Source organism: Vidua chalybeata, chromosome 18 (genome assembly GCF_026979565.1).
Source record: "Vidua chalybeata isolate OUT-0048 chromosome 18, bVidCha1 merged haplotype, whole genome shotgun sequence".
Lineage (NCBI taxonomy): Eukaryota > Metazoa > Chordata > Aves > Passeriformes > Viduidae > Vidua > Vidua chalybeata.
Genome location: NC_071547.1, coordinates 8,737,961 through 9,772,723, shown reverse-complemented (window position 1 = coordinate 9,772,723; position 1,034,763 = coordinate 8,737,961). Strand labels below are relative to the sequence as shown.

At 43.8% G+C, this 1,034,763-nt stretch overlaps 43 protein-coding genes, 10 long non-coding RNA genes and 1 pseudogene across 139 annotated transcripts; 31 read left to right on the top strand and 23 right to left on the bottom strand.

Annotated features, from left to right (window-relative positions):
- Nucleotides 1-31,840: 31,840 nt before the first annotated feature.
- LOC128797181 (uncharacterized) lies at nt 31,841-36,580 on the bottom strand. 2 transcript variants are annotated; one of them, XR_008434033.1, is made up of 4 exons: nt 36,236-36,580; nt 35,855-35,974; nt 35,348-35,473; nt 31,841-31,930 (listed from the first exon to the last, which is right to left on the bottom strand). It is a non-coding gene; the product is annotated as an uncharacterized LOC128797181 (long non-coding RNA). The 2 variants fall into 2 exon arrangements; XR_008434034.1 differs by having other exon boundaries at nt 36,494-36,580.
- Nucleotides 36,581-43,377: 6,797 nt separating this feature from the next.
- On the top strand, nt 43,378-44,975 carry LOC128797177 (cytochrome c oxidase subunit 6A1, mitochondrial). The gene is made up of 3 exons (XM_053959516.1): nt 43,378-43,483; nt 43,767-43,906; nt 44,715-44,975. The coding sequence occupies exons 1-3, from the start codon at nt 43,378-43,380 to the stop codon at nt 44,793-44,795; spliced, it is 327 nt and encodes a 108-aa protein (XP_053815491.1). The 3' UTR covers nt 44,796-44,975.
- A 595-nt stretch (nt 44,976-45,570) lies between these two features.
- Nucleotides 45,571-48,219, bottom strand: TRIAP1 (TP53 regulated inhibitor of apoptosis 1). The gene is made up of 2 exons (XM_053959517.1): nt 48,001-48,219; nt 45,571-47,293 (listed from the first exon to the last, which is right to left on the bottom strand). The coding sequence occupies exons 1-2, from the start codon at nt 48,205-48,207 to the stop codon at nt 47,210-47,212; spliced, it is 291 nt and encodes a 96-aa protein (XP_053815492.1). The 5' UTR covers nt 48,208-48,219; the 3' UTR covers nt 45,571-47,209.
- GATC (glutamyl-tRNA amidotransferase subunit C) lies at nt 48,217-50,120 on the top strand. Of its 2 annotated transcripts, none has more exons than XM_053959515.1 (4): nt 48,217-48,375; nt 48,640-48,803; nt 49,185-49,288; nt 49,664-50,120. In XM_053959515.1, exons 1-4 carry the CDS (start codon nt 48,232-48,234, stop codon nt 49,717-49,719), a joined length of 468 nt encoding a protein of 155 aa, XP_053815490.1. In that variant the 5' UTR covers nt 48,217-48,231; the 3' UTR covers nt 49,720-50,120. The 2 variants fall into 2 exon arrangements, with proteins under 2 accessions (XP_053815490.1, XP_053815488.1); XM_053959513.1 differs by having other exon boundaries at nt 48,637-48,803.
- Nucleotides 50,121-53,297: 3,177 nt separating this feature from the next.
- On the top strand, nt 53,298-55,532 carry LOC128797179 (dynein light chain 1, cytoplasmic-like; annotated as a pseudogene).
- Nucleotides 55,533-55,650: 118 nt separating this feature from the next.
- COQ5 (coenzyme Q5, methyltransferase) lies at nt 55,651-60,626 on the bottom strand. Its single transcript, XM_053959508.1, has 7 exons — nt 60,458-60,626; nt 59,933-60,082; nt 59,226-59,450; nt 58,395-58,501; nt 56,698-56,786; nt 56,374-56,485; nt 55,651-56,257 (listed from the first exon to the last, which is right to left on the bottom strand). Exons 1-7 carry the CDS (start codon nt 60,609-60,611, stop codon nt 56,156-56,158), a joined length of 939 nt encoding a protein of 312 aa, XP_053815483.1. The 5' UTR covers nt 60,612-60,626; the 3' UTR covers nt 55,651-56,155.
- A 269-nt stretch (nt 60,627-60,895) lies between these two features.
- Nucleotides 60,896-65,756, top strand: LOC128797174 (dynein light chain 1, cytoplasmic). Of its 4 annotated transcripts, none has more exons than XM_053959511.1 (3): nt 60,896-62,680; nt 63,214-63,354; nt 63,972-65,140. In XM_053959511.1, exons 1-3 carry the CDS (start codon nt 62,390-62,392, stop codon nt 64,011-64,013), a joined length of 474 nt encoding a protein of 157 aa, XP_053815486.1. In that variant the 5' UTR covers nt 60,896-62,389; the 3' UTR covers nt 64,014-65,140. The 4 variants fall into 4 exon arrangements, with proteins under 4 accessions (XP_053815486.1, XP_053815484.1, XP_053815485.1 ...); XM_053959509.1 differs by lacking the exon at nt 63,972-65,140 and adding an exon at nt 65,147-65,756 and having other exon boundaries at nt 61,083-62,680; XM_053959510.1 differs by lacking the exon at nt 63,972-65,140 and adding an exon at nt 65,147-65,756 and having other exon boundaries at nt 61,086-62,680; nt 63,217-63,354.
- On the bottom strand, nt 63,751-67,106 carry LOC128797182 (uncharacterized). Its single transcript, XR_008434035.1, has 3 exons — nt 66,971-67,106; nt 66,193-66,336; nt 63,751-63,833 (listed from the first exon to the last, which is right to left on the bottom strand). It is a non-coding gene; the product is annotated as an uncharacterized LOC128797182 (long non-coding RNA).
- Nucleotides 67,107-68,768: 1,662 nt separating this feature from the next.
- RNF10 (ring finger protein 10) lies at nt 68,769-89,925 on the top strand. The gene is made up of 17 exons (XM_053959480.1): nt 68,769-69,276; nt 75,010-75,212; nt 78,034-78,233; nt 79,236-79,326; nt 80,364-80,548; nt 80,626-80,762; nt 82,217-82,377; nt 82,706-82,834; nt 82,990-83,248; nt 83,462-83,595; nt 84,124-84,241; nt 84,532-84,633; nt 85,117-85,251; nt 86,085-86,182; nt 86,411-86,471; nt 86,623-86,781; nt 87,676-89,925. Exons 1-17 carry the CDS (start codon nt 69,117-69,119, stop codon nt 87,750-87,752), a joined length of 2,409 nt encoding a protein of 802 aa, XP_053815455.1. The 5' UTR covers nt 68,769-69,116; the 3' UTR covers nt 87,753-89,925.
- Nucleotides 89,926-90,235: 310 nt separating this feature from the next.
- POP5 (POP5 homolog, ribonuclease P/MRP subunit) lies at nt 90,236-91,804 on the bottom strand. Its single transcript, XM_053959488.1, has 5 exons — nt 91,735-91,804; nt 91,515-91,657; nt 91,290-91,439; nt 90,695-90,778; nt 90,236-90,516 (listed from the first exon to the last, which is right to left on the bottom strand). The coding sequence occupies exons 1-5, from the start codon at nt 91,752-91,754 to the stop codon at nt 90,413-90,415; spliced, it is 501 nt and encodes a 166-aa protein (XP_053815463.1). The 5' UTR covers nt 91,755-91,804; the 3' UTR covers nt 90,236-90,412.
- Nucleotides 91,805-120,483: 28,679 nt separating this feature from the next.
- CABP1 (calcium binding protein 1) lies at nt 120,484-147,491 on the top strand. 5 transcript variants are annotated; one of them, XM_053959482.1, is made up of 7 exons: nt 120,499-121,362; nt 138,717-138,893; nt 142,436-142,466; nt 143,139-143,282; nt 144,494-144,603; nt 145,017-145,164; nt 146,871-147,491. In XM_053959482.1, exons 1-7 carry the CDS (start codon nt 120,763-120,765, stop codon nt 146,894-146,896), a joined length of 1,236 nt encoding a protein of 411 aa, XP_053815457.1. In that variant the 5' UTR covers nt 120,499-120,762; the 3' UTR covers nt 146,897-147,491. The 5 variants fall into 5 exon arrangements, with proteins under 5 accessions (XP_053815458.1, XP_053815459.1, XP_053815456.1 ...); XM_053959485.1 differs by lacking the exon at nt 120,499-121,362 and adding an exon at nt 133,873-134,121; XM_053959484.1 differs by lacking the exon at nt 138,717-138,893 and having other exon boundaries at nt 120,487-121,362.
- A 4,791-nt stretch (nt 147,492-152,282) lies between these two features.
- Nucleotides 152,283-164,807, top strand: MLEC (malectin). 2 transcript variants are annotated; one of them, XM_053959486.1, is made up of 5 exons: nt 152,283-152,478; nt 155,799-155,977; nt 157,304-157,480; nt 157,640-157,697; nt 158,856-159,185. In XM_053959486.1, exons 1-5 carry the CDS (start codon nt 152,283-152,285, stop codon nt 159,083-159,085), a joined length of 840 nt encoding a protein of 279 aa, XP_053815461.1. In that variant the 3' UTR covers nt 159,086-159,185. The 2 variants fall into 2 exon arrangements, with proteins under 2 accessions (XP_053815461.1, XP_053815462.1); XM_053959487.1 differs by lacking the exons at nt 157,304-157,480; nt 157,640-157,697 and having other exon boundaries at nt 158,856-164,807.
- Nucleotides 164,808-165,392: 585 nt separating this feature from the next.
- On the bottom strand, nt 165,393-166,141 carry LOC128797163 (uncharacterized). Its single transcript, XR_008434030.1, has 2 exons — nt 165,856-166,141; nt 165,393-165,543 (listed from the first exon to the last, which is right to left on the bottom strand). It is a non-coding gene; the product is annotated as an uncharacterized LOC128797163 (long non-coding RNA).
- A 100-nt stretch (nt 166,142-166,241) lies between these two features.
- On the top strand, nt 166,242-173,008 carry UNC119B (unc-119 lipid binding chaperone B). The gene is made up of 5 exons (XM_053959922.1): nt 166,242-166,449; nt 166,928-167,041; nt 167,553-167,664; nt 167,869-168,041; nt 168,910-173,008. The coding sequence occupies exons 1-5, from the start codon at nt 166,242-166,244 to the stop codon at nt 169,020-169,022; spliced, it is 720 nt and encodes a 239-aa protein (XP_053815897.1). The 3' UTR covers nt 169,023-173,008.
- A 137-nt stretch (nt 173,009-173,145) lies between these two features.
- On the top strand, nt 173,146-180,638 carry ACADS (acyl-CoA dehydrogenase short chain). The gene is made up of 10 exons (XM_053959912.1): nt 173,146-173,218; nt 173,528-173,688; nt 175,168-175,317; nt 175,481-175,592; nt 175,977-176,128; nt 176,399-176,569; nt 177,763-177,900; nt 178,154-178,249; nt 178,585-178,641; nt 179,270-180,638. The coding sequence occupies exons 1-10, from the start codon at nt 173,158-173,160 to the stop codon at nt 179,420-179,422; spliced, it is 1,251 nt and encodes a 416-aa protein (XP_053815887.1). The 5' UTR covers nt 173,146-173,157; the 3' UTR covers nt 179,423-180,638.
- A 3,982-nt stretch (nt 180,639-184,620) lies between these two features.
- Nucleotides 184,621-240,730, bottom strand: SPPL3 (signal peptide peptidase like 3). Of its 8 annotated transcripts, none has more exons than XM_053959916.1 (11): nt 240,438-240,730; nt 207,829-207,906; nt 202,150-202,244; nt 199,229-199,348; nt 196,062-196,140; nt 195,229-195,341; nt 190,166-190,272; nt 189,043-189,206; nt 187,674-187,873; nt 186,555-186,664; nt 184,621-185,826 (listed from the first exon to the last, which is right to left on the bottom strand). In XM_053959916.1, the coding sequence occupies exons 1-11, from the start codon at nt 240,458-240,460 to the stop codon at nt 185,755-185,757; spliced, it is 1,161 nt and encodes a 386-aa protein (XP_053815891.1). In that variant the 5' UTR covers nt 240,461-240,730; the 3' UTR covers nt 184,621-185,754. The 8 variants fall into 8 exon arrangements, with proteins under 8 accessions (XP_053815891.1, XP_053815892.1, XP_053815890.1 ...); XM_053959917.1 differs by having other exon boundaries at nt 202,156-202,244; XM_053959919.1 differs by lacking the exons at nt 184,621-185,826; nt 240,438-240,730 and adding exons at nt 206,166-206,229; nt 211,523-211,569 and having other exon boundaries at nt 185,842-186,664.
- LOC128797415 (uncharacterized) lies at nt 186,484-189,077 on the top strand. The gene is made up of 4 exons (XR_008434120.1): nt 186,484-186,570; nt 186,700-186,765; nt 188,532-188,708; nt 188,977-189,077. It is a non-coding gene; the product is annotated as an uncharacterized LOC128797415 (long non-coding RNA).
- Nucleotides 240,731-245,409: 4,679 nt separating the features above from the next.
- LOC128797130 (uncharacterized) lies at nt 245,410-250,680 on the bottom strand. Its single transcript, XR_008434026.1, has 2 exons — nt 250,352-250,680; nt 245,410-247,178 (listed from the first exon to the last, which is right to left on the bottom strand). It is a non-coding gene; the product is annotated as an uncharacterized LOC128797130 (long non-coding RNA).
- HNF1A (HNF1 homeobox A) lies at nt 248,458-262,995 on the top strand. Its single transcript, XM_053959413.1, has 10 exons — nt 248,458-249,124; nt 255,777-255,976; nt 256,087-256,273; nt 256,573-256,811; nt 257,577-257,734; nt 259,110-259,311; nt 260,590-260,781; nt 261,047-261,168; nt 261,463-261,604; nt 262,180-262,995. The coding sequence occupies exons 1-10, from the start codon at nt 248,790-248,792 to the stop codon at nt 262,305-262,307; spliced, it is 1,905 nt and encodes a 634-aa protein (XP_053815388.1). The 5' UTR covers nt 248,458-248,789; the 3' UTR covers nt 262,308-262,995.
- Nucleotides 262,996-264,736: 1,741 nt separating this feature from the next.
- Nucleotides 264,737-268,793, bottom strand: C18H12orf43 (chromosome 18 C12orf43 homolog). Of its 3 annotated transcripts, none has more exons than XM_053959414.1 (6): nt 267,495-268,793; nt 267,183-267,230; nt 266,838-266,937; nt 266,149-266,222; nt 265,738-265,828; nt 264,737-265,359 (listed from the first exon to the last, which is right to left on the bottom strand). In XM_053959414.1, the coding sequence occupies exons 1-6, from the start codon at nt 267,889-267,891 to the stop codon at nt 265,011-265,013; spliced, it is 1,059 nt and encodes a 352-aa protein (XP_053815389.1). In that variant the 5' UTR covers nt 267,892-268,793; the 3' UTR covers nt 264,737-265,010. The 3 variants fall into 3 exon arrangements, with proteins under 3 accessions (XP_053815389.1, XP_053815392.1, XP_053815390.1); XM_053959417.1 differs by having other exon boundaries at nt 267,627-268,793; XM_053959415.1 differs by lacking the exon at nt 266,838-266,937 and having other exon boundaries at nt 267,182-267,230.
- Nucleotides 268,794-268,938: 145 nt separating this feature from the next.
- On the top strand, nt 268,939-283,225 carry RNF185 (ring finger protein 185). Of its 3 annotated transcripts, XM_053959422.1 has the most exons (8): nt 269,056-269,221; nt 273,253-273,372; nt 274,451-274,684; nt 276,227-276,245; nt 276,912-277,024; nt 277,541-277,595; nt 279,521-279,638; nt 280,762-283,225. In XM_053959422.1, exons 3-8 carry the CDS (start codon nt 274,503-274,505, stop codon nt 280,857-280,859), a joined length of 585 nt encoding a protein of 194 aa, XP_053815397.1. In that variant the 5' UTR covers nt 269,056-269,221; nt 273,253-273,372; nt 274,451-274,502; the 3' UTR covers nt 280,860-283,225. The 3 variants fall into 3 exon arrangements, with proteins under 3 accessions (XP_053815396.1, XP_053815397.1, XP_053815395.1); XM_053959421.1 differs by lacking the exons at nt 269,056-269,221; nt 273,253-273,372 and adding an exon at nt 268,939-269,030; XM_053959420.1 differs by lacking the exon at nt 273,253-273,372.
- Nucleotides 281,950-314,417, top strand: LIMK2 (LIM domain kinase 2). 3 transcript variants are annotated; one of them, XM_053959412.1, is made up of 17 exons: nt 281,950-282,018; nt 285,967-286,066; nt 293,487-293,775; nt 298,665-298,800; nt 300,038-300,147; nt 300,384-300,572; nt 300,976-301,081; nt 302,423-302,619; nt 303,334-303,520; nt 305,905-305,991; nt 306,717-306,848; nt 307,115-307,171; nt 307,341-307,406; nt 308,202-308,376; nt 309,790-309,845; nt 311,635-311,792; nt 312,364-314,417. In XM_053959412.1, the coding sequence occupies exons 3-17, from the start codon at nt 293,723-293,725 to the stop codon at nt 312,518-312,520; spliced, it is 1,866 nt and encodes a 621-aa protein (XP_053815387.1). In that variant the 5' UTR covers nt 281,950-282,018; nt 285,967-286,066; nt 293,487-293,722; the 3' UTR covers nt 312,521-314,417. The 3 variants fall into 3 exon arrangements, with proteins under 3 accessions (XP_053815387.1, XP_053815385.1, XP_053815386.1); XM_053959410.1 differs by lacking the exons at nt 281,950-282,018; nt 293,487-293,775 and adding an exon at nt 283,458-283,519; XM_053959411.1 differs by lacking the exons at nt 281,950-282,018; nt 285,967-286,066 and having other exon boundaries at nt 293,417-293,775.
- A 762-nt stretch (nt 314,418-315,179) lies between these two features.
- PIK3IP1 (phosphoinositide-3-kinase interacting protein 1) lies at nt 315,180-321,811 on the bottom strand. Of its 2 annotated transcripts, none has more exons than XM_053959418.1 (6): nt 321,651-321,811; nt 321,385-321,501; nt 321,179-321,298; nt 319,015-319,200; nt 318,801-318,879; nt 315,180-316,802 (listed from the first exon to the last, which is right to left on the bottom strand). In XM_053959418.1, the coding sequence occupies exons 1-6, from the start codon at nt 321,733-321,735 to the stop codon at nt 316,595-316,597; spliced, it is 795 nt and encodes a 264-aa protein (XP_053815393.1). In that variant the 5' UTR covers nt 321,736-321,811; the 3' UTR covers nt 315,180-316,594. The 2 variants fall into 2 exon arrangements, with proteins under 2 accessions (XP_053815393.1, XP_053815394.1); XM_053959419.1 differs by having other exon boundaries at nt 321,179-321,295.
- A 2,599-nt stretch (nt 321,812-324,410) lies between these two features.
- Nucleotides 324,411-352,338, bottom strand: PATZ1 (POZ/BTB and AT hook containing zinc finger 1). 12 transcript variants are annotated; one of them, XR_008434021.1, is made up of 10 exons: nt 351,040-352,338; nt 348,601-348,664; nt 345,401-345,472; nt 342,869-343,040; nt 337,002-337,139; nt 334,833-335,215; nt 334,017-334,096; nt 332,567-332,686; nt 326,502-326,584; nt 324,411-324,498 (listed from the first exon to the last, which is right to left on the bottom strand). XR_008434021.1 is itself a non-coding variant. In XM_053959408.1 (7 exons), exons 1-7 carry the CDS (start codon nt 352,323-352,325, stop codon nt 334,085-334,087), a joined length of 2,127 nt encoding a protein of 708 aa, XP_053815383.1. In that variant the 5' UTR covers nt 352,326-352,338; the 3' UTR covers nt 333,726-334,084. The 12 variants fall into 12 exon arrangements, 3 of the variants coding, with proteins under 3 accessions (XP_053815383.1, XP_053815382.1, XP_053815384.1); XR_008434022.1 differs by having other exon boundaries at nt 326,502-326,580; XR_008434017.1 differs by lacking the exon at nt 332,567-332,686 and having other exon boundaries at nt 334,017-335,215.
- Nucleotides 352,324-353,728, top strand: LOC128797274 (basic salivary proline-rich protein 2-like). Its single transcript, XM_053959661.1, has 2 exons — nt 352,324-353,007; nt 353,090-353,728. The coding sequence occupies exons 1-2, from the start codon at nt 352,324-352,326 to the stop codon at nt 353,726-353,728; spliced, it is 1,323 nt and encodes a 440-aa protein (XP_053815636.1).
- Nucleotides 353,729-362,548: 8,820 nt separating this feature from the next.
- Nucleotides 362,549-367,931, top strand: DRG1 (developmentally regulated GTP binding protein 1). The gene is made up of 9 exons (XM_053959243.1): nt 362,549-362,667; nt 362,873-362,996; nt 363,752-363,927; nt 364,326-364,395; nt 364,952-365,121; nt 365,851-365,981; nt 366,171-366,338; nt 367,225-367,347; nt 367,814-367,931. The coding sequence occupies exons 1-9, from the start codon at nt 362,626-362,628 to the stop codon at nt 367,911-367,913; spliced, it is 1,104 nt and encodes a 367-aa protein (XP_053815218.1). The 5' UTR covers nt 362,549-362,625; the 3' UTR covers nt 367,914-367,931.
- Nucleotides 365,969-389,434, bottom strand: EIF4ENIF1 (eukaryotic translation initiation factor 4E nuclear import factor 1). Of its 8 annotated transcripts, XR_008433992.1 has the most exons (20): nt 389,321-389,433; nt 388,741-388,864; nt 385,463-385,536; nt 384,556-384,683; nt 383,733-384,013; nt 382,909-383,110; nt 381,628-381,803; nt 379,968-380,103; nt 379,452-379,631; nt 377,359-377,588; nt 376,391-376,462; nt 375,839-376,022; nt 375,320-375,399; nt 374,811-374,950; nt 374,551-374,635; nt 373,362-373,494; nt 371,954-372,298; nt 371,581-371,745; nt 368,056-368,216; nt 365,969-366,002 (listed from the first exon to the last, which is right to left on the bottom strand). XR_008433992.1 is itself a non-coding variant. In XM_053959240.1 (19 exons), the coding sequence occupies exons 2-19, from the start codon at nt 388,834-388,836 to the stop codon at nt 368,200-368,202; spliced, it is 2,724 nt and encodes a 907-aa protein (XP_053815215.1). In that variant the 5' UTR covers nt 388,837-388,864; nt 389,321-389,433; the 3' UTR covers nt 368,009-368,199. The 8 variants fall into 8 exon arrangements, 7 of the variants coding, with proteins under 7 accessions (XP_053815215.1, XP_053815216.1, XP_053815211.1 ...); XM_053959240.1 differs by lacking the exon at nt 365,969-366,002 and having other exon boundaries at nt 368,009-368,216; XM_053959241.1 differs by lacking the exons at nt 365,969-366,002; nt 368,056-368,216 and adding an exon at nt 369,204-371,071 and having other exon boundaries at nt 371,954-372,016; nt 389,321-389,434.
- A 263-nt stretch (nt 389,435-389,697) lies between these two features.
- Nucleotides 389,698-419,914, top strand: SFI1 (SFI1 centrin binding protein). Of its 6 annotated transcripts, none has more exons than XM_053959021.1 (31): nt 389,698-389,754; nt 390,385-390,509; nt 394,153-394,374; nt 395,433-395,504; nt 397,172-397,279; nt 397,437-397,531; nt 399,069-399,186; nt 399,867-399,969; nt 400,857-401,013; nt 401,788-401,949; nt 402,376-402,446; nt 403,179-403,271; nt 403,632-403,729; nt 404,003-404,084; nt 405,003-405,181; nt 405,412-405,487; nt 406,254-406,349; nt 406,778-406,854; nt 407,504-407,606; nt 408,075-408,171; nt 408,803-408,963; nt 409,357-409,431; nt 409,717-409,791; nt 410,170-410,346; nt 411,156-411,289; nt 412,185-412,280; nt 412,461-412,713; nt 413,378-413,525; nt 414,300-414,420; nt 415,126-415,228; nt 415,763-416,117. In XM_053959021.1, exons 3-31 carry the CDS (start codon nt 394,208-394,210, stop codon nt 415,868-415,870), a joined length of 3,405 nt encoding a protein of 1,134 aa, XP_053814996.1. In that variant the 5' UTR covers nt 389,698-389,754; nt 390,385-390,509; nt 394,153-394,207; the 3' UTR covers nt 415,871-416,117. The 6 variants fall into 6 exon arrangements, 5 of the variants coding, with proteins under 5 accessions (XP_053814996.1, XP_053814997.1, XP_053814995.1 ...); XM_053959022.1 differs by having other exon boundaries at nt 389,734-389,759; XM_053959019.1 differs by lacking the exons at nt 389,698-389,754; nt 390,385-390,509 and adding exons at nt 392,063-392,278; nt 419,121-419,914 and having other exon boundaries at nt 394,195-394,374; nt 415,763-415,897.
- Nucleotides 416,106-441,112, bottom strand: PISD (phosphatidylserine decarboxylase). Of its 5 annotated transcripts, none has more exons than XM_053959025.1 (8): nt 441,033-441,112; nt 437,976-438,070; nt 433,563-433,738; nt 421,196-421,432; nt 420,945-421,083; nt 420,061-420,207; nt 419,186-419,346; nt 416,106-418,876 (listed from the first exon to the last, which is right to left on the bottom strand). In XM_053959025.1, exons 1-8 carry the CDS (start codon nt 441,056-441,058, stop codon nt 418,652-418,654), a joined length of 1,206 nt encoding a protein of 401 aa, XP_053815000.1. In that variant the 5' UTR covers nt 441,059-441,112; the 3' UTR covers nt 416,106-418,651. The 5 variants fall into 5 exon arrangements, with proteins under 5 accessions (XP_053815000.1, XP_053815002.1, XP_053815001.1 ...); XM_053959027.1 differs by lacking the exons at nt 437,976-438,070; nt 441,033-441,112 and adding exons at nt 423,392-423,557; nt 425,380-425,601 and having other exon boundaries at nt 433,563-433,636; XM_053959026.1 differs by lacking the exons at nt 433,563-433,738; nt 437,976-438,070; nt 441,033-441,112 and adding exons at nt 423,392-423,557; nt 425,380-425,601; nt 429,705-429,807.
- Nucleotides 441,113-441,430: 318 nt separating this feature from the next.
- Nucleotides 441,431-443,139, top strand: LOC128796947 (uncharacterized). 2 transcript variants are annotated; one of them, XR_008433949.1, is made up of 3 exons: nt 441,431-441,903; nt 442,038-442,095; nt 442,858-443,139. It is a non-coding gene; the product is annotated as an uncharacterized LOC128796947 (long non-coding RNA). The 2 variants fall into 2 exon arrangements; XR_008433948.1 differs by having other exon boundaries at nt 442,038-442,098.
- Nucleotides 443,140-444,295: 1,156 nt separating this feature from the next.
- On the top strand, nt 444,296-461,213 carry LOC128797077 (melanotransferrin-like). Of its 8 annotated transcripts, XR_008434005.1 has the most exons (19): nt 444,296-444,427; nt 445,903-446,066; nt 446,439-446,538; nt 446,937-447,113; nt 447,295-447,457; nt 447,564-447,628; nt 448,281-448,438; nt 448,925-449,111; nt 449,265-449,413; nt 449,622-449,712; nt 450,017-450,085; nt 450,305-450,487; nt 450,767-450,923; nt 451,577-451,659; nt 452,471-452,655; nt 452,989-453,175; nt 453,451-453,822; nt 459,284-459,367; nt 461,117-461,213. XR_008434005.1 is itself a non-coding variant. In XM_053959307.1 (17 exons), the coding sequence occupies exons 1-17, from the start codon at nt 444,373-444,375 to the stop codon at nt 453,498-453,500; spliced, it is 2,223 nt and encodes a 740-aa protein (XP_053815282.1). In that variant the 5' UTR covers nt 444,296-444,372; the 3' UTR covers nt 453,501-454,268. The 8 variants fall into 8 exon arrangements, 3 of the variants coding, with proteins under 3 accessions (XP_053815282.1, XP_053815283.1, XP_053815284.1); XR_008434003.1 differs by lacking the exon at nt 459,284-459,367; XR_008434004.1 differs by lacking the exons at nt 459,284-459,367; nt 461,117-461,213 and adding an exon at nt 454,396-454,618.
- PRR14L (proline rich 14 like) lies at nt 455,000-473,826 on the bottom strand. The gene is made up of 8 exons (XM_053959306.1): nt 473,274-473,826; nt 472,094-472,175; nt 464,590-470,920; nt 461,536-461,604; nt 460,588-460,753; nt 460,201-460,307; nt 459,213-459,284; nt 455,000-458,592 (listed from the first exon to the last, which is right to left on the bottom strand). The coding sequence occupies exons 1-8, from the start codon at nt 473,721-473,723 to the stop codon at nt 458,316-458,318; spliced, it is 7,554 nt and encodes a 2,517-aa protein (XP_053815281.1). The 5' UTR covers nt 473,724-473,826; the 3' UTR covers nt 455,000-458,315.
- A 1,539-nt stretch (nt 473,827-475,365) lies between these two features.
- DEPDC5 (DEP domain containing 5, GATOR1 subcomplex subunit) lies at nt 475,366-514,460 on the top strand. 6 transcript variants are annotated; one of them, XM_053959065.1, is made up of 43 exons: nt 475,380-475,558; nt 476,147-476,264; nt 476,974-477,061; nt 477,715-477,761; nt 478,096-478,181; nt 478,982-479,065; nt 479,728-479,777; nt 480,281-480,350; nt 480,700-480,778; nt 481,721-481,782; nt 482,207-482,276; nt 482,686-482,758; nt 482,897-483,000; nt 483,299-483,373; nt 483,560-483,694; nt 484,151-484,212; nt 484,307-484,380; nt 484,901-484,970; nt 485,471-485,507; nt 485,913-486,033; nt 487,080-487,300; nt 488,838-489,041; nt 489,542-489,677; nt 490,029-490,126; nt 492,021-492,086; nt 493,437-493,593; nt 494,673-494,833; nt 495,210-495,327; nt 495,487-495,654; nt 496,504-496,723; nt 497,614-497,747; nt 498,096-498,204; nt 500,942-501,004; nt 502,566-502,717; nt 503,479-503,556; nt 503,991-504,123; nt 504,953-505,061; nt 505,346-505,570; nt 509,397-509,566; nt 510,525-510,696; nt 511,716-511,776; nt 512,798-512,880; nt 513,667-514,460. In XM_053959065.1, exons 2-43 carry the CDS (start codon nt 476,207-476,209, stop codon nt 513,960-513,962), a joined length of 4,779 nt encoding a protein of 1,592 aa, XP_053815040.1. In that variant the 5' UTR covers nt 475,380-475,558; nt 476,147-476,206; the 3' UTR covers nt 513,963-514,460. The 6 variants fall into 6 exon arrangements, with proteins under 6 accessions (XP_053815045.1, XP_053815040.1, XP_053815041.1 ...); XM_053959066.1 differs by having other exon boundaries at nt 493,410-493,593; nt 505,346-505,510; XM_053959064.1 differs by having other exon boundaries at nt 493,410-493,593.
- A 1,439-nt stretch (nt 514,461-515,899) lies between these two features.
- On the top strand, nt 515,900-526,740 carry ANHX (anomalous homeobox). 3 transcript variants are annotated; one of them, XM_053959864.1, is made up of 9 exons: nt 515,900-516,304; nt 516,922-517,046; nt 517,263-517,386; nt 518,265-518,451; nt 518,934-519,066; nt 519,317-519,618; nt 520,321-520,465; nt 523,827-523,914; nt 525,765-526,740. In XM_053959864.1, the coding sequence occupies exons 1-9, from the start codon at nt 516,050-516,052 to the stop codon at nt 525,855-525,857; spliced, it is 1,452 nt and encodes a 483-aa protein (XP_053815839.1). In that variant the 5' UTR covers nt 515,900-516,049; the 3' UTR covers nt 525,858-526,740. The 3 variants fall into 3 exon arrangements, with proteins under 3 accessions (XP_053815839.1, XP_053815840.1, XP_053815838.1); XM_053959865.1 differs by lacking the exon at nt 520,321-520,465; XM_053959863.1 differs by lacking the exon at nt 525,765-526,740 and having other exon boundaries at nt 523,827-524,025.
- A 7,220-nt stretch (nt 526,741-533,960) lies between these two features.
- Nucleotides 533,961-541,206, top strand: YWHAH (tyrosine 3-monooxygenase/tryptophan 5-monooxygenase activation protein eta). Its single transcript, XM_053959758.1, has 2 exons — nt 533,961-534,326; nt 539,787-541,206. Exons 1-2 carry the CDS (start codon nt 534,240-534,242, stop codon nt 540,441-540,443), a joined length of 744 nt encoding a protein of 247 aa, XP_053815733.1. The 5' UTR covers nt 533,961-534,239; the 3' UTR covers nt 540,444-541,206.
- Nucleotides 541,207-545,167: 3,961 nt separating this feature from the next.
- LOC128797356 (uncharacterized) lies at nt 545,168-549,095 on the bottom strand. The gene is made up of 4 exons (XR_008434098.1): nt 549,052-549,095; nt 548,743-548,889; nt 548,511-548,600; nt 545,168-546,051 (listed from the first exon to the last, which is right to left on the bottom strand). It is a non-coding gene; the product is annotated as an uncharacterized LOC128797356 (long non-coding RNA).
- Nucleotides 549,096-550,708: 1,613 nt separating this feature from the next.
- SLC5A1 (solute carrier family 5 member 1) lies at nt 550,709-593,525 on the top strand. 3 transcript variants are annotated; one of them, XM_053959621.1, is made up of 17 exons: nt 550,709-550,785; nt 556,417-556,552; nt 565,531-565,619; nt 569,498-569,569; nt 576,865-576,969; nt 578,991-579,050; nt 579,400-579,504; nt 583,881-583,986; nt 584,201-584,281; nt 584,607-584,827; nt 585,781-585,916; nt 586,668-586,775; nt 587,686-587,836; nt 589,805-589,973; nt 591,042-591,257; nt 591,552-591,654; nt 592,439-593,525. In XM_053959621.1, exons 4-17 carry the CDS (start codon nt 569,501-569,503, stop codon nt 592,660-592,662), a joined length of 1,854 nt encoding a protein of 617 aa, XP_053815596.1. In that variant the 5' UTR covers nt 550,709-550,785; nt 556,417-556,552; nt 565,531-565,619; nt 569,498-569,500; the 3' UTR covers nt 592,663-593,525. The 3 variants fall into 3 exon arrangements, with proteins under 3 accessions (XP_053815596.1, XP_053815597.1, XP_053815595.1); XM_053959622.1 differs by lacking the exons at nt 550,709-550,785; nt 556,417-556,552 and adding an exon at nt 564,538-564,552 and having other exon boundaries at nt 565,487-565,619; XM_053959620.1 differs by lacking the exons at nt 550,709-550,785; nt 556,417-556,552; nt 565,531-565,619 and adding an exon at nt 566,894-567,198.
- On the bottom strand, nt 591,547-592,527 carry LOC128797243 (uncharacterized). Its single transcript, XR_008434065.1, has 3 exons — nt 592,409-592,527; nt 592,037-592,275; nt 591,547-591,630 (listed from the first exon to the last, which is right to left on the bottom strand). It is a non-coding gene; the product is annotated as an uncharacterized LOC128797243 (long non-coding RNA).
- Nucleotides 593,526-598,548: 5,023 nt separating the features above from the next.
- RSPH14 (radial spoke head 14 homolog) lies at nt 598,549-671,782 on the bottom strand. The gene is made up of 7 exons (XM_053959396.1): nt 671,702-671,782; nt 670,785-671,233; nt 669,443-669,545; nt 669,151-669,269; nt 602,074-602,299; nt 600,637-600,773; nt 598,549-599,652 (listed from the first exon to the last, which is right to left on the bottom strand). Exons 2-7 carry the CDS (start codon nt 670,981-670,983, stop codon nt 599,393-599,395), a joined length of 1,044 nt encoding a protein of 347 aa, XP_053815371.1. The 5' UTR covers nt 670,984-671,233; nt 671,702-671,782; the 3' UTR covers nt 598,549-599,392.
- On the top strand, nt 615,115-636,189 carry LOC128797121 (translation initiation factor IF-2-like). Of its 2 annotated transcripts, none has more exons than XM_053959398.1 (2): nt 615,115-615,872; nt 635,838-636,189. In XM_053959398.1, exons 1-2 carry the CDS (start codon nt 615,140-615,142, stop codon nt 635,876-635,878), a joined length of 774 nt encoding a protein of 257 aa, XP_053815373.1. In that variant the 5' UTR covers nt 615,115-615,139; the 3' UTR covers nt 635,879-636,189. The 2 variants fall into 2 exon arrangements, with proteins under 2 accessions (XP_053815373.1, XP_053815372.1); XM_053959397.1 differs by lacking the exon at nt 635,838-636,189 and adding an exon at nt 617,121-617,358.
- On the top strand, nt 636,307-665,636 carry GNAZ (G protein subunit alpha z). The gene is made up of 2 exons (XM_053959395.1): nt 636,307-637,114; nt 663,557-665,636. The coding sequence occupies exons 1-2, from the start codon at nt 636,392-636,394 to the stop codon at nt 663,899-663,901; spliced, it is 1,068 nt and encodes a 355-aa protein (XP_053815370.1). The 5' UTR covers nt 636,307-636,391; the 3' UTR covers nt 663,902-665,636.
- Nucleotides 671,783-671,917: 135 nt separating the features above from the next.
- RAB36 (RAB36, member RAS oncogene family) lies at nt 671,918-690,390 on the top strand. 7 transcript variants are annotated; one of them, XM_053959140.1, is made up of 13 exons: nt 671,918-672,135; nt 672,715-672,791; nt 672,915-673,118; nt 675,398-675,494; nt 676,972-677,060; nt 679,568-679,633; nt 680,289-680,390; nt 682,019-682,083; nt 682,668-682,719; nt 684,028-684,109; nt 685,105-685,195; nt 685,735-685,854; nt 686,062-687,756. In XM_053959140.1, exons 4-13 carry the CDS (start codon nt 675,426-675,428, stop codon nt 686,124-686,126), a joined length of 801 nt encoding a protein of 266 aa, XP_053815115.1. In that variant the 5' UTR covers nt 671,918-672,135; nt 672,715-672,791; nt 672,915-673,118; nt 675,398-675,425; the 3' UTR covers nt 686,127-687,756. The 7 variants fall into 7 exon arrangements, 6 of the variants coding, with proteins under 6 accessions (XP_053815115.1, XP_053815117.1, XP_053815114.1 ...); XM_053959142.1 differs by lacking the exon at nt 671,918-672,135 and adding an exon at nt 674,530-674,667 and having other exon boundaries at nt 672,645-672,791; XR_008433965.1 differs by lacking the exon at nt 671,918-672,135 and having other exon boundaries at nt 672,645-672,791; nt 685,109-685,195.
- Nucleotides 690,391-691,710: 1,320 nt separating this feature from the next.
- On the top strand, nt 691,711-791,645 carry BCR (BCR activator of RhoGEF and GTPase). The gene is made up of 23 exons (XM_053959136.1): nt 691,711-693,689; nt 739,427-739,611; nt 749,395-749,499; nt 749,995-750,180; nt 753,748-753,855; nt 755,259-755,319; nt 755,766-755,818; nt 756,169-756,309; nt 765,034-765,155; nt 766,365-766,533; nt 767,839-767,958; nt 768,828-768,903; nt 769,491-769,595; nt 770,173-770,247; nt 770,794-770,891; nt 771,567-771,698; nt 778,754-778,813; nt 778,963-779,072; nt 779,893-780,032; nt 781,454-781,588; nt 782,581-782,686; nt 783,492-783,654; nt 784,367-791,645. Exons 1-23 carry the CDS (start codon nt 692,180-692,182, stop codon nt 784,454-784,456), a joined length of 4,050 nt encoding a protein of 1,349 aa, XP_053815111.1. The 5' UTR covers nt 691,711-692,179; the 3' UTR covers nt 784,457-791,645.
- On the bottom strand, nt 773,738-795,042 carry LOC128796995 (uncharacterized). Of its 3 annotated transcripts, none has more exons than XM_053959137.1 (5): nt 794,560-795,042; nt 792,607-792,737; nt 786,401-786,475; nt 775,292-775,373; nt 773,738-773,801 (listed from the first exon to the last, which is right to left on the bottom strand). In XM_053959137.1, exons 1-5 carry the CDS (start codon nt 794,896-794,898, stop codon nt 773,757-773,759), a joined length of 672 nt encoding a protein of 223 aa, XP_053815112.1. In that variant the 5' UTR covers nt 794,899-795,042; the 3' UTR covers nt 773,738-773,756. The 3 variants fall into 3 exon arrangements, 2 of the variants coding, with proteins under 2 accessions (XP_053815112.1, XP_053815113.1); XM_053959138.1 differs by lacking the exon at nt 773,738-773,801 and adding an exon at nt 773,992-774,782; XR_008433964.1 differs by lacking the exons at nt 773,738-773,801; nt 786,401-786,475; nt 792,607-792,737; nt 794,560-795,042 and adding exons at nt 773,992-774,782; nt 782,458-782,558.
- Nucleotides 795,043-795,253: 211 nt separating this feature from the next.
- SPECC1L (sperm antigen with calponin homology and coiled-coil domains 1 like) lies at nt 795,254-880,428 on the top strand. 3 transcript variants are annotated; one of them, XM_053959036.1, is made up of 17 exons: nt 795,254-795,317; nt 809,138-809,327; nt 814,650-814,809; nt 815,524-817,157; nt 818,593-818,800; nt 824,432-824,505; nt 824,987-825,162; nt 826,391-826,557; nt 828,183-828,274; nt 832,908-832,998; nt 834,852-834,935; nt 836,068-836,224; nt 839,596-839,698; nt 848,506-848,622; nt 849,144-849,203; nt 861,225-861,310; nt 880,356-880,423. In XM_053959036.1, the coding sequence occupies exons 2-16, from the start codon at nt 809,175-809,177 to the stop codon at nt 861,306-861,308; spliced, it is 3,360 nt and encodes a 1,119-aa protein (XP_053815011.1). In that variant the 5' UTR covers nt 795,254-795,317; nt 809,138-809,174; the 3' UTR covers nt 861,309-861,310; nt 880,356-880,423. The 3 variants fall into 3 exon arrangements, with proteins under 3 accessions (XP_053815011.1, XP_053815012.1, XP_053815010.1); XM_053959037.1 differs by lacking the exon at nt 861,225-861,310 and having other exon boundaries at nt 880,356-880,428; XM_053959035.1 differs by lacking the exons at nt 861,225-861,310; nt 880,356-880,423 and adding an exon at nt 850,923-858,046.
- Nucleotides 880,429-880,863: 435 nt separating this feature from the next.
- Nucleotides 880,864-894,420, top strand: ADORA2A (adenosine A2a receptor). 4 transcript variants are annotated; one of them, XM_053959039.1, is made up of 4 exons: nt 880,864-881,231; nt 888,515-889,203; nt 894,094-894,177; nt 894,340-894,420. In XM_053959039.1, the coding sequence occupies exons 1-3, from the start codon at nt 880,882-880,884 to the stop codon at nt 894,156-894,158; spliced, it is 1,104 nt and encodes a 367-aa protein (XP_053815014.1). In that variant the 5' UTR covers nt 880,864-880,881; the 3' UTR covers nt 894,159-894,177; nt 894,340-894,420. The 4 variants fall into 4 exon arrangements, with proteins under 4 accessions (XP_053815014.1, XP_053815015.1, XP_053815016.1 ...); XM_053959040.1 differs by lacking the exon at nt 894,340-894,420 and adding an exon at nt 891,491-891,583 and having other exon boundaries at nt 894,094-894,172; XM_053959041.1 differs by lacking the exons at nt 894,094-894,177; nt 894,340-894,420 and having other exon boundaries at nt 888,515-888,836; nt 889,070-889,172.
- On the bottom strand, nt 887,146-888,384 carry LOC128796954 (uncharacterized). Its single transcript, XR_008433952.1, has 3 exons — nt 888,338-888,384; nt 887,781-888,235; nt 887,146-887,268 (listed from the first exon to the last, which is right to left on the bottom strand). It is a non-coding gene; the product is annotated as an uncharacterized LOC128796954 (long non-coding RNA).
- A 19,775-nt stretch (nt 894,421-914,195) lies between the features above and the next one.
- On the top strand, nt 914,196-927,368 carry UPB1 (beta-ureidopropionase 1). The gene is made up of 10 exons (XM_053959276.1): nt 914,196-914,347; nt 914,951-915,122; nt 916,558-916,645; nt 917,336-917,430; nt 917,679-917,840; nt 920,778-920,947; nt 921,618-921,699; nt 922,526-922,568; nt 923,301-923,455; nt 926,219-927,368. Exons 1-10 carry the CDS (start codon nt 914,247-914,249, stop codon nt 926,300-926,302), a joined length of 1,152 nt encoding a protein of 383 aa, XP_053815251.1. The 5' UTR covers nt 914,196-914,246; the 3' UTR covers nt 926,303-927,368.
- Nucleotides 927,369-927,377: 9 nt separating this feature from the next.
- GUCD1 (guanylyl cyclase domain containing 1) lies at nt 927,378-936,917 on the bottom strand. Of its 2 annotated transcripts, XM_053959277.1 has the most exons (7): nt 936,524-936,917; nt 934,830-934,914; nt 933,118-933,283; nt 932,766-932,852; nt 932,296-932,387; nt 930,475-930,716; nt 927,378-930,011 (listed from the first exon to the last, which is right to left on the bottom strand). In XM_053959277.1, exons 1-7 carry the CDS (start codon nt 936,897-936,899, stop codon nt 929,920-929,922), a joined length of 1,140 nt encoding a protein of 379 aa, XP_053815252.1. In that variant the 5' UTR covers nt 936,900-936,917; the 3' UTR covers nt 927,378-929,919. The 2 variants fall into 2 exon arrangements, with proteins under 2 accessions (XP_053815252.1, XP_053815253.1); XM_053959278.1 differs by lacking the exon at nt 932,766-932,852.
- SNRPD3 (small nuclear ribonucleoprotein D3 polypeptide) lies at nt 936,836-940,335 on the top strand. Of its 2 annotated transcripts, XM_053959279.1 has the most exons (4): nt 936,836-936,920; nt 937,415-937,564; nt 938,154-938,346; nt 939,183-940,335. In XM_053959279.1, the coding sequence occupies exons 2-4, from the start codon at nt 937,439-937,441 to the stop codon at nt 939,242-939,244; spliced, it is 381 nt and encodes a 126-aa protein (XP_053815254.1). In that variant the 5' UTR covers nt 936,836-936,920; nt 937,415-937,438; the 3' UTR covers nt 939,245-940,335. The 2 variants fall into 2 exon arrangements, with proteins under 2 accessions (XP_053815254.1, XP_053815255.1); XM_053959280.1 differs by lacking the exon at nt 936,836-936,920 and having other exon boundaries at nt 937,397-937,564.
- Nucleotides 940,336-948,975: 8,640 nt separating this feature from the next.
- LRRC75B (leucine rich repeat containing 75B) lies at nt 948,976-969,955 on the bottom strand. The gene is made up of 4 exons (XM_053959555.1): nt 969,565-969,955; nt 964,840-964,968; nt 961,588-961,700; nt 948,976-950,649 (listed from the first exon to the last, which is right to left on the bottom strand). Exons 1-4 carry the CDS (start codon nt 969,820-969,822, stop codon nt 950,127-950,129), a joined length of 1,023 nt encoding a protein of 340 aa, XP_053815530.1. The 5' UTR covers nt 969,823-969,955; the 3' UTR covers nt 948,976-950,126.
- An 8,283-nt stretch (nt 969,956-978,238) lies between these two features.
- LOC128797393 (glutathione hydrolase 1 proenzyme-like) lies at nt 978,239-1,008,867 on the top strand. Of its 3 annotated transcripts, none has more exons than XM_053959877.1 (13): nt 978,239-978,323; nt 998,101-998,262; nt 998,923-999,050; nt 999,280-999,369; nt 1,000,327-1,000,519; nt 1,001,658-1,001,815; nt 1,002,651-1,002,800; nt 1,003,290-1,003,426; nt 1,004,241-1,004,428; nt 1,005,228-1,005,355; nt 1,005,669-1,005,781; nt 1,006,805-1,006,918; nt 1,007,980-1,008,867. In XM_053959877.1, the coding sequence occupies exons 1-13, from the start codon at nt 978,307-978,309 to the stop codon at nt 1,008,121-1,008,123; spliced, it is 1,722 nt and encodes a 573-aa protein (XP_053815852.1). In that variant the 5' UTR covers nt 978,239-978,306; the 3' UTR covers nt 1,008,124-1,008,867. The 3 variants fall into 3 exon arrangements, with proteins under 3 accessions (XP_053815852.1, XP_053815854.1, XP_053815853.1); XM_053959879.1 differs by lacking the exon at nt 978,239-978,323 and adding an exon at nt 986,909-987,040; XM_053959878.1 differs by lacking the exon at nt 978,239-978,323 and adding an exon at nt 997,232-997,317.
- Nucleotides 982,575-984,418, bottom strand: LOC128797395 (uncharacterized). The gene is made up of 3 exons (XR_008434112.1): nt 984,289-984,418; nt 984,128-984,206; nt 982,575-982,945 (listed from the first exon to the last, which is right to left on the bottom strand). It is a non-coding gene; the product is annotated as an uncharacterized LOC128797395 (long non-coding RNA).
- Nucleotides 1,008,868-1,011,148: 2,281 nt separating the features above from the next.
- On the bottom strand, nt 1,011,149-1,027,904 carry GGT5 (gamma-glutamyltransferase 5). Its single transcript, XM_053959624.1, has 12 exons — nt 1,027,716-1,027,904; nt 1,021,369-1,021,499; nt 1,019,694-1,019,783; nt 1,018,459-1,018,648; nt 1,018,002-1,018,159; nt 1,017,424-1,017,573; nt 1,016,875-1,017,008; nt 1,016,283-1,016,485; nt 1,015,771-1,015,862; nt 1,014,859-1,014,968; nt 1,014,414-1,014,521; nt 1,011,149-1,014,211 (listed from the first exon to the last, which is right to left on the bottom strand). The coding sequence occupies exons 1-12, from the start codon at nt 1,027,874-1,027,876 to the stop codon at nt 1,014,065-1,014,067; spliced, it is 1,674 nt and encodes a 557-aa protein (XP_053815599.1). The 5' UTR covers nt 1,027,877-1,027,904; the 3' UTR covers nt 1,011,149-1,014,064.
- Nucleotides 1,027,905-1,034,763: the final 6,859 nt, after the last annotated feature.

Below are 1,034,763 nucleotides of genomic sequence, written 5' to 3'. Positions count from 1 at the left end.
CAGAGCAGTGCTCAAAACCTCTGGTGACAGTTCTGTGACCCCTTCTCTTGTCAAGAGGGTATCACTGGATTCCAGGCATAAGCTACTGTGATGCGAAATACTTCCCACAGGCATCCCTGGCTCTGCTCCTTCCAGCATGCCCCCCCCCATACCCCCTCACTGCCTAAAGCAAGGTATTGACAGCTCAGGTCAGTGCCATTCTCATTTGACCTGTCTTCCCCTTCTCTCATGACTATTTTTCCAAGTCCCAATACACATCCTCTCCTTCCTGGAGAGGAACCACTACACCTTTGTCATAACAATACTTTGCAACAGTATCTTTTGTTAGTTACATGGGCTGCAAGTCTGAGTTAAATTCATCCTCTGCCCATTAGCTCTGCCAAACCATCATTTACCCACCCCGTTTCCTGAGCTGGTTCAGGATCCTGTCCTGTGTCCTGGCCCTGTGCTCGGGCACAACAACACACTCAACACCAGAGACTTGGTAGCTGCCCCTGGGAACTGAGCTATGCAGCATCCCAGCTCCTGCTGCCACTGGTCCAGGCTGAGTTGCTTCTCCATAATAACCCACTCTTCATTCCACAGGGCTGAAGTCATCACTTTGGGTGGAGGTGCCCTGAGAGGCAGCAGGGCTGGTGCAGCAGGGAAATATAAATAATGACATGCAGAGGTGGTACTGTAGCTGGCAGTGACAGGCAGCAGTGCAGAGCCAGTGGAAACAGCGGTGCTGGGGCAGCACCCCAACCATCTCCCCTTGCATGTCCTGAGAAACCTGGACAAAGCTGGGCTAGCAGGGCCACCACAGCTGCCTGCCACACTGCCCAAACTCAGTGATGTTTTACTTCTTCCCAGCACCTGCTCTCTCCCATTTGGAGGGCAAATACTTTCTAGGAGGAACTAGCTAACAATTTCAAGTCACCTGGCACAGGGTTTATGTTCCATAATTGCCCAACGTAGGCACACTACTAATGCTAATTAAAAACAATAGGGAAAAAAAGGAAACAAGAGGTCAGTGTTGGACTCACTAAAGGATAACATCTCTTGGTTTGCTACCAGTGCATTACTATCATTTTAAATGTGTTATTTTTAAGACAGTACAAGTTGAGCACTCTCAGGAACACTATTAAAATGCTTCGTTGTCTTTTTTTAATGTTTATTATTTTACTTACTTTTTCTCCACCAAAGTAATATTGGAGAGGGGAGAACAGGATCAATGTGAGTTAACATCTGTGAAGATCAGAGGAAAAAAATGAGCTTCAGGAAGATTTGGATGGAGGATGTGGTTGGACTTGCATCACTGGCAATGACACAGTAACCTACTATGTAACTTATTCCAAGGTTGTTTCCAAAACATACACATGATATTTTGTATATCCACCTTAGGACCCCGAAGTGCTTTGTAAGTATCAATTCATTTATCTCTGTAATGCACAGGACAGTGGGTCTTGAAAAATCTGCTGATTAGTGACAGTAGGAAGCTTTCCTCACAGAGAAGTAAACATATAAAACATTCCAGACCTTATGATTGGAAAGATGATCTGCCGAATATAAAATAATGCAGCATTGTATTCCTGGGACTGCAGACAGACAGCTGTAGTGCCTCTGTGGCTGCTGCTGAGAGGTTGCCAAACACCAGCAAGATTAACAAAACTGCTCAGTTTTCTTGCTGCTATTCAGTGTCTCATGTGTGGTAGAGTGACACTATCAAAATCATGTCCACTTCCTGCTGAGGAGGATGATTGGCAAAGCTCTGCCCAGCACCAGTGGCAGACACTGGAGTTATTCATGGTGAGAGGGAGGTTCCAAAAGTGGAGGTTAGGGGAGGGTCAGGGAGAGCAGCCGCCTCTTTTCCTCCCTCATCATATAAAGCTTAAGGAGAGATTGTCTTGGAGACCTGTCTCTTGCTGGGAGGTTTTGGCTGTCAGGAACCATGAAAGTTTAACTTTTTATTTAGTTTGGACAGTTAATAAATAAATTTGAACTGAAATTGAAATATTTTTTGTAACACTTGCATTACAGTGCTGAAGATGCAAACCTGGAAGGTATTAGCTGTGGCTCCATAGGCAGCCTGGGGGCACTGCCTGGCTCTGGCAGTGGCTCCTGGTGGTTCTCACGCCTGCTTTAGGAAGGATGCTGACCCTCTGGAAAGGCTGCTGGCAAAACCCTGCTAGCCCATGCATGAGGCAGCCAGGGGTGTCTACCTTGAAGGGAACCCACTGCTCCAACAACCACCTGCCTGGCAGGAGCTGGCTTGGGGCAAGAGTCAGGCACACAGGCAGAGAGGAGCTATTTAGGGAAATTAAATAATTTAGATTCCACTCAGGTGGGGGGGGAGGGACAGAGTCAGCAATAGGAAGAGACGAATGACTGCAAATGCACCAAGGACTTCTTTAATTCATATAAGAAACCTTGGGGAGCAAGATTCATGGGGGTTTACATGGTGCAGAGCACTGAAGAACCAAATGGGTGGGAATACAGAAGAGGAACAGGGTGGCATGCAAGAGAAACATAGGTGTTAATAAAGAGCAAGAAAGGAAGAGTAAATAGAGACAACTGGGATAACTGGAAAAGGAGTGAGGAAGGAAGGAGGAGGAGACCACCCCAACTACCACAAAGCAGCAAGAGAGATTGAAGCCTCACAGGGAAAAAAAGGGAAAGAAATCTGCAGGGGATTAAAAATAAAGCATTAAGAGAACTTGCAGCATAGTAAATTCAGTGTAGGGATTCAGCATAAAACAGCCAAACCAGAGAGGTCTCTGAAGGACAGTAGGAGATTGCAAGCTTCCACCCGCTGTCCTGGAAATGATAGCTAAGGGAAAAATCAGAGAGCCCTGCCTGCTATTCTCCCTCTCTACAAACTCTAAAAACTACTACGTGGCGTCTAGTCTCCATGATCCTGTCTAAATCAGTCCAGCAAACGAGGGAGGAAGCCCTGGATGCTGAGCTCTAACACAGGAGCTGTTCCATGCATGGAGTGTGCCCAGCACCGCAGCAGCCCAGCCCAGGTGCCACTTCTCTGCAGTAGCCTGCAAAGGATCCCCCCTCCCCAAAGATGAAAAATTTTGAAGAATAAATTAAATGAATGTCAGTTTGGTGATTATATCCTGTTTTGTTCTTGCACATTAATTACATGCATAGATGGAGCCTAGAGAAGAGGAATAACAGAGAAATTTAAGGGCTTTGGTCCATGGGTTAATATCAGGGCAAGTAACAGTGCAGCATGAGGCTGGGCAAGACCAAATACCACCAGACTGAGAAGATGTTTGGGAAAGAGCTGGATGAAGAGGGGTAACAGAAAAGTTCTGAGTCAGGTTTGGGAGCTGCCAGACACCTTATACCGTATGAACATCTTAACAAAGTATTAAAGTTCTGAATTTAAAATAAAATCCTGTATCCCAGTGGAAGAGGGGCAGGGTGAGCCCCAAACACACCACCACAGCCAACACAGTGCTTCCAATGTCTCCTTGCAGAGACACCACTGGTGCCTGGCTGCCCAGTGTGCTGGGCCTCCAGCACCAGCTCCTCAGGCAGTGATGCTGCACTATCTGTGCACCTGCACATTCTCTGCAGGTCTGACGCATGTGTGAATTATTAATCTGGGGATGAAGTCAGCACCATGTCAAGGACCTCTAAAATCTGCCTTAAAGAAGGTAGAGTCCAAGAAAATAGAAGAACAAGGGGAGAACAGGACTGGATAGAAGAACAAGGGAAGGACTGGATTCCCTGCTGAGATGCTTGCAGGAGGCAGAAATCTGGGTCCTGGCACTGTCGCAGAGCAGCACCAGAAGGAAGCACTCAGAGGAGCAAACAGAGAACTTTTGGCTCAACACATGAACAGGAGCTGAGCAAGCAGAAGCTGTTTCTTCATCCCCTCTCTTTCAGGATATAATCGATTTCCTACTGTAGCACTCACACTGGCTTTTAACTCTCCCATTTCTTCAAGAGTTATTTTCTAATCTAAGATGATGGGACCTCTGCTCCACAAATCCCAATGGCACTCCTCAGAGGACGACATCATAGCATTCAGGTACTATGATGGTATAAAGTAACTGGGGCTAAGTAACTGTTAAACTTAACAGCACAACATTGAGAAGGTTTGCAGATTATTTGGAGGAAAGAACAGAAAAAAGTATCTTTAAAATCCAGGGTGCATGCTGGAGCTCCTGAGATGAGAAAGGTTCAGACCAAGGCAAATATACAAGACAGAAATACACACTGTAAATCTTCCTAAGCAGCTCAGCCTGTCCTGGTTCCTCAAGGTTTTGCCAAGGTATTTTGTTTGTACTTGTCACATGACTTACATCAGGCATCACATCCTAATCAAGACAGACACCAGTGTCTTCCCAGGCAAAGCTCCCATCCTCAGATTGCAGGAGAGGCTTAGCTGCTCTGTACACGTCATTGCTGCCTGAGCCTCCTCCCTGCTGAAGGGGAAAGGAGGCAAGAGGCTGCCAGGGTCCAGGTGCACTTGCAGTCAGTCATCCCTGGTCATTCTCCTTTTGCTGTAGAACAGGCTACTGCAAGGCACAAACTCATCCAGTGGGTGTTACACTCAGAACTGTTTTTCTACAGCAGTGCACCCACCACAGATGCTTTGGAGCAGGAGTGGTGTCCCCCAGAGAGGAAGGGCTTCCCTCACCACAGGGCACATCTTTACTCAGGCTTATAGGCTCCCAATCCTTCCAGGCCAGGGAATGTGAAATGAGATGGCTGTTACTAAATACTCTATTTTCTGCAACCTTCACCATCTTTTAAATGTGTTTGGAACTAGAAAAGGCTCAGAATCTGTTCTTTGGTCCCAAGACGCAGCGATTCCCCTGCCCACACACCCTGCAAGCTGACCTCTAACTGAAGAGAAGCTCTCATTCTGCACTGCTCAAAGTCTAGTGGGAAATACTTTGCTCATGCTGCTACTTGTCCATCCTTGCCCATCTTTTTCTCACTTTTCACAGCCTTAAAGCATTTATCTTTTCACGCCTTTGCCTGCTGTGGATTTCCCTCAAGGCTGATTTTGCTACCTTAGGGTCCTTATGCCATTTTCTTTTATTTGGGTTTTTTTTGTTTTGGTTTGGGGTTTTTTGTTGTGGTGGTGGTGTTTTTTTTTGGTTTTTTTTGGTTTTTTTTTGGTTTTTTTTTGTTTGGTTTGGGTTTTTTTTGTTTGGTTGTTTTTTGTTTTTTTTTTTTTAGTTTTTGCTTGTTTTGTTCTGGGGGATTTTGGTTTTTCTTTGTTTGTTTGTTTTTGTTTTGGTTTGGGTTTTTTGTGGGGGAGTGTTTTGTGGTTGGTTTTTTGGGCGGTGTTGGGTTTTTGGTTTGTTGGGGTTTTTTTGGTTCCAGGAAGAAATTTATCCACCTACCTCATGCCCATGCAGTTCCATGAGCTGAAGTAAACTGAGTCACTGACCCTTTTCCCACCAGGAGCAAGTAGTGATTCAAATGTATTCCTCAGAGCTCCCAGCTGGCTGGTGGCCAAGGCACTGCAACAGCTAAGGACCAGCCCCCTCCAAAGTAGCTGGCCAAGGCATTATTTAGCACAAGGCTAAGACAGACATGGAGATACTCCTTCAAAAGCAGGGACACACAGGAGCAGTAGGAAACCTCTGTCACAGTGGAGGTGTGAAATGTATACTGAAACCATCCCTTTAGTAAAAGTATGAATGAAACAGTAACCTCTACAATTCAAAGATTCTGTCAGATACATTAATCAAAATGGAGAATAGTAACATTAAACATTTAAGTAATATTAGCATAGTAACATTAAAAAATGCTTAAGGCTCAGACAAAAACATGTTTAAGATTTTAGTTCCATCTCCATGCCATATTCCCAATTATTCAATGAGCAATTCTGCACTCCTTTTTGCAGGAATGATCAGTGCCTTTTTAGAGACTTCAGAAGAAAGGACTCTCATGAGTTACACGTGAAATAGAGGGATCATACTCTGCTTTAAGACATCTTGACTCACTGGACTTGTAATCTGATTATACGGGTGTTTTTGGAATCCCTGTGCAGTATGTCCTGCCCTGCTCTAGCCTTTCCCTTCTGGAGGTAACCACGTGTACTGCTTCACAGACACCCTTGGGGTTTGGAACCTGCCCACTTGTCATGGATGGAAATAGTGAGGTGTCTTCCAAAACTTCCCACTGATTTTAAATGTTTGAAAGAAGCTGGAAAAGAGTAAACATTCCTCTTCCAAAGAAGGCCTGGGAAAGCTCTCAGCACACAGCATTTTCTGCAAAACAAGCTCATGATGTCTCATGGTGCACACACAAGGTCTGGGATTGTTAGTGGCACAGGTGACCAGGTCAAAAGCATAAGGCTCAGTAATTTATACCTTCTCTATGTTTTTAACTGCCATGCATCCTGGCCTCTGTTTACTGGCACTCTACTGGACACCCAGGACGCCAGTAGGAGTGTTTTGCTCTCTCAAATGCTACAATGTTCCTGTAACAGACAGTGTATTTAAATCACATTTTCAAGGGTGAATCTAAAAGGGCCTCTCTGGTGTTTGAAGAAACCTGGGAATAGAACAGACAGCTGCTAGTAGAGCAGCTCTGGAGTAAAACAAGTTTTTGAAGTAGGAAAGCTGCTCTTACACACTCCGGCTGTCAGGCAAAGCATGCTCAAATGTGTTGGTCACTCTGGAGCCTTGAAAGCAATGCAGTGTCTGGCAAGTTCACTCCCAGATGCTGGGAGAACAAGGGATTGTGGGAGACAGTGTAAGATGGGGAGGGATTTACAGAGAAAAAGTGTATCAGTGGAAGTTTGTTCAGCCTTACTTCCCTTTTGGTTTGTTTTTAGTGAGGCTGCAGTAGGAAAAAATTTAAGATTTTATGCCTGTGTTGCTTTAAGGACAGGAATGCTGGAAAGAGAGGTATTTGATACCTTTGCTGCTAATTACAGTGCAAGCTCCCAGTGTCCTGACAATGCCCTTGTCCCTGACCTGGAGGGGCCTCACTGTCTCAGGGTCAGCTGTAATTTAGTTTCAGGTCAGACCTGGGACTCTCCTGCCAAACCAACTGCACTTTGTTTTGAAGTAGAGACCATTTACTAGAAAGTCTGAGACCATCAAACTCATTTCACTAACAAGAAACAGGAACAAAGTGCAGAGCCCCTGAGACGAAGGTCAGTGTTCGACACAGGGAGAGTTCAGCTGCATCATGAAGGAAGGGGCTGTTCTGCCCACTGAGCCTCACAACCACAGGAGCTCAGATCTCCTGCTCTCTTCAATTAAGTGAGTTTATTGCAGACAGGCCTAGGGACCAACCAAGCTGTGCCAGGCCCTGAGCAGGCAACAGCACTGTCAGGCCCCACCTTAGAGTGCTGCTAAACCGTTGCTCCATTTCACAGGAGGCTGCAGAGGAGAGAGCTCTTCAGTGAAGTCATAAGTTGTTTGTGCTGCTCCTACCTCTTTCTCACAAATTGGCCAGGTGATTTGGGCCAAGAAAATTCTCTTTTACTACTTGAAAACCAATGGGTTTTCTCCCTTCCTCAAAAAAAAAAAAAATTTCAAGATCTTCAGAGAGAACATGCTGCAGAAAATAACTCAAAGCTGTAAAGGGAAATACTTTTTATCTTCCCCAAATAATCAGCCCTCTCTAACTCAAGGGAAAGTAGTATTTTTTCAGCAGAGAAACAGATTTTGGTTCTGATCTTCTTCCCCTTCACCACACTGATGGAGAGATTCTACTGTCATGATAACACATGGCATTATCTGAAATTAACTTGTCATTTAATGAACAGTTCTTTACAATTTATGTCTTAGTCTGAGCACCCCAAGCATTTTGCATATTGTCAGAGTCCCTGTTCTTTTGCTTTTATGTAGATATAGGACTGAGTTTGCTAAGGGATAATCCATCCACAACACGTTTTTTTTTACTTTTAACTCTGCACATCACTGCAACAAGAGGCCAACTTAAAGAAAAAAAAAAATCTGGATGAAAAATTGGTGCCAATTTACAAAATAGTAACAGGTTTTTGACATCCAAGGAAGGTTTCATGTCCAAATCTATAAACACATAAGTGAGACAGACAAGTATAGACCCAAACATTTTTTTTGGAAACAGTAAAATATATTCAGCTCTAGGTGATGGCCAGAGTTGGGGTTGTTGGTAGGATGTGAGAGACCACAGCTATAGCAAGGAACAGGACTTCAAAGGGATGTTCAAATCTTTCTTTCATAAAAGTTGAGTAGAAGACTGCAACACACCCTGAGGTGTGTTAACACTGGTTCCCTGCCATGCTGGACACCTGCAAAGCAGTGTGGCAGGAAGAATTACCAGCACCACAAACTACAGATGAGTTCAAAATGCAGTGTGGCAGGAAGAATTACCAGCACCACAAACTACAGATGAGTTCAAAATGCAGTGTGGCAGGAAGAATTACCAGCACCACAAACTACAGATGAGTTCAAAATGCAATAGTTCTGTTGTCAGACATCACAGTACAAACCTGTACAAACCATTGCTCTAAGCATTGGTGCCTCTAAAAATATAAAACCAGCTTCCAAGAGCTCATGTCAATTGCCAGAGCTCTTTGGGACAGGTCCCAGCTACCCAAAAGCTGGATATCTCCTTTCTGACTCCCTGAGAAAACCACGTGTTTCAGGAGCAATGGAATTGCCATACACCAGAACAAGGCTCTGGAACAGAGCAGATAGCTTCCTTGGCAGCTGGCCTGCAATGTAGGAGCTCACTCCCAGGAGAGATTAGAGGGAGTAAAAACCTCATTGCGATCACAGCAAAGCGCTCAACCTGCTTCTACCAGTGATTTCTCACAAGAGCAAAAAAAAAAAAAAAAAAAAAAAAATCCAAAAGTATCTGTACAAATAGGAGGCTGCAGGAACAGAGAAAAGATAACCCAGTTAATGTCATGCACACAGCTTTGCTACCAGCTCAGACAACACTGATCAGTAAAGGACAGGCAGAAGCTCTGACTACAGCCTGTTTTACACCTGGAAGATTACCTGGCTAACATCTGGACAGAGAATTGCCTCCCTACATAAAGTCACCTAAGCTCCAGACCTGCAGCTGCAAAGCTTCCAAGTGAGGTTTTTAAATATGGAAATTGAATAGCATGAAATGTATTCTATCCCCCAGATGACCTTATCCAAGCTCATTTTCAGGGCACAATAAAGGACAGAAGTTACCCTCAGGTTTCCAGGTAGTGCAATTTACACCCTGAGGAAGATGAAAGTACAAACCACTTGGACTCATATAGACTTTGTGTGCTTTTGGACTTCTCTGCTACTTCAGGTGTCACTACATTGGCATGACCCCCACAGTGACAGAAAAAAAGAGAGGGTTTTCACTCATTTCAAGGAAGGCTGAGCTCTGCCCATAGACAAGGTAATTTTCTGTCTACACACAGAGGACTCTGCACACAGGAGCTGTTTCCCAAGGGCACAGCAAGAGATCCTTTCCAGACAGCTCCCAGGGCTGGAGCTCCTGCAGGGCACCATGTGGGCTCATCCCCAGCCTAGGAGGCTCCTCGGAACAGGGACACAATGAGCAAGGACTGCCCAGTTAACCATATGGAGGTCATCTCCCATCCTCTGCTTCACTGCCACTGAAGTAGGACTCTGCAAGGTGAAGCATGAAGCTCTGGGCAGGGCTGTGCGGGTGGCAGCCCAGCCTGGGAATTCAGGAGCAGCAAGGAAGGAGAGGATGCTGGAGTGGAAGTGATTTGAATTAGAACAAACTGGCTGCTGAATAGAAGCTTTTATTCCAGCATGGAGAAGGCTTTGTTAGTCAAGCACATGTGATGCACAAAAGCCTCCACTTGAATTCATTGAGTTTTAATTGGTTCTCAGGTGGGGGAGGAGATGGGTGTTAGGAATTAGGGATTCCTTAAAGAGGCAATATCATTAAATCTTAACGCCTCTTCCCTCTCACCCCCAGCTTCGGCTTAGGAGTCTGGCCTCATTCAATTGTCTCATGTTAGAGAATCAGAAAAACTGAGGGAGAGAAAGGGTGGGAGGGAGAGTCACTAATAAAGCCTAAAGGGAGATCAATGAATGAGGAGGGTGAGGGGCAGGAGGAAGACTGAAAAAAGAAAGAGCCTGGTTGGAAGAGGAGGGAGGTCACACGCAGGCAGGGAAGACAGGAGAACCTCAAAGGGACGCGGGGAAAGAGAATGATGCCATTCGAGTCGGTGCTTTCTTTTCTCCCCACATTCCTTCTTTTATTGAACACTTAAAACTTTCCTTGGAGATCCTCTATCTTGGCTCTGTAAGCCTGTGCTCCAAAATAACAGAGTCAATCACCAGAAGGAAGCAAGCAAATCCTGGTATGGGTGTGGGGTGCATGGTGCATGTGCAAGGGGAATGACAGCAGTGAGAGAAACCTGCTTGGAAGGACCTCGCGAGAGCTGCTGCTTGTTTTGCCAGACATAGCACTTTTCAAACACAAGTTTTGTTACTAAGAGCCTGCCACAGACGTAGCTGACTCAAGGTCCTTGTGAGTGAAAAAAAAAAGAGAGTAATCAGGAGCTAAGGAGAGTGCATAGCCAACACTGCAGAAAGCTCAGCACGCTGCCTAGTGTACAGAAGGGACCCTGGGTACCTGCGAGCCAGACCCTGATGGACAGCTGCTATGCTGTGATGTGGAACACACATCTCCCAAATGTGTAATGATTTCCATCAGTCCAATACATCATAAGAGAATGAATTAACGTTGATTTAACTACTACACTTGGAATTTAGATAGGTAAGTGAATGACATACCAAATGCACTGCCAGCAAACACCAACTCAAATGCATTTTCTTTTAGAGTTCCTGACAGAAGAACACTGTTTCTATATTTAAGCCAGACAGTTTATTCTGTACAAAGCCACACGCAGGAGATATTTTTTGCAGGAAGCACTGCCTACTGTTTTATTATAATTCTTCATTACAAAATTAGACTGCACGATCTCTGCTTGTAGACAGCATGGCACTAAAACAGTGGCACTGCAACCAATTACTATAAAAACTCAAATAGGAGGTCTCTGACTTCTGTTCAAGGACAGTGTGGGATGCTGAAAACAGCATTCCCATGGTGGCTTCTCTCTGAGAGACTGTCTGATCCAAGTAACTCACTGTGTTGTGAAATCTGAAGGAAACACAAGATCCTCCACTGACATAGCTGTGGTACAGGGTAGCTCTCATACACTTTGGTTATTCATGTATTTCAGAGCACAGGAGAAAAAAGAGAGATTGGTGAATTACCCCATTGAAAGTGTCAAAGGATTCAATTTTCTAAACCTCCTACCTGAAAGAGGAGCCTAAGTATCATTTAGAAGTGACACAGAAAACAAAGTCTCATTTGGTCCTTAACTCCAACTACAAGCAGACGTGGTCTCCACCTGGCAAAGGCATTTGTGAGCAGTGGGCCGCGACAGTGCCTGGCACCAGCTACAGAGAAAGCATTTAACCACACATGGAGAAGAGCTAACACCACTTGCCTTGATTTTTAGTACTCCAAAGTCTACATGCAGACTCTGCCAAGCTGCCTACTGTCACCACTTGACCAGTGACAACCCATGAGAGCCCTGCCCTTCAGCAGCAGCAGGGCTTTCCTCCAACAAGGAAGTCTCCTTTAGACAGCTCACATAGGAAAGTACAAACAAAAAAATAATATTAGAGAGACATTATTTTTCTTTTTCAATAAATGTTTCCTGTGTGCTTCAGCTTGTCTCTTCTCAGAGTATACCTGCATTATGGGTAACAGATTTATTTCAGTTTTTATCTTAAGGGTTTTAAATACTTTATGTAATTCCAGACATAATTTCAAATTATATCTGACTCACTTGAAGCAACCAGCTGCTCTCCATCAACAACAGTAACGTGGGTGAGTCCATCTCATAGTGCATAGCTCTAAACACTATCCCTGCCCTGTTGGAAAGCCACATCACTCTACACAGGACTGAGCAATTGTACTGTTTTCCTACAACCCTGCATTCCACACTGGAGATAGAACAACACCTGTTACTATCTTCCCAGCAGCAAAATGTAGGAAAAGGCTGTTGTAGTAAGGATGGGCAAGGTCATGCCTCCAAGACTGTTCCCTATATTTATCCTAGACTTGTTGCCCTGGATGCATTTGCCCTCCCAGCAGTTTGCTAGTAACAGCTTTTCCTGTAATTTTCTTCTCTTTCAGATATGTTTAGTTTATACTTCAGTGCTGGAGTATTAGTTTTCATGATTTCACCTTGTTTCTCAAGAATCCCCTATTTTGTAGCTCTCAATAGAATCAGACCATTTGGAAAGAAAAATAACAGGGAAAAAAAAATCTCCCAGTACTCTCAAATATCTCATTGCTCTCCTGCGGCTTTCAGTAGATGCCTTTGGTAGTTGGGATCTTCTTGCAACATATTTCCTAGCAAGCACCATTTCCACAACCTCTTGGTATGCGACAGCAGGCACTTCTGAACTGCTTCGCTACACAAGCCACAGATTTGTCTGTCACAAACAGTGTCAGTTATCACAGCATCAAATTTGCTGTGTGCAGCAGGTCTCCAAGACTGCCATGAATTGAAAATTGTTTTGCTACCTCTTCTCAATGCATGATGGGACAGGTATCTCAGCAATCAGCAGTGGCTTTGGGGCAAAGTGTGACTGACACATCTGTATCAGCTATCCAGTTAATTTTATTCCTGGCCTGTTTCATTACATTAAGCCTCACGATGCTCACCATATTTCCTCCTTTCCAAGAGGAGAGATAGCAAAACCATCCTTTCAGCTCCAGAAGCAGTTTAGCTACGGCTGCTCCACCAATTAGACTGGCTTCACCTCACAGGTCCTCCTGCAACCAGGAGATTGCCTCTTTCTTTTTGCGTACTAAAACCACAAAATGAAGCCAATCCTAAGCAAAACTTAGCCTCAACAAGGTATCACTGACAATTTCAACAGGACCACAACAGAAATATCCTGTGCCAAGCTACTGGTCAGGCACAAACTTTTACTTTCCGTTATTCTCTGGGGAGGGGCCGATTTCTCTGCTGACAGTTTCAAGAATATGAAGGCCACAGCACAGTCTTTACAAAGCTGTTCAGAACGTTCAAACAAAAACAAGCCCTGCCATCCTCGGAAATCACTTGTTTCTGCTGCAATGGACAAGCCCTTGGAAGGACACTGGGAGCACCATCCTTTGCTCTGTCAAAGGCCACATCAGCATCCTGTGATGAGCCCAAGGGTGTCCTGCAGATTGCAGCTTCTCATGCTGCTTCATTTGAAGCTCCAGCTCCCAGGCAGGCTCCATACACAGGCTCCTGCTCCAGCCCATGCCAGGGCTGTAGTACTGCAGGACCAACCACCAGAGCACTCACAGCTTCTCTAGGCCCAATGGCCACATCCAAGTTTGTGCAGGAGGAAGCCAGAGCTGCACTGGAGCCAGGCGCTCTGTGTTACAGACAGAATGAGGCTAGGATGACTAATGAGAGAAGCCAGCACTGCAGAAGCTTTCCAGCCCAGTGCCCTCACAGGTTTCTGTGTGAGATGATAGCATTTGCACATTTATCAGTGTAATAGTGCACACTTTACTCTTCTTCAAATTTGAACAAACCTGCACCTCCATTGCTCTGCTGGTCAGTGGACCTTGCTTGGATAGAGCTTTACAAATGCACATCACTACTGGTAACAACAAAAAAGTTTCCACTGGGAACTTCAGGGAAGAGCTCTGCACTTCGGTACATTCACTCATTGTATCTAAACGTGTTATTTCTCTGAATGCTACCAGTGCTCTGTGTTTTGACAGGTAAGTAGATGAGGGGCACTGTGACTTTAAGAAGGTCATTTCCACTGTCCTGCCGCTGTAATTAGCCTGCTAAAGAAAGGGCAGAGGCTGGAAATTGGATTGAGCAAACCAGGCTTTAGCCGCAGGATGAAGGCAGAGCTCCGGGATTGTTATGTTAATCACCTGAGCTCAGCAGTCCCTGCCCTTCAAACAAGCGCAAACCCAGTGCAAACCCAGGACCTCTCTGCAAAGCAAACCCAGCCTGGCTCAGGCTTCAGCTGCCCCAGGACATCTCCCTCCAACTCCTGGGATGCAGGGGCCTCCCCTGTGGACAGGCCTGGTGGCACCTGGAGAGGATCCTCTGCCAGGCCACAGCCTCAGCCCGTGGTCAGACAGCTCCTCTGATCCAGAGCACCGGGACATAACTGCCAGCGGTGGGAACATTAAATGGGGGTCACAGGTGATGCTGTGAGCTGATGGGCCAGGGCTGTTTTACACCATCGGAGGCTCCAACCCCAGCCGTGCTGAGTCAAAAGCACGTCTGAAAGCACAGATTGCTTACTGCTACTTCACCGAAGAAAAATAGCATTAAGAACAATAGGCCAGATTCGTATTTGGCATAATAATGGCTGTAGGCAGCAGGACTGCAGGCGGGTGTCAGGCCCTCTGCAACAACAGCACAAGACCCCCACGTCCCTGAGCTGCTGGCTAGGTGCTCCAGTCCCGTATCTTCAGCACCAGAACTACCACAAGTTAATCCCTGGAGCAGGTCCTGAGGGTACAGCTCCCAGCCTGCCCCCAAACTCTCTCCAGGAATGCAGCCACACCGTGTGCCAGAGCTGTCACCTGCACCAGACAGTGGTGTCACCTCAACAAGAGGTGCCGCACAAGCCAGCAGCAGTGGCAACCTTGGCCCAAGGTGCCCTGTGTGCTGTAAAGACATGTTTGTGGCACGGCCAGTGAGAGTTGGCCATGAATTGCTCCCAGCCGGCTGCCTGCTGCCTCCTGTTTTGTCCTCTCCACCTCTCCCCTCCACGGGGAGGGTTTACCTCACTGCACTTTACTAGCTTGTATCCCTGGGAAACGTACCATTTTGTCTCCTCTCTGCTCAGAAACTTTGGGCTAACAGCCCTCACCACCACCACCCACCTTCTTTTTAAGGCAGTAACCCAGGCTGGCCATTGTCCCCTCCTTTTGCCCCTATTTTCTTAGGGCAAGCTTGTGCTTCTCCCCCGCATCGGGACAGCTGGGGCTCTGCGTTACCTCCCTTGTTCTTTGGCACATTTTCTCACTGCACCCCTGCGCTGCTGGGGAGGGGGGAGGGAGGGGAGGAGGATGGGAGGGCAGTGTCTGGCTCTGCATCCAGCGCGCCGGATGGCATGGTTTTGGAGAGGCCTGGCTTAGTGAAGTTATTCAAGCCAACGGCAGCCTGGCAACCAGGCGGCCACAATGGGAGTGCAGGAGGAGGAATGTTTCCACATGCCTGATCAATGGGAGCAAGGGAGACAGCAAAGCAAACAGAAGCTGGGAAAGAGACACAAAGAGAAAGCAGCCTTTTCTCTGCTCAGTTCCTTTCATTTGTCACAGCTCTTTGTGCAGCTGATGACAACGGAGGCCCTTTGGAGGCTAGTTTTAGGGAGTTTGGTTTTTCTAATTAAATAAAATGCCGTGTCCTTCTTATTCACTTGTCACCTTCCCGCTCGCCAAAAAACCCCCAAGAGCAGCCCCATCAGCACCTCAGCCTCCGGCTCCATGCACCTCCCAGGAGCCCCAAGCAGCACTTTCTGCCTGGGAAGGTAGAAAGGCACAACCACCCCCTCACCCACTCAAGAGCAGCTCTGTGCTGGATGCGCTGCCCTGCCCAAGCGCCACCAGGGCCCTGCTCAGGGGCTGCAGCACAGGCCACCCGTGGCCCCCTGCCTGCTCATTACGGGAATAAAGAGTCCAGCGAAGGACAACTTCTCTGGTGGTGCTCCTGCAGCAGCTGCTGACGAGACTAACGGGCAACTTTCTATGGGAATGAGGCAGTTCAGAACAGGGTGAGGGGACAGTTGCCTTGGAAACTGGGGCCATTTCTGCTGCAGAGCTACAATTTCCCTCAAAATGTCCCAGACAGGATTTACCTGGGAGCCGACTGTGGGACAGAAACTCCTGCGATCTGCAAAGCAGATGCTCAGAGAACAGATGGAGGCAAATGAGGGGTGTCAGAACAGAAGCACTAGCGTGCTGGTGCTAAGTTGTGTGGTGACAAACAATCCAGTCCTGTTGCATAACCAGTGGTGGGAGCCCAAAGTTGTTTCCTCTAATTACTATGCAAGAGTTCACAGCGACAGGCCTCCTCTTGTGCAGGAGTTTACAGGAAAGGTCCTCCCTGGCTCGAAGGCATCACCAAGGAAAGTAACAGGAGAGGGAGTTTGAGGGTAAGCTTTCCTCCATTGAGGCCAGAGGAGAGGTTATTAGGTCTCTTTTTTAAAAAGAAGTCTAGCTGAATGTATGTAGCCCTGAAGAACAGAGAAACCTCCTGGCTGCTGAGGAAGAGGAGGCAGGACATCTGCCTCCTCCATACCTCCACAGAAACACAAGCTTCCCCCTCCTGTAAACAACTCTATCCCCAAGCAGACAGGGCTGCAGCAGCTCAGCTTCAGCCCCCTGAGCATCATGAGTGCAGGAAAAGGACTAGTGATCCTGCATATGTCTTAGGAGGAGGGAAGTTCTTTAATAATCATGGCAACATTTGGGATCTCACCAGGCTTTTGTTCAGAGTTAGCGTCAAGCTGCAAGCAAACCATGAAAATGAGCTCCAGCACTGTAAGTCAGTGAATGGCAGCATGAGCTCAAGGAAATGGAATGAACCTTGGTCCTAAATCATGGATGTAGCCTTGGTTCAACAGCACAGGAAAATTCCTGCCCACTTTCAACATCCAAAGACACAAACAGCTAAATACAGGCTTCTCAGTCCTCATGGGCAGATGTTCCAGACTGTCCAGGAGGACAGCAAGTTGTTCTGCCAACACCTCTTTCTATTCCCAGGATTTACACTGAGCTCAGGACCTCTTGGGCCTTTAGTAGTCTTGTGTCTCAGTTAATCAGTGGGACCAATATTGGACCAGACATTTTGACTCCACCTGAATTGCACTTCACATCCTGCTTCTCTACTCAGACCTCTCCTTTGGGGGTTCAGGAACATCGGTGTAGGCAGGTTAAAGAGAATCCCACAAACCATTTTTCACAAAAGCTGAATTTCAGCAGTGCTGGGGTTTCTTCTGCCTCATTCTGGAGGTATCAAGGAGGTGTTATGCCTCAGTTTCACTATTTTCTCCAGCTTCCCACAGTATCACATGCTATGCTATGCTAGCTAATAATGTTCATGGGTTCATTTAACAATGTAATTGCCTCGAAATAATAATAATTACAATTACTTCAAAAGAGGGTTCTACCCTACCCCTTAACACCAAGTTGTTTGCTGCCATATAATCAGCAAACTTGCTTTTGGGAAGCATCTTAATTTCCATAGTGACTATATCATTGTTGTCCCAGTCCTGCCTGGCTCTTCCACTGCCCCCAGACGCGTGCTAAGTACCAATCTGCAGATGAATGAATGGGAGCCTCCCCTCCATAACTTCAGAGAGAAAACTAACTCCACAGACATTATCTACCTCTTCAAACTTATTCTGGTGTTCATTGAACATTTTTGTAAGGAAGGAGAAATCCACCTTCACTTCTGCTCAAAGGATTGCTTTCATTAAGGCCTCTGTAGATTTGCAATGGCAAGTATTTGACCTGCTTCAAAAATATTCATGAGACTTACATGCATTCAGTGAGGGCAGACAAGCAAAATCCTCAGCTCAAGTTCTCCTGTGGTCTCAGGGTGCTGATGGCAGTATACATCCTAATTACAATATATAACATATTGAGAATGAGACCTTGTCAGCTCTGGTGATGCTTTCTTTGAGTCAAAAGAATCTGGAAGTGATTGTGATTATTTCTTAGTAGATCAGAAAAAAGTCTAACCACGTGCAAATATTTTTATGTAATTGTCCTTTTCCCTGGCCTCAGTGAGAGGCTTTCAAGACAGGCCACAGGTAACATTTGAACTGTACAAGAAAACTTAGACAAGTCCATAACTGGGGTTGTGCAGAACAGCAAATTGGGCTGCTACTATGCAGGAAAAAAAAAAAATCCTCAGGTATGCAGACTGCCAAGACAGTCCATTATAGCATTCATTAAGCTCCAAAACAGAGATTGCTCTTCTTCACACACAGTGCATGGTGTAATGTGCATGCACAACACAGAATCCCAAGCAGTTACTGCAGACTTCCAGAAATATTGCAAAGCAGTGCAAAACACAGTGCAAGTGGTCTCTTGTGAGGCAGAAAAGCAAAGTGTACTCTCTCTTAACACAATCACTGCAAGGCAGAGCAGGTGCCGCAGAGCTGGTGCTGCTCTTTCACTCCTGCACCTGCTGTGAAGACACCATCCCAATAAGCAGTGGCACTCTACAGCTCCCTGCTCTGCCACTCTCAACAAGATCTTTCTGTGCTGCCTGTGGACTCATCTCAAGATAACATTCTTTGATAGAAGGACAACCTGCTGATGGACACATGCAATTAGTAGCCTGCTGACAGGAGCCCTTTCAGCCTGTCTGTGGCCCCTTTTACTCAGGTAAAGCTGGCACAGTGATCCAGCCACTCATCCTTTGTTACAGCTCTATAAAGCGGAGGAAATAATTCAAAAAGTCTTAAAGGGAACCTCAGGGTGGAAAGAGAAAACCTGACAGGTATTCCATAACTGAGGGACAGGCACCGTTTTATCACTGTTGACACAGCTCCCACTACTGAATCAATAAGTGCTTGAGCTTTTTATGATCCTCCTTAGCACAGGTAATACCACAACAAGGTAAAGATCTACCTCCTGCAACCACATAAACAAGTAAATCTCAGAGGGGAGAAGGAGTGGGATGGACAGAGAGCATTTCTCTCACAAAATACTGTGTTCATCCCAACTGAAAGGGGAATACTTCCTCTAATAGCCTTTCTTTCAGTTTGTGACAATGTGACCCTGATCCAGACAGTGCACAGGTGATGGAGAGAGCACACACAAGACACCTGGGATGGTGGTACTGTCCCACCAACCTGCTGGCCTCCTGCAACTTACAGAGTACACACCATACCCAAGGACCAGATCTCCCAACAGTCTAATTATACAACCTTGCCACAGGGGTCAACCCCCAGGAAAGGAAATTCCTTCGGGCATATCACATCAGATCTTCTTGAGATCCTTCCCACTTATTTAAGTCTCAGTCCCACTGGCACACATGTGCCACAGCCTTGCATAGTTGTTTTCTGAACAAAACTGGAAGTAAAATTATTCCAACTAATTTTGATATGGAGCAAGGAAAACAACTTCACGTGGCTACAGGACAGACTGCAAATGTTTACTATAACACCCTCTTCCACCCACAGCCCCACATCCTGCTGAAAATCAGAGAAGCCCATGTCTTGGGTACAGCCTGTTCTTGGCCACAGCACATGTGGGTGCCAGAGACAAAGCACAGGGTAGATCCAGCCCTGTTTACTTCACCACTTGAGACCCTGACCTTGATCATTCACTTGGCAGAGGATGTATGTGGTGTTCAGAGGTTGCTCTTTGCAGTGTTCAGGCTCTTCTCTTTGCTCACAAATATGTTACACAAAACACAGCCTAAAGTTACCACAGATTTTCATAGTTGTGAAAACCAAACATCCTCTCTATGAAAATCCACCGGTTTCCCTTTAGCCTACCACAGCCCGCTCAGACATTCCTAAAAACCCAAGGAAAGCGGCTTTTAACCTGTTCTCATTTGCAGACCCTTACAGGATTTTCACTAGAAATCTGGACCTATACACAGTGACTTCCAGCCTGCTGCAAATACACCACATTTGTGTTGTTAAACACGTAGCAAGAATCCTTGCAAGCTGGAGAAGCAGATATTAAGCTGGGTCAACCAGGACAACAAGAAAAAATTACAATTTATCGTCTTTACGTAGGGAAGGAATGGTGCTTACTTCCAGTAAAAAAAAAAAAAAATCTAAAGAGTTGCAGAGAGTTTAGGCACACTGACTTATGTAGCCCATCCTTCATTTTGCAGTGATCAGCCAGGCTGTGCAGTGCAAGGGAGAAATCTCTTCTGGCTTGCTCTCTGTCTTAGAACAGGGGACCAGACCAGCACCAGAACAGAGTGCCATCCATAAACTGCACTGAAATGAAAAAGCCATTCATACAAAGCCATCAGTACCCTCCTATACCCTGCCAAGGTCTATGACTACGCACAGAAGTACCTTCCTAATGGCTCTGCAAATTCCCTTTCAGAAAGGCTCTGACAGCTGATCTCTGTTACAGCACTTAGCACCTGATGAGCAGCAACCCGGAAGGGGATCCTTACAGGCGACCGCGATGTGTGATGTGCATCTCAATACTGGGGCCCTGCCAGAGGCAAAGTCCTGCACAGGTCCGGGGAGAAGTGGATTTCGGCACTCCAAAACGGTGTCAGTGCAGCAGGTCAGCCATCTTTCTGCATTGTCCCTCTGTCCAGCTGTTTACAGACTTGTTGGCTTGAACTCCAGGAGCAGCAAAAGCCGCTGTCTCATTTCCTCTGTCATCTGTATTGTCTTAGCTCTAAAAGCCATGTGAACCCGCAGAGACAAATCCACCCACCTCTGCAATTCCAGAAGTGTTTGCATCCTTCTATCATACTAAAACTGCCACACTAATGGTGCCTAGCAGCAATTCCCCATCCTGCCTCTTGGGCAATGTGAAAATAACTCTGTCATGCTAGAGGAGTTTGTCAGCTTGTCTCACACCCAGTCCTGGGGATACTGGTGTATGGAAAAGGCATCTCTCAACAGCCCATCATAAAAACAACCACAGGGCTGAGTACCGAAACTGGCCAAGGGATCTCTGACCACAGCTCCATGGAGCTAATTTGAACCAGGCCGAGCTGTATGGACTCAATAATTAAGAAAGAATGTACATGAAGTCAGTATATTAAGGGGTGAGAATGCATTTCAGGTCTAGAGAATTAAACCATTGTAATCAGAGAAGAAAAAAATATGAAGTAAAACCCTTGCATAGACCTTGACTATTCCCTCGGCAGGACAACCCTGATGACTAGTTGTTGTTTACAACGATAAGGTCAGAGGAAAGGCCATTTCCTCTCAACAATTGTCAGAAAGGATTAAAACCTGCATTCAGGCTCGCTTTGAACTAGCAGGTACTCCATTCCCCGATGGTATCAGGATCCATTCAGCGAGGTCTCCGGCAGCCTCCGGGGCATGTCTCCATAATGCCCCCATTGTGGAAGTATGCACAGCACCGCTTCCTGCAGTCACTCCATCTTTATGAAGCTTCACCCTTGTGGTCTGATACCCAGGGCAGGAAGCAATCCTGCAATCATTGTTTAATTAGTCATTTCCCAAGTCTGCCTCAGTTGAGAGTTGCTGCTGCTTGTCAGCTTCTGGAGAGGGAGGCGGGGAGACAGAAACATCACTACTAGATTGTGAAAGAAGAGTTGCTCGTAGCATTTGAGGCGCATTATACCGCAGCTCCACAGGCCACATTCTCCGTTTCCACTTTTTTTTTTTTTTTTTTCCAAGTAGAAGGATTTGAGCAGATGAAGGGGCCATTGCACCTTCTGCAAGTCAAGACAAAACTGATTTATAACAAAAGTGGCTTTACTTTTGTTGATTTGTTATTATGGGCTGAGCTTTGGTTGGCTTGGGTTCTGTTTTGGTTTGGTTTATTTTTTCCTTGAGAAATAGCATCTTTGATACAAAACACATACTTCAAGAGAGGCCTGCTCCAGGAATTCCAGTTGCATACTTTCCTTTGTGGAAGTCAGGACTGAGCCCGAGAGGTTGGATATGTGCAGCCTCGGCTTTTCCAAGTGAGATCACTGGAAGAGGTACTTCTTAACACACAGTCACCAATTTGAAAAGAATGAGAGTTACATAGTATTAAAATATTTGTCTAGATAATGAGTGTTTATGTGTGGATGAACGCTAAAGGAAAAAAATATGTTTGTTGAAGCCCAACTGTTTTGAAAAACTTTATGATTTCTCTGTTTAACAAAATTAATGTGGTATTTAAATAATGTCAAAAAGGCCTATTTTGGCTTTTTTGATGTACTGCACATAGCTGAGGAAAGCTTTCCAAAATAAAAAAATATATACAATTATATAAAAAGCTAGATTTTTTTTTCAGTTTAAAGACACTTAAATCAGAGAAGCTGCTCTGATCAAAAAAAGACAATGTTTCCAGAGTTTAATTTTGTAAGAAAGCTTGATCTAAAATGTGATAGACTCTGGAATGATTTTGAAATCTCAAAATTTCCCAGTAAAATGAGAACTTCTCTCTTTCTCTAGTTCCAGTTTCCTCTACTGCAATGAAATAAGTGGAAAAGTTGTGTATGCAAAAAATTTCCTTGTGCCAGTAGGACAACCCTGCTTTTGGTAAGTGTGTTGTGAAGCAGGAAAAAGAAAAGCAGCAGAAGAAAAACCCCAGATCAGTGATCCCACTGAGAAATGTACATAAATTTCAAGAAGCTGGAATTCTCAGAAGACACTGGAACATGACTCCAATGGGGAGTAGGACTGGTGAGGGAATTATGAATTTTTGTTGTTATCATATGAAAAGTTCCCACTCTCTCTGCAGATCTAGCATGTAACTTCTTTTAACCTTGTTCAAATCACATCCTGTAATATGCTGGATCAGCCTCTGTACAAGGCTAATGCACACAGCTTCCAGCAGCTCTGAGTGCAGGCAGAAAAAAACCCTATTTGCTACAAAAAATGGTGCAAGTATGTCCTCGGAAGGGTTTTTTCCCCTCTTCTTTTTCCCACTGAGGCTATACTAACCTTGGCAACAAAATTGAGAAGATATGGGCATAAGACAATTTCACATGAGCATGTCTCCTCAGCCACGCTAGTAGACAAGTAGCATCTTCTCTATGCTCCTTTCCTCTGATTCCACGACAGTTTCCCTTTCTGCAGTGATGTTTCTGGGACCACACTATGCTCCTCTGTAATGTGATCTCCCTCTTAAGCTGAGGTTTCTTGCAAAGTGCCAAAGCACAACAAGAAAAATTATCGTTAAGACTGACATGGATGAGAGAAGGGTGCACAAGAGAGCTGTGAGAGAGCCCAGGAACACCTGTGAGGTTATGGGCTCCATCCCCTCACCTGGGGGAACAAAGGCTCAGCATCCAGCATTGCCATAGCACCAGCAGCCATCAATAAATTGCTCTTCTAAGAAAAGAACAGATGTGACAAAGATTGTTCCAGGGTCTGTAGCAGACCACAGCCAAAGCAGAAGAGTCTAAATGTGCTGGGCTGGGATGGCAAGGGAAGTCACAACTGAGTTCAATCTAGGGGGAATTATTCTTACACTCAATTCATCAATTTATGGGCAAGCAATTCCACAGGCAACATTGACTTGATTAAACAGAGCCATAATGAGAGTGAGTGTAGGGAAGTATCCAGCCAAGTATGCAAACTAGCCTTCTCAGCCTAGAATAAAAGCTTTCCAACCAATAATTTCATGCTTTTATCTATACGATCATTAATACAGATACCAAACAATGCCAGCTCAACGTAGTGTCAAAGGCTCTGACAACCTCTAATTGATAATAAATAATTCAATTTCTGTCCCAGTCCAAAACTGCTGAATCTTGGGACATGTTCCAAATAAATGATTAAAAAGAACTTTGAATGTAATTATATCTAACACAATTGGGGATATTGCCCAGATGAAATTTACAGCAACTATTCAGAGCTACAAAATTTCAATGACACTGACAACTCCTCATGCCCACTAGAAAATGAAATGTTCTTTACCCAGGCAATGGCACAGAGTGCATTTTTTATCAACAGCTTTATGCCAGCAACTCACCCAGGCCAACAGTGCTTCCCACAGCAGTGCAGTCTTTCCCAAAAACACCAGAGAAAATTTGGGAACACGGTTTTGACACAGCCAAGTCTTCATTATTCTGTACAAGAAGAACTGGATCTTCTATCTGATACAGCTGAGTTTACCCCTCTCCCCAGACTGCTTACTTACAATTACAATTAGCAGAAGTTTCTTAAGAAATTAACACTCTTTGTTCATGGAAGGAAACTAGGGCGAGGTGTTTCAGCAAGGAAAGTGACTGTCAGCACACCTGAAGGGATGAATGCAGCATCTCAGAGGCACACCAGTTCTTCTCAGTAATTCCCAAACTCCAAAGCCAGAAGGATCTCTGAACACTTACTGAAACACAGGACACATACTTACAGAAACATGCTTATATAACATTTGACTCCTATTTTTCTCTCATATGTATAAGTCCTTGCTGAAATTTTACTTTCTGAATCTGTAAACAAGGGATGATAGTCACTTTGAATTATTCGGATGTAAATTTTTTTGAATGCCAATTTTTAATTTTCTTAGGAGAAAGGTATATGTAAGTTATATAAAGTAAATTATTTAAAAGTGCATATATATATATATACACACACATGTAAGATACAAAAAGGAGAGTGACTAACAGAATATTTAAATATCAGAAAAAACAAGGATACTTTCCTTATGCAATCTCAGTTGCACACACAAACTAGAAAAAGATCTCACATGTCTTCAGAGTCTTGGTCAGGTGGTTGTTATTTTCCAAGATAATGGACCAGTGGAAACCAAGAACAACGTACTGTAATGTCAGAAATCACTCTGGAAGTTGCTGAGAGAACTGGATTGAGTTCTGTGACCCTGTAACATTTTCACTGCCAGGTCACAGGTACGGAATGTTTGTTCACAAAGTAACTTTTAATACTTTGTGGTTAAGCCATATATCTATAGGAAAAATGTTCCTAGTACTTTGTTATGCAAAGTTCATTAAAAGGGAGTTTGCAGCAGTTCATTCAGAAATTCCACATGGTCAAGTCCTTTTTGAAAACCCAGAAACCAGTGGCAATAACAGAGGATTCAAATTAATATTCTGATTTCTCATTGCACACCTGCAGGTTGGAAAGGGCATGGGATAATAAACAGCTGTGTGCTTCCCCTCTAGAGAACCAGGCAACACATCCCTGCTGGCAGCTTTTTAGCAGAACAGAAGGGACAGCACAGGAAGACTCGATCTAACATCTCTAATGTTAACAGAATTTCTCTACTAAAAAGCCCAGAAAAACAAAACAAGAAGGAAAAGCATTTCAGAGCTCCAAGAGGGGCCAGAAATGGGATAAGAGAGAAGTAGAAATACAGATGATGTATTAAAAAGATGTCATCACCTCTTTAATATGTTTTGTCTTGTCAGCTGTTAACATCCTTAGCTGCTCCATTTGCAGAAGATGGGGAAAGGCTGAGCTTGGAGCAGCAGCTGTACTCTGAGGGCTGGGTAACTGGATCCAGCCTTCTCAAGAAGACACAGGGCGAGTGCTGCTGAGGTGAACTCAGTAATAGGTTGCTACTTACAGGCTTAGACTGATTTACAGGTGTTTGCCCTGAAATATGACCATCCATGTCACCACTGCTAATCTTCTTCCCTTCTGAAATACTCCCACTTCAACAGGTAGCTATTTTTGGGGAAGAAAACCCACATATATACCAAAAAGCAGCAGTGCTCTCTAAATCTCCTCCCAAAGGCAGGGCAGCCTGACTATCACACATGAGACAAGTTGTCTTTGGTGTACAGCACAACACCAAACCCTCGTTTGCCTCTGTCATGGCGGGTGTCAGCCACCTGCAAGTGACAGTAATAACAGGGATGTCACAGGGAGGGCACACACAGACTTCACATCCTCCTCCCTGGCAGCCTGGTAGAAAACCTCCTGCTGGCAATGCAAAGCCTGGGAAGCATAGCTGGCTGCTCCCACTGTGTCCAGGGGAACAGTGTTTTTTCATCTTTCTCTGCTGAACACTTCCCGTTTGCCTGCTCTCTCAGGCTTCTGACCTTCTTTTCCGCAACTGAGTTTCCATCCAGCCTGCAGGCAAGTTTTGGATCCTGACACACTGCTGGAGACATACTCTGAGAGATTCAATGGCCAGGGCACTGTGATGCTCTGGACCTGGTGCATCAGTTCCTGTTCCCTGCAAGCACTGCTCCAGCACTGTGGTAATGATTTGCAGACATACATGAGGACAGAGTTCACAGTCTAAGTATACCAAAGAAAAAATTATCTTGGGATTGAATGTAAGTTTACATAAGTAGATAATATTTTTTTTCCTTAAGTAATATATCATATAGGTACTGACTGTGTTGCATACATCTGTCTCTTAGCTAAGCTTAGAGACTGCTAGGTACAGTTTCTAGGAATCTACCGCTCACAGCAAAATGCAGCTTCTAGGAGTTCAAGGCCATGCCAAATCTCACATACTGAGCATAAGATCTGGTATCCTTGCTGCTGTTCTCAGCTCCATACCCACAGAACCTGCATTTTAGCTATTTCGAAGCATAGCAACACTCCCTCTCTGTCACTTTGGGATTTTTATGTGGCAGATATTTTGGTATTGCAGGGCATGCTATGGGAGAGGTGCCCTGCAGGCACCACAGGTGAACCACAACCAAAACTGCTGCCAGAAGGAAAAGCCTGGTGTTGGGGACCCCCTTGCCCATCATGTGGCCCAACACAGCTGCCAAGTGGGAGATACGCAAACCGATCTCAGAGCCCAAACAATGCTAATCAGGATCTCAGTGTATTCCACAGCTTAAAGAATCACATCCATAGGCACAGGAGCCCAACTTTTTGCCCTGAAAACATTGTCCAGAAAGCCACTACAAATTTTTTATGGACTTTCTAAGCAGAAACCAAGCAGGAAGCCAAAATATACAAGTTAGATACAGGGATAAAGCTGGATGAAAGTCCACAGTGAATGTGAGTTTCAAATCCAAACTAGCAGGGAAAATGGATCTCTGTGCTGCTGTAAAACAATCACACTGGAGCTCCCAGCACAGCAAAGAACAATTCTGTCTGGGATTCCTCACTTCTTTCCAGTACTACAGAACAAATACCTCCACCAAAAGCTGATGGTGATTATAAGTGGTGAGGGGGTAGGGATCCCATTCCCTGCAACAGGGACCCCTCACATGCTTCATCTCCATCTCTCCTATTTTTGGCCCTAAAAATACCATAATATTTTGAGGTATCTAAGTGTGTGCCAAGAGACTGACATTGCCCTTCAGGTTCTGTGGATGCCACTGCTCTCCAAAATTTTTCCTTGGTGTAAACAATGATAGATAGATATGTCCATATCTACCCTTTCCATTTTCCCAATGGCTTCCTCTTTCCATTCCAATACATCCTGCTTCTGTTGTTCCTCTGCTATGTAAGCAGTTCTCTGTCTATTCTTGCTTTTTTTTTTTTCCCTAGCTCTGCACAGCAGCTACTTGCTAGTTACTCAGAATCCAAATAATTTAGGTCAAAAAGCTCAGTGAATCTGATGTGGTTTGTTTCACATAAAAAGAGTGAAATTGAAAACCACCTTATTCTTCTCAACTGAAATGCTGCATCCCTATTAATTCAGGTGTATAAATAACACTCTCTAATGCTGCATCAAGGGCTCTGCTGTGTGATTAAACCTGCCTCCCTGACCTGTAATTAGAAACTTTGGTTTTGAAAGGCAGTTTGCAGAGAGAAAAGGAGAAAGAAAAAGAGAAAGGAACCAGCTCTCAGACCCAACAATTTTGTTCTTAATAAATTATTCAGAGTTTTTGAAAGTTGAGCTGGATTTCCATCTGCTAGCATTAAAGACCCAAAGGGAAGAAGAACTGAAGGATTCTCACAGTACAACACAACAGCACAGAGCATAAGGTTTGAAACCAAAACCCAGGGGAGAAGTTCACTGTGTCCTCTGCCTGTCCCTGCTGCCTGTGCACACCTGGACTTCCAGCAGGTCTCAGAGTAATGCAGAGTGACCCTCCACCAGAGTCCCACTGAGCTACATGTACACTTTGGGACATAAGATTAGAAGAAAACCCCCAAATTTCATGAATGTTTTACAAATGTCAGTGCAATCAGGCAACAAACATGCAAAATAGTGATGGTGATGAGTACAGAAACAACATAGACACCAGATTGCATGGTCGTACACCAGTAATATATAGCCTTTTCAAGACAAGTAATTTAAAGATGAATTATAAATGATTGAACTGATTTTTTGCTCCAGGGGCAGTCAGACAGTACAGACCATTATACTGTTAGAGATGCTAATCACTGTTAGTTGCAACCCCAAGCTACATCTGCTGTTACAAGGTGAACTTCTCACTTGGAAGTGGGGAGATAGTAATTCCCTTTTGCTCCTGGAGTCATAGTAAAAAAACTACTTTTCCTTCAGCCAAATGTTGACTCATTTTAACATTAAAAAAAAAACCCAAACCAACAAAATAAAAACAAAACCAAAAAAACCACCAAACATAACCCACAAATAAAACATTCCAATTTTTGCAAAGGATCTCAGTAAGCTTTCCTCTTTCCACAAACTGGGGATAGAACAAGCTTTTGAGCCCCGAATAACACAGGTGATGAACCGGCCCTGGGATGAGAGGTCTCTGGCCTTGGGTATTTGGCAGCTGTTTCCACAGCTCTGCTTGACTTCAGATCAGAGAGATTTTGTGATGAATTCCTCCTCTGGTTACACCTATAATCTTTGTGTTGAGGGTGTGACTGACATCAGTTTCAGTCTTTTATGTTTTCAGGCTCAAGTTTGCAAGGCCTCACACCAGGGGAATCAAGAGTCGGCTAATTTTCTGCATAACACTTTTTCTCTAGGAACTTTACCAGGTTGATCCAAAGTTTCAGGGCAGCCTTATGAATTGAGTCATCCAGTTTAAGGAGACTTAAGTGAGAGAGGGAAAACCTGAGTTTCACATCTCAAGGACCCTTTGGTCAAAATACCAGACCTCACTGAATTCTCCAATACTTTATATCTTCTACTGTGTTTTTTTTTACATGCACAACTTTAACAAAAAGAACAGGCTAAATCTACCAAAATAATAAATTGTCACTGGTGGAAATGTCTTCATTCCAGTTTGCCTAAGTTTGTAAATGTATAAGGTACAGAGCCACTGGAGAGCACAGGCTTGGTACGAGGGTGTGGATCCACGAAACAAAAGAGTCCTTCAAATTCAATAACAACAAGTTTAAGTAATCTTTTGTGTTTGCAGTGTGGTAGAGTCCAAGTTTATCACAGAGCTGCCAGAACATAAATCTGATACAAACTACTTTGGATTAGATAGCACAGCAGAAAGAGCTTTACTAGGGTACTGTGACAAGTTTTATAAACTTTTTAAAGAAACAGGACTTGGAAATACTCACTGTTGTTAAGTTATTGTCTTGAGGACTTGAATACTCAGCACTAAGAAGGGAAGAATGAAAAAAACTAAGAAATTCAGAAAAAAGAGTAGTACTTGAAACTCGTATTAAGACACATTTGTTTTTCAACTGGAATTTTATGTCAGTTATACTTTAAGCTGAGTCCTGTGAATCCAGCATGCCCTGCCTTCCTTGGATGCAACCATGGGGTCTCCTCCCTCCGTTTTTACAAATGCTCAGTGAGTACGGTGTCAATTCTCTACCCTTGCCTTTGAGGGTCTCTCTCATCTTTTAACATTGGTATGCAAATACATAAGCCAAAAGAGGTAAAGAATTAGGAATACATCACCTTCCAGGGACTGTCTCTGCATGGTACCTTCAGGCACAGGGAGTGCCCGGTAGCCGCTGAGATGCACCACCTCTGCACCAGCACAGAGGGGAGCAGTTTCAGCTCTCTGCAGGGACCACGTTCAGGGTGAGTGACTTGTGTAGCTCTCCTCGGAGCTCTGTCCAGCCCTGGGCTCCATGTTGGCCTGCTTGAGTTACTAACCAGTTTCTCTGGTTTCCAGCAAGTCATACATGGCCAGAACCAGCCCACGTGGCTTAAAACCTCTTTCCCATCCGCTGCCACGGTCCCCCTCACTCTCCACAGCCGTCAGCAGAGTTGCTCAGGGTGAGGTGGCTGCCTGCCCTCTATTTCTCATTTCTTGTGGGCAGTTTATGATCTACAGCCATTCCTTTGAAGATTTTGCTCTCCCATACAGGGATTTATTCCACAAGCCTCACACCCCCCTATACATATGCCTCATATGCCACCTTCTCAAGCTTCTCAGCTCCCCAGGCAATGTCTGGGGCACGTGCATGCCCTCAAGCAGATTGTGTATATGTTGCTGTGATAGCAGCGTTTTCCTCTTCAGGAATCTCTTATTCTCTCTTACAATAGCATTTTAATGCCCCATCTACCTCCACTCCCTGAGTAAATGGGTTCTCTAAATGTCACTGTCAGTGTTCCTGTGTATGCTTACATTGCTCCTCTAGCAGAGCACCCTTAACTCCCTCACAGCTGGCTTTCTTTTTCCTTCTAACTTTGGATCTCGATTCTTCAATTCTGCACAGGTTGCTGCACAAGCTGTGTATTTATCTGGTGACAGATTTTTCTGTGTGTTCACATAACATTTCTAGAACAATAGACAGAGATGAGATAAAGGTATTGGTATGCGAGAGCTATCACCCAGTTACTTCACACCTTCAAGTGCAGTGGTACCTAAATCACTGCTGCTTCACAATTCTCCATTTTTGATTCCCTAGTATTTCCACAAATTAGTGGTGTTCTCTCTCACAGTAATAATAGAAAGTCACTGAAGATTTTGTAGTCGATCAGATGAAGAATTTAGAAGTCATCCTATACCATGAAGTCAGAGAGAAACAATGACCAGATGAGCACACAGCCTTACAAGTTTAGCCTTAGTCATAGTCATAGTTTAGCCTTAGGCAAATCAAAGGGAAACTTTCATCATTCAAACACTGAGCTGAATCACAGTGGAATAATGTTCAGTTGGTCTTGGGAAAAAGAGGGTTTATGTGAGGTTTTCTTGGTGACATCCCAAGTGATTTCCTAATCTCAGAATAAAAGGAAAGATGGATCCAATGGTTATCCAATGGTTTGTATTATTCCCAACCTCCAGGCTGAAATATAGTACTACACTGAAAAATAACGCTAAAAAAAAAAAAAAAAAAAAAAAAAAAAAAAGGAATTGTTCAGCATCTATCCAGCGACTCTGAAGAACACCTTCACTGTAAATGTTTTTCTGGCTTTAAGAATGCAGAGAGGGTTCTAAAAATCAAGCTGGGTTTCTGAGTATCAACAGAGGTGCCATTTCTACACTGCAGCTTTGAAAATATGATTAAAGCCTGAAGCACAATGCTGTGCTCCATGGGACATATCTGACCCACACGCTGCCTTTTCAACTCTCTACGTTTTCTAAATCATGTACATTATGAGTGAATAGGAAGAAAATGTGTAAACAAGAACAGAAAAGGTCATTGCAAGTTCATTAATTCTGATCACTTAATAAGCTGTAAATTGAAGTGCATGAATTCCATTCTCTTGAACACCAGGATAAATTTGAAGAATCTCTATTGACTTAATTTACGCTGATATGCATTAGAATAGTTTCTGGCACATTCAAGATCAAAATAATTATTACAGCAACCTTCAGGACCAGAAGGCACCCAGCTCCCATTTAGTAACTAAATGAGGGACAGACTTACAAAAGCAAAGAATTCACCAATTAAAAGAAAAAAAAAATCTTAATGATTTTTAAAGGTGGTGCAGAAGCACAACCATGGAGGTTGTGAAATTTAGGGCTGCAGGACTGGCCCTAAGAAGCAGAGTGACACTTTGCACCTAAGTAATGAGAACACTGTGCTGTGCAAAAGAGCTACTACTGTCCTCTGTGCCCGCTTCTCACAGAAGACATAGGTGAACTGTATACAAGGAGGTAGAACTGTTTGAATAACTTTGTCAAGCCAATAATCAGAGTGGTACTGATAGATTTCAGAGCTTTTTGCTTGCAGGTCCTCTCAGAGGTCATGAGGACTCCAGGAGGATATCTTCCTCTGCTAAGACAAACATTGTTTTTGAATTCTTTACTCCGTGGTTAGAATGCTGTCCAAGAAATCTTACGCTAGCTTTCTTGGAAAATAAAACAGTTGGCCACTTCTAGGGACTAAAAGGCATCCTCAATATCTTCCTGAACACCCTTAAGTATCTAAAATAATGACAGATAAAAGCATCATGGTGGGAGAAACAAGCTGAGCAAAGTCTAAAAAAGTTTAATATAAATCACTGGGGCTGCTCGGTTGCAATACCACGAAGTTTCCTCTGTCTTCTGCTGTTGGTGGTTTGTCTGCAAGAAAGTCCCAAGAAGGCAGATCTAAAGTGATGCCCTTGAAACATGCGTCTGTGACTGCCTGGGAACGATCCAGCGACGTGTCCAGCGAGCTCCTCCTGCCGGCTGCTCTCCCGGCATCCGGGCTCGTGCAGATAGACCTGAATTTCGCCTTGGCTTTTCAGGTAGCTGTAGAGAGGCAAAGCTAATGCCACACCTTCCTTATTGTCATAGCAATAATGTCTCTCATGTCACTGCCCATCCCCTCCAGGAGTCTCAGACACACGGAGGTGCTGTGGTCCATGCCAGGAGCTGGGCAGAGCAGCAGCTGCAGAGGAGCTTGGGGAGCCTGAGAAGCAAAGGTGAGCAGGGCTGGCAGCAAGGACAGCAGGGGCCTTGGGTAAAGGGGCACACAGACACAGTGACCAAGCAAGAAGAGCACAGCAGGTCTTGTGACAGTGACCACATATAGCCAGGAGATCAGTGAGCCCACAGGGATGAAGCGCCAGGTCTGAAGTGAAGCCAGGAACTCAAGTCAGGATCAGCCACAGCCAGGTCCACAGTCAGGCACAAACTGCCTTACAGCCCACCCCAAATGAGGACTGAGGACAAGGGCAGCTCTGTGCCATGGCTCCCAGTGGAATTGGGGAGGCCCCAGCTGGCTTCTCCCAGCTCTTTGGCAGACAGCTCTTCTCACAGCACTCTAATCCCAGATTGCATTCCACTGTATCATGACAGACCTCAAACACAGGCAGCCAAACCTGTAGGACAGGGGTAGGAGGTTGCAGAATCAGCTGGTGCACTCAGGGCCCTGTCAGCACACTGCCCAGCACAGCCAGGAGAGAACATAAAAATTATTCCAGGTGTTGACAAAGGAACCTGGGTACAAATATGCCACAGAGATTAGCAGTGTGCAAGACAGACAATCTGTACTTCAGCTGTGTCAGGGTCTGGTAAGGAATTACCTTTGCAGGGCACTGCATGTGCTTGTGCTTTGCCAGTCTGCTGGGAAACCCTTCTTTCTAGGCCAAAATAAAACTGCCACTGAGTAATGACAAAGCCTTTTCAACTTTTAACTGAAACCAGAAAAAATGCAAATGTAAACTAATCCTGGTTTCCCATAAAAAAAGCCACCCACACCATATATTCCTCTGTGACATTTCAGTTGCTCAGCTCTGTGGTGATACTATGTCCCAGAAGAAGAACACAGACCAGACATACTGGTACCCCATTTCCTACCTCCCCACAGGTGACATCTACCATGACCCTGCACTGGCAGGTCTTGTAGGTATCTGCATCAGTCCAAACTCCCAACCCTGCCTGCATGGAGAGGTGAAACTTCCTGAGGCAACAAAATCCAAGTGGCAGATAACAACTGTCTTCAAAAAGGCAACTTCTTGAATCAATAAGGAAAGACTAACCCTTTAGAAAAGGGTGTCTGTGATTATCTTATTGAGTTACACCAGGAAAAATCAAAGACAGACAGAGAAGGGAAGGGGAAAAACATGAGGTGAGCATCCCAAAAGTGTTCCCAGCTGCACTGACACTGATAAACTGCCCAGATAAAGCCAGTCTGCCCTGCAAAGTTTACATGGATACAGTAGAGAGCAATGATGTACTGAAAAAAGAACTTATTTTATCAATATTGATTTAAAAACCTTCCAAATTATGTAAAATATTTTGGAAAAAAAGCCACATTGATGAAGAGAAACCCTTAATTTTGCTGAGGTGGCCAGGGATATATTGTGTCTCCTTCCATATAGAGCACTGAAAGTATACAGGACTGTTACTAAATGTGGCTTCTCTGCCAAGTAATTGTATTCTCATGCTTTGTATTTCCAGTGTGAAAACTCTAATGAAACATTTTAAACCAAAGCCGTTTCCTTGGAGCTGCCTTTGACCTTCTTTTCCTTCTCTCTCAGCCAAATCTCCCTGCCAGGATGAATTCAGACCTAATGTCTGCTCCTCCCACCAGGCTTTTGGATATGTGACAATATCCCAGTCACTGGGAGCTGTGCCTGCTGGTGTCCATTGTCTTGTGTCCAGTTTGGGAGAGGGCTTTTAAGGAAAAGCCCAGAATTAAATTTATGAAAAGTTCAATGATTTACAGGAATGACCAATCCTGTAGCTACTTTCTGCACACATCTACCAAAAACTTGTGAGTCCTTACTAACTTACAAGGCATCATCATAGAAATGGTTCAGGGTCCGAGAAAAACCTTTTGAAAGTTTAAAAAAACAAAACAAATAGACAAAAACAAATTTCAAATGAGGGTCCAATCGAAAAATACTACAATCCTGTGCATCAGCTAGAGGTGTGCTAGTGGGACTGCCTAAAAAGCTGCTGTGCAGAGCCTGTTACATTCCCGACAGGCACCAAAAAAGGGTTACACACAGCCCAGACAGAGCTGCTGGCTGTGCTCTGTGGAATGCATCTGTCCCAGCAGTTCAATGACAGGCACAGCACAGATATTCAGCCTGATGACAGCCACTGCTGAGTACAGCCAAGGCACTATATGATGACACTGAGGTCCCAGTGCAATGACAGGACATAATAAAGGGTCTGAGAAAGGTGCTGCTCAGAATGGGAATGCCAGGTGCATTGCCCAGGTAGAAGAGGAGTGGGTCTGTGGGACAGGGGACACAGACCAGCAGCCAGGTGTAGCAAAGTGCAGCTGATGCAAGGCCCTGGATAATTCACCAGTGCTGTTGATGGTACAGTCAGACACTACCCAAAGGAAACCACATTTTATGCCTTATTTACAATCAGTCCAAATCTGTGGAAATGTTATATGTATCATCTGTGTGTCACTTTGTGTGCTGTCATACTGCCTGCCCTATATAGTTTTGGTACATGAACAAATACATACCTTGGGAGAAAGTAAAACTGCTTTCTCTGTTAAATCTCTTGTAATCACACCAAAAACAAAACAAAACAAAAAAATCCTTTGCAGATATCTATCCAATTCCCACATTAAATCAGTATGTTACTTGACAAACGTTTTCATTTAAAGACCAAGTACCTGCTAGGAATTCACAACTAGGCTTGAGTCCTTTGTCTACAAACTCTTAACTTTTCTTCTTCAGCCCCCTGTTCCCCCTTGCATCTCTGTTCTGCAATTTGCCAGCCTCCTTTATGTCTCAGTTATGTCTGCACAATGTGAGGCAGGCAGACCCATGTGCCCACAAACAGAAAAGCTCCTCCAGCTCACAATAACTCAGCAGGCTTCTGCGATTTTCAGAGCCTGCACTACTGTGTGCCCATATCTGCTGTCAAATTACTGCCTGGACACAGGCTCCACAGCTAACCTCAGCCTTACCCCAAACATGAAATTGTCTCTGAGACCTCAGGAACATTCATCTTGTCCTGCAGCTCTTCCTACATAAAATGGTGTAAACCCAGCTGATGCTTCTAGGAAATAAAGAACAAGCTTACCCCTCCAAAGATGTGTTATGATTTTATGGCTCCTTCCTGCAACCCACTGAGAGTGGATGTGCTCCATATCATACATTTAAAACACATCAACACAGATTTGAAGGGTGTACAGTTCTTCTGAGGTTTCTAAAGGAAAATAGAGATGAAAGCCATAAAAAACAACCCTTCACACACAGCAGAGGTTGAGAAGTAAAATTTAAACATAAGTTCACGTTTCCCTTTAGTGTAAGTTCTGGCAGTCCCAAGACTGTTCTTACTTCTAGCTGCTTGTCATGGCTGTAACATTACAGCAGTGAGAGAAAACCCTGAGTACATTTGACTCCAACCTTAGCTGCCTTCCCTTAAAACACTCATCTTGCCCTACTCTACTTGAAGCTGTGAAAAGACAGTGATAATAATAGGAAGCTGCTCCTAGAGCTCCTGCAAAGGAGACAGTTATTTTCATGTCCTGCCTCACTGCAAATACCTGTACATAGGAGAGATGACATGCACAGATCACACACAAACCTGTAATAGAGGCAAGTCAGGATGTTATTGACTGTAATTGCTGTTGCCTGTCTCGACCTTCTCCTCGAGGTGTCTCCACCTTCCATTACAATGTCACAGCTAAAGGAGTTCCCCGGTGGTCTGCAAAGAAGCAAAACAGCAAATGGCAAGAGAGAACTGACATCATTTATATAACATTAAAATTAATTCTAAATCAACAATTCAGAGAAAGTAATGTTGCATAAAAGTAGACTAAAAGAGATTTCACTGACAGACAGTGCTAGCAGTGATATTTTGTATATACAAAGCATCCTGTACCCTAAATCCTCAAGATGTTACAAAAAAAAAAAAAAAAAAAAAAAAAAAAGGCAAAAGCCAAACAAAAAAAAACCCCCACACTACCTTTCTTCAGTGTTTTGCAGAAAGAGTGAGGCATAGGTATTCATAGGACTTTGCAGAGTAACTGAAAATTTACAACCACAATGAAGAACAGAATCCAGGCTTTTTGATCCATTAGTCAGTTATGTGCATTATTTTAAAGCAACCCTTGGATTTACGTATTTTAATGTAGGTTGGGTAAAAAGGAGCACTAAACCAGAAATACACATGTGTTCTACATCTTAAACCAAGACTTTCCTCCTGGAAAGGCAATAAGGATACCCTGCAGCCCAAGGTTTTCTATGCAGCCATAAAACCTTCATCCTCTTGAGTATGCTGGTAGCCAGGATAACCCCATTCCATGTTCTATACCCACTGCATGCTGCACTGGAAAGATAACAAAGGCTGTTTAATGGAGACAGAACTCCATCAGGGAAGTCCTTTTGGGCCCCATTTCCATTAGGTCATAAAAGGAACAGCCTGGACCCACATGCTGGGCTCTACTAAGGCTGCTCCAGGCTGCAGCTCTTCATTTGCAAAAGAAATGACCCATTCGTTTCCCTCTGACCTCTGCAGATACTTCAGACTGCTGACCTCATCTGCCGATGGCTCCCACCACTACGAGCCAGCATCTTCAAACAGGTGCTCCCAGACAAACCCCTCCACCTTCCCAGGTAAGCTGAACTAAGACAGCTGCAAAAATTATGAATCAAGGCTCCCAGGAGGCTATTTTTGCATGGGCTGGGAATGCTCAGCCCTCAATGCATTTATTTCCTGTTCCGAAAAGCAGAGGCCATATATGAAAAGGAGGTACAGATGAGAAGGTGTAAATTTTGTCAGGTGAAGTTAAAACATCTACGTGCACACTCACATGCTTGTATGAGTATGCACTTGACAGCACAGATTTCTTTCCTGCAGCTACTGATAGTTACACTTTCTATTAGTGTGTGGTGGTCCAAGCAGGTTCTGAAGTCCCTCTAGACAACTCAGTGACTTGTGACTGGGAGTTCTCACCTCTGCAGTAGATTTCCAGACTTGGTTTAATGACCAGAGATGAAAGGTGACAATTCTACTTCAGCAGAAGAATTCCCGTGCTTGTATTGCATCCCAGGAAAAAGACACATCTCTTTAGACACACCCATTTACCCTGGCATTCACAGCCTTATTACCAAGAGTATCACAATATATATTGACTTTTGTTCTTAACAGCCCTGTTCCAGAGAGATTGCTCCATTCCACAGCTAAGGATACAAAGGCATTTGGTGGCTGAACTGGGAATCCAGTGCTGGTTTCAAGTTCAAATTCAGAGTCCTGCTCACTGGACTAATCTCTGGACAGTATTTTTCTACTTGGCAGAGAAATTTGAGTTTTCAGGTCTGAAAGAATACTGAGGATGGAGTCACAGATACATGTATCACAGACTAATATCTTTGTCAATAAAAGTAGCATAAAAACCAAGCAAGCTAGGTCAGCTCTTCCGTTGGTCTCCAAAGAACACCCAATTATTAGAGTGAGCATAACCATTTTTAATAAGTAAGCTGTTTTGGAAGCTGAACTGTTTGTTCCGAGTGCCACATAGACAGCTCTTGCTACTGGCAGAAGAGGCCTGTGAATCAGAGCCCGAAATCTGATGCAAGAGAAATTTGGGCGTCTCAAGCTGATTTCCCCAGCAGAGAACAACCCTATTAGTTTGAGAAAGTCCCCTGCCTGCTTTCTCTCTGAGTAATTAAGAGTGAAATCCTCCTCTCAGTGACCCCAATGCTCTCAGCCTAGGCTGATTTACACATGAAAGGAACCCTCTGAGGGGCTTTCTCTCTTTCACATTCACAACCAGGCAGGACCTATAAATAAAACCTTTCTGAAAACAGGAGCTTTCAAAAAGGTCTGTGTATGTGCACAAACGTGTATGAGAGAAAGGGAATGGCTGTGTGCACTCGAGGATGTGTGTTTGCATGCGTATGTGAGGCGTGGGTGAGAAGAATGTGCATTCACACACCAGCCCTCATGCAAACAAGTGTACTCAGAAAAGCATCTGCACGGATGCGGGAGCGTGCACAGGTGCTGGGGCCACTTACAGGAGCCAGAGGGCATGTCCAGGCTGGTTTTCAGCCTGCACAATTCCTGGGGTTCACCCCAGTCAGCTGAGTCATGCTAGAGTTACACACAGAAAACGAGAGCAGATTCAGACCCAATTGTGCCTATGAGACCAAGCTTGTGAAGCACTTTCCCTCCACAAAGCAGTGAAGTAACTGTAGGACAAACACCACTGGTTTACACTGCTTTGGCTTTGACGTGGGAGGTAACACAGAATCAGGGCTCAGTTCCTACGGTTTTGACAGAAGATGAGATTTTTAAGTGGTCACATCTTTTCAGCTGGCCGGGAGAGAGTGAGTCGTGTTGCATTTTCCAGGGCTGTCATTGTTCAAAAGTAAAATTTAGTTTTCTGGAACATTAAACCCCTCAAAGTTTGAAAAATAAACGACTAGACAGATGACCTGAAAATGAAGGTCAGGAAACCAAAAGGACTATGACTACCTTTAGAGTAGTTATAAAAACAAAAATGCCTAGATATGCAACTGAGTTGTCCTTCCCCCACTGTCCCGTTGATCCATGTAGCTACGAAGTCAGGCCAGGATATTTCCCCTTCCATGAGGCCTACGGAGGACCCTACAAAACTTCCAGGAAACTTGGCAGTTAGTGTGACCCTGCCCTAATACAAAACAGGTGACACGGAGCTTGGAGCCAAGCCAGGACAGCCCACAGAGTTTCACGAAGCAGGTTCTGCTCTCTGGGTCTTTGTCCCTGTAAGAGGTGGCTTCTTAGGACCTGGCTACAACGCGGTAATTTCAGAACTGCAAATTATTCTACTCCAGTACTCCTGACCAGCTGAACCATTTGCTTTACTGAATCTGTGCCCGTGCCGTATGCTAATGCCAGTAATCGGGAGGTAGGTGTGTTAGAACCACTGCAGCTGCTCCACTGCTTCGGAGACTCCAGGGTGTGAGAGGGAGGCAGGAGAGGCGCTGCACCCTTCTGACTTCATCACTGCTAATCGCAGCTCTTGGATCTCTTCCCCTGCCCCCAATTCTTATGCAAACATTTAGAAGAAGTAGGCAGGAAAAAAGGCACAAAACAGGAGACATAAAGAGCGCAAAGCCTCACAGGAGCGCACAAAGCACAAAACGTCTCTTCTGCGTGTTCAAAAGACTCTTCCCAGCTCCTTGCGCTAGGCAGGAGTGTGTGAGCCGGGATTCAGAGCTCCCCTCCCACTGAGCTCGCAGCTAAAGCCCTCCCCCAGTTCCCAGGGTCTTCAAATGAAGATTTGCATAGTAGTTCCAGATCATTCCCGAGGGAAGGGACAATGGCTCACTCAAGGCCCTCTTCCCCCCAGCCCTCCCTCCCAAAGCTGATAAAGCCCTGGTGAAAAGGGGAACAAAGGATTTACAGATGTCAGAATATTGATTTCGGCCGTTCCAGGACTACAGGGAGAAGATGAAGAAAACTTTTGCCCCAGAAACTTTGTGGAGTTTGAGACACAGACGCTATCTCTGCAGCACGAACTCCGCGTTTGTTAAAACTCTATCTGATGGAGGCAATATTGCTATTCGAGAGGGATGAGCAGGGCCCTAAAAACGCGAAAATCCACGGGGATGAGATTACAGCCTGCAGTTCCCGAGAGCGCATTTGTTGTTCCCAGACCTGGTGAACGGAGGCACTTCACTGCACGGTGAAAGCAGTTTGCCACCAGGCGGGCCGGGCCGGCATTGCTGCGGGCGGCGGCGGTACCTCCCTCCCAGCGCACCGTGACTCTCGCTGGTGTCCTGCCCTCTCTCTGCCACCCACCGCTGCACCTGCGAAAAGTAACTGAAAGGAAGGTGAACGTCTTCGAGTCTGGCAAGTGGCCTTTGATTCGGAATCAGAGTGGAAAGGAGGATCTCAAAACTCACTAAATTTCGGGCCGTTCCCTGAAAGCCAAAGCTTTCTGCTCCCACAACGTCTCTGTCCATGTAAACCAGAGCTTGCTTTTGCACTACAAACATTCCTTTTCACTGTAGTGCATCAACTCTACTGAACTCCACCTCCACCAGCTCCCTGCAATCGTTCAAACTGTGCTAAACAGAACAGCAACACCATCCAAAGTGTCACTTGTCACTGCTGCACGCCGAGCAGGGCACTGGTACTGGGCAGCCAAGTGAGCTACCAGGAGTTCTGGCCTGACCTCCACCTGTCCCACCACTACTCTGAAACAGCTTTCTCTCAGTGACTGGCTACTACCACTTATACACATACATACATATATGTGTATATATATACTTAATATATATTTTCCCCATCCCTTTTCAGAACTAACTCTGTAGCATTTCTGCACTCAGAAAGTTCCTGGGATGCTGGATCTTTTGTAAAAATGTACCTGATGAAAATTCCTCAAAATGTTGGATTTGGGCCTGGATTTTTAAAGGTGATAAGATGTTTTCTAAATCAAGCTCTAGGCCCTCAGATAGGTCAGCTGGGGGAAAACCCCACCTGAAACCCTTTCTGCAAGGCACAGTAGTGAGTTCGAGAGGGGCTTCCCATGCCATGGGTCAATAATTCAGACAGAGCTCCAGAGCCAGAGCTGACTGTTCCCTCATTTCCCACACACCTTTGTAAAAACACGTGCTGTCGGGAGGACTGCAATCATCACAGTGATAATAACCATCACGTATTGTAGAGTTAAACACATTTCATACAACTACATCAAAACATTAATCACAATACTCTTAAAATATCTAGGTTTCTTTCAATACCTGCCTGTCTTCCCTCAGCTAAAAGAAATTATTCTTATGGAATCTTTTGTGTCTCCCAGCAGTCACTCCTAATTTACATTTAAAGATGTGAATCAGACCCACTAGACTCCTGATACACCTCATACAGAGATTAATCACAGCTGTTGGGATGATGAAGACTAAGACAGACCCATTTTACATCAGTGTTATTCAGACTGTAATGAACCTGCTACCACACTCAGGTTCAGGACAGACTTAAACCCCATTTTCAGTTGCTCTCCACGAGCCCCTTAGAACTACATGGGTGAGCTCCTGGGGCAGCTGTGCTAAGAGGTGCCACTACTGCCTTCTCCACAGGGCATTTTCCAGACTGTCAGAGGAGTAAAGGTGTCAGGGAGAACTTGGGAGAAGCAAACCTTGGCTGCTCTCACCTCCTGCTTAACACTTGCATGTTGTGTTTTGAGGGTGCTGCAGCAGCAGCAGAGCTCACAAACCTGTTTAATTTTAGAGAGAATTTTTCCTCATCCTAGACAGATGTTTACTTATTTTGCTGGTTCTTTGTTTTCTCTTGTTCCTAAACTTTACTGTCTGTTGCTTGCTTAAAGGTTTTTTTGCTACAAACAAGAGTAGTTTTGTTTATATAGCTCCTGCTGCAAATTTGCTTTAGGATACAGAACTTAGTTCCATCACTGAAATATTGTACCGAATAATTCTCAGATCTTCTGTTTTCCCCAAAAATCCACATGCAAATTCCTTTTAAATTAAAAGTCTGATATGTTAGACATCTCATAAGCCTGAATGCAAAGGATGAGGGTGTGGAAAGGCAAAATCTACCTCCAATGTGGATTTAGCAAAGCAGGTGTGTGTGCACGTGGCAAGCCCCAGTGGTTTGAGGGCTGCTTTGTACAAAATGCATCATGTCCATGATGACAGAACACTTGTGCAGGTACACACAGTACCTGGGAATAACTTCTTTCAGTATGGAAGCAAAGCTGTCCTTAAAACTATTTATTAAAATAATACAAAAGCAAAGTGCTGGATGAGGTAATTGTAATTAAAAAAAAAATAAGAGAAGAACAAAGAAACCAAAGCACCCAGATAAAGTAAATAACTGAGCGATATTTTTATGCCAAGGTGTGTTTCACAACAGCTTCCAAGGTTCTGGCCATCTTACTATTCCTTTATACTACACAGTAAATTGGACACAAGCCGTGCTCCAAGTGAAAATGGGTAAAGAAATCCTGTTTCCCAGCAGCAAACACATCTCCCCACCATCTTACAGCCATGCCACGCTGCATGCCTTGGTCTTGGCAGCAGAGAAGTGACCAATTCCAAGGGACCAAGGTGTGCACGACCGACCAACCTCCTCCTTCCAACAGCAACCTTGTTTGGAGTAAAACACAATTCCTTCATGTCATTCCTCTCAGACCTGCCCTTACCATTGTCCTTCCCAAAAGCTCGGTTTATTTGCTTTTTTATTGTTACAGTTTCTATATTCACCATGGGAATCTTCTCATTTTGCTCTGCAGTTTTAAGTGCTGAAAAATGTACTGTCCACCTACACAGCTTCTGCCAGAAGTCAAACAGCCAGGCCCCAATAAAGAACTAAAAGATAATCTAGATATTTGTAAATTATTTTTTCCCCCTAGAGATCTTGTGTTCATTCGAGTGATGTTATTATTTCAGTAGGATCATCCCAGGATTCCATGTAATTAAAAACACATTAGTGGTAACAGAATTGCACCATTTGAGGGCCCTTTGATCCCCTCATGCCTGGAACATCCCCAGCACTCTCCTTGACCCCACAGCCCGAGGACTTTTCACTCCTTGAACTACTTATCCCTCTCTACCTGACAGGAGGATGTGGGCAGGTGAGGATCGGCCTCTTCTCCCTGGCAATAGCAATAGGACAGGAGGAAATGGCCTCCAGCTGCACCAGGGGAGGTTAAGGTTGGACATCAAGAGTAACTTCTCCACAGAGAGTGTGATCAGACATTGGAATGGGCTGCTCAGGGAGGTGGTGGAATCACTGTCCCTGGAGGTGTTTAAGGAAAGACCGGACACGGCACTGAGTGCCATGGTCTGACTGACACGGTGATGTTCGGTCACAGGATGGAGACGATGCCGTGCGAGGTCCCCTCCAAGCTAAGCGGGTCGGTGTCTCTGTCACCGCCCGCAGGACGAGCTCCCTCAGCCGCGACCGGACTCGCCCCGCCCTCAGCACCAAGATGGCGCCGGCCCGCCCCTCAGGCCGCGCCGCGTGACGTCACTGCCCCGCCCCTCCCGCGCAGGGCGGCGCGTGCGCGCGGGCGGCCCCGCTCAAGGTCAGCGCGGGCGCTGCTGCCGTCGGTTCCGCCCGGCGCGGTTCCGGTTCCGGTCCCGGTGTGCGGACAGGAGGACATGGCGGCCCTCGGACGGGCGTCCCGCCTGCTGCTCGGCGCCGCCGCCCCGCGCTCCCTGCCGGCGCGCGGCGTGGCGGCGGCCGCGGCACACGAGGAGGGCGGAGGTAACGGGGCTCTGCGGGGCGAGGGCGGAGCCGGGGCCCGCGGCCGGCGCGGTGCTGCCCTTGACAGCCGGTGCCCTTCGCTGCGGGAGCGGGGTATGGCAGGCGCTCGGCGTGAGCCCGGATCCCTGTTACAGACGGGGAGGGGACCGGCGCTCGAGTGAGGGACACGGGGTTCATTAGTGCCTCGTTAATGCGCTGATCGCGTCTGGCGCGCCGTGAGGTCGGTAGCGCTAAGGAAAGCCGCGGTTGTTGCTCTAATCGCTGTCCCGCTGCCCCCGCCCAGCCCGCATGTGGAAGACGTTGACCTTCGTGGTGGCGCTGCCCGGCGTGGCCGTGTGCATGCTGAACTGCTACCTGAAGGCACAGCACGAGCACGAGCGGCCCGAGTTCGTGCCCTACCCCCACCTCCGCATCAGGACCAAGGTACTTCTGCCCGCGGCGTTTCACAGCCCTCTTTTCCTCCACGGCTGCAGAGCTCCCTCTAAGATTGCCGTTTTCCTTTCTCGACTGCTACATGAGGTGGCTGTGATATCAACTCGTGACCGTTGAGTTTGTCACAGCTCTGATGAAGTACCCGTGATGTTCACAGGCCTTCCCCCCCCAGAGTGATCCTCCTAATGTCTTGCTGAAAAATGTTTCAGTCCTAGAGCTGCTGTACTTAAAGTAATACAGATCTAAAAGGTAGCAGTGGAGATCCCAAATACTGAAAATTGGGGTCCTCATAATACAGCACAGTGGATGTTTAAGTAAGAGCAAAGATTGTGCTGTTCAGAGACTGTGGCTCCCAGCTAAGGGAGTTTTCCAACTCTAGCTTCCCACATCCTGGGAGCCAGCTTGCTTAATTCACCAGCCTGTCAAGCTGTGTGATCATAAAATCATTTAGGTTAGAAAAGTCTTCTGAGGTGGAGTCCAGCCTTTGACTCATCTCCACCCTGTCGACCAGGTGATGGCACTAAGTGCTGCATCCAGTCTATACCTAAACACCTCCAAGGGATGGTGACCCCAGCAGCCTGGGCAATTTGTCCCAATGTTTAGCAACCCTTTTTGTGAAGAAATTCCTCCTGATGTCCAGCCTGAACCTTCCGTGGCACAGCTTGAGGCTATTTCCTCGTGTCCTGTCACTAATTGCCTGGGAGAATTGATGTTTGAGTCCGTACTGTTCTTGGTTTCAGGTGCTTGGAGGGATTGTTCAGGAGCTGCCACTGGCTTATTTTCTTTCTTCTTTCAACAGCGTTTCCCCTGGGGTGATGGGAATAAAACTCTGTTTCACAACCCCCACGTTAACCCTCTCCCAACTGGTTATGAAGATTAAAACCAAGATCCTGACAACAGCCAGAACTTTGGCTCTTGAACCAGAATGTTGAGTGGGAACCATCATTTCTGGGGTCCTAGTTTCAGAAACTCTGTTTCTTCTGAGATGAAGCTGAGTGGTGTTGTGGCCCCCGCTTGTACTTGTGATGGGGCCCTTTAAATAAACAATTCTGAACGTGAATTTGGGATTTGACTTGTTTACCTGAATCCTTAGGAGTTTTCTAGTTCAGTGTTGGCATAAAGCATTAAGGTTTCCCACGGGACAGAGTGCAAAGGGGTTTGACTGCCTGGATGGTAACGCATGTTCTGGGTCTGTAACACAAACAACAGGAATGCATTTGGCATAGGACATGAATCAATTTCACATTCTTCATGTCTGGTTTAACTGATGACTCTAAACTCGCAGCCAGAACAACAGATACGTAGATTAAAATTCAATATATACTGAAGCACATTCTCCATTATCAGCTTTTGCAATATTTATTAACAGTCATGAAGGTGATTTTCTCTTGGTCCCTTCTGGCAGAGGGAGTGGCAGCAAAGATGATGAGCTAAGCTCTGCCTTCACACTGTTCACCTTCAGCTCTCAAATTTTCAAGTACATCAGCACATATCTTGCTCACCACTCTGCTTTTCATAAAGCTGCAGTCTGTACAAAGTCTCTCACGCAGGTTTTGTAGAAGAAAACACAATTTTGGTTCTACTGCTTATGTATGTGTACTGTGTCATGCAGAAGCTGCTTGAAGCAGAAGGAAATAGTGAGCCAACAGCATGAGCCTGTGCCAGTACAACTTTAATTTTCAAATTTTTGCTCACTACAAGTCAACCATTTTCAAGTTCTTACTGTAACTTCTGTATTTTTTGCACAATGTGAAACTGAGCTCTATCTCAGCTGTTATTAACGTGGTTCTTCCCAAAAGCTAGAACACAGCAGCTGCTTTGGCATCTTGCTGTTGAAAGGAGTGATGGATGGCAAGAGAGAATCTCAAAGTGGTACTGCAGGATGCCCTTCCCCATGTTTCCACGTGAGTTTTTTTTGTCTGCTTACCAGTAAAAGATGGTTGAGACAAAGTTTTCCTGTGTTGCAAGTACAAGGCACTGATGGGCACAGTTGTTTTAAAGCTGACAAAGTCACATTTAGCCCTACATGAAGATCAAAGAAAAGCAAACTGGGTTTGTGTGTTATTCCTTAAAAAAGAAAAGCTACAGAGTCAACCGTCTCCAAAATGCTCTTTATAGCTCCTTCCCTTAGACCTGCTGCACTTTGCCAAAAGCCTCTTTCTTCAGTGCTATATTTAAGCCCTGTGCTGGCACTGTAGGAGCTCTCTGCACCTGAGAACAGGAGGGTGGCTCACCTGGCACAGGAACAACAGCCTCAGGCTGCAGCACTTCTGATCCCTGCACAAGGCCCACAGGACTCAGTGTCTGGGGTCTACGAGGGGCTGTGGTGCAGCCAGGCCAGCTATAATGTTTGAGAACTGCACCTTTTTATTTTTTTTTTAAGTAAAACCTTTAAATAATTAGTAGTAATTAAAAGCAGAGAGCGAAGCTTTATTTTTTTCTCACTGTAATTCTAGAATTATGAAGTTATCTTTTGTCCCCAGACCATAATATCTTTTTTACCTGTGTTGGTGAAAGGAGGGGGGCAAGCTTTGCCTCATCCCTGTGTGAGGATCAAACCCCAGAAATGTGTAATGCTAAAGGAGAGAGAATTCAAGTTCATGGATGTGTTGGTCTCTCAGAAAAGGCTGAGGTAACCTCTGCGTCAGAAGGCTCCTCTTCAGCTGCTGAGGCCACTTCCATCCCTCCCAGGGGGCACAGTCAGACTCTACTGCACAGTTACCTACTTGAACAAAATATAACCTGGTTGTATTTATTTTAGCCAAGCTGTTGCAGGTCCACTAGTGCTCTTAAACCATCTCTGTAGCTGACACAAAACAGTGCTTAAGCCCTTCAGCATTCAGGATTACAAGAAACTAATTTCATCACCAAAATTCAGCAGCATAGAGACGATAGAAAGTGCATCAACCCCCTTCATATTCTTTTGAAACACTTTCAAGTGTTACATAAATAAGCAAGAGAAATCAGTCACAAAGAACCCATCTCAGCCCACTCCAAGCAGCATTCCCCCATTACAGAGTACATTCAGTAGGAAATTAGTTCACATGGAGTTTTCAGCCGTTAGATGCTGAACCACCACCAAGTTTCACTGGAAGGAGGCAGCAGTTACCACGTGGTCCAGTCTTTTTTTTTTTTTTTTTTTCCTTTCAGCTGTTTGTTTTCACAAGCAGAGAACATTTGTCACTTCCTAGAAAGCAGTTAACAAAGGTCTTCTCCAGGTGGCATGTGTGGTACACCTGGTGATGGTGCTTAGTCCAAAGGCTCCTATTAGTGACTCCACCCATACAGCCAACATCAAGAGGAGTTCTCAGTTTTTCCTTTACTTGGGCCCATGAACTCCAGGCCCTCAATGGGTATGTCCTTTTCCTTGATTGCTTTCTGAAAAGAAGAAAAAGAAAACCAAATAATTAAATTCAGCACTTCCTTATAGGGCTACATGATGTTATCTTTGGTACAAAACACAGAACCACAGAATCAGGCTGTAAAACACCTCGGAGATCATCAGGTCCAACCTGTGACCCGTGAGTAACAGCACCATGTCAACCAGACCTTGGCCATGCCCAGGCTCTCCTTAAACACTGACTACACCACCTCCCTGGGCAGCCCACTGCAACGGCTGATCGCCCTTTCTGTGAAAAAATTCCTCCTGATGTCCAACCTAAACCTCCCTGCTGCAGCTTAAATCTGTAACCGCTTGTCCTAACGCTTGTTGCCTGAATAGGAATCATGTAAAAACACAAGTGATCTAGAGAAAGTAATCTTAAAAGCTGGTTTGAATAAAGCTTCAGTGTTCGAGTTGCTGAAGGACGTACTGAGAACTGCCTGAACTACAGTCGGTTTAACAGAAACGTGCGGCAGCCTCTGCACACCAGCCTTAAGAAGTCAAGTACAATAAAAATAGGAGACGCCTGTAAAATATTCCACGTAATGACCGACAGACGCAGGGCGAGAGAAACCCAGAGCTGCGTGTGGGGTCACTGGTGAGGCCTGAGGCGGCCCTGGGGCAGCGGGCCGGCGGTAGGAAGGGCCAGCGCGGGGGAAGGACGCTCGGGGCACGGAGGGAAGGAGGCCCGGGCCGGACGCACCTGCACGCAGAGCTGGTAGCGCTTGAAGAGCTGCCCGCAGGGGTCGCCGGCGCTGTCGCCCTTGAGGAACTTCTCGGCGAACCAGCGGTTGAAGCACTGGTCGTACTCGCGCTTCAGCTCGGTGCACGCCTCACCCACGCTGTTCATCGCGGCGGCCGCGCCGGGACGGGCCGGGCCGGGCCGGGCGCGCCGCTCCGTGACGCACATCCGGCGCGCCGGCGGCGTCACGCGATGCGCGCGCTGCTCCTCGGGCGGTGGCTCCGCGCCGGGCCGGGCCCCCCGCGCCCGGAGAGCCGGAACGGCGGGAACGGCGGGCACCGCGGGAACGGCGGGCACCGCGGGAACGGCGGGAACGGCGGGCACGGACCGCTCCGGGTAACGCCGCACGCACCGCTCCGGGCAGCGCCAACAGCGCAAAACACCGGCTGAGTTCCCAGTAGAGGGACAGCAAGCAGCGGGTCCCTGCCGGTGGCCTGGATTTGATGACCTTAAAGGTCTTTTCCAGCCTTAACGATTTTAGGGCTCTTTGTAAACTCCGGTTTTGACGTGTAACAATTTTCTAATTAAAAGAAAGTAGCACTATTAAACTTGTCAGTTTTTGACTTTTTTTTTGTCCGTATTGATGCCTTTGTACAGCAGAAGGTGTCGGTGGAAGTGCTGGACCACTTGGAGCACCTGGCCCTGGTGGATTTCCGGGATTCGGAGGGCGTGGAGCGGCTGCACAAAGCGATCCAGTTTGCTGATCAGCTTCATGAAGTAAACACCGACGGCGTGGAACCGATGGATTCAGTGCTGGAGGACAGGTGGTGAACCGCAGCAGCCTCCTTTTATCTGCTAATGCATCAAACTGTTTGTTCTGGGACCTTTTTCCCTGGGAATCACCATGCGTGTGGCCCCTTTGCTCAAAACGTCTTCCCGTGGTTCTGTGTGGGAGAAGGGTGTCATTGGTATGTGTAATTTTTATGTGTGAGCAAAGCAAAGGTGAACTTCAGTTCTTTAATCTGTCTTAATTGTCACACTGCTCCCCAGATGCCTGCCAGTGCCATTCTTGGGTGCTTCAAAATGTTCCAGTACTTGTCTCAGTGCTTATTTAAGAGACCAAAACCAGATTTAGAAATAAGCCACCCTTCCTACCTCATATTCACAGAACAGCTTAAAGGCAACCAGTAATCTTTGTCTTTCAGGTGTCTGTATCTCAGAGAAGATGATGTGACAGAAGGCAACTGCACCAAAGAACTGCTGGAAAATGCCAGAGAGAAAGTGGAGGAGTATTTTGTAGCTCCACCAGGTATTGACTTGCTTACAAAAATCTCTTAATCTCACCTGAATTAACTTGAAGAAAATAACCTGCCACAGCTGCATTTACTTTCAGAAATACTAGTCAATAATAGGGAGCACTAAGAGAAATTACTGTAGCCATCTGTGTAAAACAATGTGCAGTTCATTAGTCCAGAAGCAGCACAGGGGCTGGCCTGACTCTGAACTTACTGCACATGTTGAGAAATTCCTTACAGGAATTCAGGCAGGACTTTCCTGACTTTCTCAGGCTATTTAGGCAGCCTGTACACGGAGTAAACTGGAGAAGCACTTCCATGCCAAGGTGTCCTGCCCACAAGGTAACTTACAGCTGGTCTCACACAACTTGTTTTATGTTTTCTCTCAGGTAACATCCCTTTACCAAAGCTGGAAGAACGAGAGACTTTTCTGCAGGGCTCTTAGTGACAGCCCAGAGCCTAAATGCCCTTTGAGTATTTTATTTGGAGAAAATGAAAGTTTTGTGCAGTCACAGCTGAAACACCCTGGCATGTATTTTGGTCAAAAGAAGAGCACTTGCAAGACAGAAGAAAGAAAGGGTAAAAGTTTAGTAGTGCTGCTGAAATATTCAATGTCTCTGAAGCTGGATGGCAGCATGGCAGATGATCTTGGTGCTTTTATTTGCAAAGTGAATTTGCTGTCTGGAGGTGAGAGCAAACCCTTGTCCCACTCTTCATTGTGCAATTACCTAATTATTTGTTTAAGCATCCATAATATACTCATAGAGATGCATAAAACATGTAATCACTATGATACTTGAATTCTTTCAAGGGTATTGAAATAAAGCCTGTATTTAACACCACTAATCCAATTCTCTGCAAAGCTGTAACACTGTATTATTGCTTTAGCCTCAGTCTTGTCAAGATTCAGACCCTGCAAATGTTTAAGTTTTACAAATACACAAGCTCAGCCTGTAAGTAATTTATGAGGTGTATAGCAATCATTAGAAGGAAAGACTTCAAATATCTATCAAACAATATGATTAATACCCCAATCATAATATCAGGTAATTCCCACTTTGAGAAGTCCCCCTTTGATCCATCCATTTTGGCCTCTTCCTTTGACCATCAGAGAGAATGGGGAAAAAGGAAGAGGAATTTGAGAGGGAACTGAATGGCTGCAGGAGCTTTTAACCCAAAATAGCATCAAGTAACTATTTAAAGGCAGCAGCTAAACCAGCAATTTGGACAAGATGATCCCACATTCCCAACACAGCACAGGCTAAACTTAAAACTGCCAGTTCAGTGCTGCTCCCACACACTCCAGTGAGAGAACAGACTGCCTGATGCTTGTTCCCTGCAGCCCAAGCTGCATTTAATGAAGGGGTTTGATGCAACTTCACCACAAATAAGGGAATTACAACCTTGACTCAGATACCTGTAAAAAGAAAAGCTCACAGAGGGCAGATGAGCTGCCCGTGGGGCAGGGCATGTCAGTGCCTCAGTGGGTCTAACACTGGTGGTGCTGAGCCCCACTGGGCCCTGGGTGCACTTTGAGAGAGGGAGAGAGACCCCTCATGTGCTGGCTCCCCTGCATTCACTGCAGCACTCAGTAAATGGATCCAGTTTCTCTGGAGACCATGGAGATAACCTCATTTAGAGCTGCCGACATTTTTCCACCACCACAAAACTGTAGATATAAAATTGCATTGGAAGCTCTTGCATATAAACCAGGTTTACAAAGAAAATTTCAATGTGGAGATTTCTGCACCTTTGTGGAAAGAAAAAGAAGATGGAAGTTCTTTTATTGCTAATAATGATTATTTCATGTTTTGATATTAACTAGGAGCCCCAGGAAAAAGCTCTGTTAGTACAGTGTTAGGTTGTGCAACACAGAGTAAAAAACCACCTCTGCAACTCAGAGTAAAAACCCACCTCATGAAAAGTGCTTACAGCCTAAACTGGGAGAGCAATCTCATGAGATACCTTATCCATTACCCAGTTTTCTTCAGCACCTCCTCTACCCCAGCTATCATCTCCTGTGTTTATTTGTTCTGCCTTTCCCTGCAGCTCTGTCCCGAGGGAAACTGCACTTTTATATTCTTGATTAACAAGTAGGACTCTAATGTATCCCAGGCTTTAATGTTTCTCATTAACAACGTGCATCTCACCCACCCTGACATTTCCTGCAGTCGTCATCACAATTGTTCCTTCAGCAAACCATTTCTTAATGCAGAGAAATTTGCCTGCAGCTACCAAACACAACCACCTCCTCAGAGATTTCATGGGTGTTTCTGAACTTCAGTGGAAGCACTTGGAGGATTGTTAAATGGTTCCATTCTGTCAGCACAAAACTGTCCAGTACTCAAAGAGCTACTGCAAGTGCTGCAGATACTGAACACAGTTCTGGAAATTAGTTACTTACTGTGGCCCCGAGACCACTCAAAACTTCTTAATGTTTTTAGCAAAAGAACACAAGCAAAGTTGTGAATTGTATCTCTAATCAGAATGCTAAAACCTGGGAGTCAGGAGTTATTCCTGAGGTATTCTAGAGTGACAAAAGTATTACATTATGCAGCTTCAATATTTCTGGGGGCAGTGTATTCTTCTGAGATTGCCTTAGAGTTTGCAAAAGCAAAGCATTGCTCTGAACGACACTGAGCAGGTAACTACACTGTATGAATATGCAAAATATTTACATTTCAAGTGAGGTGAATGACTGCTCTTGAGGTGGGCTTTTTTAAAATTTCTACAAGGAAATGGGAGTCCTACCAACCAGTATTTAAAAACCTCTTTTAAATCATCCTGTACTGTTTGCTGTAGACATGGTTCAGAGTCCTGTTATTAACAGATCACCAGCTGTGGAAGACTCAACAGCAATGTTCTATCTGCTGACAAGAGTGTAAGCAGAAAGTGCCCCAGGGAGAGTGAAACTAAGAAAACAGAGCACTGAGGTTCTACCAAAACATCTTGCTTCATTTAAACAAAAAAACCCAAAACAAAACCAACCCAGCCAACCAACCAAAATAACCCCCAAACCAAACACAAACAAAAAAAGGCAAGAGTTGCAGAAATAGGGAGGTCTGCAAAAGATGGTGTAAAAGTCTGATAGATTTGGTTCACTAAAGGAACAAAGTTTGCAGCTGACTTGATCATACTCAATAAACATGGGGCAGAGATTTCTATCAGAGGTCATTTAGTGTGACTTGAGAAGACACAAGTGAAACAGACAAGTGAACAGGACAGGTGACAAGTGCCATTCACAGGCCATGGAACTCCTTCACTCCCAGCAAAGGGTACATTACTGAAACAGCTGCCCCAGATGATATCCCAGTATTCTTTCAGTAATATCACATACTATTGAAAGGGCTATTCCCAACAAGAGCTTGTTCCAAAGAGAAACAAAGTCTCTTATTGGTTAAACTCATCATCTCTGTGATCCAGGCTGGGGCAAGTAATAAAATGGCTTTTGGGGCCCACATATCAGCTATGGAAAGGTGTTTTACAGAAGCTGGTGGACACAGCTGGTGGCATTGCATTGCCTTGGAGACTGAGCATACTTTAAGGAACAAGTTTTTTACCCAGGATCACCTGGTGATGATGCTACACAGAATCATAGATTAGAAAAGACTTCTGAGATTTTCAAGTCCAATCGGTGACCGAACACCACCATGTCAACCAGAGCACGGCACTCAGTGTCATGTCCAGTCTTTCTTTAAACTCCTCCAGGGACAGTGACACCACCCTTGGGCAGCCCCTTCCAATGTCTAATCGCCAGTTCTGTGAAGAAAGTCCTCCTGATGTCCAACCTAAACCTCCCCTGGCGCAGCAGACCGGTAGCACGGGAGTCAGGACTGGAAGCCTTCCATGCGGAGCCCATATGCACGAGGTCATCCCGGAACAGGCGCCCGTTCTCCCGTTACCTGCCCGCATTCCGCGGGTCGCCATGGGAACGGGCGCGGCGCGGGGCATCCCGGGCCGCAACAGAACGCTGCAGTAAAACCCGGCCGGGCGCCGCGCCGCAGCCAATGGGCGTTCAGGGAACGGCAGCACTGGCCAATGGGCGCCCGGGAGGCGGTGCCGGTGGCCAATGGGGGGCGGCCGGCGCGCAGGGGGCGGGGCAGAGGCGCTGCGAGGCGCGCAGGGAGCAGAGCGCAGCGCCGTCCGCTCTGCAGCGCCCGAACGGTGAGGGACGGGGCGCGGGCGGCTCCAGACCCAGCCATCCCGGTACCCGGGCACCTCGCGTGTCCCGCCGGCTCCCCCGTGCCTGGGCTCTTCCCGGCCGCCGCCTCCGGTTTTCCCGCATCCCCGGCAGCTGCCGGGGTGGCGGCGCGCTGTAGCCGCGCGTGCCGGGCTTTCTTCGCCTCCCTCGGGGGAGGAAGGGCCGTCGGGCCGGGCGGTGGAGCGGCCGCGCTCTCTCGCGGAGCTCCCGGGCTGGAGCGGGGCCGGGCCGGGCCGGAGGGCGGCGGTGCGTGTGGGGCTCCCGGCCGGGGAGCGGGTGCTGAACGTGAGGCGGCGTTTGAGCCGCCGCCGCTCGGGCTGTGCCCGTGCCCGTGCCCGGCACGCCCAGCCAGGGCGGGGGCACCGCGCGGCGATACCTGTGGGGCTGCTTGGCAGCAGGTGCTTCTGGCAGGCGCTCCTGCAACTTTGAATTTCCTTCTTTTTATTTCTCCAAGCAGGCAATCATGAGTGATCGAAAGGCAGTGATCAAAAATGCGGACATGTCAGAAGAGATGCAGCAAGACTCGGTGGAATGTGCAACTCAAGCCTTGGAGAAATACAACATTGAGAAGGACATCGCTGCTCACATAAAGAAGGTAGATGTTGGCTTGTAATGTGCTCATGAAAAATCAATCGGGGAGAATGCTGCTAGGCCAGTAGCTCTAGAGAAACGAGTTCTAGAGGCACCAGATAATCAAGTTAGACTTTGTCTCTTTCTGTTCCATTCCCCACCCTTTATGTGGACCTTTCTAGGTCCCTCTGCTTTTCTCTTGTAGTGCCTTACACCTTTTCTGCCACTGTCCCGTTGTCCAGCTGAGCAGAGAGTGGCAGCTAACTGTCCCTGTAACTGATGAGCTGGTACAAGACACGGGCTCTGTGCAGCCTATTTAAAGAGTGGTGGTTTGCCAGCCATGTAATAAGTGGGTTTGGTTTTCTGCCTTTCCCACCACATGTAAAACAAGCTGTTCATGCTAATGCCGAACAGATGGTTCATAGCTTACAGTTTGTCACATTTTCTCTCTTGACTCCTACTGGGAGCCTAACTGAGCTGCAGGGAGCTGAAGGGTTTGGTTGAGCAGAACAGAAACTTCCATGTCCTCAGAAAAATCTCTTCAGCTGACAGCTGTTAGGTACTGCAGTATAAATTCACTGACTGCATGGGTTTGCTCACTGTAGACCTGTACACAGGATTTTATTTGTAGCAGGCTCATGACAGCAGCATGTCACATCATCATCTCATGACCAGGTGTCAGGGATGTGGCAGAGAATTTTCCAGCACGTGTCCTTTCAGCATCCTTATTGCAAAAAACAGCTAATGAAGTAAAAATACCAGTTTCGTTGGCTATTCAGAACAAGCAAATTCTTAGTAGTTATGGTTTGAGATCGTGGCATGACTGCAGGGGAAAAGTTACCTCCCCAAACATATGTTTTAAGCTTATTCCTGCTCTGCTTGGAAGCACTTTTTTTTTTTTTTGTATGACTAAGCAGCAGATGAGTTATAAAGTGACAGATGATCCTTGTGCTTAAGAGCATATGCTGCTCCTTAATTGCCTTCTTCCAAAAGTGATACTTGTTATCAAGTGACAAATCATTGCCAAAAAAACCTCCCCAACTGTTAGACAATATTAGTATAATTACCATGAAAATGCTGACTTTCTAATTCTCTATTCTGTAGGAATTTGACAAGAAATACAATCCCACGTGGCACTGCATCGTGGGAAGGAATTTTGGCAGCTACGTGACTCATGAGACCAAGCACTTCATCTACTTCTACCTCGGCCAAGTCGCTATTCTTCTTTTCAAGTCTGGCTAGAGCCATGGACTGTTACTGAAACTTGCACTTGGGTACAGGACTGCACACTGATTCCCACCTTCAGCCTTCCTGGGGAAATACATCTTGATCTTCAGGTCTTTTGTTGTGTTGTTAATGGTCAGGGATTTTGCTGTAGCGGCTGGTATTTTCATTGTGGCTATATAGAGAAGCAAAAATGTCTTCCTTGTATTTATTTTCTTTCAAAAGATGGCTTCTTTGCTAATAAAACCGTTGGAACAAGTTTATCCCTTTGCCCTCTTGAATTACCCTCTTTTTTGCCATGTGAATGAAGGATGAACATCCCCACCTCTATTCCCACACCCCAAATCCATCCTTTCTTAGGAAACATTCTTACAAGACTGATTTAAGTAGAAAAATTTGATGCAGAGCCCTTTTATTTCATAAGCCTTCCATTTGCCTTTGAAAGAAGGAGTCATGGGAAAAAATCCTTAAACTCCACATGACAAAGATAATAACAGCTTCATAAAAGACCATAGTTACTTCATAAATCCAAGTTACTTCTCACAAGTATAATATCCTCCTTTAAAGCTTAGTAAAAAAAAAGGCATCTTATTTGGAGACTAATCAGTCTCTATCCACACCCACTGCCAACTTGCTTCGCTTGTCAGCATTGCTCAGTTTTGGCCACATCCTTTACATTGCACTTGAAGGGAAATGCAAGTGTAAGAAACACCACTGGAGTCACTCCACAGGTTTCTTGGTGGGGAGAGGTAACTTGTGTTCTTCTGAGTCCAGCTCCTGAGCAAGTATCTGCTGCACAACTTCTTAGAACTCCTTTTGATATCATTAAAATTCCACAGCTTTCATATCCCTCATGAAAATGTTTTGGTGTTTTGCTACCCAGACCTCACAGTTTGAAACCTGAGTGAATGGCAACAATGCCAAAGTTTAAATTCTCATAATCCACTTTGAAAAAGCCTGCATCTTCTATCATTGCCTTCAGCTCCTCCTGAAAAATAAGTGCCATAAGTATTAACAACCTGAAGGCCTGTAAGCCAGCTGGTCACAAGATTATGCTGGAATTGTGTTTTGTGTGTTAATGAATTTGGGGAAATCCTGCCTTACCTGAGGGGGGAACTGTCGGATGCTCTCCACAAGATACTGGTAAGACTTCCAGTCACCAGCAATAACCTCACCCAGAACAGGGATTACCTGGAAACTGTAGAGATCATAGAGCCTGCACACAGAGATGGCAAATACAGATTAATAGAAACAAATTTAAATCCCCTCCCAACAAGAGCTGGTCTCTGTGCCACGAGGCTATGCAGTCTGTAGCTGACTTTAAAAGTGGTGATCAAGATGTGGTCTCAAGTGTCTCCACCTTTTATTCTCTCTGAGTACAAACAAGAGAGCCTTGTGACCTGGCATGAAGCATCACCATGTTCCTACCTGGAAAGAAGAGGGTTGCTGACATGACTAAATTCAAGGCAGAGAAATCTTCCTCCTGGTTTCAGCACACGATAGGCCTCTTGAAGTGCCTGAGACAAAGCAGATGTGATAAGTTTGCTTCTGTAGAACAGCACCTGCCTGTTATCATGCCATGTGATATTATCATACAACTCTGATGAACTGAGGGAAATTAAAGAGTATCCTGACTGGCAATCTGCAATATTTACTGTAGAGAAGCATTCCAAGACAAGTAAAAAAAAAACCCAAATGTGCCACAAACCCAAAGCACAAATACTCTTGCTGTTACATAAATAGATTTTTACAAGGCTTTGTGTCAAAACTGTGATGTTGGGCTTGCAATTTTCTTTTCTTTCCCTACTCGCAGTTGATGAAAGTTTGTTGGCAGAGCTCTTATAATTACAGACCAAACACAAAAGGGAGAAGGTGACTCAGCTACAAGAAACTGAAATCAAAAACAGGCATGATCTTTTTTTTTCAATCAAAAGATTTTACTGTGAGGCACACCCAAAGGTTCAAAGAAGGAATGATACTGGGCTTCGGATGAGCAATGTGTAAGAACAGGAAGGAAAGAGAAAGAAGAAGAAAGTCTCTGGCTACTTTGAAAATTCCATCCTACATCAAAATAGAATACCTAACAAGAATCTAGACAAAATCCTGTTTAAAACTGTATGTTCTTTCATACAAGAGCAGAGTTGTATCCCAGAACCTCTGAAGGTTGTACATCTGCTTGACTTCAACTGTCCTGTTCCTATGGGATAAAATATCAACACTACACAGGAGCTCTGCAAAAGAGTTGGCAGCTTGGGTGTGTTTTGTATCAGGTCTCCAGGGAGCTCTGCTACCAGACTGCTGTATGCATGAAGGCAAAGAGCCTGTGCTTTGGAAGGGTGCAGACAAGGCACAAGGAAAAGCCACATGCACATTAAGTTCAAAGGCATATGGTTCAAGGTGGTTTGGATGCAAATGCTTCACCTTCCACAGGAGCTCTGCCAAGGTTGTAACATACTCCTCCAAAACAGACAACTAGTGCATCCAGACAGGTGTCACCCCCACAACAGCCAGTCCTTCTCAAAGGACAGAGATAGTTCAGAACAAAGAGTACTACTTATCCTAATTAAAATCGTACTTGTTCTTTATAGGGAGCTCTGCCACCAGCCAGTGTAAAGACACTCAGCAGAAGTGGGCTGAACAGGCTGGTTCAGCAGCAGTGGGGGCAGCAGCCTCCTTCCCACTCTGCTCTGGCAGTTCTGTTGGCTCAGGCAGGGAAACAGAAGGGGACAGGAAGCATTGGACCCACTGTTGGTGGGCTATAGATCAGGTGCTGCAGAAGATTTGAGACATGCAGACTGACTGCCCTGTGCACATGTAGATCCATCCATTCCATAGGTCAGGAGAAGGTGGGGAATGACTGTAGCATGCAGCCCTTTGCCTTAGGAAGACACTGTGTAGTTTGCCAAGCTGGAAGGATCGGGTGCAACTGGTATAAATCTATCTTTTTATGACAAAGGTGGGGCACTTAATTGCATTTTCTATTCACACAAGTTGCATACTACATGCCACTTATTTTTAATGTTTCAGGAGTAGACTAAGACCTTCCTTTATCCAAAGGAGTTCCTACTTTGCTTCCTTTAAAATATCATAAGGACCCCATGTCAGGATACACTATAGTAACTTACCAAATCAATACGAGTTACATTTCGGATTCCAAAGGCAATTGTGTAAACATCAAACTTATCATCATCAAAGGGTAACTCTTCAGCATTCCCAAGTACCCAGGACAAGCCTGTAGTGAAAGACAAGTCATAGAATGATCTCAGACTGCTCCAGAAAGGCTAGAACTTACCCATTCTAGAAGGAAATTATTATTTTTAAAGTCATATTGAAAACAAGTATTTCCATTTTGCAGTTTTGTTAGAGAAAAGACACCTTGGCCTCTACTTGTGAATCTTTCAAGACAGAGTAGTTCATTTTGCAGATCAGCCAAAACAATGTTCTGCACATACACACACTGTGTATATGCCACAAAGATTTTACCCAAAACTTGCGTCATAGTGGAAAGCACTGTTGGCTGCCATTTGTTTGTGGCAAAGTTCTAAAAAGAGAATCTCTGCTTAAAGTGTAGCTATAGACAATTACTAACATCTTGCCATGCAACAATGGCCAAAACACTTAACACATTTTGCTAGAAAGCTCCCACAGGTTGAGGAACATGAAAAGCCACACTCCCTCCATCAGGACTATCAGTATGTGATGCAGTTGCAGCTGTTTTGTTTCCTAGTCCCCAAAGGATCAAGACCATGTCTATCTGTGGAGCATGGATGTCCACGTTACTGGCAAACACACAAACTGCACAATCAGTGACTGTGCAACTTATGCTCCTTTTCCCCATGCACAGCTCCCACTCTTCCTCAATGTACATAGGGAAACAGCAAAAAAACCCCTGTCCCTTACAATTTCTTGTATTGCTATCAGGAATGTTACTGCCACAGTACAATGCATTTATTTACCTTCAGAGTAGCCAAGGTGCTGTGCTTTCTGCTTCCCAACTTTTAACATTTCTCTGTTGATGTCACAGACCACCACTTGGGAATCCCCTAGTGAGTTAAATTTGTCTTTCTGGTAACTCTCAAAAATTTCCTGCCATGACAAATTCTGATGGTGCTTGAGCTTCCTCTGGAGCTGGCGTTGTTGTACAGAGCGAACATAATTAATGAATCGAAAGGCAATGTCACCTGCAGTTGTTTCAAAGGAAAGATACACATTTCAGGAATGTTTTCTGACTCCAGGAAGTTGAAACATAAGGCTTTGAACATCCAACTGACTTACTATTTCTTTTTAGTCATATATATTTATAAAAACACTCCCTCAAACATACTGTAATAGACACAGAAAGAGTGCGTGTGTACATGTATATAGACAAAAAAGGAACTTATTAAGGTCAAAGAGTCCATGACATTCTACAAATTAACACAGTTCCCCATAACATCATGGCAGGACTATAACACTTTCAGACCCTTAAAGCAAGATCGTACAAAACACAAAGATATCAGTTCTCACCCCTTCTCTGGGAAAGTCAAGTAGATGCTTCACTAGTTTTAAAGACAGGGAGCTAAGGGCGAGGAAAAAACCTCAGCAGGAAATGTAATTCTGAGCAGACTCCAACAGCTGAAAAACAGTGTGGCATTGTCATGTGGAACTCACCAAAATTATTTACCTGTTCCCCCAGCAACATCAAGGAGCAGTGTTCCTGGGCAAGGGTTCATTTTATGCATGAGGATATCCTTCCATACCCGATGAATTCCTAGAGTCATTGAATCATTCATTACATCGTATTTCTTGGCCACATTTTCAAAGACCTGATAAACTGCAAAGAAAGGACAATGGGAATGAGATGCAATTTACTTAAAAATGCTTATGTCTAAGTAAAACGTGTCCTTCATTGCTCTGTGGAGGTCTGTCCACTATGTGGAGCTGAAAAATACCACAAGAAAACTCATTAAAAAAAAAAAAAAAATTGAATCTACTGAGCCTGTTGCCTGACGAAAGTATCTGGAGAAACACAGCCTTCCCGAGCTGAAGGAAGTAACAGTGATATTATTCACCGAGACTCCCGGTAACGCCTCAGTCAAGGGCCCAAACACGTCCCCGGCACTCTGGAGAACGATCACGGGCTGCCGGGATCCCAGCTCGGCTCCGGGCCCGGCCCGCCCTCTCCCGCCGCCGCCGCCGCCGCCCTCACTTTTCTCTCTCCTCTCCTCCTCCGTCACGGTCTGGAAGCCGAAGTGCATCTCCGGCCCCGCGGCCAGGCCGCGGCGCGCCCGCGGAGCGCCGGCGGGCCGGGACAGCAGCGCCCGGCAGCGGCACCGCCACAGCCACAGCCGCGCCGCCGCCATCTTCGGGCTCCGCCGGGCCGGGGGCACCGCCGGGCCGGGGGCACCGCCGGGCCGGGGGCGGCGCTCCGCCGAGTGCCCGCTCCTACCGGGACGGGCCCGGGAGCCGCTCGTTCTCCGCAGCCCAAGGCGCCGCCGCCGCTGCCGGACACGGTCACCGAACCCCCTGGCCCCCGGTGCCACCGCTGCTCCGCGGCGCGACGGAACCTGTGCTGCGAGGACAAACGTGACGGGGAAAAAAAACCCCCAAAAACCCAAACCCAACACAACCCTCACGGTGTACTTGAGTAATTTTGCAAATAGTTTTCTTCATCTTTATTTTATTTAGTTTTCTCTAGATTTCTAATTTTGCAGTTTTCTTCACTTAAGCCTTGTGGGGAACAGGAGGGAGGATTTGTGTGTTCTGATGAATTGCAAGAGGAGTGAAAGATGTCTTGATTCCAGTCAGGAGCATTAGGACACTTAGAAACTCTTCTTTTTTTTTTTTTTTTTTTTTTTTTTTTTTTTTTTTTTTCCTCACTGAAACCTGTCCTGCTTATCACATTATTTGAATCATCCAGGAGTTCTGCCAGCTTTGTAGATACAAAGAAGTTACTTAACCCATTCTCAGGAGAGATGACATCATACAATTAAAATCAGCCCAGGGACTGCATTCCCAGGGCATGAGCTGGGCTCCCTCACCCAGGACCTTCCTGCCATATTGGGACTTTTAGCACCATCATCAGACCACACCTCGATTTTCTCCTATTTTCCTCATATAATATTTTTTTACTCTATGTTCTTTGCAGTAGGATGCCCTCCAAAGCATCATATTTGGGTTTTGTTGGGTATTTTTCTCAGTCCCTCTCACGCTGTAGTCACGGACACTGCACGGACACCAGTGACCAGCTGCATTCAAAGAGTCACAGAACAGGTCAAGCTGGAAGGGACCACTGTGGGTCATATGGTCCAACCTTCCTGCTCCAGCAGGGTCATCCCACAGCACATGGCACAGGATTGTGTCCAAACGGTTCTGGAGTATCTTCACTGAGGGAGACTCCACAACCTCTCTGGGCAACCTGAGTCACCTGCACAGTGAAGAAATTCTTCTTCTTGCTCAGGTGGAACTTCCTGTGCATCAGTTTCTGCCTGTTGTCTGCCCCTTGTCCTATTTATCAGCACCACTGAGAAGACCCTGGTCCATCCTCAGACACCCACCCTTTAGACATTTATACACATTAATGAGGTCCCGTGTCAGCTGTCTTTTCTTGAGGCTGAACAGGCCCAGCTTCCTCAGCCTCCCCTCATAGGAGAGATGCTCTGGTCCCTTAATCATCCGTGCTGCCCTCCGCTGGACCTGCTCCAGGAGCTCCACGTCTCTCTTATCCTGAGGAGCACAGAACTGGGCAAAGCACTCCAGATGTGCCTCACAGGGCTGAGCAGAGGGGCAGGATCACCTCCCTGACCTGCTGGCAATGCTCTTCCTAATGCTCCCCAGGATTCCATTGCCCTTCTTGGCCCCCAAGGCACACTGCTGGCTCAGGGACAGTTTGCTGTCCACGAGGACCCCAAGCTCCATCTCCGCAGAGCCGCTTTCCAGCCGGTCAGACCCCAACCTGTGCCGGTGCTCGGGGTTATTCCTTCCCCGTCTTCCTTCCTGCGTTCAAGCAGCTCAGCCGTGAAGAAAAAAAACCAAAGCGACGGGGAAGGGCTGCGCACGGCCTGACAGCCACCAGCCCTGGCCTGGTCGGCGGGGCCCCGGGGCCGCCCCAAGGCCGCGCCGCGCATCACCGCCGGTCGCCATGGGAACGGCCGCAAGGCATGCCGGGCTGAAAGAAATTGCTGCGGCAAAACCCTGCAAGAGCGCCGGGCCGGGGCCAATAAGATCTCGGGGTGATGGTAGCGGTGACCAATGGCTGGCGGCCGGCGCTGAGGGGGCGGGGCTGGGGGCGCTCGGAGGCGCCGGCGGCGCGCGCGGGTCGGTTAAACAGCCGCGGCGGCGGAGCCGAGTGCGTGCCTCGCTCCGCGCCTCGCTCCGCGCCGCCGCCGGCTCTGCATCCGCACCGCGCCGATATCGCGGCGCCCGCTTGACGGTGAGGGCGAGGCGTTGCCGGCCTTGAGAATTGGGCAGGGGAAGCTGCCGAGAGGGACCGGGTCCGGCTCGGGAAGTCTGGGACTGGGCAGCCCCCATGCCTGGGCTCTTCCCCGGCCGCCGCCTCCGGTTTTCCCGCATCCCCGGCAGCTGCCGGGGTGGCGGCGCGCTGTAGCCGCGCGTGCCGGGCTTTCTTCGCCTCCCTCGGGGGAGGAAGGGCCGTCGGGCCGGGCGGTGGAGCGGCCGCGCTCTCTCGCGGAGCTCCCGGGCTGGAGCGGGGCCGGGCCGGGCCGGAGGGCGGCGGTGCGTGTGGGGCTCCCGGCCGGGGAGCGGGTGCTGAACGTGAGGCGGCGTTTGAGCCGCCGCCGCTCGGGCTGTGCCCGTGCCCGTGCCCGGCACGCCCAGCCAGGGCGGGGGCACCGCGCGGCGATACCTGTGGGGCTGCTTGGCAGCAGGTGCTTCTGGCAGGCGCTCCTGCAACTCTAAATTTCCTTGTTTTTTGTTTTTGTTTTTGTTTTTTTTTTTCCCTTCAAGCAGGCAATCATGAGTGATCGAAAGGCAGTGATCAAAAATGCGGACATGTCAGAAGAGATGCAGCAAGATGCTGTGGAATGTGCAACTCAAGCCTTGGAGAAATACAACATTGAGAAGGACATCGCTGCTCACATAAAGAAGGTAGATGTTGGTTTGTTATGTGCTCATGATATCTCTATGCACATGAAAAATCAATCGGGGAGAATGCTGCTAGGCCAGTAGTGCTAGAAAAGCAAGTTCTAGAGACGCTAGATAATCAAGTTGGACTTTCTCTTTAGGCTGATGTCCATGTGTTCCTTTACCCACCCTTTACGTGGCCCTTTCTAGGTGCTGCTTTTCTCTTGCAGTGCCTTCTGCTTATGGCCTTTTTTGCCACTGTCTGTTGTCCACGTGAGGCTAGAGTGGCACCTGACTGTCCTTGTGACTGATGAGCTGGAACAAAACACAGGGACTCTATTGAGCTCTCTTTTGGTTTTGCTCTGAGAACTAGTTTGTTATTCTTGGTTTCATTTGTATTTAACTTAATCTTGAGGATCTCTTTACAATTCTTGCCAGCTGGATCAAAAATAGCAGGGGAAAAGTAGTTTTCTGCAATTCTCTGTAATCACACCTCTCCGTACCTAGTGATACAAGCAAAAAAGAAAAAAAATCCTGGTGGCACTGGTTATCTGTTGTTTGCAATATCTGTGTCATCCTTTATGTAGAATTAACAATGCATGAGAAAGATCTAGTTCAGATTATATTTCCTGCTTCGTCAGCTCAGAAGAACGGAGAAATCAAAGTGCGTCAGTAGAAGTTAAAGTGATCTGAGTGGAAGAGCTGTTGAAATGTTAAGGCCGATTGAACTGAAACTGTCTGGAGTTAACTGCTTGGCATGAGGAGCTAAGTTTGATAAAGTTTTAGGCCACAAGCTGTGAATTTTCACATAGGTATGTTAACTTTTACCTAACACTGTGAAAAAGGGCCTCAAGAGCGGTTCAAGCTGGAAAATAAGGAAGTTATAACTGTCAGAAATCACAACATGAGAGAGAAAAAAGACTGTCCCGAGACAACGAAAGAAACCCAATAAAGAACAAGAAGTCCCCAGCCCCTGATGTTATTATTAGTCAGAACTGTGAAGGGTGGGGAACTGAGACTGGGAGGGTGTAATTGCCTGGCAGTTTCTTTGTTCGGGGTCCTTCTGAAGGCACCCAGCTGGAGCTGTTCTGCTGCTGTACCACTCAAAGCCTGGGGCTCTGCTCCAGGATACCTGGGGTGGAGGTAACTTTAAGATTTGGGATACTTGGGGTGGAGAAGCTTCTCTAACATGAGAAGTAATTCATCCATGCAGAACGATTGCTTCTGCTAAAGAAATACTTGTTTGCTATCACCAGAATATAGAAAGGCTTTTTTTTCTCCAGATGCAGAAAGTATCTATGAAAATTGAAAAGAGAGTTTAGTACTTTTCAGATATCCTTTGTTGCAACTGCTGGGAATTTATAGAGGATTTGTTTGAAAAATATGTAAAAATATGTAAAGCACAACTGCTTAGATTTATTTATTATACTGTTGTTATAGAGCATGTGGCAGAAAATTTTCTGTTTAGCAGCTGTGCTGCTGATAAACAGTGAAGTCTAAATTACGGCTTTATCTCTGTGAGTACAAAACTAATGGTAAATCTTCTGCTTGGAAATTGTAGATTCAATCATGTTATGAATTATGGGGGAAGAGAAGACTACTTTCCTTCAACAAAAGTAATGTTTTAAACTTACTACTGCTCAGTTAGGAAGCGCTGTAGTGTTTTTGTGTGTCTGACTAAGCAGCAGGTGAACAATAAGATGTAAATTAAATAATCCTCTAGTACTTAAGAGCATCTGTTCTTCCTCTGATTGCCTTGCTCAGAAGGTAAATACCTATTAGAAGAGTTCTTAATTTGTAGTGATCTGTTTTGCAGGAGTTTGACAAGAAATACAATCCCACTTGGCACTGCATCGTGGGAAGGAATTTTGGCAGCTATGTGACTCATGAGACCAAGCACTTCATCTACTTCTACCTCGGCCAAGTCGCTATTCTTCTTTTCAAGTCTGGCTAGAGCCATGGACTGTTACTGAAACTTGCATCCAGTTACAGGACTCTCTGACTAGTTACTGCAGCCTTCCTGAGGACACAGGCCTTGAATCTTCAAGGGCAATGGCAGGGATTATGTTGTTGTAACAGATGACATTACATCGTGGATATAAAAAGGAAAAGTACCAAAAAAGTCTTCCTTGTATTTATTTTTTTTTCCAAAAGGCTCCTCCTTTGCTACTAGAGCTGTTGGAGCAGTTTTGCTTTTGCAAGTTTTGTAGCCATTTCCCAATTTATTTCCCAATTACTGCTAGTGCTATGCAAGTACTGACAGTGTTTAGCTCTTTATGTTCCTAACTTCTTATTTTATAAAAGTAAAATCAAAAGAATAATTTTCCCCCTCTTGTTTGGATGTGCTGTCCCAAAACCTGAGCTGTTTCTTTTTTCTGCCATCTCTGAAGAAGTGTACTGGAGAATAAAAGCCAAGTTCTACCCCAGCCAGGTTGTTATTTCTGGCTGATTTGTAATGTTGTGATGGTGGATGGCTGGGTCTGGGCGAGCCACGGGGAGTGCTGCCTGAGGGGGTGTGCAGGGCTCTGTGTGGGGCCTGCAGCATTCCCATTGCAGCTGACAGCTACGAGTGTCATCGTGCCTGGGCTCCATCCGGAGCCGGCCCGGGCTGCGGGTGACTCACCAGTACCGGGCATGGAGTGCAGCCACCCCTGCGGGCCTGGCAACAAAGGACAACAGCTGAACTCGCCGGGAGTGGGAGCCCCAGGGCGGTGCTTGTGTCCTCCCCAGCCAGAGAGCGGGTGTTTAACGTGAGCCCGTGTTTGAGCTGCTGCTGCTCGACCCGTGCTCCTGCTGGGCACACCCGGCTGATGCTGCCCAGGGACAGTGGTGGCACCGTGGGCATGCTGGGGATGACAATACCTGTGTGCCTGGCAGGTGGTTGCTCCTGCAACTAGACCCTCTTCACTGCTTGATACAAACACCCATGTATGATCAGGCAGCTGTGGTAGAGGATACAGACGTGCCAAAGAAACGCAGCAGCCGCTTCTGCAGTGTCCATTTGGGCTGTGGAGAAATGGGAAGTTGAAAGAGAAATCACAGTCATAAAGAGGATAAATCTTTGATTGTAATAGCCTTTCTTTAAACACTATCCACACCAGATATCAAGGGGGAACATTTGGAAAAGTGAAATACTGTGATCATGTTATACTGTGGACTTTTCCTGGGGGGCCTGGTGTCAGCTCAAAGAAATCTCTTCCAAAATCCAGAATACCTGAATGCTGAGCTGGATACAAAAGTCACCAAGGAGTACTGTGGTTAGACAGGCCTGTGCTCTGTCAGGGACAAGTAGGAGCCTCAGTAGCCCTTGGCCTGGGTTGAAGGCCATCTGTCTGACCCATGTCCTACTCCTGGTGACGTGTTACAGGGAAGGAAAGTATGTGGAGCCTTGAAGATAAGCCCAGTGTCCTCTGTGATTTTCCAGTAACCCCAGACTCTGCTGATAGCAGTTATCGTACTGAGAAGAAACTCAGAAACTCTTCCCAGTGTGGGCTCAAAAGCTCCTTGACAAACTAGAGGTAGTGGCCAGCCAGGCCAAAAGAACGACCCACGCTCTTCTACAGGAAACCGTGCTTTCAGGAGCAGCGGGAGGCTTTTAATGGAATCCCCTCCCCGTTCATTACAGCGTCCACAGCATTACAATTGTTTTGGGCAGAGATAGGCCGCAGCCGCTCTCCCTGGTGATCCCGGTTACCGGGGCCGCAGCGGCCGCGGAACCGGCGGCGTTCCCGTCGCCATGGAAATGGGAGCGGGCGCGCGCCACGCCGGGCTAGGGAAAGCCCCGCCCATCATCGCGCGTCTGGCCAATGGGCTCCTGGGGCGCTCCTGCCGCTGACCAATGGCTGGCGGCCGGCGCGCCGGGGGCGTGGCCGGGGCGCTTCCGAGCAATGGCGGCGGGGGCGGGGCCGCCGGGCGGGGATGGCGGAGCGCGGCCGGGCCGTGAGGGGAGCCGCGGGTCCTGGCGCGGCCGGGCCGTGAGGGGAGCCGCGGGTCCTGGCGCGGCCGGGCCGTGAGGGGAGCCGCGGGTCCTGGCGCGGCCGGGCCGTGAGGGGAGCCGCGGGTCCTGGCGCGGCCGGGCCGTGAGGGGAGCCGCGGGCCCTGGCGCGGCCTCCCCTTCCCGTGCCCGGCACACCCGGCCAACGCTGCCCGGCCACGGCGGTGGCACCGAGCGGCGCCCGAGAGCGCGCTGGCAATGACAATACCTGTGGGGCTGCTTGGCGGGTGGTTCTGGCAGGGAGCTGCTCGTGGAACTTTGAATGCTTTTTTATTATAGGTGACCTATTTATTACGTGTGATCTGACGGTTGTGATAAAGGATATTGAACCTGTCTGAGGCGATGCTCTGCCGGGTGCCAGTCGGTCTCTGCAGTGTTGACTGTGGCACTACAGCTCATATAACGAGGGCAAGTGTTTGCTGCTAATACCTTCCTATCGAGCACTATTTGAACTATATGGTTGTTTTTATTTAAGGGAAGACTTCCTTGTATTTATTTTCTTTCTGCAGCAAGCTAATTTGCTAGTAAAAATAATTGTGTTTTGCTTTTAAAAGTTTTGTGTCTCTCTACTCTCTTTCTGGTACTGCTTGTGGTATTTCTTACTTCTTTTCAAATGTGGAGGAGCAGCTTCGTTAGAAAGTTGAGGGTTTTCCCTCCCCACAAATCCAGAAGATCTAAACTCTGTGGTAACTACACTCCCAGTTTGGTCAGTAATTCTATGAATAATAGATTTAAATAGGGAACAATCAGGTGTTAAAATAAGGCCTTTATGAGGCTTTTCTTAAAATAATATTTGTAGAGGATTTGTTTGAAACGTGTAAAACACAGATTCCTGGATTTGTTGATCATAGTGGTGTTACAGAGCATGTGGCCTGTGCACACTAAACTCGTAGTGAAGCTTTACTTGAGGGGCTGTACTTTGAGATCATGGTATGAGTTATGGGGTAAAGGTGCCCTTACATGCTCCACCTGTACTTTTTTAAAGAAGCTGAGAATGGCTCTCCTACAGAACTTGAAGTTCTCATCCCTAAAATAATGGAAAAGGCGTCAGGAGATGCATTCAAGAATGCATTTTAAAGGTTAAAAGAAATATCTTTAGGATCCGAACTGCCTTGTGGGTTTTTTTCCCCTTTGAGGGAAAAGTTAAAAAATATCACTTCAAGTAGGCCTGATGAGTTTTTTTTTTTTTTTTTTAACTTTTACGGTTATTTGCTACAATCCGATGGCAATGACTTTATACCAAATGATTTTCTACCCTGCTGAGGTGGGGGTGAGCCCCCGGTGCCGGTGGGGAGCGAGGGGCGGGCTCCGGGCTCGGCGCGGGGCCGGGCCGCGGCTCCCGGCACGCCCCGCGCGGCCCAGGACTACAAGTCCCGTCATGCCCGCGGGCCCGCCCGGACCGGCTGCATCCGGGTCCGGCCACTGCTGCGGGCGACTCGTCGCCATTACGGGGCAGCGGCGGCCGAGCCGGGGCCGGTGCGGCGCCGAGCAGCCGGTGGGTGCCGGGGTGGTGCCGACCCCTCGGGCGGCAGCAGCGCCGGGCCCCGCGGGGCTCCGTGAGCAGCTCTTCTCTCCCCCGCGCCCGGAGCCCCGCAGGCCCGGCCCGGCCTCCCGCGGCCTTCCCCGGTTCGAGCGGAGCAGCGAGAAGATGTCGCCATGAAGGAGGCCGAGTCCGCGCTGTGCCGCCCCCGCCGGTCGCCCCCGCGGGCCATGAGCCTGGGCCCCCGCCGGCTCCGCCAGCGCCCGTCGAGCCCCCCCGCCCAGGGCCGCCGCTCGCCCGGGGCGCCCGTTGATGCTGCAGAGCCCGCCCGGCGCGACCCCCGCAGCCCCCGCCATGGACAAGAGCAGCCCCTGCGGCTCCGGTGCGCCCGGATCCTCGGCCGGCAGCAAAGGGCAGCAGCCGCGGTCCGCCTCGGCCGGGCCCGCCGCGGGGGAGTCTAAGCCCAAAGGCGGTGAGAGCTGGGAGGGGGCTCCGCGGGAGGGGCGCTGAGCGTGGGGCTGCGGGGACGGACAGCCTTGTGCCGCCCTTGGGTTTGTGGTGACGCTGAACTTCGCCTTGTCGGGTTGTTTGTGTCTCAGCTGGGTTTAATAGGCGGCGTTTCAGGTCACTGCCTGTTTTTGGTTTCTTTTTCCTTCCTCTTCCGGCTCTGCTCGCTGTTTGGTGAGCTGGGATTCCTACTCTCCTCTTCCTTTAAGGATTAATGCTTTATGTTCATTAGTGTTGGAGTAAGCAGCTTGAGCGCTAAAGCCCTGGTGCTATAGTAAGAACATACATTCCCCAGTGCTTGTGAATAGAGCCCTTAACTTTATCTCGTACCTGTGTTGTTGCACCTCACCGAGGGGGTCTGGTATCTGTACACAGCATTCCCCTTGCCCCGTGTGTCAGTGACCTGCTTTGGGGGAGCTCAGGGTTACCCGGCTGTTGTTTGCTCATCTGGCATTCAACCCAAAGTGTCTCACCTGGAATTGCAAACAGCTGGTTCTGCTGACAGAGCAGTTTGTCAGAAGTCAGTGTGGTTCCTTGTCGTCATTTCAAGGTAAAACCTAAGCCCACATAGCTCTCTAAACTTGTTTAGGAAAAGAATGAATTCCTGGCAACCTTTGTTTTTTTTTCCTAAAACCTAGAAATGAGCCAGTAGGGATTAAAATTTGTGATTTTAGTCCTGGAAGTATATGAGGGAGTGTCAACAGGTTGCTACACAGCCATAGCTGTAGTAATTTCCTTCCTCCTCAGTGGTTAGTTTCAGCTGTATTACTTGAGGCCTCTGGGAAGGCAGCAGTGCACTCCAGAGGGTTAACAAAATAAGTATCTTGGAGGTGTTTGTTGACTCCCTTTTGCACCTTCTAAGCATGGTCATGTCCTGGGTAACCAAGTATTACCTGCTCTTCACCTGTATAAATTGGCCTTCCACAGGATTCACAGAAGAGGGACATGGGAGGTGACTCACCCACAGCTCCCCAGGTTGTGGTGTAACTGTGCAATTACAATGAAATTTTAACTTCAAATTCAAACACTTGGAAGTCTTTTTAAGAAGAGCTTTCTCTGTCCCTGAGAACCAAGGGACAAGAGACACCTCCTCACTCCAGCTTCTTTTGTAGTGTCGTGTGAGGCTCTGTGGAGGATTGTTCACAGAATACAAACATCCTTCAGGAAGGGGTTAAGATGATTTGTGCTGTGGCTGGTACCCCTTCATGTAGAAGACATAGTATCTGGACTGAGGAAGGAAGTAACAGGCCTGTTGTTCCAGCCCAGAATAAAAATGTTAAGTGATATTTGTGGAATGTCACCTTTCACAGGTTTGAAATAATGGCACTGGTAGCACAGGAGCAGTGGGGAGAGGAATCCTGATGACTCTTCTCTTCTACTCCAAAACTTTTAATTAAATAAGCCCCAAAACTTTTTAAGACTGCTTTTTTTTTTATTTAATAAAACAGAGGAAAATTTTGTCATGGCATAATTCCACTTCAGTGATACTTCTTTCTAAATTACAGCGGAGGGCAGAGGAATGAGTTTCTTCCCTTATAGGGCATCAAAGACAACTGGACAAATTAAGAGTCTCTTTTTCATAGAAGTAGATGTTTATTTAGGAATATCTTAACTGGAGGGTACTGAAAACTAAAACGAAAAGATTCCCTTGGTGAAATTAGGGCAAACAAACAGCTGGCCAAAACTGTGGCCATGTTTTCATAGCTGTTGGGTGTAGGACACTGGCAAGTCACCATATGGAATCCTTTTCTTGAGTTCCTTATCACTGTCCTTGTAGCTGATGTGATGCACCCCTTTAAGGATAGGTATAGGTATATATATATAGGATATCTATAATAGGAATATGTATTTTATATATATTATATATATATATATAGGAATATACAGGTATAGGATTTGCAGGTATTCTGGAAATCTTGCATCTGCTCTGAAATGAAAGGTGGTCTTATGGACCACAGACCTTCCTCAGATGGTCACTGGGTTAAATCCAGTCAAGCACTTGCCATTTGATGCTTTCCAAAGTTACCTGCTGTAACTGTCCAGCTGAGGAAATGAAGAAATGCATAATCCTGAACCTTATGGTAGCTTCTCTTTCTCTTGCAGTGCAGCTGGAAAGTGGCTAAATAGAGTACTGTATTCCCTTGTATTTGTGGAAGTTTGATTCCTCCTATCTTTCAAATTTGGCCTCAGAGACTAAATTAAACTGAAAGTTTCTAACAGAAAAGTTTCTTAATGTTGTATTAGTGTGCCAACAGGAATCACATCCATTTAGAGTGGAATAAAGTAGCTAAAGCAGAAAAGGCTTGTTGGGGTTCTCTGCAGTCCTCTGGAGCTGATGGACAGTGTTAGTTGTCACAAATGTTCCTGGGCCTTATCACCCAGCGTGAGCCTGCTTGGCTGGGCAGTGAGAGCTGGGTCACAGCCTGCTCACTGGGATGTTTGCCTTGGCAGCAGCAGTGGCCTCAGAGTGTTTTCATGAAACCACCCTGTGGCTTTAGTGTGATCCAGACCCCTTATGCAATGCTGCTGGCTTCAGCACAGCTCAACAGAAAAGAGGGGAAAAAAGGTGGAAGGAAACAGCAGTTCTCACCCCATCAGCAAGCCAGTATTGCAGCTCCAGTGCCCAAGTGGTCACCTACAGCTGCTTCTAATGCTGTGAGCTTCATCTCCCTCTCTGGATCTTTGGAGATACGGGTCCTCTAGCAGCAGGAGAAGCCACAAATGTCACTGCTTGCTCCAAAATGCCAGAATAATTTTATTGCTAGTGTTTTTAAATTATACAGCCAGTATTTTTTTATAAGTCTCTTGGAGTGTGAATGGATAGATAAATCCACCAAATCTATATATATACGTTAGATGCCATGAAAACAGCAAGAGGACTTAACTGAGGACCTGAGTGAAGAGTAAGTACCTCACCAGCACTCTGGCTGTTGCTAACTCCTCATTTGCCAAGAACATAAGTAAAAAAGAAACTACCAAATCCTACCTGCCTAAAACTGGGATTTCACAAGAGAGGATGGCAGTGAGAATCTTCCACTGTTCTCTGTGCCAGAGTGCAGCCTGCCCTGCCCTTTGTGGGGGGCTGGGATGGATGGTAGAAAGCAGAGAGCTCCTTGACATATGACATGCTGGAAAGGCTAGAAGGGATGGCATTGCTTAGATTCAGGGTAGGGAAAAGCTGTTCCAATTTACAAATGCATTCTCCAAGCTCCTGGTTGTCTGCTGACCAATTTCATTACTACTCTGATGGACCAGGCTTCTGATGAGGTCAGTTATTCTCGTGGTGGAGGGGTGAAACAGCCCATCTGTAAAATTAGGTTTGAAGCATTGTTAGACTATTGTAGGGTCCTTTTAAAAAAAGGCACAAGTGGAGAGTTCTTTCCTATAAAATGTGAGAGTCACTGAAGTGACTCCCAAAGGCTCAAGGAGGTGCCTTAAAAGGACCTGTAGTATGACAGGAATGTGTGTAAACCATCTGAGTGACAAAGTTGGTGGTGAGTAACTCTGTTAAAACTTTAAGTGGTAGGAGATTCTTCTGTCAGCTCCAGGGGTGAGCTGTTCCTTGTTTGGGGACTTGTAAGCACACACTTTAGACTGACTTTTTTTGAATTGTTTCTTTTCCCCATTTGAAGATGGCAGAGAAACTGCAAAGTGGTACAAGCACAGCAGGCATGTGCCCCTCCAGTGCATTTGCTGAAATTAGGGATATAAGAGGGTGGTTGAGCTCTAAGCTGACAAGTTCTGCTCCTGAGTAACTTAAGGAGTAGTCTAAACTGCTTCAAAACTACTTAAATTTTTACCAGAGACTCTGAGGTGTTGATTATTCCTTCCCTACAAGCATTCTCAAAAAAAGGTCTGTCTAATCATTCAGCCAGACCTGGTCACACCCTCAGTACTTGGCAACTTTTGGTGTGTTTTTTCCTGATAACACTCAAGCCATTTCTTTTTAGCCTGATGTGCATTAAAGCACTGCCAGCTATGCAGGCATGTGTTTGAGTTACACAGCTGTGGTTCTGACAGAGTTGGTTTAATTCTGAATTAAAGGATCAGCCTTTTGAATAGCAGAGTAAATTACCAATTCTGATGATGAAGTTTGTCTGCAATATGGGCCTGTCACATCGTGTGAAAGTAATGATAGTGTCCTGCTTTAGCTGTAATTGCAGCCAGAGAAGTCTGACAAGTGCAAGAAACAGCAGACCAGCACAGAACCTGGTCCAGCCGCTTTTATTGCTTAATTTATTCTTTAGAAGTTGGGTCCTCAATAATACACAGTAACACACAGATCATCCTGTTCTCAGCTCACCTTTTCTGGGAGATGCAGGTGGAAGAAAAATCTTAAAATAACAACAACAAAGGATACTTCATGTGGATGATGGCATTCCAGCTGTTTTAAATGCTTGGGTGGGTGGGAAGTGGTGCTGGGAAAGGGAAAAACTGGAAGCACTGGCAATGAAACTGCCCATATGAGAAACATGATCCTGAATCACAGTGATGTGTTTGCCTGCCAGGTAAAATTTATGTTAAGGGGTGGGGAGGAAGACTGCGAAGTGGGAAAAGGGAAACTAATAGGCTTTTACAGAGTGCAACTAGATATTGTGTGAGGTCTTGCTGTTTGTGTAATGTTTACTGAGTATCCAGAGTGACTTTGGGGCTGGCTGGTGTGTATAGATGTCTTGTGGGGCCTGAGGAGTTTTGTTTCTGAGCTTATCACCATACCTCTGCTACAAATAAAACTTGGGGCAGGTGGTGGAAGTGCTGGGTTAAGCATCCAGTCTGCAGCGTGTTGTGTCCTTGGGCAACTCTGATCTTGTGTTAAGACTACTAGAAATGCCTTCATAGTATTAACTTTGTTCTAGCAGTTTGATTTAGCAGCTGTTGAGGCACAGAATACCCCTCTCAAGAGCTGGATTGATTTTTCTGCTCTTTATTCCTGCAGTTTTTTGCTTTGTGCTTCCCCACTGTGTCCTGTGTTAGGGTCAGTGGTGTGCTAAGTACAGTTTTTGGCAGACAGTTCTTGTTGCAGAGGTTGTTGGTGGACTTAGTACTCAGGTCTTGAGTATGTTCCCTTCAAGGCCACAAACTGTTTGGTTTGTGCTTCAAGATCAATTAGCATTTTTTGGCCTGATGACATAAAAGTATTTTTAAAGTAGAATGAGATCGGCTGGAATCTTTTAAGTATAATGCAGAAGTGATTGAAAACAGGCAATGGAAGCCTTTAAGAAAAATGCAGGCAGGGGTGTATTTGTACATTGTGTTTTATGTGTGATAAATATGATAAATTGTGTGGTTTAGGCAAATTAAATGAAAAAAAAAACCCTAGTTGTTGTCAGTTCTTATAATGGGGTATGAAGATGTGGTATGTGATGTTAATAGTTATAACTTAATGTACCAGGTAACACAATAATATTTGGTGTTGGCAATTCCAAATCTGGAAAAAAGAAATCCAACTCTTTATATAAAAGGTAGAGTATGGCAAATATATTCTTTTAAACTCTTTGGCCAGCTCTTTGGACAGTGGTAGGAATGAAGTGGTTTGGGTTGCTGGGGGATTTAATGTCCTGATAAACACTACTCTTAAGATAGAAAGAAAGATAGAAAGCCACTTAAGATAGTGGCTGAGGTGGGCTCATATCTGAGGTGAGTACATGGGGCCAACTTTGAGGCTGCTGATCTAATTCTTCTTTTATTTTCCTTTCAGATGGAAAGAATGCGAGTGGATCCAAACAGCGTTATAATCGTAAAAGAGAAACTTCTTATTCAAAAAATGAGAACTTTTCCTGTCAGCCCCGTCGCTCCAATTCACAGAAAAGCAAAGCTTTTAACAAGATGCCCCCTCAAAGGGGAGGCAGCAGCGGAAGTGGCAAACCTTTTAGCTCTTCTAATGGTGGAAGACGAGATGAGGTGAGAAGTGTAATGCCATGACTCCAAGGCCTCCTTTCTTGGGATGAGAGGATCACCCTGACCTGCCTAGATAGATCTGCTGTCTTCAATTCCTGGGTTGGGAAGGGAGAGAGTAATAAGAGGGGCTAACATCATTGAGATGCCAGAGGGAGTGTGAGCAGAGCAACTTGGCAGCTACAGAAGAGGCGTGCTCTTTGTTCTGCTCTAAGAGAAAATGCCATCTGAGGAATGGGTGCCACGACAGGCCATGTATGCATGACATGGGTCATTTGTGAAAATATATAGTGACACAGTTTCACTGCTCTCTTCCTGCTGGCTGCACTATTTTTAGTACAGCCCAGCTGCCACTGGCTGCCTTGCCCACCTGGGCACACCTGGTTCATGTTAGGCTGCTGTTTACCCACAGCCCCAGGTCTTTTCCTGATGGGCAACTTTCCAGCTGCTCTTTCCCAGGCCAAGGGGCTGTTGTGACCTGAGTGCAGGGCCTTGGCACTTGGCGTTGTTGAACCTCGCACCACTGGCCTTGACCCATCAGTCCAGCCTGTCCAGATCCCTCTGCAGAGCCTTCCTGCCCTCCAGCAGATCTACATTCCCACCCAAGTTGGTGTCATCTGTGAACTTGCATAGGGTGCCCTCAATCCCCTTGTCTAGATCATTGATAGAGAGATGAAACAGGATCAAATACTGAGCTCTGGAGATCCCTACTAGTGGGGGCCCAGTTGGATGTTGCCCTGTGTCCCTCTGCTCCCTGGGCCCAGCCATCCAGACAAGTTTTTTACTCACAGTGGTATGATTATCCAAGGCATGGGCAGCCACTTTCTTCAGGAGAATGCTTTGAGAAACTGTGCCAAAGGCTTTTCTAAGGTCCAGGTAGACAACATCCACAGCTTTTTCCTCATGCACTGTGTCACCTTGTCATAGGAGGAGATCAGGTTAGTCAGGCAGAACCTGCCTTTCATAAACCCATGTTGGCTGGGCCTGATCCCCTGGTTGTCTTGTACGCTCTCTGTGATGGCTTGAAGGATAATCTCCATAACCTTGTCCATCATGGAGGTCAGATTGACAGGTCTGTAATTTCCCAGATCCTCCTTCCAGTCCTTCTTGTAGGTGTGTGTCACATTTGCTGATTTCCAGTCAGCTGGGACCTCCCAGTTTGCCAGGACTGCTGGTAAATGATGATCTCTGCTGCCAGCTCCCTCAGTCCCTGTGGGTGGATCCCATCCAGCCCATTGCACTTGGAGGTGTCTGAGTGGCACAGCAGGTCACTGACTGTTTCTCTGGAGTGTGGGGCTTCTTTCTGCTCCTTGTCCCAGTCTTCCAGCTCAGGGCGCTGGGTACCTTGAGGTCAACTGGCCTTACTATTAAAGGTTGAGCGAAAGAAGACATTAAGTAGCTCAGCCTTTTCCTTACCCTTTGCCACTGTGTTTCCTTCTGCATCCAATAAAGCATGGGCATTTTCTTTAGCTCGCTTTTTGTAGCTGATGTATTTATGGAAACATCTTTTTGTCTATTACAGCAGTGGCCAGATTAGGTTCTAGTCAGGCTGTGGCCCTTCACTTCTTTCCCTGCACAACCTCATGACATCCTTGTAGTCCTGTTGAGTTCCCATCCCTTCTTCCTCAGGTCATAAATTCCTTTTTTTCCTGAGTTCCATTTAAAATTCTCTGTTGAGCCAGGCTGGTCTTCCCTCATTTTTTGGCACAAAGGGACAGCATGTTCCTGTGCCTTTAAGATTTCTTGAAGTATGTCCAGTCTTTTGGACTCTTTTGCCCTTCAGCACTGCCTTCCAAGGGACTCTGCCAACCAATCTTCAAAACAGGCCAAAGTTTGCCCTCTGAAGACAGATTGTGTCCAACCACTCCAGGGGCACAAATTTACAGGTGATAGTGGTATTACAAAAGTAATTGTATTGGCCTTGCTGATATCAAGGTAAAACCAGTGTCGCTATTGGACACGAAATGAGTACACAGAAGCTTGGTAAGTTCAAAAGAGAAAAAGACCCAGTTTTATTCGAACATCTGGTATTTACAGAATTACAAAGGAGACTGTGGATTGGAGGATGGAATTACCACCTCTCCAACCACACTGGTCCAAAGACCAATCAATCATTTCTCTCTACCCACAGAGAAATATGTAAACTATTCTATTTATACATGAAATTGTGTGGGAACTCTGACTCTCAAATATGTAAACATTATCAGAAGGCTAAAGAAGTTTGATGAGAACTTTAAAACTTTCAAAAGAACTATAAAAGAAAACACTTTTAAAAATCAGGGCAACAAACCAGATTGAGGTTTTTATGCTAATGTGGATCTAAATACTGTAGAGTATTTGTGGGCTTTAGCTGATATTCTGATTTTTCAGTGCTGGTGGATGAGCAGCACTTCTCATCTAGATCACTGGCTGAAAATTCACCTGCTGCCTCTGTTGAATTCTGACTTGTTGCTTCATTACATGAAACTAACCAAAACAAATACAGCCTGTGCAAATGGTAATCAGGCTTGTATTACTGTCTGAAAGAGTACTGTCAGGATTTGAACAGCTTCTTGACTATGTTTTGCCAGCTTTTACTTGTTTTTGTGGTTGTTTTAACTCTCTCTTCCTTTTGCTCAGTGTGAGGTAAGAGCACTGAGTTCTGGCTTTCAGGTTCTCATGCATTTCTATCACTGCTCTACTTGATTTGCAGAACAGGGATGGGAGAAGGTGAGTGAGTGGATGCTGCATGTTCTGTGTGCTGTCACTGATGGGGCTGGATGTCCACCTGTACTGATGCCTTGGCTGTAAACTCCAGCAATTTCTAACAAATGCTGTTCTCTCTTAGGTAGCAGAGGCTCAACGGGCAGAGTTCAGCCCTGCCCAGTTCTCTGGTCCCAAGAAGATTAATCTGAACCACTTACTGAACTTCACCTTTGAACCCCGTGGCCAAGCAGGACATTTTGATGGGAATGGACATGGCAACTGGGGGAAAAGGAACAAGTGGGGACATAAACCATTCAACAAGGAGCTCTTCCTGCAGGCCAAGTGAGTGGGAGATCCACAGGGCTCTTAGACTTCTGCAGAGATGTGGAGCTGTAAGGGGTGACAAGCCAGGGAATTGTGTGTGGGCTTGACTAATTGTCTCGTCTTTTCCAGGATGAAATTAACTTTCTGTAGTGTTCTTAGTGGTAATGACTGTATTTAAAGGGATGTTGTCTTCACCTATTAGCAAGGTATCTGATGGAGCGAGTGCTTTAGATACAAACAAAAATCCTCTGCTCAAATTTTCAAGCGTGGCTTTGGGACATGACACTTCTATTTGGGAATACCTGTATAGTTCCTTATAGAACATGGTTGTTTTTCCAAAAGTTGCTTTGTTGAGATAGAAGGGATAGCAGTTGCTAGATGAAAGCTAATCTGAATTTTTAAGTCCCAAAGACAATTACTTATATGGGTTGTAGTTCTTAAAATGCTGATTATTTTGTGGGCCCCGAAGTATGTAGTATAATCCAAATGATGATCAATATAGTAATCTAGCAGCAGAATTCCTTTTTGACTGGGAATTTCCCCAGAATTTGAAGTGTGTTCAGGACAGCCTATCTCTGACAATGTTAAAGATAAAAAGTATTTTCAGCATTGATGCTTCTGATTGCTCCATAATGATTTGTGGCTTATTGTAGTGAAGTCTATTTGCAGGAACCCTAGTAGTTGTAGTTTTTGTGACAAGATTTTTCCCCTTGTGGATTCCCTGTTTTTTAATAGATCTCCACTGCAGCTGACTGTTTCCTACACGTTTCTGGAAAACCAGTCTGCCTGGCTCATTCTATACTTACTGTGTGATGTTGTGTCTAACTGAAATTAGACACACCTGTATCCTGAAAATCTGGTTGTGAACTGAACTCTTGATTTCTTGTTGATAGGAGTTACTGACTGCATCCAGCAGTTTTCTGCTGGACAAAGACGAAGCTGAGAGAATCCTATAGGATAGTTCTCAAAAAGTTTTTAGAAACAACTGAGTGGATCATCTGTCTCTTTGCCTTTCCCCAGCTGCCAGTTTGTTGTCTCTGAAGAACAGGACTACACAGTCCACTTTGCTGATCCAGATACCTTGGTCAACTGGGACTTTGTGGAGCAAGTGGTCAGTTGTGATGGGCTAGATTTTTTTTTTTTTTTTTCCTTCTTAAGAACCTCAACCTGTCTTTAACTACCTCTTTCCCTCTGTGATGTTATATAAAACTCATCTGTTTTTGAGTTGAGGCCTTTTCTGTCACTCCCACAATACTGGGAAAGATCTGTCATGGAATATATTATGAAATACTTTCATGACAGGAAAAGAGAAGTGCTAAAATCTATTAGGAAAATTAGCAGCTTCTTCTTGCTTTCGCAGATGGGAGCTCATCAAAAATAGTATCTGACATTCTGTAGACAGAGTCCTTGTGATCGAGATATTAACAGAAAACTTGGGCATGAGTCCACAGAAGAGGACTAGAGCGTAGAATTTTGAAGAATTATTCTGTGCATAGGTGGCCCATCTTGCCTAGCAACAAAATGGAAAATCTCTTGAGAATTGTGGTCAGAAGTTTTGGGTTGCCTCAAGCAGCAATTTATATCTGCCAAGACAGTCTGGTGCATGGTGTAGGTGGAGAGGAGGTAGGCTTACTGTTACCTGTCACTACAAGAGAGCTGAAAAATCAAGGTGCTTGCTTGGCAGTTATGTCTCTGCCACACAGAGATGCTACCAAAGTGTCTGATTAGACCTAGCATGTTCATGGAAGTGGGTAAGTTCAGTCTCACAGTTACACAGGGCTGCACAAGTCTGCTTGTGGGAGAGGCCGCAGAGCTCGCTTGCCTTCTCACTGTCTGAATTCACATGATGAGGATGCTGCTAACTCTTAGAGATGATGAATACGTGCGGGGAAACGTGAGAAGACTAATTTTTTAATGTCATTAGAATAGAAATAAGACATAAGAAATAAGATGGGTTGCTTAGAAGGTTATTCCATGTGCAGTCTGAAGGCGTTAGTTCACAGTACACTAATTTCTTGGTAAATAAACAGAGCCTAAGGAGCTGGAAGATAATATGTTAGAATAGATCTTACAGGTGGCTTATTCTGGATGCCTGGAACTGATTTCTGAGTCTAAAACTTGTACTGTTCTTCTCGTGTGCCATTTCAGCGAATCTGTAGCCATGAAGTGCCCTCTTGCCCCATATGTCTGTACCCACCAACTGCTGCCAAGATCACCCGCTGTGGGCACATCTTCTGCTGGGCATGTATCCTTCACTATCTCTCCTTGAGTGAGAAGACCTGGAGTAAGTGTCCTATTTGTTATGGCTCTGTTCATAAGAAGGACCTCAAGAGGTGAGACGATGTTAATTAAGTCATGCATCTTTTTGCAATGTTATTTTTACACTGCTAACCTCCTCCGTGCATTGCAGTGTTGTTGCTATGGAAACACGTCAGTATGCAATTGGTGATACCATTACAATGCAACTTATGAGAAGAGAGAAAGGTGTTCTGGTAGCACTGCCCAAGTCCCAGTGGATGAATGTGGTTCAGCCTGTTTACATCAGAGGTGAGCGTATGTCAAGCCTGGTGGTTGGAATCCTGTTCCTGACTGTGACCAGGATTTGTGTAGGGACAACTGACCCTGGCTGCAAAATATGGGGCTTAGCAGTGGAAAAGCTTGATGGCCACACATTAACAGTAAACTTTGTGCTCACACTGTTTTCCTGTAAAGGCTTTAACTTGTGTCCTTTGTCCCTTCAAGTGACTGAACTGCAGACTCCTGCCTTTACAGTCACTGCTTATATTTTGATGTGTCCTTTGTATCTTGCAGTCACTGGTGTGACTCTTACTGCTTTTATTGGCTCTTCAGTGTCCTTAACTTTTTTCCTCCTGACTCATTGTACAGCTTCACAAAAATAACTGTCTCTGTGTCTAAACTATTTCAAGGCTGTAATCTTCAACAAGGTTTTCATCATCTTCACTTATCAACTGAAGTCAGTGAATGCTGTGGGGAAATAATCAAAATTATTGCAAACCTTATTCCAAACATCTGTTGCCTGACATCTTCAGTTTTCTCCAGTCAAGAGTGTGACTAACTCATCATCATCTTATCTGTTAGTATCACAAAAATTTTGTGACTAAAGAAATAATTTTACTGAACATTGCTGCTTTGTGGGCTGTCTTGGCTCACTTAATTTTGCAGTCACATTTAGGAAAGGCTGCATGCATTTAAACTCTCTGGAAAAAGTCAAGTGTTCTAACGTGTGATGGATAGCCAGCATGCAGGCTGCATGTTTCTCAATAGTTGAAACTAGGGGACTTCAAGTCTTTTCATAAAACAAACAGAAGAACAAATTTAGGGTTTGAGAACACTCTAAAGCCAGGAAATTCACCATTAACTTCGTGTCTGTAGACAAGGTTGGACCCTTGGGGAGCAGTGAATACAAGGATTGTGTTAATATGGGATGCTGTGGTTGTTGTAAAGTAACAGCAATGGTCACCTTTTGCTAAACTGCAATTCTTTAGCTTACTATTTCTGCTGTGCTTCTTGTAAAAACCTCATCATAATGTTTTGTATGGATTTTTAATACATATGGGCTTATGAACTAGTTTGAGCCAAGTCAGGGTGGCTTTGCAGAAATTTCCAACAGCAGTATTTTTGAGAAAAGAGGAAGAAGCTGCAGACTGCATTGTTTCAGGAAGCTTTGACTCCCTCAAGGCTTCTCAAAGGTGATGCTCCTACAATGAAGAAGTTTAGGTTTCATTTTTACTGATGTGTAGCAACTCAGTGGTGAAGTGGCAGATGAACTGCTGTGTGGGGGAGATAAGTGTCAGAGCAGCTATGTGACACCAGCTTGTCAAAGGTAATTTGTGGAGTCTGTATCAAACTCTTGCTGAGTGTTGTCTGCCTTGAGGGACTAACTCACAAAAGTGAACAGTAACAAAACTTCAGAAGAAGCAGCAGTCCAAACTGGTGGATCTTCATGCAGATATTAATGATTTGGTGCTCCTTCTGTGCAGATGACCAACACAGTCAGTATTCAAAGCTGCTTCTGGCATCCAGGGAGCAGGTCTTGCAGCTGGTGATCCTGGAGGAGAAAGCGGCATTGCTGAAACAGTATGAGGAAGAAAAACACACCCCAGAAGCCTGTTTCATTGAGGCAGCTATCCAGGAGCTGAAGGTAACAACCTCTTGGGAGCCTTTTAGCAGCTTTATTTTTAAGAGTATGCTGAGTATCCTTGTTCTGCTGCATGGATGGTTGTGTGGGATTATTCTGGTCTCTAGCAAGTTGCTGGTGTTTGCTGCTGGAGTAGCATTCTGCACCTTGGAAGAGACTGTAGCCTTTGGGCCCCAGCTATCTGATGTGGTTTTCAGGATAACACAGCAGAATGGTTTTTATGGGTGGTATTCCAGTAAAGGAATGCCAGGGCAAGGCTAAAAATAACTGTGGGGGTGGTCTCCTGGCTTAAAGGGCAAATTGAAACTTGATCCCTTTGGATGATCTCCAGGAGCGAGAAACAGCACTATCTGCTGACCAGGATAAAAACAATGGCATTGCTGGAATCAGTGCAGCTGTGGAAGAATTGGTCCTAGAAAGCTCCAAAGCTGTGGAGTCTACTGTTTCCCAAGAGAAAAAGGTGGGTGACAAATCTGCTCTGGCAGATCCTGCTAACACTTAATTCTGCCACCTCACACTGCAGTGTGCGGTGAGCTCGTGCCAAAGATTTTTGCAGAGATGATAATCTTTGAAGTAGGTGGTGTGGTACTAACTCTGTACTCTCTGCTGTGGTAGTGTGATGTGGAATATCTCTCTGCATTTGATGAAGAGCTTGTGGATCCTTCCTCTGACCTGGCAAGTTCCTTTTCGCCTCCTGTGGAAGTAGAAGAGGCAGTGCTGGATGAGGAGGAAGTACCTGAGGTGGACACTGTAGGAGAACCTGTTATGAACCCCGTAGAGGAACCAAATCCAGCTGAAACAAGCTGCCAAGAATCTAAAGATACAGTTAGCAGTGGACATCTTGGCAACTCTCCTTTTTACTATTTCTATCAAGGTCAGTGCAATGAAATCCTGGAATTGTAGGGGCAGAGATGCCTCCTTTGAGACCCTCCTTGAGGAATGTATTTGTCAGTTCATTAGATGCAGCTAACCCCTACAGGAACTCAGAAAGGAGCTTTAATTTTATTAGTGGAGGATGTCCTGAGGTGGGGAGAAGGATACTGAAAATGAATAGGCAAGGAAGGAGTGATGATGTGTTGCCTTTCAGCGGAGGATGGGCAGTGCATGTACCTTCACCCTGTGAACGTTCGATGCCTTGTGCGTGAATATGGCAGCTTGGAGAAGAGTCCAGAGAAGATAACTGCAGCTGTAGTGGAGATAACTGGCTACTCCATGACAGAGGTAGTTATTGCATCTTCTTATTAATTAAGGGCCTTGTTTTAGGAGGTTGGTCATTGTAGAGGAGACTTGATTCACCTCAGTAGTAAGAAATAATAAGTATGGTAGGGATGCTAATCTATGAAGGGCATCTGTGGAAGGTGCTGGGCCTTATGTTGCTTTTCATATAAGTAAGCTGCAGTATAGATTTTTTTTTTCTTAGAATGTCCAGTACAAAAATAATTGTGTTGCAAGTTTGGTATTGCAGAATTTTATTCCAGTGATGTGAGTGAGAAGGGAGGAAGAACATGAAAATCAGTAAGCAAGTTGGAGTAGCTGCATCCAACTGATTATGATGTAGCTAGTGGAGATCTTGGAATATTTGATTCTGACTCAGGGCATCTGTCATGTGTTTGTAGTTTCTAAAGTAACTATTGTGTCACTGGTGCTATTTTTTTCCATTTGATTTGATGAGTATTGTGCATTCTCTTTCTGTTCATCACCATGGCTGCCTCTAGTCCTTGTGGTGATATATCACTCTCTCTTTATCAGGATATAAGACAACGTCATCGCTACCTCTGTCACTTGCCTCTCACCTGTGAGTTCAGCATTTGTGAACTGGCTCTGAAGCCACCTGTCATCTCTAAGGAGACTTTAGAGTTGTTCTCAGGTTTGTAGTTATTCTTATCCCTTTAATGGTAGAAAACAGAACATACATTAGGGCATTACTCCTCTTGCACCAACTGTCTGGTGACTGCTAGACAGAGCAGCCCCAACTCACTGTTTCATAGACAGCAGTTACAAAAAGAATAAAAAATCCCAACTGCTTGGAAGAGCATATGTTGTTTGTGAGCCTGTTTTGTTACTAATGTGTTATAAGGTTGTTCCCGGAGCTGGAGGAAACCTTTCCAGAGTATTGGTGTGGGGTTTTTGATATGCAGTATTGTGCATCGCTCCTAGATGACCTTGAAAAGAGGAAACGTCTGCGGCAGAAGAAAGCTCGCGATGAACGGCGGCGCGAACGCAGGATTGAGATAGAGGAAAACAAGAAGCAGGGCAAATGTAAGTTGTGATGGCACATAACTGGTGGATTTTCAGTCATATTTGGTTGCTGAGCTGATTTCTTGAGCTACAGGATGAACTCTGAGGCCTGTAGTTTGTAGTGTGTACTTAGAACAAGATTACAAAGTATTAGGAACAATGTCTGTGTAATGAAAAACATAAGCTGTTTTAGCCAGGATGTTAAGTGATGTTATGCAATTGCTGCATACTTGTGCATTTTGGGAGAGATGGAGGGCATTCAAGGGCACAGCTATCTCCATGGTGTACATAGCTCTCTGTTTTTATAGTAATCACGATGAAAAGTGAAGAAAGCAAAAAAAAAAAGGCCTAGAAACTGCTTCCATCCAGCAGCAGGGCTTGTACTGGTCTCCAAATAGAGGGTGGAAAGAAATGAATTGGCACCTCCTAGACTCCTGAAATGACTTGCATATTGACAGTCCTCCCCCACATTGTGTAGTGCTTTAATTTAAAATCTCTTTCTAGATCCAGAGGTCCATATTGCTCTAGAGAATCTGCAGCAGTTCCCTGCTTTTACCTCTTGCCCCGGAGAAACTACCAGCGTTGATCATCAGGGCATCTGTCAGCCTCCTCTTGGCAGAAGCCCTGTGTTTCAGACAGGTGAGCATGTGGAAAAACACATCACATCTAGCTCTTCATCATTCTTTTGGGATCTATTGCTCAGGTCAACAAGCTAAACTTTCTCAATATTGATCAAAGACAGCTTCTTTTCAGAGAAGCTCTGGCTGCTCCATCCCTGAAAGTGTTCAAGGCAAAGTTGGTTGGGGCTTGGAGCAACCCGGTGTCATGAAAAGTTTGCCTGCCCATGGCAGGGAGGTGGATTGAGATGGTCTTCCAGTCCTTTCCAACCCAAACCTTTCTGTGATTTTATGATTCTTTCCTAGGCTGCCTATGAGATAATACACAAAAGACAGACATGGTTAAGAAACATTCTGTTCCTTTGACTACTTTTTATTGCCTCTACCTTGACAATGTGAGATCTGCACTGTAGTTACCCCATCTTTTACATGAGGCAGAAGAAAGGATACAATTGCCCCAAAAAGGGAAGAAAATTGTGTTTGCCAGGAAAACACTATTGGCATTTTTTCTATCATCTCTGTCTTCTGCAACACATTATTCTAAAATAAACCCAACAAAAAGCTCTGCCCCCCCACCAGTTTTCCAAAATAAGTAAAGAAAACACCTCAAGCAAACAACAACAACAACAAAAAAAAAAAAAAAAGAAAGAAAACCACAAGCAAATAATCCTTAAATAAAAAGATTGAGGCAGTTTCAGAGATCCCACTGTATGACTGATGGAGAGAATCAATGAGATCAAAATGAGTAATTACATAGGATAATAAAGTTTTATTCCTGTTACATCCTGATAAGCAGCATAATGACTGCCTTGGCCAAGTGCAACTGGCTTTAATTTTCAGTTCCTTTCTCTATAGAGTCTGTTCCAACTCCACTGTCACCTGCTGCCAGCCAGGTCAGCCCGTTGCTCTGTGGAAGCTTGGAAGAAGAGTCTCCCTTCCCTTCCTTTGCCCAGGTAAACAATGCAGCAGAGTGAATCTTGTCAGAATTACTTGTGTCTTAGTTGGGGATTAGGCTGAGTTAACAGTTGCTTCCCCTACAAAAACAATGTGGGATAAATCTTAGGGAGACATCATAAGGTTTGAGTGCTTGAAGGGGTTTCTAGATTTTCTTGCTACTTAGGGGGTCTGCAGGATTCTTCAAGTATGTGGAATTTAATCATATCCTACAACTGTTTTGATAGATGTTGAGAGTTGGAAAGGCAAAACCAGAAACGTGGCCTAAACCTGCTCCAAAGACAAGAGGTAAGAACATTTGGTATTAGTACTTCACGTTCTTTACCATGCACCTAAATGTGAGAAATCTTGTAACTTCAAAAGAAGGATCTGGAGTGTGGAGGGGCATTTGTGTGGTTAAGGTTTTATACAATCTTCTGCACATCCTTCCTTCTTTCAGATGAGAACACTCTGGCACTCCCTGTGCCTGGAGACAGTGATGGAGAAAGTGACAGCTCTGACCGGATACCTGTGCCCAGCTTCCAGAATTCCTTCAGCCAAGCTATTGAGGCAGCTCTCCTGAAACTGGACAAACCGTCCACAGCTGATCATTTATCAGGTAAAAGGCAGGGGAAAGGGCAGGAAAACTTTCCGAAGTGAAAAAATTGAGTATTTCTCCTCCTTCCTCTGGGAGAAGTGAAAGCAGCAGTTTTGGGGACCAAAAATTGGCCAGAGAACAGTTCTGAAAATTGTCAGGTTGTGGTTTCTGAACAGCTTGACTAGGGCTTCTGTCAGCTTAAAGCAGCCTCTTAGTGGGAGCTGAGATCTCCAACTAGCAAAGAATCCTGTTAGGACAAAGATGGCTTTTGACAATCATGTTGGCCATGTCTCTACTGGAATCTAAATTAAGCTTTATTTTAAGGAAGTTCAGGTTATACATTTCTAAACTAAAAATACCTGAGCTGCAGAACTACCACTTCAGTTTGACCAAAATGTCAAGGTAACTGCTAGCTGAAATTTCAAATTAGGGAATGTGAAACAAATTGAGGTAAACTTAAACCTGGTGCTAGCTGGTGAAACTTACTTTTAATGCTCAGTTCTGATGTTTAGCTTAGGCTTCTGTTCGGAGACTGCACTGGATGATGGAGAGAGTTGGATGGGAGGGCTGGGAGTTTGAGTGGAGTGTCTAATCCAGTTGTGGTTTTTTTGGACACGTATCAAAGTGATACTTGTTGGAAAGGCAAACTGCTGGATGCTGCAGTCCTAGGATCTGCTGTTGCAACAGCAACTTTACAATCATTTAGGCATGTTTGTAATTGAATTTCAGGTGTGATGGAGTCTCCCTTAGTTCATCAGCAGTAATTTTTTTGTTAAACTACCTGGTGTTCAGTGAATTGATAGTAAGTGCTGTGGATCTGTAGAAGCCACTTAAGCCAGGGAAGACCATTTATCATTTCTGTGTGATGTTCCTCTTCCATGATAAGAATGACAGTATCATTTTAATTCTTCACAGAGGAAAAGGGAGGCAAGAAAAGAAAGAAACAGAAGCAGAAGCTATTGTTCAGCACCTCTGTTGTTCACACAAAGTGATTCTGCTATTCAAAAGAAGTTTCCTCTCCTGGTTTTCTTTTAATTTTGCTTTGTTTTGCTGCTATAGTTTAAGTATTTAAATTTGAACAGCCTAAGCTTGTTTTTCCAGGACTTCTAGGGGCTTCAGGAGGAAACCATGACAATATATGTTGAAGTAACATGTTTTGATTCCACCTGCTTAATGAATTCATACTGAAACAGAGTTTTGGAAGTAACAACCCAGATACAAATCTGCCAAGGCTTCTAATTGCTGAGTCAGTCCTTTGGGCCTGATAAGCAGTGTGAAAGTTCTTATAGCTGTGTGGCACTGCCAAAGTACTGCAGTATTATCCAAGAGAAAAGGTAGAGAGCCTTTATTTTCCCGTAATTATTCATGGGCAGAAGTCCAGCTGACTGACAGTAGTGCTGTTACAGTAAAGCTGTCAAACTGCTCTCGAGAAACTGGCTTTGGCTGCACTGGATACAGGCAAAACAGCTTATTGGCTTTAGAGTGTTAGCTGCTATACCTGTTCTTTTTCTAAAGAAAGAGCAAGGATTCCTCCTGTTCTCCTGGCTTGGAAAGATACAAAGCTGAGGTGAGTGTAAAGCAGAACTTGGCTACTTGGTTTTAAAGTGGCTTGATGATTTTTGTATTTCAAAATGGCACTAGTGGTAGAAGGAACCTCCTGACTTCTCTCAGTTGTTCAGGTCTGTTTTAATGTGGGTGAGTGAGGCTGCTACTTTTTGTTTGTTTTTTTTCCCAACCATGGGCTACTTATTCTTTTTAACCTGATCATCTAGAATAAACACTCCCCTCTAGGGCTCCTGGTAACCATCTGAATGATGGTTTGACACTGGCTACTCTTTGAGTTGGAAGAACAACTGATAGCTGAAGTCTGTAGATAACTTTTACACCCCAGCAAGAAACTGGGGTTCTCTTGTACTGGGATAAGGGCCTGTATGTGCTTGGTTCTGGGGTTTAAGTTGATCTGTGCTATGAACATGTCTCTTCTGGACCCCTCCCTGCTCTTTTTTTGGGTGGTCACATTCTGCACTGCTTGTGGTTTGATTTGAGCTACTGAGTCAAGTGGTGTGGATGTTGTTGAATAAAATGAATTTTAGGTGTAACGTACCAGTCAAGGCCAACAGTTGCAATAAATCATACGCACACACACTTACAGTGCTGCAGCTGAACTGTCATAGCAGCGTGGAGCCCTAGAACATTGCACAGATTCAAATTTTACATTCCTGCTGGCAGAATTAATTGCGGGGCACTGGTTAAAAGTACCACTGAATTTAGGGAGGGAGACTGACAGTGTGTTCTGTTGTCTTCAGCCCCAGTGGCACAGGCTTCAGTGTGCTCTGTCCCTCTGACACTGATCTGAACAAGGAAGTGTGTGTCTGAGGCACCTGGAGTCGGGTATTCCAACACCACTGGCACTCAGTGGTTGTGTCCCTGTTTAAAAAGCTGATGTCAGTACATGGGTGCTCGATTTCAGAGCAACAGGCTCCACATGTGTGCCTCATGGGAAGCTGGTACCAAAGACTTGATCACATGTGGCTGTAAACCAGAAAGAACAGGAGGAGGGGGAGGTAAAGAATACTTCCAACTGCTGCAGGAGGATAGAAGAAACACCTGCAAGACATTCTTTGAAAGCAGCTTGACTTCACGCTTGGTCACAACTAACCCCACTCAATGAAAGACAGTACAGCTTGTCAGGGGACTGCAAAGAAACTAAGACAAGATACCTGGCAGTGGTAACGCGTCTTGCTGTCAATACTTTAAATGCATATAGGAAAACAATTGGTGAGGGCAGAGAAAACAATTTAGAGAGATTCAAATATGCAGTGAACTATCTTTACAGCAAGTCATTTTAAGCTAAGGAACAGGAGTAACTACTTAAGTGTCTAATCAGTATCTGTTGTGTTCTGTTATCTCTGCACATTTATAGTCAACTTTTCTTTGCATTGGGAAGAGAGAATAGCTGGAGCTGGTGTAACTCACCTCCACATGTCACAGGCACTAGGATAAGGGAAGTGATATGGGCAAGGCAGGCTGTCCCTGCTGCAGGGGCAGTCCTCACAGGGACAGCATCTTCAACTGTATCTTGTTTTCCTATGGATTCGAGATAATACCAGCAATGCTACTTTCCTGTAACTGATTGGTGTAAACTTAATAAATATCTAAGCAGTACTTGTACCTATGAGTTTTATAATGGGGGGGATGGAGTTGAGCCCTGCAGCTCTGCCATACATTCCATATACTCACTGCTCCTATGTACACAACTGGTGCTTTTCTCACTCAAAACAGTGGATAGCCCTGTGGCTAACAGTGCACTTAAAGTAAAAAGCAGATGTTAATGCTTTTGTATGCTGAAGGAGAATAACTACATTCCTGCCTAAACCTCCCTTCTACCTCAGCATGGAGAACATGTTGAGCTGCTACATTCCTCAGGAGTGCAAAGTGGTTTTGACTCCTGGAGTGAAATAGGCAAGTAGCCTACTTGAGTGAAATAATGTTTTATTTTTTTAAAATTTGTTTAAAAACATTTGGAATGGGGAATGAATTCTGAATATGAACAAATGCTTTTCCAGTCCCCTGCACTACTTAACACTGAAGATAACCAGTCACATCCTGATTAAACAAGTACAGAATAGAGGTGAACAATAACAAGTGGCATTCAGTCTGTCTCTGTGCCATCATCCTCCTCCTCATCTCCACTTTGAGACTGCTCTTCTGTAAGGGAACAGCTCAGCAAGGACTTCTGTATACATTGTCTTTCCTCTGCAATAAAGAAAGCAACAGAGGGTTATTACTTGATCTCTTCACATACACTGGACTGTCCTCCACTTCTCAACACAGAAACATTTCTCAGGCCAAGAATTCAGAAGTAGCCCAGTGTATCCTACAGAAACCCCAGGAACTGAGGCTACATTTTAGGAAAGTGGCTGGAGAAACTCACCTTCATTTTTACAGTTTTGCAACAACCGCAGCAGCTGTGTTCTGTTATACTGAATCAGGAATTTCTGACATGTTCTTATGGTGCCTGTGGAAGTCACAAGAACAACCCGTAACAATCTACACAACCAAATGTTTCAGAGCTGTGTGTGTATTTCCCAAAGACCATTGTATCAAGCGACAAATACCCCAGGAAACAAGGTTGTTAATGCAAATGCTACAAAGGAGCTGTAGACTTCATTTTTGCACCGCTGAGGTTAAGTGGTGGAGTAATAATTTCTAACATGCAGTGCCTGTTAGTTTCCCTGGAGGTTAATTTTCACAATACAGAAGATACCATACTTTGAAAATATATTTTAAAATAATGTAACATTGTATTTGCTGCTCTGGTTTTGTGATAAATGTAATGAAGCTTCAAACAAAATTAACGAGGGTTTCAAAAAAGAACTGCTGGTGCCTGTTTCTTATTTAGATCTGCTGAAAGCAGTTGCTATTAGTAACACACGAGAAATGTCTGTCGGATCCAGAGCAACACCACGGCGGTCGTGGCAGGTCTGATTAAAGCTCTGTCCTCCCCCCAGGCCCGGGGGGCTCCTGACCTCCGACGTGCAGGGTGTTGAGGAAGCAGGGGTAGCGCTGGGCGCGGCTCTCCAGGTAGCGCACGAAGGGCAGCGCGGAGCACAGCAGCCGGTACGAGTCCTTGCGGCACCGCAGCAGCACCGTCCCGGTGTAGGCGTTCAGGTACTTCACTGCGGGACACACGCGCACGGGTGAGCGGACCCGGAGGGACCCCGCACCCCCGGGGCCGCCCGTCTCGCCCGCACCTGTGAAGGAGATGGAGCAGCACGCCAGGCCGTAGTCCCCGTGCACCCGCGCGATGGCGTCTCTGACGGCGAGGCCCAGCGCACGGTCCTCGATGCACTGCCGGCACCGCGGGTCCTCCGAGACCACCTCGCAGAGCACGTACCTGCGGGACAGCGCGGCGTGAGCGGCGCGGCGCGGGAGCGGCCCGGACACCGCAGCGGCGCCTCCCGCCCGCCTCACCTGTTCTTGAACCGCACCATGGCGGCGCCGGCGGCGCGCGCGGCGCGGACGGACGGCGCGCCCGGCCAATGGGGAGGCGCCTCCGCGCGCTGTAGCCAATGGGCGGCGCGCAGGGGCGGGGACATGGGGAGGGCGGTGCGGCCCCCGCCGCCGGGACGGCCCCGCCTCCCTCGATGGGCCGCGCGTGCGCGGTGCTGCCGCGAGCCGGCGGCGGGTGACGGAGTCGGGATCGCTTCGGTCGGAAAAGACCGGGGGTCATCGTGCCCGTGCTATGACCAGTCGCCACCACGTTAGCCAGACCACGTCCGGTCTATCCTTAAACACCTCCAGGGACGGTGACTCCATCAGTCTGGGTAGCCCATTCCAATGTCTGATCACCCTTTCTGTGAAGAAGTTCCTCCTCACGACCAACCTAAAATTCCCTTGGCGCAGCTTAACGCTGTGTCCTCCTGTCGCTTGTTGCCTGGGGGAAAAGCCCGATCTCTACCTGACTCCAGTTCCTTTTCAGGTACTTGTAGAGAGCGATAAGGCCCCTCCCGAGCCTCCGCCAGGCTAAACACCCCAAACTCCCTCAGCCGCTCTTCACAAGGACATACGCTCCAGACCCTTTCCCAGCTCCGCTGCCCTCCTCTGGACCCACTGCACTGTTAGTGGAAGAAGTCCTGGCACGTTCTGCCTGGAGTATATTAAACCTCAATATCCTTCCCGAACTGGGGGGCCCAGAAGTGGACAGAGCACTTGAGGCGCGGCCTCGGCAGTGCCGAGTCCCGGGGGCCGATGGCTCCCCGGTCCCGCTGCCCGCGCCATTCCCGGCACGCGCCGGGTCCCGCGCGCCGCCCCCGCCTGCTCCCGCCCTCCGCCAGGGGGCGCGCGCGGCGCGCGGGACGGCGTGAGGGGGCGGCTGAGGCGGCGGCGGCGGGGTCTGCCGGAGGTCAGATGCTTCGCCCTTAGTCCCTTTCGCTGCGTTGCACCCACCCGTCCTGGCCAAACCACCCCCTTGTCTTGTGCCTAAAAAGTCTCCGGGACGTCTCCGTGTGATGGGAGCCGCGGGAGGTCCGGAGGAGGCGGGCGAGTACCGGCCCCTCGAAGGCTTCAGCGGAGCGCCCAGAGCCTTCCCGGTGCTCCTGGAAGGGCTCTGTCTTTGCTACCTCAGCAAACTGCTCCAGTATTTGTAGCTCCTCAGGCTCCAGGTATTGGGGGTTTAGGGACATGTGCTAATTAATGACAACAGCTAAGGAAATTGTCGAACAGAGCTACTTCTTATAATTATTTATGTAGTGGCGTCCCAAACTGTGATGTGTGACACTGTCGATGAAGCAGGGAGGGCTCTTTGAAAAGATCTGGTAGGAGAATTAATTGAGGAGAAGGGAATGAGGGGAATAAGGGAAAAGATGTGAGGTAGATATCTGAATATGAGATGGGAGAAAGAGTTTAACCGAGGTTCTTGGAGCCAAGTCACATAGGAGTGCTGAGACAGTATAGATTAAGTGGGAACTCATTGCTAATTCAGAGTGGAAACATCTTTAATGACCTTCATTCTAGACACAGAAAACAATGATAAACCCAGTGGAAATCCTGTCCTGGGTGATAAACTTCTGCCCTCTGAAACAGATGCCTGTTCTGCTGCTCTCTCCCCTTGGCTGTTAACTCCTCTCCTTCACCTATGATCACATTTTCGAGTCGTGTTTTTTTTTTCTAAGAACTGCAAAATGTGAGATGCCTGGGGAGAAAAAAGCATGAAGCCCAGTATGGACTTGTAAGAGACCTTTTCTCTTGGGCCACGATCAAAGGGGCTGGGGGCAGTTTTGAAGCTAATGCAGATAGAAGCATTTTCTCGATGAGAGGACTGCATTGCATTGATCTTTGCCATATTGCTCTGTATTTTAGTATCCAAATGGGGATCTAACTGTAATCTGTTCCACTTGTCAATACAATGAGCTCCTAGGTGATAAGCTAGTCTCACATTTTTGAACAATATTAAAGTCCATGAAGATTCCCATTGATTTTCTTTGTGGAGTGAGAGTCCAGCTTAGGCTTACAGTCTGCCTGCCAGGTATGTTTCCCTGCTGCCCTGTGCTTGTGGTGGCATCCCCCATCCTGCCTTCCAACAGGGCTCGGGTTGCCCTGTGCTGCTCAGGTTGCTTTTATCCATCCCCTCCTTTATTTCCTTCTTGCAGAGGCACGCTGGGCTCTGACAAGCAGAGCATGTGAGTGCACTCTGCCCTGTAATCCAATAGGACATGTGCACTGTGCATGCTACAGGCTGGGCCCTGTGTGCAGCACAGGCCTCTGCTTTCAGTCCAGAAGGCTGATTAGGAGAGACATGGTGCAGAGAGCAGTGTTGTGAGATAGCCCCGTGCTGCCTCGTTTCACGTAGGGTATTGCCTTGGTTCCCTGTTGTTGGTTTGGAGGGTGCACAGAGCAGACCTGAGTCACCACAGCTCCCTGCACAGTCACTGTCTGTGTTAGTACAAGGTGTGCAAGTCCAGTCAGGCATCCTGGGGTGCTGAGCTGACAGCACAGGACTAAAAGGTTACAACATCTTCACGTTTGTTTTCCCATCTCCTCATTCTCATCCTCTGCCAGCTCTGCTGTATGGATTCCAGTGTCAGGGATTCAAGAAACTATTGCAAGTGATGAAGAGTTATACACTCAAGGTGGAAAATAACTGTCTCCTAAGAAAAGATCTGAGAGAGAAAAAAATAAGAAAATGCTGTTTAAATTGACGAATGGGTCAAGAGACCTGCCAAGAGATGGATGTATCTCCTGCAGACTGAGAGAGTCAATGTGGCCTTGGGATATCTTATCAAATAGAGGTTGTGGAGGACAGAGCATGCAAGGATAGGGGGAAATAACATGCACTGTGTATACACATTAGAGACAATTCATAAAGCAGTTTGAGAACCTTCGATAGAAGATTCTCCATCACTATAAATGTTCATCAGTGATTGTCCAATAAAGTGGTGGTGCTAGGGAGGTGCAGGAGGAATACTGAAGTCTCGTTTTCCCAGCTTCTGTTTGTTATTTGTGGTAGTGTGTCTGCAGAGGAGCTAGTACCAATCAGTCTGGGTTGGTTTTATTAGCATTTTAGTTCATTATTTGACATTTTACTACAGGCTTGAAGGTCTAGACCCTCACTTTGGATTTACATGCCATCTGTATCTCCAGGTTGCAGGTCAGAATACATTTGTATGGAATAGACTGCAATAGACTGTGATGAATGCATGTTATCTTGTGTGCAGCCAGCTCCTAGGGTTTGTAGGTATTTGCTGTAATTAAGATTACTAGTAAATGTATTCAATAACACACATGCACGCACACACACATACACACACATATTTTAGTGAACCTTTGCACTCTTTTTAGGTAGAATGCATCCATTTTATAGATGAGGAAGCTAAGGTACAGGGGGAGTAGGCAGGTTCTTCATGGTAAATAGCTGTCAGTCTGGAGATGGAGATCAAGGACATAAAGTGAGTGGAAAGAACTGGCATATCGGCACATACTGTGTTGGAGTATAGGTCTGGTATGTTGCTTGTGCATGAAGTAGACGAGTAATTACATTCTGGAGTAAAATTAGGATGCATTGTGATACTGTGTCCTTGTGATACCACAATTATAGCTTCCCTGTGTAGCCAAAATAATGATTTTTGCTTCTCCCTGGAAGCACAAGAACTGAATTTGCCATCAGGTGTGGTAGCAGAGTTGGGGGAGACAACTACATTTTGTTCCACTGTATGCACATTGCATCCCCAGATAACCTCAGTGCTGAAAATACAAAACAATCTGGCTAAAATTAAAACTGCTTCTTAAATCCTGTCTGATGTTGCCTGAAGCTTTTTGTTCAGTTTATCTTCACAAGGTCACTGAGACAGAAGAGTGCATTCTGTGAGCATGCTGGCCTGGAGCTTTTAATGCAGATGCTTTCATTTAACATTTGGGACATTCTCCTTCTCCCTTAGGCCTCTTTGTTTGTACTCTCCCTCATTTTCTATGTCTCTCTACTCCTCACTTTTGAGTTCAGGTTCCCTCAGATCAATACACATAAGACTAAAAGCTATCCCCTTTCATTATCACCCTAACCTGTAATCATTAATCATAACCTTTCTGTACACCCAAGCTGTCATGGGTCAGAGACTGCTGGTCTGTCAGAGCTGCCACATGAGCTGCCCTGTGTGCTGCCTGCAGCACTGCCCTTGTCTTTGCTGTCATCCTGCCATGTGGAGTAATTGTCTTGCAAAACCATGTGTTTGAAGCAAATTCTCTTGCAGTCTCTTTCCGTGCTGGCAGTGTGATCTTGGGCTACTTGCTTAAGTTCAAAATAGGAAATTCACATTTCTTTGATTTTTTAATAGTCAAGAACAAGATGTGCTCTGAGAGACATCCCATATGTTTATAAGGTGAGCTTCCATTAAGATATTGGAAATTGGAAGCCACATTGAATATTGAAGCCAAATATTAAGATCTGATAAAGGGCATTAAGTGTCTGTGAGTTTGGTATGTGCTGTCTAGCATGAACACAGAATCAGGAGCCTCCATGTGCAGCAAAAACCAGTGTGAGAGAAGAGCCATACAAAAAGGTGATGTGCCAAGTGAGAAGCTGGACCTAGAATTCTGAGTTTAATTTTCTCCAGCTCTGCGATGGGGATAATTGTAAATACCTTATTCATAGATATATGTCAAAAATTAGTAAACTGTCCACTTGAATGTTACTATTTATCAAATATGGTAAAACTGCTGCTCTATAGGAGAGATCGGTAGGCAGCACACTTCATTTGCAGCAAGCTGCTGCAAGAAGCTAACAGCTGCTTCCAAACTAGTTACTTAAATTAATCAAGAACTAGAATATTAGTTTAGATAGTTCAGGATTCTCTTCTGTTTCCTTTCCATATTAGGGAATACAGACTCAACTGTAAACCAGATAACTTACTATGTAATCTACTGTGTAAAACCCTCATATTTAATACCTCTTTAATGGGGATGTTAAGATGGATTAATTATTCTTTGTTCTGGTCTCTGAAGATAAAGGGTAATTACTATTAATTATATGTAATTGAAAAATTGCTCCTTCACAAAGACTCCAGTCGCATTAGCTAAAATCCATTAGGATTTTAACTTTTTCCTGCCTATAGGGAGTCTTACAACATTCCATAATGTTATGGCAAAGACTGCCAGAAATTAAGAATGGTCTTAGCAGGTCTTACTCACTTTCCAGCCCACACCTGAGACCAGGATTTTCAGACATAGCAGATCTCAGAGCAGCCTGGGAGACAGGACTCGTGGTTTGTTCTGTGCTGAATGCACTGAAACAGGAGGTGCAATTTGGAGAGATGGTTGTTATTGAGGATGCTGTAAGACTTTTCCTCTGTAAATTTCCAGAAATCTGTGGAATAACCACCAAAGGGAAAGTATTAGAAAACAACAAACAACCCCAACAAAGTGCGAGATTGCCTATCTGGGAAGGAAGCTTATGAAAAAAAGAAAAAACCACCCATGACTCTTTAGTAACCAGTACATCTTAGAGAGCAGAGGTGTTTGACAGAGTGGAGACTGTGTTGAGATATTTGAATTTAGCTGAAAAAGAAAAAAAAAATAGAATTTTTACAAGAGCAGAGCACTTTCAATTGTATAGGATTGCCTACAGCCTGAAATTCCTAACAGCCCCACTGATTTCTGTTGTCAAAATATGTAGGTATATAACTTCCTTTAATTACAGTATGAGCTGAGCACCTTCCTATGCATAAAAATCTGGCCTTTAAGCTCTCCAGGCCTGAGTTTCACATTGGGAAAATAAGGATAATGACATTTATCTACTTCAAGGAGTGCTACAAATAAATTATTGAGTTATTATGCGCTTAGGCAATATAATAAAAGAGATAACAGAAACTTGTATGGCATAAACATAGCCTACCCTGAGTAACCTTCTTCACATATGAGTTGGTGTAGGGGCTACTCTGAAACAAAAACAATGTGTCTGGTGCTGCTGTTATCTTGCAGATCTTTGCTCTCTGCTTTTCCTTTCCCCTGAATTCCCATGAGCAGATTAAGCCAAGGCCCTATTTTGCAGTAAGATGTATCTGCTTATGTTGCTGCATATTGAATAATCCTTTCTTTACGTGGCTTTATGTTTAACTCCAGCAGCCTAGGAGCAGTGTGGGATCAGAGTCTTCCACAGAGCACTGGTCTCCCTGGTGAGGGAGGCAATAAAAAACATTTTCCAGTGTATCCATCACCCAGTGCTGAGGCGACAGGACAGGCATCCCGGAGCAACCTTATATAATGCGTGCCTGCTGCCTGGCTCTGGCTGGGCAGCGCAGCGCGTGCAGGGGAGAAGGGGGGCTGTGCTGGAGCTGCTTGGTGGGGTACAGCCAGGGCACCCCTTGGCAGCTGCAGGGCCTCGGCTTGTGCTGGTGTCAGCTTGGTGCATGGAGTGTGTCAGTCACTGCCTAGCTGGGGCACGCGGGTCTCAACTCTCTGCCTGAACCACTCTGACAGAGACCTCCCCACCCGTCTGTTCTTGCCTAGATCCAATTTTAGCTGCAGAGTCCCACAGCCCAGCACAGCAAGTGAAAGCCCCTCAAAAGCAGAGTAGGGTATAGTGTGTGATGTGATTTGGGTGGGGAGAATCAAGAGCGACTTTTTTTCTTCTGTGCTGACTGGGGGTGCTCACAAAGACCAGTAAATGCAAACAGATTTCCAGAGGCAATGGCTGTTACGGATCAGAGAAGACAAAAAGCACTGGGAGCATCTGGCCTATTTTGGGAAGCTTGCTAGGGCTTTTTAAAATTATTTTTTTCTTTTTCTTTTTTCTAAAGATGTGCTTGCATGTGAGTCAGAGTGTCAATATTTGCCACTTTTTTAGCTATAGGCACCATGAAGACCGAAGCAAACAAAAAAAAATATCTTGCTGGATTTTCAAAGCTGTTGCCACCAGTTGCCTTGAGGGCACAGGAGTTTGAGCTACATTTGAGATGCCTTCTGCCTGTTGCTGGTTGGTTCCAAGCTAGAGCTCCTGGTGATGCACATAAGACCCTTTTTGCAGTGCTTGATAGCATCTGCCACAGTGAGATGACTGGGGGGAATTGACCCAGTGTACACCCCTCAGGCGTCCTCAGGAAAATTCCACAGTGTTCATGCTGGAACTCAAGGAGTTGTTTCTATGTGACCTTCTGTGTTCCTGTTTCATACCTGTGATGCATAAAAGATCATGTTTATCCCCCTGTAACATTAGTGACTTAATTAGAGCTGAATTTGGTCCTGCTGTCTCTGAACATGAGCAGCTTCCATCAAGTCATCTAAAGGATCATATCTGGTTTCTTCTCTCTCTCAGTATTGGTGGCATCTGGTTTCATTTTCCATCTTTCCTAAGGGAGCTCACTTTCCCCCACATTTCAGCATATGCTTGTTGTATGTCAGCACCCTGGGCTGCCCACGTGTCCGTGCCAAGCCAAGTACCACTCTTCCAGCCAGCAAGGCACAAGATGGTGTAGAGACAGAATGTGAGACACATCAGCAATTATTGTGGACTGTGTGTAGCTTAAAACCAGAACCTGCTTACAGGTCAAGAAACTAAGCTGGAACCAGTTAAGTGTGAGGTTTTTTCCTCTGTGTAGGATGTGTAGAAATAGCAAGACTTTTATCCTGTAGAAGCCAGTGGTTTTGCAGTGTGGCTTCTCTTTGCCAAGACCAAATCTGGCACTGTAGGGACAACATTTTCAGGGTAAGTGCCAGGGAGGGACTCTGCCTGATGTGATAGCACCACACTCGCAGCATTGCAATTTAATGTCCAGCACTGTCTGCAGGACATCCCCATTTATTTCTGAAGATGCTGGCATGGGAAATTTTTTAGATGTCACAGTTTGTTTCCAGAAGATGCATTGGTTCTTTTAACTTGTTCTATTTATTCTGCTTCCCTCTTCCCACCCCAACCACTTGGCCAAACCAAAAATTTTCTCAGTTTTGTTTGTGGCACACAGAGGGACAGCTATTCAATCAATAAATATTAAGTTCTTGTTTTGTAAGATGTAGGATTTTTTAAAAGCATAAAATGATGATTTTGAATATTTATTAGATTCCTCTAAAATACATGTTCAACTTCATCTCTCAACATTTTTATGTATATTGCTACATTGATAAATATTGCTATTACTTGAAAAAGAATATATACTCTCTGTTGTTTCTCTATTATTATAATGCTATCCAGAATTGTAAGATCAGCACCTGTGAGTCAGATCACAGACAGTAACAAAATCATTTTAGAATGATTTTATTTAATTAATTTACTTAAATTATACATACTAAGCTCTTTTATTTTTGGGACTTGCAGGGTGCAGGTCTTTCTCTGTAAGTGTGGGGGCAAGTAACTTCATTAGTCTTTTAATAGTCTCTTAGTATCAGAGACGGATGGTGTCATCTTATATTGAAGCTCATTTTAAAATAAAATTGCAGCAATTTATAACATGGATACAGAGCTCCTGCTCCTGTTAATGTTCCCTCCTACACCACCCCATATTCTCCAACAGAAAGCTACCACAGTGACAAAGACAGGAAATTGAAGGACAGGTACTAAATCTCAAGTTCAGTTCTGTGGTGCCTTTCACACATTATAGCTTTATAGAGGAGGTGATGTTTTGAGGACAGGGTATAAGTAACTTTAGATTAAGTAATGGACTTAAGAACTTCCTATGCAAGCAGACCGTCTTTGTGGCTGTCAGTGAGTAACCGTGCCACTGATGCAGTCTGCTGCTCTCTGTATCATTATTCATAAGCTCCCATGCCGAACAGCAATCAAACTCCTCAGGCTGTGCTGAGGGGATTATCACACTCACGGGGCGGTTAAAGTCACTTTGCCTCGAGTCTTCTGCCTTTGAAAAGTGCCCAAGGCTAATCACTGTGAAATGTGACGCCTGTCATGTCTTCTTGTTCAAGTATGTGGAGCAGGCCTGTCATTCACTGAAAGCCTTAACATCTGTTATTTCATGGTAATCCTCATGCATCAGGCTTCCAAATAAGAAACTGGTGGAGTCCAACAAGGTATGGCTGAGCCTTGGTTTGCATAATTCCCAGAATGCAAGGCAACTTGCTCTCCCTTCTGAAATCATTAATAAGCAATAAGAATATTATATAAGCTGGCATCTTTTTTTAAACCATGATAATTTCAAATGCTATTATAATTAGGATGAAGATGAGAGTTTGAGCTGGGGGAGGGAACAGAGAAAGGATTAAGCTGATCTCCACCATGACGTTAGAAGGTAGCTTTGTCTGCTATAGCCTAGTTTGGACAATAATGGATACGCTTTAGAAACATGAAGAGGCAAATAGACAATTTATTTAAAAGTATTAATCCTTTTCATCCTGAAATGTTATCTCTTACCATAAATAGGATCACAGTTCTCCAGTCCACTTACATTCTGACTAATTGACCCTGTAGAAAAGCCTGAAGAGTAATATGTTTGTGTTGTACCCTGGTGACATAGTGGGTCTCATAAAGTGTACAAAAATATTCTGTGGCCAAGAATATCTTTGCTTAAGCCAGAGTGATTATTTGGTGATTGAGACTGCAGTGCTATCACATCACAAGTCGTGGCATCTTGGGTGGCAGGTCCCAAACCTGACTGATCAGATGTGATACTTTAATAAAAAAAAGTTTAGTGTCTGAAATCGAGGAGGTGGGACTTGCTGGAGGAGGAAAACCAGGTGCAAATATGGTTCATAGATGTAACTAATAGGGCTGCTTCCTTTGGAATAAGGAAGATTTAAATAGGCACTTGTCAAAATCGTTTCTCTCTAATGCTGCAGCAGCCCTTGGATCTGAGCATGTTCCTGATGTTCCCCCTCACTCACATGCACGAACACGGGGAGGCAGGCGGGAGGAGGCAGCTGCACTGACACTCTATGGGGTTTGCAAGAACACGATGGCAATTTAGAAGAGCGATTAAAAGATTGCAAACATTTATTAATAGCTTTGCTGCTGCAGCAGCTCTGCCAGAGAAGCCTTGCTTCCTCTGGGATGCTCTTACCTCCTGCCTGTTCCCTTCCAGAGCTTTAAAAATTGAAAAGTCAGGTTTGGACTGGGTTTCAGTTTAAAGCCATCATATTGCAGACCAGATTAAGCCACTACCCAGGTGAGGGGACAAGGGGGACTCGAATGTGGGAAAAAAACAAGAGAAGGTACACAGAGCAAAAAGATTTTTTTTCCCCCAACTATTTCTTGGTCTTTCTTTTCTTCCCTGTGCTGCTTTCTCTTTCTCACGTTGTTCCTCTTTACCCATTCCTTCTCTTCTCTCTTGGGACAGAGTGATTTTTTGTTCAGTGCACTGGCAGTAGATTCAGATGGGGGCCTACAGTGCCCTTTTGATACTGTTTAACAAAATCAATGAAAGATGGGCATAAAAGCAGTACTGGAGAGCATCTGCTGAAAATTCTGCAGAGCGATCTAATTTCCTAACCCTAGCATAATCAGTTCCTTTGTGAATCCCATGACTCTGTTGATGTCTCTTCAGAGTTTTAACAGTGGGGATAGGGAGGAGGTGAACATTCAACTATATATATATATATATATATATATATATATATATATATATATATATAAAAAAAGGAAAGGAAAGGGCAATTGGCAAAAGAGCAAGAAATCACCTTAATCTTCATGCTGATCCTGCTGAACAGCAGTAGGCACTGTAAATTTGATGGGCAATTCTGATGTTCGAGTGCACAGTGTCTGAGGCATTTTTATCCCACAGAGCAGATGATGGTGACTGACTGATACAAGTTTGCAATAGGAGGATATTTATCCTACACATATAGTGACCTCCTCCATATTCCTACTTACAGTAGAATAATCAGTTCCTTCTGCTTTTTATTTTTCTTTTCTAAACTGCATCCTAAGAGAAACCAAAATGTCCAGACAGGCTAAAAGGAATATACTTTTCTGTTAAATAACAAAGACAGAAAATATAAATGCTGTGTCCTGGTCAATATTTGAAGTCCTGGCCAATATTTGAAGTCCCAGTCAGCTATAGCTGAGTTGGATGACAGTGCACTTCATCTGTGGCATTTCCTGTGCACTATGGTCAAGCAACTGGATGTACATTGAGCACCTTTCTACCTGTGCTTAACTTTTTAGTTCCATCTGGAGCAGTTTTCTTCGGTTCATACACTCATTTTAATCATTCCACCTTGCAATTTAAGAAAAATCTTGTTGCATAATTACTACATCTCTGCTCAATGCAGTAGAATAGGCAGAGGGGAAAGCAATGTGCATTCAGTGGATCGGAAAGGAGAAAAAATTATGATGGTGAAAAGTGCAGAATGAAATTAGAGTCGAATTATGGGTCCTGCATTACTATTACCTGAACCTGCTGTGGGCTGAGGTGGAATTTTTTAACTGCTTCCCCTGTTCCTTGAAGTTTTTAGTTTAAATATTTTCTTGGTCAGTTTTCAGGTGTAGTGTTTGGAACTTGATGGGTATGAATTTTTGTCTTTTGCAAGGGAGTGTTGCTTATGAAAAACTCCTGGTTATCTCTGTTCCTTGTACACCATGCTCTTTGTGGGAAACTGCACAAGCTGAGACAAAACAGAAAACATCGTCCCATGGGATGTTTAGGAAAATCTGTATAAATTTCTGGAGAGATTGGCAGAAGCCTCTAGGACTTAAAAAGCCTTGCTTTTCTAGGAAATCTGTGTAAAACTTTGAACAATCCCAGTCTAAAAGACAGAGAACCCACTGATATATTTGAGCTAATTGCTTGTTCACTTTTTGTCTTTAGGAGCTGGAATTCCCCTTGTTCAGAATAGCCAAAGAATGACATCAATGAGGAAGAAACAGACCTGGAGGTTAGAGAGGTACCTGGTCTCAGGTAAGAAAGAATATAGATAGGAATGTGCAAGCACCAGTTCAGCTGTTTCTTGTCTGATGGTTGCAAGTGGCAGCTCCTTGCAGGCAGTAGCAGCTATATAGCTCAGCTGCTCTATCAAAATTCTCATCCTTCTCTAGCAGTAGCTATTTCATTCCTGCTGGTTTCAGTACCCTTAGTTTGCTGTGTGTGACAAGAAGATGGCCTGCCTTACATGTCCTGTGGCAATTAGGACATGTGTTGGTGGAATTGTTTTGTTGGGATTTTTTTCATGTCTGACCGGGTATTTTGGGATGTATTGGCCTTTACAAATATTTAAAGCAAGAAACTGTATTTCATGAGCATTTCCCACTTCCATCAGGATCTTGGCCCTTACTAAGGCTCTTGCCTCCCATATTCCTAGTTTTCTTTTTATTAATTGTTTTCCTGCTCATTAATAAAACTATATATTGTGCTTCTTAAGTATCAGAATTACCATTCTCTTAGCCATAGAACTGTTACTCTAGCCTTTGCCATTGGTGTTCCCAGGTATTGTTAGGACAGATGCTCCCTCTGGGTACACTGGTCATACCTCTGGAAGTAATTGGAATTGTACGTTGCAGATGAGCAAAATATATTGAGATATGTCCTGAATCTTGTACTGGCTGCTATCTCTGCATTCAAGTGGCAAGTAACAGGACTACAGCTATGATTAAAATACCTTGCTCTGAGATTCAAATACAGCAAAGGACCAAAGTGTTAAGTTTCTGAAAAGTAGCAAAGTGAGGCTTTTGTGTTATTGCTCACTGATACAGGAACATTGCAAGAGAAAACAGGTATCATTCTCTGTAACCTTGTTAAGAGACAGGGAAAAGGTAATAATGAGGAAAGGGAAGACAGGTTAGAGGTAGTTGCAGAAAGGAGAATTGTCCTTTTATGAGAGCCAGGTACCAGTAAATAACTTTTAAGTGCTAAGAAGGTGGTAGAAGGCAGGACAGGAATCTTTTCAAGGTTTAGATTCTTCTATGGAGTAAATCACTTCTGTTTAGGAAAAAATAATGGAAGATAAAATATTCCCTGAATGAATACAAAAATTATGAAGCTGTACATGATGAACCTATAAAATTCCAGAGTAGGTCTGTTTTAAAACTCTATCAGAACAAAGTCATTACTTTTAACATAATGCATCTTGTTGCTTTGATGATGAATTATAAACTGGAGGGAAAATGAAGAGGCAGCTCATGTAAAGCTGCATCATCCTCTGCCTCTGTTCAGACAACACTGTATAACTCAGCTGTATAACTCAGCTAGTAGGAAAAGGTCTGCCAAGCTCTGTCATTGTTTGCATCACAGCATGACCTGAAAGCAGACTTACTTTCTGCCACCACACAGTGCAGTGCTGGGGACCACTGGCAGGGGCCACAGGGCTGGGGAATATTGCTCTTGACAGCACCACTGAATGCTGGCAAACGGAGAGAACTGAAATACATTGCTCTGTTTATTCTGTTTGTGTGGATTTTCATCACCCTTACTTATTTTCAGTTCAAATAACAGCTATTTGTGAATTTTATTTTTCAAGATTTTGCTTGCAAAGGTTTGACTTTAACTGAACTGTTCAATTATGTTGATTGTATGTGCTGTTGTCCAGAGCTTGCTTTCTCACACAATGCTTGAGTGAGCAACATGATACAGCCATTAAACTTAGTTTATGGAAAACATACAAGAATCATTTTGATCACATTGTCTTAAACTATCCACATGAAAGAAATGTAGCAGATTTTCTCATGTTCTGTCTCCAAATCTTGCTTTCTGGTGGTATTTTTTTTTTTTTTTGGTTTTTTTTTGTTTTTGTTTTTGTTTTTTTTTTTTTTTTCCTTTAGCATTGACTTTGTATTTTCCTCCCTTCCTGATATTCTTTTCCTTCCTTTAACCCAGTATTTACTTAAATTATTTCCCCCATGGTTAAGTATTCATGCCCAACCCCTTCAGTCCCTGATAAGCACAGTAAATTAGTGTGATTTTCTTGACTCGGACTTGTGCTTTACTGACTTACATAGGTGTTTATCCTAAAATTCATGAAACATCTATCTTTATTGTCTTAGGTTTGAAGTCCCTTACTTTTGAGTAAGGAAATGTTTCAGGAGAGCTCCATCTGTGTCTGAATAAAGTCAACATGAACAATCATTAGAATTTCTTTACTCTGGGCATCTGGTATCCTATGCAAGGTCAGGAAATCACACCAATCACACCCTGTGTTCCTACAAGAGAACTGAAAGAGATACAGCTGTCTATCAGCTGGGTTAATTTCTCTCACAATGGAATAAGCAAACCTGACTTTTCTTGTTAAAATTCTCATGTTATTTTATCATAGGGAATACTGACATGCGCCTAGTAGCACACCTCACCTAGAGGTGAGGCTTTGTCAGCTCCCTTGCTTGTTGCTGAGCCCAATTGCTGAACAATGTCACCAAATCTTGGTCAGAAAAAAGTTCTTTGTAATCAGAATGAGAAGTTCACTCTTAGAGATCTGTTCAATCATTTCCATAACAAACCAATTAATGGGTTAGAGGCTCCAGCTGGAAACCAGAATGGTGTGGATAATGATGTGGACAAAGGGGGTTGAAGTGCCAGTGTACGTTTCTAAGCCCTCTTGATGGATGTTACATTATTCACAAAGCAACCATGGCTTTTGGGTGCTTATGAGTAATGACTAGATCTGGATTGTTTAGTGTCCCTGTCCCCCAAGGCCACTGCCCTTTGAGAGAGAACAGCGTGTACCACTGTGTTTGGCAGCCACACTCCCAACCTGACGCAGTCATTTTGGGGGGGCCACGGAGCTGGCAGAGATGACTCATTCCGCCTCAGTGGCTCATTGAGGAGCTGCAGGGAGAAGCTATTTATAACCAGACCTTTCAGGTTCAGTGCAGCAGCATCTTCTGCAGGAAGGGGACAAGAATGGGAATGACACATAAGACTTTTCAGATACAGATCAACCCTCACCCCAATATTGTCCCTAGAGCCACACAGCCACTAGCTGACTTCAGCCAGCATCTTTCCCAAGTCTTTTGTTCAGCTGTCTGGGTGCCATGGTCCTGTTGCAAGATTCTGGTGAAAACTCAGCTTCTCAAAGAGCAGGGAGACAACTGTGAATATCATCAGTGTGAACAAAACACGAACTCTTTCTACTGTAGCTTCGAAGCTGACACTTGCTGATTCTTTCTGACTCATGGTCATAGCATTATCACCTCTATCTTCTCTTTGTCCATGTTTATCCCTGGCTCACCATTAAGATGAACTCTTGTCATGGGTGTTTTCAAACAGGCTTTATGCTGCCAGCAATTCCCACTTAAACCTCCTGAGGCTTTTCTTCTATACAAGCTAACACTATAAAACTGCAGTTAGTTTCCTGATCTTGCTGTGGACTCATTTCATCTTTAGGTGCTTCCATGACTCCACATGTGAAACAGAGATAATGATACCTCCTGGGTTAAGCACAGTGGGATCTATAGTGATGAAACACCACCTAAGTGGTTGTGTTATTATCAGAGTCACAGTACAATAGGAAAGCATTTTACACAGCAGCAGAGGACAGCATGTGTTAAAGAAAATATTTGCTACAGACACGTATGTCTTTGTATCTAGGTAACTCTGGACTTTATTGTGAAGCATATTATCACACATAAAAACTTTATGTCAAATTAAACTTCTTTGAGTTTCTGTTCTCTTAACTGGCTTTTGAATTCAAAGCCACAAAGCATGAGGGATCCTGTTGTATAAATGCCTACCTTGTTGTTTTTCTACCTCTGTCCAATCTTAAACCAATTTGCATGCGTGTCTGGAACTGGGCTGGGGTTAGATGGCTCCTTGTCTCCACTCTGTTGCTTCTTCCCATAGTTTAAATGCTGAATAACTGGCACTTCATCTTCTCTTTTTTTCTTCTTTACTTCTTTCTTCCTCTCTGTTCTTCATTCAGTAGACAGTTGGCTCAGCAGTGTGCAGCTGTTGCACAGTTTAATCAGTGTAAACACTTTGTGTTAAGGCCATTTGGTAGATCCATATGGTTTCCTTGGTGGTCTCTCTTTTGGCTGCCCTACATCCCTGTGCTGTGGACTCAATGCTATAGTAGCCTTTTTACAGTGGGTTGTGTTATCTCCATACAGAAGATAATAGTTCTTGCCTTCAGCTTTGGCAACGAGTGAAAGGGGAAGTCTACCTTGCATAAACCAAACAGTGCTACAATGATAATTGATATCTTGAAGTCCAGCTATAAGACTGCAGAGATATGTGAATGTGACATGCACCTCATGACCTGGACTGGAGGTTGCCTCTGCACCGTGGTGCAAACTCTTCCTAGCTGCCACATTATTTTCTGTAATGTCTGTTTCATTTTGGGAAAAGTAGACATTTGGCTTTTACGATTGCAAATAAACTTCCGAAACATCAATAAAATGTAACTGGTGCAGAGATATTTGTACCAGTCTTAAGAAAAAGAGACCATATTTCTGTGACATGAGGTGTACAGTGTTTTATGGGTTTTTTTTTTTTGAGGGGTAGACTAAGATGCTTATAACTCATAAGTGATTATAATTAGAATGTCAACTTTGCTCCTCGTCTTCAGCAAATTTTACACAGGAGATAAAATGGTTCTTAGAGACGTTGGGTTATCCTTTTAGCAGCCACCCTGCCTTCCCTTTGGCACTTTGGGTAGCCATGAGTACATGAGTATGGAAGTGCAGCTGGCTCCCCTGGGTGTCTTATCACTCCACTTGGCCTGAGGCTTGCAACATTCTTGAGCAGACCTCTGGAAGAGGATCCCAAGGATGGTAAGTTTGACCAGAGAGTGCACAAGGAGATGTGTCCAGGTTTGACTTCATGAACCCAGAACCAAGAGGGCCAGGAGGGGAAACCAAGAGTGTTCATACATGTCGGAGCCTGAAAGGATTTACTTCCCTGCATTTCCAATTGCTTGTTTTCTATCTGGGGAAAATCCCTTTTGACAGCCCAGGCGGTGAGCTTCTAATTCCTGTCTCCGGCTCATTTTTCACTTCAATCCCTCAGCGAACGGATTTTAATGCTTGATGGATTCAAACAAAATTATTTCCGTTCCTGTGGCTTTGCAAAAGCCTCTAGGGTGTGTGTATGTGCACACAGGGGAGGAGGGATGGGGCTTGTTTTCGTTACACTCCAGTAAGCCTCCTCTCCAAGGGAGACCTATTTCATTTCTTCATTAAGGGCTCTCTTGCTGACAATTCCTCCCATGCTGTCCTCCTGGCTCGTGGGTCACAGGAGGACCTGTAAAACATTTGCTGTTCCAAGGGGTACAGGATGCAATGTTCCAGATCAGTGTTTCTGCAGCAAGTAGGGATTCAGATAATATGACCATACTGTGCTTCCAGGAGTAGCACTGGACTGCGGGGAATAACTGTGGGAAAACTTTCATCCTCCCCAGCTGTCACTGGGAGTGAGACAACACCACGGGCTGAGGGAGGGCGTTAGTGACTGAAGCATTATCTGAGTAATCAGTAGTGTTTAGCACTGACATCTTGTTTGAACATGTGTACAATTCATCCTACTGCCATTGTAATGGAAAAGTGTTACTTTTTATTACTTTTTAAATTTTCTTCATTTTATTTAATTAATATTAATTTTATTTAATTTTATTAATTTTTAATTAATTTCCAGGCTCTCTTGCCAGCAGAAATCAGTGCAGGGAGCTGTGCAGGGGCTCTGCTTGTATAACATTCAGTAATCAGTCAGAATTTCAGCAGCTCAATGACCATGTGTTTCTGCTGGGTTTCTTCCACAGAGTTCCTGTGTCTGGGAGGCTAAACTATTTAAATGCTCAGTATCTCACCGTTCTATTCAAATCAGATCATTGTCATCAAAATTTACACAACAATCACTCTATGATACACAGCTCTAATCTAATCTAATCTAATCTAATCTAATCTAAATCTAATAAGGATTTATAACTAATAAAAGCTAAATATCCTCATTATTCTCTGAGGAATTTAGAGTGTGGCATAAAGTTGATGATGTCTGCCGATGTAAAAAACTACCGTTGTTAGGATGTGCTAAGCCCACTTGGTGATACCGTATCTAGATGAAGTTGTTTCAATTTATTATAACTGCTCCCAAGCTGTCACATTGTCAGTCAAGGCAAAAATCTTGTTCCTGGAGTTGGAAATGTATTCTGTGTTTCTCTACAGCATATGCTTATCTTCTAGGACATCCTCCTCTGTCCACAGTCTCCTGTGAGTGTTTGTTTAGAGTTACTGATCATCATAAGTGATGATCCGTATTGTGCCATGTTTGTAAAGCTGGTGGATCTGGGGACTACAAGGTGTAACTTGTGAGTTTGTACCTTTTTATATATCTCTTTATATTATTTCAAACCCCCAGTTCCTCTTCTAACTTTAGGGTTTTTCAGTATGTGTTCTCATTTTTTATTTTGTTAAATACATTGTCTACAGCTGAGAAGCCCTATTTTATTAGTGTATTTTTCTGAGATGTTGCATCAGAGACTTATTTTGCATTATAAATACTCAAAAATATACATGGAGTATGTGTTGAAGTTTTAGTTGTAAATACAGTAACAGCACTTCAAGAATTATTTATCTAGTTAATATAGTTTTGCTTGTAATTGTATTCTTATTTCAACTTTGTCAATAATCCTCAAGATTTCAAGCCAGGGATAATAAATTGAAGTGGTAATGAACTTTGGAACTTCATTAATAAAATGATGCAAAGTCTGTTAGGTGGAAGAGGACATTAATTTATGAACCAATAGATATTACTGGCCTGAAGGCTTCAGCTAATTCTTACAGCAAAGGTACAGGCAAGTCTCATTTTGCATATCTTTAGATTGCAAAAAAGTCAGTCTAATTGACAGTTTCCTAAGGATCAATTAGAATTTGAATTTATTGTGAGTAATTTGGATTTACTTGCCTCACATCAAATTATTTGATATTAAATATGTATTAGCATCTGACTGCAACAGTTTTATCAACAGGATTTGCCAATAAATGATAGCTTATTTTAATACTGATTTCCACCACGTCGTTGAAGTGAGGACAATGGAGACTGGAAGTTATCCACAGTGACAGAATATGGTGTCAGGACCACTGAGGAAGCAGCATGTTGGGCTTTCTCTGTCACTTGTCTTTTTTACTTAGTTACTGACTGAGACCAATAAACCTTTCCATCACTGGAAAGTCTGAGAGCTATGACTGGTGTCTTTCAACTGGAAAATCAATATCAAGCTTTTCTTTGCATTCCATGTTATTCCAGTTTTCCTACCTGTGCTCAAGTCTAGGGCTTGCTGTCCCTCTGGCACACTAAACAATACTCTTTCCACTACCCTCAAATGCTTTTCTGTCTCCTATTTACTCATGTATCTAGTCTCTATAACCCTTTAATAGTGACACACTTATCCGTGTCATCTCTGAATTTCGCCTGGATATTCCTTGCTGTATTTGTTGTTTTATTTTTTAATTGCATGTAAGACTGCATCTAGCATGGTACTCGTGTGCCATTGCCCAATGTAATAAATGTTTTATTTCCTTTAAAGCTGATAGCATATTCATTTCCCACTGCAACACTGAGCTTTCCCCTATGAACATTTCACTGGAGGTGGCACTGCAGAGGTCTTGTCCATGTTGTGCAAGCTCTGCTGCTGCTGGCAAAATGTGCAAAGCTGATCCATTACATTTCTGGCTTCTTCTTTTGCATGCCAAATATATTCTCAGTTCATCCCGGTTATCATAGACCATGTGTGGTTCTCCATGATTTGATCTTTGAGCTTACATCTCTCAGATCTCTTGTATGGCGTATTTTGTGTTTTCATGGAGTTTAGATCTGACTTGCACTTAATTCTGGACTGGATGACTGCCAGAGGCTGATTCTTTGACCTTCTATCAGTTTTGAAAATTTTGAGGGTGAATAAATTCCATTATTAAGAGGACAGACCTTAATTTGGATTTTCTGAAAGATTCTTGGGAGAGACACCCCTTAGTAATCTTTGATAAGGTAAGAATCAGCCAGGCACATGCATTTCTTCAGCTTCACTTTCTTTATTTTTTTATATTTGCCTAAAGAAAATAAATCTTAACATTTCATTTTTACCTGAAGTGCACTATCTCATCGTGTACATGGATTTCTAAAGAGTCACTGCCAGAATTGGCTGGAACCTCTTAAACATTTCAAATGCATCAAAATTGAGTGTTAAGAAAAATAAAGGTTCTGATTGTCTTCCTTTTTACTGGCATACATGGCTTTTAAATAAACATGGATTCATAGCACATACACATGCAATTTATGTTTTCCCAATTGCCTTCTGTATTTCCAGACTTTCAGCTCTTCTGAACATCTCAGTAGCTTCTTCTTTTCTGTTGAAGTTACACCGCTTGGCATCTTTTTATTCCTGATACCATATGGCATTCCTTAATCCCTCTGCACCCAAACTGCTTTCAAAGTTATTCCTTATTAGTGACGCATTTCCAGCTGTCTCTGCTTAACCCAATGAAGGCTTTTGCCTTGTCCCTGCTCCAGAGCCTGGGCAACTGAACCATTTACAGTTACAGTGGCCAAGGTTATGCCTTGGGAGGGAACATGCTACAGGCAGTCCCTGCAGTAGAAGTCATGGTGTGGGAATGACACACTGGCAGAGGGAGTCAGTCTCCAGGTTCTTCCAAGAGGAGGACACCTTTTCAGTAAGAAATATATTCAAAATGCAGTCAATAATATTTGCCTCATTAGAGTGTATTACAACCTGATATTTCAGTAGAACACAGTGAAATTATCAGAGCAATTGTTCCCATGAGATTCACAGAGAAATGGCCCAGGCTATCAAAATAAATACCCTTTAGAGCACTTCCTTGAGATATTGGTTTTGGAAAATATTATCAATCTCCAGAAAATAAATCTAATAAACCTCAGTTTGTTTATGTAGCATTGAGCTCTGTAAACATCCATGCTCATTTCTCTTGGCCGCTGCTCTGGTGTGAGGAGTTGACATCATCATTGAGTGACAAAAGTACCGAGTGGGAATTCTGTTCTCACATGCTCTTCCCAGGACAGCCAGTACAGCCACAGGGGTGTAAATGAGCAGATGCTTTTCTCTTCTTGTGCAGATACCTTCTGTCAGAGGGCACATTGCTGAGCAAGAGTCTGTAGGCTCCACTCCTAAGTTTTGTCTTTTTTCTTCTGCACAAGTAGCTGCTGCTGCTGTTATTATTGTTATTATTAATCATCAGTATTGTTATGTGATGCTGCAGCTCTATTCCCCTTCTTCTAAGACGTTGTTTCTGTCACAGCCTTTTCTGCCTTTGATCACAACCAAGAAAATGGCTTTGACATTGTATGTATTCCCCTAGCCCACTGCAAAGTCCTAATCCTTCTAATAGCTGGAGGTTTTCAGTTTAAGTCTTTTATTAATATTCAGTCTTAATTGTAAAGCACTTCAGTGATATCCAAAAGCTTATCTTACATAACAGTCTTATCCACATTTGAGTTCTTCAGAGCTGGAGTGTCAGGAAAAACCTCTGTTTGATCTGCCTCGCCTGTCATTAGTCCTCATGTCTTTAATGCACAAACCCATTAACAATACATTTCAACTGTCTAAGCTCAGATAATGTATATTTTTAAATATTTGATATTATTAGAAAGAGTATGACTTGCTGTCATGTATATATTTAAGTGGTGTCGTGAGCAGAGTTTTTATAAAGTCTTCTGGGAGCCTTGTTTGCAGCTCTGAATCATCTGGAAAGTGAAAGAAGCTATAGGAAATTGAGGTAATTAAGACATTTCATAAAGTGCCAGTTATGATAAGATCCTACTACTATGCCTTAGGTTTTCCTCAGCTGGGTAAACAGGCAAGAGCACTTGGAGACTGGGAAATACTTCCTTCCTGATAGTGGAAAGTCACTGAAAAGTAATAAAAGAGAGACCCTTTTGCTAATCAATAATACATTTTTTAATTACAGTTTTTAAGATTTTAATTAATTGTAAATGATCATTCACTTTCCTCTTACAGTGATTCACCTATTTTAGGAAATTGCCAGCTCTTCCCAATATTTATATATTTCAGTAAACACTAGGAGTGAGCCTTCACACTAAAACTGGCATATTTACAATATGAACCCTTCATGTTTACTTAAGGAGATGGTTTTCAGAGGATTGATTCAGCTCAGATGTATATTGTTCAGATTGAACAAAGCCCAAAATGCAAAGATAGCCTGAAGTGAGAGCCTTTCCAGTAAACTAATGCAGGAAACACAGTTCTAAAACAGTTTGATGTTATTAATAAGCAGATAAAAGAGAGATGTAAACTTGGGCTTCAGACAGTAAATATTAACATCTCCTTAAAACCCACCTAAAAAGACAAAGGACATAACAGCACATGTCCACAGTTTGCATTTAGAAGTCATACTCGGAGGCAGATTTCTGTTTCCTCCAGCTTCTGTACGTGCTGTGTTGAAAGATTTTTAGAAGCCTGCAACACTTTCTCCTTTGCATCTGAACAGAGAATCTTAAATCCAAAAGCCTGAGAACTCCTTTGGAAAGCAGATGTTTCTTCCTGTTCTTCACACGGAAAGGAACTAAGCCACAGTGCAGTAAAGCTGAAATCCCTGTAGGAACTCTTCGCTGGGGGGAAGTACCAGAATTTATCATTTCTGATTCAAGCAAAATTATGGGCAGTAAGGGTGGTCATGAACTCGTCTTTTGACAGCAGTTCCCTGCTTACTCACTGTGGTGTTGACTGCCTGAAAACTGCAAAGCTGATTTATGTCACTGCACAGCTAAAACTACTTATTCTGTATGAGTTAATTTGATCCTTTAATAATTATGAAATAGAAATGCTTCTCTAGATGTTGAAAGGGATTGTTGGAAATCACTAAAAACCGAAATTATTCAATATAACTTGATAATTGTACTAATGAGATTTTGTTAGATACAACATAGCACATAGAAACATAGCACCCCTCTGAAATGAGGAATACAAAGCATTTTGCAACAAACTTATTTGTACAGTTGACAAAATACTTTATCTGAAACTGAAAGGTAATTTAGGCAGAGTGATACTACTAAAGCTGTAATTTTGTTCAGGACATCAGGTCTTCTATTTAATTATTCAAAAAAAATTAGATCCTTAAAGATAAGGAATTCTCAGTGCCTTTGTCTAGTTTCCTGCGCCACTGACACTGGTAGCAGCATCTTGTCCCTCTCCCTCCATGAGCCTGCTGGCTCAGCAGGGAGGTGGGCATGTGTGCACAGGAGCTGTTTCAGCTGATGCTCAAACAAGGTGTCCTTCCTCACTGGCATCCTAGGGCTCGTTGTCATCTGAAAGGCACTACTGGCTGCTAACAAACCTGACCACATTTTGTAACTCAGCTTCCTTTGTAACAGCTTTTCTTTCTGCCTATAAACCAGACGTGCCAAACCCTGTCTCTCCCTGGAGCTATATTCTACTTATAACTGTGCTGGTTATGTACCAATATCAATGTTCATTAAATAAAAAAAAATCGAGAGAGAGCAGCTCTATGAAGAGAGAACAGCTACCCTGGAGATAATGAGTGATTCACTCCAGTTGATCCCAAATGAATTTCAACTCACTATAGTTATTTCATACTCTTGCCTGTTTGTTGTATAACTGAGTTTACATTGTATAATGGAGTTGTTCCATGACACATTTAGTTGTTCAGCTCATATTTTAGTTGCTGGTGTTGAAAGAGTCAAAGGATGAAAGCAGTGCCTACTTTTATTGTGATTTCCCAGGTGCATCAAAAGTGGCAGAATAAAATATGAGGACTGATGTATGATAATCTTGATGCACCTTAATACTTTTCCCACTGGAAAATGTCCCTCTCCCAAAATAAATACAAGAGGTCTTCTTTGCCAGGAGACAAAGAAGATCCTGAGATCTGGCTGCTAGACAATGAGCAAGCAATAGGTATTTATTCAGCTTTGTCCCTAAACTACTTCCAACCCAAATTGCAAGTATCTGGCCTTCAGTGCTGCTCTCTTTCCATTCCCTAAACTAATTCTTTAGGCAGTTGATAAATAACCTTTTTTCTTTTCTTTTTCTTTTTTTTTTTTTTAACTGGCAAAGATTAAACGTTCCTAGTTGAAAAAAAAAAAAAAAAAAAAAAAAGGCAGGCTTTTTACCTGACAATCAGGAATCCTTTTAAATGCAGCTGAAGAGTCCACCTGTCTCTCTGAAAAGCAGCCATAATCCTGAAGTCCAAATCACATTTCAGAAAGAAATAACTCCATCACATATGTAGTTTATTGTGCTTGTAAAACATCTGCATGAGCTTGTGAAAAGCTTTGGTCTTACCAAAGAGCTTTGCTCAGGTCTTCTGAAAAGTGAAAAATTATGAAGTGATTTAATTTTCTCTCTCCTAAGTTAAGTGTTGCTCTCAGTGTAAACCAAAGACAAGCTGACCAAATGAGCATCCCTTTATTATTTACTATTTGTCATATTATAGTTTTATGCCTCCATGTCAAATGGAGAGAGAGACCACTGCACTATTAAAACCACATCAGTTTTGCTTCAGTGATTTTCAGAGGTTTTTTTTCCTGGAACCTGTACTCAGACCTTTAACGTGCTTCCTGCCTGCCTTGTGGTTCATCTCCACTTGCACAGCAGTGCTTTCTACAGAGACGTGACTGTGAAGTTGACTGTAGTTTGGCAACAGAGATGTCTGATATGAAAGAGGTGACATTTGCCAGCCGTGGGCTCTACAACTGCAAAGCTGAGCCAGCTATATCAGCTTAATTAATTGCATTCCTAGCTGTATGAACTGAGACTGAGACTCAAAAAGGGTGTGTAGGAAGGAGGTAGGGTGAGGAGTAATTCCAGGAAAATTATTTACTTTTGTTACATTCCTGGAGTAGGGAAGGTTGAATCCTTTTTCTAGGAGTCTAGCTAGAGTTAGGCCACACGTGATAGCTCAGGGAGCTCAGTTGTATCTGTTCCATTGAAAAGCAGAATTTCTCTTACATCTTCTTTCATGCTATTTGTTTTTACAAGCTAAGAAAGGGTTGGGGCATTATCTCTATATGAAATGTGGTCTCCTTCTCTGATTGGCCTCTCATGTGCCAGAGGCTGTAAAGGCAAGCTCAGATCTGTGCCCTCACAGAGCATTACAGTGGAAAGGTTTGTTGCTTCTCTTTGGAAACAATTCCCCTCTTCCATACTCATGATTGCACTTACCTGTTTTTCCCACTGCAAGCTTTGTGGGCACAATCTGGCCCTCTTGCCAGTCCTGTATATTTACATTATAATGTATAGGGAGCTTCATCTTTGTCCCTACACACTTCTTCCGCCCCTATCTCTCTGTCATCTGGCTTTTCTACAATTATGTTTTTCCTGTCATTCATCCATTTCTCTTGTGGACTGTTATTTTTGTTCCATTGCCCTTCATCCTCCTTTCCCATTCCTGTAGGCTTATTACAGGATCACACTGCAGCCTTTCCACTTCAGTGCTATTTGACCATAGAAAACAGTGACATCCAATCTATCTGCCACTGTCCTGACAAATACAAAGGGAAGTTCTCTCTTTGCAATCAGGATGCAAGTAACCTGAAGGATGGATTTGAGCACAGGGATTACAGCTGGAACAATAATGCCTTTGTAATACTGTCAGGATTATTCCTCTCCTGTGGAGAAAAACTTGAAGAGCAAAACTGAGTCTTCAAGCAAACAGAATCTCCAGCTGTCAGTGCTTTTGCTTCCTCTGGAGAAGACACATGCCTGTCTAAATACAATATGCCTGAAGACCAACACTTGGCATCTATATGACTATTGAAACATCATGTGTTTCTAAAATCCTCTAAAAACAATGGATGGGAAAGGGAAAGGCCTTAAATGAGGGCTAGGCAGTTCATCTTCTGTTACAGGACAGATTCCCGATTAGTATCCTGATTCTCAGCCCAGGCCAGCTTAGACTTTAGTTTGCTTTAGCAAATTGTTTGTATGATAACATACTTACCCTAGATGATAATGTTCTTGAAAATGCAGGTGGGAGAAATAATAAACATGAAAAAACATCACAGACATTCTATGCCTTCCCATCAACAGCTTGCTGGAGACTTTTTTTTAATGGGCAGTGCTCACACATGTTACTCTTAAACTCCTTTTCTAGGCCTTTAACTGAAATGGAATTCAAGGCAGGCAGTGCAGCCCTTGTTTGTTTTAGCAATATTCCCATTTTTGTCAAAAATTTTCTCTATGCACAAGTGAAACCAAAAAGAATTGACCAAACCCTTCCCCCAAAAATGCTCATGCCTTTGCTCACAGGCTTGCTTTTTGATAAGCACTCTTACAGAAAGCCACGATTTTACACTTGCAGGCAGTGCTGTTTGTCACTGCATGCTGGAATTGGATCTACCTTCCCCCACCAGCCTCAGGCTACTTGCTTGCTCCAGAATCCCCCAGGTTCAGGAGGGAAGCACAGCTCCTCTCTGGCTTGGCCTTGGACTGAATCACACGGATAGTTTAACTCAGCTCTGTCTCGGGAAGCAGTGAGCGTGCATGTTACATAATATAATCTTCATGTCTTGAGGATTCAGGCCTGTCCTCTTTTGTGCTGCCAGATGGAAGAGGAGCCACGCTCTCTCTGGAGAGATGTCCCTACACATCTCGCTGCTCAGCTGTGCTGGAATTAATGTGCTTCTCTCTGCAGTGGGGCACTGTTGGTCCCTGGCATTTGGCTCCAGAATAACTAGCTCTTTAGTATGCAGTGGATGCTATACAGCCACTGGGATCCCAAGATTAATTTGTCTAGAAAAAGAGATACATGAAGAACCTCTGAAAGGAATTTATGGGAGGATGTACTCCAGATTCTCTCAACAGCTATGGTTTGTTCCCAGCTGAAACCCAGATACAGGTGTTGTGGACAGCCAGGTTTCTGCTTTGTGCTCTCTGTCCCATTACAGTTTTTTTAGCTGCTGCTGTTTTGTTACTCAGTTCTGTAACATGGCCCCTATCTGCATTGTTATTGCCTCTTTAGTTAAGCTGTTTCATGCCCTGATCCCTGACGTGCTCTCCAAAGTGATGAATCACACCTGCACTAGTGAGTCCCTTCTTGCTAATGAGACATACACTCCAAATTCTGCAGTGCTCAGTTGGTTGAGGCAAGGAGCTACAACCCACCTGTAGACAGAAATGGCACTATACTCCTCAGGAATAGCTCAAAAGACCCCAAGGAGGGTGAGGGCAGTGTTAGTCAAACTAGCAAGAAATTTTATCTGTGGGACTTCCTCACAATGATGCCTCATCAGCACCAGCTGTAACTCCAAAAACAGCAGCTTCTCTAGAAGCAATGTTACATCCTGATGGAATTAACTCCCCAAGACATGGAGCTATTGAGAAATATTCCTTTCAGCCTCCTGCTACCACTGAGATTCCTGGCAGAAGGACCCCTGTAGCAGCCATGGCTCCAGCAATGCAGATGCAGTAGGGAAAGCCAGGAGTCATGTTCATCTAGCCATGAGTAGTGATTCTGCACTGTGGACAAAAAACAGGAGCAGCCTGTTCTGAAATAAAAAACAGCCCACAACAAAACCCCAAAAGGTACCTTGGCTATAATTAGGAGCTGAAATGACGCTGCAGGTTTGAGTGGAAAGTTGGTGCTTGACAAACCTCCCTGCCACGGACCCCTTCGACAGCCCATTTAGTCACCACAACAGCTGCTGCCAAGCGTCCTAAGTGGGAAAGGGGCAGAGAGGCCAGCCTCTTCTGCTCTCTGCCATCCATAGGATGGATGGAGGGCACCTTGGGCAGGAATTGCACTTGGCTTTTGCACATCTGATTCTGATAGCACAGCTGACAAGATGAAGCAACACTGAGCCAGGGCTGCAGCATCTTCCTCTTTCCATGGCAGCTTTGCCCTGACCAGCACATGTACCTGTAGTGGTGGGGGCACAGCAGCACAGGCTGCAGTGGGACCCCAGGCTGCAGAGAAGTTGCATTTGTATCGTTGAAGAGAAGACTGTCATCACATAGTAACTGCTGTGCATGTGCCAGCAAGAGCAGAGTGAGCATGAGTAAGCTTATTATGCGATAATCACACCTTCATCTTTCTGGGTAGATAAACTGCTGAGGTATTCAAGTCTGGCAGTGAGGCACAATCACTGTCTGAGGATGAGCAAGAAGCAACTGGGACCTTTCCCTATTGGAAACATGTCTGATTTGATGCCATTATCTCTCTCTGTTTTTAAACAGAACATCGTTATTGAACCACCTGTTGCCACTTAATTACCTGTGTTTGATTACAAAGATGTTAAGTAATCGGCTTTTTAGGTACAAACTCCCTCATTTTTATATCCTTGCATGATGTCCCCTAGCAAAGCATTTATGTCCATTTCAAAAGCTGCATTAAAACTTCTCCTGTGAGCTATGTCGGGGACATAACAGCCCAGCCTCCTCTCCTGAACTTTGTGAAATCTGGATCAAGACTGAATCCTCTCTGTTATACTGATCAGACCTATAGGTGTCAACCTCTGGGGCAGCGTCCACCACGGCCCCGTGGTAGGCTGAGCACAGAGGTGGTGCACTCAGGTGGGCCGCGACCCCCAAACCGTGCTGAGTCCTGGTTGCGGTGCAAAGGAACTGTCCGAGGGGCAAACGTGTGGGCAGTTGGGTCACCCCGCGGGGCAGGGGTGCTCACCTATCCGGCTCTGCCCTTGGAGGCACTGAGCTCCTTCCCTGGGAGCCTCGGGGGCCAGGCCTCCCCCACCGTCGCCGCTGGGGGCGATGGTCCCGCGGCTCCCGCCCGCCGCCGCGCCGGGGGGGCTGCGGCCCGGCGGCCCCACCGCCGTGCCCGGGGCTGCCGGGCCCTGCACGCCCGCCGCGCTGCGGGAGCGCCGCCCGCCGCCGCCCGCACCCCTCGGCGGCGCCGCTTCTCCTGCGGCGCGCCCCGGCCCGAGCCGGCCCCCGGCGGGGGGGAGGCCCCGGCTCACCTGGAGAGGCGGCGGCGCGGAGGGTGGGGGGGGCAGAGCCCCGGAGGGGGAGACGGTGCCCGCCAGCCCCCGCCGGAGCGCCCCTGCCGCGGCCTTTGTCTGCGCTGTCACATGGGCCGCGGTGCGGGATTTAAGCGGGTCTCCGCAGGACATGCCGTGAGCGGCGCGCCGCAGCCCTGCCCGCAGCGGCAGCGCTCCGCCCGGCCGGGGATGCGGCTCTAGCGGCCCCGCGATGAGCGGCTCCTCCATGGCGAAGAGCGAGTCCCGCACTTCGCTGCTGAAGGCGGCGGGGAGCCGGCGGGCGGCGGGCGGCCAACCCCAGCCCCGCGGCAGCCTCGTCCGGGACGGCAAAGGACAAGGCGGGCAGATGGGGAGGGAGCTGAGCCAGGAGCATCTCCCCGGGGAGCCCAGTGCCCGCAGGCCGCTCTGCCACCCAGGCGCCCGGGAGGACGGAGCGAGGGGCGCGGGGAAGCTGTCACATGGACGGGGGGAGAGTCAGCCCGAGCCGGCGGAAGGAGGTGCAAGGAGAGGCAGCGGCAAGGAACCGGTGCGGACATCCAGGCAGCATCACCACCTCCCGCACGCCAGCCACGGTCACCCCCAGGACCAGCATCAGCTCTTAGACAGGGATGGGGAGGAGGCAGAGGAGGACTTTTTCTTCAGTCACAGGCAGAGGTCCAGCAGAGAGTCCCTGAAGCTCTCGGAAGGCGCTTCACCTCTGTCCAAATCCAGCAGCAAGTGCTCCACCAAGTCCAGCGGCAGCGATCGGTCAGTGGAAGCGGATCCCCTCATCCAGCAGCTGCACCCCATGCTCAGCTCGGTCTTTGGCCAGGTAAGGGGCAAAGCGCCCCTCGCCACCCACCCCTCCCTCTCTTCCCACCCGCTTTCCCTCCGCGCCCCCTCCTCCTGCGGCTCACGGACCTTCGGCTTCTCGCTCCGGAGCCCCCCGCTCCCCCGGGCAGAGCCCGCAGCTGTAAATGTACTGTTTCCTGGCCGCCCCTGCCGAACTTCTCCAGGCGCTGCGGCACGGCCGGGGGCGCTGCGGGGTCGGCCCGAGGAGGGCTCCGCGCCGGGGACGGGGCGCGGGTCAGAACCCCCGGCGCCCGCCCGCCCCGCCGGGCGCTGCGGAGGGCGCTCTCGGTGGTGCTGACGGGGGAAGTGCCGGTGCTTTCCCTGTCACCGGGGGAAGTTGTGGCTCTGCCTGCTGAGGGTGAGAGTCAGAGAAGCGGATTTTTAAAAGCTATTTACTTATTAGATTCCATCTCTCTGGCTCCCCGCCTTGCTTTTCTGTATTTGTTTACATCTCCTTATGGTACATTTCTGTACAATCAGCATATGAATCATTTCTGATGGCAGAAGCTGTCAGGAGAAGGTAGTGGGGAGGACGACAAAAAAAAAAAAAAAAAAAAAAAATTCTGACCCAATTCCGAAGCCTTCCCAGTCACTATGTTAGAATGGAACAGATGCTTTTGGTGTTTGCAAGCTCTTTTGGTACAAAGCTGTCGCTTTTAGCTGCTTTTGGTAGTGAAATTACCCAACACGGTTACCCTCTAAAAATGAAAAGGCAGAGGGAGACAAGCTTGAAATTTTCTTTTATAGACATCTAGGGATGTTACTGGAAAATGTAATCTCTGGGAAGATTAATGTAACTGCAATCTTCCAGAAGCACAATTATAGGTATAAGCCAGTAGCCTGAGTGGCTAGGTTCCATCCAGCCCTGGAAATGATCAATTAAACCAGAATTATGATTTTTGGAGTTTGTTATCATTGGGTCTTTTCTTTCTTTCTTGTCTTTATCTTCCCCCCCCCTCCCTTTTTTTAAATGCGTGTTTGGGAGGCTTTGCAGGGAGCCCATTCAGACTGAGATTATGGAGAGAATTAGAATTTTTTTTTGTAATTGGATGGAAGGAGGTGATACACCTGTATGTTTAAAATGGGAGTGTTGTCTATTTTTGTTCGTCTTGACTTCTCCAGATAAAAATCAAAGCACATCTGTTCTCTCCAAAGCACAGCGCTTTTCCATCCTCACTGACAGTCTGCTGTTTAGGAATTTTACAGTTGTGTTTAACTTAAAACAAGTATTATTACCCTCCCTGTGCCAGTGGTGCATCCAAAGTCTAAATTAAAATTTTGTTGTCACAATAAGGAAGAGCCTGGTCAGCAGATTGATGCTCAACCAGGTTACAAAAAGCCATATTCCAGCACCAGGCTTTGAAATGCATGGTCTTGGCTCTGACTTACGCTGTAGTTCTGAGCAAAGTGAAGATGTATCCAAGAAAAGATTTTAAGTCTATGGAGCTGTGTGTCCCCAAAGCATCAGAAATACAAACAAATTCATGCCACTTCCACTCATGGAAACACCTCTGGTTTTGAGCTCAGTACTTACCTGAACAGCATCTTTATTTTACCTGCTCTGCTGCTTGCATTCCAGTGTGAAAAGACATTTCTGAAAGCTGTACATGTAGCAAAATTTACCTGTGGTCTTCAACAGTGCCCTGTACTGAAATGGGAGAGATACAATCCTAATTTTCACTTTTTCACTGAGTACATGGCACCAGTGCTTACACGCACACACCAGCATCTTTCTTTTGGAGTGTAGTGTTATTTATTCCATTTTCTCTCTGTATTAATCTCTTACTTGCTTTCTTTGAAGTAACTGTGATAGATTGAAAATTTGGTGGAGATTTTAGATCTGACTTTTAGGGCTGTAATAGATCCCCCTGTACAGGGGCAAGATAGGGAGTTATAATTTTTTATAATTTAGGATACACAAAGAGCTGGTTACATGAGATACATGAAGTTGTTTTTTTGTGGGTTGTTTTTTTTTTGTTGTTGTCTTGTTTGGTTTTTTTTTGTGTTTGGTTTTTTGTTTTGTTTTGGTTTTTTGTTTGTTTTGTTTTGTTTGTTTTTTTGTGGGTTTTTTTGTGTTTTTTGTTTGTTTTTTTTTGTTTTTGGTTTTTTGTTTTTGGCTTTTGGTTTTTGTTTTTTTTTGTGATGTCAAAATCCTGAGATGAATAAAGGCCGAGGGGTAAGATGTATGGAAATTCTGTCATGGCACAGAATGATACAAATTTTGTTTCTGAGAATGAAGAAATAAATGCCCAGCATTGTGTGAAAATGTGTGTGAAGGTTTGAAACAGGCAAGGATTTACACCTGCAAGAGGCCAGGCTGCAGCCTGGGCTGTGGCAGGGTCATAGGTGCAAACATGTCCAGGGTTGCAGTCTGAGGCTGCAGGTGCTGTAACACCAGTCTGCTCCACATTGTGATTAGAAGACAGCAACAGCTCAGCAGATAATTCATTTAATATGAAAACTTCTTTCTAGCCCACACAACTCACTGTGAAACAGTTAAAACAGTAATTTTGCAGTACATAGGAGAGGAACACAGTGATGCATATCACAGCAGCAGAACACTGTGGTCCAGCAGCACCAAGTATATCTTGTTCCAGCTCTACAGATGTGGAATATCATCACTCTGTTCCATGGTGGTGCAGTGATGTGGTCGCAGATGCACACACTACAGTGGTACAATCAGATACACAGAAAAGATTGCAGGGATGACTCCATGGAGAATGTCATTATTGCAGTAACAGCAAAAAGGAGCAGTTCAGGACTAGAGGGTTGTGTCTGAGGGAGACAGATTTGTAGCTGTGCAGAAAAAAAGACAGAGTGAAGGAAGAAGTGCCGTGTTTATATAACCAGCACAGCAATATAGTGCACTGTGGGTGTGTACTCCAGGAGAATGCTAAGATACTGCCAGGATACAGGATGCAGTGATATTTTATTAATTAGGCTTATGCTATATTGGTGCAGTGATGTTCTAATACCATTAAGCAGTAATACTCTTTTAGGATATTTTACCATTTTGTAATTGAGTGGTACAGGAATTAACAAAAGTAGGGTAGTGTAATGATGCATTAAGTATAAGCCAGGATGTCATCTTAGCCTAATGACATGTTTGCACACTGGTTTGGTGCAGCAGCTGCAGAAGAGCACTCTGCTGTGGACTTTATGCTGGGTCGGGATGCAGCGCGTGCAGCTCCGAGTGTCCGGAGAACACGGCACTGACAATGCAGTGGTGTGGTAACGCAATCCTGGGGCACAGCAGAGATGTGATACTGGTGCCATGTGGTAGGAGTTTGGCAGTGCACGGGTGTGATAATTGTGGAGTGTTGTAGCCTGACAGAAGAGTTTAGCAGTCTACTGATGTAGTAATACAATATTCCAGACAAGAGCCATTCTGTACAGCAGTGATCACTTCTGGTGTGGTATTTGCAAAAGGCTGCGCTGATCTGACAGCACCATCCCGCTGTAGCAGAAGGCGGCAAATGAAGTATTACCACCATGCCACAGTTTTTGGAAGCACAGCTGAGTTAGCAAGAGGACAACACCACAGACTTACCTGGTGACAGTGCAGTGTGAGTATGGGCTGGTTTTATGCGGGACAGTGGGACAGCAGTGTTTTAAAGTGACCTTGCAGTGGCAGAAGCTCAGTGCAGTGTGAGAGCAGTGCTGTGACTCACGGGTGTAGCTGGCAAGGGATGTGTGTATGATAATGCAGCAAAGTGGGAAAGAAAAGGGAGCACGAGGAAGATGTTTCATGTGATTTTGGCCTGATAGGATAGTGTTGGACTGGCCAAGTGGCAAAAGTGTGTTCTGAAGCATAAGGGAGCATGCTTATTACCCCTGCAGAGCAGAAGAGCATGAGGGTCCTGTAAGTGTTTCTAGCGTGGCTGCAGATCACAGTTCAGCAACAGAAGAGAAGTGGTGACCCCTCAGCAGCTGGGATGGTGGTGAGGTGGCAGCCTGGCAGCAAGACACAGTTTGTTAGTGTGACAACAGTAGCAACAGCAGCACAGAGACCGGGACAGCAGTGCGGTGGCAGCAGGACCGCAGTGCAAGTTTTGTGGCATTCCTGGGGCAGCGGTGATGTGGCTGCAGTGCCCACGGTGCAGCAGCTGCTTGGCACCTGGCTCACCACGGCTCTGTACAGGGACTGCGGCACAGACAGCCACCGGTTCTCATCGCTTCATTCCTCCTGTGCCTCAGCGCTGGCCTAGCTGGCAACTTCAAGAAGAGCTTTTTCCGGGAATTTGCTATGCAATATTAATTTGTAAGTGATCCTGCCATGTGAGACCTGAACATTTTCAGAGCCGTTTAGCTTTCACACCCTACTTGACTGTTAAATTTTTCAGTGAAGTGATTCCCCAACAGTTTTCTGTCAATTGCCTCTGGTAGCATGGAGATCAAAGGGGTCAAACAATTGCCATAGAGAATCATGAAATATTTACAGGGTTCTGCTGTTAGCACTGTGGCCAAAGGAGCTTTTGTATTTTTATTTGTACAGGGAGTTTAAAGCCTCTCCTGCACCATCTCCCACTCCTGCTTTAATCTCAGTGTCCAAATTACCATTAAAATAGGGAAGGAATCTTTCTGGATTTCCTGTGAAATTTTCCTTTTATTTTCCTGCTCCAACTCCGTTTATTCTTGAGCTTTAAATCTTAACAGGTTTTAAAGGACCTTACAGCAAACTAGGATGACAGAAATGGCCCCATTTTGGGACAAGAGGTGACCCCAGGCTGCCTGTGTGGAAAGCATGTCAAGATCATTCTCCTCTGACCAGCCAAGAGCGTGTAGGGAAAAGGTGCCTTGTCCAGCCTCTCACCTTTCTCGTCTTCTCATCTGCCAGATAACTTTGTTCCCTCCAATGTCTTTGGCTTCAGCTGATTCTAACAGGCATTTTGCTCAAGAGCAGTCACTGCATCAGGACCATTATTGGAGATCCACCTGAGGAGATGTAGGAAGCTCTGGCCAGTCCTGCCACGTTTAGAGTGGCTCCTGGCTTAGAAATGGAAGTTTTCAGCTGGCCCTGTGTATTAGCAAGGGAGGCTGCGCCGTCTTGGGCTGCCCTGGAGCAGTGACACCAGCAATGGAAACTTTGAGGTGTCACACTGTGGGGTGGCGAGGTGAAGGTGAAAGGTCTGGGTTTCCAGGTGCTCACGTGCTGTGTTGTGCCTGTAAGGCAGGTGAAGCAGTGGCATGTCAGGGCTCGTGACAAACTGAGACAGTCTAACTAAACTGCTCATTAACACTGTTCAATCGGCACAGTAATTTGGGGTGAACAGACTTCTGGCTTAGCATGACTGACCGCCGAAGTGATGCTGGTGATCCCGTGGCACGGTCTTGGCTCGCGTGGAGTATGGAGCGTGGGTGCACAGATTAGGAGGCAGAAAAATCCCGGAGAAATGCCGTATCCTGCACCGACTATTCCTCCGTGTCTTATGGCACCTCTGAAGGCTTATACCGGCCCCAAAAGGGTCCTTGAGGGCGCAGGCGGAGAGGGAAGGGAGTCCCCATGGCCGCAGGGGACACTCCCGCAGACAGCAGTATTCCCTCTGCTGCTGCCCGTCTCGCCGGGGCTCCCGGGATCGGCGCTGCGGGCGGCTTGTCCCGCACGCTCTCCGCCCCGGGGCTCCGGGACAGCGGGGCTGCGGCGGCCCCGGCCCGGGCTCCGGCGGCCCCGGCGCGCCCCCGCGCGGCCCGGCCGCCTCTGCCCGGGGCTCTTCCCCGCCCGGCGGAGCCACCTTGACACGGACCCGCCGCCCTCTGGGCTCCCGGGGCATGCCCTGTCCCTGGGCCGCTCGGTGAGTGTGTAAGACCCGGGGAGAGCCCCGCTGTTGCCGTGAAGTAGGCGAGAGCCGCTCCCAGCTGCGTATTCACAGGGGTCCGGATACATGCGTGGGGCCCGTACAGCTTGCATGCTTCCATCCCTGCATGAGTTGCCACAACCCATGTCCATGCATGTAGATTGACATAAAAAGCCTTCATATACATGTCTTGTCTATGTACACACAGCCTGCTCGTGCAGCCTCTGCTAAATCTTCTGTGTGGCTACACAACCACCTCTGTACACGCTTATGCATTCCTGTGCTTAAAACATCGCTCGGCGTTTGTGTGCACACCTGCCTGCTGACACCTGCCACACCTTCCAAGGTACGTCTCATGTTTTTATATGTAATGAACTCAGACACAGAGAAACATTGTTCCACTTGAGCATATCCACTCAGTTCCCCCTTTGCTCAGCTTGGAGAAAAGTTCATCACATTTATTGCTTGTAAAGAGCTTGAGGGATGTGAGCCAGATGTACAGAATCACTAAGGGGCAATGGATAAGCCTCCTGCCTGCAGTCGGTCCGCCAGCAAACATTAATCTTTGTCAGTGATTTACGTTTTAAACGGCTATAGAAAGACATCAAAATAAAACCAAGCTAAAAGAGCATTCATTAAATATTCTGTTCATGAAATATACAGCAGTATGATCTAATGCACTGAAATACACAAACCTTCTGGTTAGATTCAGCTTATCTTTGGAGAGGAAAAAAAAGCTTTCAGTAATAAATTAATCATCATTTATATAAGTCCACTGTCCATTTTGTTAAGCTTTACCACCTTGATTTTTGTTTCATGCAATCCTCAGTTTCAACACAATGTCAGGGAAGTTTGGCTTTAGATGTAGTGGCTGGGCTGCAGGTTATCAGCAGAATTAGCTGTGATTCTTTGTAGCATTCCAGCTTCAGTAACTGTTTTTCCCTGATGCGTCCATGAGTGGTATTGATTTCCAATAACAAGCAGCTATATGGTGTGCATTCAGTAAAAGATGCCTAGCTAACTTTGGACTCCCATTTCAATAATCCTCTGACATTCCTGTGACCTTAGAGAGCAGCAGCAGTGTCCATGAACCTGAGTAATCCCTCAATCAAATACCCCACTTAAAGATAAAGCGAAAGAACTGTCCTAGCTATGGTCATATTTAGATTTTTAGTAGCTTTCTGCACCAGCATAAGACCATGAACTCAATGCTATCCATGAATGAAGACATTACAATATTCTAATATTTCTTCCACCCATTCCTCCCCTAGAGTACTTTGCATCTTGCAACCACCTTTGGAAGGAATACACAGCATTGTTTCATCCCACTCAGACAAAACACATTCTCTGCACTTGGAAGGAAGCAGGCAACCATGTAACATTGGGAACCATCATGTCACAACAGCTGAAGGCAGGAAGTAGAAAAACACCAGCAACCTCAATGTGTTCTGCTGAAATAATACAAAAAGGTTTTAGATACTTTGGGACCAGCTGTGTTGAGATATAGTCAGAGACCTGGGATATACAGTTTGGCCCTTTTAAAGGTGCTGTCAGATCCTTACGTAAATTAGAAGAGAGGCATATCTCTGTTTTAGGGTGGCAAATCTCATGTAATGCTGCAGGGGTGCTTTGGAGTATTTGTTGATATTGGTTTCCAGGCTTCTGCTCATCAGATAATCGGCCACATTTTCAGTAGCACCTCAGTGTGCCAGCTGAACAGTGACCCTCTGTCCCTCTTATTTCCAAAGAGGTGAGAGAGCCAGGCAGAATTAGCTGCTTTTGCAGTATCACAGTTGGACAAAGTGCAACAAAATTCCCATATTCTATAGCAAAGACAAGGAACCATGTAAGGTTTATTTTAAACAACCTCTGTGCTCCACATACATGACAAATCCTCACAGCAGCTTCTGAGCTGTCAAGTTTGTACTTGTCTTTTTGTAGCCCATTGATGATCTTTAGGATCATCATCAGCAAATATCCACAGTACATTGTGGTCTGGCCAATGCATCTCCTGCGTAGGAACTTGGAAGTTGGGCTAATGCAAAATACTTGGATCAGATCTGCAGGGAAGGTGTCAGGAGAAAGCACGTTCCCATCTATTTTCATCTAATGCAAAATGAAAGCCAGCTATTTACAGACAGAGCTGTTCTAAACAGAAGTTGACAGGCAGTCCAGGCTTTGTTACCTTGAGAGGGATAGAAAATATTCTTGGTCTTTTTAATAAACATTCTGTTGTTTGTGATTGATTATGATCCAATTGCTCTAATGGAGGAGAATATTATGCACAGCATGAGTCAGCAACACTTTCCTCCTGGAACAGCTGATAGCAGAGAAAGTTCCCAAACTCTCTGCAGAATTCCTTTCCCTAGATGAGAACCTGGCCTGCATCCACCAATACCTGCTTGTGCCTCCCCTTGAGATGGACCTGTACTTGTCTGACTGGCTTATGGAACCATCCAAAGTTCATTTGAGGTTAGAAGACACAACTCAATGTGCAGCAGAAGCACTTGGGAGCTGATGCAGAAGAGGAAACGGAAATGAGTCACAGAGGTTCAGAGTGGTGCCAGTGCATGTTCCAGTGGTTGGGAGCTTCAAAATGAGGTCCTTGACTGAACTGGCAACAGGAGGATGTTGCCTAATCCAAATGGCTCATCTGAGGTCATTCAGTAAACAAGACAGTTTCTGTAAAACTATATGTTTCCTGTAAAATATAGATCTGTAGCCACCAGATAAAGGGTTATTGGAAGCAGATTTGAAAGCTACTAATACATATGTGCACTCTTCACTCTGGGATAGTAAAAAGTACAACAAAAATTCCTGCCCTGTTAGGATAAATGAAGTAAGGGGATGTATTTTAATATACAAAATGTTTGAAGCAATTAATGGGCTCTTGGTAGAATTATGGTTACTCTACTTGGTAGAACTATGGCTACTAGAAGTAGGCTACAGAAGTAGGACTTCAGTGAAAAGATACTAGGAAAGAGTTTTCCTGCTTTACTAAACAATACCCATTACCTACTGACATTGCCCTGTAGCAGTATTTATGTTGTGTTGAGAACAATGATGTAATGTTCCAGCACATGAAGGACTGTGCACTGAAACAGGCCTAGCATCTGTCCCCATACAAATTCATACTTCCACTGAAATTTTTTGCCAAGCAAAGCTACAATTTGATAAGCAATCACATGTTTTGGATTGATTTTGTTCTTTCTGTTGTGTCTGTTGGATATTTACTGCCACTGGATAAAGCTTCTGGCACCTGCCAAGTGATTAGCTATGAGGAGTTCCAACATTTTCCTATGAAATGAGCATTTCTGCCAAAGGTGCCAGCCCAAAGCACAGCACTGCTGCTTTTTAAAGTATCCAGACATATTAAACCACCTAAATCATTCCTTGTTCAATGCCAAGTCAGCCAGCCTTCTCCCTTCCATGTGCTCAGGTCAGTCAGCGTGCCAAAAGCTTCTTTCCCATGAGCTGACACCTTGCTCTGTGCCAAGCTGCATCCCTTGAGGTCTCTGCTCTCCACCTTGGACCTCGGGAGAAAGGGGGGGATGCATGAACAGCAGCAAGACTTGCATTTCACAAAGTTCTTACAGATTTTTAGAAAGTTTACAACAGAGACACAGACCTTAAAAGAACAGTGTGATTGCCACAAAGAACAGTGTGGGAAAACCAGTATACATGCATGTGCAGCCCTCCCACATGCATACTGACTACCCCAGATATAGGCATACCCACAGATCAGCACCTACACAGAAATGTTTCTGACACACTTATTCTCAGCATCCTATTCTCTTACAGCAGCGTCAGTTGGAGGAAGGGAGAAAATATGTTCCTTCTAACCTAATCTTCTAATGACCTTTCTGCCAGCTCCACTTTCCTTGCCTATCTTTAAGCTACCTGTGGTGGTGATGGGAACAAGAGCCCACTGTAGAGAGATTTTCCTCCTCAGAGCTCAGCAGGGGCTGTCTGCTAGATTGTGGTGTCCTGTCCAGTTGCTCTTAAGAGAGTCAGGGTAAATAAGGAGATAAAAAAAATTGTTTATGATCACATCTCTCGGGCCTCTTGCAGCTCCACTAGAGTTCTTATGGAGTTAAAGGATTGTGACTCTGCTGCAAACCTGGTGCGCATGGGCTCCCATTCCCTCTTCCCTTCCTGGACTGCGAATTCCCTGCCAAGCCTTGCAGGAGGTCTCAGCCCTCTCACTCTGCCCTGCACGTTTCCTACAACTGCCTGTAACTGTAGGGAAGAAAAGCTGGAGAGTAGGCAAACACAGTAATGGCTGTGGCTGGCTCTGAATGCTCTGGTACAAACCAGTATTTAGAGGGTCACCATCTCACTGAGAGGCTTTTAGAGCTCAGTAAAACAACACTCCACAGCTGTATTCCAAAGCTGTCCTACAATAGTCTGGGAACTGTGATGGATTTTTCTGGCAGGAGATGTCTGACTCCCTTTCTTTCCATCCCTCTCTCTGGGACAATGTGGGAGATGGGCACTTCTCAGTTGCAAGGTATTCCTGGCCTCTGTGCTTCCTGTCAGGGAGAGAGATTCATTAGCAGCAGAAAGGCAATTCTCTCTCTTCTCTGCTCTGGAATTGAAGTCATTTGTCTCAGGAAGGAGCCCAGGCGCCTCACTTGCTGTGTGGCAGCTTCTGCTCAAGGGAGACAAGCACTTCGTCAATAAACAAGGAGCCTGGGGAATGGCTCCAGCTGACAGAGGACATTATTAATGACTGGCACTTTTTCAGAGGGTAGATCAGCCTCCCATTAGCTGCCTTAAGAGGGGAAAGAGAAATAGGGCTAAGCCTGGGCATAGTTGGGAGTTTCAGCATCCTCCTGCTAAGACCCCACTGCAAGGCCCAGAGCTGGCACAGCCCCCAGGGAGTGACTGTGTTTTTCCTCAGCATCTCCTGCAACAGCGGGAGACAGGCCCAGCTCTGGAAGAGTTTTGCTTTCCACCCTAGCATAGGTGGGCTCTGCTATGGAGGTCTTCCCCTCTGTCCCCCTCGCAGTCAGCCCTGGGTGCAAGGGCTGTCTTCCAGCATGTCCTGCTGCAGTTTCTTGTTTTGGAGAGCCTGTGGACCTTTATGCAGCTCCTACCAACATCATTTAATAAAGAAGGCATTGAGGGAATCTGAGAGGAGGCTGTCCCCCTGCCTTCACTCTTGGGAAGCTGTTAGTACATGGAAGAGCAATAAACACCATTCTCTATGGCCATGCACTTCTGTCTGTGACTAACTGGAGAAGCTGTGGACTTGTGTCAGACTCTTAGATTCATCTCCTTAGGTGGAAGAAGCCTCTAAGCTCTAAAGCAACTGTTGAGTCACCTTAGAATCATACTTAATTTGCCACAGCACCATCAGGGTGGAAGGAGAAATCCCTGTTTTGTTTTGACATTAGCAGTTCATTCTTCTCCATCCTACAGCCCTAGAGCTGCCAGGAGAGTGGCTCCTTCACAAAAAGCATGTGGTTCAAGTACTCAGCCTCCGTAGGACTCAGCAGGTCTTTGTAGAAGCTTTTGTTTCGAACCACACTTGCAAACAAAGATGTGAAATCTTTCAGCCCAACACCTGAGTGTCCAACCAGCCTGCTGCAAAACACTGTGTAAGATCAGTGTTATCCTGGTCTCCAAGGTGTTTGAAGGAAGTAGCTCTTCATACTTCTTATCACTGTGGAGCTGCAGCTGTGGTGCCTTCACAGTTACAGGTGCATTCTCTATCCTGCTCAGATACTATTGTCTGAGTGCAATTATGTGTTTTTTATGCAATTTAAATCTCTTTTCAGACTGAATGCTCTTATGCTCAGCCTGAGATCAGGAGAAAATATTCTGGGGACTCATCCGTTTTCTTTCAGAGATTATTCTACACTACAGGCATGAAGTCCAAAGTTTAGAGCCACCTCTAGGTTCAAGTGCCTCTGATTTATTCCAGGACTTGGGCTCTTGCAAATGAAATGGATGGATCTGACATCAAAATTCTTTGATTCACATTATCTAACCTGGGGCTGTTTCGATTTAAGATTCAGGAGTGAGCCTATCTTCGGCAGACTTGTGCGGGTTAAACTGCCAATTGATTTTTACTTGCAGAAAGCTGGAGAAACTTTACTGCAAGACTGGCTCAATGTCTCTCCCTTGTGGTTAAATATTACTGTCCTGGGGCTGAGAGTGTTGTAGGGTCCCAGGACTGCTGTCTCCAGGCTTGCTTCTACCATGACAGAAAAAAAATCAGACACTTCTAGGTCTGTTGGTATTTATAAGCTGAAACAGGTCCCTCCCAGATAAATTTCTGCTCCGAAACGAGCTGTGGTCTGCTCCAAGCCCCTAAGTGGATTGCCTTCTGGCCAGCCTAGCGCTGTGGTGATTGAAAAGCCAAGAGGAGTTAGAAGGGGGTGGGTAGGGATGCAGTGTTCAGAGGCTGTGTGGACCCAAACTAGCTAGATTCACGGAACTCATCACTGAAATCACTTCTTGCATTGCCTCTCTGTTTTAATTCTCCCTGGAACAGCCCTCTCCTATGAGTGAAACAATCTTGCCTGCAGATTGAGGGGGGTGGGAGGGATTTGAACATTAATCTGATGTAGATTATACATCCGCCTCCCTCTCTCCCCCCTTCTCACTCACTCTCTCTCTCCCTCTCTCTCCCTCTCTTTCTGTCTGTTTCTCTCCCCTCCCTCTCCTTCCTGCTTCATCTCTTCAAGAAAGTGAACATAAAGTAAAATACGGAGAGAGAGAGGCAGAGAGAGAAAAAGCTCCCTGAAGAGGGAAAGCCCCAGCAGCCAGTAGCTGTTTGGATTTGCCTGGTGCTGCCTTTCTTGCTTTGCTCCCAAGGAATACCTTTCATGGGATCAATTGCTTCAGTTCCTTTATAACCAAGTCCACCGGAAAGGCAGCCTCAACATATTATGGGCAACTGTGTGAAGTCTCCTCTGAGAAACCTCTCTAAAAAGGTATGTTCCCTGAATCAAAATGCACTGTGCATTTCCAGCCCTGCTTCTTGGGATGGGTGACATTGTGGGCAGATGAGAATGGGAGGTGGGAGAAACACAGAGATGAGTATGAAGGATTCAGTTTCTTCACCAGACTTTTTCTGTAAGAGCTGCTCATGCAAGTGCAGCCAGTAGAGCCCAGGATGCTGAGAGCCATAATATGTATAAATAAATGTGTATGTAGGCTTGTGTCCTGCTCACTGTGTGTGTACAGCTCTCCTCTGGGTATGTGCAAGCATATGCTTGTCGATGTGCACAGTGTGCTGGCACACTCCTGTCAGGGCATCTTGATGTGCGGGTGCATGTGTGAGCTTGTGTGTGTGCATGTGCTTCTGCTGAGAGTTACCTGCTTGAGTAACCACATGTGTCATGGGTGTAGGGACAAATATGCATGTATACATGAAGGGTCACGAGTCTGTACGAGTTGCCATTGCTGTGTAAGAGTATGCACACCTATGGGCCCATCTGAGGTACGTGTGTGTCCTTAGCTCTTTATGTCTCTGCACAGGCATCCCGAGTGCCTGAGCAGGTTTGCTCTGAGTGCAGAAGTGGGGCATTTCTGTGTATCACACAATGCCCTTGTTTGTATGGTGCTGTGTGTGCTCACCTGCTGGTGCATATCCTCACAGAAGTCTGTGTGTGGACATGCACATGTTTTTATGTCTATCCATCCTTGCATATGAAACAATTTGTTTTGTTGGTATGTGTTTGGGTAAGAAGCATGTTTTTCTCTCTGTTCTGCTTGTCCATGCATCTGTTTGTGAGTGGATACACTGGGCCCTGGCTGTGTGTTTGTACATCATGTTGCACATCAGTGTGGCCCATGTATCTACATGCTTGGGCCCAGCTGGACTTCATCTGTGAGCTGCCATGTGTATCTGTTAAGCTTCAGCCCACAGTCTACTCTGCTGAGGTTTTGCAGTGGTCCTGGGACAAACTAGATTCAGGAATAATTCTGCTGTTATGGACTGGGTTGAAATGGGAATGACATACCCCAGAAACATTTCTTGTTTGACTGAGGAAGATCTTACAGCACTGTGTACCTGTCAGCCACATGGTTCTCACTTGGCATTGCTGCAAATCTAACAGCTCAGCAAAAAATTATGCAGTTCATTCTCCATGATAAAGTTATGCTGATCATCCAAAGTATTGCAATGAGATGCTGCCTCTGTGGAGACCTTGACGATAGTGAAATGCCACTGCCATCAAGTTGCTTTATCCAGGAGATCTTACCACCTGGGAAAGCTTCTCTGCGAGGAAGCTGTCTGGGAGAGGACCTCCATCGTAGTAGAGTTTCTTATGGCTGCATTTTGGCCTCTTCTGTATAGAAACACAATTTACTTGTTATCTTGGCTGCTGTAAAGAAAGCCAGTAATGGCACAGTGCTGCTGTGGGGGAGCTGGGATACTTGATGAGGGAATTCATTACCAAACAGTTAGGCAGTGCTGAGACCAGTCCTAGGTCAGGGTGACCTGCAGGGAGATGTAGAAGTAGCTGAGCTTCACTGAAATGTTGCACATATGAAAAATCAACTTGGTTGCTTGTAGGTCGCCTTCAACTTGGAATGAAAGGAGTTGGCTGCAGCTGTACAAGGCGATTGCAATTAAAGTCTGACAGGTAGCCAGGCTGCTTGAATCGAAATAGATTCAAGAACCTGTAAATTGTGTTGTCAGTCTTTGAAGTAATTTATGTTTTTATTCCTAAAAACTGCTTCAAATAACTCACTTTGTGCCCACTTACAAGGCCTGGGATGTCAGGATTGAAGATAAAAAGTTATTGCAAAGCTGAATTAGAGAATTTCTCAGACATCACTCTAGTGAGCTATGAAATAAGGCACTCATCCTGACAGGTCCTGGTACTCGGCCATTCTTTTCATCGCCACACACATGATAATAGTGGAGACTTTGCAGATCAGTCTTAACATTGCCCATCTTCACTTGGCTGTTATATGATCCCAGTCGTTCTTCTCAGATTTTACTTTGAGCAAACTCATTTTGCTGAACTGTTAAAGAGGAGGGACTGCAGACAACATATGTGAAAGCTGCTCTTGGATGACAGTCTGAACTCTTGAATACGTGATTTCAACCCAAAATTTGGGATTCACTCCCAGGCACCAGCTGGCTTGGTCTAGGTATGGGTGACACCAGGGTACCTTGCTTGTTCAGGCTTGGACTCCCTGTCTTCTGTTGGAAGCTTCAGTTTCCTGTTGTCACGATGTCCCCCCAAGTGATTGTGGAAGCTATCCTGGCTGTTTTTCCCTCCAAGAGATACTGCAGTTGGGATCGAGGCCCCTCTTGGCTTGCTGTTCTGCAAAGTCCCTCTGACACTCAGGCCTGAAATGAAGTGAATCCTAGTGTGCTTCTGCTGTGCAGAAATTAAAAGCTTTGGCATCCAGGTCCCTCACTTTACCACACCTCTCCACCACTTTGGCCATCTCTAGATCAACCAGGTCTCTTCCCACTCCATAATCTGCTGGTCTGACACAGCGAAGGGCTGAACTTGTCCAGGAAGGTTAGTGGTCCTTCACTAAGAAGAGACTGGGAAAGCCTGATCTCCCCAGTCCTATTCTTGCATTGTTTTTGTCATGCACACTGCTGTTTCCCCTGTAATAGGTGGCTGATGTTTCTTTGCCCCATACCAATATCACAGCTCCCTTGCCCTCTCTTCTGCGATATAAAAGGAGCATGGTGAAGGGAACTTGAGTGGATATTTGCAGGAGAATCTGTGAGACTGCTGGCAGAGGGAACACTGAATGCCATAAATCCTGCCTGCAGTGACAGGGCAGGGCAGGGAGCCTTGCTGAGCTGTTCACCTTGGTATTCTGGCACTGCAGCAGTTTGTCTGGTCACAGTCCTCAGTGGCTCAACTGTTTTGTCAAACTGGCAACCTCTATTGAGACAGAAGAATAATGGGATGACAATTATGAGGTACTGCTGTATAGCTTGGTAATAAACTATTGACTGGAAGCAAACAAACATTTGGGGCTGTGGGGCTTTGCATTTTTGATGTGGCTTCACTGGAATTAAACACAGAACTGATATGGGGTATTTAAGTGATTCATCTTATTTGGTATATTAAACTGAAAAATGTGCCAGGAAATAAAGCTGATAATTTTGAAAAGGCATTGCACTGATGTCACAAAGCTGTGTAGCTCAACACAGATGTCTTGACATTTAGCTGAGCTAGTAATATGCCATTCGTGGATGGATGCTCATCTTTCAGTTTTTTAAGGACAAGTGTCCTAGGTGTCAGAATTAATCAGAGACCAATTCCTTTCTCAGCCACGACTGCAATGAAAACCATTTTCTGCTTCATCATTTTCTCTCTCCCTGGCTTGCTTTTTGAGTTATTTTTGTTTTGATGCTTGATATTCACATGACATTATACATGAGCAGATTGGTGTAAGACTGTGTACAAAAAGGCAAATTACAAACCATGCATGCAATGTAATAGCACATGGCAGACACAGCAAGTAGATACAATAGTCTCAGACAAGTGTGAATGGGGGGTGTTTGTGTCTGGTCTTTTAGCCTGAAAATTTACCTCAGGCTTTCAGGAAAGGGTTAATAGAGACACTGACAAGTGACAGAGCTTCTCTGATCACCCCTGGGAACGCTGGCTGTAAAAGTAGAATCATTCCTGAAGAGAAATCTAATGTATGATTAATGTTTATTCTGTAAAACCAAGGGTCCTGTGGGTTGTGTTGGCTTTTTATAGCTGCATGGGAATATCAGGATAAGAGGTTTTTTGCAGAGCCAGGGAAATGCATTTCTATAAAAGGAAAGCAGCGCCTCCTTATAAAATCCAGTGCTAGATTCTGTTCTGGAGCCTTAGCTTAGCAGGACGTGTGCACTTAGAAAATGTGCAAATGAAAACACTCAAAAATGTTGTGCCCGTGTCTGATCTCCACTTTGGGACTGTCAGTGATTAAAAGAGGCCAAGGCAATAAGTGCCTCAAACCCTGACGATGTAACTAATTAGTAGCTGCACAGGGCAGCGTGAGCCTGCAGTTGGCAGGGCCACCTGATGCTGTAAATGGTCTTCTGAAAACGTGATAAAGCGTGTGATGCTGTGTTGCTGAAAAGTAACGAGGAGCCTGTGCAGTGGCTTTGTGCAGGCTCTGCCTGGTCTCCTGGGGGTGCCCTGGCCAACGCCGGCAGGTTTGCCCGGGGCACGGGCTGGCACACGTACTGTTAAGTTGGGATGTGCTTGTCCTTTGCAGCTCATTCAAGGCAGTGTTAACTCTGGGGCTGAGTGTGGGAGTGTAGCACTTTGGGCTGTGTCTGGGTAGATGTGAGCAGTGCTGAGAGTTTGATGTAATTTCAAAGAGAAATTCTCGTGGTTGGTTGTTCTTTCAGCTTTTGAAAGTGAACTCCTGGACTTACTGCTTCTGTACAAATCCTAATAGGCCGGTGGGGGGGGACGCAGTGTGCACCAGATGAAAGAAATTTAGCAATTATGTCTCTGCGAGGCGGTTCAGTAAAACTTCAGAGGAACGAGATGGGGAGGTAACATCCTCTGTTGTGTTGTTTGCTTGCTGCTGGTTGGCTGGGAAGATCCGCCATGACGAGAAGACGAGCTATAAAGCTGTCCAGACGAGCGAAGAGGGGTCGTCGGCTGGCGAGTACCAGGGTCCGCTCATGGTGCTGGCCCAGAACTGCGCCGTCATGCACAACCTGCTGGGGCCAGCATGCATCTTCCTGAGGAAGGGCTTCGCAGAAAACAGGCAGCCTGTACGTAAGTTACACCCAGCGGGGCGAGACACGCACAAAGACACGCGGACGCGAGTCGGGGATGCGGAGCCGCCCCCGTGCTCCGTCTGCGTGGAGCTCTGTAACTCCCAGCCCTGGATCTCGAGCATCCCGGCTCCAGCTCCAAGTGCAAATACAGTCACAGGCAAATGTCTAACCTGAACGATGTGCAGATACCCTTGTGCCTAAACACCAAGAAAGGATGATTCTAAACTTGCAGCTATGGAAAATAGATCCAAGCCTACACTCGAGTAGCCATAATAATATGAATTCAGGAGGTTTTAGGACTTCAGAACTTGCATAATCATATGGACTCAGGAAGAGTCCAGTGCTTAAAGCTGTTATTCCAGCAAGACACCCATCTCTCATTCCCAGGCTCAGATTAGCATTTAAAGCCTAAATAGCCAGTTAAATGCAAATCAGGGCATCTGTATTGGGAACAAGCTGTCCATATTTGATACTGTTCCTATCAGTTCACAGTGAGCACGCTAGTACCAGCAGATATAAGCGGACAGCTGCCTCCTCACAGATACCCAGACACAATCTCTTGTGCACTGGCATACCCAGCCTGACACTGCAGCAATCCCAGCCAGTTAAACTGAGGAACATCAGGCTGTCCTTGTATTTGCAAATAGTGCCAGGCTACCAAATGTTATTACCCTCCCACACAGAGAGAGAAATAGCAAACCCACTTCTATTCATTCAGTCACACCTATTGTAACTAGGTGCTCATATGCATCCAATGTATGCATTTATATACAAATAAAAATATGTGCTTGTATGTATGCACCCTAATATTCTGTCTTTACAAGAGCTAAAACATATTTTTGCCCCCAAACATTCTACTTCTACAATAACATGAATTTAAAGACAAACAGAATTTAATATGATTAACAAACCTTTTGTGGATATGTATGAGTGAATATGTGCATTGTCAGATATTCACCCAGTGCCTTCCATGTTCTTGTGAAACAAAGCTTAACCCAATTGCCTTAGAACCAGAGGGTTTATTGCCTCTGTAAGAAACCTCTTTACTTGTGTGTTAATATGGTCATCTACAGCTGTAGGAGACATGCAGGTTTTTATTTCTGAAACCTCTGCTTCAACCAACAATTCAAAAAAGAGTAATTATGTGTCATTATTGATCAAAAGGCTTTTGTTCTTCCTAAGCTTCAGTCACTAACTGATCACACAGTCCCTGCCAGGTCACTGAAATATGAAACACACTGTCGCACAAGTACACTTGCTGACCTGCGCAGAACCACCTGTCACAGGAGATAGGTCCAGCTCCCTAGTGGACAGCTGGACAAGTGTCCATCCTGCTTAGGCCATGGAAGCTCACTGTACCCTGAGAGGTCTCCAAAATAGGATTAGTGATGTCTCTAAGTACCCTGATGTAGAGTAAGTGCATCTAATACACAGCTTTACTTTTACTGACTCTCTAGGCCTCTCACAGGATTTCTTGTACATAGAACAGAAATAAATGAGGGTAAGACCATTAAGTATAATGGACTCTCTGAGGGTCATCTCTGCTCATGTCTAGGATTTAAACTCTTGGGATAGTTTTATTTCTCTTCACATATGTTCTCCAAAAGCTTTAGAGAGATTCAGCCCATTTTATCCCAAGCAATTTTATTCCTTAATCATTTTAGGGGATCTTTCAAATTTAAAACAGAAAACCTCTTCCTGATATTAGTTATCACTTGAGTCAGATTTTTGGAGGGACATAAACCCTCCCCCTCCTTCGGCATTTGCAGTCTCTGGCAAATGCAAATTCTTTGGTGTGAAAAATTAGAGCCAGTGCTGAAGCCCCTACTTCTGACAAGTGTCACTGATGTCAGTTACAATGTGTTCTTCAGTGAGGGAGGAAGAGGAGGATGGTCTTGTGAGGACTGTGCTGGAGGAGGGAGCGGGTCCTACCCTGGCCACTCTCACAAGACAGCAGCTACCACGGGTGAGTCATGGCACCCTCTGCACCGCGGCGCTGGTGCTCACAGCCCTGCACCTGCTCTGCACCCAGCCACTATCTCCAGGGATCAGTGTTTGCAGTCTCTGGAATAAAGTGCACAAGGTGCTGGAACTGATCATGGGTGGTTTTTCTTCTGTTATTTTCTCTAAGGCAGGAGGGCAATTATGCCTCCTGCATCCAGTCTGAGGAGTTTGAATTATTTTATTACTTGGTATTGATGAAAGCAGAACAAATGGGATGACATGTTTGAAAATACCAGGTCTGTGAAGGATGAAACGGCAGAGCCAGCACGCTCCGACAGTTCCATCCAGCACAGAGATGCCTCTGGGAAGGTTACAAGTGGCAAGCTGGTCATTTCTCTGGCACAGCCCACTTCTGCACAGACGTAAACCAGTGTGCGTCCTAGTTTGCTATGCACTCTGAGCAGCTGCCATTAGAGTTTCCAGAGGAGCCTGTGGTTAAATAGCAAAGGATCATCGTTCTCAAACTGATCAAAGGCACCGTCTCTAGGCACATGTGGTGAGGCTGGAGGACACCTGGAAGGCAAGGAGAAACTCCTCACAGTTGAGGGGAAAAGCCGAGAGTGAGACGACAAAAGAGATCGCGTTTCCGTGTTTCCAAATTCTCAGATGTTTTGGATTTGCCTGGGAGCCATGAGATGAATTAGAAAGAGCATTTAAACCAGAAAGCAGTGCATTTCCATGCTCATCTCTTCTTCCTGGTGCAGTGTTGGAACTTTCCTATACTCTTATATCCTGCCCCTTCTTCCAAGAAATTCAAATTGGATGTTTGAAGTTGCAGTGTTTCCTGAACATGGTGAATCCTTGTCCTGTTTCATTTGTAGATGACCTTGATGATGGATATGTTGTGTGTCTGCCTTCATGACTGGTTTTTCAAAATGCTTGTATATGGAGTTGAGGCTGGAGGGAAGGGGGAAGTTACTACCTTTTTGTGGGGACAGATTGTAGGTGTCACTGAGACATTGACTGTGAGAAACCTCATGGCTGTTGTTGTCCTGCCAGAAGGACAGAGATCAAGCAGTGATCTGAGCAGATGATGGTCTAGACCTGCTGGTTACAAGGACTGCTTCCAGCTGCTTTGATCTGTGTGTGTCAGCGGGAGTGGCAGTAGAAATACAATCAGAGCTCCAGAGGAGATCATAACTGCTACAGGGACAGTCTCTGCTCCAGAACTTGGTGCTGGGGAATGATGAAGCAGCTTCATGAAGGTGCCAATAATACCATCAGTGGGGAGGCCACAAATCTTGCTGTGTTGGTCCAGGTCTATTCTGTTCAGGGACCACCTGTCATCCCTCTGTCCACCAGATGAGAGGGAGAGGGGCTTGCAGAGAAATGTGTGCAGATAAACACCCCTCTCCTTGGGAAGGAAAGCTGGGAAGCCTTCCTAGGTAGATGGTATTAAACATGTCATCACCTTCTTGTTTCTTCTCTCACTTTCTGGCTTGTTCCAGAATCCTTTGTACCAACAAGTGCTATTTTGAAACTATGTTTGTGGCCAACAAATGTGTTTAACATAGTATCTTCTCTTTTTGCAGGATAGAGAACTGCGTCCGGAAGAAATTGAAGGTAAAATTTGTTGCTCCTTTGTCCTCTTTCTCCCTGCCCAGTGAAAACCTATTGGCTGGCCCTTTCATGGTGGCCCCCATGGGTTAAAATGATTTGGGGCAAATCAAGGGAAATGATTACTAGAATAATTCCTGGAAACCCCAGCAAAAGAAATAATGTATAAAACTGAAAGAGTTCTGACTGTGAAGGAATTTGCATCCATTCCATATTCTTCAGGGTGAGAGGATAAATAAGTAATGGGATATTGGCTGTGAGGGAACTGCTGTCCCTCCAGCTCCCACAGAAAGTGTTGTGGAGCATGATACTATAATATGACTCCAAGGAAGCTGTCTTACCTGCTAATCCCTACAGTGAAAGATATATAATAGATGCAGAGGTAAATGTTGGAAAAATGTACTAGTTGCAGTTTCTTTTGGGAGCACAGTTTAGCAATGAGAAGCGTTTGTGACACTCATAGTCCGAGCAAGCTTTCCAGCCAGGAATGGGCCAGCAGCACTGCTGACAGAAGAGCTTAACTTTGCTCCAGTCATTGCCTCATGTAGGGAGATCTGGTGGGAAAATACTGAGTATCTTAGAGAGTCTGGCTTCATAAAGTGCTGTTTATTCTGGGGAGTTTTCTTGGAAAAGGTATTGCAAGCTGTCATTGACAATATTGTTCTTTGTTTCCTGCAGAATTAAGAGAAGCCTTTAAGGAGTTTGATAAAGACAAAGATGGGTTTATTAACTGCAGGGACCTGGGGAACTGCATGCGGACCATGGGCTACATGCCTACTGAGATGGAGCTAATAGAGCTATCCCAGCAGATCAACATGAACCGTGAGTAATACACACCCAGCTGTACCTGCCTGTTGCTGCTGCACCCTGCATCATTGCCTCAGGCTCTCTTGGTCTCTGGCTGCCTCATTTCCTTTGGATTTTCCCCCTCTCTTCTTTGGTTCTGATTTTCTCTTATCATCTCTCCCATTTGTTTGTGGACCCTAGAAGTCGATGCCTTTGTTTTTGCTTCTCAAAGGGACTGGGTGGATTGTACTGTATATGGGAACAGTGAGTGGAAGGATTGTCCTTCATGCTTATATTGTCAGGTATAAAACTGCCCTTAATGTATGCAGTCAGGCACTGGTGCACAGGTTCTGTGTGTTGTCACATTGCTGCTGTCAGATTGTGTCAGAACTGAAGAGCGAGCCTGGGAAGATGGGGATGCTTCATTTAGATGGGTGATGGATGGGCTGTTGGTCTGTGGTGGTTTTTTGTGTATCTGCTATGTGCCTGGGGATGGGCTGTGAGCGAGCTGTGCTGGCAGCGTCAGATGGGAGCATCTGCTGCAGTCATGGAAAGATGTGACAAATGCATCTGATTCACTGTAACTGTGTTTGTGACCCTTGTCTTTCACCATCATTTTTGTCAGCTCTCATCTGTGGCAGGGCAGGGTGTCACCCTCAGTCAGGTGGGGAGAAGCATATTTAGTGCATGTTATTTCTGACACAGGATTATGTTAAAAGGACAGATTACTTGGTCAAGGAAAGGAGAACAGCTGTGACATATACAACCAGTCACACACAAAAACAGCTGATAACCCTGGCACAGAAGTGCTTGGGAATTTGAGAGTGTTGCTGACAGCTCTCAGGTCACTAACAAGTAAAATAACTAATACAATGAATAAACAGTTGGAGCAGGACTGCACCAGCCCAGGCTTTGCAGGAACATCATGCTGTGCCCTTGCCGTGCCCTTTGGCACAGGCACAGCAGAGTGTTGCTATAAGCACTGGAACGATCAAGCCTCTGATATGTACTATGTGATGCAATAAGGATGTGACAGTCCATGGCAGCCTAGGATGGAATAGCTTGGGCTCATTCTGCCCAGCCCATAATCCAGAAAATGCCTCTCCTTTCCTTCCACTGTCCCACACCTTCTGTGCTTTGCTTCCTGGAGGGCCAAGCGCTCTCTGGGGCACACAGAAATGCAAAGTGAGTGCTGGTCTTGGCTAACTTATGGAGTTCTTACACACAATCTTTCATCTTGTCCCAAGTGGGTGGCCATGTGGATTTTGAAGATTTTGTTGAGCTTATGGGACCAAAACTTCTAGCAGAGACTGCAGACATGATTGGTGTAAAAGAACTCCGTGATGCCTTCAGAGAGGTGAGTGATCCCTTCCGCGTGGCCCCAGAGAGGTGAGCAACACAAGACAGGATAGAGAGAAGACCCACTAGAGAAGAGAAGAGGAGGAGGAGAGAGCAGCACAGTGGAAGATCTAGAAAGAGCCCAGTCAGGCATGGAATAAGGGAGGAGCAGAGAACATTGCTAAGATAAGGGAACTCCTGAGGCAAGGAAAAGAAAAGAAAAGCTGGTGCAGACACAGCATTTGCAAGGGTTTTCTGAGGAGAAAAGACAGACAGGATCCAAAAGACACTCAAAGAAGGAAAAGGAGGGACTTGGAAGGAATGGAGAAAATACAGGGCACTCAGGAGCAAGACAATACAAAAACCAATCCAGAGCAAGATCTGTTTCCATTAACTGTATTTCCCCTGCTGGTATTTTTCATGTACTTGCAGTTTGACACCAATGGAGATGGGGAGATCAGCACCACTGAGCTGCGAGAAGCCATGAAGAAACTTCTAGGGCAGCAGGTGGGTCACCGGGATATTGAAGAGATCATCCGGGACGTGGATCTGAATGGAGATGGGCGTGTTGATTTTGAAGGTGAGAAGGAATCAATGCTCGCTGTCCATCTCCCCTGGTGTGAGTCAGAGTTTCAGATCAGAAGCTGAAGTGGAAGACTTGCATGCTCAGGGCCCAGGGTTCTGAAGTATGGAGAAAAAATAACTTCATTTTTTCAGTCAGATGAATTGTTCATTTGTGTATCATCTCTTGCTGCATCTCAGTTTTGATTGGATCTCCATAATTCTAGCATGATAAAAGATAGAACCTGTCATACAGAAACAGATCCGGGTGCACACATGCTGTCCCTGCAATTGTTTTATGGGGCATTTTCCTTTAAATCTATTGCAAGAGCTGTGGAGTGGCTGAATTGCTTTGGAGAATGCATTGCACCTTCCATTTCCTCTGGCTCACCTTTGTTATATGGCTTTATAGAGAATTTGTTTCTGTGCCTTTATGTCAGAAGATGGTCACGTGCCAGCTGTCGTCACTAAGACTGCAGATATCTGATCCATAGGTGTCATGTTAAATCCTAGAGATAATTAATTTCTTCTCACACTTTTCACGCCAGAAGGACTTTGAAAAATAAGAGTGGTTAGGCTACTATCCTAGCCATTAGCTGTGGCGGGAGCAAAATTAATTGAGCCCAGGGTTTCTGGCAAGGAAGCAGTTGATATCAGACAGCTAAGAAGATATAAGAGCTGGAAAGTGTGAGAGTGTGGCAGGCTGCTTTTTTCCCCTAGTAAAGGGTGAAGTACAGGAACTATAAAATTAAAGTAAAATTGACATATTTTTTTTGGCTCAGCAGTGTTCCTGGGTCTCCTACATGACAAGGCATCTCAGTCCTCAGGATTACTGAAGCCTCTGAGGGCTTTGAAAATATTAGAATACCACCAGTATCTTCCTATAAAGTACCTGGTAGCTGTGGTTGTTCTAATGCACTGGCTGATTACATGACAGTAGCTCTCCTTGTTTCCCACAGCTAAATTATGTTAGACAGCTAAAATACATGAAATGCTATCCCAGTATCAATTTCTCTGAGTTACCACTTTAGTTGTCAAACTATCAATGGAAAAGGAGGAGTCAAGGGGGTAATTTCCACTGCCCTCCTCTTTACAGAGTCATCAGTTCCTCAGCAATTCAAGTGCAGAATGAAAACACATTTATGTTTGATGGCATTTACACTCAATTTGAACAATTGCAATTGTCTTCACAAACTGCAGGGTAGTCAAGAAATAGATCCAGGGTATCCCTACAGTTAACATGTATCTTTAAATACAAGAAGTCCCTTAAAGTAAACTTTTCTCTGCAAGAATGCCAGTATAGATACTGGCACAACTCTCATGCTTTCCCACACTGGTATCTCTGTGAAGTGGCAAGTTTGCTAAGAAATCATACCATGTTCCCAAAACTGTAAATCAAGGCTCCCTGAAGTTACAGTGAAGGGAGACAATACTTGCTATTTGTTGCACAAAGAGTTGCTTGTGCAAACAAGACCGTAGGTGGCTGGGAAGGACTCCAAGGCATTGAATTGAACTGCTGGAGGGATCTTATCACCATATCTAATGTAAGGACTAAAGCCCATGTTGTGTGAGCTCTCAGGGCCAGTCTCGGAGTGCACTGACTTTGCTGGCAGCCTGGGCACTCCCAGTCTCACCCTGGCTGCTTTCTGTCTCCAGTGACTGAGAGCTGGGTTGGGAACCATGGATGCCTTCTGGTTCAGGGCTGTCTTGTGTTGTTGGTTGCAGAGTTTGTTCGCATGATGTCCCGTTGAAGATTATTCTCAGCTAAAGAAGAATCAGCACCTTAGAGAGGGCAGAAGAGGACCTAAATGGAGCATCTAGCCCCGATGTTCCTACATGAAGGTTTATCAGCTGGCTGCAATTAGGACATTGCAAGATGACCTGCTGCTCCTCCCTCATGGTGGTCCCCATGCCCCTCCACCCTTTCACACTGTGAAAGACTTGCAACTTCCTACAACTGGAACCATTCCTTGAAGAAGATTGCAGGAAACTGCAGAGCCAGGACTTGCCATGATGCTTTCATGGAATATTTGCAACTTTAGACTCCTCCTCCCCAGCTTTATTCTCCCACCAGCTGCTGCAAAGCAAAAGCAGGAGAAATCCTCTTGGCTTGGTGGATGAGAGCAAAGCCATTGGGACTGGTGGCAGCCTCAGGGCGTGCTCTGCACTTCTTGGTTTCCCTTGGTGAACCGTGTCTGTGTTTGCTGTCTCAGTGTGTGTCTATCTGTGTGGAGTTATTTATGCTTCCCCAACACTTATTTGCATCTCCTGTGGTTATGTTTACCAAGAGTAAATTCAAATATATGTCTTGCGAGGGGAAAGTGATAAATATGCACGTTGAAATGATGTGGAGCCTGGATGTCCCTGTGAGAGGTGGTGACCGGGCTGGGGGAGAAGGGCTTGGGCAGATGCACACCCCAGTGTCTGCACCAGGATCCAGAGGCAAGTCCTTGCTGCAGAAAGGGGAGTCAGTGCTGGCCACTAAGTCTGTGTCAGGACTCTGCTCCCCCTCCTGCTGTCCCCATGGCCAAGGGGCCTGGAGGTACCTCACAGTGAGGGCAGTGCAAAAGGGGTCCCCATCTCTGCATCCCCTCCACTGGCACAGGCACAGGTGAGAGCCTCTGCAGTATTGTGGGAAGGAGCAATGAGAGAAAGGGCCCAGAGGGGATCTGGATGGGAAGGGGATAGGCAGCAGTAGCCCATCTCACCCTTTTCAGCTCATTCTAAATACAACTGTGAGCACATGTGTGGTGGGGCCATGCTGTGGGAGCTGAGCTGTAACTCCACTGGTGCTGGGGATTGGCTGAGAGCCTCTTTGTGTGGCAGTGCCTGGCTCTCCAACCTCTTCACACTCAGAAATGCTGCATGTGTCTGCAGCAGTGATGACAGTAGCCTCCAGGACTACCAGCTGCTTCCAGACACATCAGATCTTATCCTCCTTTCCCCAAGATGCTCCCAACCTACCTCTTCCTTCCCCTACTCTACCCCTTCCCCTCTCCCTTCCCCTACTCTACAGTTGTTTCTCTATGCAAAGGCTCAGTCACAAGTTGCCAGGATTAATTTCTGTTTGGCTTCAAAGGGCACCATCATCACTGTGTGTTTCTTGGTGTGACTGGGAGCTGTTTTCCTCTTGCTTGCCTCCTTACTGAAACTGGGAGGTCAAGGACCAATATCCTCCTGCTTCCTCCATCTCAAATCTTTCACTTCTGAGGTTCTCTATCGGATTCTTGGGGTCCACAAATCCATGTCCCAAATGAGGATTTTTCTCTTCTGCTTTCCTGTTGCTGTGCCAACCAGCATAGCTGTAGTGATGGCTGGTGCTCCAGTGACAGAAAAATGATGTTTCTCCTTGTATTTGTGTGTGTATGCATGTTTACTTCTGTTTGCACAGGTGTGTGCACTAGGAAGGGTTTGTGTGTGTGCACATAAAAGCAAGGAGTGCAGACAGGTACCTGGGAGTGAAGCAATTGAAGAGTTTGTATGCAGACGGGTGTATGCCCACTGTGTGTGTTTATCTATGGAGCTGGTCCCATCTTGGAAATGTGGGTGTGAGCCAAGAAATTGGAAAATGGATATTTACAGATCTCTACTGGCTCAGTAGCTGTATTGTTGAGGGTGATATTGGAGATGAGGGTGATAAACTGAACAGAGTCCAGAGTCCTGGTATGTTACAAATGTGTTTAGGGTGATACTGGGGAGGGGGAGCTGTGTGCAGGCTTGTGTCTGCCAAAGGGAGTGCTATTATACAACTGTGCTTCACTTAGTGGGGAGTCTGTTGAGGAAGAAGCTGCTTGTGCATGTGGAGCTGTGCTGCTGCCTGTGTGCTGCAGAGTGCTGTGCCTGCCTGTGGGCACTGGGGATGGCTCAGGGTGTATGTCTTGTGCCACAGCCAGCCTGCAGGAGCCCAGTGGATAGTCAGAGGCCACAAGTGTGGTGGCTGCTTCTGCCTGCTCCTTCCCAGACTCTGCCCTGAGCAGTCACATCTTTTGCTCACAGCATCAGATGGCAGGACAGGGTTTATTTAAAATGGTTACCGCATGTCTGGAGGCTGGACTGATCCACAGTGCAGCATCAGGGTGGCTGGGCGTCTTCCCTGCAAACTACGGCCACTTTCACTTAAGCAGGTCCCTGTGTTTGTGGTGTGGCAGAGCTGTGCCTGCCATCCCAAGAGTACTAGGCAAAGGCTGGCTGCAGAACACCTTTGTGTCATTGCAGAGGCAGTCCTGGAACCACAGCTACTTCTGAGGAAAGCTGAGTCTGCCAAATCATCTGTAGCTCTGTTCTGCCAGGTCTCACCATGATACAGTGAACAGGTCAGACAGGGCAGGTCTCAAAAGCCTTCATTTTTTTGTTCCAGCAGAAGCTCTTGAGCTCCTGCTGCTAGTCTAATTTTACTTTCACAACAAACCCCAAATAATCCTAAGGACTTTTACTATTTCCTTGTGTAGACAGGGACAGAGATTAAAGATCCAATCTAAATAATCTAATTCCAGAGATAATCCTTTTGCTCTTATCTCCAATTTCGTACCAGGGAGCTGCTTCCAAGGAGCTCTGCATGGCAGGGCACAGCTGGTCCCTTGTGGGCACCTGAGCCTTGTAGCCCTGTGCCAGCTGGGAGGGCTATGGGGCAGTGGGGCTGGCTCACACTGATTTCTTAGATACCTCATTGGCCTGCTTCTGACCCACATTTTTTTGCTGCTCTTTTCTGGACATCCCAAATCCTGATCCCATTTTCTAGCAGTAAATGGCTAATACCCTAAACATGTGCCAATCATTGCTCGTGAACAATCAGTGTGCCAGGTAGACCAGGCAGGACTGATTCAAGACAGTGATTTTGGCACAGCTGCCAGGGGACAGGGAGAGATCAAGGGATTGAGAAAATGACCCTGAGCCTTTCACTTGTAGGTTACTGGTGTAAATCCAGCCTGCATCAAGGGACTGACTGATGGCTCAGTGGATTAGTAACAGGATGGAGCCTTTGACATCTGGGGCACAAACTGGCATCAAGTTGCTGGTGTGACAGCAAGTATTCATTTGGGGCAGCAGTGTAGGACACCACAGACACAGGCCAAACAGCATCTGCCATCCTCTGCCAGGAGCTGTGACCTGCCTGTGAGCCAGGGCGAGGGGCTCCTCTTGCCCCACATGAGCACAGCCACTGTCCCTCCTCTCTGCTGCTCAGTTAATTCCTCATGCTTTGTGATGCACTACTGATTCTTGGGAAATGATCATCCAAGATAGTTTTTAGAAAATGCTCACCCTGGGAACACCTGGTAACACTTAAAGTGTTTATGTGGTTCAAAGTTGTGTTCTTGACTCACACATCACAGTTGAAAGTGTAGGATTAGGCAGGATCATTTGTAATCAGCACAAATGAGCTCTAATGAGGCCTCCCTCAGCCTCACCAACTGGACAGCATTGTCCTGGACATGGCTGCTTGCACTCCTTTGGTAACAGAACTTGGGGGAAACCCAACAGGTCACAAACACAGCAGGGATACAGCAGATTAGCCTGGATTTGATCAGATGCTGCCAGGGCTGGGGTCTGTAACGCTGAGATGATTTGCCAGGAATCAGCATGAGGTGGCTGAATCTGAAGAGGTGCTAAGTGTACACATTTCATGCTACTAATCTGGATGTGCTTTCCTAAGGCACCCTGTAGTTTTAGGAACCCCTTCCTTGCAGCAGTGCTGGTGTGGGAGTGCCATGTCTGTCCTGGCCCAGTTATATCATGAGCCCAAGAACTGATGTCACGGCAGCAGGAACATGTTTTGGGATCCACTCCAACCTGGGCAGAGCAGACTGGGGAGTAGGGGGGTGGGTGCTTACGCATTCTGCCAAACAGTTCACTTCTCCAAGACTGTGTCTGGTTAAGAGGCCCACAGGTGCATTACAAAAACAACAAATGCATTTAATTCTCAGTCTGCAGCACCAAGTCTTTATTTATAGAATGCTTTGCAAAAGACTTGAATTAATAAAATATCACTGGCACTTAGGATCAGCCACGGCTAATGCAGCCGGTGCCAGGAGCACAGCCCTGAGGCCTGGCCGGTATCTGATGCCTCAAGGAACACCATGGTCAGACAGAAGGGCAAACATTGAGTTATTTGTTCCCCCTTTGTGTAGGGAGTGAGTTTCATTCGACCTCCCCCTGGGATATCTCACTCCAGCCACCCAAGACCTTGCCAAGGTCCTTCAGAAAACAAAACCAGGATTTTACATTCGCCTATAAAGTCCAAGCCAGGGATCAGCCCGCTGGCAGTGTCACGGTCACCTCTCTGCCTTCCCCTTCACTGGCCGCTTTGCTTCGCAGGCAGACAGATTATTGTGGTGCAAGATGCTTGCACGCCACCGGCCGCATCGCTCCTTACTGGGCGGGCGGCAGCTACCTATTCCCTTACTCCACGGCAGGGGCGAACAGGAGAACCAGCGTGTTCTGCCAAGGCAGCGAGCCGGGCTTGGCAGCTGCTGTTCCGAGCACAGCGGGCACGGAGCTACCGGGACGCTGCAAGGAGCCGCCCCCGACGGCGGTGGAGCTCCCGCTGTCCCGGGTCCGCTTCCAGCCCCTTCCCCGAGCACACCGGGCCCGCTCCGGTCCGCGCTGCCGCAGCGCCGCCCGTTGCCGCGGCAACCCTCCGTCTGCGCTTCCCGCCGCCGCCCCACCGTGCTCCGCGTTCCGCCGCGCTGGAGCACCGCGATTGGCGGCGCGGAGGGGCGGGCTTTGCCCACCAGCCGCCGGCGCTCACGCCAGCTCGCCGGGCTGTCCCCGCTGCGGACACGGCGCTGGGGAGCCTCGTCCGTCCCCGCCGAGCCTTCCTAGGGGAGCCGGTTCCACACCCGCTCCGTGCGCGGGCGGTACCGGCCCGGGCACCCCGGCCCGCAGGAACCCGGCTCTCCGCGCCGCTCCCGCCGCTGTCCCCGCGCCGCTCAGCCCAACCCGCCCATCGCCGCCGCTCATTGGTCCGCCGCTTTACGAATATGCAAATACAGGCCCGCGGCCGTCTAATGGCAGGCGGGCAGGTAATTAATATTCTCACTTCGGCGCGCGGATTGGTCGGTGCTCGTCCCGCCCCGGCAGCGGGGTAAGCCGCCCCCTGTCGGCGGCAGGAAGGGGCGGGCGCGGCGCCGGGAGCGCGACATGGTGGGCGCTGGTACGCGCGGGGCGCCGCTGCTGCCGCCCGTGCTGCTGCTGCCGCTGCTGCTGCTGCTGCGGGGCGCGGCGGGCGGCATCGCCGACAGCGTCGTTTGGGCCGTCAACGCGGGCGGCGATGCCCATGTGGACGTGAACGGCATCCACTTCCGCAAGGACCCGCTCGAGGGCCGCGTGGGCCGAGGTGAGAGCGGGGGACACGCCGCGGCCGGGGGGTTTCGGCGGGACAGCCCGCGGGGTCCCGCTCGGCTCGGCTCCGCTAGGGCTGCGGGGTCCCGCTGTGCTGGCGGGGTCCGGGACCCGCGCGTCCCCGGCGCCGTCCCGCCCGCTGCAGCCCCGGCGGGTCTGTGGGGGTCCCTGCAGGACGGCGGGGGCTCCTCTCCCCCAGCCGCTCGGGGACGGTCGTGGCCCGAAGGCAGCGCCGGCACTTGTCACCAGCGGGACCACGGCCACCCTTGTTCTCCCGCCGGGCCCAGCTGGGGCCGCATCCCCCGTCCCCGTGGCGGTGCGGGCCCGGAGCCCCAGAGGCGGCGGGATGAGCCCTGCGGGATGGTGTTCCTGCCCTCGGCCTGCGGGATTGTGTAATGCCGGAGGAGAAGTGGCTCCGCGAGGGTTGGAGTGGGATTTCGGCTGGAAAGGCGGCGGGAGCGGACAAGCTGCCAGCCCTGCCGCGTGCGCTCGCTGGTCCCTTTTTCTCTCCCGTTTTCCACTGAAGAGCCCGTGTTCCACAGCAGGATCCGCCGGTTCACAGCCCAGTGCGCAGCGCGCTCGGTGCAGTGGGAACAAGCTTTTCCAGCCCTCTGCAGCCGGATCTGGGTCGCGCACGATGTGGGCTGATGCTTGCAGCATTCTGGACCCGACAGCGAAGAGCACAGGCTGCTCGCTGGAGCCCTAGTGCTGGGCCCGGCAGGGGGAAGGGACAGCCGGCTGGTCTGCTCCATGCCCCAGTCCGTGGCTGAGTGTTCAAGGGCAGGGACACGAGCAGAAGTAGAGGCAGATGGGAAATCATCGGCTGCTCTAACTACCAAGTCAGTAAAATCTTCAGCCTACTATTTATGACAGGATGGAGAACTAATTGCACTTGGATTACCTTTTCCTACTTCCCCCAAGACCACCACAGTTTGAATTGTGCACGTTTCTAATAACTGGTGAACATCGACTTAGTCGATGCACTAATATATTGAAAAGCTAGCTGTGCTGAGCTGCTCTGCTGTTAGTTTCAGGTGAGTGTTGGAATGTGGAGATGAGCTCTCTGTTGACTTTTGAGTCTAACTTTGCTGTTTCCATGTAGGATGGTGAGGATTTTCCTGTGCTGTACGGCTGGAACTGTTATTGCTTGTCCCGCATGAGTGCCATCCCAAATGGAGAGCCTTTTGGGCACACTGGATACAGTGGAGGTCACATTTAAATTCTAATAAGGTTTTTCACACCCATGGAAACTGCTGCTCCAGTTGCATAGGGTGACCTGATCACTGTAGGTCAGCTTCCCTTCATCGACTTCTCACATGTGTGACTTGAATGTCCTTGTGGACTTGAACTATTTATTTCTGAGTTGAAGAGAAAAGAGGGTCTTTTTCAAGCACACTGTGACATGCACTTCCTTTGTGGAAAGCCCGTGGTGTTTCCTCTGAGCAGCAGGCTGTTACAGTAATCCTGCATCAGCCAGTGGTGCCAGGCACAGTGGAGACTTTACCCCTTTGAGCTCTCAGCTGCCTTTCCCTCAATGGCTTTTTATTGCACCATTGTTAGTTTACTCTGGGCTCCTCTCTGTGTTGATAGACATGTAAGGGCTATAGCAGAAATGTATGGCTGACTGGGAGGAAATGACCTAGGGATAGTAATTCTCGGCTGTACTGCCTCTGAGCAATTTAAAACCTCCTTTTTTTTTTTTTTTTTTTTTTTTTCCCCCAAGCCTCAGTTCAGCTGCTGTGCCCTAAAGGACTGACTGTGCTGATGGCAATTACAGAATAGGCAGCTGCCAAACATAGTTGAGTTACAGCTTGGTGTGTACTGCTTGCTCCCAGTGAGCACCCAGTGTGCTGTAAAATCCATCTTGCTTCCACATCTCTGTCAACAGAGCTCTGACATGCAGAGCTGGTGACAGGTCTTCCTCTCCAGTTACCTTCTTGGCTATTAAAGGACTTTCTTCCTGTGGAGGCTTTCCTTTAATAGGAGCTGCTTTCTGTAGAGTCCTTGGTTTGCTGTTGCTGTAATCTGTAGCTGGCCAGAAATATCTGTGTGGGAGGACAGGTTAAACTTTTCACCCTCTGTATTTCTGGTGGTTAGAGTCCTCAGTCTTTATGCCCAAGTTCGAGTGGTAAAGAGAAGTGGAAGATTGCCTGAGCAGCTCTGTGTGAAACAGGAGACTAAGACCTGGCATTAATTTCCTCTCGTTTGCATTGGCTCTGTCTTTGGCAACGTGCACTGGGTTAGTAGTTCTTGCTTTGTCTTGGCCAGTGCAGTGTCTGTTCCCATGGAAATGGGGGTGGGAGAGGTAAGTGTCAGCAGAGAACTTCATCTGGATCAACTTCTGCCTGAAGTGCCGGTGGATGGATGGTGTCCACAGTCTTCTCTCCTGCCCTGCTTCGCTGGGGAATTGTTTGATGTGCAGCCCTGGAGGCATTGCATCAGTTTGCATTTATACAGGAACCCTGATACAGTAGCATGCCAATTGGGCTTAAAACTTTTGGGCGCTGCTGTAGAGGTGGTTAAACACTGAAAAGAGGCAAATTTTGTTATTTCTCTGATTTTGTCAGTTGTTGTCCTCTTTGGGCATGGTGTTTGGGCCCTTCTCAGGGGCTCTTTGCATGCCTGCAGACAGCTCCCATTTCAGCTGGGTGGCTCTGAGAACATCAGCTGATGGAGCTGCTGATGCTCTTGAGACACTTATGTATCTTTTTTGCTTCCTTCATCCCATCTTCATGCTGACAGACGTTGTGAGGCTGTGGTGAGAAGAAAGGGTTTTGTAAGATGCCTAATGCTTTTCACCCTTCTGCCATTCCCCAGGTTCTTTGCTGAGGGGGATGAGTCTCTAAAATCCAGTGCTATCAACTGCCAACTTCAAATCTGTTGTGTCAATGAGTCGAGGCAGTCCTATGCTAGCTGTTTTAGTTTTGTACTTGGAGTCTGAAATTTGAAAATATTGTAAAAATATTCTAGGTGTTTTCACTCCTTAAAGCAAGAGCCAACGGCCAAGTCCTTTGGCTTTGTGTAATGTTGTTGAAACAGGCTTTTCTTTCTGAAATGGTGAGAGTGAGCTTACTGTGTCTTAGACTGCAGCAGGTCTCCAGACCTGTTTTCCTACATTTCTTGGATTTTGGGGCTTTGGCTTCTTGTGCTTCTGCTCTGGTAGTGCTGCCACCTGGTCAGAGCAAGCAGGGGAGACGGGTCTGATGGGTTGTAAGTGCTAATGCCACTTATGGAGTTAGGCGCTTCAAGAATATATAAAGTGTTTCTTCCTCAGAATGTAACCCTTCCTCTCACTCTTTTGTGCTCAAAACCCAGCTTCTGACTATGGTATGAAACTGCCAATCCTGCGGTCCAACGTGGAAGATCAGATTCTGTACCAGACGGAGCGTTACAATGAGGAAACCTTTGGCTATGAAGTTCCCATCAAAGAGGAGGGCGATTATGTGCTGGTGTTGAAGTTTGCAGAGGTCTATTTTGCACAGTCTCAACAGAAGGTAAGCAATAGCTCCTTGTGTGTCTCTGATGAGAGTTCTGCTAAGACTGTGTGTGCTCAGGTTACCTCTGCTGCTTTGCATGCTGGAGGACGGAGTAAGTTAACTTAGGGCCCAACCTCTCCCAGGCTCTGAACCTTTGGAGCTCTCTTCCACATTCTAGCTATACAGTTGGACTGGAAAAGTTAATTTCAAAGCATTCAAACAAACACGTGCAACTAAACATAACTAGCAATAGAGTTTTACCACCTGTTTAGGCTGTGCTGGCTTTGAGAAGTTTTTTTCCTTTTTCTTGAACACTTGCTTCTGAGTGGACAGCATAGTTATGCTGGAGGAAGTATTGCATAGACTGAAGCAGGGAGGTGGTCTGGGTTAAATACCTTACTCAAAACAATTTTCACAAACGTAATAAGACTTGATACTGGTTCAGTCTGATCCTGAAAGCAGAGTTAAATTCATCTGCTTTTTGCTTTTTAGAGAAGAATAATCCTTGTCCACTTTTGAAATCCCTCATGTACAGAAGTGGAAACAGAAGCAAGCAGAACTCAAAGCCCTGTGATAAATTGGGGTAGGAGTGGTTTGTGTTTTAGTCTGGCTTTCTTCTGATTCTATCAGCTTCTTTAGGGCTGATCTCCTTAAGCACTGTGCTGCCTTCCTGCCAGAGAAGTATTTCAGGGAGCAGAACTGGTGGGGCTAGCTTACAGAACAGATGCAAAAAGCAGCCTCAGATTAAACTGAAGGGCTGAGGCATCTTTGGTTCCTCTTCCTTCACGTGGTTCTGCTGGGATTCCCCAGGTGCTGCCTGAAGTTTGAGTCATTACAGCCCTGAGGAGGACTTTCACTCTGAATTCACAGATGTGGTTAGCAGTTAAACATTTTATCTCCTTCAAACCCTGTGTTCTTCACCAGCTTGTTTCCTCTTCTCTGTTCTGCTGCAGGCTGTTAGTTAGAAATGGCTTCATTCCCTAGGGTGTGGTGTGTCACAGCCCCCCCAGGGTGGAAAGAGCAGATCAGACAGGAGTTGTGAAAGACATGCATGAATAAACCAGAATAAAACTGTGCTGTTCTCAGGTCTGAACAGCAGATTTAGGGGCTGTTATAAAAGGAGAAGGCAGATTTCAGGGTATTTGAAACATTATTAATGCTTTAGTGTCTTTACCTGGCTGCTTTTGGGCTTTGAATTCTTCCCAAAGGAGTGGGCCAAGACATGTTACAATGCTTTCTGGTCCTGAGTGCATAAAAAGCAGAGACCTTTCCTGTTCTGTTCCCATTTCAACTGTCACATGCCCGAATCTGCTCTGACTCTCTGTCATTTCTTCCACCCTGAAGGTATTTGATGTTCGCTTGAATGGCCACGTGGTGGTGAAAGACTTGGACATTTTTGACAGAGTTGGACACAGCACAGCTCACGATGAGATCATTCCCATGAGTATCAAAAAGGGAAAACTGAGTGTCCAGGGGGAGGTTTCAACATTCACAGGAAAGCTCCACATTGAGTTTGTAAAGGTAATAAGCTTTTGAGGGCAGAGCCTCGATCTTCCCTTTCCCGTTCTTATCCAGCCATGTGGTGCAGCTGTGTGCTGGAGGAGGAGAGGCATTGGTAGGTGGGGAGACCATGCCTTGTCTCAGAGCTGCAGCACTGACTGCTGCTTTTGCTTTTTCTAGGGCTACTATGACAATCCGAAAATCTGTGCCCTATACATCCTGCAAGGAACAGTGGAAGGTAAGCACAGTTTCTAAGCCAGAAGGCTCTTCCCCCTTGGAGAGCAGCCTGTTGCTTCTCAGACTATGAGATCATAGCTTTTGCTGACCCACATCTGCCAAAATTGTTTCTCTTTCACTGAGTTCCCACAGAGTACAGTTGCAGAGTGAAGTAGGTGTGTACTGTCCTCATTCTCCTCTGAGTCACAAAGCTTGTGTCATTTTGGAATGAGAAAAAACAATTTGTTTTGGAATTTCCTGTATATGTGGTAAAGGAGAAGGGATCATGTCTGGTCAGTCTCAGCTTATAGCTACAGATAAATACCCTCTGGCCTTGGATGTCAGCAGCAACCCTGCAGACAGAGTTTACAGTTATTTTAGCTAGTGCTTAAGTATTTCTCACCTGGAGCTTTGTTTTGCTTTTTCAGCTTTAGGACAAGGCAGTATTTTTTTCCCAGATACCAGTTCCTCTGGATAGCTCCGGGGAGTGCTGGAAAGGTCCTTGTTCTTTTATCATCCTCTTTATAAATGAGCTGGAATTGGAGCCCCTCTAGCTCCTGAACTAGGAAGATTTAGGATCCCTCTCTGACCAAAACATCAATTTGCTTTACTATGGGATAGTCAGGTGCTGCTGAAGATTTGGTAAGAACCTTGTGGCCAGGTGGCACCTGCAGCTCAGGCCCATGGCTCAGAAGGCTGGATATGAGTGGGGCTTGGCCATGCTGCTCTCACAGCTCTAGCTTTGAGGGGTGCAGTGATGTGGAGTAGGACTGTTTATGGAAAGGGTTGTTCCCGTTATTGTTTGCACCTGCATCTGCTGGTCCTGCAAGGCAGCAGGTGCTTGTTCTTGGCTAGATCTTACAGAGCAGCTGCAGTATCTGAACGTGTGCTTTTGTGCATTAACTTGTCCATGTGACACACTGATGGTGTGGAAGGATGAAGTTTTTCTGCAGGCTGGATCCTTAGATGCTCATATCTTGCAAAGAAAGGAAATAGTGGTGTGATCCTCTGTGGTAGAAGATATTCCTCTCTTCTGGGGTGTTCTGCTTGTGGTTTTAATGGGGTCTCAGGTGCCCTCTTGCCAATGTTCATGTTGGATTGGGGAGAGGGGAAGGAAGTGTCTCGAGTGAACTCCCAGTTTACATCCTGCCTGCTTGCAACCTTTTGTCTTGTTGAACAGATGTTCCAAAGCTGCAGCCACACCCAGGTCTGGAGAAAAAAGAGGAAGATGATGATGAAGATGACTATGATGATGGCTCCAGTGTCAAAAAACAGGCAAATAAGAACCGGGTTCAGTCAGGCCCACGCACACCAAACCCCTATGCCTCGGACAACAGCAGCCTCATGTTTCCTATATTGGTGGCCTTTGGTGTCTTCATTCCTACCCTCTTCTGCCTCTGCCGATTGTGAGAGCAAGCCCCACAGTGCATCAGCCCAGGGGCTGGGAGGGAAGGAGTTGGACCAAATATGGTTGCTTTCAATTTCTCCATATTGTTCATAATTTAAGGAAAAAAAAAAAAAGAGATGATTCATTTGGAATGAATAGCAATGAATAGCAGGTCCAGGTAAGAGGGAGCTTACCTTCCCCCTGCCAGCAAGCAGCAAGGCCCTCGCCTTCCCCTTCGCACCATGTGCAGCCTCTGATTCTCCCTGGGGCATCCAAGAGTGAACTGAGTCCTGGCTGGGTGTGTATTGGGCCATGAAAGCTGATGCTACCAGTCCTGGGCCATGTCCCACACTGAGAGAAAGCCGTGTGCTGTAGGATCTCTGCCTTTACTGGGTGGAATACAGTTCCTTAAGCAGGAAAGCAATTCTTAAAAGAAGGCTGGGGTACACATTTTGTCCAGGAGCGTGGAAGCGTTGTGGTGCTGTTGGGTGTCAAGTGACTGCAGAGGACGGAGCCTGGCTCAGCATCTCCCTGAACGTGTGCAACACGATGTGTGGTACTCGCCTGCGCAAAGATACCAAGGCTCCAGACCAGCCTCCGTAGTGACGGCCCCCTCCTAAGACTGCAAGCTGCGCCAGGAGCAGAGGGATTTATCTGGCCTGAATTGCTGCACCAGTTGGGAGAGACTTCCCTAGTCTGGCAATTGCAATGTTTGTTCCATCGCAGAGGGATTCTGCTGTAGCCTGCGAGAGGCTGACATTGTTAGCGTCTGATCAGATGCACTTGTTTTCTGTATTGATTATGGCTTTTGTTTCCTTTAATATCCTTTTATTTTCAGAGGTTTTGTTTTAAGCCCAGTTCCTTGTTTTGCCTTTCCTAGCAAGTGACCTCTTCTTTGGAAGAAGCTGAGAATCAGGTGAACTAGAGAGGAGGTTCAGGACTTGTTCCTTAACCTTCCTAATTGGTGAGCTCCCTTTTCTGTGACTCTAAACAACCTGTGCCGTAGGATAGAGCAGAACAACCTGGTGGATGCTCCCTGTGGTCTCTCATTCCCTCTGTAGAGACCAGCCCTGCCTGTGGCTAAGAAATGGAGCTGGTCAGTGTTTGCAGTGAGTGAGTTTGGCCTTTTGCATATCCAGGCCCTCTAGTGAAGGGGCAGATGTCCAGCTTTTCAGTCCTGCAGAGCAAGGTGGTTCATTGCCATCCAGAGATCTGGAAGTGAGCAATGCACTGGAGACAAGGTCACCTGCTTCCCCCAGGGATATATCTGCAAGAGGCTTCTGTTTCCACATGCAGAGCCTGTGCCTACCTGGCAGAGGCTGAACAGAGCGAAAGCCACTGCTGTGCCTTCTGGTCCAGAGCTAGAGGCCCTGAGGAACTGCCTTCCCAGAATCTTGGCCTCCAACATGTTGAGCATTTCTGGTTGACCAGGAAGGAGATGTTCTGTGCTGGAGCAGGATCTGTCCCAGGCAGGGTTGGGTTTTTGCGGATCAGCTTTGTTGCTGCTGAGCTCTGGGCTCACGGAGCGCTTTACCTCATGCTCTCTCTGTTCTCCTCAGAAGTGTTCTGTCTTTCCCTGGAGCAATGGCACTGAGCTGTGACCTCCATGCTGCTCTGCCTCTCTGGGCCTGCATTTTCCTAGCAGTTGTTCCTGGGTTTGATTCCCCTGCAGTGGCTCAGCCTTTCTTTGAGCTGAGCAGGGTCAGCAGAATTACCAAGTTTCTGGCAAGGGAGCTGGAGGAGCAGCCTGTTCTGTTCTGCTGGGCCCAGACAGCTGAAGCCTTCGCTTCCTCTTATCCCTCAGGCTGTGGTAGGAGCTGTCAGCTCAGGGTCTCCAGAGTGGAAGCTGGGGGAGGTGATAAAATGCTGCTCTCTGCAGCAGTGCCACTGAACCTCGCCTTTCTGATCACATTACTGTTACAGGCCTGAAAAACAAGCAGGATCTTAATTATCTTCTCTCCAACTGCACATGGGCTAGTTTGGGACAGAAGGAAGAGAGTCCTCACCCAATTTAAAGGAGAATACAGGCTTTAGAGAGAGCAGATCTTGAAGAACAAACCTTAGGATGAAAGGTGGTTGGCTTGAAGTTGTCTGCTTCATCTTCTAGCTACTGTTAAAATCCTAATACTTATACAACTATTTTAAAATATGAGATCTGATTTGTTCAGTGACAGTGCCTGCAGGGATTCTGGAACCTTTTTTTGGATTGCTCTAACTGGATTGAAGAGACATTTAGATCTTTATCAGTTTTGAGAACCATGAACTGTGCTGATTTGTTAAGCAAAGAATCTGGGGTTGAAAGCAGGCGTCTGTCTAAGGAGCTGCTCTCCTCCAGGCCTTTTAGGGTGCATTTTTTTTGAGCATCCTTGAAGCAAGGAATCACTCAGCTTCTTGTGGCTCACCCAGTAATCTCAGCACGTTGCCTACCACGGGAGAAAGGGCGTGTGTTTAGATGTGCAGAAACTGGAGACAAGTCTTTTAGGATAGTTTATCCTGGCCTCTCTTAGCAGCCAGGGCACCCATTTGGTGCCATCAGCTGCCCCAAGGCAGAGCTGTACAGGGTGTGATCTAGTTTGTTCTAGTTGCTCAGTTCAAATGAATTTGTCTTATTTGAATAAGAATAGGGAGGAGAAACAGTTCATCCTTCATGGCTTCAATTTAGTTGTTTTGACTCTGGTTTTGTGCATCTTTCTCACTACAAAGCTGGTTTCTGAGGGGTTCCTGACCCTGTTAAAGTCCTATGAGCAGTTTCCTTCCTGGTCCATCCCCTCCTGACAGGTTTGCTTTGGAAGGAGCCTTCAAAGAAAGCATATAGGAGCACCAAGGATGGTGGGGGCTGGCCAGTCAGCACCTTTCTGGGAATGGAGTACTCCCCTGGCCATCTCTGTCTAGTATCTGCAAGCCAGACTCAGGGATGTAATTAGGTACCTGGTCCTGACCAGGGAAAGAAAAAGTTTGGGCTGGCTGTAGCTTTCCAGAATGGGTGTTTGAGGGAATATCCAAGACATTGTTTAACTGAGACAAGTCAGAGACAAGCCTGTTTGTGCTGATTCCTCTGCCAGCAGCAGGCAGATGGAGTGCAGCAGTGTGGGGAGCTGGGTCAGAACAGACCCTGGCTTGATTCATGTTGTGTAGAGAGGGGCAGATACGGCAATTTTAGTAAAGCTTCCAACTTAATAAAGGGAAAATCACTGTCTATGATGTTTCAGGCCTGGATCCAGCCTCAGCATAGTGGTTTCAAAGCTTATTTTAATTGGCCCATCAGCCCCTCCTTTAAGCCAGGCTATTGAAGTCTTCTGTGTGACTAAACATCTCTGACCCTTTTGATTGTCCCAGGTGGCAGTGAACAGAAAGCCAAATGAATTCCCTTCTCTTTTTGGTGCCTTTGTCTCAGGCTTTGAATAAAAGTCTATTTGATGGAGCTTCTTTTTTTTTTTAAGGAGCTTCTGAGTTTTTCTTTTTCTTCAAGGGACAGACATTCCCTGCCCTTGAGATCAGATGGGGACTGTCTCCCTGTCCCCAGATGCCAGCTCTGGAGGTCACAGCTGAAGTAGAGAACTGTGAGCAAGTATCTTTATTTTCAGTCCTTAAAGTCAATGGAAGAAAAGTCTAGCAGGGGATAGAAGAACTGGAAGAGCTCCTTCAGGTCTGGTCTCCCCCACAAATCGCCTGAAGGCAGGATGGAGAACTTCCAGACAGTCTGGTGCCTGGGTGTCTGTGCAGTTCAGAGCTGAGTGAGTCACTCTGGGTCCTGGTAGCTGTTTGGCACTTACAGCTTCTGGGTGCAGAGTGGGGCTTGAGGGGTCCTGCACCCCTAATTTACTTGCTGAGGGCTTGCCCTGTGCTGCTTAGGTCTGAACAAAGCAGGGACCTGTGCCTTTTCCCTTGGCCTTTAAGTTGAAACGGGGTTGCAACCGCCAGGGAAGTGTCTTGCTGCAGGAACTCTGGGCTGAACAAGCCTGTTGCTGATAGAAAACAGCAGGAGGGAGAGAGCCATGAGAGCAGCTTCAGCCCTTGATGTGAGACAGATTCTGAGCAGCTGCGAAGTACCAAGTGTTACAGGCTCTGTTTGGGGCTCAAATGTGGGAGAGATCCATCTGCTTCTTGCACGTATGATGGGGAGGGAAATACCCTTGCTGAGAATCCAAGGGAAATGGGAACTGGGCCAGCACTGAGCTGATTTACCTACTGGCACTTCTGCATCTCCACAGCAAATGCCAAAGCCTAATACAATTCAAGGATGCTATTTTAATGTCGGCCTGGTTCCACCAGTCTGTCTCCACCGGCTGGTCCCAAACAGGCTCACATAAGTATTCTCAACGGCACAAACACACCAGGCTGGAGCTGTGCAGGCTCAGAAACGTGATCACACGGATGGGCCTCCTGTGCTGCACCCCTGCTTTGTGCTGCCCAGCAGGTCTGGGGCACGTTCATTCACCTTGGATCCAAATGGATTTGACCCAGGAGTATTGTAGCATTAAAAGGTGCTGGGATGGATGGGAGAGGTGAAAGCAGGTCCATGTCTTCCGGGACTCTGGCTTGCTCAGAGTTTATTGCTGTATATTAAATACTATTTTTGGAGATTGAGGGGAAGATGAGGGTGGGGAGGGATGTGATGATGCTGTCCCCAGTCTGATTGGTGGGATGCTACTGCAGGTTATTGATAGGTTTTGATTTTTTTTCTTCCCAAAAAGTGCTTTATGAAAAAAAAAAAAAAAGCCAACAGAACAAGTACTTTCCACCCTCCTAGAAACTGTGCTGGCTGATCAGAAAATGTGAATAATCTTTTGCAAACATCAAAGGTTTCTTCTAAAGAGTTTATGTGATGGAGATTTGAAAGCAAGGGGCAAAGTACAGCTTGAACCACTTTAGCTGGGAAAAGTGTGAATCCAGGAAATGCAGGATCTCTGCCCTGGAGTAGTCCCCTGTCACACTTAATGGGGATGTGCTCACCAGTGCTACCATGGCTGTTCTGTCACACTGTGGCAGTTCCTGAGCTGGTGTTCTGGAGCGAAGCAGTGGCTGGAAACTGGCTGGCAAGTGGGGGACTTGAATTTTTTGTGGTTTCCTTGGGGGCTTTGTGCATTCAGAGAAGCATTTGTGCATTCACTTGAGAAGCAGCTGGGTTGGTAAAGTAGCCCTGGAGCCTGTGAGAGCAGAGGCAGGATCTGTGCTCCATGCCAGGAGGCAGCAGCCAGGACTGTGAGAGGTGGTGGTGGTGTTTGCTTCCTGTTGGGGTAGCAGCAGTCAGCGTTGGCACATGGTCCCATCGCTCCATTGTGCCTGGCTGTGGACGTGTGGAAGTGACCTGTGCCACTGGCATTAAGGACTAATCACAAACTACTTAAAGCTGCAGGTCTGAGTTGTCTGTAAAGGCTGAAGCAGTGTGAGGAGAAATCTCCCATCTGTACGTGTCACCAGTACAAAGGGTTTTTGAGGAGGATTTTTTATTTTACTGCCCATTCTTTTGTGTTATAACAACTTGCAGTGACATTTTTTAGTTTGTTTTGCAGCAAGCTTGGGCCCTAGGTGAAAAGCACAGACCTATTTCTGATTGCATTGGCTTTGCAGGGACTAGTCTGGGGGAGATGGGCATGGGGGTGGGTTATTTTATTTTTGGTACACAGTAGCAGTTTTATTTTTTAATTTTCCCAGGATGTTTGGCTGAGGGAATGTTCTGAAATCTACTGTCTGGCAGTTTAACCAGCAGTGTGCTAAAGGAAAATAAACAAAATTATATTGTCACTTGGATGAGGTGGTCCCTCTTTTCTGGTGGTGGGGGCAGAGGAGCCCCCTCTGGTTTACGCCCAGAGCCTCAGGGAGGCTGAGCCTGGCTGACTGCTGGGTAACACCGTGCTGCTGCCTCCAGTACGCCCTGGTGATCTCTTGCCCATTGTTTTGAGCGATAAAGTGCAAATCGAATGGTACAACATCCTCTTAAAAGTGTTGATGTGGTTGTTGCTTCCTGCTCAGAGCCGGAGCACCAGAGAGATGTAATCTGCTTTCTGGGGCTTTGCAAGCTGCCCCCCTTTCAGCTTGAAACCGTGTCAGAGGCAGATGGAGCTGGAACAGAGAGAAAGCAGTAGCCTTGTGCTCTAGGTGCCTGCCCTTGGGGACAAGGGACCCTGGTCTCATGCAGAAAAGGTGCTTTTCCAGAAGGCCCGGGTCTGTCCTTCCTTAGGGCACAGGATGGAGGCACCAAGCCCATGCAGCGAGGAGGATTTAGGAGCACTGGTGCAGGCAGGTTTTTTTTGAAATAACATTTGGCTGGCAGTAGCAGGAGTGTGCTGCTCACAAGCCACAGCAAACATCACAAATCACTGCTCAAAATCTGCTTTTGGTCATCGTGAGCATGTTCGGTGTCAGCTGGAGGACTTCCAAAAAGAGGATGCAGACGTTTGTTCTTGCCCAGTTCCCCAGAGGGCCGGAGGTGACTCTTGGCAGCTCTCGTGTGCCTTCTGCGGGCCGGTGGGCTGCCCCTCTTTGGGAAGAAACACATTCTTTCCTCCTTCTGTTGATACTTTGAGTCCCTCCAAGTCCCTTCCCAGTCCCTCCCAGCAGGCTGGGGAGACTCGTCCGATGTCTGCCACTGCCACCTCCGGTGTGTGGTCACGAAACTGACTGACCCGGGGGCACGGGGTCCTGTCGCTGTCCCGCTCCCCAGGGACAGCAGCCGGGGTGTCCCCGGGCAGGGGCGTGCTGTGCCCTCCATGGCATCCTCTTGCTGACGCTGCCCCTTCCCGAAAAGTTCTTGCCACCGTCCCCTAAACAGAGCAGGGCTCTCGGGGAATACCTGCTCTCTGTGTCACCGGCTGCGCTGCGGGTTCAGGCCATGCCTTCAGAACCACAGGAGCCCAGGTGGGCAGCGACGGGTGACGACCGGGTGCAGCGGCGGGAGCGGGACGCGGGCTGGCAGCCGGCCGGGAGCGATTTTGTTAGTTCCTTGTGTTGTTTTCCCTCAGGCAACTCAGCTTTCCCAGCCGGCCTGTCCCGCTGTGTCCCGGGACGGAGCGGGTGCCGCGCCGACGGTGCCCGTGCGGGGCTCTCGGGTCACCCATCCGGGCGCGACCGCGGCGGGCCCTGCTGAGCTTCGGGCGCGGCGTTGCCTGGCAACGGCCCCCGCCCCGCCCCGCGCTCCCATAGCTACCGAGGCGGGCGGCGGCCATCTTGGCAGCGGCCATGAGCGGCTCCAGGGCGCGGGCGGCGGCGGCGGCGCCGGGGCCGGACAAGAAGCTGCCGCCGGGGGCCGCGGGGCCGCTCGGCCGCCTGCGGGGCCGACGCGGATCAGCCGATGCGCCGCCACGGCAGCCCTGGACCGAGTCCGAGTTACTGGCTCTAGAGACCGTCCGGCCCGAGCACGTCCTGGGGCTGTGCCGGGTGACGGAGAGTGAGTGCGGGCCGGTCCCCGGAGCGGCGGGGGGCTCTGCCGGCCGGGCCGCCGCGGCCGAGCCGGGCCTTCGGCGTGGGGAGCGGCGGGGCCCGGCCCGGCGCTGCCGGCGGGGGACGCGGCGGCTCGGGCGCGCTGGCCGCGGTGGCTCGGGGTGCGCCCGCCGGCAGCTCCCGCACAACTTCCAGAAAGTTTGGGGACTTTTGTGTTGGTTGTGGGTTTTGATTTGTTTGAGGTTTTTTGTTTTTCCTCTGGGCTGCTGATCTCTGCTTTTCTGTCCCGATCGCATCCCATTCTTGCTCTGCTACCTGGCACTTACCATGCCTTTGTTTCTCACATCCTTAATTTTGTCCTGCTTTCATGAAGATTCTGCAAAACAAGGAACAGTACATATCGGGCTAGGGCTAACAAAAAGGGAAATTCATCTGGTAAGTGGTCACAGGTGTTTTGAAATGTTACTATACTTTTTCTCTCCTAGATTATTTATGTAAGCCTGAGGACAACATTTACAACATTGACTTCACCAGGTTTAAGATCCGGGACCTTGAAACTGGAACAGTACTTTTTGAAATTGCCAAGCCATCTGCTTCAGGTAGAGCATGCAAACGTTGCTGGGAGGATAGAGAGACTCAGAGAGCTGAGAGGTTACAATGCACGACCCATGCAAACTGAGCAGAAGGGTCCTTTGGTATATGTCCTGATGACTAAATTCCTCTCCTTTAAGCATAGGACTGAGTTTATCTATGCTGAGAAACTTGTGATAAAGATGTGATTATTGTTGGATGGGAGAGAACTATCGACTGGCAATCTTCCTTTTTTCGGCTGGTTAAAATAGAAATTAGTTCATGTGCATTGGCAGTTGTGAGGGGGGATATCCTGTGAGATTGAGGGGAGCGGTCAACTGTCATGACAAGTATTTTTTCTTTCACTTCGTGCCAGTATAAGTCTCAGACCAGTTATTAAATGTGTTTACATTCAGTACCTAAGCAGTAGGCAGCTTGTCCTGATACACCCACTAGCCACTATCACCTCGGGTGTACACTATGAGCAGAGTAACTCCCGGCTGGTTTTCTAGGTGTGTTCACTCCAGGTGTGTTTTCTAGAGCACGCTGTGGAGGATGAAGATGACAGCAGTGAACTGGACGCAAGTGCAGGTCGCTTTGTTCGGTACCAGTTCACCCCAGCGTTTCTCCGTCTTCGGACTGTTGGTGCAACGTGAGTATGAGTTCACGAAAAGAAGGGAGAACTGGATGTTTACAAAGTGTTACGTGACAGTTTATAACAAAACTGGGTTGAAGACTCGAGAGAGCCTATCTTAGACTACAAATATCAAACTCTCTGTAGAGAAGTCTTGTGTAGCCTCATGGCCAAGGCTTTTTTCTTCCCAATAGCTGTTTTTTTCCTGATTCTTCCATGCAGAGTGGAATTCACAGTGGGAGAAAAGCCAGTGTCAAACTTCCGAATGATTGAGAGGCATTACTTCCGAGATCGCTTGCTGAAGAACTTTGATTTTGATTTTGGCTTCTGCATCCCCAGTAGCAGGAACACATGTGAACACATTTATGAATTCCCTCAGCTCTCAGAAGACCTTAGTAAGTACCTCCTTTGCCACACTGAGTGGTGTTTTGTTTGTGTGTGCATCTGCTCATTCTCTCCCTCTAATTGTGAAAGAAGTTGTGACTGGGATTGAGGGGAGAGGAACAGATACAGGTTCCCAGTTTAGCAATGTGTAATCTTCTCTGAATTAGGAATTTGTGCTGCAAAGTCTCCTCTTTTGAAAATGAAAACCTAAGACAACCTGTCCTAAGTCACAAGCTGCAAGAACTGATCAGAGTCACAGTGCTGACATACCTGATGCCTCGTAGTGTAGCCCAGAAGAAAACAGATCACTGAAGAAAGGGTTCTTTTTATAGCCACCCATCTGTTTTCTGCACTTGCTTGTTAGGGCTAGAGCCTCCTGCTTTGGAACAGAAGCGGTTCTTCCTTGAGGTCTGTTTTTAAGCCTGCTAAGATCTCTGCAAATACAGATTGTGCAGGGTACGTTTGACCTCAGGGGGTGGATAGAGCAGAGGCACAGGGGCCCTTCTGGGGCTGCCCGGCTGTGGGGAAGGTTTGGGGTTTTCATCCCACCTGTGTACATGTGGAGAGTGCCACAAACTGGCTCCTTCTGTTTACAGATGTGATTGTTGCTTGGCTTCATTCATGGCTCTGGCAGTTTCTAAGCTTATTTTGAGTGAGGTTACTTCATTCCCCCTCTGTTTGCTTTTGACAGCACTTGTCCCGTGAATGGGAAGAAGGGAAAGGACAGGCTGAGCCTTTGAAGTAAGCTCAGAAGAGCAGTTTGCTTCTGTTCCTTGGGTAGGGCAGAGCATCAGCCTAGTAAATCCAGTGGAGTAGCAGAGTCCTTTTTATCCTGACTGTGGCTGGCTGTTGAATGTAATGGAGCTTTCTCTTTCACAGTCCGTCTGATGGTTGAAAACCCGTACGAGACACGCTCGGACAGCTTTTACTTTGTGGACAACAAGTTGATTATGCACAACAAAGCCGACTATGCTTACAATGGAGGACAGTAATCATTCTGTCTGCTGGATGCTGTGATGCCCTTAACCATTCCAGATGTGCAGGAGTGGACTGGAGTTGCTGTCTCGTGCAACAAGGCTTCTTGTCAAACTTTTTCTCTGTGCATGAGGCTGAGAACACGAAGCAAAGATGACGGCTCCTGAAAGGAAATCTCCCTGCAACACCTCTCTCTCTGAGACTCAGCGTTTCCTGCCTCTCCTTCTCTGTTTCTGGCTATTTTCTGATAACCTTGGTTAGGTCAGTCATCAGAGGGACTCTTAGACAATTCTTGCTCTTAGTCTTTCTAGTTAGGTTGCACCTTTAGTGCTTCTGATGTTTCACCTCTTGGGTGAATATCCTTTTTCAACAGGTCAGATTGTTTGTGTTAAGCTATTTCTTAGCAGAAAATCTTAACCCCTTCAAGTAGCCAGGGATGCTTGAGGAGCAGATCTTTTGTTCAGTTGGATAGATCATCTCTTCAGTGGCAGTGGTTTTGTTTGTGGCATTGCTGACATTGTTTTTTAGGGTACATCGCAATATTCTCCAGTGGGAAAGAGACTAATTCAGCTTCTAAGCAGTGCAGGAATATTCCATCTGCCTCTGGGGGCCTGAGCTGCCCCTAAGAACATTTAAGCTCTGTTTTGCCAGAGATTTCACTAGAGATAGGAGATAGGGGAAAAAGGGGGCTGTTCCTCTGATAGCATTTGTGTTTGAGCTTTTGTGAGCAAACTGTTGAATTTTGGAGCTCAGGGGTCAACCTTAGAGCTGATGTTAATCTCACTGTATTTAACATTTCTCCTTCTTCCCTTTGTAGGATTTTTTGGCCCTTGCTACAGAATGTATTGCTTTTTAGGTAGACAGCACATTGTCAGCCTGGCTGGGGTGAAGGTGTCACTTCAGTGGGGCTTAGAGGAAAAAGGGAGAATGTGGAAAATCACTTGAAAAATGAGTAGGAAGCAGGCTTCAGTCTACAGTTGTAAACCTGACTGGTTTGTCAGAGTTTCTGTGAGCAGCACCAGCTCATTTTCTTTGTTGCAGTGGAGATATTAGTAGCGAAAAGCTTCCCAGGTCAGATCACTCAGTGTTACGGAGTGGGATCCTTGGAAAGTGAGAATGTACATGGTTCTCTTTTTCATTGTTCCCATCACTGCTCTGCCTGCTCAGCTGCTTATTTATGGTTTAGGAAGTCATGCTGCCGAGGTTGATACCACAGCTGTGTTTGGGGTCTGGCAATGGGAGATAGCATCATGCAGTGGGAAGAGGAGGACCTGTGTCTTGCCAGTAGCTGTGTTGGGGCAAGCTCCCAACTGTGCAAAATCTCAGCTATCAAAACCTTTTTTCCCAACTGTGCAAAATCTCAGCTATCAAAACCTTTTTTGCCAGTTTTGCTGGCTCTCAAGACTGGTACTTTTCCAGTCCCCATGCTGGGCTCCTCTTGTTAGAGGAGTTAGGTTGTGTCTAGACTGGAGACCTTTTTTAATACTAGTTCCATTTGTTCTTGAGACAGTTAAAACCTAACTCTTCAATGGTTACCTGTTATGCTAAGAGGGATTCAGCATCGTTTGTGTTTTAGCAGGATTGAGTGGGGAGGACATCAGAGCCTAAAGCCTGTTAATGCAGACAGCAATAGAAAACCACTTCCTTTACTTCCAGATTAGTGAAAGTAACTGGTGTGGAACATAAGCTGGCATCAGAGTAAGCAGTGAGAGTGTGTGGGGTAGCAGCCGTGAATGAATCTCCAGCTCTTAGGAAGATACTTAATTATGATTAACCGCAACAAATGACCTGTTCTGGGTGGAGCATTAATCATGAGCAACCACAACAAATGTCTTGGGAATGTGGAGGGGCAAGGTCTGCCTGATGGAAAGATGAAGAGCTATTCTGCCACCATCGATCCCCTCCAGCATCTCCACGGGCACTAATGCAATCTTGTTTAGGATCTTCAGGATTAGTTAAAGCTGCTGTTGAGGTGGACCTCGAGATGCCTCTTACAGTGAACACCTTCGACAGCCCTCATGCTGTGCCTCTGAGGTGGGAAGCATTTGCTTTGCTCTAAGTTACTCGCCACAAAGCAGAACTGCCTGGAAGTGTGCTTTTCACCCTGAAGTGTTCAGAAATAGTGTCTGAAGAGCCTACTTGTTATTCCCTGGCAAATTTTAGCATATTGAACTGAATTTTGTATGTAGTATAAATCCAGGTGCCTTTAAACGTTACTTTTATAACACTTTCTACATGAAGCAACCCCTCGCTTTTCTTACGAGTGTGACGGTTCCCATCTGTTTCTCTTGTCACTGTAAGGGTTCCTCAAAGGCGGATGGGCTCGTGACCGGGGCGGGGGCGCGCACGGGGAGATGGGGGCGCGCACGGCGCGCGCGCGCCATCTAGCGGCTGCTGGCGGCGGGAGCGCGCTGCCGGTGTTGGGTCCCGCTAGGAAAAGGGAATTCCTGTCCTTGGCTATCGGCGGAGCCCAGGAAACGGCACTGGAGCGGTTGCTCTCACACTGGTGAATGTGTTAGCTGTTCAGCAATAAAAGGGAGAACTGGAGGAATACCGGGAGACTCGCAGGCAGCAGTAGCACCCTGCGGTTTTTAGCTGAGTTTGTTTGCTTTGCCAAATCAGAAGGTCTTTGCCCTAAAAGCTTGCTGCAGGAAAAAGAAAGTCCCTCCAAGAGGGCAACCCAGCACTGAAAAAGTTGACTGTAGTCCAGAAAGTCAGGGATTTCCAAACTTCTGTCCCTACTTTAGTAGCTTACCTAGGATTCCTTTTCTCTTAGGTACTTTCTATAAAGCCTCTTTTCCTTGTGACAGGGATGATTTCTTTGGTAAACATGGTTTAGCAGACCAGTTTCCTTCTGGAGTGTGTGCTCTGGTGGGTCAAAGCTACTCATGCCAGTGAGCTTGGAAGAAATTCCACTGGGATGACATCCTTGGCAGGTGGATGGTCAGTTGTAACCTGGTGCTGCAGGCAAGGGAGATGCTTTCAGTGTCAGCTGGAGTTTGAGCAAGGAAGAAGGTATCAAAGACTGCTTCTCTCAGGTTTTGTGCTGAGTTGGAAAAAGAAAAAAGTTGCGACCATACTGAGTTCGGCTCAAAACTTCAAAAGAAAGGGACCAAACCCACAGACTCATAGTATGTTTTTTCCAGTATTTGTCCTCTTATTACCAGGACCTCTTTTTCCCATTTGTGAGGCAAGGGTTTTGGATCCATGCCAGCAAACTTCCTGGAGAGCTATTTTCATACCTTGAGTTTTGAATACATACTGCACCTTGTGAAGGAAGGTCATCTCTTGTATGGACTGGGTACTTCTGTCCTTGTCCTCTGTTTTTGGTAGGAAATGTCTTGTGTGTGTACTTGAGGATATTCAATGTCTCTTGTTGCAGAGGAGCAGCAGCCTCTTCTCTGGTGCTTGGGGATGCTTATTCCATTATCTGAGGGTTCAGGAAGAATAAAACAAGTGTTTAGTAGTCAGAAATGAAGGAGGAAGGTGGTAGTGGAGCTGTAAGGTCCAAATGTAGCAGCTCTACTTCTCAGCTCTGTGTTTCATCACATCGTCTTCAGCTGTTTCCCAGTCTTCTGCTCTGCTGTCCTGTGACATGGAGCTACTTTGTGCTACCCCAGAGCCTGGCTCGCTGTCAGGTGCGACCTCGGACCTAAACACTGCCGCCTCTTGTCCTTGCCGTGGACAAGGCTGAGTGATGGCAGCCTGGTGGAGTCAGCACCTCTTCCTCTTCAGCAGCAGGAAAATGAACACCAGCAAACGCGCCCTCCGCCCGCCTGGATCCCAGTGCTGTTACGGGACACTATTTATCTCTCTCACGGTGTGGCCTTGGGGCTGCTGCCGCCTGGACTCCTCTGTGCTGTCCCCTTCGGACCCTGCTCCCGTGGCCGTGGCAGCGCCGCGGGGCTGTCGCGGTGGGCGGGGTGTCCCCGCGGTGCCGCTGTATTTGTACACCCGTGGTTTTGTCACCAGCAGCAGGAATAAAGGACCTTCCTTTCCTTTCCTTTCCTTTCCTTTCCTTCCCTTCCCTTCCCTTCCCTTCGCTCTCCTCTCCTGGCCGCGCAGGCGGCCCTGCAGGGGCGGGCCGGGAGGGGCCGCGCCGCTAGGGGGCGGCGCGTGCGCGCCGCGGCCCCGCGCTCCCTCAGCGGCGCGATGGCGGCGGCGGCGATGGCGGCGGTCGCGTCCCGCTGCGGCCGCGGCGGAGCCTCCCGGGGTGAGGGCGGCGGGAGCGGCTTCCCTCTGCTGCGGCTGCCTGCGGGGGCTGCGGGGCACCCGGGAGGGGCGGGAAGGGGCCGCGGCCTGCGCGGGAGGTGGCGTCCCGGTGCCCTTCAGGGCCTGCCGGAGGCGAGTCCCCTCAGGCGCGGGAGTGGCGCCGCCCTTCAGCCGGGCCGCAGCTGAGGCCGCGGGGCCGCGGGAGAGTGTCCCGGGGTGGGGGGATCCTCAGAGCCCCTCGCGGGCCGGCGCCCGCCCCTGGCCCGGTGTGAAGGGCAGCGGCGGCGCTGAGTCCTCTCCCCGCTTCCAGCGCTGGCCCTGCGGTGCCGCCGGCTGCACACCGTGTACCAGAGCGCGGAGCTGCCCGAGACACACCAGATGCTGCGGCAGACGGTCCGGGACTTCGCAGAGAAGGAGCTGATGCCGCTTGCAGCGCAGCTGGACAAGGAGCACCGCTTCCCGGCCGAGCAGGTGGGTGCCAGGGTTGGGAAGGCACAGCTAGAGACCCCCTTCCTGGTGCCCTGGGGCAGGACCACTCGGGCTGAGGCAGAATGTATATTCAGCTCCGGTTTAGCAGAAAACTGAAGTTTAGACCAACTCGTTGCTCTGAATGTGGACGTTGTAATTCCCACAGGGCATTTTGAGCTCTTCACTTTTATTTGTGTTTCTCTGTATCTGACTTTAGTACCACTGAGATTTTAGTTCTCTTGCCAACTTATCTGTGGGTTGTAATAAAAATTCTAGAACTGATTTATAAAATTAATCAAATACTTTTGCAGACTGCACATAATGGTTTATGCTGAGGAATCATAGATGACGTGAATGCATTTCAGATGGTGGAAGAAAGCGATCAGGTGGTACATGCTGCTTATCCTCTGGGGCTGTGAATAAATCGAAATTCCAGCCAAACCAGTGAATTCTCGTGTGGAAAGACACACCAGTGTGCATGTTAAGCAATGAAATACAAAGCTTCAGCAAAACAGATCCTGTTACATTAGCCAAGAGACTCCAGGCAAACACTGTCAGAGGCATGAGAGTTTTGTCACATTCCCCTTTCTATTAAGGTATAAGGACGGTAGCCAGGAAAGTCACACTTACCCTAAGGAAGAAAATAACTTTACTCCTTACTGTTCTCAACTGAGAATTTTACATTTGATTCTGAGTCTTTTGAATTGAACGTGTAGGGGAAAATTCAAGATGCAAACAAGTGTTTAATAAGATGAAACAACATACATAGAATCAGTAGCTGTCTTGTTCATCTTCTGTATTTAATGTGGAAAATTGGTGTTTTGGGTGCCCACATAGGAGGGAAATTATGTATCTAAAAATTCTCCCTGGTTCCTCTAAAAGCAAGCAGAAGCTTATGGTTGCAAAGCAGGGGGTCTAGCTGGGGAACGTGGGGTGGATTGATTGCAATGTACCTAACAAATTCTCTGGGAAGCAAGATATGGCTTTATTGGGAATGAAAAAAATCACCTTGCCACCACTGTTTTCTGCAGTCATTCATTCTGTAAAATTCTTCCTTTGTGCAGTCCTAGGCTGAAGCTCAGCAGACTCAAAGGTAAAGTTCTAATGATTTTTATCAGCTAGATTTCCCATTTCTACTGACAGGAGACATGCAAGGGTAGAGCTTCGGTGGGAGGCTGAGGAAATGCTGGTGGAGTTCTGTCTCCGTATTTCACCTTCAGAAGGCTCCCCCCTTCCCAGTACTGAAGAAAGCTCTTTAAACAAGCAAGAGCCTAAACAACAGTGACTGCATACAGCGCCTGCTGAAGTCACTGGGATCTGGGGACACTTACCAGTTTGTTCAGATTCCCATTTCATCAGGAATTGTGTGCATCTTTTCCTCTGGGTGTAGCCCTCTCATGACATGTCTTGCTCTCCACTTGTCTGTATTTGCTGGCACACTGGTGCTGCAGAGGATGGGACCTGTCCATTCCCCTTGTGCAGGTGAAGAAGATGGGTGGCTTGGGGCTACTGGCTATGGACGTGCCAGAGAAGTACAAAGGAGCAGGCCTCGACTACCTGGCCTATTCCATCGCTGTGGAGGAGATCAGCAGGGGCTGCGCGTCCACGGGCGTCATCGTCAGTGTCAATAACGTGAGTGTCGGGCAGGCGTGAGGTGAGGTTGGCATGGCAGAGGGGTGTTTGGGAGAAGTGGATCTGTTCCTGTGGTGGGTTCTTGGGTGTGTTGGAGAGCACATTAGAGAGTACTCCATTGGTTGTATCTTCAAGAGGCACTAACAGCACTAAATTCTTAAAGTCCCTGTATTTAGGGCCAATACTCAAGTTTGGCTCTGAAGAGCAGAAGCACCAGTGGATTGCTCCCTTCACCAGTGGAGAGAAAATTGGATGTTTTGCCCTCAGTGAACCAGGTGATGTGACTGTTACCATCCCTGTTGCAAAGAATGTGGTGTAGCTTCTTTCCTTGGTCAGGTCTAGGATGAGCTTTAGGTGTTTGAAACTGGAACAGTTTGTAGAAGGGTGGTTTATAGCAGTTTTGTGTAAGTGGAGTCTCAGCACCCAAGATATGAACTGTCATCTTATGGTCCGTGCTGAGAATACTCATTCCATGTGAGCAGAGCTCTGGACAACATCTTGCACATATGGGCCTTTCCCTGTTGTGGGGGAGGGACAGTGGATGGTGACACTAGCACAGTTCAAGAGGTGCCTTGAGCTGGTGGCGTGCAGGTGGGGGGTGGGTTTGCCCCCGGTGTGTCACCAATCACCTGAGGCTTGTTTGCTGCTGCTTTGCTCAGGAAACGGCAGTGACGCAGGTGCAGCCTCCACTATGGCGCGCCTGGATGGGGACGAGTGGGTTCTGAACGGTACCAAGGCCTGGATCACCAACGCCTGGGACGCATCGGCCACAGTGGTGTTTGCTACTACGGATAAATCCCTGAAGCACAAGGTGTGATAGTTTGTATCAGTCAGGAAAAAGGGGTGGGAGTGAAGGAGTTTTGGAGAAGCACTTTGCCATGGCTGGGACTCTGTTTTTAGAGCCATGCAGGCATTGACCAGAGGAGGGGCTGATGTGCGCTGGTTTTGTTCTGTCTCAGCTCTCCCTCCTTCTCCTTACCTAGACGTGTGGCTTTTATGTAAAATGGAGGGAACCTGCTGACAGCCAAGGAAGTGGGAAGGTAAGAAGACACCTTTGCTAAGAATTTGGGTCTTGTTGCAGGGCATTAGTGCATTCCTGGTTCCCATGCCAACAGCTGGGCTGTCACTGGGGAAGAAAGAAGACAAACTGGGAATCCGAGCCTCTTCCACTGCGAACCTGATATTTGAGGACTGCCGGATACCCAAGGCAAACCTCCTTGGGCAGCCAGGAATGGGCTTCAAAATCGCCATGGTAAGAGAGGGATGGGGTGCAGCTGTGAGTGTGTACAGCTGTAACTCCCAAGCTTACCGTTTTGTAAACCATTTCCAGAGGCAGTCACTTCAGTGAGGACTGCTTTCATAAGCTGTTTTGTGTCGTGTTAAGCTGTTGGCTCTTCTTGCCAACATGGGAGGAATCATTCCCAGAGCTTGATGAATGTTTAATTTACACACATTTTTGACAGCACTTTTATTGTGGCAGTTCTCAGCTGGAGCAATGCTGATACCACTGAAGTGCTGTGTCAACAGGGGCAGTGTATTTTAATTTTTCTTCTTTCCCAATCCTCTGTTCCTCCAGTTGTACCCATAGATAAAGGGAAAACATGGCATTTCCCCATGTGAGTACTGTGGCAGAGGAAAGTTGTCCTGGAGGCCCACAACAACTTCTGCAGAGTGTCTCAAGGTGAATGACAGCTGAGTTATGGTATGCATGTGACTTCTGAGGAGGAGCAAGGCAGCTGGGAACAGCTTTTTTTCCTGCAGTGAAGCACTGTCCTTTTAGAGTGGTCATTGCTCTCTCTGGAGGGGCAAAACACCCTTTGTTAGCCTGACATTTTGGGTTGAGCTCCCTGGAGCAGAGCCCATTCCATTATGTCCAGAACTAAAAGTAGTTGGTGACTGACAGGTTCTTTTAAAGCCCTTCAGCCTAGGGTTGAGACGATAAAGCCTTTTCTCCCTGTGCTGCAATTTATTCTTGTGCACAGAGGGGCAGAGTAGGTGTTTGAGCTAAGTCAGGTAACTGACTGGGTTCACTAAAGAGTTTGAAAAATACTTTCACATGTGTGTCGAAACGATGAGGGTAAAAAAGGAAAACTGACCAGATTTCCAAAGTAAAATCAGCTGCAGAGTGCATTGGGTCTGCCTGAGTTCTTTCTAGCCCCTTCCAGAACAGATCCTTGTTGTGCTGCTTCCCTTATTTTGCTCCCTCTGCTTTTCTCCCAGCTAATAAGCAATCCCTCTCCTTTCTCCTTCTATTGCTGAACTCTTGCCTTCTCTCTGCAGTGGCAGTGCTTGTTACAGCTCTCTATTCCTGCATAACTGGGAACATTGTGAATCCAGGAGGTCTCTGACCAGAGAACTTTTAAGGCTACAGCAGCTTTCCAGCAACATCAGAAATGTGTGTGTACAAGTATGACTTGACTTAAATGTATTTTGTGTCTTTCTCAGCAAACTCTGGATGGAGGAAGGATTGGTATTGCCTCACAGGCACTTGGAATAGCACAGGCAGCTCTGGACTGTGCTGTGGATTATGCTGAGAAGAGAATGGCCTTTGGGTCGCCCATCACAAAGCTTCAGGCAGTGCAGGTATGAGCAGGGCAGACGGGGCAGTTCCACAGGGTGCTGGGGCTGGTGGAAAGTCCGTGTGGGTATGGTATCAGGCACACAGTGCACTTTGTACTGTCTGGGATAAACAGGGTGATAATTCTGTTTTCAAATGCTAAAACTAATTGTTGGGACAGAGGCTCCTTTTCCTTAGATGGCCCCAGGGGTGGAAGAATTCAGCTGTCCCCTTGTGCAGGCAGAGGCCCTGGACCAAAGGCAGTGCTTGTTGTTGCAGTTCAAGCTGGCAGACATGGCTGTGGCCTTGGAGGGTGCGCGCCTGCTGACCTGGAGAGCTGCTATGCTGAAGGACAATGGAAAGCCCTTCACTAAGGTATTTCCAGCCCTGCTTTTGTCCAGCAGCCACAGCACAGGACACAGGCTCAAAGCCATAGAGCATTGCTGTGCTCAGCGCCTGCCCAGCCAGCGCTGCTGGGGTGTAACCCCCAGCAGGTCCTGCGCCTGCTGCCCACTCTTGGGCAGCCCCCTGAGTTCAGCACTGGTTGTAGCCAAGGGGAGAGGGGTGGCTGCTCTCAGCTGGCACCATGATCAGACCTGTCTCTCTGCACAGCTGCTCTGTGAGCGTTCAAGCTCCTTGTGCAGGAACCCCTTGTGAGGGCTTCCTTTTTGTGACAGCTGCACTCTCAGTGATGTTTTCCTTCCCCAAAGGAAGCTGCAATGGCCAAACTGGCTGCATCAGAAGCTGCAACGTCCATTGCTCATCAGGTAACTGTCAATTGACAATTCTGACATATGTCATGTGGGAAGGGACTTTGGATGTCTCACAAGTGTTCTGGGAAGGTAGGATGGAATTTACTAATTTATATTTGAAACACACCAACCAAAGGAAGCAACCAACCCTATGGCTGAAGCCATTTAGTACAACCATCTTCACAGGATGTGGGGAAGTAGGAGGATGGCAGGAGTTTACACTGGCCTGTGGCAGCTGTATTATTAAAGTGGCCTGTGCGTGCTGCTGTCCAGGGCAGTGAAGCAGCGATGTGGGAGAGAGCATGGGGTCACTAGTCATCACCACTGCACCTGGATGAGATCCTCTGTTCCTTGGTTTAGTGTCCCCTGTCTTTCCTAAAGGCATCTTAGAATACGTATCACTAACAGATACCTCTGAAGCAATTAATTGCCCATCTGGAATATCCATATCGTTCTTACCCAGATCAATCCTGTGTTATTCCTATGATCACAAATGAGCTGCAGTCATCCCCATGTGTCCCACCCTCCCCATTATGCTTGCAGTGAGCTCAATTCCTCTTAAAATGGCTGTTTGTGCACACGTGCATTCTGTAGAAAACAGATTTATTGACTCCACTTTCTGCTGCTGCTACCTTTGTTTCAGGCTATCCAGATCCTGGGCGGGATGGGCTATGTGACAGAGATGCCAGCGGAACGCCACTACCGCGACGCTCGGATCACCGAGATCTACGAAGGGACCAGTGAGATCCAGAGACTGGTGATTGCAGGCCAGCTGCTGAAGGCCTACCGAGGCTGAGGAAGCTGCCTGGAGCAGCACGCTGCCCCTCGTGCATTGTAATGGTGCACAGTGATGGAGTTTGACCCTCTTGAATGAAGCTGTTGATGGAGGTTTTCCTCACCAATGGCTAACTGACCCTCTAGTTAAAATGTGCTGATTCTTCTTTGGACAAAGTGTGGTACACTCAGGCTGGACTGAGGTTTGTAAGTGATGGCTGTGTGTGCAGGAGGGAGGAGGCAACCTGTGCTCATAGGGCAGCCTGAGGCTTTTGCTAAATGGGACTGTTTGAATGGCTTGGTAGTGGCAAAATGACAGCACTTGCCAGCCACTGCCTGTTTTGCTAAATTTGTCACTACATGGCACTGGATAACCAGTGCCAGAGTTAGAGATGCTGAGAGCCCTGGCCCCTTTGCCCTGCTTCAGGCTGCTGGTCAAGTGCCTCTGCAGATCAGACTTCAGTGAAGTTCAGGTGTGGGATGCAGTGTCTGTGAGCTCCTAATGGGACAGCCCGGGCTGAGGTAATCCCTGCAGCAGGGCCCTTCTCACTTCCAGCAGGAGAGGAGCCAGACAGGAGGACATGCAGGGACAACCCACACACAGAAGAATCTGAACAGAGACTGTAGTTGCTGTCTGCATAGATTTGAAAACACAAAGAATTCCTCGATCTGAGCCAGCAAGGCCCAGCACCTGCTCACTCAGCTGCTCTGGGATGTAGGGATAGAAGCAAAAGACAGCAAAGATGCAGTGCCTACGACTACTTTGTAAAAAAAAAAAAAACAAAACCTAAACCAACAAAACAGAAAAAAAACCAAACAAAAAACCCCCTCTGCTCCCAAACCTGCTTCTGCAATATCATCAGGAAAGGAAGTGCCTGACAGGGCAGTAACAGCTTTTAATCTTGACATGTTTTGGGCAACGAGGAAATGAAGAGATGACACGCAAACCTCACCAGGAAGCTTTAGCAGTAACGCATCCTCCATCAGTGATCATTGGTAAGACATTAACTTTAGGGGCATCAACAGCTAAAGGAAAAGCTCTAAACTCAGGAGAAGAGAGAGAGGATTAAGACTAGAACCTGTATGGTCCAGTCTGCCTCCTTGTCCAAACAAGTACACTAGAGGGAAATGGTTATTTTCCTGTGGTGCCATTTATTTAGACTTGGGTGCAGAGAAGAAGAGCAGGATTCTGTTACACGAGAGAGCAGAGGAGACAAATAAAACCTGATTTTAAAGGACCACCACTCCCTCACCTTTTTTTTTAATGCAAATGTGAATTAATTTAGAGTCATTTCTTCCAGTCCCAAGATGCAGGAGCAGAAACCAGCAGGGCCTGCATGCACCAGTGAGACCAGTTCTCAGTGATGTCAGTCATCCCTGTGCAGGGCGCTGGAGGGCAACAGCATGTTGAGGCAAGGGCCTCAACTGCTGGGTTTCTCCTTGTTCTACTGTGGATAAGGATTGACAGAAGTCGCCAGGCAGTGGATTCAACAGGAGCATTACTACTGGAAAATCATTCCAATGATCATGACTGTGCTGTAAATTATGGAGGGCTTCTCTGGATGAAGCTTGATTTCAGCCTATATCACCTCTTTGATTGCTGCAATGATGGTACCTGAAGATGTGGAGATACTATTTTACACTAACTTCTGCAGCCACTCAGAACAGGACCTGCAGGGATGTGAGCACTTCAGCAATGCAGAGTTCCTGTTATGCTGTGCTCCAGCTGAATCCCCAGTGAGCCAGCACAGTCAGTCACACTTCTGCCAGCCCATTTCCCCTCTCATCCAGCTGCTTCTCTTAGATCTGCTGTGCTGTCAGTGCTTGCTGACTGCCCCTCTTCACCCTCAGCCTCCCTCATTACCAGCTCCAATTTGCTGCAGCTTCTCTCCAGAGCAGAATGAAACCATCCCTGTTACCCACCGTGCTGGCTGTGGCCACCTCAGCTGGCAGAGGAGAGAGAACCTACAACCTTGAGGTAGCAAAAAAAAAAAAAAAAAAAAAAAAGAAAAAGTGTGCAAAAGCTTTCAAACAAAAGCTTTTTGAAAGTTTTTCCCTGCTGCCACAAGGTTCAGCAAGAGCGCCCAGTGCCCTGTGACACTGTTTTGGGGTAAAACTGCACGGTTACACACACACAAGTCCCAGAGCTCCCAGAGCAAAACAATGGCTTTGCTCAGAGCAAGATACTTCAAGCTTACTCCTCGCTGCTGCCTGCTGAGAGAACTTTGTGTGATGAGTGTGTCTGCTCCTCAGGGCTGTTGCAGAGGAACTGCTGAAAGGGCAAAACACAAACGAGTTCTGCAGCATTAAATCAGCAGCTCTTAACCAAGCCACCCTCAGACAGCACAAACCCAGGTGTGGGCAGGGCCAGGCTCTCCTTGGAGAAAAGGGTCTGTTCACACGTCAAGCCCCAACTTTCTCTCAACTGACAAACTCAGCCAACATTGCAAAGCTGGGGCACAGAGATGGGAAAATCAGGTTATACATAAATTAGAAACAAGTAGGAAGGAGATAAATCACTTTTCAAGAACAAAAGCTACACTTCTCAAGGACTTTGTGGTTTTGCACCCACAATGCTCTAAGTACACAAAACTGGTTATGAGGCATGAAGCAGGTGGAGCCTGAACTAGAATCTTAGTTACAGTAACTAGGAGTTACTTCTGACCGCACCCTAGACCTGATAGCTTTTATATCCTGTAGCTCAGACTCTTCCGTGTGAGTTCCCTGCAGACTAAAGGGAGATGAGCTGTTCTGAAAAGGACAAATTTATTCTGATTTTAAATCAGATCTTTGTTTCACCTAAGTTGAGAACCCTGACTATCAACACAGACCTGGCAACAGCCACACATTCAGGTTATGTTGGAATTTGGAAAAAATATGGAAAATAGTGTATTTGAAAGACATCCTGAAGTAAAAAAGCAAATAATAGAATAATAGAATAAAGACATGGAATAGTGATAAGAAAATGTGACAGTGCTATAACTTGAATGAAAAAACTTATTTCAAATTCAAATTTTGCAACTCCTCATGTTCGTAAGGTGAAGTCTGACCTTAGGGAAATATCAGCATACAAACAGGACCATTTCTAAGCTGACTTCAAAGATGCAGCAGAGTACCAGACCTGTCAGCAGATTTGTACACTACAGTTCTGGTCCGTGTCCTGAGAACTGTGCTGTAAGCACGCCCTGGTCTATCACTTTTTTGCCAGCATTTTACCTCTTGCAAGAAGGTTTATATTAGTCAATTATTAAAATAGTTATTTTTGACAACTTTCCAGAAGAAAGGGCAGGCAGTTGGGCAGCCTCACTGCAGGACTTTGTGTCTAGTGCATTAAGGAGTTCAACAAAGAAGGCATCAGCAACTGTACCAGAGCCAACAGGGACATAAACCCAGGTCCTGCAGAGTCTCCCAAAATCCAGAGGACCCAAAGTACCCTGTACAGCTTGATCCTCAAGGAGAAGAGACACATCAGACTGGAAAGACACAGACCAAAGGTCCATCTGTACAGGGAGGGCCCACAGCTGAGCAGCCAGGTAGGATCCATTTCTAATCCCCCTGAATGGTTTGAGGAGGGAGAGCTGTGGAACAAAGCTTTGCAGCTTTAACTTAAAGCTCTGGGAAAGCACTTTTTCTTAGTACAGTTAAACCTCAGTGAACCTCTGCCAAGCACCAAAATCCCTTTCCTGCCAGCTGAAGGGGCAGCAAACCCCTTCCAGTGCAGTGGGTGCTTGCCTGGGCGGGGCCCCAGCACAAGGTGAGGGGCTGAGACAGAGGGCTCAGTAAGGGCTCACTCGGGTCTCCTGGTGCAAGAGAAGGGCACAGAGTGCAGGGAGGCAAGACAGCTTAACAAGGAAGACCAGGCTTTTTTGGGAAAGCTAAATTAATTCTCATTAAGTATTTATCAACTAGCACTTCTAGAACTTTCTCCAGAATGCTTCTCTAAGTGTAGAAATTGTTCATAAAGACACTTAGCAGGCATGGCCTAAAAATGCTGCTGCAAAACAGAGAAAGACCTTGTATTTTAATTCCAGAGGAATTCCAAAGAAATTATTCCAAAGGAAGGAACTGCTGTGAAGCTGATGGTGCCTGAGCTGTGCACAATTGTCAGGTAGGTGCAAAGGCTAGGCAGATAAAGCTGCAATGAAGTGGATATGAATTTGTTATTCCACTGCTTGGAACCTCACAGCAAAACAAAAGCCACCAAAAAAGCCTTTTTTATTTGAATATCTGCCTCAATATTTTATTCACTTCATGTTTGAGGTATAGCTCAAAACTGATGCCTTTCTACTGTCCCAAGCAATTCTGGGACTTAACACCTGGCATGAACAGAAAAAGAAGATTCTCAGTGCAGAACTATTAATTTCATTTAAAAAATGACAGTTACCTGAGGATGACCACCGCAGGCACATGGTAGAGGGAATGCTTTCAGCTAAGGGAAAGAAAAGAACTCGGGGGGAGAGTGTGTATGAGAGAGAGATGATGTCCCAATGTCCCCCCTGCCACACCCACCCACATTTGCTAAATCTCAGTGCCCCGACCCCCCAGCAAAGGCTGAGCTGTGTCTTACTGTTTATCCTGGGACATTCCAGCTGTCTTGGAGGTGCATCCCAGCCAGCTCAGAGGCATCAGGCCCCCTGCTACCTGTGCCAGACCTGCCTGAGAACAGAGGAAGGGGTTAATTAATGACATTAATGACACAGCACACGTGTGGCTGGACAAAATTTCCTGCCATGTCCAACATGCTCTTCGTGTACCACCCAACAGTGCTGAGAGCTTCAGGTGCTTGACCGACCCCTTCCTTACCTGGAACAACACTGGTCCCAAAGTCACCTCAGTGCTCAGGCAGAGTCAGGCTCCAGCATTCCTCCTTATCCCATGCCACTAACACTTCCCAGCATCTGTCAACTAACAAGAGCTGTGAGCTCTCAGGAGAGCTCCCCAAACCCCGCTTGGCACAGTATTTGAAAGGAAAAAAGTTTAGTTACCTCAGGGAAACGTTTCAGTCAATAAAATAACAACTGGAACTGCTGGTTTTAAAAAAAGAAAGAATAAAATCCACATTTTAACAGGCTACAGGTAGAAAGCAGTCAACACACAAATTCCAACCAGTCACAACAGTAAAGGACAGTTTTTCTTTTTTTTTTTTTTTTTTCTTTGAGGGGCAGGGGCATGGAAAAATACAGCACACTAATGAAACAAAATGCAAAAAATACAAAAAAATAGAAAATAGAAAAAATGTATTTACAAGTGATACATTACTATGATCAGAAAGCACAAAGACAATTGCTGCTATAATACATGCACTGGTCAAGAAAGAACTACTAAAAACCTGCAAGGGAGCTGTTTGTAAAAAAAAATTTAAAAAGAAAAAAAAAAAAAAAGAAAAAAGACACCCCCACCTCCTCCCCCCTCAGACACACAGGGTTGGGTTTGAACTTTTTTCTTCCCTAGTTTGCTACATTGATCAAATCAAATATCCCCTAAAGTCCATGGTACAACCAGTACAAATACTACACTTGTTTTTAAACTGCAGGTTCAGTTGTAGAAGGGGGGGGAAACAGCAGCTCATTGTAGGTCCATATACATAAAGCCAGAGTAACTGCGCTACATGCTAAAAATTACAGCAAGCCCCTGTCTGCTACACAGCATGATCTTAGCAGGTTTTCCTTTTTATTTATTCATATATATATCTATATGTGTGTATATATATATGTATAAAAATCGTGCCCTTTTTCACTGCAATATGACATCTGGGTGGAAATGTAACTTGTTACAACAAATTTTTATATGTATACTGCAAGAAGTCACTCAATGTCTGTGGATTTAATAAGTAACCTCACACCACAGGAAATATTTAATAAATCAAAAAAACCCAATATTGTGACAGAAGACCTTCTGTCTCAGTTCTTTTCAAAACCGAAGTCCCGCAGGAAACTGGTCCCAATGTCCACGAGGGGTTCTCTGAAGAAGCCTCGGTTTGCTTAACCGTTTTTGCGTTTAGTGTTCACAAGTTCTTGAACGACTTCAAGCCGTTTTTAGTTTCAAGTCTGTCTCTTCCTCTCTCACAAAGGTAATAGTCTGGTACTAATCCATCCGAGTGAGGAAAAGAGGAAAGTGGCTGCAGTTGCACAAAGGGTCCCCAATTCCACATCTGCAGGGAGATACGGAGTCACACGGAGCTCTGGGATTTTAGCTTTTGTTTCTTTCACTCCTTTAATACAAAGTCCTTTCATACATGTCCCATCGCTGGTACCTTACCAAGTACCAGCCAGTCCAGCTTTAGGAGACAACAAAGCCACAAGTTAAAGTGAAAAGGACCAAGGCAGAAGTTCAGGTCACTTCCTGTCCGTTCCATCATACTTCCAGGAAACGGGAGCTGCTGGACTTGGAGTGGAAAGGCTCAGACCACATGCGACGTAGATCGCCCTAGGCAGGGAAACAGCACAAGGACCGTGCCCTCTGAAACACTCAACTCTGCTTAGAATTCACATTTTAAAATGCACACAGAATTGCAAACACATCTTAGAACAAACCTATTCTTCACCTGTTTTGCAAATTACAGTAAAGACAGTAAAAATAAATTCTTCCCCCGTCAGGCCAGAATGTCTTACTTTTAGAGCAGATAAACCCAAAATATATTTCTGATGGGAAGGAAATAATTACTCAGGTTGAAAATCCTGCCCTTTCATATGTTCTGCTCTGCAGAGTGCTAGATGCATGCTTCAACAACAGCCCTTGAACAGGAAAATTAAGTTTTACAATTTCTGTTCAGAACAGGTGACTGGGAAAAGGCAAGCAAGGTTCTGCCTCTCCAATCACTGATCATACTTTGTGCATGTGGTATTTCATGACCAACAGGACAAGGACAAATTCACTTATTCAATTAAAAGAGAATCTAATATGTCAGAATTTATTTTGATTAGAATTACTGGTACTTTATCTGCATTAATGATCTTCTATTTCAGGAACTCATCTCTCACTTGCTCAGTCCTCTGAAATGAAGACTGACCCGACAGCAGTGGTTACTCTGTGCTGGGCCTGGACTGCCATGGACACACATCATCCCCCTGAGAGCTGCTGCCCAGTGCAAGGACACTGACCCTGCTGCCAGCTGGCCCAGAGCTCCCTGCTGCCCACGTGTCCTCCCCTCTTACCTTTAAATAGGCCATGGTGAGGAGTGGCAATAAAGTGAATGGTACCAAATAGAGCAGGGCAGGCTGGGCTGCCCGGTGAATACGAGAAGCTACTGTTGCAGTTAATAAACCTGTAAGAGAGAAAAGTCACTATAAATATCTTCAGGTTGCAGGTGGATGTTCTCAGCATTTCATCCACTGAGGCTTCCTTCACCCCCATTCTGAGAGACAGGTGAGGAAAAGTTACTTCTCTGTGCTTTGCTTTCCCTGCATGAAGTTAAAACAAAAATTATTCTATTTTAGTATTAGGCTGTGTTGAGCCACTTGATCCAGTTTTGAATCTCAGACTAAGCCAAGAATAATTCAGACAAAATACAACAAAAGGTGGACGGGGGAAGCTGATTGCATCGCACTGAAATGCTGCTCTTGAGACTGCTGGTCTGTGGCCCCTGGCCTGAGCAGTCGGGGCTCAGAGGAAGGGCTGTATACATCAGGAATGACTTTCCTGGACACTTGCCAGAAGGGAATGTTGGGGGGAAAATCGAGGTGTGGGGGAAGAAAGGCTATTGGTAGGAAATTATCTTTCCTTTTCAGCCTCAGAAGGGCTGTGGGAGGTCAGGATATGCACATGTATGCCCTGACTGGAGGGAAAAGCCTATTTTGTATTAGGAAGGAAAGGGCTGGCTACAGCAAATTATAAACAGCATTCCACTTGTAACTATTGATGATTTTCTGTATGTACTACTATGTCAAGATCAGAATACAAAAATGCAGGAATTGCCTAGGTGAATTGCTTAAATATTTCATCTGGAAACTTCCATATTTTTCCCATCACTCAGGTATGAGCTACAACACTTTTTATGGCAGTGAAGCAAAGTGCAAGTGCTAACAAAAGCACACTGATAGTCTCTTTCATCCTCTAAATAAAATACAATAACAAAAAAAAAAATCTTGAAGACTATAGAAGGGCTTTTCTCCCTAGACTATGCCAATAAACGCAAAGAGAGGAGGATTAAAAAGAACATAACCAAGCATCCTCTCAAAGCCTCTTTACACTTGCTTTCATCATCTTTTAAACCTACTACAATAATCCCACATCTGCTCACTTAGGCAGCTCTTAATATTGAACTAATTACTCACCTACAAAATAGCCAATAAGTGTGCAGTGAAAGTAGGAGACCTTCTGCATACGCCCAGAGATGTTCCCTGGTCCTGGGGCACCGCAGGAATCACTGTTGGCTTGTTTTTTGTAGTTATCATAACGCAGGACAAAGCAGAGCAGAAGCCCTGGCATCACAATGTCTCCAATCCCCAGCATGGAGAAGTGGCTGCCTGTGGAACTAAAGAGCAACTGGAATTGGGTTCATGGCCAAAATAAAAGATGACAAGCTCTAGACTCCTCCACTGTGGTTTTGAGCTTCATTTGGCATAGCCTCTTTTTCTACTGGCAATCTTGCACATGAACCCAATGCAGGCTAATGAGGTTTTCCTCAGTGATTTCTTCACCTCCTCAGCTTTACTCAAACCCATTTGGGCAGGGATGACTTTGCTCCAAACCAGTTTCCTTCTCTCAGTAGTGTTTCAGCTGCTTTTGCCCTTAAATCACTCAATGAAACAGATCCATTGACCCAGTATTTCAGTCCTTTCCCTCCTCAGCGCTGATGGGAGGGACCAGCTGGCCCTTTGACCTGACTGTTGATTACCACTGAAGTGCATCTTCATCCCCATGCATGCAGATCTAAAACAAGGCAGTACACCCATTTTGGACATTCAGACAAAACAGAAAACTTGTCTTGCCAGATTCCCAGAAAAGAGCCAATCGTGAAAAAGATTAAGAACGAAAATCATCCCTATCTTAAAACCAAGGTATTTTTCATGAAAAACTGTTCACTTTGTCAACTTTGTGATTTCATATCACAAAGTTGACAAAGTGAACAATTTTGGTTTTATCGCTGCAGACAATCAGCAATAATCTCTGATCTTCTAATCTCTGTTCAGCATCCCAACATCTAAATAAACAAGAACAGAATAACAAAACTTCCTGCCTGCCTGCTGCTGCACTGAGCTTACTGCCCCACCAGTCCCTGGGCGTGTCTGCTTACAGATGTGAGCCACCAGGGAACCCCTGGAGCAGGGACATGTGGAATAATCTCCCTTCAGCACTGTGCTTGCCTGGTAAGCCACCCTTGCTTAGATCAGTTTCCAACCACTTCCCCATCATCTGCGATTGCACAGTAATTCAGACTGTTCTGATGTTATAATAAACCTCATATCTTCTAAGTGTGAGGTCACACTAGCAATCAGGCTGCAGAACTCTCACAAATGTCGAGAAGTGCATCCTGCTCTGAACAGGGCACCTTTTACCCCAGTCAGGGTCTTTTCTCTATGAATAAGCAAAGTGTCCAGTCCTCACTGCTAATTATATTCCTTGATTTTCCAACAGAATTAGTACTACTAAGTATATGGAGGGAAAACATTTCTCATGTACTACAGTAAAAGAAGCTTTTACCTTGGGAATACAAGTTTGCCAGGCAGCGACAGACGAGGAACATCTCTGCCTACATTTGGTCCCAGGTGAAGTTTCCGGGATAACACATCCAGGGGGTTATCAGCTGGTTGTGTGGCCACTTTCACCATAACATTGCTGTTAAAGATGTAGGCAGAAAAAAAGACCTACAGAGCAAGGTAATCAGAAGTTACAAACTGCAATTACACAGCAACTCAAGCTGAAGGTATTTTTGCTTTGCTATTCAAGAAAATAAAGGCTATTTTCCTTATGATGATAAAAGGCAAAATGTGTATCAAAAATTCAGATAGAAATTTTTAATCCTCAAGAATAACTGGAATATACTTTCTGATATCAAGATATTGATACTGATTAGTTTCTTGAGACCCTTTGGCAAAGGACCTGTCTGGACAACAAGCAGAGAGTGTGGGATGACAAATGCAGATAAAAGCACCATGAAAATTGAAAGAATCTGCAGAACAGAGAAGAGGTAAGCACAGTGCTCACGCAAATGGAATGAGGCAGCTCTTGTCTCCAACAAGGTTTGATGCTACAGCCGATCCCACTGGAATCTCTGGCTGCCAAAGCAGTCAGTGGGTGCTGCCCTGGATCAGTGCTTGGTGTTATGCAAAGGTAAAACAAACCCCTCTTGCTATTACAGAATACATTCTGTCAGGTTTCTTGTAGAAGTGCACTAAGATTTTATGCCAACCTGTCTGGCTGTAAGTCCATTTGCATTCCTGTTCTGCAGATTTCACTGCTAATCAGAAGTCAGCACGTGTGCCCTGTGCCAGTGTGGACACAGCTCTGTGTGTGTGGGAAATGCTTGTTCTCATCTTCAGCCTGCTTTTAAAATCTGAGGTCCAAATTCCGTTCTTTTTAAATAATATGCAGAAGTCAAAATACTCTAATCTTACTTCTGCTTTATTTCAAGTAATTACCAAGGAAATAATTTTGTATCCTGTTCTAGAATTCAGCATTTCAGAATGGAGTGGTGGAGCCAATCTTCTGGCTTTGCCAGATTTCCTCAACTTCATACCAATAGAATTCATGTAAAACAGGCCCAAGGCCGATTACAAATCCAAAGCATAAAAACAGTTTTAGCAAAACCAAACCAAACACTTACCCAAAAGACATCATAAATTAGTAACCCAGAGAGCAGCAAGCAGGAAACCTTCAGGCTCGGCAGCCGGACAAAGGCTATCATTGCAACACACAGGCCCATAGCCAGAGCTACAAAATGCAAGACATCATTAGTTCATTAAAAATAGCAGAACAAACAGAAAAACACCAATCTCAAGAAAGTACCTCCCCTCCAGGACCCCAAAGAAGCCTGTCTGCACCTGTGCAGCTCTGCATGCACTAGATGACTGTCTACCATTTCCAGACAGTGACGTTCTTCTTACCAGGGTTAAGCAAAGTCAAAATACATTGAGGAGCCAACTGCAAACACATCCCCTTGGAAGCAGGGATCCCTCTGCAGGCACAACCGCCTGTTCCACTCAACTTCCACCACCCACCACAAAGAAATGTTTCCATGTCCTCTGTCCTAGAGACTCCATCTCCCCTGTACAACCCTGACTACCTACTTTAAAACAGAGGCAACAAAACAACTTTGAATTCTCTGTGCCCCAAACACAAACCTCTACTTTTCCTCTACTGGGTTTTCTAAGAAATGCATAAAATAAATAAGATCCTTGAGTCTTAATTCAGAAAGGGCATGGCTACATGACTTGTTAGAACTTGGTCTGGCAAAAACCCACTCAAACCAAACTTCTGCTTGGGCAAGACTGTGCAAGACTGCCTGAATACCATGAAACATCATCATTTAGATGATATCCAGGATTTCCCAATAACCAAAATGTGTGCGAAAGCTTAGGGGAAAAAATATGGATAAGTTTTTTCTTAATCCCTCCTAAGGGTGAGTTTTCAGCCAGCTCAATGAGCTGAACAACATGACACAGCTCAGATTTTCACTCTGTACCAAGGGGAATTTTGTAGGGTAGAAAGGTAAGATTTTAAACAAAAGCCAGTCTTCACATTTGTGTCATTGCCTGCTTCTTTGAGCCCAGCCTCATCTACCAAGGATACTCAGCTGACAACTGCATGTATTTCTACTGGTTCCAAGTAAATCCCTGAAGAAATACTTACAATAAAACAAATTCTAAAAAAACTTAAAAAGCAAATCAGCTTTCATCTATGATACCAGTCTATTTGCAAGGAATAATGGAGCCCTGCTGGGATCAGATTACAGTCAATCATGCAGACATTTGTCACAAAATGTCTTTGTCTAACATGACATGGAATTTTTAAGAAGTTACAATCCCATTTTTGCCAACTGGAACTGCAGGGAAGCCAATTCATTATGCACATGCCCACCACCAGTGTAACAGCTGGACTCAGCCAAAATGGACAAATTAACCTCTGGATTTTCAGGCTGTAATTATGGGGCTGTGAAGCCACCTACCACTTGTATTTCACCTGAAAGCTGGGAAGATCTTCCATCCACTCACTAGGGAAACACATCCATGCACATTCAAGGGATAAACATTGTCCTAGGTCTCCTGCCAGTGTGGCTGCCTGCAGTGCCCAGGGGCTGCATCCCAGCAATTCTGCCAAGCCCACCTTATCTCCTGAGAACTGGTAACCTGAGCACAACCCCAAGTGTCACAGCAGCGCAGTGGGGTCACTCTGCACAACTGTAACTAGCTACAAAATGTGAGCAAATTATTGAGGTTTAAAGAATTTGACCCAGCAAAGCAGCAGGAAAAAGAACTGCATTCATTAATTCAGTATAGCCCTGAGTTACAGACTTCCTCAGCAGAAGAGCAAATACAAGGAAACAGACTGTTTTAAATCAAAGAGGTTTCTCTAAAACCACTGTTAATAATAGCTCAAGCAAGCCTATATTTAGGAGAGGATTTCCAGGTTATAATTAATGAGAAATGGAAATACTGTAACCAGTATTTTATCTATTGTTCACACACTCCATTTCTCTCTCACTGAAATGAACACAGCCACATGCACCAAGGCATCAAACTAAGCAAATACTGGGTAGAAAAGATGGAAAAAATCCTTCAGCTGACAGTAAAATACACATGCTAATAATTACACAGTTTTGCAAATGCTTTAGGAAACACTGGTAAATTTAAAAAACAAGCAGGAATGCCCAAGAGCAAGTACAAGTAATATGGGCCAAAGTGCAATCAATGGACTTCTCTAAATGAAAGCCAGCTTCCCTACCCAAGCTCATGCAAAGTGTTGACAAACTATATAAGGCAGATCTGCACTGAAATATACTTCAAATCATTAAAAAAAAAAAGCCAAATATGAGAGAAAGACAAAAAGAGGTAGAGCAGCCACACAACCAGCAGCTCTGGTTTGGAAGTGCTGGGCAATGGGTTAACAAGGCTGAATGGAAGCACTGGAGGAGTTAACCATCAATTAACAGAGCAATTTAACTCCAGAGTCCCTGCAAACACACTCCTTATGGAACAGGGATATTCTGAGGATTAAGAATATTCTTGCATATGTGGTTAGACTCTGGCAGCTTTCCAGCTCTCCTGCATCCAGAGCAGGTGAAAGCTCCAAGATGCTGCTGGTGTGGAGTCTGGTTTACAAAGCACTGTGTAAGCTGGGGAGCTTCAACTTCACCAGGTGAAGCTCTGATCTGATGAAAGTGTATTTTAAAAGAAGGGAGTAAGAACACAGGCCCAATTGCTGCAGCAGTTCCCGGGGTATCCATGACCATGCCGTTCACTCTGTAACTAGAGATATCCCACACATCTACAGCATTCCTGTTGTACATCTCCAGCTCTGTCCACTATTTAGGAAAACTTTCATTTTAACCAGGCTTTACCAGGGAACAGTGACCATCCTTGATGATTCTGTCATCCAACCATCTGCTCTGAGAAATAAGCATTTCAATACCTATAAAGGTGCATCATCACATGCCAGAACAACACTCTGGAGCCAACACGGGCTCACTCTGCCCTGTAACACGTCCCTGCCTTTAGAACCACTTCAGCCAAGGGCTCTGCAGGCAGGGGCAGGGTAGGATTTGGGCACTGAAGGCTGTTCCAGCAAGAACTGCCACACCTCGATTTTGTAAGGCCTGGCAATTACCAAGAAGTATTTCCCGTGTTGTCCTCAGCTCTCGAGCTGCAAAGCTCTTTCACTGACAGAATCAACCGCACAGCCCCGACCAAACACCCAGGGCTCTCCACGTGCTGCTGCTCAGCAGGAACACCCACCCAGTTCCTCCAGCTCCTCCTCCGGCCCCGCCCGGGCGATGAGCAGCACGTTCGCAATATGTGGTTCATTTTCTGCCGACGGCCGAACAGGGGATCCTCCCGGGCCGGGCCGGGCCCAGCCAGCAGCTGCCAGCGCTGCCTTGAGGACAGGAGCGCCCTGCCTGGACGCACGAGTGAGCCGCGCTGCCGCCCGCGCTGCCCTCCGGACGGGAGTCCCCGGCGTCCCGAGGACTCCCCGGCGTCCCCAGGACTCAGTCGCAGGGAAGGCAGAGACCATGGGATCCCACGTGCAGCTGCACAGGATGAGGACTAAAGCTCCGCTCTGTTTCCCTGACAAAGGCCAATAAAAGCTACTCCCTGTTTAGTGTCACTGGCAAAGACTGATTTTATTAGATTTGAACAAATGACAGGAGGAACACCTATATAGTTCAAGTTCCCTTAATAAACTACATAAAATAATTCAAAGTGAGACAGCAGCAAAACAATTCAGTAAATCATAAAAAAATCTCCCAAGAGAAATAGAAGCCAGACACCACTCTGCACCAGCAGCTCAGAGCTCTGTAGATGAATTACTGCAAAGTCCACCATGTCAGACTGAAGCATTCACAAAAATAACTTCTTTTAACTAAATGCTTCTGCTGATACCTCAGTGTAGCCAACTCTTCAGATTCTGCCAAAATCCACACTTGACATTCCTTTTAGGTTTGCAGCTACTGCAGATCAAGTGTCACCCTCGATTTCATGGTGGGCTACTCTGCTTATCACAAAACAGACTTTGTCTGCATTTTTTTCATTTACCATCTGGTATTTTAAAAGGTATTTCCCTTTCATACAACAGGTGGGACTTTTAAAGCAGTTCAAACCATGAATGAAGCCTAGTGCCCACATACAAAAGAAAGAATGATGGTGCCATGAGAGGTTTCAGTGCTAAGGATGTGCTGCTGCTACCTCATTTAGAAGGAGCTGTAAGCTGATGGGATGAATGTTTTCTATCTTAACAAACAATTTCAAGGGCAGGTAATGTTGTTGCAGCATTTTTCCTCAAGCAGGCACAACCTCAGCATGCCATTACACCATGTCCTAAGCCAATTTAGCTGCCTGACACTGCTGAAAAGCAGAGGTCCTGCTCCTGGCTACTCCTTCATGCCTTTGCTATTATATCCACTCCATCCCCTCAGATTCCATCATGCTGCCACTTACCTTCTGCCAAATTTAGCACACACCTGACTACACAATAATCCAATTCATCTCACTGCAGCTGCAGAAAAATAGGCTGGCAAAACCCAAGTATGCTGCCATTCTAGTGAGCTGGATCAGTTTACCATGTGATTAACTGAGTGCCAGAGCTAGCACAAGAGATCTGGAAGGCAGGAGGGAAGGATGAAGGCTCCTTTTTGGAACAGTAAGCTGTGAATTCAGGTCAACCACCACGAAAAAAACCCCAATAAATCACACCCTCAAGCCAGCTGGCTGACTGCCAGTTTCGCCCATCTCACCACACAAGGCAAGCATCGCAGAGATCAAAGCCAACCAGCTACTGTGAGCTGCTCACAACAAATTATTTGAGCATCAGAACCAATAAACAACAAGATGCACACGAAAAATTAATCAAATTTTTAGAATCAAGCTATGAATCATAAACAACCACTGTCTCCACACATCCTTAACTCAATCTGACCATTTACCCTACACCACACAGGTGCAGAATATCTTTCATGAGTGTTCTGGCACTTCCCTGGAAGCTTTTACAAACCAGAAAAACAGGTGTTCCAAGCACTCCCCTGCCATGCTCCTGGCAGTGGCTCTTCAGGGAGTCTGCCACACAGCTCAGCAGCCAAGCCATTAATAATAGCAAATTTCACCCATCATCACCAGGCAAATGTTGTGTCAGAAGAGGCACAAACCAATAGTAAAACCCCTTAATTCACATACTCACCGTCCATTAGGAGCCAGTGGCCAGTTAGGACCCAGATAAGGACAAGCATCACAGACAGAGAAAACGAGAGCAACTCGGCAGCAGTGAAACGCCCACAGCAGCCAAAGGAAATCCTAGAACAACACACAAGCATCAGCTGGAAGACTTTATGTTTCCATTTAAAGAACAGAAAATGGACACTGTTGGAACATGGCTCAACTGCTGATGAAAGATGCCAAGAACAACTGAAGGGAAGTTCCTTTGCCACAAATAGGTACCAAAACAGCAACAAAATAAAAGCTTTCCTCACATTCAAATACTATGTGTGAAGCATGAACTGCAGAGATGGAAAATATCCTGTAAATCTTGGCACCTCTCTGCAAATTGCCAACATTCCTAGCACCACCTAAGATAGTGCTTTTAGCAACATGAACTCAAATCACAAGGTTAAAAAATAAAATTAGTTTCAAAACAAGACATTAACAACTGTAATTTCCACTGGTTTAAATACAGTCTTCAAAGGAGCCAGCATTAAAATCCAGAATCCAATGTTAACAAACATTAAAATCCAACGCCAATCCCAAACTCTAAAGTCTCAGCCAAAAGAAGCCAAACTTATTAAAAATCACTGTTGGAAAATTTAGACTCATGTAATGGTATTGCATTTCCCTGGCTGGCAAGTGTGAGTGACTTACAGAAATTGTGCTTCCTACTTTCAAAGTGGAAACATGATGTTGGCACAAAAAAATATGCACAAACATCAGTCCTGAGGTTAATGCTTATTAAAGAATTCTCATTAAAAGAAAGAAATACAACACACAAGAAGAGGAGCAAAGGATTGCTCAAGTCCTTACTTGTTTTGAGGTGAGCAAGGCCGTGTTAAGTACTGGCACATCGGGAGCAGAAGGAAAGCAAAAGCTATTGTTGCAAGGACTATGAAAAGAAGAAAAGGTAATATTAGGACATTCAGACCTAATTTCTACAGTACACAAACATGCTTCTCCAATTTGGAAAAGCTCTTGCAACAATGTCCTATTATCATATGCTCAGTATTATTCCAGCATGAGCAGCTCAAAGCTCTGAGGTTTTCTGCACAACAGTGAGCCTTCAGACTGAAATAAAACAAAAGCTCTTAAAGGAATGCAATACCCTGTCCCCAAACCCTAAAAAAAGTCTTACATTTATTCATGATCATGTCAGCAAGAAAAACAGTTTTCACATATTCTGAGAAAACAAAATCTACTACAAATTAGTTGTGAGATTTTCTTACAATTTTTCAACATATGACACGGACTAACTCAGCATAATAGAGGGTTTTTTTCCACTTTTTAACCTGGATGGTAATTTCTTCCCCCATCTCACTCAAAACTCTTTATTCATTACTAAACACAGTAAAACTTCAAATAACTTACAGCCAGTAGCTGGCAACCTCACTTTTTAAAATACAAAGCGCTTTAGGTTTTTGAAAACAGAATGATAAAAATACATAAATATCCAAACAGACTATTTCCATAAACATTTTCTTTTTCAAGCAGCATACTTATCCCACCCACACATTTGTAAAAACATTCAGTAACTGCTGGTATTTATAATCATTTTTCCTTCCAGTTTTTTTAAAGGACTGTTTAAAAGGATGGAGCACGAGGGCGTGGAAACAGAGACATGTAAGCAGCACACATCCAAAACTGTGCAGCAAGAACAGACTGCCATGAAAATCAAAGTTTTGGAACTTTGTGCATGCTGCAATTCAGTTCTTTGTGCTGTCTTCTACTTATTCCTTTAAAAAAATTTGTTGCTGGTTTTTAAAAGGGATTTTTCTTCTCTTCTCTTCTCAAATGAAGATGATGGGAAAGAATCAAACATTGTGTTACAGTTTAAGCCATTCTCTACACAGTTTAAGCCAACCAGAGAAAAATTCGTTTGGTCAAACCACATCTTTCCCTTCTGGTGGGAGGAAGATTTGAAACAAAACAAAACAAAAAAAGGAGAACTCGAACAATCTAAAAAGAGAATTTCAGAAGTGTCTGCATACAAACAGCACCATGAAAACTCTCAGTTCTATCAATATTTCAGAGGGGGGAAGAAAACCAGAAGCGGTAGGGAAAGAACAAACATTGTGGCACCTCTGCACAACTGAACTAAGAACCTCTTTGGAGGTGCCTGGCAAAGAACACTGCCCAGGAACCCCGTGCCCCTGCCACCCCGAGTCCTGCCTGCCCTCCCTGCTCCCTACCCTGCCTCCCCAGCACAGGCTCAACCCTCTTTGCCCTTGGAATCTCTCCTCTCCTCTCTTCTCCTCCCCTCCAGCTCTGGCCAGCAGGGAGCCCTGCACCTCCTGCCCCGGTGTCTCCATGCTGGGCTCGTTCAGAGTGGGAGTTAAACTGCAACAAGGAGCTGCTCCCAGCGTGGCTCCTGTCTGTTCAGGCTTCCAGCCCCAAGGCTCCTGTCCCCTCCAGCCTCAGTGATTCAGTCAGGAGTCCCTTGGCTTAACTCCTGTCTGCAGGCAATGCCAGCTCTGGGGCTCTGCCCTCCGCCGAGCACTGGGTCCTGGCCTTGGCTGCTTGCTGCACCTACGCTTGCTCCTGACTCTTCCCTGAAAGGCAAATCTCTGTGAGAGGAAGATTTGAGAGAGGTTTAAGAAACCAGACATCAGCTGTAATTTAGCAGTCCCCCACATCAGCCCCTACTAGCTACAGAGGATGTAAAACAGCATGACCTGAGCTTGGTCTGTCCCTCTCAAGGGACAGAGGGACCAAGTTCCACAGCCCCACGTTTGCAACTCCAGCAGGGTCCCTCTACTGATGCAAGCCCAAGGAAGAGCACAAACCTACCATAAAACCAGGTTCAAGAATAAAGATACCCAAAGTACTGACCCCCAGTCCCCTGAGACCTATAACAAGCCCCAAGGGACACAGGATCCCCTAGTTACACATGGAAGCGTTAAAATAAAGTTACAAAATCCAAGGTCATTTTAAAAATAAGTCAACCAATAACCCCAACAAATTCAAATTCCTCTTTTGTCATAAATATTTCCTTGTAATATCTTATATATTTGTTTGTATATATTTCCCTCATATCTAGCATACAGTAGAATCTATCTGAAGTATTTTTTAATAGGAAAGAACATACATGTCATAAGTCAAAGTTATAAAATCAGAATTCAAGAGGCCTCTACAGGAGGTAGAATTAGACAGGAGTCTCAAGGCTACAGATTTAAATTTCACCCATCAATATCAGCCCTGTTTAAGAGGTTGGCACAGCTCAGGAGTTAAGCCATAAGGGCAAAGCCTGCAGTGAAGTAGGAGAGGATGAGAGGTATTTAGGAGTTTAAAAGTCTTCACAGACTCAGTATGTGGACTGAGTACAATTTTTAGAAGCTGCTGTGTATCTGCAGCAGTAGGAAGAATCTTGCTACTCTCAACAGCAGCTGGTCTCTTGAAGAATTGCAAAAAGATAATAGGCCAAAATTTTCCAAAAAGCAATACCCTGGCATTTATTTAAAAGACAAAATGTAAATCATAAATAGGACTAGAGGATCTGCAACTTATTTGCAGGTAAATTTCAATTTTGTTCTAAATTCAAGCAGTGCAAAAGACTAATATTCAAATGTTAGTGAGACCAGAAACAGAAAAACTGCATTAAAGCAAAACCGAAATTAAAGTAGGAAAGAAGTGTCTGGACAGGATCCTCAAAGTTATTTCCCATGAAGTGCTTCATGTACAGTTCTGAGCACCGATTTATAAACAAGTGAGCTTCATGCAAAATAACACATCTGGGCATGTTTAGACCTCTGGCAATTTATAGTTCAGTAGGTTTAGCACATCTCTAAGTGGAAAATACTTCTCAAATAATACTTGTCTATTTATAGCTACACAGACATGAAAATACAACTGTGAAACCTGACGATTCTTTTTTTTTAATGTACTGTGAACGTGTATTATAATTCTTACCAACAATATTTAATTATATCAGTACTTTCTGTTTTATTCCAGGTCTTATAAAGAGAAGAAAACTTAGTCACCTGCTGTGCATATTGTAAAGACAACTTGAACTGAGTCGAAGAAGAAGAACATAACTAGGAGAGACACGGACGCTCCGATGGGCAGGAACAACGCCTGGGTGGAATCGATGGTTTGAATACCTGCAGGAGAGAGGGGGACACTGAGCTCGTGCTTGGTGCCACACAGGGACCCAGGCCCTGGCCAGCACAGGGCAGGGCTCTGACAGCATGCTCCCCCTCAGTGCTGGTGCAGCAGGCACTGACTTGGTGCTCTCTGAGCCCAGCACAGCTGCCTGTGCAGGAACGCTCCGGCTGAGCGTGCACTGCAACAGCCCCGCTCTGCAGAGCCCAGGAACTGAAAGTTCAGTCTGATCTCGTGCCATAGATAGAATGAATGACAAGCTGTGAAAATTAACATTATTTAGGGATTAGAATCACTTTACACCGAGACACATAAATGTGCTGAACAGAGCATATGTAAGGTTTACTTAATCTCTGGACACAAGGTGAAAAGCCTGACCAGTGTTAGGCTGACCCAGCTCATGCAAAGGGTGCCACAGCTTCAAATTCCACTTGGGTGAAGGCCACCAAGCTCTTAAATTTCATCACAGGCTGAAATCATGAGACAATATCAAGCCTAACAATAAAGGGCAGTTTTCAAAAAATACCCAAATAATTTACCTGTTTATGAAACCACCAGGTCAGTGAAGTGCACTGTAATTGCCTTTCTGCTAAAAACCAACACAAATTCAGGCTTGCATTTCATAACTGGTAGTAATTTTAAACAGGGCAGAGATACTGAATTATTTTATTCTTAGTATTTCCCTCACCTCACCCATTCAGTGTGACTGCCAGGGATATTGATCATGGGACAACTAAAACAACTTTTACTGCATTTCTGACTTTTCAGAATTACCAGCAAAATTGAGAAGTCCACCTAACCCCACAAATTCCAAGACTTAACCAGTCTGTAGCTATATTTACATTTGATTCCTGGGCAGGGGAAGAAGCCATAAGCAGCAACCCAATTAGAAATATAAGACACACTTCTACTACTTGCAGAGCACTGAAGTAACAATAGGGAACATCTGAAGTAGTCACTTGGTAAGTGACCAAGGGAAAAAAAAAACAGCTTGACATCAACTGTGTTATCCTAAAATAATTAAACACTGCTGTATGAAGGGGGTTTTAGCAATCCTAGGATTTGAAGAGTAAGCCTTTAGGGTCATGAGACATACACAGTCAAGTAGATATACACACAGATTGTGTGTCTGTGTTTCTGTGTGACAATGACAATGTGTCTTATTTTTTCCTGTGAAGAGTGGCAAGTCATATAAATAACAGGTTACCTGTACAACTCAGTTATCAATATATCTGATTACATTGAAAAACCTCAAACACACATGAAATACACTCACTACAACTTAGTATCTCTTATAAATATTCAACCATTTTCATAAAAGAAAAGCTGAACAAAAAGCATGGAAGTCATGACAGTTGCACATGATCATGTCATTTATTAGTTCATATCATGATCTATTACTCTCAAACATAAGTAGCACAATAAATTTTAAAGATAAAAAGCAGAAGAACTCAGTCATTTGGGATTTCTACATTGCTGAGGTCTGGTACATTAAAATAAAGTGCAATGTAGATAGCCCAGTGATGACAGTGTGAAGACACAAAAATTCTCATCTGTGACTTAGATCTGATTCCTCCTGCTCTGAGAAAGCACATTTATTCACATGTCCTTCAATTTCCCAAGGGAAAAACCAAACAAAACAAAAACCCAGAAATGACACACTGCACACCACCTTGGCATCTGGGAATTAGTGCCTGCAGCATTAAATGTCAGAGTTCTTAATTTAATTTCTGATCATTTTGACAGTTAATTTCCTTAATGTGCTTATTCCCTAGCCCCAGACTGTCTTCTCTTCCTTCCCAGATGCCAAAAGCCTCAAATGCTCGTTGCTGTATCACCAAGCACAGCAACCTCTTTGCTCTGTGCTGCCAACAGAGGCAATGCTGTGACAACTATTTAAATTCCAAGAGTCTACATTAGAAAAGACAAAACCAGCAAGAGACACATACAACATATGTTATTTCATTCATCATTTTAAAGTTATACTTCTTGCTTTAAACAAAACAAGCTTAGCATTCAGGGTTTCATGCACAGGGCTTCTCACTCCTGCCTTCTATACTCTGGGAAACTATTTCACTCTAGAGCCCTTTCTGAAAATATGGCAATATAAATTGCCTTCAGTTAAACTCAAGTATGAATTTACAACACACTGTGCACACTGTGTTCCACTCAACTGATTGGTTCCATATTTTTACCTGTAAAACTGTGCATGTCAGATGGCCAAGCTGCCTGCAATCTATTTATAGATCACAGAAGGGACAGTCACCACGCAGGAGCTGACATGTTAATCCCACTCTGAATAGACAGTGTGCAGACACATACTTTGTTGTCCATTATAAATGAGTTGCCCAGAGCCATGTGAACTCTCTACTTCAGTTTCTCTACGGATGAGGTGAATCCCCCTTAGGGATCTGTCAGTGCACCCTGCAATCACTCCCAGCTTACAGACTGGCCAACATGCCATAGCAATGAGCGCCAGCCAAAAAGGAATTACACTCCCTTCTCCTAACTGTGGGGTGGCTTTTTTCAAAGTAAAGCTGTTTCCATTTCCAGTCAAACCTGACAAATTGTGCCACATGCAATTTTTATGCATTATGGAAATATTATGTTGATGCTTTAAATTCAGCTTCCACGGGCGTGACCCAGCCGTGGACAGCAGTGTCAGAGCACAGCGAGGTGGGGCGTGCCCAGACACAGCCTGGGATCAGGTGAATCTGCAATGCAGCAGCTCAGGCACACACAGGTGAAGCAGGAGGGGCAGCACTGAGGGGAAGCAGAAAGGGTAAGGAGTAAAGCTGACCCTTACTGTTATTGGTGCTGTTGCCATTAAAAGACCCAGCAGCGCTGCTGTTGTCTTTCTCTTTGTCTTGATTCTCAAAGTCCATGTTCAGAGACCTGCAGGGAACAAGGCAAATGTGACAGATGAGTTCCAAACTCCTGTGTAGGCTCATCAGCTGCAGTCTCATTCCCACTGCCACAGCACCCTCCCCCTGGAAAAGCCCTGTAATGCTGGTTATTAGAAACAACACCAGGCACAGTGGGAAATTAAAATAACTGCAGTGCTTGGTTCCAAATGAGGCCTCACATCCCAGATTCTGACAGTGAGATCAGTCACCACAGTGTCTACACGGGGGAGTGTTGAATATCAGTGATGCTGCTGCTTGTTGTTACCTGATTTCTGGGAAGTGTAGAACATGATGGAAGCACAATAAACATTTCAATTCTCTTGTGAATTTGAACTCTTTCCAAGTTCTCATTCTTGTTCCTTTTCTTTCAAATTTGACTATCAAGTTTCATTTTTTAAGACAATAGTATTTCCTTCCTTGAAATGTTCTTATGAATGACCCAAAATAGCTTTTAAGTGTCTGCTTAATGTAAGGTCTTACTTCACTGAAAAAATTTCAGCAAAGCCTAGAAAATAACCAGATATATATTTTACATGCACACAGATGACCAGAGGAAGCTCTGAATAAATAACACAAATTAATACACTTTTATTAATCCATAGGAGCTGACAACACTTCCCTGAGTAGACAGCTCAGCTGTTATTGATTCATCTTTTCATGTTGATATAAACACTTTTTAAAAAGTTCCAATTTAGGACACTATTCTACCCCTTTTGCCACAGTCCTTCACTTTGATACAACTTCCAAATTATATTCTAACACATTTGGCTTAACTTTCTGAAAGGGGGGAATTTCAGTTAAGGTCTTTTTTGACCAGCAATAATTTCTATTGTTAAATTCGACGTGCTTTTTAACAAAAAAATACCAGCAATCAAGTTTACCACGACAGTTTCTCACTGATGCATGTATGGTATCCACAACTTAGCTGAATATTGATTTATTCAAACAAGCTACAGAGAACCACCAGAAGCACTGTGCATCTCCCACTGTACAGCTCCTGTCTTAAGCTTACAGCAGCATCCAAGTATGTCAATAAAACTTCCAGGTCAACAGGCATTAAACTTCTTTTCAAGTTTAGCTTAAGTGAGTTACACAAATTAAACAATTTCTAGTCACTTATCAGACCAGTAATAAACACACCATAGTCTTCTAAACTATTCTAGAGGTGTCACAGATATTTTATTGCCGTGCATTGATCATCTACTGCAATGCACAGGTGAGCAAGTCTGTGCTGCAGCCCCAGAATCTGGAATTAGGCACAATCAGGTCTATAGGATCAAGACACATGTGGTGTATTAAAGACAGAGGGGTTGAGCAGCTTCACTCCATAAAACAAAACCAAGAAAAAAGCTTTTCCAGCACAGAACTGGTTTGTTTCCTTTGCTTCTATTAAGCAAATGCCCCCCAACAGTGTTATTAGATTAAAGCAGCTTTTGGTCTCAGGCAAAACATGAGGAAGCTTTCACCTCAGAGCCATAGTGCTTCTACACAGATCATGGATCATCAGCTAAAGAGTTATGGAAAACACAAAAGAGGCAGTACAGAACACTGAAATTCTAACAAATTAATCTGTTGTTCTTAGCTTGTTCTTCTAAAGATCTCTTGGCTCTGCCCTTTGTTTGGAGTGCCTCCACCATTCATTCGCACTCCTTTTCCTCCATTATGCATTGTAGCTTTACAGTTTTCCTCTCAAGCTATAAAAATCTGGGAGGAGGCTGACAGCCCTCCAAGACTTGGTCCAAGATTCAGACAAACAAGATAATTCTTTTCTCAGTGCAGTGTTTTCTTCCCCTCTGAATTAGCACAGTTTAGCAAGAACCTCACACCATCATTCTCCCAGTGGCATCCACCAACTCATAACTTAAGGGATTTCTATCAGCAGAGAAAACTGGAAATAAAACCTATCAGATCTACTGCTCATAAACAACCTCAGCCCCTCTCTTTTCACTGCCATAGTGTCAGCAATTATTATTACCTATAAATATCCCTGCCTCCAAAATATGCATAAATTAGGAAATTACTTTCACTTAACACAGCTGCTTTTCCAAGCCAACCTCTGAATAACTTCCAACTGTTTTATGATTTGGCTCTTCCTCTGCTACAAATTATCACTAACATAATAAAAAAACCTGAGAAGCTATCACTAAAACACCTTCTAAGAAAGTTAAAAATCATACTATAAAACAAGATAAAACTACTGGGCTGTAGAGAAATGGCAAGCTGGGAAACATTCCCTGTTTTGTTCAAGTTTCTCCTGGGCTCCCAAAGGGAGTGTTGAGTCAGCATCTCCCCTGGGGCACTGAGCTGCTCCATTGTTTCTGCTGTGGGTCCTCAGAGCTCCAGCTGGTTGCATTTCCAGTGCAGGGTTTCAAAGCAAGCGAGTCACCCTCTCACAGGGAGCCCCTCGGGAGGGTTACGCCGAGGCCAAAGGAATGAGTAAGCTGCTGGCACGGCACTGCCTGCAAAGTTCAGATTCAACTATGGACCACTCCACTGCAGAAATGCCTCGGGGATGTTCTTATCAAGCAATGGAGAAAATAGGAACACGAGGATCTATCTATAGAGGCACCTGCAGATACAATTTATTGAGATGTTCCTTCTTGCTCTACCAGTGAGGACAGGCACACACATGAGAGCTCTGGGAGCACGGGAATACCACACTGGAAAGCCAAGAACCCACAGCACACCATGTTCACATGACGGTTCACCATGTGAGCTATTTTCTATTCACACCCACACTTAAGCCTAGAGAAAGAAGGCCCCAGGGTCATGCCACAGTTCTTGGTTTGGCTCAAAAGCAGGTATTTGAACAGGTAGATTCTGGGTTAAATCTGGCTTTACATAAGCTGAGAGCCCATGTCTGGGGATGTGATGGGATAGAAAAAGATTTAGCTGTTACCTGCAAAGTAACCCCAACATTAAAGTCACAGAGAAGCATTTTGACAAGAAGGTGGCTATCTTGCCCTCAGAGACAACCTGTTTCAAGCTGAGCTCACCTCTTTAAAAATGCACAACTAACACATCTACTTGCATGCTCCAGTTTACAGCTCGTAACGGTTTAAAGGATTAGACTTGCCCCTTTGGCAGGCAGTAATAAAAATATGTCAAGTTCAAGGACTGAGAGCAGTCAGACTGCACATGAGAGAGACGTTCAGAAGGGCTGGAAGCTAAAACTCCTGACCCGGCACAAACGTAGGCAGGAAATGCTCGTTCATGCACAGTCAGGGAAGGGGAACTCAACTCTGTCGCTGCACTTTGTTCTGGTTCTGGGCTTTACCCACAATTTATTACACATTATTCTGAGGATACTGGGGGTTTGGGATTTTTTCATTTGTTTTGGATAAATGCTACTTCTGTTAATAAGGACAGCAGACCAAGGCTTTCCTTTGTTCCCCTGACACTGCCTGCCTTAGATTAGATCCACCACACACGTGGATTTTATCCTAATGACTCACACACCTAATTCTTTCTGATCCTATTACTGCACTTCTGTTTCAGCCACTTGCCAGGAATACTACAACAACTCTACCTGCTTCTTTTCAGTTGAAAATCACAAAGCAAACCCACCTTCTGCAACACAAAGGTTAACTGAGGAATGCTATTTTCCTTTTGTCTTACAACAGCTCTGCAGGAGACAAGCACTCAAATCCAGATGAACACACCACTGCTGACAGATGAGAATGAGCACCCTAAGATGTAACTTTTATCTTTCCAGCACATCAGTTTTCTAAGAAAATTCATCCGCTTTGCCAAAAGTTTTCATTTTACTACTTTAAGAATTTCCAGATGAATATCATTTTGTAACTTACTACCACACTTCAATTTCTTAAATAACTTAATTGTATTTCAGACCCGTTCGTTAGCACTACTGCACAATTTTCTGTAAAAAACTATTTTTGACCTCACTCACTGATCAAAGAGAATCAGTTTGTCCAAGTCCCCAACGTAACTGTGGGTTTCAGCTCAGACACCTGCTAAAGAAACCACATATAGGAGATTAATTAGGAAAGTAATTTTAAAACTCTGGGACCCTATTTTGGTCCGTAACTCACATCATGGGGTCTTCAGGATATACACAAAGGCAAAAGACTAAAACAGGACATTTCCTCAATGGATTTGTATCCATCACCATCCCACTACTCCATCCAGTGAGTCAGATTGCTCTGGAGTTCGCAGTCCATGCCAGGTGAGTAGTTTTAAATGTGAGGTATAGGACAAAATGCTAAGAGCATGTGTAGGTACCAATAGGAAGAGGATGGCAAACAGCAGGGGAAAATTTTGAAGGGCAAGGAGCTCCAAAAAAGACAAGCAACTGAAGTTCACACACTCCTCCTGTTTTATATTGCACTATGTTTTCATAATTGAATTTTAATAAATGCTATTGCTTCTTGCAGCCAGATGCATAGCTCCTTTTTACACGACAGCATAAATTAAAATAGTTAAAAATTTAACTAGTCCCTCAACTATATGCTAATCTGACTCCAAACATGAAGAAAAAACTAAACAAATCCAACTTTTAATTAATTTTTTTATTCTGATCATCTCTAGATTTTGTTTTCCTAAAGCCTTCTGTTTTGATTTCACCAGCAGTGCTGTTACCTAACACTTGCTAACAACAACAGACAGCTCTTGCAAAAAAATTGTCTCTTTCATTAAATGACTTTATTAACTTACAGTAGTGAAATAAAACCTCCTATCCTAAAACAGCTGCAGCTTACATCATATGGATGAGCACAGCTATCATCTACTTCAGGAATACTCATAGCAGTTCAGAGACTCTCTAGTGAGTATAAGGCCTTTTATCACTGTGAGCTGTGAAATGAAGCAATGTTCTTCAAGAAGCAGAAAGAAAACCATGCTGTATTTAAGTTTAAAAAAAACCCACTTTCATATTGTGATTATTTTGTTTTAATATGCCAGTACAAGCCTCATTCCTTAGGTGCCACTACAGTAAAACCAACTGTATAATACAGCATGCAAGTCTAAAAGGGTAATTGTGTTTTCTCTAAATTATACTCAAGTCTTCTAAAATGAGGCAAATTTGATTTTTGAAGACTCAAACTCATGCTGCAGCAGTTCTCAGTTGCTTTGCTGGAATTCAACACTGACAGTGTTTCCCACTTCTCCATGAAGCTGTTACTGACACACGGCAGTGGGACCCGGGGGTCGCTGTTCTACAGGACAGGTTTGAAATCACAGGAGAGCATTTGCAATCTACCACCACTGGCTAATGTACAGAAAACTCTGCTATCGAGAACATTACCTTCTATCTGTCTCAACAATCCTTTTTTACTCTCTAAAATATGATTTCACAGAGCTGTCCTCAAGGACTGACTTAAGTTATCTTATATGTGCTTTTACCATGACAAATAATTACACCTTTCAGAAACCCCAGCTTGCTGTTATTTCTTCCTTTTCCATTTCCTTCTCAGAAGCAAATAATTTTTTTTTCGTTGGCTATGTACACTGACAAAGATACAATGAAACAAAAAGGCATAAACTGTAGTCAGTCACTTGGAATATTTTTACTGGAAAAATAAAAACTGTGCAGAACCTTAAAAAGAAAATCTTACCTGAAACTGCCGTAGACTATGAGGAGAATAGAAATCAGGAAGGTAGACACTTGACTGGAATCCACAAGGGAATATGCCCTGGAATTAGCAAAAAGAAGGCAGGTTTGTCATTGTGAGTGTCCATTTCTCCAGTGCCATTTACTAATTCTTTGTCTTATTTTAATACAAATACAGAACCGGATGACAAATCATGGCAGCTCCCTCTGAAGTTCTTGTCTCATCTAGAACACAAAACCTGTAGCTTGTGAATTAACTTATTATACTCAAGGCTGCAGCATGAAAAACCCGCACAGCCACCAAAGGACAACTCAAAAGCCTTGTGGTAATTTATTCTGAACTCATCAGATTCAAGGTTTTTTTCCTCAAACTCATTAAAATTACTTCAATTGCAGCTACTGCAAAACCTGCACGTCAATAACAGAAACCTGTTTTCCATAACACTTCTTACATCTTCAGAGTGGCAGTATGGCAGTTAAGGCGCACTTAGCTGGGGGGAAAAGCCCCAAACAAATAAAAGAAACCCCCCAAAAACCAAAGCCCAAACCTCAGAACAAGCAGCAACGTTCATTTATTAAACCACACACAATCACTTCCCTATTCCATCTTGCAGATCACTCCGTGCAGGATTACTGAGGGACATTTCAGCAGGAAGCTTAAACCCAGCTTTATCTGATTGACTTCCTAATGTAACACACTGTGTTTAAAGCATGGAAATATGAACATTAATGCAGCAGAGGCCACTGTGTGGCAGGGGCACAGCAGGCAAGGAGAGGCTCTGGGAGTCACTCTGCAACTCCCAATAGGATTTCCATAACTTGTGCTAAAGTAATGGGAAAGAGCAGGAATAACACACAATGTTAATTGCATTAGTCTTATCCTACAAAAGACATAACTGAATATTTCTGAAACCAACCAAAAAGCTTAATTTCAGCAAGGCTATGGAAACAGAACAAAGATAATTGATTTACATGATTGTTCCAAATTAAGTACCACTGAGCAAATAAAAACTGAAGATACGAGACAGTTAAAGAAACACTCATCCCATTCCCAATTCAAAAGCAATTTAGAGATAATTACCAAACCACTAGACACACAATTTAGAATATTTTCTTTTAATATATAAACACAAATGTGAATCTTCTACTACAGATACTCAATATTAAATATCACTGACAAAAAGACTGCCTCTTCTAGATGGAATTATATACTTGTGCAATAAGCTTTTAAGAAATTAGAAACTGCTTTGGTTAATTACCATGAATAACTTCCACATAGCTCCACATTAAAAGTGAAAAACAGGTATCTTATTTGCTCATAATGTTGGCCAACACATAAAGACAAGCTTTAAGTATTGTATTTTCTTTGTATGTATGACCTTCAGTTACCAGGCTGTGGAACAGAGGCCTAAAAAGCATCCATGAAGATCAATATAGTGAATTGCAAATACATGCAACATAATAACTCAGCACTTACAACCAGTGCACATATAAATGTTCAGGTTATACACAGTATAGCTCACAGCACATTATCTTCATGCCATGGTTACAGCTAAACTTGCACCAAAGGAAACAGCCTGAAGACAATCACACTGGGTTTATGTCCTGTTTCTAACTCTGATTTCAGAGGGAAGCATTCCCTCATCCAGCCTTGCACAAAGGGAAAAGAAAGCTTTGTATTGCTTGGATTTGAGACTAAATAGTGGAACTCATCTGTTAAAAGAATACTCAGAAACTCCACATGTATGAGAAAAATAAAATGAATGGAATTTCAGAATGGATTAAACATGACCAGGGTTATGCACTGAATTTTATTAACTTATGTTCATTAAATTTTATCTTCACAAATCAGCAAATACTTTTGAGATGAACAATGTTTTCTACATAATTCTTCATTCAGTGACAACACTGGAGGCTATAATTAAATAATTAAAAAGCCATTTTGTCATAATTTTAAACATTAGTCAAAACAACGCTGTAAATGTTAGAAAGATTCATAAAACAGATAAAATAGAGATGATACATGGACCATGGATCAGCCCTCTGCATAATCCATAGGTTTTGTATTAAAACTGAGAGCCTTCTGGTTTGATGAAAGAAACTGAAGAAATGCAAGCCCATGTTAAACAATGATCTAACACATCCCAGCCCTGCTGACAGGCTGCAGTGGTGCTCAGGACTGCAACCTGCTGATTCTGTGCAAGGCAGAAATGAGAATTAAAGTCCTTCCATCCTGCACAAGTGATGGGCTACAGAGTAATTAGAAATTCATCACAGACCAGAGATGTTTCCTGACCACCCCTCACAGAGATCTTGGAACAGGACAACCTAAAAGCTCTGAGCTGCTACCAGGATAATGGTCTGGGGAAATTCATATTCACTGATATTCCAAAAACAGGGCCAGGGAGATACAGTCACACTTTCCTTCTTCCTCAGGCAGCTGGAAAAAGAACAAGGCAAAACACACAGAGTGTGACAGGCTGAACCAAGAGAGCAGCTCAGGCATGTCCAGATTCCATGCAAAGTTTCCAGCACAAGCAACCCACAAGCAAACTTGAAGAATAATTTTACAATGCCAAAGTGAATCTCATTGTAATAAAACCTTGCATCTTTTAAACATTAAATCTCCCTACATCATTTAAGGTATTGCACAAGACCTGAAACCAGAACTGCTTCCTAAAATCCTAACCACTGACTGGATGGACAGTTCGTTAAGAGACTAAAAATCCTTGATCCCAAATAAACACTTCCTAACACATTAATCTAGGTTAGAGGTAATAAGCAAATGACTATCACATGAAAGAATCAAAAAGTAAGATTACTTCCAGTTTTTAATATTATTCAAAATGACAGTGTCTTGCAAACCAATTTGTAATTTTAACTGAAATTTAAATAACCTTCTACAAGCCAAACAGATTTCATATGCACATAATGGGATTCTCCTATGTGCATATTTCAAGTATGCAAGTTCATATGCTCTCACAGCCAAACAGCATCAGTGCCATGTTCTTCTCAATGGCATCAGCCAAAACCAGAACCCACACCAATGTCAGTTTTCAGAAGCTGCAGTCACATTTAAGCAGCCTTCCACTGCACACATAAAAAATGAAACCAGCTTCCTTCTAACAAGGTATTTCTGTCAAACTCTTCAATCTTGGAACAAGTAATGGAAACCCATGCGCAGAAAATGCCCGTAACAAGCTTGTGCACAGTTATCACTTGACTTGAGTACTGATTTTAGATGCAATTCTCAGTACTTACAACATGACAATCTACAAAGAAAATATTATTTTTCATCCTAAATCTGAAAATTAATACTGGATACGGCCATGCTAAAGGCTCTTTTGAAGACTGACTTCAGTGCAGTTCACCTGCGTGTCATGTTACAAGAACAACTCCCAACTTATTTCCAAACTCTAGCATATGTGCAGAACACTGCTCAAAACACAAAGACAACATGGGTTTTCCCAAGGAAGCACATTTTTCAAGATTCTTGCACTACCACACCTGAAATTCAACATCCATGTAAGGGAGCTGGTTTAAGAATTACTATTAATAAAGCTATCAGATTCTTACTTAAGTAACAAGTAACTAATTATTACACCCTAGTACTTAATAAAACCAAGCACTCTGGTGCCTTAAGACCGCTTTCTCAGCCAGCTACTGAGAGGTGACTTCCCAACTGCTTCCTCTATAACCTGAGATCTCACTCTGAACTTGCATCTTTACATGGCTGAGATCAATTTTCCTAAATTCTCTGCCATTAGGCATCTATTCCTGGCAGCTTCATGGGCAAGTGCTCACAACACAGAGCCTGCTAAGGCATGCCAAGCCAGAGACACAGCAAGCACTGTTCCATAACATATTCTGTGTGTCCGCCCTACAGCCTCACAGTGAGAGCATTGTCCAGACAACAATGCCAGCAGAGCTGTCCAGCCTGGCACAGACTGCTCCATAGACCTTTACCTACAGAACAATTCCAGGGATGCCCAGCCGCTGTGACACACCACCACTCCCAGCAGTAACCATGCAAAATACACCACAGCACTCAGAGCTGGCCTTCCAAGCAGCACTCTCCCCTCTTCTGGGAAAAAATGAATAACCTCTGTATTCCCAAGGGAACAGAGACCCACTTCATTCCCAGCTAGGGAAGATGGTAACCAGCTAATCAAAGTTGCCACAACAACAGTAATGGTGCCACAGTGAAGACACTTGGAAGCTCTTTGCTCTGAATCAGCAGCTGCAGGTCAAGCTCTTTGCACCTGTCCCTCCAGGTCCAAGCTCACCTGTCTCTGTGGACCCTACAAGGTCTCTGCTATCTGCCTGTTTTCCTATTATGTACTTTTTGGGGCTTTTTTTTCTTTTGCATTTCCACTCAAGAAAATCACCCAGCCAACATAAGCACTGTTTTTCATGTTTCAGCTCTTCCTTATCACCAAAAGACAAGCAGTTTCTGGATAACAGTCCTTCCAAACCTGCAGAAGGAAACCTCAGGCAAAGTCTGGTGATTCTTTTTGCCCTCAGTGTTGAGCAGTAAGAATCTGCAACTCACTTTGTTCGATGAAGACCCAAACTAGGAACCAAAGGTGTCTCCAGGTGACAGTGTAGAGCATTCCCCTCTACACAACCTACCTGTCATGGGCAATCTGAAATGATCACATGTGGCTTGTGGTCACAAAAGCAACTTCTCACCTTTTCCAATCACCTGTTCTTCTTCATCTCATCTCTGCATAACTATCTGCAAAATCACAACACAACCCCAGACTGAGGAACCTGCCTCCCTGAATAATAATGAAGAACAAATAGTAAAGTTTCTCAAGTGATTCAGACTCTTGATCTGGCCCATCTCTGGACATAAAATCAAAGAGAAGAGACTATTCAGTGTCAGCATTAGCTTAAGTACCCCAAAATTATTGCTCAAGATATCAGGGAAGTTTTATGTATTTGGAATTAAAACCCCTGTTTGCACAAGATGTCTACTAAATGTACGATCATAAAAATTCAGCCCATCGATGAGTAAATATCACTCCCGACTTCCAGGTACAAGAGAAATTATTGTGAAGAATTCTGCCAAGGAGGTAATGAGAGGCCTGTGCCCTGAAGTTTCCATAGCAATGCACACTAAAGGCCTTGGACATGAATCATTCTCATACAAAAGCTGCTGTAACAGCAGCAAGACAAACCTTCCCTGCATACTTACTGTACCTATACAAGAATGCAAACAATAGAGCAACAAATAAATCACAACGACTTGGAAAGTGCAGCAGGTGAACTAAGTTCACTACAGCTCACATGAAGAGAGATTGCATTTCATCACTTTTTTTAAATCAGTGATCAAAACATCCAAGAGTTCACAAGATTAAGGAAAACAAGACTATAAAAAGATGGTGAGCATACTAGATAGGCTCGAGTACAGATGGATTAAAATAGAAAAGCTTTTGCTGTGTTTAATGGGACCAAATCTTGCAGATATCACAGAATCACAAATTCACACTGGGAATGTAAGGAGATAATTTAATTCACTGATCTTACTCTGGGGAGAGACAGTCATGACAGGTGTTTACTTCATCTTTTGTTTAAAAAACTAACTGGTGAAATTAAGAGATTTACTTGGCACATAATGTAAGTCAGGAAGACTACAGTTTTAGTCCACAATTTTTCTCCTATACAAAAGTCCTTTTCAAAACCCATGGAGAGCTTTTCATACTGGCCACATCTGGGGTAAAGTGGATCCATACAAGAATGGATATTTCCACTCACATATTTCAGTTTCTGAAGAATGTGGCTGCTTGAGAAGTGACCACACAAAATTTCAAATATTCTTCAGCCCACATTAAATCCATGACTATTTACACCCAATCAGTATGGTACTCTTCACCTGCATTTCAAATACCACCCTTATAATCAAATGTCTACTGTCTTCTCACAAGGTAAGTGACAATAATCCATGCCCAACAAAACATGCATCCCAATCCTCTTGGGAAGAAAATTCCTCATAGGTAGTACCAGCATCAGAAGGGCACTTCCCTCTGCCTCTCCTTCCCTGCTCTGTATTCATCATTCATTCTCAGAACTTGCTGAGGGCACACATTCAGTGTGAGGGTCCCATCTCAGCTGATGGGCAACTCTTTCAAAGGGATATAGAACAATCCCCAAATAAAACATAACACCAAAAAAAAAAAAAAAAAAAAAAAAAAAAAAAAAACCAAACAAAAAAACACCAAATCAGAACAATCAACTTCTGCTGGAAATCTGGTGTTCAATGTCAAAATCAAGGATGGAGAAAGTTTCCACTTCCCTCCTTCCAAGGGTTTCATGTATTTCAAAGCATTTTTAGTGTGGTTATTCCATCGGTGATTGTCTTAGCAACAGAAAAACAGAAAGTCAAGAAACAGCAGTTCATAAACTTGAAGCAAGTTGAAGAGTATTTCTGCACTTCCTCTGCCCCACACCAGGTTTTTAGAGCTATTAACTCCACATAGAAAACAACATTCACCCTCACACAGCTGCACTGACCCAATGACTGTGGCTATTTTGGATCATGCAGGAATGTGCCACTCATGAGGAAAACATTTTCCTGAATCTACCGGCTTTGTAAGCTTTTAAAACATTCTACTATTTTATTCCTTAAAATGAGTGTGTGGTAACTCAGTGATTAGGGCAATTTCTTGCTAAGAGAAATTCATTTCTGATGCTCATGTACCTGGCATTTGTGAGCTGCCACTGTAGAATTATTTATTAAGAGCACAAATCAAACTCTAGGACTCCAGAGCACAGTCCTAGGGCACATGAAAGAAGAGCACTGCTATGGACATGAAGATCAATTACAGTTAATTGCACAAATACTCATTTTGGCTGGGGGTGGACTCACTCCACAGGTAAAACCAATACTACTTTTTTCCTTTACTGGATTCCAGGTCAAGGGTGTGACTAAAAAGCCTCTTTCAGCTGCCTTATGTGTGTAAGATATATACATATTTAAGAGCCTCCATTAGGCTTGCTGCCAAACCAAAGTTAAATCTGAGTGTAACAGTTAAAGGTATAATTTTAAGTGTGAAGTCATGGCACCCACAGCTGTAAACATCTCTCACCACTATTCTATTCTTTAGTGTGATTCATAGGAAAAGCAAGCAAATTGCTATAGCTTTGCCTCTGTTAAAGGAATAGCTTGTTTTCTAAAGTAAGTTTACAATTTCATCTCATTGTCACATGCAGATCTCACTGTCATGCTAAGTATGAGTAAATCGTGGAAACATGGGTTATGTCATAAAATAAAACAAGTCTAAAGTGAAACAAAACAAAACAAAGAGAAAAGAGTAATATAAAATGTCCCACTAAAACCAGACTTTCCTACAGAGACTCTGTTAGGGCTCAGGAAGGCATTTCAAACTGTAACCAGAGAATTCTGCTGTTTACCAGGCAGAGGTCCCAGAACAACATTTTCACCCTATTAACTACCATACATATATTTTTTTTCTACCCATACAATTTTAAATCCCAAGCACCTCTTCTATCCTTTCCAGAAAGCTGTTTTCCTAAATTATCTCTGCAAAACCAAATTCTAAGCTCCCAACTAAATTGCTAAAAGCAAACACTCCTCTGAGCTCACTCTGAGAGGAAATTGAAGTATCCAGTAAGGCATCGGGAGACACAGTCTTGGAAAAAAATATTTTCTGTTAAAAACATTCTCCCAGCTACTCCTTTGGTTCACCCAACTGTTTGCCAACAGAACAAAGAATAACGTGTTTCACAGTTTTTAGGAATTACAGCCACTGGAAGATTTCCAGATTTCACAAACAGCTTGGAGCACTTGTTTCCTTGCAGGAATGGGAGCACAACCTCCAGTCCCTGCATGGAAGCATAACAATACTTTAGTCATTAAAAAGAGCATTATACCAAATCAACACAGGATAGAGCTCACGTACCTCAAAAATATTTTCAGCTCCTGATGTCCCCAGAGCTCCAGTGGAAGCACAGTCAACAGGATATTTGGGAGCAAAATTTGCAATCAGCGGTTAATGGAGAAAAATTAACCAGTACAGCTTCAAGTAAGTTCTACTGGACACACATATCTGAGTGTGAAGTAGCCAGAACTAAAATAAATATCCAAAAATCATATGGATTGTCTTTGACATTGTTGTCACAGAAAACACTGCCTTCTTTATTCCACACTGGAATGGGAGCCTGGATACATAATTTTTATCTCTTACCTAAACACACACACAAAATACCTTTTTGACATTCCTTATGTTATTGAGGAGGGTTGGTTGGTTGATTTAGACTGGGTTGAGAGTTTTGCTCTAAACTTGACAAATGAAAAAAGATCTGGGAACCTTCCCTCCTTTCTTTCTCAAAGAAAGAAAAAACAAGCAGTCATGAAAAGCAGAGCATGCTTTTGCTGCCAAATATATGTGACCACCAGCCAAGGAATCCTCTCCAGGAGCAAGATTTTGAAATTGTATGATCAGGATTTTGAAAATGTGAAAAGTACATCTATACAATGATGTCTGCAATAGGGGACCTCCATTGAAGGAGTATAATTTCAACGAGTTAAACTCAACAAGAATATGTGGAAAACACATTTGAGATCAATACAGAGCTTGCTAGTAGCAAATGTTTTACTTGATTTTATATTTTAATTGTGTCATGTTTGTTTTAATTGAGCTGTAGCAGATCAGGCAACTTCTACAACACTGGCATCCTACTGCAGACCAGCCCCAGCAAACTGCTGAGCCAAGGCACAGCCCTGGTTCTATTTCCTAAAACTCTTGTTACTTTTATCCCTTCTTGACAATTAAATCTGAAGGACTCCAGTTTATGATAGAATTTGCCTATGTTGGTTTGAAAACAAAAGCTTGAGGCAAGGAAAGTCTAACAGGCTCCACTGCAAATTGTATCAACTTCAGTTTGCTCACCTCTGACTTCATTAAGAGTTTTGCAAACAAAACCTGCTTTTTCAAACACTTGCCACTACAATTAGCTTAGGTTTTGATACTAAAATTTATTCATGGACAGGAGAAGAAGAAAGAAGTAGAAGAAATCCTCACAGCCCCATTTTTGTGAAGCAAGTTTTCATTCAGGCCAGCAGCTGCACAATCAGCAGGTGTGACACAAAGAGAAAAGGAGTCAGGATGTGGCCATGAACAAGGTGGGACTAAAAACCTTTTGGGAACAACTTACAGTTAGACCTCACTAAGCACACTGTAATACACACACCTGTAATCCAAGCTTTGTTGGAACTAATGTAAATTAAACAAAACTAACCTTCCTATCTTCCTGTAACCAACCTTCCATGCAGAAGTAAGCAGTGCTTTAATTAAGTTAATTTTCAAAACAGACCATAAGTACTGTAGTTGCTGCAATATATTATTTTATAATACTGTGTGCTATTTCAGTCCTTTCAGATTTGGTTTTCACTAGTAAACTGTAGACAACCTTGCTCCAGCAGCACAGCTCCACCACAGTACAACACCTCGAGGCACTGGCCATTCACTAACAATAAACCCCAGCATCAGCAACAAATGGGGTATTCAGTGAGGTGCAAGAAGCAGCCATGCTGCATTTGCAAGGGCCAAACTATCAGTTTGTTTAAAAGATGTTTGAGTATGAGAAAAAAAGTATAAAACCCATTTGCTGAACTAATTAAAGAAGCTGTATTGTCTTTAACTGTCTTCATAGTCTATCACTTCAGTTTACTGCAGAGGGTAGATCCAAATTTTGCAGAAGTACCATAAAATTGCCAAAGAGAAGTATGACTACAGTGTTTTTGTGGAAGAATTAAAATCAGCAAATATCAGAACAAAATGTAAATATATAACTATGACAATGCACATAAAGATCTGTATGAGACATCTGGCAAAGCAAGAGAGTTGCAGCTTAGCTGCAAGAAAGAACTGACCACACAGGGAGACTTTCCTCATCGAGAAAACTGTTTCCACCTTCTACAAATAATCAAGAGGAGGACTGGAAGGAGGGAGAAGAGAGGAGGTCAAATCAAGATCTGTTATACGCAATCCTCTCCTGCCAGAGCCACAAGTATATTTCTTCATGTAAATTTTCAGATTCCAGCAGACCAGTGAACTCTGCAAAGGTCAGTCCAATACTTAGCCTACCCCAAAGAATTGCTGAAACAGCTCTTCTATCTAAATTACCACTTTCAACTGTATGAATTTTCAAAAAATAGCCTTTTTACATCAGGAAAAAAGGCAAATCAAGGGTGTGGTTACCGTAATTAAAGTCTACAAAGTACCACTGTGCAAGCTGCCTACAGTTTTATGTTAGACAGCTTCATCATGACCCAAATAACATCATGTTTCAGAAAGGGCCATTTGGAAATGTCAGTGGTTATCCTTGGCACGGGAAAAGTTTTCTGCAATTTTGATGGCTAAGAACTCTTTGGGATATAAAGGTATCAATTTATATCCCAGTCATATATGCAACCTGGAGTTTGCAATCACTTGGTGGTCCAGCTCTGCATTACACAGAAGGCTGCTCAGTGCTGGGTTTCATTTTATGGCACTTATTCTAATTACAAGAAAAAAATAAAAACTTCCCCAGAATCTTCACCCTAGGCTCCCATCTACGCTTTGATCTAAGTCTTTTTGGACTTAACAGAAAAGTTCATTAGAATGACTATAATCATATAAAACAGGGGGATGCTCCCTGCTTCCAGATTACAGTAGAACACATTTCCCTTGCAGAACGAGTCCCAGCCTCTCCCACACAAGAATCCCCCAGGCCCTGAAGCCCCATCCAAGTGACACAGGAGATGTTGGTGAGCCAGCAGCTGCTGCTGCCAGCCCCAGCTCGGGCACAGCTCTTCCACCCGGGCTCAGGGGGTGCTGCTCCCACAGAAGGCCTGCTGGCACCGCAGTGCCAATGCTGACAAGCAATTTCTCTCGTGACTCAACACTGTTAACACAGCTGCCACACCACAAGTTCTACATTCAGCCAACAGATCTCAGAGGGCCCTGTGCCCATAGCTGATAAAACGTGGGAGTTTCTGTAATTTGGAGTTAAATATTTGTCCCAGTCCTCACTGCTGCTCCATCTGGACCTGGAAGACAGTGGTGAGCAAATATCTCCTATCTGCCTCACAATTAAGAGATTGATATTTACTTTGCAAGTTATTGCCAATCAATTAATGTACCACCTCTGATAGTGTGCTCCGTAACACTGTCTACATGCACAAATTATGTTTTCACTTAAGGAAAATAAACAAACAGAACCAAATCCAACTTCTCTCAAATAGTCAGAGAGCATCAAACAAACTCATAAAATTGGACACAGCCTTACTTTTGAGTATTTTTAAACCATGACACCCGGATTTTAACTTTTTCTAAATTTAGAAAAGAGGGATAGGAAGACTTCAGCTCTACACTTGTTCATGTCAAGAACTCCAAGAAGCTACTTGGGCCTGTAATAGACCCAAAGCTCTCTAAGAGTGTCAGGTTACTTTGGCAGACACGGGCACAGAAGTCAAACTAAGTTGAACCGGTCTATTTTCCAAACATATAAACATGATTAAAAGGCACAAAAAGTAGAAAGCAGAAAGTAATATCATTATTCCTGATAATACAAGAAAAAAGTGCTGGTGGGGCAAAAATGAGCTTCAAGTGGGTGAAGGAACTAACAGCAATGAATCCAGAAGATGTAAGTTATGTTTCCTTTCTTCCTTGAAGCAGAAGCACTGACTGAAACATGCCTGCTACTCTGCTATGTAAGTGGAAAGCCAAGGAGTTAAAAAAAAGCCAACAAAACAACAACAAAAGCAAAAAACCAAACCTTCCATGGAGCTAGAACGAAAAGCTTGAAGTAAAATCTCACACTTGTAATACTGTAATGATAATATTTCATAGTTTCAGTATTTCATTTTTTAAGAATATTGCACTGCTAGTCACAAAACCATAAATATAATTCTAAAATTAAAAAGCAACATAATTTGCTTTTTGAATGCAAGGCAACTTCTTTACAAATACTAAACTCCTTTAAAGAGAAAATAAATTAGGACCTACACTACCAATATACCAAAGAGCAGCTTTTCACTGCTGAATGGATCCCACCCAGAGAGAATGCACAAAGGCGTATTTGAACACACCACAATTCCCATGCCTAGTTCAGTTACAACTGAGGTGGTACAAAGGGGAAATTAAGTTTAAAACTGGGAATTTCCTCCTGTTCTGATGCAACTCACACCTTCAAGCACAAGACACACTCCACAAAGTCTCTTAATCAATGGGAAGAAATCACTATTTTACTTACCATAGAAGGACAATCCAAACAAGCAAATGTGTGTTTATTCGAGGAAGAAAATTTCTGAGCAAAAAGCACCAAAATGAGATTACACACAAATACAGCAAACCAATGCAGGTATCTGTGCCAAAGGCTGGGTGACTCAGGGCATCATGAAGCAGGAAACAAAACTTCAGCTTCAATTGTTAGCATGGCACTAAACGCACATAAACAGACTCTAATGCAATTACCTTGTTAAAACTGCATATGATGTACTACAGAAGTCAATTAGGGTTTTATATAACGAGCATTATGATTTCTCCACACTAGTGAACCTACTAATGCCATTATTTTGAACAAACACTTTTTCTTCCCTGAGGTTTTCTCTCAATTTTCATTTTTTGAGTCCCGTGGTATAAAAGCACACAATCCAACCAGCACAGAAGGGAGAGAGGACTGCTGAGGGGGAAGGCAGGCTCGGATATGAATTTAGTTTCAGTGTGAGCAGACTTATTAGCCTGTCACTGGGATGAGTGCAGGATGAGTTCCTAAGATGACTAGGAGAGACAGGAACTGAGTTTATTTAGTCTAGAAAAATACACAGTAATGGGAGAAGCCGGCTCACAGGCAAAAGGAAACACAAAGTGGGAAGAACTCTGAGGTTAAAATGACCTAAAATTGTCTTACTCAAAACAGGGGAACTTACACTCTTTCCCAACACCAAACTGTAAACTGATCCAATTTCCCCCTCAAATCCAATTTCTTTTTCCAGTTAACATCTCCATAGTCACAGGAACACTACTGACAACACAAAAAGTAGCAGTTCTTCTTCAAAGTTTCACCCACTGTGCTTTTTTTCGGGGAGGGGACACCAAAATCCAAAGAACACAAAAACCAAGTGGACCAGTTCCAAATGTATTACCCAGTATGCTCTTTTCAGTCTTGAGAAACAAGAAAAAGAAGGAGAACATGTCCTACTGCTCTTTTGTACTCGCTTATTCTAAACAGTAGAGGTTTAATTAAATGATAATGTTCAGAGATTATTAGAGGCACCTCACACGCTGAGCTGGGCCTCCAAATGCTGAAATGCTTATTAACAGCAAATTTTCTTAACAGCAGCTGTCATGTCTTCAATATTGCACCACATAAACCTTTTGGACAAACTGAAGTACAGGAGACTTCATGTACAGGACCAAATGAAATCTCCGTTTGACCAGCATCAAATTACACCCACTTGAAAACTGAACTAGTTTTATCAGAGATATTGTCATTTCATTATATATCATTCTCCTCCTACAAACACAGAACTGAAATGTACACCCCAGATCCAGCATCAGGCAACACACAGGCTGAGTCTGTAATATTCTGCAAACCCAGGGACAGCCAGGCTTGTAAACTACTAGAAATCCCAAACAAAACCAAAATACTATTTTTACTGGACAAAATGTTTGCCTTTTAAAAAGCAAATTTCTAGATAAAGGCATTGAGATAACATTACACAGGAAAGGAAGTTCTCTCCTGTTTCAGGTCATCCACTAATTTGCACCAGTCATTCTAAGTACACATCTCATTTCATTAATTCAAGCTGTACTCCTTTAATGGGTGTTTTAGGCTCGAGAAACTGCAACATAACAACTGCAACAGAGCAGAGATCCACTTCTAAACAGATTTTTTTTCCTTCAATATTCATTAAATGTCACAGCAGAGTCAGATTACATCTTTACCAGCATAAACTGAATCCAGACAAAACATCAGTCCAGCCCTGACAGGAGCAGTCACATCAGATTTTTCAGTAGTTAGTAAAAATCATGACACTTCCAACCACATGGATAGAAAGGAAAACACATAAATGCAAGCCAGGTTAACTTCTATTCTTTCCTTCTTTAACAGGATTGCTTTGAGAAGAGTGAACAGACACTTTAGTATGAATTCTGAACCCACAGGAGCAATGATCTCCAATTTTGACATTAACTTAAAATAATTTCCCCAAGGATTAGGGAATTAACAGCTCAATTCTTTTAGGAAAAACACAGAACTGCTGGGCTCAATGGGAATGTCCATGCAGCAGCAGGCTCAGAACAACTTAATATATGCCTGGCATCCAGGAGCTACTATAAAACAAACACGATGTGGTTTTGAACACAGGCTGCTGATGCCATAGTAGAAGACTTAGCTTTCCAGGAAATTTTACATGCTGGAAGCCTAAATTCTGATCCCTCACCATCTGTTTCAATTCACATTTCCATGTAATGTATGTAGCAAGTAACAAAACACAAATCAAAGTGAGTGACCGGATTTAAATACTTCAAATAAACAAAACAGTCTTTTCAACTTGGCAACAGTCTCCCACTATCAACATTCAAACAAGTGAAATCTAACTGTACTTGTGGGGAGGAGCAATCTCTTATCACACCAGCAAATACACAGCTGAAGAGACAGAGACCTTTCAGCACGTACACACGAGTTTTGATATCCTTAAGGGGTACATAAAACACCTATGTATCAATTAGTTTTAAAAATTGCCTCCCACTAGAAGCAAATTTACCATTTTATCAACAATATTAGAAAACTAGAACAGTAACTAAAATTTACAAATCTGATGTTTTCCTGCTGAAGGAAAAAAAAAGAGTATGGAGCTAAGGACACTCACAATGTACTGAGAAAATAAAAAGTTCTCTAAGGAAAATAAAAGTTCTCTAAGGAGCACCCAGAAACTGCTACAGGAGAAAAAGAACCCTGAGCTGGAAATGTAATGTTTCAGCAATCAATATTTTCATAACACATTAGCATATTTTCATAAGACTTTTGATCTAGCCATTCAAGGTCCAAACTAGGCAGGCAGGATCCATTTTAAAAGCAGTTTTGTGCATAATCAAAGGTGTAAGACAGCTCATACAAAAGAGACGTCAGCCTCTTTTTGAAGTCATTTCAGTTTTAATTCATTTAAATTCAGTTTAATTCATTTAAACCTCGAGGGTTTTTTCCCCATACACATACAACATATATGAGAAAGACTTAAAACCACTACATACAACTTAAATTTTCTACTCCAAATCCTATATCGTACCTGCACCATTTTTTAAATTTCTGAATCCAGAAAACTGCTTAACACTGATAGAGAACAATTTTCTCCAATCAACTGATTTCAATCCACTTTTTTTTGCAGCTAGAATGCAAACACCTGGAGTCTTAGAAACATTTCAAATATAATCCTTATATCCCCCATAACCACTCCTAATTTGGCACCTCTGCTTGGTTTCATCCCTGCTCTGGATTCCGAAGCCTCAAAGCCACCTACAAAAATACTACAGAGCTAAGTCCTCCTGATATCCTCCAGTAATCCCAGTGGTACTTTAAGCAACAGACCAGTCTGAAAACACCCGAGTGCCCTGGGAGGGCAGAGATTACACTCTGTTGTGCTGCATCTATATTTCTGCTGATATTTCTTGCTCAGAAATAAAATACTTTCTTGTAAAATGTTCTGTAGTGAACATCCAGATGTTTAACCTTCCTAAAAATAAGCACGTTCACCCTTGGAACAGTCATAATTCCAGAGCACCCTTTAGGCAAAAGCACTCACATCAGAACTAGAACATATACTCACTCCAACCAAAGTTAAACTCAGGAAAATGTAGTAGCAAGATGACAAAGCTGATTTGAACATTAGAATTTTTAGTTGATTGTTGAAGACACCTACTAAATTTAGACACAATTCACAGTGAGTTTGCCACATGCATTGATTCCTGTACCTAAAAACAATATGCTATTTTGAAACCAAAATAATATTAAAATGATATTTCACTTTCATAACATCCTTCACATTTGACTGTACAGAGTGAACAAAGTAAAAATAAAAAATTAAAAATATCCATTAATCATCCTTTATGTTTTATTTGAAAACTACTTTTGCATAAGAAGTAAAGCACCATGAGGATGGAGCTAACACAAATTTTAAGCTCTTTTTAAAACACTATCTCATCACTGTTTGGCACTGGGGAGACTTTTTAAGTTAAGATTTTATGCATGAGCAACTGCAACTTATGTTGCACAGGATTAAGCACAACAAAAATCACAACAGCTCAAAGTTTCAGACATTTTCCCTACCTGTTTTGTTGTCTATATTTAAGACAGTTCTAAATAAAAGTATTTAAAATGCAAGGAAAGGCAAATAATAATGCAAAATGAATAAAGTTGGGCAACGTTTTAATAAGAGAAAGAAAGTAGAATGTGACAAAAAGGTGACAGATATGATATGTGGATGAAAAAATGAAGAGAACTTTACCTCAAAGTGAACTTTTTTTAATCAAGACTGAACACTGGTCTGTCCAGATATTTTTTTTCTAATATCCCCCAACATTTCTTTTAAATATAATAGTATAACCCTTGGAAAACACACTTTCAACCCCAAACCAATTCTAAAAATACCAAACACATACAGAACCATGCACCTCTTAAGGCAAGGGCTCTCCTTTCTTAGTAATGCTGCAGGACATGTTGAGGTTGCACTTCTGCAGGTCAGAGCCAAGTTCTCAGTCAGCAGTCAGGATTTGCTGGCACCTCAGCAGGTAGATGGGAACAGTTCCCTTTTGTTGGAACTGCCATGCTCCCTATAAATTTGTCATGTTCACTCAGATGGACACAGGTTATTCAAGTCCCTCTTCTGGGGGCACCTGGAGCCCTTCACTTCCCAGACCAGCTCCCCACGCAGTCAGTGGAGAAGGACAAGCTTCTGCCCAGGGCTGACAAGCGTCCTCTGCTCTCTCCATTCCCTTCAGGTATTTTTGCAGTCCAGGAGCTGAAGTTGAAAATTTAGTTGATGTGAATAATCACTCCATAATTTCTGATATGTTTCTGGTATATACCAGTAAGAATTCAATTAATCTACGTAGGTTTTGTATAATAAGTTGGTATTTTCTGTCTCTGATTAATAATTGCGAAGGAAAGAAGTATTGGATTAAAAGTAGTATGATTCTAAAGAACTACATGCAAAGCATGCATGCAACCCCCAAGAGTTTTTGCTCAATTCAGCTCATGATGAAGTCTTTTCTCTTTCAACAGCTCTCACTTATTATGTTCACCTAAGCAACCCCATGGGAAACCACAGACATTACTAAATATTAGAAACACTGTGGAAGGCAAATGCTGGATTTGACCAGGAATGTGATGACAAAGAGTTTGCTCTAGGCTTCTTTCATGTTTTAGAAAGCCAATTTGCTTTCAGTTCATTTTAGGGGGAGAATGACATAGATTCCAGAGATGTAGTCAGCTATATGAAATCTTGTTTCACAAAACAGTAAATATGAACCACAATGTCTGCTCTCCTGGGAACAGAGGATAAACATCTAATCACATAGGCCCTTACAAAGGAAAACATTATCTTTTATTAAGAAGAAAGACTAGAAAAACATTCTTTTTCAATATTAGGCATTTGATTTTGTGCAGTAAGTGTGCAATGGCAGTACAACTCAGTTCCAGATGAGGCACAGTATGAACTACCACAATGCCATTGGTAAAGCTGATGATTTTCACCTTTTTCTATCAAACAAGATTTAGTAATAACTGTTTTTGAAGAGAGAGAAAGTATACAAATTACCCACCTAATTTCAGACAACATGGAATTTAACTCATCTTACCTATAACAACAGGAAAAGAAAAAGAAAAGCAGAAATAATATCTGGCTTATGATACAGTTACAACATAGCACAGAATTATTAGAGTCTCCACTATTACATGTGGACAACAAAGACACTGCCATCAGCTTTCTTCAGTGTTGATACTTCCCTGGTGTTTAACACATGCCTTAATCAGCTCTCCTAATTTCTCTTTGAACTCCAACCAACACCAAAATAGTCTGTTGGATTTATTACTCATTTGCCAGATTGTGCAATGGCTTCCCATTCATTTCACAGTTACAAAAGAGTCTCCTTGGGGTTTGCAAGACCTGTGTAAGAAACTCTGCTCAGCATGAAACTGCCAGGCATCAGTTCTACAGGGAACCCATGGCCTTCCCAGTTTCAAGCCCTCAGTACTGAGCAGAAAGGTCTCTCTCAACGTGTTTCTCTCTTGTGGAACACAAATCTAGCAGGGGCACAGTGCTGCTCCTAACCCTGTGCATCCATACGCACCAGACAAAACACGTCTGGCTTTTCCCTCCTCCCTCCAGGAGACAGATATACCACAAATCAGAAGGTCGTATATCTTCACTGGTAAACCGTGAGCCACCTTGGCAGTAGCTGTCCTATAAATTTATAAGGCAGATAAATTGTGAGCATAAGTAAACTGTATTCCTTCCCTGCCCATCTTTCTGTGCAATTCTAGCAGTACCTTAATTAGCAGCATTAATTATTTGCCATGGTAATAGGGAGATATTCAAAGCACAGAATGATAATTTCCCTGAAAGTTCAAACAAGACACTGGCTGGAGATGCACCTCCTGAGACATTATTAGGAAAAGACAAATAAAAATATAACATCTCTACCACATCCAAGGCCAGATTATTGCACAAGTGAAAAATTTCTTTACAAAACACAATACAGGTACATGAATGCTTCTAATGGTGAGCTATGAGAAATGTAAGTAACTATGCCTGGAAAAGTCCAAGCACAACTGAGCTGGTTCAGACAATTGTCACAGGCAAATTGTGGCAAAACAGCAGTGTCTGTAGCAGTTGATTACAGGCTTCTGATATCAAAGCATAAGCCATTCAGCAGCAATTATTTTCTTTCAAGGGGTTAAACAGTTATCAATTGCTAAAAGAAAGAAGGAAACACAACAACAGCCCAAGCAAATGCCCTAAAGTATAAAAGCCATTCCCCCAAACAAACACACACCAGCTCCTCATTTCCATTCTGACTGTATGGAATGTGCCTTAGTGTGGAAATTACACCTGGTACAGAACCCAACACTTGTTAACAAGCAAAGCTGGCAACTGATTACCCTGTCACTAAACTCTGCTGATAGCATGGACCTCCAATTCTCTCTTAATGTCATGAACACAACACAGATCTTAAATCCAGCCAACACAGGGACAGAAAGGGTTTCTCAGCTGTTCTGTTCACATTTTCTCCTTCAGAGAGTTTTCCTACCTTTCCAGCAGGGAAAGCCTAGTTTGGCTGGCAGCAAGGAGAGTCTGTCACTGATCTCAACCAGAGCAACACTTCAAGAGGAACTCAGAACCACACCATTACCACACAGCAACTGAAACACTACCTTCCTTCAGCCTTACCCAGCACACCTTCACATTCATGGGATCTTTCCTCTTGGAAAGAATGGAACCCAATTCAGTTTGGTCAATTCTCTAATTGCAAAATCAAAAGCAACTTCTGATACATTTAAATCTTACAAAGCAACTTGAAAGAAAATTCCTTTTGTGAAGAAAATTGCAAGTGGCTTTAGAATTGTGCAGGATTTTATCACCATTTGGTCTTAGCCCACTTCCTTCTATCAGAAATAGGTGGGTGGCATATCCTTAAGTTTAGTAAGATTTTTTAAAAATAAAAAAAAGGCCTAGTTACAACATGCTAAAAATTCCCCATCATCAAGAAAACATCCACTCAGCACTGATTACTAAAAATATCTCAACATATATACCCAAGACACTTTTAGTTGCAAAACATCTACTACTCAAAGCAACTTTTGTTTCCAAAACAAGAGCACTATGAATTTCTATTAGTTGGGCATTTTGCAGAGTTACTGTCCTCAGGTGTCTACAACTACAAGAAAATCTAAATACTTGTTTCATGTTACAGTGCTCACACAGGAAAAATAAAGGACATCACTTCCCTGATAAGGTGTCACACTAGCTAAGATACATGAATTCACTTCATTCCTACAACTATTTTTAAATTATTTCCTTTGTTCCTCTCTCTGTACAGCAAGCTGACAGCAAAAGAATTAACAGCCACAGAAATTAAGAAGTTGGATCTATATGGATGATTTGGGGCATTGTTCACTGTCCAGAGGGGTCAGGAGATTCTGTGATCTCACTTCAACAAATTTGGAAAGACTATAGCACTGCAGCCTTTCCAAATTAGTCATATAGACACTATAAATAGATTGCCATGGAGTTCTAGAATCCTGCTCCTCCAAAGTTATCCATTTCCTATGCAGTACCAAGATACAGGACATTCAGCAGCCAGTTTCCTAACAGCTCTGAAAAATTCCATTACAAAAAACTTCCAATAGCTGAACTACAATCAGCAAAATAAGGGCTTCTATTAGCAACAAGGAATAACAAATTTTCACACTTTACCCAAATGAAAGGGAACTGTATTAGTGTCTTCCAGAACTGGAGCAGTAAGTTATTTGAACCAGGTTCCAGACAATTGAGTCTTTAACATAAGAAAACATAGCCTGTCTTCTGTTAATGCAATTCAGCCTCACCCCAGACACTGTCAGCCATCCAAGTCCAGAAGTGCCATTTTTCTGAATAAGGTTGTTCAACCTAAAAACTCTACACAACTAATTACCCAGCTCCACTCTTCTCTTGGTCCTCTAACAGCCACATTATCCAAGAGTCAGAATGTGCTGCAGATCCAGGGCCAAGTTCATCTAAAGTGCAGCTGAGGCAGGCACATCATCCCGGGCATATTTATTGACAATGTTCCATCATACACAGAATATTATGGTTGTCACGGTGCCAACAAGCAGTCAAAAAAGGACAAAAGAAAACAGATTATTATGTGGCAGAAAGGGAGGACTCTCAGGATATACAGGACAATTCTTGTTGGTCTGCACTGCTCTGCCAAGAGCCCCACAGCAATGCTGTCCTCAGCTTGTCCCTCAGCCCGGCCAGACCAGCACAGTCTGACACCTGCCAAGGTGTGAACTGAGCTCACTGCTCCACTGCTGCACCAAGAGCTGCCACTGCCCCCGCTGAACAGCACAATAACCCAGCACCACAGACAGGACAGGCTGCGTCACCTCTGAGGACCTCAAGAACGGCTTCACCTTGAAAATCTTTTTGTAATTCTCTGTAAGACAAATGTGCAATAGTTTTGGCAGCTTTGCTTGAACAGGGAACAACACACTGTGCAAAAGGACTTCTTCAATATTTATGACAACAAATCTTACTCAATCTGTAATCTGACTTCTTATGGGATGCAGAGATGCAGGTAAACTAAACCAAAAAAGTTCAGACCAAAGTATGCATCTCCATCTGAAGCAACACAGAAGAACACACACAAAAAGTACAGCAGGTTTCCTAACAAGCACAAAGAGGAATACCATACCTGATGCTGTAACTGATCGCTTGTGCTTATCCAGAAGCCAAAACCAGAAGATTAAGCTGATCCTCTCTGATGTGTACAGTTTCACTCAAGACACACAGATGATACTTGAGTGGCCTAACTTGCTCTCAAAGTATTACCTAAAGACAGCCTGTGCAAATTCCTGCTTAACTTCTTTACCTTTACCAGCTCCATCCTTTATCCCCAGGCTCTTACTCTAGCCCTGCTCTTCATCTTGCACAGGCATCCCAGGGTTCTAATCAAAGCTGCACTCCCGGAGCTCAACCTGTCCCAGAATACCACAAAGCCTGTGCCCGGTTCTGGGCTTGGTCACTCTCAACATACCAGCAGTAGAGAAATTCTTCCATCTAACTTTGTTCTAACTATCTGGAGTATAATAGTCACTGCAGTTAAGGACTAATAGAAGAAGGGTTTATTCACATTCATAACATTTCTTTTGTAAGTGATAGAGCTGGTCATGCAGAGCAGAACTCTGACAGCAGAATGTGCTGCAAATCCCATCTCCTTGCTAAGTCAATGCCTCCTCATAAAGCAAATGCAACAACTGAAGAAAAACAGTCGTTCAGAGCAAATAAAGAGCAGGAATACTTGTACTAGAACCATACAGCTGGTTTATCTCTGAGATACAGGTGGTTTTGGCAATGAATGTGACAAAAGGTTAACATATTAACATGCAGGCACTACTGGGTTAACACCTAGAACAGGTCCCAGGAAGACAACATAGCAAAACCTCCAGGGCCTCAATCTTTTCCCTAAACTAGGAATCATCACTTTGTAGATTACACAGGTTAAAAAATGCAGCTGGCCTAACTGATGAAAGAACATTCACCCAAGACTTAGTGCACAAAGACATTACAGAGTCCCCTCATGTATGGAGGATATTGATCTGAACACTACATTGCTTCCTAGACAAAACACATCCTTCCATCCCAATATATATAAAAAAGTCTTATTTGGAGGTTTCATTTCCACAGCAGTTTTTGTACTTAAGTTACAAATATGCAGAATACCATGATACTAATAATTTTTTTTAAGTTATCAAGATGTAGTGGGCTCTCTAGTATGAAAGAGGTTGGTTGTTTTTATCACAGAAATCAGAAAACAGGATGTTTTCTCACCTATATTGACTCTACTGTTGACTTAAAAAGCCAAACCAAAACCACACCTCATACCTCTGACACTAAGACTGGTATTTATTGATTACGTGCTTAGAAATCCAAACTCTTTTTAACAACGTATTCAGAAGTCAGATTAAAAAATAAAACTAACTAATAGTTTAACCAAAGCATTTAACAATCACGCCTTACAATCAACAAGCCAGAACTAAAGTCAAATTGACCAATATGACCTTGTCAGAAAGAGCAGCTCTGAATGGTACTGAGAGTTGCTTTACTCACACAGTACAGGACTACATACTTTATCACTGCCTGGGTAGAATGAAACATTATTTTATCAACATTTCATAAAAGAATGAGTTAACACCATCAGCACCCAACTATGACTCTTCAGTGACAGTGGTAAAAGTACACTCCTGTGTCAGTCAAAGCTATAGCGTAACCGGTCTGTCTAGCCAGATTTAAGCAGCTTTAATCATGCTGGCCCTGTATTAAGACAAATTCATGTTGTCAGATGATGGCTGGTGAGATTCTGAAATGAACGTGACTATTCACAACTGCACCAAGTCACGAGGGGATTCAGCAGGCATGAAAATGCAAAATACTGACCCATCAAAATGGGCACCCTGCTTTTGCCACCTCCAACTGAGAGGCAAACTCAAAAAAAAAAAAGGTCTTGAGTTGTCCTGAGCTTGACTGGCCAGGGCCTGATTGCTGCCTCACAAACTGTGTGCAGAAGCACAATACATTCACACACCCAAGTGCCAGGGCTATGGCAGCTGAGTCACTTCCAGGTGTGAAAAACAGGTAGCAGAACAGACAGAGACTGTTTTCAACAAACCCTTGCCCAAATAGCTAAGAAGCTTTTCTTGTGACAACAAAAAGTAGGAACATTCTTTAAAGAGAGTATTTTGGAAATCTTATAGAACTTTTTCCAGTAAAGCCCCCTGCAAAGAAATAGTTTTGGTTTATGCAGACTCTTTTCATTTTTTGATTCAGCTTTAGGGTAGCCCGCTTTTTTTATCTGCAAAAATATAAAAAATAAAGAGAAAGATAACTGGATGGAATACTAACACTGGGGTTCTTCTAAGGCACTTAAGTATGATAAAGAGTATCTTTCTGTTCTGTACCATCTGTAACTGCTTACAGCTGCATCTGCTTTAGAAGTAGTCAACTTAGCAGAAAATTAAAGAAAAAAAAGTTCGGCTCTTCACTATTTAGTTTTAGTTTCCTTTTTCTTGAGGGAAAAAAGCACTCTTTAAACTATTTTCAACATAAACCTTAATTAGATTCTATTCTTCATCTTCAAAACCCTGCAGAGATCATAATGTTCCCCGTGAGAGCTTTTAGCCCTTTGTGGTAACTTTTCCGAGCAGCCATTCAAGTGAAGGTACAGCATCAGCGCCTCAAGGAGAGTTCAGGGAGCGGATAATCTTTCCTCCAGCACACAGCCATCAATCTGAACTTCTAAAAAGGACCAGAATGACCTTGCAAACCTAGAAAGCAAGACAGACACATCTCACCTCGCCAGTCTGCAACACAGGCTACAGAAATCCATATAAGCCAGCTCTGTTTGCTCCTCTGCCTCCTGCTATTTCACTTACCTCACCTTTAGCTAACAGTGACCTAGAGAAGGGACTTCCCATTGACTAAATAAGTCTAAGTCACACTACACCTATTTTATCTTGCCAAATGGGTCTGACAGAGATGACGGTGAGATAAATCACAACTGTAACCCAAAAGTGGTACTAGTAAAATCACTTCTTTGATGATGAGTTTTGGTCTTATACATCCAATATGCATAACAACTCACAACTGAGCTTTGGTTTTATATATCCAATAGATCTGTACCAACAGCTGTCTGATAATAATTACAATAATGACTCAGAATTCACTGTTGAATTTCTACCCACTACTGAAGTTTCCAGATAAATTTAAATCACGTTTTAAGCCTGGGCTATCTATCTGACCAGAAGGGATGTCAGATAGCCAGGAGCCACAGACACCAGAACTGAGTGCAGCCATAATTCAGCTGCTGCGTTCACCTCTGTCCTGCTAATTGCGCTACTGCAGAGCTCAAGCATTTTGTAAAGCTGGTTCTTGTCCAAGCTGTGCTATCTCAACTGGAGCCAGCTGGGCTTATTATTCCAGTAATGACTGAAATTAAAATAAATCCTGAGGATACATACTTGCTACTAGCTTAACCCATGTAGAGAACCCCTCTGTAAAACTCTCTGTGCTGTAGAGAAACGTCATTGCTGTAGAGAAACGTGCACCAAATTTACATGCTGAGATCACTTGATTTTTTTACCACCTGAAACCACACTGCACCATGAATCCACATGTACAAGTTTTTGCTATTCTAACGTGAAGCTGCTATTTGCAGTACTACTGTCATGAGAAAATGGTGTAAGCAGAGCTCCCAGACTTCTGTGATTCAGTCAAACACTATCAATTCTTAACATTTCTGCTGATCTCTAAACTTCTGAAATAGTTTGAAATATACTTAAAATTATGGATCACTGCAAATTTATTAGAAATCACCTGCTGGCTAGTTATCAGAGGAACAAAAGGACTTCTTAAAGATACTTCTGTCCAAAAAACAGGACAGTACATAGGAATGAAGAAGGAAATTTGGACTTCCAAATTGAGCAAGCAGAGAAGCATTGATTGAAACAAAGAGGACTGCAGGATGCTTACCTTTAACAGTCAGCAGTTAACGCTGCACAGAACTATTTTTTCCTTTTAGATGAACTGAAGAATAATCTAGATTCAAGCCTATTTCTTGAATAAGTAAGGTAAGCTTGCCAACTCCTGGCTAAAGTTAAAGACTGTGTATGAACAGAGGGTGGAACCCCCTGGGTCTCCTCCTGCTTCCCCCACACGAGCTTCTCTGTGGAAGCGCCTGCAGGAACAAGGTTATGGCATAAAAATGGAAGAGAATCCTTTCCCAGTCTTTGGCTCCATACCCGCCTGCATGGGAAAATAACTTTTTGGGTCAAAAGTCTATGAACCAGCTACAGGAAGTTAAGGAAGAACATCCAAACCTGGAGTCACAGTAGGAAAAAAATGAGAGACAAACAGTGTAATTTTCCTTTCAGATTCCACCGGTCAGGGAAAATGCTACCATATACAAACTCTGAGATATGATTTTATCACTCCAACTTCTACATTGTCAACTTCAGTAATGGAATCTTTGTACAGTAGAGAATCATCTTAATGCATTCTCCCCTACTTTATGATACTGGTTGTGATAGTTTTAAAGAACCTCATTTCTGAGATCCTGAAAAAAGAAGTCACTTCAGCCTTATTTCATAAATTTATTATTTTGAATCCTTGTTGCTGCAGGATATTAACAATGTTTACTTGGTTAGTTATCAGTTACAAAGTATCCCTCCAAAGAGCCAGCAACAGTCCCACTTTCTGACAGCCCTGCCTATACCCTAGCACTTAATGTGACACACAGATGTGGAGGCTATCCAAGGGAATCTGAGACCTGAGGCATGGGTCTGGCCCTAAAAAGAAATACTCAACAGAATCTAATAATGAAGATGACAGCAACACAGCTACACAATTAATGAGCTCTGGGATAATGTCATCATGGTGGTTCTAGCAGACTGAGACACTTAATGTATGGTGAGAGCTGAGCTGCTCTCGGGAGACACATGAGGGGAGGGAGAACCCTGGTCTGGCAGATCAGAGTATTTCAGGCACAGACACCAAAAGATTTAGAAGAAGAGATCATCAACACAAGCACCCTTGGAAGAATTAAAGAGAAAGGAGATCAGCAAGTGTTGCAATGACACATATGCTCCATTAATCTTATTAAATCATCACCTTTCAGAGTCGGTCTGACGGCCTGGAACCTGTCCAGCCGTGCAGCAGCTTGTGCTTCACTCCACGCAACGCCCATCACTGCCTGACTCGCTGCAAATTTTAATCCTAATCACTGACACTAAAGCTATGTAGCAGCAGAAAGAAAATGTGCACAACTTGCTTCTACAAATTTCACCCTTGGTTCTTTGTGGAAATTTTCCTCATATGTCACTAGAATCAAATTAGACTGTTTTGACTGAACAATTTGTGCCAATTATTTGCTTTAGAATATATTACAATGCTTAGAGTCATCATAAAATGTCAAAGGACAATAAAAACAATGGTACCTATGCCACAGATGTTGACATATCACATTATCAAAATAATGATATAAAATAGTTGAGATATTGAAAAAAATCAGAGTCTGCTCTGCTCTTCTTTCAAATTCCAGGAAATAAAAATCACTGCATTTTAAAAAGCATGACACATTTTTCAAAGTACTTTTTGTAGGAAGTTTTCCTAAATACCCATTTTTTGGCATTGTGTTTCAGTGACAAATGACTGAGTTTTCAGCAACTGAATCTAGTATTAAAAATGGTGGTATTCACCAAAACACAACTTATCTCAACTCAATAGCCTCAATTAATTTGTCTGGTGGTCATCACAAAATTCCTCAAATTCCAACAGCATCAGGCTGCTTAACTCACACCAAAATGCCAAAGTGCACAAAATAAGCGATGTATTGGATCCTACGCTTCAGCAGAAGAAAGAGATTTCTCAGGTCCATCAAACCTCACACAAACCACAAGAACAAGTATTGATATTGGTGGATCTACACACCTAAGCACTCACTTACCTGTGACACAAGAAATCATATTCAGGTCATCTTCTGTTCATGGAAAGTCAACCTTTCATCCCCAGAAAAGCAGCCTGAACTACCCCCACAAACTACAGACCCTTCAGTCTTCCAAACCAGGTTTTTATCCAGGCAGGAAGGGGAATCCAGGTCTCTGCCAATCCAAGGCAGAAAGGCATGCCTGCCTCCTGGCCCAGCAAATATTTACAGTATTTTATATGAAGTGAAAGAGATTTAAAGTGGACACACAAAGCTCGACCTCTGAATAACACATAGTTTGGTGATAAGAATACTCCCTTAGAAGGTGAGAGATGCAAGGCCAGAAACCCTAGGGGATGGAACTCATCTGCTGCATCCTAGCCAAGATCTCCAGTCACTGGGTAAAACTAAAGGAACCATTAACTTCTACTACCACAGTACCCTGAAAAGGTTAAATGCAAAACTGACAGAAATCTTAATTAAAAGAGGTACTGCACACCAGCACCAAGAGAACACTGATTTCTGTTCTTCACTTTAAAGATTTTATTAAAGAATTATTAATATATTAGTAAATAAAGCCTTGCAATTAGCAAACACTGACAGGAGGATTTTTTTCCTTGTGCTAATCAGTCAATATACACATGTACATTCAAGTTACTGTAAACTTCTACTAATGCCATGCTCTTTGCTTTATTTGTCTTTCAGCCCAGTGCTGTAGACAGTGCCCTGTCTACATGATACACAGCTTGAGATAGCAAAAGCTCCAGGGAGGGTAACAAACAAGTGAAGTGAGACTAGTCCTGAAAGACAAACATATGAACTCTAAACTTGATATTCTCAAATTTACTGAGGTTTAAGTCACTTTTCTCATGCTAGATACTCACGCACATTCATACAATGACTTCCTTGTTCTCAGGAGGCTCCTAACAATCCCTAAAATGGAATGTGGCCGGTAATTTCAGTTCCTGAAAAATGCAAGATTAAGGGCCAAACACCACGTTTGCATGCCAGGATTTCATGACAGATTTTTGACAGCAGCACAACAGAATTTCATCTATGTGCTTTGCAGTCTGTTGCCTATCAAGTGCAGTATTTTAAAAATTCAGGTTAGTTATTTGTTTTCTGTTGTAAACTGCCTCCCATCCTCAGAACACCTTAATTAGTCAGTTAAGGTCTCCCAAACTAAACTGAGCAAACAAGTAAAAAATCTTGAATGCAAAAAATTATTTTACTAGTACTTGACAAGTTCTGTCAACAAGCTGTAGCTCCTCTTACTCCCTGCCCTCCCACATACACATCTAATTCAGCCAAGTAAGACTTGAAAGCACCACCTGAGTCTTCTGGAAGAAACTGCTTTTTAATTCATGGCAGCAGCATGTTAAATGCTTAATTGCAATCAAAGCAAATTCTCAGACCTCTGAATCCAGAAAGACTTCTAACACCAATTTGAATTCTCCCAGGAGCAAAGACAGCACTGTACATTTACACTTATTCCAAAACCCAGTAGTTTTATTGATTACTCTGACACATCATTAGATTTAATTTCCACACCCTTTGCATTATGAAGAGAAGCTTCTAAATATATCACCAGTTCACTCATGAAACATTTGATGGCTAATACAAGAATCATCCCACTGATTATAACATTTAAGAGGGAGTTCAGTTGTTCTTAAGATTAGTGACTCAATACAGTGCCTTCTTTTTTTTGTTCTTAGCTTGCCCTCCCAGTCTGTCTCCTAATCACCACCCTGAGAGGGCACACATGCATGGCAATCCACATTACTTTTATACAACACTCTCAGAAAGGAAATATTAAAAATACATTTGATTTTGGCATAGAAATCCCCTTCTTCGCTCTTCACCAATGAAGGGAGCTGTGAAAATCTTTTGTGCATTCAAAGGGCAAAAAAAGAACAAAGCAATCTCTATTGCCAGCCTAGGCAGCAGTAAAAAGGAAGGGGGTGTTACATCAGGCCTTGAAAAACACTAAACACCTACTAACTGAAGATAAACAAGATAGGAATGGTGCTGTGCCTTCTCAATAGGCTCCAGCACAACAAATTCACCACAAAATGCTAGAAATTAAGGACAGAGCAAGTATTTTGCAAAGTAATGATCTAGGTCTTGCTGCTTCCATACTCATCTGCTGTCATACTTCCAACAGCTTGGTGCCTGAAGATAAATTTATTGGTATTTACTAATCTCTTACACACACATATAATACTGATTTGTCCATGCTTATTCCCTCCTCTGCTGTAGCAGAAATTTTGTCACTACCCAGTTCCGTTTCCTTGCTGGAGCACAGACAGGAAGCAAGGGGAAAATGGGTATTCAACAACCTCTTTCCTCTCCCATTCTATTCCACTTGCAGAAAACTAATTTTAGTTCTTATTTAATCTACAAAATCATGAGCAACCTTGCCATGCAGCAGTATGATACACAGCTCTCCTCTCCTTTTATTTTTGCAGGAACTTGACAAAGAAGTTTCTCTACTCGCTACTGACAAGCATTTGATTCAAACACCCTTTCTTTTTAAAAAGTCCATATTCTTTGAAAGAGTATTTCCATCTGGGACTTATCCCACATTTCACATTAACATTAGTTTTTCCAGGATGACAGTACTCTTTTTCACCAGCAAAATTCTCAGCAGAGCCTCCTTTCAGGATAAGACACCTCTATCTGAAATACTGGCTCAGCAAGATGACTTAAGACACTTAAAAAGAGTTAAGTAAAAGTACATATGGTTATAGGTGTGGGCACTACTGAAGAAAAAAAGAAGTTGTCAGAAGAAATACCTTACAAGAACAGTGTCAAAAGATAGCTCATGTATTTAAAACCATGAAAGAGATGGGGGAAAAGCATTAGTCTCTCCTTCTTATAGTATCTTAATAAAAGAAAGTAATTGCATTCAGGTCACTTGGAATTTAAAATAAATATGTAAACCTACCTTAAAAATCTCAGATTCATATGTACAAACCAATAAATAAAGCTATATGAGAATTACTTCTCATCTCTTGAAAACAACATCATTAACAAGACTGTCAGTCACTGAAATAAGCCCAATTCTTCATGTTTGCAAATGCTCATGTCCACTAATCACAGCTGGCAAGTACCTTTTTTCAAAGTATTTTTAACACAACTGAGACTTTTTTCCCAAAAAATCAAACCCACAATAAGCTTTTTCATACCTTGTGAAGCTACAGCGGTTCAACAACACATGCAGACAGGTAGGGACAAAAAGATGGAACCAAGCCTTATGCACCTGGACAAAAGGGAAGTACTACTGCAGCTGGGAACCAATTTACATCCATGCAGAGACAGGGGCCTGAAAGGATTTTTCTTAATGCCAGATGATGCATTTTCAGATGTGAAATAAGGTCTGTGCACAGAAGCTGGACACTGCACCACAGAACACACCTGTTCTTGGAAAGCTGCCTTTGCAACACAGAGAAAGGACCAGGTCTGGCAACAGGACAGGATGGGATCGGCCAACTTCCAAACAGAGCTCCTGCAGCACCTCCTCAGGTGACAAAATGCACATTTTTCCTAAAAATGCTAAAGCACTGGCCAATTTTATGCTGAGCTGCATCACCACAACTGTAAATAAACTGAGGACCACAACTGTAAATAAACTGAGGCAAGATTGTTGTTAGAAGCGTAAGTAATGAAATACCCACAGAGAAGAGAGCATGACTGAAATTAGATTTTTGCTCTGTCCACTGCTCCCATAGCGCCCAGGCAAGGCCGAGTACAGGTAAAACTGCAAAGTGACAGAAACCTCAGGTCCATGAGGACACCATAGAGAATAAGACCTAAAATTATAGGGTTTTAAGACATAACCATCATGTCCTCATTCTGCTTCAACCTCAGTACTGTAAGAAAGAATCCCATTCTTCAGATCCACCTAGCACAGTGAACACCTTAAATCACAATTTCATTCCTTTAAAATGTGCAACCTACAGAAGAGCAAATCCTTCTCTCAGCCTGTCAAAAATCCTTCCTTTAGACTACTACTATGGCAAAAACACTCATTCAAAAAAACAAATGACTTAAGATCAAAATAATGTATAACTGACATTTTGTTTCATTTACTTCTTTCCAGAAAGCTGACAAATCCAAGAGTTTATGAATTTATAATTTCATTCTGCAATTAAAACACACTAAGACACATTTAACTGAACTACATTAAACTGCCTAAATCTGTACCAATATTCATCTACTGTGTCAATATGTAAAACGATCGTTTAAGTCAAAAGTGTTGTCCTTTCACTGCTATTTTAAAGCAGAACAGACCACTGCCTGAAAGCAGAAGACCAATACAAATGTTGGTTCTTGACAGGGAAGAGACAGAAGAGGGAAGAAGGGGCTGACAGAGTCTCAACATGTGGCAGAACAGAAATCCCCACAGGGTTCCAAGTTTTGAAAAGTAATGGGACCATTCAGAACCGTTGCATGTTCAAGCCCTTCTCCACATTCAGCACACACCAAGATCAAAAACTAAGACTTAACTCCTTTTTTAATAAAGGACTTATTTCAAAACAAGTAACTCTATTCAAAAAATCTAAGAAACAGCTCTAGATGACATCACTGGATTTAAAATGCAGTGAGAATATCACAATAAATTGGTGCAGTGGTCAGGTCAATAGAGATGATGCACAAGTAAATTATTTGAGGTATTTTGGCTGTGATCCACAACAGAACAAAACCCCCAGATTTATAGGAAGAAACTGCACCTCGTCTCTTTGATCCACTGCCAGCTAGGCCCGAGACAGTGTCAGGACACAGAAAAAAAATGCCCTCTCATTTGCTATACTTCATGTCTTTCCACAGGAACTGGTCTCTTCCTCGTCGTTCTATTTCCTGTACACAGACCAAGCCTATTGTCGCTAGGTGAAAACACACACACACATGCCACCGACTTACCAGCCTGGGCTGGCATAAATCTCCCTTTAGGCAGAGGTGACCCGCAGCCTCACAGCCGTGAACGAGCTCCTGTCCCTCTCCAGGCCCGGCGGATCGCAGCGCCGGCCGTGCAGAGATCAGCTCGCACGGAGCCCTCCGGAACAGGGGGTGACAACCACGCCAATGCTCCCGGCGATCCTCTCCTGCTGCCCGGCTGCCGGCGGGGGGGAGATCCGCACCGCCCGGCCGCCCCGTCCCTCCTCCTTTCTCCCTAATCCCTCCTCCTCAGCCGCGCTGAACCCTCAGCCCGCAGCCCCTCCACCAGCGTGCTCCTTCATGCCCCGGCCCCCGCCGCAGCCCCCCACCGCCGGTCCCCCCCCGGCCGGGACACCGTCCCCGCGTGGGGCCGCGCTCGGCCCGGCCCGGCCGGGTCGGACCCCCCCGCGGCCTCGGCCCCGCGGCTCACCAGGAGTAGGTCTGCTCCGCCATGGCTGCGGCTGGGCGGCCGGCGCTGGGCTCTGCGGGGCGGCCGGGACCGGGCTCCTCCTCCGCCTCCTCCTCGCAGGCTCCGGGGCTCAGTGGCGGCCCCGCTGCGGCTCCCGGCCCAACATGGCGGCGGCTGTGAGGAGGGAGGGGAGCCGAGGGGGGGGTCCCCGCGCGGGCGGGAAGGGCGATGGTGGCCGCGGGGCCGGCGGAGGCTCAGCAGCCGCGACGCAGGGCCGCGCTAAGGCGCCGGCGGGGCCTCATGGCCGGCGGGGCGGCGGCGGCGGCGACGGCGGCGCGGGGCGGGGCGGGGGCGGGAGGCGGCGGCACCGGGCGGCCGGGCCAGGCCGCGCCGCGTGCCCGCGCTCGCGCACGGCGGGGGCGGAGCCGCGCCGAGGGGCGGGGCCCGAGCGGCGCGCGGGGTCACGTGCCCACAACACCTTCACGTGCCGCCGCCGCCGGCCGCGCGCAGGCGCTGTGGGGCGCGGGGAGGCGGCGCGGGGCGCTGCTGGCGGGGCCCGGCCGCGTTCGCCGCGGTCACCCCCGCCACAGCCCCGCCACGGCCCCGCCACAGCCCCGCCACAGCCCAGCCGCAGCCCCGCCGCACCCCCGCCACAGCCCCGCCGCACCCCCGCCATAGCCCCGCCGCTCGGGGGTCGCGCCCGGCGGGGAGAGAGGAGGGTGCACGGAGCGTCCTCCGGCAGCAAAACAGCGCGGGCTGCGGGCGGGTTCCGGGGCCTTCCGGCGAGGAGCCGTGGCTCCCGAGGTGAATGCCGAGCCGGCGTTTCCTTTCCCGCAGCGGCCCCCGGCCCCGCCGGGAGCGGGGCAGCGCCCCCGGCTTGCGGGGTGCCGGGGGAGGGCGAGCGCGGCCGGCTCGGCGCTGCTGGCCGCAGAGTGACCGCGGTGCGCTCGGGGGGCCCTGGCACATCGCTGAATGCCCGCACCCCGCAGCAGTCCGTGCCTTCCCAGGAGTTCGCTGTGGCGCGGGGTTCCTCTGAACGCGGGGCGGGCGGTAAATGCACCGTTCACGTAAAATAATTCGTAACTGCGTTGTTAATTCATCAAATGCACAGGTGTTTCTACAGATTGCTGTATTTTTGAATTTGTGAACTTTGAAACCAAGTAAAATCTGTAGGATCAAATGCTCAAAATTGTTTGGGTTTTTTTTTTTGGTGTTTTTTTTTTTTTAGGTAAGGAAAATAACATTCCACATACTTCGACCAAATAAAAATCATGTGCTTCATTTTATCACCAGCCTGATATTAAACCAGTGTGAGTCTCAGGCAGAGAAACAGGTGTGTTGATATTGGTCTGAAGCCTCAGCCCTTCATTATGTTTCTGCCAAATGCAGAACTAGTGCTTTTTGCTCCGTTTGCTCACGTGAGTAATCCTTTCCTCCTGGGACTTCACTTGCAGCAATTTTGTGCAAGTGGGGCTTTGCAGAGCTTGGATCAATTGTTCCCGTCCAGCTGTGGGTTCCCGCTCATTGTCCCTTTCAGTGTGGGAGGGAGAACAGCCACTTTGCACATACAGTTAAAGGTGATGTAACTGCATCAAATATAAATAGAAAAACAAATGCCCGGGGCTGGTAAAAATAGGTATTTGTTTTAAAAACAAGTATGAAGAAATTCTATGACTCGATAGAATTTTGTTAAAATCTTCCAAAAAATAATGGGACATTGGACATTCTCATTGCATCTACAGGGATGCCAGATGCCTCTGAAATTTAGAGCCCACTTTAGTAGTAGATTGAATAAATTATTTTCATGCTGTCCATCTCATTTATTCTCTTAAATGGAAAAACCTTAGGCTGGTGTGTGGTCATGACAGAGGATTAAAAGTAAGGAATGTCTCTGTTCATCCTTGTTGTGTCACCAGTTGCTGTGTAATCAGAGGCAGATCACTTCATCTCTGCTAGCTCAGATCATCAGTCAGTACAGAGGAAACTGCAGAGTGTTGTAGCCACCTGGAGTTTTGGGGAGCTGCAGCAGGAACATGCTGCACATGCAACACAGGTTTACTTGGTCTTGGTGGAGGGAATGCCTGGGACTCCTGTGCTCCAGTTAAACATGGCTTTTATTAAGATGGTGCTGGACTCTGAGGGTTTTTCCCCTGTATCTTTATGTTTTCAGAACCAGTGATATGGGTTGTGTCACTTCAGCATCCAAATCCTCAGTGTTTTCCCCAGCCCTTTGGCCTTGTGGACAGGAATGACCTTAGAGCTCCCAACATAATCAGCACTTTACCCACTTACTAAATCTGTTTGAGAATGGGATTTATCAGCCATGAGGTGGAAGCGCTCCAAGTACCGTGCCTGACTGGGTCACGGGATCCCTGCTGGGGTCAGTCCTGGCAGCTGGGGGTGCTGAAAGGATGAGAGGGTGAGGAATGCTAAACTTTCCTCCCATCCAGTTCAGGCTGGACTAGCTGGAGAAGCTTCCTGCCCTGCTTGATCTCAGCCCGTGCACAGCCCCTGTGCCCATCTCAGTAGATCGGTGAGCTTTGGTGGACCATGCTCAGAGCTGGAACAGAGGGGTCCACAGCCCATTCTGTGACTTTGGGGGGAAACTCTGCTGTTCCCACATACACATATCCCCTGTCTAAAAAACAAAAATCTCAGGCTTTGGGTAGGATTTGCACAGTAGATACATTCCCTGCTTTTGTTCTCCTCAGCACAGCAGAAAGCCCTGCATAAATGCTTAGATAATAAATAAATAATTTGGAATCTTCACTCTACTGTGGTGCAAACCTGAATGCCTGTTGGTGCTACCCTTTTCATTGATTATAACAGAGTAAATGTAAGAAGAAAAAAGGACTTCTCAGTCCTTTTAAATCAATGCAGGGAAAGATAAATCAGTCTTCAGCCTTGTCTTGATACTAAAGAGCCTTTCCTAATTTTCTTTTTGCTGAGAAGGATGTAAAACTGATATTGGTATCTATGAAACAATATCCCTGCTTTGTGTTCACATTGAAATAGCTTCCAGTTTCTCCGTCTTGCAAAATTTCCAGCACATTAATTTGGCACAAATGATTTATAGCTGATGAGCAATTAAAGTATAATTTCTTTCCAGCATCTCAGGCTTTGTGACTAGACTATTAAATGATTTTGCAAGCTTGCTCTATCATTACAGGATAGCAGTGGGATGAATTCACAGGAGAAATTTATTCCTCCCTGCAGACCCAGCATCTACTCTCAACTGCAAACTGGAGCACTGCTTGCATTCCTCAGATGATTTTCTCAGTGTACCTTTTGTACAGTCTCTCTTTGGACCTACAAGAGAGCTTTAGTCTGAATTTCAGTGACAGTTTACTCTGACATTACAAAGTCCTCCCAAAATGCCTGTTCTGCCTGGAACCTTTGATGTAGACTGATGCTTTACTTAGACCTGTCAAGGTATTTCAGAACTAGCAGCAAACAAAACTATTTAAAAAATTATTTTTATATTTGGAAGGGCAGCTCCCAGAGGCAAGCATGATAGACAAAAATCAGATGAAAGTACTGGCTACAAAGAGTCCTCACCTCCAAGTTGTTTAAATGTCAGCAGATGACATTAGCTAACCATGTCTTGATTCTGCTGTAATGGAGGTGGAGAGAGCCAGAGGAGCTTCATGTAGACACTTCACCCTTCAGGAAAGGACATGACAGGTATAGTTGTCAACCCTGCTTTGTTTAGGAAGGAACAAATAGCATGGACAGGAGCAGAAAAGGAAGGAAAAAACCCAAAAATCAAGAGATCTACTTCTGACTGTACAGCTGGGAGCTACACTAGGCTACTTGCTTGTAAGATCCTTGTGGGATTCCCCTTTATCAACCTAATTACAACGTGCAGTGACCATGTGTGACACGATTCTCTTCACTACCACCTAGTGGGAAACTCCTTCATAACCCAGCTCCAGAGCTGCTCCTGATCTCCACCCTCACCCACAGCCTGATGGTAGAAACAGGGAATAAGTGGAGGGAGAAAATGACAGATGACTGGAAGGAGGACACAGGTAGAGGAATGTGTAGAGAAAGTTTGTCATTTAAAGCCATTTGTCCCATGGATTTACCACATCACAACTCCAAGCCCTGCATCCAGCTCACTGATGAAAAAACCCATCTTCCTTCTTGGTAAAATCACATTTTCCAATTATACTCACATATTTACACCAAAGACTACTACCTGAGAATCTAAATGGGTATGTACTGGAAACATTAAAACCATGTATTCAAGCAAGTCTTTCCCCACTGAGATACTCAGGGTTTGCACAATAGCTGAAATCCAACCCTGTGAAAACAATGTATAAATAACAATTATCTCAGATTTTTCACACTCCTGTGTGCCTTTTGGGACTAAGCTCCCAAATGCACAAATAATAATCAGTTTTGGGACTCATGTAGCTTTTTTCCCCCCAATAACAGAAATAAGGGTGAAAATTATCATAATAGCTCTCACATTTCAAGGAGGGGATTATGTTAATGTCATTCAGGCCAGTAAAGCATTTATCAGTCGCAGCAGGAAGAACAGTAAAATGGTAAAGAATTATTAAAAGAACCATTTCTCCATGTTTCATTTGCCAATGGCAATTTTACCACTCTATTCAGGGAATTATATGAGCTCCCTCTAGTAGCACTTTTATCATAAATATATTTAGGCTTTTTTTTTTTCCTTCTCTGTATGCTCCTTGAAGCCACATTACACTGGCTTTGTACCAGCAAATTACTGTGTTTTTCATCATGTACACTTCATAATAGATATAATTCAGTACCTTACAGCATCAGAGGTAAAAATGGTGTTGATACAGGACTGAGGGTTTGGGAGTCTATTCTGCCTTCCGTGAGGTTCACAGGACTCTGCTGTCCCTTACTGTGGGTTTGCCCTAGTGCAATAAGCAGAATACAGACCAGTACATGTAAAACAAGAATAATGTTCCTATTGTGTACCCATTCATACTTTCATACAGTGTTTTCAGTGTTAAGTAATTCACTCACTTTATTAGATACAGGGGAGAAGAGATTACTTCAGAACAGTTAATTCAAAAGCAAATACTGCAAACATGAGAAAAACAAGCAGGTATCTCTTGGTGTCTTCAAACTTTAAGTTTCCCCTGTTACAAGGACCTAGATCATATTAATTAGAGTGACCTGAGAATCAAGTCATGGCCTGGGAAATGGTTACAATTAAGGAAATCAACATAGAGTAAGCACTGGTAATAGATAAAAATGGGTACAGGAAACACAAGTCCCCTTATTTCAAATATTCATCCTCAAGGCATAATCCCTGTGTACAATTCAGCTACAGGAGAACATTGTCTGATTATGGCACTCTGGAACTGAGCTCTTCCTCTAATAGAACTATAATCTAGCTTCCACCCTTGACCTCTGCTATTCTCTCATCACCTCAAAACTGCATTTGTAATAATCTGAGAAATATGATATTGCAATCCTCAGTGCCACGCTATAAAATAGGGATGCTGGCTAATTCACAACAGGAACCCCTTTCAGTCTGACCCCTAGCTATTTCTAACATTTAAGAAACACTGAAAAGCTCACTGGTTTTCCTGCACTGAGAATCTGAAATACTTAGTGGGGCAGAGCCATTCACTGGCACAGCCTGGCAGGTTCCAATGAATGGAAAGATGAAAGTGGGTAAGTTTATTTGGTTTTTTGCTAGTTGTCCTACAGTTTAAAATGGACAATTCCAACAGACCAAGAGAAAAAGCCCTTCAGGATAAAGTGATACAGAATATTTACCTCCTCCTCAGTATTTGAAATGTTTCCTTGTTCAGCTAAGCGTTCTCCACATGGCATCCAGTTGTAACATTCAGGGAGGTCCTATCATACAAACAGATGTGCATTTCTGGTTTTATAGAATTCAAAGTTCACTGGTCTCAAAAAAAAAAGCTTCTACAGCTGAAGGTCCTCAAGGCAAGCAGAAGCAGCAGCATCAGGACTTCTGGGTGCATAAGGAATCCTTGAAACCACATAATATAGACCTAATTTGTTGCTATGCTTTCTTCTCTTTACAGCTTCCATTGACAAATACTGCTGTTCTTTGTTTAAACTTAATGATCTGTGTCCCCATCACCCCTCAAACATTCAATAGGTTTATATACCAACAGAATATGGACAATCTTTTGAAGAAGAACAGTGGTAATATTTTCCACCTTGGTTTATGTAAAAGAGATCACCATGCCAAAGAGAGGCAGAAGTAAGTAACACAATGACAGCATCTCTTCTGTCACATACTGCAAGAGCTCCACAATCTGCTGTGTCTGTTTGCAAAATCCTTGAATTATAAGGACATATCATGCAGAAACTGTATGTCATGGTTGGATAATTACAATTGGTAATTACAATTGAAAATCACTGTTATCAGCTGGTAATGTTGTCATGTCTACCTGAGGGGCGGGAATGAAGGAAAACTGTAATAACAAATAAAATACATGGAAATTGTATCAACACACTGACAGTACAATGCCAAAAATGCTCACCATTCTTTAAATACTCTTGTGATGGGTGCAAAACCAGCACAGCTCTTTATTAAGAGTATGACCCCAAAAAAGTCTTTAGAAGCTGAAGTTGTCTTTACATTAATGTTCACATGAACATTTCTTCAAATAAATGTTTTCACATGGACTCGGAATTCTCATTCGTTTTAGCCACACAAAGTCGTCAGTATCCATTAGAGCTTTGTTAACGCCCTGCAGGGAGGGGACGTGGTGCTCTGGGCACAGACCAGATCTGAAATAAAAGGCAAGAGTTAAGACAATCCCACCCGGTGCCGGGAGGGAGGAAGGTCCCTCTGCAGGAACTCTGTCCTGCAGCTGCTGACTCAGGAGCCTGGAGAGCTTGGCCAGTTGCGCCCACGGTGGAAAACAAGAGCCAAGGTCCTCTGCAGCATTGTCTTGGGACACTGCCCAGTCTGGGGACAGCCCTACCAGGCTCTGTTTAGCTCAGGCTTGATGGGAGTGTATAGACACAGGCAGTTGTCCCGGCAAGCTTCCATTGAGACCACAGCTTTACATCCTCCAAGGAATCACTCGCGTGAGACACTCGTGCATCGAGCCCACGTGTGCACATCAAGTTACTCCCTAATTTAGCTACTCAAAGTAGATAGATTCATCCATATTTTTTCAGACCAGAAAAGAGAATTTAGTCAAAAAGATTCCTGGAGAATTGTTTTAAGCAATTCCAGCCAAGCCAGGGATCATGTTTTAGGAAATCACCCAACAGGTGGGAGCAGAACCTCAGAGCAAGGCTGGTATCAAGAAGGGATGGAGGCAGATGATAAAGGGGAACCACAAGCTTGCCCAGAGCACTCATCAGATGCAGTAGGGCAGCTGATGACAGAGCAGGGATGTGAGTATGACCCAGCACCCAGGGATATCCTTTATCAAATACATGAATCACAAGCTCAGAGGAGCAAGCCCCTCAGTCCCCCAGATTACGTGGGAACACTGCTCATGCTCATAGTTGAACAATAAACATGGCAAGGTGTAGTTTCTGCACATCAAGATACCCAGCAGCCAAAGCCAGAAATTAAAAAGTCACTTAAGTCTTGATGGTCTGCCACAGAAATCAGCTGGAGCTTCAGAACACCATCTGAGGTTTGGGAATGTTCACATAAAGCCAGTGGTCACCTCCCCCTCTGCTGGGGTTGCACAAAGACCAGTGCAGCTGCCAGTGTGGCTTTCTCTCAGCCCAAAGCCTTTGGCAGGGCCTGACACTGGCTGTACTTCACCACTGCCAGAGCTCTGAGCAGGTTCTGTGATATTCCATCAGCAGCACCTTGGGTTCTGAACCATGGGCAGCCAAGCACAGCTCCTTCTTTTGGGTAGTCCACCTCCTTCCTTCTCCAAAACTAATGGGGCCAGAAGTAAGCCATGCTTCTCCATCCCCATCTTCCTAGTTTTCTTTCCATGCCCACTTTTCGATGTTGCAGATTTTTTTATCCCTTCATTTTCTTCTCCTTCTCTCTCCTGCTTCCCTCCCTTTCCCCCTCCCCCTGCTTTCTCTCCCTCTGCACTTTGTGAACTGCTGCGGCAGTGCTGAAGTCCAAAGTTCAGTAACTTGCTAAAGCACACAGATAAATATGAACCTTGGAGAATTTACATTTGCTCCAATGTAAACAGATAGCCAAGGGTCCCTTTATCAGCACTGGCTCAGGACAGTCGTGGGGGGTCTGAAGTGGCTCAATTTTGTATTTTGTTTTTTTTGGGGGGTGTAAAGGCGGGAGGCTGTGCTGTGCCCACTCTCCTGACAGTCGGGCGTGTTACCTCAGGAACATGGTGTAGGGAAGCTGGAAGCAGGATAACCCGAAATTCAAACCCAAGAGACACCAGGCTGAAGACCATGGTCTCGAAGCTGACTCATCTCCAAGTGGAGCTGCTGGAAGCGCTGCTGGAGTCGGGGCTGACCAAGGAGACCTTGATCAAGGCACTGAGCGAAGCGGAACCCTACGGGCTCCAGAGTGAAAGTCAGCGCGCTATCAATGCCCTCCAGGCTGAGAAAGGGGAGCCCTGTCCCGACATCCCCAACCTCCCCAACGGAATGGGGGAGTCCAGGGTATCAGAAGATGAAACCTCAGATGACGGAGAGGAATTTACCCCTCCAATAATGAAGGAGCTGGAAAACTTGAGCCCTGAAGAGGCTGCTCACCAGAAGGCTGTGGTGGAAAGACTATTACAGTAAGGACAGATTTACTGCTCCTCTTTGCTGCTTTCTTGCACTCTCCCTCTAAATCTCTTTTCCTTTCCCCTTCTCCTCAGTGTCCCTAGTAATCACAATTGATCTAGCTGCACAGAGACAATCTTCATCCAGACCAGGACTAGCAGCCCCCAAACACCCCCAAATGCTTTATAAATGCTCAGATTTTTCTTTTATCTCGCTTAAAATGCATTAAGGAAGCTATGGAGCCTGATTACATATTTGACATGCTTATAGCATCAGGCTTCAAAATAGTCCAAGGCCTGTATAGCTCTCATCTGTTTGACTGAATTTTAGGGTTTAGGATTTAAATTTTTAATACTATTCACAATTTCAGTCATCAGGAAGAAAAAAAAAAAACAACTGGTCACTCTGAGCTGGTGCTATATTTGCCTGAATGATACAGAGAAGTTGTAATGTTTCCCTGCTGTATTTAAGGAGAATTATATTGTTAATTTCACTGGGGTTTGCTATAGATTATTGGCTAAAGCCAAATCAAAAGACCTTGTCTTTGTTGTTCTTTTGAGTGTGAAGTCCCCTGACTTTGGTGGGGATTTTTCTTGTGAAAAGCACACACCAAATACATGCAGAGGTTAAAACCTGGACAGAACATTCTGCTTCTACCATCCACTGCCCATCACAGTTACAAAGTACATACGCAGCAACAGTTACAGAGTTTGCTGCCACATAAAATTTGCCTTTGCATAACAAGCATTTTTGAGATCAAAAGACAGGGAAAGCTCCCTGAACCAATAAGCCTCACAACAGACTCAGAGAAGCATTCACTCAGTTTCCCATTTGGGATTCTTACTGGGATACAATCCCCATGGGAGACCCAAGAGGTTTGTCCAAGAAAGGATCAGGCCCATCCTACCATCCATCACAACAGATTCCTGACTGCTTTAGGGCTATTTTGAAATGACAAGCTGATAGAACACAGAGGTGCAGCAACATCCTGCACCTAAAACCTTCACTAAAAATCCAGCTAGGGAATTTCTCAGGCTTTCTGATCACTCTCTTTCACTTACAAAGAAAATAACTGAAATGTAACAGCAGAAGCAAACATCAAATCCCACCACAAAAGGCCAGAGCTAAGAAAAGAGCATGACAAGACTTAGCATTCCCTGCAAATACTTAAAAGAAAGTTCTTTGGTGGATTGGGATTTGAGGATTCTGCAGAGAGGAAAATTCACTGGATCAGCTCTTACCTGGGTGGGAAAACATTCCCAGTAATTGTCTTCTTCCTGGCCCAGTATGTCTCTCATCTTCTGCACTTCCAGGTCTTCCACATCTTTAAGTTTTCTCTACTTCCTTTACATCTTTCAGATTCTTTTTACCTATTTCCCTTCTCTCCTCACTATTGTTTCTGCTGCTATTCCTCCCATTTTGTTGTGTCCTTGGCTGATTCTCTCTCTGCCTCCCACTCTTTTTCTTCCCTTCATCCTTGTCTCCTTCTCATCTTCCTGAGTCTGCGTACAGGTCTTGGGGCAGTTTGAGCCCAGTGGCACCGGGCGGGCCCTGGCTAGTTACTAATTATCCAGTGGCTTTATTATTTCTCTTTTGTCTTATAAATTTATAGATGAAAATACCCTGATAAACTTTTTGATCATTAACTTTTGATGGTTTATCAAGTATGTCTCCAGAAAGGAAGCCATGGAAGTTGAGGAAGACCCCCTGGCTTTGTCCCTTTTTCTCTAATGAGTGGGTGAAGCAGGACTGAAGTGACATCTGCTGTGATCTAAGAACAGACACACGGATGGAGGCAATTCCTTCCTGTCACCCTCACTTCAGCACCATTTCTGGCTTCTGATCCTCCCTGCCTTTCTAGGATCTTGCTGCTAGTTTTCCCTGTGCTTACCAGCCTCACCACAAGTCTTACCTCTCTTCCAAAGCTGTGGCATTAACACTTTCTGATGTACAGTCAGACAGTCTGCTGAGCAGCCTTTCCATTTCACAAATGGAAACTGAGGTACAGACAAATTCTAGGACCTACCTAAACCCCTGAGACAGCACAGAGGACACTGGGCAAGGACAGGGATCTCCTAAGCCTCACACTGGCTCTTAATTACAAAAGCTTTACTCTGAAACATCAGAGATCTCTGTCATCAGTCTCCACCACAATAGGATAGAGCAATTAGCTTCTGCTGTTGACAACAGGATGAAGACACCAGTAGCCTCAGTGTCAGAAAAAAATTACAAGTACACTTATGGAGGTCTATAATAGATTGAAATTAATCAAGTTAAAATGAAAAGAGTAGGAAGTCTACATTGACAAGTTTCACATTTCTCATCAAATCAACAGAGTGTCTAAAAATCTGTTCAAAGTATGTGAACCAGTATCAGGGGTTGATAATACCTAAGAAGTTCTTATCTACTAATAAACTTTTTTTGGTTTTAAGATCAAACCTTTCCATTAATAGATGTCTTAAAGTAATGTCCTTAAAATAGTACTATAAGTATTGTAAAGCAGGGCAGAATAGTCTATGGTAGAAATTACTTCAAGCAATAGACAAAAGAAAGGCAGGCAAGAATCTCCATGCCCAGGGATTCCTAGCAAAAGGTCAATGCTTGCAAAACTATTTCACCATCTACACAAGGGTTTCAAATGCAGAAACTAGATGGAGGCAATTCTCCCTTTAGACAGAAGCCTCTTTGGGCATTATTAACAATTTCTGGTCTGCAGACCAAATTTTAACAGACAGATTGACTTGTGGGCAGCTATTGCTGATACAGGAAAGTCTTTGTGGTAACTGCAACCATTGCTTATAAAGCCATTGCTTTATAAAGTAGAATCAGGAAAAGTGTCCATTATTAGACTTTCCAGGAGCTGGAAAGAGAAAAAATTGACAGCACCAAGAGACCAACTATGTCTTCACAGAACCACTGAAGCTGAAACTTTGAAAAACTCTGGTCAAAGCTGAGTAGAACAGACAAGATACACTCACAGGACTGGGTGCACCCATGGGTGTTGATTAGATTTTGTCCCTACAGAGAAAACATGCTAAAAGCAGTTCAGATAAAGGTTTCTCTAGTGGGGAACTAACATAATTTCATTTTGTCCTTTCATATGTCTCACTGATCTCCTGTAGATTTACAGTTTGAATAAAAACATTCTTTCCATATCAATCCACACACAAAACAAATTGCATCTATGATAAGAAATAAATGACTCAGTAGGGAGGTAGAGCAGTGAGGATAAACTCCCAGATATTCCCAGAATATAAAGCAAGAAGGGATCATACTACTGCAGGTAAAGCAAATGAAGAGAGGTATAGTGACAATCCACCTGTAGGGCAAGGGCTGAAATTCCATTAGGAAAGAGAGAAATTGAGATAAGCAACAGATTTCCCCTGGAGGCAGGGATAAAAGCATGTTTTCCAGAAGGAACAAAGAAAACAAAGACATATAATGACAAAGGTCCAGTCTTTCCCCCTGCTTAGAATGGCTCTAGTTGGGGAATCTGGAGATGAAGCTGCCACACCCCTTTCATTTCCACATATAAACCAAGATGAGGCAAACCAGGCCAAGTTCAACAGAAAGCAACACTGCCAGGATGGATGGTCTTACCTTCCCTCTGCCAGCCTGGCTCCAGGCTGTGCACTGAGTTGTGGAGCAGCTCCAGAGGAAAGGGCCCGGGGATGGTCCTGAGCACTTCACAGCTCTGAACCTCTGCTTGAGCAGGGTCTGGTCCAAAGCAGCAATTCAGAACCCACCTCAGGGAAATGAAGGCTTCTCCCACCTGAGAATCAGAACAGGAAAGAACGGGAGAGAGACAGAATGAGGAAGAGGAGAAGAAAGAAAAGATCAAAGGAAAAATAAAAAGTCAGGAAGAGTGAAGGAGGGAGAAGGTCCCCTGAATGTTACATCTCCAGCTCTCTGGAATGGGTTTTCTTTAATGCTAACAACTTGATATTTACTTTCCATTTAAATTTGAGATGTTGCTATAAATTATCAACCAGCCTCTTGTTCCCTTTGAGTTTATAACTAACTACCTGGGTTACTTATTGTTCAGGTAACAAAAGGGAGGTGAAAACGCCCTTAAAAAGTGACCTCAGAACTAAGAAAATGAGAAGCTGGCACGGAGAGAGGACCCCGGCCCCTGTGGTGGGGATGAGCCATGGAGAAGGGCTCTGCTCACATGGCAATAAGCAACTGAGAGCAGGAGAACAAGACTTCAGAAGACAGAAGTAAAAGCTACCTGTGTAAGACCAACTGGGGGACAGATTACACCCTGGAGAACAAGACCTTGGAGAGACAGTTTGCATCTGAGGAGAAAGGGAAACTAAAAGGCAGAAAATAGTACTGGAGATAGGGAAGGAGAGCTTGAGCAAAGCAGACCTATTTGTGCAGTTCTGACTCACTGAAACAATTGAGATTTGGCTGTAACAACAAGCAGGAGAACTCAGTTTAGAGTGAAATCCTCCCCTCTGACAGTCAATGGTATTTTTATAGCCAGTGAAAGAGAAAGAGGTTTCAACTTCTGATGTCTTAGCCTGTGATGGAGGCTCTGCAGGTGGAACTTTATATTTGAGCAAGGGTTCAGCTGGCCATACTCTCATTACTTGGACTGTGGTGTAGCCTTGGGCCTAAAGTACTTGCTGCATTGGTTTTGCAGACTGGCCTTCCACAATGTACAGAGTAGCCAGGATTTCATACAGCTGTCCTAGGAAAACACACTACTAAGATTCCCTGCACTATTTTGCATCACAAAGCTCCCTGCTGTGTCCAGAAAAAGACAAAACCCACAAGTCTTTAACCACTGTGAGAAGAGATTCACAGAACTTACTGGTTTATTCCTGCCACAAAATGAGGATCTCAACAGGGGAAACAAAACTGACTCGACCAGGGTGCAGAAAGGAACTAACACATAACAGAGGCTTCCATCAGTGGCAACACAGTCTTTCCTCTTCCTATCTGAGCCAGAACTCAAATCTAAGAGGCCAGCTTCCCAGTCAGAGGCTTTTCTCCTCTATACAGGGACTTGGACAACGAACACAGGGTGCAGGTGCTGGCCAGACTATCACAAGTACAAAGGCAGGAGACTGGTTTAGGCAGCAGGAGGGAAAAAATAAAGAATGAAAGAAAGAAAGAAACAAAAAGAACCACGAGGAAAGAAAAGCTTTCTTAAATTCAGCTCAATTTGAGGTTTTTGCAAGGCAAAGATAGTTAAAGGAAGATGCTAAAAATCAGAAGCCTCTATGGCAAGTGCTCCAATGTAGAAAAGCAAGAAATGTTCTATTTTAAGGTTTTCAAAAAGCTGCAACTGACACCATTTGTGTCACACTTTAACTGCTGTGGAGCTTGCTCCTTGGACTACACAGCCCCTGGGAGAGGGGCTGCAGGGGAACAGAGATAAGGGTGTTTGTACTGAGAGAACAGGTGTGGACTTTGTCCTCCTTATCACTGTGCAGCCTCCGGCAACCTCCTGAGTCAACAAAGCCATGAACAGCACAGTTGTTGCCTGTTGCTCAGACATGTGTGCTCTTGTGACAGTTTCTGCACTGTCCCAGGCACCTTTTTTTCTCCCCACTGCTCCTTTGATGCTGGTGTTGAATATGACACCAGTGTCTTCCTACAGCACTGCAAACCACTTCCTCCAGACATTTCACACAGAAGGCACAGAAGGATGCTCTTGTTCAAAGTGAGCCAGGAGCTATTCTGCAGAGGTGCTCTGGCACTGCTTGGATTTAGACTGATGGGTTTCACATCTTTATTTCTACTGTGACTTTCAGCTGGGATAAAATCAATACACATAAAGTCACAGTCATGTTTTCTCTATTTTCCTCAAGAACATTAATGGATATTCTAACTGGCTATCATAAAACCCAGAGGATCACATTAATTATAAAATCCCAAACTGTTCCTCAAATTTTGTGAACAGGTTTCAAATAGTTCTATTCCCTCAGCTGTTACACAAAGGAGGGCAACAGTAGGAGGAATTAGTGGTTTGCCTGTGGTTCTACATTGCATTTAGAAGCTCTGAGTAGATCTAGGTGTGAACCAATGTGTTTGAGTAACACGTAGCAGATGTGTAAGAACATAATTCTGGATGATTTGTCATATACATATGCATACAGAGCTGCCATGTCACAGCATAATGACAGCCTGTTTTCATTTGCTGAATCATTGCAAGCCAACCCAACCTGGACCAGAATCAAGGAATGAGTCAAGTTCAGTCTAGTATCATAATCAATCTGTCTTGAAAAATTCAGTACATCAGCCCCAGCTGCTTTAATGAGAGGGGGATAGAGAAGAAAAGTAATGTAGGGAAATGGAAAAGAGAGGTTGCCTCTGTGTATTGGGAAATTCCCCTGGTAAGCAAAGTCTCCTCCTAAGGGCAGACCTAAGTGTGTACAGACAGCAGTTCAAAGGAAGCCAGTGCTACATCTTTTGCACTTTATCTCCAATGTGATGCAGTTTTACCCTGCACGCAGAGCCAAAACTGAGCAAGGCAGCACACTGAGAAACAGCTTTCTTCCCTGCAGGCAATGAGCACTCTGGCCTCACCAAATGTGATGGTGATGACTGACAAGTGCCACTCAGGAGCTATTACTGCACTCCCTTGAAATCCAGGTCAGCTGAGAGCAGGTGATTGATCTCTCTCCCCTGAGAAAGGTTTTCTGTTCCTTCCAGAGAGGATCCCTGGCGAGTAGCAAAGATGGTGAAGTCTTACCTCCAGCAGCACAACATCCCTCAGCGTGAGGTGGTGGACACCACTGGTCTGAACCAATCCCACCTCTCACAACACCTCAACAAGGGCACTCCCATGAAGACCCAAAAACGGGCAGCCCTGTACACCTGGTATGTCCGGAAGCAGCGAGAGGTAGCCCAACGTAAGTATGGCAACAACTGCTCTCCTGTCTCAGTTTCATAAAGGATTCTGCTTGTCCTTACTCCTTATTGTTTTCAAGGAAAAAATTTCCTTGCCCCTTTGTGCTTGCAGAATTCACACATGCTGGCCAGGGTATCCTGACAGACGAGCCCATGGGAGATGACCTGCCCACCAAGAAGGGAAGAAGAAACCGCTTTAAGTGGGGTCCTGCCTCACAACAGATCCTGTTCCAAGCCTACGAGAGGCAGAAAAACCCCAGCAAAGAAGAGAGGGAGGCACTGGTGGAAGAGTGCAACAGGTAAGGGTGGGTGTGTGTCTTTGAGGAAGAGGGGCACAGCAGGGTCCCTCTGCATTCTTAGTGTTTGCTGGTGCCACTGGGAGGGAAGGCAAAGGTACAGCACTGAGTGGCACCACTGACACCAACCACACTTGAATTAAATGCCACAACTGATCAGTCTTTGTCCACAGAGCACAAGGAATGCCTCAGGACCCTTCCACACAGTGTGCCAGACCACAGCCACTTTGGGGCTGTGCATTTACTTTGTGTCTCTGAATAAGTCCAGCTCAGCAAGGCTCTTCTTGTGCTTTTCCCAACAGGGCAGAGTGTATTCAGAGAGGTGTTTCCCCATCTCAGGCCCAGGGACTGGGCTCAAACCTGGTGACAGAGGTCAGAGTGTACAACTGGTTTGCCAATCGCAGGAAGGAGGAGGCTTTCCGGCACAAGCTGGCCATGGACACCTTCAGCGGACCACAGCCCACCTCTGCCCCTCCTCTAACTCCCCACAGCTCCTCCTCCCTCCAGCCACCACCTGCTCTCTCACCCAGCAAAGTTCATGGTAAGAATCAACCAGAGGGAGATCTGAAAGAGAGCTGAACCTCCCCAAACTCAGTCACCCAAATGGTCTCAAAGTCCAGCCCTTTAGGAAGTGAATCTACAGAGAGAAAAAGCAGATTTGTACAAGGGAAGAGCAAAGGTGACAAAGAGACCACGTTTCTGGGTAAGGAGAGTGGCTAGAATATCAAGGGAGATAAAATTCAGTAACAAAACCCACGACCAAAGCTTCTCACTTACTGTGAGGCCTCCCAGCTAGCAGGCATCAGCCCCAAACCTTCTGTTCCAGGAGTCATCACTGCCTATCAGAAGTCAGTTCCGTGCCCTTTCAGTCATGTGTGCCCCTTACTCCTTTCAATGCCAACCCCATCAGACTGTGTGACAGAGATTTTAGGCATGAGGAAAAGTCATTCTCCATCCAAAAAGAGCACAGCTTCTTCAGCTTCACAGGCCAGAGCTGGGGGTTGCTCTCACTCTGGGAAGAGATGATCTCACTGAGATGCCTCTCTACAGCCACATCCAGAGGGGTGGTTTCCTGCTCCCTGCAGCACTCCCAGCCAGTCAGTGTTTGAGGAAGCAGTTACACCAAATTGCAGGGGAAAGTCAGGCCAGGGTGTGAGTGCCTGTTCTTCTGGTTCCCCTACTGACCATTAAGCACCTGCCCAAATATCTGGTGGCAAGTGCCTGCAAAGGAAACTGAATTTAGAGCCTGCCTAAGTTTCTCAGTTTCTCACTTGTGACAACCAGTTTCCCTCCTGTTGTGATGCAGGAGTGAGGTACAACCAGCAGCCAGCCAGTGAGGCAGAGTCCTCCAGCAGCAACCACCACGGGAACAGCTCCATGGTGACCACCCAAACCATCCTGCATCAGGTTTCTCCCCCTGGACTGGAGCCCAGCCAGAACCTGCTGAGCACAGACACTAAGCTGGTAAGTGATGGATACTCCTGTTCTGCTGACTGGGTGATGTCAAGCCATCTGCCTGTGGTCATAGTATGAACTAATCATGGGTAATTTTTTCTAGAATGTTTTTAAATCCACCTTCTTATGTTACATAGTCATATGTAAGATATTGTTACATAACCTGTTATGTAACAATATGTTATGTTAGAGTCACTCTGCACTGACATATAAGACCAATAGTCCTGGGATATATGTGCCCTCTAGACTGTGGTGAGGGCAGGTATTAGAGCATGAAGGCATTTCCTTATGAGCAATTAAGACAGTCTGCTCTGGAAACACAGCACTCAAGGTATGACAAGATTTATTTCTTCCCAGGAAACCCTATTCTCTCCTCCTTTCCACAGAGAGATTCTTACCTCTAACTCTTATTTGGACTCAACCCATCAAGAGTAGATCAGACCAGTGGGATTACCAAAACACAGACTCATACTTACATCTAGCTTATCTGTAAAAATTAAGCCAAACAGCCTGTACAGCAGACATGTACTAGATAACTAGATTGCCTCCTCAAAGCCAATTTCCTCCTGAGATCTGACCAGACCTTTTCCCACATCATTAACAAAGAAGCATCAGAACTATATGACTGATCATTTTCAGTCTGCACATGTTCCCTTGTTTTCAGAGAAACAGTCAGCAGAGGTTTGCATTAGCACAGGCTGGCTGGAAGCAAAGTTAAGGTTGCTAAAAATAAGTATGATTTAAACCTCATCAGTCACTCACTTTGCTGGCTTTCTGGTCTCTTGCTGAAGAAAATAAGTCTTTCACAAGGTCCTGAAAATCTTCTATGTCAGTATTTTAAAACTGATATCAAGGTGGTTTGTCCCACTGTTTAACCTCTTGGTGCTTACTCTTACTAAAGATTCCTTACAGCTTTTCATCTGACAGGAGAGAAAAGAAAGATAATATAAGGCATTTAACTTTCTCTATCAGCCAAATCACTAGAATGCTTTTTTGCTCTTCCACAATACTATAAGTCCCAAAAGGAAAGAGGAACTCCTGGATTCTGTGCTGAACTCTGCTACTAGAATTACCATGTGAAGTTACCTGAGCCTTCTGCCCTCAGCTATGAAACAGAAGATGATCTTTCCCTATAGAGAATGCAGTGGGCTTAATCTCATTCTTACAATTTCTTAAATGTGAAGGAACTAAACCAGCGGGGATTTACTCTTCGTATGTCAACAGCTGACCTGTGCTAGTTAATTGATGAGCACACAGAAACTGCAGACAAGGATATGTGAAGCCCTTCCAGTCAGCAAGGGGAAGAGCAGGAAGAAAGGTGTTTATCACAGCTTTGGGACCCGCCTGCTGCAGGTGGCACATTCAGGGCTCTCCTTTCCCACAGGTATCAGCTCCTGGAGGAACTCTCCCTCCTGTCAGCACCCTGACTGCCCTGCACAGCCTCGAGCAAAGCCCACACACGCTGAGCCAGCAGACCCAGAACCTGATCATGGCATCCCTGCCGGGGGTCATGGCGATCGGGGCGGGCGAGACCCCGTCCCTGGCACCCGCCTTCACCAACACGGGAGCCTCCACCCTGGTGATCGGTGAGTAGAGGCTGCAGGACTCTGCTCCTGCACCCACAGCAGCACCTGCCTCTCGTTGTTACAATTACCTGCCCCATCTTCAAAACCTTATCACTAAGTTGGCAGTGATACAAACCAGAGGAAATTGTCACCAAAGATCAGCAGCACTGCTGGCAAGTACCAGTGGGATTAAGGATAGATGTTCCTCATTCATGGTAGAATTAAGGGTTACACACAAACCCCACGTTTTAAGAGTAAGGGACTTTTACAATCTATTCCTATGCCAATGTTTTGGTTTGCTGGTCTTCATCTTTCTAAATACAAATATAATACTTCCTTAAAATGATGAAAATTAAAGCATGTTCATAGTGCTTGAAAGACAAAACATTGTGTTCTACTTCCTGTAAAGAGCAGCATATGCCTTTGGAATTCACAGCAGTAATTACTATTTTTTTATATTTTTCACTTTGACAGCTTTTCTGGACTTTAACGAGATTTCTTTTCATTCCAAGACTAGTCTACTGCCAAAGTGCATCTCATTAGAGGAAAGAAAAATAAAGTGTATACTCTTTTCTTACACTTTCTTCCCAGGAAGAAAGAGGCCTTGTTTTGTTCCATGGTGACAGCTGTGAACTAATTTGCATTTCTTCCCAAGATTATGATATGGATTTGAATTCTGTGGAAAAAAAAAAAAAAACCAAAACCAAACCAAACCAAACCAAAAAAAAAAAAAACAACCCTGGAGTGCTGGAGGGAGAGACCTGCTGATTTACAGGGTCTGGACAGTTGTGGGAAATGGGCAGTAATGTGTGAAACCTTCTACCTCTCTCACAGATTCAAATTCCTTAATTTGGCAGTTCTAGCAAAAAGAGTTGAAACTCCATTCCATGTGGCTGGACAGCTACAGCCTAGTTGTCTGTGTTGCCAACATTTTCATAAAATAAAAAGAGTAAATTAACTGGGCACTGAGGTGATGCTCTGAATTTATTTTTGAGCAAGACCTCCCTGGTGATCACTAAATTGGAAAAGAAACTATACTGGTACACAAGAATATAGACAGGAACAAACACTGGAAACCAGAGGTGGGTTTATGCAGTTTTTGAACATTTCCACTTCGCTCTCACAGGCATGAAATCTATTCTCAATCACAGACAACCAAGGGAACACCTGAAAAGCAGGATGTGAGATCAGCCTGCAGTGACAGGCTGCCTCAATGGCTGTTTCAGATGCTCCTATTGCAGAGCAGCCACTCTCCTCCCGCAGTGTGGGACACCACTGGCATCAGTCCTTGTTTTCCAGGCCTGGCCTCAACCCAGCCCCAGAGTGTTCCTGTAATAAACAGCATGGGGAGCAGCCTCACTACCCTGCAGCCCGTTCAGTTCTCCCAGCAACTGCACCCATCCTACCAGCAGCCCCTCATGCAGCAAGTCCAGAGCCACATCAACCAGAGCCCCTTCATGGCTACCATGGCTCAGATACAGAACCCTCACGGTAAGAATGTGAACTCATTTGCTTAAGTAAACAACAATAAAGACACTGTTCCTTGAGTGCATTTGCTGGGTCCTTGGGCTTACAGCACTCTGTTTTCCTCCTCTGTTATTGCTGCTCTAATTATGAAATTATTTTTCTCTTGTATTTATCTCCCTGTCCCTCCACTCCCAGCATTTTGGAGCCAGACAGCAGGTCCCATTGCATGAGGAGAACAACTCAGCCAAAGCTCCAGCATCCACATAATGTTGTTTTCTTTCATGTACAGCTCTTTATGGCCCCAAATCTGAAGTGACTCAATACACACATGCAGGCCTCTTACCACAAACCATGGTGATAACAGACACAGCCAATCTCAGCGCCCTGACCAACCTGACACCAACTAAACAGGTAACAGCCTTTCTTTAGCCTTTGTTCCCCCTCCTGAGAGCTGCACCAGTCTGCAGGCAGCTCCTTGCATGTCAAAGAGCTTTTGGGTGTGTCTATGCCATCCCAATAGAAGCATTTTTTCTCATCTCCTGGCCCTGCTGGTACCAGCTGCAGCACTGGAGGCACTAGTGCAAGTTCTTCACTGCATCATCCAGGAGTTCTTCACCTCCCCAGAAACTGCACCTGCTCAATGCTTCTCTCACAGCTGTTAGAAGGGATGAAGAGGCAAAGCACTATTAACTCTCTTTTCTCCAGGCATTCACACCTGACTCAGAGACTCACACCGAGTCTGGGATGCACACACCAGTGTCACAGGCACCAACAATCCATCTACAGAACCAAGACACAACAATCCAGCACCTTCAGCCAGGCCCACGCCTCACCTCGAGCCCTGCTGGTAAGAGCAGCAGCCACTCTTGTGGCTCTTAAGCCATGTATTGCCTAGTTTTTCTAGCCAACACTGTATAATCCAGTTAGAAAATGGTAACTGGGGCTCTCAATTCCCTAAATTGGCTCTGCCAGTGTCCTGTATTGAAAAGTCAATACAAGGAAAAGATTCAGAGCAGAGTGCATGTAAGGCCAGACTGTGGAAATTGGTCCTTTCAGAAAGGCAAATACCTTGAAAAATATTTAAAAAATCAATCTCAATGAGTACCAGTCCTGTGGGCAGTTTTCAGGGCTGAGAAGCTCAAGACTCCCTCATGAAGACTCCAATTGGGTCTTCCCAGTTCTAAGAGGAGAACTAGGACATCAGCTAGAGTTCTTAGAACTGAACTCTCTGGAGATTGCTGCCCTCAATGTTTTCAGGCTGGCCGTGGACCCAAGCCAGGTATTTAGCAGCACACAAAACACACAGACAAAAGCAGTTATGCCCCTAAGCCAGGAGAGCTCAGCCATGCTGGAAATGGGGGTGTACATGCAATAAGGGACTGATGAGAACTTGCAATTGACTTCTGCCTGTACCTTTGGCAGTGTCCTCCAGCAGCCTGGTGCTGTACCAAAGCTCTGACTCCACCAACAGCCACAGCCAGCTGCTGCCATCCACTCACAACGTCATTGAGACCTTCATCTCCACACAGATGGCATCTTCCACCCAGTAACCACCACAAGTAGCTCCTGAGTGACTGCCACAACCAACCTGCCAGGTGCAACTCCAGTCGTGTTTGCCATCACAGCCTCACACAAACCCCTACTCAGCTGCCTCCAGGAGAGAAAACACGAAAAGATGATGCTGGCACTGCTGAAATCCACTGCCACCCCCTCACCCCCAAAAAAAAAAAAAACCCAGCAAACCTAAACCCTAGCAGCCAGCTCAGAATGGCCAGACATCCTTTTGTGGCTGCCCAAGAAGGAATCCCAGCAGTGCCAGGACATGAATGGGACTTTCATCAAGCTGGGCCTGTACAAACCTGCCATCACCAGACTAACTCATGTGGGAAAGAGCAAGGCTGAGCTGCCAAAGAAGGAACACCACCTTTAAACACTCTCCTCCTTTGCTGCAAGGAAGCACCAACAGGAACTATAAGAAATAACAGCACCTTGGAAGTTCCTGACTTTGCAATGAGAATAACCAAGAAACAGATTTGGGAATGGCTTGGCACAAATCTGTCAGTATGGGATCACTGACAAGCTATAAATCCTTAATTAACTACCAAAATACCAAACATTCTCAGTTAAAAATGACCTGCTCTAAAATCATGCTATCCTAGTGGAAATGGCTTGGTTGTTTTTGATATAGCTCTGCTTTGTTTTAAATGCAGAAATTAAACTTTAACAGCTGCAAGGAGATTCCAGTTCTCTGCATTAACCCTGTGGATTCTCATCCCATCTGACTTGCAGAATGATTTGCAGGATGGCATTCCCCACTGGTCCCTGACTGCCCAGCACCTGGGAGGTTCCCATGCTCCACACAGAGTAGAGGTTCCTCCAGTTTTCTCTAGAAACACTCAGCCTGGATTCATTTTACAGAACATGGCTGATTCTCAGCTTCCATTTAGGCTTGATTTGTAGTTCTTGGTATGCAAATAACTACCCGGGCTCTAAGAGTCTTGCTTGCACTAAGTGAAGAGTTTTAGTCCCAAGGATCTACTTATGTAATTCCTCTTCTAATTATTCCTCTCTATTTACTCTCAACATTCACATCACTGATACATCATTAGCCAGACATGAAAACAGCCCCAACTAACAGGTTTTTGTCTGTGACTGAAACTGAGCTACTCTTTCAACTGTGAAATGGATGAAAAACCTTGAGACTGGAAGGGAGAATTGAAAAACCCAACAGTGAACTCTTCAGTTATGATATCTGGGAATATCAAAATTGCAGATATCCATGAAAAGTTTCACAAGAGTTTCCTCTAGATACCATCAACAATTTCAGTAACGAGATTCTCTGAGGAATTTTGTCCTAGAATTGTTTCCTAATTTCCAATGTACACCAGTTGCAAATATATCTAATTTCCAGTTAGCATAAAAATAAACCCAAAACAAAGCAAAAGAAAATGTTTAGGCCACCGTGCATTTGAAAGCCCAGGTTTAAAATTCAGTACACTGAAGTTTTAACTGCACATAAGACAAGTAACTTCTGCTGGCACATTCTGTTAGATTATAAGCCAAGTTTCTACTTAGCTTCTCTATTTTTGGATGCCAGCTGTGTTTTCTTGACTAAAAACCAGCAAGAATCCTACAACGATTTCCCATGCTCAAAGAGCTACACTTCACTCTTTCGGTTTCTCTAATCTGCTTTCTGAACTTCTGAATTGGGCCAATAAGTTGGATTTCCTGAAACCCAGGAATCTTAAAAACATAAGTATTTATCAATAACAGTTAATCTCCTGAAAGACTGGGAAGTGAAGAATAAACAGACAAAGATTGAAAACTACCAAACCTCACAGTATTTCAGGGAGACAAAAGTCATTAACCAGCCCAAACAAAGACTGAAAGGTGGTTTTTAAATTAAGTCCTTCCTGTAGCAATTTCATAGCATTGATCACCCAGCAACTAAAAAGCCATCCTGAGCCATCTCTATCTTTGCTGAGGACAGTCTGAATACAGCAATGAGGCCACTGTTGTACAAAGCCTTCCAAATTAAGTAGGTCCAAAAGTATAGTAAAATTTAATAATAACAGATGCCATAAAAAAACCCTATACGTGAAAAAAATTTTCAACAGAGACAACTGGGACAGTAGGATGCATTTACACCAACCCTGAAATCAGCTCACCACACACTGTTTATGTGCAGGGGCCCTGGAGAGGTGCAGATTGCAGAGGGATTAGTAACACAGCAGGTTTCAAAACCAGATTGTTGTGATGATTGCAGGGAAAAAATAAGGGGCCCTGATTTCTGACAGGATGCTTTTGATAAATGAGTCTCCCACGGGCTGGAGCTATTCTTAGTAGTCTACAAGGAGGCAAAAAGTAGTTGATCACCTGTTGCCATGTAAACCAAATTCAATTCATCATACACTTTCTCTAGAAGGGTTTCATGATGTGAAGGAACAGACCAGGAGGAATGCAGCTATGATCACATCCCTCTGCCATGCAAGTCTGGCACAGTATTTAATCCTTTTAGATTGGGCCTGCATAAGCAGCAGCACAGACAACTGCTGTGTGAGGAGAACAATGTTCCCTTCCTCGGGGACGCCAGTAGCACAGGAAGTCACTTAATTAGTCTCTCAGGCCACTGAGCTTTTAGAACAGATGCTTTGCCAATTAATTTCCCCTCATCTGCAGCAACTCTTGTTGTTAGGTTTTCTTTCAGTTTCCTTTACCCATCACAACCACCTGCTGTTTGCAGAGCAAAATCATCATTCTTTTTTCTTCTTCTTTTTCTTCTTCACAGCTCCTGGCAGCACAGAGTTCTCTCTGTGATTGCTGTTCTGTCTCTCCTGCTGGCCATTTGCAGACACCAACCGAGGCAAATCTTTGCAGATCTGGTCACACTCTGCTGGGTCTACTATTTTCTCTTGAATATTATTGTCTCTCCTCATTTTCTTCTTCTTCTTCTTCTTTTTCTGGTTGGGCTCTACATAACCCTGACTCTGATCCTGGCTGGAGCCCTGGGACAATGCAGGGAGAGCACTTTGCTTCAGGATATCCGCAGCTGACACGGCAGCCTCCCGGCACCTTTGCCACTCTTGGTCACTGTCTGTGTCACTGGAAAGGTAACAAGAGGGAAGGAAGTTGTGTTGCATTTTTGCCTTGAATTCACCCAAAACTTGGACAGCAGAGTAACTTGGGATGAGAACACACGATAAACACCCAGTGGCTCCCACACCTACAGTCTGCATTTAACCAGTCTGAAGGCCAATGTGTTCTTTACACACTCTAGGAGGGGAAAGAAAATCTCCCACAAACATTCCTCGTTCCTCGGCACTAAAAAAGAAACAAAATTCTGGTCTAGTCAAATACAGGAATCATAAACGCACACTTCTCAAGCTCTTCAGCTTCCTATTCCCTCGTGGGAGTCCCAGCTGCCTCTGAAATGTGGGATGCAACAGTACCTGAGGAGCAAAGCAGCTGCCAGCACCTCACCTGGAGCTAACTGGCCTCCTCCTCCTTGCTGCAGGGCAAGGCTCCGGCTTCCCACAGTCTCCAGGGACAGAGGAAGAGAAGAGGCGAAAACCTGAAGTATGGAAAGGGGGGTTTTAGGCAGAATATAAAACAGAGCTGGAAGCAATCAACAGCTGTTTCCCTGGAAGCCTCAGCGCTGTTTCTGTATTTCCACAGTGCTTGACAGCAATTATTTGGGACTGTGTGGGAGGACTTGGGGCACAGAGGTCAGAGCTGCAAAGTAACAGCCCCCACAGACACCACCAGAGGCTCTTTCAGAGCAGATGTTTATCAGTCACTTGGATGTCCTGTCCTGGTGATGGACAGGATCCATCCCACCTGTCAGCAGCTAAGAGTCTCAAAACAGCCACAATGGCTGAGACTGGAACTCACCATCATCTTCAGAGTCAGACTGTGCCAACGAAGTCTGCGATGGCCCCGATGAGTCCTTCAAGACAGTGATGAAACTAAACAGAAAACCCCAGTCAGATCTTAGACAGGTTTGTGCAAACTGAGCTACAGCTGGGTATTTCTGGGAAACAAGACTAGAGGGAGATGTTGCACAGATCCTTTTTGGTTAGTGAGGCTGCCTCAGCTCCCTGTTTCCAGAGCAGACCAGGCCTTCTCTCCTCAGAAATGCAAGCCACAAGAACAGTTGAAAACCAACATTTCTAAAGCCAGCTCTGAACAGCAGGAATTCCAGTTCTCCAGGGTCATGCTTGCACAACAGACAGAGTGGCAGCCCAGGACCAGGCATTCTGCCAGCACAGCCCTGATCCAGGCACTGGTGTAGGTTTTAGGAACAAATCAAAGATTCTCCTGCCAGCCTTTACAGGATGGAAGTCTCTTTTCTCCCCACAAGATGTTCACCACAGAGGCAAATGAAGACAACCAGTGCTGCACAGAGAGTGATTTTGACCAGATGGGCACAGCACATCAGCAAGGTTAGGTCACAGAATTGGAAGCTTGTACTTAATACAGGCATGAAGGAGACAAGATGTTGAATTTCCTGGGTTTAGCACACAAACACATCAGTGTAACTGACCCACAGAACACAGGCTTCAAGCCTTGCACACCAGTACCTGTCTAGCATGGTTCCCAGTTTCTTTGCAACGTGTGCTCTGAACTCTGGAGTCGTCTGGAGCTCATTGTCACCCTCCTTGCGGCCGATTGCCTCACGCCCGTTTGAAATAAGAACAAGGATTATCTCTTTCGAGGCCAATAACATCTGGCCCTCTCACCCAAAAACATATTCTCCTGTTCAGATTTAAGCATCATTTCAGATTATGGTTGGACTAATTCCCCAAACAGAAACTTCCCCTTTCAGTATGAAGTATCACAAGGAACAAAGTAGAAGCAGCATAAATATTACACATTATTTTTTTCTTCAGGGAAACATTAAGTCTGAAACCAGAAGCAAAAATACCTCAGGCTTGGCTGATCTTTAGGCTGCAAGCGATCCTTTCTAAAGCCCCCTGAAAGTAGCAAAGCACATTTAGAGACTTGCGGCCAGGACCTCCTTAACCCCCGTCAGGCACATGTTATATATTTATAAATTATTTATAAATTATAATGCCTGAAAAACAGCCCTGGCCCACTTTCGGGGGAGAACAGTTATGAGGGGAAAGGGGAACTCCTCTCAGGCCAGGACTGCCGGGAGGGGGCTCTGGGCCTGGCTGGAGGCCGGACATGGCCTCGGGAGGGTTGGGCAGAGCCTCCCCCACTTCTGACACCGGTACCGCGGCACAGAGGAATCCCCAGGGTCACGAGGAGCAGCGGAGGGGGCCGGACCGGAGCGGCGAGGCGGGGAAGAGAGGGGAGAGCACGCCGCAGCGGGGGGAGCAGAGCCCAGCCTGTGCACCGCCTCTCACCGCCGCACGGCTCCGCCCGTGCTGCCGCCAGCGCGGTGCAGTCCCAGGCAGCCTCCCGGAACCGCGCGGCCGCTTCACCGCTGCTGTCCGAGTCCGAGCCGGTGTCGCTGTCCGGGCCCGAGACGCCCCTGGGCGCCGCCATCTTGCAAGCGCGGGACACGCTGGGCGCTGTGGTACGGCCGCAGTGCATGCCGGGAGCTGTAGTCCGGCCGCATAGCATGCCGGGAGCTGTAGTCCAACACGGTCCCCCATACCCGAATTTCATAAACTCATCCTTGTTTTAATCAGCTTTTGGAGGATACGGTTCATGTCTTTGGGGCCCTGGTAAATTTCTAATCAGTTACTACACTGACATCAAAATTTTTGCTGGAACGTAGAAGTTGTGCCCAACCCTGCTGCTTTGCTGACTGGTTGAAAACGAGAGAGCTGCTTTGTTAAAGATTTTCACTGCTCTGCAGGTAGGACTGCTTTGTGTGCTCCTCATGCCATCAGCACTGTCACGTTAAGTGCTACATTTTCATCTCAACTTGAAATTTTCTGGTGTGATACAACGTGTTTGGTGGTTCCAGGTGGGCTTCTTGCTAACCATTTTGCTGTGGGTTTTGCCGAGCCTATGTGCAGGAAAGCAGCAGGAAGACTTCGTATAACTGTTTTTATCCTGCTGGACGCTTCCCGGCTTGCACGTTCCAACCTTCACACTAGAGCTGTGCAGTCTCAGGCTGCCTGGCAGCAGACAGGCTGCTGCCTATATCCTTGGGCTCTTTCTGATGAGCTCCCTTGGCACTAGCTTCCCTTAGTTTCTTCACTATTCCCTCATAAAATTCACCTACTGTAGTGGAAGACATTGGTTTAGGATTCGCCCATTCTCCACTGTGTAAAAGAACAAGCAATTTGGGGTTGTTTTGTACCTTGGAGTCCTCAGGACTGGTGGGGTGCCCTCAGAGCTGGGACAAACCCCCCAGAAGTGCCTTCTCGGGCAGGTCACCTCCTCTCCCCTGCTTTGGTCCCTCTGTTTCTTTGGTTTCTCTCAACCGCATAAATACCTTTATCAATATCTAAATGCCTTTATCAAGCTCTCTGTTTCCATCCTGGAGCTTCTCAGCTCAGATCCTTTCCATCCTGAATCTGTTCCTCAGCTCAGACGCTTAGCACTCTACTCTCGTAAGTCAACAATTTGTTTCCCCTCAAACTTCCTTCCTTCCCTTTCCGTCCTTCCTTCCTTTTCTTTCCTCCCTTCCTGCTTGGGCCGAGCATTCGCTACGAACTTCTTGCAGTCCCCGGAGGCCGCCGTTTGCCCGCCCCTCCCCGGGCAGCAGAGCCGCCCACGCCCGCAGAACCGGGGGTCGCGGCGGGGGCCGAGCGCGGGCGGAGCAGCCCGAGCCGTTCGCCCCGGAGGAGCCCGAGGTAACGAGCGCCCGCGGGGTCTGCGTGGGGCCCGGGCTGAGGAGGGGCCGCGGGCAGCGACGCTGGGTTCGCGGAGCCGCCGCGGTCGGTGGGGCGAGGGCCGAGCCCTTCCGCCGGCCGCGCTTCCGGGCGGTCAGGTGACGGCGGAGCGGCGGCTCGGCACGGGCGCTGCGGGGAGCCCGGACCCGCCGGTGAGCAGGGCCGGGCCGGGCCGGGCCGGGCCGGGCGGGGGGCGGTGTGGGGAGCCGGGGCCGGGCTGCGGCTCCGAGGCCGAGCCGGGCCGGGCCCGGGCGCTGGGAGGCCGGAGCCGCCTGCGCCCGCTCCAGACGAGCGGGGCGGAGAGGCCGCGGAAGCCCCGGCCTCGCCCGGTGCCTCTGGAACCGCGGCCGGCGGGCCCGGCGCGTGTCCCCCGAGCTGCCGGCCGGGCTTTGTCCCCGGAGGCGCCGCGCCAGGGCCCGCAGGTGTCCGGGGCTGCGCTGTGCGGGGCCGGACCCGCCGCCAGCAGCGATAGATGGCTCTGGCTATGTGGCGAGGCGTCAGCTGCTGGTGCACGACATTGGTTATATTTTGAGAATTGCTCGTATATTAAGACTCGCTTGTGACTTCGTAAATCACGTCTGTTGTATATAATAACTGTTGTATTTGATAGTTTTACGTTTTGCTGCTAACCTGGGTTAGCCAGGCACGTCTGTCTCACACGGTACTGCAAACCAGGAAAACGCTGGGGCAGCATTACCCAACTGGTTATATTCCCTTTTTTTTTTTTTTTTTTTTTTTTTTCCCCTTTGGACTTTGTGAGGTAAGAGGATAAAATCTTTGTTGAAAGATTTTTCTTGGAGTCTATATTAAACCTTTATGGAACAGATAAAAAAAGCAATTAATCACCAGAGGGTTTTTACTGTTTGCATTTACAAGGTACATGGACTCCTCAGTGTTCCCGAAGCAGCCCTTCAGCTGGCCCTTACCTGCCAGCACTGACTGTAACACAGATGTGCATTGCAGAATCCCACTTAATGAAACGAGGCCATCAAGGGCACGTGGGGCTGGAAGGCAAATGGCTGCTTTTGCAAGAGCAAGTGATCACATGAATTCATGTTTTGGGACCACTTTGTGGTGATATTAAAATGCAGGTGCCCAATATGGGTTACAGGAAGCGGAAAGATGAACTTGAGAAATGTTTCCAAGGAGTTAAAATGTAACATGTTTGGGGGACAGAAAAGAGTAAAATGGTAGTGAGAGATAAATATGTATTTAATGATTAACAAGAGGACATTTATGTGTTTGTTAAAAATATCTAAAATGACTGTCAAGAAGTCCATGCACTTTCTTCTAGGCATTGTCAGCAGTTTTCAGCTAAGGTTACCTGGTTGTACTTGAAGCCCAGGCAATTGTAATATGTTAAGTATCAGATTGTTGTTAAACTTAGGAGTGGGCATATTTATATAAACTCTCAGTAGTAGTTTTAGATTTAAATTGGTTTTCTAATGTGAATTTTTCTTTTGTAAAAAATTTTCAGTGTCAGAAAATGACACTATTACTTTAGGGATAAGAAAAATACACTGACAAATCTTCTTTTTGATTTAAACTGCAAAAGGTTCAGGAACTAAATCAGAACTTGTTTCATAAAGAAAGTAGATTTGGATTGTTTAAATTTCAGTAATCTAAATTCAGTAAGGTAAAATAAAATTTATTAGGAAAGAAATATGGAAAAGGGTCTTTCCTGTGGAATTGACATCCAACAGTGCTGCTTGTTTTATTTCATTGTTATGGCAAAGAGGAACAGACTTTGAGTTTTGTTAATAAACTAGCCAGACTTCTGTATCCTCACCAGAACCTTTTCTCATTGTTCATGAAAAAAATTAAATATTTGAGACATCCTCATGTCATGCTGTGAACACGAATTCCAGGACTGTTTTGTATAGGTGAAATTAGCGTCTAATTTATATTCCTTCTTTGCCTTTCCCAGGTTGAATTAATGTTGAATTAATGCTGTTTCCAGCAGATTTTTTTTGTGTACCTTAACTTATGGTGAAAACTCCTCTAGCCTGTCTTGAAGTGTTTTTCCTGTGTTTTGAGGGCTGGGCAGTGTACTTTGTGTACTTTGGCAAGTACAGTCATTTGCTGAGTTCAGAAGTGTGGTCTTTGACAGTAGCCACTCAGCTTGTGCTTTCCTGGTGTACAGTAGCTTTACAGATGAAGTTTTTAAAATATGAGGGGAAAATTTCTTTCTTACTGGCTCTCAGTGAGATCTATACCCAGCACATGGACATTCCCAGTCCCCTGCACTTACTCCTGTCGTGGACCTCCTGTGCTCTCAGCTGTCACCACACCTTCAGGTCCTTTTGGAGTTCCACCCTCTCATGTACCTCCACTTCCATGTCTTCACACTCCACCAGCTTTCTGTATTTATTTAGGAAGCCTACTTGCAAATGCGTTCCTTGTTTCTTAACTGTTCCTCTGCTGCCACTCTTGATTCTTGGCTGTAGTAAACATCAGTCATTTTTCAGAAAAACCTGTTGGGATATAACATAGGGATTGTGGTTTAAAGGAAATAACCAGCTAATCCAGATGGCTTTTAGGAAACAAAGATACTGTTTTCCTGTAAATATGTAGAGAGCAAAGAAGTAAGAAGGAGAAAAGGCAAGATCTCGGAATGCCTGCAGTTAAGTATTAGCTGATTTTTATATCCTTTCCCTTGTTTTGTTTGTTGCTTATCATGCCTCCAGGGTTGATTTGGAGACCTGATCTGAAAGACAAGTTTGTAGCAAACCTTGACTGGCATCCCTCAGTTGTGTTTTCTTAACCCCTGAAGTCATGTTCTGTCCCAGTGTACTCACAGTCTTCCTCCCAGACTCTAAAGCAAATTGAGAATGGGGTTGGTTTGGCCTGTTGTGTTAGTTGTTGATTTTTTTAGTTTGTGATTTGCGTATGGTTTGTTGGTTTTTTTTTCCCCCAGAGAGTTTTGTGTCAGAGTTTAAGAAGTTTGAGTGACTGTTCAATTTTGAGCTCATTCTGCATTCAGAACAAGTTCCATTTGCAGTTGAATCCCTACTTTAGGATTCAGAGTACACTCACAAGCTACACAATATATGATTATCAAATGTAAATTTAGCCACTGGAAGCTGTTTCACGTTTGCTTCTTTATATATGTGCAGATGTACAGAGCCCAGCAGCATTTGTTACAGACCAGTTATGTTAAACTGGGATATTCCAGGGACAAGAGCAAATGTTTGAGAAGGGTTTTATTTTTACTGTTGCATTTTGCTATGGTTTTGCTATTTTAAATTGGTTATGTCCTAACAGGTCACTGGGCCCCATCAGCCAATGAACAAATACTTAGGATCCCCAGCAGAGATTAAGGAATGACCCTGTTCTAGTAAAGGAGATTCAGTGCCTGTTGCATTATGTCATTTTAATCTTTCTTCTGTCTCAGCCATCTTTATTCCATATCATTACTGATATTTCTCTGGATTTCTTTGTCATCTTTCTTCATAACATTTTATTTATTTGTTGTAGTTACTAAAATGGAGGGTTTTTTTCAGTAAGTTTTTCTGGAGATACAGATGTTATCTTTTTGACAAGTCTTCAGATTCATTGTGTTAATATACGGAATTTAATTTGGAAAAAGGAATTTTTTTTCCACATTGGTATTAGGGACTCTGAATTTATTTGCCTCTTGTACACATCCTTTCCTTGTGTTATATGTCAAAATGTTTCTTGTGACCGTTCCATAAAGGCATGCAGTATTTTTTACAGTGTTTTGAACTCCTTAGTTTTAAGGAGGTTTTCTCAATTTTTATATTAATATATATAGGTCCAAGTTGATACATTTTTACTTGAACTGCTCTTGAGCAAGACAGGCTGAAGATTCTGGTTGTAAGGATGTGTGAAAAATCCAAGTGTCTTTGGCATACAGTTTGTGGGTTGGCAGCATTTCCATCTGCCTTGATCTAATGTGGATTTTAACTTTGTACAATGAACTGAGTGTAAATGGAGTCGTGGTGTGAAATGCTAAGAGTCAGCACTACTGAAAGCAGCGTATGTTGAAGTGCAGCATCTGTGAATACAAATCTCCCTTCTGGGACACCGTGCAAAATGATGTAACGGAGTGAAAAAGCTCTGCAGAAATAGATTTCACCTGCTGTAACTGAGTGTTTGCTGCAATTCTTCACAAGGCCCGGGTGTGATGCTTTCCTGACTGTGCAGTGGGATTGTATTGTAGGAAAAAAAGCTGTTGGCAATAACAGCTGGAGATCCTGAGGCTTTAGTTGGCTGCCCTGCACCTGAGCTGCAGCTCTGCTACAAAGAGGCAACACAAAAGAAAGCCTTTAGTGCTTGGGGGGTAAGTTGGAAAAGAAATTACCTTCTGAAAAATTCATATTGCCCTTTGAAAATGCTTCACTGTTTGTACACTTGCAAAAAATTCAGATAATCTGAATCACCTGTTTGTTTCTCACAGCTTTATCTAAGTATTCCTGCTCCTGCAGCATCAACACAATGTTAGAGTTTCATGAAAAGCATAGTGAAATATTTGAAACATTTTTGTTTTAGTGAATTAGTTTTCAGTAGCTACTGAAACTCTCTTAGTTCTTGGATTGCAAATCTTGTACTGGCAAAAGTGTTTCTAGGAATCTAAATGCCTTGTGCTCAGTCTCAAAGTTTTAGGTACTGTGGAATTTACATATGAAGGAATTGCACTGTAGAAGTTGTTGCTACTGAAATAAAAGGAATGCTCTTCTTTGGTAAATATGATTATGTTAATGAGAGGTGAAAGCATGGAAGTAAAATTCAAGCACATTAAGGTACAATTTTTAATATTTCTGCATTATTACCTTACTACTAGATTAGAAATGTTTAATATTTTGAAAGTACTAGGAATGTTTGATTATCAACATTGCTGTGATAGCAGCAATATACTGCTCAGGAGAGAATTCAAGTTCTAAGCCACCTTTGCTTGCCATTATTGTCATTAATATTCCAAACTGATGAACACTGAACTTAAAACTCTGCATTGTCAGTCTGTTCAAACTGTGAATTACTTCCTGATTGAATTCTGCTTCCGACTGCCCTCTCAGTTATAAGTTGTGTTGAATTTTGGAAGAGCATGTATGACTAGGTGAGCTCATTCTCCTTACAGCAAATGGCATTTATCAGAAAATACCGGGGGGTTGTTTTGGCTGTGGATGCTTATCAGTAACAGTAAAATACAGGTCACACATCAGCCAGGTCATCCTGTGGGACTGCAAAGTAGCTTAGTCTCTAAAAAAAGATCCCTCTTGGCTATGTTAAATTAAAACCATCAACAACAGGATTCAAGAGCTTCCTAGATAAATCACTACCAGTTTGGAATGGGGCCAGAATGCAATGTTCATAATGCCAATAATTATTTAGGTTTGTTTGGTTTTTTCCCTTTCTCACAGCTAGGATACCAAGAGGAAAATTTTCTTGACCTTGTTTGGGCAGTCCTTGAGTATGGCAAGCAAAGGACCCACGACTTCTGCATCAACAAAGAGCTCCAGTACTGGAGGGACCAGTGGCAGCAGTAGCAGTAATGGTTCTGGGGACAACACTAATCAGGACAACACTTTTGAATGCAACATCTGTTTAGACACTGCCAAGGATGCAGTTATCAGCTTGTGTGGGCACCTCTTTTGGTAAGTGCTGCAGCCCCACACATCAGCCAGAACACCATCTATCTGATCCCATAAAAACCTGTGATGTTTGTAACTCCAGAGGAGGGACTGTGGGTTTGGTTTAGGAGAAGCTTGGGTTTGCTCCTCAGCTGGTTTTCTTTGCTTGTGTTCCAGGGAGTGGGTTTCCTGTGTCTTAAACTCCTTGTACTGCTGGATTATTGTGTAAAAGCAGCTCCACACAGACAGTTCAGTGCTCATTGATATTGTTTGCTTATGTGTGTTATTTTATTTGTGCTGTCTGGCCTAGCACAGATGTGTTCTTTAGATCTAAATTCCTTTCTGACCTCAGCATACCTAAACCTGGATATTAATCTGGGTTCTGCAGGTCAAATTGTAGTTTCTCCTACAAGCTTGCTTTGTTTTTTTCCTTTGAAATCATAAAAAAAAAGAAAAAAAATAGGCAATAAGCTTTTACATATGGGCAATTTCTCTTTTCCCATGATATTGCGCTTGTGTTAGGAACTTTTTAGTTCTTTAATTTGACTTAGAAATAATGTACAGCACAGATATAATATATATGCAGAATTTCTGATGTGGGTAATTTGGTTTGAATATACCCTTTCTTGAATGTGAAGAATTAAAGGGTTGACATGGCCAAATGTGGGGGGGTTGGAGTTCATTTTACACAGTGGGCTAAATCTTTAATAAAAAAGAAGCCTGAAAGTGCTTTTCTCCTGTGCAAATATACATAACATCTGAAAATCCAGGATTTTATTTGGGGAGATGGAAAATCACTGACTTAGGGCGTGTTAAGATAAAATAACACTAAATTATTGCACAAAGGGATTTGGAATAATGGAATCTTAAAAGTACCAGGTGTCTTGTCTGAACGGTGTTATTGAGACCATTTTGAAAGCAGATGGCTGTTTAGTAGTTTTATCTTGTAGTTGCTTGTCTTTGACCTTTTTTTAATTTGTCATAGCAATTTAATCTGTATAATGGGAATTTCTGTGCCCTGAGCAATTGAGTCTGATCTCAATAGCTGACCCTGCTCTGAGCATCAGGTTGGACTAGAGGCTACCTGAGGTACCCTCCAGCCTTAGCTATTCCATTGATTCTGTGAATATGGCTGATGTTTCAGCTCAATTTCTAAGATCCTAAAGTCTCATTACTGACATCTTGCGCATTTGCATCTTGACTTTGGGATAGCTTTTCATGGTATCAGAAGAGAAAATTTGTACAATAAACTCTAAGATTAATGCAGCCTCTGTCTGGGCCTTTGGTATGGATGAGGACCCAGGTGTGGGAGATGCACAGAACCACATCAGGAATTTAGATTGCATAGCCTGAAAAAAAACCAGTGGAGATCAGTCTTGGGCTGTGTTTGCAAAAATTATTTTAATGGGAGGCTACAGAACTGGCCTAGCTGGATTCCAGGATTCTGTTGTCACCAAGCTGTGCTGTCCCTGTTCGCTGCACATTTGTCATGTAGAGTTCAGTAACTAATTCTATTTTCCTCTCTTTTTCTGCTCTGTGAACAAATTGTCCTGGGAATGCTCACAGTTGGCCTTGTTTACACCAGGTAAGACTGGTTTTCTTTTACTTTGTCTTTCATCAGCTCCAGTTGCTCAATAAAGCCCTTGGTTCTCTGGAGTATCCCCCGCTCTTTTCAAATGTGCTTTTCTCTCCAGGACAGTCACAACCTGCTCACGCAGCTTAATGTGCAACAGCTTGCAATCTGCTCTTCGAGCAACAAGACAACTTAGATTCTGTTCCACTTGCCTCCACTTTTGAGTTTCTTAAACCCTGCATAATTGCAGTTTTGGTACAATTACTGTTGGAGCTAGCAGGGTTTAGTTTGCAGGTTTAAGTGCTGAGTGTACTTCTCTTTGTGTACATAGTGTTTTACATTGTGGTACCATTATAGAGAAGGTGGATGACAGGAAGGCTATCTGCACTAGCCCTTGGCCTTTGCAGTCCATGCTTCAGTTTGCAGGACTGCTTGTACTCTTTATTTCTTATTTTACTCCAGCACAAATCTGAATATGTACACATCAGCAAGTTGTTCCCACCAGAACAACAGCCTAAGTGCTAACTCCACTTTGGGGAGTACTTGGGACTTATTAAATGTTTTGCTCCAGAACTTTGTGAGAAATTGCTAAAGTCTTTCTGCCTGGCTGCAAATGAGGTTTTGCACAGTTATTTTTGTGGTATTTTAGTGGTTTTCTTATAATTTCCTTTCTTTTAGTGGCTAGAGACCAGGCCAAACAGACAAGTGTGTCCTGTATGCAAAGCAGGAATCAGTCGAGATAAAGTTATTCCTCTGTATGGAAGAGGTAGCACTGGGCAACAGGACCCCAGGTAAGAAACCTAAATGCAACTATTTTCATTTGAAAATTAAAGATGAAACTTTAGGGTCTTAAGATTAAGCTGTTAAAGTGCTGAATTCAGAGTTTTAAATACTTTGTCAAAAGACATAGATCTGATATTTCTGCCAAATAATTCTGGCTTTTTCAGGGCCTGGGTTTACATACATTTCTTGTTCTACTGGCAATTCATTTTAATTTGAATCAAGTGTTAATTATCAGTTGCAAGTGGCAGGTTGCAGCAATTATTATCTGACCAGAGAAGCTTATATTAAATGTTCACGTCCTCAGTTTTTAGCCTTTGCAATGGGTGTTTGTTATTCAAAAGTGCAGCATTATGTGCTGCTGAAGGTCCAAAGCTGCGTGGTTGGCTCGCTCACACACTGCTCCAGCTCTGCTGGATGGCTCCAGGAGGCTGTCTTTTATGGTGATTCTGCATTATTAGCCAGGCTACTGCAGATACTGTTGCCACATGTCCTTGCACTCAAGCTAATTTCACAACTTCCTGCAGAGAGAAAACTCCACCACGACCCCAAGGACAGAGACCTGAACCAGAGAACAGAGGGGTAAGTGATCCAAGAAGCTTGAGTGGTTTAGTTGTTTTTATTGATAGTGGTATTTATTAATCTGGAGGACATAATGTGTGTGAGAGAACCTGCATGAGGATCCTGCAGCTTACACATCCTGCTCTTCTCCAGCTGGTTGTTCATGAATCATTGATAGCTGTGGTGTGGCAGAGAGCTCCATTCTTGTGGTACCCTTTAGCATCCCAAGAACAGCCCATCTTGGATCATGCTTCAGAACACAGCCCAGTGTGGTATCACTGGAAAAGCTTTTCATACTTGATTGTTCTCCACGTTTAAATACAAGAAACACTTTGCATTGAAAATTCTTTGTGCAAGTGTACTTCTGTCAAAACATACGTGTCATTAATTAATCCACTTATTAATTTAGATTTTTGACACTGACACCTGCTTCTCTCATTTCGACGGGATGTTACTGTACCATGGCATTACAAGCAAGAGGAAGTCAATATCTGTTGGATGCATGCTAATTTGAAGAGGGATCAGTGGTTTGGTTGAGGAGATTACATAGGGTGAATGTAAACAGTAGCTGGCACAGATGGAGCAGACGTGGGAGTAGGCGGTAGGACAGACCACAGTGTTCTTCAGCATGATGGCAGCAAGCATGACCTGATGAAACAATGGCACATTTCCATGTAACTCAGCCTGGAGTCCTTGGAGAGGATTGTCTCCCTCATGCTTCAAGCAAACAACTCTGCAGGGTGTGATTAAGGTGCATCTGTATTGAATGTATTGGGAGCTCAGCTGTTCTCTTTCACTAGAGCATTACTGCCTTACTAAATCAGCTCCTGTACCTTACTTGAACCTTTCAGCTGGTGCTGCTGTAAATCAGAGGGATGGGGTATGAAGGCAGGGCAGTAGTGGTGCTATTCTCTTCATATCCTGTACCTGCCACAGAGAGCTTTGCTGTCCCTCAGAGTTAGTGGCAAAAAATGCTTGAGAAGAGTATGGTCAAAAGACCAACTCCTCAAATCAAGGGTCAACCAAGAAACATTTGGCTTTTATTGCATAAGTAAAATCATCTTTGTCCTCCCATTGTTGGTGGTGATAAACCAGAGGGTCTTTCAGTACTGGTATCACTGTTTTAATCCTGAGGTGAGAGGACAGATTGCTGGATTACAGAACTGTGGGCTCTCCACAGTGTTTAGTCATGACACAAAGCCCCTAGATTCACACACAATTCTCAAACAGCACACTGCTTCTGCAGAGCAGGATTCATCTCAATTCAGAGCACTTATCTTTTGACTTGATGTGGTATTTTAGTCTGGATCCCTCGGGGTCAGTGTTATTGCATTGTAACTTCCTTTTTTCCTCCTTTTCTTATGTCTTGCATTCCTGCCCCAGGTGATTCTGCCACCTTGAGTTCCCATGGTAAATTTTTTTGTGGTTTTCCTTCAAATGCTCTATGCATCCCACTGGCAATTTATCATTTCACTGTTTAACTGATGCACATGTATCACAAATACCAATTTAGGTTATTTTCTTAAGCACCTTTCTTATATGGCTAACAGCTGTTAACACATGATACATTGTTAAGACATTGTAAATAGAATTCCTTCTTGTGATTTTGATACATTGGCAGATACCTACTACTTTAAGTTGAGAAAGGTTACAGTTGAGAAACACTGTCCTAATTTGTGGCCCTCAAGCAAAAACTGCAGTTGCTAGTTTTCATTTTCTCAAACCTTTGGGTTGCTTGGTGTATTTGTTGCTCTCTGAAACATTTTAAAGCCAGGAGAGCTAGGAGGATCTCTACAAAAGTGTGTCAGACTGAAAGCTGCCAGACAGCGTGGCCCTCCTTCAGCCATGGGAAAGCCAGTGAGAGGGAATGTCTGCACGTCCACAAAATACTCTGAAATAGGCTCTAAGTTATTACCTTTTTGTCTTCTGTTCTTTGTTCTCTGCAGGGATTCCAGGGCTTTGGGTTTGGTGATGGTGGCTTCCAGATGTCATTTGGAATTGGGGCGTTTCCCTTTGGTATATTTGCAACAGCCTTCAACATAAACGACGGGCGACCTCCTCCAGGTACCACGGATCCTTCTGTCCCATCACAGACAGACATTTTACAAACTCTTAAATAATCTGCTAAATGGCAAAATATTCTGAACAGTAACCAGTGCTGTCAATAGAACCACAAAACGAGGGCAAAAACACTCTGTAGACAACGTGGTCTGTGGCTGGTATGTTTTGTACACAGACTTAAAAAAGAAGCAAGTTTGTCACTTCCATATAATTTGCTGAAGGCCCTCCTGGAAGACCAGTGACTGCAGGGAAAAAGTGGCACTGGAGACTACTCTCCTCTAATTCAGGTGTCTCCTCTAGTACACCAGCAGACTTCTCCTGAAAAATGTGACAAATTGGACTAGACTTTCTAATAATAATAAAAAGGAGTCACTAGGGGTGTATCAAGGAGACCCAGATTTTAAAAACAGCAGGAAAGGACCATTTCCTAAAAGATGAGAAGGAAAAATTTAAACTGGTGCTCTGTACCACAAAATTATGAATGCAAAGATTGTTCATTTTCAGAAATTTATCTCTGAGACAGTCATCTGTATTCTGCAAGAAGTAACTTTCCAGTGAAATTACTTCATGTTTTTGATTAACCAAAACCAGTTGGGTTACTCCAAGGGGTGACCTTGCTCTCTAACAGTGAAGTAATCCCTAGAGAACCTCCTCCCCATCTTCACTGTAGACAAACTTAATCTGTTTTGAACAAGAACACCTACTGCCCAGGGTTTTCTGAACTTATTTTGTGAAAGGTTATACCTGGCAAATCTTCCACCATGTCATATGGCACAGGAATTATGAGGAACAAACTCATTCTTCACATCACACCAGCGTTGCCAAGTCCTGTGCTGTCCTTGGGTCAAATTATCTTCCCTATTAACTATAGTTCAGTTTCCCCTGATAATCTGGTGGGGTGGGACTGAACTAAGGAGTCCTGCTTCAAGATACTTGTCTTCCTTCTGATCTGCCCATGCAGCCAGCCAGACTGAGGGTAGGAAGTAGCAATTTTCTCACCAAGCAGATTCTTTGCATATTTTTCAATGTATATATATACTATATTCAGAATATAAACAATCTGAGAGAAAAGGAAGGAGCTGAACTGTTGTTTGTTTTTTTTTTTTTTTTACTTCCTGTTTTCCAGCTGTTCCAGGGACTCCTCAATATGTGGATGAGCAGTTCCTTTCCCGCCTCTTCCTGTTTGTGGCACTGGTGATAATGTTCTGGCTGTTGATTGCATAAGTCTTTTCCATTATTCTATATATTCATGACCAACAAGGCCACTGAAACAGTTACAAACTGCATCCCCATCCCATTTTAAACCTCATGGTGTCTGGTTCCATAGCTACCTATGGGCTTCAGGAATTGGTGGTACCACAGCACAATGAGGAATCTCACATTTTGCGCCAGAGTTGGTAATTAAAACATTGGTTTGAAAGTGTATTTCAGCTCAGATATCTTGTACAACAGGTTCCTGCCACAAACCATGGGCCTAGCATTGAGCTGCGCTCCGAAAGGGAGTGCTGCTTTGAAATCCTGTGCCAATCAGTGACACCAGGTCTGTGGGATACACAGTTATCCCAGCAGACTGGGCAGGTAAGGAAACTTCTCCAGTGTGACCAGTATCTCCTGCTTTGCAACCACGATGGATCTGCCAGAGCTGCAGATGTTATTTAATGTCTCCATCAACATCTGACCTTCTCCAGGAGATCATCTGCAGCACTGCTGAGACTCTCTGGGGCACAGCACGTGATGCAAACGGAACCAGGTCTGGAGACTGGTTTCTTTTCCGTCTATTATTTCCTGGCGTGATGGAAAACCCTTCCTGATGGTTCTGATGGCTGTTAGAAGAAGGGATACAAATTTATGCTGCAATTTTTTAAAGCCTGAGCATGCTGGAGCCAGACACTGGAAGATTCTCTGGCTGTGGAGCCAGGTGGGGCTGCTGGACCCAGCCCAGTTCCTCACTGACAAACAGTGTTGTCTTCCCCAGCTCTGTGCAGCACCTGTGGCTGCACTCATGGATAATCCCCTCACAACCTCGTCACTGTAGCGACATTTATCTTTCTCAAGGCTTTGAGACTTTCTACAGGAGGTCATGTACTCCAGATAAAATCCTATTACAGATCTGAGATCAGCCTGTTTGGGGAGAGGAACAAAAGGCATCTTTGCATGAGTTTTGAGGTAAAACTTGTCATACTGTAAAATTACATAGGAGGAGACACGAGATCCTGCCTTTGCCAGCACATGCTCAGTAGGGAATATTTGGAAGACCTTCTCCCGTGCCACAGCAGAACAACTACAGCGCAAGAGTCTCTGCAGCTAAAATCTACCAAAGATTTTAATTTGAAGTGCTGGAGGAGACCGCAACCATTAATGTGCTAAGGGGATATTTCAGAAGGTGAGCAATCTGCAGCTGCTTTGGAATCCTGTTGGGTATTCAGCTTTAAAGAGTACTCCTGATGTATTTGTGTAGTTTCCTTCAAAACAGGTATGAAAGATTCCCTAGCAGGATGAACAGTTCATATTTCTCTGACTAGGCAATTCCATTTTTTTTTCTCTTACTATTTATAGATTTTTTTGATTCCGGCCACTCGTAGTCATAATGATTTCCTGCAAGATGAATGTTGTGACTTCCCTGGCAGTAAACAGAAAAACTGAAAAGCAAATCAATTATTAGAAACTTTGTTTCAATAGCTTGGGATTTTTTTAGCATATGAAAGAGTTTCCTGGGCAGGATACCTTTAATTAATTGTTATAGAAGTTTATTTATGTAATTATAAACTGTTTCCTTTTAGTGTCAAGGAAGAGTATGACTGAAGTTTAACTTGCCTACCTCCAAAATTCCATCTGGCAAGTAGAATGTTGCAAAGCTTCTGCAGTGTTTTGTCACGTCAGATTTATACCTGATTCAATAATCTGACAGAATATATCGCTCAACTATTTATAGTTGAGGTGGTGCTTCAGCTTTTGTTGTGCAACACTTCTGAGTAGCTGAACTTCGGCATAGGGTTCTTCTCAAGTGTAACTTGGTATCTGGGGCCCTTCCCAGGAGGAAAGGCTGTTTTGTTTGGTTGTCCTACAATGTCGCAGCTTTGGGTTCCTCTCCTGCGCAGTCAGCACCACCTGCTGATGAGAAGGGAAGGTTCATGTGACAGTAAGGAACGGATTCCTTCTCTTTTTGTACGGAGAAACTCGATACTGAAAGGTTGTGCAGGGAGGAGAAGCCTTTATCCCGTAAAGAGGATAGAGAAGTGACTGCAATACATTCAAAAGGTACTGAAATATATTTAATTAACACATTTTAAAAAACAGAATTTTAATGGATTGGGGGTGGGGATTTCCACCTAGGAGTGAGAGAGATAATGGATTTAGAGAAAGCTGCAGAAGCATGACCGAGAGCTCTTATTTTCCGGCAATTCAAGGATGAAATAGTCTAAAAGTGTTAACGCTTGGTTCCCCCTTTCCCTGGTGTGTTTTTGTATGTACCCTTTCCCGTAACCCGACCGCACGCGGCCCGGACGGCTCGGTTAGTGCGTTACCGTTCCTCCTCACTAATTTTCACTGTTGTGAAAGTGATTTAGAATTAAAAAATGGTTTTACATTGAGCGGAGTGCGCCGCCGTTCCTTTGCGCTGCCTCGGGGGCGGGAGCGGGGCCCGCCCGGGGCCGCGGCACGTGCGGGGCGGGGCTGCGGGCGGGGGGCGCCGCCATTGGCCGCCGGCGCGGAAAGGGCGGGGCGGGCCGGCGGGGCGGCGCGGGGATTGGCCGGTGCGCGGAGAGGGCGACGCCGATTGGCCCGTGGCGGGGGGCGGGGCGCGGCGCTGCGGAGAGGCGGGCCCAGGTGCGGCGGCAGCCGCTGGCGTCGGGCGGGCGGCGGGCGCGGGATGGAGGCGCTGCCAGGTGAGCTCGGCCCGGGCCGGCCGCGCCTCCGCGGGAGGAGCCGGCTCTCGTCGGCCGCGGTGCTTTGTGCGGCCGCCGGTGCATCGGTGGTGTAGCGGGGCGGCCCCTGCGGGGCTCGACGGGGCCGCTGCGTGCTGAGCCGGCCGGACGTCAGCCCGCGGCTGGGGAGCATTCTGCGGCCGGCCCGCGGCTCCCTCCAGCGGGCGGCACCGCCGGTTCGCGGGCACACGCGCGGCCCGGGGGTCCCCGGCGGGTCTCCGCAGCCCCGGTGCAATGAGATCCGCGGGACAGCCCCGGGAGTTGCGGCCGGAGCCGGCACGGGGTCGTGCAGCGCAGGTGCCCGCGGGGCCTGCCGGTGCCGCTCACCCCGTCCCTGTCGTCCCGCTCGAGGTCCGGCGGTGCCCGCCGGGGCCACGGCGGCTGCTCCTCGCTGGCCGTCTCTGACACATTCCTCCCGTCCTGGGGAACTCGAGAGACCTGTTACATGGATTATGTCCGTTTGCGTTTCCTTCGCACTGTTTCCTGCTCTGTTTTCTTCATTTCCGTCGTTTCTCCTGCATACTGAAGCAATTTCTGTTGGATTGAGGACTGTTCGTTTCCGTTTGTGAGCTAATCAGCCTTCCTGGGTACACTTAAACAGATGTAGCACTGCAGCTGAGAGTAGGTGTAGTTTCTTCGTGGAGTTCCGAAGCTGATGGGTCAGATTCTGTAAGATGGTCGGGGAGTAATTTGTTGCTTTTAGTCAGCTGTGGTGTAGTAATTGATCTTTAAATGTCTTTAATAGCATCCACAGACAGTTTTGACACGTGTATGTTGTGCTGGTGACACTGAATGGGAGGGGATGGAGCTGCAGAATGTTTGGTTTGCAGGTAGTTTTGGCCTGCACCTATTTCAGAAGTTCAGCTGATTTCCAGGGCTTGCCCTGCTTGGAGAGGAGAGCATTGGCTGCCTGTGCATGGAGACACAGGGACATGGAGCTTTTGCCTTTTATTCCTAAGCCCGTTTGGTGTAGTGAAAAGCCATTTCCTTTATAGGACAAGATGGGTAGGGTCAGATTTTTCCAAGGTTCTCCCAGCCTTTACTCTGCTGTGCAAGTCTGAGCTCAGGTGGAGTTCTTGGTGTCCTGGATTAGCAGAAGGGCACAGGGGCAGGTGATCCAGGTGTGGAGCTGATGCACACTTAGGAACTGAAGTAGCAAGCTACAGCACTTCTCACATTTGAAGGAACCCTTTGAGCCTTACATCTTTAATGCACACCTCCCTGGGTACTGCTGGTGATAGTGGTGCTTGTAGCTGAGCAGCATGTTTTTTTCCCTGAAATAGGTGTTCATGTAAAAAGTGCAAGATCTTCACCCTGGTTAATCTTAAACATTGTCATTGACCTAGACGGTGGGGTAAAGGTGCATGGAAGGTTGATGGCTTCTGTGTTGTGTAGCTTCAGGGAACTTAACAGTGGTATGAACTTGCCTAAGCAACTAGCAAGTTGTACCGTTCTTTGGAAAAGGGAAGTCCGTGGTTTGTGGTTTTCCTTGTCTAAGTGCACCTTTTTCTTTAATGCAGCCTTGCTGCAAGGAAACTGTTGGTAGCAGGAAGAAACAGGTTTGGGATCTTCTCAGCTCTGTGACACATTTCTTGTGCGATCCTGTGCTGAACTAAGATTCTTGACTCTTTAATATGCCTGCACTGCACTTGGGATTTTGGATACCATTTATCTGTGTGCCAAATGTTCTTTGTGCACAAGCTTTCGTTCTGTTTTCCTAGCTTGCTTGCATCTAAGTAACCATCTTTCTCTGGGGCTTTCTGGCAGTTCTAGCAAAAACTATTATAGCTCTATTATAACTTTTATAAGTATTTTCTGAAAGGGCAATAGGCCAGTAGCATCACTCCCCCTTCCTAAGTCTCACGGTAGTCTGGTGTTGGCTGTACAGTCTCTATGGGATTATTCATTCAAGAGTGTAATTCCTTCCTGGTAGTCTACTTGTTCTCTGCTGAATGAAGTTTGCCTTTCCTTTCTTTCAGTTCTGGGAAATCCAGTTAATTATACAAATGAGAGCAAACGTTATGTGCTGAGTCAGTGGTGTGGGGGAAGCAGTAGTGTGGCTTCCTGGCCTAGCATGGTTCTCTGTTGGAATTGTTGTACTAGACCAGTGTTGCCTTCCTGAAATCTCTGCTCTGACAGAGCTGTAACTGAGCTGTTTTATGTGAAAAGTCATATTTTTCTCTTCTGCAGAATGTGAAGAAGCACATGTTACATCTGGAAAAAAAATATACAAGATATCAAAGTTTGATATGGGAGTTCCCACTCTGGGGTTATAGACTTCCTGCAGCTTTCCATGTGGGAAGGCTTTCCTGTCAGTTAGTTAAGATTGTTCTTTATGAAGGATGTACCAATCTTTGTTTTCTCTGGTGTAAATTGGTTGCTGTTTGTCCCCTTATTGCTGCCTGCAGGTGAAGAAGTCTGGAGATGTCTGGGATGTGGGGACAGCATTGCAGCTGGGCAGCGCCTCCACAAGACTGTCAACGAAGCTTGGCACATCTCCTGTTTCCGGTAGGTAAAGCTTCAGCCTTTAAACCCTCCTTGTCTTGTTCCACTGGTTGGGACCTGGTGGTGAAGTACCAGCACGAGCTGGGAATTCCTACAGTGATCTCTGTGCCTGACTTGTTCTGAGCTCGTTTGTGGCCGTACCTCAGGGACAGCATCCAGTCCTGAGAGCAGCTGACACTGCCTGGCAGCGTGGCTGCGCTGACGCAAACGGGATGCAGATAAAGTGCAAATAAAAGCTCTGATTTACTGCTGGTGGCAGAAGCCATGGGTTACATGTTTGTCTTCTGCAGCATTCCAAAGTAGTGCCCAGGCAATTTGCACAGCCTGTTGCTTTTTCCTTGTGTGGTAGGTGCAAGGGTGTTATCAGGGTGCTGATAGAGAGGAGGGAAGAGAGAGAGATCTTGCCTTTTGCTTTCTCTCCTTTTCAGACTATTAAGACAGACAAACTTATGAAATCTGTTAGATAATGTTGCTGTCAGCAAGGACAAAAAGGGATGTCTGCCATGCTTTTTCCTGGTGGTAGGAGTAATGCCTTTTTGGTGTTCCATGAATGCTCAGTCCAGTTTTCATGCTCCAGAATCACATTTCTGAAGGGGTCTGTATTTTTGAGAGGGGTTGAGTACCTCCAGCTTCTACTGGCTTCTCTGTTGGTTTGAATATGGGGAGGCTAATGTTTCGTTACTGTTAAAGAAAGTGGGGGGAAAAGGAAGCCAAAGTGTGGCTTTGGAGGAATGTTTTCTGTGCCAAAATAAGCATCTATTGTCCTCATTTAAAGAACAGAAAAAAAAAAAAAAAAAACAACAAAATACCCCAATTTTGTTGAAGGTTGATTGTGGTTATTGGTATATTAAAAAAAAATAAAGCATCTCATGCTGCCAAAGCAATGCAAGCTCAGTTGACTCTGAAAATGCTGTTTTAGTGACACATTAATAATCACTATTACATTCTTGATTTCATTACAAGTCCCGGTATTTTGGATTTCTGTTGGTTTTAGTGTTCATGTTTAGCCATAATGAAGCAGCTTTTCTTAATCCTGGTTTTCTCTTTTCCCTGAAGGATGAGTATCCTGCTGAGCTTCCCTAGATTCTGCCAGTAGCCAAACCCCAAGCTGTGTGTGCTGTGGAGTCTGTCCCTCTTGCTATTGAATGTATTTCTCTTGTCGGTCTTGATTTGCAAATGTCTTGGTACTTCTTGCTGTTGGAGCTGTTGAGGTAAGGAACAGCTGAGCTGGAGGCAAATCCTGCCTTTGGGACACTACACAGAGAATTTGTTTTCATAGGTTATATTGTATAATGGAGGTTTGGTTGTTGCTTCTGGGCTGGTTTGTTTTATACAAGTGATGACACCAACCTTTCTCAGAGCTGTGTAGTCACTTTTTGTATTTGCTGATGCACTCCTTTTGCTCTGTGCTTTTGGCAAGCTCGAGCACCCAGCGAGGCTGCTGTGCTCAGTGAACAGTTGGAACCTGCAGGAGAGGAAGCTGCCCTCCCCTTTTTCCTAGTTCCAGGGTAGGACTGTACATGAAAACAAGTTTCCAGTTTGCACAGTGTTCCTCCTTTTCTTCTGCTGTCCCTAAGCCATGCTGAGCAGCAGTCTTGTGCCTGATATCCCAAAGCCAAACTTTAAAAAGCCTCTAAGGGTAGGAGGCTTTGGCAGTTGGTAGCTGTGAGTTCCGGCAACTCTTGCGGAGTGTTTTTTACAGTCTTCCTGTGGATTAGCTGACTCCCTGGCCTGGCACATAATTTCTCTAATGCTGATTGGCACTGCTCCAGGCTCGTTAGCTCTGCTTATTCTTGGTCAGGCTTGGCGCTGGCAGTGCTGATGTACATGAGCGTCTCTGAGGATTTAAGTTTTTGTCACTTCCCTCCTTCCTCAAACTGCATGTACAGGAGCTTTTGTCTCTGAAACCTGCATTTTCTCTGCTGTGGCTTGAGGGAAGAGCAAATCCCTGTTTGTAGATCTTGGATATTTTAGACTGCTCTTTGGCCAGCTGGTTCCTTAGGCTTGAATCTGATGGGTTGGATCTGGCTGAGGAAGTTTCTTAGATGTTTGTGTCAGAGTGTCTGTTGTGAATTAACTCTGAATGTGCTTTTGTGCCTCTGAGTTCTGTTGAGACAGCACACGCTATCAAAGGTCACTGCTTTTCACAGTTTGACTGGATTTGGAAATTGGATTGCACAGAACTTCAAACTTTACACCAAGAAAGGGAAAGATAGAAGTGAAAAGGTGCTTTTTTCCTAGGTCTGGATCATTTTTACCTCAGGGGATTATTGGAAGAGCTTTTTTGACCAAGAGCTTGATGGTTTTATTGTTTTCAGTCCAACTCTTTTCCATATTGCAGAATAGAAGGTAATGCCTTGAATTATACTTTTGAATAAAGTATTATTACTAATGTTTATTTTTGGTGGTTTGTTTTGCTTTTCTGTAGTTAATGACAAATGAAATTAAAGACAATCCCCACTTTCTGTAGGCATACTGTGTGTTTGAACTGGAGTAGGATGGAATGAGAAGACCCAGACATAGCTGTATGCCTTTATCCTAAGGACATGGTATTTGTTAAAAATCCAGTTTTGATTATTTGAAAACCACAAATTCAGATCAAGCCTGTAGACTACATCCAGGTGGAAAATGGATGCATAGGAAGAAAATAATTGGAAATTCTGGCAGGAATTCCTACTGTAGCAGGGTGCTTAGAGCCCTTTTTAGGAAGGAAGGCAGCTGACGCTCAGTTCCTTCCTAACCATGAAATAACAGAGCATGTCAAGTACTGTGGTCTATAAAATAAACCTAATTTAAGTAGCCAAGCAACACTGGCTTGCTGCAGAAATCTCAGCTAAAAGCCAAAGCCAGAAAAAATGTTCACAGTATATCTTCAAAAGTAGCAGAAGGTGATGGATTACTGGTGATTTTACAGTCACAGATTTAAAATATACAGTTTCGTTTATACCCAAACCAGTTAAGTAAAAGCTGAAAAATCATCAGGAGTTTGAAGAGCAGTGGATTTGCTATCCATGGATCAAGGGGTGCCCTAATCTCCACCCTACTGAACAGAAACACTACTAATTTCCCAGCTCTACTGATCTCTACTGATTGTCTTTCAAAATGTGAATTTTCTATACTGAATGCCATATTTTGTGGGCTACAGAATTTTTTTTTTTTTTTTCTGAGCAAAACTTAGTAAATCACTTTGATTCTTTTTACATTTGGGGGCAGGGGAAAGCAAGCCAGACAAACTTGCATGAAGACTATGTACAATTAAACCTGGTCTGGGGGTGCAGGATAAACTAGATTATTTCTAAGGGTATTTTTATAAATCTGTTTTCTGATTTTTGTATATCTACTATCAAGCAAGTACCTTTGAAGCAAGTAATTTTTGTGGCTTAGGGATGATCGAGGAATTGGTCATCTAACAGTCTCCAGTGACTGTAGGATTTTGGTCTCCCAGACTGTCTACTAGCACTTCATTATCCTCAGGGTTAGAACCTTCTGTCTTCTATCTTCAGAAATCCTGTGTTGCAATTTAAATCCATTTCTTCTAGCCATGTTCATGAAAAACAAGCTTTTTCCCCTTCTTCTGTTACCCACATAGCCTTCCCCTGTCAGAAAGCAGATTGTGTCTCTCATCATCCCTCAAAAAAGGCAGAAGCCCTGGACTCAGCAGACTTAGCTTTTTCTCCAGGCTGTATTTTCTAGACTTTAGATCACTTCTGTCAGTTCAATCTCTTTGGCACAGGCCTTCATTTTCCAAAAGCAGCTCCCTCCCCAGAGGACAAATGGTTGAACAGGATTTGAAGCACAAATGTGGACAAATGAAGATGTAAGCAAGATGTGTATTAGGAGGAATTTAAATTGTGGAGTGTTTGGTGCTTTTAATTTTCCTTTAGCTTTTCACCTGTGAGGACAAGGCAGGTTTATACACACGGCAGCTGAATTTGAGAGCAGGGGAAACAGCAGCAGTGATAAAAGGCAGCTGAATTAAGGTAGGAGCAGGAAGATAAAAATCGCCTTTTCCCTCTCTTCTCCAGTTTCTGGCAGTTACAGAAACTTAATGATAGAGGCCTCAGAGGTGAGAACTCTTCACTAATCCTGCAGATTCCTGGGAATGTTCCTTTGGTGGTGTCTTCTTCAGCATTGAAATTCAGGAGCTCACTAACAGATTCAGGGAGGAATAGTTGCCTATTGGCACACAGATCACTATGACCGTTCAAGAGTTTACACATTCAAAGGAACAATGAAGCACTTCGCAGGTGGCCGAATTCCTCAGGGGAATCTATCAGATACAGAGCATCAATGACCAGCCTTTATATTTAAGGAGGAGTGGGGCATTCCAGTCCAAACTTTCTTTTGGTTGAATTGGCAGCTTGTCCTTTAGGGCACTATTATTGAGCATTATTATATCAAGGTAATTAGAATTACTCACACAGCACAGGAGTGAGGCAGGATCCTTCCCTGAGGAATTCCCGATCTTCACAGACCAAAGCAGCACGTTAAGGAGGAGTGAGGATGCAGTGGTGTGCCAGTCTTACTGCCTTATCTGCTGCTTTTACAGAGCAGAAGCCACTGCTTCCCAAACCCTATATAACCCTATGAAGTTTCAGTGGGTTGAACTTCCTTGGTTTGCTTCTCAGCCTGCACACATTCAGGAGGGCTGCAGCCATCAGGCAAGTGTGGTGGGGATAAAAACTCTCCTTCCTCATGTGCTTGGCGATGTGAGGTACTGAGAAGCATCACGGTGTTGTTCTGAAGTTGTGCTGCTGCTTAGAAGTGAGATGCAGCGATGGAGCTGAGCTTCACGTCACCGTTTGTTGTAGTTTACTCAAGATCCGCGTACAAGAGCTCCCGGAGGTACGTGCGGATCCAAACGGTGCTGCTTTCAGGGGCTGACTATTGCTTTCAGGAGCTGACTGTTGTCTTTCAACAGCAGCAAAGCACGTGTTACACTTTAAGTGCCTCGGAAATACAATGAGGTGTTGGGATTGCATGAAGTATTTGGAATGCCTCCAAGCTGCGCCCGTGCTATAGGAAAGACTTGCTGCAAACTCTTTAGGCATCAAGCAGATTTCTCTTCCCTCAGTCCCACACATATCGAAGTGTCTGTCTGTGCCAGGATAAGTTTGTGTATCTTAGGGCTGGCGGATGTGCTGAGCAATACATCTGTCTGCAGATATGCTCCCGAGCACGGGATGCGTGGCAAAGAGTGTCGAGAGGCTGCCCGGCCCCAGCTGGCTCAAGGTATTCATCACTGGAATATCACAACAGCTGTGTGATTCATTTCTGTGGAGATAAATCTATAATGGCTGAGACTCAGTGATAAATATCATGTAAGTCGTTGTCAAGGTTTTTCATGTGTTCCTTTTCATTTGTTAGTTATAGTCTTGGCAAAAGTTACTGCACAGTTCTGAACTATAATGAGGAAAAAAGCTTTCCCCCCCCCCCCCCCCCCGCCATGAAGACGACCTGTTTGGAGTGGAAATGCTATCAGCATTTGCAAGGGAGAAGTTGCTGATGCCTGACTTGAGAATTTACTCCCGTGCATTTTGGCCCCCAGAGATGGTATCGGGAAAATTACAGAAGGTCCCCTCCCCACACACACATGTTATCAGCATTTTTGAAGTACAGTCATTCTGGCAGGAATTCAGATCTAGAATGTATGAACACATTAACACCTTTTCCAGAGCCCTTTTATCAGAGACATTGTGTTCTCAAATAGGTCATAGAGACAACAGAAAAAGCAAGAAGTAACAAGACATTTCTGTGTAGCCAAATTTACTGGCTGCTGCTGCTGGGTCTTGCTGCAGAAGTAAAATAATTTTGATAAGAGGTTTCCTGTTTAAATAGACATTTGACTATGTGTCCTTTGGCTTTAAGGAAGTCTTAAAATCCTTTCCTAGTTGCTTAGCTGTCTGGGTGGTTTTTATTACTTTGAAGTTCGGCTTTATCTGCTGGCTTCATTCACAGACTAGCTGGCTGCTTATCACATCTGTGGATCAAATCTTCAAAGGTTTTGTCTGAAGAGTTGGGATTTATGAGGTCACGTGGAATGCCCCTCGGAGGGCGTTGAGCCCATGGCAGCAGAATTGTGGGGAAGGCTTTTGTGTGTAGGTGCTAGAGGCGGGAGGGGCTGGGGCTGCGCTGGAGGTGGGCAGGTGCTGATAGCCAGGGAAGCGCAGGATTGCGAGCGCTGGCCCCTTTTCAGCACGCAACATACAGAGAATGTGGGAGACCAGAGCGCATTCCTAGACACAGACTCACCGTGTTGCTGCTTCCAGTAGAGCTGTGTGAAATGTCAGAAGGAATTAGACCCGTGCTGGAACTGACAAGCACATCGGGCTCTGCAGCACTAGGTTTCATTGCACTTTTACAGCCAAGCTTACCAACTACACTGAATGAGGAAAGTGGAGATTTTTTTTTTCCCTTCAGAAAGGTGGCTGCTTATTAAAAGTTAAATTAAAAATGTTTAAGAAAGGAGAAAAAAGAACACCAAAAGCTGCCTAGGTTTCTGCATACTTAAACAGCGAGCAGCAGCTGTCAAATCTGCAGCCAAGACTGCCTTGTTCCAGCCCCAAGCATCCCTGGAACAGTTTGCCAGCTGAGGCGAGCATCTCCAGGAAAAGCACATTGGAGTGCTCTTGCCTCTGGAACAGAGCATGGTTTTCAGGCTGTGTTCAGGCATGCCAGGCTTTGCTGACTGTACAAAAATGGGCGGGCTTGGTGCAGCAGCATATGTTTGTTGCATTTTTGAGCGTCTTGTGAGCAGCTTTAGCTGATTAGGTCACTAGAGATCATGCTTGGCTTCAGACAAGCACAGTGATACAACTGCGTGTGCTGTGAGCTGGAGAGAGTACTCCGTGCTGATTTATACCTCTCAGCTTCCATTCAGGAGATGATTCTGTTGAAGGACTGTAATGATCTCTTAAAACAGTATTGGAAAGAAAGCAGTGTTTCCTCGGAGGAAGCACACTGTGAGTTATCTTCTGCAGCAAGATGAACGGATTGTAGGTGCTGTGAAGGCAGGATAACCCGACTCACTGTGAAGGGTTTAGGAACGTATGTAGTTAATTTGATATACTTGGAGATGTGGCTCGTTGCCGTCTTTGATTCCTCCATTAGAACGTGCGGCTGCTGCAAAGACAAGTTTCACGTGTGTGTGCTTGTATTCTTTGGCCGAAGCTGCTCTCTTTCAGCACTGCACTAAATACTCAGCCCCTCTTTGGGTCAGAGCTCCACCCCTGTGAAGGAGCAGGGCCTGTTGAGGCTCTGGAGCCGCCGCTGTCCGCCTGCCATGGCTCCTCCTTCCCTCCCACCCTTGGGTGGAACCAGAGAAGGGAAAACTTGCCAGTAGTTAGCAGGCAGCAGAGCTCGCAGAACCACTGCAGCAGCATGTCCCACTAGCCCAGTTAGCAGTGATTCTGTCCTTCCCGAGGTGCTGCTGCTGCTGAGCGCAGGAGAAGATGGTTATAGCAATGGGAGCCAGGAAAAATCTGAAAAGGAATGAGCAGCCGAGAGACCTGGCATTCCTTGGGCAGCTTCAAAGGGAGGTGAAGTATCTGAATCAGCGCAAGAGTAAATGAGCACTGGCTGCTGCCATGTTGGCAGAACAGAACTGTTCAGAGGCAGTTGGACAAGTTTGTGGCTGATCCGGTTTATCCAGTGTTGAAGATGGGAAGTTACTTGTCTGCTCCAGCTTACTTCGCTCCCAAGGATCCCTTTCGGTAAGTCTTGCACAGTGTTAGCAGTGGGACTCCAGAGTGTGGTTTCCCCCCTGTGATGCCTTCCCAGGCAGTCAGTGTGTGGCTGGAAGAATGAGGTCCCGTGCTCGTGGGCCGGAAACAGCCAGCCTCAAACTGGGATCCCATGTTGCTTTCAGGAGGTGACAGGGAAGATTCCTATTGCCAGTCCCTTCCCAGCTCCCTGGTTTAAGGGAGCAGCTCCAGTGTGTGCACAGCCAGGCAGGCTCCCTTCCAGAGAGCACTCGATGTGCCACTGTACCCTGTGCCCCTGTGCTTTGCTCACCAGCAGAGGAATGAGATTAATGTGGCTGCTGCTGCTTCTCTTCCAAAGCTCCTTGTGACTGGGTGAGGTGAGGTGCTGCTGTGGGAGTTCAGGAAGGTGATGTAATCTGCAGCGAGGCAGCACATAATCCTGTTTAAGAAGTCAGACACTTTGCAGGTAACTAGGAATGAGAAGGATTCTTCTGTGATATTTTGGTTAATTCAACTTTTATTCGGTTTTGGTCCAGTTGAACAAATGAGAATCGAGAAAGATGATAGTTCCAGAACAACACTTTGATTGCATTGCTTCTCACAGTGAGAAAAGTCAGTGAGGCTGAACACAGCCAGGCTGCTGATTGACACTGATGTGCTGATTAGGTGGATGAATGGGGAAAGACACAGCTTGCACTTTCATTGTCTCCCTCCTTTCCCCTCTGCTCGGATTTGCTTGTTATTGATCCTGTTCTGCAAACACTTTTGTACTGGTTTGGGAGTAAGGAGCCTATTGGTAAAACAGTCTAGGATAGGAGTAAATACTGCTGCACAGTTGCTGAGCTTCTTTAGGCAACTTTCTGAAACAGCAGCTGCTTTCAGAAGGAAAGTGAGCAGACACTCATTATTTGTAATAAGTGTAGGGTATTATGCTAAGCCATAGATACACCTTCTCCTGAGTGTGTGGAAATGGTTTTGCATAGTCAGAGCTTAAGCACTCTGTCTTTCTAGTAGTCTGTTTCCTAGCGTCTGTTCTTCCTTGTCTGGTGTCTCTTACGTAGCCAGTGCACACACACACTGCTGCTAAGCCCGGGTGAGTAAGCCTTTGGGTGAGCTACAGGCTGGGCTGATGCTTTATTCTGCAGCTCTCGTCTGCGTGACTGTCCTCCCCCTGCCGTGCCTGCAGAATTGGAACCACGGCTCTCCCGAGCCTGTCTAGCGTTAACTGATCTGGCCTGACAGAGTGTGTGAGGGGGGCATTTTGTTAATGAGCCCTTCTCGAAGGGATCTGTCTCTTCAGGGCCAGGGAAGTCTTTGCTTCCATGAAGGTATTGCCTTTCATTTAGCTGTAAAAGAGATGCCACCAGGCACCAGTGCTGCTTTTCAACAGAAACTAGGCTGGTTACCTGTTGTGACCTGATCCTCCTACCACCCCCCACAAAATCAGGAGTCCATGGAGCATTGATTTGTGAGTTCTTTCTGCACTTGCTGTGCTGCAGAGCATCAGGGCTGAACTCTGCACCCAGATGCTGCTTGTGGTTCTTGGAGGATGGCTGTGGGAGGTAAATTAATTTATTCTGTATAGCCAAATCTGGGAAGTGAAGAATTATAATGTCTGGTCTGTAAAATCAGAGCAGGGTTCTGCAGCTCTGAGAATGGTGGCTGGGCAGCAAGAGGAAGCACACATGCAGGTATGGCTGTTACCAGTCCTCCCTGAAACTTGATCACCATGGTTTGCTACTCTGTAATAAGAATAGCAAATAATCTAGGAGAAGATTAGGGGTTTCTAATCTATAAAAGATAGAGGAGCATGGCATACTCCTTTCTTTTGGTTGTGGTGACTGGCAAAGGTTAGCTTCCTTAATACTTGTAGCAGTAATTGCATTCCTGTCTCAGCTGCTGTGAACCTTGGTGCAAGGGCACAGCTCCAGTGAGGTGGGAGAGGAAGAAATGGCAACTCTTGTATCTTCTGGGATAAAATTCTGACATATCTCTTCAATGAGAGCCTTGTGGAACAATCATGTGCTGCTTTTATCATTTGGTGACTGATAAAAAGCATACATACCTGTGTGCTGTCAGCCAGTTTCCCACACCTGCCAAATCCAAGCCTTTTTGAGGTTACAGAATACAAGGTGCTGCTTGGCAGCACGGGCTGCAGCCGTGTCCTGTTCCTGGCAGGGATTAACCAAGCAGCCAGATAGACCCATTCCAGCATCCAGCCTCTCCAGGGCTGCTTGCTCTGTTCGTGTTGCCTCATTGCCCAGGGTGGGGCTCTAAGCCTTAAGCTGCAAACTTGTCCTGCCCAGATTTGTTTAATTGCATAGCAGAGAACTGACTGCTTGCTGGCTCCACCTCCTCACCTTCATTTTGCTATGGGTGTGTTCCAAATTAGATACCAGTGCTTATTTCCGGATGGAAGCAAATTTAACTAAGTGCTATACGGTTGAACCAAACCATTTAGTACTAGAGGAGGGGTAAAGGGAAGGCAAATGCACGTGATCCTGTGGAGCCCACATAAACAGAATTGCAGTTTGTATTGCTTTTGCAGAAATTTTACATTTACCTAGGGAGGAAAAGGAAGGGGTTGAAGGTGAATTTAAAGAGGGGTGAGGAAGGGAAGGTGATGTGCTTAAAAACAAATAAGTGACCCACCTGTGTGGAGAGAACATAGACTTTCAGAACAAGTCCTGAAATCCTGGTGAAGCAGTCTCCAGCACTGCTGTCTGCATCCCAAGTGCAGGTCTGGTCACAGCTCCCTGTTTGAAGATGTAATCACCCGTGGAGCACACACTGGTACAGGCATGCATGGAGGAGTTGGATAAGTCTGAGGGATCCGATTTGCCCATGCTGAGCCAGATGTTCCTGCCACAAAATGATAGAAATCTTTGCTGTTAGTCTCCACTTGCTCTTTTTTTCCCTCCCACTCACCTATTTGCTCATTCAGCACGGGGTATTTACTGCAAATGGAAGCCAAAGGCCAGTGGTTGAAGGCAGAATGCACTGGGATGCCTTCTGGGTCTCTTGCATACCAGGAGCAGGGTGTAACCATGACAGTGCCCCCAGGCTGGGGCTCTAGTGATGTATATACCATGTAAAGCAATCTTAAATTACTGTTCCCTCTGTTTCTCACAAAATTGGCAGGGCCTGTTGCATGTGCTGGAGTTCTTTCCCATCACTTGGAGGGGGGACAGGATTTGATGCTCCTCAGCTGGGAGAACAAACGCTGTAGAAGCCAAATACATCTTAAAGAGCAATCTTCCTGAGGGGAGGGTACAGCACTGAATACTCCATGAGGTGTGTTTTTCCCTAAAGCCAAAGGCTGCTTACAAGCAGCTTTACCTTGTCACTTTGCAGTCTCTAGAGATGGAGCAAATAACTCCGTGCTCTCTTGGAGCATGACCAGCCTCATATATCATCATGCTCATTACAAGCTGCTGGAGTTTACAAGGAATGTCTTTGGCACAAATAAGCTTTTAGGAAGCTTGTGAGAGGTGAAGTCAACTGTAGCTCTCATCTTAGCCCTGGGAGCATGTAAGAGGTGCTCCTCCAGTGCCACCAGCAGACTCCAGCACACTGGGTGCTGAGGGAGAGCAGCTGCCTGGAGGGACACCCACCCAAACCCCCCTCCCACTGCAGTGCTTCCCCCCCAGTGCAGTAACCGAGACAGGTGTTGGGGTAGGAGACAGAAGAAAGTCTTCTTCTCACATTTGGGAAAACATTGTGCCAATGACAGGATTGATCCTCAAAGTGTTTCTTTGAACCAGTTATTGGTGACTAACCTGGATTCTGCACTCAGAAATGGCCAGTGCCAGAATTATTTTCCTTTTAAAGGCTGAGAACATGCTGCCCAGGGCTAATGGAATAATCCTTACTGATGCAACTCCTGTCTGTGCCTTATCTCTTCAGTAAGTCACACCTCCATGCTGCTGAACTCCCTTGCCCAATGCATCTTGCTGAGGCAGGATTATTTTGTATTCAGCAAGCCTGGGTTCTGCTTGTGATTTGCTAAAAAGTTATCTGCAGGAGAATTGCTGCATTTTTTTTTCCTTGATTTTTTTTCGGGGGGGGGGGGAGAGTTTGTTTCTTGAAAGGATGTAGATAGATGATTAATAATGGTTTCTTGTTGAAATAGAGGCTGACAGATATGTGAAGGATTTGGGGATTCTCTTCATGAAATCAGAGAATTCGTTTTATTTAGTTTTTCTTTTTGGTGGGTTGCTTGTTTATTTTCTCATGCACTGTGATCAGCGTGGCTGGGAGAGGTGGACTTTAATCACAGTTAATTGGTGGATGCAGTAAGTATATAGAGCTCAGGGGATAAACTGCTTTGAAAACTCCCTCAAATGCAGAATGCTGCAGTTTACCTTTTGGGAGAGGCCTTCCTACAGAACAATAGAAAAACTTTCCAGAAAGGTGGTGCAAAACTGGCTTTGCATTTCAAAGGGAAGTGGATCCTGCTTCTCAGTCCTCCTTCCTGAACTGGCTGAGGAGGCTGGTGCCCTGTCACAAGGGTGATGCTATAGAAACACTAAGCAGAAACAGAGCAGAGCTCTTGCTGTGCTGGGCAGCTCTGCAGCTGGAATCTTGCATCCAGAAAGAGGGAGAAAGCAAAGGAGCAAAATTTATAAATGTGGGTTTCAATGTGTGGGGTTTGTTTTAAAATTTGGAAGCTTCTTTTTCTTTATACTGGGTGAATCCATCTCTCCTTAAAGACCTTGAGTTTGGTGCAAATTTTCAGTTCAAAGAGCACTGGGAAGTGGAAGGGTTTAGTACATCCATAACTGGCAGACCTACCTGGTGGTGAGCTGCTGTTGAATGTTTGTGTTCTCCATGCAGGAAAGGACTATTGATTTATGACTTGCTGCCAACTGGAACTTTGTTCATTTATTTCCTTCAAGGTGCTCTGAATGCCAGGATCCCCTCACTAACTGGTACTATGAGAAAGATGGGAAGCTGTACTGTCACAAAGACTACTGGGGGAAGTTTGGGGAATCTTGCCATGGCTGCTCTCTGCTGATGACTGGACCTGTGATGGTAAGGACTTTGAAGGACTCCTGCCTGGAGGCCTCAAATTTAGTTGGGAGTTATCTTAGGTATTCAGATAAGCAAATAAACTGAGGGTAATAATCTCCTTGTTTCTCTAATCAAAGATTAGAAATGAAGCTTGTGTGTGCATCTTCTAGATAAAAATTAATTTTCAATGGGGGTAGCTGTTAAAGGAGAGCGATGTGAGGATCTGAAGCATATGAACAGATCAAGTGCTGAAAAGTACGGACCCGAGAAGCAGAAAGGTGATTCAGGGGACATCTGTTCAGTTTCTGTAGCATGGTGCCTCAGTGTCTCCAGGGGTGATTTTCCACTGCACTGTGAAGTCCAAGCTCTCAGCTCAGGGTAGGCAGCAGGTTCTGGCTGTGGGAAGGTTGCCATCCAAGTCCCACCTGGGTTGTGACCAGAGTGCTTTTTCAGGCTGACGGTGTCTTGAAGCAGTGTTAGCCACAACTGCTTTGATGCATTGAACTCTTCCTGCACAATATGGGCTCACCTAAATGTTCCCCTCCTGCCACAACCTTGCAAATGTTTAAACTTTAAAACTGCCAAGAATGAAACAAAATCGTTATTTTTGTAGAGCCTAAATAAAAAGCAGGGTGGTACTCAGTAATATGATTGCTACCTCAAAAGGAAATACAGAGAAATGTGCAATTTCTCATTGCCTGCAAAAGTCTTTGCATAATAATGTCACTAAAGGAAGTTCTTGTAAGGAAAATAGAAAAATAGACCAGTTAATAAAAATATTCTTTAAAGGTATTTTTGTCTCAGCTTGTGCTTTTTTTTCTGTCAGCTGGCTGGTTAAATATCTGAATTTGTGCACTGCCTGTCTGCCAAAAAAAAAAAAAAGCCCTTTCAGCTTTATTAATTCAGGCGTAACATTAATTATCTTGCCAAGAGCAACTGAACAGGAAGGTTTAATACCTTGTTTACTAGTCTGCAGCAGACTATCAACTATTTTTGATAGTTGAGCAGCTGCCAAATACAGCAGAGGTTCCTGGGACACAAGCTTTGCTTAGAGTGTTGATGTGTTTGTTTTGGAGATCTGCAAACAAGGTGCCATGGATGGGGTTCAGGAAAGCAGAATGGACTAATATAACTCTTCAGGAAAAAACTGCCACTTGCCTTAGAGATGTGAGTGAACAGGTTAATTGGAGAGGAAAGCAGGAGCTGCATCTGCTGATGGATTTTGGCCCTCCTAAGCTACTCCCTTTTCTGTCTGTAGGTGGCTGGCGAATACAAGTATCACCCTGAGTGTTTTGCTTGTATGAGCTGCAAAGTGATCATCGAAGATGGGGACACTTATGCACTGGTGCAACATTCCACTCTCTACTGGTAAGAGGAGATGGACTTTGCCACAGAGCTGCTTCCTGCTGAGTGTAAGCTGTGTTCAGCTGGCTCAGATTGGTTCCGTCGAATGCTACTTTGAGGAATGCCAGAAGCTGCCTTTGAGGGAGGGAGGAGGGAGTGGTGTAAACACTAAAACTATGGCTTGTGGTCAGTGAGAGAACTCAGACGTGTGAGTTTGGCAGGGAGGGATGGGACATAATGACTTTCTTCACTTCTTCCAGTGGAAAATGCCATAACCAGATTGTGCTGACTCCGATGATAGAAAAACACTCCACTGAGTCTCTGCGTGAGCAGCTGCCTTATACACTGACCCTCATCTCCATGCCAGCAGCCACGGATGGCAAGAGGGGGTTCTCTGTGTCTGTTGAAGGTGGCTGCTCCAGCTATGCCACCGGTGTCCAGGTGAAAGAGTGAGTATGACCAGGTTTTGTGCAATGTACGTGTCCGTGCAGAGGAAGCTGGTAAAAATCCTGCAGCACTGTTGTCCTGAGGGAATCTTGGCATTACAGGGACGTAGGTTGGCTAGTAGTCATTTGTGTTTGGTCTTCATTTCAGTCTTGTGACAACTGATAATTGTATCTCTCAGTGCTGCCTCCTTCAGTGAATGCAAAATGTTTGGACTAAAATTTTACCACTAGTGATATGAAGAGCTCTTTCCAAACCAGCTCAGACCTAAGCACTTGATCTAATAGTAGCTCCCTGTGTTGGTAGATTAGCATTGGTTTATTTCAAAATACAAGTATAAAGGGGAGCATATTTTTGAAAATTTTGGCTAAACTGACTTCACACACAGACTGTAATTCCCATATTTAGAGTTAACAGGATGCACATCAGCCCAGATGTCCGAAATGCCATCCACCCTGCAGATCGGATCCTGGAGATCAATGGAGCTCCTATTCGTACGTTACAGGTGGAGGAGGTGGGTAGAGCTTATTCTGAAGCCTCCTTCTCCTCTGCCTTCCTACATCTTTTCTCTTTCCTGATACTGTTCTCCTACCCTACATACAGTGTGTGTACACCACTAGTACTTGTGCTGACAGGAGGAATAAACATGAAGGCAAGCTTTGCCTTCCAGCTGGAGAGGAAAATGTAACAGATGGAAGTGCAGTTAGGATTCAGTCCTGATTTTGTGGCATTCAAATGTGAAGGGAGGTAATAAGAAAAGTCTAGGGCTGTGACAGAGGACAGAGAGGCTTCACATCTCTAAGTGAAGACTTTCCCATGTCCTGCTGGTAAAGTGCACAGTTCTGATCCTTTTAGAGGCACTGCTAATAGACAAGGGCCCAGCTGATCCTAGGGACATTTTCCATTGCAAAAAAACCTATTTGCTATCTTTATTTACAAGTAGATGCTTTCTACAGATATCAGGTGATGCTGCAAGAGTTTAAGGGGGGCACCATTACCTTCACTTACCATGGGTTTTATTTACTGTTGGCACTAAAGAGAACATGAGGAGCACAAGGCATCTCTCAGATAAATCTCCATAAAGCTTTTGCAAAGCTGTTTTTTGCAGCACTGTTCAAGGTGGAAACTTGTGTCGTTTTTGAACACTTCTCAGAGAAAGAAAAGTATTTAATAATGTCATAAAATACCAGATTGGAAAGCACCTCAAGGATCATCTAGTGCAATCTTTCTTGACAAAAGCACTATCTAGAGCACTATGTCCAGCAAAAACATAAATGTGTCCAGTGTTGGGGAATCCACCACTTTGCTGGGGAGATTATTCCAAGGGCTGATTGTTTTTTGTAAAAAAATGTCTTTGTGTCTACCCAGAATCTCTCAGGATTATTTTGTACCCGGTACCCCTTGTATCTTCCATGTAACTCTTTGTGAAAAGGGAGTCTTCATCTTCTTCGTAGCCACTCTTTAAATACTGGAACATGGTGATAAGGTCTCCCCTAAACCTTCTCAAGGCTGAACACACCCAGTTCTCTCAGCCTTTCCTCACGTGGCAGCTTCACAGCACTTCAGTCATCTTTGTGGCCCCTCTCTGAACGCTCTCCAGCCTGTCCACATCTTTTTTATATGGGTTACTTGTAGCTGACCAGAAAGAAGTATTGGATAGCATAAGGAACTTCTGTGTTGCCAGCCTGGTTTGTCTGGTAGGCAGTTGTGGTGCACACAACTAAACCACAACTATGGAGTGATCTCACTGAACTCTCTCCTCTGATTCCTGAGGGGCATTCCCTGTGTCTCCTCTGTCTCCTGCAGTTTGCATTCCTCCTGCCTGCTGCTATCCTGCCCTTTGGTTTGATTTCAGGTGGAGGAATTGATTCGCAAGACAAGCCAGACCCTTCAGCTGCTGATAGAGCACGACCCTGTGTCGCAGCGCTTGGACAGGCTTCGCCTGGACTCCCGTCTTCCCACCCACATAAAGACACCCATCTCGCCACGCTCCCTCTCTCCACTGGACATCAAGGAGAACCTGGAAGGAACGCTGCGACGGCGCTCCCTCAGGTAAAGACTTGGAAGCACTGCCTCTGACCTGCCTTGCCTTTGCCCTGTGCTCCCTGGCTGGGCAGCTTAGGCCTTGTGATTGCAACGACTGTGAGGACAGGGCTTATCTCTGATGTGAGCCGTGGTATAAACCAGTGGAGAATCATGGAGAGCTTTGGATTCAGCTATTGATGTACACTCTCTCCATTCCCTTTCAGGATGACATATGTTCCTTAATAAAAATAAGGAACTCTACTGTTAACAGAGAAAAGCTACTAAGTTGCAGAGTCAGTAAATGTAAAGGTCAGGTTTTTATCAGCCCTAGATGACTGGGGAAGAATGTGGGGAATGGGAATCTGGCTCAGACCTGGGGCTTGGGAAAAAGTATTTCTAAGAGTGGAACACTCAGTTGCTCATTTAGTCTTTTACCAGTACTTTGTTTAGAGATAGTAAGTGATGTGTCTTCACAGCTTACTCCCCCTGTTCTCAGAACTCCACCTCAGACTGCCAGTGCAGGAGAGCTTCTTGTTGTTGTTGTTGTTAAGCAGCTCTGACTTGGAAGCTGCTCTGGATTCATAAGGAGCTTCCACAGTACTGAGAGAGCATCTGGTTTTGGAGATAGTAAAAGCATTGGAGCACATTAGAAACTGGTCCCTTAGCAGTGAATGATGGGATATGCTGGACCAAAGGTTACTCAGCAGCTTTCCTGATCTTCCTGTCATCCTTGTTTTCCAGGAGAAGTAACAGCATTTCTAAGTCTCCTGGCCCCAGTTCTCCAAAGGAACCGCTCCTTCTGAGCCGTGACATCAGTCGTTCTGAATCCCTGCGCTCCTCTTCCAGCTGCTCCCAGCAAATCTTCCGGCCCTGTGACCTGATTCATGGTGAAGTTCTAGGAAAAGGATTTTTTGGACAAGCAATCAAGGTGAGGGAGGTCCTCAAACATTCATCAATTACTTTGAGTACAGCAATGTCTGCCTCTCTTGGCATCCTTCACCACAGTCTCGGTGGTTTTGCTTTGCTCATAGTGATCAGTCTTGGATCTTCCCTGATTTGCTCTGAGATCCATTTCTGTTTCCTTCCCTGACCATGAGTGTGTCTGACTGCAGATGGCTTTGGCTTTGTCCCCTTTGAATGTCAACCTTGGCCATACACGTTCATCTCGTGAGTCAGATTTAGCACTCCAGAGTGCCTGTCACAGCAGGCTCCTGGGTGAGGTGGGGAGAACAGGGAACAGGCCACACTTCCTCTTACGAGCATCTTTCCTATGATGTGCATTCAGCTCCCCAGCATTTCTTACCCACCCTTAGTGTGGCATGTTCAGGGGTTTGCTAGGCTGATATAGTGACCATGTCTGAACCCCTGGCACAGCCTAAATGGCTTGTCAGCATGGGGGTAGAGGTCAGGTCTTGCATGACTCTCACAGTTCTAATCTCAATCAATGGCATTATCTTGCATTTAAGCTCTCTGATCTTGACTGAGGGTACTCCAGCAGTTCCTATCCCAACATTCCTGACAGCATCAGGGGCAACTTCCTCTGCCTTGTTAAGGTTCTGTGAGTTCCTCAGTACTCAGACTGCACTCACCATAGGATGGGACTTCTCCCCTTACACTGGTATAAATTTGAGGTGTCCAGCCACCATGTTCATCTCATGCTTCCATGGGAGGTGATGAGCCAGCTCTACAAACCCAATGCTTGAGCCATACTAATGAGCATATTTCTCTTCTTCTCTGCTCATAGAGAAATAACAGGTGCAGGTAAGTGAAACCTTTGCTCTGTTGCATGCTTTTGTCATCTGTGTCCCAGCAGTTACTGGCACAAAGGCAATTATTTTCTGCTCAAATTGCCCCATGGCTATCCTGTTCTGGTGCATGCTCTGGGAGTTAAATCTGCCCCCATGGAGTTTCATGTGACACTTGTTTTAGTTTTGCTGGTATGTCAGCTTAAGAATTCCACTTAGCCTTGCCTTTGTCTCTTCACTTCCCTTTATCATTGGATATTAGATGTCCCTGGCTTTCATATCCCTGGCTGAAACATGCAGTGTTCCCTGGCTCATTACTTGTGTATGGATGCTTGATTTCAGACGGGAGCAGAAGAATATTGTACTCTTGCTTCTGTTTTGTTATTCCATGCACTCACATTCCACCTGTGTCAGCTTTGTTATGTCCATGGCTCCAAACAGAACTGGTGTGTGACAGTGTTTGCAAGAACTCATAAGCTTCCGAAATACTATAACTGGGTCATGATGTGTTCTGGATTTTAATTCTAGAGGTTTTGTAAAGGCCTTTTTTGAATCCTACCTTTAAAACAAAAAAGTGACATTTTTCTTAGGCTTCAGAGTGACTGGGTGTGATGCAACAAGTACTGTATCTGGTCACATAATTCTCTTCTGATCAGAGAGGCAAGGTGGTTGTTTATTTGCTGCAGATTTTAGGGAGCCAGAGCTGTCCAAGTTAAGCACACGAAGACGAGAGGATTTCCAGGAAAATGTGCTCATAGGAATTTGGACCCTTTCTACTCACTCCTGCACCCCGTGCAAGCAAGCCTGAGCTAGTTACAAAAAACCTCCATAATACAGCCAAATGCCAGGAACTAGTTGGAGACAGGCAAACAGTTCTTGAGGAACTGGAAATGCTTTCCCTGTCAAGAGCCAGGAAATCTATTACCTTATTATTATTATGGATTTCTTTGTGTTTTCCACTGTTCTAGGACATTCCTTGCATGTTGAGGCACACTGCTCCAAAGGAGCAAGGTAAAATTAACTGCTTCCTGCCTTAACTGAAGAGCCTGTGTGTACTCCAGTTCCACTTGCATGTGGATGAGATTCAGATTCCCCATAAAGCCAAAGCATTTATAATGCAGTTTTGTGTTGTTTGGTTTGGTTTCTGATGCAAGAGAACATTGATTCTTTTGCTGATACAGAATGCAGTTAGTAAAGCCTGTGTACAAAATGTGAGCATCCTGCTGGACAAATGTGTTCCATAAGGGAACTTGGAGGCATGCACCAGTGTGGAGGCTTTGGCAGCCTGTGTGCACACTCAGCCCTGTGCTACCCAAACTGGAGCCTTCAGCTCTGGGTCTTGGCATGATCCTCTGTCAGCTTTAGGTAGTTTCTGTTTCACATAAGGCATCTTTGATGAATTCTGAAAGGAGAAGTTTCACATGATTTTTGGCAGCTCTCTGAATTTCCTCCCATCTCTCTTCTTTTCTGGATGGAGGGCAATGTTACACTTCTTCAGAAGTTGCAGGAGCATTGGAGCTGTGTATTCTTGAACCTTGCCTGTAGTTGTGGGTTTTGTTTCCACTAGGTGACTCACAAAGCAACAGGAAAGGTGATGGTGATGAAGGAGCTGATTCGCTGTGATGAGGAAACACAGAAGACTTTCTTGACAGAGGTAGGAGCAGGATTTCAAACAGCTTCTGAGCCAGTAGTGTGGTAGAACTCTCCCATCTTCTCCTGAAAGAGATCCTGCCAGCAACCTGGCGGGAATTAAGGTGATGAGGAGGGAGACATTGCATGGGGAAGAGCTGACATGAGCTGAATGATTGCTGCAGTGAAGTGTGACTCACACTGGGCAATAGAGATTGCTTCAGCTCCAGTTCATTAATTTTTCAGTGATAAGAGCAGCTTCAGTCAGAGGCAAATTGAGCTGTGCAGTACATAAAGGATTTATCCCTTGAGCCTTGTGCATAAGTACAAAGGATGAGGGCCAATATCTGTAAGATGTTTAAGACTCATGCTGTATTTAAGCAAAACTATTTTCTTGGTGGCTGCCTACCATGTTTTTCAAAGTCATGTTTAGCTTAAAGGCAGCTCCCTAAACATCTGACACTGCTGTTGTGGCCCTAACACACACAGACCCAATAGCTGCCCTGGAGAGTTATGCCCCCTGAAATGTTAGCCAAACTCAAGGGTGGTTCCCTTAAATACTAAAATCAGGTTAATTGCACAGCATAAAAATGAAGAGGCAACAGTTAACTGACTGCCTTAAGGTTGAGGTTTGAGTGTTCTCTGTGATCCCTGAACAGGACTTTGAGCACTGGAGTGCTTTTCACCACACAACAGATCTATCAGGACTTGTTCCATTCACTTTTTGGGGTGGGATGTCTCTGCTTGCAGGTGAAGGTGATGCGCAGCCTGGACCACCCCAATGTGCTCAAGTTCATTGGTGTGCTGTACAAGGACAAGAAGCTGAATCTCCTCACTGAGTACATTGAGGGGGGCACGCTGAAGGACTTCCTCCGCAATGCAGTGAGTATGGACACCTGGGAGATGTGTACTCAGTGAGCCTGGCTGTGCTGATGGCTGTACCAGTCTCATGTACTTGTTAATAGTCTTCTTTGGAGCTGTGTAGTAAAACTGCTTTGTAGCTGTGGGTGAGCTTGAGGCAGGAAGCCTCTTCTTTCTGGGGCTTTATCGTGTGTCTCTGATTGCTGTAAGAGTCCCTGTTGTGAAGGAACTGCTGTCACCAGCTGGCTGGTAAGATGGTCCCTGACCATTGAGGATTTGTCTTTCAGGACCCATTCCCCTGGCAGCAGAAGGTCAGCTTTGCCAAAGGGATTGCCTCTGGAATGGTGAGTTGGACTCTTCATAACAGAGCAGACTCTGGGGTCAGGGTTAGTGGCTTCAGGAGGGTGTTGTATGAGGGGCTGTGGATGCTGCCTGACTACTGGAATTGGGTTGTGGAGTCTGTAAATGCTCAGCTGGGAACCCCTAATGCCAGCTTTTCTCCTTCTGCTCCAGGCTTACTTGCACTCCATGTGCATCATTCACAGAGACCTGAATTCACACAATTGCCTGATCAAGCTGGTGAGTTACACCTCAGTTCCCACAGCATGCTGCTCCTCTCCTTGGCATTTTCCTCCCTTGGTTTTCTCCACATGATGTTCCCTCTTTTGTCAGGGTGGAACTGATTTCAGAGAAGCTTTGTGCCCTAAGCAAAGGAGCTTTATTCTCACACAGGACTTTCCAGACTGATCTAGCTTTCACTGTTTCTGTGTTCTGTTCTCTTACCACCCTTCCTCTGGTAGCAGCTCCTATAAGAGTCACCTTCTGAGAGTTAGTACAGCTCTGTTCTTTATCTCAACTATGAAATGTTCTCTGCAGCTGTTTTTGTTCTTTTAACCACTCAATGAGTTTTTATTGGCACTCAGGATTCAGACAAGTGTGTAGCTGTGTCCACATGTGTGTTCTCTCATTTTTTAAAAAGCTGGGTCACAAGATTTTTGTGTAGTTTCATTCCCTCAAGCTGGCCTTTTTTCACTTGGCTTCAGGTAACCCAGGATGAAAGTCCAAGTTAATTCCTGACAAGGTAAAAGAGGAAGATCTAAAAGGAAAGGTCCAGGTTTCCCCTGGCAAGTGTAGCCAAATTGATGGAATAAGTGCTAGTAACCACACAGGAAATAAGATCATGAAGGGAGCAAGTGATGGGTTGGGATCATGAATTGGGTATCTTACACTGGACATCTTGCTATGCTCACGTGGCTGCAGGAAACCCGGATAGTTGTCTTTAGACCATAGTTGGTAGTGAACAGGAATTGCAGCCTCTTTGCTCCTGAAAGGGGCTGAGAGTAATCAGTGGCTTGTACTAAATCCCCCGTGCAGGATAAGACAGTGGTGGTGGCTGACTTTGGTCTGTCCCGGCTGATTGTGGAGGAAAGGAAAAAGCCCACTTTGGAGAAGCCGTCTGCCAAGAAACGCACGCTGCGCAAGAGCGACAGGAAGAAGCGCTACACGGTGGTTGGGAACCCGTACTGGATGGCCCCAGAGATGCTGAATGGTAAGAGTCCAGCAGCAGGGAGCAGGCAAGGAGACAGCCTGTGACAAGGTACAGAGATGACACGATTACTGAAAGTTTCTGTGCCCCAGTAACAACTAAACCTTTTAGAGCCTGTGGTTTTAGACCTGCTAATGTGGAGGCTTTTGTATACACACAGAGGCCATAGCTGCAGTCCTGCAGTTCCTGCCCTGGTAAGCCTTTGTACCAGCCCAGGTAATGTTTCTGGCTTGACAACAGGATTCTTCAGGAGGGCAACAGAAGTAAACTTGCTACAATCCAAATAAAAGGAAAGACAAAAGAGGCCTGAGATAAAACTGAACCCAAGACCAATTTCTGTTACAGCCTCATGCTTTGGAACTGCCCGTTGAAACAGGGAATCATTACATTCTGGGATGAGATTTACGTGTGCTGTTGCATAGATCTAGGGAGAGCCATGTGCTGCCAGGTTTGCTGAAGCCTCAGGATTCAGGTGGGAGTTGTCCAAGTGCAGGGAAATCTGGGTTTTGACATGCAGCCCTCACTTCATTCATTAAGGTTGAGCTGTGACCCTCAGAGGAAAAGCTGCCCCTGCAGGAGTTGAGATACAGTGGATACTATAGAGATACAGAGTGAAATACAGTGGATACTATAATTGCCTTCTAACGAGCAGGTCTCTGTAACCAGGTTGGGCAGTTTGGCTGGCTGGGATATCAACACTGTCCAGCACAGTCTACTGGGGAAGGGAGGACTGGGCTCCTCTCCCCCAGCTCAGTTCTCTATGTTGCTTTCTTGTGTGCTGTTCTGTTTGCCTTTCCTCAAGGCCTCCAGCCATAAAGAAGTCTGAGGCTGCTTCTCAGAGTTTGTCTCAGTCCTGGTATTTGTCAAGAGAACAGCAAAAGCATAGTCTGACATGAGCTCTGAAAGCAAGGCTGCTTACCAGCTACTGGCTTGGGAGGGGTGTGTCTGTAAGCAGAGCCTGGCATGCTGGAGCCTGCCGGCTTTCCCAGGATCAAAGTGCTGCCGGTGTGTAATTTATTATCTCTGCAGTCACTGCAGCAGAGACTCGCTGGCTGCTGGGGAAGCTGAGCACTGGCTCCATGCTCTGCAGAGATGCGCAAGAGCAGCAATCAATGGAAATGGGCAGAAGCTTTCTATAGTTATCCTTAGCATTTGCTCAGATCTGATACAGTGTTGTCCTGTAATTCCCCAGTACAAGAGAGAGAAGCATGCTTAAAATCTGTAATGGCAGTGTAATGCAGTTGGTATATACAGATCTTGGGGTGACCGACCCTGCTCAGGTTTAAGCCTTGCTTTGTCTCCTGTTTTAGGGCTCTCCAGGGAATAGCCTTAGTTAAGCTTGGTATTGGCAGTTCCTGAAGTAGCTGGATGGGTAGCTCTCTCTTTACAGAGCTGAATGTCTCATGTTTCCTACAGGACAGAGCTACGATGAGATGGTGGACATTTTTTCATTTGGGATTGTTCTCTGTGAGGTAAGACAAGGACATTACATGTCATCTTTAATGTCCCCATCTCTGTGTACATATGGTATCACCCAGATCTCTGCATCTGAGTGTGCAGCCTGTGACCTAACAGCACATTATAAGTGAATTAGACTGGGAGCACAAGCTTACCCTGCCTCTGTTTCCTCAAGGAAGATAACTGTCTTGTAGTTTTCTGGTCCCAATTTCTTCCTGGACTGAGAGAAGCTGTAAAAAAGTCATCAAGTTCTGACTGAGCCTGCTATCTGTTTGAAAGTAGATGTATTCCCTGGAACTGTGATGCTTTTTTCTTTTTCTGCCTCATTAAAAGAACAATCAGCTGCATAATCTCAGCAAATTCAGGGCCTCCACTAGGGATGGCACTTCACTTCAAAGAAGTGGAAACAAAAACCTCTTTGCAGGTCGATTAATGAAGCTTGCACCCTGAAGTCTGTTGGCTTAGTTTATTTCTGAGCCAATGCAGAGTCTGACTGTTATATCAGGCTTTTCTATCTGCAGAACAAAAAGCAGCACTTGAAAGCTGCAAGGTATTTTCAGTTTAAAAGGTGTGTATGACAGTGGAAATCCAGATGAAAGGCAGGGTGTTACGTGTAACACAGCAGTTGCAGGAACACCAGGGGATGCCAGCACAGTTTCATTTTCAGTGTTTGGATGAAGGGGACAAAGAAAATGTCTGTGCATAAATCTTTGTGGCCTCATCTGGAGCTCTGTTTACACTGGGCCCTCCTCTCAGAGAATCTTGTGGCTGTGAGTGATAGAGTTAGGAACTTGAAAAATCTGTATGTGGGAATAAAACAATTGTTACATCTAGAAAAAAAAAGACAAATAAAAGGGTAGTAGCATATGAACAATCTCCTTGCCACCAAAATTATGATGCTAAAAAAACCCTAAAATTAAACACTCAAACAGATAAGGAAATAAACCTGCCAAAATACATAACAGGCATTTCTGTCTAGTTACAGGATGTAGCTGTCATGCTGAGTTACTGGCATAGAAAAGCCTGGGTGGTTATAAATAACACCCCTTCTATGATATCCAGTGAGGCTTTAAACCTAATACTCTGTCCATGTGAAAGTTTCTGTTGACCTTCTGAGTCCACATCACCCCACAGCTCTCTGCTGTGGGCTCCTTCCCTCCTACACTTGTGCTGGAGGTGGTGAGCACTGGGGCAATGCTGGGGCAGGGCTTCCCTGTCCACCCAGCTCTTTACTGGCTCTCCTTTACCTGCAGCCTCCTGGGTGCCAGTTATGGTTGTTTGTCCCAACCCTCTGGCCGTGGTGGGGGTTGAATCTGTCAGAACAATTCAAAATTAGAGGTGCTGTTGACTTCCCAGCATTGTTTAGGACAGACTCTGTTCTGAGGGGCTTTGCTTATGGTGTGGCAAGATGGTTAGAAAGGGGAGGGATGGGATGGTGATGCAGGTTGCCTTGATTACCTGCAATCAGGAGGGGCTGCATCATCCCCAGCTGCAAGACATCATGGAGCTCTTAGAGAGGGGCACATTATGTTGTGTCTTCTGGCAGAGAGGCCCTGGGCAGAAGGAGAAGGCATCTGGGACTTCCTCCACAGCCGTGGACACATCACCAGGTCTTGAAAAAGTTTCCAGTGAAGTTTGCTGTACATACTGCCATGAGCTAGTGGCTTCATTGGAAAGGAAGAACATTGTTTCTGTTGTTTCATTTCCACCATAATACTTTGAAGGAGCCCCCGCCTGATGCAGAGAGTTTGTTAACACTCTGGAACTGTTGCAGTATTTAAGTACTTCTCTCACTTTCCCTAGATCATAGGCCAGGTTTATGCTGACCCAGACTGTCTCCCACGCACACTGGATTTTGGCCTTAATGTCAAGCTGTTCTGGGAGAAGTTTGTTCCTGCTGATTGTCCTCCGGCCTTTTTCCCTCTGGCTGCTATTTGCTGCAGACTGGAACCAGAGAGCAGGTAGGTTTGGGGTCTGGAGGACTCCTCTTTGGAAGCCTGCAGGATGTGTTTGTATTCCCATAGTGGAAGGACTGCTCTGCACAGAGGGCAGCTCCAGCCATCTATGGGAATGCTCAAAGGCTTCCATGAGTGAGAAGCTTCAGACTCAACAGTCTGGGAGAGAGACTGCTGTATGGTGGAGATGTCTGAAACAATGCCAAGTCAGAGAGAGTAAAGAAGGAATGATTGTTCAAGATTTCTCAGGTACAAACAGTAGGGGCAGATTTTGACAGTAAGGTAAATACTTCATTTGATTTCAGTTATGAAACTTGTAGCTTCAGAGCAGTGTTGCTGCCAAGTAGGTTCCAAAGAGCCAGACCTCCCTGGTCACTCACTGGCTATAAAAGTGGGTAGCCCAGACAGATGAGTGCTTGAGTGCTTTGTGGTCTTGGAAGCTGAATGGGGAGGAAATCATGGCCCTGTTCACCATTCTGTACATGGTACAGGGACCTGGATGGACAACTAGTTCAGCTTTTCCAGATGCTGTTCTGCTTCCTCTTTCCTAATAATGTTTCCTCACTGCTGCTTCTAGGCCCCCTTTTTCCAAGCTGGAAGATTCCTTTGAAGCTCTCTCTCTGTACCTGGGAGAACTTGCCATCCCCCTTCCATCTGAGCTGGAGGAGCTGGACCACAATGTGAGTGTGCAGTATGGACTGAACCGTGACAAGCTACCTGAAAACACAACCTAGTCCGCTCGTCCTGCTGCCTGCGCCACTTCCATTGGAGCTGGGATGGGCGTCGGGGAGGGAGATGCACTTCAGCCACTTCCAGGGCATTAACGGGGCACCATGCTGTGCATCTGCTGCACTGCCTCTCTCTCCCCACCCAGCTTCCCTCCTCTTGGATATCCTGATTCACTGTGGATTCCTGGCATGTTTCAGAAGCAAAAAGGATCGTTTCCTGCCAGCTGCGCCTAGGAAAGCCGCTGAACACTATTTTTCTGGCTTGAGAAATATTTCTCTGGCCTTTTCAGGCTTCTTTACTGTGGTGCCTTATAACTTGGCTGCAACTGTGAAGCCACCCTGGCCTGTCTGCCAGGGAGGGAATTGCTATAGGAGACTCTCCTGGGTAAGGACCCAGTACTTCTGGAACAGCTTCTCCCACTGACTGCCCTGCCCAGAAAGCTGGGGAAATTGGACATCCAGCAACATGTCTCACCAGGACAGCACATGTATGTATTTGTATGTGTTTCCCAGAACAACCCACTGAGATTTTGGCCTCTGACATGCATCAGAGGAAGGAGTAAAAAGTCCCAGGAATTGGGCAGCTGTCCTGAAATACCGTGTCTCTGGGGAAGCACATATGAATTGTTGTTTTGGTTTTGCGGGCTTTTATTCCTTCTGTGTCTCTGAATACCTCCAAAAGCCTGCCCAGAAACACTAAGACTGAGCTCTGCTTGCCCCTCTTGATGGCAAATGAGGCAGGCAGCAAATGAGCCACTGGAGCATTTTCAAACCCTATGCCTGCAGTGAATTTGCCTGCCCAAAACCTTAACGTAAGTGAAAGTATTTGAACCTGAATGTGTAGCTCTGCACTAGGCACTGGGTGTGGACATTCCTGAGTGCTTGAGCTCTTGGCCTGCGGATGTGAGGTGACAGAAATGGCGGCAGAAGGTGCTTGTCAGAAAGCCAAATGTTTGAAGTGGCTCAGACCTTGGGCATGGACAATGGCAAAAGGGGACTTGCCCAAGGTTAATTAAAGGATGGATTTGTCATGAATAGAAAAGTGCTGGAGAATGTCCCATCCTCTCTGGAGTGGCAGCTGGAGAACTAATCATTCAGTTGCCACTACCTCATCCTTTCCTGCAGATTGTGCAAGTTGTTCCCTTTGAAGGTCCTTCTTGCAGCTGCTGCCGTGGCACCTGAGCTGATTCTCCAAACATAAATTTTCCTCAGGGTCATTCCCTGCTCTGGGGGGAGAAAAAAAAGGGCTTGGAGCCATTGGGAGGTGGGTAGGGCTGTATTTTCTTCCTGTACTTCTCTTCTTCCTCCATTGGTGGGAGAAGGAAGGAAGGAAGCTACTGCTGCAGTAGCTCACGTGGTAGGCAGAACTGAACAAAAAGCTGAATCAAGTTCTGCTCGAAGTCTCACAAACATCATGGTTTAACTGGATTTTTAGTATGCTCCTTTTTCCCTCCTCCTCCCTTCAGCATGGGGTGGGGAATGGGTGTTAGTCTTTGCTGTTACTTTGGTTTCCTCCCCTACCCATGAGTTTAAAGTATTATGTAAAATAACATGGGACCAGCCATCACCTGACATCAGGTATGCAAGGGGGGTGTTTTTAGTCTGTGTAGTGGTGTTTTAGAAACACTGGGGACTCCCTGTGCTGTAAGTCAGGCAGGAGCCTCTCTAAACTGGGTCCAGTAGATCCAGGATTGTTAATAGGATTTGCCCTTTCATTCCCCCTCCCAGGCTGGTTTGTGAGGGGATCCCTGAAGGGAAAGTCCTGGGTGATGTGTGGGTGGGGTTTATGAACTGTGATTTGCACAGCTCCACGTTCTAACTAAATTAAAAAGCAGTAACTGTATGCTATTGAGAACAAGGTTTTGTGGTCTCTGTGTTAAATAAAGCCAGAAGCTGTAACTTTCTCAGGTTTCTATTGTAGTCACAAAATGGCAACACCAAAACTGCCCAGAGGAGGTACCATCTAGAACACCCTTTTCTGAGTCAGTGAACTTTGCCACATTCAAAGAACTGCAGAATCACAGTGCAGTGCTCTGTAGGACTATTTACCTGGAGTGAGGGAAAGGGAACAAGTTAAGTTCTGTTCATTCGTTGGTTGGTTTTAAGGGTGGACAGGAGTCAGCAGATCATGGAGCCTCTCCATTTTCCTTTTCTCATCCAGGGATAAAAATACAACCTGTTCTTGGAAACATCTTATTCTGAAATATGTAGTTCAGGAGACTTTTGTTAAGACAACAATTGAACAAAAATGCTGGTTCTATTAGTACCTCCTTTAACCTGCTGTGCTCAGTCTCCATTGTACTTCTCAGGGGATGGAGCTGCTGTTTAGCAGCACCAAAGCAGAGCTGACCCAGATCAGTGTAGGAAGGGGCTGTAACCAAGAGTCTGTTCCCATGGGCCAGCCTGCTGAGTCACCCACAGCTCACACCCCAACAGCTGCTTTTCAGGAACAGTGTTCCAGTCCAAGAGCAGCTGCTGGCAGCAGGGAAACAAGCTCCATGCCCCTTGTCAGTGCTGGTGCATGCAGTCACTGCTTGTAGGGATTTTCTTTTGGGCCTGGCAAACTGAAGTGACATCTTCCCTTCTCCTCAATTCAAAGTCTGAAAGAAGGTAAAGGATGCTGCTCTGGCAGGAGGAATGCACAGATGAACCACAGTCCACATAGTTATACAGAGCATTCTTCTTTTAAGCTTTAATACAAGGTAGCACAGTCTGCACCTTCTCATAATGAGGTATTTAAAACATTTTACAAAGAAATGGTGTTCAAAGTTATTTAAAAATAAAGTATTTCCCTTTTCTGAACCAAACGTTAACACTAAAACCCCTGATGCCAAGTGCTGCTCCCTGTTAGGCCCACAGCTATAAAACAGATGGCTAGAAAACTTACTTGAATGGCTTGAATCCCCTGAAGCGGGGACAGATGTTTCCCTGAACTGGCCTTGCCTTGGTGCCATTAGGGAGACACTGCAGCAACCATCCCTTCCAAACCCCCAGAAATGCTAATAAAAGTTGTTACAAAACCTCTCTAATAGGACCAGGCTCTGTAAGTAAGTAGCCTTGCTGCATAAGCTGAGTGTGTGACAGAGGCTGGGCCAGGAGCCACACCAGAACTTCAGTATCTTACAAAACAGCTGCCCTGTTCTGCCCTTAGAGCCAGAAGTGCTGCACTGTGATCAGGGTGACCTCCACAGCTTGGCCGCTCTGTCCAGCACTGGCTCTGTAGGAAGCCTAGGGAGTTCAAAGGAGGATGTTATGTATCCTCCGTGTTTAAACTGCTGTAAGTAACTGAAGGGCACTTTGTTTTCTTCACTCCACAACTATCTACCACTCACCCTTGCTTTCCTGATCTGTGTAAGTGAGCAGGAGGCACAGATAGACCCCCCCCCCGGACACCTACAACTGTGGCTGTGCATGTAGCACCACAGGGGAATGGAGAAGTGGCCTCAGCCCCGGAAGACCTGGATTTGTCAAGAGCTTGAAGAGAGCACTGGGGCTAAACATTCTGCTTCTGGCCAAAGACATCCCTTAAATAAGCTCTTCCTTGGAAAAAAAAACCTGATCCAGTAGCAGGATTCTGGACAGTGATTCCAGCTCTCAGCCACTAAAGCAAAAAGCCAGGAACTATAATCAGAGTGTAATTATCTAGCTAAGTCTGACATGAAGCTCCCCTCAGTCCCTGCAGTACTGTTCTCTCCTGAGGTTCCAGGCTGAAACTTAAGTAACAGTGCACACCGTTAAATAGGAAAAGAACATAGAAAGAGGAAGCCACGACCACACTCCAGGCTACAGGATCTGTGGCCAGTTGTAAGCCTGGCCCATCATCCCCCCCAGCTCCTTGGCACACCATGGAGATAGGTGGGAGGAAGCAGCAGGGTCCACCACACCAGTCCCCAGCTGGTCATGCACTGAACAGTGCCCTTCAAACAGATGATGAATAGCCCATCGCTCTGTTCCTCTGCATCACCTTCATCCAGCGTTCATCAAAAAGAAAACAAAATAGAAATGAACACACACAACCCCTGCACTCACAGTGGGAAGCTGGAGGCTTTGCTCAGCCTGTAGCGCTCCTGCCTGAGCTGCTCAGGCACCAGGAGTCCCTGCCTGCCCCATGAGGGGGCCGCTGCCATCCTGCGTGTCCTCCACGGGCGTCTGGTTGGTGTGCACCACAATGGTGTTCTCGTCCACGAGCTCGCACGCGGGGTTGGTGAATGCTGACAGGGGCAGCGTGATGCGCTGCATTTCCCGCTCATAAACCTTCTGTTCGTGCTTCTCCTTCAGGTCTTTCCCCCTGCATTACAACAAAAATCAAAACATATACATGGGGTGAGTGCTGCTGCTTGGATGGAGAGTCTCAGTAAAGCTGCTGGAGTAGAGAAGAAGGGACTCTGCTCTTTAAGATAAATAGTGGTTTCAGCTGCATACAAAGGGCCAGAAATATTCCTTACTGTAAGCACAGGACCACAGCTGAGCATCTTTGAAAAACAAGCAGCCAAGTGAAGTCTGTCCCTCCCTCAAACTGGCTTATTCACTGACATTGCTGCTGATAAATGACTGTACAGCCAGGCCCCTCCTTCAAACCACAGAGCTGCCATGTGTTTCTTTATCCTTTACAGTCCCACAGCACAGCCTGGTGCAGGCCCAGGGGAGAAGTGAGACAGTGCAGAGACCACTGCTGTGGAAAAGAGCTGCTGTAACCTGCTTCATCAGAAACAAATACTGGAGGTGGTGACAGCTTCTGCCTTTTGTTGCAGCAAATTAAGTTGTCCAGAAAGTATTAAAGCTGACTTCAGAGCTGGCCCTGCCTTCTGCCACTGCAGCTGTAACAGCTTAATGCCACAACCAGCTCCTCAAACCTACCTCAGTCTCCAGCCTGTTGCTAAGTGAAGGAAGACCTCTGTAATTTGTGCTGCGAAAGAACTGCCTTGCTTTAAAAATGGATTTGGCATTAATAGCATGTTGTCTCCAGAAGAGCTATGTATACCAAAAACTACTAAACCCATTAAAGGTTTCTCACCACACCTACTACCCAAACCTGCCAGTTTGCACATGCAATTTTGAGATCAAGGCAAGGAAGGAGACAGTAAACCTGCAGTACATCCCTGCTGTGAGCTCTCTGCAACTGGAGAAGCAAAGCTGCCTTTGGACAAAGCCCAACACTGGTCTATTGCTTCCTCCCACCGAGGACAGGAGAGAGGTGGGACAGGCAGCACTCGCTCCTCCTAAGGCTCGTGATCTCAAGCAGGCAGAGCTGCTGGGGTTTCCTGTTAGCATTTTGGCTGCTTTTCAAAGCTGCCTACAAGCGTGCAGCAGTGGCTGCCGTTCCTGCCAGCACACAAGACAGCATTCTCTGAAGTGACACCTCAAATCAGATTCCTCGACAAGCAGCGCTCTGTGTTTTGCCCCTTATGTAACACTTCTCTCTCTGTTTTTCTTCTGTCAGCATTTATTATAAACACTTACATAAGGACATGTCCCAGCTTGGGAAAGGGCTCCTTCTGCTTGCTTGTGTCAGACTGTTGTCAAACAGCCAAAACATAGAACAAACCCTCCCAGAGGAGGGAGCCTGGGCCTTTGCTTGCTGCAGTGACAATCATTGCTATTTGTTAATCTTGCCCTCTCTCTTACAATTAAGCAGTTTGCTACTGCCACTATCCTCAAACACTGCTGAGCTACAGAAACATTTCTGTCCAACACAATAAAGTGGCTGAAAAAAGTAACTGAATTCGAAATCAAAACTGACCTTAAAGTATACAGGAGCTTTGCCAAAATGAACTTGGACCAAAAATAAAAGTGCTACCTGATAGTCAGCTTCATAGGATAAAACGCATGAGTAGCAAAAAAAAATTCCAATTGTTTTTCTTCTAAAGATAGACTAGAGAAATCAGGGGAACAGGTGGCCTGCTAGAAGAATTGTTCTTTTTCTGAATAAAAGAAACTTCCTGTGAGGGCACCTGGGATCTGCTCTTTCCAGTTCTGACAAAATCCTGCTCCCCTGGATAAATCTGAAAAAAACACCTCAAGGTGCACATGCACACACAAAACCCAAATATCAAAGAGGGCAATTTGAAACTTTAAGTGAGATAGAACATCACAATAATGGGGGAATGGAGAAAAACAGAGTTAACTTTTCAGTAGTTCTTTCCTCAGTGTGACAAACAAACTTGCTCAATGTGCCATAATCAAACATACGCTTCTGTCCTGTTCCTTGGGATCTGGTTGGGTTTGCAGGTGCTCAAACATTCCTGCTCTATATACACCAACTTTTGAACAAAGAACAGCCACTCACCTCTTATAGATGTATCCCAGGACAATGCCAGCCCCAATGGCAATGATTATCACCATCATGATCAGCCCCAGCACATAACCTGTGAAAAGAGAAAAAAAAGAGCCAAAATTAAGAGGCGGCAGATCCAGCTATAATGTTGCTTTCAGAGCCTCAAAACAGGTCTGTCCTGCCAGAATTACAGGACTGGATCTATCACGCCATCCTGGGTTTGTACCTAGTGTCCCTAAGTCCTTCTTTTCTCTGGAGTTCATCTGTACTCTCTGGCTGATCCCAATGACGGGCTGCACCGCGGCTGCCTCGCTCCGGGAGGGCAAGGTATCAGCTGGTTCAAACACCTGCTCATCCTCCTGGGAAGTACCAACTTCTGCTGTAGGGTCTGGGGCTGCGGTAGCTGTAGCATCTGTTGAGAGGGGAAAAAAATAATATATATATACAACATACTAAGTAGTTATGAGTACTTCAAAACAACATGTGTCTTGAGAGTGGGACGGCTCTAGACTGGTATCACTGAACTGCCTTCAAAGCACACTGAAAAACACTTGTTCCCCCTTTAGTTGTTGCCAGAAATCCTACCAAAGTAGACAAGAAATGTATTCCTCCCCCCACTTTCCTTTGACATGAACCTATTTAACTAAGAGTCCAAGGCACCACCACAGATGAAAGAAATCAGACAGCAGAATGAAACCCAGGTTCAGGGCATGAGTCCAGAGGATGCACAATGACTTCATTTAGTGTATAGATCAATATACAGGCTGCAGCTTCAATCATGCTGAACAACATTATGAGAATCTCCATCCCAAATCTCCCAGGAGCCTATTTATCTCTCTTCTGCCTCAATCTTCCTGACACAGGAAAGTTTGACAGGAGACTTCAGCTGGTATGAAAACAACCTGGGGATATTCTTCCCTGGTCCCTCTTTGCAGTGGGCACCAAACTGATAGTCTGGGACACCACTGGACAAGCTAAGTCAGAGCAGCTCTCAGGCAGCACAGCCACTGACTAAGGACAAGTTCCTTCCTCAGTCAAGGCCCAGAAATGGCACCCAAGGATACAGGTTCCTTCCCAGCCCTGTTTTTTATCAATGCTATTTTTCATCAACAGCATTGAAAGATTTTCAAGGTAGCTCCTTCTTTCAGGACATAGTTTAAATGGAAGCTGTAGCACTGTAAAAGCTGTGACAGTGTAAAGTAGGTATCTATTACCTTTTCTACACAAACCCCCCTCCTTTTTGGAAATGCTATTCACAGTATGCATCTATATCTGAAAAATCACTCCACCTGCATCTCCCCCCACAGCAGGCAATGACTTCATGTGGATTTTCTATCTGCAGCCATTTTGAGTCCTCAGTGGAATGTGAAATGGAAGTACAGAAGGGAGTCAGAGACAGGAAATCAGGGGTCCAGCAGAGTAACTTCACATAGGGTCAGCCAGGTCAACTGAACAAAAGTGAACTGTTGGACCATGAAAAGGTGCCCCCTCTGAGATACAAAAATATGAAAGCTATTAAACATGAAAATGGCTGAAAGGTCAGGTAACTCTTCTGATCCTAGAGCTGCAAGAGTGTTTTGAGGAAGGATCTTGGCAGCAGAACATTTTTTTGCTTCATCTTTAGGGAAAAGCAGGCAAAAAAAGAGCAAAGTGAAAAAAAGGGGAGGGTGTATGTGCGTGGGAAATGTATTTACATGCAAGGATAGCAGTCTCAAGGGACAGTGGTGCAAGTAAATCTTGCAGGGCTCAGAAAGTAGTAAACAGTTCAAAAAACCCCAAGTGGTTACTCTGATGTCAGTCAACACTGACACCTCCTCTCCCTGAGACAGGCTTCCGCTACAGTTCTTTTGGAAAACTGTTTCTCACTGTGACTATCCAGGAGGAATCCAGTGTTTCCATTTCTTACTATCCTCCCTTCTAGTTCTCATTTTTTCCACATTCTTCCCCTGCACCCCATACTCAAATTCCCACTAGCAATCCTTTAACAGCAGGAAGCTTCTTTAGTCAGCCATAACATGCCCCACAGCAACAGTCTACCCACACCTCAGCAGTTCCTAGATATCCAGACCTCAGCCTTTTGCAACACAGCTAGAGAGCACTATCGTGATAAGCGAATTATGGGCGACTGGGGGCTTTTCACAGGCCTTTTCTGGTACTAATGGAAAAGCTCTAGGGGCGGAGCACGGCATAGCTGGGAGGCAGATGTGCACGCACAGGCGGGGGCTGGAGGGGAGCCCTGGGTACGCGGTGTTTCCGAGGGAGGTGCTGGCGTAGCCCGGGGTTGTTTGTGCGCCGGGGGGACCCACCCTGGTGACGAACCCAGACCCCAGCCGTAGGGGCCAGGTCTGGGAGGGCAGGAAGAGAGGGGAGCCGGCGGCGGCCGCTCTTACCTGAGCACTGGGCGATGTCGCAGGATCGCCGCTCGGGGATCCCGGTAGCGCCTTGGATGTAGCACCAGGGCGCGGCGTCGCCGTCCGGGTTCCTGCAGCTGTTGTGGTCCTCATCGACTGCTAGGGAGCAGCGGGCCGTCAGCGCGGCCGCGGCACCCTCCGCTCCCCCGAGAGCCCCCCCTGTCTTCCCCCGGCCCCGGACCCACCTGCCGGGAGCGCGGCGCCGGGGCCGCTCCGCACCGTGAGCCAGTTGAGGCACGGGGCGCCGCCGGAGGCCACTTGCCGGCTGCCGCGGTAGGACGCGCCGTTGCCGCGGAGGCATTCTGCGGAGAGACGAGCCGAGCCTTGCGGGCGGCCCGGGCAGCCCCCGCCGCTCCGAGCAGCTCCCCAGCACGGCCCCCGCCTTCCCCACGGGGGTGTTCCCCCTCCCGAGACCGGCCTTTGTCCCCGACAAAGCCGGGCCGGCACTCACCCTCGGCGCCGCGGGCGGCCCCCAGCAGCAGCGAGCCCAGCAGCAGCACAGCGCGCAGCGCCCGCCGCGAGCCCCCGGGCAGCATCCTCGGCGCGGAGGGCGAGGAGCCGCCGCCAGCCCGGCCGCGCAGTTGGGCTGCGCTCGGCGAGACCTGCCCCGGCGCTCCCCTCCCCGGTAAACAACCGCCGGGCTGCGCTTCCCCCCCCCGCCCCGCAGCCGCCGCCGGGTCCTAACGCTGCCGCCGCCGCCGCCCGCCCCCAGGAGGGGAAGGGGCGGCTGCCGCGGGGCAGGGCTCGGGGCAGCCGGGAACCTGCTGCCGCAGAGAGTCCTTCGCCCCGGGACCGAGCACGGCGATGGGTGCTCGGTGCCGTGGGGCTGTTTGGCTCGAGAGGAACTCCATGTCCCCGGGCTTGTCTCCTACAGTCGCAGGGAAAGTCTTACACCAGAAGAGACTTTCCACACGGAACTACGCTTGAACAACTGCCTGTGGCAGGAAAAGTGTTTATCTACAGAGACCTAAAACTGTTCTCTGCCCTAGAGAATTATCATGAAGGACTAAATCCTGCCGCCCTTATTCTGCCTTTGGGTTCCCTTAACTCTTAAAGATGCGTTGTAGGGGTTACACACTGCCACGGAGGCTGTGCAACTCCACCCTAAAGGGGTTTACATTCTCGCCTCTGCTAATCCATTACTTTTCATTGACTCCATGGACTTACTCTAAGACCTGTGCCTGTTTATAGAGAAAAACACGATAAACAGCATGAAGATGGTTTAGAGTAGTTCTACTGCAGGCATCCAGCCACTGTGATAAAACCTCTCTGCAGACATTTCACACGGCTTTCACAATAGATACTTCTGTTTCTGAACATGCCAAGGGATTCAGACAGTGCAGTGCAAGTGCCTGTACACAGCATCTGGAGTCCTCAGCACTGTTTCTATTTTACACCAGTGAAAAACAAGTCACTGAATAGCTGGTCCTGTTCAACAATGAGCTTGCAAAGGCAGCCTGGGCCAACTGATGGGTTTGTAGCCAAGGCACAGGCCTGCAGCACAAGGTGCTATTTCTGGCTTTCCCACAGAGTTCTTCCTGACCTTGGCCAAGCTGCCTGCCTCACTTCTTTGCGCTTTCCCTTCCTTTCTGTTATGTGAGGTACAATCAAACCTTCCTTCTTAGAATAGCACAGGGAAGTTCCCTTCTTTTAAAGTTCTTTGAAATCACATGGAAACCATTGAACACATAAGAAGTATTTCTATGCCAGGAAGCTGCTCCAGTATTTGATGAATCACTTTTCAAGGCAGTGCTGGCTGGAGCAGTGGTCTTTCCCTTCTACTCCCAGATGTTTCCACATCCTGGCAGTGCTCTCTGTCAGGCTGCTACAGGTAATTGTGTAACAAACCTCCTCAAGGTTCTGATCCAACCCAACTTTTGCCCCTATTTCACCAGGTCATGAACGCTTTAAGCCCTTTAACAGCCAGGTCACCTGCTGCATCCAGTCCACAATGGAGCACAAAAACATAGATGTACCAGCATGATAGAGGGGTAATGAGGAAACAGGTCAATTAAGCAGCACTACTGCCATGTAGGAGACCACAGGTCTTAGCACACATCTGTGTGACTCACACTTTAACACGATTTACCACTACAGAAATTTTAGTTTAGTAATGTCAGATTTAAAAAAAATATGGTTGCAAAAAATCAAATCAGAAAATGAAACACCAACTGCATGTGCCAGTCCTGACTGACATCACCAGCTAAGATGCAGCCTTTGTGCAATTTTGGTCATTTTCTGCACAGACACCCTGCTACTGCATTCCTGATGTTTTCCAGTTACTCTCTGTAAAGGCAAGGCTAACTGGAGTCAGCAAGAATTTTTAATAAGGGCTATTCAATCAAGCTGCCTGTTTGTAATAGCTCTTCATCAGATTTTATGAGACAAATTCCATTCAGCAGAAACTGCAGGGCCACACGTGCATCCAGAGGCACTGCCTGTCCAAAACTTTGCAGATGGACTGCCAACCTGCACAATTAATGTCTTTTTGCTCATTTAATGAGACTAACTAATGCTTCCATACCACCTAGCACAGAAAGCACCTCCTTCTGTACATACTGATCCAAGAACTGCAGTAATCTCTGTGGAAACAAATCTCAGACCTTCCTAGCTCTCTCTCCTACTATGTAACAAGATAAATTTGCTCTTCTCATTACACCCAGCCAAGTTCCAGCAAACAATTTGAGTTTCTAGTCCACAGAAGGACAATGGGGAATCTGGAAGAAATGCAAAAACCTTCATATTAATGGTAAAGATCAAAGTCTTTTCCACAACTGACTTCTAAGCATATTTTTTTCTTTCATCTCTAGCTTTCTCCAGGATGAGGGAAGATTTATGCCTGGCAGTTTCACAGAGTTAAGTTTAATAGGATGCCAGGTGGCAGCTGTCAGAAGCAGACTCAATTGCTCTTTCCACTGCCTAGGAATGGGTTTGCTCTTCTTGCTACACTTTTAGAGATTAAACATGACATTATTTCCTAGGACTTGATTTTAAACTACCCAAACTATAAGTAAGTTAATAGCTTTGCAGCTACTTCCTCACATAGTTTACACTTAGATGTCTGTTGGTATATACACATACATGTATCACACCACATTCCCATATTTTACAGGAGAATATATACACTATTTTTAGGAATGAGGGACATTAAACATCTTCCCAAAAATCAAAAAGTGTCGACCAGTTTCAGCTGTGAGCTGGTACCTTTCTTTATACAAGTTCCAGAATGAACAATGTCTGCTTTCTCTCTCTCCTGTCTGTCAGCTGATAGCTCTTGTTTATTTGTTATACATTTTCACCTGTGGAAAAATTCAAAGTGTTTTGAGATTAAAAAAAAAAACAACTAAGCAAACAAAAAAAGAAATCTAACAGCACAACACTCTGTGCCAAGGGAGGCAGCCCCAGATCTATAGCTCTGGAATGACTCTGCAAGGAGCCATCAAACCCACCCTCCTTCTCTGGCCACAGCCAAGTGTGTTCAGATCTTGCCAGGCAGAAGTTCATCTAACCTCCTATGCAAGAGCTAACATGCTTTATTACTTAATCTTACTAAATAAGACACTGAGGGGAGTAAACAAAATGAGTTTTCTAATCTGAGTAATCTTTCCTAGCCAAATTAGCATGGATTGCTTAAAATGGAAAAAGTTGACCATTGCCCTCCTTGTAACAGGACATACATCATGTTCCCATAACCTCTTTTCTTCTTCCCAGGTAATCAAAATAATTGTTCCAGTTTTCCCCAAAACTCCTTTTTCTCAATTTTCTGCTTCTTTCATAAATGGCAATGTTTGAAAAGACTGATAGTACAATTCTGAGACCTCACCATGAACAGAATATTAGAGCAGTTTGTGCTTAAGCTTAAAAAGAGAACCCGATTTGTTCTTGTTAGAAAATACCTATCTAAAAATAATTGTTTCTTATTTGCACATGAGAAATATGAAAAGGCAGCATCAAAACATCTGGAGATTTCAGTCAAAAAAGCTGCAAGCATCGAATGTTACTAAACACTATAAAGTACTTGAGTACTTGCAACTCCAACAAAAGCAGGGGTTTTATTTCTTTGCTGCCTCTCTCTTGATCATGAAAACAACTCTGGGTCTCACCTGTAAAAAGCCTTCTGTAAGCAATGATGTAGGAATTGGAAACAAATATGTTTCATTTCTAACCTAGATATAATTTTAATGTAATAAAAGAATATCAGGGCTGCAACAAAAGCATCAGATATTGACTTTATGAAACTGAGCCGAGTATAACCAAAAACCGAGACAGAGGCAGTGACTACAAAGGAGTCGCTGTGGAGCGACAGGAGTATCTGCTGGCACTGTTGCATCGCGCTGCTGACATGCTCAAGGAGAGGCTTTCTCCTCCCCCTTCAGTCTGACAGCATGAGCTATTGCTAAGTAAATGCCAGCCACAGCCTCCAAGGACTAACAAGGAAGTCTGCAGAAGCAAAACAACCGTATGCGATATTTGAACTGGTTCAGACTGGTTCAGAGTTTGCTCCACTAACTCAGAGTGCTTTCTCAGATGAGTTTGCTGTGTGGGCTGTAATAAAAGGCCAGAGGCCTCGGGAGGGCAATCTGGGTCCTATTGTTTACTGGGGAGAAGCATTAAGAGATTAGCACTAAATACTCTCGGCAATCAGTGACTTGAGAAATTTCACACATTGAGTCCTCTTAACAGCATCATTTTTTGGTCCTTTTTTGACAAGAACTGCCCAGTGCCTTTCCAGTTTTCTCAGTTTTGAAGGGCCCAAATGCTGACAGACATCTGTGTTCAAACCAGCCCACTGTAGCAGTGGCAAAGGTCCCCATGGATCATCCCTCAGCTCTTTCCCTGGCTGCAGCATTCCAGTCTCGGTATCTGGATCACAGATTGCTTTACCTGCTATCCAGCGGGTGGGTGTGTATCATAGAAGGATACTATAAAACCATAGCAATATTGTTAGGAAGTGGGTACAGCTGTTTAAAGATGTTTCAGTCTCCAGTTGCACTGTTTTTTGTTGGGTTGTTTGTTTGGTTTTTTTTGCTACAGATGCAGGCTGCTATTTACAAAAGCCAGAGCACACATTTCTAAGGGTGGAGGAAGGGAAGCTATTTTGAAAGATACTGTGATCTACTCAGAGAACACAGAAGTCTGAGCCAAGAACAGAAGCTTTACTCTCAATTCTTTAACTGATCTTTGCCTGACCTTAGGCAAGCTTCTGCCTTGGTTTCCCATGTTAGTATTACTTATGCCACAGAGGCAGAAATGATTATATGTCTGCAAAGTGCTTTGGAAGCTTCAGACATCCAATACCTACCTTATGAAATGGTTCTGTAGGGAAAGGAATCCTGGAGACAGATATGCAGGACATGTTCTCAAGTTCTACCGGTGTAGTGCTGACTTAGATAAAAGTACAAATAAGCATTAATGCAGGAATTCATTAGAATAGGAGAATGTGTTGTTTGGTTGTTTTTTAAGGTATAAACGTAACTTTTGTAACTTTCTTGTTTCTCAAACCACAGTTGTGCCCAGCAGCACCTGGCAAGGCTAAGCAGTCTGATAATCCAATTTGTTCTTGTTAGAAAATGCCTATCTAAAAAAAAATAATTGTTTCTTATTTGCACATGAGAAATGTGAAAAGGCAACATCAAAACATCTGGAGATTTCAGTCAAACGGAATAAAGATTTCAATTCCGATATCTGTTCAAATTAACCTCCAGTGAATTGGATGGCATTATTAAATATCCTTCTACCAATCTTTCACTCACCATGGAAGCCAATTCCACAGTGAAAGCCCAAAATTCTGCTGTCTATACCTCAATAATAATGGAATATTATTATGGAATATTATATTGAGGTTAAAGTTGCACTTAAATATGCAAAACTCGTACTCTAAATAGCCACTACCACTCATGTGACCTCTATCCCAAGCCATCAGAAAGGCTGTAAGGTTATAAACTTGAACACATAAAAAAGCCAAACATGCATTTTCTTTTCTCTCTAGGGCTTTGGGACTAGGACTGGAGTCATCAGCATAAGAGCAGGAGCAGAGATTCATTTTGTAATGGGTGTGAGCAGAGAAGCAGAGACCAAGCCTTGCAGTGGAGCTTCTGCTGTTTCCTCATAAAGTGCAGGATTCAGGGACATTTACAATGCAGAGTTCACAACTCTGGATTTTCTTTCTTAGCTGACCTGAAAGTAGATAAAACCACTGGCACACAGGTACTGCGAAAGACTCCACAGGTGTTTATCTGAAGGCTGTGGGAGGAGCTGTTTATTTTGGGAAGTTGCCCTTTCTTTCCTGTTGAAGAAAGGCAAATCTGTGTTTTCTCTGGGTTGCACATATGCCATAAGCATGCAGAGATAGCCTTTGTCATGACTGACACAGGCACGTGGACTTTTTTACTATTTACAAAAGCAAAGACATTGTTCCTTTAAGTATGCTTACAGAACAGGGCAAACCTCTTGTTATTTTGGTCTTGAGCTTGCCATTCTTTTAGAACGTTAAGGCTCCAACTGGTAACACCATGAGGAGGTTAAAAAAAACAAGCGAGGAAGAAACAAAGGCTTAATAAAGTTCTACTTAATACCTGCACTTATTTCTTTGGTATATAAGGGTGTGGAGTTAAAACACTCTGCATTTGACCAACACTCCAGCACCTGAGGTAGACAGGCCAGAAGCAGAACTCTATATGTATGACCTCAGTTTTATTTCACTGCCATTCAGTGAGGACAATACCAAATTTCACAGATACTTGTTACTCCATCCACTTATGCTAAAACAAGAAATCTCACCACACAGTGCCAGAGAAAGGATTTCCTAGTCGAATAAGGCAATCCTGATACACAGTTTTGCAATCTGCCCACCACACTATGAATTCTCACACAGAGCTGTGGAAATGTGCAAAGGCAGAACTGTCTCTGAAAAGGGCAAGATTTCGAGATAATGAGAAATCCAGGCCATCTCTGTGCACTCATGGTCTCTACTCTCCATCTCCAGGAAATGAATGCATGCAGCCTGCAGAGTTTAATTCTCTTTTGGTTTATTACTATTTAAAAATCAGGTTTTGTATCCCCTTCTACAGAGGCTTCACCTTCCAACAGAACATACAAAAAATACACACAATAGAAAAAAAAAAGATAGGTAGGTCAGTTGCTTTATACAGACAGGTCCCTAAGAACCCAAAAAGGCTAAAACAGGCTCGGTTTCAATAGAAGCAGGCCCATAAATAGGCAAGAGACTTCATTCAAGTAGGGAAAGAGTCATCCATCCTCACCTAAGATCCTTTCTTGCTCCACTGAAGACAATGGGAGGATTCCCAGCAACTTCAGTAGAAGCAGGATTGGGATTCATCAGAGCCAATGGCAAACTTTTCTGCTCCTTCCCTTCCAAGGCACTGTCTCTTCCATATGGCGTGCAGCCAGGGAAAAATACCAGTTTTCCTGGCTCATCCCACACTCATATTTCAGTTGTTCACTCTACATGACATCTAAGAACAGCCTTTTATTTTCTCTCTTACTCTGGTATTTGCACTAATTGCAGCAAACTTTCAGATTACAACAGTACCGAAGAAAAATTCTGAGCCCAAGAGCAAGATTTAGTTGATTCCTTAAGAGCCAGCAGTCAGTCTGACAACTTTGCAGAGGGCATGTAAAATTTGCCTGGAGAAGGCACCAGTTTGTAGACACAGCAGCCAAAAAGGTATTAGCAAGCATGAGATTGATTTATTATAAAATCACTTAGCCAAGGTCACTATGTAACTGCAGGATGCTCAAGAGCATTTATGGCTGCCAGTGGCTGCATGAAGTGACTCTATGGTCCACATGGAACACAGGAGCTGGGAGGGAGTCACTGGAACATCAGTGAGACTCCAGTTACCTCCCTCCTTCAGCATATCTCGGCTCAGAGCACTTCCAGGTCTCCAAAATTGCAGTACAAGTATGGAGGCCACCCAGGAAAAGCTTCATTCACATAAACCCTGAGAGCAGATCAATAGTGCCAGGCAGTCTTTAAATAAATTTAAATATCACACCTTTCAGGAAAAATGTGGCCAAATGTTTGTTTAACTTAGCATTACATCTGAAGTTAGTGAGGCCAAACATTTGCGACAGAGTTCAGCAGCAAAATTTGGCACATCAATTAAATATTGGCACATTCTTACCCAAAGGTTATCATCATCTCATCTTACAGACAGGAACACAACACAGGAAGAGGCTGGAGATGACACAGGGTGTTAATTCTTGGCAAACAGGCCATCACTGCCTGCCACCACAGAGTGCACAGCTGTGGTTTTTCACTGACGTGCCATAACCATTCCAACCATCACCACAACTCCTCCTGCTCCTGGGCTGCATCACTCTGCAGTTATGTCATAGCACTCTTTTAAAGTGGTGCTTTCTCTTTTTTCTTCTTAGTCAAATAGCTCCTGCTTTGTTTTACAGCCAACAGCTATTTGCAGAGCTGCACACATCCGAGTAGGCACCACACTGCACAGGATGTGTGGAGGGTGAGGACCAAAGCAGCAGGCACACAACACTTTGCCAGTGCTGGTGCTGACTCTGTAGCAGTACCTGTGGCTGCAGCCCAGGAGCACTGCCTGCCCCCTCCCTCTGCATCCCAGGCTCAGTCCTCTGGAACATGCTGCCTTCTCTCAGGGACAGGGAGCTGCAGCAGATTGCGCTGGAAGCCAAATCTGTTCCCAAGGGTTCATTCACAACAGCTGAAGGATCTTGTTTTGAAAAGGATGTTCAGGATGAAAAAATGTGTCTCTTTCAAGAGACACTGGAGCCTTCCAGAACTTGTTTTCCTAGTGGGTTTATTTTTCCCCCCTCTTTACTCTTGTTCTTTGTTTTGTCTCTCAGGGTAGAACTGAGAGCCTAAGTTCAGAGATTCACTGTGAGCTTCTGCCCTGTTCAAATAAAACTCAGGTATTGTGCCCAAGAAAAAGGTGAGCAGTAATAAGCTGGCTTAATTTACATTTGGGTATTGACAATTCTGTTAAGGTATAATCATAATGCTGAAAAAGCCAGCACATTGTGTTTGGCACTTGCTCTCAGATTTTATGCCATGGTGACGATTGAAAATATTTCATTGTTTTTGTGGGTGGTAAAGAAAAACCTTTCCTGTTTCATTACTTAGAATTTTGGTGGCTATTTTTTACTTTGTCCATTTATCTCTCATGAAACCCAAGGAGAGCTCTTGCTCTCCATTCATTCTTCCAACACTGAAGTCTGGAGTTCCTTTGAAGTTTACTTTGGCATCTACTTCCTCAAGCAAGCACCTTAAAAAAATTAAAGCTGAAAGTGGTACCCCACTCCCGACTCAAGACGTAAGTTTAGATATTGAATTCTAGGAACAAAGATTTAGTGAAAAAACAAGACACTAAAGTTACAACAGAGCCTACAAAATCTAGGTTAGCTTTCATACTAGCAATTCAATTAGTTGAGTTATAGACATTCAGTTACACAGCTCTTCTATTCAAGTCATTCCTTACTGCTGACAGCAGTTGAGGGAGGAACAATAATTTCAGGGAATACATGGGAAATAACAAATATTCCCTAAGTCACTGGCACTCAAACAGGTCTCATATTGTGACTGGGCATTTACAATTATTCAAAAGATTGGTAGGAAGACCAACTCCACACCATCTTAATAGTTCTAGGCTTTAAAAAAACAAAAAAACACCCATCCCCCCAACATATAATACTTTGCCCTACTATAATTAAGGCACTGGATTGAGAGAAGGAAAAATCTGTGTTCAATTTCTGGTTCTGCTATTGATTTCCCATATCATCATGGGCAAATCACTTAGGATTGAGAGCTCACATGCACATTGCCACGTGTCAGGTGAGCCACACTGTTTGAACACATTTAAGACATGACAAATGAAAGGTCATGTCACCTAATTTAACTCAGTATGGAAAAAATCACATTTAATTGCTTTACCTTGCATTTGTTCTGGATTCACATTTATAAATTCAGGCAAGAAAAGAAGCCTGAGAAGTTTGTGCCCCCACATTTAAGATAACACTTAAGCATGCATGTAAGTGGTTTTTAGTCCTTTATCTTTCACTCATTCTCTTATAAGCATCTATTCCTTTCTAGTCTGTCTTTAAAATTTCAATTATGAATGACTAAAGATGTTTTCATCATACCTAATACACAAGGCTTGAGCCTCAGATGAGAGGTTATGAGACTGCTATAATACAAACAAGTACTACAAGTCTGATTATATAAATTTGCATGAACTGAAGTTTCCTTCTTGACATGTGCACCAACTCAAACATTTGCTTGCAGTCCCTCCAAAGGGGAAGGCAAGGAAGGGAGGGTGGCCCAAATCAGAACTATCATCTACACACCAATTAAAAATAAAATGTAATAGCAACAAGCTGCAGCTCAAGGCATGTTACATACTTCCCTTTGAACTGTGAACTTGTGAGGCTGAGTTTTCTGTTTGGACCTGTCTCATGTTCTATAAGAAACAGGCATTTCCCTAAGTACAGAATAGAAAGAATTTGCATGTAGATTAAATTATTGTCCAGATTAGAACAGTATGCCCCTAAAGAAGCAAAAAGCACTGAAAAAACACCACAGCTAAAGATCTGCCCGACTTCCTACTAGCACTAGCCTGCACCAGCCTCCTGTGTTGGTACAAATCTCTCCCATTTATATTAGGATGATCTAGAACTGTCATTTCAGGATTGTTAACCTCCTGCCTAATTGTTTCTCTGTCCACTAGACTGAGAAGTAAGTAGTTTTCATTCAATGTATTCATGACAACTTAGTAAGCATTTTCTTTGACAAGTAGAATACACAGTGTTTTCGAAGGCTTCGTTTTCAGATAAAGGCTTTTGTTTCACCAGGTCAAATTCTGTAGCATTCAAAATTAAATTCTGATCGATACAGCCAAAATTCTACCCACTTGTAACACTAAAATCAGGGGAGTTAAATGTAGGATGAAAGTATTCTATACTCTGGACTTAACTTTTGGAGTTGAATTTTATGATTAATGCACCTTCTTTGAGTGCATATAGGAACACTGGGGACAAAAACTTCAGTCTTTCAGCATACAGCCTCAGTTCAACAGAAATTTCCCTTGTGGATTAATTATAAGCTATTACTAAATCAGTGACTGCAGCTGCATTTGCTAATCCCAAAAATTGTTGTGCTGACTGAAGGCCTGCTCTCTCCTGATTTGCTTGGCAGCTTACAAGGTTGTCTCAGCACTAGATTAGTAAGGTATTTAAAATGTTTTTTCACTTTTCTAAGATGTTCTGGTTTTACCTGTCTACTAATCTTACCAGTACAAGAGCAATTCCATGAAGCTTTAGTGGTGGGGTTTGTTTGTTTCACTGGTTTTTCCTTTTAAATGAGGCTCATACCTATTCCAGGATTCTGGGAGGAGATGACTGGAGAAGAACATGTCCTTCAGTCTCCCAACACAGATTAATAGCAAAACATCAAGTCCACTGCAACATGTCTCAATTTAGAAAGTGCTGGTGCTATAAAGAGAAAGCCATTGATTATTCATCCTTGATTTATAATAGTCAAGAGCAAGTACAAAAAGTAGCTTCTTACAAGAGGGAATCTGGGTCTTCTAACTCTGTAGAATTTAGAATGTAATTCCAAAATCCATATACTTACAAAGGCCTCTCTAATTCTAACATAAAACCAAATTTGGAATATCAGTTAAGCATCAGCTGCAGGGTTTGGATTAGAAGCATCAGGGCAATGCAGGCTGTGGTACAACAACACTTTGTGTCTCTGTGCATTACACAGACAGATCTCCTGCAGCAAATGAGAACCTGGTCCAAGAGGGTCTGTCCTGCTCCTGCACTGTATTAATGATGGAGATAGATATTGTTTCATGGGATGCAAGTTTGGTGCAGGACATGGGCTCTTCAGAATGGCCTTTTTAGAAACATTCAATACACAATGCAGTTTACCAAATCACTACTTAAACCTTGGCTCGATAACTCTCCCAACAATTGTGATTTCATATCTTATTTTCACAGATATGAAAATAAGGAATAAATTCAGGAAACTGTTTTATGTGACTTTGAGCATCAACAGCAGAACCATAATTAAAACTCAGAGTATTCCTAACTCCTAACCCTGTGTTAAACAACATTTATACCTGGGTTTGGTACATAAAACCATGACTAGTTACATGGAAGGAAAAGGAGGGTCAAGAAAGGACATTATTTCTGCACAAGTGGTATTTTCAGATTAAATGGAATGTCCAACAGCCTGAAGTGCAGCTTCTTTGAATTTTGTAATCAATTCTTTTTCAAAGATATGCTGTTTGCAATTCCCACCTATTTGGAAAAGAAAGGAGTAACAGTGTCTTTTGTAAACCTGACTAGAGACAGATCAGGAGAGCATGACTGGCCAAAAAGCCCTGCTCACTGAGAATGCAGCACAGTGCAGTATGGGATTCACATATTATTTACTGGCTCTCATTTGCACACCTTTTGGACAGGTGGCTAAACTGCTCAAAAACCAGACAAAACGAGGGGATGCAAAGTAGCATACTAACTTCTTTAATAAAGTCCAATCCAATTAAACCAAAATCACTCTGTGAACCCCTGGGTTTATTCACACTAAACAAGTCAGTGGTACATAGTGTTAGCCCGATAGATGATTGTGTTCATCCCCTAGGTCCCCACATGAAAAATGAGCACCAGTCAACCAGACTGTAATGGTATTTTTCCTTCCTTTTTTTTTTTTTCTTTTTTTATTTTAATAAAAACTATTTCTTTCATAGACTTATAACGACCAACTAGCCAAGTTATTAATTATGGTACATCTAAAAAAAAATATCATACTAACCCTAATGTGACTGCTGCTTTAGGAGTGCTCTGTGTATCGCCTTAGACTGGCTTTTCAGTAGCAATTCACTACAACAGGTCCTAAAATAATAATAATAAAGAATTAAAAACCTGACAGCAAGTTTAATGGTCAAAAGTAATAAAAACTACCTGTTCTGAAAGGTGATTTTTCTCAGCAGTTCAGTCCTGCTGCAGCACTCACAGCCTCACAAAGGCAGAAGGGGATCAAATTCTCTCACCTTCTTTAAATGTTTCTGGTTTTAAAAGGACAACTGCATTGTAACCTGCTAGGAACCTTGGGGTGTTTTACTTAACGTTATATTCAATAATGGGTCTGTTTTTTAAACTTACTGTTTTTCTGGGGGAGTTTAGGGAGGAGAGGGGAGTAGAGAGAGAACAAAATCACAGCTCCCTGTAGCTGCAGCTCCCCAGGTGCCTCGGTCACTAGAACTGTCTCATTCTCAGACCAGCGCTGGTAACTTTTGATTAATCTCAAAGAACACAAAGAAAACACCACCAGCAGCCTCTAAAGCTCCATTTGTTTTGGGTCATGTCTCCTATTCAAGGCCACCATCTTCTGTAATTTATCAGCTAAAGAAGCATTTTCTCCCTCTCCCCAGTGAAGGTTTAAAGGTGGTGTAGGGCATGAGACAAAGAAGGAAGCTAAAATGAATAAAAAATTCTCAGCTATAGAACCAAATTTCATTATTTCCTCTTTCATTCACAGCATCTTATCATTATAGCCAGACTGCTGCTTTGCTTTGTTAAGATCCAACTGATCTTATTTCCCCTCTGGCCCCATTGGTTGCTGGTCGACCTCTGGATCCACTAGGGATGATGCAAATGCTGACTGGACGATCTGAAACCCAAACGACTCCAGAAGAGACATGTTCTGTTGGGGTGAGAAGGGGGATCCTAGAGCAGGACCCAGGTCCCCCAGTGGGCCACCAAGGGCCCTGACGTGCACTTTCTGTATGTGTTTGTTCAGATAAGACTTGGATCTGAAAAAGCTGCCACATTCAGGACACGGGTACTTCTTCTCTCCTTCCATCTCCGTTTTGTTTTTGCTGACTGCCAGGTCACACGAGAAGGACCCATTGGTGCTCTGTTTCTCAGGAGTCTTGAGGTCACTGGTGTCAGAGAGGTCTCCATATGAATCAGAACTCTCAATCGGGTCCGAATGTGAACATTTCTGGCCTTCTATGGGAAAAAGAAAAGAGAGAAGTTTTCAGAATCTTGGCTTCCAAAGGAAGATATTTTACATGCATTAAAATAAATTAGATTGGTTACCACCTGATCACATTAATGCCTGTCACAACAGAATGACACACACTTAACATCCAATCCCTCATATCCTAAAGCCCTTGAGCATAGGTCCCCTTTCCAAACCACCAGGCTGCTATCACAGCAACAGCTGGGGTTTCATTAGGGATTGGTCATGGTACTGAATGCAACCATAATGGGTCTCTGGTTCATATAACAATTCTTGAATTCCAAGGATGTCTCACAATATTTACATCTCAGACACTTCAAAAGGGTGGACCTAATGATGAGTTTTCAACTGTGCAATTCACTTGCACACTTCTGAAATGGTGTTGATACTTTGGGGGAGAGCCTAGAAATTTCATGAAGTACAACAGGCTGCAGCAAGATGTGAAGAAACCTGGAAACACTCAGCAAAACAGCGAGCTACTGCAATTTAAGAAGTGCAATTCCATTTAGTCTCAAGGAACTCTTTTTCACAAGTACAACACTGTTAGAAGTTAACTTCACAACCTAAAATTGTTCTATCTTTAAATACTGCAGTGTGAAACAGCAGAGGGGTTAGGGACGTTATTGAAGTTATTTGGATATATTTCCTGGCAAAGCCATTGGTATGTTTGGAGTCTTCCCCATTCTCCTCTGGCATTATGCCAAGGAAGTTTGTCCACACTTTTTTGCTCAGTGCATGTGAATGAGCGTGAGAAACCCAGACATGCTCACTAAAGGAGTCTCTGAATACAAACAGGCTGTACCTACTATGAACTCTAAGAGACCAAAGAACCACTTGGCACAACCCAAAAGACAGATTTGCTCTGGACTCAGCATTACAAACCTAACAGGATATGCATCAAATCAATACACCACTGAGCTGGAATAAATCTCTTGTTAAGTCAGCACACCACCCAAAACTAAAGGGCTTCTGTAGTAACTCTATCAAGACTTCAACAGAAAAAATTACACAACTCGAGCTTTCTGCTGGCACAGTGTTTGCTTAACCCAGCCCACTGTGTTCTCCTGGGCAAGAAAAAAACCAGAACAACCATGGCTTTGAAGAATTTTCTGATGCTTCACTTTCACCAGGAATACTGACAGCTCAAACCAAGAAGCAAAAAGCTATTCTACACAGGTAAACACACTGCTTTACTTATTCAGAAGTTAAATACTCCTCAGCCATGATTTTTCTCCCCCCCACCAAGTTAAATGAATGTCAAAACAAGAAAGCACCGGTACTATTATCACCCTTCACCTCTCCTCCCCAACAACTGCATTTAGAAGTGTAAGTTTAGCTACAGACAGCTGCCTGCATGTACAGTATGGTTCCTATCAAAACCAGAAATGTTTCTGAAATGGGGTTTGACTGATGCAAGATTCAAGTGGAGTGGGACTAATGAATTTGCCCTCAGGAAAAATTCAGATGCTGACTGCTCCAAGGAAGAGGGTCAAGATGACCTAACATGGCTTTTTCAATCTTCTGAATTGAAGAAGCTGCCAAAGCTTCACATACTCTTCTGTGCCCATTTCCTTCCCCTAGACTTGTTAAATCGGCCATCCAATGACAGGTATTGCATCCTACGTGATGCTATGGAATTTCTCTGCATCTCCCTAAGCTTCTCTCCAGCATTTTCCCTGTCCTTCCTCCCTCCCCTTTCTCGTGCCCAGCCCAACACCCCACAACACAAAGTTCTGCACAGAGCAGCAAGGTGCAGAGCAGCGAGTCTCTTGCCTTTGATGCCATAGGTCCTGACGCAGTGGAACGCTGCTCCCCCATTCGGGATGGACTCCTGGTGCCTGGAGACCTGGGGAAGGGGAACACCGTGGTGGGTTTTAACATGGACCTTTAAGTAGGAGGCAGAGGAGAAACCTAAACAAGATAAAAGGAGATGAGATCCTGCCACCAGCAAAGACACACATCTGCCTTCCCTGTTCCTTTAATCTTTCTCTTGCTCCTGCTCCCTATTTTAAAGCTGCTGTTCCACCAGTTCCCTCTGACATGCTCACGTAGGAGTCCTGTCATCCTCAGGCATAATGCAATGCACACTTTTCATCAGACTGAGTTTGCTTTTTGTTAGTCACAAAGAGAGAACAGCCTCCTTAAAAACAAATTCTGTGTAAGCAAACCTAGCAGGTGACATGAAACTTTCTGGAAAAAAAGGCAGAAGAGACATCATACAAAAAGGCACCCATGTCTCTTCACCCTTTCTCTGCTGCTTTATTTATTTTAATTAAAAATGCTTTTGTCATCTGAAAATACATTGGAAGATAGTTCCAATTAGTTGATTTTGTGCTGTTAAGATCTGAAGGAATGCTACGTAGTAACAACCCTTGTTGGTTTAGTGTGCTTTCCCCTTAGATTTCTATAGCACTTATAGTGACTTCTGGAAGGCAGAAAGCTGAAACTACTGACTTTTTAAGGTATACACTTTTGCTCAATAGTAATTTTTGAAAAAACGTTTCCTGCAGTCGGCTCACCCTGAGTTTTAAAAAATATACTAGAACTCATATTTTGTCTACAGTTAACAAAAAGTACTAAAAATAAATTCCAGCATTTTTATTAGCTCTGATCTGTAAGCGCCAAACACTGAAAATAAAAACATATATATCAAACAATTGATTTCTGAACAAACCAGTTTTTTACATTTGTGCATATGCTTTTTAAGAAGTTTTTTTTAAGTCTCACAAATATGTAGTTTTTCTTTAATGTGATGAATTATCTCACCTCAATTCAAGCTCAGTAAGATTTGCAGTTACTATTAGTACATTTGGACCATATATGAGGCACAAGGAGGACGAAGTTTTAAAGACTTCCTACAGAGGTAAAGCTGCCACCACCAACCAGCTTAATCTTCTGTTATACTTTGAACAGAGTATTATGGCCCTTTCAAGTTAGAAACATTTTCCACTAACAACTAAGAATACAACGCAAGGTTCACCATCACAGACCCAAGAGTTGCAAGTTCCCTTTCTGGAGAGAGAAAACCCAAGCCCTAAATTTTTTTAAACCAATATAGCATTTACAGCGCAAGTCCTTGCAAGACAACTTTCATAACAATAATTTCCTTAAAATATGAGCAGATATTCTACCATAAAGCCATTTTTATAGTGATATAACTGCATTTACATTTGATGATATATAATAATATATTAGGAACGCTGCAAACCAAATACCACACACCTCTCTGGGGTGGATTTTCTGACTGCAGCTGTTAGTTTCAGGTGCTGAATTTAATAATGAATGTGGCTTTACACTAGATTTCCCTGTGCCTAGCACACAGAATATCCCTCTACCTCGACTTTTATCCAGAGGTTATTAAGAATTATATATACAGGACCTGCAAAGCAAGAACTCCACAGCAAGCTGCTGAAGGGAAAAGGGGCAGGCTGCTGAGAATGAACAAGAGTTAGTTACTGTGGACCCCTGAGTTGAAGATAAAAGTACAGAAAAGTAGATAGATCACAACTGAAGAAACCAAGAACATACAACTCTCAAAATACAATGGAGCAGAATCACCAAGGCCAAGTCATCTGGGGAATTAATGTAAGGATATTATCCTCCGAAATAATGCAAGACCTACCCTCAGACACAAAATGCTGCATTGAAAATCTCACTGGGCAGCAAGAGAATATATTCTTACAAATGCCAAAAATTCACTGTAGACCTGAAAGAACCACTCTTTGACTGGTAGAGAAAAGGGCACAGTGTACAGATATAATGGTGACACTTCCACCTATGAGGTATTTTCCTTATTTCACACATGTGGCTAATAACCACATGCATGCTGAGATCAACGTCTTTGATGCAGCAATGCATTAAAATCTCACTGCCAGACATTAAAAAAGGACTACATGCACGTATTCAGTGTTCTTCTACACCACAACTGACACAGGAAAGTCTGAACTTGTAATCTCCTCACACAGTATTTTTTCTGAACTCTGCAGTTCTATTTGTAGAGTACATTGTTTTATATAATGAAAACTGCTGCAAAGTGTGTTGGGTCCCCTTTATGCACTTGGCAGATGAACATGTGAGTCATCAACTTCCATCAAAACCATAAGAATGCAAACTGCTTCATGGGAAACTGTTTAAAGGGAGACTTTTTTGGGATTGTTTTCATCCTAACTTTTTCCTGAAGCACTTAGCACTGGCCTTTTTATCTCCACCAGACTTTAATTATGAATGCTTGTCCTAGGAAGATGGGGGTTTATAGACCATAATCCTTCACTCTTAAAAGTCTCTTTCAGAGCAAAGTCAGACTAATCCAGAGGATAAAGTGGCAGTATTTTTCAGAGCAGGAATGTATTTATTGCTTTACTCATACACATCTTTCCACTTTGCAAGACAGATGATTTCTTCATACCAGAAGAACCAAAATTAAAAACATGTATAGAGAGGAAATGATCTCCTTTATATAAATGGGACCCAACCCTTGATGTCTTAGATAATATCTATAAGGAGAGAAACTATAGAAATAATTACAGGATGCTCCTTGTTCAAAAATTGTAATTTGGATTTAGCTGGAACATAAGGAGAATGTGTCTTTATTTACTGGACTCTGTCCCCTATGAAATGTATAAGAACTCAGCGTGAAAAATAAATTCTCATTTGTGACTGGAATATTTACCCTTTTCCTAACTAATTCGATTCTGTGAAACAAACAATGTGTATGTGTTTGAAACACAAACCCAAAGTTCTGAGTTGCAGGTGTTATTGCTAATTACCAGCTCTAGACCTGCCAAAGTCATTAATCTCTTGAATACTTTGGAAAAGCCCACACAAGCAAATAAAGTTCCTAAGGATGGTAATAGAAGATTGTGTAACGACGCAACAGGAGCATGTCTTCTTTATTTAAACCAATTAAAGAGAATTTGTCTAAAAATGTGAGGCTTGAGGATTTGTTTCTTAAGCACATTTTAGATACATTGTTTAAGAAAATAAAAACAACAACGACGATGAAATACCAAACCAAAAAAGAAAAACAAACCAAAACAAACCCCAAAATCCCAGAGGGAAAAAAAAAAAAAAACCACAACAACACCATAACCCCCCAGAATCACTTCACTGTTTCCCTGATTTAACAAGATTTAATTGCTTCCATGATTACTCTAAGCATAATGACCTCAAGTGAGAAAAGAACCTGGAAAAAACATCAAATCACAGCTGGTAATTTTTTAAAATTATACTGCCACATTGTAAAAGACATAAGCACGATAAACAAATGAACATATGACATGGCAAACAATTGACTACTGCTTTATGCCAGGTACTGAGTTGCACCTCCATCTCCTAAAGCCATTAAACCTTTAAAACAACATGAGACACTTCATTAAGTTCCACAGAAAAGCCTTCAGTCCAATGGGATAAACTGAGGGAGTCTAAGTCTGTCACTAACACTGGCAATGTCACCTTTTCATCCACTTTGTTTTTTTAAGTGGCCAACATCCAAAATTCTCTCCACAAGCAACTTGAGCTTGTCGAGCATTCTTGCTTGACAATTACTATATCCAGAGGCTGACAATTACTATATCCAGAACCAGCTAAGTTTCAATTAAAAAGTACATCAGCACATTAGCCAAGGGAAGAATAAACAAAATCTCTCTGCACAAGCACCTCAGCCATGGCACAGCTGTGATCAGGTTACTGTGTGTGGCTTCTGACTGTACCAATGCCTATCAAATAGGTACTTCTAGTCCAGAAATTTTCCATTAGACTTCATATTGCCAGGCTCTACAGTTTAAAAAATAACTATTTAAAACAATGAACATTATACTTTGATTCTAGAACACGTGGGATTAAAAATTCTGCTGTCATTGATCATAAAGCTATAATCAAAATTTACAGCATAAAACAACGAGTTTACAACACAATTGTTTGACAAATCCAGTCTGTAGCTTCCCCTTCTTATGAATTTTAACATTTCCTATGAAATTTAACATTATTCATTATTAAATTTTTTAAATCCTGATGTAAACTGAAATTCACAGCAGACAATTCGGACAACTTCCATGAAATACACAAACTGTAAGAAGAAAGTAGTTGCTTAAAGTTTGCTGCACAACCGATTCCTTATCCTTCTACAGAGAAGCATATATTTTATTTAGATTCTCACTGTACATTTAGACTTGTAAAATGTGAATAAACCACTTAGTCATTTTATTGTTTGAATGCCGGGTCTGTCTTTGCCACACTGGCTCCATTTCCGAAGAGCTGCAGTGACATCCAGTGGTAGTTAAGTTGAAATTCAAGCTTACAAATCTTGGAAACAAGACAATTCCTCCCAACCCATCTAGCTTCTGTTTGGCACCATGTTCAACGGAAGGAGAGCAGGATAGCACCTGGATCTCCAAAACCTTCCATGTTGTTGCCACAAAAGGAACTGGGATAAGCTTAAGCTGTTTTTCAGAAGCCAGGCCTTCAGCTGAAAAGGAGGGCAAGCTTCATTTCACACCATCTACCTGGAGCTTCAAAACGTGAAGATTTTCAACCCAGATGCCTTTTCCATTCACACTGATACCATCACTTTCAGGATTTATAGACTGTGCAACTAGGAAACACCTCCCTTGCAATTTAATGTCTCATTACTCATCAACTCCATAAGCTCCCTGAACAGTCTGCACATTAAACACAGAGGAGCTTTATTTTCTCAAAAGATTTCACCTCTCTTAAACTAGAAAAAAGAACACGTGTCAGAAAAAAAAACTCATCAGAAAAAACAAGATCCCAAAACACAGCAGCAATCTCTTCTAACACCTACTAGCTATGTATACCTGCGTGAGCCAAAAAGGCATTTTGAAGTTGTAAATTAATCCCTCAAAAAAAAAGACACCAATAAGTCAAAATAATTTTTCCAGCTTGCCTTACATCCCACAAAGCCTAAATTTCCAACTCTCTCCAACTGAAGAGTACCACAAACAGATGGAAAACCTTCACAAGTTTAGACATATGGTTTACTTTTACATAGTGCTGCATGGAGCAGGGAGCTGGACTTGGTGATCTTTATGAGTCCCTTCCAACTGTGAAAAGCTGTATGTGTACAAATAAAGGCAAACCACATTTCTAGTGCTCTTTACAAAGTATGTTTTATAAATGCACATTAGTATAAAGCAATGTCTTGTGTTAAGAGAGAGAAGCAGCTTGACTCTATTGCACCAGGAGGTTAAGTAATACTTAGCAATACAATGTAGATTTTTGTTCAGTGTATGATTCTCAACTTGATGTGTATTTCAAAGATACAAAAACATTCTTCTTCTAAACTGACTGCAAGGGCTCAAATCTAATCAGGTATAGGAAAAAAAAAATAAGATGTATGTTGAACAGCAGCAAGGCAATTCATCATGGTTATTGTATAGGGATCTGGCTATTTAGCACATAAAATTTGCTTCAGATTTAAACTGCATTTCTTTGGGAATTATCTGCCATGTGAAAAGGCCAGACCTATACTCCATCAGTTTCAGGGTTAAGTATTCAGTAGGAAAAGCAGAGTATGTACACAAATAGGGTACAACCTCCTCCTGTTGCAGGGAGTCATGCAGCCTTACAGCTCCCCTTGAGTGCTGTCCCATCCCAGTGGAATAAAAAAATAGTTTCTTCATTACCTCGGTTACAGATAGTGCAGAAATTGCTTGGTCCTTCACTATGCTTCTTCAAGTGATCTGCCATATATGCTGCTCTCAAGTACTTCCCACACACCTGGCATGGAACTTTGTCTTCATGACATGCCAGGTGTGAGCGCAGCCGGTCACGAGTGGCAAAGGAAGCATTACAAGTCTGCAGGTATAACGAGAACCATGTGACTCATCAGCTCTGCTAACAGCACTGATATTGTTGAATATATTCAGTATTCTTTAGAGTAAATACCTTAGATACTGTGCAAACACAAAAAAATGACATGATGCACAAGCCATTTTCCTCCAGATAAAAAATTTAGAACACCAACACCTTGCACAAGATGTAATGTAAACTCAAAAGAATTAAAACAGCAAGAAAACAGCTCTGACACACTACAGACAGTAAAACTTACACCAAGATAGACTTGTAAGGTTTCAGCTCCTTTCTGAGGATGAAGAAACTAAAATTTTAAGTAATATTTAACAGAAGAAATAGCAGAAACCACTTTGCTCTGTTTACAAGAAGTTCTGCCATTTCACTGAGCCATTACAATCACTTTAAACCGCTCAAATGCCCTCTCTGTCATTTTCTTAAATTCTACTCTTTGATGAGATAAATCTAACTTCAGTACACAGAATTCTTTTGAAGTGTGAAGACATACAAACAAAGGATCACAGAATTATCAGGGATGACAATATGATGAGAGACAGTAGAAGAGTCATCCTGGTATCCACAGCAGCAGTGCAGACAAATTGTAGAAGTGAAGCCTCGAAACTGAGCAGATATCAAAATAACTGCATGACATTGTAATCTGTTTTAACTTACCCCTGGTCAAGGTATCATATTCCACTTACTGCCACAAAACAAGCATGATTTGTCATAATATTGATTCTATTTGCCCACTTTCCAGCTGAAATACGTATAATAAGTGAAGGCTCCCTCCCATTTTTATTACCCCAGCAATGGGCAGGCAGGCAGGCTGTGCCCACAGCCTGTTCTAGTGGCCTGCCAGTTCTGAAAGGCTTGCTCTGTCTCTAATGTGTGAAGGGAAATAAATCACCAGCAATATGCTGCACAAGGGATTAGGGTTATAGTCTAAACCATTTCACAAGTGCAAGAGGAGAAACAAAAGCAAACACACATCAGAATGACCAGACTAAGCCAGAGCAGTGACACTGAAGAGTGTACAGTGTTTTGTTTTATATGAACTTCATATAAAATAACACAGTTTTAAGAGATATAACCAGAACCCCCAAAGAAATAACTTGAGGCTGTTCACTGTCTTGGGAACTGGATATAAGTTGTATTTTTAAATATCAGTGTGTAATTAAACCACTGTTTTAATAGAGATAAGACTTGTTAAAGTAACAATCTTAGTAAAATTCCAAAATTATAATTCAAGTAAGTGGAATTGATAATACAGAAGAGGGTAATGTAATTACATAAAATTCAGTTAATCAAGAGCTTAATCCAAAAACCATTGAAGGCAGCTGAAAAGCACCTATCAATTTCAACAGGCTTTACACTCCTGTGAGATGCTTAAGTGTGGAAAACTCCTATGGAGCTGAGGCTGCTCTACAGCAAGTACGAGACTTAACACCCCAGAGGATCAGGACTTAATGAAATTGAAAAGGCAACAGTAAAATTATCTGGATTTCTGCAACATACACAGTTTAACTAGGCTCACCAGACAAAGATTTATAAATTACAAGTATTGAGGTTTAAGAGGCAAATTCCTGAATATGAAAGATGTCTCTTTATTTATAATCTCAGTACACAGCACTGAGCAAAACAGGTGCAGCTTTCACTTACTAAAGCTTTCTTAGAGGTAAGCACTCTCTTAAGGCAGGATTGCAGCACTGATACTAATCAATCTGCTGGCTATCAACTAAAGATATATGACTAGACTATCAACAGTGACAGCCAAGAGATCCATCACCAATAACTCTAAAGCTATGGAGCCACGGGAAGGTCCATACCCGAGCATTGGGAGTGCTTTAGCCGATGAGAAGCAGACCAGAGACAAATCACATAAACACAGCGATGCCAGAAGTAAAACCAAATCTATCCCACAGTGAACATAGCAAGTTGAAAGCTTAGATAAAAGCAATATAATAATTCATGTGTTTGGTTTCTCACTGTTGCTTCTGAGTTGTGTAAAGCTCACCTTTTGATAAGCTATATAATAAATATATCTGCAACAAAGCTTAAAAACAATAATTAAGTCCAGTGGAGAAAGCAAGAACCAGTTTAGCTGAATCATAACAATGGGAGACAGGACTAGGGTTAAAGAAAATCCCAAAGTTAATATTCAAATAGTTAATATTTATAAAAGGTATAGAGAAAAAAAAAGTTTTATTTTATGAAAGATGTGAAGGGCTAAATGAGTGCTAAGTATTTGTCATTAATTGTTAATCATAGAAGAAAACTCTCCAGTGCTTTCCTATCAAACATTGCACATGTATATAAATAGATCAAAAAGAATATATAAAGTTTAAAAAACATTGTTTAAGAAATACCTCTTGAAGTTTCAACTTTTCTATGGATGTGGATGTCTCTGAGCTTATTCCATGGTGGCTGCCATTTTCCTGCTAATAGGCAGGAAGTAAGAGAAATTAGGACAGGAAGAAACTCATTCTGCATTGAAATCAATGGGATATGCACTGGACTTGGGATGCCAATTAAGTTGTGCTTTATTTTAACCAGCATTTTTATTTTTTATATAATTTGCCTGATGAACAACCTGTCTTGTCTCTGAGAGGAGCAAACTTCCGTTTTCTCCCCTTGTTCTTTCATGTCCACAGATTTTCAGATCACCGTTTGCTCCCAAACTGCAGCCTGACTTTCACAGATCACACGCCAAGGCTGACAGCTTCACCCCATCCTGTGGGGTCAGGAACTGAGTTGCCCCATTCTGGCCATAAAACTGACTCACTCCTTCTCCTGTAGCCAGAACTCAACTGTCAGACTCAGGAAAAAAAGTATAAATTTACCAGTGCAACAATCCAAGGGAAAAGATCCAGAGTGCCATTTGCCTGAACACCAAAGCAACTTCTTGGATCTTATTTCTCAGCTGCTTTGGCTCTGTGGAGATCTTCCCTAATCTGAGTCTATCTTAACAGTAATGAAAAAGCTGGAGTCAAGACTTTGGCATCAGGTGCTAGAGGGGCTGGAAGCTAGGATACTTATGAAAGATCTGTGAAACACAGCTATTATTTCAGGGGGGTGAGTGCAGGATTACAGACTGAACACTAAAAACTACTGCTGTTGCAGGGATGTTCAGCTTAAAATTGTCCTGTTCCTCATACTTTCATTTATTCTGAAGTTGGGTTGACACCTTCCCACTTTTGTTTTGGTACTCCAAAGTGTACTGTGATGCCACACCAACAAAACATTATGTATCACCAGTTTGCAAAGATACCTAAGAGCTCAGGTAAATGGCCAGTTTGTTTAAATCGTAACAGAGCACAAATTCCAAAAATGCCATTATAGTGGAGGATTCTGGAGTTCTCTGCTGTTTACTGACAGAGTAATTCTCTTTCCCAGTAAACATAAACAAAGCATGACAATAACAGGAATTTTCAACAGGAACTGAACAGATTCAAAGAGGATGCTCAGTGCTGTTCAGGCTGCTCTCAGGGGGAGCTAATTTGCCAAACAAAATCAATGGAAAAAGAGAATGGAAAATGGGCAAACAACATGCCAATATTAAGCTATTTTCCTTCTTGGTGGCCAGATCCTGTGTTAGATACATATAATGGAACAGACGTGTAACTGATTATGAGATAATCGCAGGGAGAACATCATCAATTTATTCATCAGTTTTCATGTTTGAAACATGTTTTCAGTGACTGCATCCCTTCTGTGGTTTCTACAACGTATAGCAGATCTGTGCATATTCAAGAAGACTTTCTAAATCTGATAGGATATTGCAAAGCATTTTCTGCAAAGACACAACAGGTCATTAACAAATTTTATGCGCTTTAAGATTCACGAAAAATTAACTTTGCAGGGCTAAGCAATCAAAAATCAAGAACAACCCAAGCCTGAAGGACAAATCTCAACTCAGTCCTGATGATTGTAACCTATAGCCTGTACCTTTTAACTGAAATGAACAGTGTATACAGTATTATGGCACTTTAGGTAACACACAGTAAGAAAGACTGTTCCTGGGAACTGCTATCACAAAATACATGTGTGCAAGGAAATGGAGTTGAGCTTGGCTGTGCCATCTTAGCTTCCATGTTTCTTTACTTCTGAGCTCTTAGTGTATCCTCTGATTCACACGGAGTTGGTATTTAATATTCTTAAATCAATGTTAAACTATAAAAGAATTATCAGTCATCAGCTGGCAAAGGACAATTCATAGCTGTCTGTGTTATTTCTAAGCAGTGTTCATCCAGTAATCTTGGTATCAACTAGCAAAAGACTGATGAGTGTCTGTTCATGTTGGGACGTAAACATTCGTCATCAGTTCATCCACAGACCTCTTGCTGTCCCCACACTGTGAATTCTTTTTATGAGTGGAATTTTCCTGTTTGTATAAATCTGCAACCCATAAATGATCTCAAGAAGCTTGAGCCAATCTAAAGCTTTATACAGGACAGGCAGTTAAATCAATGTGACAGCTCTATGGCCTGACTTTCAAATGTGCTGGGCTTTCACAGATCATATGGATGTCAACAGAAACCTTTAGATGGCTCCAGCTATCTGGAAAACTTCTTAGGATTCTTAAAATTTCAAAATGTTTCAAAACTCTCACAATTTGAAGGAAATACAGGTGTGTCAAAATGTGCAACTATGCAGATCAGGAGGCAGCAATCATGTAGGACTGTCTAGATTCATAAAATGTGGTTAAATATTTTAGAAGAAAAGAATCCTCTAACCTTCACTGTCCTCAAAAGAAAAAAAAAGAATAAAATCTTGCTTCAGCTTCTTCAAATAAATAGTAAATATTTCTTCAGAAGCCAAGCATGGAGATTGTTAGCCCAACAACTGTTTTAAAAGTTTGCCCAACATCTCTCTGATTGTAATGTGTGATGGTGGAAGCTGATTCTCAACTTTGTTTTAATTGATACTTCCAGGCACCTTTTAAATCTTTCTATAAATACATTACAAAGTATCTTCCTTCATTTGATCTTTCAAACCTTAACTGTAAAAAACTATATACAATATTATGACATTGTACAACAAAGGATATTGTGATGTCATTATTTCTATTCTCCCTGAGATAAAAATAGCTTCCAATTTTGCTCAGTGCAATGTTCTGAAGGCTATGCAATTTTAAAAAATAGTATCTCGACATGTTATGATAATTACAATTTACTAATTTTTTACTGAAGTTATAAAAAATGAAGTCAGCATTGGAGCCTCCTGATGGCAACAACTGCAATTAAAAAAAAAAAAGGAGGGAATCATCAGTGACATCGACTCCAAGCCCAGGTGGCTGAGTAAGAGATCCAGGGTGAGACTGGGACAGCACAGTAGGGAAGAACACGTGGGAGAAGGGGGAGAGGCAGGAGGACCAAAGCTGTAGATGAGGCGAGGGGGGACGGGAGGGATGTAAAGCAGATGTCACTGTGGAACACTGTTCTTTACAAACATTTACCCCAAATCACATATACATGCTATTTCTACTGGTACTTCAAAATTATCTGCACACATAAATGCAATGCCAAAGATTACCCACATCATCAGTCTAAACCCCTCTGGCTCCTACCTGACACTTGTGAGGTCTCTCTGAGGTATGCACCTGTTTGATGTGTCCATTCAAGTGGTCTGGCCTTAAAGGAAAATACACATAAGCACAAATAAAGCAAATACTAAAAATAAAGTTACAATTTTAACAGGGAAAAAAAAAGAGAAAAACTAAAGGGAAAAAAAAGATCCCAGTGCTTTATCTATGACAATTGTAATGATATTTAACTTTCCAAGAACCAGATTGCCAACAACTGGGACTCTACCTTGTTATGTACCCTCTGCAACTTGCTAAAAAGGCAGCATTTTATCAGGAAGAAATCATGACTGAATTATCAGAGGAAACAGGAAATACAAGTTATGATTTTCAAGCCTGCATGTCCCCATCCAAAATCCTATTTAGACCTTAACAATCAGGGCAATTTGATTTACAGTTGCTGAATATTTGAAAATCACACCCTTTTGGTTTAGGTCCTAAACACAGATGTAAAAAGCCAACTTTAAGCACCTCTTGCAAAAAGACTATCTGAACTCTGTTGCTGTGACACATTTTCCACCTGCAAGATGAAAAAATACTCCTAACTTAAAACTTGGTAGGGAGACTGCATTAATACAAATAAAGTGTTCTGAACGTTCCAACTAGAAGGTGCAATGGAAGAGCAAATTTTTACTATAGAAAGTTAGACCATTCTTCACAACCAGCAAAGCCTACTTGGAAGAAGAAAGGACTGAAGAGCTGCAGATTGTCCTGGTGGGAGTTTCTCCTAGTGGGAAGAAAGCTTTTCATTGTATGAGACCAAAACTGCTTGGAAACAAGTTCTCCACCCTCTCCTCCCCCAACGTCCCAGCTGCACCAATGAGAGGGCACGGGATGGAATTCACGCACTGCAGACAGAAAATAGGCTGGAGTTTGCAGGGAGGCTCTTAAACCCGATGCTCCAGCGCGGGGCTGGAGCGGTGTAACCGGACAGACTGGTTGAGGTCCTTCTGGGTACCTCAAGCCCAGCAACCTCATGTGCTGCGCTACTGAATACAGGAAAGGACATCACGCTTCAAACCTCCTCTGGCTGCTCCTAAGAGGGAATACTGAAACTTTAGAGTCTCTAGTTTTCATTCATACTTCGGTTTTACAGATACGCAAAGGGTTTTGTTGTTAACTTTTCTAACAGCATTCCCGCCTGTTCACATGGACTTACTGGGGAAAATGAGAACTACACGTGTATGTCTCACTTCCCCTTAATGACAAAAACCTTTCATACAGCAACAGCAGAAATCTTTAAGTGTCAGTAAAAACAATAAAACTTGGCACACGGTCCCGGGTAGCGCTATAGTAAGAAAAGTACTTTCACTTCTAGCCACAGATGAAATTTTCATTTTGTGACCTTTCATCACTCAATCTGCAGTCCTTATGAAGATGCATCCCTAATTACTGCCGATTTAAAAGGAAAAAAAAAAAAGGGGGGGGGCACTACATTTTCATAATTTATTTCAATAACAGAAAGTCCCTCTATCAAAAAGACAGCAGGGGCAAAATTCCACAATTTACACAGCCTGGTGGCCTTTTGATTTGTTTTCAGATCTCGAGTCCTTCCCTCACGTTAGAGCAAATCAACTGCTGTAGAAAAGCAACTGCTGGTACAGAAATAGCAGAGTACATCCCCCTCCCCCCCACTACTTCTACACTCAAAGCGAGCGGCAAACTTCCAAAAAAAGTTTCGAATTCATTAACTCAAGACTATAAGATACCACTAACACAACAACTACGTGTACCAAACTACTTATTAAATTAGCTCCCACAAACAGCGACAACAAAAAATCAGCAACATTAAATGCAGAGATCTTACGTATGTTGCAGGGCAGAAACAGGATCCCCTTCAGAAGGATGTAAACCCAAAGGACACAAAGATCATGTATTAAAAGATACTTGATGCTGCAGCCTTTGAAATCTCACCTCTTCCTTCACATTTGGGTGATAAAAAACATTACGAACTAAGAGAAATGAAGGGAAGTTAAGAAAAAGAAAATTTAAAATGGATACGAGAAAAATAATAACCTTGAGAATGTATTATTTTGCACTTCAACAGCACCTTCAAGCTACCTACACATTAGTGATCTCAAGACACTTCTGTGAGGCAGGTAATTATTTCAATACCCATTTCACAGAAGAGTCATTTGAGGGAGAGACTAACTGATTTGCCCAAGGACACGCATACACCAACTCTGGGACAAAGCTGGGAATATTAGCCAGAAGCCAGCTGACTTCCAGTTCAGTGTCTTAATTACTTCTAAACCCTTCCAAGAGACTGCAGAATAACATCTCAGAAGAAATGATGGAAGCCTCATTCCTTTAAACATTCTAATGTGGGACAGTCAAACTATCCTAAGTACGTTTCCAAGGGATAGGAAAGTCAACTTCCCAGATCTCTGTTTGTGTCCATGGTCCATACAAGCACTCTCTTACCTGGAAAAGCCTTTTCCACAGCTCTGGCAGATGTAGGGCTTTCCCACAGAGCCATCATGCGATCGAACATGATAGGACATCCTGTCTTTTCTCTTGAACCGCAAGCCACACACCGGACAAGAGTAAGGCTTTTCGCCAGAGTGTGACAGCTTGTGCCGATTCAGGTGGTACACGTCCCGAAAAATCTTGCCACAGATCTCACAGGCCACCTGTTTCCTCGTTCTGCTTCTTTTTCGAGGTGCGTCGGGGTCATCCTGACCAGGAACACCATTTTCACCCAGTCGTGGGGGTGGGATGTCTATGTAGCCCAGCTGTAAGCTTGTCACCCCATGTTGAGCCTCATGCTGCCGAAGACGATTAGCATCCGTGAATACTTTCCCACAGAGACCACAAGGCAGGATACCAGCCTCTCGCAGGCCCCCTGGGGTACCAAACATCATGGAGTCCAAGAGATTGGCTTTACGGGGACGCCCTCTGCCCCTCTTGGTGCTTAAAGTAGGGGCACTAGCAGCAACATTCTGGAAGGGTGAGGCCAGCAGTGGTGGGGACAGAGGTCCTGCCACCATGGGCAGGCGGTCCACACCCTGCAGGACAGGTAGGGAGGACTGCGCAGCAGTGAGCGCAGCCCGCGTGGCCTCGTCTTCAGGCATGCCAGCAATACCATTGCCATTGGGTGCCAAAGTGGCACCGTTGGTCATGTCAAGAGGGAAGCCGAGGTCGGCAGCACCCGGACGGAATAGCATAATGTCAGGGCGTGCGGGGGGCACGAGGAGCTGCACGTTGGACTGCTTGATGACCTCCTGGCAGATGTCGATCACAGAGCGCATCAGCAGGAACTTGGCGGCCGTCATGAGCTCCGGGAAGCTCTCCAGCCGCACCACGATGCGCGACGTGTAGGCGAAGTCCAGGATGTCTCCGAACACCTTGGAGCTGATGGTGTGCATCTCCAGCTCCCGCCCGCCCCCGGGGGCGCCGCCGGCCGCCGCCGCAGCCCCGCCGGCCGCCGCCTCCGCCGCGCTCCCCTCCGCTCCGCCGCCGCCGCCGCCTGCCCCGTCGCCGAGCTGCGCGCTGAACACCGACTCGAAGTACTCGCTGCAAGCGGCCAACACGGCGCGGTGCGCCGGGAAGCTCTCGTCGCCCACGCGTAGGAGCACGTCGCAGAAGCGGCCGCCGTTCTTGCGCTGCTGGTTGAGGCTGTGCAGCACGTCGGCGCTGTGCCGGCTCACCTGGTAGGTGTAGCAGCCCGACGAGGGGCCGCAGGCGGCGGCCTCGCTCACCCGCTCCATGGGGGCTGCGCCGCCCCGCCGGCGCCCGCAGGGGGCGCGCGCGCTCTCGGGCCGCCCGGCGGCGCGCGCCGCCTCCTCCTGCTCGTTCCCCGCCCCTGCCCGGGCCGGCGGCGCGCGCGCGGCGCTCCCTGCACAGCGCGAGGGGCTCGCGCGGCGCGGGGGGGGCGAGACAAAAGGCTCGGGCGGCCGAGGCGCGCGCGCGGCCGCGCGAGCCCCGCCCGGGCCCGGCCGCCACGAGGCGCTGCGGCCGCGGAGCCGCCGCGGGAAGGGGCGTGCGCGGCGCGGCGGCAGCAGCCGGGAGGGACGGGGGTCCGGCGGCGGCTCCGGGCTGCCGGCTCCGTCCGTCCCTGTGTGTTTGGAGCGGAGGAAAGATGGCAGCGGCTGCACTTCCTCTTGCACTTTCACCCCTGGGGGGAGGAGAAGGAGGGGGCGATACCACCCCCCCTACAAAAATCCAGCGGGGGCCCCCCGGCTGCTGCTCCCCGACCAAGCGCCGCCGCCGCCGGCCCCGGTCCGGGCCCCGCCCGCTTCGACGCACCCTCACCACCGGCGCCGCAAACTTTCCTCTCTTCTTTGGACGAGAAGACCCCCACCCTATTCACAGAGACCCCCCCCTCCAGCCACTCGGGCTCCCCCCCTGCCCCCCCGCTTCCTGCCCCCCTCCCTCCCCGCATCCGCCAATGCAAGAGCAGCCAGAGCCAGCAGGCCGGCCCCCACCCCGCCCGCCCGCGGGGGCTGGGGGCTGCAGTCTCCCCCTTCCCCAGCACCGATCCTCCAATGCCGAGCCGGCAGCGAGGCCCCCCCCCTCGCGGCTCGTGGGGGTGGTAGGGCTGCGCTCGCCCCCTCCCCCAAATATCCGGGCTGCAGCTCGCCCCCGAGACCCCCCTCCCGCTGGAGAGAGGAGGAGGGGCCGGCGGGGGGGCTGCAGGCAACCTTCCCCCCTCCCCAGGCGCGAATCGTCCAATGCAAACCCTCCCGGAGCTGCAGAGGCGCAGAGCGGCCCCCACCTCCTCGGCTCGCCTGAGGAGAGCCGATCCCAGAGGGGCCAGGGGCTGCAGCGCAGACCGGCCTCCCCCCCGTCTTTCATTGCATTTCTCACCCCCACCCCCCGTACGCGATCAACTCTCAGCCTCGCTAGAAGAGCGAAGCGCCGGCATTGTGGGGGAGGGAAGGGGTACAGCGGGAATTCTTCCAGTGCGAAAATGCCCTCCCCTTGGGAGCCGTTGGGAGGAACGGTACCCGCGGGCCGGGGGCTGCGGGAGGCACGGGCACCTCAGAGCCCCGAGTGCGTCCATGTTGGGGAAAGCGCTGCCCGCGGAGCCCCTCCCGCGCACCCGGGGTTCCCACGGCGCCCGGAGCGCCCCACGCCCCAGCGCGGCGAGGCTCCCGCTCCCTCAAGTTAGCCTTCCCCGGGCCCAGGTTAAACGCTCCAAAGGCACTGCCGAATTCACTGCGCAGGGTTGCCTGGACTGTCCTAGTGCTGAATCTTCCCTGTGTGCTCGAGGTCTCTTTATGAAGAGCTGCTATTTCAACATCATCGTTATTCATTTGCATCTGAAATCTGCTTTCTGTCTCAGAGAGGAATTTTTCGCTACTTTTGAAAAAACGTCTCCCCCCCCCACACACATCACACACACACATTCCCCAAACAGACTTCTTTGTTTTGTTAAAGACAACGCTTGGAAAAAAGTGTTCAAGGACACTTTTTTGCATTTGTAACATCAAGCCTAATTAAGAATGCTCTGACCACCTATTCACGATCTAATGTTGTCACTTAAACTATTCTGTGGAAAAAAGTGAATTTGGCGCATGTGAGGGCATCACAAACTCAGCCTTCCAAAAGCTCCAACCCAGCACTTGAATTAAATAGTGGTGGAACTGAAAAAGCATTCTGGGTACTGATGTGCAAATGAGTGCACCAAGCTTCCAACTTTCAAAATATTACGTTAACACTTAAGGCCACACAGTACCCTCAGCCTGTACACCAGATTTCTTCTGCTTTCCATAGGAACTGTTTGTCTCTACTGCAGTCAGAATATTACCAGTTACTTTTTATTACTGCACTATGTGTGCACACACCCTGATATGAACATATACTTTGAGAAATTCGACGTGGAGTGGTAGCATTGCTGACAAACCCAGCTTAAATACACTCTATTATATAGAAAACACAGTGCTTGTGTTCTCTTAAGTCTGTGTGTCACAGACACACAAGTTGTACTTGCTACAGTGAGGAATATTATTATGTTTAATTCACTAACCAGGCTGCAAGCACAGACAGACATGGAGCAGTTAAAGAATCTGGAATTTGCTTATCTTTCCTAGTGGCTTTAGACAGTTGTGTGCCTTTCCCCCAGTGGTTTATTAATTTGCTTTCTTTTAGCCCCCAGCCTCCTGACATGGTTCCTGCTTCCTATTTCAGTTCCCTCCTTGCCTGTTCTTTGTCTCTCCTCTAGGCAGGGGGAGGGGGGTCCTGCCTCTCTCACAGCACTTTGCTCAGAACTTTCTCCAGTTGCCACGGAATGTTCTGGTTTCAGCTTCCAGCCCTCCTGTTTAAAAGGCACCATCCCACACACCCTGCCTGCTTCTCTGGGTAAAAGCTAAAAAAACCCCAAAGCATGGCTGTTTCTTGGCAAGTGACCCACTCACACTTGCTATGAGGATGCCAGATCAGCACACTGGGAGCTCACACTCCGAGTAGTTGCTGGATGCTCGTTCAACATGACTGCCAGCACCTTGCAGTCCCAGGTAATCACAAGGACACTGACACAGCCCTTTGCCTTGGCTCCTCAGCTCTCTGCCATGGCAGTGGCTGCAGCTCTCCTCTTGGTACTTACAGTCTTTCTACACTGGCTTACCGCACCCTACAGCTCCACCAGCACACTTAAAGGACTGCTGCTTAGAATGTTTTCTGGTCCCAAACTTACCCTGTCTCAGAATACAAGACTATCGAAGTAGTCACTCAACTAGCATTTGTTAAAACATTGCCAAATTTCTTCTGAAAATGAACAGGTACTAAACACGCTGAGCAAAAATTTGGCTCATCACTATGAACGGACTTGTAAGGTGAAGTTCCCTAAATTTAATGTGATGACTAAATGGCATTTCTCCATACATAACTGCGTAAGCAGACGGGAATGATTACCTTTGAACTCAATTACCGTCACATCTAGCAAGTTACTTTTTAAACACAAAGTTCCAGATAATGTGAAAGAAAGTTTTAAATTTCAATTTTGAAATTTATGTTTTCTATATCCAATATTTTCTCTCCTTTTTAGATGATTCCTAATCTATTTTCTTTGACATCTTCTGCACTGGAATGCGCTGAACTTTTTTTGAATCCATCCCTCTTTTAAATAAAGGCATTTTCTTCAGCTACTTTATTCAGCTTCTCACTATTTCCTGTCTCACTTCTGCTCAAGGGAATTCCTGAGGTGTCCCTAAATGTTTTGCAGCTGCCTGGTGCCTGCTGAAGCACTTTGATTAGTATTTCAATAGTATTAGTAATCTCCTTTTCTCCAAACATGTGTGTACCATTTGGGACTCCACATTGTACCATTGCTCGCTTCACTGCAGATCAATTGCTACTGGCCTTACTCAGAAGTGCAGACCTTAAATTGGTGTGCAAATATAGGAGGTAACAAAAGACTGTTACAGTTGAATCTGTTCAAACATATTTGGGTATATGTTAATTAGAGTTGAGTCATACCTATTTGTTCAACACTTTCAACTTGTGAATCTGTGTAGGTCTTGAGGCTACTGAAATTTTTCAGAATAGTCCCATTATTATACTCTTTAAGAAGGTTAGTCACTATTTCACAGGGATTATAATATTAGCAGAGACATTTGTGCATAGCACTTGTGCCAGCTAATCAGTCATATGAACCATTTCCTTTCTATGCGTGTTCCACAGAAATACACAACACCGAACAGTTTGTGGCACGCTTGCAATTTCTGTGAGTAGCTGTCAGTTTTTCTGAGCTTTCACCTATATTTTAATTAACTGCTACTGATATAACAAGCAATTAATTCAGCAATCATTACTTATTAGGTTGATTATTACTTAAATTTAGTTTTTAAAGTTTGCTCAGTTTATTATTAGGAATCATCCCATGAGAATGCCTACCCTAGCAGCAAGGATTCTCAGACTTAGAGACAGCAGAGTTTCCTCTGTAACCCAGACGTGGGTTTAGTGATTTGTCAACTTTCTCCTCTAGAAGCAGATGAAAATTCTTTAAAAATACCCAGCACCCTCACAAAACTGACAGCAATAGGATGGTATATGACGCTCTGGAAAGTACACAGAAAGACTTACTTTAAAAAGAGAAAACAGCACTGTTTGGTTTTCCTCTTTTTGATCACTCTCCTCACTGCACTCATGTGCTGTGTACTCTGTGTGTTGCATGGCAGTCCACAACAAAGTGTGGGGAGCTGACATTAAACTATACAACTTTTAATTGTTATACTGATTTTACACAGTCTTGGAAGCCAACCTTTGATACTTAATCTCCCTTTTGTTCCCCTCATTTCTTCAGTCTGCTGAGTTTAACTTACTCTAGACTGCCTGGAACCAAAGCAACCTGCCTGGAACCAAAGCAACCTGACCCATTCAAAACAAGATTGCCACATTTAGGGATCTGTGCAACGTGGAAATACAACCTAGGATTCCATCTCGTTGACTCCCAGTGAATTAGGCATTCATGCCTACCTAAGCAAACCTGACAGACAACTTTTTCTCCTAAAGCATACATTACAATACAATCCTAAATATGCAATGCAAGCACAGAGGTTTGGTATTTATAGATTAACAGCTAAACTACTGTGCTTGTCCCCAGGAAAACTCCTACCTAGATAACAAGTAAACTGGCATTAAAAAAAAGTTAATCCTAGAAGACAACTAGGAACAGCTACATCTTTACATTTTACAACATTCAAAAGATACACAACTTTCTGTCTATTGGCCGAAGAGTTAATTAAGATGTGAATTGCATCAACTCGCAGTCACTTCACCTCAGGCAATCAGTATTATGCTTCCATTGAAGATTCAGCACTATGGATTTAAAAAATCTTACCTTTTGATAGAGCATTTTCAAAATATCTTTCCTCCAAACAGGCATGAAACTGGCCCTTAGTCAACTCATTATTGCTCATTATAGTTTTGTCTCCTCTTCAGCATGAGCAGTTCTTCTCTGAAATACAATTATAAGTTTAATTAGCAGCCAGTTCTCAAATCAAAGTACAATTCATAGGGTAAACTTGCAAAACTGTAAAAATTAAATAAAACCAAACACCAAAACTGAACAAAAACCCACAGAAAACCCACCTTAAAATGAACCAATTCTCTATATGCCTTAAGTTGCAGTTACCCTTTTTTCATGAGGAAACTCTGGCAGGTCAGTTACAGTCCCATACCTATAATTCTTAAAATCATTAGTACTCAGATCACCGTGACCATTTGATACTGATTATTTTTCACTGGGCAGGTGATCGTTTCTGAGAGGATATGAAATTTCAAGATCCTTGCTTCACCTGAAATCATTATTTCATTTCCTCCCTGTCACCTTCTCCCCACTTTCTGAAATCCTGCAGAAATCCCACCACTAATCTAGAAATGCAGTCTGCAGCAAGCCCACAAACACACAGCATCAGCTGATTGCCAGTATAGTCTGCAGCTTCTGGCATGAGGTGAATTACCAAAACCACAAGGGTTGTACTACCAGAGTAGCTCTTAAGCTAAAATGACCTTCTCAGTGCACTGTGAATAAACTTGATATCCACAAGTATTTGAGTTATTTATTAGAATATAAAAGAGGAGAAAAAAACCTCAAACCTGACTAGGTGGGCACGCACTGCTTATTTTTAACAAGGTACTTTATGTGATTTTAATGAAGCATACACGAGTTATCACAATTAATTTCATACTCATAGTATTTACCATGTATTGTACAATGATAAATTTTACATGGTTATCCAAAACACTTGCAATCCTCTTCTCAATATACTTGGTTTGCATCTCACTATCTCATATAAGTAAAACTCTTACTCAAGCTAAAATACTAGTTGTTTTAGAAAGAATTTCAGAATTTGACCCATAATGAAGTAGCTTATTTCAAATTGATAGTTTGACATAAAACCTGAATGCATTAGCTCCTAAGCTCTCCTACGGAAGTGAGCTACAGTTACCATACTTGTAGGGCAATGCTATGGAAACATGAAAGTTTCAATCATTCTGTGGCAACTGCACATTCCTCTTGTGCAAAGATAAAACTGAGGCACAAGTAAAGGAAAAGACTTGCTCAAGATCAGTGTCAGCAAGACTGAAGTGTGTAGGAGATGAATTTCTGAAACCCATTTTTCTACAGCCCTCCATCATTCAGATCTTGCTGATGAGGTATGTGCCATTTCACTCACATTCCTGTCATTGTCCCAGCTTGCTGAAACAAACACTCCTGGTTTTTCCCAATCATTGATTCCATACTGTGTCATGTGCCTTAAGTGTTTGATGAGACAGCCTTTATGTCAGATGCAGTGCTTGTCCACCTTTTAGTATATTGCTTTCCTTATCTTCTTAAGAACATTATAAGAGAACTGCTGAGGGGGTATGCTTCCAGTTTATCAGTTAGTCATTCATATGACTGCGTGATCATTTGTGCGTTTTATTCCAGATCTGAACCTTCATTCTGTGTCATCTGACATTACAGGCAATTGGTCCCAGGAGAGATTGACTGTTGTGCAAGTAACAGCCTTTAGAAGTATTCCCTCTGCTGCACTTCATCTAGATTTGCTAAATGGAATGATTGCAATTTAAAAAACACACATATACATTTTAATAAAAAAGATGGCAATTCACATACTCCATCTTCCATCAGTGCCCACTATAAAGCTCAATTAACCTTTTGAGCAGATCTCAGTCTCTTGCATCTCCTTTCATTTGCTCTCTGGTTCTACTGGGGGCTTTTATCTCTTCTGACATTATATCCAATTTTCTATTAATATTTTCCTTGATTTTTCCCGTTTCTGACTTTTTTTTTTTTTCTTTAATAAGGTTTTAGCATTTGCACTCTATTTTCTAGTTTTGACTGCAATCCTCAGGGGACATAATTTATTCATTCCCAGTCACCCACCCTTCAGTTATTTTTCCAGCTGTTGCATCTTATTTCCTATGGTCAGAACCACCCTGTTCTCTAAGCGCCATATCACATAAAACACCTTTATATTAAAAAATTCACAGCAGTACTCACAATAAATAAAAGCAATGTTACTCTGTTCACAACCTAGAAACAATCTCTGTTGAACAAGCCTTTCTGAAGCTAAAAAGATGGTGCTGTTATAAACTAATATAAACTACTTTAAATATCCTAACCAATTAGAAAGTGTTAATTTGGCTACCAAAAATCAGATTCATTATCTTTATTAATTAAATTCTTTTTCCCTTCAGGTAATTAAGGACAATACTCAACACTGAAGGAAGTTTTTAGGTGCCTAAATTCCTTATATCCTTTGCTTGAGTAACTTTCTGAGAAAAAAACAATTTAAGAGCTTACTGAGCAGCTGTATGTTAAGAACACTATGGAAACATAAACCAGGAACACAAAAACCAGACAGTAACTAAATTTTCACACCATGTACTTTAATGACATCTTTGTTCATTCAGCCCCCACTTTGAAAAATAATTTTAATTTAGACTCAATTTGTGAGATTTGGGGTGAGTTTATAAGAACAGCTAGCAGTAAGTTCTGAAGTTAACCATGACCTACTGCACAAAAGAGAGGAGGTCTTAAATCCTGATTGAGCATTCAGAATCTGTATTTTTCTCAGTGTTTTTCCTTTTACTAAAAAGAGTCACAAATGTGTGGTGATTGTATGGCTGAATTCAGTTGAGGCATAGACAAGTTCAACTCCATCTGAAGTAAATAGGAAAAAATTTATACCAGGGTCAAATCTTCGTGCCATGTTGGAAAAGGATTTTGTTCACAAGGAATAATTAGAAAACCATGAACAAATAGACAGAGGGTAGGTGCATTTATATTTATCCTAGCTTAGCTGAACGAGCATTACCAGGAATAGCAATTCCATTTTATTTGAGATTCTATTTTAGTAAGCTCTGTATAAACTTATATTAATGACAGTTCCTACTATAAAGATTTTATGACAATAAAGGCTGCTTTCTTGATTAAAATGAGACAAAAAGGAAATGCAGAGGCAGAGACCACAAATAGCAGTGTGGTTCCCATTGCACTAGCACTCTTTTTTCCCCTTTTCACTGTAAGTTAAAGAAAATTTAATGATTTATCACCAAAACTGTTCTAAGGTTAGTTCAATTTTGTCAGTTGTAACGTACTCAGAATTCTGTCTGAAGATGTGGCAAGTGTGTCTCTAAGTGCTCACACTATGGGCCCAGGAGAGTGTATTTTTGGCTTTTTTTTTTCCTAAAAAATATATATATAGGGTGTATCTAAATGTAATATTTTACATTTAGATACACCCTATAGAAACAGACATTGCAATAAGTTGAGATAGACGAGCCTTCCTGGAAAGGATACTGAACATGGACAAAAAGGTTTCTACGAATATTCGAATTTAGACAAAATATGACACAGAAACAAACTTGGAAACCAAAGTCCTGAACAATTATTAAATTGTATTTCCGTGTCATAAAAATACTTGTAATTTGAAATCAGATTATTTGGCTTCTTGTGAAACAGCCTAACGCTGGAAATACTTGGCATTTTAAAGTTTGAAGGGACCTTAAAAAAAAAATCCTTTCTCTATTTAATTAGCCTGCATTCAGTGCAGAGTTACAGATGTCCCTGGGGCAAAGTGGTACGGTCTGGGCTCAGCTGAAAGGAGCCGTGAGAAAGCTCCGGCATGAAGTCCCGGTGTGACAAAGCACGAGCTCGGGAAGGCTCCGCCGCGGGCAGTGCGGCAGCGCCCCCCGGTCCGGCAGCGCTGCGGAACGCGCAATGTCACCAATACACACCTGGCGAGGAGCAGAGCGGGCTGCGGGAAGGACCGCGGAGAGGCTGCTCCGGTTTAACCCCCGGGAAGGGCGCACGCCACCTCCCCTCGCGGGCAGCGACAGCTCCTCGCACACCTGCGGGGCCGCTGCCTCAGCGCACAGCTCCGCTCGCACCGTCCTCTCTCACAGCCCAGCACCCATCGCCTCGCGCAGGCTTCTCTCGGCACCGCAGCCCGGCTGTCCCTCACGGCCAAGCGCCTCAGCCTCGCCAGCACCGGCCCCGGGCCCCCGTCAGGGCTCTCGCACACCCGGCTCATGCCGGCTCCCACAGCCCCGCAGCCGCCTCAGCTGCGCTCTGCCTCGCACACATGACATGCACAAGGGGCAGAGACACACAGATCTCACACACACAGATCACATGTACACGGATATCACACATACACGGACCTCACACACAGACATGGATCTCACACACATATGGGACCTCACAGACACAAATCCCAGAGATACATGAATCTCACACACACGGGATCTCACAGGCACACGATCTCTCACACACGGATCCCTCACACTCATGGATGTCACAGGCACACGGATCTCTCACATACACACGGATCCCTCACACATACGAATCTCCCTCACACACACGAATCTCCCTCACACATACGAATCTCCCTCACACACACACGGATCCCTCACACACACGAATCTCCCTCACACATACGAATCTCCCTCACACACACACGGATGTCACAGGCACACGGATCTCTCACATACACACGGATCCCTCACACACACGAATCTCCCTCACACACACACGGATCCCTCACACACACACGGATGTCACAGGCACACGGATCCCCCACACACACGAATCTCCCTCACACACATGGATCCCTCACACACACACGGATGTCACTGGCACACGGATCTCTCACATACACACGGATCCCTCACACACACACGGATCCCTCACACACACACGGATCCCCCACACACAAATGGATCCCTCACACACACACGGATGTCACAGGCACACGGATCTCTCACATACACACGAATCCCTCACACACATGGATCTCACACTCAGGCATCTCTCCCTCACACTCGCCCCTCACAGCGTTGCCCGCTCTTTCTGAGGTGGCGCGCGCTCTGCACACGGCCCAGGGGGCGCTGCGCCGCCTCCCCTCAGGGCAGCGCGCGAAGCGGCGGCGCGCGCCGCGCGCCCTTTCTCGCCCGCCGTCTCTCGCGAGAGGTCGCCACGCGCGTGCGCGGCCCCGAGCGGTGCGCGAGGAGCGGCGGCGCTGAGGGGCGGCCGGGCGGGCCGGGCGCGACGCCACCATGAGCGGCACCCTGGCCAAGATCGCGGAGATTGAGGCGGAGGTACCGCACCGCCGCCCGCCGCCTCCCGCGGGACGGGCCGGGCACGGAGCGCCCAACGGGGCGGACGCGGGGCTCGGGCCAGGGAGGGAGACGGCCGCTGGGCAGTGCCGTGGAGGGGTGGCGGGGCCCGGTCCCCAGGCGTCGCGCAGGGGCCGAGGGCGGCAGAGCCCTCCCGGTGTGAGCCCTCGGTCCTGTGCCTTTGCAGATGGCCCGGACGCAGAAGAACAAGGCCACCGCCCACCACCTGGGGCTGCTGAAGGCCCGTCTGGCCAAGCTGCGCCGGGAGCTCATCACCCCCAAGGGCGGCGGAGGCGGCGGCCCCGGGGAAGGTGCGTTGTCTGTTCAGGAGCTGTCGAGGTGTGACGGAAGTCGATCTACCCACAAATCCTGTCAGATTATCTGCTAAACAGTCATAGAATCACAGAAGGGTTTGGGTTGGAAGGGACCTTAAAGAACATTTCGTACTACTCCCCGTCATGGCGGGGACACCTTCCACTAGATCAGGAGCCCTATTTAACCTGGCCTTGCACACTTGCAGGGATGGGGCAGCCACAGCTTCTCCGGACAACCTGCTCCGTCCTTGCTTTCTCTTGTCCTACCCGGTACGGGACTCTAACCATGATTTGTGGCCCTTCCTAGGGCTATGGACTGGAGCACTTCCTGAAGTGTATATGAAAGCGCTTTTGTATTTTGGCTCGTACAATCTTTGCAGAAATCTTAAGGGTTTTACATGAAGCAGCAGCCTTTTACCTTTGCAGCAGCCACCTGTTTTTATGTATAAAGGTGTGTATTTCCTAAGCTGCAGTGCTTGAAGGGAATGCTCCACTTACACTGAACTCAAAGACCACTGTGAAGTTTTGCAGCCAAGATTTTATTAGGCAGGTGTATGCCATGGACTGTTACAAAGTGGTGCAAGGCAATAGAGATTGTGAACAATGTGTTTCCCACCCTCATCCTTCTTTTAGGAAAGCTTGCTTGGCTTTTACTCAGGCAATATTAAAAATAATAGTGTGTCTGCTGTCCAGAACATTAGAAGATAGAAAATGTCAATCATTAGACAAATTTTTCTACTCCTTATTTGCAGGTTTTGATGTTGCAAAGACAGGTGATGCCCGCATTGGGTTTGTGGGTTTTCCATCAGTGGGGAAATCCACTCTTCTGAGTAATCTTGCTGGTGTGTACTCTGAAGTGGCAGCCTATGAATTCACTACACTGACTACTGTGCCTGGAGTCATTAGGTACAAAGGAGCAAAGATCCAGGTGAGATCTTGTCTGTGAGGGTAGGATGGGCTATACAGATGCTGTGCTGTTAGGGTTGAGTGGTCTGGCCTGACATGAGCAGGTTAGAAATGATGTGTAAAAGTGCTTGAGAATATCTTGGAAATGTTTCCATGAGGTATGGATTTTTCCCTGCTTTTTACTTTGCTCTGGGAAGAAGTTCCTGTGGTAGTTCTAACTTTTCCCTATGAGATAATCTGTTCCACTGGACCAGTAGGGCACATGGGGTAATACAAGATATAACAATTGGATGGGAAACAGTCTTGTCATACTCTGTTCAGATTTGCAGTAGAGTCAGCTGGTTTAGAAGGGTAAAAGTAGGATTGATTTAATGAAGAATACTTTTCTCATGTGATACTTTCCTTCCTGTGAACAAACAGCTGCTTGATCTGCCAGGAATTATTGAAGGGGCCAAAGATGGTAAAGGCAGAGGACGACAGGTCATTGCAGGTGAGTATGTTAGAGCTGGAGACAGCAGCCTATCACTGGTTCCTTTAACACAGTACAGGAGAATGAAGGGTTCACTCACTGTTCTGATGTCTTTAAAATGCTGGATTGTTTACTGGACTTGAGCTGTCTGCTGAGAAGCAGTAGCTGCTTTCATATTGTTGTTTTCAGTTCTGGCTTTGTGTACTTGCTGGTTTGTGCTCTGCATTGACACTTCAGTGAAAGCACATTGCCAGTTTTGCAGGCAGATGTGATCCCATCCTAAACAAGGCTGCTGGTTTTATTTCCTCACCCAGTTAATTGTCCTCAGTCTGGTGTCTGAGTGGAGACAGGAAGATTTTTTCCAGCCTCTGTCATTCTTACAGCATGTGAAGATCTATCACTGATGCTTGGTCAACACAATAAACTTCAGTCCTACACTGGTATTTAAAAATAACCAATATGCTGGCCTTCAGGGGTCTTGTAGTGTCATCAGTCCACCGAGCCACACTGTGGTTGTTTTGTCTCAGGTTGTGTGAGCACGCTTTTTGAGAGGTGACTTTCTTTTTCTGATTCTTAGTTGCTCGAACCTGTAATCTCATTCTGATTGTTCTGGACGTGCTGAAACCCCTTGGCCACAAGAAAATCATTGAGAATGAACTGGAGGGATTTGGAATTCGTCTGAATAGTAAGCCCCCCAATATTGGCTTTAAAAAAAAGGATAAAGGAGGCATTAACCTTACAGCCACAGTAAGTTGGAAGTTTTCTTTAACCAAAATTAAAAACCAAATTGCTTGAAGAAAAAGGCATTTGTAGTTGATGATATATATGGGACCATGCTGTGCTGACTTCTTTAGGAGCTGAACTCTGTACAGTGCTGCAGTCAGTTACTTTCCTTAGAGGCCATCCACACCTCTCCTGAAGCCTGACCACTTCCCTGCCTTCAAAACAGAACCTTGGTTGCTTTCCACACATTACAAGTTTGATATCCAAAGGAGAGTGTGCAAAAACTGCCTCTTATCTGGTGGTTACAATGTTCTTCCCGTGAGGATTGCTCAGTTTCAGGCCTTGCAACCCATCTACCTGAATCTTTAAAAGCATAGGAATAGCCAGAGATACAAAAGGCAGAACTCTGCACTCTAAGTACCTAAAGTGTAGTTGTGTGGGCTCTGAACTAGAAGATACTTGGGTTTGTGTTGCATCTGGTCCCAAACTGAAAGGAAGCACTGCTTCTGAAACGTTGGATTGCAGCTCTCAGTGGGGCATTAATATAAATGCAGCTGGTAGGATTTAGGTCTGTTTTTCCCTCTCCTCAGGCCAGCTATGGTGAAATCAGAGTCATGTCCAGTAACTCAAAATGCAGCTATTCTTTCTAGTAATGTATATGCAGTGGTTGCTAGGTGACAGCCCTGTTAATTGTAATACTTGATTTGGCTGTTAGCTCTGCCATTCCTTAACACTGTGTCTGTCTCTGTTCAGTGTCCTCAGAGTGAGCTGGATACTGAGACAGTGAAGAGCATCTTAGCAGAGTATAAAATCCACAATGCTGATGTCACTCTGCGCAGCGACGCCACTGCTGATGACCTGATTGACGTTGTGGAAGGAAACAGGTACTGTTGGCTCCCTGCAGTCTGTATTACAAAGAAAAGAATTCTCTTTTGGGTTTGCTTCCCATAGAAGCTGAGCCAGTAATGTGGCATCAACATAGAGATAAGCTTTTTAAAAATATTTTTTTTTTTGCAGTGAAGGTAGCAGCATGCTGCTGTCAGGTTGCTCTAGCAATTTCTTTCTCTTTGCAGGGTTTACATCCCATGCATTTATGTCCTAAATAAAATTGACCAAATTTCCATTGAAGAACTAGATATCATTTACAAAGTACCCCACTGTGTGCCGATATCTGCTCATCATCGCTGGAACTTTGATGATCTGCTGGAGAAAATCTGGGACTACTTGAAACTAGTCCGAATGTAAGTCAAAATTGCTGCTTTCTGTGGAGTTACGTGCATGGCTGAGACTGAAAAAGGTCTCAGGAATGGATGAGGAATATTTTACATTGCTTTTCTACCAACTGGTGTTTGCTTTGTAACCCAGAATTTGTGCTTGTCTTAGCTGTTTTGTGATAGCCACAAGTGCTGTTTTGAATTTGTAGAGGAATTAAAGGAGAACCTTGTGAAACCAAGACCAAAACATATCTTTAAAAAACTCCTGAAAACATGGAACTCTAGACAAACTTCGTGGTAACACTGTGATTCCAGATGTAATAATCTTTTCAGTTTGTCATGGATGCAGCTCTCTGGACAGAATTTAGTTCTTCATCTAGAATTTCAGATATTTTTAGTACAAGTTATTCCAGGTTTACCTCATAATTCTTAGGCATTTTTAGATTAACTTATGAATGAATTTACTAATACTCATAATACAGTAATTGTTGTCTTTTAAATTTATATCTATCATCTTGTAATAATATAGAATATATTGTGAAAAGGCATTTTACAATCCCTTGTCTCTGTGGTCTAGGTATCTATGCTATAGACTTCATCAGGTGCCTTTTCTAATATATGTTGAGGTTTTCAAAAAAAAAAAAGGCAAGTTGGAACCATAATATTAAAGATGTTCTTTTCCAACAACTCTTGCCATTTGGCTTTTTTTAAAGCACCTTCATAAAGCTCACAAGTGAGAAACCTTTGCAGTTACAAGGGAGAACCCACTGCAGCCACTGGCTGTGCAGATGCATTTTCAGCTTAGGTCCACCAAATGTTTTGCAGTGACAGTGCAAATCACTGATGAAACATCATGATGGGTTTTTGAAAAAGAAAGTTTTGGTATTGACTGATGGTTCCATCTGTGTTACAGCTACACAAAACCTAAAGGGCAGCTCCCAGACTACACCTCTCCTGTGGTACTACCTTACTGCAAGACCACAGTGGAGGATTTTTGCATGAAGATCCACAAAAATCTCATAAAAGACTTTAAATAGTAAGTATTATTGTAAAAGAATATATAGAATAGAAAATAACTTGCCTTTAGAGATTTCATCCTCTTCTAAACTAGAAGGGAATAGCAGGACTTTTTTTTAATGTTAAAATGAATAAATCTACCTATGATATTCAAACTTAATACTTCAGTTGCCGTATTTGATGTTCTCATGCTCTTTCCTACATAAATGTCCTCTGTGGAGACAAATTTATTTTGCTATTTAAAAATAGCACTAGACAGCATTGCAAGCCATTGTCCCATGCACTTGAGCACTCAGGACAACTTCAGGCTTTGTTTTGAGCTGCTTCTAACCCTGGTTAGAAGCAACCACTCAGCCAGGTACTTGTAGAGAATAAAAATAGCTCTGAAGCATTGCTTTCTGTATTAGCTGTGTGACAGAAATAGCTGCTATTCTGCTTGCATGTCATACTTCTAAGCCTTTTTAATTTGATTTTTCTTCTTTCAGTGCACTGGTCTGGGGTTCGTCGGTTAAACACAACCCTCAAAAAGTTGGTAAAGACCATACTCTTGAAGATGAGGACGTTATTCAGATTGTGAAGAAATAAAGTTATTCTTACATGGTTTGTTGCTGTGCCTGAAATTTTGTCATTAATTGTAATTAACACCCACCCCCAGTTTTGATTTAGAAATGGTCTTTTATTATAGTACCTTGCTGCATGGTAAAAGTGATGTTTCTGGCCAACTTACACTGCAGGGGCTTGCTCCAGCAGAACTTGCAGATGAAAAACTCTGGTTAAATGACTTTCACAAGGACAAAATCTTACAAGAAGCTTTGATTGCAGGGATAAGGTTCTGCTGCATGTCTTTCCAAATTAGAAGAAAGTTCACACATCAGGAATTACTTTGTTCTAAGAACAAAACATAAAAAGCAGAGGCTAGAGAATCATATCTTATGAAACAATGCTAGAGGACAGAGTTCCAGCTGCCTTTATCTCAAAGTGTTCTTGTTGGAATACATCAAGGCTATTAATAGTCCTGCAGTTGTGGAAAAGCTGGTCAGTTCTGCTCAGGAGCAGTTGCTTTTTCAGTTGTTTAGACTAGAAGAAGTGAGCTAGCTGCTTGTGTCTGTATCACTGAAAGCTTCTAGGTTTTCTTAAAAGAATTTCCTGCCTCGATAAAGAAGTAAGGTGCTCAAGAGAAGCACATTGCTCTTAGAGTGGTTCTCTTGCTTAGTAGAGATAAATAAAGAAGCTTTTAGCTCATATCAAGTGTGCTTATCAAATGCATCAGCCTCTAGCATTTGCTCTCCTACAAAAAGGAAGTAGGGGTGTTTATTTAGACGCATAAAAAACACTCCCCCTCATGTTATTATACATTCAAGAAGACAAAGTGATTAGAGACACCCACTCAAGCACTAAATCCTTGGACCACTGTTTGCTATTCAGCCTGGTAAAGAAACATCCAAGCCTTGGTTCTACTCCAAGCATTTCCGCCTGTACTTTTTCCTCAATCCCTGTGGAGTGAGGGGAACTGCTGCAGGGGTGTTTGGTTTATGTGCCTGAGTGCAAGGGGCAGAAGATGAGGCTCTTGCTCAGACTGAGTTTCACTGATGTTTCCTCACATTCACACTTGGTTTAGAGCTGGTAAATTTTCCAACTTCTAATACACTGAGCCTCATTCCTCACACTTAGCTGTGACATTTAAATGCAGCAATTCCATCCTGGGTCATCAGTGAGGCCAGTCACTCTTACCAAAGCAGACTGATCCTCCCCACCCCTGGACTAGTTGAAGTTTTCTGCATCTCAACTCAAACCCAGGTTCCATCTGACACACAAGAACAGTGCTAAGAATTAATATTATGACATAATTTAGTACAAGAGCAATTGATACAGAGAGCTGGTAGAATCAACTTTATTTACAGAATGTTACTGGGAAAGTGTCAAGTTAAAAAAGTATGAAAACAATCTTACAAGGACAAGCTGGTGATTGCATGTTTTACAGGGATTGTTTTGGGAACAACCACTAGAAGTATGGGTGACCTCCAACAGCTTCCACATTGGAGATTGCAGCTTGCTATTTCCATACAACACTGTCTCTGCTGGACTGAAACAAACCCACCACAGCACACTGGCAAGGGTTATAAAATACAGACAAGTGATTTTTTTTTTCCTGCTGCTGGTTTTGCTTTCAGTGAGACCCAAGAAAGAGCAAGTCTGTGGGAGTTCTGGTTTTACTTTCACCTCTTAAAAGAGCACAATGGCCTAAGCTAGGTAGGACATGACAGCAGTACTAGACTCAACACAAGTGAGGGAGTGAAGTGAGGAACCATGCACAACAATGGAAGAGAACATTTAACTGTTCAGGGAAGTGAAACAGGCTTAAAAGGAACATAGTATTTTAAAACCAAATATACACAGTAAGATCACAAAACTACCCCATCCTCCCCCTTTCAAGCCACAGAACAAGACTCCAAAGGCAAGTTTCACAGTAATGGCATCACCAGATGCAAACTAGATTGAGGACAGCTCTCGGGACTCCCTTCTATGAACAGCACTGAAGGCAGTACAGAATATCCACAGCTATGACTGAGGAGTTGAAGGGTGAGGATTCCAAGGCTCCATTTTGATGACCTTTAGTAACTGGCTTGAAAGATTAAAACAAGGAAAATACTGCAGCTAAATAAGGACCAGCAGCAGCCCTCTTGAAAGAGCAACAACCAGTAGGTACCTACAGACTGAAGATCTGGCTTTATCATGACTGCACCAGGTCCCATCCTCAAGGCTTTTGAAGACTAAACAATTCTCTCATTTGGTGGCAAGAGTCACAGGGAATCAGACCTTTGTTACATAGACAGCAAGATGTGGGCTTTTACTTTGACACTTTAGCTACACTGAGTGCACAGTACGTGACAGAAAAATGTGAGAGGGAGACCTAGAGGAGATGAGCAGCAAGAAAAGGCAAAGCAACTTCATCCTGTTCACTCACGCTTAGGATATGCAACTTTAATCTTAAAGAAAGTCCCACACGTACAATGGAGAAAGGTCCAAACCATAGGCACAACTAAAGCTCAACTGTTATCAGCTACTCTTATGTACAGCTGTATAGATTCAAAAAGGCTATTCTAGGTGTGTATGTACAAAAGATTGTTTATACAGAAGTCTGTACAGAAGGGTCTATACATGTAGTTTTCTGCAGAAGGAATCCATAGCTGCTACCTCTACACTAGAGAATATCAGCACTTCATTCACATATCTTACAAAAACAAACAAAAAAAATAGACACTTCCAGGATTAAACTGGCTTTGTCGTGCATCTAAATTTCTTCAGGCTTCACTATCCAAGCCATAATGGATTCTTTAGTCTTGATGCAGACATGAGACCAGGACAGGTGCCATGTGCTTTAGTCTCTCAAAAGGAAATTCTGCACAGGAGTGCTAAAAATAAAAGCCCCAAAAAACCAAACAGAGGTGAAGTCCTGACTATGGACATTCCCATCCAGTCTAAAGAATCGCAAGTGTTCCACCCAGTGGTCACTGTTCACTGCCGGAATTCCAGTTCATCTACACTGATGACTTTGGATGGCATGGATGGAAGAGGCTGCTGCAAGACATCTGAACCAAACCATTTTGCAAGGCCAATGGGAGAGCCACTTCTCTGGCTGGGGCGATGGTCAAGCTGTGTGTGCCCATGAGATAATCCAGTCCGAGGCAGCACATTTTGAGGGGTTGTTTGTGCACCAGCAGGTGATCCCTGTGCTCCAGAGCCTGTGAAATGTAAAGCTATTAGAGGTGGAGTAACACCCAGCACAGATTTGCCCTCGAGCTATCACCTGATAAGGCATGTGAGCCGAATGTGGCTTTTATTCATTCTATGAGCCCCAGAAGTCCAGGTACCACGTGCTTATTTTCATTAGTACTCCCATAAATGGCCTGACACTGCCAGTTCCGGACACGGACGGGTTTGAAGGGAAGACCAGGATCAAATAGCATTTCCCTGGAGAAGGTGGGTAGCCTGTGGCCCAAGAAGGCTGAAAGCCTGCACACATGCTGCAAGAGTCAGAACTGTCAGTAGCAACACATGTTCTGAAACCAAACATTTCACTTGGACTTTGTTCTGGCATAACAGCTTGCACTGGCCCAAACCACTTGAGACTCACACAAGGTTAGTGATCACGAATAACTAAATTTGAAGTAGCTTCCTGCTACTACAGTGCACTCAACACCCCAGAAAGCAGCCTTCTAGAAGTCACACTCCTGCTGTCTTTCTAGCCTACCTGATCGTTGTAGCTGCTGTTGCATCATGGCGAGCTGCAAAGGTGTCCCCGAGCGTGGATTTAAGATGTGATGGCTTGCTGTTGGTAATGGATAAAAAGGCTGGCCAAGGATGGGAGCAGATATTCCCTGCAAGTGAGACAGGTCCACTCCAGGAGGAAGCATACCTGTTGAACACGAGCAAGAAAACTTCTTACCTGATAAGCATAAGGAACTTAATGCAAAGCAAAACATACGTATTTAGAAGGGCTGGAATTTACTGTCTGATTTTAAAGCTAAGTTCTGATATAAGACTACCAGTAGTATCAGTTTGTGCTGCTCCTAACACAGTCTCAAAGAGAACATGGAAAAACAGGAAAAAAACATATGGATTACCTGCTTGCAGCAGAGGAAGATGTTGCGGATGGACCCCCTGTGCCATCATTCTCTGGACCAATCCTGGGTGCAGTTGATGAGCAGGTCGTACAAGTGGTACATGGGGAACAAGGGGTACTTGATGAACAGGACGAAGAAAAGGGCCTCCTGGTACTGGGGAGGCCATTGTAGGAGTCTTCCTACCAGCTGATTTGGGCCTGTAGTCTTGCTCTTTGGTGCAACGATTTGCTTGGGTAAGAGGTGTGGAACATGCAGAGCGCTGCAGTGCAGGTAGTTTGGTACCTAAGGTGGGCAAAGTTCCTTGATCTGCATTCTCCACAGAACTAGACAGTAGGTTATCTGTAGCTAGAATCGAATACAGCTATTACAGTCCACAGCTAGAGATTGCACCTAATGAAAATTAAAGCTTAATGATTGGATTTGATAGGTTCCAGAACTAGCTGAACTGTAGTCATATATATTTAATAGTAAGCATCTTTTTTCTGGATGCTTATGGCCAAATTATTTCAAAGAGAGTTAAGAGAAGGAATATGTTCCACAAAAATCCCTGTACAGGAAATTTAAGTTACTTTAGAATCAGCAGTAACTCCACTTTTAATTCTTATTTTTCCTTCTTAGGAATATTGAACTGGCAGCATGGATGAGTCAGTGCCAAATGTGATAGGAGGTACAAGAGATCCTCCCTAGGTTTTTCAGTTTAGCTGCGTTTGGTGGTTAACAGCAGCCTTCTACATCTGACATCTGCTTAGCAAGATTTGGAACACTAAAGCACCTCCAGAAGCTACTCCCACAGACCATCCAGATGAGTTAGACAAGGCCTGAAATACCCTGGCATCAACTACTACAGTGGAGGTATTTCAGCTGGACTGCTACCACAAACTGCAAGCTGCCTCTACAGCTACCAGCGCTGAAGCACAATGCCATGGCCATTGGCCATGCCAGTCTTGACTGGGTCAGGCAACTGGTGTTGGGCGTTTCCTTTTAACAGCCTCTTACATCAGTTTGGGTGACAAAATGCTTCCCTGATCTGCTATACTTAAGAGCTTAATTGGACTCAGCTTTGACTGTTCAGTTGTCTCAAGAGAACTAAGTTTTCAATTACTGGTGTAGAGAGCTGTGGAAGCATTATTGCCACTGTGCTTGTTCATCAAGAAAAGTTGCAAACAATTATGGTCCAGCCCTCTTAGTGTTGCTCAGAAATTGATAGGAAATAGAGATTAAGCCCCAGCACTAGTGGAAGAGCATCCCCTCCATAGCTCTGGCCCCTCTTCCCATAGGCTCCCTCACTTCCTCCTCATCTCCACGGATCAGGAATGTCTAAAGGTAGCCTGGGTGTATTGTGTGCTGAGACAATCTGAGCCTATTCCAAATCCCTTTTGTCGGTGGTATTTTAAAGCCATTACAATACCTTCATTTGGTCTCTGATTTTCATCTTTAACATCACTGATTTTCATTTTCCCAGAAACTGGATCCTCTTTGCTTTTCTCTTTGCTCTCATACATCTTGCGAATCACCGAGGTAGGTGTGAAGGAAGGAGACAGCTGCAGAGAACACAGTAAGAAGCAGTGCTTCACCCAGTGCTCATTATCCAGGCCACAATATCTCAGCTGTAGGAGGACACCAATTCTAGCACATCCTTTCCATTTAAAGCTCTTATTTTGAATCAGCTGCTGTGTGCCCATGATTTTACTTCACCTCATTTAATAGCTTTATTCTATAATTTCAGCATTTCCCTTTAGCTTTTTTGCAAGTCCAATATCAAAATCTGCAGCTGTTCTCAGTTAAATGTACCTTAACAGGCTTGAAACAAAATAGCTGAGCTGTAGTGTAAGTTACAGCTATTTCCTCTTGGCTATTGGTTCAGAAGAGCAACTCCATAGGAATTCCTATAGAGCTGCTTCATCTGCATTAACTCAGGGCTGATGTTCTGCAGAGAACTATTGCCTCATTTGGGTATTCCCCCATTCAGAGTTCCATAGCACCTGTGGAAGTTACTAATTTGGAATATAAACCTGTATTACTTGTTTCATTTGGCAGATGATGGTCTGTGTCAGTCCTGAGCTGCAAGTACTTGACTGACTAATTGGAAAATTTAGATCAAAACTGCATTCTACACAGTACTGAAGGCAGAGATTTTGGCTTTGAGATTTTACTCATTTTCAAAGTGACCCAGAAGCGCCTAGGCATTTTTTAACCCACAGACACTTAGGTCAAACACTTCATACCCGAACACCAGTGTTCTCTAAAGCATCTCGTGGCTTTCAGCACTTGTCTTCTTAAAATTTAAAGACCAAAATATGATGGCTTGAGTTTTCATAATCACCTTCATTTGGTTTCAAAACACGAGGTCAAGGTAACACTAATGGTATTTCTTCAGTTTTAGGTAAGACAGTGGTCAGAAAAGGCCCTTTTCCAAGGTGAAGACATTCAGTTAAGCATGAAGGAAAACTTATTCCTGTATCGCACAGCCACAGATAAAACACGAATGCGATTAACTCAATGGCCTCCCCTTCTCCCATCGATTACCACTGCTGTAATCTGGTAACTGCAGACACTTTGACAGTTCTCCCTACAACCACTGAACATCAGGTACTGACCATGCTTGTAATGGATGCTGCAGGGGCTGGAGAAGATGCATTCCCTCTGTGTCCTGGTGCAGGGGATTTAGTCATTCGCTGCTGCCTGTGAAAGGACAAGGAGTCAGAACAAGCTCTGCTCTTGGCACAGAATCAAAGGCAGCACTGCCAAGACCCAATGCAATCCTGAGTGACTAGTGCTAATATCTACTGAAAGACAATACTTACATTAAAAAATCAGTTAACAGCATACCCCTTACATTTTGCAGTCAGGTGCTCACCTGTTTCTGTAGCCATCTCTGCTTTTGTCCATTTGTGGTTTACCAAAGCCATGCTGATAGAAATTTGCTGCATGTATGGCCAAGTCATGTGGGAGTGCCAATCCCTCTAAGGCAGCTTGCTGGATCTCCAGGGGACTCATCTGAGGTAGAGTTGGATAAAAACCACACAAGTCAAAGCCTGTATTTGGCTGGGGTTTTTTTTCAGATTCTGAAGATTGACAGCTATAGCTACTAATGCCTTCACCAACATCTGCCCATCAACAGTCTCTGTTTTATTTACAGGCAATAGAAGTTTAAAAAAAATTTTGTACTTCAGGTACTCTAAGATGGGCCAAATTGCAATGAGGTTTTGAGACTGTATTAAATTAGACTTTGCATCCTCACACTCAGAGTAAACTTAACAAAGCACAAACGTCTGGGTGCAACAGCTAAGAGTTCCCACAAGTTAGCTCTAGACCACAGAAGACAAAGACATGCAAATATATTAAACAAAAAGCAGTTCATCTAACCTGTGCAGCAACTGGGCTCATGGGCTTCCTTACACCTGGAAATGGATCACCAAGCAATTGCTGAGAACCTTGTCCAAAACCTAAAGAACATAAAACATTTGTATTTAAAAGTATTAACAGTTTATTTCAATACATAGAATACATATCCCAAAGTAAAATAATGCTACATGAATTAAGGATTCATTGTGAAGACTCTCAGCTCACCCCTTAAATCTACATAGAGCTACATCTCTTCCTTGTCACAGAGCTGGGAGAGCTACAAAAGAGGGCTCCTGGTAGTGTTTTGTAGTACAAATGGCCAAGTAGTCCTTGGGAGTTATTCTTACGCAATAGCTGAGCACATTATTCCTCACCAGAACTCACTGTGAGGTCTGTGTGATGAATTTAACATTAGAGACAGTAAGTGAAAGGCAGACACTGCCCTAGTTGCCCACCAAGTGCCAGAGAGATTTTACAGTTCTGTAAAGCAGTCTTTAAAAAACCTCAAGTAATCAGAACCCACTTTGCAACCAGTCTCACCAATGGGTGAAGAGATTCTGTGGCGCAGGTAATCTGCAGAAGCAGCTCGTGTTGGGAACACAGGTGGGATGGGGGGAGAGGGGGCTCTCTGTGTCAGCAGAGAGGCTGCAGGCTCCAAACCACCTATCAGGCCACTTAAGACATTCGACGAAGCAGGTCTGGTAATGGGTGGACCAAGAAGTTCCTAAGAATAATTAAAGAAAGAACATTCAAAATGTGGCAAATTTACACAAACTAGCTCATTTTACTACACTACAGACTGCCCTATTTATAGCAACTTAGAGACAAGGGGACTTGTGCAACCAGATACACCAATCCTGGTTTGCTCAGAATTAGGCACTCAGCAAGCTTTTCATTTTCAAGCCATAATTACAGGAAATAACGTGACAAGATAAATTTTTAGGTAAACTGATCTAGTCCCTAGCACTTTCTTTATAGTATCTTGTCTGACTACTGATCCCATAATTGCCTTAAATGCCTTATTTTCAAATAATTTTTGTTTTCCCATTGGGGATATGCTTTAAAGTACTTTCCTCCCCCCAGTAATAATACCTGCAGAATATTCTTTGACAGAGGCTGGCCTGACATCTCTGGAGGTGACATTAAGTGGCTTTCAAGGCTCTGCTAAGAAAATGAAAACACTGTAAATTAGACATAAATACAACCAAGCTCAAGAAGAGACTATCTACATTCACTTCAGGGACAGAAATAATTTCATCTGTTGTGTTAGAACAGTAATTTATGCAACAGCCAAATAAAATTTCAGCAAAATTAAGGGCTGAACTGGCTCACAGACTTCCCCTAAGAAAAATGCCCTGTGCTAGATTGCATACAGGTATTTCACTGTGCCTCATTCAAGTTTGGGTCAAATATATGAATTTATGTAATTGTGTAAAGTGGAGATGGAATATTGAGCCATTGGTTAACTGAAAATATATAACAAAACTAAAAAGTGTTTGTATGTTAAAGAAATTATTTAATATATTCTTCTGAGCATCAAAATTGCATGTTAATGTAAAGAGATACCCAAAAGCTAAAGTATTGATTTAAGTCTGAGATCAATCTGCAAATTCTTCACAGGGCAGATTCACATTCTTCACTCTCTTTTAGTGAAGTGGGATGAGTCTAAAAGTCCTTGGGCATAGTTTGGCAGGAAAACCACATGCTTTAGACCTACTCGGTTGTTAGAAGTATCTTCTGGTGACAGAAATATTTACTGACAGCTTCTGGGTCAAGCATACTGCTTAGGCAGTTAGTGACAGGATGAAATTTCATCCTACAATCCCTTGCAGTCTAAACCTTGCTATCATCTGTTGTTTAATATTAATCTTCCAGCTAACAAGTATTCACTTCAGTTTCATCTTAGTACAAAGCGCTGTTAAAAGTCAAGTGCAAAATAATAGATTATTCACTGACATACCTCTACTAAACAAAGGTCACTAAAAACATCTGGGCTTCAGGTAAGGGTTGGCTGTTAACCCCTGTAAACACAGGTCACCAGAGGCACTGGCTGCACTTACATTGACTTTGGGCTGTGAAGGCAGAGTCCCGCTTGCCTTCATGCTGCTGACGAGTTTGTTAAACGCAGTCATATCCCCATCCTTCTTCATCTGTCTGGAGCCACTGACATTCAGGGCTTCTTCCATTTGCTCAGCCATAAAGGGAGTGGCAATTTTCCCCTCCTGATCCACTTTCAGACCTTTTAGCCCAGCTTCAACTTCCTCCACTGAAAGTACAACTCCTGAATGTGCTGAGAAATACAGGAGAAATACTGGTAAGCCACACTTCTGTTCTCAAGTGAGCTAGTAATTCTTGTGCAGGAGTTGAATAGAAGTTGTTTGAAAGCTAGGAACAGCCAAAAACTTATTTTTTGATACTGATACTAGCTGTCAAACCATGACTGATCTGGGTTTAGACTGACATTTAATATATCCAAATTCAGAGAACTGACATGCACAACTACTGCCATGTAAGATTCCACAAGAACCTGTTTAGGCTTCAGCTACTAAATTCTCACTCTCGTTCATTTATCCTGCAAGAAATGTTACTACATTTTACAGCTTTGCTGGCATTTAACAGATAATATTCCAGTGACAATTGAGTTGGTTTCTTTTCTCAATTAGGAAAGTTGCATTTATATTATACTCCAGAAGACCAGATGGTTTACAGCCACAGTGCAAGCCATGTCAAATTTCTGAAGCTATCATAAGCAGAAAGAATACATACCTGGAAAATCTAGATACTTTAGAGACTCAGTTACACACTTAAGCTCAGTGTGTATAAAGTTTGAAGTAGATTTTTTGCTCAGAAATTAAAGCCCCTTATAGAAAGATTTCACTGGCATAACCAGCACAAGGTACAGTGCTCTTAGCAGTATTTTTTTCTGTATATGCATATATACACACATATATAAACACCTACTACTAGTGCCTGACATCAAGGTTAAACATGCTTTATGGACCAGCTAACACACATGACAAGGCATGACACCTTAAAAGAAAAGGAAGAAGAGATAGAAGCATGCCATGGGTTGCAGATGTTGGCCCAAAGAAATAAGATTTACTGGAAATTTGGGCAAGGGGGTGGAGAAAAGAAACAATGATGCAGACATCATGCAGCATAGAACATGAGTAAATATGATGCTGGTGGAGAGGAATTGATCTGAAAACTCCACAACACTTGAAGAGCTGTACAGCATTTTGTGGGAATGCAGAGCCCCACATTAGGTACTTTTGAGTGAATGGAAGCTTCCCCACAGATTTTTTTTTTTCCCTTCATCCTTGGTTTGTGAGGATCAGAGTTGAAAAAGTTTTTAGTAGGAAAGTCAGACTAAGCAGAACAGAAATAGAACTACAAGTCTTTTTAAAGTGAAATTAAGGAAGTTCTCCACATGTTAGCCAACACTCCCTACTCCCAGACTGGATGCTTAAGAATATTTGCAGTGCTTAGATGCTTTCCTTCCTAGCTGCTTCACACTAATCAGAGGGGCATCACTTTTTCTTCAGTCCAGTTTATGTGGCAATACATGCTGCTTGCCAAAGAGAAACCAGTTTGGAATTAGAACTCAAGAGTTCACATGCATTGTACACTCCATGCATGCTATGGACCCAGACATGCAAATCCCTAAGCTGGAGGCACCCTTGGAAAAAAAAATCCCATTCTCAAGCCACTGTGCAACTTCTTAGATACTGACACTTAATGGATCAATGTGATCCATTACAGACACTGTCAAGGACGACTGACACTGTCAGTTTTTGGTAAAGCCAGAGTTTAAATGCCAGTTTCAGAGCTGACATTATCAGTCACCAGTATGAAAAAACTGCAAATGCCATACACAAAGCTGGAAACTCAGATCAAGACTTGCATCATCTTATAATTGTTTCTGGCCACTAAAGCAGTCTGATAAAGGGATGTCATCCTGTGATTAGGATGAAAAGAGTCAGTGATGATATTGACACAATTGAGAGCTGCTGAATACTGAGTTTTCAGTACTGTAAGTAAATCTATAATACTGCCTACTCCAGGATTTGGGCAGTTGGTTTCCAGAATACCAAGCCTCTTGCTGGGAGATACTGCATCACAAGAACTTGACAATAGCTGAAGAGGCACTTACTGCTCTCTCTAAGCTTTTCCTTGTTGGCTGAAAGACTTGAGAGAAGAGGTTTTAAGTCCACTTTGGCTTTCTGTAGCATTTCTAGGATGTCCACTTTGTTTTCAGAGTGGTCTTCCAATGGAATGGGAGCAAAGTAGTTTCCAGAGTTCTGGCCAGGGGAGAGAATGGCTTGCTCTAGACCTGAAACAGCAAAACCAGGAGCACTGCGACATCAGTTTACCAACCCAATGGCTCAAGATGAACACACACTGGCAACCAACTTCAGCATGTCACTGCAAAGTTATGCCTCACACCCCTTGCCCAAGATCAGCTGGAAAGTCATCAGGAAGCACTGACAAGAACATTTATTAAAAAAGAACTTACAGCTGCTTACTCTAAAAGCTTCCAAAAGAATGCCAGGTCTTAAACTGTGGGTGAATTCACTGTCCTAAAGCCTTATCTGCCATCTACTTATTGAATGAGTAAGAAAGAATGTGGAAGGAGGCTACCTGACCCTGCACTGTCCTGCAGCCTTACCTGCTAGCCTCTCCAGTTCCTCATGAGGGGTAGATCTCAAGCTGCTTGACCGACTTCCAGAACGACTGGGATTAGAAAACCACCTGCTGAACCTGCTGGCAGACATTGAACCTTCCCCCAGCACATCTTCTATCATCTAAGGGAGGGGAAAAAAAAAAATCTCAACATAAGCAAGATCAGCAATATCTGAGAAGCTTTACTGTGCAAACAAGATTCTTCTGCTACAGACAACTAGATGCTGTTCCCAGAGTTTCAAAGCTTCGATGTGCTTTTTTCCTGCAGACAGTTAACATAACCCAGCATACATCTCTAACTGATACCAAATATTTACTCACAGTAAAACTGTAACTGAAAAAGCACAGTCAGAGCACCCAAAGACCATTAACTACACCATTTTAAAGTGGAAGTGTCAAAAGAATCCCAAGTATTTAAAAAACAGTGCATTATAAAAACGTAACTCAAACTAAAGCTTCTCCTATCCTGCAAGACAGTACCCAGTTAAAGCCTGGCTCAATAGGCACAGATGCAGTTTCAGGCAGCATGCTTTCTTTTAAACAAAAGGAAGAGAAGCTTCTTCCTCTCAGAGAAACTGTTTTTTTTCTTAAACAAGGAGCACTCAACACTATTTACAACAGAGAAAAAAATAGTATTGCTCCATTTGGTTTTGATTGTTTGACTCTAACATATTAGAAGAATTAAGACAAGAAATGTACAAACCTATGGTAACACTTGTCACAGACATATCACCAGTACAAAGAAACTCCCTCTTATGACAAATTATAACATCTCCCCATCTGTTTCATCAGCAGGACTTTTCACTTGGGAAATCCCTGCTTTTAAAAGGAGTCACTACCTTGCACATATGCTGAAAGCAGATTATCAAGTCTAAAGAAACCATTTACAACTTCGATAGGGAGAATGAACTCTCCTCCATTTATTTGTCAAATCACTGGCACCATATGATGACTCTTTTCTAATGCAAGCAGCTTGGCCACATTAAAGATTAAAGATTAGGTCAGAAGTCCATTTTTTTTTTTTTAACCTCAACATTTCTAAACCATGTCAGGTCTGTTTGTTTGCAGTCAGAACACAATTTTTGACTTCTGACTGAATTGGTAGGCTGTGTTTATCCAACATAAGAGTAATAATTCTAAAAAAAATAATTAACCTCTTAAAGGTTTAAGTAATAAAGATTCAAACCCTTTCAGACATATCTTTTCAGGCACTAGTGTCTCCAGGCTCACTGCCTGCCACGAAGTCTGCACAGATCTGTTTGCTGCATTTCCCAGACTTGGATAGAAAAGGTTGTCTTCAGTTAGATTAAATTTGTAGAGTGAATCTTCTCTGAACATATCTTTAATAATTCCAAAGAAGATCCATTCAGAACATCAATTTTGAGCCTTCAAGGAATGACCAAAAGAAGGGAAAAATAGTCAAGTTAGTCTGCCTCAAACACTTTGGAGATGGAGCCAGTCCCAGGGATAACACCTTGGCAGAAACATCCCAACACTCCAAAGCTAAATCTCCGCAAAGTCATCTTAAACTTACACACTTCATAAAGGAACTTCCACAGTGCAAGAAGTTTTAGCTTTCACAAAATGCAGCCACAGCAAAAATGCTTCTCACAAATATACCCAGTCTTAAAACCCAGAAAACTCACTGAAGCCAGGCCAGGAACGCTTTTATCCAAGTTAAAGAACTCATTGAAGTCAAACTCTCCTGGAGCTGGTTCTTGTAAAACAGCTTCTCTAGGAACTTCTTGATCTGCTGGAGTTTCATTGGCAAGGACAGCTTGCACTTCATCCTCTTCTGCCACTCCACCATTGCATTCTATGCCTGAAAAAGAAAACCAAGCTGAATCACTGAACTTGACTATTTCCTGTGGGAACAGTGCCTGACAGCCAATGCACTTGCCCAGGGATTACAAGCACAGGCCCAAAGGAACCCAGCCCCCAGCTGATACCTCATCAGTTACACTCCACTGGCTCCTGCAAGAGAAAACAGCACCCACTACAACTCCTAGCACACAGCTTCTAGTCTGGTAAGACTATCTAGCTCAAAAAAAAAAAAAGAATTGCCATTGAACTGTGCACAAACAACTGCATCCTGATCAGCCTGGGCTGTTACACCACACCAAGCACATACAGCTGCTGCAGAAAGTCAACAGCTGCTGCTGTTTTTCCATCAAGAATCCTTTGGCAGCTCCTGCCTTCCAGACATGGGTTCTTAATAGTCAACATATGACAAATACTGCTTCTCCTCCTTCACCAGGAGCAAGGCACTTCTCACTTTAAAGACTTCTCAGCAAGCTTGCACAGGGCACTGCAATAAAGTTGTGACAAAGTTGGCTACAAGCTCCTGTGCTTGGAACTGCACTACAATCCAGTTATGTTGTCCACCTGCAGAATTTCTAGTATTAAAAAGTCATCTCTCCCACCATACTGCAACTTTTTTTTTTTTGTAATCATCCAATTACAAATTCAAGTTTCCGAATTCAGTTTAAAGCTGTGTTACTGGAAGATGTAATCCCAGATCAGTGTTCCTAATGTTAGTATTACCATAAGAAAAAAATATTTCAAGTACCTCAGAGCATTAGTTTAATTTAAATGGAGCCTTCAGCACCCAGCAGGATATAGACATGAATAAGACCTTTAGAATAACCTATCAACTTCTGATATCATTCAACATCCACACAAGTTTTTTTTTTTTTTCCAGCCTCTCAATCTAGCCTCTCTTTGGAAAAAAAATGTAATTGATCTTTTAGATTACTAATACCATTATCGGTTTTACATATTGTGCTTCAGGACGACCAAAAGCTATGCAAGCTTAAGATAAAGGTTTTCATTTACACTTGTCTGGATCTGTAACAGTCACCTCCACACCCAGCAATCTGCCCCATGAGCAGAAGAGCAGAGCTTTCGTGAGGTTTGCCCTTACTCACCTTCTTTCAGCGAGGCTGTGCGTCGCCTCGTACGTTTTCTTCCTTTGTGATCTTCCTCCAGAATTTTATCATCAAAGCCTGTGAGCTCAATGGTTTCAGACTGACTTGTAGGCCCAGCAGAGAACCACTCAGGTTCCTCTTCAGTGTAGGAATCATTCCTTCTTCGCTCCCCAAAGACACGTTTGCTGTCACCAAATTCCCTCTGAAGGGGGATATTAAAAATATTAGCCTTAATAAAATACTGCTTCCTAAGATTCTTCCCCGACTTCCACTTTCACCAATTCTGGATATTTAAAGTATGTATACAACCTCCCTGTATGTTCTGTAAGCTTTCACATTTAAGCTTCACAGCTGAATTTCTGCTTCATTACACCAAAAGCTATTGATCTGCAAGTGCTTCCATAAAATCAGTTTTGCAGGCTGTGAGTTATCAGTTCCTTTTTTTTTTAGTTTAAAAAAAAAGGTATTAAAAAAGCCTGAAAGCATGGAAAGCTCCCATTTGCTGAGATTAAAGACAATGCTTGCTGACAACTGCCAGGTCAAGAACTACAAATGAACGATTAGACTTTTGAACCTCTTGCTAGTAAAAGTCAGCCACAGGCAGGGTTCGGCTGATAAACAGCATTACATACATCCCTGTGAGCTCTCTGAAGGAATGTAAGTTTTGAAACACTAAGTGCTCATCCTTCACACCCTAAGAATAAAGGGTGTGTTTGCACAGAACACTCAGCTGCTGTATGCAGCTCACCTGCCCCTGGTGCTTTTAGTGCCCAGGTGTCCAGACTCCCTGGTTTAATATGCAGTCAGGAAAAGAAGGAACAAACCCTGAAGCGTTTATCTTTGTAGTCCCTGTCACGATCCCGGTCCCTCGCATCCCTGGAGTCACCACCCCGATGGTCTTTGTCGAAGTTCCTTGAGGAGATGATCCTGCCACTGCCAATCCTGCGGCCGCCGATCACGCGGACACCGTCACTGTCCTTTTCCAGGGGGCTCCCTGCCCGACGGGAGCTGACGGATGCAGTTACATGACAGCCACCCCCAAAGCTTCGCCTCTGGGGACTCAGGACTACATCCAAGTCATCTTCTTTCACTCGCTCTCTTGGATCTGCAAGTCAAAGACCACACAAAAAGCACTACACTTAATCTATTAGTAAAGACAAGTGACTTGTCTGTATAGCAGCCTTCTGTTTCCATCGCCTTGCTGCTATCCCAGGGCTTCTAAAGGAAAATGCTCATGATTTATTTCTGTGAAGCTGATCTAGCTGAGACCACAGGAAATGCAAACAAAAAATTTACAGCTGGGTATTGAGGAACTACTGTGGTCTCCTAGAAGTACCTGCTTTCCCAATATAGATCTTCTAAGAGCTCAGCCTCAAGCTGCAGGGAAATTGTCCCACTTGTACTTGACACATGCATTCACTATTACATGACAAGAATAGGAGGATATAACTAACTGTTGCACAGGTTTGTTCTTCAGTAATAATTACTGAAGTTTAGTTGGAACAACCAAGATTTCTTTGACACTTACCCTGTGCAGTCAAACAATTTTCAGAGACTTTGTTTGGTCTCCTTTGTGTTATCCGAACAGAAAGGTTTTGCCAACAGCCCAGGTTCAGTTTTGAGCCATGTGCTGTAGAACACACTCACCAACTATCCTGCGCATAAGAGAAGTCCGATCTGAATCCAAATCTTTTTTAAAGCTTTCCACTGGTGAAGTTCTTCCTGAAGTTGGATATAAAGATGCATGCCACTTCTCTGGATCCCAGACACCATCACTAGGAAAATAAAATTGCAGGATTGTTTGCTACCTAGTAGTCTAATAAATACTTCATAATGCTGCTGCTGGAAACCTAGAATTCACTGGTTAGCGACCTGTACAAGTGAATTATGCTTCATACCCTACTTTTAAATCTGCTGTACTATGGTTTATTACTTCACACATAGTATTTGGATCTCTTCTGTAACAGCAAGGAAGTATAATACCCAATATCAAATTTTAAAAGACTGGTTATTGGTGAAGCTTGCCTGGTACACTGAAAAACAGTTCAAGTGCATCATATGGTGCTGCTCTTAAGCATTTGGGTAATTTTACCTCAATCTCACACTTGTACAATAAATTCATCTGAATAGTAAAGAAACTGCTGCTTAAAAAACTTACAAACACCAGCCAAGAACACTCACCTCCATTTTTAGTGAGGTGCAGTGAAAACATGGGAGAGTAATCCACTAAGCAAGGCAGCTTGTTACAGCCTGACCCAGTCTGTGCTACACACGTCCTTGGTACCTTTTCCTGCAAGTCTGTAAAGACTTGTGTTGTGTGAAGTTATGAGATCCAGCAGAAAATAATCTCTGTTCAAAGACCAAAATCCTTGGCCAGAGCATTGAGCCTTTCCTAGTAGATTAGTACTTCTGAAAACTGGACTCTGTAGCATCTGAACTTTGTGGCATGTATACCTCCCATCAGCATAAAAGCACTTCTTAGCTAAGTGTTTTTTACAATTAAACTTTTATTTTGAAATAAATGTATATAGCCTTTATATAAGCAAGAAAATACCTGTCATATTTTTCAGAAAGACAAGAAGGTCTTTTCTTAGAGTAGGGACGTTCTTTAATATCCAGCAATTCCTCCTAGGAAAAAAAAAAATTAAAATCAAGACATGAGTTTCAATTCACACTGAGATAAGACTTAAGTGACTCAAACCATCTATTCCAGACTGCCTGTTCAATTTAGTGTTTTAATTTGACAGCCCAGGTTTCCCAGTATGTTGTTTCCTATCCTGTGAAATACAGCACTGAAAATTTATATTTCAGTTGTTCTACCAGTGGCCACTGACCAAACACTTATTTGAAGCACTAAGCCTTACTAGGCCAGGTTCAGTTTCTCATGAACACTCCAAGGCTGCTCACATCATAAATGTTTATGTATTCACTTCCCTGGACAGTTCAGCTTAAAAGCAACACAGGCATAATGGACACCAGGGCTGGCAAGTTCTCAAGAAGGAATCAAAATTCCTGTGGTTAATGCTATATAAAGTTCAGCAGGTAAAAAAGCATTAGCACAATTTCAGTCACTGGTGTAGATCTGGGAATTCTAGACAAGCTTGCCATTTCTGACCATCACCAACTCAAAGATATTAAGATATGTGTTATACAATTAGCCATTCCACCCAACATCAAATTAATGCTGAATGATATCTTATTGTCCCACTTTCTACCAGCTTTACCTTAGCTTACCACTGCACACCCTGAGCAGTCAGTCACTTTACTGACAACCAGTGCAGTCTCACTGCAGTTTGCTACATTCAGAAAGCATTATTAATGGTGTGACCACCAGTGCTTTAAATCAGCATTAACTCTGCTGCAGTTAAGATGCACATTTCTAGTTACACTTACTCATTCTCCCAAGATCCCCTTTCTTCAACCTGCCTCACTCCCAACTGCATTGAATTGATGCAGAACTATGCAGGGATCAGTGGGCAGCTGGAAGGATAAAGAAATCCTAACAGCAGACACCATACATCAGCCAGACTGAAAGAAATCTCTTCACCCTTTGCCCCTAAAAATACAACATCCTTCAGAACTTTTATATAATTTTTCCTACGTGATTAAAATCAGTTCATTAACTATGTGAGTTTGACACTTGCTCTAGATGGCAATTTGGTAGCTGGACAAAACCTTAACATCACCCTGTATTAGACCTCAGCAAAAAGAGTGCCATTAAAGGGAGCCTGGCCTCCCTGCCCACAGCTTCCCAAAATAAATCTCAATCTGTGAGGAACATCAGTGCTGTAATACTATCAGAGCCTGATGCAGATACTACAAGCATTAACAGCCCTGTCCATCACCAGATTGGGAATGGATTGTTTTGCTGGCCACGAGAGGGAGTCCACAGGCTCTCATTCACATCCTATCACAATTCTTCCACTCAAGTGAGGAAAATTTGAATTGTTTCTTGCCTTTCACTCATTAGCTGTGCACCCTTGGGGGAACAGCTTCCCAAGAACTAGAAAAGACACAGCTTAAACTGTAGAGCGCTCCTGTAACAGAGGAGATAAATGCTGGCACTTCCACATGTGGAGCTTTATGTTTAATTCACATACATTCTAAGCAGGCTGGGGGGGAAGTGTGCTTAGCTGTTATCATACAGTTTTAAGCAAACAGCTTAGAAGTACTCAGAGAATGAGCCAGACGTTTTCCTAGTGGTAGTAAGTGAATATAAACCATTAAAGGAAATCACCCCCCTTTCCAAATCAGCAGCACATACCCCAAAACAGTGTTCCCTCAATCCCTAATTAGGAAATTAGGAAAGTAGGAAACTGGAACACATGAAAATGCCCTAAAATGTTCATTACCTCACCACCTTAAAATACTTGAGATGTAACAGGTAGAGAAACTACATGATGCAAAGTATTTTAACACAGACTGATTGCTGGTATTTCTTGATTTAGGCTCCTTGGAAACCAACTGATAAACAAGACTAGGCACCTTCTGGCACTAGTTCTGCAACTTTATCCTGGTCAGAAAATATAGGTACTGAATTAACAAAGCTGAAGCTACAAAGGCATTGCTTTCAGTAAACAGCCACCACCAGCATAGGCTGAACAGTGCCTTAAAAAGCAGAGCAGAAATTGAAGCTGAATTCAGTTACTACACAAGAGGACTTAGGCAAGACTGAAAGAGAATAGAGGCCGCTTTTTCAGCGGGGGAGCTTTAAAAACAGCTCCTCTCTTTCACTTACCAGTTAACTGACTAACTAGGTCTGAATAACAGTACACTTTGCATCCTCAAAAGTTAAGGGCACATCTTTTCTAGGAAATTAGAGAGATTTAAAAAAGTTTGCCAATTCTGAAGTACGTGGTTTATTGTTGATGTCTACTTAAAATAAGCCAGAACTCTACTATCTCAACAGAACAGAGCCACAATGATAATTTTTTTTCTTTAAAAAACAACCTACTAAAAAGCCAACAGCTCCGAATTCCTCAAGTAAGATAACACAATCAGCAACAGTAAACTATCTCACCCTGTTCCACACTTCAAGCCATTTGCTGCAAAGTATCTTAACAGCTTTTCACAAAGCAATGACCACCTGTTCCCACAGCTTGTAGCCATGGGAAAAATCACCCACCATTTCAGACTCTTCCCAAAGGCATTTTTCAGCAGTGGTAGCAAAACCAGATTTGAATCCTAAACCCTACAGCATATCAAACTCACTTAGTACTAGAACAATCTTTCTTTATTTGCAAGTTATTTAGCTCTTCTTCTTCCACTCATACATATATTTAGGCATCACAGTTAAACAAAAGCACCTGTGTTAACGTTTGAACACTAAGCATTGATTAGAGTCACAACTGTTTAAGCTTCCAGCAATCAAATATGACCAACTCTAAGGTTACAAAAGGCACCCAGTAAACATATGAGAGGTAACATATGAGATCCTGGTAAGATCTAGTGTGCTACCTTCCTATGAAATGGCATCTACTGCAAGGAAACATTTTTGGTCAACGTCTCAAAAGAACACTGCTGAAAACAGAACTACGAAGTGCTTGAGAAAGCTGGTAGAACAACATACTTCAGTCTCTACAATAATCCCTCAGCACATGCTGTGGGGTGCTCAGATATTAAGATAAGGTGGTGGGAATCAAAAGCATATCGAGGACAAGATTGCACAACTGCATCGCATTTAACAAGCTGCTCATTTGATACCACCCTGCAAATCCTAATTTTCAGCTTTCACCTCACTGTTTCCCTCTCACAGGAGCCTCCACCTCCCACTCGACTCCTGGGACCGAGACTTCCACACACAACTCAGAGACGAAAGGAGAGTGAGCTGACCTTTGTGTAACGATGTGGGTATTTAGTTGTAATTCTGTTCAGCTCCAGGAAAGCATCGCCATTTTCAGTTTCTGTTGCACCTCCTCTTTTATCCATGGTTACTTCAAAGCCTTTGACCGCGGAGCTAATTAAAACAAAACCAACCCGTCAGATTTCAAGACGTACCTTTCTAGAGGGTGCATTTTCTTTCCAGCCTAAGTCAGTTTAGCACTTAGGCACAGGAAAGTAGAGCCGCGCTCCCCAGCAGCGCCTGTCCCCTCCCAACCCTGCCCCTTCCCCCAGCCCCGGCCAGGCGGCTCCGCTGAAGGGTCCGAGCCGCTCCGGCAGCGCGGCCGGCCCTACCCCGCGCTCCAGCGGCTTCGGCACAAGGAATATCGGTCTGCGGGCACGGCCGGGGCGCGTGGCCGCCGGGACCCGCACCCCCACACACCCCGCGGGGCCCTGAGGGGTCGGGCGCCGCTCGCCCCACGGCGCGGGGGCAGCGCGGCCCAGGCGCCGTCCCGAGGCGCCGTAGCCGCGGGGGGGGGAACGGCGGCAGTGGGGCAGGTGACTCAGCGGATCCGCGCCCGCCCGCACTCACCGGCGGGTGTCCCGCGCCGCTCCGCTCCGCTCAAGGCCTCACCGCCGCCCGCGGCGTTTCCTGCTCCGGCCGCCGGCCCCACTTCTCCCCCGCCCGCCCCCACTGAGGGGCCGCACGCGCCCCGGGCCGGCGCTGCCGCCGCCGCCACCCCCCCCCAGCCCCGGCCGCCCCGCGCAGCCCCGCGCGCCGCCGCCGCTCCCGCTCCGCCCGGCGCCGCCTCCGCTCAGCCGCCGTAGCCGGGGCCTCGCGCCGCCCGCTCCGCACCCATTTAACGCCCCGCGCGCAGGCGCGTGGGGCGCGCGCGCCGGGGGCTCCCCCGCCTGCCGCCTGCCCGCGAATGGGCGGCGGGAGGCGCTGGCGGCGGCCGGGCCGCGCTCCCGCCCTGTGTCCCCGCCGCCGGCCGCCCGCGGAGCCGGCGTCTCACCCTGCGAACGGTGCGGTGGGTGAGGAGATGCGCGGGGCTCGGCGAGGGCCTGCAGGCAGTCTGGGCGGGCAGCCCTGCGGGGGAGGCGGCCGCCGGCGGGATGCGGTGCGCGCCATATGCGGGGTGGCGGCGGGATCGGCCGGTCCCTGTCCCGCGACTGACGCCGTGTCCGCGTCCCCGGCTTGCCTCGGGGGCAGCGCGGGGTCAGAGAAGGGCGGGAAGCGGCGGGGCGATCGCGGCTGAGATGGGCTGGGAGGGCGCTCGGCGGGCGCTCCCCTCGCCCCGCGTGTTCGCCGTGCTCACTGGGCTCGGGGGGCTGCCCGGGAGCGCCTTCGCGTCCCGCCGTGCGCGGCCCGGCTCCCGCGGGTGACAGGGCCGGTCCGGCCGAGCCCGCGCCGCTGCCCAGCCCCGCAGTGTGAGCGCAGCGTCCCGGTGTTCTCAACCCGCCCCGGGCTCCTGTCAGGTTGGAGTCTGGCATTCCCGTGTGGGATAGCTGGACTGGGTTGGTGCAGTGAGCGGAGCAGCTTATTCGGAGGCACCGGAAAAGTCTTTCAGTTTTTGCTAATAAGGAGCAGACATTGTTTTCAACATCAGTTTGAGGAATTTACTGAGCCAGATCGCCTGCTCCGTTTGTCCACAGCTCTGTCCCCGGCACTTGCATTCATTCTGCCACAGGAACCCAGCGGGGCCACAGAGTTTCCAAACACCTTGGGCAGCGAGGTCTGTGTAGGAACAACGAATTTCGTGTAGGATCTGGTAAATAAGGTATTCTCTTCCCTGATCTCTAATGAAGTTGAATACTAGAATTAAAATCTGGTTACCTGTGGAACGAGAGAAATATATGAGAAATAAATTTCTTGTTTTTTTTCGTGACAAAGTGCTGCATTATTAATGAGACAGCAGTGTAACTATTGCCAAGTCTTCTGAAGCCAACAAGCGCTTTCCAAACAAATACACAGGGAGACTCCATAGCAACCAGTGGGCCACCAGCCTCGAGCCGAGTGGTTATTATGAGATGCTGTAGGCTTTGAGAAGGCCTGAACTACGTTGTGTTTCACTGTCACCTTTGTGCACGTCGCTGTTTTGAGCTAAAACAGGTTTTTTGGCTCCCAAAGGCACATCTGCCACAGGTGCCTGTAACTTGATGCTCACAGCAGAAATGTCCAGTGGCACAGAAGTGGCAGAACGCAGTTTTTTCCCAAGTGCAGCAACAGCTCCCTGCCACGGCCGTTCCCTCTCCCTGCGCGGTCCGTGCCTGTGCTCGGTAAATCCCGGTCACAGCGGGGCTCGGCCCCGCCCCGCCGCACGGGGGCGCTGTCCGCCCGCCCGCCCCGCCGCACGGGGGCGCCCCGCTCAGGGGCTGGGCGGGGCGGGGAGCGCGCGCCCCTCATGGCGGGGCCGCCTCAGGCGCTGCTGCCTCAGGCGCTGCTGGCCCTTCGCTCCGCTTCTCTCCCGTTTGCTGTGGATTTCCCCGCTGCTTTCCGCCCGTCTCGTTTGCCGGTGCCGTATCCGCCGGTCCCGGGGTCTGTGGCGGCCCTCAGCGGGGCGGGGGCGGCTGCCGCAGTCCCTCACGGCGGGGTGGTGGAGCGGCGTCGTGCGGGTCTCCAGTGTTTGTCCACAAACACAGAAAGCGTTCAGGGTACAGATAGCTGCTGAAAGGAATCTCGTGCAGTAAAACTCCAAAAGAATCTTGTAGGGTTTTGTTTGGTTTTTAAGCTGCTTTTGTTTGGTTTCGGTGTTTGTTAGTTTTTTTTTTGGTTGGTTGGTTGTTTTTTTTGGGAGGGGGGAGGGGGTGGGTTTTGTTGGCTTTTTTTTTGGTGGGGGGGGGTTCTATCACACCATAACTAATGCTTATAGAAAAATCCATTTTGGATCTCACACTTAAAAGGAGATGCCTGGCCATAATTCCAGATGTTTCCACAGAATCAGACTCTTCCCAAGACCTTTGGAAGTCACAGGGTTCCATGCATGGAGAAGTTCTCACTGGAGCTAGATGGAACTCATTGTTTTCTTCATTTCTAAGTGCTTGTGAAGGAGAGGAACATACTGTTAAAAAAAAAAAAAACCCAGCCAGCAATGAAAACGAATCAGCTGCTGATGGTGTCACCCTTAGTTATTAATTTATTTTTAAGTAGAGGCACATAACTTGGAGTAGTTTACTTTTTACAGCACCTTTCTAGCACCCTTTTGTTTAGGTGGGCAGAATTGCTGCCGTAGGATTCAAATGGTTATAACTTTATTACCATTACATTAAGCCAGCACAGTGTTGCTAAGTGAGACACGCAGAGGATTTTCATGTTAAATATCTGGAGTTGTATTATGCTGTTTGAGTGCAGCATAAGTCTGAGTGGAAGTCATGTCATTTTTATGATACAGACTGCATTTAGCATAGATCCATGTGATGGATTCATCACAAGTAACAGGCACCAATTGATGCTTTGTCCAAAGATAATAAACAACATTGCAGAGCAGAGAGTGCATTTGTACTCTCTGTAGGCTTGGAACCACAGTGAAATGGAGAAATTCAGGAGCAGGTAAGCAGTAATAAGAAGCTGCTATGTTAAAGACCTCAGCTGTAATTTATTTTATGACATCTTAAGATTTCCATGGAACAGAAGAAAGTTGACTTATTCTCACAGAAAGGCTTATTAGTCTCTGTGGAACTTTGTTAGCCAGAAAATGTTCTTCTTAAAAACACAGTAAAAAAACTATGAACACCTAACCCCCAAACTGATCGTGAAACACAACTTTTATGTGGGTTTACATTATCATAACATTTACTTATAAAACTGATGTTCTTGAGCTTGAGACACTGGAACCTAAGGTATTTGGACACAGCTGTCGGTCCAGCCACAGATTTACTCCATGTTAGTTCTCTTATTCTTCCCATGCTTTTGTTTTCTGACTTTAAAAGGGAGAAATGATCATTTGACTCTTATTTTTCATGGTCACTTGCAATAAATTTTGGTGGACATAGGCTGTAATCATTAAATATATGCAGCACATAACAGTGTTCCAAATAGAGGAATAAAAGTACATATATTGGAAAATTATTAGATGCTCTTACACCTTAGGCTTTCATACAAAACTTCTGCATGTTTTACCCAGGTTTGCTTTTTCAGTTCCTTTGTGTAAGGTCATTGCATATAGTCAGGCCAGGTTTATCTTTGGGGCAGATGAAATAGTTTCAAAGGGAGTTGGGCCTGATAGGTATGTACAAAAACTTGTGCTGAAAACTGTTTTGCACCAGTTTTAAAGTGCCTGAAACTCCTCTTCAAACGTGCTTAGGGTTGCCTTAACTGCACATCTTTATGTGAACAGAATTCTTTTGTCTGCTGGACAAGGCCTACCACTTTCAGAAAACATTCAGATAATATGTTATATAACAAGAATTTCTCACACAAAGTACAGGTCTTGTTTTTTTCCATTAACTTTTATTTTTAACTCTTTGCAGCTTGCTGGAACAAACCAAAAATACTGTATTTCCTCCCAGTGATTTGTTGTTAACAGTGGTTATTCAGTTGAACTTTTGAAACTTGCATTGTTCCAGTCACTTTGTGAAAACAACTTTTTTTTTTTTTTTTTCTGGCTGCAGCCATGTTTTCTCTAGTTCAGTTCAGGAGATCATTAGGGTGAGATTTCAGATTATCCTCTTCTGTTGCCTCTTCTGGAACTCAAGAATGTGTTTGTGTTTCCAATGTGCAAATTTTCAGGGTGGTGGCAGCATTTGTTTTGGGAAAGAAGCTTCAATGGAACCGGTGCAGCAAGTTTTATCTGCATAGGGGTTTTTTTATCCTTGTTTTCAGAAAATTACCAAAAAAAAATATTTAGAATTCATAAAAACACACTTGTTATTTTTCAGATTAGAACTACACGTGAAAGTAAACTGTGTGATAGAAAAATATGTCTAATTTTGTTTTTCAATGATGAATATGTAAAAACAGGAAGAGATTTTCAGTTGTTTTGTTTTAAGGAGAAACAGTTAAAATATGAACAACACTAGGAAAGAGCTTGTAAAAGAGCATTTTATGTTAAAATGGAAATCTCACTTCAGTTCACTAGAGCTCAAGAGAATTTATCAGCAGTAGGCAGAATACTTTGATACGTTTGAGACTAAAAGGCAGAAAACCACAGTCAGAGCTTGTCAATCAAGACACCCTGTGTGCACACAAATGCATTTCAGTGATTTCTCATTTCAACTTTAGAGTAGGAAAGAGTTGTCTGTGCCATGATTGCACTGAAATGTATCTTCCTGGTTATGTTGGGGAAAGTTTAAAATTCCTGATACTGAAAAACACCTGATAAAGAAACAAGAAATGTTTTAGCATTTTGTAGCTGTCATGTTCTGTGTTTGATTAGATACCTTTGTTACTGACCAAGCTATTGAAATAAAGCCACTTCTTTGCAGGTAATACAGTTTTCCACAAAATATTTCTGCTTTCCTTTTGAGTTCAAAATCCCTGATGATGCATGAAAGCCAGCCACCACCTGAGCATCAAGTCCATGCAGCTGAACAATCTGTTGCTCCCCAGTCTGCAACACATGAATTTCAGGACAGAGGTCCTGACAAGCCAGGTCAAGATGGATATGCCCAGAGTCAAAGAAGAATGTTAAAAGAATTCCAAAGCAGGTGATAAGTACAAAACATATTTTTCACTAAATGGAGCAGGGGATCTGACCTGAAAATGTCTGGGTTTAGTAATACCAGTGCAAGTTACAGCACAAGTTTTAGTTCATGGCTGTGGCAGACAGTTCTGAAGATGCCTTATGGTAACTTGAGGATGAGGATTGACAATCAGATTTCACATATTTTTTACTTTCAAAGGTAAATTTAAAAATGGCTATTTAACAACATTGTTTGATATACTGCCAGGTGTAATGATTTCTTCTTGCCCTCCTCCAGTGTTTTTTATTTGCTTCTTTTGTTTGTTGAAAGAATCTTGACAAAGGTGGGCTGTAATTGCGTAGAGATTAAAAACCCATCATTTTTTGAGCAGCTGGAGATGATGGAGCAGCTCAGACCTACTGAAAGAGTGAGGCCCCCCTTCCTAGCTGTGTGCTTTAACTCATCACCTTGTGAAGCCTTTGGTGCTTATTGGGCCCTCCATGTGCCAGCTAACTCTGAAATCCATTGGGAAAAAAGAGGGGAAGGGTGATAGTGTCACAGTAACACATTAGTGAGCTGAGCTGGTGTTGGGAAAAGCTTGTGGAGATGTGGAACTGCTGAGGGGAGGTGGGAAGAAGGAAGATTTGCTGGCTTCAGGAAGGGCCAGACAATAGATTGGCTCAAGTATTCTGGACTCAGCTGGTTGACTTGGGGGAAACAGTGATGTTACCACATTGAAGCCTCAGAAAGGGCTCCCAGCCAGCCAGCACCCTGCTCAGTAGTATCACTGGGTGGAAGAGGGCTGCTTGGAAGGCATTTTGGCTACCCAGCATTCCTAAAGAAGTACATCCCAATTCAAGTTTTGCAATGATGCTTGGGCCTCTTTATGCTTTATGAATTGCTCTGATGCAGGTACTAATTTCAGGGTCTAAATATTTCATATATGCATTGATCTCTGAAAACCAGACCCTTACTTTTATTACTGAAACTAGAATAAAAATTCCTATTTTCACTACTGCCTGTGAGTTTGCAGGAGTAGAGAAGAGGAGTACAAAGGCAACTAATCTTTCCTTGTATTCCAGATACCTAGCAAGGAAGTTTTTCTATCTGTGGGCAAAAATGACATTTGGACAAGTTCTCCCTTCCAAAGCCAGGTAGATAAAATTACAGAACTCAGAGGTGGAGGTTTTTTTGTTTGTTGTTTGTTTGTTGGGGGTTTTGTTTGTTTGTTTTGTTTTAGGGGTTTTCTTTGTTTTGTTTTGGTTGGTTTTTTTTTTTTTTTTTAATATGGTTTAATGGTAAACCACTGGGCTAAGAGAGTACTGGCTGCCAAGAAAATATTTTTATGTATTTTGAGATCACTTGAACATTTTCTTTGGGTACCTTTCTTGCTCTTGCTTTTTTGTTTGTTTTTAATAATCATGGTTAAACTTCTATTAACCAAATTAATAGGAATTGTGTTTTGATAAAGTTGACCAGTATGTGCACATAAATGATGGGATGTGATTGGGATATCTGCTTTAAATGTAACTGTTTCCCAAAGTTATGATGACAGAGATTTCACAGACTATTCTGAGTTGGAAAGGACCCACATGGATCATTGAGTCCAACTCTTAATATGAAATTCAGTTAATATATTAGTGTTTGCACTGTTGTTCTTAATGTATGTATGTGTGTGTTTGTTATCTGTCTGACTTGGAAATACCTGTGGCAGGTAATTCCTTTCTGCTGTCAGTGTTCTGTGAGCTACTGAAACCCCATGCTTTGATATTCATTTCTTGTTTTGCATTAATTTGCATGTTCATTCTTGCTTGACCACACCCTTGGGAACCGAAGCAGTTTCCAGTGGGAAGACTTGCATTTGGAGTAAGATCAGGTCCTTACTCATTCAGTTTCGCTTTTCTGTATCAAATATCTTCTGTTCCTGGCTTTGTCGGTAAACGGAAGTTGTCCTGTGAACCTCAGAATTCCTCTTGTCCCATCTACTGAGTTGGCACTACTTTGGCTGTCTGTCAATTCAGCACAATGATGAATTTATTTTTTAGGGGAAACAGATTTTATAAAGACCAGCAAGGAGCACAAGCAATAATGAATTGCCTTTCTAGAATTAAAAGTCCCCAATTCTCTGTAGTTTTAATTTCTAATACCTGTTAATGCATGTGCAAAACTGTTAATGCATCAAATCCAAAAAGATAACATATAGCTCTTTTCTTTTTTCCTTTTCTGCATGAGTGCTTGGAATGACTTAGCAGCTTGGCTTGGGGTAGGTGGCTGTGAATTGCAGCTTGTGGGAGGATTGATATGTTTCACTGAGAGACCTCTAGGTGTTCTGGGCCTAATTCTGCTGTTATTACATGATAAAAACATCAAATCATTATAAAATCTGTTGTAGCTTTTGTATTTATTTATATATTAAAAATATTTTGTGTTAAAATAGCAAAGAACAAGATTAGAAAGGAAAATACATATATTGTTATCTACTGTTCTGATTGTTAGAGTAAAACACAGAACTGAGGACAAAAGATGTGAGTAGGTCTAAAGTCAACTGATACTCTGATGTTTGACAAGTTAACAACATCTGTCTTTTATTCCTTGTCTTTATGTGAAATATTTACAGTCAGTAGAGTGATTCCTTCTTGCAGTACTTCACAGAGTCTTCGAATAAAGTGTCACACTAGGGTAGTGGTTTTAAATGCAATTAGATGTTAGGCTAATCAGGCAAGCCTGGAGAAGAAGTGGTGTAATATTAATTAAAACTGATTTGTGGTCACTCTGGAAATCTGTATGACATTTCTTCTGTCCAAATCTTTCAACTGTTTAGATGTTTTTATGATCAGAAGATTCTTCAGAAAACTTTTGGAGAGTGGAAGGAGCAGTGGACACTTTGCAGAGAAAGGAAGCTCAGCCTCAGAGCAGATAACCATTACAGGTTAGTGAAATTACTTCCCTTTAGGGTGTGTATGAGAAATTTTCTGAAGGAGCTTTTAGTACCAGTGAGCAAGTTCCATCCATGGGACATCTAGGCCAAGAGCAATCTTTTCATTGCTTATTTTAATATTTTACTGAATGGCACTTTCATTCTTCAGGAATTTACTCCTTAATTTGATATTCAAGGCTTGGAGAGCCTATGTATGCCAACAGCAAGGAAAGAGGAGCAAATACTATGTTGCAGAGTCTTATGGTAAGTGAAGTGATGCTAATTACCAGTATTTGGGGACATAGTGAGATGGGAGTTTCCAGTGGGAATTTTTAACCTGTGCATGTTTGTACCCTGAGCTCCCCCACCCCATGGTAGTGCAGTGCTTGCAGGAGCAGATGGCAGGGGGGTTCTGTTATAGGGTGTTCCCATATAGTTATTTAGGGGTGCCAGTGGATAAGCTTAAGAGCCTCTCCATCTGCTCTGGTTGTTTTTGAGTGGGTAACTTGACTTTTGGTTGGTTTTTTGTTTGGTTGGGTTTTTTTTTTTGTTGTTTTTTTTTTTTTTTACTTAATCAGAATATGTTTTCAAGTAGATGTTTTTTTGATCTAATGTTTTACTGGAATTCTCTGTCAGCTGTTGCTATAGACATTAGATAATAATTCTCTGTGCTTTTAACAGCACTTATTTTATATCTATTGGCTGTTCCTTCTAGCTTGTGTCTTGCAATTGAAAGAAGCCCAAACTTTTGAAGTGCCCTTTGTCTTACTGTGTAGGTTCTTTGCTCTGCAAGGGATTTGACTTGGAGCTGTCTGTACTGGTAGCAACTTTCTTGGGTTCAGGGAATATGTTTTACTGAAGGGAGGTTTATGAAACCTTTCATTTCAGTATCATCAGTGTCATCATTTCAGTATAATTTTGTTTAAGGATGATACTGAGGTTTTGTTCTCTGCTGATTTGCAGAATAAGTTAACTGCTCTCTTTGCACATGAACCTAGCCTCAGAATGTCCTAGAGACTGGCACGTTTGGACACAAACTGACAGGCTGTCCAGACTTCTTTCTTACTGAGTGAGGCCAGAGTATTTACAGCAGAAGCTGTGTGTTATTTGGTCAAAAATAGAAAAAGGTGACCTGTTTCAAGGTAGGTTAATGCTTGATTCACAAGGAAATCCTAAAAAGGAAAAGTCTGGGGTTCCTTTATGTGTGTGTATAAAGTGGCATAGAATCAATGACAGTTTTTATTTAGTAGTGTCAGTTCTGACAGGCCAACCTGCTGTGAGGAGAATATGCAGTGTACTGCACTAAGTGGTAAACTGGAATTTGTGACACCACTTCTGTTTTTAGCTGTATGACCAGCCTGCTAAATAAAGTTGATTTGTTTCTGGTTCATTTCTCTGGTTGTAGGAGAGAATAACTCTTGAAAAGTAACTGATGAACCTGATACACTTTTTTTTTTTTAACAAACCAAAGAGAATCCTCTAATTCTTACCCAGTACAGTCGTTACGCTGACTAATGTTCTACAGTTATTTCCCCTGTAAGCACTGAAGACAAAGCGATTATCGGCCATTGTCCGATAATTCACGCTGCTCTGAACAAGCGGCATGGACGGTGCTGTCAGCGATTCCGAGACTTCTCACTGTGACGCCCTCGAGCAGAGGGAGGGTCGCTGTCATTTCAGGCTTTTCCACAAGGTGTCCCTGCAGGTTGAGGACACGGGAGTCGGGGGCGAGCTGTGATGGAGTGGTTAAGATGTGCCAGATTCCAGAACTTAAGCTGCTGCCGTTCTTTGTCATGCACAGCAAAGAGGCAAACTCTGCTCAGGACCTGGCAGCACTGGCTGGTCTATGTTGATGTTCAAAGGACAAAACATGGGATGCAGTCTGTGGCACTGGCGTTCAGGAGAAGAAGCTGTTTGCGGTAAGGATGGAACACAAACAGGCAGAGAGGTGCTGGCCATAAGGCCATGGCTGTTATCTGTGTTATGTTATCTTTTCCTAAAAGATAGAAGATAAAAAGTCACATCATGACTTTGTTCAGTGTTTGGTTTTTTGGTTTTTATTTTTGTTTTGTTTTTTTTTTTTTTTTTTAAGAAATCTGTTGCTTTCTGGGATGTGTGAGTTCTTCTGGCACATCCACAGACTGTGAATTTAAGATGTTATATAGCAGCTTGCCAATGCCTAATGGGAGCCTGCAGGAAGGCTTGCCTTTGCAAGGGCATGCAGTGAGAGTACAAAGGGAAATGGCTTTAAGTTGAAAGAGGGTAGATTTAGATTGAATATTAGGAAGAAATTCTTTACTCTGAGGGTGGGGAGGCACTGAAACCTGGAGATTACCCAGAGATGATGTTGATGCCTCATCCCTGGAAGTGTTCAAGGTCAGTTTGCATGGGACTTGGAGCAATGCGGGAAATGGAAAATGTCTCTGCACATGGCAGGGGATTGAAACAAGACGATCTTTAAAGTCCCTTCCAACCCAAACCATTTGATGATTCTTTGAAAAGATTGTTGTTCATACCTTTTTCCAGTCAGATGAAAGTGATTTCTTGCACCAAAATATGGCACCTGTGTTTGAACTTGTCTGTAACATTGTTTTGGCAGCATTTCATGGGCAGTGTGGAGAAGACAATACTACCAGAAATGCTCTGGACATAAAATGAATATTTTGGCTTTGCAGCATTGGGCCCAGAGCCTGCAATTTCGAGTAAGTCTCAGGAGCTTCAGCTACTGCCATTTGTAATGTTCAAGTTGCACACATGTGAAAATGTTGGAGATGAATAAAAATTAGGCCTTGTACTAATTTACTTTGAAAATTGCAGTACTTATGATGGAATATCTTATCAGGACATGGGGAAATGGAATGAAGCTGTGTCAGGGCAAGTTCAGACTGGACATTAGGAAAAGGATCTTCCTGAGAGGGCGGTCAGTCCCTAGAACAGGCTCCCCAGGGAAGTGGTTACAGCACCAAACCTCTCAGAGTTCAAGGTGCATCAAGTCCAACTTCTTTCTTCTTGGAGGACTACTTAAAACTAAATCTGGTGACTGAGAGTGTTGTCCAGATGGTTGATCTTAGCTGAAGTGAAAACAGCATGGGTTTCTTTTTTTTCTTTCACTGAAACTGTGGCTTTTTGTCCATTTCATTAAAAAGAAGGGATGGTATTTAATTTGACCTGCACTGTAAGATGCAACAATACTGGTTTAGAGCAGTATTCTGCTAAGGAAAGAAACTTGTGGCTTGGGAAGTCTTATAGTATCTCATGATGTGATTCCCTTTTATATGAAAATAATCTGAAAGAAAGCCTGTTGGCAAAAGAAAAGTATTTTTAATGGGAAGAAGTGGGAAAGTATTTAAAAGAGTGAAAAAATATTTGACGTTTTCTATGCTGAAATTCTTTTGGTGTTTGTTTGGGTGTTGTTTGGTTTTTTCCCCTTTTTTTGGGGGGGAACCTCATTGCCCATGTCTTTCACCTTTAGAACTTACATGGAATTTCTTATTGTGTGTGTGTTCTTCCTCTCCTTCTCTTTGTTCTACTTCCCTAATCTTGTCTGTTTTTTCCCCTTATTGCCCTTGCCCCTTAATTGTTCCTTCAGGCTTGGTTGCAGTGGCGAGAGCTGTATTTACACACCCAGAATGAGAAGCAAAAGGACACCAGGGCAGTAACTCACCATCAGCACTGGGAATTGAGGAGATGCATGGGAGCATGGCTGGGATACCTGAACCTCCACAGAGTAAAGAAACGCCAGAATGGTGAGTGAAAATGGTGAGTTGGGACACAACAGGGCTCAGCCCCTTTGCTGAGGGCATGGTGATGGTTTTTTCTGTTCTTGGAGACACTACAATGTCTCTGCCCACCCAGGTCATGAGATGCAGCTTGGGCTGTACACTGACAGACCTGGCTGGCTTAGGTCATATGCTGAACTGTCAGGAAGATCTCCTTCTTTCCACGGGATTTAAAAGAAAATGCTTTACAATTCCCTTGATGAAAACTTGCATATTGTCTCTTGGATTTTGACTGAGATATCTATGAGAAGGATGTATTGAAGACTTTGATCAGTCAGTCTGTGGGCTTTCTTCATAATCAGTCAAATCACAACTCCTGTAGGATGGTAAAGATTATTACACCAGTTCCTTTGTTTCTTCCCTTGAACAGGAATGAGTTCAGATATTTGTATGAATTGCTTTTTGATTGGTTGCAGTGGAAAAGAATCTAGCTTGTATGTGTAGGAACTAGTAATACGAGTGTGCTGAAATGTAAGCAAGTTTGAGTATGTTGCACAAGTAATACATTGTCCTAACTTCCCTCTTTTAAGTCAGTACAGTAGGTTACTGCTTTAAAACTGCTTTTGTGATCAGTAGGAAGAATATGATCTGTAGCTGAGCGTTAATGTGAATTCTTGTAACCATTTTTCAGTGTTAGAGCTCCAGTCACTTGTGAGCCAGTGGCTCAGATGCCAGGATCTCAGCTGATATGAATGAGCCTAGGACAGAACAAGCCATAAGTGATTTGTGTTTGTCTTCCAGAGCTGGCCCAAGAGTTTCACCGAAGCAGGACGCTCCGGAGGTGCTTCTCTGATTGGCAGCTGTCATGGAAGTGCAGGAGAAGAATGCGTGATCACAGAAGTGACCTGGAAAAACAAGCAACGAGGATTGCTCTATGGAGAGTCTTTGCACACTGGAAGCATTGTATCCAATCTGTGTTTAGTCCCTTGCAAAGACTCCTTAGAAGCATTCCTGCAGGGGGAAGATCGAGTTAATAAGCAGGAACATTGTGCAGTAGCACGAGTCACAACGAACATGTTGTCATTATGTGTGTGTAATGCCATACTAACAATTCATTAAACTGTTGTAATTACAGTATGTTGGCAGCTGTATAAGAGTATATTAGAGCCTGCAGAAGGTAATTTATGGTTGTTAAGATAATTTATGGATTCACTTAGAGTGAATCAGAAACATGATAAGCCAACAAAATCTAAAAGTTTGTCTGTAGTCAAAACTTCTGTAGATAACAGTGCTGGACATTGAAACGTTGAAGCAAATTTAGATGGAGATGTAGTGCCCCTCTGTGGGAGAAGGTTGTTCTGTGTAAAACATACTTTAACTCAGTGACAGATGTTGTGCTGTGTGTGGAAGAGGCTCAGCAGTGTGAGCTGGCTGAAAAGCATTACAAGTGTCACCTGTTGGTAAGAGCACTGTTATGTGCCGGGTGGGAGGGGCTGTGGAGTGTCCCTCTAACACTGACAGTGCTGAGCAGGTGTTAAGTGGGAGATACACCAGGTTTCTAAATTTCAACTATTCTGGAATCTGTCAGCTGAATCCAAATGGGGAAACTGCTGATCTCCAGAACAGCTATTCATCCATTTGGGAAACTGGTGAAGTAGATTGATCTTGAGGGTGTTGTGTTACCTGCTTGCTGGTATTCCACCATGGGATTGCCTTTTCCCCTTGATTTTTTTTTTTCTTATGCTGTTTATTACAAGAATTATTTTTTTTCTCTGCAGTAATGTGTGCATGCTACTTTTCACATGAGGCCAAAGATGATTTGCTGCATGTGCAAGTAGTTGAGTGTTTTGGGGTTTTGTTTAGGTTTTAGGGTTTTTTTAAAGAAAAAATAAATCCCTGAAGGCTATCTGAAAGGTGAGCACAAGCAAGGCTCCAGCTTTTTGGAAGTGAACTATTTTCAAGGTTGGATCAGTACTGGTCATTAAAAGAACACCAATAAACTGGTTTGGATCATGAAGTGAAAACATTAGTGATTATAAGAGTAGGATGATTAGTGATTTGAAGTAGGATGCTCTCATATTGCTATTTACCATGTTCTGCCCCCACTCAAGGGATTCTAGGATTGTAGATCAGTTCTAAATTGCCTGATTTGGATTACAAATTAAAGTTGTGTTTATTTCTTGTGGTTACAGGAACTTGGCCTGAAGGGTCTTCGGCAGAATGTCCTGGACACTCGTCTTCAGCAAATGAGAACAAATCTGTCATCCTGTCAGCATCAAGATACAGTGAGTTTGACTTTGGTTCTTGTGTCAGTTTGTCTTGAGCTTGACTTCCACTGTCATCTACAAAGTACTTTTTTATTACAGCAGTGACTTTGTTCTTAAATACCAATAGCCACAGAAAATCTGTGTGAGTCAACTGCCACTCTTATATATGTTTAGTGATTAGTTTCCCTGTGTTTATAGTGGATTTTTTTTTAATCAGAAAAACTTGTAGGAGTTCTATAAAGTTTCATATATGAAGCAGTGCAGGAGACAACCATTGCAGTATGCAGTTTCATTAGGACTTTAATAATTTATTTCTTTGCTTTCTTCTCCTCGCTGGATATCTTTGGGGGGTTTTGTGTCTTTCTTATATTATTTCAGGTGCTGCAGAAGTACTGGAACCGTTGGAAGTCCCGTTTGGAAGAGAAGGAGGAAGAACAGCATCAGGCCTTAACATCAGTGGCTCATGCCCATTACAGGTATGCAGAGAAATATTAATACAGACTTGTATAAATGCAGAATCTGTGGGCTTTTGGTTCTCTTCTTAAGTATGGTAATACCTTTGGGGGCATGACTTGATGGCAACTGCTCTGACATTTTCTGTGAGTAATGAACAATTTATATCTCCTGCATCTCTCTGGAATGTAAGAGGGAGATTGAGATTCATTTAGTCAGCTGACATTCATAAGACCAGTATGTTTTCTGAAGGAATTGTCTCCTGTGTGCTGACATTCTCCCTTTTTGCTTGACAGGAGGGTGTTGATGAGACAGGTATTTGACACATGGCTGCTGAAGGTCTGCAAGCTGCAAGGATATCGAATGGGAGAGAAGAGGGTAAATGTAACTCTTGTACCTTGCTTAGGAAATAGAGGGGATGATTTCATAGTCACTGTCTGTGAATATGAGTTAGCATGAGGTGGACTTGGTTGCTGTAAATTCTCTTTTCCCTGGTGAGGGATCAAGTCAGGGGAAAGGGATTACAACCAGTATTTACTGATCACCTTTTTTAAGTTAAGTAGTTTGTTAATAATAGAAACAAGTTAATATTAGAGGATTTCCATTTACATAGTTCATTCACTTATTCCCTCACCCTGTAAATGTGTGTGTGCTCTCTCTCTCTCACACACAGTCTCATAGTTACTTTGTTGAAATAATAATAATACTAAATGGCCAACCCCAGTCATTTAAGAAGTGGTTGTACTGAGAAATTAGCTGCTTCTAGGTAGGTGTCTGTAAAGTTCTTTACAGGGCTCTTCATTTTTTAAGAGGGGGGGGTGTTGTGCATATATATATATATATATATATATATATATATAGTCCTGGAGTCTTTACATGTAGCAGCCACTATGGCCTTTATGTGGTCTCTTACAGAACTCCAAGTTGACAGTAGCACATGTGGGTGTCTTTGTGCAGATATGGCTCACCCTTGGTGGAGGGAGATTATCAGTTCTTGTACATTCAACAGGACTGGTTTCTGGAACTTATCAGTTCTTAGGAGTCCTTCACATGCTATTTATCAGCTTGTGTTTTTCCTCTCTTTGGCTTGCTGTTTTTTGGTAACAGCTCCTCCACCCACATGCACACAGGTACCTGCAGAGCAGGTTACATAGCCTCACCACAAAGGGGCTTTGCTGTTCAGCCTCAGAAAAACAAACATTGGACAGTTCTGTGCATGTCATCTTTAAGAAGATGTTTCCTGTTGTTTGTAGCTGCCTGTGCTGTGCATTCATTGCCACCTTCCCTCCATCTCAGGCTGTCCTCCATTTCGAAAGGCAGCTCTTGCGCTGCTGCTGGTCCTGCTGGCACAGAAGAGCAGCTGCACGTTTGGAGGAGCAGGAGGGCTTGGTTCGTGCAGGAGATCACTACAGAAAGCAGCTGCTGCTAAAGGCCTTCTGTCTGTGGAAACAAAAGACTCAGGAGAGAGAAACAGAGTAAGATTTATTTTGAAACAGAGAATGATGTGGATTGGCCCTGTGGCAGCCTGCTTTGGACAAACAGCATTTAATTCACAATGGTGATCGCTCCTTTTAGTGCTTTGGAGTCTACTAAGTTGTCTTCAGCAAATGAATTACTGAAAATAACAAATGTGGACTCATGTCTATGCTAGAAGTGCCCAGTAACGTGGATTGCATTGTAGGACAAATAATTATTTTTCTTATAGGAGGCTCAAGGAGACAGAAGCATTAAGATTTCACTGTTCAAAGTGTCTACAGCAGACTTGGAACAAGTGGAGAGAGGTGAGAGAGTTAGCAAATGGGGAAGAGCGTGAAGTCTTCCTGTTGTGTTTGAATTGCTTGTACCCATATGGCTAGAAGTTAAATTGTTTATTTTAAACACTAGTCATTCCTAAGCTCTCCTCCCTTTTCATGTGGATAAAACCAGTTTGGTGTGGGTGGAACAGGAACTGTGTAGGGAGAAGGGGGAATTCTTTTTGTTCATGTATCTAGATATGGTAGGAATAGGAATATGGTTTAGATGTACCTGGGAATGTAATCAGAGTTAGTGTGATGAAATTTTCCCTACCCACTACTGGGTGTTTCTTTCTCAAAATTCAAGTTAGAAGTTTGCAGCCAGGCCTTTGTGTATGACCTGTATTTGTGTTACAGGTTGTCATAAACACTGTCACAGAATACTTTCATGGTGAGTCCCTTTTCCTTACCATGATATGAAGGACCAGATGTACCTTGCCTCATGTCTTAAAAATCGCTGAGAATTTTATAGTTGGAGCTGCTGTGTTGATGCAGACCTGTTAACTTGAGTGGTTTACATCGGTCTTCAAGAGAATTCCTGCAAAGGGCAGGGAAAAAAAGCACCTCAACTAGGCATTTTGGGGACAGAGCAGAGTGCAGCATCAGTTTGAATGAAAAGCTGTTACAGCAAGGTGAAGGATTGATTCTCCAGAGAATGGAAATGCTCCTTTTCCCGCCTGTCTCTGCCATTACTTATTTTCCCTTCTTCATGTGTATGTATCTTTTGGGGTTTTTTTCCATTTTCTCCTTCTAGTATGTGGGACATCAGCGTGAGAAATGGAGGAAGCTGGTGCAAGCAGATCTGCACTATCAACATGTGTTGCTGGGCAAGACCTTGGCAGCTTGGAAGGTAGGATGGAACAGCCTTTTTGAGGCACTTGTCTGTATGTGCTGTAGTGTTTCAGTGAGAGCTGAAGAGCTCTCACGCTGCTTCACTGGAGACACATACACATCACATGTGCAAGCTAGAATGGAGGCTCTTGTATGTAGGGCTGTATGAGCTCTGGCATTGCTTTTTGGAACAGAAGAACCAAGGTAATATTGTAGCACTGGTGAATAGTATATCACAGCTAGCATTAACTATTGTGTAGTGACTGCTTGCTACAGCAAAGCAGCATTTTATTTCAGTGGCTTTATTTTTCCCCCTGTATTTTACTGCCAGGGCTACTTATAAGTTAGTAAGAGTTAGATGCTAGTAAGAGTTTCTAGATGTTTCCTCTCCTCACAGGTGTTAACAGTTGAGGTAAATTTACCTCTCAATACTATTTTTTTCCCCAGATTTACCAACAAAATATACAGTGCATTCTGTATCAAGTAGCTGAGAAGGAGAAACAGCACACTCAACTGCTGCTGCGGTGAGCCTCTTCCTAGGAGCATGAGAGAAGTGACTGCACTGCAGTCAAATTCATTACTTTCTTTCACTGCCATGAACTTCTTTTGTAACTTTCTGAATGTTTGGTGCTGGGAGTGGACTCTGCCATGCATTGCTGTTTCTTTGCATGCAGATCATCTAGGTAAAAGAAATCAACCTCTTCCTGTTTGCTATTTGTTTTTCTTGATTATTTTTTAAATCTCTGTTTAGTCCTCCAAGAGTCATCAGACATCAAACTGCATCATTATGGTATTAACTACATCTTTTGTGATATTAAAGCAGCCTGGAAGATGCAGAGCCTCTCTTGCATTACAGTGAGGAGAGTGATTAAAGATATTATCACATTGCACTGTTTGTAGTTATTTAGTTACCTTATTTATTTTAACGCTATACAGCCTGAATCACTTGGAGAGCCTGATTGGCTCAGCTGAAGCTGCTGGATTTCAGACTGTTCTGTTTTGCACTGCCTTCTCTTCAGCAGAGACCTGAAGGGGCAGAAGTTGATTTGCATGACTGAGTTTATAGATGCATCTGGTTTTGGTTCCCTTGTGAGTAGGAAAGTGCTAAATGAACAAGTGAGAATCATTCTTAATGGGTTTGGTTTTAACTTTTGCGTGTATTTTTGCCTTCAGACAGGTGCTGTGTACGTGGAGAGAAAATGCTCTTGCTCTTATACATGAATCTGAGGCAACTACACGGGCAGATGAGCACTACAGGAGAGCAATCCTGTCAAAGGTAGGATCTGTACAGCAGGTGCCAAGGTCTCAGTACAGGTGCTGGTTCAGGCAGGGGTCAGATAATACAATAAGAAGGACCAAAAACTTAAATCTAAGAGCCACTACTAAGAGAGATCTGCAAAGTGGGAGTCTCATTCTATTTTTACAGGTGTCTCTGTGAGCTCATGGCTTTTTCTTTTCCTTTTTCTCATTCCTTAGAAGGAATAAAATGCCAGTAGCATGATACAGTAGTATTGGAGAGGTGGGGTGGGGAGGGGATGGATGAAAGAGAAGAATGCCTTGAAAAATGCCAAGGGGACCCTCTGAAATACTTCTGCATTTAATTTGTAGGAAATTCTGTCTGCTGAGCCTTATGTGAAAAATGAGGTGGAAATGGTTATGTTACCAGCGATGGGGGAGTACATTGTGTCCCCTTCCATTGCAGTGCCAGTCTGTGTCCCATCTCCTGTTTGCATTGCATCCTTAGGTGCTGCTGCAGTGGAGAGACGCTGCCTGGCTACAAGCCTGTCACCGCCATCTGAAGGTGACAGCTGTGGTGGAGGCCAGAAAACATTTGGATTTAGGTGAGCTGGTGTAGATGTTGAACTCTCAAAAGTCCTCATTGTCTGTGAATGAACCACAAGCAGTGTGTTGTGTCATCTGTACAGATGAAGTGACTGAATGGTCTCTTGGCTTACAAAGGATGTCTCCACAGAATGGAGAGTGAATTGGGACTCCAGTGATCTGCTGAATGCTGCTTGTGTTACTTTTGTTTCTCTGTTTGTTCTTTTTACCATATAATGGATGGTAACACTTCCTTCCTCAAAGGAATTTTCCATTACTAATTTTGAGAACCTCAGACATCTGTTTTGAGGGCAATGCAAGTAGTGTTATCAATTACTGCTTCAGTCTTTCTCTAGTAATTCTTACTGAAAGACCCTCAAATTCTGCAAGCATTTTCATGGTACCATGGTACATTCTTGACACGAAGACTCTGAAGCACAGAGGGCTTTCCTAAAGGTTGTAAAGAATGCCAGTGGCAGCAGGGGAGACTTGCAAGCTCCCTGTGTGTTACATGAAGTGTTTCACAGTTCTTCCTGTACTGAATACCGTCAGTGCTGAGTGTTGTCCAAGTTGAGTATTGCTGAAACAGTCGGGAAGAGTAGCTGATCACTTGATACTCTGAGATTAACAGTCTCCCTTTTCCCCTAACAGTGCATTTACAGAGCCTGTTTTTGCACTGGAAGGAATTAATGAGGGAGTCTCTGATGCTGAAGGCTCAGCACCACAGGGCAGCACAGCACCACCAGCAGCACCTGCTCCAGAAGTACCTGGTGAAATGGAAAAATTATCATCAGCAGTGTCTTGGCAAAAAGGTGAGAAGGATCAGCAAACTTCCCAGTCTGTGGGAAGTTACAGGTGTGGAGGAACACACTGTGCTCCCTGGTGGAGGGAATGGCAGTCTGGGCTGAGAAGGAGCATGACAGCTTTGTGTATTGAGGAGGAAGGAGCATGGCTGTGTCCTGCCTGAAGAAACTGATAGAAGTAACAGACTTAACAAGACAACCTGAGCTTACTGTGAATGAAATCCCTGCTGGGCTCGTAGATGTCTGCACATGGGGTTACATTGTAGGGCACTTGGGTATTGAGGGTGGCCTCACCAGAGCAAAGGGAGGGTGATGAAGGCTGTTTGCTAGCTGTTCCAGTAGCATTTGGCTAGATAAATGGGGTTTGTCTGTAAGTGACTCACTGTTTTGGTTGCCTTGCAGCTGCTGCAGAGAAGGGGAGATGAACTAATGACTCGTAGACTTTGCTCTGCTTCCTTCTCTTGCTGGAAAACTCGGGTAAGGAATTTTTCCCTGGGTAGACACCTAGCTTCTTGCTAGTCATTCTCCCTTCTCCTTCATCTTCTGTTTACACAAGGACCAAGAAAACTTTATTTAAACATTTTCAGGATTTTTTCATTCAGCTAGCACAAGAGACACCTTTCTATAGACTGGGTGAACTGAGGGTGTTTCTGCTCTGGCTCTACCATCACTTCCTCTTTGCTTGGTGCTTTGGCTGGTGTTCCTGGTATTGAGTATGTGAACTCCTAACCTGGTTGCTCTGCATTTTTTTTTCCCTAATAGCTGTTGCAGCAGCAATGGGAAAAGCAGAAGACAGTGCAAGCATTGTGGCACTGGTCCCTTTCAGTGCAGAGAAAGGTAAGGGGCTGTGCAGGGCAGGGGCAGGCAAGTGAGTTTGATGTGCAGATCCTGTGCAGATTTGACTGCAGTCAGCAGAGTGCACACTGAATGTCTGTTTCCTTTCTTCTTTGGGGTGCTGTATGTTATTTTGGGATGCTGGAAAACTTCCTAAAATTTCTTAGCTAATTTTAAAATATGCACATTTTTCCCCATCTGGCCTCAGCTGACTTAAATCTCTGTCCCTTTGTCACTGTGGCAGTGTCCTGCTGTTGCTGTAGCTCTGCCTATTCCTATCCAGTGGAAGGGAGAGTGTTGCTGTCTGCAGGGGGAGTTCATGAGTTCCTGGCCTGGAACCTGTCTGTGTAATACTCACAGCTCTCATTGTTCCTCTTGTAGGTATTTGATGCTTGGCTCAGTTTTGCCAAGGGGCAGCAGAAGAAGAAAAATGGCATTGAAAAGGTCACAGGAGTTCATCACACAACTCCTTTGAGAGAGGGTGTAACCCGTGCCTTGAGAAACACTGCTGGCATCAAACAGCTGCAGGGACAGCTCCATACCCAGCCCCAGCTGGAGGTGAAAGAGAGATTGCTCAGATATATATCCAGAACTGGGCTGCTCTGGTCTCTGCTCTGTGTGTGGGATGTGTGTTTGTGTGTATGTGCATGTATGTATCATGGAGCTCCACATCCCAACTATTGTTTAGATCCTACATACACTTCTATCTCTGGTTCAAAGCATTTAATTCAGATGAAACTAGAGGGCTTCAGACTCATTGGGAACCTTTCTTAATGAAACTATTTTAAAACTGGCCAATTTCTGCCATAGACAATACTCCTGATTGAAACCTTTGCATGTGGGTTAGGTCTCTAAATTCTGTGCTAGAATGAAGCATTAGAGACTACATCTGATCTTGTCTTAGCTTTAGCACTGCTTATACCTTCATATGTGGGCTTGTGTCACCTCTGCCTTTGAGTATCAACCCAGCCCTGTGTGTGAAAAGGATGCCTGTATTGACTGCTCTCTTCCTGCTTCTGGGCAGCATTCCCAGCTCTTTTCCAGGTTTTCAGGATACCAGTTGTTCCATTTGCTAATGTGCAGCTTGCCTTAGTGCAGAAGTACCCAGTTAATTCTCCTCATCCAGATGTTACCACGGTGGACGTCTTGATTTAGTTTAGAGAGCTGGTATGGTTTGGAGGCATCAGACATCTTGGTTCCTTCTCCATGGTGCTTCCTGCTCTCAGCCATCAGATGCTCTGCTATTCTTTGTGTTGGCAGGCAGCCTGCAGTCTTCACCAGTCAGTGTATTGTTGTGCCATGCTGCGGAAGCAGAGGCTCTCTTCCAGAAATTAAATAAGTCTTTTTCTTTTTTGCCACCTCTGAAGAAGCAAGTGACATTTAAAAAGCCTGATGTTAGTCCTGAGACAAGAGGACATTCATCAGAGGAAGAGCCGTGGCCTTCAAAATGCAGACATCTACCACTTCACCCTGCTGAGGGGGGCTCAGTTCTGCGTGGCCTGTGAGTGTAAATTTCCAGTCTCTCCCCCATTTTTCTGGCATATAAGTAACTTTGCACATATGTAATCTATCTGTCTCATTTTTGTGTTTCCAAGTTTTCTCATTGATGACTTAGTTCCGTCCTTAACTCTGACTCTGCATCATGTGGCTGGTGGTACAGTTATACAAGAGCTGCTGTGTAATTCAAGCATCAGCCCACACACAGTGAAGGTATTTGTGACTGTACTTGCCAGTGACAGGTAGAACCAGCTCAGCTATAGACCTTCCACTTTGTGTTTCTCAAGGCAGAACTGAATTTGTGGAGCATTGGCCACTTGTCATAGGAACAGTTATACAGAGAAACATTGAAAGATACCTTTGATGGGATTGGGCCATTGGGAGAGCTTATCTTGCCCAAGTGACTCAGTGTCACTGGAGCTCTTGTCTTTTTTGCACTGAAGTCATGTGATAAAATGATAATCATCAAGATCCTGGTGTACAGAAGCTGAAGTTTCTTCTTGCCCCTTTCTTTTCCCTTTTCCCTATTCCTTAAAAAAATCCTATTGATCATGGGGCAGTTGCAAGGAAGAATTGTCTATGAATCTTCTCAGTGCAGGACAGGAAATAAGATTGTAACTTCACATTGCTTTAAGCAAGTATATGCTGCCAAAAGAAGAGTTTCTGTCCTGTTCAGCTGTATTAATTCCACCATTCTTTGTGTTGGTGCCACCATTTACATGGTGAACTAGATTCTCACATTAATACAGGTTGACATTTAATCTTTAAGAATCAGGATTGCATGCAAGGAGAATGTTGCAGAGCAGGGATGAATGATGAAACAGGACTGTTTCTTTAGCTGCAATGCCAGCTGATGCCAATTTACAATAATCATGTCTTTGTTCTGTTTTTCTTTCCAGAAATGCCATTCAACGAGCCAGGTTACCACCATGGAAGCCTGACTTCCCTCTGGAATCTCTAGAAAGCAAGGAACTGCTGGGACCTCCTTTTACTAGGTAGAAAATCTAATTTTAGAAGTAAAGAAAAGAGGGTGACTTACAGTGGGCATAGTAGAGTAGCTAATTAGAGAGCTGTATCCAAGGGAATGACAGGAGTCTCCCCTTTTTTGCACTGACTTCAAAGGACAAGGCCAACAGGTGGCAATGTATAGTGACCTTATCCTTCTTCCTGTACAGGTCAGAGGTGCCCTTTCAGCAAACATCTATGAATAAATGTCCTGCACAGACTGGGAATTTAATGCTGACACCTCATGTGGAAGAAAGTGCCTGTAAATGTCTATCTCAGATGGACAATGCTGCTCATCCCCATCCTTCTCTCACTTGTGCTTCTCTCCCACCGTGGACACAGGACATGCACCGAGCTGGGCAGGGGCCAGAGCTGTGGTGTCCTGCATCTTTCATGTCCCACATGAAAGCTGGCTCAGAAGAGGTGAGTGTATTGTTGAAGGAACAGTTAGTGTGTGTACTGGGCTGCTGCCAGCAGGCCTGTTGCTTACTGCTATGTTTTCTTGTGGTTCTTCTGAACTGCCCTGGTTGAGCTGATTTTCACTTGTTCTAGCTGTCATCTTTAAAGCTGACCAAGTGAACTGCCTCTGAATGCCCAAGAACTGTTTACCTCTAGTCTGAAGAAATCCACATGTGGTGTTCTGTATTTCATGCCTTTTTCCTGGTTGTCTTCTTAGCCAGATCTTTTCCTAGCAAGTGATGTGAGGGTGCTGCCTCTTTGGAGTTCAGAGCAGTTACAGTTTGCTGTCCAGATTGCAGGGATTTAAGAGAAACTCAGGAGCAGCGGGTGTGTCTGAGAGCTTCAAAAAGTTGAAATTCAGTTAACCTGCAAGTAGGTGCTTGCTTTTTGAGCTTCTTATTCCACACAGAATGGGAAGTTTTAATCTTGGTGAAATATCTCCATGCTAGAAATCAAAGAGCCCATATTTTAAGCTGTGCTGTTTCTGTGGGATTTTACGAGAGGGGCTCAGCACCTAAAGGAGTTGTCTGAGTGGGAGTAGGACTAAGTAGGTCAAGCACATCCTACTTGTAGGGCTTAGTTAAGAAAACCCTTTGAGAAAAACCCCAATATCATTCTGACCTTCTAGAGAGGAAGTCAGCCTGTGAATGGTCACAAAGGAGCCCATTCCCAAGACTCTCAACAGAATTCCGTGGAGAAGAAGTTGCCACCAAATTTGCAGCCACATTTGCTGTCACCTGAAGAGTTGGTGGGAAAAGGGAGTCACCAGACTGCAGGTACATCCTCAGATCCAAACTGCAGCAGTTGCTCATCCTCCTCTCTAATCTGCATGAGACTGTAAGTCACTGCCACAAAAAGTATGTGAGACAGGGCAATCTTGTGTGCCAGCATCAGGAGGTAAAGGGTAGCAGTACTCCTTTCTGGGAAGGTAACTGCAGTTGTATGGATTCTGCTGAGTCTAGGGGCTAAAGCCCTGCTCTAGGCATTGAAGGATGGGAACTGCTTGAACATTCTTTTAGCAAGAATGTGCTCAGGTGCTGGGGTGTTGACATGTACAACAGAACTTGATTCAGGAGGGAAGTTCATCCAGTGAGCTCTCTGAGATTTCCCTGTACTTACAGTATGGCTGTAAAGGGGACAGATGGTGTCTAAGCACCTCCCATTGTGCTGTTTTAAATGACATCAGAGCATGACATTTGTTCTGCAGGACTACTGTACTTAATTATTTCTGGACTAAATGTGAAAGACTAAATCCTGAACAGGCCAAAACAGTATCTGTAGTACTGAACCATCCACCAGAGCATTTTGTATCTTTTATGTGTTCAGACTGAGTCTTCAAGAGCTTGTTCTGTTGTCAGAACTCCTGCCCTCTCACTGTACCTGATCTTTGGGGTGAACAGGTACATGTCACAGGGTAACCAGACACATGAAAAGCAGTTGGGATGGTTCCTTTTTTCCTGTCATTAAAAATATTTTCTGTTTTTTTGATAAGAAAAAAGAGTGGATGTCTGTTCTACCTCCATTGCTTGTGCCCTATATCTTCCATTCAGATGAAGGGGAAAAGGAACACAGTTCCAGAGAAGAAATGATGTTGGAGAGAAAGGTGGAAGTTGAACTCCAGCATATCCGGCAGCAGATGCAGTATTACTACAGCAGGAAGCAGGAACTCAAGTAATGCACCTTTAGCCAGCCTTTCTTCATGTTGTCCACTCTGTTGCACTTTTTCTGTTATTTCTACCCTAGAAATAATCAGTCTGTTCACAGTAGAACTGTGAATGAAACAGAGAAAAGTTCTAGAGATTTCTATTTTCTCCTTTCAAGTTCACTCCAGGTGAAGGAGAGTATGTGCATAACTACTTCTGTAGTCAGCCAAGTGGTTTAATTATACCTTTGGCAGCTCTTGCAGAAGCATGTCAGAGGTATCACTGGGTGTAATCAGGAGACAGTACAAATGAATTGGGCAGAGCTTTAGTTTAGTAATTTAGCTTTTAGTTATTTTATCAAGAGGAGTGAGGACTGAGCTTTTCCAGCTTTCAATTAAAAATTAAATATGGCTGGTATTTGGTAACCACTCTACTAGAACAAGAAAACAAAAATGCTCAAAAGAAATGGGGCTTGGGGGGGATTTAGCTGTCAGGAAAGGAAGAAGTCAGGGACTAGAAGCAGGAAGTGGAGATGACAATTTTCAGATTCCTCTGCTTTCCAGCATCTTTTGGATTTTGGGGTTTTTTTTTAACCTTTTCAAAAAGATTTTAACCATTGACTGGTTTGAGACAAAAAAATGGGTCTTATTGCAAGTATCAATTGCAAGTCTAAGTTGGCTTAGACTGTTGAGCTCTTAATTGGGATAAGAATCCTTCTAATCCATTTTATCAGGTGCTGTCAGCAGCAGGCAGAGATTCTGCAGCAGTGGCTGGAAATGAGCATGCAACGAGGAGCCCAAGATGGTGTGCAAGGAGTTCAGGAAGAATTGGGTCAGGTGCGTATACAGCATTTAAATTGAAGCTACTGAAGTGATTATCACTGTGCCATGCACTTAACCTAAAGGCTGATGGTAGCTGTGAGGAATTATGTAGCAAGCTGTTAGGAAAATGCCAAGGGAAATTTGTAGTCAGAAATAGGCTGAGGAGCAGAGCAGGCTGTGTGGATGCCTCTTCCTGTTTGTTCAGAAATGTAACTCCTGCTCCAGTAGACCTTTATGAGGCTATTTCTAAGCTATGGATCAAGCTTTCATAGACTCAATCTCAAAATTTTTCTGCAATTTCTCGAGACAATTCCCTGTGTGCAGACTGGACCTGCACTGCTTTCAGGCCCCAGGTTCACACAGCCAGGTGTGGGTTCTGGTACCTCTGACTCCAGCCAGTCCTGAGCTGTTCCTGAGTGACACAATCTGCCATGTACTGGCCCTCAAGTGAGATAATACAAAAGCTACTGGAGCAACTCTTGCTGTCAAAAAGACTAAATATTGTCTCACTGTACAAACCTATGTTGATGCACTCGTGTTCCCTTTCAGTTGCAGGTGAGGATCAACACTCTGACCAAAGCACAGCTGGCTGAGAGACATCATGTGCAGGCCCTGCTTGCCCGCCTGCGAGATATCCAGCTTGCCCTGGATCTGTAGTGCACCTTCCAACTTCCCAGCTCAGTGGTAGGACTTTTTGCCCCTTTCATAGGAGGGGACAATGGAAAAGATGTATCCATTCACAGTTCTATGTATGGCATTTATATTTTGATAAATTAAATGAAAATAATTTTGCTTTTTTGTTACTCTAGCTGATCAAAACCAAACTGGAGCTAGATCTACCTCATGCTGTACTTGCAATACCTAGTTTAGGTTACCTGTTATGCCACAAAGATAAGCAACACAGATAAGACTCTTTATTTCAAAATGTTTGCAATTAAATGAGTTCATGTCAGTAAGTCATACACTTTGACATACAAAAATACCGTGCTACTGATACAGTTGAATTAAATGGATTCTCCATGCAGGAGAAATTCACAGCATTATCAGTACCCTCGAGGAACTTTTTCACTCCTGGGGTGCATTGCTGCCCCTGCATCACAAGCAATGCTGGTTTATTAGCTCGCTCTGCACAGTATTTAAACCATCATAACAACAGCCACTTGCATGCTGAATCCTCTCTTCCTTCTGAGATTTCTAATAAAGCAAACATCAAGCAACCCATCCTCCATCACTAGGCTAATATTTACCTTCAGATACTATGGATGATGCTGCTACGTAGGAAGAAATTAAAGCTTTAACTTCCTTTGGCTTTGTCTGGATGCCATAGACCCCAGTGGAAAAGAAGGAAAAGATTCAGTTGTCTTTTTCTCTCATCCACTGGAACAAATTTGCATTCTCTTGTTAACATGACATTGAAATTCAATCAAAAAGCTCACCCTAACTTTATCCTCTTGGGACTGATATTTGCCTTACTCTTTTCTCACTCTCAAAGGTTTTAAAAGACTTGTATGTGGTACTATACTGCTGCAGGAGTAAACTTGCTAATACCAAGAATTTTAACAAGATAGGTGGCTGAGAGCCACTTCAAGCTTTCAAACTCCTCCCTGTGTGAGGAAACACTGACTCCTGGAGCCAAATGAATTTTCTCCTGCTTGTCACCCAAACAGCCACCCTCGTCTGACTCATGCCTGGGCTACATCACTTAGAGGCAGTTCATCATCCCTTCCTTCCCGATGACAAGCTAAGCATACAGGACTTGGCAAACTGGACATTTGTACAACAAAATTATATTCTATTTTCTGCAGTGCATACAAAGAAGGGTTTCTTTAGGAGATCAGAGCTCATCAAAGCCTGTCATCTTCTTGAAGTAGCAGAAAAGTAGCTCAAGCAAGGAAGTAGTATGAGAAATCTTTCAGAAAGCACAAAGGTAGGTTTCATAAGCATGTCCACTCCAACAAGCTCTGGATAGCAAAATCAGTTCTAAATGTTTGAGTGCTGGGACTTGAAACAGTTTATTCTCAAAAACCAATTTGTACATTGCTTTAAAACTCAATTCCTCTTCACTTTGGCAGTGGTTTTTGTCAGTGCCACATGCAGTAGATCCAAGGTGTTAGATTTTAATTCTTCTTGATGTGAAGTCACAAAGAGGCTTTAAAATTTTACAGTGGATTAAGCTTCAGCACAAAGATTTCAGCCCCAGCACATTCCTAGCATTAAGTATGAGGGTACAAGTCAGAGCCAGTGTGGTTTTTTGTTTTGTATTTTGAATAAGATGAAGTTGTTGCCCAGTCAAGGGAGGGCCAGACTGGCACCTGGGAAGCAACAGGGGATTTCTTTAAAGAGCCATAAATACTTTAAACACAGTCAGTGCATAGGGCATTTCAGTCAGTACAATAAAAATTGGTCCTGAAGTAGCTGTAGCTGTCCTTTAACAGAGGAACTAATTCTTCAAGAATTTAGTGACAAAGTAACAAGATACCTAGCAGAAAGAAAAGGCTTACTTTAGTTGTCATCACATCACCCAGCAAAAATATGCCCTGTGTCTTCTAACTCCTTAATCCAAGAGGTGAAGTTAACTGTCTTTCATCAAGACAAAAACTTTAAGGCCTGGAATAGCAAAATAAAACAATGGATTAGGAAGAGGACACAGAGCATTGTCTATCTTTAAAAAAAAGAAAATTGCAAGATGACAAGTTCCGTTGTCTGGAATGTAGACACTGTTTTCAGGTTTAAAATACAGTGCAAAGTCCATTTTTGAAGGGACAATGTCTGACAAAAGAACTAAAGTTGTCTAACAGTACAAAACTCAGGATGAGTGTCCCTCATTGTACTGACTGACTGTTGTACATTTTGCTTTGTTTGGGCCATGAAGCCACACCAGCAAATTTCACTGTTTGGCCATCTGTGCATTCAGAGACTGCTTTTGTCTAGGAATTTGGGTGGAGTTTCTTAGAATAAAATAAATATGAGAATATATTCTTTACTCAAGGTCTGAAAAACAGATACTGTAGATACAAGGTACAAGGTCTGACTCAGCCTGTCAGTGTCCCTTTAATACAGGTAATCTCTACCTCCACCCTTTCCCACTGCACCTGCCTAGGAAGGCTTAAAAGGAACTTAGAGGCTCTAAGAACATAATTATCCTGTGGCACATTCAGGGGAGAACATGAAAGACTACAGGCACAGGGTGGGCCTGAAACCACCATGGGCAACATCTTTAAAGGCAGCTGTACCCAATACATCCATGATCATTCAATTCAGTTTCTACATTCAGCAGCAGGTAAATGTAGACCAAATACTTTCAAGTTTAATGCAGCAGTGACATCTTTTTTTCCTCCTCACCCAGGTCCTGCTGAGTGATACAAACTTGATAAATGAAACACTCAGTGGTGTGAAGAGTGTCCCTTTTTATAGAAAATCTTCTTGCTGAGACAGTTCCTATAGAGAGCCCAGTGCTTCTCCAAAGCGGATTTTCTGTCCAGCTTTGAGGTTGAATCTGAAGTCCTTGGGTGCCTCAAAGATTAGCACGATCGTAGAGCCTAAGTTAAATTCCCCTAAATGTTCCCCTTTCCTCATGGGGATTCCTTCCTTGTTGTTGTTGGATATGAAGCTGAAGTCATTGTAGGAACCTTTAGAGTAACTTGGACTGTTCGTGTGCAAGTCCTGTACAGAGAAGGAAGAAGAGAAGGATTTACTGGAGGATTTCAGTGCTGTGTATTCATTCATCACCACAGCTGTGGACTGTACACACTCACGCATTTTCCATGCACAAACTCACAGTTCAAATGTGCAATAGGAATATTTTTTAAATTGTCTATATTAGAGACAGCACTGTTTAGATCAGTCTTAGAATATCAGTACTGTGAAACACCCTAATTTCAGGGTAATAAGATCTTTTTTTTTTTAGTTTTGTTATGCTGTACCAACCTCAACCATTAACACCAGAAAGGTGCCTGCTATGATCCTGCTCACCTGGTCAAAGTAGATGCGGATGGAGCCCACGTTTGTTGCTCCTACAGCTGTTAATGAGAAGAAGCCATGTTTCCAGTCACCTGTAAGGACAACCCGTTCATTGTGGCAGAACAGTTCCTTGATCCAGCGAGCAACTCCAGGATTGACAGACATCAGAGAGCCTGAAGGAGTGAGAAAATATTCAGGTTAGGTTGTCTGGTTTGTAGCAATATTGTAATGCCACTCAGATGATGTTTTCAGTGTAACTGGAGCTGATCCAGTAAACAACTCTGTCAGTTATTTTCAAGAAGAGAGGCAAGTGCCAGGCAGAGCAAATGAAAGACAAGTCTGTACTGAAAACAAAGGATGTCACAGAAGGATGTGTGTGGTCTGTCAATCTATCTCTCAGGGTGTTTGAAACCAAATCCAAATACTAGGGTATTACTAGATACCAAAAAGTAAAATATTTTTATCTGCAAGAACATCCAATCCCAGCTCCAGTAGTGTGACTGTTCAGTTGCATTTTTTTTTGCCAAGCACAAGAAGAGATCATACTTCGGGATACTGTTTGGTGTCATCTGCAGAACTGTCTATATTTCAGGTGCAAACTGAATCAACAGTGTTTGGGAACAAATCAGGTCACCGTGAATCAAGGGGTACTTCAAAGAACTCAAACAGTTTGAATACAATATTACTGTTTTCACCATTTTTATATGATTTGCTCTGGTAAATATACAGCTGCAAAAGTCATTACTGTTTGAGACAATTACTTTTCTAACATTGTCTATGATGTTACTGTACAACTTCTGCACTGGTGTGTGTCATTCTGCAGAGGCCCATAGCAGTGCTTCCCTCCATAGCTGCTCTGCAGTTGTTTCCTAGGAACAGAAACCAACCTGGGAAATGCCGTCGGTGTGACACTGTCCAGTCCGTGGGCGAGTGGAAGCAGTGATAATCCCCTGGTGCAAGGTAAATTACACAGTGGTAGAGCTCATTCCCCTCCTTTGTGACCAGTTGTTGCTGAAAAGAGTTACCATGTGGGGCTGCAGAAAAAGCAGGGAAAGGAAGGGGTTAAAGATATTCCTCCTGAAGTCATCTGCCAAAGCCAGGCAGTCTATGTTAGAGCCAGTGCAATAGTAGAGGATTAAATGCAGCCCACGTGGATTGGTGGGACTACAGAAACACAGGTTTCATGCAGAAATCCAGTATTTCCAAATGTTCCTTTCCCTTTACAAGAAAATCAGATGCTGGATTGTTTCAATCACAGTGAAAATTTTTCTTTTGGAGTTTGCCCTTCCCTAAGCAAAACAACAGAAACTGAAATCCTTTACAACGGGATTTTTATTAAAGCTACTCTTTACAAACAGAATTTGTGAAGAGTCCTCTAAATCATTAGAGAGGTAGTGCTTGAGCATGGATCTTGTTAAGGAGTAGCTTATCTAGTTTTTGCTAGCCAGTGCTTGGGCCCTTTTCAGTGTGACAGCAGGAGTGCTGCAGCCATGGTATAGCAACAGATCTTGGAGTCAAGTGTAGGAACCAAGCAGCTCAGTTCAGCTAATCAGAATGAGCCAGGCATGACTGTATAAAGCCACTGGTGAGAATGAGAAGAACTGGAACAGCAACATGGATACACACAAATAAAACGAACCAAAAATCAGACCTGCTTTTGTTCCTGACAATGCAAGAAAATGTTACTTTTTTTCATCTCTCTTAGTCTTATGATTTCTGAGAACACTGAAAGGGCACAGCAGAATAAATGCAGAACTGACACAGAACTCACCCTGGCTAAAACGCATTTCCTCTGTGGAGATGCGAGGTCCCAAGAAAGATTCCAGAGAATAAGTGACCCCTTTTACTTGCTCCACTTCACAATTTTTTACCTGTCCGAAATTAAGGATCTTTCCATCAGAGGGACTAATCTACAGCAAAGAGAAAAAATGGAAACAGTTAGCAGTTCATTAATTCCTCATGAAGCATGGGGGCTGAGGGAAGTGGCAGTGCTGGGTGAAGCCCTCCCTTCCTTTCACTCACCACGCTGTGCACACAGCAGACCGGCCGTGCCTGTGGTTTCAGCTTCCTGCGGAAGAACTCGCTGAGGTTCCTGTAGTGATGCAGGTCCTCCACAGCTGCCTCCTTCATGTTCACCCCGAAGGTCCAGATGTACAGGCTGTACACCGGCTTCCGCAGCCACGTGGGCAGCTCCACCTGGTTCAGGCGACCCCAGGCTCGTGAGAGCAGCCGCGTTGGGACCGACTTGTACAGGGCGACCTGAAGGGAGAATTGCAGCAGGTCAGTGTTCTCCCCACTGATGGCTTCCTTGCTTCTCCCCGTAACACAGGAAGGATCAGACTGTTCCTGCAAACCCCTCCCTTGAATTCATGGGTTACAAGTAGCTTTAAGGCAGCAAAAAATTTACACTGCACTTCATCCTCATTCCCTCCATTCTGGCAAGAATAGACAAGATGAAACTTAATATAACTTTAAAGTGAAGCCAGAATTTCCACTCCTTTGCAGGCTGAAGCTCCACATTGAAGTTACTGGAAACTGCCCAATGTGAGGCTTACAGAAAAAAAGAGACGTCGCACATATTCTAGTAGAATCAGAAAGGTTTAATATTACCAATGTATAAATTTTTGTGAGTAACTAAATGAAAATCGACTGGAAAATAACTTCTCAGTGTTGGATGACATGCTCCTCAGATGCAGCTGCTACTGAGAGTTTTTCCCCCACACTCAGTACTGTGTGTTGTATGCTCTAATGACACAAGTACCATCAAAGAAATGTACCCACTGGATGAAGCTACACAGGTATAAACTTACACCAGCCTTACTCCTTCTCTCACAACAATGGGAGCTGCTAATTACAAGAATATAAAGTGCCTTTATTTCTGTAGAAATACACCTTTAGACTTTCACCAAAACCCAAGTTTTAGCAAGGAAAACAAATGAAAAAAGTTGGCAAGAGGTATCTCCTGTTGATGGAAGTGAAGAGATGACAACATCTTTCTGTTGGTAATTCCAGCAGACAACTCTTCTGGGGTTTGTGGTACTTGCTGTCAGCCAGGAAGCTCACATGGCTATGATGTAACTGGGGGAAGCTGGGGAATATGGACCAAGGGAACTGAACACTCTGAAACCAGTTTTGCAAAGGAAGTGGTGATCTGCTGACTGGTGAACAGCTACATTCAACTTGCAGCTAAAACCTTGGGATTTTTTCTTAGTGAGAGTCATTTGTTCTCAATCATATCCTTCATGATTAAGTCTTGAAAAGCACAGCCATAAACACAAACAGAAGTATGCACTGGCTCCATCATACCAAATACAGCAAATTAAGATTTCACTTACAAAACACCATCCTGTGTACATACAGGGATATTTCAGAAAGGAAGTACCAACCTAATCTTACGTCAGATAAAATCTTCTAAATGAACAGTACTTTAGGTTATATAAGCTGAAGTACTGAAGAAAAAAATGTTGCCATTTTATTTGACATGCCCTACACTGTATTAATTTCTAAAAATTAACTTTGCTGTTTTCCATCAACACCAAAAATGTACATACAGCTATAAAATCACACCAATTGTCAAAAGCAGTATTTCCTATCAGCCTCTTCTCTTCAAAGGAACCTGGTTTTCAAGTTGATGGGATCAAACAGAACAGATGTTCAATAAAATAGGCTTAAGAATGGCAATTTTGTTCGTGTTTGCAATCAAAACACTTACTTGGTTGTTGGATTCTGAAACTGCACGATTTGTGGGGAGAATTACTATGTGCAAGGCATCCCATACCCTGCTCTCAACAGTGTCTGAGGAGAGATTTGTGTATCATTTGGACATGCTGGACTACAAATGCTCAATGAACTCAAGGAACAAACCCTCTTGGTGCGAAAATAACAAAAAAAAAAGAGACCATTTCATTAGGACCAGGAAAAGAAACTTGCCAAAAGGTTTGGTCTTCCTTGTCCTAGCCCTGATACTGTGAGGTGACTGAATTCCTTCAGAAGTTTCTGTTAACTTTCCCTGACTGTTAAAGGACAAAGTAATTCTCTGCTCCTGAAAAAGTCACTTGTCTGTGAAGCAATTAATCAACACAATTACAGACAGTAAAAACTTTCACACCAGTGATCACCAGGCTGTCCTGCATGCAGCAGCTCTTCCCCCCAGCTGCTGCCAGCTCCTCCAGGACACAGCTCCCAGACGCGGCGCGCGAGAGACCTGCTCACACTTACCCTGCTCATAGGCCTCCATCCCACTCTGGTCAAGGGTTTAAGAGCACCAAAAGGCAGAAGGTAATAGAGAATAGTCAGAGGCCAAGAACGGAGTTTCAGAGCAGGCCTAGACATACAGCTCAGCTGGCCCAACCTTCGCCTCAGGGCCAGCTGGGGGAATTGCAACCTGAAAGATTACATACACAACATCAGAGGGTCAGGCATCTCATCAGCTGCAGAGCCACCAGCTACCGACAGCTGGGGTGAGTTATTCCTGCTAAATGTTTCTTAATCTTTAATACTACAAGTCTTTACTCCTTTATTTTGATCAGTTCTTCCCCTTCCCAAAATAGAAGAACAGTTTATCTGAAAAATAAGTCTTCCATTCAAATAATGGTGTTCACCCTCATAGGTAACATTTTATGAATGACACCCTCAAAAGTTACAGGTAAGACCAGTTTCCAGGTCTGAAATCCTTCACTGAGTATCCTGGTTCCGAATAGGGAACGTGTGGACAAAGCCAATATTTCTACTACTGCACAATAATCTAGTCTCCATAGCCCAATAATCAACTCCCCTGCCTCATAACCAGCTGCATCTCTGACTTTTTTTGTTACATGGATGTCCTGACTGAGAGAGACCTCATTTTGCACAAATGGCCATGGGGAGAAGTTGACCTTCTAATTCTCACAGAGAAAAGCTACTCAGCTTCTTAGCAGAGGACAGACATCAAGGACCTCAGTTCAGACCCTTGCAGGAGGTCTGGATGCAAAACCCTTCAGGTCCCCATTTATTCTTTGGCTTCTACTCATGAAAAAACCACTGGCATTTCCAAGGTCACATTATCAAACGGAAATCTGTCTACCTGAGGGCAAACTATTCAAATGACTGACTGAACTCCTGGCTAGGAGACTGTTCTGCACCCAGGACGCAGCGACGTGCACACACAAACTGAAGTGGCACAGTCTGGCTGCTCCCAACAGCTCACTCTCTCAAGGGATCCTGTGACATGAAAGAGGAACTACAAAATACTGCGTATGTCTTTCCAAGATGGAGAAAAGCTGAGAATTTAAAAAGAAATTTTCTTGCCAACTTGTTCTTTTCAAAACTTGGATCAGAATTAAAATATCAGGCAGACAGGTATAACTGTCACCACTCTGGGATGCAAGATGGTGCTTTGGGCTCAGAGAGATGTTTTTTCTGCAGTGAACACAACTTCTTTCCCCTGAAGAACTAATACATAGAGAATGATCTGTGCATCTTAATGCAACAGGGAAAAAGAACCCTGAGCAGAAGTGCTGTCTTAGCAGAGTTAATGCAGGCTTCTCAGCAGGAGGTAGGACTGACTCAACATGGGAATAGGAAGGGACACTTCACATTCTCCCTCCCATCCCTACCCCCAGCAGCCTGCAAGGGCTGGCAGGCCAGGAGCCGGGTTGGGTCCCATTCTCCCCCTCCCGCTGCTCTCCCCCCCTTCACTGCAGTCGCTCCTGGACCAATCCCTGCAGAGCTGCATCGCGTTGGAGCCCTCTGGCTTCTCACTGCCTTGGCCTGGTTTCAGAGCGGCCCCTCAACTAATTTTTCCATTCTCGTAGTGATAAAAGAGTAGAAGGGAAAGGAATGAAAGCTTCCCCATTCCCCTTTGTCATGGAACAGCATGCCCTTCTCTGCCAATACAATGTATAAGGAGCTTTATAGTAATTAGGCCAAACAAAAGCTTTGCAGATGGCTCCCGCTCCTTCTGCCCAGAAAGCCTCCCAGCCTCCCTCCCGCTTCAGTCACCATTCCTGCAAAGCAGAAAATACTGAACAGTACCTGAAACGAGTTCTCCTATTTGGTGTCCCACCGGCAGAGCCAGCTGGGCCTGGACTCTCCAGCTGTGGGTGCTGGTCCCCGGCACAGCTGCTGCTGCCGCCGTTCCCTGAGCGCAGCCTCCGGACATGAGTTTTAACTTTGCGGAGGTTGTAGCAAGAGGGTGGAGGGTTAGATAAAGCTTTGTAGCATCTCACCATTTCCCTGTGTGGAGCTCTGGTCCCTGCAGGGTGTTTGACTGACACATCGTCAGGGTGACGGCTGTTGCAAGGTTCAGTCTTTTTTCCTCTACCTCTCTTTCCTTTGCTTGCTCCGGCATAGGAGAGAGGACTCGGCGTCACAGTTCCTAAATCCCCCGCTGGTTTGTCTCTGGATTCCCTCTCTGTTTCCCACTTGAATCTCTGCTACGAGAGTTGCAGCTATTGCAAACAAACAGGCATTGTGTCACATTTCAACATCCCACTACAAAGCCGACTCTGCACACGATAAAAATGAGCTGTCCATATGAGCAGTCCTTGCTTCTTGCTAGTCCGGGTGGCCATTGAAACCCAACTCCCCAAAAAACACCCTGCTGTCTGTCCCAGGCTGCTGGGCAGCAATGCTCTAGTGAGAGGAACAGCCAGCTGGCCTTGCACAGCTCATCCCAGCGCCAGCCTGAATGCAAGGCTGGGAGGAGGAGCAGGGCGGAGAGGAGGAGGAGGAGGAGGAGGAGGAGGAGATAACTCCCAGCTTCAATTCTGCAGTGCAGCAGCTGCTGCTAAGAATTCTGGACTGTTGGGCACCAAAAATCCTTTCCTGCTCTTAGTGTCCAGCTTGTAAAGAACAAAACTGAACAGAAAGGAATGTCTTTCTAATTTACAGCTCTTGCCAGACACAAGCATCCATCTGTGGAAGCCTCTTTCCATCTCAAAACACTCAGTTAAGGGAACAGGTAATGGACATTCTTCTACACATAACCAGATACATACAAAATAAGCCAGTTTTAGGGCCAGCTTGAGAAATGGGTATAAAAATGTGTTATGTGTCTATTATGTGACTTTTAGTACTGTCACAGTTTTTATGTTCAGTAGAACTAAAATACAAAACAGTTGGAAAGGAAGCTGGTTTGATTTTTAAAGACCAAAGGCTGCACTGTTTCTATCTAAGCATTCTAAATATACAGAGAATTTTCCCTCTTTAATCCTACAGAACACACCTCAAACATAAGTGACTGGGTTTGGATTGTTAAGGGAACCCTGCTTCAAGAAGAGGAAGTCAGATAGCTACATCTCACCTCAAGATTAAACCAAATACTCAGAACTATTTCAGGGGTGACTCTCTAGTGGTTCCATTTCACTTCTGCTTTCTGCTAAATCTGGGTTGAAAATTAACAAAAAAAACCTCCTTGTTTCCAAAGGTTTCTAGACACCATGAAAACTGTGGCTAACAGAATAGATCAAAAAGAGCACTGCTGCTCTGATTGAGGGAAAGGCTTGTGTTGTAATAGGGATAAGGCAGGAGGAGTGAGAGGCCCAGCAGGAAGAGCTAGAATTAACTAGCTAATGGCATCCCAGTCAGGCCTCAAAAGGAAAATATTCAAGCAGTAATTGTGTATTTTGATTGGCCTTCAACTCCAAATATTACAGATACTCCCTAGAAACACCTCTGAAGATCCTGCATTAGAGTATTTTTCTCAGGAAGAAAACTTCTATATGGTATTCTGTATGTCAGGAAGTTCCAAGACCTGTGTGCATGTTGTTCAAGCTGAATTTTAACAACTTCAAATTTAAAAAAAAAACCCAGCTAACTGAAAGAAGGGAAATTTAAGATCAGAATGCTTTGAAAGCATTCAAAACATACTCCTTCCTCCCTGAGCCTTGTGCCAACTCTTTTTGTTTTCCTATTTAAAATATCATTTAGTCTTTCTCTGGCTGGCACAAGAAACTCCTACACAACAAAAATTATACCATCTGTATAGTAAAATGCTGAAAGCAGTTAGCCAAATCCTATCAAAATTCAAAGAAAAGCAACAAGGAGCACAGGGGAGCTATTTCCTGATTAATTTGGAACATTAGAAATTACCAGTAGTAAATACTTAATTTTAAACAGCAACAAGCTAAATCGACAACATTGTTTCAAAAGAAACTTCATCAGACCAAGACAAAATTATTTTTCACACTGAACACGTGTGTTCACAGAACTGTGGGGAGAGAGTTCGTCTGGCACTGGTGGAGCTGGGCAGGAGCAGCAGAGCACCCAGCCCAGCAGCTCCTGCAGCCAGGGTGGAACCCTGCTCCCCATCCCATCTCCTCCTGTGCAACCTTCACCCTCGCAGAGAGAGAGCAAACACGTCTTATCACATTTGCTTCAGTGCTCTTCCCTTCACGGTAAGGGAGGTAACCCACAAGCTCTTCCAGTAAAATTCAATTTTATCCCTCAAAACACTTTTAAGGAATTATTATATTCTCAGCTGAGTGACCATGATTCTAAGGAAGCATGTACCCAGAGAAACAGCTGACCTGCTCCCTAAAAAAACCCAGACATGGAAATGTTCTACAGCCTGATGAAGTGGGTAGCACCACCCTTCAGTTCAAAACGAAAAGAAAAACGCAGGGCAAGAAAGATTCCTCTCCAGGAAGGGAAAAACATGGGTGTTACAAGTTTTTTTTCTCCACTTCTTAAAAAAACTGCACACAGCCAAATAAGTTTCTCTTAAGTTCTGTTCTACTCCCCTCATTTTATTCACCAAGATGCCAACACCTGAGTCCTGATGAGGTGCTGACATGCCTGGCCACATCCCTGCTGTGGCTGCCCCAGAAGTACCATGCAGTTCCTACAGTGTAAGAAGGCTGAAATGAAAAATCCACCCTGAATTTACCTGCTTTCCATGGGGAAAGGAACAAGAACTGCTCATCGAACAGCTCATGACAGAGGAACTTATATAATGGCATCTCAATAGCTGGACCTCTTGGGATGCAGGTAGTGCCCACAGCCTGTGTCATCAGCTCAGATAAAAATCTTTAAAATTTTTGGTTAATAGGGGTTGCACACCATTACCAAACTCCCTCTCCTGTCTGAGCTCGCCAGAATCCACGCTGGGCAAATAAAGCAGCAGTTACCAGCAGGTATGAATCCATAGAGAATTATTATCTCATAGACAACTGCTAATCTGCCAGCTATACAACAGCTTCTACTCTGTCAGCTCAAATAAGCATCAAATCCAGTGACCTCTTTTAATTACTTGTCAAAAAGTGAACTACTCAAGTCCTTCTCTCAACTTTTAAAAAACGACACAGCAAGGCAGTTGCAAGAAAGACTAATATGCAATTGAACTGCAAACCTGCAGCCTCGGTTTTAAACCGTAAGCATGACTCGTTAGGCTTGGAATGTGCTGGTCAGTGCTCAAAGCCCTCTGGTCAAACTTTCTACATTTGGTCACTGAACTACTGTTTAAAAAATGCACTGAACGCATCGCAGTGCTGTACTCAAGTGCCAGCAAAAACTACGGTCTTGCACTCAGGGGCGAGGTACTCGGTGACCGTTGTTAAAGGTCCCGTTCCTTTCCCTGCAGTAACTGTTCCACATCACAAACGTCATCCCTGCTCACACCCAACCTTCTCCGCAGGCAGCCCGGCAGGACAAACACTGGATACTGCACACCCAGGCAGGAGCTCCCGAACTCCAAGAGCACAGCTGAGTCGCCCCGATGCTGCTGGGAAACCTGAGCGTCTGCCGAGGCCACGGGATTGCTGGGCAGCAAACTCCCGGGAGTTTTCCAACGGGACCGCTCTCCGCGGACTGACCAGCGCTGGCTAATGAACCGTACCGTGCTCGGCTGCGTCTACCCGTACTGTCTGAAATTCTTTACTTCTCATTTGAAAAAGCCTTTCTATACATTTTCACTTCGTGTATTAGGAAAAAAACCTTGTTATTGCTTTCCCCTAACTTTACAATGCTGTTTCAGTTACTTTGTATAAATAGAGCAGGGAAAAAAAGAAATATTTTAGGATAACCTAACTGGACGACTGGGTTCTGAATTCTGTCCAAAAAGCCTGTTATACAGTCTCAGAGATTTTCTGTGAAGCAAGGAGATACAGCTTTATTTATTTAACAAACTGACATGAAATTTGATGGCACCCTTTTAATACTTTGTAGTAGTCATTTCCAAGTAATGGTTTAAAACAACACTCCAGTACCACCTCCTACTACCGCCCCCATTATTTTAGCTTAAGATACCGGTAAAGCAAACTCTCAGCACCATAAAGGATCTCTAAAGGAAGCATAAACCGCGTTACATCCTCCCCACAGAGCAGCACCCGGCGGAAGCTGCGCAAGAGCTCCGGCGGCTCCTCGGCCCCCTGCCCTCCCCGCGGGACTCTGGACTGCGATAAGGCTGGTCCAGCAGACTCATTCTGTTCTAATCTACTCAGAGATTACTCATGAGTCGACTTTGGAACATCACTGAAACTTCCAGCAAGCCAGACTGAATCACCCCTTGACCGCCAGCCTTCGCACATCTGCCCTGCGGTCCGGTAGCCCTTACCTGATGCTCAGGAAAGTCTCCTCCGTCCCGGCTTTCCGCATTCAATCGCCAAAATACGACACCGACCCTTCCTTTCAAAGCAGTTTTCAGACACGTGAACAAAGTTCAGCGGACTGCGAACCCCCCCCCATCGCGCCGCAGCCATCCCGCCCCCTTCTCCGGGCAGGGGAGCGGATGGCGGCCACAGCCGCACCCCCGGCCCCGGCAGCTCCGCTCCTACCTCCCGCCGCTCCCGGCCCGCCGGCCGCGCTCCGCTCGCCGCGCCGGGCGGAGCCGGCCCGTCCCAGCCTTAAGGAAGCGGCGCGGGCCGGCAGCCCTGCCCCGCCTCGCCTCCAGCCACTGGCGCTGCTCGGCGGCTCCTTCCCGCAGGGCCCCGGCCCCTTCGGAGGAGGGGCCAGGGCAGCACGAACGCAAACGGAGAGACCGGAGGGCTCCGGAACACGGCGGCCCGCGGGATAAGGGGCTGCGCCGGGAGGGTCGGGCACTCCTGGGATCAGCGCTCAGCTTTCCAAAGAGCCGCTGGCCCGGACAACGGGGAAAGAGACTTGTCGGGGAGCAAGGCACCGATGCGGATTCTGTGCGCTGCACAGCTTCCCTGAGACAGCTTCCCACCGCGTGTCCGGGTGCGGGAACACAATCCCACACAGGCACTGGCTGTCAAAGCAGGAAAGTGTGCTCCAGTCTCACAAACTGCTTCCGAAACGCTCAGATAAATTGCTCCATAAGCCCAGCAAGACATAAGCCATAAGCTCAGGAAGATGCACAGGAAGTTGCACGAGACAGAACAGACTCATCTAGTCAAAAGGCCTTCCCACTGTTTAGGTTTTAAAAACCCCATAAACCCAAACTGGTTTTATTTGGTTCCATTTTCCAGGACAACCGAGAAAAACATTTACACCATTGCCACCTTTACACAACCTGATGCTGTTGAAATGTCACTGGTTTTAACATTTTCTGACCATCTTTCTTGTGTACTTTGAACCACTTTACAAGGATTTTTTTTAGAATTGCATAGATGCGCCAATAAAACTCCAAGCATCAGAATCTGGGAGCAAGAATGAGGAATAACAGACCAACTGGAGATTATATTTCTTCTGAAGTCGAATTAAAAAAAAATATCACATATTCTTCCATTATTAGCTCTTTCCTGAACTTGAAACACACCTCTTACCATAATACTGAATGTCTCCTCTGGGCCAAGAAAAGCACCTTCTGTACTGTACTGCCATATGAGCTCCAGTATCCTCTGTTACAATAAATACAAGCACTTCCTGACATCAGTAGGAAAGACTGTTGTTCTTACCTCTGAGAATCCAGATCCTAAACCTATGCTCAAACACTCTCCTGGTGAATTAAGTTGTTTTTAAAAACTGGCCCGTGACAATAAGCTGCAGTTTGAACACTTCAGCTCACTTCCAGAGACGTTTACTGTGCTTTCCTGGCACATGTCACTCCAATACACACTGCTTTTTCTTTACACAGAACAGAGCAAACTACAGGAGCAAAGGACGCCTACAAGTTCCACTCTCAAAACTCTGGTTCATCTGGACTCTCTGTTCCTCCAAACTCCCCCTCTGGCCAAGCTTTCCCACAGTAATTCTTTGATCCTGTATCAACAGTGCCCTGGTGCCCAGGTAAGAAGCAGCAAAATGCCTCTAGTTAGCATATGAATGGCATGCCATGCTTGCAGATCCCAGCCAGGAAATGTTCTGTGACAGCAAAAACTTGGAACAATAAGCTTCCATCTGATAAACATCTAGCTGTCTCTCTCCAAGCGCTCTGCTTTACCTCATCTAATTAAATGAAAGCTGATCCCCACTGGTATTCACAGTAGGAGACACTAAGGCGTTAATCAGCTCAAGCTATTAGCGACAGAATGTCTCTAAGAAAATTACACAAAGAAAAGGTCTGTGCTAAGAAACAGTAGTTCTGTCTTTCCCTGTGGAGAAACTTAAGGGACACTTGACTTGCACCAGATTCATTTCCCACCTCCCCATTTTTTTATGAAGCTCAAGCAAAACAAAACCACACAGAAGTGTACCGACTCTGTAATTCAGTCAAAAATGAGGCACACCTCAATGAGGATCCCTGCATGTACCTCTGCTACAGGGAGAGCTTCCCTGCCACCTCAGCAGGGTTAATACCATGTCTTCTTCTCAGAAGCAGGGCAATCTGCCTTACACACAGAGCTGGCAGGTGGAAGATGGTCCACAATCCCACAGGAACAAGAGGCTGGTACCGTGGAATCAGCACTTCAGAGCAGCAGGCTCAGCAGTGAGGGCACATGCACCAGTTCCTTGTTCTGTATTACTCTTTCAAAGCCCATTCAATCACACTCGGTCTCTCTTTGCCTATGCAAAGGCTTATTCTGCCCTAAATACAAGACAACACCCCCCCTTCCACACCCCTTAGCTTGAGCCCAGTGATGCAAAAAACCAAAACAATGGAAAATGACAGGTCAGCAAAAAATCCCACTTCACTCTACAGTAAAAAGGAACAATGCAGCTCTTATTTTTTCTTGAATCCTTCATTGTTTGGAATATTTCTTGCAATGTGTGACCACAGTTTCTCTTTTTCCTCATAACTATTGAGCTTCCTTTCCCTCCCACAGAAGCATTCAACAGAACTCAAACACATCAGGAAGGACTGGGATGTCTTGTTAGCCCCTCCTACTATGGTCTGCTGCATTTGGGGCCCTGCTTATCAGTTTGAAATTCTCTGTGTGTTTCCCCACTGTAAAAACCAAATCCTTTAAAGGTGTTTCATCAAAAGCAACACTCTTAGCTTCACCAAATAATAACAAACCAGCATATCAGTATAATGAAAGAAGGCAAATGCAATAAGAGAATTACCCAATTTCATACCAAAAAGTATAAATAACAAAAGAATATTTGTTTTCAAGCATCAGAACTGAATTAACATTGCCTTGTTAAATAAATACTCTGTGGACACTTACCACTTCTTTTTTTAATCAGAAACCATTTGAAACAAACTTCAGCAAGAAAAGAAAAGACAGAAGACAGATTCCTCAGGAGTTATCATAGGCTAAGCTGTTAGCATCTGGACTGTCTGGATCGTATCTGGCTTTGGTCACTACTGAAATTTAGGGATTCCAGCCTAGTCTCCCACAGGCATGTGGCCAAATCACTCACACACTGGCAGTGTGCTCAGGAATGCAAAGAAACTGGAGTGCCAGAGGTCACACTAAAGCATCTCCTACACAACCTTACAATCCTAGAATCTTTAACTCCTTGCCTTCAGAAGTGGCACTGAAGCAGGCACTCAACTGGCTGTTTGGAAGAATACCACATATATTTTAAACTGTCCAACGTGAAGTTGAACAATATGCTTAATACTTCCAATGCAATACAGTAGTTACAGGAAGTCACGAAGATTTACTTCAATGCTGCAATGGGTGTTTGACCATGAATATGATACACACCATCTGCAATTCCACAATAATTTCTCAACTCCTTGGAATCCAAAAGGAAAAGGAAAAAAATCCCTCAGGATCAAGAGGAATTACAGACCTAAGTGAAAAAAAAAAAACTAAGAAAAAAAGGTCTTGCTGTAAATTCATTCAAGAAACAGGTAAATTTTTATTAACCAGGCATTTATTCTATCTCAGCTTTCTTGTAAAGCACATATGGGTTAGCCACACTAAAAGATGTTGCTGGCAGTTCCTAATGTATCATGACTTCAGCCAAATGAGTTACTGAAGTGACAGAAAACTTCAGTTCCATGAGTTGTCAAGAACATGTTGTCAGTAGAGGCAAATTAAAGACTGCTGTGTTGAAATGGAAGCAAAGGAGCTTTGCATCAAACGTGGCAGAAGTAAAATTGCCCCAATTTTCTTACCTCCCATTCACTTGCAAGCTTCACAGGCACCTCTATGCCCCTCTTCTCCAGCTGTTCCAACTTGTAATCCTCATATTTTCTGTATCCTGCATATCCTCCACCTGTAGCTACCAGAACATGGAAGGGCCGCAGGCGGAAGACTTGTCCCACCGGAGCAGTGTGAAACTTCTTCCTGTCTGTAACAGAAAAAATCTTCAGGAAAGAGAACAGCTACACAGTAAAGAGAAAGCAATTCTGTGCAGTGAGGGATTATTGTAAATGCAGATGAACCCAGTGGGAAGAAATGCTGATGTCCGACTCCAGTTCAGAAGGCTGAACGATTTCTTTATTATAACTATAATAAAATACATTAATATACCATTTTAAGGAGATACAAAACTACATACCTACTTTTCTAACTACCATATCTAACTCACAACTCGTGACCCTCTCTCTTGAGTCCAGCCACAGGTGGATTTGACTGGCCATCAGGCTCAAACAATCCTCAACAGAATCCAACCAAGCAATCACCCCAGGTAAACAATTCTCCAAACACATTCCACATGGGAAAAACAAGGAGCAGAAATAGAAATTGTTTTCTCTTTCTTCTCTCTGTGTTCTTCTATGAAAAAATCCTGAGAGAGAGAAGAATGTGCCTGCCACAAGGGATATGAGCTTGGGTGATGAAAATGTGATTAGAAAATAAATCTGACACAGAAGGTATGTACAGATGCTCCTGAGTACTCCAGTTATTGCAGTTTACCAAGTTACTGTAAACTGACCAACACTAATTGGTCATCTGTGGTTTTAACCTCATCCCTGTCCCTGCCACCCCACATGCTTCCAACATTCTTCTCCCCAAAATATGTATAAAGTGTGTTCCCTGAAAGCCCCATGGAGAAATACATAAAATTAGTGTCTGACAGCACTATCATAGTTTCCAGCTGTGAGAATGTTGGTACTCTGTAGAATAATCATTTGCTGGGGAACAATCTGTACTACTGTAAAGCTTTGTGCTTCTCAGTCATTAAAGCTTTCACTACAGTTTGGGAATCCCCAGACTCTACAGCTAACTGGAAGAGGGAAGGAAATGATGACCTGTTTCAGAGCAGGTGTGGTAACAGGAAAACAGGCCCATTTCTGCTGTAATACAAGTCACCACGTGAAACAAGATGTGTAGTACTACATCTGGTTTTTACTGAGTAACTACCAAGCTCCTCCTGCCTAAGTCCAGCCTTGCAGTCACTGTGAGATACAAGGACGCGGTGTGGTCACTAGGCAAGAGACCAAGCGTGGGGCAGGCCCAGCTGTTGGAGTATTTTATAGAAAATACTCCAACAGCTGGGCCTGCCAAATTTCAAAATCCCAAAATCTTCAGCGAAAACAAATCTGTCCAGGGCTAAGTCAGTATTAGACTGTGCTGCTCATGTCTATCTGCCAGTCAGTGAGAAGTTCTCAGCAATGAGTACAAGTCACTGCCTGACAGAAAATGCCTAGAACCAATTGTTGATACTGACTGCTGTCATTTCCACAGCAATCATTAACTTGGATGCACCAGAATGAAACCCAATGAACTTTATCTTGCTCCATCAAAGTCAGGCTTCTTAGGGCTTGACTGTGAATGGGTGTGTGCATTAGCAACCAAAAGAATTCAATCAACACCAACTCCATTTCTAGGCACACATAGAGACAAAGCACAATTGTTTTGAAGTCTGGAAAGCTTTAGCTCTAAGGAATTAAGTTGATTAGAAGCATTCAGCCATGATGCTGCAAAAAGATGCCAAACAAAAATAATAAAATAATTATGGTCCGCATTTAGTTTTATCAAAAAAAATATTTCTTAATAATTTCTTTCCTACACTTGTGATTTAAAATATTGCTATATATCCTAAATGCATCATAAAACAAAACCAGCTTTGTTACTCCTTTAAAAAAAATTATTTTCTTGGGGAGAAAACCAAACTCAGTAAACAAACAAGGCAGCAACTACAGTTACAGTTCAGATTCTAAAAATTATTCGTTCCTAAAGAACAATGCTCAGGGAAGGAGAGGGATCATTTAGAACAGCTGAATGTTTAAAAACACAGACTTACTTGAATTTACAAAGTCTCAACCTTTCAACTTTGCATCACTATTTCAACAGAAATGTCTGTACACAGACCAATGATACTCTTTAGCCCTAAAGCCTTTAACTCCCTTCCACCACATCTTTGGTTCTAAGTTAGCAAAGCTGCCCAGCTATTTCAGCAATTTCACAAATTCCCAAACCAAAACCCCTCAGTGGGAACAGCTTTTTCTGGTTTGGATCCAGAGAGAGGCAGTTTCTGCTTCAAAAGCATTGATTACACCCATGTGAACATTTCTCTTCCTGTACCAGTGACCAAACCATGTGGTGTTCCACAAGCCACAGCAAACACAATTTAAGTAGTTGAGAAATGAAAAGTTGACTTTTCACCATCTCCAGCATTAATGAAACAGCACTTCTGTAACTGGTCTCCAAAACATTATCATTGCAAAGGCATCCAACATGCCACTGTCAAGCTTTTTTGCCCTGACAAAACAAAATTCCACACCTTTCCCACAAAAGTGGAATTCACACAAGTGTACAAATTCTAAGACAAGAACACTAATTACTAATTTTGGCAACAGAACCAGGTTTAGGTAGCTGGCACTGCTTAGACTTCAGCTGAACATCATGTTCTCTAGTGATGCTACTGCTGCTCCCTGGAAAGCAGCATGAGAGTGTGTGGAGAGCTCATACCTTGGCACAAGAGCCACCAGAAACAAGTCCAGGGCAAGAGGAGAAAGATGCAGGACTGTCAGTGTACTAATAACATTTTTAGCTACTACCCTAAATCTGAAGCCCTCACAGATAAAGCCAACCTCTTCCAGAATTCTCTTAAACACTGAGTATATTCAGCAAAGGAGAATAAAAATTAGTAACAGTTTCCTTCTCTGGAACAGGTGAAAAATACACATTCCCTCAGAAATGCTGGAAAATTCAGGATGAGAAAGGAAACTTAATAATGGCAGGAATGATCTAGTTTATGCAGTTAGATGCATAAATGCTGCTTCACTGCTCTGACCAAATTAAGAATTTCTTCCAGGACATGACACAAACAATTAGAGGAGACCATTATAAGGGATAGAGACAAAATTAGAGAAGAGTTATCTTTCCTTTAAATCCAAATCAGAATTAAAATATCAATGAATTAGAAAATGTAAGGTTAAAAATTGACTTGCTCAAAACTCAAAGCTAATTTTAACTAAAATGACCTTTTCTTTCTCGTGATCAACAACTTTGCATTGTGTCTCAGCTTCCAAGATTTTTTTTTTTCTGTAATGACTGATTTATAGACAACAAAGAGCTGCTGTTTCTATTCATCTGTGTAGGCATATTTTTCAATGATGAAATATATATGATACACCAGACAAAGCACTTGGACAGGCAAGTTAACCCAAAGAAATGGTTTTGGAAAATGGGACCAATAGCTCAGCTGGCAAGGAAACAAAAATTGAAAACTATTATTTGTGATATTAATATATGGCAATGTACATACAAGTTTACAAATATTCTTTAAAAGCAAACATTAATATTTGATCTTCAAAGCATTACCCAGCTACAGAAACATCAAGCGCACATACCATTTTAACCAACATTTCATGTAAACCTACTCTGATTTCCTGATCTATTAAAATTATAAATACAGATTGAATAAAAAAGGATATTTATACCTTTTCTTTCTTATAGGGCTGTTAAACTGCTGAAATCTGAATCTCTCAGACTTTTCAAGGTGAACACCTGATAAGAGCAGCACTACAAAGCAGGTAATACAGTTGAATGTTCTAAATACGCGTAAGTTTGATGTTGTCCTTCCCAGTTAGTCACTTCAGTAGGCGTGGAAAGTACACAAATTATTGCTCATCAAGTTCATTTAAGTGGGTTTTTTTAAATGTAAAACCACTGTCCTAACATGAATCTTTCTGGTAAATCATACTGTGTTTTTTAAAAAATAATTTTTGAACTCTAGACTCCTGAGACAACTAACTAAAGTGCAAAAAATAATTAAGAAAAATAAACCTATGGGTTTTAATTTGCTATACAGGAATCACCTTCACTAGAAAAAGTTTCAGATGCTTTGTAAAGTTTGAAAACAACAAACAACAACAGCTCGTAATGAATCTTATGGAAATGATTTTATGGAAAGATCTTATGGAATCTTATGGAAAAAATCTTATGGAAACTTCTTTTGCTATGCGGAAAACATAATTTGGAAGCTTGTGTCTAAGGATATGCCATTAATTGGTCTTTGATGCTGGACTCCCACTCCTTTCATTTAAAAAAATTCACCTTCCCCAATATGAGACCACAATTTGCCTAACTGTGAGTGACCCTGAATTTAAAACCACTTGTAGCTACAACCCATCACTTACCACTGAAAAATGTCCTTGAAGGAGGTTGCTTCCAAAGGACTCCAGCTCTAACACACAGGTTCTTGTGCACCAGAAAGCTACAGCTGCACAGCAAGCTGCAAATACAACAAACAAGAGTGGCTGCTTAAGTACAAATATTTAATAATGCAAATGTCAGCAGTTCAGTGTAGTGACCATCTAATATTTAGCAGCTGAGTAACAGAGGGAAAAGTCTACTCAAATTATCATAAAATTTTCACTGAGCCTAGTCCCTTGTGGTCTACTCCTTTCCTAAAAATAAATTGAAAAACCTGACAATCCAACTGCTCCTGCAGGTACTTATTCAATGATGCATCTTTATTTTTTCTTAGCAAATATTGACACGTTCCTCCTGGGCTGTTGTAACAGTGATACTTTTCTGAGTATTGTAAATGCTGATCTTGCCAACAGCCCTTTACAGGTAACTACTCATGCTATCAGCTTGTCTTGGCCTGTTTGGAGCTCTAAAATGCAAATGGAGTGGTAAATTTTATAATTATTGTTTAGTACTTGGGATTGTTCCACTTCCACTGGGCTGCTACTACTGTGTCATTTAAGAACCTCCTACAACAGCAACTGTCTAGATAGACACTTAGGATTTGGTTCATGTAGCTTTTACTTTACCATTCTGGTGGGAAGGAGGAGGAGTACCTAGAGAAGTTTTGGATTCCATGAAGAAGTAATGGCATTTATTAGACCAAGTGGAGTAGCTGAAAAAGTAAAAAGGCTGCCAGGCACAGCAGCTCTTCTTTAGAATTTACCTTACCACTGGTGTGCAGTAAGAGTGGTCCTGCCCTCTGAAAATATATAAAATAGACTTGGAACTGGCCAATATAGAGAAAGGGTTCACCCAGGACTTTTTGTGTGTTTAATATATGATGTTTAATTTCATGTTCCTAATAAATCTGACAAGAAGACATCCAGTTGTACAAGAACTGTTCCAAGTCTGTAAATAAGCATGTTTAAGCAAGTGTTTGACAACACCCTGGCAACAGCCTGCTGTCAGACAGGATCACAGGGAGGAGAGGGACAGTGTTCTCACCCCAACAGGCTCAGACCCTTAGGAAGAACCAGATCTTTGTGCAACCTGCTCATTCTCGGGAGGCAGTGCCACAGCTGGGATGTCTTCATCTGCCCTCTGGCCCTTCATCTGCTCTTGATCAGATACGTGGAAGACACAATTACTTTAGTAGCTTACAAGCTATTGCATCATTTGGGGCCATTCAATCTCAGGAAGTTATTATTAAGAATTTAAAGACTTAATTTCAGGTGTCTACTGAGTTACATGTAGGCATGATCCCTTTATTTCAAAGAAGAATGTACAGATTTCTTGTCTAGAAGTTACATCATTAAGCCAGCACACTTGATAACTATGCTTTAACATTAGCCAAGGACCAAGAGCTAAAGTTTTCTCTTATCCCCACAGCAAGAGTGTCAGAATATCTCACTTTGCCCTTCAGCTTCATGGTCTCTGTTAAAATCCCTGTACTAACCCAAACATGACAGGACAGACCCTCCCCAAGCCCCAGATTCCTGTAACCACGTGCTAAACACACCCCACTGCTGCATCATCTCCCAGGATGTTACTTCCTCAGCAAGCCAGAAAAAGTGTTCCCACTGCTGCAGAACCTGTATGTTCTACAGAGCAACACGTTCTAATTTGTCATGAACAACGAGGTCACCTCATGCTCTTGGGTCATACCAGACCTACACTAATTTGTGGACTTACAAGGCCTGTTTTACAGCATATTAAAACACTTGGGATAAAAGAAGCACTTGCTCATCAGTAAGCTGGGAGCCTGTGGGCTACTTCTAAGGGGCTCAAAAAATAAAGAACTAATCAAATTAGCATTAGACTTAAATTTAGCAGAAGAGTTTTCAAATCCTAAAAAGTAATGGAAAACATTATTAAAACTTAACTGCAGCCTAAAGCATTAGTATTTGAGACATTTATTAGCCTTCCTACATAATAGTCTATACAAAAATGCAGTCAGAACAGAACGAGTTGTGTTGGCATCTGAGAGCTGTTCTCACTGCTGGGGCAGTGCCCATGGGACGTGGTACTTCCTCAGACAGTGGAAGGACACAACACCTAACCCTAAGCTCTTACCAAAATTGGTTTTGGTGTCCAACACTGGAAAATCAGTTTCCATCTTACTCTGAAACCTGCCTAAAAACAGGCAAGGACAACAAAACTAAACAGTCTCACTTTCCCTGCTCCTGACAGCCTGGCCTTGATGGGTACAAATGCACATTGGAGTACTGACCTCCTGCCTCTCCCATCTGACTGGAGGCTGATGGAAAAGGAACTGCCAAGGAATTCCACGTTAACTGCAGCCCCTCTATGTCTTCAGCCATCTCTGGACAAGGGACAACACTCTGCTGCCAGCACTGAGGCCGGAGATAACAGAATGCTCTGTGCACACGGTGTTTTCTCCAGGTTTTGAGAGAGAAAGGGGAATAAGGGAACTGTGTGTTCTAGTCAAGAACAGAGAACTGTGGCCGAGAAACAGCATTGCTTAAGCTGTTTGGTTGCTATGAAAAGCACAACCTGTAAGAGGATATCTCCTGTAGAGGAGTATCAGTGCCCGGCCAGGTGCTTCTCCTCACAGCCATCCCCCCGGATTGCATAACCCGAGGGGCTGTAGCTGCTCTCCATCTACCGACTGCTACTCAGCACTTACAAACTGACAGCTATAGACTGCAAAACCGAGTCAGAACTACACAAGGCCAAACGCTTCTCGTTCTTAAAATACTTAAACCCCTTATCTTCCTTTCTAGCTTGGAGAAGGAGGGCAAGGTTCCTCACACATGCCAAGGGCAGGGCCAAGGCTGCAGAGACAACCGCACTCACCCCGGCAAGGAAACGTCAGCGAACGAGGGGGGCGAGAAGGGGGCGGCTGTGACCCCCAGCCACGGCTCCTCCTCCCCCACGGGGTGCCGGCTGTCAGACAGTGCTGCCGGGGCCAGACAGTGACAGTGACAGTGACAGTGACAGTGACAGTGACAGCCCCAGGCCCAGCCCTGCCGTGCCCGTACCTGCTCCGCGCCGCGGCCGCCGCCATCTTCCCACGCCGCCGCCGCCGCCGCCGCGTCCTCTGCCGCGGCCCGCGCGCGAGGGCGGGAACAGCACGGGGGGCGGGGCCAGGGGCGGGGCCGCGCCCGTGAGGGGAGCGGGCGCTCGCGGGCGTGGCGTGTGTGAGGGGGCGTTATTCCTGAGGGAATACGCTGTGTAGGGAGGGGTTCATTCCTGAGGGAGACCCGGAATGGGGGTACGGGTGCGAGGCTGTTCTCCAAAGGCGGGGTTTATCTGTGAGGAGGACTGTTCTCTTGGTGCAGGGGAAAAAGGGGCCGTCGCTGAGGCGATGTGGAGTGGGGATAGGGCCGGCCCTGAGAAGACGGGATGTGGGGACATTCCCCAGGGGATGTAGAGCTGGGACAGGGTGGTGGTTCCTGAGGGTTTGTGCTATGGGGATGGAGCTGCTCCGCGAAGGGGTTGTGGGCTGTGCCCAGCGGGAGGAAGGCGCTGCTGCTGGGAGTTCAGGATGAGGCAGGTGGGGTTCAGCTGCTTTTCAGCAATGCGATTGACAGACAGGTAAGTTGTTTGCCCCAGGTGTGGGACCACCAGGAATATTAAGGCGGGGATTTTAGGGAGAGGACACACGACATGGGATGGACACGATGCTGGTTCTCCAAGTGAGGTGTCTGGCGGGGTAGTGCAGTAACACCTATTCCTCCTCTGGTGTCCTTTGCCGGGATGTTGCCTGGCTGCTTGTTGCCCAGAGTGAATTTTATAGAGGTTATTTGGTTTTCCACTCTCTTAGATGCATCCCTAGATGAATAAATGCTACACTGCTGGGAAGTAGCTAATTACCTTTCCCTGACGGTGGCAGAGGGGTAGTTTCATATGGTGAGTCAGTAGGAAAAGAATTCAAGAGTCCTGGCTGTGTTTCCACATCCTTAATGCTTTAAGACATGGTCCTCAGGCAAGCTGACTAATTTAATTTAAATTCCTGATTTATGTTTGTTTATTTTCCTGGCCAGGCCTAAATGAAGTTTACAACACCTTCATGTGATTCTGCCTTTTTTCACATCACCATAGGTAGTAGTATCTGTATAAATATCTTAAACGTGTACAGGAAAGCCTTTCATTGTTAAATATGTAAAATTTGAGGGCAAATCCAGATACAGACCTCATGAAACAGTAATATTATTAGCTGACTGTACATATCCTGTACATAATGGTACGATTGGCAGGAAGTAAAACCTCAAAGAAGATGGGATTTGATGCTGTTAGGTGCTTTGGTACAAACCTTGCAAGAACCATTAGCTTTGATGTGTAACTGGTGGGCCTGACAGACAAGTTTCCCCAGAACTGACTGAGAAGTGATTCAGAGGTTAAGGTGCAGTTAAATGTAACATACTTGTTTATAGCATAAAATAATTGTCACAGGGTTAAACTCATTAATAACCTGTCCTGATCTAATCTTTCTCCTTGGAATTAAAAGTAAATATGTGGACATGTAACTATTTTAAAATTAATTATCATGTGTCTTGTTATTACATTTATGTGTTTTTTAACATCTGGTAAGATGCACTCAGGGAGGGATAAAACTTACTTCCTAGGGGTACTGAGCTGTGCTAGGCCTGTGCAGCTGGGCTAAGTCAAAGAGGGGATTAGTACCACAAGAAAATGAAAGAATGGAGGTCTTGGGGCTTGAGAACGTTTGGTCAGGTGATGCCTTAAGTTTTAGCTTTCATAATTTCCAGATTCTGTACTGCCTTAGAGTGTAACTCTGAACGTCATATAAAGTGTTAGCAACTTCTCTTCACAGTTTAGTTAGACAAAACAATCCTTTTCCAGCCTGAGAACCAAGGACACCATTGCAACTTTGGGCCCAAAATGTGTAAACAACAGTGAATTGAGGAGAGCAATCTGGGAGGATGGGACTTCATCACCTGAAGCTGTAATTGGACAATTAACCCCAATATGGAAATGGACCATGAAAACTCATGACTGGTTGTCCATCTTGGGTCTGTCTTCGGTAGAGCCACGGCTGGGCTCTTGTACTGCCCAAGGTGTATCCTTTGAAGGCCTTTAATAAATACCTGCTTTATTCCTTTAACTCTGTCTAGCCTCAGTTCCAGGTAGTGCAGGAAGAAATGAGGAATGCCTCAGGCTGGATGGGGCTTGGAGCAACCTGATTTAGTGGAAGGGGTGGAACAGGATGAGCTTTAAGGTCCCTTCCAACCCAAACCATCCTGTGGTTCTGTGTAACTCCTTCTGTGATCAGATCAGTGGGAAACAACACCTCAACAAATGTTGCAGATCTAGAGAGGGAACTTGTGAAACTCAAGAGATGTGCAATACGTGAGTGTGAAAGAAGCAGGTGGGGAATGATGACTGAATCACTAAGGAAGGGTACATAAGGCAACAAAAGAAATCTGGTAAATGCATCTGCAAAAATACATGAAGTAGACAAAGCACCAGGGAAATCTGTAAGATGAAGAAGGAAAAGAAAAGTAGGATAAAGACTCTGTTCCTCCAGAAGTTTTGGAACAGTTAATTCTTTCCTGAACAGAAAAGATGAAACCATATTAACAATATTTTATATATCATCAGACACTTCTGCTTATATATAATACATAAATAAATGTATTTTTTCTGTCATATATAATATATAAATAAATGTATTTTTTCTCTGCTACAGAATTAATGCTGTTAATAACTGCTGTGAGTAATTAAGAAGTAGTGATCCTTCAGGTTAAGGTTAGAGAATAGGGGAATAAAGTAGTTTGGATGAGATTGCTGGGCTGGAATGGATTGAAGAGAATCAAGACAGTCAACAGTGTCCCAGCTCTGTTCTGAATTCTTAGGGAGGCATAGGATTACTTTTTGTTTAAAATTACTCAGTAGATAAGCCATTATCAGGTGAAAAAAAAAAAGATAAGAAGGACCCTTCTGTATTTTGTAGAGATACATGATCAGTAGTTTGGATAATTCACTTAGCTTTAGGTATCTTTTTTGTAAGTTAGGTGTAAGTCTTGCCCATCTCCCAAAGGCATTTGGATGCCTTTTGAAACAGCAGAAGTACTATTTCTTTTTAAAGCTGAGGTTTACATTTCTTTCTGTGTCTGATAAGAACAGAGCAGAAAATGCATGGATATTTTCTGTCTGTGGGTAGGAAAGGGACAACCCTTTCTCCTTTGCATACAAGGGTATACCATCCTCTGATTGTTTTCTTAAATCTTGGTTTATCCTCGTTGATGTCTAAACCCCCCTTGTTATCTTCCAGAAGCTTTGGTCATCACTGTGGAATTCCTGGTATGAGAAGGCAGAGCGTCAGGGTAGAGAGAAGATCCTTGCCGAACTGCTATAATGATGAAGACTGTGATTTTAATTGTCCTAATCACCTTCTCTTTCCTGGCTTCAGGTAAGGCTGATGCAGAGAGGGAGAGAGAAAGGTTGCCTGTGGGTGGGTGACATTCGAACTAATATATGCTTTGGTTTTGTTTTCCTCTGTGCAAAGGAAGAAGTTGCAGTTAAAGCTGTGCCTGTATTTTTTCTGTTTGATCATTGGCAGATGGTGACCTTTTAGTTTTGAAGCCGCTTGATACACAACCTCCTTAGTAATTCAGTGAGGGTTTGTTTCCTTTGAATAGCTGAGATCTGCATACTCGTTAGCGGTGTCAGAATGAAGCAGTGGACCTCAAGCTGCTCCCTTCTAAAACCACTACGGGTTCTTCTTGGAATTGTGCTGAATTAACACCAAAACAAGTGGAGGACTAATGTCTGATGCTATGCTCAAAGAAATAAAAACCTCAATGATTTAATTGTACACATTGCTAGTATTAGTAGCTCTCCAGAGAGTCAAATGCTTAAACATCTGGAAATGACAATGTTAGAGATGTTGTGGCATTTTCTGTGCGTTCAGTCCTGGTTTTCATTACACGGCTTAAGATTCTCTCGAGTTACATAACTGCATGCTATTTTTGTGTACAACAATCACTTTTTTCCCCTCTTTAAATGTCTAGTGTCTTCTTGGAGATGGATATGATGATATATTTCAGAGTAGAATGTATTTCAGAGGAATGATACAAGATGGAATAATTGCAACCTAAAGCAAAAGAGGAAATTTTGTTGGCATGTCTGTATTCCTTTAAGATGTAGCTTTATTGTTGGTTTAAAACCACCAAACCTCCAAGTCCTTCTGAAAAAGGAAGTTTCACTTTCACCTCCACCCTTAAATGCATCTTTTTGGTGTGTGAAAGCAACAGAGGAAGCAGCAAAGGTTAAAAGTGTGGCCTGTATTGATAACCAAGAACAGCAGTAAAGCTGATAAACCCCAGGGAATGCATGTTCACATCAAGGTTGGAAGGTCTGTGCTCCAATAGAGCTGCATCCCAGTAGACTTGTTAGGAGAAAATCTGCACTCTGGTAACAGGAATATGGTTACCCTACATTGTAAGTGCCATTCCTTCTCTTGCAATGCCAACAGGAGAACAGGTCATAGCCATTTGGTTCCTCCTAATTTTGGGTGGCAGTCTTACCTAAAATTCACTAAGGTTGAAGCAAGGAAAATTCTGTGGCAAAAGATTTTGCCATAATAATTGCTGATTCTTGAGCAATCTGCCTAAAACTATTTGGTTGCTTTCAGTCAAAAGGAAGCAAAGAGACATTAAAGATTCAGCATCAAATGTTGTCCTCATGTTGGGCAAAAGTGACCTTGGTCACATGTGGGCACATCTCTTGGTTGCCTCTAAGTGTGTGGGTATGTGAGTGTGAGTGAGGACAATCAAGCTATTGGGAAGTTAAATAAAAAAGAATAACCTCTCTCTTCCATAAGGTGTTAAACTGAGGGTTTGTCATGAAATCCTATAAATCTTGACTTCTTTTTTGACCCTACAGGAAAGAAATTCCGATGGTGCACCCTTTCTGACCTGGAACAAAGAAAGTGTGCTGAGCTCTCCAAAGCACTTACAGCTGTGCTGCCCCTCTCTACTGCTGGTTCCTTTACTAGGATTTCTTGCATCAGAGCCCACAATACATATGACTGCATTGATAAAATCAGGGTGAGTTCACAGAGACTTTAAAAACTGATTTTGTATCCAAATCTTCTTGGAAAAGTAACTGGTAAACAGAAACTATGGGAAAATAAAATGATACTGAAATGATTGAACTGCTTATATGACAGCATATATGCTTACATTACATAGTCACTTGAGAGGCAAGAATTAAATCCTGTGAGCATTCTACCAGATATACTGTTTTACCCCAGCTAATGAATTTGCAGTCTCCAATAAATAGTGAAAGCTGCTTGGAAATAAATAGACAAAAGCAAACTACTAAATTAAAATTTGTTCAAGCAGAAACTGTGGTCTTGAAACTTCTGTTTGTTTCCTTGTAAACACACTTGTTTTGAGGGTTTTTTTGTTGTTTTAAAGGCAAATAAAGCAGATGCTGCCTCCTTGGATGCTGGAGATGTTTACTCTGCTGTAAAGCTGTATGGTTTGACAGTGGTGGCAAAAGAGATCTACGATCAAGGTAGGCTGGTAAAGCTGAAGAATAAACTGTACTTCTGATGTAGCTAAGAAATGGCTCTAGACTTCTTGAAAAAAATAAAGTCAATATGTTTTTTGTTAGCTTTGTAGGAATATGGAGGTGGCTAATAATTGTTTCTAAAATACTTAATGATGATGAACAAAATAGCAGTGGTAGTTTGTACCCAGTAGCCTTTCTGCCTGTGGTACTGACAAACTTGCATTGTTTGTTTGACAGGGTGCCATGTAGTCAGTGTATGGTTAAGTTCCTGGCACCTACATTGAATAGGCCTAAGATAATTTCTTCTTTAGCCATGTTCACTGAAGTAGTTCAGCTCCTCTTCAGAGATGGAAGCTGCAGAATTGATTTTTTTTCCTGTTATACATTTTGTGCTATTGCAGGAAATTGTGTGTTTGCAGTGGCCATTGCCAAACGAGGAACTCTGGATATCCAGAGTCTACGAGGTGTGCGCAGCTGTCACAATGGAGCCAGGTGGACATCGGGCTGGAATATTCCACTTGGCTTTCTCCTTGCAAGAAATTATCTTTCCTGGGATGAGGCCCAACCTCTGAGCCAAGGTAGGTGATAGGAGCCATAGGGCTACCTCTGGCCACAGTGAATGTAACTGAAATGCCAGCAGATGTAGCATGAACTAGTTATGGCTGTGATATGTTTGGCCCCTTTTCCTCTTCTGATTTTTTTTCCCATTTGACATTTTTCTTTCTTTTGTTTTGTTTTTTTTTCCCCCTACACCTGCAGCAATTAGTGAGTATTTCAATGCAAGCTGCATCCCTGGGGTTGGTGTTGCTGCTCCCCAGTTGTGTGCTCTCTGCCAAGGACAAAAGTCCTATGTCCGAGACAGGAACCACTTCTGTGAGACAAGCAGCAATGAACCCTTCTATGACTCTGAGGGAGCCTTCAGGTGAGCTCTGGGAAACTGGGCCTGAATTCACTTTTGGGGGAAAAAGAACTATTAAGGTAGGAAAGCCAGGTGAAATGTTAATAGGATGGCATTTGTCTTCCTGCAGGTGCTTGAAGGATGGAGTGGCAGATGTTGCCTTTTTAGATCATCTAAGAATTATGAGTGCCACAGGTAATCTTAAAAATGCAGTTTTCTTTTAATCTCTGGCTGTGCTCTTTCCTGCACAGGTGTTTGAGGGATATGCCTATATTTTTGTTGTTTCCAGGGAAAATTCAATCCCTGCAAGCAGTTCAGGGGTATTTCTTGGCTCTCCACACAACTCAGAAAGAAACAGAATAGGAAAGTGTGAGTGAGCAATGATTGCTCATAGGAGAGTCTTAAAGTGGGAGCAGACAGGTGATTTCATTAGATGTGTCTCTGACATAGTTTCAGTATTTGCTTTGCCCGAGTTACAAGATTCCTTTTAAAATTCAGCATATTGAGCTGCATAACTGTGAAGTTCCTGTACACCTGCCTTGTACTTTTAAACTCAGATGAGCTCTATACCAAAGGTGGTCAGTAGTATTTGCAGGTAAATATTTTTAAATAAATGTATTTACAGTGGTACAGCTTAAAGAGTATTTTGGAGCAGCTCTGGCTGAGGTCCCTCTCTTTTTATAAGAAGTACTTACCAAAGACAACTTTCCCAAGTGTGCTTGGTTCACACCATGCTGCCTGCATAACCTTTAGCAATCTGCACTGAAAAATATTTTATATTTCATCTCTGTGCCTGCTGCAAAGTCATGGCTCCGGTCACAGATTCATGACTGTCTCCTTGTTTCAGAGTCAGAACAACAGGAATATGAACTCTTGTGTCCTGATGGGTCCACAGCTGAGCTGACTGAATACAGCACCTGTAACCTGGGCAAGGGGCCTGGCCGCGGTATCATCACCCGCAACAACTTCCAGAAGGTCACCAACAAATTTCTTAGCATGATCCAAGTGAGTGAATATTATAAGCCTTCTATGTCCAGACACAGTTTTTTCTTCCATCTTTGTGTGGCAATAATGACCAGGTAGCCTTTTTTTCTTGAGAAATCTATAATTAATAAAGTGTGAATAAAGTGCTAAAAATTGTTTGTTCTGGGGAAGGATCTTACATTGGCTTGTGTAAGGTTTTGCTTTTTTCTAAAGTGTTCTTCTGTAGGAGGCTGAGAATAAATCAGTAAAGAAGGGGAAGATGCCATAACACAAACTGGAAAATGGCTAATGATGTTCATCCTGCCATGGAACTTGAATCAATTTTTATGTAGCCGAAGGAGACTCATAGGTTCAGGCAGGGCTCGCTTTTCTTCATCTCTTTTTCTCAATTTATAAATAGTATTTGATATCTTGACCACTGATACAAAGGGAAGGAAGGCTGAGGCTGCCTGTTGCTGGGACAATGACCAGACTTGTTGCCATTTAAAAGTGTTGTTCTTGTTTTAGCGCCTCTTTGGGCATAAAGGAAAGGAAAGAGCCAGATTTGAACTCTTCAGTTCAGCACCATTTGGGGGAAAGAACCTGCTGTTCCGAGATGCCACTCAGCACCTGCAGCTTCTCGAGGAGCAGCTGGAGATTGCCTATGTCCTTGGTCTGGATTATGTAGCTCTCCTTAAGGGACTCGGCCATGAAGGTGAGAACTATTCCAGAGGACTGTAGCTAAGGAAAGGGAAGAGAAAGTTCTCCTTCCACATTATTCCTCCCTCCAGACACAAATGCATTTATCTGAAAATCCCCTTAAACATATCACAGATTGGTGCACTGGTGACATCTGCATCCATTTCAGGGAGCTCTTTGGACAACAGCGTTGTGCGCTGGTGCTGCATCAGTGATGCTGAGCTCCGCAAATGTGAGGAGTGGGCACTGAACATCAAATCTGACCCGTTAGTCTGTGTCCAAGCCACTTCCATGACCAAATGCATTGAAATGATCAAGGTAGGCGACTCCTTCTGCTCAGGGTGTAAGACTGCACAGGGTATGTATGTCTTGTCTGAACTAAAGAGAGGAAAACTAGCTTGAGGAATAAGTGGGAATGAGAGGGAATTTATGCTGGGGAATTTCCAGCCAGTGGAGAAGTCCTGCTGCTCGGATACTCAATTCATGCAAATCCCGTTTTTGTTATTTTCTCTAATGCTGCTGGCAGAGTAGTGAGGCTGATGCGGTCACCCTGGACGCAACACATGTGTACATTGCAGGGAGATGTGGACTGGTGCCTGTAGCTGCAGAATGCTATGGTGAGTTCTCATGTGAACTTATCAAGAAAAGAGGGAATCAAAAAAGTACTGTTAAGAATATAGTTAAATTTCCACAGCTTGTGATGTTTTGTGATGGAAGCAGGAGTCAGTATAAATGTCCAAATACCTTTCCCAGCTCTTCCACAACTGGCTCTGGCATTTGGTCTGTTTATTTTATCCTTTCTGTTAAAGGGACAAAGGTGCTCACATGGCTGAAGAGGATCACAAGGGTTTTGAAGGAATGCTGGCATGTAAAAGGAATAACAGCAGTTGCAAGATCCTTAATGTTTATCTCTCCTTCCAGGGGGAGATTGTGCTCCAGCAGCTGAGACCATGGAGAAAACAGAGAAACTAATTCATCTTAAGCACAAAGGTAACAGAAACTTTCTAGGGTTTATACAGGAATTTATTTGCGTGTTGGTTTAGAATAGAATTTTCAGTGCAAGGACAAGAGCTTTGTGGCTAAGCAAAGAGTGTAGGTCCTGTACTGTAACTGAAGATAATGTGACAAGATGAGGGAGGGAAAGGGGGCTGTACCCTTCTGGAATACTTAATTGCCTTGGTATAACTGGTTGTTGTCATTGTTTCACAGCACTACCACCGGTTTATGCTGTTGCCCTAGCTAAGAAAAGTGCCAAACAGATTCACATCCATAACCTTAGGGGAAGGCGATCCTGCCACAGTCACCTGTACAGTCCTGGAGGATGGCTACTTCCGTCCAGACACACAGTGGGAGCTCAGCAGAATGATACTGAGAACTGTGATATTGCCTCTGGTAAGGGCTGCTCTGGGTTCTCTCTTAACTAGACCATGAAAATGTGAAGCTTAAATTTGTGAGTAAAATAGAAAAGGGGCCATGAGGATCCAACCAGCAACTGATGACTACAGTTTCAGAGGGTGTTGAAGCAGCTTTTCCTCATATTTGACTATGTGTCACACTATTTAGCCCTCTTCTTGCTAGTTGTTAGGATGAAATTCCTTTCCTGTCTTTTTCCATATGTGAAGAGGCTTGGTGACACGTTGCCTTAATCTCATCTCAGTTTTCTTTACTCAGCTTATCAGAATTACTTTTGGAAGGGCTGCATGCCAGGAGCAGATGGAAACCTGTGCAAGGTGTGCATTGGAGATGGTGAGGTGGAAGGAGCTCGAGTGTCCAGCAGGTGTGCTGCAAGTCACAACGAACGTTACTATGGCAATATGGGAGCACTCAGGTGAGCTCAGCACTCAGGTGAGAGTCAGAAATGCAGAGCAACAGCCAGAATTGCCTTATTATTTTGATGAGTTTTTTGAAGGGTTTTTTCCCTCTTTGTTAAGCATCTGGCTGTATAAACTTTTGTTAGTGTATATTTTTTGGTTTAAAATGGTCATTAAACCATTTCCAGAACAAGGCAATGCTTCCAAACATGTACAGCTTAGAGCATTGGTGTGCTGACTTATTAAAGGGAAGGGATGAAAGAAGACCAGAGAGCAGAGGTGCTGTGGTAAGAAGCAGTGTAGCATACAGGAGATAATTAGAGAGGAGATAAAAAAAAAAAATAGTTGAATACGGAGGCAGAGAAGGTGAAACTTTTATGAAAGCACTCTTATGAAATATACACAATGCATTTAGTTGAATTCCATTCTCTTTCCTGCCTAGGCATGGGTGAAGGTGCACATTGTGCAGCAGCTTTGACTTGGGAGCTGCTGTAAGGAATGAAAAGGATTGTTTTAGCAAATCTCTATTCTGAGATTACCAACATATTCCAAGGGATTAGAGATGGGAGGGATACTTCCAGCTACTCCTATTTTAGCTTCAGATGACCTGTCCAAATGTCAGTCACCATGTAGTGCTGTCTTTGATCACTTTTTTTTTTCCTTGTACTAGATGCCTAGTTGGCAATCCCAGTGGAAGAAGCTTTGGAGATGTAGCTTTCCTGGAACACTCAAATCTGCTCCAGAACATAGAGGGTGAGATGCAGATATTGTCTTTTCCTTTGAGAATGTTCATTAATGTCAGTTACTTCCCACAAAGCAACCATCACTTGTGAGGATCAGCCCTTACAGGTTTAATCTAAGTCCATGAAGTTGTGTTTGTAAATGAAGATTGCTAGAAGCTTTCTGCATGTAGGTGTTCCAGTAAAGCTCAACATTCGGATACCGTAGGAGAGGAAAGAAGAAGAATCACCCAGTGCAGAGATGTGTGTTGGGATAATCATCCTTGGAGACTGCACAAATTTCTGGAAGCTTTAAATTTCAAAGTTTTAAAAGGCAAACCAAAATATGTTTTTCTTAGAGCCAAGGAGAAAAGGAACCCTCATTGAAGCAAAATAAAATTCTATTTTAGGCAATTTCAGTAAGAGAAGAGACTTTTCTAAGAGAGGAATCTCTCTAAAATCAAATGAAGGTATAAGGGGCTGGAAACCCACAGGAATTCCTGCAGCAATTAGCAGTTTGTTTGGGGAAGCAAAGGGCATGCAGGCTGAATTGCTTTGTTTCCAGAAAGGGATCTGGTTACAGATGCAGATGAGACATGATATGCTGTTCATATGCCTTGATATTATTCTAGTTTAGTTGATGGGTGCAGCTTAAATTCACTGACCTCAGTGAAGACACTACCCTGGTCCTTATGCATTCCTAAGAAATGACCACATAGCATGCTGTGTTTGTTTTGAACACATTGACTAAACTTCTCCCTCTCAAGTTTTAACATTTTGAGATTCACTCTCTCTTCTGCTTTAATTTTTCAAAAGGATTACCTTTCACTTCATTTTCTTTTCAGATCTGGGCAGCTCTGGTTGGGCAAAAGGTTATACCCCCCTTGACTTTGAACTCTTGTGTCCGGACGGAACACGCACCGCAGTCACAGAATGGGCAGGCTGTAACCTTGGCCCCATTCCCCCCAGCACAGTCATGACTCGACCAGTCACTGTCACTAAAATTTCTGACTTCCTACTGAAATCTCAGGTGTGACAGGTAACAGGGAAAAGCTTGGCATGTTACCATTTGTTATGTACAACTGCTGAAAACCCTTTCAAGATGAAAAGCTTTATATTCTAGTGCCTTCAGATCCAATACAAAAGAAGTAAAAATGTGCACAGGAGATTGAGAAAATAGTTATTTGGATTCTCTTAAGGGGTATTTGGCACCAGTTCCCAAGTTCCCATTCCACAGAGGCCACACTTCTGCTGAGAAATGAGGCACTGCAAAAGTGCATCTTTTTGTACTAATAAGAACAGTGCTAGATAAAAGTACTATTAATAACCCAAGCGGTGAAACTTTTATTCCTTTTCTGTTCAGGAATCTCTGGGAAGCAAATTGGATTCTGAATTCCAGCTCTTTCAGTCCTGGAAGTATGGTGAAAGTGATCTGCTTTTTAAAGACACCACTCAGTCCCTTGTTCATGCAAGCCATCTGAGCTATCAGGAGATCCTTGGAGAGTCTTTCATTCAGCTGGCAGAATCAGTGTTTAATTGCACACCTACAGGTAAAGTTCTTAATTCAGAGTTAGAGAGAAATGCAGCAGGCAGCCTTCTGTGCACTTTTGTTTAGACAGCATGGAGAAGTATGTTCTACCTAATCCTGTTCATAACAAATTTCTAAGGAGTCCTGTGTTAGACTTCTGTGTGACTAAGTTGGTAACTGCAATTCAAAAGGGGAATTTGACCTCTATTCTGCTGTTTTAATGAATAGCATCTGAAAAACTTATTACTTTTGAAGCTGATAGCATCTCTCAGTGTATACTTTCTTACTGGTTTGTAGGCATCCTGGACTTCTGCAAACAGGATATCTGTGTATCCTCGTCCAACTGACCGCTCATATGGAGGCTTTGCAGGGTACATAACATCAGCATTGTTGCTAAGAACAAGGAAAACCTGCAAGTCCAACCAATCCAAAGCAATCAGCAAGGAAACAGTCGTCTCTAGAAATGTATGCTGAACACCTTGTCTTTTTTTTTTCAGCAGATTTTGTGTTTATGATGATGTAATACTACTTATATATCATCCCTTTCTTTTTTGGAGCATGGCAGCATGGGGAACAGCACACCCAACAGCACAGAACTAGGATCAGCATTGTGGAAAGAGCAGGGCCAGTACCATGGACTGAAATACAGACTTGGTATGAGTGGTACAGGTTAGTTGGTAGCATTTTGCCTTGTTTGTCTTATAAACAGTTTCCATGCAAAAACCCCAATCAACTGACATTTTGGTAGTTGCAACATTGTCTTCCTGTATCTGTGATTTTGGTTGCAGCCAGATAGCCCCTGCTGAATGTGCATCTATATTTCTTCTTTAAACAATGATTTTTTACTAGTAAATCAAAACATTTTTTCTCACAAATAAATATATTAAGACATTTAATATCCAGCAGAGCTGGATGCTTGCAGCAGTGGATATTCCTCTTTGTCAAGACCTCCAACCATTACTTTATATTGACACTTTGAATTTAAGATTCTCTGAAGTGTCAAAATACTATCTATCAATTAAACACCACAAGTTTTACATGCAGAAACTGCCTGAACATGATAATGAAGCCTTTTGAACAGAAATCATCTGTTCATCATCACTTTCCTGTCTTGTCCCAGCACAGTGACAGAAGCCAAATCCTCAGATGCATTTGCAGCCAGCAAGTTGTAGCCCTGAAGGAGCAGGGAAAGAGCAGGATGCTTCTTTGGGCCTCTTAGGTGTTCCTGCCTTTCTTTCCTAGAGCTTCCCTGCCATCTGTGGGGCGTGTGTGACACTGCACTCGGGAGAAGGCAGTTCTGAGAACACGGTGAAGAAATGCATCTGGCAGCCTGGCTTTGCCAAGAGCAGCATGCAGCTGATCAGGGATAAATTAAAAATCTGGGTTATACACAAGATTTTATGGGTTGGGAGGGGAGGGATTTTTTCTGACATAGACATTACCAATGCTTACTAGGCCTTGTTGATGATCCCATGCTCCAGCTTTGATTCACAAATATCAGTGTGCTACCTTGCAGAGCCTGTGGTACATGAATCACTGGCCAGCCCCAGTCTTGAATCTCAGATCTGAGCTGAGCAGGAACTGTTTGTGCTCCCTGGCTCCTGCTACTCTGCTTTCTGAAGAGATGGATGTTGCCTCAATATTCTGAATAGTAGCTGAGATCATGCTTAATATCTCCCAGGCTGGGATGAAGAAACACCAGAACTGCTGCTCTGTGTCTCAATAACAGCACGCCCTGTTACCCAACAGTGCTGGTCTCTTTGGAGATTTGACCTTTCCCCCCTGCATGTAAGACATATTATCATGCATATTTACCCATACCAGCCTAAAGGCCTTAAAAACCTGAAAAGTTCTCAGAAAAATTTATTTCCATAAATTAAAAACACACACAAAAGAAACAATAAAATTTTAGGTTCACACAATATTGAACAGAAACAAAATGCCAAGAGCATGATGGAGGCTAATGGCACAATGTACAAATTCTCATTGAGCTATTTGTTACCTTGATAGCATCATACAGACTTTTAATCCACAGTTACTATCCATATTCTAGAAAAGCACCTGGAACATAATATACCAAAGGCCCACCTGAAATAAAATACAGTGAATGAGAACTGCTTACAGGAAATCATATCCAGCAAGCACCAGAATTCAAATGTATGCACACACAAGCCAGCCAGGAAAATGCTGTACCATACATTAAGGAGCTCTAGCTGCTCCAGTCTTAGCATGATGAAAATGATGATTTTTTTTCTTTCTTTTTTTTTAAAGTGATCCTTCCATCTCTGACAATCAGCATATTAGCAAATTTAGCAAAGAGCTGCCTGGCTCTACCAAGAGACAGGACATGGCAAAAGCTTTGCAATCCTTTTCAAGCTGTTCTGGTCATCAGTCTGATGTACTTTCCATGGTGATACAAAAACTGGAGTGGGTCCTCTTAATGAAAAGGCAAGTCTACATATCCTTCTGCTAGGGATGTATGAAAGACCCCAAAAGATGAATCCTCTTACACTTTTTTCTTTTAATTAGCTGTGACAGAAGCAGCTCAGAATGGCAAATGCCCAGCTTTTGCCCAGTCATCACTCCCAATGTACAAGCAGCAGCCACAAGGAACATGGCTGTTCCCTGAGTGCTGTGAACAGAAACAGAGGTGGGAAAGGAAAAAACACGTGCATAAGCAGGACTGACACTTGTATGCTGGAGAGGGGAAGAGATGCTTGGTCTCCATTAGCTTACATTGTCATACAAACACTAAACCAAAAGAGAATAATGCTGTGTATTTGGGTTTCCACAAACCAATTGTCTGGGAGAAGCTAGACAACTGCAACATAATTTTGTAACTCCTCCAATTACTGTAAACTGAAGAGTATTTGAGTGTTTTCTTTGCTCTGCTCTCTCTGCTGTAGCTTGTAGGAAAAAAGTTCATAAATCTTATTTCAATGCAATCAGAAACAAGAGAGAGCAGGGAAGAAAAAAAAAAAAAACACCCTAAACAAAACCCAACATAACCCAAAGGAAAAGACTCAACACATTCCATGTTTTGAAGCACATTAGAGGTATGAACTTCTCCTGGACCCAAGTCTTTCCCCCCCCACCCCAATCTTTATTTCCTTGAAAGCCCCAGTAAGGTTACAGCTTAATTGTGTCACTGGAAGCCTCTCATCTTAATAGAAGGTGAATGAATGCTCTGTAACAATCCCATTCTATAGCATAAATGCATAAAAATATATCTCTCACTCTTGCTACCACTTCCAACTAGTCAGTAATTGGGCTAATAAGCCAGCATAGAGAAACTTTCAAACATTTTTAAAGAGGCAGTTGATCTTTGTTTTTTAGGGATTTCTTTTTACAAAAATAAAGAGGATCAATTAGAATGTTCTACAACAGCCCAGTAAGTTAACCAGAAAAATACTATGTCAATATGTTCAAAGTTTGCCTTGTTATTTTACCCTCAAACTCCAAACACTACTACTCTAAGTGTGCACTCCTCTCTTTTCTTCAGTCTTCCTGATTAAAGATAATTAGCCTTCAAAACAAGAATATAAACTTCTACAAATCCCAGCACATAAGCTAGGAGCAAAACAAACCCAGATTAGATTTCTTTCAAGACTCAGGCACACACAGTGTAATAATCCTCTTCTATTTCTCTACTCTCAAAGCTCTGAAATTCAACAGATTGCTTGTTAACATTTAGTTTTCTGTTTGGTCAGTAACAGAAGTGGTAGAGCAACAGAAGATAATGATGGTATTTGCAGTCCTGCATTTATTGGGACTTCATAAAAAATACCCACCCATTAGATATTTGCTCAATTTGAAGGTAAATAGAAACTCTATTTTATGGGTAGATAAATAAGAAAGTGCAAGTTCAAGTGACAAGTGAAAGAAAGAACAGACTAATTAAATTTGAGCATCCCAGCAACGGCAGCTTTGCCTGAATAACTTCTCTAGGCACTAAGGGACAGAAATTACCTGAACAGCAGCTAGCATTGGAATTATGCATCAAGTGAAGTTTAACAGAAGTTATGCCACAAGGGAGCTCTCTTCCTTCCAAAGGTAGAGCTGAGAAATTTCCCAGTGCTGCATCAGATAATTGAATATGGCCTTACATAACAAAAACAATGTCCACATACTCTGCTCTTTGTGCAGCACTGGCTATTATGTACAACAGTGCTGTACAGAGAATATCTAATTATGAGCTACAGGAATTGTAAATCTAAAATGGTAAAAAAAAAACCCTTCTTGTTGACATTGAAATCTAGTTAGTATGAATGGAATTAAAATAACTTTAAAACAAGTATCAAAGATTTTGCTGGTCTTCCTGCATGCAGCAGCTCAGCTCAGTTAAATAAAAATCTCTGCTTATGTATCCTTCAGCTTAACATCCTCATGGACTAATTACATTTTCCTCTGGAGAAGAAGTTGGCATCAGCCAAATAAGTAAAAAAATCTTCTATTTCAGAGAAAATAGTACTGGGCACCATTTTTCCTTAAAACATTACCTTTTTTGAGTTAAATCATGTTAAAAGAAGCATATACAAAGTGCAAGTTATTTAATGTCTAATTATGTGGGGCTTCTGCTGCCTGGAGCCAGGAAGGGCAAAGAAACTTAGAAGGAACCTTCTAAGTGAACAGAAGGAAGAAACAATTGAACGCAAACCTAGACAGCTACTTTTAAGTATCAAAAGGTTAGTGGTATATCAATAATGTGTTTGCTAAAATTTTTCTTATCAAACACCATATCTCTTTTGTCAGCTTGTTAAAAATAGCCATTACAGTAACAACAGCAGACTCAAATGTGCAAATGATCTGGAGTATAGAGTTCTAGCATCAGTGAAGGTGCACTACTTCCTCCTTGACACTCCTACTCTACACCCAAAAGATATTTAAACATAATTAATTAAATATTAGCAGTAATTTCCAGAGATTGAGAAAGGAAAGGTAAATTTCATGTGGCTGTGTTGCACTCAAATAGGGACTTTAAAGAATCCCTCCAACAGCATTAAAAAAATATATATAGCACCTTAAAGAGGGCCACAGCCAAAAACTGATTATCAGATGTTAGAACAGAGTAGCAGAGTAAAGTATGAAGAAGTCAGTAGATTTCTCCCAAGGAAAAAAACACTAAAGAAGCTGACTAGACCGTTTCCAGCTAAGTGACTCCCTCAGATGCTGGAGGCCTGCTCCTGCTCAACCTCCTCTGCAAAAAAGGCTTCAAGGTCCATTAGCTTCTGACTCAGAAGAACATCTAACTCTGCACTCTGCAGTGCAGCTCTTTTTGCTCGGGTGAAACTACCCACTGCTTTGATTTTGCCTCGTGTCTTCCTTTTCCGGGGAAGAGTAAAGTCCTGAAACTCTAGAATCCGCTTTCTCTTCTGCTGGCTGACAGAGATCAAGTGTCCATTTTTCTCCTTGGGCTCTTCAAAGATTGTTTCCAAGCTCCTGGTAAAAAAAAAGAACAGAACTCATTAATACCTTAGCAGCAGCCACCATACACTGACATGGAGACTGGGGGATTTCATAACCCAGGTAAACACACTTCTAACTTTTACATTTTTACAGCCCCTCCACACACCTTACACCTCCTACAATGCACAGTACTGCCAGGTGAGTTGTTACTGCTGCACAGACATTTGGGTAGAATATCTTTGTATTTCAGTTCTAAAGCACAATTATAGAATCTTAATTTTACAGGATAAATAACCTTGAACATTTGATGACAGGCTGTTACTGTTAGTATTTTAAAGAACATGTAATTCCCTTTGAATTTTGGAAAGTAAGTACCGTACTTTGATGGAGACTGGGATGAATGGATAGATGAAAAAATATACAAGTCCATACTTAACCAGTTGCAAATTCTTAGTTCATATTCTATTTCACTTTTTCACATTCAAACAGTAAAAGATACTATTTTCAAATTAACTTTCTCTAGCAGTTTAAACTGGACCAATTTTAAGAATATATCTTCCTCTTAGCTTTCATACACATTTCATCTCCTCTCTCCCCACCCCCCAATTAATTTACATTTATTTCAAGTTTTCTTATTAGGAAGCAGAACCAACCTGGCAGGAGGAGGGGACTTATAGTTCTTGTTTGTGTAAATTTCTTCTAAACTAAATTCTTTCTTCTTTAGCCTGAAAAAGTAATGACAAATCAATCTAGAAAGAAGAATCTCAAGACAACCTCTCTTCACAGCAAGCAGATCTACAAGAAACAAGTACTGTTTGCATTCTGTGCCTAAATGCTAACTAATTATGCTTTAACTAACTGGGGACAAGGAGGAACGAAAAATGAGCTTATTAAGTACATAATTTCATACAGTGTTTTTCTAAGGTCTGTGTCAAGACTTGCCCTTTCTGCAGAGATCAATATTCCTTTCAGCATTCTGTGATGATTTGAAATAATGATGCTCAAAAGGGGAAATCCCCTTCACCTTTTTGTGAAAGCTGAGGAAAAGTCTTACAGTTTAACGGATTAATACTTCATCTCTTGACACAGATTTTAGTTATTGACAATTACCAAGGTGATCTCTGAAGAAAGGCATTCCTTTGTCAAAGGTGGTAGCTGTGTTTAGGACAGAAGTCATACTAGACTGAGTATGGCTAATCTGACCAGTATGCCTAGCAGTCACACTAGATGACTGATTGGAAAACTTTATCAACATCTGGCACTGTGATTCCCCACACTTTCACTGAACTAATGCTTCCCTAAGATCATACCCCAAACAAAGAAACTCTGAAAAACTCCAAAACTATTTGCATCAACAGAACTTCCTAACAGATCACTTCATCTCACTGTGCACTGCAGGTTGACTGATTTTCACTTTATCAATAAAAACTTCTTTCTTCTTTAGAAAAATTATTGCATTGCAGCTTGCTTTTTCACATTTTGCCTAAACTCCAGTCAGTAGTTTTGATCCAGTTGATAGAGCTGTGTCAATCATTTCTTGTAAAGGAAGTAAACATCAACACTCAACTAGTGGTGGTAAGAGAAGCATTTATTGGAATGATTACTCATATGCTTTGAGTCCATTTCAGAGGTACTGCTCACCTTTTTGGTTTGGGTAGTCCCATTGGAGTAAGGTTAGGGTCTGGCTTAGGAACAGTTTTCCTGATTCGGATCTGTGAGACTTTCTTTGGCCTCTTCTCTGGCTCAGTCTTAAGAAAGAAACATGGAAAAGTTAAAATCAAGGAAATTAAAACCATACCAGTCAACAGAATTTCCTTTTATTCTGAATATACATTATCTATAGAATAAATATTCCTCTCTGGTTTGCCACCTTCTTTCTGCTTGAATCGAAGCAAGCAGCAGCACAGAGCAGGACCTGCAGCCTGTTTTCTCTCATCTTTAACAGTTACTTGATAATATCCAGCAGCAGCAGCTTCAGCTTCTGGAGAACCAAGAGTCTGAGAGATCTAAAACATAAAATGAACTCACTTTTTTCAGTTCTGTGTCATCTTGGGATCTCAGACAGGCTGGAACAGAAGCATCTGCTTCATCAATGGCAGGGATCTGGAGCTCAGGTGCTGAAAGCCTGGGGGGAGATGGCAATGACTCTGGAAGTGCATGACGCTTTGGTAACGGAGGGAATGAAGTTTCCAGACTGTAACAGAGAAAGAAGAGAGCACGTGTAGATTGATACCCAACTGATAATGCAGCAGCATTCCGTGCTCTCAGGAGATGTTCCTAAATTGCAATATGGGCACAAAAAACCAACACATTTCACAGAAATGGCCCAAGTAAGTGAACTCTGGTACACACATACAGTCCAAACCTGTTGCATCCCACATTGATACTGACACCAACAAAACTGCCAGAGTATTTGAACATGTCATTTTAAACCCACTCTTTTCATACATCTAAACAGTATACAGCTCTATATATCAACTGATAGAAAGGGATCAATCCTCCTTCCTCCAAAGCAAATTTCTTTGGCACAACTATTAATCATACTTTTTGTTTACAGATAAAATACAGCTTTGACACCTGCCATCCCTACACTTAGAAAGAATAGAAGGAAGTTTCAGCACCTGTCGTCCAGTTGCTAAGGCAGAAAGGACTTATATCCAAGTAAGGAGTCAAATTTCTATCCAAGTAAGGAGTCAAACTTCTATAGTTTCACATATTCAGTTCATAAGAAGTGGCACAACATGGCTGAAAGTAACAGAACTGTTCTGTCCAATGTTCTAGGTGGTGTTTGCATAACTGCCCCTCCACTCCTCCATTACATCACCCAGTCAGCTTACCTCACCCACTTCTTAATCAGAAAGCTGTTCTGGGAGTGAACTGCCAAAAGCTGAAAGCCAAAATGACATAAGCAATGGCTTTCTGAGGAAGGTTATGATCCCACTACTCAGAATAAATACCAACATCCCAGATACTCACCCTATCGCATGGCCTGCGGTCTGCAGTGCTCCCATACTCTGTACAGGTAAGTGTGGTAACATGGCACAGCTGGGTCAAAGAGGAATGAAAAAACAAAACAAAACAAGACAGAAATTAGGTCTACACTATAAAAAGATGAGGGAAAATTATTAGTATAAACTGGACTGTAAGACAAGATGCTCATATCAGGAATGAGAATGAAAGACTAAAATGATACAAAAGAAAGCCACATCTGCTGTTTAGGCAACTAAATTTCATTGTTAGGGAAACTGTCCTGCTTTCCTTTAAAAATGGTAGTAATGAGAAAAGGAAATAAAGGCACAGAGAGTGAGACAGTAATATTGAAAGTCATAATTATTTCTATATAGTTATTAAAGTCTGAAAATTGTAATTCTTTCTATGAAAGTCTATATTCCTTATTCAAAACCCCAAGTTTTTAAAATTAAAGTAACCAAAAACCTTGAAGGATTTGGTTACTAAATCCTTCAATGGCAACAATAAATCCTAAATGGCAACAGTAACAGGTAAAAGGCAGTACTTCCATTAAATTGACTCCCTGTTGTCTCTAGGATCCACAGCCTGCAATACTCTTACTTGATTGGAATAACCAAAGGCCTTTCCATAATTGTTGGTAATTACCAGAATTCTATGGCATAAAAGTAAGCACAACAGCTCTAAGTCCTTTGATATTAAGCTTTACTTTTGTGCCCATACTGTTTAACAGCAGGAAATCACTTGGGACAGCTTTTATTACATGCAACAGCAAATCTTGTATTTGCTGTTCTCTCAAACCAACAGTGAAATGCACTTCACTGTTCTAAAGCAAAGATGTTACAGCCAGACTGGAATTCTACAAAGGAAATGAAAACCAGCCATGCTGAAGCACAGGGAAGTCCAACTGTACATAAAGAGGTCAGAAAGGCCCACTTATTGTGTTTATCACTTATGTTAGAACTGTAACATTTTGTTTCAACATTCCACTCATTATTCCAGTGTTACTGGAACTGTATCAATAGTGCAGCAGAGCTCTCTCTGTTTTATGCAATAATAATACAAAATTACAAGGACAGAAGGTGTGGCAAAATCACTTTAGAAATTTTTAATTCAAATAAGCATTAATTAGAAAAAAACTTCACTGAAAGAATGCTTTTATTATTGACAGTGGAAGGGACAGTGGAAGTTAGGTAGGGCAACTACTTTAGTTCCTTGTTCTCCTGGTTATTAAGAATACTAATTGTGAGTGAAATATTTGAAAGAGAACAAATCTTTTCCAGATGAAAATGGCCTGCAGGGAACTTTTTGATTTTTCTGATTTTTAATTCTCTTAAAACAGGCAAGAATTTCTGTCATAATGGGAGCTGAAAAGGCTTTTATACTGCACCAAACATACCTCTTATATTTACATACCAAACATCTGAGTGGGACTGATTTATGTCTGCCTCATACACATAGTTGTAAGGTATTTTAGAGAAAAAAAACCAAAATTGAGTTTTAGGGTATTTTAACTTGGATTATTTTTCACTTGAAGTGAAGATGTTTGATTTGAATACCCTCCCTTTGGGAAAAAGATCAGTCATAGCAAAGCATGCACTTTTCCAATGACTCCTCACATCAGGAATGAAATCCTCTTACACATTAGCTAACTGGACATGCTGTCCCGAGCTGCTGGGGAGCCTGCAGACTTAGGGATGTGGGAAAACCCCCAGGTTCTGATCTCCCAGTCCAAAGAGAGCATGCCTCAGTAACACAAAACACTGAATTCACCTTATATACACAACTAAGTTTTAAAAAGATGTTTGTTTTATTTTTAACAATGTGTTGTTTTTAAGTTTAGTGCTCAAACTGTACTTTACTGGTATGATCACTTTCAGAGTATGGAATGGAAATGGAAGCAAGTCCCTTAGAATGTGCTGCAAAATTTGTCTCTATGCCATTATTCAACTTAATTCTTTTAGTGCAGACAACTCTAGAATGGAGCAGTGCTTTCACAAGCTCATTCACACCTTTGGCAGACATTAGAATTTATACTTACAAGTGATAAACTTTTAGGTATGTTACCCATTTATACAAAGCAAAGTGCAGCATTTGTTATCTGGCAAGATTTTTGGTTACACCTGTGTCAATCTGTGACATAGGCTAAATTCAACAGTTCTCCACAGACTGCCACACTAATCAAAACAATTAATTAAATAGACTTTGGTACAGTGCTCATGAAGCTCTCTGTCCAGGAATTGCAAGGTGACAAAATCAGGGACTGAACTGCCCTATGTTATTGAGGGATAAAGGGCAAAAATCTTTGCTCAAGGGCACGCAAAAATCCTGTAACAGAGCTAGGAACTTGTTTCATTCTTTTTATTAGCAAAAAGATCTTAAATGCTCATAACAAAGTAAAATTAAATATGCAAAGTAGATTTCAGTCCTCTTCCCACTCGTAACAAGATTGACACACAGAGAAAAATTCATTACCAATGTTAACTGGAGCTACATTTGCTTGTGCCAACATCACATATGAAAAGCCATAGCATGCATAAAGAGGTTTCAGTTAGCATAGAATGATCATGGAATACAATTAAAAATGTTACTGAATGACACCCCCCCCCCTTTTACAATTCTTCCTAACCTGATATTGAGCATTTTACAGTGGTTCCAAGGGGTATTTGTGGCTCAGACCTCTGAAAAAAACTTTCCTACCTCAGAAATCCAGTTCCTCTGCAGTCACTCTGAATAGACCTAATGAAGTAGCTCACCTTTTGCATTATATACTCTGATGCATGGTGTGTATATTTTGCAAGGGAGAAGAAAATAGAGTTAGCCATTCTGCCAAAACAGGACAGTATTAAAGAAGTGAAGGCAAATATATTTAAATTCAGCTAAAAGACTGTTCTGTAAGAAAGGATCTTCCACGTTGAGCCATTCCTGGAGCAGAATGTGTAGATCTGGATCAGGAGAAACTGACCCTTCAGTGCAAGCTGCAATTACCCTCTCCCTCCCAAAAAAGGAGCAAGAATATACCCTGCACACATTTAATCTCAGAAATAAGTTGATGGGTTTTACCTGTTCTCGATGCCCACACTTGGCTGCCACTTGCAGTGACTGGAATGGAGAGGAGTGATTTCGGAAGGACGGGCAGAAGGACCATGCTGACTCCATATGGACAATACCCTGCCCAATGAGTATGGCAATGAGGAGACGAGCTCATCGGACACACACCTCGGGTACCTGTCCCCTTTCAAACCCTGTGCCAACTGTGATATAAATAGTCTCTGGATGGTAGGAATATGACTGGTTAAGTTTCTTCTTCTTGTCCAAATCCTGTAACATCCAGGGGAAGAAAGTGCTAACACTGTGTGAAGGCCAAGCCTGGAACAACCTCCGCTTCTTCCAGCTACAGTGTTTCTTCCAGGGTCAGTATGAACAGCAACAGTCCTGGGGGTTGTTGTGGAGTGAGAGGAATGAAGCTCGTTATTTACACGGGAATCTCCCTTGAAAGCTGTTGTATCTGAACAGCTCTGAGACAGGAGAAAAGACAAAGTCCACTTTGAAGCTGGTGCTGGCGTTTCTCTGAAAACTGGGCTGTGATGTACAGAGTGCTGGGATGTAATCCCTCTGAGGTCTGTCACAGGACTCGAGTCCAATTTTATGTGAAAAGAAATTGGGAAAACTGAGGTGTCCAAGAAAGAGGCTGGAGGCTTGTGGCTTAAGTCTGAAGAAAATATTTTGGTAGTTTCTACAGGATAAAGTGCCAAAGGCTGAAAGCTGAACATCTTGGTGCACCAGCTGTCAGCCCAGCGTGAGTGTACGTTCCTGTTAATGCAAGAAAAGGCTTCCAAGAGATTTTTAGATCTACACTGACTGTACCTGTCACCCACTGGAAGAATTTCAGAAGAATATGGCAGAGGCTCTAAGTTACAGTTGCTTTTGGCAGGGGCCAGGAGCTTGCTGGCCATTGCAGACAACTTGCTCAACAATGCTGGTTCTTTGGTACATTTTCTAAATTTCAAGCTGTTCAACAAACTGCACCTCTTGGCCCTCTGCCTTGGCATATGCACAAATCTCATGGCTGTTTCCTTTTCCACTGTCGGTGGTTTACATGGAAAGTACAAAGATTCCAGAAGAGGGTTTTCCTGTTTAGGGAATATTTCCAGGGGAATCTCAGAGACAGGTGAACTTTTAATATTTTTGATTTTTCTTACGGTTTTTAGCTGATACAATGTGGGAACTTTTTTGCATGTCCTTCCAGGTTGTATTTTTAATGGAAGAGCTCCTCTTAGTTTATTTGTAGTTCCTCTTCGTTTATTTGTAGTTCCAAAGGCACCAGGGATCCCATCACACCCTAAATTAAGGTTCAGGTTTTCCATTTCTGAATCCTGAGTCTTCAAAAACTGTGAACTAATAAAATCTGTGGAAATCTTTGGCCTTTTAACTTCTTGTAAAGTGCTACATAGTTTACTTTCACTGCCTCTTACAGCAACAATCTCCTCTGAAGCGCCTCCAAACTTCATATTTCTAGATGTCATCAACTCAGCTGAAGAGCTGCTTAAGGGTTCAGAACTGCGCAACATACTTGGTTGCAGTATGATTTTTGATTTCTCCTGATGTTCTAACTTCTGTTCTTGTTGTGCCTTGCCCAACTGATGTACTTCCATCTTTCCATACTTCTTCTGTTTAAATACTTGACATTCCTTTATTTGATCAAGTCTCTCTGAACCTAAAGCCCCATTTTCCTTGCAAACTGCATGAGTTGGTATTTTGTCCTGGCCTTCTGTTACTTCCTTTACATTATCTTTGCTCCATGCATTTAATTTGTCAGGCACACACGCTTCACTGCAAACCACACAGTTTGGGGATGGTTCTTTGCAACTGTCTGATAGTGTGCTCAGAGGTGGAGAAAATGTGGGCGTTGTATCATCCTGCACTTCTGGGGCAGCCTCTGGGTCAGATACAGCTCCAGCCTGACAATCATGCACAGTTTCTGAAGGTACACTAGTACCTGCTAAGTTTGGAAGCTTTGTATCATTTTGTCTTTCTTTTGAAAAATTATTTAGTTTGGATCTTGGGATTTCTTCCAAAACCTTTCCATAATTCTCAGTCCTGAGGGGGATTATTTTGTTACCAGACTCTTTAGAATCTTCCAACAAGGCCCATGGACAATCTTTGGGCAACCTTCCTCTAGGATCAACCTCTTTTCCTATCATCTCTTGTACACAGGTATTCTTAAATTTCTCTTCACTGGGAGGACTTTTTGGTGAGCTCATGTCCATGTCTTTCACGGATGGCATGCAAAGCCCCTCACCTTTCAGACCTTCTTTGCTGTGGGCACAAACTCTTGAGCTTTTGGCACCATTCAGAGAGCCAGCTGCTGATTCATTCCCTGAAGATGGAACCTCAACATTGCTGGAGTTTTTCTTAACGGAAATTGTTACAGAAAGAATTTTTGTCATTGAAGTATCTTTGCTAAATTTTTTGTCTGCAGATGAAATATCTCTTTGTGTATTCTCGGGTGACATACAGAGGTTTTCTTTCTCAGGCAGAGAGATGTGAGAGTTCAGAGCTGACACAGTTTCTGAATCTGCCTGAGTCTCAACACAAGAGTCTTGGATGTCAAACTTTCCAAAATGAGATGGACCAATGCCCCTTTGATCATCAGTTTCTTTACCAGGCTCCAAAGTTAACTGCGGGCAAGAGTTATTTAAGATAGGATTTATACTCAGATTTTCTCTGTTTTCTGTATCTGAAATCACATTTATATTTTCTGGCTTATCTGTATTCTTAAACTTCTCTTGACCAGGAGGACTTTTTGGTGAGCTCATGTCCATGTCTTTCACGGTTGGCATGCAAAGCCCTTCACTTTTCAGACTTTCTTTGCTGTGGACAAAAACTCTTGAGCTTTTGGCACCATACAGAGAGCCAGCTGCTGATTCATTCCCTGAAGATGGAACCTCAACATTGCTGGATTTTTTCTTAACGGAAATTGTTACAGAAAGAATTTTTGTCATTGAAGTATCTTTGCTAAAAACTTCAGCTGAAGATGAATCACAGTTATCTCTTTGTGTACTCTCGGGTGACATACACAGGTTTTCTTTCTCAGGCAGAGAGATGTGAGAGTTCAGAGCTGACACAGTTTCTGAATCTGCCTGAGTCTCAACACAAGAGTCTTGGATGTCAAACTTTCCAAAACGAGATGGGCCAACGCCCCTTTGAGCAACAGTTTCTTTACCAGGCTCAAAAGTTAACAGTGGGTGAGAGTTATTTAAGATAGGATTTATACTCAGACTTTCTCTGTTTTCTGTATCTGAAAGGATATTCCTATTTTCTGGCTTGTATGAAAGACTCCCATGAATTGATGAAATGGGCAGAAATTGAGCACTAATTGTATTTTCCTGGTTCTCCACCAACCACTTTATCTTTGGCAAAGATTGCTGCATTTTGTTTCCTGCAAACGCCAGCTCTTTTGCACATTGGATACAATGAGCCTGCTGTGAGCACTGTGGTTTGTCATCAGAAAAGTTTTCTTCAAGAGCTCCTTTAGTGCTTCTTTCACATCTGTTCTCATGTTCTTGTAGTCTGATTGTCTTCTCTTCAATTCGATCACTAATGGAGTCCATGTATCCTGAAGAATCTTCATTTTTCACACCAATTAAAGAGTCCAAACCCATTACATTCTTTTGTACAGCTCCTTTAAACCTGGCTTCTCTTGCACATTTATGGTCCAACAGAGGCAGGTCACCACCTGTTTTTAGCAGAACCTCTTCACTGTGATTAGGATCAGTTTTGTCTCTTTCCATAGAATGACCCACGGTTTGCGAGCCAGTGTTTGGTTGGTTGGTTAAACTTTCTAAACGTTGCTCACTGCCCAGCACTGGAACATCAGACTCACTCTGACGTGGATGAAACTGATTTCCCAATGGAAAAAGGGTCTCTTCTGTTTGGCCAGCACGTCGTGTTGGAACATTCATGTTGTCAAGTGCTGGCTGTGGATCAGAGGTTGAAGTGCTACACTCGGAGGGATCAGCTGTGAGCAGTGGCATTTCTTCCTGCTCACGTGTGTCAAGTTCTCTCTTCCATGGGGTTAACAGAGAGTTGTAAAATCCAAAATTATGAGCACAGGTGTTTCTGTTCAAATATCTGACAAATAGCTGTTCACTAGTCCTATTTCTCTGATTGCCTTCAGGAGCATTTGGGGAATCCACAGCTCCTGTTTTATCAAATTCATCTGTCTGGGAAGCACGCATGCCAATCTGTTCTTTTGCCTCATCTCTGTCACAAACAATTTCACTGCCCATTACTTTACAAAGATCAACTTGTTTCACAACCTCCATATTCTTATTTGAAATCTCATTTCTTGCCAAGGTAGCAGTAGGCTTCTCTGCAATATATGCTGAGCAAAACATGTTTTTTCCTGTGGGAATATCATTTATCCCATGCAAAGCTATGCCTCTCTTGCCCCAGTCATTTTCACGAAGAAGAGATCCACGTGCCAAAGGGGCATGTGCTTCTGGAAAGGTGATTGCCTCTTTACTGTGATAGCCTGATGAAGACACTCCTTCCAAATTATCATTTTCTTCAATTTTATCAACTTCAACACCAAAAGAATGACTGTTCAGGAAAACTTCATCCACGCGTGTATTCCCTGATAAAATACAGGAAGTACTGGCAGCTGTACAGTGTTTTTTTATACTCTTATTATTACAAAGCCATGTGTGACAATGTTCATTTTCTAAACCAGTGACCACTCTCTCCGTATTTCCTGCAGAAGATTTTATATCCATTTGGGGTACTCTGCTTGCTGTATTAGGGTTATCAAAAGTCATGGAATTTACAGAAGACTTGAATCTGTCTTTATGAAGCAAAACTTCAGCAACTTGTTCCGCTGTTGTTCCAGAAGCACCAATTAATTCTTTTCTAGACCAAGTATCCCAAGCCTTGTCCCTGCATGAAACTTCATTATTAGCACAAGGAAGACACTCATTATAATGAGGTTCTCTTGATTTTTGTACAGCAGGAGGTAGAGTTACATTTAATGTATAAAACAAATTTGTTTTGTTCCCAGTAGATAAGCTGTCATTACTATCAGCTTCTGCAGCTCCAACTAAGCCACCAGCCAACTCTTCTGATGTTGTATTGCTCTCAGATTCCTTTTCAAGCAGTTGTGCCTTGGGTGAGTCTTTTTCTAGCTTGGTACTAAGATGAAGACAGCTGTGGTTACTGAGAGGAGGAACTTTACTGGCAGTACTATAAAAGCATATGTCTCTCTGCCCAGTTTCATGGGAAGCAATGTTACTCGTTTCCACCCACAAACTATTTTCTTTTATATCATTCTTGCATGGGTCACTGACAGAGAATTGCCACTGGTCCTTTTTCAACTTATCACCTTCTGATGGGAATATTTTAAATTTTTCTTTTGAGTGCTCCTCAGGACATGAAGCAACAGAACTAAAACTTAGAGAATGACACTGCTCAGAATTAGCAGCCTCTTGAGCTTCAGGCCAGTTACTAATTTCAACTTTATCCCCCACAGCAATTTTTCTCCAGACTTCAGCTGCTTCTTCAGATTCAGAGCTGTGTGATTTTCCTATAGTAGCACTTAATTCCCTAGGATCAGTTTTTGCACTAGATAATCCTTTTTTCCTTACCACTGAGTTCTGCTCTACTGGTACAGCTGTGGAGGTTTGGTTTTCTAAAAACCCAGTTCCATGATCACAAAGAGTGTGATGTTTGATGTTTTGGGGAAGGTACTTCTGGGGGGTTTCACTGATAATTCCATGAACTGCAGAACTGCTTTCTAGTGGCATATTTCCAAAGTCCAGATAACAGATGCTTTTCAGAACCGGACATAAAACTTCAGAACTTTGTGTGGAGAGTGTTCTACAGCTTTCTGCTGAGAACGACTCATGAGGTTCATTTTGTTCAGGTACAGTGCCCTTAAAGAAGCCATAAGCATCATTTTCTTCATCCTGCTGACAAGTCTGGCAATTAGCAAATGACGTACTGCCTTCATTAAGAGGATTTTGTCTGGGTAACTTTTCTTCTCTGATCTCCAAACCAGATACACCGTTCCCCCCTGTTCTCAATGGCATGGCAGCATGGGCTTTTGACCCACTGTAGTCACTTGTTTTTTGCTGATGATCTGTAGCTGCTCCAATGTCCATGACTTTAAAAGGCTCTAAAAAACCTAAGATGCTGGTTTTTGAAACCCCAGCTCTGCCCATGACTGTGTCTACATCTGGGCATTGATTGCTCTCAGGTGGAAGACCTTTACTCACTCTGTCATTCCTGTATCCTGCTTTACTAAATATCCTAGTCCCATCAGCCTTCATACCTTGTACTTCTTCAGTGAGCTTTGGCAGAGTTTCAGCTGTCACCTGAACATTTGCTTGGTTTTCTTCTGCATAAGAAAAAAAGCAAATCAGAACCATATGCTAAATTTAGAAGGCATTCAGCTTATTAAGTACCTTTTGTTGTTGTACACAATACTCCATGCAGTGTTGGTTACCAAAATGTTCTTAAAAGTGAGAATTGATGCTAACAATTTTACTACAAGTCTTTAGATGAAAAAACAAACTACTCCACCACAAAGCTAAGGCAAAAAAACCAATCCTTTTCAATACAGACATTCCCATGAGCAGTAGGCATTCCAAGCCCTGTACATTTCAGATTCCTCTAATATCAAGCTAGGTGAATGCAGGTCCTGTAACTTAACACATAGGAAGCCATGGCCAATATTAAAATAATGCTTATTTGTAACAGCAGAATTCAGCATAGGCTGGAGCTTGATCTGCTCCAGCCTAGAAATAGGGCTGGCCATTGTGTGGCCATTTCCATTTCTTCTTCCTCAGAGACATGTCTGTCAGTAACTCATCCATAGGAAAACAAGACATATCTCATCTGCTCAAGCAATTTGGATTATTCATAAACTTTCTTCTGTAAAATCACAAAGAAGGTGCTAATTAAAAAAAATTACAGTTACTGTAGAATATCTTTATACTCAAAACTTTACAGGGAACATATTTACTCAGACTTCTACAGATCTTTTCCCTATTTTCTAGCAAGCACCAAGACTAGATGGCATTCGTCAGCTAAATATAAGTTTAGGTAAAGATAGCAGGGAGGGAAAAAGAAAATAATTACTAGATGCAGGAAAAGTGACGAAAGTACTTTGAGCTAAAAAATTATGGAGGATTATAATGAAATTAAAAATTATTGGATTCTGCACTTTTATTTTTTAGAACACTCAAAAATAATAATACTTTTTTTAATATAGATGCTATTACTGCTCTCATACACTTCATCTTTGAAACTAAAGGAAATGCTAAACATCTGCTATTAACAACCTCTTCTGCTTTAGAAACAAATAACTGAAACACATCTTCTACAGAAAATGTCTTGAAGAAAGTACATACCCTGTCAGGAGAAAGTAAAGCATTAAGTTCTGATATAGTGACACAGGGTAACACTTTCTAAATGAGCCATCCCACAATCACTCATCCATTTTAAATCAACAATAAATAACTGGGAGAGAAGCAGGGGCTGGATAGGGATGTACAGCTAAAATAACTACCTGTGTTCCTCAGAGATCCTGCAATTTCAGTGCAACGGGTTCTCAAAGACTTTGCCTCTTGCTCATTTAAATGAGGGTCCTCCTGAAACAAGACAGAAATATGGATTTGGTTAGACATGGTTAGTTATGGTTAGACAGAAAGATGGTTAGTTTTTCTGAAGTGTTTCATGTCTCAGGGACTGCATCTGCTCAGCTGGGTTAGTTCAGAATAAGAAATTCACTAAGACACCTCCAGACACATCAGCCTTGGCCAGAGGCAACCTTGCACTGCAAGGGTTTCACACAAGCACTAAGGATGTGTCCCCAAAACACTGCTGTATTTAGCAGTAATGAAGTCTTGTGATGTGGCAGTTAAAATTTAAGTACATGGCTTAAAATGCAAATTGTTGAAAATTGGAATGAGAAGAGTAATCCAGTTTCCATGTCTAGTTCACACCCCCACTACCACTAGACTTCTGGGAAGATGTGTGCCTTTTCTGTCTCTATTAGAACTTGTCTTGTACTATTCCTTGGGCTCAAAACCACAAACCCCGGTACAGGTGACCTAGATCTGCCAGCAAAACCACCAAACCTTGATCCCACAACCAAATTATCTGCATTTAGAAATACGTGAAAACTCATCTTGAAAACTGAATGACTATAAAGAATTTAATTCTTTTAATTTCACAGAAGTGATAAATCAATTTTTTAAAAAATGTCAAATAAATCAAACAGATATCAAAATCTGGAATTAAGCACATAAAATTTTGCAACACCCAATAATTAAGGTAAAACATTCAGCTGTGCACCTTTTTCTGTTACATATCTGCACCATTCCAACAGTATTTAAGCAAATGAAAACATGGGTATTTTAAAATACTGCTGGTCTATTGAACTATTGTCTAATTTTTCACTGGACCCACAGTAATCCAGATATTGACACACACACACACCCTGGATGTGTCCAAGGCCAGGCTGGATGGGGCTCTGAGCAACCTGGTCTAGTGGAAGGTCTCCCTGCCCATGGCAGGGGGCTGGAACAAGGTAACCTTCAAGGTCCTCTTCCCACCCAAACCATTTTATGATTCTAAACTAGAAGACACAAAAAAGAACCAGGCAACCCATTGCCAAACCCACTGCCTAGTGGCTCTGACCCTAAATTCAAATTATCACGCAGGGATTAATTTCTGCATTCACTTACTTGTTCTGACACCCTTTCTCCCAGAGTTAAAGGGCAACATTCAGCATGATGGTCCTCAGCACCTTGTGCCTCTTCATCTTCTTTCTGGTATCCATCACTAGAACAGTCTAGTTTCCTAAAGTGTCTTTTTCTGCTTTTTTCATCCTCTGCAAGGTCTCCAGCCTGTAGTAATTCTCCAGGAAAGGATTCTGCTGGCCCATGAGAAATCACCTGGAGCATCTCACCCAAATCCTCTGTCTTCTGGCAAAAGCTTCCTACGGCAGAAGTCCATGGCCCATCCCTGTGTGCCAGCACAGGTACTGGCCCATCAGACTGTGCATCTAATCCAAGGCTGGGCCCTGGCACTGCCATGAGTTCCCTGCAGATGCTCTCTGGCAGTCCAGTGTACAACTCTTCTATTACAGCAGACACAGAAGAATCAAGGAGAGGCTCCACCCCAGATAAGAGCATCAGGGCTGTTGAAGATCAGTTGCCCTGAGCTTTCCAGTTTATCCTAAAAATAAAAGCAATGTTAAATCAACGCACATTGGATTAACCATAGAAAACCCTGAGCTGGAAGGGACCCTCAAGGATCACTGAAATCCAACTACTGGACTAGATTAAAGGGAAAAACTTAATTCCTCAAGATTCAAGTGTATATGTTTAAGAAAGATACATCCAAATATGTCTTTAAGAAAGGAGCTGAGAAAGATCTGAGTATGTAAGGAAATGCTTCATGAACAAAAGAAGAGAGTAAAGCCAGATAGATATTCCCAAGCCTCATTTTCACATTCAAACATCTCCCTGCAGATTTAACCACATCTTCTGAATAACACGAGAAGAGGTTATAAAGCAGATCACTGGGGCTTGTATCAGACATCCTCCTCCTTCACTAGAACGAAAGCATTGTCTGATGTCCTGGGATTTTCATGAGTTTCTAGTCTTTGGAAAAAAGCTCCAACTTTTCTTCACATTCTCTGCCTCAAACGAACAGTCTCTAAGGCAGCAGCCATCAGCCAGTGCCTCTCAGCTTCTCTCGTGTGAGCACTCTGCAGTGACACGCAGTGCAGGGGATGCCTTGTGCCAGGGCACAGCCCCGGTCCCGGATCCTCTTCGGCCCAGAACCGAACGCCCCGTGCGCGGCAGCTGCTTTGTGAGCACGGGACAGGAGCTCCGGCTGAGCTGACACCGCTCCTGCCGGCACCGGGAAAACCCCGACGTGAAACGCCGCCGTCAAATCGCTCCCGAAGGCTCACGGACAGGACAGGGCTAAGCCAGGCCTTTGGAGGCCATCAGTTGCTCAGTTTACCAAAACACGGGCTCATCGGCCGAGCGCTGGGCTGCGCTCCTTAGGCAAGAGCAGCCTGTGCAGAAACAGGCGAAACTCGCACCAGCCTCCCGGGAACACGCGAGGCCACTGGTCCCGGGAGAGCATCACCCTCCCGGCGGTGCCGCCCGAGCCCAGCCGCGGCAGGACCGGGGGCGACCCTTTGTTCCGAGCGCCGCAGCAGCGCCGACGGACCCGGCCCCGAGCCCCGCTCCTTCTCCGCGGCAGCAGCCCCCGCACCGGCCGGCGCCGAGGGTCCGCAGCCGCCCTGCGGCGGCGCACCGGAGGTCGCCGCTCTCGCTAATTACACAACCGCCGGTGTCGCCCCCGGGCTGGGCAGGGCCCGCGCCGGCCATTCGGCCCCGCTCCAACTCCCAGCCGGCGGCGGCGCGCGCAAGAGGCGGGCCCGCGCCGGCACACCCCCGCGCCCCGCCCGGTGCCGGTACCTGAGCGGCGGCGGCCGCCGGCCCCGCTGTGCGCGCCCGCCGCGCCGCGCCCCGGCCCGCGCATCACTTCCGCATCCGGGGCGGGCGCGCGGGCGGACCCGGCAGCCGCTGCCGTGGCCCCGCCTCTGGCGGCGCCCGCCCCGCCCCTCACCGGGCCGGGGTCCCTCCGGCCCCGCCCCCGCGGTGGGCGTGTCCCGCCCGCTCCTTCCCGCGGTGGCGGCGCGGGTGTCACGTGGCGCGCGGCCCCGGACGCGGAAGTGCCGCGCGGTAGCCGCGGGACGCGCACCGGCAGGCCGGGGCCCCGCGTTCGGGCGCTCCGCGAGCAGGGGCGGGACTGCGCTGCGCTCTGCTCTGCTCTGGCACAGCCGGCCCCGGCCCCGGCCCCGGCCCGCGGCGGCTGTGAGTGGCACGGAGCGTTAAGGTGTCCGGGCTCCCTTCGCGCTCGGACTGCGCCGTTCTCCCCGGTGTCCTTCCCCCGGGGCTCTGGCGTGAGCCGCCGTGCTGCTCGCTCTGCACTACTGCCCCCCGTGCGGGTAAGGACCCTGGCGGGCCCGTGTCCTGCCCGACCGTCCCTCGCCGCTGCTCCGGGCAGGAACTCGGGTGTCTCGATGCGCTTGTCCTTCCCTGTAAGCGAGCGGCCGAATGGACGCAGCGGTTCCATAGCTGCTTAATGCCTGTAGGCACGGCAGCGGACTGTACCTGATTGGGTTTGTTTGTTCTCCACTCCGGCCCTGCTCTTTTGTGGCTTTCCCGGGGCCGGTCTGCCGGGTCGCAGCACCAAGCGGCGCTTCTTTCCGACCCGCATCAGTTCCAAGTTATAGAGTTTATTTTAACAGATTTTAGTTATACGGCGGTTTTTTTCCCACCACGACTCTGTAGCTCGGTAATTGACGTTCTGCAAAGCACATCTGAAAGCTCAACCCTTTAATCTATTTGAAAAGCACACTTTTAGGTCCCTCTCTCCTCGTGCCTGTACCTGTAGCTGCCTCGCAGTCTGCTGGGCGCAGCTCTGCCGCGCTGCGGTGAAATGGGCCGGGACAACGCGCTGTGTCCACGTGCAGAACATACACGATGGTTTTGCATTGACAAGAGATCTGTGTTTGCTTTCCTTTCTATGTTAGATATGCAAGATGCCTTTAACCGGCTTGGCTCGAAGCATCTGAGAGGAACTGCAGCTCAAGATGAGAACCAACAAGGTGTACAAGCTCGTCATACATAAGAAGGGGTTTGGAGGCAGTGGTCAGTATCTCCTAGCTCATAACAGTGAGACCAACACTCAGTTGAAAGTAATTGTTTTATTGATTTTTTTTTTTTTAACAAAAGAATGAAGATGGAACTTTGATGTAACAAACAATATTTCCAGCCAGAGTTTGGAAAGCTCTTTCTAATAATAGGATACAGCAAAATAAATGAATGTTTATTGGAAGAGACCAATATTATCTCTAAAAATAAAATAGCTTTATTTTTTCTTCCTCCCTTTTGTTGCAACACTTTTCTCTTAATCTGGTATTTTGGTCACCCCTATGAGTGCCATATATGTCAAGTGACCTATGACTGCACATAGATGTGTTTCTGAGCACTAATAACAGTGCCACTGATTGGATTGCTCACTACTTCTAGACTTACTTAAGTCTTGTTGAGATTCTAGACCGTCTACTTTCCTGCTGATGTTTATTGTATGAAAAGTACAGAAGATGATTCTGGTTCCCTAAATAAGGCACAGTCTTTTGCTGAACACTTCTCTTGAGAAAGTTCTGTTATTTGAGTTGTTTGTGCTGGCAGGAGTGGCTGGGTAGGGACCCTGTCATGTGGGGAATAGAAAGCATTTTGCTGATGTGTTCACCTTGGTTTGGTGTATTTATGTATGCTGAGCTATTGTATGCAAACATGCAGGTGTCTGTGTTTAGTATATATCTGTTCACTGCCCTCATCCATTTATGTCTTGTAGATGATGAACTGGTGGTGAATCCTAAAGTATTTCTTCAAATCAAGCTGGGAGATGTTGTGGAAATTGCACATCCCAATGATGAATACAGGTGAATTCTCTTTGCTGATATCAGTGAGGTTGGAGCACTGAAAGGATCTGTTAATATGTATTGGTTTCTAGAGTGAAAGACTTTTAGGGCTGACATAACTTTGCTTCAGAATTCTGCCATGATTTTTTCTGCCTAAAGAGAAGTAAAGAGGTTAACTTTAGCAAGAGTGCTTCCTTAAAATTTGTGGAATTCTTTGTGTTTGGTGTTAATTTGCTGATCTTCCATAGGCCAAGTAACGCCTGAATATAGAATCAACAATGTCTGTATCCTCTTCCTAGATCTGCTGTTACCTAAGGATTATTCTCCTATCCTACAGTATATCCTAGTCAAAATTAAAATTTTGTGGCCTTGTATGAACCTGTTCATCCTGCAGCCTCTATCTGAAAAGCAGCAGTACACTTGTGTGAGGATCTGAGAAGTTCTTGTGTGACCTAATTTCCCATTTGTAGTATCATCTTTACCTCAAGAGTACCTTATAATTTTGAAGAGTGTAAGGAGCAAGATACAGACGGATGGTGTATGAAGCTTTCTAGAAGATATTAATGTTTCTCTTTAGCTTATCCTGTGGTCCACATTACTAAATAGTTTTGTGTGTGATTTACCAGAGAGACTGTTGGTATCTCAACTTGTCCTTTTTCTCTTCTCCATGCTAGTCCCCTGCTTCTCCAAGTGAAGTCGCTTAAGGAAGATTTGCAGAAAGGTAAAACTTGAGACCTATGCACAGTAAAATCATAGGAAGGGTGACATGACTGGGTTGTACCTTTGATTGGCTAGCATGTGTATTTAATTTCATAAGAAAATCAATGCTTTGTCTGTTTAGCAAGGGAAGGATTAGAATTTTAACAAAAAATGGGCAGTTAGTTCTAAATCTGCTTTTGTTTGGGTAATGTTAGTATGGTTTAAGCAAACCTGGCTTTTTAGCCTGAAATTTGTGTTTCATGACCGTTTCACTGTGTTGGTTTTGTACCTGTAAAGCACTTGAGACCTGTTGGGGACATTGACTTCTCTGCTGTCCTCTCTCGTTCTTGCGGCAGAAACGATAAGTGTGGATCAGACAGTTGCACAAGTGTTCCGCCTGCGGCCCTACCAGGATGTCCATGTCAATGTTGTTGACCCAAAGGTGTGTGGTTTTGCCACTTGTTTCCATCCATTCCATCACTTGACTCAAATCAGAGCCCTGTGACTTTCCATCTACAGTAGTCTGGGGAAGAAAGGCATTTATTTTTTGTTGAAAGATATTTAGTCTTTTTCCTTAAGAAAATGAGCCTTGGACTTTTGAATTATTTGTTGGTTTGTTATGTGTTTCTTCTCTCCCTACAATCTCTGCTCTCTTTTTGAACTCTTATGATCCTGCTTCAACAGAGCTTGGTAGAAATGTAGACATTTCACATATTTTTAAGTTTCAGAAATTAATGAGAACCAGGCATGGTAAAAAAAAAAAACAGAAAGTGACCTAGTCAAAAGAAGAGCCATGGCCTGGATTTGCATTATTTGATATCACAGAGCCTCTTAGAGTAATTTCTTGTAAATGTCCCTGCTATTAAAAGAGCTGCAGTCAGAACATACATTCTGCACAAGACAGAAATCTGCAGGAAATGAGGCTTCTTTAATGTCATGAACAATGGCAGTAATTTGTTTTATTTCCCCTTCCAGTATGCACTGAGACTTGTAGTACAGATTTAGTCCTTGGGCTTTTTCTGATGACATTGTGCAATGTTTTGCAGCTCACAATAGTTGAGGTACATGCACAACTTTGATATTTATTTGTATGGGCTTCCCCTTTATCTTGCAGTTTTAGGGATATTGACGTGCTTTTGAGTAGCCCTTCTTATAACATTTGGTTATTAAATGAACAGATTGGTGGGCCCTACTTAAAAACAACCTGTAAAATCTAAGCAGTGTTTTTCATCCATTTCCCAGGAGGTGACCTTGGACTTGGTGGAGCTGACATTTAAGGATCAGTATATTGGGCGTGGGGATATGTGGCGACTGAAGAAGAGTTTGGTAAGGCTCCTGCTGCCCTTGGGCAGGGTGCAGGTGATGAACCTTATATTTTGTTTGCTGTGAAAGAAAAGAAGTGCTTTGCAAAATGCAGAGAGCCAAAGACAAAGACAGTGCCTGCAGCTCCTGAGTATCTTGTGCTGTGAGTGGCACATCAGAGTTGGAAAAATGGGTGTAGATGTTGTAGAAAAACAAATCCCATCATTTCCTACTTCACTGGTATCATTTTGATTACTGCCTTGGGCATTGAAAATGCTGTAGAGAGTTTTTTTGCTTATGTTCTGAATTTTAATGATTTACTACATTTGGAAGGAATTGAATCCAAATGTTTGTCAAGTAGAAGTATGCTGAAGTATCCCTTCTCTGAGAGTACCACTTAATAAGCAGCTATTACAATATCTTCCACCTGAATCTCTGAAGTGCAATCTTTGGCTCCTCTAAGTGCAGTGAATTAGGCAAATAATCACAGTTAAGAGTTGATCTGTGTTAAAAATGATTTTCTGTTGTCTATTACAGCGGTTCTGTAGGCTGAGCTATTAGTAGTAACTACACTGAATGGATTTTATGACTTCTGTCATAAAAAACATGTTTGAGTGTGAGTGGTACATTGTTCTTCTCACTCTGAGCCTGCTCTTCTTCTAACACACATATATCTTCTTTCCTAGGTCAGCACATGTGCATATGTCACCCAAAAAGTTGAATTTGCAGGTATCAGGTCAGTGCCTCCTCTGAGGGCTTACTGTGACTTATTGCTCTAGCTTCATGAGTTTTAAGTGTCCAACTGGAGACTCTTCTCTGAAAAATCCTTCATGTTTCATTGTTTTCTTACTCATCTACGGATTTCTGTCTGCACTGTGGGGTGGGGGAAGGCTTCTGTCTGGTTTGGGGTAAAAGAAACTAATAGCAGGGCAGCCAGCTATACTTGTGGCCTCTGATGGAGGCCAAATAATTTTCTTTTTATCTCTTAGAATATTTACCCACCCTTCCCAAGCTGTATGGATAGTTCAGAGGGGATTACTTCAGTTGCTTTTGGGGTAATACAGGGACCAGGAAATGTGCAGATGCAGAGGGAAATGGCTGTTTGACCTCTTTTGGGTTAAACATCAGGTTTTAACCAATTAAGTCATCCTTGACTGCAGATTTTGGTGCATCTCTTACTTGTTCAAATACTGATTCTCTAATCTTCATATTCAAATATCTGCACTTCTTTTCTTCCAGGGCCCAGGCAGGTGAATTGTGGGTAAAGAGTGAGAAAGTCACTTGTGGATACATCAGTGAGGACACCCGGGTAAGAGTTCATGAAACAGGGGAAAGCAGTTTTTCCCTTCTTTTCCTTTCCTGCCAGGATTTTTGTAATTCTATCTTGCCTGCAGATTTGTATGATCACTGGAATTGGCTGTGTTGTAAGGTGAAGAATGGCAATAAGTTCAGGACAAGGAATTATTATTAAACTTCAGCTCTGCTGTGCTGGCAGCACTAGGAATGACTTATTAGAGGGGAAATGCCAACTTGTTAGAGGGGAAATTCCCTGTGATGCAAGGGCCACAGTTGTATGAGTTGCTGTGTAGTTAACCTCTTCATTTGGGCCTTCTAATGAATGTACTTGGTTTTAAATAAGATCTTGCATTCCTTTGCAGGTGGTCTTCCGCTCCACGTCTGCCATGGTTTATATTTTTATCCAGATGAGCTGTGAAATGTGGGATTTTGATATTTATGGTACGTAGGTAACTGGCTGTGGATGGTAGCAGCTGTCCTTTCTGCCCCTACTAGAAAACTGCCACTGCTATTATTTTTTCTACCACTAAAATATCCTGCCTGTGGCCTAAGCAGTGCTCCAGGGTGTGTTGGGTGGTCTTTCCTTAGATCCTTCCTTGCAGTGCCACCCATTTCTGTCCCTGCCTGTGCCATCTCTCTCCTGTCCCTGTAGAATCTGGGTACCATTATCTCAGCCACTGAATCACTGTGAGCATTGGGAAGGTTTTCTATGGATATGAACATGTTGGGTGATGAGGGCAGGTGCAAGTGTGTGAATCCTGAAGCCAGAAATGTGTGGAAGTCCTGTGCAAAGAGGACCTTGATGATTTACATTTCTCTTGATATTGGCTTCTTGAGGAAGCGAAACCTGCCTTAGCCCAGGTTGAAGTTGGTAACTTCAGCTGGAACCATTACAACTTCAGGCATTAAGAATGAGTCACTTCTCTGTGTCATCCCATTTTTTTTCTGGCTTAATTCTTTAGCAAACCTCTTGCCACTTCCTTTGACCATGTGTTTAGGCATATGGAACTAGGCAACTATTCAAATCAGAGCAGGGGATCAGTTGTGCATTCTATGCCTAAAAGACGGTACAGATGCTTTCCCAGCATGCTGCAAATGTGTTGGAAAAATGAATTAAAGGTCTGATCCTTCTTGCATTAAGTCTCATGTTTGCATCCTATGAAAAAAATGATGCTTTTTAATCTTTTTATCATAAAACAGTCATGCTTTTTAGTCTTTTTACCATCTCATCTTAGTGATATTGTCCTTTATTATGCACACAGCTGCTTGAGATTTAATAAATATAATTGTCCTAGAATCTTAGGGTTAGATATGACCCATATCTAACTTCTAGAGGTGAAGTAACTATTGTTACCTGATGCTTGGGAGATTTTTATTTTGCAGGGGATCTATACTTTGAGAAAGCTGTGAATGGTTTCCTTGCTGACCTCTTCACAAAATGGAAGGTAAATAGTTGAGTTCAGTTTTAATTTTTTATTTTTCTGTAATTGTTAGGGGCATCTCTCTGAACAGTAACACATCAGACTATCAAATTGCTGTGGGTATAAACAAACTGTATCAACTGTCTTTTTTTCTTAACAAAAATCTTGGCAATTACAGAGAAGAGCTTCTTTAGAGACTAGTGGAGAGTGCTTCTGGTAAATGTGATGTAGCCAGGCAGCACAGGATCTGCAGGACAGACCATTTGTTATTTCAGAGAGGCAGATGGAGCACTAATGCAGATCCATTAATGCAACAGTCTAGGTTTTGTTAGTTACCTTTGTGTCTAGGTATGAGGGAAGAAATGCTGTTACTGTATGTGTATATACACAACTTTCTACCAAATGTGACTTTTAATGTTTTCTTTTTGCATTTGTTCTTCCTGGACAGGAGAAGAATTGCAGCCATGAAGTGACAGTGGTTCTATTTTCAAGGACATTTTATGAAGCAAAATCTATAGGTATGCAAATTCTCTATTTTCATGTTTCCATTTTTAAACCTATCTCATCTCTTGAAAGTTGGTCACAGGCTGACAGGGACTTTTTCTTTTTTTAATTGCCATGTTCAAAGTATTCTCTATCAAGCACAGTAGGTACACAGCCATTGTTATGAAAGTACTGCAGTCAGAACGTTACATAGAAGAGGTTTTTTTCCTCGTCATACTCAAGCTGTCATATTGGTTTAAAAGCAGTTTTTTATTGTATAGGAGGTCTGATATTTCTCCAAGTGTTTTGATTTTTAGTTTGCTTACTGGAGGCTTTGTTTTTTTGTTTGTTTATTTTTAATGGAAATAACAGCTTTTTGCTGGAAAAGATGAGTCATTTCTATAGAAGAGCCTGAGATGAGATGTGCTTTTCCTTCCATTTCAGATGAGTTTCCTGAAGCACATCGTGCATCAATTCGGCAGGATCATGAGGGAAGATTTTATGAAGATTTTTACAAGTATGTTTTCCTCCCAATTCTTTTCACCTCTTGTCCAGCAGTGTACGTGCAACCTGATGCACCCTTTTGTTTGTTCATCCCTTCTCACTTCCCCTCATGGCTTCTTTCATGGGCCTCATCAGGCTGTATTTTTTCTAGAGTCGTAGTTCAGAACGAGAGGCGGGAGGAGTGGACCTCCTTGCTTGTGACCATTAAAAAGCTTTTCATCCAGTATCCTGTGCTGGTACGACTCGAGCAAGCAGGTACAAGAATCTTTCTTTCCCTGCTTTTATCCTTTGCTGTCTCTTTTTAGTTTTTTTAATTTTTAGCTTGTCAGTAAACCATCCATTTTTAGTTGGAGTCTGGTGTCATACTACTTAGTGATCTCCTGGCTGGGCAATTTGCCTCGGTCATTCTGTGGAACTTAATAACTTCAATTTTCCCTGTCATTTTGGAACCAATAGTATTTAATACAAATGTCATTTTATGTGGGTTTTTTATTATATAAAGCTAGTATACAGGAATTATGATTTTTTTTTTCCCTTCTGAATACTTTTCCAGAGGGCTTTCCTTCAGGTTACAATTCTACCTCAGCACAAGGGAACTACCTGGAGGCTATAAATCTTTCATTCAATGGTAAGTTACGAGCAATGGGTAAAAATACATAGGGAAAGAACCATTAAAGCAGCTGCCAATAAATGGCTGTGGACTTATGTTACTTTTTCCTGTGTGAAGAGGAGGGGAATATTAAGTGGTCACCTGCCTTGCTCTGAAGGAAACATCCAGGGTGTTTTGACAGTATTGCTGCGTTCTCTCTGGCAGTGTTTGACAAGCATTACATCAACCGCAACTTCGACCGCACGGGGCAGATGTCGGTGGTGATCACCCCCGGCGTGGGCGTGTTCGAGGTGGACCGGCTCCTCATGATCCTGACCAAGCAGCGCATGATTGACAACGGTAAATAACTCTGCCTGTGCCTCTCTGAAGGCAAACACAGATTTGGGAAAGATCCAGCTGCTTCTGGCTGTAAGTTGTGTGCTCTGGGAGGAAGGGTTACAGCTGCAAGGCTTGTGTCTGCACTTCGTATTGAAATGAGCAGATTTTCAGAGTACTTAGAGGCATTTAGTTTCTTTTGTTTCTGATAGAGAACTTCACCTGTCTGGGTGCAAACCTTTCTCTTAAAGGATAATCCTGCACGAGTTGCATTAGTTTAGGAAAATAATTTTTTATATCCCCAGAGGTACTGTTGGTTTATAGCCATATCATGGGACCGTTAACTACCATTTTTCAGTATTATTGCCTCTTATGATATGAATACATATGGAGTCTTCAATTCAAATTGGTGATCTGTTTTGTCTTTGCATATCAGTCCTGCTTGGTCGATAGCTGAACTCTACTATTCTCTGTTTACAGGGATAGGTGTGGATTTGGTGTGTATGGGAGAGCAACCCTTGCATGCTGTACCACTCTTTAAGGTAAGGCTGCTTTCCCTTCTCTTGTTCTGCCACAAACATTACTCATTTTGTGACTGGCTGGATACAGTTAGTTGCTTCTGAATTACTCTTACAGCTCCATAATCGCTGTGGCCCTGGTGACTCACGAATGGGTGATGACTACAATATCCCACACTGGATAAATCATAGGTAGGGGAATTCTATCAGCTTCTGCTAAACACTTCTGTTTTGCTTTACTCTTCATAATCTCTTTGAATTCTCTTTCTTCTTTTATCTCCTCTGCTTTCCTTGTGAAGCAAAGGAAATATTACATTACTCTTGCAGAACTCTGGGCATTAATGCAACCTAATAGAAATGACAGGGTTTTCAAACAGCTGGTGTGAATGACTACAGTTGTGTAAATCAGGAGAGTTGTGTAAATGGCACAGTGGAAGTGGATGTCTTTCCATAGAAAGAGAAAATGAACTGGGCAATGCAGATGTTAAGCATATTAAGAAGTGTCTAGACTGAGGCTGTACAAGTATCAAAGCCCTGTCTTTAGGCAGAGAGTAGCTTCTCTCAACTATCTCTCAGTGTTTTCCAAACTTTTTTATGCACAGAAAATTATCCCTTTTTCTCTATCCAATAGCTGACTCAGGTTCCTGGTCTGCTTACTGAGTAGCAAACCAACTGTGTTGAGTTCTTAAAGCCACACTGTATTTTCTTTCAGTTTCTACACATCCAAAAGCCAACTCCTGTGTAACAGCTTCACTCCACGGATCAAGCTGGCAGGAAGGAAGGTGGGAATCTTTCTGATCTATATTTTCTTACTAGCTTGTCCGATACCTCTTCTCAGTCTAGCATCACAAGTATTCCAACAGCTGAAACTAAGTTTCTGTGTTAAAAGGCTGTGAAAGCAAAGCTGCAAGGTTTATTGTGGGGATTGTGAATGACAGACTAGTTTGTAGGTCTTTTCTTGCTAGATAAAACTGGGTGAGAAATGTTTTAGCCACCACAAAAATTATCATTCTGTGACAAAGATCTCTATGGAGAGGAAGAAAGGTGTTGAGCATTGTGTTTTTCACATAGGTTTGTGATCAAATATCAGTATTTAATATTTCTGAAGTTGTCTGGCTGCCTCACTGAGTCAGCAAGCTAAACTTTGTCTGCTTGATCACACTGAGGATGTTTCCTTAGAACATGCTGACTGATTCCCTTCCATCTGTCTTTTCTGTTGCTCTCTTTTTTCTTTCTTGTTTATTTTTTGGTCACTTCACACTTCCTTTGTTGGACCCTCCAGCCACTGACAGAGAAAGCAAAAAATAATCGTGATGCCTGTAAGTAATTCTGTTCTGAATGATCTGTCCCACTGACTCCCAAAAGTAACAAACAGCTGCAGGAAGACAATGCACTTTAGCACAAGGAAGGGACAATTGTTACAGAAAACCATCAAACTCATATTTGATGAGTTACTTGGGATGCTAATGTGCATGTGTCAGTTGACTTCTTGACAATTATTCATTTAGTGTTTAGGATGTATGGGGGAAGGCATTATGGCCTCAGCCAGCCTGATTCAGAGGCACCAGCTTTGATAACTGAGCTGCTCCAGCCGCTCTGCTCATGACACTTTGGGATTTCTTTTGGGATAGATACTTTCCTTAGGGGTGAGAGGTGGATACTCTGCCTTGCAGATCTTGAACATTCTTGAAAGACATTCCAGTGCTGTATGATTTTTATTTCAGCATTAGGAGCTCCAAAGGATGCTGAGAATGCCTTGCCTATCCAGGTAGATTATGATGGCTATGATGCCCAGGTGTTCAGACTGCCAGGCCCAGCCAGAGCCCAGCGCTGTACCACTTTCAGGTGAGAGGCTTGGGAGTGCACTGGTTCTGGAGTAGCCATGTTATGTGTGCTTGAGACATAAAATACTTGGAGAAATACAAGGAGAAGTGATCTCCACATGCTCACAGTTGAACAAAAAGCTTCATCTGTACCTGATCTTCATGACTGATTGTCTGGTGTTTTCCTTCTAAAATAGTGTGTGGGGTCTAGGAAAAGACATAATTTTTTTTTTCTTTAAATCGTTAATTTTGTTTGAAGTGGAATAAAGCTAGTCTTCCTAGCAGATTTTGCAGGGGGGTTAAGAAAGTATTTGCACATTAGACTTGCACAGAGCTGTAGAAATAGATTGTTTGATGCACTGCTTAGTAACTGGTGAACAGAGTGGTGAGGAATCCTCCCTGAAAATGATGCCTGTCTGAATGAGAGAAGGGGCAGAAAAGCTGAGTGCGGGTTCTTAACTATTCCATGTACTTTTGTCTGAGGAGAGGCTGATGATTCTCAGGCCCTGGCCAAATTAATTGAATAAATGATAAATATCATTGCTTTTTCAGAAATACAGGGTTGACAAGCTTGTTTTGAAGTACTTTTTTTACTTTGCTTCTTTCAGTAGTATTGCCTAACTCAGAGCATGTGGACACTCTGGTTAGTATGTTAATTTGAGCAGCCTGTAGGGACACATGCTGAAAGATGGCAGCACAATTTAAATAGTTGATAATTCCAAGTAGTTTCCCTGTAGCTCCATGGTTCTGGCACTGTAGGCTGAGGTCAGTAGGCTAGGCCCCATCTCTACCAGGTTGGTGTGGTGTCTGTAGGATTGCAGAGGGGGTTGAGCAGATCCTTTCACAGCCCTTGTGCTGGAAGCGTTGCAGTGTTCTTGTTATGTTGTGTGATGCACAGAAGTATAAATTACCCAACCAGTCAAAAGAGATAGTGATGGCTTCCCTGTAATGCTCTTCTTGAGTTCACCTGCTGAGCATCGAGTCTTTTGCATGACTTGGGCCTGTCCCGGCCCCTGATAACCTGGGGATTAATCTGTCTTTCCTGTCACTGGGCATCCCTCTGAGCAGGTCAGTGAGGGAGAGGGAAAGCCGCACGAGGAAGAGCTCCAGCTCGTACGACGTCTCGTGCAGCCCCTCCCTGCAGAGCCGCGCGCTGCCCCCGGAAGAGGTGAGGAGCCAGGCTTCTGACGACAGCTCTCTGGGCAAGATCTCCAACATCCTGATGATCCCACGGCCTCACCTGCACCAGTGTGAAGTCAGCAGCTCCTTGGGCTATACCAGCACCAGAGGTCAGCCTGGGGCAGGTGGGAAGGTGCCTTTGGTGGGGAGAGGAGGGGGAAGTTTGTGTTTGCCACTGCCAGGCCAGCACAGTGGAGATGGTGCTTGTATTGGCACTCATGGGACAGCTTTTCCATAGCTGCAGCTGGGTGTGCATTCTCCCTTTGTCGTCCTTGTCCAATTCCATTGCTTTTTTTTTTATGGCTTGTCCTAAATAGAAGTGTCCTGACACTGATTTGCTCTTTTCCCTTGCCTATTTCCTTCTTTAGTACTTGACTGTTCTCCTGTGCCTGCCTGCAAGTGTGGACATACACAAGGAACTTGTATTATCCAGGTCACCTATAATCTATTGAATGAGAACTGCCCTTAGCAGTGAGCCCTGGGGGACCCTGCCTATAAAATTTCTCTATGGGGATTCTGAGGGGAGTTATTAAGACTCACTTTCTGGATCCTTCTTTTGACAATGTACTGCTGAGCTGTCTCAGTGTGTTAGCAGTGCTGGCACTCCTCTTTTCTTCCTTTCCAATTTAATTTTGTTCTCAGGCAATATGCAGTATCTTCCACAAACCCAGCTCATTTCTAGGTAAATTGTATTCCTCCTGCACCTGTTTTATCTTCTATAAAATTCTATCCTTGAAGGCTCCTCATGGTTTTTTCATGCCATGCTGTATGACACTGATACCATATTTATCCTGTCACAGGAATCGCAGTTACTGGTGTGGAGCTGCTCTCACACAGTGTACTTGACATCACATCTACCATTCATGTTTTCCCCTGCTGTCAGTTAATACAACTCTTTTCTTTCTTTGATATTTCTGTTACTCCTTTAGTTTGAAGGGTGTTCAGCAGGATAAGGATGTGTGTGGGTTAGGACTGGCCGGGAGGGAAGAGTCAAAGAAACTGAGGTTTTTCACATGTTGTATTTGACAATATAGAATGGTAAATGAGACCCTTCTCTTTGGGATTTCCACTTGTTGGGCAGAGTAATTGCTACTTATCTATCTGGTATATTTTTCTCTCCTATTTCTAAATAACTGCACTTCTGTTCCACGCTGAATAGTGACAACTAACTGGTGTTTTGTGGAGATAATGTCCCACGTTTTCTGGGAGTGATCCCTGATTTCAGTGCTCAGATCTGAGTGTTACAGAAAAGGCATGTGTACAAGGCTCAGCTGTGGCTTCAGTACTCATCCTGAAGTTTTTATAATCAGTCTTTTGATTTCTCAAGAATTCTCTAATGTCTGAGTAACCCTTCATAATTGTCTTAGTGCCGGTGGGCAAGTGGTTTCTTAATTGATTCATTTAGTAGAAGTTTACCGTTTACAGCAGGGCTGTAATGGCAGATGGAGTAATGTTTTTTCTTGTCTGGGTTCTTGTTTACATTGTAACTTTCAGGCCAGATAGAAATTGCTTTCCTCTTCTCTGCCTGCTTATTTCTTAAGTCTCCTTATTTCCCCTTACCCTGGGCAATCTTTATATCCCTGAGCAGTTAATTCTCCTGTGCTTGGCTCCTGCAGGATCTCACGCTGGCTTGGTTGTGTTTTGCAGATTTCCTTGAGAACACGCTGGAGTCGCAGCAGCGCGACTCCAGCGCCCCGGGGCGGTTCCACGTGGGCAGCGCCGAGTCCCTGCTGCACATCCGCCCGGGGGGGTACGCGCCCCAGCGCGCCCTCATCAACCCCTTCGCCCCGTCCCGCATGCCCATGAAGCTGACGTCGAACCGCAGGCGCTGGATGCACACCTTCCCCGTGGGTGAGCTGCCTCGCTGCACACCTGCCTGCTGGGACTTTGCCCTTGGCCAGGATTAGCGCAGCAAGAGAGCCAGTGAGAGCTCTGGTGTATTAAAGTGCTCTGCACACTACACTCATTTGTGTACAGGCCCGAGCAATCCTCTTTTGGGAAATACCTCTATTTGCAAACAAGCAGCAACAGGTACAGAGCAATTCCCTGTTGAAGGGAACCTAACCCTCTTGAAGGTAATTGTAACTACAATTTTGGTTGATTTTCTGATGCTGAATTGTTTGCATAATTGTTTAATGCCTTGTAAATAGGCCCTCCAAAATGTTTTAAAAAATATTTTGCTTGACTTGTTTCAGAGGAGATGGCAGAGGTTCAAGGCTTTGAAGATTTTGTGAACATGCTTTCTTAATGTCCATTAGCTCTCATTGCTTTTGCTGTTGGCAAAAGAGGGGAAAAGCAACTGAGGAATCAGTGCAGATGTGGTGATCAATGATCCAATTGTAACTGTGTAGGTCCCTCAGGAGAAGCTATCCAGATCCACCATCAAACCCGCCAGAATATGGCAGAAATGCAGGGCAGTGAGCAGCAGGATTTGACACATTCCTCTGCAGAGCTGCTGGAGCTGGCTTACCATGAGGCAACTGGCAGGTGAGCCATTTGCTCAGTCTTGAATGTTGAGTTTGTAGACCATGAGATCAGGTCTGTGGATAACCAGCTAAGCTTTATCTCTCTCCTGAGGGGATGTGAGTACCTGGTTCTTTGCTGTCCTGCAAAGGCAGCGTTTTGGTTACTGCTGGAGGCAAACAAACAGCATGGACATTTATGGAGAATGCTGTCACAGCCTTCTCTGGGCCGCCCTTGTGCCGATCCATCTCTGCCGACCTCAGCGAGCTCTGCCCGGGCTCAGCTGAGGCAGAGGGGCTGAGGGCTTGTTGGTCCATTTGCTAAAAGCACGGGTGAGGAAGGCTGTACCAAACAGGCTGCTTTGTTCCTCTGCAGACACGTCAGCTCTCGGCATCCAGGGGATAGTGCCTCCTTCCTGAGCTTCAGCGGGACGGAGGAGTACGGGAACGGGCTGGGGGCCGGCCCGGGCACAGGTACCGGGGCAGGGGCAGCGCTCAGGGGATGGGGCAGGACTCGTGGCACGTGCGGGAGCAGGCGCGGCAAAGCAGGGGGAATCAAGAGTGATCTGTTCGTGCGCTTACTTGGACTTCTTGGTGTATGGTAGTGCTTTGGGTTGCTGTGTTGGTTTTAGTTTAGTTTTGTTCAATGTGTCTCTACTTCTCTAGGTGTGTCTCATAAGGTTTATTATAGAAAGATGCTCATTGTTTACTGGTAATAAGCTCTCAGGCAGTAACTGAGTTCCATAATAACAGAGCAGTGATGTTCAGACCCAAAAAATAACTAAATAGGCACTGGTGTTCAGAAGCATTTTTTTTTCTTGGTGGGGTTGCCTTAAGCTGTTATCCTTTAGAGAGAAGATGTGCCTGTACTTTCAGTTGAAGGTTACCTCTATCTTCCTTAAGTTACCCAGACACCTGAATTTGTGAAAATTTTCAACATTTCTTTTCAGCCCTGTAAATGGAACAACATGCCATACTAAGCATTCTGCTGTGTTGTCTGGTTTTTTGTGACCCTCTGCTTTTGTGGATATGCATTTTAGTTAGGCACATGGAAAAAAGTTGAACTTATGGACTACAACATTCAAGACTTATGTTCTTTTCTCAAAACCAATTTAAAGATTTTTTTAAGAATAAATTTGCCCTTTTGAATCACATTGGATTAAGACAATTTTGTTTTCCATTATGCCTTTCAGAGCCATAAAGAAGTTAGCAGACTTAATTTTCTTGTGCCTCATCTTGTATTCACATAGTCACATTTAAAATTATTTTCTGTTGCTTTCTTCTGTGAATTTGTTCTGATTACATTTAATTTCCTTGCTTTACATTTTTAGTATTTTCTGGCTTCCAGATAGGCTCTGTTTGTTTTTGCAATTGCTAAACTGCATTTCAGCTGGATGCACTTTGCACAATGTAAATGCAGAGCAGGTCCTGGCAATAAACATGCTTGCATTTATGGAATTTCTTTGTGTCTGTAGACCCTCACCTATCTATAGGGGCCACACTGGGTACTCAGTGATTGGACTGAGAGTTTTCCCTTTATGGTTTGAGTCACCTATGAAATGAAGCAGTTTGGGGGGGGAGTTGTGGTTTTTTTTGAATTTCCAGAAATGGGATTTCTTGTTGAGTCTGGTTCTCCTCTGCTGCCTGCAGCATGGTGTGGTGCATCAGGGCTCCAGAGTGAAAAATGATCCCATCTATTTCCCTCGGGCTTCGGGACGTTGTCGCTGTTGCCCCGCAGATGGAGGTGGTAGCTCAGACAAGGAAATCCTGTTGCAATTCCCGGTGTGGATGGCAGATGGCAGGAGGAGCTGGTGGAAGGTGAAGGCCACTCAGAGGCAGCTCCCCTGCGGGTTTCTGGCATCCTCACGTAGCAGATATCCACCCTTTCTCTTACAGGGGAACAGCAATGGTGTTGATACCCATTTCCTGGGTAAATCTACCTGAGCTAGTTTTAAACAATAGTACCTTTTAAATATTTGGAGGCTTACTGAAATTTTTATTTTGATAAATGGCTTTGAAGGCAGCAGTTTTTCTTGTCTCCTTAGCATCTCTTTTTCCCTCATGTGACACACCATCTGTTTATAGGAGCTTATAGCATCTACTTTTCAAGATGTTTCACCATTTTGGGGAGGAGAGTTTTGTTTGGGTTTTAGCTACTGAACACTTCTAGTGAGATGTTCAAGTTTGATCCAAGATATATTTTTCCTCATTAATTGGCTTAGTGGTTTCTTCTCCTGTGCAGAACCCTGAGATTTTCCATGCAGAGAAATTCTGTATCTTAAAACATCACCATGCTTTTGATTTATTTTATTTGAAATTCAAGAGAAGTGCATAACTGCTTAAAATAAATAGCATTTCTTTCTTGTAGGGGTGAACCTCAAAACTCAGAACAAGGATTCCTTGGAAGATGCTGTCTCTAATTCTCCAGATCCAAGTAAGCAGGAGAAAGGTTTGGAAGAGAGTTTGCATAGGTGGGAAGATGGGGAGGGAAAGGGCATGTACATATATAGAGGCATCAGGAGGTGGTAGGCAAGAAACTGAGGAGCCTCCTTGGCTTTTGGCAGTGGTTTATTTTGGCCTGCAGTAATTTGCAGGATCTGCCTGTACTGTCTCACTGTGATTGCAGTTCCGTAGCTCTTAAGAACATGTGAAGCTGTTTGTTTTGTTACAGCTGAAATTCTTTCCTTACCAGACACTATTCTGCAAAAAGCTAAAGCTGCTGAACTCTTATCTGCCTCTCAGTGTGAAAAGTTTGTTTGGTACCAGCTTGTTGAAGTAGAATTAGTACAGTCAGTTTCTGAATTTGGTACCATTTACTGAGAAATATCTGCCTTCACTTCCTAGAGAAACAAGTGTGTCACTGCTTAAGAAAACTTTTTTGTTGTTGTTGTTGTAGTCTCATGTATTACTTTCTTGTGCAGTGTTCCTGCCATTAATGTTAACAGTTTTATAGTAAAATAAATTTCTGTCTGTAGGAGCTCTGTGACAAGAAGTTAAGCAACAGTAGGTGATACAGATTGTTTGAATTGGGTCAGAATGTAATGCAGTGGTGAGCTGATGATTTGGTATAATCTAGTTAGCTTTTCACTTTTTAATGTCTACTTTTACATCCCTGTAATCTCAAAACTGAAGCATAACTCTAGGAAAGGGTGTGGGAAAAGATTGCTTTCCAAGTTACTATTTTTCTGGTCTTCCCACCCTCTGGATATATCTTCTGTTTTTATAACTGTGGAAATACTCCCGTTTCTGCTGTTGTACTATTCCAGAAAGAGGCTGGTCTGTCATTCTTTCTCTCCTCTCCAGCTCCTTCTGTAGTTGTCTAGGATGCAAAACTGGTCTGATTTTCTTGTTCAGACTTGGAATGTTGATCTGTTTATTAATAATCAGTAACTGCATCTGACTTGCTGTAATTTTGGAAGAGCAGTGGCTATGTCAGCTCTAGCTTTCAATCAAGAGGAAATTAAATGTATTAACTTTGAATGCCTTTTGCATGATGGGGTTGAATCAGCATGTGCACTGCATTGTTTAACAAACTCTGTCTCTTTCTCTCCCTCCCTTCTTCCCATCCTATTTTCTTTTTCCCTTCCCATTCCACACCCCTTTTTGTCCCTGTTGACTTTATGCCAACTCTGTTTTTCGTCTCTCATTCTTTTTAACTCTCCTCTTCATGCACTTCTTTCATCCTGCTCTGCACCCTGTTTTTCCATGGGTGACCACACGTGCCCCCCTTGTGTGCCCCCATGACACAACGAGGCAGTTCTGACGCTGTCTGCTCCCCCCATAGTGCCAGGCTTCTGTTGTACAGTTGGAGTGGACTGGAAATCCCTGACCACCCCGGCCTGCCTCCCTCTCACCACGGATTACTTCCCCGACCGCCAGAGCCTGCAGAACGATTACACCGAGGGCTGCTACGACCTGCTGCCAGAGGCTGACATTGACAGGTTTGGCCAGCACCTCCTCTGTGCAGTCCTTGCTTAAGGAGCAGGTGATGGAAGAGGATCACTGCAGTCTGTACAAGTGAATGATGGATTGCTAACAGAGCAGCAGAATACTTACATTTTTCTTTTTTTTCCAGTGATAGCTTTGGACCTTTTCTGATGTTCCCACCTGACAGTATGGTGTGCTCTGTAGATTTGATGTTATAATTTTTGTGTCTCTTTTCTGTTGTGTTTTGATCAGAATATTCAACCTCAAGCTATCATCTCTGTTAATCTACTTTCTAACAAGTGTTTTGGAAACACTAAATGAGCAAATGCATGTGGACACAGTATTTAAGATGCTTATCCTCCCTCTAATGGTTCGTTAGTTTAAAGAATCTTGTTGGAAAACAGAGTTAGTTGGGCAAATAGAACTTCTCTGCTTGTCTCAGAGGTCTCTGGTAACTATTCTTTCTTAGGGTTAGATGGATTTTTTTTTTTTTTTTTTACTGAAGCAGTCTCATTATCTTAATTTTTTTTCAGTCTTTCCATAACTTGTAAGACATCAAAAGACCTGCTCGTGTTGCTGCTTTACAGAAGCAAAACCAAAGTATTAATCAGGGTGATTGAAATACATAGGAAGTAATAGGATTAATGAAGAAACACCTGAAAGAAATGTCAGTAGGAAGGCGAAGTTCAGAGCAGGAGCTGCACTAAGATGAATGTGTTCTCTAACCCCTCCCTGCTCTCCAGTTCCCACTGTGGGAGAGGCTGGAGCATTGCTGCTCACTGGCGTTCTGAGCTCTCCTGAACATGTACAAACTGCACTTAGGCTGCCTGCAAAGTGCTGGAAAAGTCATCTTTGGGGAATTTATTGTTCCACAACTGCTGTAGGCAAATTTGTTACTAGTGGCCAAACTGCTTTCAAAGGCAGCAGTAAATATTGCCAGACAGTTCATCACCCTGTGTCAAAAGGTGCCCCTTTTCCCTCCTGCTCCCCCAGGCAGGTGTTCCCAGGCACAGGGCTCCAGGGCCCGGAGCAGGGCTAAGAATAGGTGTGTGGTCAGCTTCCTTATTCTAGTCTGCTTAACCTTTGTGTCCAGGAGGGATGAGGAAGGAGTGCAGATGACAGCCCAGCAGGTGTTTGAGGAGTTTATTTGTCAGCGTCTCATGCAAGGCTATCAGATTATTGTGCAATCCAAGCCGCAGAAGCCGGCCCCAGCCGTGCCACCCCCACTCAGCAGCAGTCCCCTGTACAGCAGAGGTGAGTGACCTGGGCTTGACAAGTCAGGCTTTTCTCTTCTGCCAGTCCCAGTAACCTCAAATTAGGCACATCCACCAGTTGCTCAACACTTTGGCTGTTATTTGGTGGTTCTGCCCAAGGAAGTTCTGAATGAGTGGTGTAGGAATCCCAAGTGCTCTTCTTTGCTTATGATATCAGCAAATCTTAACTGTAAGAGCAAAAGACTCCTTGTGCAACTGCTCCCTAAAAATATGGCCTGAAAGATGGGTTTTAGGTTGTGCTGAGATCAGAAGTCCACTTCTGGACTCCAGCTCTGGAGTCTCTTCCTGTTGGCACAGTTTGTTGATAAAGTTCTGAGTACTGCAGTAAGCTGAAAGGTTTTGCTTTTTACAACTAGGTCTTGTGTCAAGAAATAGACCTGAGGAAGAGAATCAATACTGGCTGAGCATGGGCCGTACTTTCCACAAAGTCACCTTAAAAGACAAAATAATTACTGTGACTCGGTACCTGCCAAAGTGAGTATCTCTTTGCCTGAGCAGTTTGCTGTCAGTGTTCAGATGAACATTCTTCTCCAGCTCTGTGCTTGCTTGAAAGAGCACCTTCTTTCTTTTTAGGAGAAGAAAGAGAAGCATCAGTATCAGTACTGAGATTAATGCTTGTGTTTCGTCTTTTAGGTATCCATATGAATCTGCTCAGATAAACTACACCTACAGCTTGTGCCCCTCACACTCTGACTCGGAATTTGTCTCTTGCTGGGTAGAATTTTCCCATGAGAGACTTGAAGAGTACAAGTGGAATTACTTGGATCAGTATATCTGCTCTGCTGGTTCAGAGGATTTCAGGTGAGAGCTTCTTTTCCATCCAGACTGTTCTGTGTCCTAATTGCCTCTTTTTCTTTTTGACCTAAAATTTCATCATCAAGTTCAACCCACGAATGCTCAGTACTCCAGGGAGAATATCTGGCCTGCTTTCACTGTCAGCTTCCAGCAGCTGTTGCCTTGTGGGAACCTTGCTCTGTGTTGCTGCTGCGTTATCTGACCTTTGATATGGACTCTTGATCTCAAAATTCAGCATGAACTTCTTTTTTCTTCTGCTACAAATGCAAAGAAATAAGATAGCATTTTGTACCACACAGATGCTTTTCTTGGCTTCTTACTGATTTCTGGATCTGACTCAAAACTTCCATCTATTTTGAAGCTGTTGCAGGTTTGCTTGAGTGCTGGGCTTGACTTGCAGTCCTACTAAGCTGTGGAGCAAGTGCTTACCAGAAATGTGGAATATCTCCACTAGTATCAATAGCTTTTTTGATATCTTCTCTCCACACAACCAGTCTTTATCATCTTTTCTTTTCAGGTCTCAGTCAAAATACCTCCTACGCTAATGTGCACCTTGAAAATTCCTTTTTGCTTGCATATTTTTAGAGAAAAAGCTTTTGGGGCCTATCTTTTACAGAAAAGAAAGCGTATCTCTGTGTGACAATTATTCTGAGGATAGCCTTATTGCCAGTAATACTCAAATTGCTGACCATTCCTTTGTACAGTACTCGTGCTTGCTCTGTCTCAGGGATAGCAGCGAGGGTGGTCGCTGCACTCACTGAAAAGCACAGCAGGTATAAAGATTTATACTTTAGATTCTGGAAAACCCTTCCCGGGAAACTGCTGACCTCTGTCCTGCCTTCCACATTCCTGCAGCCTTATCGAGTCCCTGAAGTTCTGGAGGACGCGGTTCCTGCTGCTGCCCGCCTGCATCAGCGCCACCAAGCGCATCATGGAGGGCGAGGCGCACTGCGACGTGTACGGCGACAAGCCCCGCTCGGACGAGGAGGAGTGGCAGCTCCTCGATGGCTTCATCCGCTTCGTGGAGGGCTTGAACCGCATCCGCCGCCGCCACCGCTCCGATCGAATGATCCGAGTGAGTCCCCGGCCCCCGCTGAGGCTGGGTGTGACCCGAGCCGCTAATGAGGCGTCAGCAGGGAGACCCGAGTGCAGCCCGGGCAGGCTGGGGCACGGTGCCCGTGTCCGTGCCATCCATCCCCAAAGGACACTGCTGACCCGTGTGCTGTGTCAGCTTTCAGACAGTGGGGCTTAATGTGCTAGTTTTGCATCACAGAAGTGATGCTTTGGGAGAGGAAACAGAGCTGTTTCCTTCAACAGCTTGGAGGAAATTTCCCTGGGATGAGCATCCTGTGCTGCTGTGACTGGACCCAGGCTCAGGGACAAGCCAGATTCTGCACTATCTTGGCCTGGCACTGCTCTGTTTTATACTGTAGCCAGTCTTTTGTTACCCACGAGCTTGATGCCTCCTCTTTGCAAGTGTGCTCTGCTCTGTGCTGCAGGTGGGCTTAGCCTAGGTGCAGCACTCTGCCTTGTGATGCAGACAGTTCATCCAGAGGGGTCTGAGGTAGTTAAGCTGGTCACTTCTGGGTTAACCTGGACTGGTTCTGTGCTGCAGATTCAGGAGAAGGATTGGAAAAAGAGAAATATGTGAGTGAAGTTTTTGGTAAACAGTTTCAAGAGGCTGCAGAAAAACTGGCTAATATGTATTAAATCCTGTTCCCATTCTCACAGCAAATGGGGTAATTTATTTTGAAGCAAATTCACCTTTTCCAGAATAACAAACATTTTATTTTCAGAATAACATCCACAAAAGGCACTAGCTTATTCCACTTCCTGTGTACCAAGTGGTTGGACTCCCTTTTTAAAGTGTGCTTAATAAAGCCCTGTTGACATGAGGTGTTGTGTTCTTGCTTACTAGTTAAGCCTAGCTTGACTAAGTCTGTGCTTCCATTTTGTCTTTGTTAGAAAGGGTCTGCCATGAAAGGCTTGCAGATTGCTGGTCCAATTCCCACTCACTCCCTGGAGCAGTCTGGGCCTCCCATTGGGAAAAAAGGAACCTCAGCACTCTCAGCTCTGCTGCAGATGGAAGCCAGTCAGAAGTGAGTCTCCACAGGCTGTGTGAAGAGCCAAGAACATCCTTCCTGCACCTTGCACCTGGGCTGGCTAAAGCACATTTGGGGAGCCTTGCCTCATGTTGTGTTAAATACATAAGGGATTAATATTTTTAATGCTAAATTAGTATTACACATGCATAATAAAACTGAGTTCAAGGGTCCATGTTGTTTGTGGGGGTAAAAGGTACTTATGGAATGTTGGATCTGTGCCTCAGTGTGTGGGAAAGCAAATATCTGAAAATACATCAGTAGCCCTCTGCAACAGTTGCCTTTGGGGGGAAGCTGACACAAAGTATGTTTGAATAAACTCTGTATTCCTTCCTTTTCTTTTAGGACTCTGGGGGAGCAGCAAACAGCAATGCTTTCTGGGAAGAGCTCTGTCCAGCCTTCAGAGAGTGGGAGCATTGCTATCACACCCACCTATATGGACAGCCCTCGGAAGGTAAGGACTTCCTGGGCTTTCTTTAGCTGCTGCTTCTACATAAGAATTCCTCAAATAATCAAAGATTATTTCTCTGAGCACTTGGCTACATCATAGCACATCTTACTCTAATCCAGTAAGGGCTGCTCCTGTGCTGGCCTTTGTGTGCAAGGACAGAGGAATTCAATTCTGTAAGAGTGAAAATGGTGTGGAATCCCTGGCATGCTGTCTCAGCAGTTTGCTGATGTAAGTGCTGTTTGCTAATTAGTGCATTTCCTTTGCTGGTAGCACATTTCATTTCAGTCATGGCTTGACTGTTGGGTGTAGCAGTACAGTGCTGTGTGCTTCTGCGTGCAGGCTGTCTTGGAGAGCAAAATCAACCTCTAGATTGTGACAGTGTGAACACTGAGTGGGATTTTAACAGCAGGAACTTGAGTCTCTTGCCTCTGTTTAGAGGAGGGGGTGTGTTCCTGAGAAGTGATTTAGATGTCATTCCTTCACTGGCTGGACTCCATGCTGGAGAAATGGTCTTCTTGGAGCTCTCTTGAGACACTTAAAGAAAAGACTGTGCTATCCCTCAGCCTTTCTGAAAACTGTCCTGTGAGACCCAGGAGAGCAGGAACTCTGCCTCCAAGTCCTACCAGAAATGTTTGGTTATTTTTTTGTGTTCTGACATGAAGGTATTTCAACAGAAGTAACAAGGAACTGAATAAAGGTAAAGGACTTAAATGTGACCTGTCTTTGGGTTCAACAGTTCAAATATTGCAAAGAAAAGGTTCTCAGATTCACCACTATCAACCACTTATTTCAGCATTTTTCTCTAAGCATCTAATGTTTCTACATCCACTGTTTTGTGCCACCACCAGGAACAAGTATTGTGTTATCCTGGAGACCTAGATATGGAAAATTGAAGTGATAGAGCAACTGTGATAATCTTAGTACTAGACACTTACTCGTAGTATCAGTGTTTGGAGAGCACAGATGAGAGTCTGGAGCAGGATGTGCCAGGCCTGGAAACAGTAGGTGCTCAAACTGACTTGAGGCACGAGTGCAAACTTCCATATCATAATTCAGGCTTTGTATGCTTCTCTTCTACCATTTTGAAAAATCAGCTTCTCTCTTTAAATACAGAAATCTTAAATGTCCCCCTCTACCAGTAAAACTGGTGAAAATTCCATGTGAGAAACAGGAGAGAAGAATGTTATGTCCAGTTGTTCTGTGTGGCAGAGGGGGAAGAGGCAAAGTGGGCTTCCCTAGCAGTGGCACAGGAGTGTGCTGGGACCAGATTAGCAGAGTTTGTGCTACCAGAAAATGCCCTCATGAGTAATGTTAAAAGTAATGTTCAAAAGCCTCTTTGGAAGGCTGTCTGGAGACTCTGGAAGAGTGTGTTATCAACTGAAGGCCTTTCATGCTGCAGCTGTAAACACTCCTGTAAATATTTACACACAGGACTGGGAGATAAGCAATTGCAATCTCCTAATTGATGGCTTATCCCTGTTGGAAAGATGCCAGTGGGCAGGCAGCATTGTGCTCACTTGGGAACAGCAGCAAGTGTGTGCCTCGTGTCACAGCCCCTGCAGGGCTCCTCAGCACGGGGAGGTCTGGCTTTCCACACACTTGCAGCCAGAGAATTGACAAATTATCACAGCTGTGAGCTCTGCCAGCACCCAAGGGAACAAGTGCTTTTCTAGGATGCCCTTCAGTGCTTGAGTTATTCCAGATGAAAACTCAGCCACTGGCTTTGCATCACTTTGTTTCAGAGTAGAATTGACAAGTCACTTGAGCCAGTTACTGGGCAACACTGTGGTTTTAACCCAGTGAGTTCACTTGATCCATGATGTGTTTGGGAAGTCTTTGCCCTTATGGATCCAGGGCACTTGGCTCTGCTTCTGCACAATGTAAATTGCCAGTCATGTAACCCCGGCATTGATTCTTCCCAGAAATTGTTTTCTGTCTACCTACCAAGGTAAGCATCATCTTAACTGCAGGCTAGACAAAAATATTTTGCCAAGGGAACAGAATAAAGAGTTGCAAATAGGGAATGAAAATCTAGATGAGTTCCACTGCATTGTCTTATGTGATAAAAGAATCGTGACACATCTTTGAATAGCAGCTGGGGATAAATTCACCGGGGTTTGTCAGTAGGCAGGAACATAGCAGAGGCAGTGTCTAATTTTGCATGAAGTATTAAACACAGTGTTGGAAGGATCTTTGTGATGACTTTTTCTTCCCTTTCCTTTGCACCATACCAGACCTGCATGTAAGAGGAAGAGGGTGCTTTCTGAAAAGAGCTCCTTTGCCTGTCCCTCTTTATCATTTGAATGTCTAACAGATTAGAAGAAAAATCTGTCCTCCTTTGGGTATTTGTCATTACACCTGTGGTTTCTGTATTTCAGTTTTGTATTTGGGATGGAAGCCCCCATACTTCAGAGCTCAAGACTTTCTCCTTTGAAGTATGGAGGGAAGGCAGCAATTTCAATTGGCTTCTGATCAGTGTGGGTTTAAAAATCTTGGGAATGCATCTGTGTCAAGGAAGAGCAATGTCTTGTTACAGAGAGAGAAAGTAAAGATGTGTGTGAGTAATTCCTGATGCTGTGCATTCTGCTGCATCGTACCTTCTGGGTCTGGGATTTGCATTCTCCTCATACTTTCTCTCTGTGGTCATTTCATACTTGCACAACCTTGTATTTGCTTTTCTTGAACTCCTTGTTCCTGTTGCTGTTGCCATTAATGGGCCTACTTCCTCTGATGCCTTCAGGATGGGGCCTTCTTTATGGACTTTGTTCGCAGCCCACGCACAGCTTCAACCTTCTACTCCCAGGTTAGTTTGGAATGGGTGTTGTCATCTCTGGCTTTTGGATTGAGGTGATGGACAGCATTTGTGTCCTGAGCTTAACACACTGGGAACCTGTGTTCGTTTTTAGAGACACTCATTGCGAGTGAGATGTACGGCATTGGCAGAACAAAGTGGCAGATGCAAGCATTTTTTTCCACCATTCAATTTTTGTGCTGTGTTTTGGATGTTCATGTGTCCTATCTCACTGTCCTTTACTGTCTTGTCAACTACTAAAGCTGCCCTTTTTGTTTTTCAGCAAGTGCTTGTTTTCAGTCTTACCTCACTGAACAAAATGGCAACAGCTCACTTGTCTGGTTCTTGGCTAAATTTCTTCTGTGGTGTTCGATATGTGGCTCTGGAGATATCCAAGTCAAATTGTGTCCTTGGATTCCTGAACAACTGAGGCTGAAAATAGATAGTATCATCTTGGTTTAAAAGAGTCCCTGTGACTGAAGTAGTTTGTCCACTTAACACCAGTTAGGAATTAGCAGTAACACAGTTTGGCCATAGGCAATGCTGCTGCTTGAAGTGAGCCCCGAGGAGGGAGAAAGGTTTTTGCTGGCTGTGGGTGCACTGTAGAGTTGACCCTGGAGCATCTACTGGTTTTGGCTGCCCAAAAAGGGACATCTGCCATTAGAGATTTTTGGGGTGTGAGAAATGGCATAAATAAAGGACTTCTGTCAGTCAGACCTAAGTCAAGCTAGCAGCTTTGTGATTTTTAGCTGTGTATTTGCTGTGGATTCATCACAGCAGAGCAGCCCCCATGTTTATACCAGCTTGAGTTAGAGTTACTCTGCTGTTCGTGTTCTCTCTCCCACCTCTCCAGCTTTTATATAATGTGCCTTTACTAAACCATACGTGTTAATGACAGATGGCAATTACAGCCTGTACTTAGCTGAATCCTTCAGCATTCATGCTCTTTCTGAAATGATTTTATGTTAATTTTGTGAACTATTCAGTCTACCATTGGAATAGAGCGAGTGTTCCTGCGGGAGGAAAGTGTTCCTGTTGTCTTGGCGACATAGGTGTGGGTGGGTGTCAACCAGCCTTCTCACGCTGCCCTGAGAAAGGAGGGAAGATGAGCTGGGTTTTTTTTTCTTTTGAGCATTATGAAACTTGAATTCGTGTGATACATTTGCATATTTTTGAGAGTTAGACTTGAAACTATATTTGCTAAATGCTTACTACCTTCCCATAATGATAAAGTATCCTGCTGTGTGCTTATAATCATAGTTATTCCCTTGGGTTGAAAATGTCAGGTTTGGACTGGTGTTGCTGGTTTGCCAGTAGTCCTCTCAATGCAATTGTTGCTGGGTTGGTGATCCTCATCTTTATTTGGGTCTGAATTTGTTGTTTGTCAGGAGCTCTGTAGTGATGACAAAATAAGACTGTATTTATCCCTTCTGCATATGCTTGTGCTTCCTTAGAGTATTGCTTGTTGTTGACTAACTTGGGCCGAGGCTCGGATGATGCAGGGAGGGGAGAAGATGGGAAATGGATTACGTGATGAAGTTCATAGAGGTGCTGCTGTGCTTGCTCCTCCCAGGTCTCTATCGATCAATCGGTTCCTGCAACCTCAGATGGCAGCGCCTTGCTACCCACGGGGCAGGTCCCTGACAGGGGCAGCACCCAGGCCCTGGGGAGCACCCAGAATGCTGCAGAGCCAGGATACAGCACAGCTGGTGCTGCAGAGGGCAGGTAGGAGAGGCACAGCAGTGCTGTACTGCAGAGCTGTTCAATTCCAGCCCCTTTCTGGTGTCAGGGAATGGGCACTTAAACAGGAACCTGGGAACAGGCTGTGCTGTGCCTGTCAGCACGAGCAGGCACTTGTCACAAGACCTTACTGCAGCATTTCCACGTGCAGAGAGAGTGGTAGTAAAATAAGCCCTGCAACCCAGTTTTCCAGAATTAAATGAACACAAGGCCTAATTTCTCCACCCACAAGAAGGGCTTCATTCTTCAAGAAATTACAAAATTTCATTTCTGAAATCTGCTAGTAGGAAACCAGGCTTTGAATTGACATCTTGTCTGTTTTGGCAAGGGGTGGGGGGGCTGCAGGTCGAATTGGATCAAGTAGGTTGATGAAATCCAAGAGATTCTAACCTGGAAGCAAGACACTGGGGAGGAAGCAATGTTGAAAATAAACTTTATTAGCACCTGTTTCCTGTGGTTGTATATTACAGAAAAAAAAAATAGCCAACTTGAAAATGTTTGCTCTCAATTGCTGCTGAGTACAGCTGGATGTGACACATTGTGCATTGGGTCCATAAAGCAATGTCCTGGTGACCTCCTGGGGGAAATACTCATCTGATGCTTTTAGTTGTCCTTCTTGAGTTGAAAAAGGAAATAAATATGGCAAAGTCATTGTTGAGAAGAGAGAGCAATTTTCTTGAATGTACATATTTGAACAAATCTAGCAGCTTCCTTGATTTTTGAACATGCTTCTGTTTACTGCCCAGCTCCCAGCAGTGTTCAACAAGTGCTCTGACTTCCTCCTCCACTTTGGTAGAGATTCTTGAAGCCATGAAACACCCCACGTAAGTTTTTAATATAAATGTTCTTAACATGTGATGAGATGTTTAATAAGGGGACATGAGAAGTGGAGTCACTCAAAGGAGAGCCCCACGTCAGCTGTTGAAGAGTTTTACACTTCCTTTTGTTATTCAGTTCCAGACTCTCTAATAAGGAATTTTATAGAAATCGAGATACGAGCAAAGACTTCAATTATTAGTCCCAGAACCTTGTCAAATCAAGAATTCCCAGTAAGTCAGTAAAGTGCTGACAGTGACAGCTCTTCATCTTGTTACCAAAAGCCAATGAGACATCACTGCAGGGGCACTGTGCATCTCTTGTCCTGTATTCTATCCTCCCTCCCCCTTTTTTTCTTTTCCCCAGCAGTGATTTTTGTCTTTGTTACCTAAAAGAGCTCTTGATCAGCCTGTGTTAATGTGTGTGGCTTGCTGTGCTTCAGCACAGGGATCCAGCTGCTCTCTGAACAGAAGGGCCTCTCCCCCTACTGCTTCATCAGTGCAGAAGTTGTGCACTGGCTGGTGAATAACGTGGAAGGGGTGCACACCCAGGCCATGGCCATTGACATAATGCAGGTAAGGAAACTATCCAGGGGCATATGGAGGGCCAGAAATGCCTTACTCTGTGAAAAAAGTAAAGTTTTAGAGCAAAACATAGCAATGATTTCTGTTACTTATTAAAATCTTCTTATGGATGAGTATTGAACGCAGTGCTCAACAGAATACAAGGCAATGATGACATTTTTTGGATTCCCTATCACAAAACAGCAACATATTCTTCACTAGTAATACATCTTTTTTTTTTCTACTTATATGATGGTGGTTATGTTTATAACCTCTAATTAGCTGGTACTCACCAAGTGCTCTGCATTGTGTTGGAATTGAGGCACTAGGCTGTGATTTGGTTTTCCTTTCTGATAATTAGTTAATAAAGTTGTAATAAAACCAGCATATGACCTTTTGGATCTGAAGCAGACACACTTTATGCAGGAACACTGCTTGTATTCATCAAGGGATTTTTCTGTATTGAACTGTGTCAGGGGCAGAAGGCTGGAAATGTTCTGGAGTTCATTCCTCTGCTGAGATCCCATATCAATTAACAGAGAACTTAGAATGCTTCCAAACTCTTACCTTCTATAAATCCATCTATAAAACCAGAGCAGGGTATTGGGGGAATACAGACATCTGTAGAAAGGTCAAATGTAATTTCTCAGAGAGATAAGAAATTGCTACATTTACTGAAAATCAAGAGATAACTTTGTTGGTATTCTTGTTAGGCACATATCTGGACAAAAATATGCCAAGGAAAAGAAAATTACTTCCTAATGTTCTCTAGCAACCTTTTTATGTAACTGGAAGAGTGATTTCTTTATCATTTTTGCTGTTCTTTCTTTTTCTTGTTCAGAAAATGTTAGAAGAGCAGCTTATTGTCCATGCATCTGGAGAAGCTTTACGAACATTTATTTATGGCTTTTATTTTTACAAGATTGTTGTGGACAAAGAACCAGACCGAGGTCAGCATTGTTATTACAAGACTTTCCTCACTATCCCTTTGCATAATCACCAGGCTGTTCTTGATTCTTAGGGGTGATGCAGCAGGAATGCATTTTGGGAGCAACCAAAATCACTGATCTCAAGAGTCTGAGAAATTTGGCCTTTTTAGTTAAGGAAAAAAAAAAAAAAAAAGAATAGCAGAAAACAAAGTAATTTTTATCCTGCTTCTTTTTCATCAAGAACTACTTTTCTGTCTGAGCCTTGTCCACTTGTTTCTAACTGGACTTCCCTTCCCCTTGTGCAGTGGGGCTGCAGCAGCCTGCCATGTGGCACACAGCTGCCATGGATGACTTCTCAGCCTTCCAGAGGAAATGGTTTGAGGTGGCCTTTGTGGCAGAAGAGCTCCTGCACTCGGAGATCCCGGCGTTCTTCCTGCCCTGGCTGCCCAGCCGCCCCGCCTCCTATGCAAGTAGGCACAGTTCCTTTAGCCGCAGTTTCGGAGGACGGAGCCAGGCAGCTGCACTCTTAGGTAGATGCACAGCACAGGTGACAGCTGGGGAAGTTCAAGGGGATAGTTTGAAAGGGGAAGAGCAGCCAGCCAAGGGTATGATCTCACGTGGACCAGCAATAAAGCTGCAAATTTCATGCTGGCCTTACAGTGTCTTGCACGTGGACTCGCTCTCATATGCTTTAGGTGTGTTTCACTGGCTGGGCAGGAAACTTTAACTTCAGAGTGCTGGAATACAATAAAAAGTATTTTTAAAATATTCCTTCTTCCTGAACCTCTAGAATTTAGGGAGGAAGATACTTTGTCTCCCTGCAAATCCAGAGAGACTGTTCACAACCTGTAAAGTGTGTGGAGGGATAAGTTGTGAGAACAGCAAAGCAACCAAACTGTTCTTAAAATTACATATCTAATTGCTTCCTAGGGGCAAAAGCCACACTGAGGTCCAGATGTGTTAGAAGTTTTCTATGATGTGCTGGAGGCTTTTTAGGTAATCTGAACCAGACTCCTTACATTAATGAGTCTGTGAAGCCCAGCTGCAGATGATCCCTGTGGTATGGAAACAGTAGGAAGATCTTGCTGCTGGGCAAGATCCCATTAGTATCTAATGTTCTCTAATGTGTGGAGAGTAACCCTGACTGCCTCTAACAGCCCGTGAAACACACTGGCTTCGTGACTGACCCTGTTGCTTTGTCAGCTTCTTGTTACATTTCCAGGCCAGCCTGAGTCACTTGCTTTTGTTCTCCTTTCCTTGTTTAAGAGAAAAATCATTGCTATGGAACTGCAGCTTCAGGTTTATTTAGATGCATCTGTTAAAGGCCTAGCAATTAAGGATGAAAAGAAAAAATTTGCTGTTCTCCTGCTGTGTATATTTTACCTTCTGAAGAGAAGTGCCTTACTGCTGGTGTAGTATCTCTTAAACCTGAAGTCACAGTAATCCTTGTGTATTTCTGAGAACCTTGCTTGAAGAGGAACAGCATCAGAAGTCTGAAAGCATTAAGGATAGGAAGTCTGAACTAATGGTTAATTCCCTGAAGTCAACATATGCAGGTTATTTTCCCTGTCACATGATAAATCTGTTGCTTTGGCTGGTGTCCAACCTCATTAGCTCAGTGGCTGGCTGGAGCTGAAGCCTGAACTGGCTGGCATGAAAGTACTGTGGAGGCTGGAGGCACTGGGGCCAGATCCTCTTCATGGTTTGATCTCTTACTCACTATTTAGCCTGAGAAAACCAGTTCACATTCCTCTGATGCTCTGTTGTGAGCTGAGAAGACTGAGACCCAGCAGGCCTGCGCCCCTGGGGATGAGTAGAAGTGTGCCTCAGTGTCCCCCTCACCTCTCATTTAACACCAGCCAGGAACAGTGTATTCCTGCAGCATGTGGCTATTACACATCTGAGTAGTTCTTTTCCTTTCAGTTGGGATTATGTCCATTTTACTAATTTGCAGCCCTTGAATGAGTGATAAATGCCTTCAGATTGCTCTCATGCAGTCTGGGTTTTCCAGGAATTATAGTTTCTTGTAGAAAAATTGAGTGTGGAAGTTTTTTCTTACAAAGGAACTGGTTTAAATGATGCTTCTGTGCTGTCCCTCTTCTAAACAGTATTCAAAAAAAACTTCAGCAGTTCATCTGAGGTAAAGAGCTTTACTAAACCCAGATGACCCCCTGGTCCACGTGACTTCATTTGTTCCTCTCTTGGTCTTGATTAGGTTGTGGTTTTTATTTCTTCCCCTCCCCACCTTCCCTAAATGTCAGGCTGTGACATAAAATTGCATGCAAGCATTGGGAGCTCTGGAACAAGCTCCATGTATCTCACAAATCTTTATTCCTCCCGGTTTCCCAATCACTTGCCCAGTGACTGTCCCCTTTCCCTTCCCAGTGGAAGTCTGACCTGTGATACAGCTAATCTTGTCCCTTTGATTTATAGCAATGCATGCACTAGCAACTGTAGTCATGTGTGTAGTGGAGTCTGTGACTGGAGAATAACCTGCCTGCTCCTCTCCGATTTGCTTAGTAAATCATTAGTTAAATACTCAATAGTAGAAGACAATTGGGAAGCAGGTGAGTCCTCTTAAAAGTCTGACCTATGGAAGCCAGAGTATTGGAACAAGTTGGTTTTAATCAGAAGCTTCTGAATTCAGACACATGGACATTTCTCATCAGTGTTTAATGTATTTTTGATTAGCTCATCTCGTAGGACTGGTTTCCTCTGGTTTTGCCTGTGCAACTGCAGTTGCAGACAAGGCAGAGAGACAGTCCAGCCCTAACAGGGAGTCTGCACTCTCTGGGAAAAACAACAGTCTAAGGGAGCAGGGAGCTCATTCTTCAGTGTGCTAGTTTGGGCACACTGGGCTGTGGTGTTATCACTGACCTCTTGGCTAATGACCAACACCTACCTGACTGAGCTGCTTTGGTTTCACAGCTTCCAGGATGTTGTTTTCCAACACACTTTGTTACAAATTTGGCACCATAACCTCCTGACCACAAGTATGGTATTCACAATATCACAAAGGAGCCAGAAAAAGAAACTCTCACAGTGTTGGTCTGACAATACCAGATCAACTCAGAAATTGCAAATGACACATTTCCCAAAGACAAAAATGGGTCTTACTTATGAAACAAAACTGGGTGATGTTCTTTCATTTTTGTTGAGTTTTTATTTTTCACGTTCTATGCTACAGTAATAGCAATTTAAAGGGTCTCCTTATAACCTTGAAAGTGCCTCCAGGTAACTTGCAGTAGCAGTGAAGGTGGGAATTTCCATCTATGTTAAGGAAGGATTTCAGTTTTGGTGTTTTTGGGTTTTTTTTTTTTTTTAATAACATCAAGCCATCAAATTATAAGATAATTTAAAAGCTGATCCTATCAAGGAGTGCACATCTGCTTCAGCAAGGGATAACAACATGCATCCCTCATGCATGCTATAATAAAAAGGGCAGAAGTTTTCCCATAGAAGCTTTGCAGCCCATTGTTTTCTGTCCATTTTTAACATTACAGAAATGTTAAATTATGCATTTGTCTAAAGAAAAGTTGAAGGTGATGGTGTGTTTCATAGCAGGACTTTGGTCTCCAAGTCAGGAGGTCTGGGTTCTGCCCCAGCCTTGCAGTCCTCTGTGTGACACCAGCCAGGTCACTTCCACTGCTGTGCTTCTCTCCCTCTCCTGCCTGATGCCTGAGGGTTTCTGTCACCGGGATGCTGGGGTGTGGGGCACAAAGGGAGCTGGATCTTGGGCACTATCCCAGCCCTTACTGCACAGCACTAGGAGCTCTTGCAGTGGTTAGAATGCTGCTGCATGTCTTGGCTGACTCTTCGTGCTTTTACAGAAAGTGTTGGATGTGCACTTTCAACAATGCGGTAATGTCGGATATTGATACGGAATTAAAGAAACAAGCAGTTTAACTTATAATCTCCTTTAGTGTGGAAAGTCCTGGAATGCTCCTGCCCCATGTAACAGCACCCTGTTGTGATTTCTGGTGGAGGCATATAGAAATACTTGGCATGTTTTGGGCATGAGGAAGCTGGTGTTGTCTAGCCATGCATAATTATGGCACCAGTTGCCTGTTGATTAACTGCTGGATTCTTGGTTCTCTCTCCTTATTGCAGCTGAAATGTCTTTTGACTGCTTGGGGAGGTGATTCTGTAGCACATACCCCTGACATGAGAAATACTTGAGGATTTTTGTCTTTTGTCATCTGGATGAGCTGCATTCTGGGGCTTTTCTGCCAGCCCAAAAATACCCAGGGAGGAATGGGAGGACAAATTAATTTCAAATGACTTATCTTGGTTCTTCTGTTCTCTTCATCCTGTCTGCCACCTTCTCTTTAATGCCAATGTCCCTTGGCTGCCCAGCTGCCACGGTGCCCGAGCAGCGGACGGTGACGCTGGATGTGGATGTGAACAACCGCACGGACCGGCTGGAGTGGTGCAGTTGTTATTACCATGGCAATTTCTCCCTGAACGCTGCCTTTGAAATCAAGTTACACTGGATGGCAGTGACTGCAGCTGTTCTTTTTGAGATGGTGAGATCCTGGTGTTCTGGACAGCCACAGAAATGCCTGCCTGGCCTCTGTGTCCCTTAGACAGCTGGGGACATGGTATTAGGAAGTGTTAGGGAGAGAGACAGTGGCTTGCATCTGCCTTTATTTCCATAAGTAATTTTCCTGGTGGTTGTTAGTGTTGCTGCATCTGGTCAGCATTTATCACACCAGCTCTAGCCATTCTGTCTGCAGGAGTGTGTTCTGCTTTCAGTGGGTTTTATGCACAGTATGCAGAGATCAACACAGGTCAAGGTGATAAATTTAAGTCCCCCTTAGGCAAATTTTAAGCCCTGAGCCAGGTCTTTGGAAAAAAATCTGTTTCGCATTACATTCCTTCTATCCCCAAACCTTAAAACTTTAAATCTCAGTAGAGTTGCTTTCATAACAAGGCTTTTCCAGGCAATGTGTTTTTCCTGCTCAGGAATGTTTTAGGGTTTTTTTTAACTTGCTGAAAACATTTTGAAATGAAAACATGTCACTTTTAATTTTTAGATTAAATTTTTAGATTTCATGTTTAGATTTTTTCCCCTAATGTAGCTTCTGTAAAACTCAAACTATTTAACACCAGGTTTTACCCCACCCAGCCAGACATCACTAGGTATTTGGCTTTGCTTTTATTTAAAATCAATTGCAATGTTCCAGTAAAGCAGAAGTGTTTAGCCACTGGTGATAAGTAGGCTGAATCAGTTCCTGAAAAATGTCCTATTTTAAAGTGCTTTCTGATTGATGGAGCACTTCAGAAAAAGGAAAGCCTGATGTCTTGTGCTTGTAGTGCTTTGCTTGCAAGGACGTTGGTGTGCCTGCCATGCAGAGCAAGCTGAGCCTGTGGAGAATTGAGCATGTCTGATCTATTCTTGGGGAATGAGTTGCTCTTATGCACATAAGTGCCCTTCGTCAGCTGGCATGTGTGCTATGATTCATTGTGTGAATTTCTTCTCAGGTTCAGGGTTGGCACCGGAAAGCCACCTCCTGTGGGTTCCTGCTTGTCCCAGTCCTGGAAGGCCCCTTTGCTTTGCCCAGTTACTTGTATGGGGACCCACTTCGAGCTCAGCTGTTCATCCCACTCAACGTGAGCTGCTTGCTGAAGGAGGGGAGTGAGCATTTGTTTGATGGTAAGAAATGCACTTTCTTTTACCCCTCAGGGTGCTTTGTGCAAACAGGTCACTGTTGGTGCGTAGCTGACGTAAAGAAGCTCCTTTACCAGCCAGCCTTAGGTGGCTGAAGGAGCTGTTTTTACAGGTCAGCAGCCCCTCAGGAAAGAAGCTGGAGGAAGCTGTGCTGGCAGGCTGATTGTGGGCAGCAGGAAGCACCAACACACAGGAAGGGTGGTCTCCCCAGTGATGCTGCACACTTTCGGACCCATAGCCAGTAGCTGTTGTGTTTGACAGACTCCTGTCTGTTTTGCTGGTAGAGCCACAGCTGCTCTGCATTTGTATCCTGCATTTGTTTATTCTCCCCCTCCCTAAGATTGGGCTTTCACCATTGCCATCCTTCTTTTGTTGTTGCTATGGTTACTTTAATGGTTACAGTGTTTGCACATGAGATTAAGCAGAGCAACTGCAATCTCCTTTTCTGCAATGTGACCTTGCCCTTTACAGTGAGGCTGTTGTGGTAAACCTCAGGTGGAACCACAAGATCAGAGACCTGTCCCCATACAGAGAAGGGCAAAATTTAGTTATGAGGAGGGACAATTATCAAAAGGCTCTGTTTTTACGTAGTAAATGTGATATTTTCATTAACTCTTGACTCAGTGTCCAGGTGTAACTGTACAATGAATGTACAAATCCATATGCTGTGAGGTCACCATAGCCCAACTGACTGAACTAAATATTTTCAGAGCACTCTTGTGATACACAGCAACCCACTCTTCTTCCTTGCCCCCTCCCACACCCCCCTTTTATGTTCCTCTCCTTCATCTCAAGAGACACAAATAATAAATTCATATATGAATCTGCTACTGGAGTGCACAAAACACATCTCTAAGAGACACCTGACAAAAAAGTGTGACTGAAAGAAATGGCTAGGGAAAAAAAAAGAGTGCATGCAGGCCTCCTGAGGAAAACGAAAGTCTTTAAAAGGAAGGAAATAAAGTAGCTTTACTAGATAATTGTTACTTTTCTGTTTGTTTCAGGCTTTGAACCAGAAACATACTGGGACCGAATGCATCTTCTCCAGGAAGCAATAGCTCACAGGTATGTCTGCAGTGGAGTGGGCTGACCAAACAGTTCCTGTCTCCCTGGACAATGTGGGATGGAGGCCTGTGCTGAACAGTCACTCCTGAGTCACTTGGGTTCTGTGCTGTCTGCCTCTCTGAATTCTGCATACAGACTGTTAGACTAAAGTACAGCCTCCATGCCCCAGGTGGTTCTGTGGGTGCAAGGGGCAGCTGTGTGGTGTTTCAGTCACTCCTTAGGAACCATACTCTCTCCTAGGGAGAGCCTTGCCTTTGGAAAGTGCCTGTTATTCTAAGTTAGAAGCAGAAAGGCTGTAAATAGACACTTTCTGAGAAGGAACAGTTATTTCCTTCTTGTGTATTTAGCACAGTCTTGAACTGGATGACACCTGATGATTGACAATAGGCAGGAGACTGGGGTGGGAGCTGTATGGAGGAGGTTGGGCCCAGTTTAAGAAGGAATTGTTGGAAGCTTGGATGCTATCTAGCCTTATCCCTTTGTGTAATTGAGCTGCCAGTTTCTTTCATGGTGTAGATGCCAGGGTTTTTTTCATGACAAAGAGGGCTGCCTTTTGTAATGGACTTTAGCTTGGAAATCAGCTTTCATTAGTTTAGAAAGCAGGAGAAGAACAAGTATCCTACAAGCAGCAAAGAACTTCCAGGTAAGCTGCTTGAAGTTCTGCATGGAATGTTGCACATAATGAAAATAATATTGTTGCAGCTTGAAACGTGCCCAGGGAATGTCTGTCTTGACTATTGCTCTTCCCTCTCTCGTGTGCAGCTGCCCCATTTTCTCAGAGACTGCATGGAGCTGCTGCTCTTGTTTCCAGCTCGAGTCAGGCCAGGGAGCAGTCTGGGGTGATAGGCCTGACAGGCCCACACTGTGTCTCTTCATCCCTTTTCCTTTTGCCTTCAGGCCATAAGAAAGGGATAGTGGAAGGATTTCCTCTGGTGCCCTTGCCTTTGGCTGTGGAATTCTACCTGGGGCAGCTCTTTCTTTTTGTTTTCTTTTTTAATTCCTCTTATCTCTATTTCTTCAGATTTGGATTTGTACAAGATAAATATTCAGCCTCTGCATTCAACTTCCCAGCAGAAAACAAGCCCCAGTATATCCATGTCACAGGTGAGCAGTATTTGGAGGCTCTATGGCAAGGAGGAGGTTATTACAAACAAGATAACCATTTAACATGTGGTTTGTGTTTCATGTCAGTGATGTTGGTGCTGTTCTGTCCCTAACCAGATGACAAGTAGGTGTGTCAGAAAACACAAACCAGAAAATTGGAGGGGGCAGTATGAAAAGCACAAAGTGTTGCTGCTAATAAATTACATTGGTTTGAAATCCTGCTTTACAGCGGCTCTGGAACTTTTCTTTCCAGAAGATGAGGAAATTAAAAAAAATAAGGCATATTTATATTTATACCAAGATCAATGTAAATAAATGTGTACCCAGAAGCAAGGAGGAGGGAAAGGTGTTAGGACAAGTCAGTGCTCTGTTCTTGTGCTTAAGGTCTGTTGTAGATGCATCTCTACCCATACACACTGTGTGGGAGGTAGATCAAGCATTTAGGGTCTGCTTGCTGAGATGTGAAAACAGTGACTGGAAGGCAGTGTTTGGAAAATTGCAGAAGAGAATGGAAATTGATGGGAAGCCAGCAAGATGGATCAGAGCCTACATCTTTGCTTCATTCTGTGCTTCTAAGAGAAAGGCAGACAAAGTGCACTCCCTCCCGGCGTTAGACAGGAAGAAATAGCACCTAAGAGCCAAGGGGGAAAAGTGTATCCCATCTTCTCTTGCTAAAAGGCAATTAAATGAAGCTCAGGCCGGTTTCATTTGGGAATTTAACGAGTCAGCTACCAGAAGTAGGGACTTAGGTCTGCCTCAGACTGAAGTGCTGTCTGTTTCCTGCAGGGACAGTGTTTTTGCAGCTGCCATATTCCAAGCGGAAGTTTTCCAGCGGGCAGCAGCGGCGCCGGCGCAACTCCACCAGCTCCACCAACCAGAACATGTTCTGTGAGGAGCGCATTGGCTACAACTGGGCCTACAACACCATGCTGACCAAAACCTGGCGCTCCAGCGCCACTGGCGACGAGAAGTTCGCAGACCGGTTGCTGAAAGACTTCACAGATTTTTGCTGGAACAAAGACAGCCGGCTTGTTACGTTCTGGACTGATTGTCTGGACAAGATGCATGCTAGTGCTCCGTGAATAGGGTTGTATCTCTTAGGGAGACAGCTTAGAAGCTTTACCTTGTGGCAAGGAAGTAGAAGTGAAGAGTCTCTTTGCTGGATTCATATTGAGGCTCCGAGAGGACCTGAGCAATATTGCTGTTGATATTCAACAGAATTTGATTAAGTGCTTGGAAAAAAAGAATTTGAGCTCTTGGCTTGCCAGTATCTATCACCTGACCTTAGCTTGGTTTCAAGTAGCTATAGTCTTTGGTTGCCAAAACTTCAGTTAGAGCAGAGCTAAAGGAGGGAGAGTGCAAATGGTTTTCAAGGGCAGTTGGATTCAGCGCAGTGTGATGGTGTCAGCTTCCAGTCGCTGGAAATGATCGGTGCCAGTTGGCATCTGATGTGCCTAGCAGCAGCCTGCCCCTTCCCCTTCCAAGGTGTACCTGATCGTGTGAATATGTAAGATAAGATGTGAGAGATGCTTGTTAAATTTTCATACATGTAAATAAGTAAAATGCAGAAAATGAAGTGACCTGATGTTTTGTTGTAACTCCACAGACAGCAATACAAAATTGGCGAGTAAAAGAAAACAATTGCCAAAAGAAAATACTGCTTTCTATGTTCAGCTCAAAGTTCAGTGCTGGGGCTTTGTCTTGTAATTGTGCAGGATTTTCTGTCTTCATGTCTGGATCTAGAGCAGTGCCACACAGCAAAAGCAGGAAGCCAGTTACTATCTTGCAAGGCCAGCACCGAAGCCTAAGGAGAAATCAAGGGCTACTGAGTACAAGTTGCTGCCGAGGGTTATGGGCAGGTTTTTAGAATGTGTCTGCATGCCGCAAGAGGAAGCTGCCTGCACTCAAGCTTGTAGCCTTTGTCTTTGCAGGGCGTGGGCACGAGCTGGTTATCTTAAGTGCAGGTTTAGGGTGGATCACAGCCGGCAGTGCCGTGCCGTGCCTGGGGGCTTGTTGGCTCCCGCTTCGAGATGGTTCCTCATTGTTACATGTCCTCGGGAAACTGGAATGAGGGGACGACCGACACCTTCACGGTGCTGTTCAGATCTGATTCAAGGCTAATCGTAGTTTAAGGGATTTTTATCCCCTAAACTGAGTCAGCATGATTCATCTGTTTTTAGACAGCACCCACCTATAGAAGGTGGGTTTGAGCTGTGCGCCTCTTCATTCAGTTGCTCTAAGTGTGTCACAATTATCAGTGCTTGTCTGATCCCCATTAACGACTTAAAAATACTCTCTACTATGGAAGGAACTTGCTGTGATCTATACTATACCGTTCTACATCTCTTCTGCGCTCCGGCAGCCCTGTGCACGCAGCGGTCGAAGCTGCAGCGGGCGGGGGGTGGAGTGCAGGGGCAGCCTCGGAGCCCCGCCTGGGCGGCGTCTGGGAGCCCGACGGCGGCTCCGCACCTGACCCCGCAGTGCCCTCGGCGCCGGGAAGCGCTTGGACACTGAACGAGGCTACGGTGAGGACCGGGATCGGGAGCGGGGCGGCTGCAGGGACCGTCACCTCGCTGCGGGAGGTGGCAGAAGGGGCTGCCGCCTGCAGCTCCTGCACTTCGCAGCTGTTTCCCAGCTTCTCCCCGTTTTGCCCGGGGGGAGGGCTGGAGTTGGCCCAAGGGTGCGGGGAATCGCACCGGCGTCCTTTTCCCAGGAAAACGGGCGAGAAACAGCCCCGACGAGGGTTTTACATTTTACAGTAACTGCGGTCTGCCCGGGCCTGTCACGTGCCATTTTGGAGAAATTTCAGCAAATTAATTTCATCTGAATGTCTCTGGACTTAATGTTGTGGTAGTTTTAACCTGTAAGCAGTGGATGTAAACTCTAGAGCTAGTCTCTGAGTTTTGGGGAAAGTTTAATGTGTCTTTCTGAACTCAGTTTCCTCAACTGCAAACCAGGTGTTTAGCTTTTCAGGGCTTCTTTAGGCCTTGTTTTATTTTAAGCATTTTGAGGTCCTTAGGCTGCTTTTAACAGCACGGTGAATTTCTTTCCTTAAAAAAAAAAAAAGAAAAGAAAAAAGAAAAGCATACCATAGAAGCTAAAAATAGGAGATAGAATTTTTATCTAACCACAACTTTGTGCATTGCATAGAAAAAGCTTCCAACAGGACATGACGATGAAGCAGTTCATGGCCATGTTAAAGATGAATGAAAATGAGCATCCCCCACCCACCAAGCTGTTGGATCTAGCAGGACAGCTTTGCCGGGAGCTCCAGAGCTCTTCTCCTAGTCTGGAGAAGTTGGTTGACGCCATGATGGAATGCAAGAACAAGAGAGATTTTCTTACTAACATCCATGTTGTCCGGGCTTGTGTGTCTGTTCATATCCATAAAGGGCAACATGATGCAGCCTGCAGACTCCTGGAGGTAGGGATGTATTCTTCAGTTCTTCATGGAAACAAAAAGCCATGTTAGAAAAACGGCAGTTAGAGCTGTTAGTGCAGAAGTACCTAAACCGCAGCAGATGGAGCACTTCCAGCTTGTTTAAGGCAATGGAAGGCAATAAGTGCACATTGCTGACCCGCCAAAGCCTGTACTGCAGGCACTTAGAGTTAATCAGCCAAGGGGAGAAAGTTAACTGGGTCATTATGGGGTTGGTTGTAGCAGGGTTTTTGTTCTGCTGTGGTGGTTCTTGGAGTTTTTCACAGTCTTAGGGCTCAGGACATAGAAGTGTTGAGAAACCCAAGATTAGGGGGCTTGGCAGGGTGGGAATATATGAGGAAGGTTGGATGGTCCCATTCAAGGTGAGGGATTTTTGGCCTCTAGATCTGGTAATGTAGACCTTTTCACCAGAGGAAAAGAAGGAATTAGGCAACTCCCTGTGTACATGAGGGAAGGTACAGCGAGCCATATGCTTAGATAATGCTAGTAGCTCTGTCATACCAGCAGGAATCCCTGAGTACATTTCTGTTGAGGGTTTTCTCCTTTATACATGGTCTGAGTGACTCTCTGGAAAGGTTTGCTTACGCACAGTTTTGTTTTAGTATTGCAAGGCAGAAGAGAAGGAAGAACTGGTGCAACTTTGGCATGAGATTCACTACCAGAGGGTTATGGAGAAACACCAGACAGATGTTCTGACACCACTGCAGAAATTCCGTTGCAGGAAGAGGTACTGCATAGTGGGGAAATCAAGATATTTTTTTTTTCTGTAGTTTCCAGATGCAGGGGCTACAGATATAGGGGCTGGTTTTACACCTCAAGATGCTACTTCTTGGAGCTTGGTTTTTCGTGGTATTTTGACCACTTGTGGCAATGTGAGAAAATTCCCATCAATGTGAATTATTCCTTTTGGGTCCTTTTTAATCCCATTTTCTCCTGTGTACAGGAATCCTCCACCTATTTCCCTTTGTCCTGAAGGTTTGAAGAATCGAAACTATTCAGAAGAAGTACGCCAGCACCTGTACAAGTTTGCTGCAGAGGTGACAGCAAATCCAGACAAGAAACAGCGGGTAGGGATATGCTAGGGATACTTCCAATCAAGTCTCTTTGTCACAGAAAAGCAGGACACTGAGATCAAGAGTCTATAACTGGTTTAATTTCTAAATCCTTGTTTTCAAATGGCTCATTGGGGCTGGGATTCCTCATACTTGATCTTTCCATAAATGTCTCTTTAAAAAATCATCAGGTTCATGCTAAGTAATTTCTCTTGCTGTGGACAAAAAGTTGAGGGGTAATAAATTCCTCACTGGGTTTTTAACAGTTTTAATTTTGTAATGATTGCGCATAGGCAGCCAAACAGCAGCAGAGCTCTATTACAATGATAAATAGTTCTGACTTGACTGAGTAACAGCCTATATAAAATTGCACTTTGTTCACCAGAACATATTTTGTGCTGACGTTTCAAATGCTGGTAATTTGATGTGATAACACAATAGGCTGTGTTGGTGTATGCATGGATCTACCTTCTTTGGACGGGGACAGATTTGTAATGGAAGAGATGTGTGACTTAAATCAACAAGCACTGTTGATCACTACCTTGCTAGGTGAGGGCTTCAGACTTTGATGTCGCCTCTTTGAAGCTGTCATTCTGTGGGAAGAGCATGGTTTGGTGAGAGCATTATCTGGTGAGCAGTATAGAATATCAGTAGCTTCCTTAGCAAACAAATTGTCTGGGAGTGCAGGGTGGAATTTGTGTTTTCTATCAACTCTGATTTTATAAAATGGTCTCCTCAATCGGATCCACTAGGCCTATTGGAGACCTAGGGAAGTAAATATCTCTGGCTTTGGAAGGTCTTTTGCTGGACTGCTTTTGGAACTGAAGGGAAATGCTTGATCATTTGGATGTGATTTCTTTTCCTTTGATTTCTCCCTGCGCCTGGGTTTGCAGGAGGAATTGGCTCGGGCCATGAACCTGCAGCCAATCCAGGTCTATAATTGGTTTGCAAATTATCGACGACGTCAAAAATCCCGCCTCCTTCATATGGAAGAGCTCAACAGTTCATGTCCTGAGAGGGCTTTGGCTTCCCACAGAAATGAGCCACGGGATAAAGGATCCGACACTCCACAAGCTGCAGGTTTGTCTCTTCCTAATGGGTTCAGGATGTGGTCCAGAGAGGTGAAAATCAATTTTAAATTCCCTCAGGAAGGGAAGGATATTGCTTCTTCAGAACAGCACTATGTGCTGATGGATCAAGTGGATGCTGGAGGACTCTGCTGCAGTGGAGTGCCTCATTGCTTGGCTCCAGGCTGTCAGTCCAGAGGAGCAGACGTTGCTCACGCCTGTACAACAACAGGTGAAAAGAGATGCCTGGCTTTAAGGAGGCACCAAATGAAAGCAAATACATGGGAAGCAGCAGGTTTTAGCTCTCAGAATCTGGAATCAGGGCAGTGTACTCCAGGAAAACCCAGTATTTCCATGTCCTTCCACAGACACTTGACCAAACTTCAGTCACAGGGAACACAGGGGATCTTGCTGCATTTGGCAGATTGGACTTGTTTTGTTGCCTTTTAGAGTAACCATTAACATTGTTTCACCTGCCTGGCCTGAACCTTTCAGATGGATCTCGTGCAGGCATCAGCCCTGAGCAAATAGAGATAACCCACATGCCCTGTGAGCCAGGATGGGAGCAGTCAGCTGCACCTCTGTATAAGCCTCCTGAAGGAACATATTTAAAGATGCTGGAATCCAGGTGATGTATAGCATCTTTACAGTGACAGTTCAGAAATGAAGCAACAATTAAACTTATTCACGGAACTGACTTCTATGTCGGTTTCTTGGGGACATCACTTGGGAGCCTTGCCACCACTGATGGAAATGTTCCATGTCCAGTCAGAGCAGTTCATCTCCCAGCAGTGGAGGGCAGGATTCAGAGGTTTAGCTTGGGGGTCCCTTTTGGCAAAGCAATGTGTCTGGCTGATTCATTTTCTCCATCATTGCAGCTGTATGCAGAGCCCTGAGCTGTATGAAGCTGGAACAAGCATGGCTTTGTTCACCACTCACAGCGGTGAACATCCTGTACCTTTTGGCACTGAGGCTGTGATGGAACCAGGAACCTGCTTTGGCTCTCCTGTGCTGCTGCCTGGAGAAGCAATGAGCAGGGCTGCTGCCAGCCCCTGGCAGGGGAGCTTTGTCCTGAACTCTTATGAGTCCCTTCCCTCTGTGAATTATTGGCTGCCCATGTGGTGGGCCCCTTACAGCACCAGAGGAGTCTCTGGCTCTCTGTGGACCCCAGGTGTAGAAGGTTAGTAAAACTGCACCCAGATTGTTGACCTTAAGATTTTCCAAGCTTCTCTTCTCATTGCTGTAAACACCTTTGCTCACTTAAGTGTCCTGATGAAGGAGAGCAGGGCTTATTTGGAGCTTTGGAGTTTTACTTCCATAGTTCAGTGAGAAAATCTGTTGATTTAAGGTGTTGAAGCAGACATTCTTACCTACTCTTTTCCCTAACCTGCAACCACTTCCATAAGATAGTGGTGGATTCCTTTTAGTGTTTCCATTGAGAGAGTCCCTCCAGGTGTTGTCTGTTTACCTTGCGCTTTTGCAAGCTTCTGGGTTTTTAATGCCTGTCATCATTAAGATATTGCCTGAGAAAAGTCTGGGAACTTAACTGTGACATGGTGCTTGTCTTCAAGCACATGTTTTCACTTTCCTCTCCCTCTTGCTATTTTTTCTCTCTTTCTCTTTGTCTTCTTCCTGTCCAGTCTTGTTCAGCATTCCCACCATCTCTTTTCTTCTCCCTGTTCTTCAGAATAGGCTTGATAGGATGCATAAGTGATGTCCACTTGCTTTTGCTGTATGTCTGTAGAGCAGGAAGGGCTGTAACTGCCATTCACCCAGGCTCTGGTGAATGTGGAGCAAGGAGAGAAGGAATAGCTGGGTCAGAGGTTGGGGCCATGTTATCTGTATCTGTACTTGTGTTTAATACGAGCATTTACTTCGGCAGGTATCAGAGTTCCCTTGAGCACAGTCCCTCAAGGTGGCTGTGTTGAAGCCAGTTCAGAAAGAATCATTCAGCAGTCAGATTTAAAGGATGAAAGCTTAATCCTTAGAGGAGGACAGCTAGGGACCCTGGGATCTATTCTTCACAGGTAAAAGGAGGGAAAGCACAGGGCTGCCTAAAGGCAGGAATAAAAATGATGCAGAGTCCAGCTATGTCTTGATACCCTGTTGAAGAGAGTTGCAGAAATAGTGACACAGCTCATTCCCAGGGACTGCTTCTCCTTGTGTCCATCCTTCTTTGCCAGCATTTATATCTGTGCATGGGTAATCTTGTCTAAGTGTACATGTGTGTGTGTGGCACAAAGGAGATTTGGAACCAGCCTAATCAGAGAAGATATGACCCCCTGTTTTTTAGGCAGGTTCAGTTTCTGAACTACTTGCTTGGTTTTGGCAGAAAAGCATGACCTGTACTGATCCAGTGAGGACTGGTTCTGTTGGTTCTATGGGCTGGGTTGGTAGGGCCTGTACTTAATCCTAAAATAGTTTTTGTAGCTTCACAACATCATGACAAGATTATTCCATAGTGCAAGCTTTCCAAATTGGAAGATGGAAAGACAGGCACTGTTCTCTCTTTGTTTTCCACCTATAACAAAGGTTTCAGATTTCAGGTTTTCTCTGGGAATGGAGATAAATTCAGAGAACGCAAAACAACAAAAATTCATGCCATTTTCCATATGTTATACAACTTCCATAATGTTACATAAAAATAAACACTGCCAGACATTATGGGCTTCCTTTAATTTACTGATCTGTAAGACAGAGCAGGAGCAGCAGCCTCATTTTATAACCCTTCTGCTTGACACTGACCAGTATTTGTGCCAGCATGACATAGTCAGTATGTCAAAAAGGGAAGTAGAAGAAGCTTTATTCCCACTTTAAAAATGAGGAAGCAGAGGCACAGAAGGCTTTGTGGCTTGTTAAACAACAAGTAAATGCAGTGATTCACTGGAGATTAAGATTGGTGAGGCTTTGGCCCCAGTTTCCTGCAGAAAACGTTTCTGCCTTTTACCCCTGTTTCTCACTTGGCCTGGTGCCTTGTTCACATTCATGTCAGACTCCTTGCTCTGAATTGCTGGGGAGAACCCAGGTCAGGCATTGTAAACGTCAGGCTGAATTTTAGGATTCAGAGTTTTAAGCAGTGGCTAAAGATCATGAAAGATCAGCAAGGCTTGCTGGCAATATTTTGGCTCAATTTAAAATTTCATGTTCTGACTCTGGAGTGAGATCATGTTTATTTTTAAAATATGTTCTGCCAGTAGAAGAAATCTATGGTGAATGTCTCCTTGTTGGGTATGTCAGTGTGCCAGGCATCCACACACCCTTTTATCATATTCCTGTGAGGGGCAGGACTTGCTGCTTTGTTGGCACCTTTTGGTTGAGGACATAGTTATTTGAACCCTATTTGTAAACATTGTTTAGTGGCTGGGTCCAGGTCCCCCCAAAACCTTGACCTCCTCAAAATTCCATGAATGCTATGGAGCATCAATCTTTTTCAGAAGTAAGTGATGCTTAGGCTGTAATTTCATTTTGCAGTTTCTCTCTAGGGAGCCAGGAGAGCTCATGTGGGTAGTCTTGGGTAAGATCACTGTTCAGTCAGTGAGGATCACCTGTATAATAAGGCAGAGCCCTCTAACAGAGTCAGGGGTTAGAGAAGAGTATTCTTACCAGAGTCCTCTTGAGCAGTCATGGTGCAATGAGCATCATTCCTCTGGGGACTCAGGAGGGCAAGAGATCAAACTGTCTGATCAAGGCAAATGAGTGTTGCTGTCCTCAAAGGACAGGGCAGTGATGTTATCCTGGTTTTAGAGGTAAGAGTAATACAAAGAGAAGGAAACTATTTAGCCAAGATCACCTATCTGGAGTGGACTCAGTGTTATGCTCTCCTTGCTTCCTGAGCACTGGGATAGAGATACAAGTCAGCCAAAGGACCCTTAATCTGCTTGTCTCATTTTTAAAAATGCTCACCTGGAAAGGATGTGGCCTCAAAGCTTATCAGAACAATTCCTGTTGATTTCTTTCATGGGCTTTTTACAGCCACTCCTACGCACCTGGGCTGTGTCCAAACCTCTTCTGATCTACAGGGCTGTGAGGTGGGAGTGTGAGAGGGAACCAGGCTGGAAGCTGACTGTCTCCATCTGCTTCTGCTGCCTGAGAGGAGGGTTTGATCCAGCAAGCGGACTGGAAGTCCCCGTGGGACACCAAACAGATGCTCCCCTTTACAGAGAGTGGTGGTGTATCCTCTTCACTCTGCAAGTCGGGACTGGTGGAATGTAGCCCAGCTAATGGTTCTTGCAGAGTGGAAATCTCGTGCCTTCCATTTCAGAAAGAAAAGCACACTGAGCTCTATGGAACAAGGCATTCTGCATTTATGAGCCAGCATATTGATTTAGAAGATGTCAGTGCCGAGATGTTCATGGCAGCTTACAGCTTCTGCTTGCATTTCTGGGATACCAGATCAGAGTGCTGGGAATCCTCCTGCAGTTGGGCTCTCCCCTCTGGACAGCCCAGCATCCTGACACGGGCAGGCAGCAAGTCCCAAACCCACCAACAGAGGCTACTTTTTGGCATGTTGCATAACTGAGTTGCAGAACTCGTTGCTAAGGGCACTGTGCGTGTCGGTGTAAGTGGGCTGTAAAAAAGCATGAAACAAATTCTTGAGAGGGTGGGAGAGGGAGTTGAGCTCATTTGTCATTAGGAGTTGTGACTCTGAATGCAGCTTCCAGCAGAGGAGTCCCAAGGCTGGTTGCTGGAACCTGGGGAACATTCCAAGGAAGGGCAACTTGACACTTATCCTGTTGGTTCTACTTTTTTCTTGTACTCTCCTATTGGGCATCTCTTGTCTGGGCCCGTATGGACACTCACACCTTGCTATTCCTGGTGGTGGTATGGGCACTGTTGTTGCATTAGAGAGACTTTTGAGTTGGTGATGATGGGAGAGAACACCCCATTCTTGAGTACCCAGTGCCTGCTACTTGACCCAGTGCCCACAGACTGATCTGTTTTGAGAGGCTGGCAGAGCCTCCAGGGGAGTGTGGATGGGGAAGCTGTGTCCCCAGACTCCACTGGTGGCCTTGGAAAGCCGTAGCAGAAGTGTAGCCAATGTTGTGTCTTTGTCTAAAGCCATATATTTTGACTCTTAAGGTCTCAGCTTTTAAAACATGTTCCAGGAGCTTTGGTAAACACCTCCTTGTTTATGGAGAGTGTTTTGGGGCAGAAGGAAAGTTGCAAATTGAGATGTGATTCCCTGTACACTGCTCCTGGTCAGGGCAGTCTTCGCACTGCAGAACCTGTATTTTCAGGCCATAACAATTTTGAGAAATGGGACAGGTGTGTAGAAAACAGAACCCTATCAAATGAACAGTCTTGCCAACAGCCCCTCTTGTCCTGCTTCAAAACATTACAGTAAGTGGTAAATAGAGCATAAATACAAATACAATTTTTTTTTTCCAGTTCCTCTCAGACTGTTTTTGGCAAGCCTCAGTGCCCACCTGTTTCTGCACCCTGTGTGGAAGAAAGCCAAGCCCTGGGACAAAGCCAGGTAAGAACACACCTAAGGTTCAGAGAAAGGAGCTCTGTACACACGATCCCCTGCAGCTCTCTCAGAGGAGATGTGAAATCTCATATCATATTTAGTATGAAATATGTTTGATCTAAGCATAGCTTCTGAAGTCCAGTTCAGAGCAAGCTGGGCATTCCCTGGCTAACACCCAGCAGATAATAGAAGGAAAGGTGGTTTTGTTTTTTCCTATTTGAATTGCTAGTCAGACCCTAATTTTACTAAACATGTCATTGAAGTGGTGGCCAAAAGATCCTCTGCATATCCAAAGTATTATTTAAATTTTCAGCAATGGAGGGCTCACCTATAGAACAATCACACAAAGATGGCTGCTTGAGGTCCTCCCCTCTAAGCTGTTTCACAGTTTGACTCTGTTCTCTCAGATCTCTTAAAATGTTTAATGTAATTTTCATTTGCAAGTCTGTGTTATTGTTGAGGAAAAGGGATTTTGCACTGTTCTGAGATGGCTGACAGCAGTATACAGAGCAGTGTGATTACTGGCCAGGATAAAGAAGGTAGTTCCATGCTATGAGTGCAGTCTGCATGCCTTCTGATGGGGACTTCAAGGCAGTAGAGAATACAAGTTAGAAATCTTGTGCTTTCAAGGGGATGGGAGCACATCTCTGAATTGTTACCTAAAAATAGGACCCAAGAAAGCCCTATCTAAGCTGTACACTGATGTGTTTTTTGGCTTCACAGGTGCTGGTCTAACAGTCAGTCAGCATCCATGGCTGTTTCCCTCTCAGTGTGAGGTGCTGGGGAAAACCTTTTCAATAGAGATTACAAAAAGCAGGACCCTTATCTGCTGGCCTCATTATGAGAAGTGGCTGCAGCTCTGAGGGCAGTAACAGAACCTCTTTTGAGCCTCTGAAAGCATCAATATAAAGATCTGTATCTTGGAAAGTGGCCTTTTTACCAGCCATAATGTAAGCCAGACGAGAAGGAGAGCTTTGGGCATTAATAATGAATGAGCCTTTTCTAAGATTCCCAGAGCAGGCTGTCTCTAGCTAGTTTTCATCTTGCTGTTCTGCATCCTTGCACTGATTTTTGCAGTGGTGAAGAAACATGACACTCAGTACACTATGGGCTGGGAGCAAGATACTGAGTGATGCTTGTAGGTGTCAAATGGGACATCTTCAAATCTTTGTAATAATTACTCAGTTCAAGAATTCAGAAAAGCAGTTTTTGCAATATTTTAGTGTGTGCTCTATGAAAAGGAAGAGCTTGAATGGGTAAATGATTTTACAGCATTCTACAGACTTCCTGGGCACTTTGCTTCTTGCTGAATCAACTTACTCTGGGCTTGTGGCAAGAATAAGCAGATATTTGGCTTCTATGCTTGAACTACAGAGGTGCAGATAAAAACCTTTTGTCCACATGACTATTTTTTTTTTTGTAGGTCATGCATCCTGTTAGAATCAAAATGAGAATAAAATGAAAGCGAGCAAACAAACAAAAAGTTAATTAATTTTGGAGATATTTCTTTCTCTCCCTGAGCAGAGCTCCCTTGTTCAGGATATCACTTAATTATTTAATTCCTGTCTTACCCTCTGTCAATTACTGGCTTTTATAGGAGCCAAAGCCTAGGGCAAAGCAAAAGGAATTGCTCTGCTCTGAATTCCTGGGAGTTGGATTGGGCACGGATTGTGCTCATCACTTCTACACCCACTGATGGATTACTCTACCTGAACTTGGAGGGGAGGCAGGCCTTTGTGCCATTCCCTGCCATGGCACACCTTGTGCTGCCCTCTGCCCAAAGGAGCTCTGCCACCATAACCAACTGTGTTAAAATCATACCTAGTGAGGCTTTGGTTCCTTCCCATGTCTTTCAGGTCGTGGAGGATCCAGTTGTTGACTCGCTAACCAACGACATGTTCCAGGCAGCATGCCTGCTCTGTGAGTTTTCTGACAGTGGACGGATGTGACCTGCCTGCAGAGCCACTCCATGTGTCTGCAGTTCCCCAGGAAATACCCCATTGCTTCTTTTTTTTCCTTTTTTTTTTTTTTTTTTTAATAGGAGTCTGACAGGGAGAGGAATAGAGTGAGGGAGAAGGATGGAGGTGTTTTCAATGGTTACAAAGTTTGGTTTAGTTACAGTTTTATTAAGAATTTTGCAAAGGATAGAAGAAAGCAAAGGTGCACTGTGAACTGTAGGTTTTTCCTGGAGCTGTCTGAAGCTGCACTGTAAATGTTAAAATTATCATGGCACTGGTTCTATGGCAGTAACATAGATCTAATAATAGCACTGGCCAGATCCGAGTCCTTGGTTGCATCATGAAGGTAAATGAAGCTCCTGTGCTCAAAGGAGTAAAATTTGGTTACATTGCCTTGCAGTGGATATTGGATAACCTTTTTCCAGGACTGGAAAATAAGGTCTCAGCTAAGTGTTGGTAATACTGCTATTTCTTATCCCTGCCTTCCTGTTGTACTGCAGGGTGTAACTGCTGGAGTGTTCCATCCTCCGTAGTGCCACAGGTGACACAAACTGACACACGGCAGAATTTTCAGTGCTAGGGCATGCCATTGTATTGGTGTTTAATACAAGAAGGAGCATGTCAGGCCTTTCATGCAGGTTTAAAACTACTTCTGCAAGTTATAGGGTGGGTTTTTTTGGTATTTTCTTGAAGTGTTACTGTTTTTAAAAGAATCTGTATTGTATAATGGGTCCCCATTGCCAAACCTCTAGCCTAGAGATAGAGGAAGAAGACGCCTCCCTTACCTTTTGTTACAAAGTTTTTAAGTAAAGATTTTCACTTACTGTTTCTCCAGAGTTCATTTCTTTCAAGGTAAGGATGTGAAGTGATAATTTTCACATGGCAATTATGTATTACAACGCAGGACCAGCTGCCCTGGGAACACTTGCGGGTGCTGAGAGCCTGAAGCCTCCATTATTTTGGTGGCTCTCACTAGGAATAACCCCTTTCTTGTTTGTGTTTGGAACAGCGGTGCTTGGAAAGGTCACACACGTTATTGTTTATTGCCGTAAACAGCCGGGCCGTGAGTGAATCCGGGCATTTCTACAGTGAGCAAAGATGCCGGGCTTGTAAGGCCCGCACGAACACCCGTGAGGGACGAGCCCGCCCTGCCCTCACAGCCCGGCCACCGCCCGCCCACTCCCCTCCGCCCGGGGCTGTTCCCGCCGCCCGCCGCCGCCTTTCCATTGGCCCTCGGGCCGCGCGCCGCCGCCTTCCCATTGGTTCGCGGCCGTTGGCAACAGCGACAGATATATCCTGCCGCGCTCTGATTGGCTGCTGCCTCCCGCCGAGCCATAGCAACAGCGGGGCGCGCGCGGCTCCTCAGGAGGCGCGCGGGGCGGGGGGACTGAGGCTGAGGGAGCGGCGGGAGCCCTGAGGGGAGGGCGATGCACCGGGGCCGCCGCCGCGCCTCCTGCAAACCCCTTCTCCAGGCGCTGTCACCGTCCCTTCTGCGCTGGAACGGAGACGCGACACGGTCAGGAGCCTGCCAGCGACGCGGCTCCGTACAGAGACAGCAGCCCCATAGCAAAATTCCCACTGGATCTTGCTGGGCTGCTGTCTGAGATCCTAAATAAGGTACTTTAATTTTCATCCCTGCTGATGACATGTCACTACAATGACTCTGATTTAGGCAGCCAGTGATACATGGTACATGATACATGTGAATGAAAGCCAGGGAGGTTACACTTCCCTGCTGTTGAAGATGTATTGGAGTAAAGAGGAATGACACCTCTCTTACAATGAGATATATTTTCAGTTCCTTTCAAATACTTAGTTCTGTTTCCTGTCAGGAGAGATAATATTAGATTAGCATTACCTTTATAGAAATTTTAGATAGCTGTCATTCTATGTAGGTTCTTTTCTAAGAAAGCAACCCGTGCTAGGGAATGCAGGTATTTTGGCATGGCATATAAATGACCTTTGTTCTACCACATTAACAACACCAGTGTCCTAAGACCTTGTAAGTTTTAAAAATAGTTCAAGAACACAACTGTTTTGAGTTTTTAGTTAAAAAGAAGAGGCTCAATTCACAAAATTCATCAGGAGTGCTAGAACAACAAGTCTCTTTTCCAAACTTAAATCTGAAAAAGTATTTTCAGCTAAAGCAGAATTAAGGCCTTTTCTCTTATACTTAATGAATTTAATTTCTGAATTTGGTACAGTTGCTCTCTGGAGGACAACTGAATTTTCTAGGTCTTTTCCCAGGTGAAATAACTTATTACTTTTCTGTAAATTAATGTTAGACAATTCAAAGTTTGATATGTAAAATCAAGCAAATTAAAGTATTTCCCTTTAAGAGATGTAAATTCAAGTGGTTGAAGTGCAGTGTATTTTGGCCCACTATTGCCCCATGTCACCTAGATATTGAACCTGCACAAAGCACTTTTGAGGAGCTAGTTGCATTTGGACAGGAATTTGCAAGTGGTGCCTGCAGATGATCTCACAGGACTTGGCCATGCTGGGTTCCAGGGGGCTGAGCAGGATTCAGGGGTGGGGTGCTGCTTCCCCATCCATGAGCCAGAACAGAGGGGGTGCCTGGCCTTGCAGTAGGGGAAGAGAACAAGTGAATCTGGCTGAATGCCAGTACTGCTTATGACCTCTGCCTGTGCTCCTGGCTGGAGTTAGTCTTTCAAGGAGAGCCTAGTGGAGTTCTTTCCATTGTATTCACACTGGGGTAGCAATTTGTTCAATTTGTGTCTTACCTCGTTCTGGTTTCCTAGATGTGATTTGTGTCCCCATCATGTTCTGCTTTCCCTATCCTACCATCTGTAGCAAGCTCTGATTGTGTTTATGTTGTTCTTCCTTGGAGCTGTACTTGGAAGCACGCTGAGCACGTGGCTGACCTGCCCTGAGCTGAATGTGCTGTACCTGCTGTTGTCATTCCTCCTCCTCCACATGTCTTGGCCTTGCAAAGGAAGGAGCTTGCCCTAGATAGAAAAAAAACCGAAGTTATTTTTATCTTAAAATGCATGTAAGGGCCCAAAGTACAGTGCCTGTATGTGTTGATTGGTCACAGAAAGGGGATGGAAATCTAGGAGCACTTTCAGAAGTTCTGTTACTTGGCCCTCCCTGAGGTGAAAGGAACACTTTCCCAATAGGCAGCATCCATGTTTTCCAGCGCTGCTGCTACAGGTAGCTTTTCTCTTGGCAGTTCAGCAGACAGCCCTGAGCCTGGCAAGGTCAGGGGCTGAGGGTGGTTCTGCCCTGGAAGCGTGCTGTGGAAATGGCTGTGTGGAGGTCCTGCACAGCAGCTGCCATGAAAACTTCCCTGAACAAATCCATGTCATTGCTACAGGGGATGGAGGATGTGAGCAGCAGCTTTTCCTGCTTGCAGTCCCTTTGGCAGTTCTGCTTACTGTCACAGTCACTGGTGCATCCAACACCCACTCGGGACAAATGCTGGGAGACACAGCTGCAAAAAAGTGTTTTCAGGCAGTCTCTCCTTCTGGATGCCTGGCTCACCTTTCTTGGGGCCTCATTTTAGAGGAAACGAACACTGTGCAGTGACTCAAGTAGGGCACCCAGAATAAGAGGCCACTTTTGAAAATGTCGGCAAAGGCATTTTGTTTTATCTCTGCACTTCATTAGTCTTATCCCCAAAGTCTTTCATGTTATGTTCTACAGTGAAAGGTCATTGTTTCAGATCAATCATTTTCAGTGGGATTTAATCCAGTTCTAAGTCAAACTAATCCACTTTGGTAAAGGTTGAAGGGCAGTAAAAATTCAGTTGTTAAGACAGATCTGGTCTTATTTTTTAAATGTGGCTGTTGATGCGGAGTCCTTGTTTATGCTCAGCATGAGGTGTCTTTTGGGGAGGTTCCAGAAATCGTAGGATTGAGTTATTTTGTGTTCATATTGTTCTTTTATTTCCAGTATTTTCTTAACACAGGTTGTTTCTTTTTCCTCTTACCTGTAGAGTCTCTTTTCAAAATGGTGCTCTGGTGGCAGCTACTGATAAGGAGGCTTTTTCATGTTTTCCTGTTGAAGCTTGTGAATTCTGGTTACTTTCCCCTCATTATATAAAGAGTAAAACTGCATTCTTCTACCTGGGCAGGACTAGCAAACATTGTAGTCTGAGGAGTGAGCTCATGAGGAGTTAAAGCTGCTTTCAATTAGCTACTGTGTTCTCGCCACTTAAAGGAACCCCCACAACTGAGCATGCTTGACAACCCCCTGTGCATATCCCTGAATCATTCTGGCAAGGAAAAACTGCCATCATCTTTTATTCAGATATAGTGCTGTTTCCTCACTGGACTCTGAAATGAGCAGGTGCTGGAAGATAGCACATTTTGCCAGAGAGTTCTGAGGGTTTATCAGCTTGTGTCTGCACAGGATTTTGAACATGCAAAAGGCTACTGTGTGTGAATACTGAATGGTATTAAATACACTGCAGTGATCCCAAATAGGCTTTGGGGTACAGACCTACCCTTTCCCATGAGGGAGCAAGAGCTTCACAGGTTTTGTACAAATCAGTACCCTTCTGTTTTAAGGTTCTTCCCATGTAGGTTAATAGATACACAATGTACTTCACCACAATGCATGGCATGAGCCCTGTTGCTGCTGCTGAGCAGCACTCAGGCAGTGTCATCTTTCTTCATTCTAGGATTTACCCTTGAGTTATGAGGGAGGTTCTGTGAGAGTGATTCAAGATTAATATGAAATTGAAATATGACAAAGAGTAGAATATTTTCACACACTGTGACAGCCTCGAGGCTTGTTAAACTGTGGTGTATGGCTTGGCTAGAAGTATGTCACTGAAATTACAGTCCCTTGTGGTTTGGGAGAGAATCATCACACTACAGCTACACCCACTGCTATCTCGTGCTCTGATCTTGTCGCTGGTTACACCATCTATCCTGATGTACATTTATCTCACCCCTCTTTACTGGGGGAATGTGCTGCTAGAATTCTAACAATAAAAATTGCAGATAGTTCTAAGCCTCTGGAAGAATTTGTCCTTACAGCACTATCTGAGCATCATACTCCATGTAAGGGCCAGTCACAAATATTTCCAAGACCAGATGTTAACAAACTCCATCTCTTTCTCTTCCACAGTTGTCTCTACTTCATTTGCTGTGATGTGGAAGCTGGTTAACCTCCCCCACCAGTGGGTGGTTTCTCTTTTCTCTCTCTGTTTTTCAGTATCTTGTCCCCAAGACTTTCATCATTTAGCAGTTCCCTAAATAAAACATTTCCTTGCTGCAGAAAGGAAAGGGAAGATAATTTTCTCCAGGGGTCAGGAGGATGTTAGTGGCAGGAACTTTGTAGCAGCACTGCTGTAGTTCCATGACTCTCGGAAAGAGTGGCACGAAATGCGTGTGCTCCCTCAGTGCTTCCAGGACAACAAAAGGGGAGGTTTTCCACTGTGGTGAAAGCCTGGGAATGGCACACGGTGGTTTCCTTGTGGTGTTGCCTCTTCACCCGTGTCCCTGCAGCTAAACATCAGCACTGGGGAGACACCCTCTGAGACAGCTGTGGTGTCCCCAGTGCCCCTGTGCGAGTGAGCACTGAACTGGAATGGCATTTCAGCAGAAGCTATTTATGGAACATGGGTGCTGTCCAATAATCAGATATGCCTGTGGAGCAGAGCCACTGCCTTAGGTCATAGTGCAATTTTCAGCGCCATAAATTTCTCCATCTACAAATTCTTGCTGGGTGTGGTCACTTTGCGAACAATTCTCAGTCCTGCCTCATGAGAGCAGTATTCCTGAGCTTTGATGGGAATCATGGAATGATGCCTGGCATCTGAGCTCAGCAGGGGAACCACAGTCAGGCTTACACTGCTTACACCCCACTCTAATAAAAGACCTGCTGATTTTTCCTTTTCTTTCCATTTTTGTTTTAAGACATTGTGACTCATAAATATTGTAGAAGATTATAAAACTCACTCTGTGAGCTCTAATTTCTGTTTATTTGTACCTCTGTGGAAATGTGGAGCCACTACTGAGGATGAAGATCCAGAGCACTAGGCACTCTATGCACAGGAGAATATAGGTACTCTCCCCCAGACCTTGAATGTGAAATGCAATCTCTTCCCTTTCTTTAGGTTACAGTCAGACTGTGGAAATGCTGCACACAACATTGCCTTGTTTTAGCACTTTTTCTTGAAACTGTTGATTTTAGATGTGTATCTGGTTTTAGAGCAGTGAGGTTACACATGACCTCGTAGATTCAAGGTTAGGAATTTTTGAGATGCTTTAGACTGAGAAATAGCTGTTTTACAGAAGCCTCAATTAAGGAAATCAAAGCATTTAATGAGAATGTTTTGTGCATGTGTAGATATATCCACATATATTTGGCAGATTAATGCAGATTGGTTCAGTGGGTGAATAACTCATTTTAAAAATACTTTGTGATCCATTTCCCTGGGGAGTCTGAAGCTGCTGTACAAGACTAGAAAGCTGCTGGTAAACCCTACATATTTTCAGAGCTGTTGGAATGCTTTGCAAACTGACTAATCTCTACTGAGAAATTATTACAACTGCAAAGGTTCCCAACTGAAGTGAGCTAGGCAAGGAGGATTGGCACATCTATCACTACTCTTGCCTAAGGGTCAGATGCATTAAAATTTGTATTTTTTCATGGAATGATATGTTTTCAAAATCACATCTTTGCTGTCTATACCTAAACATTTATTCTAAGGTAAAATCAATGCAAATTTTAAAATAATTATGATAATAAATTGAACTGATGCTTGGGATCCATTCTGTTCAGGTTTTGGATGTCACTGCCTTCTCTTAGAAACAGTGAAAACAGTGAAAATCCCAGTAGGAAAAAGCCACATTTGGCTTGCTGGGATGCATGCACAGTGGTGTATGTGCTTCACACTACTGCAAGGGCTGTTTCCAGAATGTTCTGGCAATCAGTTTATAACTTGCTAAGTTTTATCTTTCATGCCTTATTGCATATAACTATATTCTTATTTGTCATATTTATTTATGTCTTTTAACAAGACAGCAATATTCATCTAATCCCTTTAAAAACGGCAGCATTTATTTTAACTGGCATTAGGGTTTAATGCACAAAAGCCAGCAGCATTAGAGTTAAGGCTAAAAACTTTTGTCTGACACAAGGGACTGCATTGACTCATTTGAAGTAGTGTGAGAGTACCGAGGGTAGTGGAGAGCATCGGGAGGAGCGAGAGCAGCCGTGTCCCTGCTTCCCGGGCGTGCTAATGGACTGCCTTTCCTTGTCTTTGGGGGTGAGGACAGATGTGAGCTTCAATTGCCACAGGTGCTCTGGTGCTGAACTCTCTGCTGGTGAGCGAACCTTTCACTCAGCTGCACGGCAGCTCCCCGTACCTTCAGCGGTGCAGGCATGTTTAAATGCTGGCCAGGGTTGAATGGGAAAAGTTAATCTATGATTTATTCTAAGAGATGAGTAACGTGCCTCCCAGCGTTTCTGTGGTCACCAGCAGCAGTTCGTTGTTTGTGCAAGGTTCTTACCTTGAGATAATTTTTATGTAAGAATGGTAGTCTATCAATCTATGAAAGAGGAGCTTGACTATTACACATTAAAATACGTAGTAAAATTGAATTTAGCTGCATCTCTTAGGTAAGGTAGTAGAATTGGTCCGTGGTACCACCCCCACAACTCGGGCTGTTTCAAGGCAGCCGGGATGCGAGATACACTTAATTCCCCGAAAGAGGCACAACCGTGGCACTACCGCAGGCTGCGGCCGTACAAAGCAGCCATGGGCTGGGCAGGGTCGCACACGTGAACGCGGAGCGTGGTCACCCCGACCCGCGGTCAGACAGCCGTGTCCCGCCCGCGCCCCTGCCGGGGCCCGGCAGGGCTGGCGAGGCGGAGGCGGCGGCGGTGTCCAAGCCCGTCCCGTGCCCCGTCCCGCAGTGCCCGCGCCCCCCGCCCACCTCCACCTTTGCAGCAGGAAAATGCAGCACTCCCAGCGCGCACGCGCGGCCCGCGGCCGGCGCCCCGCGATGGCTATTTATAGCAAGTGACGTCACCTAGAAATAGAGCGCGGGGGAGCGGCGCCCCCTCCCCTCCCCTGCAGCACCGCGGCTCCGCCCCCTCGTTGCCTTCCCGGCGCGCAGGCGCGGGCGGCGGCAGCAGCGCGAGGCTCCGAGCCGCACACGCCGCGGTCGGTCCGGGAGCGCGGCCGGCGGGCGAGGGAGCGGCGGCCAGCTCAGCTCAGCCCGGCTCAGCTCAGCCCGGCACAGCCCAGCTCAGCCCGGCACAGCCCAGCGGGCGGCTCCGCTTACGGTTCCTGCTCCCGCCACCCGTGCGCGCCCAGCCGCACATCCCCGCCCGCCTTCCGCTCTCTCTCAGGGGCGCGCAGAGCCCAGCCCGGCAGCCACCACGGAAGCGGCCATGGGGGACCGAGAGCAGCTGCTGCAGAGAGCCCGCCTGGCCGAGCAGGCGGAGAGATACGATGACATGGCCTCGGCCATGAAGTCGGTGAGTGGGGCCGGTAGCGTGGCGGCCGTGGGGCGTACTCGGGGAGGTGTGTGTAGGGGAGTAGTGGCGGGGGAGGGAGGGAAAGGAAGTGCGGGCTGGTGCGAGGCGGGGTTGGGTCCGGGGAGGATGCGAGCCGCCGGGTCCCACCCGTCGCGGTGAAGAAAGGAGGGCGGGAGCAGGAGCCAGACCATCCCGCCGGGACACCTCGCCGCCGTGTGGGGCGGTGCCCAGTACTACCTGCCTTCGGCAGAGATGAGACAAAGAGTAGCCGGTCCAAACCGGACCTAGGACCCCCTTTCAAAATCTGTTTCCTTCCCCCCCGCCATTCTCCCCGTTCCCCCGTAAAGGCTGTCTCGCAGCCCTCCCGCTCCCCGGCTGTCCCTGCCCCGGGGGTGTGGCTGTCCCCATGCCCTCCTCTCCGTCTCCCCACCGCGCCAATCGGGCTCGCAGTGCGGCCATTTGAATGCCGCCCGCCTCTCCTCGCGGCGGGAACGCTGTGCATTCCTTCTCTGTTACACATGGGGCCCATCCTCGCCCACCTCCCTTCCACCCCGACGGGGTGGTGGGTTTCACCTTGGGGTGCATCTCCCCTTCTGGGCATCCGCCAGCGTTTGGAGGCGCTGGTCCTGTGGGATGGGCACTGCGGCGGGGGCTGTCTGGGGATACAGCGAGAGGAGCCCCTTCCTCTTCTAGACGTTTCTTTTGCCTCGCCGTAAAAGACACGAATAGAGGTCTCACTCACTAGCACCACTCACTATCAAAGATAGTAGCTGCGTCCAGGTGTGAAAGCTACCCCCTGTTCCAGGAGCATTTCCCGAGCTTTAACGTTGCCTTTTTGCCTCTTCTTTGTAGGGTAACAGTTTCTCAGTGCATTCCGTACCCTGTTGAATACTGAAATGTGTTTAAACAATGTTACGTTTGCAACTTTGGTCCTTTCAGAACTAAGCAATGAAATTATTTGTACTGATCTGATTGTACCGATGCATAATAAAATTGTAGAATGATCAAACCTATTATGTCTAATCCCTTTTTTGAAAACAAAGCATTCACACGATCCGAATGTTATGGGTAACGTTAGTGCCACTGGATGCTTAGCAGTGTCTTTCCATATCAATTACAATTGGTTTGTTCTTGCTGATCTGTCCTCTGTGAACACCAAAGGCCCCAAGAGGAACTGTTTCTCTCGAGAGTTCTGCTGTTTGAAGGCACGAGATGATTTTAGTTTGAAAAAGAGCAGCTTCAAATGGAGTCTACATTTTTGTTGTAAGAATGACACCTCCCTTAAATGAGGGCAGTAAAAAGACACTAATTTTGCTGCTTTTATGCTATTATGTTATAATAAATATTACAACCAGTCCAGTTCTAAAACAGTGATACTTTTGAGTATCTCAATACCAGAGCCACAAGATGTTAAAATAAGGTGTATTTACAATTCTATCCCTAGAGTTCTTGATACAAATAATGTAATGGTAACAGCTCTTCTTTCAGTTGGTAATTTTAAAGATGAAATAGAGAACCCGCTAAAATACACTGCTCAAGAAGACAATTTCTAGTTGTTGCTAGTAGGAAGCTTTATATGTCTCAAAGAACTGCAGACCTACAGTGTATGTATGGTCTCTGGGCACATGTGAAACCATGAGAACACAGTTGCTTTGCTTCAGGAAATGTGTAAATAAAGTACTTACAACTAGTGTGTATGTCTAATTGTCTTCAAACTGTTCTAATTGTGATGGAAATTTTGATTCACCTGGAGCTGTGGTGTTCTCATCAGTACTGCCACTTCTGCTCGTAAATCCGTTGTGTGATCATGTAATTGGGAGCTCGAGAACACTTTGTAAGTAAGTGGAGTCTTGAAATACAAAATGCAATCTGAGCTTAAAAGCAACAGTCCCCTTACTTAGAGCTGTTCATATACTGTTGCATATCTGTGATGTAGCATCTGTTGGTTATTTGGCTTTCACAGATGTTCACTCCAACACAGCAATTTCGAGAATGCTCTTCAGTGTTGAAGTTGATTTTGAAGGTCTGAGCATAATCTGTGGAATGCTCTGAGGGCTGGCTGTCCTCACAGTTCATACTTCTGTTTCAGTGACTGCAAATAACTGAGAGATAATTCAGAGACCTTTTAATCCATATAGAGGTTAATACTGAAGTAATCTTACAATCCAGAGAATTTAGACTTCCTCCAAAAGGAAGGAAATCAGTATTCTAATTCAGAAATCTATTCTCCAGGATATCTTGATTTGAAAAGTTTATTTTATTTTTTTTTCTACAAAATCTCTGATTGTTACACATCTGATACTTTTTAAAGGTGCTATATGAAAGTAGTGTGCTTTCAGTGTAAACTGAAATCTGAACAATTAATTTCAGTTTTAGATATTATTACACTTTACAATACAGAATTTAGCCAACAGCATGGTAGTTACTTCAGAAACATAAAGTAACAAATGCTTGTTTTAGTGAAAGTGTATTTGCCTGATTTTTGACTCTGCCACTGGAGAATGACTAGACTGCCGTTTCATCTGTCAGTATAAAGCTGGAGAAACATTTATTTTTTATTCCCATCAATTCTTCTATAAAGAAAGAAGCTAGACCAAGTAGCAGTTGTAGCTTAGGAATTTACTGCTCAATACAATTTTTTGTTGTTGAAAACTTTTTTTTTTTTTAATGGAAGAATTCCAGTATTTTCAATTGTAATGTGTAAACAGGAGAGGAAAATGAAATAGTTGCTGTTACAAATAATTGGGTTTAGTTTACTAAACCCAGTAATTTGTAACTATTAAAGTCATTTTAATAGCAAATACAGTCATATTTAAATGGCATTCTTCCATGGGGCATGGTATTCCCATTGCATTAAATGCTGCTCCAGGATTCCAGCTGTTTCAAATAAAGCTTACACGGTAGGTACAGAATTGCTTCTCAACACACTGGAGAAAGATGCTTTGGGTGTAAGTGTGAAAGGTTCTCAGTTGATGCAACAAATGTTTCAGCATCCTGAGATTACAGCATTGAGTACCCTTTGGTTTAGATAATTCCAGAAACCGTGAAAAATTGTAGCTGTGTAAGCCTTTTGGTTTTTGGACAGTATTAATCCTAAGAGGTAGTGCTTAGGACCTCTATTGATTTATGTTGCTTTTCCAATATAGCTACATAATGGTAAAAAATAATTTACTTTTTAAAATTGGTAACGTGGGTGATCTGAGATACAGAATTTTAAAATTAGTCATGTGAGAAATACTACATCATGAAATAAATTTAAGTATTGAACTAAAGTTTTTGAAACAAAATAGCTTGAGGTTTAGTTTGTTATGTAGGCTTTATCTGTATATATAACTGGACTTTAAAAGTGGGATATTCTATATTTTCAGTACCTATCCCTGAGTGACTGGTTTGGGGTTAATGAAGTGTTGTTTGTGTAGGAGAGGGGAATGAGTTGTCTTTAATGTAAGCAGTGCTCTCCCCTGCTGGGAGATGACTTCCTCATGGCCTTCTCTGGGGCACCTGTAGCTATAGAACTTCCAGTTCTTGGTATAGAGCTCTGAAACCTCATGATACAAGAAGTTGATCTGATTTAAATTCATTAGTCTGATTTCTATTTGTTCCCCAATGATGGACTGCATAACTTTGTATCAGGCAAGTTTTACTAATTTAACGTGACTTTATACTGGCTCAGGTACAGTCATTTTTGCATTTTGGTTCAGAACTGGCTCTAGCTGAGTGATGTGCTCTGGCTGACAGAACCATATAATCACAGGCCACTGACCTGGGTCAGGTCGTGGATCTGCTCTCCATTGTGGAACATTCACTTTGGGGTGTTTTCCATTGTTTTCTCTGTGAAAAGAGCTCAGCTTGGTGTATGGCCTATGTGGGACCACACACAGAAGTAATTTCTGAGCTGATGGAGTACTGCCACACTCATTAGCATGTGGAGTTAGGAGTTCCAGGGTTATAGTCAGGATTCCTTTTATATGCTCCCATTTTGGTCACTAAACAGTGAAACTGTTAATATATTTACTAGAGAAGATTTAGGTAGGTTGTGGTGGAGATTGTTGAGGAAAATATTGATTGGGAGCTATGATGAAGATTCTGAAGATGTCATAAGAGTTTATTCTTGTGCATTTCATCCTCTATAGGCTGCCTCTAATTCTATTAGGACAAGCAGAGCTGTGAATTTTGGGAGTTCAGGTTCCTGAACTGTGAAAAAGTAATTTTGGAGATAAAACTAATTGACTTAATAAATTTTAAGAACAAAACCTATATTTGAAAGTAAGTTCTCTCTTACTGTAAGAGTTTATAATTCATGTAAAGTATTTTTTTGGATCTGGAAATAAGCACATTTGTCAAAAGGTTCACTGCCTACACCAGCAGTCTCAGAATAGTGTAAATATTTGTGACTTGATTGTTTGTAGTATGTAAGTATTTGGCTGTGAACACTCTGGTGCCTGTAAAACAGTGTAAATGTGCACGTTTTTAAAAAGAAATAGTTAATGATTTTAACAGTGTCTGAGCAAGAACAAGTTTATTTTCACACCAAATTAAATATCCTTCGCATTCTAGTGACTACTTTTAAAGCAATATGCTTAAGGTAGAGGAGTTACATTTTTCATCCTAATTCCTTTGAGTTTAATTTCATGCGTATACATTTTAAAAAATAGAATGATTTCAAGTGACCATGAGTCTGATAGCCTGAATTAAATCATCAAGTGAAATAGGCCTAAATATACAGTATTAGAAGTATTATCCTTCTATCTCAGCTTTTTGAAGTAGCAGTTCAAAGTTGATCATGGCTTCATTTCTGATTTGCTGTCCTATTTCTATGCAGTTTCTTTCACGTCCTATCTCTGGAATTTGTCTGCAGCCACTTGGCAGAAATCAGGGTAAATTTGTATTACACTGTATAATCACTCACTATGTGTCTGAAAGATACCATGAAACACTAATTCCATTTGTGCTGTGCAGAGCTTAATGACTGCAGTGCTTCCATCTCTGCTGTCAAATGGAAGCAAGCAGCAGGAGACACAGAAATGGGAGAATTGCATCAGCTTCCAGTGTCACTGCTGTGCTCCAGATTCAAAAAACTGGTGTTCTAGGTATATTTAAGTTCATCACTAAGTGTGAAGTCTGTATAATTACAGCAGACTTCCTGAAAAACCTGAGACTTCCTCTGTGATTGCTTCTCTGTTACACAAGTTTGACTCAGTTTTATTCAGTGAATGTTCTTTGCAATGGCTTCTAAATACCCCTTCTATTGCTTCAAAACTATGGGGATTTCTTTCTTTTAAGTCCTGACTGCAGAACAGTTTAAACTTTCAATGTTATAAAGTTACTCCTGTCTAGAAGGAGTTTTGCGTTCTAGAAGAAATTTTGAATCTTGCACTTCATGATGAAAGTATTGAAGGAAGTTTGCACACTCTTCTCTAAGGCAAACCCTTTAAATTTGCTCTTTGTCTGTATTTTCAGGTAACTGAGCTGAATGAGCCCCTCTCAAATGAGGATAGAAACCTGCTGTCTGTAGCCTACAAGAATGTAGTCGGAGCTAGACGGTCCTCCTGGCGCGTCATCAGCAGCATAGAGCAGAAGACTATGGCAGATGGGAATGAGAAGAAGCTGGAGAAGGTTAAAGCCTATAGGGAGAAGATAGAAAAGGAGCTTGAGACAGTCTGCAATGATGTTTTGGCTCTCCTAGATAAATACTTGATCAAGAACTGCAATGACTTCCAGTATGAGAGCAAGGTCTTTTACCTGAAAATGAAGGGGGATTACTACCGCTATTTGGCAGAAGTTGCTGCTGGAGAGAAGAAGAACAGTGTCGTGGAAGCCTCAGAAGCTGCCTATAAAGAGGCTTTTGAAATCAGCAAAGAGCACATGCAGCCCACTCACCCCATTAGGCTTGGGCTGGCACTCAATTTCTCAGTGTTCTACTATGAAATCCAGAATGCCCCTGAGCAGGCCTGCCTTTTAGCCAAACAAGCCTTTGATGATGCCATAGCAGAGCTGGACACACTAAATGAGGATTCCTACAAGGACTCCACTCTCATCATGCAGTTACTTCGAGATAACCTCACTCTCTGGACGAGTGATCAGCAGGATGAAGAAGCAGGAGAGGGCAATAATTAATAAGCTTTCCTCTGATCCCTCTTTCATCCACTTGGCCATCCCCATCATCACCAATATTTCCTTGCCACAGTCACACTAAATATCTAGTGCTAAGCATATCTGTATTGTACAGCTGTTCAGATCTGCTGTCCACTTTATCAAGAAGCAGTTTCAGATGAGTCTTCATGGGCATTGATGGATTGATTGGCTTATTGGCCCTATTTATCTTAGTTGCACTTGAGCAGTGCAGAAGGAGGCATTTTTAGTTTGCCTGTTGATTGGAAAATATGGGAAAGAAGAATGGAAAGTGATTGAGGATAACAAGATTCCAGCTAAAGTTTTCCGTTTGAAATGAGCTGACAGTTCTGTTAAGCAGTACATTTTGTGCATGCAAAGTAAATTAGCCACCCCAAATTTTTTTCAGTCAAAACAGTTAAGCTGATGTGAAATGACAACTCTGTTCATCAGTTTACAATAAACTGTTTGAAATGTGAGGTTTCAGTAGCAATTTGGTTTTTTTGCCTCTAACTTATGTGCACAGTTTCTTTAAATGCAGTGCATCTACCTAAGAGTTTTGATACTTGTAACCTTTTGCAGTTGTTTTGAAGAATCATGAATTTATTTTTTGTAAACTCTTTGGCTGTTTAGTTGTCTGTGTATTCTGACAACTCTATGTCAATATTTGCCCATGTTAAGATGGATGACTGGGAAGCCAGACTTCTAAATTAAATGTTTTGGAATTAAATGAATAAAATAAAATGCTGCTTCAGGGATGTTATCTCTACATGAGCTGTCCTGTCTTTTGTTCAGAGCAGAGATAGAGTTATCTAACACATCACTGATGGGTTAAAACATTTTTAATTAAAGGTTTAATGAGAAGTTGACACATGCTAAACAACACAAAAACACAACATAATGTGCTGAAAGAAGGAAAACCCAAACCCACAAAACCCAAAAGCACCTGCAGTGGGGGTCACCTCTATTCATGTGGAGTTTCCCAAGGTGTACTGTTTGCTCAGTACAAGAGCTGCTGAACAGTTGTGAAGCACATAACTTGCCCTATCAATGCAGAGACTTGTGTTTGCAACTTCTAAGCCCTTTCTCTGAAGTGCTGATCACCAAATCAGCTTTATATGTGCGTACCCCAGTAACTATTTCATATTTACCTGCTTCAAACAGAAGCAATACTTGTTGCTGAAGACTGCCTTTGTCTATTTAGCTCACTTAAATCTAGTCCACAAACTTAACACGGTTTTTGTTTTCTCCCAACAGTTAGAGTACATGTACCTTTATTGGTGCTGTAGACACTTCTGTCATGGTATGTCCCAGAAGCAGGAGAAGTTAGCTGTATCCAGACTGCCACTGGCACCTGAGCTAGCTCAAAGGTCATGTAAGTTCTCATTTATCAGAACTGGTAGTTTTTAATTATAGAAATAATTATTGCTGGTCAGAATTACCCACAACGACTGCTCATATTTTTTAAAAGTAGTGCACTGGTTCTTTTTAAGTATCCAGAGTTTTAGAATTTTTAATGGTAGGTTTGTGTGCATTTATGTATTCAATCATCCTAGAGATAATTCTAGCTTTATTATAGCAGTAAAATTGGCAACAATTGAAAGAGTAACACAACATCTGACAAAGGTAAAAATACAGTTACATACCTTCCTACTGCCCCCGTGGAACCAAGGTAACTCTTGGCCATAAGATTGCCTTTTTACATAGAAACGCTCTGGATGGTTAATAAAATATTGCCAGTTGGTAGGTTTCATTTCCCTGTTGATAGAAGTACCTGTCTTTTTGTTACCTTTTTTATTAGTATTTTTTCTTAATTCAAAAGCCAAAGGGTCCTTTCTCATTTTAGTTACTGTCTTGTGCAGACCCTTTGTCACAAAACCATGAGCATTATTTAGTTTGCAAGTGAGTCAGCAGGTCTGGCCTCTCTGGACAGGCAGCTGAAGGTTGGCTGTTGCCCTGGTGCATAGGATCCCAGGTGGAGAGCAAAGCAATTCTGCAGAATGATGCTGTGTAGCAGTGAACTGGAGTCCCAGTAGGAAAGCAGATACTTCTCCCGTGTTTTCCAGCTGTCAGTGAATGAGCCAATGACATGCAGAGCATGTTTTTGTGGTTGTGTTTTGGTAGGAGCTAGTAGAGAGTTTTCTATGGAGCAAGAAAACAAATGCTCCAGTGCAATCCATATCCTTGTTTACACTTCAGCAGCTTTTTCATTTCCTGGGCCCTGGGATTGCTAAATGCGGTTTTGTAATCCTTACATTGATCTGGAGGAAACCAAAGCTGATGAATAGCACATGTTTATTCCAATATTTTTCAGTAGACCACAGGATTCAGGTATTTTGGAACTGGTATTTCTCATAGGTGACTCCCAAGTCATGTCTTCTGCCTATTGCTCTCTAAAATAAATAAAATCCTAGTCTATGCCAAATTTCTTGTTTGAAAACACCAGATGTATTCACCAAAGGTGCTTAGTTGAAGTTCACAACATTGTTTGAAGCAGGGTAATTCCAATGGAAAGACTCAAAATTGAGTGACTTTTCCCCTCATCTCCAAGAGGGACTTCTTTATGTGTCCTTGAAGGCATAAAAGGTTCTTTGCTGCTCTTGACATGGTGAGGGTTTTGTTAGGGTCCATCTGAGCATTTCTCTTGCCCAGAACCACAATTTTCATGTCTTTCACAGGCAATCTTTGTTGAGAGGTTCAGTCATTCTGAGGGTGTTGGTATAATATTAACAAGGCCTGTGTATATCCTTGAATTTTTAGCAACTTGACAGCTGCTAACAGTAAAGCAGAATTTTCTGTGATGTTAAAGGAACTTGAAAGCTTTAGTCAGCCCTTAAATTAATTGTGAGGTCTTTATAGGGAGAGAGATACTTTCTGTCTATGTCCTAATCTGCTCAAATGTGTTCAAGTTTCACAGAAATGCTTGTGTTCATCTCTCAGAGTACAAAAACACCCACACCCTATTGAACCACTGGAACAGTGTGCCCATACTATGGGACACTAAACTATGTACTGAGAGGCTGTTCTTCAACATGAGCAGTAGCACTGAGAATGTGAAGCTTCTAGGGAAGCAGAAACCTTAAGAAGAGAGGTGAGATTGGAGGTCCATGGATAACACATCTCAAAGGACCACAGTTCCTCTGGTAAGTAACCACTCACTCTATTACAACTTGGGTCTCACTATGGGTTTGAAAATAGATTTTCCACATTGCCTTTCCCTCGCCTGTAACTTCAGGCTGTGGTTTTCCATCCTTAATACTCACACCTATGATCTACATCTAAGTTGGATGGACTGACTTCCAGAGCCCAATCTATTTCCAAAGGAGCATGAGGGGATTCCCTGACCTACTCTCAGGGCCTCTTTCAGCAGCTGCAATAGGCTTCTTTATAATAATCTAGAAAAAAATTATGTGAGTACACCTCACACTGAAGAAAATGTATTTTAACTCATGTAAGAGAATGACTTAGTGATAAGGGAAGTTAGAAGGGTGAAAACTGATGTCGTTATACATTATAAAACATTTTCTGTCAGCATGGGACCAACTGGAAATCTTTCAATAAACCAATTTGAGTTTAAGGACAGAAAGAAAACAGGAAAAATATTCCAGTGCTTTGTATCCTTGGTTTTTTGAAATTCTATCCACACAACACATTTGAATAAATTTAACATAATTGATGAGGAAAATTGGCTAAACCACTTCAACAACCCAAGAAACCTATTTGGATAGATCTTAGGTTCATTGAAGCAGTTCCTTGAAATGAGTGGCAGATTTTGAAGAATGTGAAGTTGATTATCTACATAATTGACAGAGGATGTTTAGATCTTGTTCTGAACAAGCCTACAGTACTTGAAGTTCCATAGATGCAGATGGTTTCATGTCTGAGCCTTAATGAATTCTGAGATAAACAAAGATATTTTCTGAACACTGAGGTCAGACCAGGTAAATTTTTAATTGATGTTAGAAATTGAACCATCTGTTAGAAATAACAGTGTTTATTATGGTTTTCCTGTATGCCAATTGTGATTTAATACTGAATAACTAGAAATGTAGTAATACACTTAAATATATATATATATATATATATATATATATATATATATATGCTTCAAGTATATACATTTTTCTGAATCTTCACTGTTACTTGTCTTATATGTTAGTCTAAATGATTTTAAGTAATGATTATGAACCAGCTTGGTCTGTCCCAACTCAAATATTATAGCCAGATGAATTATTTTCATTCAGTTGGGTTTTTGTAAACCCCAGATTGCACCAAGGCAAAGCACTGTGAGTACTTCAGCAGTTAATATATATGTTTTTTTATGGAGGGAGTCATTAAGAAATCACTTATGTACTGTAATATACTCAAATTAGTATGAGCTATTTTAACATAATTCAATAATGTGATCGATTCCACTTTAGGACTCAATCTAATAGTGGTTGAATTCTTCCATCTCTGAAGAATTAAGTGGTTTAACAACACGTCTAAGAGAAGAAATATATCAAAATACACTGTCCATATGACTTTCAATGATGTTTTGCCAGTTATAAATATTAAATATAATAATTATTTATAAATTATAATAAACATAATGTTATTAGAAATATAAGCCTATTATATTTGCAGTAATTATATATAAAGATTGTGGCATTTAGAGAACTGCATCCTTGTTTGAACATCTGAGGAATGTCCTTTATTCAGGGATTTCTCCAGCAGAGGCTACTGAAAGAGCAGGAATGGCAGAAAAGCATTGATTCCCTTCCCAAGCACGTAAGGCACACATTGGAAGGAAGCAGGAGTTGCAGGGGGTTGGCAGAGCAGCATTTTCCTGACAGGCTTTGTGGCTGTTGTTGTGCCCTTCCAGCACAAAAGAACGTCTGACTCTTGCAGAGGGCAGAGAAGTAGATGGATGGCAGTGATTAACTGGTTTCCCTGCTGAGTAAAATGGATCGTGTTCTCCCTCTGCAAGGGAAATCTTGTGCTTGTCCATGTTTTCTTTGTTTTGACTCTCAGAAAAAAGCCAAATCCCAGGTGGTTATTTGTTTGTGAGGTGCAGCCCAGTTACTCCAGTGGCACACCTGCCCAGGGTGTGGGGCCTTAGAGCACCACCCAGAGGGATGCAAGCTGTGGGCACCGTGCTGGGGCAGCCTGGCTACCATCTGTAGAGGCTTCCTGTCTCCAAGGCAGCCAGAGCCACCCTGGAGCAATCATCTCTGTTCCTGTCACTGCATCCCAGATCCAGAGCAGGGAGCAGAAGGCTGGGCCTGCCTTTGGCAGGAAATGGCCCAGGTCTCTCCAAGTGTTTGCTGGCTGGTTGTCCAAGGGGTGAGTGAGATTCCAGCATATCCTTAAAGGGCAGAGACATCTCTGCTCTCTCGTGCCACCCCAAGCTTTTTAAGGACTGCTATTTGCCTCTTCTGAAACAAGTCCTATTAAGCCCCTCTGGGCTCTAAGATGGTGTGGAAGGATTGGGAAGTTCAGTCTTTTTCTGTCATTGGTATCATCAGAGCCCAACATTGCTCAGAGATGAACATGCTGTGGCACCACTGCTGAGTCATTCTCTGGGTTTCCACAGCTGACACTTCCTCACTTTGAGACTGGCCACGAGCCTAGGCTAAAAGGGGACAGAATTAACTTATTTTTAGATTAGTGAGGCTGAGCTTATTATCCCATTGTTAGTTGGTTTAAAACAATTGCTTTAAATTTTTACTAAACACATTATGTGTGTATGTATGTTGTTAATTCTGCCATAAAGATTATGCTGAATCCTTGGATTAGGAACTGATTAAGAACCACTAAAGTGCCAGATCTCTGGATAAGGTATAATGAATTATTCATCCTGTTATCCTACCACAATCACAATAATGTCTTGGTGCTAATTAGCAGATGGATGGGCTGATACAAAGTAAGGAATACCCAGGAGATATTTTATTCAACCTATATTCTGATTCCTCATGATAAATATATTTTCTGACCTTACAATTTATTTCTTGCTCAATAGAATACAGGTCTTATTTTTCTCTCAGTTATTTCAACTTTTGTTTTTTTAAATCAATTACTTTATTTAGGGCTAACTAGCCTGAGAGCTGAAGCTTTTAAGAGCTTCTGGGATAGCTGCTGCAAAGTTTTACTATTATTTCTCACTATAATACTTTGTCCATATTGGTGAGCTACATGTTACCATTTCTTCTATTATGTGTGTCTTTATTGTCTTGTATTAATCAGAGCAGAATTTGTCTTATTCTTAACCTAGAACTTGTAAAGCATGGCACTTATTGTGGGAATGAATTAGATATTTGTGCATATTAATCTTTATTATTTAAGGCAACACAGTTTATAGCAGATTTCTTTTTGCTTGGCCATTAGTTATTACTCTAGATTTTCCTCTTTCTCCCTTTTAAGTAAAACAATATCAGCATTTTGTTTTACTTAATGTTGTCATATATCATTGTTCACCAAAGAGATTTATCAGAAGTCAAAAAAGGACATTATTTTGTATTTTGCCACATTTCTTAAAAATTCCTAGTTTTTGAAATAAGACTGCAGCCTGAAGCATAGCTTAATGCAGATATTTCAGTCTCACAGCTCAGCCTGAAAAAAAAACCCATCCCACAACCAAAACAGTCCTCACCACCTATTTCCCACTTCTTTTCTTCTAGCAGGTATTTTCCTTAATTCTGTGCTGACCCTGCCGAGCTTTCCTTCCACTCCCCTGCAGAAATAATTCTGATAACTTCATGAAGATGTAACTGGTTTGTGAGACCTGTTGATTGTATGGGAATGCCCAGCTTAGCCTGATTTTTGTGTGAGATGTGCAACTGGCTGCTCCATGAATATATTTTGATTTTGGGAGGAAGTGTATGAGGGCAGAAGAATAACTTGGGGGAACCACTGCTGGCTTTCTTTGTGTCTGTCTCTGGTGTTTGTGTTTCTGCTCATCAACAGCGTGAGATATTTATTCTCCCTTTCCTCTCCTCCTCCTCCCCTTTTCCTGTTTCTCTCCCTCAGCCACCACATCCTTCCTAGTGCTGCTTATCTCTGAGAATTTTTCTTCCCTCTCTCAGTTCTCACTCTGCTGTGTGTGATTAAGCACCTGGAACATTTCCAACCTGATGACTGCAGGGTTTTGCAATGAAACCCCTTGGAGATTTACTGAGTGGGCTGCTCTGAAGGAGTCGGACTTTATGAGCCCTAATGCCTGCCTCTGTAGAGATTTGGAAAGTGCTTGGCATATTAAATGCATTGCTGCTATCTGAGTAACAGCAACAATCTGCATGAGGTCTTGAGATACAAAAATGTCTCCTTGTGACAAACTGTACAAAGTCCTTTGTGTAGGAATGTGCTCTTTTCCTTTGTGCTGGACTGTACAGACAGCTGGGCTGGTGGGCACTGCTGCCAGGAACTCTGTGGGTTAGTCTGAGACAAATATCTCATCTACAGCCATGCTCAAATTAGGTTTCTAAGCTTCACATTATTTGAGGTTTTGGTCTGAATAGACCAGCTGAGGTTCATCTTCAACTGTAAAAAACAAGTCACTTTTAGTAGAAGATGTCCCAGCTGCAACCCTGCATTGCTGAGCTGCAATGTTACAATCACAACCCCTACATCTGATTCTACATTAACTCCATCTGAAAAGAGTGGTGGAGGGCAATAATTGTGCTGAATAAACTATACTAAGGTTTTGCTTTAGACACACTATGTGAGGATGCCTTGCTGGATGCTGTGTGATAGAGCTGAAAGCTTTCTCAGGAACATTTCCCTGAGCTTTTAGCCTGCAGGCTGTCCTCAGAAGGCAGAGCTTTTTGTTACTTTATCTTGCACTCAAGGCTGTATACACAGATAAAACACTGTGTATCAATAATGCTGGCCTTTTATTGCCAAGAAGTTTTTTCCCAGGGGTTTTATAGCCATTTAACATAAAGCTGGCAGTAACATTGTCTGCTGGCTGAGACTTGCCAGAGCTAAAACAGGATTGAATGTAGAAAGGATATTTGTACTCAGTAAATTCAAATATTTGGGAGTTTAACAGAATTGGAAGAAGATCTAGAAAATTAAAAAGAAGGGACACTCTACCATCTTGATGAGGGTCTGAAGGAGATTTCAGTAGAAGGAAAACACATTTTCATCCGTCAGCTGGCCAGGTTCTTATTATTGTGGCTTCAACTACAAAGAGCAGAAGGAAGAGGGCAAATGAATCTTCTCCTCAAGCCCTGTACAGGTGTGGCAGCAACACCTGGTTATTGGCATTGCTGTGACAGAGCTCTGGGTAATCAGCCAGAGAATGGAAATATATTAGAAAATGTACCTATATATTCTATAGATTTCCCTCAGTGTCTCTCTGGAGATTTCTGACAGTTTCTTCTGGATTGTCAGAAGTCCCTCCAGTAAATCAGTGTTTGAACCATGCTTAAACTTCCTGTGACCATGCATGCTTTGATTCAGAATCTCTGACCTAAATAACGTATTAGAGATTAGAGAATTAAGATTTTTTCAAAAACAAAATGTAGTTAAAATTACTTAAAATTTCTTCTTTTTTGTCTTCTGTCTGTCCTTCAATCTGTCCATCCATTCCTTTTCCTTGCATCTATCCTTGTTACAAAGTTCATATTTTTACCACAAGTATCTTTTATCCTGCTCTTCCCTGAGCCCTCTTTTGTCCTTTCTGACCTATCTTCCCACTTAAATTACTTTCTTCCTGGCCTCATGGAGCATTGCCATGGTGACCACATGACATCACTGCACTGGGAACGGTTGCCTAGGAAACCATATGATGTCATTGCACTGGAGGCAGTTGCCATGGTTACTGAGTTGGCTGAGGTAACTGGGAAAGAGGGTCTGTCATCTGATGGGTGCCAGGAAATGTTCCCATAAACTGGAATAAAGAAGAGACTTTTATTTCTATTTTTATATTCCAGGGAGGGCTGCCTGTGACTCACAGACCCCATTGCTTTATGTCCTGTAACTTCTCTGGCTGGGCTGTTTTCCATTGGTCTCTGGGATCTTGCCCACCTGTTTCTACTGTTGAATGTTACTGTGAACATCAAACCGTACTAAAATGGAGAAAAGCTGTGTTGTCCTGTGGTTCTGCATAAGATGGGATTGCAGTTTCTGTTGCTCTTTGTTTTTTCCTCTTTGGTTCCCTTGGTTTCTGAGATAAATAGCCCAGCCCAGTATTTATCCCAGCAGACATCAGAGGTGCTGTAACAGTGAATGTCACAGCCTGAGCTTGCTGCATCTGCACCAGGCTTCCTGCATGCCTGTAATTTATTTTCCACTTCTTTCCTACCTTTCCCAATTTCTATTTCATCATTGCTGACATGTCCCTGTCTTGTTTTAATAATTCCAGCAGTTCCCAGGAACATCCTATGTGAGAGGTGAAGCAGAGGTTAAATAAAAGGGAGGAGGCAGCTATTAGAGATGAGAAAGGTACTGAAGAACAAGTTTAGTGAGTGTGTGTGATTCCTGTAAGGATGTGGGGATGTAAACAGTGGTTAGCACTGTTTGTGATGTGCAGATCTGTATCTCTGTCAGCATTTGTGTATGTACATAAACATCCATGCAATTACTCTGTGGATAAGCACATTTTTATGAAAATAGCTTCTCTAAGCTTTCTGCAATTGCGATTTCATGTCTAGGGCATATTAGTCAAGTCGTGCATGTGTGAGTGTGACTGCCTCCACATGTCAAATAAAGTCCCTGCTCTCAGTACCCCTGCAGATGCTCTGGAGTTCACTAGAAACTAGTTACAAACTTCCCACTGAAGTTCATGGAATGAGCCATTCTTTGGCCCCACTGTGTGCAGTCATCTCCAGGCTGAAAATCAAAATTCTTACAGTTATTGTGGAGCTGCAAACAGGAATGCAATCAAAGAAGCCATGGAGTGTGCTGATGTCAGGCCAGGTAACTGAGGAATTTAGGGGCACCTGAACTATTGACTGAAATCCAGGGCTCCTGAAATGTTGGGAGGATGCTGGAATGGGGGTAGCAGCTCAGCTCTGGCAGAACTAGGAGGAAAATCCAGAAGAGAGAATGTAAATTCATTGGGCAGGGAACAGAATTTCCACTTAGGTATGGGGAGAAGAAAGGGGATAGAGATTGGGGGTTTTTGATGTTTGTTTATTTTGGATTTCCCTCCTTATGCTTTACAAGTACTGTTTGATTGACTGTTTATTTGTTCAGCATATTGAACAAAGCAATCTCAGTCTTTGTGCCAGGGTAACTGTAAAAGAAAGTTCTGCTTCATACCTGAAATAATTTAATGTCATTTTGATCAGATGTCAAGGAACAAAACAGCTCACAGAGGGGGAAAGCAGCAGCCAGTCAGTGCTCAGGTCTTCCCAACAATCAGGTGAGACATGAATAATCACTTGCTTGTGCTTCAGATCTGTGTGTAAATCCAAATTCTACTTTGAAAACAGTGTTTAGTTACTTGACATGCTATGGTGGGGTTTGCAAATCAGGCTGTTCTGTTCATGGTGAGCCAAGGGACTTGCATCACTGTAAAATATGTCAGTATTCATGGCCTTTCCTGGGCTTTAATGGATTGGAACAGCCTTGCAGGTACTAGTCTGGGATGTTGCTGAATCTGTAATTGGAGGGATATTTGACCCTGCTGTTAATGGCCACTTGTGTTACTTTTTCTGTTAACTGAGCTTCAGAATGACCCCTGAACTTGAGTTTGTTTTATTTCAACATTCTACCTGGCAATTTGAGGTTATTGTATTTAAGTACATTTTAAACATTTATGTTTGGATGACATTTACTGGTAAAATATGAGAAAGCAAGCAAGAAACTAGACTGTGTTTGTTTAACTGTCAGGGAGGTGTGGGAAAAGGTTGGTAGAGCTTATGGGGTTTTGGTAAATTTTACGTGAAATCCACATTTTTATGATTCATACTCCAGCTTTTCCTGTCTCTGGACTTTCACCAATGTCAGGTTTCTGTAAATATTTAAATCACAATTTTATGCTATGCTATAGCAATACTGGAGATCTCAAGTGGTACAGAATTACAGATTTGTTTTCCTCTAGTGTGAAGCACTTGGGGTTTGTACATGGTGAAGTTCTGTGAGTAGCAGTGGAGGTTTGTGGTGCTGCACGACACCTACAGACAGGCCTGTGAGAGCTCAGCTTTTGCTGACTAATGCTTCCATCTGCTGGAGAAGTTTGTTTGCACAGTATTCACTCTGTACTCTACTCAGAGAAATAAAATCTTGCTCATTAAACCCCCAAGGATTTAGTCATCATTAGTTACTATAAGAAAACAAGTTCTTCTGGGATTTTAAGCAGCTAACACAAATCACTTAGGTGCTCTATAGCTTTACATCTAAAAGATGTAACTCTCTGCCTACCTGGAATCAGTACTCTTATTTTTTATTCTAAAATATCATAACTTAACAGTAGTAATAGAAGTTAAAGTACTTTAGATTTAGTACTAAAGATTCTACAAACACCTTCCTAGTGGGTGATTTTGTGACTCAAACTGGTGCTTTCACTGAGAGACTGCAGAGGCTGCAGGACTGTCCCTTTGCACTTCATGGCCAAGCAGGATGGGGCAGATACCCATTGGGACAGGATGGATTTCTGAACTGGGACTAGAAAGTTCACTCAGTATTATTTACACTGCCACTGGACATCAGGATCTGTGCTCCCAAAACTTTTTTTTGAATTGTGGAATTAACTTGTTTTGCAACAAACTTGAGAACTTTGAATAAAGCTTGTGTCTGGAGACACTGTAGCCCAGCAAACAGAGTACTTCCCAGCCCACCTTTCTCTCCTTAATGAGTCATTTTCTCATTTTTTCCTGCAAATCCATTGATTTATTGAAAGAACAGCACGGGATGGTTACTTTACCTTTGCATTATCTTTTCATTCTTATTAGGTTGTGCAGGAAAAGTGTGCAAATAAAAAAGCCCCACCCCAAACCATAAAATTTGTGGAGAAAAAATTGTTCTGTGTTACTTGTTTTTTACGATAGTGTTGTTAAAAGTAATGATATCAGAACACCTTTGGACTTGATACAGTGACATTACAAATAAATACAGCATTCTTATGTTAGATAAAAATTTTAACTTTATAGATATAAAATTAGATATAAAGTAAATTATAAATTATATATAAAATTTATATGCTTATATATAAGATTAGATGTATTAGTTCAGGATCATTTTAGAGGAAGCAATAAAGATGTAGATTCTTATATATAATATAATCCTATATGAAGATGACATAGTGAGATATGTTTATTTATATTTATTTAAATATATTAATTCAATAAACTATAAAAGGAACAATAAAGAAGAAAGTCAGAGCACTTTGCCCCCATCCAAAGGATGATCACTTGATAGCTCACTTGATAAAAATTATCCATTGTACATGTGAAAGTTTGAGGTGACCTTCAAGAGCCAACCCCGTGGAACACATCAGCTCCATCTCCTTCACATCTTTGGGCTCCACAGGGCAGTTGTCATTGGGATGTTGGACTTGGCTGTGCAAGGACCACCAAGTACCCTTAGCTTTAAGGACTTGGAATTAGGGTCAAACACCAAAAAAAGAGATGGATTTTAGAGACTTAATGTTTTTAAAATGATGAGAGGTGTAGGAAATACAGACTTTAGATTTGTTTCTGTTGTTCTTCTACTGCTAAGGAGAAATAATTCAAGATGTCTTTCACTGATGACACTTATATATTTTTTAAGTAAATTGATCCCATATGTGTGTGGGTTTGGGCTTTTTGGAAAATAAAGAGCTCAGTAGCTCTAGGCAGCAAATATTCTGCTCTGGGTGTTGCAAATGTGAGAAACAAATTTGTGAATGGTAGGAGCACTACAGTCTAGGTCCCAAATCCATAGTTTGTGTGGACAAATAGCTACTATTTACCTTAGCATCCATCAGAAACTATGTTTGAATAGGATTAATTGAACTGGATGTGCAATTTAAAAAATCACATGGAACCCAGAGGCAAAAGCTTAGGCAGTTATTGTTTTCCTTGTGTTGTTACCTCACTTGCAGGAGCAATAATATCTGAAGCTGCCATTGGTAGTAATTTAATAAAGAGGATTTTCTTGGATTTAAAAAAAACCAAAACCCAGGCTGTCCATCATCATGTTATATATGCAAATAAAGGCATTTTCCCCGAGTGCCCATGCAGGAGCACATTCCATTGCTGATGTCTGTGCCTCAGAGTGTTTTGCCTGTCAGTATCTTTATGGCTCACATACCTTAGCAGGCTGTAACTCACACCTGCAAGTCTGCACAAAGGGCTTGAATTTCTTTTTATTACCTGTGAACTGAGATTAAGCTACTTACTCTTCTTGTTAATGGATGCATTTGCTCTTGCTGCTTCAAACTGTTTTCTCAAGAAGTTATTAATGATTTAGTATTTAGCCAATTGTCAATTCTTAATTTTCATTAAAATCTACTTTAAGTGGCCTTAATTGCCTCTTGCATGATGTCATAGCTTTGGACAGTGCCATATCCCAAGGAAATTATGGTTTTTATGTGCTTCATGTAGGATTGTAAACCTAGATACTGGGATGTTGTGTTGATGGACATCATTCAAATCATAAATTGCCATAAAATTTCAGAACCAGTTCCAGCAGGTGAAGAACATGAATGCAAAATTGTCACACCCTGGTTGTCAGTGATCAGATTCACAAGAACTGATGACAAATTTTTCATTGGATAAAGTAATAGGCAGAGAATGTTTTCCCCTGAAAAGTGTATTTACAGCACATTAAGCACAGTAAGGCTCCTTAACTTTGGAGATGATATTGTTTATTTTAAAGGAAGAAAAAGGTCTGTGTGTGTACAGGAGGTGGGGGAGGGTGAGTATTGATTTGAGCAGTTGAGTCATGAGAATCAATTTACTTTTCAGTTCCTGGAGAATGGCATTGCAGCTGGTGGTTTGTGACTGCCTCATCCTTTGTGTCATTGATGGGGCAGAGAGCAATTCTCTTCTGAAGCAGGGAGTTGCTATGCCTTGGATGCTTTGTTCAGCTGGGAATAATGACTTTTTTTCCAGTGGTTGAATGATGTCAGCAACATTCACAGGTGAAACTGTGGCTGATGTACCTGTTTGCAAGCTTTCTAGATGTTGTCTTCTCTACACCTTTGTGGTTATAGAACATCCTGAGCTGGAATGGACCCACAAGGATCATTGATTCAAAGTCCTGACCCTGCACAAGACAGCCCAAGAATCCTACCCTGTGCCTATGTGTGTTCTCCAAATGCTTCTGGAGCTCTGGCAGGGTTGGCACAGGCTGGGGGTGCTCTGTTGTGTGGTGTCAGGGCTGGTTTTCAATCTCATTGTACTCCATCTTGGGAAGCAGCAAACTGAGGCAGTTTTGTTGTAACATTCTAAATGTTCAGTGATGCTCAGCTTGGTGCAGAAGCAGCTGGGGACTCCTGATTGCACTGATGGAGCCCAATGGCAGAGAAACAAGACAGGGTTCTCTGCCTACACAAACTTGCCTGATGTAACAGTTTTGCTGCTTTTTTTCCTTCCCTGTGCCACTTGTACTGATTCAGTGCACACCTTATCTGTTAATATCAATTCTGCTCAGTCTGATTTGCAAGATATCTCTCACTGATTGTCTCTCTAATTATTCCATTGTAAATTCTGGTGTTCTTTCCACCTTCTTTTTTCCTCCCTATCTATTAGATCTTGTTTCCACATGTTTAATGATCCTTTTGTTGTGTTTCTTGCTTCAAATGCAACAGTAGAACACTCTTTTTCCATGTTTGGAGTTGTTTCTTTCTCAGTTTCTGCTTGCTTTAATAAATAAGCCAAACAGATGAGCACTGACTGTAACTTTCCTCTTATTTTTGGTGCTGATGCCAGTGGATGTCAGCCTCCCTTAACTCTGAGCACTGCATGCATTACTGGTTAGTAAATGTTTTAAGGTGCTTGTGAATCACATGATTGTACTCTTCACTACTTGCTTTAGCTACTATGTGAATGACAGTCTAAGAATATAAATGAGTTAATTACCTGGTACTTTGTGTTAGAGGTTCAGTGTTCCACCCCTTTTACCTTTGCTGTTTTCAGAGTTAGAAGGTTGGAGCCAGCCAAGATTTATGTGGTGTTGACTGTGTTACTTTTTCCATGGATGTGATACAAAAAAAAAAAAAAAAAAAAAAAAAAAAAAAAAAAATTCTTCATCTCCTATCACTAAACCTTTCCAGACTTGTACATGGAGCTTTTCCATTTGTTGTGATACAAAATGTTAGAAGTGCTTAAGAGTGGCACTGTGATGATCTCTGCTGACTTCAGCCATAGGAGTTAGCTGTGCCTGTGCATATTCACCACAAGCCTGTTTTTTCACCAGTACAGTTTGTGTAGTTTAGGATTTCTTTTCTGTGGATCTGGGATAACCCTCTTGTGGATCACAAAGCATGTTGAAGTTCTGTAACAGATTGCAGCCTATTTCCTGTAACAAGTTGTTCCGTAGAAAAACGTGAAATAAGTAACTTGTTTTTTTCTCCAAGGCTTCTTCGGGATAAACCACAGTGCAGCCTTACAAATTTAATTCCTGGGATATCATTCTGGTTTGTTTTTTGGGGTTTGTTTTTGTTTTTTGGTTTTTTTTTTTTTTAGTGTAGAATATTTAAGTGGATAACCAGGGAGTTAATGAAATTTACTGATGTAAAAAAGTGAAGATGGTCTTTGCATGAATAAGGACTTAGATAATAAAAGCAGGGGCCTGCAGTTGGAGCCCTTTTATAAAGACTAGGGAAGGCTCTTGCTCTTCTGCCAGTGTGGTCCTTGCTTTGTCAAAGGGTAGATCCATTCTTCTGAATTCATAATGTTTTAGAAACCTTATCAGCAGGGACCTCTGGCATGGTCCTGTACAAAGCTCATGTACAAACCTTATTAAAAAGCACATATGTTTGTTGCCAAGGAAACATAAGCCATTAAGCCCTAGGAACGTAATTCATAAAAACAAAATTTTAGCTATTAACATCTACTTTCCCCATTAGTGCCACGAAACCTCCATGAAACAGCCTTGCAGTCTCCAGCTAATGGATGTGACATAACTGGGAACGAGGAGGGAGACGAGGAATTGCAATTCACTGAGCTCCAAGTACGGCCGGAGTGAGGAGAGTGCAGGACTGGGTATGTTTTCATCTCTTGTGTTCATGAGGCACTGAGCACCTGTTTGTCCCACTCCTGTTACTGGTCATTATCAGTCACATCAAAGACAAATCTTTGCTAAGCAGGGAAGGATCAGGCCTGCATTTTCCAACAGGTCTATTCGGAATATGAAAATAAAAAATTAGGCTTGGGAAAGGAAAAAGTGAAGTATTTTGTATTGGTTTCAGATTTAATATCTTAGTAATTTTAATTTTTACCTCTCTGGATTCAGTGTGTGTATTCTGTTATAATTAGCTAACTCACAATGGGTTTAACGTGAATTGTGCTTATAGATAGCATTTTAAAATTTTTTGGTTGTTTTGGTCATTCTCAATTTGTTCTTAAAATCTGTAAGCTGTATTCTTCCTCTTCATCCTTCTCTTTTTAAGAATTGAATTGGATTCATTAATTTTTTTTCATCCTAATACTGCAAAGTACTTAGGAGTTTCTTGTGAAGAATCCACTGTGGCTAAACGGGTGTTCTGTGCCAAAATTCCACTGTACTTGTGTTCTAGGAAATATTTCTAGGAAAAAAAAAAATTAGGAGTAAAGTGAATGTGGCTCAATTTTTGCCTGGTCTAAGCTATCGGTTGCCACTCTCAAGTGTTGTCCAGGGCCACAGTCAGGATCCCAAGGCTGGCCTGAGTTATTGTTGACACTTTGTAGTCATGCATGTTCAGCTTTGGGATCAAGAAGCCAAAGTGAACTCAGGGTCATTACTGCACTTTATTCTCAGCCATTCCACCAGTTTTGAACCATCACTTCTGTATTTGAGAGCAGAATTAACATTGCTGTCTGAGAAAAGTGCTGTAGTGGGGAAAGGCTTATGAATCACTGGGATATGTAGCCTCAGTCTGCAAGTCATCCATCAGCAATTTAGTGGAATAAATCAGTTACAGTCAGTTGATGAAGTCCATTGCCAGCTTTTCCCAAAGTTATTTGGGCACCTCTCCTGCAGCTCTGGAGAGATCTGTGTATGAACTGGACAAATGGTGGTTAGGAGCTCCCAGACTTTGCCCCCACAGGCCTGGTGTGGTTTCAGCTCACATGCAGTTTTGTTTTGCTCAGACTAGTCACAGTGAAGTTGGGCTCTGAGGTGCACTCTGCTTTCTCCAGGGTTTGATGGGCCTTTGCCTGATAACAACCTCAAGGATTTGGCAGTGAGTGATTAGTAAAAAATGAGTATATGGCACTATTGAGTTTTTGAGCTCCATAATTGTAAGAATTACAGTTTGTCAAATCTCTGACTTGTGAGCCTGTGCTAGCAGACCTGAGTGCAGAGATGAGCTTGTCAAACAGCCTTGTACAGCAGGGTAGATTTAAAGAAAAGGAAACGTGTCAGGGATCTCCAGATAACATAACTTAGTTTGAAGTGTGCCTCCAGAGAACATGAAGGGCAAGGCTACCTTCAAAGCTAGATCAATTGCTCAGGGCTTTGTCTGATCAGATTTTGAAAACTGCCAGGAACAGAGATTTCTGTCTTTCTAGACAACCTATTTCAGGACTTGGGCACTTACACTGAATTTTTTCTCTTCTATAGCCACTCGTGATTTTTCCTGCCCCAATCTGACCACTGCTTCTTGCCCTTGCACTGTTGCCTCTAAGAAGTGTCTTTATCTTACATGTAATTACCCTTTAAATGTTTGATTACTACAGCTGGATTCCTTTCCCAAACCTTCTCTTCTTGAGGCTAAACACATTCAGCCCCTCAGCCTCTCCTCACATGCCACGTGGTGCAGGCACTTCACTATTTAGTGACCCTTCCCTGAGCTCTCTGCAGGTTATCAGTATCACCTGGGTGACAAAAAGCCCAGGGTGGGACACGGTGTCCCAGGTGCTGCCTCACAAGGACGAGCAGGGCTCCCTGCCCTACCTGCTGCCTGTGCTCTGCCAGTGCAGACATTGCTGTTGCAGTGTCAGTGCTGGCTGTTAGCACAGTGTACAAAAGGATGTCCTCAAATGATCTGTGTCCTGATATCCATGTGTTTTCCTCTGCAAAGCAGGAAATCAGGACAATTGTATAACGCAGAAGTTTGTGGAGAAGTTTGTTCTTTGATATTCGCTTTTTTCCAAGTTCAGTGTCTGGGAAAACACAGAGCTACTGCAAGGACACTTGAGCCTCATGAGTGCTGGGATACTGTACCATTTCTGATCTCCCATTCAAACACAATATGCCAGGCTGTGGCAAAAAGCATCCTGAGACTGGGAGAGACAACATTTCTGTTCCTGGTGGGGACTCCAGTGCTTGTTTGGCAAAACTGCAACCAGCATGGAGCAGGGACTAAGCAGTGAGAAAGGAAGCCTTGAAACCTGGGACTGCACTGCACTATACTCAAGCAGTTTGGGATTTCAAATCTGCCACCACAATCTGGGAGGTCACCCCAGCCATGTGGGAATTTCTTGGCCTGTTGTTATGGATGCACAAGTATTAGTAGCAGGCTTCCCTTGTGCAGCTGTAGGGAGTTACCTTTACTGCTCTGGCAGTGAAGGTGTCCCCTCCTGTGCCCAAAATGTTGAAGAAGTTTGTCTTGATGGATGTTATTTAACAGTGATTTGCTCATAAAGGTCACCTCGGCTCTAACATGGTCTGAGGCCGTGGTGGATTCACTGAAGCATCTCATTGTGGTGAAAAGTCTTACATGGTAAAATAAGTCTCCTTTCTCTTACTGCCAGTTGTTCTGGACTCTTGAGGAATCATTAACAAGTAGTAAAATAATAGCCATTCTAAATCACTTTGGTGTCCTGTGATTGTACAACAATAATTATTATTCTCTACCCCTTGTGATCTCCTTGGAGAAAGTGCAATTTAAGTACTATTTCAGTCAAGTGAGGTAATTTCTAATGTATGAACGTGTAAAAGTAGCTTTTTATATGTTTCCTGATTTGGATACTCAGCTTTCTTATTGAAACTCCTATTACTGATAGATAGGAAATCTCTCAGAATTTTTGAAAGTGGCAATATAGTATAAAAGTGAATGTTTCAGGATGTGGAAAAAAACCTAAAAAGTTACAAATATACAGTTTTTCAGCAAACACATGTGCTATTTTTCTGACAACTGAAAGGGCCTCACTGGTATTGTCATCAAATTATTTTTTTTTAATTAATGTGTGAATTGTTTGCTCTCTAAAGTATTGCAATCAAATTTTATCTGCAAGCACAAATGGAAGCTGAAACTCTTAACTGTCCCTCTGGGCTACACCCAGAGTGTTCTGGAATGTGCATCTCCCATTCTATCTGCGATCTTTGCATGATGTTCCCTAAACATTTACTCTTCTTTTGCATGAGCTTAAGGGAGGACCAACATTTGAGGAGTTAGAAGAGACTTTTGCTCTTCTGGGGCAGATCTCTCAGAGCAGATTGTGAGCTTGTATTCCAGTGGGATGTATTCCCTCTGTGTGTGATCTGTCTGGGTGGTGTTGGAAGCTGCATTCTTGCCTGGGGTGACTCCAGTCCTCCCCCTGATCTGCACAGGTCAGTCTTATTGTCCTCAACACAGTTTTCAGTAAGCAGTGTCCTGATGATGGGAAACGTCTTAATTGATGCTGAAAAATACGTTCCAAATTTTACACACCCTTCTTAAACATAGTGTTCTACACGGTGCAACTGCAGCTGAATCACCGCAGTTCACACCTGCAGGGTTGTGAAAGTACCGGCCTTTTCAAAGCTCCCCGCCTTCTCCCTCTGCAAGCAGGTACAAGGAACCTGTCATCAGTGCTAATCTTCCTGCCAGCTACCACCCTGCTCACACTCCCAAACCTGTGCTCTGAGCTAGGCTGTCCAAAGCTTTATTCCATGAGCCTTGTTTCTGACAGACCCACATTGGATTTTGTGTGTATGGGGGAAAAGCATAGGAATTACTACTGTGGGGACAAGAACAGAACGAGTGCAGCTGCTGAACAAGCTGGATGCAGTTAAGACCTGTCCTGTGGATCCATCCCAGATCCTGCTGGGCCCTGAGCTTCCTGGCAGCTGAACAGGCTGTCAGAGCTACCCAAGCCCACAGGAGCTTTTCCTTTCAGCAGTGTTATTTGAAAAATAGGTGAAGTTGTTATGTTCTGCTCCTAAAACTGTTCCCACTCCTAATTGCTAATAGTATCCTTCTCTGGCTTTAAAGAAGTAAACTGCAGATGTGGAGTCCCCATAAAACCAAGATGACTTTTATGAGGGTTTTTTTGAAGGGGGTGGGGAGCAAGGGAAAAATGAAAAGCATTCCAGGGATTTCTCTCTGTTCCTTTAGGATTGGTATAATTACCCTATATATGGATGTGTCATTGTTTCCATTTAACATTGCTGAGCTGAATAATTTGGTGTATGATAGTAAATGTTATGCTAGGCTGTAGCTATAGATTGTTTCATGGATTGGATGGATGAAAAATGTTGCTGTAATGACTGGTTTGGGTACAAATGATAATTTTGTATCAAATCTTGGAGCAAGAGCCTGGCACCACTGAAGAGAAAGTAAAAAGGATACAATGCTGAATTTTTAGTTGCTTTATGGAAATCCTGGGATGGCAGGAACGCACAGAACTGCTCCAGGAGGTTTTCTCCCTGAAGAACATTTCTTCTGGTGGAGAACATCCATAAGTGAGTCCCACTGTCACCCCCCCGTATTCCCTCGCTTCTGTAGCGGTTTGGGGAATACCGGCTCGTCCAGTCAGTCGGGCTTTCTGCCGTTTGCAGCTCACAGATAACAGCAAAGATACGGCTTTTGAAGCCAGTGTATTCCTAAATATTCTCCTCCTTGTGCCTGAGTGGTGCATTCTTAGGCGCAATCAGCCTCTGTGCTCCTGGAACAAAGGGCCAGGTGGCTCTAACTTTGGGAATGCTGATGGTCCTCGCCTGCTGCCTCTGCTTTGAGCACCGCCGCAGATGAGCAGCGCTCTGGGCACGGGCTGAAACGTGACGTTTCCAACATCAGCGCCTGCCTGCCGCCGGGGTTAGCTGTGCCGCAGCTGGGGGAGCTGGTTCGCCTCAGCAAGAGCTACAGACGTGTCGAAGAGTCCCTTCCCGTGGAGAGACGATCATATTTAATTATCAGTTTGTCTGTCTCGGTGTAGCTCCTTACATCACGATGTGAGGAAATAGATCTCTCTGCACCTGTGAAGAGCAGGTAGGAGGGTTTTGATGTTCTGCTGCCAGTAAACACTCACCAAAAAATGTAAGCGACCGACTTGTGCCTCAGTCAACATCCCGGAAACATCCCCACCCATCCATGGGTCATCTCTCAGCGTGTCCTGATGTTCTGATACACGTGGAGAAATCCTCACCCAAATGCACACATAGCCTGAAATAACAGAGAGAAAATGGAGAAAACTATTCATTTCTGAGGTCCATGAACTATAAAGCCTTTCAGAAATGTTCTTCTTTCTACAAAATGACCTTTAAAGTCTATCCAAAGACTGCATCACACTTATTTTGGGAGAGGTACCTCTGTAGAAATGTACCTGGTAATTTATTGATATTTTTTGTTTTCAGACATCAGTATATTTTTCACACCATTCATTATTGCCATTTCTCTCCTTTCTTTTTCCAACAGTAATCTGTGTATAATCTGTTTTATTGTTGGTTGGGGGGGTTTTGTTGATTTGGTAGCTTTTCCTTCCCCCTTGTAGGGATTTGTTTGCAGGCAAATTTTTCACTTTTATCCTGACCAGAGATTCCTTAAAGAATATTTCCCCAGGTTCTCTCCAACAATGTTTTCTGTTCTCTCTCATTTTCAAGAAGCTTCATATATATTTTGTAGAATATTATTAAGATTTTGTCCCCATTTAATTTCTCAACCAAACACTTTACAAACATTTTTAACTGAAGAGCCCCTGGGTCCCTGTGGAGTGAATTGGACATTAATATTAGGCTATGACATTAGTAGATTATGGTACTTTCCCCTCTTCACTAAAATTTCTTTAATCAAATTAAACTGTCAGCTACAATAAATAATAATATATTTGTTGCTGTTTATTGCTGTAGGGCAATCAAAACATACCCACAAAGGCTGAGGCTGTCTGTTGTTCAAGAGTAATTGCATTGGGTTTGAGCAAATCAAGTAAGGCAATTAAGGCTTTCATTGGGTCTCCTGGAAAAGTGGAGAATTATTTCAGTGGAAGGGGCATCAGCAGCTCAGCTCCTGTTCATTTCTCTCCTGTATTTTATGCTGTTGAGATACTTTTTTCCCTAAAATGTTTCTGGAACATGAGTGTTAAAAATACTTGTGAGAGCTGGGATGATGATTATGCAGCTCCTTTGCATAATTCCTTCTGTTATTTAGGTTTAGCAATAGTAGAAGTGGCAGGCCAGCATGTATCCATCTCTGAAAAATGTTTTTCTGGACACATTGTTTCAAGGGAAAGGGGAAATCCCAAAAAGGATTAGCAAGACTTTAATATATACAAAATATAATGGATTAGATAATGAGGATAATACATCATGTCCTGTGTTATTTAGTCTATTATTTATGAGATAATAATAATACTAATATTTTAATGAGAATACTACTCAATTGAGAAGTTGCTTGTGGGTATTAACTTGCCCTGCTATCAGGTGGCTAAATCTGGTGACAGTCTGCATTGGCTTTGGGGAGCAACTTTTAATCTGTTATTCAACTTTACTAGTCCCAGTGGAAATTTCAAAGCCATCTCTTACCACTAGTCCTTCCCTATTACCCTCCTTAAATATAAAAATTAATAAAACACTAGTAAACCAAAAAGAAATTAAATTGTGTGCTGTCCTGGCCTGTTTTGTAGGAAGAATACAGCCCCGAGATTGTTGTTTTTATAAGATTGGCAATGCTGAGATATTGCAGGGCTGTGTACTTAGTGATCACACAGAGATAATGTAATCAGTTGCTGAAGAAGTGAATGTATTTCCTTGCTTCATTTCTGTTGGTCTATCTGCATATAGACCTATTTTTATGTCCTGATATTTCTCCTCTGTAGAGATACTAATCAGAAAATTAGTCTTGAAAGTGTTCATTTTTGTTATCTCTTTTGTCTCTTGATAAATACGTGGTTTTGTTCATGTTTCTTAATCTGATCCTTCTGTGAATAAGAATAGAATGACCTTGCTTTCTGTCTGATAACCTTTTAGGAAAACACCTGTTTTCCTGCTGATTTTTTTTCTATCTACGTCATACCTACTGGACTTCAGATCTTTTTTGCTTTTAGTAATTCCTCTTCAACTGATTGCACATTTTAGTTTCCCACATTTTTGTCATCCTTCTGTGACTAATTCTTCTAATTAGAACCAGGTTCTGCTCACTTAATCAAGGTTGCAGTAAGAGAAGAAAGACTTCTGACATCAAAAAAAGGTGTAGAACAATTCTCTAACTGTCACCCTCCATTATTAGAAGCATATTAGGAAAGCTGTGCTGAGAGCCTTTGAATTTATATTTTGTCCACTTGCAAATATGAACTCTTTTCCAAGTTCACACCATTTGACTAGGAAACCATCAAAGGACGGTAGAGAATTTACTAACATAGTATGTGGCCTTCTGCAAATAAAATCATTAGAATTTTTGTCTGTGTTTGTCCTTCATTACTTGTACAAAGGATACTGTATAAGTTAGCATTTCTGAAGAGCATCCCCAAAGAAATCTACTTGCTTTATCAGGAGATGTGGAAGAGTGCCAGGGAAAAGATTAGAGGAGTTCCTCTGTGGGAGGTACTTTGCATGCTGATGCATCTTTCTCTTTGTTTGTAGTTTATTTGTTTTACCATTGCTTTATCATTTGTCATCCTCAAAAGGAAGACTTTTACACAAAAGTTTGTAAGAACGTGGCTAAGTGCCAGTAACTCTCACATTTTCTGTGCTAGGGTTCCATTTTCTGAGGACAGCACAGCAACTGCAGCTTCTACACAGTTCATGAGCTGCCCCGTGCCCCATCAGACAGTTGTGGCTTTTCAGCTGGGAATGCAGATCCATGACATTTATCCTGTTTGGTCTCCATCAGCAGCCTGGGCTGGGAGTTGGAATCAGTTCCTCACTGGTCTGTAGCTAATTGCCCTCTCCTCCATTCTCTGTTTTGTCTATCAGGTCTGAACAGACATATTCATGATAAGCTTAATGTCACCAGGCTCTAACCAGGGGGAGCATTCATTAGACACGGATCAGAGGCACTGTGTTATCTTACTTAAACTATTTGATTTTCTCACTCCTGTAAAAATCTCTCTTACTTCAATAAATTGCCCTGGCTCACAGGCAAAGCTAGAGAAATACCCTCAGTATATCAAATTATTTGTCAATTTGTCTAGTATTGGAACCCTAAAACTGCTTGAAGAGACCCTCGAGGATGATGAGAGACCCACAGGAGCACATTGCTAGCTGAGAGTGAGGCAAAGAAATGCCTGTTGTGTTCTGACGGGTGCTCACTCATCATCGCATCAGGAGATTCACTCCTGCTTATCTTTGAAAGCTTTAACACAAAGAAAGATTTAGCCTATTTCCAATCTGAAAACCTGCCTGACCTTTCAGTGCATACATTTTGTTTCAAGCAGTGAATCATTGGCTGCACCAACAACCTACAATGCTTCCAGGTTTCTCTTTGGGCTGCAGATATGAGGATGTGGAGATGAGATATTCAGAGCCTTGACAAAGCTGCCTCCCCTTCTGACAGTCTTGTAGATGATGTTGGTTTCTGCTTAGTTTCTGCTTGTGGCCTACAGAAATAAAAAAAAAAATTACATTTGTTTCCACTGTACATAAAGATAGGAATTGTGTGATTACTATTTTTTAGACATTGATTCTCCATTAGAGTTTCAAACTGTGGAATTTTGTTGGTGTGGTCACACTAAGAGCTGTGGACAGAGGCTACAGCACTGCTCAGCCTCTGAGCTCTCTTCTGCAGAGGCTGGGGTGAGAACACAAGGCACATTAGGGTAGATCAGTTCCTGACTAATGTTTTCTTTTGCTTGCCTCTGTAGACTGACACAGAAATGGAATTCATGAAAACCAAACTTTTTGTTAGGTGCAAGGACCTGGAGGAATATGCGTCAATCTCTGTAAAGAAGTGCCATCTGCAGCCTATCTTAGGCAAACTGTTTCCTGATAATTAAGGTTAGTAAATAAGTCTTTTATTTTCCACTGAAATACACAGCAGGGAAGGTCAGAACTAATGGGAATTTTGGATGCTCAGCAGCTTCCAGGGTTAATTTTTTCTCTGTTGGATTTAAAGCTAACATTTCACAGTCATGTAGGACAAACTGAAGAATGTGTTTGGGAGAGATGCCTAAACTAATAAAGGCTAGCACTGTTTTATAAGAGTATAGCTGCTTAAACAATAGAGAGATTTAAAATTTTCACTCTTTTAAGTAATCCCATTGTATTATAGGTTCTCTGCTGCTTTTTATTAGCCACAATTACCACAGGGTAGTTTACACAGGAGAAAACATTGCCAATGAACAGAGTGCCAGCCTTTGATTTCATCTCCGAGGAAATAACACCTGCAAGATCAGGCAGCCTGCTGTGCTTCCCATGTCCTTGACTGCTTGTTATGCTCAGTGTCACTTCAGGTCACCTTTTGCACCCAAAAGGCTGTAAATGAATAATGATTCCCTAATATCAAGCGGGGAATGGGACTCTCAGATACCCTCAGAGCCCAGAAATGTGCCTGGCATATATTGTTCTAAATATCCTGGATTTCTCTGACCCCTTCTAGCTCAAACAGAGGATGATGGGCATCATCTGGGGAAGCTTCCTTACTCAGAGCTGTGAGAATCTGTCTATAACCAGTGTGTTCCACATCTTTGTGACCACTTGTTTTACTTAGCTTAATTCTGAAGTCAGAGGAGCAAATAAAGGGAGAACAGACCCAAGCTCTGATGAACTTTGAACTTACTCAAATGTGGAGCTGATTAGCTACAACAGAGAGAGCCAACACCATGGTCTAAACAGCCTGAAATTCAGCCCAGTAAGCTCCTGGGTCCAGGTCTTGTGTTCACATGCATCTTTACCTGTATCCATGTGAGAGATGGAAGCAGATTCAAGTTTTCTCCTTCCCAGAAACACAGAACTGCTTCTCCATTGACTAATGCTGCTGAGTTGAGAGATGACACAGAGGTTGTCCCAGATCCTGGACCCCTGGGTTTTCCCCTGGTGCCAGGTCACTCCTCACAGATAATTGCTTGCCATCAACAACTAAAAGAACTACATCTTCCATGACTAGATTTACAGGTACAACCACTTAAAAAAAAAAAAAAAAAAAAGTATTCACCCACAGTGAGGTAAATATGCAGGTTTATTGCAGCCAAGCCACTCCTTTCTGTGTCATTCCTTCTCAGACATCTGCTCGTGGATGTTAAAACCCTGAGCACCTTTGGCAGGGACACTGAACTGTGAAATCTGCAGCACCTGTAACAGAGGAGGACTCTTTGGGAAAGAGTTGTCCAAGGAAAAGCAGCAGTTTCAACTTGTGTCCCATTGGAGACAAGTGAATCTGGAGTTATATATTATATACGACGTAGGTGATGACAGCAGTTTATCATTAACCTGAACTCTGCAAGAAGCACATAAGGAGAGAAAGAAGAAGAAAGCCAGAGAAGCAGCCAGGATGGAACCCATCATAAGGATCAACAATGCTGCAGACATCTCTGTTATTGTTGTCTACTTTTTGATAGTTCTGGCAGTGGGACTATGGGTATGTTGGGATTTTATTTTGTTTTACTTAATGAGCAGGTAGATTACAGAGTCTTGCCAAAATAGCTTAGTAAGGGAGAATGTATAATTATATAAATGTTTTGATGCTTAATTGAAATAGTTAACAAGTGCATGGTGGACAAAATGTGGGCACTAATTTACATTAGAGGGGATGGTGACCCAGGGAGGCATCCCTTTGGATGGATGAATGGAACCAGTGGGGAAGGTGGAGTGATGGGGTTTGTGTGGGATGGAGCCGAGGAATGTGATCAGTAAAGATCAGCCAGGGCCCCTCTTAGAAACAGGCTGGACCTGAGAGGTGGCATTTGCCCACGGAGCGCTGGGGCTGCAGGGAGAATTGGTGCTGTGAGGTGATGCCGTAGGAAATAGTGGGGAGGGGGAGTTGCAGGGGTGGGAAGGGAGGGGACGCCGTGTGCGGCGGGGGCGGAGAGGCGGCGTGGCAGCGCCGACAGCGCTGGGACAGGGACAGGGACAGGGACAGGGACACAGGGACAGGGACACAGGGACAGGGACACAGGGACAGGGACGGGGACAGGGACAAGGATGGGACAGGGACAGGGACAGGGACAGGGACAGGGACGGGGACAGGGACAGGGACGGGATGGGGACAGGGACAGGGACGGGGACAGGGACAGGGACAGGGACAGGGACAGGGACGGGGACAGGGACAGGGACAGGGACAGGGACGGGGACGGGGACAGGGACAGGGACGGGGACAGGGACAGGGACAGGGACAAGGACGGGACGGCAGAGCCGCCTCGGCCGAGGCTGCGGGTGCCGTTTGAGGGCAGCGTTCCGGGGCTGTTTCTCGGCTCCAGGGTGCAGAGCCACCGCGGCTGTGAGCAGGAGCAGCCCCGGGGCAGCCGTGGTGCAGCGCCTCTGCTCGGGGCCGAGCGCCGCGGTGCCCCTGCCCTCGCCCGGAGCCCAGGGAAACGAAGCCCCGGGAGCCAGGGGAGAAAAGCAGCTCCCAGCCCAGCGCTGGGACCTCGGAGCTGAAGCGTTTGACAGAATGGGCCAATGCACTGAGCTGCAGTGGTGGGAACGGCTCTGAATTCGGGTTTCCCTGGGGCAAACCCTCCTGGTCACCTGAACACCTGACCAATAACAGCAGAGAGGAGGGATTGCCCTTCAGGAATTCTCTGCTTTCCAGGAGCATCCCAGGAACATTTCACAGTGCAGAAAAGTCAGCTGCAGAACAAACATCCCTTTCTAACAACCTGGCAATATTTTGAGGGGCACCACCAATTTATGGTTTGCACAAAGTGGACGCAACCTTTTCTTTGCCTCTTCAGCACAGGAGTAGAGGCCAAAATATAGCTAAAAATCTGAAGCCCCAGTCCACCAGAACACCTTGTTGTCTGGCAGGAGGGAGCTGGGTCTTACCATGAGAGTCTGGCTGTTGCTGTAGTTGAACTTCATGTTAAAGGTCTCTGACAATAAGGGGCTGATCTCTGGCTTCTCAGTCATTGTGTGCTGAGTTAATTCCTGGAGTCTTTTCTTTCCAGCCATGAAGACATCGGTATTGGACAAATACTTACTCAGTTGCTGTGTGTAGTTAAATGTAAATCCATCATATTTACTTCCTTTCTTCTGCATTGGAAGAAAATATATGGATAATTTTCCCAGGTCTTCTTTCTTTATTTACCTGTTCAAAGTCCATCAGAGATGACAATGGAAATCCAGTAAATAATAGATCAAGGTCATTGATGAAAAATTGGAGGAAACTTCCCTCTAAAGCCCATCCCTTGACAAAGACAACATGAGTTTGTAAAAAGGAAATTTTAGCTGGCTTTTTCTTTTGGAATTTCAGAGGGAATCAGGCACAATGCTGATATCACAACAAGAAAACAGACACCTGTAGGGGCAGGATAGTATAGAGAAAAAAGCTGCATACTTTCTGTTAATACATTTGCAGTTTATAGTCTGTTTTGATGCCTGAAAGCAAAAGCTTTTCACCCCAACAAAAAATTCATGTGAGCTTTTACTTGAGTGATATTTTTTCTTGGTTAAATTTAATTTTATTTAGTGTTTCACACTATAATGAATGGTGAAGGAATGAAACTTGAATGGTTAATGAAGACCTAGATAAAAGAATCATTGTTCCATTGTATTATTTCCTTCATCATAAGGTTGTTCTTTTTAGCCACTCTGTTTCTTTCACTTTACCCTGCCTGTGTGTTTTCTTATCCCTTCATTCTAGCTGTTTGTTCTCAGCCTGTGTATAGCTTGCCTAGTACACTTGAAATATGATGAAAGCTTTCTTTTCCCCTTTTTTCCAGGCTATGTACTCCACCAACCGAGGCACAGTGGGTGGGTTTTTCCTGGCTGGACGGAGCATGGTTTGGTGGCCGGTGAGTGCTGTGTACACAAAACACAGGATGTGCCTCTGCACCCGGGCACTGTCCAGTCCTTACATCAAGAGCTCTGTGACACTGCTGAGGCTCTGATGGCTTTGCTGTGTGGCTGCAAATCCAACTCTTTCTCCAGCCGTGGTGTCACAGGGCAGGCTGCACAAACAGAGCCATGGGATGGGCAGGGAAAAGTGTTGGGGGAAGTTGGCTGAGCTGTCTTGGTTATGTGATCAACTTTGAATATAAATGCACTGGTAATGTCAATACAGACAAACCCAGTGCTTTTCCTTTCATCCCACTTTAAAACTTCTCAACATTTGGACTCCGTTCTTTTCATTGCACTCAAAGAAGCTGGCTCATTTTAAGGTTATCACAGACAGGAATTAATTTACTGAAATTTTCTCCTTTATCGCTCTATTGTTTCTACTTTTGGTAACAAGTTCTGGTCTGTACGAGGAGAAAAAATCCTGGAAATGTTCTGATATGTTATTGGTAAAATATATTTTAGGTGTATTTAAAGATTAGCTGTGGCTTAGCTTGATTGTCTTCTGTGGATCTCTATTGTCTTCCAAGGTAGAGAACAGGAGCCAAAGCTACAAAGTGTTTTTAGCCATCCATTCCATCAGGCTATTTGGCAGAAATGATGTTAGAAACAATTGTCTATTTGTTCCTATTCATACAGTCTCTTTAATAGGAAAAGCAGACAGCTTAGACAAACCTGCATTTTCTGTATTACTGGAATACAGAAGATGGAATCGTGTTTTACATGATTCCATTTGTTTGAATGGAATTCCTCAACACTTCTGATCTTGCATTCAGTCTCAGAAAATGTTTCTGCACTTCATTAAGGTTTGGGAGTCAAGACTCCACACACATTGGTTCAGTTACAGGACCAGAAGACTGAGAGTAAATATTGGTTCCCTGAAGATTTAGGAATTTTCTTGAAGTAGGCTGCAGAAATACCTGCTCACCTTTCAGTCTGTGCTTCAGAGAGCTGCTCTCTGCCTTTAGAAGACATTGGGACAGCCTCTTTAAGGACATGAAAGGATTAAAGGCCAATGACAGTAAAAGATTTCTTCATCTGATGTAGTAGATCTAAGGAAATTCAGGTTCCTTTGGAAGATTGAGGAAAGAGAGTTTCCAAGTTATTTTATGATTAAACCAAACAGATTACTCTATTTAACTGTCACTTTAATCAGGGGGCTGGTTTTAACCTTGTGCAATTCTGTCTGCCTGTCAAGGGGATATGAATATCCTTTTGTGCAGATGTAAATGGAGGCAGCAAGGCAGCAAAGACTCACACAGGAAAGTTCAGTCTTGTTCCAGTGGCACTGAGAACTCCCAATGATCCCCCTGAAACTTGGGGGAGAGGATCTGACACCGAGTCCTCTGCCAACACAAACCCAACAGACCCAGCAAGCTCCCCTCCTCTGGTGAGAAGCCAACTGGGATCACCCCACAGATCCTGCCAGGATCCCCTCTCTCCTTCCCAGACTCTGTGAGCTCAGCATGGACAAAGTGCTGGTCCTCAGTGCAGTCCTAGATCTCCTCTTCAGTCCTTCCCTTTGGAATGCCAGGAGCAGCTTCCCATGCCATAAAAATGAACCCTTCTTGCTATTCTTCCTCATATCACTCAAAATAAACAAAGAGCAAGCACTCCAAAACCACAAACTAAATACCATGTCAGCAGCACCACCCTGGAAAGTTTGCCTTGGATAAAAAGAGATTCCAAAACACCAATTCCCACAGCTTAGCAGGCAGATGGGATGTCCATCACCCAGAGCAAACTGGGCTGAAATGATGAGGAAACCAATGAAAGTATAGAAAGTTTAGTCAGAGATGTGATCTCAGCTCTGCAACTGCTAAAGCTGTGTGTGATGTTTTACTTTGTGCTTTGACTTCTCTTTTGTGCCATGTCAGGGCTAACCTGGAACAGTTCTGGACAGCCTCAGTGCATTTCCACAGACAGGGTGGGGGCAGTTGTTTCGCAAGTGGACCCTTGTTTGTCAGATTTCTCCCCTGCCATTTCAGGATAATGACCCTTGTCATGTAATTGCTTTCTGGAACAGAACAAAATGAAGAAAAAAATCCTTCCAAAAACTTGGTATAAACTGAATTCCCCTAAACTAATTGTATTTTTCAGTTGTTGCCTGTATTCTGTGCTCTGCAGGGCACCCACAAGTGGCTTTTCTGACCCTAGAGGGAAGAAGGCTCATTAGCAGTGTGTTAGGATCTCCTACTGACAAGCTGGGAAAGGGATTCTCTTCACTTAAACCATATAATATCTGTGGTTTGGTAGACCAGAGGAGACCCTGGAAATGAAGGGCTAGAGATTATTCCTACTTTTAATATGGATTTTGAATGTTTGTCAGTCACTGGCAAACTGTGATTGTGATTGTGATTCGATTTCTCAATGTATAAAGTAGGACCAAGACACATCCTGGACCAAATTTGTCCTGCTTTGGCTCTGATTGTTCTGCTCCAGCAGAATCCAGGAAAGTTGTTCAGCATTTTGCAGAAGCAAGCCCAGAGTTAGTTTTGTGGCTGAGGTGAGAGCTCACTTCGCTGGAATCACTGTCCTTGTGCAGTGGCTGAGTAGTCATCTCAGTAGTTCCATGGTTAATTAGGGATAAAGGGACATAAGAACATTCTCAGAGATCACCTGAAACTGAAATCTGTCGTTGTTAGTCATAATGTAAGAAATGCTTACAAAATGCTGTGCTCTTTCCACTGTCTTTTTGTAGAAACTGAGAGAAAAATCTTCAAGAAACTGGTTTTGGTCTCTTGGGCTTTGAGGGAAATATCTTCAGGAGAGACTCATGGCTCTTTAAATCCTCATATTCAGCTCTGCTTTTTCCAAAAAGACACAGAGAAGTTCAAGGCAAGCGACAGCTCTGTAGCAATGGGCCTTGCCAACTTCAGCTTCCTTTGCCAGATGAAGGAGTTGGGTTCAGCCAAATGCTTCCTGCCATTGTAGGACATGAAGTGTCTGTTCCTGCAGAACTGTCAGCTTTGGTAGCAGCCACTCGCACAGGATTAACAGCCCTTCATGCACCATTAAGAAACCTCAAACTTTTGAAGCTTTCCTGCTTTTGAATTTTCTTATTCAGGTTGTGTAGTTTTGCAGACAGAGCTGTCTGCACAAAATTATGGGTTACCTTCTACACCTCAGCTCCTGAGGCATGAATGGTAATAGGACAAAGAGTATCTGCTGGGCATGGGAAGGCCAGCTCTGTAAAAAAGATTTACTGAACAGTAGTGTAGGGTCAAGGGCACTCCAAAGAGAAATGTAACTCAGCTCGTTTCTGATCATGTACATTTAGATCTTTGTCAGACAGATAAGAATTAGGGGAAAAAACCCAATAGGTTCTTACTTCAGCTGTACACAGCTTATCTTTGTGGCCATCAGAACTGACCACTGGCATGATTTCTCTGATCTTTGCAGCCTGTTAAGTTTTACATAGTCTCAGGATTTTGCCCACTTGCTGAACCTGACACTGCTATGAGGAACCAGGAACAACAATTCTGCTGTCAATAAGATTTGCATTTCCTTTTGTTAGGTAAAGTAGAAAAATGAAGTAATCAAAGCAAAGCTCTGATAGAAAAGTGAAACCAGTGAAATGGATTTCTACAGAATCCATGAGCTTTCCAGCTGGCTGGGAGGTGTTGTTTCTGTCTCAGAGTACAAAGTGGGGAGTACAAAACAGCTCGTGAGCCTGAGTTGTTCCAGGTTTGTTGGAGTACAGGCATTTTGATGATTATTGAACATCCATCCCTCCTGCTTAGTACACTGGGAATTGTAAAGATGTGGTTTAATTGGGTAATAATGCAATTCACAGAACTTTCAGATTAACTGGGAAAGAAGAATAAAACCTCACACTTCCTTCTTTGGGTCTCAGAGCCTTGGAAGTGTGGCAGTGATATTGCATTGTACTGATTTTTCCAAAGTGACTAAGGGTGATCCCAAAAAACTCAGGTAGGAAAAGTAATGCCTTTGCATCAGAGTAAAGTCCCATGTTTCAGGGTAGAGCTGCTAGTTAAAGAAAAGCATGAACAGTCCCAAGGAGTAGGAATGAGAAATGTGTCAGGGAAGAGGGATTTGAGAAACAACTTCTGCAGGAGTGACCTTGTGGGGTGAGAGGATCCCCTGCTGTTCTAAGGATCAGTGGGAAAAGGTTTGGTACTGAGCTGATGCCTTCAGGAGGGTGGGCACGGGGAAGGGGGACGTGCTGGCAGGTCCTGGCAGGGAGAGGAGCCACAGGCTGTGCATTCTGCACAGCCACTGCAGCTGCCACTGGCCTGCAGAGTGCATCCATCCAGCTGGGAATGGCCAGGGCTGGGATGTCACTGCATCCTCCACTTAATGACAAGAGCAAGGTGAAAGAGTTAATGAATAACAGGAAAAAACACAGTGATCATCATCTGTTTCAGGGTGGTGCTACTTCTGCTGAACAGAATGCTCTTGTTAAGGCCTGACCTCTTAAAATATATTAAAAGAGTTAATGTTCCACGTTTGCCTCAGGTTAGTTCAGGTTTTTCATCCTCTTTCCCTCTTAGCAGCTTTTGTCCCTTTCAACCAACTTTCTTCTTCACCTTTCCTCCTAGATCTGTCTTCAAAGTCAGTTCACTCACACATTCACTGAGAATAGTTCCAGAAGATTGTTTCCCTCTGCCTTTCCCAGTTTCAGCCCAGAGTTTTTAAGTTGTTCAGCAGCATCTACCAATGGCAAATGAAGAATTCCAGTAATCAGCCTTTCCAGTACAAAAATCCCACAGCAGTAAGTTCTTCAGCAAGGCAGCTCGGGCCCAGATCCCATCTGCCTTCTTTCCTCATCCTTAAAATATGGCAGATGGGAAATTTCCCTTTCCCCTCCGGCATCAGCAGCCAATGGGCTGTGAGGGTATCTGGTCAGCACTCTTCTTGCTGTGATTGTGCTGTAGATTTAAGGGTAATCTGCATTTTCCTGGCTATGAAGCCATGTTCTCCCTTCCCAGGTATATGACATAACTGAAACCTATTTTTAAAATTGCATCCATTATTAGTATATGTTGATCTTAAAGTTCTGCTGCATTGGATGTTCCCTAATTCAGAGAAAAAAAATTAGGATGTGAATGTGGGAATTGCATTCACATTGTTTTGTCCTCCTGCTGGTGCTGAATATGTTGGTAGTTTTGCATTGGTTTAGTTTGGTTTTGTATTTTTCTTTCAAGACAATGTTATTTTAGATAAATTTGAGGACACAGCATCAGCAGCATTGCCTGCAGTATGTCCTGGGGTTTCAGGCACTGAGCCAAAGCTTGTGCCTGTCAGTTCTCAAAGTTCTTTAGCTGCTTTTGTTACTTGGATCTACCTTTAAGCTTTTGAAACAGGAGAGGGAACACATTAAATAAAATCAGAGATGAATGTGGTTAATATTTTCTGGTGATTGCATTTCTAGTAACCTAGATTTAAGTTTAATTATTTATCTCCAAGGAAAGCATTGGTCAACAGTGCTAATGCTTGGTATAAGTGGTACTTTTTTCTTCACTATCATTTCTGGAAAACTGTTGCTGTCACAAAGAGGTTAGAAGAAACAGAGGTCTTTTGTTTGCCAATGTTTGTTGCAAAACTTATCAGTCCTGTAGAAATGTCATATGATCAACTGGTTACAGTTCTGTAGGGCACAACTGGCTTTTAGAAATGTGGGGAAAAAATCCCAAATCCAGAACCAAGTGAACTTAAAAACATAAATTTCCTGTCACAGCAAAAGAACAGTTTGTCTACAGAAAAAGACTTGAAGAAATCAGGAGATGAAACTGAGGAAAGAGAAGAACAGTAAGCCTGGAAGAGTGGAACCCTCTGAATTTTATTTGTGTGTTGCAAATAAAAATAGGGGAGGATAATCTATTTGTTATCAGAGATCAGGATTGTGGGTTGAAGAGCGTGGTTGCTATTTCTGGCTATGCCACAGCTCTATGGAATAAATCTGCTCTGCAGAGCTGGAATTCTGTGATGAAATCCTTCATCCTCCCAAAACTCAGGTGATCGTCCCTGTGCTCCCAGAAACACTGACTGAATATTTGCTGCATTCAAATCAGTTGGACTCGGTGATCCTTGTAGGTCTCTTCCAACTTAGGATATTCCATGATTCAAATGACAGCATTGGAAGACATTAGCAGAAATTCCCTTGCCTGCTTTCTTTTTTTTTTTAAGCCTAGTGATTGTTGTTGCTGTTGTTTTAGATTTCAGAGGATGTAAGAAAAAATAGAGAAGAATAAAAAAATGTTCACTTCGTTTTTTCATCTCAGAACTTTTCCAGCTTCCTTGTCCTCTGCCCACAATACTCAATTCAATCTAACCTCTTTTTTATGCCTGACTTCTCACCCTGCATCATTCAGTACCTGATCCAGTAAATTATCACTGGGTATTTCTGCTGCCTTTTAATGTGTTCATTTTGAGGAAATGAAGCTCATTCCTTTTCATCTTTTCTATTGTCTAAGATACTTGATTAAAGATTAGATCTTTGTGAATGGCTCCTGCCTGTCTGTAAGCCAACAGGAACCTTTCATTTTTTTAATCTCTCCCTGTTCACCAATTCCCATGTTCTCCCTACTGTTCAGTTTCTATGATCAGTGCAATATTTGGGGGTCTTAAAGATCCAGCACTCCTTAATTATAACTCCTTGATTTACTATTGCTTCTAGCTTCCAGAGGCATTTTCTCAGCAGACATTTCTGCTATGCAGCTTTTAGAATTTTATTCAGTAATCAAATACCTTTTGGCTAAAAGTGAACCAAGTCCAGCTCTCACCAATGGCACATTTGGATGCACAGGCTGTGCAATGTGGAACAGGGAATGCAGGTTTGACAAGTGGGGATGCCCTTGTCATTTCCTCCTTGAACAAGGAAGATCACAGTTTTCTTCCCTGATTGCCTGGATATCATCCCAATGCCAGTTTGGCAAGTTTTGCAAACATTTTAAAATCTATATTGGTGTAGTATATTTTTTGACTCAAAAAATATTTTATATTTTATAATATTATAAAATTATAAAATTATAAATATTATAATATAAAATATTTTATATTTTATTCAACATCCTCTTCTCCCTCACTATTGTAGATGTGATGGCTGGAGGCTCTGGTTTCAGTGGGAACATTAAGTGGAAGTCCTGAAAGCTATGAAGGAAATTGATTGTCAGTCGTTCTCATCATCACCACCACCACAGAGAGGCATGAGTTCAATGTGCCAAGTGAAGGGGATTTTTTAGTAATTCCCATGAACATAAGAGCCAATTTTTGTTTTTTCTCTTTGCAGATTGGTGCTTCTCTATTTGCCAGCAACATTGGCAGTGGGCACTTTGTGGGAATAGCAGGAACAGCAGCAGCTGGAGGAATTGCCATTGGAGGATATGAGTGGAATGTAAGTGGCATATATGTCAGGGAAATACTTGTGACATCTGGATTATCTGCAGAGCTTAATCAAAATAACATTGCCTAATAATTTAGCACTGTCAAAGTTTGTGCTTGGCAACACTTGTTTTCTGCACAGACCAGTAAGAGTTAATGTAATCTAGTGTTTAACCTGTCTAAGCCACTGGAAAAGGTGACACTTTTCAGTTGAGGTTTTTTAGAGAGCGTTTGAACCAAATAAGTTGGTGGATTTTCTTCTCTATGCATGTCTTTTATTACTTTCAAAGTATTTGTGAACAACATTTTCAGACTACAGGATGCTGGGAAGAATTTATCAGGTAATCCATGGTAATTTTTGCAGCATTTTGCTATGTAGAAATTATTGAAGGGGCTTTGATTTCTTCACAGGCTGTAAGGAATTTTGAACATCCTTCACAAGCACCTGCATTCCAAAAATCTTTTCCTCTTTACCTTCTCCTTCCTGGAATGATGCTCTTGTTTTGCTTATGGTTCCAGTACAGGTATATATCATTTATATAGAAATGAGCTTCCCGGAGTACCAGGGTCAGTGCAAACTGCAGCAGCTCAGAGACTCCCGTGAACGACTGCAGCCCATTTCCTTGTGTTCTCAGGCTCTGTGGGCGCGGCTGACAATGTCCTTGTTGTGACAACGACACAATTCACCTAATTCACCTCCCTAATTCACCCTCGGGGAGGGAATTAGCCATGACACAAAGGGTTGAATGAGCCTCCACAGGTCGATACTTCCCTCGCATTTACTTCTGAGCAGCGAAAGAATCCTCCCACCCTGGGGGATTTGGCTTGTGTTCCTTAGCAAGTAAATGGTTGTTGCAAATAATGAAGTACTGGTATGATAGAAATGTTTAAGGAAAAGGACAAAGCTCAAAATGAACTGTACGAGATGTGCAGTTTATCTGTCAGCTCCCTCTTTTTGATGATATCAGGCCTATGACAGACCTGATTCTCTTTCTTTTTGCAGCAGAACAAAGCAAATCAAAACAGAACACAAATCTCTAGGGCCCAAATCCTTCTTCAAACATCTCTAACACTTTCTCTCCTGCGAGATTCCTGCTGGACCAGTATCAATACACAGTGCACAGCAGTGGTTGGTTGGGAAGCAGCACTGATGTCTGTGGGTGTTTGAGCAGACACACTGCAGAGCTCATGACTTACAGTGGCACAGTTATCACACATAACAGAAGTAATGGAAGTAATACCAAATTTGACTGTTGCCATCCTTCTGTGTCCCTGTTCCATTCAAATTATTTCTATTTTATATCAGAATAACAGCAGAAGCTGACCCAGTATTTCTTGTCCATCTTACAGTTTTGACCTAAGGGCAGAACTTAAAAGATATAGTTTAAAAGCCCTCTAAACCCTGTGGACAAAATAAACACAGAGTGCAGCTCTGAGGGCAGGAATTTGTTTTATATTTGTTGATTTAAGTATGTACAACTCGATATTGGACAGCATTCCAGCCATTTAAGTCAGAAACCTGTGACATTGCTATAAGTAAGATCAGTAGTTCACAAAATATACATGGACACAGAAAATATATTATTAAATTGTAAATGAAAATACAAAATATTTTACAAATTGCATGTGGTGCATCCTGTACAGTCTATGAAATTGTTGTAAAGCATTCAGCCATGCTGGCTTTCTATGAAGAGAGCTGGCATAGTCTGGTGCCACTGGTGCAGCTGTAATTCAATACTAGAGGGCAATCCTGTGAGGAGAAATCAGCTCTGTGCTATAATCATGTGTGCTTTGGGACAGCTAGCATGAAACCCAGGCTGTATAATACCTGATGAAGTTTTTAGCCAAGATTCCATCCCCAAATTTTCAACTGTGAATCAAAGGACAGAGCAGAACCTCCTCCCCCACACCCCTGTAGTACCCAGGTTTTTGTGATTTCACTGGTCTCCAGCTGCTGTTGGCTCTGATAAATGGTCTTAGGGAGCAGTGTCTAGAGACACGAGGCTAATTCAGCTGATCTTGTCTTGGCTGCAGGCTCTGATATTTGTGGTGGTTCTAGGATGGATCTTTGTACCCATCTACATCAAAGCTGGGGTAAGTCAAAGCACTGCATTACACTCTCTTTGCTGCTCATGCTTACAGCTCAGGGCTGGAGTATTGCAAAGTCATTATGAATGGCACGAGATCCGAGTGTGCCAGAACAGCACTCTGGTATTTCTGTGTACTTGAAAAATGAGGATTCTCTGTTCTAAGACCTCAGCTGAGAAGTACTTGGTGCTCCTTCCTTGTTCTCCTTTGATTCCTGGAGCTGCTCTTCTTTGAAACTGCAATTACAGTCTCCTAATTTTGTGCTCCACTCTCACAGTGTCTAAGTACCAAAAATCTTCTTCTAATTTGATTTGTACCTGTTCCCCATTATCTAAAACCTTCTCTACCTCCACAGGTGGTGACAATGCCAGAGTATCTGAGGAAGCGTTTCGGTGGGAAACGGATCCAGGTCTACCTGTCAGTCCTTTCCCTGATCATATATGTTTTCACAAAGATCTCAGTAAGTGAAACTTCTACAGCAATTTCTTCCATTCTACATTGATCTAAAGCAAAGAAATGTTCTTTTACAATATTGCTCTCACAACTGGTCAATCATTTCAGATTTGGAGCTCTTGGCTGAATTAACAAGTGTAAAAGTATGATTTTGTGTTTTCTTTATTCTGTCCAGTGAGACGCTGTGCTGCAATCCAAAGTTTTTTCTTCCTGGCAGTGTCTCTTGATGCTTGTTGTGCTTTGTCCACTTTCTAAAGTTTTAGGGTTTACTTTTACATTTGCTCTCCTCTAGAAAACATCAGAGTGGAGGGAAACTGGTAATATATTATGGTCTGTTATCTTAGGGATCTGTGAAACCCAGAGCAGGAATTTTTGTCCCTAGATTTCATATTTATCTGTTTTAGTATCCTCTGATGAACATGCCATCAGTAATATAGATGAGGGAAAAGAGCAAGGGGACTATGGATAAGAAAAGAATAACAAGAATTAGAAAATGGAAGAGTGGGGAAATGGAAATGAGGGACATTGTAACAGCTGAGGTGAAAGGAGGGAAGAGGAGAGATTCTTTTAATGGGCAAGTGATTGGTGTAAACTTTAAGGTACTACGAAGTTAATGTTTATTAAGTAAATGGATGTGTTTCTGTGGAGTAGTAAAGGGAGCTGGTATTTTCCATATGTCTTGAAAGTACCAAGCTTCTAAGGAAGTCCACAGTTCAGGCATACTTCAGTCTGTTGTTTTGCAGAAGTTGTCATGGCAGATTAGTCTTTGCCCTCTGAATGGGAGCTGAGTGATAATAGTGCAATTTAAGCTAAAAGATTGGCCTTTTGCTCTCATTCTCACATTAAAACTGATCCTTAGAGAGGTTATAAATTAAACAGGTTAGTAGTGTGAGCTGGCCTCAGAGCTAGATTTCTGTATATTTCAAAAGGATTAGAGAGTTTGCTGTAGTTGTGCTCAGCTATCAGAGTCAGAACTCCCGGCTACGACACAGAGTTCTGGACGTTCCAGCAGCAGTCACTGACTCACTCTCCTTTTCAGCAACACATGTTGGTGGTGAGCCTATCAAGGTGCTGTGTAGATTCTGAATTTACTATCCAGCTTTGATTTCCAGCCTGTGTCATGCCTGAGGCTCTGATTGGGATTTTTCACTGTTTCACTTGGAGTGTCCTGTTTCCAGGAAAAACAGGTTCTGCAAATAAGCTTCCAGTGTGGTTGTGAGGATCAAACAGCCTCTCCATAGTCAAGGGATCCATACAGCAGCAGGTTACCTGGGCCCCACTCTACCACTGGCCCACCCCAGCTTCCCATCAACCCCTTTATTCCAGGTGTTTGTGGGGAAGTGCCATGGAGCCGGGTCTCTGTGCTGTGCAGGGGAAAAATTTGGTGTTCAGTTTCCTCTAAGCATGTCTTTTGTTTCCCCTAACTGCCCTGAGCAGCTCTGGCAGTGTCTGTGCCTGTACAGGTGAGATTTCTGTAGTGTACAGACAGGTCTCTGCATTGCTGCCTCACGCACTGCATTTGGATGGGCAGGATCTGCCCAGGACTGATTTACTTACTCTGTCTGATTCAGATTCAGAGCAGCCAATCCTTGGAGGTTTCAGGTGCTGTCAGAGGATCTCAGAGCAGGTTTTGCTATGCCATGCTGTGCAACACCATGTCCACATGGTGGCCAGAGCAGGGAGGGAAGGGCTGTTCCCTGCTGGGCTGCAGGGAGCTGTGCTGAGGGGAGAGGCACAAGCACAGGGAGGGAGCACAGGCCTCCCTCCCCACAGGCACGTTGGATATCCACATACATCCACGTGTTGACAAGCCATTGTATTTTACTTCCCGCAGCGCTGCCTCGGCAAACACTCCTTTGTGATCTCTGGGGCTCTTTGAGATCTGATGGAGAAGGATGGGCTGCTGCCCTGCCCTGAATGGGAGGTCACACCCCCCAGCAATTCTCACTGCCTCTTATCCTTGCAGAAGAGTGGCATCTCTTGCTTCTGGGGTAGTTATTTCATGTGCTTCTTCCTTGCTGTGTTGAAATATTATGTAGTGTACTTAATAATATAATTACAGCAATGCTTTCTAGGGAGCAGAATCACAAATCAGGTCGTGTGACTCCTGCTGTGCTTTCTGGCACAGTGCCACCACTGTGTGAGGATCAGATTCCCTTCACACACCTCTCCAGCGTTCTTTCCATTTCTCTTTCCCTGCACATGTTCTGTGGGTTTTGTTGATTTCCTACCATGCTTTGGGGCTAATCAGCCACTTGACAGACAAGGACGTGCTGCAAGGAGTTCATCCTTGGGATCAGGATACACATGATTTTTGAGCCCCAAGGATTTCTGTCATACAGAAATTTCTGCTCATACAGGGACCTCACCTGTACCTGCTCCCTAAGTGTGCAGCACATTGTGAGCAGGGCCCATAGCAGCTTGCAGAGGCTTTTTAGCCACTGTGTTGATGATATTATGCCAAAGGAAATGGTCTGGTAGAAATAAAGTATTGATGGATAGTAATAGGCTAAGTTATGATAAGACAAAAAGGAATTAAGGTCTGAATGTTTTTGAAGAAATCAGAAATCATAAACTGGAACTTCTAAACCTGTTACAGCATTTTCTCTCTGTTCATTGTGCATAATTTCAGTAGGAAATCTATGGCCATAGACTTCCCAGGGGAAAGAGGAAGAGAAGAATAACCTTCTCCTAGGAGTGCAGGGGTAGGTGCCCCTGCTCTGGCACCCACAGGGTACACCCAGCTGGCACTTGTCTGGCCAGCTGTTCCTTTGTGATCCCTGCCTTTGCAGAGATAGCCTGTAGTGTAAAGGAAAGAGTGACTCTAATAAGAGACTAGCTAAAGATTGTCTATAAAAGAGTATGAATGAAACAGGGAATTATTGGAAGGCAATAATCTTACTGGGGAGGAGGAGCAGTGAAGCTGGAAGATAACTCAGCAATTTGAAGAAGCTGATACATTTCTCAGAATGCTCAATAATTAACTATACATTTCTTTGTGGGAATCATTTTAGGCCCATCAATATTTAATGATAAATTAAAGCCAAGAACAATAAAAGGGAAGTCAGGAACACAGACTGATTAGTGGTGTGAAAAGATAAGAAACACATTACCACAGAGAGATGGGGCAGAGGATATGGTCTGACAGCCCCCGGTTCCCAGCGCCACAGGAAAGCCTCTAAGAAATCTGCTCCAGAGGCAGAGTTTTGGCAGTGGGACTCTGCTGTGACTCTGCTCCACAGAAGGAGCTGTCCGCTGGCACCGCAGCGCGGCCGCACAGCTCCGGCCTCTTCCTCGTTCTTCAGCAGGAGCCAGGGCGAGCTCCTGCCCTGCAGCCTCAGTTTCGGTGTCTCCGGTGAAGATGGGTTTTCTCTCCCATCTCCCAGGCTGCATCACTCCCCGTCGGGGTGTGTGCCCCGCTCTCCCCGGGCAGCAGCGGGGCTGGGCTGTGCTCCCGGCTCTGGCCGGCCCCCGGAGCCCCCCGCAGGGCTGCTGTGGGAGGCTGCAGCCCAGGGCTTGGGCACAGCTGTGTGTCTTTGCTTCAGCTCGCGAAGCCCACGGGGACTCGCTGTCAGCTGAGGATGGCAGTCCCTGTGCAGAGCCCTCCATGGGCAGAGCAGCCCATGAGCTGCATGCTCAGGAGCAACCTCGAATGACAGCATAACTTACAGTAAGGCATCACAAGTGCACCGGGGCAGATTACTCTGATTGCAAACTTGTATAAATAACATTGATGCCAATTATCTCTAAATCAGGAACTGATTTAATGGGATTAACGTCCCAGTGTTACTCTGAAACCTGAACAATTCCTTCCTTACGCAAGAGCTAAAGGTTTCCTCTCTTAGCCAGCTGCTGTCAGTTCTTCTGACAGGAACTTAAAAATGGAAAAACCATGTAAGATGTTTGCCTTTAATGCAAATGCAAATTTGTCCTGAGCCAGCAGGACGAGCTACACCACACGTGAGCAGTAAAGGGAAAGAGTTTTGTGGGGTGACACTGAAGGAAGAGAACTGTTCCGCGTCTTGGAGGTGTCACACAGCCCAGCCCTGCACACAGCAGCAAAGGGAACTCACACTCAGTTTTAAGCAGTTTGTTTTGGATCTGTCTCTTAGTGCCTAAGTACTGAGCAGTGAGGTAACTGTCTAGAAAAAACAACCCTGTTAAAAAAGGCCTGGAAATTCTCTGAGAAGTGTTACACCTCTGGTACTAAGAACTCCACAGTTCTGAGGGGACACTGGCAGGTGCACAAAAATGGCTTCTATTTTCTTTTTGATTTGTGTGTGCAGTACTACAAGGGGCAGAGTTGTGTGCCCTCATCATGGAACTCTAATATGTCACCATGAACCTAAACATTGCTGAACCTACCATTTTTTTCTTTTCTAGGCTGACATCTTCTCTGGAGCTGTATTTATCCAGCTGGCCATAGGGCTGAATCTTTATTTGGCCATAATTATCCTGCTTTCTATTACTGCTCTTTACACCATCACAGGTGAGTTTGCAGAGTAGTCTGATAAATCAGATGTTGAGGGAGCCAGAAGAAAGAGAGGTGGAGAAAAAGGGAGAAATGAAAACCTGAAAGGGGGGTTATTTATAGTGGTCCTTGAAAGACAGAGGTGGTGAGAAAAGGGAAAAAAAGAAAAAAGCATTTCCACTGAGACATTTGCCCAGGGCTAACTTATTTGTCCTGACTTCTGTGCCATCAGGTGGCCTTGCAGCTGTGATTTACACGGACACCTTACAAACGTTCATCATGGTACTGGGATCCTTTATTCTCATGGGATTTGGTAAGTAAATCAGATGAGTTAAACTGGAATGTTCAGCCACAAGTCTTGCAGTGGCTACAGGAATGAATCCTGCAGTGTTAACCAGGAGGTTTCAGCTCCTGTATGTATTTATCAGGGAAGAAAACAGGCATGTTGCCAAAAGTCAGGCATCTTTAGTCACTGAGTCACTCTGTCTCCCAAGCACAAGTGAATGTGTAAGGTAATAAACAGCATCCCATGACAGGATTTTTATGTCCACATGAAGGAGGCTTTTCTCCTCACACTCTCAAGTTCTGAGATTTCAGTAATAAATCCTTTATTGCTACTTTTATTTTCTGTGTTTCAGCATTTGCTGAAGTAGGAGGGTATGAGGCTTTCATGCAGAAGTACATGGAGGCGATTCCATCCAACGTCTCCTATGGGAACACGGCGGTGGATCCCGCGTGCTACACTCCCCGCAGGGACGCCTTCCACATCTTCCGAGACGCCACCAGCGGGGACCTGCCGTGGCCAGGGCTCGTCTTTGGCCTCAGCATCCTTGCCATGTGGTACTGGTGCACAGATCAGGTAATGTGGGAGCCCTGCAAAGGCCAAACACAGAGCTCTGTGCTCCAGTGTCATCTTCCCCTGTAATGCAAAGCTGGGCCACAGAACTGGCTGTTATTTCAACACTGGTCAGTGACTTTTCAGTTCCTGGTCTCAAAGCATCTCTCATGTAAGATGAGAGAAAATGAGACATGAAAGAAAATGGAATGGGTGTTCTTTCAAATCTTCCTGCACACCTCTGACCAGCAGACACCGTGTCTACCTCGTTTCTCATTTTTTATGTGTGACCACGTGTGAAAACAGAGAGGTTGGGCTGTGAATGCTTACTTAGGAAGCCATGGAACGAATGACCTTTGTTAGACTGGGTCTAGATACCATTCCCTTTTCAGTAAGACATGTTTGTTTCCTATATATGCAGCTTTCATCTTTGCTTGCATGGTCCTGGGGTGATGTTCTTTATATGTTTGATCTTTCAGTCTGGAGACTCTTCCCCAGTCATCCTTCTTTCTCTCTAAAACCTACTGTCCAGTTTCCTCAAGAGATCACACTGACATGAGTAAAGAAAAATGTGCTCCTGCTCCTGCAACATGTGAATGTGTCTTTAACAAATGATCTCTCTGCATCCTGAATTGTGAGAAAGATCATCATGAATTCTCAACAAATTAACAAAATCCCCAATGTAACTGTATTTACTGTTCAGTTAAATATTCCATTCCTTTTTGGCTTTTTAGTCTGTCTGCTTTAAAAACTTCTTGTGAGAGAAGTCTTACCCCTCAAACACCCACCGGATAAGTAATATTTTCCTTTACTTATTTCAAACATATTATTTGATTTTCACGTAGTTTTCCTTTTTCCTAGTGGCAGAAATGCTCAATAGGCTCTTTTGCTATCACAGAAGTTAAGAAGTACCTTGTATGTGGAACATGGCATGGTGTGATCATGGAAATGTTACAGCTGCCATGTGTCATTGACAGGTTATTGTCCAAAGATGTCTCTCTGGCAAGAACATGTCCCATGTGAAGGCTGGCTGTATCATGTGTGGCTACCTCAAACTCTTGCCCATGTTTATCATAGTGATGCCTGGAATGATCAGCCGCATTTTGTACACAGGTATGATGTGGATACGGAAATGCAAAGTTCTTGCTGCCTGCCTTTCATTGCCAATCTCTCTGTCCCTTCCAAAATACCTGTTAGATTGTCATCTTCTCATCCAAATGGTCCAGGGACCTTCAGCTAACTGCACTGTTAGAAGCCACAGGCCTTCCTCTTTTCCCTGATCCCAGGTTTCTGCTAATACTATTGCTGTCTGTTTTAGGGGAAAGAAATTCCACAGCATCCCTCCCCACCTGTAAGTTTGTTACAGCCCCACTGTGACTGAATGAGTGAAAAATGCTGTCCAGGACAGATACTGTGCTGGCAATTGGAGGGACAGGGCCATCAGTCATAGACTGCAGGGTTTGGGCCATGGGCAGTCCCAAGGGCAGCATGGGGAAATGCCACTTTCCCATCTCCCTGACTGGCAGAGAGTTTGGCTGTGTTTGCCAGCAGGCAGAGGAGAGAGGTTCAGGCTGCAGGGAGTGGGCTTTGTGTTCCTCTCCTTGTGTTGTTCAGCCCTGAACAAATGAGTGGTCTGACAAATGAGTGCAGATTGTCTTTTGACCTGCAGCACTTGTCAATATTCTTTTAGAGAGGAAGGAAAGAGGTTTGGAATCACCTTCCTCCCTGCCAGCAAACCAAGGATGAAGTCAAATGTGTCAATCCGGTGGCTCAACACAGAGATACATTCTAGAAGCTCTATTAATTTGGGAGCAATCTGTTGTTTACATGACCTTGTCTCAGTGTCTCATTATCCTCTCCTCAGATGTGGTGGCTTGTGTTGTGCCTGAAGTCTGTCAGCGCTACTGTGGCACCGCAGTGGGCTGTACAAACATTGCTTACCCAAAAATGGTAGTGGAGCTTATGCCAAATGGTAAGACACTGTCTGTATTTGTTGTATCTTTGTTTTAGGAAAGCCAGACTGTAAAAACAAGTGATAGAGGGAGTCCAAGACCCATATTTAGTTCCAGAATTCTTGTTAGAATTACGTACTATTAACCAAAGGGGCTGTCTCTATTAGCTGTAGGTGCAGAATAGCTCCACACTGACAGTGTCAGCCCTCAGCTGGCACATACTGCCTGCTGAAATGGTAAATGAGCTCCCTTTTTGTGAAGGTAAAATATAACCTGCTTGGCCAATGATTTATAAAAGACTCTCTGCCAGGATCTCTGAGCTGGAGGCCTATTCCTGTGGTCCTCCTGCCAACCCCAAAGAGATGGGTGCTGGCTTGTAAGGCAAAAAAGCCAGATTATGATATTACAGAGACCATGGCACTTCCCTGATAGCTTTGGTACTTTCCCATCCTTTGATAACTGTTGTTAATATCCTGCAGTACTTCCCCATGCTCTGTGACCAGACCAGACCACCTGGAAAAGTGGCTTATTCTGGTTTTCAGACAGTAAAAGAAACTTGTTTTTTTTGGCAAATACCTGGTTCACAAATATACGACAAGCAAGTGAGAACTTTCCTGCAAACAAAAGGAATTATTTTTATAATTGTTGGGAAAAGTCTGCTTAATATTATTTTCTTTTTATTCCAGCATTTAATCAGGCAGAATTCACTAAAGAAGTACCTACGTGCTAAAAGCTCAAGGGTTTCCCTGGCACTGCTGTAAATAGATTTTTGCAAGCTCTGCTTGCCCAGCAAGGGAATGTCAGGCAGGATTTTATGTCAGGCACATAAATGTGCCAGACACGCTCAGAGCTGGCCGATGGAAAGGGTCAGACAAACAGCTGGTGCCAGGTACCGGAATGCTCATCCCCATTCCCACCTTTGTGTTCCAGGTCTGCGGGGTCTGATGCTGTCAGTCATGCTGGCCTCCCTTATGAGCTCCCTGACATCCATTTTCAACAGTGCCAGCACTTTGTTCACGATGGACATTTACACCAAAATTCGGACACGGCCATCTGAGAAGGAGCTGATGCTGGCTGGCAGGTGAGCGCGGCCGAGCCTCCCCTGTGCGCAGCCCGAGCGCTGGGGCTCAGGCTCGGCTCGGGCTCAGGCTCGGGCTCAGGCTCAGGCTCAGGCTCAGGCTCGGCTCAGGCTCAGGCTCAGGCTCAGGCTCGGCTCGGGCTCAGGCTCGGGCTCAGGCTCAGGCTCAGGCTCAGGCTCGGCTCAGGCTCGGCTCAGGCTCGGCTCAGGCTAGGGCTCAGGCTCGGGCTCAGGCTCGGGCTCAGGCTCGGCTCAGGCTCGGGCTCAGGCTCAGGCTCGGCTCAGGCTCGGCTCAGGCTCAGGCTCGGGCTAGGGCTCAGGCTCGGGCTCAGGCTCGGGCTCAGGCTCGGGCTCAGGCTCAGGCTCGGCTCAGGCTCGGCTCAGGCTCAGGCTCGGCTCAGGCTCAGGCTCAGGCTCAGGCTCAGCTCAGTCTCATGCTCAGGCTCAGGCTCAGGCTCGGCTCAGGCTCAGGCTCAGGCTCAGTCTCATGCTCAGGCTCGGGCTCAGGCTCAGGCTCAGGCTCGGCTCAGGCTCGGCTCAGGCTCAGGCTCAGGCTCGGCTCAGTCTCATGCTCAGGCTCGGGCTCAGGCTCGGGCTCAGGCTCAGGCTCGGCTCAGGCTCAGGCTCGGCTCAGTCTCATGCTCAGGCTCGGGCTCAGGCTCAGGCTCAGGCTCGGGCTCAGGCTCGGGCTCAGGCTCGGCTCAGGCTCAGGCTCGGCTCAGGCTCGGGCTCAGGCTCGGGCTCAGGCTCAGGCTCGGCTCAGGCTCAGGCTCGGGCTCAGGCTCGGCTCAGGCTCAGGCTCGGCTCAGGCTCAGGCTCGGCTCAGGCTCGGCTCAGTCTCATGCTCAGGCTCAGGCTCAGGCTCGGCTCAGGCTCGGCTCAGGCTCGGCTCAGGCTCAGGCTCAGGCTCAGGCTCAGGCTCGGCTCAGTCTCATGCTCAGGCTCAGGCTCAGGCTCGGCTCAGGCTCAGGCTCAGGCTCAGGCTCAGGCTCGGCTCAGGCTCAGGCTCGGCTCAGGCTCAGGCTCAGGCTCAGGCTCGGCTCAGTCTCATGCTCAGGCTCAGGCTCGGCTCAGGCTCAGTCTCATGCTCAGGCTCAGGCTCAGGCTCAGGCTCGGCTCAGGCTCAGGCTCGGCTCAGGCTCGGCTCAGGCTCAGGCTCAGGCTCAGGCTCGGCTCAGGCTCGGCTCAGTCTCATGCTCATGCTCGGGCTCAGGCTCGGCTCAGGCTCAGGCTCAGGCTCAGGCTCGGCTCAGGCTCAGTCTCATGCTCAGGCTCAGTCTCATGCTCAGTCTCATGCTCAGGCTCAGGCTCGGCTCAGGCTCAGTCTCATGCTCAGGCTCAGGCTCGGCTCAGGCTCAGGCTCAGGCTCAGGCTCAGGCTCAGGCTCAGGCTCGGCTCAGGCTCAGGCTCAGGCTCAGGCTCGGCTCAGGCTCGGCTCAGGCTCAGGCTCGGCTCAGGCTCCTCCCGGAGGCAGCGCGGCCGCAGCCGGCCCGGCGGGGCGGCACGGGCCTCCCGCGGCCGGAGCGGCTGTCCCGCCCCGCGCTCCCCGGGGAGCACCCGGTGTGCGGGAGGCAGCCGAGCTAATTGTCACTGCTTCCCACTGCTGTTGGAAGGAAAATCTTTTACATTACCGTCCTGGGCTCCGTGCTGCACCAGAGTGCAGCGTCAATGAACTGCTTCTAGTTCATCTGCTATTGATTTGTCTCTGGACATAACAACCACAGGAGAAAAGTGATTTTGTATGTTTTGATTGCATATTTAACTATGTGCTGATGAATATTTGACATACACAATACCCAATTTGGATTTCTTTTGTTTGTTCAGTGCTAATTTGCCGTTATAATTGATTTCACTAGTTGAAATACAAAATGAACATGTAAATTATTGATTAATTGATGTTCTTTTTTCTTTCTGATAGATCATAGATACTTCTAAGCAGATGGCTAATTGAATATCTGGCTATGTTTACAGGGCATTTATGTTACTCTTAATTGGCATCAGCATTGCCTGGGTTCCTGTGGTGCAGTCAGCTCAGAGTGGGCAGCTCTTTGATTACATTCAGTCTGTTACCAGCTACCTGGGACCTCCCATTGCTGCTGTTTTCCTGCTTGGTATCTTCTGCAAGCGTGTCAATGAGCAGGTAAGTGCAAATTAGGAAACAGGCATGCCATTCCTTTAGGAATTGGGGAGAACTGTTTTTTTTTGTTTTTTTTTTTTTTTTTTTTGTTATGAGCGACTTCTTCCTGTTTATTTTAATCCTGGTATAGCCCAGGGATTTTGTGTCTCCATACCCCAAAGCCTGAGATTTCAGAGATGAGTTGGATAAAGTTTTTTCGAAGTCTGATAGATAAACAGTCACCTAGGAATTCATAGATAGCTCTGGAGCTTAGGTTACCTATCCCTTTGCCAAGAAGTGTGCTCAAAGGATAATCTACGGACACATATTTGAAGGTTTTCATTTAGGATATTGGTCACCAAGCTGCTTTACCAAACAAACCACCTCTTACTCTCAAACTACCTATCCTGTCCAGTTGGGTTTTGAATATCCCCAAGAGTGGAAACTCCACAGTGTCTCTAGGGAACCTGTTCCAATGATCAAGCACCTTTAGAGTTAAACAACAAAAATTATGTTTAAACAGAATTTCCCATATTTCAGTTTGTGCCCACACATACCTGTGTGTCTGTTATACTTTGGGCTGGGGTACTGTACACCAGGCACCCACCAAGAGTGCTGAGAATTAAGTAATTTCTCAGGGCCATTAGCAGGTAAACCAGACACACATTTCAGGAAGGATGACACAACATTCTGGCTGGTTCCATCGTGCCAGAGCTGACAGGGATTAAGACCTCAAAGGTAAAAAGGTATGAGAACAGCCCCTGGGGTGTGCAATCCATGGCTGAAACCTGTCTGTAGAAGGGGACAGTTGTGTGGAGCCAGATGGACTGTGAGAAATAGTCTGGAGGTGGTGTCCTGAGGTGTGCCTGACATCTCAGAGCTGTTCATTGCCCCTTTCAGTTGTACTTATACACTGAGCTGTAAATAAGGTCACTGAAAGCATCTGAGTTAAAACCCACACACCAAAGCCATTGTAACACATCCATGTTACTACATCCATGTTTCCTCCAGCAACTGTTTGAGAGCTCAGAGTTTATTTCCATGCTTGAAATGACTCATTTTGATCCCTTCTTGTCACACCCTTGTCTGCAGGGTGCCTTCTGGGGCCTGATCATTGGGCTGCTGGCTGGACTCAGCAGGATGATTGCAGAGTTTGCCTACGGAACTGGCAGCTGTGTGGCCCCTTCCAACTGCCCCTTCATCATCTGTGGCATTCACTACCTTTACTTTGCACTGATCCTCTTCGGGGTTTCTGCCATCGTCATCCTGGCAGTCTCCTTCATGACCAAGCCCATTCCTGATGTACATGTGAGTATTACTGCAGTCCTGCTCCTCAAGAAATGGAACACAATGAAACCACCAGTTCACACTTGGTGTGTTACCTCTCGACACTTCAGCCGCCCCCAGCATACAGCTCTTGTAAGAAAGCAAAGGAAATAGTCTTCATTTACCTGTCACAGATCTTCAGTGACTCCTAGTAGCCTGGGACATCCCAGACATTTGGGATGCTGTGGTCTTACAGCCAGCTCAGGTGCTGGCCAGGCTGGTTGGTCTCTGTGTAGTCAGCCCATGATCAATTCAGGTCCTTTTGTTCCGTGGCAGCTTTACCGCTTGTGCTGGTCCTTGCGGCACAGCAAAGAAGAACGGATTGATCTCGATGCAGATGAGGAGCAGGACAGAGCTGATGAAAAAGATAATGAATCAGGTAACTGTTGAATACCTAGAGATTCTGTCATATATTTGAGTATCCCTGTTTCATTCCTGAAGGAACATTAACATGCTTGAAAGTTGAAGACATCCTCCCTCTCCCCAGCAACAAATCCTCAGCCCCCACAGATTTAAGTGGCTCATAGCTGCCTTTTCCAATCTCTCAAGCTCAGTGTAAATCAGAAGTGAAGTGGATTTGAAGGAATAGAATCTTATTCTCTTGGTACCTGGGTGGCAGCTCTAGGACTAAACCAATGGCAGTGCTCTGGGTCAGAGGTGCTGTGGCAGAACTGTGACTCCAGTACTGGGAGGGAATTCAGCTGCAAATAGTGGGTTGTGGTCAGGATTGAAGGCACCATGAAAGCAGACTGCAAACCCACCTGCTTTCTTTACTGGGTTTCTGGTTGTGCTCTCAAGCTCTTTTTCATCAGTATCCTCAAATTAATTTATTTGTCTTTCAATTAAGAGTGTAGAAAATATTGAAAAAATGGAGCTTAAGCTTTGAAGCACAGTTTGCTTCCCCAATACCAGGCCAGGTCTCTGGGCTGCAAAAGGCCCAAGTGTCTTCTGCAGAAGGCTCTCTTGGAACATGCAGAAAATCCCTCTTTTCCCAGATGACCTGTGAAAACACAATATTAACTTGATTCTTGTACTGTTTGTACTAAAATGCTTCCACACCGAATTATGGCCATAAATGAGAACGGAATGTCCCCAGTCCCAGAGATCAAGTGTGTGCCATGATCTGTACTCACCTTTCCTGACCAGAGTGTTCTTCCTTCCAGTTAATGAGGAAAACCAGGAGGACCCGGGATGCTGTAGGAAAGCTTACAACTGGTTCTGTGGCTTGGACCAACAGAAAGGTCCCAAACTGAGCAAGGAGGAAGAAGAGGCACTGAAGAAGAAACTGACAGACACCAGTGAAGTGCCACTGTGGAGAAACATTGTGAATATCAATGGCATCATCCTCTTGACTGTGGCTGTGTTTTGCCATGCCTACTTTGCATAACCCCCTGATCACAGTCCTGAAATTGTACTGCATTGTTCAAGCAAAAATGATGGTTTGTAGATTTACACAATTAGATACACACTGTATTTTCATCATCTACATTTGTAAAACATCAGAGTGATTTACTCACTGATTTTGTGATCATAATTTCAACAATTCAAAGATGAAGGCCACTGGGATCTCAAGAGAATTTCTATTTAGACATTGAACCAATCCAGGGCTAACTGAGGTTCAGAATTTCCATCCAATATTCTCTCTGCTCATGATACATTTCATATTTTAGGTTCAGAACAAGGCTGCGTGAGCCATATTTCATAACAGGTTTTGTGAACTGTCTTTTAGGGTTCACGATACTATTTTGATTTTCAACCTTTCCTCTGATAATTCAATTTTCCTTTTCCTTTGGCTGTGATAATTTGATTGCAACAAACTCACAACCACTGAGGGACTGTATTACAAACTTGAATTAAAACATTGCTTTTGTCCCTCCAAACATGGGATATCTTAAGTAAAGGATTTTTGCATATATCAATGTATTTGATATGATATATAATTTTCCATTATCATTTTCCCCCCTTTTTCTCACTTTCCGCTGGGTTGTGTTTCTCAGTTGTCAGTGGAACACTAACCTCTGAATTGATCACATTTTGAAACTGGGGAACACCTGTCTTGATGATCCTAAAAAGAATTTTGCTTACAGTAGATTATCTGTTTAAGGTTAACATCCAAAGGTCCTCCTCTCTTGATATTTTAATATATACCTTTACTTGAATGTGAAGCTTTTTATACAGAATACATGTATTATATATACACAAGCAATACATTATGTATATGCACTATATATATTATATATATTTAAAATATGTATTTATGTGTGTGTATATATATTTATTTCTTACTGATCAATTCCCACTCTGGTGTATCAAGGACCTCTTTACTGTGGGCTTGGAGTCAATGTACTGCCTTTGTCTCTGGACTGTGCTACAAACCAGCCCATGCCCATGGTGAGACATCCACAGCATTGGAATGCTGGGCTGCATTTTGCAGATACATCCAAGGGCTCTCTACTGCTTTTCTGCAAAGCTATAAATCTTTCCTCTGAAGATTTCATTGAGAAATAGGATTCCTGCTGCATGGCAGCATGAGTTAGCAGTTCAGGAAGGAGAATAGTCACAGCTGTGGGATATCAGCTAAACCAGGCTGATTGTCTCCACTCGATAAGTTTGGTACCAGCTGGGGACACAGGAAAAGACAGATTTAACACTTCAAAGCAAAAAGCAATAGATCTTCTTTTCATCTCATTCAGCTTCCCGGGGAATCAAGTGTAGAAAGAAGATGCTGGTTGCTCAGTCAGGCAGTGCCACAATTCCCTGTTCCTTTTTGCACATGTTGGTGCTGTCCCCGAGCACTCCCGAGGTTCTGGCACAGGATGCTCCGGGCTGGCAGCGAGTGCAGCTGAAGGGGAAGGCAGAGCAACCCCTGCCCGTGGCACAGCACACTGCTCTGCCTCCTGGGCTGTCACCACTCCCACTTCTTAATCTCCTGGCAGGATGTTTGCTTCATTTGGATCTAGCCCCACATGCTCTGGATTCCAGCAGAGTTGCTGCTCTTCAGTAGAATTGATGCTATTCAGCATAATCCCTGCAGGGTCCTTTGCATAGGCCAGATCAAATCAATACTTCAGAAATACCAGTACAAACCTTAACACATATTTTAAAGACCTTGGAATTAATTGTATTTAATGAACAATGAAGACTTGTATGTATTAAAGAAATTGTATGTTTTGAAGTATTTGGTGTCCACAAAGTGATGGGATTTTTATATAATATGATGGAAGACAGAGAAACTTCATTTGGTGTCTAGGTTTTGGCTCTGGGTAATAGTAATGGATGAAAAACAAACATGGAAGATGTCACTGAGGATTGCTCAGATCCCTCTTTGTCATTCTTTGCTACAAAAATATGGTGAAATTATAAAGCTATTTGGATAAAGACAAATAACACAAGTGATTTCCTGGCAGTCTGAGCAGCCTTTGAATGACCTCCTGGTTAATCAGGCATCATTGCATGATTTTGCTCCTCAGAACCACAGAGTTTTGAAAATCTAACACACAGTTTCCCAGGGATATTCACTGTATGTCCTCAGCAACCTGATTTCATACTGGTCTGGAGGTGGATGTTGTGGAGGGACGAGCTCAAATGTTTACATAAAGTTTGACAGCTACTGTTGACTCCTGTAATTTTGTAGATTTTCAAAGAAAAACTGCCTTATATTGTGAACAGTTGATAAAATTGTAATGTTTAGCTAACATTAAATGGCATCTCAGGTTGGTAGCTATTGCATTCATGATTTTAAGGAAGAAAATGACTTCCCTTCAGTTTTCAGGGGAGCTCTGTCCATGAGCTGTTGTTGGGAACACTCGGCTAAAAGCAGTAGCTTACACTGCTCTGGGCATTGTCATGCTTTAGAGGTGGGAAGTGTGAGCACACCCTTTTCCCCAGTGTTTGACTATACATTTGCAAAATGTCTGGTTAGTGGTGAGACTTCAAATAAATCTCTGGCTCACAGCACAAAGTACCTGCATGGCATGGGCAGCATAACACAGCTCTGTTTCAGGGCATCTTGAGACATCCCAGCTTACCCTGTCAGGTAAGATACATGGTTAAAGCTTATTTTAGTGGACTTTAGTTAGATATACAGAATTATTTTTAAAATAAAATTTAAAAAAATATGCACTTAGTAGCACTGTCAGCAAATTGTGACACTGCTCTGTAAAGAACACACACTAAACAAAATCTTCCATTTAAGAAATACTACATAGTTCTTAAGAAAAATCCTGAAAAAGGGTAATCACTGTTCATTTAATTTGTCTGTATCACCCACAAAACTGTATCCAAGTATCTCACAAATGTTTAGTATTGATGATGATGAGAACACCATGTTCTTAGCAATCAGAATTCGGGTTTATTCCTATTCCATTACTGAAAAACCTCATGCACTGAAATGCCATGGGAGGGAAGGCCTGGGACTTTGTTTGGAATCAATCTGCAGCACCCATGGTTTGGTTTCAAGCAGACTGTCAGGGCATGGTGAATTAGGCCATGGCACAAGGCTGAGTTCCTCAGGTGCAGGTGATTGTGGTGATTGCAGCCCAGCAGCAGCTGGGATTGCCAGGGGACTCGGCTCCCTGACCTTCCTTAATTGGTAAAACCAGGAGTGTTCCTCTAAAGTAAAAGCCAGTGCAAAGAAGAGGAGCCAAGCAAAACAGTAAATCCATGTATTGTCAGTCATTGTATTTGAAGGGCACTTGATCCCATTGGTTTGAAGTGTGGAGCCAGAGGACTTTAGAGCTGACATTTCTGAGGACAGACAGCACAGAAAAGGGTTGGGCACAGGCTGTGGGGTGACAGCAAAACTGCTCTCAGGAAAGCTGCTGGGTGCTTTAATTTGCTTAGTGGTTTTATGTGCCAGCTGCAGGTGTCTGTGCCCTGCAGTGTTCTCTGGGGGAGCAGAGAACCCACAGAGAGGGAAGGGAGCAGCAATCAGAGACCTTCCCTTGTGCTGCGCTGAGAAGCTGTAGTCCCAGATTTAATAACAGCAGGCAATACACTGCTGAAAGAGATGGGAAATGCAAAAACCCCTGGCTTTATTTGGTGATTCCTGGCATTTTCTCATGGAGTGTGTATTGTAGGCCTGTGCTGGAGAACCTAAAGGACAGACAAAACTTCACTCATGCCGATTTCTACCAGTTGTTCTAATGCAAGACAGCATAAGCATTGCCTCTAGTTATCATCCTTATTATTAATAAAAGAGGTTGCCTTTTTTGTGCCTCCTGAAGAACATTCCTTCTTGCCCTCTACCATGGGCAGCTGTGAGAAAGAATAATTCCCCTGAGCCCCCCTCACCTGGCACAGTTGAGGCCAGAGCAGCTGTGCCTGCCTGGATCAGCACCTCCCCTCCTTTTCTGAAGGTACCTGGAAGAGCTTCAGCTGAGGTGTGAGATTCTTGTCACTCTGTGCAGCATTTTTGTTTACAGTATTGGAGCCTATAACTTTAAAAATGTAGCTTATATGCAAGGTATGCTAAAAGAAATTATTAAAATGTGTTTTTTTTTCATTCAAATTGCAAACTTTGTCATGCTAAAAATAAGTCCCGTGCTTTGAGCATATTAGCTCTGTGTGTAGCTGTCTCTGCCCTTCTGGTTTAATGTCATTAACCAAATCTGATTTTCCCAGGCTAATTTGTCCTTAGACAAATCTCTCACTATATGATTTTTTATATTTTTTTTAATAAAAAAGGTAGTGGTGGGAAACAAATATACTCCCTGCTTTGAAACATGAAGAGATGGAATTAAAAGCTGCCATCTTCCAGAGCAGGACAGGATGATCTCCACCCCTTAGCCTTCTGAAAGCATGTAGGGACAGTGGAAATGAGTCTGTAGTTGCAAGAACAAAGAGCCATAACATTTGTAACCTTCTGGAAACTGTTAGAAAAAATTCAATGTGACCTCTGCCTGGGTGGGACACAAGACTCCACAGGGAAGTCTTGTTTCCCATGGATGCAGCTGTCTTGTCTTCTGGTGCTGCTGAGGACTGCTGGGCAACTGGTTTGAAAACTCAGTCTGTGTCGTTAATTCCAGTTAATTCCAGTATTGAGCTGGGTCCATATTAATTATATCTGGGCCTTAATATTTATTGGCTTCAAGCTACAAAGGCAAATTGATTTCATTGATGTTAAAAATCTGCCTTGGTGCTGAAGCCATCGGAGCATAGAGCACCGGGGAGGGCAAGTGCTAAAACCAGAGACTTGCTGTACACACAGCATTTCCTCTGAAAGAGTGAGTTTAATTAGGGTGTGGGGTGCCAGATCCTGAGATGTTAATTTAAGTATTTGTAATGTGTATGAAGCAATTCAAAAAGATCTTCAGTATTTTTGTGACCAAGTCCATGGCAGCTTTATTATGGAGTCCAGGGAAAGTGTTCATCAGCTGTTCTTTGATCCAGCCAATTGTTTTACTGACACCTACAGTGCTAATTAATTCCCAGCCTCATGAAATGGGGACTCTTGTCTCTCATCCCAAAGCAGGGAATTAGCCCTCAGCACAGCCTGTGACTTTTTATTATTATATCTGCAACCACCTTTTTGTCAATAATGCAGCTTTGTAAGTACAAAACCCCAGCTAACAGTGGTTAACAGTGCCTGTTCCATACACAGACTTTAAATTTAGGCTTTTGCAGAGGCAGCACATGGTCAGTACAGCCCAAGGGAATTCTTGTCGTGTTTGCAGTGTGATGATTTCATGTTGTCAGGTGTTAACAGTGCCAAAGAATTGCTGAGACAAAAGCTGACATGTGGGAGGGCCCCAGTAGTGTCCGTATCTCAGAGTTCACCTGAGGCTTCGTTCCATTTCTGTACTGTGTGTGTAAGATGAGAATGCTGATCCATGTAGAGGCTTTTTTGGGAACAGTTTATATTGTCTTTAAAGCATTGATCAGGCAGATACTTGGAATGCACTATTTAAGGTCCAAGTCAATTTCTTCTAGTCAGAGCAGTTCACTGTGGATGGTCTTATTTCTGCATCTGAACAAGCTAATTATTTTGGGAACTCACTGAAGGGTGATACCTGAATTATCAGGGAAGGCTGTGACAAAGTTGGAGCTGGGTTAAAATGATGATTGTTACCAGATTTTCCTGCAGTTCTCTAGGGCAACTGAGCCTACACTGTGCTGCTCTAGTCCTTTAGCATGTTATTAAAGCTGCCTGGCTTCTCTTATTGAGTTGGATGCACTCTGGCACCAATATGTATTACGTATGAGTGCCTTATGTGTTTAAAAGGCAGAGTTCTTCCAAGATCCTGCCTGGAGGGAATGAATCCAACTGACTCAATGCTTTTAAATCACATCTTTATAGAGAGGAAATTCACCCTTTGGTTACATTATGGAAGAGAAACATTTTAACTGTAGTCACTCCTACAGGAAGAGTTTATCCTGTGTGTAAGGGTAATGCAGTTTGCAGTGTGACCGTGGCTTTGAAAGGAAAAGCAGTCCTGACAAATAACCCCTTTTATAGACCTGATGCAGCTTCTTTGTAGCTACAATTCTGAATATAAAAGTCCCATGTGAGAACAAAACCCAAGTGAAAACAAATGGCACTTGCTGTGAAGCTGCGCCAGCCACCCTGTCACATCCTTGGTGGCTGAGAATGGCCAGGGCTGTTCTGCTCTCCTACTGGAGAGGCTCCAACTCAGCTTTAGCAAGGGCTACACTTGTAAAGGCTTTCTGACTTTGGTCTTAATCCCATGTTCAACAAACGTTTGCAGCAAAATTCATGTGAATTCCTGTTGTTAGATCAATTTGTCAGTACAGACAAGATTGATGGAGGGGTTAATTGTGAACCTTTCCAGTATAATTAATTATTGATAAGTGTTTGATAGGCTGAGGTTAAAAAAAAAAAAAAAGAGAGAGAACATTATGAAGAAAACAAAAAGGGTTGGTGTCTTGTATGATAGGAAAACCTTGGTAATGTGGGCAATAACTCCTAGTGGATAATTCCACACTTCCTAACTTTTCTTCTCCATTTTTCTGCTTGTGACCTGCAATATAGATGTGAAACTTGCCAAATAACTTTTCAGGAGAAACTGATACAAAGTAAGGAAGGGAGCTCTGGTGTTGAAGGTCTCATGTAATCATGTACCTTTTACAGCCAGACAACAACAGAGGGCAATAGATCTCTAGAAAAGATCGCGGCTGCAGAAGGGTTTCCAGTCGATCACGGTGATGGCGATTTCGGCAGCTCTTTGCACGGCCTCGCTGGGATCATCCAGACACCTCTGAAATGTGTCCCTGTGATCCAGCAGTGTCTGGCGGCCCTCTGGCAGCTCAGCCAGCAGGGTGAGGGTTTTGATTGCATTCAAACGCGCTTTGCTGGTTTCCTCAGCAACCAACGTCAGTAAAGGTGGAATGGCTTCAGCACCCATGGCTGAGGATCTCCCTGTAGGGAAAGAAACTGGCTTTGAAATGTGTAATGACATCTAATCATCATCCTTTTGGACTGACACGTTCCATTCCCTGCCTGGCTATGGCTCTGAACAGCCCTGGAGATGCAGTGCACAGAGGCAGAACATGCTCTTCTTGCAGAGACCAAGGTTGGCTCCCAGCTGTTTAAGGAAAAAGATCTTTCATGGTTAACTTTATCTGCCTTGCACATTAGTATTTCATTTGCAACAAATTATCCAAAAATACATGAGGCATTAAATTATAGAATAAACTATGTTTTGGAGGGGGTGAGGAGGGGGGGTTTGCTAGATGCCCTTAAGAACATCCTCCAGTCTTTCATTTTTAAAAACACTTCAAAGACTGAGATGCACTCCTGAGTTGTCTTTGGAAGCCCGAGGAAGGTTTGCAGAGGAGGACTGGAACACAACTGCTGTTATTGAGTCTTTTATGTCTAATTACTCATTCATCACACTGGAAATTTAGCAGTTAGTATTTTCTGTGTCATGTAAGTTACTTGGGAGAGCTACAGACCTTATTAATATTCATTGCTCTCCCAGCTGTGAGAGAGGAGCTGCCTCTAATCCCAGAATGTTTCCAGAGAGCAGCGCTCCTCTGCTGAGCACTGGTGATTCACTCACTGTAGCTCCAGGTTTCTGGATGTCTGTGTGGTCTGGATTTGAGTGGAAAATGTTCCCCCTCTGCAGGGAAATTATGCAGGTGAAGTAGATAAATAACTTCTTGACCTACTTAGGGGAATGAAATGTGAAATAGCCTGTCCCCCCTAGGCACTGTGACGAAGCAACAATAGTTGCTAAAGACAGTTATAAAGAAACGTCCCAGTCTTAGAGTTTCTAGACGTGCATTAATACTGTCACAAACTGAGGATTTGGGGAGTAGTGAGGGCAAATGTTTTGTTACTTAGTTGCCCTAGAACTGGATTTCCAGGAGGTACCCCAACAGAATTGCCTCTGTTTCTCACCCTGAGGTGTAACAAGAGCAAACATCAGCGCTCCCGTTGAGTTCACTCGAACTTCGGGCTGTGTGTCTTCCAGCAGGCTCACCAGCACAGGAATCACCTCTTCTTTGCACACCGCGATTTTCCCCTCAGCATGAGAACTGTGGAGAGAAGATGGTTAAGCTGAGTCCTTGAACTGAGCCTGCTGCCGTGCAGCCCCCCCGGCCACCATCCCGGTGCCAGCAGCACTGTCCCACCTGCTGTGCCCCCCTGGAGGGACCGTCCTGCCCCCGAGGCACCCGAGGGGATGGATGGCTGTGCCCGTGGCTGCTGAACCCTCCTGCTGCCACAGGCCTGAGCTACCACACCGACCTGCCCCTAAGAGTTGAGGTTATTTTTAGGTAATATCTGGATTTTTTAAAAAGCTTTCTATGGTACACCGGACACTGATGGGCAGCTGCACGTAACGGGATGTAGGATTAAGGATGTTGCTGCTCCTAATTGCAATGGAGTTACAAACCTGGCTAGTGAAGCCTCTAGACATTTAAAAACCTGCTAAACCAGAGGCCTAAAATGAATTCTTCTCCCAGATCACTTTTCTCTCTCTCTTTCCAGCCTCTCTAATGAGAACATTTAATGTGGCCCAGCCATTGCAGGGACCTAGAACGTAGCTCATATCCATATTTCAGTTGCATTTTTCTTTCTTTCTATGACTCATGTTAATGATACCCTTTTCCTCTAATACCTCTCTTTATTATAGGACATGAGGAAATGTGTAGTGCCAGTTGATATGTAAACTGTATCAACTGCAGACCTTTTTAAATTAGACATCTGTTGAACACTTATTATATTTTCTGATTGCAGTACAGTGGACCTAAGTTATTCCTTTCATCCATTCTCTGATACACAAATTCAATATAAAGATTGCTTTTTCTGATCCATCACTAATGTATGTGGCAGCCTGTGGCAGAAAACTATTTCTGTCTTCAATCACAGTGAAAGTTTCCAAGGCTCTCTAATTTTCTGAGAGACAGCACTTTTCCAAAAACATAAGGGAGATTCTCTCTACCTCCATAGTGGTCAGAATCCTGTTTCTACAAGATTTTTCATGTAAGAATTTTTTTCCTAGCAGTGCTGTACCAGGAAAAAATCCTGATTCCATTGCCAATACTGAAAACAAACAGAAGGAGAAGGAATGACTGATCAGCATCTGCTTTCTTCAGTGATTTATAGCAGTTAGGAATTTTTAAAGCTCCAAGTGTCCCATTTTGTTTTACCCATGTGTGCATTCAGGCTGATAGTGCTTTACATGTGAAATGTGGCAGCTTCAGTGTGTAGTGGAACACAGTTGTAAATGAATGGCATTTATTTACTCCTGAATTAGTTCTGAATTTACTCCTGAATTTATTCCTGCAAGAATTAGTTCTTTCTTGGACTTAAACATTAGAGAGGTTTCTTTACCTGATTTCTAAGAGGACCCAGGCTGCTTTGCTCCTGATGGCTGTGGAGGGGTGTGAGAGCTTTTCCTTCAGCACAGGAACGGCACCAGCTGCCAGGGCTGCAGAAACCTCCACACGGAGACAGTTGGAGAGTGTTCCAAGGATTAGCTCCTGGATCTCTTCCAACTCTGTCTGCAACTTCAGGACCAGTGGGGGAATCAAACCAGCCTGCAGGACACCACCAGCCCCTGCAGAGGGTGCAGGAAGGAACAGGGGTGAGAGCTGAGTGCTGTCACTATTGCTACCTGCACCTGGAATTTCTTCAAAGGATCAAAATACATGTAGGAACTCATTTCCTTACACAGAAGTGGGACTGAGAGATGGAAACTACTCCAACACTCCCCTGTTTATAAATGTCATCTCAGCACTGCTTCTTTGGGAAGCTTCCCCAAAACTCCTCTAAAGAAATCAATATCAGGTAATAACCAACATGACAATTGCTTTATGTTCCCAGTTTCTCTGTAATATTTCTCCCAAAATTATCCTTGCAAGGAAAATATAGGAAATATATATACATTACAAAGTCACCTTCTATGCAGCCTTTCTAACTGTTCTCAACGTGAACAGATGCTAAGAGAGGGAGAGATGTTGTCCTTTAGAGCCTGTTCTTTTATTCTCCATGGTGGTTTCTGGTGAGGGGAAGTCAAGATTTTGGGAACTGTCAGCTTCCTCACACATTTCTTTGTAGTAGTTCTGTCAAGGCAAAAATTTAAATTCTGAACTTTCCAGCAGTCAGTACTCTTGCACTGGCTCCTAAAATATAACATCAAAGGCAGAGAGATCATAAATTGCCCTGCCAGTGATGTCTTTGCTATGAGCAAGAGTCTGATTTGTACCATTTCTCACCCTTTACTAAGTCAACACTGCAACAGCAATGCCAGGGGAAAGCAGAATGTACTGTCCACAAGTAACTACATGAAAACAAAATTCTCCAGCTTGTCTTGTTGCTAAGACTGATTCTTTGGTTGCTATGAGAAATGTGGCTCCTTTCAAAGTGATTCATATATGGTTAGATAAGGAAGTTTTGTGGATAAGAGTCATCAAGGTAGTTTCAAATGAATCTCCACAGCAGAGACAAGTGGGAAAGACATTTTAATGGCCCTTGGTAGTGCATAAGAGAAATCCCTCACCTTGATAATTGGGTGAAAAAATAGGATTCTAATCTAGAGGTTATTCTGTTGCATATATTTCTGAGGCTTTGCTAATACTGAATAACTTCTTATAGCACTGACTTATTAGGATCCACTTTATAATGCCAAAGCAAAGAAATGCCTTGGGGTGATATTACAGCTCTACTACCTGTGCTAAATTTGGAGGTCAGTTTCTGTTAGAATTCAAATAAATAAGGGAAATCAATTCCAAGACAATTCACATTGAAGGCTAACAGCATTTTACAAACAAGGATTTCTCCTTGTGCCAGAAAGGCAAAGCAGGAAAGGAAAGTGAAATAATATTCTTTGAAGCTGTGGCTCTGTGTGTCACTACACAGGGGAGTTGGTGCTTTCACTATGAAAAAAAACCCAACCAACCCTATATTGTTCCCTGGAGGAACAAAAGAAATTTGTCAAAGAGTAACTCCAGCCCATTTATACTGTCCCTGCAGAAGGATGTGATAAAGGACACCTGCACTACTGCTCTGCAAAGGACTCTGTTGGAGGGTCCCTGGGAAGGAGGCCCAGCTCGTCCATGACCAGCATCAACCCTCCTGACAAGGATTGCTGGGGTTTGGATTGTACATTATAGGTATAGAAAGGTTTTGGCAGGTTAGACAGCAGGAATATATCTGGGAATTCCTCATGCCTTATGGAATGCCAGGCAGTAGGGAACCCACCCGTGAACTGCTCCCAAGGAAGCAAACTAAAGCAGTTAAATCATATTCAGAATTCCTTTAGCCACACTTCCCAACAGTCTTTTGAAATGTCTTGTGAAATACAAGATTTTTCAAATGCAGCTTTTTAAACTCCTCCTGAAGTTTTTAATGAAAAGAAACTGTATGGTCTGAGTGCATGAAACTGGGATCTCCAGACTGCTCACAGTCATCAAATGCACTTCTAAATTCTGGGTGGAAATCAGTACAGAATCTCAGTTTGGGAGGTACAGTTCTAGAGGAAGAGCAATAAATCAGATGTGACAGACTTAGGCTCACACTGCCTGTTGCAAGCACCTGTGTGTAGCTTTAACTCACGTGGATCCCAGTGTTCCTTGCACAGTCCATAAGCAAACCCTTTTTGCACAGTGCAGATACACTCTGGTTTGAGCCCAGAGAAACCACTGCTTGATTTAACTTAACTTTCCATCTGTCTGTAACAACTGCTGCTGTAGCATCCCCTCTGTCTCCCTCGTGCTGGGAGATGTACTTGGCTCTTTCCTGTTTTTTGTACTTGCTTTCAAATACTTACTAGCCATTTTTAACCCATCATGTTAAGTTTCATTTTCACTTTGCTGCAATTCCCTCTTTTTCAGGACTTCCTTGCTAAGTTCTCTCAATTCTCTTGATCACTGCATCATCATGCAGCCAGGAAGTATAACCAGCATTCAGGTTTCACTTCTTTCTGTCTGGGTGTTTCAATTATCTTTAATGTAGTCCACCAATACATTCATTCAGCCAGGGCTGCTTTCACTGGCCCTTGGCTTTATTCCTTCCAGTGAATGTTTATTGTCTTTCTTTGCCTCAGTCATCCCTCATTCATTGCACTTTATGTCTTCTTTTGGTGCTGGCCTTTGCTATGGCGCTGCAGTCCTGGGTGTGAAACCCAACACTTTGTGTCTGTGCCCATAAGCTGCTGAGATAATGTACCATGTTGTCTAGAGCAGCTTTGATTTTGTGCAGCCATTAAGCAGGATTTATTCTGGAGCTACTGGTGCTCATTTTGTCTGAACACTTGGGATGTTCTAATGTTTTTTTTTTAATTGATTTTGTTTTACCAGGCTGGGTCTCTGTACCAGGAGCTTTCTTGTCTACTGTTTTTTTGTCAAGCTGTCTGAGCTCAAATGCTATTGTGCTACTAGAGGGAGCTTCCCCGATATAAATATAGAAAGAAAGATTAATTGTTTGACCTTGTCAAAAGTCTCAGTGTGGTGAAGAGAAAGAGGGTGGAGAGGAAAGGCCATCAACAACAACAAAAAGAGACTACCTAACACTGAGACTGAAATTTCCATGTGGAAATTCGTCATGGTTTTCTCAGGGGAACCACAGGTTGAAAGGTCTACGGAGGGAAAGGGAGGAGGCAAAACCAGTGGCAAGTTGTTTGGGAGTCACTTGTAAATGAGAGCAGTCTCAGGGCCTTGGATCTTAGAGGGTGAGCAATAGGAGGGGAAGGCAAGCTGGAGTTTCGATTAGTCCTGTACTGAAAAATACAGTGGCATCCTCAGGATATCGACTTTTTCATTAAAATACTGCCCTTTCAAAGGGGTTTGTCTATTGCAGAGAGTGTTCCAGGTGCCCTGAGCCCAGTGAAGTAGTTGGGAAAAATTTTTCAAAATGCAAATAGTTGCATTTGCAGCTGCATAGTTAGCGTCATTATTGATCTGTTTTTCTGAGAACTTTTAATCTTCCCTTGGGCTGCTTTTTATCTGGGCACTCATCTCTTCCTTCTCATAACTGTCTGGCCACTCTCATCCTCCCTTTCCTGATTTTTTTTCAAATAGGCCCAAAGAGGAGTTGCCATTTATTCTTTTCTCTCAGTATGGCTGCAGGGCATGTAAACAAGTTAAATTTAGTAGAAGATGGAGTTATTTACAGTACATAAGAATGGTGTTTTGTTTTGGTTTTCAATTACATAAATCAAATCACATTGCAAATCCTTTTCCTTAAAAATGCTGGTTGTCAACTTAAAATGGTCTCATCTGAAGCATGTGCCTTATGCATGGTCACAAAGTGATGATTGGTGAAATAGAAAATAGAAAAATAATATGGAAACACAGATTCTCTGGAATATGAATCTTAGTTGGCACCTTGGATGTGTCTCTGCAATGGTCACACAAGTATTTGAAGTGCTCAGTAAAGGCATTTGTGCTTAGGAAGGGACACACAGGAAAAGCAAAGCAGAGCCATGGGAAGGGAATCTGCTGCCTGGCATCACAGCCAGCTGGCACAGCCCTGGGGGGAGCTCACTGACTGAGGAGCCAAGTGATCCTGACTAAACTCCCAGAGCAGCAGCTCTCTTGCTTGCCCTGCAATAGTTTATCACCATTGCAGAGGGAAGAAAGGGTTCATTACCCTTGTGAGCCACCATGCATCACAGACACTGGCTAACAGTGCTTGGGTGATGCTTCCTTGGTGCCAAGAGTGATACTTTGAGTGACAAGATGAGCAGAGGGGATGCTGCCCCTGCACACCTTCCTTAACAACTCCTTGCTCACTACTGTTTAAATGGAAAAAAATATAATTTATTTTGGGAAGAGCTCTGAGTCACCTGTCACAAGAGCACAGTTTATGAACCTTGTAGTAGCTTATTTAATGTTAAGATTCAGCATTTTGATTCTCAGTGCTTCCAGCATTATGGCTGTGTCAGGGAGAAGACTGAATATAACACTAGAAATACTATAAAACTGGGCTGAACTTTCTGGTGAGTTTGGAGCAGGAGGCAGACCACATTCAATGAACTACAGCTCACCTGCCTAGAACCCATCAGCCTCACCAAGACTCCTATCTGAAGAGGATAATTCTCTTGACCTCTCTGAAAATCAGAATATTTTGCTCTTCTTTGCAAGAATAGTTCCCTGTCTCTCCATGACAATTAACAGGAACAAACAGCAGTGTCCCAAAGGATGGCTGTGTCTAGAGACAGAGGCTATTTCTTATCTGAAAGGACTGAGGGGTGGGAAATCTCTGTTTACATGAACTGAAGAGCTACTGGGATATTAAGAGAGCTGAGGAAAACACTGCAGAGATTGGATCAGACTAGAAATAGTAAACAATTCTGTATCAAACCATTTCAAATGGCACCATTGGCTGGGGGCATTTATCTTATGAGAGCCCTAGGGATTCACCAGGTACAAAATCACAACCTCAACAGCAGTGTCTGCCAGATCTTCATTAAAAATACAAAAGCTTTATAAAACTTTATAAGCTTTATAAAAGCATTATGTGGTCTGCTTTGGAAGCCACTGAGAATTTTTCCAATACTCAGGATTTTGGGATGCTGTCTGAATGAAAGATATGACAGAAATTAAGGTTATAGAAACATTAAAAAGTCAGCAGTACCCTGCAAGAACACATAATGTGGCTGCCTCTGGGGATGATTTAAAAACCCAAAATGTTTCCAGCATTAACAAGGAACAGGAAAGATTGGTCTGATAAACACGAGGTTCCTAAGCCTCAGTAAATAATGAAAAAGATTCCTGCATATCTTGTTTTTGTTTTTAGAAACTTTGCTTTTGAGTGTGGGCAATTGTAATATCAAAGCACCACTGAAAAAATTAACATAGAAACTACATCTGATATATCTGCATTAGCTTCTCTGGTATAATTTAGAAATCCAAGAAACAGGTTACTTAAAAAAAAAAAAGTTATTTTGATAGTAATTAAGACTGGCTGTGACCACCTGCTTGAAAGGAGTGGGTTCAATTATTTAAATCATTCATGGCCAATGAAAAGAGGAATAATATCTAAAGAATTAAACAATTTTAGTCTACAGAATGTATTTTATCAAATCTCTAAAAACTCAGGGGATGAATTAGATAGAATAGACTTGTGTTTCACATAGGAATTTTCTAAAATAAGAAATAAAACCTGGCTTCTGTTTTTGTACAAGAACTATCTACAGTCCAAGAACAATAACTGACCCAGACAAGTCCCCTCATTCTGACTGAGGGCAGTGTCAGATCCTTCAGTGGGAAATCCCCCAAAACACAAAGGTGGAAATAATGAAATGTGTTCTCTGTTGTGATAGTGCACAATCCAGCAACTGTGAATTGCTGCTCATTCATATGGAATCTGAAAGCAGTCTCCACAATGAAAGCCATTTTTCCTTCTTTTACTGAAACTCTATTGACTTGTTATCATATACAAGAAAGCAAACAATCCAAATGAAGGTGAAATATTTTTTTTCCTAGCTCAAGTTGTTGATAGTCTTCCTGTAAGTTGCAGGATAAGCTGTGCTATCTTTTGCAGGGGTTTTATTTAGCCCTTCTGAACTCCAGGTGCTTGCACCTCCCTTTTAAGTAAATTTCTATAAGTTTTCTAAATGTGTAACTTCATCTACAGACACCCTGACAGTCATCCTAGGTACCCAAATGTGTGAATGCATGTGCACACACACACAGCATGCATTTCACTGATCTTCCATGCACACTGATCACACAAATTGGGAAATTGCTTGGATTTTATTTCTCTGACAAAATATCTTTATCATTTTCTAAAAATAATAAAAATCAAAGAAAAAAAAATGTAAGAATTCACCCAGAGATTTGGGATTTTTTTCCTTGCTCTTTTAGATGAAGAAGGAAATGTCATCCTGAAATTTATTAATTTCCTCTACAGGGAAGACTTTGCCAAAATACATGGAGGAAGGAAAACAATCTGACATGTGCACTACTTGTGCCAAAGTCCTCAGATCAATAACTGTAGAGAAAATTAAAGCCTTAAGATAACTACTCCCAAAAAGCTGAGCCTCAGCCACTGAGGCGATCCCATTTCAGATTTTCCAAGTCAGAATTTGTCCTTTTTTTCTGCTGGTCAGTAATGGACACGTGTAGTTCTAAGATGAGACTAAGAGGGACCAGTGCAGCCTTTAACCATAAAAGTCTCATGAATTTCAGCCTCCACAAGAACCCACTGTGGCATACAGCATTCACAGAAGGCAGTGGATTTACTGTGCCTGACAGAAAACATTCTGAAGAGAACCTGGACTGGCACATCCACAAACACTGACTTAAATCTTGGATTTTGTACTTTATACCAAGCACGTACATCAAGTGTTTCCAGTTCCTGTAGCAAGTTTCAGTCACAGAAAAATTGATGCTGCAAGGTGAACGTGACGTTATCAGTTTGACAAACATTCATATGGGTATTACTTCCATTGTGGCAATTTTTAGAGATTCCTGTGGAGAAAGGTCTGCCTTGTCACAGAGGTTTGTAAAGATGTGTGAGAGCTCATTTCCTCCAGAGATGATTGTCTGGCTGGCTGGGGTGGAAGGAGTGGATGGGGAAGAGGGAGGCAAACATTTGTTTCAGGCAAGTCAGTTGAACAGCTGAGAAACCATTCAGAGCCATTTTACACTAATAAAAAGAGTTTGAAACTTTAAAGTCCAACTGTCTTACAAGCCCCTAATGTGAGAGCAATGCACAATTGCAAGTTTTCAGAACTTCTGCTGAGAAAATAGGTTGAAAGAAAAATAAATCTTTCCTCTTTTGGACAGAGAGCAAATAATTTTTAAATAATTAAAGCAAAATGAATGAAGTTCAAGAAAAAGTTTTCTCAACTATCTTAAATTTCTGTACCTGAAAGTTATACCTCTGCAACTGGAATTCTGCATTACAAAATGGCATTACACAGCCAAGTGACCATTAGAACATCTTGGTTATCTTTAAGGTTCACGTTCTGTAACCAGTGAATTAACCCCACACCTGCTCAGGCACTAAAGAACATTTTTTTCACTTTTGTTCCTTAGGAGAAATATGTCATTAAGATGGTGAAAGTATTCTCTGAACTTCCATAGTACAATTAAATGGCAATCCATCAGAAACAGAGATATATGAATGAGAACATTTCCTATAGAGATTTGATTATACTACTGTCAAACATTAAAAATGAGAGGCTTAAAGCAACCAAATAGCTAGAATTAATGATGTGTCAGATTCTGAAGAATTTTGTCCTGAAAATTAATATAAACTTGCTTTGAAGATATGAATCATTGCACAGACTGAAAACTGAACAGACTGAAAGACTGCAAATACTGGTAGAAGAAAACACAAAGAAATTAATGGGAACATGAATTCAGTCTCATTGTGTAAGCACTTCTTTTTTGCATTTTCTCCATTGTTAGAAGGGTGGGAGATAGGTTATATGTTATATCATGTTATATGTTTTATGATGTCATATGTTATATTATGTTATTTTAAAAACTACCTGATAGAAATTTCAAAGAAGAAGGAGGTGGAGAAATTGTAGTGCTGGCAAATCCACTGCTTCTATTTGCTGGTCAGGCCTGCTGGCAAAGCTGCAATAAGACAATTTTATTCTACAGTTCACACTGCTTCCACTGATGCCAAGATGAGCACAAGTGACTGGTGAGAACAGATAAAACCTCCTGAAAAGAACAACACAGTACTACAGGTGGGTGAAATCCTTTTCTGCTTCAGATGCTCTGGCTTGGCAATTTTGTTTGAAATGAGAGCAGAAGAAACACATCTTGATTGGAACCACAGGCCCAGATGGCTGCACGGCATGAGTGGAGCTGGGTGGAAACGCAGATTGAGCCTCCCCTCTCCACTCAGACCTGCTACTTTGCAGATTCCATGTTTTCCATGGGAAGCCATGTCCTTAAGGCAAACTGCTTTCTGTACTCAATGAAAATTGCATTCTGTTCTGACTGAGGCTCTACAATAGTGCTTTCCAGTGTCTTTTAGCCTATATTTTATTTCAAGCAGTGAAAAATTCAAAAACCCTAATTGAATACAAACCTGCCAAGGTGTGAGCTGCTTTGAGGATGATTTGTTTTTTAAAGTACCTCCCCAGTAAATGTTTGTCACAACAGCAAAATGAACTAAAATATTAGGTCTAGCTTCTGTAAACATGCCAGATTAAGCATAGGCACTTCAGTAGTACTACTTATGTGCTTATTTATTAGAACATTATATACAGAGGATTCAAAACACTCTTAAACAGAAACAGAGAACACACTTTGTGTGTCTACTTTGTACTTTCTATAAGTGGGTAGGTAGATAGATGGGAAGCTCTCAGAGTTTATGTAGATGCAAAACAACCTGTGGGCCTGATTTTGAATAAGTGGACAATTGTCTAAGCCAATTACTCAGTCCTGACTGCAATGCTACAGATTTTTTAAGAACTGGACTGGCATTTGAAGTCCCCATAGTAAAGCTACCTGGATGTTCTCAGCTCTTCTTCCATAGCTTCCCAGAATTACCTTTGTGTCCACAAAAAAAAATATGTCCCCCTTTTTCTTTTTTTAACTACCAAATAATTTCTGTTAATCAGACACAAGGAGGTTATAGAACAGATAAATAACAGTGCCTGATGAAATTGTAGTTATATCTTATGGTTCTTACATGAAGTGGAATTATCATGCTTAAAGGACACAAGAAAATGTGAAGTCCAGTTAAAACATTTTTTCTAAGTAACTATTAAATGATATATAATCCTTCTGAGGGCCCAATTTGGTACTTTGTTACTTGGTAAGAACATAAGTGGCAAAACTAAATATATTTGAAATCAATAAATTTCTTTTTGTTGTTTTTATTACAAAAAATTTTAAAACTCCACTAAATGCCTACCAATGTGCTCAAGTGGGAGAGACCTACTTTCAAGCCACTTTTCAGTGAATATTTAATCATTCTTATGAAGTGGAAAACCCCCAACCAGGAAGATTGCAGGAGGGATGAGGGTACCCTAAGAACAACCAACAACCTGTTGCTCAGACCGCTTTAACAGAAGATCTGAAGCTGGCACAATTTGTGTTAAAAGCTTTCTTCTCAAAAAATTCCTGGCACTCCTTAGTTGCATCTCCTGGGTGTAATTCCCAAAGGTCTCTGTGTTTTGATCTCTAGTGATTTTTTTCTGTTCAACCTCCATGGATCCTTTGTTGTATAGTTTACTAAGTGATCCCTAGTTTGGGTGAGCGTTTGAGGGTTTTTTTTTTTGGGGTTTTTCCCCATTCCTTTGCCCTTAATAGTGACAAATGAACAAAGAATACTTTAATTCACCTTTTTAAAAAATAACATAATAATGCAGCCTTGAAGAATGGGCTCTTTACAGAGAACTACGTTCCTTTATCTTATTTCTTATTTCACAAGCTTTCTTCCCATGGAGGGTCTGAAGGAATAGGAGTGCATGGATCCATCCCAAAGCTTAGGATAAGCAAGGACTACTGTGGAAAGCTTCCTGCACAGGAAAGCCAAGGTATCTTCCAGGGCTCTGGGAAAGCAGCTCTCCTCCAGCTGCTGGATTTAATGCTTGTTTTTCTCAGCTTGGCTTCAGTAGCAACTGCTGATGTAGCAGCTGAAACAATGAGCTGCAAACACAGTAGGGACATAATAGAACTGTGAAGGGAGGGATGTAAAGCACTCAACATTTGTAGGGTTTGGTTGTTGTTTTCTTTTTAAAGAAGTTCTTTTTTAGTTGAGTGTGATATTAGATGTAATGCATTGTCTGGGGTCACATTCTCAAATGTCTCCTATGATTTGCTCTCATAGGAAGAGTAAACTGCTGATATTAAGCAAAACCCCCAGTTACCTGAAGGGTGAGAGAAAATAAAAGGGTGAAATCCTGGTAGAAAGTGAATTTTCATCCTAAATGATGAAGCCAAATGAGGTCAGGCTGATACCACCTGATAGGAGGTGCATTCATGATTTTTCCCCCACCATCTCACAGTCACTGATACAAAGCAACAATATATCAGATAGATATAAATATCAGATCCCAATCATCTGTACATGATGCTATTTTAAACTCTTCCACGTGAGAAAAATGGTTAAAAATAAAAATGCAGCCCTTTTATTCTCTGTTAAATGTTCTGTTCAGTTCTTCATGCAGAGAGAATCACAGACCTGTCTATAAATATCTAACCCAGATCTACAATTGCTTGTTAAAAAGAGAGTGTTTGGTAGAAGATTGAATGAAATACACAATGTCTTTTATTATATTTTTATTACGGACCAGATGTGGCCTCTCAATTTACCCTCTATCATTTGGAGATATACATTCACCAAGAACATTGCATGTGTGCATATAAATATTTTCATGTTGTCATGGTATAATAAAGGGTAATTGATTAGAAAAATCCCTATGGGATTTTCCACTTAAGAGCACATTTTTGTTTTAGCACTACTGTCTTCAAAATAAACATGTATGAATGCATCTATTTTGATTGATCCAGCAGCAAGCAGCAGTAAACAGGCAAGGCTTTGGCTTTTGGTTAATGAATAGCACTGGCAAGTTGAGTGAAACTCGTGCAGCCAACGAGCCCAGGAGGCCGTGTCGGATGCTGCACCTTCAAATGCTGCTCCCTTCAAACTCCAGCCTGCTCTGGTGGGGGAAAAATGGTCACCTCGCTGACATAGAAGAGGAAATGGAAATCCAGTCAGATTGCACACATCCCCAAAATTACTCTTTATGTTTCCACACAAACTATTCACTTTCTATAGTTATTTCTGTGTATTCAGTCTACCTGTTTACAGAGCACAACATTCAGAGTCCTGGGCTAAGGACTGGATTTCTGTGCTGTTTGACTTTGGCATTTAATCACCTGTCCAGGCTATTTGGAGACTTATTTCTCTTTAAATTCCTGTGGGAGCTTAGCTACATATAATGCAATCAATACATGCTGAAAGGGCCTAATTGAGGATTTCTGGATGCAGGACAAGGTAAGACTGAAGAAAACTTAGACATATCTGCTGAGGTATTTCTCGACAAGTTGGTTTTTAACTCTGCCATTAATCAACAGCAAGCTCCCATATGGTGGTGTTGAGATAACAGCCCCTAAACTTCTCAGACCTGTCCCATTACTCAGGTACTGCATGTTTGTAATTCCTTCACTGCCAGCATTTGATCTATACTCTGGTGCCTCCCTCAAAGCTGGAGGAAAGCAGGTGTTCTGTTATAGCAATGGAAAATGCCTAAAGCTGCTCTCTCTGTAGACAGCATGTGAACGATGATCATCCTAGCCAGGATGATGGTGGTTGGTGCTTTATTTCTGCCACAGTTGGTTAGTGTGTGGAAGATGCCTTTTCTCACATATCAAGTACTATGCTAAAGATACATGTAATGTGACAGTTTCTATAGTAACTACTTTTTCTTTATGGAATTGCAGATTAAACCTGTACACCTTGTTATTGTTCTTTTATCCTATTATCTAGACTACTCAGTTACCACAGATACTTTTTTTTTATTCTATTCCCTTGCCAACATAACTATATCAGGGATTTATGCATTTGCAAGTAAAGAGTATATATTAAAAACAAAACACTTAAAAGTTTTAAATTGACCACTATCTGATCTTATAAACTGAGATGTTTGTGCATGCTAAAGCTAAAATTTCAAAACAAGACTGTAGAAATATTTTTATTAAAGCAGGTCAATAATATTCAAATTATGATTTGAATATTATTGTTTTCCTGGGAGAACAATGCAAGTTATGTATATAATATTTATTTTTCTAACAAATTTTACTAGAACAAATTTGCCAGTCTAGATGTACTGGCAAACTTCTAATATGAATGATAACTAAGATTTCTTATTATAGGAAAATTTTCTCAATATGGTATACTGATTTTAACACGAAATTATTTCATTATTATAATTCATCAGTGCTACAGCTCTGCTGATAATATCAGTACTGGAAGTGATATAATTTACAGGAATCAGATGCTTTCTGCTTTGTATTATGTTAGCCTTATTGTGGGAAAAAATGCCTGCATCCCGTCTGCATGTGACAGTCTCTGTTGCTATCTCCAGCAGAAGTGTATCAGTTACAAATCAAGCTTATAAAATTAGCAGTGTAGGGAGAAATCAGCTACTTGATCAGGGTTGCAGATTCAACAATGCAACTAGTATTGTAGCCAAAAGGAAAAACACACTAGGAAAAATGTAAAATATGAATTGGGTAAATCCATTAATGAGATAAAAAGAAAATTATACTCATCGTTAATTAAAAAAAAAAAAAAGCTGTAGTAAATTACACATACATAAATGCAAAAGGCAGAAGGGGAAAATCAGAAAAAAATATCCGCCCAGTACTGAGAGCAACTGAGTGATGACAGAAGTGGAAAGCAAACAGTAGATAAATTCCGTGTAACTAAAGAAACTGTTTTTTCTCCCTTTACCCTTGGCCGTATCCTTCCAACATGTATGTGGCTGGTTCGCCCTAAAACACGCGTTGTGAAATCAATCCTAAAACTCCTGCCGCTGCCAGAGCCGGGCACTGCTGTGCTGCAGCGAACGCGGAGCGGCGGAGCGGCCGCGGGCGCGGATGCGGTTGTGCAGAGGCAGAGCCCGTGGCACGTCTGTACCCGCACGTTATGTAACGCGCGAGTGCAGCGGAGCGTACGAGCCGGGAAAGAGGCACAAACCCCTCGCCAACACCCAGCTCCTTCTGCGCCGCGGCGGGCGGGGGCTGCGGGGGCTGCGGGCCCGGCCGCCCCCCGGGCGGGAGCCGGAGCGGAGCCGCCCGCCGGCCGCGCCGCCGCCCCGCCCGCGGTACCCCCGCCGTTGGCGTGGAAACGGGCTGGCGGCTCCGGCTCCTCCTCCAGCGCCAGCCCCGCGCTCCCCCTGCCCGGCTCCCCGGCGAGAGCGCGGAGCACCTCCCTGTCTCCCGCGGGGGGCCGCCGGACAAGTGCTCCACGGCCGCCTTTAGAACAGCCCGGGTTTTTACGGTTGTGTTTTCTAGGGAGAAGATGGGAAAGGGCAGGTTCCTGCTCCTGTTGGGGCTGCGGGGCTAGTCCCTGCAGTCGTGGTGTGTCTGCTCGGCAAATCACAGATGCTGATGTGAAAAAGGGCCAAAGCAGAGGAGAGGCGTCAGTGGATGCGAGCGTTTGTACTGATGGATTGAGGAGGTGGAGGCTGCCTGCCTGGTGCTGGAGAGGTGAGTGCAATATTCCGCATTTCCTTCTCTCTTAAATCAGTTCAGTGATGAACATTTCCAAAATAAAAAGGCACTTCTATAGCAAGAAGGAAAAGATGTTATTTTGAAACAATAAGCTATGCTTCTGTGAATAAAAAATATGAGTGTCACTGTGAGGTAGGAACATTTTGCTGTGTGTAGACAAAAAATAGTAAGGGGAGGCAGGCTGCTGATACAGTGAAAATGACCTTCTCAAGGGATACCGGCCTTCTATTAGCTACTGCTTCAGCTTGGGCCCTTCTTCTAAAAATTAAGTGGTCTCCCTTTCCTAGCCTGAATCGTAACCCATTAATAGCCAATACCTGTGCCTTAATAAGATCCGTTGTGTTCCCTTAATGATTCAGAAAGATAATCCATTAGATTCTGCCTGCTGGGAGAAGAACCTCCACACTATGTAGCACCTTCTCCCAGGGAAATGCAGCCTGGATAACATTCTAACGGAAAAGACTCCTGCTGCCAAATTTCTGTAATAAGTCCTCCTGGTAGCAGTCGCATCTGCTCATTGGAAGGATGTGTGGCTCTGCAGAGCCTGGGTGCGTTCCCTCTCTGTGTGTGCCCATGCATGTGAAGGAATGAGGAGGGTTTATATTAAACTGCACCTGTGGACGGCTCCCATCTGCACTTGTGAATCACAAGTTTTTTGGTATCTTTGCATTTGCATTTTGGGTGAGCACTTCATACACAAAACCCCCAAGCCTCCAATGTTAGCTGAGAGAGCTGCAGACAAATAGATGTCAGTTTAATTTCTGCTCATAGAACTGATCTGATCTGCTTTTGGCTGTTTCACTGTAGAAGCCGTTTAACGTGTGTTCTTGCAGCATTTATTCTGCAAGATACTGACCTATCTCAACATTTTCATGAGAAGATTTGAGAAAAAAATCACTAGATTTCCCTCCAGCATTTCTTTATAATTGTTTATAACCATTTTCTGATAGCCTCACACCCACAAATTGATTTTTATTTGGGCTCAGTATTTCGCGCCATTGTGGGTCACACCCTTCGGGTGGCCATCAACATTTCATCCATAAAGGTTACAACAGCAGGTCAGGTGCTGTGAATACCTACTTGTGGATCACAAAGGGGTAAAAAATGAGTGTGTATTTTGGACTTAGGGGAAATTTTGTCTGACTTTATGGATATAGACATTGGAAGTCCGAGCTGATGCCTTAGGTGCTGTTACAGGCAGAAATCTTCACTTTTCTTCAACAGGCACAGATTTGACAGCTGAACAGACACAGCTCTGCAGAACAGAGAGTGTTTTGCCATTAACTTGGCTGTCTCCATCAAATCATTTGTTTGGAAGCTATCATGCAAAAAGCTCAGATCTCTGCCCTTGGATTAAGGACATTATAGGAGGAGAGGCCTATATATATAGAAGGATGAAGATCCAGTCTTCAAGAAGCCAGTGACAGGTGTAATCAAAATAAAACCTCTTAGCTATAAGGCATATTTAGGAGGAAAACTCATGCTATCTTTTGTTACCAAAGCACTGATTGCATTTTCAGAGAAGAAACCCCTCCTGTGTACATATGTATGCTTATAAGGAAGAAAAGCTGATTAATTCTGTGCAAGGCATGGAAATTTCACTCTGACAATGGACCTTACAGAGAGGAATAAACTCCGCATGCTACGTAAAGAATGCTACACCTCTGGCTGAGATTATGTGCTTGTCACTTCACAGGCCAGAGCTCTTCACAGAAGAGCTGAAAAAGTCTTCTGAAGGTACTACCTTGAATTTTGTAAGCCTCCAGAAACAGTTTGATGTTTCAGTTGCAGACCTTGGTTTCGAATTTAGTGTTGATAATCTAAAAATAACCAGCCAGGTAGCTCTGAAGGACTGAAGTGAAAGTGGTCTGGTTCTCTCAGTTCTGACTATGCACTGATGGAACAAGGTATGTTAAATTTTAAGAAGTGTAGATAGAAACAGAAATTTGTCCCTTAAGGAATCTACCTGCTAAGCGGTAGAAAAGGGGATAAGGATAACAGAAAATTCAGTAGGTAATAAAAGCTCAAATCCTTAAATGGTGAAGTCAGCTCTTCCTCTATAGCTTAAGCAGATAAGGATTTTGACAGCAGCCTTGGTTGATACGCAGGGATGAGGCAATATAGGGAATGATGCCTTTTTCTCTCTCCCCCTCCATGAATTAAAGAAAAATACTTCCAATTCCTTTGGGTTAAATCACAGTAATCCCACCTATTTCAGATGAGATTCTTCAGATTTATGTAACTGAAAATGAGAGTTGAATCTGACTATTTCTGCTAAAGTTTTGGTCCTGCTTTCACAGGAGTCACTGGAAGTTTTGTCATTTATTTCAGCTGGAGAGAGCCCAGGACACTCAGTTTCACTGATCAGGCTCTCCCTTGCCTTTAGGAACAGCAATGTTGAACAGTTTTGTAGCTGGTTTCTGTGAGGTCGCAGGCTCAATGACAAATTCAGTAACTCTCAACTTGCATCACAAACTAATTCATAAATTATCAGTTATTCGAATCATGCTTTTTTACTGAGAAAATGGGAGTGTTATTCCAATGTTAAGGTTGACAGTACCCACCCTCAGCAGTTTCTACACAAGCAATCAACTATTTTCTTTTTCCTAAGAGAAAACTTATTCAAAGGCCCTTAAAAATCATAATTTTGGCCTAAAATCATATTTACACTTAGCAGAATTGCCCTATTTTTATTTAAAAAGAAGGCTAAATTTTGTTCTTTGTGATCCCCGAAGTATCCAGAATAAATCCACATCCATTACTAGTTAGAACAGATTCCCTTCACTTACTTGAGAGGATGATATGACTTATATTTTGTATGTTATATTCAAAGTTCACATATTTATTAAACTTTCCAGAATTCAAGAGTGGTGATGAGGAAGTCCAAATTTCAACTATTATATTGATGAAAGAATAATCCCAAGAAACACTATACTGTTCCAAAGCAACCATAATCGATTCTCTTTGCAAAGTTCCCTGGCAATTTAAGGTATGTGGAACAGACAAGATGACAGAGAAGGGCTAAATACAGTTTGATTTATTCTCTTATTGAATCAGGAGTTGATACATATTAACAATTTAAGTTGTTTTAGCTTTCAAGTGGAATCAAGGACAGAATTTAACCCTTGACATGAAGGCTACAGAGAAAATACTCTTCTCTGAACTGTTGCTATTCTTTCACACTGAAGGGCACTGGTGGAGTTGGATGGAAGGAACAGATTTGTGATGGGGCCGTCTCTTCCATCCTACCCAGACTTCAAACATTGGCTACTATTAAATGCATTTAAACTCACAACTAACAAAACACATGGCAAATATTCAGAAGACAACAACTCTATATGTTTTGGTTTTCTTTTTTAACTTCTTCAGCTCAGAGCATTTTCTGTGGTTCCGCAGAAGCTCGACTCTCCTCAGAATCCCATTTTATTATTTAGTATTGGACACCCAGTGAATCATTAGGGAACACGGTTTTACCCAACAAATCCTATTTGCCTTTTGTTTTCTCTTTAAGCCCCTTATACCAGAGAGTTTTTTCTTCTCTGGATTCCTAAGCCATTGCATCAAAAACACAAATGTGATAACCACATGATTCTACATTGCAGAAATATCCTGTTGGATTACCAGTCAACACCTTGGCCAAAAGAAAAACTTAAAGAGGCAAATCGAAAAATTCTAAGTATTTGTTTTGCACACACACACACCAAGAATAATGACTGGAAAGTAAATAATAATAATTTCATAGGAATTACAGTTGGTTAATCTGTTATTTTTACAGTGGATTTATTAAGTAGTAATTGCCTGGACTTGGTAGTTGGAAGGAATTATTCTCATCACTTTCAAACGTCCATAACATGGATATGTACATATAGAGTAGCTGTTAAGGCTTCCCTTTTAGCTGGTGGAAGAAAAAGAGGTTTCTCCATTGGCGTTACCCAGACTAGTTTCTGACTACCATGTTAGCGTGAGATTGAGCTGACCTCTGGAAATGACAGCTCCTCTCCACTGCCTCTGAGGGAAGCACTGAGTGAGTAGCTCTGAGGTAGCCACCTACATGCAGATGCTAAATCTGCACAGATGAATCCCACTCTTACTGTCTATAATGTAATGTTTAACGAAGATTTACTAGTTAACTATGAAGATATTTTCATGGTTCACCATAAATATTTGTAAGTCATAATGCAGTTGCCATTCCCTACCTACCAGCTGTGTTTCCTTGATAGTGACTGGGCTGGTGTTGGCTTCCTCATCGGAGTATCTCAACAATGGCACTGGAAAGCCTTCACTGGAACAGCACCAGTAATCCAAATCTTTTATCAATTCTTCCTGGTGACTCTGGCAGTATTCTAGCATACATTCCCAGTGTGTTTCTACTGATTTTCTGTGCCTGCTTTCTGTATTTTCAAACCTTGCCCAGACAATGTGGAATAAGCACCTTTATCTTCATAAACCGCACGAACGCAAATACAATTAGGCAGCGTAGCAAGTGTTGATGTACAAATACAGTTGACACAGTTGTGTTGTGGAAAGAAACAACACAGTGGAGCTGAATTGATTACAATTCAGTGTCATGGCACAGTAACAAAAACCCAGCTGGGTGTTTAGCTCTGAGAGGGCTTGCTGTTCAGAGGGGGCATGCACCTGGTTATTATATTCCTTCCTTTAAAAGAGAAAAGTGTGTATGATTCAAAAGGATACTTACCTACCAGCTAAGGGAACATCTTTCTGAAGATAATACAATTTGAGCTATTACGTTGGTTTTTTCAAGTAAAGAGTTTTGTCTCTGAATATTAACAGCTCAAGTCATATAATCCAAATATTGGAATGTGTTAACAAAATATGATTTCTTTTGGATGTATAGTATCTATTTATACATATATATGCATTAGAATATATTTTTTTTGTTTGGTTGACTTATGAGGAAAGAAAGACCAGAATACTGGCTGTTGCCCTCTCTAGTGTTTACATTACAGGACAGGATTCAAACCAATACTACAGGAAATATTTTTTATATCATTTAAAACACTTAATTTAGTAAATTAATGCATATGATGCTAACCAAGTCCATTACAAACTAAAATTTTCCAGAATTAACACTGTTGCACGAGAGCATCTCTTGGTATTGCCAGCAAGTTGATCGTTGCAACAGGGCCTTGGCAAGAAGATTTTGTCTCAAGATGCCTTTCTGTGCCTGACCTTTTAAATTTGGCAGAGTTCAGGGTACCACAGCAGAAGCCATTTTGTGACTGGAAGATATTCATATATTCTTATCACTGCTAAGAATCTGTTGAGCTTCCATGTTATATTGCTCAGTAGTGGTAGAACCTCACCTTAATCAGTCATTTCAGAGACATGTTTTTAATCTTTTTCAATCCATCTATGTCCATGAACAGATAAACTCACCTTAATTTGTAATTCAGTGACATTTATGTAGGTATTTAAAATTCTAAGGCTAGCCTACTCCAAATTTGAACAATTGTTCTATTATCATATTGTTTCTGTTCCCTGACTAGATGTGCAATAAGTCCTCTGATTATGTTTCATACTGTGAATGTTCCTGAAAGCAAATCTGAACTTTGCCTCATAGCTGTGATTACACAGGTGTGTCAAGTTTGCTTTTTGCATGTGTGCTCACAAAAAGCAACAGAATACTGAAGACTTTATGTAATTTTTTTTTTATGTTACAGGAACAAATTTTTGGCTACTAGGTTCAAGGGATCAACAGTTGTTTTAAATGTGGCAAGACTTGAGGCTGATGTGCAGTTCAGTATTATATCAGCACAATATTATTTGCTCTCACAGGTCAAGTAAATATACAATGGTCTAAACAAATTAAAGTATCAGGTAGTATAAGGAAGAGGTAGGAATCAGTGACTTTTAAGACTGCAGACTACAATTCTCCCTTTTTTTCAGAGAGGCCTGATTGTACCCTGCAGTCCTGAACAGTGCAAATTCTATATAACAGAAGTTAAAACATCTATAAAGTAATAATAGTAATAACCTACCATATAGACAAAGAACTGAATTATTGGATCTCTTACAGTCCTGTTCTCTGTCAGCACACGTGGGTTATAAACTAAAATTAAATGTTTACAGAGGATATTACTGTGGTGTGTGACAAGAAAAACCTCTCTCTTTGCTGTATCCATGGCATAGCAATTCTGCCCTTTTCCCACTTCTGCAGTCAAGGAAACCAAGAACAGCCACTGATACTGTGACCTCTTGGGATCATACCTGGAAACTGTTCTAATTCACACAGCCACTTAGGCAGCCCCAACCTGGCTCTACAATAAAGGCTGGATCATGAAAATTCCTTTCTCCCTTAGATGAAGACAAGAAGTGTTTGAGTTTCTCTGTATTTTTGCTTACTTTATGTTGCTTTTCTAGTTGTGTCTTCTGATACTGGAAAGTAATGAACCCCAAGCAGAAAATACCAAAATATTCTAATTCAGAAATCATTTAGACAGAATTGATCTGGAAGAAATGGGTGATGCCCATTATAGTAAAAGTGTGCTTTGAAGGGGAAATTGGGCACACAGGCATATGGAACTCTGGGACTACCTTTAAATATTGTAGACTTAATTACCAAGTGATGGGAGAACTTCTCAGTGAGCAGCACCATTACAGTCTCTAGGTATTTTCATTCAGTCTCTTCTTTGTGGTGTTGGATACCTCCAATGACAGGAGCCTGTAACTCATCAAAGCTTATCTATATAACTGTAGCTTTGGATTTTGGATACATTATGTTTTCATTATTAACCTGTGAAGAATTATTCACAGACCTCATTGAAAGTTGACTTAAACAAGTCAATTCAAAAAAATACTAAAGTATTTGTTTTAAAGAAGACCAGATGGAATGCTGTCAATCTATGCAGCACTGTTCTTACTCAGCTGTGAGATATGAAGTGCAAATGGAATTTCTTAGACATGGTGTTTATGATCTGTCTTTATCTATGTTGCAAAGATTTATAGTCGATAGAGGTATGTTAACAGTACATCAATCTCATTGTTTACTTGGTGTCTGCATCTTATTATCAGAATCATCAATTATAGATTCCATAATTTCTAAGATGTAATTTAAAAGGATAAGATTTTTCAGTGTTAGCTAGTTACAAAATACATAGAAAATACTATTTTTCACTAGTTTCTTAAGCTTCTATTGGGATTGGTCAGAGGCAAGTGGTGATCAACAGAAGACAAGAAATAGAAGGTCAAGATTAAAAGATTTCAGAAAATAATACAGGTGTGCAAGAAGTCAAGAACTCGACTCTTCCTTTTAACTTTTGCAAAAATCTTTAGAAATGTCACCCTTACCAATGAGCTCCCTCCTGCAATCAACACAAAAAACGGGAAGGGATAGTTAAAATTATTCTTGTGCAGAGCACTAGTTAACAGTAGACATGAGAATCTGAAATACAAACCAAAATTGCACCTCATTCTTATGAACTGAAAAAAGAAGAGTTCTCAGAATAGCCAAGGAGACACAAACAGTATCATGATGACAATGTACTGACTTGTTCAGTGCCACTCCTGTGTCTCTAACAGAGTAAAACAACTTACAGCTTTTAGTGGAGGTTTCCCTATTGCACTGAGCCTTCAGCCAGCAAAGAGGTGACACAAACTGGGGTTTATTTCTCCTGAGCCATTTGGCACAAAATATTCTTTGGGATGAGGAGGAGACTGCCAGTAGGTGTGTGTCAGTGGCATTGCATCCTAATGGGATTGCTGCCAGCTGGAAGATATTGAAACCAAATTGGAATTGCTGTGAGGTGGGTTTGGGCTGAAAGCTAAGCCAGCTGTGAGCTCTATAGCTATTGCCTGCCTTTGGCAGAGGTGGGGAGACACCTCATTGGGCATTTTCCTGGAGTTGAGAAGTAAGAAATTTTATGTGCCATGTTTTGTGGAATGCCTATAGCTTTTTTTGGGTAGATTGTGGGTTGTTCTCTTACTACCAAGGTGCATCCTGAAGGGGAATTTTTCAGCCTTGCTACAACAGAGATGCAAAAGTTGTTTGAAAGTCAGAAATTACTTTAAAAGGCAGTAGCCCTTTTCATAGTTAAAATACTGATTCCAGAATGAACCAAAACATAACAAAAGCTGTACTTTTAAGCATAATTGTCCTGGTAGTTATCAATCAAGGAACAGTGTGATACCTAACCAGTGGTACCTGAGATCACTGAAAATGCAGACCCCACACCTCACCCCAGTCAGCCCTCAGAGATATCCTTGTAGTCCTTTAATGAAGTTTTCAAGATGAATTATTGTTCTGCTGTGCATTGTGGATATTTCCCTCCCATCCTCTCCCCTTGGTAAATCTGCTTTGTGAGTTTAAGGTGGATTTGGAATCCCTACAGCTGCAATAGCTTTTGCACTGTTTTGACCCAAATATGGCTTGCTGAGAAATTCATGTCCAGCCCCTCTGCTGAAGGCTGGATGTGCTGTGGGTAACATCCACCATGTGTATTATTTCATGTCCCAGATCTGTGCCTGTTTCACAGAGCTGCTTCTACAACGATATCAACAGTAGATTTTTAGTGAGCAAAAAGAAATAAAATGGTGAGTCATCAGCTTTTTTCCTGCATATCTCATCTGTGTGAAATGCAGAATGCTAACTAGAATAGTTAGGCATCAGCGATAAAATTCCAGCTTTGTGTGCCATCTTAATAGTAGGCTAGAGTGTCACCAGAAGTATTTTTTCCTGGTAATATGAGAAATGAATAACTAAGGATCCACTGCTGAATAATGAATAAACTAAAGGCTCGATTAGCACCTTTCAGCTTTCAGATAATTTTAGTGCTGCAGCTGCTTGAGTTAAGAAGAGATGTCACTGAGAGTAAAAGGAGCAGAAAAGCAACCACCTGAGATGCTGCTGTTAAAGCTGTGCTGCGAAAGTGGTGATGTACATTTGGCTGGTCAGTACCTTAAGCTGATAGGACAGACCCAGGCAGATAAAAACTGCAAAATTTGAAAATTTTACTATTAACAGTACAGTAGATCATGTGTGTAGTCTCATAAATCAACCCATCAGTTCTCAGTATATGATTCAAGAGCCTGCTTCAAACAAAAGGAATGAAATTACCAGGGTCCCAAAATGGTGAGCTGACCTTTATGTACCTTAAAGAGAAGGAGACAAGTCCAGTTGGGGTGTGATACTAAAGGGAAACTTTTCTGACCTCAGCAAAGGAGAATTTATACAGCAGGAGAGAGATGGATTATTTAGAGACAGAATTGAAGGGCTAAAGGATAAGTAAAAATATAGACATACTGGCTGCATGACTAGGAAGTTTGCAGGACTACAGAGAATAAAAAAAATGGGGGAAAATAGCTGAATGATGAGAATGCCCTTACATGCAACACAACTTGAACAGGAGCAGTGATTACCCTCCTCCCCCTCTCTCTCCACACACACCACATATACACAGAAAAGCACTGGTAGTGTTAATAGAACAACAAAAAATCATCAGTATGTGCAACAAAATTGGAAGCTACACCTGCTAATATTACTAGTAGTGGTACAGTTACTAATGAAAATAAAACATCAAGAAAAATTACTGGATTTTGGTGTATCCCTAATAACAAAATTAAATCCATCTATCATTCATATGTTTCAGGTTTGGGGAAAAATAACAATTTACAAGCTTGCTTGAGGCTGAAAAATAACAACTTTGCCCAGCTAAATCTAAATCATGGTACTTCTATGTTAAAGTAAATACCCAGATTAAAAATCTACACAAACTTCCTCAAAAGATGGACTTAGATTTAGCAGCTTACTTTGTTACTTATAAATTTTTAAAAGTAATTAATATTAATGAATATCAAATAGCTTAAGTTTTGAATTGGTTTTATAGACAAAAAAATCTATTCTTGGAATGATATGAAAGCCATCCACAATTTTGACAGATTCAGTATAGCCCTATGAATACGTGAAGCCATCCAACCAAGTCTTGTCATAGCATGACTCAAAATGGATGTGGTCAAATCTGGCCTCTGCTTTTCTAAGATTGATGAAACTAGGAACAAACATAGTGAATAACTGCAAAAGCCAGGCTGGGAACATGTGCACAGAACAAGAAATTAATGTTGAAACACAGTGATACTGATAATGCTTCAGCATTTCCTAGAAATACAGTCATGCTGAGATCATACAAAAGCAGGGAGCTGAAAATTAAACTATGTTCATATCTATTTTTACAGAAGTTCTCACCGTAGATATTCCAATATATGAAGAGTATGAATCATACACTGAATACTAAATTTTCATCAGTAAAACAGTCTATATTGCTGGCACTTTGGTGTCCTGCTTGCCATGTTGTTAAATGCATTGTTTTTATTTTCATCCTGTTCAAAACCAAATACAGGCTCATTTCAAAACCTACTGAAGTCAACAAAACCATTACTTTTTATGGTAAGCGGATCACAGACAGCACTTTACAGGGTTTGGAGTGTTTTTACTCTTATTTTCTCTTAATAAATACTGTCACTGTTTCTGGTGAGGAAGAACTATGAATACCTTCACCCCAAAGTGTCACTTATCATAGGGTGCCATTTCACCATAATTACTTAGGTTCCTCTAGCTCATTTTACATTCTCATTTAGTGACACATAGAAATATTTTTCATCTCAGTAGAAAAAGCAAGGTTGAATAAGAGGAAAAACCTAACATTATCAAAGGAACTTAAACTCTTCAGAACACAAGTGGAGAAAAACACACTGAGACTATTGCTAGAGATGTTTGCACTGCTACTTTAGCTTCACTTTTTTGGATAAATCAGGCCTTCATCCTCTTCAAATCTGCAACCTGCAACTCCATCCATGAATAACTTGCTTATTAAAAGCCTTTTTAAAAGACTGATGAAAGGAACTTAACTACCAGCGTCCTCTAATATTCATTGTATGTTCAACATAAGCTGCTTATAATCAATCGTGAGTGAGGAGCCAGCAGGGAGTGACTGGGATCCCTGTGCTGTGTGGTGGTGGGTGTGTAACTGCAGCAACTGCAGCTGGGGTGTGACGAGGGTGTGATCACCCCTCCAGAGGGAGAGAATTGAAAGCAGAGACTGAAGAGAAATCCTCGTAGCATCTAAACCTCAAAAGGATGTTAGGTTCTTTCTGGCAGCAGCACTTAGTGCGTGGTGGGCTTCTGTGTTGGTGTTTGTTTTGGTTTTGTTCAGGGAGAGGTGTCAGTGAAGGAAAAATGGGAGCTAAAGAGGTTGATGCATACCAAGGTCTTTTTGATTTACTGTGAGTGAAAAAGAACTTAGTTTCTATAGGTCTCTACAGAACTTTATCTAGATGGCAAAATGATGGCTTGGCTTGGCTTTTGAAACCAGGAGCTTATTGGCCATTGTACAATGTTGTACTGAAATGTTTCTGGTTGCAGAGTTATTTTCTGTGAAGTAACACATATCTGTGTTTTGGATTTGGCACAAAGCAATTTCATATCAAAACCAGAACATGGGTAACTTCCTTCATATTCATCTTATAAAAAAAGGTCCTTTGAATTTGAGAGTAACTCCAACAACAGCTCAGCTGTCTGAGATGTACCTGCCGAAGCTCTTGCAGGCAGCAGGAGTGTACGACTGTCAAAGCTTCTGAATTTCAAAAGAGAAGCAGAATGAGACCAGGCGTAGGCTGCAGCTGTAATCTGTGCTTGGTAGCATCCAAGTCCTCTCCCATGAGTCACACTGCTGAGAACATCGTGGATTCTCTTTAGCCTCTTGGGATTTATTTTTTTGGCCCTGGACTGCAGCCTAATACTTCTTCCACTTCTCATCTCCCTTTTGCAGATAAAATCATGTTTAATTTGGGTTGTTAAGAAGAAACCTAGAAAATCCGCAGTTCTGATGTAGATACCTTCTGACATAGTTCATATTGTTAATTTTATGTGTGGCCTAGGGCTGGAAAATACTCTCTACCCTACCTACCCAATTAATCCCTGATGATAGCCCTGCCTTTTATGCTGATATTGACACTCCCTTTCTTTCTCTTATTATATTAGGAACAGCGTTTTAATCCATGATTCTGTCTTGTTGTGAGGTTAATAACCTGACAAAAGTCCTGAAGTTTTCTTGTCCTTCCCTAAATTCCCTTGTCCTTCCCATCATGAGAACTACTGGCTTTATTCTTGCACTGTACTGTTTTCCTCTCTTCCATTTTGACAGCTCTTCGATGTTTTCTCTGCACCATGTTGCTCTTTCCTCTCATGCTTTCATTGAGCTGCTGCCTCTGAATTCCCTTACGATTCATGTGAATCTTCTATAATCCTTTTTTGACTTTTTCTCATGTTGGGAACTTACTGCTCCTGCATACTCATTCAACCTATGTCTGTTTTTCTGTTTTTTTCATTCACCAAGGTTCTTTTGATTTGTTCTCTCTGAAACATTACTCATTCTCTGTTGCTTAGTTTCCAGCTTTAACTATCACATTGCCAGTCCTCCCATGCTCTCACCCAGCCTTTCCATGAATTCAGTGTTTATTACTTCTACTGAAATGGTTCCTGTATTTTGCTCTTCTCCTTCCAAAACCTTTTGCTCTGCCTCTCCCTGCAAGTCTATTCTTGCCAGCTTTCCAGTCCTGATCTACTCCCAACAATGTCCTTTCTCTAGCAAAACCATTCTGATGGAAGTCTGAGGATCTAGGCAATTTCTTCTACCATGAACACGCTGGATTTATTCTCTCCTTCTTTTTTTCTCCTAGTGTAATTAAATTCCATATGTGCAGACCCATCTTTACAGATTCTGAGTCAATCCTTTCTCTCTGGTCTTTTTTTTTTTTCCTGTGTGCAGATTTCTGCTGATCTTATGCCAGTATGATATAGTAAGATGTGCCCATCTGCTCTTCTCGCCTCATCTTTCCTTCCTCTATTGCTATCTCTTCCTTCTTTTTTTCATGGATACAGGATTCCTTGCTTCCTGTGTTTATATACCATTCAATTTACCCTAGGAATCTTACCTAGCTTCTGTAACTTTATTCTCTCATTCCTTGCCTTAATCTTTGCTTTTCCTCCAGTTCTTGCCCTTAAAACCAGCAGAACAGTTGTGATGTATTTCTGTCTCCAAGATGCTTTCTTATGCATCATCACAGATAAAATTCATCTGTTGTTTCCAGGATTCCCGTTTGCTGGAGCATCTTCTCCTTGCCTCTTGCTTGGCCTTGAGCTTCAATCTTTAAATCTTCACTGGCTGCTTTTCTCTATTGCATTAAACAAACCTCCTGTCTTCAGGACACTGTTAGCTGTACCCAGACTCTCATGTTCTCACTACAGGGATTCCCATAGCTCATGCCTGTTACTGGAACAGCTAAAGCAAGCATGGTTCTGCTTTATTATGTCATTTTTAAGGCACAGGAAGAGAGACTTCCTTTTATAAGGCTATACTGTTCTCCTGTTACAAATCCCTCTTAAAATTTCTTTTGCTAAAACTACCAAAGTGCCCTTATCTTTCATAAGGTAGTGTGTGCAATAAATTGTATGAGTGATAGGAAATTCGCCATTACATTCAAAAAAATCTAATGTTTACTAGTGCTTTTTAAAAAAATGTAATAAAATCATCTCCTCAGCCCTGTAAGATTCATGAAACAGCAACCCTGTGATAGTGAGTCTTAGCTCTTGAATCACCCACATAAGTCTAGTGGGTCCCACTAGTGACAAAAGCCAAACAGCAACACTAATGAAGACGTAACCTCCACTGCTGTCATCACCCAAGTGCTTACAAAAACCCTGAGTGGCTACTGCATTTTGTTTGCTGCTTTATTGCACACTTTTAAATGGGTCTGATGTTTGTACATCCCTAAAGCAGATGCTGTGTGTGTTGTTGCTTCTCACCCTTGTCTAGCAGCCAGGATTTCCTGCACACCCACTGCTAGACCCACTGTAATATTCTTGTTCTTGTAATGCTTTTTGATGCCAGTCTAAAGGTCACCTCAAAAGCGGCTGCTGTGGCAGACTCCGGTTTAGTCAAACCGCTGTGAAGCACAGCAACTCCCTGTGCAGCCACTGACACCGCTCTGGGTTTTTGGCCATGCAGCTTAGAACAGAACTGTGGTGTATCTGGCTCTGTTCAAGAGTCAGTCATGTCTGGTTGTATTGGTGCTTCTTCTCACTGTCTCACTGTAGTTTGTGGATGTTGTTAAATCATCCACAAGGTCATAATGTAAATAACTACTAAGTATTTTAGATATTAATGCTTCACAGGATTTATGTTTCCAGCTTCCTCTAGTAAGTGGAGTGTGCACAGTTAAAAGAAAAATAACCAATATATTTTTGTTGAATGCTTGGTTTATAAGAAATACTATGTTTTCACTATAAGTTCTTAGGTTTCTCTAAATCTTGGATGAAGTCTGTATGTTAAATTTTGGCTGGGTGATATACTTAGCTGGTGGATATCCCTAACCAGCATAATTTGTATTGTGGTACTGCTAAAGTTTGTTGGATATTTTCCAAACAATACACAAAGATGTTGAAGCTAATGAATATAATATCTCACTGCAGCAAATCTGTTCTGTCCCATGTCAGGCAGACTCGATCATACACTGATAGGTCTATGCCTATACAGTAAGTCATTTTCTTTGGGTTCTCCATTATCTCTTTGTAAAACTTCCTTTGCCATGTATCACAGAATGGTGTACCTAGGTGGCAATTCTATTAGCTGAGCTCAGATTTTATGCCACAAATCTGAGTATTTCTATAAAATCACAGTGGGAATCAGCAGATGAGAACCTAATGGACCTACCAATTGTTCTTCTTGCAAGGGTGCTGAAAGCAGCTGGAGCTGGTAACAGTCAGTGCTGGTGACACTACGGAGCTCATGGTATGGCACCAGTTCTGATCAGTGCCCTTCTCATCCCCTGCCTTGGACTGAGTTCTGAATGAAACTTTTTTAATAATTGTCCTTTCAACTTCTTTGACAACCTTTATTGTAAGAATCCCATCCTTACACAGCAGCTTCTCTTATTTGGTATTGTTTACTGTGGCCAAGGTCCTGTGCCATGAATATGCATTTCTTGAATCACTTTGCTATTCCTCTCATTTTGGTATCTTTTGCACAGACATTAATAATTTCTTGGCTCTGTTTTGGGGAGTTGGTATGGAGGATAGGTCCTATTTCTCAAATAGAGATCAAGATGGATCAGCTAATTAAATAATGACACTTCTTTCTTCACTCATCTGACTAACAGAATACACATTTTAACTGCTACAAAAAATAAACCTCAAATACATCAGCTTTCTCTGCTGTTTTCTTGTTCAACAACTACATCTGGCCCATCCTTTGTTTTGGGTGAGATTATAGTGCCTTAATGTGTAGTTGAAAGTTTTGTCATAACTTGAACATACTTCCTTGTCTTTCAGGTTTCAATGGTTGTATAAAGAAAATGTCAGTAATATCTGTGGCCACAGTTTTAAAATAACTTTCTTCTGCTAAAAATGGACTTCAATTGCCATACATTAAACAGTAATTTCTGTGAAGTTATTTCAACCTTATATTTCTGCAGCCTGCATGTCTGGGACTCTTTCCTGGATGCTTCCCAGATCCAAAAATCTGGACCAATTTTCCCATTTCTTGTGAACCTCATTTCTTTTATTTTTCTCTCTCTCCCTTAAAAAAAAAAGCCTGCTTAGTAGAACACCTTATTTCTTCCTCAGTAAATGCCTTGGGTATGTCCTGATATATCACACTCCCTTGTGTCTTCTTCTCTTTCATTAATAGTATAAAAATTATTGAAAGTTAAAACATGCAGAAATAAGGTTTTGTTAAAGTACAGAAATTCTCAGTGGATGTGTATAATCATTAGAAACTGATTACAGTAGCTTGGCTTACACTTGTAGGTCTTAAGAGTTCTGTGCCACTTCTTGCTAGATTTGCTTGAGTTTGCTGTTATGTGGGTGTAAAAGCTTTTTACTGTGTGTGAATGGGCAGGTGGTCATGGATCTAAATTGTCAGACCACTTGCATTTGAGGGACAATACAGCTTTGTGCCTACAACTCCAGCTGAAATTCCTGCTGCCAGCAGCAAGCTGTGTGCAGTCTCTGTGCTGTGACAGTCACAGCCACTGGTTTTACTCTCAGCTTAGGAGTCTCTGCCTTTCTACAAGATCGAGGGGGAAACATCTTTCCAGGCAGGTTCTGTAAATCTGCGTTCCACGGTGACGTGTCAGCAGCTCATGAATCCAGAGACAATGCTTGGATCTTTCCTTATGGAAGTGTTTACAATTCAGTTGTGGTGGTGTGTCATTCTCCTTCTTATGGCTCTTCTCCCTCTGCTGCCATAACTTGGGAACGGGGAAAGTGCTGGGAAAAGGGATAAGTGTTTATATTACACACACACAGATCAGTTTGCACAAGCCAGGAATGATGGATGGGGGCAAAGAGCGAGCCTAGATATGAAACCAACAATAATGACTGGTTTTATTGGCTACAAATTGGTAGTCAGAACATGGCAGCACTAAACAGCTTAATGGACTTCAACACTTTAACATAGTAACCAGAGCAGAATTTTGTTCAGATGTCCTTCCTACTCCAGGAATTGGTAGCATTCCTCTTTTGATAATGGCAATAGATCACCATTAGGTCAGGATTTGGGGCATGTTAATCTTATCTTGTGGGAAAAGCTACTCACTCTAGTGATGACAAAATAGCCCATATAAATAATCAGACTTAAAACCCCCATGTTTTCTTAACATTTTGAGTCTTCAGTTGTCAGGAGAAGGCAAATATGTTAGTTTAGACACACAGATACAGTATAATCTGGTCATTTGAATAATGAGATTTTTTAAAACAAACTTTACAGAAGTGTGCAAGTGAAAGGAAGCAATAAGGCTTTCCACTGGAGTAACTGAAAACACACTTACCTAATTAGAAACTTAGTACCATAAAACACTTACATGTTTAATATGAAATCTGATTTTAAGAATCCAACAAATTCTAGACTGCCTTATTTTCTGAGTGTATTCCAAGAAAAAGTAAACCTGGTAAGAGGAAGTTCATCTGTATGTAGCCAGGGCAGGAAACTGCAGTAATGTAATAGTTTGTGAAGTTTCCTGAATGTTAAAAAGTATTGATTGTGAACATGAGAGATTTTTTTCACTGTGTATGGGAAAACTTACTCAAATACTCAAAACTTTTTTACTGTAGTGCCTATTTAAAAAGAGAATTTACTACTCTGCTTTACAAAGCAATAATATAATCACCTCATTGCACTACTACTTGAAATAGTGATATCCAAATATCATTGCAATATGAGCAATAGGAATGACTAGAAGTCAGGGGGAAAAAAGATAAAGAGTGTAAAACTAATGTGTATTTACATACTCCTGGTCTTTCCTACAATGAGATTCTACTTTACCTTTTTTTGGTGTTAAACATATTAATGAATAGCAAACAAAATAGTTGATATGTAAAACACTGTGGAATATGAATGATACATCTGAATGTGCTGTAGAAATATGCAATAGGAAATATGCTACAGAATGTATGAGCTGAATGAAAATAAAAGATTGTTCCTGAGAGAGTCTTTCTACCCAACCATTTGTCATAAGTGTTTGAGGCAAATAACATCAAGTTTAAAAAAGATCTGCTTGTCTTATATGGTCATAAAATCTCCAGACTGATCTTAACACTGCTGCCTTTTGGCAGGAATATGTGCCCTCTTGCTGCTCGTTGCTAGCAAGCCTCTTTTGTTCAGGATGGAACTGAGAGAATAAAGAGAAGGAGTCTTGTGTGTTTCTTGCAAAATTCTCCACCTGTAATCACCGCAATGCATAGAAAATGTCATAAAGAATTCAGCAAGTGGTTTTATCAATGACATGAAAATGAGGCCTGTGATGATGAGGATTTAAAGGAGAACCAGTTTGAAATGTGCTGAACGTGTCAGAATAAGTGTGATTAATGGAAGCAGCTCTGACTTTTATATAAGTAATATAAGAATCTGGCCTGATATCTAATACAGGAATTTCATTCTCTCTGCCTGGTTAGAAAGTGATTCATTAAGAAACAGCTTCCTCAATTCTAATTTTTCATTTTCTGTGATGATTGGAAAAAGTGACTTATTTGAAGAAAATGTAACTCCTCACTTGGGAGGGTTTTCCTTTCCACATCTTCAGAGTAAGTAAAGCTGTGCTAATTACAATTCTATTAATGTGTACACTAGTTTTTAATTTTTTCACTGATTAATCTGTTCTTTATGAGCTAATGTCCTGTCATACAAAGAGAAGTATGATAAATATAGCTGATATTAAGACTCTTGTAGAGTTTCAGACCAGGTAAAAGCAATACATGGTGCATTTGGGGCAAAGGATTTGGATGTCTTTACATTTAAGATGCTTAATTTGCCAGCCTGTTCAAGCACTGTGGTCCCTACAGGCAAAGACAAGAGGCAAGCACTTCAAACTGCTATGAAGAGGTGACTCTCTGTACTGACTGGATAGTTTAGAACAATTCAGAGTAAGATTGGTTTAGAATGTAATTCTAACCATATTCTATAACCATATTCTAATAATATGGTTAGTTAGAAAGTTAAGTACATGAGGTTGCCAGTAGTTGTAGTTATACTCCTTTTCTCACAAAAGCTTGAGGCTCAGCATCTGGCTTGGAACAGTCTATCTCTCTCCAGGTAGTGTGGAATCATTCTCTTTAACCTGTATTTTAATTTATTGTCACATCTACATTTAAATATTGGTAAGTTCAAATAGGAAAACTCATAAAGGCTTATGGGGCAACTTTGAAAATGGTGTTAGGAGACTTAGTTTTATTAAAATGTAATAGAAAGTTTTCTTTAGTAGACTGCAAGTTTCTGTAAGGATCTCAGTGCCATGTACTTTGGTTTGCAAATACACTCACTGAGGAGCCTCCAGGCACGAGTAACCAGGCAGCAGGAGTGGTGCCAAGGTGTGCTAGGGCAGCACTCAGGGAGGAAGCTGTGACATCTGTGATTCTGCTGCCCACTGTGCTCAGAGCTTAGTGGGAGCAGCAAGCCCTTTCTAGGAGAGAGGCAAATGATCACCAATCAGCTGTTAGTAATGTGTTTTCCCTCTGCCAGAGTAACTGCTTCCTGCTGCTGCCTTCTGCAGAGTTCCAACTAGTAGGCTTAAAGTGTAATCTGGGAAAGAATAATTGCTCTAACAGTCACTGAAAAGCTCTCTGCCCTTGCTTGGGATGGTGTTTCCTGTGCTTTGTGTATGAAAAATTCACCTGTAGTCACTGTTCTCTTTTACTGTAGCTCAGAATTTTCCTGTATTGAAATGGAAAGAGAGGAGGCTCAAAACCACTTAGCTTGGCTATGGAAAGAAGCTTACAAAGTTTGCATATCTTTATTGATTAAGCAAGCTGCAGGTACTGTGTTTAACAATACTGTTCTCCAAGGGGAAAAAAGAAAAGAGTTGTTACAAAGATCAGTAACTCTTCCTTTCTCAAATTCATGAAGCAAAGTTAAACAGCATCTTTTGCTTCTTAATTTAGTTATTTAAATGTTCAGTGGGGATAGATAAGATGAAAGAAAACTCAGGAGGACATCTGTCTGAGTACAAGATATTGATATAAATAGAGAGGCTGGGAAAAGTAGTTGTGAGTTTTCATTTTCTACTTCAGACAAACCAGTCAGAACAGAACTGTGCAGGGAAAGCACTGCCATAAGCTCTTGCTGAGGGAGAAACTGGGGCACAGCTCAGCACTGTTTGTTTTCACATAGGTTTAGATAATAAAACACAGAGGGCTGAAAGGGAGATTTGATTTACTAATGTTCAGAAACCACATTTTCTTTGTCTGTGAGTTTCAGCTGTCCCTATGCTTTTACTATAACTTTAGATATTTGCTTTTCTTTACATTTTTTTCCCATCTGTATTTTCCATTTGGCATAATAAAAGGTTTGGAAGTCTAGAAGTGGAGTAAAAAGTGAATGGCTTGCTGCAAGGAAGCAGACTCTCTCATTCATTTATTTTCCCATTGTTTGGCAGGTGGAAAGCACAGATTTACAGAGCTGAACTGGATCAGCTGAAGAAGTGGGGAAGAGAAACAAAACAAGTACAGTACCAGTGAAAGGAGCTTCAGCTTTATCTTGCAGCATCACCACAGCAACCAGAGAACACGATCAGAAGAAAAGGCTAGAGCAGAGAAGGCGAAAGTGCAGCTTCTTACCTTTGGACAGAAGGCAGCAAAATCATTATGCAGAACAGAAATGGTATTTGATGGTTCTAGACAAACTGCGGCAAAGGGAAGTGTCCCGTCATTAACAGGAATGTGCCACAGTTCATGCACTGGAAAGGGGAGTGCCATGAGATCTGCTGAAGAGACTATTTCTGTGGCTGCATACCTACATGGGTTTGCACCCTTGCTGGGACTCAATTAGGTGGCTGTAGGCATCGGGGATCATCAGGTATTGGATAGTGACCTTTATTCCATTCGGGGTGTACCTGGCACGAGAACTGAAAGACACTGCAGATCTTTTTGAGCGACGGCAACAGAGTGAGCCAATCTGCACCCCTTCCCTTCTGTACCTGCCTGCTGTACCATGGGATGTCGGCAAAGCTCTGAGGAGAAAGAGGCAGCGCGGCGGTCCCGTAGGATTGACCGCCACCTGCGCTCTGAAAGTCAGCGACAACGAAGAGAGATAAAACTCCTCCTCCTGGGCACCAGCAATTCTGGGAAGAGTACTATCGTAAAGCAGATGAAAATCATTCACAGCGGTGGCTTTAACTTGGAGGCCTGTAAGGAATACAAACCTCTGATTATCTATAATGCAATTGACTCTCTCACACGTATCATTCGGGCTCTGGCCACCCTCAAGATAGAATTTCACAATCCTGACAGAGCATACGATGCAGTGCAGCTTTTTGCCCTGACAGGCCCAGCTGAGAGCAAAGGGGAGATTACCCCGGAGCTGCTGGGGGTGATGAAGAGGCTGTGGGCAGACCCCGGTGTGCAGGAGTGCTTCTGCCGCTCCAACGAGTACCACCTGGAGGACAACGCTGCCTACTACCTGAACGACCTGGAACGGATCGCAGCCCTGGACTACATCCCCACGGTGGAAGATATTCTGCGGTCTCGGGACATGACCACAGGGATTGTAGAAAATAAGTTCACCTTCAAAGAGCTGACTTTCAAAATGGTGGATGTGGGTGGACAGAGATCTGAACGCAAAAAGTGGATCCACTGTTTCGAGGGGGTTACAGCAATAATTTTCTGTGTGGAGCTGAGTGGGTATGACTTGAAGCTGTATGAAGATAACCAAACAGTAAGTGCACCTTCTGCTCCTTGTTCTCTTTCCTTCTTTTCCTTTCTCCTTCATCAGTATTTGGTCTTTTACCTCCCCCTCCTTCTTTCCCTCCCAAGGCAGTAATCCCCAATCATTAGGAAAACCTGGAAGCTACGGTTCCTTTATTTGGATAGTTTTCCCCACTGGACAGTTAGTTATTTAATGTTACTTTTGGGAAATGGAGGTGCTCTTCACATGATAGCCAATTTTTAATTTTTTGGTGCCTTTAGCTAAAAGTTCACATGGTAAACTGTTACTTCAAACGCCAGTTAAAAAGGTAGGCAGTAGTGACATCCTGGTGTACAGGGATGATTCATTTGGACACCACAAAGGTCCTGGGAAATGTCAAAGGTAAAATAATAGTAAGTAACAGTTTCCTCCCCCTTTTTTTTCCAGGATTTTCAATAGGAATTTGGGATGAAATTAATTTTTAAAATTAATTAAACATGTTTTTTTAATTAGTATGACATTTTTGTATTTAAAATTGTCTTTGTTTCTCGTTAAATGACAGGTTTGCCTTGTCCAAAGAACAGCCATTCCCATTTAGATAAAAACAATAAAGACAATAGTCTTTATTGTTGTAAGCTTCTGGTGTTACAACACCAGAACACAGCTGTGCTGTTCACAGCACACAAACACAATAGCCATGGGTAATATATGAATGCTTACAGATACACAAATATATATTTGCTGTGACTTTCAAAGTGCCTGATTTAAGCTACACAGGGATTTTACTGAATTTTTTTTTTTTACAGCCTTGTAAAACATGCTGTTTAAGAGAAGGGAGTTTATGGGTAGGAACGCATGATGGCCCCTTTTTTGTTGGTATAGCTTATCACATATATAGTATTTCCCTATTCTTATCTTCTGTAGTGATTTTACTCACTATTCTTATCTCCTGTAGTGATTTTTATAAACAGCACTTCTATTTTCTTTTCTGTACTTTTCTGATGAGCCATTCTACTGTCCTGTGCATGGACTTACCCTTCATTATCTGGAGTTTTTTTTCTTGGCATTAGTGCCTTCCTATTGTAACAGGTTTCTGTACCTGCTTTTTTGTTTAGTAACCTCATCTTGACATGAGAGAAGCATTGACATTAATTCTTTCTCCTCATTTTCAGACATATTAGGAAAAGTATTTAACATTAGACCCTGACTAGGAGTTTCTTGCACTTCTTTTGACTTTTCCTTACTTGCCTTACTGTTCAGATTTAAAAATCAAAAAGAACTACCTAAAAGGGCAAAAAATCAATATACTCTGAAAAATCCTTATGAGCATTGGTCCACACAAGACCAACAATACATTGGACATTACTGGAACTGCAACACTGAGACTGCCACTCATGAGAAAAGCCCGACAAATGATGGAGTTGCAGAATGTAAAATGCTTCTTGGTGTAGTAATTGTGGTGAAGAGAACTGCTAAATAAAACTAGTCTACTGCCAACATAACTTACTGCTTGAGAGAGCATATAAGAATCTGGCTGATTTATAAACTGTGAAAGTTGAGCAAATGATCTGTATGAATATGAAAACTTCTGTGATCCTGTTGACAGAAGTGGAGAAATGCTATGCATGAACTCTGTCTTTATTGAAGATGCGCTAAAATAATGATTGACAGATATGGTAAAAAATGAGGGGAAAACCAGTTCTGCACACTGTGGGTTCTGATTATAGCTGAGTCGTGAAGTCTACTGAGGGTGAGATTGTTGTAGTGACACCAGTGAGCAGAACAGGAGAACAAAAATAATGCCCAAACTATTGGCTGCCTGGACAACTTTTCCTTTGTGTGACATTTAAGTGACTAAGTTAAATTTACCCTGCCTGAAAACAAATAACAGAAGGGGAAGGCTGACTTTTTCAGGGGCTTTTGTCTTTCTCTTGCTATGCTTTATTCTGGGTAACATCACTCCTAGGATCAAAATCACCTGAGCTGACAGTTTGTAGACCTGGACAAAGCAATATTTTTGCTTGTTTGTTGAACATATGTGATATTTAGCTGTTTACTAAAAAGAAAGATAATTGAAGAATTATGGTTCTCTTTTTTCCTCTACCTTGTATGCTCTAGCACTCTGTAACAATATTTTTCCTGCTTATCTAGGGTTATTTGGAAATGTGATCTGTGTCTGGTTTCATTTCTACAATATCTTGGGAGGCTTTTCCCCTACCTAATCTAATAAATATAGCTTTATCATTCCATGCACCATAGCTAGTTAGCATGACTCAGCCACATAACAGCTGCCTCTTCTTTTGACACAGTTGCAAAATTGTAAAATACTTTTGGGTTGCTATTGATTTATTGTATGATTATTATTCCTGACCAGCACTCTGAGAAGATTGCCTTTATTTTTTATATCCCATGCTGATATTCTACTCTACTATGTCAAATAAATTACTTGTCTTGTTTTTCATGGTCCTTAGCAGCTGATTGACCCGTTGTATCTTTTATTACATATTAAGATGCCATCTCTGGCCTTTGATCATGTTACATTATCAAGTAATAATTTTTTTGCCTTCTTACATGTTGCATCTTGCACTTCGAAGGTACTACCCATTCATATCTAAGTGTCTCATCTTTATTTCAATTTCTCCTTAAATGAATGTGTGCTAGAGAATGTTAAATAATGTGTACTCTCAGAAGTCAGTGCTGCTGCCTATCCCCATTGAAAGGATTCTTGGTTCTTTTGTGAGTGTCCCCATCTGTCCAGCCCTGTCCTGCTGTACATTTCACAGATGGTTTTCTTCCACAGCCTGTGCCTACAGCAGGGTTTGAGACTGAGAAACACTTCAAAGGTGCAATAATGAAGTACATACTGAACTGAGTTAAACAAGAGTGTGTGCCTGAGAATTCCTGAGGTCAGTAGCCACAAGAGATTCACATGGTGCAGGAGATACCAAGTAAAGGTTGTGCAGGTCTAAAAATGACACTGGTTCAGTAATAATATGAGTATGGATGTTAGAGGAAAACTGCTTGCTGGTAACAAGTAAATTTTAGGCTTTTTGAGGCTATTTTTATTAGTATCTTTCTAAAAGGAAGATGCAGATGGAAAAGAATGCTGCAGCAAACAGTTCAGGTTGGAATAGGCCTCATGCAACACTAATTGCTGGGGCCATAATGGAACCTCTCAATTATCTAATAATAACTGGGAAGCCTTCTATCATATGTTAATAGTATGAATTTTGAACAGAAATCCTGTTTCTGCCAGGAATTTTTTAATCAAGTAAACAACATTGGTAACATTTTTTTCTTCTTCCTTTTTTTTTTTTTTTTTCCCTGAGGCCAAATACTTAAGGGGCTTATTTGCCTTTCCTGACAGTTCAGCTTTTTCAGTAATTCAGGATATTGAAAATCCTTTCTGGCATGCAGCTCTTTTCCTGCAATGCTAATACTAACAGTCAGGACAGAGGGGATCTGTGTACCCATAGCTCTTCTAGCACCTGTTATTACCAGTGGTAAAACATCATGTCAGGAAACATTTTTCTGACAGATTAAGTCACTTGAGAATCCTAGAAAAAGATTGACCTACACTGTTACATTTTTTCATGAAGCTTTTCCATTTCAAGACTTTTCATAGTGAAGTTTGTGTGGGAGCAGAGCCTAGATGACTTCAGTACTCATGTGTGTAATCTTTCAGCACTGCAAATGAAATTCTAGCCTTTTTGCACTTAACGAAGTAATATATATAGTCCCTTACCCAACTTTAACTTTATTTAGTAAATCATCACAATTCCAGCCTCAGGACTTGTATCCAAGCGTGTGCCTTCTAAAATATGTAAACAGCAGTAAAATAATGAATATACATAACAGGAAATGATTGATCAACTGCCAATTTGCAGATTTTTTACTATATATTCTTTCAAGTATGAAGATTTATGTTTGCTTACATTGTTCATTATAAGTGTATGCTTCTTATGTGAATATTCTCACATAGAACACATGGGACAGCAATTTTTCATATTTTGGATTTGTTGCCATACCCTGAGCTTTACATTCTATGTAACTTCAGATACTAATGGTAACTTATATGCAAATAATTCTGTCTATACGTTCACTAAATTATTTCCTCTAATTGGGAAAAAAAAGTAATAAATATGATAATGTGCCACACTATGGAATACAAAAAATAGAGTCATTCTAATGCCATTGTTTGATTGCAGGAAGATGCCAGTATCAGATTGTAAAAGCCTGGGAAGCTTTCCTGTGAAAAGGAAAGCTTTCATGTCAATAGACTAATCCCTGAGACAACCCTGTATTTAAACCTACAGATAAATATTTCTCTCACTGTAGAGCAGTAGAAGAAATTCACAGGGGCAAAACCAGAAAGATTTTTGCCTGTTTTGGAAAACCATGGCACAGAAGTAATGGACCTAGTGGGCAACATTTGCCTGCTTTGGTATCCAGGGCTAGCTGTCAGACTTACATCTGAATTAGATGACTGAATTTCCTGATGTATTTAGGTAACAGCAGGCAATGGCTAAAATCCCCCATGACAAATGCCTCAGAGATGATGTAACTCCCTGGTTTTGGTCTCTGTGACTGGCTGTATTCAAAAGTCCTAGACTAGATAAGGTGTTTTGCTGTGTTTTTTAAATGAATTCCAAGCTTTACAGCACTAAAGTAAATAAAACATTGAGTCATCAGGAATGGCAGAATGCTCCTAAATATCCTATGAACTTCAGGCTCAGAGTAGTTCTTAGGTGGAAAGACTTAGGTACTGACAGATAAATAAACAGAACTTAAGTTAAAATTTCAGTGATCCAGTAACACTGCTGCTCTTCAAACTATAAAGGAAGGAAAAAAACCCCAAAGAAAACCCAGCAGAATTCCAGGAATGCCTATCAGTGTAGAGGTAGTAAAGCTTGCTCTGTAACTGCAGGGTTAAAGCAGCCACCAGCATAGTACACATGAACACAAGGCACCTGTCAAGCACTGGGAGAATTGTAATGAGTCAGAAAGCCACAGCCACTGACAGGCAGAGGAGCTGATCATACACACTGGATAATATCAGTAGGATAAAGAATCAGTCTGTGAAGGAAAGGAACTGAATGTCTCTGCTTCTCTCAATGGGGTTGGAAAGCCATGAACACCTTCTGAAATATATTGTACAGGAAAGATCCAAGTGAAATTGGAGAACTGGTTATAGCAAGAAAGGAGTTAGAACAGGAATACACCAGAGCAATACAAGGTTGTTCGACAGCACACTGTCACCTTTATGTGCAATTCTAGATGACTCTATTGCAAATCATTTCCTTAAAAGCAAGCTGTAAATTTGCCCTCAAAGAATCCCTTCAACATTAAGGAATGCCACATAATCTTAGGGCTGTGAGGCACATGTGACAAGCCTGACCTAGCCTTATGGAAAATATGCTTCTTGTACATGTAGAGGATTAATCTTCAGAAGTTAATTAGATTCTCTGAAACTTAGTGCATATGAAGTAGAGTGGCAATCAGTTTTACTTCTTTGTGATGAAAATACATAGCTTTTAATGCAAACTTAACAATAAACTGAGCAACTTTTAAAAGACATATAAGAAACATTGATGATATAGATGTAGCTTGGAAATTCACTTGACTGCATTGTAAGGGGTCAAGATCCCACTGAAGCCCAATGCCACAAAAAGAATAATGTGGTTTGAGTTTAGAAACTTAGAATCCATCCAGTGGGTAGAGGAGTGTTGATATCATCTCTCATAATTCTGTATGCTGTCTACTTAACAATCACAGTGAGTAGAAATGTGCCCAAAAAAAAAAAAAAAAAAAAAAAAGGAAAATTCCATCCTGGTCTAGAAAAACAGCTCCTTTGGGTTATTTTTGTAGGTGTATAAACTGTAACAAGTCTCTGTGGTATGCCAACCCTGGAGAGAGTAGTGGAGTCCAATTAGCCTTAAAAACAACCAGAAATGCTGGAACAAAGGAGGATCCTTGCTGTTAATACAACTTCAGAGTGAGTTTTGTGGAAACTCACTTCAGAGTGGTGGTGGATTTTTCAGAACTTTCTTCTACTATTACAAGTCAGTAATTTAGATTGCAGGTCAAATCAACAACCTTGTCAGGCCAGCCTTGGCCATGGACTGGTCCCTGAGCATTCTTGTTCTTGAAGGGTTACAGGATTCCTCACGCTCTCTTTTTCAAAATTTACTATTAAGTTTGTCTACTGCCTTCACACTAATATCCTTACAGGGTAATCATCCTAATAACCTTTTGTACCAATCAGCACAACATTGGCTGAGCAGTTCTGGCTGAGTTTGACAACACTGGTAAAAGGAGCTGTTCTAGGCCCTGACAGAAACTTTGGAAATTAAGAAAATATAGATATTTGTTACAGGCTGTTGTGAGGGGTGGTCAGTTTAAGCTATAGAGTTTTGCAAATACAAATGTTTTATCACCAAACCATTCCTAGAAATATTCTCATGGGGCAGTTTGAAGCAGCACTGAATCTAGACTAGAGCCTTTTCAGATATAACTTCCTTTGTTCCTGTTTTTTTGCATATAAAGTATTCTGTGTATGCAAAACTCTTACCCAACTTGAAGCTCATTTTGCTTGTTTCCTTTGTAAGGATCATTAGTGACTACTCTCTGTCAATTCTGCAAAGTCCCTGAATTGAATTACTTACATGAATTTTAAAAAATCTCTGTGACTTGGCATACAGCTGAAATTAATTCTAATTCTGCTATACTGTTGTCTTAATCCTGGCCTGTGTTCATGGCATGTATTCATGCAGTGTTATCTGTTACTATAGTTACCCCTTCTGTCATTAACTAAGATATTAAATAAGCTTGGCCATTAAACAGATCCTATACACTTGCAGACATTTAGTAATTTGCCCTTGTTGCTGCAGTTTTACTGCTTTCAGCTTTTTTTTTTTTTTTTTTTTTTTTGATTGTGTGCTGCCAAGACTGAATACGTATGCCTGTATCTTGGGAAAGATTTTTGAGCATCAAAATGCATTTTTTGAAAGCTATTAATACGCTCAGTTAAACTTTTAACTTGTCAACCAATGACAGTGTCCCCTGATTATACTTCAAAATTAGCAGACAATGAATAACTCCTCTACTCCAATTAATTCAGCTCTCTAACTCCTGTCACTTATTTTTTAGATATTTAAGTTTGATACTGTCCTTTCTTTCCATTATTAAGCTGATTGAAACAATTTGCTTTCAAAATACACAGTCCACATACTCTCTGTGTACTTTTTCTCATTATTTACTGACTGGCCATATTTTACTTTGCTAATAGGAACCAACTCCCAGCCATTTCCCATCAGTAATAATAAACTCTTGATAATAGTTTAAGCCAATTTAGCATAAAATGAGAAGCAAGAATCCTTCAGTCTCTCAGTTGTGGGGAGAAAGCTTGTGCCTGAACTGGTTTTGTAGAAGGTCATGGTGGTGTGTCAGATGTGCTGCACCTCCTCCAGGACAGCTGGGCCCCTCAGTTCAGCACCCTGATGTTCTCTCCCTCTGCTCTTTCCCTGCCAACACAGCACTGGGTGTCACAGCTGCTGACAATGGCTTCAGCCTGGTCCTGCCAAAGCTCCCGGTGCTTCCAGCAGCCTGAGCTTTCCCACTGCAACTCTGACATAGCAATGAGCTTATTTCCATTAATATTTCCCCAGATCAGTTGGAATTCTGCTGGTGTAAGTGTTTATGCAGTAGCACCCTAGTAATACCGATCAGGGATGTCATTGGACTTGTCAGAGTACACTAATTTTTATAAAGCCTCTACTAGGTGTAGTCTGATAGCGTGCATTTTCCTGGCAGTGCTACAGAGAGGGATGGCTCCAACAGGAGCTTGCTGAGTGCTTTGCTGTTCTTCAGAGATCAAATCAAAGTAGGAATTAGAAAGAAAGAAATAAATAACCCCTCAACAACCCACACATGGAAAAAGGAAAAAAATTCAATTGAATTGGAAATGTGAGAGGTTAACAAAGGAGGCTAAAGATATGTTAAAAAATATAAAATTTAAGTTGACAAGAGTAAATGTTTTATGGCTGTGCCTAAAATGTCCTGGAGGCAGTGTTCTGCAGAGCATGTGGCTGTCATTGCTATCCAGCAATCCAGACTGAGACTTAGAGAATTTAAAAAGGTTTCAAAAGGTTAATTAGTTTTGTAGAGCTAAAAAAAAGTGAAGTACCTGCTCAGTGTATAAATACCCGAAGGAGCAAAAAAATGCTCAACATATAAAGAAATACATAATCTAACAGAGAAAGGCAAAGAACAACTGGCTGGAAGTTAGGTCAGATAAATACTGTCCTGAAATAGTGGGGGGTTTAATTCTATTGTTTTAGGAAAGAGGCTAAACCAATTTTTCTCTGGAAGCTAAGGCTGATCCAGCTGGCAGCAAAGACATGCAAAGGTTATTGAAGTGTTAGAAATCATGGAAAAGCCTGAGAACGGTCATGTGTAGGAATAGTGCTCATTCCCCTCAAAAGGTGATGGGATCAGTAGCTCTGCTGAAGTGCATCTACACCAACACCCACAGCATGGGCAACAAACCAGGGAGCTGGAAGGCACTGCACAGCAGGAAAACCATGACATAGCTGCCATCACAGAAATGTGGAGGGATGACTGGCACCACTGGAGTGCTGCAATGGGTGGCCTGAAACTCTGCAGAAGGAATAGGAGAGCTGATGTGCTGCTTGCAGGCTGCCCTGGCACAGCAATCACAAAGTGAGAGTTTGCAATTCTCAGAAACCAAGGAGGGAGCTCAGCACAACTGACACCTTGCACTTGGCCTGTTTAGGAGACTGGCTGTCCCTTGAGGGGACAGGCCTGAGGCCAGGAAAGCTGGACATCCTTCAAGAAGGAAATTTTAAAGGCACAGGAGCAGGACAGGCTGTCCCCATGTGCTAAAAATGAGCCAGCGGGGAAGAACTTGCCTGGGAAACCTCTCTGCTCCTGGCTTAGATGGGTGTAGTGGTTTAACAAAGAGTCCTGTAAAATATACACCTAGATGATGAAAATCCTTATCTTTATATCATCATACATGCAGCTTAATAGTTTAAATACTTGTTTTACTGAAGAAACAATACTGGGAAATTGTACAGAATTCCAACAGATTATACTGTAGATGCTGATTTCATTTTATTGATAGTAGTTTTCAAACAACAAAATGAATTAAAATATTATTACCACTGATTTTAATATGAGCAAAACCAGGCTCCAGATTTTAATTCTTTGTATTTTGCTTTCCTGATTAATACTTCTGTATTTCTGTGCTCTTTGCATTCATTATTTGCTATGAGGAAATTGCTAATTTTTATTAGAATGAATTTTCTTTATTAATACTGCACATTCTCAATTGTTTCCTTTATTGGTAAATAGATCCTGGATGATATCTTGTTTTCTGACTCATGAAGCTGACTTTCCTATTTAGAAATCAGTTTTATATGCAATGTGTTGTACTGCTCAGTGTATAGGTACAATACAAATAGGGAAGCTCTTGTACAATATCAGAGACAAGTGAGGCACTGTACAGCTAAGAAATATAGAAGAAAAAAGTCTGGCTTTCCCCAGTTTGATTTTTCAATCATTCTTCCTCATCAATATAATTATTTTCATTAATAATTCATCCCCAATCTGTAATACCACTATGTCACTTTTTGAAGTTGACATAGCTCAATAACAGCTCCTGCTAAAAGGGCATCAGTCACACAGCAGGGCAATGTCAAGTGAGGTGCAGCTGGCCAGCAAAGAGAAGATGAGTTATAAAATAAAGTCTTGGCTCACCTACCTGATTATGAATTGAATTTACAGGCCATGCTGGTAGACTGCTAATATTTTTCCACTCTTTATTGCTTGGTATCTGAAGTCTTTCCTATCCATAAACCTCTGAAAAAGATCTTGTTTTTTTTTTTTTTTCATTTTTTATCCCACTTATAAGAATCATTATTAGGTTAAAGATGGTATCAATTAGTTTTCGATTTTGCACTAGAGGCAGAAAGATTAAGAAACAATATACTTTTAACATTTATGCAGTAGTATTTTTGCTGAGGAGCCCTGTCCCATGTTTTGAGGTTTTTTGCTCCAAAGTAGCCAGCATGTATCTTGAATGGAAGGTAACTGGGAGTGATTAGTTAGAGATTTAGTTGAAAATTATTCTGAATATGGATTTTACAGATGGTATGATTTCTGTTAGTTGCAGGTTCTACTTAATGTGAAGATTTTAGAGAAATTATAACCCTTTTTTCACTGAGGGCTTTTGCAAGGTGCCCTCTCACTTTGCCTTACACAAAGGGTTCTTGGGCATGCTCATTAAGAAGTAATCAAGAGTTTTCTGGAGCAGCTTGACAAATGCTTTTATAATTCTACTGTTTTCTCTATTATGAAGATGATTATCCTCTGAACAATAGGGAAATTATATGATTATCCAAAAGTGCAAGCTGGAAACCAACAGGTTTTCTATGGTAATAAATCCTGGACATAAAATACCTCCACTATTCTTAAAATTCAGTGGTTAAGTGGTATCTGTGTCATACAGCTCTGATTAGGGCATGGGGCATTTCTGGTGGGGGAAAGAAGATAAGTTTTGAAAAAATGGAAGTGTCATATGATGACAAATGCACTTTCCAGAGAGAATGATTGAGTCACTGCTGTCTAAATCCCCTAATGTATCCTCAAAGGATCTTTGCTTCAATAGTTGTTTAGTGTCCTGCTGTTCTCTCTCGTTGTTCAGCAGATGACAAACACTTCCCCTAAGTCATTGCTGCTCCTTTTGATGTGCTCCTCTTGCTTCAGTGTTGGTATTTATGTCATACATTGCTGTTCCACGAGCCCAATCCCCAGAGCTGAGGCCTGAATGGCAGCATCATAACACAGAATTGTGTATGAGAGGGGGTGCATTGTTCTTTAAATTTTAGTTATTAAACTTTATAGATGCAGTCAAAAGAGCATATCTGCAGTGACTCTATAACAACAATTCCTAAACTTTTCCATATTATAATGTTCCTTTTCTGTGGTAGAGCAGTGGAGATGAGGGGTTTATTTCTTGATTGTTTTATCAACTTGCATCAGTGGCTTAATCTTCCTTGTCTGTATTGCTTTTCTCAGTTCCAGATGTGTATGGCTTATATAAAAAAAGTGGTTTTTTGAAAGAGATACTTATTTAAACATTTTTTTAGCATAAAAATGTCCCAGAGTATTTGTTGCATGTAGAGCTAATTGGTTTAGCAGGCTAGCATATTACCCTTGTTTGAATGTCTTTCAAAAAAAGGATTTACCAATAAACATGCCAGAAGCCAGGCTGATTTTATAGATGAAGACTAATAAACATTTGGCTAGATCTTCATTGGTATGCACTGGTCATCTGCCTTATGATTTGCAAGTTTTTTTGAGAGTAACTTCATGTAAACAAGTCAATACAACATTCTTGACTTCCATTATTAAAAGGGGCAGTATTCTGACATATTTAAGTTTTTATTAGATTTAATTTTTATTATTTATTAATTATTTTATTATTATTTATTATTTATTACATATTTATTTTCACAGACTTATACTTTAAAAATACTTCTGTTCTTGGAAAATGAAAACCACACCAAACCTCTGTGCAGTACATGTTCTAACAGCAAGCTTTTAAATTATACATTTATTTACTGTTTGTTTATCATAAATGTTTAAAAGTTGCCTTTATATTGCATACTGTACTCCATTCTCCTTGAGGGTCAAAGTACTGCAGTGGAATCTGCCCATACAATGGTCGTTTAAGGACTACAGTTTATATTTTGAATCAGAAAAACAGATTTCCTAGAATGTAAATGCTTATTTATATTACTAGAATTTTAGTAGTGCTCAAGAGCCAAATTTCTATAATGAGTAAACAACCAAAATAATTAGTCTGAATAAGATTAATGAATAAAAATATAGATAAGTCAATGTATTTTCTACTTCCAGTTAGATTTTCTAAGATTAAAAGAATGTTGAGTTTTTATAGTTATTTTAGAACATTAAATGTACTCCATAGTTCAAATGTATGAGAGTCTTTTTGAAAGGGTGGAATTCTAATTTTGTATCAAATATTCTATTTGCAATAACTGAAAGGAATTAGAAGCTTTATGCAGGTAAGATTTTAAAATTTAATTAAAAAGTTTGGAGTTGTGCAATATTTTTTTCAGTTAACAAAAGTAATTCTGTAAGCTTACATCATCTCTTCCCTTGAGAAAGCGTTCAACTTCTAATAGCAAAATCTCAGCAGCATTTTATTTTGCATTGTGTTGCAGCCTGAATAGCTGCTAGTAAAGTCCAGGGTAAAGAAGCAAAAAGGGCCTTTGCATGGTATCCACAGATGTTTTATTTTGCCACATGGTGAGACGTTCAGAGTCCCCAGGCACACACATGTGGAAGGTCCAGCTTTCTCCCTCCCCAGGGGCCCGGGAGTCACCCTGGGCTCGGGGCAGTACAAAGATAAAGGCCAATCAGGAATAGGGAGGGAGCGGCTCAGGGACAATGGGACAGACATAGGAACTGGGGAAGGAGCCATGGGGGTCTTAACAGATTTTTGAGGGAAGATTCTTGTGTCTCCCCAACCCAGGGGATGCCCCCCAGGGTCTCCACAGCATTGTTCTGGGAAATCTTGCATTCCATTCCTGCCTTCTCTGCAGGTCAGGTTTGTCCTGCCTATCCCTTCTCCTACGGCTGTGAGGAATTTATTCTGGGCCTGCTCTCTCCAGAATGCGTTCACTTACACACATGATCATTAACAGACAAGAACCCTAAATTTGACTGCCTGCTTCAGCAATACAGCATCTGTCATTTAAACCATCTCTTTATCCCTTTTTATGAATATTTTAATGCCAAGAATATAAGCACACTTCTGTGCTATTTCCATGGAAACCTGAAGAGGGACTTGACATGAATGCAGTGGAAAACAGAAGTTGGAGGAGAAGGCATCTCGTGTTCTCTCTCTGTACTTAGGACAGGCTCAGGAGCCACCAGACCAAAATTATTTTCTGTTATAACTGGGTACAAAATTAATTACAGTATTTCTGACCTAATATTTAAATACTAAGTTGAAAATAGGAAAGCAGTACACAACCCAAGAGCTTTTTCCCTTTTAATGGGTTGAATAGAAAATCAGTCTACACTTCCTTAAGAAATCTGAGAAATGGACAAGTGATATGCAGCCTTACAAATAAATGAAATCCCTTCCAGCCTGCAAATGCTGGTAACTTGGTTAGTTTTCCTCCTTGTTTCCTGTTATAAGTAATTCTCAGAATGTCCCTTTCTTGATTCAATCCTAGATCCATTAATTAAGAGCTCTCCAACCAGACAGGAGTTATTTTACAGAGACAACACTAGAAGCTGAGTTGTTGCAAAAGACATCAGGCAGGCTGCCAAGGCTACTGCATTGTTACTCACATGGAGTAAACATTAAAAAAAAAGTATTTTAAAAAAGTTAGTAAACATTAAAACCAAAAAAGTATTTCTGTAATAACAGAAATAATCAAATGTTCAAATAGTTTCTCTTTTTTCCTTCCATGTTGCTCTATTCTGTTTTCCAACTTGTCATTACTCCACCAGCACTTCCTGTGATTCCCCTTGTGATGCCACAAGAACCAGTTCAAGTGACATGGTAATGTTTTTGAAATAAGCCAATAAAGCTGTTTCTATTGTCTCCTGAGAGCAGGAAAGTCCCATGAGACACTTCCATGTGTAACTCAGTCTCAGCACATCTGACACCCCTCTTGATCTCAGCTATCAATTTCAGCTGGAATTATTCAGTGGCAAGATAAAATAAATTATGTTATATGTTAGATGTATGGAATCCTGCAGTTTAAGGAAAAACAATCTGGTCTCACTGAAATTCACACACAATCAACAATAAAATTTGGTGATGGATATACAAAAGGCACAGCCCTATCTTCTAGCACTGCAAATTCTAGGATTAAAGTACCACAAGAACTTTTCCCCAGTGTAGGAGAGAAGGAATTTTAGAATAATACAAGAGGATCCATTTAGAAGTAGCCACAGCCAAGATTCTTTCTCAGACTCTTTCTATGATACCTAGAGAGACCCTTAAATACACCAAAATGACTCGTACTATGCTAAACTAGTCATGAGGAAGCTGGGCACAGGATAAATCTGCCTTTCTGCAAATGGTCAAATGTATTGTGATTTTTTAAAAATTATTCATTTGCAGAGAAAAAATATTTTCAACCATTATTAAAAAAGAAAAGCAATTAAGAATTTCATTATTTTAACAAGATCTTTATATTTCAGATGGCATAGCCAGGGTCTCAGAGGTGCTCAGTTTTTTTCCTAATTCCTTTGCGAGTTTGAATTATTTTAAACTGTGTGAATTTCTGTGCTACTATGAATGATACAAACCATTATTATGGAGATCTGCTCAGCCTCTAATGGTACAAAATTATATAAGCACTGTTTCTCATCTGGAATGTACAAATCAGAGGAGGAAACAGCACTGGAAGAGTGAGGAGGTTGGGAGTAAGTTTGAATTGTGAGGCATTGTGGGTTGAGGATGAGGTGGAGAGGAGTTTAAGTGCTCTGGTGCAATCAAATAATCACGAGTTAGTAAATGGGAGAATGTTGTTGCAACTTTATTTTGACTGTCTTGTTTGTGTATATTTTGATTCCAACTTTATATTGATGATAGGTTTTTTCCACAGATTTTATGCGTCTTTCAATGAATGCAATGATTTTTCTATGATTAATGGGGGCTCATGTGATAAATAAGACTGTCAACTGCAGGAACACTGCCATCATCTCTAGCAGAGGGAGGAAAATGTGAAATGAATGGAACATAGGGTTACAGGAAAGCAGAAAGTTAATGTGGCTAAAGCAGTGGAACACTACTGAAAAACTACTAGAACCTGGCATAGGTCCATGTTCATTTTTAGTCCCAAGTGTGTTTATTAAATGGCAATTTTCTTAGGTAATCCCACATTCTTCCTTATTTTTCTCAAAGGAACCTAATTTGAGATGCTGTGATTTGATTTGTAGTAGGTCTGATTATTCAGAGCTACACCAGATATCACTGATATCTTGAAAAACCTATTAATCTTTGTTAAATGCATTAATATATTTGCTGAAAACTTATGTTCTAGAAAATTAGATTGGGTGTCTAGAATTACTGTGTTCCTTCTAACTATAATTTCTCATTGTATAGATTGTTTCTTCCCTATAATTTCTCATTGTATAGATTGTTTCATTCCCTATTTATAAGTTCCTTTCAACAGCACCTCTTGATCTGACAACATGCTGTGGAAACAAATGTAGTCAATGAAATATTCAGATACAATAATTATAAGCTTGAGAAGAAACCAGTAATTCTGGGTTTTGAGCAGTTCATAAACAGCAAGTCTATAGTAAAGCATGAATCTATAAATTGAGTTGTGACTCTAAAGACAAATATTGACTAGCACAGGACATTGTCCATCTTGCAAGTTGAATGAGACAGAGCTCAGTGAAGAGAAAATGTGTTCCTGTAACCTGAGACCACAACATCGGGTTGTTTGGGGTTTTCTTAAATACAGCCTGATGGAACAAAATTATTTTTACTTCTTTGTCTGTAGCCCAACAGATTAGAATTTCCATCTCAAACATGAGAGAAGCATTTTTTAGCATACATCACCAATTCTTTCATTCTTCTCCAATTGCTCTGAAATAACTTCATAGAAATTATCTCTTGAAACTGATTTGTTCTGAATCCCAGTAATGTTGCTTAAAACCAGAAGAATTTATTGAAAGTGAAGACAAGATTCTCCATGATGCTAAACATGCTGGTTTTGCACTCTTAGTACTTGTCTCAGTTTATGCAAAAAAGGCCAAGATCAGACCCAGATTCAGACCCTCTGCTTGAGGCTGCTTTGCAGTTTCCTTTCAGCTTTCTTCCTCTTGCCTTTTCATTCTTGACTCTGAACACTGACCTTTGTGCCCCTCAGCCTTTGTTTCTTTCAGGTTAGTAGGAGGCAACCTCAGAACCCCCACAATGGGAAGAACTTTCTTAGAATTACAGGCAAGGGTGCTAAAAATACCCACTTGCTCCTGCTACCTTAATCTTGCAACATGGACAGGCTACAAAGGGAATGCAGCTGTTGTTCCCACAAGAGCTCTTGCTGCGTTAAACTCTGTAAGCATCCTACCCAAAATATCTTCAAAGGTGCAATAAAACAAGAAGCCAGTCTCCTGCAAGAATTTCAGCTGCCTACGCTGCGAGGGTAAGATGCATCCCTCTCCACATGTCCCACAGTCTGAGAAATGGTCTCAGGGTTTGAGACTTTTTTTCCCTGCAGTGAATTTCTCAGTATAAAGGGCCATTTACCTTTTTTGGTGTATAATAGGCTGCTTTTATTGTTCAGATACTACTGAAGAATGAAATGACTGGCCAACTCATTCTGGTGAAAACTGGTTCAGCATCAATGTGAACCAGTCTCTCTTTCTTTCTTTCTTTGTCTGTCTGTCTTTCTGTCATTTAAACACTCCAGCATTGGACAATGCAAATTACTAGAGGTCAGTACTTCTAGTGCCAAGAGCCTTTGCCTACCTTTCAATGAGAAACACTCAGAGCTTCAAATGATGGTGAAGTGTGTGCAACAAACTTTTTCTAAGCTGGGCAAGACTAATGGGAAAGAGAAAATTGCCTGGGAACTGAAGTGATTTCACATGGGTTACATAAAGGAGATTTTTTCACCAACAGGGAAATAAACAATGATTTCTCCCTAAGGATGAGCTGTTCTGACAGCCAAAACACCCAGACCAGCTGTACTAGGTCACAGCCAGTACCTGCAGCAGTTTGTGTCTGACTGTGGGCAACAATGGACATTTAGGAAAATTATGGGAAGAGATCAAGCATACACTGATATTTCCTGCAATTTACCCTCCCAGGTAACTGAACAGCAGATTGCACCAAGATCTTTCTGTTTAAGTGCCCTTTTAATTTAATTGCTTCTTGAACCCAATTACACTTTTTTGACTTTTGCTATTATCATTATGATTCTCTAACATCTCATGACAGAGTTTTACATTTAATTATGCACTGTATGGAAGGAATACTTGTCTGCTGTCAGATAAATGAATTTGATGTTTCTTACTTCTTGCATTGTAAGAAATGGTGAAAAAATAATCTGCTATTCAACATTTCCATACCATTCATGGTTTTATGAGCTCTGCCATGTTCTTCCTCAGCTATTTCTTTTTCCAGATTGAAAAGAACAAGTTTATTTAAATTCATATGTTAGTCATTCTATGCTTATGATAGTTCTTGCTGGTTTTCTCTGTTTTCTAATGCTACTGTTACAAATGACTCCTCATCTTACATCTTTCATAAAGATCCAGAGAGTCTTGTTTGAAAGCTGGGCTTGAGTGTGTTGAAATGAAAACCTACTTATTTGATAAGCACTCTTTTCTTTATATCTTTTCTTTATATTCTTTATATATATGTATTTTCTCCAGAGAAAGGGCATTCACAGGCACAAGATTTTGCAATCTGTTCCCCTGCCATTTTAAAAAGAAATATTAATTTCCTCTTATGTAGCCAATATATTGTTTTACTTCAATTAAGACAATTGTCAGAAAGCAATATTCACACTATTAATACCCTTTCCCACTCTGCAATGTATTAGAAAAATGCCCATTTCAAAGAAGGTGCAATGAAAAGCATTCTTTCTATACACAGACAGTATCAGCAAAAGCTTGGGTTATGAATAAACTATACAAAAGTAGGTTAGTCAGTAGCCTGAAAGAGTGAATAACCATTTCTCTTTTCACTTGTGTATTCCTGTGTAGTTCTCTTGCAGATTTCTTCACTATTTCAATAGCTTAAGGGCTATTTCAAGGACCAGAGAGCATCAAAGAACTGAAAAGAGTAAACCCTGGATATTCCAGAAAGGCCACAACTCCATTCATTAACTTATCTCATAACAATATTTCCTGTTCATCCTGCCTCAACAACAGGATAGTGACTCCTTCCATCAAAGGACAGCCCTTGTGCTTGAATTCATCTCTTTGGGAGGCAAAGTTTGAGATCTGCTCAGAACTGTGTGTGTAAAATTGACTTCTTATTTATGCATTCAACTATAAATATGTTTTTATATTGCATGGAATTACAGAAATGTAGGCTGGATGTGATCCCTAAAGGTCTGGACTACTGCCAACAGTAAATCAGGCCAGCTATGGCTTTATCAGTTAGTTGAGTGAAAATCCTCTATGGATGTAGATTTCACAAAACTCAGCAAATTGTTCCAGAGCTGTGCTAATCTTCTGGAGAAAACCTAACATCTAATCTGAACCTCCCAAACTTCAATTCATGTTCATTGCTGCTTATTCTTTCCTCTAATACTGCTGGGAAGACTTCTGTGTCACCATTACTTCAAGTAATTGTAGGCTGTCACCCTTTGGCCTCTTTGCCAGCCCAAACAAGCTCAGCCCCCTCAGCCTCTCCTTGAAGGTCAATGCAGAGTTAAGTTCTGTCTTTTGGGTAGATGCAGACTTGAAATTAGGAAGATATTATTAACTATGAAGGTGTTGAGGTCCTGGGACAGGTTGCCTGGAGAAGCTGTGGATGCCCCATTCCTGCAAGTGTCTCAAGGCCAGGCTGGATGAGGCTCTGAGCAACCTGGTCTAGCAGAGTGTGTCTCTGCCATGGCAGGAGCTGGAACTAGGTGATCCTAAAAGTCCCTTTCAACTTAAACCATTCTGTGATTCTATGAATGTCTAGATGCAGGAGGCTGACAGTAAGCTTAAGGGTCTCAAACAAGGACAGATATAGTCCTGGACAACTTTATGTGTAAAACTATGCAATATTTCAGCTATGTGGAATATATGCTTGAAATGGTCCTTTTGCCCTTGATCTAAGCAAGCAATCTAAAGACCCGGAAGAAAACAAAACCAAAAAACCCACCCCACTTGAAAACACTGAGTAAGTGTTGAAAGCAAATGAAATACATTACCAGGAATAGAAAAGCTGGACTCTATTACCATATAAAAAGCTCAATCTAAGGATAAAACATCCAGGTATTTACAATTGAAATATGGATTTTAATGATACTTTCAATATATTTTCAAGAACTGTGACATTTTAAATGAATATGCTTTTATTAAGAAAATGTTTTTAAGCTAGATTTTTGCTAACCTCCAGAAATATGCAGCTTGCCTGGGATACTGTACAATGCTTTAAAAACTCCTACCCCCAAAGCAAAAATAGGTATTATATGCTGCAAATTTACTTCTTAGAATGACATGAAGATCCTAATTTATAATCAGGAAATCTTAATTTGCTGGCACTGTGAAAGACCCTGGAGATTTATTTTCATTTTCCCTTTATGGGATGTTTGCCCTCTTAGTACTGCTTGTGCCCCAAAGTGATCCACAGAGGAGCAGAGCACATGCACTCATAACGCATCAGCCAGAGGCTTCTGTAGCATGAAACTTTGCTGACTCTGGGGCAGTAAAAGCAGAGTGATAACAGTTGTTTGCTGAGCAACTGAAACACAGCAAGCCCTCCCTTAAGGATAAGAACCAAGCTACCTGCCCATTTTGTGATTCTCTTGGGTACTTTTACTGCAGGCCTGGCAGCACTGCCCTGGCTGGACACTGTCTGGGAAATGTGTAGGTTTTATTATGCTGGCCCATTGGGACATTAAGTTTCTTTTGTCAGCTGCAGCAGCATTACTTTTGCCAATCTATCCCTATTACTGCTTCCCAGAAACGTTGACTTGTGTGGCTGTTCTGTCAGGCACAGGACCAATATTGACTGCCCCATATTTCTGTTCTCTTGAACACACCATTTTCTAGAACTTTCCTCTGGACTTGGAATTTTCTTATGGGTAGTGATAAATATAACACCTATCACATGCCCATTTTGTGGCTTCTAAATATAATTGTCCTGTACTCAGCTTACTTAACAGATATGTATAGCCAGTCACAAGCAATAAATCAGTCTATGAGTATTTCTCCATTTCTGTTTTGCCCCTTTTCTTGTTTGTGGAACAGACTTTAATACTCTGGCCAGACATACAGGAGTAGCCTTTATCTGGATCTTCTACCATTTCTATGGAATGATGAATGTCCCACCCTTTCTGATCCTTGAACTCAGTAACCTTTTCACTGTTCTTCTAAGAGTTTTCTATATGTAATTTCTTTAAATTCCCTTTAATTTATAGGTCCTAGCAGAAGCACCTGTTGTCCTGCTCCTTTGCTTGGAAATCCTCTTGCTCAAAATCTAATTATCCAGTCAGGAAATTTAATCAAACTTCTTTCTCAGCTCAGCTTCCTTTACTACAACCATAGCTTGGTGTCAGACTGTACTTAGTAGGATTAACAATTCTGCATTGTTCCTGATCTAGGAATATAAAATAGTTTTGATAGATAGTATTAAAGATTGCTTTACCCAGTCTGTCACTGGCACAAGTATTACATATATGTAACAACTACATACCAATGTTTCACTGAGCATGCACTCCTAAGACATGACTTGCTGCAGGCCTGAAAAGTTTCAGGGATTAATTTTCAAAGACGAATGTTCAGGACTCTGTTAAAGTAATATTCCCAATTAAATCTGCCTTGTCTGGTTTAGTCCACAGTAAGCCTTAGTAACACTGCAGGATTTTCTCAGTCACAGAGAACATACATGATAAAATATTCATGATGTTGTTCATTGTCATCCTATACAATAGCCAAGCCTAAAGGTCCTCTTGTAATTCCCATTCATACTGCCAGATTCAGTTAACATCTACAGAGTTCTATGTAAAGACAATAGCAATATTCAACAGGAAACCATCATGGGAAATAGTATGCTGCACTACCACTTTATAAGGTTTATTCTCGCTTGCTTTTCTGAACAAGAGGTATCAAATACTGACTACTGCCTCCTCTACCAGTTCTACATCTGTAAGTATGAACAATTACAGGACATTATTTTTAAAATAAAGAAGAATTGATTTGGTAGCTTACAAATTTTGTTTGCCAATATATAGTTTCCTCCTGATTTAAGAATTAATCTGATTTAAAAAAAAAACTCAAAACAAACTTGTTTCATGCTTAATAAATTTTTTTGCCATCACCATAGAAATAGGTATCTCCCTATCAAAATCACACAAAATTTCTTCAGGGCTCCACTTCAGAATACATATGCTTCTCAGCCTTCTATAAGCTCATTTCATAGTAGAGATTCCATATTCCTACAATATAAAACCCTTTACCATCCCTTTCAATTTCCCTTCATTGTGGTGGCATAAACTAACATGCTATGTTAGGTTTTCACCTTTCTACACTACACAGTCGTCCTATATGCAGGACACTGAAAGGCATTTTGGTAGGAAGGACATAAATAGATGGCGTGTGCATCTATTGATAGGTGCACATATTGACATAGCTGCTTTTACTTATCCCAAGCTCCTTCCTGTTTTGTTTACAACGTGACTGAGCAGGATTTCCTGCAGTGGTTTTACACCACTGTAATAAATTGTTTGGGTGATGGGATAATGAGTTTGTCTGCTGGGAGAATAAGTTAAGCTGCTAAGTGACTTAAGAACACGTCTTAGTGAATTCACAGGGGGACTTACTCTTCTATGTCACCTCTTCTAATTTTGACAGTTTAGAATTCCAACATTCTCCAGGAAAACTTTGGGCTCCTAGGATTGGGAAGAAAAAGTTTAGAAACCAAACCAATTTTGTCTACTCAAATCCCTATTGCTTACCCCATCCCTTCTGCCCTTTTAGCCATATACAAAGGACAACCCAGGTAAAGAGTTTTATCCCAGTTTAATTCTACCTCAGTGGGGCTCTTAATTTCTTTGAGAGGTGTTGGACTAAGTCTATTTACTTCTCTCCAACAGATAGTTTCTTCTTTTGGATTTTTAGATGAAATAAATTTTTAAAAACTCATTAAATTATCATAATTTTCCCCATTTTGTCCAGCAACCACCTGAGCATTCTTGTAGAAGTCTTCTTCCTTTGAGCAAAAGATGAATCATACAATTGTTTTGTATACCTCTCTTACCCAGCACTCAGTCAGGACTGCCTGACTGCTACACAGGAAGGACATTTCAACTAGCACTCATTGTAGTCTTTTTTGCAAGAAAAGAGTGTCTCTTTGTATTTACCCAAGCTATTATTTGCTTTCTGTATTTTTGTTTGTGAAATTCTTCTGTTTTCCCTCAGCCTTTACTCAAGCATAGTTTGAATTCCTGAACTGCTTTGACTATGAGCATCCTGGGCAATGGTATTTCCTTCAATTTTTTGGTAGACTGTCCTTACTTCAGAATGGATTCCTTTTTTTTTTTTTGTCTATTAACCTTAAGGAAAAACATCCAACTAATTCAATTATCTTTTTGCCCCACTACCCCTTCCTCAAATACTTTAGCTTCATCTGCTTTCTTCAGAAGATTTTAAGTCATGGATCTCTAAAGAAGATATTTTAAATAGAGAGTTTCATACCATTTTGTGAAATAGCTCATAGCTACCAGCATATGCTAAATGTCAGCCACTATTGCAAGGAAAGCCTCTACAGGAAAATGGTAATAGCTTCCACTGGTTATTCCAAGATTTACTGACATTTAAAGATTTTCTAACTTTTCTAGAAAGTAAATATTACTATTACTGCACAAATTTTTTCATTATTGTTTATGGCTTACACAAGATAATTTTTACTTGGTTTAGTCAGGGTTTTCAAATCCCCAAGTGCCTACCAGTTTTAAAATAACGATGATGAAAGAAATATAATGACTGAAAGATGAAGTTCTTAAGCTTTTATACAAATGACAGTTAATTCCCCTATTTGTGATAGTTTCTCTCTTCCTAATTTTTCATTTTTAATTTCAAAGCTCTCCCAGCTGTGACTAGAAAGCTTTAACGTGAAAGCTGAAAGGAGATACTACATTACAATTTGGCTCCATTTACAAACTCTGTTCTTTTAATTACTTGCTATCTTGACAACTGGGTCTTCCCTTTTGAAAATGCTTACTTGTTCAGAACTCTTTCCTGCTAAGCACACCTCTGCTGTTCCAGAGGATGACCAGGGATGTTTGTGCCTCTGCAAACTATTGGAAGCATAGAAGCAGCCATCTGTTCCTTAGCATGTTCTTTCCCTTAAGCAACCAATTCCTTGTTCTTATGCTCAGAGAAGAATTTGCAATTAGCCCCCAACAAGGCCATCTGGGTAAGGCATTGGCATTATCTTGCTTATCCCCCAGCTTGCGTATAATTATAAAATTACAGCAGCACATTTTTTTCTGACCACCTGGCTATGTACTCCCTTCAGGATTCCAGAACTGGAAAAAACACTGCAGAGAAGAAGGTCTATCATTATTTTACTATGTTTTATTACACCTTTGGAAGTCATACAACAATTTATTCTATTTTTATTATAATAAGCCATAACCCTCTCAAATTCACTTTCCCTATGATATGTAAAGTAATTTCACAATATTGTCAGAAGCAGAAATGAGCCTGTTATGCTGGGAGTATATGAGTGGATATACGATGTATGTTTAGTGTCAGCTTTGACCTTAGAACTGTGGATATATCACTTAAGATATGGCAAGAAATCATGTGGGATGAGGAGACGGAGCAGTGCTGGGGAGGAGGACTCAGGGATGCTGGTGGGTGAGGGCTGGCCCTGTCCTGTCCGTGTGTGCCGGGACGCAGAAACCTCCCTGTGCTGGGCTGAGCCCCCAGCGTGGGCAGCAGGGGAGGGGGGGATTCTGCCCCTCTGCCCCACTGAGGTGAGAACCCACCTGCAGAGCTGCACGCAGCCCTGGGGTCCCAGCACAGTAAGAATACAGTGAGTCCAGAGTGGGAGTGAGTCCAGAGGAGGGCCACCAAGTTGATTAGTGGGATGGAGCACCTCTCATATAAGGAAAGGCTGAGAAAAATTGGATTGTTCAGCCTGGAGAAGACAAGGGTTAGGGGTGACCTTATTGTGGCCTTCCAGTACATGAAAGGAACTTACAAGGAAGTTGGAGAGACACTAAATACAAGGGCCTGCAGTGACAGGACAAGGGGGAATGACTTCAAACTGGAGGACAGTAGATTCAGATTAGGTATTAATAAGAAACTCTTCCTTGTGAGAGTGGGGAGACACTGGTACAGGTTGCCCAGAGAATTTTTGGATGCCCCATCTCTGGAAGCATTCAAAGCCAGGCTGGGTGAGAGTGGAAGGTGTCCATGGCCATGGCAGGAGATTTGGAACTAGATGGTATTTAAGCTCCGTTCCAGCCTGAACCACTATATGACTTTAAGATTGTAAGACTTGAGTTTTCCTTTCTGATACATTTCCTCATTGTTCAGTGATATATTTTCCTTCTTTGGCTATTAAAATCATGACTTGGCTTTGGGGTTCATTTACCAAGGTATATCACACATTTATACCATGCAACCACAGCCTAGCATTGGCATAGTATCACCTGCATCTTTATTGGAAATGATTCTTGGTTGGCTTACTTGCTTTTTAACTAAAAGAAATGGTATTCAGTTTAGTTAAGGATATTATGACTTTCAGATATTGAGCTAATATTAAAATATTACATTGAAGAAGAAATTTCTTATGTGTCAGGATCAACAATTTACTAATATTTTCTCTACATCCCACAAGAGATCACCATATTTACAATAATTTAAAACTGTCTGCCCTCTTGTATGTGTTCATAATGTCTCCCAATTTATAGAAGGTTATTAACTCTCTGCTTTTGTCCTTGGATTACAGATTCCAGTGGAGGATTTGGTAGTAGAGTGACAGTGTTATGATTCACTACAAAATACAGAAATGAACACAAACCTCTTAAAAGGCAATATCCTGTTGGTATGATTGTTCTGATTGGCCAAAAAACTATATTAGCTCTAAAAGATTTTTTTTTCAGACTATTAGCAGCAAAGGCATTTTGACTGAGATAAAAATTTCTTGCTTGGTTATTTATCAGTTACAGAATCAGGAAAGGAAATCCTGAGTATTTGAAAACAGATCTATGATGTTTCAGGGGATTATCTGTTGTGTCAGTGTTTGCACTGTGAAAAGAAAAGCACAAACATATTTTTAAAGCTATGTTTTTACACCTATAAATCTGTCTTATATAAAATAGGCTGGAGTGTCAGATGACCCCACCTTACAAAGGAAGAAGTAAACAAACAGTTCCCAAATCAGAACTGTCTGACTGAGCTTGTGTTTCAGTGTGCCTCGAGAGGCTGGTGAGTCAGCTTTGCCCCTGGCTGCCCAGGCCGTGCCAGCCTTCCCGGCACTGCCGGGGCTTTGGGAATGACCAGCAACTGCCACCAGCCCTGGGTTTCACTGTAAACACTGAGCTAAATCAGAGCCTCCATGGAACTCAGAGAACACACGATGCAGTTCTGACCAAGGCAACCCTTAGCAAATAAAAAGGAGTAATAACACAAAGTGAGGAAAATATAAGAGGTAATTTGAAAAGCTTATGTAAACCAGTCTGCTCCTATTTCAGCAACTATGCATTTTAAGGGGCATTTTTTTCAGTATACAGCTTTAGTGTAACAATAATGATCAAAACTGTTGCAGATTTCCTTTGAAATAATAACAATACATTTTGTTTCCTAATAAAACAAAATAAAAAGTGAATTTAAAATAAATTATATTTTCATATTAGTTTTTGTGTAATAAACAGTGCATGATTATTATCTCTTCCTCTCAGCAGGTGACTACTGAAGTCAAGGGAGATGCACTAGACACAACTGATACAAATTTCAGGAGAATTTAGAATTTATATTAGAAATACTTTATTTTTATTAAAAGCCAAAGTCATCCTCTTTCCTCCACTGTTTGTTCTCTCCAAACTGGAGAACTGGCCAGAATACTTCACAGTTAAACAACAGCAAAAATGCCCAGACTCTGATTTTTTTCATCCCCTCTGAACACAAGCCAGACAAATGGAACACAAACATATTTGCAAATAGTCTTGTAAACCAAATATACCCTTGGTTTTTGATATCCCAAATCCCTGCTGTTCACTTACCCTGGATCACTCCCATGACTCATGATGTATGCATAACATTTTCTGAAACCTAAACAGCCTAGAAAAATACTGACCTTGCCAAAATGCCTGATTAAGACATTTTCTGTATCTACTTTTTTACTGGAGTGATATTTCTTTTAATACTGGACAATATTTTCTATTCAAAACATTACATTTATTTTCACCTACTTGTAAACCAAGCAATAAACACAGCCTCCCAAGATCGTGGTACCATGGACAGCTCCAGCTGCATCCGTGTAAGTGTCACAGTGGCAGCAATACCCCAGGACAGCCGCTGATTTTTTAAAAAAAGACCTCTCTTCTTTCAGTCTACAGCAGCATAAGACTTTAATTTCCAAGCATAATTGTGGTGGTCATGCTCAATTGTTCTTAAATGGAGTTTACCTGCTCAGGGTAGCAGACAGAGCTGTGAGCTTTCCACAGTTCTGCTGAAGCACTATTGCTGACACTGTTGTTTCCTCTCCTACAGAGTCGAATGGCAGAAAGTTTGCGTCTCTTTGATTCCATCTGCAACAACAACTGGTTTATCAACACTTCCCTCATCCTTTTTTTGAATAAGAAAGATCTGCTGGCAGAAAAAATCCGACGCATCCCCTTAACAGTCTGCTTTCCTGAATACAAAGGCCAAAACACTTACGAGGAGGCAGCAGTCTACATCCAACGCCAGTTTGAGGACTTGAATCGCAACAAGGAGACCAAGGAGATCTACTCACACTTCACCTGTGCCACTGATACCAGTAACATACAATTTGTGTTTGATGCAGTGACAGATGTCATCATTCAGAACAATCTCAAATACATTGGCCTCTGCTAAGAATCCTTGGGTTTAATCTGTTTTCCTGGAGTGATAAAAAAGGGGCTAACTTCTTCCACTTCTGGTGGAAAAAAATTGGGCAATGCTTACTAGCCCAAGGAGAGAAAAGGGGGAAATCTGATATACGAACACAGTTCCTCTTATGCCCCCTTAACCTGCTACATAATTTTCCTCAAATATATGTTCTGGAGAGTGAGAGCCTCCTCTCCAAGAAAACCAAACACCCCCAGTGGAAAAAAAAAAAAAAAAAAAACAACCAAAAACTCAAAAAGCCCAAACAAAATCAAAAAAAGAGATTGAGGCCAAACTCTGTGGAGATGTTTCACCACAGTCACTGCACTTTTATTCCATTTGTTTCATTCCATTTCCTACAGTGGGAGTGTTATCATGTTCTGTGTAAGAAATGACTCTTCATCCAGTTGTCCTAAAATTTTATTGACATAAAAATATAAATCTGGTGAGTGACAGATGAACTTGTTTGCAGGGTGGGGAGCAGAATGCTTGTGTTGGGGAGAAAAGCTAGTTCAAACCAGAACTTACTGAATGAGAGAGTTTAAGCAAAATACTACTTAAATCTGTAGAGAGTGGGCATGTACCCACAATATTGGTATCCACAGTCAAGAGTATGTACACATCCATCATGTATGCACATGCACATGACTCTCAGCATATACTATGTACACACCTCTGCTTTACTTTACTGTTTCTCATGGACACCTTGCCTATTAAAGGAATTGTTGGTGCGCAACTGTTTTGTGAGTTCCTAACTACTAGCAGCTCTTTCTGCTCTTTATGGCTTCAAATATGCAGCAAAACTACATGAAATGAATCTTTGAATAGGCCAAATTAAGGTCGGTGTTTCTTCTACAGTTAAGGAATTTTATACATCAAAACAGTCTTCTTTTACATCTTTTTTTGCCAAATCTTGTGGTGTTTCATGAAAAACCAAATTATATTAAAAAGTAGGTTAGTGTTCCTTTTTTAATACAGATTAAAAAAAGAAATCACAAAGCAATTTTTTAAATTATTGTTGTAGTGTCTGGATTGCTGAATGTGAAAGTTGCCAACGGACAATTCTGTTCCACTGCTCCAAATACCTTCTGGGTATTGTAATATTATAACAGATTTCCCAAGAAGCAGGAGCCATGGAGATTGTGTAGTGTATAACCTCAAAAGTCTTTTTTTGTTGGTTTTAAAAATTATTTTTAAAATGTGATGTGTTATTAGAAGGTTAAAGATGAGCGATATGAACAATAATTAAATGTCTTGTTATTTCAATTTAATAATTTAAATTATTTACAGTTTAGTGAAGTTAAGGAAACTGAAGAGATGCAATCCTCAGCTCCAGGTTTCATCTCATAAAGAAACACTACTGGAGTAACATTCCTGCGAAAGTTAGAATGCATAAGAAGCTCTGTGGGACTACACTGGAAAATCTCATATGGATGATATAGACCTAAGTCTTTGGTTCTTTGCCCTGCCATAGAAAAGACTTCTTAAAGATATCAGTGTAAAGTTGGTGTGTAAATAAATGTTTGATAACTGTAAAGCACATACGTACACAGAGACACAGACACACGTGCACACTGGAAAATCACCTTCTACTTTTGTTCCCCTTATGTACTATGATTAGTGCAAGAAATCTCAGCCAAGGGCTCTAAGAAAATTAAAACAAAATGGTTAATAACATCAACATTTAAATTGTCCACTTCAAAAATAAATAATTCAAATGATACTGAATGTGTCTATAGTGTGTTCATTAAGTAGTGTTATGACAGTTGCTGAATTGGATAATGCTTGTGAAGTTTTCTTCTAATCTGTCTACTTTTGAACAAGATGTTTTATCCCTGTACTGAAAACATGGGGTCCCTTTAAGCATTCCCTGCCAATTGTTAGACCCGAAGAGTAGAGGCAAAAGAGCAAATGAGGCTGTGCCTTCAAGGTATAAAGGCACACAGAGATCTGTCTGTCATGGCACACAGAGACTTTTTAGGTCTCACTTGTAGTGAGGAGCTGCTGCCTGCTTGGGATATTTCCACTCAGATTGCTTGGCTTGGCAAGTTTACTAATCTGTAAAAACTAAATCTGTATACAGTAATTGCTAGTACAAGTTCCTCTAAACTTTGTTTACTATTAAATTGCTATCATTTACCTGGGAAATTGTGCAGTATTTCTGGTCTAATTTGCTTTTTTACATGTAGTATCTAATTATTAGCTGGCTGAATTGTGGAAAAGGTGGGAAGTGAGTCAGGACTCCCTTTTCCAATGAATGGCCTATTAGATTTTGTGTCTCCTTCACCTCTTTCTTTCATTGGACTGTGGCCTATTCAGATTAGTGAAAGAAGAGACAAGAAAATGCCAGCATTCATTACAGCATAGCTTTGAGGTAAGAAAGCTAGATAAAACCAAAAGTGTAGTCAATTATCAGGAGGGTAACAGACACTTCATATTAAAAACCAAATCTTTATTCAACTAAGAAGGTCTTTCTACCATAAGTATTAGAGATGATGAAGAGGAGAACCTAGGACATTTCAACAAAGGCCCAAGAGGATTTCTAAAGGAAAGCAGCCAGTTCCAGTCCTCACTGAGAGAAAGCTATCTTGGAAAGGAGAAATGAAAGTGAAGCACCACCTGTGCTCCTACTTGACTTAAAATCAGAGGCATGGGGAGGAACAAAGAAGTAAATAATTATGTTTAAATAATCAAGTCACATAATCATGTTTTCTGAATAGCAATTTCTTGCTATTAACTCCCTAATAATTTAATTCCTATGATGTTTTTGATTTTAGTATTCTGAGTAATTTATGGTTACTCTGTTTTCTCTCTGAAGAATTCAAGATATTGAAATAAATTATGTTTTATACAGAGCTTTCTGTGCAAAAAATTCTGATTGTATAAGAAAACTGAGGCATAGCAAAGCTAGAACTAAAAAGTTGGTTGGCTGAAGACAGGTGCTGAAATTAAATCTCTTGACTCTTAGTCATCCACCTGGATAAATCATGCAATAAATTTGCATCTATTTTCTCAGTTCTCATTTTTATCAGTGATGCAGTGCACTGCCACCTGAAAGAGCTGCATTAATACAGCTGGGATTTCACTTCACCTGGGCAACAATGACATTCACAGAAGAGATGTCCCATCTGCTGCAGTAAGAATGCCATCTGTCCTTTCAGCATTTGCACTCCATACAGCAAAACAAGTTTTGAAGGGAAAAACGTATCCTTAAAGAGTCCTTATCCACACATTCAATTGGTTATGATTTTTCAAGGGTGAAAGAGTGGAGACACTAAGAGTCAGCAGTGTAGGAGAAAATATTATCTCTTGGGCTCTTCCCAAACAGAGGTTCCGGCAAGCTTAAAAATCCATTGCCCCATCCATTCCACCTCAGTCTTTGCCTAAAAGGATTAAGTACCCATAAATGGCAGGATAGGTAATGGGCAAGAATTATTAAACCTTTCCAGTGTTAATCACACCATCATGAAAGATATTTTTTCCTAGAACTATTTTTGCAGTTGCTATTTCCAAGGTCATTTATCATTGCATAACACCCTTTCACTAACATTATCAAGTATTATATATGTCAACTAATTGTTTTTATAAAGAGAGGAAGTTTTGATATTAATTTCTTTAATGTTCCTAATTGTCTCCTCCTGCTGGCCCTTCTCCCTCTTCTATCCTCTACTGAACACATATATCTATCTATTTTTGTCTTTCTTCTGCCCATTAATTTTTTTCATTAAGATGTTGTTCCTTCTGGAAATGTTACTCCTCAGTGTTCTCCCAGTCTTTGTGCATTCTCCCACCTTTTGGTTTTTAACTATCCCACAGTTCCTGGAAGATAGTGGTACATATCCTTAAATTTAGGAATCAAAAATACTCTGTAAGTGGATTTGCTCAAAATAACCACATTTTCCTAAATTATTCCTGTTTGGAGAAAGACCAGGTGGCCTGGCATAGAGCTAGCTGGAATCACTGACCACTTCCCAGTTAAAACAGCTACACTTCATGCCAAGGGCATGTACAGCTTCTGTTCCTTTTTGTCTAGCACAGAACATGTTGCTTTATTGGCCCTGCAAATTACCTCAGCTCTAGAGAACAGCACAAATAGAGCTGAGGAGTGCTGCAGTAGTTGCTGACCTCCTCCAGCTGATCCAAGGTACATCTGTTACCCTAGGACAACGCCCTATCTCATTTTCTGCATGTGAGATGTAGAAGTGAATGCAAAGAGAAAGTTTCTTGGCTAGCTGAAAAGGGCTGAATTACCAAGAAGATACTACTTCTGTATCTGTAATGTGTCAAATGAATTATGTCAGGCCTTGTGACTCTTACTACTTATTGGAAAATATTTGTGGTTATCCCTGATACTTCCGCAAATTGTCTCATAGCAAAAAGTTTTGCACCTTTTCATTTTCCTTTTAAATTGCCCTCTGTATGTAAGTCCATTCTACACTGACACAATTCTGCTCCAGGATTTATCTTCCAGCCCTCAAATACAGGCATGTATATTTTTATGGATACATTATATTTTTATCTAAATAAACAGAATACATGACTCAAAAAAACCACCTTTTCCAAGAGTAATTACTCAGAGCTGCTTTTACAGACTTTTCCATACTGATGTTCACAAAGTTGTTTAGCCCAAAATATTAATAGCCTTCATATGAATGGAATTATTGAAGATTTTAAAAAGGATTGCTTGCAAGTAAAAAAATATATCTTTAGATTTTTTAGAATTCATGTACAATTGCCAAGGCTCTAAGCATTCATTTAATTCTTTTTAAGCATCAGTAATGAAACTGAATTTCTCAGACACTATACTTTGCTGTGAATTTAAACAGCATGGCTTTTTAACTGATAATTTCTACTGAAATTTAATTTTTAATATTATAATTTTTATCAACTGGAAGAGAAGTTTAAGACTAATGTTCAGATTAAAACACTTATGAAACTAATGCATTGTGATGAACAGCTGATCCACACCTTGAACATAAGGGAAAAATTGAAATTTTGGTGCAAGATTCTGCAATACGAATTCAAGCATGCAGTGCATTGTATCTTGAGCAGGTGGCCTTAATTTGCATAAAACTTAAGAAAGTTAACTAAGGAAAACTAAGATAACCAAAAATAGATAAGACACTGTTTTAAAATATGAGTTTTCAAAGGAAATGGAAATGTGGAGCATAGGTGAATTTACCTGATTTCCTCTCTGCATTGTTTACTTGAGTACTTAACTGCTTAAAACCTCCTACCTTCAGGTAATTTTGCCAGCATGTCAAAAATCTGATGGGTGTTCTTCCGACAGATATCTACTGGATCATCCAGGAGCCCACTGAGGGCAGAAATGACTCCACTTCGTATTAGCCCTTCCCTAAAAACAACAATGGAGGACAGATTTAACACAACATAATAAAACTTGTATATGTTTGAGATATTTAATCCTCACTGCTCTTCTTTACACTGCATCTGTCTGACAAAACTTAGGAACTCTGTTCTCATTTCTCACTTCCCTCACAGTTCAGTAAACTTTGGAATTGCACCTACCTGCCAATACTATGCAAAGCCATTATAGAGAGAACTTCTGTTGTTTTTTGCCGGACAGTTTGGTCTTGATGCACCAGCAAAGTCTTCAGGCTATCCAAGAATCCTATAAGACATCAAAATTAATTTTAACATTTATTACTTCCAGCATTAATTTGAAATAGCAATATTCATCATTTATCTCACAATTTGAAGTGCCTCAGAATTTTCAGCTTGTCCTGACAGTGAAATTCTCATTGTCATATTTCAAGTAAGGAAGAAACTTTCAAATTTCAAGGCCTACTGCCAAAAATGTCATGCTACAAACAAGCTCCTGACTCCTTATCAAGTTAAATCCTAATCCTGCAAATATAAAGTGACATAACTCTAAAAATAAGTCAGTAGAGCTATTGATGTCTTTAGAAAAGCATGTTTTTGCAGGATTGACACTCACTTGTCTTTTTTGAACAGAAATAAATGTGGTAAACCATTAATGATTGTGTATGCACATATGGCACTCACCAAAGCCAAAAAACCTAACAACCCCAAACTAACAACAATCTCACATTGCTTTGGCAATCAAGTGTTCATCAAACACTAACTTAATAAATTTTGAACATGACTAGTCTCTTTTATGAGAGGAAAAAGCCACAAAGAAAGTAAATGGAGAAAAAAGCAGTAGCAAACAAGGATTTTTTTCTGTGTTATATAATGAGCTATGTAGATATACCACAAACTGCTAAAAATTGCAAAAACAAGCTTGTAGTTAGGGATTTCCCCCCAACAAAATCGAAACTCGGGATTCTTCCAGGCTTTCAAAAGGTGGTGGCCAGATGTAGTCCTGCTGAGTAAGATAAGTTTGGTTATATTCCTTTCTTTTCTAATTTCTCATTCAGTTCCAGGCTAGTGGGTGATGACAGTGAAGGGGTTCTAACTTTGAACCAATTAGGTGGGGTTTTTTTTATTAGCCTGTGCTAGGAATTAGCTAAAATCGGAATAAAGTCTGGGGACATGGTTTAGTGGTGATCATGGCAGGGCAGAGTTAACAGTTGAACTGGATTTTCTCAGAGGTCCTTCCCAACCTTAACAATTCTATGACTATGGGAAGAAAGATTCTGCACTGCTTTTGCATTTAGGGGTTCATAAAACTTACAGTGAGCCAGTAATGAATCCTAAAGTGATGATAATTCCTATAATAACTGTCATGTATATGGTACTCTAATATTCTTTACCTTTCTAAGGTAAAACAAACAGGAAATTTTTCCTGGGCAGATATTGTAATAAAATAGTAATGGAAGGAAGTGAAGTGGGGTTGCCCCCTCAGCCTGCCCCACTGTGTCAGAGCTAGTGAGAACAGACCACTTACCTAATGCTATTGCCTGGTAGACTTTTTCTGGATCGTGGACCAGATCGCAGAGAGCCATCAGCGCCCGCTGCTGCGTCAGCAGCTCGGGAGACTGCAACTCCTCATTCAGTTTAGGAAGGGCCCTCCTCCCAAAGGCCAGAGCAGCTTTGGTGGGGTCTACATCAGGAGGGAGGTAGGCTGAGATACGAGGTTGTGCCATCCCAAATCTTCCTGAGAAAGATTCTCCCTATCCCTAAAAATAGTTCCAAATGGCTGTACTTGCTGACTGGGCAGATAATGTACCATAAAGACACCTACTGACTTTAAACAGTGCTCTGTGTCCCCAGGGAGCTCTTTTAGCAAACATACACTGTCAGGAAGCTGTGAAAGAGGCTGGAATCGTGCATCATCAGCACTAATGTGTGTTCATCTGCTGAATTGTCTTAATCTGGTTTAATTCTCACTGAACACTGCAAAGAAAAGAGAGAGAGAGAAAGCTTAAAATTTCAAGGAAGGATGTTAAAATTGATAGACAGAATGCTTTTTAAAGGATTCAAGTGAAGCAGCCCAATGCCCAAAATCGGAGGGGATTCAAAATAATAAAATTTAAGCAAAGAAAAAACGAAATACCTATTTTTTTTTCCCAAAGGAAAAAAAAAAAAAAAAAAAAAGTGCGAACTTTAAAGGGAACTGGTTAAAACCTGCCCTCAGAATTCGGTAACGTTTGATAGAATACGTGAGGGCTGTCTCCCCCCCACCCCCCGCCCTTCCCTCAATACGGAAAGCGCCTCTGCAGATTGAACCCTACGACCTCCAATATTGGAAACTGCTAACAGCAAAAACAAAACCAAAAGTTAAAACAGCCTCTAAACAACTCCACTTCTCCCTTCAAGGCAAACGAAACAGAATAAATAATCGAAGGCGCCGTGTGCCATTACCGAGCCCCCGGCTCCCGCCCCTCAGCGCCGGCCGGCCGTCAGCGCGCGCGTGCCGGGGTTGCCACAGCGCCCGCTCTTTGCGTACGCGCCTCTTCGTGAATAGCGACGAACGCCGCCGAGCCCCCGGGTCCGGCTGCGTCACCAGCGTGAGCACCGCGTTTGTCAGTGCCCGCGCCGCGGGGGTTACGTCAGTGGCGTAGCTGGCAGCGGGGCGCGGGGCGCGCGGCGGGCGGGGGCTGAGGCGCGGCCGCTGAGGGGACCCGTGAGGGGACGGAGATGCCGCCCTGAGGTCCCGGAGTGGCGGCCGTTCTGCCTCGGTGTGGAGTCTCTCTCCTCGCCCCTTGTTTTCAAAGTAGTTTTACTTGAACAAAATCCAGGAAAATTCAGAGCGAACAAAATGGTGGTCTAGTTAAGGGCAGAAATACAGCAGGCAAGTGCCTTGGGGTACAAGGGCTGAAGGGAGCGCAGTAATTTTGGACTAGGTTTTCTTTCCTAATCTTCTCCAGAATGTCACTATGAACAGCTAGAATGTGTAGTAAGGGTTTCCATTATTACTTAGTCTCAATAACTGTTCAGAGAAAAGTACACGGGAATGAATTGCTCATTGCAATGTTGTGGCAGAATTTAAGGGTATTCTGGATTGTCAGATGTTATCTGGCGTCAGGAAAAAATTCTGAACAGCTTGTGCTATAAAAGGATAGTGCAGATAGTGAAGTCGTTGAGATGTTTTTCATTATGTCTGAGTAACAATTGTAATAATCAAAGTTCTTAAAAAGGATTTTACAAATCCAAAGTAATTCTGATCAGCCGGATTAAAATGCATCACAGGAATAGGTTCTGGTTTGTTGATCTTCAATATCCATAAAAGAAAAATTGCTACTTGAAAAAGGATAGTATTTCTTTTTCTGCAACATTTTAGAGCTGATTATTTACTTTACAGGTGATTTACCTGAATTAGATTAAACTTCCACTAACTATGTACTTGTAAAAGTTCACCTGATTTCCATAGGAAGAACATGAACATTTCTCAGCATAACAAGAGCAGGACCAAATCAGAGACTTGTCCCTCAGTGTTACCTCTGCTTTTGGTGTGAGTTGTTCTGTCTTGTCCTTCACTGTAGCTTGGAATACTGATTTTGTTAGTGGTCATGACGGTAACTTATTTTATGTATGCCTTCTGAATGCCTTCCTCACATCCTTTGTCTATCCACAGAAGCTGCTGGCACTACTGTTCTTGCAATGTTGAGATAAGGAGGGTTGTGATGCCATGGAGACACTGTGTTCCCAGCCCTCCCTGGTGACTGAATCCCCTTTCAGCTCTTTAAGAAAAGAAAATATGCATCATTCTCAGTATTTTTAGCATCTTTTTATTTGTTAAATTCTTTTCCTGTAACGGTGTGTCTTATTTCTCGATATGGTAAGTTGGGACATGCTTATGTGTACGTGATATTTACATTAAATACATTAAGTATAAGTGAAGATGGCCTCTCAATTTTGAAATCTATCTTTGTGGTTGCCTTGGTCCCTCCTGTACTTTGCATTCACTGAGATGGTTGACCTGTGGTTTTTGTAGCTTAGTTTGTAAAAGAGCTCTAGGAGAGGAGCAGTGAGTCAGTCTGTGTACACATGACAGGTGTTTACTATGCTTAGGAGGTGTTGAACTATGACTAGAACATGCAGAAAGCAAGTTAGTGTTTGAAACTCTTACCAACTCGTGGAGTTCTTGTTTTCAGAACTATACTAATTGTTCTGACATTAATTAAGACATTAATATTACCGTAAAATCATTCAAGCTGGCCAGAAGGGCAGGAGCACAGCATAACAAGGGTCTAGATCTCTCGAGTTTTATATGGTCACATGTAGCCTAAGTAGAACTCTCCATATGGTAATAGATAAATACTGTAATGTCACCTTCTTTTGTGAATAACCCATCAGCTACAAATCTGGGTTCTTTGTGGGGAAGTGGCTGTCTTGGTATGGTTGAGATCATATTGGGGCCTGAAGGGATTTAAAATTCCTCATGGAGGAGAATAAAACATTAATTCTAAGTAGTGGACCAGTTATTTTCTTAAGCATTATTCTTTATGCGTGTTTGTAAAACACAACTCTAGGGTTTTTTCTTCTGTGCTTGCTCACTGTTTAAAATTACTGGTCTGCTTTGATGTGCCCTTTAACCTTTTTAGTCTGCTGCAGAAGTGGGAGAGGCTTGTCTCCTGGTTCAAAATCTCTTCCAGCTTTATCAAAATATGACTGTTAGAATGGGACAGCTTTGTTTTCTCCTGAAAGTTGAAAATTTAAATCCTAATAAAATATATAAGCAAAATCTTTTAGCATCCTAAGTTGCACTCTGGCTTACTAAATGCTGTCTAAATTAATAAGTTAATTGACAAAACTTAGGTAATGCAAAATGGCTGTGTAATTTCTTAGTCCTTGTCTTTGGTGTTTTGTACGTTAGAAAGCAAGATTATTAATGAGTAGAAAGATATTTATATAATTCAGAATGTCTCATCAGTGGCATGCGCATTCTGACTTTAAAGCTGAGATGAAATCAAGTTGAAATGCTGAAAAAATCCCTTGGGAGTTTCTTTATAATTGCTGCTATGCTTAATATTAGCACTGTAACAGTTCCCCACTCCATTGGTTCCTTGTCTAATAGGTTAACCCTGCCCTTTGTATCCATATATACAACGATCTTTGAAGAGAATGGAACTGTTTCCTTATCCAGGATTAGGGACCATTGGGGTTATTGAGGAGCAGTTTCTGATCAAAGGAATCTGTATGACCACTAAAACGAGTTTATTGTTTTAAAACTACTGCTCTGTGTATAGTTAAATTACTCCATCTCTGCCTTCCCGGTCTGTGGAAGAAGGGGAGGAAGGGAATTGTTGCAAACCTGTTGCTATGGCCACGTAGCAGGGGCTGGGCTGCTTGCGCGGCTGGAATCCTGCTGCATCAGCTGCTGCTCGGTGAGTCCTTCCTTACACTTTGCTACAAGATGAAAATGCTCCCATTAGAAATGTTCTTTTGAATGCCAGTAAGAAATCGGTATCCTAATAAGGGTCCCCTCCCCCAGCAGCCCACGAGGTTTCCTTACATAACCAAATTGATGTATCTCAGGTGAGACAGCTGAATGCATTTGTGATTTTCTTGTGAACATTATTCTTTTTCCATGTCTGACAGATTTCATTCTTTCTGAGCTGATCTTGGATGAAAGTTTGATGTTGTGCTCAGAAATGTGGCAGCTTCATCTTTCCTCCCTTCTTCTTCTGACCACATGAAATCTGGAATCCCCTAACATTAATTAATGCACTTAGTGCAGAGGCATTTGAAACAATGATGAGCAAGATTTTAAAATTAAACACTGCAGAATCCTTTGAGGGCTAAACTGCAAGCACTTGGGTTGAATTAAGTGAGCAATTCTCTGCCCTCCTAGGGAATTAGAGTTGGTGCCTTGTAGTTTCAGAAGGCCACTGTTGGCTACTACAGCTATGTACACTGAGGTGGTCCTGTTTACATGAGGAACAGCTTTCCCTCCATGCAACCTGAGTTGAAGAATCACCAGTTCTTCAACTTTCTTTCAGTTGCACTAGAAAGATAAAAGGAAAAAAAAGATGATGAGTCTGCAAGAACTTGGTTAGTCTTTATCATGTTGTCCCTGTATTGAGGCAATTCCTGTTTCTCTGTACGTATTTTCAGATTTGTAGAATTTAACTGAACTTGGAGGATGAAGTCCAGCCTAATGCATTTGGTTCCTCCAGTGAGTAGAGAAAGAATAATCTCCCAGTTTCCCAAGGTAAGCATTTTTTATCTCTTTGGTTACAGTATGTAGCCCCTGCCACACTGATCTCTTTCCATTGTGCTAATATGGTATTTTAATTTAATTTAATGTACCCTTGTTGTCTTCTGTTAAAATTGCAAATTATTTAAGATTCTTTCAAAGTTTAATGTGACCTCATAGTCCCATTCAATGCTGATCTCTTTAATAACAATCCTCATTCTTCTTTCTAACCTTTACAAAAAGTGATTCTTGTGACAGAAGTGTTATCTTACAACATTTGTTGTTTTTTCAGCAAAACAGTAATAATTACATGCATAAGAGCTCCAAGACTGAGGGCAGAGAAGAACCAGAGCTGACATTAAATTTGCCAAAAAATCTAATTAGAGTCTTTGGTTAAAGAATTTAAGGCAATTTTAATTTTCTGTTTGTACAAGAACCTTAGTCATACAGTAGATCAAATGTAGTAGGCACTGTAGAAACACAGACAAAACCCCTTTGATGTCCCCAAAGACTTTTGTATTTGAAGTATAATAGAACAGTTAAGGACAGGGAAGGGCAAGGAATTACCACTTGTTTTTTTCAGTTGTTCAAAAGATCCTTTTAAGGGAATTAACTTTTTTTTTCCATTCTTGATCTCAGCGACATGTTTTGCTTTTAATTTTATGAAAAATACCACAAGTATTTTAAGCAAATGCAAGGTAAAATATATTTTCCTCATTTGTAACTAATTCCCAGTTAAAGAGCTAGTAATAAAAACAGCACTTCACACTTATAAAAGATTGAAAAAACTTCACAGTAAGAATGACTTGCTGGTGGTATGCTCCCATCCATGTTTGTCTTGTGTGTCTTAGATTGGTGGGATAATTGAAAGCACTTACTGTTGTACAGAATTGTGGCAGTAGCTCTCTGGCCACAGACAGCTTTCCCAGGCCTTTCTGGGAGAAGTCTGTGAGAAGATCAGAGAAAAGAATGAGAAACAATTCTTATTTTAACCTGCTGCACCTGTTGAACTGTGTTTTGGAGATTTGTTTACCAAAGGGTGGTTTCTTAATTAGCCAATGGTGATGGTGTTATGATTGAAGGACCAATTAGGTCCAGCTGTATCATAACTGTCTATAAAAGCAATGGGTTTCTTAATAATGATATATATAAAATAAAGAGATTGCTCAGCCTTCTGTGAATCATGGAGGCAATGCTAATTATTACCCAGCCAGGGCCCGCTGCAACAACACAGAATGACGAGCAAATGGATTTGGCCACAGGTGCTTAGGCAATGCTGGACACTGACACTCAGAAAGGTGCTCAAAGGATGGTGTTGTCCTAAGGAGTTTTTACAAATACAGCTCTGGGGAAACCTTACTGCCTTCTAACCCAACCTACCCCTTTTCTATAGGCTCTTGAACAACCCTTTTATCTGTTTTTCCTTGCCAGTTTGACTTCTTGCCAAGTAGCCATCACCCAGTTTGTCCCAGCAGCTGTTCTCTCTTTTCAGTGGTACACCCCTGAGGCCTGTCTGCAGTTTAAAGAGCACTTCCACACACAGGTCAGGACTGCTTGTCAGCAGAGCACTGGAACAGCTGGGTAAGTTTGTAATAACACAGGTATGCAAGGAAGAAAGTATTTTAAGCTCCTTACAGCCTCCTTTCTTCATTGGCTTCCCCCCCTCCTTTCCTCATATTCCTCACTCCAGTATGTTTCAAGGCAGCAAAGCCCCTGCATGGGACAGTTCTCTGACCTGTTCCACAGTACATGAATTGAGTGCCTGCCTCTTCTTCTGCTGGGATAGGTAGCATTGAAAAAATGGTGTACTAGTTTAGAAATGAAAAGGTTTTTAACACCCTTTAAATAAACACTTAGTTCAAAAGATCTAACAGATCCAGCCTTGCTGCGCTCTCTGTAGGTGTTCCAAAGGAGCAGTTAATAAAGGCTTTGGAGGGATATAAAGGCAGCAGTTCTAAGTTTATTGAAAAATCTAGGAATCTGGTTTTAGCCTTTTTGAAGTATGCGTGCTGAGAAGTTCTGTTTAAACGTTTCTTAAAACTGGAGCAAAATTCTGGTAAATATATAGCATTTAAAAATCATAATAAGCTGAGTTATACTCTACTAATAATCTTGAAGTTGTTTTTTTCCCTGCATTATCTCTCCACCACAACTGTTACTATTACTGATTTAATCTCTGAAGCAAGGCAAGAAAGCTAAACTGTGTTGAAATCATCACTATTCAGTTAAAATAAATAGGTGTACATTTTAGTGATAAATACTTCTGGTTTCAGTGTGAAGGATCCTCCATAAAGTGGAGCTCCTATGAATACTGACAATTAGCTCACTATTCCTCTAGCTCTAGAGTTGCTGACATGAGACTTGTCATGCTATCCATCTTTAAATGCAACTTTATATTCATTTCACTAGGGAGTCTTACTGAAAAAAAAAAAAAATTAACTGAAAATATGTCACCCTGAGAGACATCAGTGACTTTATCCCTTTTTTAGAAACACCGTCACTATCTTAGTTTCATGTAAATTTGTTACAAGTGTCTGGACAGTTTTCCTAGTAAGATATGCTTTATTGAATTGAGGTACTTTTTTCCTTCCATTTCCAAGATGTATTTGTTTGGGATTTTTATTATTCAGGTTTTTTTTAATTTCTATAGTAAACCAACTCTCTATGTAATTTATTCTGGTAACAGAGTATAACTAAAAATCTATGTGTTTTGTCTTTGTGAATAGAATTAAACGACTTTTCTGTCACTGCTTTCTAGATGTGATTATTATCTGGTCATATAGGTAATTTTTTGGTGGAATGGGGATAGGAAGGGCAGCCAGAGTGTTTTGTACAGTACTTGTAAAGCTTGACAGGAATAACCATTATCTTCCTTTTCCATTACCCCAACTAATAAAATATTTCTTTATCCTTTGGAAAGCTAGTCTGATAAATTCAGCAGCTAATGGCTTTATTTAATACTCTCCTGATAGTCTGTCATTGTGTTAAATGGTCTGATCTAGGGAGTTTTTTCCCCCCAGTACAAATTAATGGAACACACACCTCTAAACCATCACTTACTCTTTGGCTTTTCCCTTAAGGTCATTGATTTTATTCAGTGTTTTCTCAGTAACAGTAATCAGGAGCAAAGGGGCCTGTGGTCACCCAGTTAATGTTGACTGGCACACATAACTTTTTTTTCTTTTTTGGAAATATTAGTCATGCAGTCTACCAGTCAGTTTTTCAGCTATTTGGAATAGATAACACATCACGTGGAAGTTTACGTAACCAGAAATAGTATTCAATAGAAGATTAACTCCTTTGTTAAAAAGCAATTCCTTGATAGAAAAGAACATTAAACCTCTTAAGCCATTTTTGTAGCATTTGCACAGGAGATGTCAATCCAAGTTTAGGTCAACAAATGAACTAAAATTCACTTATCCACCTGGATCTCCTAAAAGAGACACAGTTTCAATTTTAAGAATGCAGGCTGAGTCACCTAAAGCCCATCTGCTGTATCCTGTGGGAGAACCTAGAGCAAAGAGGATTATTTGCATGAAGCCAGGTTCAGATTAATATTATTCCAGGTAGTCAGAAAATGTATTGGCTCTAACCCTGTGAGTTGTTTTTCCCAGAGGCACATTCTGCAGTGGGTTCTTTTATTATCAGCAATGTCTTATTTCTGCACTTAGGACTTCGTTTGTACCATTAAAGTCAATGAGAAACTTGGGATAAATTGGAATGTAAAGGATGCAGATACACTATGGTCTTATATGTAAACTTATGTAAAATTATGCCAAATGCATACACTTGTAGTCAAAGAAATTTTAATAGAATAAAATTTGTTCCACTGAATTGAAATTAAGAAAAAAAAAGCCAAAAAACAGGGTAAGAAATGGAGTATTTCTGCTCCAGAAGGGTTTAGTTTTTGGTGACTTTCTTTCTTGCAATTAAAGACTCAGATTGTGCAGCACAGTGGCACGTAGATAAACTGAAGTCACAGGTACATGTGCTCCTCACTTGCAATTTGAAGATCTAAATCAGAATTTTTAGCAGGAGACTGTGAAATTACTACTAAATTATGTAATATTTTCAAATATTTATAACAGGCTGAAAATATCCAAAGTGGTTGTGGTAGGAGACCTGCATGTTGGGAAAACCAGTCTTATCAACAGGTATGGTATATCTCAGTGGATGGTTTGATTCTCCTGTTTCTCAAATAAATGTTATCATGTTTCCACTGCTGGCTTTAGAGCAGTGCTTCATGGCTCTGTTTGAACCTGAACCAGTACTTCGTGGTTTTTTTAAAGACAAAATGAAGTCAAGAGTATGAGACAGTCTTGAGACATGAACACAGAAAGTTATGCTTTAGCACTTCAATCAGTATATGTTACATTCTCAGGTATTTTTATCCAGTCAAATATGATACAGTGTTTTCTTAAGGGATCCAGTCTAAAGGCTAAACAATTAGAAAACAATTTCAGTGTCTCTGTCTTGGTTTGCATTTGGGTCATTATTTACAAGCCAAAATAAATTCCCTTGTAACTAAAACTGGAAGATACTGTACCTCCCTTGAGAGCCCGAAGATGTTTTATTCTGAATCTCAGATTATCCTGAGAGTTTACTAGATATATGTGCTTTCTAGTTTGTTAAATAGTATCTCCTTTTCTTTTAGTTAGTGTCTTTATGTTTTTATGTCTGCTTCTACATTATATAGCAAATCCACAGTTAGTTTTTTCTTTTCTTCATAATTTACCCTAGACAGTGTTAGTTTTGCAGTTATTTGTACTTGTCTTACTAATATTTTATAATACTTTTTTTCAATTGCAGATTTTGTAAAGATCATTTTGACCGAGACTACAAGGCGACCATTGGAGTAGATTTTGAGATTGAACGTTTTGAGATAATTGGAATGCCATATAACCTCCAGATGTGAGTTGAAAGAGCATAGTTAAGCATTGCACAGAGTACAGTCTCAGCAGAGCTTGAATTGCTGCAGGCTGTAGTGGAATAAAGATATAAAAAATATAATACAATTGCACAAAGAATAATGTGATCTGAAGAAAAGATTCTGTCTCTGGACTTGCAGTTTTAGTAGAAATTTGACTCTTGGATTTCTCATGCCTAAAAAATATTACAAGCTTGTAAATGAAATTTCATCTTGGATGTCTTGCACTATTTCGGTAGAGTTCTGTCATTTTTACTCAACATTCATGAAAGAGAAGTAGAAGCTTTTGTCACAGCCACCAGTGCTTGTGTAACCCCAGTCTGTGATTTGAGTTTAGTAGGCACAGTGAGCACTGAACTTGGCTTTACTGGGGGTTTTTATTCCTGCAGTCATCAAAATTAATGATAAGGTGTCCAGTGATTTCAACAACTCTTAATTAGCAACTAATTAATTATCCCTAAATCATAGAAAGGCTGGAGTGGTTTTATTAGAATGTGAACCTAATATCTTTGATTTTCAACTTCACTTGTCACACTAGTGGGAATCCTGCCCTTCTTCCACCTGCTTTGGGTCTGTGGAGTGGTGTCCCTTTGTGTTTCTGGTGGCCAGCAGCATTGTTCTGTAGGCGGCATTATGGAATCATCTGTAGTGTGACCTAGAGCAGAAATAAGATGCTTTGCATGAGATATTTTAGTGCATAAATTTTAAAAACCTTTTTACTTAGGAACACTTTTTTCCTGGTGAGATCACTGATGTAAATAGATGGCTTGTGGTATTTATTGAAAAATCCATTTCCCACTGATTTCACTGCAATTGTGTTTGGGAAGTTTTGCCAGGTGCTATCCTTTCAAAACTTGAGTCCTCTAAAAATCCAGACTCATGCATCAACATTGTGCAAACTGAAGCAATAAGGTCAGGTTGCATTATCTGCAGTGTCTTCAGAAGCTGGGTAGAACATTTCCATATGATAAGCACTAGTGCCCCCTCTTGCTGAGAGATTTCCATACAAGATATATTTGCAAGTATCCGTGACTGGCAGTACAAGGCTACAGCAAAACCCAAACCTCTGTAGTGCTGGCACTAGCTGAAGGCACTGCATATCATGTTCATTAATGAGAAGGACATTCTTGATTTTATTTAATGGTGTCATTAGTACCTGGTAGACTGAGCTGCAGGTGTCTAATTTGTAGTGTAGAGACAGATATCTAGCAGTTGCAAGATTCTAACATGGGCTAATACGTGACTTAGCTAGTATTAGCACAGAAAATTTACAAAACTAGATTGCACTAGAAATACATGCAAATTACATAGGTGAAAGAAAAAAAATTGTTAAGGAAAGGACATTACTATGCAGAATACAAATATTTGAATTGTCTCCAAAATGATTAGTATTTTTTAAGAAAAGGTAAAAATGGTGTTTGCATGTCTTCATTGACTAATAGAGCTTTACTGTATTTCTATCAGTAGTTAATGAATAATATGTTCCAGATGGTGACACTTCTCTGGTATCACATTCTTCTCCGCCTTGTACCAGTCTGCTTCATTAACATGTTTACTCAGGTTACCCTGGGTTTCATTAACCTGAAATTTCTTTTTTCCCCCTGTTGCACAGATGGGACACAGCAGGTCAGGAGAAGTTCAAGTGCATTGCATCTGCTTACTACCGAGGAGCAGAGGGTGAGAGCAATATTAATTTGATCCTGCTTTTGTTGGGAGGCTGTATTTTGTACAGCAACGTACATCCATATATACTCCTTGGGAAGGTACCTATAGACACACTGTGGTGGAATGGATTGCTCTTTGTTGCAAGGAAGAAGTGATGAAGAAGTTAATGACTTGATGTGTTGTCACATCTGCAAGCTCCGAGTGTTCTGATGATGCAGTGATAGAAAGTGGCACTTGTGACTAGGGGGGAAAGAATTTGAGGTCGGGTGAGATTAATGCTGGAGTTGGAAGTGGATATTTCTGGCTTTCCCTTTGGTAAGAGACAATCCTGTGGTAATTTGTGGTCCCAAAATGAAAGGGTTGAGAGCACTACAGACTGCAGACTATAGATATAACCTTGAAGACTTAGGTCTTATTGGGTGCTAGAAAAAGAAAGGGAATGAGCAAATGGATAGTCTTCCACTTCCTATGTGTTAAATCTGTTCTTACACCTTATACATAAACATTCTCTCTGTTTAACAAGACAGGTTGGAGAGACTTCTGATACACTTTCTAATTTAATTACTTTTTTTTTCTGTTCTTGTCTGTTATTGCAGTTATAATAACAGTGTTTGATCTGGCTGATATCCAAACTTTGGATCACACCAAGTAAGTTTCTGCATTTTGGCTTATCTTTTAAAGGTTTTTACAGCAGGTTTAATTGCCTTCCATATGTAGGTGTTAAGAGCTTGCTGGATCATGAGTGTATTTTCTATTGAGCTACGAAATTGAAAATGACAGTTACTAGTTTGGATTACATAGGGAGGGATATTTTTGAAGAAAATGCAGAGCATAAATTTGAACTGCTTACACTTGACTTCCTTTAAAGTCAGTGCAGAGAGAAAGGCACTTCAGTAAAAGCTTGATCTTTCCAAAGCTAGACATGCAAAAAAAGATGAAGTGCACTCCAAAAGCATTTTTTTTTACTTCATTTGCTATAAATAGAATAACAGGCTGGAATCTAATGTAAATGATAAAACTGATGAGATGCATCTCATGCATAATGTCTCGTGAGCCTTCCATTTTTTAGGTGCACTCTTATCCCAAATTCTCTGGTTTCTGTGATTCTCATGGGAGATAGGCTGTCAAAAAGAGGAGAGAAAATAAAAACCTCAAGTTTAGATACAGCTAAACTTACTAGTTCAGATCCTTGTAATGATTTGGTTGCAACAACACAATAATTATTATGAGTAAACTCATTCTGCTTTTAGTGCAGGCTGCAAAACCCTGCATGGATCTATGATCCACACTGCTGTCACAGCTCAGAGAATATGTATTTCTAACGTGCTGTTGTGACTGTAATGCAGGTACAGACTTCTTTACAACCTGTACTCTGTCTTATTTGAATGTGTACTATGGTGCTTAGCTCATTTACATAGGACTTTGTAAAATAATATATATATTAGTGTCTCTGCTTGGCTGAAAGTAATTGAAGCCTGTGAACCTGATTTCCCACACACGCACACACTCCCTTCCCTTCTTGACTTGTGTTGGATGACTCAAGAGAAACTTGATTGCCAGAGTAACAGGAATATAAAAGCTTGTGAGACAAGAATCATACAGCCTTCATAGGGAGCTGTTTTATAATGCTGAATAGATTATTTCACTCTTTATTCCCATTTGTATCTAACCTGCTATGTGGTTCATACCTTTTCAGTTGCTTCTTGCTTTCTTATTCTTTATCTGGCACCAAACTTTGCCCTCTCCCTTACACTGAGAAATATCCTCTCTTGGTGCTAAAATGATTGTTGAATTTGTACTCTGCCATGGATATGATTTTATGAAGGAAAAAGGCTTTTGATACTCTCACATAAGTTCTTCAGTTCTTCCACTCAGTTTTCTTGTGACCCTATTATCTGTCATATTCTCCTGTACTCCTTGTTCCCTCTGGCTGATTCTGTCTTTTTTGTATTTCAGACAGTGGCTAGAAGATGCATTGAGGGAGAATGAGCCAGATTCTAGCTTCATCTTTCTGGTTGGAACAAAAAAAGATTTGGTGGTGAGTAAATTGAGTGCAGATAAGGAAATCAGATTTTCCCTAGTTCCTCAAGCGATTTCCCTTGCTAGTTGTGCACAATGTCATTGAGATAAAGACCTTGAGTGAAAAACTTAAAAGGTAAATTGAACAGCTCACTTGAAAGCAATTAAAGAAGAGACTCTCTGAAAAAAATGGGTAGTTAGTGAAATATTTCTTGCATGACATTTTTCAAGCATATATAAACATACATAGTGATCTTGAAGGTTTTGTTGTTCTGTAACTGTTCATAGGTTTTCTTCTTTCTCTCTATTTAAAATAACTGCAGTATGAAATTTAGAGCATTATATGTATTTTTGTTATGCCAGCAAGCCTGACATGCTGGATTTGAATCCTAGAAATATGGAATTCTAAGCTAGATATTCACAACTGAGTATTAGAGTTCATAGAGCTATTGGAAAAATCAGATGGAAATCAGTTTTTAAGGAATGGTGTGTTCATTACTCAGGAACAGGGAAGGTTTCTTACTTAATTGAATATCACATAATTTTCAAAAGAACAGGGTGAATGCAGTATGTAATCTATACAATTCTCAGTCCTATGTTTGTCTTTCTGTAGAAAAAAGATTTTTAAAGCTTTGAAAACAAACCTGTTTCTTCTGTTACTAGTTGGTCCCACAGCTCTTCTGCTGAGAATGATGGGGTTACAAGGATTTAAAGACCATTAACTGGGCTGCTGACTTGATAGTTCCTTACCAGGGAATGTGTTAGATACAAGGGTCACTTGTTAACTCTTGTTTTGTTTCAGTGCTGTGGGAGCTGAGTGGAGACTTCCATTTAAAGCCAGTACTAAACAGTTGAACGTTCTTGCAGTCATATCTGATTGCCCAAGTCTAGGCAAGGTCAGAAAGGCCGCTGAGGAAGCTAGAAGCATCACAGTGTAGGTGCTATGGCAGTGCCTGTGTGCTGTTACCAGCCCAGCCACACTTCTGTTCAAGCTGTTCCATGTTGTTTGCCCAGTCAGATGCTGTGTGTGAAAGGACAGAGCTGGATGCCATCCGTTTTGCCAAGGAGATGCAGGCAGAATACTGGTCGGTTTCAGCCAAAACAGGTAAATTACTGCACAGGATGTAAAAATAGCATAACCATGAGGACTGATGTTGGAATGGGAGGAACTTATCCCACCATTGCTAGTTTTTTTGTTGTTGTTCTTGTATTTTGTTGCTATGAGAAACTTCAGTCTTATTAATGGCTGATTTTATTTGAGCATTTGTACGTGTGCTTTCACTGTTGTGTATGCAGAAAGAAACAATCAAGCTGCTTTGCAGTATCTGAGCATGTATAATTCATAGATAGTTACATAAATACACATGTGCACTACTACTCAACGTTTGCAATGGAAAAAGATTACACCACAAAATGAATTCTCTCTGTCGCTGGCTAAAAATAAAGGTGCAGCATAGGGTACAGTATTCCAAAGTAAGAAAATTAGAAATTCTTTCTGCAGTGATCAGAACGGGAGATGGGTTGTTAGAGAGGCCTGTTCTGTCCCAATATTGAGCAGTCAGCTGTTCACAGATGTGCTTGTTATGCTTGATCATCTGTTGATGTGTGTTTATAAAAACACATCATTTCTGTCTTGTTTCCTAGGAGAAAATGTCAAAGAATTCTTTTCCCGAGTTGCTGCCTTGGCCTTTGAACAGTCCATGATAAAGGAGCTGGAGAGCACTCCTGGGCGCAGGGCCCAAATTGGGACAGGAAATCTCATCAGTATGTGGAGTTTTGCTTTTTGTGTGCATTTTTCTTGTTTATATTCCGAAGGACTGGGGAAGTTTTTCAAGCATTAGAGCCAGTTTCAAACACCTGCAAGGTTTTAGTCTATGGGAGTGACTGGGCCTGCATCCAGCTTTTGTTACCCTTAATATCAGATGGTATAATTTCTTGTATGTTGATTTTGTAACTTTCTTGTTTCCCCAGAGCTAGAGAAGGACATTATGGAAATTCCAGAAGACAATGCTCAAGTCAGCCTGAGTTGCTGCTAACTGTCAACTGTTTCTGCAAGTGCCACACTTCTCTGCAAGAATGCTCTCAAACCAGAAATAGAGAGCTTTAATTTTAGAAATGAGGGAGGAAAAACTTACCCAAACTTTCTTGCTGAGAGTTCCCTTGCTGCTGCAAGCTCCCTGTGCAGGGGGGTACAATTGTTATGTACACCTTTCTCTGTGTAGCTGAAACATAGCATCCTTGTCTTAATGCAAGAAGACATTGCCAGTGCCATGGGCTCACCTGTCTGCCAAAAAGGCTTGTAGTCAAAAATGATCTCATTTTACTGTGCCGTTTTTTGATAATTCTCTAGAAATCTTAGCTAGTAAGGTGGCATTCTCTCATGGGAGCAGGAAACAAGTGGCAGTTCAGAATGAAGGGTGGTATCAATACGGTTTTGCCTTTTAAAACCATCATGTAAAATAGCTCTGATTGCTTTCATGCATTCCAAGTATTTTAAAACTATTTGAAAATAAATCTTTTAAAGTATCAGGCTTGGAAGTACACAAATGCAGACTACATAGTTTCCACTGTGGTTTCTCCAGTCAGGAAAAATGTTTATTACTTTTCATTTTCCACTTGAGAATCAGAGCCCAGTATTAAATATTTCCAAGCCTAAAAGAAGTCCAGGTAGGAACTTGGTTGTTTTAACACAACTGTCTAATATTTTGAAAAATGTTGCCAGATAAGAATGCTATTCTTTTCCGTTCTCTTGAATAAGAAAGAACGGTCACACAGGTGCATAAAATGGAAAACATATTATTTCCCTCTAATTTTTCCAATAGCTCTCTGAACTCTAATACTCTGTTGTATCTAGCTTAGAATTCCATGTTTCTAGGATTCACATCCAACATGTCAGGCTTGCTGGCATAAAAAAATATATAATCCTCTAAATTTCATACTGCAATTATTTTAAATGAAGAGAAGGAAAACCTGTGAACAGTTCCAAGGTACTGTTTCTTAGGATATTGATTCAATCATTGCAGAAAAAACTGTATCTTTAAAAATAATTATAACAGGACTTAAATTTGAGCTGCTGAGAAATAAAGACAGTTGTTAATAATGAAATGCATCAATCTGAAAATATTCTGGATTCTCTGCCATTTTTCCTGCTTCTATCAGAAAGGGGAAAAAGTGGAGTAAAGATAGCTTGAGCATGCTTTTTATTACATTTTCCTTTTGATGTAAGTTAGGGCAGCTTCCTAGAATATGATGAATAGAGATCTAGGAACTCTGTGTCTTTTTTTTAATCAGACAGTCTTCACTTTGGCAATTGTGCTGCCTGTTGGCAAGGACACAAATGTAGCATTTGGTGGAAAAAATGAATCTGTGAGGGTACAAAAGGAGCTCTTTATCCAAATGTGTAATATTTTGACCTTATGATGTTCTATGCAGTTGTTAAATTCCAGAGTCTGTTTCACAAGGGAGGTGAATTTACACTGTGCTCGTAGCACAGGCCTTGGCTGGGTGGCCATGGCTTTGTGTTTCCTGAGCCTGAGTGAGTGTGGAGAGTGAGTGTGGAGATGGTTCACTCTGCTGCAGCAGATCAGGATAGCTGGGCTTCAGTGCTGACATGAGACAGTGTTTGCACTGCAAAATGACTTGGGAATAAATCTAAGAAAAAATCCATTTTTGGTTTTTTTTTTTCCCACCAAGAAATATATCTCCTAAGGGTTTCTTCTGTTGCTGAGCTCAATTATTGTACAAAGTCACAGAGATGCAATCTCTTCAACAACACGATCATGTTGCCTGGGAAATCAACTGGGACAGTTTTTTCCTAGGGATTCAGCACATTGCATGATGTCATTACCATTTTGCATCATCTGGAGCTCCAAAAACTTCACATACAAATGTAATAGTCTATCAGTCATCAGCTATCATGGGACAATAGCCTGAGTCTGTTTATGAAAGACATAAACAGACATAAACAGATGGATGCTTTGAGTGTTTTTTGTTTGGTGGTTTGTTGGGTTTTTTGTTGTAACTTTTTGTTTGTGTGTTTGGGGTTTTTTTGTGTGTTTGTTTTTTTTTTTTGCCTGCTTGGTTGGTTTTAAGGGTGTTTTTAGCACCACTGAAACCTCCTCTGCAAAGAACTCCATATTAATAATTTATCATCTAAAACGAATCTTGGATCATATTGCAAATGATGAGTTGCTTAGGAAAGCACAAAGGAAACTAACTATAGAAAATAAATACAAATTTGTAAGTTCTACCTGGCCAATGTTTTATCTCTGTAAATCCATTCTATCAATAAATTAATTGAATTTAAAGAAGCCTTAATATTTGAAAAACAGTGTTGAAAAAACTTCATTAACTCTAACTATAGGTAGGCTAAACCACAATTTCTGTACCAGTTGAAATCCCCCCAGTGATCATGGCAACAGTCAGTTTTACCTTCCTTGTGGAATTTGCAGTGAGAAATTGAAGTAAACTTCGGAGTCAGTCTGAAGCAAAGGTAAAAAGCAATTGTAACAATCCATTTTCCAGAAGAAGTACTGAAGTTGTACTGTTTCTTGTCTTTAATAAGTAAAAGCTAATGTGTACATGGATAGTGGATGCATTTGTGCTGAGCAAACCCACTGGTAATACATCAAAAGCCATTTAAGAAAGCCACCTGACAAAGTTAATTTCTTACTATAAAAGCCTGCTCTTTTAATTTTTAACAGTGTTATTTCACCTGTTGAGTTATTATTTGACACTTAAGGTATAATTGTTTATATTTACATAGGTCATAGGATTCAGAACACTCTGAATCCTGTTGGTTCCCAGCTCAGGTTTACATTGTGGTGGGACTGGAGTCCATTCTCCATGAATAAATCTGTCCCCTTCTTTGTGTTTTTGGCTTCCCATTAATAGTTAGAGGTTGTTCTAAGGTAACATGCTGGTGAGTGAATGCTCTGAACACTCTGTATCACATCTCTGAGCATGTAAGTTAAAATGAAACATTTGGCAAGTTGTAGGAGAATATGTATTTGGTGGTGGAGAGGGTTGATAACTTTCCTGTGTTTTTGGCCTGGAAGTTGTTCTCAGTGAGAAATTGCCATTGTCTGAATTTGGAGAAGGAGAGTTCTTTTTTTTCCCCCCATGTTCATAGAATGATTTAGACTGAATGGGACTTCCCAAGACTTGTCAGCTGTATCAAACACCTCCAAGAGTGCTGCTTTGTGTTAACAAAAATATTATTTTTTTTAGTTTCAACCACATATTAATCAGAAACCATATTTTGTTTCTCATTTTAAAAGCTCAGCTTACTCAGCTTATGTCCTACGGTTTTTTGTTTGTTTATTTGTTTTTGTTTTCCTCAAAACCCCCCGGTTCTGCCGCGTGGTATGATGCTGAAGACCAGCTCTGGAGTGACAGCTCGAGAGCTTTACCCAGAGCCAAGCGGCTCCTTCTTCCCACAAGAGGGAGCCCGGCGGTCACTGCAGGATCAGCTTCGTGCCGGCTCGGAAGCGCTTTGCGATCTCTCACCGGCCAGCAGAGGGGATGTGCCGGCAGGCCGGCCCGAGTTTAGCCCCTCATCGCAGGATTCTCAGTCTCAAATCACAGGTATGTGTCTGCCACCGTAGTCTTAAAGAAATTTTGTATCCACTTAAAATACTGCTCTCTTCATATCAGCAAATATCAGCAAAAATTCAGAGAACACTTCAATTCCCAGTGGAATTTCTGGAGTTGTGCTACCTCAGTAGATAAAGAGGGTGTAGTTGTTTATCAGTATTATTCACTAAAAGGTAAGTGTGCACACAGCAATCCCTCATGTGACTCATTACAGTTCTTAACTCCCTCCAGAAAGGACACAAATGTCAGAAAAGTGGACCCAAATAGAAATCACTCCAGAAATAAATCAGAATGATGAGCCTTCAGTAAAAGTTCTGTATGAATTCAGAACAGATCCCAGTGATGTCACATACCTGCCAGTGTTTATAACTGTGCCAGTACAATCTTATTATTTCTAGAAATACATTGTATGTCAGAATTTTGTTGCTCAAACTGCCACTAAGCAAACCAATGGTATCAATAGAGAAAATGCAGTTTATTTCTGTGACAGATTGAGAAGTCTTGAATGATTTATAGAGTTATTTATTAAACATATAGATTTTTTAATGATTTAGGTCATAATCTGTTTTCCATGCAGGTCAGCCAATGCCTGTTAGATGTTAAAAGCTGAGGAAACAAGTGCAGGAAAAGCAGTGTTAAAGCCAGGAAACGAAACCAAGAGGGATGAACTATGCAAAAGTGAATACATGAGTAGCCATTTATGATATAGCTGAAAGTACCCCAAAATATTTTCATTGGCATATAAAAAAGCATGGAAAGGAAAACTGTTTAATGGATTTTGAAACAGTACATATCTCAAAGGTAAGAGACCTACTCCCGTGGAGTTGTGCTTTTCATTCCTATGGGATTTTATTAGTTCTTACCAGGGCTATATCCCACTCTCTTTTCTAGCAACACGTACCAGAAAAAAATATGCTTCACCACGAACATGAAAGAAATAGTTTTATGGGGGATATGAGGGGTACATATCTTCTTTGCCTGTCCACCAAACAGGCAAGATGGAGCTTTGGTTGTTTTTTACCCTTTTCACAGAGGCTGAATTAGTACATGGAAAGGACACATGCTGTAAGCAAGGTTAAGAAGGAAGCGTGATGGTGTGATTTCAGAAGGAAAGTAATACCCAGCAGCCAGAATTCTGTTTAAATCATTTGCTACCCTTCACCCAGAGGTGAAGTGTGGGACTGAGTTACTGGGGCTAAATAATATACAGGACAAAAGTGAGATTAATGCCCAAACAAAACAGCCTTTATTGTCAGTATCAGAGTAGCAGTTGCCCATCTCAGAGATCCAGCTTATAATTTACTGGCAAGGAAGGTAAGATTGAGGGAATGACAAGCGTGCTACTAACCAGCACTTATATGAGTGGGGGAAAACGTGACCTTTGAAGGTGAGCTGCATCAATGCCTGGGGGGAGAGCCTTGTTATGAACATAAGAGAGAGCACAGAGACGTGCTGGTGTTTATACATAATATATGAGGGCATGGCTGTATGGACGGGAATGGATACCTCCCTATGCACACAGGGCTGTGTGCATGGCACGTTCTTAACCAGTCTTAGCTATGGTCGTGTCTGTACGGTGTGAGGATGCCCAGGCCTGTGGCTGCAAGGGCGAGCGGGCGGGACTGCTCACGACTTTGCCTTTGTCTCACGGGGAGCCGTGAGGAAGGCGCTGGGGGCCCCCCACCCCCGCGAGTCCCCCGGCCCGGCGGGCCCGGCTGCCCCTTTAAGAGGCCCCAGCGCCGTGTCAGTGCCTGCGCCGGGTCCTTCCCTCCCCTCCCCTTCCGCAGCGCCGCCGGAGCCGGGCCGCGATGGGCCGCCGCGGGCAGCGGGGGCTGCGCCGCCGGGGGGGCTCCCGCGGGGCCGCGGGGCGCTCGGGCACCGCCGGGTAGCGGCGGAGCTCGGCCGGGACGCGCCGCCGCATCGCCGCCCCGCGCGGGGACCGTGTGCGCCCCGAGCGCAGCACAATAGCCGGGAGGAGGAGACAGGGAAAGGGGCAGGGGGAGAGGAGGAGAGAGAAAGAGAAAGCACAACACGGGGGCTGGCGAGGGAGCGCGGAGCGGAGGGCTCCGGAGCGTGGCCGCGCTGAGGACCGTGCCCAGGACGGCGGCGAGAGGAGGTGGGTGGGGGGCGATATTTACCTTCCCTCCCCCGCCCCGAGCCCGCTCCTTTGTCCACGCGCTTTGAAGTGCTGGGGGATCGCCAGGGTGGGAGCATTGTTGTTCGCCAGCAAACGATCAGTCATGCCGGGGAGAGAGTAGCGAGTGTACGCGGGGCTGGGGCCGGCAGAAGCAGAAGGAGACGGGGAGGAGAGACGATTGCGAGAGAGGATTGCTGCCTGCCTCCCAGTGCCCTGCATGGACCGCGAAAGAGACGCGCTGAGTTGACCCTGCCCGAGCTGTTTTTGCTTCTACATGTGAGATCCGGTTGGTTTTTTCTTTCCACCTCTTTCTCTCCAGCCTCCTTCTCGTATTCTCCACTTACTCCCGTATGCAAAATGGTGGACCCTGTGGGGTTTGTAGAGGCTTGGAAAGCACAATTTGCAGACTCTGAGCCTCCTAAAATGGAGCTGAAGTCTGTGGGAGATATTGAACAGGAACTGGAGATGTGCAAAGCATCTATCCGGAGACTGGAGATGGAGGTTAATAAGGAGAGGTTCCGCATGATTTACCTGCAGACTCTTCTGGCAAAGGAGAAAAAAAGCTATGATAGACAGAGATGGGGTTTTAAACGTGTTTCTCAGTTGCCTGAAGGGGGTGCAGAGCAGCAGATCCAGGACCTGCATCATCACCAGTCTGCTGACCAAGACGATTATGAAAAAAGCAAGTCACATCACGGGGAGGAAAAGTTCAAACCAAGGATACCCTCTATGCGGAAGCTGTCTACCCAGAGTGATGGGTCAGACCTGTCGCCTTTGGACAGCCCCCACCATGGAGAAGGAGAGCAGGACAGGTGTAAGTACTATGGTGAAGAGAAACTGAAGAGAGTTGTAGAAGACATGGAGAATCGCTGTGATACAGATGGCTCTCCTTCAAAACACAGATCGGCTTCCACTCGCAGACTGGTGGGATCTGCAGAGAAGGAGGGATCATTTGAACCTAAGGAGAGAGGGAACAGCACCAGTGTGGCAGCCCTAAGGTCCAATTTTGAGAGAATGAAAAAGGTTAATTCACATTCTTCTGGTGAAAACAAGGATGTTGTTGAAAAGCCCTTTTATGTGAACATGGAGTATCATCATGAGAAAGGTCTAGTAAAGGTCAACGATAAAGATGTTTCTGATAAAATAAGCTCCCTTGGTAGCCAAGCCATGCAAATGGAACGAAAAAAGTCTTTGCACTCCCTGCCTTCTAACATGGTACCCAGCTTCAGTGAGTTCCAGAGGCCTGCCTACAGGGGAAGGTCCTCAGAGAGCAGCTTTGGCTATGATGGAGAATATGAGGATGCTGAACTGAACCCCAAGTTTCTTAAAGATAACCTGATTAATGCCAATGGCAGCAACCGCTCACCTTGGCAGCCCATGGACTTTCAGCCGTATCAGAGTATCTACGTTGGTGGAATGATGGGGGAAGGAGAAGGAAAAGGACCTATTCTGCGAAATCAGGGCCCACCTGACCAGGAAAAACATCTCACGTGGCCCAGGAGATCTTATTCCCCCAGGAGTTTCGAAGATATTGGAGGAGGATATACTCCTGATTGTAGCTCTAATGAGAACCTTACCTCCAGTGAGGAAGACTTCTCCTCAGGACAGTCCAGCCATGTCTCCCCCAGCCCCACCACTTACCGTATGTATCGTGATAAAAGCCGTTCCCCCTCCCAGAACTCCCAGCAGTCCTTTGACAGCAGCAGCCCACCAACCCCCCAGTCTCAAAAACGGCACCGGCAGCAGCAGGTCATCGTGTCTGAGGCCACTATTGTGGGTGTACGAAAAACAGGACAGATCTGGCCTAGTGATGGAGATTTGCCCTCAGCGAGATGTCACCAGGACAGCTGTTTCCACGGGGATACAGGTGTGTACCAGCTTTTTGCTCAGTCTTTTAACTGTAGAGGGCGGGGAATGGCATCGTGGAAATGAATGGGAGACCCTGGGTGAATCACTGTGAGGGGGCAACTGTTTCATGTGAGAATTCTGTGTTTAATTTCTGGTTCTGCTGTTTTAGGAAGATCCTACAGAAGTATATGTCACACTGCATTTTAGGAATTCAGTCTGGATTCCCGGAAGGGTTGATTCAGACTTCTTTTGAGAGGATCAATGGAGTTCCATGTTAATAATTAAAGTTTCAGTCTGAACACTGAGCTAAAAAGGGGCCAGAACTTCACCAGGTATTCACCATCTGTGGTAAATTCTCCACCAGTTTATTCCCTCACTCATATTTGTGCACTATGGAGTAGTTAAACTCTACCTTAGAGGTGGTAGTGGGCCAACAAGCCACAACCTGAGGGTTTGCCAGAGCTTTACTGATAATGATGCTGCTCCCACAGTCTTGTTTTTTCCTGTCTGTATTAATTGCAGTGCTAGTTTCTCGTTCTGTCTCGTGTCAGCCTTCAATTAGAGCTGATTGGAGGTGATGATTGTGGAGCTCTGTTCTTGGAGCTTGCTGCTATCGCTGAGTGAAGGAAGAACTTGGAATACCAGGAAGCCCTGAGGGAAAAATGTTAACTAAATTTCAGCAGAATAAAACTTTTCATTTGGGGAAGAATGGGCAATGTTTGAACCCATTTTTATGTAACTCATTCAGGCATGCAGGTGTGTCTGTGGAATCACAGTGAGTTTATAGGTGGAAGAAGCATACAAGGAATTGTATTAATTCAGATGCAGTTTTTGAATGTATGTGGATGTCTGAACCTATTTAGCAAGGCAAGGCATGTAATGTAAATAGTATCTTGTGCTAACACCTGTAGTCTCCTATGCAGTAAAAGAAAATCAAATCCAGGAGTGAAGAAAACAGGAATGTTTGTTTTGACAGATTTCTTTAATTAAAAATATGTGAGTTCTCTCATGGATTTTCTTTGTCTCTTTGAATCTCTCATTTTAATAAGGGATTAATATGTTATTTGTCAATGGGACCAAATTCCTGTAGTAGTGGGTGAATTCAGAGGCCTGTCAGAGATGTCACTTTCTCAGGTTGTGAGAGTTTGTTCTATTGCTTCTCAGAAGAGTAACAGCTTGAAGGAGATGCCTGGTTTTACTTTCCCTGCTGATTGTTGTTGTCAGCAATACTTTTGGGAGCAACAATGGAGAGAGAACTCTTCTGTGCTGTGCTGCCATCCTCTTATCCTGTGGTGTTATTGGAAGGCTGGGCAGTTGTAATGGATGTTCAGTGTACGTGGAAGCTCTGCACCTCCTCACAGTGACTTCTCCCTTATCAGATTGGATGGACATCCCTGTTTTCTCTCTGGGACTGCTGCATTCTTCCTGGGTTTTAGGGGAGAGGATGAGTCTTGTGCTCATTTGAACTGAGCTCTGCCATCTGTCTCTGCTCTTGTTTACTGATGCTCTTTAGATGACTGGGAAGCCTCCTGGCAATTTCAGTTTTTGCAGAAGGAAACAAAGGGGTAAATAAAAATAACAAAGGTTGATAAAGCTTGAGGATAAATTCAGCTTTCAAAAGGCAATAGGTAATTTTTGTTTTAAATAATTTAGCTGGGATGCAATGATAAAAAAAAAGGCAGCTGAAAAGTCAGAACACTTACAATTCCTGGATGCTCTGGAAAGCTTTGTGTCATGTTCCTAAGGATGACCACACATTGCAGGCAAGGACAGAATGTAACTGATCCACCTTCTGCTTTCCTCAGCACGGGGGGTGACATGGCAAGCTTAGCAGGAACTTTCACCAGATGGCTAATCAGTACTGTCTTGCACATTAGCTGGTGGCAACTTTTTACTTAACCAAAAAGGCTTATGCCTTCAGGAGGGCTGTGTTTCTGGTTAATTTCTACTGAGCATCATTTTATAGGAATTTTCTTTCCTTCCCGATTGGGATGAATTTTGATCTGAAACCAGTTGGCAGCACCTCCTTTTCATAAAACAAACAAAAGGCCTGAGAGAGCACTGTGTGATTATCTGGCTGGCTCCCATTCCCAGCTCCCCTGCTCTGATGCGGGCTGTTCTCCACGACCACGTGATACCAAAGCCATTCACAGATCCAGACAGATTTTCCAGCACCTGTGGTTCAGTCACTGGTTCTGCCAGCCTTCCCTAAAGTTTTGCTTGAATAGAGTGCAAGTTTCAATCACAGGAGGTTCTGGCCAGCCTTCATGTTAATTAGAATCAAGTGGGGTTTATTCAACAGTACTTGACTTCCCTGTGTATTCAGATTGTTGTGTGTTTTCTGGCTTTGCCTTTGATCACTCTTCCCTTAGTAATGTTGAGTGGACAGGTGCAGTGTGAAATTTCCATCTGGATCTGTCCCAGTGCACCTTGAGCTTGGCCAGCAGACATGTGCTGTTCTGTCCAAGTTATTTCATGACTTCACAGTTAAGTGATGTTTTCCTGATTTTGTATTACGAAAAAAAGGATGTAACTCTCAAGTGGATGGGGTCTGAGCCAAAATTTGAATCTGGGTTTTTGGAGGTGGATTATCGAAAACCTTAAAGCAGACCAAGGTATAGTAGGCTTTCAGTTTTTTCCAAGGAGCAGCATGAGAGCTTCAGGGTTGAGATTTGGTAATAGCTGTACTTTCTATTAAATGTACTTAATGAAGCCTGGGCAAAGATATTGATATTAGGATTAATTATGTATCTCTAATTTCCTGTAGTGGGAATAGAAAAAAAAAATCACATCTTGACTTTGCATTAAGCTTGACTATCTTTACTATGATTATGAAGAAAGAACAATTTTTTTTTAAATTCTGCCTTCTGTTAAACATTAGTTGTAGAAGTAGACATGAGAAAAGCCACTCATTGTGCATTTCTGCTTATGGTAAAGGGGAAAGTTGCAGTACTGTTATGGAGCAATGAGATCTTGCAATGGCCTCAGCTGGGACAGTTTTTAAGTGACAGCAGCTTGTTAATGAAGAGCACACTGGAGCTGTTGCTTGGCTTTGGAGCTTGCTGCATAAAATCAGTGTTCTCACTCTGTGTGAAATGATTTTATCTGTCTGCATAATAACATGGAAACTATCTGGAGTCCACGTAAATAATATTTACCTGCACAGCTACCTCCCTCAAGGTGCCCCAGGAGTAACTTCTGTTCACGTGAGAAGACTTGGTGGTGCTCTGAGAGAGTCCTGCCAGGCTCATTCTCTAGACAGCCACCAACCACCACAGTGCTCAATATGAGGTCAGTTTGGGGATATGTGTCATTTAATTCCATTGGAGTGAGGTTTTACTTATTTTAGCCTCTACTAAATGTGGGAGTTCTGAATGTCCCTTTCTGGAGAGCATGGAACATTCCCTATTTTTTAGTGAGTTTAATGTAGAGAAGGGAAAGAGCAGTGGAATTTATGCATGTGAACTGCAAACCTCACAATTCCTGTTGTGGCAGCAGAAGGCCATTTACAAACTTCTGCTTACCTAGAGCTGTAGGTTCTTCAGTCTTTGTGTGCCTTAAATGCCTGACCAGGTAGGCAGGCATCTGAACTTCCTGCTTTTAAGGCAAACTTGACACTACTTATTTGTAAAGCCCCAAGAAATCATGTAGTGTGTCATCATGGGAGGACCTTATTCTGTACCAGTTTCTGCAAGGGTTTGCTTCCTGAGTTATTTGCATCTTCTGAGATCTTAGTCAAGTTTCTTAATTCTGCACTTCTTCCACCCAGTATTGTATTCTGTGAATTTTAGTTTTGAGATGTAGTTTGAAAAGTTCTTTGCGGGATTTTGCAGACTCCTGAGGCAACATGCCAGTCCTGTTGCTGTTGTTCAGAAGCACAACTTCCCTTTGAGCAGCCGAGGCAGACGTCAGTCCACTCTGTAGAGATTCTTTCTTCTGAGGAGCTGAAATGTAGGAACTTTTATAATGTGCAGATTGCTTGTTAACTTTAAGGCCTGCTGGCCACAGGTCCTGCTTTCCATCTGTGACTTACATTGGATCAATAATACAGTTTAAATTTTCCTGACACTTGTTTAGTTCATTTTGCTATTACTTCTTAAACATGTTTTAATTCTTTCTTGTGATGATCAGTGATTTTGTAGAAGCAATGATGCCAAGATGCTGTTTAAATGCAACCCCCCACCCTGCCTTGCTTTTCAGCATTTTAGTGGCTTTTGAGATTTTGGAGATTATCAGGATGCTTGTACTACCACTCCCCTCTTGTTAGTCTGGTGGAGTGAAGAGCTCCCTCTCTTTCTCCTCCAGATTTCTCTTTCCCTACAGCAGAGTTTAATGAAATCTACAGAGCTGCTTTGTGTCCCCTGTGACTATAGTGGACTCTGAAGTGTTTGTTTTGTTCCTTCTTCCACAGAGAGTTGCTGATGTTTACCTCAGGCCTACCAGAAGTAATAGCATGTAGACAGATTTTATTTTTTCTTGTGTTCACCCTAGATCAGGTACTTCTGCAGTCACAAAGCACCTGCCTTTGTAATGGGAGTGTAAACCAATCCCCATAGTAGTTGTCTGGTACTGGGGAGCCCTGGAGACTGCTGGTGTCCCCTCATCTGCCTGTGAGAAGCTCATTTTCATGGCCCATGATAGGAGATCAGAGTGGGACTGCCTTTCCTATGGAGTAAGCAGACAGAGAGCTGTGGATTCTGCAAGCAGTGGGTCAGAAAGCTGCTTGTCCTCCCTGCACCCTTACCAGCAGTTTCAAAGGGGTCTCTGGCAGTGGAGATGAGCTCACTTTGTGCAGCTGCCACTGCTGCAAGAGGGCTTGTGCCTATGGGAGGCAGGCAGTGGCCTCTGGCTGGGCAGGTGAAATGTATTACCAGTGCAAGCTTGAAGTTTGGGAATGGTGTAGGAACTCAGCTAGGACCAAGCAGCCCCAGAGCCATAGGATATCCATGCAGTATCCACACTGCACAGACTGCAATGCTGTGCTGGATACAAAACTGTTGGACCCAGGTGACTGCAGCTTGGTGATTTCACAGAGCCAGGGGCTCGAGCCCTAAAGCTTTGCAGTGACTTTTGAAGTGATTTACTTGTGTGTGTAGGTGACAGACTTTAAAGCAGTGAATGAAGTGCTTTGGTCTTCTGTGTCTTCTCATCTCTAGCAAAGCAGTTAATGGATGTGGTTTTAATCTTGAAGATTTTTATTGTTTAGTGTAAATATACATGACCCCATGTACAGACTTCCAGGGTGCAAAACTGGAACATTATACTCTTAATTCTTATAGTTATGCTATCTCAAGCTATTGGTGAGAAAAAGAAAGCTAAGAGCTTCCTAATTTGTGGAACTAATTGCTCTACCATTTTTCCTAAGTGCTTCCATTTGTCTTATATCTCTGGTTTGGATATTTGGATAAAAGGCTAAGTACTGTGTTCAGTCACTCCTTCATTGAGAGCTTGCTTTTCACTGCCACCAGACAGTTTCACTGAGACCCGAGCAAAAGTAATAAAATGAGTTGACTGGAATGGCAAGGAGGCATCCTGAGTAACAGATTTGGGATGAAAGAAAAATAAGGTTTAATTAGAAAATTTGCTAAACCTTCAAGTGTGGGTGAGGAAATGCTTATTTTTGACTACTGGGCAGCACACTAGAGCTATATGCTGACTCTTAAAAGAATGTTGTGGGTGGGGGGTGTGATTTGTAATCCAAATTTGGCTTTGAAGACTACCTGAAAGAAGGGGCAACAAAAGAAGCCTAAGCCTGTGAAGGTTTGGGCCCCAATAATAGGCTGGAAACAGTTCTTCTTCCAGTTTAGCAGTTTGCTCTCTAATGCCCTCCCTTGCTCCCCAGTCTCTTAGGGGTAAACAGCTATCATGCAGAGGCAAGGGGGACCTGTATTTCAGCTTCAAGGAATTTTGGAGGTCAGTCCATAAAGGTTAATGAGGTGAGACTTGGCAAGCTGTTTGAGAATTGCTCCATTTCAATTACCACAGGGAAGCATATTGCTGCTCATGAAAATCAGTGTTGATTGGAGGCACAGCTTATCTGGAGCTTGCTTTTCCCCAGAGAAACCAAGACCAGCAGTTTGTTTTTTTTTTTTTGTTTGTTTTTTTTTTTTTTGGTTTTTTTTTTTTGTTTTTGTTTTTTTTTTTTTTTTTTTTTTTTTTTTTTTTTTTTTTTTTTTGTTTGGTTTTTTGTTTTTGTTTTTTTACTGTCTCCTCTTTGATTTGTTCTGCTCAGTCAGATAAGCATGGAAAGAATAATACGGGTCTGATCCTGTTCTTCCCCTGGTGAAATATAAGTAATCTTATGCTGGCACATGTAGGAAAAGAAATGGTGTTCCAGTCCAGGTTGAATGGCAGATGGATGGAGGGGTAGGCTGCAAGTGACTAGAGAAGTGCTGGCATGGATTAGTTTGGGTGAGCTGCATGTGAATGAAGGACTTCCAAAACACCAATTTGAGTGTCTTGGGTTACAAAGCAGGTTTTGGCCAGCTCACTGATGACAAAGTGGATTGCTTTCCTGATTATATCTTTAAATTACAAGTGATGTGAAAGTAACCATAAGCAGTAAGTAAATCCTTGAATGTCTGTTTTAGTCTGTCCTTCTACTGAGACAGTTTTACAGATTCATAACTTCTCTAATTTTTTTTCAAATTGTACTGTATGTGTTTTAAACAGTAAAAGTGTCCTGTGTAGGACAATGTGTTGTATTTCTGTCACAAAATCTGACTCAATTTGCAGATCTGTCTGTTACTAAAGCAATAAAGCATGTCTCCCTCTCCCTGTCTTCTTCCTAAGTGCCAAAATGGTATCTCTCAGACCCTTTCTTAACCAGGTTATGGCTCATGTAGTAATCAGATTATTGCAAATGTAATTGGAGTCTCTGCTTTAGAGGAAGCTCTGCCCAAATGTGGCAGCTGGAGTCAAGTTAGTTGCTCATGGCTACAGGGATACTCGAGGAGTATGTGTGTGAGAATCCACGAGGACTGCCCTGTAGGAAGAGTGAGTTGCTAAAGTTCAGTGTGTTGGTTTATACTGCTGAATTGTGCCTGTTGCTATTACAGGCCTCTTTCATAGTTGTTACCTTTTGTTATTTTGCAGTCATTTCACCAATCTCTGTTACTACTGGGTGGGATGGGTTTTTAAAAAATTATTATTTACTCTTTTGGAGGAGAAATATTATTTTCCAGAAGAGTAGATCTATCACAACCTTCTTTCTTTTAAAAATAATAAATTTTTTAAAAAACCCTCAAAACCACCCCATCCTCTTCAGGAGCTTCTGTACAAATTCTGAAATATCCAAAACCCACAAATTACTTGCAGATTGGTCTATGACAACAGCACAGTAGCAACTATGGTAGGCTGCTGTGGATCACACAGTATTATCTGAAATCTAAGCAGGCAGCCCTTGCAGGAGGAGTTAGTTAATAGTGAGTAACTTGTGTGCTTGGACTCCAGCTCCTCTACTTGAGGTGTGGAGAAATGCACTGTGCAGCCTTGGCTCACTGTGTGTGTTTACTTCTTAAGAACTCCAGAATATTCTAGAGTGCACTCTGAAATGCAGCTACTTCTCTGATGGGGTATTTACCAGCTACTCTGTTATCAGCAATTAGGTACGCCCTTGGCTGCAGAGCTAAGGAAGGAGTGCCCATTTTGAACCCACAAGATGGGTGAGGCTGGAGCAGGCTGTTGTTAGGACAGTTTTAAGAAACCCAGCACACAAAAAGCCACCAAAAACCAAATCCCTCAGTTGCCTACAGTCACATCTCTATGTTCTTTTGAAATGGGCCAGCAGCTTCCTAGGGTAATCTGTTCTGAAGGAAAATACCTTGTTCCCTAGAGCATCAGGCTCCAAATGTATTTGAGCTGCTAAAAAGTGAATGTAATTGGTCTGTTGTCACCAGGGAGGTGTCACGCACAAACACAGTGCTGATTTGCTGCAGTGCAGTTACATGGCAGGGTCTGAGTCTGACTGCCCAGCAAGGCAGCCCCTGGCTGGGCTCAGGGTGTCCTAAAAGAGGTTAGATTATGGTGCTTACAGTGAGCCAAGGCACAGAACACTTGTTTCTGTGACTCTTAGTCCAGCTGCCCCAGCTCATAATTCATTGCCTCATTTTCAGTTTTGTTTCCTGCTAACCTAGAGCTGCTCCGGAAATTTTTTTTGTAGTGGCCTGAAGTGACATTTATGACATGAAGTTTCAGAAAATAATATGCTCAGAACAGTAGATCACTGTTGGAAGACTTGGATGTATTTTCCCCTGTCTTTGCCTGTCACTTCTATCAACTGTTCCCTTTGTTTGAATCCTTTTAGGTAGAATGAGTATGGGAGTCCCTTCCCTGGGTAGGACACTTTTGCTTTACACTCTCCTGAGGTGGTCATTGGACCTGTCAGTCTGACAGGGATGAAATCACTGACATTGTTCTGAGAAAACACAATAATGCCTCAACTGTCTTTGAGGAAATCATGGTATTTGGGTGAATAAATTTGTCTTTGACATCTGTATCAATAACTTATTTGGATTTCTAGATTAACCACCAGAGAATGCGCAGTTGCAAAATTCTATTGCAGTTCTTCCACCAGTTCTTGTGGTGGATACCAAATCTAGTGCTTAGCTGGGATTGAAGGTGTCATGTGTAGGTGATGGGCATCCTACACTACATCAGTGGCTACAGTGAGGAGAGCACATCTTACAGTCCATTTCTTGTTTTACTTTTCTTGGTTTTCTTTATTAGAAAGCTGGTGAGTGAAATCTGAATTGCAAGGAGGAAAAAGAATCTAACAAACTGTCAGATGAAAATACTCTCTTTAGCCTGGGGACATACACCACTTCTCTAGTCCTAGTACTGATCATCTGTGGCTCCTGCTATGGGGTAAATGGTTATTGGGAGGAGAATGTTTTAGTCACATCCAGAGTATTGTCTCAAAGGCTTCCTGAGCTGGAACAAGAACCTCTCAGCTCACATAAGCAAGATCCTCAGGGGCCCTCAAGAGCTGCTTCTGACTCTGACAGAAAGCTGGTGCACTTAATGTGAGCAATACATTGGGCTTAACAGTCATCTGAATAACTGTTTGGGTGAATCTTTTGTTCAGCCTTTTTTCCATTGGCATCTTTCCTGAGGTACTTACTCAGGGGAATGAAGTATACTGAGTAACTCATTTGAGTTCTCCATTGTCTGCTCTTGCCCTCTTTCCCGTGAAACCTGTGACTGTAACGGGCCCAGAGGCAGATGCTGCTCTAACAGAACTCATGGTAAGCATGTGTGTGATCAGGTGAGGGGGCTGGTGTGGGGCAAGGAGGATTGTGTTTAGTCCTTGAGTATATCCAGAAGAGCCAGTGTGTGCTCAGCTCAACAGGGAGCCTGGAAACCATTTGCTGTCTTACATTTATTCAACAGTTCAGTTTTTTTCTGGCAGAAGGGCCATTGGCAGACCTGGCTGATGGTCCCCATCCTCTTTTCAGATGGTAGGGATCAAGAAAATTCCCTGGTTTTCCTTTGGTGTTTCAGATGATGTATTGAGCTACAGGCCTGACTGCCTTCTTGAATTGATCTGTACTGCATCACAGGGATGAGAGACTGATTGCAATTTTGAGATGGCTTACATGGTCTGGTGCTCTTGCTGTTCAGATGAGGGCTGGGTTCTGATTCATGTGAAAGCAGAAGGTCTCTCATATCTTATGAATTTATATGAGGCCACAGTAAAGACAATTCTTTTCCACTTCCACATCACTTTAAGTATTCTTAAGTGATGTTTTAACACACAATGCAGAGAATGCAGACCTGTCACTGCAGCTGTTTAGGCTTTGGAGAGGCACTTGCTCTGTTTGACGTGCTGAATTTCTTGACAGTCCTCCTGAGCACAGCTGAGCAGTTCCACAAGCCCATAAGCCTTTTCTTTTGTAGTTGTTGAGAAACCACACTGCTTTATATAGAAATATTTACATAGGATTTAAACATCACTTTCACCCTTCCTAATCCAAATTGATTTTGCAACTTCTGTATGCACTGAGTGAAATACGCTGTCACAGAGCTGAAGTCAACTTGCTATTACCAGTTTCTCTGTATTGCTAAAAGGGTCAGTGTTCTTAATAGGAAAAAAATATCAGGAAAGAAGGTATGCATTTGGAATAAGTAACAAGGAAGGAGCAAGAGAGCTTAAATTTTTGGTTGGTTGTTTTTTTTGCTTGGATTATTGTTTTTAGTTTTGTTAATAGTTGAACACACCAGTGGCTACTCTTGAGACCTCTGACAGTGTCTTGGGAAAGATTTGATTGAGGTCTTGCTGATTTCTAGTGACTGTTTTGCTGTGAGTGAAGCTCCACAGCACTAGCTGTTTGTTTCTATGTAACTACCTGAACCAGAATTTCCCAAGATACTTTGATTTTGAAGTTGAGCTCTGACTTCAAAAGCTCTGATAGGGTCTTCACAGGCTTAGATGATAAATGTTTTAAAACTGACATGTGTGCAGGTTGTGCTGTTTCAGTAGCAATACTGATGTGGCTCAGAGCTATGCTGGGCAGGCAGTTCAAAACTGTAGTTTTGTTTTGAAGTTTCTTTTACCTCTTGGAGGACTGTGTTTGCTGGCCATATGTATCTGCCATGCCTCCTGGTTAGGTGCTATGGAAGCACTAATGTAATTTGGAAAGCATTTTTACTTTATTTAATAATTCTTTTAGCCATCCTGCATCTGTCATCCTAAAGGGGAAAATTGCCTGACAAAGTAAAAAAATGGAATTTACATAAAAATTAAAAATATGTTCTTTCCAGTTTGCCCAGGCCTCTGAGCTAGGACTCTCTCAAAATGAGTTTTGGTTAGGTAGAGCTTTTTCAGTATTCATGGAGAGAAAAATATGTCTGTTATGTCTCTAGAGTATCTGAGACACCAGCAGAAGGTGCCTTCCTCTCTGCTGGGCCTTGTCTGCAGGCAGCTGAGGCTGTGTCACACCCTGGCACTGCCCTGTCCTGTGTGCTCAGCAAACGTGCCCTAGGCCTGACCTTGGCTACCCCAAATTCACTCAGCCTTGAGCACTGACCTATACATAATTTGTTGTGGTCTCTGCTCAAACTGAAACACGTACTAATGTGATCTAAGCTCTGTTTTGTTCTGTGCTGATAGGTGAACATAATAAAATTTCTACTGCAGATAAAGGGTTACACATCTTCCCCCAGTTAGTGTCCTTCATTCCTGAGCTTTTTAGAAATCTCAGTATCTCCACTTAAAGCAAAGAAGGAGACCTGATGATCTGTTACGTAAATGTGTTCTGAATATTTATGTGCACAAGAAGAATCCAAAGAGGAAGAATTTTTAACTTGAATATTTTATTCTGTATATAGGTGTTCCAGACTGGTTTCAATGCATGTGCAAATATGCACTGATGCAAAGGTACAAGCAAATTTAGAGAGTTCTACCTAAACTTCATAAGGAACTTTTCCTTGTAATTAGACCAACATCTGGTTAAGAAAGCATTCTGATGCTAAAACTGTTTTTTTCCATTAATAGACACTTGCCATGTAGGGCTGATGCACATTGAAACAGGCTTGTTTAATAATCTTTAATAATTGGTTCCTTTGTGGTTGTGTTTTTTAGTTTGTAAGGAAACGAGTCATTTGCAAGTTTTTTTTCCAAACAAATGTAAAGAATGAAAAGGGAACTTAAAAAGAAAAACAGCCTTAGGTATATAGCAAGCTTTTATCTTAATATAGTGATTTGCATAAATAAATTTCCAAGTGTGTTAATGAGGAAATATGAGTGCAGTCTTTTGAGTTGTTGAAACTCAGGGTTTTGGCTGAATTTTAGTGAGCTCTAGTGTACTGGAATCAAATTTGGTGCATTTCTCCTGGATCACACTTTACTTAGTAAATTGATTAACTTCCTCTATAGGTATGTGTTTAGAAATGGTTTTGTATCCATGTTTAACTTTTAAGGGAAAATACTGTCCAAAAAAAAAAAAAAAAGAAAAAAAAGGAAAAAAAAAAAGCACAGTGGAAAAAACCTGAGTTCTGTTGCTGGAGGGCTTGAGGGCTTGCCCTTTCACTGATTTCTACAATTCATATGCTTGCTCCCACTATTTCTTTTTTTCTACTTAATTCTGTGTTCATATTAACTCATTCAGTTTCCTCTTTAAATAAGCCCAGAATCTGGGGGCTTTGCCTGTGGCTGTGGTTGCTCCTTATGTGTTAATCTCTGGGTTTTCTACTCCTTCCTTTTTTTGGTTTATTTGTTTAAAATTTGAAGCATGAGCTGCCTTGTCTTACAACATGTATCTGTGTATGTCTTCCAGTATTTTCGTATTATGCCCCTTGAGGCTAAATCTTGATTTAAATTGTCTCTGGTGCTAAAGCCTCATGCTGTGACCTGCTGCCCTGTCAGCCATGCCAACAACTGCTCATTTCTAGCTTCACGCTGAGACCTGAATCAGGGAATTTATCTGTGGCACTTTGGGGGCTTTTGTTTGGTTTTTTCTGAGCCAAAATCAATCAAACAAAAATCACAAAACTCACCCAACCAAAGCACAAAACTTTTCTAAGCATGGATCATAATCTGTCCTACGGTTGTTGCTGGTGGAGCAGTAACTGATGGGGTGGTGTTGGGGCAGAGAGTGTAATGCCATGAAAGATAGTTTACATTTCAGGCCCCAGTCCCCTGCGACTCCAGGGCTGTTAATTCAAATAACAATGGAATGTTAATGCTGAGAAGTCTTGTTTAACTTCAGCAATTTCACTTATGACTATCCAGCTGCTATGGGGTTTCACAAAGAGATCTGGGGAGTCCTTTGAGCAGGGTACCTCTTCCCTGGGAAGTTGCTTTGTTTCTGCTGCTGGCAGAGTATGAATGAGTAAAGGCTGCCCGAGAGGTTGCAGATATTTAAAACTGTTTTAGTAGAATAAATCTAAGTGGAACACTAGGACTGAAAATGGGAGTATTTACAGTAAGTATTTGCAAGACAGACCTGATGACATCCTGGTCTGTATGAGTGACTCCCCTTCCAGTTGCCTATGTAAGTACTTTGTGGTTTTTATAATTACATCAGCAAATACATTGACTACTTATTACCAGGAGAAAATGGAAGAAAAGATACAATTACTCGTTTTTACTAAGACTTAAAAAGGTGACCAGCTTCTGCCAAAAGGTTGTTTAGGTCATAAATCATCTGAAAGGAGCACAGGAAGGATGCCAGTTCAGCACAGCTTTTAGAGGTGAGTGGACCTCCTTCAGTAACTTGTGTTTGCTTTCTCTGTGTGTGTGAGTGTTCATGGGCTAAGATTTCATGTCATTTTTTATGATGTAATTACTGTAATGAGACATCTGTAGAATTACATCTTAGAACTATGTGAATATTTTCCCTTGATGAGTGTTTTTGGGAAAGTAGTTTTAGAGGTCATTCGTAGGCCTTTCTACATTTGTTTGCTTTGAAATAGAAAATGTCATGTCCTGGCCTAACAGTGCAGCTAAGATTTCTGTCAGATAGTGTGATTTGCTTAAAAAGCTCAGTCTTGAACAAGGAGAGGGCAAGAGTCACCACCAGAGAAAATACATGTAGCTTCCAGTATTGAAACATCTTTACAGTTTCTCCGTTCAGTTTTATTTTGAATGCTTACGTGACTCCCAGATAAGACTTCTATTTTTACCTGTGATTGCTGGCTCTGCAGAGATTTATGAACTCTTCTGACTTAACTCTGCTGAATTCCTGCCTGTGCACCAGCCAGGTGCTACATTTTTGGCTTCCAGCTTCTTTTGCTTTTTCTGTTCCTGTTCAGTCCACAAACATGGGAAAAAAGTGCCCCACCCTGCTGACTCATTGAGCCCAGAGCAGTCCCTATATTCCCGAAATAGGATTACTATCTGAGGCACTTTGAGCAACTCAGCAGAGCTGGGTCTGGTTCTCTTCTCTAGAACCTTTTAAAATAGATGATTTCTTGTTCTTGGCTGTGTGCTTTGCCTCGGCCCCAAGGTGATTTCCTTAGCTTGTATTCATTTAAAAGGCTTTTACAACAAATGCAGCTGTTGTAGAAATCAACTCGTATGTAGAATAATCCTTTTAACAGGTTTATTCTGATACTCTGTTGGGTGTTTAAGTGGATTTGACTGCATTGTTTAGTATGTCCTTGAAGATGGCTCCAAATGAAACCTGTCAGAGTGTGTCGTATCTGTGTGTGCATACCAAGTGTGCCTGGGAGATGTCAGCCAGTGCCGTAGGCAGTGGGGAGGAGTTGCTATTTGTAGGGGAAAACTGGGGGTAGCAAACCATTCCTGCTGTTTAACACTGTGCTGTCTACAACTCAGTCTCTCAGGCAGTGCTGAGAAAGTCTCATTGCTCTGCCAGGACTCAGCAGCCTGTTACAAGGGCAAACTCATGTTCTTTTGCCTGTTCTTCTCTTCTCCTCCGTGCACAGCCTGCAGGTGTCCAGTGGCTCACCCCAGGGGCAGCTGTGCTACTGGATGTGTCCCTTTAGCTTGATTTGCTTTGGAAACAAAGGACTGTGTGAATGCAACTATCAATTATTAATTCTCGGTTTTAAAAATACACAACGTGACACACTTTCTGTCTTTGATGGAAGTAAACAGCAGTCTACTTTCTGTCAGCAATGCTGTGCAACCCTGTTGAAATGCCTCGAGTTTTGAGTTCTTGCAGAAAAGTATATCCTGGAAAGGGCCGTATTTGGCAGTGAAATAGTCAGCAAAATGCCTGGAAAAGAACATTACAACCTTGAGCACAGCCCTTTGGAATGTAGCAGGTTCCTGATAAGGCAAAAATTGGGTGGGTGAATGTTTTTCAGAGAAGCAGGCCTGGAGAAAAGAATAGTGTTAAGGATGGTAGGAGTCCTGTGCTTAGAGAGTCCTGGGGTTTGTTCTAAGTATATTGAAATATAGTTTTACTAGTATGAAAGTCTGTGTGAGACTTGTGATTAGGATCAGTTATCTACTTTTAAAAGGATAATTTGTCATTTTATGTTGCAATGTGCAGAATTGGTGGTTGGATTAAAAAAATGCACGTAAGGATCCTGTACCTGACATGGGAATGGGGAGGAGAAAACTCAGTCTGAAGTTTTCTGCACAAAAGAATAAGGATACACACTGTTAAAACTGGGGGTTTCTTTCCATATATTCTCTTGCACTGCTGTAATGATATGGGCTTATTTGTTCTTGGGATCTGCAGGTGTTTCAGAAATGTGGGTACATTCCTGTCCATCCAGGGAAACTGAGGGGTTTTTTTGACCAAGATCATCTACAGGTGATAGGTCTGGGATCTTGACCCTGGACTTTAGTTTTGGTTCTAGAACTTACTGCATACATCTCATCCATGATGTGAGGGGGTATCATTGATGCTAAGTTAGCTTTGGCCCCTCTCATTTTGCCTGTGGTGGTTAGATCAGTATGGTTTCACCTTTCTTTTCACTGCTAGAACACTGCTGTGGACAGGGCCTAAAGGGCTCTAGTTACTTAGCTCTACTGCCTTTTTGTTGGCTTATGCTGCAGTACTTGGATAATAAAGAACCATATCTTTTGGTGACCACATCTTTTATATAACCAACAAAATATATATTTTTTAGTTACTAATGCATGTAAATGAAACAAAGCTAGTTTGTTTCTCATTACCAGGCTCCTTACTGGGAAGCTCTTCTGTTTTCCTTTTCTCCCAACATTTCTATGGCTCTTGGCACAGTAGAATCCAGGGGTCTGACTTTTATTCTCTTACAACAGTGCAAGAGACACTTCTTTTGACCATAACTGTTGTTAATTGAATGGTAATTTGCAGTACAGAAATTTTGTGGCAGGAGAATATTTCAGGGAAGTCCAATCTATTCTCTCACTGAGTTTGCTTAAGAAATCAACCAAGCCTTTAGCTGGCAACAATAAAGGAGACAGGAATTGAAAAAATTCCATTTTTCTTGTGCTACAGGATTGACTGCTAGACTAACCGGCTTTTCTTATTTGCAGTTCTCCAAAGGCAGAGCTGTATGTTGGGGTTTTTTTGGGTTGATGTTTGGTTTGGGGTTTTTGTTTGTTTGCTTCGGATTTTTTGTTTGTTTTTTCGTTTATGTTTTAACTGCTTAGAAAGGTGCATTTACAGTAAAGGTAATTTGTGTTTCAGAATGACTTACTAACCAGTAAGTTCCTGCCAGAACAGTACTCCCCTAAATTTTAAAGCCTTCCAGGTAGGTCTCATTAACATTCTCTTGCAAGATCAGTGAGAGAAGCTGGCGTATTCAGCCAAGAATGCAACTGTCTTGTGATCTGTGATATATTACCAGGCCTAGAAACTTTCATTTTCTTCCTTTGCAGCAGCTTTGCCCAGGTTTTCACTTATGGTGTGGTTGCTTATTTATACCCTTTGTACCGATTATTTTTTCCAAAACTCCATTATTGTGTGCTCTGCTTGTTCTACCTCTTAAGAAGAACTTTAAAATCTGAAGTTGTTGATGGTCTGAATCAGCAGCTCCCTAAACCAGTTCCTGTGGTAAATCTGTTTACAGTAGTGTCAAGAAATAAGGTGGCACTGTTCAAAGGAGACAGGAATACCCAGCCCTCAGGGAATGTATGGTTTGAGAGGAGCAGTACCTACACAGCTCTCTTGACTCTCCTGAGAACAGCCCTGCTGAGCTAAGCCCTCTCTGCATGTGCACCACGTGTTTGTTCCCCAGCTTGGCCTTTCATCAGCACAGTGGCACACTTTGCTGGAGAGGACTACACCCTTTCTTAGCTGGTGTTGGGAGGGTATCTGCCTTTCCTAATGCAATGGAAAGGACAACTTGGTTTATGCATCGGGAAATTGCTTTTGCCTTCAGTGTTATTGTCCCTTCTGCCCATCTGCGTGGTCTGAGCTGTCAGATACTGAGCTTAGTGTCTCCTGATGCTTTGCTCTGATTTTAGTTGGTTTTTTCTTCTCTGCTGAAATATGTTCATGTTGCAGTCCCATGAAGTGATGATTACTTCTGCCTGGGAGCAGAAATGTATCTTCTTCACAAGTGGCTATGGCCATCTCACATGGTGATTGCTCTCCTTGTTGACAGTTTTTGGTTGTGGTGTTTTCTCCCATCTCAATGCCCTTTACTATTCTGGTATCCCTGGTGTCTATGTGCCATGCATGATTCAGTTTCATATGTAATTAGTTTCCTCTTTGGTGTTGATTTGTCTATCCTGAGCCTAATTAAACCTTAATTGCTCTCTGATACCTGTGTAAGGATTTTTTCTGTGTATAATTTGCTGCTGCACAAACCTGCACTCCCTCATTAGACTAGCTTAGCCATACCCTGAGCTGGCTTAAAACCAACTATTATTTCAGAGTCTTTGTGTTCCTGTCTCAACACTTTGCTTTTTATCTTTCATTTCCCTCCATCCCTTGGCCATCATCTGCTTCTACTGCAATGCACTGTCCCTTTTGGGGCAGCCCCACGGTGTGACTGGGGGAGAGGAGGGTGGAAGGTTGCAATTACAGCAGCAGCCTTGGGGAACCCTAGAATCATGTGAATAAGAGCATGTGAACTCTTGGAGGGGGCTAATGGACTTGGCAGAGATGCTTCTGACTCTGCTTCTGCTAAAACAGTTATTCTTTATCCTTCATAGAGAGCACGTGTGTTTGAGTATCAGGTGACGGATGGGAGTCAGCCTGTAGTAAAGAATGCATGAACAGAGAGCAAAGAGCTTTAAGATATCTGAAAAGGTGTTAAAACAGTAAAACTGCCCTTTATCTACTCAATAGTTGATTGTTGTTCTGTTACCCTTAACTTTTGATAGCTTTGTATTTATTGTCCTCAGGGGTCATCATACGTCTACAAGTTGCAGAAGAGCAGTGCTGAGGAGCAGCAGAATTATAGGAATACACTGCACCTGAGTCACTCAGTACAACCTTCATCAAGAGGGTTTTTGAGACTGCTGCCAGCACATTTGTAAGCAAAGGCTTAAGGAAAGGGCAGTAGTTCTGTGGATTGCATCCTTCTAAATTGCTGCCAGACCCTTTGGGTTTTCTTAGTTTTGTTTTTTTTCTGACTATCATTTCCCTGGAAATCGCACATCCAGTACTGAGGTGGTAGAGAGACAATGTCTGCAAATCAACAGCATAAAAAGAAAGAGTATCTGAGTTCTGTTGCTCTGCTTTTGTCTCTAAAAAATACTGTGGCACCATTTCTTGCTCCAGCATACAGGGAGGGGTTTTCCAGAACAAGCTGTTGGTGATCCAAAATGGACCAGCCAGAGGGAGGGTAAGTAGCTGTCACAGACCAGGATGAATAGGTTGCTTATCTGATCCATCCTGAAATGTCTAATCTGCCACAGCTGTCAGAACCTGGGTATATGCTGGAGGATAAGCTATATTTATGTAATGTCTTGGAGGGTGTGCAAGGGAGAGGTGAGGCTGAGGGGGAAGAGGTGACATTTAATCCCTTGCTTGCTGCACCCTAAAGGTTTGCTTTGTGTTGATCTGTTTCCCTGCACTTCCCTCTTACTTTAATGGCAGTGTTGAATGACAAATGGAGGCAAAGCAGTGAAAACAGGAAACATAATCCCTTAAAAATAACTGGTGGGAAAGGAGGAAAGTAACTGTAAATAAAGGAACCCCTGCTTTCATGGGGCAGCTCCACAGAACAGCTAGCTGCATGCCAACAAGAAAGAGCTGATATTCTCTGAGGTCACCAGAGAGTCCTTTTGAGCTCCTGAAAGGGTGAGGAAGATCTAAAAGCAGGGGAGCTGTGGTCTGCTCTGTATTGTTTTTGTTATTTGTTTTGGTTTTGTTTCTTTTTTAAAAGAAGGTTTAGAACCACTCGTCAGTGTGAGGTTTGGCTGGGATGTGATTTATATTCACACATTGTTGTAGGCTGCAGAGGCCCTCGGTTTTCTCTGGCTGTGAGAGGCCAGCCTTGCTTCTGTGTTGTCATGTGGTCCTTGAGCAGGAGGGGTGCAGGAGCTGCATCTGCACAGGGAGGGAGCCATTAGAAGTAGTGAGGGGCTGCTCAGCAGGACCTGTGTTGCCTCAGACTGGTTTTCTCACTTGGCTGTCTCTGGACCCTGGTTCTTGTTTCTGCTATGTAAGAGGGGGTTGAGAGTGTCACAGTTTTATTGCACACCCAGCAGAGTCACTGTTTGAGGGGTGGACAGAAGGAGTTCTGGTGGGCACAACAAAAATCTCTGTCAATGGAGCATTTTAGGAGGCATCACATTATTGCTTGGCAAGGTTAAGATTTCCACATAACTTGATTAAAGATGGCAGATAGAGACATGCTACCAGTCCACGTGGTTTATCTTACAGGTCTTTTGATGCCATAGCTTTGGGAGGTGTTGGATGGAGTGCCTTCAGTGGGCAATTCTTGAGGTTGGATAAAAGTGAAGAAAGCAGAAAGGGGAATCTCTAGTTCACTCTTACACCCTCTGTGAATAGTAGGTGCTGAGTACTTGTGGAGAAGCTGCTAACCTAAACTGGTGAACAAGGTTCTGCTAGAGCCCAGACTTCCCATCTCCTGCCTCCTGATCACCTTACTGGGGATGGTAAAAGGCAATTTGCCTTCTGACTGTGCCAATTCCTGTTCAAGAAAGGAAAGAAAGCCTGAAGGGAGCAGGATCCCTTTGGTATGGCACAGGACAGTGAAAGAAAGTGGGACTGTTGAGCGGGATGGGCTTTACCTCTACACCTCTATCATCTTTTTGTGCAAGATGAAGATTTTCTTTCTAAACTGTAAATTTCTTTGTTTTGAATGTCACTTACTGCAAAGGGAGACCAAATCTATGGCAGAACTGCTGTGGATGTGTCTGAAATGCACCCTGTGGCAACTCCCTTCATTAGGAACAGCCAATGGCACTGCCAAGCTTTGGCTGTGTTCACATGTTCTAGTTAACTTTGGTTTGGACACCTTTCCTGAAGCAAGCTGGGCACAGCTTTCCTTTGTTCTCCCCTAAATTTGTGAGGAAGATGAGGGGGCTCGAGCAGCTCTATAATATCTCATCTGAAATAGCTAGAGGAAGAAAAGAAGTGACATGGATCAGTACTTTTAGCCTTTTGTTTCCAAGTGGAGCCCATGTTCATGGAAAAATGGTTCCAAACCTGTGCCCAGGAACTGCCAGGTGAAGACTGGCAGCCACAGTTGCATGGAATGTGGCAGCAGCTTGGATGCTGCAGAGTCTGGGCTCAATAAAGGGATACAAGAAAGGCAGGTGAAAAAGTTGGATGACTCACCTGTTTATTTCTTGTTTTCTTAGGACTTCTGCTAGTGGGGTGTGGATCTATAGTAGTGTTAATTTAACTGTAATTAAGTCAGTGTTTGAGAAATTTACCTGTGCATGTTTTTAGGTAGTTTCAGCCACTATTTGTATGTTTGTGTATGTTTAAAGAGTTTGAGAAATACTGCTTGTGTGGCTCTTGCACTCTAGCCTCTTTGCAGCTATGCTTCCATTCTGGACTTCCTCAGAGTGCTGCTGCTTATGCATTTGCCTCATCTAACCCCTGTTAATCCAAGAATTTAGTGCTCAAACTTGTGCTGCCTGGCCTGCCCCTTAAGTTTGCAAGAGTACATGCAGAAAACAGCTGGTGGACCAGCTGTGACAGCATTAAAAACCAGTAGGTGCTGTCAAAGCTGACCTCATGTTCATTACCTGAGCTCTGCTGTGGAGTGAAACTCCCTGCTTAGCTTGAAAATTGCAGGATAGGCCTGAGAGGAATGTGATGCATATCTACATTTGAGTATCACTGCTTACCTGAGTTTAGAGGAGTAGCAATTCTTTAGCTGAAGGAACACTGAGGACCAGAGGAAGGCACAGAAGAATTTTTGAAAGGGAACACACATTTCTTGTGTTACCACTGACTGTGGTAAATGTTACCCAGGCATGTTTCATTTTCTCCCATTGTCCCTCCTATGGTTACTCTGCCAGTTTTGCATTTTATCTGATGTTTTATGGCCTGAACTTGGAGGATTTGGCTCCAGGGAAAGCTGCAGCTTTTCCTGCTGTTTAGATTCCCTTTCTGTGGCCACCACCCTCCAAACTCACTGTTTTGGGCTCCAGCTGGGTTCTGCTGAGAGCTGTCACCTGTTCAGCTGCTGCTTCCCTTCTGTGGCTTTGTCACTTGCTACCCAGCTGTTGTCTGTGGAATGGGAGCTGTCACACACCCTGGGGTGGCATCTGCTGCTGGCTCTGGGGCAGGACTGGGGCCCTGCGGCCTCATGCCAGTGCTCAGGGCCACTCGGGCTTGTTCTAGTCCTTTGTCACCTGCATCTTCCTGAAGCCTGGCTGGTGGAAGCTCTGGGTGACTAAGGTGCTGGGTCAGACAGCCTTCTCTCCACTCCTTTTCCCAGAAAGGCTGCAGGCAGGTGAGATTGTACTGTGATTCACATTTTCTTTATAAATTCTCCAGCCTTAGGTGGACTTGGAATTTCCCCAGCATTAAACATTAGACCTCAGAATAAATAACTGCAAGCTGGAAGGAAGGAGAGGATGCCAATACATGGCACCTGTGTGCTTGCTCTGTTTCCCCGTTTTCCTGAGCCCCTTTTTGTCCCTTGCTGATGCTCTACCCTGGGTGTGCTGGGGAGAGCCCCCTGCTCCCAGCCCCCATGGCTGTCCCTGCAGCTGCCAGGGAGGGAGGCACAAAAGCTGCCTGTGCTGCTTCGGGAGACAGCTGATGGCTCAGCCCTGCTTTAGAAACTTCTGCTCGGCTACAGGTGCTGGGTGGGGATGAACACTGCTGCTGTTTCCTTGGGGAATGGTGGGAATTTCAGAATTTTTATCTGCTGCAGTGGGGAGTGACAGAAAGGGATCCTCCACAAACATGCTTTGAAGGATCTTCAGCCTTTTCCTGCCCAGTGTAGCAAGATGGGATTTCCTCTGCCAACTACACAGATTAGTTTGTTAAAGAACTGTGGATTGATTTTGGAGCACAAGTGCCTTTGTCGAGGTTGCTGGGCACACCAGGAACAAGGATTATTTCTCTCTTAAAGGGAGGAATTTGCAGTCAAAATTTGCATTTTGAAAGTTCTGCGCATTGTCTCAGTGCATCCTGTCACTTGTAAATATTCATCACCTTCAAAGAGATGAGTGAGGGTAGTTCTGAGCCTTTCCTGAGAAACCTACCCTAGAAATCCATGTATTTGTTCAACTCTGATTAGCAGCCATTTGGATCAGTTTGGAATCTGTTGTAAATTAAAGGGTACAGGCAGACTTTGTCCTTCCATATTTGTTTCTGTGGGGAAGGTGGAGGATGGTGAGAAGTGAAGAGGAGTATGGAAGACAATATTATTTTTGATTGTGATAGGGATACAAAGAACTCCATTGTGTGAAGGCTGAGGTGAAGGAGTTCTCTTTGATAACAGCCCTTTTCTCTACAGTCTTTGTGTTTAGGTACTGCTGAGAGTGTGCCATCTCCAGGTACAAAGGAGTGACTTAAGGACAGTGTCAAGTGTGACAGAGAATTTTCTGCCTGTGCTTTAAATAGAAAACTATCGCCTAATTACATGAATATAGTTGGATTTAAAAAGCTTGAGAAAATTACTGCGTGGATATACAGTCACTGAAAGCTGTGAAGATGAAACACAACTGAAATTATCTTTTCTTGTGTTCGTTTTCACTGATAAACTTCATGCATCTTCTGGCAAAAAAATTAATGCTCAACAGGAACAGAATGTCTGGCTCTCCTGAGGCGCAGTCATTTCTGTAACTTTTGCGCTGCTGCGGTCAATGACACTCAAAATGACACTTAGTATCTGTTACCACCGTTTCTTGGTTTAATTTAGCCTTGTTTCTATCTCCCTGGCAAAACATGAGCTGGTTCTTGCATTGGCTTGTTTCTTTCTTTCAGCTTAGTGGTAACCACACCCAGACTTCAAGTCCCAGCACACTTTAACATTCCTAATTCTTAACTGCTGAAATACTGGTCAGAAAGTGCCAATTAATTTGTTTGGAGTATTTATTTCTGCCCGAGTCTGAAGTATCTGGGAATGTACTATTAACCTTAAAAATCTAAATGTGTCACGTACACCTGTGAAATCCTGGTAAAGAAGGCTCCTCAGAGCTCTGCCTGGCACATTTGAAGCATTGTCTGGATGAAACTCTGTGATTTAGGAAAGCCTTGTAGCACCAGCTCTGAAATCCTGTTCATTGTCTCATGTTGATTTGTCCATGTGAACATATCAGAAACTCTTCTAGCTCAAAAGACATTGGTCTACAGAGTATGACGTCATATATTGAAGTCTGATTCCAGAATGTCTTAATGCTAAATTGTTACAATTGAATCAGTATGTTCCCTTTGCATGACATTTAATTAGGGATACACTGTCCTTGGGAGACTTTTAGCTGCAAAGCTGGATTTAAGAATGAAAATTAATGGACTAGCTGAATAGAAAATCTGTATCTTTTGGGTTACTTTTTTGTATAATTTCTTTGCCAAAGTCTATCTTAGTCAAGGTCAGATTTTATACTGAAGCTGAAAACTGGTATGAGACAAGGGTAATTTATTGACTGAATTGTTACTGAGGCTTTCAAAGTCATGATTTATCTCTGAGCAGGAAGCCAGGCTCCTCGTGCCGGTACAGCAGAGTGCTGTCCAACTGGACTGGCAAGCTGTGTCCTCTTCTGCCAGGAGATGCTCCTTCCTCCCTTTTGGTCTCCTCTCCTCTCTGGGGATGCAGTTTTGCTGTGATCAGAACTGAGGCTGCAGAAATACCTACATAATTTTTTAATTCCACATGTCAGAGCAGCAGCATATAAAGCATGTAATGTTGCCTCTTTTTCCTGTAGTGATGTCTAATTTGTGCCTGTGCATGGGCCTGGCATCAGGCAGGTTTTTGCTGGAACTGACATCCATTCTCTTTGGTCTGTGTTGCCTCTGGGCTAGCTGTTTCCTGAACCATCTCTTTGCACTCCTGCTCTGTCAGTGCCTATTTAACCAGGCTCATGGCTTGTTCATTGTCCCTTCCTTTGATGTCCTTGCTGTCACTGTAAGGTGATACAGAGGGAAAGAGGTTTTTATCACTGCAGTAATCCTCAGACAGCTGGTTCTGCTGGTGGTGAAAAACTACTTCATACTCTCCAGGAGGCTAATGTCTTCAGAATTTGTTGAATAACTGTGTTATGACTGCAGGCATAATAAGCTATAATTGCAGATAAATGCATGTACAGGTTGGTGACTGACACCATTTTTGTGCATGCATAATGTCCTTATCTGTGTTCTTTTGGATAGCTGTTGCAGTCTGGTCTCACTTGCTCCACTGTGGCAAAGTGGAGAGGTTTCTTCCCTAGGAAATCTGGTTCTACAATGTTCTGATAGCAAAACAGACAGACTCCTTCATGTGTGCTATGAAAGGTGTGCTTCTCCTGTTATGGTTTGCTGTGCACACACTATCAAATATTTTAAAAGTCCTGTGGGGAGTGTTGATGGTTTTTGTGGGTTTTTTTGGGATTGCAATGTGCAGAATATTTAATGGTTCAGCAGTAAGGCCTTTTCACATCTGTATGGTGCATAAAGTGTGAGTTCATTTGAAACTCTTGTGTCAGAAAATACACAATCTCATTCATTGACATACCAGGCTTTGACATCCAGTATTGTCTGTATGCATAATGTAAATTTGTTTGTTTAGTCAGCACAAGAGCTCTGACCCTGGAAGGCTTTGGCGCTGTTTAACTTTTTCCTACTTGCTAAATGTACCAGCTTTGGTTGGAGTGGTTTGGTCACCTGGAGCATCACGGCTGTGCCACAGCTACCCATGAAAGGTGAGAGTTTTTTCCTTTCTCAGGGCAGTCTGTGCAGAGGCTGATGCAGAGCTTCTCTTCCAGAGTCAGTGTAAGGAGGCAGTGGCTGCTGCAGAGCTCTGTGCAGGCCCTAATTTCCCTAAATATTTAATTGCATGGTGTAGATTACCCATTGCTGTGTGTTAGTGTGGTCTTTGCTGTCTGTGTGTGCTGCACAGTGAGCTGCTCGTGCAGCCCCTGAGCTCACTGTGTGCCTTGTCAAATCTGAGCCCCTGTTCAATGACTTACCCCAGTCATTGCCCCAGGGTTGCTCCTTTTCCTCACTGAAGGGCACTTTCCTGTTTGTTTTAATTATGAGTGTTTCTTCTTTCTATTTCAAATAAAATGCTGTATTTTTTTTTCTAAATTGACAGGCAGTCTTGTAGTACACTGTTAGGAGCCACTGATTAAACAAAATATTTGGATTTGCTTATTTAAGTTTTTTTTTCTGGTTTTTTTTTACATAAATATTTTAAAGAATTGCAATAGGTCAAAGGATCTGCAGATCTTAGCTGTGCCTGCTTGTACATACTGAGAGCATCTTGCTTTGTGTTTGTGTTTCTGGGGAAGTGTTTTTGTTGTTTTAATTTGGATTATTCTGCAAATTACATTCTTTTCTCAAGTAATATGTGCTTCAAAGCACTGACTTTTTAGTGTTTTTTCTGACAAAATGTTCTGAGATATAGTCCCACTAGCTTCAGTGAAAAGAACTTTCTCAAATGAATTATAAGAGTCTTCTTCTGGTAACAATTTCTTTTGTATTTCTTGGTCCTGGCCCGCAGGTATCTCAGACTTTTCACTTGGGGGAAAAATTGGTCCCTGAGGGAGAGACCAGACACATACATTTTTAAGCGCACAGAAGTAAATATTTCAGTGCATTATGTGTAGGGATCAGCTCAGGAGTTCAGTTCAGAAGTGTCTCTGAAGTGTAGACTATCTGCTGAAGATCGGGGCTGACAAGCATCCACATAGGATTTGAGTTAATAGAAGAAACCAGCTTGGAAGTGGAAGCATAGAGAAAATCTACTTAAAGTGCTGGGCAGCATTTTGATGAACAGAGCACATTACTGGAGTGCAGAAACATTGTCTCAGCTGTTTGACTAAGTTTCCAAATGTTTGGTAGTACAGACTTGTTTTCTTGCATCTCATTTCTGTGACCTTATTTCATGTTAAGTCTAAAGATGGAACTCCAGATTTGTAATGGCAATTGCCATGCTGATAGCTGTCTCTAGGAATGTGGCAACAACTAAAAAACACTGGAGAATGCAGCACATGAGCATAAATGAGAAGCACAGTTGTTGAAATGGGCTTAGGAATTCACTTAATCTGCTTCTGATTTCTCCAAATGCTGTCTGCCTTCTTTTATTCCAGAGGACAAACATTATCTGTAAGGATGGGCAGGGTGACAGGGGCATTAAAAGTGCATCTGTTCTGTTATAGCTTGAGGTGGTGAGAAGCCCAGGCTTTACAGTGCCATGATTTTTGGAGTACATTTTCTTTGCCTGTGGGCACCAAGTAAGTTTTCCCACACCCTTCTTAAATCATACTATTGTATTTTGGGACAAAATAAAAGGCAGGACTTCAGCACTTCCTGACATTTGTTGAAGTACTAGAACTACAGTATATTTTAAATGCCCCCCACCTCTTCTTTTTTGCTCAGTCATCTCTTTGATACTCTTTAAGTGATGCTGCTACCTGTGCCTCCCTGCAAAGGATGAGATGGCAAAGCTTCCTCATCTGTTAGACTGTGGTCTTCAAATTCTTTTGTGTTAAAGGGAGTTAATGTGGCAAAAGGCTGGTTTGAAAAGATTTGCCAGTAAGTTTTGATCTCCAAAGAATGGCTATGCACATCAGCTATTTACCCTCAGTTTTCCTAGGGGGGAGAACTAATTTTCTTTCCTGCAGAATTGTAAGATTTGGTTACTTCCTGAGCCTAAAATAATGTGCCCTGCTGCTTAAACCTTGTTAGCAAGCTTAGACTTGCTGAAGAAGCATTTGCTTCTTCTACTCCTCAACCTGTCAGGTTTTCAGATTATCCTTGCTTGTGTCCTGCTTGTAGAGCCAGGTGGAAAATAATAAAGCCCCTCTGCTTATCTGTGGTCAGCACTGACTGAAAGGGAGAGCTTATCTCTCCTCCCCATGTGTCCTAGAGGAAGCCAGGCTGAAGCAATGAATCCCATTCCTAACAACAGGAAAAAACAGTATTTGACTTATAGGGGATGATTGATTGAAGAAAACAAACAAACAAAAAAAAAAAAAAAGGACACCAAGTAACTGGGATTGGTGCCAAGTGGCTGAAGCTCCATTTGTGAAGCTCAGGTGTGGCAATGCCCAGCTGCCCTCCCACTGCAGCTCCAGAGCTCCCAGAGCAGCGCTGCTGGGGCTGCACCAGCAGTCTGGTCATGTGTGCTGGAGGTCAGAGCAGCATCCCACAGGTTCATTTTTATTTGTTTTTTGAAGTTTCATTCTGGAGAAGCATGTACAGCAGGTTTCAGCTCAAGGAAGAGTGGAGACTGCAGGTGTGAGCAGAGAGGTGGTGCAGGATATGTACAGGAGCTGGCTCAGTCTTTAACCTTCCTCACACATCAATGCTGTGACAGCAGATGTGATGTTGTGTTCCAGGGCATGATTTCAGGAGAACTGCAGGTTGTGTGGGAGGCATGCCCTTATACAATGACCTTCCTACCTGTAAGCTCTCAAAACAATAATGCAGAAGTGTTCAAGAAGATGTCAAGTCAATTACTGTGTAAGCTTGTCTGAGGACCAGCTGCTGGGACTGGCATCCATCAGGGGGGCACAGAGAGGTAAAAACTGGAAACATAATGAATTTGAGACTGAGGAAGATTTTTCTCCATGCCCTTGGAGAAGCTTTGACTAAAGGATTGGTAGTAGAACAGGTAAAAGAGGAGTAAAGTGCTGCATCCAGAAGAGCTTGACTGCAGAATAGTGCCTTGAAGGGGATAATATGCAAGATTTTGGGGTCCTGGATTTATGTAATTCTGAAATTCTTCTGTTGTGTATAGCAGGGTGTGTTGCTTGTTTCTATAGTAACTTAAAGCTGTGTAATTTTCCTTGTTTCAAAAAGCTGTTCCTGAGTGATGCTTTGGGATTTCTCTTCTTTGCAATTGAATAATTTGGCCCTTAACTGTATAGGTTATCCTAATTCACCTAGAAAACCCTCCCTGCTATGAAAAGTGCAAGTGAGAAGCCTAATAAGAGTTAGTTACCTGTAGGAAGTGACTTTTGCCCAAAAAACTGGAAAGAGGTATTTTTCTAGCTTTTACTTTACAGTTCTGAGTATAGGTAGCTATTATCTCAGTTTAAAAATGGAGAAAGTCAAAGCATTGCTGGATGCTAATCTGGCTCTTCCTAGATTCACCTGCAGAACAAAAGACACTGATCTCAACTGTTGTCTTTCTGTAACATGTCCTTAAAGTAATGAATAAAATAGTATATTCAGCACATCTATACATGTTAGAAAGTTAAAAAGCAGTGAAAGAACTTGGGGTGTTGTTTAAAAAGCCATATTTCTAAAATATTGTGGCTTTTCCCTATTACATGAAAGGAATTGCTATCCCAGATGGTTGGACACAAAGGGATTTGGTATAGAGCAGGATTTTGTGCCATGTATTGTCTTAGTAACCATGGTGCCACGCTGTCAAACCTTGCAGAAGAGTTTCCTAGACACTTCTCCAGTGATTACTGTGTATCACTGACTCTTTTTGTTGTCGTTGTTGTTTTGTGCATCTACTAGATCCAGAGAAGTACAAGTTCATGGTGCCAGTCTCATAAAAAATGAACTGCCCAGGTGATACTGGAAGTAGGGATATTTTTTGCCAGAGCAGTGTGATTGCACTCAGAAAGCTGTGATGTTATAAGCAATTGAATTTAAGTTATTGGAATACTTCTAATTTCCAGCAGTCCTGGAGGCGTGGAAAGTGCTTTCTGCCTTGGATTTGCTGCATGCCAGGACTTCTTTTCCCCAGCTGTCATTCTCAGAGAATCCACCTTCTCTTTGCCATCCGGTCTTTTTGGATTGAATTCTCTGTTTGTCACCAGCTCTTCTAGCCTTCTGTGTCTCCTCAGCTGAGATTTTTGTTCCTAGCCTTGCAGACAGAAGTGTACCTAAATTAGGCTTTAGTCCTCCTGGTTTGCAGCTCTAGCTCAGCATAAAGCTGTTTCCCTGTAAATTAGTTTTATCCTTTGTGCTGGAATTTTGCTATAATTCTGATGTTACCAGGATCATTTATTAGCCACTGCCAGGAGAGGCATAACTTATATGCAGGTGTAATCTATTACAAAGGTAACATTGAATGTGTTCCCAGGTAAGGGAGAAAAAAGCTTCAGTTTCTTTAATGGGGTAAAAATCTCTGTAGCCAGGAATTCCTGACCCTTTGAATGGAATACTGAGGGAACATTCAGAAATTACTGGGATTTGTTTGCTTCTGCAGAAGTTGTTTGATGTGTTTCCATTTGAAGCAGCTGGCTTAGAAGTTCTGTTTCATACTTTTTCTTCAGTGTTTTCTTCCATTTCTTCTGGACAGTACTGCAGGATGTCTGTGCTGCATTTCTTACAAGGAATGACATCCCCAGAAATGCCACTTCTTTTTCCATGTGCGAGCTCTTTTTATCCCTGATTGAGAGCCTTGCCCTGTAGGACCAGGCTCCTGGGCTCTGCTGGTTAAAGAATGGGAGAGGTTTTGGCACTGGTTGCCATTGGTATAATGCTCCTTGTACCTGGCATGAGAACAGAGGGAAAGACTGGGAACAGGGAAATAGGTTTGACTAGACCTGTTGTTGCCATTTAAAGAAACGAAGCAGAAGGGGCTTGTCCAAAGTGGTTTCCTCCTTCCCTTTTACCAAACTCAATAACCATGGACAGTGGAGAGGGAGAGATTTAAATTACCCAACAAATAGATAGGGAGTAAGTCCTGACATCAAAGCTTCTATTCATGTCTTCTCCTCCTCCTTGCTTCCCTTAAATAATATATATTTTATACACAGCTTTTGGGCCTATTAATTGAGCTGCTTTTGGTAGGTTCAAAATGGGAATGTGGTGTTTTGAGGCTGGGCACTAAACCACAGAGCTGAGCTCACTAAATGGTGCCTGAAGTTTTATGTCCTTGGCCTCCCTTTGCTTGCAGGCCTCCAGATGTGGAGCACAACCCACACTGGCATTCTTAGGATTTCTGTAATGTATGGACAGCATTCAGTAGGAAAAGCAGATTATTAATAGAACTTGAAGGAGGTGGGATCTTCACTGAAAGTCTCCCAAGTTTCTTACCCAGCTGCATAGGGCAACCTGCTGTGCTGGAAGCAGAGGTTTCCTGGCCTCTGTGCAGCAATGGGGTGTAACATTCTTTCCAGCATTTTCGTAAAACAAGGCTAGAGAAAGAGGAATATTCACATCCAAAAACTTTTCCAGCCTTTTCCAACCTTGTGGGCCAAGCAAGAGGAGTCCCAGCTTTTTGGAAGGCAAGAAAAAGCTTCACATTCTGTTCAGAGAGAAGCAGTGAGGAGAAGCAAACTTGTCATCTCTAGAGGGCAGATTAGAGGGAAAATACTGTTACTGGGAGAGAGGGATATTTTAATCCTGGACTGTTCATATGCCTGAAAGGCGAGCTTGGGTTTGAATAAGAAGTTGCACATCCGGGGGAAGCTCGTTTTGCAGTATGGTCATTCCAAGTTTTAGCTGAGGAGTGGATTTTAAACCCTGTCTTTTGAAGGCACAAGCCTGCCTAGTGCCCATCTCTCCACATTCCCAGTTACAGGATGGAATTGCCTGTGCTTCCATGTGACACTGGTATCTGCTGCTTGTTTAGCACACGTGGTGAAGAACAGCATTGATCCCTCATGCCCGTGTGAAACTGTGCTTGGGATGCCAAGACCTGCTGGTCTCCAGTGAGCTCAGGTTCCACCCGTGCCATTTGCCTGCCCTGGAGTGTGGGAGTGGGGCCTAAGCTCCTGTTTTAAGGACTGCTCTGGGGTTGAGCCCCATCAGGTGCACTGTTGGTAGCTGTAGAGTTAATTCTGTCATTTGACAAGGCCCTCCTGCTGCAGTAACTGCATTGCCCTTCATCCCTAGTGAGCTGGGCTGTTGTGGCTGTGTTGCCTCCTGTCTGTGCCATCCTTCCTGCTAGGACAAGGGCCAGCCTCGTGTAAAGAGCCCCCTCTGAGAGTGGCTGATAGCCAGCAATCCCTTTAGAAAAGTCTGTGTGCTGTGAAAGTGTTGTGCTGCAGATCCCACTGTTACTAAATTTTACGTTTCACCCTTGGCTTTTTGCCAGGTCCCATGGGGATGTTGGTTTCCAAGAAGCAGTTACAGAAAAGGAATAGTGGCTGCTCTTTGCTAGGGATCTATCAGGCAGTGCTCATCCTTCCCTGAGAGGAGAGGGAGGCAGCCCTGAAAGGAGGGATCACTTGTTAGGCTCAAATCCTCCTAACCAAGACTCAGCAGCAGCAGCAGGGATGCTTTGTGGTACTCGATTAAAATAGCCCCTTGTGTGAGCACTTCAGGTCCTGAGACTCTCCCTGCCTTTGCTCCCACGACCTTTTGTACTTCTCTGAGGCAGAGCAGGGTGTGCATGACTTCAAGGGAACTTCAGGTTTAGTCCCAGACTAAATCTCCAGGCTTGGGAAGAGGGACCTGGCAGTTGAAGGTCCTGCCATGACTAGTGAGAACAGGGATAGTGACTGATGAACCAAGTCCTCTGGTTGACACAGGTTATGTGATGTCCAGGCCATTGTAGTGCCACCCTTTGGTAAGGCTCAGCTGTGCTTTTTGGTTTTGCTCTTCTTGTTCCCCTCCCATTTGTCAGCGTCAGGAGCTGGAGAACTGCCTTGTAACAGAGTTGAACAGAGTGTGGGTCCTTGTGCTCCTGCTGAAGAGGGATGCAGTAACCAAAGGCAAGAGACCCATCTGCTTGGCATCCAACTGAGCATTGAGTGCTTTAACCTTTGAGATGTAGTGGCTGGGCACAAGGGTACGCTGGCTTTACCTGGCAAGTCCTCACCTTGCTCACTGAGTTTGGCCTTCAGCTTCATGAAAACTTTGTGTTTTGATTAATTAATACACATGGATCAGCAGTGCAGGTGATTATGAAACTTAACTTTTTTTTTCCTGAGCTGTTACATTCAGGAGTAATATGCAAATGGAGTGAGTTATGCTTGTTTTGTTTCTCTTCTCCTTGTTCCCATCTGTTAAAAGCAAACCCTTAAACAAAAATGAAGTTATTCCATCATCTTTCATCTCTACCAGGCTGCTGTTAGAAGACAGCTTTGCCTTTACAAAATGCTGAGGTCCAGCCCATTTTTATTTTAGGATAGAAGAGACATAGGGGCTTGTTTCACTTCCTGCAGCTCCTGCTGTGTGTAGCCACTCGTGGTCCCCAAGCCCTGGGTTGCTGATGTGAAACTAACAACTTAAACGGTTGTGATTATTAGCAGGAAGAAAGTGCCTGAGGATATTTGTCATCTCTTTTGTGTGAACTGTGTTTCTTCCATTACAACTTGATGTCATTCTCTGTGGCATCTTTAACACCTGCTGTTTTTATAGTCTACACTTATTTGATTGAAAGCTTCTTGGCCAAGGTTCTAGGCTAAAATTTGCTCAAATAGCTTGAGTCTAAGTCTTATCTTCATGAGTTACTTGGGCTTGTGAGGTACCAGTGTGGTCTCAGAAACTCCCCATTTTGACTTACATTCCCAAGATTCCTTCTTTTTTATTTTGAATGTTATTGGGTTTAGAAGGAGAAATTAATATTTGGGACAGAAAAGGAGCCTCTTGAAGGTGGTGACTGTTGTTTTATGGTAGTGATGTCCTGAACAGGGTTTCCATTGCCACATTCAGCTTTTGTAATGAAATATGTGCCCACTGTGCTGGGTGGGTGCATTTTATGAGCTATATAAAATCTGGACTGGGGCATGCAAACAAATCCCCAGGTTAAGGTTTATTTTTCTGGGGACTGTCTGTCAAACCCTGTTCTTGGGGCAGGATCAAACTTTCCACTTTATGTGAGTGGATGCTGTGCTTGAAATAATTGGCTGGCTAGTCCCGTATGGCAACTTAGAAGTAGTTTTTCTGTCTTTCTGCTGTAGTAATATTGATAGGACTCTTGTCTAATCCTATTAGTTCTTTAGTATTTCAAACCTATCAAAGTGTGTGAGTCTGTCAGACAGTGTAGTTGTTGTTTAAAATTGCTGCTGAAAATTAAAGGAAGCATTAATGCAGGAAACGTAGTGGTGTGCAGAGGTTTTGTAGAAAACAGTGACTGTGCTGTTGAACAGTATCTGCTCTGTGCAGCTTGCAGTCTGAAACGTCACAACTTCTATTTCAGGGCTGTGGCAAATTGCTTGAAGCTTTTTAGGGCTGGACCAAGCATCAACACAACACGTCTTCCAAGTTTCTGTACCAGTCCCAGTAAAGCAGTATCTAAATATAGTGCTGATGTACAAGTGTTCCTTTATTTTCCCCTGTTGTGTTTTACTTGCTTCTGGTTGTACGTGTGTTCCATTTAAAGATGATTAGGCTTTTTGCTGAAGTTTTCACTCAAAATATTTGACTGTCTGCAAACACGAGATGAAAGGCAGGAGATGAAAATAAATAAATACATTTCCTTTAAAAGGAATGAAGATTTGAGGCAGCTGTGCTGCATGGAGGAGTGCAGCCATCCTTCTGGGCGTGTGCTCCCCTACTGGCACAAACATTAGCTGTACATACAATTTACTCAGTTCAGAGCAAGTATCTGGACCTGGCTAATCTTTTTCCCTTTCAAAATGGTCCAGTCAAGTCAGAAACCATGGCCTGGATCCTCTCCCTCTGACAGGGGAGCATAACTGTGAGGATTTCTTCTCTTGACAAGTGATTGATCCCTTCCAGTAAGCAGTTTATCCCATCTAAGATTTTTGTTTGCTTCCGGACATGCCTCTGGACTATATAAGGAATTTAGGTTGACATAATTTCTAAATCAGTTCCTTGGGGGTAGGTGGGGTAAAAGTACCTTCCACTGCAATACAAGTTGCAATAAATTTCTATATCCCACCTCTGTTAACATGATTTGAATGAGGCCAAAGAGTCATTTAGGTCTGTATTCTTTCTAAGGTGTCTGGTTAAGGTGCCAAGACCATATGTGTACTTGTAATGCATTTTGGCACCAAGTTCTGTTATCTCTTGCCTCACATAAAGGGTTTTTAGAAGCTCAGTGTCTTGAAGATTTTGGATCTTGTCTCAAATATTTCAAGTTTTTCTCTTCGTAGTTATAGGCTGCCCTCCATAGAGCTTCTCTTTGTGTTTCTGTGTTTGTAGAACTGTTCTCCTCTCAAAATAATGATTGCAGTGGCTGTTCATGCAGAACATGTCACAGCCAGGGTTTGCACAGGCACCGGTGTGGTGCCAGTGCCAGGCAGGCAGGCCCTGCAGCACTCAGCCAAGCAAAGGGCTCAGGGGTCCCTGGCACAAGGGGAGCTGCTTCCCATCACCAGCTGCCCTCTGGGAGCTGCCCGGGCAGGGATGTGGGTGCCTTGGGGCTTGAGAGCTCCTGAAAACAGCCCCTGTTCCTGCTACTCCCACATACTTGCCTTTTTAATGCTTTGTTCTCTAGCAAAATGTTGCTTGTAAAGGGGGGAGGGAGGAGATCCCAGGCTATTATCTGCTAAGTAGGTCGTAATTCTGGTAAATAATTGATTTTTTTTTTTCAGGCTTGAAATCAGAAGCAGGTCTTAAGTGCCAGTGTCAGACCACTGTGATTATCACTCCTTCTGGAATTTCAGTGCTTCAGCTTGAAGGATAGTTGTCTGGCTCTTTTGGGAGGGGTGTGTTACTGGAAATAAAAGGAGAAAGTAATTCCAAAGCCATATGGAGAAAGCATTTCTTTTGCTGTGGTATTGATTTTAAAGTTTTCTTACTTTAAACTAGCTCCTGTGAAAATTCTCTGCTTCTGGCTTCTGTTATGCTCTGGAATAGCCGCTCAGACTCTTCACCTGTTTTTATTAAGCAGTGGAATTTGGAAATGAAAGTGTTAACAGCAGCGAGCATCATCATTGGCTGTGTCTGCTCTGTATGAGACTGTCCATGCTGTACTGCTTAATCTTTTAAAATCTTACCCTGCTGTGCAGACTGCTCAGTAGGAGCTGTGGATTGCTTGGGTTCAGCCTGTATTTTGGCAGACCAAATCCTGCTCCCAAATAGCTGGGACTGCTGATCAGTCGTCTTCTGTGGGGTGTATATGTAAACGTGTGTGTGTGTTCATGTACAGACACTTGGTGTATGTGTTCTGTGGTTTTTAACTCTGGACACAGAGTGTTTCCTTAACAAGCTTTTTTCACCTCAAGGGAAAGAGCTCTTGTGCAGGGATGTGGGGTGTGGAGACACACTCCCCTGGAACTCTGTTTATTTTGTGACTTGCCTGGGGGTGAGTCCTCCCCGGGCAATCCTTGGCTCCATCACCTGCAGTACAGCAATAGTGCAGAGGCTGCTCTGGGGCCTGCACTGGACAGAGCTGGTTTCACAGGTAAGTCCTTCTGCTTTGCCCTCTCCTGCACCAGCTGAGCTGAACTGCAGCTTCTGGCTGCCCTTGAAGAATGTGTGTGTGTGTGGCTGTCACAGCTGTTCAGGCAGCCAGGCTCTGATCCTGCCTGGCTCTGTGTATCCCTGCATATCCACAGCTCTCCTCAAAGAACTGGGGAGCTGCAAGAGCTCAGTTCTTGTCCTTGGTGCAAAGTTACTGAGTGAAACAGCTTTGTGACTTGCTGGGCATGAGAACACTCAGTCTGCTTTGGGAGCTGCTGTCTGAGCAGGAGTTCTGCTTGGTATCTACAAGTCTGGGTACAGAACAAAGCTCTTGGGGAACACCATCATCTACACAGGTTGTTTTGTCTTGGTTGGGATTGATGTGGTCCTGTTTTCCTTTGGCTGGAATTCATTGGCATCTTAGTGCTTCCCCTTGGCATGTCTTCAAAATCCCTTGTTGGCTCGTTCATGCTGTGGGATGGCAGGGCTTAATGAAGTGGTGGTGTAACACATCTGTGTTACCAAAATAAGCTCCCTCTTATCCCATGTTTTAATAAAATCTGAACAGCAGTGGATCAGTCAGTGATGCTGAAGTGTAAACCAGCATTGTTGGTGTCTGATGAAGTACACCATGAGCTCAGACTGAGAGGTCTTTCCTCTCATCTGCTTTTCAGCTTCTCAGAGACCTCTGGCACCACTGTGCTGCTTGTTCTTGGATTGTGTTTTTCTAAATTTATTCTTAATAATTGGAGGAGGACTTCCACTTCTAAAAGCAGGTTCAACACAGAAGCACACAGTTTGTGAAAAAGGTGTTGTGGAATGTCAGCTGAGAACTTCTTAACCCAGAGCAGACCTTGACCTTCATCTTAAACTAGTGGTTTCAAGGGGAAAGATATGGGGAGAAGATGATGTCTATTAATGCTGGTAGGAAGCTGTGTTCCACCTTCAGCATCTTTAATTAAAAGAAGTTCCTATAACTACCTTGCCATGATTATGAATGACACAAAAGTGTTTTTTCTTCTCCAGCCAGATGACAGGAAGGCACTGAGCCTGGGCAGCAGCTGTGTTCAGAAAGGGTTGTCAGTGGTGTAGGCAGAACCATCTGCCCAGCAAGGCATTTAGCTTGGGCTGCTTTTTCTAGACCAGGATAGTAAATCAATAGCTTATTTTTCACAGTGTTACAAGTAAGATGTCAATGGGTAGATTTACAGTGTAAACAGGAAGAGGGAGCTACCTTTATTGTCTTCTTGGTGCCCCAGATGCATTAGTGAGAAAACAAAACAATATTGCAAAAAAAAAATAAAGCCAAAGCAACTCATCCTGAAAGAGGCTGAAGATCTAGAAACACAACAGTGTTCTTATCAGACATTTTACTGTTTCTTTTAAATAGACTTTAATACCCCCCACTGCCTAGGGCTGACCCTCCCTTCCCTTCTCACAGAACTGTCAGCTCAGTTAAACTCTTGTTTGAACAGGCCCTTTCCTCTCCACATGCCAGGACTGATGGTCTGCTCTAGTTAAATACAGGAAAAGGTGTCTGTAGAAATGGGGAGGGGTTTTAAGAGATCATGGGATGAGAATTGCTCCATTTTGTTTCAGTTAATTTTATAATCTACTTCTCTGGAGATTCCTGTTGCCAAATGTTTGAAGTGACTGCAAAACTCTGAGACAACTGTGAAGAGCAAAATAGTAAATATTATGCTGGTCATGGTTGGAATTTTCTTCCATTCACCTGGCAGATGACAGAGCCACCCTGGGTATTAGAGCAGCAGCCCTCCAGTGCAGTCAGTACATGCAGTTTCCACTTGGGCTTTGTTACTGCTGGTTTTTTTTAGAACTGAAATGAAGGCTGTAGTTTGAGCACAGCAGTAGTGCTGACCTGAGCAGTCACGTTTGCTGCATCCCACCTCTGTGTTCTCAGGCTGCTGCATTGTGTGGAGAGGATCACTGAAATGGAATAGGAGCTGCTCTGCTTTATCAAATAACACTCTTTCCAGTTATTTTTAGCTTAGCCAGCTCCTACTGTGGTCTGTCATGGTCCCTGCAAATGTGATTTAGGGGACAGTGGGTGGACATGGACAGGAACCTATACAGGGGAAACTGCTTGAATCCTAAAACTTTAGCCCTCATAATGAGGCCCTGTTTTTGTTGGGAAATACTTTTGACTTCCAGGTTCTTCTCCTTGCAGCAGTGCATGGTTCATGGTTGTTTACTTGTTTTTGCTCTTGGTGTTTTTTACCTTATTTTTCATGGAAACTTTTTCTCTCTTTGAGTCGGTTCGCACCTCTGATCTAGTCCATGCTAAAGCTCCTGGTGCCTTTGGCACAAAGCCACACATCCTTCAGAATGTAGCTGCCTGTCCATGTATTTCTGTGCTGAAAACTCTCTACATGTGAACAACCAAGCCTAAAATTTGCTTTCTTCCTGTTAGACTTGCAGTAAATGAGGACAGCTAAGCTTGGTGCACAGTCCTGAGTAATGAGTGGAAAAGAAAACTGCGAAGGTGTTCCAGTGTGCTTTGGGGTTTCCTTTGCCAAGGACATCCAGTGGCCTGACTGCCAATATGAACTGAACTTGGAAACCTTTCCAGCTTGCCTGAGAAAACATAGAACAGGAGAGGAATCTAAAGGCATAGATGCTGTAAGGAAAGAGATTAATTTTCTGTTCTCAGTAAGGCAGGAACCTGAGGTATTAATCCGTGTTATGGGGTGTCATGCTGTGCCATTATCACTCCGTGGTAAACAGGAGGAACAGTGAAAAAAGAAAAAAGGTAGCAGGAGTTTCACTGCTTTGGGCCCTGGCCTGCACTGTGAGTGTTTGTGCTCTCTTCCTTGAGTGGGTGGTACATGTGCAATTCAGCCTTGACCAAACTTCTCTGTCTTTACCTGTTGGCAAGATATTTGCAGCCAGTCATGCTGGGAACATCCCTTGTTCATGTATGTGTGTATTTGCTGCTTAGGGCTCTAAGTGGGGCCCATTAAACCTTGTAAGTGCCTGGAAAGATGTGCAGCAGCCACTGGGACATAGGCACTGTCAGCTGTCACAGAAACATGCTCAAGGCTTGCCTTCTGCAGTGGCAATGGGTGTAACTTTGTCTCCTAATGTTAGTCACACCCCACTGCTTGTAGTGTATCCTAGAATTTACAAATGGCTGTGGAGACACCCTGTATTTGAAAGGCCACATCTAAACGTGTGACCTGTTCTCCTCCTAATCACAGCTGTTGTTATCGGTTGGACTCCCCTGTCTGGTTTGTGGTGTGCAGTGGTTGTGCTTCCCTCCCAGTGTTTCAGTTGGATTGAAACTGCTCTAAGTGTCAGATGTCTTGGAGAGATGGGAATTTAGCCCTCTGCTGCTCCTGCCCTGCTGCGCGCTGTGCTGTGCACTTTGTGCAGGCCTGGCTGCGTGTGAGGTGTGTGTGATTCCTCAGCACTCCGGGGCTGCTGGCTGGAGTTGCCAGGAGTCAAGATGAGCAGCAGGGAACTTTTGCTGGCAGAAGGGACATCCTTGGAATTTGCATGCTACAGAACAGTCGTGTCTGGACTCTGCTGGATAATCAGGTTAGCTTCCTGGATTTTTCTAATGACTCTCAGTAGCTGCAGTGAGCAGCTGCTTCTGTCCTGTGGGAGGATGCTTTAGGTTTCCCTGAGGTGGGGAATGGCCTCAGTAGTCCCAACTTTCACATAATGGGTGGATCATGGAACTTCTTCTGCATGGGCATTAGATCTGCATGGATGTTTAATCTGTCCCCACAAATGCACCAATGAGAGCAAATGCAACATGTTTTAGTAACATGCTGCTACAAACAGATCAGACCTGTCCTCTAGTCTCTGCATGAACTCTTCATGGAATATATGGGCAGATTAAAGAACTCTGATCTTCTTTTTTAGATGTTTAATGATCTGGGTTTGACACACCTAAAAGATTAAAAGTGGACTGCAGTTAATTCATCTCCTAAAGAATTAAAGGCGCTGTCTGCTATGGGGATAAAGCTCATCTGTGGTGGAGACAGAAGTTTCTTGGAGGCTGGTTAACATCCATGGCCTGGGATCCCCCCGGGGGAGGGAGGGTGGAGAGAGCCACCAGCTGTCTTGCTGCTTCCATATGCAAGGTACATTGCTTTCTCCTCCTTCCATCTCAAAAATAAGAAGCAGTTCTCAATCTGTACATGCACATACACACTTGACTCACATGTGAGTCTTATCCTTCCTTAGCAGACATGGAAGTAAAATTCACATGTCACTGGTCTTGTTCCTGCAGCCTCTCCACATGGTTGGGAGATTACTTACTGGAATGAGAGAGCCGAGGGTGCAAACCTGAAATGGATGTTGGTGGGAAAATCTGCTGAAATTTTGGATTCACTAACTCCTTTTTTGCATGCTGCATAAGCTGCAGTTGTCATTCGAGTGTTCAGCAATGTATTTAGAAACCTCCCTTCCTGGGGTGCTGTTTCCCTTTTGTTCTGTTCCCTGGAGAGGCTTTCACGTCTCCTGCAGAAGGGACAGTGCAGCCTGTGTGAAGGTGCTTGTTTAACTCTGGGTTTGAGCTGATGGCTGTTTCCTGGGTGAGCTGTTTTGTGTTTCACTGCAGCCCATGCTCCCAGTCAGCTTGTTCAGCAGTGTGAGGGATCATCCTCTGGACATTTTCAGTGATGGGGTGCCTGGTAAGAGTCTGTCAGCACCGATAGCTGGCTTCACTTCATGTGCCTAAAGGAGAAACATGGTCTGAGGCCATAGGCAGGCTTGGAGCTAACTTAGGATGGCTTTGTCTTTGATTTTACCTCGTACTGAAGAATGAATTTACAAATTAATGGGACTTTTTGTTGCTAAATGAATTGGTTTTGTACATGAGGGGAGGCTTCAGGGTTCACTGAACATCTTTACATGTAGGTGTACTGTCTTTACGTAGAGAAGAGATGGAAAGGATGAAGAAAATAGTTTGTTTTGAATCTGTTTAGCATCCTAGCAGAGCCTTTTCTTCATCCATACAAGAAAAATAAAGTTGTAGGGATTTGACATGGCAAACATTTCTGTTCTTTTTCTTTTGATACTTGATCTTTGTGTCCTGGGGGACAGGCTCCTGGTATAACTAAACACCATAATTATCATTTGTGGATCTCAGTTTTGTGTGAAATTGTACATATTGAGTGTGCTATTTCCTGGGTTTGGAGATGATGATTCAGGATATGTCAAAGAAATAAGCAAGATGTTTAGCTTTCCATAGCTTAGTTATTATATCTTTTAGAGAACAGTGCTGCATTCCCCAGGCAACTGCATTCACAGCCCATCCACACTGATGTACTTCGACATGTGCTCAGCACTGGGCCTGAATCCCTGATCCTTCTCCAAGTAGCCTGGCCAGCACTAAGAAATAAAATTACATGTTTCTGTATTGTTTATCACCAAGTAAACAGTGATATGCAAAAGCTGGAGCTAAGGTTGGAAGGCACATTAGTAACTTAAAGGTTACAACGGAAAAACAAAAATAGAAGGGGTGTTGCATTCCAGTAACTTATCCTTAAAGCAGCCACGTGTAAATCCCAGGAATTGACTGAGCTTCAGCCTGAAGGAAAATGAAGCAGTGTTTTGCTTCAGTTGCAGTAGAAGCTTTTACGTGTACCCACCCCATATCTACTGTGTGTGCATCCTTCCAGTTTGGATTTCTGAGCCATGAACTAAATCACAAAGCTGATCCAGCTTAGAAGGGAAGCATCAAAGATATTTTTCTTTGAGCTGGCTGAGTTCTTTATCTGGACCACAGGCATCTGTGGGGTTGCAGAACTAAGGGGATAAGAGGGGAAAGGGCAGTGAAGTGGTTTATGGCTTGGTGGGGGAAACCTAAAACCCTATTGCTGCCAAGACAGTGCATTGTCAAACTATGGCCTCACACATTCCCTGGCACAGAAACACAAGGGTGCAAACTGCCTTAGCTCTGTTCTGCTCTGCAGCTGTGGGGATGCTTTTGGAGTGAGTGTAGACATTACAAAGTTGTGCTAGCCGGGGTACCATTCACAAAGAAGCCACAGTGATGTGGGGCTTTGGCAGGACGTACAGCTCCCTCCCCCCTCCAGGATTCTAGGTATTTACTTAGGCAGGCAGGTCTGAGCTGCTGTGGCTTCACTGCTCTTTTAGCAGGATTAGCTGGAGCACAGCTCGCTTGGAATCTTCTCTGCATGCTGCTGTTAAGCCTCTCAAGCAGCTATGGATGTTGTGCTGCTGTGAAAGTATGACATGTGCATTTGAACCATTGTGTGGCTGTGGATTAGATGCAGATAATCTTTCTTTTTACTTAGAAGTTAATTTCTTTTACCCTTCCTGCTTTCGCATTAGGTCTATGATTTCATATTTCCAAAGAATGAATGTGGCACCCAGCAGGAAGGGGTGTAGGCAACAGGGCAAGGGAGCAGTGTTGCTGTGCTCTCTCTGAGTGCCAGTGAATTTGTAACTGTAAATTTGTTAGATTCTTCCTTACCCCCCCCCAGCCAGGTGAAATTTGAAGCAGTGAGGGAGGGAAGCAGTTTAGAAGAGGGGGAGGCACAAGGTCACAGAGGAAAGGAATATTATGTTTGAGAAAAAGAAAAGAAAATGAAAATGGGACAGAGATGAAAAACAAGATAAGAGGATGGAAGCAGTAACTGAGGAGGGAAGTGCTAGAACAGACTCATAGAAGCTGAAGCAAAACAAGGCCAGGCTGTTGCTGTCAGAACCAAAGGTGGAAGTAAATGCTTGAGTGTTTTTTTGCAGAATGGGTGAATTAATGATGAGCCTTTGTAGCCCCAGGTGGTTCACAGCCCGTTTTGCTGGTACAGGAGAGTGGTACTGTAAGAGAATATCAGAGGGCCAGGGGTAGAAATAGCTCCTGTTGTGTGCTGAGAGAGCTCATTTCTGTAAGTCACAGCTGCTGCTCTTCTCTGTGGGATGAGATCTCTTTCAGGTTACCCAAAGAGGAGGAGAAAGGCCTGTGCCTGGGTGTGAGATGAGAAGCAGAGCACACATGGAGCCGTGTCCTCGGTGTGTCTCTCAGGTGCTCTCTTAGCACACCGTGGTGGAGCCCATCAGCCTTGTTTGCCTGCCCTTTTTCTTGTCAGCAGTTATCTGTTGTTGCTGTGGTTCACCTTCCTCTGGCCTTGATGGCAAAGTTAGTGATAGTAACTCTGAGCCTGGGTGGCCCAAAAATGAGAATTAGAACCCTCTTAATGCTCACCTTAACAGAGACACCAGCTAAGAAACCAAGTGCTCTTGCTTGAGTCCGTGTGCTGTCTCCACTTGCCACCGAGCGCAGCAGCACCTAGAGCAGCTGCAAGTGTCAGAGCAGGTGAGCTCCTGGCTCTGATCCCTTTGCTCTGGTCCTTTGCTCCCAGGTGGAGGCTGAGCAGCCTGTGAGCATTGTGCTGGGCTGAGGAGATGTGAATAACCCAGTTTCCCTGGCAACAGCGGGCTCTTTCATCACAGAGACACAAGGCTACCTCTGTTCCTGGTGCTCAGGCTTGCGGAGTGTATCTGGCTATGGCAGTACTTTGCTTTTCTGGGAAAAAATGGCAAATAAAAGCAAGAAGGTCTTTCTGCCTTTGAGATAATTAAAATCTCCATAGGTAGATTTCAGTGCTGCATTCAGCAATACTAGAGAGAAGAAGGATTATAACTACTTCTAAGCTTTTTAATGTGTGAAGAATCCCTGGAGGATACAGAAATAAAGTTTTAAATTCTGTATGGGGTTTTATGAACAGATCTCATAGCAGTCTGTGACACTGATAGATTTGCAAGATTACTTATTTTCTTTTTTATGGATAGGGAGACAAAGTGATTCAAAGGTAGACTGAGTCCTGTTGCAAAGCTAGGAATAAATATCCCTCTGAGCTGATCCTCCAGCTGGCATTTCCTCCAGTTTCAGGTAAAGGTTTTCCTGTGCAGTGGGAGACAGAGCACATTATGGGAGGTAGAAGTGTGAAGCTGTTTTTTAGCTGGAGAAAGTGAGGAAAGTGGAAATACTGTTACTCACTGCAAGCCTTTCTGCTAATGTATTTTAGTCTGCATTTACTCCCCCACTAACAAAAGTGGAGCAAACTATTCATTTTGAGAGTGAGCACTGGGAGTGAAAAAAATATTCCTGCCTTAATTTCCACACAGCGACTTGGTCTTGTTACTGCAGGAGTGCAGAGAAATGGGTTTGGGTAAGAATAGTTTGAAGAAACTTCTGCAGGAAAAAGGAACTCTTCCTTGAGTGGGCTTGAGGCCAGCAGAAGTGCCCAGTACTGATGTTCCTCCTTGGATAACACCCGTGTTCAGTTGTCAGTGATGTATCACAGGTTTCTTAGGTTAGAAAGTTCCTGTTTTCAGCAACTCCCATTCAAGCCACTGTTTAGCAAATCAACTTATATGGTGTTTTCTGAATGGTTGTGGACTCTCTAACACCTGGACCAAAGTTCCTTCCAGAGAACAGATACCACCTTCCCTGTTGTTGCTGTGATTGTGCACAGTCTGACAAGTCTTTTGAGGAACTCTGAGAGCTTGAGCACAAGGTAATAATTTGAGCAGGTAGGTGACATAAAACTCACTGAGTTTGTTAAAATAATATTGCCACAGTCCTTCAGCAGCCTCAAGGCCTTGTACCAGGCTGTTAGCTGGGTGGCATTTGGTACAAGCTGAGACCGAGGCTCACATCTACAGTGAGTTTATTGTTGGGTTTTCAGTATATTGTTTGTGTAAATTCCCCAGACCAGCTCTCCCTCCTGAAAAAGCCACATAGATCAAGTTTTATGCTGTTCCACATAAAGTTCACATCTTTTACTGAAATGAGTCATACTTTAACTGAGTTTACTGTGAGGGAGGAAAGTGGGCTTTAAAATGTTACTCCTCCACCCTGCCTTAGTGATGTATAACAGGATTATTAGTATGCTTGGCAGCAGCTGCTTATTATTTTAACAGAACCTGGATATTTGTGAAAACAAGAAATCACTTCTGCTTGTGTTCAAGTGTAACTGTTTTTCCTTTTTTGATGGCTTTGTCTTCCATAAGGTTCACTGGCTTCTGTAAAGGCAGATCTAGCTTATCTCCTTGGAGTTATTTTTCAGTCTGGGGAGAAGGGTGGCATTCTGTGACTTGTAGCTGAAAGAGGAGGAACAGCTCTGCCATTTTGTGGGCAGTGGCCCATGCATGGCTGTTCTGTCACACAGAGGACATTGCTGGGCATTGCCAGGTGAAAGTGCTTCACAGGCCCATGGAGATTGTGGTGCATTGTCACTGTGTAGACACCAAATTTGGCTCCTCTGTGTATATTTCTTTGTGTAGAGAGATGAAAAGCCTTTTAGCTTATGGCAGAAGGAGCTGCTCTGTGTGTCCTTGTTACAGATTTTTGCAGAAGCAGTCTCTGTACACAGCAACTAAAGATGCCATAACCAGTTTTCCTACTCAGTTTTCCTGCAGAAGTTCATTGCTGTCTCATGCAGTAATGGTTAGCTTGACTCCTCATACCACCATCCTTTTCTGCTTGTGTTTTGGATGTGTTGTTTTAGGGCTTTTTGGGGGAGAGGAGACGGATGTATAGAAGGGAGCAGTGTGGTGGGTTGTTTATTTGTTTAAGGGGTTAAGCTCAAAATAGGAGGAGGGGCAGTCAACAGAAGAGGACCTTTTAGGATTTTATTTTTGTTAGTAGGTTGGTTCACTTGACATGTAGGACCTTTCTTTCCTACTCTTCTTGTTGCTGAGAGGTATGGAGAGAGTTACAGTTCTCCCCTGAGTTACGTATTACCTATCTTACCTAAACTGGCAGGGGCATCACCTGTTCTTGATTGGCAGAAAACCCAGAGCCTGTTACCCAGTAGCTTCCTAAACCCAGACTGGTAACTTTTATGGAGCCAGCAAAAGCATTTATTTTGGTGCTAATGCTTTTGAAGGAAGATGTGAGGGAAAGAGCTGTAATTAAATGACCACTAATGCAAGAAAGGACTTTGCCTTTTAGGACTTAGAATAAGTGAAATGAACTTTTGGTGACAACATGAATTTAATTATATTTACTCCTCTCCTTGATGTGTGTTTCACTTTGGGTTTCCTGATAACTGACCCCAGCAGCTGGGGGGCCGTGCCCGTGTTGCCCAGCCCGTGCCCTGCCTGAGCAGGCTGAGCAGAGCTATAGTATAACAGGCGACCTCGGATGGGAAGAAATGATGATGTCTGGCTCCAGATCAGATCGGCTTTATTAAAACTATACTATATTACGTTAATATACTATTTAAAGAGAGACTATACTATTCTACATACTTACTTCTTACTTACCTAACTATCAACTAACTCTAACAAAACTCGTGACTCTCTGCTGAGAGCCCGAGCCACAGCTGGATCCGATTGGTCACTGAACCCAAACAACCTTCACCAGAATCCAACCCAGCAATCACTGCAGGTAAACAATCTCCATACCACATTCCACATGGGGAAAACACAGGAGCAGAGATAAAGATTGTTTTCTCTTCTCTCTGTGCTTCTCCTGAGAGACAGAATTATGTCTCTCTGTCCAGAGAATGTGAATGTCACACAGAGCCTGTGTTGTGTTTTGCAGATGCCCCGTTCGGGGGGACCCCGCCCGGCTACGCGTACGATGCTGACCGCGCCGAGGAGCAGAGGCGGCACCATGACATGATGCCCTACATCGACGACTCGCCTTCCTCCTCGCCGCACCTCAGCTCCAAGAGCCGCGGCAGCCGCGACACGCTGTCCTCGGGCTCCCTGGAATCCACCAAATCAGTGAGTCCTTCCCTGCCCCCCTGCTCCCAGCAAAGCCTCGCAGGATTGCCAGGGGCGGTCGGGCTTAGCGGGGACTGCCAGTGCTGTGGGACATCACCCGACGTGATACAGCACTGCCTGGTGTTGTACATTGTACATTTTAGCTGATGCTAGGCCTAAACTTCAGGGCTCAGTGTTGTGTATATGATTTTTGAGCCCTTTGTGAATTTTAGTGGAGAGAATTGGTGACTAATTGCAGTTGAGAGGGTCTCTAAATAGCAGATATTTTGGAAAGGAGGCTGTGGAATGAAATACATTCATACGTCTCTGCATGTGAGTTGTCATTGCCTTTCACAAGGAAAATAAAAGTTATTTTCAGGTAGGTTAAGGGTTTTGATCAAGCATCTGGAAGACCTATTTCCTTCACCCTGTGAAAATGGAATAAAAAGATTTAAAAGTGCCAGCTCTGAAATGGTGACTTTGGGTGGGAGATGGCCACTACTTGTAATGGATTTGACTATTCACTAAATAGCTGTCTATATAATCAAGTATCATAGATTAAAAATATAGAAGGGTTGCCTTGCCTGACCTGTGGCTTAACATGGCCCTTCAGTCTGCCTTGCTTTGGTTTTGCTTCAGGTTCAGTAGCACAGCGATAGCTTGGAACTGTAGGAAAATTTCTGGTTTTGGTTTTACAATATTCTTGGTAGTGGATCATCTGCATGCCTTGGTAAAGAGCTCTTAGCTCTGCTGTCTTCACAGTCCAAAATGTCTTCGTTTCAGCTTGGATTAGTCTCTTTGACTTTCAACCTTTTGTTTCTTTTTATCCTTTTGCAATAGATTGCAGAGCACTTGAGTCCCAAGTTGCTGTTTTCCTGAATATTTTTGTCATTTTCAAACTTTTGGGCTCCCCAAATCATTCATAAAGATGTTCAATAGCACAAAGGCAACTGTCACTTCCTTCCTACATTACTTCAAAGAAAATGTGCCAAACAATCTTGAATTCCCACATTGTAAATGACACTTTGAAATCTCTCATCCAAGTGTTTTAACTTATGTGCTGCCTTTGTATTGTTCTTTCCTGTTAATTAAGATATCATGGAAGATAATTATGGATATTTTAGAGATATCAGTGTACGTGTAAATCAACACCATCACCATTATCAGGGACTTTTATTTATCTTGCATCAAAAGGCAAGTCTGAGAAGTGCCACCAACCATCACTGTACACGTCCTTCTGCTCTCTGTTGGTTACTGTCACAGCTATGCTTACTTCTTCCAGGATGAATTCTGGGCTAAGAATCCTTCCTGACACAGTGTCCTTGTTCTTTCTCATTTATAAAAATCATTGTCAAGATCTCTTAAAGCAGTATCAAGTAGATATATTGTTGGTGTTTGCTTAGTTTTATTTGACTGTAAAGTGTAGAATCTAGTTAGCTGCTTATGCTTTAGTGAATTCATTTTGAGATGCTTTCTTATCTCTCAAGATGAGAATTCTTGTGATATGTAAGAGGCTTTTGAGTGAAGAAATTACCATTAGTAAATTCAAAAAGCTCCAAAACCATTTTAAAATTGGCTTGAGATTTTCATGTTATGTTTCTCATGATGAAGGAATAAACACTGTGTGACTACACATGGCTGAGAGTTATCTTCAAAGAACCAGTTATGACAGTGCCTGGAGGAGACACTGCCTAATAGTTAATATTTTTCTTTATTTGTTTGAATATTGCCTCATAAGCATTTAACAGTAGTTAATTTAAAAGTTACTTTAGTAATGCTTGAAGGCTGCTTCTTCAAAAATAATTTTTAACATAAATTGCTGCTTTCTTTTCTCTGACTACAAAAAGATGTTTCATGGCTTCCAAAGGAAAGAGGTGTTCTGATACACATTGGACTTCTAATCATGAACCTCAGCAGCTTCACTTGATCCTGTCTGTAATCAGTCCACAGATGACAATCCCTGGACAGTCCATGACAAGCAGAAAGAGACTAAATTTATATCCAGGTATTTCCCAAGCAAGTTAAACTTTCAGTCATCCTGAGCTGTGAGATGGCTTTTGCTGAGCTATGTTTTCAGCTATAGTGGAAAAGACATCAGTAACAAAATTAAGTGTCAAACACACTGCTGAGCCAAACATAACATGTGTTGGACCACAAATACCAGGACATATGTCCCTTCCATTTTCTTTTGTACTAAACTTGATTAGCAGAAAACATGTTTTGTTTATATGTGTTTGCTTTTAAAGTTGTCTTCTTGCCCTTTTAACTGGGGTGCCTGCAGTTACTTCTGAAAATTTCAGATTATTTTTATGACCAGAGTCTGGAAGTGAACTGCATGCGGCAACACAATGCATGCACTACATACATCGTGGCAAAACATTAAGATTGTAAAGTCATTAGAAGTTAAGAACTCTTGAATCATTATGAGAACTTGGAATTACTCAGTTGTCCCATCTTTCCTGTGGGCTCCTGCACTGTGCAGTGCATAGAGTGAATGACACTCACAGGATTCAATATTTCATCTCCAGAGCTGCACCTTATTTTCATCTCTAGAGTGTGCACCTTATTTACAGGACACTGCAAACTCCAGTCTGGGTACAAAAGTATTCATTTCCATGAAGTCCAGATACAGCTGGAATGCCACACAGGTCTTAATTGTCCTTGCAGTGTTCCTGTGAGATAAGAGGATGGCATGTTCACTAACCACAGGTTATCAGGGCAGACAGGTTATGGGAGAAGCATCTGCTAATTTTGGGTGCTTAATGTGAGATGAGTAATGTTCTGCAAAACCAGGTTCTGACTCTTAACACAGCTTTCTTCACATTAAAGTAAAATTCCTTTAATTTCACTTTGCAACCAAGAGTTAACAGCACTCCAGTCAGACACCCAGAAAATTGAAAATGTAGCAAACAATGATATTCAAATGTTTTAATATAAATATAAATCTAAGTAATTCACTTATCATCACACAGGCATTGCAGCATTTTGCTGTGATGTTTATCTGCCTTATCCCTGAGACCTCTTGGGGACTGCATTTTTGCTATCTGAATATTGAGGGCATTCTGCTTTGACTTATTTTATGGCTTGCTCTGCTGGGCTTTGTATTTTTCTGCCAGGTGTTTGACTGAGTTCTTCCACCTCCCTAGAGCAGCTATAGCCCGTGCTTGGGTAGCACATCAGGGTTCACCTGCTCTGTCCAGCCACCATGGAGAAAGTGCAGAGTGCCAAAAGCAGTGTCTCTTGCTCAAAGAGAATGAAGGGAAACCTCCTGGACTGCTTGTGAAGGAGCTTCCTGCTGTTCCCTCGGTGTGTAGGGTGACCAACTCACAGCACATTCTATTCCAAGAACTGAGGGTTGCAGCTGACTTCCAGAGGTTTGTGGTGGTTGCACTTTGTCACCTGGGCAGTGTTTTCTACTCCCTCCTACCACCTGCATCTCCTGAGCAGATGAGGAGATGCTGCCTGCTCTGCCTCCAAAGGGTGCCCCTCCAGCCACAGCTGGGGCATTCCCATTCCACCTGTTCCCTGCCCACTGCACAAACTGTTGCTGTGCAAGCAGGAGGACAAGGCTGCACTGGCATTAGTTTTGTCTGTGACCCAGACAGGGACAACCAACACAGATGTTTGTAGTGTGGATCTCAACAGCCCTTGACTTGGCATTTGTGTGGAAGGGAGGCCTTAACAAATGTTTGGAGGGTCTGACTCAACTTGCTCCATTTCTTCTGGCTCTTCTAGAATCTCAGGCTGGGCTGCTGATGCATGTCCTGCCATAAAACCAGTGCTTTTGCCAAACTTTGTTCTGAAGCAAGCCTACAGGGACAATGGGAAAAGGAGAAATAGGTTCCACTAATGCTTAAGTTGTTTGTTTATTTAACTTGAGAAGAGATTTAATTTTCCCAAACCTTCCTTTCTGTAACAGCTGAACTGTTATGATTGAACTTCACAGAAATTCTGGAAATCTCTCTTGGAAAATTTCAGCGTAAATGTTTGCCAAATAAGACAGTGCTGGTAGCTTCAGAAGGTGTCAGACTGTTGGTAAAAAATAGTGGTAATTCACTCTCAGAAAGAGAGAGAATGTGTCTGTCTTTCCCATACAGTGAGGGTGAAGAGCAGATAAAATACCTGGATTAAGTTTGAGGAGGGCAGAGGGAGAGCTTGCTGCAGTATTCTTAGGCCACAGGAAGGTGTAGGGACAGCTGGAACATCAGTGACTGGCACCCTTCAGAAGAGAAGAGTTACTGCCAGGAGTTTTGGAGTGGGTAGCTTGCAGCCTGGAGGCTAGAGAAGGCTGGGAAAAGGGGGAAGCCTCACTCGCTGTCATCCTGGTGCTGCTCCTCATATGAGGAGAGGTTGCAGCCCTGGGAAGTGCAGAAATAGGAAAGGCCTTTGAGGATGCTCCCCAGCAGAGGCAGGCTCAGGGACGTGCGTGGGGCTCTGTGGAGGTGGGTGCAGGGCAGGCAGTGGAAAAGCAAAGCTCATTCCACTGCCCCAGGAAATGAGGAGAGTCCCTTCTCAGGAATTTAGAAGGTGAGTTTTTGACAAAACAGATCTTTCCAATTCTTGCATATATCAAAGCAAGGGAAGCAGGAGTGCTAAAGCTGAGTGACTACTTCTTAGTGTCTGTTCTGTTTGGAGGAAAAATTGGCTGGTACTTACAGGCTTTCAGGTAGAATTTCTCTTTCCTTCTCTGCTGTGCTTCCATGGTTGGTGCAGCATTGGCAGCCATTGCCTGTCCTCAGATCAGATCCCTTTGTTCCTGTTGTCTGCCAGCTCAGCAAGAGCAGGGCTGTGGCAGAGCAGGTTGTGGATTTTGCTCCTAGCTTGGTCCCCAGGGGATACAGAGAAGCTGACCTGTGAAGCTACAGCAGTAAATGGGATTACTGCACCTCTTGGTACTACTCTTGCTAGCTTGTCCTTCCCCCTCCAGCATTTCCTAATCATTCTCCTTTCTTCCTCTCAGTATTTGAATTGGTTTGTTTGTTTTGTTTTACTGTCACTTTCCCCTCACCACCCCCAACAGATGAAGCTTTTCCTTTTTATTTTCCAATTCTTCGCTCCTTAAGGGCTCTGCCTGGATGTACAGCCCTTCCTGAGGAGAGCTGGCACACCAGTACTGATGTTATAAATAATGTTGGCTCCTCTCCCTGCTGCTTCCCCTCCCCACATGGGGCATGATTGGCTTGATTACAGAATTTGCCCCGTTTCATATCATCAGGACAATGAGACACCTCCAGCAGAAGCTTTCAAACATATTTACGCTTTAAAAATCGAACGGAATGTTTTTCTCCTTTGTAAGCTGTCCTTATGGGAAACCTTGCCTTTGAACACATTCATTGCATGGTGTGTGAACAGCCTGTACCAAAGGAAGAGTTAAAGTGCCTTTTATACGCCCACTTTGAATCCCTGATTCTCTTTAAAGAGCTGTGTCAGCAGCAACCTCTTTGCAAAATCTTATGTATTGTGGTTTCTAGATTCCTAATCTGTGCTCTTCTAACATTTGCAAGAAAACAATTATTGCTGTTGATTTAAACAAGAACCAGGAAGCCCTGAGTTCTTTAACCAGAGTCAGGAAGAGCTGAATCTGTCTAAACCTTGGAGCTGGTGAATGTCAGCCTCGCAGTAATTGCACACAACACACGATGCCAACCTGGTTAGTAAACTGAAGTACTTAGGCTGACAAGCTGTAAACACATTGAACCCAGCCATGGCTTGGGGCCAGCATGTGTTCTCTGATATCTCCAGAGCTTCCAAGCCCTCTCACTGACTGTGGTTCAGGTTGCAAGATTGCGCTGTGACTCAATCTTTTGGTTTTTAAGGCTTTGGAATAGCAAAAAGCACCACCCAGTTGAGAAGAGAGGAGAACACCAGGATCTTACAGGCATGAGATACCTGTGTAATTTCCTGTAGCCTGCTTTCCACCTTCCTTATTATTTTGGTTTTTTTTTTAAACGTAGTTCATGAGGAGTGGAAGCAAAGCACTGATATCTTGTTTGTTCAGATCTGGCTGGGTGCTTGGTCCTCACAGCTCCCATGGCAGGGAGACAGGAATGCTCTGACTGCTGCCCTGGTACAGTCCTGTAAGATTTATTCTGAAACACGTGGGTAGAGAGGTGGCCAAAAGATGGGAGGGCAGTGGGGAAAGGCTAGACATGGATGCTGGCATCAAAGAGGCAGGGACAGTCAGAGCATGAAATACCAGTCAGACTTGTGATGGAAGTGGAAAACAGGCTAACCAAGCTGGGTAGGAAGCATGGGATGGACTGCTGACCACCTGGCACTCCCTGCTGAGTGGTTAGAGTTTGCCAATACAGGCTGCTCCCACTTCCTGCTGGGAACATCCCATCTGCACTTTGGTAATAGGTGTATTTTCCCCATCCTCTGTGGTCTGGTAGATGTGGTACCAGCTCCTTCACTTGCCACAAGCAGCTCAAAGATTTCAGACTGCTCCGGGTAGGGGAAAGGAGTGCTCAGCCTTGGCAGGTCTCCCTGTACTGGTGGGGAGCTTGATACTGATGCCCAGGATGTTCCCTCTTAACTATCCTGGCTGGAGTGCAGGAACAGAGGGGCAGCGAGGCTGTTGGAGTCAGTGTTGCTCTTTGTTTCCCTTCTGTGCCAGACACAGGCAAAGCAGAAATGCCCTTGGCCCAGAGCGCATCACAGCTTGGCTGCTGCGTGAGCAGGGTGGGAGGACAGGCCCACAGTCTCTGCCTGCTCACTGCTGTCCTGTTCTGGGTAAGCAGGTGAGCCTGCTCCCAGGTCTGTAAGTGAGGAATTTTGTAATACCAAATAATAAACTTATTCTTGTTCCTCCTGGTTTTGGCACCAAGTGAATTTCTGAGTCTTGGAGTACATTTCATAACAAGTGTGACTTAAAAGGACCCTGAGGCTGAAGGAGCACAGGGGCTGTTTTCCAGATGTTCATCGTGCTCCACGCAGCCCCAGCTGACACTGTGAGCAAAGGCCTCCCTCAGCAGGAGCTCTTGTCGGGACACAGCTCCCGGGAGGGAACAGGAGCGGCAGCACAATGCACAGAGCAGCTCCCCGGTGGTGCATTGATCCCTGACACAGCAGGAGCAGGGGATCATCTTTTCACACTGGAGGAAGCTGTATGTAAATTTGAGGTACTGCATTGGAGATCTTGTAATGTGCCCTGTGATTGTTGGAACAACTCCCCTGAGGGTTTCTTGAGCAATTGCTGTGCAGAGCATAAAGCAGCCAGGCCCTGCCCTGTGTCCTGGCTGCCTGTGGCCCAGGCTGCACTTCTGCAAGCACCACACTTGGAAAAATGCCCCTATTAACAAAGGGTTAGGACAAATCTGTGGACTTTGCACAGTGCCCTTGTGGCAGTGGCCAGGAAGGAAGGCCTGCAGTGTGTCCTGGGAGATGTTTGTCTCTCTGAAAGCGCATCTCTTTTAAAGGGAGGAAATTAACATTCCGGCAGAAAATGCCGTCTCCGTCAGCTGACGGTGCCCAGCAAGAGCTGGCTTGTAAATTAAAGCTTTTACTCATGAAGAGAAAACTGTTCTCAGTGCTATAAGGAAAACTGTTGTGCCACTGTCGTGATGGGGAAGTTTAAGTCATTTAAATAACTTGTTGTGTGCTGCTCATTACAGATGTTACAAACGTACCCAGCTGGTTTTTAAATCCTCACCTCCTCCAAGAGAACCTGGTAAAGGTCATTATAGTGCTGTGTCAATATTGACCAGTTACCTCATCCTCAGCAGTGCGGACTTTGGAGCACTGTTAGCTTTTCTCAATGCTTCTTTGTGTAGCTGCACTTTTTCTTTTGTAAGTGTTGTAAGAAATCTTTGGAAACCAAGAGCAATTGTGTTTTTCATGCACCAGGGCTGCCACATCCTTTCCTCTTTGGATGAAGGCAATCTTTGTTAACTGTCTTGGGGCTGCCTGTCTTGATTACGTGTGTGTACCATGCCTTACAAAATGCTCCATGAGCTGGACATCCAGGCACTCCTGGCACAGAGACCATAAAGAATGGTCACAGCCTTGTTGAGCATTTCTGTGCCAGTCACACAGGTGCTCCGTGCATGTACAGTCTGGTGCAGTGCTCATTTTACCATGTGGTTTGTCACTTGTGTTTTTCTGAAGTCTTCTGAACACTGACTGGTGAATTACAAATTTCTGCCTTCTTTGAGATGCCCTTGCAAGATTTTAAAAGGCACTGTGGTTCTTACTGAATGTCACTGAAGGGTGGGATGCAAAGAGAAGTTTTTTTTTACATGTAGTACCTAATGTGTGTGTAAATCTTACTCATTTCCTTAGAACAGCTTCTGTCTGCCACTTTTATTTAAGAGGTGGTGGTGGTATTTGACACCTTGCAAAATTTTTATGTAGTTGCTGCAAGACTTGTAGGCTAGAATATAGCTTGTGAAATTTAATGAAACTGTTCAAAAATCAGGATGGTTATTGATGAGACAGAATCCAGAAATATCTGGGAGCGTGAGGATCTGTTTCTTTCTTTGTGTTGTGCGTAGGCTCAAAGTCACACTCGGGATGTGATAGTTCCTGCAAATTGAACCTCTAGCCCAGGTACCTCATCTGTACATCTGCAGAGGACCCTAAACTAAGTGGAGCTTTTTTGGAGACAGCTGTAGGGCTGTATATTCAGTCACTAGAGTGGAGTGTACTGCTCTGCTTCCTGATCCTCCCACTGTGAAATCAAAAGCTGAAGATTCCTCTGGATATTATGAGTAGGATGGAACCCCAAAAAACCTACCCAAATCCCTTGAAAAGCATGTACCCTTTCAAAGACAGCTTCTGACTCTATTCTTAGAGAGATTTAACAGCATAAAAAGGCTTCAGGAGTCTAAAATGCTATTTCTGTGAATGACAGAAATAAAAAGAACTGGGAATAGGACTCTGTAAAAGGGGAATGTTTCTCATTATTTATAACCTCCATTGCTCGACCAAATTTTTTTAGAGTTTTTGGAAACACTCAGTTTCACTTTATCAGGTTAAACACTTTTTCAGGTAACAGTTTTGAGAGGAAGGATAATTGAAATTCAACAGAAGGGATTACTGCTTCTCTTAACACTTCATGCTAGTCTTCTCCATTAGCCCTTGAATGTAGTTATGTGGGGTGTTTCCCCCCTCTCTTTCTTCAGTTGTTTCAGTTAAAAACTCCATGGAATCCCAATAAGAAAATCAGCATGTGCATTCCAAGCCATGCTGAATATTCCATCCTCTCACTAAAAATAGACACTGTGCTAGCTGGCACTGAAAAATAATTTGGGGAATAGTAGAGAGTGGGAGGAAGAAGAGCCCTGTGGAGCCAGGTCAGGCTGTGACCGTGGCGTGTTCGTGCACACCTGGGGAGGTGCAGAGGAGTGATCCTGTCTGCTCACAGAAACACAGCTTTGGAGAGCTCCCGTGGAAGGAGGGAGGGCATTGCACAGAACAAGGGCCTAACATTTGTTTAGGAGGATGAATTCTGAATTTTTAATTTCCATGTTTTGAATTTTGTGAAGAGGTCTGGGCACCTAATTGAGACAGCACAGTTGGATAACTAAAGCTGAAAACTGTAAATAATCTAAGTGGCATCAGTTGCTGGTAAATAAAAATTTCTTTAATGTTTAATATTTGCATATTTCTAGAAACAAGATGCTGAGCACAAGTAGATGTTTTGGTTTTTAGTCTGAAAGTAAATTAAAAAAATAAGTGTGCTCTGGTCAATTGAATGGTCTTTTACTCTCCATCCTCATTCTCAGGGTTTTTTCTTACTCTCCATGCAACCTGCTCTTTATTTTTTAAATTTTTTTTTTTGTCTCCTAAACAACTTATTTGTAGAGTGAGCCAGACCTGGAGAAAGGCCTGGAGATGAGAAAATGGGTCCTGTCAGGAATCCTAGCCAGTGAGGAAACCTACCTGAGCCACCTGGAGGCCCTGCTGCTGGTAAGGCTGGGGACAGATGCCAGTTCAAACACTGAACTGAATTTTCACTGCTGCTTCTCTCCAGAGTTTCCCTGAACTTCACATACCATGGGTTACAAGTTGCTGGGTGCAAAAGGTACCTGTTTCTCCTCCTGTACAGAGAGAGGCTTAAAGGAAGGACTGGATATAGCAGAGTTTGGGAGCTGTTAATGTGGCAGTATCCAGGAGCTCTCTTTAAGTATCCTGTGCTAATTATTACACGTTGCTGTACAGTTGGACAGAGATTAGGGAAATGGAGTGCAAAGGGATTTTAATTGCAGCATTGATATCCAGGGAAAATCCACCTACCAGGGGTGGCTGATCCTCATGAGAGAACTTGTTCATGTTAGCTTTTAGGAGTTGTGTGAATGCAAATCTCACTTTTTATTAGGATGAAAAATATGGAGGGATGTATTGCAGTGTGGCAAAGATGTTCATGGTTTGCATGATAATTATTTCCTTCTTTCCTCATTTCAGCCTATGAAGCCTTTGAAAGCCGCTGCCACCACCTCCCAGCCCGTGCTGACCAGTCAGCAGATTGAGACAATATTCTTCAAAGTGCCTGAGCTCTATGAGATCCACAAAGAATTCTATGATGGGCTCTTTCCCCGAGTGCAGCAGTGGAGTCACCAGCAACGTGTTGGGGACCTCTTCCAAAAGCTGGTGAGTCAGCTGCCATCACCAAAGGTACTGGCACCCCTCACCCATTTCACAGGAGCTGGAAATTCCCTCTGGTGACCGCAGAGACCAAAGGCATCAGAGTCTGTGGCTGAAATAGATGAGAGGTTTCTCACCTCCTCACTTTGCCACTGCAGTGGAGGCCCTACAGCAAAAGTGGCTCTTTCGTTGTCTTTAATTAAAGACTGCAGCAAGCTGTTGTGGTGAAATAAATACAATTTCACATAAATGTTGAATCTCCAGGGTTTCTGCAGAGTCCTCAAAGCATTTCCTTTCAATGGAGATGGGAGAGTGGCAGTATTGCAAAGTGAACCAGCAGTGAAGCATTCCTCATTACTGTTGAACTCCCCCACACATCCTTCCCTCTCTCTCTTGTGCTTTTCTCTACCTGGTGCTGATTTATGGTCATCACATTGGCTTTGCTTTTCTGCCACTATCCTGGCTGTTCTGTTCCCCTTGCTGTTATGCTGATGCAGTCAACCTGCAGCTGAGAATCCTCCAAGCAACCTCAACAAAATTCTCTAAGTGCAGAAAAGGACAAAGACATACACAGCATATTCCTGAGGCTGAATTAAAATTGCTGAGTTTCTGATCCAGATGACAAATTGTTTGCATTCTAGGAGGTTTTTTTGGCCCCTTTAGCCTCTCCCCTAGCATGTGCAGAGAGCAAAGGATTAAAGGAGCTGTTTTTTCCTTTTTAGAAAAGAAAAGAAGCTCTGCATTCCTGGGGTGCCTCTGGTTCTCAGGGTAGGAGTGACATTCCAGTGAGGGGTTTGTTGGCTGGGGAGTGTTCTTTACCAGGGTCGATCAACTGTTAGCAGCTGTGTAGCCCAGCATCAGCCCCATCCCCTGTGGAGCAGGGGGAGCTGGCCTAGAAGATGATGTTTTCTGTACATGCCAGCAGCTCAAGACGAAAATACAGGAATCTGCTTTCCACTGCCAGCATGTTTTAGCCAGGAGGGGTCAAGTTGGTGCCTTGGTGAATAGCTCATGGTATGCAATTTGAGCAGCTGGTTTGAGAGGACAAACCCAGCTGCTGCTGGGTGCTGAAGCAGACACAGAAGGCTGCTGGAAGTGGCAGCCTCACAAGCTGCCCTGGACGTGTGGTGCAGCAATGGGAATAGCACTGCTTGGAGAAGACCTGAGCGTATTCCTTGGCAGGGCTGTCCAGCAGCCCTCTACTCGCTGCACACCTACTCAGGCTTTTGTTTCAGACCATTTCTTGTTGCTGGCTGATCTCGGGGGCAGGAGTTCGGCCCTTCCTCTGCTCTTATGTTCCCCTGATTTTTCTGCATTTGTGACAGGATTGTTGATTTTGTTGGACTAGCATTGGAAACAAAGGAACAAATTGCCCTAGTGAAGGAGGCTGTGAGCTGGCATAGCAGTTTTAGTTTCGGGTGGTTTGGTACAGCAGTGGTGGGAATTGCAAACTCTTTGTTGGACGAGATAAAGCTAATAATTCTTGGCAGGCACTGGGAAGCAACTAGATGAGAGAGACAGCAAGAACATCAGGCTTTATAAGGCATCTACACTGGATGTACATCAAATCTTTTGGAGCAGACTGTTTACTCGTGGTCATGTCATGCAGTCTGATGATAAACACTGAAATATCCAGATGTCCCCGGGGACATTAATTTTCTGTACTCTCACGCAAAAACCAGCACAGTAGATTGAAGTCACAGATAGTGGATGCAAAGAGTTTTAGAATTTCGTGTGTTCTGGCACAAAGTATGATCTATTTGCAACATCAAATTGACTGTTATTACACCTTTTCCTGTTGAGAAAAAGAAAAGATGCCAGGCGTGTGGGAGTGAAATACGCTTCTCATTTTTGGAGAATATATTGTACATATTTTTTTATAGCTAGAAAGGAAACTCTTTAGAGCTCTTTTTAGAAATGAAGACATATTTAGCAAACATCCTCACTGATAGGCCTCAGAAACAAAATATGTCCAAAAGCCAGCCATTTCTACCAACTCTTGTTTCATTTTCAGTGGGTTCTTTTTAATTGAAAAAAAAATTAAACCAGCACGTAAATGGTGTGTGAGCATTATTGCTTTTATTGGAAGCTCAGTTTTTAATGAAAAAGATGTCTTTATGATGACACATTCAGAGGAGGAAAATGAAAGCTTAGAAGGACTGTTCAGGAGTAGCAGGAAATGAAAGAACTGCATGGGAATGGAGAAACTTTAAAACTCTGCCATGTTAGGCTGGCATCATCCAAATCTGAATGGCATAAGCCCTGCAAACGGTCAGTAATTCTGACAGCAATGTCTTCACAGGATTGTGCCTCAGTGGCAACTGAGATTGATTTCATTCTCTCCATGTTGCTGGGGTCATCCCTGGTATAAGTGAGCACAGTTTTCTTCAGCTTCAGTCATAACTGTAATTTTGTATAAGGGTTGAGATTGGTTTCTAGTCTTTCAGTAAGACATCATCTAGGAAATAGCTCACTGCCCTGTTTCTCAACCCTGTTAACAGGGTTTGTGCAGGCAATGTTGTCCTGGGAGTGGCTTTTTCTCTTCCATCAGCTCTGGCACAAAGCTGCACAGAGAGTGGGGAGCAAAATGGTTATGAGAGAGAGCAGGAGAGGGAAGGAGCAGTGGGGAAGTTCCCTGCTCTGCCTCTTGCACATCTGGTGCAGCAGTGCTGAGGTGAGTGCAGTCCCCCGGCGATGTCTCCTTGCTGCACCCTTAGCTGCTGCCTGGCACTGCAGGCTCAGGCTGCTGAGGTGTGCCCAGCCCAGCCTGGCAGCTCTGCAGCACAAAACCAGCTCTGCACTCCAGACAAGCTGGAGGCTACCCAGGGATTTCCCATGCTGGATCTTGTGTTCTCTGGCATGAATATGGCTGAAGTTCCTAAGTCAGCAAATGGGATCAGTGCTAAGACTTTGTGATAATAATGACTTACTACTGCACTCTGAGGCCTGTTCCATCCTCTTCTGGACCAATTCCATATTCCTTCTGCTGGAAAAACTGCCATTTTCTGTTACCTAGTGCCCCAGTCACTGCCATCCAAACAGATTGTGCTCTCTTTTGTGTTTTCAGCACTCTGCTGCCCTTATAATAATGCTCACTAAGGCAGATATGGGTAATATCTGGGTTTGATTTAGTGTCTCCATCATGCAAAGGCCAACAAGTAGCTTACTGGGGTCACATTTGTGCTGTTGGGCTGAATCATTCCTCCCTGATTCATATGTTGTGGCAAAAAGCCAGCAGCTCCAGTTACATCAATGAGCTGCAATATTAATAGATACTAATCTGGCAGTTCAGAAGGGAAAAATAGATGTCAGAAATAAGGATGTGTCACTCTCATAGGCTTTCACATCCTTCACAAATAAACTTGTTCAGCATAGGGTGGAACTGGGTGCATGGGGGCACAAGTGCTGGTTGGACAAAGTTGAGAGGTCAGAGATGTCGTTCTGGGCCTGCTCAGCATTCCCTGCAGTTGTTTGGTGTGAAAGAAACATGACCTGATCATTGGATACCAAGACTGCCCATCCCAAACTGCCTTCTTCCACAGCATTTATTATATTTTGTTTTGCTTCCTGCAGGCCAGCCAGCTGGGAGTGTACCGGGCCTTTGTGGATAACTATGAAGTTGCTATGGAGACAGCAGAGAAATGCTGCCAAGCCAATGCTCAATTTGCTGAAATCTCTGAGGTAATGTCACGGTGTTCAGACACACGAGCTGTCTGCCTCTGACTAATACCCTGCCATGTCACTCCTGTCTATTCTCCAAGTCCCTCTGCAGCCCTGACTTCTGGAGGAGTTGTGAGCTCCCACAGACTCCCTGCTTCAGCTCGTGCTCTTACACTGAATTTTACCCTGGGCTGGGCACAGACACAGCCTTTGTGTGCTGTCCCCACCCAGGGAATCTGCTACAAACTGGCATTGCTTTGAACTTCTGCAGTTCTGTGCTACCTTCGAGCAGTTCTAGAAGGGAAAGCTCTGTGTGAGTCTTTCAAATGTTTCTCTGGCTAATGATGATTCTGGCTGTGGTATAAAAGCCATCCTTAATGGCTTGCACAGTGGCTGTCAGTGGGATTGCAGGCTTCACTGGCATGGAGAGGAGAGGGTAATTCGCTCATGAAAAAGGCAAGTGTGTCAGCCATAAATCTATAATACTATTCTTTGGCCTGCTCTGATTTCCTACCTGTCAGAGGAGTACCAGTCTCAAAGCATTTTGAATATTTTTTCAGGCTTCCCAGACCATCAGCTTTCCTTGCAGTGCATGGTCTCATTGACTCTTAGTATTGCAGTGATTATTTCTTGAAGAACCCAGTTGCCAAGTAAACATGAATTTCATATGTGTCTGCTTAAAAACAATCAGATAAATCATCAGAGCTGAGTACTACCAGGGGTGTTTAGTGTTCTGAGAACTCCTGAGTACATTCTATATCACATGTCCCTTGAGACTGATGAAGAGGAGGTAAAATATGATCTCTCAGTTTTGCTGTTTCTGACAAATAATTCTGAATCATGCCAGTATCTACTGTATTTGGAATGATGGTGATGGTACTTCTGCATTTGTGTCCTGGTGAGGATTTTGGAGCTGAGCACATTAATGCATGGCATGGCCCATGGCAAAGAGCAGAGTCACAGACAGTATTCCTCTGCTGCTGTGGAAGAACTGACGTGTCCAAGGTCACCCAGCTCTGAGTACAGGAGTAAGAAGTATAACCTGAGGGTATTGAATGCCAATCCTGTGCTTTATTTATTGGTGCTGGGACAGTGGCTGTGTCCTTATGGATGTCTTTGGTCTGTGGGTGATTTCAAAACTCCCTCATCCCTGTTGCTGTAGGTTGTTCCCTGCTTTGCTGCCTATTGACAGGTGCTCCTAAGAACATTGCTCAGTATTTGAGATGTGTGGGTGCCTGTGACATGGCAGTGGTGGATTTACCAAGAAGGAAAGTGCATTTTCCCGTCACTGACTTGAATTGTGATAGGGCTCTCCTCCTTTCACACCTAGGCCTTCCCCTGGAGGAGCAGATAGTCTGTTGTGTTCCCATGTGATATTTCAAAGTGATTGACCATCTGCTACATGGGTTTTCTTTTTCTTTTAGAATCTAAAGGCCAGAAGCACAAAGGAATCTAAAGATCAAACAACGAAAAATTCCTTGGAAAGTGAGTGATCCATGGAGAGGAGACTGGTCTGTCAGGACTGTGTGGAGGCTGTTGCCAAACCTCCACCCTCCCTTTTTCTTTTGGAATGCTGGAAGGTTATGGAGTCTGGGGCTCTACCTGGGAAGTCAGTTCCCTTTTGCTAAGTAGCAGAGCTCGTGCAAAGTAGGCTGCCTGCATGGGGAAGTGCCTCCTGGCTTCAAACCTCATCGGTGCCTTTGGGGAAAGCCAGCCTAACCACAGGGCTGCTGCCATTTTAACAGAACATTGCTACCCAGTGATAGCAAATACAACCCCAACAGTGATGGTTTTATGGGGGCACTTAGAGAGCCTGGCCAAGATCAGGTTCCATGGTGCTTGTCTTTGTGCACATGAGTAGAAGACAACCCATGCTAGAAGGAGCTTCCATACTCACTCTTCCTGATATTCCTGCTGCTTTGTTTCCACAGCTCTGTTGTACAAGCCAGTGGATCGAGTGACCCGCAGCACACTTGTCTTGCATGTAAGTATCTGAAGGGGAGTTTTCAAACTTTAGACCCCTGTCCTATTTTCTTTGACCTTCATATTTTCCACGGAGCTGCAGGACTGCAAAAATAAACCTGTTGAGCTCTTATAAGAGCCTCTTCCCTTTTCACCAAGGAGATTGAGTCCATGGGTAGGATGCTGCTATCTTTGCAGTGATGTCACCAAGAAGTGCAGGGTATTTTTATCTTTATCTAGAGATAAAGCTTTGCTCTCATCTGTATGAAGAAGCCGGAGCATCTTGTCCTACAGCTCTGATTAGGGGTGCTCGAGCTCTCCTGCCATCCAGTGCTGCCCATGACTGTGTTCTCTCTGTGTTCCTGCTGTCAGGATTTGCTCAAGCACACTCCTGTGAGCCACCCTGACCATCCCCTGCTGCAGGATGCTCTGCGGATCTCGCAGAACTTCCTCTCCAGCATCAACGAGGAGATCACTCCTCGCCGGCAGTCCATGACTGTAAAGAAAGGGGAGGTGAGTCCTCCTGTCTTGTTATTTTCTCACTTTCTAAATACTGGTTATGTCTTTTCTGTAGAGCTGACTAGGAAGTTATGCTGTTAAGCTGTTTGTTGCTAAGATACAGTTTAGCCAATGTCCTTGTTCTCTAAAGGACGTGGTACAGCTCCCTCTGTTTTCTTTGCAGAAAACAGTTTGGAAACCGAGAGGAAAAGTATGATTAGAGTTTTGTCCTTAGCACTGTTATAATCGTTTGTCGTACGTAATTCCTATGATGCACATTGCCATGCACTAAATGGATTTGTATTTTACCTGCAAACTGAAATCAAATGGGAAGCCTGGGAGGAGAAAAAGAGGAGGAAACATCAGAAGTCATGAAAGATAAGGAAAAGCTGTTTTCCAGAATCTTCATTTTCACCATAAAATTAATTTTCTGCATCTTTATTCTAAAGGAGAGTGTTGTAAATATGACTGGAAAGCAAAATGAATGGAATGTGTTGGGAATGACAGAGAGATTATTGACTCCTAAGAGTATAATATAACCCTTCTCAGCTCTGTAAGGAGCTGCACTGCACCCAGAAAGGTCTGAGATGTGCAGATCCTTCACCTGCATGCAGTGGTTTGTAGGGAGACCACGGAGCTTCTCTGTGGTGGAGTCTGCATTCCTCAATGGCTTGATTCAGCTGCCTCCAGTAAAAAGGGATTCAGTCCCTTCTGATAAAGAAAGGCCAGGACTGGCAGAAGTGTTGAGAGAAAGAAGGATGTAGGAGATTGGACACAGAGAGGTGCAGTTCAGATAGTAACGGTGTAAGAAGAGCTGTGGCAGCATTCCAGACATGGGCTGATCAACAGTGACCCAAATTACCCTGTACAAAAACATCTCTTACAAAGCCCAGGAGATTGTTAAGATATCGTGAACCTTCATGATTTATTCCCAAATCCTGACAGCTAAACATGCTTGCTTTTAGCTGTTAAACTGATTTTCAGCTGACAAAAGATTTGCTGGAAGCTGCAGTTCTGGGAATTTGGTGCACTTTGTCCTGCAAGTCTTGTTCATTGTCTCATTTTGTCAACCGAGGACACCTCCAGCTGAGAAAAGAAGAGGAGGGGCCGAGCAATTGGAGGCTGAGGTAGAAGCTCAGCCATCAGTCACCAGTGCCTCAGTGACAGGAGATGGCCTCGTTAAAGTGGCTGCTGATTGAGTCATAGCAGAAAGCACAGGCTAGAATGCCCCTCGCAGGGGAGGGAGCAGTTTGTGTTCTCTGGTTGTCTGTCAGCATCTCAGTGAGGGATGTAGGCTTTGAAATGTGTCATGCAGAATCCTAATGAGGTGCCAGAGCCCGGGCAGAGGAGCAGGCTCAGGAGGATGATCCTGCTGATCGCTTTTTGGAGCGGTGTATCTGTCAGAACTTAGAAAGCAGGAGGGGAGGCACAGCGGGACTAGGCTCAGCAGGCCTGGCCACACTCTCACTGGTCCTGTGACTGCAGGTATGATGTGGGGAGAGAGGAAGAGGACATACCAGAGGAGAGGGCTGTGGTGGGTGTGCTAGGGGGGATTGGGAAGCCTTTGTGCCCTCCCTCACTGCACACAGCTTTTCCCGAGCCCAGGGAAGAAAAGGATTTCCCCTCCACTCTGGAAATCTGACCATGAATATTTTCTTTAGTCATTTGGCACCAATATCCCACTTCTGTCAAAGCAGTAGTGCCCCAGTTGAACCCTCTGTGTCCTGAGAGTAGGTATGTTCACTCTCCATGTAGTAATGCAGAGACACAAATCTGCTCCCAGCTACTCTGTGTGGGTTAGTGATGGCTGTTCCTTCCTACAAGCTGCTCAGCTTGGGGTCATAACTGGGTTTTGTTTATGCCTGTAAATCTTTCCTTTTCTACTTATCCTTTCCTCCCACTCGTCTTGCTGGTGCTTCCCCTGGGGTGACAGGACAGTGTGTGGATTGCATCTCCTAATTGACTGCTCTCAATGCATAATGCATTTTTTATTTTAATGAATCACCAGCTTGCTTTGATGGCTTTTTTCATTATTTGTACTCCTCCCATTGAAGTTTCCTTGGTGGAAAGGAAGGAGGGTAAAATAGCCTTTTCCTCTCATGTATTGCTTAGGTGCTGATCTCAGTTATCTTTTTTTCCCCAGTCCTTGCCTTTAATGTGGAATATTTTTTCCTTTTGAGTGTATTGTGGGGAGGAATCAAATCTCCTTTGCCAGCCTCTTGCTCCAGTTCTTTTTTTCAGGATTGCTTTGAACTGGGGGAAAGCAGCCAGTTGTTAATCTCCCTAGTGACAGGCTTCTAAGGAGGGGAGTGCAGGTCAGGAGAGAGTACAGGCTCATCAGCACAGTGTTGTTCTCTTTTGCAGAGGTGATTCCCTGCTTTGGGAGCAGTGACTCAGCCTGCCCTGCCTGCTGGGCTCCCTGTGTGGTGCCAGGTGTCCATCCTGCACTCCAGCCCCCCAGTTCTGCTGGGCTCCAGAGGCTTTGTTCTAATCTAGACTTATGTACAGGAACTGGGAGGTTTCTGTCGTGTGGTTTGATTTGCTGGGCTGGATGAGTATTTCAGGTAGCGCAAAGAGATGGAAACAAAGGGAGTAAAATCCCTCCCCAGAGGGCCAGAAGGAGCTGCAGCAGGGAAGGCAAAATTGGTGCAGTGAGCCTGTGAACAGAGAGTTTGGCCCTTGCTGACTGTAGCAGACTTTGCTGAGGGCCACAGTACAGAGGAGCCAGCAGAGCCTCAGCCCCAGGCTGGCAACACAGGGGAGCCAGGAGGGTATCTCTGGCCTTTGGGATCTGTTTCCATTCAGCTTGATCCACTACATTCTCTTGCTCCCTTCTTTTCATCCCATCTTTCTACTTCAATAGTTTGACCTTTTTTACAGTTTTTTAATGAATTATCTACAGGTATCCACTTTGCTAACCCTCCAAATAACCAAGCAAATGCTCGGTTATTTGCTCCAAGCAAGTGGAGGGGAAGGGAGTTTAAGGAGCCCTGTACTTTGTGACTTGGAATGTGAGTGGTGGAGAGTCACCTGGCCCTTAGGGCCATGGAAGAGGCATCTTCTTGTCACTGCTGATCCTTCTGCACCACTGTTGTCTTGGTTTAAATAAGGAACAAGGTTAAAGTTCTATTGGGGATGGTGCCTTGGGGAAGAAGGAAAACAAATGCATTGGGATGAAGGATGTGCCACTATTATGTGCAGAAGGAGGGCAGTAATAACCTTCTCTACTCTTATTAACAGAGCAGCTCTAGGTACTGCATGTTGGGTCTTTTCAGCTAAGCCCAGATGCAAATGACTGTAGTGCTTGTCTTGGCCTGCCAGAGGTCAAGGCTGGTGTTTGCAGCTAGTTCAGTGCATTTGTGCAAAGCAGGAATTAATGAAACAGCAAAAAATTGCAGAGTTCACTTGGTGGTCTCTTTCCTGACTGCTGCTCCTCTCGTGCTCTTTGCAGAGTGTTGTTCCAGGGCAGTTCAGACCAACCTGAGTGTGGCACCTGCCACTCTGCCTTGTCCTGGCCATGTCCTCCCACCCTCTCTGGAGTGTTCATACTGGTGTTTGTGTGATCCCACAGCAGCACAGAGGAAAGAAGCCTGGAGTTTTGGGTCACTGCTGGCTGAGTGGCTTCGTGTCTGGTCTCATCAGCACCGGTCCAGACACAAGGGAGCTGACAGGCAGCTTTTTCTGGGAACAAGCCCAGTAGATCACATCACAGATCTGCTTGTGCTGCTGTACACCTTTGTCCTTGCCCTGGAGAGGAGAGGCTTGGCAAGCTGCTCTACTGTGTTTCTAAATGTGGTTTTAAACTGCAGTCGAGGGACTGGCTAGCATTGCCTTAGGCTTCTGTTTGACTTCGTAGAGGACCAAGTGTGCTAGAGAAGGGAAAGGACAAAGGACATGTGCAAGGAGCAGAAGTGCAAACTGAAGCCTTTGAAAAGCTGAAGTGACGCTTAGACACAGCCATGCACAGCATGGGCCTGGTGCCTACTGCTCCTGGAGGCCTTGGGCAGATGTTGGCAGTAGAGCACTCAGAAATTATCTTGGCTGCTTCACACTCTGTCTTACAGCTGGAGTCAGAGAGCTCCTGGTGACAGGAGCTTTGGGAAGAAGAAAGAGGCCATTAAAATGCTCAAAGAGCAGCCAGTTTAACTCCCTAGGCAGAGCATCCTTTTTTTTTATTTTTGCAGTGCTGGTCTTGCAACACACTTACACACACGAGGAATCATTTTCTTCCTACGCTCTGCAGAAAGCCAAACCACCTCTTCCTCACTGACATGTGCCAATACCCATCTCCTGGTTTTCCCCTCCTCCCTGTGCCTCACACATGTCCCAGCCCTTCCTGGGGCTCTCACCCACGCACGCTGCAGGCCTCTGCTGTCACCACATCGGATGAGCTCTTTCCTCGGTGCACAAGCGGGGAGATGGCCTTTTGTGCAGCTGTGGGTCTGCTTGAGTAGGTTTTTCAAATCCACTTTTTGTAATGTGTCTCAGACAAGCTGGCCACACTTCCTGGAGTTAATCAGTCTGTGACAGCAGCAGGATTTATCATATGCAAACAGCACAAAAACACTGTAGGATGAATAGATGAGCACACAGGTAGTCGTGAGCTTGGTAGCAGAGGAGGGGAAGATGTTCAGTGACAGAGGTAAGAGGAGGAGGAGGACAGCAATAGGCAATCCAAAGAGGATAACCAGGCTCTGGAAAAGGTACAGGGAGAGCTCTTTTGTTCAGAGCACTGAGGTGGGTGGGAAAAGAAGCAGATGAAAACATGCAAAGAAAAACAGGGCCTGGAAAAGAGATGTTGCACCAGTACAGGAGCTTTGCAAGAGCCACTGAAGTTAACAGCACAGGCCTTGTGTGAGAGATTAAAGATGATCCTAATTCACTCTATGATGACACAAAATCAAGACTTTTCTCCCACACTTCCTGGAACATCTTTCTGAGGCTGAGCTGAGCTCCTGTGCTGGACACTTAACAGACCTGGGGGCTGTCTGTGGAAGAGGGGAGGTCACTCTGCCACTTTCCTGCCACTGTCTCCCTATCACCCTAATCTTATGTTCTCTTGGATGTTTATTTGGTGTTTCTGTAGTCAGTGTTATTTCCGAGTATTTTAGGAAATCTTTAGCACCTTTGGTTACTTTAACAAACAGAGTAACTCTGGGAACAAGGTAGAGTGATGGTTTCCCACACGAGAGCTATTATATGTCAGTACAGCAGGCTCATCCATCCAAAAACTCTTGTGTTTCAGGAGACCCCATTTAACAGGAGGCCACCAAAGGAATAGCTGTTGGTGGCCCTGGGTGGGAGGAGTTGACCAAAGTCTTGGTTCCAAAACTGCAGAGCTGAGGTGGCACAGGCCTCTGAGTGGCACAAGCCTTGTCTGAGGGGGCTGCTGGCTCCTGCAGGGTGGGAGAGGATGGGCTGACTCATGTCAGGAGGTCCAGGAAGGTGCCCTTTGCTCCCACACTGTGGGGTTTGGCGGGGATCTGGTAAGCCATTGGGAAATCCTTTTATTGTTTCCCTCTGACCTGCTGAACCTCCCGGCAAGATGACTCATTTGCAGCAAAGGATGTGCCCCTTTGCTGGAAGTGCCCCTTTGCTGGAAGTGCCCCTCCTCAGCTCCACGGATGCTGAGCAGCCTGTTTTACCCAGCCTTAATGAAAGTTCTCTTTTCCAAGAAAAGCTGGTAGTGAGGAGAAATTTCCTGACTTGATCCACAAATGTTTTGTCCTGTACTCTCCTCCCCAGATGCTTGGTTGCTCTTATGGCAGTTCTCCAGCAAGCAGCAGGAGGGACACCTTCCCAACGAGCTCCCATGAGCAAGAAGACGAATGAAGGGTTCTAGGAAGCTCCATGTTTCTCTCTGAGTGACTGGAATATCTCTCTTTCACCTCTTTCCTCCTGTTTCAGTCAAGCTTAGGAAGTACAGGCTTGTTCTCTTCCACCCAGCTCTCTTTGTGGGAGTTTTTGCTGCCTCGGGGTTGCACTGTGTCTGTGTCACTGATAGGATTTGGTTCCCAGGAGTGCTAACCCAAATAAACTCAGTGCCACCTCAGCCCCAGATGAGATTGTGAAGGTTGTTGGGTCACTTTGCATGGAATGGCTGAGCTTTCTGCTCAGGTTCTGGGGAGATGTGCTCTCGGCAGGGTGCTGGGCTGGGGCCCTGGCTCATCTCACACACTGCCAGTGGCAGACAGAAGGTCAGGTCAGGACTGTGCCCTGTCAGTGCCAGGCAGGGAAAGGACAGTGCCATATCCTGCTGGGTAGCAGAGATGAGTAAGCTGTGAGAACATCTTTACACCTACGAACAGTGAGCAGAGGTTGAGCTGGCAGCAAGCAGCTATTCTCATTGCTCCAGAGGAGCTGAGCTGATTTGCAGTGTAATTAATATGCATCAGATCTAGAAACCTGAGATCAGGGGTTTGGCTTGCTCAGAAAATATCTTTCCCTGCTTGTTATTATTGCTCCCAAATGAAATTCTTTGCAGGAGTGGAGAGTGTTCTTGTGCTACTGACAACATACCTCCTCCTGTTTATTTATTTTCAAAGCTCAGTGTTTCTAGTTTCCTGTCTGGGGCTTGCTCTCCCAGGCAGGAGGGGAAGGCGTGCTCAAGTGCCCATCAGCAGCAAAGGCATTAGTGCTAGCAGGAGTTCTCTCCAAAAGCACCGAGAAGAAGCCAGGACGATCACACCCACCTAAAAATAAACACGAACATATGTACAGACCTTTGTGAGCTGAATCACTGCTGGATGCCAGATCTCCCCAGAGTCCTGCCCAGAGATGGTGCAGCAGTCTGCCAGGGAGCAGCCTTGCTTCCTGCAGCTCTGGGAAAGGTGCAGCTTTTGCTCACAGATTTCCAGGACCTTTCTGTAATGGAAGACAGCACCAAGATGAGCTGCTGACACAGCTCCACGTGCTTTTGCAGGTAGCTGTGGTGTTCTTGTAGCTGCAGATGGGAAAATGCAGGCTCCTAGTCCCTGTCAGGAAGTGTAGGGTGCTGTGGGACAGACTATGGAAAGAAGAATTATGTCTGCAAGGGCATTTCTTTGTCATGTGTTCCTTGCCATGATGCCTGCTAGGCTCAGGACTGATGTGGTTTGTTTTAATTTTGGAGAGCCAAGATGGGAAGAATGGTAGGCAGGAGGAGAGGCAGCGTGGGCGTTTGCACTCCCACGCCCTCGGCAGGGAACGCGTTCAGGGTTTGTTAAGTCACGCAACAGACAGAACCCAGTGGCATCACCTGAGAAATGGAGGCATCACTTGTGGTGTGGGTGTCCTGACCTTGCCCAGGGGAGCTGCTCCCGTGGTGACCCTTCTCTGTGTGTGTCAGTGTGGGGGTCCTGGCCATGGGGCAGGGCAGTGGGGACTCGGGGGCGAGTCCTGAGCCTGGGGCTGGGCAAGGCTGGCAGTGAGGCAGCTGGGGAGGTGCTGGTTAGCCCTGGACAGGGTTAGCAGAACTCTCCTGTCTCCAGCCACAGAGCTGTCTAGGCAGATGTGGGATGTCTGATATGTCACTTAGGGATGGCAGAGGAACATCCTCTTGGCTGGAATAACAAAGGAAGTACAGGTCAGGAAAGAGTTCCTTAGCTTACCTTAGCATGTGTGGGGAAGCTGATGGTTGCTGCTTGTACTGGCTGTGAAGTGAGGCAACACTGACAGTTATACATATTGGTGGAAATAAAACTTGCCCAGAGCTGAATGCCCTGACTTCTGCTTGAAAATCAGTGCACAGTATCTGTTCCAGTTGTGCACTGAGTCCTGCTGATCCTGACAGCACAGTGGAGGAGCTGAGCACAGAGCAGGGCATGAAACTCCTGTCGTGGTCACTGGAAGGAGCACACAGCCACCTGTCCACGTGCCAGCATTCCAGCCATTTGGGTTTTTAACTATGGAGTTGTCTGTCCCGCCCCTCCCCCATGAGGGAATTAGGAAAGCAGTGGTTCTGCTTACCAATGTGTGCCCCTTCTTTAGGAGGCTGTTAAACTCTGTGGAACTAGAAGCAGGATTAAAGGCATCAGAGTTGTTCAGCTTCTTTGCATCTTCTAGGTTTGGGGAATCTTTATATGATATATAAAGAAGATTCCAATAGGCACATGAATAGGCACATGGTGAGGGTGCACCCAGATGGTCCTTTTAAAGCACAGGCTGATAAGGAACTCCTGAGAAGTTTGCCAGAGATACATGTTCAGGAATTATCCCTTAACAGCACTTGTAATGAAGAAGCAGCCATGGCGTTTAGCTGTTAATGTTGGCAAAGTCGTTCTGTAAATGGGAAAGGAAGGGGTCGAGGAGAGCTTTGCTGTCCCTGCTGGGGTGGCTGAAGCTGATGCAGAGGCTGGGAAGTGACTGAGAGAAGTGACTCTGGGAGAAGCGGTGTGTGCTGCTCTCTGCTGGCTCGGGAGGGGACGATCCACTGCCAGGGATTCAGGGACTCTGGAGCTGGGCAGTGACTCACAACAAACTGCACTTGGGCTCAGGAACAGGTGATGGAGAGGAGCCCAAAGTCTGACCCAGCACCAGGCAGGGGAGAAGATGCATGGCTCTTTCTGCCTCTGGGAGAGAGGGCTGCAGCAGGGAGCAGAGTTGACAGCAAGGAGTATTTAACAGGCTCTTTCATTTTTCTGAATTAGACAAATGTACTGAATTTGCTCTGGTAGGAGTTGAGTTTAAGGACTGTGTTGCCCCAGTGCCAAATTTGGAGCTCGTATTGCACTGAAACGTTTTTCTGTTTTTTTTCCCCAGCACCGGCAGCTGCTGAAGGACAGTTTCATGGTGGAGCTGGTGGAAGGGGCTCGCAAGCTACGCCATGTCTTTCTTTTCACTGACCTCTTCCTGTGTGCCAAGCTCAAGAAGCAGATTGGGGGGTGAGAGTTTCCTTTTGGACTTCGTGCTTTGCACCTCAGCTGCAACAGAATCCTGGGTTTAGCCTGCAGTTTTAGTTGCATATGGATACCCCAGACCTGGGTAACCATAATCCATAAGAAGTAGTTAGATAAGAAATGATCAGCAAGATAGGAATGTTTACTGTATGAGATCCTAAGTCCTGACCCCTCAGGAAACGTAATTCCTCCCATCCCTGCCCTGAGCCTACCTAGGAGAGCAGGATGTGTTATAGCTGCTGGTATTCTGGAAAAATGTCATTAATTTTTCTATTTCCCCTTTCTTTTAATAGGTGACATTCTTCACATTTTTTATGAGTAGGGTTGTTAATTTTGGCTTTGCAGCTACAGCCTGTTAACAGTTTTACAGAAAAATGGCAAAGGTGCAGTAAGCAGTCTATGTGTCAACCCCAAAGTGCAGCTATAAAAGCAGTTTTGCTGACAATTTTCACGTGTGAGGGGGGAGGAACCATTACCAATGTACCTGCCTCAAATAGGGCTTCTCTTCATTTAGTAAATGTTCTTCTTGGGGAGACATCTCTTATCTTCTTGCCCTCCCCAAGAAAAAAAGTTACACCTGCCCTTTTCAAAGCATGTGCTTATGAGGAATGAACCTTCAAAGGAATGGGACATTCCCAAGAGTGGATGTTCCTGACAGCACAGGTGAAGAGGGAATAAATGACACAAAACATGTAAAAAGTGAGCTGCTTATCCTGGTGAAATCCCTGGAGAATGGCAGCTATGAGCTATAGTTTCTCTCCCCTGGTTGGATTACACAGAGGTTTATATCCATTCGTTCACCTACCCCAGCTTGGGCAGGAGAGAGCTAGGTTCAGATCCCAGGGGCCACCAGGTCACAGGCGTGGCACAGCTTTAGAACTTTGGCACACCAGAGGCTTCAAAGAGAGAGCACACAGGACCAAAATTGTCTGCAGGAGAGGGATGTGGTTTCTTAGGATGAAAAGAACTAGATAACAAAATGAGTTTCCTTTTTATGTGCTGTACCAGGTACTGGCCCTGCTAGGCTGTCTTGCTGAAAAGCAGCCTGTTACCAGACTTTTTCTAAATGAGAATCACAGTAAAGCTGGGCCAGTATTTATGTCTTCTGCATTATAGCAAGGAAGAGCTTGTGGGAAGGACTGGGTGTTGCCAAACACCAGTAGTAGTAAAAGGTTTGGACCTACTCCCTTTCAGAAAAAGCCAACAATATGACTGCAAGTGGTACATCCCGCTCACTGACCTGAGTTTCCAAATGGTTGATGAATCTGAGGCAGTGCCCAATATCCCACTGGTACCTGATGAGGAGCTGGATGCCATGAAGATCAAAATATCCCAGATCAAGAACGACATCCAGCGGGAAAAGGTAAAGGAGTTGAGCACTCCAGGGCAATGCAGACACAGGGTCTGTGCTCAGATGAGGTGCTGGTGGCAGCTCTCTCAGGGCTGCACAGTGTGGGGAGCCAGGCTGCAACAGACTGTTCAGCAGGGGTTTGTGATAGCCAGGTGCTTTGCTCATCCAAGTGCACAGCCTGGGTGATGCTGCCCTGTGAGGAGGCAGAGACAAAAAGACTCTTGTGGTTGTACCCAGCAGCTCCTCTATTCCTATGAGCAGCCATGTGGAGGGCAGGGATTTTATGCTGCAGACATGAAAAGGACTGGGAGTGTTATTTGCCAATTTCTGGCTGTTAAATTATTATCCTGCCAGTGATTTTGGTCAGAAGCCATATACTCTTGAATTTTAGCAGACTCAGTTATGCCTTTGAAGCTTTTTCCTACTTCACTGATGTCAAAGAGGCAGCAAATGTAAAGAAAACAGCAATTATGCTGACAGTCAGACATGGACGTGGTGCCTCTGGCCCAGGCGTTTCTTTGCTTGTAAGTTATGTTTTCTGAGAGCTGTTAGATCCCAAACCTTCCTGGAGCCTAAAAGAGGAATAAGAGTTTGAACACTGGTGGTGTGTAGGGCAGGATATGAATAACATTGATCATGCTGTGGGAAGGTTATTCCCTGCACTTCCAAAGAACATGCTTCTGCCTCTCAACCCTGGCTGGTTTTCAAAGAGGGCTTCCTGGAAAAAGTTAGATATTAGGAAGAACACTTTGTGAAAGCCATTTACTCACCAGCGGCAGGTGTCTAAGATTCATGCTTTGGTGCATCAGTGCTAAACAATACGCATGGCTGGGTTTGGTACTGGATTTTATCCAGGAAAAACCATATTTTTAGCAGACCTCTGATGAAAATGGATCAGCGTGTGGTCAGTGGGAGAGTTCTGGGATCTCTCTACAGAAGTTCCTTAGAGTCTCCTTAGTTAAGGACACTTGGAGGACCTGGCAGTGCTATGGCTGCCTGCTGACATGATGATACTGCAGCCTCTGGAAGAGAAGATACAGGGTACAGCTGGGACAGTGGCCACACACCTCTGCACTTCAGCTGGGACAGCTGGAATCAGGGAACAGAGCCCAGTCCACGTGTAGAGATTCTGCAACTAACACCTTTCTGAGCAGCTGGGAGTCCTGTGGATCCTATTGACAGCATTTCTTCTGCTCTGGGGCCATTTACCTATTCAGAGGGTAGAGACTGTGGATTTCAAAATAGCTGTTAGTGTAAATGAGGGCAGATTTGGAGAATAACGCATGTCCTCTTCTCCCTCTCTCCCACACCCTTCAGAGAGCCAATAAAGGCAGCAAGGTCATTGAGAGGTTGAAAAAGAAGCTGTCGGAGCAGGAATCCCTCCTACTGCTGATGTCTCCCAACATGGCCTTCCGGGTACACAATCGCAACGGCAAGGTGAGAGCACCCGGTCACCCCGGGGCCAGAGATCTGGGGGCTGGAGTCTGTGACTGTGTGTGCTCCTGCACAGCGAGGGCTTTGTGGCTCTAGCGTGTGTCCTCAAAGCGCTTTCCAAGCAGCAGACACCTCACCTTGCTGTGCCAAAGGTTATAATGGCATCCTATAAGGCTGTGACTAATTTGCATACAAGACTGGCATTTAAGAAATAACCATAGAAATTAATCCTCTGTCTCAGCACCAGTCCTGGTGGAGCAATAGGAGCAGCCCTTCACCCAAGATCCAGCTCTGCAGCAGCTTCCTTCTAGACTGCCTTGTGGCTTCAAGGCTTGGCACACTCAGGGCAGTGTCCTCAGGGCTGCAGCTGCCCCTGCCAGGGTCCTCTGCCAGGGGTATTCCCTGCTCTGGCAGTGCTGGAACCTCCCACTGTGGCCTCCCCGTGCCCATGGCAAAGGAGTCTCACAGGAGTGTGTTACTGCTCAGTGAAAAGCCACGAGCTGGTCACTGCTTCCTGACTGTCACTGCTTCATCAGTGCCTAGGCTTGTGCCGGAGGCTTTTGGCATTCCTGGTGCAGCTGAATTCCTATTGTGAGGAATAGCACAAGCTGCCATGGGAGCTGCTGCAGGGCCACAGCTGCCCCTGGCGGGGTGGGGCTCTGTGAGCTCTGACTGTCCGTGTTGGTACCATGGGCACATTGCCAGAGCCCAGCCTGTCTTGACAGAGATGTGATGCAGGAAGAGGGGCAGGAGTGCCAGCAGAACAGTCTGTCCAGCAATTTGCACTGGGGGAGGGTGGGAGCAGGCAGGCCCTGCCCTCAGTGGTGCATCAGACTAATGCATACCCTATTTTCTTCTGTGTTCCTGGGTAGAGTTACACATTCCTCATTTCATCGGACTATGAAAGGGCAGAGTGGAGGGAGAATATCCGGGAACAGCAGAAGAAATGTGAGTATCCCTCAGCTGTCATTGGTACAAATACTGTGATCTTAAGAGAGTAGGGCTCCAAAGGATGAGGTGTAGGACAGGCTTCCCTGCCAAAACAGAGATCTGCATTGAAATCCACAGCACAATATGGATGTCTCCTGTCTGAGGCTGTTTGGGGAACTTCTGCTGCAGCAACTTGTGAGGAATGTGTAGAGAGAGCAGTTAGTAAGTAAATGTGTGTAGAGATTCTCCCATTCACCCTAGAGATCAGAGCTCAGTGCAATTTCACAGAGAGGGAAGAGCCACACCTTTTCCCTAGCTCCATTCTAAAGAAACTAAGTTACTTTTATGGCATGGTGTTTTTGGCTTTTCAAGAAACTAAGAAGCCCTCTATTTCCTGTGAACCATCCTGAGACTTTACTTGGACTAGTAACTAAATGTATCCCCAGTAGAGCTGGGCTGCAGCAGCAGCAGCACTGCCCTGAGCACCTCGGTGCTGCTGCTGAGCAGTGCCCAGGTAGCACTATCCCATGTGCCCAGGATGAGGGGTCATGCATCCAGCCTCTCCTTGGAATTTTTACTCCTCCCTCTTTCAATCTCCATGGCAGGCTTTAAAAGCTTCTCACTCACATCAGTGGAGCTCCAGATGCTGACAAACTCCTGTGTGAAGCTTCAGACAGTGCACAACATTCCCCTCACTATCAATAAGGAAGGTAAGACCTTTGGGTTTTGCTTTCACATGGTGTAGCTGCAGTGAAACTCTCCCCCTGCCTGATTTCGTGCTTTCCCCTAGAACTGCTCTTACTGTTCCCTTTTGCTACAGGTTGCAGGCATCCTCCAGTATACATTAATCAACCATTAAATGGTCCTTGCATGCAGCTGTTGTGCAAGGTATTGGAGTGCCTGGTGGGGTCTTAGCTTGGAACAGCTTTGAGCTGTGTCCTTTGCAACAACACTAATTGGCCAAAATTGTGTCAGGGACCATCCTAAATTACTGCTTAATCTGTTAGTTTAGATTTAGCCTCTATAATTTACTTTTTCTCCTTTGAATTTCTTCCACGCTGTCTTGCTGATCCTAGAACTGTCATTGTAAAGACCCCCAATGCCAGAAGATATTACAGGTGTCAACTGTGGAACAGTCTCCTGTCTTGCTGAAATGGTTGTTACTTGCTCTTGCCATCCTTGGGGACAGTTCACCCTCTGCTCATTAATCTGTGTAATATCAGTCTCATCATTCTCACTCTTGGCTCCACTGTGAATGTAACAAAATCCCTTGGGTCTTTTGTACAGATGATGAATCCCCAGGTCTCTATGGATTCCTGAATGTCATTGTCCACTCTGCCACGGGATTCAAGCAAAGTTCAAGTGAGTTGCAGTTCTGGGACACAAGAGGTATTGATAGGGGGTAGATAAGCCATGTGCTGGGACAGCTGGGCGTGGATTGCAGCATCTGTGGTGATGGTGGTGTGTTTTGGGGAACTGGAAGTTCCTCCTCTTAACTCCCAAAGAGATCACCATCAAGGATCAAGCACACAGCATTTATTATTAGGCCTGGTCTGTTTAAGCAGTGCTTGCTGATTACCCAGCTGTTCTAGAAACAAGTCAGCCCTTATCCTGAATTCTTTCAGCTGCATTTTGTTTTACGATGAAAGAATGAAAGGTGTTCTCTGGCATGCAGAATTTTTGTTGGGAAGAAAGTGGTGTTAAAATTCAGGGGAATGACTTGACAGAATGCTCAAAAAAGGTGACTGAACTTCTTTAGGGCAGCTGGGCTGATCAAGGTGACGAGATTTGTATGGGATGGTGTTACAGTGATGATGGAAATGAAGGCACCTTGTGCAAGTGATTATTGCAAGTTAGGAGATTCTAGATAATTTTTTTTAAGTTTTTGTCCCTGTCTCCCCTCCTCAGATTTGTACTGCACATTAGAGGTTGATTCTTTTGGGTATTTTGTGAACAAGGCCAAAACTAGAGTTTACAGAGACACCACAGAGCCCAATTGGAATGAGGTAGGTTTGATTTTTCTTGATGTGACTTGTTCCATGTGCCAAACATCAACACATGATGGGCAGAAGACCTGCCAATGAAGGATGTTCCTGCATGCTCAGCACTTGTGCTGCACATGCTGCGCTCAGAAAACACTTTTCTGCTGGGTTCATTTGGCTGTCAGGGCTTGCAGAAGGTTTTCTCTTGGATTAGTGGTAGTTAAACAAACAGTTTGATACAAATTAGACTTGTCCAGTATTTCATCTTTTAAACAGATGCATGCTTGATAATTTTTTTAAAGACACAAGTAAAAATATGTTGAAGGAAATGGTTTTGTTTATTTGTTGAGAGAGGGAAGAATTAGCTATAGACATTCTGCCTGTTTACAGCCAACTTAGACCTGCTGGTGAGCAAAATTTCTTACAAGGAAGGTGAGCACATTTGTGTCATTGAATAATACTTTGCTGAGACCTGTGAAACCTGACTAAGGAGTGAGCCATCTTAGTCTCCAATTTGACCACCTTATAGATACAAAGTTCAATTTCAGCTTATTTCTAGACCAATTCCAGTAGAGAGGAGGTTTTGGCCAGTCCTTAAGTGTTCTTCTGATGAGTATTAAAGAGACTGTATTGAGTATTCTGAGACTGGTGTCCTGTTGTGATGCAGCCATTGCTCTTTCCTTTCCTGGTGCCCTGCAGGAGTTTGAGATTGAGCTGGAGGGCTCACAGACACTGCGGATTCTGTGCTATGAAAAGTGCTACAACAAAACCAAGCTCACCAAAGAGGATGGAGAGAGCACAGATCGCATCATGGGGAAAGGACAGATCCAGGTAAGACTGTGCTCAACTCATTCCTGATACCCTTACTGCAAAACATCACAGGACTTTTGAATCCTGCAGTTCATTGCAGAAGTTTTTTCTGCCTTCTGATTGTCTCAGCATTGAAGATTTTTCTCTCAGATAGTGAGGTACACAGTGTGATTCACAGGCAGAAAATCAGAAGCTTTGTCCCTGTTGCTTTGTGCCCTATGCCTGCTCCATGGAATAGCTGCTTGTTTTGATCTCTCATTTGCCCATTAACTTCAAAACTTCCACACCACTGTATAGGAACTGCCCCTGGCACTGGGCACTGGTGAAGATGCTCGTTTGTGACAGGAGGATGCAAGAGTATTCTCTCTGCTCTGTAAATCATGTGCAGAAAGGCTGCCATCTGTGAGTGCTGGAAGTTGATGGATGTGTTGGCCAGGCCCTGGGACAGCCTGCCTGTCCTAGTGACTGCCATACCCAGTGTCTGGTGTCCATGACAGCAGGCAGCATCTGAGGACCATTTCCATTGCTGGGAATTGGCCTGGGACACTTTGCATGGCAGATGTGTAATACAGTGGGGGAGGTGATGATTGCAAAGGGCTGTTGCTCTTGGGGAGATGCTAAAGCTGTGTGTTCACTTTAGCTGTGATAGAGCACTAAAGCTGGATGTAGGAGAAATCAGGCCTTGTGTGGAGGAAAACATGGGGAACATATGTCCCCCAGCCTGTTCTAGTTTGTTGCACTGTCTGTCCACAACTTCAGGAGGGTGTTTAAATGCCTATTCTGAGGACACATTCTTTGTGTTGGAGTGGCTGTTGAACAGAACAGGGACCCTGCCAAGATACCTTTTCCTTCCATGTCATGTTTAAAGATCTCACCAGTTCCCCTCCATTTAGGTCTGGCTGTTCATCTCCCTGTGGATGTCAGCTTTCCCTGGCACTGGAGTGATGGTCATGCAGGCCAAGGCCATTTGTGGGACTGTAGAAGCAGCTCAGAGGGAGGGTGGCCTGTGGGATCACATCCCACCTTTGCTCTGGCAGGGTTCATTACCTAAATGACTTTGATCAGGCCTCTTCCTTCTCTCCTGTTTTCAGAGAGAGCTTTTGTCTCAAATGCATGGTGGGATTTGAAGGGAGCTCGTGTGCAGATCAATAAATGCCAGCACAGGCTGGCTCCTGTGTGTGTGTCTCGGCTGGCCAGAAATCCCTATGTCCCTTCAGCTAACAAAGGCTATTTTCCACAGAGCTGAGCAACTACAAAAGAGCAAGTTTTCAGCCCTGAAATGCCCTGGAGATTTGTGTGCTCATAACAGAGAGCCCTGAAATCACTGACCTACTAAATTCTACAAATATGTTACATAGAAAGATTTAAAAAAACACCAAATAAAATCTTTTAAAATTTTGGCAATTTTTTTCCTTCTCACGGCTGTGGGCATTTTTATGCACAGCAATTGTATATTTTTGTAAATATATTTTATACTTAAGTAAATAAAAATACTCTGTGATGGCAATTAAATATTAATTGCATCTTGATTCTTTTAGAGAAACCTAGACAGTGGGAAGGTTAAAAAAATCAATTAAAATGTTTTTAATCAATGTACAAATGTTGCATTCTGTTGTATCATAAAAGGCACATGCAAAAGCTCTCTTGGTTTCTGTAAATCCCCTTTGCAATTTATAAAGAAATTTGATGAATTGTCAGAATAAGCCCTTAATTTTCAGTGATTTCTGTCCCATCATGGATTTCAAACACTATTGAATCAAAGAGAAGTCATATGACAGTCTGTTAAGATTTTGGATTGATAAAAATTATTATAGGTTTTGATTTTGGTTTAGTTCTATTTTTGAAGTTAACACCATTTCTCTATTAAGAAACCGTAATAATGCAACAATGAAATCTGATTACGGCCTGAAGGTTGGCTGTTCTCCCAGGTGCTTTTATATCAAATTTTGTTTACCTTAGAGTTTGTAGTTTATCCTGGGTTTCTGATTGTTGTTGCACTGTCATTATTCAGCCCAGTTCTGTCTGTCTAAAGGCAAGGTCTGTGAGGTTGGGTGAGGGTTTTTGTTTCATAAATTCCTTTTAGTTAAAAACTCTGGGAACATGAAGAGTCGTGTCTGCATCCTCCTGTTGATAAAAGCAGAGAAGTTTCTCTGTTGGCCAAATTGCAGTGTATTGTTAAGCCATGTCTTATTATAAATATGCAACTTCCCACTACTGGGAATTCTGACTCACCAAATACTGAGCCTCAGTGATGAAGACAATCAAGGAGACTAGGCCTGTTTTGGCTGTAAAAATGTTTATTAAATCTCTCCGTTACATTATGGCAGTGAAGGAAGGAAGGCTGGAAATTGGTCCATGTCACAAGTTTCCAGGAATGGACAGCAATTTTAATAGCTCCCATTGCTCATATTTTCTTTTCCTATGGAATATTTTGACTGTCTTTACAGCCAGATGCAAGAGCTGCTTCTTTCCTGCCAGTCTACAAGTTTTTTATCTCTGAAACATAAACCCATGAGGTTTTAGTGTAGGAGAACCTCCTGTAAATGTAGGAGTGAAGTCCTCACCAGACCTGGGCACAGCAGTGCTGGGTGTGCAGTGTTGAACTGACTGGAACACTGACTGGTTTGGGGCTTCTGTGCATCTCAGGCATGAGAAATACTATTCCTGAGTACTGTGAAACTGAAATTGCTGGAGGAGGACAGAATGGAGATCCCATGATGGGAGGAAATGTAAGGCTTAGTTCAGCTGTGGGCATAAGCTCCTCTCATTATGAGCACCCTGGGCTTTTCTTTCTGTTGTTACCTTGCAGTCCATCTTTGGCACTTGGCTGGCCCTTTGGCTTCCTGAATTTTGCACTTCATGTGGCAGACACATCCCCGTGTTTGGAGTGCAGCAGCCTTTTGTTTGGCATTGAGACTGTACCAGGTGGGCACATATGTCAGCAGGACCAGCCTGGCCGTGGGAACTGTGAGTGAGTGAAGTGATACTTCACCCTGCGATCCAGCTCCTCCCACTGGTGCCTCCTAGAAATGCCGTTCCCTTTGCTGTTTTCTTTTTCTGCGTGATCAGCTCAGGCTAAATATTTCCTTCTCCCTCACAGGAGTGCTGGAAAATCAGGGAGGATGTGACCTTAGATCACTTATTCTGTGGAGCAGCCATTCCACTGTTGCCTTGCAGAACAATCACTCTTATCTTAATTATCTGGGATGTCTCATAGCAGTGCCCATGGCTATTTCAGGCATTAGGTTGTTTTCCATGTAAACCAAATTGTCCCATGCTGTACCTCCCAGGTGTTAACTTGGAAACCTTTTACTCACTCAAGCTTGTTTAAACAGTTTGCTGAAGCAGAACATTGTCCCAGCAATGAAAATAGGGGGGAAATGAAGAAGGCAATGGGTCATGGCTAAAGGGAGATGGTGGAAAAGATTAACCTGTCAGTGGGGAGCTGTGAGAAGAATGGGGTTATGGCAGGACTGGGAGTTCCCAGCAGCAGTGAAACTCTGATAACATGTATGTCACATTAGTTACAGTTCAAAATTGATGGAGTGTAAAGTTGCCTGGGAAATTTAATAAAGGGAAGAAGTACTGTGAATGAATACATAAAACACACTAACCTTAATGTTCCACAGTCCATGATCTTCCGTTTCCACTGAGGCTTCTTTGTTTTTCCCTCCTTCTGCATGTTTTCTTTTCTCTCTGGGGAAAAGGAAATCATAATCAAGCTCTCTGTGGTGGTTTCCTAAGGCAGAGCATAGACACCCTTCCTAGTGCCTGGCTTGAATTTGCCAGAGCAGCATCCCCAGTTTGCCTTTTTCCAGGTTCTCACCACACTGCTGTGCACTCCCAGCCTTTCCTGACTGCTGTGCCCTGTCTGAATTCAGCTGAGCTGCTACAAGGACCAGAAACCTGTACTCAGAAACCCCTGTGGTGCTGAGCTGCTTTGTTCTGCTGTGTTTTGGGCAGGATACAGAGAGGTATTGGCTTGACTCATTAGTGAATTTGGGGCTGTAGCTTGCCACTGCAAATACCAAAGGCCACAAGGGGACTGGAGGAAGCAGCAAACAGGCAGAGTGGTTGGTTTGTATTTTCCTGTTCAGCATGAGCTTTTGGTGGGGGCTGTGCAAAGAAGCCCATGCAATGCAGTCTGTGAGGGTTTTAGCAGGTCTGTCCTATTTGCACAGAGCATGGAAACAACACAGTGGCTCTGCTTCAATGGAGATGGGGCAGGTCACTCAAACCAAGCAACTGTTTGGAGGAACTGTGTAGAGGAGCAGTAAATTCCACTGTCAAATGCAGAGGCAGCAGCTGCACAGTGCCTCCCCTGCTTGAGCTGGCACAGTTTGCTCAGAGCTGCCTCCCTTTGCCATGCTGGCCGTGGATTGCATTTTTCTACTCAGTGTTCCTTCTTTCAGGTCACTGATCTCCAAATCAGGCCAGAAGACAGCATGGCCCCATTTGTCCTCTGTGCTGGAGCATCACTCTTGCTAGCTCATTGTCCTCAGTGTGCTCTCTCCCTGCCTGCTCTAGCTGCCCTTTACCTCTGTTGCTCTTGCTGGCTTCAGGTCAGTCATCACATGACTGAAACTTGATTGAAATCCCAGTGACAGTTCTTGGTTTCCTGTTGACTCTGTTGTGTCCTGCTGTGACTTATCAGACTGTTAGACCTGATCTTCCTGTCTCACTCAGTGTTGCTGAGAGTTTATTCAAGCTTTGCTCCTTTAATAGCTTCCATCATTTTGCTTTGTTATTTAAAAAGCACCTTGGAGGAGTTTGGGTTTTTTTTCCCCATTAATGACTGTTGTTATTAGCAGTGATTTATGCAGGGTTGGCTGGGTCAGCCAGCCCTGGTGCCTGTTCTCCCTGGCTGTCCCCATCCAGTACAAGGCATTCTCCAGCAGGAGTCAAACAGTAGGAGCGAGTGCAGGGGTCCTGCCAGCTCTGCAGGAGAGTTCAGAAACAAGGGAGCAAGAGGCAGCACCGGGTACATGGGGGTTTACTTGTACTCCTGGCTCAGCCCCAGCAGTTACCCAGCAAGGAAATGTCTCTGTGAGCTCTCAGCTCCAGCAAGGAAAAGTCTGCAAGTTCTCAGCTCCAGCACTCCGCTTCTGCTTGTTCTTTGCAGCAGTGTCAAAGTTACTCTTGAGACAGAGCAGGATGGTGTTTGACTCATATTTTTTAACAGCTATTTACTTGATTTTATTTTGTGCCATGGCAGGAATTCCCTGGTCATTACTGAGATATACCCAGTAATACCTCTTAGCTTAAATAAACTGTAACTGGATTCTGCTGGACTCTTCCTCTGAAGTTTTTGGCAAACATTCAAACCCTCTTTCCCCTTTAGTTTTAAACTATAAATAATATAACCCCCTGCTATAAATAACGCACTCAGTGACTTTGTTCTAAAAGCATATGGAAAACTGGTTCCCAGCAAGAGGATTGGCTGTGACTGTGTCCATCAGCAGGGCCATTTTGGCAGCTTAACCAGATGACTCCTCAGAGCTGGAGATCAGGCTTTCAGGAATACTTAGCATGTTTGCTCCTCATAGGAAACCAGACACTTCAGAAATGGTTTCCTCTTGATTCTGGGAAAGAATTCAGTTGTTGAAAGAAATCAAGCATCCAGCACGGAAGTTCAGGGTAGAACAGCCTAGAAACTGGCCAGATCATAGGGCCCTTGGCCAGCCCCACAGGCGGGGCGGATCTGTTCTGCCGGAGTTAAAAGCGAACCCCCTTGGCAAGCAGTCCTGTGTTTGGGGTCGCTGAGGCACTGAAGCCAAGCACTGCTGTCCATTGGCCCCCTGGACCTTTGCACAGTCCCAAAATGTGGGAGCTGCTGGTTACTGACAATTCCTTGCAAGGGCTCTTCAGGAATTTCTGCCAGCGTTGCACCTACAGGAGCCGGTCCAATTCGACAGGGAAGCATGTGTGTGCTGGCAGCATCCCGCTGTGGGCTCATGTCCGTAACAGAGCGCGCAGGGATAAGGTTGGCCTCACTTGTTCTGTTGCTGCTTGGGGTCTCTGCAGTGGGAGGAAGCAGGGAGGAACTTTGCTCTCTGCTGCTTGCCTTTCTTTGGGGAGTGGGGAAGGTTAAGGTGGGGGCTTGTCTCTGTAGCTGTCAGCAACACTGCGCTGCTCTGTTGATGATCTGAGTGTGACTATGACCATGTCTAAGCTCTCCCAGAATTTCCTGCAGCTGCCATTGTTCCAGCATTTCCCTCCCCTGCCAGAGCTCTCTGGCCCTGCATGGGGCTCTGTGAGAGGGGGGAGCTGTGCTGCAAAGCAGCTCTGGTTATGACTGCCTGTTTGCTGACAGCAGTAAACTCAAAACAGAGTTTGCTGCAGTTGCCTCCTCCTGGTCTTACTGTGCCTCCGTATTCAAGAGCCAAGTGTTACAAAGCTGTCTCAGGAGACACTGAATTCTTGCTTTGGCTGGTTCCAATGGCTGATCAAGCCCCCAAGGAGACAGCTCCTCCTCTCTCTTGCCAGTCTCCCTGGAGCTGAGTGCCACTCCTCAGCCCTTTGGATGTGTTTGGGCTCTCCCAAGGCAGTAGTGGAATTGCTGGGTGACATTCTAACACTTGAGCTACTCCCCAGCCTCACAACTGTCCACTCAAGAGATCAAGCAAAGCTGAAAATGAGGGATTGGAACTTGTTTCTGTTTAATGAGAGTTTGCAATAGCAGGGCCTGGTGTTCTTCCTGCCTCTATGCTCAAATAGAAATGAAAAGGAATAGGCTGTTTGAAGGACAACTTTCCATGATTTCTCAGCAGATTCAAACATTGGTTGTGCTCCCTGAGGTTGCCTTTATTGTTGAGCAGACACTGCTCTCAGATTGCTGGGTTTTCCATGTGTATGAACCCTCATCAGCCCCTCATCAGCCCTGTTTAGAGAACGGCACAATATCCAAAATCTGGTTTCCCTGAAACCAGGGAAACTTTGGAGTGTGGGTTTTCCTATGGAAAAGAAATAACAAGGTAAAAGTGATTGTGCTCTGCTCACTTGCAGAAGCCTTCCAGGCTAGCTAGCTGGTTTCTCTGAAGTCTGTTCCTAGCTCATGGGTAACTTCTGTTTTCCAGCTGGACCCACAGGCACTGCAGGACAAAGATTGGCAGCGCACAGTCATCTCAATGAATGGGGTAAGTGTGGCAAACAGAAATTAGTTCTGCTTCTGTACCTCCTGTGGGCTTTATTTCTTTGCTCTTCATTGCAGCACAAAAAAAAACAACAACAAAAAAAAAAACCAAAGAAAATGTTTAAAAAGTAACAGCTGTTCTCTTTGGTTCAGGTGGAAGTGAAGCTGTCAGTGAAGTTCACCAGTCGGGAGTTCAGCCTGAAAAGGATGCCGTCCCGCAAGCAGACGGGCGTGTTTGGGGTCAAGATTGCTATTGTCACCAAGTGAGCTGATGGGTCACATTTCTCCCCGCTGTGTTTCAGGAAGACAACTGGCCAGTGGGGTGCACCTGCCTGTGTCCCCCTCAGGGGTTTGGCAGTCCAGACTGCTCCATTAGTGTAGGAGTGTAGATGTGGCTGCAGACAGGAGATGCTTTACAATCTCTGAGCTTCATTTTTTGCAGAGATAAAATCCAATGTGCACACAGGCTATTTACTGACAGCCTATCACTCCTCTGAATTCCGGAAATCCCCCTTGCACTTGCCTTCTCTGTAGTTAGCTGACATGGTCACAAATTTCCAGAGCCACTAAACAGTGATGTTTCCTTTCCATAATCAAAAATGTTCAAGGTCTTTGGATCCCATTGTATTATTTTAACCCCTGATCTTTTGCCATGAATCATTTGCCAGCAGAAACCTGTTTGTTCTGTTGTATAGTTTGGGAAGTGTGGTATTTCCTCCCCATGGTATTGCATCAATTTGAAAGCAAGAGAGTTGCTATGTATCCAAGGGCTGTTTGGGAATCCTCAGGTTACCTGGGCAGAGTCACAGGCTCTGGGGGCACTGGCTCCTGGCCAAGTGCTCAAGTGCTCAGGGAAGCTGCAGAACGGCCAGAGCAAGGCTGAGATAGTCAGAAAACCCTCTCCAGTTTCAAAAGGAGTTCTTCAGCTCAATCCTGACTGCCTGCTTAGACTTCCTATCACCCCATTTTCCAGAAGAGGTTTGCACAGGGAAATGTCGGGGTGCTTGTAGCCATCCTGGCTGGCTGGGGAGCAGGTATGGAGGGCCTGGGCTGAACTGAACTCTTCTGTCTGGCTTTCTTCAGGAGAGAGAGGTCGAAGGTGCCGTACATCGTGCGGCAGTGCGTGGAGGAGATCGAGCGGCGCGGGATGGAGGAGGTGGGGATCTACCGCGTCTCTGGAGTTGCAACCGACATCCAGGCTTTGAAAGCTGCCTTTGATGTCAGTAAGTATTTGGGTCTGATTTTTCCCTTTGCTCTCTAAGAACCTGCCTCAGCTCCCTGTCAGGTGGCTGTGCTGTTTTTAATCTTATGTTGCCCAAGAAGCATTAAGAAGTAGAGATTCTCACTCAAGGAAAACAATTTTAACCCTAGCTGTATATTTTATTTACTGATATAACCCAAGACATACAACAGGATGGATCCTTGTACCAAACAATGCTGCTTTTACTCTTCCCAGCAGTCATGAAATGATGGCTTTACCTGCCTTGCCGAATCTTTGTAAATGGCAGACACTTCTCTGGGGGAAAACATCAGCAATCAGAAGTCATAATTTCTTCACTGTTGTGAGGTGTCCAAATTAATAGAAGTCCTTAAAATAAAGAATGTTTTGTGAAAGCCAGTGTTCCTTAGAACTAGGAGGGGTATTTATGAAACTGGGGTTGGGTGGTCAGGGCTTCTCTCCCTACCTCCATCTGGACTGATGTGCAGGCTTAGAAAATTACATCACTTTGAGCAACCAACCTTTGCAAAGCTGTCTTTGATCTTGAGCAGAAAAAGGCTCCTTACTGGTGCTACATTTAAAAGAGTGGCCTGTATGTCCCAAAATGCACCTGAGATCAGGCAGGTGAAATGCTTCCGAATTGCTGAGGTACAAAAAGTGAAATTTTTCCCTACTTCCAGCTTCCATGTGATGGTCCAAGAACTGTTCAAGCCAAACTCCAACAGTCACAAGATCTGTGCCAGACACCCAAATTCACCCTCCCTGCACTTTTCCTTCAGTTTCTAGTGAAATTTCCTTCTTGTGTTTTCTTTTCAGTCACCCTAAGATATCAAAAATCACTGATGAATCGCTGCTAGTGGAAGTAAGGGTCTTTCACAGTTTGAAAAACAACTCTTTTCATTTCTGTTAAATGCTGGCTTACACCGCTTTATGAAACCAATGCTGGTTGTTGTTTAGTTCAGGGAGAGGGGCTGGTTTTGTTGTTCTTAATAGTAACAAAACAGAAATATAAGCCCTGAATTGCCTTAGCTACACTCAATGAGGAGTTAGAGAATCTCAGAATCTCTTAGTCTAAGGTGTTAGAGGCAGGGAATTGGAATAACAACTGCTGTCAGTAATAAAAGTTGAAATGCATATAAATACAGTCAAGTAGGGCTTGTTCAGATCAGGCCAGGTTTGCTGGCACAGCACAGCTAGCCCTGGGAGGGTGAGGTTCCCTGGCTTGACGTAAAGCAATGAAGTGTTTGCAGTCATCTGTACAGTGCTTCTCAGCTGGAAGGTTGCTCATTTAATCCGGAGATCTGTAAACAGGAAAACTCCCAGCTATTTGGGCAGAGACAAAAGATAAACAGACACAAAGCGAGGAGAAGAAGGAATGCAAGGCCAGCAGTTCCTTTACCCTTCCTCTACTCTCTCTTCTTTCAGATAACAAGGATGTGTCAGTGATGATGAGTGAGATGGACGTTAATGCCATTGCAGGCACCCTCAAGCTGTACTTCCGGGAGCTGCCGGAACCCCTCTTCACAGATGAACTGTACCCCAACTTTGCTGAAGGCATCGGTAGGTGCAGCACAAGGAACCCTTGGTAATGGAGACTCTTCTGTAGGAGGCTGTGGCAAGCACATTTCTCTCTCTCTCAGAATTTTTTTATTGAGGTGCACAGAGAGAAATGAAAGAGAAAACAATTTCTATTTCTGCTCCATGTTTTTCTCTTGTGGAATGTGTTTGAAGAATTGTTTACCTAGAGTGAGCTCTTAGTTGGATCATGGTGGATTGTTTGGGCCTGAGAGCCAATCGGATCCACCTGTGTCTGGGCTCTGGAGAACAGAGTCACGAGTTGTGAGTTAGTTAGATATGATAGTTAGAGAAAGTAGCATGTAGTATTTAGTATCCTCTTTTATATAGCATATTAATGTATTATAACATAATTATAATAAAGCAATCATTTAGCCTTCTGAAATAAAGTTAAACATCATCATTCTTCCCATTGGGTTCACCGACATCTACAACAGGAGGCTGCTTTTAAAGCATCATAAAACCCGTATTTATAGTGTTGGACAAAAGCTGGAAAAAGCTGTGAAGGGAGTGGAATGGAGCTCAGAATGACCATTGCCTTCCCACGAGGTGCAGTATGGGAGCTTGCAATGCTGTTCTGCAAGCTGCAAGAGCCCAGGTTTCTGAAGGGTAGGTTCAGAACAGAATGCCAGTCTGCCTGCTGGGGCCCTGCACACTCACTGCCCAGGCAGGCTTCAGGGAAGCCCCCTTTGGAGGGGAGGGGGATATGTACCTCATCTTGATGCAGAGAAAAACATCAGTGATTGAAAGCTTCAAAGCACTTGAACTACTTTGAAAGAGAGAGAAAAGGACTCTTAATGCATTTGTGAAATAAAGGAATGAGATGCTGTGGGGTACTGATGTGCAACTCTGACCTTCCAACCTATGATGATGTAGTCACAGTCCTTTTGGGACCATCCGTATTGGCTGTTCTGGGACGTGGCTCAGTCAGATTTGCTCTTGCTGCCTGTGGTGATGTCTTGTTCTCTGTCTTGTAGCACTTTCAGATCCTGTTGCAAAGGAGAGCTGTATGTTGAATCTGTTGCTATCACTTCCAGAACCCAACCTTGTGACATTCCTTTTCCTTCTGGACCATTTAAAAAGGTAATATGTGGTTCCTTCAAAAATGTATTTAATGTGTAAAGCATTGGCTATTTTGAAAAGTGGAGCCTTTTCTTTAAATACCTGCTGAATCACAGAAATGAAGAAGTATTTGCTGATCTGCTGTACATGCTCATCAGATAAGTATTGTCTCATACTTACTTAGTGAGGTAGTAAATCCTGAATTCCATTTCCACTCATACTGAAAAAGGATTAGAACTGGAGGAAAGGAGTAACAAAAGAGTCAGGGCTTATCTATGGCAAATGCAAATTTCTGCTGCAGTGTCACTGAGACTGCACCTGCATCTGGATACACAGACCAGGAAAGGTTTCTGTATAAACCATGAAGATTTACCTATATTTAAGGTCTAGGGAACCCTGTCTCAGAAGGTGTCTGAAATCCAGTATGATCTATTTTTTAAATTCCAGCACTTTGCCTAACTGCAGTTGTCAGTTCCTTTTGTAGTCAAGTCTTTCTGATTTTGTATATGTCTTTGTAATATGGTTGTACCTGTGAAAAAATATTGCCATGCATTTGACATTAGTGCAATAAGCTGGCTTAATGCTTGCCCAATGTGTTGATTTGCATAAGTATGTTGTACATACCACAGACTATCCCTGGAGACATGAAAGATCATTTTGTGATTGAGATTCTGGATTAAAATCCCGGAAATCTGGGCTTTAGTTGTGTTTCTGCTGCAGCCTTTTCTGCCCTTGGGCAAATTTTTTAAACTTTGTGCCTTGGTTTCTCATTTATAAAACTCAGATATTTATGAAGATCTGCCTTGTGCATTGTTTCTTCTCCCAGGGTTGCTGAGAGGGAAAGCATCAACAAGATGTCCCTGCATAATCTTGCCACTGTCTTCGGACCAACACTGCTCAGACCTTCTGAGAAGGACAGTAAAATCCCTGCTAACCCAACCCAGCCCATCACAATGACTGACAGCTGGTCACTAGAAGTCATGTCCCAGGTAAAGTCCTGAATGTGCCATTCCATCTTGTGAAGACACTTTCTGGAAAAGCACAGTCCTATGGCAGGCCTGGCTCAATGACCCCCCTGGGTTTTCATGGTCATTTTCTTGGTAAACATAAAACAACTGTTGCCCTCACACAGACATTTTAGTCATTTTAGAACAGTGTTCCTTCAGGCAGATTAATTTGCATCTGTACAAATATGGCTTTTCATAAAGGAATGTTTGTGTGTGTGCATCCTGTGTGTGCTTGTGCATGGGAAGAGCTTTTGGGGAGCTGTGTCCCAGCACCATGCTCTGGCCTGGGACAAAAGTATTGGCAGTGTTTCCACAATCCTCCTCAGTACTTAAAACCACCTTCACTGATGCACAGCAAAGTTCTTTGGCCACTGCTGCCTTTGAAGGCAGAGGACTGGAGCACAGAGCCTTTGTCACTGAGTCAGACTGGTTTGTATTCCTCTGTTGAGTAATGGCAAATTCTAGATTTATTTTTTTCAGTGCTGGAACCACCAGCACAATTTTTCCACCTGGAATCTAAGAAGAGTGTCTCTGAAGCATGTCAGGTTCTACTATTTTTACTGCTGTTATCCAGCATATTAAATACACAGCTGCTAGATGTCCCAGAGAGAGCTGTATCACCAGCTCTCACACAGCCAGCATGAGAATGAGTTTTCACAGGGCTTTAGTATTATCTTGTCGTTTCTCTTTCCAGGTTCAAGTTCTTCTGTACTTCCTGCAGCTAGAGACTATCCCTACCCCGGACAGCAAGAGGCAAAGCATTCTCTTTTCTACAGAGGTGTAGGTGCCTGTGGTACCAACAGGACACTAACTGCTTTTGGCATAACTCTGTCACCCTGGGAAAAAGATGTATCCTCGGACTGGCCTGTTCCTGTGCTGGGGAATTCCAGCCCTCAGTGCTTCTGCAGTTTGTTAATCAGAGACAAGCTGGAGAGAATGGAGAAAAACCTCCTTGTGCTGGTAGAACCAGAACTAACCGGAGATGGAGCTGTGCAGAATCTCCACTAGAAGGAGCAATAGACACTTGGACAAATGCACCACAGAATGTGGCGATTATTCTTGTTAGGAATGTGACAGAAGGTATTCCTCATTTTATGGATTTAATTTATCATAAAGAAACTTCAAGATTTCTACTGGACCACTTGATAGGACACCCCTTTTTGGGAGAGGGGGCGTTAAATGATATATCACAACTGTGTCTTTAATAACTGCTGTTTTTCAAGTACTGTTCGTGGCCACAAAAAATAGCATTGCTTTGCAAGAGGAAGGAGAAGAGAAGGATCTGGGATCTAAAATTCTCTCCACAGAAATTCAAGTCTTGATTTGAATATGGTTCTAAAGAAATCAAAGAGTTTTATGTACAGCTACAACTGTTGTCTGGTTGGGGGCTGGGTTTTTTTTATTTTGTTTGTATGTTTTTTTGGCTCACCCAGCCTTTCCCATAGAAATGTTTGTACACCCCAGGGAAGGAGATGCCCTGCTCTTGCCTATGTTGCACTTCTGATGGGTTTTGTTGGGTTGAGACAGACTCAACAAAATTTAATAAATAAATACAGCAAATTAAAGAGAGCAGGGAGAATAACAGTTAGTGATTCTGTTGTTTGTTTCCTTATAAAAGCAGGGCACTATTGTCCAGGAAGGATTGCTAAATTCCTTAGACCCCACCAAACTTAATGGAAATTAATTGGGAAGATTATTAATACCCAACACTCCAAAGAAAACACATTATCTCTGCAAAAGTAATTGAAGAATTTGTGGATTAAAAAAAATCAATGGCTCTCAGTTTGGCTGGCTGCTTACTCCAGACTTTGATCAGAACATCTTTTTTTTTTTTGATACTTGAATTTTTGGAGGCTTTGTACATTGTTTCTACAAGAGTCTTTTTCTGATAGATACAAATGCTCTGAAAAAATGCCGGAATGTACTTTTTGGACAATCTAGCAAGTAGCATGCATTGTGGATTCTCCAGAAATTCCAACTCTGTTTTAATTAAGAGCAGTGGAGAAATTTCTGTGGAACTCCATCTAGCAGTACAAAAGGTCTGGCCAAACACCAATTTTGTATTTCCCTCCTTAAATCAGTTGAAGCTACAGGGATGGAAAAGGCAGCAGTATTTGTCCAGGGAATTGAAACTGCAGAATCTAATTGTTGGTATTCAGAGCCAGCATTCTGGCTCTGAAGAGTTGTGCCAAACATCCTGGGGGTGGGAGCGATGCCATTGTCCTAAACTATTCCAGCCCCTGCTACTCCTACCCAGCTATGCAGCATCCATTTAGTGGCATCTGTCCATCATCATCCTGGCAATAAGTACAGCTGGAAGACAAGGGAAGGAGATGGCACAAAAAGGGGAGGGAGGGACAGATGTTGAAAGATTGGTATGGTCAGGTTGTCTACATCATTTGCAGGGAAAAATGACACAGAAGGCAACTCCTCTTGTACTGAATTGGACATTTTCTGATGGGTGATCTGCAAACTCTCAATTAAAAAAAAAAGCAAAGGAGTGTTTCAAGCAAATAGAAAAAATTAAAGGGATATTATTTTGTAGTCACTGTAATTCTGACTGCTGCAGAATATTAGAAATTATTGTACTGTGAAGTTGCGAAATCAGAAAGGAACAAATATAAATTTAAATTTTGTGAGTATATCAATATTTTGCATGCTTTGTAAGGATTCTTATAGGAATTTAATATTGCTTAGTATCCCTCCCTCCTTAGGTCTGGGAGCAAACCTCTTTGTAATGTAATGTACAACTAGAAATTCCTTCTCTCTTGTATGTATTTCCACGACATTCCAACTTCTGAACCTGCAAAAAAGAAAAACTGTCTGTAGTATGAGGTGCTTTTTGGGGGAGGGAGGGAATGAAGGCAAGGAAACTTGAAGGCTTAAGATTTTGATTTTTTTACATTTTTATATTTGTTTTTTTGCCTGTTTGAAGGTAAAAATTGGTCACAATCCTGAAAAACCATTGACTTGAGCCATGTCGTGCAGAGCAGTAAAGCATTCTCTGTGTTTGTTTCTCTGTATTTGTTCTCCCTTTTCCCCAGCAGCTCTACAGCAATCCTTGCACTCCTGCCTGCTCCCACTGAGGCAGGAGCACTGCTGATGACTTCATGGAAAAGGGAGAAAACCCAAGCTACACCTGCTGCTGGGTGATAGCCTTTTCCTTTGGTGTTTGGAATCTGTGGCTGCTCCTTGCAGTGTTGAAACTGGAAAGTAATACCATAATGACTGTGCCAATTTACTTTTGCCCTACTTTTTTAATTTTTATTTATATAGGAAGTTAATTTTAATATTAGATTACTGATCTATAATATGTAACCATGAGAAAATTGCTTTTGCTTTGGTTACTGTGAGAGGTTGTTGCTGTCAGTCTCTCATTACAATGCTCAGTTCTAATGAAATGTTATCTAACATGCAGGCATGTGGATCAGGGAAAAAAAAAAGTTAATTTAACTTAACCCATTAATTATTTCTGTTAAGTATGAATATGTTTTCCCCAAAGCTGGTAATTTTGGGCTGGAAAAGATAGTGGATCGTATTGCTGATGATGAAATAATGGACTGATTTGAAATACGAGAATTGATTTCTTGAATTTCCTTTAATTTTGCAATTAATTTTTTTCAAATAGTCTTATGATTTCAGAAATTAAGTATTTCCAAAAAGGCTTTTGTTTATTTTTTTTTCCCAGGGATGTTGGTTGGGGTTTTTTGTTTGTTTGGAGGTTTTTTTTTTTTTTTTTTTTTTTTTTTTTTGGGTTTTGGGTTTTATTTTAATTTTATTTTTTTTAATAAGCCTTATCATACTTAAACAAAAAGGGAAATGCAAAACCTGGCTTTAGAAAAGGCCTTCTGATTTCTTCTCTTATACATTCCCTTGTGAGTTGTGTCAGAAAACTGAACTCTTTAATTTTCTAAGTTAAAAGGTACAATATAAACAACACGAGAGCAAACTAGCAAAAAGTTACCCTTTATGTATGCACTGGGAGATTTTGCTCCTTCAGTTTCTAATGTATTGGAGAGACTTTTCTACAAATGTCGCTTTCAGGAACAGAAATCTGAAATGTTTAAATTTTCAGCTAAGGAAATTCAGGTGATTAGGATAGTCTGTGTCTCTCCAGCTTAAGGAGAGGAGTAAGCATCAGTTTCTTGGCATTTAGAAACTACCTTAAAATTCTTGTGGGTTTTTTTAACACTGAATAGGTTTTTAAGTAAAATTTTTATAAGTTAAGCAAATGAAGGGAAAAGTTTTCAAAGATGGACAAGAAATAACAGTTACTAGCTCAGAGTCACCTTTGTGTTTGTGTATGCTTTGTATGGGAGGGAAGTGTCAGAAACCAAATTGAAATACATCCATTCAAATGCTGCTGGTGTTCTTTATTCTTGCACATTTTTAACAAGTTGAGGTAGTAGCTAAGCTATTTCAGGCTGTATTTTATTGCTGCTATTTTTCAGTGTATAGCTAAGGGCAAAATCCAGCAGTGGGGTGCCCGTCCTTGCCGGTGCCCACTGCCCGCCTCAGCTCTGGCCGTCATCGCGCACACGCGGAATTGTCCGGCCCTCGTGGTGTTGGCCATGAGGTGGTGGAACCACAGAGGATATTTATGGGAGGTGCAGGATCTTTACAGTTTATTAGTTTTACCTGTTTAAAACTATTTTATGGTTGTTCCTGTTAGTTTTCTATGAGTTTATTTAAACAAATGGACTGTTCCTTAAGGCAGACCTGGATCTCCAGATTAGTTTGTCACCTGTGTAACACTGAAAGGCATCACAATGTGTTCATTTACCTTAATGTGCCATTCTTTCAAGTGTGTATAAAATGTAAACTGACCAGTGTGGTTTTAAAAATGTTTAAAGTCTGATGTGATGGCAAAACCCCAACTTTCTCCGATTTGTTTCAGTGCTTGATCACCTACTGCGATAACTTTACCAGATGTGGCATTCTTCTTATGGAAATTTTAGTATAAAATGGGAAATGTTTTAACAAAAAAACTTCCCCTTTCTCTTTTTACTTTAATTCAAGATGACAAGGACTTGTAATAACAGAAGACCAGTACATTTGTGCAGGAACTTACATTTGTGCAGGAGGCGGATTTGCTTCTGTTCCTTGCAGAAGAAAAATCTGAAAGGGCAATTCCTAGATACAATCAAATTAATCAAATTCTCGTAGATAGTCACTTGTTTACACCCTATTAAATTTCTACTCCAGGGATGTTTTTCTTTGTAGACTTTGCTTAACACTGTCCTACTACTATTAGTGAAAAATAAACATGGTACCATTCCCTTCCTTTAACACAGGGCCTGTACAACTGAGATACTGGAACCTTGGACTAGTATTGGTAATTCTCCATTCTGAACTAGGATGAAATAAATGTTCATGTGTGTTCTGTGAACTTTCTAATTGAATAGAATTAAATCTATGGATTGTCCTTAAAATCAACAGAAGCTATAAAGGAAGCACTTATAGTTAATAGACTGTTCCTTAACAGTCATTAGGGAATGAAACCATCACAAATAGAAAAAGGAAGCAAAATTAAGCATTGCTCAAGGCCATGTTGCTTTGGACTAGAATGAGGCTCTCATTTTGAGTTACAGAAGGTGGCTCATGCCCTAGATAAATGAGCAAAGGCTCTCTTGCCAGTAAATAAACATGGGAATGCCAGGAATTTAGCTTCAGCAGCCTCACAGTTGTGATGTGCTGCAACCCCTCTTTCTTGCTAGTGAACATTCACAGTTCAGTGCTAAGAAAGCAAAGCTTTATCACTTGCTCTCTACCATTTCCCCCTGAGGCAGCAGCTATAGTGCCTGTATGTTAACGTAGGTGAACCACCATAAGGAAGAAAAAAGCTCCTAGAACCACAAAGTTGGACTATTGTTTAAGCTAGAAGTCTGGTTTTGGGCTGCAAGGATAAAATGGCACAACAGCTGTAATGACAGAAGTGTTGGGGCCGTAGGACCAAAGCAAACCTGAGTGTATGTGTTGTCTTGAGTCTCCCTTCTGTGACCATATTGTTAGATATTTTCCTCTCAGGTCAAGCAGATTCAATGATGCTCTTGTCGAGAATTAGAAAATTATTAAATTACCTAGCTTGCCTCCACTGTTGATTCTCTTGTGCTACCATCTTACAGTGACATTGCTGGAGCCCACTGCAAAACATGCAGCAGTTTTTACATCATTTTTTTCCAGCTGCCATGTTTCACCTCACAGCAAGATAGACCATTCCTTTCCCAACAGAACCACTTCACATCTTTCTGCACTGTAGCAACTACCACACTGAGAGGTTCATTTTATAGCACAGCTACAGAGCAGAGCCCTGAAGATAATTTAAATATTTCCAGTCTTCTTGTGCAGACTGGACCAGGTAGTGCTAAAGTTCTGGGCTCACGCAGGGCTGTGTTGTGAGCTAAGTAAAATTCTATTATTTACAGCTGTTCAAGCATATTTGGGAATTAATATAATTACAGAATGCCCAAGCCTAGCAGAAGTGTTTGTTCTACTGCTTTGTCTTAATCACAGTAATGTTCAAATCCTCTTGTCAAAAATGGTTCACCAGACTAGAGAAAGTTTTATTTTGTGCTAGAGCCTTTGCTTGTGTATCTGCTGTGGTCTTTTCCCCTGTGGTAGGATGTTCTGAGAACCTGAGACACTCTACAGAAGAGCTGTTTCTCTAATCTGCAGAATGATAGAATGATTTATACCACACGGCATTTTATATCCCTGTGGATGTACAAAAGGGCAGGCTTGTGTACAAAACAGCTTCCTGCTTGCAAGCAGACTCCAGCAGCTTCCTGGAGATGACCCCAAGCAAGGGTCACAGCGGGTCCAGCCCACCAGTGAGCAGAGGCCTTGCTGCTGCTTGGGCTCTCCCATCTCCCCTGGGGCACTTTGATGAGGCTCAGAAGGCAGTTGTGAGTTCCTTCTTACTGAACCCAACCAAGTGATCAAATGCTGATTGAGAGTAGCTCAAAATTCCTCTATTTTAGTCCCATTTTGGGAGAAACAGGGGCAATGTTAATTTGGGATTATACAAATAGCTGAAAACCAATCTATATCTAAAACCTATTTCATATATAGTAGATGGTAATGTAAAAGCTGCTATAGCAAAAGGTCATTTTTCCACAAGAGCCTTTTCTACTCCCTGCCTTCTTTACTGCTTCTTACAGCCTAAAAGAAGTCTTGGGTTTCACAGTCACATACAAAACTTGCAGAATCCTGGATAAAACTTAGCTGTGCAGGGACCAATGTTTCAGGAGTACTAAAAGTGATTAACAAGGTAGCAAAAGGAGGGTAAGGAATTGTTGTGTTGGGATAACTGAAAAGCATCACAATGAAATGGTGAATTTAAAAATGATCTCACAGGAGGACATTGAAATGTTGTCCTTTCTGTGTCTGTCCAACAAAAAAAACCAAAACAACTCAGCCTTCTCTTGCCTATGTAAGTTGTATAGTTTGTCCTTATCTCTAGTATTATAAGTGTTTATAATCCATGAAGAATTCCAAGGAAAGGAGTTAAGACTATTTATTTAAATATAAATACAATTAAATTATATAATTAGTCCTAAATTATCAGATGTAGAAGACAAACAACTTCTTATTGTTTGGATAATTTTGGATTTCGTCAGAGCTAATACTGTTGGCATTATTTTAAACACTACCATGTTAGGGAGTCAGTTTTTGACATTTTATCCTGCTGTTGCTAGTACTTCAGTATCTCATAGTGCTCAGTTTTGAGGAAAGAAAACCTAATCCTAATAGCTTAATATGGAAAGGTGTTGAAACCATACTGCTAAACATCTCTCAGTTTAGGCCCAAAGAGAAGGGGAAAGGGAAAAATTGTCATTCTGGATTTTTTTTTTTAACTTTCTGAGAAAAGTGGTATGAAAAAGGGATCCAAGAAATGTATTTGGGGGAAAAATGTCTTAAGGCATTTATAGCCTTTCTTTGTACACAATGTTAAATAAAATCTCCTGTATCTATGTTGTCAGGTTCTTTTGGTCTTATTTAGATAAAAGTGGGCCTACATTACACTGAATGTGTGAATTGCATTTAGCTGAGTTTGTTGGGGGCATGGAATTTAACACTGCTGTTTCAAAATAAAAGCTGTTTCTTGGTTTACAAGGTAAAAGCTGTATCACCTAAAATCTAGAGGTTAGTACAGAGAACTAAACTGAAACAACTTGAATGTGTGGAAATAGTTTACATGGAAGGTAGAGAAATAGCTCCACAACCCAGTCCATATTCAGATCTGTGAATCCTTTTGTAGGAGTTCTGCTTCAAAACCCAGCCCATCTCAGACTTTGTCAACTTTCCCCTTGTGTGCAGAGCACTTGAACTGTAGTTAGTGTTTACTAAGAAATCAGCTCTGGCCTCCAGTTCTTCAAACACTGCATGAAATTAGTGGGATTTTGTAGGAATCAGTGTGGAAACTGAATCAGTTATTTAAATCAAGTTAACTTGGTGCTTTATTTAAACATTGTTTAAATTATTTATGTAATTAAAGTACATTTATGTTTGATATAGTCCAAATTTAATATAATATATAAACCTTTCTACAATAAAAAGATACCTGCTTGAAAGCTCTCTAGCCCATTTCATTAAGTGTGGATCACAAAGATTACAGGGTTCCATTGCAACATTGGAAGTAGATAAAACGTAACTATCTGCAGTGTTTAAAACTACACTGAGTATCATGCTTACCCCTGAACTAGACAAAGAAGGGGAAACTCAATGACTATTACTAATACTTCTGATCAGTGGTGTGGCTGTATAAAATAAAACAGTTTTCCAATAGCTTCAATGTGGAATTCTGCCAAATGATTCTCCCTCTCCCAGAAAGTGAACCCTTGAAGTGCAGCCACATGGAACAGCAGCCTCTGGATGAGCCTGGAAGGGATCATGTCCTGCACCAGGCACTCTGCACCCACAACCAGCTCCTACCATGTCCAGCTCTCCGCTGACTGCCAGCCTGGAGCATCCCAGCCACTCCTCCTGGATGCTTTTCCCCGACTGAAGGCCCCAGGTGAGATGGTGCAGGCCTGAGCAAAGCAGCCAGCACACACCTGCGGCACCTGGAACGAGAGGGAGCGAACGGAACCTAAGGCTGGAGCAGGATGAGAAAGAACATGAATATAATAACCACAGATGTTCTGTGCAAATTGCTCCACCTGAGCAGGTGTCTTTCCATTTTCCAGACAGCCCTGAGGCCTGGACAGGCTGCCCTGGGGCAGCAGCTCCCCTGAGGCCTGCGGGATAGCCTCAGTGTGAGGCAGGATCAGCCGTCCCTGCCTGACTCCGGAGAGACATTTGTCTGCTCTTTGTTAGAAGCCTCCAGTTATGGAGATTCTGTAATCCTCTGGGGCAGGCTAACCCAGAACTAACCACAATGAGAAAGCTTTCCTAGCAGACAGCTGAACCACTCTTGCACACACACAATACTGCCATTTAATGCATTTTTTAGCGACCTTTTAAGTTCCAGAACCAAGATCCAAGGCATATGCACTGTCAGCTAGCAGCTTGTTCATTAATTCACTGTGCTGAGCGGCTGCTTCCTGCTGCAAAACAGAAAGCTGAGCCTTTTGTGGGCTACCGTGAGAAATACATTGTTCAAAACAAATGCAGCCACTTTTCACATCCTTAATACAGAAGTAGTGCCATTGAAATGCCACTGATAACTTAAAAATCAATCCAAAGGTAGAAACGGGATAACATTTTGCTGAAGGTATCATGGAGCAGAAAATGTAGAAGAATGACATTGGTCATAGTGTAGGAAAATAAACATCAGGATTATTACTTAAGCATAAAGGAGCATTTCAGTGTCAAACGAGTGCACCATGTCCGTGCAGCCGCCTGCCAGGGGAATCTCCACCAGGTAGGAGCAGGCAGAGTGACGCAGAAATGGACAGGGAAGGGCATCTCAATGAAATTCGCTTTCTAAGGCACACAAACAGAAAAATTTTCCCACCACGTAAATCAAACGATGTTGCAATATCTGGCAGCATACATCCTGCTAGTTTTAAAGGGAATTCTGATGTAATGGAGATATCATTTACTTTGATTTATAATATTGAAAATTTAACTTCATCAAAGATAATGAAGGGACTGTAAATCATACTTGCCCTACCGGTCTGCAACCTACAAATTCCATATTCCTGTGAATTCTATTCCTAAGAATTCTAGGAAGGAATGCACCTCAAGGGAGAACACGCAACTCAATCTTACACTGAAATGTTTCTTTTGCTAAAACAGCTGAGTTGGGAGAGAAGCTTTCGCCTAAATAAGGGGAAACTTTTACAGGAATGTGTCAAATCAGCACATTTTCTTAACTACTGTGTTCATAGCATTTCCCAGGCAGTGCCTGTAAATACAAACTCTGCTATACCTCCCACCAAAGCACCCACGCTGCAATTTGGGGTTATTAACTTCAGTTGCTGGTTATTTGTGACAAGTCAAACATCCTGTACAGTGATGGGCTACAAAGCTGAGCTTAGTTTAGTGTATTTGAAGGGTGCTCAGACTCTGAAAGCTTGTGCGCATGTGAGTTCTTGTCACCTAAGAAGGCAAAGCTATTTCCTACCACAATGTGCTGGTTTTGGCTGGGGTAGAGTTAATTTTCTTCAAGGTGGCTAGTGTGGGCTATATTTTGGGTTTGTGCTGAACAGTGAAGAAAACTCTAGCCCATTTAAGCCCCAACACACATTTAAACATCTGCTTCTCACTCAAATGAAAAGCTACCATTACAGATCTGGACACTAAGACACAGGTTTAGAAGACCCCCAGTTCCCCCACTCACACTTATGTTTCCTGCCCTTTGTGCACTTGCTGCCAGAGCTTAAAATTTGCATGCTTATTCCCCGGCCCCAAAAACCCCCACAAAATAACTGATTTTTTCACCAGTCCCAGATGAGGGCCCTGGGCCAGGGCTCTTGCTGCCCTCCCACCCTCAGCAAGGGAGCTGGGGAAGGGTCTGGAGCACAAGTGTGATGAGGAGCGGCTGAGGGAGCTGAGGGGTTCGGCCTGGAGAAAAGAAGGCTCAGGGAGGACCTTCTGTCCTTCCACAACTCCCTGACAGGAGGATGCGGCCGTGAGGGGACGGGATCTGCTCCCGGCAACGAGGGATAGGAGAGGAAACGGCGTCAAGCTGCGCCAGGGGAGCTTCAGGTCGGACATGACGAGTAATTCCCCCATAGAACGATTAATCAGACATGGGAACGGGCCGCCCTGGGAGGTCATGGAGTCACCGTGACGGGAGGTGCTTGAGGAAAAACTGAACGTGGCGCTCAGTTCACGGCCATGTTCTAGATGACCCGGTGGTTTTGGCTCACAGCTTGGGCTCCACCACCTCAGAGCCTTTTCCTCCCAACCTGAAGCCGGTACCCCGCGGTTCGCAGACCCAGGTGCGGAGCCCTGAGGGAGGGGGAGCCCTGAGGGAGGGGCCGCCCCGCGCACGCGCCGCCCGCGCCCCACCCTTTCCCCTCACGGCCCCCGGGCGCGTGCGCGGTGCCGCCAGGGGGCGGGGCGGAGGCGGGCGGAGGGGTCCCTGCCGTGCGCGCGCCCCTCCGCGCCCCCCCCCCCGTCCCGCCGGCCCGGCCCGCGCGGCGCCCCCGGAGCCGGGGCTGCGAAGCAGCGGGAAGGAGGCGGCGGCTGCCCCGGTAAGCGCCGAGCGCCGGCGGGCACAGCCCGGCCCCGACCCTCGCCCGCCCGCCGGGGGGTCGCCCGCGGCCGCGCAGGCTCCGGCAGGGCCTGTGTCCCGCGCCCCGGCCGCAGCGCCTCGCGGCCGCGGGAAGCCCCGGGCTCGGCCCCCTCCTCACCGCCTCCCCCCGAGGGGCCGCGCTGTCACCCCGCGGCGGTGACACCGCCCCGCGCCCGCCTCGGGTACCCCCGCGCCTCAGGGGCCGCCCGCGGCACCCTCCGCCCGGCCTGCCGCGTCCTCCCTGTCACCCGTGTTGCGATGAGCCCGCGGGAGCGCCGCGGGGCAGGCGGGGAGGGAGCGGAGCGCCCGCCGCTCCCGGCTGCCGGGGAGGCGCAGGTTGGCCCGCATTTGCATCCCGCGGTGGAATCATTCGCTGCACGCTGCTGGCTGGTGTCTGTGAGAGGGATGGTGGGTGCGTGTGGAGCTCCCCTGAGGAGAAAGGCGGAGTGCCCGCGTTCAGCAGCTTTCTGGCTGGGTTTTGATGTGTTCGGGAGCACCTTTGTCTGGATTCTCGTCTCATGCTGCTCTGGAGCGCGGTTTTTCTGCCTTTCTAGAGCTGAAAGAGCCTCTAAGTTCCAGATTTGTGCCTGCTGTCTGCCATCCTGTGCCTCACTATTTTAGCTTCCAAGTCTGTCATGACCTCGTATTACTAGGGATGTAGGAAGGCAGGTTCCTATAGCTGGGCCAAAACCGGTCACCAGCCTGTTCTGAGAGGTTCTGTCCGCTGTGTCTTCAGAGAGAAAAACAATGCAGTGCTGTGCTGATGCTCAGCAAACTGCACCCTTCTCTCCACAACAGCATCTGTGACAGCATGAAGTGTCTGTCTGTACTGGGATCTAGAAAACACAGTTCTCTTGTAGCAGAAAATGTGTCATCTAAGTGGTTCTGCTGGGTGAAAAAAGCTCTAAGGAGCTGTGGGTTCTGTTGAAGGGCATAGTCTGTGCAAGCTCTGCTCACCCCAAAAGCAAATATAAACCTGGAGCTGCTTCCTGCTTCATTAATGGTGTGGACTTTGGCTGCTGAAAGATAGGCAAATTAAAGCCACTGGCTGCTTTTAACACTGTGAATCACAGTGTAGTGCTGTAGTAGCTCAGAAGAAGAGAAGCAGTTTCTTCTCTGTCTCCAGCCTAGTTGAGTGTTGTTAGGTAGTTGCTAACAAAAATTAAAAGAGAAGGTCATTGTAAATAGTCTGAGATTAAAACTGGGAAACTGAGATGGGAGTAGTCTCATGTTTCTTGTAACACGGCCACTTCACTTTCAGTTAATGGAAAAACCAGATTCCAGGCTGGTAAATTAGGTGAAGTAAGGAAAAAACTCCCTGATTTCTCAGATATTTTTGTATGGCTGAAGATACATGTCTTTTTCTTTCTTTTTTTTTGAATACGATACATAATTGGGTTTAAAATGTCTCAAATATTTTTAAAAATTTTCTATTTCTGTCAAATAAAGGGCGGTCTAGTTAGATAATGCAGCCCACATTTTCCCAGTTATTTAATCTGCTCAAGCTAATTGTTGACATGTGTTTAGCATGATCATCGGTAAAGATCTGTCTTCTCTCTTTGAGAGGGTGGAGGGTTTGTTATATTAAAGTCTGATGAAGGTGGAACATCACAGTGGGAAAACCTCTGTGCAGGGATTTCTATTACCTTCTGTTGTGATTTGCAGCTCTGGGGTATTTTTAATTTCCCTTTGTGCTCTAGGCTGGTGTGATCTCTGTGGCTTTCCAGGCATCTGCCAAAGGTGTCTTTTGCATCAGGCTGGAGCTAAGGTTTCCCTCAATGGAGAGTGTGTCCATAGCAGCAAATCAAACTTGGGTGTTTGGCTGAGCTCTGGCACGAGCTTGGCCACACATTGTCAGCATGGGCATTGGCATGGCTTGCTTGGGCCAGCTGGCATTTTCCTGAGCCATACCTGGACATCATTTAAAGGTGGCAAATGCCAGGTCTAAAACTTCTTGAGTTTTAGAAGTTTCTGTCTTTAGCACATGTTGGGATAGATATTTTTATGCTGCAAAGATTTAATTGTGCAAAATAAATCTGCTGTACGGTCAACATTTTATGTACTGAAAGATGTATACTTAGAAGTAACATTTTGCAGTCAAATTTGTGCCATTTTTGCTTTACTATTGGTATGAAAGGAAAATAGACTCTCAGTAGGTGGAGGCTATGGAAACTCCTTAGGAGAGTTTTCACTAATGTAATTCAGAAGCTCTTTTTTGACCTTATGATGTTGGAGCCCGTCTTGCCAACAAGGATCCAGTCCTAGCAGTGTGTAATGCTATTAATGGGACTGAATCACTCTTGCTCATTGGGAAAACAGCATAAGAAATGTCAGGCTTGTATTTCCTGGCTTAAAAAATCACCCCATTTAGTCTTACTTTTTCGTCTTTATACTGAAAAAGGGAGAAAGAGCAAGTGTTGGAAGCTGATTTATGTACATAATGGTAGCCTTACATGACTAGTTACAAGGAACCTATTACTTGTTTCTTTTGAGCTTATTCCAACTGAAATGATCAGAGAAGGCACCATTTGGAGCACTTAGCAGTAGTGCAGCCTGGAAGTAATCGCAGGATTCTATCTTTAAACATAAATAATTCATTAGCAGAGTTTTCACACATATGTGCATGATTTTCTTTGGGAAAGAAGATTTTACTGTCCTACACCTACAAGGTAGTATAACTTTTGATCTTCATCAAACATACAACTTTTGATTTTCATCTTCTTGGGGTACTCAGTTTTGCAAAGAACTGACACTATGTTGCAAATCAGTGGCAGAACTAGTAGCTTCCCAAATTGCAGGGAAGAATAATACAGTGATAGATTCTGAAGTTAGGTGAAAGGAGACTTTATGAAGGGTTTCAATCCACGAGGTTTCGGTACAGAAAAAAAAAAATTAGAACAAGTCATTTTTTGCATATTAAATGGTTATAAAGCCACTAAAGCAAAATTTCAGGAGACTAAATAACAAGTTTTTACTTACTTCAGAACTTGGTTTGACATTTTTGAAAGATAAATCTTGCATAAATTTTATTTTCCATCGCTGTGTGCCAGAATGGAGCCAAGGTGATGACTGGCTGCAACTAATTGTTAGATATGCAGATTTATTCAGGAAAATAAACTGAGCACCTAACATGTAGTATTTAAATAATAGTAAAAAAGAATTAAGGTAGAGTTGAAGTACTCGAGTGATGTACTGAATGACATCAGTCTGAAAGTATTTGTATATTTTGGATCCTTGACTTTGGTCATTTAGCCAGTGTGGGTTCCGTGCTCTGCACAGTTAGCTGCAGTGAGTAGTGACTTTCTGTGGGATCTGCAGAGGTGGGTGGGAAGCATGACCAGGGTGCTGGCGTTCTTACCGCTCCCTGAAACTTTCTGTGCTCTTCTTAATGCATTTCTGTGGATGTTCTTAATTAAAAGCACACAGTGGTTTTGGCAGATGGAGCCTTCTTGAAGCTTCGGCTGCAGAATTTCCTTACTGTGTGAGGGTTGGTGCTGGAGAGTATTCAAGCATTGAAATGCTTCAATGTATTTCACTGCTAGAATGTTGGCTGTCTTTGTATGGACAGGTCTTAAGTGACATGGGCAAGTTTATAAAAATGATCTACTAAAGCTTGACTCTCTCTGTTTAGCCTTAGGATTTTTTCTTTTTTTTTTTCTTTTTTTTTTTTCTTTTTACTGAGTTACCAGATTATACTGAGCTAAAATTTTCTTTTATTTAGCAAAGTAAATGACATTGAGGGTTGATAATGGGTGTGCATTTAAAGTAGCATCTGCTGTGCAGTGTCTTTTCAGACAATGGTCTTGCCTGTTTCAATTTGCTCTTCCCTTACAAGTGACCAGCACTTTAAATGGTTAATGGCAAATACTTCCTTCAAGTCCCTGAAGGAATATAGGCTTTTCTGGAAGAGAAAAGGAAAACTAAAGCTACTTTTATAGACATGATTTCTTCCACAAATCTGAGTAACTGTGTACACTTGATGTTTTAGTTTTGTTTTTCTTTCTTTCTGTGACAAAAAAAAAAAAAGAACCTTCTTTCCTTTCAGTGACAGAATCATGCAAAGCTGCTTTGTATCTGCACTTGCTTACATGAGATGGACAATTAATATCTCTTTTGGAAATTATGAACTTCTTAAATCCATACATTGTTGGTAGTTGTTGTCATCAAATTATTCTTGATTTAGGATTTGTAAATATGAGATGCACCCTTGAATGTGGCAATATCATTGGATTGAACTATACTGAGGTCATCAAGAATTAATGTGTTAAAATGAAAACTTTGTGACATAAACTTTTCCCCCATTACTGTTGCTGTTCTTCCTAGTTTTTTACGAAACTACAGGAGAGGGTTTCCTCAACCTGCAGCATGGGTGTGCCTGTGACTTTGGAAAAGTTTAGAGGTGCCATCATCCTGTTCTCTGAAGGTTTTGATAGTTCGCTGGGATAGATATTACTGTAAACAATGTAAATTCTGTTTGTGAAAACTCAGGAAAAATAGTGAAGACATTTTAAAGGGTGTAGATCCAAGTGTGCAGATGAAATTTCAGTCTACTTTGTTTCATATTCAGGACTACATTTGCTGTGTTAAAAACATGAAGTCATACAAATTCTTCTTACAAAAACTTCTTGACAGTTTCCTGAAAATCTTTCTGATGCACACACCTGTAAAAAATAGTGTCTCTCGACAGAAGAAAATTAAATCTATCAGTTATGGACGTTAGTGTTGTAATAGAAAGGATATTTGAAGGAAAAGAAATAGACTTCAGTAGAGCCTTTTTTTAATAGAAAGACTGCATTTTTCTGGAGGAAAAACTATTCTAAGGCCTTCAGTCACACATCAAAGGCTTGCCAGGAAACCTGGAGATCTAGAAGCTTTTCAAAGAAATACCTTAAAAGTGTCTCACAGTGGAAAGTACACTTGTCTTTCCATGAGGATATCAGCACATCAACAGCTCCATCAGCTTGGGATGCTGTGCTGGGTTTTTAGTGCTTTCCCAGGCTTTCTCCCGTGTAGAATCCTGCATTGCTCCAGCAACCAAACTGTCCCAGGGAACAGCGGCTCCAGAAACTGGCTGGTGATTCACCCTTTTCTGGAAGGCTTGGAATAAAGTTTGGAAGAGAAATAGTCTTCCCCAGTCTTTTCCCTGGGGAAGTAAAAAATTACCAGTAGATGGGAACCTCTCCATCCTGTCGCAAGGACTTTTCTTCCATATGACTCAAATTTATGTCCTTGAGCTTCCATGCTGGGGCCGGTAACTGCTCCTCCCTTAGTGATACCAGAGTAGTTAGGAAGGATTTGCATGTGGCTCTGTCTCTGCTCTGTCTGCCAAACCTGAAGCCTTTAAACTATGTAATGAGTGTGCTGTTGACAGATCTTGGAGGTGAGGAAAGATGTGGGCCAGAATTGAAATCTGCAGATAGCCAGGCTTCAGACCCCTCAGTGCCCTGCTTTGTCACGTGGTGATAGCGTAAAAATAACACAGTTCATCTGTGCCCTGGATGAGTGTGGCTTGGAGAGTGTTGGAGGTTTGGTGGTGGGCAGTAAGAGGTTCATTTAAAGCAGGGCTGTTGCTGAGCGGCCAATAGCCTGAAACTGAATTAAAACAAATTTGGGGCTACACCATCTGTGAAAGGATGAGACTTCCTTCTAGTTCCCAGTTCCCAGTCCCGCTGCTTCCTTTGCATAGTATCTAGCAATTAAAAGGTGAGTCAGATCAGTCCTGATCTGTCTGAAAGACCAACTCATCAAAAATGAGCTGTGATCTCTAGAATGGAGAGAAGGGAGAGGACCGAGGAAGGGGTGGGACTGCCTCTTTAGGTGGCAAGGTACAATTAAGTTATTTTCATGGCTAACTTAAGCAAACCCCCAGCAGGCACTTCCCTCCCCCAGCCTTAGCAAGATTGACTGGTGCATGAGCTATTCCCGTTCAGGCCATTTGCTTGGTGCATCTGAGACCAGGATGGTCCTTCTGGGCTTGGGAATCCCAGAGCTGTAAGCACCTGGGGCCTGGGAAGGTCCTCAGGTGATGCATCTCTTTATTGCTTCTTCTGTTCTCTGGGACTTTTTTGTTGCAATGCCTTCAAGAATGTTGTCAGACCAGGTTGGTGGTGAAGTGGACATGGCGAACACCCAGACACCTCCCAGTTCCAGACGTCCAGGCAATAGAAAGTCCTCTAGCTGAGAATTAATCAACTGCTGGTAAGAACAGATCTATCATCATAACCATCCTGGTATCGGGACTTGGAGTGTTTGGGTTTTGCATGAACTGAAGATCTGGTGGAGTGTTTTGGATGAGCATGAGACCTAGTCAAAGTTAATCACTTCTCTTACAGGTTTTACCTGTAGCACACGTGGGCTGGGAGCCACTGGTCTGCCTCCTGAAATGGCTCTTTGCACGTCCTTTCTCTGTCCCCTTCCTGCGATGGGCCCCTGGCTGTTGCCTGCCTTACTCCTCCCTGGGAACTTGATGCAGCAGAAGCCTTTGCAGCAGTTGTTGATACCTGAGTTCAGCTGACAACATTTACACTGGACCAAAGGGAGGAGGTCACCACTGATCGCCTGTTTGAGGCAGCACTTCTGGGAACAGCTGTGCTGGAGAGAGAACATTGCAGTGAAATGTTGTATGCTGAGCCAGTCATTTTGAAAGGGAAGGAAGCTGTAGTGTTGGTTCTACACCTTTTGTTGTGCTGTTGGTTTTCAAATTGACAGGACTGGTTTTGAAAGTACTGCCAGGCATTGTCAGGGGAATTTCCACGTGTGTGTTTGTCAGTAGGACTCATGGCTGTAGGAATCACAGCAATTAACACAGTAAGCATTCTACCAGTGGACTTTGGTTGTTGTGTGAGGAATACAGCATATGCTTAAGGTTATAGGACACTAAATACACCTTTGTAACTGGAAGGTATTGATTTTTGGAGTAACGCTTTAGAGTATGCTTGGAATAACAGGTAAGAGCACTTCCAGTTAATGGAGTTAACTGATCCGGTATCACTTTTTAGATTACTGGGGTTTGTGCTTAAAGCTGGCCAGTCGTTTGGCTGGGAAAATTTGTGTGTTAATTTTTTTTATTTTCCTGGAAAACAAGTGTCAAGGTAGGAGTTAGCTCTGTTTTATCAGAATACTAACCCAAGGCTTTATGGGGAAGGTTGACATGTCTGCTGTTTGTTCAAGCATGTAAAATCTGACATGGAAGTGCAATTGCTACCCAGGAAATAGATATATGCTGCCTCATCTCTTAGTGTGTAGCTTAACGTTTGGATGCAACTGTGAAATTTACCAAAAGGAGTGAAAAATGACAGTGTAACCAAATTACCTGTATTTTCAACACCAAGGAAACAAACCCTACTTAATAGTAAGTAACATGGATGGTGTTTTGATCTGGACTGTGAGCAGCTGTAGTTAATGGGCATCTTAAGGGTACTGAGCTGACATAGAATGTTTTGTAATCAGCTCAACGATGGATACCAGCAAGGTATGGATTTATCTGGTCTTTTATTCTGTTTTTCGAAGCTATAATTTAAAAAGTCTTCTGAAGCTGCAGGCAGTGTAGAAGCTCATGCTGAGACCAAGTTATAGACAGTGTTGCCCTTCCCTGTTGAACAGTTTTTCCATGCTAGTTGATGAACAGTTATTTTTTCTTTCCTTGGTGCTGGTTTGAAATAGCAGTTGTTTGAAATAGGAGCTTGAAAACAAGGCTACATAATTTAATTTTGCTATGAAAGGGCCTTTAGAGCACAGTTTGTGAGTTCAGGAGTTCTGTAAATGTTCCTGTCACTTGTCTGGAATGTTAAGTATTGCAACGGTTACACATCGCTTGCAGCAGCTACAGCTCTGAAGTTTTCTCCAAAGAAGGAGTAAAGAAATTGAGGTGTGCAACAGCCAGTTCTTGCCCAAAGCTCTGGTCTTTCCTCCCTTCTGTTTGAAAGAGAAGTAGCAACAGCAAATGCAGCTTGAAAATAGTGGGTGGATAGCATAACTTAAATGCAGAATTCCCATTTTTGTAATTCCACAACTTGTAATGCAAAACTGTAAAGGCTCTTCAGAATTTTTAAGACCGAAAGAAATAGAAAGGTCTTTTCTCTCAAAATGACTCCCTGCAGCCATTGTTGGAGGAGTGCAGCCCCCTGTGCTCCATCTGTATTGAACTGCAATGCACAGTTGTGTATTCTCCTTGCAGCACAAGTGTGTGCCCACACTGGCACAGGGATCCAGCCCACCTGGAGCTCCTTCCCACCTGCAGCTGTGGGCAGATGCCTTAGGAAGAAACCCAAACCCAAAGTCTTCCCTCCTACCCTGAATGCTCTCCCACCTTGAAGTTAGTTTTGGTTCAGAGGGGTTTCTGAGCCCTTTGTGCTCAGATGTTTAACAGCCATTAGGAAATTTCTGTACATTGTGCATGGCCAATCTCCCCATGTCCTCACACAATATACATTAAAAATACAGCTCACTTTTTTTATTTTGAACCTGGCTATAAATTAATTTGCTGGTCTTTAGTTTTAGTACTGGAAGAGATGATTAACAGCCACTCCCAGTCTGCTTCTCGATGCCATTCCAGATTTGGTAGGATTTTGTCATGTTCTCTGTGAGATGTCTCATGGGAGCTATTATATATCTTTGATCTTAGTTTTGTCCCTTGCTGGATCATTTTAAGATCTGTAAAAAAAAAGTTTTTGGTTTTTTTTTTTAGGTTGAGAGAAGAACTGCACATAGCAATTGAAGTGTTGGTAGATGGGCAAAAAATTGATTGTTGAATGTGATATTTGTGTTTTATGGTTCATTCTTTGTCCATTTCTTTAATAATTTCTAAAATTGCTTTGCTTTTTTTCTTTTCCTTACTCCAAACACTGTACTGATAGTTAAATGAAGCTGTGAATCAGAATGCTGTAGTCTTGCTGAGCAGTATTGATACACTGAGAGCACATTTATGTTTAAAGCTGAGGTTGCTTTCCCCCAGAGATAGATGTGTTTGTGTTTACCTCTATTTAGTTTTGTTTGCTGTTTTTATTGTCCAGTTAGTCTCAGAAGGGTCTTTGTGTTTCCATGGACTCTCCTGTTATCCTTGGTGTCTTAAATTACCTGCTAGCATCAGCAAACTTTCAAGTCACTAAAACTGATGTCTTGATCTTAAGCAATAAAAGAAATGCACTATTTGCTGTGGGCTGCTGGAATCCAGTGGTTTATATATCATGTTTTTGGAATTATTGAGTAAGAGACATTGTTGTAGAGTGCTTGTGCAGCTTGCAGGCTGAAAGTTAAAAGTGTAGAGAGCTGTGTCTCTTTCTAGATAGCTTATTTTGTATTCCAGATATGAAGCTTTTTGGTGTCTGTGCTGTGTCTGTGCAGAGACTTGGGGAAGTTCTGTATCTGTGTTTTACAGGGGCTTGATGAGGCTGTATTTTATAATCTCTTTGCTTTTCTGACTTTTGGGACTGTATAAGTGACCTGAAAACGTCATTCCCTAATTATTTGGGCAAAGTTGTCAGCCTAAATATATCAAAACCAAAGAATTTGTGCAAATAGAGAGGGAAAGTGTACTGAGTATTGTTCTTAGATGTGAGCAATTTCTTCTGTAACTTGGGTATTTGATTTTCCCAAAGTGCTTAGTATTCTCAGATTTCAATGATTGTTTGCTTCTGTTTTTTTAAAATCTCTTAAAAGATAATTCTCAGATTATTTATAATTTTATTAATAATTCACAATTTTTAGTAGGTAGAACTGCTTAATGCCTCTCAATACTTTTGTTGCTTAACCCTCTATTGTCTTCCAGGCACAGGAAACTATATTCTGTATTCTGTACTACTCTTTACTTTTGTGACAGCAATATTAGCATAAACAAGCATATTAAATAATGGATGAGATTAAAATAATCACAGTAAAGAATCATCCCCTCCCTGCCCTGCTTTAGTGCTCGGGGTTCTGAAGAGTAATGCTGAAAGCATTGCATGTTGGCTGGCTGGATGTATCATATCAGTTTACAGTCAGGAGCAGAGCCATGCTATTGGGCAAAACAGTTTTAAATTATTATTTATGCAGTTGTGTTTGCAGCTGGTATAAAGCACAGGACTGGTTTCACATGCCTCCACCAGAGCAGGGAGAGCACTCCTGAGCAAGTTCTCCTGTTTCCTGGACTATGTGTGCTGTGGAGAGAGAGACGGCTGGGAAAGGATACAGGTTAGAGGGAATAGTTACAGTTTAGTTTAGGAATGCAGTCTTTCATCTGATATTTTGGTGCTGTTTTGGCTTTTTTCCATTTTGATTAATTGATACTGTTTGTGCTATCATTAATCAAATGCTTTCCAGTAACGTCTTGTGCGTGTTGATGAGTATTTTCTTTAGTAGTGGCTTTTTTTTTTTCCTTTTTTTTTTTTTTTTTTGTTTGAGGAGGAGGAGGAAGTGTGTATAAAGGGAAAGGAAGTCTTCAGTAATTCTTTCTCTCTCCCTAGGGCAAAATATAAAATACAGTTTTATATGCAGTATTTTCTTTTTAAAACAATAGTGAAATAATATTTTAGTTCTCGTTTGAATGGTTAATGCTGTATGTTACTCTTCAGAAAGCTTCCTTTGGTTAGAGAGTGTTTTATTATTTATTTTTTAATTTATTGGTAAATTTTCTTTACCAATAAATTGGTTGGGCAGAGGCAAGATTATTGTTGATTCTTAGTACTGTTTCTTCCTAAGGAATGTGGTTGTGTTCTTCAGAAGCAAAAAGTAGTTTTTATCTGCCGTACCTGCCTTTTGAGAAACTGGGTGAAGCAGGGCTTTTTCTACTTCCAGTCCCACAATATTGATGTCTTCTGTTTTCAGTGCTGGAACTCCATCTTCTTTTTCCTTCCTGGAGAAGGCAGGAGGGGAGAAATTGGCACAGAGAGGCCATAAATTCACTTCAGGAGTCTTAGTAAGCAGCTGCTTTTAGAACCTGTAATGCTAATTGATGTTTTGTTCTTATTTTGTGTGACTCATTTGTATATTTTTCTCAGTTTTTAAATTCTAATGATGTAAACTTCTTTCATTAGGAAAGTAACTACTAAGATTTAGTTTATCTGGAATTAAAATAGGAACAGTGGTCTCTAAGCCTTCTTGTCCTCTATGTGTCTTTAAATTTTGTGGAAATGTGGTTCTACCTTTGAGTTTCAGTGAATCAAAAATACTGGTCTTGAGTGTCAAATATATGGGTATTTTAAAGGAATGCTGTGATGAAACATGAGGATTATACTTAGCTGACATTGTTGAGTTTTGCTTGCTTCCATCTCTGCTTTGCAGTTGCTATTTTTGAAGCATGTTTTGAACACTGTGGCATGTTTTCAGGAACACTTCTCGTGGATGAGAAACATTTGAGTTCACAGAGTCTTGTCACTGCTGACCCCCTGAGATATCTTGATGCCAGTATAAATGGTTTGTTCTGTAAAAGGTAACGTTAGCCTGCATCTCTTTGAGGCCATCCATCCAGTGGGTTATGTTATTGTCTTACTTGCTGTAATAAACAGATCCAACTGTGTTTACTGTGCATGCAAAGCTCGTGTGTGCTGTGTCTGGCTTTGCAAGGTGTGTCAGGGCTGATGAATGTGCTCTGCAGACGTGAAAAATGTGCCTTGCATACAGCCAGTGCTGGGTGTCTCCATGCCAGCCAGAGCCACGGCTTTATCTACATTGCCAGGCAAGGTTGTCAGGCTTTGCACAAATGTATCACAGTCATATCGCTGCCAGTGCCCTAGCCCTCCTCAGAGCACTGCCTTCTCACTCGGTGAGCTGTCAAAAAGGGATCATCTGACTGACTGGATTTATCACAGGTGTGTAGTTTTCCTTTGGGATAATTTTTTAAATGCAGTCAGCTTTGCTACAAGCTGTGCTCTGAAAATTCATTTGGTTATTCCTCAGGTGTGCTATGGAAAATTTATTTATGTCTGTAAAACATCAAAAATACCACTCAATAGTAAAGATGCCGCTTTTAATAAAGAACTCTACCCTCTTTAGTATTTTTCAGTTTGAGTTTTAGGTTGAATAAGACCAAAAGCACAAGTAAGTGTTTGACTCTTAAAGATGAAAAAGGCAAGAAATAGAAGTGTGGCAACTTAGATGGTAACCAGTGTTACCATCTGCTTCTGGAACCTAGTAGGCAGTCGTACCACTTAATATTATAGCAAGCATATTACCTTCATGGGGCTTTTCTGGTTTGGGTTTTGGTTTTCTAAGGAGTCTCTCATTTCAAATTATCTCTCAGTTATTTAGTCTTCTGTGAAAGTGTCCTGATTACTTGTAGCTATATGGCAGGACTGGTGCATTTTTGACATTGTGGTGATGAAACTGCGACAGCAAACAAAGTTTTCTGTGTCTGTTCATGGCAGCTTTCAGAGCTAAAGGGAATCTGGAAACTATAAACAAATATTTTCAGTGTCTTAAGATGAAGCTTCCTGTTGCTTCTGTTAACAATACTTAGGGATCTGAGGAGGCAAAACTCCTGCAGTTTTACTGACTTTTATCAAAGTCAGAATTGAAATATACTTGTGTGCAGCTGAGGTGGTGCTCAGAAAGAAGGAAAGTGTGTATAAGGGTTTAGTGTGAATTTTATTAGCTAAAATTATTTAGTACTTCTGACCACTGTGTTGTTATGTCAAATGTCTCATGCACACAATCATCAGTCTGCTTTTTGTGCCTTTGAAATGCTTCAGTTTTTAAGAGATGGAAATGACCGGACGTGTTTCCTGTTTCCAGTCAGCTGGGAGATACTGGGCTCAGATAAACCTGGTCACTTACTTCCACCTGGAGTCCCTAAGACTGAAAGTGGAGTGGAGATGTCCTTTTAATCTTCCATCCCATGACATCTGACTCAGGGGTGATGAAGAAAACAGCTGCCAACTCTCACTCTTGCAGGAGGAGAAGATCCTGCTGTGTCTAGTCTTTCTGGTAGCCCATGCTTCAAGTAATAGCTGTTCTGTGGCTGTTCTCTTGTTAGTCTGTGCTTCCTTGGAATCAGCTGCTGTAGTTGTAATACCTGCAGTTTTCTGCTGTGGCTGCTCCTGGTTTGGATAAAGCCAGCTTTGTTTTCTGGACTTTGATCTGTGCTTGTGGGTGGAATGGCAGTGCTGGCAGTTGTCTGCTGTCAGAGACAGCAGGCTGGGCCAGGCTGCAGGAGAGTCCTCACTGCGGGCCGTGGAACCCAGTGAGCTGCTTTGGCTTCCTTCCTGCAGATAATCCTCGTAATCACGCGACTTGTGTTAAATTTTGTGAAGTTCCATGTGTTTATTATTGTGATTTTCAATAACTGAGTTGAAGGAATCTGTATTTTTCAACTTCTTTGGATTTTTGGTACAGTAAGTTTTTCTCCACGACCGCTGTTTTACTGAGCTAGTGGTAATCTTTTCTCAGCTCCAATGTTGTTGGTAGTTAAACTGATGCCTGAATACTCCCACAGTGTGTGTTTTCCTTCCCACAGTCAGAAATAGAAGACATTGCTCCCTAATAAGCCTTTCTTTTGCTGGCTAACGAGTGAACTCAGCAACATGGGTCACTTATAAAATATTCTCAGTTCAGTGCCATTTGTGGAACGAGAACTTAAAAAAATAAAATAATTTGGCGTGGAGCTGTAGGAAATGCTTAGTCCTTAGCAAAAATCTCTTTTAGAAAAAGGCAAAAAACATTGGTCAGTCGCATGCATTTTGTTTGGCCCTAATTTGTAGTCTTTGCTGCTCTTCTGGATTTCTGGTCTTAAATAGAACATTATAAAAAAAGACATTGCTTTTCATCCGTATTTTATATTTAAAGTCTCTTTCTTTCTGCTTGTAGATTTGTTTGTAAATGCATCATAAACAGACAGCCCAGAATGAAGAAAGCAAGCAGGAGTGTTGGCTCAGTGCCCAAAGTGCCTGGAGTAAATAAAGCTCAAACAAGTGAAAAAGCCAAACCAGAAAACGGCTCCTCAGTGTCTGCAGTAACAAAACTCTCCAAAACTGGGACATCAGCATCTCTTTTGAAGGTAATAACCGGTAGAACATTCTGATTATTTGTATTTTTTGCAATAAAGCTTTAAAAAGGGTAGAATTTCCAGGCTTGTCTTTAATGCAGCTTAGACTAGAGGTTGCATAGGTAGCTGGAGGGAATCTGGGTAGTTACAGAGCACCGGGCAGGGTGACAGGATCTTGTGTGTCACTCACGCTGTACTTTCATACTGCAGCATGAGATGCAGAGCAGTGTGCTGTGCAGGACTTGGCTGTTGTGCAAAAGGAGCAGAGTGGAAGTTGTGTTCTGATGAATGTTACTTGTTTGGTGTTATGCTTGAATGGTGTCAGTGACTAATAGGATTTGATGAGAGTTATTTACTAATTCTGAAAAAAGAACTAATGAAGTAGCTAACATGAGAGCTTTTTTATATCGGTGATCTGTGTCGGGTCAGTGCAGCTGAGTTCTTGTGGCTGTTTTGGCTTTTGCTTTGTGTTGAAGTACTGCTTGAGCTGAATTTTCACAAGTTGATTCTTGCTCCCAGAACAAGTTCAAAGGTAGAGGTTTTCTCTTACAGTAGGAAAACAGGGCAGTTTATGGAGGAGCATATGGCTTCCAACAAACAGTGAGACACACTGAGGTGTGCTGCTGTGGAGTTTCACCTGGGAGCAGCCCCACCTGGGTTGGATGGATGGAATGAGCCTGCCTGGTCTGCCTCCTTTTCCTGGCATGGAGACGTGGCTGGACCCAGCTCCTTTTGCTCTCTGCAGCCCAGCATGCAGTGCTGTGCTGCTGCTGCCCTGGAACAAATGAACAGAGCAAGGAACAGGGTGTCCAGCAGGGACCTGAACCATTGTCACTGACACACAGGAAGCCACAAAGGCCGTTTAAGTGACTGGCAAATAAAAATCCAAAATTAAAGAAGTGTAAGAGTTGAGGTCTCTTTGTAATAGCTCTGCAGGGTTACTGAAGTCAAAAGGTGTGTTCCCTTTCTCTTCTTCCTTTTCTTTTATGGAAGAATAGTTAATATTTTTGCTGATGAACTTGCAAGCCAGGTTTCAGGGAGGTTTTCTCCCAGTGCCCCTCCTTTCTTCCATCACCCAATTCATCTTGCAGTTTTCTTAGCTTTAAATAATCTTTTGATGCTTGTTGACACTACATACTTTATATTTCTAGAAACCTCTCAAAGCAACTAAAGTCCTTTGTAGTTTACTTATCAAGTTTCTTATGTCATACCTCTCAGGGAGATAAAGGAGAAGGATGATGTAACACTGAACAGATTTGACCCAGTATGCTTTCACAATTTTACTTATATTACTAACACTTCTGGCTATGTTTTGGTGTGGGATTAGAATTCATGACAATTTATGAGTTTGAGGTACAATGAAAATTTTCTCTCGATTACTAAGGCTTATCTCATGTTTATATTCAACCAGACTTACTCATACAGTTGGATGTATTTTACTTGTGCTGCTGTTGTGCCAACTGTGTGATGAGAGTGATGAATGAGTGTGATGAATCTTCTTTGAGTGTTCTGTACTTATATATATATACATATATATATATACACTTATATAACAAAGTTAGTTGTTTGTGGGACTTTTTGTTTACTGGTACTGACAAATCACATAATTTCTGGCTTGAAAGAAGTATCAATAGAAGTTGCATTTTTATAAATATTGTTTAATATAATGTTATATTTGATATTGTTGATGAAACATTTGGCATATTGTTTTCCTCAGAGGTTGTGGAATATTCTCTTAGAATTGAATTCGTGTGTGTTCAGAATTTCTTTTAATAGTCTTTGACAGAAGAAAAAATCTGGCATTAAATAACTTTATTGCAATGCTTACTAATTTATTCAGTCCTTTGAGTTGGATATTGAGTGAAAGGCCCCTATTAAAGAGTAGAAATACAGTACTACAACAGTCTTAGTTCAGCAGTAATAATGTTGCAAAATGGAAAAATATTTTGTATTTATAGCATCCTCTTCATGATATAACTATAGGCCAGCATTCAGCTTTGAGTGGGCTTCTTTAACTGCATTGTTCCATACATTTGTCCTTTCTTGTAAAGTTTTCAAAATGTGTGGACAATGAGCACAGGAAGAAACTGTGGGACCCACCCTTCAGCAGAGCTGAGCCTGTCCCAGGGTCTGTTTCCCAATGCCCTTGGTCAGTTCCTTCTCTGTAGGTTTTGTCTCCTACATTGCCCAGCACTTGTGTAAATGTTCAGCACCCACACATCCCACAGACATTATTACTACAGAAATTTAACTGCCAGCCACTTTTAATCTGTCAAAAAAAATACTCTACAAATAATGTGTTCTTATTTTTAAGATCATTATTTTTTGACTTCTTCAGCTAATGAGCTTGTGATCCTGCTAACACTCTCAGCTGTAATTAGACAGCAGCTGTACTTCAGACGAATTGCAAAATCCCAGTGTCCCTGAAAAGCCAGGACTTGGAGACCAATATTTGAATATTAAAAATTAGAGTGTGTTTTCAGCATTCATGTGTCTATGCTTCTATTCTGTTTGCAAAATGCAGTAACTTAATTACAGATTGTTGTGAAGTTTGATGTTTGAAAAACTCAAATACAGCAACAACAACCATCAAAGAAAATCTTAGGTAGGAATAATTATATACATAGAAAGGGATTTGAATGAGATGCAGTAAATAGGATATACCTGTTGAGAAACTAAGATGAAATGAATTGTGTAGGTCATTATTCAAGTTTCGTTGCACTGAAAGAAAGTGGTGAGAAGAAAACAGAATATGAATAGTATAATTATAAAGTGGTTTTTAATACAAAAAAGTCAAAATAGGTCTGGATGAGCCTTTCTAATTATGCGATTTTCTAATTTTTCATATTTTAATGTGGGCGTTTTAATGCTAAGCAGGATGGCACAACTCTTAGCAAATGGGAAAAAGTTGTTTGATAAATACACGCCATCGCTTTTGCTTCAATTAAAAAGATATGCTACGAAAATACTTTGATTTTAAAAGTTCTGAACGGTTGCCATTGTGGAGCATTAAGAAGAGAGCTGCTGGTTTGTAATTTTTCCAAAGCTTTGCTAGATAGTTTTCTTTGCCAAGAGTATAATGTTACAGCTTTGAGAAACTGTTTACTAATTGGCTGCAGAGGAGGCAGTGCCTTCCAACCTAGACCAGAAATAGTTTATGGGTAAGTCAGAAGAAGAATGGCTGTCTTAAATTCCTTTGTTCAGCAAGGACTGCAGATGACTAATGTCTGAACGTGTGTATTTTACTTAGCGTTTTTTTTTCTTCAAGCTGAGTCACATCTTGACCTATTTGGCTTGATAACATGTATTTGTACTCTAAGTGTCTAAAAGTTTAATCTAATTTCCCCAGTCTTTCAGCAGGGTAAAGATGCTGACAGCTCATAGTCTGTTTGAACTGTCACGTTTGCAGGCGGGTGGGCAGATCCAGCAGCAAAGCAGAAAATTGCTGTTCTGAGCCTTTTTGTAATACCTTGGTTTGGGCAATAGTTCCACAGGGTTGTTTCTCTCCCCCTGTGCACCCATGCCCACAAAGTGAATTTCAATTAGATACAAAATGTAATCAGATCACAGGTAAAGCAGGATTGTTGTACACCAGTAGTTTGTGCTCAGCCCGTCCTCCCCACATGAGATGGGTGGGCTTTATGGCTTTTGTAGCTCTCTGATATTTCTGCTTTCCTATTTATATTTCCACTGCCTGTGCCTGTTTGCATGGCTGTTTGACATGGCAGATCAAGGAGCTGGTCTGACTCCTGGGAGGAAAGAGCCCTTGGAAAAGCCTTGTTTGCACAGCAAACAATGGCATTTCCACAGCAGAAAAGCCAGCTTTAGATGCACATCAGACTAGATCCTTGGAGTGATTTCTTTTCTTCCAGCCTTTTATAAACCTTCTCAGAAAGCTACACCATTTCTGACATGATTCAATACAAACATTCTTGTCCTAGAGGATTTTACCCTTACAAATAGATGTTTCTATCTGTAAATTTTCTATATTTCTCTCAACTGCATGCAGAGCAAATATGTTCTCCTCCCAAAGCTCCCTTTTGTTTTGTAGCTGCTCTTTGTAAATGGCACAGATCCCATCCATGCTCTTTCCACAGTGCTGTGATCAGTGTTCCTAGCTGTTCTGGAATTGGCATTTGCAAAAAGAGACTGTAGAGAATAGAGTGACATGCAACTATTGTTTTAATTAAGCAAGTGCACCTTTATTCTAAATGTATAGAATTGTAATGTTTGCAGTATAGTTTTTAACATGGACGTGTGTGGGAGCTGGAAGTTACAAACTTGCAGACATGATGGAAAGCAACTGGTTAACTCCTAAGCACTACCTTTTAGCTGGGATGTTGGAGGAGAGTTCAAATGTGTTATCCAGCTGAATAATACAGTTGCTCAAGGAATGCTGCTAGCACAGCTGTTTCCTTTTAATTTTCCTCATATAATGGGAAAAATGTTGAGCACATTGTGATTTCCACCATTTGAAAAATTGTATTTTAAAGAGTATAAAGTCTGCCAATTAATGCTTAAGAGCTTAGTATTTCTAGACTTTGCTTTATTCTGAAAGATGTATTCTCTGCTTGGGAGACTGGTTGTTGAGAATCCTGTGCTTGCTGCCTTGTCACATTCCAGGGAGCTTTTGTGGCTAACAGTAGTTTCAGGAACAATCATATGAGGTTAGACAAAAAGTCCATCAAACAAATACCCCATCTCTTAAAATTCCCTAGAAAAGAGCTTGAAAGCAAGGCAAGGATATATGGTGAGAGTGGCTTTTCCTCTGCCTCTGTCCTAGTTTTTAGTGATCTGTAGCTTAGTATTTTGAGCTAGAAATTGTATTTTGCTAATGTTGGATTGATTTTTGTTCTTCTTTGATTTGAGCTTTTTGTTGTGAATTTGTCCACCAGAACATATTTGATCATACTCAATTGAAGGATATTGTACTAACTTCCTGGTATTTGGTGGTTTAATTATCTAAGAATTGCCTTCATTTTTATGCATAAGCAAACTTTCAGTCAAAATTGAGACATTTTACACTATGATGTTTTACTGGGCTTTAATTGATTTTTTTTTTTAAATTTTCTCCTCGGTACTGAAAGATTAAGAATTTCTGGGGGGGAGAGAAGTCTCAGTTTCAAGGCTGACTCATATGTAAGGAGTTAAAGTTCCATTTCAGTTTACTGACTGCACAGTGCAGTGCACTTACACTTTTCAGCATTCTTGCATAGGCACATGACTTGTCAAATATGTACTTTTTCAAACTGAAGGAATCTTTAACAGTAGAAATGTTGGCTATGCAGACTTCTGGGCCAGCTGTCTTAAAGCTGCTTCTTCCCTTTCTTTCAGACTAAGAGTAACGATGACCTCTTAGCAGGGATGGCTGGTGGCGGCGGAGTGACAATGACCAACGGTGTCAAGGCCAAGAAGAATTCTTGTGTATCAACAGCATCTTCAGCTCCAGGGACAACCATGAACAGTCTGGAAAACAAACCCAAAACTATTGCAGGTAAACCGATATATTGATTCTTAAAGGTGGAAGTTGGGAGGCTTTTTATTTTCATTTAATGTATTAAGGATCCATTTTGTCTATTGAAGTGTTCAGTAACACCGTGATCAACTCATGCACCTTCTAAACTATTTTCCTATTTTTAATAGTGTAATTGCTTTTTTGGAGGGTGTTCCTTTTAGTTTTTTCAGTACTGACTTTGCAACTATTATATAACATGAAATAATAGAATTAATTTAGAGAATCATAGATTTTTCTAAAATTGTTTGTTTAAAAAACCCATGACACAAGCACTAAATCTCTAAGATGAATTGTTACAATGAACATTTTGGACATTTTGTATCACTTTATAGAAATGAAGTAAGAGGGCTTTCAGAAACTGTTCAGAAAAGTGAAATCATTTAGTGTGTTATTGATATGGATTGAAATAGGTCTTGCCTTGCGTTGCTGTGTTTTGGATTCAGTAATGCTTGCAAAGCTGTAAAGCATCTGGAAATAGAGTAATAATAATCTATCTATTTCTATGCAATGAGATGAAAATACAGAAAACAGAAAATGGACGTTGGGTTAATGCTTACTTCCAGTATTGACTATGAAATGTATTTAACAGTGATTCAGAAAATCAACCACTGTGTTGCTGATACAAAGCACACAGCCTGCTGTGACAGATATGGTATTTTAAATTCATCTTCCTAACTTTCAAAAAACATACAGGTACGAGTTCTACAGCTAAGCGTAGCACTTCATCTGGAAATAAAGAGTCAAGCTCTTCTAGAGAGAGGATCCGGGATCGTTCTCGTTTGAGCCAGAGCAAGAAGCTGCCTCTGGCAGGGCAGGGCCCCAGTGACACGGTGCTGGCAAAGCGCTCCCGCAGCCGCACCAATCCCGAATCCGATATCCGGATGAGCAAGTCCAAGTCAGACAATCAGATCAGTGACAGAGCTGCACTGGAAGCAAAAGTGAATGATCTTCTGACATTAGCAAAAACTAAAGATGTGGAGATCTTGCATCTGAGAAATGAATTAAGGGACATGCGTGCTCAGCTGGGACTCAACGAAGATAATCTTGAGGGGGATGAAAAATCTGAAGAGAAAGAAGCCATTGTTGTCCATCAGCCAACTGATGTAGAGTCCACACTGCTCCAGTTACAGGAACAAAACACTGCCATCAGAGAAGAGCTCAACCAGCTGAAGAATGAGAATCGAATGTTAAAAGACAGACTAAATGCTTTGGGCTTTTCTTTGGAACAAAGGCTGGACAACTCTGAAAAGCTCTTTGGCTATCAGTCTTTGAGTCCAGAGATTACAGCTGGCAACCACAGCGATGGTGGGGGCACTCTGACATCTTCAGTGGAAGGTTCTGCTCCTGGATCAATGGAAGACTTGCTAAGTCAGGATGAAAACACTCTCATGGACAACCAACACAGTAATTCCATGGATAATTTAGACAGTGAGTGCAGTGAAGTTTATCAGCCACTGACATCAAGCGATGATGCCTTAGATGCTCCGTCATCTTCAGAATCTGAAGGAGTACCAAGTATAGAAAGGTCTAGGAAGGGAAGCAGTGGCAATGCAAGTGAAGTGTCCGTGGCTTGTCTGACAGAACGGATACATCAGATGGAAGAGAACCAACACAGTACAGCTGAAGAGCTCCAAGCCACGCTTCAAGAGCTTGCAGATCTGCAACAAATAACACAAGAGCTGAACAGCGAGAATGAAAGACTTGGAGAGGAAAAAGTAATCCTGATGGAGTCTTTGTGCCAGCAAAGTGACAAGCTGGAACACTTCAGCCGTCAGATCGAGTATTTCCGGTCCCTTTTGGATGAGCACCATATTTCCTATGTAATTGATGAAGACATGAAGAGTGGGCGCTACATGGAGCTGGAGCAGCGCTACATGGAGCTGGCGGAGAACGCTCGCTTCGAGCGGGAGCAGCTGCTGGGGGTTCAGCAGCACTTGAGCAACACTTTGAAGATGGCAGAACAAGACAACAAGGAGGCCCAAGAAATGATAGGGGCATTAAAAGAAAGGAATCACCACATGGAACGGATCATTGAGTCAGAGCAGAAAAGCAAAACAGCTCTGGCATCTACCTTAGAGGAGTACAAAGCCACAGTAGCCAGTGACCAGATAGAGATGAACAGGCTGAAAGCTCAGCTAGAGCATGAAAAGCAGAGAGTGGCCGAGTTGTATTCTATACACAACTCTGGAGATAAATCAGATATACAAGACCTGCTGGAGAGTGTCAGGCTGGATAAGGAAAAAGCAGAGACCTTGGCCAGTGGTCTGCAGGAGGAGCTGGCGCACACCCGCAACGATGCCAATCGATTGCAAGATGCCATTGCTAAGGTAGTGCTTCAAATACTATTGCATTCTAGCATCCCATGTACACAATGGCCTATTGGCCTCTGTAGTTCTTTCAGAAGTAAAAGATTAATTATGAGCTTAATTGGATTGTATTAGTGTTAGGACTGATTACTTGCTCTTGACTTTTGTTATGAAAATGATGTCAGCATTTGAAAAAATATATGGATACATTGAGCTACAGGGTGACTGTTGTGTTACTTTTTAAAAATATTTAAATTCCAGAACTTATTCCAGTGTCCAAACTTAAACAGTATTTAAGATACTGTATTAATTTACTGCTTAAATTGCACATCTTCTGCAAGACTTTGTGCTGATTAGGTTTTGGATCAAAATGTTTATTTCCAGTTCTGTTTTGACCCAAATACTTCTAATTTATGCAGTAGCTATGTCTAGTAAAAGTATTTACCATAATTTAATGTAAAAGGAAGAATCACACAATTTATTAAATAACTTTACATATGCATTTAAAGGTGTAACTTCCTGAAGAGACAACTTATGCCAAATTTAATGTGTGAACTCCATATTAGCTGTAAAACAACATGTTAGTCATGATCACAAGCCTGTTAGAATCAACCTTAATTTGGGGTGAAAAATATACTAAAATAATTTTAATAATTAAAGTTGGAGAGTGCTATTAAAATAAAAATCACTGAAACAGTTGACTTTAAAGCAGGGTATTTTGTCTATTAAATTTGCTGCCTACCAGCATTGCCCACCCTAAGCCATAACTTATTTTCTCATGTTTTTCTGACATCCTATTTTTGCTGTTGGGTTAATGTTCCTGTGCCTCTGATCCCAGCTTGTTACGTATGGTACAGTTTGATGAGGCAGCATAAAAAAGCCTCTTTCCCTGCTCCTGAAAGGGAGAAGTCAACCACTTCTTCCCTTCCCTGTTTTGTTCTTTTTTCAATTTAATAGTTTGGCAGACTCCTCTGAGAACTGGTTCAACTCACTAACACAGCTCACACACAAATGTCACACTTGCTTAAGGAAATCACTCATCACACAGGTCCAGCAAGCACTAAAATTGATGCACAAGAGACCAGGCTTTTTCTGATTTGGCAAGGGAAAGGAGGGGTAAAGAGTGTCCCCCCGCCCCAACCCTGTCCCTTTTCCATGGCAGCTGGATGTTAAATTGGATCAGCTGCTCATGAAACCTCAGCCTTGGTACAATGGTGGTGTTGCTTCACTTGCATGCAGGGCACTGCTCCGAGAGTAGCTGGGAATGCTTGTATATCCAGCCTGGGAATAAAAAAAAGTGTAACTTTGGCCCAGGGAAAGAGTTGCACTAGAACAATGTATAGTCAAAGGCTTACATTTCTCCTGTATTTATCTGGTTGCAGAAATAGATTGTAAGTGTGCTACTTACAAAACAAAAGGTATGTTTAATATGCAACTGAGATACATTCTTCTTTAGGTTGAAGATGAATATCGAGTGTTCCAAGGAGAAGCCAAGAAACAAATTGAGGATCTCAATGTGACTCTAGAAAAGCTTCGGACAGAGCTAGATGAAAAAGAGACTGAGAGGAGTGACATGAAAGAAACCATCTTTGAGTTGGAGGATGAAGTAGAGCAGCACCGTGCTGTGAAGCTTCATGACAATCTTATTATATCTGATTTGGAGAGTAAGTATTATGCATTTCTCTTGAGAGGATAATTTAAGAAAAGCTCAAGTAGAACACTGTAATATTGAAAATATTTTCACTTGTCTGTTATATGTCTGAATTCAAGTCAGACTAGGTTTTGCAGAATCCTTACACACAAGGGGAAATAAAAAATCAAGTTGGCTTAGCTTTTCCAGACCCACTTAGTAGATGGTGTGGGAATAAAAGCCTGTGAATAGAGAATAAATATGAAATCTGCTAATATTGTTTTCATGTTGTTCTTCAAAGTAGAAAAACATGTGGTAGAAAACATGTTTACTATGTACCTGTCTAGCTCTCTGTGCCTTAGTTCCCTCTCTGATCTTGGAGACCTGTTCAGACATTCCTACCACGGGCTGGAATACTGCAATTAGTCTCCATCTAATTAAGAACATGGGCAACTCTACCCTGGCAAGCTGTATTTGCACAGTGCTGCTTAGAGAATTCAAATATCTCTTAGTCTTCCATGTTATTCAAAGATGAAACAAGATAGCAAAAAAGCCAAAGCATGATTCCTTCTAACAACAAGGGAAATATTCATAGAAAGGGTTTTTAATTGGTCTGCTATCAAGAAAAGTTAGTGTCTTAAGCAATCTAAGTTGTTTATTCAAGCTCAGTATCTTCAGGCATGGCTGTGAATGTTGTTTCCCTAAGCAACCCTTCTTCATCTTGAAAGGCAATCACTGCTTCTCTTTACAAAATAGTTTTAAGTTTTTATTCTGATTTTTTTCCCTTTCTGTGCAAAAAGACAATCATTTTGGAGCAAAGACTCATAAAGGTTGAACAGTTTTCTACTTGTTTATTTTGTCCATTAACTGCAATACACTTGTGCAGGGAACAGCACTGTAGTCAAGCAGATATTTAGGTATCTGCCTAACAATAACTCATTACAAGGCAGATCTGATTTTTAGATGCTTCTGCTTTGTGGGTACAAGCCAGCTGTCAGATATTTAATTTCGACTGTGAAAATTCAGGCAGACAAGCCTCTGCCAGGCGAGAAATCCTCAACAAAAATTGCAAAAAGTCTTTGTTATTCTCTGGTCTTGGAAAATTCATCTGGACCAGCCAATGTCCTGACGTGATCCTTTGGGGGGAAGCAAGCTGTTGTTTTAGCTATAGGCTGGAAGGAGAGTGGCATCTAGTGGCAGTAAGAGAGGATGGCACCCGAGGAATTGTATACACTTTAAATAAAGTGCATTTTTTCTGACAACTTGAAAACTCTGTTGATTTTGGGTTCATAGTTAAACCTCCTGCAGGAGTTTTTTCATGGTAGTCTCTAAGTACTGACAGCATAGGACATCATGAAAAATCTGGAACTTAGAGGTGGTACATACAACATTTAAAAGATAGAATTCCAAACACAAAATGGAAAATTATAACTTGAAAATTTTATTAAAGACAGACTTTACACTTAGGAGAAAGATGCCTTATAGATGAGGTGGTGAGTGTTCATTCAATTTAATGATTAATCAACACAAATAGTCATGTAGAAATGGGAAACACTCCAAGCACTGGTACTTAGGGCACGCTTCACTGTGGGCTTTTCAAACACCAAGAAGAGGCACAAGGAACCTGCGGTGAAACATTTTTCACAGTAATCTGGGTATTGAACTGTCACATTTTAGCTGTTAATATGTCTGCCTGCAGAAACAGGAATCTGATGTGTGCAGCAGGATGCAAATTGCATTGATAAAATACACACAGTATGTTGCTGACATCCATCCAGGTGTGGTGAGAGCTGCAGTCACTGCTGGGATGAGGAGTTTTCAGCACAGTGCTTAAAGGGCCTGGAGGGGAAGCCTAGTGAGGAGCAGCTGAGGGCACCTGGTTTATTCAGCCTGGAGGAGACTGAGGGGAGACCTCGTTGTGGTCTTCAGTCCCTGCTCTCTGTGACTGGTGACAGGACTTGAGGAAATGGCTGGAGCTAAGTCAGGAGAGGTTTAGGTGAAAGGATTCTTCACCCAGAGGGTGGTTGGGCACTGGAACAGGATCCCCAGGACAGTAATCACGGCCCCAAGGCTGCCAGAGCTCGAGGAGTGTTTGGACAACGCTCTCAGGCACAGGGTGGGATTGTTGAGGTGACCTGTTCAGGGCCAGGACTGTGACTTGATGATAGATCCCTTCCAACTGAGGATATTCTATGATTCTGTTGTATGTAAAAAGTCTAAGAAATATTAAAATAATCTGTATGTTTTATATCCCCTGTGCTGTGCTGAGCTGAAACAAGCAGTGGGGAAGGCTGACACTGCACTAGATGGCGTGTTCCCTCTGGCTTTCACTTCTGACTCCCAAAAACTTGCAACAGTCAGGTAGCCCAGCTGTCACATTAGTCATCTGCAGTAACTAAGTGGGAAACAGGAACCTATTATTCTCCCAAGCAGTTAATAAGAGTTTGTGGGGAATTTTTTTCCAGAAAAGTGTGACTCCTGACGTGCAGAAAATATGTATTTGTTGGTTAGCTTACCACTTCTCAAAGGTTTCTTCTGAAGCACAAAAATAATCATTGCATGTTCTCTTAGCACAGGTGCATGTAGGTTCTCCTAGTCTGTAACTATAAGTCAGTAAATTTTTAGGACAAGTGTAGGTGAGCTAGAAGGTGGATATATTTAATGTTCAATGAATAGTTCTTTTATGGAGCTGACAGTGTTAGTTTTAATTCTGCTATATCTCATTTGAAAAGAATCTTGACAGCAGTTATGAAATGAAATGTTTACTTACCATATTTAGGCCTTTTCTAACAAAGTGTTGGAAAAGTCAATAGGATGTTCATTTTTTGGACCTTTTTTTTTTTACATTTTGCTAATGGTGGGCCCTTAAAAAGTTACCTTTTTGCTGTATAGATGTATTGTCTGACATGACGAGCTCAAAAGCAAGATTGGTCTACAAATTGCCTGAGCTTTGGTATTTGTACCCAGCACCCCTTCCTTACAGAAGGAAGCTGTAGTTCTTGTACTACTCTGTGTAGTTGTGATTGTGTTGGGATAGCCATTTCTATGTTAAAGAATCAAAGTGCTCTCCCAGGATAAGGCATGCCTGCATAACCAGTACAAAAACTGTGAGAGTGTCCACTGTGGAGTTGCCTGTGTCAGAATTAGTTGATTTAGTGTCCCTTCTCAGGAATTGTCAGGTCATTTTTTTCTGAAACGACTGCACGTGTCTGAACATTGTTAGTATTTTTTCCCTTTTTTCCCCAGAAACTATTGAAATTAAACAATTGAATGTTGATACTAATTTATATTTCATAGTGATAATTTCTAATTGCTGGCTATATTATAATTAGTAAAAATTGCAGATACAGAACATCGTGGTACCTTTTCTCTGGTAGCCTTACAAAACTCTTCCTCCCAGCCCTAGCTGTAAAGGTTTTCTTCACCATTTGTAGTCTGCATGTCCTATAATCTTCTTTTTTTTTCTGCCTCTTAGGTAGAGGCAAGGCCTTGTCAAACTGTGGCTTAAATCAATATCATTTTCTGAAATGTAGATGTAATTGGATCCTGCAGTCAAACACGAACTTGCTGATTTGCCATTTTTAATTATCCTATTCATTCATCAGAAGAGTCTCCTTGTTCTTCATTTACCCTAGAAATGAATACTTTTTCTTTTATCTCAGTCTTCTTTGTTGTCCATGATCCTTAAAAGGAGGAGACTGGACAATGGTAGAAGTACCTGTCTTACCATACCGAAAATTCAGGCACGTGGAGGTGGAAGAGGTTCATGTGTGTTAGAGAAGAATGTGGAGTTTGCAAGGGTGCAGAAAGGAAAGGTGCCACATGGCACCCTCTACCTATTTTGACTACTTGAATTTCTCAGGCTGTAGTTGGTGGAAGAGGTGAAATCACTTACATTAGTCATAATTTCTCACTGCATTTCAAACTCAGTTGCAATTTGGTGGGGGGTATTTTTAGCTTGGTTGACTGGGGAGGAGAGAGAGCACTGTTTCCAACAACTGCTGTAAACTGCTCTGTATTATTTATGTACCTGCAGAATATTCAGGCCATTGTGTTTTACTTCAAAGCATAAATACACTAAAATTTAATGGTGCGTTTCATAACTCACAGAAGCTCAAAACAATGGCACTACACAACCTTTAACTGTGGGTGCATTTGTGGTCTCTGGTTTGTGGTTATTTTTAGACAGCTTGCTTTTAGTAGTACTGCAAATTTTGTTTTTAAAAACATTTTTTCTTTGAACTGTTTTAAAAGTGAAAATGAACATTGACTTGATTTATTCTAAAATGTATTTAAAGGGAAGGGGTGGGGGGAGCAAGTTTTATAACTTTGGCCTAAAGCTGGCCTCCTAGTTCTGAATTTAGCTCAAACAAGTTGTGTATCAAGAGACGAGCTAAAAATTGGAGGGCTTTGCTTAAGTATCATAGTAGCATGATATTTGAGTGGCCCACCCTGTAGGCTTATCTTCAAAGCTTAAAGATCAGCTGGCTGCAACTTAAAATGGGCAGTCTTACAAGGAGGAGATAAATACAGAAGTATCTGTCTATTTTTTATGTTCCAACTTTGAAAGGTTATTGTGTTTTCAGGCCAGCTGAGCTTTATATGATTCTTGTAAAGAAATTAACTGTGACTTAAAAAGTCCCTGTACTTTGGGCTGTTGAGGAAGGTTTTGTGTATTGAACAGCCTAAAAGTATTAGGCACCCTCAGTTATGTTGTGGAAAGAGCATTGCTAATATACAGGAAAAATATTTGTTTCCAGCAGGTGTTGGGATAATGAACCTGAAGAAAAAAATGCATTCAGTCAGTCTCTCCATCATTTTTACAGTTTTTACAGTCACACAATGCTACAGAAATAAAACCATCCTAGGATCCAAGGATCAGTGAAGTGACACAATGATTAGAAATTTATGCTGCTTCATTAATTGCTTAGTTTTAAGAATGGAGTAATCAATCACATCGTCCTGTGTATTGAATAAAGTCACAAATGAATGATAATTGCAGTAGCCAGTCTGTCAGACGCCACACACGAGCTGCTGCTGCTCGGGCTGTGCACCCTGCTGTGTTGCTGCTGACAGATTTAAGGGACCCTCTCTCTCATAACACGAGCTCACAGACGGTTTGGCCTTTTGCTGTAAATACAGTTTGCTTTGACCTCAAATAGTAGCTTGATAGACAAGAATGTCAGATTCTTGGGGACATGAGTTCAGTTTTGTCCCTGTGGAAGGTAGGGCTGCCAGTGTTATGTCAGCTGCTTAGTGGCAGGAATTAAACTGTGAATCAAAACGCTTTGTGTAGCTGCAGCTTATGTTTGAGGAGGGGAAATCCCCAAACATCCATGTTTTTAGGATCCTTTCATGTTAAATTGCCTACCTGTTTACTTGCTCTTTGTTACTGCTTTGTCATTTTAGTGTTGTGATTTGGGATTTCTTTAAGAATTAAGTTTGCTTATGCTGCTCCCCTTACCAGTCACAGAGGAGTGTGTACCTATTAACACCCTCTGGCAAATTATTCCTTCTCAGACTATGTTTCTTCAGATGTCTTTGGTTACAAAAATGTCTTCTTTGAGTAAGTCTTCAAAAACATTTGCAGATCTTTTCAGTTATTCATTTTTAAGTAGATAAATCCCTGAATAAGATCTTACAGGGAATTTAACTTCTTTTCCAGATACAGTTAAAAAACTTCAGGATCAAAAGCATGACATGGAAAGAGAGATCAAGAATCTGCACAGGAGACTCCGGGTTAGTAAAAACCAAATAAGTCAATACATTGTCAGCTTAGAATGTCTTAAAACCAGCTTGTTAAATTGTGAAAAGATAATATCATTAGATGCAATGCCAATAAAATAATTATTTCTGAATGACAGGCACCATGGGAATATATTTACTAACCTACAGACACTAAACAATACAAAAAATTTCTCAGTGTCACAAAGATATGATGTTGGGCTTAGGAGAAAATGTTCCTGTGTATTTTGATGTGGAGTTTAATATTTTTCTCCTCCACTTTGATAATTTTATTTGTCTCCAGAAAAGAAATTCATGACTTTCAAAGTCTAGTTATTTCCAGCAAAACCTCTTCAATTTAACTTGTGAGTTAGGTTGTGCCTAACACTGGACAAGTGCCTCTGTCGTTCCTGTAAATCGTTTCCTTCAACAGCATAGGAAAACTATGAATAATAAGGATAACTTTTATTTTTAATGTGCAAATTCGTGCTTGCAGGAGGAGTCAGCAGAATGGCGTCAGTTCCAGGCAGACCTGCAGACTGCAGTGGTCATAGCCAACGATATCAAGTCCGAGGCCCAGGAGGAGATCGGGGACCTGAAGCGCAGACTGCACGAAGCACAGGAGAAAAACGAGAAGCTCTCTAAGGAGCTGGAGGAGATAAAGTCACGCAAGTATGCCAGTGACAGCAGGGATGTGTGGTCTCTTTTGCAGGAAAGGGCCAGTTTTGGAAATCGAGTTTAATTACTGAGGCTCCAGAAGTTTGGTAATCCTCTCACTGTGAGGATCTGTATTTCAGCAAAGCTGCTTTATGCTGCTTTCAGCAGTCAAAATGAGTACACTTACAACAGCAATATTTGTTTCTTTATACTGTATACTTAATCCAGCCAGGGTTTTACAAAACCAAGTTGAAGTGGAGGATTTTTCCATTTTAACAGCTAAATATTATTTGGCTTCCCACAGTGTGAAAAACAAGCAACATTCGCTTTTATGTAGCATCATTAATATTTCTTTATTAACACTCAAGGCTTTTTGTGTGGTTAAAAACACAGCTGGGTTTTTACCTGAGAGGAAACCTTCATCTAGTTCTGCATGTAACTCATACTGTTTTCTTTCCACCGATAATTAGAGGTGCTTTCTATATATAAAAAAAAAAATTTAAATTGTGATGTATTGTGGCTTGAATTAGGTGTTTCAAATATTTAGAAACTGAGTTATATGTCTTTCAGAAGTATTGAAGTCCTCAAATAGGAACATCTTGGACAGTACCATTTGAATCCTGACTACATTGTCTCTAGGGATCAGATATGTATATATCTTACAGTAATGATGCTTGTGATGTGTATATATAAAACAATTGTTTTCTGCATGGATAGGAATTTGGTGAGATTTACATTACATTTAGCCCAGCATCTAGTAGGATAGGAGATCCTTTCACAGGCTGTGAAACTTGGGGAAAAGCTGATGGCTGCCTAAAGATATATACCAGAAATATATTCTTACCTTCTTAGCATTAAATTGTTTTCCATTTATTCAGGTGGAAAAAAAATTCTCCCCTCTGAGATGATTATTTTCATGTGGAATGAGGAAATCCTTAAGTCTCAATTTTCCCCATCTGTGTGTGTGAGACAGGAACAAGAATTAAGCCTTATATCAAATATTGATTTGACAGACTTTTTTTACCAGGAGCTGAGCTCTGTTGCTGACAAATTGTAAGAACTTAGAGTGAAAATTTGAGTTGATAACCTGTTTCTGAATTACAGTGGAAAGAAAACAAGGTTAATGTAATGACCCATTTGAACCATAGATTTTAATTCAACTTCAATTTGTGTTGATTTTTTTAAGCCTTTGCACGTTAAAATGTTTTTTAAATACCCTAAATGAGCAGCACATTGACTTCAGGCAGGAAGAAGAACGTGGTCGAGTGTACAATTACATGAATGCAGTAGAGAGAGATTTGGCAGCTCTGAGACAAGGAATGGGCCTGAGTCGCAGATCCTCCACCTCCTCAGAGCCAACTCCCACTGTGAAAACGCTCATCAAGTCCTTTGACAGTGCCTCCTCCCAAGGTGAGTCCCACCAGCCAGGGCAGCAGCTGCACCAGGCTGCCCCTCTGCCTGTGGTCATCTGATGGCTCAGGGGCAAACTGCTTTATCCTGTCATGACTTCCAAGTGATGCTGAAACAAACCGACCCAAACTGGATTGCAGAACAGATTGTTCACTGCAGTTAAGTGCAAGCATCCTTTTTGGTCTTGTCTTTATTTTTCTCTTTGCTGTCGCATTGCCAGTGACTCATACGCTGGATGCTTTGATTCTGTGCTCCTGTGTATTAGAAATACATAAACACATATGACACACATAATTATAGCTGGGAGCACAGCTGATTTCAGCCTGATTATTAAAATGTGAACTTAATGTTCCAAATTAAGCATTTTAAAAGCCATGTAATAGCTAGAGCTGAGTTTATTTCTTTTAATAACTTATATCTTACACTCAGAGCTCTGATGACAGTTAAAAGTAAGATCCAGCCTGTATCACCTGTTGAAAGATATAGGAGATATTTTCTAAAATGAAAGGAGTCTCACTCTTGAGACAATGGACTTTACTATGTTTCTGATTGTGGGATGAAGTGGTGTTCTTCTCCATAGGTGACCAGAATAAGGAGTCCAAGTAGTTATTCTGAAATGAGGAACACTTGGGTTTTACCTTTAACTGTGTATGAAGCCTTGTGTGGGTTAAAATATTTCCCTTGCCAGGTCTTCGGGTTTTGATTTTCACATCCAACAAAGTCTCCTAAGTTTCATGTAAAAAGTCTTGTTCTGAAGCAGACTAAGTTAGCAGAGCCAGTACAGTACTGTGCACAGCAAAGCTGCTGTCCACTGCTTAGAACCAGGAAGTTTAAGATACAGAACCATCTCTATTATTTAACCACTCTGTAAACACTTCTATTTCCATGCTTGCTCGTTTTGTTCACAGGTATTTACAGTTTTTTACTTTTCTAGTGTTAATTTAGAAGGTCTTTTTAGTGTGTTACTGAAGGAAGGTGCTTTCTTGCCAGAGTTAGTTTAGTTAAATGATAGATCCCCTCTCCCTTCTTTGGAATCTTTTATTTCAATCTAATATCTGCCTTCTACTCAGCATTCATGTCTAATCATGTTGTTAAATCATCAGATCACTGATTCACCAATTTAGAATTTTTGTTTTCATACATCTGTAAAAATATTACTTATTTAATCCCAAAGTTTAAGGTATATAATAATCTAGTTCTCGTGGACTTTGATTAGAAACTAGAAAGGAGAAGCAGGTGATAGAGTTTATCTTTCTTGTATTACTAGCAGAGCCAGGAGCCTGCTGCTATCTCTTTAATTGTCTGAAGATCAGAGAACTAGTAATGCCATGATTTACATCTGCCAAGGTAATAGTATCCTGCACCTTAGCCTTGTCCACCCCCAGCCAACTCAGGCTTTTACCATGGATGATAGAAAGACAGCAAATGAAGGTAATTGCAGGGGAGTAAATGTGTAGGCATACTTTCAAATGACTTTTCAGTCAATTGCTAATTGAAATTCTGAGAGTGTGATCTGGTAAAACTGGTAATGTAAAGTACGAGGTGAGGGTTGGCTTTAGCAGTCTCCTGTTGCACTGCAGAACAGTGTCATGCTCACGATGGCTTCCTTTCCATGTTCCTCCTAGTTCCAAGCCCTGCTGCTGCCACAATTCCTCGCACTCCCCTGAGCCCAAGTCCCATGAAAACGCCCCCAGCTGCTGCTGTATCCCCTATGCAGGTGGGTGTTTTATGACTGCACTTAATCCTTCTCTGTGAGGAAGATTGTGTGAAACTACAGGTGGTAACATATAAGTATTGGCTGATTTGCTGGGGAAATAATGATAAAATGTTGCCTTCAGTAAGTAATTACTGAAGTTTTCAGTCTAACAAGTCTGTCACTGGGATCCATGTTGGAAACTTGGAAGTTCTTGTTAAATACTCGCAACCATTGCTATTCCTGTGCTATTAAAAAATGTGAGAGGAAGACTTTATTTGCATTCCTTAGTTTAGAGTTGCCATTTGTCAGTTCTTAGTCCTGTGCCTGGCAGGGAAACAGCAGTAATCCCCTTTGGCAGTGGACTAAGGACGGTGCAGAATCTGTCAGCAATCATCACTGTAAATGTATCTTTCAATGCAGGCCTTACAGGGAGGGTTGAAATAATTGCAAATTTTTGCTCTTCGTTCATTTTGCACTGGCAGAGTTTGGCCAGTGGGTGATGGTGCTGTGTATTTTGTGCTGCCCCTCTGAAGCTTTGTCCTTTTGCTCAGCTGCTGCAGCAGCCTGGGTGCACTGAGATGGCATTGTCAGGACTCTGATGTTCAGCTTTGTAGATCTTTGCTGGCTTTATTATCTCACTTGCTGTGTGAAGTGAGATTTTGGCAGAAGCCAACAAGTTTAAGGACAAAGCAGATGGGACCAGATTCATAAAGAAAAGTCAAAGAATGTACGTTGTTTTACTCCTTTAATATCCATAATTCTCCTGTTGCCTTCTAGATATTGCTATCCAAAAGTTCCAAAACTTGATTTTCACTGTAGGTTAGTGTAAAGATTTGGTAATACATTTTCTCTGCCTGAACTGAAGACTCTATAGCCATATTAGCTTTTAGTCCTCAAGGAACAGTACCTGGAACAGACTGTTCTCCTGTTCTCAAACTAGTGCAGCTTTTATTCTGATTTAAGAGTGAATTTCATGAAACAAATAGATAGCCTAAAAGCAAAGAGAAAGAATTAAATGGTTTTTCGGGAGAGCTTCTGCTTCTTCTTGTGGTTCAGTCACTCTTGACAGCAATTTTCTAAATGAGTTAAATGTGACGAGTTCGCTGACAGATGCTTTGTTCCTATTGATCTGGATTTATATTTCTGTTTATTTCTGCACTCTTGTAGGAGGAGGCAGACTTAATCTCACGTTCCAAAGGGCTGAACCAGACCTTTGGCAGACAGAAGACTTTTTGGTGAAGCCTAAGGCTTATCTCACTTCATTTACCTGTAAATTAACCATGAACCAAAATAATCTCTTAGAATACTGCAAAGCTGCTCAGGTTTACAGCTCTTGTTTGATGTTCTTGATCTGCCAGAATTACTTGAATTTTGAATTCAACTTCTGGTATAGACCCAAGTCGTTAACAGCTGGATACTCATTAGTGGGAAACATTGCCTGAAAAACAAAGGGAAGGGTGTGTAAATGAAAACAGTTTCCATTGTCTTTCTGAAGATAGGTGGTTTTCTTCAAAGTGCTTGTAACTATCCAGAAGGCAATTGGGTTTCATGACCTCAGTTATGTGAATATTTTCTGCTCAAGAGAGAAGGGGGTTGAGTTTTCTTCATTTTCATATTGCAGCCTCATTTTTACTGTTGCATTCCATGTAATTTTTAAAAACATTTTGTTTGTGCTCTCTTGGAATTGAAAAGCAAGATTTTAATAAGTATTCACAATGTGAGCTGAACTATTGGCTCCCACCTTATAGAAGTCATCTATGGTTTAAGGTCTTTGAGGAAAGGTGGATCTCTGTATGGGTGTTGCAGTGTTTCTTATCATTAATTTCAGTTCCTCTTAAATGCTGTAACAGGGGAAATATTTACATGGGCACCTACTGAGAAACTGTCACAGTGTTCATACTTCTATAAGATGGATTGGTTGCAAAAAACATTGTCCAAGTACAGATGCATCAACCATGTGCTTTGTCTTTGGACTGTGTAATGAATTTCCTCAGTCTTGAAGAGATTTTGTTTGCTTGGTTTGTTTTTCTTTACGGCTGTCTGTATGTATAATGAGATAGATTCTTGGATATATTTTGCAACTCAAAACAAATAAACAAAATCCTTTCTGGCTTCAGGTCCAAGCCTGCAGTGGAACATAGCTGTGTTTTACTATGGCTCTTAGCAGTACTGCAAAACAATTTAGAAAGAGAGGTATGAAGAGAATGCTTTTCAGCATGTGAAAACAGCCCTGCTGGGTTAGCCCAAAGCTTAGCTAGTCTGGTATGCCACTGGGAGTGACCCAAGCAGATGCCTAGGGAGGAATATAAGGACAAGGGAGTCTATCTGCTGCTTTCCCTGAGTACTTCCATTTTCTGTTTTGTAGCTGGAGGACTCTCTGAAACAGATATGGTTTCAGATTTACAGGTTACCACTGAATGTCCTGTTTTGCTTTGAGCATATAAACTTCCAGGGTCCAAACAATTCAGTGTCAAAGACTTCCTATGTCTTAACTAGTCAGTATGTGAAAAACTGTTCTGCAATTGCCATGTGTAGATGCACTGGCATGAAGTGCAAAGTGATCAGGAAGAGGTACCTGGATAGTGGTGATGGTCGTGTTTCCTTCCATAGCTGACAACAGACACAAGGATGATAAGTCAGAATATTTGAAGTGACTAGTTCATCCTGCCATAGTTCTGTTTCAAATTTAAAGCATCTCCCAACACCTGTGCACTGCTACCTAGATGAAGGCAGGTGAAAACAGATAAACATCAGTTGGTCCATGTTCCTCTGGTTTGCAGTGCATCAGTCCCTGTGTTACTGATGGTAGCTGTGAGATGTGGAACTAAACAGTGCAAGGGAGCCCTGTCTGCAGTGCCAACAAGAGCAAAGAGACAACCAGTTTGTTTTATTGCAAAGAGACAAGACCAATATACAGCAACTTATCAGCTGAGTGATACAGCCACTTGCTGACAATATCCATAAAGGATGTTTGGTTTTAAGGGATAAAGGTCTATGGTTATCCAGCTCTGTACATACCTGTGTTTCTTGGCTGAAGCTCTGTACTTGCCTGTCTCTGTAGTGCCAGTCCCAAAGCTAACCAAAATGAAATATTTTTATTTTAGCCTCCTATTTTAGCTGTTTCCTGGGGTGGGGAGATGCATTGAAATGGCTCACTTTGGTACAGTTCATATCCTTTAGTTAGGAAATGCTTGGGGCTTTTTTAAGTAGGCGATGTAAGTGTGAAATAGTAGCTCTTAGGGGAAGCTCTTGTGGACATTTCTGGGCATGGCTCACAGTCACTTTCACCTGCACATTTAAAGGTATAATCTTTGTTGTGTATGTGCAGGACATTGGGTGTATGAAGTGATGAAATTCTTCGTGCTGTACTTTGGCAGTTGTTCTCTCCATTTGATTTTTAGCACAAAAGCATGACTCCAGTTTGACTCTAAGCGATGAATAAGTAGCCCTGTAATCCTGCCTGTGCTATGAGATGCTGTAAAGTATATACTGTTAAATTGTTTTAATCACAGTTCTGGATTTGTCTGTCTTGCCTGCATAATTTGGCATGAGAAACGTCTGACCTTTACTATTTTATGAAGATAAGACTCATTTAACCCTGGGTCAGATGGAGACCTGAAAGAGATTTCAGGGTAAACACATTAGTGGACTGATTATGATTAAATATTGGAATCTAATAGAAAGGACAGTGTGAATAAAGAATGAACTATAATTTGCAATAGGCTCTTTGAAATGATTCATTGGGAATAATTGTGGGCGATCCTCCATGAGTCTTCAGCAACTGAATCTGTTTCAGTAACTAAGGGTAATTATTGCTTTGTACAATTCACTGTGTGAGACTAAAATGCTTATTTTAGTCCTTCTCAGTGCTTACTGAACTGTGTGTACAAGTCTGAACACAGCTGTGATCATGTGCTTGCTAAAAGCCATATATTGCTAAATATTTATATAAAGCTTGAAAACTAAATGCTCAATTCATAGCTCTTTAGAGGAGAAAAAAAAATTGAAGTGACCTGAGAAGGCAAAAAAAAAAAAATTGTGTTTTATTACATCTTTGACAAATAATAAAATGTGTCTCCATTTGTTCCCAGAGCATCTCAGTTAAATATGTGGGAACAAAAGCTCTTGACATTCTGAATAAACCCCATTTTTTCAGTAGTGTTTTTCTTAGCAAAGAGTACTTTGGGTCACTGTACCCATTACACCGTCCTCCCAACTTTCCAGGAAGAGGCACAAAGCTGTAAAGGCTCATGTTAATTACACAAATCATGCACTAAAACCTTGGCTTTATGTAGGGAGTTCTGTTGGTTTAAATAAACACATCAAGTTTAACCAGAACAAACAAAATATAAATGAAGGTGAGAATTAATACAAAAACTGCAAGAGCATTCACAGCCTTAATTTTTAACGTTGGTCTGAGGATCAGGCCTCAGCTTAAAGAAGTAAATGTTACAGGGTCAAGGCATAGTCAGATTGGCAAAAGTAAAGGTTTTAAAAGTAAAGAAGGAAAAATTTTCAAAGGTTCCTTTATTTTTGTATTTATTTAGAATTAGTAATGTCATATCTGAATTTCTAAAGCTGATTCTGCAATTCCACATTTGGGTTTTTTTTTTCCTTCTAGTTATGTCTGACACAAGTATTTTTTCCATTTCAGAGGCATTCCATAAGTGGGCCTATCTCAGCTTCAAAACCCCTTGCTACACTGACAGACAAAAGACCAAGCTATGCAGAAATTCCTGTTCAAGGTACTGATTCAAGTTCATTTCAACTTTGGTTTTAGCACTGCTATTGATAGTTTTTTTAAAAATTTAGTGTCCAAAGCATTATCATGTTACATATTTTTATTATCAAAATAATAATAGAATCATAGACTGTCTCATGTTTAAGTTCTTTCTACTTGTGTTCCATCACATGTGGTGGTGTAACATAAAGATGCTTTTTTGGATTTTCAACAGAACCACAATTGCATGCTGATAACTTGGTACTATTCTGACAAGTTTTAGTGTGTGCATAAACTAAGATCACTTGTAAAATCAAGATAAGATAATTTCAGGGACATATCTTGCAGCTGTCCCAGGTATTTAAAAACCCAACCTCTGGGGATACAGGTTTTTTAACCCCCAAAAAAGAAACAAAGATGATGGTTGGCATTGTATTGCATGTGAATAATAAAATAAACTTATTAAGTATTGAACCTTCAGGAGCCAGATGAAAAATTGAATGGAATTGAGTGTTGATTTATCTATTTCCCAATATTCCCCTGTTCTGTGAACTTTGTTTTGTCTCTCAAAACACTGTTCACAATGTGCTCTTCCTGTGAGAATGAATGGCTATCATGTGTTGGGTGTAGTTCTCTGATTTATGCCTGCTTTAGGGGCTTTTTGTGTGTAGATGTTTCTCAAGATAATCCCCATATGACTCCAGGCTGAATATTTCCTCTCAGTTTGGTATTCCTGAGGTCTGATGTTTTCTAAAGAGTTGGTTTTTTTTTTTTTTTTTTCTCTGTAGCACTTCATAATAGCCTGTATGTGCCAGATTTCCTTCTTGCTTTTGTTGAATCCATATTGAGGCTATTTGTACAATGCAGCTGCAGTTTTAATTTTAGAAACGTTGATATTTTTAGGAATATTGAAATGCCTTTCCAAGAAGATAATACAGGATTCTTTAATTGTTACAGAGTTCAGGGGTAGACATAAGCTTAAACACAAAATGAATGGTATGTTTTACATGGCTTTTGTAGTTTTTTTTGAATCAGTGAATGCAGGAGCAGGACTGTGTTCCAGGAGTGAAGGTGCCAGACAGAATTCCTGTTTACAACCATACAGATAGATTTTGTGTATGAAAATGTCACATTTGCAATTAATAAAAGGGGTTTCACTTTTCTTAATCCTTTTTTCCATGAGGTTTTATATTCAAATAACTGTCTTCTAAGTGTTTCTATGCAGGAGTATGTAAACCTTTTATTTGCAGCTTTTACTTGAAGGAATATTTCATAATAGGAAATAGCTTTGATTTGTTGCTATAGAAAATTAATTTTGTAGGGTTTTTTTCTCACTGGTGTTAGGCAGAACTAATCTTGTAAAACAATGTGTAAAGGCACCTTTTAGATCCTACTGCATGGAGGAAGAAAGGAAAAATGTGCAGTTTTATTTAATAATAAAATAAAAAAAAACCCTGAAGTCCAAAAAACGTCAATCCAACAAAGCAGAGAGGAGGAAAAAAGGAATCACCTGAGGGATAAAGCAATCTGCTTTGCCATTGAACATTATGAAGGACATATTGAATATTTTTGGCCATGAGCTGAATGGGGGTTCCTTGCTCGGTCTTTTGGTGTAGGGATGTTTTTTATGACCAGGGCAAGTGGATTAGCAAGAGGCTTTAGGGTAAAAGGATTAAGGTGCTCATGGTGTATTCCTGGTGCACTTCATTGGCAATGGGCAATTTTAGGGCTTTTCTATCTTCCAGATAAAATCAACTGCCCTCCCTAAAACAGCCAAACTCGGGCACTGGTGGGCAATATTGGTGACTCAGACCTGACTGTCTTACATTTGACTGGAACCTTCAGTAAGGATGACCTCCCTCCTTTCTCTTTGTCCAGAGCATTTGTTGAGGACATCCTCCACCAGCCGGCCGGCGTCTCTGCCCAGAGTCCCTGCTATGGAAAGTGCCAAATCCATTTCAGGTAACACCATGGCTTTTAGGTGGTCAGGAAAATTAGGAGCTGGCATAACCCACAAATATTCTTCAGTATTGCTGATGGTAGTTGCTGGACATTTGATATTAACTTTGGATTTTAAAAAAGCCAGACTTGCTAAAAGCTTATGCAGAGCGTTAGTTTACTATCAAGCTGTATATATTGATGTCTCAGTGTCAGCAGGGGCTTCTAAAACCAAATCTTTATTAATTATAGCACAAATGGTGTGATACTGTGAAAATGATGCTTTGTATAATCTAGGCAGAATTGATTTTAGATCAATATTTTTTTTAAGAAACCCTATATTTGAGTAAATGCTTACAAGTTTTAGATAGTTTTTGTTTGTATAAGAACCCAGACTTCTTGGGTACTTAATGTACTTGCCCCCAGTTCATTAGAAAATAAGTCCCTGATTTATGTAGAGAGTTGAGTCTTTGATTTGCACAAACATGAACAATGATGATTATTTAAGTATAAAGGCAAACCTCATACTTTTAACTGGAAACTCTTTCATGTAGAGAACATGTAACAATTCCAAATTTGGTTTTACAGAGTACAATGCTTGTGCTTGCATTTGAAAGAAAAATAATTTCCTTTAATAAAATGAAGCAAGCTCTGTGGAATGTGGCTGACTGGTCTCAGGTCAACATTTGATATTCTTGTTGATGATATTTAATTAATGTCCAGAGCATCACATACATGGCAATTCTTCATTGAAATTAAATGGAAATAAAACAGCTGTCATCTCTAAACTGATTTGGTTTTCTTTTTCCTTAACTACTTGAAGCTTTGCAGTGTAACTATATGGACTAGAGGAAAATAAATGTTTTGATGTTAAAATTCCTTCTCATTCATTACTCCTTCAAATGGAAGTAGTCGTATTCCATTAAGATACATACATCAAACTTCCTTTGCTTCAAAATACAGGCTCGATCATAAATGTTTCTAGTGCAGTCTAAATCCTTCATATTTCCAAAGTGGAAGGCATCAAGACCAATGTTGACACCTACTATTAGATATAGGTTTCTATGCTTGGTTTCTGAACTAATGCTTGTCTGAGAGCAAGTTTGAAAGTTTCTATGTTTGCAAATGATAAATGCCTGGGCAATTTTCCCCTTAGTGTCTCGAAGAAGTAGTGAAGAAATCAAGCGGGACATCAGTGCACCTGATGGAGCATCCCCAGCATCTCTCATGGCAATGGGTACCACCTCACCACAGCTGTCCCTCTCATCTTCTCCTACAGCATCAGTCACCCCTACCACCAGAAGCAGAATAAGGTAACAGTCCTTTATTGGGGTTAATTCCACAGCTGTCTGCCTGCATACCTCTAGTATATAATATTGGTACTGAGACTGCAGACCCCACACATTAATCATCTTAATCTTGTTTTCAGTTTATTTATTTCTTCAGTATTTGTTTTGAAAGTTAGACTAAAAGTTAAACTTTTTAAAGCTTTCGAGTTAATAGCAGACTTTATGCTCCACTAGAAAAGCAAGCTAAGTCATGTCAGTAAATAATAATAGCAATTCAAAATACCACTAAGCCAAATTCTGGAAGTGAGCTTGCAGCACATGGAGCAGATCATGCAGACTGGCTTGGACCCAGGGAGACCATGATAAACCTTAACTTCTGTAATCCCAGTTGAAGACAAAAAGCAGCATGCCCACATCTTAATCCCAGACACTGACAGGTCTTTTTAATAACCATGAGTGAATGGGCCTGGGTTTTTTTTGTCCCACAGATGGAGTTATAGTGCAAGTCTGAGCAGCAAATGGCCAGACAACCTCCTTTGATTAGTAAGACAAAAGATAAGTCTGTGGTAAATATAAAACTTTTCCTTTCTGTTGTGTTATCAGTCAGAGGACTTCAAAGTATTTAATCCTCACGTTATCCAAGTGAAGTATGTCCCGAGCTCTGCTTCATAGATTGGGAAATTTGCAGACAAAGGTTAAATAACTCTGTCAAGACCATTTCTCACAGAACTTCCTGACAAAGCTTTTCTGCAGCAGAACTATTAAACCCTTAATGTTCAGAGACACTTGCAATATGTATAAAATTCTAAGATATTCACAGTTGTGGATGCTTTTGAAAGTGATTTTCCTGAAATCAGCTGACACAGGCCTCAGTGCCACCCTCCTTTTATTGTGCAGAAATTAAACCGAGTATAATTGTGGGTACTTTACTACCAGCAATTAATGTGTATGTTAGCACCTACATTTAAACTGAGTACATCCAGAAATAAGTTTAAAAAAAACCCTAAAACACCTGTGTATGAACTCTGAACTGGTAACATGGAGTTGTATTGGTGTCAGTCTGCAGACTGGAGCGAATAGTGTGGCATTCCAGGGTGAAACAGTACAGTTATAATTAGGAAATCATTACTGTGCTGCCCAACCGTTGCCTGCAGTGTTCAGTACTGCAGAAGACTTAATGGGCTGTGCAGCAGTGGGTGTGTGGTGATGAGTGTGGCATTTGGAGCCACTCTAGTTAGTTACATGATCAGATTTCTCTGTTTTCCCCTACCTTTTTCTGAAAGTTATTGGAAGATAAACAGTTATTGGTGTAGTTCACTAGAACAAATACTTGCAGTTTACTGTTCCCTGTTCTAGTTGAAACTTTGTTAGCTCTTTGATTTGAAATGCAGTTGACCCAATATGTGAACATGTAAGATTTGTATGTCAAACCATTTCTCATTGTCTCCATACAACTTAATGCCAATTTATTTTCTTCAGCAGTGTTTTCATAACTGTGAGAACCTGATATAAACCATGTGCTCTTGCTGGAATTTGAGAACAGGCTGTACTGCTCCCTCATGGCTAAACAGTATGTTTAGCGTAAAGAGAGAGGGATATTTTTATTTGAGTTCTATTGTTGCCCCAGATCTCTGTTCTTCAATTCTTATAGTGTTGCATAACCCTCATTATAGATTGAATATGCAATCCCATTGTTACTTGTTTCAATCACCAAAGGAGAAAATCACCAGTGTAAGTTGTTGATATTTGTACTGATTTAAGAACTGAAGTACAGAATTTCTTGAAGCATCATTCTGGCTGTGTGGTGCCTATGAAGTTTAGGTACAGTGACCTATTCAGATAATTTATTTCATATTTTAAATACGCAATTATTGACTTCCTTGTCATCTTAAATCAAGATGAGCAATTAGGTTTGAAGGCTTAGCATCAAAGATAGCAGCTACTGTTTTCTGTTTACTGTCCAGCTGGGCATAAATTTTTATGGATATTTCAGCTGTTATCTCTAAGTAACTTGGAGATCCTGCCCATCCATATGTCAATGAAGACTGGCCAAGCAAACTGCAATACATGTACTTAAGATTAGTGCCTCAAAACATTTCCTTGCCTGATGTGCCACATTCTCTTTTATGCATGGACCAAGCGATGCTGATACATGGAACAGTCTCTGGTGTTCTGTTTATAGCACGCACACAGAGAATGTGTGAAGATATTCACATTCCATGGATGCTTTCTTTTCCCTTAGCAGGAGCTGGAGAGTTGCTACTTGTAAATCTGCAGCAGAGAATCCACTGATGATATTGTTTACTTCCACATTCCACCCCTCTTTCCAGTCACCATATGAGCTGTAAAGAACAAAGACTTGAAGATTTGAGAGTGAATGTATACAATCCCTGTGTCTTTTGGGAAATATTCAGAGAATAACTTAGGGTATCATTTCTGTGAATGCTTTGAAAACTTTCCTTACATCTGATAGGACTCTTTAAAAATGGCAAATAGGGAAGTCTATGCAGTTCACTGATAGCTATCTTATTTTACTTTTCCACATGGAGATTATTAAAAACAAGAACAACTTCTGGCACACTTTGTGTGTGGTAACTAATATCCATAATGGTGTAGTACTTGCTTTTTTTGTCAAAGACTGTTTATTATAATATCTGTAGAAATACTGAATCATGTAACCAGGCCACTAAAGAAGTATTAGCCTCTATAATATATATTTTTCTAATCTAAGAATTCATTTCTGAAGCCTGGTAAAGAGATGCTTGTAATGTAAGGCTCATGAAAAAAATTGCCAACTTAGGTAGGTAGTTCTTTTCTTCCCCAATCTTTTCTTAAGGAAAAAATTACTTAAGATAGCTTGACAAACGGGAATTGAAATTAATTGACTGCTTTTATTGTGCTAATACATCAAATGGCAGATCAGCCTACATAGATCTCCCCCTTCTTTTTTGAGAACTCCAGGTCTCAGGCAAATGTTCTGTTAATAACACCCTGCTGCTCATATGCAAACTTGTTGTTTCAAGGTGACATTTGTAATCAGCCATGAGATGCAAAAGAGATAGCATCAGTTTATATTCTTTCTAAATCAGAAATAAAGTCACTTGAGTTAGCTTAATGGTTCAGGCTGGAACTTAATATGTTGTGAGTTTAATTTTTCAAACTCTTAAAAATATCATTGAGGTGGAAAGATCTAGTTAAAAAAGCTTAAAGGAAAGAGAAGGATGATGCTAATGAAAGAATTACTCCAAACTAACTCAAAAGTCTTTTGCAGGTATTCCTGTGTGCTCTGTTTTTCAGTTTGCTACTTTCAGTGTGCCAAGAATTTGTCCTTCTATTTAAGCCTTTATAAATACCTATTTCTGTTGTGTTATAAGCTGTTCTGGCTTTGTTCCTAGGGAAGAGAGGAAAGATCCCTTGTCTGCCCTGGCAAGAGAATATGGAGGCTCCAAGAGGAACGCCCTGCTGAAGTGGTGCCAGAAGAAAACAGAGGGCTACCAGGTACCTGCAGAGCTGGCTGCCTCTGTGTTCAGTGGCTGCCAGGCAGTGGAGCCTGCCCGTGGCACGAGCCAGGCTGCTCCACACCTGACTGCATGGACTGAGTGCCCTGGCATGTCCTGTACCCTCCCCTTGGAACGCGTGCTCCGAGTGCTGCTCCAGCACCAGCAGCTCCTCAGTCACTTTGCTCCACAGCTCTTTCTTAAGGGGGCAGCTGCCCTCCCACTGAGGCACTTGAAATCAGCCTTTCACAGGTTGCACTTTTGAAACTGGAGCTGGAACTTTATCAACCGAATGTTTAAATTAATGTTTCCCAAATGCAACTAGAGTACCATTTCTCAGATTTCAGAGATTTATTTTTTATAGGTAATTATCATAGGGTTTTCTTTGGATCTTTGAATGCACTCCCATTTGGCCTCTTAGGGACAGTTTGTTTTGTGAAGGTGGCATTGTCTTGCATTTTGAACTTGGCTTTCCACTGTAGTTGCAGACTTTTTTTTTTTTTTTTTTCATTTGGTCCAAGTGTTATCAGAAGCCAAAAGAACTAACAAGATAACTGTCCAGAGTTCTCCTGATTACATTATTTTTTCAGAAGAATAGTGGCTTCAGCAAACTAAACCAGGATGTTAATAGTCTGACCATGATGTATTTGTTTGGTTAACTTGTATTGAAAGTGTTTGGAGTTCCCAACACAATCCTCAGTTTAAGAACTTTAGTCTTTCCATGACTTGAGCCTCACAATGCAGGAGGAAGTTGAGAGCCACATAACAGGATGGTCTCCCATCCATAGGAAAAGTCCTCCTCCAGCACAATGGACAGGCTGTGATATAAGCCCTCCCCCTCTTCCTGTGGCACGTCTGATACTCAACTGTGCTATTTCTGAGGAGAAGCAGCTTTGTGGAAAGAGCCTTTCTCCTTCCCCACGTTTTAAAAAAGGCAGGATGTTATATTTCTTTATAAATCCTTGAACTAAGTGCAAAAATATTTTCCCATATTGTCTTGAAATGAAAGATGAATTTGACAGCTTCGTTAATCTGGTTAGGAAAAGCGATAGAAATTATTCCAAACTTTTCACTCTAGTTGCTTGCACATTCAAGAATACACTTCTGATTCTACAGATTGCTGCTTATAATTCCTTGAGTTTTATAAACACTGGTAAAAGGATAGCTTTTGAGACTTACTGTACTTCCTTCAGAACCTGCAGCATGGTCCTGAGAAAGCACAGAGCATCTGCAGAGCCACTGAAATGCCTTCATTGAAATTGTAAGATACTATCAGGAGGTTATATTAAGTAGTTCTGGGAGAAGAATAGCTTTTGCTTTAGGCACACTCATTTTTCATTCCTTTATTGTACAGAATTTTATTATTTTCAGCATCCCCTGAAATTCAGTTCTGGTTGAACACTGTTGGTGGTATTCAAATGTTTTAAACATACCCAGCACTGTATTCACTGTGAACAGTGCTTATTCAGATTTCTGGCATCTCAATGTTATCAATAACAGATAAGGATCTTTTTCTTTTTTTATTTTCAATGAATCTCTGCTTCATTTAGTTTTATTTTAAAACTATGTGAGTTCAAAACTGACAAACAGGAAACAAGCTCAGGGTAATGAACATCTCCCTCCCTCATTCAGTCTTGGTGAAGATATTCGGCTCTTCTTCCTTCCCTGTGATCCAAGCATGGACAGGATACCCTCTTTACCTCCAGCTCTTCCTGGTGTCTCACACTCTGCCACAGCTCCCTTTTCTCCCCAGCATTTCCTATCATCAGAGCTTCTACTTTTCCTCTGTAGCACTGTTGTTTTGTTTGCTTTAGCACCTGGGTGAGAGCCAGCACAAGCTTTCTGAGCTGCAGGTACATGCTGGCTGCCCAGCCCTCTGGCTCTGAGCTGCTGCAGGAGCCCCACAGAACACAAGTCCTAAATATCCCAACCTTTTCTTCTAGGAAGAGCAGGAGGTCACCTTCTATCCAGTCACCAATTTCTATCCAATATTAGCTGTAAATATGGCAAGCTAAAGGAAAGATACTTGGAGATGGAGTCTGTAACAAGTTCTAAAATGACCTGGAGGATTGTAACCAACATTTGGAAACAAGCAAAATAAAAGAAAGGATTAGAAACCTTTTTTTTCAGAATAATTATTTTCTTAATTTTGTCCTATTCATATAAAACTACCAATACTTAGGTAAAACCCTGTAAGCCAGTATTTTTCAAGATGTGTTTAAATCACAACTGATTCATCCACTGCCAACAGTAATCACTTTTTTTGTCTTGTTTTCTCCCTCTCACCTGGAGGTGATGTCTCACAGCTGTAGGTCTTTATACATAAATGCATGTAAGGTATTTATAGAAAATTATTTCAGCTGTTGGTGTTTCAGGGAAGATGGGATCATGCACCTTGAGTTAAAGCTCCATTTCTAATAGAGACGTGTTTGCTCCTGGCATTGTTTTGCCTTTCATCTCTGGTGTTATATTTTGCACTGGATAGTGGAAAGTAGCTAATGAATACTAAAAAATAGTAATCACACGAGTAACCAGATACAAATCTTAATTTCTAGAATTTTTTGAAGGTGTACAGTGAAGGGTTGCCAGTGGTTTAGCCTGTTGAACACCAGGTGTGGTGGAGTTGGTTTATCCTTATCAACAGGGTAAAATACTGCTGATATTTATTTAACAAAATAAATTTCTCTTCCTTAAAGAGAAAAAGCCACACCAAAGTCTGTCCTGTTTCAAAGAGAGAATTTCTTTACTCACAAGGTACTTGTGGAGCATACAGAACTACAGAATTGTCTGGTATAACTGGTATGGGTTTTTTGTCTGCTCAAGTAAAATGGAAGATAAATACCTCTTGCTTTCCTATCCCTTCTAGAAAATTGCTTTTGATTAAAAGTCTTAAGTACTTATTTCTGTTTTAGAAGCTTGAAACTTTGTGAATGCTAAATAATTCAAATATGATAGTGTGGTGAAGTTCTTCATTTCAGTCGATTATAGTGGAATAAACCCTGTTTAAAAACCCTGCAAATTACTTCATTGTACACTTTTCTTTATTTAGTCAAGCAAATTTGGAGGGGAATAAATGAATAGTCACCTTTAAATGTAGTTGTTAATGTTTAACTGTGTTCCAAATGTTTTTTCAAGACTTCAGTAAAAAAAAATCAGATTGATACAGCCAATGAAAATAAGTTATTGGTGTAAAAACATGAATTACTTCATCTTTTACTATATTGTAGCTTTTAACATGCTGCCTGAATGTTGTTTGCAGGCAGGATTTCTCCTTGGAGCTCAGGTTTGGAGAATGGTGATCTGCAGAAGGTCAGTGCAGGACTAGCAGAGGCAGGTTCTGTATTAACTTCCACCCAGAGCCTGTTCAGTCCTGACACAATTGCACACACAAGGTACTGAGCTGCATTGTATTCTGGGCTGAGCAGATCTCTAAGCCATGAGAGAGGAGAGCTGCTCTCAAGATAAGCATTTAGATAAAAGAGGAACAAATCACCTTTAGTTTTCAGATCAACAGGCACAAAATACTTGAAATTTCATTGTGTGTTAGCTTTGCTCAGGATCTGACACTGCTGCAGAGTACAGAGCCAAGTGCTGCATTTTTCAGAGGAGAGAATCCTCCTGGCTCCTCTAAAATATGTGCAGTGTCATAAAACTGTCATAAATTCCAGATATCTTCAAAGCATAAAGTAATCCCATCCAGCTGTTATGGAGCATTTACCCTGGCTGGAACACAGCTACTTTCATTTTGAGTACACAGCTAATAAAAGTCCCAAAAAGGATGTGAGCATGCATGTTTCATGTTAAAAGAGGACCAACAAACAGGATACACACATCCTTACCCATTCTTATCTCCACCAGTATTTCAATTTATTTTCCATTTCTGTCAGCATTCTGAAAGATAATTTACTTCCAAAAGTCTGACACCAAAAAAGCAATTGTCACGAAATTGCAACAAGAATAGACTATTTTTTTAAGCTTTAAGCTTTACACACTTCCTAGGTACAGATACACTTAGTGTAGCTGTGTAGTACTTGTCCTCTATTTCATGCAGTGCTGCTTTCTGGAAAGACTTTTGCTGCAAAGACCTAATTGTTACCTCCTGTACAGATCAAAGCTACATGTCTTATAAAAAACTGAATGCTATGCTCAATGCACCTTGAAATCAAGCAATGCTTTCATTTGTGCTTGGGCAATAAGTGTAGAATAACAAAACCAAAAGTAAAAAATTGTTCAGATTCCTTTTTTTTTTAACTTATCGACACTGAGCTAGGTAATATCCTATTAAAAGTATTATATTGACTTTAAAAATGCACAAGAAAAGGACATGACTGTGCTTATGTAAGCCTGTGTTCAAATACTGACTCCGGGGTGTGCATTCTGTGCTGTCTGGTTGATTCATCAGAGTAGTCAGGATGCCAAAACACTTCTCTCCTTGGTTTAAGCTGATGCTTTAGCCAAAAATCGTTGAGTTATGGAAAGACATGCTTCCTTTTTGTGTTTGGATTGGATTCTGATACAAGAGAAATGTCAACTTGTTAGACTTAATTATGAGAAAATTTAGAATAAATTATGAAGCTGTCTGTACCTCAAAGTGTTTCAGACATTAATGTCTGAAGCTATTACTGGATTTTGTGAGAATGACTGCTTCTTTTATGGTTCTTCTTTGTGCCCAAACTGAAAAATAACATGTGTTTGGTATGGAAAGAAACATTACCAGTCAGTGTTTAAGGGTTTTGATGGCCTATATTTGCCACTTACTGCCTTTCCAAAAGCTGGGATTGAAGAGGCAGTAGCTGGGACTGCTGCTAAGTCTATTCCAGAAATACTTTCATTTTCTCACGCACTTCCAGAGCAGATAGCCACAGCTTTATTCCATGATTTGAGAGTCAGTGAGTCCTGATTCAGTGGAGAGTGGATGGCAGTTCTGTTGCAGTTAACCTTTGTAATCTTCTGTAATGGATACTCCTTTCTTTTGTGGATGTATCTTTAAAAGCTTTTAAAAGCATTTTACGAGTAATTTTCTGCCATGGGAAGAAGCCTGCCAAGGTCTGCACACTTAAACTTCAAATCTTGTTTTAAAGCTTTAATATATTATAGCACAGAATCATATTAATTGTTTTGCTTTCTCAACCCACTTATTTCATTAACTAATACAACAGAGACATAGACACATGCTTTTATTTTCTTCATGTCCTGATTCTTTTGAGAGCCAAACCAAGTTTGGATATGGGAATTTCTTCTCCTTGTGCAGAACAAGGGATGGAGAAATAGCTGCTGTGCAGGATGCTCCTCTGCTGGAGTTCTGATGTCCACAGTTCAGAGAGATTGAAGCTGGGGATGTGTCTAAAAAAGTGATTAAAGTTACTTTGTTCTTAATTTGTAACTGCAAGTTAGAAACCATGTTTTCTGTAGTTGGGTTTCTTGATGTTTGTAGGGTTTTTTAGCCGTGGAAGTTTTCTGGGGGATAAAAAAAGTAAGGAGTTAGTGGGTTATAATAGTAATTTAAAAAAAGTATTTTCACTGACTTTAGAAGACCCTCTATTAATTTAGAATTATTGCAAAAAGCAATAGGAGAAAATGTTAAAATTAGCACCACTTTAAAATGGTGAGTTTTAGAAAAGCCATAGGTTTGCAGAGATCTTAGACTGATGTTATGCAGAGCCCAGTGTGTTAAGCACTGTAGAAAGTTTCATGGGGAATACTGGTTTTAGTCTTTTTTTTCTATGTGAGGCTGGAGTCATGCTTGAAATGCTGCTTGGTTGTGGATCTACCAAGTTGTTCTAATACCATCTATTATTCACTTTATTTTTTTATGTTCTGTCTCCAGAAAATCTTACTAATTTTTAACTCTGTTGTTTACTCCTGGTTGGAAAGTGTCTTCCACAGATATTTTATGGCAATGGTCTGTTGCTTAACTTTTGTAAAAATCACCTTTTTAAAAACCATCTACCCCAAATACAGAGGTGGCTTCACTCCCATCCTACCTATTAATCATTAATAGACAAGGGATGATAAATGCTTTTCTAGTTCATTTATCTCCAGAAGAGCTTTTTCCTCATTTGACAATTTATCTGAAAGTATGTCCTTCTGTTGCTTTAATACTTTGTGGTCTGAAATGTCTTGAAGAATCATTCTAGATTAGATTCCAGCAGAATTCTCTTAATAGAACCAATTACTTAATAAAAGCAGTAACAAAGAAGAAGTTATGGCAGAGATTTTAGGTTGATGTTCTGTTTACCATCAATTCTTTGAGAAATGAGAGCTTAATGCAAGATTGATTTCATTATACTGACCAAGCTTTTTCAAAAAAACCACAAGTAGTTAAAAGCATTTAGGAAATAAAATTTGCCGTATTTAAATGTGCCAGTTATGTGCTCAAAGCCCTACATGAAAAATTAAATTTTCAGTTTAAATGACAATCTGTCCCATTTCTAGATTTGTTTTTACTGTCTGACCAATATTATACTTCTTTTAGTCTGAGAGGTAATAATAATTCATAATGCTTAGAGCAATTGGAAACAGAAACCAGTCCCTTTTAATTGTTTCCTTCCGTTGTATTTAATTCAGCCTCTCTGGATACATTAAAATTCCTGGATGATAGGTTTGTTTTCTGCTTGTTGTCTTAATAAAAAAAGCTGGACCCTACAAGATGATTTAGAAAAATGGGATATTATGAGTTTGGTTTTGTTTGAGAATCAACCAAACTTGTAGGTGTACTTTGAGTGGCCCTTTTCCCCCCCCAGTGTTTATATTAAAAATTCAACATTCTGTGGATACTTACTTAATAATTAAAGTTCTTAGTTTGTACAATTGTAATGTTGAAGAGAAGAAGACTTTTGCTTGTTGTAATTTCACTGTGGCAATGGCAGGGTACATGTTTCTCCTCCCCTTCCCACATCACTTGGTCATCTCAGGGAAAGAGGGAGAACATTTCAGCCAGGAGGTGAAAACATGTTTGAGTTTTTCTCCCTCAGTGGATTGTATAGCAAAGCACATATGATCATTCACACCTGATTTTTATAGCCAGCTTGCCACACAGGTCTGTGACAGAAAAACCCCCTGCCCCTACCTTTATCCATCTTACTAACACAGATGTGAGCCTGAGGCCTTATTGGGTACAGGGCAGGAGGAAAGACCTTTCCAAAAACTGACTTCTGTAAATGGACACATGTAGAAATTTATTGGCTTTAACAATCTGACATATTTTTCCTTTTTTTCCCTTACAACCTCATCCTATATGTTGCATGTTTCCTTAATTTAAGTAACATTGAGAAAGCTTTAACCAGGCATTAATTTAAATCCAATTTCCTGTCTCTCTTGAGGAAAAAAAGAGAGAGCTTTTTTTTTTTTTTCTCTCCCTTCATGTTTTTCCCTTTTGCTTTTGAGTTTTCCCAGCCGTGTGGCTGGAGGAAGCTGTGTGCAGAGCCGTTCCCACAGCCCGGGGGTCTCCAGCGCCGTTTTCCTGTGAGCCCCAGCACGTACACTGAGCCCAGAGCCCGGCCTGCACGGGGCCACTGCACAGCCACAGTGCTGGAGCTGAGCAGGAAACCAAGATTTCCCTCACATTCTTCTAGAAATTGCCCAGAGTTTTGTTTTTTCCCTCTGTCGGAGGAGATTGTGGTTGTTGTTCATTTGAAGTCCAAGTGGCCTGGACTGCCTGGCACAGAACACTGGCTCTGGGTGGAGTTCTCTGCCTTAGGAATACCAGTTTTAGTGTCTTGTCCAAGACAGCTGATGATGATGACTAAATTGCTGTCAGGTGAAAGATTGGCTCAGGTGATTGTGATCCTGCACTTCTGTCACTGGAGGTTTTAGTTCCTGCTGTTAAAACTTTGAAAACTGAGTAAGCTTCTGTTGGAGCCCAGTTAAGTGGATTAGATATTAAAGCATATTTATATTTCTCCATGAAAGTGTAAAAGATATATGATATATTGTTGTTACTGGTTGTTTCCTAATTAAAGTTTAAACTGACTGCTATCCACTTAGCCTCTCTAACATTGTTTGACTGCCAACAGCCAAATATACAGTCATTTAAAAGGTCACTGAGGCATCTTGTTCATAACTCTTTTGGACTGGGCTGACTCTACAATAATTTATACAGTCTCAGGAGATGCATTTACCAGTGCCACTGACTTTCCTACGGGAACTAAAAGATCAAGAGTGCAAGACAGCAGTTTTCAATTTCAGTTTCAATCCCAAAGATTCTTTGCTACTGTCAGCACTAAATCTGCTGGAACATCTTTATTTCCAAATGAAAGTTAAATTTTGTTTGTGATCTTGTTCACATCAGTTTCTATAGAGAAATGGTTTGTTTAAAAGAGAAAATACTTTTCCTCATCATTTAGAAATTTTGTCTGGATATGAGTGTAGTAGAAGCAGAAAATAGAATGAACATGAACAGAGATAGGAGCACATTGTCTGATCAGGGATTTGGGTTACACATCTTTGATTCTTTTACTTTTCTCTCTTGGGGTGTACAGTTGCACCAAATCCATTACCTTCTCTAGCACAACATTTTACAGCTTTTAACACACACTCAAGCACACACTTTGCCCTTTTTTGTGAGGGAGGAATTTAAATTATCAGAAATTAATATATAAAATAACTTACTTTCTTATCACTATGTTATTTTGTTTTCTTCTGTTAGTAGTGCAGTTCTTACCACAGACCTTTAGTCTTGGTCTGTCCACTTTCTCTGCCAATTTCTTCAAAGGTATTAAAAAGAAGTATTGATGAATTGGTAGCATGTAATAATTGTTAGATTATTATTTTAAAATAGCTTTTTTTTTTTTTTTTTTCCCCTTCAAGAATATTGACATCACAAACTTCAGCAGCAGCTGGAATGATGGCCTGGCTTTCTGTGCAGTTCTCCACACTTACCTCCCAGCCCATATTCCCTATCAAGAACTGAACAGCCAGGACAAGGTAAGACATTAAAAATCCCATTCCCAGGACTGCAGTGCTTTAGTTAATGTGAGTTAATAATAACCAGTGAACTAATTTGAGTTCTAAAAACCCCAGTGTTACTAGGATTTCCAAATCATCTCTTTGTATTCTGGTCTGCCACTGGTTAGCCCAGGATGTACAATTAATAATAGATCCTAAAAACAAAATATTGTTTCATTAATGCATGAAGAGATTTTTTTTCATTTATGCTTTTCAGAGAATAAATAATCTCTTCTTTAATATTTTATAACTCAGTTATTCTTCACTGACAATGATATTCAGCATTATCTACTGAACAGGCAATTAATAAAAATTTCTATAAGTTTTTGGATGATATTAAAACACATTCATTCCTATGGCTCTTTTAAATTATTGTAGTCAAATTATATACTCCATTTGAAGTTTAAGTAGTAGCATTATTATGAACATTCTTAAGACTATTTTGTTACGTTGGAAATAGTATTTCCTTGTTTTCTAACATGTTTTCATATATCATGCAGAGAAGAAATTTCACTTTGGCTTTTCAGGCAGCTGAAAGTGTTGGCATCAAATCTACTCTGGTAAGATTTACATGTATATTGAATGAATTATGACCCTTATATAAAAATCAAAATTACTCTATAGTCTCAAAAGATCTGGATGTTTATACTTAAAAATAGCAGCAGATGAGCTCAGCTAGAGGTTACTGCACTAAATAATGACTGAAATGCAGACTGGTTAAGCTTTAAAAGGAAGGTTCACCAACACTTATCTCCCAGTATGAAAAGAAATATTCATAATGGCAGTGGATTTTTTTGAGAATAAGATTTCAAGAATCCATTAACTCTGTCCTGTCTCTGACCTACTTCTCAATTATTCAGGATTTTTTTGAACTCTGGAGCTACAAATCAAGCATTGTAATTTGTTCCTTTTTCTCAGTGTAGTATGAGAATTGAGATTTGCCTCTTAAGTTTAGACTTTAAATTTGTCATCATTGCAAATAGTTGTAAGATGTTTTCAGTGATGGTTTAAAAGTTGTCTTACACAAATTTTAGAATAAAAGAATTAGTTTTCAGTAGTAGAGTGTTTACTAGAACAGAAGGTGTGGATTTGGGAGTATCCCAAACCCTTGAGAATGATCACAAAAACTCACCTGAAATGGCCATTATCAGAAATGAGATTTAAGTGATACTTTTGCAACCTAAATTCTAACAAAGCTGCCATAGTTAGCAACTAACAGTACAACAGAGTTTTTAAAAATAACACTTTCCTTGATCCTTATCAGTGCTTTTACCCCCCAGCATTGTGTTTGCTGACAATGGCTGTGTAACTCCTGGGCTTTCCTACTTTGACTTTGGCACTGCTTTGAGATGTGGAAGTTTTTTACCAAATGCTGATGTAAGAATGAGATAGTGGAAAATAACTACAGAAATTCTTGCATAACTCAGCCTTAGTCCAAATGTTGGTGTCTGCCCTTCCTTTTTTTGATGTACTTCATTAAAAGATACTCTAAACAGGCAAATAGAATGGAATTCAGTCTAAGTGCAAATTGCATCCATCTTAAGAAGTTCGTGTCTATTTACATCCCTGCACGCACACTGTGTGTGATGTGTAGGTTTGTGGATATTTTTCTCATCCATATTACATGAGTGAGGGGCTAAGAGGGGTGTGAAACCTGCTGTATGTAAACAGGAGTGGAATGCAAGTAGAAGTTATTCATTTTCTGAAGAAGGTGTTCAGCTAAAAGAACTCACAACTTCTTTCTTGAGTTCTGGAGATTCCTGCATCCAAAGCTTTCAAACAGAGCCTTACAGTAAACAGAAATTGCTAGGAACTGCATCACTCTCTTTTGCTTTGTACATGTGCTGAAGAGGGTCAGTGGGAGTCAGTTATTATTGATGCTTAAGCTGATGAGAATTTTGAACTTTAATTAATATCTGGACCTTGATTCTGTGGCTCACAGTTCCTGGGTAAGTTGTGTTGATTTGCAAGGCTGGTACAGGGTTATGTGAACACTAAAGTCTGACTGTTGTACCAGCTGTGCTCAGTGGGGGACAGCTTGAGCATGCAGAGCATCAGGCATTTCAGTCTGAAGTCAACAAAAGAACTATCTGCAGTTATGCTATTCATTACATTTTGTAAGTAATACCAAGATATATGGAAGAAAACAGCTTTCTTCATCAGTGCTTTAAATTGTGGAAACTTGACAGATTTACTATTCCCAGGAATGTGTGAAAACACTGCCACATTGCTCTCAGGGTTTTCGTTCCTGATTTTGACCAATCTGTTTTCTGTGACAGGACATCAATGAAATGGTGCGAACTGAGCGTCCAGACTGGCAGAATGTCATGCTGTATGTTACAGCAATTTACAAATACTTTGAAACCTGAACCCTAATCATTCAACAGATTCATGGAATACGACCAACATGAGCTACCAGATGGAAATCTTACTGAAATGCTAATCCCCATTTCACTGAAAACTGGCAACATTTGAGTCCCCTCAAACTTCAGTGACACTGTCATGGATTGCTTCAGCTACTAAGCATGGAAACAACTGTTTAAAAGTAAGAACTTGTTGCCACAGTGCTTGGAATAACCCAAGTTATTAAGCTATTAAGATTAATTATGTAGCCTAAAGAGCCTGAACTACTTCTGTGTTGCCTTTCCAGTCAGACTTCCTGAAACTTTCTTTGCTGGGAGGGTGAGATGAATGCTTCCTCTGGCATATAGGAGACTGAATGTACAGATAAAGCTTTGAGAAGGAAAAGGATAACATGGCATCATATTACTGAACTTTCTGTAGCATCCTGATTTCACAGACTCTGAATATTCTACCCACAGCATATGGCAGCCCCATACCGTAGAGTTCTTAATGGTAACTTAGTTAACTGCCTGTACAGCTATTTTCCATCCTTTAAAATGTGCACAATATTCTAGGAAAACAAGCTTTGATTCCATAATGACAAATTGAGGGGAAAAGTGCTCTTGATACCTCGAAAAATCTGGCACAGAAGAAATCTTCATTCTAAAGCTTCATTATAAGCCTACCTCTGTCACAGTGATGTGGCTTTCATCTTTATCTTATGGATTGTAAAGACTAGCACATGCAGCTCCTGGCTTTCAGGGTACACTACACTTCAAGGAATCTGTGCAAAGTCCCTGTGCTTCCACTATAACAGAAATGAATCAGTGATCACCCCTTGTCTGGCTTGTTCTTTGCTCTCTTCCTGCTTTGCCTGTGCAGCACACGCAGCCACCCCGGGCTTTCCTCTACAGCAATACGAGCACACGTCGTGGATATCTGTGGCAGAAGTTTGGAACTGGGATAGCATTTCTTCTGCAGAGAAGATACTCTCAATAAGATGTAATAATGAAGTAGTTTGTCTCAAAATCCAGCTTTGCCATGTTTTCTGTGTGTTTTTCGTTGGTCTTGCACATCCTCATCTGAGTGACAGAAGGTGAGATGTTCTCTGGGAAGGACTGTGGAGGAACTGATGTAATGTGTGTCCACCCAGTCGTCTCAAATACTGCGTGGAAATGACTCACTGTCACAAGGAAGGAATTGAGAAACTTTAGTCTGCTCAACTTCTTTTTCTTTCTGAAAATGTACCTGAATTCATTTAGCAGCTTTTGGGCAAAAGAGTTTAAGTGCCTTAGCTATCATTGAGTTGATATGTCCTGGCACTTCAGGGCCTGCTGTGGAATGTTAATGGCTCCCAATGGTTTCATGGCTCCATTTGTCACGAGCTGTTTGTTGTAATCTTGTTTGTCAAACTGAGGAGAGACTTCACCCTGTCATTGCTTCTGCTTCTTGCTTTTCTGAACAATTACCAGCAGTTCAGCCATGGAACATCTCATTAATATTAAGCAGAAGCTGACTTGAGCAGTGAGTTCTGTAACAGCTGCTATTTATAAGCACAGGCTCTTTCAGCAGTAACCCCATTGTAAAGAAAATAAATCTGTTCTATGGTGCTCTTACGACTGTTAAGGACAGTTTGAATGTCATAGATGTTAACCCAGTGAATGCAACTGTGCTTGGCATCTGTGAAACTTCTTCATGGTAAAAAAGCACAGATTTAACTCAAAAGTATTGCCAAATCCAAAACCCTGTCATCTGAAGAACATAGCCCACGTGAAGAGTAATAATGCAGCATGTCTCTAGCATTGTGTGAGAATACACATTTACACTGATATGTGCCTGTGAGAATTATGGAACTTTGCAAAGTAACTGCTTAACCTGTGCTGAGGGCCTTTGGAGAAGTTTTCAGGGCAGTGGTGTCTCAAACATTCTTGCAGCTCTTTAGAAGTAGAGACCCTCAGATTATTAACTAGTGCATTTGAAGAGCCAGCATAATCTAAAGACAATTGTTACAAGCGAGGTTTCAAGTGAAAGATCTTCATTAATAGATTTTAATAAAAGTCTGAAATGCATTTTCCTCTCCTCTATATTTCTTCAAAATTTTTTTTACTTCATTAGTTTCAATAAGAATAGTTGTAGTGGAAATACACATTATTGCTGTCTTGCTTTCTATCTCCTATTATTAAATTCCAGATTTTGCCAATCAGTGTTTAAAAACCCTTCTGTTTATCCTCTGAACTGATATCCTTATCTATGATTGTCTTATTCATTGCCTTAGAGTTAAAAAATAGTATTTTTCTAATGAAAAGGATAGCATTTCTTGATCTAAATTAACTCATCACCTGTTTTGCTGAGGTAATTTGAGCTTTGAGCTGATTTTTTTTCTGTACAATGGTCATCTTCATTTACCTGGAATGTTGTCAGTCCTTAACTGCAATAACCCTGAGAGTGTCACAATTTGTCAAAGGAGAAATCATGTTTGCCAGATCCCTTCTGTTAAAAACATGAACTGCTGGTCTTCAGAAAGGAAGAGAGAAAGGCTAGCAGTAATTATAACAGGGATCTAGTTATGAACTTCAGAGCTCTGTGAACTTCTTCTTAGTGTCATCTGTCTGATAAAACTCTGTGAATCCAGCCCAGGAACCCTGGGCTTCAGGAAGAGGTTTTTGTGTCCTGATGTGTCTGAGCCTTTACATGAGAGGTGCTGCACAGCTGCCCAGTGGAAGGGATGAAGCAATGGAAGAGCTAAAGCAAACACAATGCCCTGCTGCACTCCAAAGTGTGGCTTTTTCTGAAGGCCCAAACCACATTCAGTTGCTCAAGAGGAAAAATAGCAGTATCCCTTCTGGATGTGGAATAAATATACTGTTGTGTTTTGTTTCTGTTCGTAGTTAATCCTGAAACAGCCTGGTTTTTTGTTCATGTCAAGTGCAAGTTTATGCTGATTTACTTCCCTTCCAATCCAGAAGATATTTCTGAATGTACTGAAAATATGTTGTCATCCATTTGTATTTTACTATGTGCCTTGCAAATGCCTGTGCTGTTGAACATCAGGGTTACTCATGGCCAGCTGTGGCCAGGGTGGGCAACAAGATGGAGCTGTGGGACATCCTGATGCAGGAACAGCTGTGTCATCCTCTGGATCCTGTGGATGGAAACACTTCCATAGGTGTTACACTAGATTTGGGTTTCAGTTGGTTTTGTTTAATCCAGTTTGATCTGGCTGTTTGTTTAAATAGAAACACTAATTTAGTGTCTCCACTGTGAATCTCTGGCCCTCACAAAAATGTCTTATTCCCATACCTCTGAAAAACAGAGAAATTTTCACTTTTAAATTTGTGTTTGTGTGGATAGTTTGTCCAGAATATAGTATATAATTGTGACATATTCTGATTTAAAGGTAGATTTTTGTCTCTTTTGCATAAAATATATCCTTTGAGTTACAAGTAGTATTTCTGATAATTTTTGTCTCCAATTTTATGAAATATTTCCACTGTGTTTGTCTGTAATGTCCATCATTGTGTCTTAGAAGGCCCTTAATTTGCCAGAGCTAAATGAACTCTGCTTTAATTTATTGGTGTAAACTCCTATTCATGTCCCTGGCAGAGGTGATGCTCTGGTTTTTGGTGCATGAGCAAAATAAATTGGAGCCCTCCTGTAATGGTGCAGTGCAGTGGTTTGAGCTGCTGAGGATCTGCCTTGTGAATCGTGTAGCTGTGACATTGGAGTCTCATTTCTGTTACTGATCTCAGTGTTAAGTTCTTAGCTATTTTCTCAGTTTCAACACTCCAGACATTTGGGTTCATTTGCATCACCAGAAGATTACTTTCACTCAATTTGGTTTCTGTACTGATTTGGCCCAGGGCACAATTTTTTTTTCAGCCTAGTGTTAACCAAGATTATTTGGGAAGCTGGAGGTTTGGAGAGCTTGTGGGTGTTTTTCTTCCTGCCTGTGCCTGGTCTGGGGACACTGCCTGCTGTTCAGGTGGTGTGTGACAGTTCCTTCCAAAGTGATGCAGGTACACCTTTAAACTGTGTTCCTGTGACTCCTGTGGTGACTTCACTTCTTGTTTGCCTCTTGCAACTAACACAGTCCCCAAAAAGGAGCTCCTAAGGGGCAAAATTCTTCCAGGAAGAAATGCAGTTGTACATCTACATGCTACTTTTTGCCTGTAAGTGAGTTATGCTGAGGTGGTCTAGAAAGAGAACCTTAAAATAGTCAAGTTCATGGATGGACTGAGTTACCTGTATGGTTTGTTTGTGGTCCTTCCTTTGACTTGGTAAATATTTATTTCTGTTTGGTTTTTATGTTCTGCTGAGTTCTATTTCTGCAACTCCTTTCTTTAAGCTACCATGAGTGTATCCCTTTCTTTAGGCTGATATTAACCAGTTTGAGAAATTAGTTGCTGAGAAGTGCTATTAAAGTGTCTTTGTCAGCCACGAGCGCTGGACATGCCATTGTGCTTTCCCAAGTTAGTGTGTGGTGACTGCAAAACACAGACAGCTCTTAATACACTCAATTGTCCCTATTTAGAAAGGTATTTTTAACAGTGTTTCTGCTTTCACAGGAGAGTGGCTGGGTGGGTTTTAAATTACTGCGTGGCTTGCTGTGTCCCTCCTTCATCTAAGGTTCTTCTGTTGTGTTCCCTGCTTTCAGAATCAGTCTTGTAGTACACTCTATAATTATCTAACCCAAGATGTTAAGCATCTGGAATATGTAGCAAGTATGCTGTGGATAATTAATGCTAAATAACTTAAAAGGTCGAGGTTTGTACAGTTCTGATTTCTGCTAATTGATAAAAGTTTTTTTTTTCCTTATGTTTTTGCTACACTTCCAGTTGTTTGGATGCAACACCCTTGAACTCCGTTTGACAAAGCCACTGTCCTGATCTCCTTGAGCTAATTCATTCTGAGATATTAGAATTATTTCCTCCCAATGAAACTTTAGTAAAACCTATGAATACCAGACAGTTTCCTTCCAATTGACATTAGCTTTTGCTTGGAATATTCCTTACCCAAAGGCCCCTGTCTGCCTCAGAGTTGCACGTAAGCTTCCCATCAGTCCCAGCAGGACTTGGATGCAGAGCAGTAGGGTAAATTTCTGGCAGAATATTACAGCAGCCTGATGCAATTAAGCTGGTTTCATTTTAATCCCCTATTTTCAGGGGTTTTCAGTTTAGGCAAAATCATTTACTGAAAGTTGAAATGTGGCCTGTTAGTTCTCCACTGGGAAGCATGCTTCTGTTTAATAATGTTTTTATGAGATTGTATTTATGGAAATGGAAAGAAAAATGTCATAAAGCTAGTTTTGTTGCACTTTTCTAAGGCTTTTGTATTTTGCATAGTTCTAGAATATGAGGAAGTTGCTTGGGGAAGTCAAGGCTTGGAACCTGCTCTGCCCCAGCATAGCAATGTGTGATGTGCATTTTCACCTTGTGATCCATGTATTATTTTAATTCCCTGGAACTGGTGTATTTATATGGTAGTGGGGGAGCCCAGCAGACATTTCCTGCTGCACAGGAGCCATTGGCAGTCCCAGTCCCACAGTTCATGAACTGACCTCTTCTGACTGTGGACTGCACTTGCAATAATGGAATAGTCCATTTTTGATTCTGAGCTCTTTCAACAAATGAGGAAAATGGGGCTCTTTTTTTTTTTTGTTGTTTGTTTGTTTGTTTGTTTGTTTGTTCCATTGTTGAAATTTCTCTGGAGGCTTTTAATGGTTTCCAATTATTGCATATGTTAATTTAGGATGGTTACTTGGAAATCCGTTCATCTAGGAGGGCACAAATACATGTAACATTATCAAGTAATTAATCCTTGTAACGTACAACATTTCAATTCAATAGAAATTTTGGTTTTATGTGTATTGTAAGGTTAATTTTTCTGTCTATAAGTAGCACTTTTATATGTATCTGAAGGGTTTTTTTGAACAGAAATGTGTTTTTTTTCTGTATATTATCTAATGAGAAGAAAGTATAACACTACTAAACAAGGCATAGAGTAGTTTGCCTCCAGACTGTAAGTTCACTTTAGGTCAGTAATGATCAAGAGTTGTTCAGTGTATCTGAAATAAATCAGTGATCCCATTTACTACTGGACAGCTCTCCTGATCAAACCCAGAAGGGCATTAATTGGTACCCTCCACCTCTTGGACAAGGGTACTTCAGTTCAGGTGTGAGGCAGAACTGACAGAAGTGTGATGAATTTTGGACTTGGCAGAAGAACAGAATTTTATTGATGCCTCAGTCTGACTTCACAGCACTATTCTGGATAAGGACTAACCTTGTTTGAGATGACACTGCAGCCAGTAATGATATCTCCTCAATAGCTAATTTAAAGCTCACTTTCCATGGCCTTTAAAGATGATATAAACCCCAGTGATTCTAAAAGCTCTTCTCATCCTTCCAGCTTTTCTGATTTGTATTGGTTTTACTCTTCTTTGAAACACAGCTGTTGTATGTCAGTCTGTGTATGGGTTTAGAAATTCCTCCAGACAAGTGCAAGTACTTTGCTTTTTTCCAGAACCCTTTTGAATAGTTTACACATATCTTACATAGAGAGAGGCTTTGCATAAATGTACAGATGTACCCACATGCACAAGTATAAATGTGTGTGTACAGACACGTGCTCCTGCAGGTTCTGAATAACATGGAACGTGTTTCAACAAGTGCTTATGTCTTGAATACTTAGGGTGGTGTATTAGTGTATATATTTAAATGGCAAGGAGGAAAAAAACATTTTGTTTGATTCTGGTTAGAGCTGAGAAATACAGCTTTGAGGAAAATTTGAATGAGTGTTCCAATTGTATTTCACCCTGTTTGTGGTTTGAAAGACCCAAGTTGGTAATGACTGGAACTTGAGAAGTCAGCAAGCCTATGTTAAGCTAAACCTTTTGGAGGACCCAATATGCTTTCAGTTTGCAAGGACCACTAAAGACCTGGGCATTTACTTTCTCCATAACGTATTCTGTATGAGTATTTAGTATGTATGCCTTCAATTTGCCAATGTTGCCATGTTTTCTTCTTAATTATTCATGAAATAAAGGTTGCAAATAGGAGAATGTGTGTTTGTTTTCTTGGGTGAAGGCCTGCACGGGGGCTGTTCTCAGGCTGGGTCTGGCACTGTTTTCTCAGGAGTGTTGCAGGAAGCAGTGGTGGAGGTGAGGAGTGTGTGCCAAGGGCTTGTGTGCACATAACCTCAGGATTTTTTTGGAAACCATATCTCTCTTGGGATACCAGCAGCCTCTACCCCCAAAGGGTTTTAAGTGATAAGGCAGTGAGTACCCCAGATAAGAGAGACCTGTTTAAGGCATCTGCTTAGCCTGTATTGTTCTAGAGAAGGAAATTGCAGAGAATATGTTCAGTTTAAGCAACTTCTGTAATACATTGCAGGATTAGAATTACTTCTGTGTTACTTAACCCAACCCAAGTAAGGCAATTGTGTGCTCACCCCCTCTCTGTCTCTAAAGGAGTTGGGCTGGAGAGAGGTTTGGGGGCTTAATCTCTAGAACAGTTCAGACTGTTTAAAGCAGAAGCCTAAACACAAATTTTTCCAGGTGAAAATAAAGCTTAGAACACCTTAAACCTGGTTTGGTCTCAAATCATCCTGGATGGTAACTGTTTTCAAATGCTGGTTTGGAGCTTTAATTTCAAGTGCTCTGGAATAAATTGGATCCAGAGGTTTGGATTGAGCTTCTAATTATTATAAATACTGTTCTGAAAGGCACTGGCTAGTATAGGTTTTTTAATTTTACCTTTCTTTTTTCCCCCCCAAGATTTTGTGTGGTGTTTTCTGACTGTTCAGCAATCCAGAAAAGTCTTTGTCTCAGTAATGTTATTCTGCAAGAAAGTGTCTTGTTTCTCCTTTCTAGAGGTGAAATATTCTCCCTGAGAACTCCTTGCAGTCCTTCCTGCAGTGTCTGGAGCTGCTGGAGGTGTGTGGTTTAAGAACATGCCTGATTTAAGAAAACGTTTTAGTTCTTAAAATGGATTTATATCCTGTTTTTAAGTATGGTTCTTCAGTTTTCACACTTCTTTTGCAAATAAATGTTTCAGAAGTGTATTGTAGTAGACTCGTGTCGGAAAATAGATATTCTTCTTTTCTGTAGCAAGCACATGGCAGCTCCATGGGAGGGACTGCTCCACGTGCAGTGGGCATCTGGAGGGCAGGACATGGCCAGGCCTGAGGGATGCTAAAACTGCAGGGTCTGCACAGTCTGTAGAGCTGCAACTTTTCCCATATCCACTGAAATAATATTCCCTCACCAGAGTATTTTCATGGATTGTCTTCCAAGCTGTCACTAAAAAATTTTGTTAAAAATGTGAAACCGGTTCCATAAGTGTGTCTAAGTTGAATGTAATAAAATTGGTTCATTAATTTTTAAGATCTTACTGTAATGAAAAGCTGCAGCTATATGGAATAGTGAAATAAATACCTCAGAAGGAACAGCAATATAATATTCCATTGTGTTAAATCACAAAAGCTGATATTGGAGTCATGCTTTTTCTGCAGTTAAATTCTGTGGAGGAACTAGGTTAGCAACACAGACCTGCTGAAATTGTGCTAAAGGGTTTCACAATTCCTTTGATCAACAGAAGGGACTTGGATTAATTCATGTCTGTTGCAGAGAGTTTTACAAAGGGCAGAGATCAGAGGAGCTCACAAGATGTGCATTATTACCACACAGAATGATTTTAGAGGAGACCCTTATCATTGAAAGTGAACTCCTTTCTAAACTGTCTTATGAACTAGGAAGCTATTTGCAACCAGTAGCTACTGGTAGAACTTAAAAAATGAGCAAAAAGGAATTCTGTGCCCCTCTCAGCTCCCTCACTCAGTGCTTTGTCTGTGTTGTTTGTCAGCACTATCTTTCCTTGAGCCCAGCATTTCGTGTTGAGATGTTCTCATATCTCAGGCTGGTTGTCTTTTTCATCCTCAGTACTAAAGATTGAGTGAATTCTCCTTTGAATTTGCTCGGAAAGTTGTGATGGCATTGAGGAAGCCCAAGTACCTTCTCTGTGAATTCCTGCTTGGTGCTGCAGCCCTGCACCTTCAATGGGCAGGTTGGCTAATTAGTGTCTCTGTTCCTGGCAGCTCAAGATTAGAAGAGCATTTATGTCTAATTAAATATTTTTATTCGTTTCATTTCTATTAGAAGAGTTGAATTGAAACTTCTCCCATGTAAGTCTTTGTTCAGAAGAAAACATTGTCTATGAATTTTTAAAGAAGCAGATGAGGGAGTGGTGCCACCAATTCTAATCCAGGTCAAGGCTTTTATTAGCCTTTGTCTGCTATTTCCTCAGTGTTACCATTGTTTAACCCTTTTTGTAGGACTGAATTTCTGTATATTAAATGTCCTATTAGAAAAATATGATGTTGGCTTTTCTTAAATGATCTTTGTCCTTCAGGATTTTCCGTGCTTTGCAACCTTCTTCATCTCATTGTGAAAATAGGGTTGGACACAGTAGTGTCTCATCACAGTATTTTTGCTCTTAGACATCTGCATTGGTTCTGTAGTGTGGGGCACTATTTGTGCTTCTCTCCAGTGCTGTGCATAGCTCAATCCCTTGTTTATGTCCTTTTCTTAAACCATTTTAGGCTCTTTCCTCACACCAGAAGCCTAAAAGTTAAGCTCTTAAAAATGAAAGAAACTTGAGAAGGAGACATAACAGTCTGGAGACAACTTCACTGAGCTGTTGACAATATCATATTTTTCAAAAATAAATATCCCACAGAGCACCAAAATGCCCCTGTGTTGAGTTAAGGCTGTGTCTCCGTGGGGCCACACTCAGAGTCCATGGGCTTCACCAGGGCACAGCCTGCACTGGGCATAGCCAGGGCTGTCTCTGCAAAATCACAGCTTTGCATTGTCAGCTTTGCAGTTCAGGAGCTGCAAAATATACCCCTCCAAAAACGGCTGCTCCGAGAAATTAATACAGCTGGACTTTGGTCTGGGCAGAACAAAACGTAAAAGGTGGGTTTGGTGCCCTTCTGCTCTTGGCCAGAGGTACAGCTGGCATTGAAATGGGGTGCTAAAACATGAGCTCAACTCTATAAAACTCTGAAGTTGTGTCATTTTGCACCAACATTTCCAGCACACGCTCTTCCCTAGCAGGGAGTGGTGGGGAGCAGGGTCAGCAGCCACTTTTTGTCTCCAATTTGTGTTGTGACAAAACTGGGTTATACACAATGTCTATTTTGTAAAGTTAAATAAGGGTTGCCCTCTCATTGCTCCTCAGAATAAAATGAGAATAGTTCAAGTGAAGAAGAATCAAGTGACTTCTGCTGGGCCTTTCAACTCCAACAGTTCATTTATTGTGTAAAGGTAAGTTATATTTTAGCTGTTGCTCTGCAGCTCCCACATGATGATTCATGCTACCAGTTTTTCTTCTATTAATAGTTTACAGAGAGTGCTTAAATTTAGATTGAATTCCATCTCAAAGTCTGTCATGCTGGATAGCATTGAGAGAAATAAAGCCACAGTCTGTTTGGGCAGTGTCTTTTACGGGGAGTAGTCAACTCCTGACATGAAATTACTGAAAATCCTTCGTTCCTGACCCAGACTGGATGCAGACTGTGTTGGGGACATGGTTTCTGTTTCCCTGTGAGGGCAAATCTTACCTTGACTTGAGCTTCTTTTCCTTAAGCCTCTGGTAAAAGCTGAATTCCTCCTGTGCTGGAATTGAACAGTTGGTGCAAAAAGGCTTCAGTCTCTGACACAGGAGTGTCCTTCATTATCATTTTAGCCATGGGCATTGCCAGCACAATTCTGCATGTGTAACTTTGTTAAAGGAGGCACTCCAGAAAAATCAAGCTTTTCCCAATGTTGATTTTAAAAATGCTATCAAGTATTTAATGTTGAACAATGTGTGTGAAATAATCACATATATACAAACACACAGATTTGTATTTTTCTATCTATCTATCTATCTATCTATCTATCTATCTGTCTGTCTTTAATGTTGAAGGATTTGCTGGTGTATCCAAAGGACCTTGAGTAACTGTGTCCTCATCCCTCCTTTAGACTAACACAGGTGTCTTTCTTTGCTTTTGAGGAGATTCAGGCAGTATTTGTGGCAATGGGATATGTACAAGTCAGAACACCCTGTTTTAAATGTCCTGTTTGACAGCATTGAACATGTGTGCTAATGCAACACTCAGTTTGATGTTCTTGGCAAAATATACATCCCTTAAATGTAATTTTGCACATATGAAATAATTCAGTCTGGTTAGAAAGAAAAATTTCAAGACAGAGAAGAACCTCAAAACTGATAAAGCATTAATCTCTTTGTAAAGACAGAAATAATTTTTCTGTTTGAAATAAGATTAATTCTTCCAGATTCTGCCCTAGGCAATCTGATAATTTTCAGTCCTCCACATGGAAGCCTCAGCACCTGGGTACAATTTTCTGCTTCCCAGGGTGGCAGGCTGTGTTTGGTTATGAGTCTGTTTTGTGTTCCAGGGGTATCCCTGGTGTGCCCAAGGTGTCACTCAGGCAGTGCCAGCAAAGAGAAGGGTGAGTTTCTCAATAGGTCTCGAGCATGAGGTTTTTATTTACTTTGCTCTCACCTTTTTGGAGTAAGCATTTCAAGGGTTGTTCTACACAGGCTTTCTAGAGTTTACTGCTTGAGCTGAGTTGCTAAATCTGAGGAGTGCAAATATTCTTATCACCACTTTTTAGCTGCCCAAAACTCAGGAGTTTGGCTTGTTCAGTGAGACAGTGAACAGGATGTCACTGCAGCTCTGCTTTCCAGGAATGAGAAAGCCTATCTTGGCTGCACATGGGAGAGTCAGAAAATTTAATTCCTGTCCTTGCAGTCCTGGACTCATTTCAGCTCGGAGCTGACTCTGAATGTGTGGCAGCCCCCACCGTGGCTGTGGGGGCTGCTGGAAGCTGTTTTGTTTCCAGGAGGTTTCAGCCTGTCTCTTCATGTCATCCCTTCTCAAACTGTGCCTGGGCACAGCACTCACAGCAATGCTGGTTTATTCTCCAGAGTGACCAAGGGAAGCTGCACTCTGGTGCTGCCACCCCTGCATTTATTATAAAAAACAAAGAAAAGACTAAAAAAGCTGTTTGTATTCCTTACTGTCAATTTACTGTCATTGGCCACTGGTAAGGGAGGGCATAGGTAGAAATACCCAGAGGTAAGGACAGTGCACATGGAATATGCACAAGAATTATGGTCTGATATGTGACAGGGATAATGGCTTAGAACCACTAGAAAACCAATTCATTTTTTACTTCAGAAGAAAGGTAACAGATCTATTCAGATCTTGTTATAGTAATGGAAGTTATCCTATCCAACTGCTGAATAGGACATAAAAGAGCAGCTGCTCATTATAAACACAGTTCCTTGTGCAGAAGTGAGAAATGAGCAGAAGACATGGAGGGTCTGGCCCCATTGCTCTGGGAGGTGTTAATTCTCATTTTAACATCTTGGATCACTGCAGAGTTCCCAGCTGCACAGATAAAATCAATAGGTGACAATGGGGATCTGATATGCCATCCAAACTGGAATGGCCCGTGAGGGAAGGAGCCAGTGCTTCTGGTATCAGAACACTTTTATAGAAGGAAAGTCATTTCTAAGAAGCTTTAGAAGCTGGTCAGGGAGCCATTATCAGCCAGTCCTGTGAAAGTACTTGGACATTTGTTTTGGATCTTCTATGACTTGCCGATTTAAAAGAAAATCTGTGTAGTCTACATCAAATACTCTTAAAATTGGTTAGCTGCAAAAAATCAAAGAGTTGCAACTGGGAAAAGAAACACCCAATGATGCATTGCTGGGGTCTTTCAAAGGTATGGTGATCAACATTTGTGACTTGGGAAACTTGTGAGGTGATGTATTGAGGATGGGATGGTTAGAATAAACCACTCTGGCAGTTCAGTGAAGAGGGTTGACTGCAACAGCTATGTTTAACGTATTCAGGAACAAAATCAGATTTAGAAAGTGCATCCCTGCTCCTTAAAAGTATTTTGATTTCCAGCTTTCATTGATTTGAATGGGAGAGAGTAATTTGGATGGCTTTGAGGATCTGGGCCAAAGAGTGAGGCAGCCTCTGCAACACAGCAAACACTGCCCTGGAAAGGAGCAACATGGAGCAGATGCAGCAGAGCATGGCAGGCAGCTGATTCTGACTTGCTCCTCTAGTTCAAAAACAATTGCACAGCATAAAATTTCATGGAGTATCAACTAGGAGTGGGAATATGCCACCTCTTGTACAGGGCAGATGTGAGGCCCTCACATGACTAGTATCTTGTTCCTGGTGTCAGCATTTTTTAAAAAAGCTCTGGTAAACATCATGTAGGCAGGTGGCATTTCTAAATCTATCATCTATGCAGCATGTTTTGATGAGCCTCCTAATTTTCCCATCTCCCACTTTTGTTTTTCCTCTTGACTTGGCTAGTCAGTGTATGTGTTCCTTAAAATCATTTCATGTTACTGTGTGGTAAATTACTCCAGCTTTTTCTGTAACTTCCTGGGAAAAATTACTTTTTTTTTTCTCCCCAGAGGATTCCCATTGTGTTTGGAGCAGCCTTCACTCTGCTCTGTAGTTCCCAGCTGCCTGGCTGAGCCAGCCCATGAACCAGCTTGCCTTCCTGACCGGGGTAAGAGTGGAGGGGAGGGCAGCTCAGGTGCTGGCTGCTGCTGCCAGTGCTGGATTTTTAATGCTTAGATGCTCATAGATTTTGAGGTTGGCACTGGAGGGGCCGGTGCCTGTTCTGCTCCTTCTTTCCTACTGTCTTGTTACACCAAGGAGCGGTAAAGCACCTCTCATGCTGCTGCTGCCGGGGAAGGCAGGTGAGCAGTGCTGGGTGTCAGTGATGTGGGAATGCTTTTGGAGTGGGGAATCCTGGAATAAAACCTCACTGTATGACACAAGCAATCCTTGCACAGGCCGGCCTGGGCTGGCTGTCACTGAGGTGGATCACTCTGTCACAGGCTGGTGGGAAGTGTGGAGTCACGCTGGTGCTTTTTCCTGTTTGCAATGTCCACTTGAACTTGAAAAATAGAACTTAACTTCGAAGATACCCACAAAGACCAGTGGGATCGAATTCTTGAGAGGTTCTCTCCCTGTTTCAAAATTGCTGCGAGATGAGTCATGGCTGTCCCCAAGTCCTTCGGAGGAGCGGGAGCTGGCTGGGGACAGGCGCAGCCCCAGGGGCAGCGCCGGCAGGAAGTGTGGAGTGTGCTGGGGGATCCACAGCCGCCTGCCCGGTGGGAACGTGAAACTGCTGTCAAAGAGTCAATATCTCTGCAGACAACTCTTAAACACTTCCAGAGTGGTAATGCACAGGGCTCCTTTCCGTAGGTAGTTGTGGCAGCTAGGAAGAGAAGAGGGTGAAGCTGCTTTGGGTGTGCAGGCTGACCCGGTGTCCCCTCAGCACTGCCCGGGGCCACCCAGACCTGTGTGCTACAGCTGCAGGCTTCGACTCGCTGGGTGGGTTTTCCAGCCTGGAAAGAAGGAGATGCTTAAAATAATGTAGTGAGAAAGCCCTCCTCTCCTCTCCTCCCCTCTGCCCTCTCCTCTCTCCTTTTCCCTTCCCTTTTCCCTCTCCTCTCCTTTCTTTCCTCCTTTCATTGTATGCAGATCAAGTCCAGTCAAAGCCCGCTGCTGTCACTCGCAGGTGCCTCACGACAAGCCAGGACTCTCAAGTAAGTTCCCTCTCTCCTGCAGCCCCGCTGCGGGGATGCTCTCCGGGCTGTCCGTGTCGCTGCCGGGTCGCCGCCGGCCGCGGTAAAGCTGCGGGGCTGCCGGGCGCCCATCCCGCGGGGCCGGGGCCGGGATCGGGAGTCGTTCCCGTGGCCGCGCGTCCCGGTGCCGGTCGCGGTGCCGGTCGCGGTGCCGTTCCCGGTGCCGGTCCCGGTGCCGTTCCCGGTGCCGTTCCCGGTGCCGGTCCCGGTGCCGGTCCCGGTGCCGCGCCCGCCCCGCGCCGCCCTGCAGGGGGAGCCGCGGCGGCCGCGTCCTGCGCGGAGGCGGGAGCGGAGCGGGGCAGCGCCGGCACCGCCACACGGCTCCGGGCGCGGCCGGAGCGGAGCGGCGCCCCGAGGCCAGGTGGGTGAGGCCGGCGGGCCCGCGGGGAGGGGCGGCGGGGGCCCGGGGTGCAGCTCCCGGGGCGGAGCGGGACCTCCCGGCCGGGGCGGGCTGCGGGGCTCGTCCCGCCGGAGCATCCCGAGCGCGGCTGTCCCCGGCCCCGGCAGCCGCCGTGCGCCGCTCGGTTTCCCTCACGGCGTCAGCGGCGGCCGCGGTCCCTCTCCTGCCTGTCCCGGGAATTTGAAAAGTGGCCGCCCGCTGTCCTCTCGGTGCAGCAGAGCCCCAAGACAGGGCGATTTTGCCCTGCTGCTGCTTTCTCCTGCCCCGGCTCGGATGGTGTTTCCCCGTGGAGCCGGTGCGTTTCAGTCCATGCTGATTCCCGACTGTCGGTCCCTCGACACACCCCCGCGCTCCAAGATGTTTGCTCCGCGGATCTTCCCTCAAACATCAGGTGCTGGACTTTGCCTCCCTGCACCCAGCCCTCCTCGGCCTTCCAGCAGATATTTGTGCTTAATCATAAAATAGTGATTCCAGGGGAGCACCCTTCATCCTGCTAACTTCTCTGTAGTGCTTTCAAAGGAGATTTCTATGCACTTCACAGTCGTGTTAAAGGGAAAAGGGCAGGGACTGAATAGATGGCTTCAAACCTGTGCGGTCTTGTCCCATTCCTTGCCCCCAAAAGCCCCAGCTCTGCCTTATCTCTGCCGAGCAGCTGAAAGTTCCTCAGCAGAGCGCCTTTCCCTGCGCCCGGGAGCGCTCAGCCTCGGCACCCCGCGATGGAGCTGCCCTCCCCGAGGGGCCTGTCCCCTGTGCTGGGGGAGAGGGCAGCTGAAGGACAGGCGGACAGGCTGCGAGGTGCGGGCTGTCTCCGCAGCTGCAGGATGTGGCTGCAGGGTTTTGCCCTGTCTGATCTCACGGAGTGCCTGAGGCAGCAGGTGCGTTCCCATCCCGCTGTGTCGGTGCTGGTGCGCGGTGCCCTCGCCGGGGATGCTCCCGGGGGGAGATTTCGGCACGGTCGTTTGTGTGGTCTGAGAGTCACGGTTGCTTTATTGCTCTTTTGTGCCCTGGGCAGTGTGAGTTTGGGGGGTCTCGAGTGCAGGGGGGCTGCAGGCTTTGCCATAGCCTGAAAGGAGGAAAGGTGGTTGAGCACCTTCTTCAAAATTGCCTGGGGCGCTGAGCCCACAGAGAGACAGGAAGGGTTAACTTAAAGAGAACAACATGACTCACTTGGTAAATAGTTAATAGAATTGCTGTAACTGCTTAAAATTATTTTCCTAAGCAGATGGCCAACTATTAGATAACTCTGTCTTTGGATGTATTTGTTTTCAGGTTTCTTATCAGGCTGGTAAGTCTCAGGCACATGTAACTCAAGAACTGGAGTAATTGATAAATTCATCCTTCTGCATGAGGGAAACTAGCAGAGAGAGAGAGAAAGCATGGTCAGCTCCTGCAGTTAGAGACACCCCTGGAGCATATTGCCCAAGTGAGGTAGAAAAAGATTAGATAAAGTGACCAGCAAGGATGTGAGAAATATTTCAATTGAATTAGGTCTGTGGAGAAAATACCTTATTTTGAATCTCAATAAAACAGTCAATATAAATGTAATCACATACCACAAAAACATATGGAAACAAAATCCTGTCTAAAGTGGCAAATGGATTGAATTCTGAATTAACCAGGAAAGCTGTGAACCTCTGAATTTGTAGAGAAAACATGTGGGTACAAACTGCAAACATGTATGTGTGTACATAAAATAAAAATGACCTATTGCAGGGTGTGAAAAAAAAAAAAAAGGCAAGCAGGTCTCCTTTTTAATGGTGGCCATGTGGTACATTTTTAATTTTCATGTGTATATAATCTGTGTCTTTCTGTACGTATTTTTATACATAAAAAATAGAATCAGCATCACCCTGTACCAGGTCAAGGGATGTTGGCCCAATAATGATGTTTTTAGCCTCTGTCCTTCTCTCAGTGGGTACAAAAGGCACTAAAGGTCTGAGCTGGAAGGCCTCTGCCAGGTCTGCCATGTTTGCATTTCTCTTTTTGCTGGTATTTTAATAGGATGTTTCCATAAGGGCTGCTGCTGCTATTGCATTTGAATATAAGCAACTTTCAAAAGCTCTTAATCTTTTTTGTTTAATCTTCAATGATGGATTTAATGTAGAGCTGTGTGGTTAAGTTCTCCTAAGAACCACTGGGAAAAGCTCAGCCCTGCAGAAGGTTTGGGGGAATCTTTACTCTTGCTTTCAGTCCTGTCTTTCAGAAGGGTCCGGTCCCCCCTTGGTTTTGAACCTGGCTGCTTTTCCATCTTGTGTTGAGGGAAAGCCTCTCCCTTTACCACTTCCTTTCTGCCTGCCTGACTGATGGCTGTATGATTTCTTGTCTGTACAGGATGTTTAAGGTTTCACAGATTTCTCACCATTTTCACTATGCTTCAGCTCTTCAATGGGGTTTGACGTTTCTGCCCACTGAGATGGGACAAGGCACGGTGTGGGGAAAGTCTGAGTTCTGCACAGTTCTGGAGTGAGGTGTTCTCCATCCAAGGGCTGGTGCCAGTATCTCTCTTGATGTCCTGCAAAATTTGTCCTTGTCTTCAGCTCGAGGAGATTCCAGCTCTGCTTGTTCATTTTCTCATTTGATCTGGATTGTGATTAACTTCCAAGGTCGTTCTTTATTGTGTGATTTCCGTCTGAAAATGGACACGGGCTTTTTTTTTTTTTTTTTGACTTTAAAGTAAAAACCAGGAAAGAGATCTTGAGCTGTGTGTCAAGGAATCAGAGAAGAACCTCACAAGTCAATGGAGGGTTGTTCCTTTCTATCAGGATAACTGGTATTTAGGACTAGAAGGTTTGGCTGCTTCAGGGACCATCTTCAGGTTCTGCACAGTGCACCTGAACAGCTTTGGTAAAGCTACTTGAACAAAATAGCACCAGTTCCTTGCCCTCTGCTCATTTAAAAAATGCTGAGGAAGCTGCCACTTAATGAGATGCTTTTGTGGTTGAATATTGAGGGTTGGACTGTTAGGGGTGAGGAACTGGCAGCATTCTGTCTTGGGAGGGCAGGACGGTCTGGCAGAAGCACAGAAGGTGATTTAACCTCTGGAGGCTTCAATTCCTTCTGTAGTCAGAAGATGCCTCTCCCTTCACAAAGGTTGCATCTGTATCAGGGATAATTATTGGTTGTATTGCACGGGTTTTTTCTGCAGTATGATCACAGGTAGATCAGAATGGACAGATGGCACAAAAAATTCTCAATTATGGAAAATATCCTTAGGAGGCACTTGGAGGTCATCTAATTGAGACCTCTGCCCAAAGGCAGGATCAGCTATGGATTTGCCATTCCTGACATCTTTCTCTATCCTGCTCCTTAAGACCTGCAGTGGAGACTCCTCACTTTCCTGGTGTGCAGGAAATACTCTGATGTCCAGCATAAACCTTCTTTGCTCTAACTCATTCTTCATCCTGACCACAGTGGGCAACCCAAAGGCAATCAGCAAAGAGTATATCAAAGCACTTCACCAAATACAGGTATTTGGTAAATGTGAGTGGGTAAAGGTGTGATCTCTCATTCCTCGACCCGGGTCCTGGGGCTCTTGCCGATGGGGATTTTTACATTTTTATTTCTTTAAAAGATACAAATTTCAAGCCCAAATAAAGTAATTTTATTACCACTACAAATGCAGCTGTGAAAGGCAGGGTTTGAAAAGAAATGACGGCTACAAGACAAATTGTATTTATCTTAGATGGTAAGTCAGGGGTTGCATGCAGTAGGTTTATCACTATCTGACAGGTAACAAGATAAAGTCCAGGTGTTACACAGGGATGTGGAAAGACTTGAAACAGGAACAAAGAATACTTTACAAAGCATTTTTAGGGAAAATTTGCAAACAATGCATCTGAGACAATGGAGAAGTTAGCAGGGAGGGAAACTTCTTGCAGGGATGATTTGAGCAAGGGACAGGGGGAGGGAAAGGCATGCCGGGCATGAGGGAATCTTCCTGTCCCTCTGTGATACGAGGAGAGGAAAGGGGGGTTTTCCTGGAGCTTTGGAGACGTGACGGATGACATGCTGGGCTCCTGTCTGTGTGTTGATTAGCATTTGTGATTGCTCCCAGTTCCAGGGGGGAAGGCACCGGCACTCTAGTCCTTGCAGCCTGGGGCTGTTCCATCTGCGGCAGGCTGCCATACGGCATTCCCTGTGTCCCTGTGCCCGCTGTTTGTGCCTGCCAACTCCAGCCGTGCCCCTGTTCCGCAGCTCCCCGGGGGGGTTGGCTGGTGGAGCCTCTGGAAGCCCAGCCCGAGCCGCGGGGTCCCGTCCGAGCATCCCCCGGGCAGGGCAGCCCCTCACCCGTCCGGGGCAGGAACGCTGCTGAGCGGAGCCAAGTGAAGCTTTTAGTGCATCCTTTCGGGAATGGTGAGGTTTGCAGTATTCCCTGTTAGAAGTTTCCTCATTTAGTATTCAGGCCTCAGTGTCTCCTCTGTTTTTCTCCTGGCTTTGCTTTGTTGGAGATGTTTTGGTTTGGGTTTGCACTGTTGTGTTCTCCTCTTGCTTCTTGTCTCCTCTTTCCCTCCCATCCTCTTATTTTTTCTGACTAGGGCAGCATAAATGTTTCTGCTCTCTCTGCCTGTTCTCTAATATTGGCCTCTTATGCAAATTCCCCTTCTTGTACTGGGAAAGTCCTCTACAAACAGCCCTATCATTTTGGTTATTGAGTTTTCCTCAATAGAATAGGATTGTCAGATCCTAGTATGAATCAGCTGTTGAGCTTAAGGACTTAAGGGAAGTAGGTGGTTAAATGTCATATTCTCTGATAATAACAACTTTGGTTTCAGTGAGATCCATATACCTGGGCACAGACTGGGATTTTCCATAGGAAACATTCCCCTGGATAAAAGACAGCTAAGAGGTATGCGGCTTTTTAGTAAAATCTTCAGAAGAGAGGCACGTGATTGAAATTGATTTGAATAATTACAGTTTCCACATACGTCCAATCCACAGATCAGTGCTCAGCTTCAATGGGATGGTGGAAAATCACATCAGACTGACCTGGGCTGGCACCAGCACCATTACAGCTCCTGGAGCATGTGTGGGGAAGGACACTGACATTTAAAAAGTTTGTAAAATGTTCTGCAGCCTGGATTTTGGCAAAAAAAGGGATCCGTGCTGATGGCTGCCTAGTCAGGGATCTGGGACTGTTCCTGATAATCCCAAAATGCAGGCCTCTTTAGCAGATCTTTTAAAACTGAGGCACCTAACTTTATCAAACACCTAAAAAACATTAATACTTTGTTTTATGTCATCCTGTGTCTTATGAAATGTTGATCCAAACTTTGCTTGACCATTATGATTCATTTGGGATTCTTGTTAACTTTCCTACCCCATTCCTAAAGGGAAACCTTCCTTTTCCTCCATGTAGCCACCCTACAGCCCAGCTCTATGATTACAGCAGGCAAGGGATGGACACAATCCAGGTGGGAGAAACCATCCTAAAGGCTTGGGGGGTATCTGTTCTGAGAGCTCCCCCGGATCCATCTCTGCCTGACTAATATCTTTTGTGTTTGGAGTCTAATGTCACAGTCCCTAAGGAATTTGCCTTGGGGATCCTTTTTGGTTTATCCTTGTTTGGCAAGGTGTGAGGATCATGGTTGTCACACATTTGAGAAATGATCGCAGGTTTCTTTACAGATGGACTTTTTCTATGATGTCTTGTTGTGCAGAGACTGTAAAATACCTGAAATTTTCGCAGGACAGAAGGGCCACTTGCCAAGGCTGGTGGAGGTATCTCTGCTGTAGTGGGGACCTGACAGCTCCTCTCCTCTCCTCTCCTCTCCTCTCCTCTCCTCTCCTCTCCTCTCCTCTCCTCTCCTCTCCTCTCCTCTCCTCTCCTCTCCTCTCCTCTCCTCTCCTCTCCTCTCCTCTCCTCTCCTCTCCTCTCTCCTCTCCTCTCCTCTCCTCTCCTCTCCTCTCCTCTCCTCTCCTCTCCTCTCCTCTCCTCTCCTCTCCTCTCCTCTCCTCTCCTCTCCTCTCCTCTCCTCTCCTCTCCTCTCCTCTCCTCTCCTCTCCTCTCCTCTCCTCTCCTCTCCTCTCCTCTCCTCTCCTCTCCTCTCCTCTCCTCTCCTCTCCTCTCCTCTCCTCTCTCCTCTCCTCTCCTCTCCTCTCCTCTCCTCTCCTCTCCTCTCCTCTCCTCTCCTCTCCTCTCCTCTCCTCTCCTCTCCTCTCCTCTCCTCTCCTCTCCTCTCCTCTCCTCTCCTCTCCTCTCCTCTCCTCTCCTCTCCTCTCCTCTCCTCTCCTCTCCTCTCCTCTCCTCTCCTCTCCTCTCCTCTCCTCTCCTCTCCTCTCCTCTCCTCTCCTCTCCTCTCCTCTCCTCTCCTCTCCTCTCCTCTCCTCTCCTCTCCTCTCCTCTCTCCCTCTGGACAAGAACCGCAGCTCATGAACAGCCGGCAATTGCAGGAAAATGTTTTCTGAAGTGATTTATGAACGGCTGCTGGTTCTCCAGTGTGATGGTTCGATGCAGAAGGACAGAACTCGGTGGTGAGAAGTGTCATTTCCCCAGCAGCCCTGTGCTCTCCGCCCCAGCCCAGCGGCGGCGCCGGCCGGAGCCGCCGGGGCAGGAAGCGTGAGAGGTGCGGGGCTGCGCTGGGGCGGATGTGCTCTGACCACAGCACAGGGGCTGAGGAAATGACAGAAGGACTTAAGAGTCCTCACAGCACCACACTGACACTCTGCGATCAGTAACAGTGACGTTGGAAAGTTCTTAATAAATCGGATTATAATCAAGGACCTGGGGAAAAAAAGCCAGTCCCTTTGAGTACCTCCAGTGTCGGTGTGGCTGGCTGTGATAGTGGAAATGCAAGTCACCTCACAAGGGGGACAGCAGTGTGGTGCAAGTCACAGCAAAGAGGAGAGGGAATGGCAAAGTGAGGGCATGTGGCCTCGGGGCAGCATCAGAGCATCAACTCCTTATCCACAGAGGGTGGCAGAGTCCTAAAAATGTCTTAAATAGCTCTGAGGCTGCGACAGAAGCACGATGGTGAGGCTAACACTGAGCAAATAAGCATTAGCAGTCAGAGTACCTTACAAAATGCATGAGGGAAGGTTGCTGGAAACAAACTCAGGGGACAGAAAATTTGTTATTGTGGCTTTTGCCTGCTTTTGGGATGAGCAGTGTCATACAATGCTTTCATCAGGATAGGGAAGGACAGCCGGGGAATCATTTTAAGTTACATGGAGAGAGATAGTAAGAGTTACATTCTTTCTGCTGTAGGAGGATGTTGGTTGCCCTGCACTGGGGTGAGTTTTTGTTTCACCATCAGAGTTTATGCAAACGCTCCTGGCAGCCTGCTGGACAGTGCTCGAGGGAGCAGGGATCACAGGGCATGGTGCAGAGATAACCTGCACTTAGAGAAGGCAAATAGGATTTGGGAATAACTGAATAAAAATGCAAGAAAACGAACAGATGTACCCAATTCTCAACTGCCTGTCTGGAAACTTCATCCAGAAATGAGAGGCAAAGTCACATCTGGAGATAAATCTGCTCCATTATTTTAAAATAGACCAGAATGGATGCATTAGCAATATGATAAATATCTTCAGAGTAAATTCTTCCCTTGCTGTATTCCTCAGTGGGTCACCTCTTCTTTATATTCTGTTTCCTCATTTCTCTTATTTTGTCCTTGAAGGAAATGCTCCTCATGTGTGAACACAGCTGGCTTTAGTAGGGCTGTGAGGAGGCAGAGTTTGCCTTTGAGTTCTTCCCTCACACAGGAAAGGAAAACTGGCTCCTCAGAGACATTGTGGATGATATTGGCAGTAGTAACTTGTTTCTGGCCATGGTACATGGTTTTAATTATGCTTTTTTACTTGTCTGCCTTATGAAAGCCTATCCAAATGCTCTATTTTTATTTTTTTTTCTTTTAGAAATGCCACCATAGATAAATGAACATCAGGCATTCTGAGTACAAAAAATTTGCTCAAAAATCCAACATGTTTCGGTGTCTTTTGGCAATATATCGTGATGCCTACTGCCCAGTGAGACTTTGGTGAGCACGGGGGAGCCATTTTCCCTTCTGTTTGTTTGATCTGGCTTATTTAACTGCTGGTCATTCATCCTTACTTAGTTTTGCCCTCCTTGGCTTTTTGTGACCATTAGAATTGGAATAATTACTGTGAGGTTTTTTCCTTGCTTTTAAACATTTATAGCATCCACTTAGGAAGAAAAGATGGTCAAATGTGTTCTGCTCTAATCTTCCGCTACCACAATAAAAATTAATCCACTTCTAGCACTGGGAGGGCAGGAGGCAAAGCTGCAATGTTGGTTTGGGATCAGCCATTCCTGTCTGCCAGTCCATCTTGCTTGCTGTCCAGTGGGATTTCACTGTTGGGGCAGTTTTGTTTTTTAGTTTTTTTTTTTTTTTCTAATGGGCATAAATAGGAGGAGAAGAGAGGCACAGGACAAGCTGGCAGGGTATGGTTTTGTCATGGTTTCGGCTGCTGTCACTCATGCAGCAGTCTGAGTATCTCTGGTAAATCAGTCAAGACTTTACACGCAGGTTCACCATGCTTGTTGCTGGAGTACAGTTTCCTTTCTTGGCCTGGACTGCAGCAGGGATGGAAACGTAAAACAGAATTGTTGCCCCTCTTTCCCATTTTTAAACTGATAGACAAAGTTCAGGCACAGTACAGGTCTCTGAAGAGCCATTTCTTCTGCCTTTCACGAGTACATGAAGAGAAGGTTTTAAGTCTTGGAGGGCTGTTGCTTTCCTGTAAGAGGGGATTACACCAAATTTAGCAAAGCTGAAACTCTCATTTTACTTATTATTTCAGGAGAACTTGCAAAACCTATCCAGAAAGCTCTTTACCCCACTGTAGGTTTATATTACAGCAGACTTCACTTCCCAAGAGGAGACAAAGTCTATGCTTCCAAAAACCCTCGGCCTTGCATTTTTGCAGTCAGAGCATCAGTGGCTCAGATGATATTTTGGATAAAATCTGAAACGGTGCCTGGAAGGGTCAGACTGGCACCTGGAGTCCCTTGATAGAACAAAAATTTCCACACTTGCCCATGTTCTGCACTTGCAATGGTGTCCATGCAGGCAGGCGTGCAAGGGCCTCCAGGGAGGGCTGAGGGAAAGTGCAAGTGCTCCAGGTACCTGAAAACCAAGACCACGGTGTGCTGATAATTTTGCCTGCTTTGTTTCACTTGTATCCTTTGTTAACAAAGAGCAGTCTAGAGGGAAATAGTCTATTATTAATATTTAATTTCCTTCTATTACTGTAAGCAGATGACCTAAAAGATCATTTAGGCAGCAGCCAATAAAAAAGCAAAGAGAGGAATCAGAAAATGTATGTCTTGGTTAGGTGGGTGATGCCTCCTTCCTCCTCTCTCCTGCCCCACCCAGCCACAGCTCTTCATCCTTCCATGGGAGGCAGGGCTGGGGATGCTCCCCACAGCTGTGTGTGAGCAGTCAGGGACCCAAGGAAGCTGCTCTGCGTGAAGTATTCATAAAATACCGAACTACAGAAAGGAAACCCTTGAGCAGCACAGAGAAGTGCTCCTGCTGCCTTCCCTATCGTGCTGCCCAAAGGACACCTGTTTTCATCATGTTTTACAGCCCCGGTTGTTTTGCAAATTTGTGTTCTGCCTGTGAGCACATTGGCTCGTTTATTGTGACTTGATCCTCTGAAGTGGTGGGGAGAGACAAGATTTCTTGGAGTCTTTGATTTAAAAGATAGGGAGATTCTCTTTGAGCTGAAGAGATTTCAAAGAGAGGATAAAAACTGACAAGCATCTCCCCCTCCAGGCTTTGGAAAGTAGGAAACAAATGATTTAGCAGCACCAAATTTTCTGCTTAGGGCCATGTGTGAATTCAAGGATTTTCCCTAAGGGAGTTAGGTAATCTGCATGTGGCTGGTACCTGGCAAGGGTCATGTTGTCAGAAGGAGATGTAAGATTGTGATCTGTGGAATGAGCCCTGATGAACACCCCCCCGGCCCCCTTAAGCTGCCTGCTGCCTCTCCTGCCCCATCCTAGAGCAGACACAGAAACCAACCCCTCTGGGGCCTGGGGAAGCTGCAGTCTGTCACCTACATGCCCACAGACTGTCTCGGGTGCCCTAAGGGCTGCTGATCATCTGGAGTTTTTGCTAATATGTGAGAGGAGCTGTCAAGCTGAAGTGTCACAGGCACTGTGAGCCTGGCAGGCACAGAGGTGCATCTGCTGTCTGCCAGCTGATAGAGCCTGGGCAGCCCAAACCTCCCAGAGCAGGATGGACTCAGCCTGGAGGGGCCAAGAGCAGGAGATGAGCTTGTCTGAGGTGGGTGATTTGAACCAAGCAGTGGCTGAGGGCTCACCTCGATGCTTTTGGCCCTCAGGAGAGAGAAGGGGCAGCACCTTAGTCCAAAGTCAACTGGAGATGCCAAACTAAAGCTTGCTTAGGCTCTGCTGGTGAATTGCTTCATGGGAACGTGCTGTGCAGATGCTTTATTGAATTTTCAAGGAGGAGTTTCTCATTGGGACTGAAATATGAGAGAGAACAGAGTGTTCCAAGTCACTACAAACGAGCAGAGCACCAGGTTTACAGGTTTGAGAATGACAAAAAGGGTTTATTTAATAATGGGAGAAAGGCCGGAACATAGCCCGGGGTATCAAGAAGGAATTAACAAAATAAAACAAGGGCTTATGAAGAAATACTAATTGTAGCTGTCCAGCCTGTTGGGTGATACAGGTTATTTTTCTGAAGTTTCAAGAAGCTTGCCATGCTGATCCCTCAAGGGCCTGAGATGTTAAATATACACTTCCCCAGTGAGTAAAGCAGATTGTTAATTAATTTTTTCTTATTAGACCTGATTGCTGAGCCTTTGGGTCTTGCATGAAGTAGACAATTCTACAATAAATTTCATTTTGCCTCTGGATCTACATCATCTTCTCTGGGAGGTCTCTATTCATTTTGTCCCTGTGCAGTGAATTTCTAGCTGTATAAGCAGAAAGACTGAGCCTGTTCTTGTTTTAAAGCAAGTTGCAAATACTCCTGAAATGGAGATTTGTTATGTCAGGTGAGCACTACAGCAGCTGACACTGTGAGAGAGGAATGAGGAGAGGTGGGTGAGCTCAGGTTGAACATGAACCCTCCCAGGCTGTGGCACGTTCTGTCAGCAGCAGGTGAGGCTGGGCTTGTGTGGCCAGTAATTGGTTTTTCTAATGTCAGTGGCTACTCAGCGGCGCTGAAGCAGAGACAGAATGTTTTGTCGTGGCTGGGACACCTGCTCAGCTCCAGCCATTTCTCCCCTGAGATGTGCTGGCTCTGCAGAACTCCGAGTGTTTTCTGGCCCATCTGAGAGCAGAGGGTGGAAGGACATGCTGTCCTTTTCTGGACATAACATTCTGATTGCTTCAGAATAAATGACTGGGGCTTAGGATGAAGAATCAGGCCACTGTTTGTGTAGAGAGACGGAAGAAAGGGACAAACAAATTCAGAGATAAAAGATTCAAATTTAACATGAGGCCATGAAAGAGTCAAAGTAGGAGGTTAAAAGCTCTGTTGTGTCAGAGAACAGTGTGTGATGTAGCCATTAAACTTCAGATTCCAGCACTGTTCTCTTTCAGGTTCAGGCAAAGGTGTAGGAAATTTCAGCTTTGTGCTGAGCCATTGGTATGTGCAGAACCTCCACACTGAAGTTTGTTACTTTCCTCCATGTCCTGCTGGAGTTTGAGATGAGCCAGAGCCAGGTTAAACAAAATGCATCTAGGATTAGTATGGATTTGTGATCCTACTGAAGGGAGCTCTCAAATGGGGAAGAATATCCAGTAATTTTGCTTTGATCCTCTTCACTGAGGCGTATAAGCTGTGAACATGATGGGCAAGAGCAACATAGCAGGACTTCAGGTAAATCCTCTGAGCATCAAGATTAAGGTGCTCAGTTCTCAGGCTGGCTCCTCCCAAACAGGGCTTCCTTCAGTTCTTCTGACTCCATCTCAGAGGAGCTTGTGGGGGAATTACAGTGGCTTTAGCAGTAGTTTGGGCCCAAGTATGTCAGAGTAATTTGTTAAATTTTTCTAAACTTGGCCTGGCACTGGAGTTTGAACGTGCTCTTGTCCTGCATGGTGAGGTGGGAGCCTGTGGGAGGTGTGTGCTCCCACTCTGTCCTGCTGAGGGACTCAGGGGCTCACACCCACCTCAGTCTCAGGCACAGCCATCCTGCACCCCCCCTTCCTCTTAGGAGCCTGTTTTGCCCACTGCTTCCTTTGTTAGGTTGTTTTTTTTCCTCCTACCAGCTTTTTCCTGTCTTTTTTTTCTCCCTTCTTGCTCACACACATGCACAAAATATTGTTTATTTCTCATCCTGCCCCTTCTGTTCTCTCTGCCTCCAGATCTTCTTTATTTCTGTCTTATATTCATTCTAATCCCGGGCTGGAGGGTGAGGTTTCAGTATCACTGCTTTGAAACAAACCTGTTGGGATTTGTAATGGACAAGCAGATCCTTGCAGGGGCATATCACTGACATCTCTGAAATCCAAGAAAGTAAAAGCCATCTTTAGGAAGCCATTGAAAAACTGAACATTTTGGTGTAGGAGCACAGACAATACAGAGACTTCTTGGGGTTTTTCTTCTTTAAAAAAGATTAAATGGATGATCTTTATCTTCCTCTTAATAGCTAGATCACACACTGATCTCTTCTGTTGGTTTCTTCTGCTAAAACCAAACAAAACACAGAAACAACATAGCTGAAGGTACAGAAAAGCGAAGGTTTTGAAGCATGTCCAAACCACCAAGAATCATTCACTTTCCTTTCAAATGCAGCATTAGCAATAGAGCTCTAAATCAATGAAAGGTCTAAAATTAGATTATATTCCTGAGATCAGATGTGAATCACAAGTTAATCATATTTTCTTTTATTATCACTGTCTTTACCCTTTTATTTTATCCTGAGAAATTAGGTTTCTGACTTGAAAACAGAGTGAACTGTGAAGGCATCAAACCCTGATGGGTGAGACCACACCAGTAACCTGTGGATGGGGCTCAGAAATCACGTGTTTTGGAGGTTCATGTTGCACCCAAAACTGAGCTTGGTGATTTATCAGTTGGTGCTGTGTTTCTCTCTCTCCTAACCCTCTGATGTATCAAGCTGTTTCTTAAATTAATGAGAAAATATTATTGCTAAAGCTTGCTAAATAAGGTTTGCAACCCACTCTGGAAGTGACAGGCGAGGACAGCAAGCAATTATCTCTTGACTGTGGCACAAAGCTCAAGGAACTGTGTTCTGCCTTCTGTATTTTTAGCTGAAACTGTGGTGAAATGCACCCATATCTGAAGCAGAGGTATGAGGTGACCTGCAGGGCGTGCAGGTGATGTGTATCTGCTCGTATGAAATGCAGCTGCAGGCTTGTTTCCTCACAAGCAGCACCAGCTTTAGTCCCAGAGCTGTGTGCAGGACACTGCAGGAACTCGAATGCAGCCCTGAGCCATGGCATTGGCATTGTGTCTGTGTGTGTATTTCTGGGAGAGATGTGTTTTGGTGGGCCTGGTTCTGGCTGGTTGAAGGTAAAGGATGATGCTGTCCTGGATGCAACAAACACTATGGACAGTGCAGGTATAATGAACAAATGGTTTGCTTATAGGATACAGATTTACATGAACAAAAATGATGGAGTTGCAGGAGGGGAGCTTGCAGAGACCCTTGCAAAGAGTGTGCATGGTCAGTCAGCAGGAGTGTCCTCAAAGATGTCCCTGTCTGAACGCCTTGAACACTTCTCCCTGCCATGGATCTTGTTCATGGATACACGGAGGCCAGACAGCTGTGGCCACAGAGGGGTGACCACGCATGCCAGCAGTGTAGCTGCCCTATGAATGAGGGCTCATGTCCTTGCAGAGCAGGGTACTGGTGCAGCGGTTTTGTGGCAAAGCACGTGAGGGTGGGCAGCACGTGATGGCCCAAACCCGGTGTTTGCCATCAGAGGGAGACAGGTGTGTGTGAAAGGCTCCTCCACCTTTCCTCTGTGCAGCCTCAGCACTTGCTGGGACATAATTAGTGGGGCTCTCGTGTTTCAGGGCGGGCTGTGGAGCAGCTGCTGAAGTGCCAGCTCAGTTGGTAGCCTCGAAAACAAAACATCCCTTGTTTCTCATCACCACTGTGAAACGCTGCCTTCCTGAACTTGGGTTTGGCCCTGCAGCTTTCAGGATAGACAAAATGTGAGAATTTTGTCAATAATGTATTCTTCTAGGTCTGTGTAATATCCATTATCAATTTAATGTGCCACTTTAATGAGATTTTGCTTTCTCCATCGCCTCCATAGAGCTGATTACTTAGTGTATGTGGTTGATGTTTTCTTTTCTTTTTAGAGGAAACTGCAAGTGAAGAAGTTTAATGTTTGCTTCAGCTGAAGAGAATATTTCCCAAGTCCTGGTGGGAAAAGGTGAAAAAGAGGACCAGAGGATGTTGCTATGGTATGGAGATGACAGGAAGCCATGACTAGAAGGGGGATTGTCAACAGGAAACAAAGCACCGCAGCCAATGTGGCACTGCTGTACAGTACAGCTGCTGTGCTGCGCTGCCTGCTGGACTCTGAGGCCTGGGGAGCACTGTGTGTCCCCAAGAGAGATTTTCCTGTCCGTTTGTCTGCTGGAGTCTGAATTATTCTGCACCTGGTTAATCCTTTTTGCTGGAGCCGGCAGACCCTGGGCTTTTTTTCTTGACACCATCTACTGTAAAGTCCTTGAAGAGCTATAGGGAGAAAAATATGTGTGTGAGCAGCCTTCCTGGGCTGGCAGCCGAGCACTCCACAGAGCCCAGGCAGCTTTGAGGGGCCTTGGCTGTTCAGTGCTCTGCAGATATGAACGCTGAGCTTTGGGCCTGGTTGTTCTCACCATGCTAGTACATGGGAAGGACGACTTCCTCTCAGACATAGCCTACATCATCCTGGAACTGATCATCGCCGTGCTGGCCATCCTGGGCAACATCCTGGTCTGCTGGGCCGTCTATTTGAACAGCAACTTGCAGAACGTCACCAACTATTTTGTGGTGTCCCTGGCTGCTGCTGACATTGCTGTGGGAGTGCTGGCAATCCCCTTTGCCATCACCATCAGCACTGGCTTCTGTGCCTTCTTCTATGGCTGCCTTTTCATTGCCTGCTTTGTCCTGGTCTTGACTCAGAGCTCCATCTTCAGCCTCCTTGCTATCGCCATCGACAGAATCATTGCCATCCGAATACCCCTCAGGTAAGCACGGGCTGGGCTGGGGTGGTGAGGGCTCAACATCCCTAAAAACCACAGGTCTGGAGATGAATCAAGGAAGGAAAAGTTAAATGAGGATTGGTTCTTTTTCTCCTGTATTTTGAAAGCAACTTTTCTAGGTCTCAAAGTCTGCTTTGGCTGGTGGATTTTCTGGTTGCTTCCTTTTCCTGTTCTTCTCTGTTCTCCTGTGGTGGGTGTCCATGGCATCACAGAGGTGCTGCCTGGGAGCTACCACTCCATGCCTAGGCAAACTGTGCCCTGAGCTGCAGCAGTGGCACCAGAGGGATGGTGGAGGGCAGAAAGGGGGTGAGGTCAGCTTGTCCCCCTCCCCGTGGGGAGGAGGGGGGTTCTGCTTGAAGCTGTAGCAGCAGGGCTGGGGGGAGAGGGGTGGGGTTTTCTCTCAGGGGTCTGTTAAATGTGAAGGGAGAGGAAGCAGAAAGGCCTTAGTAAGATTTGGACTGGCTCAGGCACTGCCTCTGGCAGCACAGCATAGGTTAGGTGAAGGTGGAGGCTTGTCACAACCCACGCCTACAGATGGGGATTTTGTGGTCTCTGCAGTTTAAAGAAAGAAAAGGACATTTTAATGACTAGGACTGGCTGCTACTTAGTGTGCAACCAGGGAGGCTGACATGGGACAAGGGGAAGTTTTGCCATGCACACAGGGGCTGCTGCTCAGTTCAGTTTGGCAGGAGCAGGTTGTTGTGATGGCTGTGTGTGCCCGTGGGCGCGAGGCAGCGCTGCGTTGCTGCGACAGTGCTCCGAGGCACTCGCTGAGCTCCAGAGATGGAGAGGAAGCCCCTGGAGAGGCTGCTGCAGGAGAATTGTAGGAGTCTCCTTCCTTCCTGTCTTGTCCTTAGGAGGATGCAGCATGCTCTCAGGAAAGGAGAGACTGCCTTCATCTCCTGAACAACCAACATGGCTGCAAAATGGAACAAATTTCTGATTTTTGTGCTCTTGAGTTTGAGTTTTTGGACATCCTCACTCTTCTTGAGCTTAAATCACTTGTGCTGATCTGTACAATTTAGTCCTGTCTCTTCTGAATACTTTGGTCATGCAGCACTTATGTCAATTAACACAAACCTCCTGCTCAAAACCAGAATGGGAGCCCTGGAGAGCGGAAATTGCCTTTCCATGTGGACCAGTGCAGCCAAGTCTTTCCTGAATCCTTGCCTCAGCAAGTTTGTGCTCTATAACATTGCATTTAATGAGTAGTGTCCAAACCCTATTGGTCATACCTTTTACAGCCTTTAGTTTTGATGTAGATGTAAGGAATAACTATTCCATTCCATTGCAGAGAAATCTCTGTTGGTAATAGTTACCTATAAACTCAACTGTCTCTACTTTTCTACAGTTCTGCTATAGATGATTTCAGTTTATAAACCAAAATAATGATAGATGGTACAAGGAAATATATTGAGTAGCCCCTGGGAGCTGCCTCTGAAATGGTTTTGAGAAGGGCTGATGTCTTGATTTCATCTCTCATGAGGTAACTCTGAGGACGGCTGCTGACAGTTTAAGCACTCTTATTGCTAGAGGATGACTTGCCAGGAAAGGGATTTTAAAAATCTGGATTTCTGCCCACATTTTGGGCTATCACTGTGACTATATTGTCTTGAAAATCTAATTTCCTGGTACAGCCAAGGTAAAGAGTCTTTTCAAAAAACCAGACTACATCAGTGCTGGGCATGACACCGGTTTCACTATCTTGTTTTGGAAAAAACAGAGCACACCCTCTTCTGCCCCAGGAACAGAGGGACTGATTGGATGCAGAAACCCACAGGTAAATCCATGGGTTCCTCCTCCTCTCTGTCCTCTGCTGGTTTGTTCTTTCACAGCAGGAGTGATGTACTTGTCAATTGTGTTTCCCCTTTAGAATTTATGGATGAATAAGCATTTATAGCCTCAGACACGCTGAGGAAGTGAAAGCTGATTGTCTGAAGAGGGAAATGTGGTATAATTTAGATTGCCCACATCCTCACGTTTTTTCTTTTTCTAATAGCTGTTTGTCTCAAAAATGGGTCAAACAACTTGAAGGAAAGTTCTGCCACTAACAGTATGTTGTTTTCACCACATCCTTTAATACCTGGAAGGCTCCTTTTCCTCCTCACGGGACATGAGAGGTACCACCAGGTATTCCTAATATTCATTAGCTGAATCATTAATAAATCAGACTTCTTTCACTCTAGCAAAACCAAAAAGGGCCAAACCTGTGCTTTGTTCTTCTGTTTCTCTTTAAATATTTCATGTCTGATTTGTCCTAATGAAGATAACTGTATATGTGGATGCGCATTCCCACAGAAATCAACTGTCAGTATTAAGAAGGCAGAAGAGTGAGTTTTCTGATACCGCTTGGTTTTGGACCCCTAGGTACATTATTAGTTAACTTTGAAATTATTTTTCTGTGGATAAAAGACCCTCCTCCAAAAAACTGCAATGAGAAAAGACATTTATAGGTGAAATTTTAAAATGGATAAAAACTAATTTGTGAATATCTTATGTGTTCTGCCTTTCAAACAATTGAAACGTTTTGTAGAATTTGTAGAATTTTTGTTCAATTTTCCACAAGTTCTCAGGCATTTTGCTGAATTCTGCCAGATTTTATACAAATGAAACACTCTGCAAGTGGCAGTAAGGCACTCCCAAGGAAGGGAGCCCGAGCCATTGTTCACTCTAGGACAAATGAGGTCTCTCGCATGGCAGGTACCTGAAAACCTGCACTGGCTAATGTCAAACCCCCAGGTGCTCTGAACAAAACTGGCTGTGAGTCTGAGCCCCAAGATGAAGCCCTGGGCCAAGAACAATTGCTGCTTTCCAGGCACCGTGGTGCCAGCAAGGGCTCCGTGGGCAGCGCGCCCAGCCACGTGCTCCGGTGCAGGCATTTGTGTAAAGACATTCCCAGGGGAAGGACAGGTAGCTCCAACACACTGGAAGAGAGGGGAAATTTTCCTTCCTGCAGCCAAGCAGAAAAGTTTGCTGAGGTTACTGAGGTTGCTGCTTGCTCTCTGTGCTGGATTCGAGCATGAAACACGTCGGTCATACAGTGCCAACTGCAGGCCTTTTCCTCTGGTGAAAACTGCTTTTGCTGCTGCAATGCTTCTCTGGGGAAACATTATTTAAGGTGCAGCTCCCTGATGTTTGGAGCTTTGGGACTCATTTATCCCATGTGGTGGTGATTTAAACTGCAGTTCTGAGGTGGCATTGGGGTGTTTTTCTGCCAGAGGACATGAAGAACTGGCTTCCCAAAGCCTAGGAAGAACAGGGGAGATGAACACCAACCCTGAATAAAGTATAGGATGTGCAAGGGACCTTTGAGCTGAGAACAGCCTGTTCCAGTAGTTGCTTTAATTCCCTAGGGTTCCTTTCTGAAATGCTCATATGTGAGCATGTAAACCAGTGAATCAGGGTTTTAATGTTTTATTGCCACTTTGAGCCATATGTGGACTTATTTCTTTCCTTGCTCACCATAAACCTGTTGACTTTATGGTAGGCATTTCCTACATATGCTCATATGTTAAATAGATTTAAGGCAGGTTCAGCTGATGTGAAAACAGAGTAATTCCCCTCCTTCTTTTAAATGGGCACAGCTTTGAAAGCAGTGCCTTCATGGCCTGCACAGAACTTGCTGTTACCAAGGTTTTATTCAGGAAGCTGATCACGTCACAAGCAGAACTGTGTCTGCCCATCATTCCTGCTTCTGCTGTTTAGAGGAGATAATGCTGGGTACCTGTGCCCACCTGTGGGACCCCACCTCTCCCATCTCCATAGCGTGGATAAACACCAGGATCAGTTGGTACCTGGCAATAGAGAGGAAGGTTCTGGACTGAGTGGTTTGGGAAGGGTTGCTTAGTTGGTACATGTGAAGGTTTCAGTGTGATTTCTTGCCCTGTCACAGATTTCCTGGATGATCTGGGATTGCCAGGGTCTCTCATTTCCACATACATGTAATATCTGGCTTGGTCCTGTCCATGATGGCTGCAGCTGCCTGAGCTGTGTGTTGTTGAGTGGATGTGCTTGGTGAGCAGCATTTTGTAGTGATTTGTTAAACACCTTTGAGCAGTGCTGGAATTCAGAACAAAGCCCTCAGCTGAGCACAGGCATTCTGGGTGATGCAGTAAAGGTCTCTCAAAAATGCTCCACACCTGACAGAGGATGTGCAGTGCTGTCCACCAAAGGAGGGTTTGGAAGACAAGCAGCAGGATGGCTGGACATTGTGATGGTGAGTTAGGGCAGCTACATATCACTCAGTGTATTGAAAGATCTTAACTTCTCCCTGAAGACACTCTGGACAGACTACCAGCTTTGTCTCCCACCCAATCTCAGAGACTCTGCAGGAATCTTTGTCTTCATGGCACAGGACTTAGTCCAAGGACCCAGAAGTGGCACATCCACAGCCAGGTTACTCTAGGCAGCCCAGAGGAGCTGTACATTCACCAAGGGCAGCTGTTCTCCTGCTCCATTTTACCAGCTGGTTGGTTGGGAGAGCAGCAGGGCAGGTTGAAACTATTTTGGGGAAAACTTTCACATTTTCAGGTGTTTGCAAAAGTTGGGTTTGTTTTTTAGAGGACACATGTGACTCTATCCCCACCATGAGCATCCCTGTGCTCTGCAGTCACGTCCTTTGTCTGGAATTTCACAAGCAGAAGTGGTTGTTTGTGTAGCTAGTGTGTTATTTCCAGGAAGCAGAACTGTTGGTGCACAGACAATCCAGTGCTGTCGGGACACATCAGACATGCTGCAAAGTCACCTGCCAGCTATGCAGATCATGGGCTGCAGGTGTGACCAGCTCCTTTCAGCAGGTTGTGTCTCCTGCATGGTGCCAGCAACTCCCAGGGGAGGGGATGAGTCTGGGAAGCCCTGAAGTTACCCTGTAGAGCTCTGCAGCACTGAGGATATAGAGAGTGGCTTTGGCCTGGCTGCTGTGAGCCTGGAAAGATACTGAGACAAAGTACACAAAGATGTACACAATGTCTTCAATGACATCTCCAAGTGGATAAGAGGAAAGAGTCCAGGAAAGCCCATCTGGATTATAATGCTACCTCAGCCAACTCAGTCAGAGGTGCCTCATGTGGATCCGAGAAATTAAGCTCTCCTAAACAAATTGACACTTCTCAGTGGGTACCTGGCCAGCACAAGGCCATTGGCTTTGTCAGGAGATGCTGTGAGCTTTCTGTCCTGACCCTCAGAGTTATTGAGCAAGGTGTCATGGACATGCACTCCAGCACAATGCTCTGCAGCTGGGAAGCTGCTTGGATTCAGTGCTGTTCTGAAGCCTTATAAAGCATGGGAATCCCCAGAGGACAAGAGGGAGGGGGAAGTGTGGCGGGGTGTTTGTCTGGAGCAGTAGTGAATATATTTTTAGTGGAAGGGAAGGGACATCTCTAGTCGTGGGATAACAGCTGCACAATTTCAAAATTCCTCTGACAAGATGTAGCTAATTCCAGGGCTGCAGGGTTTTGATGGTTGTGGGATGTTTTTGGGATTTGTTTTTGTGGGGTGTTTTTTTGTGTTTTTGTTTTGGTTTTGTTTGTTTTGTTTTGGTCGGTTGGTTTGTTTTATTGTTTTTTCAGGCTTCAAGGGCCTCCAGCCACTCTCTTGCTCCCTGAGTGTACATTTCAAAGCACAGATGCTGTTTTGATGTGTTGATGAGGTCTGAATGGAGCAGCTCTCTGCTACCATTCATGCCGTGCGCTTTGCATCCTTAAAGCACTGGGCAGGATCCACTAATTGCTGGAAAAAACCTTTTTCTCCCTCAGAATCAGCTGAATTCCTTCCTCATTTCTGGAAGGGCAATTTAGGTGTGTTTTTCGTGCTGGGAATTGTGTGGTTGGCTCCCTTATCCACTTACTCTTTTCTGGTTTTAAAATGCAACTGAGAAAGGGAAATTCAAGCCTGATGAGTCTTGTTTTTTTCCAAAGTCTATTGTCAGGGATTTAAAGCATGTGCAGGATCTCCATTCTTTACTGTGCAAAAGCAGCCACTCTTCTCCCCTGTCTTGAACTTGTGTTGGGATAGGAGCATGAACCTGTGGGAGTAATTATTTCACTGGGAGATGGAAAGATTTCTGTGGCTTGTTGTATTATTTCTTGTAAAGTTTGTTTTCGGAGAGAACTGGGGACAGAGGGAGAAGGAGCACTGAGTAAACACTGGGAGCCCAGGGCTACTGTCCGGTCAAATACAGTGTGGGACCCATGCTGCACAATGTGGGAATCCAGCCATCTACTTTCCATGCTGAGCATTACCCAGGGAAGGAAATTGCATTGAAATGTTAAACTGCTGCCCTAATTTACATTTTCAGAGGGGAGAACTGGTGGAGTCAGCTCAGGACTCGCAGAAACCTGTGAGGCCCTGGAAACTGGCTGATATTTCAAACTAACCAAGGTCTCTGCTGCACTCTGTCAGATTCTTACCATGTTGCTTATTGTTTCTTTCAACAGATCTTGGAAAGTTTACTGTTAACAGCGCTGGCTTCAGCCAGGCATCAATACCTCCACCACTGAGGTCCCCTTGGTGTGTGCAGTGCAGGCCATGGCATACCTTAGTCAGGGAATTGTTCCCAGCTTAATTCCTCTTTTCTGAGAAACACATGGGGTCGACTTAGCTGGGCTGATGAGGAAAACTGCTGACTTGCCTCAGTTATTTCAAGAAAGTTGGTGGTGCTGGTTTTCCTGAAAGTGCCATTGAGGAACAGAGTGCCATGCAGGCAATGCCAACCTGGCTGCTGCAGCTGAGCCAGGAGGACTTCCCTGGAGCACACCAGAATGTGGATGCAGGGCTGGTGGCACTGTGCCTCCAGGCTCTTTTGTGCTATTTGGTTTACAGATCTACTGCAAGACAGACCTAACAATTCCATGCTAAAAGGCTGCTCCTTTGCCAGGAAGGAGACGCTGCCTTAGCCTTTGGCAAGAGACCCACGGTGGTCTTCATCACAAGGGTCAGAGCAGTGCTCTTGGTTATCCAGGCTGCAAGATCTATGTGCACACCCAAGTGGACTGGTGGAGTGAAGGAGCACAGATGAAAACTGAATTAATTTCCCTGCTTTTCTGTCAACTATTCACTGCTTAAAGGAAAGGGAAGGGAAGTAGGTGGCTCACAGTGTCACCATGTCCTTGGTGTACTGCATGGGTTCTGCACATCAGTGAAAAGGCCCCTCTGATGAAGCAGGTGCCTTTCTCACTGTCTTCTGGAACATGGGGCCATTGTGAGGTTGTGTAGGTGCCAGCAGCTTGTTGAATGACACTGATACAGCTTCCATCTCCTCTGCTTTACAGGTACAATGGCTTGGTGACCGGCTCTCGAGCCAAAGGCATCATTGCCATCTGCTGGGTGTTGTCCTTCATCATCGGCCTGACCCCAATGCTGGGGTGGCACAAGCGTGCCCAGATCGAAGAGCTGGGCTCCAACTGGTCCTCTCCCATCAACTGCAGCAACAGCATGGTGGCGTGTCTCTTCGAGGCTGTGGTCACCATGGAGTACATGGTCTACTACAACTTCTTTGCCTGTGTGCTCCTGCCCCTCCTTCTCATGTTTGGTATCTACTTGAAAATCTTCATGGCAGCCCGGCGCCAGCTCAAGCAGATGGAGAACAAGATGGTACATGGGGAACGTTCCCGCTCCACGTTGCAGAAGGAAGTCCATGCAGCCAAGTCTTTAGCCATCATTGTCGGGCTGTTTGCAGTCTGCTGGCTTCCACTACACATCATTAACTGCTTTACCCTTTTTTGCCCAAATTGCGCCCACGCTCCCCTCTGGCTGATGTATCTGGCTATTATCCTGTCTCACGCTAACTCGGTTGTAAACCCTCTAATTTATGCCTACCGCATCAGGGAGTTCCGACACACCTTCCGTAAAATCATCAGCCAGCACATCCTGGGCCGCAAGGAGCCGTTCAAGGCGGGAGCAGCCAGCTCCAGGACTTCCACCCACGGCGGGGACGCAGAGAACGCCAGCATACGGATCAGTGAGTATGCACTAGAGGTATACACCAACGGAGAGATCCACAGGGATCCCGAAAAGCAGGACTTAAACAAATGCAAAGCTGGCTTGGAATGGCACCAGAATGGAAATGCTCTGGACTTGGAGACAAATGGGCATCTCCCACATTCCTGCAAAAATGGGATTCTCTCAGATGCTTGCCTGAATAGGGAGCTTCACAGTGAAGAGCTAATTGATGCCCAGGTGTCTTACTCAGATCTGGAAAGAGCAGCCTTTGCTGCAGCTGATGTTTCCTGATGAGACTTTAGAAGTTTTCCTGGTAGAATTATTTTTTTTTTTCCATTGGTGACATCTGCCATGGCAGAACGGAGGTGGGGGGGCGGGGGGAGAGCAGTGTATTCAGATCGCTGTGGAGAAAGGTGTCCATATCCAGGACTATTGGATGATCCTAAATACTAGACTGGAGAAAAGCCAAGAGAGCACTGAAGTGGACTAAGGAAGGAGGGACAAGTTACCCATCAATGACCTGTCACCAAGAGCAGGGCCAAGGTCGAGGATGGCATTCCAAGTTCAGCACTGGGAGACTGCTGATGCAGGGATTTCGGGACACTTTGCTGCACTGTGCCTGTGGTTGAGTGTTGGTTTTGCTGTCTTTACCAATGGAAATAGAAGCGTGGCTGGAAGTATTCCCTGAATAACAAAGAGCAACTGGGAAGGGCCTCTGAGTACTGTGGCCCTGCAACAAGCATAAGGGGGGATAGCAAAATCTATTGTCAGGAAGGATGCCAGGAGCTGTTTGGAGAGGGAAGGAATTTACCTGATGGGAACTCTGGATACTTTCAACCATGGCACTTTGTCTTTCAGTTTGTGTTCTTAAAGCTTATTCTGCAACAGGTTGCTCAAATGGTTTTTTTCCATGTGATGATAAGGTTACTTTATGTTAACTTATAAAAGATGGGCAAGAACTCATACCCGTTCCCTGAGTGTTCAGTGTTCCAGATGCACATGGCAAATATAACCTCTTAGCACTCCACTTTGTCCAACAAATCACCAAAGCTGAGCCTTGCCAAGGATTTCCCTTTGCAAAAGGGCTGTTAGCAGGACGTGGTGCTGGGGGCCAGGGCTGTGGGCTGTGTCCTCAGGGCAGGGCTGTGAAGGGCTGTGAGTGTGTGATCTCTTTTTAGGCTGGTGGTGCCTTCTGCTTTCCCCCTGCCTCTGTGCTTCTCCTCCTGAGCTCCTAGAATGCAAATTCTTTCCATGGCCCCAGATGTGTGTGAGGGGAGGTAATATTCCATATTTCAGTCATCTTCATCCTCACTCAACAGGCTGAGGCACGTTTTTTTTTACTTCTTTCTTGGGATAGAGAGTAACCCACACACATACCTTGACCTAATTTTGGAATTGCAATGAGCTTTATTTAAAAACCCTTTTCTCCTGTGATTTCAGTTTTTTCTTGTGAAGCCTGATGTGTCCCTGTGGTGCAGAGGCCAACAGAGGCAGCTCTGGGCTCTGTCTGGTTAGAAGATGCTCCTGCTCTGAGAATCTGAAAGGTGTTAGTAAGATTGGAACTCAGCTTAGAAACTGCAGATTCTACTTTCTGTAGAAGAGAACAGGCAAATTTGTGCTGCAGCAAGTGTACACACTGCTGTGGTTTGTTGCAGAGGTGTTTCACTGCAATTTGGTAATTTTCTGGAAGGAAAATTAAGGAAGTCCAGAGCTCAAGGACAGCAAAAAACCACATCAGCTTGAATTCTACCTGAAGATTGTCTGGGTTGTGTTTTTCAGACAAATAATCCATGTCCAGTACTACCAGCCGTCTGGTACACTACAGGCAGTAGTGGTCCTATTAGGAAGTGAAAAGTCCTATTAGGAAGTGAAAAGTCTGGTAATTCCAGGGGTCTGAAGCTTATTCCCTAGCTGAAAACATCAGAAATATCCTCCCCCAGTCTGGTTCCTCCTCATGTCTGTCCACTAACATTTCAGAAGCCAAGGGGGATTTTCATACTTGAGGAAGAGCAGGTTAGGTCTGTGTGGTTTTATTCCATGTTTATTTTATATATTGTGAACTATTAAAATGAAAAATCAGTTTTATTTTGAGGAGAATTTTCTTTTTGCCAGTTTCCCTACATGCATGTGGGGAGACGTTTATGATGCTGAATGTGTTTGAGTATGTAGCTGCTCTGGGCTAGCACAAAGCTTACTGTGAGAGGGATAAAAAGATGTGGCTGCCACCACAGTCCTTAGCAGAAAGACAGGCCAGTTTGTAAAACAATAGACTTTGTGGTTTAATTGAACTGCTGCTTTCTTGGCAGGGCTCTTCCCCGTGGTCTGACGTCAGAGGAGAGGATTATCACTCCAGCAGCATGAAGGAACACTGAGCCATTTCCCTGTGACTGACGTCATAGGTAGCTCCTCCACAGGGTGACTCAGGATCTTGTCATTCTTGATCCTTCTTGATGCAATATTTCTGTAGGTTATTTGTGTGATGGCTTCTCTGACCCCCTGTAACAGTGGCAGAGGAACTCAGGAAAATGGGGGGCTGTTCTTTTCAGGCCTCAGCTGGGAGCTGAAATGTTTCTAAGAATAACACAAGATTACATCCGGCACTCATGTCAATAACAATTAGGTCCACAAAGACCCAGAGCAGGGAAGGAAGTGTGGGAAAATACCAGCATTGCTCATGTGCTGGAACACACACGAGTGCAGAAGTGTTGCCTGTTGAGCTTTAGCTGCCATTGGTAAAGGGATGGTTTGCACTGCATTGGATCAGACTTACAACAGTTGGTGTGGATTGGTAACTTTCTGTATTTCCTGAGCATCTCCACACTTACTTGTGGCAGTTTCTTGCTTGGTTCCCCAAGAATCAAGTTGATCTATATTGATGGACAAATTTAGGACTGCTTTGCTTTCCAGATTGCTCTGGAAAACTTTCCTGCCCAACCAGATCACCACGTGAGCTTAGTGACTTTCCACATGTCTTGAATTTAGCATTTGTGTTGCTGCTTGAGCTGCTCTCAAGTGTATCCAGTCCCTTTCAATATTAGTGATCAAGACTTGAAGTGAAAAGGGTGTGTCAAGGGGTGGGCTGTGAGCTGGAGGAAGAGCAGGGTATGGACAGCGTGGTTTGTGGAGCTGTCTGCAGTCACAGGAAGGAAGGGATGGCAGCTGCACTACATGCTAGGCCTTCTGGCAAACATATGGCTGAGATGGCCCCTCAGAGGATGTTTCTGAAGCAGTTGTTGGGGAGAACAGGAGCCTTTTGAACAGAATTTTTGACTTCATATTTCTTGTTTCCTAGGGATCATAATTTCAGGGCTTCCTGCTTTTTGGTTTGTTCTCCATAAAAAAAAAAAAGTCCCATCAATGAAGTGTGCTCTTTCCTTCTCCTGGCAGCTCTCCACTCTTGAGAGAAGTACCTGCCTTCCAAACTTCCTAGGATCACTCATTTTTCTTCCAGCTGGAGAACGTTTAGCTGATCCAGTTGTTCTGGATAAATAAAGATGGTGCCAAGACAAAGGGAAGAATGAGATGACTATCAGGAGAGGCTGGAGAAGACCTTCCTGGGAATCCCAGGTGCAGTGGGTCCAGAGAGTAGGAGCTGGGGTCAGCAGAGACTAATTTAATTGAACAAGAACTTCTTGCTAAAAAAGTCTGAAGATGCATAGAGAGATGTGGTGCCTCATTTGGTGTGAGGGCATTCCATGAATTTCACCATTCCCTGAAGACTCTTAGGCTCCAGAGTTGATTTGCTTTATAAGAGTTTTGGAGAAAGCAATGTTTGATCATTTGCCAGGAGTAATTTTACCAAGAGTTCTTGGGGCTCTCTCCTCAATAGGGCACTGCTTTTTGTGTGTGCAAATAAATGCACTTACAGCTGTATCCTGCAGAGTCCCATTTGGATCAGTGATGTTTCAAAGCTCTGTGCAAGTTTGAATTGCAGCTTTTGAACCAAGAAGCAATTTGGCATGGTGGGACAGCTGGAAATACGGGAGACAGAAAGGGTTTCTCACTGGTCCCAGTTGGTGCTAGGGTGCAGGTGGACTTGGAATGACATAGAATAGTCTAAGCCTTTGATCATTTTTTGAAGATGCCTCAAGGGATGCTGGTGGATATACAGAAGTCTCTAAGATGTGGGAGACTGGAGGCTCAGGATGGACAGGAATTCTTGGTAGTGAAGGAGCATTTGTAGAGTAGGTGTTTGGGAGGATTTCAGGGGAGCAGGAATGTGCTGGGAGGTGCTGTGGGGTGTAGAGATGATGCTGGCTTGAGACCAAGGTGGGACTTGCTGAGAAGGACTCTGGAAGGGATGTACAGCCTTACAGCTCTCCTGGGGTCACTGCAAGGATCAGCCCTTCCTGGGGTGTGCACTTTGTAGGGTCTATATTGACTGAGGCAGGGATGGTTCTTATGGATTATGTTCTTTCCAGACACATTTGTCCCCTTTCATGAGCACCTCTAGGTATAACAAATCCCCTTCTGCTTCATGAGCATGGGCCCTACCTAGAACCAAATCCTTCCAACCAAGTTCTGTGGAAGGACAAACAGGCTGCAGTGGTGCCACAATGCATTAAACCTGCATGCAGTACTCTCTGGTGGTGTTTGCTAAGTTCAGCTGCCTAAAAGTCAGTTCTCTTCCAAATTGTTTTGGGCATCAAATTGCACTGAGTCATTTCAGCATTTTTTTTTTCTTTCCAACCCTGAGTTCTGGCTGTCTTTATGGCAAAACACATAAAGAGTAACAAAAATCACCAGTTCCTCATTTGCATGAGATAGATGAGAATCCCCAGGCTGAGGCAATGTTGTGTATAACTTCCCACCTTACTTGCCTCCTGGGGCTGTTCATGCAAGGATGTGTTAAAATCAAGACTGGAACCTGTTGATCTGAGAACATCCATCCCTCCCCCCACTGTCTCAGGAGCTGGTGTTCCTGCCCTGTCCTGTGGAGAGGTTCTCTGTGGTCTGCAAACCAAGACACTATGAACAGCCTGCTGCACATGCTGTCAGTATGAAACAATTACTCTTTTAATTTAAATGTTTTATGATATAGATGTTGTTTTCCCTTTGTCAGTTACCATTGGGGGGAGGGGAAGGGAGTGGGAGAATCTGTGCATGTAAATGTATTTAAAGTGCATTGACCAAAGGTTTTTTTGAATCTGTGAAGTTTTCATATCTGTGAAGTCATCAGACTGCTGGGCAGTGAGGAGCCGCTGGTGCTGCGGAGTCTGTCTTGGTTACATTTCTTAATAAGCATTAAAATAATAAAATATATTTGTAAAAGAGAGTGTGAGTGCCTTTGTCCCAGGAAGATCCGGCTGGCTGGATCTTGTGTGCAAGTATTTTTTTATTATATTATTAGCTTTCTCCATTGATTGATCCTTCTGGAGAGCTCTCTCCCTGGTGCTGCCTGTGCTTTCACAGCAGAGTTTAGCATGGACTAAAGTGAGAGACCCAAATGGACTGGAAGACTCCTTCCATCGTGGCAGTAGAAATCCTTCACAGCTGTGTATGGAACACAAAGTAGAGCTGTTTTCACCCAAACCACTGCCCTGGCAGGAAGGGGGTGTTCCACAGCAGGACCTGAGGGTCCATAACTGCACCATGCAACAGCTTTGCCAGCTGTGACTGGGCCATCCCATCCTGCTGGCTCTCCTTCCATGTGGCCCTGCTGGTGCACCTCAGACCAACATCCTTTCTTCTGCCCAGTTCTTGCCAGACAAATTCGTTTGGAAATGGAGGCAGGAAATCTAGATGCTGCTGTGGTGTTTCTCCTGTCAATTCTGAGCAATGCTGAAGCAGAAGTAATTTCCAGCATTTTTCACCTGGCAGCTACTAAATGTGTGTCTAAGGAGGTTAATAGAAGTCCGTTCAATCCAAGAGGACTTGGAATTGGGAGGTTCTGAAATGAAAGTTCACCAGATAGCCATCAACCACCAGTCATTCCCTCTTCGGGGTCACTTTGCAGCTGTGCTCAAGGCCTCCAGTTTGTGGAGAGGTGCTGGCACCCTGGTGCTCTGCAGCCCTGGTGCTCTGCAGCCAACTGCCCGAGCTGTTCAACCAAGTGTGTAACTGAGAAGCTTTTTGATTTTCACTCCTTTCACAAACACTGTGCGTTTTGTTCTGCAGCATCAAAGGCCGGGAGCTTCAGAACAATGGGTGTCTGCAGGAGCCCGGCAGGAACAATGCTGAACCTGAGAAAGAGAACTTGGAAGAACAGAGAGAGCTCCCAGCTAAACAGCACAATTGGCCTGATCAGAAATCTCTGCTCAGAGATCCACACCTTGGCTCAGCCTCTCTGAGCAATTAGACTCTGCAGGGCTTTTGCTATAGACAAGAGCTGGCTGCAGCACTGGGGAACTGCTGACATTTCTCAGTGATGAAGTACGATGGGGCTGTGGAGGATTAGTAGGTTTTCCCAATGAATGGGAAATAATGATTTTGGCTCTAAAGAGCTTTTCACAGTATTTAAAACAGCAGAATCTTGCTTGTCACTTTTGCCCCCAAACAGGAAGACTTTTCTGCTAAGCATAATACACACAAGTGTCTGCATGTGTTTCAAGAAGTTTCAGGTAGTTAAAAAGCTCTGAGCATCTCCTCTGAGGCCCTGTGGACCTCACAATTTACTTTCACAGGAAAGATTCCTCCACTCTTGCATTTGACTGTGACCATGCAAGAAAAGAGATTCTCTGTGTGTTCATTCATGGGAATGAGACAGACTTTTGCCTGCTCCGAGTGATCCTGAGAGGAATCCACTTCTCTGATCCCACAAATAAGCACCTCAGGTTAGATGATGTGACTCACAGCAGGTTGGAGTCTCGCTGAATAGTAAGTGGACCTGTGTTCCTCCATGACTTCCCAATCTCCTCTTCAGTGTTGTTCAGATAACAAAGGGGCTTCTCTGGATATTGGAGATGTTTCCTCAGAAATGACCCAGTGGGTGGAGTTGTTGGAGGAGTTTTGGCCATTTCTTTGCTTTGGGACTGCAGCAGTCACTGCTAAGATCCTGCAGTGTCAGGAAAGTGCTGTCTAGATCTCAGAAAATCAGAATTTCATGTCAAGAATTAGAGTCCTTGCAACACATCAACAAAAGTAATGTAAACCAAGTTTGGGTCTGAGAGCAGCATGGTGTTTTTTCAGCAGGTGAAAGGCTGCTGAAGGAGTGGGAAAAGAACTTTCCACCTGCAAGTTCAGAGTAAGCTGTACAAAGATGAGGTTATGTGGAGTGCAGATCCATACTGTGTGGTCCAAGACTGTTACCCTGAACTCTAAAGCAAAGACTGTGGTTTTTGGGAGTGTTCTGCTGCAATCCAGAGAGGTGACTGCAACTTCTACGGATCCCAGGGAAATCTTTAAACCTGCTAGCTTTGAAAATGACAGCATTGGAGCTACAATTGAATGGGTTTAGCCAAGGATTTACCCAGAACCTGAGGCAGCTCCCATCTTTTGTCTTTCCTAGGTAACAGTTCATTATGACAATGAAGAAATCTATGTGCATGGGGTATCTTGCTGCCTTAGCTGTTGATGAGATCATGGGGATGTTTTTTGGGCTGGTATTGGTCCAGGATATTTCTTCTAATTGGGAGTTAAGCATATCTCGAGTACTTCATGTTGCTGGAGAACTTGCATCTGCATCATTTGGGTATTTTGGCATCATCTGGGCTTTGAAATCTTGTGCCTGTTCTTCAGGATTTCCACGGATGCAGGGCTGTTGTGCAGAGTGATGATTGCATCCAGGGAAAAAACCACCTCCTAATAAAGAGAATTGAGCAGCCTGGATCAGTTCTATGAAGAATGCAAAACAAGCCTGGGCCATCTCAGGGTAAGCTGCACTCAGAGTGCCTCCTGAACCCATGTCCTGTTATTGTTGGTGTGGAACATGAGGGTCTGGGCCAATGAAAATAAGGAAGGTGACTTGACAGACACAGATTTTATCTTTTGAGATTCGTCATGACCTTTCTTGTGTATAATAAATAAAGTTGACTCAGGAATTGGCAAGTGCCCTATAACACGCAGTCCTGGTGTTGGGACTCGGCAGAACGTTCTGCTTAGCAATGCACTCTGTTGGCTTTGTTTGCCAAGTTCCTATTTTGGAGGTGCTGAAGGGCTGAGCAGTGGCAGATGCTGAAGCCTCCTGTGGACAGGTGTGCTGGGCCCAGCACCTCTGCCCTTGCTAACCTGGGCTGGGTGAAGGCTGTTTTCACTCCATGCTCATACAAGTTTTACCACTGAGCTATAGAGAAAGAGTCCTGCCAAGGAGAAATGCTGTTTGCAGGGCTGTGAGTCCCGGGCCCAGGTGGGCTCCCATCCTTTCACATCACTGTATAACCTGCCAGGCAGTTAAGTCGACATTGAACAATATTGCTTCCTCTGTTAATGTCTTGAGCAGCCCTGCCACATACACTGGATCCTGTGATATTAAATCATTCCATCATCCAGAGAATTTGACTGGTTTCACAGGTGACAGGAATGGTAGCTCTGAGACTTGCCAAGTGACTCCCTGACATCCTGTCTTCTCTGTTAATGTGATTGTGAGCAATCACAGGTTTCCTGATCCAGCCCTGAGATACACAAGGCTCCTTGCAGGCAACTGAAGATCGTGCTGAGCTGTTCTGTGCTGGTAACACATCCAATTGTGAAGTTATTCAGCAGATTCAAAAGACTTTGGGGAGAAGAGGGCTAATGTTTGCATTCCCAGTCTCAGAGAAGCTACCGGGGAACAGCTGCAGTTGACTCACAAGGATTGTGACTGGTTGAAAGGCAAAGCCTCAAGAGGAGAGCACGCAGCACCAGTACAGGGGTGCTGGGCTACGTGGCACCCAGCACCTTAAAGGACAGCTGACTGCCTCGTTTCTGAGGTGCCTGCCATTTGGGAGCAGTCCAGTATTCCAAGTGTTTCCTGCCTTTCTTTATATCCATGCCAAAAGCACAATCAGAATAGGGTGGAGACAAAAAAAATTTCAGACCCTCCTCAAGATCCTCCTCTAATTCCAGAAGGATCAAAATGCTAAAGGTTGCATTGGAAAAACAGAAATAGTCTTTTCTCCCACCATCGGTAACTCAATGCCACAAGTAAAGCTGAGACTCAGCTGCTTGTTCTACAGCTGTGTCCTTTCTGAAGTCATGAGAAACAGCATTTTGGTTTCCTTCCAGAGGAAATACACAATAATATCCCTAACTTGCAATGAGGCCTTCCAGTCCACTGGACTAACCCAGCTAGCATTCATCTACAACAAAATTAAACCCAAGATCCCCTATTTCTTATGGATTGAGCCAATGCATAAGAATCAAGTCTTTTGATTAGAAACACTTCTAGCTTGCTTTCTCTGAGCACTTGCTTCCCAAACAATTTCTCTCCCATCCTAAATTCTATGTTTGCAGGTGATCCCTCCTTTCCTGCCACACACCAGACCAGAAGTTTATCCAAGATGCAAGGGCTGCCTGTGTCTTTCCATAGTTCAGAACTACCTGCACTTTCAAGGACTGCAGCACCCCTGTTCCTGTAGTTTTTCCCTGTGTGGCTGGAGAAGACGTGCTCTCTATGCTAACAGAAGTCTCTGATTCCCTTGCAGGAGGATCTTTCCATCAGCGTTTGATTTGGAAACGCTGTGTGGGACATACAATCCTCCCTGGGAGAGTTTAATGCCTTCTTCCCATCAAAAGCATGAGGCTGCGTCCTGGGGTCGGGATGTCAGTGACATGTGGCTGACACTGAACACTGAAGCCTGTGTGTCAGTCAGGTCTTGGAAGAGCTGTGCTCTGTATGCTGCACAGACACGTTCACAGTCTCCAAGGGGAGGTCCTTGAGGACAGAACCATTAATTCAGTGTTTTCCAGGTGGCTGTGTTCTCTCTGTGCCAGATGATTCCCAACGCTGTGAAATGTGTCCCTGTTCTTCTTCCTAAAGAGATGCATCTGCTGATGTCAGCTTCCAGGTAAGGACACATAGGAACCTGCTCTCCCTCAGCATCTGTGGCCTTTGGCCTCTGCTGGTAGTCAGACATCCCAAGAAAACTAGAAGTGACCTAAAACCCTTTTTTTTTGCTAACCCTTGACCAGTGTTGCAGATAGAGAAGTAACGGCAGTTTTCCAGCAGGTGAGACCCTCCAGGCCAGCTAAGCAGACAAGAAAAATAAACACAGGAAATATCATCCATGCAATAAGATAACAGAGAAAGGAGAGGCTGGGAGAGCTTTGTGATGCTTGTGTGTCGAGGGGAAACCCAGAGCTTGGAGCTCTCTCCAACAGGAGCAAGCGGATGTTGAACCTCAGCACAAAGGAAGGGGTTACTGCCTGGACAGAGGGGAGAGGAGAGGAGAGAAAAGGAGTTTTCTGCTTTGCCCAGACAGAGCAGGGGTTGCTCTCTAGGGTATGGGGTCTGTGGGATGAAGATCTTGGGTGTAGATGTGGGGTGAGTTAGTGCTTTGCTCCAGGGTAGAGACTCTGATCAGCTCTGCTGTTTTTCTGCCTCAAAAGCAGTTCTCAGTCTCGGTGCTGATGTTCTGCTCTGTCTCACCTATGAAACACATTCCCTGAACTCTTCCCTTTGTGTCCCGTCCCCTCAGATCCAATGGGCTTATCAGAGCCTTCACGCTGCTCAGTTTACCCCTGGTGGAATGGCAGAGCAGTATTGTGGTGAGGCATCTGCTGGCTCCATCCCTGTGCTCAGTGAGATGGAGAAACCACCTGTGGTGCCCAAAATAGCCTGTGCCTGGGCACTCCAATCCAAATGGTGTTGATAGTGCTGAGGGATTCCCATGCCTCATAAAGAGGCTTTTGTTGGGAGGATCTAAACTGAGCTCCAGGCCTTGCCAGCTGTGGAGAGAAGCAGATGGATCTGCAGTATAAAAATAGACGGAAGCAGACTTGTTCTGCCTCTTTTCTTCACCAGCTCAAAGTACAGCCCCAGAGGTGCCTGGTCAGCAGAACCAGAGCAGGGAACTGGGTGTTTTGCAGCTGCCAGTCTGCCTGGAGCCCATTAGCTATTGTCAGAGACAGAAATTTATCTCTTCTCAGTCCCATTGCCTTACAGCTGCCATGTGGACAATCTTGTTTGCTAGCAGCTGTTGGCAGCATGTTACATCCCATTTCCCTGGGGCAACAAAAGCAGGAGAATGGGACATTTCTGTGAGACACCATGTCCCTGAAAGAGGTATTAGTCTGTGGCTATGTCCTCTGAGATCTCTGTTCAGCACTTTAGGAAATGTGCTGAAGACTTGCACCAGTGTGTCAGGGACTGTTCCAATAGCTGACTGGTAGATTTTGCAGCATCTGAGACCTTTGTGTATTGCACATGGAAATCTCACCTTTTCCCAACTCCAGTTACAGGGGGAACATATTGTCTTTGTTGTTGCTCCAAGTGACTTGGCTGCTTGTTTCAATGCCATAAGTTCATATCAAAACTCTGAGGTTAAAACACCTTCCAAAGGCATCTGACACTCATCAGCCTTGGTCTCTTATGTAGATTAAAAGGAGATGTCCCCTGTGGGTACATCCAGGCCCAGTTGTTCATCCCAGTACTTTCCATCTAAGATTAGAATTTTTTTCAACTCTAAAAGGTGATGGTTCTTGTGCATGAAAGCAATTGAGAGGCTTCACCAATATTCAGTACAGGCAGGACATGTCCCTGTCAGTCCATCAGTCCCATGTTTGCATAAAATCCCCTTCCCAGCTGGCATCCCTACTCCATCCCTCCCCACTAACTGAATAAGGGGCATGTAGATGTTTCCTGAAGGGGCTTTCTAAAGGCACTAATTTGATACACACAGGGCATCTTTCTGTAATGAATATTCCTGAGGTAAGGTAATTGAAGCTGACTCTGCATGGCTGGCAGAAATCATGGGATGAATAGGAAAAAATTTATTGTTCCAATAAATCCAAATGTGTTGCGTCTCTTTATGCTCCTCAACTTCTACCTGTGGTGTTTGTTTTGAAAGTTGTTGCACTCTTCCTCTCCTCCTCACTTTATTTTTCCATTTCATCTTGTGAATCTGTTCTGCACTTTCTTAATTTTTAGCTTTTTGTTTATTTGCTGGTTTCTTCTCCTCTGCCTCATGCTCTCCTGCTTCCTGAAAAGCTGCGTGCTGTGGTGTGTCAGGCAGAGGCCCTGAGGCTGGCCATACCTCTCCACACTGGCATCCAAGGATATACTAGCTGATTCTCTGATATTTCTTTGTGCCAAATAGCAGCAAGAAGGGAAGAGGGAGCAAAGAATAGCATCACTGGGAGAAACCAGGTCAGAGGCTGAGGTGGGTGTACGAACGAGGCCTTTTTGATAAGACATTTCCAAAGGGCTGCAGAGTTTTTCTCATCAGGAATATTCTCCTTGATCACAGACACATGTGCTCTAATTTGGTGCTGGGAGTTAGGAAATAGTGACAGCATTGAGCCTTTCCACTTATTTACAGCATTTCCTTTTGCTTGCTGGGGAGCAGAAAGGGTCTAAAGAGCTTGTGTTTTATCTGAATAAGTCTGATTTGCCGAGTAGAGGCAATTGCTGTTCCTATAGCTGTGGAAGCACCTGGTGGGGGAAAGGTGACTTCTGGAGCCCAGAGATTGGGGGTTTTCCTCACACATCTAGAAACTCTGGACTGACAGAACTGCTGACAAGAACCCACTAGTAACATGCCAGTAAACAGACTAGGAAGCATCTGTCCTGCATTTCAATGGTGTAAATTTGACATTTAACCCCTGACTGTTTCTTTTTTTGCATGCTGCTTAATGTTTGATACTTACAGGAATGATTCAGCCACTAAATTGATGGGATTCAGCTCACAAGATGTTTCATCTCTAGTGACTGTCATGAGAGGTCTCCACACTTCATGGGGGAGCTCAGTGCTGCCACCATTTCAACAGTCAAGATGCTGGGATCTGGTGGAATGGATCCTTCACAGGAAATTCCAGCAGCACTGCAGGAAAGGTGGGATCAAAACTGGGGGCTCCAGCAGTCCAGTCCAGACCACACTTCCATCTCCACATGTCCAGTGAAACCCTAGATACAAACCAGGATCAGGACTAAATGTGTGCTGTGATCGCTGTGTGCTTGGTGCGGCGCAGCAGGGGAAACTCTCCAAAACACAGCCCTGCTTAAGCACCTGATTTGGGCAATAACTTGGTCTAATAATTCAGCAGCATTCGAACCACAAGTGCATGTGTATATTGGTACCTCCATTTTTCTAGGTGGCCACCGGGGGTCATTTTTACTTTTGTTTTGCATTGTCGAACTCGGACAGGATGCTCGAGCTGAGGACCAAAGCAGTGAGTGCTCCCTCTGCTGTCTGTGGTCTTTCAAATTGCTGGCTAATCTGCTCCCTGCTCAGATTAAATGATTTGCCGGGCTGGAGATGACACTAGAAGCTGTTTGGTCTGCAGATGGCTCTGTAAAGGACCCATCAAATACATTTATTGCTGTTTATATGCATGGCCCAGCGTGACTCACAGCCTGTGTGTGACTGTGAATTCAGGTTTGGACCGAGCGTAATATCCCAATGAGAAGGGATGCATATGTCAGTTTTGTATTCAGCTGAGGATGGAATGGACTGGGGACACTCATGCAAGTGGTCTTTCCTGAGGAGGTGACACCAGTGATGTGTCATCCTGCATGAGACGAGAGGAAATAAAATCCTGTTCAATTTGGGGTAGAAATCTCAGGTCTGTAAAGCAGCTTCTCCCATGGACTTCTCTGATGGTTTATTTCAGGCAGGTTTCTTTACTCTTAAAGGAAAAATGATGGAGACTCAGACCAGGACAAATGACTTGACTCAGCATCAAGACTAAGGCCGTTAGGGAGGTGCCAAGAAGTCAAGGGGGAATGGGGCAACCACAAAGGAATTTTAAAAGCAATTAAGCAATTTAAGAGCAAAAGTGCCTCTAAATTACTCTGAATGTTGTGATTATTAACCCTGGTCGTTATTTGTTTGGGTGAAGATAGAAAATATTCTGGCTGTTTGAACTGGGCTGTACCTTGCCACAGGGCACCAGCAAGTTGTGGGGCAGCCCTTCCCTTTGCCTTGGACTTGTGTGGCTTCTCACTTCATATTTATGAGGCTTCTTTTTGCTTTTGGAGGGTCTTCCCCTTTGTTTGCTTGTTTTGTGAGGTTTTTTTGTCCCCTGAGCACTCTCTATTTGCAGACCACATTCTGGAATTGTGCTCAGGAAGACATTCTTGTGTTTCTCGACTGTAACATAATCGATCCTTTGTTATGGTATTTCACTTAGTTCAGGTGCCCCTGAAGGATGAGCAACTGTGGTCAGAAGCAACAAGGTTTTCTGGCTGTGATTGTTCACTGACCTGGCAACTAATAAAAGTGCTATTTTTTTTCGCCTTGGTTAAACTGCAAACATGTCCCTGCATGTACAAGAAGTGGAGGTTCAATAAACCCAAAGGGCTCATTGTTAAGCAAGGTAAATCATCCTGAGAGGCTGGGCATTAGATGGTTTTCTACATTTAAAAAAGGAAATTACCTTAAATATCTTTTTTGTTGTTGTTAAGTTTGGCCCTTGCTTTGTTAGCAGCTGTACACATTAAACAAGCTAAAATAAAATATAGCATTAAAAAAATGAGATACAGAAATTAGACAAAGGAGTAAGAGAAACAACCAGCAATCTGATCATGTATGTGAGTTCCTCCAGACCATATGGAAGCCATGAATTGTTAGCAGACAGCTAAAAGACAAAATGGTAGTAATTTTAGAAGTTTTGTTTAAGTTTATGAAAGTAAGTGAGAACATAACTTATAGGCAAAGTACATGGATGAGGGAAGCTGAATCACTGGCAAATCAGAGGCAGGAAGAAAGAGGTGGATGCAGAGGTCAGGACTGGGAAGGGTTATTGCCAGGGATATGAATATTTTGTCTAATGCATAAGGAGATGGAAAGGTGAAGAAAGGCCACAGGCATATTAGTTATTTCTAAATTACACTATGCCTTCCCTCCCTCTGCCCAATTTCAGCCATTGTGTGGAGCAGGCAGCAATATGTGTGCATGCTGCATCCATCCATCTTCATAATAGCTCGGTTAAATTACACAATCTTTAGAAATATCATTTGCAGGCAGCTCTTATTGGTGCTCCCAGCCTCTGTCCAGTAATCTGTGGCTCCAAGGGCTGGGCGCATTTTGAAACTGTGGTGAGACAGAAAGTATTTGTATGCTGCTGCTGCTCCTCTCACCTTTATATTCTATTATTCTGCTAAATCAATGCTTTGTGAGTAAGCATTCCTCTAGGACTGGTAATTCAAGATTTTGTGATTCAACATGACTAGAGCATGATTCTTTGTACCTGTAGGAAGTGAGGAATGTTTCCATTCAGATTTTGCTTATATCCTTGGGGAGAGCTTCCACTGAAAACTACAGCTTTGTATATACAGAGCTTCCCAGTGGTTTGGTTTCTGAAGAGATCTTGCTTGCAGTGGGAAATTACACAATTGCTTTGAAGACCTGCAATAGTTTACATGAAATTAGGCACGTAAGGTGACCAGAGAAGCACAGACCAGCAGATGTGATAGTCAGTGTATCATTTTTTTTTGTACACTGAATGCAAGGTCCAAGTGAATCTCTGAAGTGTTGCAATTCCTCAGGATCACAGCCTAACTGGATGTTGTTTTGCAATGCTGAGCAGCCCTTCAGTGTAATTGCTTCTTCCCTCCCAAAGCCTGAACATCTGGATTTATAGTGACAAAAGCAATCCAGCAAGAAAGGGCATGAGAAATGGTACCCCTGTGGATTAGAAGAGATACTAGATATGGTCTGAGTTACAGCATATGTAAGACACTCTCTGACATTCCCCAATTGTCCCATCCCTCAGTAACTGTTCCACTGCTGCTCTCCTCTGTTGGGAACTGCTGCTCACAGGGCCGGCTCCTCAGCCAAAACATCTCTCAGAGCTTCTCTGCCATCATCTAAATGATGACACATCAGCCACTTTCAGTAGGAACTACTGATAACAGCTTCTACCATTTTTCCCTAATATCAATTTATTAATTACCTTTCTGTGTTTTAGGTGCTTGTTGGTTAATTTTCATCTGCCCACCTCTCTGGGGAGAACATACAATCCGTGTGTTACAAGATCATAAAAACTCTATAGCTGAAGGGGATGCAACAGTAATTGAGGTGACCAATATCTCTTCCTGGGACAATTAGGAATTTTAGTGTCTCTTGAAGGAGATATATGGACCCTATTCACACATCTTCACCTCTGCTTGAAGTGCCTGCTAATGCTCTGTGGAGTCAGGGTGAGGAGTGTGGATGTGTAGATAGGCAGGTATGTGTTCTTCAGTGCTCCTTCTGAGTAACACAGGAGAAGGCTGCGCTGGAGGGGCTTCCCAGGACACAGCCTGGCTCTATGGAGGCTTTAAAAAAATATCCAGTTTTATTCAGTTCCTGGAAGAGAGCTGATGCTGATGACTGTCATTATGCCAGGCCCAGGAGGAACTGAACTGTGTCAATGTATTTGTGAGTGACACACTTGTGACTGCTTCCCATTGTGGAATGGAGGATGTAAAGGGTGAGGGAACAGATAGCAAAAATCTCCAGGCATGCAAATAAAGGGGAGGGGTATGCATTTTTTCCAAAGCCTTTTATTTTTGGTATGTAAAAAAAAGGGTCCTCTGTTCAGAGTATTTCTCACCCAGACTTGCATCTTGGAGAAAAGCAAGAGCTAGTGCTCATGTTGTTAGTGATGAAGAATTCCCACAGGAGACCCAGTGTATCTTTGACGTAGGCTCATTCCTTTGTGTGCTGGCTGCCTCCATCCCCATCAGTGAGGCTTTCTCTGCCTCCCTCTCTTCTCCCATTGCCTTCTGCCCCTACCAACTTGAAACAGCATCTTTTGAATAATCTTTGTTGACAGAAGCTAAGTTGTAGATGCTGCAGGGGTTGGGAAGGCTCCTCAAGCAAAGTTCAGTCCTTGGGGTCGTGGAAACCAGCCAGGAATTTCTGCTCTCCCATTCCCAGGGGCATGAGGAGCCCGCAGAGGAAAAACCAAAGGTGACCATTTCCTCAGTTTAAATGTCATTGACCTGAATTGCAGATGTTTTCCAAGACTTTTTAAGATCAAGAGAGTAGTTTTGGAAATATAATGGGTATCTTGATGGAGGATCATTTAAAATTATAGAGTCCTATAAAACAATATAGGAATTTTTTATTTGAAAAGAAGAAAGCACTGTCTTTTTCAAGTCTTCAGAGCTTTTTTTTTTATCACATCGGATACAAGTGTGCAGCTTGTTCATTGAGGGAGCAGGATATTAAATGGCCAGATATTATTTCTTGAAAGTATGAACACAGAAAATCAAGATAGTCTAAAATGTTAGCTATGTGCTATAGGATCACTGAGGATAGTGTGTTACTCTGAAGGAGAAATGAGGTGACAGTGGGACTAAAGCTGCCTCTTTTCTGTAAGGGTGATATCTTAACAGCTCTCATGGGAGGAAGGACATGTTCAACCTAATAGGATAATGGAATAATATGTTGAACATATCAGCTTTGACACAGACCATCTGGTGGCTGTAGACACAAATAACCTAAGGAAAACAAATTTGAAATGTTTCAGGAAATGGCTATATGCATGCAGCACAGTGGGGGGGGGGCAGGAGGGTGCCTGTGTGTAGAAGGAAAGAGATAAAAGCCCCTCTCTTTGGCTGTGGGAAGAGTGTCTCACTCGTTCCTGGAAAGGACTACATTCCATCCTTAATGATATTTGGGCTATAAATTTAGTACTGACATCTCCTCTGGACCCACAGAACTCTGCACTGTGAGGTTGGACCAAAGGTCTCATACAGAGTCTAGCTGGTAAACAGAAAAATCCCCAAAGCCAAACAAAGAATCTTTCTACAGTTACTATTGGAAATTTGCTCAGAAATTGTTGGTATGGTAACTATTGCTCAGCAGGGAAATTATCTCCACCAGTAGGTCATCCACAATCTCTTTCCTTCCTTCTTTCTGCTGCCTTTGTGTTTCTAACACATCCTGTCTTCTTACCTCTGTCCAAAGGTTTAAATTCCAAGGACCTGCGCGTTGCTCAAGTCTGGTTACGTGTTGTGTCTTGAGGCAGCACGTGGGTCTGTTCTGTGTGCACAACCTGGCTGGCACATTTCAGCTCTTGTGTGACCACTGTAACGGGATGACCCAGAGGCATCACTCCCCTCACTCTGGGTTCCCTCTGCTGTGGCTGGGAACATGTCACCAATGACAGTATCAGTGACATAAACTGCTAACAAGCCTTTAAAAGATGCTGAAAATACCCAAAATCTTGCAGAGGCAAATCAATCTTTGCAGATCCCCTCTTGCCGTGGTGCACAGGTGCTGTCTCATTTGAAGTTTTCGGTTTGTGCCATTACAAGTCCGCAGACATTTGTATGGGCTCAGGAAGGACAGTAGAATGTGTTACACTGTTCATAAACACACCTTCCTCCTTCCTCATGTGCCAGCAGCACATCAGCAGCAAGTGTAACTTTCCTGTGCAGGAATGGCTTTGATAAAAGGTACACTAATAAGATATACTCCATTGACGAGTTATTTCTGGCACAGACAGAGCTGGAAGGAAGTCAGCATTACACACAGACACTCTTTGGCCTGGGAAGGTCTGAGAACCCTTTAAACACTTGGCTCAGAAATGGCTCTTTTCCTTTTATCTAGGAGATTTTTCCTTCCCTGTTAAGTTAATTAAACTTCTGTTTTGTCTTCCTCATGCCCTTTTGCCAGCATCTAGGCTGTTCATGAAGACACCAGTTCAATAAACATCATTTAGAGTGTCAAGCTTATGTTCCTACTGTTTGTTTGCAGCTGCAGCTGTCTGCCCAATTTCACATGTTACTGTGAGCCAGAGATACTGGCCTTCACTACATAAATGTGCCGTTGAGGCCTCACAGCATCCCTTCCATGAGCTGTCCTTAAAATATGGCAAGTTTTGTTGTCTTCCCACTTCTCTGAAAAAAGGGCAACTTTTTTCAGAGAACAACTGATTTGGGTTGCAGTGAAGTCTGCAATCCAAGTGAGATATTACTTCTGGTTAGTGCCCTGTATTCTCAGTAATATCACTATTCTCACTGTGCAATAAAGTATGTTACTCAGAAATAAACTCTACAGAAGATCAGCTTATTCTCAAGCAGAAGTTTCCAGGCTGGGTGTGTCAGTCCCTGTGTATAAAACCTCTGAAATCCTGAGAGACTGTGTCCAGGTGTCAGGGGTATGGATCAACTCATTGGGCAAATTCAGCCCCTTTGCCACTTCTTAGCACAAAATTGTGCTCCCCTATCAAGGTGCAGCAGATGGATCCCACAGATGCTCCTGTTTTTCTTCCCTCTCCTGCCACTGAAATCACTCTGCAGGTCTAGTTCCTTCTGGTCAGTGGGAGCTGTGAGTTGAATGGCTTTGGTGAGAGACTAATGAGGAAGTATTTTAATATGAAGAATGTCCTGTCTTTGGGCCAGCCTGTGCAACCTGCACTGGAGGTCCTTTTATACAGGGCCTGTAAGAGATCTAACATGTCTTCCCTAATAATTCTAGTGGTGGGAAGGGTCTCATCCTCTGTGAGAGAGAGCCTTACTGTAATTTCCTCAATCTCAGCATGAATGCCTTCCCAGAAAAGCAAGGTGTTGACTGGTAGTGGATGCTGCTGTTCCTTTTATGCTGTCAAGTGTGAAACTAAAGATTAATGTAGCACTCTATTGACTGCTGCATGCAGGTTTTGATCTGCCTGAAAAATATTCAGTGCCTCTCCTAAAAGTTACCCATTTGGTGTCCAGTTCAGTGGGCAAGTTCTGGAAAAAAATCTCTTCAAGGCCCTTGTTGAGTTGCTTTGAATACCATCAAAGCCCAAGCCCAAAATAAAGCTCTCACCTAGAAAATAATGGGTCTTGGGGCCATCTAATAAGCTCACCTGGAACAATTTGCAGGTTTTTGCATGAAATAATTTTTCAATTACTTTTTTTGCCCTTAAGGACAATGTAAGGCTCCTGTATTCTGCATTTGGTTTTAACTTGGATGGCTCTGAGGTAGCTGTTTGGGATTTCATTACAATCAGATCCTTTATGCAGGGTTAAATGACTGAAAATTGTCCTTTTCAGAATTTCAAACAAACTCCCATTCCTTTCAATAGGGTATCTCCAGCAAAAGCTTTTCCAAAGTTCATACAATTCACATAGAGCTTCCACTCAGAGGGGAACTCCTTGAGGATTTTGAAGTTAGCCCTGTGATAGATTCAAGCCCATCTTCCTCAAAATCAGATCACTCAATTCCAAATTAGTTGTTTGCTAATTCCATTATCTAACAATATTCTTGACAGGAATTGGGCAGTATAGAAATGTCACATTCCAGACTCTTCCTCATCTCTCCAGCTCTTACACTTTGAAATACCTAGTTTCTGCAAGGACTGAAACAAAAGATCTTTCTCCTCCTGTGAGGGGAGGGACATCTTCCTCTTCCCAGATTATACCTAAAATTCATTTTGGTATAGACTACTACCCCCTTTGATGAAGGATTAGAACACTATTTATAGAAGGTGCTTAAAACCGGTCTTCCTGAACCCGTGGAAAACAAATGTGCCAGATTTTATTCTTTTGTTCTTTTAATAAACTGTCCGTGAGATTCTTCCCCTCCCCTCCTTTCCTGCTGGTTTACTTGCATTCTTATATGTTCAGTGTTTTGCTCTTCTGTCTTTGTTCCAGTTTATCAGCAATTTACACACAGTTGTTTCCCAGACTCCATGATTTCGACAGCAAAAATAACACTGACCTTTTGAGCCCATGAGCAATCATGTTGGTGGTAATTTAACAGAAAGTTACAGTAATGAACAAGAACTGTGCTCTTAAATGTTAGATCACTAAATGTGTTTTATGAGTCTTTATTACTTCTTTAATGCACTTCCTGTGCACCAGGGAGACAGCCATATTCCGGGGGAAGATGAAGTTTTTAATTGGTAAAGTAGCCAATTTGCGAATCTCTTCTGCTTTAAGGATACATTTTCAGGTGTGAGTCAGTCAAAGCAATCAAGGAAAATGTTTCTAGCTAGAAAGACAACAGCACTAACAACAGAAGGGATCTTCCAAAGATATATTAACTCTGAAAACTGTGAGCTGGGCTTTTCCTGTGGGAGGGAGAGGAGAGTGGCTAAAAACTTAGATTTCACTGCCCAGATTTGGGGCTGCCTGGGGACTGCTTTGATTCCAGGCATGCCTGAGAGCAGACAAAGTGTATTGTCAACAATAAACTTCCTCAGTTTTCAGCCACTTCCCCTCACCCAGCCTTCAGAACAGCAGGAAGCCAAAAGCAGAGGACACAAAGCCAACTAGATGAGGTTTGTAATTTGGCTCTGCTGCTCTGTAGGTGATTGTACCTATGGCTGTTGCAGAGTTCACAGTTAAGACAGGTAATCTAAACGCAGGCTGGAATTTTCCATCCATATCAAAACCCTCAACTTCACTTTGGCTTAAATTTACATGCAGACCCATTTCTAAAACTGATAACAGTGCCTGTAAGGATTTAAGTAGAGTTAGGAAGAGAGCTTTGTCTGTAAAAAACCCAAACCCCAAAAGCCCCAATCAGAGTTAAGTGTTATTAGCAAGAGGTCATGGTACAAAGGAGTGACTTTAAACCAGAGAATTTTGTTTTTCCTGCATCACAGCACCCTTAAACCAAAGCAGGAGACAGGAAGGCTACCAACTCCCTTTTTTTAGCTGTGTATTAAGGAGCCTGAAGCTAGTGTTTTATCTTCCCTCTATATTTTAGACCTTCTCCTCTCCTACACTTCTGTTATGCTAATTCCCCTTCACTGCCTGTCTCTTACACTTGAAATGTTTTGAATCAGGTGTGTTTTGAGATAATTGTGTTATATTTCCACATGAAGCAAGGGAATTTGTATTTGAGGTGAAGCAAAGACCTGATTGCAGTAGAATTCAGTACTTTATTTTGTGGCCACTGGAAGAGGACATTGTAGAAGATAATTTTAAAGGGTATTGCAGCATTAAAAAAGCAAGCTTAGATAGAGCACCAACATCATGTGCCCTTGCAGGACACATCTGTGTCCACCCAAATCCCTTGATAGGTGTTAATGACCAGCAGCATGACACTGGGGATATCTGAGGCAGGTACTGGATTAGGGACATGAGATACTAATTTATTTAGCTGCTCTGGGGAACTCTGTGTGACCAATTTCAAGGACTGACACACAAAGGAAGTGTCAGAAACATGATTCACATGATGATAGTAGCAGTGTTTGTAAGAAGCTGGGTGTTTCAGTACTGCTACTGCCTCAGGAAGGACAGACAGAAATGCTGCCTCTAATCCTCCCTATGAGCACTGGTTTGTGATGCTATTCAGCCTTTCGTCCTATCTTGGGCTACAGCAGAAAGACTTTGTTTGTTTAAATCTTTTCTTGGGTCTTTCCCAATTTTAGCCTGAACTCCAGATATTTGGCTCTTAAATTCATTCTCCAGGGTGCTTCTGACTAATGCCAGGGTGCTATTGTGGGGTTTTACAGGAACTCTTGGGAACAGTTGCAGCACAGAGTTGTGGACCAGCACTACCAAAGCCCAGTTTTAGCTCTGCGACAGTGTCTGTGCAACACAGGGTTTCAGCACAGAAACACACAAGAACTGTTTCTGTACAGCCTGCACTGTGTGGTCCTGACTTCTACACCCGACTTTATGGACCACCCTGACTGAGGGCAATGGAGATGAAAAGCATGTGCACTTCAGAACTGTTTTGCAGGAATTTTCCCTCGTTTTGAAGTGCTTTTGTTCCATAAAATACTTATTTTCCTCTAAATCAGTTATTACAGTTTGGGTTCATACCAAAAGCTTCAGCTGTTTCCCAAAACAATTACTTGGTCCAGGTAATGCAGAACTGGGAAGAAGTTTAAATACAGAGGTTTGAAGAAGTCAGAATCAGAACTGGGATCTGGATTCAAGCATCCTACTTAACAGATAATTGCAATTACCGAGGTAGAACATTCAGACTTAAATCCAAGCCCTCTAATATGCTTTGTCTGGTATATGGAAGGCATCTTCCTTTATTAGGTTACTTTCCTGCTCAACATTAACATTTCGTGCTTTGAAGGTTTATTGTGTTGGCTGGAGTTATACCTTTATATACACACAGTCCCTATGGAATTGCCTGGTCTCCTTTCATCATTATTAGTAATTCTAGGCTTGTCATTTCCTATTCATGCAGTCTGGACCTCACCACGTTGTTGCAGGATGGTTGATACAGTGCACAGGAAATGTTCTGTTTTCTCAGGTCTCCACTGTTCCTAAGTATTCTTTACAGGGGCTTCAGTTTTATTGCCATGAGGTCCATTTCCTACATGTAGTACAATTTACTAAATTACAAATAAACAAGGCACCAATAGAGAAGTCAGTGAAAGTTCACACTAAGAATAGAACTTGAAGAGAAAAGTTCAGTTATGTGACCTTCTTCAGGAGCTGGATATAAAATAGACCTGCTGTTTTTCCCTTTAATTTGCAGTCCAGGCAGAAAAGAACTTGAACAGTTCCCAGAGAAACCCAGGCCCTTCTGTTTGTTTCTATGAATCCTCCAGAAATGCTTTATCTGTTGACATCCTGGCTATGCTGATACGGAAATGAACTTACTTGGCCCCCTCATTTCCCCCCTATTTTTTCATTGATCTCCCTCCCTGCAATGCTTAAAGATCTGCCAGCCATGAACAGAACAAAATGTTACAGATAGGTACCTTTAAAATTGCCCATTAAAGAAAATTAGGATCATCAGATGAAAAATCTAATGTATGTATCAGTCACTGCTTATTATCACCCTTCAGAAACAAGTTTGGGAAAGAAAAGTAATTTCACTGAAACTTTTTTGGTTAAAAAGGGTGAATTAGAAAGAAAGAATCATGTGTCTCCAAATGCCTTGATAAAACCAGACTACTCCTGGACACTTTCTGACTAAAGTTAAATATTAGACACTCTCTCCCTGACATTCTTTTTTTTTTTTAATTTAGTCTAAAAGGCTTAATATTTAACTCAAAATACCTAACAACTGCAAATGCTAAGTGATGAAAGTTGTTACATCCTCCAGCAGATACATAAAGCAGTGCTTAAACTCAGTGGGATATATTTAGAGAAGTGTAGCCATCCCTGGACTTCGTGTTCCACTCGAATGAGAAACCCGGTTGCTATGTTGTGAACTTCTGTGTGTTTTGAAGCAGAAGGCATGGCCAGTGGTTCAGTGGGAATAACTGCTTTAAACAGCATGTCTGCCTTGGACCTGCAAGATGTCCTTTATTTGATGCACTTTTATTTTGTCCCAGATCAAGGTCTTAATTGGTTCAATCCTTTATCTGACATTAAGTCATCCCATTAAGTTTGGGATGGATTTCCAATTATAATTGGCCTCAAAATCCATGTTAAACTCAAAGTTAATTATTATTGGCCCTGTTTGGTTTTACTGCAACTTCAATGGACACACACATATCCCTGAGAACCACTGCCATTTTATGACTTATTTCCAAGCCTTTTTGCTGGACGGGTATCATTAGAAAAAACTCCTAAAGGTGTTCTGCTTCTAGATGAGTTACATCTGAAGTACAAGAGTTGGTCCAGAAGTGGCAAATAGCCAGGAACAGCCACATCCCCTTGATATCCCATCAGCTGGATCGATGGAACCAAGGCTGGTGATATTTTTCCTTTCCTTACCTCTCCTTTCCTTCCTCCTCTCCTTCTTTTCTCTTAATTCCCTTCTTCTTCTCTTCTCCTTCTCCTTCCCCTTCCCTCTTTTTCCCTATCTTTACCCCTTTTTCTCTCTTTCTACTCTGTGTTCATACAGTAGGTCAGGGACCAACACGCGGATTTCCACGCCAAGTGACTTTTTGTGGACTCTCCGACTTTCGCGATTCTTTTCCACCACGAGCATTTACGAGTCGCGATCTCTCCCTGCCCCTCTGTGGCCGCACCCGCTCCCGCAGCGCCGAGGGCCCGGCCATGGCGCACGCCCGTCCCTGAGGGCACCGGGGCCGTCCCGCCAAAACCCGTGAGGGGAGCGGGGCGTGCCCGACGGGGCCGCCCGGGGCAAAGTCCAGGGGGCCGCCGAGCGGCTGAGGGGCTGCGCGCGCTCGCCCTTCGCCATGGCGGCGGCGCTGGAGTCGCTGGAGTCGTGCCTGGAGCGGCACATCCCGCCCGGGGAACTCGCCGAGGTGAAGCGGATCCTCTATGGGGGCGAGGCCAGGTGTGCCACCAGAACAGGCTCGCCCCCCGCTCTGCGGGTTTCCGTCGCTCCTCTCCTCGGGCTCCGCGGGGATGCCAGCCCGGGGGTGAGGGGAAGGAAGGAGTGTGAGGGCGGGTGTGCAAGACACAGGGCTGGGCTGAGGGGAAAAAGGAAAAGTAGGGCTTGTGGTACTGCAGTGAAGGCGATCCAGGTGTAGGGAGCAGGGCAGTGTGAGAAGATGACGGACAGGGATGGAAGACCTGACGGGAATAGTGATAGCGGGGTGATGGAGCCTGAAAAGTAGGGATTAAACTTGAGGAAAAGACATGGGAGGGAACGTGTTTGTAATCCAGGTATGGCAGGTGGAAGTTTGCGTGCTCCTTGATTTCTGCAGCAAGGTGTTAGTGTCTGGGAATGACGGGGCACGGTGGGCGATGGGTGAACGGTGAGATAGCACAAGAGCTGGTCACTGCCTGTGCCGTGGCTGGTGGATGAGTGTTGGGCATGGGAGCTTGGGTGTCTCTGCAGGGTTAGGCAGAATTGTCATCCCCTTGGTCCATTGCATTCAGCGCAGAAAAAGAGAACATCTCATCTTGAAATGTCTTTGTTTCTTGTTCAATCCAGAAAACTTGATTTGCCAACTGCTGCACTGTCAGCAGCTCAGGAAAGAGATTTTGAACTACAGGGCTATGGATTTGAAGCTGCTTTGGAGCAGTTGAGAAGGCCACGTATTGTTCGAGTGGGACTGATACAGAATAAAATTCCTCTTCCCACAGACACAGCAGTGGCAGTCCAGGTACACAGACTGGGACTGGGGCTGTTTCTATCTCTTCTTCTGCTTGATTGAGACATAACACAGTTCAGTTGTTGATTTTAAGAGCTATATCATGAAATGTCTAATGATTTTCTGGCAGTACAGGAGCCATCACTACTGCAGTAGAGCATCCTGTAAGAAATTTGAGTGACACTTTTGGTTTCATTGTTTCTCAGAAACATCTTGTGTTTACCTAGCACACCCAACCTGCTTGCAGTTTTTCCAAAGCTAAATATTTAGTAGCTCATTTTATACATGAAAATCCTTTGCCTCTAAGATGAGACACAAAATCATTTACACAAAATCAAAAGGGATGGCAACCAGTGGAAACCACAGGTGCAGTTCTTGTTTTAATTGAGAAATGTTCCATTACAGGAAAATCCATTAGAGGAAACAGATTAATAAAGCTGTGTTCATTGTTCTTTGTACAGCAGTGAGTGAAATCTTATTACAAGATAACATGGTTTAGTGGTGACTTGGCAGTGCTGGGTTAATGGTTGGACTTGGTTGATGATCTTAGAGGTCTATTCCAACATTAATTTTTCTGAAACCATCATCTCTTAATATCTTGGACACAGCAGCACTGAAGTGGCAAACATAGAGAAATAGTCTCCTGAGAGTAGCTTTTAAAAAGGAAAAGAAAATACTGCATGTATAAAATCTCCTGGAGTAGTAGTTTTGTACTGTGACAGGACAGAACATTTCTGAAGTAATTTGTTTTGGAAAGATTACCTATCACAGATGCAAGTCATTAATTCAGTAAATGGATCAAGTTTGTGGATTCTTTATAACAGCTGTTGATTAAAGTACCAGCTATATTAATGATTTTACTTTACAAATAACTAGTTAACTATTTCTGTAAATCAATATACAATTTTTGATTTCATAGATCACTGCAGTCTTGTCTTTTTTTTTTTTTTTTTTTGAAACCTGAAAGTAGCAATGCAAACTACTACACCTATGCTGATGTTTATGTAGAATACTCTATAAAATGAATTAATAAATACTTAGAGGATTTTTCTTGGTAATAATTACTTAGCTCTTAGAGGGCTTAACATCATCCTGTAGATTTACAATGGGCAGCAAAATTATAGTTTCTGTTGATTCTGTTTAGATTTTCAGCTTTTTGCAAGTCAGGCAGCAGTGAATTTCCAGCAGTATAAATGTTGCAACCATGGAATTAGAATCCCATTGGAATACTTTCTCTATTTTCAGTATCTAAATGCTTTTAAAAATCTGTATCTGACTCTGTTATCAGTGTTCAGGAATGATACCTCGAGTTACTCCCCCTGAAAGCAATGGCACTAAGCATAGAACAAGATAAACTCCATGTGAACAAAGGGTGCAAAACCAGGCAGCTGACACAGAGGTGAGTTAGATGTGGCTTTTTTAATGGTGTGACATTTCTCACAATCAGGTGGCTGCTCTGCACAGGCGCATCGAGAAGATAGTGGGAGTGGCTGCAATGTGTGGCGTCAACATTGTGTGTTTCCAGGAGGCTTGGAGTGAGTATCTTGTGGTTCCCTCTAGATGTCAAGTGCCCTCTATTTTAACAGGTGTCCTGTAAGTGAACAGTAGAAATCTTCCAAGATACAACAATTGACTGTAGTGATTTGCTTCCTAAAGGAACAAGGAAAACCCAAGGAGTCTGAGGTAGCAGAACTGTATGGAAGAGATATGAGGGGTCTGTTACATTGAAGACTGCTGTATCATATTTGGAGCTCCTTCCTGGCATCCTTTATGATCCTTTCCTCTTTTTATTTTCTCCTAAAACTTTGGGGGTTTCTTCTAGACTGGTATTAATTGTTAAAAATCTGTTTTTAATTAACATGGGGTGTTTGAGGCTTAATAGAAGCAAAACTCTTCAATTTCATGGGCAAGTGAAGGCCCATGAGATGTTTGTGAAAACAGGTTGTTCACAGTGTACCCCAGTGACTGGGGTATATTGTCTTTTTACCCCTGCTGAGACTTCACTAAATACATCCATTTTCTTCTGGTTTGCCCTGTGTGAGCTCAAAACTTCTTGCCCTCGCTAAAAATATTTTTAAATAGCTTTTGCCTTTAACAGTTGAAGGAAAACAGTTGAATCATTCTTAATTGTTTAATTTTTTTAATCTGTATTCATGCAAATATCATATATTTCTTGAGTGACATGAACATTTTTGTACATTTTGCCTTGCTTTGGTGTTTTCCAGCCATGCCCTTTGCTTTTTGTACAAGAGAGAAACTTCCTTGGACTGAATTTGCTGAGTCAGCAGAGGACGGGCCAACAACAAAATTCTGTCAAGAGGTAAAAAACCAAGCAAGCAAGCAAAATAAAGACCAACTGACATCACTTGAAGGAAAAGACAATATACCAGTGAACTGGCAGGCAGAATTTGCTGTATTTCTCACTCGTACCTGTGTTATTTAACATTTCTAGTTAGCATGTAATGCTGTTTTACCTTTTAATTAACTGTTTCCAGCTGGCTGTGGTGTCTGTCATTCTGGGGTACTGCAGGCTGGTGTCTGATAAAGGAATTGTGTTCATTTGTGCAGCTTGCAAAGAAGTACAATATGGTTGTGGTGTCTCCAATCCTGGAGCGAGATGAACTGCATGGTGGAATTCTGTGGAATACTGCAGTAGTCATTTCTAATTCTGGAGCACTCCTTGGCAAAAGTAGGAAAAATCACATTCCAAGGGTTGGAGATTTCAATGAGGTAAGATGCAGTATTGTGACAATCAAGTTAGTCTTACCTTGCAGCTCTTGTTTGTGCCAGCACGTGTTGTATCAGAGTCACAGTGGCAGGAAATGAAATGTGTTTCTAAAAAATGTGGTTCACTTACTGTTGAATCAGTTTTTCTGAGATGAAGCCATAGTTAATTTATCAAGAAGGAATAACTTTAGTGAGAGTGATGAGTCTTAAAGGAAAAATAACATTGAATCTTGTTAGGTGCTCTTCCTTGGCCCAGTGAAACTTCAAAGGTATCGAGTATCCATTAAAAGGATTGTTTAAGTTACAGCTGTGTTATGTTTGTTGTGCATGATTGGCTTGGGTAGTTTTGTCATGTGTGCACATTGAACTTACTTTAATTTGCAGGGTAATTGTTTCTTGAGCATTACTTACAGCCTTTCTCTGTTTCTCTGTGAGGTTGTCTTGGAAATGACAGTTCTTTTGCTTGTGCTTATTCAAGCAGAGTCCCTGAATTCATTGTGCCTCTGACTGAATAGCTGGTTTATGGCATCTTCTGTTCACTAATGGCATTATTGCAGCTGAAGCCCCCAGCAGGTTTTGGGCCATCCTCCAGAATCAGAAACCGAACTGGCAGTAAAGGCAATGACTGGTAGATCTGAAATGTGTTTATCCATCCAAAGAAATATCACAAGCAGAAAGATCAGGATTAAAAATTAACTGAAGTCTAAAAATACATTGTCTTACCTAACTAAATCTCTCCTTGTCAGCTAAAGTGAGTAATTAACAGAGGCATTTCTGCTAAGCACTGGAGGCTGCTGTATACCTGCAGTTGCTTTTGTTCCCTGTATGACTGCTCCAGTCATCAAACTGAGGCTTCTGAACCTAAAGTGCTTTTTTGTTAATGTAAAAAGTCATTTTGGGTCTCAAAACTTTGTGTTCAAAGACCTCTGGAAGTTTTGACCTTGCTCCCAGACTTGATCAGGCTGGTTTGAGTTTCTCCAGAGGAGGCTGTTAATAGAGTTCTACACAATGAATTTCTGGCACAGTCTGTCAGTCACCAGTCTTACCTTGTATTTTTAACAATCATTCTGATTCTTACTATTATTTTATCAGCTCTGTCCTTTAGCTAGCAAAAATAGTAGCTAAGAAATCCATTGGTTACTTTCCACATTTTCAAATTTATTCTTTATGTAATCCAACAAAAAACAGATTCCTGTTGCTTGTGCTCAAATATGATGTTTTTCAGTTTTCCTGACAGTGTTTAGTGGAGAATCAACAGATTCCAAGAAACTAATTGTTTCCAGCTATGAAACTGTAATGAGAGACACCTAAAAAAAGAAAGTATTTTTACTTTCTCATGTGAAGTATAAATAGAGTTTCCCTAAGAGTTTTGCATAGTTGCTAAAAGAAGTTAGTTCTTAGAATCCTAAACGCCAGAATTACTACAAAACTATCTGTTTATAACTTCCAGATATACTATAATGATCTGGCATTTCTTCTTGTATCTACTTGTTACAGAATCAAGTAGTGCTTGCCCAAGACAGCACTGTCTTCAGCTGGCTTTGTTAGCAAAGCATTAAATCCACTTTTCTGAGCTGAACAATTCTGATAAAGCAACTTCAGAAACCACCCAGGCTACAGGAAAGGATTATATTCATCTGTGTTACTTTAATGTTGTTTTCTTTATCAACAAAGTTAAACCTCAGGGAAATATCGAATTTGAAATTATTTCATGTGGGTTGTCTCTGTAGGGCAGATGGGAAAGGAGCCTTGTTAAAATCGTGCCCGTTGAATGAGTAAGAACTAAATGGAAAGGGCAGAGAGGTTGGTCTGTGGCCTATTCAGCCATGTGTGGGAGGCCTTATAAACAAAAATCAATCCTTCTTGAGACATCACACTTTATTGCTGTGGAGAGGATTGTGACCTCTGGTGTGAAATAAAGAAATAGGAACTGATGAATTCCCTGAAGCAACAGCAGTCTTGTTTTTCTTCTGCTGTTGTAAGAAAAGAAACTAAGAATAGGAGAAAAAATGGAAATATATTCATTCAGCAGAATTGTTTTGAAAAAGATTTGTGTGAGCACCCACCATGTGGTCTGCTGTCTACAGACATGAAAGGAGATCAAATCAGTGCCCAAGGGACTGTGCAATTTCATGAGAACTGATAATAAATAAGAAACATGAGATGATTATTTTACTGGACATACTGAACCTGTAGCCCTTGGTTTCAGAAGGTGACCCTCCTGTGTCTATCAGGCCATTGGCCCACACTTACAGGAGGCCCAGGTTTGTTCCCCAGCTGTACCTGCTTGCTTTGGGCCTCAGGTGTTTCTACTTCCTTCAGGACCAATGGCAGTGGTGGTTATAAGGAACAGATAATTTCAATAAAACGGGGTCTACTTTACAGAACACCTTCCTTCTGTGATGAGAGACATGTTCTGGTGGATTAGGATGTGGATTGTGTCCCTTGCTCTTCTGTCTCTGATCAGCACCAAAGGATACTGTCAGGAATCAGCCTGGCCACTGCAACTTGTGTGCTTCCTTGGGATCCTCAGTTCCGTATAAGGGGTGTTGGGTGGCGTGTTTTGTGTCCTTATCTTCGGGTCTTCATCACTGTCTTTGTCCCTGTCTAAACCTGGTGATGGTACTTTCAGAAAGCAGCACGTTTTGGAAGTGCACTGCCTGCTGCATAAAACAAAGTTCCTCTGCTTGAAAGGAAATAAAAGAGTGTAATTTCAGTGAATACAGACTCCTGCTGCTGCCTTGGCATTTCTGTATTCATCTTTTCTACTGCCTAAGTGATTTTGTAAATCTCATCATATTATCCCCAGCTTTCTATCTACAGATTAAAAATCTTTTTTAGTTGGAGTTACTTCTTTGCACTTTTTTAAGAAGTCTGCCTTTGTGGGTTTTGTTGTTTGGTTGGACTTTTTCCTTTGTTTTTTCTTTTGTTTGTTTGTAGTCTACTTACTATATGGAAGGAAATACAGGACACCCAGTGTTTCAGACACAGTTTGGGACAATTGCTGTGAACATCTGCTATGGGCGCCACCACCCTCTGAACTGGCTCATGTATAGCATGAATGGAGCAGAGATCATCTTTAACCCTTCAGCCACTATAGGGACACTCAGGTAAAATACAAAATGATCTGTGCCATTGCTTCCTTTCTGGGTTAACTGAACCTCTGAGCCCTGCACTGAGGCCTTAAAGGCACCTTGCTGAGGTCTTGGTGTAGTCTCATTGTTTTGCCTTCAAAAAGGAGCCTGCATTCTCCTCCACCAGGAATTTTGGGCTCCCAGTCTCCTCCCAGTAACTGATTCTCTTTCAGAACTTTACTGTACATCAGCAGGTCTCCTGTCTTTGAGACAGCATTAACCAGCATCCAGCTGGTATTCTGAAAACGGAGACTTTGTTTAGATTTTTTTATGTAATATTTTTGCTATGTAATAGGTAGTGGTCATGTTCAGACTTTTTTTACCAGCTTGCGCTGTCCACCTAGGAATGTGGTATGAAATTGCAGTTTTTAGAACCAAGCTGAGATACCCTTTTCTGAGAAATTGTTTTTTAAACCGTTGGCAATTTTATGACTGTCAGGCCTCTTGAACCAGACTGGACTGGTGTAAACTGTCCCTTGAGATTAATCTTCTGCAGATTAACATTAATTGCACCCAACTGACTTGATTTCCTAAAAGCTAACTGTGGCCTCTTTGACAGAAAATGTGCAGTGTGAGACAGTGAGAATCTAGATTTAGCACTGGAGTGTACAGTTAATGAATACCTGCTCCTCTCTGTGTGTTGTAGTGAGGCGCTGTGGCCAATCGAAGCCAGAAACGCTGCCATAGCCAATCACTGCTTCACGTGTGCCATCAACAGAGTAGGAACGGTTCGTATCTTCCTTGCTTCATTCCATCACTCAGGGCTGGAGCATGAGTTTGTTCGAGGCAGCGGCTGCTAGCACTAGAATGCATGGGTTCCCCTGCTGGGTAACCACTGTACTAGGGTTTATGATGTGATTTGAAGATGGACAGTGATGAAGAGATTGAGAGCTGCCTCTGTTGCTGGCAGCCTGCTTTTTGGTTGCAGCTGTTTCCTGTTCTTGAATTGAATCTTTGTAAGAGGCACCCGCCCTTTTGCTAACTCTCCCGGTTTCTCTGGTGAAATCAGTATTTTATCCAAAATGAGTGAAAAATTAACATATCCTCAAGTCAACGGTACACAACTTGTGGCTGTTGTACAGCTACTATCTCTTTCTGAACTGTAAAATTCTATAATGAAATTTAATAGCACGTGCAATAGGTTATTCTTACCTTCAGATTAGTCCAATTACGCTATGTGTAAACTTTTAAAATTAGATTCCCTGCAAAAATCCAGAATTTTCCTTGCTGCTGTGTGAACGTTTGCCTTTTTTTGTCATCCGAAAAGATATGTTTGGTTAAATATCTCCTCTTTTGCCTCTTTAAACTTGTGAAATGGATACGAGACATGTTCCCCAAAGTGTATGAACAGCAGGCAGTGATACAAAAAGACCTTGTGTTCTATCCATCACAGAAACTAGGCCTCTCTGATGACTCCCTTCAGACACTGCTGATCATGTGCCAGAAAAAAATATTTGTAGATTTATATAAACTCCCAAAATACAATAGACTAGCAAGGATTTCTTGAATGAAACGGAATTATACTGCCACCTATGGATTCCTCTTATTTCACAGGAGTACTACAAAAACGCCTTTACTTCTGGAGATGGTGGAAAAGGTATGTTCAGAAATCACATTCGCTACCAGTTCCCAGATTTGCTGGAAGTTAAAGAGTGCGATCAATGAGGAGTATGAGATTTTCTTGTATGTACTTATATGTTGCAACACAGCAATTTGTGCAGTGAAAACTGTGGCTGCTTGTGGCTCCATCCAGAGTGTTCCTGAGCCTTTTTTAGCCAGTTTTGGAGCTAAGTGTTTTTAGCAGCTGCATGAGAAAGGTCAGTGGGATCCATGGCTTAGTAGTACAACAAATGTGATTGATTTTTGGCACAACTCAAGAGTTGTGCAATATGAAATAACATCTTTTCTGTGCCTCAAATCCCAGTGTTTTCACTTCTGACCTTTTATTGAAAATAGAATGGGTGTATCTCTGTCAGCTGTTTTGAAAATATATGATTTGACAATTAGAATTCATTTAAATGCTGAGTAAAAAGCAATGAAAGCAAAGCCTTTAGTCCAGAGACTTAATAATGGGAAAACATAATGGTACATTATTTGAAAGTCAATGCAGGGAGATTTTCCTGATAATTTGAGGGTGTACTATGCATGAAAATTATAACTAGCCAAAACTGCAGTTATTTTAGGATCATGCTGTGACTCTTCAAGATGATTGTCTTGCCTAAAGGACAGTGAGTCCCCAAGAAACAGAGTCAGGTTTTGTGGGGCACTGCATGCTAAGTTACATACCTATTTGCAGATGGCAATACATGCTTTTTAAAATCTCTCTAAGCACACCATGAGCTGGGCCATTTCTATGGCTCGAGTTACGTAGCTGCGCCAGACGGCAGCCGGACCCCGGGGCTCTCCCGCACTCAGGATGGGCTGCTGGTGGCAGAGATGGACCTAAACCTCTGCAGGCAAGTCAGTGACAAATGGAATTTTAAGGTAAGCCTGACTATAAAGGAAATACAATATTAGAACAAACAAGCTTTGATAATGATTCTATGATGTTCCAATAGTTAAAAGGCAGCCTTTTATATATATATTTTTTAGTAGTTCAGAGCTTAAATTGTTGAAGTAATTTAACAGGATGTTATGGAGGCCAAAAGCATAAATAGACTTGGAAAAGAAGTAGCTAAGTTCAGGGAAACTAGGCCAGTAGCTTTCAAATGAAAACCCTAGCCTCAGGACCCTACCGTGGATTGCCAGCAGCTCTGAGGATTGCTGGGGAAGAGTTTTGCTTTCCTTATGCAGTGAACATAGGCATTTGTTGCTGAGCTGAGGCAGGTATTGCATCTATCTAACATGGTACTATTATATATTCTTAAAGGCTTTAATTGTCAGTTTTGGTGATATTCAGTGAAAACCCAAACCTACAAGCTTCTGAGAACTTTCTGAAGGCAAAATTCTTGTAACATTAACTTCTTGAATTTGTGGATATGTTGAAACTACAGAGAAGGAACTGTGTACTGTATATATTCATTTCTGAAGCATCTTAACACACTTCTGAATTTATCTAAATCAGATTAAGATAGCTGCAAGCCATTCCATATGGCTTTAACAAACCTTATTTATTACTATTTTTTTTTTGTATTCTGAGGTAAAGCTAATTTGGTTCATCTTTACAGAGGGCATAATTGGATTTAATTTGTCCAGCAGCAGTGCTGGTTGAAGAAATGGCTGCCCCAGCACAGCAGCTTGCTAACCCTTCAGCTGTGCCAGTACAAGCTATGTGGGGTGCTATATTATATACCGATTTAGTGGAGTGACCAAATTTTTTTTTTTAAACAAACAACACTCTAGTTCCTTTTTTATTCTGATCAAATTTACAACAGGCCACACAAAGATCCTGTTGGAACAAAAAAAGGAAATAAGTGACAGCTCTGGAAATAGGCTTTGTTGATGAAGAAAACATCTTGCTTGCTTCTGTGGAGACAGGTCTCTTGTTCCAGTTCTCAGTACTGCTAAAGACCAGAACCTTTTCCTGGTCACTCTTAAGATCAGCATGATTTGAATTCTAACAAAATAGACCAGAACACTTGGCTAGCAGCTGTACAATATATGCAGGTTCTTCAGTGATCACCTAGTATCTAAAACAAGTAACCATTTGCAAGGAGTGTCAAATTTTGAACACCATGCTACTGCAAGCAGACATTTATTTTATAGAGCTGGTTTGTTTGCCTGTTGTGCATTACAGAATGGTGCAATATTCAAGATGTTTTGATGTCAGTTTGACATAAAAATGAAAAGTCTCTCTGGATTTAAAATGCTGAATAAGCTTTCTAATTAAAAAAATAGTAATTTCTTATCTAGAGCTTAATTTTTTGGTAATATTGCTAATCCATACATAGAGACTAAAACCAAGAAGTAATTTCAGATAATCTTCTGGAACAGAGTTGCATTTACAGATGCCTATGGAAGGCATGTGGTTGTTGCCATAATGAAATTAAGTTGTGCTGAGAGATTCTTAGTTTTTTAAGTCAGGCATGCATTTAATTTTGCTTTGCCACAATAGTCTGAGGCCCTTACTGCAGAGTAGAGGCTTGGTGTGTCAGGAAGCACATGGAGCATTGCTTCTACCAGCCTAGGAGGGGTATCTGAACAAAAGCAATTGTATTGATTAGGAAAAACAAACAGTAAAGGCAAAACACTGGCCTTTGGCTGATTTGTGTAGAATTGTGTGTTTTTTGTTGTCGTCAACTCCTGTGTTTTCAGCACCTTCATTTCATGTTGATGGTGTGGAGTGCTATTGTTGGGTTTTAGCACATAAAGCACAGCTGTGGTTTTGTTTATGTGACAGGGGAGAGCTGTTTCCTTTTCCTCTCAGTTGGGAGAGGTAGTTCTTGCTGAGGGGAATGAGGAAGAGTGGTCACAGGTTTTCTCACCCACTGCAGAAAACCTTTAACAGCGAGTAGGAAGCTATTTAACCTGCTCTGGTATCTGCAGTGTGCACCCAGTGATGCCTGAAAGGGACATTGAGTAGAATGTCTTTGCTAAACTTAGAGCAGCAAAAGGGTTAAACAAATTAAATAAAGATGCAATTTGCCTCTCTCAGAACCAATGCTGTGGGTTGTGCACTCAGAAGAGGATGGTGGCATTACATCAGGTGCTGTATTGCAGCACTTCCAGCACTTGCTCTGTTGCCCAAACCATTGAGATTTTGTATTATTAACGGATGAAGTAGCAGTAACCCCAACACTGTTGGTGGCTTACATGCAGACTTACTGCTGGCAGCAGGGCTCTTCAGTTGTCAAGGACATGACATGAAGCCCTAATTACAGAGACACTCCTTTGCCTTCATTGACATAACTTAAAAAATTGTTGATGCATAAGAAAGCAAGTCCACCTTTCCCATTCAGCTATCCAGAATAGCTATAATAAGTAGTAAGTCAGTGCTCATGACTGTCATTGAAGGAGAGCTGCAAAACAGGAAGGTGTTCATTTAAAAGTTTGACTTTCAGGGTGGAACTACACTTCTTTTTTTGGATAGAAATACAGTCCTAGGCAACATAATACTAGTTATTTTATAAAAAAGTTTGTGCTAAGGCACTGGAGATACTGATTTTGAGGGAATTATGGTTTTGATGTTTGGGACAATTAAATTGTATATTGTCATAGGAAAAACCAACCAGTGAATAGAGGTATTTTCTACTGAAGTACTTTTGTAGCTTACTTGAAAGAACTGAAGCTTTGATTTTTCTTTTCCAGATGACTGGTAGATATGAAATGTATGCAGAAAAGCTCGCTGAAGCAATCCAGCCTTTCTTTATACCCAATATCATCAAAGAGTAAGAGAGAGCATCTCATGACACTCAAATGTTACAAGACAAACTCAAAGTTACTGTTGGATTATAGCTTTACTGTGAATCACAAGTTGCTGGTTTAATGTTGTCAGTTTAATTTCATGTAGCCAATTTTAAATAATAGGAGTCAGAACTTTTACGTAAAATAATTTTAAATGGCTTCATAATTGTTTGTCATTTACACTAATGAGTCTAAAGTTGTTCCTTGCTAGAAATACATCCAGTGTTTTTCTAGAGTAGATACCCATACAGTGTACTCTGATAATAGTTGATTGGATGAGTCCAGAGGACATGAAAATTTTTACGTAAGCTTTGCACTGTACATCTTGTTTCTGCTTTCTGGTTTTTACCCTCTGCCCAAATGCATAATTTAGGGAGAAATGAGGCTGAAATTGTTTTCATCTGGGTTTTGATTGCTTTTTCTGCTTATGAACTACTTGATGCATTTCAGTTACAGCTGAGTAATGTACCAGATATCCCAGTTGTGTGAAGAACTGTGGGTGCTCTAAAGAACAGAACCACTGCTTTGGTTCTGTTGCTTTTTACACAACTACAGCTAGAGCAGTGTCTTTGCTGTGCCCCTTCGAGGTGCAGAAGTTGTGCTCAGAGAGCTGCTTTGGTATCTTCTGAAGCTCAGTGCCCTGAAGGGAAGCAGAAATAGAGACCCTGCTCAATGCACAGGCAAGGCTGGGGCAGTTGCATGCTTTTCACTGTGAACAGAAAGCTCAGGATGGGTGAGGAAAACTCCTTCCCCGGGGCTGCACTCCAGGAGGATATGTGGTGGCTGCAGAGTACACAACCCAGCTGTGGAATAAAGGTAGTGATGACACATCTTAGGTAGTACTGTATTCTGAAATTTTGCTTCATATGATTTGAGTGATGTCAGTGGGTGTTCAGGCAATGCAGACTGAATACAATTTACAGCCCAGCTGTAAAAAACTATGAATTTATAGCTAATAATAGTAATAAATATTTGAACTCTTGTTTTTGTTTTTCTAAATTACAATTTCAGATTTTCAAAAACACTTTTCCTAATAAACTTGTTAATAAATGCACTTGCTACATTATGTTACCAGGTTATTTGTGAGCTTAACCTTTATTGAGAATGGCTTAATTACAAATAAAAATATATTTATGTATAAAATCCCTGCACGTAAAATCCCCTTCCTTTGCTATTGACATCCTGACAGAAACAAAGCAACAGAACATTTTCAGAGTGTTTTGATAGACAATCTTGTAATAGGAAACAAAGTTTCAGAAAATGCAGCTGCTCTGGATGCTTGTGCAGCGAGCTGCTTTTTCAGTTGAATTTGTGTCATATACTCAGTCTTTTCACTTGGTTTTTGCTGCTTCCTTGTGTTTTCATCTCTCATAGCCACCTTCCATTTGGCAGCTGTACGAGATCCTGTTGTAATAGTGGACCTCTCCTTTTGTCTGCACTAGCTTAGACAGCTTTGTTTATCTTTCCCTTTTTTTGAAGCATTTAAACCCTGGGTACCATCACTTAGCAGTCAATGTTGTTACACCTGTGTGTGCACTTCAGAACACTAAGCTTGCCCTTAAGTTCATGTTTTCTATATGCCCAGGATTCACTTTTGGTAATGGAAACAGTAAGATGCTGAATGCCAATTACAAGACTTTGTAGGAATTGTTTTTATTCAACTAATCAAGCCTGTTCTAAGATAAATCCTGTGGCAGTTTAATAGTATTAAATGAACTACCTACCTGAAAATGCATGGGTTAAGGAGGTACTCTAACAGCCTGTAGCTTCCATACCTGTTAATAATTAACAGAGCTAATACACTCTCTCAAAATCAAGCATCACAATTTTGGCCCTGGACATGAAAATTCCCAGATCAGGAGTCTTCTGGTTATTTACTCTGGAGGAGCTGAAAGGCACTATCTACAACAGGTTTTGTACCTTTCTTCTGGAGGGATTCTGCTGGTGGCACTGATAGACTGGTTCTACACAAATCACGTCCTACCTGTTGCTCATCACTGCCAGAATGTATTTAAACTTCACCAATGATAAGCAAAATTTGACACACAAAATTTTCTGTCATGCACTTTTGTTTGGAATTTTTTAAGGTTTACTGCATTTTAGATGTCTGTTACTATTTTCTGCCTTTGTACAAAGGAACACTCTTATGATAAAAGAAATCACTTTTCTGATAAAAGAAAATGTTTATCTTGGTAAAAAATCTTTCTATGCTGAAAGTAGATTCCTATTTATTATATCCAGTTTCAGAACTTGAACAGTTCTTTTCCTAAAACCATGCCAGAGATTTGGGATCTATCTTAAGTGGAAATTTTCCTAGTTTTATATCAGTGCTGATTTTCCTACTCAGTTTCATATAGGCAGGACTGAAGATTGAGACTTATAAGAAATGAGGATGGATGAAACTGAAAAAAGTGGCTTTTTCTTACACTTCAGAGTGCTCCTCAGGTAACAGAGGAAAGGGCTATGAATGGGCTGCTACCAATTTCACTTAATGTCTCAGTACAGCAACAATTTAATCCAAATACAGCTGTAGTATAACAGCTAGAAAAATCTAAGTTCCTGACTTCTTACTTGTAGAAGGTATATTTGTATTTCCTCTTTTCTTAATTGATTTTAGCTCTTCTGAGAAGGTCACTGAACTAATACTAACAGCAAAATTTGGCTCAAATTATGATTTAGCATTTTGATACAATGCAGTAGATGCTGTCAGATATTTACACTTTACACACAAAATAGATACCATTACTGTGAATGATAATTTTCTGCATTTGCTTAATAAGTTTAAATATTTAGAATGGATTCTGCAGAAACTGGCACATGTGGGTGGCATAACATTCAGAGCTTTTTGTAAAGAGCAGTAAAGACTTCCAAGTGCAAGTAAAATCTTTCCACCTAAAGTTTTGGAGCAATATGGAGCTCTGAACAGTCATCCAGGAGGATTTAGCCAAAAGAGATTGAGTTTGTAGTGCAAGGGAGTAATTCTAGTATTGCAGTTGCATAAATGCTAAATCTCTGTGAATTTGGTACATGGCAAAAGTTTCCTACATTGCAGACAATACTGATGAGCCAGCAATGCTTTTTTTTTTGTTATTTAAAAGCAGTTTAAATTAGTATTTCTTTTCCTTTTATAATATTCTGCTGAACTTCAAATCCATAGAATTTGTATGAAGAGCAGCCCTTCATGCTTTGACAGAGAAACAGGTATTTTCTATTTTTTTTTTGTTTACCTAAACCTATGCAAATATTACCAAGTGTTAAAGTTCATAAATTTGGTGTTTTTTTTCTTATGTGTTTAATTTGAAAATAAGCTGAAAGTGAACAGGCTCTGGGCCTCTATTTTGGAACTGCTGTCAAATGTGCAATTTTGAAAATTAGGGGAAGAAAAAACCAAAGACAGATATTGCAAAATCAGATACACCATCAGAAAAAAAAAAAAAAAAGATAAAGACAGCATTGCAATATAGTCCTGTCAATGTCTCTAAAGCCTCTCTTGTTGAAGGTCCCACTGCAGTCCAGGAGCAAGGTGTGTGCAGGGGAGTCCTGAGACGAGCAGCCAGCTGCCCTGCAGGCTGTGCAGGAAGGAGCAGGAGTGTCCTGGGTGGGTGTCAGCTGTCTGTGTAGATGAACAGAATATCTTCATCTGTGCCATAACTTGTCCTGGCTTCCTCGAAGTTACTGATGCTGGTGCAGCATGTTCCTGGGAAGGAGGAACAAAATGTTACAAAAAATTCAGAAGGATTTGCTGGTGAAAGGTTCTTGCATGGGATGTAACAACATCCACAAAACAAACTAGTATAGAGATTACACCCAGCAGCTTAGGTTACAGCTTTACTCAGGTAGATTTTTTCACCTTAAAGAGCTCCCTGAAGTTATGCTGCAGATAGGTACCAAATTGGTCCTTCTGCTGTATTCTGCACATAGGCATTTCAGCATCTCTCACTAACCCATCTGAAAGCCAAACAAGGCAATTGCTAGAATGCCTATCTGAATTCTTCAACTAAATCACACCACAAAATGCAGCACTGATCTAATTAATGTAGCAAAATTGGGTAGTGATGCTTGAAATGCCTGTGCACTGTGAGGGGAGGTCCAGCTGTGGCTCTGTGTCAGACTCGTTAGCAACTGACTGAGAATCCATCTAAAAGGGGCAGGCTACTCACGGTCAGCATAGGCAGGGTTGTTGTAGTAAATACTCCCTGAGGCTTTGTTGTAGCCACATAACACAATGAAATGGCCCTGGTAGTCAGGGCTCCTGCAGAAGCACTTCTGTCCGATGGGAAGGAAGCAGCAGTATTTGACAGGACTTGAGCAAAGATCACACAGTAGCAGGACTGCGTTCACAAGGACAATGGCTACGTGACCCTGGGACAGGTGGTTTTGGATGTCTTGAACGGTTACTGTGCTGCAAGGAAAAAGAACACGCTTACTGAAAGAGGCTGGTGTAAACAAAGTGCCTGATGGTGGACAGTGCAGCTGGCATTTTATAGATATACTATACATACACTATAGATACAATTCTGTATCACAGGTACAGCTCTTTGCTGGTAAACCCTGCAGCCTTTGCTATGGACAAAGCCTGACAGAACCTGTAGCATTCAAGGCCTTTTCAATTTCATTGCTGCTGCTGAAGTGCAGAGCAACAGCTCTGGATTCTGCATTAACACATTCTGAGATGACACATCAGATGCCCCAGAGAAGAGCATTAAAGGAGCTGGCAACTCACTCAGTAACTTGAGGAACTTCTGTTGTAGGAAAATTTTAAGTCAAGTGTTCTCTCTTGCTGTTAGGAAAGCTTATCTCTGAAACACCAAATCTTTATCAACTGAGTGGTTAAATGTTGTGTAACCACTAACCAAATTAAATGTGCCCAAATCACACAGGACTGTGATTCTCCTAGCCGAAGTTTTGAATCACGTGATACTCTTGAGGCTTTATTTCTACAGAGAGTAAGTATTCACCAAACATCACCTATAACCTCATCTGTTAAAAGCTATCCTTCACTGAGGCAGATGGTGTGTTCCACATGTGTGAGAAACTCATCACTTGGATCTGTTCCACATGTCTGTGCTGTGTGCACCAGCTGACTGAACTCACAGGCTTTTTATTTAACCCTTCCCAGTGTCACTTCCCCAGTCTGATGCCCCAGCCTCAGTACTGCACAGGTAGATATGCCCTCTGTCCCTGCCTTAATCAAGGCCACAGTCTTAAGACTGCAAAAGCAAGAGGGACTGAGTATCCCTTCTGTTCTGTCACAGCTGTAATTAAAGTGAAGGTGACTCCACATATATTAGAAAGGACACTCAGTTCTGCTAAATATAAGTTATGCTCCAGCACTCAAATGCTATTGTGGCTGCCCCATATCCTCTCTGCTTACCCCTAATCATTTACCCCACTTCAACAGCAGGAATCCAAACCCAGCTTCCCTATAAAAAGGGATGCAGCTCAAGTTGGATGCTTAGTCATTTCCCAATAGAATTTCACTGCTGATTATGACAATTCTGCAGTTTTTCCATTTCTTCTGGGTTTGCAGTTCTTTCATGGAGTTCCTTATTTCATGGTCTCCTTGGCAAAAGCTCCTACGCTAACTTGTACTTTGCAGGTTTGTCTGGGAACAGAGATCCATAATGTTTGCATAGCTCTGGGAACAATGAGTTCTGTACCTACACAGCATTCTCTTTAATTCCAACAATGTCCAATTAGAGTGCTGTAGGCACTCCCTACTGCCTAAGTGTAATGGAAAACCAAATTCAAAACAGAGTCAGCTCCTACCAGCATTTTCATATCACTTATTTTGCATCATGACTAATTTTTCTTCAAGCTTCATTATTAGCTCTTCATGTGCATGAGACAGATATAAGAGAAAGACACTGTCAGTAAAAAAAGGTTTACGGCTTGATTTGAGTCTCTTTCAGCAGTTTAGTTTGTGCCTCCAAGAAAAGCAGGGGCCCACAGAATCTCCACAGAGAAAGAGTACAGCTTACCATTTCTCCACCAGCACCTTGCAGTCTTTGGCTTGTGCAAAGAGCTGATTCACTCGATTCTCTTCTGTGTCGAAGTGCTTCCTGTAAAATGACTGTGGAAATAACAGAAGTTCTGAACTGGAATGGTGTTTACCTTGGGTAATCCACCACTTAGAGTCTGCTAGCAAGGGCCTGCATAAGTTGGAGCTCTGGCTATGGGATAAAAGATCTCTCCCTTAGTTTGCTGGAAACGGGACAAGGATTTCTGCTCTGAATTACAAATCAAATTTGCTCCTGGTCATTTACTGTTGCAGTTTCTATCCAGTGGCTGGTCAGCTGCCTACATAAGAGAAGCCTGTCTGGCTTCCTAGGGGAAACTGGGCAGGAGCTTGCATTGAAGTCACTGCTGCTACAGGCCCTCCTTGGCCCCTTGTTGGCAGTCCTGGAGAGGCTAAGCTCTCAGTGGATGGGAGGCTGAGTTCCCCTCTCACCTCTAGAGGTGGATCTTCCAGGTCAAGGCTGAGGCACGGTGGTGGGGAAAGTGTGGAAGCTATACACTGCTGCTGCCCAGGCTGTACCTGTTCTGTAGATAAATACAGGGCTTCAGTCTCCAAGGCTGTCAAATAGGCTGGAACCTTTTATGAACACTACATATAAACTTTTTAAAAATTCAAAAGATGAATCAGTATGGGATTGTATTGCCTTTGGAACAGATCTCTGCCAGTTTTGGCAGTAGGTCAAATTAACTGTGGTTGACTGTCAGTAACACACCAGAGCTTTTACAGCATGACACTCAAGGCTTTTAAAGCTGCCTGCTCTCCCCCTGTAGATGAGAATACTGACCTGATTTTTGTAGCCCTTGTCCACTCCGAGTGTCTGGGTGCAAAATTTATGCTTAACTCCGAAGTGCCGCATTAGGTAGGCCAGGTCAATAGTCCAGATACTCTTTGTTAACTGGAGTTCCTGGATGGCTTTCTGAAACTCATCATTGTCCAAATGATTCAGGTACCTATAGTGTCAAGAAAGGCAGGGGAAGGGAAGCACAGATCTTAGGAGAAGCAAAATGTGTGCTGTAGCCCAAGCCTCTATATCACAGCATATAAAAACTGAAACAACAGGCTTGGCTAAGAAATAACAAAAAAAAAAAAAAAAAAAAAAAAAAAAAAAAAAAAAAAAAAACAAAAAAAAAAAAACAAAAAAAAAAAACAAAAAAACAAAAAAACAAACAAAAAAAAAACCCAAAAAACCAAAACCAAACCAACCCACAAAGGAGATAGAAATTTAAGGGAAGGGAATAGGGAATATTTAACTGGATTTATTGCTGACTTTTTAAAATTGGAAATGTGTGGTGCCTTGACTGTTTTAGAGTGCTAGAAGTGTACAGGTGCTGTACCAGAGTCAAGCTGGTATAGAACTCTGTCCTGAAGGGTTTACAGTGTAATGTACAAGTGTATTAGAGCCAACACAGAAAGAAGAGTTAAAGACTAAAACTTCCTTCACACAACAGATGGATTTTAAAAGGAGGAGCCATAAAGGAATTCAGTAAATATTCAAAGTAACTTGTCTTAGGCACTGATGACACAAAAGGAAGAAAGTGGGAGATGGAAGTCAGGAGAAAGCTTGGGACAGGTTGCAAAGGGGCAGTGCAAGGTAGTTACAGGGAGTTCTGAAAGTAAGAAAACAAATAGAAGTAAATGATAAAAAATTAAAAGCGACTGGAATTGAGGATGCAGGGCAAACAAGGTCAGATCAGCAGGGTAAGAAGATTAATCTTGGAAGCTGAGTTTTGGGCAGACTGGAGTGGCAAAGAGGTAAAGGGAATAGAGGTTACAGTAGTCAAGATGGGAAATTACCAGCACACGGACTAACGTCTTGGCAGAAGGGATGGAGAGAAATGAAAATCTTCTGCTTCATATCTACTAAGTGGACATCTAAATAGGTATTTCTCCTGCACCTAAGCTCATGTTCCTCTGTGGAAGGAAAGAGGAGTTCAGCAGGACAGCTACTAGTTCAAAAGCCAGAAAAAACAAAAATAAACAAAAAACCCCCAGAGGGCAACACAATTTTGAAGCTGAAACTACTCCTGGAACACAAACACTCATCCCACAGGCTGGGACTCAGCAGGACAGAGGTAGTAGAGGTACAGCACACACTCATAAACTGGGATACACCTACCCATCACTTGAAAACAAAAAGGAATCAGATGAGTCACAGCTAACTATGGGTTCTGAATTGTAACAACAGAAAAGAGGCAACACTTTCTATGAGCTTATTCATGCCAACCTGCAAAGTTCATAGAGCTGCTTAGGTATTCTGCATCTGTGTAATCAGTTAATTATTCAAAAGAGTCCGAAGTTCAGTTTATGTTTTCCCTTGTTCCTGCTGGAGAGCTGGGCCAGGCCCAAGCAGCAGTCATTGTTTATGGGTACCTCAAAAACTGCTGCTCTCCTAAGACTGAACTCATGGCTGCTTCAACACACCTCTTCTCCCTGGGATTTGCTCCCTGCTACCCCTCCCCAGGGAATGGGATTTCCCACTCTAAGAGAGCCACTTACTGAAGCACCATCCTGGAGCAGGCCAGCCCACAGTCCCAGTGGTACAGCTGCTGAATCACTGGCACTTTCAGCTGGATGCAGTCAACTGTGTGAGCAGAACACAAACAATGTCAATCCATAGAGGAATGTTTTTCCATGCCACTAAAAGTCAGCCTGTTCTCAGCACTACAACCATGGAAACTTAGGAACGTGGTTTTGTTTGACTGGCAGGTGGATTTTTTTCTTTCTTAGGGGAACATACATTTAGTATTTCTGTACAGGTAAGCATTTGGTTTAATCTCATACTCCTTCATTGTTCCATACCAAGATCACTGGCTTTCCACCTCCTTTTCCTTTGGAAGTTTTTTTTGTTTTGTTTTTTTTTTGGTGAGGTGATGTACCCACCAGCCCTCAATTGAAGCTGTGTCTCCTCCTGAATAACAGCAGGTAAGACACAGGTATTCATCTTTTCTCTTGTGTCTGATTGTACTTCTGTGCCACAAGAGGAGTTAAACCAAACTGGGAGAAAACATACCAAGATCTCTGGGCAGGAATCACTTAGAAGCCCCACAGATTTAAACCTTTTCTATAGATGTCTTTTTTCTCAGGGACGGTAATTTACAGAATTTAAATAAAACTCACAAGTGGTACCAGTTGTCCTTTTGTATTAATTCCCTCAAAACCTCAATAGAGAGGGAAAATTAATAATCTCTGCCAAAAAGTCCCAAATACAAGCTCCATCCTCTGCCTGTTTTTTATTTTTACAGAGTTGGCAATGTGGTGGTTTCAGTTTCACCACTAGCAGGACTTGGAGAGTTGTGCCTGTTATTACTACTTCAGCATTGATCAAAACAAGTTAATCACAAAGGGCTTTTCTCAATAACCTTTGACCTAGAAAAGGCCTTCGAGACGTTTGGTTAACAAGGTCATCTACATTTTATGATGGGAATAAAAATGCATTTGACATCACATGGACTTGTTTAGTTTTGGGGTAATATTTATAGAGCTTTTTAGATAATGTTGTTATATTTTTCCTAGTTGTGCCCCTGTTTAATCATGACTTTAAAGAACAGCATGCCAGTTGATATATTTAATTTTTTAAATTCATCTAGCTTAAGGCGCTCTCAAGTATCGTAACAAAAAAAAAAAAAAAAGAAAATCAGTTCCCACTTGTCTTCAAACCAGGACTTCTCAAGTATTTTATCATAATTTTTTCTTAGTAAATTATGACTCTGTCCCCTTTTTGTAAACAGCCAGGGCCTCTACCAAGTCCCACATTAACCAAGGGGTAAAAGCTTCAGAGAGCAATAACAAGTTTTCTTGGCCGTCCAGCTTCCAGTCACCTGTTTCCCAACACACCTAGAGCTCTGCAGCGATGGCTGGCTGCTGTCCCGAGACGAGAGACCAGCCCGTCTATGCCGTGCCTGTAAATCAGCCTGCGAACCCCTCTGCGCTTGGCCAGCTCCCCGCCGCCACGACCTTACCGACGGAGCCGGTAATCGCCCATCGCTGCTGCGGCCAGCGCGGCTCGGCAGGACCGAGAGGCCACCGAGAGGCCGCCGGGAGCTCCGGCGGGGCCCGCACTCTCCGCCCGCTCCCCGCCGCCCGCCGGGCGCTCTCCCAGGCCCGTTCCGCGGGGCGGACTCCGCCTCCCCGCCGCCCCCTGCCCGCAGAGGCCCCGCCGGCCCGAGCGGGGCCGGGCGGGCCGCACTGACCTGGCGGCGGCTCGCCGGCCTCCCGGGGGCTCTTCATGGCGGTGGCGGCACCCGCCGCCCGTTCACTGCCGGCCCCGCCGAGCCGGCGGCGCGGCCCCGGGGCCCGGCGCTGGCTCCTCCCGGAGGCGGGGGCTGAGGGGGGCCGGGCCCCGGGGCGCTTGCCCCGCGCCGTGGCGGCGAGGAGAGCGGCGGGGCGTGCGGGCGGGCAGGGGCATGACACGGCGGGCGAGGGCCGCGCAGCCCTGCCCCGGAGCCGGGGCACCGCGGGGCTGCCGGGCTGGCCCCGGGCGGGAGCGGACGGGACGAGGCCGCGCCGCCCCCAGCGCCGCGTTCCGGTTCCGGCGCGCGGAGCAGGGCGGGAGGCGGCGGAGGCCATTAGGGGAGAGCGGCGCGGGCGGTGAGTGCGGCACGGCGGTCTCGTCTCCCTGCGGGGCACGCTCGCTCCCTGGGCGCTACGGGGAGGCGCCCGAGCGGCGCCGCATCCCCTGAGGGGCCGGAGGGGGCCGGGTCGGAGCGGCGACGTGCGGGAGGGATGGGTGGCCCCGGTCCCCTCAGGAAAGGGCCCGGTGCTTGGCGCTGCGCGGCCGTGCTGCCCGCGGGGCCGTGCCGCTCTGGGATCTACCTGGGGCTCTTCCCATGGAGGTACGAGTGGTTTATTTTGTGCTCCTTAAAAGTGAATTTCCCAGAAGAGACCTGGAAAAGACTGGCTGGTGATGTTTAAAGTCTTCATGGGCACGTCTCTAGAGAACTGTTATTGATGCATAGTCGAAACACACGTTCTGTTAAAAATGTGAGAAAACTGGTGCTTTACACGAGATGGTGGGTTGTGTAATTGGAGTTTATTCTACATCTTCCTTTGTAATAAAAGCTTTTGCTTTCCTTGTGCCTCAGGTGTAGAGCCACAGCACTGCAGCCATGTCGATTGGAGTGCCAATCAAGGTCCTGCACGAGGCCGAGGGCCACATCGTGACCTGTGAGACCAATACGGGAGAAGTTTATCGAGGCAAACTTATCGAAGCTGAAGACAACATGAATTGTCAGGTATCTTGTTTCACAAGGATGGAGGGAAAGTTGGCTGATCTGGGCCTCGGAAGGCTGAAAACTTGATTGAAAGACTGTTGCTTTTAGTTCTGGGATTAAAATAAACTGTAGTGCTGCTGTTTTTGACCGTGATGAAGTGGATTCAACATTACAGAATGCTCCAAAGAGGCCAGAGCTTATTTCCAGATTCAGAGTAGGACTGGGCATCCCTGTCAGTAGGATCAGAGATTTTAAGAGTCTGTCCTGTGAACAGTGTTTTTCCAGAGTTCTTTGTTTAAAGCCACTGTTAGAATGATTGATTTAAGAAACTGAAGCTTATTTAATGCACATTACTATAGTCATTCCAAGAGGGCCTAACTTTGACTTCAGGCAAGTGATCATTGACATCAGAATGCTTTCCTAATAGTACTAGAATAGCTTTATTAAAACTATTTGCATATAAGAAAACAATGTTGCTGATAAAGCTAATTTGTAAACTGGTGAGAAACCAAAAGTCCTGGGCAGCAGGCAGGGGGTGTATTTAAATGGTTGTGATGCCTTGTGTCACTGCTGAGGCCTGTCTGAGCACTGACTGATTCTGACCTTCCAGATGTCCAACATAACAGTGACATACAGAGATGGACGGGTGGCACAGCTCGAGCAGGTGTACATCAGGGGCAGCAAGATACGGTTTCTCATCTTACCAGATATGTTGAAGAATGCTCCTATGCTAAAGAGCATGAAGAATAAAAACCAGGGTTCTGGAGCTGGGCGAGGGAAAGCAGCTATTCTGAAAGCTCAAGGTATGTACAGTTTCTTCATGATTCGTCCCCCTATTTTTCTGTAGAACTGGAAAACACATCTCTGTCACTGAGGAGATTAAGCGGTAAGAAGTGAAAAGATTGCTGGTTCATACAGTGTTTGTTCATATATTTTATCTTACAGTGAGAGTCAAGACTCAAATTGTCCCAATTACCTGAATGTGTAGTATTGATGCTACAGTAATTTAGAGGTAGTGAGTGGTCTTACTGAACAGAGCCTTTCTGTTAAATTTAAGAGTTCTGTTTTCCTGCTGCTGTGGCCACCAGCTGCTTGAAATGCTTAGGGGAGGATTCAGGTGTTCTTCTTGAGCTGTTGTAGGAAAACAGCTTTAGTTACAAAGATGGTACTTAAGCTACTGGGAAGCTGTAGTTATTACCTTTTCTGTAGTTCACTTTCATTTGTGCCTTTCTCGGGGGATCAGTCTAGTTATTAGGTAGATGAGTTACAGTCATGTGCCACAAAGTCCCTGGTTAACTTCAGTGTGCAGTAACATTTATGTGGGGGAGTAACTTACTGAGTGTTGCAAAACCTTGCAAGAGCGTAGGGTTTCAAATCTCTTGGGTGACACAGATTTGTGTGTCAGAAGGAACATGAGATGTATGAATATCTACTGCAGTTGTCCTGAGGAGCCAGACTGTGGGACCATTAGGTTGTGGTTCTTCTCACAGAACACTTCTTGCTCTCACATCACTTTATGAGCATTTCCTTGCTTCTGAGTAGGAGACGCTGAGTTTTGTTGATGTTTTGCTTGTCAGTTGTTGAGATAAATATGCAGGTATGTCAAATTCACATCATCCCTGATGTTTTCTTTCTTCAGTGGCTGCAAGAGGAAGAGGCCGTGGTATGGGCCGTGGCAACATCTTCCAGAAGCGAAGATAATTTTGGTCTCGGCTGAATTGCTTTTTTTCTTAGGGGTGTTAACTTGATTACATGTGCATTGGTATCAGTTTTGTTTAATAAATGTTTCTGACAAAAATGCGTCTGCTCTTACCTGACAGAACAATTCTTGGGCAAATACACTGTAGGATGATTTCAAACTCAAACCAGCTTTGGAATATAGTGGACTTCATTATATCTAGTTTTGACCACTTTGTGTGATGCATTGGTTTTTGAAGATCATTATGTTTCTTTTTTCTTGTTTAGTCCTGCTGTCATTTATTCTCTAAAGAATTAGAAGGCATTCTTAATGAAGAATTTTGAGTCATACATTATAAAGTCTTACTAGCAGCTGCATTTATGGAAAATACAGCAAAACAGAGGCAGCTTCCTGAGAAGCAGAGCACTGTGTTCTTTAGCTTTATATGGACCTACAATAAATAGAGGTCTATCTTCAAATCTCTATATTGAACTTGTATTCTTGCATTTCTTATCTTTCTCTTTGGATATGGGGAGAATTTTTCATTAGGAACACACAACTTTGATAGCCTGAATCTATATTTGCAGTGAAAAAAATCTATTCTTTCTTAGCAGTTTTTCCCTGTGTCTGGGAAAAGATGACAGAACATAAAATAGGCATTTTCTAGGGTAAGTTTGAAATGCTTTGTAGACTTGAAAGCCAGTGCAGATGTATGAGGAAAGTTTTATAAATAGTTATCCATTAAACACAACTCAATCCAAATGCAGATGTTTTGAATAACACTCACTATCAACTTTGGCTTTTGATCTTGTTATCTATATACAGTTGTGTATAGATCAGCTGATCTGCAGGAAGCCAAATGTAGTTGTAACTTCATTAAAGTGTAGCATGGGTGTTTTTACTGACTGAAATGGTTGAAATGTTTCAATGTAACCCTTGTGTACCTTATCAGTACTGGCATCTGGGCAGTTACCGGTCTGTACACACACAAGAGCTGCTCTTGCTTTCCTGCTCGGATGCTGTGAAGACTCTCTTGTGTGCAGACAGGAAAGTTGAACTAATGTATTAACTTGTTGAATTGTGTGTAAATAAAGCTGTATTTGGTCTCACATAACTAGGGTAAGCCTTGCTGCATGTTCTTCTGGGTGGTAATGATCCTAAATGTTTGCAATGGAAACCTCCTTAGAATGTGTTTAAGGGATACTTGAGCTTAACTATAAAAGCATTTTAGTTTCATCTTCTGCCTCTCATGAGGAATGTGTCCAAAAGATGGCAGTCCTCACAAACAGGGACCATTTCCACTGATGGTGACTGGCTCACCTCTTTTTAAAGTCCCTGTTCTTGAGCCATGCCAAGCTGCTGTTCTCTCAGGAGCAGTGGATGTGGCATTCAGCAGCACTGAGGGTGGGGGACAATCAGGAATTTTGGAGAGAAACAGTAACCCTCCTCAGGTTTGATGGAGCAAACTGGATCTGCTTTAAGAAGTTTGGAGTAACTTCTCTAATGCACATCAGCTTTGAAGAAGATACTGGATTTTGCATAAACAAAAAGCTTTGCACTATGGCTTCAGGTTGAGGCTGAGTCTAGGATGAACTCTTCAGAAAGCTACTATGAGTTTAGTGTTTAAAATCTTGAAGTTTCACGCTGGTAGGAAAGTCCCAGCCAAGATGAAGGTCACTTAGCAATTTCTGACTGGAGTAACTGGAATGCTAGTTTGTTACAGGCTGCTTTTCAGAGCCTTCTTGTGATATTTGTATACTTACAGTGTGATAAATCAAAATTTCCTTCTCACAGACAAGGTTTCACCCACTAGATGGCTCTGCTGGGAAGAGAATGAAGCTCAAGAAACCAGAACCCTCTGGAAAAGAAAAATGCAAGAAATGTAACTTCTGCTATAAAGTCCATAAACTCAAGGGCTATTATAAACTACCATAAAAATACTCACCTTATTTTCCTTCTTCCCCCATGCCTGGGTTATTCCAGCTGCTGATTGATGCTGTGTTTCCCTGGTACATGGCTAGCTGGGCAAATTCGTTTAGGTAGTGCAGATTCCTCAGTTCAGTAACTTAAGCAATCTGTTTCCCTGGAATGGCAGATACTAAGGAGAGATGCAGCTGTTTTTAACATCTGCACTTATTTGTCACTTTTTTAAAATCACAGATTGCAGCATTTCTTTTCATTCTTTGCCATCACACTGTGTGTGGGCTTATAAATCTCATGCTCTTCAGTGGGTTCAGGGCTCTCCATAGTTTCCTGCTTTTGACAGAGAGAGACAAGCACTGGCCTAAAGCCTTGTTCCAAACTTGCCCCTTTGGTAACACCAGTGTAGGTGCCTTTGAAATACTCGTGGGACAGAGAATCTGTACTGTAGGTGTCTAGAATGGTGTGTGGAGAGGTGCAAGTGGAAATTCAACTCGTCTTCCAGGGTCAAAACCACACTTGTGCTCTTGTGTGAAAACGAGGCATAATATCAGAGAAAAGTTAGAGTATTACTTGAAAAAAATTGCTTTGCATAGAACTGTAGGATCTTTCACTGACCAGGTGCTTTCATCCCATACATGTGCAGTTCTTTTCTCCACATGTGCCTAACTTACATTTGATCCTAAAGTTGTACTTCAGTTCATTTTTCAGTGCTCTTCAGAAAACCTCTTCTAGAAGGGCAGAATGGAGCAGGAAATGTGAATTTCTGGTGCTGGTAGTCAGGATAACTGCCCAGCCTGTATCTCTTTGATACTTGAGCTTTACAGTGAGCTTTCCTGTAAAATAGATGTGTCTAATTTATTTTGCCAATAAAATGTAAGTAAGGGTGGAAGACTGATGTCGCAGTGGAGCAATGGTTTGGTAAGGCAGCAATGGATGGAATTCTGAGGTCTACCAGAAAGTGTCAGTGATTCAGTTGTTTATTTCTCAGGCAAGGGTCAAAAGTGGGGAAAGAGTTCTCCCAGGGACCTTTGTTGTTTCCATCCTGACAGAAACAAAAATTTCAATCTGGACTTGCACATTATTGCAGCCAAACTGTTTTCAGACAGACCTGGTCTTCCTTCTCTAACATTAAATAAAACTTTATGGGACCCTCCTGCCTTCGGTGATTCTTTGGAAGGAAATACAGATATACCACTTTAAAAGCATGGTCATGGAACAGCCTTGAAGAAGTGCTGATGGGTCAGTGTGTGCAGATCACTTTGCAAGTGAGAGGAGACTTCACCTGCTCATGCCTGCAGACAGGAGATGACTGTCAGATGACTGCAGAGTGCTGGTGCCTGAAGTAGCCAAAGCACTGCCTGTCTGCAAGTATTTTCCAGGTCAAGCTGTGCTTTGACTGCTCCAGGTGTCCTGTTGTTGCCTAGACCTGTAAGGAGAGCTCTTGATAGAGTCAGGAGTATTTTGGAGGTGGTGAATAAGAGCGTGCCACCCTTCCCTGCTCATGGTAACTGTTCCTCAAAGACCAGGGTGTGGGATTATTTAACTCATTTTGGAGGCTAGCATTAGTGTGCAGTATGAGTAGTAGGTTTGGGGTGGGTTTATGTCACTTAATTCAGTCGTTTAATGAGAAAAGTACTTGGGTTTTGTGTGTGAGTTGCTTGTTCCTAGTAGACAGGCTATTATTCTTGGCACAGGACCAGTCATTGCATAAGCAAGTATTGTGCAGCCTTCTGCTGCTCAGCAGAGACTATCAGAGTCTATGAAAAGTGGAGATTTTCCAGCGTTGTTAATTCAGGGGAGAATGATGAAGCCCTGGCAAAGAAACAGATTGTATCCAGAAGATGTGTAGTTATGCTGGGAGAAATTAAAAGAATTGCAGAAAAACACTATCATTGTTCTTTTGTTTGGTGAACTGCTTGCAGTGAGCATTTAATTTGTTCTTAATTTTCCCTTGCCTGGGGACTTGAAATCTGTGTGGTTGGGGGTTTGGCCTAATTCCAGCTCACTGGAGAGATGCTGGTACATCTAATCTAGAGCAAACTACTGCTTGTGAGGCAAAACTTCTTACATTTTGTCCCTTGGTGCCTAAAATGTTAATAGGGAGTGGAGCCCACAGCCTCAGAGAGGTTTTGGAGCACTGCAGCTGATGGCCCTCAGCAGACACACAGTGAAGCTAATGTCTATTGTGACAATGCATAGACCCATGTTGGGGCATTTTGGAATGCTTATTGATATCTTTACACTCTCCTAAGAGCTCAAGTAAACTGTAGGCTGATTAGGGTTTTTGTCCTCTGACACCATACCCAGAACTGGCATGTGAGATTTTTACTTTTCTCTAACAAAGAAGTGTTGCTGTTTGTTGCTTCATGATCAAACGAGCTCCTTTCTGTCTCATGTCTCTGAAACAGCTCCACAGTAAGCCTTTTTTTGCAAAGCTCGGCCAAAAATCAGTGTTGTTCCCCTTGAAGAACACTATATCAAAGGGCATATCAGATGCATCCTCAGAACCAGACAGGAGTGTGACATTTGCCTGCAGTGTTGTTCACCTCTTGCTTTTGAGGGCAGTTTGGATGTAGCAGCAGAAGTGCTGTGGTTTGGGGAAAAGGGTGGCTGCACTTAGAGGAAATGTTGCTTCTTCCTTTTCTCTTGGTACTTGTTAGTGCTGGCTTTGTTTTGTCTTTTCACTGTAACCTTTCTTTTTTCTTTTCCAGTTAATGATCCAAATTTGACATGGAGAAAGTGGATTAAGCTCTAGGGAACTCATTAGAGGCTTTTCATGTCAGAATTGGACTCCAAATACATGAAGTCTAATCCTAAACCTAGGCAGAGATTTTTACCATGGGACATGCTGAAGCTTCTGGCTAGAGGCTCTTGAGAGAGTCCATGTAGGTAATCTCACTTAATCTCCATGGCCTCATTTGAGCCTGGCTTTTCCTGGCCCTGCAGCCTCTGGCTGAGCTGGATACCTTGGGAAGGAGCTCTGGGGGTGCATCCTGCTGTCCTGCTTGTGAGAGCTAAGCGTTCACCCAGCTCCAGAGCACCCTGGCCCTATGCTAGCAGGAGCTTTGGGGGCTGCCAGTGACACTGTAAAACACTGGGATTCATACTGGAGCTGAGGGATGGGCCAGTCCAGGGCTGAGACCCAAACAAAGGGACCTGGAGACACTCTGGGCTGTTGTCTCTGAGTATCTGGTTACACATCAAACCTGTTCCTTTGGCCTCCACTTGGGCCTCTTTCCATTGCAGTTTCTGAAAAACTAAAACCCCAAAGAACCGTTGGTAAAATGAGTGGATGGGTTGTGACTTGCTCAGTTTTTCAGTTGCAGCAGAGTTCAGACAAAGGTGCACACATCAAACTGTTGGCTCTGCAAACCAAAAGATTTCAGGGGATCAAGAACAAAGCTCTGCTCAGAAGTCTGACATTGAAACCCAAAGGCAGCTGCCTCTGCTAGTCTGGGAAAGGGCTTTTTTCCCATACTTTGTGCCATGTTTTTGTTGTTGAGACACCATGTGTTTCAGGGGAATTACACAGGTTGAATAAGGCCCACGTTGTTTTTCACAGGTTTTCAAATACTTCCCATCATTGTGTCCAGTGTGGGGCAGATGGACCCAAAAATGGACTGAGAGGAATAACCCTCCCAGAGGCTGAGGGACTGGCTGGTCAGAAAGCAGGAAAGTGCCTCTCTTCCACCTTTGTGACACACCCTGCGTGCAAGCAGAATGAACCCGATGCTACTGTGGAAGGAAATGTCAGTGCCATTGTGCACTTGCTTTTGAGGCCCATTTGAATGCAGCAGGGGGAGTGCCAGGCTTTGGGAAAAGGAGTAAATGGAATAAAAGCTGACTTTCCTCTGATCTCTTCTGCTGAAGAAGAGTTTCTGTGTGGTTATTGTGTTTAGTGGCTGTTCTGCTTTTGAATCAGCATCACTGAACTGGAATCCTGTCAGATCTGAGAGGAACAGCAGAGGGTCACAGTCAAGTACTTGGTGTCTCAAAGTGGATCAAGATGCAGTCATGGCCTTCTGAAGCACTGGCCTCAGCTAGCAGTGTTCCAGCCTGTTTTGTTTTGTGAACTGCCCCTTGGCAGCCTTAAACCAGCTACAGCATCTATTCTGAGAGCACCTGCTTAAGGCTAGTAAATTGCAAAACAGGTCCTCTTATCTATGGATAATGTCCCCAGCTGGGGTGGCTGGGCTTCCTGTCAGCTGCCCTTGGAGGCTTTTTCAAGCAGGGACTGCATGATAAGTTTGTATTGAGGCACTTTGCCTCTTCCAAGCTTTGAATCACATCCTCTAGTAGGGAGCAGAGCAAGCTCTAAAGGCAATGTTTAATCTTCTCTTGTCTGTTTTCTTAAGATGAAACAATTTATATTTTTGACATCTTTGTCAGCAGCTGTCCACTGAGGAGCTTGTCAGCCTGTCCCAAACAGTGCAAACTCCTTTATCTTCCTAGTGTTTGTGATGAGGAATGAATTATAAGTTGAGAGAAGAGTCTTGGCAGTGCAAAAGAAAAGCGCCTTGACAGGTTTTGAAGTGTGTGAAATAAAAAATAGATTAGACAAGCCTGTGCTTCCAGCTGCTTTTGCATCCTTACCTCAACAAAATAATTACCACTTATTTAGACCGAGTCACTGAAGTGAGGGAGGCTTTTGCTGATCTCAGTGCTCAGCATATTGCTACCTGGAGCATGCCAAGAGGCTTACCTGGGTTTTGTGGTTAGAAGCTGAGGTAAAATACAGGATGGAGTTGCAAGGAATGTGTTGTCCTCCTAGATAGGGAGAGAATAACTGCTTTTCTGTTGGAGTAACTGTTCCTTCTTCCTTCCCAGGCACCAATGGCCTCATTAGCTGAGGTGTTGCTTGTTATCTCCACATGGCTGGCTGGGCTTTGCAGGCTGGTGCTGCTGGAGCTCTCTGCTGCTGCCTGAGCCCCGTGGAGCCCCTGCTGACAGTGCTCACCAGCATCTTCAAGGGGATGCTTTACACCTGGTGACTTCTCCTTCCAGCACAATGCTGCTGAAAGGTGTGCTTAAATGTCTCAGTGAGAGCTGTGGTGAGACTGAGCACCTGCTGGGGGGTGGGGAAGGGGCTGTGGTGCCATCTGTGCAGCTGCAGATTCAGCTTCCTTCCTGCTACATGCCACAGGTCCCATCCCTGGCTGACCATCTGCAGCCTGCATGGAGAGGGAGGCTGGCAAACTGAAAATGGTGGAGAGAGAGGCTGGTGTCTGAGTCTTGATACTGAGTGCTGCTCTAAATACCTGAGATTACAGCAAGTAATACTCTCCTGAGGAGAGTATTCAGTCCTGCTGTGTTACCTGACAGGAGACAGGCTCACTGCAGGGCAGGTGTCCCCTGATTTAGCATCAGAACTAAGCTGGTCCCTCTGGGTATCTGTGAGGAGACATGAATTAGCAGCTCACCCCTTTAATACCCTCTGGGAGACCTGAACCTTCTCATTCAGTGGAAGGAAAGGTTCATTTCAGTTGTGTCATCCTCTCTGGTTGGTGAACTCAGCTTTTATGAAAATTGCAGATTTGGGGCCTCTAGGTCTGCTCCTTGAGCATGTACCTCATCTGTAGGGGGCCCAGGAGCACTTCCCAGCTTTGGAGCTGGAAGCACTGTGCTGCCCAGAGCCCCTCACCTATCCATGTGATTAGGAGCTGGCAGGGAGTAGCTGGGTGTGCTGGGATCATTTCTGCTAAGTTACAGCCCATCAAAGTTCATCCAAGAAGCAGTGACAGGACTTAGTAATTTGCATTTTCACATATTTATTCACAACCTTGCTCCATGGGGAGCTTTCTGTGGCAAAGCAACCAAGTGCATATAGAGGAATAAACATGCATGCCACAGCTGCTCAGCTGAACCAGTGTGTTTCCTGCTTTATCTCCAGAGCCTGGAGTTGCCAACTGGCAGGTGGCATCGCCAGAGATTGGCACAGAATTCGCCAGCAAGGGGCTGAATGTCTCATCCCTGTCCTGCTGCGTAGCAGAGCTCAGGCTGAAAGCACAGCTTTGAGCAGGGCTGGAAACAGGCTGGGGCTGAGCCAGGGGCTCTGCAGGGAAGAGCTGTGTCAGGGGCACACTACACACTGAGGGTCTCACCTCATTTTAGGGGGGCTGCTGCTGTTATGGAAAAGCTGTGAAGATGCCTCGATGCAGAGCCCTAGGGGGACAGTGCTCAGAGCCAAAGACCAAATGTTCAGCAGCACTGCTCTCTCTTTGTAGATATGCTCTGGTTCACCAGGCAGCTCCAAGCCTTCATTTAAATGCTTTGTGCCTGAGTTTTCTTCTTGGCACAGAGCAGAGTGCTGCTCTGCTTAGACTGTAAGAGTTTAAGCAGATCTTGCTGACATTTGAAATACTTTTCATTTTTGCCGAAAGGTATTTTGGAAGGAAAAGAAAAAATTAATACCATTTCTTCCATAGCAGGGAAGGAAATGAAGGGCTGAGCTCGGAGAGTGAATGGAGTTGCAGCCAGCTGGGGCTGGTCACTGGTGGGCTTCCCCAGGGCTCAGTAGTGGGGCCAGTTCTGTTTAATGTCTATTGATTGTCTGGATGAGGGGATCGAGGGCATCCTCAGGTGAATTCACAGATGACACTGAGTTGGGTGGGAATGTTAATCTGCTGGAGGGTAGGAAGGCTCTGCAGAAGGGTTTGGGCAGGCTGGATTTGATAGTCCAAGGACAATCATTTGAGGTCCAACAAGGCCACGTGCCAAGTTCTGCAACTGGGTCACAACAATCCCAAATATGACTCCAGGCTTGGGGAAGAGCAGCTGGAAAACTGCTGAGTGGAAAAGGCCAGTGGCATCCTGGCTTGTATATGCCATAGTGTGGCCAGCAGGACTGGGTTGTCAAGCATTGAACAGGATACCCAGGGCAGTGGTTGAGTCACCATCCCTGGAATTATGTAAAAGAGGTGCAGCTGTGGCACTCAGGGATGTGGTTTAGTGGTGGGCTTGGCAGTGCTGGCTAATGTTTGGACTCAATGACCTCAAAGGTCTTTTCCAACTGAAACAATTTTAGGATTCTTTAGATACTACACTGAGAAGGGAAAAATGAATTGTGAGAAGAGAGCAGGTGGTGACCTTTGTGCAGGTTATGAGGTCCTGCACCTGTGAGTGCAGATAGGACTGGGTCCAGCATTTGCAGTGTCAGATTGTAATGCTCAGCACAGTGTCTAATCCCACCTTTCTTCCTCAGGGAACTGGTTTTATTTGGGGTTTTGGTGGCTGATCAGAGACACCAATACCTTCCAGTGTCCTCACACTCTTGGTTCAAAGGGAAGAGATTACTTGAAAAATAGATCCAATTTTCCTCTTGCAATGTCTTGTAAAATTAGTAAAGAGCATGAAAGGTGTATCTATTCCATGTGAATTTGGGTTGTTTTCATATAGGAGCGTTGTTTATATGTGTTGCTCTGAGACTCATAATCAGCAGAGGAAGGCAAAGTTACCATTGTTAATTTAGAAAGGTGAGGATTTTTATGTGTTTTTTTTTTTTTTTTTAATATGTCTCATTTCTTTAACTTTTACCTCTTTCAAAAAACCAGTCTGAATTCCTGTGGGGATAGATAATTGAGAGAACTTGACTTATCAGCTAAATCTCATCAGTTTACTTCTACCAGCCCCTTGCAACACGAAGAATGGCAGCCTACCACAAATGAAGTCCCCTGTTTCTCCTTCCTTAAAGGAATGAACCACACTGCCCAATGTGAATGGTCCTGATCATTGGACCTCAGGCAATGATCCTGTCTGATCCTGTCCCTCAGGCACTGCATGAGGGCTCTGGTCCTTATTCCAAGACCTCCAAACAACCCAGGTACTCAGACTCTGAAGTGCTTCACGCTCATGTCCAAGAGAACTCTTTATTATGTTTACATAGAGCATGGGCAATGTGGAAAACACTGGAAATTCTGCATCAGTGGCTTGGTTTTTGGACAGCAGTGGAAATGGTGATGCAGCTGCTCACATCGTGGCTGTATTACGAGGTGTGCAGTGTGCCATGAGGAGCCAAAGCTTTGCGCTTCCGACTGGGAAGCGCCCACCTCTGGCACATTCACTGCTTGCTCCTCTAGTGCCACAGTTAGGTGCTGAGCTGTCAGCTTTTCCTCAATTTCACTTGGAACTTGCAATTGTAGTACCTTGGAACTTGTAATTTTAGTACAAAAGCACTTTTTGAAACCAATCCTACTAATCCACAAGACCGTTCCCATTCCCTCTCCTCCCCCTTTCTCCCAATCCCATCCCAACTCATCCCATCCCCCATGCTCCCACCAACACATGCCTCCTTCCCCTCCCTCTCACCCCGGTCACACAGCAAATATCCTGATGCTGCAGTTCCAAGCCATGTGTCCGCCCCAGCCTATGTGATCCAATGGTCTCTGACCAGGTCCCTTTGTTCAGACGTTCATACAAAACACACAATAGGAAAAAAACAAAACAAAAGGAGCCAGACACAAGAGGGAGACACACTGCCGGGCTCCAGCTCTGGCCTCTGAGCCCTTCCACTAAGCTCCACAGCACTAGGCTCTTGGGGTACCTCCTTTCACACTCAAGGCTGCAGGTCCCAAGGTTTCCAAGGTGCATAGGAAAAGGAAGAAAGGAAGTAAACTACAAGCCTGTTTCTGTTTTAGGTTCCCCCCAACCCCTTTCCCTCAACCCAATGGCTGCTGGAGGATATTCTTGACTCCGACAGGTCTTTTCCCGTCTTCCAGTGAGACCCTGCCTGGGGACCAGGTTCACTGTAAGTCACTGGTTCCTCTCTGGAACGTGGGCAATGGGTTTGGCAGCGAGGGGAGGGAGCGGAACACGTTGTGGGGGGATGACAGGCTTTTGTCTCACAGCAGGTGGGGGGGAAGATGTCAGGGAAGGCGAGAGAAAAGAGCCAAGGGAAGCCGGTCAAGCTGGCCCTCTGCTTGGTGTTTGTACTCAAAACTTCTCCTTGGGGTTGCTTCAGCGTGCCAGCGCCGGCCCGTTGTTCAGTCACCTCTCGCAGCCCTGCTGAGAAAAAGCACGTGGCGGGGTGCTTCCGGCTGCTTCATCCTCTGGCTGGCTGCCCTCGTGCCCGCCAGCGATCTCAGAGTCGCAGTCAAGCGCCTCATAGATGGTCGGCAGCGTGGTCTGCTGGCTGAGGCGCTTGCGCAGGCCCACGAGCAGCGGCTGCGGCATGGAGGAGACGTCCACGTTGTTGCCGAGGTCGACCCAGGCCAGGCAAGGGAACTTGTTCATGTCCTTCATGGTGTCAGTCAGCTCCTTCATGGTCGCCCGCGTCAGCCGGTTGCCGTTGAGGGACAGGTGAGTGAGTTTGGGGAGCGCCCAGAGGAAGGGCAGCAGCAGGCGCACCATGTCATCGTTCAGCTCCGTGAAGCTCAGGTCCACCGAGGTCAGGTGCTCCCCGTTGTTCTGCAGGTAGTAGGCCATGCGGTGGACATCCCGCATGCTCAGGGGGATCCCTGACAAATCCATGGAGTCCTGGCTCACCTTCTTCTGCAGGCTGGTCTTCAGGCTGATGGTGGAGAAGGGGAGACATCGAGAGAGATCATTAAGGTTTAAGCATAGTTAAGGGGAGCACTCCTACCCATCTCACCCAAGTGAAAGAGCATTTGGGACAGGGAGAACTCTTTAACAACATGGGCTAGAATGTTCAGAAAGGGTTAATAGAGCTCATGGGGGAAACAAGCATTTGCACCATACCTCAGGGCAGACTGTTCTGGGGTTTTGCCATGTATTTTCAGCACTTACACATAAACTTTGCCAGAACTGGCTCAACACAGGTTGCTAAAGTGTCTCCCACTAGCAGATGTCAAAGGGTTTGTCTGTATGTGCCCATACAGGCGCTCATGCATAGAAAGCAAAAATAACCAAGGCAAGCAAACTTTCCAAAAGCACTGGTTTACTCTGTGTGGGGGCTGTTTGTGAGCTGCCTCTCCAGGTGAATGCCAAGGTCAGTGCTACAGAGGAGAGTGATGTTAAATGTCTGAGAATTGGATGTTTCATCAGGAAAACAATAGATAGGCAAACTGCACTCCAGGAATGGATTTACTGCGTGTCCCTTTAAAAGCCTTCACAAGCAGCACTTAGTCAGTAAGCAGCACCAGTGGCTGCCTATTTGGGTCTCTGTGGTCAGCAGATCATCTGGGATCTGCTGCAGCTATGAGGAGGCGGGGAGGGCATAATGGTGCTAAGAGATGGCTTCAGCCATTTCTTTTATTGTCTGCCTGGCCAAGGGAGTGAGGAGGAGGTAGGAAAGCTGTGTTGTGAGGCTGCTGGGTTTGCAAAGGGAATGGGCTGTGGAGCTTAATGATGGACTGTGGGTTTGTAATAGTGCTGCAAGAAGTGGGAACTGTGGGCCTACAGGAGCTGCTGGGGGATGCGTTGCAAAATTGAGTAGAAACCTGTGCTGGTGTAACATAGGAGAACCTAATCCCTTCGTGTAAATTGTGTTAATCTTGCTGCTCTTTTGGACACATCTTGCCTTAAGGACACGGGAGCCCTAGTAGGACCCCCCAGTCATGTGCTCAGGGGGTCTTGTAAGTGCCTTGTAGAGTTTGGGAAGATCAGGGTGGGTTAGGCATTAACCACCACTTTGAAGGTCCCCACTCTTTCTATATCTGGCTCTCTGTAGTGTCCTGCACACCTGTGGCAGAGCCAGTCCCTGAAAGCAATGGGTACATGGGGACATGCAATCTCCTCAGAGGAGGCTACAGCACCGCAGGAGCTCCCGTGGCAGGTGAGAATGTCCCCACAAGCCTCAGTATTGCCAGGCTCTGCTGGAGCTGTGCAGAGGATGTGGCACTGCCTCTGTAGCTTTGCTTTACATATGCAGTTCATGGCATCCTAGAAATTTCAGCCCTTAATAATCCCCTTTAAGTATGTGTTGACACAAGTGAGTAAATGTGCACCAGTGCAGGCAACAGCCCTTTGTGGACATATTCAACATTGGCACAAACCTGCAGCTGCACTTCCTTGTAGGAGCATGAGGCAGAAACACCTCGTGGCCTGCCCTGTCAATTCTTAAGCCCACAGATTCCTGCCCTGGGTTTAGCAGTACTTTGCTCAGGCTACTTCTACGTGTCCTTGTATTTCCCATGGGACTTCACTGTGCAAGGCTGAAACCATATCTGCAAGCATGCATTTGGATTAATGAGCTCTCATGGCAGAGAGCTAATAGCAGCACGAATTAACTTCTATTCAGACCTGAAGTATTGTAAGTAAAATGTATTACTTACTAAATATTTACATGTCAGATGACCCACACTACACCTCAGTGGATCACAGGGGTGAGGGGAGCAGTGCTTGTCTGTCCTGTCAAACAGCAGGGACTGATGTACTGGGGAATTATAATTGGTCTGAGCACACAAGAGAGGTCTCCAAAGGGCCTTGAAGATGGTACTTGAAATCCCTCCACTATCTGGGCCCCAGAGATGGGACTGTGAAGAATTAATCCACCACGTTGCTTGTAGCAGCAGTGCAGTCCTTTTACCTGCTGCAGCAGCAGGTGTCAGCTGTGCATGCTGTGGTCTGGGTGGCACTGAGCAAGTCTCCCTTTTCCTGCTAATCCAAGACGTGCTTGAGATCAGCTCAGGCTTTTGGGAGCTATATTTCTTCAACTCTCTTGAAAAACAATGTATGTGTTTTGGTATAGTTTGTCACCAATCACTGGCAGTGGTGTAGCACAGTCTACCACAAAAGAGGGTTCAATTTATCAGAGACCAGCCTCGAAGCTGGAAACATCTCAGGTTTCCCCTAGCACAACAAGAGTTATCCTTTTAGTCATGCTAGATATTTTATCTGGGTGTTTGATCTGGAGTACTTGTTCTAGCAGAACAGAGCATCCAAAGCACAGTGCAGGTGTGCATTTGCATGTGTCAAGCGAAACAGGGAGAAATGAAATGGAGTGTGAACCTGAGTGCACAGGTTCCCCTGTATCCACAAGGGGCTGGTACAAGAGATACAGCAGCCTTCTCTGGCCTGTAGGGGTTTAGGATAAGGCTTTCTTGGGAGTGTGGGGAATACAGGATAAACAAGCATAGAAACAAGCCTGTAACTACTTCAGTGCCTGTTCTGTATGAACGCAGCCTGTGGCTCCTGGAAATTCTCTTCCCCAGTGCTGTCAAGCCGTGGCAGATCCTGGGTGGGTGGGGGACACAGAAAGGAGACATGAACACAGGGGCACGTTCCCCAACCCTAAGCCTTGTCTCTGTCTGACGTTCCTCAGCCGTTCCTTTTTACAAAGCCCCAGGGCACGAGCCTGGTTTGGAGTGGGGATGGGAACCAGGCTGGAGTGGGGACCACTGGAGGGCACGTCTGAGCCGGCGCCGCTCCCGCTGCCGGCCCTCAGCATCCAGGTGCCGCTTTTCCTGTCGTGTCTGCAGCGGCAGCTTTCTTAAAAGGGGACAAGTTTGAAGGGCTCTTGGGGTCCCCTTTGGAGCGACTTGGCTCTGAGTGCAGACAGTGATGACTGAAGGGAAATGTCCGAAAGACAAAAGCAATGTGCTCGTCTGTCTCTGCCCGTTGAGCCTCCCCTCCCCTCCTGTGACTGCCGTGTGGAGACTGCAGTAATAAGTCACAGATCGTGCTCTCACCACAACAGGTACCTTCTGCTGCTCTCCCAGCACCGAGCCAATACCCCAAGGAGGCTTTAATCAAGCAGACAAATTATCTTCCCATAATTGATTCTCCAGACTGGACTGCTCCTGGCTGAATGTACATAAACCCTCCTGTCCTGTGCCAGAGCCCGCCCTCCCTTCTTTGCTGGCTTGTTTTTCTTTCCTTTCCTGTGTTTTTTGCTGCTTCCTTTTGTCCTCATTGCTGTACCTGCCAGGGTGACTCTGAGCCTCCTGTCTCAGGACTGGGGGCTCCCTCCTGTGTTTAAGCTGTTCTCTTGCCTATAAAATGCCTCTTTATAGGGATGTTTTTGTAGGAGCCTCATCCTGGTGGACACAGCCCTATGCTGCAGCCAGGCCCTCAGCTCTCTGGTAAGTGCTGAAGCATGAGATACAACACCCCACGCATGCTGTGAACCCTGGCAGCCTCCTCCTCGCCTCCCTGGTGTTTCTGTGCTGCTCCAAGAGGCACAACTAAACCCCATCTCTAGGGCAAGACATAGAATAGCTACCCACTCTCTCTACTGCTTTAGAGCAAAATGGGTCTGCAGTCAGAAATGGGTCAAGGATATGTGGGTAGATGCTTTACTCTGAATTATCTGACACTTGGCATTTTTTGGAGGTCTGTTGAGCTCTATTTCTTGTGGGGAGAGGGGCATGATACACAGGGCACCAAGCTCTCAGTCACTTGTGCAGCAGCTGAGAAAACACTAGGTTTATTTCCAGGGAAATGGGTCGTGTATTATCCCCTAATTTCTGCACTTGAAACAGGCTTTAAGATTGCTTCAGCTGCAGAAGGCTTTTTTTCTTTTGTGTGAGATACAACAGCTACTTAGCAACGTGGCTCTTGATGCCTGTGGGACTTGTGGACAGAGGCTGCAGAGCACTGGGGGCTGGATTAACCTACTGCTTCTGCAACTGGTGCTCAGGGCACATTTGTAATTGTGAGGATTTGCATCTAAAAAGGATCTGGACTCTGGATGCAGGGCAGCAGACTGTGTTTGTAATATCTGCAGCAAGTCTGGAGAGGAAACAACCCCCCACTCTCTCTAATGCTGGAGAAATGGCTTGCAAGTGGGAAATTCATGGAAACTTTGAGCAAGAAACAAAGGCAATCAACAGCCCAGCCCCTACTGCCTGCCTGGGGATGCAGCATCCAGTGAGGAATGGTGCTGGCCCAGAGTCCTGTTTATAAAGGATCAGCACCCTGCTTGCAACCCTTGTTCACCCCTGCTGAGGGATGGGAGCTCTTTGAGGTACATGTCCTTGCTTCTCATGTGAAAGGTTTACTCTGCATTGTTCCCAACTCCCTTCTTGGGGTCTGGCCTTTCTCCCACGGACAAGGAGGCAGTCTTCCTCCCACCCTCACTGCCACTTATCCCCTCCCTGGGTGCCAACTCTACTCTTCAGCAGGCATTACCAGCAGTCCCTAGGCTGCACTTTGAGCCTGGCTATGGGAGATCCACCCTGGATCACTCCAGACAGAGCAGGGGCCTGAGAGACCTGTGGGTGTCTGGAAAAAAAAAAATCCTCTCTGAGAAATGTGGACTGGGAAAGAGGTGAAACCATCTTGTGCCTCCCCAGGCTTTATTTTGGGATAAAAATCTTCCTCTTTACACTAACACCCAGCCAGTGTTCCAGCCTCCTGGGAACTCAGCTAGCATAAGCAAATATGGAGCTGTCTTGAAATGGGACAATTAGGAGACCTGAAATTAATTGCTAGTTGTTTGTCTCCAGGATCTGTCCCAAGAGAATTAACCCTTAGGCCATCTTCCAGGTCCTTCTTTGAGTCCATGAAGCTGCAGGCTTAGCATGTTTGTTTTTTTTTTATTAGCACTGATTCCCATCAATTTCTTGCTCATCAGCTAAATTCTTTGGTGGCAGCATGGAAGGGGTGTAATGGCTCCTGAGTGTTGCCCTGTTGGGACTTGTAGCAGTCACAGTGGTGTCTGGCCCCTTGTTAGCTTTGTGGGGTTTGGGAGAGCTTGTTCAGCCCAAGAATGTTGAAGTTCCTGGAGTTTCAGCTCATTTCCTTGTCTCCATGCTATGGAGAAAGTCTGTGAGGAGACAGTGAGTCAGATAGAATTTTGGTAATCAGGGGTGCTCACTACTTCATGCCTATTTCTCTGGAGAATTACCAGCTTTCTACCCCTCCATCTTTTATTTTTACATTAAATTTGTCTCCAAATATAAAACTTTGCTGATGCCAGAAATTCCCATTAGTGTGTATCCCCTCTGTCATTAACAGGCACTGCCAGTAGTGGCTAATTAGCCATGAGTCAGGTATCTCTCAGCTGCTCTTTCTTGCACAGAACCTCAGGCATGTCTGGATGGCTTCCCTGCTTTGAGCAGTGATTTAGGGGATGGATTCTGAGCTTTTTAATTGCCTACTTAGCATAATCTGCTTGCTTTGCTTCCCCAGTGGCACAGGGTGCTGCTGTGCAGGGTTGGCTTTAGCTGCCTCTACTGCAACATGAAAAAGGAAAGAGAAGCCTCAAAAGTACTGACCCAGACTAACCCAGGCCCAGCTGATGCGAGGCTGGGCCTGGCCCTGCTGTGAAGATGGAGGCAGTGCACAAATAGGCCACTTCCTTGACAAGTCCCTTAGTCACATCTCCATCCTTGTGCCCAGGCTCTTTTGTCCAGCTGTGGAGAGGAGGCAAAGGTAGCCTTTCTCCTATCTCACTCCCTCCGCAGCTGGGGTAGGACATGGAAATCTGTAGCTGTTGGTGCAGCTGAGAGCCTCTCTCTTCCTGCCTCTGTTGTCACTTTGTCCTTGAAGGTGTAAATATCATGTATTGACCCATGTCCTTGTCAGATCTCCAACTGGGTAAGAGTCACAAAGGCACAAGGTCTCTGCTGATTGCTTTTAACTACCACCTTCCACCCAGCCTCTGTTATTTCACTCACTCTCTCTCCACCAAAGTGTCCTGCTTCTCTTGCCTGCCAGTCTTGGCCTTTTTACTCCTGACTCGGGCAGGGCAGTGTCAAGCTGCTGGGTGACCCTTTCTGCCACCTCCAACAACCTTTCCTAATGTATGGGCTCTTGATGCTGCTGGGAACCCTCCTCGGGGGTAGTGTTTGGGGTGCTCTGCACTGTAAGATGAGGGCACAATTCCTGCCTCCATCCACAACTCATCCAGCAGTTCATGTCTGTCTGCCATCTCTGTGAGCAGCAGCCTCTTGGAAACAGTGTGTGGGGCAGTTCCTGTACTCCCATATGATGTTTACCATGTGGCTTTAGTTAACTCCCTTGGCTTCCTCTCACTGGAGCAGGAATGATGGTGCCTGTTTACCCTGTTGCATAAGGGTGACACGAAGCTCTAGTTAATATTCTCCTCATGCCATGTGAGGACTGGGATCTCATCTGCTAGAACTGTCAGCCTCAGCACTGAGTGATGTTTTCAAGGAAAAAAAAAAAGATGTGAAACCCTTTAGAGCTGTTTCCTTGAAGTCCTCTAGACACAAGTGCTTTCACTGCATTTTAAAAGTGCATCTAATGCTGCAATGTCTGGCCAATGCACATCAATAACAGAAAGGGAGCAATAAGCCCAGAAGGAGTACTCTGCTCTCCACCCACTTTGGATTAGCCATGATGAAATTCACTCAGATGGGCAAAGTAAAGCTGTGGTGAGATTTGTGAAAAGGAAAGACCACATACATGTGGTGTGGGAGTTAACTCCATACACACACTGCCTTTGCTCTTCCAGAACAGGCCACTGTGTGAAAAATATGTTGTTTTTTTTTTTTGTCACAATTATAAAGCTGTGTCTACTGCCTGCCTGCTTTGTGGATTCAGGTTTGATCCTTTGCACTCAGGAAAGGAAGTAGTTACACTGAAGTAGCCAGCACTGGGAATGAAGCAAGTGGAAGATACATTAAAGTTCCCTGACACGGCCTTGCCAAGACACTTCAGTTGTAATCCAGGGCTTCCTAATCACAGTACCAGACTGTGATCCAGCTCTCCAGACAAAGGCAGTCTTCACCTGATACCCTTCTCCCTCTCAGCTCTGAACTGCAGCCCAGTGTGTCTGGCCTCAAAAAATAATACACCCTCTGCATCCCGCCCTGTTCTGGCAGCAGATGGTGACAGTTTTCCTGAATTCAGCATGGCAAGAGGCCCCAAGAATTCTGAAAACGAGAATTAATAACATCTAAAAGTTCTGCATCTGTCAAAATGCCACAGAAGTGGCACTGATAGCCTGAAAGGTCTATGTCTGTATAAAGGAGCATTTCTTAATCCATTACTCTTTACACACTAAACATCAATTTCATGAGAAAGTGAAGCTGGAGTTATACAACACTCCAGGATGTATTCTGCTCATTAAGTGGGAGTGATCTATACAACTGTAAAATGGTGCTAAAACTAAATTCCCTCTAGGATATAAAGGACTGAAAACTGTGTAGTAGTTATGCTAGTCCCTGCTGCAAAAAAATGCTGCAGAAATCTTATCCTCCAGCTTTTGAGCTTTCAATTTTAAAACCCCCAGAGTAAATCTGCAAGAGCTTATCTTCCTAGTTTGGTTAGGCAGCCAACCCAAGTAGGGCAGAGCCAGTGGGGTGCAGGCTGTTGGCTGCAAACCTGAGACAGGATTTTGCAGGAAAGGAGCCCCTTCTTTTCAGTGTGGCAAACTTGCCTGAGTATCACCAGGGCAGCTGAAATAGTCTCTTTGGGTGCCTGCACAGCTGGGGACTGCAACCCTTCCTTGTACAAGGCATACAGCCACTCCAAAGAACCCACAGGCATGGATGCAGAGGGCAAGTTGCCTCCCAGGTTCACCTTCAGCACTTTAGTCAAGCACAGAAACCAGACAGAGCTGGGCTGGATGTCTCCTGCTCCCTCCAGCTGCTGTTGCATTGAGTCCATGGACCCACAATGAGCTTTCTCCTTCCACATTTCCGTATGGGCTCTGCCTGTGGACTGAAGCAGCAGTGCTTGAAGAAATGTCTCTTATCCTTTGTGCTTCACCAGCTCATGGGTGGCTCAGGTGTGTACCTGCTGGATGTGGGTCCCTCTGAGAGTAGCTGGGGATGTAACTGCTGTTAGTTTGTTTGTGACCCACTGGTTTGGCAGTGGGGACAAACACCTGGTACGTGATCCAACTCCAGTATTGCAGTAGCACATCTCCATAACAGCCCAAATGTAATTAAAACCTGGCAGATGCTCCAAGCTTTCTGTATGGCTGGGCTTGCTAATTATCTCCTGGACCCATCTACCATGCTGCAGAAAGTAGAAATTGCATTTCAGAGAACAAGGGAGTCCGGCATCAGCTCTGTGAAAGCCAGATGCCAAAGCCCAGGAGGCTGCAAAAGCAAGAGGAGAATTTGGTTTCTGAACATGGTCTCCATGCACAGATTCCTCCCTGCTGTCCTTAACCCCCACTACATTTTAGAAATTGCTTCAAAGTATTGCTGCTACACCCATGCTCTGTGCAGGACCTAAAGAGCAGGAAGGGTGCAAGCCAAGGGCACAGGGTTTGAGACAGACACTATAGTAAAATACTCCCACCAGCAGACAGAGGGAAGTGCAGAATTTGGATCATGTAAAAACAGCCTGCCTAAACAAACTTATGCCTTGGTATCTCCAAACGAAGCAGCTATTTCTTGCCTTCCTGCTACTGGCAACACCCATTTTCTTGCAGCGGCCTCAGATGCCAACTCTGCAGGCGTCTTTTGCTGCAATCTGCAAACCATTTCATCTCCACACTTAAAAGAGAAAGCTCTGCTGTTAAATATTTCATCAAAATTAATTTGTGCCTTATGTAACACATTGTAACTGGGTGTGGTAGCCAGGCACTGTGGCTCACTTTAGACCTGTATTTCCCTCCATTGCACATTGCCATGTTGCCCTCTCCCTGCTTGTGCTCACAGATGTTCTGTACCTGGCCAATACTTGGGGCCTGACCCCTCTGTGTGGGGTGCTCACTGGACCCAGAGCTCTTCCTCTGGCCACAAACCTCCTCTCTGTTGTTACTAAGTGATGGGTTTTCAGCAGTTTGCAGTCCTCTGCTGTCCCCAGGCTATGCAATCACAGGGAACACTTCCAGTTTGACTCTTCCTCCTGAAGTCCAACTGGAGAAGAGGTTTGCCTGCAAGCAGGAGTCTGGAGCCTTGAACTTCTCTTTAAACTTGTCTTGGGAGGGGACAGGGATGAGGTCAGAACTGCCATCTATATCCTGCATCTCCAGTATTCCGCAGGGTCCTACAGGGAAAATGTCATTGAGTGGGTCTGGAAAAGGACTCGCTCAGTTCTGAAAGCTCAGTTTTGCTCTGTGCTGTGGTTGCTACCTGCAGAGCAGCACAAACAGTCCTGCCCTGTGGGGTGAGAGCGCTGGGTGTGCTTGGCTTCTGGCAAAGTGGGGCTACAGGTGCAAGAGGCAGATGGCCTGGAAATCATGGCATTAGGGATTTTATTCCTTAAGATGCACTGGGAACCTGCCTCTGAGTCAGAATGAAAGGTATGATGGAAATGACAATTCTCATGGGGGATTTTAAGTTGCTGGCACACACATCAAAGACCAAAAGCATCAGAAAAGCCCAAGGCCATTCTCAGAGTGCTGCTGATTTTGCATTTCTTTTTATCCAATCCTGCATTTATTCCTGTGAATCTAATGGGGCTGACATGAGCTCTTTTCTTAGTCATTTCTCTGTCTTTTCTTCAGCAGTGGTGATTTGTGTCACAGGAACAGGGTTTGCTCCAAGAAAATGACAAGAGGAGGGGTGGATTTAAAAGACGTGGGGATTACTCTTTATCTGGGCAGAAAACCAGCAAGTGGCAAGGAGGGAACAAGTGTGGGTGTCCGAATACACTTCTAGTAGTGAAAAGCAGCTGCCATCCAGTAGCTGTCAGTGACCAACATGCTCTGAGTTGGGTTCTCCGTGCATCTGCACCATCCCAGGGCCCTCTCCAGGTGCTGGCAGAGAAGTGGGAGGTAAGAAGGATGGTCACCTCTCTGCCAGCCACCCCAGAGTGGTTCCTGCTGAATGGGGTGATCAGCTGGCAGTAGTGCCTTGTAATGGGACACTTTTCCCACTGTCAGGGAAGCGTTAAATTAGGACAAGGTGTGATGCAGAGCTGGGAACAGCTCCGTTTGGCACATGGGTGTTTTTGCAGGCTGGCAGCCCTGGCCATTCTCCTGGGGCCAAACACCCTGCAGGCCCTGCAGGAGGGGGTGTGTGTGCTGTGCACTCGGGGGGATTGGTTTCAGTGCGCTTCGGAGAGGGTGAGGAACTGTAACACCACACAGAAAGGAACAAATGGCAAAACACATCCAAGAGAGGGCTGCTGGGGCTGGGTTTTGAAGGAGGCTGCACTGCAGCTGCTGTGCACTGTTTTCACTCCTGCCTCTCTCTGAGGAGGGTAGTGGTGAACAGAGAGAGACTTAGCTTTCACAGGATTTCTCCTGAGAGAAGCAGAAAAAAGAGAATCAAAACAATTCTTATCTCATTCGCTGCTCCTGTGTTTGCACCCATGTAGAATGTAGTATAGAGATTGTTTACCCAAGGTGATTACTTGATTAGATTTTGGTGATGGTGTTTTAGATTCATTGACCAATTAGATCCACGTGTGTATCAGGACTCTCAGGAGAGTCACGAGTTAGTTAGTTAGTGGTAGTTCTTGTTAGTGTAATATAGTGTAATACAGTTATAGTAAAATATAGTTTAATAAAGTAATTAATTAACATTCTAAATCATTAGACTCCTACACATCATTCTTCCCAAGTGTCAAGGATCACTTTTAGTATAGTGGCAGGCTGGGATGGTGCTTGGCTGCAGCACCGTTTGCCCAGGCAGATCCCCCTCTGTGCCCATCCACACGGTCCCTGCCGCGTCCTTACCACACTTGGGACTTCCTGCGGGGCATCCCGTGCCGGTGCCACTTCGAGTGCGGGGTTAGGTGGTAAATCAGCTGCCTGCAGATCCTGTCTGAGGATTTCCAGGGGTCATATTCCTGAAAGCAAAGGGACAACTTAGACTGCCTGCACCATAGCAGAACATGAGAAAAGGAGGAGGGCAGAGGAAGATGGGAAAGGAATAAAGATGGCAGTGGAGCAGGGTCATGTATATAAGGGAGCAGATGAAGAGACAATGAGAGAGGAATGGTGAGAAGGCCTGAGATGCCTCTGCCACATGCCAGCTCCTCCTGGGGTGGAGGAGAAGCAGGAGGAGTTCTGCACTGCCAGGAAGAACCTCAGCCCAGCCAGCATGTTCCTGCCTAGAGCAGGGCTAAAATTTCACATCCTAGCTAGGAACAAGTGAAACTCAGAAGAGGGGATCATTTTCCAGGGCTGTGGCAGGGGTGACTGACAATGCTCTGTTGCAGGGACCCTTACACTGCCAACTCCTTGTGTTACAGGACAGTGCTACATTTCTATTAATTACCTTGTTGCTGTTCTTCCCCAAACTCTGTGTCTGGACTATCTGGTACCCTGAAGTGGAAAGGGCAGTAAGTGGCACTCTTGCCCCATCCCCAAGGTGCTTCTTGTTCCTCCTGCAGTAGCACACTGACTCCACAAACTCCTGTGCTCTAGCTGGGACATGTCAGGACAGGGAACTTTGGCTACTTCCCCACAGTCCATCTCATTTCCTTGCAGTTCACTCTGCTACTGGAGGTTTGAGTTTGGGAGCTTCCAATGCCAGCAGTTCCCTCCTGCTCCTGCACTAATTTGTCAGGAAAAGAAGGCACCCACATGGTTGCTGCCTGCCTGGGTTATTTTTGCACACGTTCTTTAGTGCCATGACTTGGAATAGAACCTCTTCCTCTGCTGAAGCAGAATGGCAAATGGCAGCTGCTGAAGGCTGGGACTTCTGCTTCTCTATTCTATTTTCCAGTTACTGACATTCACCTGCATTCCCACCCCTCAGCCCTCCAGCCATGGTGCCACATGTGCATTTAGGGATTTGATAGGTGAACACCCAGTAAAGCTGTCAGGGAATGCACTGATTTATTCCTTCCTGTGAGCAGTTACAGCGCTGCACTGGGGGCCAACAGCTGCTCTGTGACTTTGCTCAGCAGTCCCTGAACCAGCTGAACTCCCCAGGGATGCACTGCCAGCATGTGGCAGTTCTCCTGTGCCAAGGGGAGAGGGATCCCAGCCTTCTGCTCAGCTGAGCATCCCCTGATCCCCACCCCAGCTTCCCTAGGAACCCCACAGGGACTGGCCCATGCCTTTGGCTTAGGTGCCTTGTTCTAGACTGGCAGGGCTGGCAGGGCTGCAGCTGGCACTCTGCTGTCACCTACAACAGCAAACCTCTCCAAGTGGGTGCACGTGCACACCAGGCTCCAGTACAGCAGCTGGCACAAAGCCCTGCGAGCGATTGTTGGCTCACAGCTGAGAGCTACCCTCCTGTTCTTTCCTGTGTCCTCACTGATTTAATTTCCACTGACAGACTGGGAATTGCACTCAGCCTGCTTGCCTTAATGCAGTTACACCCACCAGATGCTCAGCCAGGGTCAGAGAGGGGACGTGGCCTGGCATTGTTCTGGGAAGGGTGCTGGTGCTGTAGGTACTGAATTTCTACAAGCACTTAATTAAACCTCTGTTGGCTTTGAAGGTCAACCCAGGTGCTCAACATCTTCCTTAGGAATGGGGAAAACAATTTCTTATGTAATGGTATGGGTGTCAGTGCATCCATAAGGCATGAAACTAGAGTGGGGGGATAAGCAGGTGTATAAAAATGTGTTATCTGCCAAACACATGGGTACTGGATTAGAGCAAGATCCCCTCCTGCTGCCTGCCCTGAGGAGCACTGCACAGCACGGGCTTGGAGATGGTCTGGTAGAACAGCTGGAGATGAGGTCAAGTGAAGTGTGGTTAAAGAGATACTACTGCTACAACCCAGCCCTTTGTTCAAATGCTTACATGAATTACACAGACATTACACTTGCAAAGGTTTTTTTTTTTTTCAGGCTGCGCTGCAGCCTAATAATGATGATTAAACTTTGGCTAAATGTGGTTTGTCTATTGAGACATGACTGGTTAATTGTTATCAGTGAGCCTCAGGAGATGGCAGAACAAGGTTAGAAATGCCACTAATCTACACCAGGCATTCGGTGTATTCCCTGGGGCACTGCTGCTTGCTCTGAGCTGTGTGTACTTAATATCTCTCTTTGAATAAAGAAATTCACTCTACTCCTCTCCTCATAAAGCAAACATGACACTTGCCAAGCCTAATGAGCAAATGGGTACATTGCAAATCCAAGTGTCTGTGGTGGCAAAGGGTAACAAATAGATGCTGGTTGTTGCAGTGGGACTGGGACATCTGTGATGTTTGTCTGTTCTCACCCCTGCCTTTCTGTCTCTGCTCTCCTCATCCTCTGGAGGAAAGTGCTGTAGCATGCAGAGATACTGTGCACATAACACATTTACTTCCTGAATCCCCAGTGGCAATATATTCCTGCAGTACCATTCTCCACAGGGAACTCTGAGAGCTTATAGGGGGAAATAATGCTGGGTTGAGGTAGTTACACATGGCAAAGGGCTCAGGAAGAGAGAGGTGGTTTTCCTGCAGAGATCTCTGCTCTCCTCTGCAGGGAGCTCCAGGAGCCCCCCATGAGCTCTAGCTGCTTTGAACCCCTGTGATACCACTGATTGTGGCTCTCTGCCCTGTTCTGGGAAGGGTGCTGGTGCTGTAGGTACTGAATTTCTACAAGCACTTAATTAAACCTCTGTTGGCTTTGAAGGTCAACCCAGGTGCTCAACATCTTCCTTAGGAATGGGGAAAACAATTTCTTATGTAATGGTATGGGTGTCAGTGCATCCATAAGGCATGAAACTAGAGTGGGGGGATAAGCAGGTGTATAAAAATGTGTTATCTGCCAAGCACATGGGTACTGGATTAGAGCAAGATCCCCAAAAAGTAATTTCCTTGTATCTGTGCACATAGCCATCCCCTCCTTCAGCTGCATTCATGTTATGAGGTAGTTTTAACTGATTTCTACAGAAATATGCCCCACAATCCATATGCTGCCACTCCCAGGGCCCCTCTGCCTGGCTCTGGAGGATTGATTGCAGCACCAGCTGCCCCAGTAGGGCTCTCTGCATCAGTGCTGTGCCACAAAGCATTCACTGAGCTGAGGGAGAATTCACCTTTTTGGGACATTGCAGATCTCTAGCAAGGCTCATCAGCAGGTCATGGGAGATGGGATCCACCAAGTTGAGGAAAGTTGCATTTTTGTAGAGCACTTCATTGAGAAATGTTCCTTCCAATCCTAGGTCCTACAACAAAAACAGACAGTCAGGCACACAGGCTTCCTCAGAGCTATATCCAAGGGATGTTCTGAAACCAGAAAGTAAATCTGATGTGGTGCCAGCTGGATGCCCAGTACAGGAAATTATCCAGCAGAGGTGAAGCAGCCATGTCTGACCCAGCATTAGTGTGCTGGGGGGTGCAGGCAGCCAGAGAGCTGAATGAGATGCAGTGTTAATTTGAGCTCATCCACCTTATATCCACCTACCACAGGAAGGTGAGAATTCTATCATTTCCAGGCTGGCTGGAGCCTGGAGAGAATTAACTTCAGAGAAACACAGTTTTGTCAGTCTCTATGTGTGAAACTGCTGAAGAAGCCAAGCAGGAAGGCTGGCTCTAAAGCTGCTTCTCCAGTCTCAGCTTTTCTGGAACAATCAGACCTTTCTCAGGTATTTAAATGCTGCCATACACCCTGGTGCTGGCTGGCTGAGCAGAAGTCCTGCCCACTGTATGAGTTTAGTTGTGCTGTGAATTTCTCAGCAAGAACTAAGCACTGGCAGGATGGGGTGCAATGGTAAATTTAGAGGTGGCTTTACACCACAGTCAGAGGAACTCCTCTTCCATCTTCCACAATGTGAGTTAGGGGAACATCTGTGGTCCATGCAACTTATCTGTGTGGACCAGGGGATGGGGCACCTTTGGAGCTCTGGGAACAAAAAGCCTTCCCGGGGCCAGATGGATAACACTGCAAAGAACTAAGCTGTTTCTTGCTAAGAGGAAAGCAAAGAGCCAATATACTGACACAGTTATTACAATCTGAAGGTACCACAGAGCTGTGAAAAACAAACAAAATTTAAAAAAAATGTGAGAAAGAGAGATCACATATTCACATGAAAGTGCCTCATGGGCAAAACAAAATACCCTAGGAGTAGAAATGTAGAACAGAAAAACTCCCTAGTAGGGATAGTGCTGAGTTTGATTCAGTTGACAAGGAGGGCTCAGCTAAGGGAGGAAACAAGTCTTCTCCCCATTCTGTATGCAGCTGACAGGAGAAATGAATAAGCAAATGGGTGCCCCATATGTTCACACTGCTCTACTGAGTGTGTGTTTCAGGCATTACCCAGTGACTGAGAGCTTAAAAAAAAAAAAAAAAATTGAGTGAGAGGGGGAAAAAAAGCTGGATGTATGCACATACATCACCAACAGGGACAGAGCCATAGCTGGTAGAGGTTCAGGATCTTAACTCCAAGCACCAATCAAAGCCAGTGCTGCATCCTGCTCTGGATATGCTGGATTGAGCAGAAAGCACAATCCCAAAGAGACCCTGGCTAGAGACACAGGAAGGGAGAATAGATTAAATACTTTACAGCCCATCACTCTGTGTACACAAATGAGCCCTGTAAGCAGGCAAGGAACCCAAGCAGTGCATCAGCCCTGAAGGACAGACAGCCACAGCTGGATATGGGCCAGGAGCCTACCAAGGCATCATGCCAGTGTCTCCCTCAGCCATAAGGCTTCAGGGAAATGGAGCCTCCCACACCAAGTGTAATGTGCACAGATGAAGAAAGCTGCCGTGAGGATGGCATGCCTGGGCATGCAGCAGTGGATGTCAGAGCAGTAATTAAACTCCCCCAGTTGGAACTATACCATTAAGATGAATCTGCATTCCCATTAGAAATCCTGCCTGCGAGGGTTTTGTAAGTAATATAGCTGTAAATGTTCACTTCACATTGATACTCCATAAATTCTTAGCCCAGAGGCATTTTTCAGCTCATCTTACTTATTTCCCTCTTTCCCTCCCTCTCTCTGTCATTTCTTGGAAAATTTTGTACCAACTAAAAGGGGGCTGCAGATAGCAGAATATTATAACTCTTGCCAGTTCAGTTGGCTTAGTGCTGTTGTCTTAAAAATGACACTTTGCCATCGTCTCAGCACAGGGAAAACGGATTATACCAGACTTTTTGCTGGTGTAAGTCTAATGTCTCCCTGGGCTTCAGCTGAGTGATGCCCACCTAGATCAGCAGGAAAGCTGATCTGGCTTCTGCTGGTGGGCATTTCTGGGGTAGATGATGTGCAGTGGAGCTGTCCAAGTGTTCATGTACAAAGCACACATGCACCTGCAGTTTGCAGCTGTTCTCCATGCAGTCTTCTGAAATGCTGGGATCTCACATCTATGTTAGTGGATCTGCTTCTGCCTGCCTTGCTTGCTTTACATTATCACACCCTCTGAACATCCTAGGAACAGTCTGCAGCCTTTTGAAATCTGCAGACCACAGGTGAAAACCCCTGGCAGATACATCAGCAGAGTACACCTGCAGGGCTGGGCAAGGAAGGTGTGTGCTGGGAGCAGCAGAGGCACACATGGGATCCCATGTCCTCCGGTCTGGCTGAGCTGTCTGCTCACCTGGGCAGGCTGCAATTCTAGTCCCACAATTTCTCTGCCTTCCCTGGGGTGTTTGCACCCTGGCCCAAGGCACAGTGATGAGGTGTGGTGTTGATATCCTCCCTGCCCACTAGAGTGAACAAGGTATCTCTCTTTTTACAGGTAACAAACAGACCCTCACCTGGGACACATTAATCCGTGACTCCCGAGAGCGTGACACTGCCAAGGTAAGGAGGGACACGCTGGGGACCAAGCTAAGGGGTGAACACAGCTGTGGAGTGAGGAAAATCTGTGAGTTAGGAAAAAAGGCTGATCTGAAGCTGACATTGGACACGTGAGGAGGACTGGTGGCGATTACATGACCCCAGACTGGGTTTCAGCTGGGGGTGTGGTACATGTTAGTGGTATAAACCCTCTGTCTCTGAAACCTCTGAGTGCTCAATGAACCAGAGGCTTTGGGGTGCTGCTGGATGGGTCCCATCTTGCTTGGCAGAAGATGCTGTGATTACAGGATGCATGTCCCACTGTTCTGTCGTGAGCAGATGGGCAGACACTCACTGTTTCAACATGGCCAGGCAGAGATGGGGACCAGGAATAACATGGGGAACTGGAAAGGCAGCAGGCAAAACATGAATGTTCAGGACATGGTAATTCTCAAGCGCAGATGTGGGGAAGCCAAGTGTTTAACTGATCCTGAAAGGAGCTTAGAAATGACCCTCCATTCCATATGGCCCTGTGACTTAGCACTCAAACCCTGTCTGTTCACAGATGGACCTTCTGGACACCTCCAGGGTCTGTGGAGGGTTTCAGTGCTTCAGTCTCCAGGAGAGGTGCTGAGCACTACAGAAAATTACATTCTGTAATTCTGGCCTCTGGCAAACCCTAGTAAAGTCTGTTCATGTTGCATTGCCACATCCATGAAGTGAGTGGTTGCCTCTCTTTCCTCACAAGCTTCTTGCAATAGTGCCCCTCCAAAACTACCTTTGAAATCTTATTCAACCCTTGTCTGCCATAGTGGTGCACACACAGAGGTCCTCTGCTGTGAGTTTATCTGTCTACATGCGTGGCAAAAGAGTGTGGTGCTGGTAACAACCTCCAAGTGAATGCTAAAGTAGTGGACAGGAAAAGCAGAGAGGTAATTTTTGTTCCTGCAAATTCTTACCTGTGAGCGTGTAACTTCCTAGCCCGGAAGGCAGTGAGCAGCGCTGTCAGATGTGTTGTAAAACCCTGGACATGCAGAGCAGACAGGGCTGTTCATGCAGCTCCCTGCAGCTGGTGGTGTGGGTGAACAAGCATCCACTGAGCCAGTCCCTGCTCCACTGCACTCACACCCAAAGGCCACTTGCTACCAAGGCAAGAATTAATGTATGTCCCCAAGATGAAGTTAGATGATCGTTAGCTAATGAAGCAACATGATAAGCTACAAACTGATGGTGTTTGATGTCCACATCAGAGGTGGGCTTTGCCCCCTGTGCTACCAGTTACAGAGTTGCCTGCAGTTTGGGGCAGCTGAGTTTGGCTAGAAAGTGATGGTAGCAGTGAGCAAAGGAGGAGATGGCTCTGTTCCAGCAGCAGAGCTCTGTCCTCAGCATCAGTTTGGCACCACAGTGTCTGCACACTGGCTTTTCTGTTCCTGAATGACGGCAGACTGAAACATGCTCCCACTGATACACTGACCCCTTTACCTCTCCTCTCAGCCCCGATTGTCCCAGAGGTGCCCTCCAAAACCATTTTGGGTTTCCCAGACATATCTCAGCCAGTCTGTCTGAGTGGCCGTAATGGGATGTGGTGGCAGTAGGGCGGCAGTGGCTTTTTTCAGGAGAGGCATCAGTCCTGAGCACCCGCGGGCTGGCATGGAGGGGTGTGGATGAGTACAGCCCAAGCTCGGACCCCCCCTTCTCCTGCGTGCAGCTCAGTCCCGCTCGCAGCTCCCTCCCAGCCCCTCTCTCTGCCCCCGGCAGCCGGGCCAGGCACCTCTCGCCCAGGCTGGGGGTCGGGGAGGTGACTGGTGTCGCCTGGCACGGTGGGCACCGAGCGGGGAAAGGACCGGGGCACGGAGCGGCGAAAGGCAGCACAGAGAGCCCCGCCAAGGAGGGCTGCACACCCCAGCGCCGGGGAGGGGGCTCCTGCAGCGCGGCTCCCTGCGCCAGAGCGCCGGGCGGCGGCTGCAGCCCCGGCCCCGCACGGCCCTTTGTCCCTGCCCTGCCCTGCCCCGCCCGGGCCCGCATCCCGCGGCAGGTACCTTCCTGAGCAGCCGGAGGATGTGCACGGCGTGCTCCCGCTTGTGCTCCCGGATGGTGGCCTGGATCTCCCGCAGCCACCCCACCCGCCGCACGTAGGGAGCGGGCGAGGCTTTCCGCAGCACCCCGGGCAGCTTCTGCGGGTGCAGGAGCAGGGAGGAGAGGTGGAAGTCGCCCCGGCCGCTCTCCAGCCTGCCGGGGCAGGGCTCCTCGCCGCTCTCCTCCTCCAGGCTGCTCTGCCGGCTCAGCCGGGAGCCCATGGCCGCGCTCCGGCCGCGCCGCGCCGCGCTCCGGACCGGGCGGGCTCGGGCTGTGGGCCGGGGGAGGCGCCGGGGAAGGCGGGGGGTCCGGGCCGCCCCGCCCGGCCGGCCCCGCCCCGGCTCCCCGTGCTCCCGACGCTCCCGCAGGAGCAGCGCCCCGGGGCTCCGGTGCTGCGGGGCTCCGTGCTCAGCACCCGCCTCCAGCGGCCGGGCAGCCCCGCTGCCTCTGCGCCCCAGGCGCCTCCTCCTCCCGGGTTTGTTCTGACGGGAGATGCTCGGTGGGGAAGACAAAGAGAGACGCGGATGCTGCCGAGACTGCTCCTTCCATCCAGGCATTTTTGGGGAGCTATTTTATTTCTGGACAAACTCTTCGAACATCGCAAAAGGTTGTCTAGATTAATAGTAGTTCAAAACACACCATCTGCAGGGACTGCTTCTGTGGGCTGTGTTTTGTCTGCTGTTGGACCCAGAGGAGGTGTTTTACTAATCTAGAAAGTGGCAGGAATTTTGCCCACCACCCGTCATCTGCAACTGATAGTACGATGCTGGCACTGTTCCTCACCTGCTGTGGGTAGAACTGTTTCCTTTGTATGCCATCTTCCCTCCTCCAGCAGTGCACAGCAAGTTTAGCACATGCTTTTCCTCAGACAAAATCACTGCCATCCAACAGGATGGGAAAAAACAAAGCCTGGATCCCATCTCCAGCCACCGAGATCTTGCAGGCAGCTCAGTCATGCTCCCAGCATAACCAGTGGCTCAGCCTGACCTACTCTTTGGAATTGGAGCCATAAGCTGACTTCTGTTCAGCACTATCACCACAGTGAGCCCAGGTGCCCATGGCAGACTGTGAGTCCTGCAGGCAGAGCAGATGTCTGGTCGCTGTAATGTGAGGGCACGCAGCTATAGGAACAACCTGGGGTTCCCACTGCCTTGTGCATCCATGGACAAGCATGATCCAATGCATCTGGGGAAGAATGTTGTGGCTATTGGTGGGGGAATGGGGATGGCCATGGCTTTTTGTGGTACAGAGCTTGCAAGGATCATTTTCCTTCTCAGCCTTCCTCTGAGCCATGAATGGGGGTGGAGATGTGGATGCTTTGCAGCCTCTTTCAGATACTCTACTGGTGACCCCTGTCTGGCTTGAAGAGACAGAGACAAAAAGGGGCTGGACTCTAAAGCAACCTGGCTAATGCATTAATTTTGTCAGTTTGTGCAGCTCTCTAACCATGGTAGGCCAGATTCTGAAGGCTCTTCTCAGAATTTTACTCAACACGTGACCAGACAAAAGCCCTGACTGTCCATCTGCCCATTTGTCCCCTCCCTGCCCTGAGCACCTGCATGAGGGAAATTAGCATCAACAGATCTTGAGATATGGCTGAGACTGACTCAAGCGAATCCCATTTGGAGGGAGTAGATGCTGAGTAAAGACTTCTGGATCTGGTCAGAGAGCTCTGAGAGAGGCTGGGTCAAGAGAAAATCACTCGTATGGGGTGCAGTGTTACAGCTGCAGAATTGTCACTGAGAGCAAAGGGAAGGACAGAAAGTGCTGGAGCAGTGGGTAAAGGTGTCAAAAGGAGGGGTGCACGATGGCCTTTCCCTGCTGGACAGGCTGCCACAGATCCCTGCTCCTGCCTGCCCTGCTCTGAGTGCCGCTGGAAGGAGCAGCAGCGATAGTGGATGCGGAACCAAAGGATCAGTTCATCAGCACAATGGCTTTGTATGGCTCAGTTGTCTCACACCTTATCTCTGAGAGTCAGAAGGAAACGCAATCTGCAGTTTACTCACAGTGGGGGTGAAACCAGGTGGATTGTTCTGAGGCAGTGGGAGAACCAGGGCACACAAGTGGCTCGGAGGATGGCACTGTTACCAGGAAACCCCTCCTCTGCATGTGGCTTGGAAATATCCTGCCACAGAGCAAATCCTCTTAACAAACAAACAATTGCAGGGCAGTTCAGCTGTCTCCCGGCTGTGCTTTAACACTGGGAGCACTACAATAGCAGGGATAATGGGAGCTAATGAGAAACACACCAGTGCTCCACTTGGTGTCACTGAAGGAGAATGCCTGGCCGGCAGCTCTCTGTAGACTGAGAGATAATCCTGCCCTATCTGTGTGTGCAAAGGGCACACGACAGCGAGTGGATGTACTTCTATAGTTGAGGTGGTCAGCAAGGAGAGGAGGCAGGAGTTTGCTTGGATAGAGTGGACTCTTCTGTCAGAGTCTGCATCCTCCTGTCCTAACGCAATCCTAGTGAGCCAGTAGGTGAGCATGCAAGACCCGGGAGATCTCACTCTGCAGGAATGTCCCCACCTTTCTTTCATCTCTGCTGCAGTCTCAAGGGCACCCATAAACTTTACATAGAGATAGATCAGCTCATGAGCTTGTTTGGTACAACAGAGTGGGAACTGGGGCTCTCAAAGACCACAAGCTGTGGGTTTGAGACTTGGAAATCCCATCCCCGTGGATATTTTAGCACCTCTCAGAAGGTGTTATCTTGTTTCTAAACTGAATGCGGGGTACATGGTGCTGCCAACTGCATCTAGCTGGGTGCAGCATGACTGAGTTAATTTTACCAAAAATTGCTCCTAGCATGAGAAATGGGGAAAATGGAAAGCAGAGATCCTTTCGCTATTCACTCAAATTCTGTGCTATAAGCACATCTCCTCATCACCCAAGTGCCCAGGAATGGGAATGTTCCCAGTTCCTTGTCTTTCAGGCAAGTGAGGAGAGCTCAGATCAGTGCCAGCACAGAAGAACTGTACAGGATCAGACCACAGGTCTCTTTCCCCTGGGATCCTCATTTAGCAGTGGTTAATAGAGGATGTCCAGCAAGGAGGATGAAAACAGGGGGATGTAGGTCAGTGTGTTGCTGGGTACTCTCCTTACCATCAGCCATCCGTAGCTCGGGAATTTCCTGAGATGTGGATTTAATAGTCTTTTCAAGTTTTTTCCTAAACCTTTTTTTGAGCCTGAGAAAATTTTGGGTATCCACAGCAACTTATGGCACTGTTCAGCTGTGTGAAGTAATATTTACTTTGTTCTGAATCTGTCACTCACTGTTTTCATTTGATGCTTTTGTAGCTTAAATATTGGAAGAGGCAGCAGGCAGTCATTCCTCTTTCATTTTCTCTAAGCCACTCTCAGATAAACCCCTGTTGTGCCCCCTCTCAGGTTTCTGCTTCCCAAATTGAAGAGTGTTGGATTTGTACAGAAATAATTTCACCCTTAACTAAGTCCCTGCCTCTCCTCTAGCCCTGCTGTGGCCTCTACTTCACTGTGACAGCAGCCATGGGGCTGCAGCTGCACCCTGGAGCTACCTGGGAGCGCGCTGGGTTTGTGATTTTGCTCTGGCTGCCAGCACTCAACTGGTTTTTTTGATTGTGCTCAAGCCTTGAGCCAATGCTTTCACTGAACACTCCTGCCTTGCTCTTGCTATCACTTGGCCCCCGTGACTCAGTTTCCCATTAGTAGGCCAGGGAGGGGATAACCATTGCTCACCCCATTTATGAATTCACACTGACAGTCATGGTCAGGGATTTCCAAGGCCTCATTTCCCTGTTGTCCATCCATCCCTGCAGGGTCTGCAGCCTGTGCAGCGCTGGGCTGGGAGTTTGGGCTCCCATCTGTGCCTGGGGACGGTTGTGGCTTCCTCGCTGGCACAGCCAAAGGGGCTGCCTGGGGTGTGCAGTGCCTGATGTGCCCCTGGCCCTCTGTGTGCAGTGCCAGTGCCAGTGCCAGTGCCAGTGCCAGTGCCAGTGCCAGGCACTCCCTGCTGGAGCCGCTGCCCCTTCCGGCACAGCCGGGCTGTGACCGCAATCCCAATGGTCCCTGCCCGGGGGAGCCGGCCCGTCACGGGGCTGCTCTCATTTGTATGCTGCTCAAGCTGGCTTCGAATGACAATCCTAATTATGTTTGCCTTGTGTATGATGAAGGTTACATTTCTGACTGATTTTGCCGGGCTGGAAGTGTAATTGATTAATTTAGAGTTTAAGAAGGGAAAGAGGATTAAGGCGGAGGTGAGGCTGTGCTGCCAGACGCTGCATTGACTGCTTCACACTTTCACAGCTTCAGCTTTTGTTTGCCTGCAAACCAGCTTGTCTGAGCTCCCAAGTTGTTATTTCTCGTGGCTCTGAGCTTGTTGGCAGATCCCTCAAAGCCAAGCCTCCTGCTGGGATGGGAGCTGTAGCTCTGGAGACATACATGCAAAGAGCTAGTTCAGGCTCCAGATTTAATTCCATTGTAGCTAGGGGCAAATGCACTTGCTGTTTGGCCATGAGCTATTCACGTGGGAGCTCCATATCCCAAATACCTGCAAGCTCCTGACTGAACGAAGCAGCAGACCTGCAGAAGGTCCATCTGTCCATGACAGTACAGTTTTGGGGAAGAAGTCCTCTTAATGACAACCAAAAGGGGAATTTCTTCCCTGAAACTGCAGAGTACATGGAGATGGGGAGATACAAGATGAACACAGCATCAGCTGGGCTCTAGTCTTAGGGACTTCCTGCAGCATCAGTGCTAGTGAAAGCAGCTCCATGCAGGCAGTCACTGCTGGGTCTCTGCATTTGATGGAGAAATGGCAGCAATAGCCCATGTAACATTCATTAGGTCTTAAACCTTTTGCTTCTTGCAGCTGAGGCTCTCTTTGCAGCCCACGAGGCTCTTGGTGGTGTTCTAGGTCTGAGGCAGTGATGGGTTTTCAAAAGGACAGAGTTCTGCTACGTAATTATGGACACAGGCCTGCTCATTATTGGACAAATGAATCAAGTTCTTGCAGTGCCCATAAAAGCAGATTTGCTGGGCTGTATATTGCCTGCATAGAGAATATTAACAAGCTGTTACAGTGAAATTGGACAACACTGCTGTGAGCACAGGGAAGGTCACCAGTCCGCTCCAGTGATGCATGGCATTACCTTGACTTCTTAGCACAGGGGAATTCTGAGCTCCTGCTGCTTTCACAGCGAATCAGTTTGGGAACTGAGATGCCTGGAGGATTTCTGTTACCTCAGTTCTGGGAGCTCTCTGCACCCATTTCATTTAGTTTAATTTTATCTTGATTAAATTAAGGTGGGCTGTGAAGATACTGTGAGGTTTGGATTCACAGCCTTGCTCTGAACTGCTGCAGTGGCTGTGGTGCCTGGCAGAAAGGCAGGGCAGGCAGCTCTGAAAGCACCACCAGAGATGTTCCTCACTGCTCTGGGAGCAGTGGGGCTGGCCAGACCCTCCTGTCCCAGTCAGGAAGGGAATCACACACCTGTAGGGTATCTCTTCCAGCCCTGTGGGGGCTTTTGGAGGGAGGTGGTGGGAGGCTCTGGCTCTTCTCACATTCTGCCCCAGGCTCACACTTCTCCTCTCTTTCCTTCCACCTTTTTGCACCTCTCCACTGCTACCTGGACCTATGTGTGCTTTCCAGACACCTTTTCTGTCCTTCCCAGCCCTCTGCTTTCCCCTGGTAGACACACAAGACCCTCAGGAAGCCCTCCAGAGAAAGGAAGGGGAGAGTCACTGGGAGCAGCAGGAGGCCTTGCAAGGCAGCAGCACAAGGTCCCCTTTGTAACACCTTGTGCTTTTGATCAGCCTGTAAAGGGGAGCAGGAAGAGTTAAAAAAACAGCAGAGCAATGCAGTTAGCGAAGCAAATACTGGCAAGTGTCACTTCCAGGGGCAGCCTGTGGTCCAAGGGGCTGCTTTTCTGTTCAGCCACCTGCCTTTGTTTGGAGCACAGAGGTGGCTCTTGCCTGCAGATGCTTTCACAAGGCTGTTGGGATGTGTAGGTGAAGACCCTGGGACCTCTCCTCTCCTCTCTACCATACATTAGACCATTTAAGAAGCTGATCTAAGACAGGAGAAACATTGGAGGAAAGCCTTGCAAGGACTTAAAATGTACCTTGCCATGGGGCTCTGACACTTCCAGCTTTTAAGAGGCAGAAATGTCTGATCTTATAATACATCCCTCTGGAATCCCCCCTTTTTTTTGCGTGTATATGTCTCATGAAAATATTTCGGAAGAGCTTTTGGACAACCTGGCTTAGACGCTCCCCAGTTGAAAGCTATGGGCTGGAGTTATGGTTTCATAAAAGAATTAAACCATCTTAAGCCCCTGAAGGAGAGGCTAAAGGCAGCACCTGGTGCTGCTAATCTTCTTTTGGAATTCAAAACCACTAAATGCACAGATTATACTGGCTCTAAGCATCTTAGCAAGCAGTTCTAAACCACTGAGAGCAGCCACAGGCCCTCGGGGGAGTATATGGACCAGGCACTGGAGGCCAGGCTGTGGAGTCTGACCTGAGCAGACACAGTGCATGGAAGTGCTGCTGGCTGGTTTGAGGGGTGCTGCAGGGCAAGCTCAATGCTCCCCATCACTGGCTCTGGCAGAGGGAAGTGAATCCAGCCAGCAAATTACACATGAGATGTCCTTCTGATGAGGAGATGGCCTCCCTGACAAAGACTTTCATGTTCTCCAAAGACCTCAGCACTTCTTAAAATGTGTTTACAGCTCATGGGTGGCCTGGAAAAGCAACCAACTGTTTTTATTTCTTTTCAGTTTGGCTGTTTTTTCTTCATTTATATCCAAAGATAAAAAGACATCTCTTGTCTTAACAAAACCCAAATGTTTGAAGAAGCAGAACTTGGAGTGGGAATTGAGACATAAAAGCCTTTTTTGAGCATTTCCTTGTCTGCCCAGCAACCTTTCAGAGCCAGGTTGTTACCCACCAGTGACCCAGCATTTAGGTTTAGCTGGCTGATCAGAGGCAGGTCTCCAAGCCTGTCAGTGAGAGCCCGGTGTGGAAGGGGCTTCTCTGGCTGTTCTGTCCCTCTCAGGCTCTGGACACTGGACTGGAGCTGTCCCCAGGACCTAGCATGAGTCTCTGTCCAGGTTTTGCCCAGGTCACCAGGGTCACCCACTCCAGCATTTAGAAGATAAGAGCCACTGAGCCAAACTGACCTACTGCCCTGTTTACACCATGGATGAACTTGGATTTTACAGTGCAGGCATCTGAATTATGTTTTATCTTTCACCTACAACACCCTGAGGGGTTTGACCCTGTAGGGTCTGACCCAGGTGATCCCTAGCCCCACTGCAGTCTGGAGGGCAGTGCCATGAGCAGACAGACAGGAAAGGGTAGTGCTGCTGGAAAAGCAAACAGGCTTTTCCTTGGAGACTTGTCTGTGTCATTAATACCTGGCACCACTGAGCTGCCCAGCACAAAAGCTCTTTTGGGCTTTGCCAGGCTCAGGTTTGGTTTGGATAACACCCATGTGTGCCACTTGTGCCCTGTGCACAGAGCTTGCTGCTCGCCTCAGTGCCACCCCGCACATGCTGTCCCTCGTGCCCTGCCACGGATGGAGCGTTCCAGGCAGGCTGTCAGAGCCTGTGATCTTCAGCAGAGGCATTAACTGTGTTAACCTTTGAAGTAAAGTGAATTTCTAATGTCAGAATAGCAGAGACCACCATACAAACTTCCACCTTCCCATACTTTTTTCTTTGTTACCACAGAAAGCGCTTTGGCTTTTCCTGTGCTTACCACAGCAGTTTTGTGTGGCTTAGCCCATGTTTGCCTCATCGCGTCAGTCCACACAGTTCATTGGGAAGGAATTTCATCCACACCTTAAAGAAATTGAGGAAGATGAAGTTGGGAAGGCTCTGGGATGCAGGTCCTGCCTCAGCGATTGCAGTGCTGAAAAGGAAGAAAACCAGGAGGAAGAGTGAGCTGCTTTAGAGGAGCTACCTTGTGACAAATGCTTTAAGAGCAGTGACTAAGTGCTTCCCTCCTCTGCACCATCATCCCACAGGACAAAGGAAAGGTGCTGGGGTGCCACTCCCCAGAACTGGCCTGATCCCAGAGGGACCACTGATGGGGTCCCTGGCCCTGGCTGTCTCTCTCCACACTCTGGGGATCAGGTGCTGTTTATTGTCCTGGAGGCTGATGAGCAAGGTGCAGCCTCACAGTGAAACAGGGCAGGCCCTCCCAGGGTGGATTTCTACCCTCCTTTTGACGCAGTTTGAGCCGAATACAGGGCTGCTCTGTGAACCAGGTATATTCAGTGAGCCTGAGCTTGGTGAGGAGTAGCAGATCCAGGAGGCAGGGGCATGGATGCCACAGCCCCTGCTGGGCTATCCAGCTTCCCTGCAGCCCAGGCGGCGCTTGGGCTGGTCAGGACGGGATGTGAGGGGGTGCAGCAGGGCAGTGGCAGCGGGGGCACCCCGTGGAGGGGACACCCCCGTGGGATGGTGCTGCTGGCAGCGCATTCCCCACGGCAGCAGCCCCCCCTGGGCAAGCGGCAGCCCCGGTGCGCCCGCCCAGCCCGGGCTCCCCTGAGCCGCCTCCCGGCTGTGCCATCTAGTGCCCGGCTCAAGAACTGGGACTGACCCAGCCTCTCACCCACAGGGGAACGGCCCGGCTGCTCTGGAGAACAGGCTCTCCTCTCCCTGGGCCAGGCAGGGATGTGCTGGCAGGACCCCTGAGATGCCGCAGCGCCCGCACGGAAAATGCCACTTAGCTCCAGGTAGGACCGCGGCGCGCAGGTGTGGCCGGGGCGGATGGAGGGAGCGGCTCTGCTCGGAGGCTGCAGGTGAGATGAGCTGGGCGATACCTCCTGCCAGAGGCTCCAGGTAGGGAGAGGAAGGCTTGAAGCTCTTGGGAATCCTGCCTCTGCTTTTCAGGCATTGTGTTCCTGTGGCGTGCTCTAATGCTGCACACGTGTTTTAAGGGATGAAAACAATGACCTCTGACTGGAATTCTCCTATTTGGACAGATTTCAATGCTATTCCAAAGGAGCTGCAGTTAGCTGTACTTGAGTGAACACCCTAGACTGAAAACACTTTACTTTTCAGTGTGTTGGGCATAATCTTTGTTATATCATTTCTTAGGTAAGTTCCTCCTACTGAGTTATTATTTTTTTTTCAAAAGTTTCCATGGCTGTAGCTTGATTTGCCAGCTTTGATTCTTAACTCTGCCCCTGTCCTCTTTATCCTTTTCAAAGGAATACTTTTCCTCTTTACAGACCCAGTTTCATTTATAAGCTTTAAGTAAGAGCCAATGAATCAGGAGCTAACAAATTCTTGCTTCCTTCTTGCTGCATTTTCCCCCCAAATCTTTGTAAGAGATTTAATGGTGGTGTAAGGATCTTCTAACTCAAACCCATCAATATATATCTATCCTTCATACTCGTTTATCACAGCCTGGCATTACATATTTCTCTATATTGAATTTCATCAGCTATTAGTTGCCCTGTTTCACAGATGTTTTCAAGTTTTGAAGTTTTCCACAACTTTTGCTAGCTCCATATCTTATCTTTACTATTTCATTACTGGGTCACAAGTAAATATATTGAACATGATGCCTCTGGCATCCACAGGACACCCCACTCAGCTTTTCCCACGTGAAGTTTTGATCATTCATTCTTCTCTTGGATTAAAAAAGTTCTTGGGATCACATCCAGTGTCTGTGAGCTCTTCTCCTCTTCCCTTGTGAACTCTGTCTGTGGGTTTGCCTCTCCAGGATATATTGCAGAGGCACATCGTGCTGCTTCTGAAATGTAAAAATTCCTACTGATTTTTTTTCCCCTTGGTACTTAAGTAAGGCTGATTGCTTAGGAAGTCTAGGGAGCCTTTTCAAATATGAAAAGGTAGCAGTGCCCCTTAGCACCTGATAGGTAACTGGCTGTAGTGAAAACCTGGTGGTTTTGGAGCTGGCATGCTTAGAGCTCTCCTGGGTCTGCAATTGATCTTGGCATGTTCCTGCTTTTGAAGGGACTGATCTTTGAAACTAGGCTCCAGGAAATCATTTAAGGATGTGTTTGCATCCTGCTGAGCACTGAAACTGTGAGGATTTCAGTGGGAAGGAAACTCATCTTGAAAGAGATACAGTCTTTATCTGCTTTCCCTAATTAGCACTCCATCTTCCTGGAGGTGATACTCTCCACAGCATCCCCTTGGCAGCAGGAAGCCAGTGCTGGGGTTAAATCCCCACTTGCCCAAGGCTTACCTGGTCCTTTGCCCTGAGAGCTCTGTTTCTAGGTGCCTGAGCTCGGGGCAGGTGCTTGCTGTGCTGTTTGCACACCTGTGGTGCCCTTCTGCCAAGACCAAATGTGGCCGAGGCGCAGTTGGTTCTCCAGCGGGCTCCCAGCTCCTCACAGGTCTGTAAGCTCTTTTATGGCTGTCTCTCAGTTCTTTGGAACTCAGTTTCTAGGGTTTCACACCTTCCCCTGTGTAATCCACTCCCAGGTCTGTTGTGTGCCACAGTCAGGCTTTAAAGTGTTTGGGTGCCAGCAAGAGTCCATTCTGTGGTTTCTTCCCAGAGCTGCTTAATTTTAACAGGGAAGCCCAAAATCTGTTTTACCTGAAAGCAAATGGAGGTTTGGACAGGCAATGCAGTGTGATTTATTGCAATCATTTAGCACCAGAAGCAGGAGAAAACCCCCTTTCACTCCCCACACCTCAGTGCTGTAACCCCAAGGCCACATTATCCCTTCCCCCAGCCCCTGCAGCACAGTCAGGGTGGGTGCCCAGCTGTAACTGGGGAGGTTTGGTGCAGGGGGGCTTCCTCCCCTGTGCTGAGGAGGTGCTTGGCCTCACCTGCATCATCTTCTCTCGTGGCATGGCAGGGCTGTGCCTGGGCAGCGCTCAGCTGAGCCTGGCACAGGAAGGGGTTGTGTGACAGCTGTATCCCCAAACGTCCATCCCAGCTTTAATTACTCTGACACTACTGCCTGGGTATAATTAGCAGTTGAGAAAATCTGAGTGTGATTTTAATAAGCTGAGAGTAATGCAATTTGTATTTTCTGTAAGAGATGCTTTGCAAATAAAAGCTCTAATTAAAAAGCACATGCACAGGGCAAGCAGTGACTGTGCCGTGGGTGTGTGACTGCTCGGTGTGCAGCGTGCCTGGCCTGGCACAGGGGTCCCTCTTTGGGACAGTCTTCATCATGGGGTTCCTGAGAGAGTGTAAAAACTGCAGGATTTGGCTCAATTGTGGCTTTTACAAAAGGCTCTTCCCTGTCTTCACAGATGCTCTTTGATATACTGTTGGTTTTTGATAAGAATAAGTCTCCTGGGTGTCATCCTCCCCACTGCTTTTCATTCCTGTCACTATTGTGTTTCTGTGTCCTCACCCGGGAGCTCAAATTAGCTCCTGGCTGGTGGGATCTGTGTGGCAGAGGCCAGAGTGACATGGGGGGAGTCAGGAAGCCTTTTCAAGAGCAGCCAGCTTTTCTGGTAGCCTCAGATGTGAACAGTCAGACCAGGCCCTGGACTCTGCCTCTCTTTCCTGCTCCTTCCTGCTCTCTTTAAAAAAATCCATATCTATAAAAGGGTAATCTCTTTTATCTAGTCTTCTGTCTCTGCACAATTCTGTCCTGCCCTGCTGGAGTTCAAGGTTCATTTCTGGCTGTGGGAGCTCTCACAGGGAAGCAGCCCTGTTAAACCCCAAGGTCTGTTTCCCACAAACCCCTGTGACACACCAGGCTGACCTCACTGCCAAGTGTTCCTCTTCCTTAATGCTGTGGGGCAACTGTGAGGGGACAAGGTGGGAGACAGAGGCACAGCAGCTCTCAGGAAATGGTTATACCCACAGCATCAGAGCTGTTGGCTGGGGAGAGTGGGACCATTGCTCCAGCCTGTGGGAAGCCCTTCTGCCTCTCTCTGCATGGGAAGGGGAGAGCCTTTCCCATGAAAGGCCACTCTACCCCCTGCAAAAGTCCATTTGTGCCTGATGGCACGGGTTGCTGTGGCTCTGAAAGTTTAGGAGGTGTCTGTGTTTGTAGTACCCCTGCTCTCGACCTGTGGGAGACACCCTGATCTTTGGGAGGGCATTGCCTGTGGTATCCCATGCATTGCCATTTCTCCCTGGGAAAGGGAGGGGCCCAAGGGGCTCAGGTGGATAGGAAGGGCTTTAAGCAGCTTTGTGCTGTGCCATGCAGGTGTGACTGGCCCACTCTGCCAGCTAATTGCAGCCCTGGCAGGTTGGGCAAACAAACCAAGCCTTCCCCAGAGATCAGTGCAAACGTGGCAAAGGCATCTGTGGGTCTCACTTGGCAGAGGAAATGGGAGCAGCTGTGGGCTCAGCAGATGGGAAGGCACCAGCACCTGCCCCATGCCAGCCCAGAGAGGCTGAGCAGCCCCTGTGTGTGGGAGGGGGAGAGCTGCTGGGGCCGAGCTCCTGTGCAGGGCTGTGTGTCCAGCCCCTGCAGCTTGTGTGCTCCTCCCAGAGCCAGGTGTGTGTTCCCAGAGCTGTGCTGGCACAGGATCTGCCTCCAGCCCAGCTGGCCCCCTCACATTTTCCAACATAGGTTCCAAGTGCTTTGAGGCAGAGGTTTGTATTCTGATCTCTCATAAGTAAATGGCCATTTCTGGTGACCTTTGCAGCACCTAAACAAACAAGCCCTGAAGGAGACTGGAACAGGCAGGAGACAAACCAGGCAGGCACTCTTCTCTGATCTCTACTTGAGGTGTGAGTCCTGTTCTGGTAGCATGAGGCATCTCTCAGGACAGACTTGTTGGTGTTTGAGCACCTATCCTTTCCTCAGTCCTGCGTTATGCTCTGCCCAGAGAAGGAGATGCTGCAAGCACCAAACCTGCCAGATTTCTGCATTCAGGTGCAGAGGCCAGTCAAGACAGGCTCCTGTCTCTGGAGTCTTCTTTTGTAGGAACTTTGTGACTGCCCTTCTGGACAGCACAGAGTCACCCAGTGGTTTTGTGATAAATTGAGGCGAATAATTTGATTCAGCCTTTTTAAGGTCAATTAGAATTTTATTAATTACAGCAAGCAGTAGCAAGCAAAACAGCGCTGGGTGGGTAGGGGTCTCCTAACCGCCCCTCCTGCAGTGTCCCACACTGCAGTGCCCCACACCCCACCCCCCTTATTCAGTCTCTTTTATAGTTTCTTGGAGGTTTCTTCATTCGCGTCTCTTGCGATAGCGGTGTGCGTAGCTTGAGCATCCCTCTGCATCGTGTCTGCGTTGTGTCGAGGCAGGTGATCGCTGGTTTCACAATCGGCTCCGGACAGTGATGGGCGTACCCGGAGCACTCCCACGCTGTCCACTCCAGTGGCCGCCGCCTGGTGGTCGCTGATTTCACAATCAGCTCCGGCCATCCCCCAACATCCTTAGCCTGTGTCTGCAAAAAAAAGCTAAGAAAAGCTCCCTAAATGGTGATTAATCATACTTGTGGTCTTGCGTTTTGCAGTATGCCTATAACCTTGCAGTTTGTAGCAGTTGCTTCCTTATTGTCCTTTTTTTTTTTTTTTTTAGTAAATCCCACAAGTTGCTGTTTCCCAACTTCACAGATGCTTCCCCTATCTCTTAACAAGCAAGCTGGTCCCTTATACTTTAATTTTATATTTCCCCCTTTAATATTCTAATTCTTTTGATGAACAAACAAGTTACCACAGTTTATCACAGTTTCAGTGTATAGCCTTGGGCTGGTGGAAGCTGAACATGCTCAGCTGCTTTGCTGTGGTGGGCTGTGAGAGGAGCCTGTCCCACATGTGGGCTATGGCTCATGGTCTGCACCAAGACTGAGCTGTGCTGTGTGTTTCTCTCCTAAGGTCAAAACTGATGGGTTGCAAATGGCCATCCAGACATGAACTGTATTGCCCAAGCCTTAGCTGGGCTAAATGTGAGCCTGAAGCACTAGGACAGTATTGGATCTGCAGTGAGTGACTTCTTCAGAAAGAAAACTTCATTTCTTTCCTGAGGCTGTTGTTCTGGGGAGCAAACCCAGAGAGTATGAAGTGCTGGGAAGCACTGGAATAAAAGAGCTGTACATCCAGATTCTCATTTAGGGCGTGAGCTGTCTTGCATGGTGTGCACCTTTCCTGTGTACTGCTATATGAGCTATTTGTATGTCTGCTGAGCACCCTCCTCACCTGCCCACAGCAGGGAAAGGGATCCCAAGTGTAAAGGCCCATGAAACTCTTGCTTCTGGGTGTTCATCCCCAAGACAGGTTTGCCCTCTGAAGCCTGGCAGTAGCCAGAATGTACATAGTCCCTGCCCACTCAGTGCAAATTAGAGCTTTATGCACAGCCTTCTCAGGGACTCGGTGGGATTTCTTCCCTCACAGCACCTAACAGCCATCAGTGGCTCTTGGCTGGGTTGATTCCCACCACTCTGTGAGCCCAGTGGCCCTGCAGTGCTGGCAGAAGGCACCCCCAGGGCTGGGGAAGCAGGTTGGCAAGTGGGGAGAACAGATTTGGGGGGTGGCTGCACTGCTGCTGTGCCTGACCCTCTCTGAGAGTCCTCCCTGACCCTCCCTTGTGGTCCCATTGAAATCTTGCCACTCTAAGGTAACCAAGGACAGATTCTGGCTTACCAGGACGTGCTGAATTTGATGCTGAGAGGTTTCATTTGTTGCTCCGAGAGCAGTAGAGCTGATCCTTCAGCAGAAACTGCTGAGAAAGGAACAGGAAGTTGTGGGGCTTCCCGAGAAGCACAGCTCTCACAAGGCAAAGTTTGGGTGGGCTGCACACTCACATCTCTGTGGGTCAGTGTTCATTCATGTCCAGGAATAACTTCTGAGCCTCTCGTCTCCAAGTCCTACTGATTCTTGAGCAGAATGGAAAGTGGACCTTGGCTCTTGCTGGGAAAGTCTGTGTTCTTCTGGTTTTAGAGCCCTCTTGCTTAGGTTAGACTTTAATGGTGATTAGTTACCCAACAACCTTCTGTAATAATCTGCAAGTTTTCCATTAAGTGGCAAACACTTTGAACTTCCCCCCAGCACCTCTGTTGCAATCTAATCTGCTGTCATTTTTCCCAAGGAGATGAGGGTGCTACCTTCACATTTTATGGATTTCCTGTTTACAGTGGGGGAGAGACCAAAGCCGTGAGGAACACTGAGCACAACATCCCATGGAGCTGTAGGCACAGTGCAGTAGATCAGTGTCAGCCTCTGCTGTCACTTCCAGCTGCCTCTGGATTTACTGTATAAATCAGGCATGTGACAGGGAGAAAGGTGATGTCTAGGAACGTGGTTAAGGAATCTGGGGAAAGATTCTTTATTCCAGCCCAGGCACTGACCTCCTCTGAAGCCCTGGGCAAGATTGTCTCTGTTGTCCTGTCTCTGAAGTGGGGACATGAATGCTTTTATCGTGTGGGCCTGTAAGGCTCCCTGGCCCTGATAGTAGCTTTAAAATGCTGTTAAGTAGTGATTTTTTTTGTGGTGATGATGATAAGAATTCAGAAGTCTGGACAGGTTGGGGAGTTTGGAGATCTTGTAGGTACAGCAAGTACTGGCAGTTCGTATTTGGTAGGCAGCTTTGCACAGTCTCCCCTGTGTCTCTGTCTCTTACCATGAGTATCAGTGGAAAGATAGGGGAAGGGACCTATTATGATTCTGTTCTTCCTCTTTGTGTTTACAGTTTGGTTAGTTTAGTTTGTCACCCACCCAGCATGTTTAGGTTGTCTCCAAACAATGCTGTAAAAAACATGCTGCAACTTGAGCAAGTGGGGAGTTTTCCTTGGGATGGATGGGGTCTGCTGCAGTTGTGGTTGTACTGAAGAGTACCTGTTGGGTCAGATTCTTGTTTGGATAAAGATAACAGAACACCTCAATGTTAATTGTTTCTGTTTCATTCCCAATAGCTCCAAAGCCAGGCTCTCCCCAAAACAGCAGAACAAGAGGGAGTAGTTTACTGAGGTTCTGTAATTTGCAGGAGAGTGCAAATATAGTAGAGCAAATCTTACATCTGTAAGAGAGGGCTAGTTTGTCCTGGATCTGAAAAAATCTATTAGTCAGCATTCCTGACAGTTAAAAGGGGTTCTCAGTTGTGTATCTGCTTTCAAATCCCTTGACACTATCAAAGCAGACCCATTCCTCAGGGTAAGAGAGACCCAGATTGTGACGTGCACAGGAATGCTCCTTGCAGTGTTGTAAATAGCTCCTTTACCTGAGATGGCACAGTGTTGTGTGGACAGGGGACATCTCTGGCTAGAAAAGGAATCTGTGAACGGGTAAAGGCACTGTTGTTCTCCAGTTCTGTTCACTATGCAGTGCACAAGCAGCCCTTCTTGCAGGAGTCATTCCCAGATCTCCCTTCCCCACCCAAATCTGGGAATTACCCATGGAGCTTCCTGTCAGTGCAAGGTTTTGGTTCTTGGAGCTGGTGGTATTTGTTTGGTTGCTGTTGCATGATCCTGTGGATCTTGGTGCACTTCCTGGTAGAGGACAGTAACTCTGTGAATTTCTCTTTGTGAAAGCCTGGACTGGCTCCTGCCTTTTCCAATTGCCTCATCTGAGAGCACACAGAAACTTCTTGTTAGACCTGGACTGTCCCTTTATACAGTGATCACAGACCTACCCAAGAGATTGTTTATAACCTTTGAATTGGACAAACCTCATCCTAATGCCTGATGTGGCTTTTCATGGTCAAACAAGCCCTTCAGTGAGCGATCAACAAAACTGAAATGAAGGAAGTCAAAAATGAATTATTTTCCCTTTGGACAGCAGTGGTACATCCTTGAGAGATTTCCTCTCCATTCACAGGGTTCAAGATTTCCTCTGATGGAGAAGGGCAGGATGTGCCTCTCAAGTGCTTCCCAGGTCAGTGACCAAGACTACCATTTATGGGATGCATATTTCTTCTCCTCTACAGAGCTCTCAGCCCCTATGGCCATGGAGCTGGGCAGTGCTCTAGCATCAGCCAGCTTGGAAGAGTGTAGGAATGGGATTTTCTCTGTCAGGATGGGTATGGGGTCACCAGTGCTCTCATGCAGAGAGTGTCCTCCCTGTCAGGACTTGTGCCAGGGAAAACCAGCAACTTGGCAGAGAATTGTTTGATGCATGAAGAAAAGAAACAACTCTGCCAGTACAGATTCACTCCTGGGACTACCTAACATCAAAGTATTGTCTCCATTCAACTCTGATCTTTGCTCCCCACCCTGTACACTGTTCCCTTTACCGTGAGAAAGTACAGCACGGAAAGCGCTGGACCACTCTGTTCTCATCTTGCCCTGTGAGCCGGCAATTCTTCAGGGACAGGGAGGGGGAAGGGTGGCATGCCTTTACTGCTCAAAGATAGGCCTTCATTACATCACCCTCCCCTCCTGACCACTCCCATATATGAAGCCTTGCTGCCACTCAGCTCTGTGTGACCAGTCCTGTTCTTGGAGTCCCAGCTTCTGGGAACTCTTGAGGAGTAAGGGGCAAGAGAACGAGGCAGAAGTGCCTTCTTTTGGTGTCACTGGCTGAAGGTGAACTGCATCCAGGGAGAACAGAGCTTTTAAAGTAGTGAGTAAACGGCTGATTTTATCTTGTCGTCTCCATATTGGTTGGATTGGGGTGTGCAATAGAGGAGTTGTTTCTTTCCCTTTGTTGCGTACCTTTCCAGCTCATTAATACTATTTCATTAAAGGGTACCTTTGTTTCACAAGCCTTCAGGCTCAGGTTTCAAGAGCAAGTGTTTCTCTTTTGCAAGGATGGACAGGACTTGTTCTACTGTGTTGCCTTTGGATTGGCTCAGTTGGCAAAGGCAGCAGGGTCTCTGTCCAGACAACCTGAACAGCTGCTGAGCCACACTTTAGGGGAGCTGCTGTGGCTTGGCAGGGTCAGCAGCACATGGCCTGATGGCTTCAAGAAGGACTGTGGCTTCTGACAGGCTGAGGTAAGAGCAAGGACCTGGAAGTCTAGTGAGCTAGACTAGTGATGGGATCTCAGTCCCATCACTGGGGAAGACATTTCACCTCTGCATGGCCCATCCAACCCTTTGAAGGTACTATCTACCACCCAAGCTGATGTTGGTCTCTGTTCCTTTTTGGGTTATAAAGGTCTATGGGAAGGTTGGTGCAGGGTCATTGGCCTGAGTGTCAGTTTGACCCTGGTTTTGCAGGTAGCATAAGTGACAAGGATTGCTGATAAGAGAAGTGCTGTTTTGGCAAGCTGACACGGGAAAGGCTCCCAAAATGACCAGAGAGGTCAGAGCTACACAAACATGGGAAGGCAGATTTCATGGGGTCCTAAAGATGAGAAATTCTTACCTCAATGTCCCTCTAGCAGGTGGTGCTCATCAGAGGAATTAAGGTCTGAGAAGTGGCTGAAATCCATAGATCTTAGATCCCTCTTTTTTCCATGTCGTTCTGTGCTTCCTGAAAAATGTAAACCCTGTTGGTGAGGGAGGTCAAGCAGTGGCAGGTTTCTTACCTGGTATCTAGGGGAAAGACCAGGAGGCAGGTGCAGAACCAGAAAAGCTGCAGGGACAATGGGATGATGCTGAGGGTGTGATCCAGAAGCAGGGTAGAAGGGCAATGCTGTGGGAGAGAACAGAGCTCCTGGTGCAGAGCAGGCAGAACACTCAGCAGAGCATAGGTCAGGGGATCATTTGTGTAGGTGGTAACTGGTCTATGAAGGAGGAAGAAATACTCTGAAATAAATCAAGCAGTCCACATTTAATTCCTTGTAAGAAAAAAAAAAAAATCTGTTGCAAAGAACTATCAAGGGCAACTGTATTTATATGAAAATGAGCAGATTCTGCTCAGGCAAATGAATATTTAGACACATGAAGGACCAGAACAGCACCTGGGAGACTCTCTGCTCATTACCAGAACAAAAAGAATGGCCCTCTCCTATGTGTGTTTAGAAAACAAAGACCTGCTCCTGCTCTTGGCTGGATCACCTCTAACATGTCAGAGGTGGGCTCTCCAGGACCAGGGCTTTTTCTCTCAAGGTCCCAGCCCTGGGCTGCATTTCCTGATCCAGGTGTCCACAGCAAACAGGAGTGAGATCAGAAGAGGCAAAGCCATTCAAACCAGCGTATTCACCTACCTGTAGAGTCTTGGTTTAGCAAAAACAGGCGAATTTAAGCAGATAGCTACAAGGTTTTTTCAGTTGGAAACAGCTCTTTTCCAACTTCAGCTGAAGTCTCTGAAACCTTTTCAGTGAATTCAGTCGTAGGTTCATTTATTATAACTGGAATCCAGGGTTTTTGGTGGCCTCACCCACCCATCCAGATGCTCCATAGTCTATAAAATGCACATTATCTGCTATGGCAGGTATAGCATTACATAAACCTTACTTTAAAATTACATAAACCCTTCTGCAGAGCACCAAGAAAGTCCAAACTTCACCTGTGATCTGAGAGTTTCAATGTGCATGTGCAGGACTGGTCCAGATGCAGCAGTCAGGTGAGACTGGGGAAAACCTCTAGCCTTGAGAGAGAGGGCATCATTCATGTTTTGCACTTCACTTTCCCCTTTGCCTGTTCTTTCACCTTTTTTGTCTTCCTATCTTCATTCATTTATTTTGTCCCCCTTCATTCCCACTTTCTCTATTTTTCCCTTCACCAGTTTAGGTTTTCTTCTTTCTCCTGTCTGCAGTAGCCCTGTCCCCTTCTATTTAGGGATGGTGAGATTGAGGGGAAGCTGTGTGGGACTGTGTTGCCGAGCTCATTGCTGGCTGCTGGGGGAAGGCAGTTCTGTCAGCTGCAAGAACACAGTCCCTTTAGTGGCCTGGCAGAAAGGCTTTGCAAAGATTAAAGGACTTTATAAAGCTGCTAGATAAATGGTACAGATTGATGCAGGTTTTGGAAACTGCAGAGCTTGACATAAAATTAATGAGTAAGATTGAGTTGAGATAGCAGAGAGATAAGACTGAGGAAAAATGAGAAAAGAAGGCAGAACTTTGGACAGAGCCAGCCACCCTTTTCTGGAAGGGAGAAGCAGAAGGGCTTCTTCTGCAACAGCAACCAACGACCTCCAAGCACTGAGGAGCCCCAGTAATTCACACAGCACTGTCCCAGCAATGCTGCTGCAGCTGCCTCTGGGGTTAGAAGGATAGAACCAGAACTGGTAACCAGTGTGGCTGGCAAGAAAGGGTTAATAAACCTCTCTGTTTACCACTTATCTTCCACTTGCTTACCTTTGTCCCAGGGAAAAGTGTGCACCTGTGGGTGATTATGGGAAAACGGGTCACTAAAATGAAAGCATGTGGGTTTAGTGGGTGGCTCCATTTCAGCAGGTGAGTTCCAGTGAAAGCAACTCTCACTGGAGGAGAAGGAGGTGCTTGGGCTGTGGACAAACATCTCCTTGTTTATTTTCAGTTCTGTAAGGCAACTTTTGTGTCCCTGCTCTCAGTCAACTCAACCTCTTGCACACCAGGCATGTTTTCCATTCTTAAAGTACCTTTTCTCTAAGTCTCCCCTAGTGACTTTTCCAGGGCTTTTTCAGCCGTGATCTCTTTTTTGAATCAGTGTTTCTTAGGTCATGTTTAGCCTAAATTGGAATTGTCTGCTACCCATACAGCTGGCAGTTAGCTTCCACTGGTTGCCCTCATCATGGAAGAGTAGAGCAAGGGAACTATTATTTAGTAGGAAGAAGCCTCATGTGCTTATTAATAGCTCTGTGTTAGTGGGCACTTGAAGTGTTATTTTTGATGCTCGTGTTCAGGTAGTATTGGATTGCAACACTGCTCTGTTAGAGGGGAAAGACTTCCTCATGGGAAAAACAGCTAACCTGCAACAAGAGGTAAATCTAAGGTACAAAATCTTGTAACAGCATCTATTCCAATAATGCATTGGGATGTTAAAACATTGGGAAATGGAGGCCTTGGGTTGCTTGTTCTGCCATATAAAGTAGGAGTCTAAAATATAGACCTTGTCTGTGCTCTGTGAGTCATTGCTGGGGTTGCTTCATGAAATTCCTACAGAAAAAATCAACAAGGGGGGGGGAAGAAACAAAAAGAAAAATTCCCCAGATGTGCCTTGGGTTGCCTGATGCTTTTCAGTATCTGCAAGTTCCATGACAAGAGGTATGAAGGCATTGCTTCATATGCTGAAAGATGCACTCCTGTGTTGCTCAAGTTTCAACAGCACATGCTAATTTTTGGGAAATTAAAGGTGACCATGCCATGAACATCACAGTTGGAAGGAGGTGGAAAGTCCTTCAGGAGATTTTTTTTTTTTTTTTTTATTTGTAATGGGTTGAGAAGAGCAAGTCAGCAATGCACCTGCATTAAACGTGGCACTACTGCTTGAGGCTTTGCAGTTTGAAACATGTAAGGCTGAGTTATAACACGGCTCTCTATTATAGCAGTGCCTAGACAGAGATGCTTGATAGTTGCCAAATATTATGTACAGCTGAAATAAGGTAGCTGTGCACAGCACAACCTGTACACAGCAGTGTTCGCCCTTTGGAACTGCAGGCTCTGACTTCAGGTTTCATAACTTTCTCTGACCCCATCTTCAACTCTACTTGTGCATAAGTGAAAGAGTAACTTGCTCAGGAGCATCCTCCCTGTTCCAGCTCTGTGCTGGTAAGATCGTGGCACTGCATTGTCCTTGAAGCAGGACAGAATTTGCTTCGTTTTGTTGGGTCACTGATATAAACCCTGCCTTTCAGCTGTGGAGGTGAAATATTACAGTGGGATAAATATAATGTAGAACTGGGCTTTCTTACAGCCTTTCCATGTCACTTAGCACCCTCTGAGACAAATGTAACAGGGAGACTCTTGTCTGACCTAGACTCACTTCAGGGATGTAGCAGCTTTAGAACTATGAAAATATTAAGAATAAAATCTGGTACCATCACACCTACAGGGTCAGTAAATTAAGAAAAGGGTTCTGCTCAGTAGACTGCATCTTAAATTCCCCTGTTAATATTAAAGGTGTGACAGGTTGAAAGTGCAGGTTGATTTGTTTGGGGCAGAGACCAGACACCTTTCCACACTGTCTGCTTTTTCAGAGGATAGTTGTGTGCTCCTGTCACAATCTTTTCTGTGGAGCATCATGAGTCTCACATCAATAAATTAGACACAGTGAGAGGGGTGTGTGTTAAAGCTGAACGTGGCCTGGACTCTGAATGTGCAGTTCAGACTGGCCAGTAGGAGCAGCAGATACATCAAATCCTTCTGAGCCTACAGAGTACTTTCTGTGCCAATATCTACTTTCCAGAAAGCTTCCATTCTTTGCTCAAGACCTCTTGGACAATAGCAATATAACTGAAGGGGCCTGTGCTCTTCATACAATGTCTTGAAAAGGGTATTTGAAAGTCATCTTTTGGAAAATAGGCACAGGCTATATTCCTTCCAAATATCTCAGGGCTAAAATGCTCATGTTTTATAGCACTGATTTTTCCACATGTAAATGTTAAACAGAACTCCATTTTGTGGCTATTATAGAAAAGAAGACGTATTTTTAGGCAGGGAAAATATCACCCTAAAGCTTTTAATCTTGGAACTTGGCCAAACTTTGTTAATGAGTCGGTGTAGCACAGCTACTGTCCTTCTGCAGCAAGTGGAGATGTGGTGTATCAAAGGTTGGAGTGGGGCAGGGGGCCTGGGCTGGTTTGGAGTTGAGGCATTAACCTCTTGACTGACCCCTGTAATACAGAGACAGCATCTAATGGTGCTGACTGGCATCCAGGCAGACTTTGCTTCATCCTGTGTTTGCAGAGAGCCTGCCTAAAAGTCAGGCTTTAGACATGTGGGCTTGGATGCTCACTGTGCCCAAGTTTCAGGCAAGCTGTGATTCGCTTGTGTTACATTCTGATGGGCATTCAGCATTTCTGGATGGGCATTGAGCTCATGTTCAAGGGAAGGTCTGGGATTTCTGGCAAGCCATGGACAGACACAGTGGCCTAAGTTTTAGTAGCTGAGTCCATAAAATCCAAGGACAGTTTGTACAGCTCCTTACCTCAGTCTGGGTTCTGCTGGGTTTTGTGCTACACTTCAACAGCAGGTGAGCTGCAACCTTGGAGCTGCAACTGTGCTTCCAGACTTGGCACAAGCAGACATGAAGGATTGTTGCTTAAAATCCTCAGTGAGATTTAGTGATGGAGGGCAGGTTTCTTCATCCCTGCCTTCCTGCTCTGCCATCCTGCCTGCCAGAGGGTGCTGCTGTGGCAGCAGGCCAAGCAGAACAGGCATTACATCTTCTCACTGCAGCTGGGGTATTAATCTGATGCCAGTTGAAGGTGGTGTGGCTGTGATTGCCACATTGAGGGGCAGGTGTGGGAGCTGATCAGGTGCCCTGGCACTGCCAGCAGCTGCCCACCCTTGGCAGACAGGTGATTGCCACCAAGTGTAATCACAGCTCAGTCTGGCAGTGTCTGGGTTTAAGCTGAAGGGACAGACACAAAATCCAGTCTCTCTGTGAACATAAGGGTGTAGGCAAGGGTGGTGTGAGGGTACCTGGCCATGTGGAGACACCATGTGTTTAGAATCACAGAACCATTTAAGTTGGAAAAGGCCTTTAAGATCATTGAGTCCAACCATTAACCCAGCACTGCCAAAATCACCACCAAACCATGTCCCCAAGTGCCATATCTACATGTTTTTTAAATCCCTACAGAGGTAGTTGCTCCACAACTTTCTGAGGTAGCCAGACCACCATTTCAGTGAAGAATTTTTTCCTAACATCCAATCTAAACCTTCCCTGGTGCAGCTTGAGTCCATTGTATTTGCTCAGTTGATTAATCAGAATTTCAGAGCTAGCAATGAGGTGAGGAAAAATATTTGTACCACATAGTAACCAAATCCAAGAACACAGAATGGTTCTGCTGTTGATAAACAATCTTTGTGGATCCTAAAACATGCATTTTAAGAGGTATGGGTTCTTAACTCTTCACCTAGTCAATGATTACTTCTGCATTCCTCTGGTACTGTGAATTCAAACATAATGAGTTTCAAAGGGTTCATCTCTGTGAGCAGAGCAGTACAAATACCAAATACAAGTTTTGGAGAGCTTTTAAGGGAAGGTAAGTGGTTACTGCTACTCCTGTGAAGTTGTTTTTCCCCTAGGAAAGGGTTCACTTCCTGAGAAAGGACATTCAGAGGAAGTCAGTACACACAGGTCTGTGCAAAAGGACAGGATCAACTTGCAAATACTCTTGAGAGGTAAGGGAGAAACAGGAATTACCTGCATTGAGCCGTTCCCTTCAACGTGAAAGTGCTGTGTGGGATTTCTTATTCAACAGAATGTGTGAAAATGGGACTTTTTTAGGAAGCAGATGAAAACTTGCCAAAAGAGAATGATGGGACCAGACTAACCAGTCTGAATGAGTTCAGGTCTAATAAACAACTTCTAGTTTAATGGCAAAAGAGCACCTGAAAACATCTTTTGCAACAGTTGGGAGAACTGAGCTATTTTGATGAAGCGTTTTGACTTTAGATTGGACGTGACCATAACAATAATGTTTTTAATGGGTTTATAAAACTTAAATAACTTGCATTTTTGAGATTGAGTTTGCCAGTTTTGGATTTCTGGGAGGTCCTCAACTAGGAATCACTGTGAAAACCATGGGAAATGGGGAATTCTGTATTTAATCTACCTTTCTGCCTTTTTGTCACTTTGTAGTTTATGCTGAAGTGTCTTAAAATAAAATATGTTGGATTTGATGCTAAAATTTATGCAGGGAGACAGGAGGGATTTTTGAGGAAAAAGTTGCTTTGAAAGGAAATTATTGTCTCTTTCTCAGTGAACTCAGAGTTTGATCTACATTGGGCAGAATAATACATGCCATTAGGCTGCAGGAAAGCCTGAGCCTGTGGAGGATCACAAACTGTGGTCACAAGAGCTCTCTTTGAGTCACAGGAGCTCTCCTGAGCAGCACCTGAGGCCCAGCTGAGCAGCTCCTTCACTCACAGGCTCAGCGCTCAGTTCTTTTCAGTGTTGATTACCTCAGCAATAGGCAGGGACCAGTGATCCCCACTGAGGCCTTTCTCCTGCAAGCTGATGTGTGTCCACACGAGTCTGCAATGCTGGGATTGACCAAGAGCTGGCTGCTGGACAGGAACCAGCATGGAGGCACCGTCTGTGAGGAAGGCTTTTAACTGAGTTGAATGGAGTTGCTGTGTTTCTCCAGGGACTGCTTTGTCCTCCTGCTTCAGGTGGGAGCAGTGCTAGGTCTGAATTTGGAAGCCTCTTTAGGCTTCTTCATGGCTTAGCTGGACCTCTGTTTTAGTTCCCTTATCACTGGTGGAGCTGCAGACTGTGTAAGACTTCAATTAAAATATCTCGTGATGAAACATAGTTTGTGATGTGCCACAAGAGCATGGCCTGTGTCCTGTGACAAGAGTCCAGATGGTCAAACTATCCTTGCATTTCTTGTGTTGCCTGGGGAAAGTAGGGGAGAATATCTCAAAGTTAATGGCCCAGTGGTGGCTACTGGGCCGTGAGTGGGAGCACGGGGAACTCTCAGGAGCGGGTGTGGAGGTATGACGCTCTTGCAAGATGAGTTTAAAGCAGAAACCTGTTTGGTTTAAGTTTGTGGTTAAAGTTTTAGGTGTTGTCAGTAGGTGTTTCATTTACTACTTCATTTGGGAACAATCCAGTGCCTGATCATGCCTGGAGTCCTTTGTCATCCTCTGGTATCCCACCATTCTCTCCCCACTGCTCTCTGGCCAGTACATCTTCTCCTCTTCCAATTCTCCTGGCACTTTCCCTGACCATGGCAGATTCCTCATCTCTACAGAATGCCCCAGCTCCCTTGGCAGAGATGTCAGACCCTGCATCTCCTGCCTGACACTAACTAGCAACCCCCTGTTGCACTGGGGTACATTTAATTCAAACCCAGTGTCATGTTTAAATAAGGTTGTGCATGTTGTGACACATCTGAGTACAGCTCAATGGGGCTGCTTGTACAAGCATAACTCTGCTGCTTGCTGGTCCTCCCCCTCTCCTCATGTAAATTAAGGCAATCAGGCTACTTTTTAAATTCCATGGCTAAGAGTGGCTGGTGGACCTTTATAACAGTGAGAAATAATTGTATTGCTTTTAATTGCTTTGTAGCTCCTGTCTCCTGGAGACCATTTGCTGCTGCCAAAGATCTCTATGACTGAAGCTAGGCTTCCAAACAGCTGGATTTGGCAGAGATGTGGAAGTTAAAGCCAGCCTCAGCAGACAGTAGCTGGGGAGCCTGCTCAGGTGGTGGCCTGCAGCTGCTGCTCCAGTCCCATTAATAAATCATAATGGGGACACAACTCAGAGCCAAGGTTCAAACAGACCATTGGTCCAAAAACTCGTCTGTTCCTGCAGTGTGCCTGCCCAGGGCACAGGGAGTATGGAGAGGTGGGTTAGCAGTGGATATCTGCAGGCTCCTGATCCTTCTCCTGATTTCTGTACATCAAACCAGATGCACATTTGGTTCTGCTGTGCCACAGCTGGGAAGGCAGTGAGGGCTGTGCTTCCCTCTAGGGTCAGGCCTGGGATGGGCTGAGGAGCTTCTGGGAGTTGAGCTGGCAGCAAAGGTGGAGAGGATTATCCTCAGCTGAGGATCCTCTCTGCTCCTTGCTGGAGAAATCTGCAGGTCTCAAGCTCATACATCTGCTGCTTCCTGGGCAGGATCAGTCTGACAGATTGCACAGATACACCTTCCTTAAGAGCATTCACTTGAGTTACAGAGGCACAGGGTGGTGCCACGGTGCAGCACAGGGTCAGTATCTCTGCATGGCAGCCTGTGTGTGTTGCTGCCCAGTGGTGCATGTCTTATCCTCATGCCTGACAGGCCAGGAGCTGTGCCTGGGTCATATGAAGTTGGTTGGAGGGCCCTTTCCAAGGTCTGTGCACTCAGCAGGCAGCAGGACACAGCATGGAGCTCTTCTGGGTCTATGGGATGCTCACAGGTGTGATCCCATTCCAGAGAGGAGGTGAGAGCAGAGGCAGTACCTGAAATTTCCCCTTCTCTCCTGCTGTCAGAGTAACTTGCCTGAGGAGGCAGAAAAGCTCTGCAGGGGCCCAGCAGTGAGACAAGCAGCTGTGGAGAAGAGCTGCAGAGCCCCAGCCAGGAGCCCATGGGTTAACTCAGCACTACGGGGCTTGAGTCAGCCCAGGCTTGAAGGACAGCCCAGCACAGAGCAGCCTTCAGACCAAACAAAGTACCTTCTGCTGAGCTGGGGCACAGATAAAAGATCCCATGGCATTTCTTGTGTAGCTTGGAGGAGACTGCCAGTGCTGAAGCAGAAATATCTCTGCCAACAAACAAAACTGTCTTTAAACTCTGAGGCTGTGTGTGAGTTATTGTTGGGGACATAATGGCTTCTCTGTTTCCCTGCTCAGTCATTGCTCTGCAAACACACCACTGGTCTCTTTTAAAAGTGGTTGAGTGTAAATTAAGTTCTAGAACCTGGAAAGAGGTTTCATCCATTTACTTTTACTACCCTCAGCTGACACTTGTTTACAGAGCAGCACATACAGTAGATTTACAGCTGCTTTACCTGGATGGAGATGGGCATCTTTAGTGCTCAGGCTGAGACTCACAGATACAGAGCTTGGACAGCAAATATATATCTCCTGGTTTAAGGCAGAGGGTGAGGCTGAGGGGGCCCTACTTGCTAATCACTCCCCTCTAAGAAAAGTTTTGCTTTGGCTGGCCTGGCCTGTTTCCTCTAGTTAGCTCAGTGCTGGCACACTCACTGCTGCCTAATCCTGAGTGTGCGGCTGCTGCAGGGCACTGAGTGCTGCTCTGCCTGGGGGAGTTCACTCTGCCTTGGGCTGCTGGGCATCCACACTGGGGTTGGTGCATCTGTTCTTCACCACAATTCCATGGACTGGCTTTTCTCTGAGGATGGCAGATGCTCTGGTAAGGTAAAGGACATCTTGGCTGTTGTGCTGAAGTTGTGGTAAAAACCCAGAGCTGCAGTACAAAGGGGGAAGGTGGTCTCTGAAGGCAATAAGATTAATTTAGGTCTATTTTGCTGGAATGGTCTTGTAATGGAAAAGAAAATGGGTCAAAGAGTAGCTGTTCAAGCTGTGTTTGCTGAACTGCCTGTCCCACCAAGGTGGCAGTGACTCTCCATGCCCTCAATAGCTCTCTGCTCATCCCTGTGTGTACCCGGAGAGCTCCTTGGTGTTCTGTGCTCACTCTCAGATGAGCTGCAGCCTCGTGCAGCCCGAGAGCAGCTGAGTGCAGGACTGGGACACATGGAGACCTGAGCACTGGCTGTGGCCCTCTGGAAGTGCCTGGCTCCTCGGGAAGGTGCTCTGGCCAAGGGCCCGGGTAGGAATGGGTGCTGTGCTGACCCTGGGCTGTGCCAGGTTTATCCAAGATTGCTTCCTAATGACCTAGATGTATTTTGCACTGGTCTTTGGCAACCTTCCAGACAGACACTCCTCCACACATGTGGCATTTAAAAGCAGATTATGTGAAATTAATTTTTTTTTTAAATTTTTTATCCTGAAGATGATGTCAGCCATGACTAACAGCAGTTGTTTTCTGCTCCTTGGATTTTTCTTCTCACCTATGCATCTGGATGTTTCTGTGATGTTTCCTGCCTGCTGTAAGGCAGGTTCCTACCCAGGTGATAGTTGCTGGTTTGAGGAAAGGAGGTGGCAGCAGGGCTGACAATCCTGTCTCTTTCCACAGGAAGATGAAGACACGCTGTGTGGTGGTGGCAGTGGTGGCTGTAGCCCTGCTGGGGCTGGTCCTGTTCCTGGGGCTGTTCTTTGGGCTGCGCTCAGGGGACACACACACCTACAGGAGGGCGGCCGTGGCCACCGACGCGGGGCCGTGCTCCATCATTGGAAGGTACCCACTCACTGTGCCCTGCCTCTCCTTAGCTCTGACAGCTCTTGCATGAGACAGAACCGTTGCTTCCCCAATGTTCAGGTGCAATCCTTGCAGTTACCCACCATGGATAACCAATCCCTAATCTCCCTGTAGAAAGAGGAGATAATAAGCCACAAGGCTTTTACCATGCTTGACCAGCTTTACTGCAGTTGCTCACAGACAATATAGCAAGCTTGTTAATGGATTCCTTGGATCCATTAACAATGAGAAACACTGAGAAAGAGTTTTCTTTCTAGCTCCTTTAAAAAACATTTATTGATATATCCTCCAGTTCTAGTCTCAAGTACTGCAGATTTAAGACTCCTCAGAAAATTCTAATTTCTTATGACAGTGTAGTGAATGTGTGTGGAATGTCTGTCCCCATGTGTACTCTGTCACATCTTGCTGTTTTCAAGCTGGTTTGGATGTGTCTCTAATGAGGGCTGATCTGGTCTGCACACTGACCATTAAGGGTCTGTTCTCTCTGGTGACAGAAGCTCAAAACTTCCTGAGGAACACACAGACTAGGTGTGGACAAATGTGCCTCAGAGAATCCATCATAGCTGCTCTGCCGTGGTGCATGCACTGCTGACAGGGAGCTGAGACACTGTCACATGCCACCTTCCTTCTGCTGCACAGGGACATCCTCAAGCAAGGAGGATCAGCAGTGGATGCCGCGATTGCAGCCCTGCTTTGCGTGGGACTCATGAATGCTCACAGCATGGGCATTGGAGGGGGTCTCTTCTTTACCATCTACAACAGCACAGGTAAGGGACAGGGCCACACACAGCTGGAACAGTTGGAGAACTTCATCTAAGGCAGGTGATTTATCCTACCTGAGAGAAGGTAAACGACTGATGCTCACAGCCCCTGGGGGAATGTCCTCAAAATAATTGCCAAGAAACTGGCTCACGTTGATCAGAGTCCTCCAGCAGAGACCATGCCAGTGGGCTGAGTCCAGAGCTAAACATCATCTTCCCTGCTCTGTCGTTAAAGGAAAAGTGGAAATCATTAATGCAAGAGAAGTGGCTCCAAAAAGAGCATCGGAGGACATGTTTGGGAGCAACACACAGCTCTCTCTGAAAGGTATGGCAAAGGCTGTTTCACTGCTTTGGGGTACCACATAGCCCTAGCATTCACTGCTACCAGCACATCTACATTAAGAACATTTCTTATGGTTAGGTTCTTGCCTACCTACCGGATTTCTCACGTAGAAATATCCTGGAAATATCGTCTTAACACAATTTGCAAATTCTGACCTGACAAGGAAGCTAAGCACAATGCCCTTTAAACTAGTCAGGCACTCCACCACTTTCTGCTTTTCACTTCATGAAAAAGCAGGTGAATGCAAAGCACTGAGTATGACCTCTTCCAGATGTGCCATCTTTCCACCTCTTTGAATAAATCTTTGTGTGGATCCCCTTGGATTTTGTCAGTTCAGGTGTCCTCCCTAAATTATTTGTTGTGGTGGCTTCAACTCCAGAGAAGTTTCCTTTCAGAAGAGTATTTTCTAATAAGAAATAGAAAGAAATACTAAGTAGTTATCTTCATGGTCACTCTTCTAAGCAAGAGGGAGCAACACCTTGGAGGGGGTTTGAGCAATATGTTGAACTTCTGTGAGATGCAAGTGAAAACAGGATTGGAGCAAACTGCAGCATCACTGTGCAGTATGGAATCAATCTGTTCCAGTTGTTACAATGCTGCAACAAAGTTTTTGGCTCAAGTATGTCACAGTCTGTGTCCTCTCGTGGTGATAGCTTCTGTGCTCTGAGCAGCTTTGCTCTGGTACCGAGCCTACAGAGGGGAAATGACCCTAAAACTGGAGTTACCAGCAAGAGGACAGAGGGATTTCAGCAGTTTACAATACATAGGCACAAATGTTGGACCAAATGATTCTGTTAATTCTCACAAGCTGAGCTGGTCACAGTACACAGAAGCCCTGCCTAAAACCAGGCTGGCAGAGATGCCTGCCCTACCTCCTATTTCATCAACCACTTTCTTTTCTTGCTGTAGGAGACTTAACACATTCCTTTTCTGCTCCAGGAGGACTGTCAATTGCTGTTCCAGGAGAAATCCGTGGCTATGAGCTGGCTCACAAACGTCATGGCAAACTGGCATGGAAAGACCTGTTTCTGCCCAGTATCAAGATGGCAAGAGAAGGATTCCCTGTTGGGAAAGGCCTTGCTGCAGCCATCAAATCAAAAGAGGAGGCAATTGAAAGCAATCCATTGCTGTGGTAGGTAGAGCAGTTGCTGTTCTATGCAGAGAAATTTGGGGTGGCTGCATCCAATCTGCAAAGTCCCTGTGTTTGTGCAATGCACTGTCCATGAGGAGCATGCATCCCCTGCAGTAACCACACTCACTGTGCCTGCTGGTGTCACTGTAGATGCCTAAAGGTGCTAAATCATGGGGAACATTCAGTCCTGACCTTTAAAGGGGGAGAAATTCTACTCCTGAAGTCCATTTGTCTGAGCAAGATGGTATTAGAGTACGTGCTGGGATCAGTCTGCCCAATGGCAATGTATTTTTTGAATCCCTGTTTTTCCTCATGCTGTAAGTGCACCAAGCTGATCTTACCTGCATTTGGAGTAATTGCAGAGTCTCCTTGAACATCTCATCTGCTGTCAGGCAGTGAGAATTTGGATCACCTCTTACTTGACAATCAGCCTTCCTCAAGCAGTGCCTCTGATCATCCACTTCTGGCAGAGACTTGGAGCATGAAGGGTTTTAAATACTCCTCCACTTCTTATAGTCAAACCCTTAGTGTTTATGTCCAGCCCTGCTGGAGATCATGCTTAATTCTCTATTTTCCTTAAAATTTCTGCCAGCTGCAGGTTTGTTTCCTATCCAATTGGTAATGTACACCCTGGCCTATCTGCTGTCCTTCCCATCTGGTCCACAGCAGCACAATCATGATCCATCATGAGGGAGCTAGAGGGGAAACTATCTACCTTAAAGTGATCTAACAAACAGGGACTGAAACACTTCTGGATTTGCTGGAAGCTTTGAACCTCATAGTTTAATAGACTGTGCTCTGAACTGCATTGCTGAGTTCAAGGACTGTGGCCCCTCCTGTGCATCTTGAGGCACTTGTTGGCCCCTCGGGTGCCCAGGGAGGGGGATGCTGAGGTGAAAATCCCTGCTGCAGGCTCCACTGAGCACACTGAGCATGTGGAATTGCAGGTCAGAAAACACTGTTCAATTTTGTGTCCCAGTGCCAAGATATGAGGACCCCTGGGCCATGGCTCAGGCACTTTCTCTTCTCTCCAAGAAGCACCTAGCATGAACACTCATGCTGGTTCAGCTGCCACAGACACACGTAGTTTTGAACTTGTCTCTCAGATCTGATCTTCTCCATCTCCTTTCTCTGCTAGCGAAGTGTTCTGCAAAGGAGGGAAAATTCTGCAAGAGGGTGAAACCATCAAGATGCCCAAACTAGCCAACACCTATGACACTATAGCCAATGAAGGAGCAGATGCCTTTTACACAGGAAGCCTGGCAAAGCAGATCATTGCTGACATCCACAACGCAGGTGAGAACCAGGACATCTGTCCTAAGCAGTAGGAGTGACTACACTGCTCAGAGCCCAGGGAGGAGCCAGTGACCTGCAGAAGCCTTGGGAAGGGTCAACCCTGAAATGCTGCCTCTGAGATCTGTGGCAACAGGACACCTAAAAGAAGCACTTTAACAGATGTGTTTGAAAATAGAAATGGAGAGTACCACAGAGCCTCCCAAGTCTGTGCAGTTCTGGCTGTAGCTGAGTAGATACAGGCTGTTCACAGAGCCTGAATCCAGCGACTTTGTACCTAAAATGTTACATGCGCGGTGGTCCTGTGAACTCTGAGCTGTTTGATCTCTCGGTACCACTAGATGGTGGCAGCATCCTATCCTCACCAGCTGCCACTGGCTAGCTTGGTGAACTTCCTGTGAGTAATTTACTGACTTTATTTATGGTGGATAATTATTTTCTCTCTTCCCCCTTCAGATAAGAAAGGTGATGGAACACTCAAATTATTCCACCTGTGGGGTACCACAAAGCATCTTCACCCAAAACTGCATCTTCCTCCTGTAAACAGAATTCTTAAGGATGTTTTGTAGCCTGACACTGCTGGTGTCCTTTGTAAAAAAAGATGGATCACCAGAGTTGTGGCTGCTGTATATCAGCCTAACTTCGTGCTTAGACTAGCTGAGCCTGAGATGGATCTATCAAGGAGTAAATCACACATCTTTGCTTTCTTCACCTTGCTATTTTTGGATTTGTCCATGTTCCCTCCAATCCTTGCTGTGATTCATGGTGATGGAATATGACCTCCTCTTCCCACCAGCGATCACATAAACCCACATCTCTAGTTTCCTTCTCTTTCCAGGGGGAATTGTCACATTGGAAGACCTGCGGAACTACAATGCCACAGTGATCGAGGACCCCATACAGATCAAACTCGGGGAGTTCACCCTCTACACACCCAGTGCCCCCCTAAGTGGCCCGGTTCTGGCCCTCATTTTCAACATATTGAAAGGTGAGAGTGCCACAGAGCAGTGCCCCACAGGCAGCAGGAGCTGGGAGAGCTCCAAAGACATCATCTTTTTTGGGGGAGCAAAGCCTCCCTGATAGCCCTCCAGCAGGTGAGAAGTCTGAGAGCCCAGGAGAGATCAGAGATGCAGAAACATTCCTCTTCTGCTGTAAACTCAGGGATGTTGCCTTCCTACTTGAAATACAGGGGCAAGAGGAAAAATATTTTCCTGATGGGGGAGCTTCCCTGATACTTGTATGGGTGGAACCTAACATGTACTTGAGGCTTCTTTGGAAAACACCTCTGCAAGTACAAATTCTGCTGGTGACTCCCACAGTGCTCAAAACCACCTCAGAGCTCCTGAGTTTTCCCTATGGAGATTAGAACATTCCAGTGACTGCATCTCTGTAGAGACTGTGCTTCAAGGTTATACATTTGACACTGGTGCATTAGCAATCCAAACTGTGTTCACAGTTGTTTGTCCTCTGTTGCCAGGATATAATTTCTCTGCTGCCAGCATCAAAACCGTGGAGGAGAAAGGTCTGACCTACCACCGCATCGTGGAGGCCTTTCGCTTCGCCTACGCCAAGAGGACTTTGCTGGGAGACCCAAAATTTGTCAACATTACAGAGGTACCTGGCAAAAGTCTTTTCTTTCTACAACACCAAAGTTGACTGGAACGTGGCTTAAAGTTTTTGGTTGACTCCACTTTGTCAGGCATGCTCTGTGCCACTTACTGTTGACAGGCACTGAAACAGCTCTGAGTCAAAAAGTGGCTCATGGCTGAGCTGTGAGGGCTATAAATGGAGGCAACCTTCCTGCTGTAAGGAAAAGCAAACTCCTCAATTCACTAGGAGAGCTGGAGCACATTTAGGTCTAACCCTGCCTGGTTTTATAGTGTTTGAAGCCTTATTCACTGTATTCCCAGCATCCTTGTGGCTCTCTAACCAGAGTCCTGCCTGTAGTAAAATGCAGCAGCAGATGGGAAGGGGTGACACTGGCCCCAACTTTGCACTTTGTGCTTTACTTCTGTGCCTGCAAAAGCAGCAGACTCTGAGCCCAGCCCAGCTTGATAAACACAAATTTTCAACTTACAGAGCTCTGCTCAGACCTTGCTTTGTCCTTGTGCTCTGTCTGATCCCATTCCTCTTGTCCCTGAAGCAAGTGTAGCCCTCCTTGCCTCACAGCAGTGTGGAAGCAGCTTTAAATAGCACTGCAATAATGGATGCTGATCGACTTCTGCACAAAGGGATGACTTTAACAGCTGCTTCTGTGACACCTTAAAATGATCTTTTGCTACAGTGTCCATCTTCCAAGAAGGAAGACCCCTGTGGGAAAACTGTAGCCTCACTGCTGGGATTTACCACTGTTCTGTGGTCTGAAGTATTGGATATCATGACTACGTGTCTCAATCTGCTGAATAACTGCACTGGATTTCTCTGACAGGCAATCAGAAACATGACATCCGAGTTCTTTGCGGATAGTCTCCGGAGGAAAATCACAGACAACACCTCCCACCCAGTTGACTACTATGAGCCCGTGTACTACACTGGAGACAATGCCGGTACATCCCACGTCTCCATTGTGGCTGATGATGGCAGTGCTGTGTCCGCCACCAGCACCATCAACCAATAGTATGAGCTCAGACATTCCTTCCCTGTAGGCCTTTGCCGTCTTCCTAGTGCTGGTTCTGGGGTTGGTATCAAACACCACTCAGCTGTCACCTCTGGGGCGGGGTAGGGGTCAGTAGTGCTGGTTGATGGCACTTCTGCTGAGCTTGCAGGTCAGTGCTCAACACACTGAGGCCTCATGCTTGTGTCAGAGGACAAGATGTGTCCTCTCTCATGTTGAATTCCACTGCAATATTCACTGCATCTGGATCTTCTCATAAGCAGAGCTATTGCTGCTGGTTCTGATTTCCCAGGCTCTTGGAAGGAATTTGAGCTAATACAGCTGGCCTGGAAGCGCAGTGTTTGGCTGTGAGTGCTGTCAGAAAGAGCTGTGTTCACACATATGGCCTGGAGCCAGGGCGTGAAGCTTATTTTTATCCATAGAAAATGTCTCCAGCTCGACACATCTTAGCAAACCCCCAGTCATTCCCACACCTTTGAGCTGTGCTGCCTCGAATGGAGTGCAGTACTGCCCACCTGGAAGGGGCAGTAGTTGTACTGAGGTGCTGTGCTGGTTTTCCCCATGGGGTCCTCTCAGGGGAGCTGTAGAAGGGCTCCGGGGTGCCTTTCCTCTGTGTGTAGCTGTGTACTCACGGTATTAACGACTTCCTTCCCCCTCGGGGTGACAGAAAGTCCTTTACAATGGGAGGGAGTGGAGCGTTACTCCAGTCAAATCCCAGGTTTCACATTGCAGTAAATTCAGCTGAATCTCTGCCTAGTTTGCTGTGGTTTTGACCTGACTTTGACAATTTGTTTTCTCCAGCTTTGGCTCTGATGTACGATCCAATGTGAGTGGAATCATATTTAATGATGAAATGGATGACTTCAGCTCACCTTACATAATCAATGGATTTGGGATCCCTCCTTCTCCAGCAAATTTCATAGCTCCAGGTATGTCACTAAATGACACCAGGTAGCTGTAAACTACCTTCCTGACTCAGTTGTTTGGCTGCCTTGTGCATGCTCACACTGCAGCATCTGTGCCATGGGACACAGGCCTGGGACCTGAGGGGACAGGAGTGGGAGAGAGTCAAGATGGGGATGAGTGCAGGGGATGGTGGGATCCCCAAGGACTGAGCAGGACACGAGCTGAGTCAGGAAGGTGGATACTGAGGCTCTGGGCTTAGACACTGAGCAAGAGCTGGAAGTTTGTGAGCTGCAGGTAGAAAGCTGAGCCTCTGTGTTGCCTCTGTGTCCCCAACAGGTAAACAGCCAATGTCCTCTATGTGCCCCTCCATTTTGGTGGATAAAATGAAACAGGTGAGGATGGTGGTCGGTGCTTCTGGAGGAACAAAAATAACTACAGCAACAGCACTGGTACGTGATGGTGTGGGCAAATGGGGACAACATGAGGCAAAATGGGAGAGACAGCATCTGGGGGCACCCCTGTCTGCACCTGTGACAGGATCATGGCTGTGGCTCTCTGCTGGGGGCCAGGGACTTGAAAAGGAGGTTCCTGCCTGGCATTCTGAGGGCCAGACTTCCAACACCAACTCCTACCAGGGCTACAAAAGGTCTGCTATTAAATTGCCTCCTTTAGTGACTCCAGTGCCTCCTTTAGTGACATTTTCTCTGGCAAATTGTTCTTACCACTTGCCCAAGATTTGCTATGAGTTCTGTTCTCTGTGTCTCCATGAGCCTATTTACCTAGTTTAGAGCCGTTCCCATCCAACATCCCAAATTTTGGATCAAAGTCACACAGAGAAGCTAAATAAGAACTCAGCTCAGGCATGGTGTCAGGCCTGAGAGGTAGGGCCTCTGTGAGCTGCTGTGGCAGCCGCTCAAACCACCCAAGAGTGACTGCAGCAGTGACTGTCCCCTGCGCCAGCAGCACCAGGCTAGATCTGGCTTTTTGGCTAAGGTAGAGGAGAAGTCCATAAAAACCACTACAAACAATTTCCTAAGCCCTGGACTCTGAGAGTGTTCTCACTTCCCAGCAGCTCCAGCCTGCAGTTCAATCCTGTAGAGATGAGCCAGGCCTAAGGGAACTGGTTGTACAATAGCAGGAAGCTGTAGGTGTGTTTGCTGAGGTGACTGTTGTGTGCTTAGTTACAGCAGCATAAATCCAGCCACCATAGCTTAGGGATCTAATCCTTTTGTGCTGTTAATTTTAGTCACTCATGGTTTCTTTGTGTGGGAATCCTCCTAAGCATATACAATCTGCAACGTGCCTGTGTTTTGCTTAGCCAAGAGAAGAACCACTGAAAGCCATGTAACCCAGAAATGGTGCCTTTTGTGTGCTCTGGTGAACATCCTTGAGGCACCTCTGCTTGTGTGGCTCCAAGGGTCAGACTTCTCTGAACACCAGTAATTAACATTAAGGCTTTTTGCTTCTCACAGACAATCATGAATTCCATCTGGTTTGGTTACGATGTGAAGAAAGCAGTGGAGGAGCCCAGAATTCACGATCAGCTGTTTCCCAATATCACGGAGCTTGAGCAGCAAATAGAGGAGGTTGGTCTTGCTAGAGCCATACATGAACTTGTATGAGCTGAGCTCCTAGTGCTGGGAAGGCAAGCACTGTGGAAAATCATCAGGTTTGACCAAATGTTCCTAGGTGAGCAGTAGCAAAGCTGGTACAAGTCTAGTGTTGAACAATAAGCTTCAGTTCAAATGTACCTTTAGTCTCAGTCACACAGGTGTGAAGCAGTGCATTGAAGAGTGACTTGTGTCTGAAACTGAGCATCTGCTTGCAGTGATGTTTGGCACAAAGGACTTGCAAAACAGCAAACCACAGCAGGGCCCAGACCATCCAGCAGTCTAAATCCAGTCAGTCTCAGGGAATTCTTGTCCTGTTGTGTAACCTCATGATGAATCTGGAAGGCCTGGCCCAGAGCTAGCAAGGAGGGATGCCCAGAGGGACCTTGGAACAGACTTGAAAATATATTCACAGTAGAGATGTCAGCACAGTCAGCTGGGGAGCTGATGGCAAGGTCTGCTTTGCTCTCCAGACCACTTACCTGAGCTGGAAATTTCATTCACCCTGACACATCCCCAGCAGCCTGAGGCAGGCACAGGCTTTGTACATATCTCATGCCTCTGTATCTGCCTCTTTGTAACTATCTCATATCTCTGTGCCTCTATTTGGGAAAACAGTCCTACATAATGCAGTTTTCTTATCAAACTCTGCAGAAGCTCCTCTCTTAATAAACTTCTTATGAAGGTAACATCTGAGATATTTTCCAGCACTGGGGAGGATGCCCTGCTCTCTGCGTTTTCTGTGTTTTCCTGTGTTTTCCACCACTGCCAAACAGGATCCATCCATTCTGGCTGTTAGTGTGTGAATATTTGTGACAAAGAATAGTATTGGTAACCCACACTGAGCACCACAAATATCAAATTCTGAATTCCACTTCTTCAAAAGTAGGGCATCCCAGAAGGCAAAGGGAAGAGGAGGAACAACACGTAGCCCTGTGTGCCACAGGCCCTGAACGCCTGGCTGGTTGTGGGGGATGCAGGGCGCAGGCTGCAGCAGGTGCAGTTTCCCCGTGTGCTCACTCAGCTGTGCATTGCAGGGCATCGAGCAGCAGCTGAGGAAGAGGAGGCACGACACGGCGCGGGTGAGCGGCGGCGCGGTGGTGCAGGCCATCCTCAGAACAGAGCGCGGGTGGGCCGCCGCCTCCGACTCGCGCAAAGGGGGCTTCCCTGCAGGCTACTGACCCGGCGCAGCTCCTTCTTCCAGCGCTCTAGTGACACCAAGGTGTGTTTCGGGGGAAGATCCTTTAGATCTGCAACTCAGGGACTTCTCACAGGAAAGAGAACACATTTACCTGTGATTCTGTTGATGGAACTGGGACAGTTCTCTACAGCCATGACCGAAGTGCCTCATGCCACAGCCGTCTGCTAAGACAGGCACGTCCACCAGGACGTGCAGTACTTACTTGAAGAGTCTGTTCTGCCTTGAAGAGTTTGTTCCCTGCCTCCTCTCCCATGAAGACAGATTGGGTGCCCAGTTTCTGCAGAAGGTCCAGCTCACTCAAGCTGCAGGAAGTGTTTCCCCTGCACGGTGTCAGCTACTGGGAATGTCCCTGTCACTGCTAAAGATATTTGTTTCTTGTTGAGTAGGTGGGAGTTACAGGACTCTGGGACTGGGTTTTCTAAGTTACAAACTAATAGGTCTGTGCCATAGCAGGAAGCCCAGCTCTAGACTGGGATAAGCCAAACTCACCACTCTGTTAACAAAAGATGTTTCTGCATTTCACCCAGTTGATTTTTGGAGATGAGTGGGGAAATGGGGAAATGGCTTCAAACTTTTTTATATTTCTGTTGAGAAGGTCTAAAGGGAAGATGCTACCTGTAAAACTCTGAGCACAACTAAAATAAATAAATATGGAGTCACACATTTTCCTTGCCTGCACAGTTGCTGCAAAAACAGATGGTGAGAGTCTGTGTGAAAGAAGCTCTTCTGAGACTTTGGTTTTTTCTTCACTGCTTTGATGAAATCACGAGTAAGCAATAATAGTTACATATCCAAAACAAGCTTGTTTTTCTCCACTTTGCTTTTTATGCTGTCGTACTGCAGGCGTGAAATATCAGAGTTTGGGGAAATGAAATTTCTAAAAAAGGGCACGCTGCAGCTACTCTTGTTTAAAGGTAAGTTACTATTAACCAGACTTTTAAGGACCTCTCAGAAATCCCTGTCTGATATGGAGCAGCAGAGAGTGTTTGTACCTGCATGAGGGGGTTTGGTGTTCACCTACCAGCACAGACCAATACATCACGTCACATAAACTTAGCCCAAGATCAAAACAGAATGATCCAGGGGGTTGTCATGCTCTACTGGTGTTTTTGAAATCCTTGATACACAAGTGGCAGTAAGTTAGCTCATCAATTTGGCTTGTTGAAACTTCCTGTCAGTTTGTAAGAATTTTAAAATACAGAAGAGAAAATGAAAGTCTGAAGTTTTAGGCATCATGCAACCTCTTTCCTAGAAGTGTCTGGAGTTGAGGAGAGCCCAGTTTCACAGAATAAAGTGATAGCTAGATGATGTAAATCAGAGTCATGACTTCGACATACATATTTGCTTATATCATTTGATCCAAATGAGTGGCTATTACCAAATGTGCTGTGGGTGTGCTCTGGCTCCTTTTCCTGAGCTCTTGCTGGTGGTGCTGCTTTAGGTGCAGCAAAGGCAGTGATTGTAAATGACCTCTAGTCACTGTGTTCCCTCTTGTTCCCTCAAGAGACCAGTTTGGGGCCAAGCCTTTGTCCTCTTATTGCCGAACTAAGGCTTTCACTTTTCCACTTCTTGTAATTCCACTTCTGGTGTTCCTCACTGTCAGGCTGCCTTTGGAATTGGGACTAGCTAAGTTCTTTCTTGGCTAGGTGTGACCTGGGAAATAAAGAAAATTACTGCACAGCAAAATAAGCTTATTGGAATCTTACAGTCACTACAGTTAGTCCAAAATTGGAAGGGAACGATTTCTGGGAAGTGCCTGTTGGACAACCCTGATTTCTAATACAGGTCTGAGTGGCTGCTGCTGGGCTGCATCTAACAGTTCATGGTGCAGCAGTTGTTCTTACGTTCCTGAATTTCTTCTTGCTAGTCAGAAAATTCCCCTATTATTTATAACCTGTGTTAAAAAGCTTCCCCTGTGGAAAGCTTAAAACACTCCTAGTTACAACTGTTCTTATACAAATGCATTTGAATTCTTGACTCTGCAGAAGTTGATTTGTTTGGTTGTTTTTTAGCAGTAGGAAAAACAAAGGAAGGAAGAGGAAGGATTTGTTAAACTGGGCTACAGCTGCAGAGGAAGGATTTGTTAAACTGGGCTACAGCTTGCACTTACACCCTACATTTTTAAAAAGCTATGGATACTTCTGCATCTCATTTGGACATATCTGTACACAGAGCAGGCACTTCTGCCACCTGCCTGGAGACCACATCCCACTACTCACCCCATGCTGGGGCTGTCTGTGCATCAACAGCCAGATGTCAGGCAGTGGTTCCTGCTGTTAAACCTCCAACTGCACCCCCCAGGCTGCTCAGCTTATGGGATGTTTCAGCTGCAGGGAAAATCTTCTGGATAGGATGAGAGGGAATGCCTTTAAACTGAAAGAGGGTACATATAGGTTACATATTAAGATGATATTCTTGACTGTGACAGCAGTGAGGCCCTGGCAGAGGTTTACCCAGAGAAACCCTGGCTGTCCCATGCCTGGAAATGTTCAAGGATAGGTTGGATGGCACTTGGAGCAACTGGATTTAGTGAGTGACATCCCTGCCCATGACAGGAGGGTCAGAACAAGATGGTCTCTGAGGTCCCTCATCATTCCATGTCCCACCTTTGGAATGCAACCACCTGGCCCTGCTCCTGGGTACAGTGTGTTGGTGTGGGCTGCCTGCTCCAGAGAACAGGACACATTCCGTGACTGATTCCAGCTGATGTGAAAGGAAGCTGTACCATTAAAAGGCAATTCAGATCATGAGCTGGAAGGTTCACCTCTTGCCCCTATTCTTCAGTCTGACATTAGCACAAGTTTCTTTTGGCAACCATCCAGCCTCTGCAAGGGAACAAAACTCAGCTGTGAGAGACAAGTGGCACGAGCTGCACTGTTCCTCAGCTTCTCCAGCAGCATATGAGGCTCCAGAATGAACAAGTGTCACTGCTGGAAACACTTGCATGGAGTCCTTTGTGCTTGTGTGATGGAGTAGGCAACAGGTTTAGAGGAGAAAATCCCAGACAGATTTAAAAACACTTTATTGAAAGTATAACTTAAAGACTTCATTAGAAAATAGAGCAGCCTCTGTATAATGATGCTTTAAAAGTCCATGAAAGTTGATTTTAGTACAAAAATAATGCTCTCTTGTTGGGAGGAGGAGGAATGTGGAGAGACCAAACCAAGAAGCTCTTGACCCAAACAGATTTCAGCAGCAGTGAGGAGGTGGCAGGAGTGCCAAAGCAGGTACAATCTCAGCTTCACCAGGTATTCTGCTAGGAGGGACTGCAGGACTGGAAGTCTCTGCTGTGCTGAGAGATCTGCACTCCCATTCCCTTCTGTCTTGCAAATTAAATCTGTGATGGGTTTTTTAACTGCTTCACTGGCTCACTTGCAAAGTTAATAGCAAAGCAGTGAAACTGCAGTGAGTACTGGACTAAAGATAATATTCCCATGTCTTTGTGGTGGGAAGTAGCTGTGATACTAGTGCACTGGAAAGGTGATAGGCTGGAGTACTGCAGGGTGCTTCACCCTAAGGTGTGTCAGAAGCAAAGGTAATGGAAGACTTAGTTAGTTGGTGTCATGATGGAGAGGGACCAGAGCACTGCTGAAGGTGGCCCTGAAGCCTAACAGTGAAGCTGGGAGTGCTCTCCCTGTCTCCAGCCAGTGCCACTCTCAGTTGCTGATTGTAAATTTTCAGCTCAGTGGGGTTAGCTGGAAATAACCCCGGATCTTGCCAGAGACAGCATCCGGCCTGGGCTGTGTGTCTGGAGCTGCAGATGGTGTCTGGCGCCTGTCAGTGCTTCCCCTGCACAGCTCTGTCAGCTGCTATTCCTGACACCACCACTGATGCACCCAGGAACTGCTAGCTGGGGCAAGGGAGCTAATCAAGGCAGAAGACTTCAGCAAATTAGGTAGCCCCTTCCAATAGAACATAAAAACTGCCCCTCGACAGCTTTTGGAGCTGTTTCCTTTCCCATTCACCAGCACTGTGATGCTGCCTCACGGGGTGCCAGGCCACTTCCACAGTGTGAGTGAGCAGCTCTGATGGAGAAACCAGCAGTTCTTCCTGAACTGGGGGATTTAAGATGAATTCCACTTGGACAAGGAGGGGGCAGGGCAGTGCATGGAGCTGGCTCCATCCACGAGTAACTTGATTTCCAGCTGGGCGATTGAGTGCTTGCAGATACGATCTGGTAACTCATCAATCTTTCACTGGTGCAGCAGGGGCCGTGCTGCAGTCCTTGGGGTTCAGCTTCTGAAGAAAAACATGTCTGGCTCTGGTCAGCTTCACTCGGACCATCACTAAAATGCAAGTGAAGGCTGACATTCCAGTAAATGGATGGCTTTATTGGACAGGCTTTGAGGGTAAAAACATTGGCGTAAAGTCTAGCTGGCCTTGTTTTAATTGTTTTTTAATAGTGTGTGCTTGTTATGATGTTTACACAGGGATTCTATTTGTTGGAGAACTAGGAGTCCCATGGGCTCTGTGTGTGAGGGGGAGGGCTCTGCGAGTGCCTGGCTCTGGTTTCTTTTCTCTTTCAGACACACACACAACACTGTGCCCATAGGGCAGTCAGGCTCAGAAGATTTCAGAAAATAGAAGTTTGGAGGATTCTGGGAATTTGACCCTGCATATTTGAAGAACTTTGGGGGTTTTCTGGGTTTTAGGTTTTATTTTCATAAATGTTTGATTCTCTTGGCCATTTTGAGCAGGCCAAGGCTATGGATTAACTGCAAAAGACCTTTTGCATCCAAGTGCAAAATCCAGGACCTTTCGCATTCAGGTCTCTTCTCCAAAAGTTTTCTCTTTCTGTGATAGTTCTTAGAGTTCTACAATGCCCTCTCTGTGGTTTGAACGGAACACTAGAGACAACAGGCTGTGGTAAACAGGGATGTGGAGCATGTAGCATATGGAAGAATTCTGCTAATGCCTGATGATGCTGCATCACTTCTCAGCAGTCCTGGTGGTTGCCTGGCCAGGCTGAGCTCAGGGCTACAAATGACATCTCCTGATCATGTATACTTTGCAATTTGAAGAAAGTCTCGAAGTTTCAAAAGCAACATTTCCACTGCCTTCCTGACCTGCCTTCCCAAATGATGTACCAGTGTTGAGGAGGGGGAAGTGGCACAGACTGGGACCCATCTCACCACAGGGAGAGGCATCTCCAGGGAGCTCAGCTGAAGCCTGTTCATCCCAGGAGCAGGGAAATCACTTGCCCCCATGGGAGGCTATTCTCAGAGTCACCGTGTGCAGGAGGAAGTGTTGGTGCAGTTACCCCGAGCTTGTGGTTGGGTGAACTTTGCACCCCCAAGGCAGAGAGCAGCAGGCAGGGCAGCACTTGTGCCATGGTGTGATTTCATCTGCCACCCTGGGGAAAAGCTGGGCTTCTTTGGATGGGAAAACAGAGGGAGAGTGTGGAATTTTGATCTCTTCCCTTTCCAAATCCATACTCTAAGCCTGAATGCTTCAGTTTTTAAAATCCTGACCCTGCAGACACTTCTTGTTCATGGCTAAAATAGTTATGTATTTCACATTGCTGAACCCCAGCAATAAGCTTATTGTGGAACAGCCTGAAAGAAACGGAGATTCCATCAGGAATGGAAGATGCAGCTGGGCCATTTCACAGTGGTCTCAGTGGGGTTTGGACCAATTTTCCTTTCACACTTTGTATTCTCTCATTCTGAGTAACTGATGTGCTCAAGAAATATGTTCTCTGTGTATCACACAAGTAATGAAAGGTGTAGCTCTAAACAAGGTTGGCTGACCTCTCCTTGTATTGCCTGAGGGTGACCTGCAGTCTGCTGGAATTAAATGTAATCACAGGCTGTGCCCATGCTCCAGGAGACATCCTGATGGGAACAGGAAATTATGGGCATATCCAAGCAAAGCATGTTCTGAGTCTCCTGTGGCTTTGTGGATTGTGATGGCATTTCACACTAATATCCAGCCGACTTCCCCAGCTTCCTTTTATCAGAATAAGCAGAGATGCATTTTCCTTCCTTGGAAATTCCCTGTACAACATTCATTGCAAATTTATCTTTCTTCTCTTTATGTCCTTTTCCCAGCAGGCCAGTCCTAACCTCCTGTAGGGAGAAAGAAGAGGAAATGGAGTGAATGGGGCAGGGGCCTGAGATCTTAACATTGCCATGTGTTAAACTGTAGGATGTGTGTTTGGAGCCTGGTTGAGGAATTGAGGTTTAAACAAGAAGGAGGTGAGCCAGAGGCAAAATAAAGGTTACCCAGGAGAGTTAGAGGAGGAATCTGCTCCCCACCAAGGCCACTCACCTTGCTGAAAGAGTCCTCAAATAGGACACTGTCACCCTGGGTGTGCATGACAGGAGCTGAAATGGCATCTTCCAAGTCGTAACCAAACCACAGCTTGTTTATAATCACCTGCAATAAAACAAATCCCACACTGCCCAAGTGGACATAAAACCTGGGCTGTCCAACCCAGGCTGCACTGAGCCAGACCCAAAGTCCTACCAGCCTGGTGTCCTGCTTTTGTGAACAATACTAGATGCTTGGGGCAAGTAAAAGAATAGGATGAGCACGTAATACTTCCCAGAATGCTTTCCCTGGCCTACAGTCTCAGCTTTTAGTGACTTCTAAATTGCAAATTAACAAAAGCACCGAGGAGTCAAGATCTGAGGAGAGGTGAGTAGGAACTGACCATGGCTAGAAATCTGGGAGGACTGAAAAAAACTTGCAGCTTGCTGTGGGTTTCACTTACCATGGTGGTAGCACTGATAATCCAGCCCCCCCCAGCTCCTCCAATCACCAGCATGTCTCCTGACTTGGAGATGAGGATGGAAGGCACCATTGCTGAGGGAGGCTTCTCTCCTAGAGCAGAAGCAGAGATATTATTCTTTCCATGTGGCTCCAAACAGGGTAGGAGGGACACAGGTTCATCTACCTTGCCTTTCTTTTGTCTCCCACAGAAAAACAAGCTGCTGCTCCTTCCTCAAGATGCTCAAGACTTCCAGAAAATTTTCCTTGTGCTGAAAGCCTGCCTCCCAAAAAACTGGGACCTTTCTGGCACAAGCTAAACAAGCTTCTCTTGATGTAGGACAAGGCATCCTACAAGTATTCAGGACTTGCTGCAGCTCATCCAACTAGATGAGGAACCCTCAGCAGAAATCCTGCCGTGGCAGCACTGCTGTCCTCTCCCAGCAGGCTGAGGGGGATGCAGCATGGCACAGAGCAGGGATAGCTCATGGCACAGAGCCATGTCTGCACCAACACTGCTGTGCCACAGAGCTCGGTGCAAGTCTGTAGCAGCTCTATACTCAGAATCAAAGAAGAGCCTAAAATATCAGCAGACTTGTCTTAGCAGTAGTTTCTCCACTTCCTCCCTCCCCTTCCCATCAGCCAGTGACCATCTTCAGCATTTTTTTTAACCTCTGATTTCTCTGGTTAGAAACTGAAACTCCTGTATTTCCATACAAGGAGATATGTGAGTAGACACAGACACACTACAGGGCTTTACCATCTTTTAGTCTGAAACAAACTTGCTCTCATCCACATCTAGGAAAGGAAAGAGTACCTGTAAGTTTACAGGTTGTCCCTGGCCACTTGGACACAGCTTGTGTATCCATCCCCTAGCCCTGTGCTTTGTTCTAAGGATGAGGATGAGGATGCTCACCTGGTTTAATGCTTCTGTTTGCTATGCAGAAGTCAGCAAGTTCATTATTTAAAATTATCCCAGTTTGGTTAGAATACACAAAGGAGCCAAACCTGCAGGGAGGAAAGATGAAGCCTTTTAGTGCCCAGGGTTCTCCTGTTATGGACGACATTTACTGCACATGGCACCCTGTGAGTAACTTCTGTCTCCTCCCAGCCTGCAAATGTCCCAGTGAGGGTGTCCAAAAGAAATTTGTGCTGCTGCTAGTGACAGGGATAAGTTCCCTGTTACTGGTGCCACAGAAATTCAGCAAGAGCCTCAGCAAGTTCTTGCATCCTCCTGAATTATGACGGCCCTTAGAGTTGATGCTCACAGATCTTTACTGTCACATGAAAAAGGCACTCACAGCTCAGAAGCTGCCTAAACCAGTGAAACCCAGGAGTTTTGCATTTCTGGTAGCCAGCCCTTGCAGCTCCCCTGTGAATCTGACACGTGGCCTGTGTGACTCTGTTGCCAAGCCCCGGGCTACTCACGGGTAGTTGATGGTGCTGGTGGCTGACACGGCGCTGCCGTCTGCAGCGAGCACAGAGATGTGGCTCGTGCCCATGCTCCTGTGTTTGTCCTTGTAGAGGGACTCCAGCAGGCTGTAGTGGCTCAGTGGGTGGTCACCACGATTATCTATCCTCTGCCTGACAGACTCAGCAAACTGGTCAGACAACAGGGTCCCCACAGGCACCTGTCAGCACAGCAAGGACACTAGGCTGGTCATCAAAGCACAGGCCTGTCTTTGGGCTCAGGATCTCAGCCCCAGTAGTCAGAGCCTGGGGCCCTGGAGTGGCAGCATTCAACCCCAGGCCACTCTCATCCCAGAAAATGGACCAAGCTCAGCACTGAGGCACCTCAACATTGGCAGGAGCATTTGCCCACCCTTTGTCAGGCAAGTACCAGCCTACAGCTGAAGCTGCAGAGTAAACAGCCTGATCCTGCCTCTGCCTTGGCCAACTCAGCTGCATTGCTCTTTAGTAGCAGCTCTAAGCATTTTCTTTCCTTCCAGGCTGCAAAGAAGAAGCATATCAGAGCATTGCTCAGTGCTGTAGCACTTTACCAACACACCATGGAGCTCACCTGAGCTTCAGAGAAGGCTGGGTCACTCATGTGGGGTCTTAGCATGTTGCCAAACTTCAGGGCTTCTGCAATGTAGTGATAGGTTTTTACCTTCTCCTCAGGTGTTGCCAGTGATGCTTTATGGAATTTATACTCTGTGGAGCAGTATGAAATAATTTTATTAATAGACCCGAGGCAATGTTTTTTCAAGAAGTGTAAAAAAAAGCAAAGGTTGAAAGGAGCCTCCTCTTCCCACCCCAGTTCTTATCAGGTTTCCCCTGTGCTTTAGGAGGATGTGCATGCAGAAACCAAGTACTAATTTTCACTGTGACTTCAATTTCTTTTGAAGCATTGGGAAAGCCACGCATCCTTTGGCCTTTGCAGCAGCTGTAGTGATGCTGAGCCACTGTACAAGTGAACCAGTTCTTCCTCCTGCTGCTTAGCATGGTCATACTGCTGCTTTGGGCCCCATTCTGGCTCAAAAACTCTATTTCTGCCCATTGCATTTTATCATTCTGGAGCAACACTCTCTGAAAACCTCTTGCTGACCGTGTTCCATTAGGAATTTACCTTCCAATACCTTGAGGATGAACATGAGCACTGCACCTCCCATGGGTGGTCCTGGAGCAAATACTTTGGTGTGGTTGTTCAGGGTGATGTTCAGAGCTGAGGACACCTCTGCTTTGTATGCCCGAAGGTCCTCCAGTGAGAGACTGGACCCTTCAACAGAGACCCAGGAGCTGCCATTAGCACAGCAACTTGCACTGGTGCTGTGGGCTGCCTGCATCAGAGCCTTGCTAAAGCTTGTGAAGAGCGGTCCCATGCAGCCCAAATTCCTTCCACCCAGCACAGCACTGCCCTCACACATCCTCATGTGCTGCCAAACCCCAGGATGTCACAAAGCCTACAGGAGTCAGAGGGGTGAGTGCATGAGCACTGTGGGCAAAGGCCAGAGCAGTGGGTGGTCTCAGCCCTGCTTCTGGGCCTGAGCTGTAGAAACTGGGGAAAGGTGCCCTGTTCCCATGTCAGGTACCACCCCAAATGACAAGCAAATGGCATGTGTTGGCTTTCCCCTGGTACAGGCTCACTGTGAGCTGATGGCCAGGAGAAAGGCCTATGTATCAGGACTAGCTGTAGCTGTTACTCACCAGCCTTTGTGACATCCTCCACCAGAGCCCTTCCTATCTCTCCCTCATAAAACGCTGCAGCTCCGTGTTCCGCTACAGCTTGCAGCGTTCGCTGCAGCGCTTGCCACCGGAAGGTCTCGCCAAGCTTCAGAAATCTTTGGCCATCACATAGCAGTGGGCTGTTAAAGAAGAACATTCATCAGTTTTACAGCATGAGCTTGTTCTTGCCCAGGGCCAATGACCTGTTTTTCCTAGCAGGAGCTGGTCTGGATTATGTATGCTGTGTACTTTCCAACACGGTGCTACACTGCAGCCTCTTTTAAAAACCCACTTCTGTGATTCTCTCCCACTTCATAGCAAGTATTCCCTGAGCACAAACCACAACATCAGCCTGCACTCCACGTCAGCATGTCAGAGAAAGGGTCTGAAGCTGAGGGAACAGTGGCCCCCACACTGCAGTTTCATTCATGGATCTTACCACAGGTTTTTTCCCGGTTCAGAGAAGGCTGGGTGATGGAGAATTTTCCCCAGAACTGGAGAAATAACGAGTGGCTCTGAAAGAAGCTTGATGGTTGGTTCAAAGAGGGCTTTCCATGGTAAGCGGCCATGTCGCTTATGGGCTTCCTCATACCCACGGAGTTCTCCGGGCACGCCAATCCAGCGGGGACCTGAGGAGAACAGCAGTGTCACACCAACTACGTCACTGGCTTGGGGGTTCCACCTCTCTGAAAGCTCTCCAGTCGAAGTCTGAGTTGGTAGAGGCAACCAAGGCTTCTAAAAGCAGGCTTGGTTTGTTTATTCCCTTTTCCTGTTCATGTATTTCCCTGTTACTGAACAGCAGGCATGTAGAGAGGCTGGAGGCAGGCCTGAGGTGTGCTGAAAGTGTAACAGGCAACAGGCACATGCTGCAGCAAGGGAGGTGGCAGCTGGACACTGGAGAAATGGCACTCATGGGGCCTGGACAAACACCAGAAAAAGGGAAGCAGTGAAATTCTCCATCCCTGGAGAAATTAAAAAATGTGACAGGACAAGACCCTGGGCAGCCTCAGCAACACCTGACATCACCCTGCTTTGAGCAGAACTCCAGCTGTTCCTTTCAACCAGAGCTGCTCCTGATTCCTCTTCAGGCTCTTCCAAGGATAAGAACATCTCCAGAATCAAGGACACACCCCAAAAGATAACATTCTAGGGGAGGAGAATTAATAGAAGAAATGTGGAAATAGCAAGAAGAAATTAATAGAAGAAATGTTAATAGCAAGAAATGTGTAAAGATCCAAGATGTGCTGCTAAAGCAAGAGTGCCTGAGCCCAGCAACTCAACCCCTGATGTGCCAGCATGCTTCCTCATGGACATGGGCAAGCACACGAGATTGATTTCTTTTGTTTCCCGAAAGCTATTGATCTTATTTTTCTGTAAGAACTTCTGAGGAATGAGAGCTTTGGGAAATCCAGTCTTGAACTGCAGACTTCCTACAGAGAGAAGTTACATTGTGATTTCTCCTCATGCTGGCTCCCCATTGCCTCGCTGGCCAGGCTGCCAGTGTTACTACCAAACAGGAATTTTTATGGACCTAGTATTTTTTGTTACTTTTGCAAAAGGCAATCCAGGTAGAGAGTGTTAAACTAAACAGAACTCCAGATCCAGTCAGTGAGGTGCTCAGTTCTCCACTCTGAGCTCAGTGCACACCAGGAGGGCACACAGCAGTGTCCTTACCAATGGGGAAACCAGCACCACAGCCAGACAATAAGTTGTGAGGAAACACTCGTGGGACTGTCTCGCGGGCGTTGATCACCTCGACTGTTCCTAGAAAGAAGAAGAGGGAAATGCATGATGTTGTTTTCCTGAAGCAGGTGAACATCACACTTCAGTCAGCTGTAGCACTGCACATGCTGCTGGCCCCGAGCTGAGCTGCTCTGGAGCCTTTTGCCAGATGTGCCAAGTGCACCTGCAGGGCCAGGTGTCAGCACAACTTGTCCTTGACTCCTGTGCTTTTACTTAGAGCAAACCAAGCAGTGCCTACCTAAAGGTACTGAAAGTACAGGGAGAAGGCCAGGGCTCCACACAGCGAAGGTTCCCCCAGGGTTCATGGGCTGGGACATGGGCTGGGACATGCTGCCTCACATCTGCAGGTTCCAGCACTTCTTCTACAGATGAGACATGTCAGAGGCATAATGTGAGCCTCATGCTCCTGGGAGGGCCATTTACCAAACGATGATGAGGCAAGTCCATCATATTTGTAGCCCTCTATGTATCAGGGAGCTTGAAAGGAGAAAAACAAACCCAAACCCCCCGTTGCATACACTCATATTTCAGGTCTAGCCTATCACTTTACTCCTTCTCTGCCTTGTATTTATCTGTCCCTGTCACAGTCCACAGAGCCAGCTGTGCTGCAGGAGCCCACAGTGCTCCCTCGTGTACCAAGCACTTGAGCTGTGCATGGCCACGGGCAGCTCTGTGCAGCAGCATAACTCAGGTAGTAGAGGAGGATTGCTGTCAGGAAACAAAGTTCCATGGCTTTGCCAAAAGGAAAAAAGAAGAAAAATATAGGTGGTCTGCCAAAAGGAAAAAAGAAGAAAAATATAGGTGTTCTGCCAAATTAAGCTCTTGCATAAGATACACCCAAACAGTTCCAGATTTGTGACTCGGTGAAACTACTTGGCAGGGATTTTAAAACTATTATATTGTTACAGTGTTCATTGTTGATATTACTATTAGCTATATAAGCTCTGGGGGTTTTTTGGAAGCCAAGACTTAGAAACTCCCACATTAAAGACATAAAAGCAAGAAAACAACACTAGAGTTTAAGCCAAACACAGAAAGGCTCCCCAGCAGACACTGAACATTGCTAGGTTTAGATTTCTGAAGTGGAGATGCATCTCCTGGGACAGGAAGTGTCACCACTGCTTTGGGGAGTCACACAGCACTGGTGACAGCAGTGTGAGGCAGCCCCAGGGCCAGCAGGCACTGCCAGAGCTGCTGGGGCAGCACAAGCCCTGAAGTGCCATCCTGAGAGCTCAGCTGAGGCACTGACAGCCCAACACTGCCAGCACACCCCTCCTGCCTGCTTCACTCAGCCACTCACACCTGGCTGCAGTCAGCTGTGTGACTTTGGAATGTACTTTGGGGTTGCTTTGGAGAGGGAAGGAGAGGCAAACTCAGCTCATTTTATATCAAAGCTCTTTCCTCCACACACACGTTCTTGCTGTGAAATGACAATCACAGCTCCCTGTGGTAGATGCTTTGGATTAAAAGCACAAGTGTGCTTTGTGATGTAGTTTTATATTCAAAATATTGCTCTGAGAGAACAGGCAGGATTCTGATTTCTCCACAGCAGTTGTGTGTCTGCAGAGGGACAAGGCACCATGGAAAGGCCAGGGCAGGCCCATACCTGTGCTGGCATTATAGATGGTAAATATGACCCCACCACCCAGGCCTGAACTCTGAGGGTTCATCACTGAAGTACAGATCAAGCCAGCAATGGCAGCATCCACAGCTGTGCCTCCACTTTTCAGGATGTTCCTGTGGTGGGAAGGAAAGAAAAAAGACACTGTTAAAATCCAGGAATGTCAGAACGGAGGAACCACATGAAAATGCCTCCTTGGGACCCCTGCAACTTGAAGAGAGCAGCAGGAGAAATGTAGTGGCAGCAGTGTGGGGTGTGAGGGCACAGAGGGGCACATTCCTCTGCTGGAGTGAGAAGGAACAATTAGAGGGAAAGAAAGGAGGGTCCACAGGAAAAAAAGAGCAGCCAAGGCCAGACCTGTGAGAGGCTGGACTTCCTCTGGGCAAAGAGTTATGGGAGAGAGAGAGCTGCAGCTGCTCACAAATGCTGTGGACTAAAAGGGACAGCAAGGAGTCCCAAGACATGGAGAAGGATGCTCTGAGCACAGAAGAGGGCTTTCCACCTACTAGGAACCAAACAGCTGATCTCTGGCTTCCCAAATGCCATTGCTAATAAAGGCATATGCTGGTCAACTGGACAGGAGCACTGAAGTGGGAACACTGGCTCCACATGTCAATTAGCTTCATTGTTCCTACAATGTGACTTCCTGGGCTTATTAGCACAAAAATGCCCCAGCCTGCTCCCTGTATTCCCAAAGACAAAATCAACAAAGAAACAAAAAACCAAACAGGAAACAAACATCAACTGCTTCTACGAAGGCACAGGACATGAAAGAACACAAAAGCATTAAGGCAGCCTCTTGCTGTTAGAGAAACGTGTCTCAACAAATGCTTCCCTCAAGAGCATCTGAAAACCATAATTTCCTTGCAGTGGAAACGGGGTGGCATTTCCTGCACAGCCTGCCAGTCGCCAGCACTGGTGTTTGCTAGGAAGGTTCCTAACTGCTTTATTGGGTTATTGCTCAGATAAGGCAAAGCCAGAGGGGAGACTGTAGTAGTTCATTAATTGCAGTGCAGCTGATCCCAGAGTTTACATGGGAACAAAGAGCATGCACAGAGACTGGTGTTTATTTTCCATCCACAGATATGGCTGGGACCTGCTGGGTCTGGGAACAGGATACTGCCAGCAGGCATGCTGATGTGACTTTCCTTTGTTTCCCCAAGTGCCTCGGAACCACTGCCTGTAAGGAAATGATATGTGAACAAGTGGGAAGAAAAGAAATAGTAGGGAACATCGGGCTTTCTCTTTGGGATCTGCGTGGCTTTTGGCCTTCTGGGAGCTCCCTGGCTGTAGCTCTGAACATGGAGACTGAGGTTCAGGCTCACCCATCCAGCCCCTTGCAGTAGGGGATGGACTCACCACACCAATGTCCCTGGGAGGTGTTTTTCTGAAACAGATGCTGTTAATTGCTGACCACAGAAAGGACACGAGGGCTTCCTGAAAAACTGGGTCACCTCTGCAGAAGATCCAGACAGCATGTTAGAAAGTTGGAAGAAGAGGGAACGACTGCTACACTGACCCAGGACAGTGCTCCCCAGAGCCCCTGGATTGTGTGTGAACTGTGAGGCAACACATGTACAAAGCCTGGTGACAGGTGTGAAAAACGACAGAGGGAAAGGTATGGTTCTGGCAGTGATAAACAGCTTTGAAAAGAAGCTTGGAGATGGTATAGTGCACATTTCAACGCAATGCATTAAGACCTTAACATGAAACATCAGGTACATTTCCCAAGGCCTGAAAAGCACCATTCTCACCCAAATTCACAGCACACTGGCCTCCAGCCTTGACACCTTTCCCTCCAGCTTCTGCAGAGACTGAAACTCAACAGAAAATACCCTGAGCTGGCTCTTGGCGTGTCACCCTGTGCATGTCTCACTCCCAGTCACAGACCTGCCCCGTCCCTGGAAGTGATGCCTGAGGAATTTAGGGCCATTATGTCCCATTACTTGGCTCCCTTTAGATGAATCTGTGTTGCAATGAGCTTAGTTATAATGCAAAATCCTTAATCAAATTGTGGCACCTTACCAGGTCTCCCTAGAGATACCAGTGCTGCAGCTGACAAGATCTGATAACAATGTTTTGTCCCATATCCTTCCTGCCACTTAGCATTAGGGTTTAGTCATTAATGGAGTTTCCTTATAATAAGGAGCAGAAGAGGGTGTTAACAACCAAGTCCCATTCCAGCAGCAGCAAACAGAGATTCACCTTCCCTGGAAAGGGTGAACGATGGCACTTTGCTCGCAGCAAAGATGGGCTGTGCTGGACTGCAGACCAAGACCTCGGCTCTGCCCTAGTCTCGAGGGAGCCCTGAAGCCCCTTTAAACACACTGGAAATGCTAAGGTATTAAATTTTATTGACTTTTATTTTCTGCTAAAGAAGGCTGGGAACTGGGAGACCACCCATTACACAGCAGCTGCCTCCTTAGGATTTATGAAGAGCAAAAGCAACAACTGCTTCTGTAAAAAAGGGCCAGTTACCAAATTTAAAATGTGCAAGAAGGGAAACCAAATCCTTTGGGATGTAAACATACTTCAGAAATCTGCTGGGCCATCACTGAAAAGGATTTTTGCATCAGATTCTCTGGTTAAAACTGAATTTCCCAGGACTGCAGATGTTTTCTGACTGTTAAAGTCTCACCATTCTCACCCTTCCCACCACCCTGTCCCCCCGGGGGGTGTTGATTTCAAAGAAGGCTGGTTCCCAGGCTTTATGCTAGGCTACACTGAAGAAGTGGGATCAGAGATAGCTGCTGGGCCAGGCCAGGTCAGCTCACCTTGCTGCAGTTAATCCCACCACTGGGAATGAACATTTTTCCTAAATCTGTCCCTGACCTTATGCTGGCTCTTGCTTCTGCCATTTGGGAAACAAAGGAATGCAGAGCAGTGGATGACAGAGCTCAAACAGCACACTGGTAGGGAATATAGAGCTTTTTTGCATGCTTGATGAAAAGAGCCTCTTCCAGGAGGGAATAAGTGGTTCAGAGTTGAAGGTAAAGTTTGAGTACCTCTTACTGTCACAGGGCAATCATCTCCTGTCTCCTCAGGGCTCTTGACATGAGGAGAAATTAGTGAGGTGGACTGTGCCACCAAATCCACATCCTTGGGTCAAAACTGCTCTGATTCTCCTTTTAGCTTCCCATCCCTCTTCATCAAAGTGTTTCACTTAATTCAGGGACAAGTTTTCTCCCAGAGCAGGGTCTTAGGACCAGACAGCTGTACAAGGTTGCTTTCAGCCCCCAGTTTCCAGCAGAACAAACATAGCAATACACCCAACCTTGCTGAGCACTGAGAGCTGGGCAATGATGGCTAAGGGGAAGTTTAGCTCAGGACCTGCCAAGATGGATGGTGACAGGCTGAAGGCTCACTGAGATTGCTCTTGCACTTTCTGCAGGGACCCAAAGAGTTGCGTAAAGATTTCAGAAATCCAGAGTACACTAACACAATCTCCAGAGCTGGGAAACACATGGAGTTTTCCCCAACCCACTATCCCATTCACTGAAATACAAGATTCCTCCTTGAGCAAGAGGTTTAGTTCAGTTATTCTCAGTAAATTCAACTGACAATTCTATTAGGAACACACAAAGACTCCCCAATGGAAGAATCTTAAACTAACAGAGTATCATGTAATTTCATTCCTGACAACTCACAAAGCATGTTGTTTATCTTTAAAATAAATAAGATTAAAGAATTAAAGAATAAAATTAAAGAATAAAAATCTGTAAGTAAATCAGAGATTCGGTGCTGCTTTTAGATTCCAATGCTTTAGGCACCAGACCAGTTCTCTGAGCATCCTCTGCATGGATTCCTGTGAGCTGGGGGGGGATTTGCAGGATGAAAGGGGTGGCTGTGGGGAACAGCCTGGGGTCACAGCAGGAGAGAGGTTCTGCCAGGTCAGTGAGGAAGAGCAGGGACAAACCAGCCGTGTAGTGTGTCTAGGGACTGGCATCCAGGGCTGCTTGGCTTTGCCCTGTTCTCACCTTGCTGCTGAAGTGAAATGTGGCATGAACTGGCAGTTCACAGGTGGGGACAGCAGGGCCTAATGGACAAGACTGTTTTCAGAAATTGGATTTTATTGCTACTGCTGTGACAAAATTCCTATGGATGCTAAAATCTTATTCAGCAAAGATGAGGCAGGAAGCAGCTGGATGCTCATCATATCACATCAGGGTCCATCAGGGACCCTGAGTCAGCCTCACCCTGCAGTCACACAGAAGGGTCACAGAGCAGAGCAGATGGTTCTGAAAAGCTGAGCCCTGGCCAGAGGCCGTCTGCTGTTGCATCCTTGCAGTGTCACTGCCGTGTGAGATTTCCTCACTCGTGAAAGAAGTCATTTTCTCACCTCGCAGTTTGCTCTGAGAACTAATTTAGTGCTAAGACCACTAAAGAGCATAATGTGCTAAGAGCTGAGAGCTTAAAAAGTGACATACAGGTATAACAGCACAGAAATGTCTGTGAGAAAATTAACAGGATCACATGCAGTACAGAGCATGCAATAAGCTTCCCAGAGAGAAAAATGAAGCTACCACTGTGGGCCAGTGGGACAGAGAAAGAACTACAACAACAGCAAGGAAAAGGGCAAATATTATACAAAGCTTCTGGTCCCAAGCTCTCTTGCAGAGGAACATTTTTATAAACAATTTTACTTTTATTATAATCTTTTACAAGAACATGCACAGAAGAAGCTGGGAGAACAGCACAGGAGTTTGTCTCCTTCCCAGTCTAAGGACAGTGTGAAATGAGCACAAAGATTTCCAAGAATGGCTGGAGGCAAAGGATACCAGGAAAAGCAGCAGCAATCATGCAGCAGCAGGGGAGCAGAGCTGACCACCAGGCAGAGGGTGAGCAGTAGAGCCCAGGCAAAGGAGGAGAGTAGCCATGGCTGGAGAGGTCCCAGAGGCTTGGCAGAGCTGAAGAAGAGAGCAGGACCTAATGTGCAGATGTCCCAGGATGGGCAAAAGGGGGAAAAAATGAGATGGGAAGGTGGAGCAAGAGCAGGATTTTGTGGGGATCATTGGCAGACTATTTGTAGGAAATTTAAGTTGGTCCATCGGACTGGAGGGACAGCATAGACCTGTCAGCAAGTGTGCTGGAGGTGCAGCTGCAGCAGTGGTGGAGGCTGGGGAGGCCTGTGGAGCTTCTTGCTGAGAGAGGGGAAGGAAACAAGTGAGAGCCCAGCAGTAGCCAACTGGACAAAGCTGCTCAGTTGTCCACTGGCCACAGATTTCTGTGGCTCTCACTTCAACGTCTTCCAGCTGATTATAAACTACATAAAGTTTACAATAGCTGCAAAAACAAATGCAGTGGTTTTCCCCAGCAGATTATTTGGGCAATCCAATTATGTATTTTTCCTCTTTTTCCATTAATAGTGATTTTAAAAACACTTCTGCTTTCTGAAGAACTAACATGTGGCTTCACATAAAAACCCCATCTCACAGCCTGACATATGCGCAGCCACAGTATATTTTCTCCAGCTACTCACAAATGCTGTACCAGCACATCATTGCCAGAATCAGAGGTGAGACATGGCAAAGTGTGGTATTATGGCACCACATCTCATTTCACTCCCCCAGCCGTGAGGCAGAGCACACAGCTCCAGCATCCATCACTGGAGCATCCAGCATCACATGTAAACTTCCATCCTTCTGCTTTCATGGATGTGGGCATTAAATAATTGAAAGAACAGCAAAATAATAATATGGGAGTCAAAATGTTTAGAGACAAGTTTTACACAAACTGAAGGTGTACAACCTGGGCATCTTGAGAATTTTTTTAACCTACATCTTTCTTTCCAAGTGGTGTAAATATGTCTTTTATACTTCTACTGTCTTGACTGAATTTCAATTAAATCTGCTCTTTGCTTTTTTCTTCATAGCAGACACACTTACTGCAGGCTTCAGTCCAAGAACAGACCCCCAAAAGGCAGTACCCCTTTCCCTGCCTTCCATTCTTGTCTCTGTGGAAGCCTGGCTGCAGCTCTCTGCAAGCTCCTCCAACTTCTTAATTTATTCTCAGTCACTTATCCGACAGACCTATCATGCCACAAAAAGTAAATTTCTTCCTTCCCCACTTAAAACCAGCATTGTACTTGTATACTCCAAATATTTATACCTTCCAAAAGGCCGAGGGTTTGCAAAGTTGCAAATTTTTGGGACGCTGCAATGAAAGTAAGCATCAGGCACGGAGGCAGAGGCTGGAGTGACCCGGGAGCAGCCTCGCCGCGCAGCCCGGAGCGGGGCCGGGGCCGGAGGCAGCTCACGGCCGTGGTCAGTGCCTGTCCCGTGGGTCAGCCCGAGTCACGACGCGCCGAGGAGCCGAGCGCTCCGTGCACCTACCGGCCGATGAGGGAGCAGCTCTCGGTGTCGGCAGCCACGGCCCCGTGCAGGTACTGCTGCGGAGCGCACCTGGGCTGCGTCAGGATGACCACAAGCGTCACTGCCACTGCCAGCACTCCCAGGGTCAGCAGCACCAGGCAGCAGATCTTCCCCGTGGACATGGCTATTCCTGTGCCGCCGAGCAGCTGCAGGGCTCTCGGTCCTTTCGAGGAGGCGCCTGCCTTGCTCGAGGGGAAGTGGATATATCCCGAGCTCTGAGGGAGGTCCCACTGCAGTGGGCTCTGCCCCCAGCGATTACATTCTTTCTAACATTAAAAGCTGCTAAAAACCGAACGGTGTGCTCTGTCTTTCGTACTCTCTTAGGTGTGAGGGGCTTTTCACTCTCTTTTATAAACTTTTCTTGCAGATCTACAATCTGCCCCTTTTTTTATGTGTCTCTGATGAAAACATTTAACACATTCACTCCTGAAGCACTTAAAAGAGAAATCTCCACACTGCTCCTCGGCTTCTCCCAGCTTCTCTGGCTTCCCATGCTTGACACAAAAGTTACCTAACAAAGGTGGCCTATGTGAATCACGGGAAAAACTACCTCAGTCCTACACTGCAAACTTGGGGTGTTTTGTTCCTGTAAAACTACTCAAAGAAGTAAAAGCTGAACACACTGTACAAAGCTAGAACCTTTATATATACTATTAGTTTACCTTATAGGTTATTATAATCTTAGTTACCTTTTTTCATAGGTACATCTTGCCAGTGTCCACAGCATACATCTTCTTTAAATGACAATAGAGAACAACTGGAATAAAGCAGCACTTTGCAAACATTGGTGCCCAGAGCACCAAGAACTCTGGGGTCCAGTCTGTGCACAGCTGCTCACCAGGACAGACCTGATCCCTCACAGAGCAGTGATGAGCAGCAGGAATTGCTGCCCAGTGCAGCTGACCCCAGCTGGGTCTTGAACAGCCTCTTAATGACACAGTTCTCCTTGCACTTGAGAAGTTAAAAACAGGGCTCCACATCTGCCTGATGTCTTTCTAAAAGATGTTGCCTGTGATCCTTTCCCTGCTAGATTTGGGAGAAGGGGAATTCACCTGTGGAGATTTACACACGTAAATCTACACAGAGCAGATTTTGAACTTGTCCCACTAAACTTTATCTTATAACTAAGCAACACTATTTCTCATGTCATATCTCAATAAATGAATTTGATAGGCTAAAATGTCTTTTTTGTGGTTGTATCTTCTCATAGGTTACCTTGGAGGACTGAAAATAGTTCAAGAAAAACTTGGCATGTGTAAACAAGCCTCCTTAGCTCTAATGTGACTCTTCACTCCATTGCAAAATATTGATGATTTTGTAGAGTTTCTTAATCCCTACGTGACTTTGATGTTTAATTTTTGACAAATTATAGTATCACACTTAAAGAATCATCATCCTGCTGTTTCTGGGAAAGCTCTTCCCTTTAAACTCATAGTAGGGCTGACCACTCAGTACCAATAAGACAGGTGGATTTTGCCTATTCACTTTCAACAAATGCTGTGAAGAATTCAACTGTAGTCTCTCCAATTTATCCCAGCTCTCAGATCTGGATTTTTAACTCAGCACATCAAACCTCTGCATCTGTAAAATTATCATTGTGCAGTCAAGGAGGAGATCTGGAAGAGGGAAGAAAGGTAAAGGAGTGTGTCGTCTCCCAGACCAAGGGAAAGACCAAGGATGGCCTGGGAAGACCAAGACATAGTTATGACAATCCCAATTAACTGCTGCCTCTCACAGGAAAACCCATTTGTCTTTTTGTATGGAAATGCCTCCTTGTCTCTTTCACCATGCAACCTTTACAGTCTTGGTGCAACATTCAACTTTGACCATATGATACCACAAACTCTGTGCTGACACTCCCATGTCAGAAGATGCTTAGCAGTTCACATGTTGGGATTCAGGACTTTGACCTCTATTTTTCTGTTTGTTTGTTTGTCAAAACTTTCACATTTGCCATCATTGTCTGGAGCACAGTTTGCCTTGGCAGAAATCTCCCTACATAGCCTGCACTCTCTGGTCTTCTGTTGCCAGCGTGAAGGGCTTTGTATGCTGCTTGAAAGGGGACTCAGGTATTTAAAGATCCTTACAGGCCAAGATACACTCAGGGAAATTTTAACTAGAATTCTAACTATGAACAGAATCATTATTTATTAACTTGTAAAAAGGCAGAGTATCTTTAAATTGTCTTCTGCATTGTTGAGGTACTGCTACATCTTTGTCCAAATTTGCAATCAAGAGATCAAATTTGAATATTATGTAATATTTGAAGTACAGGCATTGTTAAGGTTGACATGAAGACCACAGCTGCCTTTCAGAGAGTAGGAAATTATCAAAGGGTGTAAATCCTCAGATTTCTTTCTCATTATGTCTCTCAGGTTATTACAGAGCTGTTGAAGAGTCTCAGCCATTGGGCTGAGTTGGTGGGGAGAGTACAGGGAGTCATCTACTGACCAAAGGGACCAGGGCAAGCTTTGAAGGCTCCAGGACCTTCTCCTTCAGCCTTGCTGGGGACATTGTGCACCTTGGTGAATGTATTGCATTAAGCCAATGTAATTTTACCTCTAGCTCCAACATGTCTTGACACACAGAGCTGCCATCTGTAGTCACTGCTGCTCTGACAGTAAGGCTGGTTTGGGATGATGGCTGCATCAGCCATGTTTGAGGAGAAGAAAGCTGGTTGCTGGTTGAAAGACACCCCTCATAACCAGCCTTGGGAGCCTGGAGGTGAGGAGACAATCCCAAAGAGCCCCAGCATGTACACAGAGTGTAAGCATGCTTTTCATTTGGCAGAACAAACCTGGAGATGCAAATCAAGGAGCCACCTTCGGGGAAGATGGAGATCTCTGCGTTGAAGCAGGATTCACAACAGTCCAGGGCCAGATGAAGAACAACAAGGTTGCAGCTTTGTGTGCAGCAAAAGAGTAGGTTTGTGGCACGAATGACATTTCAAGCATTGCATTTTGCCTCCTTTTCTTTAATGCTGCTTTCCACTGAAGGGAAGTAAAGAACAGACAGAAAGTCAGACACTTGTACTCAACAAAGAAAAGCTAAGATATTGACACTCAGTTTATCACTCTTCATCTCATCTTTTAAAAATATAAATTTAAGGAACCCTAAATGCACACCAAACTCATGAGCCATTCTCACACTAGTGTCCTAAATCACCTCATTTGCCTTCATCTCTACAGCGTCCAAATTATTTTGCAACATACTCAGGAGGATGCCTCTTTCTGCTGATGTTTGTTTGCAGAGCATTGTCTACAGTCACCAAGCTCTTACTGTAATAAATAATAAGTGCATTTTATATTTCCCAGCTCTAAATTAGGTTTTAACCATTGGACAAGAGTCTAGGAAAGCTTCCAAGGTCATGCAACTAAAAGCCAAACTGGATGTATTTCATATGCTGTTTGTCCCCTCCTTCAGTCATGATTATTTATAACCCAGGAATATCAATTAACTCTTATATGATAATCAAATAACCCAATAATAGGCAATGTTCATGGAGTTTATTGTCCAGATTTTTTAAGGGACATGGCTGTGAGTTCCACAGTTGGTGCTCATGATCCATTTGTCTCAGTACTCAGTCCATTTGTCTTCAGAAACTGCTACACACTAAACTTTGCGCATTGTTTTCCTTTGCACACAAGTTTACTTTATTGAGGGTCATGGGTCTGCTCCCACAAAAATCAAGTGTTTAGGCATCTGGAAAAACAGATACTTGGAATCAGAAAATTCTGGTATTCAAGAATTTCTCATTCATATTTCTCTTCCTTCTGTCATTCCTCAGAATTCAGCATGACAGTTAAACCCATAAACTGCTCTGATTCAGGAAAGCCAAATTATTCTTCTTTTGTTACTGAAATCAGAAAAGGGAAATATGTTCCTAATTTACTCATAGGTTTATGCTTTGTTGAGATTAACATTTAAGTACCTTCTGAATCAAGGTTTTTTTATTTTCCTTTTAATTTGAAAGCATGCCAGGGAATAACTCTCACACTTCTAGCTGAGAAACTTGGCAGTACTTCATCTCAAGTCTTGAAAACACACTTCTGGCTCCAATGTAATGGCTAAACAGATCTGTCCAGCAAAGCCTTGAAGGGTTGGAGGGTGATCACAAACATTCCATGTTTTAGAAGCACAGCAGCAGGGCAGTGACGGATGACTGAAGAGGACAAACCTACATCTTGAGGACAGCAAGTATCAACAGTCCAATACTATTCTGGCACTATTTTTGTCAAGCACACTGTCCCTCAGTTTCCCACTTAAAGAATGTCTCTTTGTGGGTTTTAAGCATGAGCAAAGGGAAAGCACTTGAATGGGACATCACAGGACACACACCATTTTTCACACCACTGAAAGGCTAAAGGGACCCACAGAATCTCAGGGACTCCTCTACCTTTGTTGAATTTTTCAAGGTTAAAGGCAGAGCTGCTGCCTCCTTCTTCCTTTCCTGCTGGTTACAAAGTAATGCCTGTTGGAAATGCTCTGTGGAACCCAAACCAGAACAACCTCTACTTCACAGTGACATTGGCCCAGTGAAAGTCAACTTTTGCACAGCTTGACTCAGTGGGACACATGGCACAAACCATTGCCCAAGGGAAACTTTTCTCCATTTACTTTATTCAATGAGGATATCCAGGCACAGTTTACTGCAAATATCAGCACTTTATTCTTTCTGTAACACTGCAGTTGTGCTCAATATTAGATTAACAGTGAAACCTTCTGATTCAGTCCTTAACTCTTGAGTGTCCTTCTGGACAAAATCCAGCAGTTTTCTTAAAGAGTGAACCTCATTAGTACAATTACTATAACAGCTGAAAATATTGGCAGGAGAAAACAAAAGGGAGCTTTGTGTGCATCCATAAACACCAACAGCAAACTCTGCCTGAACTCTGTATTGTCTAAAATAGGCTGGAGTATTACATTAGTGACCCCAAAGGATATCTGTGGAGGGTTTTAACCCTCATGGAAGCACTAAACTCACAGGAAGTACTAAACATCATATGTTTGCAGTATAGTGTGTGTGTATATCTATATGTAACTACCTATACAACTGCCATCATATGCTTTATATGACCTCAGTGAGCCCCAGCCAGTGAGTACTGGTTCTCTGCCATGCTCATTCAAGAGCTGCTTGGATCAGTTTGCTCACTGAGTCCTGTGCAGGCTGGAGCTCCCTTGGTCTCCCCAGAGCCCAGCACAGGGCAACACAAGCTACTCTGAACACACAAGGGAAGCACTTCAGCTGAGGAAGCTGAGGAGTGATTTTGCCAGGGATCTTCACAGAGGGAAGTAATATGTTCAAATCCTGAACTCTTTAATACCAAAAGCCTTAGAAAGATGTTCAGAAAAAGGAGTGCTGTTGAAATACATCTTCGAAGTCAAGAAGGAAATCAATGAGGATGAAAATGCAACACCAGCAAATCTCTGGCTTGGATTAAATTAAGGGGAATGGCTGACAAGCAGCAGAGCATCATCCACAGGGACCTTGCTGAATTTGAACAGAAACCTCCTGAAGTTTGGTACAGAGCAGGGCAGAGGTCTGCACGCAGGCAGAGTAATGTGCTCAGCACAGGCTCTCTCGTGGGCTGTTCTCCATGTTGGAGAGGGATCCAGGTAAATGACTATTTAAATGCTGGCAAAACCCACCAGCTTGACTGTGTGTTCTCTTCCAAGCCCTCTTCATGCTTCTCCAGCCTCTAACACCCCTATTCCCAACTCCACAAAGCAGGGACTATCCCCCACCAAACAATCCCACTTCTCCCTCCCCTTGCCATCCCTAAGCTCTGGGTCCCTGGTCCATGTTCTGGCCCCACAGTCAGTCAGTGCAAGCTCACATCATGCAGGACATGAGGGCAAACTCTCCATGGGCTGCACATACTGAGCCCCAGGCAATGGGGATGTGATGTCTGCATTAGGCTGTTCCTGCAGCTGCTACAACTTTTTTTTTTTTCACTTTTTACTTTTTTTTTTTTTTAAGTTCCTGGTGTTAAGGGTATATAAAAACAATAGGGATTTTTATCTTAAGAGATCATCTGAAAACAACCTCATCCTCTCAGTAAAAGGAGCAAGGATGGGAAATACTTTCTAAAAATTCCCCTAAATGAGAACTGAGGCTTTTGTGGGATTCCCAGGTAAATGACAGAGCTGCACTGCTGTGCACAGAGAGGCTTTCCAAAGTGCTTAATCACACTGCAATTTCTGAGTCAGGAATCAAGCCCAGGACTAGCATCTGGATTTCATCTCCTCCCCAGAATGAGCAGGACTGGTGAAATGGAGCTAAATAGATTGTACTTTCCTGTGAAGTCAGCAGGCCCCACCTCTGCCTATCCCTGCAGCTCTTCCTAAGAAATGAAAGCATCCACACAGCATCCCCACTGGAGTCCTGCAGTTTCCCACCGTCTCACTGGAATCCAGTGACATCCACCAGCATCAGAGTGCTGAAAGGGAGAGTAAGGGAGGCCATGTGCAGCTGGATAGGAAGGGAGCAGGATGTGCCTCTGGGAAGCCACAAGCTGCTCAAGAGACTCCCTCCCACTTGCCTCAGACTCTTCCCTCATGAGTCCCAGCTTAAGCACAGCCTAAGAACTCTGCACCACTGCCCTCTCCCTGCTGCACTTCCAGCTCTTTGGGAAGGATAAGTTCCTGGGAATAGAAGCCAGATGTGTGAGTGCTGCAGGTCAATAAGGATCTCAGGGGGACAACACTTATGGAAAACCTGCAAGGGAATGGAGGAAGAGCAGGTTCTTTACTGCCCTTATGACCCTCATGCACTTCACCAGCAAAGCAATGGAGAGGCTGACAGAAGCATAAAACCCAGCTCCATAAACAGTCCTTGCCATGTGCTGGCACAAAAAAATAAAGGTCATTGGTGCTGTGCAACTACAGATGTAGGCTCCTAGTTCTGTCTTGGTTCCAGGGATAACAGCATTGCTTCACAATATCTTCCTTTTTTTCTGAATGGCCCTGTGAGCTCATGGGAGGTAACCTTTTCCTTGTGCAAGAGTAC

Bases quoted from the DNA above. Each gene is read 5' to 3' on its own strand.
- LOC128797177 (XM_053959516.1), top strand. From the start codon at position 43,378: ATGGCGGCCCTCGGACGGGCGTCCCGCCTGCTGCTCGGCGCCGCCGCC. The intron at 43,484-43,766 runs GTAACGGGGCTC...GCCCCCGCCCAG, and splicing joins GGCACACGAGGAGGGCGGAG to CCCGCATGTGGAAGACGTTG. The intron at 43,907-44,714 runs GTACTTCTGCCC...TTCTTTCAACAG, and splicing joins ACCTCCGCATCAGGACCAAG to CGTTTCCCCTGGGGTGATGG.
- TRIAP1 (XM_053959517.1), bottom strand. From the start codon at position 48,207: ATGTGCGTCACGGAGCGGCGCGCCCGGCCCGGCCCGGCCCGTCCCGGC. The intron at 47,294-48,000 runs GTGCGTCCGGCC...TCTTCTTTTCAG, and splicing joins GCTACCAGCTCTGCGTGCAG to AAAGCAATCAAGGAAAAGGA.
- GATC (XM_053959513.1), top strand. From the start codon at position 48,232: ATGCGCGCGCTGCTCCTCGGGCGGTGGCTCCGCGCCGGGCCGGGCCCC. The intron at 48,376-48,636 runs GTAACGCCGCAC...GCCTTTGTACAG, and splicing joins GCGGGCACGGACCGCTCCGG to CAGAAGGTGTCGGTGGAAGT. The intron at 48,804-49,184 runs GTGGTGAACCGC...TTTGTCTTTCAG, and splicing joins GATTCAGTGCTGGAGGACAG to GTGTCTGTATCTCAGAGAAG.
- COQ5 (XM_053959508.1), bottom strand. From the start codon at position 60,611: ATGGCGGCGGCGCGGCTGTGGCTGTGGCGGTGCCGCTGCCGGGCGCTG. The intron at 58,502-59,225 runs GTAAATAAATGC...CTTTCACTACAG, and splicing joins GCACCTTGGCTACTCTGAAG to GCTTGTCCTGGGTACTTGGG. The intron at 56,486-56,697 runs GTAGGAACATGG...CTCTGTGTGCAG, and splicing joins AGCAACCCTCTTCTTTCCAG to GCTCTATGATCTCTACAGTT.
- LOC128797174 (XM_053959509.1), top strand. From the start codon at position 62,390: ATGGGAACGGCCGCAAGGCATGCCGGGCTGAAAGAAATTGCTGCGGCA. The intron at 62,681-63,213 runs GTGAGGGCGAGG...TTTCCCTTCAAG, and splicing joins ATCGCGGCGCCCGCTTGACG to CAGGCAATCATGAGTGATCG. The intron at 63,355-65,146 runs GTAGATGTTGGT...TCTGTTTTGCAG, and splicing joins TCGCTGCTCACATAAAGAAG to GAGTTTGACAAGAAATACAA.
- RNF10 (XM_053959480.1), top strand. From the start codon at position 69,117: ATGCTGCAGAGCCCGCCCGGCGCGACCCCCGCAGCCCCCGCCATGGAC. The intron at 84,634-85,116 runs GTAAGTTGTGAT...ATCTCTTTCTAG, and splicing joins AAACAAGAAGCAGGGCAAAT to ATCCAGAGGTCCATATTGCT. The intron at 86,472-86,622 runs GTAAGAACATTT...TCCTTCTTTCAG, and splicing joins ACCTGCTCCAAAGACAAGAG to ATGAGAACACTCTGGCACTC.
- POP5 (XM_053959488.1), bottom strand. From the start codon at position 91,754: ATGGTGCGGTTCAAGAACAG. The intron at 91,658-91,734 runs GTGAGGCGGGCG...GCTGTCCCGCAG, and splicing joins ATGGTGCGGTTCAAGAACAG to GTACGTGCTCTGCGAGGTGG. The intron at 91,440-91,514 runs GTGCGGGCGAGA...TGTGTCCCGCAG, and splicing joins CTGCTCCATCTCCTTCACAG to TGAAGTACCTGAACGCCTAC.
- CABP1 (XM_053959481.1), top strand. From the start codon at position 120,763: ATGAGCGGCTCCTCCATGGCGAAGAGCGAGTCCCGCACTTCGCTGCTG. The intron at 138,894-142,435 runs GTACGTAAGTTA...CTCTTTTTGCAG, and splicing joins TCGCAGAAAACAGGCAGCCT to GATAGAGAACTGCGTCCGGA. The intron at 143,283-144,493 runs GTGAGTAATACA...TCTTGTCCCAAG, and splicing joins CCAGCAGATCAACATGAACC to TGGGTGGCCATGTGGATTTT.
- MLEC (XM_053959486.1), top strand. From the start codon at position 152,283: ATGGTGGGCGCTGGTACGCGCGGGGCGCCGCTGCTGCCGCCCGTGCTG. The intron at 157,481-157,639 runs GTAATAAGCTTT...TGCTTTTTCTAG, and splicing joins TCCACATTGAGTTTGTAAAG to GGCTACTATGACAATCCGAA. The intron at 157,698-158,855 runs GTAAGCACAGTT...CTTGTTGAACAG, and splicing joins CCTGCAAGGAACAGTGGAAG to ATGTTCCAAAGCTGCAGCCA.
- UNC119B (XM_053959922.1), top strand. From the start codon at position 166,242: ATGAGCGGCTCCAGGGCGCGGGCGGCGGCGGCGGCGCCGGGGCCGGAC. The intron at 167,042-167,552 runs GTAGAGCATGCA...TGTGTTTTCTAG, and splicing joins TGCCAAGCCATCTGCTTCAG to AGCACGCTGTGGAGGATGAA. The intron at 168,042-168,909 runs GTAAGTACCTCC...TCTCTTTCACAG, and splicing joins TCAGCTCTCAGAAGACCTTA to TCCGTCTGATGGTTGAAAAC.
- ACADS (XM_053959912.1), top strand. From the start codon at position 173,158: ATGGCGGCGGCGGCGATGGCGGCGGTCGCGTCCCGCTGCGGCCGCGGC. The intron at 173,689-175,167 runs GTGGGTGCCAGG...CCCCTTGTGCAG, and splicing joins ACCGCTTCCCGGCCGAGCAG to GTGAAGAAGATGGGTGGCTT. The intron at 178,250-178,584 runs GTATTTCCAGCC...CCTTCCCCAAAG, and splicing joins ATGGAAAGCCCTTCACTAAG to GAAGCTGCAATGGCCAAACT.
- SPPL3 (XM_053959913.1), bottom strand. From the start codon at position 240,460: ATGGCGGAGCAGACCTACTCCTG. The intron at 207,907-240,437 runs GTGAGCCGCGGG...TGCTAATTCCAG, and splicing joins GCGGAGCAGACCTACTCCTG to GGCATATTCCCTTGTGGATT. The intron at 202,245-207,828 runs GTAAGATTTTCT...TGTTCCCTGCAG, and splicing joins ATAGTCTACGGCAGTTTCAG to GTCTCTGAACATGGACTTTG.
- HNF1A (XM_053959413.1), top strand. From the start codon at position 248,790: ATGGTCTCGAAGCTGACTCATCTCCAAGTGGAGCTGCTGGAAGCGCTG. The intron at 256,812-257,576 runs GTAAGAATCAAC...GTTGTGATGCAG, and splicing joins CTCACCCAGCAAAGTTCATG to GAGTGAGGTACAACCAGCAG. The intron at 261,169-261,462 runs GTAACAGCCTTT...TCTTTTCTCCAG, and splicing joins ACCTGACACCAACTAAACAG to GCATTCACACCTGACTCAGA.
- C18H12orf43 (XM_053959414.1), bottom strand. From the start codon at position 267,891: ATGAAATTCGGGTATGGGGGACCGTGTTGGACTACAGCTCCCGGCATG. The intron at 266,223-266,837 runs GTACTGGTGTGC...TTTTCTGTTTAG, and splicing joins CTGGGAACCATGCTAGACAG to TTTCATCACTGTCTTGAAGG. The intron at 265,829-266,148 runs GTGAGTTCCAGT...TCCATACTTCAG, and splicing joins GTCTGACTCTGAAGATGATG to GTTTTCGCCTCTTCTCTTCC.
- RNF185 (XM_053959421.1), top strand. From the start codon at position 274,503: ATGGCAAGCAAAGGACCCACGACTTCTGCATCAACAAAGAGCTCCAGT. The intron at 277,025-277,540 runs GTAAGAAACCTA...AACTTCCTGCAG, and splicing joins ACTGGGCAACAGGACCCCAG to AGAGAAAACTCCACCACGAC. The intron at 277,596-279,520 runs GTAAGTGATCCA...TGTTCTCTGCAG, and splicing joins CTGAACCAGAGAACAGAGGG to GGATTCCAGGGCTTTGGGTT.
- LIMK2 (XM_053959410.1), top strand. The intron at 286,067-298,664 runs GTAGGTAAAGCT...ATTTCCTTCAAG, and splicing joins TGGCACATCTCCTGTTTCCG to GTGCTCTGAATGCCAGGATC. The intron at 303,521-305,904 runs GTGAGGGAGGTC...TGTTTCCACTAG, and splicing joins TTTTTGGACAAGCAATCAAG to GTGACTCACAAAGCAACAGG.
- PIK3IP1 (XM_053959418.1), bottom strand. From the start codon at position 321,735: ATGCTGCCCGGGGGCTCGCGGCGGGCGCTGCGCGCTGTGCTGCTGCTG. The intron at 321,502-321,650 runs GTGAGTGCCGGC...GTCTCTCCGCAG, and splicing joins GGCCGCCCGCGGCGCCGAGG to AATGCCTCCGCGGCAACGGC. The intron at 316,803-318,800 runs GTGAGTGGCTGT...GTTGTAATGCAG, and splicing joins CTGGGATACATCTATAAGAG to GGGGAAAGACCTGAAGGAGA.
- LOC128797274 (XM_053959661.1), top strand. From the start codon at position 352,324: ATGGGGGCTGCGCCGCCCCGCCGGCGCCCGCAGGGGGCGCGCGCGCTC. The intron at 353,008-353,089 runs GCAAGAGCAGCC...CCCCTTCCCCAG, and splicing joins CCCTCCCCGCATCCGCCAAT to CACCGATCCTCCAATGCCGA.
- PATZ1 (XM_053959407.1), bottom strand. From the start codon at position 352,325: ATGGAGCGGGTGAGCGAGGCCGCCGCCTGCGGCCCCTCGTCGGGCTGC. The intron at 345,473-348,600 runs GTAGGAGCCAGA...CCTGCCTATTAG, and splicing joins AGAGACCTCACAAGTGTCAG to CAGGAAAATGGCAGCCACCA. The intron at 337,140-342,868 runs GTAATGAAGAAA...TATCTTGTTTAG, and splicing joins CTGCACTATCTGTAACCGAG to GTTTCTCCTCTGCCTCCTAC.
- DRG1 (XM_053959243.1), top strand. From the start codon at position 362,626: ATGAGCGGCACCCTGGCCAAGATCGCGGAGATTGAGGCGGAG. The intron at 364,396-364,951 runs GTGAGTATGTTA...TCTGATTCTTAG, and splicing joins AGGACGACAGGTCATTGCAG to TTGCTCGAACCTGTAATCTC. The intron at 366,339-367,224 runs GTAAGTCAAAAT...TCTGTGTTACAG, and splicing joins TACTTGAAACTAGTCCGAAT to CTACACAAAACCTAAAGGGC.
- EIF4ENIF1 (XM_053959235.1), bottom strand. From the start codon at position 388,836: ATGGATAAAAGAGGAGGTGCAACAGAAACTGAAAATGGCGATGCTTTC. The intron at 384,014-384,555 runs GTGAGTGTGTTC...TTTGACTTGCAG, and splicing joins TCTTATGCGCAGGATAGTTG to ATCCAAGAGAGCGAGTGAAA. The intron at 374,636-374,810 runs GTGAGCACCTGA...GTCCTTTCACAG, and splicing joins AGAGATGGCTACAGAAACAG to GCAGCAGCGAATGACTAAAT.
- SFI1 (XM_053959019.1), top strand. From the start codon at position 392,259: ATGGAGAAATTCAGGAGCAG. The intron at 402,447-403,178 runs GTAAGAGCACTG...TTGTGGTTACAG, and splicing joins ATTACAAGTGTCACCTGTTG to GAACTTGGCCTGAAGGGTCT. The intron at 403,272-403,631 runs GTGAGTTTGACT...ATATTATTTCAG, and splicing joins CCTGTCAGCATCAAGATACA to GTGCTGCAGAAGTACTGGAA.
- PISD (XM_053959028.1), bottom strand. From the start codon at position 425,501: ATGCCGGAGCAAGCAAAGGAAAGAGAGGTAGAGGAAAAAAGACTGAAC. The intron at 425,303-425,379 runs GTGAGATGCTAC...TCATGTCCGGAG, and splicing joins GAGCTCCACACAGGGAAATG to GCTGCGCTCAGGGAACGGCG. The intron at 423,558-425,185 runs GTACTGTTCAGT...GTAATCTTTCAG, and splicing joins AATAGGAGAACTCGTTTCAG to GTTGCAATTCCCCCAGCTGG.
- LOC128797077 (XM_053959307.1), top strand. From the start codon at position 444,373: ATGATGAAGACTGTGATTTTAATTGTCCTAATCACCTTCTCTTTCCTG. The intron at 447,629-448,280 runs GTAATCTTAAAA...TCCTTGTTTCAG, and splicing joins AAGAATTATGAGTGCCACAG to AGTCAGAACAACAGGAATAT. The intron at 449,414-449,621 runs GTAGGCGACTCC...TGCTGCTGGCAG, and splicing joins AATGCATTGAAATGATCAAG to AGTAGTGAGGCTGATGCGGT.
- PRR14L (XM_053959306.1), bottom strand. From the start codon at position 473,723: ATGCTCTTATCTGGGGTGGAGCCTCTCCTTGATTCTTCTGTGTCTGCT. The intron at 461,605-464,589 runs GTAAAACCCATC...TCTTTGACCCAG, and splicing joins AGTGTGGGCATCGAGAACAG to CTGTGCCATGTTACCACACT. The intron at 458,593-459,212 runs GTTGGTTCTGCT...TTTTTTTACCAG, and splicing joins AAGTCCCCTCCTCCTGCCAG to GAGCTTGGAAACAATCTTTG.
- DEPDC5 (XM_053959064.1), top strand. From the start codon at position 476,207: ATGAGAACCAACAAGGTGTACAAGCTCGTCATACATAAGAAGGGGTTT. The intron at 498,205-500,941 runs GTAAGGACTTCC...TGATGCCTTCAG, and splicing joins ATATGGACAGCCCTCGGAAG to GATGGGGCCTTCTTTATGGA. The intron at 512,881-513,666 runs GTGAGCAGTATT...TGTTTCCTGCAG, and splicing joins CCAGTATATCCATGTCACAG to GGACAGTGTTTTTGCAGCTG.
- ANHX (XM_053959863.1), top strand. From the start codon at position 516,050: ATGACGATGAAGCAGTTCATGGCCATGTTAAAGATGAATGAAAATGAG. The intron at 518,452-518,933 runs GTTTGTCTCTTC...TGAACCTTTCAG, and splicing joins CGACACTCCACAAGCTGCAG to ATGGATCTCGTGCAGGCATC. The intron at 520,466-523,826 runs GTAAAAGGAGGG...TTTTTTTTCCAG, and splicing joins CTGGGATCTATTCTTCACAG to TTCCTCTCAGACTGTTTTTG.
- YWHAH (XM_053959758.1), top strand. From the start codon at position 534,240: ATGGGGGACCGAGAGCAGCTGCTGCAGAGAGCCCGCCTGGCCGAGCAG. The intron at 534,327-539,786 runs GTGAGTGGGGCC...CTGTATTTTCAG, and splicing joins TGGCCTCGGCCATGAAGTCG to GTAACTGAGCTGAATGAGCC.
- SLC5A1 (XM_053959620.1), top strand. From the start codon at position 567,112: ATGGAACCCATCATAAGGATCAACAATGCTGCAGACATCTCTGTTATT. The intron at 567,199-569,497 runs GTATGTTGGGAT...CCTTTTTTCCAG, and splicing joins TTCTGGCAGTGGGACTATGG to GCTATGTACTCCACCAACCG. The intron at 579,051-579,399 runs GTAAGTCAAAGC...CTACCTCCACAG, and splicing joins CCATCTACATCAAAGCTGGG to GTGGTGACAATGCCAGAGTA.
- LOC128797121 (XM_053959397.1), top strand. From the start codon at position 615,140: ATGTGGCTGGTTCGCCCTAAAACACGCGTTGTGAAATCAATCCTAAAA. The intron at 615,873-617,120 runs GTGAGTGCAATA...TTTCTTCAACAG, and splicing joins GCCTGCCTGGTGCTGGAGAG to GCACAGATTTGACAGCTGAA.
- GNAZ (XM_053959395.1), top strand. From the start codon at position 636,392: ATGGGATGTCGGCAAAGCTCTGAGGAGAAAGAGGCAGCGCGGCGGTCC. The intron at 637,115-663,556 runs GTAAGTGCACCT...CCTCTCCTACAG, and splicing joins TGTATGAAGATAACCAAACA to AGTCGAATGGCAGAAAGTTT.
- RSPH14 (XM_053959396.1), bottom strand. From the start codon at position 670,983: ATGGCACAACCTCGTATCTCAGCCTACCTCCCTCCTGATGTAGACCCC. The intron at 669,270-669,442 runs GTAGGTGCAATT...TGTTGTTTTTAG, and splicing joins GCTTTGCATAGTATTGGCAG to GGAAGGGCTAATACGAAGTG. The intron at 600,774-602,073 runs GTAAAGAAACCT...TTCTCTCCACAG, and splicing joins TGGGTCCTCTTAGAAATCAG to TTCTCATGCTGAGGGGAAAA.
- RAB36 (XM_053959140.1), top strand. From the start codon at position 675,426: ATGAAGTCCAGCCTAATGCATTTGGTTCCTCCAGTGAGTAGAGAAAGA. The intron at 682,084-682,667 runs GTGAGAGCAATA...CTGTTATTGCAG, and splicing joins TTACTACCGAGGAGCAGAGG to TTATAATAACAGTGTTTGAT. The intron at 685,855-686,061 runs GTATGTGGAGTT...TTGTTTCCCCAG, and splicing joins TGGGACAGGAAATCTCATCA to AGCTAGAGAAGGACATTATG.
- BCR (XM_053959136.1), top strand. From the start codon at position 692,180: ATGGTGGACCCTGTGGGGTTTGTAGAGGCTTGGAAAGCACAATTTGCA. The intron at 749,500-749,994 runs GTAAGGCTGGGG...TCCTCATTTCAG, and splicing joins ACCTGGAGGCCCTGCTGCTG to CCTATGAAGCCTTTGAAAGC. The intron at 780,033-781,453 runs GTAAGTATTTGG...CTCTTCTTTCAG, and splicing joins GAAAGCTGCCTTTGATGTCA to ATAACAAGGATGTGTCAGTG.
- LOC128796995 (XM_053959137.1), bottom strand. From the start codon at position 794,898: ATGACCTCCCAGGGCGGCCCGTTCCCATGTCTGATTAATCGTTCTATG. The intron at 786,476-792,606 runs GTAGGAGCTGGT...TCTTTTTTGCAG, and splicing joins TCAGCGGAGAGCTGGACATG to GTTCAGAAGTTGGAATGTCG. The intron at 775,374-786,400 runs GTTTGCTCCCAG...CCTTTTCCCCAG, and splicing joins GTACATTACATTACAAAGAG to AGAGAAAAGAAAACATGCAG.
- SPECC1L (XM_053959035.1), top strand. From the start codon at position 809,175: ATGAAGAAAGCAAGCAGGAGTGTTGGCTCAGTGCCCAAAGTGCCTGGA. The intron at 814,810-815,523 runs GTAAACCGATAT...AAAAACATACAG, and splicing joins CAAACCCAAAACTATTGCAG to GTACGAGTTCTACAGCTAAG. The intron at 849,204-850,922 runs GTAAGATTTACA...TTTCTGTGACAG, and splicing joins TTGGCATCAAATCTACTCTG to GACATCAATGAAATGGTGCG.
- ADORA2A (XM_053959038.1), top strand. From the start codon at position 880,882: ATGCTAGTACATGGGAAGGACGACTTCCTCTCAGACATAGCCTACATC. The intron at 881,232-888,514 runs GTAAGCACGGGC...TCTGCTTTACAG, and splicing joins GCCATCCGAATACCCCTCAG to GTACAATGGCTTGGTGACCG.
- UPB1 (XM_053959276.1), top strand. From the start codon at position 914,247: ATGGCGGCGGCGCTGGAGTCGCTGGAGTCGTGCCTGGAGCGGCACATC. The intron at 920,948-921,617 runs GTAAAATACAAA...TGTGTGTTGTAG, and splicing joins GCCACTATAGGGACACTCAG to TGAGGCGCTGTGGCCAATCG. The intron at 921,700-922,525 runs GTTCGTATCTTC...CTTATTTCACAG, and splicing joins CCATCAACAGAGTAGGAACG to GAGTACTACAAAAACGCCTT.
- GUCD1 (XM_053959277.1), bottom strand. From the start codon at position 936,899: ATGGCCTCCGCCGCCTCCCGCCCTGCTCCGCGCGCCGGAACCGGAACG. The intron at 934,915-936,523 runs GTCAGTGCGGCC...CTGCTCACACAG, and splicing joins GGCCGGCGAGCCGCCGCCAG to TTGACTGCATCCAGCTGAAA. The intron at 932,853-933,117 runs GTCAGTATTCTC...TCTACAGAACAG, and splicing joins ACAAGGGCTACAAAAATCAG to GTACAGCCTGGGCAGCAGCA.
- SNRPD3 (XM_053959279.1), top strand. From the start codon at position 937,439: ATGTCGATTGGAGTGCCAATCAAGGTCCTGCACGAGGCCGAGGGCCAC. The intron at 937,565-938,153 runs GTATCTTGTTTC...CTGACCTTCCAG, and splicing joins AAGACAACATGAATTGTCAG to ATGTCCAACATAACAGTGAC. The intron at 938,347-939,182 runs GTATGTACAGTT...TTCTTTCTTCAG, and splicing joins AGCTATTCTGAAAGCTCAAG to TGGCTGCAAGAGGAAGAGGC.
- LRRC75B (XM_053959555.1), bottom strand. From the start codon at position 969,822: ATGGGCTCCCGGCTGAGCCGGCAGAGCAGCCTGGAGGAGGAGAGCGGC. The intron at 961,701-964,839 runs GTGAATTCTCCC...CTTTGCTTTCAG, and splicing joins ATCTGCAATGTCCCAAAAAG to GAATATGACCCCTGGAAATC. The intron at 950,650-961,587 runs GTAAGGACGCGG...CTCCACCATCAG, and splicing joins CGCAGGAAGTCCCAAGTGTG to CCTGAAGACCAGCCTGCAGA.
- LOC128797393 (XM_053959877.1), top strand. The intron at 1,000,520-1,001,657 runs GTAGGTAGAGCA...TTTCTCTGCTAG, and splicing joins GAAAGCAATCCATTGCTGTG to CGAAGTGTTCTGCAAAGGAG. The intron at 1,001,816-1,002,650 runs GTGAGAACCAGG...TTCTCTTTCCAG, and splicing joins TGCTGACATCCACAACGCAG to GGGGAATTGTCACATTGGAA.
- GGT5 (XM_053959624.1), bottom strand. From the start codon at position 1,027,876: ATGTCCACGGGGAAGATCTGCTGCCTGGTGCTGCTGACCCTGGGAGTG. The intron at 1,021,500-1,027,715 runs GTAGGTGCACGG...TTCCCACCACAG, and splicing joins AGCTGCTCCCTCATCGGCCG to GAACATCCTGAAAAGTGGAG. The intron at 1,014,522-1,014,858 runs GTAAGTGAAACC...GTTTTATTGCAG, and splicing joins TTATCAGTGCTACCACCATG to GTGATTATAAACAAGCTGTG.